The following is a 1,153,433-nucleotide window of genomic DNA, read 5'->3' as shown; positions in this document are numbered from 1 at the left end:
GGAGGTGTGGGAGGTAACGCTCCCAGTCTCTCCCGTGGGAGTCGACCAACATCTTAAGCATCTGCTTTAAGGTGCCATTGAACCGCTCACACAGGCCATTAGTCTGTGGGTGATACGGGCTGGCCACCAGATGTTGCACCTGCATTTGCTTACAGAGGGACTCCATCAGCCGCGACATGAACTGGGTCCCTCGGTCGGTGAGCATTTCTTGGGGGAAACCCACTCTGGAGAAGATCTCCAGTAAGGCGGTAGCCACCTTGTCGGCCCGAATGGACGACAAAGCTACCGCTTCCGGGTACCGGGTGGCATAGTCCACTACCGTGAGTATGAAGCATTTCCCGGAGTGGCTGGGAGTGGACAGAGGTCCAATAAGATCCACAGCAACCCTCGAGAAAGGCTCTTCGATGATTGGCAGAGTTACCAGTGGGGCTTTGGGGCGCGGCCCCGCCTTCCCCACCCTCTGACAGGTGTCACACGAACGGCAGTAGGCACCCACCGCGGCTCCCATCCCAGGCCAGTAGAAATGCTGAGCTATCCTGGCCTTGGTTTTAGCGATCCCTAGGTGTCCGGCCATCGGAATCTCGTGTGCGATCCGCAACAATTCCGCCCTGAACGGATAGGGTACCACTAACTGTCGGTCCCTGGGCCACGCCTCCGGTGAACCCTGCTGGACCGTTACCCGGTACAGCCGTCCCTGGTCCCAGACCACCCGCTCGCAGTCTGACTCCATGGGAGGCTGTGCCGCCTGTTCCTTGAGAGCTTTCAGGCTGTCGTCTGCTTCCAACGCAGCCTGAAATTCCTGACTTGATGTGGCCAGAATCGACGAAACTGCCACATCCTCTGTCAGCCCCTCCGGGCATGTCACCTGGCCGCTGTCTGACCCGGCAGACACTTGGTCAGAAGTGGGGAAGCCGTCGGACCTCTGCAAGGCTCCTTGGGCTCCGGCGCTCCCACTCCTGGTGACAGCGGCTATGACCGCTGTGACCGTGGGTAGTGCCTGCTTCCCCTCTGTTTCTGACCAAGCCGCCCGATCAGGCAGGCTTCCTAGGCCTTTGGACATCTCGGATGTGGGGAACTCCTGCCCTGGGGTCTTACCTGGCGGCTCCTCTCTTGGGACACCCCCACCTCCCATGGCCTGTTCCTCTCCCTGCAGTGGGCCTATACTCAGCAGCCTGGATACCCCTGGGAGCCCTACACTGCCGGTAGCTGCCCCCCTCTCCATCCCTGAGCTTCCCTCTACAGAATCCTGCCCGCCCCCTCCCTCACCGGAGGACAAGAGGTCACGGCACGCCGGCTGAGCACCTCTGCGGGCATCCCCACACTCCCCACCTGCTTTCACTAACCCTGTTTGTGTTGTGTCTGTGCAGGTGTTACCCTCAGGTTTCACTCCCTCCTCCTCAGCAGGACACACACTACATACAACATGGTTGGCATTAGCAGCAGACAAATCAATACACTCTTGGGGGGCCGAACTTGGGGGTTCAGAGGGTACATACTGCGATACTAGACGCCCCAAGTCGGTCCCTAATAAAACATTTGCGGGAATATTTGGCGTTACTCCCACCTCCCGCATCCCCCTTCCGGCACCCCAGTCCAAATACACCATGGCAACGGGAAGTGCCGGCTCCACGCCTCCAACCCCGGAGACGGAAAGAGTCTTTCCTGGTACCAAGTCCTGGGGGGACACCACCTCAGGCCGTACCAGTGTTCGTTCAGCGCCCGTGTCCCGCAGTCCCATGACCGCAGAACGGCCTATGGTGACGGGTTGGATGTTGTCCAGGGACCTACCACCACCCCCTCCCACACACAAAACATTGGGCGCTCTCTGGGACTGGGATGGGGTCTTTTGGCGCTGGGGACACTCAGCCCTAAAGTGTCCTGGTTTGTTGCATAGATGACAACGTCTTACGTCTGGTCCTTGCCTGGAGACAGCAACAGGGGGATACACCCCTTGTGTTCTAGGGGCCGGGGAAACAGGGGCATGACTGGGCTTACCCCCTCTCCAGGTGCTGCTGGCAGACTTCTTCAGCTCAGGCGCCCTGTTATTGGCATACTCGTCTGCCAGGGCGGCTGTAGCAGAAGCCCCTGTTGGTTTTCGGTCACGGAGGAACTGTCGGAGGTCCTCTGGGCAGTTCCACAAGAACTGCTCCGTGACGAACAGTTCCTGGACCTCCTGGCGGGTAGTAAGCGCTAGACCCGAGGTCCAGTGCTCTGCGGCTCTCAACAGCGCCCGCATATGATCGGTCCAGGTGTCCTTGGGGCCACGCAGCAGGCTCCGGAACTTCTGGCGGTACGACTCGGGAGTGAGGTTGTACTGCCGGATCAGGGCCCGCTTGATGCAGTCGTAGTTCTGTACCTCCCCGGCAGGTAAGTCCCCCAAGGCATCCAGGGACTTACCCCTCAAACGGGGGGTCAGGTATCTGGCCCACTGATCCCGGGCCAGATGGTGCTGAAGACAGGTCCGTTCAAATGCCACCAGAAAGGAGTCCAGGTCCCCATCCTTCTCCAGTAGAGGGAAGTCCTCAGCTCGGACTTTGGACGACTTGGTCTCCTGATGGGTTGGTTGCTCTAGCGGAAGCCCCCGCTGGGCCAGGTCCAGTTGGTGCTGGCGCTCCGCAGCTCGCTCTGCACGCTCCGCAGCCTCCCGGCGCTCTGCAGCTTCACGCTCCGTAGCCCGCTCCGCAGCCCGCTCCGCAGCCCGCTCTGCACGCTCCTCCTCCGCTGCCTTCTCTGATGCTGCCAGGAGGGTTTTGTAGACGGCATCGCCATGAGACTGGAGACTTGCCATAGCCGCTTGTAAAAGGGCTTGTGATCTGGACAGGCTAGGCTGGGTAGGTGGTGGGCAGCCCACTGCGGGACCGTATACTGGGGACTGGCTCCCTGAGGTGCCCGGGCTGGACTCCTCCTCGCCATGAGTAACAATGTCCTCCCCTCCTGCCACACGGACCGTAGCATTAGCCTCCTGCAGGGTCTTGCTCCTGGTGCCGTCTGCCATCTTGGTAACCGACACCGCTGCAACCCTGAGTTTGCACACACCTTGTTATACTTTTAGCCTGACCGTCTAACGTTGGGCTGACCTTAAGACTCCAGCAGTGGAAGTTACCACTGGCAGTCTTTAGTGCCTGGGAGTAGGGGTCCCACAACACTATTATTCTGCAATCCCACCGCTCTGCCACCAATGTGATGAAAGCCGGCCGGTGGGTGCAGCTCTCTGGCGCCCCCTTACCTCTCAGGTCAGTCAAGGTACTGCACCTAGAGAAAGTAGTGCCAGGTAGCTGCAACCAGCGCAGGGAACACGGTAGTGTGTTATCCCTTCAACGTCACTAAACCGTAACGTCACTACACAGCACAACTCGCTAGCGCCCTCTTAGCCTCAGGTCAGTCAAGGAACTGCACCTAGGATAAGCGGTCGCCAGGGAGACTGTCCTGTAACCTACTGGGTATCGGGGCCCTCTGTAGTGAGGGCGGTATATATACCTTCCTTGGCCGCGCCAGGAATATATATATCTGAACCTCCGACCGTCACTACCAGCCTTCCCCAATCCCCAGTTGGTATGCTGCCACCAGTCCCTATTTTAGATATACGCCCAGTCCGTGAATGGGCCTATATCGGGTCAGGAACCAACCCTGGGTAGCGTTTTGGCTTGAGCCGAGCTCACACGGACGTGCGTTCGTTATGCAGAATAAAAGGCAGGCCCACAATTACTTGAGGTAATTGATTATAATAATACACTAGATACACGATATACAACTAAATATACACAGGTATAAGGTCAGGCTAAACTATACAACAATGGAATACAACACACAGAATCACCACAGCATATCAGTTACCGGTTTCTTGATTTTCTTGTGACGCAGGGAGAGGATTCTGCGATCGCAGGCACGGTTCCTTGTTACAGGCTGAGGCCTACCACCGCATGGTCAAACTGCTCCTCCCCTTGGTGGCCTCAGCTGGTGCTCAGATGTTCAGCACCCCACTCTTGGGTCAAGACTGACTTATCTCTTGTCTGTCCTGCTATCTTACCTGCCCCGTCCCGCCCACTGCTGGTGAGGTCAGCTGGCTCAGTCTCCACCCTCAGGTCTAACTTCGATCAGAAGCCCAAATTCTAAGGAACCCAATAACTTCTTCTGGGATGGTCTCAGGATACCCCCAGGGGTTCCCATGGATTCGGGCCGCCGTAACCGACCTTTTGATATCAATTATGATACCATACGGTCCTCAGGAATGGCTCAGCGCTATATCTTGTCTTCCAGAGCACGTACAAACGTCTACCGCGGAGGCTTGTGTGCGCATTGGCTCCGGGACGCCGTGATATTTTTTTATTGGCCCATCCCATGCAACATGCGTGTGCTTTTCATGTTTCTATATCTTATGCCTCCATGCTTGTGACAGACAAAGAAACTAGTCCTATGGGACAAATGGTCAGGTACAGATAGACGAAGCACCCCCCCCTGCTGGCTGTGTTTCCTCTCGAAGTCTTTGAAGCTCCTAGCATTCAAGTGTTAAGTAGGCTTCTTATCTTACAGGAGCCTGGATGGGGGGAAACTATCTAGTTGACGTTTTAACAGAAGGTCCCAAGGGTGGGGGCTGCTGAAGTGTGGCCATCCCTGGATATGATTTATCATTACCAAGATGGCGGCTACAGGTTCATCACAGGGGGAAATGAGATTGACAGTGGCATTCAAGTGGTTACGCAGCAACGGTTGGAGCCAGCTTCAATTGCTGTTCCTGGAGGCTGGTGCTAACTAGTGATGAGCGAGTATGTTTTGTTAACCCTACTCGGCCAAGCACCGAGTATTTATAGCGTGATCGGGCTTTAAGTTTTCGTTGCTCCGTGAACATAATTTGCAACTGTTTGACAGATTTAATACATGAGAGGAATACTGGAAAAACAGGCATTCCTCAAAACTTGAAACCCGAGCACGCTATAAATACTCGGTGCTCGGCCGAGTATACTCGGCGAAAGGGTTAACAAAACATACTCGCTCATCACTAGTGCTAACCGAACAACACAGCCACCACTGAGCTTTTGTAGAGGGGTCAGCTCCTCAGACCACTTCATAAACCAGCACACTCCCCATAATGTATTATTACATCCTGCAGGGTGAAGGCTTTTTCTTAGTACACCTATATTTTTTACATAGTTACGTAGGTTGAAAAAAGACCTAGGTCCATCAAGTTCAACCTTCCTCCACCAATTGTACATTTTGTTACTAATTTTGTTCCCTGACCGTGGTTTGGTTTTTACAGAGCCCCTGATTTTCCATTTGTTAATCACTAGTGATGAGCGAGTATTTCCGGGTCGGGTCCCCTCCCTGCATGTTTGGCGCTCTTTAGAGAGCCAATGAACATGCAGGGATTGCCTGCCATGCACTGTAATGCCGTAGCCATGTTAGTTGTGGCATTACAGTGATTGGCTGGCCGCACAGCGTCATCAGGTCTATATCAGACCTGGCTCCGCCATGCTCTTCACAGTCACTCCGGATCAGACAGTGTAAGGAGAGCTGTTGCTGTGTCAGGGAGAGATTTAATCATGTATTAGGTAGTGTAGGGAGAAAAACCGTACATTACACATATCCATCTTAACAAACAGTCCTTCTGAGGACTAATCCATCTGCAGAGATATCAGGCAGGCAGCGTATATAGGCAGGCAGGCAGTGTATATAGCAGACTGCAGTGTGTATAGCACAAGAGGCTCCATTCCAGTTCTATCGGCTGCTGCTGTTAGATATTTCTGGAAATAGGCCCAGGTCTCAGAGGCCAGGAATAATTTTTTTTTGCATCTTAATCCTCATTATTTGCTTAAAAAGCAATCCAGAGAACATGGTTTTTCTGCGCCATTTGCTTGTTAGCACTGCAGAATACAGCCAGGTCCTTTCCATATTACAGCGCTAAAAATCCATCTATTTAAAACTGTGTTTTCTCCATCACACGGATCACATATACGTTTTCAGAAAATACTGCCATTTCTGCCCTCCATTAAATTTTTTTTTTCAGTGTGTCAGCAAAGTTTTTGACACTGGTTTGCTGTTCAAAACAGTTACTTACAGGCCAGGTATTTAAAACTGTGTTTTCTCCGTCACACGGATCACATATAAATTTGCTCCAAACTCAGTCATTTTTAGTGAGCGTGGAAGATACTGTCCTCCATTTAAAATGGGCAAGGCACGTGGCAAGGGACGGGGAACTGGACGTGATGGTAATGGTGCATGCAGAGGCCGAGGACAAGGCCGTGGGCAAGCCGAAATTGTGCCACAACAAACACCCACATCTTCTCGCCTGACCTTCCTGTCCCAATTTCTAGGGGACCGCAGCACACCACTATTGAACCCAGAGCAGTGTCAAAAGGTTGTTGGTTGGATAGCGGATAATGCTTCCAGTCACTACCACCCTGTCTTCCACACGGTCAAGTCTCAGTAGCCGTGAATCTGGACCGCATATTCCTCACCCTGATCCTCCTTCCTCCCACCATGCCGAGTACCCAGAGACAACTGATCCCACACTTGGACACTCTGAAGAGCTGTTCACTTTTCCATTTATAGATTCGGGCCTCTCACCCGGTCCACTTGAAGCGGGGCAAGAGGAGATCGCGTGTAGCGATGCCCAAATATTTGAGCTGCCACAGTCACACGAAGGCGACGGTGGGAAAGTGTCACAAGAGGTGGACGATGATGAGACACAATTGCCAGAAAGTCAGGAGGAGGACCAGGGTGCGGAAGTGGAAGACGAGGTGGTGGATGATATAGTAACTGACCCAACCTGGCAGGAGGACATGCAGAGCGAGGACAGCAGCACACAGGGGGAGGGAGGCAGAGCACCCCAACAGGCAGGAAGAAGCAGTGTGGTGGCCGCAGACAGAAGGCAGGCAACCGTTCCCCGTAACACCAACACGAAGGAAGTTGCCAGTACAACTGTTAGGTCTTCCCGAGTCTAGTTGTTTTTTAAAGACTCTGCCGATAACCCCAAAAAAGCCATTTGCACCACCTGCCAGGCCAGCATCAGCAGGGGTGGCAAAACGACCAGCCTGACCACCAACAGCATGATCAGGCACATGGAAGCAAAGCACCCGACTTTGTGGGCCGAACCCCAGGGTCCAGGAACAGTGTCTGCGGGTGGCACCATTGCTTCTTCCGCTGTTGTGCATGCAAGCCAATCCCCTGTCCATGGTGCATGCGAAGATGCCTCCTGCCCTGCACCTGTCGTTGCACACTCTCAAGTAGCAGCATCAGGAAGCACGTCCATGTCCTTGTCCCAGCGCAGCGTTCAGTTGTCCACACCCCAGTCCTTGTAACGCAAGCGCAAATATGCAGCCAACGCCCCACATGCCACACTATTAAATTCTCACATTTCACGACTGCTTACGCTCGAAATGTTGCCTTTTAGGCTCGTGGAGACGGATGCATTCCGCAACCTGATGGCGGTGGCCGTCCCTCGGTACTCGGTCCCCAACTGCCACTATTTCTCCCGGTGTGCCGTCCCCGCATTACACAAGCACGTGTCCCAAAACATTAGCCCTGCTCTCAACAACGCAGTTACCGGTAAAGTCCACCTAACCATGGACACATGGACAAGTGCTTGTGGGCAGGGACGGTACATCTCGCTGATGGCACACTGGGTTAGCATAGTGGAAGCCGGGACCCAGTCGGACCTTGGGATGGAACACATCCTCCCGACGCCAAGGATTGCGGGCCCTAGGTCAATCAGGGTTGCCCCCACGGTCTACAGCTCCTGCACCTCATCCTCCTCAGCCTCCTCCTCCTCTTCAGCCTCCATCTCCGAAATGACCGCATCAGTCATAAGCTGAAAGCACTGCAGCACTGCCTCGGCCAAGCGGCAACAGACTGTGCTGAAGCTAATATGCTTAGGTGAAAAAACGCACAATGCTGAAGAGTTGTGGACATCTCTAAAAGAGCAGGCAGATTTGTGGCTCACACCGCTGAACCTACAGCCAGGCATGGTCGTGTGTGACAATGGCCGGAACCTGGTGGCGGCTCTGAGGCGAGGCGAGCTCACACACGTACCATGCCTGGCCCATATGCTTAACCTCGTGGTTCAGCGGTTTCTCAAATCCTACTCGGAGCTGCCGGATCTGCTTGTTTAAGTATGCCGCCTGTGTGCCCATTTTAGAAAGTCAGCTACAGCTTCCGCCGCCCTTGCAGTGTTTCAGCAGCGTTTGCAGCTTCCGGCTCACAGACTGGTGTGTGATGTCCCCACGCGTTGGAACTCTACACTGCAGATGTTGGGAAGGATTTGTGAGCAGAAGAGGGCAGTTGTTGAGTACCAGCATCAACAAGGCCGTCGGTATTCAGTTCAGACTCCACACACTTAAGACTTCAGGAGTGGACACGGATGTCAGACATATGTACCATCCTCCAAAACTTTGAGGACTCCACCAAGATGGTGAGCGGCGATGACGTCATAATTAGCGTCACCATCCCGCTTCTCTGTCTTCTGAAACACTCTCTGCTCACAATCAAAGAGGATGCATTGCAGGTGGAGCACGATGAGATGGAGCAAGGAACCATACAGGGTGATTACACACAGCCAAGCCTCATCTCATCCCAACGTGGATTGGGTGACAATGAGGAAGAGGAGGAGGAAGGACAGGAGCTAGTTTCATACCCTATAGACGGTACTACCTGCACAGCTGTAATACCGTCTGTTCAGCGTGGATGGCCAGAGGACAGAGAGGAGGAGGAGGAGAGCATGGTCAGTCATCCTCTTGGTGAGGACACGGAAGTCTTGCCTGTTAGTAGTCTAGCACGCATGGCTGAGTTTGTTACGCTGCCTTTCCCATGACCCTCGCGTTCTCAAAATTTTGGGTGACAGTCATTACTGGTTGGTGACACTTCTAGATCCACGCTACAAGGAGAACTTTACATCTCTTATTCCTGAAGCGGATAAGTCTACAAAAATGGGGCTGTACCAGAAGGCCCTTGTTGCGGAACTATTAAAAAAATTCCCATCTGAAAACGCTGGCGGCAGAGGGCACACTTTGTTGGACAACCAAGGAGTACAGGCGAGAGAGACACAACTTCAATCTCGCAGAGGCAGGTGAACACTGTCAAAGTTCTGGGAGAGTTTTCTCAGACCCTCCCATCGGACAGGCCCTGAGGCGCGGGGTACTCTCACAGGGAGTGCAAAGTTTGTGAAGATGCTGAGGGAGTACCTTGCCGACCGTACCAACGTCCTCCGTGATTCTGCTGTGCCTTATAATTATTGGGTATCCAAGCTGGATACATGGAATGAACTGGCTCTCTATGCCTTGGAGGTTCTGGCCTGCCCTGCCGCCAGCGTTTTATCAGAGCGGGTTTTTAGTGCCGCTGGTGGAATTATAACTGATAAGCGCATCCGCTGTCAACTGAAAATGCTGACAGGCTGACTTTTATAAAAATGAACAAGGGCTGGATTGGGCCAGACTTCTCAACACCACCGAATGATAGCAGCGTAACATAAACTCCAATCCAGTGTCTTTTCTTGGGAGGTGTATTCCCATGCACCTTTTCACACCCACACATGGGTATATGCTTCCTGATTTTGGCTATTTGCTCTTGTCCTCCTCCTTCTCCTCATCCTCCACCACCATATCACCAGGGTGACCATGGTCCGTGATGCAACACCCACCTAATTTTTTTAAAGGGTGTTTATGATGCCCGTAAAAATTTTTTTGTATACAGCATGTTCATGTATACCCCCCAGGGGTAAATGTTTGTCAGCCCATTCACTTAGTGCATGGGCATTACAAGTATAGGAGGCCCGTTCCTTTCTATTGGGAACATTTTTTTATGAGGCCCTCCTCCACGTCTCTTCCAAGGGGCATTGAAGTGCCACAAATTTTTGCAGCCCTTGCATAGGCCAACACTATGGGAGACTCTCTCCTATGGGAATTTGTTGTTACTGTGGCCCTGCTCTGTGTGTCTTTAAATTCTTAGTGGGGTTTTTCCTAAAATTGTCAGCCGTTGGACTCACTGCATACCCTATAACTGTATAGAAAACTCTTCCTGTGAGAAATGACATGCAGGGTAGATAGGGTTTCCCTCTATGCCAGTCCTTTCACTGAGCTAAATACAACTGTCAGCAAAATAAGTTGTGGACTGGCTCCGTACTGTCCCTGGCCACATTCACCTGTCCACGTGTTTGTGGTTAGGCGGTCCTTCCCAGTAAGTGCACTGGGGAGGGCACGGGTAATGTTGTGGGACCCGTGCTTGTGGAAGGCGGAGGCGATACCGGGAAATATAGTGGCGGCTGGGGACCGAGTATTGACACCCGGCTGCCGCTGGCATGAGGTTATGAAAAGCTTCCGCCTCCACGAGCCTAAAAGGCCACATTTCAAGTGCAAGCAGCTGTCAAAAATTTGGCAGTATAGTATTGCAGCCTGTGGGTGGTTGGCTGGCTGCCTGCATACTTGCACTTGCATTCTAAGTAACAGAAAACTAAGCAGATGGTGGCCTCTACCATCATCATGGCCTCACCTCGGCACTATGAAATATCATGAAGGAGAAGCCAGGGCCCGCCGGAGGAGTCTCCGGTTCTCTGGTGGGCCCGTCCAACCCTGCCAAAAAGCAGCCCAGCCTAAGAAAAGTGTGGGGGAAGGTTCCTGCAGCCTGTGGGTGGTTGGCTGGCTGCCTGCATACTTGTGCTTGCATTCCAAGAAATGGGATAGGGACAACTGAATGCTGCAGTAGGACAAGGACGTGGAGGGTGATTGTTGCAAGTCTGCAATGACAGGTTCATGGCGGGAGGCATTTTCGCATGTGCCAAGGATCACTTATGATGGGCACACTTTTAGGAAGTGACCTGGGAGTCAGAGATGCTTCCAGAGGTCTTCCCCATGCTGTTCCCATGACTTTTCAGCACTGTATGCATGTGTCTGATGATGTGTCACACACCACATGGCCAGATAAGGTTGTAAAATGTTAAAATGAAATTTCCTGGTGAATGCATTTGTCTTGGTTGAAAGCAATGCAAAAGTGGACAAACGCATCAAAAACGCTACATGCGAACATAGCCCAAGGTGTGGTGGAGTATTTTTGCTTTTGGTTATTTATTTTGCTTTATATACATTGTACATGTCATGGAAAGGATGTTCCTTAACATATTTCCCAGGAAAATCCATTTTGGTTTCGTTTTGGTATGTTTTATTGTGAGTCCGTAAAAGTGGCGTAATACCTCTGCAACGTTGTTGACAGCAGTGACATGGGAGTCAGAAATGCTTCCAGGGGTCTTCCTCATGCTGTCCCAATGTCATTTGAGCACTGTTCCCATCGATTTGGGCAATTTTTAGGCCCTCTGCAGACCCCCAGGGGGAGCCTCCTGAAAAATGCTCAAGTTACCAATAGACTTACATTGGGCTCGTTGCTCGGGTCGAGCACCCGAGTATTCCAATTTGCTTGACCCGAGCAATGAGTACCCGAGCATTTTAGTGCTCGCTCATCACTATTAATCACAGTTTGGACGCTGATGACTTGCATTATCAATTCCTTGGATATCTTTTTGTATCCCTTTCCTGTGTTAAACAGTTCAACTACCTTTTCCCGTAGATCCGTGGTCAATTCTTTTGCTTTCCTCATGACTCACAATCCAGAAATGTCAGTGGCTGGATGAAAGATGCAAGAGTCTGTCTGGATCCCTGAAACTGACTCAGCTTTTATGCACACGTACTAATTACAAGCAAACAGATCACATGTGAGGATGTTACCTTTAGTAGCTATTCAAACCCATTTGTGTCAAATTCTGTGCATGTTATCAGGCCAATATCACCAGGGTATGTGAACTTTTGATCAGGGTAATTTGGATGTTTTTGGTTGTCATTACGAGTTAAAAAGATAAAACATAGTAGTTTGACAATAAATGGCTTCAGCCCACCAATAACTGTGAGTGGAGAAAAAGCTTTTTTGTTATCATTCATATTCTCTGAAACAAGGGCAAGAAAGGAAAAATTCTGCCGGGCTATGTAAACTTTTGAGCACAACTGTATCACTATACCTGGTTGATCATTCTACATTAATTACTCCTGCATCCCCCCTTTTTCTTTTATACACATACATGATGAGATAATATTTGTGGCAACTAACTTTCATCAATAAGAAGTTCTTCTTTTACAAATGTATTTTTGTATTGTCCTTCTGGGGATGCAGTTCCATTAATAAGCAACAACTGATTTTATTCCGTATTTTCCTTCGACCATTTATATTTACTACATCAACTGGAGCCACCATATCTAATTGTACAGTATATCTTGACTATCACTATAACGGCATCTTTCATGTCCATATTTTCCTTGGTTTTTCTTTTTCTATGTTTGTACTTACTAATTTATACTTAATTTAATAAAGTTATATGTTTGACGGCGCTGGTGTAAAAATGATAAAATTGTCAGAATTCAGCTGGTGAATCAGGTCTTGTTTCCCCAATATATATCAAAATTGTGCATAGTAGGAGAGTAGACTCTCAAAATAATTTCCACTGGTGGATCCAATAAACCTTATTCTAACACTGTCTATACTATGAATTACAATTTTACATAAAATGAAAGATATCCTATACTACTTTTTTTTATATAATTCATTAACAACCAATAACTTTTTTTGTTTGGGGACTGGTGGTGGAAGGGTGTAAACTCTTTGTTCAATGGAAAATTGCTAATTAAAAAATTAATGTGCTTACTAGACTAAAGCTAGGTAATTAAAACATATTTATGCCCATGAAAAGAAAGGTACCAGTTAAAGTGCTTTTATTATTCTTTTAATTAGCTTGTAGCTATGAATATTATTTTCCCTATTTTCTTTTTATATGAGTTCTACATTCTGGAAATCAGGACTGCAAAGTAATTGTTTTAAAAATGATTGTGCTTGATTCAGTGAAACAATTACAGCATTAAGTTTCTCACAGAAGTGCTTTAAGTGAATCTTCCTCATTAAAACAATATTTTATCATATGTTTCAAAATTCATAAAATGTGTTGTAGAAAAAAATAATATTCTATTTGTTAGACAGCTATGATCTCATTATTGATGAACATTTTCAATGGCAGATTTTGTGGCATATTATCTAATAGAAGTATTTTGTTTCAGCAGCCAGACATGTATTGTTCATTACCTTATTAAAGCTCAGTACTTGAATCATATTATAGTCTCAATAGGGAGTCCATTGGACCAAACTATGCCAACATACACCTCTGATGTTATGCAAAGAAATTTGGGTGCTTTTTTGCTCACAATTTGCCCTCAAAAATCTTGCATGCTCCATTCTCCAGGAGAATGATTGATTCTACAAGGGATTACTTCTATAAAACTGACATACATGAATACTATTTGGTACAGAACCTTAGGAACATCACGTGCCCTTTTACAAGCTCTATGCACAGGTGTAAAGTGCCAGAGGGCAGTAGTTGTGAGCGAGTTGCTGCTCTATGTTGCCCTGACACTCTACAGGAAATTTGTGCCCCCAATAAAATGTGCTGTTGTGTGTGGGGTGCGTTGCACTCACTTGTAGGCCACAGACCTCGGCTGTCTCCAGGTCTTCAGTTTCAGAAGCTGCCGCACATGGATCAGGGGACACCCAGTTCATTTCATCACAAAACCTTTACTCAACAGTCTATGTAAATCATATTGCAACTTGTACTCATGGGGACAGCACTTTCCATTTCTCACATCCACAGCAGAGTACACTTCCAGATTTTATTTCCGTTCTAGCTGGACTATCCTTGCCGGCCCCGCTTCTGTCAGTCCCAGAGATTCCCATCCCAGTCCTGCAGTATGTCCAAGGTCCATTACTTCTCCCACACTCATCTCCACATCAATCTTCCTCTGTATGGAAGGGGTTAAAGTGCTCGCCATAGCACCAGAATCCATTTTAAGCTCCAGATGTTCCAGGAGTATATCCGCCCAAGGAAATTTAGTAAGGCCTCATACTGCCAAGGACAACGTTCACTATCCCGTGCTGTCCAGTTCTTGCTTTTTACACCAACTTGACCTTGGCCCTGTCTGACTAACTACATGAAGCAGTCACTTTTTCCTCCCACTAAGCCCCTCCCACTATGGGTTAGTCCCAAGCATTAACACTTACCTTTCCCTAAAATCACTATCTAACTACTGTCAACTACCTTATTCTACCTATCTTATGTATTAAGCCCTAAACTGTGTCTCACCCTATGCTATCCTATACTGTACACTACCAACACTATGCAATACTTTTACATTATATATTACCATATCACACTCTATATCACAGTACATTGCAGTTCACATTATATAACATAACTTCACAATATATACCGAAAACTGAAGGATATAATTTACACCACAATATAACGCCTTTGGTGTCTTCAGGGATAGGAACACGATAGCCATTGTCCACCCTTACACGGGTTTGCCATTACATGTGGCACAACCCTTCTTCCAAGAGTAATATCCTTTTTACTTCTCCATTGACATAGATGTATAAGGGCATGTTTTTTGCGGGATGAGTTGTAGTTTTGAATGACACTATCCATTTTATCATGTGATCTACTGGAAAGCAGGAAAAAAATTCCAAGTGCTGCAAAACTGCAAATAAAGGACAAATCCGCAATTGTTCTTTTTGGTTTTTTTTTTCCAGCATTTATTTTATGGCAAGAATGACCTGGAAATATGATTCTCCTGGTCAGTAAGATTATGGTGATGCCAAATTTACATAGTGTTTTTTTCCATAAGTGGTTAAAAAAAGCATAAATTCATAAAAAAAAAAGTTTGCTTTGGTTGCCGTTTTCCAAGATTTGTAACCATTTCAATTTTTGGGTGATGGAGTTGTCTGAGGGCTTGTTTTTTACACAATGAGGCGTACATACCATGTTTTGATCCCTTCTTATTGCAATTATAGTATTTTGATTTTTTTTTTCTCATGATGCTGTTTATAGTCCGGGTTAATTTTATATTTTGATAGACCGGTCTTTTACAGACGTGGAGATGCTATATACAGTTGAAACCGGAAGTTTACATACACTATATAAAAAGACACACATGCATGTTTTTCTCAATATCTGACATGAAGACATCTTAAGACATCAGCCAGGAAGTTAAAGCTTGGGCAGAAATTTGTCTTCCAAATGGACAGCGACCCAAAGCATATTGCCAAAATGGTAACAAAGTGGCTTAATGATAACAAAGTCAATGTTTTGGAGTGACCATCACAAAGCCCTGATCTCAATCCTATTGAAAATTTATGGGCAAAGCTGAAAAGGCAGGTGCGAGCAAGACGACCTACAAACCTGGATCAGTTACACCAGTTTTGTCAGGAGGAATGGGCCCAAATTCCAACAAACTATTGTGAGAAGCTTGAGGAAGGATATCCCAAACGTTTGACCCAAGTCATTCAGTTTAAGGGCAATGGTACCAAATACTAATGAAATGTATGTAAACTTTTGACTTTGCAGTAAATAATAAAAATGCCTTAAACCTTTCTCTCTCTCTCATTATTCTGGCATTTGGCAAATATTAAAAATTATGGTAATCCTAATTGACCTAAAATGGGAAAGGTTTATTCTGATTTCATGTCAGATATTGAGAAAAACATGCATATGTGTTTTTTTACATAGTGTATGTAAACTTCTGGTTTCAACTGTATTCTATAAAGTCCCCCAATTCCTCCCCATTAAAATGCTTTCCAAATGCAAAGGACATCATTTGTGACCTACATTTAGTAGTACTACTGCCCAGAGAGCTGGTGCCAGTGGTGATGGTGCTGCTGCTTGTAGCACCCACATTATTATTGCCAGATACTGTGGTATAAGGCTATTTCTTTATATTACCCCATCCACTACCATCTCTACTTTTAGCATACATTTTTTGCTACATTATGATTAACCATTGTCTCTGTTTTCAACCACAATTATTCCCCCTTTTCCGCTGAACACGAAATACTAGGTAAACAATCTGTCAGCAACAGCAACAGGCTGCAGTATTGGTATATATGGATGTCAAATTTGACTAAAATATGTGCGCAAAATAGTTTGTGACACTTTAACAGGTAGATAGTTGCAGGTAAATGTCTGAATTTTTGATTATTTTTCGTTATTTTTTTTTTACACAATTATTCTCTTCTTCCCAAAAAAAGACTGAACAAGAAATGGTAAGTACACATCCAAATAGCTAAATGTGGCATCATTTTAAAGTATTGGTGTGGCATGTATAGATGTTAAATTTGTCTACTAAAACAGCTGTTCAAAATAACACAAAGTTAAATGTCTGGATTTTTTACAATTCTTTTTTGTTCTTTCTTTTTGCACAATTATTCCCCCCTTCTCAAAATGGACTGAACAAGAAACACTAGCTATACTTCTAAAAAGCCAAATGCAGCAACAAGCCTCAGTATTGTTTTTTTGTGTATGAATGTCAGGTTAGATTATTGAAACCGGTGTAGAAAAAAAAAGTGGTTTGTGACACATTCTCTTTGGGAGGTAGACAGTCAGAGTTAATGGATGTTTGTTAATTTTCTTTTGTATTTTATACAATTAATCCCCCTTTCCCAAAATGGACTGAACAAGAAATACAAAAACTCAATACAGTAGCTTGTGGCAAGCACACCTTATCAGACAGACACTGAGTTTCTTTCGGAAATATTGTGTTAACTTACTGCTTGCTTCTGCATGAAGAATGAAAAAAAATGTGCAATTCAAAAGCATTAGGACAGTTGCAAACTACTCGTATATCACTGTGTGATCAATCACACTGGAACTCTCCACTCTTTCTCGCTCTCATCATTTCAATTGAATCTCTGTAAAATTTGCAGATTACTCCACTTACCTTCTACACTGATGTAGTTGTATAACCTACGCTGGCTGTGGTAGTTGTCCAATATTTTATGGCTTTATCTCCCTATCTTTATTGCTAAATTGTGAGCTCTGGTGTCCTCTCACTATCCAGATTCATCCTAAAATGGCTGCTGCATTCCCTAGCTTGGTTTTTATCGGCATTATGGGGAAGCCTGAGGCCATGTTATTTCTTGTGGCTCATTCATTCTTTTACAATTTATAAAATGGCGGTGGGCATTTTTTTGGTGATGCACGCAATTCGAACCACAAATTATTAGTATTTTCGGGTCCTGTAAATTTTCTAATAATCAACACAAATTCTGTCCAGTTTGAATCAAGTTGCTCAATCAAGTTGCTCATATCTAGTAGTAGGATTATTAGGTTACCACATTGTGCATGCTTGAAGAAGACACAAAGTATTTTATGTATATTTAGTAGTGATGGATACTTGTTACTCGGGTCGAGCAAATCATAATGCTCAGGTGCTCGACCCGAGTAATGAGTATAATGGAAGTCAATGGGAAACTCGAGCATTTTTCTGGCGCCATCCCACCACCCCAGAAATCTGGAGGGGGCCTTAAAATTGGTCAAATCAATGGAAACAGTGCTGAAATGGCATGGGAACAGCATGGGGAAGACCCCTGGAAGCATCGCTTAATCTCCGTTCGCTGCTGTGAACAATGTTGTCAGAGTATTACACCACTTTTATGGACTGACAATAAAACATACAAAGACGAAGATAAAATGGATTTTCCTGGAAAAAATGTTAATAAACATTCTTTCCAGGATAATGACTTATATATAAGGCAAAATAAATAACAGAAAAAAAAATGCTCCTCCACACCTTGGGCTATGTTTACACGTAGTGTTTTGTTACATTTTTGCACGTTCACATTGCTTTCAACAGTGAAAAATACATTCACTAGTAAATGTAATTTTAACATTTTACTACCTTATCTGGTTATGTGGTGTGAAACATAATCAGACACATCCTGTTTCATTTATGAAGGAGGGACTCTGAAAGTCAAAAAGCTTATTTTTACAGGGCCATCAGGCGGCCCTCACTATTTGTAGAGGGCCATCAGGCAGCTCTTACTATTGTTAGAGGGCCAGCAGTCAGCCCTCATTATAGTTAGAGGGCCATCAGCCGACTATGCTTTGCATAGCCGTATATTGCTACTGCAATATAATTTATTCATCTGAAGTGGGCATGTTTTCTTTTTCGCATTAATAATGTAAAGTTTAAACTCGGAGGGCCAGCAGGTGGCTATTCTTTGCATGGCCATATATTGCTACTGCAATATAACGTATCCATCTGAGGTGGTCAAATTTTCTTTTTCATATATATTTGGTAAAGTTTGAAACTTGAAGGTCCAGCAGGCGACCCTCACAATTTATAGAGTGCCAGCAGGTGGCCTCCACTATTTTAGAGGGTCAGCAGGTGTCTTGGGGACAGATGAGACCAAGGGCGTACATAGAAGTCTAATTGGGCCACCCCCCACAAAAAATAAATAAATATTTGTCTGTGTCACAGAAGAGCAGATCTCATAACTTTCCAGCCTTTACATAGAAATTTTCCTCCTTCTGAAGTCGTAGATTCCTCTTTCATTGCCCTATAAAGTATGATGCTAACAAAAGTGCTCCTCAAACAGTATGATACCCCTATGGTGCATTCCTCCACATGCACAGTATAATGACCCTATTGTACCCCACTTCAACTCCCATGGCAAAGTATGGTGACCCTAACGAAGTATAATCCCCCAACTGTGAACCCCACAGAGCACCCCATACACTCTCATGGCCCCCACACAGCCCTCCAAACAGTATAATGGACCCTACACAAACCTTCACACTGTATAATTGCTTTCATACAGTATAATGGCCCCCCACGTAGCCCTCAAATATTATAATGGCCCAACATAGCCTTCCATATAGTATAATACACCACCGATAATCTTCCATATAGTATAATGCGCCCCCATAATCCTCCATATAGTATAATGCTCCCCCCATAATCCTCCATATAGTATAATGCGCCCCCATAATCCTCCATATAGTATAATGCGCCCCCCATAATCCTCCATATAGTATAATGAACTTCCCATGGTCCTCCATACAGTATATTACACACCCCATAGGGAAAATGCAGCCCCCATATAATATAATGCACGCCACAGTCCTGCAGTATTATGAGCACCACGTACTCACTGATTTTAAAATACCGTATATTTTAAATAAACTGACCCGAATATAAGCCGAGGCCACTAATTTTACCACATAAAAATGGGAAAACCTATTGACTTGAGTATAAGCCTAGGGTGGGAAATGCAGCAGCAGCTAAATTTCCCATCCTGATATGTGTGGCCCCTCAATCCCACAATCCCTGGTATCTGTGGCCCCCACAATCCCTGGCATGTGTAGCCTCTTCAATCCCCCAATCCCTGGTATGTGTGGCCCCCTCAATCCCACAATCCCTGGTATGTGTAGCCTCCTCAATCCCTCAATCCTGGTATGTGTGGCCTCCTCAATCCCCCAATCCTGGTATGTGTGGCCTCCTCAATCCCCCAATCCTGGTGTGGCCTCCTCAATCCCAAAATCCTGGTATGTGTGGCCTCCTCAATCCCCCAATCCTGGTATGTGTGGCCTCCTCAACCCCTCAATCCTGGTATGTGTGGCCTCCTCAACCCCTCAATCCTGATATGTGTGGCCTCCTCAACCCCTCAATCCTGGATTGTGTGGCCTCCTCAACCCCGGTATGTGTGGCCTCCTCAACCCCTCAATCCTGGTATGTGTGGCCTCCTCAATCCCCCAATCCTGGTAAGTGTGGCCTCCTCAATCCCCCAATCCTGGTAAGTGTGGCCTCCTCAATCCCCCAATCCTGGTAAGTGTGGCCTCCTCAATCCCCAAATCCTGGTAAGTGTGGCCTCCTCAATCTCCCAATCCAAGTATGTGTGGCCTCCTCAATCCCCAAATCCTGGTATGTGTGGCCTCCTCAATCCCCCATTCCTGGTATGTGTGGCCTCCTCAATCCCCCATTCCTGGTATGTGTGGCCTCCTCAATCCCCCATTCCTGGTATGTGTGGCCTCCTCAATTCAAGTATCCTAGTATGTGTGGCCTCCTCAATCCCCCATTCCTGGTATGTGTGGCCTCCTCAATCCCCCATTCCTGGTATGTATGGCCTCCTCAATCCAAGTATTTTGGTATGTGTGGCCCCCTCATCCCCCAATCACTGCACACAAAACAATAAACACTTATACTCACCTTCCTTCCACACCTCTGCTCCAGCGCTGCGTCCTGTCTGCAGCAGCTCATGTCGGCATCTGAGCTGCGCGCGCTCTCAGAAGCCGAGGTGAGCTGCTGCTGCCGACACATTCACTCCTCTCCACGCCGAGACTATGGGCGTGAAGAAGCGTAAATATGCTTTCTCTTTAGCAGCGGACACTGACAGGAGCCGCAGCTCAGCGCTCCTCCGTTCCCACTGCTGAAGAGAATGAATATTCCCTCTTCTCCATGCCCATGGGAGTGGAGAAGAGGGAATATTCATGTCCCTTTAGCAGCGGGCACAAGTAGTAGCTGCGGCAGGGGCTACTGCGTGTGCCCCGCTCCTCCACTGCCGCAACCTATTACTCACCTATCCTCCTTGTTCCAACGCTGCTTGGGGCCCTCCCGACTCACGGGCCCCCTCCAGCCACGGGCCCCATAGCAGTGGCGTGGTCTGCCGCCATTGGCGGTACGCCACTGGATGAGACCAAGATAGAGCTTTTTGGTAGAGCACATCATTCAACTGTTTACTGTAAATGGAATGAGGCCTACAAATAAAAGAACACTGTACTTACAGTCAAATATGGTGGAAGTTCAAAAATATTTAGGGATTGATTTGCTGCCTCTGGCACTGGGTGCCTTGAGTGTGTGCAAGGCATCATGAAATGTGAAGATTTTCATAGAATTTTGGTTCGCAATGTAGTGCCCAGTGTCATAAAGCTGGATTTGCCTCCTAGGTCATGGGTCTTCCAGCAAAACAATGACCCCAAACATACTTCAAGAAGCACCTAGAAATGGATGGAAACAAAGCACTGGAGAGTTCTGAAGTGGCAATTCTAGCTTCAGTAGCGTCAGGTCTCCCACCACTACCTCTAACATACAGAAGCTACAGAGAAACTGCAAATTGACACGTTAAATCAGTTCATTTTGTTAACTTTGATGAATTTCTGTAAAATTTGAAAAATTTCTGCCAACTTTGATGAATTTCTGCCAACTATGATACATTTATTTAAACTTTGATGAATTTTTGAGTACAGATCACCGTAAAAGTTATGAATCGGTCAATGAGTGTATGGAAAGAATCAATCAAGTTATGGACTGTGGAAGAGATGTATGTGAGCAGAATGAACACTCATATCCAACAGATGTTACCACCTAGCACCTGTCCCTATTCTAAATGCAGTTAGCATCAGTATTAATAGGGAATAGAATAGATTTTTTTTGCAGCAGCACAGAGTATAAGGCAATAATCCCTGGCTGGATGTGTGTAATATGCTATCCATAGTGAAATAGCACACCTGTACACGAATCATAGATAAGACAGGTAATATTGTAGAATATAAAACAGATTTTAACCAGCTCTGAAGAGTTTTTTTGGTACATGGCAGCACCAAACTGTGAAAGAATGCAAGCAACCCTGCCTGCTTTGATGAATTTCTGAGTACAGATCACCGTAAAAATTATGAATCGGTCAATGAGTGTATGGAATACATCATTCAAGTTATGGACTGTGAAAGAGATGTATGCGACCAAAATGAACACTCATTTCCAGCAGATGTTACCAACTAGCACCTGTCCCTATTCTAAATGCAGCTAACAGGGGTATCAATAGGCAATACAACAGATTTTTTTTGGGTTGCAGCAGCAAGGAGTATAAGGCAATAATCCCTGGCTGGATGTGTGTAATATGCTATCCATAGTGCAATAGCACACCTGTACACGAATCGTAGATAAGACAGGTAATATTGTAGAATATAAAACAGATTTTAACCAGCCCTGAAGAGTTTTTTTTGGTACATGGCAGCACCAAACTGCCTGCTTTGATAAATTTCTGAGTGGAGATCACCGCAAAAATTATGAATCGGTCAATGAGTGTATGGAGTAAATCAATAAAGTTATGGACTGTGAAAGAGATGTATGCGACCAGAATGAACACTCATTTCCAGCAGATGTTACCACCTAGCACCTGTCCCTATACTAAATGCAGCTAACAGGGGTATCAATAGGCAATACAACAGATTTTTTATTGGTTGCAGCAGCAAGGAGTATAAGGCAATAATCCCTGGCTGGAGGTGTGTAATACGCTATCTATAGTGCGATAGCTCACCCGCACATGAATTGCAGATAAGAGAGGTAATATTGCAGAATATAGAATCGATTTGAATTGGCCTTCCCATTATTAAGGAGTGGGTCTCCTATACTGTTAATGCGTATGCAGTAAGTGCAAGGGTTGCCAAAAACTAGGATGCACTACAATACCCCTTTGAAGAGACATAGTGAAAGGCCTCAAAAAAATTGTATTAAAAATTATTAAGGAGTGGGTCTCCTATACAGTTAATGCATATACAGTAAGTGCAAGGGTTTCTAAAAATCAGGACGCACTTCAATACCACTTTGAAAAGACGTAGTGAAGGGCCTCAAAAAATTGTATTCAAATTTTTTAAGGAGTGGGTGTGGGCTGCCAAAAATTAGGATGCACTCCAATACCCCTTTGAAGAGACGTAGGCCTCAGTAAAAATTTTTTTTAACATTATTAAGGAGTGGGTCTCCTAGACTGGCAATGTCCATGCACTAAGTGCATGGGTTGAAAAACATTTACCCCTGGGGGTATACATATATATTTTATAGAATGTTAGAGGTAGGCCTCTAAAAATTGCTCCTACAGCATCATAAACACCCTTTAAAAAATGAATGTGGGTGTTGCAAAATGGTCACCCTGATGATATGGTGGTGGAGGATGAGGAGAATGAGAAGGAGGAGGATGACATAAAAATATGAAATCCTGAAGCGTATATCCATGTCTGGGTGTGAATGGGTGTATGGGAATAGACCAGAAAAAAAACCCCACTGGATTTGAGTTTATGTTCTGCTGCTGTCATCCGGTGGTGTTGAGAAGTATGGGCTAATCCAGCCCTTGTTCATTTTGATAAGAGTCAGCCTGGTGCATTTGCTGTTGACAGGCGGATGAACCTATCAGTTGTAATACCCCCGGAGGCACTAAAAACCCGTTCTGACAAAACGCTAGTGGTCAGGACAGGCCAGCACCTCCAAGGCATAAAGAGATAGTTCATGCTATGTGTCCAGTTTGGATACCCAATAGTTGTAAGGCTCAGAGGAATCATAAAGAACACTGGTACGGTTTCCAAGGTAGTCCTACAGCATCATCCAAAATGTTTCCCTCCTTGTCAGAGTACCCTGCGTATCAAGACCTGGGTGCTGGGAGGGTCTGAGAAAACTGTCCCAGACCTTGACAGTGTTCCCCTGCCTCTGCTGCATCTGGTTTGTGTCTCCCTCGCCTGTACTCCTTGGTTGTCCAAGGAACTGTGACCTCTGTCGCCAGCCTTGTTAGATGGGAATTTTTTTATTAATTCTTCAACAAGGGCCTTCTGGTACTGCAACATTTTATTAGACCTCTCCGCCACGGGAGCTTTGTTGTTGCATCACCCTGTATAGTTTCTTGCTCCATCTCATCATGCTCTACCTGCAAAGCCTCCTCTTTAACTGTGAGCAGCGAGCATATCAGTTGACAGAGAAGCGGAATGGTGACTCCATCTTGGTGGAGTCCTCAAAGTTTGGAGAACAGCACATATGTTAGACATCCATGCCCATTCATCAGCTCTTAGGTGCGAAGGCTGACCGGAATACCGATGGGCGTGTTGGAGGTGGTACTCAACAACTGCCCTCTGCTGTTCACAAAGCCTTGCCAACATGTGCAATGTTGAGTTCCAACTCATGGTGTCATCGCACACCAGTTGGTGAGCTGGAAGCTGAAAATGCTGCTGAAGCACTGCCAGGGCGCCGGAAGCTGTAGCTGACTTGCGGAAATGGGCACACACATGGCATACTTTCACAAGCATCTCAGGCAGATCAGGGTAGGTTTTCAGAAACAGCTGAACCACTACATTGAGCATGATGGCCAGGCACGGTACGTTTGCAAGGTTGCCAAGCTTCAGAGCCGCCACCAGTTTACAGCCATTGTCACACACGACCATGCCTGGTTATAGGTTCAGTAGTGAGAGCCACAGATCTGTCTGCTCTGTTACAGCTTTCAACAACTTTGCAGTGGTGTGCAGTTTGTCACCTAAGCAGATAAGCTTCAGCAGAGCCTGTTGCCGCTTGGCCGAGGCAGTGCTGCAGTGCTTCCAGCTTGCGGCTGATGTTGACGTTCTGGAGGTGGAGGGTAAGGAGGAGGTGCAGGAACTGCTGTAGAGGATGGGGGAAACCCTGATTGAACCAGGGATCACAATCCTCAGCGTCGGTAGCACGTCTTCCGTCCCAGGGCCCGACTGGGTCCCCGCTTCCACAATTTTCATCCAGTGTACCGTCAGGGAAATATAGCATCCCTGGCCACAAGCACTTGTTCATGTGTCCGTGGTTAGGTGGACCGTCCCAGTAATTGCATTGGTGAGGGCACAGGTAATGATATGGGACACGTGGTTGTGTAAGGCGGGGGTGGCACACCTGGAGAAATAATGGCAGCTGGGGACCGCGTACCACCACCGTGAGGTTGCAGAAAGCTTCTGTCTACACAAGCCTAAAAGGCAACATTTCCAGTGCAAGCAATTTGGAAATGTAGCAGTTTACTATTGTGGCTTGTGGGTGGGTAGCTGTATATTTGCGCTTGCGTTTCAAGGACTGAGCTAGGGACAACCGAACACTGTGCTGGGACAAGGACATGGACGTGGTTGCTGACGGTGGTTGCAAGTGTGCAATAACAGGTGCAGGGTGGGAGCGTGTGTAGCACCCTGAGGACTCGGTTGCTACAGGGGTATTGCACCTCGAACCAGAGGTGTGGTATTCCACTCCCGGGTAAGGATGGAGTGTGGAACGGAGCTCAGTTAGCTGCATACACTACACTCACCCCATTTCCGGGGGACAGATCAACGGTACTCCCACCAGATAGATGTGCAGGTACGACAGCGTCTGTCCCCGGCTGGAGTGGGGAGGGGGGAGGAATATCCCTGTGGTGTAGGAGCAGACAGGGGAGGGACTCTGGGCATAGGTAGGAGCCCATTGGGTGCTGGTCACCTGGGCTCACACATAGAGGGAGGTATATAAGGTGGGCACCATCTTAGTTCAGGGTTCAGTTCAGGCAGGAGGAGAAGAGGAGAGGAGCTCAGCCAGAGAGGGCTGACGGGGAGCTGTGGCTCAGTCTGGGCCCAGCTCCAGAGGCAAGCCTGAAGTGAGACCTGAGACAGAGAGAGAGAAGGAACAGAAACACAAGGAAAGGCCCAGAGACGCAAGCACAGAGGGAACCCTGAGATCCCACAAGATACCGGGTGAAGGGTTGGCAGAACAGGGTGCCGGATCCCAAACTGGTGGAGGCCAATTATCCTTAGCCAGGAACCGGAGGTCGTGGTCAAGTTTTGGCGCGACCCCTCGCCACATCCACCAGGAAGGCATACCATATAGGGTCAGGGAAACCGGGAAAGGTTTCACCACCAGAAGGCCCGAGGGAGCCGGACAAAGGTGGGTCCCTGGTGGGGACGGCCAGTAGGAAGGAAGAGAGGGGAGCTCTGGACCACGCTCCGGAATTGCCTGGGAGTTAACCGAGTCCCTCACCTGGTGGGCGCAGCACGGCTCGGGTGGTCCTTACTGCGCACAAGTGACCTGATAAAGAACTGTGAGTAAAGCTGTGAAAACTGCAACCGCACGTCTCAGTGATTCCTTGTCACACCACCACTACCACCATCATTCCTCCCTGCCTCATTAGCTGCCCTGAGGCTATACCCCTCCCGTTGGGGGTTATACCATCCACGCTGCACCACCGTACCACCGGCCTCAGCGGTCTGCCCTGCAGCGGCGGCTTCATAGCCGCAATCAACGGGTGGCGTAGTCGAACTCTATAACATCTTAATGCCGAGCACAGGCACTTAGTTTGACCACCCTGGGCACGGACCGGGTCACCGCCACGAGGACTACCACCCCCAACAGATCCGGCTCCGGGTATTCCCCGCGTGCGCAACGCTACAGAACATGGCCCAGGGGGCGCGTCAACTTTGGCGTAGTCGGCAGGATCTCGTGCCCGCAACCACCGGGTACTGCGTGCCTGAAGAAAAGTTCACATGTACCGTAAGAAGAAGTCTCCCGCCAGTTCCAGAGGGTCCCTGCCATCGGACGCCATCTCGGGTTGTTTCCCGCCGTTTGCCCGCCATCTGCAGCCTTTGCCCGCCATCCGCGGAGTTTCCCGCCATTGGGAGACGATTCCCACCATCTGAGACGATTTCCCGCCCTAGCAGAGCGGACGCCATTATGGGCGTGCCAGAGGGTGACAAGAGACCACCTCCCATCGTGGGCGTGGTCCCAGAAGGGCGCCAAAAGCGGGAACCGCCCCCACCAGCAGAGACTGCAATGATAGAAATGTCCATCAGCGTGGAGGGGCTGCCCCTGAGACTGACAGTCGCCAAGTTGCCCCGGGGCCACTCCCAATGGGGGCGGATAGAGAACAAAGTTGAGAAGATGGGTGCGGCCTGGAGGAGTCTGGACAGATCGCACCCGGGGATGGAGGAAGAGACAAGCGGTACCGACCCCGTGGTCCGGGGCCTGCTGCAGGCCGCCACCCCAGAAGGCCTGGTGGAGATCCTGGCACAGCTCCCCAGAGATCAGGAGCGTGCACAGACCGCGCTGGAGGCCTTGGCCCGGAAGATGGCCCGAGTACAACAGGAAGCACTGGCCGAATGGAGAAGGGAGATGGCCCAGCAGGCTGGAACCCGTCAGCAGAGGACGCCACCCGCAACATGGGGCATGTCTGTCCCTGAGGATGGTGCAGGAGGGACGAAGGCCGGAGACGACGCCGCGGAGGGAGCCGCAGGGATGGAAGCAGGTAATGGGGACGTCATCACCTCGTGCCCAGTAGCCGTAAGCCTACCCCAGCTCCCCGTCGCAGAGCCCGAAGTCATACTCACCGCGCCCGTTGCCGCACCGCCGCTGCTCCCAACTAGGCCTCAAGCGGCAGGAGCCGCGGTCGCGCCCTCTGTTACGCCACGCCCCTCGACCCTGAGCGCGGCAAAACAGGAAGTGCCACCAGCCTGGTCGCAAGGCCGAGTACCTCCGGGCACCGCTGCCCCCACAGCGCCCTCGACCTCCACAGTGCTGCCCCTGGGCGAAGATCTCTTCGCGCAGCATACTAGCCCGGACGGGCTGCCCTTCGTGTGGCCACCGGAGTAAATCAACAACTGACTCCGGAGGGAACGGCCCCTGTGTGAGCCTCTGATCCCGGCACCGGCGCCCGCCAAAATTGTCCCGCTCCCGTTGGAGCACGCCCAATTCGCATGGGATCCGACCGGTGAGGACCTCATGGGGTTCACCAAGGAGACCCGGGCGGCCGCAGCCCGGCGTGAGGAGTGCTGCCGTCAACAGCTAGAGGTCTTTGGGAGAGAACGGCGAGAGAGGCGGATCCGCGAGGAACAGCTGCAGGCCCAAAGCGCGGAGCAGAAACGCCGAGCCCGACGAAACCCCCGTACGGCCCACGGTCCCCGCACCAACGGGACCGTAATAAAGTTTCAACTGGAGAACGGCTGGGGCTTTATCCGGGATCACCGAACCCCCGGCGACGTCTTTGTCACCCGCAGGGATGTCGAGAGCCACCTGCCGGAGGGACACCGCGGACGTGACCTCTACCCGGGTGATGTGGTCGCCTTCACCCGGCATCAGTGTGCTAAAGGACCGTACGCCCTTCACGTACACCGGCTGACTGAGGAGGAGATGCAGTATGAGGAAGACCAAGAGGACCCGGACGGGTCTGAAGACTACCCTCAGGAAGGAGCAGGAGGACATCGTTACTAATGAACGGTAACTGAAACTGTATATAGTTACCCGTAAGGGTACCTGTCATGCTGCTAATTGGAGTGTGGTCCCCGTTGGGACTAGTGTGGAACTGTTAAAGAACTGTTTCCTGTGTGCCCCTATCCCTAACCAGGCTGAGGATTGTGAGCAGCCATTTCCTTATTCCCCACTGGCCGAGGACTGAGAGCGGTCAACACCCTGTAAATAGTTGCGCTTCTTAAAGCGCCCCCTACTGGTTTTATAAGGAACTGTTTTTTCTACTACGGAATTGGTGACTGTTGCACTTTACCTGGTCACAAGTTGCACCGTGGCCAGAAATCAAGAATATGTTCTGAAAACGTTGTATGTGAAAATGTCTTATAATAGAAAGTTTATTATGCTGCTAAAACAGTAACGCCAAAATCTTGCATAATGTTTTACAAAAGAGTTCCGGTGGCATTAGCCAGATATTTTATAATGTCATAGGAAAATGTTTTATACCTGTAACGTTCTAGGAGAAGAGTACCTCTCATAAAGGGATGAGTTCATAGTTAATATCTTATATGTGAGTGCACTCTAAAAATTTTTGTATGTCTAATTGTTTTATTCTATTCCAGCCCGAGGACGTGCTGTGGTTTACCGGGGGGGAATGTAGCACCCTGAGGACTCGGTTGCTACAGGGGTATTGCACCTCGAACCAGAGGTGTGGTATTCCACTTCCGGGTAAGGATGGAGTGTGGAACGGAGCTCAGTTAGCTGCATACACTACACTCACCCCATTTCCGGGGGACAGATCAACGGTACTCCCACCAGATAGATGTGCAGGTACGACAGCGTCTGTCCCCGGCTGGAGTGGGGAGGGGGGAGGAATATCCCTGTGGTGTAGGAGCAGACAGGGGAGGGACTCTGGGCATAGGTAGGAGCCCATTGGGTGCTGGTCACCTGGGCTCACACATAGAGGGAGGTATATAAGGTGGGCACCATCTTAGTTCAGGGTTCAGTTCAGGCAGGAGGAGAAGAGGAGAGGAGCTCAGCCAGAGAGGGCTGACGGGGAGCTGTGGCTCAGTCTGGGCCCAGCTCCAGAGGCAAGCCTGAAGTGAGACCTGAGACAGAGAGAGAGAAGGAACAGAAACACAAGGAAAGGCCCAGAGACGCAAGCACAGAGGGAACCCTGAGATCCCACAAGATACCGGGTGAAGGGTTGGCAGAACAGGGTGCCGGATCCCAAACTGGTGGAGGCCAATTATCCTTAGCCAGGAACCGGAGGTCGTGGTCAAGTTTTGGCGCGACCCCTCGCCACATCCACCAGGAAGGCATACCATATAGGGTCAGGGAAACCGGGAAAGGTTTCACCACCAGAAGGCCCGAGGGAGCCGGACAAAGGTGGGTCCCTGGTGGGGACGGCCAGTAGGAAGGAAGAGAGGGGAGCTCTGGACCACGCTCCGGAATTGCCTGGGAGTTAACCGAGTCCCTCACCTGGTGGGCGCAGCACGGCTCGGGTGGTCCTTACTGCGCACAAGTGACCTGATAAAGAACTGTGAGTAAAGCTGTGAAAACTGCAACCGCACGTCTCAGTGATTCCTTGTCACACCACCACTACCACCATCATTCCTCCCTGCCTCATTAGCTGCCCTGAGGCTATACCCCTCCCGTTGGGGGTTATACCATCCACGCTGCACCACCGTACCACCGGCCTCAGCGGTCTGCCCTGCAGTGGCGGCTTCATAGCCGCAATCAACGGGTGGCGTAGTCGAACTCTATAACATCTTAATGCCGAGCACAGGCACTTAGTTTGACCACCCTGGGCACGGACCGGGTCACCGCCACGAGGACTACCACCCCCAACAGATCCGGCTCCGGGTATTCCCCGCGTGCGCAACGCTACAGAACATGGCCCAGGGGGCGCGTCACGTGCACATACAACAGTGGAAGAGGCAGTGGTGTCACCCGTAGACACTGTTTCTGGACCCTGGTGTTCGGCCCAACTAGTCAGGTGCTTTGCTGTCATGTGCCTGAGCATGCTGGTGATTGTCAGGCTTGTAGTTTTGCTCCCACTGCTGATGCTGGCATGGCAGATGTTGCAAATGGCCTATTTTGGGTTAACTGGACAGTCTGTAAAAAAGTGCCAGACTCGGGAAGACCTAACTGTTGGGCTGGCAACTTTCCCCGTGTTGGTGTTCTGGGGAACAGTTGCCCGCCTTGTATCTGTGGCCACACCACTGCCTCTTCCTGCCTAATATAGTGCTATGGATCCCTCCCTCTCTGCGCTGCTGTCCTTGCTCTGCGTGTCACCTTCCCAGGTTGGGTCAGTGACTTCATCGTCCACCACCTCGTCGTCAACACCCGCACCCTGGTCCTCCTCCTGAGTTTCTGGCAATTGTGTCTCATCATCATCCACCTCTTGCGACAGTAATTGCACTTTCCCACAGTCGCCTTCTTGTGACCGTGGCTGCTCAAATATTTGGGCACCGCTACATGCGATCTCATGTTCCGCTTGAAGCGGGCAGAGCAAGAGGCCAGCATCTATAAATATAAATGAGAACAGCTCTTCGAAGTGTCCAAGTGTGGGATCACTTGTCTCCGGGCACTCGGCATGGTGGGAGGAAGGAAGATCAGGGTGAGGATTATGTGGTTCAGACTCACGACTACTGAGATTGGACCGTGTGGAAGACAGGGTACTGGTGGAAAACTGACTGGAAGCATTATCTGCTATCCAACCAACAACCTTTTCACACTGCTCTGGCTTCAAGACTGGTGTTTGACGCCCCCCTAGAAAGTGGGACAGGAAGCTAGGTTGACATGATGTGGGTGTTTGTTTTGCTTCCGCAGCAGGCACAGTTTCACCTTGCCCACTGCCTTGGCCACTGCGTGCACCATCACGATTATTACGCAGTAATATTTGACCACTTCAGTTAGACAAGTTTCCCTGCAATAGCAGTATAGCAATGCTATTGGTTAGCGGCCCATTCTGGATATATGTTTTGTACGCACAACTGGTGCATTATAAATTAAATATAATATTTTGAAGCTTCAACAAAAATTCACGATTATTACCACTTTAATATTTGACCACCTCAGATAGACAAATTTCCCTGCAATAGTAGTACAGTGATGCTATTGGTTAGCGGCCAAGTCTTGATATACAAAAGATGAATCTGGCACTCCAAAGATTGATGCAAAAAAAATGAAAGAAAATCTTTATTACATAGAGTATCCTCTGATTTGCATTATAACGTTTTGGCCTACATTGGCCTTCTTCAGAACAGGATACTGCTCAATGCAATTCAAGAAAGTTTGTAGAAATGGGGGAACCTCGGAGCGGAATATGCCAAAAGTAATTGTGCTATCACGAAAAGCACAACTGTGCAGTGTTAGGGGTCCGGATGGTGGAACCTCTGTGCTGGGATGCAAGGACTGACCAGAGGGGCGTAACTAAGCGCCTACTCGGACCGACCCTGGCCACATGGCGGCTTAGTCGACTCCATGAACCAAGGAGGGACCGGTCAGGGGAACCAGGTGCCACTCTGGGACCGACCTTGTGTCAGAGCAGGCGACTCCCACAGGTCAGGTGGCTGAGGCTGACAGGTCCAGCGGCAGGTAGCTTTTATGGGTGATTCGGGTAGGCAAGCAGGCGGGTACGGCTGGTAGCCAGACAGGTGATCCGGGTAGACAAGCAGGCGGGTACAGCAGGTAACCTGACAGGTGATCGTGGTAGGCAAGCCGGCGGGCATGGCAGGTAGACAGACTGGTGGGCACAGCTGATAGACAGGCTGGTGTGTACGGCTGAAAGACAGGCAGGTGGGCACGGCTGATAGACAGGCAGGTGGGCACAGCTGACAGACAGACTGGCGGGCACTGGAACCTGAGGGCTGAGGAGAGTGTTAGCACAGAAACAACAACCTTGCACAAGCACCTCAATTTTGGAGGAGGTGCCAGGGACTCTTTAGGACGGCATGTGCGGCCCCTTTAAGAGGGAGGGAGCGCGCACCCTAAGCGCAGTGCCCGGGAAGCTGAGCGCGGTGCGCGCAACAGCAACAGGGGAGCTGGAGGACGCCGGACCAGGACCGCGGCGGTGAGGGGAGCAGCAGGAGGCAGAGATGCTGGCGCTACATGTTGGAGAAATTGCACCATTTCTCCTGCCATTTTCTCCTGCCTAATTACTGCCAACAGCAGTATTAATAATCATCAGAATGAGCCCTTACAAAGGCTGTTGGTGCAGATGAAATAAATACAAATGGTGAGGAATCCCTGCCTAAAATAAGCACAAATTCTCTCCCTCCCTCAGCCACAGCTCTCCCTACTCCCTGCCTATTTCCGGGGTAGACTGTGATGAGCATAGGGTCCCAGGTCTTATATAGACCCGATGATGCTATGCGGCTTGCCAGTCACTGTAATAGTAACATAGTAACATAGTAACATAGTTTGTAAAGCCGAATAAAGACTTGCGTCCATCAAGTTCGACCTGTTAGTTCTGTAATTGATAAAGTTGATCCAGAGGAGGGCAAAAACCCCAAATGATTTGGCCAATCTTCACCTGAGGAAAAATTCCCTCCTGACTCTGAAACCAGCAGTCAGAATAAATCCCTGTATCAACCTACTATTTTATTTTATTTTTAAGTATATGCTGAAATCTGCCTGGTATCTAGAAATGCATCCAGTCCCCGCTTGAACTGGTGTAGTGAATCCGACATTACCGTCTCCTCACTCAGTGAATTCCATATTCTCACTGCTCTTACCGTAAAGAACCCCTTCCTATGCTGGTGGTGAAACCTTTTCTCTTCCAGTCTTAGTGAGTGCCCTCTTGTTACCGTAATATCCCTCCTTTTGAACAAATCCCGGGCAAGATCTCTATACTGTCACCTAACATATTTGTACACATTTATTATGTCCCCCCTCAACCTTCTCTTTTCCAGGCTGAATAGTTCTAGTTTTGCCAACCTTTCTGGGTATTGCAGTCCCTCCATTCCCTTTATAAATTTTGTTGCCCTCCTTTGTACCTTTTCAAGCTCATTTATATCCTTTCTATATATTGTGGCCCATAACTGAGCACAGTATTCCAAGTGTGGTCTGACCAGTGCTTTGTACAGTGGAAGAACAATGTTCTCATCCTTTGCAGCTATACCTCTTCTGATACATCCCATTACCCTGTTTGCCCTTACAGCAGCGGCCTGACTTTGGGCACTCCAATTTAGTTTGCTATCAATCAAGATGCCCAAGTCCTTCTCCATCTCTGAATTCCCCAATGATTTCCCATTCAGTGAGTACTGGTGACTTCCATTTTTCCTTCCCATATGTATGACCTTACATTTCTCCTCGTTAAACCTCATTTGCCATTTAATGCTCCACCTACCCAGCTTATCCAAATCCCTCTGTAGGTCTGCACTGTCCTCTTTTGTATTAATTGTTTTACATAACTTTGTGTCATCTGCAAATATTGATATTTTACTATTTATCCCGTTGACTATGTCGTTAATAAAGATATTAAATAACATTGGGCCTAGTACAGACCCCTGTGGTACCCCACTAGTGACGCTTACCCAATCTGAGTATATTCCATTTATAACCACCCTCTGCCTTCTATCCTTTAGCCAGTTAGCTACCCACTTGCAGACATTTTCCCCCAGCCCCATCATTCTCATTTTGTATACCAACCTATTATGTGGCACGCTATCGAACGCTTTTGAGAAGTCGAGATACACGACATCCACTGGTTCCCCCTGATCTACTCGAGAGCTAACCTCCTCGTAGAAGTCAATCAGGTTTGTTTGGCAGGAGCGATTCCTCATGAATCCATGTTGGTTCGGGATTAAAAGATTATTAGCATCAAGATGCTCCGTAATTGCCTCTTTAATGAAGCTTTCAAAAATTTTGCCCACAACGGACGTCAGACTCACCGGCCGATAGTTTCCGGCGTCACTTTTCGCTCCCTTTTTGAATATTGGCACTACATTCGCCTGTCGCCAATCAAGTGGCACAGACCCAGTCTCAACAGAGTCCTTAAATATAAGATATAACGGTCTGTCTATCACATTACTTAGTTCCCTTAGTACCCGTGGGTGTATGCCATCAGGTCCTGGTGATTTGTTTATTTTAATGTTACTGAGGCGTTTCTGTACCCCAGCTTGGGTTAGATTTGTCATACTTAGTGGAGGATTAAGTTTGTCACTTCTCATTTCTCCTGTTAGTTCGATTTCCTTTGTGAAAGTTGTCGAAAAAAAATTATTTAATAGATTAGCTTTATCCTCATCTTTCTCTATGATTTTGCCTTCCTCACTTTTTATCGGTCCAATATTATCCGATTTAATCCTTTTACTATTTATATACGTAAAGAACAGTTTGGGATTTGATCTACTTTCCCTAGCAATACGTCTCTCTGTTTCCTCCTTCGCTATTTTTATTTGTTTTTTACAGGTTCTCGTTTTTTCCTTGTAACACATTAGTGCCTCCTTACTGTTTTCCTGTTGTAATCTCTTGAATGCCTCTTTTTTGCCATTTAATGCCCCTTTTACGTTCTTGTTCAACCATATTGGTTTCCTCTTATTTCTGGCCCTTTTATTCCCATATGGTATATATCTCTCGCACTGAATATTCAGAATTCTTTTGAAGGTTTCCCATTTACTATTCGTATTCCTTTGATTAAGAACTTTGTCCCAGTCAATAAGTTGAAGGCTTTCTTTCAGCTGATCAAACTTCGCCCTCCTAAAGTTTAATGTTTTTGTTGTTCCCTTATTGATAACCCTACTGAAGGGCATTTTGAAGTCAATAATATTATGGTCGCTATTACCTAGGTGCCCCCCTATCTGTACCTCAGTTATTCTATCAGGCCTATTAGTCAATATTAAGTCCAACACGGCCTTCCCTCTCGTTGGTTCCTGCACTAGTTGGGAGAGATAATTATCCTTAATATTTGTCAAGAACCTTTTTCCTTTCTGAGATCTACAGGTTTCTGTTTCCCAGTCAATATCCGGGTAGTTGAAATCCCCCATTACAATCACTTCATTATGTTTTGCTACTTTGTCTATTTGTCCTAATAGCAGATTCTCATTCTCCTCTGTTATATTGGGTGGCTTATAGCAGACCCCCAGTAATATTTTATTATTATTTTTAGTTCCCTCTATCTCTACCCACATGGACTCGACCCCCTCTTCTCCCTCTCCTATATCTTCCCTTAGTCTGGGTTTTAGACATGACTTTACATATAAGCAGACTCCTCCGCCTTTCCCCTGTTTCCGGTCCCTTCTAAATAAACTATAATCTAATAAATTTACCGCCCAGTCGTAGCTATTGTCTAGCCAAGTCTCTGTTATACCTACGATGTTATACCTCTCCTCCGATATAAGCGCCTGCAGCTCATCCGCCTTATTGGTCAGGCTTCTTGCGTTGGTCAGCATGCAAGATAAAACTTTGGGGTTATTTAGCATCCTATTCTTCTCTAACGATCTAACTGTACTATCCCCACCCCCCACTCCACCCTCATTATATTCACTTCTCCCCTTCCCCCTTGCTTGCCTCACATCCCACCTATTTCCTTGGTTTCCCCCCCCATCTCTAGTTTAAAAACTCCTCCAACCTATTAGCCATCTTCTTCCCCAGCACCGCTGCACCCTCCCCATTGAGGTGCAGCCTGTCCCTACGGTAGAGCCTGTAGCCGACCGCGAAGTCGGCCCAGTTCTCCATGAACCCAAACCCTTCTGCCTTGCACCAACTCTTTAGCCACTTATTCACCTCCCTAACTTCCCGTTGGCGCTCCTGTGTGGCTCACGAGATTGGTAGTATTTCTGAGAAAACTACCTTGGAGGTCCTTGCCCTAAGCTTCCTACCTAGGTCCCTGAAATCATTTTTAAGGACCCTCCATCTACCACTCACTTTGTCATTGGTGCCGATGTGGACCATGACCGCTGGGTCTTTGCCAGCCCCACCCAGTAACCTGTCAACCCGATCCGCGATGTGCCGGACTCGAGCGCCAGGGAGGCAGCACACCGTTCGGCGATACCGGTCTTTGTGACAGATTGCCCTGTTTGTCCCCCTAATAATAGAGTCACCCACTACCAGAACCTGTCTTGCCTGCCCTACACTTCCCCCCTCCCCCTCATTACTGGAGCATACACTCCCCCAGCGGTCAGAGGATCTGTCGTGCTCCAATAATGCCGGTTCTGAACCAGCCTTCCTATACTTCTTCCCTCTATCCCTCCTAACTGTTATCCAGCTCCCTGCCTGTTCAGCCTGCAATTCCCCTCTATGCTCTACCCCTAGTATTGACCCATTGAGTGTCTGCTCGGTGAGCAGCAAACTCCGTTCCATGTTGTCGATGCTCCTCAGTACCGCTATCTGAGCACTTAGATCCAGAATTTGGGCTTCCAAGTGCACGATATGCTCACATCTCTCGCAGCAGTATGGATCCTCGAGCGGTTGCTCACGGAATGCATACATTGCGCAAGATGTACACTGCACGGCTCCGGCCAAAATGGACGTCATTCTAAATATGGGGATACAGTCAGTATATATATACAAGTACAAAACACAATTATTTATATATAGGTGTATGGACGGGGATCAATTAGGGATGTGCAAATGTATCAATTAGATATCGGCGGGGGATCAGTTAAGTATGGACGGGGGATCAATTAAGTATCAAGTATGGACGGGGGAATCAGATAAGTAGGTCAGGTGGATTAATTAAGTAAAAAGTAAAGTAAAGAAAGAATGAAATACAGTCAGCAATTCAGTCCTAAGTCCTCCCTTCCAAACTCCCTGAATCCAAAGTCACTGAAAAACAAGTCACACACTTACTTTCGTTCGCACTTACGCTCCGGACACACGCAGCTCGTTCACACTCGCAAACTAAGAGATTTAAAGAGTTTTTTTTTTTTTTCTTCCTTTTTCCAGCAATGTACCCTTCACTATCAACATGGCTACAGCATTAAAGTGCAATCCTCCCATGTTAATTGGCTGCCTACAAAGTGCCAAACATGCGGGGCAGAGACTCGAGCTCCCATCCAAACATTAAAAAAATACTCGCCAAGTATCGAGCATCTCGAGCACTGTGATGCTCGGGCAAGTAACGAGTAGTGACAAGCATGCTTGCTTATCACTAATCTTTAGAACTAAGGATATACATGATTGGCTTTGTAAAGTTCTGCATTAGTAGGTTCTAATAATTTAATAAGCTTTTTATGCTTTGTTTCTATTTATTGATAATTTATATCTTATTCCTTTTCTTATCTGAGCAAGCTAGTACAAATGTCTAAAAATCTTATCATATAAAATGGTTGACTAATCATTCAAGTAGAGGTGAATGTGAGATCAGATTACAGCCGCAGTATCACTAATTCACTAAAATCACATGATGCTAAAAGCATATCTTGTTTCATGCTATCTCAGAGGCAAAACCAACTGTCCTCCATTGTACACCCTGCCTCATTCTTATTGTACACTCGGTGTGAGGAATCGCTGTCTATCTGCTCTTTTAATATATAGAAACAAACATTTAAGTCTTTACTTATACTCTGAATATTTATGAGCTGTGATGGAGAAAGACTGTGATATCGATGGATGCCCGTGTATTGATCCTTCTCCCTGGAACGTGAATTGTGATGAAGACGAAATTGCAGACAAATATATTTGCCAGTAAGTTTCCTAAATCTTTATGTATTTCGTTTGCATACAGTATAAAGTTGACTGAGATGAGTATAGCAGATCTGAGATCAATTACCTCATTAGGTTTTCGTCTCACTTTTTTTGCATTTTTGGATAGTAAAGAAGTCATAATTTCATGTATTTTTAGAAACATTTTTTTATTTTTTTGTGGATTTTTTTTTATACATTACTTTTTTTCCATGTATTTTTTTCCCCATATATAATTATGTGGAAATATGCATCACCTGCAGCTTGTGTGGTTACAAAAAAAAGGCCCAAAAATGCACTAAAATGGTAATGAAATCCTACAAAAAAAACCTGCAATTCATACTTACTTCAAGCTAGCATCTGTCTGCAGTGATTTTTAGCCAAAAATATAGGCTGGCAAAACTGTGGCAAAAAATGCTGCCTTACCACCCCTAAATAGCAGAGCACATTGTAGCAGTGCAGATTCTGCATGAAAGTGTATTGGTCATTATAATGAAATCCTATCCATTCGCTTTTTACATTGCAATAGAATGTTTTTTTCTGTGAACTCAGTAGTAAAGCTATATATACACACATATGTATACATATGTATGTTTCATCTTCAACTTGCTTAACTGTTCACAATAACAGTAATTTTGTAATATATATATATATATATATATATATATATATATATATATATATATATATATATTAGGTGTATATATATGCATATATACGCACACATATATATACATATATACTGTATATATGTGTGTATATATATACATGTATATACTGTAAGGCAGCGCTAGTCATCATGCTGGGGAACACTCGCTGCACCGAGTCAATTAAAGCACACCAAGCACGTTTTCCAGTATTTCACAATCCAGCAGTTTATTACACTTCATAACTGCTTATAACATAGTCCGTCTCAGTGGCTCACCGGCATGTTTACACACATAACATCCAAGAGCCTTTCAAGTGGCAGACAGGCCCACTTGGCTCCAGTTACAGCCTTCAGCAAAGTAACTATATCAATATAACGCACCGCTTTTACCTTTTGCCGGGTCTAGAGGTTTCCATCAGATTTGTTCTGCCACAGCTGTGGCTTTACGGCTTCCCATATGGGGGTCTCGTACCTTCCAAGGCTACTGGCATCTCTTACACACAAGGATCCAGCCTCTGCCTTTCAGGCTTCACCAGGCTTCACTAGGCCTCACTAGACCTCACACGCTAACGGTGTCCCACACACGGGGAACAGTCTCACGCCTTTCACACACTGTCTCAAAAGCACCAAGATTTCTATATCCTTCAGTGCATACAGGACCTGTGCTGATGTCACAGTCATGTGATCAGTCACCTAAGGGAGAGGTACATGGTCAGCCAGAACACACCCTGGACCATTACAGTAATGCAGCAAGCCGCTGCATTACATATCCCCCCCCTCTGTTTAAACTTGTGGGGTTGAACACATAATATACTCAGTCACATTATAACCCACAGTTCACACAGAGACCATGTACTTGACAATTGTGCTGCTCAGCCCCTGGAACATTAGTCATCGACATTAGCCCATTCCTTAGGGACCTACCATCTGTCATTGTCACTGACTTCGTCAAGTCACATTTCCGAGTCGTAACCTTGTCAGACCTCCCCAGCTCCCAGCGGTCAGTCATAACCTTGTCAGATCTCCCCCGCTCCCAGCGGTCAATACAGCAGTGTGACTCACATGCCCTGGTATCTAAGGTCCGGTTCGACTCCGTACTGTCCCGTACTCTATTGGGTCATTTGTATGGGCCACTCAGACCTGAGTTACTGGAGGTCTCACTACCTCTAAACCCACGCCCACTATCCTCAGGACCTCTTGGAAAGTCTCTAACTTCTACTGTAGCTGTTCTATTATTTGAAGGGCCCTTTCTCTGTCTGGTCTCACAATTTCTAGACTGCTGCCATCTTCTGCTGCTCAGGCAATTCTGTCTTTCCACTCGCAGTCTAGTGAGATTCAACTGTTCTACCTCTTGCAGATAAGTCACTTGGTACTCCATCAGCATGCGTATATATGCAAGACTTTCTTCCGTTCCTACAGCGGAGAATGACACCATGCCGTCTTCATCTGGTATCCAGTCCTGACGATCACGTGGACTGCTTACTTTCATCACACCAGACTTCTTTACCATGATTTTCATGGCTTATTCATTTCTCCCAATGAGCTTTCTTACCAGAGCATGAGGCACCCGGATGACCTCTTCCCGCAGACTTTGAGCTTTTCTCATAAGCTCCAGTTGTCTAATGGCTTGTTCCGTCTTCAACCGGACAAACTGCTTTGTGCGAATACATCGCCAGTGCATGTCACTTAGGATAGCCACCCTCTTCACTGTGACTTCGGTTGTGGACAGGACCAACAGCTGTTTAGCTTCTGAGGTCAAGTACACCTTACAGGCTCCCACGGCCTTCTTAAACGCTTCACGCACGGACTCACTGGTGGATTCTTCTCTCAAATCCTCGGGTACATCTATGAGGCACTTGTACCGAGAGGTTTCTGTCTCACCAGTGGTCTCCAAACGATCATCTAGCTCAGGTTTCAGGGACAACTGACTTTCAGCTTCTTCACCCTGTATGCTTCACCTGAGCTGACTCACAGCTACAAATTCAGGAATTTTCGTCTTGACCACTTCTATTTCATACATATCTTCTGTTAACACTCTCTTAGTTCTCCTCAGGTCCACCTTCTCATGGTATAAAGGGGTAAGTGCAACTTGTTTGCCCTTTTCCTTCTCCAAGGAGGCCTCGTTCACTGAGTGATACTTTGCCAGGCGACCTTTGAGCTTGAAAACTTCTTCCTCTAGCTCAGCTACTCGCCTCTCAGCAGCCCATCTCTGAAGCTCTTCCTGCTTCAACTGCTCCTTTAACAGTAGAGTTCTCTCAGACCTCTCTGTCTCCAATGCGCCCACTCGGCTCTCAACAGCCAGTCTCTCAAGCTTCTCTTGCTTCAAATGGGCTTGTAGTGTCTCCTTGAGCTCCTTGATCTCGGCTCTTACATCCACCGAATCATCCGAGCTCGCATTATTCGAGGAGGTATTTGTTTCATACCTCCCATCTCCAGTGGCCAACTCCTGACCCTGGTCTGTGGCTTCTCCGATAGACTCCTCCATCTTTTTCCGCTCAGCTTCCATCTTGCTGATTCTTTCCTTAAGGCACGTCTCTGCCCTCTGGAGATTATCACAGAACGTCTGCAGCTCCTTCACCTGAGCTTCCAGACCTAGGGTCTTTCTGCGGAGATCACCATTTTCATCACGGGTGTCCTGCAGAGTGGTCTCAACTACTTGGCGCATGTGGTCTGCATCCGCCTTATCCACCTCTAGTTTTTCCTTAACCTTGAAGAGATCCTCATAGTCTCTCTTAATTTGTTGCAGTTCCTTACTGAGTTCACCACACTCCTTCTTGGATTCACACAGCTCCTGGTTGAACTGTTCGTGCAGTCGTTCTAGGTTTTGATCACGTCCAGAAACTTCATCCTGCAGCGCCTCTTTTAGGGCAGACAGCTCCCTATCCCTCTGGTGTAGACCCTCATCCAGCTTTTACTTCACCTGCCTCAGCTCTAACCGTACCAGGGAGAAGCGATCTTTCACCTCGCACAACTCATCTTCACACTCCGCTTTATCAAGCTCCAATTGAGAAACCTCCTCTTTATTTCTCTGGAACCTTTCTTTCCATTTGTTGATTTCCTCGCTGCTTTCTTCCAGTTTTCGCTGCAAGTTCCTTACTACCTGGTTTATTTTCTGCCATTCAGACTCCAGGCTCAGCTGGTCTGAGGACACGTTCTCCAGGTTTTCCCTTCGTTGCTGCACGTCACTCTGATACTGCTGCCTGATAGGCTCCAGTTCTTGGTCATGACTGGCCGCCTCCTCTTTCAGGGCTGTCGGATCCTGATCCTTCTGTCTCAGTACTGTATCGTAGGTTGCTACTGGCAACGTCACTTCCTCTTCTTCTTAAAGAGGATCCAAACTCGGAATAAAGGCACACAGCCTTGCATTTTCTTTATTTGCCCTTTCAGCAAAATCTACAGGATCGACTTTTTTGTGGCCCTTGCGCCGTCGACGACGACGAGAGGGGGACTCTCTCCCCTCGTCTAGCCCCTCCTGACTGAACTCTCTTTCTACTTTCATAGTGTCACCGTCAGTTGTGTGGTCTGTATCACTCCCCATGGTGACGTGGACCAACAAGTCACCTCCCACCTTGACGTCAACCCCTTCTACTGGAGCTACGGTCAACGGTCAAATTGTCATTTTTAGGCGGTACCAACCCACAACCAGTAACAAATTTTAGTTTTCTATACTCCATGCTCTTTTGAAAATCCGCCCCCTTTTGAGACTCCGCCCCCTTTTGGACACCCACACCTGTAGGGGGATTTTTACAAAAAAAATCTGCAATAATCTTAGGACCCAGTTCACAACATCTCTTACCACCTCCCCGGGCACTCTGGGACAATACCGGCGCTCCAGGAGAACTCACAGAATGGTCCGCTGCCGCCTTTCTGTAAAGGGCCAACAGCTCCTGCCCTTCCTGTACCACGACCTGTTGTCGTTTCTCAAATACCTGCAGTTGTTTCTCAAATGCCTGCTGCTGCGATTTTAACAGGCACTTTAATCGCTCAATAGCTTCAGTCTCATTTGCTGCTACCTTCACAGCCATCTTTATCTGCTCCTGCATTTCTTCAGGACACTCCATTTTTTTGCACAACGTTTGCAGCCGGTCATCTAACCCCTTCTCCATTCCGTCTGGAGATACTGCACCATTCATGGCCATCGCAGTACACTGTTCGTACTAGACACCTCACACCGCTCTCCCTGGAAAATTTTTGTGGCCCCGCCGAGCCACAGCAAACCAGGTTTGAGTGCGAGGACAATTTTCGTAACCCCGCCGAGTTACAGCCAGATGCTTTAATTTTTGTAACCCCACCGAGTTACAGCAAGATGCTTTAATCTTCGTGACCCCGCCGAGCCACAGCAAGATGCTTGTATCCACACTCGTCATCCTGTGCCGTTGCCTCTAGCAACTGGGCTGCAGTTGCCCCTAGCAACCGGGCTGCAGTTGCCCGCAGCAACCGGGCTGCAGTTGCCCGCATTCTCCAACCAAATGTAAGGCAGCACTAGTCATCATGCTGGGGAACACTTGCTGCACCGGGTCAATTAAAGCACACCAGGCACGTTTTCCAGTATTTCACAATTCAGCAGTTTATTACACTTCATAACTGCTTATAACATAGTCCGTCTCAGTGGCTCACCAGCATGTTTACACACATAACATCCAAGAGCCTTTCAAGTGGCGGACAGGCCCACTTGGCTGCAGTTACAGCCTTCAGCAAAGTAGCTATATCAATGTCCATATAACGCACCGCTTTTACCTTTTGCCGGATCTAGCGGTTTCCATCAGATTTGTTCTGCCACAGCTGTGGCTTTACGGCTTCCCAGATGGGGGTCTCCAGCCCTCGTACCTTCCAAGGCTACTGGCATCTCTTACACACAAGGATCCAGCATCTGCCTTTCAGGCTTCACCAGGCTTCACTAGGCCTCACTAGGCCTCACACTCTAATGGTGTCCCACACACGGGGAACAGGCCTCACGACTTTCACACACTGTCTCAAAAGCACCAAGATTTATATATCCTTCAGTGCATACAGGACCTGTGCTGATGTCACAGTCATGTGATCAGTCACCTGAGGGAGAGGTACATGGTCAGCCAGAACACACCCTGGACCATTACAGTAATGCTGCAAGCCGCTGCATTACAATACACATATGTACATTGTGTTTGCATGTATATATATAGGATAGATAGATGATAGACAAATAGATAGAAAAGCATTTGTAAATCATGTGGTGACCAGCAAGTCATGTGAAGATTTTCTTTACTTTGACATAAACATGCTAGAGATATGGATATAAAAATCATGTGCGACAGCCACCAGTTTCTTTTATCAAACTTTTAGAGTAAAGATTTTTATCCATCGTTACAGTTAATTGCTTACCCAGTTAAATATAATCCTCCCCTGTGCACAGAAGGTGAACGGTATGAGGTGTCTGTGATTCGATATAAAGCATCTTGCCATGTGGGGACAGTAGTAACGTGATCTTGCTGTCTCTCTTTCGTAGAGATGGCATCTCGGTTTTTGAATAGAAATCAAACTGCAGAAAAATAACCAAACCAATAAATAATTGTTTAGCATTATTTTATTTAAAGTATATAAGAATTTAATATAATAAATTACCCTGATTACCTTTTTGCATCCTTGCCCTGCTTACTTAAACTGTTGGGTTTAATAATAATATTTATTATTATTACTTAGTATTAATTATTATGAATATTATTAATATTAATATTCTGTCTTTATAAATGTCAAATAGATTTTTTCTAGGATTTTTTTTATATGCATATTATGGTTAAAAAAGCAGCAGAATGGGAAACTAACACAATTATTTTTAATTTATTCTGCTATGAAACATTTGTGATAATGAAATTATACTACGAACATGAAAAGAAAAAGTTTCACTTGCAAATCTTTCTGTATCTTTATTGACCTATTATGTAGTCTATGCACCAGTTTTATTAAGTTGTCCGCTAGAGTTATTTAAGAGCAAATGGTGGTAATTTAGGTCACATTTGAGATAAACTGATCATTTGGAAACAGCAACACAATGAATTTGTCAACTTTGTTTATTTTCCAATCTAAATAATTTTGAAGCCTGAGATAGAGCCACCCGATACGAGCCAGTCAGCGCTAACAGTAATACATAAATTGAATATGCAGCAGACAGATGCAGTAGGTAGCTGAACCAATTACTCCTAGAAAAAGGTTAGACTGCAGTAAACTGCCATAAAAATCGAGTGTCAGTCTTTTTGATGTAAAATATGTCATTTTTGCAGATAGGTATGTATAATCAGCTAAAATATACTGAGCCTCTGAATGACACAGTGACTTATTTTACCATAAGACACAGAATACTTTGCATGCAGCTGCATTTCAGTTTTATAATTCTCCAGTTATTTAAAATTGTGCAAATATTAGAAATAACAAGTGAGCAGTAAATAACAGTCTCCGAGATATCTGCCATAGGTGATGATGGTGTCTACAAATAAAATACATTGTGCATAGTTCAATATAAAGGAGAGAAGCCGTATAGAGGATATATAAATCAATACCATAAGGGTATATTCACAAATGACAGATTTATTGCTGAAAATGTTCTGTACATGTGAGTTGGATTCTTTTTGGCAGTGTGTGCATGGATCCCTACAATCACACCTAATAGAGCGGTCACAGAAATTTGTAAACAAATCTGCGATATACAGTCACAATCCAAATTATTACCCCCCCCCATTAAGTCATTACAGCATGCAAATAAAGGATAATAGTCAGCTGGAGGACATGCCCATGAGGAATTGGCTAAGATTCCCCAGGAACACTGCCGAAAACTTATGTCTGCCTACGCTTGATGTTTACAGCAGGTCATAACAGCCAAAGGAGCTGAATTTTTCAGCCCCTTTGCATGTCATGAAGGGTCAGAAAAATTCTGAGATTGCAGTAAAAGTAGCATTTTATGGTGAATTTGGAGAAATTACTTGTTATATTAGTTGTTTTGAGGTATTTACATTTTCCTTGTTTCGTTGGTTTATTCCAAAAAACAGAAAGTTTGGACATTTTTGCTAACAAACCTAATATGAAATGTGGCTTGAATAATTTTGATTGCAACTGTATGAACTTGATAGTGTGGCATGGGACAAAACTGCATTTATATTCAGACTACTCTATACTAGTGTTGAGCGATACCTTCCGATATCGGGAAATATCAGATCGGATTGGATCGGACCGATACCCAAAAAGTATCGGATATCGCCGATTCCGATACCGGAAACCAATGCAAGTCAATGGGACAGAAATATCGGAATAAAAATAAACCCTTTCTTTCCTTGTAGGTTAATTCTACATGAAGGAAAACAACTAAGAATAATGTAGAATGTATTGGGGGAGGTGGGGGAGACAATAAAGGCATAGAGGTTTAGCCCAATCAAATGGAATAGCAGGAATGAATATTTTTTTTAAGACGTTCGGAGTTACAGAAATATTGACTATGTTAAGCTTTTTTATATTTTGTCAGATATTTATGTTTCACTAATTCCATGCTCTTCACCTTCTTTTTTACTTCTCCCACACCTTCTCCTTCATCATCCTCAGCATCAGCATCTTTTTCATCAACTTCTTCTTCACCTTCTACATCTTCTTCTTCTTCACCTTCTTCCTATTATTCTTTTTTTTTACATTCTTCATATTCTTCTTATTCAACTATTCTTCTTCTTCATATTCTACTTCTTCATCTTCTTCATATTCTTCTTCTTCATCATATTCTTATTTGTGACAGGCATTCCTGTAGTTGTTATCTATAAAGGTTTGAACATTACACCGTTCGTTCTGCCCGTCACAAAAGATTTACAACAGGATTTGTCCGCGTTCAGTTTGGCCTGCAGCAGCAGGTCTTTTCCAGGGGCACCACGAGGAGGAACGGACTCTCCCCCATACACTGCTTAGTCATCTTCTGCTTATAATTTATATAATATCTTTTGCTCTGATTTTTAGTCTTATGCTTAATGTTCTTCCGCTTTTTGTTCTGCAGCTTCTTGAACTTCTGCTTCTTGGTTTTCTGTCTCTTGTTCTTCTGTATCTTGGTGGTTGTCTTCTTGTTCTTTGTCCTCTTGGTCAACTTCTTCAGGGTCATCTTCTTGGTCTTCTTCGGGGTGGTCTTCAGGGTCGTCGTCTTCAGGGTCGTCGTCTTTGGGGTCCTCGTCTTCTTCGCGGTGGTCTTCAGGGTCCTCGTGTTCAGGGTCGTTGTCTTCGGGGTCCTCGTCTTCTTCAGGGTGGTCTTCAGGGTCCTTGTGTTCAGGGTCGTCGTCTTCGGGGTCCTCGTCTTCTTCAGGGTGGTCTTCAGGGTCCTCATGTTCAGGGTCGTTGTCTTCGGGGTCCTCGTCTTCTTCGGGGTGGTCTTCAGGGTCGTCATCTTCAGGGTTGTCATCTTCAGGGTCCTCGTCTTCTTCGGGGTGGTCTTCAGGGTCCTCGTCTTCAGGGTCATCATCTTCGGGGTCCTCGTCTTGTTCAGGTTGGTCTTCAGGGTCCTAGTTTTCAGGGTCCTCGTCAGGGAGATCCAGAGTGATTACCAAGAACCATTTCAAAAAGCTTGAACTTGGAAATGTAGCAGAAGGTACAAGATGGCTGAGGAACTGCCGAGAACCAGTTGATGGTACTGGAACCCGGATGGGTAGCAGAAGGTACAAGAGCCAATGGAACTACCGAGGACCAGCTGACGGTACTGGAACTCGGTTACTAAGCAGGAGGTACCTGTGCCAGAAAGCACTACCAAGGACCAGCAGACGTTGGTGGAACTTGGATACCGCGAAGGAGGCACCTAAGCCAAAGGCACTGCCAAGAACCAGCTGACGGTACTGGAACCCGGATGGGTAGCAGAAGGTACAAGGGCCAATGGAACTACCGAGGACCAGCTGACGGTACTGGAACTCGGTTACTAAGCAGGAGGTACCTGGGCCAGAAAATACTACCAAGGACCAGCAGACGTTGCTGGAACTTGGATACCGCGAAGGAGGCACCTAAGCCAAAGGCACTGCCGAGAACCAGCTGACGGTACTGGAACCCGGATGTGTAGCAGAAGGTACCCATGAAAAAAAAAGTTGCAAGGCCGCGAGCCGGCCTGAGTTACCGAAACCCACAGTCCTACAGGGGGTGCTTGTCCTATTGGCACTATGGAACCATCCTTCATTGCCAGATCCCGCAGCCCACATAGGAGTCACCTAAACTTCAGGCACCATAGAGTTGGCTAACCCGACCGCAACACGACAGGACAACGCATTGGAGGCAAAGTGACGTTGACACTACCCGGAAACAGCTGGCGTGCTGGAACCAGGCTGGGCAGGAGGGAGTACCCGTGCCAAAGACACTGCTGAGAACCAGCTGATGGTACTGGAACCCAGATGGGTAGTAGAAGGTACAAGAGCAAATGGAACTACCGAGGACCTGCTGACGGTACTGGAACCCGGATGGGTAGCAGAAGGTACAAGAGCCAATGGAACTACCGAGGACCAGCTAACGGTACTGGAACTCGGTTACTAAGCAGGAGGTACCTGTGCCAGAAAGCACTACCAAGGACCAGCAGACATTGGTGGAACTTGGATACCGCGAAGGAGGCACCTAAGCCAAAGGCACTGCCGAGAACCAGCTGACAGTACTGGAACCCGGATGGGTAGCAGAAGGTACCCATGTAAAAAAAAGTTGCAAGGCCGCGAGCCGGCCGCAGTTACCAAAACCCACAGTCCTACAGGGGGTGCTTGTCCTATTCGCACTATGGAACCAGCCTTCATTGCCAGATCCCGCAGCCCACATAGGATTCATCTAAACTGCAGACACCATAGAGTCGGCTAACCCGACCGCAACACGACAGGACAACGCATTGGAGGCAAAGTGACGTTGACACTACCCGGAAACAGCTGACGTGCTGGAACTAGGCTGGGCAGGAGGGAGTACCCGTGCCAAAGACACTGCTGGGAAACAGCTGGCGGTGCTGGAACCCAGGGTAAATACTAAAAACAGAGTGGAGCCAGAGGCGTAATTGGAGCAACTTTAAAATCTGTAATAGTGTGAATGTGGAAAGAGCAGGAGAATTTGCCGGACACACAGCAGGGGAACAGCTGATGTTACTGAACCCCAATAACACTGGAGCAAGCATTGACTGTGCAGACGGCACTTCTGAGCAGCAAGTAGCGGTATTGGAGCCCAGGGTAAATACTAAAAACAGAGGAGTCAGAGGTGTAATTGGAGCAAGTTTTAAATCAGTAGTACAGTGGATGTGGACAAAGCAGGAGAATTTGCCGGACACACAGCTGGGGATCAGCTGACGTTACTGAACCCCAATAACACTGGAGCAAGCGTTGACTGTGCAGACAGCACTTCTGAGCAGCAACTAGCGGTATTGGAGCCCAGGGTAAATAGTAAAAACAGAGGAGCCAGAGGTGTAATTGGAGCAAGTTTTAAATCAGTAGTACAGTGGATGTGGACAAAGCAGGAGAATTTGCCAGACACACAGCTGGGGATCAGCTGACGTTACTGAACCCCAATAACACTGGAGCAAGCGTTGACTGTACAGACGGCACTTCTGAGCAGCAACTAGCGGTATTGGAGCCCAGGGTAAATACTAAAAACAGAGGAGCCAGAGGTGTAATTGGAGCAAGTTTTAAATCAGTAGTACAGTGGATGTGGACAAAGCAGGAGAATTTGCCGGACACACAGCTGGGGATCAGCTGACGTTACTGAACCCCAATAACACTGGAGCAAGCGTTGACTGTGCAGACGGCACTTCTGAGCAGCAACTAGCGGTATTGGAGCCCAGGGTAAATGCTAAAAACAGAGGAGCCAGAGGTGTAATTGGAGCAAGTTTTAAATCAGTAGTACAGTGGATGTGGACAAAGCAGGAGAATTTGCCGGACACACAGCTGGTGATCAGCTGACGTTACTGAACCCCAATAACACGGCAGCAAGTGTTGACTGTGCAGACAGCACTTCTGAGCGCCAACTGGCGATGTTGGAGCTCAGGGATAATACTGAAAACAGAGGAGCCAGAGGTGTAATTGGAGCAACTTTAAAATCTGTAGTAGTGTGAATGTGGACAGAGCAGGAGAAATTGCCGTCCGCACAGCAAGGGAACAGCTGACGTTACTGAACCCCAATAACACGGCAGCAAGTGTTGACTGTGCAGACAGCACTTCTGAGCGCCAACTGACGGTGTTGGAGCTCAGGGATAATGCTGAAAACAGAGGAGCCAGAGGTGTAATTGGAGCAACTTTAAAATCAGTAGTAGTGTGAATGTGGACAGAGCAGGAGAAATTGCCGTCCACACAGCAGGGGAACAGCTGACGTTACTGAACCCCAATAACACGGCAGCAAGTGTTGACTTTGCAGACAGCACTTCTGAGTGCCAACTGGCAGTGTTGGAGCTCAGGGATAATGCTGAAAACAGAGGAGCCAGAGGTGTAATTGGAGCAACTTTAAAATCTGTAGTAGTGCGAATGTGGACAGAGCAGGAGAAATTGCCGTCCGCACAGCAGGGGAGCAGCTGACATTACTGAACCCCAATAACACGGCAGCAAGTGTTGACTGTGCAGACAGCACTTCTGAGCGCCAACTGGCGGTGTTGGAGCTCATGGATAATACTGAAAACAGAGGAGCCAGAGGTGTAATTGGAGCAAGTTTTAAATCAGTAGTACAGTGGATGTGGACAGAGCAGGAGAATTTGCCGGACACACAGCTGGGGATCAGCTGACGTTACTGAACCCCAATAACACTGGAGCAAGCATTGACTGTGCAGATGGCACTTCTGAGCAGTAACTGGCAGTGTTGGAGCTCAGGGATTACAGTTCAGGTGGTAGAAACATGAACACAACAGGAGACCTGGATACTGTTGCCAACCAATTATTTTTTCTGGAAGAGGACTGGCAAATTCATGCAAGATCCAGGCCTTGTTCATTTTGAGGAAAGTAAGCCGGTCAACGTTATCGGACGATAGTCGCATGCGACGGTCTGTTAGTACACCACCTGCGGCACTAAAGATGCGTTCCGATAATACACTAGCAGCAGGGCAAGCTAGCACCTCCAATGCATACTGGCTAAGCTCTGGCCATCTATCCAGCTTACAGACCCAAAACTTGAAGGGAGAAGAGCCGTCTGGGAGTACACTGAGAGGGCAAGACATGTAGTCTGTCACCATCTGACGGAAACGTTGCCTCCTGCTGACTGGAGCCGTCTGTGATGGTGTAGACATTTGTGGCGGCGGGGACACAAAACTTTGCCACATTTGGGCCATACTGGTCTTGCCTTGTGTTGAGGCGCTGTTTCTGCTCCCTCTTTGTGCAGAGCTTCCTCCACTGCCTCGACGCACTGAGCTGCTTTGTAAAACACTAGCAGCACTGCTCTCGGTTGGAATGGAGAACATGATGGAATGCACCAGTGCGTCTTGGTACTCCCGCATTTTACGCTCCCGGTTCAACGGTGTTATGAGGCTTTGTAAGTTGTCTCGGTAGCGAGGATCTAGGAGGGTGGACACCCAATAATCAGCCGTGTTGAGAATGTGGGCGATGCGGCAGTCGTTTCTCAGGCACTGCAGCATGAAATTAACCATGTGCTGCAGACTGCCAACTGGCCAAGAAACGCTGTCCCCTGCTTGAGGCGTGATCTCTGCCTGCTCTGCATCACCCCACCCTCGCTGTAGATACTGACTACTAGAGCATTGTGTACCTCCCTCCTCTGGACAGATGTCTTCCTCCTCCATTGACTCCTCCTCATCCTCCTCACAAAGTGTCCCCTGCCTAGGCCTTTGTGAGGAACCACGTTGCGCAGACTGTACAGAAGCAGATGGCATTTGTGACTCCTCATCCTCCACCTCTTCCAAAACCTCCTCCCTTAGTGCTTGCAGTGTTTTTTCAAGCAGGCAGATAAAGGGGATAGTCATGCTGACTAGTGCATCATCTACACTCGCCATCCGCGTGGAATAATCGAAGGCACGCAAAACGTGGCAAATGTCCTTCATAGAGGCCCACTCAGTGGTGGTGAAGTGTGAACGGCGCGCACTGCGACTTGTTTGCGCCTGCTGCAGCTGGTACTCCATTACTGCTTCCTGCTGCTCACACAACCTCTCCAACATATGTAACGTTGAATTCCACCTGGTGGGTAGGTCACATATGATGCGATGTTCCGGAAGATGTAATCGGCGCTGCAGAGCTGCAATGCGCGATCTTGCGTTGCTGGAACGCCGCACGTGAGCGCACTCTATGCGGACCTTGTGAAGCAGTGCATCAAGATCCGGATAGTCCCTCAAAAAACTCTGCACGACCAAGTTGAGCACATGTGCCAGACATGGGATGTGAGTGAGGTTGCCTAGGCCCAGAGCTGCCACCAGATTTCGGCCATTGTCACACACTACCATGCCTGGCTGGAGATTCGCTGGCACAAACCACACGTCGCTCTGCTACTTGATGGCATTTCAGAGCTCCTGCACTGTGTGGCTTCGATTCCCCAAAGAAATTAATTTTAATACGGCCTGTTGACGTTTGGCCACGGCTGTGCTCATATCGGTCATCATAACAGGTAACCGTTCACGGGTCGATGTGGAGGTAGACCGTGACGGCTCCTGCAGCGCTGATTCAGAGGAACTGGAGTATGAGGAGGAGTCAATGTGTACAGACTGGATTCCTGCAATCCTTGGAGTTGGCAGAACACGTACAGCGCCACTCTCAAGATCTGTACCCGGCTCCACAACATTTACCCAATGGGCAGTGAGGGAAAGGTATCGTCCCTGTCCATGCTTACTGGTCCACGCATCGGTGGTCAGGTGGACCTTGCTACTGACGGCGTTTTGTAGCGCATGTTTAATTTTTCCCTCCACTTGCTGTTGCAGGGCAGGGACGGCTTGCCTGCTGAAATAAAAGCGACTGGGCACGTTGTATTGTGGGACTGCCAATGCCATAAAGTTACGGAAGGTGTCAGTCTCCACCAGCCTGAATGATAGCATTTCAAGGGCCAGTAGTTAAGCAATGCCAGCATTCAGAGCCTGTGCTCGGGGGTGGTTTGCCGAGTATGGGTGCCTTTTCTCCCATGCCTGTGCTAACGATGGCTGTAGACTGGCCTGGGAGTGTGAGGATGACAGGGAATGTGGTGCTGTGGGTGGAATTACACTGTGTCTCTGTACAACAGTGCCAGAGATTCTTCCATGGCGATCCTGTGAGGAAGCCGAACCAGCTGTGTGTGAGCTGGAGGAAGAGGCTACAACACGAGCTGAAGAGGTGGTAGGTGGCGCTGTAGGTTGGCCTAGGTCTTCAGTGTGTTTTTGTAACTCCACCACGTGCTTGGTCCGCACATGTTTCCACATATTTGTGGTATTGAGGTTGCTGACACTTTTCCCTCTTTTCACCTTCTGATTACACAGCTTGCATTTGACAAAGCAAATGTCATCTGCAACTGTGTCAAAAAAGGACCAGGCACTGCAAGTCTTGGGAGCGCCCGCTTTAGATTTTGGAAGAGCCATGCTCCTAATGGGTGCCGAAGTGGAGGTTACAGGAAACCAAGTCTGCCCCCTCCCCCTCCCTCCTTTTTGGGCCATTCGGGGATTCTCTTCCTCAGAGCTGCTCTCACCACCTTCCTGTCCCTCACGCCATGATGGGTCAAGGACCTCATCATCTACACAACCCTCTTCAAACAACTGCTTCTCCTGGGTAGTCTCGACAGCACAGTACGCACCAGAAAGTGGCACCTGAGTCTCATCATCAGATGCGTACTGAGGTGTGCTGCTGACCATAGGCACTGGCCCACCCGCCTCTTCAGATTCAGAGAGACAAAACGGTTGCGCATCACTGCATACTACCTCTTCTTCAAATTCTCAAATTCTGCTTGGCTGGCCCCCTCTTTCCAAGCCAAGAGATTCAGAGAACAGAAGTAGAGATGGCTCCTGTCCAGGGCTCTCTGACTGCCTGGGCAATTTGGCAGGTGGTGAAGAGACAGATGGGTGCTCTTCAGTGCTCAGGACCGGAGAGGATCTGGAACTAATTGAAGTCGATGCGTTAGCTGCCATCCATCCGACAACGGCTTCAATTTGGTCCTCCCGCAGCAGTGGGGTACGGCTAGCTCCTACAAAGCTGTGCATAAAGGACTGTTCCCTGGTAAAACTGGGGGATGCTGAGTCACTGGTGCCCGCAGCAGGCACAGAATCCCCACGTTCTCTTCCTGCAAGCACAGAATCCTAACGTCCTCTCCCTGCAGAAACTCCACGCCCACGACCATGACCACATGCCTTACTCCCTGCCTTTTTCATCTTGGTTTACTGATAAAGATAGGCAGAAAACTACTAAGGGCTTAGTGTGCTTATTCCTGAACAGCTGCTAACAGGTATAAGAAACACTAATTTTATAAAGTGTGGACTAGACTTTAATATGAGCTAATGTGACCTACACAACTGTAAAGTGGAGTGTTTGGTGAACTTTATTTAGCTTTTTTTGTCACAAAAAGACACTGGATGTGCCCAAAGATGTAATACCGATAGTATCACAAACTTTTTGTAGCTATTACAGTGTAGGAAGGTAACCTACAATGCAATAGATGAGGCTACAAAAAATAGGCTAATACTAACTGGCTGGGGCTGCAGGGCACAATGCTGCAGAAAGGCTCCTCTATCTACTCCTATATAGTGTGTTTGGAACCAATGTAGCTGAATACGGATGGAACCACCACACTAATAGGAGAAATCAGGAAAAATGTTCAATTAGCAAAAAAGGACAATGTATGAGGCAGTGACGCACGCTGAGCGCACTACAACCGGACGTGGCTGAAGCACACACTACAGCGTGAGCTGCACTCACACACACAGACCTTGCAGACAGCGGTGAACAGTGCAGATGCAGAGCACTGTGCACTAGCGCTGCAAGACAAAAAAAATTCTCTATCTACTCCTATATAGTGTGTTTGGAACCGATTTAGCTGAATACGGATGGAACCACCACACTAATAGGAGATATCAGGAAAAATTATGAATTAGCAAAAAAGGACAATGTATGAGGCAGTGACGCACGCTGAGCGCACTACAACCAGACGTGGCTGAAGCACACACTACAGGGTGAGCTGCACTCACACACACAGACCTTGCAGACAGCGGTGAACAGCACAGAGAACTGTGCACTAGCGCTGCAAGGCACAGCGATTTATAAAGTAGCTTGGGTAAAGCAGAATAGACCAAATAAGTAGCTAAAACTGTCCCTCAGAACAACAGCATCCTATCCCTAACTGAAATCACAGCAGAGTGAGCTCAAAATGGCGGCGGCGGCTTTTATAGTGCATCATGACATCATTTCAGCAGCCAATCACAGCCATGCCATTTGTTAACATGCCTACATGCCTAACAGGATGTGCCCACACTTCTTAGGATCCTCATTGGCTGAATAAAATGAAACTGGCTCATTGCATTATGGGAACTTCCGATTCCAGTATACGATATTGTAAAAGTATCGGGATTAAGTATCGGAATTCCGATACTGCGAATATCGGCCGATACCCGATATTTCAGTATCGGAATGCTCAACACTACTCTATACTTATATAGACTTATATACATATATACTTACAGTGAGGGAAATAAGTATTTGATCCTTTGCTGTTTTGGTAAGTTTGCCCACTGACAAAGACATGAACAGTCTATAATTTTAAGGGTAGGTTAATTTTAACACTGAGAGATAGAATATCCAAAAAAAAAATCAACAAAATCACATTGTATAAATTAGATAATTTTTTTTTGCATTTTGCAGTGAGAAATAAGTATTTGATCCCTCTGGCAAACAACACTTAATACTTGGTGGCAAAACCCTTGTTGGCAAGCACAGCAGTCAGACATTTTTTGCAGTTAATGATGAGGTTTGCGCACATGTCGGGAGGAATTTTGGTCATTAAGATTTTGAGGCTATCACTTGGCAACTCAGAGCTTCAACTTCCTCTGTAAGTTTTCTACGGGATTAATATCTGGAGACTGGCTAGGCCACTCCATGACCTTACTGTGCTTCTTTTTGAGCCACTCCTTTGTTGCCTTGGCTATATGTTTTGGGTCATTGTCTTGCTGGAAGACCCAGCCATGACCCATCTTCAATGCTCTTACTGAGGGAAGGAGGTTGTTGGCCAAAATCTCTCGATACATGACCCCATCCATCTTCCCTTCAGTACGGTGCAGTCGTCATGTCCCCTTTATATAATGTTTCCCCCACCATGCTTCACGGTTGGGACGATGTTCTTAGGGTTGCACTCATCCTTCGTCTTCCTCCAAACACGGCGAATTGAGTAAATGCCAAAGAGCTCAATTTTTTTCTCATCTGACCACAGCACCTTCTCCCAATAACTCACAGAATCATCCAGGTGTTCATTGGCAAACTTCAGACGGGCCTGCACGTGTGCCTTCTTGAGCAGGGAAACTTGTGGGCACTGCAGGATTTTAAACCTTTAAGGAGTAATATGTTTCCAATGGTTTTCTTGGTGACTGTGGTCCCAGCTGCCTGGAGATCATTAACAAGTTTGCCCAGTGTAGTTTTAGGCTGATCTCTCACCTTCCTCATGATCAAGGATAGCCCACGAGGTGAGATTTTGCATGGTGCCCCAGATCGATGTCAATTGACAGTCATTTTGTATTTCTTCCATTTTCTTACTATTGCACCAACAGTTGTCTCCTTCTCACCCAGCATCTTACTTATGGTTTTATAGCCCATTCCAGCTTTGTGCAGGTCTATGATCTTGTTCCTGACATCCTTAGAAAGCTCTTTGGTCTTGCCCATGTTGTAGAGGTTAGAGTCTGACTGATTAATTGCGTCTGTGGACAGGAGTCTGATGCGCCCCCTGGGCCAGTGTTGTTTGGGGGATACCCGGAGCCGGATCAGATGGGGGTTGTAGTCTCCGAGTGGCGGTGACCCGGTCCGTGCCAAGGGTGTCAAGCTCAGTGTGTGGCAGTCCTACAGATGTTACTGGATGTTCTTTAGTGTCGACTACGCCACCCGTTGATTTGCGGTCACTACGGCCGCCGCTGCAGCAGGGTCCGCTGAGGCTGGTGGTGTGTGTGCAGCTCAGGTAGTATAACCCCCAACGGGAGGGGTATAGCCTCAGGGGGTCAGTTGCAGAGGATGGTGGTTGTGGAGGTGCAGTGAGGATGGTAATGAGACTCAGAGTCGGGCTGTGCAGTTCAGGGTTTTTACTTACTGCTTTTGTTTGGTCACTCCGGCCTTGAGTGACCGCCCGAGCCGTGCTGCGTCCACCAGGTCCTGGACTCGGCCAACCCCCAGGTGATTCTGGAGCGTGGTCCTGAGCTCCCTTTCTGACTTGTCCTTCTCTCTGGCCTTCCCCACCAGGGATCCACCTAAGTCCGGCTCCCTCGGGCCTCTTGTTGGTAAACCCTTGTCTCTGGGTTCCCTGACCCTATTCTTGGTTTGCCTTCCGGGTGGATTTAGTGGGTGGTCGTGGCAGATCCTGCCCACGACCTCCGGTCTCTGGCTAAGGATTAGGGCCCTCCACCAGCTTGGGATCCGGTACCCTTGTGCCAACTCTTCACCCTCTGATCTAATCTTGGGTTCTTGGAGTTCCCTCTTCTCCCCCTCTGGGTCCTTCTTTCTCCTCTCTCTCTCTCTTGGCCTTGGAGCTGCTCCTCTCCTCTGCTCTCTTCCTCTGACTCTGCAAAAAGACTGACAGACTGACCCTGATCTAAGATGGTGCCCACCTTATATACTCCCTCTATGTGTGAGCTCAGGTGACCAGCACCCAATGAGCTCCTAGCTTTACCCAGACTGCTCCCCCTATCTGCCCCTACACTACTGGGATGTTCCACCCCCCTCCCACTCCAGCCAGGGACAGACGCTGTCGTACCTGCACATTTTTCTAGTGGGAGTACCATTGGTCTGTCCCCCGGAAATGGGATGTATGTAGTGCATGCAGCCTACTGAGCTCAGTTCCACACTCCGTCCTTACCCGGGAGTGGAATACCACACCTCTGGCTTGAGGTATAATACCCCTGTAGCAGCCGAATCCTCAGGGTGCTACAAGTCTTTTATACAGATCACTATGTAAGCCAGCTGTCTTTAATGCAGGTATCGAGTTGATTAGGAGCGTCTAACTGGTCTGTAGGAGCCAGAACTCATAATGGTTTGTAGGGGATGAAATACTTATTTCTCACTGCAAAATGCAAAAAAATGTGTGTAATTTTTACAATGTGATTTTCTTGATTTTTTTTTGGATATTCTCTCCCTCAATGTTAAAATTAACCTACCCTTAAAATTATAGACTGTTCATGTCTTTGTCAGTGGGCAAACTTACAAAAACAGCGAGGGATCAAATACTTATTTTCCCTGCTGGATATAGACTACTCTGTTTTTTATGTTATATTTATACAGATAGTAAATATAGGTGAAACACATGTTAACTATGTAGTGGTCATCATGTGCACACCTGTATGGAGATACTTAATTGTAAATATAGCATGAAGAAAAACCTGGACAACCATAAAAAACAATTAAAAACTAGGGGAAAAAATATTTCCACGATGGCATAAGATAAATATCAGTATGTTCAGATGCAGGAAATATGATATACACTTATGAACCAGTTTCAGATAATCAAATTATGCAAGAAAATCTCCATATAGTATAAGCTAGAATGTCTGTTACATTGAGATTAGGACATGAAAATAATATAATAGAGACTGTGGATGAAGTATAAGATGCAATACCAATATTCAATTCAATTAAGTTTAATATACAATATAGAATGTAACAGCAAACAAGATCAATGTAATATATTAATTGTAATATTGTTAAACCTAAACCTATAGTAAATATTCATGGAAAAATTAGATAAACTATCAAGTAAAAAATATGTTAAGAAAATATACAAAACCCATAATGTGATGTCCAAAATCTCTGGAAGACAATACAAAAATGCATCAAGGAGCAAGGTTATAGTGCCCATAGCTGCAGATCCCACGCGTTTCGCTGCTAAGGGCAGCTTCATCAGGGAAAATGGGTTTGAAAGTATTTATGTGGCACATTTTTAATCCTGACACACGGCTTATATATACTTTTTTCCTGTCCTACGAATCCTATTTGGTAACGTAAAAAACTATGCATAAGTCATAAGAAAACAAATCACTATATTTTTCCTGAAAACACAGGGACAGACGTTCTAAGCTAAATATCCAGAATTCTGGCCTACTTTGCACAAAAGCTGTGTGACATTGCTTTGCGCCACATTTATTATGTGGTACAGACACTTTCCTGACTCACTTGAAAAGGGGGCATGACTTAGTGGGAAAGGGGGCAAAGCCTGAGATGAGGCACCATGTACCAACATTTCTGGTGTAAACATAGACTAGACAATCTAAAAATGTACCAAACATATTATTTAGCATAAGTCACTATGATCAATTTGGTGTATTTTAAGACTGTCTAGTCTAAGTATGCACCGACTAAAAGACACTTTTAGTAAGGCCTCCTTCACACATCCGTGTTAAACATGTATGTAAAAAAACAGTACTGGTTTTGGATCAATGTGTAATGCGTGTGTCATCCATGTTTCCATTTTTACCATCAGCAAGTATGGATAAAGAAAGAAATAAATTACAAAGTTTTTTCAATATTTTGCAATGTTAAAAAACGGACGGCACACGGGCATCAATGCGGCATATGGATGGCACACTGATATCATCTGTGTGATGTACGTGTTTTTTACGGACCCATAGACTTATATTGGCCATTGTCATCCGTGCTGCCCGAAAAAAAAAAGGCATGTGTCTGCGTGGTTTGCACAGGCACAGTCCATGTAAAAACACGGACATGTGAACAGCATCATAGGTTATAATGGGTACGTGAAGTATCTGTGAAAATAACGCATACCACTCTTACAGGAAACACAGATGTGTGAAGGAGGCCTAAATCAGCTCCATGGGATATGAAAACACACTCAAGGTCTGGGTTAGGTATCATTGATCATGGCAGGGCAGTATGTCCTTGTTTAATTATTCTTTTAGTCATAATACATAAATTGAGTTAAGATTGTAGCTGGGGACAGAAGAGATACTATGGTGTATTATGTTATTCCAGAGGAGTCTGTATGTCAGACTACATAGAAGACGACTTATGCCGAACCTCCATTGTGGTTTTAGAGATTAAAGTGGGTTGTGACAGATCAAGAGCAGGATCAGAAAAAATAAAAATGCAATGGTCTGGCATTATTCTTTGCTTGTTTTGGGTATTTATCAATGGCTTTAGGTGGCTGGTATCATTTTTTTTACTTATATAATAATGTAACTGTAGCGCCCCGAGGGTTCGGCCGCTACAGGGGTATTGCACCTCTGCCAGAGGTGTGATATTCCATTCCCGGGTAAGGATGGTGTGTGGACCAGGGCTCGTTTAGCTGCATGCATCACACACACCCCATTTCCGAGGGACAGTTCAACGGTGCTCCCATTAGACAGAAATGCAGGTACGACAGAATCTGTCCCTGGCTGGAGTGGGGAGGGGGGAGGAAAACCCAGTGATGTAGGAGCAGATAGGGGTTGGGTCTCTGGGCATAGGTAGGAGCCCATTGGTTTGCAAGTCACCTGGGCTCATACACAGAGAGGGAGGTATAAGAGGTGGGCACCATCTTAGAACAGTGTTCAGTCTGAGAGAGGAAGTGACAGAGGAGGGCCTCTGTGGAGCTCTGCTCCGGAGGTGGGCCTAGCCTGTGAGGCCAGAGCCAGCAGAAAAGACAGGAACAGAAAGGAAAGGAACAGAACACCAAGAGAGGCCCAGAGACATGAGGGCAGAAGGAACCCCAAAGGCCCAGGAGATTGCGGGTGACGGGTTGGCAGAACAGGGTACCGGATCCCAAGTTGGTGGAGGTGACTAATCCTCAGCCAAGGACCAGCGGTCGCGATCATATCTTGGTGCGACCCCTCACTACACCTACTAGAAAGGCATACCACATAGGGTCAGGGAGGTGAGCACGAAGCCCTCCCAAGAGAAGGCCCGCGGGAGCTGGACAGACATAGTGTCACTGGTGGGGCACGGCCAGAGAAAGGAGTAGAAGGGAGTCCTGTGACACACTCTGGAATTGCCTGGGGGTTGACCGAGCCCCCTGCCTGGTGGACGCAGCACGGCTTGGGCAGTCATTGCCCGCGGAATGACTTGGGACATAAAGAACTGTGAGTAAAGAACTTGAACTGCAACCCCACGTCTCTGTGCTTCATCGCCGCACCAGCACTACTAGTGCTGGGACACCCGTGCACCATCACTCCCATCATCCACTCTTACTGCCCTGGGACTGCACTCTTCCCGTGGGGAGTCACACTACCTCAGCTGCATACACCATCAGCCCCAGCGGTCTACCTTGCAGCGGCGGTCCACACTGACCGCAATCCACGGGTGGCGTAGTCGGACAATTAACTTAAAACCCACAAAATACCGCCATTGGCCTGACCACCCTGAGCCACGGGACCGGGTCACCGCCACGGATACTACAACCCCCAGAAGCCTGGTTCCGGGTGCCCCTCGGCTCAGGGGGCGCGTCATAACCATCTTAAAAATGATCTTGCATCAGAATATATACTTATAACTAAATGTAAAGTGTTTTTTCACCCTTGATAAAAAATTGCAGAATTCTCTTAAATAATAAAATAAATGATATTCACCCTGCTGCCCAATAGTGGTAAAACTGTACATAAAAAACATATATACTTGCATATATGAACTTATTTGAGGCAGCTTTCGTAAGCTTAAAAAATTCAGTGATTGAGATTAGGCCTGTTGACCTGTGTAGTTAAAATCAAGAGAAAACTATTTATTTTATTAAATAAAATTAAACATCAAATATTTGTATTACTGACTACGCAACAGTCGCTTTTACCTGATAATTACTGTGATTTGTTAAATAGTTGTAGGATAATTTAAGTAAAAATTTAAATTATTGCCCTGTTTGCTCTATGGACTAAATCGGTATAATTGCAAAATGCAATAGAAAGCTCCTGTCTGTAATGCTAATAGATGTGTTACTGATGTATGAATAATTGCATATATATTTAGAGAGAATATGCTGAAAGCATGTTTAATTAGACATCATTAAAATAACATTGCTCACATGACTTATGCACTGCATAAAAATTTACAACGGAGAGGACATGTTATGTCATCTGTTCCTGTAGGGAAATGATAAGTGTTTGCATGCTTGCTGCCTTTTCTTTTCTAGTAACCTTTCTAGTCACCTATATCATCAGTGATTCTAGAGGTAATGTGTATATCAGCGGAGATGGCATATATCTGGCATACTAGACTAGCCCATACATTGCCAGTCTGATTCATATAATAATAGAGGAACATCACTTGCAATTCATTGGAAGCATTATTTAGATTGGAACAGGAAACTAATGTGTTACAATATTCTAATACCATATTTCAACATTACTATTCACTGTAAATGAATTGTTTCAGAACAGCATTTATGGTGTATCCATAGGATATGCTGCAACTGTCTAATAGATGTACCGTACTGATCAAAATTTCGGACATGTCTGGTAATGAAGTGGTTTTCCTTGTTCTTATTGAAATGTACACATTGTAGATTCAGACTGAGGGTAGCAAAACAACAAATTAACACATAAGAAATAAGAAGTAAAGAAAGATGTGTGAAACAAGCCAGAATATTTGTTACATCTTAGATTTCTTAGATTAGGTTTTGCTATCTTCAGCCTGAATCTCTAATGTGCACATTCCAATAAGCATAAGGTAAACCATTGCTTGAATCAGTGAGTCCAAACTTTTGACCGGAATTATAGGTGACAAGTGCACCAGTATGCTTGGCAACTCTCATAGCATGTGAATGGAGAGAGAGCTATGCACAAGTTAACACCGCTCAGGTCCCTGCGGCTGGGGCACCTGTTAGAATGGAGAATCTGAACACCTCTATCATGGAAATTGATGATCGGCCCTGTTTTATCAGACATTTATGGCATGGGACAATCACTTTAAGCAAGTTGACTGTTTGCAAAAATGACATTAACCCCTTCCTGTGAATTAAATAGCAGGATAGGAAGTATTTCTGCGCTCTCCGGAATACAACACAAATATTGGTAATAGAATTGTAGGTATATTGTCAACGCGTTTCAGAGTCCACTGACTCCTTCCTCAGGATTACCATGATGCATGGTTGTCGTTGACAATAAACCTACATTTAGAATACCAATATTTGTGCTGTATTCCGGAGAGCGCAGAATTACTTCCTATCCTGCTATTTAACCCATTTAAATCCTGGGGCGTATTAGTATTAGTATGCCCCAGGCCATCACCCCAGTTCAGAGAGGGCTAATGCGCTGAGCCCGCACTGAACCGGGCACATGTCAGCTGATTCTTACAGCTGACATGTGCCTGCAACAGCCGCGGGTGGAATTGCGATCCACCCACGGCTGTTAACCAGTTAAACGCCGCTGTCAATCTCTGACAACGGCATTTAACAGCGCCACGCTGCCTTAGCTCCGCCCATCAGTGACCTCGTCAAGTGATCGCGGGTCACTGATGGGTGGGCATGGCAACCCGGGGTCTGCAGCAGACCCCTGTGGTTGTCATGTCTCGCTAGCTATGAGCGCCACCTAATGGCCGGCGCTCATAGCACAGGAGCATTTCTCCTGCATAAAGGTGATCTGCTCCTCGCCTGTATGCAGTAGAAGCAATCAAAAACTGCAGCTTCTAGTCTCCTATTAAGACTATTAAAGCATGGAGAAAGTGTAAAAAAATGGTTTTAAAAATATAAAAAAAATAAAAAAATACAAAAGTTTAAATCTCCCCCCATTTGCCCAATTCAAAATAAAATAAAAAATAATCCCCACATGCACATATTTGGTATCTCCGCATTCAGAATTGCCTGATCTAGCTATATAAAAAATGAATTAATCCGATCGGTAAATGGCGTAATGATAAAAAAAATTCTAAACGCCAGAATTAAGTTTTTTTGGTCGTCGCAACATTGCAATAAAATGCAATAACGGGCAATCAAACATCGAATTTATCCCAAAATGATATCAATAAAAATGTCAGATCGGCACGCAAAAAATAAGCCGTCACCTGGCCCCAGATCACGAAAAATGGAGACGCTACGGGTCTCGGAAAATGGCACTTTTTTTTTTTACCAAACTTTGGATTTTATTTTCACCACTTAAATAAAAAATAACCTATACATGTTTGGTGTCTACGAACTTGTAATGACCTGGAGAATAATAATGGCAGGTCAGTTTTAGCATTCAGTGAACGTGGTAAAAAAAAAAAACAACAACTGTAGAATTGCATTTTTTTGGCAATTTCACCGCACTTTGAAATTCTTCCCATTTTCCAGTATATGATATGGTAAAACTAGTAATGGCGTTTAAAAGTACAACTCGTCCCACAAAAAATAAGCCCTCAGATGGCCATATTGACCAAAAAATAAAAAGGCTATGGCTCTGGGAAGAAGGGGAGCAAGAAGCGAAAACGCAAAAACGGAAAAACCTAGGGTCCTTAAGGGGTTAATACTGTTTTCTTGGAAGCTGCTGCATCTGGTTTTCAGACTCTATAAGTGTTGTGTCTTACACAACCATGCAAGGTGAGCGGTTCTGCTTATGAATACCAACCCTTTAACCTGGATAAGACCCTATTGCGCTCTTGTATTTTTTTACAGATTAACCCATTCCCGACATGCGCCGTATATATACAGCACTGCGGGAGCTGTGTTCCCACAAAGCACAGTATATATATATGGCGCCATGATTGTTCGGGCTGATGCTGAGCACCGCCGTGTTCAATTGCGGGTGTCAGCTCTATATGAGAGCTGACACCCTGTTGCAACGCCCACGATTGGTGCTAGCACTGATCGTGGGCATTTAACCCCTTTGATGCCGCTGTCAATAGTGACAGCGACATCGCGGGGCATCGCAGAGGAAGTGAGATCCCTCTGTGCTCCCATCGGCACAAGGCGATGCGATCGCGTTGTGCTGATGGTCTCCATGGTGACCAGCGGGTCCCAAGATGGCCGTGGGGTCCCCCAGGGATGTTGCCTGTCAGCTCATGCTCAGAGAATGAGCTGACATGCCTCCTCCCTGCATGTCAGACACTGATCTAATGCTCTGCAATGCAGCGATCTGTCAGTTTGAAGTTGATGTCCCATCCTGGGACAATGTAAAAAAGTAAAAACCGTTAATAAAAATTGTAAAATTATTTATTTTTAAATCACAAATAAAAGAAAAAAAAAGAAAAATATTTATTCAATAAATACATTTATTTATGTAAAAACAAAAATAAACAAAAAAAATACACATATTTGATATTGCCGCGTCCGGAACGACCCAACCTATAAAACTATAGTTAATCCCTTTATTGAAAATCATTAAAAAAATAAATAAAAAACTGTAAAAAATTATGCTTTATTATACAAAAAGTGAAATAAAATGCGATCAAAAGACGAATGTAAATAAAAATGGTATCTCTGAAAACATCATCTTTTACCGTAAAAAAACAAGCTTCCATACAGCTCCATCAGCGGAAAAATAAAGAGTGATAGCTCTCAGAATAAAGCAATGCAAAAATAATAATTTTTTCTATAAAAGTTTTTGTGTAAAAGCCACAAAACATAAAAAACTATATAAATGTGGTATTGTTGTAATCATACTGACCCAAAGAATAAAGGTGCCTTATTAATTTTACCACATGCGGAACGGCATTAAAAAAAAAAAAAAAAAATTCCTGAATTGCTGGTTTTTGTTCATTCTGCCTCCGAAAAATCGGAATAGAAAAAGATCAAAAAATGTCATGTGGCCAAAAATGGTACCAATAAAAATGTCAAGTCGTCCCCCAAAAACAAGACATCACTTGACTCTGTCAGCCGAAATATGGAAAAATTATAGCTATCAAAATATGGCGATGCAATAAAAAGTGTCTTTTAGTGTTTGACAGCAGTCAAACATAAAAAACTTTCTAAATCTGGAATCACTGTAATCGCACCGACCCGAAGAATAAAGTCGTCTAATCACTAATACTGCACGAGGAATGGCGTAAAAAATAGTTAAAACCAATTCTTCACCTGCTGTTGATTTGTTCATTCTGCCTCCCAAAGATCGTTGTAAGGCTTGGCTCACATTTATCCTGTGCTCTGCGCTGAGAGCTTACACTGGGATTTACCATGTACATCCCCTAAATACGTGATTCAAACGAAACCCCAGGTGGAAGATTCCCTATAATGAGGCAGATGGAGGCACTGTGGATGCCATCTGGCCTATGATCCGGCGGTGTCCATCTGAACAGAGGCCACACTGGGAGTCCAGAGTAACTCTGCTGCCTGATTATAGAGAATGGATCCATCGGGGGTTTCATCTGTCACATCACTTAGACATTTAGATGAAAACCCCGATGTAAGTGCTCAGCGTAGAGAGCCGGATAAATGTGATTCATTTTCTCCTGCTGTCCTTGTGAAAATTAAAAGATTTGGAGCTAAAACATTTTGGTGAAAACTTTTTTTTTTCATTTTCACAGATCAATATAACATTTTGTGAATCACTTGTGGGTTCGAGGTGCTCACCACATGTCAAGATAAATTTCCCAAAATGAGGTCACTTGTGGAAGTTTTCTACTGTTTAGGCACATCAAAAGCTCTAAAAACTCGACATGACACCCGCAGACCATTCCATCAGAATCTGCATTCCAAAACGTCACTGCTTCCTTTCTGAGCCTGGCCGTGTGCCCAAACAGTAGTTCTCCTCCACATGTGGGGTATTGGTTTACTCAGGAGAAATTGCATAGAAAATTGTATGGTGCATTTTCTCCTGTTACCCTTGTGAAAATGAAAAAATTGGGGCTAAATGAACATTTTTGTCAGAAAAATAAGATTTTTTATTTTCAAGGTTCAACTTTATAAACTTCTGTGAAGTACCTCGAGATTAGAGGTGCTCACCACAAATCTAGATAAGTTCCTTGTGGGGGTCTAGTTTCCAAAATTGGGTCACTTGTGTGGGGTTTCCGCTCTTTAAGCACATCAGGGTCTCTCCAAACACGACATGTTGTCCGCTAATGATTCCATCAAATTTTGCATTCAAAAAGTCAAACGACACTCCTTCCTTCTGAGCCATTGCTGTGCGGCCAAACAGTAGTTTTCCTCCACATATTGGGTATCAGTGTACTCAGGAGAAACTGCTCAACAAATTGTATGATGCATTTTCTCCTGTTACCCTTGTGAAAATAAAAAAATTGAGGCTAAAAGAACATTTTTGTCGGAAAAATGAGATTTTTTTAATTTTCACGGCTCAATGTTGTAAACTTCTGTGAAGCACCTGGGTGTTCAAGATGATCACCACACATCTAGATAAGTTCCTAGAGGGGTCTAGTCTCCAAAATGGGGTCACTTGTGAGGGGTTTCTACTTTTTAGGCACATCAGGGGCTCTCCAAATGCTACATTTCGTCCGTTAATGATTCCAGCAAATTTTGCATTCAAAAAGTCAAATGGCGCTCCTTCTCTTCCGATCCCTACCATGCACCCAAACAGTAGTTTTCCTCCACATATTGGATATCGGCGTACTCAGGGGAAATTGCACAACAAATTATATGGTGCATTTTCTCCTGTTACCGTTGTGAAAAAAAAAAATGGGTCTAAAGTAACATTTTTGTGAAAAGTTTAATGTTAATTTTTTCCTTCCACATTCCATTAATATCTGTGTAGCACCTGAAGGGTTAATTAACTTTTTGAATGTGGTTTTGAGTACTTTGAGGAGGTGCAGTTTTTAGAATGGTGTCACTTTTGGGTATTTTGTTGTCATATGGACCCCTCAAAGTCACTTCAAATCTTATGTGGTCCCTAAAAAATGGTTTTGTAAATTTTGTTGGAAAAATGAAAAATTGCTGGTCAACTTTTAACCCTTATAACTTTCTAACAAAAAAATGATGTTTAAAAATTGTGTGGATGTAAAGTAGACATGTGAGAAATGTTATTTATTAAAGGGAATCTGTCACCACTTTGGAGTTATCAGACCTCTACTATGGCCATACAGGGTATAGAAAAGTAAATCTATACATACCTGTATGGCCCATAGTATAGGTTTGATTGCAGAAAAAAGCGCTTTAATCAACCCTATTTTGTACAGGCTTGGTGTCCCCCCGAATTTTACCGCATTCTCAGAATCAGTGGATCCACTGAAGCGTTACAGAGTTATTACCTAATAAAGTGACACTGGACAGAATTGAAAATATTGGCCTGGTCAGGAAGGTGAAAACAGGCTCGGGGGTGAAAGGGTTAATAGACTTTGTAATGATATATTTTCTTTTCCTTGCACTTACCACATTTCATGGTATTTGTGTGGTCAGTTCTTGCTGCCAGTGGTGTTTTTCCTGAATCATCTTTTTTGTCATCTATTTGGTCGCTTTTTGTCAGCAGCATTTTTTTAATTGTATGTATAAAATAGTGAGTAGCTTCCAAACCGCCTGGTGAAAGGTCAGGTCACTTCTTTTAACCGTTACATAGTTTTGGAAACCTGCAGCGGTGTGTTTAGACTGACCATAAGCTATAAATGACTGTGCAGTACTTATATTACTCTGCATTGTGGTTATAAAATGTCAATGCAGTCTAAGCAGCTTGCACAAGATCATACAGCTGTGATGTCGGAGAACTTGCTGTCAAACACAGCCAGACTACCAAGAGAGAAGGCTCTGCCTAAACACGCGTCGAGGTGGACGCACGTCCATTCAGGAGTCCGGGTACATGTGATGACACTCATTCCCAGGTGACTGCTTGTAGTATTTACTACTTGGAATTATATGTTCCACATGCTTTATTGTCATTATAACGTTAACCTGGGGAATACACAGACTATTTTCAACATGATAAACTGAGGCTGTGCTATTGTGCACTGACAAACGTACACCCAACATTGGGATATTTGATATATAGATACTGATATGCCTCACTGTATGTAGATTAGGAAGCACGGAATCTGCTTCATTTTCTGGATCCAGTGAACATGTTAACATTGGGAGAATAGAGGGAGCAGAATCTGCTGGGTCCTAGGAGACCAAGTCAACTCTGCGATGTAGGAATGAGGCTGAAATTGCCCTGTAATTTTAGTGTCTCCGTGGCTGCATCTGTCACGGCTGTCTAACAGCTGTGACAGATGCAGCCGCAGCAACACTAACATAGATGCCAAGCATGCCGCAAATACTCGGCAAGCACTCGAGCGTGCTCACCAAAAGAGTTAACAATACACGCTCGATCATCACTAGTTCCATTTTCTATTGCAAGAGTTAACAATACACGCTCGATCGTCACTAAATGGAACAAATCTTTGTTAATAACCAATAATCTACTAATTAAAATCTTGACCAAGAGTTCAAACTATCAGGATCTAGTTAACCACTTCGCACCAGAGCCTGTTTTTGCCTTTGTGACCGGGCCAATTTTTTCAATTCTGAGCACTGTCACTTTATGAAGTAATTACTCTGGAACGCTTCAACGGATCCCCCTGATTCTGAGATTGTTTTTTCGTGACATATTGTACTTCATGATAGTGGTAAAATTTCTTCGATATCACTTGCGTTTATTTGTGAAAAAATCAGAAATTTGGCAAAAATGTTGAAAATTTTGCAATTTTCAAACTTTGAATGTTCATGCCCTTAAATCAGAGAGATATGTCACACAAAATAGTTAATAAATAACATTTCCCACATGTCTACTTTACATCAGCACAATTTTGGAAACAAAAATTTTTTTTGTTAGGGAGCTATAAGGGTTAAAAGTTGACCAGTGATTTCTCATTTTTCCAACAAAATTTGCAAAAACATTTTTTTAGGGACCACATCATATTTGAAGTCACTTTGAGGGGTCTTTATGACAGAAAATGCCCAAAAGTGACACCATTCTAAAAACTGCACCCCTCAAGGTGCTCAAAACCACATTCAAGAACTTTATTAACCCTTCAGGTGCTTCACAGGAATTTTTGGAATGTGGAAGAAAAAAATTAACATTTAACTTTTTTCACAAAAATGTTACTTTAGACCCAATTTTTTTTATTTTCACAGGGGTAACAGGAAAAAATGGACCCCAAAATTTTTTTTGCAATTTCTCTTGAGCGCGCTGATACCCCATATGTGAGGGAAAACCACTGTTTGGGCGCACTGCAGGGTTCGGAAGGGAAGGAGCGCCATTAGACTTTTTGAATGTAAAATTTGTTTGAATAATTAGCAGACGCCATGTTGCGTTTGGAGAGACCCTGATGTGCCTAAGCAGTGGAAATCCCACACAAGTGACACCATTTTGGAAACTGGACCCCTTAGGGAACTTATCTAGATGTGTGGTGAGCACCTTGAACCCCAAGGTGCTCCACAGAAGTTTATAATAATGAGCTGTAAAAATAAAATTTTCACATTGTTCCTACAAAAACGTTTTTCATCCCTTAACTTTGCATTATCATAAGGGTAATAGGATAAATTGCACCATGAAATTTGTTGTGCAATTTCTCCTGAACACGCCGATACCCTACATGTGGAGGCAAACCACTGTTTGGGCGCACGGCAGGGTTTGAAAGGGAAGGAGCGCCATTTGACTTTTTGAATGTAAAATTTGTTTGAATAATTAGCGGACGCCATGTTGCATTTGGGGAGCCCCTGATGTGCCTAAACAATGGAAACCCCACACAAGTGACACCATTTTGGAAACTAGACCCCTTAGGGAACTTATCTAGATGTGTGGTGAGCACCTTGAACCCCAAGGTGCTTCACAGAAGTTTATAATATTGAGCTGTAAAAATAAAATTTTCACATTTTTCCCACAAAAACGTTTTTCATCCCTTAATTTTGCATTATCATAAGGGTAATAGGATAAATTGCACCATGAAATTTGTTGTGCAATTTCTCCTGAACACGCCGATACCCCATATGTGGAGGCAAACCACTGTTTGGGCGCACGGCAGGGTTTGAAAGGGAAGGAGCGCCATTTGACTTTTTGAATGTAAAATTTGTTTGAATAATTAGCGGACGCCATGTTGCATTTGGGGAGCCCCTGATGTGCCTAAACAATGGAAACCCCACACAAGTGACACCATTTTGGAAACTAGACCCCTTAGGGAACTTATCTAGATGTGTGGTGAGCACCTTGAACCCCAAGGTGCTTCACAGAAGTTTATAATATTGAGCTGTAAAAATAAAATTTTCACATTTTTCCCACAAAAACGTTTTTCATCCCTTAATTTTGCATTATCATAAGGGTAATAGGATAAATTGCACCATGAAATTTGTTGTGCAATTTCTCCTGAACACGCCGATACCCCATATGTGGAGGCAAACCACTGTTTGGGCGCACGGCAGGGTTTGAAAGGGAAGGAGCGCCATTTGACTTTTTGAATGTAAAATTTGTTTGAATAATTAGCAGATGCCATGTCGCATTTGGGGAGCCCCTAATGTGCCTAAACAGTGGAAACCCTCCACAAGTGCCACCATTTTGGAAACTAGACCCCTTAGGGAACTTATGTAGATGTGTGGTGAGCACCTTGCACCCCCAGCTGCTTCACAGAAGTTTATAATATTGAGCCATAAAAATAAAATTTTCACATTTTTCCCACAAAAAATGTTTTTCATTCCCTAATTTTGCATTATCATAAGGGGAACAGGATAAATTGCACCATGAAATTTGTTGTGCAATTTCTCCTGAGTACGCCGATACCCCATATGTGGCGGAAAACCACTGCTTTGGCGTACGGCAGGGTTTGGAAGAGAAAGGAGTGCTATGTTGACTGGGATAGGTTGCAGACACCATGTCACATTTGAAGAGTCGCTGACATGCCGAAACAGCAGAAACCCCCACAAGTGACCCCATTTTGTAAACTACACCTCACAAGGAATTCATCTAGGGAAGTAATGAGTATTTTTTAATTTTTTAATTTATACCATTGGGCAGTGAAAAAAGCATAATTATATTTTTACCACAAAAAAATGTTTTACCCTCAGATTCTACATTTTCAAACAGGGCAATGGGTAAAAATGGTGCCGAAATGTGTCACACAATTTCTTCCAAAAGTGGCAATACCCCATATGTGGCTGCATCGTACCGCTCAGCCATACGGCGAGATCTGGTGGGGACGGCGCGCTATTTGACAATTGGAGAACAAATTATTGTAGAATAGGCATTTGGATTTGGGAGCACAAAATTTTCTGAATTTCTTTTGGGGGGCAAGGGCCATTCCGCTTTTCCAGAGCCTTTCTGCTACCAGTAACTTGGAAGTCCCTTATATTTTTAACAGATGACGGTCCTGAGTGGGGACTAGCTTTTTTTGAGGACTGAGTTGAAGCTTTTATTGGGAACATTTTACGTAACATTTATCCGGCGCTCTAGGCTGAGCACTTACATCGGGGTTTCCATCTAAATTTCCAAGTGATGTAATTCAGATGAAACCCCTGCGGGATCCATTCACTGTAATGAGGCAGCAGAGTTACTCTGGACTCCGTCTGGCCTCTGTTTAGCGGTGTCCTTTTTTTCTGAAGTGCACAAAACTGTGGTCAACCGCACTTTTATGCACGCCTAAAACAAATGACACCGTGGGATCACAGGCCAGACGGCATCCACAGTGGCCTATATCTGCCTCATTACAGGGAATCTTTCGTCATGGATTCCGTCTGAATCACATATTTCAGAGATTTACATGGAAACTCTGGTGTAAGTGCTCAGCGCAGAGCGCAGGATAAATGTGGGCAGAGCCTTACTGCGAACTTTGGGAGACATAATAAACAAATCAGTAGATTGGTTTTATTTATTTTTTACGCCGTTCCCCGTGTGGTATAAGTGATGAGATTACTTTATTCTTCGGGTCAGTGCGATTACAGAGATACCAGATTTATATCGGGTTTTTATGACTGACAGCTGTCACACACTAAGAGACGCTTTTTTTTGCAAAATCTAGTTTTGCATCGACATATTTTGATATCTATAATTTTTCCATATTTCGGCCGACAGAGTCATGTGACAGCTTGTTTTTTGCTGGACGAGTTGACATTTTTATTGGTACCATTTTTGGGTACGTGACATTTTTCGATCGCTTTCTATTCCGTTTTTTGGGAGGTAAAATTAACAAAAACCAACAATTCAGGAATTGTTTTTTGAGGTTTTTTTTTATGCCGTTCTGCGTGTGGTAAAAGTGATCAGGCAGCGTTATTCTTCGGGTAAGTACGTTTACAGCGATACTACACTTACTGTATATTTTTTTTATGTTTTGGCGCTTTTACGCAAACAATTTTATAGAAAAAATATTTTTTTTGCATTGCTTTTTTCTGAGCGCTATAACTTTTTTATTTTTCGGCTGATGGAGCTGTATGGTGGCATTTTTTTTTTGCGGAACAAGATGACGTTTTCAGCGGTACCATTTTTATTTCCATTTTGCTTTTTGATCGCATTTTTTTCCACTTTTTGTTTGGCAATATGATGAAAAAGCATATTTTTTTGCTCCGTTTTTTATTTATTTTTATTACGGTGTGCACAGAAGGAGTTAATTAGTGTGACAGTTTTATAGATCGGATTGTTTCGGACGCGGCGATACCAAATATGTGTACTTTTTTTGGTTTTGAATAATATACGGATTTATTGGTTTAATATTTTATTTATTTATTTTTATTTATTTTGTGATTTTTTTTTTTAACAGTTTAAAAACTTTTTTTAACTTTTTTTTTACATTTTTACTTAGTCCCTGTATGGGACATTAATTTTTATTTTTCTGATCACTGATCTCATGTAATGTAATAGACATGTATTACAATACATGAGATCTTTGCTGACTTTCACAGTCAGTGTGTCCTGCCAGGCTTCAGCTGCAGGCTGAGCCAGGCAGGACACCATATATTGCAGATCTGGAGGCGGTCATGTGACCTCCAGCTGCCATAGCAACACCAGGTCCTGGAAGGTATAAGGGGGCCGTCGGAGAGGTAAGTGGACGACCCCCTCTCCTCTTGCTGTCTTCTATATACCGCGATCACTATAGATTGCGGCATATAGAAGACATCAAAGGGTTAACATCACTGGGACCTGATCCAATCAGGTCCCGATGGTGTTCCCTGTCAGAGCTAACGCTCTGCACCGGAATCGCAGCGCTTGCAGGACCCTGGGGGTCCTGAGCGCTGCGAGACCACCCACCGTTTTTAAACGTCGGCGCTGCACAGAGCCCAGCAAGCGCCGACGTTTATCTACAGTGGGCCGTCGCAAAGCGGTTAAAATAGAGTAAAATTGGCAATGAATACCATACATGCATATTTTTTGTAAGTACAATTATGTGAGGTGATGCATATCCTATTAAGTAATGTTTCGATTCTACAAATGTTGGGGGACCATGCAGATATATCACACTCAAGAAAGCCCAATAGTCTTTCTTTGCCAGACATAATTTCTGCCAAAGCCATACATTTGGCTAGAATGTGCGCCGTTTTAATTCAACAAAGACTGCTGGCAATGCACTGTCAAATTTTATTAATGCCCTGAGCAACATACACTGTGAGTAAGGAAAATTGTGCATTACAGATTTGAAGTAAACAATCTATCTTGATTTATAGACATCCCAGCTTTGTGCAAGAAACAAATTTAAGATATACAGCTGGAGAGAGTCCAAAGACTTATATTAATAATATTGTTCTGCTGGGATGTAAGTACTGGATGAGTTTATCTATAGACAATTTAAGATTTTACAGTCAAGACAAAAATATGATTGACATGTGGCCAGGAGCATTTTACCAAAATAACTTAGCTTTACTTACAGTTGTAACTATTTAAGGCCAAGAACTATTAAAGAGTAACTATACTTTTTCTATGTAGCTGTCATACAGTTAATGCAAAATGATGATTTTTTCATAATATACATTACCCAATTTGGTTTCTTCTCTCCAAAACACTATGCTGCACTGCTGTTTTAATGCCCGGTCTTCGTTCCTTTAGAAGACCCTTTCAACTGCTGCTTAGCAACTTGCATATACGATACAGTCCTGCTAATCGTTATTGGCACCCATGAAGTTTAAGTACATAATATGGAATAGCTCTTGAAAAAAATGAATCAAGTGAAACAGTTTTTTGTATAGAGCACTCGTGTTAAATACAAAAGACCAAATGATAAACAATAATTTAAAACAAAAAACAACGGGAGGGAAAAATGTAAAGCTTGCTATGTCACTGTTATTGTCACCCTTTACATTAATTTAATATGGAAATACATTTTGACTCGCCTGTGGTAAATCACAAAAGAGATTCACCTGTGATTACTTGTCTGTGCCCATGTGACATGAATTAGTCAATGAATGATAACTTCAGTGTTTTAAAAATCCATATAGTAGGCCCTATTTCTTTGTCACAATGGTGAAGACAAATGAGCTGCCTGAGGGCATCAGAACTGCTATTATTAGCAAACACAAGACTTCCAAAGAGTATAAGACCATCTCCAAAGATCTTGGTATCCCAGTTTCAACAGTGCGCAATGTTATTAAGAAGTTTGCAAAGCATGAAACCATCAAGAACCTCCCTGGATGAGGGGGAAAGAGGAAAATTGACAAGAGATGTCTTTGGATGTTTTATGTGGTGTTTTTTTCCACCATTAGCACCAACCTTCAAAGACCTGAAGGCCAACCTGGAATAGTCTGGGGTCATGGTTTCAACAAGTACCATACGCCGCACACAAAACCAAGCTGACCTTTATTGATGAAGGCCAAGTTAGAAACCATTGCTGAAGAAAAGACATAAAAAGGAACAACTGATATTTGATAAAAAAGTACCTTGACAAACCACAATCCTTCTGGAAAAATGTTCTGTGGACAAATTAAACAAAATAGAGCTTTTTTGGCAATGCAAATCAACAGTTTGTTTACATATGGCGCAATGAAGCTTATAAGGAAAAAAACATCTTACCAACAGTTAAGCATGGTGGAAAATCCATAGTTACTTTACTGTATCTGGTTCTGGAGGCCTTGACCGTATCACAGGAATCATGAAGTCAAAGAATTATCAAGAGATTTTAGAACTAAATGTCCTACCCAGTGAAAGAAAACTTGGCTTGAGTCAAAGATCATGGGTCTTCCAGCAAGACAATGACCCAGAGCACACATCCAAAAGTACACAGGAATGGTTGAAAAAGAAAAAATGGACTGTTTTAAAAGGGCCAGAAATGAATCTTGACCTCAATCCCTTTGAAAATCTTTGGGGTGAGCTGAAATTTGCCATTGGGAAAAAGAACCCTGCAAACATTCAAGAGGTTGAACAAACTGCAAAGGAAGAGTGGGAGAAAATTCCAGCTGAGAAGTGCAAGAAGTTTATAGATGGCTACAAGAAATATTTGGAGGCTGTCAGCATTGCCAAACGGGGTGCAACCGAGTATTAAATAGGGGTGCCTTTATTTCTGCACATGCTGTTTATTCAGTTTTTTTTCTTTGAAATTGCAACATGGAAGTTGAAAAACGATGTTTTATTGTTGTATTACTTTCGACCACTAATTAAAAAATCCTGATGATATATCTTTGATACATTCCATTTATTTCTGAAGATATTATAAAGTCTATGAAAAAAATGAAGGGGTGCCAATAATGGTGAGCAGCACTGTATTTAAACGGAGTACAGAATTTCCCTGTCTGAGTACAGAGAAGCCCTGAAATGGAAACTCCTATACACAGACTGTTTAAATATAGTGTACAGAGCATGATCTAACTCTTTAAATAGCACACTGTAGCATAGGTTTGGGAGAGAAGGAAGCAAAATAATGTAATGAATTTCATTACGGAAATTCATAACTTTGCAATGCCTGGCGGATAGTTATAGTATTTTTGAACTAGAAGACGTACTTAGAAAGAAATAATCATGGTAAAATAGTGTGTGTTTAGTCCAGAAGCAGCTTCCTATGATTGAGGTGAACACCAGCACAGCGCCCTTCCCAATCACCGAGAGAACTATGTAGTGGCACAGATTTCTCTTCATCTGCTCCGTGATGATCAGTTTGGGTGCAGGGCAGGAGAGAAAGCTACCAGTACCTGCACATCACTAGTGCTGTAGGTTCTGACTAGCTGAAGGACCTTTCAGGTAATGTGATCAGTCACATGCCTGGAAGGAACTTCAAAATGTGGTAGTGTACACAATATGCAGCAAAAATGTGTGTGTGTTTGCTCATTTATGCAGCAGAGACATGTATGTTGATGTTGTAGAGCTGTGTGTGAATATGTGTAAGAGAACTGTGTGTATATGGATCAGGACTGGGTGTGTGTTTGCCCATCTAGCCAAGCTGTCTGTGTGTAGTAGACATTTGTGTTTGTGTGTATGTAGCAAAGCTGTGTGTGTATGAAGCAGGGCTGAGAGTGTTTATGTAGCAGAGCTGAGTACGCATGTACTGTGCATGCAGCAGTGCTGTGTATATGTGTGCGCTGAAGAGAGTGTACATAATGTTCATTCTGTAAAGCTATATGTGTGTAATACACATGCTGCAGAGAAACACTAGCAATAGATGTATTACCTCCCTATTCCTATTCTACCACGGTGTATTACAATTAGTGAGATTGACCCCTCCACTTCTTTACACTACCAGGAAGGGGCGTACATAGAAATCATGGGGCCCTAAAGCAGAAGTGCTAATTGGGCCCCTTTCCCTCCAACAACAACAAAAAAATAATTAATATTTGGCAGGGTCACAGAAGAGCTTATCTCACAACTTTGCAGCCTTTACAAAGTAATTTTCCTCCAACTGAAGTCCTAGATTCCTTTTTCATTGCACTCATAAAGTATGATGCCAACTAAAGTGTCATGCAAACACTGAATGATACCCCCACAGTGAATTCCTCTACAGTACCCTCCACACGCACAGTATGATGACCCTACTGTACCTCACCTCAACTCCTCAAAGTATCATGACCCCAACACAGTATGATTCCCTAACTGTGACTCCCACACAGCCCTCCTTGCAGTATAATAGGCCTACATACAGTATAATGGCCTCACACTTCACCACACTGTATAATGGCCCCCACTAGCCCTCCAAACAGTATAATGGCCACCACACAGCCCTCCACACTGTATGATGGACCCCACAGAAAAATTCACACTGTATAATTGCTTGCACACAGTATAATGGCCCCTACATAGCCCTTCATAAAGTATAAAGGCTCCCACATAGCCCACCAAATATTATAATGGCCCCCATGTAGCCTTCCTAATATTATAATGGCCCCCACACAACCCTCCAAATATTATAATGACCTCCACATAGCCCTCCAAATATTATAATGGCCCCCATAATCCTTCATATAGTATACTGCACCCTATAGTCCTCCATATCGTATAATGCACCCCCATAGTCCTCCATATAGTATAATGCACTCCATAGTCATCTATACAGTATAATGCACTCCCCATAGTTCTCCATATTGTATAATGCACTCCCCATAGACCTCCATATAGTATAACACATCCCAAAGATCTCCATAGTGTATAATGCACTCCCCATAGTTTTCCATATAGTATAATGTACCCCATAATCCTCATATAGTATAAAGCACTTCCCATAGTCCTCCACATAGTATAACCCACCCCATAGACCTCCATATAGTATAATACACCTCATAGTCCTCCATATAATATAATGCACCCCACAGTCTTCCATTTAATATACTACACTCCCCATAGTCCCCTATACAGTATAAAGCACTCCCCATAGTCCTCCATATAGTATAACCCATCTCATAGCCCTCCATATAATATAATGCACCTCATAGTCCTCCATATAATATAATGCACCCCATAGTCCTCCATGTAATATAATACACTCCACATAGTTCCCCATACAGTATAATGCACCCCATAGTCCTCCATATAGTATAATGCACCCCATAGCCCTCCATATAGTATAATGCACCTCATAATCCTCCATACAGTATAATGCACACCATAGTCCTCCATATAGTATAATGCATCCCATAGCCCTTCATATAGTATAATGCACCTCATAGTCCTCCATATAGTATAATGTACCTCATAGTCCTCCAAATAGAATAATACACTCCCAATAGTCCTCCATACAGTATAATGCCCCTATAGTCCTCCATATAGTATAATACACCTCATAGTCCTCCATATAGTATAATGCACCCCATAGTCCTCCATATAGTATAATGCACCCCATAGTCCTCCATCTATAATATAACGGGAGATGCGTGTCTCTGTCTGAAGCCTCTATAGACTTTGCATGCGCGACGTGCAGTCTGGCTCCAGACAGAAGACCACATCCAGCCGTTACAGGTAAGAGGAGTGCATGGCGTCGGAGATCGCGGTATGCATAGACGCTGAACGCATACCGCGATCTTCGGCGCCTTACTTACATACTTACTTGACTGGGAGGAGCATTGCTGCGGCGCCTCTCTTCGCCAGAGACCGGGGCAGGAGTGAGGCGTCGGATCGGCGCAAGCGCATAGCTCTATCCGGTGCCATTTTACTGAAGACACATTTGAAGTGTGTCTTCAGCAAGATGGCGCCGGACAGCGTGGTATGGGCATGCACGTACTCCGATGCCACACTCCTTCCCCGGCCTCCGGCAGAACAGGACACCGAAGTGCTGGAGCACAGGGAAGAAAGGTGAGTATAAGTGTTTTTTTTGCATGTGTGTACAGCGTGAAAGGGATACCAGGATTGGGGGGTGAGGGGGCCACACATACCAGGATTGTGAGGTGAGGGGTCCACACATGCCAGGATTTGGGGGACGAGGGGTACCAAGCATACCAGGATTGTGGGGTGAGGGGACCATGCATACCAGGATGGAGGGGTACCACACATACCAGGATTGTGGGGTGAGGGGACCATGCATACCAGGATTGGGGGGTGAGGGGACCATGCATACCAAGATTGGGGGGTGAGAGGACCATGCATACCAGGATTGCAGGGTGAGGGGACCATGCATACCATGATTGGGGGGTGAGGGGTACCACACATACCAGGATTGAGGGGTGAGGGGACCACACATACCAGGATTGGGGGGGTGAGAGGACCATGCATACCAGGATTGGGGGGGTGAGGGGTGCCATGCATACCAGAGTAGGGATGAGGGGTACCATAAGTACCAGGATAGGAATGCTGGGTTCCATGTATACCAGGATGAGTGATGGGGTGCCATGCATACCAGGATGAGGGGTACCATGCATACCAGAATAGGGATGAGGGGTACCATGCATACCAGGATAAGGATGAGGGGTGCCATGCATACTAGGATGAGGGATTGGGTGCCATGCATACTAGTTTTCTGGGATGAGGAGGCCATACATACCAGAATTGGGATGAGGGGTACCATGCATACCAGGATAAGGATGAGGGGTGCCATGCATACCAGGATGAGGGATGGGGTGCCATGCATACCAGGATGAGGGGTACCATACATACCAGGATAGGGATGAGGGGTACCATGTATACCAGAATTGGGGATGAAGGAGCCATGCATACCAGGATTGGGGATGAGGGGTGCCATGCATACCAGGATTGGGGACGAGGGTTGCCATGCATACCAGGATTTGGGATAAGAAAGCCATGCATACCAGGATTGGGGATGAGGATGCCATGCATACCAGGATTGGGGATGAGGGTGCCATGCATACCAGGATTGGGGATGAGGGGTGCCATGCATACCAAGATTGGGGATGAGGGGCGACATACATACCAGAATAGGGATGAGGGGTACCATGCATACAAGGAAAAGGATGAGGGGTGCCATGCATACTAGGATGAGGGATTGGGTGCCATGCATACTAGGTTTCTGGGATGAGGAGGCCATACATACCAGAATTGGGATGAGGGGTGCCATGCATACCAGGATGAGAGATGGGGTGCCATGCATACCAGGATGAGGGAGCCATGCATACCAGGATTGGGGATGAGGGGTGCCATGCATACCAGGATTGGGGATGAGGGAGCCATGCATACCAGGATTGGGGATGAGGGAGTCATGCATATCAGGATTGGGGATAAGGGGTGCCATGCATACGAGGATTTGGGATGAGAAAGCCATGCATACCAGGATTGGGGATGAGGGTGCCATGAATACCAGGATTAGGGATGAGGGGTGCCATGCATACCAGGATTGGGGATGAGGGGTGCCATGCATACCAAGATTGGGGATGAGGGGCGACATGCATACCAGGATTGGGGATGAGGGGTGCCATGCATACCAGGATTGGGGATGAGGGGTGCCATGCATACCAGGGTTGTCGATGAGGGGTGCCATGCATACCAGGATTCGGATGAGGGGCCATGCATACCAGGATAGGGATGAGGAGTGCCTTGCATACCAGGATTGGGGGTGAGTGGTGCCATGCATACCAGGATGTGGGTGAGAGGTGCCATGCATACCAGGATGAGGGATACCATACATACCAGGATAGGGATGAGGAATGGGCTACCACGCAAACCAGGATAGGGATGTGGAGTACCACACATACCAGGATTGGGGATGAGGGGTGCCACGCATATCAGGATTGAGGATGAGGGGTGCCATGCATACCAGGATTGGGGGTGCGGGGTGCCATGCATACCAGGATTGGGGATGAGGGGTGACATGCATGCCAAGATTGGGGATGAGGGGCGACATGCATACCAGGATTGGGGATGAGGGGTGCCAGGAGGGGGGCAGCACATACCAACATGGGAGACCATATATCAATAAAAATGCTCGTCATCCGGGCGTAGTCTATAATATAACCGGGGATGCGTGTCTCTGTCTGAAGCCTCTATAGACTGCGCAAGCTCGACGCGCAGTCTGGCTCGAGACAGAAGACCACATCCATCCGTTACAGGTAAGAGGAGTGTATGGCGCCGGAGATCACGGTATGCGTAGACACTGAACGCATACCACAGTCTCCGGCGCCATACTTACATACTTAACTGACAGGGAGGAGTGTTGCCGCGGAGTCTCTGTTCGCCGGAGCCGGGGCATGAGTGAGGTGTCGGATTGGCGCATATGCATATCGCTATCCGGTGCCATTTTACTGAAGACACATTTGCAGTGTGTCTTCAGGAAAATGGCGCTGGACAGCGTGGTCCTCCGGCACACACTCCTCCCCCGGCCTCCGGCAGAACAAGACGGGGCCCTTGCATGCCAGGATAGGGATGAGGGAGCCATGCATACCAGGATTGGGGATGACGGAGCCATGCATACCAGGATTGGGGATGAGGGCTGCCATGTATATCAGGATTGGGGATGAGGGAGCCGTGCATACCAGGATGGGGGCGAGGGAGCCATGCATAACAGGATTAGGGATGACTGAGCCATGCATACTAGGATTAGGGATGAGGGGTGCCATGCATATCAGGATTGGGGATGAGGGAGCGATGCATACCAGGATTGGGGATGAAGGAGCTATGCATACCAGGATTGGGGATGAGGGGTGCCATGCATACCACGATTGAGGATGAGCGGTCCCATGCATACCAGGATTGGGGATGAGGGAGCCATGCATACCAGGATAGGGATGAGGGAGCCATGCATACCAGTATTGGGGATGAAGGAGCTATGCATACCAGGATTGGGGATGAGGGGTGCCATGCATACTAGGATTGGGGATGAGGGGTGCCATGCATACCAGGATTGGGGATGAGGGAGCCATGCATACCAGGATAGGGATGAGGGAGCCATGCATACCAGGATTGGGGATGAGGGAGTCATGCATACCAGGATTGGGGATAAGGGGTGCCATGCATACCAGGATTTGGGATGAGAAAGCCATGCATACCAGGATTGGGGATGAGGGTGCCATGCATAGCAGGATTGGGGATGAGGGGTGCCATGCATACCAGGATTGGGGATGAGGGGTGTCATGCATACCAAGATTGGGGATGAGGGGCGACATGCATACCAGGATTGGGGATGAGGGGTGCCATGCATACCAGGATTGGGGATGAGGGGTGCCATGCATACCAGGGTTGTCGATGAGGGGTGCCATGCATACCAGGATTCGGATGAGGGGCCATGCATATCAGGATAGGGATGAGGAGTGCCATGCATACCAGGATTGGGGGTGAGTGGTGCCATGCATACCAGGATGTGGGTGAGAGGTGCCATGCATACCAGGATGAGGGATACCATACATACCAGGATAGGGATGAGGAATGGGCTACCACGCAAACCAGGATAGGGATGTGGAGTACCACACATACCAGGATTGGGGATGAGGGGTGCCACGCATACCAGGACTGAGGATGAGGGGTGCCATGCATACCAGGATTGGGGGTGCGGGGTGCCATGCATACCAGGATTGGGGATGAGGGGTGCCATGCATACCAGGATAGGGATGAGGAGTGCCATGCATACCAGGATGTGGGTGAGGGGTGCCATGCATACCAGGATTGGGGATGAGGAGTACCACAGATACCAGGATTGGGGATGAGGGGTGCCACGCATACCAAGATTGAGGATGAGGGGTGCCATGCATACCAGGATTGGGGATGAGGGAGCCATGCCTTCCAGGATTGGGGTTGAGGGTTGCCATGCATACCAGGATTGGGGGTGAGGGGTGCCATGCATATTAGGATTGGGGGGTGAGGGGTGCCATGCATTCCAGGATTGGGGGTGAAGGATGCCATGCATTACAGGATAGGGATGAGGGGTGCCATGCATACCAGGATAGGCATGAGGGGTGCCATGCATACCAGGATAGTGATGAGGGGTGCCATGTATTACAGGATAGAGATGAGGCATGCCATGCATACCAAGATAGGATGATGGGGACAGGATGGGGGCAGCACAAATACCAGGAGGGGGGCAGCACACACCAGCATGGGAGATCATATATCAATAAAAATGCTCGTCATCCGGGCGTAGAACGGGTTCAATAGCTAGTCTATAATATAACCGGGGATGCGTGTCTCTGTCTGAAGCCTCTATAGACTGCGCATGCTCGACGCGCAGTCTGGCTCCAGACAGAAGACCACATCCAGCGGTTACAGATAAGAGGAGTGTATGGCGCCGGAGATCACGGTATGCGTAGACACTGAACGCACACCTCAGTCTCCGGCGCCATACTTACATACTTACCTGACAGGGAGGAGTGTTGCCGCGGCGTCTCTGTTCGCCGGAGCCGGAGCATGAATGAGGTGTCGGATTGGTGCATATGCATATCGCTATCCGGTGCCATTTTACTGAAGACACATTTGCAGTGTGTCTTCAGGAAAATGGCGCTGGACAGCGTGGTCCTCCGGCACACACTCCTCCCCCGGCCTCCGGCAGAACAAGACGGAGCCCATGCATACCAGGATAGGGATGAGGGAGCCATGCATACCAGGATTGGGGATGACGGAGCCATGCATACCAGGATTGGGGATGAGGGCTGCCATGTATATCAGGATTGGGGGTGAGGGAGCCGTGCATACCAGGATGGGGGCGAGGGAGCTATGCATACCAGGATTGGGGATGACTGAGCCATGCATACTAGGATTAGGGATGAGCGGTGCCATGCATATCAGGATTGGGGATGAGGGAGCGATGCATACCAGGATTGGGGATGAGGGGTACCATGTATACCAGGATTGGGGAAGAGGGGCCCATGCATACCAGGATAGGGATGAGGGAGCCATGCATACCAGTATTGGGGATGAAGGAGCTATGCATACCAGGATTGGGGATGAGGGGTGCCATGCAGACCAGGATTGGGGATGAGGGGTGCCATGCATACCAGGATTGGGGATGAGGGGTGCCATGCATACCAGGATTGGGGATGAGGGGTGCCATGCATACCAGGATAGGGATGAGGGAGCCATGCATACCAGGATTTGGGATGAGGGGTGCCATGCATACCAGGATTCAGATGAGGGGCCATGCAAACCAGGATAGGAATGAGGAGTGCCATACATACCAAGATGGGGGTGAGGGGTGCCATGCATACCAGGATGTGGGTGAGGGGTGCCATGCATACCAGGATGTGGGTGAGGGGCCCATGCATACCAGGATTTGGGGTTGAGGGGACCATGCATACCAGGATTGTGTGGTGAGGGGATCATGCATACCTGGATGAGGGGTACCACACATACCAGGATTGTGGGGTGAGGGGACCATGCATACCAGGATTGGGGGGTGAGGGGTACCACATATACCAGGATTGGGGAGTGAGGGGACCATGCATACCAGGATTGCGGGGTGAGGGGACCATGCATACCAGGATTGGGGGATGAGGGGTGCCATGCATACCAGGATGAGGGGTACCACACATACCATTATTGGGGATGAGGGGTGCCATGCATACCAGGATTGGGGATGAGGGAGCCATGCATACCAGGATAGGGATGAGGGAGCCATGCATACCAGGATTGGGGATGAGGGGTGCCATGCATACCAGGATTCAGATGAGGAGCCATGCAAACCAGGATAGGAATGAGGAGTGCCATGCATACCAAGATGGGGGTGAGGGGTGCCATGCATACCAGGATGTGGGTGAGGGGCCCATGCATACCAGGATTTGGGGTTGAGGGGACCATGCATACCAGGATGGTGGGGTGAGGGGATCATGCATACCAGGATGAGGGGTACCACAAATACCAGGATTGTGGGGTGAGGGGACCATAAATACCAGGATTACGGGGTAAGGGGAACATACATACCAGGATTGGGGGGTGAGAAGACCTTGCATACCAGGATTTGGGGGGTGAGGGGACCATGCATACCAGGATAGGGGGTGAGGGGACCATGCATACCAGGATTGGGGGGTGAGGGGTGCCATGCATACCAGAATAGGGATGAGGGGTACCATACATACCAGGGTAGGAATGCGGGGTACCATGCACACCAGGATGAGGGATGGGGTGCCATGCATACCAGGATGGGGTTGAGGGGTACCATGCATACCAGGATAAGGATGAGTGGTGCCATGCATTACTAGGATGAGGGATGGGGTGCCATGCATACCAGGTTTCTGGGATGAGGAGGCCATACATACCAGAATTTGGATGAGGGGTGCCATGCATACCAGAATGAGGGGTACCATACATACCAGGATAGGGATGAGGGGTACCATGTAAACCAGGATTGGGGATGAGGGGCCCATGCATACCAGGATAGGGATGAGGGAGCCATGCATACCAGTGTTGGGGATGATGGAGCCATGCATACCAGGATTGGGGATGAGGGGTGCCATGCATATCAGGATTGGGGATGAGGGAGCCATGCATACCAGAATGGGGGCGAGGGAGCCATGCATACCAGGATTAGGGATGACTGAGCCATGCATACCAGGATTGGGGATGAGGGGTGCCATGCATATCAGGATTGGGGATGAGGGGTACCATGTATACCAGGATTGGGGATGAGGGAGCCATGCATAACAGGATTGGGGATGAGGGAGCCATTTATAGCAGGATTGGGATGAGGGGTGCCATGCATACCAGGATGAGAGATACCATACATACCAGGATAGGGATGAGGGGTACCATGTATACCAGGATTGGGGATGAGGGGCCCATGCATACCAGGATAGGGATGAGGGAGCCATGCATACCAGTATTGGGGATGATGGAGCCATGCATACCAGGATTGGGGATGAGGGGTGCCATGCATATCAGGATTGGGAGTGAGGGAGCCATGCATACAAGGATGGGGGTAGGGAGCCATGCATACCAGTATTGGGGATGACTGAGCCATGCATACCAGGATTGGGGATGAGGGGTGTCATATATATCAGGATTAGGGATGAGGGAGCCATGCATACCAGGATTGGGGATGAGGGGTATCATGTATACCAGGATTGGGGATGAGGGTGCCATGCATAGAAGGATTGGAGATGAGGGGTGCCATGCACACCAGGGTTGTTGATGATGGGTGCCATGCATACCAGGATTGGCGATGAGGGAGCCATGCATACCAGGATAGGGATGAGGGAGCCATGCATACCAGGATTGGGGATGAGGGGTGCCATGCTTATGAGGATTCGGATGAGGGGCCATGTATACCAGAATAGGAATGAGGAGTGCCATGCATACCAGGATGGGGGTGAGTGGTGCCATACATACCAGGATGTGGGTGAGGGGTGCCATGCATACCAGGATGTGGGTGTGGAGCCCATGCATACCAGGATGAGGGATACCATACATACCAGGATAGGGATGAGGGATGGGGTACCATGCATACCAGGATAAGGATCAGGAGTACCACACATACCAGGATTGGGGGTGAAGGGTGCCACGCATACCAGGATTGGGGGTGAGGGGTGCCATGCATACCAGAATTGGGGATGAGGGGTGCCATGCCTTCCAGGATTGGGGTTGAAGAGTGTCATGCATACCTGTATTGGGGGTGAAGGGTACCATGCATACCAGGATTGGGGGTGAGGGGTGCCATGCATACCAGGATTGGGGGTGAGGGGTGCCATGCATACCAGGATTGGAAGTGAGAGGTGCCATGCATACCAGGAATGGGGGTGAGGGGTGGCATGCATACCAGGATAGGGATGAAGGATGCCATGCATACCAGGTTGGGGATGAGGGGTGCCATGCATACCAGGATAGGATGGTGGGGACAGGATGGGGACAGCACAAATACCAGGAGGGGGGCAGCACATACCAGCATGGGAGACCAATAAAAATGCCCGCCACCCGGGGGTTGAACGGGTTCAATAGCTAGTATAGTATAATGCACCCCGTAGTCCTCCATATGGCCACCATAATGTACTCACTGATTTAAAAAAAATAACAATACTCACCTATCCTCCTCATTCCGCCTCCTTGTTCTGAAGTGTCGCACACCTTAGCACAGCAGGCACCAGGTAGTGACATCATCGCACCCGCTGCGCTGAGATGTCAGACGCTCAGGGAGAATGATGGAAGAGGGAGCGTCAGCTGACAGTCCCTCTTTCATCATTGCTTTTAACTGTATCAGCATTCAGGATGCCATTACAGTTGAACGTGCAATGAGGGGTGGGGGCCTTTTGCTGGCACCGGGCCCCCCTCTTGGCTCTCAGGCCTCATAGCAGTTGCATGGCCTGCCACTGTTGGCTTTACGCCATTGCCACCAAGGAAGTTTTAACCAGTAGGAAATATGTTTTTCCTATTTTCTGCAGTCTAAACATAGGGTGCACAGTAAATTGCTGTTGCATACAACACAGGTACTCCAACTAGTACCAGCTATAGTGCCATTGCTAAGGGAAAGAGCAAGACAAGATTCAAGCAAGTGGGCAAAAAAAGGAAAAATTGGCACAATAACAAGTGGAAAAGCATGCCTTGTCAAGTGAACCCAAATTTTTGTTGCACTATGCTGAGCATAAGGCCAAAGTTTGGCTAAAGCATCATGGATCTCACGCGCCCCCGGGGCCGTGGGGTACTCGGCAGCCAGGCCTTCAGATGCTTGGGGGAAATCACGGTGTCTGGCCCGGTCCGTGGCCCAGGGCGGTCAACAAAATGGGGAATGATTATATTTATAGGGGTTTTAGAATAATTCGTGACGCCACCTGTGGATTCTGGTAAGAGGTTACCAGCGCTGTGACAGTCCACTGAGGCTGATGTTAGGGGCAGCTATGATGGAACGGCTCCCCACAGGTGGAGCAGGCCTCAGGGCAGTGTAGAGGTGTACAAAGAGGGTGGAAGCAGGAGGGAGATGGGAGGACGGTCCCAGAGGAAGTACAGGCACACACACAAGGGCAAACTTCAATACCTTTACTGGTGGTGATGCAGGTACGGTCCAGGGCACTCAGGGCGAAGGGTACATTTCTGGACTCTCCCCAGTGAGCGGGTGTAAGGCCTCCTGATCTGTGTGGTACCTAACCCTGTTGCTGTGGTCAGCGGTTGGTTAACCTGGGACCCGGTGTCCGGTATAGAAATCGGGGTGAGCTTACTATGCTCCTCTGCCCCTTAGTACCACTTGCTTTCGGCCGCTCGGGGCCCTCACTAGGCTTCAGGGCTGCTGGAGGCCTAGCTTGCCTCACACAGCAGCCTGCGTGCAGCTACATCCTGTCTCTCTGCAGACTGAACACTGACTCAGCTGCCTGGCTCCACCTTCCCCTTATATATCCCTATCAGGGCTCCCTCTGCTGGTATGAGGTGGAAGGTGGAGGTGTTTGCATGTAGTGAGGGCCTCTTGTGGAGAGATCCATCTATGCACCCTTCTAGGTTCTGTGGCACCAATGCGCAGCAGGGGCGCCACAGATCCATATACCCATATACCCATCCTGTAGGTGTCAACTGTTCAGGTTCAAGGAGGTGGTGTAATGGTGTGAGAAATGTTTTCTTTGCACATCCTGGGTCCTCTGATATCTGGATCAACAGCAGGGTTTAATGGCCAAACAAGTTCTTCCCTTCACAGCAATAATGGATCCATTGCTTCAGGCTGAGTTCCTTTTAACATTTCTTTTAATGTGACAACAGATCTGCTGGAGAAACTTAGAAACGTTTTAAAAAGTAATTTTCCAATTCCCTTTTATTTTCGATTAACTGATATGACACACTTTCATTCAAAAAGATCATCTTTGTAAGGCTTTGACATCGGAATATGATGGTTATATAAATTTTATCTACAGACATGTCAATTCAACATTTCTATCAATGTATATCAATAAATTGATATTAGCCTTTACTGCTTCTAAGCAATGTAATACATTTTACAATGCTTTATTTCAATAAAAAATAAACTATGTTAACCATTAAGAAATTATTGCATTATTAATGGCTTGAAATAATTACTGCTACGGAGACAAATGTAATACAGTAAAGAGAGATAAGATTGCGTCATACTCAACATAAAAGACATGTCAGAATTAGCAGGCACAGGGAGACCACATTTTCAAATTCATATGGACACTTCTGAAACAGTTTATTTAGTTTACTTATATAGTATCATTAATTCCACAGCGCTATAAGACACTAACATCACTGTCCCCATCGGGACTCAAAATCTAAATTCCCTATCAGTATGTACAGTATTTGGAGTGTGGGAGGAAACCGGAATACCCAGAGGAATCTCACAAAAACATGGGGTGAACTTACAAACTCCTTGCAGATGTTGTCCTTTGTGGGATTAGAACACAGGACCCCAATGCGGCAAAGCAGGAGTGCTAACCACTGTATAGTTTTTTTAAACACAGTAACATATTTATTTACCAGACTTATCTGGTGAGATCACAGCGGTGCATCAACTGATTTCCTTACCAATATTACCAATTTCCTATCACTGATGATTAGGATGCATAAAAATACAGTGTAACTTATTTAAGAGCCATCTGTGATCATTCCAGACCAGAATGATACTAGCTTGGAGCAGGATCAGAAAGACACAAATGAAACGCCACAAAACTGGTGTTTGATTGAGATATGACAGTCTTTTTCGCCCTGTAATGTATTAATCCTGGGACGAACATGTGTTGTAGCATACCGTTGGAGCTTACATATGTGAGTAAAAAAACATCTACCACCTCCTTCAAGTCATCATACCACCACTTGGTCAAATCCTCCCTCTCTTATGGCTTTATCATATAGTTTGGCTACACTGGATGCAACAATTCATAGATGTGTGTCAAAGGTTTCAACATATTGAGAGACTAAGGGTACGTTTACAATGGAGGATAATTGGGACCAAATGTTGCTAGAAATGCTCGTTTTCCAATTGTCAGTTTGTCTAAACCACACATGTCAAACTCTGGCCAAATCTGGCCCACAGGGAGATTATATTTGGCCGCGGTACCAGAACCACCACCCCTATGTGGGGCCATTATTCTGTATGGAGGACTTTGTGGGGCCCATTCTACTGTATGGAGGACTATGTGGGGCCCATTATACTGTATGGAAAGCTCTGTGGGGCCATTATACTCTTTGGATGACTATGTAGGGTCAATTATTTTGTATGGAGGACTATGTGGGGCCCATTATACTGTATACTGGTTGGCCCGCGACTTTGTCCAAGTTTTTCATTTTGGCCCTCTGTGTGTTTTGAATTTGACATCCCTGGTCTAAATCAGACCAGCAAAACTAGACCACCAAAATGCTCATTTGTCAGTTAAAATTATTTTTAAGCTTGCTCAGAAATCATCATTCTCAGTAGCACATCATCCTATGTAAACATGACATAGGCTGCTGAGAACAATAATATTATCGATCGTTCTCGTTCTAATGGAAATGTGGTGGGCATGTCTAAACAGGCTACTAACAAACGTTGATCAACCTGCATGTAGTCGATTGGAGGTCATTCAAAGGCCATTAGCAACCAGCGTAAATGTACCCTAAGTAGTAATTATAGATGCTCAAACCTAGGAGGCACAGAAAGGAAATCAAATTATGCATTAACTGAATGCTTGAGCTGAAGGTGTTAAAAATTACAGAATTAGGCGCCCTATATATAGCCTGTATGGAAAGGACTCAGAATTAGCAAAGTTACTTTTAATTACCCATTTCTTATATTGCAGCAATATACTCTGTGCAACACTGCACAGAGTATTTCACTATTCACAAGTGTCCCTGTCACATTTGGGGTTACACGCTCTATATTTTTTCCTAATTTAAACTCATACACTTACATACAGTAGTATCAGTATGAGAAGAAACCCACACAGATGGTTGGAAAATAAGCAAACTTTATGCAGATACTATTCTTGGCCAGATTCAAACCCAGGATCCAAAAGCAAACGCCCCTGAGGATCCATTTTGTCTCTTCATTAACAAATTGGTTAACACACCTTAAAGATTTTTGATACGCAGTGTTATGTCTCTCAACCAATCATTGGTTCAGGTTTAAAGGACTGGAAAGCTGTTGGCACCCCTTCTGTAGACTTTGTATTAGCATAATGTATTGACCTGTCTATCTATGTGTTTTATCTCCCTTGGGGTGAAAGCAGTTTAGATACTCTGCACTGACAGGTTTAATAACTGGCCCTACCTTTGGTTGGAGGAGTTACAATGCAGCTGCGAAGAGACAGTTCCTGTCTGAAGCAGTTAGTAAGAAAGTTCCGAAGGAGAAGGAACCCCTATATGCAGACCAGCGCCATTCTGGGTTGTGTTTGTGTAGACAAGAGAAAGCATTTTAGAATTCTCAGGTAGCAAGTCCTAAAAGCAACCAAATAAAGAGTGGCAGTAGTTCCTACATACAGCAGGCAAGTAGGGTGGTCTTTAGAAATTGTTTTCTCTGTTAGAAGGGCAAGAGTTAGCCAGACCCAGAAGCTTTAGTGAATGAATACTAGATTGGTCAGGCTGGGGCACATTTCTCATATAGAGTCGCAGCAACACACTTGGATCCGTGTGGCTAGTTTGAATTGGAAAAAAGGAACAGTTGTGAGGAGCTGCAGCTAAGCATCTCGACCCGTGCGGTTTTCATAAGGGAAAATGGAGTCCGCTATTAAATTTTGCTGCTTCAGTATAACATATACCTCAAGTTGTGTGCTGCCACTCATAACCGTCAAGCTTGTACCTCAGTATCGTACAGAAGATATCTTACCAAAGTGTCATTCCTGATACTAACTGTATATATGTTTTACCAGTTCATTCAGTAAAGGTAATTTTATTTTCTTATCCCTGCCTCTCTCATTCATCTTGAAGTCGTTGGGTCCTGGTCTGCCATGTTATTTGGGAGCATGCAGTCTGCAGTTGCATTCAGTAAAAAAGGATAACACGCACACCCGTCCAGGTACTCATTGATATAGTGTTTAGGGCCTCTTTCTACCGATAGTTATACTGACCGTAACACTGTTAACAACATCATTAGATGCCCTTGCTTAGTCCCTGGAGCTGAATATAAGGCTCATTAAAACATGCATTACATATTTAATTGGACTCAACAGTTCCCATTGTAGTAGATTTTGGCACTTGCACTTTATACTGGCATATAGAACTGTTGTTTGCACATAAAATTGCTGCTAATAGTTATCAGGAAAAGGTGGTATCAAATGGCCTTTTGTAAATGGCAATTCCACGGCACTTGCACTTTATATGTATATAAAAGATGACTATATACTATTGGGACATTTAGAGCATTATATTGATTCTTTGATTGATTTTTTGTGGGAATCTTTAGAGCATCCTGTTGATAATATCACCTTGAATATGGGAATAGGAGCAATGCAACATTAATACATAGCAAGAAATTAATTTAATCTAGAAACTTTGCAGTAATTGTGATCTCAGCTTGCAAGTGGCAGTGGATTGTATTTTGAAAGCACCTGTATTTCTCTTAATGTTGGTTTTAATTTGTATGAAATAAAATTATTTACTTTTAATTATTATTGGATGTCTTCCTGTAGAAACTGGTTTGATGGACACTAGTTTTTTTTGTTGTGATGAAATTACTTGGCCGGAGAGGTTCCTTACATAGGTAACATACTGATCAACTGATGAATGAGCAACGCTTTAGTTCATTGGCTACTTGATTTGTTTGTGCGGGCCATTAAATCATTTTTGTTAGCAGCTCATCTCCCTCTGTAAACAGCTGCTACTGACAGTATACTGTATAGAGGCATAGCAATTGTATTAACAGTTTGTATTAGGCCGTGTGAAAGTGTTTTAAAGAAATTTTTATTCTATCACAAATAAGGGAAAGGTGCTTCAAGTTTTCAATTTTGCCTCAGTGATTTAGCTGCTCCAAGTCAGAGGAAAACCTCAAAGTATTTAAGAAAAGTGACACAAAGTAAGTTGTCGGTAGGGAGGTAATTGAAAAAAGGGAAGAGGACAAAGAGCTAATTTAACTCAATTTACTCGTAGGGAAGAGAAGGAAACACCTTTTAAATGCGATATGACAAGGTAACCAGGAAAGAACCAGCATCTGCAGCTAAAGAAATGTTCTCAACCATAGAACTTGTAGAATTGGCATTGATGGATAGTTACTGCTAAAGACACAATCACTAGGCGAACAGAAGGGGAGACAGACGACAATCCTTTCTTGAGTCTCTACTTACATGAGAATTTGTTGGCATCAGTAGATCCGCTGCTTCTGACATCATAACGGTGACAGTCTTTGACTTTTCTAAAGAATTTTTCCGCAGGAAATGACAGATAATTTTCACAGACCAATTACAATTTCATTTTAAACATCGAAAGGAACGTTTCAGGTATTGTATCCCTATGGCAGCTTCTATGTAATTTACTCCATATGTAAATAATGATGTTTTACTGTATGCAATTTTACAGTAAAAGCTTGCTCTACCAGAAATCAGTTACTCATTAATCAATTTACCTAAACACAAGAAGATGCTTCAGTGATTTTGAATATTGATTTATCTGATCCACAACAAGTATATATAATAATAAATGAAAAAGCTTGTCAAATAAACTTAAATAAAACAATCCTACTATTTGGTATAGATAGCTTTTTTGCTAAAATATGGAAATCAATGGATACCCAGTGTATGGTCTGATCTTGCAATCATGTGTCTCTCCATTTCCTTCATTTTTACCATAATAGTAGAATATTTTTAATAAAAACTATTTGCAAAGTTCATTATTATTATTATTATTTTTTAATTAAAGATACATTGAAGTAGTAAAAAAATATTGACTGTCAGTACTTTTTATCTTGGGTGAGTTTTAAGTGTGTCAGGATTGCAGTAGATATTACATAATGTTTTTTAGCCTTTTTGAACTTTTTTACATTCTACATGACACAGTAAAGTCCTAGAGTTTTTCAGCTCATATGTCACATGATATCACCTGGAGTGGGACAAGTCTCCATTAAGACACAGCCTATGGTCAGTGACCATGACTGAGGGTGTAAGCCTCCCACCCACCATGTGTTGCCCATTGATATAAGCTGCTTTCTATAAAAACATGCTGACCGAGAAGACAGTGCAAATAGAGATTGCACCAATATTAGAATGATTATCAACTACAAAAAACTAAATCACTATTAAAAAATAGATTATCAGGTGTTGTACACTCATATGTAATGTAATCCTGCACACATCAGTCCCCTCCTCTACACTAGTTGAGGTTAATATTGCTACGTTTGAAATTTTGAATTAAAAAATAAAACGCCAAGCATTTAATAATTTATTAACTGTCATATAAATAAAGTAATAAAGTACATTGATTTGGAAACTGGACTAGAAGTTATCTTTGCACAGTGTCTGTAATGTTTCGTGTTATAAAACTTGCTCATTTGGGAATTCCCGGTAACTTTATATTAATCTTCAGTTTTATGAACTTTCAACATCATTCACAATAATATCAGAGAAAAGTTTGGTTTGCCTTTCAAGGGATGGCTTGATGACTCTATTTGCATCATGAATGTAATGTAATGTTTATTGAACTGCTGGGGTTAAAAATAATTCTTCACCAATAGGCTGATTTATGAAGAATTTTATGCCAAAAAATTGATATTAAAAAGTAGCTAATTAAAAAAAAAAGTATAGTACAGACCAAAAGTTTGGACACACCTTCTCATTTAAAGATTTTTCTGTATTTTCATGACTTTGAAAATTGTACATTCACACTGAAGGCATCAAAACTATGAATTAACACATGTGGAATTATATACTTAACAAAAAAGTGTAAAACAACTGAAAATATGTCTTATATTCTAGGTTCTTCAAAGTAGCCACCTTTTGCTTTGATGACTGCTTTGCACACTCTTGGCATTCTCTTGATGAGCTTCAAGAGGTAGTCTCCGGAAATGGTTTTCACTTCACAGGTGTGCCCTGTAAGGTTTACTAAGTGGGATTTCTTGCCTTATAAATGGGGTTGGGACCATCACTTGTGTTGTGCAGAAGTCAGGTGGATACACAGCTGATAGTCTACTGAATAGACTGTTAGAATTTGTATTATGGCAAGAAAAAAGCAGCTAAGTAAAGAAAAACGAGTGGCCATCATTACTTTAAGAAATGAAGGTCAGTCAGTCCGAAAAATTGGGCAAACTTTGAAAGTGTCCCCAAGTGCAGTTGCAAAAACCATCAAGCACTACAAAGAAACTGACTCACATGAGGACCACCCCAGGAAAGGAAGACCAAGAGTCACCTCTGCTTCTGAGGATAAGTTTATCTGAGTCGCCAGCCTCAGAAATCGCAGGTTAACAGCAGCTCAGATTAGAGACCAGGTCAATGCCACACAGAGTTCTAGCAGCAGACACATCTCTTCAACAACTGTTAAGAGGAGACTTTGTGCAGCAGGCCTTCATGGTAAAATAGCTGCTAGGAAACCACTGATAAGGACAGGCAACAAGCAGAAGAGACTTGTTTGGGCTAAAGAACACAAGGAATTGACATTAGACCAGTGGAAATCTGTGCTTTGGTCTGATGAGTCCAAATTTGAGATCTTTGGTTCCAACCACCGTGTCTTTGTGCGACGCAGAAAAGGTGAATGGATGGACTCTACATGCCTGGTTCCCACCGTGAAGCATGGAGGAGGAAGTGTGATGGTGTGGGGGTGCTCTGCTGGTGACACTGTTGGGGATTTATTCAAAATTGAAGGCATACTGAACCAGCATGGCTTCAGCATCTTGCAGCGGCATGCTATTCCATCCGGTTTGCGTTTAGTTGGATCATCATTTATTTTTCAACAGGACAATGACGCCAAACACACCTTCAGGCTGTGTAAGGGCTATTTGTCCAAGAAGGAGAGTGATGGGGTGCTACGCCAGATGACCTGGCCTCCAGAGTCACCAGACCTGAACCCAATCGAGATGGTTTGGGGTTAGCTGGACCGCAGAGTGAAGGCTAAAGGGCCAACAAGTGCTAAGCATCTCTGGGAACTCCTTCAAGATTGTTGGAAGACCATTTCCGGTGACTACCTCTTGAAGCTCATCAAGAGAATGCCAAGAGTGTGCAAAGCAGTCATCAAAGCAAAAGGTGGCTACTTTGAAGAACCTAGAATATAAGACATATTCTCAGTTGTTTCACACTTTTTTGTTACGTATATAATTCCACATGTGTTAATTCATAGTTTTGATACCTTCAATGTGAATGTACAATTTTCATAGTCATGAAAATACAGAAAAATCTTTAAATGAGAAGGTGTGTCCAAACTTTTGGTCTGTATTGTATGTTGTTGGGCAAAAGCATTGTGAATTTTAGTGTTTTCATGCCTGCTCTGCCAAATTTTTGAAAAGTAGATGGAGCTTAGTGGAAAGAGGTGTGACCAAACATGGCTTGATAGATTCAGTAGAATTAATACAACTGTTTTGTTAGGTCAGAATTGTACTCCAGCCCATGACTGTAGTACATTTTCTGACACTGGTGCATGGGCAGCGTACAGATGATCCAAATTCATAAGGTTGGCGCACATAGACTTTGAATCGAGACTGACATAAAAAAGGCAGTTTTGATTAATAACTCCCTAACACTTTACAGTGCCATAGGTGGACTAATAATAATAATAACAATAATAATTTTATTTATATAGCACCAAAATATTCCTCAACCCATAACAATTAAGTGGGGACATGTACAGACAATAAAGACATTATCGAGTAACACATAGTTACAGGAGGAGTGAGAGTCCTGCTCGCAAGCCTACAATCTATAAGGATTATACTGTAGATTCAGGGTTATACGTAGATAAAGTTTAAGGACTAGCATAAATTTAATCTATAATATACAACTATTCTAATCAACAAATGCAACTATCAATATAATAAACAGATTTTATAATTTAAAGTGGGTTGTCCATTCTAATTTTAAACATCCTGAATGCTTAAAAAAGCAAAATATACTTACTTTAGCAATCTCTAGATGCTCCTTTTTCATAGCTGCCCAAGTCCCCTATAAGTCTTAGGCTATGTTCACACATGAAAAAACCACGAGATTGAGTACAAATGGCATAAGAACATTGAAATTTATTAATCAATTAAAAATATACAGAAATAATAATACACAATATAACCACAAATATAATTATACAGACACTAGGTGAGTATTGGATGACCAAAGGAAATAGAAAAGAAGTAAAAAATAATAGAAAAGAATGACCCCCATGACAGCCTCAAAATCTCCCATAAAAAATGCATTACAAATTGCAAAAGTGTAAATAAATCCCACACAAGGAGGAGTCAAGCGGGAGAGAAGAGACCAGGAGAAAAGAAAAGAAAAGGAAATGTAATATAAAAGACGGTGGAATCACAAAGAGCGTATATAGTCACAATCAGATATAAGGGATAGAGTACCATTTACATATAGATTAAGGTCCGGACTTTGACTTGGCCATTCCAAAGTCTTAATTTTGTTTTTCTTAAGCCATTCAGAGGTGGATTTGCTGGTGTGTTTTGGATCATTGTCCTGCTGCATAACCCAAGTGTGCTTCAGCTTGAAGTCACGAACAGATGGCTGGACATTCTCCTTCAGAATTTTTTGGTAGACAGCAGAATGGTTCCATTTACCACAGCAAGTCTACCAGGTCCTGAAGCAGCAAAACAGCCCCAGACCATCACACTATCACCACCATATTTTACTGTTGGTATGATGTTCCTTTTCTGAAATGCTGTGTTACTTCTACGCCAGATGTGATGGGACATACACTTTCCAAAAAGTTCAACTTTTGTCTCGTCAGTCCACAGAGTATTCTCCCAAAAGTCTTGGGGATCATCAAGATGTTTTCTGGCAAAACAAAGACGAGCCTTTATGTTCTTTTTGCTCAGCAGTGGTTTTCATCTTGGAACTCTGACATGCAGGCCATTTTTGCACAGTTTCTTTCTTATGCTGGAGTCATGAACTCTGATCTTAACTGAGGCAAGTGAGGCCTGCAGTTATTTGGATATTGTTGTGAGGTCTTTTGCGACTTCTGGAATGAGTTGTCGCTGCGCTCTTAGGGTGAGTTTCGTTGGCCGACCACTCCTGGGAAGGTTCACCACTGCTCCATGTTTTTGCCAATTGTGGATAATGGCTCTCACTCTGGTTCACTGGAGTCCCAAAGCTTTAGAAATGGCTTAATAACCTTTTCCAGACAGATAGATCTCAATACTTTGTTTCTCATTTGTTCCTAAATTTCTTTGGATCGCAGCCTGATGTCTAGCTTTTGAGGAGATTTTGGTCTACTTCACTTTGTCAGGCAGGTCATATTTAAGTGATTTCTTGATTGAGAATAGGTGTGGCAGTAATCAGGCCTGTGTGTTCCTAGGGAAATTGAACTCAGCTTCCCAAAGATGTGATAAACCACAGCTAATCTATGTTTTAAAGAGGGGGGCAATCACTTTTTCACACAGGGCCCTGTAGGTTTGGATTTCTTTTCACCTGAATAATAAAGACCTTCATTTAAAAACTGCACCTTACTTGTGTTATCTTTGGCTAATGTTTAAATTTGTTTTGTGATCTGAAACTTTTAAGTGTGACAAACATGCAAAAGAATAAGAAATCAGGAAGGGGGCAAACACTTGGAGAGGAGTGAAGAGCATGGAGAGCAAACAGGTAGAGGGAAAAATAGAAACACCATGGTATACTTTCTAATAACTCTTTTACCTGACCCCAGTGCTAATTCACAACCAGACAACTCAACTCTACTGTATAATTTCCTCCATGATCCTGTAGATTGTCTCTGTGAGCTTAAAAAAAAGGATGAAGAGCAGGAATCCCTCTCTGTGTGCGGTGCTGTGTATGGCAGAGATCACAACACGTAGTTTTCTCCCTCCAACTCTCAGTCATTTGCCAGTAAGAGATATAGCATGCACAGGGGAAAACTGGTTAAAATACAGTATACAAGTCATATCATGGCCAGATGTAGTGTTATTCGTCATGTACACACCGAAATGTTTACTCTGAAAAAGTTACTTGAAAGTACAGTTACGCTTTACTTTTATTTACCCAACATGTTTCCCCAATCTTGGATAGGGACTGCCATCCCTTAAAATTGCTTAGATCAGATCTTATTATTTATTTTTTTATTATGCTTACTTATATACGGCAGCTCCATCGTATTCCACAACGCTTTACTCTCCCCCATTGGGGCTCACAATCTAAATTCCCTATCAGTATGTCTTTGGAGTGTGGGAGGAAACCGGAGAACCCGGTGGAAACCCACACAAACATGGGGAGAACATACAAACTCTTTGTAGATGTTATCCTTGGTGGGATCGGGAGCTGCAAGGCTGCAGTGCTAACCACTGAGCCACCATGCTATCTTGATGAATAATAATAGTTTACTTTAGAATTTAACCATGCCGTGGCCATGTACATACATTCATCTTACCGCTTTGTATTATCAGTAGTCTAAATAAGTTTGAAAATCATAAAGCCTTTCCCTGAAGCAAAATAAACAGTTTGGAGGACAACTCAGTGCTTGGTATTTATTTGGTCATATTTCCAATACATGTTTGTTTTATTAGTGAGCACTCTTTGTCTCTTTGTTTTTTCCTACATAAAGTATTGTTTTACAAAGCAGCAGATACAGGCCTTAATGATATAAACCCAGGCATCGAAAAGACAATTGCAGTAAATTACCATGTACTGCTTTCTCCTGCAAACAAAAGATATTTCTATTTTTAAAGACTAGGATTTTACAATACATTGGGCTTTATTGCAAGCATCACTTTCTCAGCGTTCTTTATCTGTCACCAGTCACCTTAGCAACCGGGAAAGAGAAAGATCCTAATTAGTTATGTGTTATTGATTTGGGAGCAGCCAATATTTAGGTCAGCTTTCATGTTGCGGATTAAATTATCAGAATATATTATTTAAATTACTCTGAGACTTGTGTTAATTGTAGTGATTGGTCTAGTACTGAAAGTCACATAAATTGATTTGCAGTCATTATGAAAATGAATATATTTTTCATTACAGAAAATTAACTTTTTCCTTTATATATGTCCCTTTCAGCAACACAACATTGGTGAAATTCTCCAGCGTGCAAACTGATAAGACTGGTGGAATTTTTCATGGAACTAGGATACTAGGGCACAAAACTCTACAACCATTGTGTTTTTTTAGCCCGTTACTTTAAATTATTTTATTAGTAACAAACTAATCTTTTATATGTTAAGTTATCAGTGATCATGATTGATTTAAGGAGCAATCTGCGGATCATATCGCTGAACAATGAAATAGTGTTTTTCCAGCGTTCCGTGCATTCATTTTCCATTGGTCATATGTTCCTCCTGGCATCCTTTCTACCATAGAGGCATGTGTGGTAGTGCGCATGCTAGCACACAGTGCATGCATTGTACCACCCTTGCCTGTAAGCAACCATATTTATTCTGGAAATCACAGAGATCTTCTGTCCTCCCTAGTGTTCTTTTGGCTTTATTGGATCTATGGTGAGTAGAGCTTAGCATTATTTAGACTGTACTTTTCTTATAGACATTGGTGTGTGCAGGGTCGGACTGGAGTGCCTAGGGCCCACCAGGGGAACCGACTCTAGGGGCCCACACTATAGTCAACATAAATGGTTTTATTACTTGTTATGTTTTTCTATAATTTACTATAATTACATGATTGGCCGCGCTGTGGAGCACCAAGCGGCAGAACTTTGTTATAACAGTCATTTCGTATTGCCAAAGTCCCTTTAATGGTAACTTGTCACCTTGAGAAACACTATTTATTTGCAGATATAGGGGTAATCTGCAGGTAAATAGGGTTTAAAGCCTGGTTAGACGGCTTAATGGAAAAGTGTTGGCTACAGGGAGAAAATTATGCTTTATTCTCCCTGCCGCCACTCGCTTCCTGTCATAGGGTCGGTGCAAGGAGGGAGACATTACAGTTGACGCGCCCCCTGGGCCGCGCGTGTGTGGGGATACCCGGAACTGGACCCGTTGCGGATGCTGGGGGTTGTAGTCCTCGTGTGGCGGGGACCTGGTCCCGTGGTCAACCCAAATGGCGGTCTATATACCGAATGTCCGACTACGCCACCCGTGGATTGCGGTCAGAATGAACCGCCGCTGCAGGGCAGACCGCTGAGGCTGGTGTTGGGAGTGCAGCAGAGGATAGTATAACTCCCCAGGAGTATAGCCTCAGGGCAGCAAGTGTGGATGTTGGGGGTGATGGTGCGCGGGAGCAGCAGTAACGACACAGAGTCCTGCAATGCAGTCCAGGGTATTTACTCACAGTTCTTTATCCACGTTACTACAGCTAGTCATAACGTCCCTCGTCGCACTGTGCTCACCAGGTGAGGGGCTCGGCCTACTCCCAGATAACTTTGGAGTGTTTCACAGGACCCCCTTTGTGTGTCCTTTCTCTGGCCTGTCATACCCCGCCAGTGACCTCGCTTCTGTTCGGCTGCCTCGGGCCTTCTCTGGTAAACCTTGGCACCAGTTTCCCTGACCCTATATGGTGCCTTCCTAGCGGGTGTAGCGAGGGGCTGCGCCACGTGAAATGTCACAGCCTCTGGTTTCTAGCTGAGGGTAGTTCCCCGCCTCCACTAGTTTCGGGGACCGGTTTCTCCCTTTGGCCTGACCCCCCTACGCAGGTAGATTCGGGCGTGCGGTGGCGACTCGCCGGTCCACACCCCAGGGGTCCCTTCGTTCCTTGTTCCTGGAGCCTCCTCCGCTCCTCTTCCTTCCTCCTCCTTCCTTCTCCTTCCTTCTGCTTCCTCCAGGCTCCGGCCTCTCTCTTAGGCCTGCGGAGCAGAACCCATGCAGAGCCTCTGCTCCCACCTCCTGCTCCCTCTTCTTCTCTGTCTGAACTCACCCTGAACTAAGATGGTGCCCACCTTTTATAGCTCCCTCTAGGTGCACCCAGGAACTGCCCTCTCCCTCCTATGCACTTCAGAGTCCCCCCTTCCTCGGTGTTCCCTCCCCCCACTCCAGCCAGGGACAGGGACTGTCGTGCTCTACTTGGAGCATATCGGTCGCCCTGTCCCCCGGAAATGTGGTGTAATGCATGCAGGTGTCGGGGTCCTGATCCACACTCCATCCTTACCTGGAAGTGAGATATCGCACATCTGGATGAGGTGCAATACCTCTGTAGCAACCGAGCCCTCGGGGTGCTACACAGTCACCGCTAACTACAAAGTGAGCATGCTGCAATTAACGTCCTCTACCTTGATTGTGACATCTCCCATGGAGCCCAACCTCAGGCTGAGCTTCATTGAACGACTAACATGGCAGCAACACCTGGCAGCTAGTGCTGAGCGAGCGTGGTCTGATAAGGTGTAATCCGCGCATGCTCGGGTGTTATCCGAGTATCTTGCAGCGCTGTGCTAATATGCTTGAGTCCCGGCGGTAGACGGATGCAACGCATGCAGGAATTGCCTGTTTATTAGGTAATCCCTGCATGTGTTGCTTCTGTCTACCGCAAAACATGCTACCGCAGGGACTCGATCATATTAGCAGAGCACGATACTCGGATAACACCAGAGCATGCTGGGATAACACCTTATCTGACCACGTTCACTCAGCACTATTGGCAACCCATCAGCAACCTGCAACTGCGTCACAGGGGGCTGAAGGGAGCAGGTGACTGCATATCACCGGCCATCGTGCTATATAATGCCGCTGTCAGTGATTGACAAGGGCACTTAAATACTCATAACAGCAGCAATCAAGGCGAGCTCTGATCACTGCTGTTACAGGCAGACGATGGCTATGTATCACAGCCTACATGTGCCTGGTATGGAGCAGGCTCAGCTCCTGAACCCGCTCCATACAAGCACATCCCTATGGTGACAGTTCTGAAAAGGTAAGCAAATTTCACTTGTCTGTTCCTAAATGTGGAAAGACAAATGGAATTCCCTACCACATGTGAAAGAGTCCTAATAGATTTAGTAAAGGTGCCCCAAGCATATGAATGTTGTTACACACCACAATGCACTGTTACACACGCATCTTACAAAAATACATACAAAATTACATACGCAAACACGCAGACGCACACAAACACGCAGACATGCATAAACACATCAGGACATGAATACATCATCTGAACCACCATCAATTGTAATGTCAGGTCAGCCCCATATATCTTTGTATAGCATGAACCTACAACTCGGAGTATGTAATTAACAATAGAGATACTGGGAGTTGTTACCAATCATCATCAGACTGCGGACCATACAGGAACCACAGTACTGATGAGACATAGTCAGTATCATAAATAAACATTTACATCCAGGTACCTTACCTGAGACGTCTTCTCTGATTAGAGTCGTTCTGTTTCTTTTCGTCTCCATCTTGTCCAGACGCCATGATGATTTTTCTCATCCACAGCTCGTCTCTGCAGACTTCCATCTTCTCCGGTCTTCTGCAGCACATCCCCACACGATGCCCTTAAGGATAGCAGTGTCATTATAATGCTCCTGAATAATAATATCTGCCCTACGCTGAGCCCCTGAATAAACTTAACTCTTACAATGCTCCCTGCACAAAATATGACCCCACACTACCCCTCTTATGGTACACGCTCTCCACACTGCCCCCTCCTTACCATACTGGGCCCCCTCTTCACACTTTCCTCTCACATGGTGTCCCCCCTATACTGCCCAGTTTCTATTCTGTGCACCTTCATCACACTCCCCCTCCTCAGCATACTGTTCCCTCCTTGCTGTGCCCTCACACTGTTCCCCCCATACTGCTGCATCTCTCTACCTTCCCCCACACTACCTAGTCTTTGTTCTGTGACCCCTCACACTTATCTCTCTCCATACTGTCTCCTCACACTATTCCCCCACTCTCCATACTGTCTCCTCATAGGGAACCCTTCCCTAGTTCACCAAACTGTTTCTTCACACATCTCCTCATACTGTCTCCTAAAATTTCTCTCCCATCTCTCCCCAAATATAATAAATCTTCAGAAAAGTACACAGACATGCACAAAGACACACACAAACATGCAGAAGCGTGCTTACACACATGAAAACAAGCGCACACACAGACACACTAAGGCTTCTTTCACACGTCAGTGTTTCCGGTACGAGTGGTGACAGTTTGCACACGTACCGGAGACACTTAAACACGTAGACCCATTCAAATGAATGGGTCTGTGCACACCTCACTTTCCACAGAACATGTCTCCGTGTGCTTCACACAGTGACATGTCTGTTTTTTACCCGCTGCACGGGCCGCAAAACGTCCCACACTGATGACACACAGATGACAGTTCGTGCTATTCCCAAGCGCCGGGTGCTGAACGCTGCCCTTGTCATTGTTCCCTGTCAGCGCTGCGATCAGCACCAGCAGGGATAGTGATGAGGGTAGTAGTGTCTGCTCCCGCAGTGTCCAACTGTAAAAATAAGAATAAAATTAAAAAATCCTTATACTCACTTCTCCTAAGTGTCCCCCGCTGTATTCCATGCGACTGCTCATGCCGAGGAGAATGACTCCTGCAGCGAGCGGGCCCCGGAGCGGCGCTCAGTGAATGACAGGACCCTTCTTAGCTCTAGTGTAGTGGAGAACATCAAACAACCCTTATCCTAAATTCAAGATTTAGCTTTTATTTATTAAAAATGGACTGTCTCCTCAGACTGAGTTACATATCTACTTCCTCCCAGGCTAAGGTCTGCTTTGCATTACATTATATAGCCAATGCTTAGATTAAATGGCTAGCGTGCATACTGAACAACAGAGTACCAGGAATTCTCAAAAGGGACATTTTTTCTTAGTATAAATGCTTTAAAGGGAACCGGTCAAGATTTTCTTATTGAATTTGGTGATAGGGTACATAAGACTTAGTAGAACAATAAAAATTATACCTGTTTTGTTGTAGTTGCCAATATGCAACAATAAAAATGATACATATTGGTTAATAATCCGAGATTTCAAGTTTTGAAATATAGTGTTTGTATTCTAGGATCTGTACAGCAAAACCACTAGTTTGAGTAGTAACATCATCTTGACTGATTCCCTTCTTGCACACTCAATTCAATGCATCCAGACTAAGTTATCAACCAGTACTATATTCCTTATACTGGGCTGGGAGAAAAGCCATCTAAAGAAAGAATAAGGTTGAATATACTATATGAAAAACTAATCTTGGTAACCATGCATTTGAGCTAGGTCAATTATGTGGGGCAGAGCTGGATTAGCTCATAGAAGATCTTTCAGGTAAAAATGGTAGCAGTCTTTCCCAGGCAAGTAGGGGTCATAAGAAGAGTTATGTTTCTCCAATTACAAGTTGCTCCAGACAGATCCAAGGTGGTGGCAGACATGGTTACCAAAGAGGCAACAAGAGATCCCATTGACCTAATAGGCCAAAGAACCCAAAACTTAAATGCCAGGATCTCAGTCCTTCTTTAGCTGGCTGATCTCAATGTCATCTGGGAGATGTCAGAGACATAAAAGATACCTTCATGTGCCCAACCTTCCTTCTCACCAAAAGTTTTTAAGGGTAACCATTTCCTTTTGAGGGTCTGTAAAGCCTCCACAGTTCACAACTTGTTCTTTCAGGATTTCTTCTGCCCCCTTTGAATTCACAAAAGATGCTTTTACAGTAATGGCCTCTCTAAATGCAAGAGAATATTCCATATATCCCCACTTAGCTATCTGCCTCTTGAAGGCAGAATCAGAATCTGCTCTTCAAAGATGTATGCATAAGCTCTTGTCCCAGTTCCACAAAATAACTTCATACCTCCAGTAAAGGATTCACCAGAGAGCTTTTTCTGAAAGTGCACCCTCTGCAGGTTGTTTGGCTGCTTCTTGAGATGGTGGAAGAATCCACCACATGTTAGACATATGCAGGGGCAAAGATATCATTGCTGCAACCTGTGCAAGTCGCTCAGGAACCCAGGAAGTAAAGGGGCCCATTTCCACCTCCATAGCAGGTAAAATTGTACAGTATGATGAGCTATTGGACTGCAAAGGGCCCATATACTGTTCTTGTACAGGGACCCTTTTCTGTGTTCGCCAGTGGATATATGCCTCTATTCAGTGGAATTTTATAACCTTGAAAGCTACCTAGCTAGCCTAGGAGACCAGCGTATCCTCACATTACTGGGAGTTTTGATGCATTGCCTTCCTAATAGAAGAAGGTTACGTAAGGATCAGAACGGAAAATACCAACCAACCTAACTCTACCTGACATTGAAATTACTTTGGAGGGTTCACGCATAACTCCCAAGCAGCACTCCCCCTGCCTTGGGGTCATATTCGACACTAAGCTCATGTCACCTGCATCTTAAAAACATCTCCAGAATCCGACCTTTTCTCACCTTTGAAACTGCTAAAACTCTTACTGTCACTCTTATTCACTCTCATCTGGACTACTGAAACTCTCTTCTCATCGGTCTCCCTCTTACCAAACTTTCTCCTCTCCAATCTGTCCTCAATGCAGCAGCCAGGGTCGTATTTCTGTCCAGCCACTTCACCGATGCCTCCATCTTGTGCCAGTTATTACACTGGTTGCCCATTCGCTACAGGGTTCAATATAAACTCACTGCTCTCACCCACAAAGCTCTCCACAGTTCTGCAATGCCTTATACCTCATCTCTGTCTATCGCCCTACACGTGCCCTCCATTCAACAAATGACCTAAGACTAACATCCCCCATAATCCGAACCTCGCACCTCCGTCTCCAAGGCTTCTCTTGTGCTGCGCCAATTCTCTGGAATGCTCTACCCCGGATGATCTGACTGATACCTAGCCCCCACATCTTCAAGTGTACTTTAAAAACCCATCTTTTTAAACAAGTCTACCACCTCAACTCAGTAAACTAACTTCCCCTTTTCCCTCCTTCTAAATATTATTCAGAATCTGTTCCCTCTTATTCATCTGTCTCCACATCCTCCATGCACACGATAACTGCACTTGATACTTGATAATAGCACTTAAACATACGGGCTGATGACCGGATCATGCAGCTTTATATGAAAATCCCTATTCATCATAATTGCTGGACCTGAAATAACAAGCACTTTTAACCTATTGTGTCCCCCTATTCCCTTGTAGATTGTAAGCTTGCGAGCAGGACCCTCACTCCTAATGTAACCGTTTAAACTGTCTTACCTTATTTTGTATTTATTGTCTGTATATGTCACCACTTAATTGTAAAGTGCTGCGGGATATGTTGGCGCTATATAAATAAAAAGTATTATTACCACAGCGGCCTTATATGTAAATTATCAAGGTGGTACAAAATCATTAATCATAGAAGCTTCCTATATTCTACAGCAGGTAAGTGTACATGTAGACCACCTGGCAGGCAGGTTAGACAGAGGCTTGCCTATTCTGGGTGAGCAGTTTTATTACAGTTTTATTACAGAATCCTGTAATATTGCATACCTTTGGGGAGTACTAGAGGCAGATGTTATTACAGCGATGTTAAGCACCAACTGACCAATGTCTTTTTAATGGAAATTCTGGAATATGTATTTCCTAAGATCATAATGATCTAAAAAGTGCTGTTTAAGGCAGAGCAGCACTAGTCCTCTATCTTAGCAATACGTTTTATTGGCCCAGAAGAGTCCTGTTATCTCTGCTGTATTACCATACTAGTTCTCTCTGCTGATTCACATGGAGGAATGACATTGGAGAAAAAAAAGCCCTTCTCTGGCAGCTCAAGAGTAGTGTTGAGCCACCCCCGTAGTGTTTGGGTTCGGTTCGGTTCGTCGAACATCGGGATGTTCGAGGAACTGTTCGTCGAACACCGTCGAACACCGTCGAACACCGTTAAAACCAATGGCAGGCAAACAAAAACACATAGAAACACATAGAAAACACCTTCAAAGGTGTCCAAAAGCTGACAAACTGCTCAGAAGACACTCTCTTTAAAAAAGCCGGCCGGCAATTCAGCAGCGGCATACACCAGTACCCGACAATTTAGACAAGAAGGAATAGAGCATCACACATAGATTAGATAGATAGAAACATGTCAGTCACATATATAAGAAGTACAGTGACAGTGTTGGTTACTGTACTTGTCATTTAGTGTTAAAGGATTTATTAAAAAAAATATTAGTGTTTTCATGCACCGTCTCTTTAAAAAAGCCGGCCGGCAATTCAGCATCGGTACCCGACAATTTATAACATTGCATGAGGTGAGCCGAGTTCATTGGACATGAGCTCACCTCATGCATGTCACTGACAGCGTGGGAAAATTCTCCTGCACTCACCGCATGCGCAGGAGAATTTTCCCACGCTGTCAGTGACGTGCATGAGGTGAGCTGAGTTCATTGGACATGAACTCGGCTCATCTGGATGCCGTCACAGCCAGACACTGAGGAGCGCAAGCATGCCTGCGCTTCTCAGTGTCTGCCACATGGCAAGCTGGATGGCAGCGTTCTGCTGCGGTCCAGCCTGTCATGTGAATGTAGCAGAGCTGAAGCTGTCGTGGGAACCATGGAAAGGTAAGGATGATGTTGCTTTATTATTTTTCTTTTATTGCAGGAGATCGTTGGCTTCAGCTGGAATGGGCGTGATGGGAAGTATGGTTTAATTTAGAACAATAAAGAATTGTGTCTTTATTTCAATTAAAGGACTTTATTCTGGGTGTTTGTGTTTTTTTGTAACTTTGACTATGGGGTTAGTGATGGGGGTGTCTTATAGACGCCTCTCCATTACTAACCTGGGCTTGATGTCAGCTGGCATTATAAGCTGACATCAACCCCAACCCTATTACCCCACTGCCACCGCTACAGGGCAGTGGGAAGAGCGAGGCTAAGTGCCAGAATTGGCGCATCCTATGGATGCGCCATTTCTGGGACGGCTGGTGTTTCTAGCCTGGGAGGGGGCCAATATTCATGGCACCCTTCCTGGGCTATTAATATCAGCCCCCAGCTGTCTGCCTAGCCTTTGCTAGCTATTAAAATAGGGGGAACCCCACGTCATTTTTTTGGGGGTCCCCCATTTTAATAGCTAGTAAAGGCTAGGTATTCAGCTGGGGGCTGATATTAGTAGCCTGGGAAGCTCCGTGGGTATTACCCCCTTCCCAGGCTTCAAACATCTGCCCCAGCCGTCTGCTTAACCTCCGCTAGAGACTAAAATTACGGGGGAACCCCACGCCAATTTTTTTTTTAATAAATCCTTTATTTTAACACTAAATGACAAGTACAGTAACCAACACTGTCACTGTACTTCTTATATATGTGACTGACATGTTTCTATCTATCTAATCTATGTGTGATGCTCTATTCTTTCTGTTATAAATTGTCGGCTACCGCTGCTGAATTGCCGGCCGGCTTTTTTAAAGAGACGGTGCATGAAAACACTAATATTTTTTTTAAGAAATCCTTTACACTAAATGACAAGTACAGTAACCAACACTGTCACTGTACTTCTTATATATGTGACTGACATGTTTCTATCTATCTAATCTATGTGTGATACTCTATTCTTTCGGTTCTAAATTATCAGGTACCAGTGTATGCCGCTGCTGAATTGCCGGCTTTTCATGTTTCACTGTGAGCACTGTTCCCATCGATTTGGGCAACCACTGTAATGCCACAACCACCATGGCTGTGGCATTACAGTGAGTGGCAGACAATCCCTGTATGATTGGTGCTCTAAATAGCGCCAGACATGCAGGACACGCTTTTGGTGCACGAACAGTTATCGAACATAACCTCGAACAGCCGAATTTTTTGCAAATCGTTTGCGTTCGTCGAACGACTCGAACACCGCCCAAAACAGCTCGAATTTGAGATTGGCGAACAGTTCTAGTCGAACACCGCTCATCTCTACTCACGAGTATGTGTACTTGCAATACAGGTCCTCTGTCAGTTGAGACACAGGTCTCAGGAGCTGTGTTTGTTCAGATTGAAGCCTGTCCTGAGATGTGACTAGGATGTGCTGCTGTTTGAATTTCATGACAGAGGCCATTTTATTACATTCTTGGAGAAATCCTTTAACACACCAACCAATTAAACACCAACCAATCTTCCACTGAAATCTATCTCCCTTGACTTCTGCGATCTTTCTTCTACTTTATGCCATATGAGAATTTTCATAGGAAGAGTTTCATGTTCATGTGTTTAGCTCTTGCAGGCCTGTATGATCAAATGCTCATCTGTCCCTATAAAGCAGATCTGTAGTGCAGTCTTCTGGTCTACAACAAATCACTAAAATCCATTTCGCCACTCAAAACGCAGCGTTTGTGATAAAACAAAAATAAACAAAAAATGTACACATACAGTGCCTACAAGTAGTATTCAACCCCCTGCAGATTTAGCTGGTTGACACATGCGGAATTAACTTGGCATTGTGACATTTGTACTGTAGATCAGCCTGGAAGTGGGAAATGCACTGCAGCAAATTTTTTTTTTTTTTTTTTTTTAAAAACATTAAAAGTTAATTCAGAGTGTTATTTATTATTCAACCCCTCAAACCACAAGAATTCTGTTTGGTCCCCCAAAAGTATTAAGAAGTAGTTCAGGCACCAAGAATAATGAGCTTCACATGTGTGGATTAAAGATCTCTTTTGCCAGCCTTTTCTGACTATTTAAGACCCTCCCCAAACTTGTGAACAGCACTCAGACATGGTCAACATGGGAAAGACAAAGGAGCATTCCAAGGCCATCAGAGACAAGATCGTGGAGGGTCACAAGGCTGGCAAGGGGTACAAAACCCTTTCCAAGGAGTTGGGCCTACCTGTCTCCACTGTTGGGAGCATCATCCGTAAGTGGAAGGCTTATGGAACTATTGTTAGCCTTCCACGGCCAGGACAGCCTTTGAAAGTGTCCTCCCGTGCCGAGGCCAGGCTTGTCCGAAGAGTCAAGGCTAACCCAAGGACAACAAGGAAGGAGCTCCGGGAAGATCTCATGGCAGTGGGGACATTGGTTTCAGTCAATACCATAAGTAACGTACTCCACCGCAATGGTCTCCGTTCCAGACGAGCCCGTAAGGTACCTTTACTTTCAAAGCGTCATGTCAAGGCTCGTCTACAGTTTGCTCATGATCACTTGGAGGACTCTGAGACAGACTGGTTCAAGGTTCTATGGTCTGATGAGACCAAGATCGAGATCTTTGGTGCCAACCACACACGTGACGTTTGGAGACTGGATGGCACTGCATACGACCCCAAGAATACCATCCCTACAGTCAAGCATGGTGGTGGCAGCATCATGCTGTGGGGCTGTTTCTCTGCCAAGGGGCCTGGCCATCTGGTCCGCATCCATGGGAAGATGGATAGCATGGCCTACCTGGAGATTTTGGCCAAGAACCTCCGCTCCTCCATCAAGGATCTTAAGATGGGTCGTAATTTCATCTTCCAACAAGACAACGACCCAAAGCACACAGCCAAGAAAACCAAGGCCTGGTTCAAGAGGGAAAAAGTCAAGGTGTTGGAGTGGCCTAGTCAGTCTCCTGACCTTAACCCAATTGAAAACTTGTGGAAGGAGCTCAAGAATAAAGTCCACATGAGACACCCAAAGAACCTAGATAACTTGGAGAAGATCTGCATGGAGGAGTGGGCCAAGATAACTCCACAGACCTGTGCCGGCCTGATCAGGTCTTATAAAAGACGATTATTAGCTGTAATTGCAAACAAGGGTTATTCCACAAAATATTAAACATAGGGGTTGTATTATAATTGACCCACACTTTTATGTTTAAAATTTAATAAAATTCAACTGAGCAACATAACTTTTTGGTTTGTAAGATTTATGCTTCTGTTCATAAAACCTACTCTCGTTTGCAGTTTGAAGGCTCTAACTTATTTGCATCTTATCAAACCAGCTAAATCTGCAGGGGGTTGAATACTACTTGTAGGCACTGTAATTGATATCACCGCTTTCGGAAAGACCGCTCTATAAAACTGGCATGTTATTTATTCCGTTTGGTGAACGCCATAAAAAAAATAAAAAACATGCCAAAAATGTCACTTTTTCATCATACTGACTCACAAAAAAGTGAATAAAAAGCGATCAAAAAGTCATATGTAAAAAAATGGTATAAATGAAAATGCCAAACTGTCCAGCAAAAAACAAGCCCTAATATGGCTCATTCAGTCATTCGGCAAAAGATTAAAAAAATTACAGCTCTCAGATGCAAAAAGGAATTTATTTTTGTAAAATATTATTTTCAGTCTGTAAAAACAGCAAAGCATTAAAAAAAACAATATAAATCTGGTATTGCTGTAATCGTACCGACCCATTGAACAATTTGGTCTTATCACTTTTACTGTACAGTGAACAGCGCAAAAAATAAAAACAATGACTGTATTGCTGGTTTTTGTTCATTTTGTGTCTATAAAATCTGAATAAAAAGCGATCAAAAAATATTGTGTCCCAAAATGGTACCAAAAAAATCTGCAACTCGTCCAGAACTTGCCAAAAAATAAAAAATTTACAGCTCTCAGAATATGGCGACAAAAAAACCTACTTTTTATAAAAAAGCATTTTTACTGTGTGATAGCAGCAAAACCTAAAAAAAAAAACAATATAAATCTGGTATCTCTGTAATCGCACCAACACGAAGAATAAATCCGCCTTATCACTTATACAGCACGGAAAACGGCTCAAAAATAAAATTAAAAACTATTCTTATACTGTCTATTTTTTCATTCTAACTCAAAAAATCGGAACAAGACTCGGCTCACATTTATCCTGTGCTCTCCGCTGTGAGCTTATGTTGGGGTAAATTCCCCAAAACCGTGATTCAGAAAAAAAAAACTACAGAACCATGAGGTGCAGTTTCTACAATAGGGTCACTTTTGTTTTTATTCTGTTGTTCTGGCACCTTTGGGTTTCCGCAAATGTCGCCTGCGAACTATTCTAGCAAAATCTGTGCTCCAAAAAACAAATAGTGCTCCTTCCTTCTCAGCCCCCTCTACCACTAAAATGTCATATTTCTATGTCTCAATGTTATAAAATTTTGTGAGGCACTTATGGGTTCAAAATACTCACTACACCCCTAGATGAATTCCTTAGGCTGTAAAGTTTCCAGTATGGAGTCACCTGGCGGGGTTTCTGTTGTTTTCACATGTCAAGGGCTCTCCAAATGCGACATGGCATTATTCCAGACAAATAGAATCTTTCCTCTCCTAGCCCTGCCATGTGCCCAAACATAAAAATAGCTGACAGACATAGGCAGTATATATACGTGACTGTTTATAAAGTAAATCCTGGTGTAACAAAGATTTTGCCCTATTATATGTCCTCTTAATCGTCCTCCGACTGTATCCTCTTTCATAAAATCTAGATTTAATATCATGTGCTTGGATTTCAAAATCATGGTCTGTGGAACAAATTTTGCGTAACCACAAGAATTGTCCAATTGGAACTGATTGGATCATGTGTTTGGGATATGAAGAAGAGGCGTGTAGGAGCATGTTAGTTGAGGTGGGTTTCCTATACTGTATATATTGGTCTGTATGGCGCCATCTCTATCTCTCTTGAGCAAAACATTCAAAAATTCAGCTTTTTCTAAATCATACTGATATGTAATATGGATGTTTAGGCCATTGATACTTAAACTATTCATAAATGACTCAAGTTGTGTAGATGATCCCTTCCAGATCAGCAAAATGTCATCAATGTACCACGTCCAGGAAAGGACGCTGTCCATCGACGACCGCTTATCTGACAGGAAGAGGTCCCTCTCCCACAGATCCAGGAACAGGTTGGTATAGGAGGGGACAAAAGCTGCCCCCATCGCTGTTCCCTGGAGCTGCAGGAAGAAGGACGCCTTAAAAATAAAAAAATTGTGAGTTAATGCAAATTCAAGTAACCCTACAACTAATTCTCTGATACAAACTGGAAGATTGGTACCGTCTAAAAAAAATTTGGTAGCCATCAACCCATCTTTATGCCTGATGTTGGTGTATAAAGATTCTATATCAGCCGTCACCAACATGGTATCAGGCTCAAGATACAGTCCATCCACTTTCCGTAGCAAGTTGACTGTATCTTTCAAAAAAGATGGCAAGCTTTCAACTAAAGGTTGGAGCTTAGAATCGATCCACCTATTGACAGACTCCAAATAGTTCCCCTGCTCCCGATATAATAGGCCACCCTGGAGAGGTCTCTGCATTTCTGTGGAATTTAGGGAGTAAGTACATTGTGGGGATTGTAGGCTCTGAAACAATCAGTGCTGAGGCCAACTCATGAGTAATTACTTCATTAGCTAATGCTTTATTTAGTATCATTTCTAATTGTTGCTTGAAGGCAGACAAGGGGTTGTATGTAAGTTTCTTATAACATACATTATTGTTCAGTTGGCAAAATTATTATTATTATTTATTATTATAGTGCCATTTATTCCATGGCTCTTTACATGTGAAAAAGGGGTATACATACAAAAACAATTACAATGATCTTTAACAAAACGTGACGGCAACTGCTACAGGAGGAGTGAGGACCCTGCCCGCGAGGGCTCACAGTCTACAAAGGATGGATGAGAATACAGTAGGTGGGGGTAGAGCTAGTCGTGCAGTGGTATGGTGGAGCGATGGTTACTGCAGGTTGTAGGCTTGTCAGAGGTGGGTCTTCAGGTTCCTTTTGAAGGTTTCCATGGTAGGTGAGAGTCTGATATGTTTGGGTAGAGAGTTCTAGAGTAGGGGGGATGCATGGGAGAAATCTTTTATGCGACTGTGGGAAGAGGAGATAAGAGCAGGAGATCTTGTGAGGATTGGAGATTGCATGCAGGTATGTATCGGGAGACTAGGTCATAGATATATGGAGGAGACAGGTTGTGGATCACTTTGCATGCCGTGGTTAGGGTTTTGAACTGGAGTCTCTGGGCAATGGGGAGCCAGTGAATGGATTGACAGAGAAGAGAGGCCAGGGAATAGCGGGGGGACAGGTGGATTAGTTGAGCAGCAGAGTTTAGGATAGAATGGAGGGGTGCGAGAGTGTTGGAAGAGAGGCCACAGAGCAGGAGGTCGCAGCAGTCGAGGCGGGAGATGAAGACGGCGTGCACTAGTGTTTTTGCAGATTCGTGGTTGAGGAATGTGCGGATCCGGGAAATATTTTTAAGTTGGAGTCGGCAGGAAGTGGAAAGGGCTTGGATATGTGGTTTGTAGGAGAGATCAGAGTCCAGGGTTACCCCAAGGCACCGAGCTTGCAAAAATGGGGAGAGTGAACAGCCATTGATGTTGATTGATAGGTCAGATGGGGGGGATGAATGGGAAGGTGGAAAGATCATGAATTCTGTTTTATCCATGTTAAGTTTTAGAAATCTGGAAGAGAAGAAGGATGAGATAGCAGACAGACATTGTGGGATTTTGGTTAGTAGGGAGGATATATTGGGTCCAGAGAGGTAGATCAGTGTGTCATCAGCATAGAGGTGATACTGAAAGCCGTGATACTCCATGAGCTATCCCAGGCCAAAGGTGTAAATGGAGAAGGGCAGGGGTCCTAGAACTGAACCTTGGGGGACACTGACAGATAGGGGGCGAGATGAGGAGGTGGTGTGTTTCTGGGAGACACTGAATGTCCTGTCTGTTAGGTATGAAGAGATCCAAGATAGGGCCAAGTCTGTGATGCCAAGAGATGAGAGTCTGTAGTAAGAGGGAATGGTCCACTGTGTCAAAGACAGATGACAAGTCTAGGAGGAGGAGGACAGAGGAGTGTCGCTTGGATTTGGCAGTTAGTAGGTTGTTGGTGACTTTTGTCAGGGCAGTTTCAGTAGAATGGTGCAGTCGGAAGCCAGATTGGAGGTGGTCAAAGAGACAGCAGGAGGAGAGGTGGGAGGACAGTTCTAAGTGGACATGTTGTTCCAGTAGTTTTGAGGCATAGGGGAGAAGTGATATGGGGCGGTAGCTTGTCAGAGAGGATGGGTCAAGGGAGGGCTTTTTGAGGATAGGTGTAATCGAGGCATGTTTGAAGCATGAGGGGAAGACACCAGTTGTTAGTGACAGGTTGAAGAGGTGGGTTAGGGTTGGGATGAAGATAGTGGTAAGGCTGGGGATGAGGTGGGACGAGATTGGGTCAAGTCCACTGGTGGTGAGGTGTGATTTGGAGAGTAAAGAGGAAAGTTGATCTTCTATAATGGTGGAGAAGCTGGTCTTGGAGGAGGAGGATTGAGTAGGTGTGAGGAGGGGCAGGGGGAAAATGCCTCGCTCTCATACATTTTATTCAGCCAAATGACAATTTTTCCCCCTTGTCTACTGGTTTCAATACAACATCAGGTAAATTACCTCATGCCTTTAGCCTAGCACGTTCATCCCTAGTAAGACTGTCTTCCCTAATATGACACGGGATATTCTGAAATGTGCCCAAACAGAAGTTTTTGATCACATATAGGGTATCATCGCATTCGGGAGAAATTGCGTAACAATTGGGGCTAAAACATCATTTTCATGAAAAAATGAAAATTTTCCATATGACGACCTAATGTTATCAAATTCTGTGTAGTAATGATGGGTTCAAAATGCTCTGGATAAAACCCTTGAGGAGTCTAGTTTCCAAAATGGTGTCAATTGTTGGGGGTTTCCACTGTCTAGGCATATCAGGGGCTCTCCAAACACGATATGGCGTCCGCTCTTGATTCCTGCCGTTTTTGCTTTCAAAAAGGCAAACGGTGCTCCTTCCCTTCCAAGGACAGTGGTTTTCCTCCACATATGGGGTATCAGCATGCTCAGGAGAAATTGCACAACAAATTTTGTGGTCCATTTTCTCTTGTTACCCTGAAAATTAAAAAAATTGAGTCTGAAATAATATTTTTGTGAAAAAAAGTAAAATGTTCATGTTTCCTTCCACAATTCTTCAGTTCCTGTGAAGCATGTGAAGGGTTAATAAGCTTCTTGAATGTAGTTTTGAGTACCTTGAGGGGTGAAGTTTTAAGAATGGTACCACTTTGGGTATTTTCTGTCATATAGACCCCAAAGTCACTTCAAATGTGATGTTGTCCCTAAAAAATGGTTTTGTAAATTTTGTTGGAAAAATGAGAAATCGCTGGTCATCTTTTAACCCTTATAACTTCCTAACAAAATAAAAAAAATGGTTTCAAAACTTGTGCTGTTGTAAAGTAGATATGTGGGATATGTTATTAATCAACAATTTTGGGTACCATCCGCACATTGAAACGCTTAATATCCGTGTGTGCAAATGTGCTGACACGGTCAATGGCGGCAATTACGCTGCGTGTCCGCAAAATTAATGGACATGCTGCGCATTTTTCCACAATGATAATCCACAGCGGAAATTTCCGCAGCATGTTCACAGCACATGCGGATTATCATTGGGGACCATGGGGCATGTATTACCAAGCGTTTTTAAGCGTTTTAGCTACGGAAATTCCGCAGTAAAAACGCTTGAAAAACGCATAGTGGGCACGCAGCCTTACCATTCTGTAAGCTGCAGGATTATTTATGCCAGTGGCCTACAGAATCCTGGGAGCATAGGATGTCAGCGTCCTGGTGAAGTTGGCATCATGACATCACCCTGTTGCTCTGTCCACGCTCGAACACTGACTGAGTCGGTGGACTAAGGGATAGATAAGTATATGGGTTTTTTCCTTTTAGAGGAATGTGGGGACACTATACTGTATACAGTGGGCAGTGGGAGCCCCATACTGGATATAGGGTATTGTGGGAGAAATCAAACTTTATTTAATTGGCTGTGGGATCCTCATAAAGTGTATAGGAAACTGGGAACATTATCCTGTTTATATGGGTCTTTTGGGGCATCATACTGTATATAGGCAGATGTCCAAGAAATTATATTATATATACTGTAGAGAGTTGTGGGGCCATCATACTGTGTATAGGGGGCTGTGAGGACACCAAACTGGAAATAAGCGCTGTGAAAACCTCATACTATATAGGGGAGCTGTGAGGACCATGATACTGTATGTAGGGGAGCTGTAGGGACATTATACTGTATAAAGGGAGTTGTGGGGACATCATACTGTATATAGGGAGCTGTCAGTCCATTATACTGTATATAGGGAGTTGGGAGAACATACTATATATTGGGAGTGTAAGGCAGCGCTCGTCATCATACTGGGGGTAACTCGCTTCGCTGCGTCAATCAATGCACACGTGCAATGTCTTTACGTTTTTCACACAGTGTTGCAGTTTATTATGGCACTTCATAAACCGCTGTTCACACACAGTTCATCTTAGTCCGCCACCAGCAGGTTTACACACATAAACAATTCATGAGCCAAGTGGCACACCGGCCCACTTGCTCCAGGGTACAGCTTACGGCAAGGTAATAAAGTAGCAATGTTCATATCACAATGTCCATATAGCACCGGGTATTACCTTTGCCGGGTATAGCTGTCTCAGTCCGTTACTCTGCCACCGCTGTGGCTCTGCGGCTTCCCAGGTAGGGGTCTCCAGCCGTCGTTCCGTCTAAGGCTACTGGTATGTCTCCACTCACATCCAGCCTGCGCCTTTCAGGACTCTTCCACAAGCCGGCTTTCCCTCAAAGGCCACTGACATCCATGCATCGGATCCAGGCTTGGCCTTTCAGGCTGCCAGGCTTCACTCTCGGCCTCACTAGGCCTCTCACAAACGGTATCACGGTATCCCACACACATGGGGAACAGGCCTCACGCCTCACACCGAACACACCTGTCTCAAATTAAGCAGGGTTTATATATGCTGTGCACAGACAGCCACATACTGACAGGACCTTGCTGATGTCACAGTCATGTGATCAGTCAGCTGTGTGTATAGGTCCTGTGTGCTGTCCCAGTCATGTGTACAGAGCTTTACTGTGCATACAGGACCTGGGTGTTGTCACAGTCATGTGACCAGTCAGTTAAAGGGGAAAGTACATGGTCCGGTAAACACATCCTGGACCATTTACAGTAATGCTAGCAAGCTGCTGCATTACATATCCCCCCCCCTCTGTTCAAACTTGTGGGGTTGAACACATAATATACACAATAACATTATAACCCCCAGCTCACATAGAGACCATGAACTTTACAATTGTTCTACTCAGCCCCTGGGACCTTAGTCAATGACACTAGCCCATTCCTTAGGGACCTACCATTTGTCACTGTCACTGACTTCGCCAGGTCACCTTTCCGGGTCGTAACTTTGTCAGGTCTCCCCCACTCCCAGCGGTCAGTTGTAACCTTGTCAGGTCTCCCCCGCTCCCAGCGGTCAATCGAAACCCTGTCAGGTCTTCCCCGCTCCCAGCGGTCAATACAGCAGCGCGACTCACATGCCCCGGTATCTAAGGTCCGGTTCGACTCCGTACTGTCCCGTCCTCTATTGGGTCGTTTGTATGGGGTGCTCAAACCGGAGTTACTGGAGGTCTCACTACCTCTAAACCCACACCCACTACTCTCAGGACATCCTAAAAGGTCCCTAACTTCAGCTGTAGCTGTTCTGTTATTTAGGGGGCCCTTTCTCTGTCGGGTCTCACTATTTCTAGACGGCTTCCATCTTCTGCTGCTCAGATGATGCTGTCTATCTACTCTCAGTCTAGCGAGATTCAATTGTTCTACCTCCTGCAGGTAGGTCACGCGGTACTCAATCAGCATGCGTATATATTCTAGGCTTTCTTCTGTTCCTACAGCGGAGAAGGACACCATGCCGTCTTCGTCTGGTATCCAGTCCTGTTGATCACGTGGACTGCTTACTCTCATCACACCAGACTTTTTGACCATCATCTGCATGGCTCGACCGCTTCTCCCAATGAGCTTTCTCACCAGAACATGAGGCACCCGGATGACCTCTTCACGCATACTGTGAGCTTTCCTCCTAAGCTCCAGTTGTCTAACGGCTTGCTCCGTCTTCAACCGGAGAAACCGCTTCGTGCGAATACATCGCCAGTGCATATCACTTAGGATCGCCACCCTCTTCACTGTGACTTCGGTCGTGGACAGGACCACCAGCTGTTTAGCTTCTGAGGTCAAGTACACCTTACAGGCTCCCACAGCCTTCTTAAACTCTTCATGCACGGACTCACGGGTGCATTCTTCCCTCAAGTCCTCGGGTACATCTACGAGGCACTTGTACCGAGACGTTTCGGTCTCACCAGTGGTTTCCAGACGATCAACCAGCTCAGGTTTCAGGGACAACTGACTTCCAGCTTCTTCACCCTGGACGCTTCCCCTGAGCTGACTCACAGCTACCACTTCACAACTTTTCGTCTTGACCACCTCCACTTCACCTTTATCTTCCAACACCATACTTTTAGCTCTCCTCAGGTCCACCTTCTCAGGGTCTAAGGGAGTAAGTGCAACTTGTTTGCTTTTTCCCTTCTCCAAGGAGACCTCGTTCACCACGTGACACTTTGCTAGGCGACCTTTGAGCTCTAAAACTTCTCCTTCCAGCTCAGTTACTCGCCTCTCAGCGGCCCGTCTCTGAAGCTCTTCCTGCTTCAACTGCTCTTCCAGCAGCAGAGCTCTCTCAGACCTCTCCGTCTCCAATGTGCCCACTCGGCTCTCAATAGCCAGTCTCTCACGCTTCTCTTGCGTCCACTGGGTTTGTAGCAACTCCTTGAGCTCCCTGATCTCGGCTCTTACTTCCACCGAATCATTCAAGCTCGCATCACTCGAGGAGGTATCTGTTTCACACCTCCCCTCACCAGCGGCCAACTCCTGGCCCTGGTCTGTGGCTTCTCTGACGGACTCCTCCATCTTTTTCCGCTCAGCTTCCATCTTGCTGACTGTTTCTTTAAGGCACGTCTCCGCCCTCTGGAGAGTATCACAGGACATCTGTAGCTCCTTCACCTGAGCTTCCAGATCTAGGGTCTTTCCCCGGAGACCATCATTCTCCTCACGGGTGTCTTGCAGAGTGGTCTCAACCACTTGGCGCACTTGCTCTGCACCCGCCTTATCCTCCTCTAGTTTTTCCTTCACCTTGAGGAGATCCTCATAATCTCTCTTACTCTGTTGCAGTTCCCTACTGCGTTCACCACACACCTTCTTGGAGTCACACAGCTCCTGGTTGAGCTGTTTGCGCAGTCGTTCTAGGATTTGTTCACGTCCAGAAACACCATCCTGCCGCGCCTCCTTCTCAAGCTTCAACTGCAAAACCTCTTCCTTGATTTTGCGGCGGTCCTCCTTAATTGCGTAGAACATTTCCTTCCAATGGTTAATTTCCGCGTTGCTTCCCTCCACGTCTCGCTGCCAGTTCCTCATAACCTGGTATATTTTCTTCTGTTCAGACTCCAGGTTCAGCTGGTCTGCGGACACGTCACTCTGACACTGTTGCCTGATAGGCTCCAGTTCCTGGTCATGACTGGCCACCTTCTCTTTCGGGGCTGTCAGATCCTGATCCGTCAGTCTCAGTACCGTACCGGAGGTTGCTACTGGAAACGTCACCTCCTCTTCTACCTCTAAAGGAGGATCCACACTTGAAGCATAGGCACACAGTACTACATTCTTTTTATTTTCATTTTCAGCCAAGTCTACAGGAGCAACCTTTTTGTGGCCCTTGCGCCGTCTACGAGATGGGGACTCTCTCACCTCGTCTAGCCCCTCCTGACTGAACTCACTTTTTACTTTCATAGTGTCACAGTCAGCTACAGGGTCTGTGTCACTACCCATGGTGTTGTGGACTAACAGGTCACCTCCCACTTTGACGTCACCCCCTTCTACTGGAGTTCCCCCGTTATCAACGGTCACATTGTCATTTTTAGGAGGTACCAACCCACAACCAGTAACAATTTTCAGTTTTCTACACTCCACACTCTTGTGAAAAGCCGCCCCTTTTTTAGACTCCGCCCCCTTTTTAACAACCACACCGGCAGGGTAATTTTTACACAAAAAATCAGCAGTAGTCTTAGGACTCAGTTCACAACATCTCTTACCACCTCCCCGGGCACTCTGGGACAACACTGGCGCCCCCGGAGAGTCCATAGAATGGTCCACTGCCGCCATTCCATATGGTGCCCACAGCTCCTGCGGTTCCTGCACCATGTCCAGTAAAAGTTTCCCAAATACCTGCTCCGGTCCCAACCGGCCCTTCAACCGCTCAATAGCTCCAGACAGATCTGCTGCTTTGCTCACAGCCATCGCGGTACACTGTTCACACTAGCACTTCATCGCTCTCCCGGAAAAATTTTCGTGGCCCCACCAAGCCACCGCAAAACCGGATTTGAGTGCGATGAGAATCTTCGCAACCCCGCCGAGTTGCCGCAAGATGCTTTATACTTCGTGAGCCCCGCCGAGCCACAGCAAACCAGGTTTGAGTGCGACGCCAATCTTCGCAACCCCGCTGAGTTGCCGCAAGATGCTTTATCCACACTCGTCGTCCTGTGCCGTTGCCCCTAGCAACCGGGGTTGTCGTTGCCACTAGCAACCGGGCTGCCGTTGCCCGCACTCTCGAACCATATGTAAGGCAGCGCTCGTCATCATACTGGGGGTAACTCGCTTCGCTGCGTCAATCAATGCACACGTGCAATGTCTTTACGTTTTTCACACAGTGTTGCAGTTTATTATGGCACTTCATAAACCGCTGTTCACACACAGTTCATCTTAGTCCGCCACCAGCAGGTTTACACACATAAACAATTCATGAGCCAAGTGGCACACCGGCCCACTTGCTCCAGGGTACAGCTTACGGCAAGGTAATAAAGTAGCAATGTTCATATCACAATGTCCATATAGCACCGGGTATTACCTTTGCCGGGTATAGCTGTCTCAGTCCGTTACTCTGCCACCGCTGTGGCTCTGCGGCTTCCCAGGTAGGGGTCTCCAGCCGTCATTCCGTCTAAGGCTACTGGTATGTCTCCACTCACATCCAGCCTGCGCCTTTCAGGACTCTTCCACAAGCCGGCTTTCCCTCAAAGGCCACTGACATCCATGCATCGGATCCAGGCTTGGCCTTTCAGGCTGCCAGGCTTCACTCTCGGCCTCACTAGGCCTCTCACAAACGGTATCACAGTATCCCACACACATGGGGAACAGGCCTCACACCTCACACCGAACACACCTGTCTCAAATTAAGCAGGGTTTATATATGCTGTGCACAGACAGCCACATACTGACAGGACCTTGCTGATGTCACAGTCATGTGATCAGTCAGCTGTGTGTATAGGTCCTGTGTGCTGTCCCAGTCATGTGTACAGAGCTTTACTGTGCATACAGGACCTGGGTGTTGTCACAGTCATGTGACCAGTCAGTTAAAGGGGAAAGTACATGGTCCGGTAAACACATCCTGGACCATTTACAGTAATGCTAGCAAGCTGCTGCATTACAGGAGCTTTGGGGTCATCAAAGGGAGCTTAGGGGGACATCACACTATAAATAAGGCAGTTGTTGAGCACATAATACTGTTTATAAATGAGCTGTGGGTCCATTATGATGTGTTCAGGAAGCGGTTAGGGCATTAAAGGGCATTTTTACTTTGTAGGGGGACTCAGTAGAGAAAATTAAATGTTAAGTGGAGATTTAAGAAGCATTATTAGCTTATAGGGTATTATAACTGTCCGAGGGGTACACAGGAGACATTATTACTTTCAAAGGGCAAAATATGAGTACTATTACTTTTTATAGATAACAGACAAAAAAATTCTAGCACCACATACTTAATAAAAGAATACTGTGCCAGTAACCTCCCAAAGAGAGACTGGAAACTTTGAAGAGAACAAGGGGTACATATTCTAGGCACCAAGTATTGTTGATAAGCAATAAAAATCAAACCGCAAGGATTGAAAAATTATAAAGAAATTTTATTAGGAACACTAAACACACTCCAGTTAAAACATACTTAAAAACATGCAGCAAATACCCGTGAAGGTATGCAGTATATCAAAATATAAGTGTAATACATATAATAATTTAGAGGCAATTCAGATTATTCCCAAAATCTGCCCACAAATATATTAATCTGATGGGTACCTGCAATTACAAGTGCTACCTTATACAACAACTGTAACATACCTGGCGGCGTCCTTGCATAGTGGTCTATCTCCCACTGTGCAAGAGCGCGCATTTGATCTCCAGTCCAGTCTGCTAGCCTGGCTTCCCTCCATGCTGTCTGCTTGCCTCTGTGTCTGCTGCTTAAGGGCGGCGCCCGATCACTTCCTGCTTTTTGTACCTGCTGCAGGCACACCCCTTGTGGGTCCTCAGCCTATTGCTGTCTGTCATCTGGTATTTAACCCAGCTGCTCCAATGAATCCCTGCCTGAGCATTGCATTCTGTCAGTTGGCCTCTGATATGCCAGGTCCCGTTTATGTTTCCTGCCTTCGGTATCAGTTCCCGTGTCTGAACTGTGTCCTGTCTGTATTATCTTCTAGCCTGTTGTCTTCTGCCTATCCTGGAGGCTGTATTTCCAGGCCTGTGTGAACTCGCTCCTGCCTGTTCGTTCCGCCTTCTAGGGGCCGCATACCTAGACCCGCTCCTGTATCTTGCTGCTGTGTCTGTTCTTGTCTGAATACTCTCCTAGCCTGTTTTGTTTTTCTCTATGTCCGTACCTTCCCTTTTTCTGCAGAGTCTGAACTCGTACCTACTCCTGCTCGTTGTCACTGTACTTCCGTTTGTGGTCCACTCGCTACTTCTCTGCAAGTACCCTGTGGGTATCTGGTTCTGCCTTTCCCTTCCTGTCTGTTCCGTGTGAACTGAGCCCTGTCCCCTCCGCTCTGCCTTGCTTGCCTGTTCGGCGGTTCTTGCTTGCTCAGCCCTGTCCACCGCGTCTGCGGTTTCGCTTTGCTCAGCCCTGCTCACCGCGTCTGCGGTTTCGCTTTGCTCAGCCCTGTCCACCGCATCTGCGGTTTCGCTTTGCTCAGCCCTGTCCACTGCGTCTGTGGTTTCGCTTTGCTCAGCCCTGTCCACCGCGTCTGCGGTTTCGCTTTGCTCAGCCCTGTCCACCGCATGTGCGGTTTCGCTTTGCTCAGCCCTGTCCACCGCGCCTGCGGTTTCGCTTTGCTCAGCCCTGTCCACCGCGTCTGCGGTTTCGCTTTGCTCAGCCCTCTCCACCGCGTTTGCGGTTTCGCTTTGCTCAGCCCTGTCCACCGCGTCTGCGGTTTCGCTTTGCTCAGCCCTGTCCACCGCGTCTGCGGTTTCGCTTTGCTCAGCCCTGTCCACCGCGTCTGCGGTTTCGCTTTGTTCAGCCCTGTCCACCGCGTCTGCGGTTTCGCTTTGCTCAGCCCTGTCCACCGCGTCTGCGGTTTCGCTTTGCTCAGCCCTGTCCACCGCGTCTGCGGTTTCGCTTTGCTCAGCCCTGTCCACCGCGTCTGCGGTTTCGCTTTGCTCAGCCCTGTCCACCGCGTCTGCGGTTTCGCTTTGCTCAGCCCTGTCCACCGCGTCTGCGGTTTCGCTTTGTTCAGCCCTGTCCACCGCGTCTGCGGTTTCGCTTTGCTCAGCCCTGTCCACCGCGTCTGCGGTTTCTCTTTGCTCAGCCCTGTCCACCACGTCTGCGGTTTCGCTTTGCTCAGCCCTGTCCACCGCGTCTGCGGTTTCGCTTTGCTCAGCCCTGTCCACCGCGTCTGCGGTTTCGCTTTGCTCAGCCCTGTCCACCGCGTCTGCGGTTTCGCTTTGCTCAGCCCTGTCCACCGCGTCTGCGGTTTCGCTTTGCTCAGCCCTGTCCACCGCGTCTGCGGTTTCGCTTTGCTCCGCCCTGTCCACCGCGTCTGCGGTTTCGCTTTACTCTGTTTGTTTACCGCATCTGCGGCTCCGAATTTGTCTCCCAGTCTGTACTGGACCCTACCCAGCCGGCGCTCTAGTCTGCCTGTTCCCTTTATTCCCCAGTGTGGGTCAACAGCCGTGTCTGGAGTCTGACCTGGAGTAGACCCTGGTCCCTCTGCTCGCTTCCTCCCTGGTGCACTGGCGTCGTATGCCGTCGTGCGACCTTGGTCGGATCGGGCAGATACTTAGTTACGCCCCTCCAGGCACTCTCCGGTTCATGGCACAGTGGAATCACTACATAAACACGCACACGCCAGTCAGTCCGGGCGTGTGCATTACAGCATGCTCAGGCCATGGTTCCCGTTGAGCCCCACGGCCTTCGCTCTCTGAGACGTTTTCCAGCGAATACGTGCATTAAAAATAAATAAAAAAGAAAATATATATTTATTTATTTTTTATTTATTTATTTTTTCTTTAGCTGAGTTCCAGGCGAATTACGCACCCGTCCAGATGGATCTTTCTGCACTCGATCCTGCGGGTCCGTCACGGTACTATGGGGATCCAAGACAGAGTCGTGCATTTGTGGAGCAATGCTTGCTACACTTCAAGTTCTACCCTCTTTGTTTTCCCACCGATCGGGTTAAGGTGGGATTCATTATGTCTAACCTAGCGGGTGATGCCTTGGAATGGATCAATCCCCTATGGGAAACACAGGATCCTATCCTCCTGGACCTTCAGGCCTTCCTGGTGGCCTTTCTAATGGTCTTCGATGACCCTAACCCGGAGACCCCTGCTGAAGCTTCTCTTCCCAAAATCCCGGAGCAGCCCCGATGGGTAATGTGTGTGGGTAGCGCACTAGTCCTCCTGCCCGAAGAGACTACTGCCCATCCAGAATCCACACAGGATGACTACGCTCTCCGGAATACTTCTCCCAACCTCAAGAGGCAGTCCAGACGTGCAAGGCGTAGAGGCAAGCCGTCACGCCTGGGTCTGTCCTCCCAAAGACCTCCTGATTCCAACCTTGAAGTCCCTGCTGAAGTTTCATTTCCCGGTATCCCGGAGCAGCTCCTACGGGTAATATGCGTGGGTAGCGCACCTGTTCTCCTGCCCGAAGAGACTTCTGCCCACCTAGAATCCTCCGGGATACCACCTGATGACAAATGGAGAGAGACTTCCCTACACCCGGTACCCGATACTTCATCCGCTCCGTCCTGTGAGCCTGACAATGGGTACCTCAAAGCGGTAGTTAACCCCGAGTCTCTACACCCCTCCGACCAGGTGGAGGACCTCCAGTTGTCTCCAGAACCCTTCGGGGTGCTACCTGGTAGCAAATGGACAGAGTCTTCCCTATACTCTGTACCTGATACCTCGCACGCTTCGTCCAGTGAGTCCGACCTAGTGTACTCCAAAGCAGAGGTTATCCCTGAGTCTCTACACCCCTCCGACCAGGCGGAGGACCTCCAGTTGTCTCCTGAACCCTTCGGGGTGCTACCTGATAGCGAATGGACAGAGACTCTTCTATACTCGGTACATGATACCTCGGCTGCTTCATCCAGTGAGTCTGAACAAGTGTACTCCGAAGCAGAGGTTATCCCCGAGTCTCTACACCCCTCCGACCAGGCGGAGGAACTCCAGTTGTCTCCTGAACCCTTCGGGGTGCTACCTGATAGCGAATGGACAGAGACTCTCCTATACTCGGTACCTGATACCTCGCCCGCTTCTTCCAGTGAGTCCAACCTAGTGTACTCCGAAGCAGAGGTTATCCCCGAGTCTCTACACCCCTCCGACCAGGCGGAGGACCTCCAGTTGTCTCCTGAACCCTTCGGGGTGCTACCTGATAGCGAATGGACAGAGACTCTCCTATACTCGGTACCTGATACCTCGCCCGCTTCTTCCAGTGAGTCTGACCTATTGTACTCCGAAGCAGAGGTTACCCCCGAGTCTCTGCACTCTTCCGACCCGGCGGAGGACCCCCAGTTGTTTCCTGAATCCTCCGGGGTACCACCTGATAACAAAGAGACAGTGACTTTTCTACACCTTGTACCTGATACCTCGCCCATTTCATCCTATGAGCTTGACAAGATGTACCCCGAAGCAGAGGTTACCCCCGAGTCTCTGCACCCCTCCAACCCGGCGGAGGGCTTCCAGTTGTCTCCTGAACCCTCTGGGGTGCTACCTGATAATAAGTGGAGAGAGACTTCCTTGTGTGCTATTCCTGGTACTCCACCCATTTCGTCTGTTGCTGAGGATGGCTGGATAGGAGGTAGCATCCTAGCTACCCAGAGGAGACCATTTTTTCCGGTGGACAGTGGAAGTGATCTCCTTGAAGTAAAGGATTGGCCCTCGAATTCCCTGCGGAACATTCTGACAGGCCTGAAGAAGAGGGGGCGTAAGGGGGGGGTACTGTAACATACCTGGCGGCGTCCTTGCATAGTGGTCTATCTCCCACTGTGCAAGAGCACGCATTTGATCTCCAGTCCAGTCTGCTAGCCTGGCTTCCCTCCATGCTGTCTGCTTGCCTCTGTGTCTGCTGCTTAAGGGCGGCGCCCGATCACTTCCTGCTTTTTGTACCTGCTGCAGGCACACCCCTTGTGCGTCCTCAGCCTATTGCTGTCTGTCATCTGGTATTTAACCCAGCTGCTCCAATGAATCCCTGCCTGAGCATTGTGTTCTGTCAGTTGGCCTCTGATATGCCAGGTCCCGTTTATGTTTCCTGCCTTCGGTATCAGTTCCCGTGTCTGAACTGTGTCCTGTCTGTATTATCTTCTAGCCTGTTGTCTTCTGCCTATCCTGGAGGCTGTATTTCCAGGCCTGTGTGAACTCGCTCCTGCCTGTTCGTTCCGCCTTCTAGGGGCCGCATACCTAGACCCGCTCCTGTATCTTGCTGCTGTGTCTGTTCTTGTCTGAATACTCTCCTAGCCTGTTTTGTTTTACTCTATGTCCGTACCTTCCCTTTTTCTGCAGAGTCTGAACTCGTACCTACTCCTGCTCGTTGTCACTGTACTTCCGTTTGTGAGTTTGTGGTCCACTCGCTACTTCTCTGTAAGTACCCTGTGGGTATCTGGTTCTGCCTTTCCCTTCCTGTCTGTTCCGTGTGAACTGAGCCCTGTCACCTCCGCTCTGCCTTGCTTGCCGCTTCGGCGGTTCTTGCTTGCTCAGCCCTGTCCACCACGTCTGCGGTTTCGCTTTGCTCAGCCCTGTCCACCGCGTCTGCGGTTTTGCTTTGCTCAGTCCTGTCCACCGCGTCTGCGGTTTCGCTTTGCTCAGCCCTGTCCACCGCGTCTGTGGTTTCTCTTTGCTCAGCCCTGTCCAACGCGTCTGCGGTTTCGCTTTGCTCAGCCCTGTCCACCGCGTCTGCAGTTTCGCTTTGCTCAGCCCTGTCCACCGCGTCTGCAGTTTCGCTTTGCTCAGCCCTGTCCACCGCATCTGCGGTTTCGCTTTGCTCAGCCTTGTCCACCGCGTCTGCGGTTTCGCTTTGCTCTGTCCTGTCCACCGCGTCTGCGGTTTCGCTTTGCTCTGCTCTGTTCACCGCGTCTGCAGTTTTGCTTTGCTCAGCCCTGTCCACCGCGTCTGCGGTTTCGCTTTGCTCTGCCCTGTTCACCGCGTCTGCGGTTTCGCTTTGCTCAGCCCTGTCCACCGCGTCTGCGGTTTCGCTTTGCTCAGCCCTGTCCACCGCGTCTGCGGTTTCGCTTTGTTCAGCCCTGTCCACCGCGTCTGCGGTTTCGCTTTGCTCAGCTTTGTCTACCGCCTATGCTGTTTCGCTCTGCTCAGCCTTGTCTACCGCGTCTGCGGTTCTGCTCTGCTCAGCCTTGTCTACCGCGTCTGCGGTTCTGCTCTGCTCAGCCTTGTCTACCGCGTCTGCGGTTCTGCTCTGCTCAGCCTTGTCTACCGCGTCTGTGGTTCTGCTCTGCTCTGCCTTGTCTACCGCGTCTGCGGTTCTGCTCTGCTCGGCCTTGACTACCGCACCTGCGGTTTCGCTTTACTCTGTTTGTTTACCGCATCTGCGGCTCCGAATTTGTCTCCCTGTCTGTACTGGACCCTACCCAGCCTGCGCTTTAGTCTGCCTGTTCCTGTATTCCCCAGTGTGGGTCAACAGCCGTGTCCGGAGTCTGACCTGGAGTAGACCCTGGTCCCTCTGCTCGGTTCCTCCCTGGTGCACTGGCGTCGTATGCCGTCGTGCGACCTTGGTCGGATCGGGCAGATACTTAGTTACGCCCCTCCAGGCACTCTCCGGTTCATGGTACAGTGGAATCGCTACATAAACACACACACGCCAGTCAGTCCAGGCGTGTGCATTACAACAACTGTATCAAAATATATGCAGTTGCATTAGAAAAATAAGAAGGTAAGATTACTCCCATTCAAACGGTGCATGTGTGGGCACATTGCTGTCTAAGCCCAGTATATATATTCAAATAGAAGGTATACAGCAAATACTATACCTACCACAAAGAAGGTGCACCAACAGGGAGACAGGCAGATAATGGGAAAACAATACAGAGCCAGAGCCCCACGCTTTACGCCACTGAATGGCTTCCTCAGGGGTGTAATGTTAGTGTTCACTAGGGGAACAATATATATAGAATGAACCCAACTGTTGGCTAATAGGAAATTGGACAGAGGGAAAATCTTTACTGGAGTGAGACAAGGATAAGTAGAAGCCTCATGCTCAATGGATCAAGTATAACAATCCAGAGAAAGCAGTAAGTCCATATATCCTCCCGCAGCTCTCTGTCTCTGCAACGCGCCAGCTGTCTTCCAGGAACTGATGAACGACATCTTCCGAGATCTCCTATACTCATGCGTGGTAGTGTACCTGGACGATATCCTGGTGTTCTCCCCTGATTTGCCTTCCCATCGGAGGGATGTTCGACAGGTATTACAGAGGCTCAGGAAGAATCATCTGTATGCCAAGTTCGAGAAATGCGTCTTTGAACGGACTTCTCTTTCATTTTTGGGATACATAATCTTGGAGACCGGACTTAGGATGGACCCTGAAAAAGTGTCTGCCATCCTAAAGTGGCCTCGACCTGAGGGGCTGAAGGCTATTCAGCGGTTGCTGGGATTCGCTAACTATTACCGCCTCTTCATTCCTTCCCGGACTGCTCCCATCTCTGCCCTGACCCGCAAAGGGGATAATCCCAAGGAATGGACTGCCGAGGCGGAAAGTGCCTTCGTGTCCTTGAAGCAAGCTTTCTCATCTGCTCCGGTGCTACACTGTCCAGACTGTAACAAACAGTTCTTCCTGGAGGTTGATGCCTCTTCCTCTGGGGCTGGAGCAGTACTTGTTATGATCTGCTACAAGAACTAAGGAAAGATAAGAAAACTGCCCCTACAATAGGACTAAGCTGATTCCCTACGATGCAGCGGGCAACCTGTTCCTTGTGAACAGACCCGCCTTCGTCCTCAGCTAGTCTGAACGCAGACCTATAGATATAAGGGAGGGGTCCCTAAAAGTACTAAGGACTGGGACAAAATTGGACACCTCCTAGCAGAAGTTGTAGCGGAGCAAAAAGACAAACAGACAAAAATACTTAGAGGTCCAAAGGACCAAGCAAACTAAGAGATAGGTACAAAGCACCTGGCTAGATTAAGAGTCAAAGTAACACTGAAGTCCAGCAAAGCCAGAAGGGCAGCAGGTCACGTGACCACAAAATAGAAAAAAACTAACAGGAAGGTTCTAACAGTACTCACTCAGAAATCCTCGTCCGGGTGAATGGTGACCTGCGGCTGCTTTTCCAAGCTCTTCTCTCCTTCCAAGCGCAATTACTCCATTGGGGATTGGGAACTGCTTGCCATCAAATTAGCACTGGAGGAGTGGCGCTTCTTACTAGAGGGGGCTCTGCATTCGGTGGTCATCTATACGGACCATAAGAATCTCTCCTACTTGCAGTCTGCTCAAAGACTAAATCCTCATCAGGCCATATGGTCTCTGTTCTTTGCTCGTTTCAACTTCACTCTCCATTCCATTACCACCCGGCAGACAAGAATATAAAGGCTGATGCACTCTCCTGCTCATTCCTGCTCATTCCTGTCTACCGATCAAGAGGAGGAGTCTCTACACATCATTGACCCCTCCAGAATAATGACTGTTGCTCCGTTTGACCTGTCTCTTCTTCCTCCTGGTAAGACCTCTGTGGCGGCTCCGAATAGGAGGAGGGTCTCACTCTGGGGTCATTCGTCCAAACAGGCTGGACATGCCGGTCAGAGGAAGACGCTTCTGCTTATTTCCCGACATTATTGGTGGCCGACTCTGCGCAAGGATGTTGCAGATTTTGATGCGGCTTGCTCTTCCTGTGCCCGTAACAAGACACTTAGGCAACTTCTGACTTGTCGACTTCTTCCTCTACCTGTGCCTTCTGTTCCATGGCAACACATCGCCATGGATTTCATCACGGATCTTTCTGCATCAGCCGGTTGTACTATCATATGGGTGGTCGCTGACCGCTTCTCCAAGATGGCTCACTTCATTCCCTGCCAGATCTTCCCTCTGCGCCTGTGCTGGCTAAAGACTTCATCCATCACATCTTCCGTCTCCACGGCCTACCTCTTCATATTGTCTCAGATAGAGGAGTTCAGTTTACTTCACGCTTCTGGAGAGCCACGTGCAAGCTGCTGGATGTCACAGTTGGATTTCTCTTCAGCCTATCATCCTCAGTCCAATGGCCAGGTGGAACGTATTAATCAGATCCTTACTAGTTTCCTTCGGCACTTTGACTGGGTAGAATTTTCTTACAACAACCATGTGAGTGAGTCCTCTGCCAAGTCTCCGTTCTTTGTGGTGTACGGTCAGCATCCAAATATTCCGTTTCCTGTTTCTACTTCTGTGGACAATCCTGCTGCGGAGTCTCTCGTCAGAGACTTTTCGGTGATTTGGACACTCAATCTGTGCTGCTACAGTTCTCGGAGCGGATGAAGAAGCATGCTGATAAGAGACATCTGGATCCGCCTCTATTCCATCCGGGAGACAAGGTCTGGCTTTCCTCCAAGTATGTCCATCTCAAGATACCATCATACAAGTTCGGTCTGCAGTTGATCGGTCCTTTCGAGATTCTGAGTCAAATAAATCCAGTGGCGTACAAGTTGAAACTCCCTGCCTCGTTACGAATCCCCAATTTCTTTCATGTGTCTCTCCTCAAACCTGTCGCCCTCAATCTTTTCTCTGACGTTCCAGTTACCACTTCAGCTCCAGTCTCCTCTGAGGACGTCTTTGAGGTACAGAACATTTTGGCCAGCAAGAGGGTAAGAGGAAAGACTTTATTTCTTGAAGATTGGAAGGGGTTTTGTCCTGAGGAGAGGTCATTGGAGCCCAGGGAGAACATATATGCTGCTCTTCTTCTAGAAAAGGTTCTTGCGGGCTTGAAGAAGAGGGGGCGTAAAGGGGGGGTACTGTAGCATTGGCATGTCTGTCTCCTGCCCGGCAGAAAAGCCGATCCACTCACCGCTGCGGCCCCCGGTCCGGCGTCCCCTGCTCCTCCCTCTGGCTTCACCGCAGCATCTGCCTGTGATGCGCACACCGCACGCAGATCCCTGGGCACCGTACTTAGGGCACGCGCTCCCTCCCTCTTAACCCTAGAAGTCCCAGAAATTTTGAGCTCCCCCCTGAAGTCCCGAAAGAGGGTCAAATGACCCTTAGTCCAAACTGACAACTCTGATGGCTCCAATTAGCATCCTTTCATTTGTAAATGTGGCCATTGCCTGAGGAATCTGCAGGGGGCAATTGTGTTGTGTTGATCCACCTCAACAAAGGTCTTGTAAGAAACTGTAAACAAAAGAATGTAAGCTGCTCCTGAGTGTGTCTGCCAACCCCCCAGCTGCATTGTTGTGCAGGGGATATGCATAAGGTTGCTAACACCTTAGCAAATTTGCATGCAGCCTTTTGTGCTGTGGGGGATAAATAGGTGACTGCTTCACCTATTTTGTTCACAAGAAACAAAATGCAGAGAAGGCACACCATTCAACAGGCATTGGAACTGATCCTGAGCAACACCAACCCTTCTGACTCAGATGGAGATGACATAGTCCTTCAACCGGATTCGGACTCTGAGCTGTCTTCAGGTTAGATTTTTCAAATTACCTATTTTTATTTCCTGACTATCTTTTTTATTTAGAACCAAAACAAAATGTTAATTTGAAATTATTTATCTTGCAGATGAGGAGACTCCTCCTCTACCAAAAAAGAAAAAAAGAGAGCTCGGTTGGCGAGTGAGCCAACAGAGACCGCAAAAGATGGCACAGTGTGGCGTGAAGTACAAGTGGGGAAACGTCTCCATTTCACCCCAATAGAACCGTACCCTACAGATGGAGAGCCAAGTGCTAAGGCCAGATGAAGTGTCCGGAGTCACCTTCAGAGCCTCCTCTGTTTTATCACTCTTGACATGCTTCGTAGCATTCAAGAATGGACTACTCAACATGCACGTCACACGGAGCAGGTGGATTGGTTCATGGGTCTCCCGGAACTAATGGCATTTATTTCAGTCATTATCTTGCGGGGGGTGACCAAGGTTCCATCACTACATGACAGCTGGTCAGCAAACCTGGCAAACCCAAGGATCATTGCAACTATGACCCGAAACCGCTTCCAAGACATCATGCAACACCTACGCTTTGATGACATGTTCACACGCAGTGAGCGAGTGGAGACCGTTAAGTTTGCTGCAATCTTCGATGTGTGGAGATCGTTTGTCACCAACTGCATCGCATCCTACAACCCTGGCCGACACATCACTATTGATGAACAGCTTTTCCCGTCAAAGACTCGCTGCTGTTTTCTGCAATACATTGCAACAAAACCAGACAAGTTTGGCATCAAGTTTTGGGTGGCTTGCGACTTGAAATCAAAGTACATCTGTAATTTCCTCCCATATCTTGGCAAGGACCCCAGTCGTCCCAGCGGAGAGAGACTGTCCGAAACTGTTGTGATGAGGCTGATGGAACCATTCATGGACAAGGGCAGAACTGTAACCACGGACAATTTCTTTACATCATTGTCACTTGCACAACGACTGCTTAGCCGGAAAACCACTATCCTCGGCACAGTCAACAAGAGTCGCCGGGAAATTCCTCAATCCGCTAGACAGATGGACCGCACTGAATTCACCACTCAGGTGTTTTCAACCACTGGTGCCACACTGACAGTGTATGCACCCAAACAAAAGAAGGCTGTCTACATTCTTAGCAGCATGCACAGCATGGTTGAGACTGAGGATACTAACAAAAGGAAGCTAAACACGGTCACACAATACAACCACACAAAGTGCGGTGTGGATGTAATGGACCAAATGGTGTGGGAGTACAGAGTGCGTGCAGGAACACGGAGATGGCCAGTCGCAGTGTTCTACAACATGATTGACATGGCAGCACTGAATGCTAGTGTTCTTTATCAGGCATGCACTGGGGTGCAGGAGAGACGGGTGGACTTCCTGGTTGAGCTTGCAAAAGAGTTAAGCCCACTTCTCACATAGCGAGATCGCTAGCGAGATCGCTGCTGTGTCACGGTTTTGGTGACGCAACAGTGACCTCACCAGCGATGTCGCTATGTGTGACACTTTGCAATGATCAGGCCCCTGCTGTGAGGTCGCTGATCGCTGCAAAGTGTCCTGGACCATTTTTTGGTCATTGCTCTCCCGCTGGTCAGCACACATTGCCGTGTGTGACCAGCGGCAGCAGCGATCAGGCTGGTAACTATGCTAAACATCGGGTTACTAGGGGCACACGCGCACCTAGTAACCCGTTGTTTATCATGGTTACGAGCCTGCTAAAGTGAGCGGTAACCTCCCGCTCACTGTAGCAGAGTGGTAACCATGATAAACAACGGGTTACTAGGAGCCCCTAGTAACCCGATGTTTACCATAGTTACCAGCCTGCTCCTGCTTCAGCAGGCTCGTAACCAGGAGCAGGACATCGTGGAAAGATTCTTTCCACGATGTCGCTGCTCCCCTGATCGTTGGTGAGCCTGCCTGTTTGACAGCTCACCAGCGACCACATAGCGACGCAGCAACGATCCCTGACAGGTCATATCGTTGTCGGGATCGTTGCAGCGTCGCTAAGTGTGACGGGGCCTTTAGGTGGCTCTCATGTGACTGAAAAGAAGGCACGCAAGGAGAAACTCCTTCGGCAACAACCTTCCACACCCAGCCCTGGCAAAATGGCGAAGTGTCAGGTCAACCATTGATGCATGAACAATTGTGCAACTGAGAGATGTGTTGACTGCTACAAATACACGTGTGGCAAATGTACCAGGGACATACCCAGGCAGTGCCAGGTATGTTCCGACAGTGCAGACAGACTGCTGAGTGAGTGCTGAAATGCTAGTCACACAAGAAGGACATGCCACTCACACACACACACGCAGCCCCCCACTGCAGCCTATTGTAAATATGTGTGGAATTGTTTTATTCCTTGTATTTTTTTTATTATTTTTATAACAAAAATAAAAAGCATCCTTTGATGCGTGCTCCTTTACTCCCCTACCCCCATGTATTTGTCTTTACCCCCCCCTCCCCTCTTCCCACTTCTCCTCCCCCAACATCCCTCCCTGTTGAATAATTTGATGATATTGTTTTCTTGTTCACTGTCTTGTCACATTTGTTTGGCCATGCCGCTTATACACTGCTCATCTTGAAAATGTGACTATTGTTTAGTGTTGGTGTGAAATAACCCTTAATTGAAAAAAAAAAAAAAAAAAAAAGCATGGAAACAAATAACAGTTGTTCTTTTGTATATTTTTCACACTGAAATTTCAGTCCTCTTGTGTGAATTTTGCACGAAAAAAAATCGCACGAAAAAAATCGCAGCCCATTCAAGTCAATGGGTGCAAAAAAAAATCGTAAAAAAATCGCAACTACTTGCGATTTTTTTGCGATCTGTCCCATTGGTCATATAGATCACTACTCTGGGATTTTTTTGCACGAAAAAAATCGCACATAAAAAATCGCAGGAAAATCGCACCTATGAAAAAAATCGCACAAAAAAAATCGCAGGTGTGCTTGGTGCCATTGAAATACATTGGCAAATCGCAGAAAAAAAATCACATCGCATTGCGATGCGATTTTCGCGTGATTTTTTTTTGCTAGTGTGCTTGAGGCCTTAGACACAAATGCTTCTGGTCATTACTCACAGCTGTATCTTGCTCTAAAATTTCTAATTCTCTATTTAAAGTATATAAAAAATTATTCATTGTTTCAGTGCTTTTTTGCTCAAATAAAGCTAAACTAAATACAATATGTATAGTCTTTATATTATCAAATACAATAAACTGAATAGAACTAACTAGAAACTAAATGGCTAAACTCAATGGAAAACAACAACCTCCTGTGGTGCGACAGTAATGGCCTTAATTACAGAACAAAAGACGGTGATTATAGGATGTTAGCTAAAATCCTTCAGGTCATTCGACCCGTCTCTGGGTTCCAAAGGTAGAAATGTTAAATGACCCCTCTCTGGGACTTCTAGTGTTAAAGGACCCACGCACGCCGTCCTAAAAAGTTCCCGGCCAATAGCCGGAGGAATGCCCCTATTTAAGGCACCTCCTCCAAAATGGAGATGCCTGTGCAAAGTTGTTGTTTGTGTTCTAAACTCTCTCTCCAGCCCTCAAGTCCCAGTGCTGCTTGCCTATCTATCAGCTGTGCCCGCCAGCCTGTTTACCAGCCGTGCCCGCCAGCCTGTCTATCAGCCGTGTCCACCTGTCAGTCTGCCAGCCAAACCTGCCTGTCTACCTGCTTTGCCTACCAGCCGTGCTCATCTGTCGTGCCTGTCGGCTTCAGCCATCAGTCCTGTGGGAGTCGCCTGCTCTCACACGAGGTCGGTCCCAGAGTGGCACCTGGTCCATCTTCCTGGTCCCTCTTTGGTTCACGTAGCAAGGGTCGGTACGGGTAGGCAATTAGTTACGCCCCTCTGGTCCCTCCTTGTATCTCAGCACAGAGGCTCCACCACCCGGACCCATAACACAAATCAATAGTGGGTCATGAATTGGTTTTGTTTATTTTTTACGTCGTTCCTCGTGCAGTGTAATTAATGAAACTACTTTATTTATCGGGTCGGTGCATTTACAGCGATACCAGATTTATATCTTTTTTTATGTTTGCTTTTGTCACACACAAAAAGACGCTTTATTTTTGCAAAAACTACTTTTTGTATCACCATATTTTGAGAGCTAGAATTTTTCCAGACTTCTGCTGGCAAAGTCATGTTAGTTCTTGTTTCTTGCGGGACGAGTTGACATTTTTATTGGTACCATTTTCGGGCACATAAGGTTTTTTGATCGCTTTGTATTCTGATTTTTGAGAGGCAGTATAAACAAAAATCAGCAATTCAGGAATTGTTTTTTTTTAATGCCGTTCCGTGTGTGGTAAAATTGATAAGGCAACTTTATTCTTCGGGTCAGTATGATTACACCGATACCACATTTATATATTTTTTTATGTTTTGGCGCTTTTACACAATAAAAACTATTTTATAGAAAAAATAATTATTTTTGCATAATTTTATTCTGAGAGCTATAACTTTTTTATTTTTCGGCTGATAGAGCGTGGTGGCTTGTTTTTTGTGGGACAAGATGATGTTTTCAGCTGTACCATTTTTATTTACATTCATATTTTTGATCACGTTTTATTCCACTTTTTGTTCGGCGATATGATGAAAAAGCATAGTTTTTTGCTCCCCCCTTTTTTTTTCCGGTGCTCACTGAAGGGGTTAACTAGTGGGACAGTTTTATAGGTCAGGTCATTCCGGACGCGGTGATACCAAATATGTGTACTTTTTTTGTTCATTTTTAAATAAAAAAATATTTATTTATGTGTACAATATATATATATATTATTTTGCTATTATTTTGTGATTTTTTAAAAAAATATTTAATTTTTTTAAAGTTTTTTATTTAGTCCCTTTATGAGACTTTCACTTTAACAGCTCTGATCACTGTTATAAACCATTGCAGTGCACGGGCATTGCAATGGTTTATAACTCAGTGCTGCACTGACATAAGCTTGTTAGACCATGCTCTGTGCATGATCTAGCAAGCTTACTAGCCTTGGTAACCCAGATGTCGTCATGATGACGTTGGGTCACCATGGCAACGATCGGTCCCTCGCGATGCCTTCTAAATGCTGCAATCGATATCGATCGCAGCATTTAAGGGGGTTAAACGACCAGTAGCTGTGCGGGCACCGCTCCTGGCAGTGAGAGCCGGGTGTCAACTATAATGTTAGCTGAGCACCTGGCAGCAATCGTGTGTGCACAGCTGCTGTGCGCGCAAAATCGCCAGGACATATCCATACGTCCAAGGTCGGGAAGTCCTTCCTAACCGGGACGCATGGATACGTCTAAGGTCGTGAAGGGGTTAATTGTTTGAAATCAGCTTGCACCCTAAATGTTTCTGTGTGATTGTACAAATATGTTAGCATTTGGGGCTCCACTTTTAATTTTTGCCTAGCGCCCCACTTTGTCTAAAACTGGCCATGATAATTCTGTAAGCATAGTATGAACCTTGTTAATAGACACCATCTTTACTAAGCTTAGAAATATGAAAAAAGGGACATGTACAACATTGGATAGTAATAGAAAAATATTTCGAATATAAAAGGATGATGAAAATAAAAATTTATTTATTTGAAAGTTACACTGCGATTAAGATTTAATTTTTTCATCTTTCATCATATCAATTGAATAAAGGTCAAACAAGCATGATGATTTCTGCAACATATATGTAGAGTGAACAGCACTTAGTATCATAGACATATCCCAATAGCACCTAGAGCGATTGTGCTAAAAACTGTACAACAGCAAAGACATGAAAAAGCTGACAGCAGAAAGGACCAGCTGGCCTTTTAAGACTGCCAATTTAGTTATTCCTGGATTAGGCTCTGTTCATCCCACACATTTCAGTTTCCTTATTGTGATTTTTTTTCAGCTACGGCTATCAAACACACACAGTTTTCTCTATACATTTCAAGCTCCTTTGGTATAGCAGTGTATTATAATGTATTCATACCTATACAGTATTAAACAGATGTGGACTAACCAATCAAATTTAGGGCATGTTCACATGAATTATAGGCTTGATTAGCTACAGCATCCTTTAATTTTAATTTCTTAAAACAATAGAACACATGAAAATAAGCAACTTTGTAATATATCTAATTAGATAAATTTGTTTCTTGCTACTGCTTGTTTAATCTTTCACTCTCAATACATAGGTAAAATCTGTATTCAATGAAGACAGATTTTCCCATGACTGAGTTAGGAGAGGACAATTGGTGCTTTAAAATTCTATAGAGACAAAAGGAGGAGGGAAGAGCTAGAGACATTTTACTGCAAGTTCCATAGAACTTTATGAGCACCAACTGACATCTACTATCTCAATTATGGGAAAAAATTGTATTCACTTAAGGCGCCTTTCAGACTACAGTGTCCATTTCCACACGTACTTGAGACACTGACACACGTAGACCCATTCAAATGAATGGGTCTGTGCACATGTCAGTGTGTTTCCACGGACCGTGTGTCTGTGGGCAAAACATGCTGACATGTCCATTTTTTTCTCACAGCATTGGCCACAAAACGTCCCGCACACGTGCATAATGATGACACACAGATGACATCTATGTGTCATCAGTGTGACAGGTATCGGCTCTAGGGAATCAGTGGTACAATTAGCGCTGTTCCAAAGCGCCAGGTGCTGAATGCTGCTTTTATCATTGTCCCCTGCAAGCACTGTGATCAGCGTTAGCAAGGGGCAATGATGAGAGTAGTATTCTGCTCCCACTGTGTCCTGGTGTAAAAGTAAGAATTTTTACCCAGAATGCCACTAAGCTCAGTCAGTGACAGGGCACTGCTTGGTGAGCTCAGCAGATGACAGGGGCCTGCTCGCTGCAGCGAGTCATTCTTCCCGGCTCCTCGGCGTGAGCGGTCAGGTGAGTTAAAGCATGGGACATCTTCAGACAGGTGAGTATAAGTATTTTTTACTTTATTCTTATTTTTACACCAGGACACAGTGGGTGCAGAATACTATTCTCATCATTGTCCCTTGCTAGCAGGGGACAATGATGAGGGCAGTGTTCAGCACCTGGAGCTTGGGAACAGCAATAACTGTACCGCTGATTCCCAGGCGCCGGTACGAGTCATACTGATGCAGCACACAGGCGGCACATGGTTGCCACGTGTGCCACACATATCACACACGGACACACATATCTCTGGTACTGGTTTTTCCAGTACTGGAAATATCCAGACTTGTGAAAGAAGCCTAAGACAGCTTTTGCCCATAAGCTGAGAATTTTGAGAATGAATGATCAGTCTAGAAATAGATAGAAGTTGATGTCTCCAATAAAATACCTCACAAAACTTCTTATTTTCATATTTACTATTGTTTTATCTAAAAAAAATGTAAACGATGGTTACATTTTAAGGTCAAATCACCTGACAAATGAGCCAGATGAAAAATTATTTTCCTTCTATAGTCAAATAAAAAAATATAATACTACGAATATACTATATATTAATGCATAATTTAAATAAATATTATTGTATGTAACAATACTTTTCTATGAATTATCCAACTTTTCCACACAATAATTACATATACAGTGGGTATGGAAAGTATTCAGACCCCTTTAAATTTTTCACTCTTTGTTTCATTGCAGCCATTTGGTAAATTCTAAAAGTTTCATTTTTTTTCTCATTAAAGTACACTCTGCACCCCATATTGACTGAAAAAAACAGAAATGTAGAATTTTTTGCAAATTTATTAAAAAAGAAAAACTGAAATGTCACATGGTCATAAGTATTCAGACCCTTTGCTCAGACACTCATATTTAAGTCACATGCTGTCCATTTCCTTGCGATGCTCCTTGAGATGGTTCTACTCCTTCATTAGAGTCCAGCTGTGTTTAATTAAACTGATAGGACTTGATTTGGAAAGGCACACATATCACACCTGTATACAAGACCTCGCAGCTCACAGTGCATGTCAGACCAAATGAGAATCGTGAGCTCAAAGGAACGGCCCAAGGAGCTCAGAGACAGAATTGTGGCAAGGCACAGATCTGACCAAGGTTACAAAATAATTTCTGCATTACTCAAGGTTCCTAAGAGCACAGTGGCCTCCATAATCCCTAAATAGAAAAAGTTTGGGACCACCAGAAGTCTTCCTAGACCTGGCCGCCCTGCCAAACTGAGCAACCGTGGGAGAAGAGCCTTGGTGAGAGAGGTAAAGAATAACACCAAGATCACTGTGGCTGAGTTCAAGAGATGCGGTAGGGAGATGGGAGAAAGTTCCACAAAGTCAACTATCACTGCAGCCCTCCACCAGTCAGGCCTTTATGGCAGAGTGGCCCGACGGGAGCCTCTCCTCGGTGCAAGACTAATGAAAGCCCACATAGACAGTCCTCAAAAACACATGTAGGACTCCCAGATTATGAGAAATAAGATTCTCTGGTCTGATGAGATGAAGATAGAACTTTTTGGTGATAATTCTAAGCGGTATGTGTGGAGAAAACCAGGCACTGTTCATCACCTGCCCAATACAATCCCAACAGTGAAACATGGTGGTGGCAGCATCATGCTATGGGGGTGTTTTTCAGCTGCAGGGACTGGACAACGGTTGTAATTGAAGGAAACATGAATGTGGCCAAGTACAGAGATATCCTGGATGAAAACCTCTTCCAGAGTGCCCTTGACCTCAGATTTGGCCAAAGGTTCACCTTCCAACAAGACAATGACCCTAAGCACACAGCTAAAATAACAGTGGCTTCAGAACAACTCTGTGATCATTCTTGACTGGCCCAGCCAGAGCCCTGACCTAAACCCAATTGAGCATCTCTGGAGAGACCTGAAAAAGGCTGTCCACCAACGTTCACCATCCAACCTGACGGAACTGGAGAGGATCTGCAAGGAAGAATGGCAGAGGATCCCCAAATCCAGGTGTGAAAAACTTGTTGCATCATTCCCAAGAAGACTCATGGCTGTACTTGCTCGAAAGGGGATTCTACTCACTACTGAGCAAAGGGTCTGAATACTTATGACCATGTGATATTTCCATTTTTCTTTTTTAATTAATTTGCAAAAATTTCTACATTTCTGTTTTTTTCAGTCAATATGGGGTGCAGAGTATACTTTAATGAGAAAAAAAATGAACTTTTTAGAATTTTCCAAATGGCTGCAATGAAACAAAGAGTGAAAATGTAAAGGGGTCTGAATACTTTCCATACCCACTGTAGAACCAATTACACCATACCACCAAGTTCTGAGACTGACGCAAATTTTGGTTTTCACAGTTTGGTGGTTGAGTGTTTTTAGATCTTTAAGTCAGATAGTTCTATGGTTACTGAAGTGCAATTATAAGCTCTTCATATTTTTTTAAATTTTATTCACAAATACATCAAATTTATGCAAAGACTCAATATTTACAGTGTTATACCTAATTTTTCAAAACTTCTGTATTTTGGTCTAACATGCTGAATATAAGCTTCTGGGCCAAATCATGACTGATAGCAACCCATTCTTGGCGTATCAGTACTTGGCAAAATTGTGAGTGAGCCTACTCCCTTGGATGAAAAGCAACCCCACACATCAATAGTCAAGATTCTTGACTGTTGGCATGACATAGGACTCATTGTAGCTTTCTTCAAAATCTTCCGAACAGTCTAAAGTGGGCTTCAGCAGAGAAAAAAACTTTACAGGAAGTAGAGAGATTGGTCTACAGAGGAATGGGGTAAAGTAATTTTCTTTGATGAAACACCCTTCAGACTGTTTCTGGAAGAAAGATTGTCCAGAGAAGAAAAGGTCAGCGCTCCCTGAGACTTTTATCTGCTAACAATAAAGCATCTTGGGACCATTCAAGCATGGAGCTGCTTTTTATCTAATAGCCTGGGTTCACTCACACTTTTGCCTAAAAACACTGTCATGAATAAGGAATGGTTTCTAGACATTTTCCAAGGGCAACTTCTCCCAACGATCCAAGAACAATTTGGCATGGAATATACTTTTTTCCACCAGGAGCACCTTGTCACAAGGCAAAGGTGATAACTACTTGTCTCTGTGAACAAACCATTCAAATTTTTTGTCCATGGCCAGGAAACTCTCCAGATCTCAATCCTGTTGAGAACCAGTGGTCAATCCTCAAAAAGTGAGCGCACAAACAAAAACACAAAAATGATGATGACTTGCAAGCACAGATTAGACAAAATGGGTAAAACTGATATCCATTCCAGGGCAAATTGCAGAAGTCTTTAAAAAATAAGGATCAAAACTAAATATTGAGTCTTTGTATAAGCTTGATGTATTTTCCAACAAAAGTTTAAAAACTTATGAAACTCTTATAATTGTACTTTAGTGACCGTGGAAACATCTGACTAAAAGAACAAGAAACTTTGAAGCAGCAAACTTTGTGAAAACCGAAATTTTTGTCAGTCTTAAATGTCTTGGCCATGACTGTACATGTATAAATTATTTATGTAACTACTGTATATGTGCACATTCTGCATCATAGATGTGTGCAGTTGCTATAATTAGATGCACACTGTGAAAAAAAAAGTCAGGTTCTGTAGCAGGCACCAGGGCAAGTCTCCCAGCTTCTCCCGAATACAAAAGTTTAATGAACCCCTTCCACCTAAACCAATTTTCACTTTCCTGACCAGGTCAAATTTTACAATTCTGAACAGCGTCACTTTATCAACATATCCCAGTGATATTGAGATTATTTATTCATGACACATTGTACTTAATGTTAGTGGTACATTTTGATCAATATGATTTGCATTTATTTATTAAAATATCGTAAATTTGACAAACAATTTGAGTATTTTGCAATTTTCAAACTTTGAATTTTTATGCCCTTAAAACAAATAGTCATACCACATAAAATAGTTATTAAATTATATTTACGACATGTCTACTTTAAATCAGCATCATTTTTTAAACATAATTTTTTTGGTTACTAAGTTAGAAGGGACCACATCACATTTGAAGTGACTTTGAGGAGCCTATGTGAGAGAGAATACCCCAAAATGACACCATTCTAAAAACTGTACCCCTAAAAGTGCTCAAAATCACATTCAAGAAGTTTATTAACTAGGTAAGTGCTTCACAGGAATTAAAGCAATGTGAAAGGATACAAATGACAATTTTATTTTTTCCCACAAAAATGTTGTTTTAGCCCCAAATTTTTCATTTTCACAAGGGTACCAGGAGAAAATGGACCATACAATCTGTTGTGCAATTTCTCCTGAGTACACCGATACCCCATATGTGGTGGAGCACACGGCAGGGCTCAGAAGAAGCACCATTTGACTTTTGGAGAGCAAAATCAGATGGAATAGATAGCAGATGCCATGTTACGTTTGCAGAGCCCCTGATGCCTAAACAATGGAAACCCCGCCTGACTCCATATTGTAAACTACACTCGTCAAGGAACTTATCTAGAGATGTGGTGAGCACCTTGAACCCACAGGTGCTTCACAGAAATGTATAACATTGAGCTATGAAAATGAAAAAATACTTTTTTCCCCACAAAAATTTAGATTTAGCTCCAATTTTTTTAGTTTCACAAGGGTAAGAGGAGAAAATGGACCATACAATTTGTTTTGCAATTACTACTGTTTGAGCAAATGACAGGGATCAGAAGGGAAGGAGCACCATTTGACTTTTGGAGCACAAAATTGGCTGAAATAGACAGCAGACGCTATGTTGCATTTGCAGAACCCTGATGTGCTTAAACAATGGAAACCCACTGTGAAGACACAGAACTTTATAACATTGAGCTGTGAAAATGAAAAATTACATTTTTCCTGCAAAAATGTTGCTTTAACCCCAAATTTTCTTTTTCACAAGGGTAACAGGAGAAAATGGAACCCACAATTTGTTGTGCATATTCTCTTGAGTACACCAATAGTCCATAAGTGGTGAAAAACTACTGTTTGGGTGCAAGGCAGAACTCGGAAGGGAAGGAACGCTAATTGAATTCTGGTGCGCAATTTTGGCTGGAATAGATTGCAGATGCCATGTTACATTTGAAGAACCCTTGACATGCCAAAAGAGCAGGAACCTCCACAATTGACCCCATTTTGGAAACAACACCTCACATGGAATTCATCTATGGATGTAGTGAGCATTTTTAACCCTCAGGCAATTCACAGAATTGCATAACATTGAGCTGAGTAAATGGAAAATTACCATTTTTTCCACTATAATATTGTTTTGGTCTCAAGTTTTTAATTTTTAAAAGGGATAATAGAAGAAAATTAATGTCACACTTTGTTACACAATTTCTCCTGAGTACACCAATACCCCACATGTGATCGAAAACTACTTTTCAGACACAGTGCAAAGCTCAGAAGGGAAGACGCACCATATTGGAGTAACATGCAGGAAACAAAAAATATTTTCAGCTCACCCTTGTATCTGAGTCCATTCAATCCTTGGAGCATTGGGGGACGTCCCTGTCAGACGTGAGTAGCAGCTTGTAGGTTGAAAAGAAGATCCAGCTTCAGTGAGGTAAAATTAAAAATATCACTTTAATAGAAAAATCCATTAAAATATGGGCAATTGTTCCAACCTATATATTTAATCAAAGTGGAGGAAAAAAGGTGCCGGTGATGAGAAACTGTATGCGTTTCGAATAGTGTTGAGCATTCCGATACTGAAATATCGGGTATCGGCCGATATTCGCGGTATCGGAATTCCGATACTTAATTCCGATACTTTTACAATATCGAATACCGGAATCGGAAGTTCCCATAATGCCTGCGCTCTGCAGTGTCTCTGAAGGATGACAAGCTGGATGGCAGCGCTCAGCTGCGATCCAGCCTGTCATCAGAATGCCATCCCAGCGTGGGAGAATTCTCCTGATTGTTTAAAAGCCGGCGGGCGGTAAAAAGCCGCCGGCTTTTAAACAATCACACAGCCCCATACTGCTTCCCCGCAGCCTCCCACCCCGATCCTCCGCTCCCCTCGCCACCTCCCATCCCGATCGTAAGTTAGGACCGGGCGGGGAGCACAGCACCAAGGAGCGGGGAGCGAAGGACCCGGGCGGGGAAGCCGGCAGTGAAAAGACTTCACCGCCGGCTTTCCCGTTCTGTGCTGCGCTTTCCCGCCGGTTATTGCAAATGAACAGCTGAGGTATCAGGTGATGCCGATCAGCTGTTCATTTGAAGTCGCCGCGGTGCCCTCAGAGGGTTCATGTGAGTTCATGCTTGACTGCATTGCATGAACTCACATGAACTTTCCCAAGGCCGCACAGGTCAGCCTCACCTCCCAGACCGGTCATGATTGGTGTGTGTGGGTGTCTGTGCGGGTGTGCGCGGTGTGTGGGGTGTCTGTGCGGTGTCTGCGGGTGTGTGCGGTGTCTGCGGGTGTGTGCGGTGTCTGTGCGGTGTCTGCGCGATGTCTGCGGGTGTGTGCGATGTCTGTGCGATGTCTGGGGGTGTGTGCGTGCAGGCAGACATAGGCCGATGTGACACTACTACTCCCATCGGCCTATGTCTGTCCCCCGTCCACTCGTGCCAGCAGGATCAGCTCGATGGGAGCAGTAGTTCCCATCAGCCTGATCCTGCTATTTAAATTGCCCTACTGTGTCCCCAATAAATTTTAAATACATGTCATTGGTGGCCAGTGGTTGCCTACAATAAATTAGTTCATACATTACCTGTACCCGCCGATCGCCACCTAAAATAAAGTAAAAAATAAAAAACTACACCTATACTCACCTAGACACCTAATTCCCTGAAGCCATCGATCTCCTGTAATAAAATATAAAATAATAAACCACAACCTTATCCTTACCCCTCCGTAGCAGTCCACGAGTGTCCCACGATGATCTCCAGTTCAGAGCAGCCACATAGAATGTGACCGCTCTGAACCGCTGCCGCCGCTAGAATGACGGGGCCGTAAAGCAGCCCCGTCATTGCATAAGCGGGTTTGCCGGAGTTCAGGCAGCGCTGCTCCGGTCAGCTCCTTTACGGCCCTGCTGTATCGTGAGAAATTCCCACGGTACAGCAGTGCCGTAAAGGAGGTCTCCGGAGCTGCGCTGCCTGAATGCACTCCGGTGACCTCAGTCAGTGGCTCCCGCTGCCGGGAGCGGACGTGTTCCCGGCAGTGTGAGCTTACAGCAGCCATGCACAGCTGTCACCATCTCCAGATGTGACAGCTGTGCATGGGAGATCAGCGCAGGAACGTGGACAGGTAACTATTTTTTTTAGTAAACTAAGAATTAAATAAAATGGTGTGTTTTATTTCAAATAAATTATTTTTTTCTGGGTGTAGTGTGTGTTTTCTTTTTAACACTTTGTAGGTTAGTAATGGGGGTGTCTTATATACGCCCATCATTACTCTTCTGGGCTTCATGGCAGCTGGCGCTGACATGAACCCCAGCCCCATTACCCCCTGCCACCGCACCAGGGCAGCGTGGAAGAGCGAGGCTAAGTACCCGAATTGGCGCATCCTATGGGGCGGCTGACGGCTGGTGTTTCTAGCCTGGGAGGGGGCCAATATTCATGGCACCCTTCCTGGGCTATTAATATCAACCCCCAGCTGTCTGCCTAGCCTTTGCTAGCTATTAAAATAGGGGGGACCCCACGTCATTTTTTTTGGGGGGTCCCCCATTTTAATAGCTAGTAAAGGCTAGGTATTCAGCTGGGGGCTGATATTAGTAGTCTGGGAAGCTCCGTGGGTATTACCCCCTTCCCAGGCTTCAAACATCTGCCCCAGCCATCTGCTTAACCTCCGCTAGAGCCTAAAATTATGAGGCATCCCACGCCAATTTTTTTTTTAAATAAATCCTTTATTTTAACACTAAATGACATTTGAGGAGTTAATAAAGATGCAGTCCCTAAATTATTATTTATTTCTTAATTAATTTTTCCCAAAAATTTTGACGTGGGCTTTGCCATATTTTTGTATGCCAGCCAGGTACAGCATCCAGCTTCTATGAACGCGCCATTTTCTGGGGTGGCTGCGGACTGCAATTTGCAGTGGGGGGAGGCCCAGAAAGCTTGGGTCTCCCTGCGCTGCAGATTCCATCCCCCAGCTGCCTAGTTGTACCTGGCTGGACACAAAAATAGGGAGAAGCCCCACGTATTTTTTTTTCAAATTATTTCATGAAATATTTTTTTTAAAAAAGGGCTTCCCGATATTGTTGTGTCCGGCCAGATACAAATAGGCAGCTGGTGGTTGGGGGCAGCCCGTTCCTGCCTGCTGTACCTGGCTGGACACAAATATAGTGCGAAGCCCCAGGGCAATTTTTTTTTAATTATTTCAGGAAATTCATGAAATAATTAAAAAAAAATTGACGTGGGGCTTCGCACTATATTTGTGTCCAGCCAGGTACAGCAGGCAGGAACGGACTGCCCCCAACCACCAGCTGCCTATTTGTACCTGGCCGGACACAACAATATAGGGAAGCCCTTTTTTTCTTAATTATTTCATGAATTTCATGAAATAATTAAAAAAAAAATACGTGGAGCTTCGCCCTATTTTTGTGTCCAGCCAGGTACAACTAGGCAGCTGGGGGCTGGAATCTGCAGCGCAGGGAGGCCCAAGCTTTCTGGGCCCCACCCGCTGCAAATTGCAGTCCGCAGCCACCCCGGAAAATGGCGCGTTCATAGAAGCGCCATCTTCTGGCGCTGTACCCAACTCATCCAGGGCCCTGGTGCGGTGGCTCACTGGGTAATAAAGGGGTTAAGGCCAGCTTGGCATTATCAGCTGGCCCTAAGCCCGAAATTCATGGGGTCACGCCAATATTAGACATGACCACCATGAATTTCTAGTAAAGTATTTAAAAAAAACACAACACCCAGAATAAAGTCCTTTAATTGAAATAAACACATCCCAGATGACAGGCTGGACCACAGCAGAACGCTTCCATCCAGCCTGTCATCCCGCAGACACTGAGAAGCGCAGGCATGCTTGCGCTCCTCAGTGTCTCTCTGTGACGTCATCCAGATGAGCCGAGTTCATGTCCAATGAACTCAGCTCACCTCATGCACGTCACTGACAGCGTGGGAAAATTCTCACGCTGAAGCGCTGAGTGCAGGAGAATTCTCCCACACTGTCAGTGACGTGCATGAGGTGAGCTGAGTTCATTGGACATGACCTCACCTCATGCACGTCACTGACAGCGTGGGAAAATTCTCCTGCACTCAGCGCTTCAGCGTGAGAATTTTCCCACGCTGTCAGTGACGTGCATGAGGTGAGCTGAGTTCATTGGACATGAACTCGGCTCATCTGGATGACGTCACAGAGAGACACTGAGGAGCGCAAGCATGCCTGCGCTTCTCAGTGTCTGCGGGATGACAGGCTGGATGGCAGCTTTCTCCTGCGGTCCAGCCTGTCATCTCGATGTAGCAGAGCTGGAGCCATCGTGGGAACCATGGAAAGGTAAGGATGAGGTTGCTTTATTATTTTTCTTTTATTGCAGGAGATCGTTGGCTTCAGCTGGAATGGGCGTGATGGTAAGTAGAGTTTAATTTAGAACAATAAAGAATTGTGTGTTTATTTCAATTAAAGGACTTTATTCTGGGTGTTTGTGTTTTTTTTTTAACTTTGACTAAGGGGTTAGTAATGGGGGTGTCTTATAGACGCCTCTCCATTACTAACCTGGGCTTGATGTCAGCTGGTATTATAAGCTGACATCAACCCCAGCCCTATTACCCCACTGCCACCGCTACAGGGCAGTGGGAAGAGCGAGGCTAAGTGCCAGAATTGGTGCATCCTATGGATGCGCCATTTCTGGGGCGGCTGACGGCTGGTGTTTCTAGCCTGGGAGGGGGCCAATATTCATGGCACCCTTCCTGGGCTATTAATATCAGCCCCCAGCTGTCTGCCTAGCCTTTGCTAGCTATTAAATTAGGGGGAACCCCACGTCATTTTTTGGGGGGGGTCCCCCATTTTAATAGCTAGTAAAGGTTAAGTATTCCGCTGGGGGCTGATATTAGCAGCCTGGGAAGCTCCGTGGGTATTACCCCCTTCCCAGGCTTCAAACATCTGCCCCAGCCGTCTGCTTAACCTCCGCTAGAGACTAAAATTAAGGGGAACCCCACGCCAATTTTTTTTAAAATAAATCCTTTATTTTAACACTAAATGACAAGTACAGTAAGCAACACTGTCACTGTACTTCATATATATGTGACTGACATGTTTCTATCTATCTAATCTATGTATGATTCTCTATTCCTTCTATTCTAAATTGTCGGGTACAGATGCTGAATTGCTGGCCGGCTTTCTTAAAGAGACGGTGCATTAAAACACTATTATTTTTTTAAATAAATCCTTTACACTAAATGAAAAGTACAGTAAGCAACACTGTCACTGTACTTCTTATATATGTGACTGACATGTTTCTATCTATCTAATCTATGTGTGAAGCTCTATTCTTTCTGTTGTAAATTGTCGGGTACCGGTGTATGCGCTGATGAATTGCCGGCTTTTCGCATAATACATTCTACATTATTCTTAGTTGTTTTACTTCATGTAGAATTAACCTACAAGGAAAGAAAGGGTTTATTTTCATTTCGATATTTCTGTCCCATTGACTTGCATTGGTTTCCGGTATCGGAATCGGCGATATCCGATACTTTTTGAGTATCGGTCCGATCCAATCCGATACGATATTTCCTGATATCGGAAGGTATCGCTCAACACTAGTTTCGAGCACCCTATGTGCTCTTAAACTAAGTTTAACAAAATGAGAAACAGGAAAGAGGTATTTAACATTCTGTGTGAACATGATTACATCTCATTATGCATCAGGTGAACAGACAACCATTAAAATCAACATATTAGAAAAAAATGTTAAATAAAATCATTGGGAGAAAAGTTTGATAAAGATATTAACTGTATACTAATGCACATTATGCATTGTCAAAATGTATCAATAGTGTAACATAATTTCTCTCCTGAGATTTAAACCTGCTGACACACGGGTGTTTAGTAGATATATCCAAAATGCCACGGGATCGCGTAACCACCGCTCCCTATACCGCCTCTGATATGCTTTGGAATATATTCAATGGAATATACTGCACAATGTGAGATTTGCCTAATGTAAATGCTAATAAAATGTTTAGAGACATTTGAGATATTATGGTTAGAAGATTGATTTATATCGTATAGGTGTTCTCTCACTCTAGTTTTTAATTTTCTGATTGTTGAACCAACATATTTAAGTTTACAGGCCAGACATTCTATAATATATACAACTGATTCAGAGTTGCAATTTAAGAAGCCCTTGATGGTATATGATTTACTTCCATCTGAGCTTCAAAAAATGGTTGTTTTGTGAGAAACTGTGCAGGTTTTGCAAGGAAACTGACTTTTCTCCCGATGATTTTATTTAACTTTTTTTCTAATATGTTGATTTTAATGGTTCACCTGATGCATAATAAGATGTAATCATGTTCACACAGGATGTTAAATACCTCTTTCCTGTTTCTCATTTTGTTAAACTGAGTTTAAGAGTACATAGCGTGCTCGAAACGCGCACAGTTATTCATCACCGGCACCTTTTTTCCTCCACTTTGATTAAATGAATTGGTCGAAACAATTGCCCATATTTTAATGGATTTTTCTAATAAAACCATATTGGAGTACAGACTTTGCTGGAATGGTTTGAGGGTGCCATGTCACATTGGCCAAGCCCTGAGGTGCCAGAACATCAGAACCTCTCTATAAGTGACTCCATTTTACAAATTAAACCCCTCAATGTATTCATTGAGGGGTGTAGTGAGCATGTTGACACCACATGTGCCTCACAGAATGTTATACGATTGAGCTAAATTTTTACCACTAAAATGTTGTTTTAGCTCCTAGTTTTTAATTTTTAGTGTAGTATAGTGTGTGGACTCCATATACAGAGCCCCTAAGTGCCAGAAAAGCAGAATCCCCCCTCAAGTGACCCCATTTTGGACATTAAACCACTCTGGGAATTTATTTATAGGTGTAGTGACTATTTTGACTCCATGGGTGTTTTCAGAAATAAGCAGCAGTGGATGTTGCTGAGTGAAAATTGTAAATCTACCATTATAATGCCCAGTATGTTGTAGTGCCCAGTACATTGTAATGTCCATACATAATGCACAGCTCGTGCTTCTGGAGACATGCATGCGTAAATTGATCAGGCTCTCATCGCTACAGAAATGCCAAACATATGTACTCTAAATGTGGTTTAGGCACACTACGGTTCAGAAAGGAGGGGGGCATTTGGATTTTGCATCACAATATTCGCTGGATTTCTTTTGCTATCAGTAACGTGGAAGCCCCTTATATTTCCATTGACAGATGATGGACCTGAGTGCGCACTTGCTTTTCTTATAGATTGAGTTGAAGCTATTATTGGGAACATTTTGCATAACATTTTGAATCACATTTATCCTGCGCACTACACTGAGCACTTACACCGGGGTTTCCATCTAAATCTCTGAATGGCATGATTCAGATGAAACTCCTGAAGGACCCATTCACTATAATGAGAAAGCAGCTTTACTGTGGACTCCGTTTGGCCTCTGTTCAGCGATGTCCTTCTTTTCAGAGGTTCAGAAAACTGTGGCAGACCGCTCATTTATGCACACTTAAAAAGAGTGACACCACTGAATCACAGGCCAGACAGCATCCACAGTGTTTCTATCTGCCTCATCATAGGAAATCTTCCACAGAGGTTTTTGACTGAATCATGTATTTCAGAGATTTACACAGAAACCCTGGTGTAAGCGTTCAGCATAGAGCACGGAATAAATGTGAGCCGAGCCTTACTGCGATCTTTGGGAGGTAGAATGAACAAATCATCAGCAGGTCAAGAATTTGTTCTATTTATTTTTTATGACATTCACCGTGCAGTATAAGTATACTCATTTACTAGATAAGTCCCCTTACTTTAAAGCAGCACCTTCTTTTATGTATTTCTTATTTATTTATATGCAATTTTTAATAATAAACTTTGGGCTATAATATACTCTATGTTTTTGGGCTGTTCTTTTCATGCCTATGCGCTATAGTTAACTATGGCCAAAGCACTGCATCAAAAATTAAGAAATTATTTGTATTTTTGATGTTTTATTGTTGCTTTGTTTAATGCCTAGCTATTCGATCTCAATGAGTAAAAATGTAGAATAGACATACTACATTTTTAAACAATACTCCAACAGCACAAGGAAAAAAAAAAATATTGTGTGATTGAGATATTAGAAATCTCATTCATGTTGCTGCTACTGTAAAACATTGCATGTTTTCCTCAATAAAAATAATCTGATGAAAAATGCATGATAAACGCTACGTGTTACTTCAGTTGCTATGAATACTTATTATTTATTTACTTTACTTATACAGCGTCATTAACTTCCACAGCTCTTTACAAACATCATCATTGTCCCCATTGGGGCTCACAATCTAAACTCCCAATCAGTCTGTCTTTTGGGTGTGGGAGGAATCCGGCATACCCAGAGGAAATCCACGCAAACATGAGGATAACATACAAACTCTGTACAAATGTTGACCTTGGTGGGATTTCAACACAGGACCTCAATGCTGCAAGTAGGGTCAGACTGGCCATCAGGCAAATCTGGCAAATGCCAGATGGGCTAGTCCGTTCGTTGGCTGCATCACTTTCGACACTGTTAACAGTGTCGATGTCCTCAGGACGCCGGTACTGTTAACAGCTGTGGTGGAGCACAGAGCTCCCGGCTCTCTTCTCCGTCACTTTCTTCATCAGGATGCAGTCTGCTTCTGGCCTGCGGCCCACTGTAAGCCAGCGCCATGGAGGGGATGTCAAGTGTCCACAGCGAGAGAGAATAAAAGAGGAGATGGTGACTGCAGTTGACGGGGAGCCTGGATATGATTAGCATAAAGTTGTTGTTTTTTCTGGGCTGTGATGACCATCATACTGTGTGGTGGGACCCTCATACTGTATGGGTAACTGTGAGGAGACCATCATACTCTATGGGGACTGTGGAAGGGGTATAATACTGTATGGGGAGCCATGAAGGGGTATCATACTCTATATGGGCCGAGGAAGGGGTATCATATTATATGGGAGCCATGGAAGAGGTATCATACTATATTGGAGCTCTTGCTTCCGCTGATGTCTTGTCAAGTGAGGCGTGACTCAGTGGCGAACTCCCCGCAGTGGATGCTAGGCTGTGGGCGGGGTTTCACCGCGCGTAACAGCCCAGCATCCACCGCGCGCTTTCCCTCTCCTGCATTCATTGGGAAAGCGCACGGTGAATACTGAGCTGTTATGCGTGGGGAAACCCCGCCCACAGCCCATCACTCACCGGGGAGTGCAGCACTAAGTCACGCCCAACTGCAGCCGGAACTTGACATGACATCATTGGATTTCAGAGTCGGGGGTCACGTGATGCCTGTGAGTGGCCAGCGATAGCGCAGCTCACAGGCAAGAAGGACAGCACAAGGTATTTACAAATAAACTTATTTACACCATTTAAATATTGGAGGCATTATCCATAGTAGTGGACAACCCCTTTAAGCCTAACAGAGGTGGAATTGCTGGTGTGTTTTGAATCAATGTCCTGCTGCATAACTCAAGCAAGCTTCAGCTTGTGGTCACAAACAGATGGCCGACATTCTACTTCAGGGTTTTTTGGTAGACAGCAGAATTCATGGTTCCATTTACCACAGCAAGTCTTCCAGGTCCTGAAGTAGCAAAACAGCCCCAGACCATCACACTACCACCACTATATTTTACTGTTGGTATAATGTTCCTTTTCTGAAATGCTGTGTTACTTCTATGACATTCGTAATGGGACCTTCCAAAAAGTTTAACTTTGCTCTCGTCAGTGCACAGAGTATTCTCCCAAAAGTCTTGGCAATTGTGACAACACAGCTTTTAATCTTAATTATCCAGATGTCTAAATTCCATAGGCCAGGAGAAATACACTATTATCTTTATGTTGACTTTTGAATTTATCTGTTTTTCCTTAGTGGGTCAAGAAGGACACACTAATATTTGTATAAACATGAGTTTGTATAAACATGAGTTGACACTTGAGTTGATAGTTACTGCAACTTATTGTATGGAGAACAGGGACTTGAGGACTTTGAACAATGAATGCTTGCTAAATATGTTGTTAAACCATTGTGTGGGCCCTGTGGCTTGTTGACTCACAGAGCAGAGGATTATAAGCTATGCAGATCAATCAAATGCTCAAACAATGGAGAGTTAAACTCATCTCACCTCCTCCCTGACCTGTAGATAATGTCTTGAAGAACAGTTGTGAACTATATAAGGGGGATATTCCTCTATATAAGGAGTCTTCTTTTACAAAACCACAGTCAGGAACACTCTAAGTGACAGCTCTACAGGACAGCATGGCTCCATCCAGAGGGATATAGATATACTCCATTGACTATCACAGTACCCATGGATACATTCGGGAGAAAGCCAGTTTGGGACCCACCAGTCACCTGGTTCCATGGAGATGTTTGGGGTAGCTAGGTTAGGACCCACTGGAATCCTGGAACCCATGGATGCGCTCGGAGAAAGCCAGATTGGAACCATCCGGTCACCTGGTTTCATGGATATGTTTGGAGAAAGCCAGGTTGCCACACAATAAAGTATTATCACACTGTTTTACCCTCACCCTGTGTTGTCTGAGTAGTATTATGCCCATGGAAGACCCCGGGTCTTCACAGCGATCATCAAGATGTTTTCTGGCAAAACAGAGATGAGCCTTTATGTTCTTTTTGCTCAGCAGTGGTTTTCATCTTGGAACTCTTTGCATGCCATTTTTGCCTAGTCTCTTTCTTATGGTGGAGTCATGAACACTGACCTTAACTGAGGCTGGTGAGGCCAGCAGTTCTTCGGATTTTGTTGCGGGAACTTTTGTGACCTCTTGGATGAGTTGTCGAAGCGCACTTGGGGTGATTTTTGCCCGTTGGCCACTCCTGGGAAGGTTCACCACTATTCCATGTTTTCGCTATTTGTGGATAATGGCTCTCACTGTGGTTTGCTGGAGTCCCAAAGCTTTCAAAATGGCTTTATAACTAGTGTTGAGCCACCCCCGTAGTGTTCGGGTTCGGTTCGGTTCGTCGAACACCGGGATGTTCGAGGAACTGTTCGTCGAACTGTTCGTCGAACACCTTAGAACACCGTCGAACACCGTTAAAACCAATGGCAGGCAAACAAAAACACATAGAAACACATAGAAAACACCTGCAAAGGTGTCCAAAAGCTGACAAACTGCTCAGAAGACACTCTCTTTAAAAAAGCCGGCCGGCAAATTCAGCAGCGGCATACACCGGTACCCGACAATTTAGACAAGAAGGAATAGAGCATCACACATAGATTAGATAGATAGAAACATGTCAGTCACACATATAAGAAGCACAGTGACAGTGTTGGTTACTGCACTTGTCATTTAGTGTAAAGGATTTATTAAAAAAAATATTAGTGTTTTCATGCACCGTCTCTTTAAAAAAGCCGGCCGGCAATTCAGCATCTGTACCCGACAATTTAGAACAGAAAGAATAGAGCTTCACACATAGATTAGATAGATAGAAACATGTCAGTCACATATATAATAAGTACAGTGATAGTGTTGCTTACTGTACTTGTCATTTAGTGTAAAGGATTTATTTAAAAAAATAATAGTGTTTTCATGCACTGTCTCTTTAAAAAAGCCGGCCGGCAATTCAGCAGCGGTACCCGACAATTTAGAACAGAAAGATAGAGCATCACACATAGATTAGATAGATAGAAACATGTCAGTCACATATATATGAAGTACAGTGATAGTGTTGATTACTGTACTTGTCATTTAGTATTAAAATAAAGGATTTATTATTAAAAAAATTGGCGTGGGGTTCCCCTTAATTTTAGGCTCTAGCGGAGGTTAAGCAGACGGCTGGGGCAGATGTTTGAAGCCTGGGAAGGGGGTAATACCCACGGAGCTTCCCAGGCTACTAATATCAGCCCCCAGCTGAATACATAGCCTTTACTAGCTATTAAAATGGGGGACCCCCCAAAAAAAATGACGTGGGGTCCCCCCTAATTTAATAGCTAGCAAAGGCTAGGCAGACAGCTGGGGGCTGATATTAATAGCCCAGGAAGGGAGCCATGAATATTGGCCCCCTCCCAGGCTAGAAACACCAGCCGTCAGCCGCCCCAGAAATGGCGCATTCATAGGATGCGCCAATTCTGGCACTTAGCCTCGCTCTTCCACGCTGCCCTGGTGCGGTGGCAGGGGGTAATAGGGTTGGGGTTGATGTCAGCTTATAATGCCAGCTGACATCAAGCCCAGGTTAGTAATGGAGAGGCGTCTATAAGACACCCCCATTACTAACCCCATAGTCAAAGTTAAAAAAAACACAAACACCCAGAATAAAGTCCTTTAATTGAAATAAAGACACAATCCTTTATTGTTCTAAATTAAACCATACTTACCATCACGCCCATTCCAGCTGAAGCCAACGATCTCCTGCAATAAAAGAAAAATAATAAAGCAACCTCATCCTTACCTTTCCATGGTTCCCACGACAGCTTCAGCTCTGCTACATCGAGATGACAGGCTGGACCGCAGCAGAACGCTGCCATCCAGCCTGTCATCCCGCAGACACTGAGAAGCGCAGGCTTGCTTGCGCTGCTCAGCGTCTCTCTGTGACGACATCCAGATGAGCCGAGTTCATGTCCAATGAACTCGGCTCACCTCATGCACGTCACTGACAGCGTGGGAAAATTCTCACGCTGAAGCGCTGATTGCAGGAGAATTTTCCCACGCTGTCAGTGACGTGCAGGAGGTGAGCTGAGTTCATTGGACATGAGCTCACCTCATGCACATCACTGACAGCGTGGGAGAATTCTCCTGCACTCAGCACTTCAGCGTGAGAATTTTCCCACGCTGTCAGTGACGTGCATGAGGTGAGCCGAGTTCATTGGACATGACCTCGGCTCATCTGGATGCCGTCACAGAGAGACAGTGAGGAGCGCAAGCATGCCTGCGCTTCTCAGTGTCTGCGGGATGACAGACTGGATGGCAGCGTTCTGCTGCGGTCCAGCCAGTCATCTCGATGTAGCAGAGCTGAAGCTGTCGTGGGAACCATGGAAAGGTAAGGATGAGGTTGGTTTATTATTTTTCTTTTATTGCAGGAGATCGTTGGCTTCAGCTGGAATGGGTGTGATGGTAAGTATGGTTTAATTTAGAACAATAAAGAATTGTGTCTTTATTTCAATTAAAGGACTTTATTCTGGGTGTTGTGTTTTTTTTAAATACTTTACTAGAAATTCATGGCGGTCATGTCTAATACTGGTGTGACCCCATGAATTTTGGGCTTGGGGCCAGCTGATAATACCAAGCTGGCCCTAACCCCTTTATTACCCAGTGAGCCACCGCACCAGGGCCCTGGATGAGTTGGGTACAGCGCCAGAAGATGGCGCTTCTATGAACGCGCCATTTTCCGGGGTGGCTGCGGACTGCAATTTGTAGCGGGGGGGGCCCAGAAAGCTTGGGCCTCCCTGCGCTGCAGATTCCAGCCCCCAGTTGCCTAGTTGTACCTGGCTGGACACAAAAATAGGGCGAAGCCCCACGTACTTTTTTTTTTAATTATTTCATGAAATTCATGAAATAATTAAGAAAAAAAGGGCTTCCCTATATTGTTGTGTCCGGCCAGGTATAAATAGGCAGCTGGTGGATGGGGGCAGCCCGTTACTGCCTGCTGTACCTGGCTGGACACAAATATAGTGCGAAGCCCCACTTCAATTTTTTTTAATTATTTCATGAAATTCATGAAATAATTAAGAAAAAAAGGGCTTCCCTATATTGTTGTGTCCGGCCAGGTACAAATAGGCAGCTGGTGGATGGGGGCAGCCCGTTCCTGCCTGCTGTACCTGGCTGGACACAAATATAGTGCGAAGCCCCACTTCAATTTTTTTAAATTATTTCAGGAAATTCATGAAATAATTTAAAAAAAATTGACGTGGGGCTTCGCACTATATTTGTGTCCAGCCAGGTACAGCAGACAGGAACGGGCTGCCCCCAACCACCAGCTGCCTATTTGTACCTGGCCGGACACAACAATATAGGGAAGCCCTTTTTTTCTTAATTATTTCATGAAATAATTTAAAGAAAATTGACGTGGGGCTTCGCCCTGTTTTTGTGTCCAGCCAGGTACAACTAGGCAGCTGGGGGCTGGAATCCGCAGCGCAGGGAGGCCCAAGCTTTCTGGGCCACCCCCGCTGCAAATTGCAGTCCGCAGCCACCCCGGAAAAAGGCGCGTTCATAGAAGCGCCATCTTCTGGCGCTGTACCCAACTCATCCAGGGCCCTGATGCGGTGGCTCACTGGGTAATAAAGGGGTTAGGGCCAGCTTGGCATTATCAGCTGGCCCTAAGCCCGAAATTCATGGGGTCACGCCAATATTAGACATGACCACCATGAATTTCTAGTAAAGTATTTAAAAAAAACACAACACCCAGAAAAAAGTCCTTTAATTGAAATAAACACACAATTCTTTATTGTTCTAAATTAAACCATACTTACCATCACGCCCATTCCAGCTGAAGCCAACGATCTCCTGAAATAAAAGAAAAATAATAAAGCAACATCATCCTTACCTTTCCATGGTTCCCATGACAGCTTCAGCTCTGCTACATCGAGATGACAGGCTGGACCGCTGCAGAACGCTGCCATCCAGCCTGTCATCCCGCAGACACTGAGAAGCGCAGGCTTGCTTGCGCTCCACAGTGTCTCTCTGTGAGGGCATCCAGATGAGCCGAGTTAATGTCCAATGAACTCGGCTCACCTCATGCACGTCACTGACAGCGTGGGAAAATTCTCCTGCACTCAGCGCTTCAGCGTGGGAGAATTCTCACACTGAAGCGCTGAGTGCAGGAGAATTCTCCCACGCTGTCAGTGACGTGCAGGAGGTGAGCTGAGTTCATTGGACATGAGCTCACCTTATGCACGTCACTGACAGCGTGGGAAAATTCTCCTGCACTCAGCGCTTCAGCGGGAGAATTCTCACGCTGAAGCGCTGAGTGCAGGAGAATTCTCCCACGCTGTCAGTGACGTGCAGGAGGTGAGCTGAGTTCATTGGACATGAGCTCACCTTATGCACGTCACTGACAGCGTGGGAGAATTCTCCTGCACTCACCGCTTCAGCTTGAGAATTTTCCCACGCTGTCAGTGACGTGCATGAGGTGAGCCGAGTTCATTGGACATGAACTCGGCTCATCTGGATGCCGTCACAGAGAGATGCTGAGCAGCGCAAGCAAGCCTGCGCTTCTCAGTGTCTGCGGGATGAGAGGCTGGATGGCAGCGTTCTGCTGCGGTCCAGCCTGTCATCTCGATGTAGCAGAGCTGAAGCTGTCGTGGGAACCATGGAAAGGTAAGGATGAGGTTGCTTTATTATTTTTCTTTTATTGCAGGAGATCGTTGGCTTCAGCTGGAATGGGCGTGACGGTAAGTATGGTTTAATTTAGAACAATAAAGGATTGTGTCTTTATTTCAATTAAAGGACTTTATTCTGGGTGTTTGTGCTTTTTTTAACTTTGACTATGGGGTTAGTAATGGGGGTGTCTTATAGACGCCTCTCCATTACTAACCTGGGCTTGATGTCAGCTGGCATTATAAGCTGACATCAACCCCAACCCTATTACCCCCTGCCACCGCACCAGGGCAGCGTGGAAGAGCGAGGCTAAGTGCCAGAATTGGCGCATCCTATGAATGCGCCATTTCTGGGGCGGCTGACGGCTGGTGTTTCTAGCCTGGGAGGGGGCCAATATTCATGGCTCCCTTCCTGGGCTATTAATATCAGCCCCCAGCTGTCTGCCTAGCCTTTGCTAGCTATTAAATTAGGGGGGACCCCACGTCATTTTTTTGGGGGGGTCCCCCATTTTAATAGCTAGTAAAGGCTATGTATTCAGCTGGGGGCTGATATTAGTAGCCTGGGAAGCTCCGTGGGTATTACCCCCTTCCCAGGCTTCAAACATCTGCCCCAGCTGTCTGCTTAACCTCCGCTAGAGCCTAAAATTAAGGGGAACCCCACGCCAATTTTTTTAATAATAAATCCTTTATTTTAATACTAAATGACAAGTACAGTAACCAACACTATCACTGTACTTCATATATATGTGACTGACATGTTTCTATCTATCTAATCTATGTGTGAAGCTCTATTCTGTCTGTTATAAATTGTCGGGTACCGCTGCTGAATTGCCGGCCGGCTTTCTTAAAGAGACGGTGCATGAAAACACTATTATTTTTTTTGATAAATCCTTTACGCTAAATGACAAGTACAGTAATCAACACTGTCACTGTACTTCATATATATGTGACTGACATGTTTCTATCTATCTAATCTATGTGTGAAGCTCTATTCTTTCGGTTCTAAATTGTCGGGTACCGGTGTATGCCGCTGCTGAATTGCCGGCTTTTCATGTTTCACTGTGAGCACTGTTCCCATCGATTTGGGCAATCACTGTAATGCCACAGCCACCATGGCTGTGGCATTACAGTGAGTGGCAGACAATCCCTGCATGATTGGTGCTCTAAATAGCGCCAGACATGCAGGACACGCTTTTGGTGCACGAACAGTTATCGAACATAACCTCGAACAGCCGAATTTTTTGCAAATCGTTCGGGTTCGTCGAACAACTCGAACACCGCCCAAAACAGCTCGAATTTGAGATTGGCGAACAGTTCTAGTCGAACACCGCTCATCTCTATTTATAACCTTTCACAGACTGATGGATCTCAATTACTTTGTTTCTCATTTGTTCCTGAATTTCTTTGGATCGCAGCATGATGTCTTGGCCTATGTGTGGCTAGGGAAATTGAACTCAGCTTCCCAGAGATGCGATAAACCACACTTAATTTATGTTTTTGGGGGGTAGGCAATCATTTTTCCACACAGGGTCCTGTAGGTTTGGATTTCTTTTTCCCTTAATAATAAAGACCTTCATTTAAAAGCTGCATTTTTTGTTTACTTGTGTTATCTCTGTCTAATATTTAAATTTGGTTTTGGGAAACATTTAAGTGTGACAAACATGTAAAAGAAGAATACAATTGAACCGAACTGTATGGAGGGATACCATATTATATACACAGGGTACTCCTACTGGAATGCATAGCCTATAGAAATATATGGAGTATGACCCCCAAAAAGGAAGTATAGAACAATATTGAATAATGTTAAAAAGACAAATTTTATTCAATATAAATATTAAAATCAATATACTCTTAACAAATTAGTAGGTCACTGGGGATGGAAAACACAGATACAAAGCGACAATTCTGTATAGAAGTACACATGAGATCATCTGATAACATTAAAGTAGTGGTTACACTCTGATATAAATGTGACTAGCCACATGAAAGGAAAGTGCATAAATAGTCTGACCAAATAGCAGTATATACTGTATAGTCAGAAGAACCCAAGAGATGGCATGGAATCTATAAGTATGCAGATTCAGTAACTGTTCCAGCCATTCTCATAAAAATGTAAGACAGTCATAGTGGTGTCTTCAGCAAGTCAAATGACTCACCCATGTGCAATGTAAACTCCGATGTCGCGTTGAAGCCCCGAAGCGCGTTTCGCGTGCTGCTTCCTCGGGGGGCTGTGGTTGTACATGTGGACCGCCATCATTATATACCCCATTAAACAGCAATCAGCTGTCATCGCCGATAGATGCGGCGCATGCGCGAAGACGTCCGTCCCCTCCGACACGTCATTTCCGGCTCATTCCCTGCGGAAGTGCGGGCGGGAACTAGCCGTGACCACCTGACAGCCTACCTAGAGGCTCCCGCCTGTCACTTGCCGTGACCACCTGACAGCCTACCTAGGGACTTCTGCCTGTCGCCTGCTGTCTCTGCCAGTTCATCTACCCGGACCTCTCGTCAGCCTGCCTGCTGTGCCCATCTGCAGTATCGGTCAGTCTCAGCCATCTGACCCGTGGGAGTCACCTGCTCTCTTACAAGGTAGTCCCCAGAGTAGCACCTGGTCCCTCTGCTCGGTCCCTCCCTGGTCACGGAGTCGTTAGCCGCCGTACAATCAGGGTCGGTCCGAGTTGATACTTAGTTACGCCCCTCTGGGTCCCTCCTTGCACCGCAGCACAGAGGTTCCACCACACGGATCCGTAACAGGCGGCAGCTCTGGAGGTGACTGAAGTAGCAGTCTTGATGTAACAGAAGTATAGCAAATGCAGTTGTGGAGGTGACTGGAGTATAAAACATTAACAGTAATGTGGAGTTGATCAGTTTAGATCAAGAGAATGCTGAATTGTTAAAATGGGTTCTTCAGCTTTGCATACAGTTAGGTCCATATATACTTGGACAGAGACAACATTTTTCTAATTTTGGTTCTAGACATTACCACAATGAATTTTAAACAAAACAATTCAGATGCAGTTGAAGTTTCAGCTTTCATTAGAGGGTATCCACATTAAAATTGGATGAAGGGTTTAGGAGTTTCAGCTCCTTAACATGTGCCACCCTGTTTTTAAAGGGACCAAAAGTAACTGGACAATTGACTCCAAGGCTATTTCATGGACAGGTGTGGGCAATCCCTTCGTTATGTCATTCTCAATTAAGCAGATAAAAGGCCTGGAGTTGATTTGATTTGTGGTGCTTGCATTTGGAAGGTTTTGCTGTGAAGTAAACATGCGGTCAAAGGAGCTCTTCATGGAGGTGAAACAAGCCATCCTTAAGCTGCAAAACCAGAAAAAACCCATCCGAGAAATTGCTACAATATTAGGAGTGGCAAAATCTACAGTTTGGTACATCCTGAGAAAGAAAGAAAGCACTGGTGAACTCATCAATGCAAAAAGACCTGGGCACCCACGGAAGACAACAGTGGCGGATGATCGCAGAATAATCTCCACGGTGAAGAGTAACCCCTTCACAACAGCCAACCAAGTGAACAACACTCTATTAGAGATGAGCGTTGTTCTACTCGAACTGTTCGCCAATCTCAAATTCGAGCTGTTTTGGGCGGTGTTCGAGCCGTTCGGCGAACACGAACAATTTGAGAAAAATTCGGCTGTTCGAGGTTATGTTCGATAACTGTTCGTGCACCAAAATCATAACTGGATTTTTTTCTCAGTAATGATGAAAATTAATGTTAATACGCAGTTTGAGTGTACAGCGGGGTGGGGGGAGGGGCAGGGGATGGATCTCTGCAGGAACAATGAAGATCTCCATTTTTTTTTCTCTTTCCCGCATTTACAGTGGGGAGGTGCAATCTGTCAGCCTATCAGCAGCGCACACACGGAGCGAAGTGCTTTTTTTCACACAAGCAAGGACATGTGTCATTGGCAGTGTATGTCACATGTCCTTGCCCTATAAGACCAAGCCATTTTCCCCGTCGCCACCATTTTCTCACTGCTGCAGCTGCGTGTTAGACGGCACCGCTGTTGCTGTGTGCGCTATACCTTGTTAATTTCAAGCCAATTTTCGCACAAATATACAGATAGCTTGGGAGTAGGGAATAGTTGTGATTGCAGTCCTTTTAAGGACTAGGTTACAGCATTTCCTACGACTTTTATCAGGGAGGTCTGTGCTCTTAAATAGATCGGTTGTGGGAGTAAAGACTAATTGTAATTGCAGTCCTTTTCAGGACTAGGTTACATGAGTTCCTATCAGTTTTTGCCAGGCAGGTCTGTGCCAGTGCTGTGCAAGTTTTTTTCACAGCATTTGGCTGAATCTAGCAAAGCTAATCCTTTTTGGCCTATTGCAGAGTGTGTTAGTCAGTGGAGTAGCCTATCTGTGTTGCAAGATATACCACCTGTGTATAGAATACCAATTTTTTTACTGCACCTAGTGAAGTGAAATCTTTTGGGCATAGCATCATTCTATTAGTCCATCTATACTGACCTCCATCAGGTTGCAAATTAAAACTAATTTTTATCTGCATCTACAGTACCTCTGAAAAAATATTTGGGCTTCTAGCAGTGTGTGGGACTTGTTCTATTAGTCCATCTATACTGACCTCCATCAGGTTGCAAACTGAATATATTTTTTTCTGCATCTACCTCTGAAAAAATATTGGGCTTCTAGCTGTGTGTGGGTCTTGTTCTATTAATCCATCTATACTGACCTCCATCAGGTTGCAAACTGATTATAATTTTTTTCTGCATCTAGCTCTGAAAAAATATTTGGCCTTCTAGTAGTGTGTCGGACTTTCTCTATTAGTCCATCTATACTGACCTCCATCAGGTTGCAAATTAAAACTAATTTTTATCTGCATCTACAGTACCTCTGAAAAAATATTTGGGCTTCTAGCTGTGTGTGGGACTTGTTGTATTAGTCCATCTATACTGACCTCCATCAGGTTGCAAACTGAATATATTTTTTTCTGCATCTACCTCTGAAAAAATATTTGGCCTTCTAGTAGTGTGTCGGACTTTCTCTATTAGTCCATCTATACTGACCTCCATCAGGTTGCAAATTAAAAATAATTTTTATCTGCATCTACAGTACCTCTGAAAAAATATTTGAGCTTCTAGCTGTGTGCGGGACTTGTTGTATTAGTCCATCTATACTGACCTCCATCAGGTTGCAAACTGAATATATTTTTTTCTGCATCTACCTCTGAAAAAATATTTGGCCTTCTAGTAGTGTGTCGGACTTTCTCTATTAGTCCATCTATACTGACCTCCATCAGGTTGCAAATTAAAACTAATTTTTATCTGCATCTACAGTACCTCTGAAAAAATATTTGGGCTTCTAGCAGTGTGTGGGACTTGTTCTATTAGTCCATCTATACTGACCTCCATCAGGTTGCAAATTAAAACTAATTTTTATCTGCATCTACAGTACCTCTGAAAAAATATTTGGGCTTCTAGCAGTGTGTGGGACTTGTTCTATTAGTCCATCTATACTGACCTCCATCAGGTTGCAAACTGAATATATTTTTTTCTGCATCTACCTCTGAAAAAATATTGGGCTTCTAGCTGTGTGTGGGTCTTGTTCTATTAATCCATCTATACTGACCTCCATCAGGTTGCAAACTGAATATATTTTTTTCTGCATCTACCTCTGAAAAAATATTTGGCCTTCTAGTAGTGTGTCGGACTTTCTCTATTAGTCCATCTATACTGACCTCCATCAGGTTGCAAATTAAAACTAATTTTTATCTGCATCTACAGTACCTCTGAAAAAATATTTGGGCTTCTAGCAGTGTGTGGGACTTGTTCTATTAGTCCATCTATACTGACCTCCATCAGGTTGAAAACTGAATATATTTTTTTCTGCATCTACCTCTGAAAAAATATTGGGCTTCTAGCTGTGTGTGGGTCTTGTTCTATTAATCCATCTATACTGACCTCCATCAGGTTGCAAACTGAATATATTTTTTTCTGCATCTACCTCTGAAAAAATATTTGGCCTTCTAGTAGTGTGTCGGACTTTCTCTATTAGTCCATCTATACTGACCTCCATCAGGTTGCAAATTAAAACTAATTTTTATCTGCATCTACAGTACCTCTGAAAAAATATTTGGGCTTCTAGCAGTGTGTGGGACTTGTTCTATTAGTCCATCTATACTGACCTCCATCAGGTTGCAAACTGAATATAGTTTTTTCTGCATCTACCTCTGAAAAAATATTGGGCTTCTAGCTGTGTGTGGGTCTTGTTCTATTAATCCATCTATACTGACCTCCATCAGGTTGCAAACTGAATATATTTTTTTCTGCATCTACCTCTGAAAAAATATTTGGCCTTCTAGTAGTGTGTCGGACTTTCTCTATTAGTCCATCTATACTGACCTCCATCAGGTTGCAAATTAAAACTAATTTTTATCTGCATCTACAGTACCTCTGAAAAAATATTTGGGCTTCTAGCAGTGTGTGGGACTTGTTCTATTAGTCCATCTATACTGACCTCCATCAGGTTGCAAACTGAATATAGTTTTTTCTGCATCTACCTCTGAAAAAATATTGGGCTTCTAGCTGTGTGTGGGTCTTGTTCTATTAATTCATCTATACTGACCTCCATCAAGTTGCAAACTGAATATATTTTTTTCTGCATCTACCTCTGAAAAAATATTTGGCCTTCTAGTAGTGTGTCGGACTTTCTCTATTAGTCCATCTATACTGACCTCCATCAGGTTGCAAACTGAATATAATTTTTTTCTGCATCTAGCTCTGAAAAAATATTTGGCCTTCTAGTAGTGTGTCGGACTTTCTCTATTAGTCCATCTATACTGACCTCCATCAGGTTGCAAATTAAAACTAATTTTTATCTGCATCTACAGTACCTCTGAAAAAATATTTGGGCTTCTAGCAGTGTGTGGGACTTGTTCTATTAGTCCATCTATACTGACCTCCATCAGGTTGCAAACTGAATATATTTTTTTCTGCATCTACCTCTGAAAAAATATTGGTCTTCTAGCTGTGTGTGGGTCTTGTTCTATTAATCCATCTATACTGACCTCCATCAGGTTGCAAACTGAATATATTTTTTTCTGCATCTACCTCTGAAAAAATATTTGGCCTTCTAGTAGTGTGTCGGACTTTCTCTATTAGTCCATCTATACTGACCTCCATCAGGTTGCAAATTAAAACTAATTTTTATCTGCATCTACAGTACCTCTGAAAAAATATTTGGGCTTCTAGCAGTGTGTGGGACTTGTTCTATTAGTCCATCTATACTGACCTCCATCAGGTTGCAAACTGAATATAGTTTTTTCTGCATCTACCTCTGAAAAAATATTGGGCTTCTAGCTGTGTGTGGGTCTTGTTCTATTAATCCATCTATAGTGACCTCCATCAGGTTGCAAACTGAATATATTTTTTTCTGCATCTACCTCTGAAAAAATATTTGGCCTTCTAGTAGTGTGTCGGACTTTCTCTATTAGTCCATCTATACTGACCTCCATCAGGTTGCAAATTAAAACTAATTTTTATCTGCATCTACAGTACCTCTGAAAAAATATTTGGGCTTCTAGCAGTGTGTGCGACTTGTTCTATTAGTCCATCTATACTGACCTCCATCAGGTTGCAAACTGAATATAGTTTTTTCTGCATCTACCTCTGAAAAAATATTGGGCTTCTAGCTGTGTGTGGGTCTTGTTCTATTAATCCATCTATACTGACCTCCATCAGGTTGCAAACTGAATATATTTTTTTCTGCATCTACCTCTGAAAAAATATTTGGCCTTCTAGTAGTGTGTCGGACTTTCTCTATTAGTCCATCTATACTGACCTCCTTCAGGTTGCAAATTAAAACTAATTTTTATCTGCATCTACAGTACCTCTGAAAAAATATTTGGGCTTCTAGCAGTGTGTGGGACTTGTTCTATTAGTCCATCTATACTGACCTCCATCAGGTTGCAAACTGAATATAGTTTTTTCTGCATCTACCTCTGAAAAAATATTGGGCTTCTAGCTGTGTGTGTGTCTTGTTCTATTAATCCATCTATACTGACCTCCATCAGGTTGCAAACTGAATATATTTTTTTCTGCATCTACCTCTGAAAAAATATTTGGCCTTCTAGTAGTGTGTCGGACTTTCTCTATTAGTCCATCTATACTGACCTCCATCAGGTTGCAAATTAAATCTAATTTTTATCTGCATCTACAGTACCTCTGAAAAAATATTTGGGCTTCTAGCAGTGTGTGGGACTTGTTCTATTAGTCCATCTATACTGACCTCCATCAGGTTGCAAACTGAATATATTTTTTTCTGCATCTACCTCTGAAAAAATATTGGGCTTCTAGCTGTGTGTGGGTCTTGTTCTATTAATCCATCTATACTGACCTCCATCAGGTTGCAAACTGAATATATTTTTTTCTGCATCTACCTCTGAAAAAATATTTGGCCTTCTAGTAGTGTGTCGGACTTTCTCTATTAGTCCATCTATACTGACCTCCATCAGGTTGCAAATTAAAACTAATTTTTATCTGCATCTACAGTACCTCTGAAAAAATATTTGGGCTTCTAGCAGTGTGTGGGACTTGTTCTATTAGTCCATCTATACTGACCTCCATCAGGTTGCAAACTGAATATATTTTTTTCTGCATCTACCTCTGAAAAAATATTGGGCTTCTAGCTGTGTGTGGGTCTTGTTCTATTAATCCATCTATACTGACCTCCATCAGGTTGCAAACTGAATATATTTTTTTCTGCATCTACCTCTGAAAAAATATTTGGCCTTCTAGTAGTGTGTCGGACTTTCTCTATTAGTCCATCTATACTGACCTCCATCAGGTTGCAAACTGAATATAATTTTTTTCTGCATCTAGCTCTGAAAAAATATTTGGCCTTCTAGTAGTGTGTGGGACTTTCTCTATTAGTCCATCTATACTGACCTCCATCAGGTTGCAAATTAAAACTAATTTTTATCTGCATCTACAGTACCTCTGAAAAAATATTTGGGCTTCTAGCAGTGTGTGGGACTTGTTCTATTAGTCCATCTATACTGACCTCCATCAGGTTGCAAACTGAATATATTTTTTTCTGCATCTACCTCTGAAAAAATATTGGGCTTCTAGCTGTGTGTGGGTCTTGTTCTATTAATCCATCTATACTGACCTCCATCAGGTTGCAAACTGAATATATTTTTTTCTGCATCTACCTCTGAAAAAATATTTGGCCTTCTAGTAGTGTGTCGGACTTTCTCTATTAGTACATCTATACTGACCTCCATCAGGTTGCAAATTCAAAATAATTTTTTTCTGCATCTAACCCAGCCAATAGTTTTGGCCTAATACCACAGTTTGGCCACTCAGCTCTGCTCGGTTACCATCCATTGTTTTTTTGTGCAAACAACTCCAGAGTTGTGAATTAGTTAACCACCAAAATGAGTGGAAAAAGGCCTGCTGCTGGTGGAAAGGGGAATAGGCGTGTTGGGAAGGGGAAAAAAGGTTGTGTCCGTGGGGTAGGTGTTAAAGCAACAGTAACATCTGCAGAAGAAAGACCATCTTCCAGCCAAACTAAAATGTCTACTTCTTTTAGCGGACAATGTGATAAGATCCCTTTCTTACGGCCACGCCAATCGCTACAAATTCCAGATGAGGCACAAAAACAGCAGGTGCTTCAACGGATATCAAGTGCTCCTTTAAGTGGGCTCTCCTCCACATCAACTTCAACATCACAAATACTCCAGTCCTCAAAGGTGTCACCCAAATCGCACTTGCTTCCTCACAGCTCCCAAATCTCCAGCTGCCCGTCTGAGTATGAGGTAGAACAGATGGTTGAGTCTGCAGAGCTGTTTACTCATACTATAGCCTGGGAATCAGAGGTCGACTCCAGCGCTTCTGTGAATCCAGAAGAGGAAATGATCTGCACTGATGCCCAGAATCTTTATGAGTCGGATCCAGGACCAGACGCAGAATGTTCTGACCATAATGTAGACCCTCATTCCCAAACTGTAACTCCTGTTGGTGGAGACAATGAGGAAGACGATGATAAGACTCAAATACCTGATTGGAGCGACAACTTTAGTTTTTTGTCAGGGCAGGAACAGGTTGGCTCTGAGGACGACGGGTGTGATAACGCACAGGGTGATGATGATGAGGTCGGAGATCCCACTTACTGTCAACCCACAGTCAGCCAAGAGATGAGGTCAGCAGAGGAGGTGGAGGAAGATGCTAGTGACGACGAGGTCAGGTTGCGCCTTCCTGGACAGAGACGTAGTACTGGAAGCACGTCAACAACTGCATCCTCAAACATAACTCTGCCTCTCACCACAAGTCGTGGTGGCTTTTCAGGTCGCATGGGTGCTAAGCCTTGCATAGCCTGGGCATTTTTTCAGATCGATAAAGATGACCCAACTCGTGTTATCTGTAACATTTGTCAGCAAAAGCTAAGTAGAGGCCAAAAAATACATAGTTTGAGTACTTCATGCATGAACCGGCACATGGACATGAAGCATAAGTTGCAGTGGGAAGCTCAGTGTGCTACAATGCGGCCTAGCCGGCCGGGCCAACCACCGTCTGCCATATCTTGTGCATCCGCGGCCTCTTCATCCTCTGTGACTGGGGGGACAGCAGTCACACCTGTTTTGGGGCGCAGACCTGCCACCTCTTTACCCGCAACAGCCAGCGTGATTGGCAGGTCATCATTTTCTTTGGAGGTGGTAACACCAGCTGGTCTTGAGCGCTGTCCGACATCGATAGCACCACCTTTGGATCAAGGCAACCTAACATGTCCGCCTGCATCTTCCTCACAGACCGGCAGTTTGCCGGGGACACCCTTATCAACCCCGTCTAAGCACAATAGCCAGCCCTCGGTCCCTCAGATGTGGACAAGTAAAAGACCATTTCCTCCTAGCCATGAGAAAGCTAAGAGGTTGAATTTCACCATCTGCAAGCTCTTGGCTACAGAAATGCTGCCTTTCCGCCTGGTGGACACAGAGGATTTTCGAGACCTTATGTCCGTCGCAATGCCCCAGTACCAGATGCCCAGTCGGCACTACTTCTCAAAGAAAGGTGTGCCTGCGCTCCACCAGCATGTCGCACACAACATCACCGCTTCTTTGAGAAACTCTGTGTGTGACAGGGTGCATTTCACCACAGACACTTGGACGAGTAGGCATGGACAGGGGCGTTACATGTCGCTGACTGGGCACTGGGTAACTATGGTGACAGCAGGACAAGGGGCTGCTGTCCAAGTCTTGCCGTCCCCACGAGTTGTGCGTCAATCCTCTTTATGTCAAAGTTCCTCCACTGCTTCTGCCTCCTCAACCTCCTCTCGGTCTTCCACCTGCACCCAAAGCCTGTCTGGTCATGCCACAAGCTTTCTAACTGCGCAGAAGGGATCCTGCACACCTCCTTACTATGCTGGCAGTAGGGCTCAACGTCATCAGGCGGTTTTTACATTGAAATGTCTGGGAAATGTGAGTCACACAGCTGAGGAGTTGTGGTCAGCTCTGGAGAACCAATTTCATGAATGGTTGTCTCCACTGGACCTGAAACCAGGGAAGGCCGTGTGCGACAATGCTGCAAACCTGGGTGCGGCCCTTCGCCGGGGCAATGTCACACACGTGCCTTGTATGGCTCACGTGTTGAACCTGGTTGTCCAGCAATGTTTAGCCCACTATCCCAGACTAGATGGCCTTCTGCAGAGGGCACGGTCGCTGTGTGCTCACTTCCGCCGTTCGCATCCCGCAGCTCAGCGACTTACATCTCTACAGAAGTCGTTGGGCCTGCCACTTCACCGGCTAAAATGCGATGTGCCTACCCGGTGGAATTCAACTCTGCACATGTTGCAGCGACTGTGGCAGCACCGACAAGCCCTGGTGCAATACGTTCTGACGTATAGCCTGGGCCAACGAGATTCAGAGGTGGGGCAAATCACGCTGGAGGAGTGGTCTCAGATCAGGGACCTATGCACCCTTCTGCACAGTTTTGAAATGGCGACGAAGATGTTTAGTGCTGACGATGCCATTATCAGCATGACTATTCCGGTGATTTACATGCTGGAGCACATGTTAAACAGAATTCGGAGTCAGGTGGTGGCACAAGAGGAGGTGGAGGAAGTAGAGGAGGAGGAGTTGTATGCGGAAGGGCTAACATCTGCAAGGTCCAGAAGGTCGGCAGCACCAAGGCGGCAGGCATGTGAGGGTGGGGGAGATGGTTTTACCAGGGCGCATGGTAGCAGCCAAACTAGTGAGGAAGGTGCAGGAGCCCAGGAAGAAGTGGAGGACGAACTGATGGAAGACTCATCAGATGAGGGAGACCTTGATCACATTTCTGTTGTGCGAGGTTGGGGGGAGAGGACAGAGGAAGGAAGCATGATTGTTACCTCGCCACCAACACAACAGGGACTTGGTGCTCCTGGATGCGCAACACACATGAGTGCCTTCTTGCTGCACTACCTGCAACATGACCCTCGAATTGTGAGAATTAGAAATAATCCTGACTACTGGGTTGCCACACTGTTAGATCCCCGGTACAAAAGTAAATTTGCAGAAATTATTCCTGCCATAGAAAGGGATGCACGCATGCAGGAGTATCAGCAGAGACTGTTGCAGAATCTTACATGTGCTTTTCCACAAAATACCAGTGGTGCACGTAGTGAATCTCACAGTTCCAACTTGCCAACCGTGGGACCGTCAAGTGTTCAGCACTCAAACCGTAACAGAACCACAGTATCTGCTGGTAACATCAATTTTGCGGAATCATTTCACCACTTTTTTAGCCCATCCTTTGCAAGGCCACAGGAGACAAGAAGTCTGACACATAGTCAACGCCTAGAGACGATGGTACAGGAGTATCTCCAAGTAAACATTGAAGCCACGACTGTGTCACTGGACCCTTGCTCTTTTTGGGCTTCCAATCTGGATAAATGGCCGGAGCTAGCCACTTACGCCTTGGAGATCTTGTCATGCCCCGCAGCCAGCGTTCTGTCTGAACGTGTGTTCAGCGCTGCTGGTGGTGTGCTGACAGATAAGCGCACGCGGCTCTCCACTGATAATGTAGACAGACTCACGTTCATAAAGATGAACAAATCATGGATCCGAAACGACTTTTCTACCCCTGTGTCATCCTGGGGAGAGTAAAAGCTTGATGATTGGTTAAAATCACCCTACCAAACGTTTTAAGCTTTCAAATTACTAATCATGTTTATCTGTATCTTGACTGGAAAATAATTTGGGCTTTGTAGCAGTGTGCAGCACTGATCCTATTAGGCCATCTATAATAAGCTCCACCAGATTTAAAATTAAAAATAATTTTTAGCTGCATCTAGCCCGGAAAATAATTTTGGGGCTCCGAGATGCGCAAGACACATAAGTGCCTTCTTGCTGCACTACCTGCAGCATGACCCTCATATTGTCAGAATTCGAAGTAATCATGACTACTGGGTTGCCACACTCTTAGATCCCCCAAACTTTTCGATCAACCTTTTCATTTTAATAAAGACCAAAAAAATGGTCATTTTTGAAATTATAAGCATTAGCAGGTTGTTAGAAACTGAAATCAAACAGTTTTCAACTCAAAACTTTATTCTAGGTGATGTTACATTTTCACATAGGACCCCTTGTTCGAAAGGAGCTTCTGAACTCTCTCGTCCATTGAATTTGTGAGGTATTGGATGGTTTCTGCTTCAATTGTTTTGCATGAGGACAGAATACCCTCCCAGAGCTGTTGCTTAGATGTGAACTGCCCCCTGCCATCATAGACACTCCTTTTAATGATGCTCCAAAGGTTCTGAATGGGGTAGAGGTCAGGGGAGCATGGGGGTCACACCATAAGTTTGTCCCCTTTTATGCCCATATCAGCCAGAGATGCAGATGTTTTATGTGCAGCATGAGATGGTGCATTATCATGCAGAAAAATGATCTTGCTGTGAAATACACGGTTCTTCTTCTTGAACCATGGCAGGAAGTGCTGTTTGAGAAAATCAACATACATTATGGAGTTCATCTTTAGCGCCTTCAGGGATCCTAAAGGGGCCGACAATCTCTCTCCCCATGATTCCAGCCCAAAACATTACTCCACCTCCTCCTTGTTGGCGCTGTAGCCGTGTTTGCGTGGGGTGTCCATCAACCAGCCATCCTCCACTCCATCCATCTGGACCATCGAGCGCTGCACGGCACTCATTCGTGAACAAAACAGTTTTGAAATCAGTCTTCATGTAATGTTTGGCCCACTGGAGCCGTTTCTGCTTGTGTGAAGTGGATAGAGGAGGTCGACAGGATGGCGTATGCACAGCTGCAAACCTCTGAAGGACCCTGCATCTTGTTGTTCGGGGGATGTTGGAGGCACAAGCAGCTTCAAAAACTTGTCTGCTGCTATGACAAGGCTTTTTTGCCGCTGCTCTTTCAACCTGACGTAATTGCCTGTAGGAAAGAGTCCTCAATTTGCCCTTATCAGCACGCACACGTGTGTACTGTGAATCAGCTACATACTTCTTGATTGCCAAGACACTTCATCCTGATCATCGCACAATGTTGATTGTAGTCATGCCTTGACCTAAACACTCCACAATTTGTTGCTTCTCAGCAGCCGACACATCCTTTTTCTTTCCCATTTTGGCAGAAAATGTAGGCTGCTTAATAATGTGAGAGAGCCTTCTTAAGTAGTCTTGCCTTTCATTGGACACACCTGCCAAACTAATTAGCACAGGTGTCTGCAATTGCTTACAGTGATATAAAGAGCCCTGACACACATCACCATCAATGAGTTTAACTGACAAACAAACAAATTCTTCCCTTATCACTCCTAAACACTTTTTGCATAATAATTTGGAACGCGGTGTACATGTGCTTTTCGATAAAACACCAGCGGTTCACGTAGTGAATCTTACAGTTCTAACTTGCCAACCGTGGTCTGTATGGAATTGTTCAATAAAGGGCCCAAAATTAAGATAACATAGATGGGAGAGGTCTCTATGAATAGGAATTCCTAAGTATTTGATACCCTGTGAGGGCCAGGCAAAGGGAAAGTTGGACTGGATGGAATCCTATATGGATTTGGGGAGGGAGACATCGAGGGCCTCAGACTTCGCTGCATTGATTTTAAAATTTTACCATGTAACAAAGTGATCTATTTCAGCCATAACAGCATGGATGGATATATGTGATTGAGTGATATATACTAAGACATCATCAGCAAATAGAGAGCACTTGTACTCGGTGCCTCCCACCTCAATCCACCTAATATTGGGGTTATGGCAAATTGATGAGAGCAGGTGCTCCTTCACTAGGATGTATAAGAGAGGGGACAGAGGACATCCCTGCCTTGTCCCATTGGTGATTGTGAAAGGTGATGAAAATGTTCTGACGCACCCCCTGGGCCTTGGGACACCCGGAGCCGGACCCTTTTTGGTGGATGCTGGTGGTTGTAGTCTTCGTGGCGGCGACCCGATTCCGTGGCTCAGGGCAGTCAAACCAGTGGCGGAACTATTTATGTGGTTTTGATGTTTAAATGTCCGACTACGCCACCCGTGGATTGCGGTCAGAGTGAACCGCCGCTACAGGGCAGACCGCTGAGGCTGGTGTTGTGGGTGCAGCAGAGCGTAGCATAACTCCCCACGGGAGGAGTATAGCCTCAGGGCAGTGTATGCGGAGGATGGGGGTAATGGTGCAGGGCAGCAGCAGTAACGACACGGAGTCAGTGATGCAGTCCAGGGCCTTTACTCACAGTTCTTATTATCCAGACCACGTCTGCAGGTAACGGCTGCCCACGTCGTACTGTGCTCACCAGGTGAGGGGCTCAGACAACTCCCAGATAACTTTGGAGCACTTCACAGGACCTCCTTTGTGTGTCCTTTGTCTGGCCTTTCTTACCAACACTTCTGTCCGGCTTCCTCGGGCCTCCTCTTGGTAAACTTGGCGCCAGTTTCCCTGACCCTATGTGGTGCCTTCCTAGCGGGTGTAGCGAGGGGCTGCGCCACATAAAATGTCAGAGCCTCCGGTTTCTAGCTGAGGGTCGTTTCCTGCCTCCACTAGTTCGGGGACCGGTCTCCCCCTTTGGCCTGACCCCTCCACGCAGGTGGATTCGGGCGTGCGGTGGCGACTCGCCCGTCCGCACCCCTGGGATCCCTTCATTCCTCGTTCCTGGAGCCTTCTCCACTCCTCTTCCTTCCTTCTCCCTCTTCCAGGCCTGGGCCTCTGTTACTAGGCCCGCCTCCGGAGCAGAGCTCATGCAGAGCCCCTGCTCCCTGCCACTTCTGCTCAGACTTCTCTGCACTGAACTAAGATGGTGCCCACCTTTTATACTCCCTTCTCAATGCACCCAGGAACTGCTTCCTCCCTGCTCCTGCACTACAGGGTTCCCCTTCCTCAGTGTTCCCTCCCCCCACTCCAGCCAGGGACAGGGACTGTCGTGCCCATCTCAGGGGCATATTGGTCGCCCTGCCCCACGGCAATGTGGTGTAATGCATGCAGGTGTCGGGTCCTGATCCACACTCCATCCTTACCTGAGAGTGAGATATCACACCTCTGGGTGACGTGCAATACGTCTGTAGCAACCGAGCCCTCAGGGTGCTACAGTTCCATTTATCTTCAGCCTAGGTGACGTATTGCGATACAGGGCTGTGATTTTGGCTATAAAAGGGTCCCCTAGACCCCTACCCCAAGCTTTTTAAGAGAATCATATATGGCGTGCCAGGAGACTCTATGGAATGCTTTCTCAGCATCCAACGAGAGTATCTAATTACAAATTTTTAACTGCATCTAGCCCAGGAAATACTTTGTGCCTAGTAGCAGTGTCTGCTAGTCAGCGGATTATCCCGGCTGTTAAGCAAGCTACACCACCTGTAGTTTAGACATTTAATTTTTTCAAAGGAAATGCTTCGGGACCATGGGATACTCAGTGAAGAGCATCAGGAGGCACCCCAAGGCATAGGGGCTGGGACTGGCAGTAGGATGCCTTGCGGTGGACAGCCGAGCTCGATCCTTATAAAAGCTTTTTAACTGCAGCAGCTTTAGTGGACGCTACTGGAGCTGGAATTACGCGGCTGCTGGCATGAGACTTGCCCTCCAATAGATCCTTGTAAATGGATTTAAAGTGTATTCATTCAAATTAGAGAGACAATTTAAATTAAAAAGCTTAGAGCTGCCTCCACCACAGGGGGGCTCGCTCGACCCACCAGCGGACAGGCACCAGTATTGGGAGAGGGGGGCTGGCCATCAGGGTTCACCGCGGCTCTGGCACAAACCCGGCGACACGGAGGTGGCACGGGCAGGAGCGGACTGGCCGTGTCGGCTTCTCACTTTTTGGATTTTAGAAGGGCATGACATGCCTATATCTGTGTCTCCCCCTCCTTTTACTCCTCCACCTCTTTTATTTTCGCATGACTATATGTACTTGTCACTTTTCCATGTGTTAGTTATGTCTTCTGAGCAGTTTGTCAGCTTTTGGACACCTTTGAAGGTGTTTTCTATGTGTTTCTATGTGTTTTTGTTTGCCTGCCATTGGTTTTAACGGTGTTCGAAGGTGTTCGACGAACAGTTCGACGAACAGTTCGGCGAACACACGGGTGTTCGACGAACCGAACCGAACTCGAACACTACGGGGGTGGCTCAACACTACACTCTATAGGAGGTAGGCGTATCAATATCCAAGCCTACCATAAAGAGAAGACTGCATGAAAGTAAATACAGAGGGTTCACTGCACGGTGCAAGCCACTCATAAGCATCAAGAATAAAAAGACTAGACTGGACTTTGCTAAAAAACATCTAAAATAGCCAGCTGTTAGAACTCTCCTGTTAGGTTTTTTCTATTTTGCTGGTCACATGACCTATTTTGCCTATTTAAACCTGCTCCGCCCTTCTGGCCATGCTGGACTTCATTGTAATTTCTACTCTTAAGCTAGCCAGGTGCTTTGTAACCTTTCTCAGTCAGTTTTTGCTAGGTCTTTTGACCTTTATGTTCTATGTTGTGTGTTTGTCTTTTTACTGCTACAACTTCTGCTAGGAGGTGTCCATCTTTCTCCCAGTCCCTAGTTCTTGTAGGGATCCCTCCCTCACATCTATAGGTCTTCGTTCAGACTAGCTGAGGACTTTAGCGGGTCTGATCGCAGGATCAGGTTCCCCGTTACATCGTAGGGATCTAGCTTAGTTCTATTGTAGGGACAGATATCCTGTCTTTCCTTAGTGCTTGTAGCCTATCATAACACCAGCACAGTTCTGGAAGAACATTCTTTGGACAGATGAAACCAAGATCAACCTCTACCAGAATTATGGAAAGAGAAAAGTATGGCGAAGGCGTGGTACAGCTCATGATCCAAAGCATACCACATCATCTGTAAAACACGGCGGAGGCAGTGTGATGGCTTGGGCATGCATGGCTGCCAGTGGCACTGGGTCACTAGTGTTTATTGATGATGTGACACAGGACAGAAGCAGCCGAATGAATTCTGATGTATTCAGAGCCATGCTGTGTGCTCAGATCCAGCCAAATGCAGCCAAACTGATTGTTCGTCGTTTAATACTACAGATGGACAATGACCCAAAACATAAAGCCAAAGCAACCCAGGAGTTTATTAAAGCAAAGAAGTGGAATATTCTTGAATGGCCAAGTCAGTCACCTGATCTCAACCCAATTGAGCATGCATTTCACTTGTTAAAGACTAAACTTCAGACAGAAAAGCCCACAAACAAACAGCAACTGAACACCACCACAGTGAAGGCCTGGCAGAGCATCAAAAAGGAGGAAACACAGCGTCTGGTGATGTCCATGAGTTCACTACTTCAGGCAGTCATTGCCGACAAAGGGTTTTCAACCAAGTACTAGAAATGAACATTTTATTTACAATTATTTAATCTGTCCAATTACTTTTGGTCCCTTTAAAAACAGGGTGGCACATGTTAAGGAGCTGAAACATCTTGGACACAGTCGCTCCGGATCAGACAGTTTACGGAGAGTGCTGCTGAGCTAGGGAGAGATTTATACTGCAAAAAAGGTAGTGTAGGGTCTCTAAAGCCTGCAAAATGAAACAAATATCCATCTCAGATATCAGGCAGGCAGGCTATATAGGAGACGCAGTGGTTATACCAACAAACACTGCATTACAGTCCTGTGTGCTGCTGCTGCTCAAATTGCTAGACTTAGCCCCAGGTCTCAGGGGCCAGGAAAAATCCTTTTTATTTTCATCTAAATCCTCTTTTTTTTTTTTTCCTCAGTCAGACTGTACAAATACCAGTCTTATTAACCTTTTGGTATCCCCCCCCCCCACAAAAAAAATTGTGTGTGTCTGTGATTGTTCAGACACAAATATATCTGTTTAAAAGAGTCTGGTTTCGGCCAGATAACTAGAACTGTGGTTTTGCAGTTCCACGGTTCAAATCTCTGTATTATCCACTTTTTTGCCTTTTTTCCATAAAAAAAAAAAACAGTTTGAATGTCTCGCTGACTGTTCAGACACAAATATATCTATTTAAAAAAGTCTGGTATACGCCAGGAAATTAGAACTGTGGTTTTCCTCTTCCACGGTTCAAATCTGGGTGTTATCCACCTTTTCGCCTTTATTCCATAAAAAAAAAACAGTTTGAGTGTCTCGCTGACTGTTCCGACACAAATATATCTGTTTAAAAGATTCTGGTGTAGGCCAGAGAACTAGAACTGTGGTTTTCCTCTTCCACGGTTCAAATCTGGGTGTAATCCACCTTTTTGCCTTTTTTACATAAAAAACTGTTTGAGTGTCTTGCTGACTGTTCAGACACAAATATATCTGTTTAAAAGATTCTGGTGTAGGCCAGAGAAATAGAACTGTGGTTTCCTCTTCCACGGTTCTAATCTCCTTTTTTATTACCCTTTTGCCATTGATAGTGCGAGTGTAAGCTATTTTACTTCATTTACAATGGGCAAGGTGCGTGGCAAGGGACGTGGAACTGGACGTTCTGGTGATGGTGCGTGCAGAGGACGGGGCCGTGACCAAGGTGAAAATGTGCCACAACCAACAGCCACATCTTCTCGCTTCCTGTTCTTGACCGAATTACTAGGGAAGCACACAACAAGACCACTATTGCGAACTGATCAGTGTGAACAGGTTATTAATTGGATAGCAGATAATACTTTCAGTCACCTGGACACCACCACCTCCGGTCTGTCTTCCACACGGTCAAGTGTTAGTAGCCGTGAGTCTTGACCCCATACTCCTCCTCACCCTGATGCTCCTTTCTCTCACCATGCTGAGTGTCGTCAGACAGAAACTGATCCCAGAGTTGGACACTGGTCCATTTCCATATTTGGGCCCCTCGCCTGCTCCGCTTGAAGTGGTGGAAGAGGAGATCCCATGTAGCGATGGCCAAATATTTCAACAGCCACGGCCACAGGAAGGCGACGCAATTTGTCACAAGAGGTGGACAATGACGAGACACAATTGCCACGAAGTGAGGAGGAGGACCGTGGTGCGGAAGTGGACGAGGAGGAGGTGGTGGATGATCTAGTAACTGACCCAACGTGGCAGGAGGACACGCAGAGCGAGGCCAGCAGCACACAGGGGGAGGGAGGCAGAGTACCCCAACAGGCAGGAAGAAGCAGTGTGGTGGCCGCAGACAGAAGGCGGGCAACCGTTCCCCGTAACACCAACACGAGGGACGTTGCCAGTACAACCGGTAGGTCTTCCATAGTCTGGAATTTTTTTAAAGACTCTGCTGATAACCCCAAAAAGGCCATTTGTACCACCTGCCAGGCCAGCATCAGCAGGGGTGGCAAAACTACCAGCCTGACCACCACCAGCATGATCAGGCACATGTCAGCAAAGCACCCGACTTTGTGGGGCGAACTCCAGGGACCACGACCAGTGTCAGCATGTGTCACCACTGCTTCTTCTGCTGTTGTGTGTGTAAGAGAACCCCCTGTTGTGCATGCAAGGCAATCCCCTATCCATACTGCATGCAAAGATGCCCCCTCCTCTCAGTCTTCACTTGTTATGGCAGTTTCTCAAGAAACAGCATCAACTTCCACGTCCACGTCCCACCGCAGCGTTCAATTGTCCATATCCCAGACCTTTGAACGAAAGCACAAATTTGCAGCCAACGCCCCACAGGCCACAGTCCTAAATTCGCACATTTCATGACTGCTTGCATTGGAAATGCTGCCTTTTAGGCTGGTGGAGACGGAATCCTTCCGCAACCTTATGGCGGTAGCCGTCCCTCGGTACTCGGTCCCCAGCTGACACTATTTTGCCCGGTGTGCCATCCCCGCACTACACAAGCACGTGTCCCAAAACACCTGCCGTGCCCTCAACAACGCAGTTACTGGGAGAGTCCACCTGACAACGGACACGTGGACAAGTGCTTGTGGCCAGGGACGGTACATCTCCCTGACGGCACACTGGGTAAACATAGTGGAAGCCGAGACCCAGTCGGACCTTGGGACGGAACACATCCTTCCCACACAGAGGATTGTGGGTCCTATGTCAGTCAGAGTTGCCCCCACAGTGTACAGCTCCTGCGCATCATCCTCCTCCTCCTCCTCATGTTCAGCCTCCATCTCAGATATCACCACATCAGTTACAAGCTGGAAGCACTGCAGTACTGCCTCAGCCAAGCGGCAACAGGCTGTGCTGAAACTCATAAGCTTAGGTGATAAACCTCACACTGCTTGTGAGTTGTGGACAGCTGTGAAAGAGCAGGCAGATCTGTGGCTGAGACTGCTGAACCTACATCCAGGCATGATCGTGTGTGGCCGTAACCTGGTGGCGGCTCTGAGGAGAGGCGATATCACACACGTACCATGCCTGACTCATGTGCTTAACCTTGTGGTTCAGCGGTTTCTTAAATCATACCCCGAGTTGCAAGATCTGCTCGTCAAAGTACGCCGCCTGTCAGCTCATTTTCAGAAGTTGGCTACAGCTTCCGCCGCCTTTGCTGTGTTGCAGCAGCATTTGCAGCTTCCGGCACACCGACTGGTGTGTGATGACCCCACACGTTGGAACTCTACCCTCCACATGTTGCAAGGAATTTGTGAGCAGAAGAGAGCAGTTGTGGAGTACCAGCTGCAACAAGGCCGTCGATATTCATGTCAGACTCCACACATAAGACCTCAGGAGTGGACCTGGATGTCTGACATATGTACCACCCTGACAAACTTTGAGGAGTCCACCAAGATGGTGAGTGGCGATGACGCCATCATTAGTGTCAGCATCCCACTTGTCTGTCTTTTGCAACGCTCTCTGCAGAGAATTAAAGAGGAGGCATTGCAGCCAGAGTATGATGGGATGATGGGATGGGATGGATCAAGAAGCCATAGCGGGCGATTACACACAGCCCAGCCTCATCTCATCCCAACGTGCATTGGGGGACAATGAGGGAGAGGAGGATGAGGAGGAAGAATAGGAGCTGGTATCATGCGCTGTAGATGGTAGTACCTGTACAACTGTCATACCGTTGGTTCAGCGTGGGTGGCCTGAGGACACGGGGTAGGAGGAGGAGGAGGAGAACATGGTCAGTCGTCATCTTGGTGAGGACACAGAAGTCTTGCCCGTTACCAGTCTGGCACGCATGGCTGACTTTATGTTACGCTGCCTTAACCGTGACCCTCGCGTTTTCAAAATGTTGGGTGACAGTCATTACAGGTTGGTGACACTTTTAGACCCCCGCTACAAGGAAAACTTTCACTCTTTTATTCCTGAGGTGCAGAGGTCTACAAAAATGGGGCAGTACCAGAAGGACCTTGCTGCAGAACTGTTAAAAAAATTCCCATCTGAACACGCTAGCGGCAGAGGTCACAGTTCGTTGCCCAACCAAGGTGTACAGGCGAGAGAGACGTGTTATCGGAGCATGTTTTTAGTGCTGCTGGGGAAATTATAACTGATAAGCGCACTCGCCTGTCAATTGTCAATGCTGACAAGCTGACCCTTATCAAAAGGAACAAGGGCTGGATTGGGCCAGACTTCTCATCACCACAAAATGTCAGCAGAGTAACATAAAGTCAAATCCACTGTGTTATTTCGGGAGGTGTATTCCCATGCACCGCTTCACACTCACACATGGGTATACGCTTCCTCATTTCGGCTGTTTTTTGCTCTTCTCCTTATCCTCAGCCTCCACCACCACTATACCACCAGGGTGACCGTGGTCCGTGTTGCCAGCATTGCAAGTTCCTCCGTCCTAATTTTTGGCAGCTTTTGCTTCGAAGGCATAGGCAAAGACTATGGGAGACCCACTCACCAATAATGGGAATAATGTTTTTAATATGCTGTACTGCATGGCTCTTGTAAAGGGCATTGCAAGTTCCTCCATCCTAATTTTTGGCAGCTTTTGCTTGGAAGGCATAGGCAAAGACTATGGGAGACCCACTCCCCAATAATGGGAATAATGTTTTTAATATGCTGTACTGCATGGCTCTTGTAAGGGGCATTGCAAGTTCCTCCATCCTAATTTTTGGCAGCTTTTGCTTGGAAGGCATAAGCAAAGACTATGGGAGACCCACTCCCCAATAATGGGAATAATGTTTTTAATATGCTGTACTGCATAACTCTTGTAAGGGGCATTGCAAGTTCCTCCGTCCTAATTTTTGGCAGCTTTTGCTTGGAAGGCATAGGCAAAGACTATGGGAGACCCACTCCCCAATAATGGGAATAATGTTTTTAGTATGCTGCACTGCATGGCTCTTGTAAGGGGCATTGCAAGTTCCTCCGTCCTAATTTTTGGCAGCTTTTGCTTGGAAGGCATAGGCAAAGACTATGGGAGACCCATCCCCAATAATGGGAATAATGTTTTTAATATGCTGTACTGCATGGCTCTTGTAAGGGACATTAAAATCGTCTTGTTAAGCTACTGTGACCTCCACGTCTCTTCCAAGGGTCATTGATATTGTCTTTTTATTCCACTGGGACCTCCACGTCTCTTCCAAGGGGCATTGATATTGTCTTTTTATTCCACTGTGACCTCCACGTCTCTTCCAAGGGGCATTGATATTGTCTTTTTATTCCACTGTGACCTCCACGTCTCTTCCAAGGGGCATTAAAACCGTCTTGTTAAGCTAATGCGACCTCCACGTCTCTTCCAAGGGTCATTGATATTGTCTTTTTATTCCACTGGGATCTCCAGCACTCTTCCAAGGGGCATTGATATTGTCTTTTTATTCCACTGTAACCTCCACCACTCTTCCAAGGGGCATTGATATTGTTTTTTTATTCCACTAAGACCTCCACCACTCTTCCAAGGGGCATTAAAACCATCTTGTTAAGCTACTGTGACCTCCACGTCTCTTCCAAGGGGCATTAAAACCGTCTTGTTAAACCACTCTGAACTCCACGTCTCTTCCAAGGGGCATTAAATCTGTCTTGTTAAGCTACTGTGACCTCCACGTCTCTTCCAAGGGGCATTAAAACCGTCTTGTTAAACCACTCTGAACCCCACAGCTCTTCCAAGGGGCATTGAAATGTTGTTTTTAATTACCTCTAACCTCCACGACTCTTCCAACGGGCATTGCATTTCCTCCTAATTTTAGTCAGCTTTTGGTATTGCAGCCTGGGGGTGGGTGGGTGGCAGGCTGCACACTTACGCTTGCATTCCAAGAAAACAACGCAGATGCTAACTTCTATCATCATCATCATGCTCCTCACCTTGGCACTCTCAACTCTCCTGATGGAGGAGCCAGGGCCCACCGGAGGAGTCTGGTTGTCTGGTGGGCTCGTCCAATGCTGCCCTAAAGCAGGCCAGGCTAAGAAAAGTGTGGGGAAGGTTACCAGGACAAATAGTGGCAGCTGGGGACTGAGTATGGAGACCTCGCTGCCGAAGCAGCCATGAGGTAGTGGCCAGCTTCGGCCTCCTAAAAACTAAAAGGCCCCATTTCAAGTGCAAGCTAGCAGTATGGTATTGCAGCCTGGGGGTGGGTGGGTGGTTGGCTGCATATTTGCGCTTGCATTGCAAGGAATGGGGGAGGTACAATTGAACACTGCCCTGGAACAAGGACTTGCACGGGGATAGTTGCAAGTCTGCATCTTCTGATGCGGCAAGGATCACTTCTGATGGGCACACTTTTAGGCAGTAACCTGGGTGTCAGAGATGCTTCCAGGGGTCTTCCCCATGCTGTTCCCATGTCTTTTCAGCACTGTATGCATGTGTCACACAGCACATGGCCAGATAAGGTTGTAAAATGTTAAAATGACATTTCCCGGTGAATGCATTTGTCGCGGTTGAAAGCAATAGAAAAGTGCAAAAACACATAAAAAATGCTACTTGTGAACATAGCCCAAGGTGTGGAGGAGTATTTTTGTTTTTGGTTATTTATTTTACCTTATACACAAGTCTTTACCCTGGAAAGGATGTTCCTTAACATATTTCACAGGAAAACAGTTTCAGTTTGGTTTTTGAACGTTTTATTGTGAGTCTGTAAAAGTTGCTTAATAACTCTGACCACATTGTTGACAACAGTGACCTATGGGGTCAGAAATGCTTCCTGGGGTGATCCCCATGCTGTCCTGATGTCATTTGAGCACTGTCACTATCGTTTTGGGCACTTTTTAGGCTTTCTACAGACTGCCGGGGTGCCACCGCAAAAATGCTCGGGTCTCCCATAGACTAACATTGGGCTCGTTGCTCGGGTCGAGCACCCGAGTATCACGGTGAGCTCTGCCCGAGCTTCGAGCACCCGAGCATTTTAGTGCTCGCGCAACACTATTAATGGGATACCAATTATGTCTGTTTGCTGATTTGTGATGTTTATTTTTGTTACAAAAGTGCATTAAAAATGTAGTTATTGCAATTGTTGTTAAATATTTTTTAGTAATTTTATAGGAAGGCATAAAATACTACATCCTTTCACCCCTAGAATACAGGTATATAGAAATTTATCTCTATATGTACCAGTACAATACGCCTGGAAGTTAGGCGTATACACAGCTCAATCAAGTATAAAAAATTCACCAAAACTTGAGCTTGCAGCTCCTAACCTTTGCACCTGCCTCCAATGAGGCAGGTTGGGGGTTCATATCTCGGGGAAACCAGATCTTAAGAAAAGAGAAGAATAAGTTGGTTAATTGAATATAAGTATGCGGTGAGCAGAGATGCTGTCCCCACCCTCTCTTCATCCCCGGAGTCAGGGGAGGAGGAGCTACAGTGCAATGAAGACAGCAGGACAGTAGACATTGCACAGAGTGAGTGGAAGTTGGGACATTGCCCTGATCTCCCTGGACAGCTTTTCCAAATCGGGACTGTGCTGCTGGATTCGGGATCTTTGGGAGCTATGGGAATTGAATTATTTCTAATTACAGCAAGAAATACAAAATGGCACATTGATATGAGATGATAATTATCAGTAATCAGGGCTCTTTTCTGATTACTGTATATGTAAACATGCCTGCTATCACCTGATGACTTTGCAAAAAGCTTGTTCAATGGGTGATTACTTTGTTTGTGTCGGCATAAAAATAATCCTTATCGGCAGCACCCGTGTAAACAGGGAATGTGCAGTTGACAGCATGATGCTGTAAGGGGACAGAACCATCTTATTATATGGAATCTGTCAGTAGATTTTTGCTACCGCATCTGAGAGCAACATGATGTAGGCAAAGAGAAGCTGAATTCAACAAGGTATCACTTAGATTACTGGGTGCAGCAGTTGTGACACAATTAGAGTTTTTAGCAATGCAGCAGAGCTGAGAAAGGTAACCCCACCCACACCATGCTCTTTATATACAATCTCCATAGAGAGTGAGCTGCTTATCACAGGAGGGGGAGGAGTCAGACCTGGAGGCAATGCAGATATATATATCAGGTGCAGTGATCCCTCAGCTTCACTGTCGGCTTGTCTGCACAATCCTTATCACACAACTGCTGCAGCTGAGGGTTAGGTTCCTCATATGTAAGAGCCACTCTCCTACCTGCTTCCTCAGCTTCTCCAGGATGACTCACACTTTCACTAAAATGTCTCCTTTCCTTCACTGCTAGGCCCAGAACCTGGTCATGTGGCTTAATCATGTGACCTTATGTCCGTATATGGAAAGCAGCGCTGCTTTATTAACCCTTAACAAACTCCTAATGGCAGAACATAATAAGTGCATCACTTTTTGCAGATATAAACCATGTCTATGTAACTGAATCCTTATGTACATTATTTGCAAAGGGAAATGTGAACATAATGCAAACATAAGAAGGTAGCTACCAGCTCTGCCACATCTTAAAGGCACAAACACTGCAACTTTGGGGCGTGAAACTTTCAAATACCAGGACTGAAGTTTAGTCCTAGTCCGTCCCTGGCTGCAAAGCTACAGTGCGAACCACTGACCTACCATGCTGCCCGTGTTCATACTTTTTTATTTATAAGAAAGATAAAATCCATTATGACTATTGTGCTGTAGCATCATTACATTTTATTTTCATTTCCTAGTGTTGAAATATCTATATGAGGGCTATGCAGTTATGCTATTCCTTTATTAGATAGATTTTGACCTCTGATAATTTATTTTTTGAACCTTTGATTTCACAAATGTAATTGATGTCTTTAAATCAGAACACTGCTTCTATTCCAAGGTATAATGAGCACTTTTCAGGTATCGAGTTAGCTGCATGGAAAGGAACATTCAATTAAACTGGCATATGTCAATGATCGCTGAATAAATGACATGTATAAAGTCTGATTATAATGGATGTTCATTGAGAATGATTTAAAATTTATATGACAATTTAGGCAGCTGTCCTTGTTTTTCCTTTAATTTACATTATGTATCTTTTATTTCTAGCAAAGAAAGAAATGTTTAATAGTGATGAGGGAACACGCTTGCCACTACTCGGTACTCGCCCGAGCATCATGGTGCTCGACAAGCTCGGCGCTCGGCAAGTATTTCCGGATTGCTCGGGCAGGAACTCGGGTCCTCTCCCTGCATGTTTGGCGCTCTTTAGAGAGCCAATGAACATGCATGGATTGCCTGCCACTCACTGTAATGCTGTAGCCATGTTGGTTGTGGGCATTACAGTGATTGGCTGGCCGCACAAGGTCATCAGGTGTATATCAGACCTGGCGCCGCCATGCTCGTCACAGTCACTCCGGATCAGACAGTGTAGGGAGAGCTGCTGCTGAGCTAGGGAGAGATTTGCTTGTGTATTAGGTAGTGTAGGGAGAAAAACCGTACATTACACTTATCCATCTTAACAAACAGTCCTTTTGAGGACTAACTAATCCATCTGCAGAGATATCAGGCAGGCAGTGTATATAGGCAGGCAGGCAGTGTATATAGCAGACTGCAGTGCACATGCACATAGCACAAGAGGCTCCATTCCAGTTCTGTCGGCTGCTGCTGTTAGATATTTCTGGAAATAGGCCCAGGTCTCAGGGGCCAGGAATAATTTTTTTTGCATCTTAATCCTTATTATTTGCTTAAAAAGCAACCCAGAGAACACAGCTTTTCTGCGCCATTTGCTTGTTGGCACTGCAGAATACAGCCAGGTCCTTTCCATATTACAGCGCTAAAAATCCATCTATTTAAAACTGTGTTTTCTCCGTCACATGGATCACATATACGTTGTCAGAAAATACTGCCATTTCTGGCCTCCATTAAAAATTTCTTTCAGTGTGTCAGCAAAGTTTTTGACACTGGTTTGCTGTTCAAAACAGTTACCTACAGGCCAGGTACTTAAAACTGTGTTTTCTCCGTCACACGGATTACATATACGTTTTTAGAAAATACTGCCATTTCTAGCCTCCATTAAAAATTTTTTTTTCAGTGTGTCAGTGAAAAAATTGACACCAGATTGCTGTTCAAAATAGTTACCTACAGGCCAGGTATTTAAATCTGTGTTTTCTCCATCACACGGATCACATATACGTTGTCAGAAAATACTGCCATTTCTGGCCTCCATTAAATTTTTTTTTCAGTGTGTCAGCAAAGTTTTTGACACTGGTTTGCTGTTCAAAACAGTTACCTACAGGCCAGGTAATTAAAACTATGTTTTCTCCGTCACACGGATTACATATACGTTTTCAGAAAATACTGCCATTTCTGGCTTCCATTAAAAAAAAATTTCAGTGTGTCAGTGAAGCAATTGACACCAGATTGCTGTTCAAAATAGTTACCTACAGGCCATGTATATAAAACTGTGTTTTCTCCGTCACACGGATCACATATACGTTGTCAGAAAATACTGCCATTTCTGGCCTCCATTAAAAATTTCTTTCAGTGTGTCAGTGAAGCAATTCACAGCAGTATGCTGGTCAAACTACTTACCTACAGGCCAGGTATTTAAAACTCTGTTTTCTCCGTCACACGGATCACATATAAATTCGCTCCAAACTCAGTCATTTGTAGTGAGCATGGAAGATACTGTCCTTCATTTAAAATGGGCAAGGCACGTGGCAAGGGACGGGGAACTGGATGTGATGGTAATGGTGCATGCAGAGGCCGAGGACAAGGCCGTGGGCAAGCCGAAATTGTGCCACAACAAACACCCACATCTTCTCACCTGACCTTCCTGTCACAATTTCTATTGGACCACAGCACACCACTATTGAACCCAGAGCAGTGTCAAAAGGTTGTTGGTTGGATCCTCCTTCCTCCCACCATGCCGAGTACCAGAGACAACTGATCTCACACTTGGACACTCGGGAGAGCTGTTCACTTTTCCATTTACAGATTCGGGCCTCTCGCCCAGTCCACTTGAAGCGGGGCAAGATGAGATCGCGTGTAGCGATGCCCAAATATTTGAGCAGCCACGGTAACATGAAGGTGACGGTGGGAAAGTGTCACAAGAGGTGGACGATGATGAGACACAATTGCCTGAAAGTCAGGAGGAGGACCACGGTGCGGAAGTGGAAGACGAGGTGGTGGATGATATAGTAACTGACCCAACCTGGCAGGAGGACATACAGAGCGAGGACAGCAGCACACAGGGGGAGGGAGGCAGAGCACCCCAACAGGCAGGAAGAAGCAGTGTGGTGGCAGCAGACAGAAGGCAGGCAACCGTTCCCCGTAACACCAACACAAAGGAAATTGCCAGTACAACTTTTAGGTCTTCCCAAGTCTGGTTGTTTTTTAAAGACTCTGCCAATAACCCTAAAAAGGCCATTTGCAACACCTGCCAGGCCAGCATCAGCAGGGGTGGCAAAATGACCAGCCTGACCACCACCAGCATGATTAGGCACATTGCAGCAAAGCACCCGACTTTGTGGGCCGAACCCCAGGGGCCAGTAACAGTGTCTGCAGGTGCCATCATTGCTTCTTCCGCTGTTGTGCATGCAAGCCAATCCCCTGTCCATGGTGCATGCGAAGATACCTCCGGCCCGGCACCTGTCGTTGCACACTCTCAAGTAGCAGCATCAGGAAGCACGTCCATGTCCTTGTCCCAGTGCAGCGTTCAGTTGTCCATACCCCAGTCCTTGAAACGCAAGCGAAAATATGCAGCCAACGCCCCACAGGCCACACTACTACATTCTCACATTTCACGACTGCTTGCGCTCAAAATGTTGCCTTTTAGGCTCGTGGAGACGGAAGCATTCCGCAACCTGATGGCAGTGGCCGTCCCTCGGTACTCGGTCCCCAACCGCCACTATTTCTCCCGGTGTGCCGTCCCCGCATTACACAAGCACGTGTCCCAAAACATTAGCCGTGCTCTCAACAACGCAGTTAACTGTAAAGTCCACCTAACCACGAACATGTGGACAAGTGCTTGTGGGCAGGGATGGTACATCTCGCTGATGGCACACTGGGTTAACATAATGGAAGCCGTGACCCAGTCGGACCTTGGGACGGAACACGTCCTCCCGAAGCCAAGGATTGCGGGCCCTAGGTCAATCAGGGTTGCCCCCACGGTCTACAGCTCCTGTACCTCATCCTCCCCAGCCTCCTCCTCTTCAGCTTCCATCTCCGAAATGACCACATCAGTCACAAGCTGGAAGCACTGCAGCAGTGCCGCGGCCAAGCGGCAACAGGCTGTGCTGAAGCTAATATGCTTAGGTGAAAAACCGCACAATGCTGAAGAGTTGTGGACAGCTCTGAAAGAGCAGGCAGATCTGTGGCTCACACCGCTGAACCTACAGCCAGGCATGGTCGTGTGTAACAATGGCCGGAACCTGGTGGCGGCTCTGAGGCGAGGTGAGCTCACACACATACCATGCCTTGCCCATGTGCTTAACCTCGTGGTTCAGCGGTTTCTCAAATCCTACCCAGAGCTGCCGGATCTGCTTGTTAAAGTACACTGCCTGTGTGCCCATTTTAGAAAGTCAGCTACAGCTTCCGCCGCCCTTGCAGTGTTTCAGCAGCGCTTGCAGCTTCCGGCTCACAGACTGGTGTGTGATGTCTCCACGCATTGGAACTCTACACTGCAGATGTTGGGAAGGATTTGCGAGCAGAAGAGGGCAGTTGTTGAGTACCAGCATCAACAAGGCCATCTGTATTCAGTTCAGACTCCACACATAAGACCTCAGGAGTGGACATGGATGTTAGACTTATGTACCAGCCTCCAAAACTTTGAGGACTCCACCAAGATGGTGAGCGGCGATGACGCCATAATTAGCATCACCATCCTGCTTCTCTGTGTTCTGAAGCGCTCTCTGCTCACAATCAAAGAGGATGCATTGCAGGCAGAGCACGATGAGATGTAGCAAGGAACCATACAGGGCGATTACACACAGCCAAGCCTCATCTCATCCCAACCTGGATTGGGTGACAATGAGGAAGAGGAGGAGGAGGAGAAGGAAGGACAGGAACTAATTTCATGCACTATAGACGGTACTACCTGCACAGCTGTCAAACCGTCTGTTCAGCGTGGATGGCCAGAGGACAGAGAGGAGGAGGAGGAGGAGAGCATGATCAGTCATCCTCTTGGTGAGGATACGGAAGTCTTGCCTGTTAGCAGTCTAGCACGCATGGCTGAGTTTATGTTACGCTGCCTTTCCCATGACCCTCGCGTTCTCAAAATTTTGGGTGACAGTCATTACTGGTTTGTGACACTTCTAGACCCACACTACAAGGAGAACTTTATATCTCTTATTCCTGAGGCGGACAGGTCTACAAAAATGGGGCTGTAACAGAAGGCCCTTGTTGCGGAACTATTAAAAAAATTCCCATATGAAAACACTGGCGACAGAGGGCACACTTCGTTGGACAACCAAGGAGTACAGGCGAGAGAGACACAGTTTTCTCAGACCCTCCCATCGGACAGGCCCTGAGTCGCGGGGTACTCTCATAAGGAGTGCAAAGTTTGGGAAGATGCTGAGGGAGTACCTTGCCGACCGTACCAACGTCCTCCGTGATTCCTCTGTGCCTTATAATTATTGGGTATCCAAGCTGGATACGTGGAATGAACTGGCTCTCTATGCCTTGGAGGTCCTGGCCTGCCCTGCCACCAGTGTTTTATCAGAGCGGGTTATTAGTGCCGCTGGTGTAATTATAACTGATAAGCGCATCTTCCTGTCAACTGAAAATGCTGACAGGCTGACTCTTATAAAGATGAACAAGGGCTGGATTGGGCCAGACTTCTCAACACCACCGAATGATAGCAGCGTAACATAAACTCCAATCCAGTGTCTTTTCTTGGAGGTGTATTCCCATGCACCTTTTCACACCCATACATGGGTATACGCTTCCTGATTTTGGCTATTTTCTCTTGTCCTCCTCCTTCTCCTCATCCTCCACCACCATATCACCAGGGTGACCGTGGTCCGTGATGCAACACCCACCTAATTTTTTTAAAGGGTGTTTATGATGCCCGTAGAAATTTTTTTTTATACAGTATGTTCATGTATACCCCCCAGGGGTAAATGTTTGACAGCCCATACACTTATGGCTTGGGCATTACAAGTATAGGAGGCCTGCTCCTTTCTAATGGGAACATTTTTTTATGAGGCCCTCCTCCATGTCTCTTCCAAGGGGCATTGAAGTGCCTCCAAATTTTTAGCAGCCCTTGCATTCACTGCATAGGCCAACACTATGGGAGACTCTCTCCTTTCTAATGGGAATTTGTCATTACTGTGGCCCAGCTCTGTGTGTCTTTAAATTCTTAGTGGGGTTTTTCCAAAAATTGGTCAGCCGTTGGACTCACTGCATACCCTATAACTCTATAGCAGACTCTCTCCTTTCTAATGGGAACATGTCGTACTTGTTACTGTGGCCCAGCTCTGTGTGTCTTTAAATTCTTAGTGGGGTTTTTCTTAAAATTGTCAGCCGTTGGACTCACTGCATACCCTATAACTGTATAGCAGACCCTCTCCTTTCTAATGGGAACATGTCGTACCTTTTTACTGTGGCCCTGCTCCATGTGTCTTTAAATTCTTAGTGGGGTTTTTCCTAAAATTGTCAGCTGTTGGACTCACTGCATACCCTATAACTGTATAGCAGACCCTCTCCTTTTTAATGGGAATATGTCGCACCTTTTTACTGTGGCCCTGCTCCATGTGTCTTTAAATTGTTAGTGGTGTTTTTACTAAAATTGGTCAGCCATTGGACTCACTGCATACCCTATAACTGTATAGCAGACCCTCTCCTTTCTAATGGGAACAAGTCGTACCTTTTTACTGTGGCCTTGCTCCATGTGTCCTTAAATTCTTAGTGGGGTTTTTCCTAAAATTGTCAGCCGTTGGACTTACTGCATACCCTTTAACTGTATAGCAGACCCTCTCCTGTCTAATGGGAACATGTCGTACCTTGTTACTGTGGCCCTGCTCGGTGTCTTTAAATTCTTAGTGGGGTTTTTCCTAAAATTGTCAGCCGTTGGACTCACTGCATACCCTATAACTGTATAGCAGACCCTCTCCTTTCTAATGGGAACATGTCGTACCTTGTTACTGTGGCCCTGCTCTATGTGTCTTTAAATTCTTAGTGGGGTTTTTCCCAAATTTTGGCAGCCCTTGCAGTCACAGCATGGGCATTACCACTATAGGACCCCCGCTCCTTTATAATGGGAACATTTTTTTTACTGAGACCCTCCTCTATGTCTCTTCAAAGGGGTATTGGGTTGCGTTCAAATTTTTGGCAGCCCTTTCAGTCACTGGATACGCAATAACAGTATAGGAGACCCACTTGTTAATAATGGGAACAACAAAGCATAGCCGGCTGATGGCTCTCTAACAATAGCTAGGGCCGACTGCTGGCCTTTTAAGAATAGTAAGGGCCGTCTGATGTCCCTATAAAAATAGTCTTTATGACTTTCAGAGTTCCTCCATCATAAATAAAACAGGATGTGTCTGATGATGTATCACACACCACATTGCCAGATAAGGTTGTAAAATGTTAAAATGACATTTCCCGGTGAATGCATTTGTCTTAAAAAAAAAAACGTAAATAAAAACAAAACAATAGGATCTTTCTTTAGCATAAAAAACAGCGTCACCAATTTAACAACAATGTAATCACATTGTTCAGCTCATGCACCTCCTCCTCCATCTCCGAAATGACCACATCAGTCACAAGCTGACAGCACTGCAGCACTGCCTTGGCCAAGCGGCAACAGGCTGTGCTGAAGATAACATGCTTAATGATTAATTGACAAACCGCCCAGCACTGCAGAGTTGTTGAAAGCTGTAACACAGCAGCCTGATCTGTGGCTCTCACCGCTGAACATACAGCCAGGCATGGTCGTGTGTGACAATGGGCGGAACCTGGTGACGGAGAAACGACAGCCGGGGTAGATACGGTTTCCCTCTATGCCAGTCCTTTCACCGAGCTAAAGAATATGGCTGTGGTGAATTACAACTCCCACTGAGAAGCTGTTTCAGATTGAAAAACATTGTGCCCACCAGAGGATTTGATTCTGTGGGCTAACCTTTCTCCCCCGCTCAAGAGCCCCATAGCAGCTGCAAAGTTAGCGCTATCATGAAATCTCCTGAGGTAGAAGCCAAGGCACACCAGAGGATTCTCTGGTGGGACCATCCAACCCAGCCAAGAAGCAGTCCTGGCTAAGAAAAGTATGTGGAAAAGTTCTCGGACACTCTATGGCTGCTTTTTTACTGAGGATGAAACACATGCAAACACGGGGACAACATACAAAGTCCTTGCAGATGTTGTCCTTGCTGGGATTTGAACCCAGGGTCCCAGTGCTGCAAGTATTCAGTGCTAACCACTGATCCAATGTGCTGCCTTCACCCTCTAATATCTAACAGGCTGGAGAAACTTGCACCTACTGCCACTCTATCTTCCGCTGCTTTGTGAGAAAATGTGTTTGGGCAGCCACTCAGTCTACCAAATAAAATTCCTGAGAAGGAAATTGGGGATGGCTTCGCTACTGGTACTGGGGGCAGTGCTAATACCATGGCGTCATACCATAGTTTGCTGTAAATATTCCTGGCTGGTAGGAGGCAAGCAAATTCCCACCGAAAAGTATCAGCAGTAATGTTCAGGGACCCGCGCTTGTAGAAGACGGAGACAACACTGGGAGAAATAGTGACGGCTGGTGATCGAGTATGGACACGAGGTATGAAGCATGTGGTTATGAAAAGCTTCCGCCTCCACGAGCCTAAAAGGCCACATTTCAAGTGAAAGCAGCTTTACAGGACTTCCTGTGAGAAATGTCGCGATAACCTCAGCACACCAAATGGTATAATAAGATACTTTTATTTGCAGTCCACAGTAAAGACGTTTCGGTCGACAAGACCTTCATCAGTGTACAAGTTACTGGGAAGGGAGCAGGAAAAGAGAAGGAGATGGGACCCAATGTGTGGCTCACATCCAGCGGTGGATACCGCGATCGATGCAGCACCTCTCCTATACTTCATGGCACAAACGGAATCCCTGTATTGGGTCCCATCTCCTTCTCTTTTCCTGCTCCCATCCCAGTAACTTGTACACTGATGAAGGTCTTGTCGACCGAAACGTCTTTACTGTGGACTGCAAATAAAAGTATTTTATTATACCATTTGGTGTGCTGAGGTTATCGCGACATTTCAAGGCTTTGGACCCAACTCATGCACCCAGGTCCAGTAGTGCTGCGTTTTTTTCTAAATATTCCTGCGAGAAATGACATGCAGGGTAGATAGAGTTTCCCTCTATGCCAGTCCTTTCACTGAGCTAAATACAATTGTCAGCAAAAAAAGTTGTGGACTGGCTCCGTACTGTCCCTGGCCACATTCACCTGTCCACGTGTTTGTGGTTAGGTGGTCTTTCCCAGTAAGTGCACTGGGGAGGGCACGGGTAATGTTGTGGGACCCATGCTTGTGGAAGGCGGAGGCGATACCGGTAAATATAGTGGCGGCTGGGGACCGAGTATGGACTCCCGGCTGCCGCCAGCATGAGGTTATGAAAAGCCTCCGCCTCCGCGAGCCTGAAAGACCACATTTCACGTGCAAACAGCTGTCAAACATTTAGCAGTATAGTATTGCAGCCTGTGGGTGGGTGGCTGGCTGCCTGCATACTTGCGCTTGCATTCCAAGGAATGGGGTAGGAACAACTGAACTCTGCAGTGGGACAAGGACGTGGACGGTGATTGTTGCAAGTCTGCAACGACAGGTTCATGGCGGGAGGCATCTTCGCATGGGCCAAGTACAGTGCTGGCCAAAAGTATTGGCATCCCTGCAATTCTGTCAGATAATACTCACTTTCTTCCTAAAAATGATTGCAATCACAAATTCTTTGGTATTATTCTCTTCATTTAATTTGTCTTCAATGAAAAACACAAAAAGAATTGTCCTAAAGCCAAATTGGATATAATTCCACACCAAACCTAAAAAAGGGGGTGGACAAAAGTATTGGCACCCTTTGAAAAATCATGTGATGCTTCTCTAATTCGTGTAATTAACAGCACCTGTAACTTACCTGTGGCACCTAACAGGTGTTGGCAATAACTAAATCACACTTGCAGCCAGTTAACATGGATTAAAGTTGACTCAACCTGTCCTGTGTCCTTGTGTGTACCACATTGAGCATGGAGAAAAGAAAGAAGACCAAAAACTGTCTGAGGACTTGAGAAACCAAATTGTGAGGAAGCATGAGCAATCTCAAGGCTAAAAATCCATCTCCAAAGACCTGAATGTTCCTGTGTCTTCCGTGCGCAGTGTCATCAAGAAGTTTAAAGCCCATGGCACTGTGGCTAACCTCCCTAGATGTGGACAGAAAAGAAAAATTGATGAGAGATTTCAACGCAAGATTGTGCGGATGGTGGATAAAGAACCTCGACTAACATCCAAACAAGTTCAAGCTGCCCTGCTGTCCGAGGGTACAACAGTGTCAACCCGTACTATCCGTCGGCGTCTGAATGAAAAGGGACAGTATGGTAGGATACCCAGGAAGACCCCACTTCTTACCCCGAGACATAAAAAAGCCAGGCTGGAGTTTGCCAAAACTTACATGAGAAAGCCTAAAACGTTTTGGAAGAATGTTCTCTGGTCAGATGAGACAAAAGTAGAGCTTTTTGGGAAAAAGCATTAACATAGAGTGTACAGGAAAAAAAAGAGGCATTCAAAGAAAAGAACACGGTCCCTACAGTCAAACATGGCGGAGGTTCCCTGATGTTTTGGGGTTGCTTTGCTGCCTCTGGCACTGGACTGCTTGACCGTGTGCATGGCATTATGAAGTCTGAAGACTACCAACTAATTTTGCAGCATAATGTAGGGCCCAGTGTGAGAAAGCCTCTCCCTCAGAGGTCATGGGTCTTCCAGCAGGACAATGACCCAAAACACACTTCCAAAAGCACTATAAAATGGTTTGAGAGAAAGTACTGGAGACTTCTAAGGTGGCCAGAAATGAGTCCAGACCTGAATCCCATAGAACACCTGTGGAGAAATCTCAAAATGGCAGTTTGGAGAAGGCACCTTTTAAATATCAGGGACCTGGAGCAGTTTGCCAAAGAAGAATGGTCTACAATTCCAGCAGAGCATTGTAAGAAACTCATTGATGGTTACCGGAAGCGGTTGTTCACAGTTATTTTGGCTAAAGGTTGTGCAACCAAGTATTAGGCTGAGGGTGCCAATACTTTTGTCCGGCCCTTTTTTGGAGTTTTGTGTGAAATGATCAATGATTTGATTTTTGCTTCATTCTCTTTTGTGTTTTTTCCTTGCAAGCAAATTAAATGAAGATAATAAGACCAAAGAATTTGTGATTGTAATCATTTTCAGGAAGAAACTGAGTATTATCTGACAGAATTGCAGGGGTGACAATACTTTTGGCCAGCACTGTATAACTTATGATGGGCACACTTTTAGGCAGTGACCTGGGAGTCAGAGATGCTTCCAGAGGTCTTCCCCATGCTGTTCCCATGACTTTTCAGCACTGTATGCATGTGTCTGATGATGTGTCACACACCACAACGCCAGATAAGGTTGTAAAATGTTAAAATGAAATTTCCTGGTGAATGCATTTGTCTTGGTTAAAAGCAATGCAAAAGTGCAAAAACGCATCAAAAACGCTATGTGTAAACATAGCCCAAGGTGTGGAGGAGTATTTTGTTTTTGGTTGTTTATTTTGCTTTATATACATTGTACATGCCATGGAAAGGATGTTCCTTAACATATTTCCCAGGAAAATCCATTTTGGTTTAGTTTTGGTATGTTTTATTGTGAGTCCGTAAAAGTGGCGTAATACTCTGACAACGTTGTTGACAGAAGTGACCTGGGAGTCAGAAATGCTTCCAGGGGTCTTCCCCATGCTGTCCCCAAGTTATTTGAGCACTCTTCCCATCGATTTGGGCAATTTTTAGGCCCTCTGCTGACCGCCGGGGGGAGACGCCTGAAAAATGCTCGAGTTTCCCATAGACTTACATTGGGCTCGTTGCTCGGGTCGAGCACCCGAGTATTCCAATTTGCTCGACCCGAGCAACAAGTACCCGAACATTTTAGTGCTCGCTCATCACTAATGTTTAACTTTTACATGCCGCTGGCTAACCTATTTAATGATGGAGCGACTATGCTTCCAGATTACTAATAGGGAAGGGAGGTACTCAGGTGCAAGAACACTAAAAATGCTGATATACTGTATGTCCCTATTATCCATACTGTATTGCTATGTTGCTGTTTCAGGTGACGTATGCCCATCTTTTTTTTTCTCCCAGATAAAATTCTAGGTATTTCCTTATTTGTTTACTATATTTTTATTTATAAGAACTTATTACATGTCTGTGCTAACTTTGAGTTGGAAGAAGTTGTAATATATCCTCCATAGCAGTCTATAGGTTCTATACAGTATATAAGGTAACACTTTACATTTCTATCCCTCACGTTTTATACCAAGACACAAGGATTAATCTTTTATAAGATTTTCTATGAAGAAATTGTATTATGTCCCACTTAGATGGAGTATTGAAGAAATATTCTCAGTCTAGAAGCATTGCTAGTGGAGGATATCTCCAGTACCCTTATGCTTCGGCAATAGGCTCCATAAATACAACTATGAAAGGTGTCAAACCTTATAAATATAACAACTGCATTCCTCTTTTTTATCATTGCTTCCTCTCAACCCCTCACCAAAAAAAACAAGCAAAGAAAAATCCCCCAAAATCTTGATTGTACATCCACTTTTGTTACAATAGTTAGCAAAAGCAGATTTCAACACTGGGTTCCATCTTTGCTCATTTGACTCTGTAGTAATATAGTGAATGAACAACTTGTGTGAACCTGATTTACAATGTAAGGCCAGGCCTGATCTGGGTTACATACAGGGGCTTATTTCCCTACTCAGGCATTTCCAGTATTAAAGGGAATCTGTCACAAATTTTGGAGCCTCCGAACAAATGGCACCACCTTTTAAGTGCTCGTGTGCTGCATCCCACAAATGTGTCTATCATCTCCCAACTCCCCCTGTATACCCCAAAAAATCCCATTTGATATGCTCTGGCACTGCATGTTAATAAGGGTGGTCTGGTCCGAGGGGTATCTGCGCTGTGTCGCCTGTCCCTTCTCTCTGCTCCTAATCTGTTCTATGCTCTGCTCACAGTAAGGCAGAGCAGAGTGCACCTGCGCGGCCCTGTGAGGCTACTGTGCAGGTGCGATATCTCAGTTCACAATGAGGATGGCGCGTCCACATCAATCAAAGCAGGAAGACCCGATTAGGAGCAGAGAGAAGGGACAGACGCAGCAGTGAGGATGCCCATCAGGCCGGACCACCCTTATTTAAATACAGTGCTGGAGCATATCAAATGGCATTTTTTGGTGTATACAGGGGGAATTGGGAGCTGATAGGCACCTTTGTGAGATGCAGCACAGGAGCAGTTAAAGGTGGTGCCATTTGTTCATAAGCTCAAAAACTGGTGACAGGTCCTCTTTAAACAGGAGCCCACAGGAGTGAAATGTGACAAATGAGTTAATTAAATTGGCAATAAGTATTTGGCGTGCTGCCTCAAAGGGATTGTCTTATCTTATTAAAAGTTAAAATTGCAAATTGTTTGTAAAAACAAGTGACTTTGCAATTTAAATATTAAAAATGATTGGTGTTCTAATTTTATAGTTTACTCCTCGTTGCCTAGCTTACTGGCCACCTCTCTAGTATCAAAGTGGCCGGTCTCCTAGGCAAGAAGCCTGCTTTATTTACAGGTTGTATGTGTCAGTCCCCCTGTGCCCCTCTCCTGCTTCAGAGGCTAAGCAGGTTCTACTAGTAGTATGGGAGACTGTTCAGCTTGGACAAGCCGTGGGAACATAGCACTGGTCAAAACTGTCAATCCTCTGTAGCACACTGCCCCTGGCAAACAAGTATCTGGGAGGCTGGGGAGTGGTGTGCTCCTGAAGAAAGAGGATGAAAAGACTACATTTAAAGGATACGAACACCTTAATGATAAGGTTTTTCTAATCTGATTTTCAACCACATCATAGTTTAATTTTGAAGTGATCATAAATCATTTACAAGTAAGTTCAAAGGAAGACAGCTCCAGGTAGCAGACTCTGCCTTTTGAATTAGCTCACTGGTATATTCACAATTAATGCATTCTACATTCTGCTATGCACAGTGATACAGATGCTGTAGAAGCAAAATGCTCAAACGTTTTTATGAAACTCTATTGCAAATTTTTTTTATTATTTTTTAGAAATCCATTTGCTTAAAATTAACCTGACATGTCCACAAACGTAATTAAACTGCAGATAAAGGGTTAATAGTGCTCCAAAGCTGTGCAGATACCAGGAGAAAATGAACTTTATTCCTCCTCGTAGCCTCAGTCCATATGCTATCATAGTGATTTATGTTGGACATTTCTGACTATTTCATAGCACTGATTTTATTAGCTTGCTTCAATCAACAATTTGATTTTATGCTATTTTATTTTCCAGCGAAAGTTACATTTTATTATGCTTTGGCCCAAAAATAAATGTTTGGAATATGCCAATGAATCCAGATGTGGTGTATAAATAACTCTGCCATGAATTTTAGCAACCAATCTCATCCATCATCAGCAATCCATTGGCATCATAAAGAGAAAATTGCTCTGTTATTAAATAAATTACTGCCTTCAAAGTGTGCAATGATATACATAATTGACCAATCTTGACCATGCACAGCTCTGATGTATTATTAAGGAACTGCAATTACAAACATGTCCAACACCAACGGGTGATCTACATCCATCAACATGTGAACCTATTGTAATGTAATTACTAGCATTGTCATTTGTTCAAGCTACTAGGAAATACTGGGTGGTAAATAGTGTTGAGCCACCCCCGTAGTGTTCGAGTTCGGTTCGGTTCATCGAACACCCGTGTGTTCGCCGAACTGTTCGTCGAACACCTTCAAACACCGTTAAAACCAATGGCAGGCAAACAAAAACACATAGAAACACATAGAAAACACCTTCAAAGGTGTCCAAAAGCTGACAAACTGCTCAGAAGACACAACTAACACATGGAAAAGTGACAAGTACATATAGTCATGAGAAAAGAAAAGAGGTGGAGGAGTAAAAGGAGGGGGAGACACAGATATAGGCATGTCATGCCCTTCTAAAATCCAAAAAGTGAGAAGCCGACACGTTCAGTCCGCTCCTGCCCGTGCCACCTCCGTGTCGCCGGGTTTGTGCCAGAGCCGCGGTGAACCCTGACGGCCAGCCCCCCTCTCCCAATACTGGTGCCTGTCCGCTGGTGGGTCGAGCGAGCCCCCCTGTGGTGGAGGCAGCTCTAAGCTTTTTAATTTAAATTGTCTCTCTAATTTGAATGAATACACTTTAAATCCATTTACAAGGATCTATTGGAGGGCAAGTCTCATGCCAGCAGCCGCGTAATTCCAGCTCCAGTAGCGTCCACTAAAGCTGCTGCAGTTAAAAAGCTTTTATAAGGATCGAGCTCGGCTGTCCACAGCAAGGCATCCTACTGCCAGTCCCAGCCCCTATGCCTTGGGGTGCCTCCTGATGCTCTTCACTGAGTATCCCGTGGTCCCGAAGTATTTCCTTTGAAAAAATTAAGTGTCCAAACTACAGGTGGTGTAGCTTGCTTAACAGCCGGGATAATCCGCTGACTAGCAGACACTGCTACTAGGCACAAAGTATTTCCTGGGCTAGATGCAGTTAAAAATTTGTAATTAGATACTATTGTTGGATGCTAAGAAAGCATTCCATAGAGTCTCCTGGCACACCATATATGATTCTCTTAAAAAGCTTGGGGTAGGGGTCTAGGGGACCCTTTTATAGCCAAAATCACGGCCCTGTATCGCAATACGTCACCTAGGCTGAAGATAAATGGAACTGTAGCATCCTGAGGGCTCGGTTGCTACAGAGGTATTGCACCTCACCCAGAGGTGTGATATCTCACTCTCAGGTAAGGATGGAGTGTGGATCAGGACCCGACACCTGCATGCATTACACCACATTGCCGTGGGGCAGGGCGACCAATATGCCTCTGAGATGGGCACGACAGTCCCTGTCCCTGGCTGGAGTGGGGGGAGGGAACACTGAGGAAGGGGAACCCTGTAGTGCAGGAGCAGGGAGGAAGCAGTTCCTGGGTGCATTGAGAAGGGAGTATAAAAGGTGGGCACCATCTTAGTTCAGTGCAGAGAAGTCTGAGCAGAAGTGGCAGGGAGCAGGGGCTCTGCATGAGCTCTGCTCTGGAGGCGGGCCTAGTAATAGAGGCCCAGGCCTGGAAGAGGGAGAAGGAAAGAAGAGGAGCGGAGAAGGCTCCAGGAACGAGGAATGAAGGGATCCCAGGGGTGCAGATGGGCGAGTCGCCACCGCACGCCCGAATCCACCTGCGTGGAGGGGTCAGGCCAAAGGGGGAGACCGGTCCCCGAAACTAGTGGAGGCAGGAAACGACCCTCAGCTAGAAACCGGAGGCTGTGACATTTTATGTGGCGCAGCCCCTCGCTACACCCGCTAGGAAGGCACCACATAGGGTCAGGGAAACTGGCGCCAAGTTTACCAAGAGGAGGCCCGAGGCAGCCGGACAGAAGGGTTGGTAAGAAAGGCCAGACAAAGGACACACAAAGGGGGTCCTGTGAAGCGCTCCAAAGTTATCTGGGAGTTGTCTGAGCCCCTCACCTGGTGAGCACAGTACGACGTGGGCAGCCGTTACCTGCAGACGTGGTCTGGATAATAAGAACTGTGAGTAAAGGCCCTGGACTGCATCACTGACTACGTGTCGTTACTGCTGCTGCCCTGCACCATCACCCCCATCCTCCGCATACACTGCCCTGAGGCTATACTCCTCCCGTGGGGAGTTATGCTACGCTCTGCTGCACCCACAACACCAGCCTCAGCGGTCTGCCCTGCAGCGGCGGTTCACTCTGACCGCAATCCACGGGTGGCGTAGTCGGACATTTAAACATCAAAACCACATAAATAGTTCCGCCACTGGTTTGACCACCCTGAGCCACGGAACCGGGTCGCCGCCACGAAGACTACAACCACCAGCATCCACCAAAAAGGGTCCGGCTCCGGGTGTCCCAAGGCCCAGGGGGTGCATCAGAACATTTTCATCAACTTTCACAATCACCAATGGGACAAGGCAGGGATGTCCTCTGTCCCCTCTCTTATACATCCTAGTGACGGAGCACCTGCTCTCATCAATTCGCCATAACCCCAATATTAGGTGGATTGAGGTGGGAGGCACCGAGTACAAGTGCTCTCTATTTGCTGATGATGTCCTAGTATATATCACTCAATCACATATATCCATCCATGCTGTTATGGCTGAAATAGATCACTTTGTTACATGGTCAAATTTTAAAATCAATGCAGCGAAGTCTGAGGCCCTCGATGTCTCCCTCCCCAAATCCATATAGGATTCCATCCAGTCCAACTTTCCCTTTGCCTGGCCCTCACAGGGTATCAAATACTTAGGAATTCCTATTCATAGAGACCTCTCCCATCTATGTTATCTTAATTTTGGGCCCTTTATTGAACAACTCCATACAGACCACGGTTGGCAAGTTAGAACTGTAAGATTCACTACGTGAACCACTGGTGTTTTGTGGAAAAGCACATGTACACTGTGTTCCAAATTATTATGCAAAAAGTGTTTAGGAGTGATAAGGGAAGAATTTGTTTGTTTGTCAGTTAAACTCATTGATGGTGATGTGTGTCAGGGCTCTTTATATCACTGTAAGCAATTGCAGACACCTGTGCTAATTAGTTTGGCAGGTGTGTCCAATGAAAGGCAAGACTACTTAAGAAGGCTGTCTCACATTATTAAGCAGCCTACATTTTCTGCCAAAATGGGAAAGAAAAAGGATGTGTCGGCTGCTGAGAAGCAACAAATTGTGGAGTGTTTAGGTCAAGGCATGACTACAATCAACATTGTGCGATGATCAGGATGAAGTGTCTTGGCAATCAAGAAGTATGTAGCTGATTCACAGTACACACGTGTGCGTGCTGATAAGGGCAAATTGAGGACTCTTTCCTACAGGCAATTACGTCAGGTTAAAAGAGCAGCGGCAAAAAAGCCTTGTCATAGCAGCAGACAAGTTTTTGAAGCTGCTGGTGCCTCCAACGTCCCCCGAACAACAAGATGCAGGGTCCTTCAGAGGTTTGCAGCTGTGCATACGCCATCCTGTCGACCTCCTCTATCCACTTCACACAAGCAGAAACGGCTCCAGTGGGCCAAACATTACATGAAGACTGATTTCAAAACTGTTTTGTTCACGGATGAGTGCCGTGCAGCGCTCAATGGTCTAGATGGATGGAGTGGAGGATGGCTGGTTGATGGACACCCCACGCAAACACGGCTACAGCGCCAACAAGGAGGAGGTGGAGTAATGTTTTGGGCTGGAATCATGGGGAGAGAGATTGTCGGCCCCTTTAGGATCCCTGAAGGCGCTAAAGATGAACTCCATAATGTATGTGGATTTTCTCAAACAGCACTTCCTGCCATGGTTCAAGAAGAAGAACCGTGTATTTCACAGCAAGATCATTTTTTTGCATGATAATGCACCATCTCATGCTGCACATAAAACATCTGCATCTCTGGCTGATATGGGAATAAAAGGGGACAAACTTATGGTGTGACCCCCATGCTCCCCTGACCTCTACCCCATTCAGAACCTCTGGAGCATCATCAAAAGGAGTGTCTATGATGGCGGGAGGCAGTTCACATCTAAGCAACAGCTCTGGGAGGGTATTGTGTCCTCATGCAAAACAATTGAAGCAGAAACCATCCAAAACCTGACAAATTCAATGGACGAGAGAGTTCAGAAGCTCCTTTCGAACAAGGGGTCCTATGTGAAAATGTAACATCACCTAGAATAAAGTTTTGAGTTGAAAACTGTTTGATTTCAGTTTCTAATAACCTGCTAATGCTTATAATTTCAAAAATGACCATTTTTTTGGTCTTTATTAAAATGAAAAGGTTGATCGAAAAGTTTGGGGGATCTAAGAGTGTGGCAACCCAGTAGTCATGATTACTTCGAATTCTGACAATATGAGGGTCATGTTGCAGGTAGTGCAGCAAGAAGGCACTTATGTGTCTTGAGCATCTCGGAGCCCCAAAATTATTTTCCGGGCTAGATGCAGCTAAAAATTATTATTAATTTTAAATCTGGTGCAGCTTAGTATAGATGGCCTAATAGGATCAGTGCTGCACACTGCTACAAAGCCCAAATTATTTTCCAGTCAAGATACAGATAAACATGATTAGTAATTTTAAATCTGGTGGAGCTTATTATAGATGGCCTAATAGAATCAGTGCTGCACACTGCTACAAAGCCCAAATTATTTTCCAGCCAAGATACAGATAAACATGATTAGTAATTTGAAAGCTTAAAACGGTTGGTAGGGTGATTTTAACCAATCATCAAGCTTTTACTCTCCCCAGGATGACACAGGGGTAGAAAAGTCGTTTCGGATCCATGATTTGTTCATCTTTATGAACGTGAGTCTGTCTACATTATCAGTGGAGAGCCGCGTGCGCTTATCTGTCAGCACACCACCAGCAGCGCTGAACACACGTTCAGACAGAACGCTGGCTGCGGGGCATGACAAGATCTCCAAGGCGTAAGTGGCTAGCTCCGGCCATTTATCCAGATTGGAAGCCCAAAAAGAGCAAGGGTCCAGTGACACAGTCATGGCTTCAATGTTTACTTGGAGATACTCCTGTACCATCGTCTCTAGGCGTTGACTATGTGTCAGACTTCTTGTCTCCTGTGGCCTTGCAAAGGATGAGCTAAAAAAGTGGTGAAATGATTCCGCAAAATTGATGTTACCAGCAGATACTGTGGTTCTGTTACGGTTTGAGTGCTGAACACTTGACGGTCCCACGGTTGGCAAGTTGGAACTGTGAGATTCACTACGTGCACCACTGGTGTTTTGTGGAAAAGCACATGTAAGATTCTGCAACAGTCTCTGCTGATACTCCTGCATGCGTGCATCCCTTTCTATGGCAGGAATAATTTCTGCAAATTTACTTTTGTACCGGGGATCTAACAGTGTGGCAACCCAGTAGTCAGGATTATTTCTAATTCTCACAATTCGAGGGTCATGTTGCAGGTAGTGCAGCAAGAAGGCACTCATGGGTGTTGCGCATCCAGGAGCACCAAGTCCCTGTTGTGTTGGTGGCGAGGTAACAATCATGCTTCCTTCCTCTGTCCTCTCCCCCCCAACCTCGCACAACAGAAATGTGATCAAGGTCTCCCTCATCTGATGAGTCTTCCATCAGTTCGTCCTCCACTTCTTCCTGGGCTCCTGCACCTTCCTCACTAGTTTGGCTGCTACCATGCGCCCTGGTAAAACCATCTCCCCCACCCTCACATGCCTGCCGCCTTGGTGCTGCCGACCGTCTGGACCTTGCAGATGTTAGCCCTTCCGCATACAACTCCTCCTCCTCTACTTCCTCCACCTCCTCTTGTGCCACCACCTGACTCCGAATTCTGTTTAACATGTGCTCCAGCATGTAAATCACCGGAATAGTCATGCTGATAATGGCATCGTCAGCACTAAACATCTTCGTCGCCATTTCAAAACTGTGCAGAAGGGTGCATAGGTCCCTGATCTGAGACCACTCCTCCAGCGTGATTTGCCCCACCTCTGGATCTCGTTGGCCCAGGCTATACGTCAGAACGTATTGCACCAGGGCTTGTCGGTGCTGCCACAGTCGCTGCAACATGTGCAGAGTTGAATTCCACCGGGTAGGCACATCGCATTTTAGCCGGTGAAGTGGCAGGCCCAACGACTTCTGTAGAGATGTAAGTCGCTGAGCTGCGGGATGCGAACGGCGGAAGTGAGCACACAGCGACTGTGCCCTCTGCAGAAGGCCATCTAGTCTGGGATAGTGGGCTAAAAATTGCTGGACAACCAGGTTCAACACGTGAGCCATACAAGGCACGTGTGTGACATTGCCCCGGCGAAGGGCCGCACCCAGGTTTGCAGCATTGTCGCACACGGCCTTCCCTGGTTTCAGGTCCAGTGGAGACAACCATTCATGAAATTGGTTCTCCAGAGCTGACCACAACTCCTCAGCTGTGTGACTCACATTTCCCAGACATTTCAAAGTAAAAACTGCCTGATGACGTTGAGCCCTACTGCCAGCATAGTAAGGAGGTGTGCAGGATCCCTTCTGCGCAGTTAGAAAGCTTGTGGCATGACCAGACAGGCTTTGGGTGCAGGTGGAAGACCGAGAGGAGGTTGAGGAGGCAGAAGCAGTGGAGGAACTTTGACATAAAGAGGATTGACGCACAACTCGTGGGGACGGCAAGACTTGGACAGCAGCCCCTTGTCCTGCTGTCACCATAGTTACCCAGTGCCCAGTCAGCGACATGTAACGCCCCTGTCCATGCCTACTCGTCCAAGTGTCTGTGGTGAAATGCACGCTGTCACACACAGAGTTTCTCAAAGAAGCGGTGATGTTGTGTGCGACATGCTGGTGGAGCGCAGGCACACCTTTCTTTAAGAAGTAGTGCCGACTGGGCATCTGGTACTGGGGCACTGCGACGGACATAAGGTCTCGAAAATTCTCTGTGTCCACCAGGCGGAAAGGCAGCATTTCTGTAGCCAAGAGCTTGCAGATGGTGAAATTCAACCTCTTAGCTTTCTCATGGCTAGGAGGAAATGGTCTTTTACTTGTCCACATCTGAGGGACCGAGGGCTGGCTATTGTGCTTAGACGGAGTTGATAAGGGTGTCCCCGGCAAACTGCCGGTCTGTGAGGAAGATGCAGGCGGACATGTTAGGTTGCCTTGATCCAAAGGTGGTGCTATCGATGTCGGACAGCGCTCAACACCAGCTGGTGTTACCACCTCCAAAGAAAATGATGACCTGCCAATCACGCTGGCTGTTGCGGGTAAAGAGGTGGCAGGTCTGCGCCCCAAAACAGGTGTGACTGCTGTCCCCCCAGTCACAGAGGATGAAGAGGCCGCAGATGCACAAGATATGGCAGACGGTGGTTGGCCCGGCCGGCTAGGCCGCATTGTAGCACACTGAGCTTCCCACTGCAACTTATGCTTCATGTCCATGTGCCGGTTCATGCATGAAGTACTCAAACAATGTATTTTTTGGCCTCTACTTAGCTTTTGCTGACAAATGTTACAGATAACACGAGTTGGGTCATCTTTATCGATCTGAAAAAATGCCCAGGCTATGCAAGGCTTAGCACCCATGCGACCTGAAGAGCCACCACGACTTGTGGTGAGAGGCAGAGTTGTGTTTGAGGATGCAGTTGTTGACGTGCTTCCAGTACTACGTCTCTGTCCAGGAAGGCACAACCTGACCTCGTCGTCACTAGCATCTTCCTCCACCTCCTCTGCTGACCTCATCTCTTGGCTGACTGTGGGTTGACAGTAAGTGGGATCTCCAACCTCATCATCATCACCCTGTGCGTTATCACACCCGTCGTCCTCAGAGCCAACCTGTTCCTGCCCTGACAAAAAACTAAAGTTGTCGCTCCAATCAGGTATTTGAGTCTCATCATCGTCTTCCTCATTGTCTCCACCAACAGGAGTTACAGTTTGGGAATGAGGGTCTACATTATGGTCAGAACCTTCTGCGTCTGGTCCTGGATCCGACTCATAAAGATTCTGGGCATCAGTGCAGATCATTTCCTCGTCTGGATTCACAGAAGCGCTGGAGTCGACCTCTGATTCCCAGGCTATAGTATGAGTAAACAGCTCTGCAGACTCAACCATCTGTTCTACCTCATACTCAGACGGGCAGCTGGAGATTTGGGAGCTGTGAGGAAGCAAGTGCGATTGGGGTGACACCTTTGAGGACTGGAGTATTTGTGATGTTGAAGTTGATGTGGAGGAGAGCCCACTTAAAGGAGCACTTGATATCCGTTGAAGCACCTGCTGTTTTTGTGCCTCATCTGGAATTTGTAGCGATTGGCGTGGCCGTAAGAAAGGGATCTTATCACATTGTCCGCTAAAAGAAGTAGACATTTTAGTTTGGCTGGAAGATGGTCTTTCTTCTGCAGATGTTACTGTTGCTTTAACACCTATCCCACGGACACAACCTTTTTTCCCCTTCCCAACACGCCTATTCCCCTTTCCACCAGCAGCAGGTCTTTTTCCACTCATTTTGGTGGTTAACTAATTCACAACTCTGGAGTTTTTTGCACAAAAAAACAATGGATGGGAACCGAGCAGAGCTGAGTGGCCAAACTGTGGTATTAGGCCAAAACTATTGGCTGGGTTAGATGCAGAAAAAAATTATATTCAATTTGCAACCTGATGGAGGTCAGTATAGATGGACTAATAGAACAAGTCCCACACACAGCTAGAAGCCCAAATATTTTTTCAGAGGTAGATGCAGAAAAAAATTGTATTCAATTTGCAACCTGATGGAGGTCAGTATAGATGGACTAATAGAACAAGTCCTACACACAGCTAGAAGCCCAAATATTTTTTCAGAGGTAGATGCAGAAAAAAAATATATTCAGTTTGCAACCTGATGGAGGTCAGTATAGATGGACTAATAGAGAAAGTCCCACACACTGCTAGAAGGCCAAATATTTTTTCAGAGCTAGATGCAGACAAAAAATTATTTTTAATTTGCAACCTGATGGAGGTCAGTATAGATGGACTAATAGAGAAAGTCCCACACACTGCTAGAAGGCCAAATATTTTTTCAGAGCTAGATGCAGAAAAAAATTATATTCAGTTTGCAACCTGATGGAGGTCAGTATAGATGGACTAATAGAACAAGTCCCACACACAGCTAGAAGGCCAAATATTTTTTCAGAGCTAGATGCAGATAAAAATTATTTTTAATTTGCAACCTGATGGAGGTCAGTATAGATGGACTAATAGATAAAGTCCCACACACTGCTAGAAGGCCAAATATTTTTTCAGAGCTAGATGCAGAAAAAAATTATATTCAGTTTGCAACCTGATGGAGGTCAGTATAGATGGACTAATAGAGAAAGTCCCACACACTGCTAGAAGGCCAAATATTTTTTCAGAGCTAGATGCAGACAAAAAATTATTTTTAATTTGCAACCTGATGGAGGTCAGTATAGATGGACTAATAGAGAAAGTCCCACACACTGCTAGAAGGCCAAATATTTTTTCATAGCTAGATGCAGAAAAAAATTATATTCAGTTTGCAACCTGATGGAGGTCAGTATAGATGGACTAATAGAACAAGTCCCACACACAGCTAGAGGCCCAAATATTTTTTCAGAGGTAGATGCAGAAAAAAATTATATTCAGTTTGCAACCTGATGGAGGTCTGTATAGATGGATTAATAGAACAAGTCCCACACACAGCTAGAAGCCCAATATTTTTTCAGAGGTAGATGCAGAAAAAAAATATATTCAGTTTGCAACCTGATGGAGGTCAGTATAGATGGACTAATAGAGAAAGTCCCACACACTGCTAGAAGGCCAAATATTTTTTCAGAGCTAGATGCAGACAAAAAATTATTTTTAATTTGCAACCTGATGGAGGTCAGTATAGATGGACTAATAGAGAAAGTCCCACACACTGCTAGAAGGCCAAATATTTTTTCATAGCTAGATGCAGAAAAAAATTATATTCAGTTTGCAACCTGATGGAGGTCAGTATAGATGGACTAATAGAACAAGTCCCACACACAGCTAGAAGCCCAAATATTTTTTCAGAGGTAGATGCAGAAAAAAATTATATTCAGTTTGCAACCTGATGGAGGTCTGTATAGATGGATTAATAGAACAAGTCCCACACACAGCTAGAAGCCCAATATTTTTTCAGAGGTAGATGCAGAAAAAAAATATATTCAGTTTGCAACCTGATGGAGGTCAGTATAGATGGACTAATAGAGAAAGTCCCACACACTGCTAGAAGGCCAAATATTTTTTCAGAGCTAGATGCAGACAAAAATTATTTTTAATTTGCAACCTGATGGAGGTCAGTATAGATGGACTAATAGAGAAAGTCCCACACACTGCTAGAAGGCCAAATATTTTTTCATAGCTAGATGCAGAAAAAAATTATATTCAGTTTGCAACCTGATGGAGGTCAGTATAGATGGACTAATAGAACAAGTCCCACACACAGCTAGAAGCCCAAATATTTTTTCAGAGGTAGATGCAGAAAAAAATTATATTCAGTTTGCAACCTGATGGAGGTCTGTATAGATGGATTAATAGAACAAGTCCCACACACAGCTAGAAGGCCAAATATTTTTTCAGAGCTAGATGCAGACAAAAAATTATTTTTAGTTTGCAACCTGATGGAGGTCAGTATAGATGGACTAATAGAGAAAGTCCCACACACTGCTAGAAGGCCAAATATTTTTTCAGAGCTAGATGCAGATATAAATTATTTTTAATTTGCAACCTGATGGAGGTCAGTATAGATGGACTAATAGAGAAAGTCCCACACACTGCTAGAAGGCCAAATATTTTTTCAGAGCTAGATGCAGAAAAAAATTATATTCAGTTTGCAACCTGATGGAGGTCAGTATAGATGGACTAATAGAACAAGTCCCACACACAGCTAGAAGGCCAAATATTTTTTCAGAGGTAGATGCAGATAAAAATTAGTTTTAATTTGCAGCCTGATGGAGGTCAGTATAGATGGACTAATAGAGAAAGTCCCACACACTGCTAGAAGGCCAAATATTTTTTCAGAGCTAGATGCAGAAAAAAATTATATTCAGTTTGCAACCTGATGGAGGTCAGTATAGATGGACTAATAGAACAAGTCCCACACACAGCTAGAAGCCCAAATATTTTTTCAGAGGTAGATACAGAAAAAAATTATATTCAGTTTGCAACCTGATGGAGGTCTGTATAGATGGATTGATAGAACAAGTCCCACACACAGCTAGAAGCCCAATATTTTTTCAGAGGTAGATGCAGAAAAAAAATATATTCAGTTTGCAACCTGATGGAGGTCAGTATAGATGGACTAATAGAGAAAGACCCACACACTGCTAGAAGCCAAATATTTTTTCAGAGCTAGATGCAGACAAAAAATTATTTTTAATTTGCAACTGATGGAGGTCAGTATAGATGGACTAATAGAGAAAGTCCCACACACTGCTAGAAGGCCAAATATTTTTTCAGAGCTAGATGCAGAAAAAAATTATATTCAGTTTGCAACCTGATGGAGGTCAGTATAGATGGACTAATAGAACAAGTCCCACACACAGCTAGAAGGCCAAATATTTTTTCAGAGCTAGATGCAGATAAAAATTATTTTTAATTTGCAACCTGATGGAGGTCAGTATAGATGGACTAATAGAGAAAGTCCCACACACTGCTAGAAGGCCAAATATTTTTTCAGAGCTAGATGCAGAAAAAAATTATATTCAGTTTGCAACCTGATGGAGGTCAGTATATATGGACTAATAGAGAAAGTCCCACACACTGCTAGAAGGCCAAATATTTTTTCAGAGCTAGATGCAGACAAAAAATTATTTTTAATTTGCAACCTGATGGAGGTCAGTATAGATGGACTAATAGAGAAAGTCCCACACACTGCTAGAAGGCCAAATATTTTTTCAGAGATAGATGCAGAAAAAAATTATATTCAGTTTGCAACCTGATGGAGGTCAGTATAGATGGACTAATAGAACAAGTCCCACACACAGCTAGAAGCCCAAATATTTTTTCAGAGGTAGATGCAGAAAAAAATTATATTCAGTTTGCAACCTGATGGAGGTCTGTATAGATGGATTAATAGAACAAGTCCCACACACAGCTAGAAGCCCAATATTTTTTCAGAGGTAGATGCAGAAAAAAAATATATTCAGTTTGCAACCTGATGGAGGTCAGTATAGATGGACTAATAGAGAAAGTCCCACACACTGCTAGAAGGCCAAATATTTTTTCAGAGCTAGATGCAGACAAAAAATTATTTTTAATTTGCAACCTGATGGAGGTCAGTATAGATGGACTAATAGAGAAAGTCCCACACACTGCTAGAAGGCCAAATATTTTTTCATAGCTAGATGCAGAAAAAAATTATATTCAGTTTGCAACCTGATGGAGGTCAGTATAGATGGACTAATAGAACAAGTCCCACACACAGCTAGAAGCCCAAATATTTTTTCAGAGGTAGATGCAGAAAAAAATTATATTCAGTTTGCAACCTGATGGAGGTCTGTATAGATGGATTAATAGAACAAGTCCCACACACAGCTAGAAGGCCAAATATTTTTTCAGAGCTAGATGTAGACAAAAAATTATTTTTAATTTGCAACCTGATGGAGGTCAGTATAGATGGACTAATAGAGAAAGTCCCACACACTGCTAGAAGGCCAAATATTTTTTCAGAGCTAGATGCAGATATAAATTATTTTTAATTTTCAACCTGATGGAGGTCAGTATAGATGGACTAATAGAGAAAGTCCCACACACTGCTAGAAGGCCAAATATTTTTTCATAGCTAGATGCAGAAAAAAATTATATTCAGTTTGCAACCTGATGGAGGTCAGTATAGATGGACTAATAGAACAAGTCCCACACACAGCTAGAAGGCCAAATATTTTTTCAGAGGTAGATGCAGATAAAAATTAGTTTTAATTTGCAGCCTGATGGAGGTCAGTATAGATGGACTAATAGAGAAAGTCCCACACACTGCTAGAAGGGCAAATATTTTTTCAGAGCTAGATGCAGAAAAAAATTATATTCAGTTTGCAACCTGATGGAGGTCAGTATAGATGGACTAATAGAACAAGTCCCACACACAGCTAGAAGCCCAAATATTTTTTCAGAGGTAGATACAGAAAAAAATTATATTCAGTTTGCAACCTGATGGAGGTCTGTATAGATGGATTGATAGAACAAGTCCCACACACAGCTAGAAGCCCAATATTTTTTCAGAGGTAGATGCAGAAAAAAAATATATTCAGTTTGCAACCTGATGGAGGTCAGTATAGATGGACTAATAGAGAAAGTCCCACACACTGCTAGAAGCCAAATATTTTTTCAGAGCTAGATGCAGACAAAAAATTATTTTTAATTTGCAACTGATGGAGGTCAGTATAGATGGACTAATAGAGAAAGTCCCACACACTGCTAGAAGGCCAAATATTTTTTCAGAGCTAGATGCAGAAAAAAATTATATTCAGTTTGCAACCTGATGGACGTCAGTATAGATGGACTAATAGAACAAGTCCCACACACAGCTAGAAGGCCAAATATTTTTTCAGAGGTAGATGCAGATAAAAATTATTTTTAATTTGCAGCCTGATGGAGGTCAGTATGGATGGACTAATAGAGAAAGTCCCACACACTGCTAGAAGGCCAAATATTTTTTCAGAGCTAGATGCAGACAAAAAATTATTTTGAATTTGCAACCTGATGGAGGTCAGTATAGATGGACTAATAGAGAAAGTCCCACACACTGCTAGAAGGCCAAATATTTTTTCAGAGCTAGATGCAGACAAAAAATTATTTTTAATTTGCAACCTGATGGAGGTCAGTATAGATGGACTAATAGAGAAAGTCCCACACACTGCTAGAAGGCCAAATATTTTTTCAGAGCTAGATGCAGATAAAAATTATTTTTAATTTGCAACCTGATGGAGGTCAGTATAGATGGACTAATAGAGAAAGTCCCACACACTGCTAGAAGGCCAAATATTTTTTCAGAGCTAGATGCAGAAAAAAATTATATTCAGTTTGCAACCTGATGGAGGTCAGTATAGATGGACTAATATAACAAGTCCCACACACAGCTAGAAGCCCAAATATTTTTTCAGAGGTAGATGCCGATAAAAATTATTTTTAATTTGCAACCTGATGGAGGTCAGTATAGATGGACTAATAGAGAAAGTCCCACACACTGCTAAAAGGCCAAATAATTTTTCAGACCTAGATGCAGACAAAAAATTATTTTGAATTTGCAGCGTGATGGAGGTCAGTATAGATGGACTAATAGAACAAGTCCCACACACTGCTAGAAGGCCAAATATTTTTTCAGAGCTAGATGCAGAAAAAAATTATATTCAGTTTGCAACCTGATGGAGGTCAGTATAGATGGACTAATAGAACAAGTCCCACACACCGCTAGAAGCCCAAATATTTTTTCAGAGCTAGATGCAGAAAAAAATTATATTCAATTTGCAACCTGATGGAGGTCAGTATAGATGGACTAATAGAATGATGCTATGCCCAAAAGATTTTACTTCACTAGGTGCAGTAAAAAAATTGGTATTCTATACAAAGGTTGTATATCTTGCAACACAGATAGGCTACTCCACTGACTAACACACTCTGCAATAGGCCAAAAAGGATTAGCTTTGCTAGATTCAGCCAAATGCTGTGAAAAAAACTTGCACAGCACTGGCACAGACCTGCCTGGCAAAAACTCATAGGAACTGATGTAACCTAGTACTGAAAAGGACTGCAATTACAATTAGTCTTTACTCCCACAATCTATCTATTTAAGAGCACAGACCTGCCTGATAAAAGTCGTAGGAAATGCTGTAACCTAGTCCTTAAAAGGACTGCAATCACAACTATTCCCTACTCCCAAGCTATCTGTAGATTTGTGCGAAAATTGGCTTGAAATTAACAAGGTATAGCGCACACAGCAACAGCGGTGCCGTCTAACACGCAGCTGCAGCAGTGAGAAAATGGTGGCGACGGGGAAAATGGCTTGGTCTTATAGGGCAAGGACATGTGACATACACTGCCAATGACACATGCCCTTGTTTGTGTGAAAAAAAGCACTTCGCTCCGTGTGTGCGTTGCTGATAGGCTGACAGATTGCACCTCCCCACTGTAAATGCGGGAAAGAGAAAAAAAAATGGAGATCTTCATTATTCCTGCAGAGATCCATCCCCTGCCCCTCCCCCCACCCCGCTGTACACTCAAACTGCGTATTAACATTAATTTTCATCATTACTGAGAAAAAATCCAGTTATGATTTTGGTGCACGAACAGTTATCGAACATAACCTCGAACAGCCGAATTTTTCTCAAATCGTTCGTGTTCGCCGAACGGCTCAAACACCGCCCAAAACAGCTCGAATTTGAGATTGGCGAACAGTTCGAGTCGAACAACGCTCATCTCTACTCTTAACCTACCAACATCTGTTTTGTCTGAGGCCCAAAAATCATGTGGTACAGCATGCTCCAATATCGGGGGAAACTCATTTGTCTCTTCTATGCTGGCAATATCTAGTGACATAATTTTGCAAAGGGTACTTGGTTTTAAACCTGGGGTCATGGTGACAGTGCCATCGGGATGATACTCAATATGTGCTTGTAATTGGGACAACACATCATTTCCCAATAGATTACATTGGCCTCGGGGAGATACCATGAGCTGGCTATGTACAGTAGCTCCTTGAATTTGCAGGGGAATTCTCTTGGTGACAGGGAGCAGGATAGACGGGGAATAGAAGGGGGTGGCAATGACATGATGTGAAAAATCAGTATCAGTATATGGCCAATCACCTTGCGTAATTACTGAATTGTCGGCCCCCGTATCTACTTGGAAATCTATTTCATGTCCCCCTGGTAGGTTCACCTGCACTATACAACTGGGAGTTGGGGGTAAGGAGATGAGGGGGTTCATGTGCAAGCTACCCTCATCCTATCGGGGCGTTGTTTGGTCGGCTGGAGGACCCGTACTCTGAGCATTTGGATACGGGTTGGTCCTACAGTTCTTTCTAAAATGTCCTGGCTTTTTACATCCGTAACACAGTTTCTGTCCTCCTCCTTCAGTCCGTCCTCTGCCTCTGTTGTTTCTGGGGGTCATCTCTACTATATGTATTCTGGTAGCTCTTTTTGCCTGCGCTATGTCATGCTGTGCCCCCTGGGCTATTCTAGCCAAATCCTCTGCCTTCACTGATCTCCAGTCTGGTCTACTTGCTTTTACCTTCTCTGCAGTCTCTTTCTTTAGTCCATTCATGAAAGCACTTGCTAATACCCTCTCACTAGTCTTATTTCCGGGGTTGAACCCCATTTCTGACCAGGTTTTCTTTAGTGCATAGAAATAATCCTTAGGATCTTCCTCCTTCCCCTGCACTCTATCTTCTAGTGTAACTTGCTTTTCTGCTTGTCTGTCTTGACATGCTTTTACCAACGCTTTTGCATACAGAACCCCGGCTGCTGCATCATTAGCCTCCGCTACATCAGGGCCCGTTCTACTGTCATATTGTTTATAAGTTTCGTCCGTCAGTCTGTCATACCGAGCTTCATCTGCCAATTTCCCCTTAATTACCCCTTGCAGATCTATTCTAGTGGCATGGTATGTATCCTGTATGGTGGTGATCATTCTAGCAAAACCCATAGGGGACTGGGACGGATCTGACAGCTGGGAGATCAACGCCAACTGCTCTGAAGGACTCCATGGTCTATACATTAACATTGTACGAGCTTCCTGACCAGGAACCACTGCATCCCCCCCCGCTGCTGCTGCTGCTGCTCCCGGTGCTCCTGGCACAACTACCGTCCTCATTGGGAATAGACTAGCTGGGTGGGGTCTCGGTCCTCCACATGCCACACAAATGTCTACTGTCAAGGGATTCTGCTGTCCACATCTGGGGCAAACCCAACATTTAGGTTCCTGGGAATTCTGGTACTGGGGTGGGGGTGACGTCGGGAGCGGACAGGGAGGAAAATCTGTCATTCCAGTTTTTGTCAGTCTGTAACGTCCGTCTCCTAGTCCTTCAATCTTTCCTTCAAAATAAGCGCATGCATTCATCCATACATCCACTGTCTCCAACAGACCCTTATCTTTCAGCCATCCATGATAGGAGTTAGAGAAGGATTTCCATTTCTCTCCATTCATCTCTCCATTCTCATTCATTCCCGCTTTACACAATATTTTGTCAATTCCAATCAGTGCCTGTTTCCCTTCTCTGCGTATCACTAAGTCTTTGGCTATAATGCCTTCCTTGGCATTTTGGTTCCCCATTTCTTCGGTTCTCCTCACCTAGAAGAGACTCCTCAGTCACTTAGACAATGGTCACTTAGACAATGGGCCACAAAGGTTTCTGAACCATTCCACTACTAGCCTCTCTAGGACTTATACGCCAGCCAGAAAAAACAGACCAAAAACATCAATTCACACCCACACCACAATCATTGGATCCATACTTTCATTCTTAAATTCTCCAAAGGATAGAAGGCAGGACTGTCAATTTATCTGATGGATTCTACTGGTTCAAAGGGACCTGAGCCAGACAACAATCTGTGAATTACCTGGGGAGCCGACCGCTCGGGGGTGAGGGAGTCTCTTCTATGCAGTGATATAATTTAGGTAAAATATAACAGTTATTCTTACCTCAGCGCTGTATATATCACCAACAGAGAGCTTCACTCGTCCCATGTCTCGGACCGGTCGAGCACCCTTGGGTAGATTAACTCAAGGTCCCTGTTCGAGGCGCCAGCTGTCGTCACTGCATTTTGGGTCTTCTATCCTTTGGATTACGATATCGGAGAGAATGAGACACAGGACAGGATGTTTGTGTCTTAAACATGCTCTAAACTTTATTACAAAACACAGGGCTAATATACACCCTGAAGGCAGGAAACGGATTTACCATATATGGTTCAATTATACAGTTTAGCTGAACAAGCGAAAAAGCTAGTTTCTATATGCTTTAAAATATTTAATTAGACATATCTGGCTAGCAAGGCCACATTATCTTCTTGCAAGAACACATTATTGCTACAAGAAGAAACATCTGGCCAGGGAGGACACGTTATCTTCTTAGCAAGGACACGCTATTGATACAAGAAGGAACATTTCAGCTTGCTGTTATTTTCTACCTAAAATAACTGTCAGACTTATATAGCATAGATGGGGTCTTTAAACTTTAGGGACTCCATCTTCTGCTATAACAGTAGCATGAGATGGACTCTACAACCCACAGAAGTTGATCAGGTAGTGCCGCTGATCCAGGATGGCACATCAATGCAAGCTGTGGCAAGAAGGTTTGCTGTGTCTGTCAGCGTAGTGTCCAGAGGCTGGAGGCGCTACCAGGAGACAGGCTAGTACACCAGGAGTCGTGGAGTGGGCCGTAGGAGGGCAACAACCCAGCAGCAGGACCGCTACCTCTGTCTTTGTGCAAGGAGTAACAGGAGGAGCATGGGCAGAGCCCTGCAAAATGACCTCCAGCAGGCCACAAATGTGCATGTGTCTGCACAAATGGTTAGAAACCGACTACATGAGGGTGGTATGAGGGCCCGAAGTCCACAGAAGGGGGTTGTGCTCACAGCCGAACACCATGCAGGACGCTTTGCATTTGCCACAAAACACCAGGATTGGCAAAGCTGCCACTGGCGCTCTGTGCTCTTCACAGATGAAAGCAGGTTCACACTGAGCACATGTGACAGACGTGACAGAGTCTGGACACGCCGTGGAGAGCGATCTGCTGCCTGCAACATCCTTCAGCATGACCGGTTTAGCAGTGGGTCAGTAATGGTGTTGGGTGGCATTTCTTTGGAGGGCCACACAGCCCTCCATGTGCTCGCCAGAGGTAGCCTGACGGCCATTAGGTACCGAGATGAGATCCTCAGCTCCCTTGTGAGACCATATGCTGGTGCAGTTGGCCCTGGGTTCCTCTTAATGCAGAACAATGCCGGACCTCATGTGGCTGGAGTGTGTCAGCAGTTCCTGCAAGATGAAGGCATTGAAGCTGTGGACTGGCCCGCTCGTTCCCCAGACCTGAATCCGAGCACATCTGGGACATCATGTCTCACTCACTCCATCCACCAACGTCACGTTGCACCACAGACTGTTCAGGAGTTGGCGGATGCTTTAGTCCAGGTCTGGGAGGAGATCCCACAGGAGACCATCTGCAACCTCATCAGGAGCATACCCAGGCGTCGTAGGGAGGTCATACAGGCACGTGGAGGCCACACACAATACTGAGCCTCATTTTGACTTGTTTTAAGGACATTACATCAAAGTTGGATCAGCCTCTAGTGTGTTTTTCCACTTTAATTTTGGGGGTGACTCCAATTCCAGGCCTCCATTGGTTAATAAATTTGATTTCTATTGATGATTTTTGTGTGATTTTGTTGTCAGCACATTCAACTTTGTACAGAACAAAGTATTCAATGAGAATATTTCATTCATTCAGATCTAGGATGTGTTATTTGAGTGTTCCCTTTATTTTTTTGAGCAGTGTATATTGAAGTACACTTCAACTTTAAATTGCCACATTGTATCAAATGTATCAAATGAAAAGCCCTTGAGCCAAACAATATCCCAAGCACAGATATTGTCAACTGGGCAGTGCAGATTCAGAATGAGGCAGAATAGTTTCTATCGCTCACAGTGTGACAAGCTGTGGACCCAGCAGGAAAATCTTTCAATCTCATTTAAACAGCATGGACTTCTGTGATAATCCATTGGGACTCTTCTCAGTGATTCAGTAAGTAATCAGGCTCACTGCAATGCACGGTTTGTGTTAATATGCAGAAGGCGCCTTAAATGTTATAGATTCATTACGTTTTCAGGGGAAACTCACTCAGTGCATTCCTTTGGTAACCTGAAAGGTTTATTTAGCCGAGGAAACACGTTTGTGAACTGGAAATAGCATGAACGTCATTGCACATTATTTCACAGTTTTATATTTAGCGTGCTTGGTGAGATCTATCATGCCATTAACATCTGCGAGGCTGTTGCAAGTTTAACAGGTTTTAATGCAAATTTTAGAATCTGGGAAAAGAAAAAAAATCCATTCTACAGCACTTAATCAATTGAATTTTAATTTAGAATCCATGTAACAGAATTTTAATTAATGTTCATGTAATTATTTATACAACATGGCCGAACATTAGACCACTTTGCTTTTTTGATCTGTAACGTTAAATAGTCACCTGGTTCTCATGATTTTTCCTATTCAGTCTCTCATAATAGTATAATATTAAGTTATATTGATAATAATGATTGGTGTACACTTTCTATCCAGTTTGTGGGTTCTCATAGTTTCCTTATTCATTCAGGCTCTTGTATTTTATGGACTAGCCAATCAGGCAAATTTATTTTTTAGTCAATAATAATACTTTTTTTTGGGAAGTTACTATTAATTAATATGTAAATTAGAATTAAGACCAAAATTAAAGATAAAAGTAAATTGAAAATATTTTCTCTTTTTTATGATTTAATAAAATCAATATAGAGTGTTACTTATGACGATGTTCTAAAAAAATATATATATTGTATATATAGTAATAAAAAATTGTAATAAAAAAATGAAAAACTTTTTTTAAAGGTCATGAGGAAACCAACCTCGCTAGAGTCTTTATTGCAATTGTCTGCTAGGCTGCACTTTAAGGCTGTGTGACCTCTATGAGTCTTTGGTGAGTTTTTGATGCTGCATACTTTCGCTGTGTCTTACAGTTCCAGCAAAGTGGATGGGGATTTATAGACATATCATGCCCCATGTGCTTTATTTTTACACAGCGTAATCTCGTGTGTTTCAAAACCACAACATATCAATTTCTCTTGCAGGTATATTGAGTTTTATGTGTGGATTTTTCCTATAAAATTGCAATAGGTGTAGAACATCCACAGGTAAAAAACACATTTGCGTTACTGCTGTGGAAATGCAGTGAAAAAGCATGTAATCCGCACATTAAGTTTTGTTAAAGCCAAATACCAGGAAATATCAAAAACAAAGCAGCTTTATTTAAAACATGACACACCTAAAGAGTCAAAAACTGCGGCACCAAAAATGCAATAAAACTGCAAGTAACAAATGCATTAAAAAACGCAATGAAAAAAACACAAGTAAGCTAATTTACTTATAGGTGCAGAAATGCTGCAACATCAAAAACTCACCAAAAGCTCATTGTGGGAACATAGTCTTAGTAACAGGAAAGCCTACCAGTAAATTGCTTACATGTTGGCTAACTATATAATTCTGTATGGTAAATATATGAAAAGTGGGTTTTAGTGAGTTTTTTTTGCCTAATACCTTAATTGGTATAAAATATTTTGCAAAGACGCATTCTTAACAGATTAAAGATACAGAATATCACAGCACAAGAGTTTGAAGACAAGAACATGAAATTTACTTTGGTAATTTAATAAAAACATCATTTTATGGAAGAAGTGACATGCTGGTTGGTTCTATAAATGCCCTTGGTACACACCTAGTCCAGTCTAGTTCTCAAAGTAACACCTAGAAAAAAGATCAGTGATTGTGCCCAGACATTTGTCATGTTTAGTGAGACAGACAATGCCTGATTGTAATTGCTTTTGTCATCTGAATCACTCTGCATGTCGCCAAAGGCGTATCATATTGATAATCTTTACATTGCTGCAAACCAATTTTGAGTAGCTGTGCTCAGACTTTGATCTGAATTGCCTACTTCATGTTAAAAGTGTAATGTGCCATTGGAAGGCAATATCGTTAGAACTACCAGAGCAGAAAGTTATGTAAAATGACAAAATTTCTTTAACATTGCAGAGAGGACACAAAAGTGTAGGGCAAAGTCATCCAAATTCCTATAAATCTTGCCTGGTAATAATTATACGATAGCGTGATATTCTAATATCTTAGATTTTGTACTGTGTATACCTATTATGGCGATTCACGGTTTATAGGTAATTAATTATATTGATTATAAAGGATGAAACAAACATTTTGGTTACATGACTTGTACTTGTCATTTGCTATTCAATATCTGGAGACTTTGGGTGATTAATAAGAAACGTGATGTTTGCTATTCAGTACAATTAATTCCAAATCTTTATCAACTTTTGCTATTTTATTGTTGTAAAATCCGGTTTAGTTAAAGAATAGTGTTGAGCCACCCCCGTAGTGTTCGAGTTCGGTTCGGTTCGTCGAACACCCGTGTGTTCACCGAACTGTTCGTCGAACTGTTCGTCGAACACCTTCGAACACCGTTAAAACCAATGGCAGGCAAACAAAAACACATAGAAACACATAGAAAACACCTTCAAAGGTGTCCAAAAGCTGACAAACTGCTCAGAAGACACAACTAACACATGGAAAAGTGACAAGTACATATAGTCATGCGAAAAGAAAAGAGGTGGAGGAGTAAAAGGAGGGGGAGACACAGATATAGGCATGTCATGCCCTTCTAAAATCCAAAAAGTGAGAAGCCGAGACGGCCAGTCCGCTCCTGCCCGTGCCACCTCCGTGTCGCCGGGTTTGTGCCAGAGCCGCGGTGAACCCTGACGGCCAGCCCCCCTCTCCCAATACTGGTGTCTGTCCGCTGGTGGGTCGAGAGAGCCCCCCTGTGGTGGAGGCAGCTCTAAGCTTTTTAATTTAAATTGTCCCTCTAATTTGAATGAATACACTTTAAATCCATTTACAAGGATCTATTGGAGGGCAAGTCTCATGCCAGCAGCCGCGTAATTCCAGCTCCAGTAGCGTCCACTAAAGCTGCTGCAGTTAAAAAGCTTTTATAAGGATCGAGCTCGGCTGTCCACCGCAAGGCATCCTAGTGCCAGTCCCAGCCCCTATGCCTTGGGGTGCCTCCTGATGCTCTTCACTGAGTATCCCGTGGTCCCGAAGCATTTCCTTTGAAAAAATTAAGTGTCCAAACTACAGGTGGTGTAGCTTGCTTAACAGCCGGGATAATCCGCTGACTAGCAGACACTGCTACTAGGCACAAAGTATTTCCTGGGCTAGATGCAGTTAAAAATTTGTAAGTAGATACTCTCGTTGGATGCTGAGAAAGCATTCCATAGAGTCTCCTGGCACGCCATATATTATTCTCTTAAAAAGCTTGGGGTAGGGGTCTAGGGGACCCTTTTATAGCCAAAATCACGGCCCTGTATCACAATACGTCACCTAGGCTGAAGATAAATGGAACTGTAGCACCGAGGGCTCGGTTGCTACAGACGTATTGCACCTCACCCAGAGGTGTGATATCTCACTCTCAGATAAGGATGGAGTGTGGATCAGGACCCGACACCTGCATGCATTACACCACATTGCCGTGGGGCAGGGCGACCAATATGCCCCTGAGATGGGCATGACAGTCCCTGTCCCTGGCTGGAGTGGGGGGAGGGAACACTGAGGAAGGGGAACCCTGCAGTGCAGGAGCAGGGAGGAAGCAGTTCCTGGGTGCATTGAGAAGGGAGTATAAAAGGTGGGCACCATCTTAGTTCAGTGCAGAGAAGTCTGAGCAGAAGTGGCAGGGAGCAGGGGCTCTGCATGAGCTCTGCTCCGGAGGCGGGCCTAGTAACAAGAGGGAGAAGGAAGGAAGAGGAGCGGAGAAGGCTCCAGGAACGAGGAATGAAGGGATCCCAAGGGTGCGGACGGGCGAGTCGCCACCGCACGCCCGAATCCACCTGCGTGGAGGGGTCAGGCCAAAGGGGGAGACCGGTCCCCAACTAGTGGAGGCAGGAAACGACCCTCAGCTAGAAACCGGAGGCTCTGACATTTTATGTGGCGCAGCCCCTTGCTCCACCCGCTAGGAAGGCACCACATAGGGTCAGGGAAACTGGCGCCAAGTTTACCAAGAGGAGGCCCGAGGCAGCCGGACAGAAGTGTTGGTAAGAAAGGCCAGACAAAGGACACACAAAGGGGGTCCTGTGAAGCGCTCCAAAGTTATCTGGGAGTTGTCTGAGCCCCTCACCTGGTGAGCACAGTACGACGTGGGCAGCCGTTACCTGCAGACGTGGTCTGGATAATAAGAACTGTGAGTAAAGGCCCTGAACTGCATCACTGACTCCGTGTCGTTACTGCTGCTGCCCTGCACCATCACCCCCATCCTCCGCATACACTGCCCTGAGGCTATACTCCTCCTGTGGGGAGTTATGCTACGCTCTGCTGCACCCACAACACCAGCCTTAGCGGTCTGCCCTGTAGCGGCGGTTCACTCTGACCGCAATCCACGGGTGGCGTAGTCGGACATTTAAACATCAAAACCACATAAATAGTTCCGCCACTGGTTTGACCGCCCTGAGCCACGGAACCGGATCGCCGCCACGAAGACTACAACCACCAGCATCCACCAAAAAGGGTCCGGCTCCGGGTGTCCCAAGGCCCAGGGGGTGCGTCAGAACATTTTCATCACCTTTCACAATCACCAATGGGACAAGGCAGGGATGTCCTCTGTCCCCTCTCTTATACATCCTAGTGACGGAGCACCTGCTCTCATCAATTCGCCATAACCCCAATATTAGGTGGATTGAGGTGGGAGGCACCGAGTACAAGTGCTCTCTATTTGCTGATGATGTCCTAGTATATATCACTCAATCACATATATCCATCCCTGCTGTTATGGCTGAAATAGATCACTTTGTTACATGGTAAAATTTTAAAATCAATGCAGCGAAGTCTGAGGCCCTCGATGTCTCCCTCCCTAAATCCATATAGGATTCCATCCAGTCCAACTTTCCCTTTGCCTGGCCCTCACAGGGTATCAAATACTTAGGAATTCCTATTCATAGAGACCTCTCCCATCTATGTTATCTTAATTTTGTGCCCTTTATTGAACAATTCCATACAGACCACGGTTGGCAAGTTAGAACTGTAAGATTCACTACGTGAACCACTGGTGTTTTGTGGAAAAGCACATGTACACCGCGTTCCAAATTATTATGCAAAAAGTGTTTAGGAGTGATAAGGGAAGAATTTGTTTGTTTGTCAGTTAAACTCATTGATGGTGATGTGTGTCAGGGCTCTTTATATCACTGTAAGCAATTGCAGACACCTGTGCTAATTAGTTTGGCAGGTGTGTCCAATGAAAGGCAAGACTACTTAAGAAGGCTCTCTCACATTATTAAGCAGCCTACATTTTCTGCCAAAATGGGAAAGAAAAAGGATGTGTCGGCTGCTGAGAAGCAACAAATTGTGGAGTGTTTAGGTCAAGGCATGACTACAATCAACATTGTGCGATGATCAGGATGAAGTGTCTTGGCAATCAAGAAGTATGTAGCTGATTCACAGTACACACGTGTGCGTGCTGATAAGGGCAAATTGAGGACTCTTTCCTACAGGCAATTACGTCAGGTTGAAAGAGCAGCGGCAAAAAAGCCTTGTCATAGCAGCAGACAAGTTTTTGAAGCTGCTTGTGCCTCCAACGTCCCCCGAACAACAAGATGCAGGGTCCTTCAGAGGTTTGCAGCTGTGCATACGCCATCCTGTCGACCTCCTCTATCCACTTCACACAAGCAGAAACGGCTCCAGTGGGCCAAACATTACATGAAGACTGATTTCAAAACTGTTTTGTTCACGGATGAGTGCCGTGCAGCGCTCGATGGTCCAGATGAATGGAGTGGAGGATGGCTGGTTGATGGACACCCCACGCAAACACGGCTACAGCGCCAACAAGGAGGAGGTGGAGTAATGTTTTGGGCTGGAATCATGGGGAGAGAGATTGTCGGCCCCTTTAGGATCCCTGAAGGCGCTAAAGATGAACTCCATAATGTATGTGGATTTTCTCAAACAGCACTTCCTGCCATGGTTCAAGAAGAAGAACCGTGTATTTCACAGCAAGATCATTTTTCTGCATGATAATGCACCATCTCATGCTGCACATAAAACATCTGCATCTCTGGCTGATATGGGCATAAAAGGGGACAAACTTATGGTGTGACCCCCATGCTCCCCTGACCTCTACCCCATTCAGAACCTTTGGAGCATCATTAAAAGGAGTGTCTATGATGGCGGGAGGCAGTTCACATCTAAGCAACAGCTCTGGGAGGGTATTCTGTCCTCATGCAAAACAATTGAAGCAGAAACCATCCAAAACCTGACAAATTCAATGGACGAGAGAGTTCAGAAGCTCCTTTCGAACAAGGGGTCCTATGTGAAAATGTAACATCACCTAGAATAAAGTTTTGAGTTGAAAACTGTTTGATTTCAGTTTCTAACAACCTGCTAATGCTTATAATTTCAAAAATGACCATTTTTTTGGTCTTTATTAAAATGAAAAGGTTGATCGAAAAGTTTGGGGGATCTAAGAGTGTGGCAACCCAGTAGTCATGATTACTTCGAATTCTGACAATATGAGGGTCATGCTGCAGGTAGTGCAGCAAGAAGGCACTTATGTGTCTTGCGCATCTCGGAGCCCCAAAATTATTTTCCGGGCTAGATGCAACTAAAAATTATTTTTAATTTTAAATCTGGTGAAGCTTATTATAGATGGCCTAATAGGATCAGTGCTGCACAATGCTACAAAGCCCAAATTATTTTCCAGTCAAAATACAGATAAACATGATTAGTAATTTGAAAGCTTAAAACGGTTGGTAGGGTGATTTTAACCAATCATCAAGCTTTTACTCTCCCCAGGATGACACAGGGGTAGAAAAGTCGTTTCGGATCCATGATTTGTTCATCTTTATGAACGTGAGTCTGTCTACATTATCAGTGGAGAGCCGCGTGCGCTTATCTGTCAGCACACCACCAGCAGCGCTGAACACACGTTCAGACAGAACGCTGGCTGCGGGGCATGACAAGATCTCCAAGGCGTAAGTGGCTAGCTCCGGCCATTTATCCAGATTGGAAGCCCAAAAAGAGCAAGGGTCCAGTGACACAGTCGTGGCTTCAATGTTTACTTGGAGATACTCCTGTACCATCGTCTCTAGGCGTTGACTATGTGTCAGACTTCTTGTCTCCTGTGGCCTTGCAAAGGATGGGCTAAAAAAGTGGTGAAATGATTCCGCAAAATTGATGTTACCAGCAGATACTGTGGTTCTGTTACGGTTTGAGTGCTGAACACTTGACGGTCCCACGGTTGGCAAGTTGGAACTGTGAGATTCACTACGTGCACCACTGGTATTTTGTGGAAAAGCACATGTAAGATTCTGCAACAGTCTCTGCTGATACTCCTGCATGCGTGCATCCCTTTCTATGGCAGGAATAATTTCTGCAAATTTACTTTTGTACCGGGGATCTAACAGTGTGGCAACCCAGTAGTCAGGATTATTTCTAATTCTCACAATTCGAGGGTCATGTTGCAGGTAGTGCAGCAAGAAGGCACTCATGTGTGTTGCGCATCCAGGAGCACCAAGTCCCTGTTGTGTTGGTGGCGAGGTAACAATCATGCTTCCTTCCTCTGTCCTCTCCCCCCAACCTCGCACAACAGAAATGTGATCAAGGTCTCCCTCATCTGATGAGTCTTCCATCAGTTCGTCCTCCACTTCTTCCTGGGCTCCTGCACCTTCCTCACTAGTTTGGCTGCTACCATGCGCCCTGGTAAAATCATCTCCCCCACCCTCACATGCCTGCCGCCTTGGTGCTGCCGACCGTCTGGACCTTGCAGATGTTAGCCCTTCCGCATACAACTCATCCTCCTCTACTTCCTCCACCTCCTCTTGTGCCACCACCTGACTCCGAATTCTGTTTAACATGTGCTCCAGCATGTAAATCACCGGAATAGTCATGCTGATAATGGCATCGTCAGCACTAAACATCTTCGTCGCCATTTCAAAACTGTGCAGAAGGGTGCATAGGTCCCTGATCTGAGACCACTCCTCCAGCGTGATTTGCCCCACCTCTGAATCTCGTTGGCCCAGGCTATACGTCAGAACGTATTGCACCAGGGCTTGTCGGTGCTGCCACAGTCGCTGCAACATGTGCAGAGTTGAATTCCACCGGGTAGGCACATCGCATTTTAGCCGGTGAAGTGGCAGGCCCAACGACTTCTGTAGAGATGTAAGTCGCTGAGCTGCGGGATGCGAACGGCGGAAGTGAGCACACAGCGACCGTGCCCTCTGCAGAAGGCCATCTAGTCTGGGATAGTGGGCTAAAAATTGCTGGACAACCAGGTTCAACACGTGAGCCATACAAGGCACGTGTGTGACATTGCCCCGGCGAAGGGCCGCACCCAGGTTTGCAGCATTGTCGCACACGGCCTTCCCTGGTTTCAGGTCCAGTGGAGACAACCATTCATGAAATTGGTTCTCCAGAGCTGACCACAACTCCTCAGCTGTGTGACTCACATTTCCCAGACATTTCAATGTAAAAACCGCCTGATGACGTTGAGCCCTACTGCCAGCATAGTAAGGAGGTGTGCAGGATCCCTTCTGCGCAGTTAGAAAGCTTGTGGCATGACCAGACAGGCTTTGGGTGCAGGTGGAAGACCGAGAGGAGGTTGAGGAGGCAGAAGCAGTGGAGGAACTTTGACATAAAGAGGATTGACGCACAACTCGTGGGGACGGCAAGACTTGGACAGCAGCCCCTTGTCCTGCTGTCACCATAGTTACCCAGTGCCCAGTCAGCGACATGTAACGCCCCTGTCCATGCCTACTCGTCCAAGTGTCTGTGGTGAAATGCACCCTGTCACACACAGAGTTTCTCAAAGAAGCGGTGATGTTGTGTGCGACATGCTGGTGGAGCGCAGGCACACCTTTCTTTGAGAAGTAGTGCCGACTGGGCATCTGGTACTGGGGCACTGCGACGGACATAAGGTCTCGAAAATCCTCTGTGTCCACCAGGCGGAAAGGCAGCATTTCTGTAGCCAAGAGCTTGCAGATGGTGAAATTCAACCTCTTAGCTTTCTCATGGCTAGGAGGAAATGGTCTTTTACTTGTCCACATCTGAGGGACCGAGGGCTGGCTATTGTGCTTAGACGGGGTTGATAAGGGTGTCCCCGGCAAACTGCCGGTCTGTGAGGAAGATGCAGGCGGACATGTTAGGTTGCCTTGATCCAAAGGTGGTGCTATCGATGTCGGACAGCGCTCAAGACCAGCTGGTGTTACCACCTCCAAAGAAAATGATGACCTGCCAATCACGCTGGCTGTTGCGGGTAAAGAGGTGGCAGGTCTGCGCCCCAAAACAGGTGTGACTGCTGTCCCCCCAGTCACAGAGGATGAAGAGGCCGCGGATGCACAAGATATGGCAGACGGTGGTTGGCCCGGCCGGCTAGGCCGCATTGTAGCACACTGAGCTTCCCACTGCAACTTATGCTTCATGTCCATGTGCCGGTTCATGCATGAAGTACTCAAACTATGTATTTTTTGGCCTCTACTTAGCTTTTGCTGACAAATGTTACAGATAACACGAGTTGGGTCATCTTTATCGATCTGAAAAAATGCCCAGGCTATGCAAGGCTTAGCACCCATGCGACCTGAAGAGCCACCACGACTTGTGGTGAGAGGCAGAGTTGTGTTTGAGGATGCAGTTGTTGACGTGCTTCCAGTACTACGTCTCTGTCCAGGAAGGCGCAACCTGACCTCGTCGTCACTAGCATCTTCCTCCACCTCCTCTGCTGACCTCATCTCTTGGCTGACTGTGGGTTGACAGTAAGTGGGATCTCCGACCTCATCATCATCACCCTGTGCGTTATCACACCCGTCGTCCTCAGAGCCAACCTGTTCCTGCCCTGACAAAAAACTAAAGTTGTCGCTCCAATCAGGTATTTGAGTCTTATCATCGTCTTCCTCATTGTCTCCACCAACAGGAGTTACAGTTTGGGAATGAGGGTCTACATTATGGTCAGAACCTTCTGCGTCTGGTCCTGGATCCGACTCATAAAGATTCTGGGCATCAGTGCAGATCATTTCCTCGTCTGGATTCACAGAAGCGCTGGAGTCGACCTCTGATTCCCAGGCTATAGTATGAGTAAACAGCTCTGCAGACTCAACCATCTGTTCTACCTCATACTCAGACGGGCAGCTGGAGATTTGGGAGCTGTGAGGAAGCAAGTGCGATTTGGGTGACACCTTTGAGGACTGGAGTATTTGTGATGTTGAAGTTGATGTGGAGGAGAGCCCACTTAAAGGAGCACTTGATATCCGTTGAAGCACCTGCTGTTTTTGTGCCTCATCTGGAATTTGTAGCGATTGGCGTGGCCGTAAGAAAGGGATCTTATCACATTGTCCGCTAAAAGAAGTAGACATTTTAGTTTGGCTGGAAGATGGTCTTTCTTCTGCACCTACCCCACACAACCTTTTTTCCCCTTCCCAACACGCCTATTCCCCTTTCCACCAGCAGCAGGCCTTTTTCCACTCATTTTGGTGGTTAACTAATTCACAACTCTGGAGTTGTTTGCACAAAAAAACAATGGATGGTAACCGAGCAGAGCTGAGTGGCCAAACTGTGGTATTAGGCCAAAACTATTGGCTGGGTTAGATGCAGAAAAAAATTATTTTTAATTTGCAACCTGATGGAGGTCAGTATAGATGGACTAATAGACCAAGTCCCACACACCGCTAGAAGCCCAAATATTTTTTCAGAGCTAGATGCAGAAATTTTTTTTATTCAATTTGCAACCTGATGGAGGTCAGTATAGATGGACTAATAGACCAAGTCCCACACACTGCTAGAAGCCCAAATATTTTTTCAGAGCTAGATGCAGAAAAAAATTATTTTTAATTTGCAACCTGATGGAGGTCAGTATAGATGGACTAATAGACCAAGTCCCACACACTGCTAGAAGCACAAATATTTTTTCAGAGTTAGATGCAGAAAAAAAATATTTTTAATTTGCAACCTGATGGAGGTCAGTATAGATGGACTAATAGACCAAGTCCCACACACCGCTAGAAGCCCAAATATTTTTTCAGAGCTAGATGCAGAAAAAAATTATATTCAATTTGCAACCTGCTGGAGGTCAGTATAGAAGGACTAATAGAACAAGTCCCACACACTGCTAGAAGCCCAAATATTTTTTCAGAGCTAGATGCAGAAAAAAATTATTTTTAATTTGCAACCTGATGGAGGTCAGTATAGATGGACTAATAGAACAAGTCCCACACGCTGCTAGAAGCCCAAATATTTTTTCAGAGATAAATGAAGAAAAAAATTATTTTTAATTTGCAACCTGATGGAGGTCAGTATAGATGGACTAATAGACCAAGTCCCACACACTGCTAGAAGCCCAAATATTTTTTCAGAGCTAGATGCAGAAAAAAATTATTTTTAATTTGCAACCTGATGGAGGTCAGTATAGATGGACTAATAGACTAAGTCCCACACACCGCTAGAAGCCCAAATATTTTTTCAGAGCTAGATGCAGAAAATTTTTTTATTCAATTTGCAACCTGATGGAGGTCAGTATAGATGGACTAATAGACCAAGTCCCACACACTGCTAGAAGCCCAAATATTTTTTCAGAGCTAGATGCAGAAAAAAATTATTTTTAATTTGCAACCTGATGGAGGTCAGTATAGATGGACTAATAGACCAAGTCCCACACACTGCTAGAAGCCCAAATATTTTTTCAGAGCTAGATGCAGAAAAAAATTATTTTTAATTTGCAACCTGATGGAGGTCAGTATAGATGGACTAATAGACCAAGTCCCACACACCGCTAGAAGCCCAAATATTTTTTCAGAGCTAGATGCAGAAAAAAATTATATTCAATTTGCAACCTGCTGGAGGTCAGTATAGAAGGACTAATAGAACAAGTCCCACACACTGCTAGAAGCCCAAATATTTTTTCAGAGCTAAATGAAGAAAAAAATTATTTTTAATTTGCAACCTGATGGAGGTCAGTATAGATGGACTAATAGACCAAGTCCCACACACCGCTAGAAGCCCAAATATTTTTTCAGAGCTAGATGCAGAAAAAAATTATATTCAATTTGCAACCTGCTGGAGGTCAGTATAGAAGGACTAATAGAACAAGTCCCACACACTGCTAGAAGCCCAAATATTTTTTCAGAGCTAAATGAAGAAAAAAATTATTTTTAATTTGCAACCTGATGGAGGTCAGTATAGATGGACTAATAGACCAAGTCCCACACACCGCTAGAAGCCCAAATATTTTTTCAGAGCTAGATGCAGAAATTTTTTTTATTCAATTTGCAACCTGATGGAGGTCAGTATAGATGGACTAATAGACCAAGTCCCACACACTGCTAGAAGCCCAAATATTTTTTCAGAGCTAGATGCAGAAAAAAAATATTTTTAATTTGCAACCTGATGGAGGTCAGTATAGATGGACTAATAGACCAAGTCCCACACACTGCTAGAAGCCCAAATATTTTTTCAGAGCTAGATGCAGAAAAAAATTATTTTTAATTTGCAACCTGATGGAGGTCAGTATAGATGGACTAATAGAACAAGTCCCACACGCTGCTAGAAGCCCAAATATTTTTTCAGAGATAAATGAAGAAAAAAATTATTTTTAATTTGCAACCTGATGGAGGTCAGTATAGATGGACTAATAGACCAAGTCCCACACACTGCTAGAAGCCCAAATATTTTTTCAGAGCTAGATGCCGAAAAAAATTATTTTTAATTTGCAACCTGATGGAGGTCAGTATAGATGGACTAATAGACCAAGTCCCACACACCGCTAGAAGCCCAAATATTTTTTCAGAGCTAGATGTAGAAAAAAATTATATTCAATTTGCAACCTGCTGGAGGTCAGTATAGAAGGACTAATAGAACAAGTCCCACACACTGCTAGAAGCCCAAATATTTTTTCAGAGCTAAATGAAGAAAAAAATTATTTTTAATTTGCAACCTGATGGAGGTCAGTATAGATGGACTAATAGACCAAGTCCCACACACTGCTAGAAGCCCAAATATTTTTTCAGAGCTAGATGCAGAAAAAAATTATATTCAGTTTGCAACCTGATGGAGGTCAGTATAGATGGACTAATAGAATGATGCTATGCCCAAAAGATTTTACTTCACTAGGTGCAGTAAAAAAATTGGTATTCTATACACAGGTGGTATATCTTGCAACACAGATAGGCTACTCCACTGACTAACACACTCTGCAATAGGCCAAAAAGGATTAGCTTTGCTAGATTCAGCCAAATGCTGTGAAAAAAACTTGCACAGCACTGGCACAGACCTGCCTGGCAAAAACTGATAGGAACTGATGTAACCTAGTCCTGAAAAGGACTCCAATTACAATTAGTCTTTACTCCCACAATCTATCTATTTAAGAGCACAGACCTGCTTGATAAAAGTCGTAGGAAATGCTGTAACCTAGTCCTTAAAAGGACTGCAATCACAACTATTCCCTACTCCCAAGCTATCTGTATATTTGTGCGAAAATTGGCTTGAAATTAACAAGGTATAGCGCACACAGCAACAGCGGTGCCGTCTAACACGCAGCTGCAGCAGTGAGAAAATGGTGGCGACGGGGAAAATGGCTTGGTCTTATAGGGCAAGGACATGTGACATACACTGCCAATCACACATGCCCTTGCTTGTGTGAAAAAAAGCACTTCGCTCCGTGTGTGCGCTGCTGATAGGCTGACAGATTGCACCTCCCCACTGCAAATGCGGGAAAGAGAAAAAAAAATGGAGATCTTCATTGTTCCTGCAGAGATCCATCCCCTGCCCCTCCCCCCGCCCCGCTGTACACTCAAACTACGTATTAACATTAATTTTCATCATTACTGAGAAAAAATCCAGTTATGATTTTGGTGCACGAACAGTTATCGAACATAACCTCGAACAGCCGAATTTTTCTCAAATTGTTCGTGTTCGCCGACCGGCTCGAACACCGCCCAAAACAGCTCGAATTTGAGATTGGCGAACAGTTCGAGTAGAACAACGCTCATCTCTATTAAAGAAGCGCTCCCTTCATTTTTTTATCCTCTTAATATATTGTAGTCATCATACTATATGGTAGAATTGCTCATTTTGCCTTTCTACCCAGCTAATTCTTCTCTTTACCATTAGGTCTATGACATCACGTGATTAAAAACTGACTAGCTGAATCCTTCTTAGCTGTATGTAGAAAGAGGAGGTCTCTTTTACCTGCATGAGTCATCACTGCAAAAGTCCCTGGGTGAGGAGTTGAAGAGCTGCTCCCTCTGCCCCACTACCAGGGACTTTTGCAGTGATGAAACATTTTCTGTCTCTACACAGAGAAAAGAAAAGAGTAGAATTAGCTGGGTAGAAAGGCAAAATGAGCAATTGTAAGTTCACAGTGCTAGATAATATGATGATTGCAATATATTAAGAGGATAAAACCTTTGATGGGAGGAGTGCTTCTTTAAAATACTGTTGCAGCAACATTCATTGAAGCTAAAGATTTTATTTAAAACCAGTCTATATACACGCACAATAATAACGTCAAATAATAATGAATTAACAACTTAACCCCTTTCTTCTACTTGACATAACTGTACTTCAAGGTTACAGGTGATTTAACACAATCTGATGAACAGTTACGTCAGAGGAATAGCATGGCCTCAGCGGTTGTGCCATCCGCAGCAGGCGCACGCTGCTAGACACAGATGAGCTCTTACTGCATGTGCTGTGACCAGTCAAATCTCAGATCACAACACTTTAACCCCTCACATGCCAATAACTCCTTTAAATACTTATAATTGCCAGTGTAGATAAATGTAAAAGGTTATTTCAGAAATAGCAAGATAGCCCCAATCCATAGGATAGAGGGTCAATTGCTAAACACTGGGGGTCCAAACTGTTACACACCTGTCGTGGGTATCCTGGGCTCCACATCCTTCCCCTGGGTCTACTGCCCTCTGTTGTGCTCCACGTTGGGTTTTTCAAGTCGCCCAGTGTGGATCAATGACCTAATCTTCCTAGACCTATTAAAGGCCAGTGAAGACACATACCTGTGTCTTGGGATTGAGACTCTAGTCCTATGTTTGATGTGCTCCATCATCTGTGAATTTTGTATTTGTGGATTCTACTTCATCCATCTTATTGATTTGGAGATTCCTGTGTGCGCCTGTGTTCTTCTGGAATAACCCTTTAAGCAATTTTGTAAAGAAAAGAGAGGCAGAATTGCTTGGTTGCAGTTGCCGCTTCCAAAAGTGGCAAAAAAGGGTATCATCTTAAGAAGCATTTACTTTTTCACAAACAACTGCTTGGCATTGGATAATTTTTTATACACGAGTAGAACTATGAAAAAGGTGTATTTAAATTACATACCTCTTTTAAAGTAACACTAAACACACAAAATGCCCCCCCCCCAAAAAAAACTTTCTTAGAAACTCATCCCTTAATCTCTTCCTTTCCTTTGATCAGCAGATTAACCCTTTAGTTCTGTGAGATTTAAACAAAACTATTTCCGAATCATGCAGAAAACGCTGCAGACTAACAAATAGTGTGGGTGACTATATTTCTTGTTTTATTTGCAATATTCATTTTAAGGTTTATTGTTCCTTTAAGCTCTAGTCCTTTTTTTAATACAGTAAATTTTGTGAGAAGGAATGGGACATTTTATTGCTGCGGTATATTAATAAATATGTTTGCTCTTCCAGATAGAAAACCTTGCAAACTGAATAAATAACTGTTGATATACAGTATTGCTTGTAGAAAATGAGTTTTATGTTAACAAACAGAAAAATAAATTATTATATAGCTTGGTTCCCAAAAGATACTGACACATCTATAAATACAGAAATTTGACAGATATTTACTGTAAGAGCGGACATCATTATATGTACAGATGAGAAGATCCGACGAGATTCCAATTAGACAAATCTGCCAGATTTTATGAGGAAATTCAATTTTCTCCATGAATTGGTCTGGGGCATAGTAAACGTAAGACGTGGAGAAAAAAAACAATACTCATCTCACTGCTCAGCGCTTCTCTACACACTGCTCCATGTATGTGTAATGCAGGTGCCGGAATGCAACGCACAGAGGCACAAGGCGAGAACAGTCAGAGATGAATATAAACAGTTTATATATATATATAACAGGTATTCTGAACAAGGGATTGGCAACAAGGGTAATGAACAGCAATTTGAAATATTAGCAAGATACGAAGTCTCTCAAAGTAATGTGGTGCCCTCAGTCATGGGAGACACCACGTGAGTTCTTTAACTCTGCATATGGCCCTAGCGGGGGTCACTGGTTATTCCCGCTAGGCCGAAAGTCTTTTCCGGACAAATTCAATTAGATCACGTTGAGCTCCTTTAACCCCAACCGTTCCCCTCCCAACCTGAGTACCTAAACCCAATTGGCCCCGGTACCGTGAGTGAACAGTAGAAGTGACGGCCCTGTTCACGTAAGCAGCTCCTCTGCTTTCACTGGCGTGACTTTCCTGGCTCAGCAGTCTCTCAACTCCTCTCTTCTTTGCTGCTGGAGGCAATCTCTCAAGCCTTGGGTAGGGGGGTCCAGACCTCGTCTGTCGGCGGGCGACGTCGGGTTCCGCGAACTCACTCAGCACCGCAAGCAGGCTCCGAGTCTCCTCAGCAGGCACAGCACTCGGGTCACATCTGTGAGGGATCTGGAGCTCTTCCACCGGCGCCCGGCTGTGGCACCTCACAGACCTCTGGCTTAGGCCTGCCACACGGGGCTTCTCAGCACGCAGAGAACGCGTCTCCTCCTCTCTGCTGCTTGGCATCAAAAACTGCTCAGGCTTGGCGCGCTGGCCTCTTATCTCCAGGAACTCCTTCCTGGAAGTCACCTGATCGGGTCCAGCATCTAAATGTGCTCTCTCTTCAACTTCTCTTGTATATCTTGGTTCCACTTAACTGTGTCTGGCCAGCAGATGGCAGTCTCTCTCCATCTTTGAAGCATCATATAAGAGTTCTCTTAAAGGCTCTCTCGCCTCTGCTACATTTGGTCCTTGACTCCTCTTCTTACTGCCTGTCGTGATCTGAAACTCCGGGCATCTTCATGCTAGGCCAGGACATCCTGGCCTAAAGTGTGTTTTGTAAGGTAGAGTTGCACATCCTGAAGTCCTGGCCTAGTGTGAAGACAGAGGACTGGGGGTTTAGCATGTGGTGTTTGTAAGAAGAGGCTGTGAGGGCCATACAGGGGTGCAGGGCAGCATGTGCGGTGGAGGTGGCCAGTATGTGAGTAGTGAGATGACTAGTGTTCAGTGAGATGGGGGTGAGGCAACGTTCAGTATTTGGTCAGTATTTTACATCAGTATTTGTAAGCCAAAATCAGGAGTGAAACAATCAGAGGAAAAGTATAGTAGAAACAAGTCACCACTTCTGTATTTATCACCCACTCCTGGTTTTGGCTTATAAATAATGATGTAAAATACTGACCAAATACTGAATGTGTGACTGTGGCCTAACTCGCCGCATCAGAATCCTGAGGCGTTCCCACGTGGATCGCTGTAGGTGACAAGCTTCTCTCTAGCCCTCCGAAGAAGAACGCATGTCTGGGGACAGTCGGTATGAATCTTACTGACCCGCGGCCATTGCTGCAGTCTGGCCGTGAGTTGTAAAAATTTGTACACTTGTTGAGTGCTGCTGTCAGTGGTAATCTGGTTCTGCCACACTGGCAGCAGCGCTCAGGATCCGTTGGGTATGTCATGGGGCCATTTATCTTGGGCAATAACACTTTGTGGGGTTGCTGTTATAGATTTGAGTTGGGGGGAGAAATTGCTGCAAGTGGGTATATGATTGGGAGAGATTAATATTATCCTATGGCAGAGTGTAATTATTAGGGGGCATTTGACTATGATCCGGGAGGAAGGGCAATGCTGGGTGGTTTATAATTATTATACTACAATGTGGTGAGAGGTTCTGGTGTGTAATTACTGCAAAGGGGCATGTGATTGAATGTGGGTAAAACTATTATACTATAAGGGTGAAGATTATCATAGGGCTGGAGTGTATCCTGATGTTACCCACCAATTAAATGGAACCTGTCATGTTCAAAAATGCTATTAACCTGCATATATAAATTTATTCTGCAGGTTAATAACGTTATTAAGGTGCCTGGCTGCTGCACTTAAGCTGCAGCACCCGGGAGAAAATGAACATTATTTCTTCCAGGAGCTGACGTCTTTCAGTCATACAGGTGTGAATGCGTGGTCACAGTAAGCTCACATAGCTGCGGGTGCTGCACTTTTCGTACAGTGGCCATAACGCTATTAACCTGCAGATTAATAGTGTTATCTGACCTGACAGGTTCCCTTTAACCCTTCCAGTCATGATTAAAGCAGTGGTGCACATCACTGATATGACTGAAAGGGGCTTCATATCTGATTACACTACCGAGTGTGAGCATCATTATCCCGTACCCCAAGCCCCAAGTGTCAGCGTCATTATCCTGTACTCCAAATTTCAGCATCATTATACCGTACCCCAAGCGTCAGTTTGATTATCCTGTACCCTGAGTGTCAGCGTCATTATCCTGTATCCCAAGTGTCAGTATTATTGTCCTAGACCCCAAATGTGTCATTATCCCATACCCCGAGTGTCAGTGTAATTCTCCTATACCCCAAGTGTGTCATTATCCCATACCCTGAGTGTCATTGTCATTATCCTGTACACCGAGTGCCAGCGTCATTATCCTGTACCCCAAGTGTCGGAGTCATTAGATTGTAGAAGTGTGTCATTATCCTGTACCCTAAGTATCAGCATTATTACACTGTACCCAAAGTGTTAGTGTCATTATCCTGTACCCAAAGGGTAATTGTCATTATCCTGTATCCCAAATTTCAGCGTCATTATCCTGTACACCTGTACCCCAAGTGTCAGCATCATTATCCTGTACCCCGAATGTCAGCATCATTATCCTGTACCCCGAGTGTCAGCGTCATTGTCCTGTATCCCGAGTGTCAGTATTATTGTCCTATGTCCAGTGTTGGACTGGGGTGTCTGGGCCCCACAGGGGGAATTGACTCTAGGGGCCCACCTACAGCAATATGCAAATATCTGTTATCCGCCATCCCTGTTATATAGGAGCATTGACTGTAAATCACAGGCGGCTCCTGCACATCTACTGTGCGCCACTATTACTGGGATGTACAATTACGGTAGTATGCATTAAAGAGGTTCTTTGGTTAAAACAAGTTATCACCGATCCATGGGCTCCACAGGATAGGTGATCACTTATTGATCATTTGGGTCTGCAGATTGGAAACCGCACCGAATGGAAGAATGGGGAAGTTTTATCCCTGACAGGACATTTTAAAATGCAGCAACAGTTGGGACGTCTGACCGCAGCTCCATTCATTCTCTTGGGGGCTTCCAAAACAGAGCAGTGCTCATAGCCACTGAGGGAATGAATGGATCAGTGGTCGAGTCACACATTAGCTCCAGTCTAATGGGGAGAAAAGCTCCACATTCTGCTGATCGGTGCAGGTCCCAGCAGTCAGACCCCCACCAATCAATAACTTATCACTTATCCTGTGGAGAGATGATTACTTGTTTTCACGGGAGAACCCTTGTAAGTGCATCTCTGCTGCTCTGGTCCAAGTATTTAATCTCTAAGGCCACGGCCCCACTATCAGTATTCGGTCAGTATTTTTTATCAGGAGTGGGAGCAAAAACCAGGTGAGGAACAATCAGAGAAAAGGTATAATAGAAACAAGTCACCAATTCTGCATTTATCACCCACTCCAGGTTTTGGCTCCCACTCCTGAGAAAAAATACTGACCGAATACTGATAGTGGGGCTGTGTCCTAATGGAAAAAATATTTTCCTAGTTAATATCAGCGAGAACAAATGATCACCATACACAACACAATCCACTATACCAACACCAATAATACCACATACAAAAGGGACAAATGTCACCACAACATGACCAGACCACATATTACCACCACAAAGTGACCGAATAATACCACATACAAGGAACAAATACTGCCACATCATGATCAGACCATATATTACCACCACATAGTGACCAAATAATACAAAACTGATCATGAATACAAACCACAATACTAACAACACTGTTATTACCACCAGCGACATTATACACAGGAGCTCTATATATAGTGTCAGTGTTCAGGTAATACAGTGATCACCAGTGACATTATAAACAGGAGCTCTGTATATAGTGTCAATGTACACGTAATACAGTGATCACCCGTGACATTATACACTGGAGCTCTGTATATAGTGTATAGGTAATACACTGGTGGCCAGTGACATACACAGGAGCTCAGTATATGCTATATAGTGTAAGTGTACATGTAATACACTGACTCACCAGTGACATCTCTAGGTGAAGTCCTTTATCTTCTGTATCTTATTTTCTTCTTCATCCTGCACAGACCGCCATCACTTCTTCTTGCCAGGACTCATCTCTGCAGAAAATAACATACAGTTATCAATAACTGATATCTTCTAGAGCACATTCCCCACTTTTCCCCCGTCTTCTACACTACACCAGTTGAAGAAAAAAAGTGACATAGTGCCTCCCTGCACAATAACAGGACCCCCCTTTTGTCCCCTCCCATGGAAAACAGTTTCCTAAAAAGTAAATTATATTACAGAAGTAATAATGTCCCTAATTGGACTCTAAAATAATAATGTTCCACACTCGCCACCATAAACTAATAACGTGTGTTCCTCAATCTGGCCCCCAAACAGTAATTAAGTCCCTTGTCAAGCCTGGCCCCCTCCATATATCCAGCATGCCCCTCTCCCGCATATATCCATCCTGCCACCCACCCCCCCATATATCCCTTCTTGCCCCTCCATATATTTATCCTGGCCCACATGTATCCAGTCTGCCCCCCATATATCCATCCTGGCACCCATGTATCCAGCCTGCCCCCCCCATATATCCATCTTGGCCTCAATGTGTCCAGCCTGACCCTCATATGTCCAGCCTGCCCCCCCCCATATATCCATCCTGGCCCCCATATGTCCATCCTGGCCCCCATATGTCCATCCTGCCCCCCCATATATCCATCCTGGCCCCCATATGTCCATCCTGCTCCTCATATATCCATCCTGGCCCCCATATGTCCAGCCTGCCCCCCTTCATATATCCATCCTGTCCCCCCATATATATCCATCCCAGCCCCCATGTAACCAGCCTGCCCCCCATGTGACCAGCCTGCCCCCCTTGTGACCAGCCTGCCCCCGTGTCCAGCCTGCCCCCCCCTTATATCCAGCCTGTCCCCCCATATATCCATCCTAGCCCCCATGTGTCCAACCTGCCCCCATATATCCATCCTAGCCCCCATGTATCCATCCTGCCCCCCTATATATCCATCCTAGCCCCCATGTGTCCAGCCTGCCCTACCATATATCCATCCAGGCCCCCATGTGTCCAGCCTAGCCCCCCCATATATCCATCCAGGCCCCCATGTGTCCAGCCTGCCACCCCATATTTGCTTACTGGCCCCATGTGTCCAGCCTGCCTTCCCATATATCCATCCAAGCCACCATGTGTCCAGCCTGCCTCCCCATATAATACCCATACTGCCCCCTTTATGTGTCCAGCCAGGCTCCCCTTATGTGTCCAGCCAGGCCCCCCCTTAAGTGTCCATCCAGGCCCCCCTCCCATGTGTCCAGCTAGGCTCCCCTTATGGGTCCAGGCAGACTCCCCTTATGTGTTCAGCCAGGCCCCCCTTTATGTGTCCATCCAGGCCCCCCTTATGTGTCCATCCAGGCCCCCCCTTATGTGTCCATCCAGGCCTCCCCTTATGTGTCCATCCAGCCCCCCCCCTTGTGTGTCAATCCAGGCCCCCCTATGTGTCCATCCAGGCCCCCTTATTTGTCCATCCAGGCCCCCATCCCATTCTGCATTCCCCCACACACACACACACACACAAAAAAAGATTCCTCTTACGTTCCTGCGCTCCCGGCGCCATGCGGTGTCCTCCTCCTCTGCTGAGATCCGGCATACTCGTAGCAGAGGCCGGCGGCTGAGTTGCTTGCTTCCTTTGCAGCAGGCGCATGACAATGACGTCATACGCCGGCTGGCGAAGTGAGACGCACAGCTTCAACTTCTTCACTGGGATGTGCGCCGCGGCAGTTCAAGTAATGAATGCCGAGTGCGCGCGTCCCTGCATACAATCTTCCGGTGCTTTTAAAGGGCCAGTGCCCCTTAAAACCGCAGGTTTTTTCCCTCCTTCTCTTCTTCCCCCTCTCCTTTGCAGCAGAGGCCCACCGGGGAAATCCCCGGTATCCCGACAGCCCAGTCCACCCTGCCTATACCCCAAGTGTGTCATTATCCCATACCCCGAGTGTCAGTGTCATTATCCTGTACCCAGAGTGTCAGTGTCATTATCCTGTACCCCGAGTTCCAGCGTCATTATCTTGTACACCAAGTGTGTGTCATTATCCTGTACCCTGAGTGTCAGCTCAGACTAATGTGAGTCTGAAATGCGTAGCTGATTTCTTTGTGAGTTATATGGAATCCTATTTTTAACATCTCAATAAAGTCTTGAGGTAAGGCTGATAAGAATCTTAATTAATTTGTGTTTTTTCATTACATAATTAGATATTAAGTGCAAATTGCTAGTTTATTGATAATGGCTGCAAGGTTTTGCAGAAACTGTGAAGCCATTAACAATAAGGCAACCATTTGTTATTAATTTCTAACAGTACAGTAGAAAGTGGCTGTGGTTTTTATGAAATGGGTTGTTAGCAGCTGTACCTCGGTCGCACACATGCTATATGCATCAAGTGCTACATGAGACCCAAGCCCAAGGATGAGCCTTGTAGATTGTGAGCCCTCGCGGGCAGCGTCCTCGCTTCTCCTGTACCAGTCGCTGTCACATTGTGTTCAAGATTATTGTAATTGTTTTTGCTATGTATACCCCTTTCTCACATGTAAAGCGCCATGGAATAAATGGCGCTATAATAATAAATAATAATAATAATAATGAGCCATGCCTCTCATGGACCAGTGCATTGTGGTTGCTACCCAGGCTACAATGTGGCAGCCAGCCCCTGGGTATAGGGTTAAACTGCAGGTAAATAGTGTTACAGTTCTGTATGACTGCCTTAGGCTAGGGCCCCACTATCAGTATGTGGTCAGTATTTTTTCATCAGTATCTGTAAGCCAAAACCAAGTGAGGAACAATCAGAGAAAAATTATAATAGAAACAGGTCACCACTTCTGTATTTTTGACCCTCTCCTGGTTTTGGCTTACAAGTTGAATTAGGTAAAAAAAAAATTTGCACTAATCTTTATCAGCATGGATAAGAGACAAATGTACAGTGACAAAAATGGTGTAAAAAATGCACAAAAAACGAAGCAAAAACTAAGGAAAACCTGCTTTTTTGAGGTTATTGCCAAGAGAGTAAGTTTTGCTGCAGAAAAAACAAACAGATCAAAAATGCAACATGTGAACATACCATTACTGTGTCTAAACTAGTGACTTGTCAATAATCAGATATTGCAGGAAATTTCAACTAACTCTGTGACTGGGATTGTTACATCCCTGATTACTAAGCATATTTAATGTAATAACATAAGACTGAGTAACGTGTTAGGTGTTTGTAATTGGGCTATATCTGTACTTTTGTCTTTGTATATAAATAATTCTGAAATGTTATTTTTCTGTGCATTTAACCCTTTCCACGTGCAGATTATTTCAATGACATTATTGCTTGTGCAGAGGATTCTTGGATTCGGCTAATATGGTCTTTTCATCTGAAGATTTAGAGTAAGCTGTAAAATGTTAATCCTCTTCGGTTGCAGAAAAAGTACATTTCCACGCACTATATCACATAGAGTAGGCTTTGATAACAAAAACCTAATAGAGCACATTTTATAAATGCCTAAACTCATCAAGTTTCATGGGTCAAAGTAACCATTGTTTTTATGTACCACATTAAAATGGGCGCAATTCATATATTTTTCTAATTTTAAAATATTGTAAAACTTCTCCAAAACACCACCTCTTTGAGGAGACCTCCCTGTTATTCAGACAAGATTTTCAGTACCATCATAAATTATACATACTGCCCTCTACATTGAAATACCCATGATTCTAGAAGGCCATTTTTTATATACAATTTTAGGTGTCTATCATAAGGAGACTTCATTGTATTTTGCACTAAAATTATTATAAATGATTTGACTCATTTAAACATAATGCTTGGCAGTATCACCTGAACTAAAGAGGTAATAAAAATGAAAAAGTTGATTTTATTTATAAACAACCATGTGTATATTTTAGATTTTTTTAAAATGGAATATATGTAATCCAATGAAGATTCCATACAGCTCTCAGATTTCAGGAATGGCTGCTTTATGCTCATGAAAACAAAGATAAACGGGCATGGATTTAGAATAATTAGTTTGGACCATGGATGCCTGTAGCATTACAATCACCTTTAACTCAATCTCTGATGCTATTTTAGTCGATCATGTGCTGACCTCTTACCTGCAGATTTATCCTGCTTCAGTATTTGTGGGTATATTAAACTAGTCTTCCAGTTGTACTATGTATTCTCATGTACCACTAATCTTTGTCTAACCATTCAAATCAAGACATGCTAAGTTTGAATAAGTAGAGAAAACAAAAATAAATCATTTTTTTATACCTTTTTTTAACCCCTTAACATCTGTCGATATGCCTTGTCCTTGTGGTCATTAAATGGCCTTGTTCCTCCACGCTGCTTTTTTTGCATCTCTGAAAATTAAATAAATAGTGTCCCCCAACATTTGAAAATGCAGTAGTTGTCAGCTATATAATATCACTACATTGGACACGATCCGTTTTAGAATCAATCGCGCTTATTTTACTCCCTAGATGCGGCTGTATTAGTGACAGCAGCATCTAAATGGTTAACAGAGGGAGAGGGCTCCATTTTTAATCCTATCAGGACCTTGCAATTGCAATTGTTAGGCAAGCTGAGGCCAAGTAATGGCCTTCGGGTACAATCGCAAGTGAGACCCTGCCATAAGCAGTGTGAAACTGATAGATCTCAAGCACTGCAGTTCTGAAGTATTGCAGTGCATGAGATCAGCAATCAAACTGAAAAATATTCAGGTCCCATAGTGGGAGTGAGTAAAAATCTAAAAAAATAAATACATTCACACAAATGCACACAAGAATCACATCAAATAATGTAGCTTTTGTGTAAAAACAAAAATAAACAAAAAAAAGTGCAAATACTATAATTGATATTGCAGCATCTGAAACAACCTAAACTATAAAACTATTTATACAGTATGTAGGCTTTTCATCATACTTACATGCAAAAAACGAAATAAGTAGTGATCATAAAGTTGCATGTAAAAAAGAGTCATCATTTAAAATGTCAACTTATCTTGCAATCCAGGGGTTGGGAATCTTTCTGCCAGGGGCCATTTGGATATTTAGACCATCACTCGGGGGCTATACAAAATGATCAACTTGAAATTTACCCTGCTATATTAGGTCAAACATGTAATTAACTCACCCCTAATGTGATGGCTGGAGCTGCTTCTCTTGTGGTGTGGCTATGATGTTAGGTGGTATTAATGATGTTGCTACTCACAACTGCTTTTCCTGATTTGCGTCGGTCTGTAGCGCAGTCGACTCTTTGCGATGAATTTTGAAAAGCACTTGCAGCAGTAAGTTCTGAACACAGATGCATATTACACTGCAGGTCTCCTCACAGAAGGAAATCATAGCTCATGTTACATTTATAGAACTCAAGTAGGGGGGGGGGCCTGCCGTAAATACATCGCATAGGAGACACTGAGACTGATGCACATACATCACATAGGAGTCATTGGGGCTACAGCTATACATCACAGAGGATACACTGGGGCACATACATCACAGGAAACGCTAGGGCATATACATCACAGGAGTTGATGGAAGCACATATATCACAAGGAACGCTGGGGCACATACATCACAGGAGGGGCTGGGGGCACATACATCACAGGAGATGATGGAGGCACATATATCACAGGGAACGCTGGGGCATATACATCACAGGAGATGCTGGATCATATACATTACAGGAGGGGCTGGGGGCACATACATCATAGGAGGGGCTGAGGGCACATACAACACAGGAGGGGCTGGGGCCATATGCATCACAAGAGGGGCTGGGGCATATGCATCACAAGAGGGGCTGGGGGCACATACATCACATGAGATGTCGGGGGCACATACATCACAGGAGGGTCTGGGGCCATATACATCACCTGTAATGCGGGGCATATACATCACTGGAGATTGCACATACATCACAGGAGACGCCAGGGGCACATATGTCACAGAAGATGCTGGGGGCACATACATCACAAGAGATGCCAGGGTACATACTTCACAGGAGACTGAGGAATATATACAGTTAAATGAAAAAGTTTGGGCACCCCTATTAATCTTAAGCTTAATGTTTTCTTAAAATTGGTGTTTTTGCAACAGCTATTTCAGTTTGATATATGTAATAACTGTTGGACACAGTAATGTTTCTGCCTTAAAATGAGGTTTATTGTACTAACAGAAAATGTGCAATCGGCATTCAAACAAAATTTGACAGGTGCATAAGTATGGGCACCCTTATCATTTTCTTGTTTTAAATACTCCTACCTACTTTTTACTGACTTACTAAAGCACTTTTTTTGGTTTTGTAACCTCATTGAGCTTTGAACTTCATAGCCAGGTGTATGCAATCATGAGAAAAGCTACTTAAAGTGGCCACTTGCAAGTTGTTCTCCTGTTTGAATCTCCTCTGAAGAGTGGCATCATGGGCTCCTCAAAACAACTGTCAAATGATCTGAAAACAAAGATTATTCAACATAGTTGTTCAGGGGAAGGATACAAAAAGCTGTCTTAGAGATTTAACCTGTCAGTTTCCACTGTGAGGAACATAGTAAGGAAATGGAAGAACACAGGGACAGTTCTTGTTAAGGCCAGAAGTGGCAGGCCAAGAAAAACATCAGAAAGGCAGAGAAGAAGAATGGTGAGATCAGTCAAGGACAATCCTCAGACCACCTCCAGAGAGCTGCAGCATCAACTTGCTGCAGATGGTGTCACTGTACATCGGTCAACTATACAACGCACTTTGCACAAAGAGAAGATATATGGGAGAGTGATGCGAAAGAAGCCGTTTCTGCAAGCACGCCACAAACAGAGTCGGCTGAGGTATGCAAAAGCACATTTGGAGAAGCCAATTTCATTTTGGAAGAAGGTCCTGTGGACTGATGAAACCAAGATTGAGTTGTTTGGTCATACAAAAAGGCATTATGCATGGTGGCAAAAAACCACAGCATTCCAAGAAAAACACTTGCTACCCACAGTAAAATTTGGTGGAGGTTCCATCATGCTTTGGGGCTGTGTGGCCAATGCCGGCACCGGGAATCTTGTTAAAGTTCAGGGACGCATGGATTCCACTCAGTATCAGCAGATTCTTGACAATAATGTTCAAGAATCAGTGACAAAGTTGAAGTTACGCAGGGGATGGTTCTTTCAGCAAGACAATGATCCAAAACACCGCTCCAAATCTACTCAGGCATTCATGCAGAGGAACAATTACAATGTTCTGGAATGGCCATCCCAGTCCCCAGACCTGAATATCATTGAACATCTGTGGGATCATTTGAAGAGGGCTGTCCATGCTCGGCGACCATCAAACTTAACTGAACTGGAATTGTTTTGTAAAGAGGAATGGTCAAAAATACCTTCATCCAGGATCCAGGAACTCATTAAAAGCTACAGGAAGCGACTGGAGGCTGTTATTTTGGCGAAAGGAGGATCTACTAAATATTAATGTCACTTTTCTGGTGAGGTGCCCATAATTATGCACCTGTCAAATTTTGTTTGAATGCAGAGAGGGGCCGGGGGCATATATACATTATATGAGGGGCCAAGGGCATACATACTTTACAGGAGGGGCCAGGGGCATATATACATTATAGGAGGGGTTGGAGGAATATATACATCACAGGAGCAACTGGGGGTATATATATATATATCACAGGAGGGACAGGGGCTGCCACTGCTGTTGTCGGTGGGACTGGAGCATGGAGCGCAGAGCGAGCTGACTCTGCCCACAAAGAACATCCTTATGTAGGACATAATCCTTTATTCCACGCGCCACGGTATTGAATGCTGCGGGCATGCGCACATAGTGACAGTGGTAACTAAAGGTCCAGCGGCCAGCATTTTGCAGGATGCTGGCTTGAGCACTGCAATCCCCAGGAATCTGCCCGCGGGCCAGAGAAAAGGCTGGAAGTTCCCCAACACTGCTGTAATCGTACGGTCCTGACGAGTAAAGCTGTTTTATCATTTATACCGCAAGATGTGGAAATGTATGTACATCCTGCTGTAAGCATTCAGAAACAAGGGAAAGCTCTGGGTGGAGAAATGTACAGAGAGATATGAGAGCTGTGTTTGCAGCTGTATGCACAGAAGAGTGAGCTCTGCAACCTGCACAGCATGAGAGTCACATGATTGTGATGTCATGCCAAATTCCAGAGCCAGAAAGTCAGGGAGAATCTGATGTGACATAACAAGGAAAGCAAGACAAATCTAAAAAAATCTTTATATAAATGCAAAAAAAACAAGATCAGCACAGGTGGGATCCTTAAATAATGATAATGAAAGTTAGTCACTGGTGATCAAGAAAATATTATGCAGTCATTATGTTTTCTAAACGAGGTTAAAGTAGAAGAGACCATTCTTGAGAAAGATCTTGGTGTACTGGTAAACTGAGAAACAGTAAAATCTAACACTATGTGCGCACGGTGCGTATTTGAAGCAGAAATTTCCTGTGCGTTTCTGCTTCTCCTTGGCAGGAAAAACACATGCTTTTTTGCGTGGGTTTTTGACGCGTTTTTTTTAAGCGTTTTTGTACATCAATGAATGCGTTTTGGAGCTAAATAAAGTTATTTAGTGACCTTGGATTGCCATCAGAACTGGGGTGAGTATATTGGTTAATTTGAATGATTAAAGAATGTGTCTGTTGTATTTCAAATAAAGTGTTTACTCTGTGTCTGTGTGTTTATTTAACTCTTTACTTTACTTTAATTAAGTTTGGTCATGAAAAGGTCTAATTGACACCTTGTTATCACCAAACAAAAGAGCTGGGTTTCAGCTGATCCCATACACCCAATCCTCATTAGCATTTCTATTCATGTAATTTATGCGGCAGCTGTGAGCTGGTATTTTTAGCCTGGTAAGGTGACATTTGCAAACATGATCCCTGGCCATAATTAACATCTCACAGCTAGTTTGTTAGCCACTACATTCTCCCCCCCCAATCAGCACTCAGCAGCGATTTGGACTCAGCGTATTTTTGTTGCGTCCAAAACACGGTGTTCTAATGCCGCACTTTTGTTATTGGTACATGTGAATCCACCGCATATAATGACACTTCAATAGGTCAAAATCTGCAGCGGAAACTAGTGTGTCTGCTACAGAAATTGACATGCTGCTGGTGAGTTTGGGCACGTGGCCACAGTCAGGAGCCGCTTCAGGTTTGATGCTGCGTGTTCATACAGTGTACAACCCACAGCATCCAGATGTTACAGCATAGTTGATGGGATCTCTAGAAATCCCATGTCCACTATGCGTGCATCTAAGGCTGCGGATCACCCGTAGACACTGACATGCGGAGCGTCTTTCAGGACCGCAGCATGTCAAGTTCTGTTGTGGAGTCGCTAGTCTCCGCAACAGAAATTTGACCACTAGAATGTATAAAATGCGGTAAATCCGCATGGTTCAGTGAACACATGTGGATTTGCCTGCATTCAATAGAATGCAACGTTTTGGACGCAGCAAAAAATATGCTACATCCAAATCGTGGGCACAGAGCCTAACATAAAAAAAAAAATGGCGTGGGCTCCCACATCATTTTTATAACCAGCAGAGGGAAAGCTGACTGCTGGGGGCTGATATTAGTAGCTGGGGAAGGGGCCATTAGCCAACAATGTTCCCTGGCTATTAATATGATCCCACAGCTGTTTGCTTAGTCTTTACTGGCTAGATTACAGGGGAGACCCCAGAAAAAAATTGATGTGGGGTCCCCCTATAAAATCTAACCAGAAAAGGCTAAACTAGACAGCTGCGAGCTGATGTTAATAGCCAGGGAAGTGAACATGGATACTTGACCCCTCCACGGCTATTAATATCACCCCTCAGCAGTCCCAGAAATGGCGGATCCATAAGATGCTCCAAATCTGGCGCTTAGCCTTCACTCTTCCCACTGCCCTTTAGCGGTGGCGAGTCTGGTAATGGGGTTGGGGTTCACGTCAGCCTTGTATTGACGTGTGACGTGAAGCTCTGGTCAGTAATGGAGGGCATCTATAAGACGCCTCCATTACTAACTGCGTAGTAAAATGGTCGCCACCTTTTCAATAAAATCATGGCCAGAATAAAGTATTTTAATGAAATAAAAAACACATGGTTCTACAATTTTTTTTATTACACTCCGTCCGCAAAGCCATCGATCTTCTGAAAAAAACGTAAAAAAACAAACAACCATATCCCTCACCTGTCCGCTGTCAACGACATAGTCCACGATCACCGCCATCGAGTGTCCCACGACGATCCGTTTCACTTCTACAGCAGTGACATCAGCAATCACTGATGTCACTGCAGTAGAAGACAACAGTATATACTGACAGGGGCGTAAAATCACCCCTGTCAGTATACATGCTGCTGTAGGAGGTCACTGGGGTTCATCAGCTGAAGATCAGCTGATGAGCCCCAGTGAGCTCTCAGAGCCATCACCCTGGGAACTTTCTTTTGAAGGTTCCAACGGTGAGGTCACGTGAGCAATCAGCTGATCGCTGATGTCACCGCAGGTCCTGGCAGCTCAGTACACTCCCCACAGTATACTGGGAGGAGAGGATCGTCGCCGGGGACCAGGAGGACACCGGAGGCCGCCAGACAGGTGAGTATAAAAGTTTTTTTTTAATTTTTACTTTAGTATTTATTTTTCTTACACTGCGTGGTAGCCGGATTGTCTGGGAAGACTACTGCTCCTCCCAGCCATGCCACTCCACGCCACATTTCATTCATTACTGGATTCTTTGTCAGTTGTTATTTTTAGTAGAGTTGAGCAGATCAGACAAAATTAAAATTTGAATCTTCACGCTGTTTTTCTTGAGAAATTCAATTTGCGGTGAAGTTATTCTCAGCAAATGTAATATCTATTATTGTACTTTGGGGTCTCCCCCCCACAGCACAATAAACATAAAATGAAAAAAACTTAAAAAAATCATTATACTCACCTTGCGGTCACCTCTCTGGCCCCTCCACTACTCGCCGCCCAATGTCCGTTCCTCACTGCATCTTTGAATCCCTTGCCACTTCCTTTGGGAATTTTGGTCCTCAAACCTGAGAAGCTTCTGCTCAAGCCCAGGAGGTCAGCGGTGTACTGACATCACGATGTGCCTCTTCTTATGCTTTGAGGTCTCTCCACACCCCGCAGCATAAAAGACATATGTAAAATCTGAAAAAAAAATTATTATACTCACCTTGCACTCACGGCATCAATGGCATCATGATGTCACGATCTGTGGCGTGACCTTCAGCACCCTTGCGCAGAACCCTCCTAGATGCCATGACATCTTGCACCCCTGCGCAGAACCCTCCTAGATGCCATGACACCTTGAAGTCTAGCAGTGCGAGAGGCCCAAAGATTCCTTCACCAATGAATTGGAAGCGAATTACAGAAAACATGCATTTTGGTGAATGTGGATTTTTGTTAAATTCAAGTAGAGTTCAATTCCTCTCTAATTTATCCGCTCATCTCTAGTATTTAGGAACCCTTGTTACAGCTTTATTAGCTCTTTTATTTGATAATTTGACAACCTAGTTGATGTGGCTGCACATGAGCATAACCTGTATTATATACTGTGCAGTAGGATCAGTAACTACAAAATGGCCCAATCTGGTGAGATGTTTCCTCGCACTTGTTTTAACAGATTCCTCTTGCATTTTAAATTCTCTGTTAAAGGGAATCTGTCACCAGGTTTTTGCTACATAATCTGACAACAGCATAATGTAGGAAAAAAGACCCTAATTCCAGCTATGTATCCCTTAGATTACTGGGTGCAGCAGTTGTGACACAATCAGAGTTGTTTGATGTATCATATATGTTGTAGCTTAGCAAGATGACCCTGCCCACACCAGGCTCCCTATACGTTGTACATTGTCTATTGACAGTGAGCTGCTTATCAGAGGAAGGGGCGTGGTCGAACAACTTGGCACAAGACAGCTAATACCAGCAATGATAATCTCCTAGTGATAAAACCTTCATGTAATTAAACAGCACACAGCTTGACAAGTGAGACATCGTTGAATTCAGTGTTTTAACCCCTGCATTATGCAGTCCTCAGATTACATAGCAAAAACTTGCTGACAGGTTTCCTTTAACTGTACATCATGCTTTGTGCAATATTCACCAATGAAATAATGTCATTATCCTTTTGGAAGCTGAGATTAAATTGTCACTGTACTTTTAGACAACTTAATTTTGAATGATAGGTAATGAGGTAAATAGGCAATATGCCAAACGCGTATTATTATTATTTATTAGTATAGCGCCATTTATTCCATGACACTTTACATGTGAAAAAGGGGTATACATAGCGAATTACAATAATCTTGAACAAAAACGCAACAGCAAACTGGTACAGGAGGAGAGAGGACCCTGTCCGCGAGGGCTCACAGTCTACAAGGGATGGGTGAGGATACAGTAGGTGAGGGTAGAGCTGGTCGTGCAGTGGTATGGTGGAGCGAGGGTTACTGCAAGTTGTAGCCCTGTTGGAAGAGGTGGGTCTTCAGGTTCATTTTGAAGGTTTCCACGGTAGGCGAGAGTCTGATGTGTTGGGGTAGAGAGTTCCAGAGTAGGGGGGAAGCACGGGAGAAATCTTGTGTGCGATTGTGGGAGGAGGAGATAAGAGGGGAGTAGAGAAGGAGAAGTATAGGGAGACTAAGTCACAGATTTATGGAGGAGACACATTGTAGATGTGGAAACACTTAATCTAAAACGTATGTGCTCTTACCCCCAAAATTCAAGTGTAATTCTTCTCTAACAGCAGTGATGCAGAGATAAATTACAATAAGTGGGTGGGTTGTTTTTTTGTCCCTTCCTTTCTGTTCTCCGTTCTGTCAAACTGCATAGAGACATAACAGAGGTGGGTCTACAAGCCAAAATAGGCAAGCCACTAGACAAGGACAATTTTAGTGCATGTGAAGGATAAAAGTTTCAGAACCTATAAGGCTGGCAAAATACTGATGAAGAGGCTGCCTTTTGTTAGCACAAACCAGTAGTTGTGGCCTACAAATATTGCAACCTCCAAAGCAACTGTTTCAATACATATTAACGTAATTTGCAGTGCGATACCAGGCTATTTACATAATGCAGCTGTTTTTATATAAAGGGATGATTCATTTAGTCATTTGCTCTGGAAATCTGGCTCATAACTGTAATGTCACAACATTTTAGAGCAACTAATAGCTGTGCAAACATTTTGCGAGTTTTTGACTTTTTAGGCAAACTTTTCAAAAGTAGGTAAAGCTTATGGTAGAATATTTGTGGTTGTGCATGGTCAATAGAGTCATCATAATTTACAATATAAAAATGGTGTAAAGTGTAACAGAAATGTGTTCCAGTCCTTGCTTGGAATACATTTTTATGCTAATGCACAGCAGCTTAAGGATGCATCAAATTCATTAAAAAATGCAAGAATTTGGTGCATCTTACTCCAGGAGACTCTTCATCAAGACAGACATACAAAATCTTGTATGAATTGGCCCCAAAGTGTTTTAGTGGAAGATCTACGTAAATAGTAAAGGTCCCTGGGCAGCCATGGTTGAGTTGATGATTATTTAGCACACATGAAGTACAGATATAGCAATTTGTACCTAAAAGCTCCACAGATATAAATTAAGTGCATGCACTATAAAATAATAGTATCTAAGTAACACAATTTAATTTACCATGCAATTTGGTATTAGTTCAGTTTTACACATGGACATATAGGCTTTCAAAGACTGATGAAACATTGTATAGTTAGATAAATAACGTGTTAGTACATCAAGACCTTGTAGCATTATAATAATTATCGGTACTTATATTTATGTTGTACAATGAAGGATTGCAGATACGTGTGTCATTAAGGGTACTTGCTTTGCAAGCTTTGCTACTAAAAGATCTACATAGTATTAAATCATATTTATTTTTTTTATAAACTGAAGAAAAATGTATTTTTAGAAAAGAACATGGCAGCTTTTATGAATTAAATGAATAGTACCTTTTCCTAATTATTGACAAGAACAATGAAGGATGAACCGGTAATGAAATGAATGGAATCAGATGTCTGTCAGGGAGATAAACTTTCAAAGTTGCTATATTTTCAATAAATACGATTTTTTGCTTAATTAAAAAATAAACCAATATTACAGGAGTGCTCTGCGAAGATCTGCTAAATAAAGGTGCTCATAAACATTACAGAATAGCCAGCCGAGCCTTCCACCTAAAGTATCTTATGTGTATGGGGTCCTTCCAACTCCCCTTGACAGATAATACTGGGGAAAAGGCAGAGTGTATTTTAATGCCCAAACACTTTTGCTGTTGAGAAAGATGAGCCACCCCCAGAGGTGTCTTTTGGTGATTTTGATCTTAATTTCCCAACTTGTGGTACGTATATTACAAGCAATAAATATGATTGGATTATTACGTAAGCTTTTTTTCTGGTGGGATAGAAAACAAAATTTTTTGAACACTTTTATTTTGCATAAAAGGGCTTAGAGGCCTTTCAGATTTACTATAATTTACACCATAGATTGAAGTAAATCTAAAGTCTTATTCAGTTTACAGCTGGTTTAGAATTCAGTTTGTGGTTTATGAACAGTACACCAATTTTATTAAGAGGCTTACTCTTTTAATAATTTTAGCATATTGTATTCCAGGAGGCTACTGCATAAGACTGCCATATGCATTGGCGGCATTAGTAAATTCCCTCTCTGAGGGTACTAACACTTTCTCAAGTTGTTCTTTGACTAACACACATGTATGAACATAATTTTGGTTGTACATTGATGTATCTTAATTGAGTAGATGCTTTTGCCTTAAAAATATTGAGAAACATTGCTCTTAAATGGGTATTCTCACATTGCTTTAGTTAGCTAAACAGCGTGAAAATAAGAAAGTTTCCAAATAATTAGCTTTTTCTAGCTGCTGTTATTCTAATTAATGAGAGCTTTAATATTACATAGAGTACAGATTGTTTCTATGGGGCTTGGCCATTATGTAGTACTTACATTCCAGGAGAGGAGTTAACATCTAAAAAAGTGTCAGCTTTCTCTAGACCATTGATTTCTATGCAGCAATTCATTGTCCACCTCTCGCCCTCTTTGTTCCTGACAGGGCTCTTATCAGTCTTACATAATCACAATTTCTCAGTACTTATGTAGCACCCTGAGGATTCGGCTGCTACAGGGGTATTGCACCTCAACCCAGAGGTGTGATATTCCACTCCCGGGTAAGGATGGAGTGTGGGACTGAGCTCGGTAGGCTGCATGCACTACACACATCCCATTTCCGGGGAACAGGCCGACGGTACTCCCACTTAGAAATGTGCAGGTACGACCGAGTCTGTTCCTGGCTGGAGTGGGAGGGGGGTGGTACATCCCATGTAGTGTAGGGGCAGATAGGGGGAGCAGCCTGGGTAAAGTTAGGAGCTCATTGGGTGCTGGTCACCTGAGCTCACACATAGAGGGATATATAAGGTGGGCACCAACTAGAATCAGGGTCAGATGCAGAGGATCAGATGCAGAGAGGATCAGCTGCAGAGAACAAGTCAGGAGAGGAGAGAAGAAAGACCAAGACCCCGAGTGAGAGAGGAGAAAAGAGAAAGACCCAGAGCACAGAAGAGAAGGGACCCAAGAACCCAAATTAGAGCACCGGGTGAGGAGTCAGCAAAAGGGTACCGGAACCCAAACTGGTGGGGGTAAAAACAATCCCCAGCCAGAGACCGGAGGCCGTGGGCAGCATCTGCCACGGCCACCCACCACATTCACCCCGAAGGCACACCACGTGAAGGGTCAGGGAACCCAAGGCCAAGGGTGTCCCAACAGAAGGCCCGAGGGAGCTGGACCTAGGTGGATCACTGGTGGGGACGGCTGAAGAAAGGACAGAGGGAGAGCTCAGGGCCATGCTCCGGACTTGTTTGGGGGTTGGCTGGATCCAGGACCTGGTGGACGCAGCACGGCTCGGGTGGTCACTAGCAGCTGGAGTGACCAGTACAACATCTGCAGTAAGTAAACACCCTTAACTGCACAACCCGACTCTGTCTTCACTGCTGTCTGCACTACACCACCACAACCCCCATCCTCTGCACCTGTCCCCTCTGAGGCTATACCCCTCCCGTTGGGGGTTATTTCACCAAGCTGTGCACCCACCATCAGCCTCAGCGGACCCTGCTGCAGCGGCGGCCACAGTGACCGCATCACAACGGGTGGCGTAGTCGACACAAAAGAACTTTAGTAACATCTGTAGAACTGCCACATCACACTGAGCTTGACGCCCTGGGCACGGGACCGGGTCACAGCCGCTCGGAGACTACAACCCCCCCCATCTGATCCGGTGCCGGGTTTTCCCCTCAAAAAGGAATATGTCCCAGGGGGCGCGTCAACTTTGGCGTAGTCGGCAGGATTACGTGCCCGCAACACCCGGGTACTGCGTGCCTGAAGAAAAGTGCAAGTTTACCTCAGAAAGAAGTCTCCCGCCGGTTCCGGAGGGTCCACGCCATCGGACTCCATCACCAGTCGTTTCCCGCCGATTGTCCGCCATTTCCAACTTGTTCCCGCCATCTGCAGAGTTTCCCGCCACTGGGCGACGCTTCCCGCCAAAACCGCAGATTTCCCGCCTTGGAAGAGCAGCGGACGCCATTATGGGCGTGCCAAAGGAGGGCAAGAGGCCACCTCCCATCGTGGGCCGGGACAGAAAATGGCGCCAAAAGTGGAAACCGCCCCCACCAACAGAGACTGTGATGTTGGAGGTGTCTGTCAGCGTGAAAGAACTACCCCTGGAGCTGACAGTCACCGAGTTGCCCCGGGACCGCCCTCGAAGTGGGAGGAGACGAAAGAAAAGAGCAAAGATGGGTGCCGCCTGGAGCAGTCTGGAGCGAGCGCACCCGGAGGCAAGAGGTCTAACGAGGAGTAGCAAAGAAGCTCACCCGGAGATGTCCAGAGAGCAGAGCAGCACCGGCCCGCTGGCCAGGAGCCTGCTGGAAGAAGAGCAGAGCAGCACCGACCCGTTGGTCAGGAGCCTGCTGGACACCACGACCCCACTAGGCCTAGTGGAGGTCCTTGCACAGCTCCCCCGAGACCGGGAGTGTGCACAGACTGCCCTGGAGGGCCTCGCACGGAGGATGGCCCGGGTACAGCGCGAGATACTGGCGGAGTGGAGCCGGGAGATGACCCAGCAAGCAGAGACCAGTCAACGGAGCACGCTACCCTGGAAGAGGAAGCAGACCGCCTCTGAGGATGGCGCGGGAGGACCCAAGGCCGGAGACGACGCCGAGAAGGGAGCCGAACGCATGGAGGCAGGTAAAGGGGACGCCTATACCCCAAGCCGAGAAACCGCCCACCTGCCCCAGCTCCCCGTCGCAGAGCCCGAAAGTCCCCCTGCTGTGCCCGTAGCCGCCATGTCACCGCTATGGACTAGGCCCCGACCGGAAGCCGCTGCAGCGACCCCTGTGACGTCACGCGCCTCGACCCGGAGCGTGACAAAGCAGGAAATACCACCAGCCTGGTCGCAAGGCCTAGTACCCCCGGGCGCCGCATCACCAACAGCGCCCCCTACCTCCGCGGAGCCTCCGGCCTGGCCGCAAGGCCAGGTAGCCCAGGGCGCCGCCGTCCTAACGGTGCCCTTCACCTTCCAGGTGCCCCAGGCCTGGCCGCAAGGCCTGGGCAATCCGGGCGCCACCACTACCGCGCCCGCACCCGTAAAACCAAGGGTGCCACACCTGGGGGAGGACTTGTTCAGCCAGCTCACATGGCCGGACGGGCGGCCCTTCATCTGGCCCGAAGGATACCATGAGCTGGAACGGCAGCAGAAACTAAGACCCCTGGATGAACCCCTGATTCCGGCTCCGAAGCCCGTGGCACGGATCTCGCCCCCGCTAGCGGAAGCACAGTTTGAGTGGGACCCCACCGGAGAAGATCTAATGGGGTTCACTCAGGAAACTAGGGCAGCTGCAGCAGAGCGCGCTGAGTGTTGCCGACAGCAGCTCGAAGAGTTCGCGAGGGAGCGGAGAGAGAGGCGGGTCCGGGAACAACAGGCCCAAATAAGGAGCGCCGAGCAAAAGAGCCGGACCAGGAGGGACCCCCGTGCAGCGCACAGTCCCCGTACCACCGGGACTGTAATCAAGTTTAACCAGCAGCACGGGTGGGGCTTTATCAGAGACAACAACACCCTCGGCGACGTCTTTGTCACGCGCAGAGACGTGGAGTCCCATCTGCCGGAGGGGCACAGAGGTCGTGACCTCTACATCGGAGACGAGGTCACCTTCACCCGGCACAAGTGTGCCAAAGGACCTTACGCCCTCCACGTACACCGCCTGACGGAGGAGGAGTTGCGGTACGGGGAGGAGGAGCCAGAGGACCCGGACGGGTCTGAAACAACACCATATCACCAAGAAAAAGCAGGAGGGAGCCGTCGTTGAGGACGGGAGTAGAGCCTGTATATAGTTGCCCGTCGGGGCACAGTGAACCGTTGCTGCTAAAATAGTCCCCGTTGGGACCAGTGAACTGTTTACCCGTTAACCCCTTCATCCTACAGGCTGAGGACTGTGAGCAGCCATTCCCTTCCCTCTACCTGGCCGAGGACTGAGAGCGGCCAACTTCCCCTGTAAATAGTTGCGCTTCCTAAAGCGCCCCCTACCGGTTTTATAGGAAAACCAGTTTTTCTAAGAGACTGTCGCACTTTTCCCGGACACACGTTGCACAGTGTCCGGAGGAGGAACCTGAAACAAGAGACGACGAGAATGTTTATATGAAAAGTTTTATATATATAATGTTTTATATGTTTTATTATGTTTATATGAAAAATTTTGTATGTTTTGGTGTTTTTGTCTTTACAGCCCGAGGACGTGCTGTGATTTACCAGGGGGGAATGTAGCACCCTGAGGATTCGGCTGCTACAGGGGTATTGCACCTCAACCCAGAGGTGTGATATTCCACTCCCGGGTAAGGATGGAGTGTGGGACTGAGCTCGGTAGGCTGCATGCACTACACACATCCCATTTCCGGGGAACAGGCCGACGGTACTCCCACTTAGAAATGTGCAGGTACGACCGAGTCTGTTCCTGGCTGGAGTGGGAGGGGGGTGGTACATCCCATGTAGTGTAGGGGCAGATAGGGGGAGCAGCCTGGGTAAAGTTAGGAGCTCATTGGGTGCTGGTCACCTGAGCTCACACATAGAGGGATATATAAGGTGGGCACCAACTAGAATCAGGGTCAGATGCAGAGGATCAGATGCAGAGAGGATCAGCTGCAGAGAACAAGTCAGGAGAGGAGAGAAGAAAGACCAAGACCCCGAGTGAGAGAGGAGAAAAGAGAAAGACCCAGAGCACAGAAGAGAAGGGACCCAAGAACCCAAATTAGAGCACCGGGTGAGGAGTCAGCAAAAGGGTACCGGAACCCAAACTGGTGGGGGTAAAAACAATCCCCAGCCAGAGACCGGAGGCCGTGGGCAGCATCTGCCACGGCCACCCACCACATTCACCCCGAAGGCACACCACGTGAAGGGTCAGGGAACCCAAGGCCAAGGGTGTCCCAACAGAAGGCCCGAGGGAGCTGGACCTAGGTGGATCACTGGTGGGGACGGCTGAAGAAAGGACAGAGGGAGAGCTCAGGGCCATGCTCCGGACTTGTTTGGGGGTTGGCTGGATCCAGGACCTGGTGGACGCAGCACGGCTCGGGTGGTCACTAGCAGCTGGAGTGACCAGTACAACATCTGCAGTAAGTAAACACCCTTAACTGCACAACCCGACTCTGTCTTCACTGCTGTCTGCACTACACCACCACAACCCCCATCCTCTACACCTGTCCCCTCTGAGGCTATACCCCTCCCGTTGGGGGTTATTTCACCAAGCTGCGCACCCACCATCAGCCTCAGCGGACCCTGCTGCAGCGGCGGCCACAGTGACCGCATCACAACGGGTGGCGTAGTCGACACAAAAGAACTTTAGTAACATCTGTAGAACTGCCACATCACACTGAGCTTGACGCCCTGGGCACGGGACCGGGTCACAGCCGCTCGGAGACTACAACCCCCCCCATCTGATCCGGTGCCGGGTATTCCCCTCAAAAAGGAATATGTCCCAGGGGGCGCGTCACTTAGAATCAGCAGTTTCAAGAGCAGTTCCCCTAATCATGACTCTCACTTTCCTCAGCCATGTGCTTGTTCAAAGTCCCTGTTATCTTTATATGTTAATATAGTAATAACAGTGTAGGTTCAGAACACACACTGACAGATCATTACTGTGTAGCAGCAAAATGAAGCTACTCACTAAAACTGTCACTCATGGAGGAGCACCTGCTACCCCAATCAACTAGGAATTAAGGAGACTGTAATTAGTCTGCTGAGCTATGAGCTGTTCAAGAGACAACTTGAGAATACACCTTTAAGCTCCCCATACACATTAAACTTGGCATCTTCAGATAGTCTAATGTATGTAGAGGCTTCCCGACTCTCCCATGACAGATGATATTAGTGGAGTGCATGGACCGGTCTGCTGAATTTCAGTGGCTTATCCTTTTGTTCACTGCAGAGATAAGATGCTGACGGAGGAGTTTCACAGCGTCTCTCTTACATAACACAGAAACATTCACATGAGCACTCCTGTGTATGAGAGAATTGGGATAGATAACTTTCGACCCCAAAAATCGTTCATCCAACTGATATCTAAAGTGTATGGGACCTTGTAATGTGTATGGTTGACACTCATGGCTCTAGCAGCTGCTTTAGTAGTAGTGATGGCTGTCACAATATATACATGAAAAAAGAAATCCAGGGCACTCAAGATTGTAACTCTGAAAAGTAACTGGTGATTTATTAGGCTTAGTGCCCACGATGCAGAAATGAAGCAAAAATTTTCCTGAGCATTACTGCATCTCCTTGGCAGAAAAACGCATGCGGTTTTTACATGCGTTTTTGACGCTTTTTTGATGCGTTTTTTTGCATGCGTATTTGCCATGCGTTTTTCCAATGCATTGTATAGGCAAATCCGCATGCAGAAACGCACAAGAATTGGTCATGTCTGGATTTTTTCTGCAAGTAAAATCCGTGCAGAAAAAAATCCTGACCATGTGCACCGAACTTACAGAATGTCATAGGAAGTCATGGGATAAGGTATGCAATGCATTTCTGGAGCGTTTCCGCGCTGCAAATCCGCACCAAAAACGCATCGTGGGCACACAGCCTTACAGTGTCGGCTTGATTTGATTCACATCACTTGGAGAACATTGGTCTTGTCTACATCTTGTTCATAGCTGAATACTATATGGAAGTATAAGCATGGGAGTAGTGCACCAACAAATAGGACCAAACCATGCATTCTCCCACAAAGTCATGGTCATGCCACTATAAATGCCACAGTTGACATTTAATGGATGCAATTGAATTCACTTGTTTAATCTTGTTAACTCAGGATTTGTAGGAATTCTGGTTCCCCTAATTAATTCTAACATTTGTTTTGATGTGGGCTGCAAATCCATACATAAGAAAAATAGGTGAATCAATTCTCTGTATACTATATCCTGTGAAAAATAATGAAGAACTGTATGGTCTTGTTCACATTAAACCTGTATACTACACCAATTCTAATGAAAGGAAATGTATGCTGCTTATAGCAACCAGAATACAAGGAAGAATCAGTCATGTTTAATGAATATTCATAGACAGTGAACTATAATGTTAAAATACATTGGTGTTCTTTGTCGGTGGTTACACCCACTGCTTGGCATCAGGATTCACTTGGGATTCACACTGCCAAAATAATGTCAGACCTAATGAGCACATTGTTCTTTTAAATGTGTTTCATGGTTTTGATTCTGACTTCTTTAGGGAGATAAACAGGTAAAAAATAGATATAATAATTTAATGAATCATCTGTATTACGTACCTTATAGCTAGTGTATGTGGGTGGATAAACAAAACCTGTTTGCTTTCCTCCACTAAGTGGAGGTTCAATAGAAGGTAGTAAAGGCATTTTGTATGTACTGTTGCTATTTCAGTCAAGAAATAAGGTATCAATATAAAGGTACCATTATATTTATATTTCAAGCTGTATTTTTATTTTACTTTTTTTTAAGAAAGAAACCTATTTGCGTGGATTGTATATTCAGCATTGGATTGGTCCACTGGAAAATCATAGCATTAAAAGCGAAAATGTCCGTAAAGTGTTACTAATTAGAGCAAAGGAGGTAATGCGTAAGTTACATGAGTTCAGTTGACCTGAAAGGAGAAGGAAATGAAGAGAAAGGACAAAGTAGCTGAATTTGCTTCATTAAAAGAAAGTTAAAAGAAAAAGTATGTGCTGACCTCATATAATCCATGACTCCCACCAAATTTCACTTTAGTTTAGTATGTACAGATAATTATCACATAATTTTCAGTAAAAATAAAAACAGATAAAGATCTTATTTTTTTATATTATTTTATATCTGTTGTATATACAGTAGATAAAAATTCAATGCCTTTCTAATTGGTGGGATTATCCTCCTCTCCTTGACAATGGCTAAATTTCAACCAGGCATCATATTTAAAGTACTTGTACCCATGTGGGTTCATACCATGACAATTCTTAATGTCATTGAAAGCAAAAGTTATAGTTATAAATTTTTTCTAGCATGCAATGCACTGAGATTTATTTCTAAGGCTATGTGCCCATGATGCAGAAATGCTGCATATTTTTTACGCTTCTCCCTGGCAGGAAAAACGCATGTGTTTTTTACATGCGTTTTTCCTGCCAGGTAGAAGCATCTGTCAAGCGTTTTTGCATGCGGGTTATCAAGCGCTTTTCCAAGCGATTTTAGCATCACTTAGAAAAGTGTTTGACAACTTGTTCACACTATATAAATCCATGCAACCGGCATGGATTTATGTAGTGTGACCAAGTAATAATTATAAAAACGAATAAAAATGGTAAAAAATAAAAAAAAAAGTTTATACTTACCTTCCGATGTCCTTTTGGTGTTCTCTCCGCTGCGTCCGGTGTCTTGCAATGCTCGCGGTGGTGTGAAGGACCTGCGGTGACGTCATTGAGTCATGTGACAGGTCACATGACTCAATGACGTCATGTCAGGTCCTTCACAACAGCGCGAGCATTGCAAGTCACCGGACGGCGTGGACAAAACACCGGGAGGACATCAGAAGGTAAGTACAAACTTTATTTTTTATTTAAAATTTTTTTTTTTTACAGTTTTTATGGTACCCAGGTCTGGAAGAGAGTCTTCTCTACTCCAGACCTGGGCACCATCCGCACATTGAACCATGTGATATCCGCTTATGCACATGCAGTGAAGCGGATGTTACGCTGTCCAATGCAAGTCAATGGCGGCGATTACGCTGCGTGTCCGAAGTCAGAGGAAGAAATTCTGCAGCATAAACGCTTGGAAAACGCATAGTGGGCACACAGCCTAAGGCTATGTGCCCACGTTGCAGAAATGAAGCAGAAAATTTCTGCTTCATTTCTGCATGTCCTTCCCCGGAAAAACACTTGCGTAATTTGACAAGCGTTTTTCACACGTTTATGATGCGTTTGGGACATGCGGAATTGCCTTGCGTTTTTTATTACATTGACAAGGGAATTCCGCATGTGTAAACGCAAAATTAATGGACATGCTGCAGATTTTTGAGCGCATCAAAAACGCTGCGGAAAAATCCACAGCATGGGCATTGAATTTGCGGCTTCTCATTGGGGACCATGGGGGACGGATTACCAAGCATTTCACAAGCGTTTACGCTGCGTATATTCCGCAGCATAAACGCTTGTAAAACGCTACGTGGGCACATAGCCTAAAGCCCTCATTTACCTTATGGCATCACCATCAAAGCTATTACCTAACCAGGTTCACCCAGTGTAGTTTAATGCATTATTTTTTAGCAAAAAAAATTCTTTCTATTGTTATACAATTTCCCCAATGGAATTCAGTCTTAACCCCTACACCCCAAAGTTGTTTTTCACCTTCCTGACCAATTCAAATTCTACATTTCTGACCAGAGGCATTTTGTGGTAATAACTCTGAAACGCTTAAATGAATCTCAGTCATTCTGAGACTAGTTTTTTAATGACACATTTTACTTTGTGTTAGTGGTAAATTGAAGTCCAGATTTTTTGCTTTTATTTGTAAAAATATTGAGATTTTGATGAAAATGTAGAAAATTTAGCAATTTTCAAACTTTCAATTTTTATATCAATATGTATACCCGGAAGCAGCGCCAATTATCTTTTGGAGCGCAAAATTGCCTGGAATAGATAGCTAATAGGGATGTGAAAAAACATATGATATGTACATAACAAAATACATCTTTGTGAATAACAAATAATATTATTACTACATATATCTCTTTATATCAGCGGACTAGAGTGGAGACCACTTGGCAAAAATTAGAACCCACCAAGAACAAAAAAAGCGAGAACAGGTCACAAAAATGAGGATAGTAATCAAATATTTAAAAGAATACCTTTATTCTATTGGTGAGCGAGCATGCTCGCTACTGCTCGGTGCTCGCCCGAGCATCTGACTGCTTGAGATGCTGGGAGCTCGCTGAGTATTTCCAGGGTTGCTCGGCGGGAGCTTGGGTCTCCTCCCTGCATGTTTGGCGATCTTTACAGAGCCAATGAACATGCAGAGATTGCCTGCCACTCACTGCAATACCATAGCCATGTTGGTTGTGGCATTACAGTGATAAGCTGGCTGCACAGCATCATCAGGTCTATATCAGACCTGGCGCCGCCATGCTCTTCACAGTCACTCCGGAATCAGACAGTGTAGGGAGAGCTGCTGAGCTAGGGAGAGATTTGCTTGTTTTTAGTTAGTGTAGGTATACCAAACTATATTACAGACACATATCCATCTCAACAAACAGTCCTTCTGAGGACTAATCCATCTGCAAACATATCAGGCAGGCAGTGTATATAGGCAGGCAGGGTATATAGCAGACTGCAGTGCACATAGCACAAGAGGCTCCATTCCAGTTTTGTCTGCTGCTGCTGTTAGATATTTATAGAAATAGGCCCAGGTCTCAGGGGCCAGGAATAATTTTTTTTTGGATCTTAAACCTCATTATTTGCTTAAAAAGCAATCCAGAGTACACCGTTGTTCTGCGCCATTTGCTTGTTGGCACTGCAGAATACAGCCAGGTCCTTTCCATATTACAGCGCTAAAAATCCAGATATTTAAAACTGTCCATCACACGGATCACATATAATTGCGCTGAAAATACTGCCATTTCTGGCATCCATTAAAAATTTGTTTCAGTGTGTCAGTGAAGTAATTGACACCAGTTTGCTGTTCAAAATAGTTAACTACAGGCCCAGTATTTAAAATTGTGGTTTGTCCATCACACGGATCACATATACGTTTTCAGAAAATACTGCCATTTCTGGCCTCCATTAAATTTTTTTTTCACTGTGTCAGTGAAGCAATTGACACCAGTTTGCTGTTCAAAATAGTTACCTACAGGCCAGGTATTTAAAACTGCAGTTTCTCCATCACACGGATTACATATAACTTCGCTCCAAATTCAGCCATTTGTAGTGAGCGTGCAAGATATTGTCCTCCATTAAAAATGGGCAAGGCACTTGCCAAGGGACGGGGAACTGGACGTGATGGTGATGGTGCATGCAGAGGCTGAGGCCGTGGGCAAGCTGAAATTGTGCCACAACAAACACCCACATCTTCTCGCTCGATCTTCCTGTCCCAATTAATAGGGGACCGCAGAACACCACTATTGAACACAGAGCAGTGTGAAAAGGTTATTGGTTGGATAGCAGATAATGCTTCCAGTCACTTAGCCACCACCACCACCACCTTGTCTTCCACACGTTCAAGTCTCAGTAGCTGTGAGTCTGGACTGCATATTCCTCACCCTGATCCCCCTTCCTCCCACCATGCCACGTGCCCGGAGACAATAGATCCCACACTTGGACACTCCGAAGAGCTGTTCACTTTTCCATTTATAGATTCGGGCCTCTCGCCCCGTCCACTTGAAGCGGGGCAAGAGGAGATTGCATGTAGCGATGCCCAAATATTTGAGCAGCCACGGTCACATGAAGGTGACGGTGGGAAAGTGTCACAAGAGGTGGAAGAAGATGAGACACAATTGCCAGAAAGTCAGGAGGAGGACCAGGGTGTGGAAGTGGAAGACGAGGTGGTGGATGATATAATAACTGACCCAACATGGTAGGAGGACATGCAGAGCGAGGACAGCAGCACACAGGGGGAGGGAGGCAGAGCACCCCAAAAGGCAGGAAGAAGCAGTGTGGTGGCCACAGACAGAAGGCAGGCAACCGTTCCCCATAACACCAACACGAAGGAAGTTGCCAGTACAACTGTTAGGTCTTCCCGAGTCTGGTTGTTTTTTAATGACTGCCGATAACCCCAAAAAGGCCATTTGCACAACTTGCTAGGCTAGCATCAGCAGGGGTGGCAAAACTAGCAGCTTGACCACCACCAGCATGATCAAGCACATGGCAGCAAAGCACCCGACTTTGTGGGCCGAACCCCAGGGTCCAGGAACAATGTCTGCGGGTGACACCATTGCTTCTTCCGCTGTTGTGCATGCAAGCCAATCCCCTGTCCATGGTGCATGCGAAGATGCCTCCTGCCCCGCACCTGTCATTGCACACTCTCAAATAGCAGCATCAGGAAGCACATCCACGTCCTTTTCCCAGTGCAGCATTCAGTATTCCATACCCCAGTCCTTGGAACGCAAGCGCAAATACGCAGCCAACGCCCCACAGGCCACACTACTAAATTTGCACATTTCACGACTGCTTGCGCTCAAAATGTTGCCTTTTAGGCTCGTGGAGAAGGAAGCATTCCGCAACCTGATGGCGGCAGCCATCCCTCGGTACTCGGTCCCCAGCCACCACTATTTTTCCCGGTGTGCCGTGCCCGTATTAAACAAGCACGTGTCCCAAAACATTAGCCGTGCCCTCAACAACGCAGTTACTGGGAAAGTCCACCTAACCACGGACACGTGGACAAGTGCTTGTGGTTAGGGACCGTACATCTTGCTGACGGCAAACTGTGTAAGCATAGTGGAAGCTGGGACAAAGTCAGACGTTGGGATGGAACACGCCCTCCCGATGCCAAGGATTGCGGGCCCAACGTCAATCAGGGTTGCCCCCACAGTCTACAGCTCCTACACGTCATCCTCCTCAGCGTCCTCCTCCTCTTCAGCCTCCATCTCCGAAATGACCACATCAGTCACAAGCTGGAAGCACTGCAGCACTGCCTCGGCCAAGCGGCAACAGGCTGTGCTGAAGCTAATATGCTTAGGTGACAAACCGCACAATTAGTGTTGAGCCACCCCCGTAGTGTTCGGGTTCGGTTCGGTTCGTCGAACACCGGGATGTTCGAGGAACTGTTCGTCGAACTGTTCGTCGAACACCTTAGAACACCGTCGAACACCGTTAAAACCAATGGCAGGCAAACAAAAACACATAGAAACACATAGAAAACACCTGCAAAGGTGTCCAAAAGCTGACAAACTGCTCAGAAGACACTCTCTTTAAAAAAGCCGGCCGGCAAATTCAGCAGCGGCATACACCGGTACCCGACAATTTAGACAAGAAGGAATAGAGCATCACACATAGATTAGATAGATAGAAACATGTCAGTCACACATATAAGAAGCACAGTGACAGTGTTGGTTACTGCACTTGTCATTTAGTGTAAAGGATTTATTAAAAAAAATATTAGTGTTTTCATGCACCGTCTCTTTAAAAAAGCCGGCCGGCAATTCAGCATCTGTACCCGACAATTTAGAACAGAAAGAATAGAGCTTCACACATAGATTAGATAGATAGAAACATGTCAGTCACATATATAAGAAGTACAGTGATAGTGTTGCTTACTGTACTTGTCATTTAGTGTAAAGGATTTATTTAAAAAAATAATAGTGTTTTCATGCACTGTCTCTTTAAAAAAGCCGGCCGGCAATTCAGCAGCGGTACCCGACAATTTAGAACAGAAAGATAGAGCATCACACATAGATTAGATAGATAGAAACATGTCAGTCACATATATATGAAGTACAGTGATAGTGTTGGTTACTGTACTTGTCATTTAGTATTAAAATAAAGGATTTATTATTAAAAAAATTGGCGTGGGGTTCCCCTTAATTTTAGGCTCTAGCGGAGGTTAAGCAGACGGCTGGGGCAGATGTTTGAAGCCTGGGAAGGGGGTAATACCCACGGAGCTTCCCAGGCTACTAATATCAGCCCCCAGCTGAATACATAGCCTTTACTAGCTATTAAAATGGGGGACCCCCCAAAAAAAATGACGTGGGGTCCCCCCTAATTTAATAGCTAGCAAAGGCTAGGCAGACAGCTGGGGGCTGATATTAATAGCCCAGGAAGGGAGCCATGAATATTGGCCCCCTCCCAGGCTAGAAACACCAGCCGTCAGCCGCCCCAGAAATGGCGCATTCATAGGATGCGCCAATTCTGGCACTTAGCCTCGCTCTTCCACGCTGCCCTGGTGCGGTGGCAGGGGGTAATAGGGTTGGGGTTGATGTCAGCTTATAATGCCAGCTGACATCAAGCCCAGGTTAGTAATGGAGAGGCGTCTATAAGACACCCCCATTACTAACCCCATAGTCAAAGTTAAAAAAAACACAAACACCCAGAATAAAGTCCTTTAATTGAAATAAAGACACAATCCTTTATTGTTCTAAATTAAACCATACTTACCATCACGCCCATTCCAGCTGAAGCCAACGATCTCCTGCAATAAAAGAAAAATAATAAAGCAACCTCATCCTTACCTTTCCATGGTTCCCACGACAGCTTCAGCTCTGCTACATCGAGATGACAGGCTGGACCGCAGCAGAACGCTGCCATCCAGCCTGTCATCCCGCAGACACTGAGAAGCGCAGGCTTGCTTGCGCTGCTCAGCGTCTCTCTGTGACGACATCCAGATGAGCCGAGTTCATGTCCAATGAACTCGGCTCACCTCATGCACGTCACTGACAGCGTGGGAAAATTCTCACGCTGAAGCGCTGATTGCAGGAGAATTTTCCCACGCTGTTAGTGACGTGCAGGAGGTGAGCTGAGTTCATTGGACATGAGCTCACCTCATGCACATCACTGACAGCGTGGGAGAATTCTCCTGCACTCAGCACTTCAGCGTGAGAATTTTCCCACGCTGTCAGTGACGTGCATGAGGTGAGCCGAGTTCATTGGACATGACCTCGTCTCATCTGGATGCCGTCACAGCGAGACAGTGAGGAGCGCAAGCATGCCTGCGCTTCTCAGTGTCTGCGGGATGACAGACTGGATGGCAGCGTTCTGCTGCGGTCCAGCCAGTCATCTCGATGTAGCAGAGCTGAAGCTGTCGTGGGAACCATGGAAAGGTAAGGATGAGGTTGGTTTATTATTTTTCTTTTATTGCAGGAGATCGTTGGCTTCAGCTGGAATGGGTGTGATGGTAAGTATGGTTTAATTTAGAACAATAAAGAATTGTGTCTTTATTTCAATTAAAGGACTTTATTCTGGGTGTTGTGTTTTTTTTAAATACTTTACTAGAAATTCATGGCGGTCATGTCTAATACTGGCGTGACCCCATGAATTTTGGGCTTGGGGCCAGCTGATAATACCAAGCTGGCCCTAACCCCTTTATTACCCAGTGAGCCACCGCACCAGGGCCCTGGATGAGTTGGGTACAGCGCCAGAAGATGGCGCTTCTATGAACGCGCCATTTTCCGGGGTGGCTGCGGACTGCAATTTGTAGCGGGGGGGGGCCCAGAAAGCTTGGGCCTCCCTGCGCTGCAGATTCCAGCCCCCAGCTGCCTAGTTGTACCTGGCTGGACACAAAAATAGGGCGAAGCCCCACGTACTTTTTTTTTAATTATTTCATGAAATTCATGAAATAATTAAGAAAAAAAGGCCTTCCCTATATTGTTGTGTCCGGCCAGGTACAAATAGGCAGCTGGTGGTTGGGAGCAGCCCGTTCCTGCCTGCTGTACCTGGCTGGACACAAATATAGTGCGAAGCCCCACTTCAATTTTTTTTAATTATTTCATGAAATTCATGAAATAATTAAGAAAAAAAGGCCTTCCCTATATTGTTGTGTCCGGCCAGGTACAAATAGGCAGCTGGTGGATGGGGGCAGCCCGTTCCTGCCTGCTGTACCTGGCTGGACACAAATATAGTGCGAAGCCCCACTTCAATTTTTTTTAATTATTTCATGAAATTCATGAAATAATTAAGAAAAAAAGGGCTTCCCTATATTGTTGTGTCCGGCCAGGTACAAATAGGCAGCTGGTGGATGGGGGCAGCCCGTTCCTGCCTGCTGTACCTGGCTGGACACAAATATAGTGCGAAGCCCCACTTCAATTTTTTTAAATTATTTCAGGAAATTCATGAAATAATTTAAAAAAAATTGACGTGGGGCTTCGCACTATATTTGTGTCCAGCCAGGTACAGCAGGCAGGAACGGGCTGCCCCCAACCACCAGCTGCCTATTTGTACCTGGCCGGACACAACAATATAGGGAAGCCCTTTTTTTCTTAATTATTTCATGAAATAATTTAAAGAAAATTGACGTGGGGCTTCGCCCTGTTTTTGTGTCCAGCCAGGTACAACTAGGCAGCTGGGGGCTGGAATCTGCAGCGCAGGGAGGCCCAAGCTTTCTGGGCCACCCCCGCTGCAAATTGCAGTCCGCAGCCACCCCGGAAAATGGCGCGTTCATAGAAGCGCCATCTTCTGGCGCTGTACCCAACTCATCCAGGGCCCTGATGCGGTGGCTCACTGGGTAATAAAGGGGTTAGGGCCAGCTTGGCATTATCAGCTGGCCCTAAGCCCGAAATTCATGGGGTCACGCCAATATTAGACATGACCACCATGAATTTCTAGTAAAGTATTTAAAAAAAACACAACACCCAGAAAAAAGTCCTTTAATTGAAATAAACACACAATTCTTTATTGTTCTAAATTAAACCATACTTACCATCACGCCCATTCCAGCTGAAGCCAACGATCTCCTGAAATAAAAGAAAAATAATAAAGCAACATCATCCTTACCTTTCCATGGTTCCCATGACAGCTTCAGCTCTGCTACATCGAGATGACAGGCTGGACCGCAGCAGAACGCTGCCATCCAGCCTGTCATCCCGCAGACACTGAGAAGCGCAGGCTTGCTTGCGCTCCACAGTGTCTCTCTGTGAGGGCATCCAGATGAGCCGAGTTAATGTCCAATGAACTCGGCTCACCTCATGCACGTCACTGACAGCGTGGGAAAATTCTCCTGCACTCAGCGCTTCAGCGTGGGAGAATTCTCACACTGAAGCGCTGAGTGCAGGAGAATTCTCCCACGCTGTCAGTGACGTGCAGGAGGTGAGCTGAGTTCATTGGACATGAGCTCACCTTATGCACGTCACTGACAGCGTGGGAAAATTCTCCTGCACTCAGCGCTTCAGCGGGAGAATTCTCACGCTGAAGCGCTGAGTGCAGGAGAATTCTCCCACGCTGTCAGTGACGTGCAGGAGGTGAGCTGAGTTCATTGGACATGAGCTCACCTTATGCACGTCACTGACAGCGTGGGAGAATTCTTCTGCACTCACCGCTTCAGCTTGAGAATTTTCCCACGCTGTCAGTGACGTGCATGAGGTGAGTCGAGTTCATTGGACATGAACTCGGCTCATCTGGATGTCGTCACAGAGAGACGCTGAGCAGCGCAAGCAAGCCTGCGCTTCTCAGTGTCTGCGGGATGAGAGGCTGGATGGCAGCGTTCTGCTGCGGTCCAGCCTGTCATCTCGATGTAGCAGAGCTGAAGCTGTCGTGGGAACCATGGAAAGGTAAGGATGAGGTTGCTTTATTATTTTTCTTTTATTGCAGGAGATCGTTGGCTTCAGCTGGAATGGGCGTGACGGTAAGTATGGTTTAATTTAGAACAATAAAGGATTGTGTCTTTATTTCAATTAAAGGACTTTATTCTGGGTGTTTGTGTTTTTTTTAACTTTGACTATGGGGTTAGTAATGGGGGTGTCTTATAGACGCCTCTCCATTACTAACCTGGGCTTGATGTCAGCTGGCATTATAAGCTGACATCAACCCCAACCCTATTACCCCCTGCCACCGCACCAGGGCAGCGTGGAAGAGCGAGGCTAAGTGCCAGAATTGGCGCATCCTATGAATGCGCCATTTCTGGGGCGGCTGACGGCTGGTGTTTCTAGCCTGGGAGGGGGCCAATATTCATGGCTCCCTTCCTGGGCTATTAATATCAGCCCCCAGCTGTCTGCCTAGCCTTTGCTAGCTATTAAATTAGGGGGGACCCCACGTCATTTTTTTTGGAGGGTCCCCCATTTTAATAGCTAGTAAAGGCTATGTATTCAGCTGGGGGCTGATATTAGTAGCCTGGGAAGCTCCGTGGGTATTACCCCCTTCCCAGGCTTCAAACATCTGCCCCAGCCGTCTGCTTAACCTCCGCTAGAGCCTAAAATTAAGGGGAACCCCACGCCAATTTTTTTAATAATAAATCCTTTATTTTAATACTAAATGACAAGTACAGTAACCAACACTATCACTGTACTTCATATATATGTGACTGACATGTTTCTATCTATCTAATCTATGTGTGAAGCTCTATTCTGTCTGTTATAAATTGTCGGGTACCGCTGCTGAATTGCCGGCCGGCTTTTTTAAAGAGACAGTGCATGAAAACACTATTATTTTTTTAAATAAATCCTTTACACTAAATGACAAGTACAGTAATCAACACTGTCACTGCACTTCTTATATATGTGACTGACATGTTTCTATCTATCTAATCTATGTGTGATTCTCTATTCCTTCTATTCTAAATTGTCGGGTACCGCTGCTGAATTGCCGGCCGGCTTTTTTAAAGAGACGGTGCATGAAAACACTATTATTTTTTTTGATAAATCCTTTACGCTAAATGACAAGTACAGTAAGCAGCACTTTCACTGTACTTCGTATATATGTGGCTGACATGTTTATATCTATCTAATCTATGTGTGATGCTCTATTCTTTCGGTTCTAAATTGTCGGGTACAGGTGTATGCCGCTGCTGAATTGCCGGTTTTTCATGTTTCACTGTTGGCACTGTTCCCATCGATTTGGGCAATCACTGTAATGCCACAACCACCATGGCTGTGGCATTACAGTGAGTGGCAGACAATCCCTGCATGATTGGTGCTCTAAATAGCGCCAGACATGCAGGACACGCTTTTGGTGCACGAACAGTTATCGAACATAACCTCGAACAGCCGAATTTTTTGCAAATCGTTCGGGTTCGTCGAACAACTCGAACACCGCCCAAAACAGCTCGAATTTGAGATTGGCGAACAGTTCTAGTCGAACACCGCTCATCTCTACGCACAATGCTGAAGAGTTGTGGACAGCTCTGAAAGACCAGGCAGATCTGTGGCTCACACCGCTGAACCTACAGCCAGGCATGGTCGTGTGTGACAATGGCCGGAACCTGGTGGTGGCCCTGAGGCGAGGCAAGCACACATGCATACCATGCCTGGCCCATGTGCTTAACCTCGTGGTTCAGCGGTTTCTCAAATCCTACCCGGAGCTGCCAGATGTGCTTGTTAAAGTACTCCGCCTGTGTGCCCATTTTGGAAAGTCACCTACAGCTTCCGCCGCCCTCGCCGTGTTTCAGCAGCATTTGCAGCTTCCGGCTCACAGACTGGTGTGTGATGTCCCCACGCGTTGGAACTCTACACTGCAGATGTTGGGAAGGATTTGTGAGCAGAAGAGGGCAGTTGTTGAGTACCAGCATCAACAAGGCCGTCGGTTTTTCAGTTCAGACTCCACACATAAGACCTCAGGAGTGGACATGGATGTCAGACATATGTACCATCCTCCAAAACTTTGAGGACTCCACCAAGATGGTGAGCGGTGACACCATAATTAGCATCACCATCCTGCTTTTCTGTCTTCTCAAATGCTCTCTGCTCACAATCAAAGAGGATGCATTGCAGGCGGAGCACGATGAGATGGAGCAAGGAACCATACAAGGTGATTACACACAGCTCAGCCTCATCTCATCCCAACGTGGATTGGGTGACAATGAGGAAAAGGAGGAGGAGGAGGAAGAACAGGATCTAGTTTCATGCGCTATAGACGGTACTACCTGCACAACTGTCATACCGTCTGTTCAGTGTGGATGGCCAGAGGACAGAGAGGAGGAGGAGAGCATGGTCAGTCATCCTCTTGGTAAGGACACGGAAGTCTTGCCTGTTAGCAGTCTGGCATGCATGGCTGAGTTTATGTTACGCTGCCTTTCGCATGACCCTCACATTCTCAAAATTTTGGGTGACAGTCATTACTGGTTGGTGACACCTCTAGACCCAAGCTACAAGGAGAACTTTATATCTCTTATTCCTGAGGCAGACAGGTCTACAAAAATGGGGCAGTACCAGAAGTCCCTTGTTGCGGAACTATTAAAAAAATTCCCATCTGAAAACACTGGCGGCAGAAGTCACAGTTCATTGGACAACCAAGGAGTACAGGTGAGAGAGACACAATTTCAATCCAGCAGAAGCAGGGGAACACTGTCAAATTTCTGGGAGAATTTTCTCAGCCCCTCCCATCGCACAGGCCCTGAGGCGCGGGGTACTCTCACAAGGAGATGAGATGCTAAGGGAGTACCTTGCTAACCGTACCAACTTCCTCTGTGATTCCTCTGTGCCTTATAATTATTGGTTATCCAAGCTGGTTGCGTGGAATGAACTGTCTCTCTACGCCTTGGAGGTCCTGGCCTGCCTTGCTGCCAGCGTTTTATCAAAGAGGGTTTTTAGTACTGCTGATGGAATTACAACTGATAAGCGCATCCACCTGTCAACTGAAAATGCTGACAGGCTGACTCTTATAAAAATGAACAAGGGCTGGATTGGGCCAGACTTCTCAACGCCACCGAATGATAGCAGCGTAACATAAGCTCAAATCCAGTGTCTTCTTTTGGGAGGTGTATTCCCATGCACCTCTTCACACCCACATGGGTATACACTTCCTGATTTTGGCTATTTGCTCTTGTCCACCTCCTTTTCCTCATCCTCATCCTCCACCACCATATCACCAGGGTGACCTTGGTCTGTGATGCAACACCCACATAATTTTTTTAAAGGGTGTTTATGATGCCCGTAAAAAATAATTTTTATACAGTATGTTCATGTATACCCCCCAGGGGTAAATGTTTATCAGCCCATACACTTAGTGCATGGGCATTACAAGTGAAAGAGACCGGCTCCTTTCTAATGGTAACATTTTTTATGAGGCCCTCCTCCACGTCTCTTCCAAGGGGCATTGGAGTGCCTCCAAATTTTTGGCAACCCTTGCATTCACTACATAGGTAAACACAATGGAAGACCCACTTCCTAATAATGGGAACATTGTTTTCAGGAGGCTCTCTGACCTCCATGTCTCTTCCAAAGAGCATTGGAGTGCCTCCAAATTTTTGGCAACCCTTGCATTCACTGCAGAGGCAAACACAATGGAAGACCTACTTACTAATAATGGGAACATTGTTTTCAGAAGTCCCTCCTCTAAGTCTCTTCAAAGGGATATTGGGGTGCGTCCAAACTTTCAAAGTGGTATTGGGGTGCGTCCAAATTTTAGGCAGCCCTGCCACTCACTGCATACGCAATAACAGTATAGGAGACCCACTCTTTAGTAATGGGAACAATAAAACATAGACGGCTAATGACTCTCTAAGAATAGCGAGGGCTGACTGCTGGCCCTTTAAGAATAGTAAAGACCGCCTGATGGCCCTATAAAAATAGGCTTTGTGACTTTCAGAGTCCCTCCTTCATAAATGAAACACGATGGTTCTGATGATATCTCACACACCACATAGCCAGATAAGGTTGTAAAATGTTAAAATGACATTTCCTGGTGATTGCATTTGTCACGGTTGAAAGCAATGAAAAGTGCAAAAACGTATCAAAAACGCTAAGTGTGAACATAGCCCAAGGTGTGGAGGAGTATTTTTGCTATTGGTTATTTATTTTGCTTTATATACAAGTCATTACCCTGGAAAGGATGTTCCTTAACATAATTCCCAGGAATTGGTTTTGTTTTGTAGATTTTATTGTAAGCCCGTAAAAGTGGCGTAATACCTCTGACAACGTTGTTGACAGAAGTGACCTGGGAGTAAGAAATGCTTCCAGGGGTCTTCCCCATGCTCTTCCCATGTAATTTGAGCGCTGTTCCCATCGATTTGGGCAATTTTTAGGCCCTCTGCAGATCGCCGGGGGGAGCCGCCTGAAAAATGCTCGAGTGTCCCATAGACTTACACTGGGCTCGTTGCTCGGGTCGAGCACCCGAGTATTCCAATGTGCTCGACCCAGACCATCGAGCACCCGAGCATTTTAGTGCTCGCCCATCACTACTTTATTCGTTAAATATGGGCATGTGGTGGCATAGGAGGCTCTCACACAACAAAGTAAAAACAAATATATATGTGAAAAACATAAAAGACAGGGCAGTATATACAGTAAAGCTTAGGCACACTACCATGGAATGATATGTAAGACAATCAATAGGGTGCACCAGTGCAATATAAATAGTAATATAAATATGAATATACATATATTATAAAATATATAAAGTGCACAGGTATTAATATAAATTCATATGTCCTTCAATGTACTAATACAAGATCAAAGAAAGGGGGTATTGGAAATAATATATACATTCAAACCTTGAAGTACATATGAAATAAAGTCATCGGTATTTCATGTGTGTACGTCACCAATTTCAAACCGTCCAAAAAGTGACCGTACAATATTGAAAATGCAGTTGGTATATGGCTGTACATACCAAATGGAAGACAAGCAAGCAGTTTGGTGCCCAACCCCTTTTTTTCCAACAAAGTTTACAAAACCATTTTTTTTAGTGACCACGTCATGTTTGAAGTGACTTTCAAGGGCCTATATGACAGAAAATACCCAAAAATTAAACCATTTTAAAAACTGCACTCCTCAAAGGTCTCAAAACCATATTCAAGAAGTTTATTAACCACTTAAGTGCTTCACAGGAATTAAAGCAATGTGGAAGGAAAAAATGGGAATTGTACTTTTTCATACAAAAATATTGCTTTAGCTTTTTCATTTTCAGAAAGGTTGCAGGAAAAAATGGAACATACAATTTGTCATCCAATTTCTCCTGAGTACACTGATACCCCATATGTTGTTGAAAACTACTGCTTTGGCGCATGGCAGGGCTCAGATAGGAAGCAGCGGCAATTGTATTTTGAAGCGCAAAATTGCCTGGAATAGATAATGAACGGCATGTTGCGTTTTCAGAGACCGTGACATGCCTGAACAGTGGAAAACCTCTACGAGTGACCCCATTTTGGAAATTACACCCTTCAAGGGTGCTTCACAGAATTATAAAATGTTGAGCTGTGAAAATCAAAAAATAATTTTTTTCCACAAACATGTTAATTCAGCCCCAAATTATTCATTTTCACAAGGGTAACAGGAGAAAATGGACCATACAATTTGTTGTGCAATTTTTCCTGGGTACAAAAATACCCCACATGTCATGGGAAACTACTGTTTGGGCACACGGCAGAGCTCGGAAGGGAAGGAGCGTCAATTGAATTCTGGAGCGCAATTTTGGCTTGAATAGATTGTGGATGTCATGTCACATTTGAAGAGCCTCTGACATTCCAAAACAGCAGAAATCCCCACAAGTGACTCCATTTTGGAAGCTACATCTCTTGAGGAATTCATCTAGGCATGTACTGAACATTTTTAAACCTCACCCAATTCACAGAATTGTATAACATTGGGCTGAATTAATGGAAAATGACCATTTTGTCTCCTAAAATGTTGCTTTGGTCCCAAGTTTTCAATATTCAAAAGGGATGATAGGAGAAAAGAAACAGCATAATTTGTTATGCAATTTCTCCTGAGTACACCAATACCCCATATATGTTTGAAAAACTACTTTTCAGGCACAGTGCAAAGCTCAGAAGGGAAGGCGGGCCATAGTATATTGAAGCTATTGCTGTTATGTTTTGGGGGTGTCATGTCACATTGTAAGGTTCCCTAATTTGTCAGAATAGCAGAACCCTCCATAAGTGAGCTCATTTTACATACTACACTTTTCAACAAATTTATCTAAGGGTGAAGTAATCATATTGACACCATGAGTGTGTCACAGAATTTACACCTTTGGGCGATAAAAAAATAATAATTACATTTTGGCCATAAAAAATGTTCTAGCCACAGATTTTACATTTTCTCATTGGGAAAAGGGAAAAAATGATACCAAAATTTGTCACACAATTTCTGCTGAACGAAGCAATACTCTATATTTGGCTTTACAGTACTGCTTAGCCGCAGGGTGAGACTTGGAATGGGAGGAGCGTTATTTGACCCTTGGAGAACAAATTATGCTAGAAAAATTTGTGGACTCCATATACAGAGCCCCTAAGTGCCAGAAAGATGAGTCTGCCGTCAAGTGACCCAATTTTGGAAATTACACCCCTCTGGAAATTTATTTACAAGTGTAGAGTCGATTTTGACTCCATGGGTGTTTGCTATAAACAAGCAGCAGTAAATGAAAATTGAAAATCTGCCATTGTAGTGCACAGTACGTTGTAGTGCCTAGTACATTGTAGTGCCCATACACTCTAGTGCCAGTACATTTCAGTGCCTGTACACTGTAGTGCCCGTACATTGCACTGCCCAGTACGTGTAGTGCCTGTGCATTGTGCCCAGCTCGTGCTTCTGGAGACATGGACCCCATAAATTTAGCAGGCACTCATCAAACATATGGACGCTAAATGTGGTTTAGGCACACTGTGTGGCTCAGAAGGAGGGAAGGCATTTGTATGTGAGAGAGCAGAATTTTCTGTTTTTATTTTGTAGGGCGAGTAGCCATAGTGCTTTTCCTGAGCATTTGTGCTACCAGGAACGTGGAAGACCCCTATATTTCCATTGACAGATGACGGACCTGAGTGGGGACTTGATTTTTTTGAGGATTAAGTTGAAGATTTTATTGGGAATATTTTACATAACATTTTGAATCACATTTTTCCTGCGGTCTATGCTGAGCACTTACAACAGGGTTTCCATCTAAATCTCTGAACGGCGTGATTCAGATGAAACGCCTGAGGGATCCATTCACTATAATGAGCCAGCAGAGTTACTCTGGAATCCGTCTGGCCTCTTTTCTGCATTGTCCTTCTTTTCAGAGGTGCACAAAACTGTGGCTGACCGCACTTTTATGCACGCTTAAAAAGACGGAGGCTCTATGCCAGTTTGTATTTTGTGGGACAAGATGTCAATTTACCATTTTTACTTACATTCTATTTTTTGATCACGTTTTATTCCACTTCTTGCTCGGTGTTGTGATGAAAAAGCATAGTTTTATTGCCACTTTGTTTTCTTTTTTTTTACTGTGTTCACTGAAGAGGTTAACTAGTGTGACAGTTTTATAGGTTGGGTCATTCTGGATGTGGCAATATCAAATATACTGTATGTACTTTATTTGTTTATTTTTGCTTTTCCATAAATATATGTATTCATTGGATTAATATTTTTTCTTTATTTCTGTTCTTTGTTTTGTGATTTTTTTAAATATTTTTAAAAAATGTTAAAACTCTTTTTTTTACTTTTTTTTTTTTTAACTTTGTCCTAGTAAGGGACATCAACATTCCCTGCCCTAATTGCTGATCTAATTCTCTTCAATGCTTTCGCATTGCAGAGCATTAGATCTGTGTATTTCTTGTGTAATTTTTTTTTTTTTTGAAGAGGGAATAATTGTTTTTTTTTTTAATACAAAAGAAAATTTGCCAAAATCCAGACATACAGTTATATGAAAAAGTTTGGGCACCCCTATTAATCTTAAGCTTAATGTTTTATAAAAATTGGTGTTTTTGCAACAGCTATTTCAGTTTGATATATGTAATAACTGTTGGACACAGTAATGTTTCTGCCTTGAAATGAGGTTTATTGTACTAACAGAAAATGTGCAATCTGCATTCAAACAAAATTTGACAGGTGCATAAGTATGGGCACCTCACCAGAAAAGTGACATTAATATTTAGTAGATCCTCCTTTTGCAAAAATAACAGCCTCTAGTCGCTTCCTGTAGCTTTTAATGATTTCCCGGATCCTGGATGAAGGTATTTTTGACCATTCCTCTTTATAAAACATTTCCAGTTCAGTTAAGTTTGATGGTCGCCGAGCATGGACAGCCCTCTTCAAATGATCCCACAGATGTTCAATGATATTCAGGTCTGGGGACTGGGATGGCCATTCCAGAACATTGTAATTGTTCCTCTGCATGAATGCCTGAGTAGATTTGGAGCGGTGTTTTGGATCATTGCCTTGCTGAAAGATCCATCCCCTGCGTAACTTCAACTTTGTCACTGATTCTTGAACATTATTGTCAAGAATCTGCTGATACTGAGTGGAATCCATGTGTCTCTCAACTTTAACAAGATTCCCAGTGGCGGCATTGGCCACACAGCCCCAAAGCATGATGGAACCTCCACCAAATTTTACTGTGGGTAGCAAGTGTTTTTCTTGGAATGCTGTGTTTTTTGAAGCCATGCATAACGCCTTTTTGTATGACCAAACAACTCAATCTTGGTTTCATCAGTCCACAGGACCTTCTTCCAAAGAGAAATTGGCTTCTCCAAATGTGCTTTTGCATACCTCAGCCGACTCTGTTTGTGGCGTGCTTGCAGAAACGGCTTCTTTCGCATCACTCTCCCATACAGCTTCTCCTTGTGCAAAGTGCATTGTATAGTTGACCAATGCACAGTGACACCATCTGCAGCAAGTTGATGCTGCAGCTCTCTGGAGGTGGTCTGAGGATTGTCCTTGACTGATCTCACCATTCTTCTTCTCTGCCTTTCTGATGTTTTTCTTGGCCTGCCACTTCAGACCTTAACAAGAACTGTCCATGTGTTCTTCCATTTCCTTACTATGTTCCTCACAGTGGAAACTGACAGGTTAAATCTCTGAGACAGCTTTTTGAATCCTTCCCCTGAACAACTATGTTGAATAATCTTTGTTTTCAGATCATTTGACAGTTGTTTTGAGGAGCCCATGATGCCACTCTTCAGAGGAGATTTAAACAGGAGAACAACTTGCAAGTGGCCACTTTAAGTAGCTTTTCTCATGATTGCATACACCTGGCTGTGAAGTTCAAAGCTCAATGAGGTTACAAAACAAGGAATGGACATTAGACCAGTGGAAATCTGTGCTTTGGTTTGATGAGTCCAAATTTGAGATCTTTGGTTCCAACCACCGTGTCTTTGTGCGACGCAGAAAAGGTGAACGGATGGACTCTACATGCCTGGTTCCCACCATGAAGAAAGAAGGAGGAGGTGCGATGGTGTGGGGGTGCTTTTCTGGTGACACTGTTGGGGATTTATTCAAAATTGAAGGCATACTGAACCAGCATTGCTACCACAGCATCTTGCAGCGGCATGCTATTCCATCCGGTTTGCGTTTAGTTGGACCATCATTTATTTTTCAACAGGACAATGACCCCAATCACACCTCCAGGCTGTGTAAGGGCTATTTGACCAAGAAGGAGAGTGATGGGGTGCTACGCCAGATGACCGGGCCTCCACAGTCACCAGACCTGTACCCAATCGAGATGGTTTGGGGTGAGCTGGACCACAGAGTGAAGGCAAAAGGGCCAACAAGTGCTAATCATCTCTGGGAACTCCTTCAAGATTATTGAAAGACCATTTCCAGTGACTACCTCTTGAAGCTCATCAAGAGAATGCCAAGAGTGTGCAAAGCAGTCATCAAAGCAAAAGGTGGCTACTTTGAAGAACCTAGAATATAAGACATATTTTCAGTTGTTTCACACTTTTTTGTTAAGTATATAATTCCACATGTGTTAATTCATAGTTTTGATGCCTTCAGTGTGAATGTACAATTTTCATAGTCATGAAAATACAGAAAAATCTTTAAATGAGAAGGTGTGTCCAAACTTTTGGTCTGTACTAGATATTTTTCCTTTATTTGTACTCTGACATTGTTAAGGCTGTATTTAGTGTAAATAGATTTAAAGCAGTTTAATACAGTCCTACCTCAGGGTGTTACTTTTGTCCTACTTATGTCTTTTCAAAGCAATTGGAGGCTTTTACAATTTGTAGCAAATTGATTTTCTGCAAATTACATTTTTGGAAAAAATTAATAGAATCTGATGAGTTCTGATTTCAAAAGATTTGATCATGTCTACAAAATATCCATTTGGCAGAAAATAATCAATTTTAATATAGTCCGGAATCACCAAGTTCATATGGCTGAGATGCTTTACCACACACAGACCATGGGAAAAAGTTTTCCAAACAAAAATATAAAGTGTAATATATGCCCCAAGTAATTTGGACCCCAGAGTAAAACTTTTAATATATAAATAAACATAAACTCTTAAGGGCACTGGTAAAAACATACCAATAAGATAAATAATTAGTAAACTTTATTAGTACATATAATAAAAATATGTAATAGCTGACAATAGTACCTTGCAGCTGTCACATAACATGTGCCTCCCCTGATTGGTTGTGCTAGACTATCAGAGGCACTATAAAAGATGAAAGCTTTACAAGATGCAGCTATTTTAGGATTTTACAGTGTAGGGATAGGAAGTCAGAGCTTATTACACATAGGAATAGAAAAAGTCCTAAATCTGATTGTGCTGTACTACTACAAGTGCTAAAGCAGATGGAATATTGGAAGTAGTAGTCTCAGTCTGTGAATATTAATACAAAGATTAAAGTTACAGGGAGGTGCTGGATCTGCAGAGTCAGTGTGACTGTGAATTGATTGGTTTGTGATATATTGCAGTAACAGCACTTATTGAACAGCTTTTTTTTATTTGTCACACACTGCAAACTAGAAGGGTAGTTTAGTACTTCTCTGGCCTAATTTTGCTACTAAAGACAAATCCTGGAAACATGGATTGTTTTGACAAAGGTTGTTGTTTCCTGGCTTGTGAGATCAACAAGCAATATATGTTTTTAATTAAATAGTGAGCACTGACTAACAGCCAGCTCAGCACTGATGTCCTGGTGAGCCAGCTGTCAGTCAGTGCCAGGGCATGGTTACAGCCACCACTCACTATGTACTGAGAGGTGACTGAAGCCATGCCTGTATGACTGAAGGTTGCAGGCTGCTGGAAAGAGTACAGTTCATTTTTTCCAGGTAGCTGGGCTTTCAGTCCAGCAGCTGGACAGCTTTGGAACTCCATTAACCTGCAGATTACCCCCATATTTGCAGGCTATTGGCTTTTTAGGACATGACAAGTTCCTTTTAAATGTTTGCATAACAGTATTACTTGTCCAACTAAGCAAGCATACACGCCACAATACTGCTGGCTATTGCCGCAAATTACTTTCTTTATGCATAGCAGCAAAGTTTTTTAGGGTTACATAATTTTTGTTAAGGGGGTGATAATTTGCAAATAAATTCATTTTTTGCATAATTGGTTTATTAGTACAATTTAATAAGCTTATGCACAATAAGCCCCCAAAAATGAGTGATCAATTGATGAATTCAAAGCAACCAGTCTTACAAAGGAAAAATGCCTTGTTTTAAAATGGTAAATATTTTAATGGATATGCATTAAATATAGGAAAACAAAAAAAGAAAAAACATATACCATATTTTTCGGGCAATAAGACGCACCCCAAATTTTCAGGAGGAAAATAGGGGAAAAAATGTAATGTGTCAAATGAGGGTCCGTCTTACAGTCCGAATTTAGCTTACCTGTAGGGGCAGTGGAGGTGGAGCGGGGTTACACGAGTTATGACGCTGCGGGGTGATGCTGCAAGTCCCATCCCAGGCTGGTAGAAGGGTATAAGGATGTGTTCAGCGGTGCTCGGCAGTACTCGGCGATGCGTAGGCTCCGCCGTCATTTTGTGTTTCAATGGAGCGGTCTCCGGGAAAATGGCCACTAGAGGCGGCACTTGCGCATATAGAGATATTGGGAGTCGAGATCTCAATCTGCGCATGTGCCACCTAAAGGGCATTTTCCCGGAGACCGCCACATTGAAACCATGTAAGTGCGGGGGCCCCCGGGCTTTCACAAAATGGCAGTGGAGCCCCCACACCACCAAACAACCCCTTCTACCAGCCTGGGATAAGACTCACAGCATCACCCTGCAGCGTTGAGCACAGATGAGCTCCAGCCTGGGCTTGCAGCATAGCCCTGCAACGTTGCACCTCAGAACACGCACTCCTCCCAGCCAAGGGCCTGCAGTATGGCCTGACTCCTGCCGTCACCACCCTTCCCGGTAAGCTATATTCAGTCTATAAGATGCACCCACATTTTAACCCCAAAATTGGGGGGGGGGGGAGTGCGTCTTGTAGTCTGAAAAATACGGTATGTACATTCTTTAAAAAGTGTCCTCATCTCATCATGAGAGGAAAAAATAAAGACAATAGGGGAATAATAGTGGCAGAGGGGTGGTTAGATGTGTACTGTGATATCCCTGAAGGACCCTCAGTATCTGCGCTACCTGGGGCGGAGGTTGGCACCCTATAAAGAGATGCAAGAAGTGGCACCCGCGCTCCTCATCGACTAAACCTATTATCCCCTATGATCCTCTAAAGGTAAAGGTGACAAACTTCTCTAAGCACATGTACTGCACCACAAAATACACACAAAACACACAATACAAAGAACAGTAATCTGATATATACAGTATATCACCATAGCCCCTTGAATATTTTAATATTAATATGCAGATATACATACCAATGCATTAACCTTTTTGATAAGTTACGTGCGCCTGGCAAAAAATATCATATGTGTTCTAATAAATTATGGACCAATAACAAACCAGTCCGTCAGCGTACAGAGGAACGATGATAGTTACAAAACGACTGATGTTTAATGCTTCCCAAACATTAAATGAAAAAGGACTGTAACAACCAAAGAAAAAAGTAATGAATTAAGGGAATAAGATGAAAGATGTACTTCCCTTAAAAGATGTCCAAGATTATGTCCTCACGTTATAGGCTCTATTCTCCTTGAAGTCACTAAAATCCCTCCGGAATTGTTCGTTAACTACTTTTCAGAGAATTTTGGTATTTCTCCACAGATGTTTGCAGAATGGCCTCCCTCCTATTGAAGACAGGCTCACTCTTTAATGCAGTGTTTTAGCTACAAGGCAACGTTTAACCAAAAGCATATGCACCATAACAATATTGCTGTCTGTTCCTTCCTTTCCATGCATGTACCTACCGAACACAGCATGCTTGGTGAGGAAATTTTTGTGAGGGGGAATAATATTTAAAAAAAAAAAATAGGAAACATACACGTGTTTTACATTCTTCATACTTGTGTTAATAATTCCAATTTGGTAACCGGACACCCCAATACTATACCGTACACTGTTGCAGCATTTTTATGCTGTGTTATGCCTATCTCCTGGCATTTCTTATTAAGTAGCCCTTTTTGAGCTAGTGAAATTAATCTGCTTGAGGCAAAAATTATTACACTAAATTGATACATTAAAGTGTGCAGGTCTGTTTTAGAAAACCTGTTTAAATTGTTAAATTGGATACATGCATGCCATACCAATAATACGAGCAGGCTGCTGTTGCATTAGCCTTTTTGGAAATCACATGTACCATACCTAGCATTTTTGGTTGATTTAATATTTTTCCAGGGTTGGCTAAATGTGATATAAAAATTTGTAAATATAAAGGACAAGATTCTAATGCCATGCTGTGTTGCTGACTCTGTGAGCAATGGTGGTAGGGGCTCTAGCAGTAGTGATAGCACTTTGAGGCACCAGGATAAATCTTGAGGTCTGAATCATGGAGGGGGGCAATAAGATCAGGCCATTTCCCACACAGTCGCCGGTCAGCAGACTCAGGGATGACGATGCTGATGATTCTGTAGTGGACAAAACCTAGTAGGCAGACAGGGATGTCAAGGAGAAGATGTCATCAGAAGAGGAGCGTGTTGTCCTTGGCAATACACACTACAGGTGATGTGTGGTTAAAAGATGCTTGGGGCAAAATCTGATTGGTCTGTGGTTAATTGTGGAGCACTTTATGCCACACATGCTGAAAGGTCTAATCGTGGTGTTGGTGAGTCCTGTGTTTGGGCATCTCTTGTGTGCAAGTTAGTGTGCAAGTTAGTTTGCACGTTGCCAGCAGAATTTTTTTGACTGTCTGCAGGTTCTACAGGAGAAAATCAAGCCGGAAATGTCCCAGCTCATATAGAATCAAATCTATGGCTTTCAATCAGTACATGCATTGGCATCACTAGCTCATTTTGGAAAAGCAAACCAGCAAGCAATCAGAGCAATTCCCAAGTTATCCTCCTTCTCCTCTTACTTGATTCTCTGTCTGTCAGGCCATACCTTTAAATAGTATCTGGTCAGTGTCATCATCACCATGATCATTATCCACCATTACTGTTTGTTGTACTGTGAGTACATCTCCTCCTTCTCAGTTGCACCAGTAGATATCTATACCTGACTGAGTGTTGGGGAAACAGTCATATTCTCCTAGTAATCTGCATATTTGCTAACTGAAATCTGACCTGCTCAAGTTGCTGGTAATGCAATCACTGTTGTACCACCTTGTGGAGTCAGCTGTCTTTCGAGAAATGATGGTGAACTCTCAACCTCACTGTTCCCTACTAGTGATGAGTGAACGTGCTCGCCACTGCTCGGTACTCTCCCGAGCATCACTGTGCTTGACAAGCTCAGTGCTCGGCCAATATTTCCGGGTTGCTTGGGCGAGAACTCGGGTCCCCTCCCTGCATGTTTGGCGCTCTTTAGTGAGCCAATGAACATGCAGGGATTGCCTGCCAGGCAATGTAATTCCATAGCTATGTTGGTTGGGAGCATTACATTGATTTCACAGCATCATCAAGTCTATAAAAGACCTGGCGCCGCTATGCTCATCACATTGTACCCCGGAATCAGGCAGAGTAGGGAGAGGTGCTGCTGCGTCAGGGAGAGATTTGCTTGTTTATAGTTAGTATAGATATTCCACAACATATATATATATACAGTACAGACCAAAAGTTTGGACACACCTTCTCATTTAAAGATTTTTCTGCATTTTCATGACTATGAAAATTGTACATTCACACTGAAGGCATCAAATCTATGAATTAACACATGTGGAATTATATACTTAACAAAAAAGTGTGAAACAACTAAAAATATGTCTTATATTCTAGGTTCTTCGAAGTAGCCACCTTTTGCTTTGATGACTGCTTTGCACACTCTTGGCATTCTCTTGATGAGCTTCAAGAAGTAGTCACCGGAAATGGTCTTCCAACAATCTTTAAGGAGTTCCCAGAAATTTTTAGCACTTGTTGGCCCTTTTGCCTTCACTCTGCGGTCCAGCTCACCCCAAACCATCTTGATTGGGTTCAGGTCTGGTGACTGTGGAGGCCCGGTCATCTGGCGTAGCACCCCATCACTCTCCCTCTTGGTCAAATAGCCCTTACACAGCCTGGAGGTGTGTTTGGGATCATTGTCCTGTTGAAAAATAAATGATGGTCCAACTAAACGCAAACCGGATGGAATAACATGCCGCTGCAAGATGCTGTGGTAGCCATGCTGGTTCAGTATGCCTTCAATTTTGAATAAATCCCCAACAGTGTCACCAGAAAAGCACCCCCACACCATCACACCTTCTCCTCCATGCTTCACTTTGGGAACCAGGCATGTAGAGTCCACCCATTCACCTGTTCTGCATCGCACAAAGACACGGTGGTTGGAACCAAAGATCTCAAATTTGGACTCATCAGAACGAAGCACAAATTTCCACTGGTCTAATGTCCATTCCTTGTGTTCTTTAGCCCAAACAAGTCTCTCCTGCTTGTTGCCTGTACTTAGCGATCCTCATGTGAGCCAGTTTCTTTTTAGCGCTTGATGGTTTTTGCAACTGCACTTGGGGACACTTTCAAAATTTTCCCAATTTTTCGGACTGACTGGCCTTCATTTCTTAAAGTAATGATGGCCACTCATTTTTCTATACTTAGCTACTTTTTTCTTGCCATAATATAAATTCTAACAGTCTATTCAGTAGGACTATCAGCTGTGTATCCACCAGACTTCTGTACAACACAAATGAGGGTCCCAACCCCATTTATAAGTCAAGAAATCCCACTTATTAAACCTGACAGGGCATACCTGTGAAGTGAAAACCATTTCCGGTGACTACCACTTGAAGCTCATCAAGAGAATGCCAAGAGTGTGCAAAGCAGTCATCAAAGCAAAAGGTGGCTACTTTGAAGAACCTACAATATAAGACATATTTTTAGTTGTTTCACACTTTTTTGTTAAGTATGTAATTCCACATGTGTTAATTCATAGATTTGATGCCTTCAGTGTGAATGTACAATTTTCATAGTCATGAAAATACAGAGAAATCTTAAAACGAGAAGGCGTGTCCAAACTTTTGGTCTGTACTGTATATCCAACTGAATTAACAGTCCTTTTGAGGACTAATCGAGCTGCATATATTCAGTGGTGATAGCAGAAGTTAGGCAGGCAGGCAGGGTATGTGGCAGACTGCAGTGCATGATACAGCACAAGAGGGTCCATTGAACGTCCTGTTAGTATGGGTATTCCGCAACATATATATATATCCATCTAAGCTAACAGACCTTCTGAGGACTAATCCAGCTGCATATAATCAGTGCTAGGCAGGCATGCAGTGTATGTGGCAGACTGCAGTGTATGATACAGCACAAGAGGGTCCATTAAACATCCTGTATGCTACTGCTGTAATAATTACAGATATTTGTAGACATAGCCCCAGATATCAGGGGCCAGGGCAAATTTTTTTTTTTTATCTTAATCCTGGTTATTTGCTTAAAAAGCAATCCAGAGTACACTATTTTTCTGCACAATTTGCTTGTTCTCACAGCAGAATAAAGCCAAATCTGTTCCATATTTCAGCAATAAAAATCCAGTAATTTGAACTTAACGTGGAAAATATTGACCTCCTTTTCCATTCTGTTTGCAGTGTGTCGGTCAAGCTATTCATACTAAGTGTCTGTGAAGAATAGTATTAGTAAATTACAGGCCTGCTATTTAAAACCGTGGTTCTCTGTCAGACATATAACCTATACAACTGTTCCAAAATCAGACATTTCTTCCAATTTCATTTTGTTGCAGTGTGTCGGTCAAGCTATTCACATAAGGTCTCTGTGTAGAATAATATTAGTAAATTACAGGCCTGCTATTTAAAACCGTGGTTCTCTGTCATAAATATCTCCAATAAGACTGTTCCAAAATCAGACATTTCTTCCATTTTCATTCCGTTGCAGTGTGTCGGTCAAGCTATTCACACTAGGTCTCTGTGTAGAATAATATTAGTAAATTACAGGCCTGGTATTTAAAACAGTGGTTCTCTGTCAGACAAATCACCTATAAGACTTCCAAAATCAGACATTTCTTACATTTTCATTCCGTTGCAGTGTGTCGGCCAAGCTATTCACATTAGGTCTCTGTGTAGAATAATATTAGTAAATTACAGGCCTGATATTTAAAACCGTAGTTCTCTGTCAGACATATCACATATTACTGCGGTTCAAATCCAGCCATTTGTAGTGAAGGTGGAAAATATTGTCTTCCATTTATAGATTGTAGCAGTGTGTCAGTGTACACCATTTTACAGCTCCATTTGCTTGTTCGTGGAATACAGCCAGATTTTTTTTGTTTTATTCATATTACTGTATTGTGGAACCAGAGGAACTTTTTTCAATGATCAGACGCACGTGATCCATATGACTGCCGTAATAATGCAGAAATTTTGTGGAGCGTGCCAAATATTCCACTCCTTTTAAAGTCAGCCATCTGTGTTTTGTTGAACCAATTGCCATTTGGTCGCTGACAAATACCATACTATTAGGCAACTGCCTGAAACCGTGGCCATCAGAAGTTATCTCATATCACTGCCCTAATAATCCAGCAATTATTGTGAGTGTGTCGAATATTACACTCCATTTAAATTATTGAAGTTGAGGGTTCAAACCTATTCTCAGTTGGCCACTGACAAATAGCATATCTGTGAACAATGTTGTCAGAGTATTACGCCACTTTTGCAGACTGACAAAAAAAAACATACAAAAAACAAGCTAAAATGGAAAAAATGTTAAGAAACAATCTTTCCAGGGTAATGACTTGTATATAAGGCCAAATAAATAAAAAAATAAAGTTATGGACTGTGGAAGACATTAATGTGACCAGAATGAAACCTCATGTGTAGCTGGTGATGATACCACCTAGCAGCAGCACCTGTTCCTATTGTAAATGCATCTGACAGTGTTATCGATAGGGAATAGAATAGATTTCACATTTTTTTGGGCAGCACCAGCAGCACGCAGTATAAGGCAATAATACCTGGCTGGATCGGTGTAATACGCTATCTATACTGCGATACCTCACCCATAAAAGCATTTCAGATAAGACAGTTAATATTCTAGAACATAGAATCTATTTGAATTGTCCTTCCCATTATTAAGGAGTGTGTCTCCTATACTGTTGTTGCATATGCAACAATTTCAAGGGCTACCAAAAATTAGGACGCACTCCAATACACATTTGAAGAGCCGTAAAAAAAAAAAAACACAGTAGGATCTTTCTTTAGTATAAAAACCAGACTCGCCAATGTAACCTCAATGTAATCACATTGTTCAGCTCCTGCACCTCCTCCTCCAGTTTGGCCTCCATCTCCAAAATGATCACATCAGTCACAAGCTGGAAGCACTGCAGCACTGCCTTGGCCAAGCGGCAACAGGCTGTGCTGAAGATAATATGCTTAATGCTTAGATGACAAACCGCCCAGCGCTGCAGAGTTGTTGAAAGCTGTAACACACCAGCCTGATCTGTGGCTCTCACCGCTGAACATACAGCCAGGCATGGTCGTGTGTGACAATGTGCGGAACCTGGTGGCGGAGAAATGACAGCCGGAGTAGATACGGTTTCCCTCCATGCCAGTCCTTTCACTGAGCTAAAGAATATGGCTGTGGTGAAATACAACTCTCACCAAGAAGCAGTGTCAGTGAAAAACATTGGGCCCACCAGAGGATTTGATTTTGAGGGCTCACCTTTCTCACCCGCTCAAGAGCCCCACAGCAGCTACAAAGTTTGCGCTATCATGATCTCTCCTGATGGAGAAGCCAGGGCCCACCAGAAAATTCTCTGGTGGCCCCATAAAACCCTGCCGAGAAGCAGCCCTGGCTAAGAAAAGTCTGTGGGAAGGTTCCTGGACACTCTATGGCTGCTTTTTTACTGTGGACTGGCTCCAGCAATCTATAAGATTGCAATCTATGATCCCTTCACTGGCTCCCCATAGGCCAGAAACTTCAGTTCAGAACCGTAACCATGACATGCAAAGCCATCCACAACCTGTCTGCTCCATATAGCTGTGAACTAGTCTCCCGGTACATACCAGCATGAAACCTTCGATCCTCACAAGATCTCCTTCTCTACTCCCATCTTCTCTCCTCTTCCCACAATCGCATACAAGATTTTTCCTGTGCATCCCTTCTACTCTTGAACTGTGTACCCCAACATATCAGACTCTCGCCTACTGTTGAAACCTTTAAAAGGAAGCTGAAGACCCACCTCTTCCGACAAGCTTACAACCTGCAGTAACCCTCGCTCAACCATACCGCTGCAAGACCAGCTGTACCCTCACCTACTGTATCCTCACTCATCCCTTATAGACTGTTTGTGCGCCCTCAAGGGCAGGGTCCTCTCTGCTCTTGTACCAGTCAGTGACTTTTTTTCACATGTAAAGCGCAATGGAATGGCGCTATAATAATAGATAATAATAATAATTATACTACTTGTACTTTAGGTCAATTGATAGCACTTTCCTGGTGACTGCCCCTAAATTGATGTGTTTTGGCAGCTTTTGGTCTCATTTGAAGGTGTTGTGTATGCGTTTGGTTTTGGCACCCATTGAATCCAATGGTGTTTGGCAATGTTCGGCGAATATTCGACAATTACATTGCCAAATATTGCAAAAACGGCGATTGTACTCCGAAATGAATATTGAAATATTTGCTCATCTCTAATCAGAGACACCCTTAAAAAAATTAAGTGGGTGTTGCATCACTGTCACCCTGGTGGTGGAGGAGAAGGAGAAGGAGGAGGGTGACATAAAATTGAACAATTCCTGAAGGGTATACCCATGTCTGGGTGTGAAGGGGTGCATGGGAATAGACCCCCCAAAAAATAACCACTGGATTTGAGTTTATGTTTGATGCTATCATCTGGTTGTGTTGAGAAGTCTGGCCCAATTCAGCCGCATTTTCAGTTGACAGGCAGATGCGCTTTTCAGTTTTATCAGTTATAATGCCCCCAGCGGCATTAAAAACTATCTCTGACAAAACGCTAGCGGCCAGGACCTCCAAGGCGTAGAAAGACAGTTTGCATCTTCCAACACTTTTCCCTCCTTGTCAGAGTACCCCCTGTATCAGTGCCTGGTTGCTAGGAGGGTCTGAGAAATCTGTCCCAGACCTTTGACAGCGTTCTCCTGCCTCTGCCGCATCTAGTTTGTGTCTTCCTCGCTTGTACTCCTTGGTTGTCCAATGAACTGTCTGACTGTGGCCTCTGCCGCCAGCATTGTCAGATGGGAATTTTTTTTTTTGTTATAATACTTCAACAAGAGCCTTAACTTAATATCTCCCAAAATGAACTCCTTCGGTTTCCTCCCTCAACTAACCTACCTATACCTGACTTTGCAATTTCCTTTAGGTGCTGCCACCATAACTCCCACTCGGCACGCCTGCTATCTTGAAGTCATATTTGACACACAACTTTCCTTTATTCAACTTGGAAAATCACTCACTCATATCACCTGCACCTTAAACACTTCCCCAGAAGTCAACCTTTTCTCACCTTTGATACTGCAAAAACTCTTACTCTCACTCTTATTCACTAGTGCAACTCTCTTCTAATTGGTCTCCCTCTAAACAAACTGTCTCCTCTCCAATCCCTTCTGTATACAGCAGACAGGGTCGTATTTCTATCAAGCCACTTCACTGATGCCTCTACCCTGTGCCAGTCATTGCACGGGTTAGGTTAGACCAGCACTACAGAATACAATACAAACTCATCTCTCTCACCCACCAAGCTGTCGACAGTTCTGCACCGGCCTATATCTCTTCCCTCATTTCTGTGTATCACCCCTCCTGTGCCCTCCGTTCTGCAACTGATCTAAGACAGACATCCTCCTTAATCAGAACCTCACACCTCCATCTCCAAGAATTCTCTCGTGCTGTGCCAGTTTTCTGTAATGCCCAAAATGCGTACAACGTGATGGTCACGGAAAAGGCAGGGGAACATAAAGTCGGCCTTGTGTGCCAGACTGCCAACAGCCAAGACTTCCCTGTTCTCACCAAGAGTATTACTGTCTATTTTCTCTTCCTCCACCTCCTCATTCTCACCCAATCCGTGCTGAGATGAGGCTGGGTACATTACCCTGTACAGTTCCTTGCTCCGCCTGCAATGCCTCCTCTTTAATTGCGAGCAGCAAGCGTTTCAGTGGACAGAGAAGCGGGATGGTGACACTAATTATGGCATCATCGCCACTCACCATCTTGGTGGAGTCCTTAAAGTTTTGGAGGAGGGCACAGATGTCAGACATCCATGCCCACTCATCAGCTCTTATGTGCGGAAACTGACCTGAATGCCAACGGACGTGTTGCAGCTAATACTCAACAACTGCTCTCTGCTGCTCAAAATCATTCCAAACATCTGCAATGTTGATTTCCAACGTGTAGTCAAATCACACACCAGTTGGTGAGCTGGAAGTTGCAAACGCTGCTGAAGCCCTGCCAGGGCGGTGGAAGCTGTAACTGACTTTCTGAAACGAGCACACATGTGGCGTACTTTCACCAGCAGCTCTGGCAGATCTGTGTAGATTTTGAGAAACTGCAGAACCACTAAAATGAGCACACATACACGAGCTTGCCTAGCTTCAGAGCTGACACCAGGTTCTCTGATACAGCTTTCAACAACTCTGCAACAGTGTGCAATTTGTCGCCTAAGCATAAAGTACTGCTTATTGTTATTGCCACACACGAAGTTTAAGTAAATAATCTGGAATATGTCCTGAAAAAATTAATCAAGTGATGGAGATGGAGCCTGAAGAGGAGGAGGAGATGGTGCAGGAGCTGTATAATGTAGGGGTAACCTTGATTGACCCAGGGCCCGCAATCCTCTGCGTCAGGAGGACGTGTTCCGTCCCAGGGTCCCACTGGGTCCCGGCTTCCACAATATTAACCCAGTGGAATGCTTAAGTGAGATGAACCGTCCCTGGCCACATTCACTTGTCCACAAGTTTGTGGTTAGGCGGTCCTTCTCACTTAAGTGTGCTGGGGAGGGCCCGGGTAAAGTTCTAGGACTCGCGCTTGTGGAAGGTGGAGACAATACCGGGAGAAATAGTGATGGCTGGGGACCGAGTATGGACACCCAGCCGCCGCCATGAGGTTGTGAAAAGTTTCCGCCTCCACAAGCCTAAAAGGCAACATTTCAAGTGCAAGCAGTGCAGAAATGTGTCAGTCTAGTATTGTGGCCTGTGGGTGGCTGGGTGGCTGGCTGCATACTTGCGCTTGCATTCCAAGTAACAGAAAACTAAGCAGATGGTGGTCTCTATCATCATCACAACCTCACCTCGGCACTATGAACTCTCCTGAAGGAGAAGCCAGGGCCCACCGGAGAGTTCTCCGGTTCTCTGGTGGGCCCGTCCAACCCTGTCGAGACACAGTCCTTGCTAAGAAAAGTGGGTGGGAAGGTTCCTGGACACTCTATGGTTGCTTTTTAACTGAGAGAGAAACTCACGCAAACAAAGGGAGAACATACAAAATCCTTGCAGATGTTGTCCTTGGCAGGATTTGAACCCTGGACCCCAGCACTGCAAGGCTTCAGTGCTAATGTCTGAGCCACTGTGCTGCCCTCTCTGTTCTTCCTCTGATATCTAACATGCTGGAGATACTTGCACCTACTGCCACTCAGTATCTTCAGCTCCTTTGTGAGAAACTTATGTATTTGGGCAGCCACTCAGTCTACCAAATAAAATTCCTGAGAATGAACTTGTGGAAGGCTTCACTACTGGTACTGGGGGCACTGCTAATACCATGGCGCCATGCCATAGTTCACTGTAAATATTCCAGGCTGGTTGGAGCCAAGCTAATTGCCATAGAAAAGTACCAGCAGCAAGCTAAGGAGATGGTCACCTCTATCATCATCACAACCTCATCTCAGCACTATGAACTCTCCTGATGGAGAAGCCAGGGCCCATCGGAGGAGTCTCCAGTTCTCTGGTGGGCCCGTCCAACCCTGCTGAGAAGCAACCCTGGCTAAGAAAAGTGTATGGGAAGGTTCCTGGACACCCTATGGCTGTTTTTTTTTTTTTTACTGTGGACTGGCTCCGTACCGTCCCTGGCCACATTCACCTGTCCATGTGTTTGTGGTTAGGAGGTCCTTCCCAGTAAGTGTACTGGGGAGGGCATGGGTAATTTTCTCGGACCCGCGCTTGTGGAATGTGGAGACGATACCAGGAGAAATAGTAGCGGTTGGGGACCGAGTATGGACACCTGTCCGCCGCCATGAGGTTGCGAAAAACTTCAGCCTCCATGAATCTAAAAGGCAACATTTCAAGTGCAAGCAGTCCAGAAATGTGGCATTTTAGTTATGACCTTTGGGTGGGTGGGTGGCTGGCTGCATACTTGCGCCTGCATTCCAAGAACTGTGGTAGGGACAACTGAACACTGCAAAGGGACAAGGATGTGGACGGTGATGGTTGCAAGTCTGCAATGACAGGTGCAGGGCGGGAGGCATCTTTGCATGTGCCATGGACAGGGGATTGGTGTGCACGCACAACAGCGAAAGAGGCAGTGGTGTTACCCGCAGACACTGTTTCTGGACGTTGGTGTTTGGCCCAGCTTGTCAGGTGCTTTGCTGTCATGTCCCTAAGCATGCTGGTGGTGGTCAAGCTGGTAGTTTTGGTGCTCTTGCTGATGCTGGCCTGGCAGATGTTGCAAATGGCCTTTTTGGGGATATCTAAACAGTCTTTAAAAAAGAACCAGACTTGGGAAGACCTAACAGTTGTACTGGCAACTTCCGTCATGTTGGTGTTCCGGGGAGCAATTGCTCGCCTTGTGTCTGACTTTCTGTCCATTGTGTCTCATCATTATCCACCTCTTGAGACAGTATTGACACTTTCCCACTGTCACCTTCGGGTGACCATGGCTCCTCAAATTGCTACATGGGATTTTCTGTTGCCCTGCTCGAAACTGGCCAGTTGAGAGGCCCAAATTTATCGATGGAAAAGTGAACAGCTCTTGGGGTAACCCTGGACTCTAATCTCTCCTTCAAACCACATATCCAAGCTCTTTCCACTTCTGAGCGGACCGAGCGAGAGGCCAGAATCTATAAATGGAAAGATGAACAAAACAGCTCTTCGAAGTGTCCAAGTGTGGGATCAGTTATCTCAGGGCACTCAGAATGGTGGGAGGAAGGAGGATCAGGGTGAGGAAGATGCCGACTCCAAGTAAAAAATATCTCCCGGATCCGCACATTCCTCAACCACAAATCTACAAAAACACTAGTGCACGTGCTCATCATCTTCCTTCTCTACGACTGCAATCTCCTGCTCTGTGGCCTCCCTTCTAACACTCTTGCATTCCTCCAATCTATCCGAAGCTCTGTTGTCTGACTAATCCACCTTTCCCCTCACTATTCCCTGGCCTCTCTTCTTTGCCAATCCCTTCATTGGCTCTCCATTACCCAGAGACACCTGCATACAACCTGCAGTAACCCTTGCTCCACCATACCGCTGCAAGACCAGCTCTATCCTCACCTACTGTATTCTGACCCATGCCTTGTAGACTGAGCCCTCGTGGGCAGGGTCCTCTCCTCTTCTGTACCAGTCGCTGTCACATTTTTGTTCAAGATTATTGTAATTGTTTTTGCAATGTATACCCCTTTTTCACATGTAAAGTGCCATGGAATAAATGGCGATAAAGACTCACATCTACTGAGACTGGACCATGTGGAACACAGGGTGATTGTGGTGGTGGCAAACTGACTGTAAACTTGATCTGTATCCAACCAACAAACTTTTCACACTGCTCTGGCTTCAATAGTGGTGTTCTGCGGCCCCCTAGAAATTGGGACAGGAAGGTAGTTTTACATGATGTGGGTGTTTCTTGTGCTCCCTCAGCAGGACCAGTTTCATCTTGCCCATGGCCTCTGTGTGCACTATTACCATCACCGTAACGTCCACTTCCCCGTTCCTTGACACACACCTTGCCCATTTTAAATGGAGTTTAAGATTTGTCACGTTGCCAAAAATGTCTGTATTATTACCGCAGTAATATCGGATCTCATCTGATGAGATGACCACAGTTTTAGGCAGTGCCCTGGGAGTCAGAGATGCGTCCAGCCCCAGGGGTCTTCCCCATGCTGTTCCCATGTCCCACACCACATGGCCCAGATAAGGGTGTAAAATGTTAAAATTACATTTCCTGATGAACGCATTTGTCTTGGTTGAAAGCAATGCAAAAGTGCAAAAATGCATAAAAAACTCTACGTGTGAACATAGCCCAAGGTTATTTTGCCTTATATAGAAGTCATTACCCTGGAAAGGATGTTCTTTAACATATTTCTCAGGAAAATCCATTTTGATTTTGTTTTCGTGTGTTTATTGTGAGTCCGTAAAAGTGGCGTAATACCTTTGACAATATTGTTGACAGCAGTGACCTGGGAGTCAAGAATGCTTCCAGGGGTCCTCCACATGCTGTTCCCATGCCATTTGAGCACTGTTCCCATCGATTTTGGACATTTTTAGGCCCTCTGCAGACTGCCGGGGGGGCCACCAGAAAAATGCTCGAATTTCCCATAGACTTACATTGGGCTCGTTACTTGGACCAAGCACTCAAGCATTCCAATTTGCTCGACTCGAACAATGAGTACTCAAGCATTTTAGCGCTCGCTCATCACTATTCACTACCCATCCGCCATCCACTCATTATTTTTCACAAAAAAGTGTGCCAGCTCTGTGCTCTCATGAGGAGTACACAGGCTGCTCTTTCAACATGTCTTTGAGCTTCAAATTGCACTGCACTATGGACATCTTAAGCAGCAACTATAGGCAAGGACAATACATGAGTTTCATGGCCCAGTGGGTGAATATTTTGAGTGGCAGCAATGCATTACCACAACTGGAACAGGTGGTGAAGCCTCCTCAACTGGAAACTGCGTTTGTTCCCCCTACCAGGCAGCTGTTATCTGTGTCTGCCTACAACCTTTTCAGCTCCTTCTTAATAGACATGACCCCATTCCCAACAACCACAGGGCATAGCATTGATTGCACACTCTGACCTCATTCTTTTTATTCAAGCAAGATAATGCATTGCAAAGCAGTTTTAAAGCTTGAGATAAAGGCCACACAAACGAGTTCCTGCTATGAATCAAGCAGAAAATGTTACTCTGGCTGACGTCCTGTCAACTTCGGCTGGGAATTGTCATGAGCAACAATGCTCAGAACATTGTGGCTGCTTTACATTTGGTAACTCACCAAGTAATTCACTCTCCCTGCATTGCACATGTCCTGAATTCAATTGTGCAGCATATCTTTCAGAAATAAAATGCTAATAAAGAATGCGCTGCAATGCTACTCATATATATATAAAAATGTTAGACAAGTGGTCCTACCTGTCACCCGAAATAGCTGTGCACAGGCAAAAGTGATGAGCCTTCCAAACTCTGCAGTGAATGCTCCAAACAGCGGGGGAGTGCAACACAATGCTTGACACTGCCTGTCAGTGCACTATCCACCTGGATAGCTGCTCAGGACTGTGAGCATGCAGACAATACTGCCGTGGATAGGAGTAGCATTCAAGGTGCCGGCAGGAGATCTGGATCTGTGGCTGCTGGATGATGTGTGGATGTCCAAGGCTGATGAAGCAGGATTTGCTGTGTGTCGGTCAGGCTGATGTGGCGGTATAGTTCAGATTCTTGCTGCATGCTGGTCAGGCTGGTGTAGCGGTAGAGACCAGGCAGTCAGCAAGGAGTCCAGAATGGAGAAGCTGCAATATTCCTGTAATAGTTGAATAGTAGGTGTGTAGTTCAAGGCTGATAAATGCAAGAGGTGCCGCCCAGTGTCTGACCAGGAATCTGCTCAAGGAGACGAAGGTATCCACCTAAAGCCAGTGAGGTGTGCCGGCCGGTCACACCTGTGTGGCAAATAAGAACAAGAATGTGTGTGCTCTGTATCATTGTGACGTCACAAAGGCTGTGAGCTTGCTCTGAAAGGAGGTTCACCCAGCGCTAATCCAACATGTTTCTGAGGCTACGGCCTTCTTCATCAGGGACATATCTTTCAGAAATATACCTGCAAGAGGAAGGTGGTGGCTATGGTCAGGAAAATGTCTGCTCATTTCATCTGTTCTTATGTGGTGAAGCATGCCCTCCTAGCTTTGCAAGTACAGAATGCTCTGCAAGAGCACCTCTTGATTTGTGACATTGCAAGTTGCAACCATCTGTAACTTAACACTGCATATGTTGGAGCATCTGTACAAGCAGCATAAATCAGTGATTGACTATACAGTTGCCAACCTAGACCAATCTAGACCGTGGGTTATATTGAGATCCACCATTGGCAGCTGAAGAGGGATGTATTCCACCTACTGAAGTCCTTCAAAAAAGAGACAAAATTTGTCAGTACAGACTACTATGAAATCAACTATATAAGCCACCTCATATTTATTTGGGAAAATAGCAGTCACCAGAATGCAAGAGGGGATGGAGGAAGAACAGCACATTGCACATGTTCATCTATGCCCTGTGTCTGTTGAGGACCCTCAAGTTCCATGTTGCATGCAGCAGCAGATGAATGTGGACAGAGATACTGATACTGAGGTGATGAGGCTGGCAGAGTCAAAATTATAACAATAATGTTGGCCATAACAACCAACTGTTCACAGCAGGGTGATGAAAGTGAATCTACAGGGCCCTCAGCTATGCTGATAAGCATGGGAAGCTGCCTGCTGGAATGCTGGTGGGATGTCAGGCATATTGTTATAATCATTCAAAGGGATGACTATTAGATAACCCTGCTTTTTTGACCCTGGCTATAAAAGCAAAATGGGAGAATTTTTTTTCTGGCTTCCGAAAAGAGTCTAAATTAGCTTATTACTAGAATAAGCTGTGTTACCTGATCTGCAAAGCTTTTGCCAAGTGGATGACTACCAACTGTATGACTGACCAGGAGATCTCTCTCTAATCCCTACAGGCCCAAAACTTGTGCCATTTAGGGCTACAACAAGCAGTTGAGGCAGCAACACCTACAATACATTATACATGATAGACCACATGTTTAAAAAGTTGATAGCATTGATCATCCTGAGAAGCAAAATACTTGAGAATAGTGGAAGGCAAAGAAGTTAATGTATATACCTGATGTATAACCAGGAATATATATATACATTTTTAGGCAAAATAAAGGAAAATATCAATACGAAAAAGGTGCATTGATTAGTGCCAATTAGTAATGAGCAAGCGTGTATTATTAACCCTTTCGGCGAACACGTTTGGGTGCAGCCGCGGCGGAGGCACTAACATAAATGTCGAACACGCCGCAAATACTCAGCGAGCACCCGAGTGTGCTCGCCGAAAGGGTTAACAATACACGCCCACTCATCACTAGTGCCAATACTATTTGTAAGTCCCAAGGAATATAAATACGAATATATATATATATATATATATATATATATATATATATATATATATATAGTGCAATAGTACAGGCAATCAATAGGACAAATATTGAACATAATATATTGATACTCACCCATGCACAACCTTACGCGCATTTCACTAGTGCTTCGTCCTTCTGTTCTCTTCTAACATATTAAAAAAGAATGATTCTTCTTACCTTTCTCCCCTCCCACTATGGTATCTTTTTCCATAGACTGCACAGAAGCCGACATCTGATTTTGACATGCCTGCTACAGGAGACGCATGATGTCACTGCCATGTGCTGCCCACGGCAGACATGCCGATGTTAGTTGCCGACCTCTTATTAGCCGATAGCGTGTATTGTAGAGAAAGGAGCCAGTGGGTCTCTGTGCTGCAATACATTTCAGCTGAATGTATGTCATTGGCTGTACATCAAGCTGAAATAGACGCTGGCATCGACGAGCCCCCATTCCGCACGACCCCAGTCACGGTTGTACCCTCTGTGACCGCGATCGTTACACCCCTACATACAGTAGGTTAAAGTTACTTTTAGATTACTAAAGCTGGATTTGCTTTAAAGAGCTCAAAAGGGGTTCAATACAGTAATAGGAGATCTCAGAGTGTTATACACGTATATTCTAGGCAATTAGAGACATTGCAGTACTGAGATAAATTCACTGTGAATTGACTGTTTGGGGTAAATTCAGCAAAGCTGGCAAATTTGCAGTTCAAAAGATTCACTCATCCTTACTAAACACAGATCTGCCAAGCACCACCAGTCAGCTGCTTGCTTTTATCTACTCCAATCTATCTTCTTTCATCACAGTATCACGATGCACACACCTATATTGTCAGGCACTTCCTGGGCCCACAGTAATGCTAGCAACTCCTTTTTTTGGCTGATAGTGGAACAACCAGCAATCATGCTTCCAGCTACCATGGCAGGACACGGTGGTGCTACCACGTTCAATCAATCTAGGACCACCAGGTTCACAGTGTCAGTGCATGTCAGTAAATGCCAAAATACAAGATACATACACTAACGTTCAAAAGTTTTGGGGTCACCCAGACAATTTTGTGTGCTTCATGAAAACTCATACTTTTATTTATCAAATGAGTTGCAAAATGATTAGAAAATATAGTCCAGCCATTGACAAGGTTAGAAATAATGATTTTTATTAGAAAGAATAACTTTCTCCTTCAAACTTTGCTTTCATCAAAGAATGCTCCCTTTGCAGCAATTACAGCATTGCAGACCTTTGGCATTCTAGCTGTTAATTTGCTGAGGTAATCTTGATAAATTTCACCCCATGCTTCCTGAAGCCCCTCCCACTAGTTGGATTGGCTTGATGGGCACTTTTTGCCTACCATATGGTCAAGCTGCTCCCACAACAGCTCAATGGGTTTGAGATCTGGTGACTGAGCTGGCCACTCCATTACAGTTAGAATACCAGCCGCCTGCTTCTTTCCTAAATAGTTCATGCATAATTTGGAGGTGTGCTTTAGGTCATTGTCCTGTTGTAGGATGAAATTGGCTCCAATCAAGTGCTGTCCACAGGGTATGGCATGGCGTTGCAAAATGGAGTGATAGCCTTCCTTATTCAAAATCCCATTTACCTTGTACAAATCTCCCACTTTACCAGCACCAAAGCAACCCCAGACCATCACATTACCTCCACCATGCTTGACAGATGGCGTCAGGCACTCTTCCAGCATCTTTTCAGTTGATCTGCTTCTCCAAAATGTACTTCTGTGTGATCCAAACACCTCAAACTTTAATTCGTCTATCCATAAAACCTTTTTCCAATCTTCCTCTGTCCAATGTCTGTGTTCTTTTGCCCATATTAATCTTTTCCTTTTATTAGCCAGTCTCAGATATGGCTTTTTCTTTGCCACTTTGCCCTGAAGGCCAGCATCCCGGAGTCGCCTCTTCACTGTAGAGGTTGACACTGGCGTTTTGCGTGTACTGTTTACTGAAGCTGCCAGTTGAGGAGCTGTGAGGCGTCAATTTCTCAAATTAGAGACACTAATATACTTGTCTTGTTGCTCAGTTGTGCAGCGGGGCCTCCCACTTCTCTTTCTACTCTGGTTAGAGCCTCTTTGTGATCTCCTCTGAAGGGAGTAGTACACACCGTTGTAGGAAATCTTCAGTTTCTTGGCAATTTCTCGCATGGAATAGCCTTCATTTCTAAGAACAAGAATAGACTGTAGAGTTTAACATGAAAGTTCTCTTTTTCTGGCCATTTTGAGAGTTTCATAGAACAAACAAATGTAATGCTCCAGATTCTCAACTAGCTCAAAGGAAGGTCAATTTTATAGCTTCTCAAATCAGCCAAACCGTTTTCAGCTGGGCTAACATACTTGTGCAAGGGTTTTCTATGGTTTTCTAAACATCCATTAGCCTTCTTACACAGTTAGCAAACACAATGTACCATTAAAACACTGGAGTGATGGTTGTTGGAAATGGGCCTCTATACACCTATGTAGATATTGCAATAAAAACAAGACGTTTGCAGCTAGAATAGTCATTTACCACATTAATGTATACAGTGTATTTCTGATTCATTTAATGTTAGCTTTATTGAAAAAAAAAGTGCTTTTCTTTCAAAAATAATAAAATTTCTAAATGACCCCAAACTTTTGAATGGTAGTGTACATAACTGTATTGCTTTTACATATTAAGAGCAAACCAATAGCAGTAGATCAATAAAATGGCTATTGAAGCAGTCTCCTAAAGCAGAGGTCCCCAACCGCCGGTCCGCGGACCAGGACCGGGCCGTTGGGGTTTTTCAGCCGGTCCGCGGGGAGAGGGGGCCCCTCCAGCCTCCAGCAGGGCCGCCATCAGGGCATGACTGCCCTGACTCCAGTATGGGGCCCGGCCGGTAGGAGCCCCTTCGGAGCCCCCCTCTTGTGCGTCTCTCTCCTCATGGGGCCCCCGGCCGCATGCTAAGCGCCGGGTCCGGGACATCTTAGCGCTGCGCTGCTGCGGCAGCACCTTCATGATTCCCCTGACTTCCGGTCATGTGACGGCGCTGTCACATGGCCGGAAGTCAGGAGAACCTGGTGTCAGCGATTTGGACGAGCGCCAGGATTCTGCAGGGATCGCATGGGGGTAAGTATAACAAGTTTTATTTTTTTTTAAATACAATTAACTAGGAGTGGGGGGAATGGGAGATGCACATGGGGGGAGGGGAGAGATGAGAGATGCACATGGGGGAGGGGAGAGATGAGAGATCCACATGGGGGGGAGGGGAGAGATGAGAGATGCACATGGGGGAGGGGAGAGATGAGAGATCCACATGGGGGGGAGGGGAGAGATGAGAGATGCACATGGGGGAGGGGAGAGATGAGAGATCCACATGGGGGAGGGGAGAGATGAGAGATGCACATGGGGGGAGGGGAGAGATGAGAGATGCACATGGGGGGAGGGGAGAGATGAGAGATGCACATGGGGGGGAGGGGAGAGATGAGAGATGCACATGGGGGAGGGGAAAGATGAGAGATCCACATGGGGGGGAGGGGAGAGATGAGAGATGCACATGGGGGAGGGGAGAGATGAGAGATCCACATGGGGGAGGGGAGAGATGAGAGATGCACATGGGGGGAGGGGAGAGATGAGAGATGCACATGGGGGGAGGGGAGAGATGAGAGATGCACATGGGAGGGAGGGGAGAGATGAGAGATGCACGGGGGGTGAGAGATGCACGGGGGGGTGAGAGATGCACGGGGGGATGAGAGATGCACGGGGGGTGGATGAGAGATGCACGGGGGGGTGAGAGATGCACGGGGGGATGAGAGATGCACGGGGGGTGGATGAGAGATGCACGGGGGGGGTGAGAGATGCACGGGGGGGATGAGAGATGCACGGAGGGGATGAGAGATGCACGGGGGGTGGATGAGAGATGCACAGAGGCGGCTGAGAGATGCACGGAGGGGGATGAGAGATGCACGGGGGTGAGCTGCACATGGGGGGGTGAGAGATGCACATGGGGGGGTTATGTTTACATAACTTTGTTGCCTTATGAAGGGCGGGGGGGCCCCCAAAAATTTCTTGCACAGGGGCCCACTACAGTCTGTGTCCGCCCCTGGGATGAAGTAAATGCAGCTGAACAGCAGCTGTCAGGACAGCTGCCCTGTCCTGCTGCAGGGCGTGATGGGGCCTCAGTGATGCGGCTCCTGGCACAGCACATTATGTGGGGCTCCTGGCATAGCTCCTGGCGGGGACCTGGTCTACACTATATGATAAGTATGCACTAAACTCCAAATCCCTCCATTACCCCGCCCCCATATGACCAAAGCCCCGCCCACCCCACCCCCTCCTTGCTGGGCCATGGAAAAATGATCTTGCTTCAAGCTGGTCCCTGGTGCAAAAAAGGTTGGGGACCACTGTCCTAAAGTATAACACATTATTTTCACTTTAGGGGATCAAAACAGTGCCCCCACCTCCCCCTTGAAAGTTTATAAATTGCAAAGGTAACATTTTTATTTAAAACAACCCACATTTACTGATATCCAACTGTATTTTGTTGTTTTAGCTCCAGTTCCTTATACATATCTAAAAGACAAACAATGCATTTACATATACTGTGCTATAATATTCCTCTATCCATAAATGACCCACATTGCCTGCAGTCATTGATTTATTCCTGATACTCAATTCTCAGTAAATAGGGAAGATGCCATAATACCAATTTTGCATTTTTTATTATTCAAGCCTAAGCTGTAACATAAAGGCAACCTGATGGAGAATGTAAATATGGTTATTTTCCCTAAGAAGCAAATACTTACTCTTTGAATATAGCTTTAGTATATGCGTGGGTTAAACATACATTACTGAAAGGTTAATATCTTTTTTATGTTGATATTGAATTTTGCAGCCTGAAATGTACTGCCCACTGAATGGAGAATCTCTAGAGGATTTCTCATATTTCTAAATTCGTAACATTTTAGTGGATGCTGATAAGTGAGGGGAGTTGGGGCACAATGTACAATTGGATTCCAAAAGGTTTGTTGATTTTGACAAGGTTTCAAACACTTGCTTACATTTACTTATTCTCAAGGAGACTGCTCTCTATTAGTGTTAGATTAAAAATAGAACAGATGGGAAGAGAAGTGAGATAAGAATACGCTGGCGTAGTCAAGTTTAATACTTCAGTATAAGCAAGTTTTTGAAGCATGGTCAACAAATCCAAGTGAGAACTTGATTGGTTAAAATGGACTAAGATTGAGACCCAAGGCTAAGACTGGCCATATACGTTAGCTTTGAGTCAAACATTTGTGGAGAGGCCGCTCTTCTCACAGTGACCGGTCTGTCCCTGGTAGAGATTCTGCGCAGGTGTCACAATTGCCTGTGTTAACCTCATCAGATGAGGTAGCACATGCTCAGTAAGCTCCTGATGATGTTGTGAGAGCCGGTCTATTGATCTCGCAACCTCATTAGGCGCTTACTGCACATGTACCACCCCTTCTGATGAAACTAACCCAGGAAATTAGGGCAACTGCACAGGAGAGACTGGTTATTGAGAGATGAGTAACCTGTAAATCACCACCGATGGCCGGTGGTGGATGGGGAAAAGGGAGAGAACCTGCAGCACTTGCTGTTAAAACTTCAAGAATGAATTTCTCAAAAATGCCCTAACTAAATACTACAAGCAAAATATGAATGTCATAGGCATTATGGGGTTTTACACTCATGTCTTAAAGGGAATCTTTCAGCAGGTTATTGCTATGTAATCTGAAGACAGCATGCTGTAGGAATTAAAACACAGATTTCAGAAGATGCCTCTCTTATAAAGCTTTGTGCTGTTGTTTACTAGCAATGATTGTTTTAGCACCAGTAGCTTATCATTGCTGGGACACAAAAGTGCATGCCTACTGGTCCAGCAACGCCCCCTCCTGAGATGAGCACCTCACTGTCTATGGACATTGTATATAAAGAGCCTGGTGTGAGTGGGGGAAGCTTTCTCCACCCTTCTGCATTGATAAATCTAAAAACTTGTGTCAGAATGGCTTCACCCAGTAAACTAAGTGATACATCTTTGGATTCAGGGTTTCTTTGTCTACATTATGCTGCTCTCAGATGAGGTAGCAATAAACTGTTGACAGATTTCCTTTAAGTTAGGTTATGTGCCCACGATGCAGAAATGCTCTGGATTTTTTCCTGAGCGTTTCTGCATCTCCCTGGCAAAAAAAACACATGCGGATATTACATGCGGATTGTACATGCGTTTTTCTGCCAGGGACAAGCGTATGTCCCGTGTTTTTCACATGCGATTTCGCATGCGGGTTGTCAAGCGCTTTTTAGCATCACTTGGAAAAGTGCTTGACAACTTGGTCACACTATATAAATCCATGCAACCGGCATGGATTTATATAGTGTGACCAAGTTAATAGTAAAAGAAAGGTAAAAAATAAAAAATAAACATTATACTCACCTTCTTATGGTCCCCAGTCTCCTTGTCTGGTGCGTCCGGTCACATGACTAAATGACGTAATGGAAGGTCCTTTTAGACCATCGCAAGCTGCCGGGGAGCCAGGATGCATCGCTAAGGAGACTGGGGGCCTTCAGAAGGTAAGTATAATATTTATTTTTTATTTTAAAATCTTTTTTTTACAGGTACTATGGTACCAGGGTCCGGAGGATAGTCTCCTCTTCTCCAGACCCGGGTACCATCCGCACATTGAATCGCTTAATATCAGCATGTGCACATGTAGTCATGCCGATATTAACCAATTCAATGCAAGTTAATGGCGGCAAAAACACCGCGATTCAGCAAAATAATTGGTAGTGCTGCGGATTTTTCTGCAATGATAATCCGCAGCTGAAATTTCCGCAGCATGTGCACAGCACATGCGGATTATCATTGGGGAACATGGCAGACCTTCTACCAAGCATTTTTTAAGCGTTTCTGCGGCGGAATTGCCGCTGCAAAAATGAAAAAATGCATAGTGGGCACACAGCCTCAGGGGTCGAAAATCCTGCTGACAGATCCTCTTTAATCATTATCGTCCCAAAATATACTATAATGGGAGAATTGGGAGACCTGTGATACACATTAGATGTTTTAGGTTTGCTTTTTAGTCTATGAATTTGTTATAGATGTGTTTTTATGTGACATCACTATGATTCCATCACTGAAAATATTGGTTCAGTTGTTCTTAACTAAGTACATTCTACATAACGATAAACTGTCCATGTGATCAACTAATTCATACCTGTGACTTTACCTCACCAAGTTATTATTAGACTTTTATAAGGCTCCATAACTGCATTGATGGTTTCCCAATTAATCAGTTGTAAGATAGATGAAGGTGAAAGAAGATTTAACGAGCTTTAAAAACTTGAACAATCATAAATGATAAAAGCTCAGTGCACCATATAAAGTTGGTCAGAGGGAGTAATAGAACATCCTTATAGTTGTGCTTTTTTAGACCTTAAATTAAAGCTATGATGGTCTCTCTCTCATTATCTCTCTTTCTCTCACTCTATATATACAGTACTGTATAAAAGTTTTAGGCAAATGAGGAAAAAAAGCTGCAAAGTTAAAATGGTTTGAAAAATAGAAGTGTTACTTTATTTTTTGTGAAATAACAACATGAAAAGTGAATGAACAAAACAGAAATCTAAATCAAATAAACATTTGTTTTGACCACCTTTGCATTCAAAATAGCATGAAATCTTGGTACACTTTTATTATTATTATTATTATTATTATTATTTATTATTATTATAGTGCCATTTATTCCATGGTGCTTTACATGTGAAAAAATGGGTATACATAGCAAAAACACTTACAATAATCTTGAAAAACACGAGTCAGTGACTGGTAGAGGGGGAGAGGGGACTCTCCCCGCGAGGGCTCACAATCTACAAGGGATGGTTGAGGATACAATAGGTGAGGGTAGAGCTGGTCATGAAGCAGTGTGGTGGCGCGATGGTTACTGCAGGTTGTAGGTTTGTCGGAAGAGGTGAGTCTTCAGGTTCCTTTTGAAGATTTCCATGGTAGGCAAGAGTCTGATATGTTGGGGTAGAGAGTTCCAGAGTGGGGTGGGATGCATGGGAGAAATGTTGTATGTGATTGTGGGAAGAGGAGATAAGAGAGGAGTAGAGAAGGAGATCTTGTGAAGATTGGAGGTTGCTTGTAAGTAAGTTCCGGGAGACTAGATCACAGATGTATGGGGGAGGCAGGTTGTGGATGGCTTTGTATGCCAGGGTTAGGGTTTTTAACTTGAGTCTCTGGGCAATGGGGAGCCAGTGAAGGGATTGACAGAGGGGAGAAGCCAGGGAATAGTGGGGGAACAGGTGGATTAGTCGGGCAGCAGAGTTTAGGATAGTAGGATAGATTGGAGGGGCTCGAGAGTGTTAGAAGGGAGGCCACGGACCACGAAGTGCAGTAGTCGATGCGGGAGATGATGAGGGCATGCACTAGGGTTTTTGCAGAGTCTCAGCTGAGGAATGTGCGGTCCGGGAGATATTTTTGAGGTGGAGTCGGCAGGAAGTGGAAAGGGTTTGGATATGTGGTTTGAAGGAGAGATCAGAGTCCAGGGTTACCCCGAGGCAGCTAGCTTGTGAGACTGGGGAGAGTGGGCAGACATTAACTGTGATGGATAGGTCAGATGGGGGGATTTAATGTGGTGGGGGAAAGATAATGAATTCGGTTTTATCCACGTTAAGTTTTAGAAATCTAGCAGAGAAGAAGGATGAAATAGCGGACAGACATTGTGGGATTCTGGTTAGCAAGGAGTTGATATCGGGTCCAGAGAGGTAGATGTGTGTGTCATCAGCATAGAGGTGGTACTGAAAGCCGTGAGACTCTATGAGCTGTCCCAGCCCAAAGGTGTAGATGGAGAAGAGCAGGGGCCCTAGAACTGAACCTTGGGGGACACCGACAGATAGGTGGCGAGATGAGGAGGTGGTGTGTGAGTGGGAGACGCTGAATGTCTTGTCTGTTAGGTATGAAGAGATCCAAGATAGGGCCAAATCCGTTATGCCAAGAGATGAGAGAGTCTGTAGTAAGAGGGAATAGTCCACTGTGTTGAAGGCAGATTACAGGTCCAGGAGTAGGACAGAGTAGTGTCGCTTGGATTTGGCGGTTAGTAGGTCAATGTTGACTTTAGTCAGGGCAGTTTCAGTGGAGTGATGCGGTCGGAAGCCAGATTGTTAGCGGTCTAAGAGGGAGCATGAGGAGAGGTGGGAGGACAGTTCAAGGTGGACATGTTGTTCCAGTAGTTTTGAGGCATAGGGGAGAAGTGATATGGGGTGATAGCTAGTCAGAGAGGATGGGTCAAGAGAGGGCTTTTTGAGGATGGGTGTGATTGAGGCATGTTTGAAACATGAGGGGAAGACACCGGTTGTTAGTGACTGGTTGAAAAAGTGGGCTAGGCTTGGGATGAAGATAGTGGTAAGGTTACGGATGAGGTGGGACGGGATTGGGTCAAGTTCGCAGGTGGTGAGGTGTGATTTGGAAAGTAAAGAGGAAACTTGATGTTCTGTAATGGTGAAGAAGTTAGTTTTGGAGGAGGAAGGTTGAGTAGATATGAGAAGGGGCTGTGGGGACTTTAAGCAAAAGCTTTGTCTGATGTTGTCAATCTTCTGCTTGAAGAATGAAGCAAAATCTTCTGCTGAGATGAGAAGAGAGGGAGGAGGTGCTGGGGGATGGAGGAGAGAATTGAAAGCATTGAATAGCTGTTTGCGGTTGTGAGACAGGGAGGATATGAGAGGTGAGAAGTAGGTTTGTTTTGCTGCTGTTAGTGTAGACTTTAAAATAGTGAGGGATTGTTTTAATGCAATGAAGTGCTCATTGGAGTGGGACCTTTTCCATCTCCGCTCATCAACCCTGGAGGCCCATTGCTTTTCTTCAGTCAGGTTGGTGTGCCAGGGTTCCCTATTGAATGTTCAAGCTTTGGTATGTGTGAGAGGGGCGACCAAATTGAGAGTTGCAGCTGTTGTGGTGTTATATAAAGCAGCAGCAACATCTGCATCGTGTAAGGTATTTATGTCTGTAAGAGGGAGGAGGGATTCAGAGAGTGAGTGTAGGTCAAGGTGTTTGACGTTTCTGCGAGGGTGTGCAAGTTTGTTAAGTGGGGATTGTGGACCTAGAGGGGAGAGTACAGAGAATGTAAGTAGGTTGTGGTCAGAAAGAGAGAGAGGAGAGTTAGAAAGGTTAGATAGGGAACAGAGGCGAGTGAAGATGAGGTCTAGTGTGTAGCCAGTGTGGCGGCAGCAGAACATTGAGCAAGGCCGAAGGAGGAAGTGAGGGATAAGAGCTTAGAGACACATGAGTGGAATGTGTCAATGGGGATGTTGAAGTCACTCATGATGATAATGGGGATGTCGGTGGAAAGTAAGTGAAGCAGCCAGGTCGTGAAGTGGTCGAAGAAAGTGGTGGCTGGCCCTGGCGGTAAATGACAGCCATTTGTAAGTTGGAGGGGGAGTAGATGTGCACACAGTGTACAGTCATGGCCAAAAGTTTTGAGAATGACACCAAAATTATATTTTCACATGATCTGCTGGCCTTTTGGTTTTTATTAGTGTTTGTCTGATGTTTATATCACATACAGAAATATAATTGCAATCATATTATGAGTACCAATAGGTTATATTGACAGTTAGAATGAGTTAATGCAGCAAGTCAATATTTGCAGTGTTGCCCCTTCTTCTTCAAGACCTCTGTAATTCTCCCTGGCATGCTCTCAATCAACTTTTGGACCAAATCCTGACTGATAGCAGTCCATTCTTGCATAATCAATGCTTGCATTTTGCCAGAATTTGTTGGTTTTTGTTTGTCCACCCGTCTCTTGATGATTGACCACAAGTTCTCAATGGGATTAAGATCTGGGGAGTTTCCAGGCCATGGACCCCAAATCTCTATGTTTTGTTCCATGAGCCATTTAGTTATCACCTTTGCTTTATGGCAAGGTGCTCCATCATGCTGGAAAAGGCATTGTTGGGCGCCAAACTGCTCTTGGACGGCTGGGAGAAGTTGCTCTTGGAGGACATTCTGGTACCATTCTTTATTCATGGCTGTGTTTTTAGGCAAGACTGTGAGTGAGCCGATTCCCTTGGCTGAGAAGCAACCCCACACATGAATGGTTTCAGGATGCTTTACAGTTGGCATGAGACAAGACTGGTGGTAGCGCTCACCTTTTCTTCTCCGAATAAGCTGTTTTCCAGATGTCCCAAACAATCGAAAAGGGGATTCATCAGAGAAAATGACTTTGCCCCAGTCCTCAGCAGTCCACTCCCTGTACCTTTTGCAGAATATCAGTCGGTCCCTGATGTTTTTTCTGGCGAGAAGTTGCTTCTTTGCTGCCCTCCTTGAAACCAACCCTTGCTCAAAGAGTCTCCGCCTCACAGTGCGTGCAGAAGCACTCACACCAGCCTGCTGCCATTCCTGAGCAAGCTCGGCACTGCTGGTAGTCCGATCCCGCAGCTGAAACAGTTTTAAGATACGGTCCTGGTGCTTGCTGGTCTTTCTTGGGCGCCCTGGAGCCTTTTTGACAACAATGGAAGCTCTCTCATTGAAGTTCTTGATGATGCGATAGATTGTTGACTGAGGTGCAATCTTTGTAGCTGCGATACTCTTCCCTGTTAGGCCATTTTTGTGCAGTGCAATGATGGCTGCACGTGTTTCTTTAGAGATAACCATGGTTAACTGAAGAGAAACAATGATACCAAGAACCAGCCTCCTTTTAAAGTGTCCAGTGATGTCATTCTTACTTAATCATGACTGATTGATCGCCAGCCCTGTCCTCATCAACACCCACACCTGTGTTAATGGATCAATCACTAAAACGATGTTAGCTGCTCCTTTTAAGGCAGGACTGCAATGATGTTGAAATATGTTTTGGGGGTTAAAGTTCATTTTCTGGGCAAATATTGACTTTGCAAGTACAGTAATTGCTGTTAAGCTAATCACTCTTTGACATTCAGGAGTATATGCAAATTGACATTACAAAAAATGAAGCAGTAAACTTTGGAAAAATTACTATTTGTCTCATTCTCAATACTTTTGGCCATGACTGTACCTCAAAAGAAGGGAGAGTAATGGAGGGTGGTAGTGGGATTTGGGTGAAGTGTCTGACAGGAGAAAACCTACGCCTCCACTATGCTTGCTGCTGGGGCGGGGGTGTGGGAAAGGTGGAATCCGCCATACGAAAGTGCGGCTGGAGAGGCTGTGTCAGAGGGGGTGAGCCAAGTTTCGGTGATGGCGAGGAAGGAAAGTTTGTTAGTAATGAAAAGAACAGGGATGTAGGAAAGTTTGTTGCAGACGGAGCGAGCGTTCCATAGAGATCCTGTTAGTGCAACTGGGGAAGTGGGGACTGGGTGGATGGGTATGAGGTTACAAAGGTTGGGACAACTTGTGGTAGATCGTGGATAGGAGGTAATAGTGACTGTGGGGATATGGTGAGGAGGACCAGGATTTGGAGAGATGTCGCCGGCAGAGAAAGTGTTAGCAGGTGGGAGTAGGAGAAGGCATGAGGTGACAGTCTGTGTTTGGAGACACAGGATTGAATGTTGATGAATAGTTCTGAGGAGGAGGTGAGATGAATGGGGAGGATGGAGGGAGAGATGAAGAGTTCATTACTTAGTGTAGGGATTAGGGGGGTTAGTAGAAAGTGGAGGACTATAGGGGAAAAAGTGACTGACTACCTGCCTCTGAAAATAACTGCCACTTTGAGCCAAATTCACTTTGTGCAAGAAGACGCATGCAACCACCCCACACGCGTGCACCCCTTAGACAGCTTCTGATTTTATAGGGCAGACTATAGTATTAGGTGAGAGGCATTGTGGGAGCTGCTTGTGGCTTAATTATGCAAACAATTGAGCCAAACTATATGGCAAATAATTACAACCATAATTGGTGATCAATAAATGTGGGTACTCCTAGTATATATGCCACCTACAAAAAAACGGAGTATAATACCCCAAAAAGAGTCTTAGGCAATAACAAATTAAATGTATCTAAAACATCAATTTTATTATGCATACATAATGAAAAACAACAAGACAAAATATTAAAAATAGCAGGTCAATGGAGGGGAATACACAAGATCGAAGCGGCAACCCAGTGGGTCCACATGTGGTCATTTCCACAGTTGTGAAATAATTCAAGAATTGCAAGTAAAAGGCATACAAATGGATAAGTCAAAGTAGACTTAAATGTAGAAAATATTGTCCAAGTGGGACACCAGAAAAGTGCCTATTCTTTGATGATATTGTATCAACAGCAAACTTGAGTACTAAGTGTGAATAGAATGAAGGCGATAGGGAAAAGTCATGTGACTACCCATCTATCAACCTAAGAAACTCACCCATGTTAAAAGGTAGGAACCTGGTGCGGTGCTGAAGTCCCGACACGCGTTTCGCATATGCTTCCTCAGGGGGCTGTGGTTGTGTGTGTAGTGGTCTTCTTTATATACCTACCTCACCATATTATCTAGGTCTCACGCCAGTAATGCAGCGCGTGCGCGATGGTATCAGCCACTTCCGCCTCGTCACTTCCGGCTAATTCCTGACAAGTGTGTGGGTAGGAACAAATATTCCAATGACGTCAGTAACCAACACTCCAGTCATGCGGAAGCCTTGTGGGACGCAGCCGGATAAGTGGTGCATCGAGCACGCGCTGCTGGCGGCGGCCATTTGTAATGAGGGACAAGAAAAGGGCAAGAGATCCAAATCAAGAACCAGATCAGTAATCAAGGTAAGACAAAAACTATAGCAATAGCCGATGAGTCCATCAAATAGTTATACAGGTAATGGCAACATATGCTGTTTCAAAATACATGTTAACAATTAAAGTGCATGGCATTGATAAACTACATTATTTCATAAATATCAGAGAGTTTAATCAACACAATAGTAAAAGTACTTATTAGCAGCAGATTATATGATGTGATTCATATTCTCAGATTTATGAGAAGAAGACTTGTCCCTTGTACATCTGGAAATCCCGAACACGGTCCAGATATGTATAGTGAGGAAGGCCCCGATATATCACTACTATAAAAAAAATATAAAAATTAGAAACACACATAATTAAAAACATAGGGAAAAAGAATGCTTCTTCAAATTAGAGGAACAGGGCAAAACTAAGTTGTTCATTTACACCCCGGGAGGGTGTCCAAAATAATTATCCAGCGGCACTCCAGCTGCGCCAAAATGCATCTCTAATTACCTCCCCTTATGCCGAGGTGTACCTTGTCAATACCTCTAAATTTGAGGCACGAGGGGTCGCAATTATGGCATTGTCTGAAGTGTCGCAGGATAGTTTTAATGTTGTTCCATCAAGTACATCTCGTGCTGCTATCACATCCCTAATGTGCTCCCTTATCTGAACTCGAAGTTCTCTTGATGTTAGTCCTACGTAGCTGAGGTTACAGGAGCACCTCGCTAGGTAGACTACATATGTGGAGCTACAAGAGATGTAATGCGTAATTTTAAAGTTCCTGATCCCGTCTGCAGATGTAAAGGAGATGGCACAAACTATATTCCTGCAAGCCAAACAAGACCCGCAGGGATAACATCCCCATCTCTGTTTCCCAGTACCAAATAGAGAGGAAGTGGGGGCAACATAGTGGCTTCTAACCAAGGAATCCATCAGACTCCTACCTCTCTTAGCTGTCATCATAGGTCTGTCTGGTAGAATTTTATTTAATGTTGGTTCTGTTTTAAGCACCGGCCAATGATTAGTTAGAATTTGACGTATCTCGGACCAGCGACTGTTAAAGGTAGATATAAACCTAATAGGAGGATCTCTCTCAGGTTGCTTAATTAAATTGGTTAGTAACAGATGTCGTGGAGTTCTCCTCGCGTGCAAGTAACCCTTTCTGATGCTGCGATTACTATAGCCACGCTCTCGGAATCTGTGGGCCAGATCCCGAGCCTGGGCCTCAAAAATCCCGTCAGTGGAACAAATACGTTTCATTCTAAGGTACTGCCCAACAGGAATGGCCTGAATTGTCGAGGATGTATGTGCAGATGTTTCATGTAGTAAAGAATTAACAGATGTCTCTTTGTGGAAAACATCGGTTTGTATCAGGCCATCCTGTTTGACAATAATCCTGATATTCAGGAAGTCAATCTGATTCTTATCACATTTGTATGTGAGTTTTATATTTCGATCATTATAATTAAGTGTAGTGATAAAATCATGGAGCCCAGACTCGGGACCCTGCCAAATGATGAAAACGTCATCAATAAACCTGTACCAACACTGCGCTTGGGACGCGGCGCCCTCGCCATCCCCAAAAACCTCCCTCTCCCAAAAGCCAAGAAAGAGATTAGCATAGGACTGCGCGCACGCTGCGCCCATCGCAGTGCCCAGTTTTTGTAGAAAAAAATCTATCCTTAAATGTAAAGAAGTTATGAGTAAGTATAAATTGTAATAACTCAAGAATCAGAGAGCGTAATGAGACATCCAGGTCACTAGCACCAAGGAAGAACTCCACGGCCTGCAGTCCGTCCTCATGCCCAATGCTCAACTGCAACCAAAAGCATGTCCACATCAAGGCATAGGTCATCAACCTTCCTAAGGACGTCGCCAGTGTCTCTGACATAGGAGGTCAGCGTTTCAACCAATGGATGGAGATAATGTTCAATGAATTTGCAAATTGGATCACATAGCCCTCAGATGCCAGAGACAATGGGACGTCCTGGGGGTTCTACGGGGTTCTTATGAATTTTAGATAGTAAGTAAAAAGTGGGGTCTATTGGGCACTTGACACAAAGGCCGTCAAAGATTTTTTTGGGGATAATTCCCTGTATACAGGCCTTATCCAGAATTTCAAAAAGTTAGGCTGAGAATGCTGCCAAAGGGTTATTTGATAAAGGGATGTATGATGTACAATCTCAAAGCTGTCTAAAAGCTTCTCTCTCATATTTCACAACGGGCCAGACCACCACGTTCCCTCCCTTGTCCGCAGGCTTAAAGACCACATCCTTAAGGGATTGCAAATCTCTAAGTGCCCCCCAGACAAAGTCCTGAGGTCCTCCATGACTAGTTTATTGAAGATCTCCACCTGTGGACAAAGGGAAAAAGGAGGGAAGGTGGTGGATCTGGCCAGGACAGAAGTGGGGAAAGTACCTGTAGTAGCTGAGGCACTCTCTCTTTCCAATTCCTCCAAAACAGACAAAGTCTCTCTTTCCATGGTAGTATTCAAATCAACATCTCGGGTAGGTTTAGTATGAAGCTTACGCAAAATCACTTTTCTCAGGAACAGCTGTAGGTCTTTCAATACTAGAAAAAAGTTATAGTTGTTAGTGGGAACGAAAGTCAGACCCAGTGATAGGACCTCCATTTGAATGTAAGACAGTAAATGAGTTGAGAGATTAATTATCTCCAAATTATTGGATCTAGGTTTTCTCTCCAAAGACTGTGGGGGGGTTAGTTTTCGTTTATAGTTAGATTTCCCCTTCCATTGTCCCCGATATCTCTCACTCATTGTGGCTTAGTTAGCACCTGATCAGCACACCAGGAGATGGCTCGATGATCAAAGACAGAGAAAAGACTATGTAGGCTACACAGAGTAACACCTACCATCATCAGATGATGTCTGCAATGAGGGAGGGACAGACATGCATCAGTGAGTACTGAATGGAATGTAGCAGATGACATAGCAGAAATTTATCAAGCAGAGGAATTGTGCAGCAAGCAGAGATTGTACCATTAAGTTGTTTCAGGGAAATGCACAAACACTTACAAACATACACTTGCCCAAAGTTATGGTTTTGCGGGTGTATTGTCAGGTATGTGAATAACCAATTATACCAAACAGGTTCTGATGATCATCATTTTCATATGTAGGTTGAAACACGGTCTTTAACTGAAACAGAAACAGCATTATTGGAGGCTTAAAACTGGGTGCAGAATAGCCAGACTCTAAGGTGAAGGTATACAAAGGTGTAGGTACTGTATGTAAGACAGCTTCATGAAGCATGTCATACACCATGGCAAGACTGACCACAACAACAAGACACATGAAGAAATAATAATAATTTTTATTTATTTAGCACCAACATATTCCGCAGCACTTTGCAATTAAGTAGGGACATATACAGTCAATATAAACAATACAATGTATCACATTTCAACAGATAGAGGAGAAGTGAGGGCCCTGCTCGCAAGCTTACAATCTATATGGAAATGGGGGAACAAAATAGGTAGAACATGGTCATCAGCCAGTATCTGTCTAAGAGCAGTTACCGTGTGCTATTTGGTGCATGGAAGATGTGGACACAGATGAATAGGCAGGGGCAGATTAAGATTAACATTTAGGATGGGACAGGGGAGAGTTAGGTTGGTGAGTTGAGGTGATAGGCTTGTCTAAACAGATGTGTTTTAAAGCGCGTTTCAAGACATGGGGGCTAGATATTAGTCAGATCGTTTGGGGCAGTGCATTCCAGAAAACTGGCGTGGCACGAGAGAAGTCTTGGAGACGGTGGTGTGAGGTTTGGATTAAGGAGGAATTTAGTCTTAGATCAGTTGCAGAACAGAGGGCACGGGAGGGGTGATAGACAGAAATGAGGGATGAGATATAGGGCGGTGCAGAACTGTGGAGAGATTTGTGGGTGAAAGAGATGAGTTTGTATTGTATTCTGTGGTGAATGGGTAACCAGTGCAATTACTGGCACAGGGTAGAGGCATCGGTGAAGCGGCCTGATAGAAATACGACCCTGGCTGCTGCATTCAGAATGGATTTGAGAGAAGAGAGTTTGTTTAGAGGGAGACCGATTAGAAGAGACTTGCAGTAGTCCAGACGAGAGTGAATAAGAGCAACAGTAAGAGTTTTTGCAGTATCAAAGGTAAGAAAGGTCAGATTCTGGAGATGTTTTTAAGGTGCAGGTGACATGAGCGAGTGAGTGATTGTATATGAGGAATAAAGGAAAGTTGTGTGTCAAATATGACTCCAAGACAGCGAGCTTGCTGCTTGGGGGTCATGGTGGCGCCACCAAAGGAAATTAAAAAGTTGAAAGTCAGGTATAGGTAGGTTAGTAGAGGGAGGAAAAACAAGGAGTTCAGTTTTGGAGAGATTCAGTTTCAGATAGAGGGAGGACATGATGTTAGAGATAGCGGACAGACCATCACCGGTATTTTGTATTAGTGTGGGGGAGATGTCAGGTGAAGAGGTGTATAGTTGGGTGTCACTAGCATCAAGATGATACTGGAAACCAAATGTGCTGATGGTTTGTCCAGTAGGGGCAGTATACAAGGAGAAGAAGAGGGGACCTGGGACTGATCCTTATTAGTGATGAACGAGTATGTTCGGTTAACCCTTTCGCCGAGTATACTCGGCCGAGCACCGAGTATTTATAGAATGCTCGGGCTTTAAGTTTTCGTCGCTCCGTGAACATGATTTGCAACTGTTTGACAGATTTAATACATGTGAGGAATGCTGGAAAAACAGGCATTCCTCACATGTATTAAATCTGTTAAACAGTCGCAAATCATGTTCACGGAGTGATGAAAACTTAAAGCCCGAGCATTCTATAAATACTCGGTGCTCGGCCGAGTATACTCGGCGAAAGGGTTAACCGAACATATTCGCTCATCACTAATCCTTATGGAACCCCGATAGTAAGGGGAAGATTAGAGGAACAAGAGCCAGCAAAAGATACTGTGAAGCAGCGGTCAGAGAAATAGGAGGAGAACCAGGAGAGAGCGGTGTCCTTGAGGCCTATAGAGTGGAGCATAGTGAGAAGGAGCTGGTGATCCACAGTGTCAAAAGCGGCAGAGAGAACCAGGAGAAACAGCAGGGAGTAGTGACCATTAGATTTAGCTGTTAGTAGATCATTAGAGACTTTAGTGAGGGCAGTTTCAGTAGAGTGTGAGGAGCGGAAACTAGATTGTAAAGTGTCGAGAAGAGAGTTAGCTGAGAGATAGCAGATTCCAGGATTTTAGAGATGAAGGGAAGATTAGAGACCGGTCGGAAGTTAGCAGTTCAGTTCTGGTCCAGGGATGGCTTTTTCAGTAAAGGAGTTATGATGGCATGTTTGAATGAAGAGTGAAAGGTACCCGAAGAAAGAGAGTAGTTAAACAATTTAGTTAGGTGGGTAGTGACAGCTGTGGAAAGGAACTGAAGGAGGTGTGAGGGAATAGGGTCACTGTTGCAGGTTGTAGGGCGGGAAGAAGCGAGGAGTCTGGTCACTTGTTCTTCTGTGACCGGCTCGAAGATGGAAAGTGAACTTGAGGGGCAGGAGGGAAGGGGATTCAGACTCTGAGGGGATTGTGTAAAAATGTCTTGATGGATATGATTGATTATTTGTAGGAAATTAGTGGCCAGATTGCCAGCGCTTAGGTTAGTGACGGGATCTGTACTTTAGGACCGAGAAGGGAGTGGAAGGTTTCAAAGTCGTTTAGGATTGTTGGCTAGAGATGTGATGAGAGTGGTGAAGTAGGCTTGTTTAGCCAGATGGAGAGCAGAGTTATAAGTTTTGAGCATGAAATTACAGTGGATGATGTTACAGGTCCAGGTGGTGGAAACTCTGTGCCGAGGTGCAAGGAGGAACCCAGAGGGGCGTGACTAAGTATCCACCCGAACCGACCCTGGTCGTACGGCAGCTAACGACACCGTGACCAGGGAGGATCCGGGCTGAGGGACCAGGTGCTACTCTGGGGTCGACCTTGTAAGAGAGCAGGTGGCTCCCATGGGTCAGATGGCTGGGACTGACCGGTATGGCGGATGGACACGGCAAGCAGGCGGAAGTCTCTGGTAGCTGACAGGTGGTCACAGTTCAAGAAAGCAGGGCAAGTAGCAGTCTTTAGGTTTACCAGGAAGGTGGTCACAGCAAGTGACGGCAGGATCTCCAGGCAGGCTGGCAGGAAACAGGCAGGTGCTCCCAGGTGAGCGGGCAGACAGACGAGGCGGGTAACTGACAGGTAACTGGTGGGCAGGTCCCAGGTGAGTGGGCTGACGGACACAGCAGGTAACAGGCAGGTAACTGGTGGACGCTCCCAGGTGAGCGGTCTGACAGACGAGGCAGGTAACAGGCAGGTAACTGGTGGACGCTCCCAGGTGAGCGGTCTGACAGACAGGGCAGGCGGATGCTCCCAGGTGAGCAGACAGATAGCCAAGGCAGGTAACAGGCAGGTAACAGGTGAGCAGGCTGGCAGGCTCGGCAGGTAACGGGCAGATAACAGACTGGCAGGCAGGACGAGAAGTCAGGCTAGCAGCGGGACCTGAGGGCTGAAGCACAGATCAGACACAGTGCAAACAACTTTGCTCGGGCACCTCCATTTTGGAGGAGCTGCCTTATATATGGGAAGTCCTCCGGCAATTGGCCGGGGACTCCTTAGGACGACGCGCGCGGCCCCTTTAAGAGAGGGGGAGCGCGCACGCGCCCTAAGCACAGTGCCTGGGTAGGAGCACGCACCGGCAGCAGCGAGGGAAGGAGCGCTGGAGGACGCCGCGCGCTGAACAGGAAGGTGAGAGGGACGGCGTCTCTGCCTAGCAGGAGGCAGAGACGCCGATGCTACAGTACCCTCCCCTTTAGGCCCCCCTTTATTAGGCCAGAGAGAAATTTCTCAAGGAGAAGCGGAGCGTTGATGTTCTCCCTGGGTTCCCAAGTTCTTTCCTCAGGACCAAACCCCTTCCAATCCACCAGAAAAAAGGTTCTCCCTCTTACCCTCTTGGTGGCCAGGATACTCTCCACTTCAAAAACGTCCTCAGCAGAAACCGGAGTAGGAGGAGTACCTGGATTGTCGGAAAAAGTGTTAAGGACAACGGGTTTGAGGAGGGATACGTGGAAGGAGTTGGGAATGCATAGGGTGGCCGGAAGTTTTAATTTGTAGGCCACTGGGTTAATTTGCCTGAGGACTTCGAAGGGTCCGATGAACCGAGGGCCCAACTTGTAGGAGGGTAATTTGAGCCGCACATATTTGGAAGAGAGCCAAACCTTGTCTCCCGGACGGAATTGAGGTGGATCCAGACGTCTCTTATCAGCATATCTCTTCATCCGCTCGGAGGACAGAAGAAGAGCGGACCTGGTACTTTCCCAAATAGTAGAAAATTCGCTGACAAGAGACTCTGCGGCAGGGTTGTCCACAGAAGCGGAGACAGGAACTGGAATCCGGGGGTACTGGCCATAGACAATAAAGAACGGGGATTGGGAAGAGGATTCGCTCTCATGGTTATTATAAGAGAACTCGGCCCATGGTAGGAGATCCACCCAATCCGAATGGTGGGCATTAATGAAGTGCCGGAGGTAGCTGGTCAGGATCTGATTGATCCGCTCCACTTGACCATTGGACTGTGGGTGGTAAGCGGAGGAGAAATCCAGGGTGACTTCTAGCAGCTTACATGTGGCTCTCCAGAAGCGTGAGGTGAACTGAACCCCACGATCGGACATGATGTGGAGGGGTAGGCCATGGAGACGGAAGATGTGGCGGATAAAGTCTTTAGCCAGCTCGGGTGCAGATGGGAGACCAGGCAGGGCAATGAAGTGGGCCATTTTAGAAAAGCGGTCAACGACCACCCAAATGACTGTACAACCGGCAGAAACAGGAAGATCGGTGATAAAGTCCATAGCAATGTGCTGCCATGGAGCAGCAGGTATGGGCTGGGGCAAGAGATGGCCAGCTGGTAGATGTCTGGGAACTTTGTTACGGGCACAGGATGAACAGGCCGCGACGAAGTCTACAACGTCCTTACGCAGGGTAGGCCACCAGTAATGCCGGGCAATGAGCTGGAAGGTCTTCTTTTGGCCAGCATGGCCAGCTAGTTTAGAAGAATGTCCCCAGCGAAGAACCCTCTCCCGATCTGGTACAGCTACAAACGTCTTACCGGGTGGAAGACGAGTCAGATCCAAGGGGGCCACATTCATCACCTTGGAGGAGTCAATGATGTGCGTAGGGTCCTCCTCTTGATCAGAGGACAGGAAGGACCGGGACAAGGCATCAGCTTTGACGTTCTTGTCCGCCGGGCGGAAATGAAGAATGAAGTCGAAGCGGGCAAGAAACAACGACCACCGGGCCTGGCGTGGATTGAGTCTCTGGGCATTTTGGAGATATGCCAGGTTTTTGTGATCCGTGTAGATGATTACCGGGTAAAGAGCCCCTTCTAGCAGATAGCGCCACTCCCCCAGTGCCAATTTGACGGCTAGCAATTCATGGTCTCCTATGGAGTAATTGCGCTCAGATGAGAAGATTTTGGAGAAGAAGCCGCAGGTTACCATTCTCCCGGTAGAAGATTTTTGGGTGACTACTGCTCCGGCTCCGGAGGAGGAGGCTTCAACCTCCAGGTAGAATTGTTTATTACAGTCCGGACGATGCAGGACGGGGGCAGAGGCAAAGGCTCTCTTTAAGGAAAGGAAAGGAAGGCCTCCTCGGCTTCAGGCGACCATACCTTGGGATTAGCCCCCTTACGGGTAAGCGCAGATATGGGAGCAGTCCGGGACGAGAAGTGTGGGATGAAAAGACAATAGTAATTAGCGAAGCCCTGGAATCACTGTATCGCCTTCAAACCTTCTGGACGGGGCCATTTTAGAACAGAAGGAGGCTTCTCTGGATCCATTTGTAGACCTGTCTGGGAGATAACATAGCCCAAGAATGGAAGGGAGGTCTGGTCGAAGAGGCACTTCTCGTATTTGGCATAGAGGTGGTTCTGCCGGAGCCTAAGCAGGACCTGACGAACATCCCTCCGGTGTGTGGGGAGATCCGGAGAGAAGACCAAGATATCGTCCATGTAAACCACTACGCAGGAGTACAGGAGATCACGGAAGATGTCGTTGACCAGCTCTTGAAAGACAGCGGGGGCGTTACAGAGACCAAAGGGCATCACAAGGTACTCATAGTGACCGTCCCAGGTATTGAATGCTGTCTTCCACTTGTCTCCTTGACGGATACGGACCAGGTTATATGCTCCTCGTAGATCCAGCTTGGAGAAAATCCTGGCGCCCTTGAGACGGTCAAACAATTCGGAGATGAGCAGCAGAGGGTATTTGTTTTTCACAGTGATTAGATTGAGTCCTCTGTAGTCAATACAGGGACGTAACGAGCCGTCTTTCTTTTTGACAAAGAAGAATCCGGCTCCAGCCGGGGAGGTAGATTTTCGGATAAATCCCCTAGCCAGATTCTCTTCAATGTATTCAGACATGGACCGGGTTTCGGCCGCAGACAACGGGTAGATACGCCCACGGGGAGGAGTGGCGCCAGGTACCAGGTCGATCGGGCAGTCGTATGGCCTATGGGGTGGCAACATCTCCGCTTCCTTTTTACCGAAGACGTCCGCATAGGGCCAGTATGGAGCCGGGAGACTGGGTAGATTAGCTGGAGTAGGCGGAGGGTGAGCTGGGCGGAGTACTTCGCCGGATCGCCAGTTCAATACGGGTTCATGTGTCTGGAGCCAAGGTAGACCCAGCAACAGGGAGTGAGAGAGTCCGGATAGCACATGGAAGGAGATCTTCTCAGAGTGCAGCATTCCCACCTGCAGAGTTAAGGGTTCAGTGACGAGCTGGATGGGTACTGGAAGGAGTTTACCATCCACGGAGGCAACTGACAAAGGTTCAGTGAGAGGCTTGGTGGGAATACGGTATCTCTCTACAAAGGACTGGGAGATGAGGTTCCCAGCCGCTCCAGAGTCCAGGTGAGCGTTTTCAAAGTGCCGATCCTCTCCCCAGGAGAGAGAGACAAAGTCAGGGAGGGAGAGGACTTACTTTTGTCTAGGACGACCTCTCCGAGCGATCCTAGACACCGGCGTTTCCAGGAACGGATCAGGTGCTCCTTGCTGCCACAATAGAAACAGCTCCCCTCGGCCCGGCGTGACTCCTGGCAAGATTTGACCAACTTGGTCTGGCGACCTGCATGGGCTCGGGTGAGTGCGTCCGGGGAGTGACTGAAGAAGAGACAGGTCTCTGGAAGTTAGGAGCAAGGCGTGGAAACTTTCTCTCACGGGTGGTTTCCTTGGTACGTTCCTGGAACCGGATGTCAATCCGGGTAGCAAGTGACACCAGGTCGACCAGGGTGGTAGGGATGTCTCGACCGGCAAGTTCATCTTTAATCCGACCGGAAAAACCCTCCCAGAAGACGGACAGCAGGGCCTCGTTATCCCAGGCAAGTTCAGAAGCGAGGGTACGGAACCGTATGGCATATTGGCCTACGGTGAGACTCCCTTGGCGGAGACGTAGCAGAGAGGAGACTGATGAGGTCTTTCGTCCCGGTTCATCGAAGACTTTCCGGAAAGCAGTGAGGAAAGCTGACAAGTTGGATGCTAGGGGATCCCCTCTCTCCCACAGGGGATTTAGCCAAGCCAGTGCTTCCCCAGTGAGATGGGACATGATGAAAGCCACTTTGGCCCGGTCGGTGGTAAAGTGATGTGCCAAGAGTTCAAAGTGCAGGGTGCACTGGTTTATGAAGCCCCGAGCTTGAGCGGGGTCGCCTCCGAAACGAGGAGGTGCAGAAAGCCGGGGTCCGGAGCAGGATGCCATGGTATTGATTGGCAGCGGCGCTGCCGGGGTGCGAGTCGTGCAACTAGCAATGGTTGCTGGTGGAGCAGTCAGTGTGTCCAGGCGGGAGTGGACATTCCGCAGGTGGTTCAGGATGGACTCCTGCTGGGATCTGACGGGAGACTTCCTGGTATAGGTCAGAGAGCGAGGGAGCTTGGGTGCCACCGGGTTCCATGGCCCGAGCAAACTGTTACGGGTCCGGGTGGTGGAACCTCTGTGCCGAGGTGCAAGGAGGGACCCAGAGGGGCGTGACTAAGTATCCACCCGAACTAACCCTGGTCGTACGGTAGCTAACGACACCGTGACCAGGGAGGATCCGGGCTGAGGGACCAGGTGCTACTCTAGGGACGACCTTGTAAGAGAGCAGGTGGCTCCCACGGGTCAGATGGCTGGGACTGACCGGTATGGCGGATGGACACGGCAAGCAGGCGGAAGTCTCTGGTAGCTGACAGGTGGTCACAGTTCGAGAAAGCAGGGCAAGTAGCAGTCTTTGGGTTTACCAGGAAGGTGGTCACAGCAAGTGACGGCAGGATCTCCAGGCAGGCTGACAGGAAACAGGCAGGTGCTCCCAGGTGAGAGGCAGACAGACGAGGCAGGTAACTGACAGGTAACTGGTGGGCGCTCCCAGGTGAGTGGGCTGATGGACACAGCAGGTAACAGGCAGGTAACTGGTAGACGCTCCCAGGTGAGCGGTCGGACAGACGAGGCAGGTAACAGGCAGGTAACTGGTGGACGCTCCCAGGTGAGCGGTCTGACAGACAGGGCAGGCGGATACTCCCAGGTGAGCGGACAGATAGCCAAGGCAGGTAACAGGCAGGTAACAGGTGAGCGCTCCAGGTGAGCAGGCTGGCAGGCTCGGCAGGTAACGGGCAGATAACAGGCTGGCAGGCAGGACGAGAAGTCAGGCTAGCAGCGGGACCTGAGGGCTGAAGCACAGATCAGACACAGTACAACCAACTTTGCTCGGGCACCTCCATTTTGGAGGAGGTGCCTTATATATGGGAAGTTCTCCGGCAATTGGCCGGGGACTCCTTAGGACGACGCGCGCGGCCCCTTAAAGAGAGAGGGAGCGCGCGCGCCCTAAGCACAGTGCCCGGGAAGGAGCGCGCGCCGGCAGCAGCGAGGGAAGAAGCGCTGGAGGACGCCGCGCGCTGAACAGGAAGGTGAGAGGGACGGCGTCTCTGCCTAGCAGGAGGCAGAGACGCCGATGATACAGATGATGTCTTCTGCCGAAAGGGATTTTCTCCACAGACCCTCCGCGCACCTTGAGCAGCGCTGGAGAAAATGTGTTTGCATCGTGTGCCAGGGCTGCCGTCGTTGTCGGGTCATTCTGCGTGCAGCAGGTGCTGCTTTATACCAGGGCACTCTGCAATGTGTTGTTATAGTGTGACAATGCTGAGTCTGGACAGGAGAGGGAGAGGATGGGGGCTAAAGATGACTGTAGGTTGTTCATAAGTTGCTGGGTATTAATGGCACGTAAATTTCTGTGTGTATGGTAAGTGGGGGTGTCTGGGTGAAGAGACCGTTCTTGAAATAGAAGGAAAGAAGGTTGTGGTCAGAGAGTGGTAGAGGAGAGTTAGTAAAGTCATGCAGCGAGCAGAGTCGTGAGAAGACCAGGTCCAGAGTATTCCCGTTTTCATGCGTATGAGAGTTGGTAAGCTGTGAGAGGCTGAATGAGGCGGTTAGAGAAAGAGGATGAGAGGCAGGTGGGGAAAGTGGCTTATCAATGAGCATGTTAAAATCCCCCATGATGAGAGTGGGAATATCACAGGATAGTAAGTGTGGAAGCCAGGTGGCAAAGTGATCCAGAAACTGATGGGAGATGTTCACATTTGGCTAAAACTTTTGCACCACACTGTATATTTATACTCTATAAATAATACTTCTATTCAGGTTTATCTTTATGTGCAGCTTAGTTACATGTATAGCTGTAAATACATCACCATTTCCTTTTGATCTACTTTAGACATCCTGCACTCACAACAATATCCAATATAGCGGCTGTACTAGCTGGCCACTTTGAATCTTGTATACAAAAATATATCATTTTTATGAGACAATAATCTCTTCAGAGTAACTTATCCAAGTCATAAACAACCCCATCACATCCACTTTGTTTCAAATTGCTATTCAGGTCATCCTCCTAAAAATACTACATATTTTATCTCTGTGTATTAGGCCTCCTTAAGTATCCATCGAATCCAGAAAAGTGTGTAAATTAGAGCGTCCCATATCACGTAAATATAAGCCGCTACTAATAACACATTGGATCATATGTATATCTACTGTTGCAGTCTAAATATAGTCTCATCTATAATTCAAGCTTTCTGCTTCCACTCAGATGGTAAAGACAAGAATGACATTTTTGTAGCCAGTGAATTAATTAACACTTTCTGTTTCATCAAATTTAAAGTCTTGCTACTGTGTTTTTACCTTTAAAGTGTATTCATATTCATGACTTGATATGTTGTGCTCCATACTGACCTGTTATTAGATACTTGTGATATTTCATCTGATGGTTGTAGCGGACGAATCTGCATGTGCTAACTTTGTGGATCTATAGCTTTATCTAAATCTATCTATCTATCTATCTATCTATCTATCTATCTATCTATCTATCTATCTATCTATCTATCTATCTATCTATCTATCTATCCAGGTGTGCTTATTACTAACCTACCGGAAAAGTAATATCAAAGGATGTGTCTTAATTTGAACCAGTAGCACTAAGCCTGTTTGCCCACTATGCATTTTCCAAGCGTTTATGCTGCGGAATTTCCGAAGCATAAACGCTTGGGAAACGCTTGGTAATCCGCCCCCCATGGTCCCCAATGACAAGCTGCAATGTCAATGCCCATGCTGCGGATTTTTCCGCAGCGTTTATGCTGCGCTTAAAAATCCGCAGCATGTCCATTAATTTTGCAGACACGCAGGGTAATCGCCGCCATTGACTTGCATTGAAACGCATAATATCCATGTCAGTACATTTGTACACACGGATATTATGCGTTTCTATGTGTGGATGGTACCCAAGTCTGGAGGAGAGGAGACTCTCATCCAGACGTGGGTACCATAGAAACTGTAAAAAAAGAATTTAAAATAAAAAATAAAGTTTATACTCACCTTCTGGTGTCCTCCCGGTGTTTTGTCTGCTCCGTCCGGTCTCTTGCAATGCTCGCGCTGTTGTGAAGGACCTGCCATGACATCACTGAGTCATGTGACCCATCACATGGCTCAATGACATCACCGCAGGTCCTTCAAAACAGCGCGAGCCGCCCAACACACCGGACGCAGCGGAGATAACACCGGGAGGACACCGGAAGGTGAGTATAAACTTTATTTTTTTATTTTTTACCATTCTTATTCTTTTTTTTTAATTAACTTGGTCACATTACTATAAATCCATGCCGGTTGCATGGATTTATATAGTGTGAACAAGTTGTCAAGCACTTTTCCAAGTGATGCTAAAATCGTTTGGAAAAGCGCTTGATAACCCGCATGCAGAAATGCATGCAAAGATGCTTGACAAACGCTTCTACCTGGCAGGAAAAACGCATGTAAAAAACGCTTACGTTTTTCCTGCCAGGGAGAAGCGTAAAAAATATGCAGCATTTCTGCATCGTGGGCACATAGCCTTACTGGAGACTAGTAGTCCTCAATAACAGAGTCCCTTGGACAGTCACATACAGTGTATGTATACTAGGGATATTGTTAAGTTGTTACATTTTGTCACTAATCTACCTAATCTACTCCTATTTTAGTAGCAATTGTATCTTTTGCTGAAAATTTGCATAACCTGAAAAAGAAGGGTTGCTAGCATTCTGCTATCAACTACTAAAAAGACAGTGGTTGGTTGTCATTATATCCATAACAACCAGACTATTTTCCGTGACTCATAGATATATTGTCACTGTAATATGTGCAGGAAAAGACAAATGAAATGTATATCCTATGTAGTTATTTGGTCCTAAATATGGGATTCTACATACACAGACCAACTATGCACCGGACAAGAATACATTTATGAGCTGCACCTATTGTTTAGAGTTTAATACGTGTAATTCTTGGTGTGTTAGGGTAATATAGCGGTATATTTAAAGGTTAAATGTTCCGGTGTTTCATAGAAAATGTATTTTAAAGATCCCCTGGCATCTCATCGCATAGCTCTAGGTAATTGACAGGTGTTTAGATGTGTGTTCATAGGAAGAGACCTGTCAATCAACTGGAGCGATGCAAGGAGAAGCTGGTCAAGAAGTTTTCTGGACTAGTCATGTCTATTCCTATAGTCCCTGGCCAAAAACTAGCCTACTAAACCTGCCTGCAATTATGCAGTCCGGCTCTGATATATGCTGGCCGTGGTTTAGGCAGCATGAATCGACTGACAGGTTCTTTTTAATATCCATGGATTTCTAGGGTATACAAAAGGGTTGTTCAGGATATTATTTGTCAGAATCCAAGTTTCTGTCAAGATTGTATTTAGCCTGGACAACCCCTTTGAGTATTTTTGGTAGTTTGTGGTTCATATTTGTATATATATTATAAAATGTATACATATATACTGTATATATATCCCTGACACTTTCTGATAGGGCTGGTGTTGGCTAGTGAAATGGATAATAGTAATATTTATATTAGTCTACATTTTTCAAGGGTTAATGGAAACACCCCTGGCTGTCTAGGGCTGATAGGAGGTTACTGTTTCAATGCTCGTGTCCACTTCTTAAGACTATCCCAATGTCATCTTTCAGGCAGAACATCTTCCACTTCTTTTTAATGCACTGCATTTATCACAAAGCTGTCATTTAACAGCTGAATAGATGTCTTCATGGTTGGAAAAGGCACTGTGCGAAGACTTTGAGCAGTGCACTAGAGTATTATTCTAAAAGAGCAGTGTCACATGCCCCACTTGCTCCCTGGACACCCAAAGCACATCTGCTTCACCTTTCCAGATGCCACCTAAATATGATCAACCACCAATTTACCTCTAGCTAATGTAGTTTAGATCTTCTCTCAAGGCTACAATATAGACTTTAGCCCTGATTCAGCAAAGCAATTACACCATAATTCTGGAGTAAAGTTGCAAAATGTTTGCACAATATGTAGTTGCGCAAATATTTAGCAAATTTTTACATTTTTACTCCAGTTTCTCCAAAATGGCCAGAGCCAAGGTGGGACAAGGGTTGAACGATGGCAAGACTTCACAGCTTGCCTAATTCATGATAAGTTGTTGTGTACCTTACGTCTGAAATCTTACTACAGTCCATGACTAGAATAAAATTTGTGGGAGGCGCACGAAGGAGCATGACACTTTCCCAATTTTCCCAACCTAATTAAGAAGCATACACCTCTTAATGAATCAGGAACTTCTAATTCCAACATACCCCCTCATTAAGACTCTTGTTGTCCGGTCTTTAGGAATAAGAGCCTCTATTTTAAATTATTATCACAATTTCATACATCTACTGTAAACTATGGCCCAGATACATGAAGAACAGCTTTAGGCTTCTTAATAAATCTGATGCATCTGAAAAGCGGCTTGCATCATTGAGAAATCTTGTCAGGACTCCCATTCTGTCCTTGTCCCACCCCAGCTCTACCCATTTTGTCAGAGCTGGGCGAAACTGAAGTGAAAACAATAAAAGTGGCAAGATTTCTGCCCATCCTCGAATTGTGCAAAAATTTTGCAACTTATTAAAGTGTTTTACGACATATTTCTGACATAATCACTTTGATGAATCAGGGCCAAAAACTAAAAACTTCTGTCACATTATACAGAATTCAATTAAAACATGCCTTTGTGTATTAAGTGTTCTTATTTGCTGCCAATTATGTGTTGTAGACAAATTTAGTAGAAGGAGTAAAAAAGTATAAAAGTTTGACCTATGACAGAAATCATCCAGTTACTTTTTTGACAATTAACTTTTTCTTCATTTTTCTTTTAAGGAACTTTGAAGCTATGGTTTTCCCAGAGCACATTAAAATATAGTGTACTAGTGATGCAAGTGTAAAATATTTCAATGTCATTTTGTTGTTTAAGTTTTATGATTTTTGGTGGGTTTAAAACATTAGTTCTGAGGGTGCAGGCATGTAGAAACATCCCAAAAGGACATCCAGTCTGGATGAAGCACTTGGCAGTGTTAAGTAGCCATCACTCTTTTTTTGTCTTGCTGTATCCTCTGCCCATTATGTAATAAAGAAATAACTTTTTAGCAACTGGGTGAGTGCCACAGTTTTTCTCTGTTCCAAGTTTTACATTTTTGCTCCTATTTTTGATGTTGCCTGTCTCCCGTTGAGCACGACATGTGGCTATGTTATGACTGACTCAAGACTTAAACAATGATAGTTATCTCTATAGGTTACTCCATTAATTTGAATGCAATTACTAGTAGTGCCGACTTTACCTCTTTCCATTTATTTCCAATTGTCTGACCAGTCAATCTTCAGGAGAGCAATGTGCCTTGGCAACCAGGAAGCCTATATGCAGAGGAGTGGTGTGCTCCTGAAGAGAGAACATTTGAACAACTCTGGCCTGTGTTTGCTTTGTAGAAATATTCTTACAAATCAATATTTAGATAATTGTTGAATGACAATGTCACCATTTGAGCCCTTTCCCTGTGCAGTAATTTGCAACATAATTTATTTACGTGTATTAAACATGTAAGAATATTTTAGATTTGCAAAGTCAACTTAAATTGTCAAATGAGATTTGGTACATGGTATTTGTGTTAATTGATAAAGATGAGCGAATGATTGAAATTCGAATGTGCCAACATTGTTACATTTTTCACAACAAATTTGATTTGCAACGAATCCATTTGCAAAATCAGTAAAGCCTCCAATTGCCGTGAAAACACATGTATAATACTCTGAGGTCTCCTAGGATGATATTAAACACTTTTCAAGCACTTTAACACAAACACGGTCTTAATATTGTCAAAGTGACATCCATATACTGTATATGTTGTCACACTGTGCTTCTCCCATGGTACAGAGGCAAAGCTGTCTGTGCCACCAACTTGGGAGAGAGCATAGTTCAGATCAGTGGTGTTACCATATCAATGGTTTGCAATGTCCATATTCAGGACCACTCCTGTCTAAAGCAGGAAGCCAGGGGAGCCGAGGGCAGTGCGCTCCTGAAGCTACATAATGAGTTTACCCCTCTAAGGCTTTTAATGGTTATGTGTATCCATGATATCATATAGGTTTAGGCTGGCTCCTCTTTAGATGTGTAAATGGTGTTTTGCTTAAATGAGTGTATTAGGAGAAAAAAGCTCAGACAGCTCTTCTCCAATATGTGAATCAGCCATACTTACTTTCAGACCTAACTAATTCCAGAATCTCAAAAATATTACGTAAAGTAGAGTTGCTGCAGACAGGAAGTCCTCCATTTACTTCTCTGTACAAATCTATGCATACTTTTTCATTGAGGGTTGCTAGGACCTGAGAAAGCCTCCTTCATGTTCTACCTATGTTAATGCTCACACTTGACACCATGCTTGATTCCGTATTGTTGCCTGTTACTTTTGACCTTTTTATTTCTAGACAAGACCATGTATCTGGCATGCTGACTTTTAAGGAAGACTGTTCTGATTTACAGAGCATTGGGTGAACTACCAATGGCCTCATACAGGTAGGCAACGGTCGGGTACTAGCGAAGAGTAAGGCTGTCTAGTGATGTCAGGGGGCTTGTAGAGCAGAAGGTAATAGTGTGAGCATTATGCAGAGGCAGGGGTGATTTACTGCATCTCTGAAGCTCTCCTTCTTCTCTGTGCTGCTTCACTGCATGCACACTGGCTGCTCCTACCTCCTCCCCTTTCGTTTCTCTTTCACTGCCTGGGATCAGCAGTCTTCAGTGAAGAAAGCACAGCAAAGATGCTTAAAAGAGCTACATGGAGCCAGGCTGAGCAATGTAGAATAGCACACTGTACATTAGACATGCAGCCAGGAGCCTGAAGACTAGATACTGTCATATTGACATTTCTGAACAGTCATATTGGCTGGATGCAAAAATAGAATCAATGCTCTTTCTGAGTGATTCATTCCCAAACTGCAGACCTAGGATGATACTGTGCTGCATTCTGATGTAGAAGACATCCAGTATTTGTCAAACCTGTGATTTGCAACAGCAGGATGTTGCTTGCCTGAAGGAAGGGGAGAAAAGAGCACGACTGCATGCATGGATGTGTTTGGCTTTGCAAAGATTGCTAAGCTATCCAGGTAAGTTTACCTCTGTCACATTGTATGGATGGGGAGCATGTGTGACCGGTGCTACTGTACCTCCTTAAAGAGCGAGAGGGGGAGGGGGTGCAAGCAAAGGCATGCAATCTGCAGTCACAGGACTACCATTGCAACCATCCAGCTCTTAGATTTACAACAGATCAAAGTTGTCATCTCATTTACGTGACCTATTTCCTGTGCATTTGATTGTTGCGTTTCTGTGACCCTTGTTACTGTGAAAACAATCACTATATGATGTTATATGGAAGCTAGCCACGTTATGTCTAGCATCTTCACTCTGGGTGGTGGTGGGGGGGGCTGGGGGATTTCTTTACAATGCTTTTAACAATGGACATGTCCAGAGATCAGACTGTGCTATACCACTGGTTGCTAACTGCTATGAATATAAAATATGTTGCGTTAGTACATATAACCTACAGAATATTCTGAAATACTGTGATAGATGATTGATAGATTGATATGATTGATAAATAAAGCATAATCAGATAGAAAATAGATGTATAATATATAGATAGCTTGATAACTACACTTACTATGTAAGCTGATGTAACGTAGAGAAATTACTTCACTCGATACTTGTTCAGGCCTTGATCAATATGGCAAACATCTATGTAGTTAAGGTTAGATGATAGCTCGTTGGAAAGGCACAGTCTTTATATCAATTTCTTAGGATTAATATGGCAGAGAATTCTTCTTGTTTGCTGCTCTGCCTCTACAAGAAACATCTTTTCTTAAAGTCTTCTTTTGCAACAGTTGCTACAAGGTAATTCATGAAGAATAAACCGTACTGGCCTACTTATTTTTATAGTGTAATTACGTGTGCTAGCGTCCAGTTAGAAACTTCCTTCTTTATGACCACGGTACTTTTAACCAGTGATCTAACATAACTTTTGCTCATGACTATCATTAATATTAGAAAATCTTGGTGCTGGAATCATAGAGGTTGGAAAATAAATTAGAGTAGTTTTCATATTGTCCACACTTTTCCTAAATCGTCCAGTATTCGTAATGGGACCCAGGTAATACTAACTCAGCACACCATCAGCTTAAGTGCTATTGACAAAGAACCAATGTATTCATCGGATCTATGGTATACGTTTACTTAGTACAATATGTTTCTAAGTATCTTATACCTATAATATTGCCACAATGTACAGTTATTTAGTGGAACTTTTGGCAAGGTCATTTAAATATTTAGTAAAAATATTAGTAATAAAACAATTTGATGTCACATGATATGAACTTTTGATTATTTTATGTACTAAGCATTTGAAATCTATTAGTTGTAAGTCTGTTAAATGTTTTCCTTTACTACGCTTTTGCTAATCTGCAATAGTTATTCAACTAGAGAATATGTTATATTAAAAGGCAAGAATATATTCTTTTTCAATTCCTTTGCAGATATTTTCTAAACAGCATGACAGTCTTATAAAGAACCTTAAAGGATAAAATAAGAGCTTAATCACTCTCCATGGGAAATGCTTTTAATTACTTGTATGCAAAGATTGTAGGTCTGTGTAGTTCACTCTTCAGTGTCTAGTGAAACATGATTTTGACAGTGTTGCAAACAGTTATTAAAAGGACACTAATTGAAGTCATCATCTGAGGCTATGCACAACTCCAGAAGAAAACTTAAGATTTGCTGTCAAGAAAACTGCCATAATGATGATGTTCTGACATGTGGGGAATAAAAGTGCTTTAGTTGCAGGATTTCCTGATTTCTACGTGGATAATCTTCCTAAAGGATTTAGCTCTGATCACAACATTTATGAAGAATGGCTTCCAATTCCAGTAGTGCAGATAGTAATTGCCCTCTTTTCTCCATATCTGATCATCAACAAACACTCTGTACATTAACAAAACACCATGACCATACATTTGCTAAGAAAGTCTCCATAGAATGCTTCTCCATAACTTTTAGAAGTTAGGCCAAGAAAATTATTTATTTCAGACAGAATGTTGGAACAGTCATTTCTTTGTGAAATTCTAATTTACAATAGAAACATTGTAATTGTCCTCATGCTTTGCTAGAATAAAAATTGACATTTGTGGAAATTACGTAAACTTAACTTTGTAGAGCATTGAAAGGGGCAAGTGTGTTAAATCTTAGTACTTTTTCTAAACTAGGATTAACTGCTGGAAAGTCCTAGGTCTGAAAAACATATTTCATATTTGCAAAGCTAGGATATTTTAATTCCAGTTTTTTATAGCAGTCCTGCTAACAGTAATAAAGTCACCTATAAACATTAGACTAATGTCTTCTGATAATGTAATGTGTATTGGGTCACTGGCTGACTGATGGTCAGGAGAGATCTAGATTGCGCATGTCCAATGTCGGACTGTTGATTGAATGAGGGCTCCTGTGCATGGGACAGTCAGCTGAGATGGCTGTTCGTTGAATGATTAGCCAAAGCATCATTCGGTCAACTTCCATCTAATGTGTATGGCCAGCCTAATGCCAGGGTCACAAGAGTGATTCTCTCATGCAAGAGAATCGCCTCGATTATGCTATTGACACTATATTCAAACTCTGTTAGAGTTTAAGCCAAGTGTCATCTTAGCGTGATCCGATTCTCTTGCATGTGAGAATCGGAGAACAGGTGTGGAGAAAATGGAGATCTTATTTTCTTCATTCTCTGTGTCCGAGGTAATCAAACTGCACTGGGATGTTATCCGAGTGCAGTCCAGTGTTTCACACGCACCCATAAACTTGTATGGGTGCATGTGATCTGAACTCCGGAGCCATTCGCAGCATGATGTGATTTTTTTCCACAGACCACCTGTAGAGAAAACTGCAGGTCTGCACCGCCCCATATTGGTCCAAGTGCTTTACGATAAAACATCAGATAATGCTCAGCCATGTTATACACTCAGGTCAGTGAGCCCTTATTCTAAAATCACATGTCCAACAATTACCTGTTGCAAGTCTAACACATATTTTTTAAGAGGCAGAACCTACATTTCTTCTATGGATGTGCCGTTGAAGTGCAGTAAATGTGGCTAATCCATTGAAACAATGGCAGAAAAGAATTTGCTTGGGTTTTCTTTAAGGCAGGTAAAGGGGGCTACAAAAACCCCATTCACATGCACTAGATGAAGAATATTGTTAGACTTGATGAGGAAATAGACACTGGAACAACATCAAAGTGATGCTGAGTACTGGGACAACCCGAGGTTCCTCATCAAAGATTATTTACACTACAAATATATTGACCTAAACATATAGAATTTTGCATTATCTATAAAAGCCAACTTTTCTTTGTCAAAAGATGAGATTCGTGAATGGTTTTGGGTCAAGGACATCTAAGAAATTTGTACAAATGGAACTTTGACAGGTATATAACTAAACAATCAGGCATTTACATTAAGTGCCTTTTATCACTGCCAAAATATGTTGCCGTACGTTTCTTGTGTAGATCCAACATTACAGCATGTATTAGAGTTTAGTGTTGCATTCATAACTCAGCTGGAATTTCCTGATATTCTCTGCTTGTTAAGTGTGAATGTAATGGTTTACATTTATGGCAGGGCAATATTTATATGGGACACTATACAGTGCACTGATGTACACTAACTTTTCCATTGTATTTTAGAAACTTATCTAAGCTGTTAGGGTTGGGTATGATTTCAAGCTTGCTGACTATTTCAAATGACAACCAGTGGAACTCTAAATGCATCTTAGCACTACATAGCTATATACAGTGAGGGAAATAAGTATTTGATCCCTTGCTGTTTGTGTAAGTTTGCCCACCGATAAAGACATGAACAGTCTATAATTTTAAGGGTAGGTTAATTTTAACATTAAGAGATATAATATCCCAAAAAAATCAAGAAAATCACATTGTATAAATTAGATAATTTTTTTTGCGTTTTGCAGTGAGAAATAAGTATTTGATCCCTCTGGCAAACAACACTTAATACTTGGTGGCAAAACCCTTGTTGGCAAGCACAGCAGTCAGACGTTGCTTGTAGTTGATGATGAGGTTTGCGCACATGTCGGGAGGAATTTTGGTCCACTCCTTTTTGCAGATCATCTCTAAATCATTAAGATTTTAAGGCTGTCACTTGGCAACTCGGAGATTCAACTCCCTACATAAATTTTCTATGGGATTAATGTCTGGAGACTGGCTAGGTCACTCCATGACCTTACTGTGCTTTTTTTTGAGCCACTTCTTTGTTGCCTTTGCTGTATGTTTTAGGTCATTGTCTTGATGGAAGACCCAGCCATGACCCATCTTCAATGCTCTTATTGAGGGAAGGAGGCTGTTGGCCAAAATGACCCCATCCATCTTCCCTTCAGTATGGTGTAGTCATCATGTCCCCTTTGCAGAAAAGCACCCCCAAAGTATAATGTTTCCCCCTCCATGCTTCACGGTTGGGATGATGTTCTTAGGGTTGTACTCATCCTTCTTCTTCCTCCAAACACGGCGAGTTGAGTTAACGCCAAAGAGCTCAATTTTTTCTTCAACTGACCATAGCATCTTCTCCCAATAACTCACAGAATCATCCAGGTGTTCACTGGCAAACTTCAGATGGGCCTGCACATGTGCCTTCTTGAGCAGGGGGACCTTGCAGGCACTGCAGGATTTTAAACCTTTAAGGCGTAATGTGTTACCAATGGTTTTCTTGGTGACTGTGGTCCCAGTTGCCTTGAAATCATTAACAAGTTGCCCCCGTGTAGTTTTAGGCTGATCTCTCACCTTCTTCATGATCAAGGATACCCCGCGAGGTGAGATTTTGCATGGTGCCCCAGATCAATGTCGATTGACAGTCATTTTGTATTTCTTCCATTTTCTTTCTATTGCACTAACAGTTGTCTCCTTATCACCCAGCGTCTTACTTATGGCTTTGTAGCCCATTCCAGTTCTGTGCAGGTCTATGATCTTGTCCCTGACACCATTAGAAAGCTCTTTGGTCTTGCCCATGTTGTAGAGGTTAGAGTCTGACTGATTAATTGAGTCTGTAGACAGGAGTCTTTTATACAGGTAACTATGTAAGAAAGCTGTCTTTAATGCAGGTAACGAGTTGATTAGGAGCATCTAACTGGTCTGTTGGAGCCATAACTCATAATGGTTTGTAGGGGATCAAATACTTATTTCTCACTGCAAAATGCAAAAAAAATAATTAAATTTATACAATGTGATTTTCTTGATTTTTTGGGGATATTCTATCTCTCAATGTTAAAATTAACCTAACCTTAAAATTATAGACTGTTCATGTCTTTGTCAGTGGGCAAACTTACAAAAACAGCAAGGGATCAAATACTTATTTCCCCCACTGTAAACAGCCAGATAAACAATTTATGTTCTCTATAATTATATCTAACTCCAATATAAACTGTAAGGGTCAGTCCCAAGTAAGTAATTGGTCCGTTATAATATTTATATTCACATAATATTTAGCTATTTTGTATAATTTAGTCAAGATACACTGGACATCGGCAGGACTGCTCGGTTTGATCTTAAATTCTTGTCTAAATTTTGAGCTCTTCGAAGATACTGAATAGCAAGGATGGAAAGGTGTGGAGTCCATCATGAGTGTTTATCTAGTTGTCAACACTAATTACGTAGTAATTTTTGAGGATCTTAGCCATAAAGAAAATTGTATTACTGAGCGCTAGTATAAAATATATTAAATAGCATATAGTTCAATTCATATATATAAATCTATATTTTATGATTCCCGGATGAAAAAAATGAAATCTGAAAAAGCAAGGGTCTTGAATCGTGTTGAGCGAGTATGTTCTGTTAACCCTTTCGCCGAGTATGCTCGATTTGCGACTGTTTGACAGTTTTAATACATGTGAGGAATGTCTATTTCTTACACATTCGTCGCATGTAATAAAGCTGTCAAACAGTTGCAAATAATGCACACGGGAGCGATTCAAACACATCACCGAGCAGCTGTAAATACTCGGAGCTCGGCCCGAGCATACTCGGAACAGAACATACTCGCTCAACACAAGTCTTGAACTATTTGTATATACCAACTGGTCCCTGGATCTATGCAGACTACCAGCCAACAAGATGCAACAAGTATCTCCCGTGTGCTACCTGATAGAGATAGCTAGATCTCAAAATTGTAATATACTGTATATGGATGAGGCACCCATTGGTAGCTTTGAATGTAATTATTGTTTCAACTATTTTATCAATGTTCATTATTATTTATGAGCTCCATTTTATTGTTGATTCATGGTGATCTTCAGAGCATGCTCTTCCATACATGACTAACAGAGCTGAGCATAGCTTAACTGAGATGTTCCACAACATGGCTGTCAGGAAAATAAGGAAGCCATGAGGGGGTCTAGGTATGTTTTATTATACAGGATCATAGGTTTTTGCATCTGTTTTTCATAAATTAAGCAGGGTAATGAGGTACAAATGCAATTGGTATTAGTAGGATTTCCCATGTTGTATAGCTGTGCCTTGGTTCTGATGTTTTCTTAGACAGGGTCATTAGGTGCATCTGAGCATGGTCAATTGACAGTATTAGAACTACTGCAAGACAGATCCAGTGGCAACGGAGGGTAAAGAGAACACTAAAGCGTCGTCATTAGGGAGTTATCTATACAGTGCTGCAAAGTATAGTTTTCAAAAATAGAAGTGTTTTCTAGTTTACTTTTGTCAATTAACAAAATATAAAGTGAATAAACAAAAGTAAAATTTAAATCAAATCAATATTTGGTGTGTCCACCCTTTGCCTTCAAAACAGCATCAAAGCATCAATTCTACTAGGTAAATTTGCGCACAGTTTTTGAAGGAACTTGACAGAGAGGTTTTTACAAACTTCTTAAAGAACTAATAACAGCTCTTTTATGGCTATACTGTAGTTGTGCAAAAACTTTTATCTCTTAACCCTAGAACACATGACCATAAAAATCTACTTTTTCACATACCTGGGGCCTTTTAGGCCCGTGTGCAAATAACATGGAATATCTTTATGCTAAGTGTATATTTTGTCCCTCAGTACATTTGTGGTATTTATGTTTTTTCTTTTAATGAGCACAGTAAGAAATATTAAGCCATTGCGCAGAAATTAATTTCCATTTTAGATTTTTAAATAAAATGAACGATGGGTCAGATAACTTGACATGGATGTTTTAGTTACATCTACACTCCATAAAACACTAGGCACATTTATCCATAGTGTTTGTAAAAAAAATAAATTATTACAAAAGAAATTAGATGATTAATTAGCCTATTCTAATAATCGCTACTGATAAAATTGTTACAAATCACCAATTCACCTGAATCCTCCCACAGGCCCATACGGTTAAATTCTAAAGTTACTTTTTCAGGATTATTTTATAACTAATGTGTAAGTTCAGAAGCTCCAAAGCTCCGCCTAGCGGTGGCTGCAGACAGCCAGAGATGTATCGCTTTTTCTATAACTGTGTGAAGGAAAGCATGAGTTCTACAAAAAAATTATCATTAAATTAGGCTTTGTTCATATGTGTCACGCACAGTGTTGGAAAGACAAAGTACAACACGAAGGGATGAGGGGAAGAGAGCCCAGACACTAAGGAAAGAGGGGGTGGAGACCTCCTAATCTGATCTGATAACACCCTGTCTTATGGACAGACAAGGTGGAAGTAACTTAGCTTGAGCTGACTTCAGAGAGATTACACACACGGCCTCTTAGCACCAAAGAGGAAGTAAGCAGACTGCAACAGCTCCAAGCCTTCACAAGGGTCACGTGAATATCACCGGCACATCTCTATAGCAAACAGGAAGTATTTAAACACCCAAGCTTGGGTGTCAATTAGCCAGAGGGGGGTAGCCGCTGGGTCCTACAGTGAGACAGATCTAAGAAGGTGTCTGTAATGCCAAATGAAGAGTTCTCCTGCAACCAACTGCAGGGCGACTGTCTGTCACATCTGACATACCCGTGACAATATGTGTGTTGGAATCTCCGCCCAAAATGCAGGACCAAATATAAATATATGTCATATTGTCCTATTTTTTCCAGTAAAATGATACAGAAAAATCATGTTATAATCAGTTGGGTCAATAATGTGCTGCTGGTGTATGGAAAACAGATAGCCCACTGATGTATGTTCAGTGGGCTATGGCAGTCATGGCAAATACTGCAAAGTCCTTGGTTTGAAAATGGATTTTTCTGGCTTCTAGTCAGGAGGAAAAGGAAGCCAACAACAGCATAACCCAATGCAAAATCTGATGCTGACAAAAGGGTAAATATCATGGTACAGTGAATCACTGCCATGTGTAGAAGCTTGGATGAAGGGGTTATAAGGAATTGGTGCCAGGAAAACTGGGCAAAGTGGCTTAGATCCCATGTGCAAAAAGTTCTGCTACAAGTGCTGAAGTGCTATCAGGCCCCATCCAGCTCTGCAAAATGCACCAGAAGTAGGAACAGTGGCTGAGAAAAGTCTCCAACACATTGATAGATGGAACAAAGAGGATCTTAAATAAGTCAGAAAGTTATACTCATTTTGTGACCCCCTAGAGTATCTAGGCCTAGGAAAATTACCCTTCCTCAGAATCCAAGACAAGACTGTGTGATAGGATTGATGTTGCAACATGGAAATTCCCATTTCTATGAATACATGTTAAAAGGGTCAGATGTGTGATCAGATGTCAGGTCAGATGTGTGATCTTAATCTATTTGGACTTAGACTAGAACTGCATTTGCCCCCATTGAACTTGAGACGGTCTTGGCAATAGATATGCTGCACATTCTCGGCAATGTGAAAGTTGAGGAGTCGGACCATTAAAGATAGTGGTGTAGTGACTTTGAAGAGCCAAATAGACATGGTGGGAATTTATAGCACCATGTTGATTAACTGTTTTTGCAGTGTTTGCCTTTATTAATAAAGTAGAATCATTTTAAAACTGTACTTTGTGCACAGTATTTGAAAATATTTATTTTCTCAAGCTGCTGGATGTATATAAAGTCTCACACTTGTTCTATTAATAACAGATGAGTAGTCTGAAACATTTAGTTTTAGCGTTCTGTACTACTAAAAGGTTCCACAAATTATTATCCAAAAAGCTTTACCACTGTATTAAATGCATGAAAACTTCCAAATATTTCTTTTTTTTTATGAGCTTTAAACATGTATTAGGATATCGTCATTTTTATGAATAGTTGCTTAGAACATCATTAGTGATGAGCGAGCACGAAAATGCTCAGGTACTCGTTGCTCGGGTCAAGCAAATTGGAATGCTCGAGTGCTTGGTTTGAGTAACGAGCCCAATGTAAGTCTGTGGGAAACTCAAGCATTTTTCAGGCGGCTCCCTCCGGCGGTCTGCAGAGGGCCTAATAATTGCCCAAATCGACGGGAACAGTGTTCAAATAACATGGAAACAGCATGGGAAAGACCCCTGGAAGCATTTCTGACTCCCAGATCACTGCTGTCAACAACGTTGTCAGAGGTAACACGCCACTTTTACGGGCTCACAATTAAACATGCAAAAACAAAACCAAAATGGATTTTCCTGGGAAATATGTTAAGGAACATCCTTTCCAGGGTAATGACTTGCATATAAGGCAAAATAAATAACCAAAAACAAAAATGCTCCTCCACACCTTGGGCTATATTCACACGTAGCGTTTTTGATGCGTTTTTGCACTTTTGCATTGCTTTCAACCAAGACAAATGAATTCACTGGGAAATGTAATTTTAACATTTTACAACCTTATCTGGCCATGTGGTGTGTGGTACATCATCAGACACATGCATACAGTGCTGAAAAAACATGGGAACAGCATGGGGAAGACCCCTGGAAGCATCTCTGACTCCCAGGTCACTGCCTAAAAGTGTGCCCATCATAAGCGATCCTTGGCGCATGCGAAGATGCCTACCGCCATGAACCTGTCATTGCAGACTTGCAACAATCACCGTCCACATCCTTGTCCCAGCGCAGCATTCTGTTGTCCCTACCCCATTCCTTGGAATGCAAGCGCAAGTATGCAGCCAGTCATCCACCCACCCACAGGCTGCAATACTATACTGCCAAATTTTTGACAACTGCTTGCACTTGAAATGTTGCCTTTTAGGCTCGTGGAGGCGGAAGCTGTCCACAACTTCATGGCAGCGGCGGCCAGGTGTCCATACTCGGTCCCCAGCCGCCACTATTTCTCCCGGTGTTGTCTCCGCCTTCCACAAGCATGGGTCCCACAACATGACCCAAGCCCTCCTCAGTGCACTTACTGGAAAGGACCGCCTAACCACAAACACGTGGAAAAGTGAATGTGGCCAGGGACGGTACAGAGCCAGTCCACAGCATTTTTTCTGAGAGCTGTATTTCACCACAGCCATATTTTTTAGCTTGGTGAAAGGACTTGATAAACCATATCTACTCCAGCTGTCATTTCTCCCAGGAAGTCCTCTAAAGCTGCTTGCAATTGAAATGTGGCCTTTTAGGCTCGGGGAGGCGGAAACTGTCCACAACCTCATGGCGGCGGCCGGGTGTCTATACTCGATCCCCAGCCGCCACTATTGCTCCCGGTGTCGTCTCCTCCTTCCACAAGCACGGGTCCCACAACATTACTCGTGCCCTCCCCAATGCACTTACACGTGGACAATTGAATGTGGCCATAGATGGTACGGAGCCAGTTCACAGCTTGTCAGTGAGTTGTATTTCACCACAGCCATTTTTTTAGCTCGGTGAAAGGACTGACTTTTGGGAAACCATATCTACTCTGGCTGTCATTTCTCTGTCACCAGGTTCCGCCCATTGTCACACATGACCATGCCTGGCTGTATGTTCAGCGGTGAGAGCCACAGATCAGGCTGCTGAGTTACATCTTTCAACAACTCTGCAGCGGTGGGCGGTTTGTCACCTAAGCATTAAGCATGTTATCTTCAGCACAGCCTGTTCCAGCTTGGCCAAGGCAGCGCTGCAGTGCTTTCAGCTTGTGACTGATGTGATCTTTCGGAGATGGAGGCCGAACTGGAGGAGGAGGTGCAGGAGCTGAACAATGTGATTACATTGAGGTTACATTGGCGACTCTGGTTTTTATACTAAAGAAAGATCCTAATGTTTTTTTTTTTACGTTATTTTATAAATAAATTTAAATTTAGAGGCACTCCAATGCCCCTTGCAAGAGACGTAGAGGTCAGAGAGCCTCCTAAAAACAATGTTCCCATTATTAGGAAGTGGGTCTCCCATAGTGTTTGCCTATGCAGTGAAGCAACGGCTGCCAAAAATTTGAAGGAATTCCAATGTCCCTTGCGAGAGATGTAGATATGTTGATATAATACATATGCTGGTGATATGGTGGTGAAGGATGAGGATGCGGAGAAGGAGGAGGACAAGAGCAAATAGAAAAAATCAGGAGGCGTATAACCATGTCTGGGTGTGAAGACAGAGGTGCATGGGAATAGGGTTAGAAGTTCCAAAAAAAGAACTAACTAAAAACTGGCTCTGACAAAATGCTAGCGGCAGGGCAGGCCAGGACCTCCAAGGCGTAAAGAGCCAGTTCATGCCACGTGTCCAGCTTGGATACCCAATAATTATAAGGCACAGAGGAATCACGGAGGACGTTGGAACAGTTGGCAAGGTACTCTCTCACCATCTTCCAAAACTTTGCACTCCTTGTGAGAGTACCCACCGGCTCAGGACCTGTGCGATGGGAGGGTCTGAGAAAACTGTCCCAAAACTTTGACAGTGTTCCCCTGCCTCTGCTGGATTGCATTTGTGGCTCTCTCGTCTGTACTCCTTGATTGTCCAACAAACTGTGACCTCTGCCACCAGCGTTTTCAGATGGGAATTATTTCACTAATTCCGCAACAAGGGCCTTCTCGTACTGCCCCATTTTATTAGTAGAGATGAGCGTTGTTCTACTCGAACTGTTCGCCAATCTCAAATTCGAGCTGTTTTGGGCGGTGTTCGAGCCGTTCGGCGAACACGAACAATTTGAGAAAAATTCGGCTGTTCGAGGTTATGTTCGATAACTGTTCGTGCACCAAAATCATAACTGGATTTTTTCTCAGTAATGATGAAAATTAATGTTAATACGCAGTTTGAGTGTACAGCGGGGTGGGGGGAGGGGCAGGGGATGGATCTCTGCAGGAACAATGAAGATCTCCATTTTTTTTTTCTCTTTCCCGCATTTACAGTGGGGAGGTGCAATCTGTCAGCCTATCAGCAGCGCACACACGGAGCGAAGTGCTTTTTTTCACACAAGCAAGGGCATGTGTCATTGGCAGTGTATGTCACATGTCCTTGCCCTATAAGACCAAGCCATTTTCCCCGTCGCCACCATTTTCTCACTGCTGCAGCTGCATGTTAGACGGCACTGCTGTTGCTGTGTGCGCTATACCTTGTTAATTTCAAGCCAATTTTCGCACAAATCTACAGATAGCTTGGGAGTAGGGAATAGTTGTGATTGCAGTCCTTTTAAGGACTAGGTTACAGCATTTCCTACGACTTTTATCAGGCAGGTCTGTGCTCTTAAATAGATAGATTGTGGGAGTAAAGACTAATTGTAATTGGAGTCCTTTTCAGGACTAGGTTACATCAGTTCCTATCAGTTTTTGCCAGGCAGGTCTGTGCCAGTGCTGTGCAAGTTTTTCTTCACAGCATTTGGCTGAATCTAGCAAAGCTAATCCTTTTTGGCCTATTGCAGAGTGTGTTAGTCAGTGGAGTAGCCTATCTGTGTTGCAAGATATACCACCTGTGTATAGAATACCAATTTTTTTACTGCACCTAGTGAAGTAAAATCTTTTGGGCATAGCATCATTTTATTAGTCCATCTATACTGACCTCCATCAGGTTGCATATTGAATATAATTTTTTTCTGCATCTAGCTCTGAAAAAATATTGGGCTTCTAGCTGTGTGTGGGACTTGTTGTATTAGTCCATCTATACTGACCTCCATCAGGTTGCAAACTGAATATATTATTTTCTACATCTACCTCTGAAAAAATATTGGGCTTCTAGCTGTGTGTGGGACTTGTTCTATTAATCCATCTATACAGACCTCCATCAGGTTGCAAACTGAATATATTTTTTTCTGCATCTACCTCTGAAAAAATATTGGGCTTCTAGCTGTGTGTGGGACTTGTTGTATTAGTCCATCTATACTGACCTCCATCAGGTTGCAAACTGAATATATTTTTTTCTGCATCTACCTCTGAAAAAATACTGGGCTTCTAGCTGTGTGTGGGACTTGTTCTATTAATCCATCTATACAGACCTCCATCAGGTTGAAAACTGAATATATTTTTTTCTGCATCTACCTCTGAAAAAATATTGGGCTTCTAGCTGCGTGTGGGACTTGTTGTATTAGTCCATCTATACTGACCTCCATCAGGTTGCAAACTGAATATATTTTTTTCTGCATCTACCTCTGAAAAAATATTGGGCTTCTAGCTGTGTGTGGGACTTGTTCTATTAATCCATCTATACAGACCTCCATCAGGTTGCAAACTGAATATATTTTTTTCTGCATCTACCTCTGAAAAAATATGTGGCCTTCGAGCAGTGTGTGGGACTTTCTCTATTAGTCCATCTATACTGACCTCCATCAGGTTGCAAACTGAATATAATTTTTTTCTGCATCTAGCTCTGAAAAAATATTTGGCCTTCTAGCAGTGTGTGGGACTTTCTCTATTAGTCCATGTATACTGACCTCCATCAGGTTGCAAATTAAAAATAATTTTTATCTGCATCTACAGTACCTCTGAAAAAATATTTGGGCTTCTAGCTGTGTGTGGGACTTGTTCTATTAGTCCATCTATACTGACCTCCATCAGGTTGCAAATTGAATATAATTTTTATCTGCATCTAGCTCTGAAAAAATATTTGGCCTTCTAGCAGTGTGTGGGACTGTCTCTATTAGTCCATCTATACTGACCTCCATCAGGTTGCAAATTGAATATAATTTTTATCTGCATCTAGCTCTGAAAAAATATTTGGCCTTCTAGCAGTGTGTGGGACTTTCTCTATTAGTCCATCTATACTGACCTCCATCAGGTTGCAAATTCAAAATAATTTTTTGTCTGCATCTAGCTCTGAAAAAATATTTGGCCTTCTAGCAGTGTGTGGGACTTTCTCTATTAGTCCATATATACTGACCTCCATCAGGTTGCAAACTGAATATATTTTTTTTCTGCATCTACCTCTGAAAAAATATTGGGCTTTTAGCTGTGTGTGGGACTTGTTCTATTAATCCATCTATACAGACCTCCATCAGGTTGCAAACTGAATAAAAATTTTTTCTGCATCTACCTCTGAAAAAATATTTGGGCTTCTAGCTGTGTGTGGGACTTGTTCTATTAGTCCATCTATACTGACCTCCATCAGGTTGCAAATTGAATATAATTTTTTTCTGCATCTAACCCAGCCAATAGTTTTGGCCTAATACCACAGTTTGGCCACTCAGCTCTGCTCGGTTCCCATCCATTGTTTTTTTGTGCAAACAACTCCAGAGTTGTGAATTAGTTAACCACCAAAATGAGTAGAAAAAGGCCTGCTGCTGGTGGAAAGGGGAATAGGCGTGTTGGGAAGGGGGAAAAAGGTTGTGTCCATGGGGTAGGTGTTAAAGCAACAGTAACATCTGCAGAAGAAAGATCATCTTCCAGCCAAACTAAAATGTCTAGTTCTTTTAGCGGACAATGTGATAAGATCCCTTTCTTTACTCATACTATAGCCTGGGAATCAGAGGTCGACTCCAGCGCTTCTGTGAATCCAGACGAGGAAATGATCTGCACTGATGCCCAGAATCTTTATGAGTCGGATCCAGGACCAGACGCAGAAGGTTCTGACCATAATGTAGACCCTCATTCCCAAACTGTAACTCCTGTTGGTGGAGACAATGAGGAAGACGATGATGAGACTCAAATACCTGATTGGAGCGACAACTTTAGTTTTTTGTCAGGGCAGGAACAGGTTGGCTCTGAGGACGACGGGTGTGATAACGCACAGGGTGATGATGATGAGGTTGGAGATCCCACTTACTGTCAACCCACAGTCAGCCAAGAGATGAGGTCAGCAGAGGAGGTGGAGGAAGATGCTAGTGACGACGAGGTCAGGTTGCGCCTTCCTGGACAGAGACGTAGTACTGGAAGCACGTCAACAACTGCATCCTCAAACACAACTCTGCCTCTCACCACAAGTCGTGGTGGCTCTTCAGGTCGCATGGGTGCTAAGCCTTGCATAGCCTGGGCATTTTTTCAGATCGATAAAGATGACCCAACTCGTGTTATCTGTAACATTTGTCAGCAAAAGCTAAGTAGAGGCTAAAAAATACATAGTTTGAGTACTTCATGCATGAACCGGCACATGGACATGAAGCATAAGTTGCAGTGGGAAGCTCAGTGTGCTACAATGCGGCCTAGCCGGCCGGGCCAACCACCGTCTGCCATATCTTGTGCATCCGCGGCCTCTTCATCCTCTGTGACTGGGGGGACAGCAGTCACACCTGTTTTGGGGCGCAGACTTGCCACCTCTTTACCCGCAACAGCCAGCGTGATTGGCAGGTCATCATTTTCTTTGGAGGTGGTAACACCAGCTGGTGTTGAGCGCTGTCCGACATCGATAGCACCACCTTTGGATCAAGGCAACCTAACATGTCTGCCTGCATCTTACTCACAGACCGGCAGTTTGCCGGGGACACCCTTATCAACCCCGTCTAAGCACAATAGCCAGCCCTCGGTCCCTCAGATGTGGACAAGTAAAAGACCATTTCCTCCTAGCCATGAGAAAGCTAAGAGGTTGAATTTCACCATCTGCAAGCTCTTGGCTACAGAAATGCTGCCTTTCCGCCTGGTGGACACAGAGGATTTTCGAGACCTTATGTCCGTCGCAGTGCCCCAGTACCAGATGCCCAGTCGGCACTACTTCTCAAAGAAAGGTGTGCCTGCGCTCCACCAGCATGTCGCACACAACATCACCGCTTCTTTGAGAAACTCTGTGTGTGACAGGGTGCATTTCACCACAGACACTTGGACGAGTAGGCATGGACAGGGGCGTTACATGTCGCTGACTGGGCACTGGGTAACTATGGTGACAGCAGGACAAGGGGCTGCTGTCCAAGTCTTGCCGTCCCCACGAGTTGTGCGTCAATCCTCTTTATGTCAAAGTTCCTCCACTGCTTCTGCCTCCTCAACCTCCTCTCGGTCTTCCACCTGCACCCAAAGCCTGTCTGGTCATGCCACAAGCTTTCTAACTGCGCAGAAGGGATCCTGCACACCTCCTTACTATGCTGGCAGTAGGGCTCAACGTCATCAGGCGGTTTTTACATTGAAATGTCTGGGAAATGTGAGTCACACAGCTGAGGAGTTGTGGTCAGCTCTGGAGAACCAATTTCATGAATGGTTGTCTCCACTGGACCTGAAACCAGGGAAGGCCGTGTGCGACAATGCTGCAAACCTGGGTGCGGCCCTTCGCCGAGGCAATGTCACACACGTGCCTTGTATGGCTCACGTGTTGAACCTGGTTGTCCAGCAATTTTTAGCCCACTATCCCAGACTAGATGGCCTTCTGCAGAGGGCACGGTCGCTGTGTGCTCACTTCCGCCGTTCGCATCCCGCAGCTCAGCGACTTACATCTCTACAGAAGTCGTTGGGCCTGCCACTTCACCGGCTAAAATGCGATGTGCCTACCCAGTGGAATTCAACTCTGCACATGTTGCAGCGACTGTGGCCGCACCGACAAGCCCTGGTGCAATACGTTCTGACGTATAGCCTGGGCCAACGAGATCCAGAGGTGGGGCAAATCACGCTGGAGGAGTGGTCTCAGATCAGGGACCTATGCACCCTTCTGCACAGTTTTGAAATGGCGACGAAGATGTTTAGTGCTGACGATGCCATTATCAGCATGACTATTCCGGTGATTTACATGCTGGAGCACATGTTAAACAGAATTCGGAGTCAGGTGGTGGCACAAGAGGAGGTGGAGGAAGTAGAGGAGGAGGAGTTGTATGCGGAAGGGCTAACATCTGCAAGGTCCAGACGGTCGGCAGCACCAAGGCGGCAGGCATGTGAGGGTGGGGGAGATGGTTTTACCAGGGCGCATGGTAGCAGCCAAACTAGTGAGGAAGGTGCAGGAGCCCAGGAAGAAGTGGAGGACGAACTGATGGAAGACTCATCAGATGAGGGAGACCTTGATCACATTTCTGTTGTGTGAGGTTGGGGGGAGAGGACAGAGGAAGGAAGCATGATTGTTACCTCGCCACCAACACAACAGGGACTTGGTGCTCCTGGATGCGCAACACACATGAGTGCCTTCTTGCTGCACTACCTGCAACATGACCCTCGAATTGTAAGAATTAGAAATAATCCTGACTACTGGGTTGCCACACTGTTAGATCCCCGGTTCAAAAGTAAATTTGCAGAAATTATTCCTGCCATAGAAAGGGATGCACGCATGCAGGAGTATCAGCAGAGACTGTTGCAGATTCTTACATGTGCTTTTCCACAAAATACCAGTGGTGCACGTAATGAATCTCACAGTTCCAACTTGCCAACCGTGGGACCGTCAAGTGTTCAGCACTCAAACCGTAACAGAACCACAGTATCTGCTGGTAACATCAATTTTGCGGAATCATTTCACCACTTTTTTAGCCCATCCTTTGCAAGGCCACAGGAGACAAGAAGTCTGACACATAGTCAACGCCTAGAGACGATGGTACAGGAGTATCTCCAAGTAAACATTGAAGCCATGACTGTGTCACTGGACCCTTGCTCTTTTTGGGCTTCCAATCTGGATAAATGGCCGGAGCTAGCCACTTACGCCTTGGAGATCTTGTCATGCCCCGCAGCCGTGTTCAGCGCTGCTGGTGGTGTGCTGACAGATAAGCGCACGCGGCTCTCCACTGATAATGTAGACAGACTCACGTTCATAAAGATGAACAAATCATGGATCCGAAACGACTTTTCTACCCCTGTGTCATCCTTGGAAGAGTAAAAGCTTGATGATTGGTTAAAATCACCCTACCAACCGTTTTAAGCTTTCAAATTACTAATCATGTTTATCTGTATCTTGGCTGGAAAATAATTTGGGCTTTGTAGCAGTGTGCAGCACTGATTCTATTAGGCCATCTATAATAAGCTCCACCAGATTTAAAATTACTAATCATGTTTATCTGTATCTTGACTGGAAAATAATTTGGGCTTTGTAGCAGTGTGCAGCACTGATCCTATTAGGCCATCTATACTAAAGCTTCACCAGATTTAAAATTAAAAATAATTTTTAGCTGCATCTAGCCCGGAAAATAATTTTGGGGCTCTGAGATGCGCAAGACACATAAGTGCCTTCTTGCTGCACTACCTGCAGCATGACCCTCATATTGTCAGAATTCGAAGTAATCATGACTACTGGGTTGCCACACTCTTAGATCCCCCAAACTTTTCAATCAACCTTTTCATTTTAATAAAGACCAAAAAAATGTTCATTTTTGAAATTATAAGCATTAGCAGGTTGTTAGAAACTGAAATCAAACAGTTTTCAACTCAAAACTTTATTCTAGGTGATGTTACATTTTCACATAGGACCCCTTGTTCGAAAGGAGCTTCTGAACTCTCTCGTCCATTGAATTTGTCAGGTTTTGGATGGTTTCTGCTTCAATTGTTTTGCATGAGGACAGAATACCCTCCCAGAGCTGTTGCTTAGATGTGAACTGCCTCCCGCCATCATAGACACTCCTTTTAATGATGCTCCAAAAGTTCTGAATGGGGTAGAGGTCAGGGGAGCATGGGGGTCACACCATAAGTTTGTCCCCTTTTATGCCCATATCAGCCAGAGATGCAGATGTTTTATGTGCAGCATGAGATGGTGTATTATCATGCAAAAAAATGATCTTGCTGTGAAATACACGGTTCTTCTTCTTGAACCATGGCAGGAAGTGCTGTTTGAGAAAATCCACATACATTATGGAGTTCATCTTTAGCGCCTTCAGGGATCCTAAAGGGGCCGACAATCTCTCTCCCCATGATTCCAGCCCAAAACATTACTCCACCTCCTCCTTGTTGGCGCTGTAGCCGTGTTTGCATGGGGTGTCCATCAACCAGCCATCCTCCACTCCATCCATCTGGACCATCGAGCGCTGCACGGCACTCATCCGTGAACAAAACAGTTTTGAAATCAGTCTTCATGTAATGTTTGGCCCACTGGAGCCGTTTCTGCTTGTGTGAAGTGGATAGAGGAGGTCGACAGGATGGCGTATGCACAGCTGCAAACCTCTGAAGGACCCTGCATCTTGTTGTTCGGGGGACGTTGGAGGTACCAGCAGCTTCAAAAACTTGTCTGCTGCTATGACAAGGCTTTTTTGCCGCTGCTCTTTCAACCTGACGTAATTGCCTGTAGGAAAGAGTCCTCAATTTGCCCTTATCAGCATGCACACGTGTGTACTGTGAATCAGCTACATACTTCTTGATTGCCAAGACACTTCATCCTGATCATCGCACAATGTTGATTGTAGTCATGCCTTGACCTAAACACTCCACAATTTGTTGCTTCTCAGCAGCTGACACATCCTTTTTCTTTCCCATTTTGGCAGAAAATGTAGGCTGCTTAATAATGTGAGACAGCCTTCTTAAGTAGTCTTGCCTTTCATTGGACACACCTGCCAAACTAATTAGCACAGGTGTCTGCAATTGCTTACAGTGATATAAAGAGCCCTGACACACATCACCATCAATGAGTTTAACTGACAAACAAACAAATTCTTCCCTTATCACTCCTAAACACTTTTTGCATAATAATTTGGAACACAGTGTACATGTGCTTTTCCACAAAACACCAGTGGTTCACGTAGTGAATCTTACAGTTCTAACTTGCCAACCGTGGTCTGTATGGAGTTGTTCAATAAAGGGCCCAAAATTAAGATAACATAGATGGGAGAGGTCTCTATGAATAGGAATTCCTAAGTATTTGATACCCTGTGAGGGCCAGGCAAAGGGAAAGTTGGACTGGATGGAATCCTATATGGATTTGGGGAGGGAGACATCGAGGGCCTCAGACTTCGCTGCATTGATTTTAAAATTTGACCATGTAACAAAGTGATCTATTTCAGCCATAACAGCATGGATGGATATATGTGATTGAGTGATATATACTAGGACATCATCAGCAAATAGAGAGCACTTGTACTCGGTGCCTCCCACCTCAATCCACCTAATATTGGGGTTATGGCGAATTGATGAGAGCAGGTGCTCCGTCACTAGGATGTATAAGAGAGGGGACAGAGAACATCCCTGCCTTGTCCCATTGGTGATTGTGAAAGGTGATGAAAATGTTCTGACGCGCCCCCTGGGCCTTGGGACACCCGGAGCCGGACCCTTTTTGGTGGATGCTGGTGGTTGTAGTCTCCGTGGCGGCGACCCGGTTCCATGGCTCAGGGCGGTCAAACCAGTGGCGGAACTATTTATGTGGTTTTGATGTTTAAATGTCCGACTACGCCACCCGTGGATTGCGGTCAGAGTGAACCGCCGCTGCAGGGCAGACCGCTGAGGCTGGTGTTGTGGGTGCAGCAGAGCGTAGCATAACTCCCCATGGGAGGAGTATAGCCTCAGGGCAGTGTATGCGGAGGATGGGGGTGATGGTGCAGGGCAGCAGCAGTAACGACACGGAGTCAGTGATGCAGTCCAGGGCCTTTACTCACAGTTCTTATTATCCAGACCACGTCTGCAGGTAACGGCTGCCCACGTCGTACTGTGCTCACCAGGTGAGGGGCTCAGACAACTCCCAGATAACTTTGGAGCGCTTCACAGGACCCCCTTTGTGTGTCTTTAGTCTGGCCTTTCTTACCAACCCTTCTGTCCGGCTGCCTCGGGCCTCCTCTTGGTAAACTTGGCGCCAGTTTCCCTGACCCTATGTGGTGCCTTCCTAGCGGGTGTAGCGAGGGGCTGCGCCACATAAAATGTCACAGCCTCCTGTTTCTAGCTGAGGGTCGTTTCCTGCCTTCACTAGTTTTGGGGACCGGTCTCCCCCTTTGGCCTGACCCCTCCACGCAGGTGGATTCGGGCGTGCAGTGGTGACTCGCCCGTCCGCACCCCTGGGATCCCTTCGTTCCTCGTTCCTGGAGCCTTCTCCGCTCCTCTTCCTTCCTTCTCCCTCTTCCAGGCCTGGGCCTCTGTTACTAGGCCCGCCTCCGGAGCAGAGCTCATGCAGAGCCCCTGCTCCCTGCCACTTCTGCTCAGACTTCTCTGCACTGAACTAAGATGGTGCCCACCTTTTATACTCCCTTCTCAATGCACCCAGGAACTGCTTCCTCCCTGCTCCTGCACTACAGGGTTCCCCTTCCTCAGTGTTCCCTCCCCCCACTCCAGCCAGGGACAGGGACTGTCGTGCCCATCTCAGGGGCATATTGGTCGCCCTGCCCCACGGCAATGTGGTGTAATGCATGCAGGTGTCGGGGTCCTGATCCACACTACATCCTTACCTGAGAGTGAGATATCACACCTCTGGGTGAGGTGCAATACCTCTGTAGCAACCGAGCCCTCAGGGTGCTACAGTTCCATTTATCTTCAGCCTAGGTGACGTATTGCGATACAGGGCCGTGATTTTGGCTATAAAAGGGTCCCCTAGACCCCTACCCCAAGCTTTTTAAGAGAATCATATATGGCGTGCCAGGAGACTCTATGGAATGCTTTCTCAGCATCCAACGAGAGTATCTAATTACAAATTTTTAACTGCATCTAGCCCAGGAAATACTTTGTGCCTAGTAGCAGTGTCTGCTAGTCAGCGGATTATCCCGGCTGTTAAGCAAGCTACACCACCTGTAGTTTGGACACTTAATTTTTTCAAAGGAAATGCTTCGGGACCACGGGATACTCAGTGAAGAGCATCAGGAGGCACCCCAAGGCATAGGCGCTGGGACTGGCAGTGGGATGCCTTGCGGTGGACAGCCGAGCTCGATCCTTATAAAAGCTTTTTAACTGCAGCAGCTTTAGTGGACGCTACTGGAGCTGGAATTACGCGGCTGCTGGCATGAGACTTGCCCTCCAATAGATCCTTGTAAATGGATTTAAAGTGTATTCATTCAAATTAGAGAGACAATTTAAATTAAAAAGCTTAGAGCTGCCTCCACCACAGGGGGGCTCGCACGACCCACCAGCGGACAGGCACCAGTATTGGGAGAGGGGGGCTGGCCGTCAGGGTTCACCGCGGCTCTGGCACAAACCCGGCGACACGGAGGTGGCACGGGCAGGAGCGGACTGAACGTGTCGGCTTCTCACTTTTTGGATTTTAGAAGGGCATGACATGCCTATATCTGTGTCTCCCCCTCCTTTTACTCCTCCACCTCTTTTCTTTTCGCATGACTATATGTACTTGTCACTTTTCCATGTGTTAGTTGTGTCTTCTGAGCAGTTTGTGAGCTTTTGGACACCTTTGAAGGTGTTTTCTATGTGTTTCTATGTGTTTTTGTTTGCCTGCCATTGGTTTTAACGGTGTTCGAAGGTGTTCGATGAACAGTTCGACGAACAGTTCGGCGAACACACGGGTGTTCGACGAACCGAACCGAACTCGAACACTACGGGGTGGCTCAACACTATTTATTAGGCCTGTCCTGCAAAGGAATAAGAGATAAAAGTTCTCCCTGTAGTGTGGGTCTAGAAGCGTCACCAACCAGTAATGACTGTCACCCAAAATTTGGACAACGCAAGGGTCACAGGAAAGGCAGCGCAACATAAACTCACCCATGAGTGCCAGACTGCAAAGAGGCAAGACTTTTGTGTCCTCACCAAGAGGATGACTGACCATGTTCTCCTCCTCATACTCATCCGCTTCCTCTTCCTCCCTGTCCTCAGGCCATCCACGCTGAGCAGACGGTATGGCAGTTGTGCAGGTAGTACCGTCTATATCGCAGGAAGCTAGCTCCTGTTCTTCCTCCTCCTCTTCCTCATTGTCACCCAATTCACATTGGGATGAGATGAGGCTGGGCTGTGTGTAATCACCATGTATGGTTCCTTGCTCCATCTCATCGTGCTCCAACTGCAATGCATCCTCTTTAATTGAGAGCAGAGAGTGTTTCAGAAGACAGAGAAGCAGGATGGTGATGCTAATTATGGCATCATCGCCGCTCACCATCTTGGTGGAGTCCTTAAAGTTTTGGAAGATGGTACAGGTGTCTGACATCCATGTCCACTCCTGAGGCTTTATGTGTGGAGTCTGACCTGAATACTGATGGCCTTGTTGATGCAGGTAGTCAACAACTGCCCTCTTCTGCTCACAAATCCTTTCCAACATCTGCAAGGTAGAGTTCCAATGCGTGGGGACATCACACACCAGTCGGTGAGCCGGAAGCTGCAAACGCTGCTGAAGCACGGCAAGAGCAGCGGAAGCAGTATCTGACTTTCTAAAATGGGCACACAGGCGGCGTACTCTGACAAGCAGATCCGACAGATCCGGGTAGGTTTTGAGAAACCGCTGAACCACAAGGTTAAGCACATGGGCCAGGGATGGTATGTGTGTGAGCTCGCCTCACCTCTGTGCCGCCACCAGGTTCCGGCCATTGTCACACACGACCATGCCTGGCTGTAGGTTCAGCGGTGTCAGCCACAGATCTGCCTGCTCTTTCAGAGCTGTCCACAACTCTTCAGCGTTGTGTGGTTTGTCACCTAAGCAAATTAGCTTCAGCACAGATGGTTGACGCTTGGCTGAGGGGGTGCTTCTAGCTTGCGACTGATGTGGTCATCTCGAAGATGGATGCTGAAGAGGAGGAGGAGGTGCAGGAGCTGTAGAATGTGGGGGCAACCCTGATTGACCCAGGGCCCACAATCCTCGGTGTCGGGAGGACGTGTTCCGTCCCAAGGTCCGACTGGGTCCCGGCTTCCACTATGTTAACCCAGTGTGCCGTTAGCGAGATGTACCGTCACTGCCCACAAGCACTTATACACGTGTCTGTGGTTAGGTGGATTTTTCCAGTAACTGCATTGTTGAGGGCATGGCTAATGTTGTGGGACACGTACTTGTGTAATGCGGGGACGGCAAACCGGGAGAAATAGTGGCGGCTGGGGACCGAGTACCGAGGGACGGCCGCCGCCATCAGGCGGCGGAAAGCTTCCGTCTCCACGAGCCTAAAAGGCAACATTTCAAGCGCAAGCATTCGCGAAATGTGTGAATTTAGTAGTGTGGCCTGTGGGGCGTTAACTGTGTATTTGCGCTTGCGTTCCAAGGACTGGGGTAGGGACAACTGAACGCTGCGCTGGGACAAGGACATGACCGTGTTTGTTGATGATGCTAGTTGAGAGTGTTCAATGACAGGTGCAGGGCGGGAGACATCTTGGCATGTGCCATGGACAGGGGATTGGCGTGCACGCAAAACAGTGGAACAAGCAGTGGTGTCACCCACAGACACTGTTGCTGGACCCTAGGGTTTGGCCCACTTAGTCGGGTGCTTTGCTGCCATGTGCCTGATCATGCTGTTGGTGGTCAGGCTGCTAGTTTTGCTACCCCTGGTGATGCTGGCCTGGCAGGTGGTGCAAATGGCCTTTTTGGGGTTATCGGCAAAATCTTTAAAAAACAACCAGGCTCGTGAAGACCTAACAGTTGTACTGGTAACTTCCGTTGTGTTGATGCTACGGGGAACGGTTGCCTGCCTTCTTTCTGTGGCCACCACACTGCTTGTTCTTGCCTGTTGTGGTGCTATACCTCCCTCCCCCTGTGTGCTACTGTCCTTCGCTCTACATTTCACCTTGCCAGGTTGGGTCAGTGACTTAATCGTCCACCACCTCATCTTCCACTTCCACAACCTTTTCTTCCTCCTGACTTTCTGGCAATTGTGTCTCATCATCATGCACCTCTTGTGACAGTTTCCCACTGTCGTCTTTGTGTGACCGTGGCTGCTCATATATTTCGGCATCGCTACATGCGATCTCCTCTTGTCCCGCTTCAAGTGGACCGGACGAGAGGCCCAAATCTATAAATGGAAAAGTGAACAGCTCTTCGGAGTGTCCAAGTATGGGATCATTTGTCTCCGGGCACTCGGCATGGTGGGAGAAAGGAGGATCAGGGTGAGGAATATGCAGTCCAGACTCACGGCTACTGAGACTTGACCATGTGGAAGACAGGGTGGTGGTGGCTAAGTGACTGGAAGCATTATCTGCTATCCAACCAATAACCTTTTCACACTGCTCTGTGCTCAATAGTGGTGTTCTGTGGTCCCCTATTAATTGGGACAGGAAGGTCGAGCGACAAGATGTGGGTGTTTGTTGTGGCACAATTTCAGCTTGCCCACGGCTTCGGCCTTGTCCTCTGCATGCACCATCATCACCATCACGTCCACTTCCCCGTCTCTTCCACGCACATTGCCCATTTTAAATGGAGGACAATATTTTCTGCATTCACTACAAATGGCTGGATTTGAACCGCAGTGATATGTGATTGGTGTGATGGAAAACCACAGTTTTAAATAGCTGGCCTGTAGGTTACTATTTCTCACAGCGACTTGGTGTCAATAACTTTAGCAACACACTGCAACAAAATTTACATGGAGGCCAGAAATGGCTGAATTTGGAGCAAACTTATATGTGAAAAGTGTGACGGAAAAACAGTTTTAAATAGCTGGCCGGTAGGTTACTATTTTACCCAATTTTTTCTTATTTTCTTTATTTATATTCAGTAAATTTAAGTAGAAAATTCATTTTGGTCAGTTTAAATTTTTTTCAGTGACCATTTTGGGTTTTTATTACTTTAACAGAAGGGTACCAACAATTTTGTCGACAAATAGTTTGAGGAGGGGTGAAATCTTGCTAACAGATTCCCTTCAAATAATGATGTGGTGTTAATAGTCTGTTTATTCTAACACTTCTAAGATGCATATATATGAAGATGTATGTTTACAGTGACAGATGTTCTTTACATGTTTGTCATTCATTACCACTGGGTTGACAACAAGCAAATTAACCATGTATATTCAATCTCTGCAGAACGATCTTAAATTTTGTCCTTTACTAGAAACATGCGCACAATACCGATTTTGAGCACCTACATGTAATGAAACATGTAGAAAACGATTAGGACATTAGAAGTAGCTGCTTACAAACTTAAGTATTATCCATACTATTATTCACAAGGGAAACATTGCCTCAAGCTTCCCTCTCCTGAATTTACAAGTAATATCCTTCTATCTACTATTCCTAATAATACAAATTCATGTGTGAATTGTATTTCAATATACTGTAGTAATCTTTGATATGTGGATCTTCATTTTCTAATTGGAGATGTGAGATTTTTTTTCACCTCCACATAAAGATCGTATAATAAATATGCAGTTCACTTGCAATTGACAAAAATGCTCTTCTTTTCCAATTGTCTGTGATGCATGGTAAACTAGGTTATGATGACAGATGCTGCCTTCAGGGATTTATTAAACTTGGGATAGCTGTATATCCCTCTTGGCTGCCACTTTTATGGGTATCCGCCATGTGTTCAGTTAGGGGTTTATTTTTGCTTGTTTGGTTTTTTTATTCTAATTGAGAGAATTCTATAAAAAAATATTGTTATTTGTGGTAAATTAACTGTAAAATTCAGAGTTTGTGAAGAAACTTCTTTTTATCATTATTATTGTTGCTCTTTTAGGAATATCTAAGCCTAATTTCCAGGCAGTTAAAATGTGGAATAGATATAAATTGTAATCTATACATAAGTATATGAAAAGACTAAGCCTACCATTACTATCGCTAAGTTTTACATTTGCTCAGTATGGTATATATTATAAGTATTCTTTAGTTAAAGGTGTAATCCAGTCCACATTCAAGGTATATTTCAGAACTTTACCAGAATGACTTTTATTGTTGGGTTTAGACACTGTCGCTATCTTCTGAGGAATGTCAGATCATATGTTAACAAATGTGTTGTTTACAAGACATTGTTACATTTTCTAAAATATAAGTATTACAGGTTCTTCTGCACTTCTTAGTATAGCCTTCACCCAATCCGTCACAGATTCACAGCTTTTCTGTCCATAAAATAGTAGTTAATATAAGGCATGTGAGCGTTATTCAATCCCATCCACTAGAGAAATAATCTAGATTTTAAAGCTAGCTGCATCATAAACTCATGTAAGTCATAACACAGACTAACTCTGAAAAGTAAGACATATTGAAGAGTTGGCACTAGAGATGAGCGTTGTTCTACTCGAACTGTTCGCCAATCTCAAATTCGAGCTGTTTTGGGCGGTGTTCGAGCCGTTCGGCGAACACGAACAATTTGAGAAAAATTCGGCTGTTCGAGGTTATGTTCGATAACTGTTCATGCACCAAAATCATAACTGGATTTTTTCTCAGTAATGATGAAAATTAATGTTAATACGCAGTTTGAGTGTACAGCGGGGTGGGGGGAGGGGCAGGGGATGGATCTCTGCAGGAACAATGAAGATCTCCATTTTTTTTTCTCTTTCCCGCATTTACAGTGGGGAGGTGCAATCTGTCAGCCTATCAGCAGCGCACACACGGAGCGAAGTGCTTTTTTTCACACAAGCAAGGGCATGTGTCATTGGCAGTGTATGTCACATGTCCTTGCCCTATAAGACCAAGCCATTTTCCCCGTCGCCACCATTTTCTCACTGCTGCAGCTGCGTGTTAGACGGCACCGCTGTTGCTGTGTGCGCTATACCTTGTTAATTTCAAGCCAATTTTCGCACAAATATACAGATAGCTTGGGAGTAGGGAATAGTTGTGATTGCAGTCCTTTTAAGGACTAGGTTACAGCATTTCCTACGACTTTTATCAGGGAGGTCTGTGCTCTTAAATAGATCGGTTGTGGGAGTAAAGACTAATTGTAATTGCAGTCCTTTTCAGGACTAGGTTACATGAGTTCCTATCAGTTTTTGCCAGGCAGGTCTGTGCCAGTGCTGTGCAAGTTTTTTTCACAACATTTGGCTGAATCTAGCAAAGCTAATCCTTTTTGGCCTATTGCAGAGTGTGTTAGTCAGTGGAGTAGCCTATCTGTGTTGCAAGATATACCACCTGTGTATAGAATACCAATTTTTTTACTGCACCTAGTGAAGTAAAATCTTTTGGGCATAGCATCATTCTATTAGTCCATCTATACTAACCTCCATCAGGTTGCAAATTAAAACAAATTTTTATCTGCATCTACAGTACCTCTGAAAAAATATTTGGGCTTCTAGCAGTGTGTGGGACTTGTTCTATTAGTCCATCTATACTGACCTCCATCAGGTTGCAAACTGAATATATTTTTTTCTGCATCTACCTCTGAAAAAATATTGGGCTTCTAGCTGTGTGTGGGTCTTGTTCTATTAATCCATCTATACTGACCTCCATCAGGTTGCAAACTGAATATATTTTTTTCTGCATCTACCTCTGAAAAAATATTTGGCCTTCTAGTAGTGTGTCGGACTTTCTCTATTTGTCCATCTATACTGACCTCCATCTGGTTGCAAATTCAAAATAATTTTTTTCTGCATCTAACCCAGCCAATAGTTTTGGCCTAATACCACAGTTTGGCCACTCAGCTCTGCTCGGTTCCCATCCATTGTTTTTTTGTGCAAACAACTCCAGAGTTGTGAATTAGTTAACCACCAAAATGAGTGGAAAAAGGCCTGCTGCTGGTGGAAAGGGGAATAGGCATGTTGGGAAGGGGAAAAAAGGTTGTGTCCGTGGGGTAGGTGTTAAAGCAACAGTAACATCTGCAGAAGAAAGACCATCTTCCAGCCAAACTAAAATGTCTACTTCTTTTAGCGGACAATGTGATAAGATCCCTTTCTTACGGCCACGCCAATCGCTACAAATTCCAGATGAGGCACAAAAACAGCAGGTGCTTCAACGGATATCAAGTGCTCCTTTAAGTGGGCTCTCCTCCACATCAACTTCAACATCACAAATACTCCAGTCCTCAAAGGTGTCACCCAAATCGCACTTGCTTCCTCACAGCTCCCAAATCTCCAGCTGCCCGTCTGAGTATGAGGTAGAACAGATGGTTGAGTCTGCAGAGCTGTTTACTCATACTATAGCCTGGGAATCAGAGGTCGACTCCAGCGCTTCTGTGAATCCAGACGAGGAAATGATCTGCACTGATGCCCAGAATCTTTATGAGTCGGATCCAGGACCAGACGCAGAAGGTTCTGACCATTATGTAGACCCTCATTCCCAAACTGTAACTCCTGTTGGTGGAGACAATGAGGAAGACGATGATGAGACTCAAATACCTGATTGGAGCGACAACTTTAGTTTTTTGTCAGGGCAGGAACAGGTTGGCTCTGAGGACGACGGGTGTGATAACGCACAGGGTGATGATGATGAGGTCGGAGATCCCACTTACTGTCAACCCACAGTCAGCCAAGAGATGAGGTCAGCAGAGGAGGTGGAGGAAGATGCTAGTGACGACGAGGTCAGGTTGTGCCTTCCTGGACAGAGACGGAGTACTGGAAGCACGTCAACAACTGCATCCTCAAACACAACTCTGCCTCTCACCACAAGTCGTGGTGGCTCTTCAGGTCGCATGGGTGCTAAGCCTTGCATAGCCTGGGCATTTTTTCAGATCGATAAAGATGACCCAACTCGTGTTATCTGTAACATTTGTCAGCAAAAGCTAAGTAGAGGCCAAAAAATACATAGTTTGAGTACTTCATGCATGAACCGGCACATGGACATGAAGCATAAGTTGCAGTGGGAAGCTCAGTGTGCTACAATGCGGCCTAGCCGGCCGGGCCAACCACCGTCTGCCATATCTTGTGCATCCGCGGCCTCTTCATCCTCTGTGACTGGGGGGACAGCAGTCACACCTGTTTTGGGGCACAGACCTGCCACCTCTTTACCCGCAACAGCCAGCGTGATTGGCAGGTCATCATTTTCTTTGGAGGTGGTAACACCAGCTGGTGTTGAGCGCTGTCCGACATCGATAGCACCACCTTTGGATGAAGGCAACCTAACATGTCCGCCTGCATCTTCCTCACAGACCGGCAGTTTGCCGGGGACACCCTTATCAACCCCGTCTAAGCACAATAGCCAGCCCTCGGTCCCTCAGATGTGGACAAGTAAAAGACCATTTCCTCCTAGCCATGAGAAAGCTAAGAGGTTGAATTTCACCATCTGCAAGCTCTTGGCTACAGAAATGCTGCCTTTCCGCCTGGTGGACACAGAGGATTTTCGAGACCTTATGTCCGTCGCAGTGCCCCAGTACCAGATGCCCAGTCGGCACTACTTCTCAAAGAAAGGTGTGCCTGCGCTCCACCAGCATGTCGCACACAACATCACCGCTTCTTTGAGAAACTCTGTGTGTGACAGGGTGCATTTCACCACAGACACTTGGACGAGTAGGCATGGACAGGGGCGTTACATGTCGCTGACTGGGCACTGGGTAACTATGGTGACAGCAGGACAAGGGGCTGCTGTCCAAGTCTTGCCGTCCCCACGAGTTGTGCGTCAATCCTCTTTATGTCAAAGTTCCTCCACTGCTTCTGCCTCCTCAACCTCCTCTCGGTCTTCCACCTGCACCCAAAGCCTGTCTGGTCATGCCACAAGCTTTCTAACTGCGCAGAAGGGATCCTGCACACCTCCTTACTATGCTGGCAGTAGGGCTCAACGTCATCAGGCGGTTTTTACATTGAAATGTCTGGGAAATGTGAGTCACACAGCTGAGGAGTTGTGGTCAGCTCTGGAGAACCAATTTCATGAATGGTTGTCTCCACTGGACCTGAAACCAGGGAAGGCCGTGTGTGACAATGCTGCAAACCTGGGTGCGGCCCTTCGCCGGGCAATGTCACACACGTGCCTTGTATGGCTCACGTGTTGAACCTGGTTGTCCAGCAATTTTTAGCCCACTATCCCAGACTAGATGGCCTTCTGCAGAGGGCACGGTCGCTGTGTGCTCACTTCCGCCGTTCGCATCCCGCAGCTCAGCGACTTACATCTCTACAGAAGTCGTTGGGCCTGCCACTTCACCGGCTAAAATGCGATGTGCCTACCCGGTGGAATTCAACTCTGCACATGTTGCAGCGACTGTGGCAGCACCGACAAGCCCTGGTGCAATACGTTCTGACGTATAGCCTGGGCCAACGAGATTAAGAGGTGGGGCAAATCACGCTGGAGGAGTGGTCTCAGATCAGGGACCTATGCACCCTTCTGCACAGTTTTGAAATGGCGACGAAGATGTTTAGTGCTGACGATGCCATTATCAGCATGACTATTCCGGTGATTTACATGCTGGAGCACATGTTAAACAGAATTTGGAGTCAGGTGGTGGCACAAGAGGAGGTGGAGGAAGTAGAGGAGGAGGAGTTGTATGCGGAAGGGCTAACATCTGCAAGGTCCAGAAGGTCGGCAGCACCAAGGCGGCAGGCATGTGAGGGTGGGGGAGATGGTTTTACCAGGGCGCATGGTAGCAGCCAAACTAGTGAGGAAGGTGCAGGAGCCCAGGAAGAAGTGGAGGACGAACTGATGGAAGACTCATCAGATGAGGGAGACCTTGATCACATTTCTGTTGTGCGAGGTTGGGGGGTGAGGACAGAGGAAGGAAGCATGATTGTTACCTCGCCACCAACACAACAGGGACTTGGTGCTCCTGGATGCGCAACACACATGAGTGCCTTCTTGCTGCACTACCTGCAACATGACCCTCGAATTGTGAGAATTAGAAATAATCCTGACTACTGGGTTGCCACACTGTTAGATCCCCGGTACAAAAGTAAATTTGCAGAAATTATTCCTGCCATAGAAAGGGATGCACGCATGCAGGAGTATCAGCAGAGACTGTTGCAGAATCTTACATGTGCTTTTCCACAAAATACCAGTGGTGCACGTAGTGAATCTCACAGTTCCAACTTGCCAACCGTGGGACCGTCAAGTGTTCAGCACTCAAACCGTAACAGAACCACAGTATCTGCTGGTAACATCAATTTTGCGGAATCATTTCACCACTTTTTTAGCCCATCCTTTGCAAGGCCACAGGAGACAAGAAGTCTGACACATAGTCAACGCCTAGAGACGATGGTACAGGAGTATCTCCAAGTAAACATTGAAGCCACGACTGTGTCACTGGACCCTTGCTCTTTTTGGGCTTCCAATCTGGATAAATGGCCGGAGCTAGCCACTTACGCCTTGGAGATCTTGTCATGCCCCGCAGCCAGCGTTCTGTCTGAACGTGTGTTCAGCGCTGCTGGTGGTGTGCTGACAGATAAGCGCACGCGGCTCTCCACTGATAATGTAGACAGACTCACGTTCATAAAGATGAACAAATCATGGATCCGAAACGACTTTTCTACCCCTGTGTCATCCTGGAGAGAGTAAAAGCTTGATGATTGGTTAAAATCACCCTACCAAACGTTTTAAGCTTTCAAATTGCTAATCATGTTTATCTGTATCTTGACTGGAAAATAATTTGGGCTTTGTAGCAGTGTGCAGCACTGATCCTATTAGGCCATCTATAATAAGCTCCACCAGATTTAAAATTAAAAATAATTTTTAGCTGCATCTTGCCCGGAAAATAATTTTGGGGCTCCGAGATGCGCAAGACACATAAGTGCCTTCTTGCTGCACTACCTGCAGCATGACCCTCATATTGTCAGAATTCGAAGTAATCATGACTACTGGGTTGCCACACTCTTAGATCCCCCAAACTTTTCGATCAACCTTTTCATTTTAATAAAGACCAAAAAAATGGTCATTTTTGAAATTATAAGCATTAGCAGGTTGTTAGAAACTGAAATCAAACAGTTTTCAACTCAAAACTTTATTCTAGGTGATGTTACATTTTCACATAGGACCCCTTGTTTGAAAGGAGCTTCTGAACTCTCTCGTCCATTGAATTTGTCAGGTTTTGGATGGTTTCTGCTTCAATTGTTTTGCATGAGGACAGAATACCCTCCCAGAGCTGTTGCTTAAATGTGAACTGCCTCCCGCCATCATAGACACTCCTTTTAATGATGCTCCAAAGGTTCTGAATGGGGTAGAGGTCAGGGGAGCATGGGGGTCACACCATAAGTTTGTCCCCTTTTATGCCCATATCAGCCAGAGATGCAGATGTTTTATGTGCAGCATGAGATGGTGCATTATCATGCAGAAAAATGATCTTGCTGTGAAATACACGGTTCTTCTTCTTGAACCATGGCAGGAAGTGCTGTTTGAGAAAATCCACATACATTATGGAGTTCATCTTTAGCGCCTTCAGGGATCCTAAAGGGGCCGACAATCTCTCTCCCCATGATTCCAGCCCAAAACATTACTCCACCTCCTCCTTGTTGGCGCTGTAGCCGTGTTTGCGTGGGGTGTCCATCAACCAGCCATCCTCCACTCCATCCATCTGGACCATCGAGCGCTGCACGGCACTCATCCGTGAACAAAACAGTTTTGAAATCAGTCTTCATGTAATGTTTGGCCCACTGGAGCCGTTTCTGCTTGTGTGAAGTGGATAGAGGAGGTCGACAGGATGGCGTATGCACAGCTGCAAACCTCTGAAGGACCCTGCATCTTGTTGTTCGGGGGACGTTGGAGGCACAAGCAGCTTCAAAAACTTGTCTGCTGCTATGACAAGGCTTTTTTGCCGCTGCTCTTTCAACCTGACGTAATTGCCTGTAGGAAAGAGTCCTCAATTTGCCCTTATCAGCACGCACACGTGTGTACTGTGAATCAGCTACATACTTCTTGATTGCCAAGACACTTCATCCTGATCATCGCACAATGTTGATTGTAGTCATGCCTTGACCTAAACACTCCACAATTTGTTGCTTCTCAGCAGCCGACACATCCTTTTTCTTTCCCATTTTGGCAGAAAATGTAGGCTGCTTAATAATGTGAGAGAGCCTTCTTAAGTAGTCTTACCTTTCATTGGACACACCTGCCAAACTAATTAGCACAGGTGTCTGCAATTGCTTACAGTGATATAAAGAGCCCTGACACACATCACCATCAATGAGTTTAACTGACAAACAAACAAATTCTTCCCTTATCACTCCTAAACACTTTTTGCATAATAATTTGGAACTCGGTGTACATGTGCTTTTCCACAAAACACCAGCGGTTCACGTAGTGAATCTTACAGTTCTAACTTGCCAACCGTGGTCTGTATGGAATTGTTCAATAAAGGGCCCAAAATTAAGATAACATAGATGGGAGAGGTCTCTATGAATAGGAATTCCTAAGTATTTGATACCCTGTGAGGGCCAGGCAAAGGGAAAGTTGGACTGGATGGAATCCTATATGGATTTGGGGAGGGAGACATCGAGGGCCTCAGACTTCGCTGCATTGATTTTAAAATTTGACCATGTAACAAAGTGATCTATTTCAGCCATAACAGCATGGATGGATATATGTGATTGAGTGATATATACTAGGACATCATCAGCAAATAGAGAGCACTTGTACTCGGTGCCTCCCACCTCAATCCACCTAATATTGGGGTTATGGCGAATTGATGAGAGCAGGTGCTCCGTCACTAGGATGTATAAGAGAGGGGACAGAGGACATCCCTGCCTTGTCCCATTGGTGATTGTGAAAGGTGATGAAAATGTTCTGACGCACCCCCTGGGCCTTGGGACACCCGGAGCCGGACCCTTTTTGGTGGATGCTGGTAGTTGTAGTCTTCGTGGCGGCGACCCGGTTCCGTGGCTCAGGGCGGTCAAACCAGTGGCGGAACTATTTATGTGGTTTTGATGTTTAAATGTCCGACTACGCCACCCGTGGATTGCGGTCAGAGTGAACCGCCGCTACAGGGCAGGCCGCTGAGGCTGGTGTTGTGGGTGCAGCAGAGCGTAGCATAACTCCCCACGGGAGGAGTATAGCCTCAGGGCAGTGTATGCGGAGGATGGGGGTGATGGTGCAGGGCAGCAGCAGTAACGACACGGAGTCAGTGATGCAGTCCAGGGCCTTTACTCACAGTTCTTATTATCCAGACCACGTCTGCAGGTAACGGCTGCCCACGTCGTACTGTGCTCACCAGGTGAGGGGCTCAGACAACTCCCAGATAACTTTGGAGCACTTCACAGGACCCCCTTTGTGTGTCCTTTGTCTGGCCTTTCTTACCAACACTTCTGTCCGGCTGCCTCGGGCCTCCTCTTGGTAAACTTGGCGCCAGTTTCCCTGACCCTATGTGGTGCCTTCCTAGCGGGTGTAGCGAGGGGCTGCGCCACATAAAATGTCAGAGCCTCCGGTTTCTACCTGAGGGTCGTTTCCTGCCTCCACTAGTTCGGGGACCGGTCTCCCCCTTTGGCCTGACCCCTCCACGCAGGTGGATTCGGGCGTGCGGTGGCGACTCGCCCGTCCGCACCCCTGGGATCCCTTCATTCCTCGTTCCTGGAGCCTTCTCCGCTCCTCTTCCTTCCTTCTCCCTCTTCCAGGCCTGGGCCTCTGTTACTAGGCCCGCCTCCGGAGCAGAGCTCATGCAGAGCCCCTGCTCCCTGCCACTTCTGCTCAGACTTCTCTGCACTGAACTAAGATGGTGCCCACCTTTTATACTCCCTTCTCAATGCACCCAGGAACTGCTTCCTCCCTGCTCCAGCACTACAGGGTTCCCCTTCCTCAGTGTTCCCTCCCCCCACTCCAGCCAGGGACAGGGACTGTCGTGCCCATCTCAGGGGCATATTGGTCGCCCTGCCCCACGGCAATGTGGTGTAATGCATGCAGGTGTCGGGTCCTGATCCACACTCCATCCTTACCTGAGAGTGAGATATCACACCTCTGGGTGAGGTGCAATACGTCTGTAGCAACCGAGCCCTCAGGGTGCTACAGTTCCATTTATCTTCAGCCTAGGTGACGTATTGCGATACAGGGCCGTGATTTTGACTATAAAAGGGTCCCCTAGACCCCTACCCCAAGCTTTTTAAGAGAATCATATATGGCGTGCCAGGAGACTCTATGGAATGCTTTCTCAGCATCCAACGAGAGTATCTAATTACAAATTTTTAACTGCATCTAGCCCAGGAAATACTTTGTGCCTAGTAGCAGTGTCTGCTAGTCAGCGGATTATCCCGGCTGTTAAGCAAGCTACACCACCTGTAGTTTAGACACTTAATTTTTTCAAAGGAAATGCTTCGGGACCACGGGATACTCAGTGAAGAGCATCAGGAGGCACCCCAAGGCATAGGGGCTGGGACTGGCAGTAGGATGCCTTGCGGTGGACAGCCGAGCTCGATCCTTATAAAAGCTTTTTAACTGCAGCAGCTTTAGTGGACGCTACTGGAGCTGGAATTACGCGGCTGCTGGCATGAGACTTGCCCTCCAATAGATCCTTGTAAATGGATTTAAAGTGTATTCATTCAAATTAGAGAGACAATTTAAATTAAAAAGCTTAGAGCTGCCTCCACCACAGGGGGGCTCGCTCGACCCACCAGCGGACAGGCACCAGTATTGGGAGAGGGGGGCTGGCCATCAGGGTTCACCGCGGCTCTGGTACAAACCCGGCGACACGGAGGTGGCACGGGCAGGAGCGGACTGGCCGTGTCGGCTTCTCACTTTTTGGATTTTAGAAGGGCATGACATGCCTATATCTGTGTCTCCCCCTCCTTTTACTCCTCCACCTCTTTTATTTTCGCATGACTATATGTACTTGTCACTTTTCCATGTGTTAGTTGTGTCTTCTGAGCAGTTTGTCAGCTTTTGGACACCTTTGAAGGTGTTTTCTATGTGTTTCTATGTGTTTTTGTTTGCCTGCCATTGGTTTTAACGGTGTTCGAAGGTGTTCGACGAACAGTTCGACGAACAGTTCGGCGAACACACGGGTGTTCGACGAACCGAACCGAACTCGAACACTACGGGGGTGGCTCAACAGTAGTTGGCACCACAACTGTTAATTGTATTGTAACCCAATCAGGCTAAACAGCAGGTACAACCTACCATGTTTCATGTACTTCTATATTTTAATAAGCAGTGCAATTACAAATATCTCATATTTTTTCACAGAAAATAGATGTTTCTTTTTCACCATTTTTGCAATATTCTTACTTTTTCACTTTGAAGTTGGAAAATAAATGGTTCCCTTTTTGTCTATAGCCATATCTATATAATTTTAACTTTGCTATGTATTACGTATATAAGCTTGTGAACATGTACATATTAAGTCACCAGCGGTAACTTTTTTTAATCCATTCACCCAAACTACATGTACAAGGACTAGTCCTTTTGATATTTTGTTTATTTTACTTTGTTCTCTTACCTATCTTTTTTTCCTTTTTTCTCCTCTCTCTTTCTTTCATTCTCTATTTCCCTTTCCTTCTCTTTCTATCTTTTTCCTTCTCTCTCTCTTTCCTACTCTCTCTTTTTTCTCGTTTTCCTTTTCCCTTTCTCTTTTTCCTTCTCTCTCTCCCTTTATCTCTTTCCTTTTCTCTCTCTTTCCTACTCCCTCTTTTTTCTTTTTCCTTTTCCCTTTCTTTTTTCCTTTTCTCTCTCCCTTTAACTCTTTCCTTCTCTCTCTTTTCTACTTTCTTTTTTCTCTTTTTCCTTTTCCCTTTCTCTTTTTCCTTCTCTTTCTCCCTTTATCTCTTTCCTTCTCACTCTCTTTCCTACTCTCTCTATTTTCTCTATTTTTCCTTTTCCCTTTCTCTTTTTCCTTCTCTCTCTCCCTTTATCTTTTTTCTTCTGACTCTCTTTCCTACTCTCTCTTTTTTTCTCTCTTTTTCCTTTTCACTTTCTCTTTTTCCTCCTCTCTCTCTCTCTCCCTTTCTCTTTTTCCTTCTGTCTTTACTGCTCTGTTTTTTTTCTTCTTGACTTAAAGGGGTCATTTTAAAATCTGTATTTAGACCCAAATATAAAAGTAACTTACTGCAATATCTGCACCTTGCTACTTCCCTTCTGCCTCCTGCTGGCTCTGTTGGTTTTTTTTCTCACTGACATTCTGACAACACATCGCATTCTATCTATAGTGACATCACTGTTGCAATGAACACTTGTGGCCATGGTTACCTGACATGTCATCACAATAGATGTCATGTCAGCATGCACAATGAGATATCAAAAGCTATAAGTTATGGGGGAGACCAGGTGCAGGGAGTTAGAGTGAAATCAGTAAGGTAAGTATATAAAACACTTATCTTTACATTTAATAATCTTCAGGAAAAAAAACAGGATTAAATTATAATTTCCAGCTATAGGTTATTTTAAAAAATTACAAGTTTGTTGCAATATAAAAACAGCATATGTTAAATAAAACATGACGAAAAAGGAGAGAGTATTATGGCAGGGAAGGAGTGAAAATTAGCAATTTATTTTAAGAGGAACCTGACATGAGATTCATGATGTCTAAACCATGGGCAGCATGAATCCCACTATGGCTGTGTTATTGCATTACTCTAAAACGCTTGGCTTTTTCGATAACACATGCTACTAAAAGTTATTTTGGAACTATGCATCTCAAATAACTAAATAAAACATACATAATTTAAAAACAAACCTTCTAGGGTAGATAGATGTTATAATTGGGGGTCTTACAATTGTAGCCAAAGTGGACAGCTTATAACTAAAAGGAGCTCTAACTTTGCTGGACTTGGCAGAGCCACCTATTATAGTACATGGCTTACTATTTAAGAGAAAGTACTGTATTACTACACGCAACAGCTATTACTGAGAAAATGCTTGCCCTAGCTGCACCTAGTCCCAGGATTATCAGTAATTTGTGTTGTGGAAAATCTGTATGCGAGAGGGAACTTGTTAGAGGCTGGATCTGCAGTGATCAGCTGAAAATATGGATATAGATAATCATGGAACATAAAAAAGATCTAAATATCTTATTAATTTCATTATGTACCTGGTTAGAAAATAATCATAAGTAGCCAATTTGAGCCAAGAATCAGTCAGATTTCTGTAAAACTCAGAGCACTACCTCTTCATAGTCTTTCAAAACGGAAAACCCCGAAAAGACATGGCTCCAGGTTTGACAGAAATCTGACCAATAGTTGGTTCAAATTGACTACTTGCAATTAATTCTAAAGTTTTGGAAAAGTGGAGTGGAGTGCTTAAAGAAGTCCTCCCATTAAGTTTTTTTTTCTTTAACTACATCGGTGTATATGTATACAGTGGTGGCCAAAAGTATTGGCACCCCTGCAATTCTGTCAGATAATACTCAGTTTCTTCCTGAAAATGATTGCAATCACAAATTCTTTGGTATTATTATCTTCATTTAATTTGCTTGCAAGGAAAAAACACAAAAGAGAATGAAGAAAAAATCAAATCATTGATCATTTCACACAAAACTCCAAAAATGGGCCAGACAAAAGTATTGGCACCCTCAGCCTAATACTTGGTTGCACAACCTTTAGCCAAAATAACTGCGAACAACTGCTTCCGGTAACCATCAATGAGTTTCTTACAATGCTCTGCTGGAATTGTAGACCATTCTTCTTTGGCAAACTACTCCAGGTCCCTGATATTTGAAGGGTGCCTACTCCAAACTGCCATTTTGAGATCTCTCCACAGGTATTCTATGGGATTCAGGTCTGGACTCATTCCTGGCCACCTTAGAAGTCTCCAGTGCTTTCTCTCAAACCATTTTATAGTGTTTTTGGAAGTGTGTTGCTGGAAGACCCATGACCTCTGAGGGAGACCCAGCTTTCTCACACTGGGCCCTACATTATGCTGCAAAATTTGTTGGTAGTCTTCAGACTTCATAAGTAGAGATGATCGTTGTTCTACTCGAACTGTTCGCCAATCTCAAATTCGAGCTGTTTTGGGCGGTGTTCGAGCCGGTCGGCGAACACGAACAATTTGAGAAAAATTCGGCTGTTCGAGGTTATGTTCGATAACTGTTCGTGCACCAAAATCATAACTGGATTTTTTCTCAGTAATGATGAAAATTAATGTTAATACGCAGTTTGAGTGTACAGCGGGGCGGGGGGAGGGGCAGGGGATGGATCTCTGCAGGAACAATGAAGATCTCCATTTTTTTTTCTCTTTCCCGCATTTGCAGTGGGGAGGTGCAATCTGTCAGCCTATCAGTAGCGCACACACGGAGCGAAGTGCTTTTTTTCACACAAGCAAGGGCATGTGTGATTGGCAGTGTATGTCACATGTCCTTGCCCTATAAGACCAAGCCATTTTCCCCGTCGCCACCATTTTCTCACTGCTGCAGCTGCGTGTTAGACGGCACCGCTGTTGCTGTGTGCGCTATACCTTGTTAATTTCAAGCCAATTTTCGCACAAATATACAGATAGCTTGGGAGTAGGGAATAGTTGTGATTGCAGTCCTTTTAAGGACTAGGTTACAGCATTTCCTACGACTTTTATCAAGCAGGTCTGTGCTCTTAAATAGATAGATTGTGGGAGCAAAGACTAATTGTAATTGGAGTCCTTTTCAGGACTAGGTTACATCAGTTCCTATCAGTTTTTGCCAGGCAGGTCTGTGCCAGTGCTGTGCAAGTTTTTTTCACAGCATTTGGCTGAATCTAGCAAAGCTAATCCTTTTTGGCCTATTGCAGAGTGTGTTAGTCAGTGGAGTAGCCTATCTGTGTTGCAAGATATACCACCTGTGTATAGAATACCAATTTTTTTACTGCACCTAGTGAAGTAAAATCTTTTGGGCATAGCATCATTCTATTAGTCCATCTATACTGACCTCCATCAGGTTGCAAATTAAAAATAATTTTTTTCTTCATTTAGCTCTGAAAAAATATTTGGGCTTCTAGCAGTGTGTGGGACTTGTTCTATTAGTCCTTCTATACTGACCTCCAGCAGGTTGCAAATTGAATATAATTTTTTTCTGCATCTAGCTCTGAAAAAATATTTGGGCTTCTAGCGGTGTGTGGGACTTGGTCTATTAGTCCATCTATACTGACCTCCATCAGGTTGCAAATTAAAAATAATTTTTTTCTGCATCTAGCTCTGAAAAAATATTTGGGCTTCTAGCAGTGTGTGGGACTTGGTCTATTAGTCCATCTATACTGACCTCCATCAGGTTGCAAATTAAAAATAATTTTTTTCTGCATCTAGCTCTGAAAAAATATTTGGGCTTCTAGCAGTGTGTGGGACTTGGTCTATTAGTCCATCTATACTGACCTCCATCAGGTTGCAAATTGAATAAAAAAATTTTCTGCATCTAGCTCTGAAAAAATATTTGGGCTTCTAGCAGTGTGTGGGACTTGTTCTATTAGTCCTTCTATACTGACCTCCAGCAGGTTGCAAATTGAATATAATTTTTTTCTGCATCTAGCTCTGAAAAAATATTTGGGCTTCTAGCGGTGTGTGGGACTTGGTCTATTAGTCCACCTATACTGACCTCCATCAGGTTGCAAATTAAAAATAATTTTTTTCTGCATCTAGCTCTGAAAAAATATTTGGGCTTCTAGCAGTATGTGGGACTTGGTCTATTAGTCCATCTATACTGACCTCCATCAGGTTGCAAATTGAATAAAAAAATTTTCTGCATCTAGCTCTGAAAAAATATTTGGGCTTCTAGCGGTGTGTGGGACTTGGTCTATTAGTCCATCTATACTGACCTCCATCAGGTTGCAAATTAAAAATATTTTTTTTCTGCATCTAGCTCTGAAAAAATATTTGGGCTTCTAGCAGTGTGTGGGACTTGGTCTATTAGTCCATCTATACTGACCTCCATCAGGTTGCAAATTAAAAATAATTTTTTTCTTCATTTAGCTCTGAAAAAATATTTGGGCTTCTAGCAGTGTGTGGGACTTGTTCTATTAGTCCTTCTATACTGACCTCCAGCAGGTTGCAAATTGAATATAATTTTTTTCTGCATCTAGCTCTGAAAAAATATTTGGGCTTCTAGCGGTGTGTGGGACTTGGTCTATTAGTCCATCTATACTGACCTCCATCAGGTTGCAAATTGAATAAAAAAATTTTCTGCATCTAGCTCTGAAAAAATATTTGGGCTTCTAGCGGTGTGTGGGACTTGGTCTATTAGTCCATCTATACTGACCTCCATCAGGTTGCAAATTAAAAATAATTTTTTTCTGCATCTAACCCAGCCAATAGTTTTGGCCTAATACCACAGTTTGGCCACTCAGCTCTGCTCGGTTACCATCCATTGTTTTTTTGTGCAAACAACTCCAGAGTTGTGAATTAGTTAACCACCAAAATGAGTGGAAAAAGGCCTGCTGCTGGTGGAAAGGGGAATAGGCGTGTTGGGAAGGGGAAAAAAGGTTGTGTCCGTGGGGTAGGTGCAGAAGAAAGACCATCTTCCAGCCAAACTAAAATGTCTACTTCTTTTAGCGGACAATGTGATAAGATCCCTTTCTTACGGCCACGCCAATCGCTACAAATTCCAGATGAGGCACAAAAACAGCAGGTGCTTCAACGGATATCAAGTGCTCCTTTAAGTGGGCTCTCCTCCACATCAACTTCAACATCACAAATACTCCAGTCCTCAAAGGTGTCACCCAAATCGCACTTGCTTCCTCACAGCTCCCAAATCTCCAGCTGCCCATCTGAGTATGAGGTAGAACAGATGGTTGAGTCTGCAGAGCTGTTTACTCATACTATAGCCTGGGAATCAGAGGTCGACTCCAGCGCTTCTGTGAATCCAGACGAGGAAATGATCTGCACTGATGCCCAGAATCTTTATGAGTCAGATCCAGGACCAGACGCAGAAGGTTCTGACCATAATGTAGACCCTCATTCCCAAACTGTAACTCCTGTTGGTGGAGACAATGAGGAAGACGATGATAAGACTCAAATACCTGATTGGAGCGACAACTTTAATTTTTTGTCAGGGCAGGAACAGGTTGGCTCTGAGGACGACGGGTGTGATAACGCACAGGGTGATGATGATGAGGTCGGAGATCCCACTTACTGTCAACCCACAGTCAGCCAAGAGATGAGGTCAGCAGAGGAGGTGGAGGAAGATGCTAGTGACGACGAGGTCAGGTTGCGCCTTCCTGGACAGAGACGTAGTACTGGAAGCACGTCAACAACTGCATCCTCAAACACAACTCTGCCTCTCACCACAAGTCGTGGTGGCTCTTCAGGTCGCATGGGTGCTAAGCCTTGCATAGCCTGGGCATTTTTTCAGATCGATAAAGATGACCCAACTCGTGTTATCTGTAACATTTGTCAGCAAAAGCTAAGTAGAGGCCAAAAAATACATAGTTTGAGTACTTCATGCATGAACCGGCACATGGACATGAAGCATAAGTTGCAGTGGGAAGCTCAGTGTGCTACAATGCGGCCTAGCCGGCCGGGCCAACCACCGTCTGCCATATCTTGTGCATCCGCGCCCTCTTCATCCTCTGTGACTGGGGGGACAGCAGTCACACCTGTTTTGGGGCGCAGACCTGCCACCTCTTTACCCGCAACAGCCAGCGTGATTGGCAGGTCATCATTTTCTTTGGAGGTGGTAACACCAGCTGGTGTTGAGCGCTGTCCGACATCGATAGCACCACCTTTGGATCAAGGCAACCTAACATGTCCGCCTGCATCTTCCTCACAGACCGGCAGTTTGCCGGGGACACCCTTATCAACCCCGTCTAAGCACAATAGCCAGCCCTCGGTCCCTCAGATGTGGACAAGTAAAAGACCATTTCCTCCTAGCCATGAGAAAGCTAAGAGGTTGAATTTCACCATCTGCAAGCTCTTGGCTACAGAAATGCTGCCTTTCCGCCTGGTGGACACAGAGGATTTTCGAGACCTTATGTCCGTCGCAGTGCCCCAGTACCAGATGCCCAGTCGGCACTACTTCTCAAAGAAAGGTGTGCCTGCGCTCCACCAGCATGTCGCACACAACATCACCGCTTCTTTGAGAAACTCTGTGTGTGACAGGGTGCATTTCACCACAGACACTTGGACGAGTAGGCATGGACAGGGGCGTTACATGTCGCTGACTGGGCATTGGGTAACTATGGTGACAGCAGGACAAGGGGCTGCTGTCCAAGTCTTGCCGTCCCCACGAGTTGTGCGTCAATCCTCTTTATGTCAAAGTTCCTCCACTGCTTCTGCCTCCTCAACCTCCTCTCGGTCTTCCACCTGCACCCAAAGCCTGTCTGGTCATGCCACAAGCTTTCTAACTGCGCAGAAGGGATCCTGCACACCTCCTTACTATGCTGGCAGTAGGGCTCAACGTCATCAGGCGGTTTTTACATTGAAATGTCTGGGAAATGTGAGTCACACAGCTGAGGAGTTGTGGTCAGCTCTGGAGAACCAATTTCATGAATGGTTGTCTCCACTGGACCTGAAACCAGGGAAGGCCGTGTGCGACAATGCTGCAAACCTGGGTGCGGCCCTTCGCCGGGGCAATGTCACACACGTGCCTTGTATGGCTCACGTGTTGAACCTGGTTGTCCAGCAATTTTTAGCCCACTATCCCAGACTAGATGGCCTTCTGCAGAGGGCACGGTCGCTGTGTGCTCACTTCCGCCGTTCGCATCCCGCAGCTCAGCGACTTACATCTCTACAGAAGTCGTTGGGCCTGCCACTTCACCGGCTAAAATGCGATGTGCCTACCCGGTGGAATTCAACTCTGCACATGTTGCAGCGACTGTGGCAGCACCGACAAGCCCTGGTGCAATACGTTCTGACGTATAGCCTGGGCCAACGAGATTCAGAGGTGGGGCAAATCACGCTGGAGGAGTGGTCTCAGATCAGGGACCTATGCACCCTTCTGCACAGTTTTGAAATGGCGACGAAGATGTTTAGTGCTGACGATGCCATTATCAGCATGACTATTCCGGTGATTTACATGCTGGAGCACATGTTAAACAGAATTTGGAGTCAGGTGGTGGCACAAGAGGAGGTGGAGGAAGTAGAGGAGGAGGAGTTGTATGCGGAAGGGCTAACATCTGCAAGGTCCAGACGGTCGGCAGCACCAAGGCGGCAGGCATGTGAGGGTGGGGGAGATGATTTTACCAGGGCGAATGGTAGCAGCCAAACTAGTGAGGAAGGTGCAGGAGCCCAGGAAGAAGTGGAGGACGAACTGATGGAAGACTCATCAGATGAGGGAGACCTTGATCACATTTCTGTTGTGCGAGGTTGGGGGGAGAGGACAGAGGAAGGAAGCATGATTGTTACCTCGCCACCAACACAACAGGGACTTGGTGCTCCTGGATGCGCAACACACATGAGTGCCTTCTTGCTGCACTACCTGCAACATGACCCTCGAATTGTGAGAATTAGAAATAATTCTGACTACTGGGTTGCCACACTGTTAGATCCCCGGTACAAAAGTAAATTTGCAGAAATTATTCCTGCCATAGAAAGGGATGCACGCATGCAGGAGTATCAGCAGAGACTGTTGCAGAATCTTACATGTGCTTTTCCACAAAATACCAGTGGTGCACGTAGTGAATCTCACAGTTCCAACTTGCCAACCGTGGGACCGTCAAGTGTTCAGCACTCAAACCGTAACAGAACCACAGTATCTGCTGGTAACATCAATTTTGCGGAATCATTTCACCACTTTTTTAGCCCATCCTTTGCAAGGCCACAGGAGACAAGAAGTCTGACACATAGTCAACGCCTAGAGACGATGGTACAGGAGTATCTCCAAGTAAACATTGAAGCCACGACTGTGTCACTGGACCCTTGCTCTTTTTGGGCTTCCAATCTGGATAAATGGCCGGAGCTAGCCACTTACGCCTTGGAGATCTTGTCATGCCCCGCAGCCAGCGTTCTGTCTGAACGTGTGTTCAGCGCTGCTGGTGGTGTGCTGACAGATAAGCGCACGCGGCTCTCCACTGATAATGTAGACAGACTCACGTTCATAAAGATGAACAAATCATGGATCCGAAACGACTTTTCTACCCCTGTGTCATCCTGGGGAGAGTAAAAGCTTGATGATTGGTTAAAATCACCCTACCAACCGTTTTAAGCTTTCAAATTACTAATCATGTTTATCTGTATCTTGACTGGAAAATAATTTGGGCTTTGTAGCAGTGTGCAGCACTGATCCTATTAGGCCATCTATAATAAGCTTCACCAGATTTAAAATTAAAAATAATTTTTAGCTGCATCTAGCCCGGAAAATAATTTTGGGGCTCCGAGATGCGCAAGACACATAAGTGCCTTCTTGCTGCACTACCTGCAGCATGACCCTCATATTGTCAGAATTCGAAGTAATCATGACTACTGGGTTGCCACACTCTTAGATCCCCCAAACTTTTCGATCAACCTTTTCATTTTAATAAAGACCAAAAAAATGGTCATTTTTGAAATTATAAGCATTAGCAGGTTGTTAGAAACTGAAATCAAACAGTTTTCAACTCAAAACTTTATTCTAGGTGATGTTACATTTTCACATAGGACCCCTTGTTCGAAAGGAGCTTCTGAACTCTCTCGTCCATTGAATTTGTCAGGTTTTGGATGGTTTCTGCTTCAATTGTTTTGCATGAGGACAGAATACCCTCCCAGAGCTGTTGCTTAGATGTGAACTGCCTCCCGCCATCATAGACACTCCTTTTAATGATGCTCCAAAGGTTCTGAATGGGGTAGAGGTCAGGGGAGCATGGGGGTCACACCATAAGTTTGTCCCCTTTTATGCCCATATCAGCCAGAGATGCAGATGTTTTATGTGCAGCATGAGATGGTGTATTATCATGCAGAAAAATGATCTTGCTGTGAAATACACGGTTCTTCTTCTTGAACCATGGCAGGAAGTGCTGTTTGAGAAAATCCACATACATTATGGAGTTCATCTTTAGCGCCTTCAGGGATCCTAAAGGGGCCGACAATCTCTCTCCCCATGATTCCAGCCCAAAACATTACTCCACCTCCTCCTTGTTGGCGCTGTAGCCGTGTTTGCGTGGGGTGTCCATCAACCAGCCATCCTCCACTCCATTCATCTGGACCATCGAGCGCTGCACGGCACTCATCCGTGAACAAAACAGTTTTGAAATCAGTCTTCATGTAATGTTTGGCCCACTGGAGCCGTTTCTGCTTGTGTGATGTGGATAGAGGAGGTCGACAGGATGGCGTATGCACAGCTGCAAACCTCTGAAGGACCCTGCATCTTGTTGTTCGGGGGACGTTGGAGGCACAAGCAGCTTCAAAAACTTGTCTGCTGCTATGACAAGGCTTTTTTGCCGCTGCTCTTTCAACCTGACGTAATTGCCTGTAGGAAAGAGTCCTCAATTTGCCCTTATCAGCACGCACACGTGTGTACTGTGAATCAGCTACATACTTCTTGATTGCCAAGACACTTCATCCTGATCATCGCACAATGTTGATTGTAGTCATGCCTTGACCTAAACACTCCACAATTTGTTGCTTCTCAGCAGCCGACACATCCTTTTTCTTTCCCATTTTGGCAGAAAATGTAGGCTGCTTAATAATGTGAGAGAGCCTTCTTAAGTAGTCTTGCCTTTCATTGGACACACCTGCCAAACTAATTAGCACAGGTGTCTGCAATTGCTTACAGTGATATAAAGAGCCCTGACACACATCACCATCAATGAGTTTAACTGACAAACAAACAAATTCTTCCCTTATCACTCTTAAACACTTTTTGCATAATAATTTGGAACGCGGTGTACATGTGCTTTTCCACAAAACACCAGGGGTTCACGTAGTGAATCTTACAGTTCTAACTTGCCAACCGTGGTCTGTATGGAATTGTTCAATAAAGGGCCCAAAATTAAGATAACATAGATGGGAGAGGTCTCTATGAATAGGAATTCCTAAGTATTTGATACCCTGTGAGGGCCAGGCAAAGGGAAAGTTGGACTGGATGGAATCCTATATGGATTTAGGGAGGGAGACATCGAGGGCCTCAGACTTCGCTGCATTGATTTTAAAATTTTACCATGTAACAAAGTGATCTATTTCAGCCATAACAGCAGGGATGGATATATGTGATTGAGTGATATATACTAGGACATCATCAGCAAATAGAGAGCACTTGTACTCGGTGCCTCCCACCTCAATCCACCTAATATTGGGGTTATGGCGAATTGATGAGAGCAGGTGCTCCGTCACTAGGATGTATAAGAGAGGGGACAGAGGACATCCCTGCCTTGTCCCATTGGTGATTGTGAAAGGTGATGAAAATGTTCTGACGCACCCCCTGGGCCTTGGGACACCCGGAGCCGGACCCTTTTTGGTGGATGCTGGTGGTTGTAGTCTTCGTGGCGGCGATCCGGTTCCGTGGCTCAGGGCGGTCAAACCAGTGGCGGAACTATTTATGTGGTTTTGATGTTTAAATGTCCGACTACGCCACCCGTGGATTGCGGTCAGAGTGAACCGCCGCTACAGGGCAGACCGCTAAGGCTGGTGTTGTGGGTGCAGCAGAGCGTAGCATAACTCCCCACGGGAGGAGTATAGCCTCAGGGCAGTGTATGCGGAGGATGGGGGTGATGGTGCAGGGCAGCAGCAGTAACGACACGGAGTCAGTGATGCAGTTCAGGGCCTTTACTCACAGTTCTTATTATCCAGACCACGTCTGCAGGTAACGGCTGCCCACGTCGTACTGTGCTCACCAGGTGAGGGGCTCAGACAACTCCCAGATAACTTTGGAGCGCTTCACAGGACCCCCTTTGTGTGTCCTTTGTCTGGCCTTTCTTACCAACACTTCTGTCCGGCTGCCTCGGGCCTCCTCTTGGTAAACTTGGCGCCAGTTTCCCTGACCCTATGTGGTGCCTTCCTAGCGGGTGGAGCAAGGGGCTGCGCCACATAAAATGTCAGAGCCTCCGGTTTCTAGCTGAGGGTCGTTTCTTGCCTCCACTAGTTCGGGGACCGGTCTCCCCCTTTGGCCTGACCCCTCCACGCAGGTGGATTCGGGCGTGCGGTGGCGACTCGCCCGTCCGCACCCCTGGGATCCCTTCATTCCTCGTTCCTGGAGCCTTCTCCGCTCCTCTTCCTTCCTTCTCCCTCTTGCAGGCCTGGGCCTCTGTTACTAGGCCCGCCTCCGGAGCAGAGCTCATGCAGAGCCCCTGCTCCCTGCCCAATGCTGCTCAGACTTCTCTGCACTGAACTAAGATGGTGCCCACCTTTTATACTCCCTTCTCAATGCACCCAGGAACTGCTTCCTCCCTGCTCCTGCACTGCAGGGTTCCCCTTCCTCAGTGTTCCCTCCCCCCACTCCAGCCAGGGACAGGGACTGTCGTGCCCATCTCAGGGGCATATTGGTCGCCCTGCCCCACGGCAATGTGGTGTAATGCATGCAGGTGTCGGGTCCTGATCCATACTCCATCCTTATCTGAGAGTGAGATATCACACCTCTGGGTGAGGTGCAATACGTCTGTAGCAACCGAGCCCTCGGTGCTACAGTTCCATTTATCTTCAGCCTAGGTGACGTATTGTGATACAGGGCCGTGATTTTGGCTATAAAAGGGTCCCCTAGACCCCTACCCCAAGCTTTTTAAGAGAATCATATATGGCGTGCCAGGAGACTCTATGGAATGCTTTCTCAGCATCCAACGAGAGTATCTACTTACAAATTTTTAACTGCATCTAGCCCAGGAAATACTTTGTGCCTAGTAGCAGTGTCTGCTAGTCAGCGGATTATCCCGGCTGTTAAGCAAGCTACACCACCTGTAGTTTGGACACTTAATTTTTTCAAAGGAAATGCTTCGGGACCACGGGATACTCAGTGAAGAGCATCAGGAGGCACCCCAAGGCATAGGGGCTGGGACTGGCACTAGGATGCCTTGCGGTGGACAGCCGAGCTCGATCCTTATAAAAGCTTTTTAACTGCAGCAGCTTTAGTGGACGCTACTGGAGCTGGAATTACGCGGCTGCTGGCATGAGACTTGCCCTCCAATAGATCCTTGTAAATGGATTTAAAGTGTATTCATTCAAATTAGAGGGACAATTTAAATTAAAAAGCTTAGAGGTGCCTCCACCACAGGGGGGCTCTCTCGACCCACCAGCGGACAGGCACCAGTATCGGGAGAGGGGGGCTGGCCGTCAGGGTTCACCGCGGCTCTGGCACAAACCCGGCGACACGGAGGTGGCACGGGCAGGAGCGGACTGGCCGTCTCGGCTTCTCACTTTTTGGATTTTAGAAGGGCATGACATGCCTATATCTGTGTCTCCCCCTCCTTTTACTCCTCCACCTCTTTTCTTTTCGCATGACTATATGTACTTGTCACTTTTCCATGTGTTAGTTGTGTCTTCTGAGCAGTTTGTCAGCTTTTGGACACCTTTGAAGGTGTTTTCTATGTGTTTCTATGTGTTTTTGTTTGCCTGCCATTGGTTTTAACGGTGTTCGAAGGTGTTCGACGAACAGTTCGACGAACAGTTCGGCGAACACACGGGTGTTCGACGAACCGAACCGAACTCGAACACTACGGGGGTGGCTCAACACTATTCATAAGGCCATGCACACGGTCAAGCAGTCAAGTGCCAGAGGCAGCAAAGCAACACAAAAACATCAGGGAACCTCCGACATGTTTGACTGTAGGGACCGTGTTCTTTTCTTTGAATGCCTCCTTTTTTTTCCTGTACACTCTATGTTGATGCTTTTTCCCAAAAAGCTCTACTTTTGTCTCATCTGACCAGAGAACATTCTTCCAAAACATTTTAGGCTTTCTCAGGTAAGTTTTGGCAAACTCCAGCCAGGCTTTTTTATGTCTCGGGGTAAGAAGTGGGGTCTTCCTGGGTATCCTACCATACTGTCCCTTTTCATTCAGACGCCGACGGATAGTATGGGTTGACACTGTTGTACCCTCGGACTGCAGGGCAGCTTGAACTTGTTTGGATGTTAGTCAAGGTTCTTTATCCACCAACCGCACAATCTTGCGTTGAAATCTCTCGTCAATTTTTCTTTTCCATCCACATCTAGGAAGGTTAGCCACAGTGCCATGGGCTTTAAACTTCTTGATGACACTGCGCATGGAAGACACAGGAACATTCAGGTCTTTGGAGATGGACTTGTAGCCTTGAGATTGCTCATGCTTCCTCACAATTTGGTTTCTCAAGTCCTCAGACAGTTCTTTGGTCTTCTTTCTTTTCTCCATGCTCAATGTGGTACACACAAGGACAAAGGACAGAGGTTGAGTCAACTTTAATCCATGTTAACTGGCTGCAAGTGTGATTTAGTTATTGCCAACACCTGTTAGGTGCCACAGGTAAGTTACAGGTGCTGTTAATTACACGAATTAGAGAAGCGTCACATGATTTTTCAAACAGTGCCAATACTTTTGTCCACCCCTTTTTTAGGTTTGGTGTGGAATTGTATCTAATTTGGCTTTAGGACAATTATTTTTGTGTTTTTTCATTGAAGACAAATTAAATGAAGATAATAATACCAAAGAATTTGTGATTGCAATCATTTTCAGGAAGAAACTGAGTATTATCTGACAGAATTGCAGGGGTGCCAATACTTTTGGCCACCACTGTATGTAGTGTATTGTGTGTGTTAATATACTTAACTACTGCAGTCTTTTCCGGTATCCAACTCCATTCTCCTCTTCTTCTCAGTGACTATTAGTGTTGAGCCACCCCCGTAGTGTTCGGGTTCGGTTCGGTTCGGTTCGTCGAACACCGGGATGTTCGAGGAACTGATCGTCGAACACCTTAGAACACCGTCGAACACCGTCGAACACCATTAAAACCAATGGCAGGCAAACAAAAACACATAGAAACACATAGAAAACACCTTCAAAGTTGTCCAAAAGCTGACAAACTGCTCAGAAGACACTCTCTTTAAAAAAGCCGGCCGGCAATTCAGCAGCGGCATACACCGGTACCCGACAATTTAGACAAGAAGGAATAGAGCATCACACATAGATTAGATAGATAGAAACATGTCAGTCACATATATAAGAAGTACAGTGACAGTGTTGGTTACTGTACTTGTCATTTACTGTTAAAGGATTTATTAAAAAAAATATTAGTGTTTTCATGCACCGTCTCTTTAAAAAAGCCGGCCGGCAATTCAGCAGCGGTACCTGACACTTTATAACAGAAAGAATAGAGCATCACACATAGATTAGATAGATAGAAACATGTCAGTCACATTTATAAGAAGTACAGTGATAGTGTTAATTACTGTACTTGTCATTTAGTGTTAAAATAAAGGAATTATTAAAAAAAAAATTGGCGTGGGGTTCCCCGTAATTTTAGTCTCTAGCGGAGGTTAAGCAGATGGCTGGGGCAGATGTTTGAAGCCTGGGAAGGGGGTAATACCCACGGAGCTTCCCAGGCTACTAATATCAGCCCCCAGCTGAATACCTAGCCTTTACTAGCTATTAAAATGGGGTACCCCAAAAAAAATGACGTGGGGTCCCCCCTATTTTAATAGCTAGCAAAGGCTAGGCAGACAGCTGGGGGCTGATATTAATAGCCCAGGAAGGGTGACATGAATATTGGCCCCCTCCCAGGCTAGAAACACCAGCCGTCAGCCGCCCCAGAAATGGCGCATCCATAGGATGCGCCAATTCTGGCACTTAGCCTCGCTCTTCCCACTGCTCTGTAGCGGTGGCAGTGGGGTAATAGGGTTGGGGTTGATGTCAGCTTATAATGCCAGCTGACATCAAGCCCAGGTTAGTAATGGAGAGGCGTCTATAAGGCACCCCCATTACTAACCCCATAGTCAAAGTTACAAAAAAACACAAACACCCAGAATAAAGTCCTTTAATTGAAATAAAGACACAATTCTTTATTGTTCTAAATTAAACCATACTTACCATCACGCCAATTCCAGCTGAAGACAACGATCTCCTGCAATAAAAGTAAAATAATAAAGCAACATCATCCTTACCTTTCCATGGTTCCCACGACAGCTTCAGCTCTGCTACATTCACATGACAGGCTGGACCGCAGCAGAACGCTGCCATCCAGCTTGCCATGCCGCAGAGACTGAGAAGCGCAGGCATGCTTGCGCTCCTCAGTGTCTGGCTGTGATGGCATCCAGATGAGCCGAGTTCATGTCCAATGAACTCAGCTCACCTCATGCACGTCACTGACAGCGTGGGAAAATTCTCAGCTGGATGGCAGTGCTCAGCTGTGATCCAGTCTGTCATCTCAATGCCATCCCAGCGTGGGAGAATTCTCCTGCTCAAGCGCTGAGCTCTGAGAATTTTCCCACGCTGTCAGTGACGTGCATGAGGTGAGCTGAGTTCATTGGACATGAGCTCACCTCATGCACGTCACTGACAGCGTGGGAAAATTCTCCTGCTCAAGCGCTGAGCGCTGAGAATTTTCCCACGCTGTCAGTGACGTGCATGAGGTGTGCTCATGTCCAATGAACTCGGTTCACCTCATGCACGTCACTGACAGCGTGGGAAAATTCTCCTGCACTCACCGCATGCGCAGGAGAATTTTCCCACGCTGTCAGTGACGTGCATGAGGTGAGCTGAGTTCATTGGACAGGAACTTGGCTCATCTTTATGCCGTCACAGCCAGACACTGAGGAGCGCAAGCATGCCTGCGCTTCTCAGTGTCTGCCGCATGGCAAGCTGGATGGCAGCGTTCTGCTGTGGTCCAGCCTGTCATGTGAATGTAGCAGAGCTGAAGCTGTCTTGGGAACCATGGAAAGGTAAGGATGATGTTGCTTTATTATTTTACTTTTATTGCAGGAGATCGATGGCTTCAGCTGGAATGGGCGCGATGGTAAGTATGGTTTAATTTAGAACAATAAAGAATTGTGTCTTTATTTCAATTAAAGGACTTTATTCTGGGTGTTTGTGTTTTTTTGTAACTTTGACTATGGGGTTAGTAATGGGGGTGTCTTAGAGACGCCTCTCTATTACTAACCTGGGCTTGATGTCAGCTGGCATTACAAGCTGACATCAACCCCAACCCTATTACCCCACTGCCACCACTACAGAGCAGTGGGAAGAGCGAGGCTAAGTGCCAGAACTGGCGCATCCTATGGATGCGCCATTTCTGGGGCGGCTGACGGCTGGTGTTTCTAGCCTGGGAGGGGGCCAGTATTCATGGCACCCTTCCTGGGCTATTAATATCAGCCCCCAGCTGTCTGCCTAGCCTTTGCTAGCTATTAAAATAGGGGGGACCCCACATCATTTTTTTGGGGGTCCCCCATTTTAATGGCTAGTAAAGGCTAGGTATTCAGCTGGGGGCTGATATTAGTAGCCTGGGAAGCTCTGTGGGTATTACCCCCTTCCCAGGCTTCAAACATCTGCCCCAGCCGTCTGCTTAACCTCCACTAGAGACTAAAATTACGGGGAACCCCACGCCAATTTTTTTTTAATAAATCCTTTATTTTAACACTAAATGACAAGTACAGTAATCAACACTGTCACTGTACTTGTTATATATGTGACTGACATGTTTCTATCTATCTAATCTATGTGTGATGCTCTATCTTTCTGTTCTAAATTGTCGGATGGCGATGCTGAATTGCCGGCCGGCTTTTTTAAAGAGACGTTGCATGAAAACACTAATATTTTTTTTAATAAATCCTTTACACTAAATGACAAGTACAGTAACCAACACTGTCACTGTACTTCTTATATATGTGTCTGACATGTTTCTATCTATCTAATCTATGTGTGATGCTCTATTCTTTCTGTTATAAATTGTCGGGTACCGGTGTATGCCGCTGCTGAATTGCCGGCTTTTCATGTTTCACTGTGAGCACTGTTCCCATCGATTTGGGCAACCACTGTAATGCCACAACCACCATGGCTGTGGCATTACAGTGAGTGGCAGACAATCCCTGCATGATTGGTGCTCTAAATAGCGCCAGACATGCAGGACACGCTTTTGGTGCACGAACAGTTATCGAACATAACCTCGAACAGCCGATTTTTTTGCAAATCGTTCGCGTTCGTCGAACGACTCGAACACCGCCCAAAACAGCTCGAATTTGAGATTGGCGAACAGTTCTAGTCGAACACCGCTCATCTTTAGTGACTATGCTCTTCAGACTATGCCGCTCACTCTATGCTCTATGCGTGAAACGGAAGTCTTTTTTTACAATGTAAGTCTATGGAGCATCGTTCTATCGCTCTATAGGCTTACAATGCAAATGTTATGCACATACAGTTATATGAAAAAGTTTGGGCACCCCTATTAATCTTAAGCTTAATGTTTTATACAAATTTGTGTTTTTGCAACAGCTATTTCAGTTTGATATATGTAATAACTTTTGGAAACAGTAATGTTTCTGCCTTGAAATGAGGTTTATTGTACTAACAGAAAATGTGCAATCTGCATTCAAACAAAAATTGACAGGTGCATAAGTATGGGCACCCTTATCATTTTCTTGTTTTAAATACTCCTACCTACTTTTTACTGACTTACTAAAGCACTTTTTTTGGTTTTGCAACCTCATTGAGCTTTGAACTTCATAGCCAGGTGTATGCAATCATGAGAGAAGCTACTTAAAGTGGCCACTTGCAAGTTGTTCTCCTGTTTGAATCTCCTCTGAAGAGTGGCATCATGGGCTCCTCAAAACAACTGTCAAATGATCTGAAAACAAAGATTATTCAACATAGTTGTTCAGGGGAAGGATACAAAAAGCTGTCTCAGAGATTTAACCTGTCAGTTTCCACTGTGAGGAATATTGTAAGGAAATGGAAGAACACAAGGACAGTTCTTGTTAAGGCCAGAAGTAGCAGGCCAAGAAAAACATCAGAAAGGCAGAGAAGAAGAATGGTGAGATCAGTCAAGGACATTCCTCAGACCACCTCCAGAGAGCTGCAGCATCAACTTGCTGCAGATGGTGTCACTGTGCATCGGTCAACTATACAACGCACTTTGCACAAGGAGAAGCTGTATGGGAGAGTGATGCGAAAGAAGCCATTTCTGCAAGCACGCCACAAACAGAGTCGGCTGAGGTATGCAAAAGCACATTTGGAGAAGCCAATTTCTTTTTGGAAGAAGGTCCTGTGGACTGATGAAACCAAGATTGAGTTGTTTGGTCATACAAAAAGGCGTTATGCATGGCGGCAAAAAAATCACAGCATTCCAAGAAAAACACTTGCTACCCACAGTAAAATTTGGTGGAGGTTCCATCATGCTTTGGGGCTGTGTGGCCAATGCCGGCACCGGGAATCTTGTTAAAGTTGAGGGACGCATGGATTCCACTCAGTATCAGCAGATTCTTGACAATAATGTTCAAGAATCAGTGACAAAGTTGAAGTTACGCAGGGGATGGATCTTTCAGCAAGACAATGATCCAAAACACCGCTCCAAATCTACTCAGGCATTCATGCAGAGGAACAATTACAATGTTCTGGAATGGCCATCCCAGTCCCCAGACCTGAATATCATTGAACATCTGTGGGATCATTTGAAGAGGGCTGTCCATGCTCGGCAACCATCAAACTTAACTGAACTGGAATTGTTTTGTAAAGAGGAATGGTCAAAAATACCTTCATCCAGGATCCAGGAACTCATTAAAAGCTACAGGAAGCGACTAGAGGCTGTTATTTTTGCAAAAGGAGGATCTACTAAATATTAATGTCACTTTTTTGGTGAGGTGCCCATACTTATGCACCTGTCAAATTTTGTTTGAATGCAGATTGCACATTTTCTGTTAGTACAATAAACCTCATTTCAAGGCAGAAACATTACTGTGCCCAACAGTTATTACATATATCAAACTGAAATAGCTGTTGCAAAAACACCAATTTTTATAAAACAATAAGCTTAAGATTAATAGGGGTGCCCAAACTTTTTCATATAACTGTATACACAGGTTTAGAATGTAAACTTTTAGAATGTCGAATGTAATTTTCAATTTTAAGCCACTAGTTCAGAACTTATCAGAGACTGTCACAATGGATATAAAAACTGGCTACTGTAGTAATTCATGATCTGCACATGCTCATTATGTCAAATTTTTTTGGGGGGGTTATTGGTTTATATTCTTACACAAAAATATCATAAAAAAGTCATAAATACATATCAATAATACCCAATTGATATCCTCACTCTGAAGACATGAACTTTTAGAGAATTAGCCTAGAGATTGTATATAGTATTAATAAAAGCTAAAGTTTAAAATGGTCAGTAGAGATGAATGAATCAATTTGCAGGATGCTGGTCCAATGGCCTTGTCAGGAGTCTACAGCCACCGGACAGGAACCCTGCGAACTGTCTCCTACCAGCCGTCATTCTCATTGCCTCTTCTGATTAGTAGGCCATGCACTTCTTCATCCATGCGTCACACCACAATGATGATGTCACATCAGGCCTACAAATCATATCAGACACCAGGAATCCCAGGTAAGAGGCTACTGATGCGACTACAGGACCAGGGTCCTGCGTATCAATTTTCTCACCTCTCATAATCAGTCTAGTGAAAAAATAACTAATGAATAAACCTAATGACTGCTAGAAAACGGCTGCCTGCCCACCAAGTATGAATTCAGAATATTGATTAACAAAAAGCAATTGGCAGCGATTAAGGCTTCATGTTCCTTGGATAATGTGAGGCAGTCCTTATGCATCTTTGTGCATTGCACTTGAAATCAAATCATTTCTGGATGACAGCCCTCCCATAATATCCCACCTTGAAAAGCTTGCAGGGTATAGACCATTTGTCCTGGGCATATGTTGAACATGACATTTTATATCAGTTAATGTATAGCTTCATGAAATCAACATGATTGTTCAATGTTCCCTGTTGCTTTTAAATTTCCTGTATCGAGTACTTACTAATTCACAGGCATTTGTAGTGTGCGCAAAGCACTAATTGTCATGTAACTTAATAATACTTCAACGTTTCCACTTTTGAAGCTGATCTTAAATTACAGTATTTCCTTGCAGTAGTTTTATGGACCACTGCAAATCTTGCTCGGTCATCATGCCTGTAATGGTCATATACAAGGGCGAGGGACATAAATCTAAAAAAGCAATTATAATACAGTACTGGTCTACAATTATAGTAAAACTCTGCAGACTGCAAGTTACAAAGCTTTGATCTATAAGTACACAGATGAAAATCGGTTTATTCTACAATACCCTTGATAAAGAGACTCCCCCTGGTACTGAACACTTACATCCGTTCAATCAAATTTGTTTAATTCTATGAAAATTATTATTGAAGTTTACATGGACCATTTTCACTTCAGATTGACTAAATTTCAATTAACTTCACTGTATCATCACATCAATTTCTATTTACTTTGGCCTTCTAGGCACACAATAGCCAAGTATTCAATTACATTTCGAGACGCTAATTTTTACATAATTGATAAATAGTTGCTATACGCATATGTAATCAAGTATGAATAATTTGAGAAATGTTCAAAATAACTATCAAACAAATGTTCAAAAAATCAAAAGTTTTCACATTGTTTCAGAAAATACTTTCTAAGTAGAATATGTCATTTATTTTTACCAGACCATTTATAGGATGAAGCTTCATCTGCATCAGAATCTGCTCTCTCATATAACTTAATATACTATAGATATTTTTATAATATCCCACATAATAAATGCCATTTGCCATAAGTAAAATGTAAAACATCATACAATTCTGTTAGTGTAAAAATGGAATAACTAAAAGCCTTGAACTGTCGGAATTAATGTAGAGACATTGTCACAACTATTATGCACTCAGTGTAATACAACCTGGCAAATCTTCATGAAATGCATATAAAGTGGATAATTTGTATAGAAAGGGGTGAGAATTGTTGATAATAAAAGTGGACTTTGGGTTTATTCATAGAGGAATGTAATAATGTCATACATCAGTAGACTATTTCTGCATAGCAAGTCACTATACAGGCTTTCCATGGATGCTATGCACTTGGTTATGCTATAGCGGCACTGACTATTTACTTACTGTACCACTCTATTTAAAGGAAATCTGTCAGTAAGATCAACACTTCGAAAAACAGAATCCATCGACTCCTTTATATCTTCTATCTGTTGCTGCATTCTCCAGAAATTAGTGTTTTAATTCACATACAAATGAGATGATAAGTGCTCTGGGTGGGCAGAGCACTTTCTGAGCCTCTACCTCCTCAGGTTGTTTTTCCACCGAGTAGCTGCCTCTTTAGCTTTATTGATAGCTTTCCATTTGTGTAATGTCAGGTACCAGGCAAGGAATTGAAACCGTAAGCTATCAATTAAACTAGAGAGGCTGGTGTTAGACAGGGAAAAACCTCAGAAGGCTCAGTAACATGAAGTGCTATCTCATGCCAAGAGCACTTAACACCTCTATTGCATAAAAATTTTAATGCTGATTTCACAGGGATGCAGCAACAAGAGCAGCTCCAAAGATGTTGATGGGTTTAGATTTCAAGAACTTTCATTATCAAATATGCATTTTTTAACCGCAGTAAGTTATGCCATATCTATAGAATAGGTGATAACTTATTGATCACAGGGGGTTTTGACCTCTGGGATCTCCACATCCCCAAGAATGCAACTCTGAAGGGCTGGTATGAATGGAGTAGAGGCTATCACTGATACTTCCATAGAGAATAAATGGAGCAGAGCTGCACAGGCTCACCTCTGCTGCACTCAGATGGGTATGTGCAAAGCCTTCTTGGGATAGTGATGGTTGTGGATTATAGAACATTAATTAGCAGGGTGTATGTTCTGAAAGTATTTATAGAAAAAAACCCTTATATTAAAATATTTGTACTTTATTCATAATAAGATTAAAAATGTTATCCCCATATACATATAAAATAGTCTTTTGGATATCTATGGAGTTAATATTTTTTATTCTTATTATGAATAAAATATAACTAGTTTTTTTTCTATAAATACTTAGTGGGGGTTATCTCAGTTACAAGGATAATAAGATGAAAATTAAAATAATAAAATATTGAAATGCCCCTCTTCCCACCCCCCGCATCCACCTAAAGATCTTTTATGACCTTATGGGGGGCACAATGTGTAAAATAAAAAACAACTAATTGAATAACTGTCACACTGTCACAGAATACTGGAGGTAGGGGGCCTAAGCTGACCCTAAGCTGGGGCCCTGACTAATCCCTCATCCTGGAGGTACTGTTAAAGGTACAGAGGTCCAGGCCGCCAGCGTAACCCCTACCTTCTGAGGATCCCTGCTCCTAAGTAATCTAGTCCTGAGAAGGACCCCGATCACAACAATAGGGAACCAGAAATAATATGCCCACACACAGTATTTAGACGAACGAGACAGTACAAGGGAAAAACCAAAAACACCTTGCATACAACTTCTAAACAACTACAACAGAGGGAACACCAACGGGAAAGGAGATAAATGATAAAGCGAGGAAAGGGAAAACACACTTCCAAATACACTTATCTCAGCAACTCCAAACACCACGATCCGCTCTGTAAGTCTGAATGAAAAGCTTTCACCGACACCTCCCAAACAGACCTGCAGGAATATAAAGGAGTCTCACTAAAGAAGCATTGATTGCAGCTGGGCGAGGCTGGACCTCAGCTAGCCCAGAGAGAGAGAGAATTAACTCCTACACTGCCGAGAAAACACAAAGCACCAACAAGTCAGCTGCGAGAAGTCAGGCTGTGTACTCGTGACGATCTTCGTGGCAACACACCCGTGACAGTACCCCCCCTTCTACGAGGGGCCTCTGGACCCTCAGGGCCAGGTTTATCCGGGTGAGTCGTGTGGAAGGCCCGAACTAATCGGTCTGCGTTAATATCCGACGCAGGAACCCACATCCTCTCCTCAGGACCATACCCCTTCCAATGAACCAAGTACTGAAGGGACCGGCGATTAAAGCGTGAATCAATGACCCTCGATACCTGGAACTCCAAGTTACCATTGACAACCACAGGAGGGGGAGGTAAAGGTGACGGTACCACCGGCGCCACATACCTCTTAAGCAATGATCTGTGAAACACGTTGTGAATTTTAAACGTAGGGGGGAGGTCAAGACGGAATGCCACCGGATTAATAACAGAACTGATTCTGTACGGCCCGATGAACCTGGGACCCAGTTTCCAGGAGGGAACCTTAAGTTTAATATTCCTGGTAGACAACCATACCTGATCGTTCACACTTAGGTCCGGACCAGACACTCTCCTCCTATTAGCCATACGTTTGTATCGGTTCCCCATAGTATTCAGATTCTTCAGCACCCCTCTCCATACTGAAGCGAGAGATGAGGAAAATCGTTCCTCCTCCGGAACCCCCGAAGAGCCCCCCCTACTGAAAGTACAAAACTGGGGGTGAAAACCATATGCCCCAAAAAACGGGGACTTACCAGTGGACTCGCTCCGCCTATTATTGAGAGCAAACTCTGCCAGAGGTAGGAAAGAAGCCCAGTCCTCCTGGTTCTCTGACACAAAACACCGAAGATATGTCTCCAAGCTCTGGTTCATACGTTCCGTCTGACCATTGGTCTGAGGATGAAAAGCCGACGAGAATGACAAATGCATCCCCCGCCGTGCACAAAACGCCTTCCAGAACTTGGACACAAACTGAGACCCCCGATCAGACACCACCTCGGAGGGTACCCCGTGAAGCCTCACAATCTCCCCAATGAACACCTGCGCAAGAGTTTTAGCATTAGGGAGAGCCGGAAGAGCGATAAAATGTGCCATCTTGCTGAACCTGTCCACTACAACGAGTATGACCGTTTTACCCGAAGACGGAGGGAGGTCAGTAATAAAGTCCATAGACAGATGAGTCCAAGGACGCTCCGGGATCTTCAAAGGTAAGAGGGCCCCAGACGGACGGGTATGTGAGGTCTTAGAGCGCGCACAAACCCCACAGGACGCGACAAAAGTTACCACCTCTTTATGTAAGTTAGGCCACCAAAACCGACGCGAGAGGAGATCCACAGTTGCTTTACTCCCCGGGTGTCCTGCAAAAACTGAGTTATGGTGTGCCTCGATCACCTTTTGTCGCAACTGATCTGGAACGAACAGTCTCCCCGGAGGTCCAACAGGGGCGTCTCCCTGAGCCTCCAATATCTCCTCCTCCAGCTCAGAGCATACTGCCGAAACCACCACCCCCTCCTGAAGAATAGGAATCGGGTCGTCCGTATTCCCGGCCCCAGGGAAACTACGAGATAAGGCATCCGCTTTTACATTTTTAGACCCAGGACGATATGTAACGACGAAATTAAACCTGGTAAAAAACAATGACCACCTAGCTTGTCTGGGATTCAGACGTTTAGCGGACTCCAGATATAGCAGGTTCTTGTGATCGGTGATGACGGTGACCGGATGAACTGCCCCCTCCAAAAAATGGCGCCACTCCTCAAAAGCTAACTTAATGGCCAAGAGTTCCCTATTGCCAACATCGTAATTCCTCTCAGCGGACGACAATTTTTTAGAGAAAAAGGCGCACGGATGCCACTTACCAGGGGACGAACCCTGTGACAATACTGCTCCCACCCCTACCTCGGAAGCGTCTACCTCTACAAAGAATGGCTGAGACGCATCAGGTTGAATGAGTATGGGTGCCGAGGCAAAACATTTTTTCAAGGAGGAGAATGCTTGACAAGCCTTGTCAGACCACCTAGAAAAATCCGTCCCCTTTTTAGTCATGTCTGTGAGAGGCTTAACCATGGACGAGAAATTACGAATGAACTTCCGGTAATAGTTAGCAAACCCCAGGAAACGTTGTAGTGCCTTAAGATTCTCCGGCCGATCCCACTCAAGAACTGCCCGCACTTTCCCAGGGTCCATACGAAAACCGGACGCTGAAACCAGGAAGCCTAAAAACTGGAGTTCCTGTACGGCGAACACACACTTTTCCCACTTGGCATACAGTTTATTATCCCGCAAGATCTGTAACACCTGTCTAACGTGCTCCTGATGAGACACCAGATCCGGCGAGTAAATTAAGATATCATCCAGATATATGACAACAAACTGTCCCACCAGGTGGCGAAAAATATCATTAACAAAGTGTTGAAACACCGCCGGGGCATTAGTCAGACCGAATGGCATGACAAGGTTCTCATAATGCCCCTCCGGAGTGTTAAAAGCCGTCTTCCACTCATCCCCCTCCTTCATCCTAATCAGATTGTACGCCCCCCTGAGATCCAACTTAGAGAACCATTTGGCGCCCACGATCTGATTAAAGAGATCGGGAATAAGTGGGAGCGGATACGGATCTCGGACCGTAATCCGATTAAGTTCACGGAAATCCAGGCAAGGGCGTAGGCCTCCATCTTTCTTCTTAACAAAGAAGAACCCCGCGGCCACCGGAGAAGATGAAGGTCTAATATGCCCCTTAGCCAGACTTTCAGAAATATAATCCTTCATGGCCTGCCTCTCAGGACCAGAAAGGTTATACAACCTAGCTTTAGGTAACTTGGCCTCAGGGAGCAGTTTTACAGAACAGTCATACACGCGATGAGGAGGTAGTTCCTGACACCCATTCTCCGAGAATACATCCTCAAAGTCCGCCAGAAATGGAGGTAAGACCCAAGGAGTAACCGCACCGATGACCGTGTTCATGCAGTTTTTATTACAGAATTTACTCCATTGGCTTATCTCTCTGGTTTGCCAATTAATAACCGGGTTATGCTTAGCTAACCAAGGAAGGCCCAACACTATAGGAGTGGGAAGACCCTCCAACACGTAGCAAGACAACAGTTCTTTATGTATTGCCCCCACTTGAAGTTTTACGCCATGCACAGCTTGCAAAAAACTTCCCTGACCGAGAGGTCTGGCATCGATCGAGAATATGGGGATGGGTTTAGCCAACTCACTCAATCGCATACCTTGAACCCGGGCAAACCGAGCATCAACCAGATTAGCCCCGGCCCCACTATCCAGAAGAACAGATATCCTCTCAGTTCTCGTACCCACCACCACCTCCGCCGGTACGAGAAACTGAGACGAACCTAGGGACGAAATACCTACTCCCAGATTGCCGTCCACCACACAACCTGGGATCAACAGTTTTTTCGACGACTCTTTACTCTGCAAGGGACGGGATGGACACCCCCCAATAAAATGTCCCTTTTTCCCGCAGAGAAAACACCTTCCTGTCTTATGGCGCACCACCGGTCCCCTTCCCCGAAATGATGTCCCTCCTAATTGCATAGGCTCCTCCGGACTGACCAGGGGAACCACCATATGAGGGGACCTTGTAGAAGGTGGAGACATTACAGGGGGTAGAGTTATCCCGCACCTCTCCCGAAGCCGTCTGTCAACGCGAATAGCAAGGGCCATAGCGGCTTCCAGTGACGCGGGAGAGTCATACTGTGCCAACACATCCTGTAATTTGTCGGATAAACCATGACAAAACTGGCTCCTAAGAGCCGGGTCATTCCACTGGGTGTCCGTGGCCCACCTACGGAACTCCGAACAGAATTCCTCCGCCGGACGATCTCCCTGCTGAATCCTACGTAACTTAGACTCAGCAAGGGAGATCCGATCTGGGTCATCATATACGAGTCCCAGAGCAGCGAAAAACCTATCCACTGACTGGAGAACCGGGGAGCTTGGGGGAAGAGAGAACGCCCAAGATTGTGGGTCCCCTTGTAGGAGCGAGATGACAATTCCCACCCTTTGTTCTTCACTGCCCGATGACCGAGGCCGCAGCCGAAAGTACAATTTGCATGCCTCCCGGAAAACAAAAAACTTGTCCCGCCCCCCAGTGAACCTGTCAGGGAGAGCTACTTTAGGTTCTGGTCCGGCTTGCTCCAGAGGATGCAAAACCTTGGACCTAACGTCCGCCAGCCCCATGGACAAACTCTGCAACTGCCGAGCTAGACCGGCTACTGGATCCATGGTAGCTGGAGAAAAACTAAGACGGTCGGTGAAAATGTCACACTGTCACAGAATACTGGAGGTAGGGGGCCTAAGCTGACCCTAAGCTGGGGCCCTGACTAATCCCTCATCCTGGAGGTACTGTTAAAGGTACAGAGGTCCAGGCCGCCAGCGTAACCCCTACCTTCTGAGGATCCCTGCACCTAAGTAATCTAGTCCTGAGAAGGACCCCGATCACAACAATAGGGAACCAGAAATAATATGCCCACACACAGTATTTAGACGAACGAGACAGTACAAGGGAAAAACCAAAAACACCTTGCATACAACTTCTAAACAACTACAACAGAGGGAACACCAACGGGAAAGGAGATAAATGATAAAGCGAGGAAAGGGAAAACACACTTCCAAATACACTTATCTCAGCAACTCCAAACACCACGATCCGCTCTGTAAGTCTGAATGAAAAGCTTTCACCGACACCTCCCAAACAGACCTGCAGGAATATAAAGGAGTCTCACTAAAGAAGCATTGATTGCAGCTGGGCGAGGCTGGACCTCAGCTAGCCCAGAGAGAGAGAGAATTAACTCCTACACTGCCGAGAAAACACAAAGCACCAACAAGTCAGCTGCGAGAAGTCAGGCTGTGTACTCGTGACGATCTTCGTGGCAACACACCCGTGACAATAACTCAATTTAAAAAATTGTGAAAAAGTGTAAAGGAAATGATACATGGTTTTCTAATTATTTTAAAAATATAAATCTGAAAATTGTGAAGTGTATATGTAGTCTGCCCCCCTGAGTCAATACTTTGTAGGACCGACTACCTTTCACTGCAATTAATGCTGCATGTATTTTGGTTGTATTTCTTTTCCAGCTTTGCACATCTAGAGGCTGAAATATTTACCCATTCTTCTTTGCAAACTAGCTCAGCGAGATTGAATGGAGAGAATCTGTGAGCAGCAATTTTCACTTTTTGTCACAGATTCGCAATAGAATTTAGGTCTGGACTGTAACTTGGTCATTCACACACATGAATATGCTTTGATCTAAACCATTCTCTTGTAGCTCTGGCAGTATATTGAGGGTCGTTGCCTTGCTGGAAAGGGAAGCTATGCCACAGTCTCAAGATTTTGCAGCCTGTAACAGGTTTTCCTCCATGATTGCCCTGTATTTAGCTACATCCATCTTCCTATCAACTCTGACCAGCTTCCCTGTCTCTGCTGGAGAAAAGCATCTACACATCATAATGCTGCCACCACCATGGTTGACACTCGGGTTGGTGTTTTCAGGGTGATGTGCAATGTTAGCTTTCTGCCACACATAGCGTTTTGCATATAGCCTAAAAATTCCACTTTAGTTTCATTTGACCAGAGCACCTTTTTCCACATGCTAGCTGTGTCCCTTACAAGGATTTTTGAAAACTGCAAATGGGACTTCTAATGGCTTGCTTTCAAAACTGTCTTTCTTCTTGCCCCTCTTTAGTAAACGTCAGATTTGTGCAGTATATGACTAATATATGTCCTGTGGATAGATTCTACCACCTGAGCTGTGGATCTCTACAGTTTCTCCAGAATGACAATGGGCCTCTTGGCTGCTTCTCTAATTATTGCTCTCCTTGATTGGGATGTCAGTATAGGTAAACAGCCATGTCTTGGAAAGTTTGCAGTTGTGCCATACTCCGTTCAATTTTGGATAATGGATTGAACAGTGCTCTGTGAGATGTTCAAAGCTTAGGCTATTTTTTTTCTTACACTTTTTCTTTACTCTTTTCCACAACTTTATCCCTGACCTGTCTAGTGTGTTCCTTGGTTTTCATGAATCTATTTGATCCCTAATGTTCTAAAACAACCTCTGAGGCCTTCACAGAACAGCTGTGGTTATAATGAGAATAAATTACACACAGGTGGACTCAATTTCTAATTACAGTTGTGCTCAAAAGTTTACATACACCGGCAGAATTTTTCCTTTCTTGGCCTTGTTTCAGAGAATATAAATGATAACAAAAAAACTTTTTCTCTACTCATGGTTATTGGTTGGGAGAAGCCATTTATTGTCAAACTACTATATTTTCTCTTTTTAAATCTTAATGACAACCAAAAACATCCAAATGACCCTGATCAAAAGTTCACATACCCCAGTTCTTAATAAAGTGTATTGCCACCTCGAACATCAATGACAGCTTGAAGTCTTTTGTGGTACTTGTGGATGAGGTTCTTTATTTTCTCAGATGGTAAAGCTGCCCATTCTTCTGGCAAAAAGCCTCCAGTCCCTGTAAATTTCAGGGCTGTCTAGCATGAACTGCGCACTTGAAATTCCCCCAGAGTGGCTCAATGATATTGAGGTCAGGAGACTGAGATGGCCACTCTAGAACCTTCACTTTGTTCTCCTGTAGCCAATGACAGGTCGACTTGGCCTTGTGTTTTGGATCGTTGTCATGTTGGAACGTCCAAGTCCGTCCCATGCACAGATTCCTGGTTGATGAGTGCAAACTTGCCTCCAGTATTTGCTGATAACGTGCTGCATTCATCTTTCCCTAAACTTTTACCAAGTTTCCTGTGTCTTTGTAGCTCACACATCCCCAAAACATCAGCGATCCACCTCCGTGTTTTACAGTAGGAATGGTGCTCCTTTCATCATAGGCCTTGTTGACCTCTCTCCAAATGTAATGTTCATGGTTGTGGCAGAAAAGTTCAATTTTGGTCTCATCACTCCAAATTCCTTGTTCCATACGTTTCGAGGCTTGTCTCTGTGCTGTTTGGCATATTGTAGGAGAGATACTTTGTGGCATTTGCGCAGTAATGGCTTTTTTCTGGCAGCTCGACCATGCAGCCCATTTTTCTTCAAGTGCCTCCTTATTGTGCATCTTGAAACAGCCACACCACTAGTTTTCAGAGAGTCCTACATTTCAGCTGATGTTATTTGTGGGTTTTTCTTTGCATCCCGTACAATTTTCCTGGCAGTTGTGGGCGAAATTTTTGTTGGTCTACCTGACCATAGTTTGTTTTTTACAGAGCCCCTGATTTTCCATTTGTTAATCACAATTTGAATGCTGCTGACTGGCATTATCAATTCCTTGGATATCTTTTTGTATCCCTTTCCTGTGTTATACAGTTCAACTACCTTTTCCCGTAGATCCATTGACAATTCTTTTGCTTTCCCCATGACTCACAATCCAGAAACATCAGTGGCTGGATGAAAAATTCAAGAGTCTGTCTGGATCCCAGAAACTCACTCAGCTTTTATGCACAAACACTGATTACAAGCAAACAGGTCACAGGTGAGGATGTTACCTTTAGTAGCCATTCAAACCCATTTGTGTCAAATTCTGTGCATGTTATCAGGCCAAAATCAACAGGGTATGTGAACTTTTAATCAGGGTCATTTGGATGTTTTTGGTTTTGGTTGTCATTAAGATTTAAAAAGAGAAAACACAGAAGTTTGACAATAAATGGCTTCACCCAACCAATAACCATGAGTGAAGAAAAAGTTTTTTTGTTATCATTCATATTCTCTGAAACAAGGCCAAGAAATTAAAAATTCTGCCGGGGTATGTAAACTTTTGAGCACAACTGAATGTGACTTCTGGAGGCAATTGATCACTCCGGATTTTAGTTAAGGGGTATCAGACTACAGGAGCTGAATTCAAATGCACGTCACAATTTTCAGATATTTATTATTATAATAATTAGAAAACCATGTATCATTTCCTTTACACTTCACAAATACCTGCTACTTTGCTTTGTTTTATCACATAATATCCCAATATTCTCTCTTCCAACTTAAAAAGATAAAGAAACACTTGCTATTCTACCAGTTTGTGATTTGTATTCATTTTTTCCAGTCCACAAGATCATATTTCATGTTTCAATCAGTTATTTTGACCTTTCTTGATTTAGATATCTGAGGATTACTAGGACAGTGGTAAAGAATCCCGGTTCAGTGATGTATGTCGAAATGGTGAATGCGCCTTCACCATTGTGATGGATGTCACTGTACATAAGCTCCACATTGCCGAACCACTTGTTATAGTAATCCTTTAGAAATCTGATGTTGTGGACAGTCTCTAAATAGAAAATTCCTTCAGTGCCGAGTACCTGTTTGATGGTGGAAGTAATATGTTAGCAACTGCCAACTTCTTAGGCATTAAAAAATTGAAATGTAACAGACACCTTAAAAGTCTGTATTTTGTATGTAACCCCTTATTATGTACAGCACCATGGAATCAATGGTACTATATAAATAAATAATTATAATAATTTACATTATGGCTCCTGCAAAATTGGAAGCCATGAAACAGATATAAACATGAACTGGAGATTTTATAGTCCAAATACTAGAGCAATATTATATTGTATAAATATAATTTTAACTGTTTAGTAATACAGAAGAACTTGTAATGTTTGACTATCCTGATATTCACATTCCAAAGGATTCTGAGGATATTTAAGTCCACCTTTGTATTTGGTGCTGAGATTTTTTTTTCTATCTGGTTCCATTAATATTTTTTTTTACCATTTTACTTTTGCTTTCACAAGATGTTTCCCGGATATTCAACTTTTGATGTTGTTTGTGGTCATTGTATGGTTTTAGCTCATTGGTAGTTGACAGTGTTCACACAGGCATGCAGTTTCTTGTCCAAACAGGAAGATTTATTAACTACATAAACTTCCAGCAGAAAGTAATAACAAAATAAAGAGTCCATACAGCAGTATGAGAAACAGAGAGGTTCAGCTGCTCAATATTCAAACTCCAATACTCGGAATCTTGCAGAGTCTAAGCAACGTACACAGGTCCTCCACCTTGCATCCACAGACCCAAATACCCGAAGTGTTTGCACCTCTACTCCCAGACTAGCAATGAACAGCTCAGCTGCCCTTTTAAACCAGCTGCACCTCCTGGATTGGAGGGTGGGAATGACTAGTTCTGCCCATCTCATCTAATCATTCCTAACAAACCTGGACCCATTAAATGGTTGAAATTAACCCTCTCAGCACCTCCTATCCAGGATTTTGCCAGCTGCTTGTCATATATCATATACCAGCTGAGATGAGATAAAAATGATAGTCCAATGGGAGAGGTTCTAACTCTTTTATCTATTAATGAGCTCACTGACAGATATTCAATTTTACCCATTCTGCAGCAAGCAATAGGCAATGCTATACAGAAGCTATAGTAGATAAATGGGGAAACATGTTTATTGAAATTCAGTTCCAAAAATGATTTTAGCCAAAAAATACATGAATTTACAAGTAAAAAAAAATGTTTTCACCACAGGTGGACAATCCCTTTAAAAAAGACTTGTCACCAAGTAAAAAGTAGCCTGTTTTTGCTCTAGTTGGCATTGTTCCCTTGATAATTGCATTTTTTGGCTATTTTCAAAACTGCCAAACAGTTCCAGAGATATGGGGCCTTTTTATTTAGTGCTAATTTTTATAATCTTTACTAAGGGGGCATTGCTTGCTAGATTGTCTAGGAGCATATCATAGGTTGATTTACATTATTACCCTGTGACTAATGTCGTGTTGGTAAAGACCATAAAAATTAGCACTAAATAAAACGCCCATATCCCTGGAACAGTATGATGGATTTATAAAAAATGTAAAAAATACCTGTAAGGCTATGTGCCCACAATGCAGATTTGAAGCAGAATTTTCTTGAGCATTTTTGCATCTCTTTGGCAGAAAAAACGCATGTGGATTTTACATGTGTTTTTTCAGCATTTTTCAGGCGTTTTTACATGTGTTTATGCATGCGTTTTTTTCAAGCGATTTTGAGCATCACTTGGAAAAGGGCTTGAGACAAGTTGGTCACACAATATAAATCCGTGCAACTGGCTTGGATTTATATTGTGCGACCAACTTAGAGGAAATTTCTACTTCAAATGCTGCATCTAAAGTAAAGAAAAATAATTAAAAAGTAAAAAGAAATAAACCTCTCCGGCGGCCCCCAGTCTCCTCCCGGCAGCGTCCTCTCTCCTCGGCGTCCCGCGGTGTACTGGAAGGACCTGCGGTGACGTCATTTAGTCAGCTGATGGTCACTCGACCATCACTTGACCGTTGACGTCAGCGGTCGCGTGACCATCAGCTGACTAAATGACGTCACCGCAGGTCCTTCCAGTATACCGCCGAGGAGAGAGCATGCGGCCGGGAGGAGACCGGGGGCCTCCGGAGAGGTGACTATGAATATTTTTTTTTATTTTTTACCTTACATTCTTTTTTAACTTGCAGGTACCATGGTACCCGGGTTGGATGGGAGTCTCTTCTTCTCCAGACCCGGGTACCATCCGCGCATTGAACCGCATAACATCTGCATGTATTATACATGCGTATAATTATGTGGTTCAATGCAAGTCAATGGGCGCAATTTTGCCACGAAATCGCGCCCAAATTGGTTGTGCTGCGGATTTTTCCGCATTGGGATACATGCCAGACCTCTTACCAAGCGATTTTAATGCGCTTCCGCAGCATTCACTTTTTACCTAGTGACAGGTCTTTAAATATGCTAAAGAAAGCTTACCTATTATAATGAAGGTTTTTTTTAATGAGGTTCATAATACGCATATAACTGCTGTATGTGGAATAAAAAATATTGTAAGTGCCACATAAGGACAAAATTGGGCAATAAGTGATGAGGCAGCTAATAGAGGGTTTGGGTGGTGGGACTTTTCATGGAGTGCAGCCTCACCTCATTTTTCATTTGATTCAGCAGTAACTGATTGTCTTGAATAATGCTGGCATACAGAATTAGCTATAAAACAGTTTAAACATAATGCAGAAAATATACACATGCTGTGTAAAAGCATCTCTGTCATTTAAGAAGGACTACTTTGAATAGATAAATAAATGTTCCTTCCATAATTCTGGTCAGTACAAGACTCCAGAGCATCCATGTAAAATCTCTTTTGTTTAGCTGTCTGCTACAACTATTTAATTGCTGATGGATAGATCTATACAAGACATCATTATATTTTATTATGCTATAAAATTCTCGCAATTAATCATGAGAAGATGAAAGAGATTGATGGTGTCAGAACAGCTTAAAAAGAACCTGTCTGCTGATTCATGGTGTCTAAACCACGCTGCAGCCTTTCATTGAAAAACGTAATTGAAGACTTGGCCAGGGATGAGACGAAAAGTCCAAGAGGTATGTCTCTCCTGGCTTCTCCCCACCTACTCAGCAAGACTGACAGGTCTCTCCCTATACACATATGGGCAGAAACCTGTCATCCTAGTGGGGAGAAGCCAGCAGGGTCCTTATTTGTCATGTGAACTCATGCTTGGTCGAAATTTCAACTATATTTTTATGAAACACCACATTGGTTCAGAATAAAACCTAATATCTCATATAATGATTGTTTACTATATTTATTGCCAACATACTGAATTAGCTGCAGTCAATTAATAGTCGCAGACTCGGTGCTGGCACCTGATTTATTCATGTAAAATAGTTGTATTATAGGCTATGTAATTTATTAACCCTCTTATTTCTTTTGTCTGAGTTTGTGAGCTTTATGTTATTTATAATTTTTCTCTGGTTATCAATACAATATATAGTTTTAATTATTGATGATTTGGCGTTTTTTGTGATTAGATTATTGACTCACCCTATTGGTGGTATTTAATATTTGTTTTCCTCCGATCTGGCTGCTTGGCTAGTTTATTAGCTCAGCTCCATTAGGGCAGAGCTGTGATCTGCAACAGCTGTTTAGATGCAGTATCCACAGGGATGTGAGGTAGACTAACACACACCTCCTGTCTATTCATTGGTTCAGGCTGGGGCTCTCTCCTTCCCCTTGAAGTTCTGCCTCCTCAGATTGGATGTTCTGTATAAACACAAGTCTCTTACAAGGTCATCAGGAAGTCAGTGCTGGTAGAGCTATTACAGCAAGGGCAGAATGATTATAAAGTAAGATTACTGTAAGTAAAGCAAAAGAAGATTATCATGTAATTGACTTGTGACTATCCTGTTTGTTAATATAGAGATGCATTTCTACTACTGTGTACGGCAAATAATATGTTATGCAGTCTGATGTCGTAGTTTAGCTCATTATAGGGCTCTTGCCGCTGAGCAAAATTTGCTCCCTGATTCCTATCAGGAGTGTTTATTAAAATGAAAAATGTGCCACTATAATTTGAATGATTTACTGTTATGCACACGCCCGGACTGACTGGCGTGTGCAGGTGTTGTGGTTCCACTGGACCATGAACCGGAGAGTGCCTGGAGGGGCGTGACTAAGTATCTGGCCGATCCGACCAAGATGGCACGACGGCATACGACGCCAGTGCACCAGGGAGAAACCGGGCAGAGGGACCAGGTGCTACTCCAGGTCAAACTCCGGACACGGGGGTTGACCCACACAGGGATTACTGGAGCAGGCTGGTTAGGCTGGCGCACAGACTGGAGGGTATAGGCAGGCACGACTGGTATGCAGGCAGGCGGGTAAAGGCAAGCCCAGCTAAAGTGCAGACAGGGAGGCACTAGCAGGTAGGAACACAGGCGGGATAGGACCCAGTACACACTGGGACTCAGGAACAATACAGGCAGAGGGGTACAGGCAAGCACAGCTAGAGTGCAGACAGGGAGGCACTAGCAGGTAGGAACAAAGGCGGGATAGGACCCAGTACACACTGGGACTCAGGAACAGGCAGGTTAGGCTGGCACAGACTGGTGGATGTAAGCAAACACGGCAGGTATGCAGATGGGTGGATACAGGCGAGTATGCAGGCAGGGAGGTACTGGCCGAAAGGACGGGCTGGAGCACAGAAAGGTTAAGACCCAGTACAGACTGGGTCACAGAACCGCAGATGCGGTAGACAAACACAGCAGAGAGGGAACACCCGAAGCGGTGGGCAAGAACAGAGCAGGACGGGGCTGCCGGAGCAGCGGGCAGAAGCAGGGCAGGACAGGACTGCCGGAGGAGCGGGCAGAAGCAGGGCAGGACAGGACTGCCGGAGCAGCGGGCAGAAGCAGGGCAGGACAGGACTGCCGGAGCAGCGGGCAGAAGCAGGGCAGGACAGGACTGCCGGAGCAGCGGGCAGAAGCAGGGCAGGACAGGACTGCCGGAGCAGCGGGCAGAAGCAGGGCAGGACAGGACTGCCGGAGCAGCGGGCAGAAGCAGGGCAGGACAGGACTGCCGGAGCAGCGGGCAGAAGCAGGGCAGGACAGGACTGCCGGAGCAGCGGGCAGAAGCAGGGCAGGACAGGACTGCCGGAGCAGCGGGCAGAAGCAGGGCAGGACAGGACTGCCGGAGCAGTGAGCAAAAGGGTCAGAGCGGAGCAAGGCTGCGGAGCAGTGAGCAAGGAGTCAGAGCAGGCTAGAACCGCCGGAGCAGTAAGCAAAGGAGTCAGAGCAGACTAGAACCGCCGGAGCGGTGAGCAAAGGAGTCAGAGCAGGCTAGAACCGCCGGAGCGGTGAGCAAAGGAGTCAGAGCAGGCTAGAACCGCCGGAGCGGTGAGCAAAGGAGTCAGAGCAGGCTAGAACCGCCGGAGCGGTGAGCAAAGGAGTCAGAGCAGGCTAGGCTGAGTAGGGGGGACAGGGCTCTGTTCACACGGAACAGACAGAAAGGGAAAGGCAGAGCCAGACACCCACAGGGTACTAGCAGAGAAGTAGCGAGTGGACCACAAACTCACAAACGGGAGTACAGAGACAACAAGCAGGAGTTAGGTACGAGTTCAGACTCTGCAGAAAAAGGAAGGGAACGGACATAGAGGCAAAACAGGTAAAGGATAGGAGAGAGTTCAGACTGGAACTGAGTGTACGGAGGAGACCGACACTGCAGCGGAATACAGGAGCGGGTCTGGGAATACGGCCCCCAGAGAGGCAGGACGAACAGGCAAGGAGCATGTTCAGACAAGATACAGGAGCGGGTCTAGGTAATCGACCCCTAGAAGGCGGGAGGAACAGGCTAGGAGCGTGTTCAGACAGGTCAGACAAGATACAGGAACGGGTCTAGGCAATCGGCCCCTAGAAGGCAGGAGGAACAGGCTAGGAGCGTGTTCAGACAGGCCTGGAAATACAGCCTCCAGGATAGGCAGACAAGAGAACACAGAACGGGACGGGACCTGGCACCTTCAGAGCGCAAGCACACACTGAATGAAACACTATGCTCAGGCAGGAATAGATGGGAGCAGCTGAGCTATATACCAGGTGACAGACAGCAATAGGCTGAGGACGCACAAGGGGTGTGACCCACAGCAGGTACAAAAAGCAGGAAGTTCAGCGGGCGCCGCCCTTAAGCAGCAGAAACAGACACAAACAGACAGCATGGAGGGAAGCCAGAGAGACATTCTGGACTGGAGATCAAGTGCGCGCTCTTGCACAGTGGGAGATGGACCACCATGCAAGGACGCCGCCAGGTATGTTACATTTACTTAGATTATATGAGTGGTGAAACAACATACTTTGATTTTTAACAGGCATTTATAATTTTCTGAAGAATTCTACATATATAATTTGTTATAATGTACTAATATAGTAAATCAAATAGTTTTAGCATCAAGCGCATAAGTACAGATGCCAAAACACAAAGAGTATCATATAAAGTTAAGCAGAGTTAGCAACAGCCGAGCCAAGAGCTCAATCTGCGCATGCAGCCATTTTCCCGAAGTCCACCGCAGTGGAAAAGATGGGAAGTGCGGGGACTCCCGAAATTCTCTGAAAGCCTGGAGCCCGACATAGACTTGCATGGCCGAACACCCCCATCCTCCCAGCTTGGGGCCTGCAGCATCGCCCCACTCCTGCTGCCGCCGCCAGCTTCCTGCAGCAGCGACCCTGCCTCCTGGGACCCCGCTCCACCACAGCCACCCTCCATCCCTACCGGAAAGCTACATTTGGATTATAAGGTGCACTCCCATTTACCCCCCACAAATTTGGGGGGAAAAAAATGTTCCTTATAATCCAAAAAATACGATATGTCATATGTGTGTATGTGTAAGCAGGAAAGGCATAATGGGTGGACTCAGAAACACCTTCTGCACAGGGGCCCTTGATTGTCAGCATCCATCCTTGGTTGTAACATATATAGGGATACTAAATATGTGAGGGTTTTGTCACTGCTATGTTTTGTGTAATTTTTTTATTATTTTTTGATTCCAAAAAAGGGATTTTTTATACTTACATTTAACTATGTTTCCCAGTAAATTGTGTGTAAAAATATGTAAATGCCCGTACTGTATTAAGGCGTAACAGCTACCGGTCCCATCTACCCAGCGCCTTCTTACACAAATTGGCAATTAGGCCTGATTGTGACAATTAGGGGGTTTGGATTATGGCAGTTGCTGTAGAAGTGTCACCAGTGATTGAAAGAGCACTAATAGAATGTCAATGTGCCTTAACTACATGAGGCCAGATGGGAAGGAAATAAAACAGGAAAAAAAATTATATGAATATGCATGCTACTATAGTCATGTTTTGTTCAGATTTCAGAATGAAAATCATGCAATTTCACTATAAATCTAGATGAGTAATTAAAAATAAAAAAAAGTGAATGTGATTATTTTTTTTTGCAAAACTTTAACCTTGCAAATCAGCTCCTTGTATTTCAACATTTCCCCTATTATCCAAATGTTCTAAAAAAGAAAAAGAAAATACATTTTAGGCCATGTTCACACTATCGGTATTTGGTCAGTATTTTACATCAGTATTTGTAAGCCAAAACCAGGAGTGGGTGATAAATACAGAAGTGGTGACGTGTTTCTATGATACTTTTCCTCTGACAAATACTGATGAAAAATACTGACCAAATACTCATAGTGTGAATGTGGCCTTAATGACATCAAATTTTATTGTTTAAAAAGGTATAGGAACCATTTTCTAGGCATTAGGGCTCGAGCACATGAGCGTAAAAATTGGACGAATGCTATCTGATTTTATTCAATAGGGCAGTGCCGATGACCAATTTTTTTCACTGACAGAATCTGTATATGAAAAAATTGCAGCATACTGTGATTTGACTCTGAAATTACATGAGATTCACCCATTCCAGTCTACGGGTGCGAGAAAAGTTTGGATGCCACAGCATGGCATCCGATTTTACGGTTAGACCGGAGTCCCATTAGCGAATCACATCTGATGCGAGAGCATTGGATGCGAGATGCTAATGACACTCGGCTCCTGCTCTGCTGCAAGCGGGAGCCAAGTGTCAGTGCTCTGTGCTCTGATCCACTCTAATGAGAAGATTGCAGCACAGCTGCGAAGGAGGCAGAGAAAGTAATTTCTCTATCTCCTCTGTTGCTGAAGTCAGCGGGAATTGCACTGCACTTAGGTGATATCCGAGTGCAGTGCGATGTTTCACATGCACCCATAAACTTAGATGGATGAATGCGATCCGAATTCCTCAACCAGTTGCAGCATGCTGCTTTTTTTTCCCGTTCGATCGCGATCGGAACAGGAAAAAAAACGCCATTAAGAACACAAGCATAGGATTAAATGGATACGAATGCAGTCCGATTTGTAATCGGATTGCATTCATCCGATTTAATCGTAAGTGGGAGCGAGCCCTTACATTGCATTTCTGTAAAAGAGGATATTGTAAATGGTCCTGTAAATGATTAATAGCTGCTGCTGTAAAAAAAAAGGATTGCACATGGACACCACACAGATGACAAGTGAGAAAAATATCGTACCACTTTTTTGGATGAAAATCGGACTGATTTTTTTATACTGTTGCGAGTCCTAGCCTTACACTGATACTTTTTTTTTTTAACCTATGTTGAAAGACATTTTCAAGTTCTACTTCACAGGTTACTTGTTGAGAGCAAAAGGTAATAAAAAATTGACAGCCCTAATATGAATCTTTTGCTCTTTCCCACGAGGTGCTTTTTGGGTTGAGAAAGCAAAGTAAACTAAGCTATTGCGGTAAACTGATTTATTACTTAATTAAATCAAATTTTAAGTTTTGGATGCATAGTTAAAAAGGTGTAATGCTTGGCTTGGAACATGAATATATTAACTAATTTATACTGTATCATTCTATGAAGTGTAATATTTTGAGATTAAGGTTATGCTTTATAGTTTGCAGATCAATCAGCTTTATGATTGCAGAGACACGTAATTTTGTTCTCACACCTTGCATGTTAAATTGTGCAGCATCAACTTATTTTAATGGGTTGTCCACTTTCTGAAATGTTACAAATGCTGTAAAATACTGAATATAGCAAACACATCAGGCACTCACCCTCCCAGCTGCTCTGGATTCATTGGCTGCAGTTGTGATGTCACTTTGACAGCACGTGCCACCAGGGGCAGACACAGACTGTAGTGGGCCCCCCCCTGCCATTTATAGGGGGCATGAAGGCCCCCTCCCCCCCGTGCATCTCTGATTCCCCCCACTCCTAGTTAATTAATTGTATTTAAAAAAAATAAAACTTGTTATACTTACCCCCAGGGATGGCTCCAGGTTTTTGTGGGCCCTGGGCGAAAGAGTCTCAGTGGGCCCCTTTAACCCCTTACTTACCGGGGACGTATTAGTACACATATTTGCGATCCCCCCGTTCAGTGAGGGCTGCTGCGCTGAGCCCTCACTGAACGGAGCACATGTCAGCTGATTCTTACAGCTGACATGTGCCCGCAACAGCCGCGGGTGGAATCGCGATCCACCCGCGGCTGTTAACATGTTAAATGCTGCTGTCAATCTCCGATAGCAGCATTTAACGCGCGCTTCCGGGTAGCGCGTCATAAGCCCCGCCCACCGGCGATCCCGTCACGAGATCGCGGGTCGCCGATGGGCGTGCATGACAACCCAGGGTCTGCAGCAGATGCCTGTGGTTGTCATGATCTTGTCGCTATGAGCGCCACCTAGTGGTCGGCGCTCATAGCACAGGACCATTTCTGCTGCATGCAGGGGACCTGCTCGTCCCCTGTATGTAGCAGAGGCGATCGGACAGTTGCTGCTTCTAGTCTCCTATGGAGACTATAGAAGCAGGCAAAAAGTAAAAAAAAAAAGTTTTTAAAAATATAAAAAAAAATAAAAAAATATAAAAGTTTAAATCACCCCCCTTTCGCCCCATTCAAAATAAAATATATAAAAAAAAAACCCACATACACATATTTGGTATCGCCGCGTTCAGAATCGCCCGATCTATCAATATAAAAGAAGAATTAATCCGATCGGTAAACGGCGTAACGATAAAAAAATTCTAAACGCCAGAATTACGTTTTTTGGTCGCCGCAAAATTGCAATAAAATGCAATAACGGGCGATCAAAACATCGGATCTACCCCAAATGTTATCAATAAAAAACGTCAGCCCAGTGCGCAAAAAATAAGCCATCAACCAGCCCCATATCACGAAAAATGGAGACGCTACGGGTCTTAGAAAATGGTGCTATTTTTTTATTTATTTTTTTACCAAATTTTGGAATTTTTTTTCACCACTTAAATATAAAAGAACCTATACATGTTTGGTGTCTATGAACTCGTAATGACCTGTAGAATAAGAAGGGCAGGTCAGTTTTAGCATTCAGTGAACGTGGTAAAAAAAATAAATAAAAAACTACTGTGGTGTTGCACTTTTTTTGCAATTTTACCGCACTTGGAATTTTTTTCCTGTTTTCCCGTACAGGATATGGTAAAACTACTAATGGCGTTGAAAAGTACAACTCGTCCCGCAAAAAATAAGCCCTCACATGGCCATATTGACCAAAAAATAAAAACGCTATGGCTCTGGGAACAAGGGGAGCAAAAACGAAAAATGCTCCGGGGCTTAAGGGGTTAACACATACCACGATTCATGATGCACAGATACCGCAGAGAAATATATATATAGTACAATGCCAAGGATTTCACTTACTACATGACATGAGCAATATCTATTGTAAATTCTACAATAGCTTAGAAACCGGCGAATCCTCACAGCACACAGTACAGACCGGACAGTATAGTCCTCCATACAGTATAATGGACCCCATATAATGCTCCATACAGGATACTGACCCCCTTATAATGCTCCATACAGGATACTGGTCCCCATATAAAGCTCCATACAGGATACTGGCCCCCATATAACGCTCCATACAGAATACTGACCCCCATATAACGCTCCATACAGAATACTGTCCCCCATATAACGCTCCATACAGAATACTGACCCTAATATAACGCTCCATACAGAATATTGGCTCCCATATAACGCTCTATGCAGGCTGTTCCCCCCTTATAATGCCCCATTACACGAGCGATATCTATTGTAAATTCTACAATAGCTCAGAAACCGGCGAATCCTCACAGCGCACAGTGCAGACCGGACAGTATAGTCTTTCATACAGTATTATGGGCACCATATAATGCTCCATACAGGATACTGACCCCCTTATAATGCTCCATACAGGATACTGGTCCCCATATAAAGCTCCATACAGGATACTGGCCCCCATATAACGCTCCATACAGAATACTGACCCCCATAAAATGCTCCATACAGAATACTGACCCCCATATAACGCTCCATACAGAATACTGGCCCCCATACAACGCTCCATACAGAATACTGGCCCCCATATAACGCTACATACAGAATACTGGCCCCCATATAACGCTCCATACAGAATATTGACCCCCATATAACGCTCCATACAGAATACTGTCCCCCATATAACGCTCCATACAGAATACTGACCCCCATATAACGCTCCATACAGAATATTGGCTGCCATATAACGCTCCATGCAGGGTGTTCCCCTCTTATAATGCCCCATTACACGAGCGATATCTATTGTAAATTCTACAATAGCTCAGAAACCGGCGAATCCTCACAGCGCACATTGCAGACCGGACAGTATAGTCCTCCATACAGTATTTTGGGCACCATATAATGCTCCATACAGGATACTGACCCCCTTATAATGCTCCATACAGAATACTGTCCCCCATATAACGCTCCATACAGAATACTGACCCCCATATAACGCTCCATACAGAATATTGGCTCCCATATAACGCTCCATGCAGGCTGTTCCCCCCTTATAATGCCCCATTACACAAGCGATATCTATCGTAAATTCTACAATAGCTCAGAAACCGGCGAATCCTCACAGCGCACAGTGCAGACCGGACAGTATAGTCCTCCATACAGTATTATGGGCACCATATAATGCTCTATACAGGATAATGACTCCCTTATAATGCTCCATACAGGATACTGGTCCCCATATAATGCTCCATACAGGATACTGGTCCCCATATAACGCTCCATACAGGATACTGTCCCCCATATAACACTCAATACAGATTATTGGCCCCCATGTAATGCTTCATGCTGGCTGTGCCCCCCGTATAGTGCCCCATGCAGGATGACACCCCCCTTTTAATGCCCTATGCAGGATGTCACCTCTACCCCCCATAAAATTCCCCATGCAGGATGTCACCCCCCCATATAATGCCCCTTGCAGGATGTCACTTCCCCCCTTTTCAGTGCCCCATGCTGTATGTCAGACCACCCCCTCCCTTATAATGCCCCATGCAGTAGGTCACACCCCCCCTCCTTATAATGCCCCATGCAGTATGTCACACACACACCCTCCTTATAATGCCCCATGCAGGATGTCAATCCCCCCCTCTTATAATGCCCCATGCAGGATGTCACTTCCCCCCTTCCCCTCTTATAATGCCCCATGCAGGATGTCAATTCCCCCCTCCCCCTCTTATAATGCCCCATGCAGGATGTCACCCCCCCCATATAATGCCCCATGCAGTATGTCACTTCCCCCCTTCCTCTCTTATAATGCCCCATGCAGGATGTCATGCCCACTCTCCCCCCACCATATAATGCCCCATGCGGTGTCACCCCCCCATATAATGCCCCATGCAGTATGTCACAAACACCCCATATAATGCCCCATGCGGTATGTCACCCCCCCATATAATGCCCAATGCAGGACGTCACACCCACTCTCCCCCCGCCATATAATGCCCCATGCGGTATGTCACCCCCCCATATAATGCCCCATGCAGTATGTCACACACACCCCATATAATGCCCCATGCGGTATGTCACCCCCCCATATAATGCCCCATGCAGGACGTCACACCCACTCTCCCCCAACCATATAATGCCCCATGCGGTATGTCACCCCCCCATATAATGCCCCATGCAGTATGTCACACACACCCCATATAATGCCCCATGCGGTATGCCACCCCCCATATAATGCCCCATGCAGGACGTCACACCCACTCTCCCCCCACCATATAATGCCCCATGCGGTATGTCACCCCCCCATATAATGCTCCATGCAGGACGTCACACCCACTCTCCCCCCACCATATAATGCCCCATGCGGTATGTCACCCCCCCCATATAATGCCCCATGCAGGATATCACACCCACTCTCCCCCCCCATATAATGCCCCATGGCCCAATACATAAAAAAAAAAATCAAATACTCACCTCACTTCTTACCTGATGCTGATCTGGACTCCACAGCGTCGCCCGTGTCTTCCCGCTGTGACAGCTCAGGAGAGATCGCGCGCGCTGTAAACATATCACCGCGCCCTCTGACCTGAGACGTCACAGTCTGAGGACGCGGAAGACGCTGCGGAGGCACGGGGAGGGGTAAGTATTGTGCTGGCGCCGTCACATGACCGGAGATGTCCCTGCGCTCACATGTGCTCAGTGTGAACCTGCTTTCATCTGTGAAGAGCACAAAGGCGGAGGTAGCGGTTCTGCTGCTGGGTTGTTGACCTCCAACGGCCCCCTCCACGTCTCCTGGTGTACTGGCCTGTCTCCTGGTAGCGCCTCCAGCCTCTGGACACTACGCTGACAGACACAGCAAACCTTCTTGCCACAGCTCGCATTGATGTGCCATCCTGGATGAGCTGCACTATCTGAGCAACTTCTGTGGATTGTAGAGTCCGTCTCATGCTACCACGAGTGTGAAAGCACAACCAGCATTCAAAAGTGACCAAAACATCAGCCAGAAAGCATTGGTACTGAGATGTGGTCTGTGGTCCCCACCTGCACAACCACTCCTTTATTGAGTGTGTCTTGATAATTGCCAATAATTTCCATCTATTGTCTATTCCATTTTCAGCATGTGAAATTGATTGTCAATCAGTGTTGCTTCCTAAGTGGACAGTTTGATTGCACAGAAGTTTGATTTACTATATTCTGTTGTTTAAGTGTTCCCTTTATTTTTGTGAGCAGTGTATATATATAGATTAGTAATAAATATATTCTAGATAATATTTCTATGTAGATTTCATAGGAATTGCATTCCTATGAAATAAATTACATTTTTGTGTGGGTTGAACTATTGTAATGCGTCTTGACATTATAAAAATGTAACTTCATTTGACTGTTTTATCTTTATCTTATTTCTATTAATAATCTGTCTATAAATGTAAAGCAGAACTATAAGCATAGTTACATGACTTGTACATTAAAATACACACGTCCATCAAGTTCAGCCAGGAGAAAAAAGAATAACAGATGGTTCTATTAAAAAAATATGAAGCATTTGTATACTCTTTAATTTGATTTTAGATTGCTTAAAGCCACGCATCTTAGGGACTGCTAGCTGTTACTGTGATCCCTGTAGTTGTTGTGTGAAGGTTGTTGCTGTAGCTTTTAAGAATACTGCTTCCAATATGATTGGAGAGCTAGTCTGTAACAGATGTCAGCAGACTCTGAATGAATGGAAGAGGTGGGCACAGCTGCAGATGTCACTTACCAGCGCCTGTCAATTCTATTCTGAAGCAGTTGGCGGGAAGAAAAATTATAGGGGAATAGAAGTTATTTAACCCTAGAACGCATGACCATAAAAATCTACACTTTCACATACCTGGGGCCTTTTAGGCCCGTGTGCAAATAATAAATAAATGACCAACTGGAAATGACAAACAACTATATTCCTGAGGAATACCTAGAGTTTCAAAATTCTAACTAAAGTAATCTTGCAGAAAATAGAAAACAATTAACAGGGCGGGCCTGCGAGGCCCCAGGTATGCGTTCTAGGGTTAAATATTATTTATGTGTTTTCATTTTTTTTTTTTACTAATGGAAGCTGTTTAGATACACTAGAGAAGGCCATTGTGATTGTCCAGTCAATGAATGGTTAAATTGTCTGTACACCTGTCAATGATGTGTAGTGGATGCAAATGTATCTCAAAGTATAAAATATGCTACTTCTCAAAGAGACCAGTGAGAAAAGACCAGATGGATGTTCGCTATTTCTCTTAATTATTATTTCATGACAATTTTGATAAAGTGTAGAGAAAAATGAACATAATAAAAATATCATTCCCCTTTTTAGTTCCCAACTTTCAGCAGGTAACTACTTTTCCTCAGTTCTAAATATTATGGCTCCGATTCATCAAGACCAGTGTTGTTCACGCTGGTCTTGATGATAAGGCATGCTGGAGTTAAACACTCCCGATTCATTAACAGTTTATCTTCACAGATAACACCCCTGTATGAGCGGGTTAGTCTGTTTTTAGGTCACTTGGGCTAAAAGAGGACAGGAACAGCGCTAGAGACTGGAGGTGTCGACATTTGGTAAGCATTTTAATATACTTGCAGTACATCATGTACATAATTAGGAAGGTTTAGGGAAAAAAACATTCTTCAAGTCCCCTCCTAAATATTATATCACAGAGCACATACATTCTACGATTAGTTAGAGGGGTGGTAACAAGAAGAAAAGTTCCTGTATTATACCTATCAGCTGTACCCTTCCATTTATAATATAAAACCAGAGAGTAAAACTTTTTTATGCTGCTCTTTGCCTTCAAAAAATGGGTCCGTAAATATTGCACCTACCATATGGAATCTGGTAATATTTGAAAGCTATTTCTGGGCTTTAGTATATATCACAATTTACTTTTTAATTCTTGCCACTGCAAAGGGAAAGGAAAGATGTATTTCACAAATCCTTGATATTGAAGGGTTACAGCATACTACAAATAAGACATAGTCCCAGTTAAAATTTTTAATTAAAATTTGCAGTATTTAAGAGCCTTGTGCCAGATTTGTGTTGATGTCGTACTTGAAAAAAGTGCCATGGAACGATGCCATCTGTTGGCTAATTGTTTCTGTTGAAAGATTGTAATTATTTTATGTTATGGTATTTTTCAGATAGGTCAGCAAAGTTTGGTTTACAAAATCAACTTCCAATTTTAGAGAATAATGTTTCATTTGCTATTACAGCCCAGATGTGATTTTGGAGTTTTATTTAGAATTTGACAGTAATTAGGGTTGGGGTAAAAGGAAGTTATTTAGTCAGAAATCATTGGACTATTATTCTATAGAGTGAGTTATGTGGGCGGTATATTAACAGCGTTCTTTCATTTCTACTCATAAGCAATGCCATTCGAAAGGGAAAAAAAGCATCAACACTGCTTATCCTGTCAGCGGAAAATCAGTCCAGATAATGAACTCTAAATCTGCCAAACAGAATGTTAAATAAGTCTGTCGATTTGGACTCAATCAGAATACTTAAGACCATCACTGGAATATAGTGGTCTCAATGATTCTGCTAGATTAACTCCATTTATCCAAGCAGATTATATTTGGTACACAATTAGCGGTAGGAAGAGTAGAACAATATGGAGAATATGGAGATACATGATGTTGTCGTACATGGTAAACTTATTGAATTATTGAGGATTCTATACCGACTTTGCTTACACTTCCAGCCATAGATCTTATTTCTCCTTAAATATGTTGATGGTGCGGGAAGGTGGTCACCAGGTCAGTTACTCCAATAATAAGAATGACTTTTAATATTTCGTATGAAGGCAACACCTACTCATCATAATTGCTATCACTGCCATACCTATATAGTGAAATTATCAAGTGACATGAAACAATGATATCATGTTAAAAAGTAAAACTAGGATTGAGAAGAAAACTGGAAATTGATGAAAATAATGACTAGAAATCTCAAATAACCTGGCCATGACGTTGTTCTGCAGACATGCACAACTTATTTTAGTAAAGTGTATCTGCTCTAAATGTTTTCAAATGTACATGAATGTGGCATAAGTTTAGTATGTAAAACTTTCCTAGTTTGCTGTTAACAAGACACGCAAAAAAATAGAGGGATATAGACATGATATAGATAGAGATAAATCGATTAACTTGGATAGATTCATAGATGGATAAATAAATGGGTAGATAGATAATGATAGATAGGCATGAGATAAATAAATAGATAGGTGATAGACAGATAGATAGATAGATAGATAGATAGATAGATAGATAGATAGATAGACAGATAAGATAGACAGGCATGAGATATATATTTAGCGGGTAAAATAAGTATTGAACACGTCACCAATTTTCTAAGTAAATATATTTCTAGAGGTGCTAGTGACATGAAATTCTCTCCAGATGTCGGCAACTACTCATTCCATCAATACAGGCAAAGAAATCAAACCATAGATGTCCATAAACTAAGTTATGTGTAATAATGAGAAATGACACAGGGAAAAAGTATTGAACACATGAAGAAAGAGAGGAGCAAAATGTCATGGAAAGTTATGACACCAGCTGAAATCTATCAGTAATTAGAAAGCAATCCTGCCACTTGAAAAAATAATATCAGTTGGTTCAACTGATGGCCTATAAAAAGGTGTCTAATTACCAAGGTGCCACATAAGAAACATCTCATGAAAGGTAAAACCAGTGAGCTGTCTCAAGACCTTCACAACCTTATTGCTGAAAAACATACTGATGGCATTGGTTATAAAAGAATTTCTAAACTACGGAAGGTTCCAGTGAGCACTGTTGAGCCCACAATCCAGAAGTGGAAAGAACATAATTTCACCATAAACCAACCACAAACAGGTGTTCCTTGCAAGATTTCAGACAGAGAAGTGAAAAGAATTATCAGAAGAGTTCTCCAAGAGCCAAGGACCTGAAAATCAGACGTGAAATCCGCAGGTACTATTATTTCAAAGAAAACAATAGTTAATGCACTCAATCTCCATGACCTGTATGCACGCTCACATGAAAGATTCCTTATCTGAACAAAAAGCATGTTCAAGTGTGTTTAAAGTTTGCTCAACAACATTTAGACAAGTCTGTAAAATACTGGGAGAATATAGCCTGGTTAGATGAGACCAAAATTGAACTCTTTGGATGACATAATACACACCATGTTTGGAAGCCAAAAGGCACTCCATATGATTCCAAAAACACCATTCCAACAATGAAGTTTGGAGGTGGGAACACTATGGTGCAGGATTGTTTTTCAGCACCTGGCACTGGCAAACTTCATATAACTGAAGGAAGGATGAATGGACAAATGTACTGGGACATTCTTGATAAACATCTACTGCCATTTACCAGAATGATAAAGATGAAACAAGGATGGACATTTCAGCAAGACAATGATTCCAACACACAGCCAAGGAAACTCTCAATGGTTTAAGAAAAATAAAATAAAGCTGCTAGAATTGGCAAGTCAATCATCTGATCTGGATCCAATAGAAAATGTATGGATGGAAGTAAAGCTCAGAGTTCATGGAAGGAGCCCATTGAATATTCCAGATTTGAGGAGCGTTTGTGTGGAAGAATGGGCCAAAATCACACCTGAGCAATGCAAGCGACTGGTTTCTCCTTACAGGAGGCATCTTGAAGCTGTCATGACCAACAAAGGCTTTTGAACTATTGGAGAAAAGACACTACATAGTGAACGAGCACACCTCCAATATAGAACAATATAGAAACAAGTTTATTGGACCACACATGATAAAAACATTTAAAAAAAAGCCATAAATTGGCATGCAAACTGCCCCCGCATGACAAATATAGGTAACCAAACAATGATGGACACTCCCAAGTATATTCGAGTGTAATGATAAATAGGGAGTAATACTCAAATAATGAAACAGTACATAATTTAGAAACTCCCCAATAATACACATAGAGAAATAAGATATGCATTAATAGGTAGGTAGCTTGTAAAATACCACATACAGTACAGATCAAAAGTTTGGACACACCTCATTTAAAGATTTTTCTGTATTTTCATGACTATGAAAATTGTACATTCACACAGAAGGCATCAAAACTATGAATTAACACATGTGGAATTATATACTTAACAAAAAAGTGTGAAACAACTGAAAATATGTCTTATATTCTAGGTTCTTCAAAGTAGCCACCTTTTGCTTTGCACACTCTTGGCATTCTCTTGATGAGCTTCAAGTGGTAGTCACCGGAAATGGTTTTCACTTCACAGGTGTGCCCTGTCAGGTTTAATAAGTGGGATTTCTTGCCTTATAAATGGGGTTGGGACCATCAGTTGTGTTGTGCAGAAGTCTGGTGGATACACAGCTGATAGTCTTACTGAATAGACTGTTAGAATTTGTATTATGGCAAGAAAAAAGCAGCTAAGTAAAGAAAAACGAGTGGCCATCATTACTTTAAGAAATGAAGGTCAGTCAGTCCGAAAAATTGGGAAAACTTTGAAAGTGTCCCCAAGTGCAGTTGCAAAAACCATCAAGCGCTACAAAAAAACTGGCTCACATGAGGACCGCCACAGGAAAGGAAGACCAAGAGTCACCTCTGCTTCTGAGGATAAGTTTATCCGAGTCACCAGCCTCAGAAATAGCAGGTTAACAGCAGCTCAGATTATAGACCAGGTCAATGCTACACAGAGTTCTAGCAGCAGACACATCTCTTCAACAACTGTTAACAGGAGACTTTGTGCAGCAGGCCTTCATGGTAAAATAGCTGCTAGGAATCCACTGCTAAGGACAGGCAACAAGCAGAAGAGACTTGTTTGGGCTAAAGAACACAAGGAATGGACATTAGACCAGTGGAAATCTATGCTTTGGTCTGATGAGTCCAAATTTGAGATCTTTGATTCCAACCACCGTGTCTTTGTGCGACGCAGAAAAGGTGAACGGATGGACTCTACATGCTTGGTTCCCACCGTGAAGCATGGAGGAGGAGGTGTAATGGTGTGGGGGTACTTTGCTGGTGACACTGTTGGGGATTTATTCAAAATTGAAGGCATACTGAACCAGCATGGCTACCACAGCACCTTTTTTCACGGGCATGCTATTCCATCCGGTTTGCGTTTAGTTGGACCATCATTTATTTTTCAACAGGACAATGACCCCAAACTCACCTCCAGGCTGTGTAAGGGCTATTTGACCAAGAAGGAGAGTGATGGGGTGCTACGCCAGATGACCTGGCCTCCACAGTCACCAGACCTGAACCCAATCGAGATGGTTTGGGGTGAGCTGAACCGCAGAGTGAAGGCAAAAGGGCCAACACATGCTAAGCATCTCTGGGAACTCCTTTAAGATTGTTGGAAGACCATATCCGGTGACTACCTCTTGAAGCTCATCAAGAGAATGCCAAGAGTGTGCAAAGCAGTCATTAAAGCAAAAGGTGGCTACTTTGAAGAACCTAGAATATAAGACATATTTTCAGTTGTTTCAAACTTTTTTGTTAAGTAAATAATGCCACATGTGTTAATTCATAATTTTAATGCCTTCAGTGTGAATGTACAACTTTCATAGTCATGAAAATACAGAAAAATCTTTAAATGAGTAGGTGTGTCCAAACTTTTGGTCTGTACTGTATACAGACGCTTTCCAGGCCCCCTTTACCTTCATATGAGCTGGTGCTTTAGGTAATAATTCAGTGTCCTGACAGGACGCTTGCTTGCACATACCCCTTTGGGAGCTAAATGATTATTGCCTTTGGATTTTTCAGTCCTATTATTGGGTCTTTTTGTATTTTTTAGTGGTTTGGGTCATCTCCCACTCCTCGACCGCATTCAACTCATGGTCTTACAGTACCTTTTATTATGAAGGTTACTTTATTGGGGCTGGCACTTATTATGAGATGTGTCTTTATTTATCTATATTGATGTTACCCCCTATTATGAAATGTGTCTTCATCTATATATCTTTATATTGATATTATCCCTTATTTCTGTGTATGTGGTATTTTACAAGCTACCTACCTATTAATGCATATCTTATTTCTCTATGTGTATTATTGGGGAGTTTCTAAATTATGTACTGCTTCATTATTTGATTATTACTCCCTATTTATCATTACACTCGAATACACTTGGGGGTGTCCATCATTGTTTGGTTACTGATATGTGTCATGCCGGGGGCAGTTTGCATGCCAATTTATGGCTTTTTTTAAAATGTTTTTATCATGTGTGGTCCAATAAACTTGTTTCTATATTTCTCTATATTGGAGGTGTGCTCGTTCACTATGTAGTGTCTTTTCTCCAATAGTTCATGTATCCTTTCTCTACATGACGTAGCACCCCCTTTCATATTAGTACTAGTATTGGTGGTGCAACCCCGCTCTCTTTCTTTGTTGCAACAAAGGCTTTTGTACTAAGTATTAATTACATTTCAATAAGCATATTCAATAATTTTTTCCTGTGTAATTTCTCATTATTACACATAACTTAATTTTTATGTGGTTTGATTTCTTTGCCTGTGTGGATTGGATGTGTTGTTACTAACATCTTGTAAGAATTTCATGTCAATAGCACTTTTAGAAATATATTTACATAGAAATTTGATGACGTGTTCAATACTTATTTCACCCGCTGTATATATATATATATATATATATATATATATATATATACAGTACAGACCAAAAGTTTGACTACCTCTTGAAGCTCATCAAGAGAATGCCAAGAGTGTGCAAAGCAGTCATCAAAGCAAAAGGTGGCTACTTTGATGAACCTAGAATATAAGACATATTTTCAGTTGTTTCACACTTTTTTGTTAAGTATATAATTCCACATGTGTTAATTCATAGTTTTGTTGCCTTCAGTGTGAATGTACAATTTTCATAGTCATGAAAATACAGAAAAATCTTTAAATGAGAAGGTGTGTCCAAACTTTTGGTCTGTACTGTATATATATATATATATATATATGTATATATATATATGTGTATGTAATATAGATGGATAGATGTGCATGAGATTGATAGATAAATAGATATCTTGGCATGAGATAGATAGATAGATTAATAGATGGATAGATGAAGAAATAAATTGGCATGAGATAGACAGACAGACAGGCATGTGATGGATGGTAGATAGAAAAATAGATACATAGGCATGAGATGGATACATAGATAAATTGAATGGTATGCGATAGATAGGCCATCGATGATTTAGATAGATAGGCATGAGATATACCGCAGCCCCGTGTCTCCTGTGATGTGTATGTTGCAGCCCCATTTCTCCTATGATGTATAGACTGCAGCCACAGCATCTCCTGTGATGTATAGACCTCAGCCTCATATCTTCTGTGATGTCTATACCGCAGCCCCATGTCTCCTGTGATGTCTATGCCGCAACCCCATGTCTCCTGTAATGTCTATGCTGCAGCCTCATGTCTCCTGTGATGTTTATACCGCAGTCCCATCTCTACTGTGATGTCTATGCCACAATCCCATGTCTCCTGTAATGTCTATATCGCAGCCCCATTTCTCCTGTGATGTTTATACCGCAGCCCCATATCTCCTGTGATGTGTATGCCGCAACCCCATGTCTCCTGTAATGTCTATACCGCAGCCTTATGTCTCCTGTGATGGCTATGCCGCAATCCCAAGTCTCCTGTGATGTCTATGCCACAGCCCCATGTCTCCTGTGATGTCTATGCCACACCACATGTCTACTGTGATGTCTATGCCACAGCCCCATGTCTCCTGTGATGTCTATGCCACAGCCCCATGTCTCCTGTGATGTCTATGCCGCAACCCCAGGTCTCCTGTAATGTCTATACTGCAGCCCAATGTCTCCTGTGATGTCTATGCCGCAATCCCATGTCTCCTGTGATGTCTATGCCACAGCCCTATGTCTCCTGTGATGTCTATGCCACAGGCACATGTCTCCTGTTATGTCTATGCCACAGCCCCATGACTCCTGTGATGTCTATGCCACAGCCCTATGTCTCCTGCGATGTCTATGCCACAGCCCCATGTCTCCTGTAATGTCTATGCCACAGCCCTATGTCTCCTGCGATGTCTATGCCACAGCCCCATGTCTCCTGTAATGTCTATGGCACAGCCCCATGTCTCCTGCGATGTCTATGCCACAGCACCATGTCTCCTGCAATGTCTATGCCACAGCCCCATGTCTCCTGTGATGTCTATGCCACAGCTCCATGTCTCCTGTGATGTCTATGTCACAGCCCCATGTCTCTTGTGATGTCTATGTCACAGCCCCATGTCTCCTGTGATGTCTGCTCCACAGCCCCATGTCTCCTGTGATGTCTATGCCACAGCCCCATGTCTCCTGTGATGTCTATGCCACAGCTCCATGTCTCCTGTGATGTCTATGCCACAGCCCCATGTCTCTTGTGATGTCTATGTCACAGCCCCATGTCTCCTGTGATGTCTATGCCACAGCCCCATGTCTCCTGTGATGTCTATGCCGCAACCCCATGTCTCTTGTAATGTCTATACCGCAGCCCCATGTCTCCTGTGATGTCTATGCCACAGCCCCATGTCTCCTATGATGTCTGTGCCACAGCCCTATGTCTCCTATGATGTCTATGCCACAGCCCCATGTCTCCTGTGATGTCTATGCCACAGCCCCATGTCTCCTGTGATGTCTATGCCACAGCCCCATGTCTCCTGTGATGTCTGTGCCACAGCCCCATGTCTCCTGTGATGTCTATGCCACAGCTCCATGTCTCCTGTGATGTCTGTGCCACAGCACCATGTCTCCTGTGATGTCTGTGCCACAGCCCCATGTCTCCTGTGATGTCTATGCCACAGCTCCATGTCTCCTGTGATGTCTATGCCACATCCCCATGTCTCCTGTGATGTCTATGCCACAGCCCCATGTCTCTTGTGATGTCTATGCCACAGCCCCATGTCTCCTGTGATGTCTATGCCACAGCCCCATGTCTCCTGTGATGTCTATGCCACAGCCCCATGTCTCCTGTGATGTCTGTGCCACAGCCCCATGTCTCCTGTGATGTCTATGCCACAGCCCCATGTCTCGTGTGATGTCTATGCCACATCCCCATGTCTCCTGTGATGTCTATGCCACAGCCCCATGTCTCCTGTGATGTCTATGCCACAGCCCCATGTCTCCTGTGATGTCTATGCCACAGCCCCATGTCTCCTGTGATGTCTATGCCACAGCCCCATGTCTACTGTGATGTCTATGTCAATGTCAAGGTGCTTGAAAAAATTCCACACTTGGAACGAAGCGTCGCCCTGACATGATGGGTCAACAAACCACTATATTTTGGACTCTTGGAGTGCTGGCTTTATCTTTTTGGATACATTCAGAGGTTTGGTATTGCTCCCACTTGTAACTATTTGCTTTTTGCTTGTGCTGCTCCTATATTTTGCTAGATAGATAGACAGATAGATAGATAGATAGATAGATAGATAGATAGATAGATAGATAGAAGTAAGATATATATTGTGCTACAGGATTAGACCCGACTGTAGTAGGGTTATTGATATGCATACATTAAATTTGTCAATTATTTTGAAATAAATGAACCATTTTGCATTTAATCACAGGTTGAACGGTTTACATTTTATAGTTACATAAGCTTTACACAGCTATAGTGCTTTAAAATACTATTGAACGATAACAAACAGGGAATGAATACTGTCAGCTAATGGCATATTCACCAAAATAACTCATCCATTTGTATCAACATTAGATCTGCTAAATCACATTTGGCAGCATTTGTCTCTGTTCTCCTGCATTGTATATATACTTTTAATTACATCAGGAAATGGATGCTGATTCTTTCTTTAGAGTAAAGTATTGAGGTGCCTAAGGCAATAAAACTACTCTGACTTGGTTTAATCATTACCTACTTTCCTATGAATAGTATTTAAAAGGCCACAAAAAATCAAATGCATTAAGCATGAGTGAATAATGTCAGAAGTTGTCAGGATATATGGGATAAAAGTATAATGGAAAGGGCATATTCTATGATATATAGTATATTGATATGTGACTTGAAAGTGTTCATTATTGCTGATGTAAGTTACCACTATATTATATTGTTATGTTGTTAAAATTAAATATTAAGCTTGTCTATAAAGATCCACAAAGCCCTATTCACTGACTGCATTCATTAATGCATTAACAACGAAATATAGGGCAACAATTCGGCCCTTCAATAATGATTATGTTTGGGCAGCCAGCTGGATAAGTCACCTTAAAGTGACTGTCTACCCATGAATACCATTTAGTTTTTCAACATTCTCTAATGATTAATCTCTTAATGAATCTTTATAGTAGTCAGAACTCATTTTTTTGCGATAAAGAGCTCTAAATCCCCAGCAAATAAATAGATTTAAAGGAAAACTTTTATCTGGTTCATGTTGCTTAAACCCCGGGTAGCATGAATCTAACCTGAGTGCACGATTGCAGCCAAGTAGATTTTTCTATGGAACTCTCTGATTTTTCTCAGCGGCGCTCCAGGTGATTGACAGATCACTTGGAAGATAGACTTGTTAATCACATGAGGTGGCGCTGGGAAAAGCCTGGCGGGGGCGTTGTTGGACTAGTCTAGTCAATGGTCACTGGGCTAAACTTTGAAGTTTCAGAGAAACTTATACTTGAGATTATTTTCAGAGAAAAATATATGATTGCAGACAGTATATGATTCATGCTGCCCGCAGCTTTGGCTGCATGAATCTACTAACAGGTTCCCATTAAAATATAATATGCTGACTTCCTAGCTGCCACTAGATGGTGCTCATGAATAATAACACCGCAAGGCCAATAACCTCTCCCTAGTGGTGGCTGCAGGAGATTGGTGCTTTGCATTAGAGAAACAGAACTCTGACTGGTAGATGTATTAAAAAGCATCTGTCAGCACAAACTGAGAGTAAAAACTAAGCACATAGCCATGTAAGGAATATAGCCCCATAACAATTACACTAGAAGTGTTCTAATTATCTAATTACTGACTCTCTTCTGCAGAAACTGAAATTTAGTCTATTATGCTAATCAGATGCTCAGTGCACTCTTGGTGTGGCCAAGAGGCTCAGTGCACTGGTTTTGCATGTCTTTGCCTCCCTTACTGGTGATTGATAGCATACCTTTGCCTAAGCTTTCTCTGCAGACAATGTTCACTCCACGCAAGCCAGTGCTATCAATCACCAGTCAAGGAGGCAGAGACATGCAAAACCAGTGGGAGGAACGGTGAGTTATGCCTCTTGGCCACACTCAGGGTGCACCAAGCACTCTAATTAGTATATTTGATTAAGCTTCAATTTTTCCATAATGGCAGGAGTGATTGGAACACTAAAGAAGTGATTTATATAGTAATTTTCTTCCCTACAATGCTATGTGATTAGTTTATACTGTCAGTTTGGGCTGACAGACTCTTTTTAAGAAATTAATCATCAGATAATTTTGGACCAAAAAAAAACACAAAATGGCAATAACAGGCCTTAATACATATAGAATTAAGATCAACAAGTAGGATTAACCCCCAAACCACCTAAATGGCCATGCAGGTCTTTGAATTCTAAACCATTGACACCTTTAAATCGTCTCTCTGTTGCTGCACTCCAGAATAATTAGCATTTTATTTATTTGCTTATTTTTTTCTTATGGGTCTAAAAACTTAGAGGCAGACATTTGCTAACTACCTACCTGTTCGGCACAGTGCCGGCTTAGAGCGGTTCACAGACGGCTCCTGCTGCCAATTCTGCTGCATCATTTGACCATGTCAACAGAGCAGCCATTCCTCATCTGGTCTGCTCTGTCGACTGGGAGCCGGCTGTCAGTCGACATGACATCGGCAGTGACGCCTCATCAACAGAGCAGAGTGGAAGAGAAGAAGCAGCTGCTCTGTCGACTTGACATCACCAGATTTACCAGCAGGAGTGGTCTGTGACTGCTCTGAGCTGGCAGAGATCAGCTTCAAGTAGAATAGGCTGGTAGTTAGCAACTACCTGTCTGTAATGTCTTAGCCACATAGGGAAAAATGAGCAGAGTCCTGGAGAATCCCTTTAACATGCCATTGCCTCCTAAGGTCATCGCCTTGCACAGCACCAGCCTTTTGAGCTTGATTATCATCTGATTTCTTTCTCTGGTGCGTGACATAACAAGAGCTATCATTCAAGCTGAAGAGGCTAGTGCTGGATAGGGAATCCCACTCAGGAGGCAGAGGCTCGGAAAGTGCTTTGTTGAACTTAATGGGGTATTCCCATCTCCAAGATCATATCCCAATATGTAGTAGGTGTAATAATAATAATATTAGCAAATACCTCCAATTAGAAATGTAGTATATTTCTTTCTGATTCGCTATGTCTCTTTCCTCATGTGCAGGCATTGCAGGAATCCATGGTTACGTCCACTGATAAAGTGACAGTTAGTTAGCTAGTTGCTAGTGGTCATAACCATGGATACCTAAGGTCCTACAATGCCCTGCGCATGAGGAAAGAGACAGAATCAAGAAAACTATACTACATTTCTAATTGGAGATATTTGCTAATATTATTAATACTACACCTACTACATATTGGGATAGGATCTTGGAGATGGGAATACCCCTTTAACATCTCATTTGCATATGAAAGAAAACATTACTTGGGAATGCAGCAACAGATACTGTACAAGATGTAAATTTGTCAATGGATTTACATTTCAAAAACCTCTACGCCCATATATAATTGATTTGGAAGTGTTTATCTAATAGGGTTGAGCGAGTATGTTCTGTTCCGAGTACGCTCAGGCCGAGCTCCGAGTATTTACAGCTGCTCGGTGATATGGTTGAATGGCTCCCGTGTGCATGATTTGCAACTGTTTGACAGCTTTATTACATGTAAGGAATGTGTAAGAAATAGACATTCCTCACATGTAATAAAGCTGTCAAACAGTCACAAATCATGCACACGGGAGCGATTCAACCATATCACCGATCAGCTATAAATTCTCAGAGCTCAGCCCGAGCATACTCGCCGAAAGGGTTAACAGAACATACTCGCTCAACACTATTATCTAACTGACAGATCCCCTATAATTGATTTTGTCCTATTGATTTTGTGTAGCAGTCTGATAAACTGAATACAAATTGCACCCCCTTGTGGTGACTCCAAGCTGCTAATATGTTTAAAAGTACATATGTTGGAAAAAGCAACAATACTAGTATGGCAATTTCCTCTTCTAATTTGAATGTTCACCATGTGTGGGTTTCACATTGAAACTACAATGTTCACCCACAGCCTGCAATATACTTAAAGTGGTGAAATCTTTTTCAGAATGATGCCACTCTGGTTATCAGATGATAATCGCAGGTCCCACTCCTTGCACTAAAGGCAAACAACTGGCATTGCCGGAAGATAGGCACTACTGGAAACATGTAATAACACCTTGTGGACATTTGCATGAAGTGTTGCCCATTAGAGCTGGCTGATATAGCTTGAAAAATAAAATCTTGATTATTTTTTTTCAAACCTAAAGAAAATTTGTAATCAATTCTATGCTTATAGGGGAAACGCATTGAGTGAAAAGTGTCAGATAAGTCATATGTACTTATTTACATGTGGTGTATATATACCATTAGTCTTAAGTAAGTGGGGTTATCAGCTATAATTCTCTTTTAAGAAATACTAATACATTGCCTTTTTAGCCTTACCTATATTTGTATCCACAAGCTTTGGATCACTATTGTGAGATGTTTGATGAGCTACATGCATTTTCCTATTGGTGCCCTATGCTATCATTTGTTTAGTTATTATGGAGCCACCAGCTATAATGCTCCTCTGAACAATATTATCTTAGTGTTATTTTGCATATAGGGCAAAATATAGGGCTAAATAGGAATACTGGGACCAGCCATCGTTGAGCGGGGGGCATCCTTACACCAAATAGGGTGCCAACCTCCGCTGTTAGGCGGTGTTACAATAGGGTCTATTAGAGGTCTTAGGGTTTGATAGGATCACTAGAATTTCTTGGCATTATACCCATATCCTGTTTCTTATTGTAAGGATAAATCTATGGCAATTTATTTTGGCATAAGTGTTATTTAGTGTGTGTATCTCCTATTCCTAAGGGATAAAGTCCCCTACTTTGTGTTTACTGTTGTGCGTCTTTTTATATATTGTTCTCAATACCTAATTGGTACTTGTGTATAGCGCAAGCTTAGTATCTGAGCCGGCTCCATACATGGTGGGTGCCGCCTATATATATACTAGGTACTCCTATTTTATGTTAACATAAAAAACTCAAACAGTAGCAATTGGAGCTAGCTCTGATCACTCCTCTTTAATCACTTATGTGCTACTGTCAAATGCAACAGCATTTAAGTGCTCTCACTGGTATAGGGGAGCAATGATTCAGCCTTCATCCTCCTCCCTTCTCTCGCAATGCGAGGGTTGCCGATAGGTAACCATGGCCATGATGTTGTTACTATGAACTCCTATAGCCATTGGAGATCGTTAAGTTCACTCTATAATGAAACACTATATCTGCACAAGCAACTAAATAGTCCCTTACTGGGCTGCTTACTGTAATTTTTCACTGTTTTATCAGTAGGAGATTATAATTAGTGAGCCTGCTGTGAGGTAGTCCTCCATATTCATGAGCTCTATATATCCCCACGCACACCTCTGATTGGCAGCTTTCTGTATACACTGTACATAGGCAGAAAGCTACCAATCAGTGTTAAAGGTGGGGTTATACAGAGCTGATAACTAGGGATTTTATAAAAATGAATGCAGTGCTAAAGTCAGGACAGTTGTCACTACTTTATGATGCTATCAGGGTACTATGATCCTGATGAGCAATTCTCTTTCCCATTAGAGACGCTGCTTTATGCTCTTCTTAAGGTAGTATAAACCTGATGAGGAGCAATTCTCTTTCCTATTGTAGAAATCAAGGGTGATCTTTTTCCAGACGTTGGCAATAATATAAGTTTTTCATAGAAATGCATGCAAAACATTTTTTCCTTTGCAATAAACAGTTAATAACATGGAAGTTACCCATGTGTTATCCGCTGAACCATCCATTTGAATGGGCGAGTTTGATCCGTGAGTTGGATCTAAAACATGTCTGGGTTTTTTAGTGGATCCAATTGGATGAACACTTAGGTGAGTTACGCTACCGGAGTAAATCAATTCTTCAGAAATGATGATGAGAATAAGTTTTTTTATTTCAACGCCATACCGGCGTCTTTATCAAGTGAAAAAATCAAATGTCCTGGGTTTTTTCAATGGATGCTCTCTTTGCAGAAGAAAACAGGACAATTGAACAACCCCATAGATTATAATGTATACATGTTATATCTGGATAGAAAACATACTGTAAGTGAAACATGGACATCTGAAGGAGGCTCAATTCTTTAAGTAAGCGATGCTTCTCCAGGTTTTTTAGCTAAATTGTGACCAGTAACTGTATAGTTTAGGGTTATAGTCTCGGATCCATAGTCAACAGACATTAGGGCAGGTCCACCAGAATTGGTTCATGTCTCCCCCATCAGGATATCCTAAAAAATATAAGGGGTGAGATTGTAGAGTAACCAGGACCTCATGATCTAGGTTGATGTTCTAATAAATGTACCTAGCTTACTAATAGATTAACTCCTCGAATGCTATGACATTGTCATAGAGGTCACAATTTAAATCCAAGTGTCACTGTCTTGTGCATTAGACAAATCACTTAATCTCGCTGTGTCCAATGCTTGAATCTTAGATTAGAAGCTACAAATATTTAAGTCATGTGATTATGTAATCTTATCTTTTCATGTGTGCTCTGCTGTATAAGATCATGAAGTATTTAGAGTGTTTGCCAAAGCATTACGGAGAAGAGTCTGCCAAGAGAATGAGCAGATGGCATTTCTGAGTATCATATAGTATAGTAGGCTTTTAATTAATGGCCTCTGGATAGATCAATTAATTAAATACCACTGCCAATAATGTGTTTAGCATTCAATCTTCTTGAAGCTGCAATATTTCAGAATGTAATAACCAATACTTACAAAGTAAAGATTTCATCTAGGTGAGTGTAATGACTTGGATGATAGTACAAAACATCTCAGTTCTCCTAACAAATACAGAAAAATAGATGTAGATAATGTTATCATTCGAGCCTTACTTATGTAGCAGAGGGACTAGTCTAATGTTCTGCCCAATTAAACATTTACAAATAGTGTCAAACAGTTGTGTTCAAAAGTTTCTGAACCCTTCAGGATTTTACATATTTCTGCATCAATGTGACCTAAAATCACATCTGGTTTTCACACAAGTTCTAAAAGAACCAAACAAAAGAAACGAAATAAAAATATTAGCCTTTGTTATTTTTTTATTGTGGAAAATCATCCAATATCACATGTCTCTGAGTGTTAAAAAATATGTGAACCTCTGCTTTCAGCATTTGTGACTGCGTCTAAACATTTCAGTTAGTTGTGGATTAGTCCTGCACATTGGCTAGGAGGAATTTTATCCCATTACTCCCTATGAAATAGCTTGAACTGTTGGTAGGTTTTCCCCCATGAACTGCTTGCCACAACATTTCTATAGGCTGTGCCCATTATGAGTTTTTGGTCAGTTTTTGATGCTGCATATGTTCGGTGCATCAAAAAAATGCAGCATCTTACAATTGCAGCAAACTTGATGGGATTTATAGAAAGGCCAATTGTGCTCTTTTTTTACTCAGTGTAAGCTGACCTACGGCGCGTGTTTCAAATCCGCAACATGTGAATTTTTCTTGCGGTACACTGAGTTTTATGTGTAGATATTTTCCAAAGACTTGCATTAAATGCGGAAAATCCGCAGGTAAAAAATGCATAGGTATTTTTAATGCATTTCCACTGTGGAAACGCACTAAAAACACATGTAGTCCACACATGACTATATCAATAAAGTTTTGTCAAAGCCAAGTACCAGGATGTATCAAAACAGAACGACTTTGTTTAAACATAAGATACCAAGAGACAAAAACTGCAGAGTCAAAAAAACTATAAAAATGTATAAAAAAAACTTCACTCAAAAATGCAAGAAACTTAATTTGCGTAATTTGCGTAAGACCCCCTTCACACGCTCTGTTGTTTCCGGCACTGGAAAAACCTGTACCGGTGGGATCCGTGGTCGGCGTGCCATCTGTGTATTCGTGTGCCGTCTGTGTGCAACATCAGTGTGAAAGGTACTGGAATAGAATGCAGAATTGAAATGATAGATGTTTAGGTGCTAGATGTGGATAGATAGATAGATAGATAGATAGATAGATAGATAGATAGATAGATAGATAGAAATATGTTAGTGAGATATATATAATCAGTGCAGTGTGTGTAGTTTTCTGTATTTGTATTTAGCACAAAAATAAATAAATAACTGAAGAAAATAGCATGGGGTTCCCCTTATTTTTACTAAACAGCTAAGGGAAAGCCCATAGCTGTGAGCTGGTGTTATAATTCTGGGAAGGGGCCAATATCTATGAAGCTTACCAGTCTATTAATAAAAGCTCACAACTGTCTGCGTAGCCTAAACTGGTTATTTAAAAGGGGAACCCTAAAAAAAATGATGTGGGGTCCCCCCTATTTTTAATAACCAACAAAGGCTAAGCAGACAGCTGCGGGCTGATATTAATAGGCTAGGAAAGGACCAGGTATGTTGGCCCCTTCCCAGATCAATAACACCAGCCCTCAGCCTCCCCAGAAATGGTGCATCCATTAGATGCACCAATTCTGGCGCTTAGCCTCAGCTCTTCCCAATTACCCTGGTGCAGTGGCAACCGGGGTAATGGTTTGGGGTTGATGCCAGCTGTGTAATGTTCGCTGAGATCAAGCCCAGAGATTAGTAATGGAGAGGTGCCTGTCAGACACCCCCTTTACTAACCCCATAGTGAAAAGAAACAAACTCAAACACAGAGAAAAGTAATTTAATTATAAAAAGCACCCCCCGACAATTACCCTCTTTTACCCATTTATTAGCAAAATAAAGTAATCCACAAGGGTCCACCGTAAATCCATAATAAGGAGGCCCCACGACGAGTCACGACTGGAGGTTGTGGCGAGCGATGAGATCAGCAATGTGATCGTTCACCACGGCTGCCGGAACACACTGAGAGTAGCGTGTGAAGTCGGCTATAGTGATGAGCAGTGACATCATTAAGGTTATCGCAGGTCACAGCCAGCAATTCTCACGGTAACCTCTGTGTGAGCGGGCCAGCTTTGACCTGCGATAACCTTACTGACATCACTGCAGCCAGGTTCACATGCTACTCTCAATGTGTTCCAAAGGCAAAATAATCCCTAACTAAAGACTATTAAGGTTTAACTTTTATATACACTATTTAAAAGGAATACACAATTAAATGCGCAGAGGTCAGTATGTTGTTCAGATGAACTAGGGGATGATACCAATCTCCATTTTATATATATTCATAGTCATCACTCTCTGAGGTATCACTTAGTCACAATCACTCTTGTATTCAAGATGTAACTTAGTGTGGCCACGGGCCTGCACTATCCCATGCTACTATATTAATTTCACATCCACATTCCTGACTAATGCAATTAAAAAGCTATACTAAGCCTCCCAACGGTCGGTGTGAAAAACCTGACATGTGCGCACCACCTTTGAATACAATAGGTGTGCGTGCGTGTGGGTGTGTGTCCGTTTTTGCGGTCCTTAGAAAACAGACCGCATACAGACCAAAAAAACAGAGGTGTAAAGGGGGCATAATGATTGCAGAAATGGTGCAGAAAATGTGCAACATCAAATACTCATCAAGGGAATGTAGCCTTAAGGTCAGGACTTTCGCTTGGCAACTCTAAAACTTTAACTAGAAGACAAAATAGGATTGCTCCATGGTAAAGTCCTGGTAATAAGAAACAGGGAAGAGTAAGTGGAATCTGCTCACCTGGTGGAGGTGTGCAGGTCAGGCACAACTCTGATGAGAGTAGTAGTGAAGTGGTATTCCTCATATAGACTGCTGCTCCTCCTGTTAAAGCCAGCAGAGTGATTTATTAAAAAAATTGCGAGCAAAAAAATTAGAAATAAAATGTGGTGGGTGATGTCACTATGAAAACAAGGATGTGAAAGTGTAGAAAAACAACATTTATTAAAAGACAGCAACGCGTTTCAAAATCAATCTGATTTCTTCTCAGGCTATTATGCAAAGAAGTATAGAGAAGTGAATTGAATCATGGCTTCCTTTATAAGTTATTTTATATACTTCTTTGTAAGATAGCCTGAGAAAGAAATCCGATCGATTTTGAAACGCGTTACTATCTCTCTTTTTCTACATCTTCTCATCCTTGTCTTCATCATGACGGCGCCCACCACAACATTTTTTTTTCTCATTTTTTGACTCAGAAAACTTTAACTTTATTCTTCTTTGACCATTCTTATGTGGAACAACTTTTGTGCTTTGGAAGATTGTCTTTCTGCATGACCCTAATTATTTTCATATTCAGCTCATGGAGAGATGTTTTTCTTGAGAATTTGCGGGTCTAATTCAGATTTTATTGTTCCATCAATGATAGCAAAACAGGCAAAACCATGATTCTACTAACTTTGTGTTTCACAGATGCGGTCCTCAGAAATCTCCTTTGTTCATGTTGTAATAAAAGTCGACAAACATGTGTTATGAAGATCAGACCGTGATAAATCCCTATACTTTAAGTAAAACGAGTCGCCTACTGTCATTCCATTGGCTGAAGACACAAAACTCTAATTTCACCCTCAAATTATCGGCTAATCCTGAAGGTTCACATACTTTTGCTGTTCACAAGCATGTGATATTAAATCAATGGCAGTCTAATATTAACATTTTTAACTCATCTGTTTGATTTCAGTCTCTATCTACTTTTAGGACTTGTATGAAATTCTAATGTAGTTTTAGGTCAATTAATGTAGAAATATGGAAAATTAAGGAAAATTCTGAAAAGTTCACAAGCTTTCAAGCACCACTGTATTTGTACATAATAATGAGAATTGAGTGCTTTTTATTGGCCATCTTGCGTAATAGAAGGAAAAAAAATAATTTACAGAAGATTTTGTTGTGAAAATAGTCAATAAGAATTTAAAGCAATAAAGCAAAGTAAATGTTTTAACTTAAACATATAGAACTTCAGTGACTATAATGAAAATCCATTGATGGCCTTTATTTGATTTTATGAGAGTAGAAATGTTCCAAACCTCATCACTCGTTCCTTCTGGTGCGTCAGCAATCCGGGTTGTCTGCATGATCAGATAGCAAATCAGCATGAACTCCAAAATGCTGCTTGTTTGTACAAAAGAAATGTAGACTTTATTTAGTTAGTGTGCTGACTTGTGCTATTTGGATCGCTCCACAAATAGATGGAGTTTGCATTCCCGAGTAGTAACATCGCAAATCAGTGGTGCTGTATTCTTCCTAATTATTTGCTTATCTTGAAAAAGTCCATTCATTTTAATCGGCGTAAACCAACTAAAAAGTTGCTGTTTAGTTATGTAAAAGATTATTTCTGATATCTAAGCCCATCAATATATTTGAGACTATACAAACATACTGTTAGGTGTCAGGCTGTTGCTGGATTTGAAATTGGTCCAGAACCTTCTATGGTCTCCCATTCCAGTCCAGCCAGGGCTGATGCTGCTCAGCATCATCATCAGCCCCAACACCTAGCTGGTCCACTAGATGTACAGATTGTCTCTTGGGTCTTTATGCCTAGCAATGTTAAGCATAGGTTTCGGAGGGAGATAGGGCTCTTGGAGTCTAAGTCCAGGATTCACCGCACTGAGCATGCTCGTGACCTGGCGGACCGTGATTGGTGGTTTGGCAACCACCTGACCCGGTGACCTGGCACCGCCTGATTGGTCCACAGGTGGCGTCACCAATGGTGCGACAGTGGGCATGGCTTAGTCTTTAAAAGGCGTGCCCACAAACATGGCGGCGCGCTCTGATCTTTGAGCAAGTGATGCTGTTGTGTGGATGACTGTGTTCCATGTAGTTTCCATAGGCAGGTGTAGTGGAAATAGGCAGGCTAGTGGAAATAGGCAGGTAGCTTCGTCTTGCAGTCTGGCTCTGCCAAAGGGGTCGCCTAACACCCTGAGCAGCCTGCAGACGTCCTATCCACGACTATCGCCTGTCAGCCACGTGGAGTAGTACCCTTCAGTCCGGTAGCACGCCGGCTGGGGGCACGTGTACCCGTCGGCGTAGTCACACACGCATCCTAGCGCCGCCAGTGTAGTCCCTGTGCAGTAACAGGACTACAGATAGTTTTCCGGTCGCATATCTCCCGTACTGTTAACGGAGATAGAGCGTACCGCTATACCCGTTCCTGTGTGCAGTAACATGGAAGGGTTTATCATTTAAGTTGGTTGCTTTCCTTTTCACCTGGAAAGTGTTCGGCAGCAGTCCTCCAGGCTGCATCGCGGACCCCGGGGTCGGTTGCGTTCCATTATAATAAAGTTGTCTGCAACCGCCCTCCTAACACATACATGTAATGTGTATGTAAGGAAAAAGCAAACCAATAAGAGCTGGTTGATGGTTTCTAACAGATTCTACACATCTATAATATTGCAAATATGTAAATATTTCATAATATTTATCTTATTAGGACTTAGAAAATTCTATATTTATTTAAAAGAAGACATCCTCCACCTTATTATTGTCAAATTAAAACTGAGGTATATCACAAGAAAGTCTTGTGATATAGGTGTAATGTTCTTCTGTAATCATTAACAACTTATACAGAACTGACATATAGAATATGCTCTTAATTAGAATCTAGAAGCAATGTTACACACAACTTCCTTGGGCTCATAAGAGGAACTTATTCAGTGTCCAACCACCATCTATACAGAACATATACCGAACATGTCAACATTTAATTTAATCATAAACTTTGTCATCTTTGCATGCAGAGAGCAGTTGATCAATTAAGTCAAGTAGGTTGTGAGTCAGGACAAGTATAGAGAAGTGATTCTAAAGACGCTACAAGAATACTACTATTGTATTGTGACTACATTGCAACAGAACACAACTATGAAGTGAAAACACACATTAGAGTGATATTATCATGAAGAAATAAAAAACAAAGAAAATATAAACACTCTCTGTACAACGCCAAATATTAGAATAAAACATAACAAAACCTATAAGTAAAGTCACAGTTTTTGTGTCATATATCAACACAGAACTGTTGCATCACTCCAATAGAAGACAGCTTATAAATCTTTGCTTCAGTTTTTTAGAGTAACAGGTGTTTTCATTTACTCATTTGTCTGCCCTATCACCTTTGAATGCAGCTTTATATACTTTCCCCCTATGGGAATTTGCTGCTGGTGATAGTCTCATTTGGATGTTCAGCCAAACTGCTGTAGTTTAAGTCAGTCAGTGAAAGACCATCTAGGGTTTATCTCTCTGCTGTTTATGTTCTTTACCCTGCACCTATCTTCTGTTTCTTTTTAGGAAGCAGGCGGCATATTATCTAACAGTACCTATTTAATCCTTTATTTTGTGTTTTTTTTTTACTCACCAAGTCACCATGGGGTCTCTTTTATTTCAGCACACTTTCCCTTCTGTAGGTAATTTGTACTCTGCTCTGCCCTCCAGTTCTTTAGGAAGAACGTGAAGCGCATAGGTCCAAGTTGCCATCTTCTAGTCTGTGGTTAGGGCTATCTCAACTAACGCAGGAACCACTAGGGACCGTGGGGTCAGGTCTGTTCAGGAACCGGCAGGGTCAGTTGCAGTTTTTAGCATGTTACCTGTTTTCCCAAGTGAGTTGTTACACTATCTTAACACCTCAATTTGCGTATTGTGGACTTCCCCCACTTCTGATTGACAGCACTGCATGAACTCAATTTGCATGTCTGAACATGTGCATTGACACTGCCCAAGTTAAGCCATGCTCACACAAGGTCAGCGAAGAAGGTGTGTACACTGTGTGGGCGAGCCTGTTATCCTCCTAGGTTCCTCTCTGTGAGTGCTGCTCACTACACTGATACATCTGTAATTGTAGCAAGAGGCTTCAGAGTGGAGCTACGGAGAAGAATACACCCGCCCACACTGTCTGACCCTAGGTATGCACACAGTGTCAGCGCAAACACACACAGATATGCGGGCTAAGTTCAAGCACTATTCGATCTGAGGAAGCAAGAGCTGTTAAACAGAAGCAGAAGTCCTCCAATTACAAATTATGGTCTTGTAAAAGTGCACAGAGCCCTTCGCCATGTGAAATGTGCACTGAAACCTCCTCATTTGCATTTGAATTAAAATCATTTTAATCTACAAATCTACAGTGCTAGTATGATTTTTATAGGGGCTAAGAACTTTATATCATTGTATAGCTAGTTTAACATGCATTTTGTAGGTGACAAACTCTTTTTAATCCCTTAACACCACATAATGGATATATATCCATCATGGAACTAATCAGGGTGTGTGGAGTGGGCTCAGCAGCTGAGCCTGCTCTACATGTGGCAAATACTGCCAGTGTTACATAGCTAGTATCAGCCTCTAACAGCAGCCAGAGCTCTGATCGCAACTGTCAACTATTTAGACATGGGCATTTAAATGAAGGTGTCACTGGTGCATATGTGCACTGGCTCTCCTCCACATGATTGCAAGAAACCGTGTTTCCATGGCAGAAGGTGGGCCTGTTGAGGTCACCTACATCTGCCATCTTGGTACTTTGGTGAAGCTCAGGCACAGGCTGACCTTCATAGAAGACTGTGATTTACACTGATACAGGGTAAAAATGCATGATTAATCTTTTGTCATTTTTCTATAAAAAAAATGCAATTTAAAAATAAATACAAACCTTATAATAATATAAAAACAAAGATTAACACAACTGGGCGTACATTAACTTTTAACTGCATCATAAATATTGTTCTTGTTATTGGACACAAGTCCCATTATCAATAAGGTCAAATAGGCCATGTGTAATTCAACCTATAACAAATAGCAAATCATTAGTTTCAAATTAACTCCAAAATTAAATTGTTCTCTACTGGACCATTAAGACTTGATGTGTCAGAGCTTTGGTACCCAAGGGTATCCTTTGTTACCCTGGTAGTTATCGATCTGGGTTGTGAAGGGTAGCAAGTCAAGAGCAAAGAAATTTGTAGAATGTGGATCGAACTTTACTGATATTGAGTTGCACTGCTGATCTCTGGATAATGGGATTGTAATGTGTGCACAGAATGCAACAAAATGCTAACGCACACTACGAGTAACAAGTATGACTTTCATCATGACGTATGAATGTTGAGCTGAATTTTTTTTGTTGCTAGAAGAGTATGACTTATATTAAGGTAAATAAAGTGAAATGCATATTTCACAGCTCAGGAGTTGTACAAGACGCTGCAATCACCAAAACGCAGAAATATCAGCGTGATCTCCATTCTCACTTCCCTGGCTGGCAACAGTGTGACGAAGAAAGCCTTGATCTCTCTACACTTCAAAGATCCAGGTACGAAGTTTTGCTCAACTATTACTGGCAGCTTTTCTCATGATATTCAGTAAAACTTGTTCTGACTGTGTTACATTCCTTTTGAGCTCTTGAATGTTGTGTTTATGTTAGATTCTTACTGCTTTACATGCTTTTCTTAGTGCATGGAGCAGTCCGAATCGGTCTGTTGTTGGCCAGTCAAGTATTACAAACACGAATAAGCTGAGACCAACTGTTTGGAATGCTGATGAATACATAGTTCTGCAAGGTTTAACTTGAGATAAGAACGCATTCATTTACTTCTGTTTGATAAATACAATATATGGTGTGGTTATAATAGTGTTATTTGCAGTATAATAATTGTTATCATCCTTAGGGCTCAATCAGACAGCCGTATAAATCGGACCAAGATCGGAACGCAGTGCACAGATTGGCCAGCAGCCACCGGCCAGTCCGTGCACTGTGTCTTGATCCAATTTATACAGCCATCTAACTGCGCCCTTAGGGTATGTGCAAATGTTAAAGGGAATCTGTCACCCCCTGGGATTTATTAGACCTCTAATATGGGCATACAGGTGGTAGAAATGTAAATCTATACTTACCTGTATGCCTCATATTAGAGGTCTTGTTGCTGTGAAATGTCTTTTTATTCCTACAAGTTTCTGATGCATTCCCATCCTGGGTCCTGCATGAAATCCCGCCTCCTGCGTGAATTACAATGTTTCCCCCCACTCCTGCACGTCACAGTGCCCTGTGATGTGTAGTTGTGGTGGCCAAATCCCAAACCTGCGCACGTCACCTTTTACGCAAGGCGCACTTCTTCCTGCCATCTATGTTCATTGCGAGTCACTCTGACTTCCCAGCGCCTGCAGTATAATGAACATAGACGGCAAGAAGAAGTGCGCCTTGCGTAAAAGGTGAAGTGTGCTAGCGCGGGATTTGGCCGCCACAACTGCACATCACAGGGCACTGTGACATGCAGGGGAGGGGAAAAACATTGTAATTAACTCAGTAGGTGGTAGGTAGGTAGACATTTCACAGCAACAAGACCTCTAATATGAGGCATACAGGTAAGTATAGATTCACATTTCTATCACCTGTATGCCCATATTAGAGGACAGATAAGTGCCAGTGGGTGACAGATTCCCTTTAAGTATTTGCTGTAGACATTTCTGCTTAAAAAAAATGTGTTTCTTGGCGGGAAAAACATTGTTTATGCATTTTTTTAATGCATTTTTTGAATGGGTGAAAATTTTTAAAAATGCTGCAAAAACTGCTTCAAATCGGAAAGGAGAAAAATAAGCAACGTGTGCATGATATTTCAAAAATCTCGCTCCCTTTGCTACGACAGTAAAATGCTGCATTTTTCACTGCAAAAAAAGTGATGTATGAACATACCTTTTGAGGCCAAAATTTTGCTAGTAACATACATGTGCTTTCACATATATAGTACTCGGAGTTATCAAAGGAGACCTCACTGCAGCGGAAACTGTAGTTTATGATAGAACCATAATAACATGCTATAAATAAACTTAAAATATCACTTTTTCATACATGACAAAAACCGGAAAATAAAGTCATCCAATGTGTTATATTTTTCATCAATGCACCGTGTGTTGCAATAAATTATATGTACTTTGCACTCATGGTTCACAAGGAATGTCAGCCCGAGTTGAATAGTCCCTAAAGGCCCAATGCATGATAGGCTAGTTTCCTTAATTAAATGATATGGTACATTAACATAAATCAATGTGGCAAACTGTTAAGATTATTAAGCTGGAGAAGCTACCACCAATGTTTGTTTAGAATGGAAGGTAAGCTAAATGTAATGGTAAACTGAAATAGAACATTCTGCTGACTTCAATTATTGCGGAAAAAGAATGATAATTAACCAGCTAAAAAAAATCCTAGCGTGCTTATATTTGTGCCTTATTTAGAGCAGATCATCTCTCTACAGAGTAAGGTGGAATATTGCGATGATATAGCTTCCATTTCTACTCTGTAGAACAGTTTGAACTACAACAGAGGTCAATCTACAGTTTGCTGATTAAGACAATGATGTGCTCCTCTATTGACTGTAGCCGCCAATACGGCCTTTTAGTGAGGAAGTCAATTGATGTTCTATGCTGCAATGCAACACAAAAAAAAAGCAAACAGAAAAAAAGATTAAACTAGTTTCCATGGAAAATATTATTGCATTAAAGAATTCAATGTAAATGTGTAGAAAGAGAAACCACATTCAAATGATGGTAATTGCAAAGGGAATAATGATAGCATGTCTTTAGATAGTGTTATTTTCAATTTACTTTGTCATTTATTGCCTATCTTAAGGCCACTTAGGAAGATGAAATCAGAAAAAAGTCATTTTAACACTAGTAGGACAGGGATTTCTGTACCCGAAGACCCAATTATTGGGTAAAACAGATTGAGGATGTTATTATATTTTGAATGCTCGTTGCTTATTAGGGAATAAAATTCAAAGTTCAAGATTATTAACTGCCTAAAGAAAAATAGGATATAATATCAGAAAGGAAAATTATGGATAATGGGCCTATATTTACATAGAACCTTGATGGCAAAAGAAGACTAATGCTGAATTTACCCTGAAAGTGATCATGAACTAGTGCTCGATGCACAATAATCTTTTAGGGTAAACAGGCTGCCAGTCACCCAATGAATGAGCAAAATGCTTGTTCATTGGGTGAAATGATCTTTTATGCAGCACAAAAGATCATCGTTCTTTGCCGTGCATTGTACTGAGGAAAGAAGACCTGTGCTGCCAAGGACAATGGCAACCTATGTGAACTCTCTATTACAGATCAGTCTGCCTATACAAGCAGACTGTTAATCTGTAATTATTTAGCGTTACCGCTTGGTCCGTGTAAATTGACCCTAAGGCTATGTGCCCATGATGCAGAAATGCTCCGGATTTTTTCCTGATCATTTCTGCATCTCCCTGGCAGAAAAAACGCATGCGGATTGTACATGCGGATTGTACATGCGTTTTTCCTGCCAGGGACATGTGGAAGTGAAGCGTTCTTCACATGCATTTCCGCATGCGGGTTGTCAGGCGCTTTCCAAGCGAATTTAGCATCACTTGGAAAGTGCTTGACAACTTGGTCACACTATATAAATCCATGCAAACGGCATGGATTTATATAGTGTGACCGAAAGAATGGTAAAAAATAAAAAAATAAATCTATACTTAGCTTCCGATGGCCCCCGCAGTCTTGCTTCGCTCCGTCCTGGCTTGCCGGCATATCGCGGTACACTACTCTGAAGGACCTGCCGTCACATGACTAAATGACGTTAGCGAAGGTCCTTCAGTCCACCGCGATCTGCCGGCAAGGGAGGACGAGCGCAGCGGGGGCCGTCACAAGGTAAAAATAATATTTATTTTTTTCTTTTTTTTACAGGTTCTATGGTACCCGGGTCTGGAGGAGTCTCCTCTTCTCCAGACCCGTGTACCATCCGCATATTGAAATGCTTGGATTCCGCATGTACAGATGCAGTGATGCGTAATCCATGCGTTCCAATGCAAGTCAATGGCGGCGAAAACGCAGCGCTTCCGCAAAATACTTGGTAGTGCTGCGTTTTTTCCTGCAATGATAATCTGCAGCGGAAATTTCCGCTGCATGTGCACAGCACATGTGGATTATCATTGGGGAACATGGCAGGCCTTCTACCATGCGTTTTTTAAGCGTTTCTGCAGCATTTTTTCCACTGCGGAAACGCTTAAAAAAATGCATCGTGGGCACACAGCCTAAGACTTTTACATGCATCCGGCATTTCATTATTGCTTTTATTTAGCGATTAACTAAAATGTTGGATAGAAGCTAATGGAAGAACTGATCCAATTGTTTGCAATCTGTCAAGTGAATCAGTTATTGGACAGGAGTAGCAGCAGGTCCAAGGGCCAGTTCTGAACCACCACTTGGAAGAAAATGATGAAAAAGTTAGATGACAACTGATGCGTTTTTTGCATGAGTGTTGGCACCAGTTGTGATCCACTCAATAGCATCAGGATCAAAAAAATTAGCCTGATGTAACTGATAAATGTGAACCCAGCCTAAGACATCTATCCAGCCAGTATTTGGTTATGTTCTTTTTTTGTATTATTCTGTGTTTTTTTTTCTAATATTTCATTTTGAATCTTTTTATATGAAATCTGTCACCTGTTCCATGCTTCCCAAAATGCAGGCAGCATGAATCAGATCCTGGTTACACTATTGCTGCCAGGTATACGTTGCTCTGAAGAGCTCTGGTGTTTCAGAAAAAATGTAGTTTAAAGATCAGGCAGGGCACCACAGCCGGAGACAAGACTAGCCCAGCTCCATCCCTAGCCGGCCTCTCCAAATGCTGTTGTGGGTCATTGACAAGTTGTCCCATAGCGAGAGACCTGTTAATCACATAGAGCAACGCTGAGAAAAGCTGGTCAGGGGTGGCATCAGACAAGATCTTTTAAAGTATATTTTTTTGGTGGAAGGAAGATCTTTTTGTCAAATATATAATTAAAACAGGATGCAACTGTACAAAAAATAATGCAGGCCTCTTTTTTTTGTCTTGCTAAAGAACATATTTAGTTGAATACAGTTTTTTGTACTATAGAAGTCAATGTATAATAGGCACCTTCATGACCTAACTGGTTCGTAATCAGGGTACAAACTATTCTCTAAGAAACAAAATAATTTTAGGTTACTGATAATCTTTCTCTATCTCTTGGTTAAAGAATATTTCTTCCATCTCTCAGAAAAGGCTCCCTTGTACTTTTATCAGTTTTTGCTTATTTATAATCATGCCCGTCTTCTTTTTTCTTCTTTCATTGTAGCAACCTATCCACACTGGTGTTAGTTGTAAATAGAAATCTTGAAGCTATTTAATGGGGGTTACTTTAAAAGCAAAATTAGCATAATGAGGGATTTCATTCTTGTTCCATGTCTCCTGGTATATGTATATGTTGGTTCGACAAAACTAAACATTTTTTTTGGAATGGATAAATGTCATATTTAACTAGCAAAGATTAATAGTTAAGGTTGTTTCCTATTGATTCATCAAGTAATAGTAGAATGCTCTTGATTTCATCCCTAAATTGTAAACCTACACTCTTTATCTCAATTTTACTTACATTTTGAAGGTTTGAGTGACAAATAGAGCAAAGCGGAAATGAGTAGATTAAGACAATTTCTTTGGTCCTTCAGTAAACAAGATAAGTGGCATATAATCTATGTACTAAAAGAAAACAAAAGTATAGGATTTTGCTTAAGATCTTCACGATAATAAAGTGTGAAGTACAATAGATTTCAGCTGTGTAAATCTTAAAAAAGAAATGTGAACGCTAGAAGCGTTAGACGATAGCTATTGTCACTAAGTGGAAGAGCATTTAGATTACCAGTGACTGATATTACTTCAACATACATACAGTAATAATCTTTAGTGTCCTCATCAGATTGTAGGGAACATTGCTGCCCTCCAAGCAAGACATGGACACATTTACGCTTTATTTAATGGGCGGGGTTGGTTACTGCTTAATTGAATATGTCAAACATGTAAAATTACTGCCACCATAATCCTAAAAATAGTTATTCACCAGCTTGTTGGCACCCAATGGCCTCAATCTTCACTACTGATCAGAGTTTGACCCGAGTCTCATTTTACTGTGATATGATTCTCTCGGCTGAAAGAATCATCTCACAGGTGTGGAAAAGAGGGAGAACTTAATTTCTCCATCTTCTCCATTGTCTGTGCCCATGTAAATCGGACTGCATGACATCTGAGTGCAGTCTGATGTTTTACACACATCCATAGACTTGAATGGGTGCGCATGGTCTGATTAGCGGAGCCACTCGATTTTTTTTTCATGTTGAATCAGTATGAAAAAAAATCCACAGACTGCAGTGCCTCATAGTATAACATTGGGTCGAGTGCTACCCGATAAAACATCGGCTAGCACTTGGCCGTGTTATACCCTCATGTGAGCAAGCCCTTAAAGTGATCCCCAATTGTAGGCGATGGCAGACTAGGAAAATGATGCAACAATTCTCATTTTAATGATATGGTGTGTTCAGGGGAAACCTAAAAGGATAACTAAAATCATGTTTAATTTTGACTTGGACTTTTAGCAATGTTAAATTCCAGGCATCACCACCTTCTGGAAGTTGAATTCCAAGTAAAAAAAAAAAGAAAGATTAAAAAACTTTGGCTTATTGAATAGTTCTACATAATATACTTCCATGTAGCTATAAATCATTGAAATATTGACAGCTAGTTAGAAACGACATACTGTGATAGAAGATCAGAATTTGTTATTTAAGTGTTTTTCTGTGCATCCTAATCATCGATGATCCATTAGAATGCAAATATTGGTTCCAATACCTTTACCATGAAGCAATTTAATTGCAGCATAATGCATTCATGTGTAATTTTTCAATAAATGAAATACAGTATTTTACTTATTTATTATTATTTATTTCCTATGGTGTTGTGAACTAGAAAGTCTGTGCTTGGTGTATGACAAGAATGGACTCCTTTGCTCTTTCCCCTAACCAAAGGAGGGTGGAAATAATTAGGCTAGAGACCTTTAGAAGGTCATTGACTTCTACAAGGTGTTGTAGTCAGGTTCACCAGCACAGTGACATCCATGATTTGTTTATTATAGTCAGTGACTTCCTCAAATGTGGTATTTATGGCTTGGTAGTTGAACATCTCTACTAGGAAAATTGAACAGAGCAAAAGTGATAGGCCTTCCTGCATAAAACACAACTGTACCTATAGCCTACAAACAACCTGGAATTCTTCAGTTCTGACTATGTGTGAGACAACCTTCCCCACTTTTGTCCAATGCATACATCTATTCAATATTTTTATAATAAAAAGTACCATACATAAATAACTCTTTGATTCTGATTTTACAGTACTTGCTTTTTTTCTGAATCACAATTCCTGTTCAGCTATCCTTGGAATCCTTCCTTTTCTTTACTAATGTTCTTATAGTATTTCTTCCTCTGCAAAATAATCTCTTAGTTCATGTGCCCTATTGTTATGATACAAAAAAAGGCAAAAGAAATAGGAAAATTGAGAGAAGAGATAGAATATGGATTTTGCCAGGGGGACATGCGAAGCAGAAGTTCTAAGAGGAAAAATACACTATAAGAAAACATTAAATTATGTCGACATTTGCCTGAGGTTTATTTTCATGCACAAGTAAGTAACAATCATTCTTTTTATGCAACAATCCTATAAATAGAAGCCACGAGATGTGAACCTTACATTAGAGGTTCAAGTATATACATGAAATATAAAAATAAGAATGACTTCTAAAGTCAGGTACTAGCTAAGAATATAAAATATAAAGTCAAGTATTAGGTCTAGAAATTAATATATATAAATATATTAACAACAAATATATATAAATATAAATAAACCTCCAATGAAGATTTCTTGTCTTCAAGGCCAGTTTCCTGATTGTTTCAAAAAGAAACGTTACATAACTTTTACAATTATTTTGCTGAGATGTCTCTAATAGTGTTGAGCAAATATGTTCGGCATTTCAAATTCGTGTTCATGTTCGGGGTTCTGACTTGTTTGCGCCAAAAAAATTGGCTCCGCCCATGAACATCCCTGATTTGCCACTCTGTCATGCAGATTTCATCTGCGTGACAGCATGGCAAATTGGGGATGTTTATGGACGGAGCCCATTTTTTTGGCGCACCATCATTCCTGTTCCATCATTCAAGTAAATGTTAGCCCATGGAATCTAAGCATGGATAAGGTCTGTCAACTCATTGCTAGTGGCTCTCTGGATAAAAGAGTTGGGTTATCAGTGGGTTGCCACACCTATGACATCATGTCTAAATTTTAATGGATATGTATTTTCTTAACAAAACAAACCTATTAATATGAAAAGAAACCTGACAACTGATCCAAGAGCAGCATGTATCAGACACTGGATGCATGATTTCAGCCAGGTATTTTTGACTCTGAAACACTGGAAAACATAGTTTAATACCCAAAAGTGAAATATTTCCAAGGTACCAGAATAGTTGTTTGGTTCCTTTATTATTCAAAGTGCATCATCAAGCTAAAGTGCAATGTTTCGGCCAGCAAAGGCCTTTCTCAAGCCAGTTACAAAATAACAATATAAACATACAGGCAGTATACAAGGCTATTTAAATCAAGGAACCATTGGATCACACCTTATGTATCCTCCCCCTAGTTCCTCCCATATTGTCATAAAGACTTTATAACAATCAAAAAGACATACTGTTAAAATTGCAATAAAAAATAAAAACCTCACTTACATTTTATATTACAGTTAAGTAAGGAGAGCAACTGTGATATGGAGTGCAACTCGATCATGTGATTGCATTCACGATCATATCCCACAAATATATAGTGCCAAACTAATAGTCCAGGTTAAGAAACACACCCACTATTCAGGCATCATTCAGGATATATTTATAAATTATAAGACCGACCTCCCAGTGGTCATTGGTGCTATCGAGACAACTTGGTTGGAAGTTGTCCTAAGAACACATGAGGATCGTGGTCATAGAAAAATTACTATGGACACTTTAAAAGTCAGTTGGGAACTAAGCCACATGGGTCACTAGTCGAAAGGCCAGGTTCCTCGTGTCTTCTCCCCTCCCGCTTCCCTTGAGTAATGAGTCTGTCCCTGTGTGCGTGTATAGGGAGAGACCTGTCAGTCATTGGCAGAGGGTGGGGGGAAAGCCATCTGGGACCGGCCTTTTCTACTAGTCTCCTGTGCTGCTTGGTCTCCAGGTGAATAATTCTGAGCTAAATTGCACACTTGAGTCTAGTTGATTGACAGCTCTTTATTTGTTTATATTTAGAGATTTCTCAAGAAAGCAAAGCCAGCAGGGAGAGAAGACACTTTCCCTTTTTCCCTGTTCAGTTCTAGGTTTTCCCTGAAATGCTGCAGTAAATAGATTGTGAAAATATGAGCAACTATAGTGGCTTATTCAGGGATGGACACAGATTGACAAGTTCCCATATAAGAACGTTATATGGGACCTCTGCAGTCCAAAAGGTGATCATATTGCACTAGATTAGGTGTCTGACCAAAGCTTCTTGCTGCTTTGGAGATGGAAGTGAACCTCCTTACTTTTTGGGCCCCCGTGTGGCTGCATAGTTTGCATGAATGGGCTTACTGGATAATACAGTTGCTTTACTGTCTAATTTAAAGATTAACCATCATTTTAATTTTTATTTCATAAAGCAATAGTACACATTAAAATAAACAATGTGAGAAAAAAGCAGGTTTTTCTGAGAAGGTATATTACAAAGTTGCTTATTTTTATATGTACTATTGATTTATGAAATAAAAATTAAAATCACGGTTACGTTTTAAATTTAGTGATGTGACATCAGCATGGAGTTTGTGCGTTCTCCCCATGGTGGATTGAGGTGCTTAATACTATACAAATAATGTATTAGAGAAAAATAAAACAATAAGGCAGGCTCATATGTTATAGTAGGTGTGAAATGAATCCACATCTAGGCTAATAAACAAATCAGGATTTTCAACAAACAGGCATAAAAGTAAATGAAAATATTATGTGAAAAGGCATTACTGAAACAATAAATATTTCATGTGTACCTTATATGTAACATTATGGTGTGCATCAAATCTAGAATTAATTCTCCTTTTTCCAAGAACATGATAAATTACTTATATAAAAAGAACCATGTAGCTTTAGATCACCTGCCTATTGCAGATTATAAGGGGCATAACAGTAGAAAATGGAGAGGTTACAGTCACACCCTGACTCTGACACTTGACTAAGCCCCATAAAAGATCTGTATTATAAATAACCTGTAAATAGTTCAGATGCCCTATTTCTGGGTTTATATCAGAGACTAAGAAAACTAATGTTATTTTACATCACTTCCTCCATTCCTAATACAGCCGGGTAATAGCTAAATGACTTTTCCCCTTTCAGAAAATTTTTGGGTGTAAGCTCCGGTAGTTGTAAAAAAGAAAAAGCACAAACTAAATATTACTTGCCATTCCTTCTGCTGTTCTGGTCTTTACAGTTTGTCTGCAGCGCTGACATCACATCAACAGTGCTTCAGCTAAGGGCCTTTTCACACTGCGCTTTCTCCTACATTCAGTTGCCTCGTCGGGACTTACATCCAAACACCCGCAAAATGAGATTCGGGCATATCCGTCGAGAGGGCTATCAACTGTAGAGGTGCAGACGGAGTTACCGTGTGCTCTATCATGCATCATTTCCGTCTGTATTTGCCTTTTTGCCTTTTGGAAGTAGACAGCAAGATGCAGTAGACTACGTCTAGCTGTCCTCCTCAACCAGGCATATATGGCTGAAAATGATGCACGACAGAGCATGCTTTGACGCCTTCTGCACCATTATATTCACTGGCCAATCAGCGCATACGTCCAAATCCCATTTTGCAGAGTGTTCAGACATAAGCGCCAACGGGGCCACTGAACATAGAAGAAAAAGCTATGTGAAAGGGCCCTAAGCGCAGAGCTCAGTGGCTCTACCCGTGTAGACGGCACAGATCCGCTGAACTCACAGGTTGGCTTCAGTGCTGTTGATGTGATTTCAGTGTTTGAGACAAATAAGAGAGGCGAGGGCAGCCAGGGAGGGTAATTAATACTCAGTTTATGTTTTGTTTATAACTTCCTATGCTTATACTCTCATGTTTTCTGAAAAGGGACAAGCCCTTAACCCCTTTCCGACATGGTTGCGTATTAGTACGCATCACGTCGGTACCCCCTGTTCAGCGCAGGCTCCGGCGCTGAGCCCGCACTGAACCGGGCACATGTCAGCTGATTTATACAGCTGACATGTGCCTGCAACAGCCGCGGGTGGAATCGCAGCTGTTAACCAGTTAAATGCCGCTGTCAATCTCTGAAGAACGTCACTGACTCCGCCCATCGGTGACCCCGACACGTGATCGCGGCTCATCGATAGGTTGGCATGACAACCCGGGTCTGCAGCAGACCCCTGTGATTGTCATGTCTAGATTGCTATGAGCACCACCTAGTGGTCGGAGCTCATAGCAAGTGAGCATTACTGCTACATACAGGCGATCTGCTCATCGCCTGTATGTAACGGAAGGGATCAGATAACTGCTGCTTCTAGTCTCCCATGGAGACTATTGAAGCAAGCAGAAAGTGTAAAAAAACTGTTTTTAAAAATATTAAAAAAATATAAAAGTTGAAATCACCCCACTTTAGCCCCATTCAAAATAAAACACTAAAAAAAGAAACCCACATACACATATTTGGTATTGCCGCATTCAGAATCGCCTGATCTATCAATATAAAAGAAGAATTAATCCGATCGGTAAACGGCGTAACGAGAAAAAAATTCTAAACGCTAGAATTATGTTTTTTTTGTCTCCGCAACATTGCAATAAAATGCAATAATGGGCAATTGAAACATCGTCTCTACCCCAAAATGGTATCAATACAAACGTCAACTTGGCGCGCAAAAAATAAGCCCTCACCCAGCCCCAGATCACGAAAAATGGAGACGCTAAGGGTCTTGGAAAATGATGACTTTTTTTCTTTTTTTAGTAAACTTTGGATTTTTTTTTCACCACTTAAATAAAAAAGAACCTATACATGTTTGGTGTCTACGAACTCATAATGACTTGGAAAATAATAATGGCAGGTCAGTTTTAGCATTCAGTGAACGTGGTAAAAAAAACCAAAAAAAGTTGTATTGCACTTATCTTGCAATTTCACCGCATTTGATTTTTTTTCCCATTTTCCAGTACACAATATGGTAGAACCAGTGATGTCATTCAAAATTACAACTTGTCCTGCAAAAAATAAGCCCTCACATGGCCATATTGACAGAAAAATAAAAAAATTATGGCTCTGGGAACAAGAGGAGCAAAAAAGGAAAACGCAAAAACGGAAAATGCTCCTGTCATTAAGGGGTTAAATGAGTTTTCCCACAAACAAAGTTAATTTTAAAGTTGATTTTAATCAATAGATTTTGGAAAATAATAATTTCCACAATTCGATGAGTTTAAATAAAATGTTCCTGTGCTGAGATAATGTTATAAATGTGTCCCTGCTGTGTACTGTGTAATGGCTGTGTCTGACCATACAGGAACATGGTCTGATCATACCACATCTCTTGGGCAGTGGAGGATGGAAAAGAGAGTATACAGGCATTACAGCAGGGGATTGCTGCTGATTCTTTTTGTGAGATAAAGCATTTCCCAGCCTGTCTTTAAAAAATGTTTTACCTCGAAGAAAGAATTATTTGTGATCCCATGCTGTCATGTCTGTATATTCTTTGGCTTCCTCCCCCGCCTATTTTTTTAGACACATCAAATTAGGGAAATTATCATTATTCCAAGATCTATTGATTAAAATGAACTTTGTTTGTGGGAAAACCCATTTAGGAAGAAAAACATGACCCCATGTTATTTAAAAAAAACAACAACTTTCCATCTATATTGGGGCAGCTAAAATATACCAGTTTGGCTGACTCAAAATAAATCAATATCTACCATTGCCATACTTATTTGTGAATGTCATTGTAAAGATCTGAGGTTGTGGGTTGTAAGTAATCACCTAGGCAGGTTAACGATGCAACAATATTTTATTGATCACAGCCATGGTAATAAAGCAATTCCAGGTAAATGGACAAAATACAGTTCTCTCAGTCCTCAAGTTTCCAATCTGGGATCAGTAGTTCCACAGGCTTTGTATAAGGCCATACTCACTGTCTCCCAACTTTTGGTTGGCCCACAGATTTCGTATCTCCAGCCAGTATAGTCTGTAGCCACAGTCCATGATCCTCTAGACAGAATGTAAAACAATGAAAGCACAGGTATCCAGTAGCAGCAGTCCTTTCAAGAAAGTTTAAATCCAAACGACATAATCCATAATGGTAACATGTTTAGCAATCCATCCTTCCAAGTCCACGGTCTCCATCCTCTTCCTCCAATCCTTCCACACAACTCTTTCTAAAACATGTCTCTCCTTTCTCCCACTGGGATCAGTCCCCTCCCAGGTCAGAAGTGATCACATCCTCCCCCTTAAACATTCACTGTTCACTAAAACAATGAAGAATATTCTAGAAGCCTTCATCTGAGACTGCATGTAAGACCCCATGTGGTGACGGCTCCACTGTGTCTCAATCTACACTCACCTAATGAGATTATTGACTGTTGAAACAATGGACTCCTGAGATAAAGATGAGATTAGTGGAATGCTGGACATATTACAAGTGAATCTTACATACTGACAAGTAAGCAGAACTATATCAAACATAACAAGTAAATCACTAATAATACACAATAATAATATTGACAAAAATGGTGGTCTGTTGCTGGAAAAGTCTTTAAGGCCCTGTCGCACATAACGAGATCGCTAGCGAGATCATTGATGCGTCACGGTTTTGGTGACGCAATAGCGATCTCGCTAGCGATCTCGTTATGTCTGACAGGTAGCAACGATCAGGCCCCTGCTGTGAGATCGCTGATCGTTGCAAAGCTTCCTGGACCATTCCTGGGTCGTTGCGCTCCCGCTGGGCAGTGTGCATCGCTGTATTTGACACCTTATCAACGACCTCATTAGCGATTCAGAACTGAGACATGTAGGCGTGCATAAATTGGACTTTTCTGCGCTCCTCGTCCCCGATTGGTGGTCACTACTGCGTCCTTGTTTTTTCAGATCCCACCAGCGTTCTCCGGCTGTGACTCCACTTTGAAGAAATCAGGCATCTTTAGCGAGGTAGGTATTGTTTGGGGTCTCAAATGAGTTTTCATTTTTAATGGAGACGCAGTAGAGATCCCATCTGACCGGAGACGCTGTGTTAAACCAAGGCCACCCAATCTGAATGCAGTAGCGTCCACCAACTGGAGATGAGGGGGGCACGGAAAAGCAATTTTATGCACGCCTTTCTGACACAGTACAGTCCCTATCAAGGTGTGGATTGTTGAAATAGCTGCTGTGTGAAAGCGTCCCAATGACCACCGAGATCGTTGGTTAGATCGCTGGGGCGGCCGAGATCGTTGGAAAGTTCTGCATGTTTGACATCTCCCCAGCGATCCCAAAACCGTGACGCAATAACGATCTCGCTAGCGATCTCGTTATGTGTGACAGGGCCTTTAGTAAGTGGGCAGTTCCTCACAGTCATTATTAGTCCATCTATCTATCTATCTATCTATCTATCTATCTATCTATCGAATTATCTAATTATTATTCATCTATCTACCTGTTTTTCTGTCTAGATTGTCTCCTGGTTTACATTCTGTCAGGTATATAATGCAGCATATATTTCCAGTGTTAAGAATTTTCAGCTAACAGTTTGCAATGTCACTGTACTGAATTTGTACAATGACAAGTTCCCTGGGGGTACAGGGGCCAGATCAACTGTCAAGATATATTGAGATAATAGCACTGTAGCCGATAAGAACATTCTCCACTTACATCTTTTATGTACTTTAATGATGGTCTATAGTTATATAATATATTAGATCTGACTTGAATCTATAACTACCAAGACATGATTATAAAATAAAAAACTTAGGTTGTCAAATAAATGTAATATTGCTGCACTGTACTTTGGAAAGCACACTATATGTAAAGGATGGTAATTTTCCATTACTTTACTGTTTAAGATATCAGTATTAATAAATTAATGGCGAAATGGACAGCTTGAGAAACATTTTAGTATATTAACAAAATTCCTAATGGTATCTAATGGGCTAATTGATAATGTCTGATTGTTATTTACTAATTAAATAAATTATAATGGTAATAATTGTATGGTGTACTTCTTGGTAGTCAAGCTGGCTATAAATGTAACCATTACTTTTAACAATGTACATCTAGCTATAAAATTGAAAATGATAGGTTGTAGTATTTACTATAAGATTTAACTTTGTAATGAAATAGATCAGGAAAGTCGTTTTCCTTTCTGAGCTCTAGGAGCACAGCCATAAATTCACCTGCTCCCATTCCAGAGAGAAGCCAGCTAGTTTCACAGCCAGAATTTCTGAGAAACTTCTACTGGCCAATTAGGTGATCTGACTGACTGGTCAGAGGGGTCGATCAGACCAATCAATGGATAGGTTCCAGGTCTAATTGCGCTCTCAGCTCTTTATTTAATCCCTTGGCCTGTGCCCATTTTGGATACTTTGTTAATTCTGTATTTTGACTCGGCTATCTTCCTGACCATTCTTCTAATGAACTTCTGGATGCCCTTTCTCCTGTCTGTTTCGTTCTGACCTGTCTTGTTTGGTATTTTCCCTCTGCTTGCTCTGTCGTTCAGCAGCTAACCCTTGGATACAACCTGGGGCATAGAACGGAACTCTGTATAGGGTTTTAATTGTAAAATGTAGTCAGCCCCTAGACCTTGGTTAGTGAAGTGTCTGGTCTAACCTCACTATGCTAGGCTATATCCCACAGATGCATGCTTAACTGTCATTCTATACACCTCCTCCTAATCAGTGTCTTGTGGATGGCTGAGGTACATGGTAAATATGTAAGGTGACCCAGTGTTTGGACCCGCACAAATCGTGTATTTAACGCCTATCCACCAAATATATTTTTCTGGAGGATGGTGAGTTCAGGAGGCAGTCAGGGGGGATAAGTGGCTCTTAAGTGGAGAAAACTCTTTTATCACTGATACAATATATTATAAAGTCTCTTATATTTGCCTATACTATTGATTTATTCACAAAGAAAAAACAGGATTGCTCAGCTCATCTCGTGAGAGGACACACTCAATCCATGTGCATAGACAATGAATCCTGGTTGGCGAGGATGACAGTATCACATGTAGAAAAACATTGATTTGTTCAATAATTAAAGAGGTTGCCCACTACATTCCATAACTGAGCAATTCCGGCCACCGCCGGCACCTAGAACAGCTGATCAGTGGGGTGCCGGGTGTCGCACCCCCACCGATCAGACATTGATGACCTTATCCCAGGGTTAGGTCATCAATATGTTAAAGTCCATTAAAAAGTAATCGGTAAAGAAACATACAAGTTAAAATCAGGACATCCTAAGAAAAAAGTCCTATGCATTTCTATCCAAGGAATATGAACAGTTCTTATGATTTAAGAACCATTCATATTACTAGGTTCGAAACACGCAGGATTTTTTTCTCGGAATGTCCTAATTTTAATTTGTGTGTTTCTTTACTGATTACTTTTTATTGGACTAATAAAATGTTCACATTTTATTTGGAGATTAAGTGCTGGTCATAACATTTTTCTACTGTTGATTTATATCAATTGGAATCATTAGGTTGGATAGAGAATTTTTTTCAATATTATTTTAATTAGTGTAGCCCTGGCAGGTTAATACTTTGCTAATTTTGGAATTCTGATAATTGGTTTGCATCTGGGCAAGTGAAACATCTGTTGTTTGTTGCTAAAAATAATTTCTAGAGAACCTTTTCCTAATATTTGTTTCTCAGCATGTCTCTCAAAGGATTTAAAGTGAATCTCAGTCAATCTGGTGTTTTCAGAGAAGAATTGGCCATATTGCAAAGATTCCTCTGGCTTTTTCCTACAGCACATACAATTATCGGTATACATAATAGAAGGCACAGTTAAGTCATTGTTGTACCTTTAATAATTGTATCTGTTTTCTGGTTGCATTTCTGACCGCACATATTTGTATCAATAAATGTGATTATTGTCTTCCTGCTGATAATAAGAATTGCATAGACACGAAGAAACAAAAGAGAAAAATGAAAACCTGCATTTTATTTTCTGCAATAGCAAATTACTGCATGTACCGTATATTGTATAAATATGCAGGACAATGTGCATAATGTTCTTATTGATTTTAATATGAACGATCGTTTTTGAATTAAAATGAATCTATATTATTATTCTGTGAATTGACTCAAAGTCAGATAAAATGAAGTATTAGCATTTTAACCTCTTAAGAATACAGCAATTATAATGCTAAAAAAAGGAATTCTAATATTTTGTGATTGTTTTTTTGTATTTCATTCACTGTGTGGTATAAATATCATTTACACTTTAATCCCTTCAGGCGTGGCCAATTTTCCATTTTTTTGCGGTTTTGTTTTTTCCTCTTTTCTTTCAAGAGCCATAACTTTTATTTTTCTTTCCACATAGACATATGAGGGCTTGTTTTTTTGCAGGATGAGTTGTACACATAGTGTACTGCAAAACAGGAAAAAAAAATCCAAGTGTGGCGAAATTGCGAAAAAACACAATTCTGACATTGTTTTTTGGGAATTGTTTTTACGGCGTACATTGTTAGAGGAAAGTTCTGGCTGAGTAGTACATGTATATTGGATGTCGGTAAGGGGTTAATATGAGTTGATATGTACACACTGATACCTAATAGTATTGTTTTTTGATTTTCCTTCCTCAATTTTTGCATTACAAATGGCTTTTAAGATGAATTTTTTTTCATTATTCTTTTTTTCTTTTAAATATATTCCTGCATTGGAGTCTTTTACTGCAAGTCAGTTTAAGGCTAGAATGCGTTGCTTTTATGGCCACTGTCAGGTCAATATACTAAGAAGGCATGGAAGAGATGGATGACCACTTGGCCAGGCATTCATGATCCACCATAGGGGCCCCTTTATAAAAAAAAATTATATTTCTTGCTACACATTTTATGCTTTTGCACTTACCCTCCTTTAAGACAGCATAATCGGTGCTGTTTTCTATACAGGCAAATGAGTGATATGCAAATCCAAACTATCCAGGCAAACACCAAAAGGAGCCATTTTTTGCCTCTGTCAGGTGATAGGGGGATGATGAAAATGTTGAAGTACTCAATGTATTAGGCCAATGACATAAACGCAGTATGTGCTTAGCCATACACATGGAAGATTGGGGGGCTTTATTAGGCCCTCTGCCGAAACAAATCATTGGCATCATTAAATATTAATGACGTACATTGTTGTCATGAAAAATGAAATGGTGCTCAAATAACACTGCTAAATTGTGATCAAATAACAGCAACATAAGCTGTAAAATGCTAAAAATGGTGGAATAAAACAATGTATGGTACCCAAGAAGTACATGTTACATGGTGTCTTATTTCCCTCTTGTGGTCCAGTTGTTGTGGCTGCCAGAGTATCGCCTTTCTACTATTCTGTTCGGTAGTCTTAGGAAATGTTCTTCAACTAACCTCTTATTATATATTTTTTAGAGAGGCATATTTCAAATAAATCATGCGGTTCAATGCACCTGGTATAGTTTTGCAGGTCAGTTTTTCATCCATGCATTGATATGTGTATGTGTCTGTCTTTATACAGGAGAATGCCAAGAGTGTGCAAAGCAATCATCAAAGCAAAAGGTGGCTACTTTGAAGAACCTAGAATATAAGACATATTTTCAGTTGTTTCACACTTTTTTGTTAAGTATATAATTCCACATGTGTTAATTCATAGTTTTGATGCCTTCAGTGTGAATGTACAATTTTCATAGTCATGAAAATACAGAAAAATCTTTAAATGAGAAGGTGTGTCCAAACTTTTGGTCTGTACTGTATGTTGTAACCCCTTAATGTCCAATTACATATATTTTCGTCTCAGATAGCTGAGGGCTGTACAGAACTGAACTCGCTTTATACACTGCAGATGCCAACTGTGTTACACAGTCGGCATTTACCGGTAAGAACAATGGCCGCAGTGAGTTCTTATCGCTGCTGTTAACCACTTGGATGCCACTTATAGTGGAATTTAAATGGCTACTCTTTATTATAATAAAAAGTGATTAAAATTCCATATTCAAAATTAAATGCATAAAAACTTCAGCTCAGTGCAATAACATCCATCACCCAGCATCATTGATGGAAAATAAAAAAGTTACGTATCTCAAAAAATGATGACATAAATAATATTTTTTACAAGGTTCTAATTTTTTTTAAGAAAAACCTGATAAGTTTGATATTGCTGCAATCATACTAACCTGGGGAATTATGTTTCCAGTTCAATTTTACCTCACAATGAATGCCGTAAAAACAGAACCCAAAAACAATGGCATAATTGTTTGTTTTTTTTACCCTTTTCACCCTACCTGGAAATGTTTCCTATTTTTCAATAAATTATATGGTGAAGTAAATGGTGTCATTAAAGCTACAACTCATCCAGCAAAAAATAAGTTCTTATACAGCTAAGTCAATGGAAAAATAAAAAAAGGTTTGGCTCTTGGAACAAGAGAGAGAAAAAAAAAACGAAAGTGCAAAAATGAAAAGTGTCCGGGTCCTTAATGGGTTAAAGAACTTCACCCTTATACATGAAAGGAATATATACAAATCTTAAATTAATGAATAGCTGAATCTAGTAACTGATGAGAGATGAGATAATTTATTTGAGGGGAAATGAATTCTGCTCGGATTTTATAAAAAGCCACTTTTGCAAAAATGTGGATTTTTCGTAATTCACTTTTGCACGGATTTAGCAAAATGGTGCCTGGCTAGCCAGAATTTTGCTGAACCATAGAGGGCCATCGAAAGGTTAAAAAAAATAGTTATACTACCTTACTGCTAACCTCTCCAACCCTTCTGCTCCTCACCGTCCTTTGTTCGGTCCTCGTGCTTTCTCACTGTCGATGGGAGCTAGGACTTCCAGCTCTGATGAGGCCTGGGACGGTACTGAGCATGCATGAGTAAGGTCATGAAGGGATTTCAGCCGGGATAAAAGATACCAGAAGAACTGGCCGGGAAGGTGAGGAATGGAGGTGCTGGAGAGGTGAGCAGTAAATTGAGTATAATTATTATTAATTTTTTCACTTGAGAAAATCTGTATGATTTGCTCATCTGAACTAGTAACAATATTTTGACAATGTCTTTACAACAACTTTTCTATTGCTTTGAAAGCTTTAGAATTCATGATTGGAGATGAAAATAATGCACCACTAAAGTCACCCTGACAAATATAACTAGGGTTATGCATTCAACTTTTAAAACAATATTGACTTTATATCTAAAATCAAATCTAATCATAAAAAGTAAGAGAGGTAATGCCAAGCAATCATATCACAAACACAAATGTAATATTCCGTACATAGTTGGTTGAAAAAAATACCTACCGTAAGTCCATTAAGTGCAACCTTTCTCCACCAATTAATAGCAATACTCAAAATAAGGATGAATTCAATGATCCTTTATTACAACAATTGTTTTTATCATAGTTTCCTAGGTTTAGTTCGGCTGTTGACATTTCATGTACTGATAGTGGGGCTGTGGCCTAAGATGAAGCATCAAAGTGTTCCATTTGCTAAGAGCTCTACGGGACCAGTTATGTCCATTGCCCACTTGCCTTGACAACTAGATAGCACTGGCTGATGCATCTTACTCTGCTGATCACTAACTTTACCAGAAGATGTGGTTAGTAAATTCTGAAAGTGATTTTAGGGAGGAAAAACAATAGTTATACTTTTGGACGTTGTGTAGTTACAAACTTAAAAGAAATGTTTTTTTATTATTCAGTTTCCTTACAAACCTATTGTGTAACTATGACCTAAGTCAAGTCTAGAGATTTCCTTAGAATGTTTGCAAATGCAAAAGTATTGTCATGAGACAAAGAAAAGAATACAAATGAATAGATCACAAAGGTTGATTTATTTTCACCGTAGAATATTTGACTTCTACATTTGCTTCTACAGTTTGGGAAGGAACACCAAAACGAAATATATGCTAACAGCAGGGATAAATGTATATTATAGAACACATTTCCGTTAAGACTTGCCAGAGAAAAATTAACATTATTGCTCCAAGTAATTAATGCTTTTGGCATATCATTGCCTGTAATTGCCAGTAATTGAGTGCAGGTGGAGCATTTGAAAGAAATTTGGCTATGATCTGTAAATTAATAGAAGTAAAGTTTTCTTTACAACTAAATTCTGTTTGCAATAATTTTTAAATTATTAAACAGGTTACAAAAATATAAAATACAATGATAAACAAATATGTCCATTGTTTTCATAAAGTAGAAATAAGGTGCATCAAACAGAGCTAACATACATTTTCTCATTCATTTGATCCTTTTTGTTAAGATTTTAAAGAGGATCTTTCTCCACATTTTTCATGTTGAATTGGACACACAATGTAATAGTGGTTGCAGAGCGGAATAAAACTTTTTTGTTTTTTTTTGCCTCTCCTTTGTGCAGATATTAGCAATCAAAGTATTTGGCCCCTAATGAGTTAACTTTTTTTAAAATCAAGTTGGGTGATATCAGACACTTTTCACTGGTATGTATATTTCTTCCCTCTTTTTATGATGCTGACCAGAGGTGTATCTAGGGGTTTGGTTCAGGGGAGGCAAAACTTTTGAGTGGGCCCCTAACCAGATAACCGTGATCACAGCTATGGCAGCGTACCCTAATAGTGGATGTAGGAGAACCTCAGCAGATGACAGAGCTGTTACTAAAAAAAATCTCTATACAAGGACCAACACTGATATTATTGCCATATAGTGGTTGATACCTGTCTTGCAGAACATATAAAAGATTACAGTCAAGTTACACATAGTGACTTACAGATGGTGTTCTTTCTGGTGAAGTTATTCACTTTTCCCGTCTTTTCCATCACGATAACTTTTTCCAGCTACGACTCGGCCGCAAAGATTACAACAAAGACACATCGGACTTCTCACATTTCAGGCAGCATCTCCATTTATCCCCAGCCTGCACATACTCCTTATCCTGCTGATACACCAATACTGATACGCTGTTGCCGTATGTGTCCCTATTACTGCACCTAATGTGTGCCCTCTAATTTTCCTCCTACTGGAGCCCTAGATTCCCTTTCCATTGCATTCTTAAAGTATATGACCCTACTGTACCCCACCCCTCAACTGCCCCAGAAAAGTATAGTGACCCCAACACAGTATGATCCCCCAACTGTGACCCCCACACAGCCCTCCATGCAGTATAATGGGCCTACATACAATATAATGGACCCACACCTCTCCACACTGTATAATCTGTATAATGGCCCCCACACAGCATGATGGACCACACACAAACCTTCACACTGTATAATTGCTTGCATAAAGTTTAAATGCCTTCACATAGTCCTCCATACAGCGTAATGCACCCCATAGTCTATATAGCATAATGCACCCCACAGTCCATTCAGCATAATGCACCCCAATATCCCATACAGTATAATTCACCCCATAGTCCATACAGTATAATGCACCCCCATATAGTATAATGCACCCCCAAAGTCCATACAGTATAATGCAACCCCAGAGCCCACACAGTATAATGCACCCCCATAGCCCATACAACATAATACATCCCATAGTCCATACAGTATAATGCATCCCCATATAGTATAATGCACCCCCATAGGCCATACAGTATAATGCACCCCATATATTATAATGCACTCCATATCCCATACAGTATAATTCACCCCACAGCCCATACAGTATAATGCACCCCATAGTCCATACAGTATAATGCATCCCCATATAGTATAATGCATCTCATAGTCCATACAGTATAATGCACCCCCATAGCCCATACAGTATAATGCACCCCATTGTCCATACAGTATAATGCATCCCCATATAGTATAATGCACCCCCACAGCCCATACAGCATAATGCACCCCATAGCCCATTCAGTATAATGCACTCTCATATAGTATAATGCACCCCATAGCCCATTCAGTATAATACACCCTCATGGCCCATACAGCATAATGCATCCCCATAGTCCATACAGTATAACGCACCCCTATATAGTATAATGCACCCTCATTGCCCATTCAGTATAATGCAGCCCCATATAGTATAATGCACCCCCATATAGTATAATGCACCCTATAGCCCATTCAGTATAATGCACTCCATAGCCCATTCAGTATGATGCACCCATGCACCCCCATATATTATAATGCACCCAACAGCCCATTCAGTATAATGCACCCCCATATATTATACTGCACCCATAGCCCATACAGTTTAATGAACCCCCATATATTATAATGCACCCCCATAGCCCATACAGTATAACACATCCCCATTCAGTATAATGCACACCATATAGTATAATGCACCCCCATTCAGTATAATGCACCCCCACAACCCTCAATATAGTTTAATGGCCACCACAATTTTCTAAAAAAAAAAATAATACTCACCTTTCCTCCTTGTTCCCCACTGATCCGGTCTCTGCAGCTTGTGTTCTAAATCTGAAGCGTCGCAAATCTCACTTAGTGACATCATCGCACTGAGATGTCAGACGCCGACTAAAAATGATGGGGGAAGAAGCGTCAGCTGATGCTCCCTCCTCCATCGCTTTCAACTGTATCGACAGATGCTGATACAGTTGAACTTGCGGGGACCCCCAGCTCACAGGCCACATAACGGCAGTGCAGGGAGATCGTATCTCCCTGCTCTGCAGCAGAGTTTAACTGTATCAGCTCGCACTGACACAGTTAAACATAGCGTAGCTCTGGGCGTGCCCCTCAGAGCGTGGGGCCCAGGGCGGCCGCACCCTTTGCCCCTCCGGTAGCTACGCTACTGATGCTGACAAATTATAAGCAGGCAGCAAAACTCAAAGGAAAGAACACGCCTCCAATATACCTTAAAGCAAATTTCTCAGTGTGTGAGATGTATAATGACAAACAGCCCTAATCTCCTGCTCTAACCTCCTGCATGTTTAGAAAGCACATATGACTAACACATTTCAGATAAGCTACCTGTGGGGGGAGGGGCAGGACAGCTAAGTTTAGTTGTATCACATTACAAACCCTTCCATCATTTCTCCTCCTTTCTTTGCACTGTCAACTATGCTGTACTGCCCCTCCACATCATTCTTATTTCTGTTGTGCCCAAATTGTAATCGCTCTGAAGTGAGAGCAGAGCAAAGTGTCATATCTCATACAGGAGCAGTCCAGTACAGGCAGGTTACTTTTGTGTGAGATGTAATTACAGCCCTGATCTCACAGTAGTAGCAAGTAGAAGCTGCTTAAGCACAGCAGAGATTAGTGAGTTACTGACAGTAATCACGCTAGCTGATGGAAAGGTTTGTAATGTGACACAGCTAAACTCTGTTGCATTGCCCCTCCCCCACACTGACTCATGCAGTTAGAGTGTGTGATGTGTCAGAAAGTCAGAGGCGTGGGTACAAGGTACAGAGGGGCGAGACAGAGGCGTAGTCAGACAGTCCAAGGTCGGGGCAGGCAGCACAGGATCAGTTAACATAGCCGAGGTCAGGAACAGAGAGGTCAGGCAGGATGGGTAAGGAAGCTGAGTTGTTAACGGGAAGAGAAATACAGAGGCATGCATAAATGTGTGCTATCAGAGTAGGAACCAACGTTCGGGCGGAGAGTGGTTGGAGGAGCTGCCTAATAAAGGCCCTGCTAGCACGGGATAGGCCGAGGAAGCCAATTTCTGCAGGGCACAGTAGGATTAAATTCCTGCAGAAAACGGCTGCGCCCCCTAAGGCTAAATGAATGCCATAGCAGAAGCAACAGTGCTGCAACAAGGAGACTTAGGCCATGGCCCCACTATCAGTATTTGGTCAGTATTTTTTCTCAGGAGTGGGAGCCAAAACCAAGTGAGGAACAATCAGAGAAAAGATATAATAGAAACCAGCCACCAATTCTGCATTTATCACCCACTCCTGGTTTTGGCTCCCACTCCTGACAAAAAATACTGACCGAATACTGACCAAATACTGATAGTGGGGCCGTGGCCTTAGTTGGATGACTTAACGCAGAGAGAAACTGCATGGTGAGTAGAGGGGCGCTGAGGAGGCATGTGAGTTACCGCCGTGACAGCAAATAGTTTTATAGTTTTCAAGGCTTATTTCAGGGAAGCTTCTGGCTTTTCCAAAGATAGGATTATATCATCTGAGTATTAGGAGATACAGTGACAGTGTGAGCAATCTTGGATATCAATCCCCAAAATTTTGGGGGTTTTGCCTGATGGCCTGAGCTAAAGGCTCAATGGAGAGCACACATATCAAGGGGGACAGAGAGCACCCCTGTCTCATGTTGTTAGTTATTTGAAATTCATCTGACATAATGCCATTTACAAAAACCCTCGCTGAGGGAGAGGAGTACAGTGCTTTTAAGGCAGACATGATCAGAGCCCCAAACCCCATCATTTCCAGCAAAGAAGGTGAAAGACCATTTTACTCGGTCAAACGCGTTCTCGGCATCCAAGGTGACAGAACGATGGGAACTTTTAGTCTATTTTTGTCTATTAATGATATCAACCAGATTTATGACTCTTCTAATGTCATCGGCGGTTTGTCTGCCCTGTACAAATCCAGCCTGGTCAGGTAACACTAATGATGGTAAAATAAAGGCTTATTAATCCATAAATGTTTTTTAATACTTATTAGACAAGCCATCTGGGCCCAGGGCTTTGTGCAATGGCACTGTTTGTAAACGCTCTTGCAGTTTTTTATGCCATTTTAGGCCATGTACTATAAATGATACCTTTTCCCCGCATCTTTTCCTTGTGCAAAAAATCTGCTGCGTTTAACCATTCAAGCAATATGTCATCGCCGCTCATGCAAATCTTGCGCATGTGCATCGCTCATTCTGGCAGCGTCACTGTGTCTCTGCAGCCAGGTGTATGCTCCCCGGCTTCAGAAACGTGAACTGCGTATGATCGAAAGCTATTTTCTAAACTTCCAGACATGCACAATGCGTGTATCTGAACTCTGGCTTCAGAAACGCAGTGATGCTGCCACAATGAGCAGTGTGCATGCGCGATATTTGCATGAGCAACGATGACGCCGCTCGTGCAAATTATGTTATCACATCCACAGGGGCGTGATTGTCACGGGTGTGTCGCCACGAAGATCGTCACGATTACACAGCCTGACTTCTCGCAGCTGACTTTTTGGTGCTTTGTGTTTTTTGGCAGTGAGGGAGTTAATTCTCTCTCTCTCTGTGCTAGACGAGGTCCAGCCTCGCCCAGCTGCAATCAATGCTGCTGTAGTGAGACTCCTTCAAATGCCTGCTGGTCTGTTAGGGAAGTGTCGGTGAAAGCATTTCATGCAGACTAACAGAGCGGATCGTGGTATTTGGAGTTTCAGAGATAAGTGTATTTGGAGCGTTTTTTCCCTTCCTCGCTTTATCATTTATCTCCTTTCCCGTTGGTGTTCCCTCTGTTGTAGTTGTGTAGTTTTTGTATGCAAGGTGGTTTTGGTTTTTCCCTTGTACAGTCTCGTTCGTCTAAGTACTGTGTGTGGGCATATTATTACTTGTCCCCTTTTGTTGTGATCGGGGTCCTTCTCAGGACTAGATTACTTAGGTGCAGGGATCCTCAGGAGGTAGGGGTTACGCTGGCGGCCTGGACCTCTGTACCTTTAACAGTACCTCCAGGTTGAGGGATTAGTCAGGGCCCCAGCTTAGGGTCAGCTTAGGCCCCCTACCTCCAGTATACAGAGACAGCGTGACAGTGATAACATGGAAAGAGGACCGACTAGTCTGGGGAGCTAAACTGCCTGTGAAATTCCATCCTAAAGTTCACCATAAATTGATATTTGAAAGTAAATGTGCCAGTGTTGTCATGTTTGTTTCAAAAGTTCAGTATGAATATATGTATCATTACAGTAACTCCTTGATTCTCTATGCCATGCAATGTTTCTTCAAGTCTTCCATTAGGCATAACTCAGTGTTTCAATTGTGCAGGCAGTATTTCTGTAAATTCAAATTCCTTAAGCTTAGGTCTTTTGTGTTTTTGTACTTGATGAGAAAAAGTAATTCAGGCTGATCTGGTACATTTACATGGATATACACTGTAATCTGCTGACCTCAGGATGGAACCCTAGGAGCTTTAGAAAGTTTTTCGACTACCTGTCATACATTGCATATAAGACCTTCAGTTAGTGGATTTAATTCACGTTTTCTTCTGGTAGGTTGCTAAGAATCATTAAAAAGTAGTTATCTTATATCAGAGCAATGTTTCACTTCATTGGCACCAATGTCAGCTATCAGAGACTAAGCGTTGTCTTTAGCTGAGTTTTCTTACCAGCATAGGCACTATTAATTAATGTCTTTCTTAGACTTTCTAGATTTTTTTTAACACTGTACAGCTCTGACTAAGTCAGTATAGTCACTGGTTACTTATCTCTTGTAGCTATTTCACATTCAGCTCCTTTCTTTTTACCTGAAATTTCCCATTCCTTTAAGTCTGATAGATATGCTCTAAAAATAGGGGAATATGCTATCTTCAGATTCCACAATGCTATCTGTATACTTTATTAGATCTCTTTGACTTGGTAATGCTGGTGCACTTATTTTGAAAATCCATCTTAAAATATTAGATGCTAAAAATGTTTAAAAAGTGTTAAAAAGAATCATTTATACCGGCATAAAAATCATGGTTATAAGCAGATTACCCTACGTGAATAGGAAATGTGCTGCTGACATGATATTGTAAGGGGACAACATGATACTGTATGGGGACAACATGATACTGTATGGGGACAACATGATACTGTATGGGGACAGAGAAATTGTATGTCCCTATCCTTTTTCATTGACCCATGTAAAGAGTAGAGATGAGCGTTGTTCTACTCGAACTGTTCGCCAATCTCAAATTCGAGCTGTTTTGGGCGGTGTTCGAGCCGTTCGGCGAGCACGAACAATTTGATAAAAATTCGGCTGTTCGAGGTTATGTTCGATAACTGTTCGTGCACCAAAATCATAACTGGATTTTTTCTCAGTAATGATGAAAATTAATGTTAATACGCAGTTTGAGTGTACAGCGGGGTGGGGGAAGGGGCAGGGGATGGATCTCTGCAGGAACAATGAAGATCTCCATTTTTTTTTCTCTTTCCCGCATTTGCAGTGGGGAGGTGCAATCTGTCAGCCTATCAGCAGCGCACACACGGAGCGAAGTGCTTTTTTTCACACAAGCAAGGGCATGTGTCATTGGCAGTGTATGTCACATGTCCTTGCCCTATAAGACCAAGCCATTTTCCCCGTCGCCACCATTTTCTCACTGCTGCAGCTGCGTGTTAGACGGCACCGCTGTTGCTGTGTGCGCTATACCTTGTTAATTTCAAGCCAATTTTCGCACAAATATACAGATAGCTTGGGAGTAGGGAATAGTTGTGATTGCAGTCCTTTTAAGGACTAGGTTACAGCATTTCCTACGACTTTTATCAGGGAGGTCTGTGCTCTTAAATAGATAGGTTGTGGGAGTAAAGACTAATTGTAATTGGAGTCCTTTTCAGGACTAGGTTACATCAGTTCCTATCAGTTTTTGCCAGGCAGGTCTGTGCCAGTGCTGTGCAAGTTTTTTTCACAGCATTTGGCTGAATCTAGCAAAGCTAATCCTTTTTGGCCTATTGCAGAGTGTGTTAGTCAGTGGAGTAGCCTATCTGTGCTGCAAGATATACCACCTGTGTATAGAATACCAATTTTTTTACTGCACCTAGTGAAGTAAAATCTTTTGGGCATAGCATCATTCTATTAGTCCATCTATACTGACCTCCATCAGGTTGCAAATTAAAACTAATTTTTATCTGCATCTACAGTACCTCTGAAAAAATATTTGGGCTTCTAGCTGTGTGTGGGACTTGTTGTATTAGTCCATCTATACTGACCTCCATCAGGTTGCAAACTGAATATATTTTTTTCTGCATCTACCTCTGAAAAAATATTTGGGCTTCTAGCTGTGTGTGGGTCTTGTTCTATTAATCCATCTATACTGACCTCCATCAGGTTGCAAACTGAATATAATTTTTTTCTACATCTAGCTCTGAAAAAATATTTGGCCTTCTAGCAGTGTGTCGGACTTTCTCTATTAGTCCATCTATACTGACCTCCATCAGGTTGCAAATTAAAAATAATTTGTATCTGCATCTACAGTACCTCTGAAAAAATATTTGGGCTTCTAGCTGTGTGTGGGACTTGTTGTATTAGTCCATCTATACTGACCTCCATCAGGTTGCAAATTAAAAATAATTTTTATCTGCATCTACAGTACCTCTGAAAAAATATTTGGGCTTCTAGCTGTGTGTGGGACTTGTTGTATTAGTCCATCTATACTGACCTCCATCAGGTTGCAAACTGAATATATTTTTTTCTGCATCTACCTCTGAAAAAATATTTGGGCTTCTAGCTGTGTGTGGGACTTGTTGTATTAGTCCATCTATACTGACCTCCATCAGGTTGCAAACTGAATATATTTTTTTCTGCATCTACCTCTGAAAAAATATTTGGGCTTCTAGCTGTGTGTGGGACTTGTTGTTTTAGTCCATCTATACTGACCTCCATCAGGTTGCAAATTAAAAATAAGTTGTATCTGCATCTACAGTACCTCTGATAAAATATTTGGGCTTCTAGCTGTGTGTGGGACTTGTTGTATTAGTCCATCTATACTGACCTCCATCAGGTTGCAAACTGAATATATTTTTTTCTGCATCTACCTCTGAAAAAATATTGGGCTTCTAGCTGTGTGTGGGTCTTGTTCTATTAATCCATCTATACTGACCTCCATCAGGTTGCAAACTGAATATAATTTTTTTCTACATCTAGCTCTGAAAAAATATTTGGCCTTCTAGCAGTGTGTCGGACTTTCTCTATTAGTCCATCTATACTGACCTCCATCAGGTTGCAAATTAAAAATAATTTTTATCTGCATCTACAGTACCTCTGAAAAAATATTTGGGCTTCTAGCTGTGTGTGGGACTTGTTGTATTAGTCCATCTATACTGACCTCCATCAGGTTGCAAATTAAAAATAATTTGTATCTGCATCTACAGTACCTCTGAAAAAATATTTGGGCTTCTAGCTGTGTGTGGGACTTGTTGTATTAGTCCATCTATACTGACCTCCATCAGGTTGCAAACTGAATATATTTTTTTCTGCATCTACCTCTGAAAAAATATTTGGGCTTCTAGCTGTGTGTGGGACTTGTTGTATTAGTCCATCTATACTGACCTCCATCAGGTTGCAAATTAAAAATAATTTGTATCTGCATCTACAGTACCTCTGAAAAAATATTTGGGCTTCTAGCTGTGTGTGGGACTTGTTGTATTAGTCCATCTATACTGACCTCCATCAGGTTGCAAATTAAAAATAATTTTTATCTGCATCTACAGTACCTCTGAAAAAATATTTGGGCTTCTAGCTGTGTGTGGGACTTGTTGTATTAGTCCATCTATACTGACCTCCATCAGGTTGCAAACTGAATATATTTTTTTCTGCATCTACCTCTGAAAAAATATTGGGCTTCTAGCTGTGTGTGGGTCTTGTTCTATTAATCCATCTATACAGACCTCCATCAGGTTGCAAACTGAATATAATTTTTTTCTGCATCTACCTCTGAAAAAATATTTGGCCTTGTAGCAGTGTGTCGGACTTTCTCTATTAGTCCATCTATACTGACCTCCATCAGGTTGCAAACTGAATATATTTTTTTCTGCATCTAACCCAGCCAATAGTTTTGGCCTAATACCACAGTTTGGCCACTCAGCTCTGCTCGGTTACCATCCATTGTTTTTTTGTGCAAACAACTCCAGAGTTGTGAATTAGTTAACCACCAAAATGAGTGGAAAAAGGCCTGCTGCTGGTGGAAAGGGGAATAGGCGTGTTGGGAAGGGGAAAAAAGGTTGTGTCCGTGGGGTAGGTGTTAAAGCAACAGTAACATCTGCAGAAGAAAGACCATCTTCCAGCCAAACTAAAATGTCTAGTTCTTTTAGCGGACAATGTGATAAGATCCCTTTCTTATGGCCACGCCAATCGCTACAAATTCCAGATGAGGCACAAAAACCGCAGGTGCTTCAACGGATATCAAGTGCTCCTTTAAGTGGGCTCTCCTCCACATCAACTTCAACATCACAAATACTCCAGTCCTCAAAGGTGTCACCCAAATCGCACTTGCTTCCTCACAGCTCCCAAATCTCCAGCTGCCCGTCTGAGTATGAGGTAGAACAGATGGTTGAGTCTGCAGAGCTGTTTACTCATACTATAGCCTGGGAATCAGAGGTCGACTCCAGCGCTTCTGTGAATCCAGACGAGGAAATGATCTGCACTGATGCCCAGAATCTTTATGAGTCGGATCCAGGACCAGACGCAGAAGGTTCTGACCATAATGTAGACCCTCATTCCCAAACTGTAACTCCTGTTGGTGGAGACAATGAGGAAGACGATGATAAGACTCAAATACCTGATTGGAGCGACAACTTTAGTTTTTTGTCAGGGCAGGAACAGGTTGGCTCTGAGGACGACGGGTGTGATAACACACAGGGTGATGATGATGAGGTTGGAGATCCCACTTACTGTCAACCCACAGTCAGCCAAGAGATGAGGTCAGCAGAGGAGGTGGAGGAAGATGCTAGTGACGACGAGGTCAGGTTGCGCCTTCCTGGACAGAGACGTAGTACTGGAAGCACGTCAACAACTGCATCCTCAAACACAACTCTGCCTCTCACCACAAGTCGTGGTGGCTCTTCAGGTCGCATGGGTGCTAAGCCTTGCATAGCCTGGGCATTTTTTCAGATCGATAAAGATGACCCAACTCGTGTTATCTGTAACATTTGTCAGCAAAAGCTAAGTAGAAGCCAAAAACTACATAGTTTGAGTACTTCATGCATGAACCGGCACATGGACATGAAGCATAAGTTGCAGTGGGAAGCTCAGTGTGCTACAATGCGGCCTAGCCGGCCGGGCCAACCACCGTCTGCCATATCTTGTGCATCCGCGGCCTCTTCATCCTCTGTGACTGGGGGGACAGCAGTCACACCTGTTTTGGGGCGCAGACCTGCCACCTCTTTACCCGCAACAGCCAGCGTGATTGGCAGGTCATCATTTTCTTTGGAGGTGGTAACAGCAGCTGGTGTTGAGCGCTGTCCGACATCGATAGCACCACCTTTGGATCAAGGCAACCTAACATGTCCACCTGCATCTTCCTCACAGACCGGCAGTTTGCCGGGGACACCCTTATCAACCCCGTCTAAGCACAATAGCCAGCCCTCGGTCCCTCAGATGTGGACAAGTAAAAGACCATTTCCTCCTAGCCATGAGAAAGCTAAGAGGTTGAATTTCACCATCTGCAAGCTCTTGGCTACAGAAATGCTGCCTTTCCGCCTGGTGGACACAGAGGATTTTCGAGACCTTATGTCCGTCGCAGTGCCCCAGTACCAGATGCCCAGTCGGCACTACTTCTCAAAGAAAGGTGTGCCTGCGCTCCACCAGCATGTCGCACACAACATCACCGCTTCTTTGAGAAACTCTGTGTGTGACAGGGTGCATTTCACCACAGACACTTGGACGAGTAGGCATGGACAGGGGCGTTACATGTCGCTGACTGGGCACTGGGTAACTATGGTGACAGCAGGACAAGGGGCTGCTGTCCAAGTCTTGCCGTCCCCACGAGTTGTGCGTCAATCCTCTTTATGTCAAAGTTCCTCCACTGCTTCTGCCTCCTCAACCTCCTCTCGGTCTTCCACCTGCACCCAAAGCCTGTCTGGTCATGCCACAAGCTTTCTAACTGCGCAGAAGGGATCCTGCACACCTCCTTACTTTGCTGGCAGTAGGGCTCAACGTCATCAGGCGGTTTTTACATTGAAATGTCTGGGAAATGTGAGTCACACAGCTGAGGAGTTGTGGTCAGCTCTGGAGAACCAATTTCATGAATGGTTGTCTCCACTGGACCTGAAACCAGGGAAGGCCGTGTGCGACAATGCTGCAAACCTGGGTGCGGCCCTTCGCCGGGGCAATGTCACACACGTGCCTTGTATGGCTCACGTGTTGAACCTGGTTGTCCAGCAATTTTTAGCCCACTATCCCAGACTAGATGGCCTTCTGCAGAGGGGACGGTCGCTGTGTGCTCACTTCCGCCGTTCGCATCCCGCAGCTCAGCGACTTACATCTCTACAGAAGTCGTTGGGCCTGCCACTTCACCGGCTAAAATGCGATGTGCCTACCCGGTGGAATTCAACTCTGCACATGTTGCAGCGACTGTGGCAGCACCGACAAGCCCTGGTGCAATACGTTCTGACGTATAGCCTGGGCCAACGAGATTCAGAGGTGGGGCAAATCACGCTGGAGGAGTGGTCTCAGATCAGGGACCTATGCACCCTTCTGCACAGTTTTGAAATGGCGACGAAGATGTTTAGTGCTGATGATGCCATTATCAGCATGACTATTCCGGTGATTTACATGCTGGAGCACATGTTAAACAGAATTCGGAGTCAGGTGGTGGCACAAGAGGAGGTGGAGGAAGTAGAGGAGGAGGAGTTGTATGCGGAAGGGCTAACATCTGCAAGGTCCAGATGGTCGGCAGCACCAAGGCGGCAGGCATGTGAGGGTGGGGGAGATGGTTTTACCAGGGTGCATGGTAGCAGCCAAACTAGTGAAGAAGGTGCAGGAGCCCAGGAAGAAGTGGAGGACGAACTGATGGAAGACTCATCAGATGAGGGAGACCTTGATCACATTTCTGTTGTGCGAGGTTGGGGGGAGAGGACAGAGGAAGGAAGCATGATTGTTACCTCGCCACCAACACAACAGGGACTTGGTGCTCCTGGATGCGCAACACACATGAGTGCCTTCTTGCTGCACTACCTGCAACATGACCCTCGAATTGTGAGAATTAGAAATAATCCTGACTACTGGGTTGCCACACTGTTAGATCCCCGGTACAAAAGTAAATTTGCAGAAATTATTCCTGCCATAGAAAGGGATGCACGCATGCAGGAGTATCAGCAGAGACTGTTGCAGAATCTTACATGTGCTTTTCCACAAAATACCAGTGGTGCACGTAGTGAATCTCACAGTTCCAACTTGCCAACCGTGGGACCGTCAAGTGTTCAGCACTCAAATCGTAACAGAACCACAGTATCTGGTGGTAACATCAATTTTGCGGAATCATTTCACCACTTTTTTAGCCCATCCTTTGCAAGGCCACAGGAGACAAGAAGTCTGACACATAGTCAACGCCTAGAGACGATGGTACAGGAGTATCTCCAAGTAAACATTGAAGCCACGACTGTGTCACTGGACCCTTGCTCTTTTTGGGCTTCCAATCTGGATAAATGGCTGGAGCTAGCCACTTACGCCTTGGAGATCTTGTCATGCCCCGCAGCCAGCGTTCTGTCTGAACGTGTGTTCAGCGCTGCTGGTGGTGTGCTGACAGATAAGCGCACGCGGCTCTCCACTGATAATGTAGACAGACTCACGTTCATAAACATGAACAAATCATGGATCCGAAATGACTTTTCTACCCCTGTGTCATCCTGGGGAGAGTAAAAGCTTGATGATTGGTTAAAATCACCCTACCAACCGTTTTAAGCTTTCAAATTACTAATCATGTTTATCTGTATCTTGACTGGAAAATAATTTGGGCTTTGTAGCAGTGTGCAGCACTGATCCTATTAGGCCATCTATAATAAGCTCCACCAGATTTAAAATTAAAAATAATTTTTAGCTGCATCTAGCCTGGAAAATAATTTTGGGGCTCCGAGATGCGCAAGACACATAAGTGCCTTCTTGCTGCACTACCTGCAGCATGACCCTCATATTGTCAGAATTCAAAGTAATCATGACTACTGGGTTGCCACACTCTTAGATCCCCCAAACTTTTCGATCAACCTTTTCATTTTAATAAAGACCAAAAAAATGGTCATTTTTGAAATTATAAGCATTAGCAGGTTGTTAGAAACTGAAATCAAACAGTTTTCAACTCAAAACTTTATTCTAGGTGATGTTACATTTTCACATAGGACCCCTTGTTCGAAAGGAGCTTCTGAACTCTCTCGTCCATTGAATTTGTCAGGTTTTGGATGGTTTCTGCTTCAATTGTTTTGCATGAGGACAGAATACCCTCCCAGAGCTGTTGCTTAGATGTGAACTGCCTCCCGCCATCATAGACACTCCTTTTAATGATGCTCCAAAGGTTCTGAATGGGGTAGAGGTCAGGGGAGCATGGGGGTCACACCATAAGTTTGTCCCCTTTTATGCCCATATCAGCCAGAGATGCAGATGTTTTATGTGCAGCATGAGATGGTGCATTATCATGCAGAAAAATGATCTTGCTGTGAAATACACGGTTCTTCTTCTTGAACCATGGCAGGAAGTGCTGTTTGAGAAAATCCACATACATTATGGAGTTCATCTTTAGCGCCTTCAGGGATCCTAAAGGGGCCGACAATCTCTCTCCCCATGATTCCAGCCCAAAACATTACTCCACCTCCTCCTTGTTGGCGCTGTAGCCGTGTTTGCGTGGGGTGTCCATCAACCAGCCATCCTCCACTCCATCCATCTGGACCATCGAGCGCTGCACGGCACTCATCCGTGAACAAAACAGTTTTGAAATCAGTCTTCATGTAATGTTTGGCCCACTGGAGCCGTTTCTGCTTGTGTGAAGTGGATAGAGGAGGTCGACAGGATGGCGTATGCACAGCTGCAAACCTCTGAAGGACCCTGCATCTTGTTGTTCGGGGGACGTTGGAGGCACAAGCAGCTTCAAAAACTTGTCTGCTGCTATGACAAGGCTTTTTTGCCGCTGCTCTTTCAACCTGACGTAATTGCCTGTAGGATAGAGTCCTCAATTTGCCCTTATCAGCACGCACACGTGTGTACTGTGAATCAGCTACATACTTCTTGATTGCCAAGACACTTCATCCTGATCATCGCACAATGTTGATTGTAGTCATGCCTTGACCTAAACACTCCACAATTTGTTGCTTCTCAGCAGCCGACACATCCTTTTTCTTTCCCATTTTGGCAGAAAATGTAGGCTGCTGAATAATGTGAGAGAGCCTTCTTAAGTAGTCTTGCCTTTCATTGGATACACCTGACAAACTAATTAGCACTGGTGTCTGCAATTGCTTACAGTGATATAAAGAGCCCTGACACACATCACCATCAATGAGTTTAACTGACAAACAAACAAATTCTTCCCTTATCACTCCTAAACACTTTTTGCATAATAATTTGGAACACAGTGTACATGTGCTTTTCCACAAAACACCAGTGGTTCACGTAGTGAATCTTACAGTTCTAACTTGCCAACCGTGGTCTGTATGGAGTTGTTCAATAAAGGGCCCAAAATTAAGATAACATAGATGGGAGAGGTCTCTATGAATAGGAATTCCTAAGTATTGGATACCCTGTGAGGGCCAGGCAAAGGGAAAGTTGGACTGGATGGAATCCTATATGGATTTGGGGAGGGAGACATCGAGGGCCTCAGACTTCGCTGCATTGATTTTAAAATTTGACCATGTAACAAAGTGATCTATTTCAGCCATAACAGCATGGATGGATATATGTGATTGAGTGATATATACTAGGACATCATCAGCAAATAGAGAGCACTTGTACTCGGTGCCTCCCACCTCAATCCACCTAATATTGGGGTTATGGCGAATTGATGAGAGCAGGTGCTCCGTCACTAGGATGTATAAGAGAGGGGACAGAGAACATCCCTGCCTTGTAACATTGGTGATTGTGAAAGGTGATGAAAATGTTCTGACGCGCCACCTGGGCCTTGGGACACCCGGAGCCGGACCCTTTTTGGTGGATGCTGGTGGTTGTAGTCTCCGTGGCGGCAACCCGGTTCCGTGGCTCAGGGCGGTCAAACCAGTGGCGGAACTATTTATGTGGTTTTGATGTTTAAATGTCCGACTACGCCACCCGTGGATTGCGGTCAGAGTGAACCGCCGCTCCAGGGCAGACCGCTGAGGCTGGTGTTGTGGGTGCAGCAGAGCGTAGCATAACTCCCCACGGGAGGAGTATAGCCTCAGGGCAGTGTATGCGGAGGATGGGGGTGATGGTGCAGGGCAGCAGCAGTAATGACACGGAGTCAGTGATGCAGTCCAGGGCCTTTACTCACAGTTCTTATTATCCAGACCACGTCTGCAGGTAACGGATGCCCACGTCGTACTGTGCTCACCAGGTGAGGGGCTCAGACAACTCCCAGATAACTTTGGAGCGCTTCACAGGACCCCCTTTGTGTGTCCTTTGTCTGGCCTTTCTTACCAACCCTTCTGTCCGGCTGCCTCGGGCCTCCTCTTGGTAAACTTGGCGCCAGTTTCCCTGACCCTATGTGGTGCCTTCCTAGCGGGTGTAGCGAGGGGCTGCGCCACATAAAATGTCACAGCCTCCTGTTTCTAGCTGAGGGTCGTTTCCTGCCTCCACTAGTTTCGGGGACCGGTCTCCCCCTTTGGCCTGACCCCTCCACGCAGGTGGATTCTGGCGTGCGGTGGCGACTCGCCGTCCGCACCCCTGAGATCCCTTCGTTCCTCGTTCCTGGAGCCTTCTCCGCTCCTCTTCCTTCCTTCTCCCTCTTCCAGGCCTGGGCCTCTGTTACTAGGCCAGCCTCCGGAGCAGAGCTCATGCAGAGCCCCTGCTCCCTGCCACTTCTGCTCAGACTTCTCTGCACTGAACTAAGATGGTGCCCACCTTTTATACTCCCTTCTCAATGCACCCAGGAACTGCTTCCTTCCTGCTTCTGCACTACAGGGTTCCCCTTCCTCAGTGTTCCCTCCCCCCACTCCAGCCAGGGACAGGGACTGTCATGCCCATCTCAGGGGCATATTGGTCGCCCTGCCCCACGGCAATGTGGTGTAATGCATGCAGGTGTCGGGTCCTGATCCACACTACATCCTTACCTGAGAGTGAGATATCACACCTCTGGGTGAGGTGCAATACCTCTGTAGCAACCGAGCCCTCAGGGTGCTACAGTTCCATTTATCTTCAGCCTAGGTGACGTATTGCGATACAGGGCCGTGATTTTGGCTATAAAAGGGTCCCCTAGACCCCTACCCCAAGCTTTTTAAGAGAATCATATATGGCGTGCCAGGAGACTCTATGGAATGCTTTCTCAGCATCCAACGAGAGTATCTAATTACAAATTTTTAACTGCATCTAGCCCAGGAAATACTTTGTGCCTAGTAGCAGGGTCTGCTAGTCAGCGGATTATCCCGGCTGTTAAGCAAGCTACACCACCTGTAGTTTGGACACTTAATTTTTTCAAAGGAAATGCTTCGGGACCACGGGATACTCAGTGAAGAGCATCAGGAGGCACCCCAAGGCATAGGGGCTGGGACTGGCAGTAGGATGCCTTGCGGTGGACAGCCGAGCTCGATCCTTATAAAAGCTTTTTAACTGCAGCAGCTTTAGTGGACGCTACTGGAGCTGGAATTACGCGGCTGCTGGCATGAGACTTGCCCTTCAATAGATCCTTGTAAATGGATTTAAAGTGTATTCATTCAAATTAGAGAGACAATTTAAATTAAAAAGCTTAGAGCTGTCTCCACCACAGGGGGGCTCGCTCGACCCACCAGCGGACAGGCACCAGTATTGGGAGAGGGGGGCTGGCCGTCAGGGTCCACCGCGGCTCTGGCACAAACCCGGCGACACGGAGGTGGCACGGGCAGGAACGGACTGGCCGTGTCGGCTTCTCACTTTTTGGATTTTAGAAGGGCATGACATGCCTATATCTGTGTCTCCCCCTCCTTTTACTCCTCCACCTCTTTTCTTTTCGCATGACTATATGTACTTGTCACTTTTCCATGTGTTAGTTATGTCTTCTGAGCAGTTTGTCAGCTTCTGGACACCTTTGAAGGTGTTTTCTATGTGTTTCTATGTGTTTTTGTTTGCCTGCCATTGGTTTTAACGGTGTTCGAAGGTGTTCGACGAACCGAACCGAACTCGAACACTACGGGGGTGGCTCAACACTAGTAAAGAGGTCAGTATATGAATGCCGATTGACTTGTATATATGGGGACAACATGAGACTGTATGGTAACCGAGAAATTGTATGTCCCTATCCTTTTTCATTGGCCCATGTAAAGAGGTCAGTATATGAATGCTGATTGACTTGTAAGTAGTCGATCAGTGCTTGTTAATGAGCCAAAAATGTCCCATCCAAATAGGAAACGTGGCCTTGTCACACCATGTACATCATCTGTTGATTTATCATTGACCTAAATGTATTTCAACTATTGCTTAGTCAACAAAGGTTTTAAAGTATACATTAAAGAGAATCTGTCATCAGGTTTTTGCAACCTAATCTGAGAGAATTATAATTTAAAGACCGAGACCCTGATTCCAGCGATGTCTAACTTACCGGGCTGCTTAGTGTAATTTTTATAAAATCACTGTTTGATCAGCAAGAGGTTGTCATTAAAGAGCTAGTAAACCTGCTGTCAGGTAGTCAAGCATGTTCATGAGCTCTGTGTATCCCCTGCCCCAACACCGATTTTGTGTACATTGTGGAACGCTGTCGATCAGTGGTGTTGGAAGGGTTATACAAAACTCAACATTCAGATAACTGGTAGACTTTCAGCAGATAAAATAGTGACTATATCAAGATGAAAATAATCAGCCCAGTAAGTGACACATTGCTGGAGTCAGGGTCTTTGCACCTACATCATGCTGCTGTCTGATGGTGTAGCAAAAATTGGGTGGCAGATTACTTTTATGGAATTTGAAAGAATTTGGATAAACTTTCATATAATTTAATCCTATATAGATATAATTCCCCAGTTTTCTGGTTCAAATGCAGAAGGAAGCAGCTAAATAGCAGCATTGAGCATATATACACAGATGGGGATGCTGACATGCAGACATTTTATGAAAGAATTATCCCCTATAATGTTACATGCAGTAGCGCACTGCTAATGGAGGCAAACCATGCCATTGCTATGGGGTCCGTGAGTTGGCGGGTGCCTGGTGCCTGTGCTGGCACCGAGTCTTCCCCGCCTGGCATCACACTTTCAGAAGCAGTTGAAAGCAATGCTGGATCAAAGCTGTCAGCTCCCTCCTTCATCATTATCCCTGCGTGCCTGAGCTCTGATGTCTCAGCACAGCCGGCATCACTACAGCACAATGACATCACTACATCGCGTGCTCTGCTGTGCAAAGCTTCAGAACATACGATGCGGAGACAGGAGCAGCAGGGGATGAGGAGGGGTGAGTATTTTTTTTTTTTTAAATCATTGGGTGCCATTATACTGTTTGGAGGGCTGTGTGGTTCCATTATACAGTTTGGAAGGCTATGTGGGGGTCGTTATACAGTTTTCAGGGCTATATGAGGTCCATTATACTGTGTGGGGGGCTATGTATGAGCCATTATACTGTTTGTAGGGCTGTGTGAGGTACAGTAATACTGTTTGAAGGGCTATGTGGAGAAAATTATACTGTTTGTACAGCTATGTGACGGCCATTATACTGTTTTGAGGGCTATGTGGGGGCCATTTTACTGTTTGGAGGGTAATGTGGGGGCCAATATACTGTTTGGACGGTAATGTGGGGGTAATTATACTGTTTGGAGGGCTGTATCTGGGCCATTATACTGTGTGAGAGCCATTATTCAAAGTGGAGGGTTGTGTAGGGGCCATTTACTGTATAGAGAGCCATTATACTGTATTGAGGGCCATTATACTGTATGGAGGGCTCTATCGTGGCAATTATACTGTGTTGTGTTTACTTTGGGGGTATCATACTTTGCAGGGAAGGGGTGCAGTACTGTCACTGTGGGAGTATCATATTGTGTTTGGGGGGCACTTTTGTTGGCATCATACCTTATGGGGACCAAGAAAGGGGTATCTTAATGTATGGGAACACTTAGGGACTTCAATAAGAGGAAAATTACTTTGTAAGGGCTGAAAAGTTGTGAGATATGCTCTTCTGTAATCCCACCAAGTATTATTATTTTTTTTTTGTAAGGGACCAATGAGTTCTTCTGCTATGGAGCCCCATGATTTCTGTCTACGCCCCTGGTTACCTGACCCTTGTAGCTCATTTTGACTGAAAGTCATAATTAATTTAATTAGTATTTATAATGTAGCACTTTATATGGTTTTCCCTTTGCCTATGATTTTTTTCTCTGACATACCTATTCACATGCATGTGTGGGAATCCCTAGAACAATTACAACTAGGCAGTAGAAAATTCCTTTACATCTGCATCATACATTAGCATTAAATAATTCACTTCATGCTAGCCACTGCTTAAAATTTTATAAAGCAGCTGCATTTTACCAAATAATGTTTTTAGTTAGTTTCAATTCATAAATTAGTAAATGAAAAGCTTGAACAGTAAGGAAAAGAAGAAAATACATGCGTGCTCTCTGGTGTAATTAAAACCCATTTGTTATCATGGCACAGTCATAATTCATGGAAGTGTATCTATTTTAAGATAAATCAATTACAATATTATTAATACATCTTCAATTATGTTTGGAAACTGTCCAGTTTCCAAAGAAAAAATTAAAGCGAGATCACACGGTACAGGATAATGGATTAAATATGAGAAATGGCTGTTTGATGGTTTACTGGTTTCATGTTTATTAGCGTGGCATATCATCACAGTATATTCACTTCTAGGAGGAAAAATTTTGCTTTTTAGATTTAATCCTTTTTATTTATTTCATTTTTATTTAATTATTTAGGGGTAATTTTTTTACTTTTTGACATCATTCCTCTACTGTTTACATTTTACAAAAGCTAGTAATCAATTCTGTCAGATCCTATTGTTATATAGTGGGTCTATCAGATTTCTATCCTTTTTTTTTTTGCTATCGATTTCACCATTGTACTCAATGTGAACATAAAACACATCCACTATAAAATCGTGAGATTTGCACATTTCAATATCTAGTTCAAGAAGGGGAAGGTGATCCCTTGTTAGATGTCTAGAAGACTATGTAAGAATATAAGGTCTTAAATGGAAGAGTAATAAAGCGTTGTGGAAAAAGAAAAAGATACTTTTGTTCCAGGTTGAATAAAACTTTCTGGTGGCTGGAAGAAAACAGTATCAAAGTTATAGGCACCAATGTTGATTATAATGTACTACTTTAACTAATGTAGCAAGTCAGTATTGGCCAGGCATAAGAGCATACATTATTTCTTTTATTTGGCAAACTCTTCACAACTGATGTCATAATAAATCATTGGAAGGTGAACAGAATGTATTATCTTTCATTGAGATATAGCATGAAAGTATTATTTTATTTCTCATATGTTCTCATAAACTAAAATACAGCATGTAACCCTCTTGTAGAGCAAAAATGCTTTCATACAGAGATTTGTATATATTAGGCTTATTCAGCTATATGCTCAATTACATTATACCAGTTTACATGCATTTTATAGTCTGCATAATTGTAAAAAAAATTCTGCATCCAAAACTATGTATCCAAAAAATGTAAATGATGGATACGGTCAGAATGAAGAAAGCAAGGCCCAAAGGAATGGTGGAAGGGAAAAATATAAATAAAATAATAAAAAAAAAAATCTCCCAGACTGACGGTGTTCCACCTATATCGGCGCTGAGTCTTTCCCAGCAGTCATGTGACATTGTTATGTCATGTGAGCGCTGCAGCCAATCAGCGGCCAGTAATCAGCTGCAGGCTTCACTGTTCCTTAAGAATGGATGTCCTCCACAGTATCCACATGGGAGGTACAGCAAAAGGTACATATGTTTTTTTTTATATGGGGTACTTCAGCTGCTAAGAAGCAGTTGTCCAGTATTAGACATCCCTTATAAGATTCATGTCATGCTTAATATAGGTTGCGAACAGTTTTGGATTTAAATTCTGTCTATTTTTGAATTTTGACATGATCATACCAAGTCTGCATTTTATGATGAATTTTTAGAAAAAAAAATTAAGGTAAAAAGGGAAAACACTTCATGAAATGACTGTGTGCTTACACCTACAACACAATACTGTCAGTGTCCACAGCTGATTGTCTGTATATGTCTTGTTCATCTTAATCTTATTGTACATTACATTTGGACTTTACATTTTTTCCTTCTAACCTTATCTGCTATTCCTTTGGGCCTTATATTTTTTCCTTCTGACCTTATCCACCATTTCTTTGGGCCTTATATTTTTCCCTTCTGACCTTATCCACCATTCCTTTGGGCTTTACATTCTCTTCATTCTAACCTTATTCACCGTTTAAATTTTTGTACCAATTGTCTTGAAGACGTAAGATACTCGGCAAGCATGCTCGGTGAAAAGGTTAAACGAGCACGCTCGCTCATCACTATTGCTAAACAACTGAGTAAAAATGAAACAAAAAAATCTGAAAAGTAAAAATAAAAAATTCCTCAGTAAGTGAATATACTGCGATGATATAATATACTAATAAACATAAAACTAGTAACCCATTACAGATGCATTTCCCATATTTAATCCATTATTCTGTACCATGTGATCTCTCTTCAGTTATTTTTTTAGGAAACGTAATATTTTCCAAGGATAATAGTGAATATTATATGAAGTTTTAATAATATTGCCATTGGTTTATCTTAAAATAAATATACCATACTTCCATTATTATTGATCGGTGATAATAAATGTGGGTTAAATACATCAGATAACACTCATGCTTTTTCTATTTTCTGTGGATGCTGATTGGCTGCAGAAGTCACATAGTATAACTATGTCACATGGCCGCAGGCAGACGCACCACCGATATCAATGTAACGATGCCGATCTAGGAGTTAATGGGGTATTCCCACCTCTAAGATCATATCCCAATATGTAGTAGGTGTAATAATAATAATATTAGCAAATACTTCCAATTAGAAATGTAGTATAGTATTTTTGATTCACTAGGTCTCTTTCCTCATGTGCAGGCAATGCAGGACCTTAGGTATCCATGGTTACGTCCACTGATAAAGTGACAGTTAGCTAGCTGCTAGTGGTTGTAACCATAGATACCTAAGTTCCTGCAATGCCCTGCACATGAGGAAATATGGCGAATCAAAAATACTATACTACATTTCTAATTGGAGGTATTTGCTAATATTATTATTATTACACCTACTACATATTGGGATAGGATCTTGGAGATGGGAATACCCGTTTAAGTATATTTATGGGTTAGTTTATGCAGGGTGCTTTAGTTGGTAAGAAGGGGTTTTCCAGTAGTGGACAAGCTCTTTAATGGTTCATGTATTATCCTATAGTTATTGAACAGAGTTTAGTAAAAATCTGCAAAGTTTATTTTCAGCAGCAAAACTACCTTATATCTTCGATGCACAGTTTGCTGAGTCAGAGCTCTCCATCTTCTACAGTATTTGTCACTGTGCAGTCATTTGTGAAATTATTATTTCAATGTTTTCATTGTAGCTAAAACTAGAAAAACTTTAGATTCCCAGTTTCCTCATAGAAAGAAATTATTGATGGTGGCTTATTCATAGCAAAATCGACAAAATAAACCAAAGCCAGAAGGTTTTCTATCAGGCAACCATTTTAACAAGTGAAGAGATCTGACACTTTGTCATTGAAGCATAGAATTTGCCTTGCAAAGTGTTGTGAGAGCATATGCAACATGTCTGCAGAGCTGATATACTGCACCACAGCAGGCTGCATGTTGACACGAAAATGCTGGGAGAAATATATTAGAGTCCACGCTTTCACCAAGACAATCCTTTAACCTATGCAATGAGAGGGTTAGAATTTCTCTGTACTCCAACTTAGAATGGGGTTACCTAGGTGGTACAAAAAAATGGTAGCACTTACAGTGTGAAAAATGTGGGGTCTATTTTTCACTTGTATATGATGTACTTTGATTTTATTTTACTTTCTTCACCCATATCATGAAAATCGTTTGATAGAGGTGAGTAAAGTATACCACTTTTTCACATTGTGGTGCTGAAATTTTTTCTATGCTAGATGCAGAAAAGCAGCCCCAAAACATAACTTAATCTCCAACATGTTTCACAGCAGGTACAATGTTTTTTTTTCTTCATATGCTTGTCTTTTTGCCTGTGAACATAAAGCTGATGTGATGTGCCAAAAAGCGCCAATTTTGTCTCATTTGTCCAAAGGTCATTCTCCCAGAGGATTTATGGCTTGTCAATATGACTTTTTGCAAATGCTAGTCTTGTGTTTCCTATTTTATATTCGCTATCAACAGTGGTTTCCTCGTTGGTCATCTTCCATGAAGTCCACTTTGGCCAAAGCAGCGATTGATGGTGTGATCTGATACTGATGTACCTTTACCTTGGATTTCACCTCTATGGAAGTTGTTCTGAGCTCTTTAGTCCTATAAATGTTAAACTTCTAAATAATATGTGAAACTGTAGTAATAGGAACATCAAACTGTTTGAATATGATCTTATAGCCTTAATTTTTAACATGTTTGTCTATAATTTTATGTCTACTTTGGTTTCTTTGGTCCATGTTCAGTGTGGTATACACCATGATATCAAACAGCAAAGTGACTACTTTTCACTCTTTAAATAGACCAACTGACTGATTACAAGTTTGTAGACACCAGTTATGCTAATTACAGGACACACCTTCGTTTAACTTACCCATGTGGTCAAATTATTTTCAATCACTTCTAGGGATACCATCAATTTTCATTAGTTTTTTTTATTATTTTTCTGTTGAGCCACAAATCAAAAGCAATGTTTAATTTTCATTAGTTGATATTCTGCAAACCATTTTTAAATCTCTCCCATTTGCACACATCACCCTTTTATGGGTGACCCTCTAGACTCTTTTTATCCTTCAGTTGCTATTGGAAACATCATATAGTTTCATGGACACTGGTCGATCCTGCACAGTGCAGTCTCTCTCAGCTAGCGTCCTACCATCTTTGCTGTGTTGCCTTTAAAAATAAGACTTTAATGTGAAGGAGAGTGTCATGGAAATGGGAAGAGCCTCCTTTATTCTATTGCATAGCTTATACCAGGAAGCAGTGGTGTGCCTGCATGCTGGCAGCTAAGATGTGACATACTACAGGATGAGTCTGTATACATGTGTCAGAAAGTAGCGATATACTCCACGATGGACTGTATATAAAGGGAATGGGAATGAGAGATATACTGCAGGATGGGCTATTGAAAGGACATAAAATAGAGATATACTTCAGGGTGAGCTCTATATAGAGGGGACAGAAAGGACAGATATACCACAGAATGGGCTGCATGTAGGGGGGTTGAGAGGATAGATATACTTTAGTATGGGGCTCCGTGTATAGGGGCTGAGATTAGTTTAGCTGAGGCTGTTTTTTGGTGCTGAAACACTAGTGTTGTGAAATTATAAATTCCAGTTTATACATATTGAAGAATATTATCTTCTTCTATGTGCATCAATTGAACAGTATTTTCAGTTTCATATCAATGATCTGTCTGCACCAGGCAATAAACACAACTCTGCACTACTGTTATGGAAGAGTACAAGAGAGTTGATCTGTGCTAGAACCAGCTAACAATGGTATAAAACTACTCTTCAGCTATGCTGATGTAGATAGCAGAAGATAAAATTGGTTAGTCAGGCTACTGTGCAGGAGCACACAGTGTACAGAAGCATATGGTGAATGCTACACTTTGATTACTTGATGATAACTCAGAGAGGTAGGGCTGTCCGAAGCACACATAATAGGGGGTAGTGTTTTTTTTTTAGCACTGAGACTGAGCATAACCACGTGCTGCAGGGAAATGTACTTTTAGCAGTGTGAGAATAGAACCTCTCATTCAGTTATGTCAAGTTGAATGCGTAAAGGGGCAGATGAAGATGTTAAAAGACACAAAGGTACCCAAAAGGAACTTTATGTTGGGCTTAGTCAATATATTAAAAATAAGTATGTATTTACTGTGCTTTGTGAAAAACAATGCGATTCTACGACTAACTTTTTAAGGTTCTGTATAAGAACGTATTGAAACATATGTGTATATAATAGTTTGTTCCACCTGGAAGTGTAGGTGAAAGGCTACTTAGGAAGGAACAGAATACACATTATAGTGGTTAGCCTTAATGCGCCTTTGTCAAGTCTCCCTTTAGATGACAGTATCATTTTACTAAAGGAGGCAGTAGGATTGTAATCTAATCTGTAGTATTCTTATGTTCATCCCCTAAGCTTGTTGTATATTAAAGTCTATAAATATAGTTTGCTGATGCTATAATATATCATGTTTGCACAAATTTTGAACATATAATGAGGTATGCACGACAGTTCAATTTAAATTGTGCTGCCTTTGGGGGATGTAAATAAAATGTCACTAGCTGTGTACTAATTACAATACCTTACATAAGATTAAAATGGGATTTTCCAGTAAATGTTAATGTATTGTGGTAGATCGGCACACTCAGCTGCACACAGAAGTTGACACTAGTGATGAGCGAGCATACTCGCAAGTACTCGGTACTCGCCCGAGCATCTCAGTACTCGAGATGCTCGGAGCTCGCCGAGTCCTTGCGAGATGTTCGGGCAGATTCTCGGGTCCCCTCTCTGCATGTTTGGCGCTCTTTGTAATGCTGCAGCCATGGCTGGCATCCGTCACACGGATCACATATAAGTTCGCTCCAAATTCAGTCATTTGTTGTAAGCGTGGAAGATATTGTCCTCCATTTAAATTGGGCAAGGCACGTGGCAAGGGACGGGGAACTGGACGTGATGGTGATGGAGAGGCCAAGGACAAGGCCGTGGGCAAGCTGAAATTGTGCCACAACAAACACCCACATCTTCTCGCCCTACCTTCCTGTCCCAGTTCCTAGGGGACTGCAGCACACCACTATTGAACCCAGAGCAGTGTCAAAAGGTTGTTGGTTGGATAGTGGATAATGCTTCTAGTCACTTAGCCACCACCACCAACACCACCCTGTCTTCCACACGGTCAAGTCTCAGTAGCCGTGAGTCTGGACCGCATATTTCTCACCCTGATCCTCCTTCCTCCCACCATGCCGAGTTCCCGGAGACAAATGATCTCACACTTGGACACTCTGAAGAGCTGTACACTTTTCCATTTATAGATTCGGGCCTCTTGCCCGGTCTTCTTGAAGCGAGGCAAGAGGAGATCGCTTGTAGCGATGCCCAAATTTTTGAGCAGCCACGGTGACACAAAGGTGACGGTCGGAAAGTGTCACAATGATGAGACACAATTGCCAGAAAGTCAGGAGGAGGACCAGGGTGCGGAAGTGGAAGACGAGGTGGTGGATGATATAGTAACTGACCCAACCTGGCAGGAGGAAATGCAGAGCGAGGACAGCAGCACACAGGGGGAGGGAGGCAGAGCACCCCAACATGCAGGAAGAAGCAGTGTGGTGGCCGCAGACAGAAGGCAAGCAACCATTCCCCGTAACACCAACACGAAGGAAGTTGCCAGTACAACTGTTAGGTCTTCCCGAGTCTGGTTGTTTTTTAAAGACTCTGCCGATAACCCCAAAAAGGCCATTTGCACCACCTGCAAGGCCAGCATCAGCAGGGGTGGCAAAACTAGCAGCCTGACCACCACCAGCATGATCAGGCACATGGAAGCAAAGCACCCGACTCTGTTGGCCAAACCCCAGGGTCCAGGAGCAGTTTTCACGGGTGGCACCACTGCTTCTTATGCTGTTGTGCATGCAAGCCAATCCCCTGTCCATGGTGCATGCAAAGATGCCTCCTGCCCTGCACCTGTCATTGCACACTCTCAAGTAGCAGCATCAGAAAGCACGTCCACGTCCTTGTCCCAATGCAGCGTTTAGTTGTCCATACCCCAGTCCTTGGAACGCAAGCGCAAATATGCAGCCAAAGTGCCACAGGCCACACTACTAAATTCTCATATTTCACGACTGCTTGCGATCGAAATGTTGCCTTTTAGGCTCGTGGAGAAGGAAGCATTCCGCATACTGATGGCGGCAGCTGTCCCTCGGTATTTGGTCCTCAGCCTCGACTATTTCTCCAGGTGTGCTGTCCCCGCATTACACAAGCCCGTGTACCAAAACATTAGCCGTGCCCTCAACAACGCAGTTACTGGGAAAGTCCACCTAACCACGGACACGTGGACAAGTACTTGTGGGCCAGGACAGTACATCTCGCTGACGGCACACTGGGTTAACATAGTGGAAGCCGGGACCCAGTCAGACCTTGGGACAGAACACGTACTCCCGATGCCAAGGATTGCGGACCCTAGGTCAATCAGGGTTTCCCCCACAGTCTACAGCTCCTGCACCTTATACTCCTCAGCCTCCTCCTCCTCTTCAGCCTCCATCTCTGAAATGACCTCATCAGTCACAAGCTGGAAGCACTACAGCACTACCTCGCCCAAGCGGCAACAGGCTGTGTTGAAGCTAATATGCTTAGATGAAAAACTACTGCTGAAGAGTTGTGGACAGATCTGTGGCTCACACCACTGAACCTACAGCCAGGTATGATCGTGTGTAACAATGGCCGGAACCTGGTGGCGGCTCTGAGGAGAGGCAAGCTCACACACGTACTATGCCTGGCCCATGTGCTTAACCTCGTGGTTCAGCGATTTCTCAAATGCTACCTGGAGCTGACGGATATGCTTGTTAAAGTACGCCGCCTGTGTGCCCATTTTAGAAAGTCACCTATAGCTTCTGCCACCCTTGCCGTGTTTCAGCAGCGTTTGCAGCTTCCCGCTCACAGACTGGTGTGTGATGTCCCCACTCATTGGAACTCTACACTGCAGATGTTGGGAAGGATTTGTGAGCAGAACAGGGCAGTTGTTGAGTACCAGCATCAACTAGGCCATCGGTATTCAGTTCAGACTCCACACATAAGTAGAGATGAGCGTTGTTCTACTCAAACTGTTCGCCAATCTCAAATTCGAGCTGTTTTGGGCGGTGTTCGAGCCGTTCGGCGAACACGAACGATTTGAGAAAAATTCGGCTGTTCGAGGTTATGTTCGATAACTGTTCGTGCACCAAAATCATAACTGGATTTTTTCTCAGTAATGATGAAAATTAATGTTAATACGCAGTTTGAGTGTACAGCGGGGTGGGGGGAGGGGCAGGGGATGGATCTCTGCAGGAATAATGAAGATCTCCATTTTTTTTTCTCTTTCCCGCATTTGCAGTGGGGAGGTGCAGTCTGTCAGCCTATCAGCAGCGCACACACGGAGCGAACTGCTGTTTTTCACACAAGCAAGGGCATATGTCATTGGCAGTGTATGTCACATGTCCTTGCCCTATAAGACCAAGCCATTTTCCCCGTCGCCACCATTTTCTCACTGCTGTAGCTGCGTGTTAGACGGCACCGCTGTTGCTGTGTGCGCTATACCTTGTTAATTTCAAGCCAATTTTCGCACAAATCTACAGATAGCTTGGGAGTAGGGAATAGTTGTGATTGCAGTCCTTTTAAGGACTAGGTTACAGCATTTCCTACGACTTTTATCAGGCAGGTCTGTGCTCTTAAATAGATAGATTGTGGGAGTAAAGACTAATTGTAATTGCAGTCCTTTTCAGGACTAGGTTACATCAGTTCCTATCAGTTTTTGCCAGGCAGGTCTGTGCCAGTGCTGTGCAAGTTTTTTTCACAGCATTTGGCTGAATCTAGCAAAGCTAATCCTTTTTGGCCTATTGCAGAGTGTGTTAGTCAGTGGAGTAGCCTATCTGTGTTGCAAGATATACCACCTGTGTATAGAATACCAATTTTTTTACTGCACCTAGTGAAGTAAAATCTTTTGGGCATAGCATCATTCTATTAGTCCATCTATACTGACCTCCATCAGGTTGCAAATTGAATATAATTTTTTTCTGCATCTAGCTCTGAAAAAATATTTGGGCTTCTAGCAGTGTGTGGGACTTGTTCTATTAGTCCATCTATACTGACCTCCATCAGGTTGCAAACTGAATATAATTTTTTTCTGCATCTAGCTCTGAAAAAATATTTGGCCTTCTAGCAATGTGTGGGACTTTCTCTATTAGTCCATCTATACTGACCTCCATCAGGTTGCAAATTAAAAATAATTTTTATCTGCATCTAGCTCTGAAAAAATATTTGGGCTTCTAGCTGTGTGTGGGACTTGTTCTATTAGTCCATCTATACTGACCTCCATCAGGTTGCAAACTGAATATAATTTTTTTCTGCATCTAGCTCTGAAAAAATATTTGGCCTTCTAGCAGTGTGTGGGACTTTCTCTATTAGTCCATCTATACTGACCTCCATCAGGTTGCAAACTGAATATATTTTTTTTCTGCATCTACCTCTGAAAAAATATTGGGCTTCTAGCTGTGTGTGGGACTTGTTCTATTAATCCATCTATACAGACCTCCATCAGGTTGCAAACTGAATATAATTTTTTTCTGCATCTAGCTCTGAAAAAATAGTTGGCCTTCTAGCAGTGTGTGGGACTTTCTCTATTAGTCCATCTATACTGACCTTCATCAGGTTGCAAATTAAAAATAATTTTTATCTGCATCTACCTCTGAAAAAATATTTGGGCTTCTAGCTGTGTGTGGGACTTGTTCTATTAGTCCATCTATACTGACCTCCATCAGGTTGCAAACTGAATATAATGTTTTTCTGCATCTAGCTCTGAAAAAATATTTGGCCTTCTAGCAGTGTGTGGGACTTTCTCTATTAGTCCATCTATACTGACCTCCATCAGGTTGCAAATTAAAAATAATTTTTATCTGCATCTAGCTCTGAAAAAATATTTGGTCTTCTAGCAGTGTGCGGGACTTTCTCTATTAGTCCATCTATACTGACCTCCATCAGGTTGCAAATTAAAAATAATTTTTATCTGCATCTACCTCTGAAAAAATATTTGGGCTTCTAGCTGTGTGTGGGACTTGTTCTATTAGTCCATCTATACTGACCTCCATGAGGTTGCAAACTGAATATAATTTTTTTCTGCATCTAGCTCTGAAAAAATATTTGGCCTTCTAGCAGTGTGTGGGACTTTCTCTATTAGTCCATCTATACTGACCTCCATCAGGTTGCAAATTAAAAATAATTTTTATCTGCATCTAGCTCTGAAAAAATATTTGGCCTTCTAGCAGTGTGTGGGACTTTCTCTATTAGTCCATCTATACTGACCTCCATCAGGTTGCAAATTAAAAATAATTTTTATCTGCATCTAGCTCTGAAAAAATATTTGGCCTTCTAGCAGTGTGTGGGACTTTCTCTATTAGTCCATCTATACTGACCTCCATCAGGTTGCAAATTAAAAATAATTTTTATCTGCATCTAGCTCTCAAAAAATATTTGGGCTTCTAGCTGTGTGTGGGACTTGTTCTATTAGTCCATCTATACTGACCTCCATCAGGTTGCAAACTGAATATAATTTTTTTCTGCATCTAGCTCTGAAAAAATATTTGGCCTTCTAGCAGTGTGTGGGACTTTCTCTATTAGTCCATCTTTACTGACCTCCATCAGGTTGCAAATTAAAAATAATTTTTTTTCTGCATCTACCTCTGAAGAAATATTGGGCTTCTAGCTGTGTGTGGGACTTGTTCTATTAATCCATCTATACAGACCTCCATCAGGTTGCAAACTGAATATATTTTTTTCTGCATCTACCTCTGAAAAAATATTGGGCTTCTAGCTGTGTGTGGGACTTGTTCTATTAATCCATCTATACAGACCTCCATCAGGTTGCAAACTGAATATATTTTTTTTCTGCATCTACCTCTGAAAAAATATTGGGCTTCTAGCTGTGTGTGGGACTTGTTCTATTAATCCATCTATACAGACCTCCATCAGGTTGCAAACTGAATATAATTTTTTTCTGCATCTAGCTCTGAAAAAATAGTTGGCCTTCTAGCAGTGTGTGGGACTTTCTCTATTAGTCCATCTATACTGACCTCCATCAGGTTGCAAATTAAAAATAAGTTTTATCTGCATCTAGCTCTGAAAAAATATTTGGCCTTCTAGCAGTGTGTGGGACTTTCTCTATTAGTCCATCTATACTGACCTCCATCAGGTTGCAAATTAAAAATAATTTTTATCTGCATCTACCTCTGAAGAAATATTGGGCTTCTAGCTGTGTGTGGGACTTGTTCTATTAATCCATCTATACAGACCTCCATCAGGTTGCAAACTGAATATATTTTTTTCTGCATCTACCTCTGAAAAAATATTGGGCTTCTAGCTGTGTGTGGGACTTGTTCTATTAATCCATCTATACAGACCTCCATCAGGTTGCAAACTGAAAATATTTTTTTTCTGCATCTACCTCTGAAAAAATATTGGGCTTCTAGCTGTGTGTGGGACTTGTTCTATTAATCCATCTATACAGACCTCCATCAGGTTGCAAACTGAATATAATTTTTTTCTGCATCTAGCTCTGAAAAAATAGTTGGCCTTCTAGCAGTGTGTGGGACTTTCTCTATTAGTCCATCTATACTGACCTCCATCAGGTTGCAAATTAAAAATAAGTTTTATCTGCATCTAGCTCTGAAAAAATATTTGGCCTTCTAGCAGTGTGTGGGACTTTCTCTATTAGTCCATCTATACTGACCTCCATCAGGTTGCAAATTAAAAATAATTTTTATCTGCATCTACCTCTGAAAAAATATTTGGGCTTCTAGCTGTGTGTGGGACTTGTTCTATTAGTCCATCTATACTGACCTCCATCAGGTTGCAAACTGAATATAATTTTTTTCTGCATCTAGCTCTGAAAAAATATTTGGCCTTCTAGTAGTGTGTGGGACTTTCTCTATTAGTCCATCTATACTGACTTCCATCGGGTTGCAAATTAAAAATAATTTTTATCTGCATCTAGCTCTGAAAAAATATTTGGCCTTCTAACAGTGTGTGGGACTTTCTCTATTAGTCCATCTATACTGACCTCCATCAGGTTGCAAATTAAAAATAATTTTTATCTGCATCTACCTCTGAAAAAATATTTGGGCTTCTAGCTGTGTGTGGAACTTGTTCTATTAGTCCATCTATACTGACCTCCATCAGGTTGCAAACTGAATATAATTTTTTTCTGCATCTAGCTCTGAAAAAATATTTGGCCTTCTAGCAGTGTGTGGGACTTTCTCTATTAGTCCATCTATACTGACCTCCATCAGGTTGCAAATTAAAAATAATTTTTATCTGCATCTAGCTCTGAAAAAATATTTGGCCTTCTAGCAGTGTGTGGGACTTTCTCTATTAGTCCATCTATACTGACCTCCATCAGGTTGCAAATTAAAAATAATTTTTATCTGCATCTAGCTCTGAAAAAATATTTGGCCTTCTAGCAGTGTGTGGGACTTTCTCTATTAGTCCATCTATACTGACCTCCATCAGGTTGCAAATTAAAAATAATTTTTATCTGCATCTACCTCTGAAAAAATATTTGGGCTTCTAGCTGTGTGTGGGACTTGTTCTATTAGTCCATCTATACTGACCTCCATCAGGTTGCAAACTGAATATAATTTTTTTCTGCATCTAGCTCTGAAAAAATATTTGGCCTTCTAGCAGTGTGTGGGACTTTCTCTATTAGTCCATCTATACTGACCTCCATCAGGTTGCAAATTAAAAAGATTTTTTTTTCTGGATCTACCTCTGAAAAAATATTGGGCTTCTAGCTGTGTGTGGGACTTGTTCTATTAATCCATCTATACAGACCTCCATCAGGTTGCAAACTGAATATAATTTTTTTCTGCATCTACCTCTGAAAAAATATTTGGGCTTCTAGCTGTGTGTGGGACTTGTTCTATTAGTCCATCTATACTGACCTCCATCAGGTTGCAAACTGAATATAATTTTTTTCTGCATCTAGCTCTGAAAAAATATTTGGCCTTCTAGTAGTGTGTGGGACTTTCTCTATTAGTCCATCTATACTGACCTCCATCGGGTTGCAAATTAAAAATAATTTTTATCTGCATCTAGCTCTGAAAAAATATTTGGCCTTCTAGCAGTGTGTGGGACTTTCTCTATTAGTCCATCTATTCTGACCTCCATCAGGTTGCAAATTAAAAATAATTTTTATCTGCATCTACCTCTGAAAAAATATTTGGGCTTCTAGCTGTGTGTGGGACTTGTTCTATTAGTCCATCTATACTGACCTCCATCAGGTTGCAAACTGAATATAATTTTTTTCTGCATCTAGCTCTGAAAAAATAGCTGGCCTTCTAGCAGTGTGTGGGACTTTCTCTATTAGTCCATCTATACTGACCTCCATCAGGTTGCAAATTAAAAATAATTTTTTTTCTGCATCTACCTCTGAAGAAATATTGGGCTTCTAGCTGTGTGTGGGACTTGTTCTATTAATCCATCTATACAGACCTCCATCAGGTTGCAAACTGAATATATTTTTTTCTGCATCTACCTCTGAAAAAATATTGGGCTTCTAGCTGTGTGTGGGACTTGTTCTATTAATCCATCTATACAGACCTCCATCAGGTTGCAAACTGAATATATTTTTTTTCTGCATCTACCTCTGAAAAAATATTGGGCTTCTAGCTGTGTGTGGGACTTGTTCTATTAATCCATCTATACAGACCTCCATCAGGTTGCAAACTGAATATAATTTTTTTCTGCATCTAGCTCTGAAAAAATATTTGGCCTTCTAGCAGTGTGTGGGACTTTCTCTATTAGTCCATCTATACTGACCTCCATCAGGTTGCAAATTAAAAAGATTTTTTTTTCTGGATCTACCTCTGAAAAAATATTGGGCTTCTAGCTGTGTGTGGGACTTGTTCTATTAATCCATCTATACAGACCTCCATCAGGTTGCAAACTGAATATAATTTTTTTCTGCATCTACCTCTGAAAAAATATTTGGGCTTCTAGCTGTGTGTGGGACTTGTTCTATTAGTCCATCTATACTGACCTCCATCAGGTTGCAAACTGAATATAATTTTTTTCTGCATCTAGCTCTGAAAAAATATTTGGCCTTCTAGTAGTGTGTGGGACTTTCTCTATTAGTCCATCTATACTGACCTCCATCGGGTTGCAAATTAAAAATAATTTTTATCTGCATCTAGCTCTGAAAAAATATTTGGCCTTCTAGCAGTGTGTGGGACTTTCTCTATTAGTCCATCTATTCTGACCTCCATCAGGTTGCAAATTAAAAATAATTTTTATCTGCATCTACCTCTGAAAAAATATTTGGGCTTCTAGCTGTGTGTGGGACTTGTTCTATTAGTCCATCTATACTGACCTCCATCAGGTTGCAAACTGAATATAATTTTTTTCTGCATCTAGCTCTGAAAAAATATTTGGCCTTCTAGCAGTGTGTGGGGCTTTCTCTATTAGTCCATCTATACTGACCTCCATCAGGTTGCAAATTAAAAATAATTTTTATCTGTATCTAGCTCTGAAAAAATATTTGGCCTTCTAGCAGTGTGTGGGACTTTCTCTATTAGTCCATCTATATTGACGTCCATCAGGTTGCAAATTAAAAATAATTTTTATCTGCATCTAGCTCTGAAAAAATATTTGGCCTTCTAGCAGTGTGTGGGACTTTCTCTATTAGTCCATCTATACTGACCTCCATCAGGTTGCAAATTAAAAATAATTTTTATCTGCATCTACCTCTGAAAAAATATTTGGGCTTCTAGCTGTGTGTGGGACTTGTTCTATTAGTCCATCTATACTGACCTCCATCAAGTTGCAAACTGAATATAATTTTTTTCTGCATCTAGCTCTGAAAAAATATTTTTGCCTTCTAGCAGTGTGTGGGACTTTCTCTATTAGTCCATCTATACTGACCTCCATCAGGTTGCAAATTAAAAAGGATTTTTTTTCTGCATCTACCTCTGAAAAAATATTGGGCTTCTAGCTGTGTGTGGGACTTGTTCTATTAATCCATCTATACAGACCTCCATCAGGTTGCAAACTGAATATAATTTTTTTCTGCATCTACCTCTGAAAAAATATTTGGGCTTCTAGCTGTGTGTGGGACTTGCTCTATTAGTCCATCTATACTGACCTCCATCAGGTTGCAAACTGAATATAATTTTTTTCTGCATCTAGCTCTGAAAAAATATTTGGCCTTCTAGCAGTGTGTGGGACTTGTTCTATTAGTCCACCTATACTGACCTCCATCAGGTTGCAAATTCAAAATAATTTTTTGTCTGCATCTAGCTCTGAAAAAATATTTGGCCTTCTAGCAGTGTGTGGGACTTTCTCTATTAGTCCATCTATACTGACCTCCATCAGGTTGCAAACTGAATATATTTTTTTTCTGCATCTACCTCTGAAAAAATATTTGGGCTTCTAGCTGTGTGCGGGACTTGTTCTATTAGTCCATCTATACTGACCTCCATCAGGTTGCAAATCGAATATAATTTTTTTCTCCATCTAACCCAGCCAATAGTTTTCGCCTAATACCACAGTTTGGCCACTCAGCTCTGCTCGGTTCCCATCCATTGTTTTTTTGTGCAAACAACTCCAGAGTTGTGAATTAGTTAACCACCAAAATGAGTGGAAAAAGGCCTGCTCCTGGTGGAAAGGGGAATAGGCGTGTTGGGAAGGGGAAAAAAGGTTGTGTCCGTGGGGTAGGTGTTAAAGCAACAGTAACATCTGCAGAAGAAAGACCATCTTCCTGCCAAACTAAAATGTCTACTTCTTTTAGCGGACAATGTGATAAGATCCCTTTCTTACGGCCAAGCCAATCACTACAAATTCCAGATGAGGCACAAAAACAGCAGGTGCTTCAACGGATATCAAGTGCTCCTTTAAGTGGGCTCTCCTCCACATCAACTTCAACATCACAAATACTCCAGTCCTCAAAGGTGTCACCCCAATCGCACTTGCTTCCTCACAGCTCCCAAATCTCCAGCTGCCCGTCTGAGTATGAGGTAGAACAGATGGTTGAGTCTGCAGAGCTGTTTACTCATACTATAGCCTGGGAATCAGAGGTCGACTCCAGCGCTTCTGTGAATCCAGACGAGGAAATGATCTGCACTGATGCCCAGAATCTTTATGAGTCGGATCCAGGACCAGATGCAGAAGGTTCTGACCATAATGTAGACCCTCATTCCCAAACTGTAACTCCTGTTGGTGGAGACAATGAGGAAGACGATGATGAGACTCAAATACCTGATTGGAGCGACAACTTTAGTTTTTTGTCAGGGCAGGAACAGGTTGGCTCTGAGGACGACGGGTGTGATAACGCACAGGGTCATGATGATGAGGTTGGAGATCCCACTTACTGTCAACCCACAGTCAGCCAAGAGATGAGGTCAGCAGAGGAGGTGGAGGAAGATGCTAGTGACGACGAGGTCAGGTTGCGCCTTCCTGGACAGAGACGTAGTACTGGAAGCACGTCAACAACTGCATCCTCAAACACAACTCTGCCTCTCACCACAAGTCGTGGTGGCTCTTCAGGTCGGATGGTTGCTAAGCCTTGCATAGCCTGGGCATTTTTTCAGATCGATAAAGATGACCCAACTCGTGTTATCTGTAACATTTGTCAGCAAAAGCTAAGTAGAGGCCAAAAAATACATAGTTTGAGTACTTCATGCATGAACCGGCACATGGACATGAAGCATAAGTTGCAGTGGGAAGCTCAGTGTGCTACAATGCGGCCTAGCCGGCCGGGCCAACCACCGTCTGCCATATCTTGTGCATCCGCGGCCTCTTCATCCTCTGTGACTGGGGGGACAGCAGTCACACCTGTTTTGGGGCGCAGACCTGCCACCTCTTTACCCGCAACAGCCAGCGTGATTGGCAGGTCATCATTTTCTTTGGAGGTGGTAACACCAGCTGGTGTTGAGCGCTGTCCGACATCGATAGCACCACCTTTGGATCAAGGCAACCTAACATGTCCGCCTGCATCTTCCTCACAGACCGGCAGTTTGCCGGGGACACCGTTATCAACCCCGTCTAAGCACAATAGCCAGCCCTCGGTCCCTCAGATGTGGACAAGTAAAAGACCATTTCCTCCTAGCCATGAAAAAGCTAAGAGGTTGAATTTCACCATCTGCAAGCTCTTGGCTACAGAAATGCTGCCTTTCCGCCTGGTGGACACAGAGGATTTTCGAGACCTTATGTCCGTCGCAGTGCCCCAGTACCAGATGCCCAGTCGGCACTACTTCTCAAAGAAAGGTGTGCCTGCGCTCCACCAGCATGTCGCACACAACATCACCGCTTCTTTGAGAAACTCTGTGTGTGACAGGGTGCATTTCACCACAGACACTTGGACGAGTAGGCATGGACAGGGGCGTTACATGTCGCTGACTGGGCACTGGGTAACTATGGTGACAGCAGGACAAGGGGCTGCTGTCCAAGTCTTGCTGTCCCCACGAGTTGTGCGTCAATCCTCTTTATGTCAAAGTTCCTCCACTGCTTCTGCCTCCTCAACCTCCTCTCGGTCTTCCACCTGCACCCAAAGCCTGTCTGGTCATGCCACAAGCTTTCTAACTGCGCAGAAGGGATCCTGCACACCTCCTTACTATGCTGGCAGTAGGGCTCAACGTCATCAGGCGGTTTTTACTTTGAAATGTCTGGGAAATGTGAGTCACACAGCTGAGGAGTTGTGGTCAGCTCTGGAGAACCAATTTCATGAATGGTTGTCTCCACTGGACCTGAAACCAGGGAAGGCCGTGTGCGACAATGCTGCAAACCTGGGTGCGGCCCTTCGCCGGGGCAATGTCACACACGTGCCTTGTATGGCTCACGTGTTGAACCTGGTTGTCCAGCAATTTTTAGCCCACTATCCCAGACTAGATGGCCTTCTGCAGAGGGCACGGTCGCTGTGTGCTCACTTCCGCCGTTTGCATCCCGCAGTTCAGCGACTTACATCTCTACAGAAGTCGTTGGGCCTGCCACTTCACCAGCTAAAATGCGATGTGCCTACCTGGTGGAATTCAACTCTGCACATGTTGCAGCGACTGTGGCAGCACCGACAAGCCCTGGTGCAATACGTTCTGACGTATAGCCTGGGCCAACGAGATCCAGAGGTGGGGCAAATCACGCTGGAGGAGTGGTCTCAGATGAGGGACCTATGCACCCTTCTGCACAGTTTTGAAATGGCGACGAAGATGTTTAGTGCTGACGATGCCATTATCAGCATGACTATTCTGGTGATTTACATGCTGGAGCACATGTTAAACAGAATTCGGAGTCAGGTGGTGGCACAAGAGGAGGTGGAGGAAGTAGAGGAGGAGGAGTTGTATGCGGAAGGGCTAACATCTGCAAGGTCCAGACGGTCGGCAGCACCAAGGCGGCAGGCATGTGAGGGTGGGGGAGATGGTTTTACCAGGGCGCATGGTAGCAGCCAAACTAGTGAGGAAGGTGCAGGAGCCCAGGAAGAGGTGGAGAACGAACTGATGGAAGACTCATCAGATGAGGGAGAGCTTGATCACATTTCTGTTGTGCGAGGTTGGGGGGAGAGGACAGAGGAAGGAAGCATGATTGTTACCTCGCCACAAACACAACAGGGACTTGGTGCTCCTGGATGCGCAACACACATGAGTGCCTTCTTGCTGCACTACCTGCAACATGACCCTCGAATTGTGAGAATTAGAAATAATCCTGACTACTGGTTTGCCACACTGTTAGATCCCCGGTACAAAAGTAAATTTGCCGAAATTATTCCTGCCATAGAAAGGGATGCACGCATGCAGGAGTATCAGCAGAGACTGTTGCAGAATCTTACATGTGCTTTTCCACAAAACACCAGTGGTGGACGTAGTGAATCTCACAGTTCCAACTTGCCAACCGTGGGACCGTCAAGTGTTCAGCACTCAAACCGTAACAGAACCACAGTATCTGCTGGTAACATCAATTTTGCGGAATCATTTCACCACTTTTTTAGCCCATCCTTTGCAAGGCCACAGGAGACAAGAAGTCTGACACATAGTCAACGCCTAGAAACGATGGTACAGGAGTATCTCCAAGTAAACATTGAAGCCATGACTGTGTCACTGGACCCTTGCTCTTTTTGGGCTTCCAATCTGGATAAATGGCCGGAGCTAGCCAATTACGGCTTGGAGATCTTGTCATGCCCCGCAGCCAGCATTCTGTCTGAACGTGTGTTCAGCGCTGCTGGTGGTGTGCTGACAGATAAGCGCACGCGGCTCTTCACTGATAATGTAGACAGACTTACGTTCATAAAGATGAACAAATCATGGATCCGAAACGACTTTTCTACCCCTGTGTCATCCTGGGGAGAGTAAAAGCTTGATAATTGGTTAAAATCACCCTACCAACCGTTTTAAGCTTTCAAATTACTAATCATGTTTATCTGTATCTTGGCTGGAAAATAATTTGGGCTTTGTAGCAGTGTGCAGCACTGATTCTATTAGGCCATCTATAATAAGCTCCACCAGATTTAAAATTACTAATCATGTTTATCTGTATCTTGGCTGGAAAATAATTTGGGCTTTGTAGCAGTGTGCAGCACTGATCCTATTAGGCCATCTATACTAAGCTCCACCAGATTTAAAATTAATAATAATTTTTAGCTGCATCTAGCCCAGAAAATAATTTTGGGGCTCCGAGATGCGCAAGACACATAAGTGCCTTCTTGCTGCACTACCTGCAACATGACCCTCATATTGTCAGAATTCGAAGTAATCATGACTACTGGGTTGCCACACTCTTAGATCCCCCAAACTTTTCGATCAACCTTTTAATTTTAATAAAGACCAAAAAAATGGTCATTTTTGAAATTATAAGCATTAGCAGGTTAATAGAAACTGAAATCAAACAGTTTTCAACTCAAAACTTTATTCTAGGTGATGTTACATTTTCACATAGGACCCCTTGTTCGAAAGGAGCTTCTGAACTGTCTCGTCCATTGAATTTGTCAGGTTTTGGATGGTTTCTGCTTCAATTGTTTTGCATGAGGACAGAATACCCTCCCAGAGGTGTTGCTTAGATGTGAACTGCCTCCCGCCATCATAGACACTCCTTTTGATGATGCTCCAGAAGTTCTGAATGGGGTAGAGGTCAGGGGAGCATGGGGGTCACACCATAAGTTTGTCCCCTTTTATGCCCATATCAGCCAGAGATGCAGATGTTTTATGTGCAGCATGAGATGGTGCATTAACATGCAAAAAAATGATCTTGCTGTGAAATACACGGTTCTTCTTCTTGAACCATGGCAGGAAGTGCTGTTTGAGAAAATCCACATACATTATGGAGTTCATCTTTAGCGCCTTCAGGGATCCTAAAGGGGCCGACAATCTCTCTCCCCATGATTCCTGCCCAAAACATTACTCCACCTCCTCCTTGTTGGCGCTGTAGCCGTGTTTGCATGGGGTGTCCATCAACCAGCCATCCTCCACTCCATCCATCTGGACCATCGAGCGCTGCACGGCACTCATCCGTGAACAAAACAGTTTTGAAATCAGTCTTCATGTAATGTTTAGCCCACTGGAGCCGTTTCTGCTTGTGTGAAGTGGATAGAGGAGGTCGACAGGATGGCGTATGCACAGCTGCAAACCTCTGAAGGACCCTGCATCTTGTTTTTCGGGGGACGTTGGAGGCACCAGCAGCTTCAAAAACTTGTCTGTTGCTATGACAAGGCTTTTTTGCCGCTGCTCTTTTAACCTGACGTAATTGCCTGTAGGAAAGAGTCCTCAATTTGCCCTTATCAGCACGCACACGTGTGTACTGTGAATCAGCTACATACTTCTTGATTGCCAAGACACTTCATCCTGATCATCGCACAATGTTGATTGTAGTCATGCCTTGACCTAAACACTCCACAATTTGTTGCTTCTCAGCAGCCGACACATCCTTTTTCTTTCCCATTTTGGCAGAAAATGTAGGCTGCTTAATAATGTGAGACAGCCTTCTTAAGTAGTCTTGCCTTTCATTGGACACACCTGCCAAACTAATTAGCACAGGTGTCTGCAATTGCTTACAGTGATATAAAGAGCCCTGACACACATCACCATCAATGAGTTTAACTGACAAACAAACAAATTCTTCCCTTATCACTCCTAAACACTTTTTGCATAATAATTTGGAACACAGTGTACATGTGCTTTTCCACAAAACACCAGTGGTTCACGTAGTGAATCTTACAGTTCTAACTTGCCAACCGTGGTCTGTATGGAGTTGTTCAATAAAGGGCCCAAAATTAAGATAACATAGATGGGAGAGGTCTCTATGAATAGGAATTCCTAAGTATTTGATACCCTGTGAGGGCCAGGCAAAGGGAAAGTTGGACTGGATGGAATCCTATATGGATTTGGGGAGGGAGACATCGAGGGCCTCAGACTTCGCTGCATTGATTTTAAAATTTGACCATGTAACAAAGTGATCTATTTCAGCCGTTACAGCCTGGATGGATATATGTGATTGAGTGATATATACTAGGACATCATCAGCAAATAGAGAGCACTTGTACTCGATGTCTCCCACCTCAATCCACCTAATATTGGGGTTATGGCGAATTGATGAGAGCAGGTGCTCCGTCACTAGGATGTATAAGAGAGGGGACAGAGGACATCCCTGCCTTGTCCCATTGGTGACTGTGAAAGGTGATGAAAATGTTCTGATGCACCCCCTGGGCCTTGGGACACCCGGAGCCGGACCCTTTTTGGTGGATGCTGGTGGTTGCAGTCTTCGTGGTGGCGACCCGGTTCCGTGGCTCAGGGTGGTCAAACCAGTGGCGGAACTATTTATATGGTTTTGATGTTTAAATGTCCGACTACACCACCCGTGGATTGCGGTCAGAGTGAACCGCCGCTGCAGAGCAGACCGCTGAGGCTGGTGTTGTGGGTGCAGCAGAGCGTAGCATAACTCCCCAAGGGAGGAGTATAGCCTCAGGGCAGTGTATGCGGAGGATGGGAGTGATGGTGCAGGGCAGCAGCAGTAACGACACGGAGTCAGTGATGCAGTCCAGGGCCTTTACTCACAGTTCTTATTATCCAGACCACGTCTGCAGGTAACGGCTGCCCACGTCGTACTGTGCTCACCAGGTGAGGGGCTCAGACAACTCCCAGATAACTTTGGAGCGCTTCACAGGACCCCCTTTGTGTGTCCTTTGTCTGGCCTTTCTTACCAACCCTTCTGTCCGGCTGCCTCGGGCCTCCTCTTGGTAAACTTGGCACCAGTTTCCCTGACCCTATGTGGTGCCTTCCTAGCGGGTGTAGCGAGGGGCTGCGCCACATAAAATGTCACAGCCTCCGGTTTCTAGCTGAGGGTCATTTCCTGCCTCCACTAGTTTCGGGGACCGGTCTCCCCCTTTGGCCTGACCCCTCCACGCAGGTGGATTCGGGCGTGCGGTGCCGACTCGCCGTCCGCACCCCTGGGATCCCTTCATTCCTCGTTCCTGGAGCCTTCTCCGCTCCTCTTCCTTCCTTCTCCCTCTTCCAGGCCTGGGCCTCTGTTACTAGGCCTGCCTCCGGAGCAGAGCACATGCAGAGCCCCTGCTCCCTGCCACTTCTGCTCAGACTTCTCTGCACTGAACTAAGATGGTGTCCACCTTTTATACTCCCTTCTCAATGCACCCAGGAACTGCTTCCTCCCTGCTCCTGCACTACAGGGTTCCCCTTCCTCAGTGTTCCCTCCCCCCACTCCAGCCAGGGACAGGGACTGTCGTGCCCATCTCAGAGGCATATTGGTCGCCCTGCCCCACGGCAATGTGGTGTAATGCATGCAGGTTGCGGGTCCTGATCCACACTCCATCCTTACCTGAGAGTGAGATATCACACCTCTGGGTGAGGTGCAATACCTCTGTAGCAACCGAGCCCTCAGGGTGCTACAGTTCCATTTATCTTCAGCCTAGGTGACGTATTGTGATACAAGGCCGTGATTTTGGCTATAAAAGGGTCCCCTAGACCCCTACCCCAAGCTTTTTAAGAGAATCATATATGGCGTGCCAGGAGACTCTATGGAATGCTTTCTCAGCATCCAACGAGAGTATCTAATTACAAATTTTTAACTGCATCTAGCCCAGGAAATACTTTGTGCCTAGTAGCAGTGTCTGCTAGTCAGCGGATTATCCCGGCTGTTAAGCAAGCTACACCACCTGTAGTTTGGACACTTAATTTTTTCAAAGGAAATGCTTCGGGACCACGGGATACTCAGTGAAGAGCATCAGGAGGCACCACAAGGCATAGGGGCTGGGACTGGCAGTAGGATGCCTTGCGGTGGACAGCCGAGCTCGATCCTTATAAAAGCTTTTTAACTGCAGCAGCTTTAGTGGACGCTACTGGAGCTGGAATTACGCGGCTGCTGGCATGAGACTTGCCCTTCAATAGATCCTTGTAAATGGATTTAAAGTGTATTCATTCAAATTAGAGAGACAATTTAAATTAAAAAGCTTAGAGCTGCCTCCACCACAGGGGGGCTCGCTCGACCCACCAGCGGACAGGCACCAGTATTGGGAGAGGGGGGCTGGCCGTCAGGATTCACCGCGGCTCTGGCACAAACCCGGCGACACGGAGGTGGCACGGGCAGGAGCGGACTGAACGTGTCGACTTCTCACTTTTTGGATTTTAGAAGGGCATGACATGCCTATATTTGTGTCTCCCCCTCCTTTTACTCCTCCACCTCTTTTCTTTTCGCATGACTATATGTACTTGTCACTTTTCCATGTGTTAGTTGTGTCTTCTGAGCAGTTTGTCAGCTTTTGGACACCTTTGAAGGTGTTTTCTATGTGTTTCTATGTGTTTTTGTTTGCCTGCCATTGGTTTTAACGGTGTTCGAAGGTGTTCGATGAACAGTTCGACGAACAGTTCGGCGAACACACGGGTGTTCGACGAACCGAACTCGAACACTACGGGGGTGGCTCAACACTACACATAAGACCTCAGGAGTGGACATGGATGTCACACATATGTACCATCCTCCAAAACTTTGAGGACACAACCAAGATGGTGAGCGGCGATGACGCCACAATTAGCATCACCATCCCGCTTCTCTGTCTTCTGAAATGCTCTCTGCTCACAATCAAAGAGGATTCATTGCAGGCGGATCACGATGAGATGGAGCAAGGAACCATACAGGGTGATTACCCACAGCCCAGCCTCATCTCATCCCAACGTGGATTGGGGGACAAAGAGGAAGAGGAGGAGGAAGAACAGGAGCTAGTTTCATGTGCTATAGACGGTACTACCTGCACAGCTGTCATACCGTCTGTTCAGCGTGGATGGCCAGAGTCCAGAGAGGAGGAGGAGGAGGAGGAGGGGGGCATGGTCAATTATCCTCTTGGTGAGGACACGGAAGTCTTGCCTGTTAGTAGCCTGGCACGTGACGCGCCCCTGGGCCTGTGTCGCGCTGCGTTGCGCACGCGGGAGCTTACCCGGAGCCGGATCTGTTTAGGGTTGTAGTCTCGTGGCGGTGACCCGGTCCGTGCCCAGGGAGTCAAACTGGACGGCAGTCTGTTAGCGGTAGAAAATGGTTGATGACTACGCCACCCGTTGAATGCAGCCAGGGGGCTGCTGCTGCAGGGCAGACCGCTGAGGCCGGTGGAAGGATGGTGCAGCGTGATAGTATAACCCCCAACGGGAGGGGTATGGCCTCAGGGCAGCCGACGTGGATGATGGGGGTAGCAGGAACCACTCAGAGACGGTATGGTAGCGTTCAGGGTCTTTACTGGTAACAACGATAGACCCTCCCGGAGTACTTGCTAGCGAACGGGGCCTGGTCAGTCCTTGAGCAGATGGGATCTCCCCTGGCCAGGCGTAGTTGTAGGCCTCCCAAGCTGACTGTACTCTTCTGGCTACCTTGCTAGAAGCTGATGTAAGTAGCCCACGTCCCTGAGTGTACCGTGTGGTGCTCACCCGTATGGCCGGTGACTCGGGGCCTTCTAATGGCTTCCGCTCCACGATGGCGGGGCTGGTCCCACGCGTGTGACCGGGCCTTCGGGCTTCTGGGCCAGGGGACCTGAAATCCCCTGCCTGACGGATTCTGCTGCTGGGTAGAAGTTAGTCCCCACAGCCTCGGACTCCGGGTCCGGTAAAGAATCTTCTTAGTCAGGGCGAGCTCTTTAGCTGCCAGCCCCTGACTCCTTGTGACTCTGCTGCTTCCTATGCTGCTCTTGTCTCTACTCTTCCTGGACTCACTAACCCTGCCTCAGCCCCGGGTTTATACAGGGGAAGTTCTTCCCCTCCCAAGGCTGGGCAGGAGGTGTGGCATGCACAGGATCCCTGACCAAAGGACCTCCCACCTGCTCTCAGACGTAATATCTCTATCACTGTGACAACCAGACCCCTGGGGTGTCACACTCCCCCCTAGTGAAATTTAGTACTCCGGGACTAAACACTTTTTAGAAAAATATAACAAGGTATATCAAAGAACAATAAAATACAATAAGGAAACACAATAAGATGGTCACGGATGTCCGCAACCGGGTGCAGTCTTTGAAGAAAAGCAAAGGTGTCCATTTCACCAACACAGGGAGACGTAACCAGGTAGGGGTCTGTCCTACCCCGAGTCCTTAACAGTCTCTAGTCCATCCTGGGTTACGCTCCAACTATATACAAAGGATTCCCGGTAAATCCACCGAAGACTCCTAAAAACAACTAGAAACACAAAATTACACACAAGCAACAATAAACAGGTAAACATTGTAAAACAACTTAAACATTTAGATCCTCCAACGTGCGGGTAACTGGCCTCTAGTGGCCCTAGTGGACCTACGGAGCTGACTGTCTGGCCCTGAACTACAGGGTGTAGGAGCTGTCAAGGGTAAACTGGGCAGCTGTCTACCGGCTCTTTGTCTCACTAGGGGTACGGCAGGCTCACTATAAGCAGAGGGTGGATTCTCCTGTTCCGCTTGGGTGGAGTCTTCTGCCTCCTGGACCGGCTGCTCTTCCAGCTCTACCCGTTGCTCCGTAGGTTCTTGGGATGATGGTTGGAGGAAGGTGAGTACGGGTACCACAACTGCACCATTGACTTGAGTCCAAGACCGAGGGAAGTCCCCGAGCACGGTACTAACCATATCTTCCCTTTCTTCCACGGGTCGATGGTCTTCCTGTTCCTCCTCAGGGTTCCTCAGTTGTTCGGGGCACTTCTTCAGGTGGTCCCGGGATACAATGGCTGTGGTTTCCCCTCCGTCTTTACTGATGGTACAGACCTTCGGGTTCTCGTGGCTTGAGGGCAGTACGGTGTACGGGTCCTTCTCCCACTGGTCGTCCAACTTGTGGAGCCGTCTCTTCCTCTTCAAGACCTGCTCTCCGGGTACCAGGGGAACAGCGGGAGCATACTGGTTGTAAGTCTTCTCTTGTCTTTCCCTAGCCTGACAGAGACTTCGCTCCACGCTCTCCTGTACTTTCCGGTACTGCTGCTGCCTCTCTGTGTCCCAGTCCGTTTCTGGTGAAGTGTCCTCGGGCGTCAGGACTCCCATTTCCAGGTCAACAGGTAACTTACCAGGTCTTGCCCTCATTAGGTAAGCCGGGGTACAGTTGGTGGAACCTACCGGGATGTGGTCGTATAGGTCCACCAGATCGGGCAACTTCTCAGGCCACAGACTGCGTTCTTCCAGGGGCAACGTTTTTAGAAGATCCATTACCACCTGGTTCATTTTCTCACAAAGTCCATTAGTTTGCGGATGGTAGGGTGTCGTCCTTATCTTCCGGCAGCCATACAGATTGCAGAATTCCTGGAAGACCTCCGCTTCAAAGGCAGGTCCCTGGTCCGTCAGCACTTGGTCCGGGTACCCGTGTGGACGGCAAAAGTGCTGCTGGAAGGCTCTAGCTGCTGTTCGAGCCGTTAAGTCCTTGACGGGGACGACAACCAGAAACCGGGAGTAATGATCCACGATGGTTAACGCGTAGACGTAGCCACTTCTGCTGGGGGTCAGTTTTACATGATCCAAGGCTACCAGTTCCAACGGTTGCCGGGTGACGATGGACTGCAGGGGAGTCTTCTGGCTGGCCCGGTCCTTCCTTCTCAGATTGCACGGGCCACAGTCTCTGCACCACTTCTCGATGGTTCCCCTCATGCCTACCCAGTGGAACCGCTCGCGCAGCAGGAACTCCAGCTTTTTCCACCCGAAGTGTCCAGCTCCGTCGTGGTATGCCTCCATCACCATGGCTGCGTCTCTTCGTGGCACCACTACTTGCCAGAGTAGTTCATGCGTCCTGGAGTTAACCATTCTGCGGCACAACTTCCCCTTGTAAAGGAACAGTCGACTCTTCTCTGCCCATAGTTGTTTGGCTTCCTCTGGAGCGTCTGATTCCAGGCTAGCCTCCGGGCGAGTCAGCATCTCCTTCACCAGTCGGACGGCAGGGTCGCTGTCTTGCGTTTCCGCCCAGTTGTAGTGAGGTAAGGGGTTCAACGTAGCAGCCTGCTTACTCCTTACCCGGTGGGAATACTGGATAGTCCCATGACGGTGGAACGCAGGGAGTTCAACTTCTTCCAGTCCCTCCGGATCTTCTCCTCCGTCCGGCAGGTTGGGCATCCTGGACAGGGCGTCCGCGTTGGTATTGGAGCGCCCTGCCCGGTATTTAATTGTGAACTCGTAGTTGGACAGACGGGCCATCCACCTCTGCTCCAGGGCACCGAGTCTTGCCGTGTCCAGGTGTGTCAGCGGGTTGTTATCCGTGTATACGGTGAACCGGGAAGAAGCGAGGTAATGCCTAAAGCGCTCGGTGACTGCCCATACCACGGCCAGGAACTCTAGCTTAAATGAGCTGTAATTTTCGGGGTTCCTTTCGGTGGGTCGCAGTTTTCGGCTGGCATAGGAGATTACTCGTTCTCTCCCCTGCTGAATCTGGGACAGTACGGCTCCTAGCCCGATGTTACTGGCGTCGGTGTAGAGGATGAAGGGCTGGCTATAGTCCGGGTACGCCAAGATTTCATCCCCCGTGAGGGCCATCTTCAGCTGGCGGAAGGACTCTTCTTCTAGCTTTTCCCATTTGAAGGGCGGCTTCTGGTTCTTGGCCTTCCGGGACTGGCCTATCAGGAGGTCCTGCATAGGTGCTGCCTTTTTGGTGAAACCGGGAATAAACCTTCGGTAGTAGCCTACCAACCCTAGGAACTGCCGCACTTCTTTTACGCTGGAGGGGCTTGGCCATCCCTTAATTGCGGTGATCTTATCGGGGTCGGGAGCCACTCCGTCAGCGCTCACCACGTGTCCCAGGTATTGCACCTTTGGTTTCAGGAGGTGACACTTGGAGGGTTTCACCTTTAGGCCGTAACTCGCCAGAGCTTCGAACACCTCCGCCAGGTGTTTCAGGTGGTCCTCATAAGTTTTGGAGTATACGATGACATCGTCCAAGTACAACAGGACCGTCTCGAAGTTTCTGTGGCCCAGACAGCACTCCATTAATCGTTGGAAGGTTCCTGGGGCGTTGCAGAGTCCGAACGGCATGCAGGTGAACTCGCTAAGTCCCATCGGGGTGGTGAATGCGGTCTTCTCCCGGTCCGCCTCTGCTACAGGAACCTGCCAGTACCCGCTAGTGAGATCCAAGGTAGAGAAGAAGTTAGCAGATCTTAAAGCAGCCAATGACTCCTCTATCCTTGGTAAGGGGTACGCATCCTTGTGTGTGATACGGTTGATTTTCCGGTAATCTACACACATCCTCATGGTGTTGTCTTTCTTTTTGACTAAAACTAGTGGGGCTGCCCAGGGGCTACAGCTATCCCGGATTACCCCAGCCTCCTTCATGTCTCTAAGCATCCCCTTGGCGTGTTGGTAATGTGCAGGGGGTACGGGTCGATACCTCTCTTTTATGGGAGGATGATCTCCCGTGGGGATGCGGTGTTCTACCCCCTTGACTCGCCCGAAGTCTAACGGGTGTTTACTAAACACTCTCTCATACTCTTGAACCACCCGATAGACTCCTTGTTTCTGGTGTGAGGGAGTGGAGTCAGTACCCAGATGTAGTTGCTGACACCAGTCCTCCATGTCTTTCTTAGAGCCGTTACCTTCCTCCGGGTGAGATGGAGGCAAGGGTTCCACAGATTGTATAGAATTTTGATTAGTGGTATATAATTTGGCTAGCGTGGCATACCGGGGCAGGTACACTTCCCTCTCCCCGATATTTATTATGCGAACGGGCACCCTCCCATGGCGTACATTGACCACCCCCCGTGCTGTCAAAATGGTGGGCCTACTGTCTGAGTAAACTGGTTCTACCATTGCCTGGTAATCTCTACCTCTCAGACCAATAGCTGCCCGGCACCAAATCATCATTTCACTTTTTGGGGGCATGGCAATAGGAAAAGGGTCACACATTCTTACGCTACCAATCTCACCGCCGGAGAGTTCCACTTGTTGCCGTTGCATCAGTGCCCGGATCTCTTTCTGGAGCACCCGCTGCTCGCCGGAGCTGGCATTCTTGGCAACCTGCTGTAAAAGGAAAATCACCTCTGCAAGACAATTTTCAATTACATTAGTTCCTAGAGTTATTTTTGGGTGACTCTCATGTTTGTCAATATCTACAATGATCAGTCCCTGTGCGGCCAGTTCGACTCTACCAATTTTGATGGTCACCTCTTTAAATCCGATCTGTGGCACGGGCTGACCATTGCTGGCGATGATACTCAAGTCGTCGTCAGGGTAGCGGGTAATATCCGAGTCATTCCAGTACTGCTTGAAGAGCACGTACGGGATGGTGGTGACCTGTGACCCGGTGTCCAGTAGGGCACTCATGGGAATGCCATCCAGTACCACAGGCAAGACTGGACGTCCTCCCACATATCTGTCGCGCCAGTTCGATGGGCCTGGTGATCTTTTTCCTGGGGGTTGGCCCTCTACCCCAGGTTGTGCCCGTTTAAAGAACAGTACCTTTCCATATGTCCGGGTTGATTGCAGCGGCGGCAGATGGGTCGTCCGTCCTCGCTGTATCGGTCACTGGATCTTCCTCTGGCCGGTGGGGTCCTCCTTGGTCGACGCCACGGGATGTCCTCCGGTCCGGATGCCAGCTGGATCTTCCCTGGAGTGGAAACCTGTAAAGACTGCACAGTTCGGGTTAGCGCAGCAACGCTCTTAGCTAGCTCTTGGACCTGATGGTGTAGGTCTGGAGCCGGGTCATTGTCCAAAGCCTGCGCATCAGCTCCCACAGGCCCTGCTGACAAGGGCGCCGCCTCCTGGTAGTAAGTGGTAGTGGGGCGTCTGTGGGTCACAACGCCACCTGGTGCTGGTTCTCGGAGCACCCGGATGGCTCTGTCCTTGAACTGTGCAAAGTCCAGATGGGGATCCTGTAAGGCCATTGCCCGCAACTGGGTTCGGTGGGCATTGCAATATAAACCCTCTATAAATTGTTCAGTCAACAGCCTGTCCTCGTTTCCCACCCCATCAGGGTCGGTCTGCTTTATGGCCCTCAGGGCCTCTTGTAGGTTTAGTGCATAGTCCCTTATACTCTCATGCGCTCGCTGCTTGCACCCGTAGAATCTAAGCTTAATCTCGGCTGAGGTGCGGGTATCAAAGGTGTCCTTCAGCCGGGTTAGTATCCCTGCGACAGTCTTCCTCCCAGGTGGCCAGGATTTTACTTCCCTTTTGGCTGCCCCGGTTAGTTGGGCCACCAGGATGCTCACTTTTTGCTCTTCTGTGAGGGGGTACACCTGGAAGAGGCTATCCAGCTTTTCTCTAAAGTCATGCAGGGTATGTGACTCCCCTGAGTACTGGGGTAGCCAAGCTGCTCCCGGGATATAGGGCATTGTGAAGGGCATAACTGCAGCAGCGGTAGCGCTGGCGGGGGTTGGGGCAGTGAAGCTCTCCTCCGTATCCGACATCTTCCTCCCCCCTAGTGGACCGTGGCCTACCTTGCGATGATCCTCTTCCGTAGGCCGCGGCTCCGCAGTGGATCGTCAGGGTTGAGGACCTTCCGTCGCGCTCCTGTGACGTCGGCGTCTGCTGGGCTCCTTCCAGGACCTTACGCAACGTCCGGACGTGAGGCGGGGCTTCAGTTCTCGCGCGCTTTCAGAGTCCACGCCCCTCTTCTTCCCGCGCGGCGTCCCCAAGATGGCGTCCAACGGCGGGAAAACTCCACGGATGGCGGGAAGAAGGCTGAAGATGGCGCCGGATGGCGGGAATCTTCACCGATGGCGGGAATCTTCACCACTGGTAAGTTTGAACAGTCTTTGCTTTTCAGGCACGCAGTACCCGGTGGTTGCGGGCACGTGATCCTGCCGACTACGCCAAAGTTGACGCGCCCCTGGGCCTGTGTCGCGCTGCGTTGCGCACGCGGGAGCTTACCCGGAGCCGGATCTGTTTAGGGTTGTAGTCTCGTGGCGGTGACCCGGTCCGTGCCCAGGGAGTCAAACTGGACGGCAGTCTGTTAGCGGTAGAAAATGGTTGATGACTACGCCACCCGTTGAATGCAGCCAGGGGGCTGCTGCTGCAGGGCAGACCGCTGAGGCCGGTGGAAGGATGGTGCAGCGTGATAGTATAACCCCCAACGGGAGGGGTATGGCCTCAGGGCAGCCGACGTGGATGATGGGGGTAGCAGGAACCACTCAGAGACGGTATGGTAGCGTTCAGGGTCTTTACTGGTAACAACGATAGACCCTCCCGGAGTACTTGCTAGCGAACGGGGCCTGGTCAGTCCTTGAGCAGATGGGATCTCCCCTGGCCAGGCGTAGTTGTAGGCCTCCCAAGCTGACTGTACTCTTCTGGCTACCTTGCTAGAAGCTGATGTAAGTAGCCCACGTCCCTGAGTGTACCGTGTGGTGCTCACCCGTATGGCCGGTGACTCGGGGCCTTCTAATGGCTTCCGCTCCACGATGGCGGGGCTGGTCCCACGCGTGTGACCGGGCCTTCGGGCTTCTGGGCCAGGGGACCTGAAATCCCCTGCCTGACGAATTCTGCTGCTGGGTAGAAGTTAGTCCCCACAGCCTCGGACTCCGGGTCCGGTAAAGAATCTTCTTAGTCAGGGCGAGCTCTTTAGCTGCCAGCCCCTGACTCCTTGTGACTCTGCTGCTTCCTATGCTGCTCTTGTCTCTACTCTTCCTGGACTCACTAACCCTGCCTCAGCCCCGGGTTTATACAGGGGAAGTTCTTCCCCTCCCAAGGCTGGGCAGGAGGTGTGGCATGCACAGGATCCCTGACCAAAGGACCTCCCACCTGCTCTCAGACGTAATATCTCTATCACTGTGACAACCAGACCCCTGGGGTGTCACACACGCATGGCTGAGTTTATGTTATGCTGCCTTTCCCATGACCCTAGCGTTCTCAAAATGTTGGGTGACAGTCATTACTGGTTGGTGACACTTCTAGACCCACGCTACAAGGAGAACTTTATATCTTTTATTCCTGAGGCGGACAGGTCTGCAAAAATGGGGCTGTACCAGAAGGCCCTTGTTGCAGAACTATTAAAAAAATTCCCATCTGAAAATGCTGGCAGCAGAGGTCACACTTCGTTGGACAAACAAGGAGTACAGGCGAGAGTGACAAAACTTCAATCCAGCAGAGGCAGGGGAACACTGTCAAAGTTCTGGGATAATTTTCTCAGCCCCTCCCATCGCACAAGCCCTGAGGCACGGGGTACTCTCACAAGGTGTGCAAAGTTTGGGAAGATGCTGAGGGAGTACCTTGCCGACCATACCAACGTCCTCCGTGATTCCTCTGTGCCTTATAATTATTGGGTATCCAAGCTGGGTACGTGGAATGAACTGGCTCTCTATGCCTTGGAGGTCCTGGCCTGCCCTGCTGTCAGCGTTTTATCAGAGCAGGTTTTTAGTGCCGCTGGTGGAATTATAACTGATAAGTGCATCCGCCTGTCAACTGAAAATGCTGACAGGCTGACTCTTATAAAAATGAACAAGGGCTGGATTGGGCCAGACTTCTCAACACCACCGAATGATAGCAACGTAACATAAACTCAAATCCAGTGTCTTTTCTTGGGTGGTATATTCCCATGTACCTTTTCACACCCAGACATAGGTATACGGTTCCTGATTTTGGCTATTTGCTCTTGTCCTCCTCCTCCACCACCATATCACCAGGGTGACCGTGGTCCGTGATGCAACACCCACATAATTATTTTAAAGGTTGTTTATGATGCACGTAAATGTTTGTCTGCCCATGCACTTAGTGCATGGGCATTACAAGTATAGGAGGCCTGCTTTTTTCTAATGGGAACATTTTTTTATGAGGCTCTCCTCCACGTCTCTTCCAAAGGGCATTGGAGTGCCTCCCAATGTTTGGCAGCCCTTGCATTCACTGCATAGGTCAACACTATGGGAGACCCACTTCCTAATAATGGGAACATTTTTTCATGAGGCCCTCCTCCACGTCTCTTCCAAGTGGCATTGGAGTGCTTCCCAATTTTTGGCCGCCCTTGCATTCACTGTATAGGCAAACACAATGGGAAACCCACTTCCTATTAATGGGAACATTGTTTTCAGGAGGCCCTCCTCTAAGTCTCTTCAAAGGGGTATTGGGGTGCATCCAAATTTTCAAAGTGGTATTGGGGTGCGTCCAAATTTTGGGCAGCCCTGCCACTCATTGCATACACAATAACAGTATAGGAGACCCACTCTTTAGTAATGGGAACAATAAAACATAGCCGGCTGATGGCTCTCTAAGAATAGTCAAGGCCGCCTGATGGCCCTATAAAAATAGGCTTTGTAACTTTCAGAGTCCCTCCTTCATAAATGAAACACGATGTGTCTGATGATATTTCACACACCACATAGCCAGATAAGGTTGTAAAATGTTAAAATGACATTTCCTGGTGAATGCATTTGTCACAGTTGAAAGCTATGCAAAAGTGAAAAAACGCATCAAAAACGCTACGTGTGAACATAGCCCAAGGTGTGGAGGAGCATTTTTGTTTTTGGCTATTTATTTTGCTTTATACACAAGTCATTAACCTGGAAAGGAAATTTCCTTAACATATTTCCCAGGAAAATCCATTTTGGTTTCGTTTTGGTATGTTTTATTGTGAGTCCGTAAGAGTGGCGTAATACCTCTGACAACGTTGTTGACAGAAGTGACCTGGGAGTCAGAAATGCTTCCAGGGGTCTTCGCCATGCTGTCCCCATGTCATTTGAGCACTGTTCCCATCGATTTGGGCAATTTTTAGGCCCTCTGCAAACCGCCGGGGGGAGCCGCCTGAAAAATGCTCGAGTTTCCCATAGATTTACATTGGGCTCATTGCTCAGTTCGAGCACCCAAGTTTTCCAAAGTGCTAGACCCGAGCATCGAGCACCCGAGCATTTTAGTGCTCGCTCATCACTAGTAGACACGGAATGCTGTCTCTTTAAATTTCTTATTGGTTTATTAAAAAGATGGCATAAACCAATGTAGAGGTCATAAAAATAAACACGGCTCTTCTGGCATAACGGCAAAGCCAAAAGATGAATGTACAGCACAGTCCTTACATCTGCCGCGGTCCGGCCACTCAAGCTTAGCAAAATAGACTGTTCAGGTTAGCACAAACACAAGCTCCTGTCTCTGGAGCTAGCCTCTCCAGATACACTGAACAACACATGATTCAAAAGGCTGGCTATTTATATCCCAGTCCACACCCTGGGGTGGAGATATGGTGAACGGCCTCCCACCCGCTCTACAGCTGTTCACATAAAACCTAGCCCATTAAAAATGACAGATTAACCCCTCTCAACACATAGTGTGGTGGAGAAAACTTCTAGGTTTCAATTCACTGAAGCTAATAGCCTCAGTGAAACATATCTACCCTCCAGTACTTTGCCAGTGACTTTGACACAGTATAGATAAATATATTAAATGGTAGAGGTAAGTGAATCTGTTTTAGACAAATTGAATTTGCTTTGAATTTCAATAAATTGTATACATGATTCGCAAATTCGCTTCACGCAAATGGCCGCTGTCATTTTGCTGAATTCTAGCGGCAAGATGGTGAAAAAATAAATAAATGCTCATCACTTACCTTTCCTGCTGCCATTGACTACTGCTCCATGAATTCTCTCAAGCAATATTAAATTGGTGTCAGTTCTGAGTCTAGATCATGAAAAAATGCACAAAAGAAGAAGCAGAACTCTGGACAGGGAGCCTTAGATGAGGAACAGGGAAGCAGCGAAGTGAGCATTTATTTATGTATTTATTTCACCACATGTTTAGATCCCAGAGTGGAATCAGGAACATTCTGTTTGCATCAAATAATCACTCATCTCTACTAAATGGTCATTAAATTTCAAATGGAGCTACTAAGCATAAATATTAGTGTATTATTTAAGGTACGTCTCATTGAGGGGGTTGTAACAAGTACCACAGGATAGGGAATAACTTCCTGATTGCAGGACCCCCAACAATTCCAAGAACCAGAGATCTGACGAGTCTTGTGTGAATGGCACCGTGGTTGATCGATCTGCACCTCCCCTCCATTCATTCTTAATGACAGTGATGAATTCTAGTCGAGCGCTATGCTCAGTTATCTCATGGGATCCTTTAGAGAATGAATGGAGCAGAGGTGCGCATGATAGACTAGTAGTTGGTCCCCACAGCGATCAGGAATTATCCCTTATCATGAAGACAGGGGACAATTTCCAATCTTGGCACAACCCCTTTAAGGACATACCCACATGTAATATAATGAAAAACTTTTGATACAAAAATAACTTGAAACCCTTGCATGTGTTCAGTTTTCTACTTAAACCACTAGGAAAGTTGTATAACAAATTGTGGATGTTGGTTGGGATTGGAATTTAAAGCTTCCCCCAGAATCTGCAAAGGAGTCAGCAAAGTAAATTGTGTCAATAAATTTTGGCCATGCAGACATGTTAATATGGGACACTAAATTCTTAATTTCCAGCAGACAATCTAAGATATTAAAATTATAATTGTACTGTACACAATTGCTGATAGAATCTCTAAACTTTTTTTTCACAATTTGGTAATAATAATTTTGTTCATACAAACTTTAGCCCAAGAGTATGTGTAAGGAAGATGAAAGTTGTAGGGCCGGGCATAGCCTAGAGGGATGTGTCTACCGGGTCTTCGCTAGAGCCTCTGATGGAGAGGATAGGCTGAGTACCACTCTAGGGCAGTCCCTGGGACTGCAGCAGCTGACTGGAGGATCAGAGGCATGGATATGAGGTACAGGAGGGTGAAGACAAAATGTGGTCAGACAATCAAAAGTGACAGCAGGCAACCCAGGTTTGATACACATAGCCAAGGTCATGATCAGAGAGGTCAGACAGGATGGAAAAACAAGTCGGGTGGATAACGTGAGACAAAATATGGAGGAATGCATAGACAAGGTGCTATTAGGCTAGGAACCAACGTTCGGGCAAGGAATGGAGGGTAGAGTTGCCTGATTTCACCTGCTAGCAGGTAATAGGCTGGTGAAGCAAATCTCTGTAGGAATTTGTATCCAGCCTGTCATGCAGAGCTTGGCCGCACCCTCCTATGACTCCAGCACAAGGCAACTCAAGCGATGGTCGGGTACTGGATGGAGCAGAGCAAAACACACAGTGAGTAGGGTGGTGTTTAAAAGGCATCCTAGTGGCCGGTGTAACAAGCAGAAACTCCAAGTTTTTGAACAGTTTTGAGTTTTTGAGAAGGATTTGTAGAGTTTCTGCTCAGTTTCTGCTCCAAAACTTCAAAAAACTTAATGTGAGGTGTTTTTGAAGCAGAAGATGAGCAGAAACTCTATAAATCCTCTTCTAAAATTCAAAATTCCTCAAAAATAGGGAGATTTTGCTTAGTTACTTCTTCGAAAACTCCGCAAAGTGACACACCATTATGGTGATTTCAGCTACATTTTTTCCTGTCCCTTTTACAGCGATCTTTTAGGCAAAACACATTGTGGCCAGATGTTACCTGTTATTCAACTGGAACATTTCAAAAGCATCATAGTATATTATTTGACAATTATTTTTCTCTGCAGTTTTTCAAAGTATTTTCAATATAAATTAAAAAAATGCATGAAAAACACGTGTGAATAACTGAATAAAAAACTTGACCAGATAAACACTTGAAAAAACACATAAAATTCATATGTAGTTTACAGGTAAAAAAAATTGTAAAGCCGTAATTTTTATCATTGTATTACAGGCTGTTACACATTAATTCTTTTATGAACTACATGAAATATTTCAGCAAATTTGATACTTCGGTAAAAGAAATATATTAAACATTTGCTATTTGAATGTGATGAAACAGATGGAGCACAAGTTACCTAGCCAACTAGATGAAAAATAGATGATGCCAGAGGCAATGCAGTGAAATTATTATTCCAAAGTATTTCTATTTTTAATATTGACATTTCTATGATAATGATTCATAGATCTAATACTATTTTGTCAAAATAAACCGATATAAACAAGCATAACTTAATCTAAAACCTTACAAAACTGTAATGATACATTTTCTAATATAAAGATCATTTAAATAGGCACTCCCATCAAAATTTGTATTCTCTTAAAATATTGCAATCATCATATATATATGGCACTGTGTACTTACAATTGATCATTTTGCCCTTCTACCCAGTTAATTCTTCTCTTTTCGATTAGGTCTATGACATCATGTGATTAAAAACTGACTATCTGAATCCTTCTAAGCTCTATGTTGAAAGAGGAGGTCAATTTTCTCTGCATGAGTCATCACTGCAAAAGTCTCTGGCAGGGGAGAAGAGGGAGCAGCTCGGTCAAGAGTTGAAGAGGTGAATGATAAATGCAGGGACAAGATACTTCCTGTTTCTACATAGAGCTGAGAAAAGAGAAGAATTATCTGGATAGAAAGGCAAAATGAGCAATTGTAAGTACACAGGGCTATATAATATGATGACTGCAATATATTAAGATTATAAAACCTTTGTTGAGAGTGATTCTTTTACAATCCTCCTTCCGTGTAGTAACAAAAATAATACATAGAACAGATGGACTACAGTTTGCAGAAAAATAAAGAATTAGTGATTTAGTTTAGTAAGGCCGTAAAAAAATATTAACGGTCAATACAAAGACCTCTGAAATGACATTTTTATACAATGGACTGTAAATATACCAAGGGTTGCATTTACTACTTCTAAAGAAAACAAAGTTTCAATGCCAACATAGAAGGGGATTCTATAAGGTGGGTGAAATGTATTCTGTTTTCAGTGGTAAGTGCAGTTAACCCCTTTACAGCCCATGACGTATTAATACGCGTCTGTGCCCTGGGACTTAAGAGCCTGACCCGTATTAGTACGTCATGGCGATCGCGCACGCACACAGGCTGTGTGGGCGCGATCGCCGCCGGGTGTCAGCTGATTGTCACTGCTGACACCCGGTACTATGTGCAGGGAGCGGTCCCGCACCGCTCCCGGCACATTAACCCCCGTAATGCTGCGATCGAAGTCGATCGCAGCATTGCGGTGGCTAAAGGGAGGTGACCGCAATACTCACCTCCTCTTCCGGCCTCCAGCGCTGTCTGCCGCGGCTTCCCGGGTGTTGCCATGACAACCCGATGTCGTCATGACAACATCCGGGTCACCAGACAGCAGGAAGATTGTTTGCTCATGCGCAGTGCATGAGCAAACAATAGTCTCGCTGTGCAGCACTGACTGCCTGCATAGCACAGGGATGGTGCTCCATCCCTGTGCTATGCAGGCGATCAGAATAAAAAAAGTGACAGTCCCAGAGTGGGACAAAGTAAAAAAGTGTAAAAACGCTCAGAAAGTGAAAAAAATAAATAAAAAAAATTTGTAATTTTTTAAAAAAATAAATAAAAAAAATAATCCACCAAAAATAAAAATATAATGTACCCATCAATAAATATTATGAAAAAAAAAACAATAAAAGTACACATATTTGGTATTGCCGCATCCGGAACGACCTGACCTATAAAACTGTCCCACTAGTTAACCCCTTCAGTGAACACGGTAAGAGAATAAAATAAAAAACGAAGCAAAAAACAATGCTTTATCATCATTCTGCCAAACAAAAAACGGAATAACACGCGATCAAAAAAATGAATATAAATAAAAATGGTACCGCTGAAAACGTCATCTTGTCCCGCAAAAAACAAGCCACATACAGCTCCATCATCCGAAAAATCAAAAAGTTATAGCTCTCAGAATAAAGAGATGCAAAAAAATTATTTTTCCTATAAAATGGCTTTTATTGTGTAAAAGCGCCAAAACATAGAAAAACTATATAAATGTGGTACCGCTGTAAATGTACTGACCCAAAGAATAAAGCTACCTTATCAATTTTACCACAAGCGGAGTAGAATAAAAAAATAAAAAAAAAACAATTCCTGAATTGTTGGTTTTTGTTTATTCTGCCTCTCAAAAGCTGGAATAGAAAGCGATCAAAAAATGTCACGTGCCTGAAAATGGCACCAATAAAAACGTCAACTTGTCCCGCAAAAAACAAGCTGTCACATGACTCTGTCAGCCAAAATATGGAAAAATTATAGCTCTCAAAATATGGCGATGCAAAAACTAGATTTTACAAAATATGTGTCTTTTAGTGTGTGACAGCTGTCAGTCATAAAAACCCGATATGATTCTGGTATCTCTGTAGTCGCATCGACCCGAAGAATAAAGTAATCTCATCACATATACCGCACGAGGAACGGCGTAAAAAATAAACGCTAGGGCTGGGGCTGGGGTTAGGGTTGTGCTAATGTTAGGGTTGGGGTCAGGGTTGGGCTAGGGTAGGGTTAGGGTTGTTTTTTTTTTTATAAAAAAAAAAATGACGATATGGCAACTAGTGTTGAACACAAGTGCTCACTACTTGAGTTTGCATCGGGTGCTCGGGTATGCATTGAGTAGCGCGGGTGCCCGAGTCTCCGCCCCATATGCTTTGCAGCCAGAAACACCATGCAGGGATTGCCTGCCATGCTCGAGCGATCCCCGCATGTTTTTTTGTGGTGTCTAATAACCGTGAAACATGCGGGCGGGGACTCGAGCATTTCACTTGAGCACCCGTCATACATGGTGAATACCTGAGTACCCGATGCAAACTCAAGTAGCGAGCACTTGCGCTCAAGACTAATGACAACTTATTCAATATGATGACCTAATGTCATCAAATTCTGTGTCGTACCTCTGGGTTCAAAATGTTCACTATACCCCTTGATAAAATCCTTGAGGGGTGTAGTTTCCAAAATGGTGTCACTTGTGGGGGGTTTCAACTATTTAGGCACATCAGGGGCTCTTCAAACGCGACATGGCATCCGCTCTCGATTCCAGCCAATTTTGCGTTCAAAAAGTCACACAGTGCTCCTTCCCTTCTGACCTCTGCCGTGCGCCCAAACACTGTATTTTTCCCACATATGGGGTATTGGCGTACTCAGGAGAAATTGCACAAAAGTTTTTGGGGTCTATTTTCTACTCTTACCCTTGTGAAAATAAAAAAATTGGGGCTAAAACATCATTGTTGTGGAAAAAGTTTGATTTTTTTATTTTCACGGCTCCATGTTATAAACTTCTGTAAAGGACTTGGGGGTTCAGGGTGCTCACCACACATCTAGATAAGTTCCCTGATGTGTCTAGTTTCCAAAATGGTGTCACTTGTGGGGGGTTTCCACTGTTTAGGCACATCAGGGGCACATCCACTAATTATTCAAGCAAATTTTACATTCAAAAAGTCAAATGGCGCTCCTTCCCTTCCGAACCCTACCGTGCGCCCAAACAGTGATTTTCCCCCACATATGGGGTATCTGCTTACTCTGAAGAAATTGAACAACAAACTGCATGGTGCAATTTCTCCTGTTACCCTTATGAAAAGGCAAAAGTGGGGGATGAAAAACATTTTTGTGGGAAAAATGTGAACATTTTATTTTTACGGCTCAATGTTATAAACTTCTGTGAAGCACCTGGGAGTTCAAGGTGCTCACCACACATCTAGATAAGTTCCCTGAGGGGTCTAGTTTCCAAAATGGTGTCACTTGTGGGGGGTTTCCACTGTTTAGGCACATCAGGGGCTCTCCAAACGCAACATGGCATCCGCTAATTATTCAAGCAAATTTTGCATTCAAAAAGTCAAATGGCGCACCTTCCCTTCCGAACCCCGCCGTGCGCCCAAAAAGTGGTTTTCCCCCACATATGGGGTATCTGCTTACTCCGGAGAAATTGCACAACAAATTTTGGGGTACATTTTTTCCTGTTACCCCTGTGAAAATAAAAAAAATTGGGTCTAAAGTAACATTTTTGTGAAAAAAGTTAAATGTTTACCACGCACATCCGTCCAAACTCTCTCCAAATCACCGGAAAAACTCTCCTCCTCAGGCACAGCCGATACCAATTTGGAGAATGACCCAAAAGACGGATGTCTCCCAGAACAACAAAAAAAAGGCGAACAACCAGCAGAAGAGGATGTATGGTTGTTAAGAGCAAACTCAGCAAGTGGCAGAAACTCAGACCACCCCTCCTGATTGTCTGCCACAAAACAACGCAAGAACTGCTCAACATCCTGATTCTTCCTTTCTGTCTGGCCATTAGACTCAGGATGATATCCGGATGAAAACGACAAATGAACTCCCAACCTGTCACAAAAAGCACGCCAAAAACGAGCCACGAACTGAGGTCCCCTCTCCGAAACAATGTCAGTAGGAACGCCATGCAGTCTGACAATTTCCTTAACAAAGGCCTTAGCGAGTGTCTTAGCGCAGGGCAGTTTGATGAAAGGAACCAAGTGACACATCTTGCTAAAACAGTCAACGACCACCCAGATGACTGTGAAACCCTCAGAGGGGGGCAGGTCAGTAATAAAGTCCATAGCCAGATGTGTCCAAGGTGCACTAGGAACCTCCAGAGGGAAAAGCAACCCCTCTGCAGGAGTATGTGAAGACTTAGATCTAGCACGCACCGTACATTGACGCACCCACTTAATGACTTCCTTCTGCCATCCAGGCCGCCAAAAACTGCGACCCACAAATCTCTTGGTCTCAGAAATTCCTGGATGACCTGCCAACCGAGACTCGTGACACTCAACAAACAAATCTCTCCTAAAGGTCCTAGGCACAAACAACCTCCCTTGGGGAGTGTTAGATGGGGCATTCTCCTGTGCTTTAAGAATCTCATCTTCCAAAACGGAGTCCAATGCAGCAATCACAACACCTTCTTGTAAAATGCTCCCCTCCTCTTCAGCACCGACCATGGGAGAAAAGTTGCGAGACAAAGCATCAGATTTAACATTCTTGGTACCCGGGATGTAATTAAACCGCGAGAAAAAAAGTGCCCACCTAGCCTGACGGGCATTCAAGCGCTTGGCAGCATCAAGATAAATCAGATTTTTATGATCAGTGAAAACCTGAATGGGAAATTCAGCACCTTCCAAGAGATGACGCCAGTGTTCAAATGCGAGTTTAATAGCCAGCAATTCCCGATTACCAATATCGTAATTAAGTTCAGTCTCAGAAAATTTTTTTGAAAAAAAAGCACAGGGATGTACTCCATCCTTGTTTTTCTGAGACAACACCGCACCGACCCCCACCGAAGAAGCATCAACCTGAACCAAAAATTGCTTAGTCACATCAGGCTGCATAAGGATGGGAGCAGAGCTGAACCTCTCCTTTAGAAACACAAAAGCTTCAATGGCCTCAGTAGTCCACTGAACCGCATTAGCACCTTTCCTGGGGAGATCGGTCAGTGGTTTGACAATAATAGAAAAATTTTTAATGAATTTTCTGTAATAATTGGCGAAACCCAAAAACCTCTGTATCAATTTCAAACCAATAGGCCTAGGCCATTCCTGCACAGCTTGAACTTTCACTGGGTCCATCTCAAAGCCCTCGCTGGAGATAATGTAGCCCAAAAAACTAGTTCTCTGTACAGCGAACTCACATTTCTCCAGCTTAGCAAAAAGCGAATTGTCAATTAATAACTGTAATACTTCACGTACGCTCTGCCAATGAGACTCCAGATCCGGTGAATAAATCAAAATGTCATCCAAATACACAACCACATTTTTGCCGATCAAAGGTCTAAGGATGTCATTAATAAGATTCTGAAAAAATTCTGGAGCATTGGTAAGACCAAAAGGCCTAACCAGATTCTCAAAATGACCCACATGAGTGTTAAAAGCAGTCTTTCATTCATCAACCTCCTTCATGCGCAACAAATTGTATGCCCCCCGGAGTTCAATTTTAGAGAACCACTTGGCCCCCACTAGCTGGTTAAACAAATCAGGAATCAATGGCAGTGGGTAAGGATTGCGTACAGTAATTTTATTAATCTCACGAAAATCCAGACAAGGACGTAAACCGCCGTCCTTTTTTTTAACAAAAAAAAATCCAACAGCCACAGGAGACTTGGAAGGCCTAATGTGACCGGCGGCCAAGCTTGTCTGTATGTATTCCTCCAAAGCCTTTCTCTCAGGAATAGTAAGATTAAATAAATGACTTTTAGGAAGAGTCGCTCCAGGGACAAATTCAATGGTACAATCATAGTCTCTATGAGGAGGCAAAATTTGTGACTCCTCCTCAGAAAAACCTGTCCAAAAATCCTGCATAGGTACAGGTAATTCCCCTTTTTCCACCGCAGCAATACGTCCGTTACAACACTTGTCATAACACTTAGGGCTCCAGGACTTAATTTCATTGGTAGACCAATTCAGTACAGGATTGTGCAATTTTAACCAGGGTAACCCCAAAACTACTGGAGACGGCAAATTATTTAATACTACCAAATCCAAATTTTCTTGGTGAATACCATTAATAGTGAGGGGAAATTCACAGACCTTGTGAGTAACACTCTTCAAGGGGGAGCCATCGACAGAAACCACAGCAATAGGGGATGACAAAGGTTTGGGTTTTAATTTAAGTTTTTCCAAGAATCCCCCATCAATCACATTCAGAGTAGAACCACAATCCACAAATACCCGAAATTCAATTAATTCTTCCTGAGCAGCAGTAGTAGCAGAAAGAAATACCCCCTTAGTATTTAAACAGGCTATACGGGCGTGACTGACCTTTTTTTTTTCTTTGTTCATACAAAGCACACAGTTCTTAATAAGATGGTCAGATTTCCCGCAATAAAAGCACAAACCTTCAGAAGACCTGCGGTCTTTTTCCTGAGAGCGGGGTGCCATCGCCCCAATCTCCATCGGCTCTCCAATGTCAGTACAGACCCTCTCAAGACTCGGAGCTGACATGGCAGAGGATTTACTCTCATTAACCCTTGCACCCAGTCTCCTGTCCACCCGTATAGCTAATTGCATTGCCTCCTGCAAGTTTCCAGGTGTGGGATAAGCAATCAGCAAATCCTTAACCCTTTCACCTAGCCCCGCAAGAAACAAACTTTTCAAAGCTGAATCGTTCCACCCCACCTGGGCAGACCACCGACGGAAGTGAGAACAATATTTTTCCACATTACCTGATCCCTGCCTCAAACGTCTCAATTCAGTCTCAGCTGATGAGACACGATCAGGATCATCATACAACAAACCCAAAGCAGAAAAAAAACTATCCACTGATCTAAAGCAAAGATCACTAGGTGGGAGAGAAAAGGCCCATCCCTGAGGTTCTGTGCGCAAAAGTGACATTATGAACCCAAGGAGCTGTGATTCATCACCAGAGGATCTGGGTCTCAAACGAAAATACAACAAACAAGCATTTTTAAAGGAAAAAAATTCTTGTTGATCACCAAAAAATAAATCAGGCAAACATACCTTTGGCTCCACAAAATGTGCTCCAGAACAGCTACTCACGTGTTGTTGGAGCTCGGCCACCTCCAGAGAGAGTCCCTGCAGGTGTTGAGCCAAATCCTGAACCGACACCATGATGGAAACTGGAGGTCTTTCCTTAGAGATATTTTTGGACTGGACTTACTGTTATGATCTGCTACAAGCACTAAGGAAAGAAAGGAGATCTGTCCCTACAATAGAACTAAGCTAGATCCCTACGATGTAACAGGGAACCTGATCCTGTGATCAGACCCGCTAAAGTCCTCGGCTAGTCTGTACGAAGACCTATAGATGCAAGGGAGGGATCCCTACATGAACTAGGGACTGGGATAAAGTTGGACACCTCCTAGCAGAAATTGTAGCAGTAAAAGACAAACACACAACATAGAACACAAAGGTCCGAAGACCTAGCTAAACTGACTGAGAAAGGTAACTAAGCACCCGGCTAGCTTAAGAGTAGAAATTACAATGAAGTCCAGCAAGGCCAGGAGGGCGGAGCAGGATTAAATAGGCAAAAAAGGTCATGTGACCAGCAAGAAAGAAAAAACCTAACAGGAGAGTTCTAACAATTTTGACACTATTGTAGGCATCAGTTGATACACACGCCCCCTGAGGAAGTGTAACACGAAACGTATGTTGGGGTGGAGGGATAACAGGCTCTGTCCACTTACACCTTCTGGCAGACCCCCTGTTAAGATATTGTTAACCCTACTCTTGCTATGCTTGCAGCGTTTTTCCTTACTATATGAATGCAGCCTTCATGCACATTGCACTTTATTGATGGGTAAAAATATCTGCTTTGCTTTGTTACCTGATGGGTAATCCTTATAATGGCGGTGCCTGCTTTTTTAATGCCCTGTAGTATACGTCTTGTTGCTCTCATATTTCTTATTTTGCTGTCCCTCACAGTGGGAGGTGCTTTTTAGTATTTTTTTTGTTTATTCCATTGTCCATTTATTTAATAAATGATTAAAGGATTTTTATATCTAAATAGCTGTTTTTGTAGTTTGGTTTGTGACCTATGGGATCACTGATTCACCAAACTTCCCTCTTTTGATTTTCCGTATCTAGCCACACCGATGATTTCAGGACATCTTGTTTTGATTCTAATTCAGTTGATACAAGTAGAGTGAAAATTGTTTATTCTAAAGAATTCATGTAACTTATGTAACTGTAAGAATTTGGGAACAGATTGCAAAATATGGAAGTGTTAAAAATGTGTTCTTGTCTTGTAACATAGAAATAAGCAAAGCAGTCAGCCTACACATTAGAGCGAGGAAATTTCCTCCAGTGATTCCATGAACCTTTCACTGCTAATATTTGAACACATTGACATAAAACACCCTTGACAGGTAAATGGGCAAGCAAATGTCCCTCAGTATAAGAGAATTTAGATATCTACTTGGCCCAGAGCAGGTACTTCTTTAAAAAAATAAAGAAAAAGACATTTATAGATCCCCTTTATTATAAGTATTACTTAGTTACCTTGTGTTATGTAATAATGAAATGACTTTTAGAGGTCAAATGCAATGGAATATACAGTACATTTATCTCAGTATGAAATAAATAGTATTTATTATAATAGTTTTAGGTTTGGGCCACATGGCAGGTCCTGCATACAATTACTGGAGTAAGGGGATAGTAGAATATAAGCTTTGAAATACAAAGTGTGAAACTTTTATCATAAAGGGACCCTAACCCTAGAAAAAACACAATAACCCATATACTGGTTAATGTACAACATTCAATTTCATATGGATGTGGTAAATAGGTATTCGTTTATTAATAGTCTCCTCTATTTATGAAGGATTGGTTTGACTACTAAAAGAATATACTTTAGGCCAGATTTAGATGAGTGAATGACAAATTGTCCGATTTGCATCAAGAAAAAAAACTTCAAATTTCATCCATAATTGTCATCCACATTGCATCCTTATGCCATCCTTGTGTCATCTATATGTTCAGATTTTATATCTGTATGACATCCGTATGGCATCCATTTTTATACATCAGTAAGATTTACAAGACCAAATACAGCTTCCTATGTTAGAGGTTGTCCACTACTAAGACAACCCCTTCTCATTCCCCATATTTGGCTTTGATAAAATAAAAACACTTATACTCACCTCCCATGCCGGCGCCATTCCAGTGGTGTCGGCATTCGTTCTCCCAGGGCTCACGTGTCGTTGTTATGACATGTGAGCCCAGCACCCAATCAGCACTGGTGTCACTGTCTCCTCCTTCGGACATACAGTGGGTACGGAAAGTATTCAGACCCCTTTAAATTTTTCACTCTTTGTTTCCATTTGTAAATTCTAAAAAGTTCATTTTTTTCTCATTAAAGTACACTCTGCACTCCATCTTGACTGAAAAAAAACAGAAATGTAGAAATTTTTGCAAATTTATATAAAAGAAAAACTGAAATATCACATGGTCATAAGTATTCAGATCCTTTGCTCAGTATTAAGTAGAAGCACCCTTTTGAGCTAGTACAGCCATGAGTCTTCTTGGGAAGGATGCAACAAGTTTTTCACACCTGGATTTGGGGATCCTCTGCCATGCTTCCTTGCAGATCCTGTCCAGTTCCGTACTAGTAATCATGGGGAAGTGAGAAAGCGGCCGCAGCTCCCACTCTTTCTTGATTACATATACGTCCGAAGTAGGAGAAAGTGATGCCACCGATGATTGAGCACCGGGCTCACGTGTCATAACAACCGCACGTAAACCCTGGGAGAGCGAATGCCGACACCGCTGGAATGGCGCCGGCATGGGAGGTGAGTATAGGTGTTTTCATTTTATCGAGGCCTAACATGGGGAATGAGAAGGGGTTGTCCTAGTACTGGACAAACCCCTTTATTAGAGGCAATGTATTCCTAAACATCTGGTGTAATACTGATAATCTGTGTGGGATCAGATTTATTTTATGCACCCACAGATTTGAATGTGTGAGTTTCATCTGAAATACGCATGCTGCGATTTCTTTTACATGGATGGACACTTGGTACATGTAAAAAATCTGTAATTTGAACAGTCCTATTGAATAACATTGGTCCTTGGGCTGTCTGTCTGTGTGCTTTCAGATTTTAACATGGCAACCCTAAGCTTGCATTTTCTACCTTTGCTGACAAATAATAGTGCCAGAAATTGATTTGGTTTGAAATGTGCAAAAGAGTGCATTTGCAAGATGTTAACCCTTTCACAAGATGCGCCGTACATGTACGGCGCTGCGGGAAGTGCATTCTCACAAACCGCCAAAAGAGTACGGTGTGACGATCACGCCGGCTCTCTAGCAGAGCAAGTGCGATCATCAGCGGGTGTCAGCGATACGTCATATCTGACACCCTTCAGTAATTCCCTCGATCTGTACTACTACCGATCTTGGACGATTAACCCCTCTGATTCCGTTGTCAATAGTGACAGCGACATGGTTCGGCTTGCAGAGGGAGGGATCTCCCTCTCTGCTTCGATCGGCACAACACAATTTCAATTGCATTGTGCCAATAGTCTCCATGGTGACCCAAGCCAAAAGATGGCCACAGGATCATGCGGGTACAGTGGACTGTAAGTTCCTGCTTAGAGCAGTAGCTGACACACCTCCTGTCTGTGTGAGATTTACTGATCTAATACTCAGCAATGCAAAAGCATAGTATTAGATCAGCCATCAGGGCAGGGAAAGTGGATGTCTCATACTGGGACAAGGTAAAAATGAAACATAAAAATTTTAAAACATTGCAAAAATATTTAAAAAAACCCCATAAAATAAAGAACAAAAAAAATAATTTACCAATAAATACTTATATTAATGTAAAGACTAAAATAAACAAAAAAAGTACACATATTTGGTATGGCCGCTTCCGGAACTGCATGATCTATTACACTGGCACACTAGTTAACCCCTTCAGTGAACACAGCAAAAAAATAAACATGGAAAAAACTATGCTTTTTCATTATGCCACCGAACAAAAAGTGGAATAAAACAAAACCAAAAGGTCGATTGTAAATGAAAATGGTACTGCTGAAAACATCATCTTGTCCCGCAAAAATCAACCTGCCATACAGCTATATCAGTGGAAAAATAAAAAAGCTATAGCTCTCAGAATATAGCGATGCAAAAACAATTCTTTTTTTCATAAAATTGTTTTTATTGTGTAAAAGTGCCAAAACATAAAAATTATAGAAATGTGGTATCACTGTAATCATACTGATCCAAAGAATACAGGTATCTTATCATCTTTACTACACAGTGAATGGCATAAAAAAATCTGAATTGGTGATTTTTGTTCATTCTGCCTCTCAAAAATCGGAATAGATAACGATAAAAAAATGTATTTCCTCGAAAATGGTACCAAAAAAATGTCAACTAGTGGTGCAAAATACAAGCCCTCACATGACTCTGTCAGCAGAAATATAGAAAACTGAAAAAAAAAAATTTTTTAGCGTGTGTGATAGTAGCCAAACATAGGCTGCTCTGGCAGGGCCTCTGCCAATGTGACATGGTCCCCACAAAATTGTACTGTTCATTTTTACCTATTAGCCCTTTTGAAAATAAAAGCTTAGGGCTAAAGCAACATTTTAGTAAAAAAAATAGTAATTTTCATTTACTCAGCCCAATGTTATACATTTCTATGAAACCCCTGAGGGTTAAAAATGTTCACTGCACCTCTAGATAAATTCCTTAAGAGGCATAGTTTCCAAAACGGGGTCAATTGTGTGGGTTTACACTGTTTAGGCATATCAGGGGCTTTGTAAATGTGACATTGCATCCTCTATCTAATCCAGGCAATTTTGCACACTAAAAGTCAAATGATGCTCCTTCCATTTTGAGCCCTGCCATGCTGCCAAACAGTAGTTTTCCACTACAAATGGGGTATCAGTGTACTCAGGACAAATGAAACAAATTGTATGGTTCATTTTCTCCTGTTACCCTTGTGAACATGAAAAATTTGTAGCTAAAGGAACATTTTTTGAGGGAAAAATTTAGTTTTTTATTTCCACGACTCGACATTATAAAATTCTGTGAAGCACTTGTGGGTTCAAGGTGCTCACCACACCTCTAAATAAATTTCTTGGGTGCAGTTTTCAAAATGGAGTTGCTGTTTTTTTTTCTCTGTTTAAGCACATCAGGGGCTCTGCAAACGCGACATGACATCTGCTATCTATTCCAGTCAATTTTGCTTTCCAAAAGTCAAATGGCGTTCCTTCCGTTTTGAGCACTGCTGGGTGCCCAAACAGTAGTTTTCCACCAAATATGGGTTATCAGTGCTCTCAGGATAAATTACACAACAAATTTTGGGGTCTATTGCCGCTTGTTACCTTTATGAAAATGAAAAATTTGGGGCTAAAGCAACATTTTTGTGGTAAAAATTAAAATGTTAATTTTTTCCTTCTACATTGCTTTAATTAATGCGAAGCACCTAAAGGGTTAATAAACTTCTTTACTCTGGTTTTGAGCACGTTAAGGGGTGAAGTTTAATCCTAACTTCCTAAAAAAAAATGTGTGCATACAAATTAAAAGTTTGAAAATTGCGACATTTTCAAAATTTTCACCAAAATTTCGATATTTTTGCAATGAAACGCAAAAAATTATCAACCTAAATTTACCACTAACGTAAAGTGCAATGTGTCATGAAAAAATATTCTCACAATCACAGGGTTAAGTTGAAGCATTCCAGAGTTATTTCCTTAGAAATTGACTCTGATCAGAATTGGAAAATCTGGCCTGGTTAGAGGGGTGAAAACAGGCGAAGGGGTTAATGACATGCAAATGTTGTAAAAATGGAAACAAAACTTTCAAAACATCTCGATTTATTTATTATAGAACATGAGCGCCACGTGTTGCTCATGCTTCTGTGGGCAGCCTGACCTAAATGTGGTACCATGGTCTGTAACATCTCAAGATTTGTCTCCCGTTGAGCACATCTAGGGCATCATTGGTAGGCAATTGCAAATAATCTCATCAATAGCATGGCAAGGTGTGTATATTTATTGGTGTGGTGCTTATACAAAAAGAAGAAATGCCCGCTGAGATGGTCATAACTATTTCTGTGTAATATGAAAAGACATGTTAAGACATATAGCCCTTCTCTCCTCCCCAGGTCCTATAAATCTCTACTGTGATTTAAGCAAAAAAGTAGGAGAGAAGAGTTGTGTGACTTATAAACACCTCTCGGCATCTTTTCTAGGCATCAAAGGAATAGTGACTTGACAGCTGGCACAGAGGCGGTGCAATGTACAGTGACTTGTGAAAGTATTCACCCCCTTGGCTTTTTACCTATTTTGTTATTTTACAACCTGTGTTTAAATATTTTTGTAATCCAATTTGTGTGTGATGCATCAGCACTAAATAATCTAAGTTGGTGAAGTGAAGTGAGAAAAATATAGGCATAATTTACATTTATGGGATCTAATACATAAAAATTGCCATGTGCATATATATTTACCCCTTTTACTATGAAGCCACATAAGTCACATGCTTAATGAAAGAAAGTCCACCATTGTGCAATCTAAGTGTCACATGGTCTGTCAGTATATACAAACCTTTTCTGAAAGGCCACATAGGCTGTAACATCATTAAGCAAGAGACACAACTAACCAAACAACACCATGAAGACCAAGGAGATCTCCAAACAAGTCAGGGACAAAGTTGTTGAGAAGTACAAGTCAGGGTTGAGTTATAAAAAAAAAATCCAAATCTCTGATGATCCCCCAGAGCACCATCAAATCAATTATCAGAAAATGGAAAGAACATGATACCACAACAAACCTGTCAAGAGTGGGCCATCCACCAAAACTCTCAGCCTGGGCAAGGACGGCATTAATCAGAGAGGCAACACAGAGACCAAAGGTAAACACAAAAATTGTAAGGCTTGTTTTCAGTGTGCCAAACGACATGTGTGGGACTCCCCAAATGTATGGAGGAAGGTGCTGTAGTCAGATGAGACCAAAATTGAACCTTTTGGCTTCAAGGTAAACGCTATGCCTGGTGCCAAGCCAACAAAGCTTATCACCCCAAGAACACAATCCCCACAATAAAACATGGTGATGGCAGCATCATGCTGTGGGGATGTTTTTCAGCAACAGGGACAGGGAAAATGGTCTGAGTCAAGGGGAAGATGGATGGTGTGAAATACAGGGATATTCTTGAGCAAAACCTGTTTCAGGATGTCAGTGATTTGAGACTGAGACGAAGGTTCACCTTCCAACAAGACAATAACTGAAAGCATACTGCTAAAGCAACAATCGAATGTTTTGAGGGGAAACATGTAAATGTTTTGGAGTGGCCTAGTCAAAGCCCAAACCTTAATCCAGAGAATCTGTGATCAGACTTGAAGATTTCTGTTCACCATAGAAAACCATCTAACTTGAAGAAGCTGGAGCAATTTTGCCCTGAGGAATGGGCAAAAATCCCAGTGGCAAGATGTGGTAAGCTAATAGAGACTTATTCAAAGCGACTCGTAGCTGTAATTGCTGCAAAAGGAGGCTCTTCAAAGTACTAACTTTAGGAGGGTGAATAGTTATGCACACTGACATTTTCTGTTATTTCATCTTATTTGTTGTTTTCTTCACAATAAAAAGAAAACCATTGTTTACAGTTGCAGGCATGTTCTTTACATGAACTGATGCAAACCCTCAAAAAAAGGTGAAATTTCAGGTTGTGAGGTAGCAAAACATGAAAAATGCCAAGAGGGTTTAATACTTTCGCAAGCCATCATATGTGACATGCTGCAGTTGTCATCCCATGAAACTGACAGTATGGTGGTAACGAGATGAGAGCAGAGTTGATAGTGCTGTGAGCTGAGAGCTGCATCATGTCACATAAACCACTCTGTATCTCTACCAGCTACCGGGTCATTATTCTCCGATCGCAAGAATAGATGCAGAGGGATGTATGTAATGACCGCAGTGACCCTGATTGTATTCACAATAGATGCCCGCAGTGCGATCTGACCTCGGAAGAAGAGCAGTGCTGTGCGTCATTACACGTCTTATGATATCACACAGAGAAAGCCTGTTCCGGCCCTCCTTTGGTGACGTCTTTCTTTTTTTCATGATTGCTCAACATCATGTAGGGGAAAAAAAGTCAATGCTCTCAGTGAAGAATCTCCGTTAACACTCCCTTTGTAGTAGTGGAAATTAGTATATTAAATGCCACAAACTTTTCAAACAAATCTTTCCTCATTGGAGGTGAAAAATATATATATTTTTTTATTCAGCTATGTAGCCACTATTCCATGATGTGGCCAGTGTAACATGCTAAAACTGGAGAAAGGTTCTCTTTAATACAAACAGTTGTTTGTGTGCTTCTGGGGATGTATTCAACTCGATCTTTTGTTTTCTCTGCAAAACTCTGATTGTGTGTTTTATTCCTACAATTCAAAAAAGTCCTCATACTGTTGTGAATCCACAGCTGGACCAGGCCTATACTGTATTTGTATGGATAGATGTATATTTCATTCTGGATTTCTATTCAGATTCATAATACATTTCACCCATGATATTCATAGGGGTAAAACCCATGGAAAAATACAGATAAAAATGTATTCAGCTGTAAATTTTATAAACTAAACCACTTGTCAGTGTACATGCTGGAAAAAATAAGTATCATCCACATACTGCCTACAAGCTTTTACAGAATCCATGATAGATATGCAGGATCTATATTGATCTTTGTTGAAATAGACTGAAATGATCTTTTGACTTATTTACTGGGTATATTAGCATTGCAGAGCAGCTTTTCAACTTTTTGCAAGGGGTGACAGAAACCTGTCAAAACACATTCTCAGTCATGCACCATGAGACCAGGGGATGATTTCCAGCTAGTGCATCGATCCTCCTAAATTTTACTGCTCATGGAAACCCTATGGGCCTGATTGACATTTGTTTAGCACTGCTACTAACAGTGGCATAGCAGCACTTAGCAAATGTCAATCAAGTTAACTGGTGCTCACTGTACTTCCAGTCTCATTTGCGTAAATTTTCAAAGTGGATTTTCTTAGCCATGGAATATCCATTTGCGGTCAGCAAGATATGTTTGCAATGTAATTAGTTAGGGTCTAGATTGGTGACCCTAAATGTCCTGACAGGTTCTCTTTAAATTCAATAGTCTCCTGATAAACAAGGGTATAGAATGTTGGCCTGGTTTAGAGTGCCTAACACAGCTGGCAGTTTGCGCAGTTAAAGCCTAGTATTTTTGGATCTCTTTCTTTCACAAGCACAGACAAAAACCCGGCAGGAGACACATTATATCTAGTATAATTTCATTGCATGTAAATATGTGGTTGGTGAAAAAGAAGCTGTCAGAAGAATCATAGTAATATTACATTTATAGTAGTCCAAGCAATATATGGAAATGTGGATATAAGTCAGCGCTTAAGCTGTGTGCCCACCATGCGCTTTTCAAGCGTTTTTTCCGCGGAATTTCCGCAGCGAAAGTGCTTAAAAAACACTTGGTAATACGTGCCCCATGGTCCCCAATGATGTGCTGTGCACATGCTGCAGAAATTTCCGCTGCGGATTATCATTGCGGAAAAATACGCAGCATGTCCATTAATTTTGCGGACATGCGGCGTAATTGCTGCCATTGACTTGCATTGAATCGCTTAATATCCGCATGACTACATGTGCACATGCGGATATTAAGCGATTCAATGTGCGGATGGAACCCGGGTCTGGAAAAGAGGAGACACTCCTCCAGACCCGGGTACCATAGTACCTGTTAAAAAAAGAGTTTAAAATAAAAAATAAACATTATACTTACCTTCCGATGTCCCCCGGTCTCCTGTACAATGCGTCCGGTCTATTGTACAGCTCGCAATGGTCTAAAAGCTGCTCAGCCATAGTGATCTTGGGGTTCTTCTTTACCTCTCTCACTAAGGCTCTTCTCACACGATTGCTCAGTTTAGCTGGACAGCCAGGTCTAGGAAGACTTCTGGTGGTCCCAAAGTTCTTCCATTTAAGGATTAAGGAGGCCACTGTGCTCTTAGGAACCATGAGTAATGCAGAAATTCTTTTGTAACCTTGGCCAGATCTATGCCTTGCCACAGTTCTGTCTCTGAGCTCCTTGGGCAGTTCCTTTGAGCTCATGATTCTCATTTGGTCTGACATGCACTGTGAGCTGTGAGGTCTTATATAGACGGGTGTGTGCCTTTCCAAATCAAGTCCTATCAGTTTAATTAAACACAGCTGGACTCCAATGAAGGAATAGAACCATCTCAAGGAGGATCACAAGGAAATGGACAGCATGTGACTTAAATATGAGTGTCTGAGCAAAGGGTCTGAATACTTATGACCATGTAATATTTCAGTTTTTCTTTTTTAATAAATTTGTAAAAATGTCTACATTTCTGGGGGGGGTTTCAGTCAAGATGGGGTGCAGAATGTACCTTAATGAGAAAAACAATGAACTTTTTAGAATTTACCAAATGGCAAAATGAAACAAAGAGTGAAAAATTTAAAGGGGTCTGAATACTTTCCGTACCCACTGTATATCTTTTATAACTTTGTATTTTAATATTAGCTTTATAAGTGTTATTAGTAAAAGCAAATAACATAAGGCGTATCTAATATAGAGCTGTCTTTGTATTAAAGCTTTCCTTTGTTTCTGAAAGTATAGTAAACTAGATATAGCCAGTCTCTAAGGAATTTAAACATAATTTACGATTTTGTTATTCCCAACTTAAATAATTTCCTTTTTAGGTATTGTAATGTAAGTCATTCCCACTTTCCTTATCTTTGTGGTTAGTAATAAAAATGTGTGACTGGGCATCTGAGTGCAGACAAGCCTGGGTCACAGACAGAATTGGTTGTTTCTCTTGTCGCCGATCGATCAACTCCCTGATTTGATTAAAACTGGAAAACTTGTGAATCCTCTTGAGTTTCTCCTAAAACTTTCCATACAGGTTTCCACATCAACTTAAATATAGATTAAAATGAGTGTGTCAGCAAGGACAACATCTGCAAGGAGTTTGTATGTTCTCCCCGTGTTTACATGGGTTTCCTCTGGGTTCTCCGGTTTCCTCCCACATTCCAAAGACATACTGATAGGGAATCAAGATTGTGAGCCCCAATGGGGACAGTGATGATGAAGTCTGTACAGTGCTGTGGAATATGATGGCGTTATATAAGTAAGCATAATAAGTAAATAAATAAATCTGACAGTGTAAACTAAACACACAGTCTTGTAGGGGATATAGTCACAATATAGGGTTGTAATCACTGTTTCTGTTGTACAGAAACTGAACTTTAATCCAATATGTTAATTAGGCTGTTCGGAGCATCCATAGGCTCATTGCACTGCTCCGCCCACTGGCTTTGCATGCCCTGCCTCCCTCACTGGTGAATGACAGTGCTGGCTGCTTGAGCTTTCTTTGCAGGCAGTGCCAGCCAGTCCTATCACCCACTGACGAAGGCTTCATCGAAACGTTCCATACCATCCATATGGGTATCCATCTTTGTACATTACATTTGTCACTTTTTGGGTACTTTTTGTATATCAAGCCCTTTTCGCATGCTTTTATAGAATTAACAGCTTGTTCAGGGAAATCAGATTATTGGATTAATACGTCATTCAATGTTGGCTACTGCCATCTAATAATCACAACTAGTGTTTGTCTTAATCTGTAGATATATTTCTTTTAACTCTGCACCGGGCACAATAGATGTAACATTGCTTCTAGTTTACTTTTATTCAATTATAATACTTTCTTCCATATTTAGTTACTTACTGTATATTATAAAATTATTTTTACATATATAACAAGTATCTCTCTCTGGTAATGTCGCCTTTTTCTATCATGTGATCCATTATTATTCTTTTTAATTAATCTGTGTGTGATCAAATAAAGATATTTTTATCTTTGTACCTTTTCTCAGACTTACCTTGCACTCATTTTTTCCTGTAGGTAGTGGTTCAATCACCAGATAAGGAGGCAGGACATGCAAAACCAGTGGGTGGATCAGTGCACTAAGCCTCTTGGCCACACGGAAGTTGCATCAAACACTATTTATGTATTTTTTTATAGAGACTATATCCCCTACAAGGCTATGGTCCCAATTCATCAAGACCTGTGTTGTTCATGCCAGTCTTGATAAGGGGGCATAGTGGAGTCAAAGGCCTCTGATTCATTAAGAGGTGCATGCCAGACCCGTCATGCCCCTTGCTTTGCCCATATTGGTGGACCTCAATGAAACTAGCGATAAAAGTCCAAATATTGCTACATTTTAGCACAACCTGGCATTGCACGAAAATGTTGTGACTTTTCAAGGTGTTTTACACTATGTGGCGTAAAAACTTTGATGAATCAGCACCTATGTGCTTAGTTGATACTATCAGTTGGGGCTGACAGTATCAACTAATTATTCTACTAACCCCATAAAGTATCCCATGTGGAGACACGAGGGTCAGTGGGTGCTCTCGTCCGCTAGCCTGGCTTTCTTTAGAAAGACCGCATGGACCAGGTCTCATTCCACTGAATGCCCACACTCCTTTCCCGTGGACAGAATACTACTCAGACAACACAGGATGAGGGTAAAACAATACATTAATTATTAATTGGATTAATTGGATTAACAGTCAATAAGACATAATACACACCCAGCAAGTACATAAGATGGTGCAAATGACAGAGTCTCACCCTTCCGCTGACGCACCGGGAAATAGAAAATCTGCGACTTCGGGGCTTCCAGGGCCAACTACCCCAACCAGTAGCACCCCACTTTGGTGGGCACCCACAGAGAAGAGGTAGCAGAAGTTTAGGAAGCTGACAAAGTCCCTTGAGGTATGTTGCAAGGTGACCTGATTGTCCTAACCTGGGTTCTCCAAACGGCTCCATGGAGTCAGTGATTGGCAGTGGATCAAATCTGTATTCCTTCAGTTGGAGCCATGGTGCCTTTTTCTGCTGTCCTCTAGAATCTCCCTGTAGAAGGATAGAAGTCCCTTTTTATACCAACAACTGTCCTACAGGCCATTATCCACAGGTTTGGGGGTAGGTGGGAGTAGGTCATCTCTCATTGTTCAAGTGTTCAATTAACCTGCATATTTTATCCTTAAATATTTGTAGAACAACAAGCTGCATGGGCTGATACAATAGGTAGTCAGCAGGTATTCCCCAAATTAACAAACATCAATTGCTAAATTAACCTGCTCTTTTGTCCCTCAAGGAAAGCAGAACAATAAGCTGCAAGGGCTGATACAATAGGTAGTCAGCAAACATTCAACAAATCAACAAAAATCAATTCAACCTACAACAAGAGTCAAAGTTCAGACTCATATGAACAATAGCTCATGTCCCTGGACTTACTGAATAATATGTCTGGCATAATTAAGAATAAAAGCGTTGTTGTCACATCCCAAATTAAAAAACTAATGTTGAAGATTTATGTTGTAGATTTTAAGAAGCTGAATGTTTAGGTAGTGTTTAATGAAGGCTTTCATATGTTTCCTTGAAAAACATAATGAATACAAATGCATTATAATTCAAAAAACAATGCGTAAATTATGGATACACAAAAAACTGTCTTGTATTCAATAGTCAAATGCCTTGTCATGTGGATTATTAAAGGAGCCCATCCCCAACATTAGGGCAGCAATCAGGAATTTCAGGGCCATTTACAGCCAAGGTGACTAGGCCCTTGCTCCCAAGCAGTTACTGGTAGAAACTAGTGATGATCGAGCGTGTATTGTTAACCCTTTCGGCGAGCACACTCACGTGCTCGCCGAGTATTTGCAGCATGCTCGGCATCTATGTTTGATCCGCTGTGGCTGCAAGTGTCACGGCTGTCAGACAGCTGTGACACATGTAGGGATTGCCTAACAAACATGCAATCCCTATAAGATAGATGCCAAGCACGCCGCAAATACTCGGCGAGCACCCAAGCGTGCTCTCCGAAAGGGTTAACAATACACTCTCGATCATCTCTAGTAATAACAGAAAGTGGCAGTAGTGGATAGAATAAGGTGTTGCTGCAGAGATATGGTGGGCTCCAGAAATAGTATTTTTATGAAGCCCCCATTGTCTGTGGATTCTGAGTTAAAAGAGTTATCTCGCACTGGTGTTAGTGAGTGGCAGGCGAAAGAAACAAAATACACAGACACACTGTCTCTCTCTGGGGACCAAACCTGTGGTACCCTTTTTATTATAAAAAGAGTAGCTATTAGAAAATAACCAATAAGATTTTAACAAGACATAGTATATAATCCAATCATAATACATGAAAGATAAAAGAATGATAATAAATAGTATATAAGCCAATGAAAATATATAAATCATGAACCAATCATAGTACGTGGAATATAAACCAATCAAAATACATATTTAGTGATTAATTACATCATTTATGTCGGAAAGCATGTGATTTATCATTAATGCCAAGATGCTTCCATATAATATATTTTTGAATATAGTCAGTTGGTTTTGGTTTCCAACGGCATGTCTACTTGCGTAATGCTGTGGTTAATTGTTCCAGATGGCTGAGTTAGAGCAAAGGTTATGATATATAATAGCGGAAGTAAGAATAAAGACAAATAAAATGAACAGTCAAAGTTGAGATGCATGTAAGAAGTCAAATAATGTAACAAAAGTGAGATTGTGTTGCATGAAATATTATGTTCACTTTCAGATATTTGAGTTCTCTCACAACAGAAGCTCCACTGTTCCCTAAAACATTTTAAATTATTTCAGATCCCTTAATTAATTCAAACTAGAGACCAGACATTCCTAAATAACTTCACACCCCAGACCACACTGCGGCATATATTTACCACTTTTTACTTAAAAATGTATTCCCATCTCCAAGATCCTATCCCAATGTGTAGCAGGTGTAATAATAATAATATTAGCAAATAGCTCCAATTAGAAATGTAGTATAGTATTTTTGATTCACTATGCCACTTACTTCATGTGCAGGCTATACAGGGCCTTAGGTATCCACGGTTACGACCACTAGCAGCTAGCTAACTAACTGTTCCTTTATCAGTGGACGTAACCATGGATACCTAAGGTCCTGCAATGTCTGCAGATGAGGAAAGAGACATAGCGAATCAGAAAAACTATACTACATTTCTAATTGGAGGTATTTGCTAATATTATTATTATTACACCTACTACATATTGGGATAGGATCTTGGAGATGGCAATAGCCCTTTAAGGGTTCCCTTTATTTACAGCATTGCACCAGCATATGAATGTTGTGTGCACTCATACCGAACTTAGTGCGGAAGCAGTGGAAGAAGACATATGGAGCTGCGAGAATCCCCATGTTATTGGATTTGATTTACATGATAGAAATCAAATCTACTCAAATAAATGTTTACTTGAATTCTAAAAGATAGAGAAAATCAGGACACCTTTACCTGGTTCTTTAATAGGATGACGAATAGGCATCTCTATTTGCCCCCATTCTTGTGGACCGGATGAGGACTGGTGTCTGATGCCCACTAACTACTAAAATTGGGTGAGACCGTTCCCTTTTTTAGTATATATTAGCATAAGGTACATGTCATGTTTCATTATACTGACTTATAAATTGGATTGGTAAATTTTACCCATTTTTACTCTGAGGTATTGCTGCTAATGTGTTAAAGTACATGAAGCACCTCTCTGTATTGTAACATTCACACCTACCCACATGTTTTTTTTTTGTACATGTGTCCTTGGTTTTATATTGGTATTTCAATTGACTAAATTAAATGTTATGTTTTACTTCCCATCACTCGCTTTATCTATATTTTTTTCATTTGGGAAAGTACTTTTTCTGTTTTCTACCAGGAAAACTGACTACGCTATTGCACTGAATTCTAAATGGCATCTTAGAGACATCCAGGGGTGTGCCATTGTTTGGGCAGGGGGTGCCCAAAGATTAGACACAGTACATACAGAACACATAGCGTTTATATATCACACATACGTACACAGCTCAAGAATTAGACACATACAGTACACACAGCGCTTATATATCAGACACATACATACACACCACTCAAGGATTAGACACATACAGTACATACAGTACACATAGTGCTTATATATCAGACACATACGTACACATTGCTCAAGGATTAGACATACACAGTACACATATATACACATCTACAAGAATTAGACACATACAGTACACGCAACGCTTATACAGTACAGACCAAAAGTTTGGACACACCATCTCATTTAAAGATTTTTCTGTATTTTCATGACTATGAAAATTGTACATTCACACCGAAGGCATCAAATCTATGAATTAACACATGTGGAATTATATACTTAACAAAAAAGTGTGAAACAACTGAAAATATGTCTTATATACTAGGTTCTTCAAAGTAGCCACCCTTTGCTTTGATGACTGTTTTTCACACTCGTGGCATTCTCTTGATGAGCTTCAAGAGGTAGTCACCGGAAATGGTCTTCCAACAATCTTGAAGGAGTTCCCAGAGATGCTTAGCACGTGTTGGCCCTTTTGCCTTCACTCTGCGGTCCAGCTCACCCTAAACCATCTCGATTGGGTTCAGGTCTGGTGACTGTGGAGGCCAGGTCATCTGGCGTAGCACCCCATCACTCACCTTCTTGGTCACATAGCCCTTACACAGCCTGGAGGTGTGTTTGGGGTCATTGTCCTGTTGAAAAATAAATGATGGTCCAATTAAACGCAAACCAGATGGAATAGCATGCCGCTGCAAGATGCTGTGGTAGCCATGCTGGTTCAGTATGCCTTCAATTTTGAATAAATCCCCAACAGTGTCACCAGCAAAGCACCCCCACACCATCACACCTCCTCCTCCATGCTTCACGGTGGGAACCTGGCATGTAGAGTCCATCCGTTCACCTTTTCTGCGTCGCACAAAGACACGGTGGTTGGAACCAAAGATCTCAAATTTGGACTCATCAGACCAAAGCACAGATTTCCACTGGTCTAATGTCCATTCCTTGTGTTCTTTAGCCCAAACTTGTCTCTTCTGCTTGTTGCCTGTCCTTAGCAGTGGTTTCCTAGCAGCTATTTTACCATGAAGGCCTGCTGCACAAAGTCTCCTCTTAACAGTTGTTGAAGAGATGTGTCTGCTGCTAGAACTCTGTGTGGCATTGACCTGGTCTCTAATCTGAGCTGCTGTTAACCTGCGATTTCTGAGGCTGGTGACTCGGATAAACTTATCCTCAGAAGCAGAGGTGACTCTTGGTCTTCCTTTCCTGGGGTGGTCCTCATGTGAGCCAGTTTCTTTGCAGCGCTTGATGGTTTTTGCAACTGCACTTGGGGATACTTTCAAAGTTTTCCCAATTTTTCGCACTGACTTACCTTCATTTCTTAAAGTAATGATGGCCACTCATTTTTCTTTACTTAGCTGCTTTTTCCTTGCCATAATACAAATTCTAACAGTCTATTCAGTAGGACTATCAGCTGTGTATCCACCTGACTTCTGCACAACACAACTGATGGTCCCAACCCCATTTATAAGGCAAGAAATCCCACTTATTAAACCTGACAGGGCACACCTGTGAAGTGAAAACCATTTCCGGTGACTACCTCTTGAAGTTCATCAAGAGAATGCCAAGAGTGTGCAAAGCAGTCATCAAAGCAAAAGGTGGCTACTTTGAAGAACCTAGAATATAAGACATATTTTCAGTTGTTTCACACTTTTTTGTTAAGTATATAATTCCACATGTGTTAATTCATAGTTTTGATGCCTTCAGTGTGAATGTACAATTTTCATAGTCATGAAACTGCAGAAAAATCTTTAAATGAGAGGGTGTGTCCAAACTTTTGGTCTGTACTGTATATCAGACACATACATACACACCACTCAAGGATTAGACACATACAGTACATACAGTACACATAGCGCTTATATATAAGACACATACATATTGCTCAAGGATTAGACACATACAGTACATGCAGTACACACATATACACATCTCCAAGGATTAGACACATACAGTAGACACTGTCCTGCTCATCATTATTGGCACCCATGAAGTTTAAGTACATCATGTGGAATATTTCCTGAAAAAATTAATCAAGTGAAACAGTTTTTTTGTATAGAGTACTCATGTTAAATACAAAAGAGCAAATGATAAACAATAATTTAAAACAATGGGAGAGAAAAATGAAAAAACCTTTACATTAATTTAGTATGAAAAAACATTTTGACTCGCCTGTGGTGAATCACAAAAGAAATTCACCTGTGATTAATTGTCTGTGCCCATGTGACATGATTTAGCCAATGAATGATGACTTCAGTGTTTTAAAAAGCCACATGGTAGGCCCTGCTCCTTTGTCACAATGGTGAAGTCAAAGGAGCTGTCTGTGGACATAAAAACTGCTATTATTAGCAAACACAAAAAGACTTCCAAAGGGTATAAGGTCATCTCCAAAGACCTTGGTATCCCAGTTTCAACAGTGCACAATGTTAGTAAGAAGTTTGCCAAACATGGAACTGTCAAGAACCACCCTGGATGTGGGGAAAAGAGGAAAATTGACAAGTGATGTCTTTGAAGGTTGGCGCAAATGGTGGAAAAAATAGTGTCAAACATCCAAACATCTGAAGTATAACCTGGAACAGTCTGGGGCCATGGTTTCAACAAGTACCATACGCTGCTCACTAAACCAAGCAGAGCTTTATGGGCGAAGGCCAAGGAAGAAACCATTGCTGAAGAAAAGGCATAAAAAGGAACAACTTATCTTTACCAAAGAGTACCTTGACAAACCACAATCCTTCTGAGAAAATGTTCTGTGGACAGATGAAACAAAAATAGAGTGTTTCGCCAATGCAAAGAAACTGTTTGTTTACAGACGGTGCAATGAAGCTTATAAGGAAAAGAACACCTTACCAACAGTTAAGCAGCATGGTGGAGGATCCATAATGCTGTGGGATTGTTTTGCTACATCTGGTACTGAAGGCCTTGATCATATCACAGGAATCATGAAATCAGAGAATTATCAAGAGATTTTGGAGCGAAATGTCCTACCCATTGTAACAAAACTTGGTGTGAGTCAAAGATCATGGGTCTTCCAGCAAGACAATGACCCAAAGCACACATCCAAAAATCACAGGAATGGTTGAAAAAGAAAAAATGGACTGTTTTAAAATGTCCAGCAATGAGTCCTGATCTCAATCCCATTGAAAATCTTTGGGGTGAGCTGAAATCTGCCATTGGGAAAAAGAACCCTGCAAACATTCAAGAGCTTGAACAAACTGCAAAGGAAGAATAGGAGAAAATTCCAGCTGAGAAGTGCAAGAAGCTTACAGATGGCTACAAGAAACATTTGAAGGCTGTCAGCAATGCCAAAGGGTGTGCAACCAATTAGGGTTCCTTTATTGCTGCACATACTGTTTATTCAGTTTTTTTCTTTGAAATTGCAACATGGAAGTTGAAAAACAATGTTTTATTGATGTATTACTTTGGACCACTAATTAAAAAATCCTGAGGATGTAACTTTGGTACATTTCCATTTATTTCTGAAGATATTGTACAGTCTTTGAAAAAAATGAAGGGCTGCCAACAATGGTGAGCAGCACTGTATAAATCAGACACATGCATACACATCACTCAAGGATTAGACCTATACAGTACACATAGCACTTAGATAGCAGACATATACATACACATTGCTCAAGGATTAGAAAGGATTAGAGACATACAGTACATCCAGGACACATAGCGCTTATATATCAGACACATACGTACATACCACCCAAGGATTGGACACATAAAGTACACATGCAGTGCTTGTATATCAGACACAAGCAGCACACACTGATCACATTTCAGACACATGCGGCACACCATTTAGGACATATTCACATTTCCATATCGGAGTTCCCTTTTAAAAACGGGCAAATGGAATTAATTCCCACAATAGATCAGTTACATAACTGATGCAAATAGAAGCAGAGGGACCCAGTTGATTATTATAGGGTCGTCTTTAGTGTTGAGCGATACCTTCCGATATCGGGAAATATCGGATCGGATTGGATCGGACCGATACCGAAAAAGTATCGGATATCGCCGATTCCGATACCGGAAACCAATGCAAGTCAATGGGACATAAATATCGGAATTAAAATAAACCCTTTCTTTCCTTGTAGGTTATTTCTACATGAAGGAAAACAACTAAGAATAATGTAGAATGTATTGGGGGAGGTGGGGGAGACAATAAAGGCATAGAGGTTTAGCCCAGTCAAATGGAATAGCAGGAATTAATATTTTTTTATTATGTTCTGAGTTACGGAAATATTAACTATGTTAAGTATTTTTATATTTTGTCAGATATTTATGTTTCACTACTTCCATGCTCTTCACCTTCTTTTTTACTTCTCCCACACTTTCTCCTTCATCATCCTCAGCATCTTTTTCATCCACTTCTTCTTCACCTTCTTCTTCTTCACCTTCTTCGTATTATTCTTTTTTTTACATTCTTCATATTCTACTTCTTCATCTTCTTCATATTCTTCTTCTTCATCATATTCTTATTTGTGACAGGCATTCCTGTAGTTGTTATCTATAAAAGGTTGGACATTACACCTTTCGTTCTGCCCGTCACAAAAGATTTACAACAGGATTTGTCCGCGTTCAGTTTGGCCTGCAGCAGCAGGTCTTTTCCAGGGGCACCACGAGGAGGAACGGACTCACCCCCATACACTGCTTAGTCATCTTCTGCTTATAATTTAGATATTATCTTTTGCTCTGATTTTTAGTCTTATGCTTAATGTTCTTCCGCTTTTTGTTCTGCAGCTTCTTGTATTTCTGCTTCTTGGTTTTCTGTCTCTTGTTTTTCTGTATCTTGGTGCTTGTCTTCTCTTCTTTGTCTTCTTGGTCAACTTCTTCAGGGTCATCTTCTTGGTCTTCTTCGGGGTGGTCTTCAGGGTCGTCGTCTTCGGGGGTCCTCGTCTTCGGGGTCCTCGTCTTCTTCGGGTTGGTCTTCTGGGTCCTCGTCTTCGGGGTCCTCGTCTTCTTCGGGGTGGTCTTCAGGGTCCTCGTCTTCTTCGGGGTGGTCTTCAGGGTCCTCGTCTTCTTCGGGGTGGTCTTCAAGGTCCTCGTCTTCAGGGTCATTGTCTTCGGGGTCCTCGTCTTCTTAGGGTTGGTCTTCAGGGTCCTCGTCTTCAGGGTCCTCGTCAGGGAGATCCAGAGTGATTACCAAGAACCATTTCAAAAAGCTTGAACTTGGAAATGTAGCAGAAGGTACAAGAAAGCTGAGGAACTACCGAGGACCAGCTGACGGTACTGGAACCCGGATGGATAGCAGAAGGTACAAGAGCCAATGGAACTACCGAGGACCAGCTGATGTTACTGGAACTCGGTTACTAAGCAGGAGGTACCTGTGCCAGAAAGCACTACCAAGGACCAGCAGACGTTGGTGGAACTTGGATACCGAGAAGGAGGCACCTAATCCAAAGGCACTGCCGAGAACCAGCTGACGGTACTGGAACCCGGATGGGTAGCAGAAGATACAAGAGCAAATGGAACTACCGAGGACCAGCTGACGGTACTGGAACCCGGATGGGTAGCAGAAGGTACAAGAGCCAATGGAACTACCGAGGACCAGCTGATGTTACTGGAACTCGGTTACTAAGCAGGAGGTACCTGTGCCAGAAAGCACTACCAAGGACCAGCAGACGTTGGTGGAACTTGGATACCGAGAAGGAGGCACCTAATCCAAAGGCACTGCCGAGAACCAGCTGACGGTACTGGAACCCGGATGGGTAGCAGAAGGTACCCATGTAAAAAAAAAGTTCAAGGCCGCGAGCCGGCCGCAGTTACCAAAACCCACAGTCCTACAGAGGGTGCTTGTCCTATTGGCACTATGGAACCAGCCTTCATTGCCAGATCCCGCAGCCCACATAGGAGTCACCTAAACTGCAGGCACCATAGAGTCGGCTAACCCGACCGCAACACGACAGGACAACGCATTGGAGGCAAAGTGACGTTGACACTACCCGGAAACAGCTGGCGTGCTGGAACCAGGCTGGGCAGGAGGGAGTACCCGTGCCAAAGACACTGCCGAGAACCAGCTGACGGTACTGGAACCCGGATGGGTAGCAGAAGATACAAGAGCAAATGGAACTACCGAGGACCAGCTGACGGTACTGGAACCCGGATGGGTAGCAGAAGGTACAAGAGCCAATGGAACTACCGAGGACCAGCTGATGTTACTGGAACTCGGTTACTAAGCAGGAGGTACCTGTGCCAGAAAGCACTACCAAGGACCAGCAGACGTTGGTGGAACTTGGATACCGAGAAGGAGGCACCTAATCCAAAGGCACTGCCGAGAACCAGCTGACGGTACTGGAACCCGGATGGGTAGCAGAAGGTACCCATGTAAAAAAAAAGTTCAAGGCCGCGAGCCGGCCGCAGTTACCAAAACCCACAGTCCTACAGAGGGTGCTTGTCCTATTGGCACTATGGAACCAGCCTTCATTGCCAGATCCCGCAGCCCACATAGGAGTCACCTAAACTGCAGGCACCATAGAGTCGGCTAACCCGACCGCAACACGACAGGACAACGCATTGGAGGCAAAGTGACGTTGACACTACCCGGAAACAGCTGGCGTGCTGGAACCAGGCTGGGCAGGAGGGAGTACCCGTGCCAAAGACACTGCCGAGAACCAGCTGACGGTACTGGAACCCGGATGGGTAGCAGAAGGTACAAGAGCCAATGGAACTGCCGAGAACCAGCTGGCGGTGCTGGAGCCCAGGGTAAATACTAAAAACAGAAGAGCCAGAGGTGTATTTGGAGGAGGTTTTAAATCCGTACTACAGTGGATGTGGACAAAGCAGGAGAATTTGCCGGACACACAGCTGGGGATCAGCTGACGTTACTGAATCCCAATAACACTGGAGCAAGCGTTGACTGTGCAGACGGCACTTCTGAGCAGCAACTAGCGGTATTGGAGCCCAGGGTAAATACTAAAAACGGAGGAGCCAGAGGTGTAATTGGAGCAAGTTTTAAATAAGTAGCACAGTGAATATGGACAGAGCAGGAGAAATTGCCGTGAACACAGCAGGGGAACAGCTGACGTTACCGAACCCCAATAACACCGCAGCAAGTGTTGACTGTGCAGACGGCACTTCCGAGCGCCAACTGGCGGTGCTGGAGCCCAGGGATAAGAATGAAAACAGAGGAGCCAGAGGAGTAATTGGAGCAACTTTAAAATGTGTAGTACAGTGGATGTGGACAAATCAGGAGAAATTGCCGTCCGCACAGCAGGAGAACAGCTGACGTTACTGAACCCCAATAACACGGCAGCAAGTGTTGACTGTGCAGACGGCACTTCCGAGCGCCAACTGGCGGTGCTGGAGCCCAGGGATAAGAATGAAAACAGAGGAGCCAGAGGTGTAATTGGAGCAACTTTAAAATCTGTAGTAGTGAGAATGTGGACAGAGCAGGAGAAATTGCCGTCCGCACAGCAGGGGAACAGCTGACGTTACTGAACCCCAATAACATGGTAGCAAGTGTTGACTGTGCAGACAGCACTTCCGAGCGCCAACTGGCGGTGCTGGAGCCCAGGGATAAGAATGAAAACAGAGGAGCCAGAGGTGTAATTCGAGCAACTTTAAAATGTGTAGTACAGTGGATTTGGACAAAGCAGGAGAAATTGCCGTCCGCACAGCAGGAGAACAGCTGACGTTACTGAACCCCAATAACACGGCAGCAAGTGTTGACTGTGCAGACGGCACTTCCGTGCGCCAACTGGCGGTGTTGGAGCTCAGGGATAATACTGAAAACAGAGGAGCCAGAGGTGTAATTGGAGCAACTTTAAAATCTGTAGTAGTGAGAATGTGGACAGAGCAGGAGAAATTGCCGTCCGCACAGCAGGGGAACAGCTGACGTTACTGAACCCCAATAACATGGTAGCAAGTGTTGACTGTGCAGACAGCACTTCCGAGCGCCAACTGGCGGTGCTGGAGCCCAGGGATAAGAATGAAAACAGAGGAGCCAGAGGAGTAATTGGAGCAACTTTAAAATGTGTAGTACAGTGGATGTGGACAAATCAGGAGAAATTGCCGTCCGCACAGCAGGAGAACAGCTGACGTTACTGAACCCCAATAACACGGCAGCAAGTGTTGACTGTGCAGACGGCACTTCCGAGCGCCAACTGGCGGTGTTGGAGCTCAGGGATTACAGTTCAGGTGGTAGAAACATGAACAGAACAGGAGACCTGGATACTGTTGCCAACCAATTATTTATTCTGGAAGAGGACTGGCAAATTCATGAGAGATCCAGGCCTTGTTCATTTTGAGAAAAGTAAGCCGGTCAACGTTATCGGAGGATAGTCGCATGCGACGGTCTGTTAGTACACCACCTGCGGCACTAAAGACGCGTTCCGATAATACACTAGCATCAGGGCAAGCTAGCACCTCCAGTGCATACTGACTAAGCTCTGGCCATGTATCCAGCTTACAGACCCAAAACTTGAAGGGAGAAGAGCCGTCTGGGAGTACACTAAGAGGGCAAGACATGTAGTCTGTCACCATCTGACGGAAACGTTGCCTCCTGCTGACTGGAGCTGTCTGTGATGGTGTAGACATTTGTGGCGGCGGGGACACAAAACTTTGCCACATTTCGGCCATACTGGTCTTGCCTTGTGCTGAGGCGCTGCTTCTGCTCCCTCTTTGTGCAGAGCTTCCTCCACTGCCTCGACGCACTGAGCTGCTTTGTAAAGCACTAGCAGCACTGCTCTCGGTTGGAATGGAGAACATGATGGAATGCACCAGTGCGTCTTGGTACTCCCGCATTTTACGCTCCCGGTTCAATGGTGTTATGAGGCTTTGTAAGTTGTCCCGGTAGCGAGGATCTAGGAGGGTGGACACCCAATAATCAGCCGTGTTGAGAATGTGGGCGATGCGGCGGTCGTTTCTGAGGCACTGCAGCATGAAATCAACCATGTGCTGCAGACTGCCAACTGGCCAAGAAACGCTGTCCCCTGCTTGAGGCGTGATCTCTGCCTGCTCTGCATCACCCCACCCTCGCTCTAGATACTGACTACTAGAGCATTGTGTACCTCCCTCCTCTGGACAGATGTCTTCCTCATCCATTGACTCCTCCTCATCCTCCTCACAAAGTGTCCCCTGCCTAGGCCTTTGTGAGGAACCACGTTGCGCAGACTGTAGAGAAGCAGATGGCATTTGTGACTCCTCATCCTCCACCTCTTCCAAAACCTCGTCCCTTAGTGCTTGCAGTGTTTTTTCAAGCAGGCAGATAAGGGGGATAGTCATGCTGACTAGTGCATCATCTGCACTCGCCATCCGCGTGGAATAATCGAAGGCACGCAAAACGTGGCAAATGTCCTTCATAGAGGCCCACTCAGTGGTGGTGAAGTGTGAACGGCGCGCACTGCGACTTGTTTGCGCCTGCTGCAGCTGGTACTCCATTACTGCTGCCTGCTGCTCACACAACCTCTCCAACATATGTAACGTTGAATTCCACCTGGTGGGTAGGTCACATATGATGCGATGTTCCGGAAGACATAATCGGCGCTGCAGAGCTGCAATGCGTGATCTTGCATTGCTGGAACGCCGCAAGTGAGCGCACTCTATGCGGACCTTGTGAAGCAGTGCATCAAGATCCGGATAGTCCCTCAAAAAACTCTGCACGACCAAGTTGAGCACATGTGCCAGACATGGGATGTGAGTGAGGTTGCCTAGGCCCAGAGCTGCCACCAGATTTCGGCCATTGTCACACACTACCATGCCTGGCTGGAGATTCGCTGGCACAAACCACACGTCACTCTGCTGCTTGATGGCATTCAAGAGCTCCTGCGCTGTGTGGCTTCGATTCCCCAAAGAAATTAATTTTAATACGGCCTGTTGACGTTTGGCCACGGCTGTGCTCATATCGGTCATCATAACAGGTAACCGTTCACGGGTCGATGTGGAGGTAGACCGTGACGGCTCCTGCAGCGCTGATTCAGAGGAACTGGAGTATGAGGAGGAGTCAATGTGTACAGACTGGATTCCTGCAATCCTTGGAGTTGGCAGAACACGTACAGCGCCACTCTCAAGATCTGTACCCGGCTCCACAACATTTACCCAATGGGCAGTGAGGGAAAGGTATCGTCCCTGTCCATGCTTACTGGTCCACGCATCAGTGGTCAGGTGGACCTTGCTACTGACGGCGTTTTGTAGCGCATGTTTAATTTTTCCCTCCACATGATGTTGCAGGGCAGAGACGGCTTGCCTGCTGAAATAAAAGCGGCTGGGCACGTTGTATTGTGGGACTGCCAATGCCATAAAGTTACGGAATGTGTCAGTCTCCACCAGCCTGAATGATAGCATTTCAAGGGCCAGTAGTTTAGCAATGCCAGCATTCAGAGCCTGTGCTCGGGGGTGGTTTGCCGAGTATGGGCGCCTTTTCTCCCATGCCTGTGCTAACGATGGCTGTAGACTGGCCTGGGAGTGTGAGGATGACTGGGAAAGTGGTGCTGTGGGTGGAATTACACTGTGTCTCTGTACAACAGTGCCAGAGATTCTTCCATGGCGATCCTGTGAGGAAGCCGAACCAGCTGTGTGTGAGCTGGAGGAAGAGGCTACAACACGAGCTGAAGAGGTGGTAGGTGGCGCTGTAGGTTGGCCTAGGTCTTCAGTGTGTTTGTGTAACTCCACCACGTGCTTGGTCCGCACATGTTTCCACATATTTGTGGTATTGAGGTTGCTGACACTTTTCCCTCTTTTCACCTTCTGATTACACAGCTTGCATTTGACAAAGCAAATGTCATCTGCAACTGTGTCAAAAAAGGACCAGGCACTGCAAGTCTTGGGAGCGCCCGCTTTGGATTTTGGAAGAGCCATGCTCCTAATGGGTGCCGAAGTGGAGGCTACAGGCAACCAAGTCTGCCCCCTCCCTCTCCCTCCTTTTTGGGCCGTTCGGGGAATCTCTTCCTCAGAGCTGCTCCCACCACCTTCCTGTCCCTCACGCCATGATGGGTCAAGGACCTCATCATCTACACCACCCTCTTCAAACAACTGCTTCTCCTGGGTAGTCTCGACAGCACAGTACGCACCAGAAAGTGGCACCTGAGTCTCATCATCAGATGCGTACTGAGGTGTGCTGCTGACCATAGGCACTGGCCCACCCGCCTCTTCAGATTCAGAGAGACAAAACGGTTGCGCATCACTGCATACTACCTCTTCTTCAAATTCTCGAATTCTGCTTGGCTGGCCCCCTCTTTCCAAGCCAAGAGATTCAGAGAACAGAAGTAGAGATGGCTCCTGTCCAGGGCTCTCTGACTGCCTGGGCAATTTGGCAGGTGGTGAAGAGACAGATGGGTGCTCTTCAGTGCTCAGGACCTGAGAGGATCTGGAACTAATTGAAGTCGATGCGTTAGCTGCCATCCATCCGACAACGGCTTCAATTTGGTCCTCGCGCAGCAGTGGGGTACGGCTAGCTCCTACAAAGCTGCGCATAAAGGACTGTTCCCTGGTAAAACTGGGGGATGCTGAGTCACTGGTGCCCGCAGCAGGCACAGAATCCCCACGTCCTCTCCCTGCAGGCACAGAATCCTCACGTCCTCTCCCTGCAGAAACTCCACGCCCACGCCCACGACCACGACCACATGCCTTACTCCCTGCCTTCTTCATCTTGGTAGACTGATAAAGATAGGCAGAAAAGTACTAAGGGCTTAGTGTGCTTATTCCTGAACAGCTGCTAACAGGTATAAGAAACACTAATTTTATAAAGTGTGGACTAGACTTTAATATGAGCTAATGTGGCCTACACAACTGTAAAGTGGAGTGTTTGGTGAACTTTATTTAGGTTTTTTTTGTCACAAAAAGACACTGGATGTGCCTAAAGATGTAATAACGATAGTATCACAAACTTTTTGTAGCTATTACAATGTAGGAAGGTAACCTACAATGCAATAGATGAGGCTGCAAAAAATAGGCTAATACTAATCTGGCTGGGGCTGCAGGGCCCAATGCTGCAGAAAGGCTCCTCTATCTACTCCTATATAGTGTGTTTGGAATCAATTTAGCTGAATATGGATGGAACCACCACACTAATAGGAGATATCAGGAAAAATTATGAATTGGCAATAAAGGACAATGTATGAGGCAGTGACACACACTGAGTGCACTACAACCAGACGGGGTTGAAGCACACACTACAGGGTGAGCTGCACTCACACACCAGACCTTGCAGACAGCAGTGAACAGTACAGATGCAGAGCACTGTGCACTAGTGCTGCAAGACGGAAAAAAAATTCTCTATCTACTCCTATATAGTGTGTTTGGAACCAATTTAGCTGAATACAGATGGAACCACCACACTAATAGGAGATATCAGGAAAAATTATGAATTGGCAATAAAGGACAATGTATGAGGCAGTGACACACACTGAGTGCACTACAACCAGACGGGGTTGAAGCACACACTACAGGGTGAGCTGCACTCACACACCAGACCTTGCAGACAGCGGTGAACAGTACAGATGCAGAGCACTGTGCACTAGTGCTGCAAGACGGAAAAAAATTTCTCTATCTACTCCTATATAGTGTGTTTGGAACCAATTTAGCTGAATACAGATGGAACCACCACACTAATAGGAGATATCAGGAAAAATTATGAATTGGCAATAAAGGACAATGTATGAGGCAGTGACACACACTGAGTGCACTACAACCAGACGGGGTTGAAGCACACACTACAGGGTGAGCTGCACTCACACACCAGACCTTGCAGACAGCGGTGAACAGTACAGATGCAGAGCACTGTGCACTAGTGCTGCAAGACGGAAAAAAATTTCTCTATCTACTCCTATATAGTGTGTTTGGAACCAATTTAGCTGAATACAGATGGAACCACCACACTAATAGGAGATATCAGGAAAAATTATGAATTGGCAAAAAAGGACAATGTATGAGGCAGTGACACACACTGAGTGCACTACAACCAGACTTGGCTGAAGCACACACTACAGGGTGAGCTGCACTCACACACACAGACCTTGCAGATAGCGGTGAACAGCACAGGGAACTGTGCACTAGCACTGCAAGGCACAGTGATTTAGAAAGTAGCTTGGGTAAAGCAGTATAGAGCAAATAGGTAGCTAAAACTGTCCCTCAGAACAACAGCGTCCTATCCCTAACTGAATTCACAGCAGAGTGAGCTCAAAATGGCGGCGGTGGCTTTTATAGTGCATCATGACATCATTTCAGCAGCCAATCACAGCCATGCCATTAGTTAAGATGCCTACATGCCTAACAGGATGTGCCCACACTTCTTAGGATCCTCATTGGCTGAATAAAATGAAAATGTCTCATTGCATTATGGGAACTTCCGATTCCGGTATACGATATTGCAATAGTATCGGAATTAAGTATCGGAATTCCGATACCGCGAATATCGGCCGATACCCGATATTTCAGTATCGGAATGCTCAACACTAGTCGTCTTAGTACCAATTGGGGTCAGTTTTTAGAATAGAAAAAAATGTTCATTACGCAGACCTTTTTTCCGTTCTAAAAACTGACACATAGTAATCAGACAGACCCCAAAATGGGGACCTTCTGTTTTTGTATACTTCAGTTATGCAATGAATTTGTTTTTAGCATGAATTCCATTTGCTCCTAAGATAAAATAAATTGACATGTTAAGTTACATGCATATAACACATATGACTCTTACGTTGGACACATACGGCACACATAAAGTGTTTACATATCAGACACACGCAGAACACGTCATATTTTGCATATCAGCTGAATACATAATAAATACACTTAATCACATTGCAATAATTACCTGCATAGATTTGGGGGTAGCAGGACCAAAGTGAACTTAAATCTCACCCACTTTAGGACAATGTCCTACTCCATTAAACTGCACCCTCAATCTGAAGTCAGCTGGGCCCTTTTTTATATTTGTTTTTGGGCCCCTAATGGCAGTACCACTAGAACTACATTGATGACGGCCTGCCCATCTATCCACAAAGGAAGCAATTTTGATACCTTTCTTAATTTACAGTATAAATTAGTATTTATTGGTTTACAAAATAATAGCAAAATTACAATCCTGCATACACTCGTAGAAGGAGTATACTTCATGTACAGTGCAGCTTATAAGTTATCCTATAGCCCATGGCTGTATGTTGATCTCCTTGCACATTGGAAATTAGTGCCATCTTTTATGTGCATTGATTGTCTAAACCACTTTCAGTGTCCTTGTTCAGCTTCTTTTCACATACTTATATCTGCTGTGAGACTGCACAGATGGAACAGAAGTGGCTGTTAACTCTCTTTGAGGACTGTCAAGGGAAAAATAAGGGTAATATTAACTTCCCAGCAGTATAAAATGTAACAAGGTTAAAATTCCTATTGCAGTTTGAAAGTTACAAAGAAGCAGATATACCTTATATGCTAACGTCTCATTAATAGAGTGTACAGTATGCAGTCTCATTAGTTGACAGGTCCTGTGCAATTATCGATAGATGTAATAAAACATTGCTTGCTTATATGCCTTTAAATAAATGTACACTATTTTTAGCAAATGTGAAGCTTTATGAAGTTTTTATATCATTTTGACTCTCGAAGGTTGTTATCAGTGGAGCAACTAGAGTCCTACTTGCCCCGGTGCAACCTTTGGACCTGTGCCAGCATCAGCATGTTGGTCAGATGTGCAGGCCCCTGTAGTGTTCTAGATCCTATACAGACAAATGTGTTTGCTCGCCCCATTAAAAAAAACTACAGATAAAATATATAAATCTTACAGAAAACTCATGAATAAGATCATTTTCTAAGTAATACTTCCAAATTGAATAAGTAGTAGTTATACCGCCACACAATGACAGGACCACATATTACCATCACATAATAGCCAAATAATACCACCATACTGATCATTATCAAAAACCGCAGTACTAATGTGACGCTCGCAGCCCTGCCCTGGGAAGATGGCGGGGGTACTCGGAACCGGGTCAGATGTTTGGGGGATGCAGTCGTGGACCGGACCCGTCCCGTGCCCAGGGCCGTCACATTAAAAAGGATGTTAGGGCATTCAGGCTTGAGTGGTTTTAACGACTACGCCACCTGCGGTGTCTCGTGATGAGCCACCAGCGCTGCTAGCAGTCCTCTGAGGCCGGGTGTTGTGGCAGCTTGCGATGGTATAACTCCCCACAGGCGGAGCTGTGCCTCAGTGCAGATGAGACAGGAGGATGGGGAGAGTAGTCCTGGGTCACTCAGGTGCTGTGTGGTGCAGTGTGGAAATAAAGAGTCCGAGGCCATAGGGATAGTCTTCCAGGGTTTTTACTCACAGTTCTTTTAGCTCAGCCGCAAGGCTTCTCCCTGCTCCTCACGGATCACTGCGGCCACCAGGGATGAGGGCCCGGCGCACCCAGGTGCTTCAGGTGCCTGGATCAGGACCCTCAGAGTGTTCCTAACAGTCCCCTTTGAACCTCTCCTGTCCGTGTGCGTGCAAAGGCTGGGTCTCCCTCTGGACTATGCACAGATATAGGGTAAGGCGGCAATTCCGTTCCGCCCGTCACCCGACGGGATCCACTGTAGCCTACCGGGCTTCTCTGACAGAGACGTGAAATGGCAGGCAAAGTCAGATGTCGGGGGCCGGTACCCCTCTTGCAGCAGGAGTCCCTCTGGCAGGGCCAGAATGGAGAGTACAGGTGGCGTACGCCGCTCCGTCCGTGCTCCCTGGGATCCTTTTGCCTGTGGAGCTGTTACTATAGCTCCCGACCTTCTTAAGCAAGGGAACTTGACCGGGGTAGAGACACTGTTAACTCATACCCGCTCCTCGTGTCAAGGTCAGAGCACGAGGACCGTGCATCTTCAGCACACTGCAGGCTCCTACACAACATAGTTACATAGTTTATAAGGCCGAAAAAAGACAAGCGTCCATCCAGTTCAGCCTATTTCTTGTGCACTGCAGCTATTCCGCAGCGTTGATCCAGGGGAAGGCAACAAAAAACCATGCGGTATAGGCCAATTTACATCATTGAGGAAAAATTCACTTCCCGACACCAATCTGGCAGTCAGATTAAATCCCTGGATTAATTAACTATCACTAAGCATAAGATGCAATTTTATTGTTCTCAAGAAAGGCGTCCAGGCCTCTCCCAGAGAGTTCCAGAGTCTCACGGCTTTGACCGTAAAGAATCCCCTTCTATGCTGGTGCAGGAACCTCCTTTCCTCCAGACGCATAGTGTGCCCCCTCGTCTTTGTCACCATCCTTGGTATAAACAGGTCATGGGAGAGATCTCTGTACTGCCCCCTGATGTATTTATACATGTTTATGAGGTCTCCCCTAAGCCTTCTCTTTTCCAACGTAAATAGGCCTAATTTTGACAACCTCTCTGGGTATTCTAGTCCCTCCATTCCCTTTATTACCTTAGTCGCTCTCCTTTGTACCCTCTCTAGCTCCAATATGTCTTTCCTGAGCACCGGAGCCCAGAACTGTGCACAATATTCTAAGTGTGGCCTTACCAGCGCTTTATACAGAGGAAGAACAATGTTCTCATCATATGCCCCTATTCCTCTTCTGATGCAAGGCCACTAACTGCTGCAAAGACCACAATCCAAGAACTAAGAATCAACAACCTTGTGCTTAAGATGGCTGGCTATTATATATAAAACTATGTGTGTAACTAAAAGTGTGTTCTTCACCCTTCACCCACTACATGGTTCCCCTAACTTTTGGTTCCCCCACTTGTGATCCTGCTGAGGCAGCACTATGGTGCATACTTGCCTTCCATAGGTCAGGAGTGTGTAGTATTGGATGCAAGACAGGGTCCTGATTAGTACACCTTCCTTACCTGGGTGAGGAGACACTACACCTGCTGACAGGCTGCAGTATCCCCCCTTGTGGCGACCGAACCCTCAGGGGCGCCACACTAACACTAATAAAACCGCCAGTGATAGTTATACACAGGGGCTCTGTAGATCATACAAGTATATATAGTACATGTAAATTTAGTGACTTACCAGTTCCTTGCTTTTTTTCTTCATCTGGCACAGACCGCTATGACTTTTTCCAGCAAAGACTCGACTCTGCAGAAAGTAAAACACGTGTCTATTATTGCTCACTTCTACAGCATCCGTCACACTTTTTTATCCCACATGTACAATGTACAAGATGAAGAAGAAAAGGGAAATAGTCCCGCCCTTGTGCCCTGCACAGTAATAGTACCCTTTTGTTACCACCATAGTAACAGTATTGACAAAAATAAAATATATTACAGTAGTGATGTCTCTCTTTGTGACCCCTCACAGTAGAAATGCCCTCCTCTGTGGCCTCCATAAAGTATTAAAGCATATGTCTCCATTTGTGGCCACATGCATTACTAAAATTCCTTTTTTGTGCCCCCATTGAGTAGTAATCTCCATCTTTGTGCTCAAATACAACAGTAATGCCCCTATTAATTGGCAAGAATACAGTTGTAATGTACACCATTTCAGCCCCCCATACAGTTAGAGTCCACCTTTTATGCCTCAATACAATTGCAACGTCCCAAGTTGTGGCTCCATAAATTAAATGTGTAGGCCACAATGGGGGATATTATTAATGTCCACTATTATGGAGTAAAAGTGTCCCTTATTCTGGCTCCCATATGGTAATATTTTCCTACAATTGGCCCCATACAGTAATAATGTCTCAGTTGGCTCTATTCAGTAATAATGTCCCCCAATTGGCCTACTAGAGTAATTATAATCCACAGTTGCTACCATAAACTAATTATGTATGTTCCTCATTCTGGCATACAGTAATTATGTCCCCCATCCTGGTCCCTATACTTTAATAATGTCCCACATCCCGGCCCCTACCCTATAATAATGTCCCCCATTCTGGCACCTTTTTTCATTAATGTCCCCTGTCCTGGCCCCCTTGTTTAATAATGTCCCCCACCCTGGTCCCTCTGTTTAATAATCTCCCTTATTCTGGCCCATTTGTTTAATAATGTCCCCAATTCTGGCTCCTTCGTTAAATAATGTCTCCCATCTTGTAATAATGCCCCTTATCCTGGCCGCCATCCTTTAATATTGTCCCCCATTCTGGCGTTCTTCTCCAACACATTTTAAAAAATCAAATAAAAAAATAAACCAACTATTCCCTGTTCTCCCTTCCATGCATTCAATAGCACTTTGTGTCTTTACTTTTACCCATACTGGTTGATGACTGGTTCATGCAGCCTTATTAGAATGCCCCTATTTATTATATTTATTATATTGATGACTGGACCGTACATGACAAGCTCTTTATTTTTACTTTTTGTGACAACCCTATTTCCGTTACGCTGTAATGTCTTATCTTGTTTGTACAAGTACCTTCTGAATTGTATAGTGCTGCGGAATACAGTGGGGAAAAAAAGTATTTAGACAGCCACCAATTGTGCAAATTCTCCCACTTAAAAAGATGAGAGAGGCCTGTAATTGACATCATAGGTAGACCTCAACTATGAGAGACAAAATGAGAAAACAAATCCTGAAAATCACATTGTCTGATTTGGAAAGATTTTTTTTCACATTTTGGTGGAAAATAAGTATTTGGTCAATTACAAAAGTTAATCTCAATACTTTGTTATATATCTTTTGCTTGCAATGACAGAGGACAGACATTTTATGTAAGTCTTCACAAGGTTGGCACACACTGTTGCTGGTATGTTGACCCATTCCTCCATGCAGATCTCCTCTAGAGCAGTGATGTTTTGGGGCTGTCGCTGCTCAACTCCGACTTTCAACTCCCTCCAACAGTTTTCTATAGGGTTTAGATTTGGAGACTGGCTAGGCCACTTCAGGACCTTGAAATATTTCTTACGAAACCACTCCTTTGTTGCCCTGGGGGTGTGCTTGGGATCATTGTTATGCTTAAAGACCCAGCCACATTTCATCTTCAATGCCCTTGCTGATGGAAGGAGGTTTGCACTCAAAATCTCACGATACATGGCCCCATTCATTCTTTCATGTACATGGATCAGTCGCCCTGGTCCCTTGGCAGAGAAACAGCCCCAAAGCATGATGTTGCTTCACAGTAGATATGGTGATCTTTGGATGCAACTCAGCATTCTTTCTCCTCCAAACATGACGAGTTGTGTTTCCAATAAACAGTTCTACTTTGGTTTAATCTGACCATATGACATTCTCCCAATACTCTTTTAGATCATCCAAATGCTCTCTAGCAAACTTCAGATGGGACCGGACATGTATTGGCTTAAGCATGGGGACACGTCTGGCACTGCAGGATCTGAGTCCGTGGCGGCGTAGTGTGTTACTGATGGTAGCCTGTGTAACGTTGGTCCCAGCTCTCTGCAGGTCATTCACTAGGTCCCCCGTGTGGTTCTGGTATTTTTGCTCACCGTTCTTGAGATCATTGTGACCCCACGGGGTGAGATTTTGTGTGGAGCCCCAGATCGAGGGAGATTGTCAGTGGTCTTATATGTCTTCCATTTTCTAATTATTGCTCCCACAGTTGATTTCTTCACACCAAGCTGCTTGCCTATTGCACATTCAGTCTTCAGCCTGGTGCAGGGCTACAATTTTGTTTCTGGTGTCCTTCGACAGCTCTTTGGTCTTCACCATAGTGGAATTAGGAGTGTGACTGTTTCAGGTTGCGGACAAGTTTCTTTTATACTGATAACAAGTTCAAACAGGTGCCTGTACTACAGGTAATGAGTGGAGGACAGAGGAGCCTCTTAACCCTAGAACGCATACCTGGGGCCTCGCAGGCCCGCCCTGTTAATTGTTTTCTATTTTCTGCAAGATTACTTTAGTTAGAATTTTGAAACTCTAGGTATTCCTCAGGTATATAGTTGTTTGTCATTTTTGTTTGAGTTATTCCATGTTATTTGCACACGGGCCTAAAAGGCCCCAGGTATGTGAAAGTGTAGATTTTTATGGTCATGCGTTCTAGGGTTAAAGAAGAAGTTACAGGTCTGTGAGAGGCAGAAATCTTGCTTGTTTGTAATTGACCAAATGCTTATTTTCCATCAAACTTTGAAAAAAATTTCTTTCCAAATCAGACAATGTGATTTTCAGGATTTGTTTTCTCATTTTGTCTCTCATAGTTGAGGTCTACCTATGATGTCATTTATAGGCCTCTCTCATCTTTTTAAGTGGGAGAACTTGCACAATTGGTGGCTGACTAAATACTTTTTTTCCCCACAGTATGTTGGCATTATAGAAATAAAAAAAATTATTATATGATTAATAAACTAATATTCTCACCTGTCCACGCTCCCATGGTGATCAGTGACCTCTTCATGCTCCAAAGCCGGCTCGGGGTGGTGCATGGTAGTGATAATATGCTCCACCCATGATGAGCACGCTAACGTCAGCTGCCAGCCTCTTATTTGCCAGTGGCTTGTATGGTTATTGTATGGTTATTGCAGTAAAGTCACCTCTCACTACAAAGTGACGGTGCTGTAGTGACTTACTCCCTGACACATTGATTGACCGCCTGCTCTTCCCACATACATTGCAGAGTGGGTTGTCAATCAAAGTGTCAGGGAGTGTTTACAGCCATGCTTGCTGTGTTATGTGCGATAACTGTCACCTGTCCCTGCACTGCCCCAATGAGTGGAAGCAAGAATCTGCAAGGAGAATAATACTTCTGTCATGGTTCGGTTTGGGGATTCGATCCAGTGGCCTGTTGCTCTGTGGTTGGTTCTTCTGTCTGTTGAGTTATTGCTCTTTTCCTTCCCTGTCCAAATGCTGATTGCTCCTATTGTCTTTATTCTCCCTTCTTGGTTTGCTCCTTTCCAGGTGTTTTCCATTTTCCCATTTTGGTTTGACTTTTCACATTATGGGTGGGCTTTATATTTTATCCCTTCACTGCACTTCCTTGCTAGCTATACTTCAAGGTGTATTTGTGCTAAGAAGTTCTAGCCCTTTAGTGAAGGAATTTAGCCTGATAGACTTTCACTGCTTATTTCTTGCTGTGTGTATGTTTGTCTACAGTCCCAGCATCTTTTCCCTTTTAAGACTTTTAGATTTCTGGGACATCATTCTAGTTTCATTTATTTTTTGGTTCTCCTTCCTATTCCCTCTCACTCCTTTTATGAACATGCTTTAAGTTTCTCTCTCCACTCTCTAAGTTTCTCGCTCTTCTTTCCACCTGCACACCTTCCTCTCCCCTTGTTGGCAGTGTATTGCCGCCTTCACTCTGGTTCCTCAAGAGGCACGAGAAACCCCTTTGTGGACTCTTACGGGAATCATGTCCAAGGTAGTGTTTTTAGTTGTGCAGCTAGAGATTGACTAGTCTGTACAGGGACCAGTTGGGTGTATGTGCGGCTTTTCTCTATAGCAAGTCTGCCTTACTCCTTTTACCCGTGTGTGAGTATGGTACGTGCATAACAACTTCATTTTCTCTCTGTAGCCGCTGCTTTAATAAGTTGTCTACACAGGGTTAAAATGGAATTTACATGCAGATTAACCTTATATCTGCAGGTAAATATCATTATATCAGCATTAAAATGTATAGCACACCCTTTACATGTGTGACACATTTGGATTTTTCGGTGGAATCACTGCAAATTTAAGAAAGATTCAGTGATATTTTTCTGCTGTCTGGATGCAGTCTTAAAAGCAACTAGTTAACAAACCAATCCCCTTGTATATATATACTGTATATAATTACATATGTAAACACTGTAAATAGGGCCTACAAAAAATAATTTATAAAAATACGAGTCCCTAAGTGCACAATGATTCTTTTTTTATAGATTTTTTTTGTGCTGACATATGATTGGTAGAAGCAACAGACTCAAAGCCTAAGGCTTCAATGCTAATAAATTATTTTTCATTTTGATTTCTGTCATTTCCTATTTCTATATAGTTTATTACTGGTATTTACATTATAGTTGGCTTGAATAGTGAGAGGTATGCGTATTTCTGATTTCTGTGCACATTGATGTAGAGTGCTAAAACATTTTTTGTATTTCAAGACATTTTTGCTCACAATTAAAATTCCTATTTTGACAAGTGTTCAGGTTAATAGCAAAGAACTAAACCCACCTACTTGTTCTGTTGTATGAACAGCAGAATGCTCATTAACATTAGGCAGCAGTGTCAAATGGTGAATCACAGCTCCTACACAAAACCGTGAAGCACAATCAGTTAGCTGAAATGATTAATAAGTAGGTTAATGCACATCTCATGCACATGACGTTGAATGCCCCTTGCTGATGATCCATCGATTTTACTGCACAGGCAAATAGCTTTATTATTGCTTAGTGTCAGTAACAGGGCTGGATCCTGTCCTGAAGAACTGGGAATGTCTTTTCCAAAGACTTTCTTTGCAAAAGTCTTCCCTAACCTTGCAGGGTGGAATCTGATTCCATCCATGGCACTACATTTACAGCTCATGCATGTAGCCATAATATGAATTTTTTTAAAAAAAAAAATCTCTTTCTCTCTCTCAGTATATAGGTGTATTTGTATATAGTGTGTTTATATACAAATATATATATATATATATATATATACAGTTGAAACCAGAAGTTTACATACACTATATAAAAAGACACTTATGCATGTTTTTCTCAATATCTGACATTAAATCAGAATAAACCTTTCTCGTGTTAGGTCAATTAGGATTCCCATCATTTTTAATATTTTCCAAATGCCAGAATAATGAGAGAGAAAGGATGTTTTAACGTATTTTTATTACTTACTGCAAAGTTACATACACTATGCCTTTAAACAATTCTGGACTGCCCATAAGATGATGTCATGTGTTTGGCAACATCTGAGTTAATTAGAGACACACCTGTGGATGTATTTAAATGCACACCTGAAACACTCTGCTTCTTTGTGTAGCATCATGAGAAAATCTAAAGAAATCAGCCAAGATATCAGGAAGAGAATTGTGGACTTGCACAAGTTGGCTCATCCTTTGGTACAATTTCAAGATACCTGAAGGTGCCTCATTCATCTGTACAAACAATCATACGCAAGTACAAACAAGATAGGAATGTCCAGCCATCATACCGCTCAGGAAGGAGACCGGTTCTGTGTCCCAGAGATGAATGTGCTTTGGTCTGACATGTGCATATCAACCCAAGGACAAAAGCAAAAGACCTTGTAAAGATGATGACAGAAGCTGGTAAGATTGTGTCAATAACCACAGTGAAATGAGTACTTTATCAACATGGGCTGAAAGGGCACTCTGCCAGGAAGAAGCCAATACTCCAAAAGAAACATAAAAAAGCCAGATTAATATTTGCAAATGCACACAGGAACAAAGACCTTACTTTTTGGAGACATGTCCTGTGGTCTGATGAAACTAAAATTGAACTTTTTGGGCATAATGACCATTGTTATTTTTGCAAGAAAAAGGGAGAAGCTTGGAAGCCTAAGAACACCATCCCAGCTGTGAAACACAAGGGTGGCAGCATCATGCTGTGGGGTTGTTTTACTGCAGGAAGGACTGGTGCACTTCACAAAATAAATGGCATCATGAGAAAAGAAGATTATGTGGCAATACTGAAGCAACATCCCTAGACATCAGCCAGGAAGTTAAAGCTTGGGCGCAAATGGGTCTTCCAAATGGACAATGAGACCCAAAGCATACTGCCGAAATAGTAACAAAGTGGCTAAAGGATAACAAAGTCAATGTTTTGGAGTGGCCATCACAAAGCCCTGATCTCAATCCTATTGAAAATTCATGGACAACGCTGAAGAGGCAGGTGCGAGCAAGGCGACCTACAAACCTGGATCAGTTACACCAGTTTTGTCAGAAGGAATTGGCCCAAATTCCAATCAACTATTGTGAGAAGCTTTTGGAAGGATATCCCAAACGTTTGACCCAAGTAATTCAGTTTAAGGGCAATGGTACTAAATACTAATGAAATGTTTGTAAACTTTTGACTTTGCAGTAAGTAATAAAAATGCCTTAAAACATTCTCTCTCTCATTATTCTGGCATTTGACAAATATTAAAAATTATGGTAATCCTAATTGACCTAAAACGGGAAAGGTTTTTGCTGATTTCATGTCAGATATTGCGAAAAACATGCATATGTGTCTTTTTATATAGTGTATGTAAACTTCTGGTTTCAACTGTATATATACACCATATAAACACAAACACGCATATACAGATGTCATCAAAATTGTTGGTACCCCTCGTTTAAGGAAAGAAAGACCCACAATGGTCACAGAAATAACTTGAATCTGACAAAAGTAATAATAAATTAAAAATCTATGAAAATGAACAAATGAAAGTCAGACATTGCTTTTCAACCCTGCTTCCACAGAATTTTAAAAAAAATGAAACTCATGAAATAGGCCTGGACAGAAATGATCGTACTCATAACTTAATATTTTGTTGAACAACCTTTTGAGGCAATCACTGCAATCAAACGATTCCTGTAACTGTCAATGATACTTCTGCACCTCTAGACACGTATTTTGGCCCACTCCTCATGAGCAAACTGCTCCATTTGTCTTGTGTTTGAAGGTTGTCTTTTCCAGACGGCATGTTTCAGCTCTTTCCAAAGATGCTCATTGATTTAGGTCAGGGCTCATAGAAGGCCACTTCAGAATAGTCCAATGTTTTCCTCTTAGCCATTCTTGGGTATTTTTAGCTGTGTGTTTTGGGTCATTATCCTGTTGCAAGACCCATGAGCTGCGACTGAGACAAAGCTTTCTGACACTAGGCAGCACATTTCTCTCTAGAATTCCTTGATAGTCTTGAGATTTCATTGTAGCCTGCGCGGATTCAAGACTAGAGATGAGCGGTGTTCGACTAGAACTGTTCGCCAATCTCAAATTCGAGCTGTTTTGGGCGGTGTTCGAGTTGTTCGACGAACCCGAACGATTTGCAAAAAATTCGGCTGTTCGAGGTTATGTTCGATAACTGTTCGTGCACCAAAAGCGTGTCCTGCATGTCTGGCGCTATTTAGAGCACCAATCATGCAGGGATTGTCTGCCACTCACTGTAATGCCACAGCCATGGTGGTTGTGGCATTACAGTGATTGCCCAAATCGATGGGAACAGTGCCAACAGTGAAACATGAAAAGCCGGCAATTCAGCAGCGGCATACACCGGTACCCGACAATATAGAACAGAAAGAATAGAGCATCACACATAGATTAGATAGATATAAACATGTCAGCCACATATATACGAAGTACAGTGAAAGTGCTGCTTACTGTACTTGTCATTTAGCGTAAAGGATTTATCAAAAAAAATAATAGTGTTTTCATGCACCGTCTCTTTAAAAAAGCCGGCCGGCAATTCAGCAGCGGTACCCGACAATTTATAACAGACAGAATAGAGCTTCACACATAGATTAGATAGATAGAAACATGTCAGTCACATATATATGAAGTACAGTGATAGTGTTGGTTACTGTACTTGTCATTTAGTATTAAAATAAAGGATTTATTATTAAAAAAATTGGCGTGGGGTTCCCCTTAATTTTAGGCTCTAGCGGAGGTTAAGCAGATGGCTGGGGCAGATGTTTGAAGCCTGGGAAGGGGGTAATACCCACGGAGCTTCCCAGGCTACTAATATCAGCCCCCAGCTGAATACATAGCCTTTACTAGCTATTAAAATGGGGGACCCCCCCAAAAAAATGACGTGGGGTCCCCCCTAATTTAATAGCTAGCAAAGGCTAGGCAGACAGCTGGGGGCTGATATTAATAGCCCAGGAAGGGAGCCATGAATATTGGCCCCCTCCCAGGCTAGAAACACCAGCCGTCAGCCGCCCCAGAAATGGCGCATTCATAGGATGCGCCAATTCTGGCACTTAGCCTCGCTCTTCCACGCTGCCCTGGTGCGGTGGCAGGGGGTAATAGGGTTGGGGTTGATGTCAGCTTATAATGCCAGCTGACATCAAGCCCAGGTTAGTAATGGAGAGGCGTCTATAAGACACCCCCATTACTAACCCCATAGTCAAAGTTAAAAAAAACACAAACACCCAGAATAAAGTCCTTTAATTGAAATAAAGACACAATCCTTTATTGTTCTAAATTAAACCATACTTACCGTCACGCCCATTCCAGCTGAAGCCAACGATCTCCTGCAATAAAAGAAAAATAATAAAGCAACCTCATCCTTACCTTTCCATGGTTCCCACGACAGCTTCAGCTCTGCTACATCGAGATGACAGGCTGGACCGCAGCAGAACGCTGCCATCCAGCCTCTCATCCCGCAGACACTGAGAAGCGCAGGCTTGCTTGCGCTGCTCAGCGTCTCTCTGTGACGACATCCAGATGAGCCGAGTTCATGTCCAATGAACTCGGCTCACCTCATGCACGTCACTGACAGCGTGGGAAAATTCTCAAGCTGAAGCGGTGAGTGCAGGAGAATTCTCCCACGCTGTCAGTGACGTGCATAAGGTGAGCACATGTCCAATGAACTCAGCTCACCTCCTGCACGTCACTGACAGCGTGGGAGAATTCTCCTGCACTCAGCGCTTCAGCATGAGAATTCTCCCGCTGAAGCGCTGCGTGCAGGAGAATTTTCCCACGCTGTCAGTGACGTGCATAAGGTGAGCTCATGTCCAATGAACTCAGCTCACCTCCTGCACGTCACTGACAGCGTGGGAGAATTCTCCTGCACTCAGCGCTTCAGTGTGAGAATTCTCCCACGCTGAAGCGCTGAGTGCAGGAGAATTTTCCCACGCTGTCAGTGACGTGCATGAGGTGAGCCGAGTTCATTGGACATTAACTCGGCTCATCTGGATGCCCTCACAGCGAGACACTGTGGAGCGCAAGCAAGCCTGCGCTTCCCAGTGTCTGCGGGATGACAGGCTGGATGGCAGCGTTCTGCTGCGGTCCAGCCTGTCATCTCGATGTAGCAGAGCTGAAGCTGTCATGGGAACCATGGAAAGGTAAGGATGATGTTGCTTTATTATTTTTCTTTTATTTCAGGAGATCGTTGGCTTCAGCTGGAATGGGCGTGATGGTAAGTATGGTTTAATTTAGAACAATAAAGAATTGTGTGTTTATTTCAATTAAAGGACTTTATTCTGGGTGTTTGTGTTTTTTTTAAATACTTTACTAGAAATTCATGGTGGTCATGTCTAATATTGGCGTGACCCCATGAATTTCGGGCTTAGGGCCAGCTGATAATGCCAAGCTGGCCCTAACCCCTTTATTACCCAGTGAGCCACCGCATCAGGGCCCTGGATGAGTTGGGTACAGCGCCAGAAGATGGCGCTTCTATGAACGCGCCATTTTCCGGGGTGGCTGCGGACTGCAATTTGCAGCGGGGGTGGCCCAGAAAGCTTGGGCCTCCCTGCGCTGCAGATTCCAGCCCCCAGCTGCCTAGTTGTACCTGGCTGGACACAAAAACAGGGCGAAGCCCCACGTCAATTTTCTTTAAATTATTTCATGAAATAATTAAGAAAAAAAGGGCTTCCCTATATTGTTGTGTCCGGCCAGGTACAAATAGGCAGCTGGTGGTTGGGGGCAGCCCGTTCCTGCCTGCTGTACCTGGCTGGACACAAATATAGTGCGAAGCCCCACGTCAATTTTTTTTAAATTATTTCATGAATTTCCTGAAATAATTAAAAAAAAATTGACGTGGGGCTTCGCACTATATTTGTGTTCAGCCAGGTACAGCAGGCAGGAACGGGCTGCCCCCATCCACCAGCTGCCTATTTGTACCTGGCCGGACACAACAATATAGGGAAGCCCTTTTTTTCTTAATTATTTCATGAATTTCATGAAATAATTAAAAAAAATTGAAGTGGGGCTTCGCCCTATATTTGTGTCCAGCCAGGTACAGCAGGCAGGAACGGGCTGCCCCCAACCACCAGCTGCCTATTTGTACCTGGCCGGACACAACAATATAGGGAAGGCCTTTTTTTCTTAATTATTTCATGAATTTCATGAAATAATTTAAAAAAAAGTACGTGGGGCTTCGCCCTATTTTTGTGTCCAGCCAGGTACAACTAGGCAGCTGGGGGCTGGAATCTGCAGCGCAGGGAGGCCCAAGCTTTCTGGGCCCCCCCCCGCTACAAATTGCAGTCCGCAGCCACCCCGGAAAATGGCGCGTTCATAGAAGCGCCATCTTCTGGCGCTGTACCCAACTCATCCAGGGCCCTGGTGCGGTGGCTCACTGGGTAATAAAGGGGTTAGGGCCAGCTTGGTATTATCAGCTGGCCCCAAGCCCAAAATTCATGGGGTCACGCCAGTATTAGACATGACCGCCATGAATTTCTAGTAAAGTATTTAAAAAAAACACAACACCCAGAATAAAGTCCTTTAATTGAAATAAAGACACAATTCTTTATTGTTCTAAATTAAACCATACTTACCATCACACCCATTCCAGCTGAAGCCAACGATCTCCTGCAATAAAAGAAAAATAATAAACCAACCTCATCCTTACCTTTCCATGGTTCCCACGACAGCTTCAGCTCTGCTACATCGAGATGACTGGCTGGACCGCAGCAGAACGCTGCCATCCAGTCTGTCATCCCGCAGACACTGAGAAGCGCAGGCATGCTTGCGCTCCTCACTGTCTCGCTGTGACGGCATCCAGATGAGCCGAGGTCATGTCCAATGAACTCGGCTCACCTCATGCACGTCACTGACAGCTTGGGAAAATTCTCACGCTGAAGTGCTGAGTGCAGGAGAATTCTCCCACGCTGTCAGTGATGTGCATGAGGTGAGCTCATGTCCAATGAACTCAGCTCACCTCCTGCACGTCACTGACAGCGTGGGAAAATTCTCCTGCAATCAGCGCTTCAGCGTGAGAATTTTCCCACGCTGTCAGTGACGTGCATGAGGTGAGCTCATGTCCAATGAACTCAGCTCACCTCCTGCACGTCACTGACAGCGTGGGAAAATTCTCCTGCAATCAGCGCTTCAGCGTGAGAATTTTCCCACGCTGTCAGTGACGTGCATGAGGTGAGTCGAGTTCATTGGACATGACCTCGGCTCATCTGGATGCCGTCACAGCGAGACAGTGAGGAGCGCAAGCAAGCCTGCGCTTCTCAGTGTCTGCGGGATGACAGGCTGGATGGCAGCGTTCTGCTGCGGTCCAGCCTGTCATCTCGATGTAGCAGATCTGAAGCTGTCGTGGGAACCATGGAAAGGTAAGGATGAGGTTGCTTTATTATTTTTCTTTTATTGCAGGAGATCGTTGGCTTCAGCTGGAATGGGCGTGATGGTAAGTATGGTTTAATTTAGAACAATAAAGGATTGTGTCTTTATTTCAATTAAAGGACTTTATTCTGGGTGTTTGTGTTTTTTTTAACTTTGACTATGGGGTTAGTAATGGGGGTGTCTTATAGACGCCTCTCCATTACTAACCTGGGCTTGATGTCAGCTGGCATTATAAGCTGACATCAACCCCAACCCTATTACCCCCTGCCACCGCACCAGGGCAGCGTGGAAGAGCGAGGCTAAGTGCCAGAATTGGCGCATCCTATGAATGCGCCATTTCTGGGGCGGCTGACGGCTGGTGTTTCTAGCCTGGGAGGGGGCCAATATTCATGGCTCCCTTCCTGGGCTATTAATATCAGCCCCCAGCTGTCTGCCTAGCCTTTGCTAGCTATTAAATTAGGGGGGACCCCACGTCATTTTTTTTGGGGGGTCCCCCATTTTAATAGCTAGTAAAGGCTATGTATTCAGCTGGGGGCTGATATTAGTAGCCTGGGAAGCTCCGTGGGTATTACCCCCTTCCCAGGCTTCAAACATCTGCCCCAGCCGTCTGCTTAACCTCCGCTAGAGGCTAAAATTAGGGGGAACCCCACGCCAATTTTTTTAATAATAAATCCTTTATTTTAATACTAAATGACAAGTACAGTAACCAACACTATCACTGTACTTCATATATATGTGACTGACATGTTTCTATCTATCTAATCTATGTGTGATGCTCTATCTTTCTGTTCTAAATTGTCGGGTACCGCTGCTGAATTGCCGGCCGGCTTTTTTAAAGAGACAGTGCATGAAAACACTATTATTTTTTTAAATAAATCCTTTACACTAAATGACAAGTACAGTAAGCAACACTATCACTGTACTTATTATATATGTGACTGACATGTTTCTATCTATCTAATCTATGTGTGAAGCTCTATTCTTTCTGTTCTAAATTGTCGGGTACAGATGCTGAATTGCCGGCCGGCTTTTTTAAAGAGACGGTGCATGAAAACACTAATATTTTTTTTAATAAATCCTTTACACTAAATGACAAGTGCAGTAACCAACACTGTCACTGTACTTCATATATGTGTGACTGACATGTTTCTATCTATCTAATCTATGTGTGAGGCTCTATTCCTTCTTGTCTAAATTGTCGGGTACCGGTGTATGCCGCTGCTGAATTTGCCGGCCGGCTTTTTTAAAGAGAGTGTCTTCTGAGCAGTTTGTCAGCTTTTGGACACCTTTGCAGGTGTTTTCTATGTGTTTCTATGTGTTTTTGTTTGCCTGCCATTGGTTTTAACGGTGTTCGACGGTGTTCTAAGGTGTTCGACGAACAGTTCGACGAACAGTTCCTCGAACATCCCGGTGTTCGACGAACCGAACCGAACCCGAACACTACGGGGGTGGCTCAACACTATTCAAGACACACTGTACCAGATGCAGCAAAGCAGCCCCAGAACATAACGAAGCCTCCTCCATGTTTCACAGTAGGGACAGTGTTCTTTTCTTGATATGCTTCATTTTCCGTCTGTGAACATAGAGCTGATGTGCCTTGCCAAAAACTTCCATTTTTGTCTCATCTGTCCATAGGACTTTCTCCCAGAAGCTTTGTGGCTTGTCAACATGTAGTTTGGCAAATTCCAGTCTGGCTTATTTATGATTTTTTTTCAACAATGGTGTTCTCCTTGGTCGTTTCCCATGAAGTCCACTTTGGATCAAACAATGATGGATGGTGCGATCTGACACTGATGTTCCTTGAGCTTGAAGTTCACCTCTAATCTCTTTAGAAGTTATCCTGGGCTCTTTTGTTACCATTCGTATTATCCATCTCTTTGATTTGTCATCAATTTTCCTCCTGCCGCCACGTCCAGGGAGGTTGGCTACAGTCCCATGGATCTTAAATTTCTGAATAATATGTGCAACTGTAGTCACAGGAACATCAAGCTGCTTGGAGATGGTCTTAACCTTTACATTTAACATGCTTGTCTTTCATTTTCTTTCTAATCTCCTGAGACAACTATTTTCTTTTCTTCCTCTGGTCCATGTTGAGTGTGGTACACACCATGTCACCAAACAGCACAGTGAGTATCTGTAGCCCTATCTACAGGCCCACTGACTGATTACAAGACTGTAGACACCTTTGATGCTAATTAGTGGACACAACTTGATTTAACATGTCCCTTTTGTCACATTATTTTCAGGGGTACCATCATTTCTGTCCAGGCCTATTTCATGAGTTTAATTTTTTTTTTAAATTCTGTGGAAGCAGGGTTGAAAAGCAATGTCTGACTTTCATTTGTTCATTTTCATCGATTTTTAATTTATTATTACTTTTGTCAGATTCAAGTTATTTCTGTGACCATTGTGGGTTTTTCTTTCATTAAAAAAGGGGTACCAACAATTTTGACTACGTGTGTATATACATATGCATTGTGTATGTAAGGTGCCCCAGCGAGGTAGTCGTGGGCGAGCTGTAGCCCCCTCTCTCTCTGGCACCCTACAGACAATACGTGTCCTCCCTCTGAAGTGTGGCTGTGTATGTGGTGCTCTTCACTTACTTCAAGCCATCCGATCGCGGCTGTCTCCAGGCATTTCTCTTCTGGGACCAGGGCAGCAATAAATTCAGACGACACGAGGTTCTTAACCAGAACTTGAACTTTACTTGGGGAAGAGGAATATATACAATATTTACAGGCAGATATAATGGGTAAGGCCCGACAGGTTATCATCTCTCTCACAGGCGCTGGCAACTCCTTCAGCCCTGGTTCCCTCTTTAAGTGAAGCATCTCTGTGACTCTAATCTCTGGCCCAAGAGACTCTTCTGCAATACCAACAGTGATCTGGATCCGATATCTCTCCCCCACGTCTTAGCCTGGAGTCCTATTTATCTTCCTCTGCTTCCTGCAGACTAGAAGTGCCCCGGGTCCTCACTACCTTTGATGAGTTTCTCCGGCCGGCTAACAGGACTCTTGCTCTTGCGTATGGAGACTTTCACACTGGTGATCCCACTGTCTGAGGGTATGGAGCTCCTGTCTATCCTAGCAGCCAATATATATTCAGGCTGCCTGTATGGTTAACTGTCCTTTCTCTTACTGAAGAATCACTTCCTGATTCTGGAAACTAAATAGAGATTTTCCTAATGTGCCCACCCTCAGTGAGCTGTCATCACACAGAATTAACTCATCACTGTCTGTAACACTGCTAGCAGACTCAACCTGACATCTGCACCCAGGACAGTGGCATCTTGTGGCTGTTTTCAGATACTGCAGCCCAAAAGGAATTATGCCAGGAACAAGCTCTATGTCACTCAAGGCTTGATCAGGGCACTAAGTTCCCCCTCTACTCTACTGACTGGACCACTAAAGCTAACCCCTTAGCTTGGTCTACCAACAGTTCAGAGAGGTCTGACTTCAGGAACACTTCCTTTAACTCAGTGCCAAGGGAAGGCTACGCCCTTCCCCACTATTACAAGTATATAAAGTATATAAACACAGAGGGGGCTGGGTTTCTACTGCTAGCAGGGCAAGAATATCCCCATTTCTTGTGCTGCTGTAAGGGACATAGTGGAAAAAATACTTGTCAGGTTTCAAAAACAAAAAAGCTAATTATAATATGCTTTAAAACACATATTATTTACAATTATATTACATTTTAAGACCGTTTTAATTGATTTAATGTTACTGTGCAGCTGCTTTCATTTCTAATAGATTACTATGGATGTGCGCACAGTTGTCATCAGAGACATTTGAAAAATAAGTCCATATCCATTAGCACCAAAACACATTAATATTTATATACAATATAAATTACTCTCATTCTTAACAAGGAGATATGGAAGACATAATAAATAATATTATGGAAACATAATAATATTATTTATACAGAGTAAGTTAAGATACAAATACAAGTATTACATGGCAGAGTACCAAAGAGCCAATTGCCTTTGTTTCTCATACCAACTGCATAAATAGGAGCACAATAAAATGTCTTTCCTTTTACATTAATTCTAGTATTTAAATTAACAAATAGATTTTCTCTTGTCACCGATGGGGCATTACAGAGGTCTAGAACCCACCCACCAACTTACATTACCATTTCAATAACCACTTAAATAGGGGGAATCGGCACAGTGAATAAATCCACAGAATCAACTCAACTCCTTAAAGAGGACCTATCACCTCCACACATATTCTGGTATATTACAGTAAGGAGACTGTAGATATAAATAAACATGAAATAAATTACCTTTGGAAGAATTACTTGCGTTATGAAATAAGAGAATCACAGTTATGGGAGCGGCCATCTTGGGATTGGCAGCTCAGCATGTTGTGTTCTGGACATGCCCCCAGAGGCTGGTTGCTAGGCAGCGCCTCTGGTCAGCAGTGTAGTGACCCTAAGAGCTCATTTAATCAAATGATTGTAATAGAAAGGGGGACAATCTATATAAAGGGGTCTCCTGTCTACATATACTGTGTGTAGAGCCAGAGAGAAGACTACAGAGTAATCACAGCATGCATCACCCATATCTGCTAATAAAAATCCACATTTACATTTCGTGGCTAAGGCTTAGTGCCCACGATGTAGAAATGAAGCAGAAATTTTCCTGAGCATTTCTGCATCTCCATGGCAGAAAAACGCATGCAGTTTTTGATGCGTTTTTGCATGCGGATTTGCCATGCGTTTTTCCAATGCATTGTATAGGCAAATGCGCATGCAAAAACGCACAAGAATTGGTCATGTCCGTATTTTTTCTGTGAGTAAAATCTGTGCAGAAAAAATCCTGACCATATGCACAGAACTTGCAGAATGTCATAGGAAGTCATGGGATAAGGTATGTAATGCGTTTCTGGAGCGTTTCCGCGCTGCAAATCTGCACCAAAAAACGCATCGTGGGCACACAGCCTTAAAATGGAGCAATTTGAATAATAGTGTTGACGCAGCGCTCCAGTGGAAATAAGTGAAAACCGCCAACTTTATCCATTCAGATCAGATGGGGGAATAAAGTCTGTATCACTTATTTTCAGTGAAGTGCTGCTTCCATTCTATTTTTTCCTAATTTGAAGGTATTTGGCTGGTTGCTGATATTTTTTCCATATATCTCTCTATATCATTAGCAAAAAAAATGTCAGGCAGCACTCCAAAAGTTCTTTGAAAAAATATGGACTTTATTAGCCCGGTGTGGCGACGTTTCGGTTGCAACCTTCATCACTGCTTGATCACTACACTGCAACTGAAACGTCGCCACACTGGGCTAATAAAGTCCATATTTTTTCAAAGACCTTTTGGAGTGCTGTCGTTTTTTTGCTATACTGTCTATACTTATAGATATCTGATATTTTGAAGATATGGTGCTGTTCCAATTTTGACTCTCTATATCTATAGATTTATATATAGCGCAACTTTATCTAACTGCACATTATGGTTGAGCCCCTCTGTCTATATAACACATGTATGCTTATTTATGTAGCACTCTCTCTTGCTATAAATATGTATGTGTACACAAATATACCTGTGTAAAATATAGTAGTACTAGCTTTTACCCGCGGCTTCGCTCGCGTGGAATTTGGTCTGCCACATTAAGTTTCGTGACAGATCACTTTAATAGTAAAAAAAAATAATCTTAATAGTAAAAAAAAATAATCTTAATAGTAAAAAAAAATAATCTTATTTAGTTACTCGTACATCCAAAATTTCAGATGTCTAACTTCAAAACTGACGGATTCCATACAATCTTTGAACCCCTATAATATGAAGAGGGAAACTCTTGAGGGTGGAATTATCAAAATTCCTTTCTTAGTGCTCATTTAAGCTATAATAGAACCTATCTGCAAATTTCAAGATGCTAAGTTCAGTGGTTTCGGCTGTGCGTTGACCGCTAGGTGTGTCAGTCAATCGGGTTTACAGTTTTATATAATCTTCGCCTGTATGGTGTGTTTATAAAAAGTAGCCCTATGTCCTTCCCCAGGCTTGAAATTATCCATATCAAATTTCATCACAAACGGATTACTAAACACTGATTAATAAACAGGACGGACTGAAGTTACTTGCGTTTAATATTGTTCGTGTTAGTAAAGAATTAGTATGTAATTGGAATAATGGACATCTGCAGGTAATTTATCTATGTGTTTTTACTGCAATATACTCCTGTAAACTATGTTATTTGATTTCTTTCGTTCAGCGAAAATATGTAGATTTTGCGATTTAGAAACACGTGAGCAAGCTACGTATAGCTGACCGTGGGAAAAACAGGGCGTGCCTAAATGTATCCCCGCTACCTTCAAAGTTTGCCCTTGCGATTTATTGATGGTCATTGAAAATGCAACTTTAAGTGGGAACTGCAAACGTTTGAAATTAAAGGGTAAGTTATTGGGTATTATTGGGATGCGTGGTATAAGAATAGTTTCACCCTTAGCTTCTCCAGTTAAAATTGTGGCCTTTACAATGTGCCTGCCTAGTTCAGTGACTCGCAATCTAGTGCCATTACATAATCTCGGGGCGTCCAAGTTGCGCATTAACAAAACGGGTATACCGACCTTTAATTCGAGCTTATGAGATGGGACCCCGGATAGCTCCAAAGAGTTAAGAAACTCCACGGGGTAGCTCGTACAGTCTTCAGATGACATGACTGTGTCGATGGAGTTGTAGGTTGTTGCATCGCTGGTTACTTGGTCCAAGATAATTTTATTGATTTTCGCAACTGTTTCATTTCTTGGTGCTAGTATAGTTCTTTCACATAGCCAATTTTCATCGTGGATGTTTTGTTGCAAATTTGGAAAAACTTGAGCAATAAGTGCGTCTTCCGAATCCACAACATGACAAAATTGGTTAGTGAATAGAACCATACCTTCTTCGCCAGTTTCGATTCGACCTTCTCCGATCTCGAGCAGTTTCTCAGCGTACGCGCCCGACTCTAGATCACTGAATAACTGGACACGCATGTTGGTGGTGAGGTGCAGCTTTTCAACTTTGGTCCATAAATATGTGGATTTCAGACATGCGTTAATTTCGTCTGCTGCAGTGCCTCGCTCGATGACAGGCAAAGTTTGCCTAAAGTCCCCAGCCAATAAAACAACCACACCATCCATCATTGTTTGTTTACTGTGTAAGTCTTGTAGACAACAATCAAGAGCTTCGATGGCGGCTTTGTGTGACATTGTGCACTCGTCCCACAAGATTAGCTTGCACTGTTGCAACCAGAGGCCACGGGCCGATGGGGTTTCTTCGTTCACCAGATTAAGAGATAATTTAAAGACTGAATGTGCCATCCGTCCACCGCTTAGCAATGTTGCAGCAATTCCAGAGGAAGCCACAGCTAATGCAACGTTAAGACCGCTACGAATTTTTGCTAAAAGTAAATTAAGCAAGAAAGTTTTTCCTGTACCACCCGGGGCATCAAGGAAAAAAAGTCCGCCTTCACCATTCTCAACTCGTCCTACTATTTTGTGATAAATCTCTCTTTGATCAGGTAGCAAATGTGGCTCAGTTTCGCAAACGTGAGCGTCTAACTGGTTGGTATCATAGCTTAGCTCTTTTATCAACTCGTTCGACAGCTCTCCTCTACGCCGCGGTGAGGGTAGACCAAAATCGGACAATTTCTTTCCAGAAATTATTAATATTTTGTCCTCGATAAGCCCCAACGCCTCATTGAAACAGAGATCATCGTTAACGTGATCCATTCTTTCAAATCTGTGCATGATATCCTCTAATAACGCAGTTTTATACTTGTGCCAGAGTTGTAGAGGATTGGATAAACCGCAAGTGCATATCAATATGGCAAACAGCTCTCTTATTTGCGCCGGGGAGCGACATAGCACGGCCTCTTCTAAGGTGGTATCCCAGTGGTTATCATCTTCCAACAACCCCATCTTCTCACACACCTGCTGAAAAGTTGCAAGTTCTTGACCTTCAAATGTTTTTAAATCCGAGAAGTTGGTTGGACCCCTTATTACATTCAGCAGCATACGCAAGCAATAACATTCAAAATTGCTAACGTGCACCGTGTAAATGCGACCTAGAGCGTCTCCTGCCTTCACACCTGGCCTGCCATCGACAGGTGTTCCTTGTAAACAACGTTTCCATTGCTTCTGTGCCACATTCCAAGTATAGTAGCGAGGCACGTCAATGTAAAGTAATGTTTTTGCAAACGTATCACTTTGGGACAACAGGAAAAATGCAGTTAGTGTAGTTTTAGGTGGTGCTTCTAATCTCTTTCTAAAATTATTTTCCGTAAAGTAAACCCTCTCGCCATTGGGTAAATGAATCGCGAGATGAGTGACGGTTGGGTGTCTCTCGTGCAGAGGCAGACCTAAGACCCGCCACGCTGCTTCGTTACTACTAACATATCGGCCGGTTCTAAAGGTCTGCACCTCATCTCTTGGGTCAATGTTAACATTCCCTTGCTGGCGGATGTTAAAAATAGCCTGGTCGCTACCCTTATTAATATATTTACAAATATATTTTATCGCCTGTACTGTATTACAGAACTCTACATTTAAATGAGAATTAAATTTTTTTGATAAGAGTGGAGAATATGGGACCACCCAGCTATTGCCCACCAATATTTCCTGTGTTCCTCTACGGGTTTTTATAATCGTCGTGCGTCCACCATTCTCTGGTGCTCTGCGCCTGTACAAAGGATAACCTCGCTTTTGCCACTCGATTGAGTACATGAAGCATTGCATATCACCAAATATGTTACCTTTTGTAAGTAGAGCTACCAACTTTTGTACTTTTATTCTAAATACTCGAGCTGTTAAGTCATGTCTGTCTGTTGAATTTTGACCAGCCATAAGCTCTTTGGTGATTTCTGGCCAAGCGGGGTTGCAAGTCATTGTAATAAATAAATCAGGCCTCCCATAATTACGTACGTATGTGAACGCATCTTGTGTGTATTCGTGTAGGTATCTCGGGCTATTTACAAATGATGACGGGAGAATCACCATCTGACCTAAGTTATTTGGATCCAAAACCGCATCATTTCTTATTGCATCTTGCAAGTGAATATAATTTTCTGCGCGCAGTTTTTTTTTATTTAAAGAAATGAACCTTAAGCGCTCACTTTCCATCTTTACATACATGTCGACCAGAAACTGATGAAGTAGGAGCCTACACTTAAGCATCAAATTAAAATCGCTGCGACGGACCATCAAGTGAAAGGCATAAAAATCTTTGCAGGACACCTTTTTGCTTGGCATTGCTTGTTTGGTAATTGGATTTATCTGAGGAATATCAATGCTGTACCCCTCTTGTCCTTTCCAAAAAATTATTGGGTACTCGAGAGCGTCATAGAATCTATGTGTATCGGGAACCCTAGTGAGCATGCCATCGCGCGTCTGCACAACGATGTCCCGAGACATAGTTTGTTCGCTACTAACTATTACAGCAGCTATTTCATTTGTAGTAGGGGCATTGAATCGTCTCTCATGTTGACCATGTGGTACACGGTCTGGGTGAATCACTACTTTGAAATGATCGTCATTGATCATTCTGTCTCTAGCCGTTTTAAATTCTTGCACCAAAATGTTGTGGTTGTGAAGTACTCGTTGTAATTTTTTAACTATGTTTCTATCTACGCTTTGCATGCTCTCAGTACGCCTGTTGATTTGTTCTTCTTCGTCACCTATGAAATAAACTTGTAAAAATTGTGGTTGCGAAATGGACGTAGGAATTAAAGAACCGATACGGTGGTATACTTGTCCTTGTAATGTAAAGGTCGGGCAAAACCCTGGCATTGAGACAATTTGATCTGCTCCAAAAGACGTCATATGAAAGCACATGTTGTATTTTCTTATACTATTTAGAAAAAGGCGAGATTCATCAGTTTCTTTAGAGAAAAGCTCTTTTAAAGGTTGAACTGGCTCGTCTATATAAGGAAGAGCTACTTTCCCGTCCAAACAACACATACCTGCTGCTTCCTCTTTCCACTTAAGAGCTCCACAATATTTGCAATCTATGGTCATTGCTTCTATTTTTATAAGCTTGTGAGTTTCATAATCAAGAGTCTCGTTGTAACGGGTCCGGGAGGCGGAACCTCTGAGCTACTATACAAGGGGGCGGCCCTTGTAAGGGAGCGGGTGGCAGTCTCTGGATGAACGGACAGGGAGTTACGGCAAGTGATCAGGGCAGTCTCTGGGTAAGGGGTAGGTACGACCTGTGATGGCAGAGCCTCCGGGTAGGCTAGCAGGCAGATGGTAGATGTGTGCTCCCAGGTGAGCAAGCGAGAGTCTCTGGAATAGCAGGTGGTCACGGCACGTGACGGCGGAACCTCCGGGCTGGCAGGCAGGTAGGTAACGGAGAAGCGCTCCCAGGTGAGCGGGCAAGAGTCTCTGGAATAGCTGGTGGTCACCGCACGTGACAACGGGACCTCCGGGCTGGCAAGCAGGCAGGTAATGGAGATGCGCTCCCAGGTGAGCGGGCAAGGGTCTCTGAGATAGCTGGTGGTCACAGCACGTGACAACGGAGCCTCCGGGCTGGCAAGCAGGCAGGTAGCGGAGAAGCGCTCCCAGGTGAGCGGGCAAGCTGGTCCATAGACAGACTGACCGGAGTTGTAAGGCAGACCGTCGGACCTCAGGCAAGCAGGCAGGTAGCTGATGTGCGCTCCCAGGTGAGCGGACAAGTTGGTCCTTAGACAGACTGACCGGAGTTGTAAGGCAGACCGTCGGACCTCAGGCAGGCAGGCAGGTAACAAGTATTCAGGCAGGAATCAGGCAGGTAACTAGCAGGAAACTGGCAGGAAACTGGCAGGTAACTGGCAGGTAACTGGCAACGGGACCTGAGGGCTGAAGCACAGGTGAGACACAGGTGCAAACAACATTGCTCGGGCACCTCCATTTTGGAGGAGGTGCCTTATATATGATGAAGTCCTCCGGCCATTGGCCGGGGACTCTTTAGGGCGGCGCGCGCGGCCCCTTTAAGAGGAGGGGAGCGCGCGCGCGCGCGCCCTAAGCACAGGGGCCGGGAAGGAGCGCGCGCTGAGAGCAGAGCAGGAGGAGGACGCCGGGACGGAGCGCGCGCTGACAGCAGAGCGGGGGAAGGAAGCCGGGCACGGAGCAGAGCGGTGAGGGGAGCAGCGTCCCTGCCTAGCAGAGGGCAGGGACGCCGGCACTACAGTACCCCCCCCTTTAGGCCCCCCCTTTTTTAGGCCAGACAGAAATTTAGCTAGGATGAGAGGGGCATGGATGTTCTCCCGGGGCTCCCACGTTCTCTCCTCAGGACCAAACCCCTTCCAATCTACCAGAAAAAAGGTCTTTCCTCTTACCCTTTTGGTGGCAAGAATGTTCTCTACCTCAAACTCGTCCTCAGCAGAAACCGGAGCAGGAGGCGTACCTGTAGACTTGGAAAAAGAGTTAAGTACCACAGGTTTGAGGAGAGATACATGGAAGGAGTTAGGGATCCGTAAGTTGGCCGGGAGTTTCAATTTATAGGCCACCGGGTTGATCTGACTGATGACCTCCAGTGGGCCGATGAACCGAGGCCCTAACTTATAGGAAGGGATCTTGAGCCGGACATATTTGGACGAGAGCCAGACTTTATCCCCAGGGCGGAATTGAGGAGGGTCCAGACGTTTTTTGTCAGCGTGTCTTTTCATACGCTCGGATGACAGAAGGAGTGCGGACCGGGTACTCTCCCATATGGAGGAAAATTTGTTAACAAGAGATTCCGCAGCCGGATTGTCCGCCGAGGTGGAGACGGGAAACGGGATCCGAGGATGCTGACCGTAGACTACAAAAAACGGGGATTTGGAGGAAGACTCGCTCTCGTGATTGTTGTACGAGAATTCGGCCCATGGCAGGAGATCCACCCAGTCGGAATGGTGGGCATTAACGAAGTGCCGAAGGTAACTGGTCAGGTTCTGATTGATCCGCTCCACTTGACCATTAGACTGTGGGTGGTAAGCGGAGGAGAAGTCCAGGGTGACGTCCAGCAATTTACAAGTGGCTCTCCAGAAACGGGAAGTGAACTGTACCCCACGATCCGACACGATGTGACGGGGCAGGCCATGAAGACGGAAGATGTGGCGGATAAAGTCTTTAGCCAGCTCGGGTGCAGACGGAAGACCTGGCAGTGGAATGAAGTGAGCCATCTTGGAGAAGCGGTCAGCGACCACCCAAATGACCGTACAACCGGCAGAGATGGGCAGATCAGTAATGAAGTCCATCGCTATATGCTGCCAGGGGGCAGCAGGTACTGGCAGAGGTAGGAGGCGGCCGGCCGGCAGGTGTCTCGGAACTTTGTTGCGGGCGCAGGACACACAGGCAGAAACAAAGTCTATTACATCCTTGTGCAGGTTAGGCCACCAGTAGTGCCGGGTAATAAGCTGGAGGGTCTTTTTCTGACCGGCGTGGCCAGCTAGTTTAGATGAATGACCCCAGTGTAGGATCTTCTCCCGATCAGGTACTGGTACGAACGTCTTACCAGGAGGAAGACGATTTAGACTCACGGGAGCCACCTGCATTACTCTGGCGGGATCGATGATATGTTTCGGATCCTCCTCGAGATCAGACACCAGAAAGGATCGAGACAAGGCGTCCGCCTTGACGTTTTTGTCAGCCGGGCGAAAATGAAGGACAAAATCAAAACGAGCAAAAAACAAGGACCACCGGGCTTGGCGCGGGTTAAGTCTCTGGGCATGCTGGAGGTAAGCCAAGTTCTTGTGGTCAGTGTAAATTATTACCGGGTGAAGAGCCCCCTCGAGCAGGTAACGCCACTCCTCCAATGCCAGTTTGATGGCCAATAACTCTCGGTCTCCTATGGAATAGTTGCGCTCAGAGGAGGAGAAGAGTTTAGAGAAGAAGCCACAAGTTACCATCCTCCCGGAAGATGATTTTTGAGTAAGTACCGCTCCGGCTCCAGAGGAGGAGGCGTCAACTTCCAGGAAGAACTGCTTGTTGCCATCCGGGCGATGCAGCACCGGGGCGGAAGAGAAGGCCTGTTTAAGGGAAAGAAAGGCCTCCTCTGCTTCGGGTGGCCACTCTTTGGGATTAGTACCTTTACGGGTGAGCGCAGAAATTGGGGCCGTCCGGGAAGAGAAGTGTGGTATGAAGAGGCGGTAGTAGTTGGCGAAGCCCAGGAATCGCTGAATGGCCTTCAACCCCTCCGGTCGGGGCCATTTCTCGATGGCAGACAGTTTCTCAGGATCCATTTGTAGGCCGGTCTGAGAGATAATGTAGCCCAGAAACGGAAGCGAGGTCTGCTCAAAGAGGCACTTCTCAAATTTAGCGTAGAGATGGTTCTGCCTTAGCCTGAGCAGGACCTGGCGAACGTCCCTCCGGTGAGTCTGGAGATCCGGAGAGAAGACCAAGATGTCGTCCAGGTACACCACTACGCAGGAGTAGAGAAGGTCCCGGAAGATGTCATTGACCAACTCTTGAAAGACGGCAGGAGCGTTACAGAGACCAAAGGGCATTACCAGGTATTCATAGTGGCCGTCCCGGGTGTTGAATGCCGTCTTCCATTCATCCCCCTGACGAATACGAACCAGGTTGTACGCCCCACGAAGGTCCAGTTTGGTGAAGATCCTAGCCCCCCTCAGACGATCAAATAATTCTGGAATGAGCGGAAGGGGGTACTTATTCTTCACCGTGATCAGGTTTAGGCCTCTATAGTCTATACAGGGACGGAGAGAGCCGTCCTTCTTTTTGACGAAAAAGAAGCCTGCTCCCGCCGGGGAGGTAGATTTCCGGATGAATCCTCTGGCCAGATTCTCCTCAATATATTCGGACATTGACCGGGTCTCAGCAGCGGATAAAGGATAGATACGCCCACGGGGAGGAGTAGTACCGGGTAGCAGATCGATGGGACAGTCGTATGGTCTATGTGGTGGTAATGTCTCTGCCTCCTTTTTATTAAAGACATCTGCATAAGACCAATAAGGAATCGGAAGTCCAGGTAGATTAGCTGGGGTAGGAGAGGGACGGACGGGATGGACGGGTACCAGGCAGGTTTTATGACAGTCTTGTCCCCAGCGAAGGACCTCTCCGGTTTGCCAGTCTAGCACGGGTGCATGTCTCTGGAGCCAGGGCAGACCAAGCAAGAGGGCGTGAGAGAGTCCAGGTAGAACATGAAAGGAGATACTTTCAGAGTGCAGCATTCCCACCTGCAGGGTAATGGATTCGGTGATGAGTTGAATGGGGCGAGGTAAGAGGCCCCCATCCACGGCAGCGACAGACAAGGGTACAGCCAGAGGTTTGGTGGGGATGCGGTATTTCTCAACCAGGGACTGTGAAATAAGGTTCCCGGCTGCTCCAGAGTCAAGTTGGGCTAGTTCGAAATAACGGTTCTCCCCGTAGATGATCGAAACTGACAACAGCAGGGATGGAGAGGATTTATTCTTGTCTAGGTGGACCTCTCTGAGCGAACCTAGACACAGGCGTTTCCCGACCTCTCCGGGCAGGCACGGATCCGGTGCTCCTTACTGCCACAGTAGAAGCAGCTCCCCTCGGCACGGCGTGAGTCCTGACGGGTTTTGACCATCTTGGTCTGGTCGACCTGCATAGGCTCAGGAGAGTGTACCTGGGGAGAGATGGAGGGAATGACGGGTTTCTGGAAAGTAGGAGCTAAACGTGGAATCCTTCTCTCACGGGTGACCTCTTTGGCACGCTCCTGGAACCGTAGGTCAATCCGGGTGGCAAGAGTTATTAAGTCATCGAGAGTGGTAGGAATGTCCCGACCGGCAAGTTCATCTTTAATACGGCCGGACAGACCCTCCCAGAAGACGGAAACCAGAGCGTCGTTATCCCAGGCCAGCTCCGAGGCAAGGGTACGGAACCGTATGGCATATTGGCCCACGGTGAGACTCCCCTGACGGAGGCGTAGCAACGATGATGCAGATGAGGTCTTCCGTCCGGGTTCGTCGAAGACTTTCCGGAAAGCCGAGAGAAAAGCAGGCAAGTTGGACACCAGGGGGTCTCCTCTCTCCCATAGAGGATTTAGCCAGGCCAGGGCCTCCCCGGTGAGATGGGACATGATAAAGGCAATTTTGGCCCGATCGGAATTAAACTGATGGGACAAAAGTTCAAAGTGCAGGGTGCACTGATTTATGAAGCCCCGAGCCAGGACGGGGTCGCCTCCGAAGCGAGGAGGTGCAGAGAGCCGGGGTCCGGGGTAGGATACCATAGTATTAGTGAGCAGCGGAGCTGCCGGATTGCAAGATATGACACTGGCGGAGGTTGTTGGTGGATCAGACAGAGTGTTCAGGCGAGTATTAACATTCCGCAGGTGACCCAGGATGGCCTCCTGTTGGGACCTCTGACGGGACAGTTCAAGACAGAGGTCCGAGAGCGAGGGAGCTTGGGTGCCACCGGGTTCCATGGCCCGAGCAAACTGTAACGGGTCCGGGAGGCGGAACCTCTGAGCTACTATACAAGGGGGCGGCCCTTGTAAGGGAGCGGGTGGCAGTCTCTGGATGAACGGACAGGGAGTTACGGCAAGTGATCAGGGCAGTCTCTGGGTAAGGGGTAGGTACGACCTGTGATGGCAGAGCCTCCGGGTAGGCTAGCAGGCAGATGGTAGATGTGTGCTCCCAGGTGAGCAAGCGAGAGTCTCTGGAATAGCAGGTGGTCACGGCACGTGACGGCGGAACCTCCGGGCTGGCAGGCAGGTAGGTAACGGAGAAGCGCTCCCAGGTGAGCGGGCAAGAGTCTCTGGAATAGCTGGTGGTCACCGCACGTGACAACGGGACCTCCGGGCTGGCAAGCAGGCAGGTAATGGAGATGCGCTCCCAGGTGAGCGGGCAAGGGTCTCTGAGATAGCTGGTGGTCACAGCACGTGACAACGGAGCCTCCGGGCTGGCAAGCAGGCAGGTAGCAGAGAAGCGCTCCCAGGTGAGCGGGCAAGCTGGTCCATAGACAGACTGACCGGAGTTGTAAGGCAGACCGTCGGACCTCAGGCAAGCAGGCAGGTAGCTGATGTGCGCTCCCAGGTGAGCGGACAAGTTGGTCCTTAGACAGACTGACCGGAGTTGTAAGGCAGACCGTCGGACCTCAGGCAGGCAGGCAGGTAACAAGTATTCAGGCAGGAATCAGGCAGGTAACTAGCAGGAAACTGGCAGGAAACTGGCAGGTAACTGGCAGGTAACTGGCAACGGGACCTGAGGGCTGAAGCACAGGTGAGACACAGGTGCAAACAACATTGCTCGGGCACCTCCATTTTGGAGGAGGTGCCTTATATATGATGAAGTCCTCCGGCCATTGGCCGGGGACTCTTTAGGGCGGCGCGCGCGGCCCCTTTAAGAGGAGGGGAGCGCGCGCGCGCGCGCCCTAAGCACAGGGGCCGGGAAGGAGCGCGCGCTGAGAGCAGAGCAGGAGGAGGACGCCGGGACGGAGCGCGCGCTGACAGCAGAGCGGGGGAAGGAAGCCGGGCACGGAGCAGAGCGGTGAGGGGAGCAGCGTCCCTGCCTAGCAGAGGGCAGGGACGCCGGCACTACACTCGTCATACTCAAATGCAACTTTATTAAACAATATCCATGTATTTCTTGTAAATGTTTGACGTCGCTGTGCTGCCCTTTCAGCAAAAGTGCGTCTGCGAGATTCGTCCATTTTATACGTTTCAGTGGCTCTTTGGGACGCCATGTAAGTCGCTTGCTGCTGACGTCGAGCTTGGGACTGTTCTGGAGTTTCAGCAGCCCGTTGAAGACGCCAGATACTCCGCATGCTGTTCACGTCGGGCTTGGGACTGTTCTTGAGTTTCAGCAGCCCTTTGAGATGCCAAAATCTCCGCATTCCATTCACGTCGGGCTTGGGATTGTTCTGGAGTCTCTGCAGCTCTATGTGCTGCACAACGCACCGCCTGCTCAAGCCTTCGTTGCTCGGCTTGTTGAGACGTCTCATCACGTCTAATTATTTTCATAGCTCGGGCTTTATTAGAGCTTTGCGAAATGTTAGACTTACGCTTTCGCGGCATTTTTATAAGTACTAATTACAAAATAGGTACTTAGTAAAGTTCAAACAAAATACTAAAACAATCTAATTAGTTATATTACGATCGCTGTACAGACGATATCAGTTGTATATGACTGGTCTATGAGGAGCAGCTGTGGCGCGGTTACCCATAGCAACCATTCCCAGTGCTCTGTGGGAGCTGAGAGCAGCCTGCTGGTGCTGTGGATGACATGCTGCGCTGCACACACACAGGGTTGTGCTGCACACAGGAGGGGAGGACGCCATTTGTGTAGCGCTGCTGCCGGTGCTGTCAGGCTACAGTGTGTGCATCCTCCATGGAGCCGCGCTCAGGTTACTGCCCCTCCCCATGTGTGAGTCACTTCCCCTCCGCCCAGGTGAGGTGCTTGGAACTTTCCCGGCTGCAGCAGCTGGCGCAGGTGAGCGCATGTTTTATTATACGGTGTTATGTGGAGGGACAATGGCGGCGGGGACCCCCTGTGTGAGGACAATGACAGCCCGGTGCCCCCGGGCAACCTGCAGGAGGAAGCCTCACACTCCCCCCGGGCTGTGGGCGCGGGCAGGCCGTGCTGGGACGTGTAGTTCCCTAGTAACCTGTTCCTGACATATGGTCTGTTTTCTGGGCTATTTTTTTTTTTTCTTTTTTTTAAGTCTGAGAAAATGTCATAAATTATCCTTCTCCCTTCAGCTGTTTCCAGAGTGTAATGTATCAGGGTGAGCTCATGACTGACAGCTGCCAAAGTTTCTAGGAAATGTCAGTCCCTGGGGGTCGTGTGTGAACCCCCTGTGCCACACTTGTACCTGGCCACGGTATATGATCACCCCTGTATTCTGACTGTGGACAGGCGGCAACTGTGACCTCACTATACAATGATCCACTATGGGCAAATTATTGTATTGTCAATCTCTTCTGACTGCTGTAAATCAGCCATTTAAATATCACCTGTGTATGTGTGTATATAAGAGTTTGATAAATATACTAAAAAGTTTGATAAATATACTAAAATGTGCATTGTAAAATAGTATCTAATTTAATTAAATTTATGGTTCACAATTTTGGTCATAGTGGCTTCCACATATGCTGTCACGGACTTTTATTTAGAACTATTCAAGACAAACAATTCTACGGTACATCATCTTTGTGTAACTCCAACGGTTTAGGCAGCGTACGCCAAGATAGCTCTCAGAGGCCAGATTTTTTTCCGACTTAATTGACATGTATCGTTATATTTAGTGTTGAGCCACCCCCGTAGTGTTCGAGTTCGGTTCGGTTCGTCGAACACCCGTGTGTTCGCCGAACTGTTCGTCGAACACCTTCGAACACCGTTAAAACCAATGGCAGGCAAACAAAAACACATAGAAACACATAGAAAACACCTTCAAAGGTGTCCAAAAGCTGACAAACTGCTCAGAAGACATAACTAACACATGGAAAAGTGACAAGTACATATAGTCATGCGAAAATAAAAGAGGTGGAGGAGTAAAAGGAGGGGGAGACACAGATATAGGCATGTCATGCCCTTCTAAAATCCAAACAGTGAGAAGCCGACACGGCCAGTCCGCTCCTGCCCGTGCCACCTCCGTGTCGCCGGGTTTGTGCCAGAGCCGCGGTGAACCCTGACGGCCAGCCCCCCTCTCCCAATACTGGTGCCTGTCCGCTGGTGGGTCGAGCGAGCCCCCCTGTGGTGGAGGCAGCTCTAAGCTTTTTAATTTAAATTGTCTCTCTAATTTGAATGAATACACTTTAAATCCATTTACAAGGATCTATTGGAGGGCAAGTCTCATGCCAGCAGCCACGGTAATTCCAGCTCCAGTAGCGTCCACTAAAGCTGCTGCAGTTAAAAAGCTTTTATAAGGATCGAGCTCGGCTGTCCACCGCAAGGCATCCTACTGCCAGTCCCAGCCCCTATGCCTTGGGGTGCCTCCTGATGCTCTTCACTAAGTATCCCATGGTCCCGAAGCATTTCCTTTGAAAAAATTAAGTGTCTAAACTACAGGTGGTGCAGCTTGCTTAACAGCCGGGATAATCCGCTGACTAGCAGACACTGCTACTAGGCACAAAGTATTTCCTGGGCTAGATGCAGTTAAATATTTGTAATTAGATACTCTCGTTGGATGCTGAGAAAGCATTCCATAGAGTCTCCTGGCACGCCATATATGATTCTCTTAAAAAGCTTGGGGTAGGGGTCTAGGGGACCCTTTTATAGCCAAAATCACGGCCCTGTATCGCAATACGTCACCTAGGCTGAAGATAAATGGAACTGTAGCACCCTGAGGGCTCGGTTGCTACAGACGTATTGCACCTAACCCAGAGGTGTGATACCTCACTCTCAGGTAAGGATGGAGTGTGGATCAGGACCCGACACCTGCATGCATTACACCACATTGCCGTGGGGCAGGGTGACCAATATGCCCCTGAGATGGGCACGACAGTCCCTGTCCCTGGCTGGAGTGGGGGGAGGGAACACTGAGGAAGGGGAACCCTGTAGTGCAGGAGCAGGGAGGAAGCAGTTCCTGGGTGCATTGAGAAGGGAGTATAAAAGGTGGGCACCATCTTAGTTCATTGCAGAGAAGTCTGAGCAGAAGTGGCAGGGAGCAGGGGCTCTGCATGAGCTCTGCTCCGGAGGCGGGCCTAGTAACAGAGGCCCAGGCCTGGAAGAGGGAGAAGGAAGGAAGAGGAGCGGAGAAGGCTCCAGGAACGAGGAATGAAGGGATCCCAGGGGTGCGGACGGGCGAGTCGCCACCGCACGCCCGAATCCACCTGCGTGGAGGGGTCAGGCCAAAGGGGGAGACCGGTCCCCGAACTAGTGGAGGCAGGAAACGACCCTCAGCTAGAAACCGGAGGCTCTGACATTTTATGTGGCGCAGCCCCTCGCTACACCCGCTAGGAAGGCACCACATAGGGTCAGGGAAACTGGCGCCAAGTTTACCAAGAGGAGGCCCGAGGCAGCCAGACAGAAGTGTTGGTAAGAAAGGCCAGACAAAGGACACACAAAGGGGGTCCTGTGAAGTGCTCCAAAGTTATCTGGGAGTTGTCTGAGCCCCTCACCTGGTGAGCACAGTACGACGTGGGCAGCCGTTACCTGCAGACGTGGTCTGGATAATAAGAACTGTGAGTAAAGGCCCTGAACTGCATCACTGACTCCGTGTCGTTACTGCTGCTGCCCTGCACCATCACCCCCATCCTCCGCATACACTGCCCTGAGGCTATACTCCTCCCGTGGGGAGTTATGCTACGCTCTGCTGCACCCACAACACCAGCCTCAGCGGTCTGCCCTGGAGCGGCGGTTCACTCTGACCGCAATCCACGGGTGGCGTAGTCGGACATTTAAACATCAAAACCACATAAATAGTTCCGCCACTGGTTTGACCGCCCTGAGCCACGGAACCGGGTCGCCGCCACGAAGACTACAACCACCAGAATCCACCAAAAAGGGTCCGGCTCCGGGTGTCCCAAGGCCCAGGGGGTGCGTCAGAACATTTTCATCACCTTTCACAATCACCAATGGGACAAGGCAGTGATGTCCTCTGTCCCCTCTCTTATACATCCTAGTGACGGAGCACCTGCTCTCATCAATTCGCCATAACCCCAATATTAGGTGGATTGAGGTGGGAGGCACCGAGTACAAGTGCTCTCTATTTGCTGATGATGTCCTAGTATATATCACTCAATCACATATATCCATCCATGCTGTTATGGCTGAAATAGATCACTTTGTTACATGGTAAAATTTTAAAATCAATGCAGCGAAGTCTGAGGCCCTCGATGTCTCCCTCCCCAAATCCATATAGGATTCCATCCAGTCCAACTTTCCCTTTGCCTGGCCCTCACAGGGTATCAAATACTTAGGAATTCCTATTCATAGAGACCTCTCCCATCTATGTTATCTTAATTTTGGGCCCTTTATTGAACAACTCCATACAGACCACGGTTGGCAAGTTAGAACTGTAAGATTCACTACGTGAACCACTGGTGTTTTGTGGAAAAGCACATGTACACTGCGTTCCAAATTATTATGCAAAAAGTGTTTAGGAGTGATAAGGGAAGAATTTGTTTGTTTGTCAGTTAAACTCATTGATGGTGATGTGTGTCAGGGCTCTTTATATCACTGTAAGCAATTGCAGACACCTGTGCTAATTAGTTTGGCAGGTGTGTCCAATGAAAGGCAAGACTACTTAAGAAGGCTCTCTCACATTATTAAGCAGCCTACATTTTCTGCCAAAATGGGAAAGAAAAAGGATGTGTCGGCTGCTGAGAAGCAACAAATTGTGGAGTGTTTAGGTCAAGGCATGACTACAATCAACATTGTGCGATGATCAGGATGAAGTGTCTTGGCAATCAAGAAGTATGTAGCTGATTCACAGTACACACGTGTGCGTGCTGATAAGGGCAAATTGAGGACTCTTTCCTACAGGCAATTACGTCAGGTTGAAAGAGCAGCGGCAAAAAAGCCTTGTCATAGCAGCAGACAAGTTTTTGAAGCTGCTTGTGCCTCCAACGTCCCCCGAACAACAAGATGCAGGGTCCTTCAGAGGTTTGCAGCTGTGCATGCGCCATCCTGTCGACCTCCTCTATCCACTTCACACAAGCAGAAACGGCTCCAGTGGGCCAAACATTACATAAGACTGATTTCAAAACTGTTTTGTTCACGGATGAGTGCCGTGTAGCGCTCGATGGTCCAGATGGATGGAGTGGAGGATGGCTGGTTGATGGACACCCCACGCAAACACGGCTACAGCGCCAACAAGGAGGAGGTGGAGTAATGTTTTGGGCTGGAATCATGGGGAGAGAGATTGTCGGCCCCTTTAGGATCCCTGAAGGCGCTAAAGATGAACTCCATAATGTATGTGGATTTTCTCAAACAGCACTTCCTGCCATGGTTCAAGAAGAAGAACCGTGTATTTCACAGCAAGATCATTTTTCTGCATGATAATGCACCATCTCATGCTGCACATAAAACATCTGCATCTCTGGCTGATATGGGCATAAAAGGGGACAAACTTATGGTGTGACCCCCATGCTCCCCTGACCTCTACCCCATTCAGAACCTTTGGAGCATCATTAAAAGGAGTGTCTATGATGGCGGGAGGCAGTTCACATCTAAGCAACAGCTCTGGGAGGGTATTCTGTCCTCATGCAAAACAATTGAAGCAGAAACCATCCAAAACCTGACAAATTCAATGGACGAGAGAGTTCAGAAGCTCCTTTCGAACAAGGGGTTCTATGTGAAAATGTAACATCACCTAGAATAAAGTTTTGAGTTGAAAACTGTTTGATTTCAGTTTCTAACAACCTGCTAATGCTTATAATTTCAAAAATGACCATTTTTTTGGTCTTTATTAAAATGAAAAGGTTGATCGAAAAGTTTGGGGGATCTAAGAGTGTGGCAACCCAGTAGTCATGATTACTTCGAATTCTGACAATATGAGGGTCATGCTGCAGGTAGTGCAGCAAGAAGGCACTTATGTGCCTTGCGCATCTCGGAGCCCCAAAATTATTTTCCGGGCTAGATGCAGCTAAAAATTATTTTTAATTTTAAATCTGGTGAAGCTTTAGTATAGATGGCCTAATAGGATCAGTGCTGCACACTGCTACAAAGCCCAAATTATTTTCCAGTCAAGATACAGATAAACATGATTAGTAATTTGAAAGCTTAAAACGGTTGGTAGGGTGATTTTAACCAATCATCAAGCTTTTACTCTCCCCAGGATGACACAGGGGTAGAAAAGTCGTTTCGGATCCATGATTTGTTCATCTTTATGAACGTGAGTCTGTCTACATTATCAGTGGAGAGCCGCGTGCGCTTATCTGTCAGCACACCAGCAGCAGCGCTGAACACACGTTCAGACAGAACGCTGGCTGCGGGGCATGACAAGATCTCCAAGGCGTAAGTGGCTAGCTCCGGCCATTTATCCAGATTGGAAGCCCAAAAAGAGCAAGGGTCCAGGGACACAGTCGTGGCTTCAATGTTTACTTGGAGATACTCCTGTACCATCGTCTCTAGGCGTTGACTATGTGTCAGACTTCTTGTCTCCTGTGGCCTTGCAAAGGATGGGCTAAAAAAGTGGTGAAATGATTCCGCAAAATTGATGTTACCAGCAGATACTGTGGTTCTGTTACGGTTTGAGTGCTGAACACTTGACGGTCCCACGGTTGGCAAGTTGGAACTGTGAGATTCACTACGTGCACCACTGGTATTTTGTGGAAAAGCACATGTAAGATTCTGCAACAGTCTCTGCTGATACTCCTGCATGCGTGCATCCCTTTCTATGGCAGGAATAATTTCTGCAAATTTACTTTTGTACTGGGGATCTAACAGTGTGGCAACCCAGTAGTCAGGATTATTTCTAATTCTCACAATTCGAGGGTCATGTTGCAGGTAGTGCAGCAAGAAGGCACTCATGTGTGTTGCGCATCCAGGAGCACCAAGTCCCTGTTGTGTTGGTGGCGAGGTAACAATCATGCTTCCTTCCTCTGTCCTCTCCCCCCAACCTCGCACAACAGAAATGTGATCAAGGTCTCCCTCATCTGATGAGTCTTCCATCAGTTCGTCCTCCACTTCTTCCTGGGCTCCTGCACCTTCCTCACTAGTTTGGCTGCTACCATGCGCCCTGGTAAAACCATCTCCCCCACCCTCACATGCCTGCCGCCTTGGTGCTGCCGACCGTCTGGACCTTGCAGATGTTAGCCCTTCCGCATACAACTCCTCCTCCTCTACTTCCTCCACCTCCTCTTGTGCCACCACCTGACTCCGAATTCTGTTTAACATGTGCTCCAGCATGTAAATCACCGGAATAGTCATGCTGATAATGGCATCGTCAGCACTAAACATCTTCGTCGCCATTTCAAAACTGTGCAGAAGGGTGCATAGGTCCCTGATCTGAGACCACTCCTCCAGCGTGATTTTCCCCACCTCTGAATCTCGTTGGCCCAGGCTATACGTCAGAACGTATTGCACCAGGGCTTGTCGGTGCTGCCACAGTCGCTGCAACATGTGCAGAGTTGAATTCCACCGGGTAGGCACATCGCATTTTAGCCGGTGAAGTGGCAGGCCCAACGACTTCTGTAGAGATGTAAGTCGCTGAGCTGCGGGATGCGAACGGCGGAAGTGAGCACACAGCGACCGTGCCCTCTGCAGAAGGCCATCTAGTCTGGGATAGTGGGCTAAAAATTGCTGGACAACCAGGTTCAACACGTGAGCCATACAAGGCACGTGTGTGACATTGCCCCGGCGAAGGGCCGCACCCAGGTTTGCAGCATTGTCGCACACGGCCTTCCCTGGTTTCAGGTCCAGTGGAGACAACCATTCATGAAATTGGTTCTCCAGAGCTGACCACAACTCCTCAGCTGTGTGACTCACATTTCCCAGACATTTCAATGTAAAAACCGCCTGATGACGTTGAGCCCTACTGCCAGCATAGTAAGGAGGTGTGCAGGATCCCTTCTGCTCAGTTAGAAAGCTTGTGGCATGACCAGACAGGCTTTGGGTGCAGGTGGAAGACCGAGAGGAGGTTGAGGAGGCAGAAGCAGTGGAGGAACTTTGACATAAAGAGGATTTATGCACAACTCGTGGGGACGGCAAGACTTGGACAGCAGCCCCTTGTAGTGCTGTCACCATAGTTACCCAGTGCCCAGTCAGCGACATGTAACGCCCCTGTCCATGCCTACTCGTCCAAGTGTCTGTGGTGAAATGCACCCTGTCACACACAGAGTTTCTCAAAGAAGCGGTGATGTTATGTGCGACATGCTGGTGGAGCGCAGGCACACCTTTCTTTGAGAAGTAGTGCCGACTGGGCATCTGGTACTGGGGCACTGCGACGGACATAAGGTCTCGAAAATCCTCTGTGTCCACCAGGAGGAAAGGCAGCATTTCTGTAGCCAAGAGCTTGCAGATGGTGAAATTCAACCTCTTAGCTTTCTCATGGCTAGGAGGAAATGGTCTTTTACTTGTCCACATCTGAGGGACCGAGGGCTGGCTATTGTGCTTAGACGGGGTTGATAAGGGTGTCCCCGGCAAACTGCCGGTCTGTGAGGAAGATGCAGGCGGACATGTTAGGTTGCCTTGATCCAAAGGTGGTGCTATCGATGTCGGACAGCGCTCAACACCAGCTGGTGTTACCACCTCCAAAGAAAATGATGACCTGCCAATCACGCTGGCTGTTGCGGGTAAAGAGGTGGCAGGTCTGCGCCCCAAAACAGGTGTGACTGCTGTCCCCCCAGTCACAGAGGATGAAGAGGCCGCGGATGCACAAGATATGGCAGACGGTGGTTGGCCCGGCCGGCTAGGCCACATTGTAGCACACTGAGCTTCCCACTGCAACTTATGCTTCATGTCCATGTGCCGGTTCATGCATGAAGTACTCAAACTATGTATTTTTTGGCCTCTACTTAGCTTTTGCTGACAAATGTTACAGATAACACGAGTTGGGTCATCTTTATCGATCTGAAAAAATGCCCAGGCTATGCAAGGCTTAGCACCCATGCGACCTGAAGAGCCACCACGACTTGTGGTGAGAGGCAGAGTTGTGTTTGAGGATGCAGTTGTTGACGTGCTTCCAGTACTACGTCTCTGTCCAGGAAGGCGCAACCTGACCTCGTCGTCACTAGCATCTTCCTCCACCTCCTCTGCTGACCTCATCTCTTGGCTGACTGTGGGTTGACAGTAAGTGGGATCTCCGACCTCATCATCATCACCCTGTGCGTTATCACACCCGTCGTCCTCAGAGCCAACCTGTTCCTGCCCTGACAAAAAACTAAAGTTGTCGCTCCAATCAGGTATTTGAGTCTTATCATCGTCTTCCTCATTGTCTCCACCAACAGGAGTTACAGTTTGGGAATGAGGGTCTACATTATGGTCAGAACCTTCTGCGTCTGGTCCTGGATCCGACTCATAAAGATTCTGGGCATCAGTGCAGATCATTTCCTCGTCTGGATTCACAGAAGCGCTGGAGTCGACCTCTGATTCCCAGGCTATAGTATGAGTAAACAGCTCTGCAGACTCAACCATCTGTTCTACCTCATACTCAGACGGGCAGCTGGAGATTTGGGAGCTGTGAGGAAGCAAGTGCGATTTGGGTGACACCTTTGAGGACTGGAGTATTTGTGATGTTGAAGTTGATGTGGAGGAGAGCCCACTTAAAGGAGCACTTGATATCCGTTGAAGCACCTGCTGTTTTTGTGCCTCATCTGGAATTTGTAGCGATTGGCGTGGCCGTAAGAAAGGGATCTTATCACATTGTCCGCTAAAAGAAGTAGACATTTTAGTTTGGCTGGAAGATGGTCTTTCTTCTGCAGATGTTACTGTTGCTTTAACACCTACCCCACGGACACAACCTTTTTTCCCCTTCCCAACACGCCTATTCCCCTTTCCACCAGCAGCAGGCCTTTTTCCACTCATTTTGGTGGTTAACTAATTCACAACTCTGGAGTTGTTTGCACAAAAAAACAATGGATGGTAACCGAGCAGAGCTGAGTGGCCAAACTGTGGTATTAGGCCAAAACTATTGGCTGGGTTAGATGCAGAAAAAAATTATTTTGAATTTGCAACCTGATGGAGGTCAGTATAGATGGATTAATAGAACAAGACCCACACACAGCTAGAAGCCCAATATTTTTTCAGAGGTAGATGCAGGAAAAAAATATATTCAGTTTGCAACCTGATGGAGGTCAGTATAGATGGACTAATACAACAAGTCCCACACACAGCTAGAAGCCCAATATTTTTTCAGAGGTAGATGCAGAAAAAAATATATTCAGTTTGCAACCTGATGGAGGTCAGTATAGATGGACTAATAAAACAAGTCCCACACACAGCTAGAAGCCCAAATATTTTTTCAGAGGTACTGTAGATGCAGATAAAAATTAGTTTTAATTTGCAACCTGATGGAGGTCAGTATAGATGGACTAATAGAGAAAGTCCGACACACTACTAGAAGGCCAAATATTTTTTCAGAGCTAGATGCAGAAAAAAATTATATTCAGTTTGCAACCTGATGGAGGTCAGTATAGATGGATTAATAGAACAAGACCCACACACAGCTAGAAGCCCAATATTTTTTCAGAGGTAGATGCAGGAAAAAAATATATTCAGTTTGCAACCTGATGGAGGTCAGTATAGATGGACTAATACAACAAGTCCCACACACAGGTAGAAGCCCAACTATTTTTTCAGAGGTACTGTAGATGCAGATAAAAATTAGTTTTAATTTGCAACCTGATGGAGGTCAGTATAGATGGACTAATAGAATGATGCTATGCCCAAAAGATTTTACTTCACTAGGTGCAGTAAAAAAATTGGTATTCTATACACAGGTGGTATATCTTGCAACACAGATAGGCTACTCCACTGACTAACACACTCTGCAATAGGCCAAAAAGGATTAGCTTTGCTAGATTCAGCCAAATGCTGTGAAAAAAACTTGCACAGCACTGGCACAGACCTGCCTGGCAAAAACTGATAGGAACTGATGTAACCTAGTCCTGAAAAGGACTCCAATTACAATTAGTCTTTACTCCCACAACCTATCTATTTAAGAGCACAGACCTCCCTGATAAAAGTCGTAGGAAATGCTGTAACCTAGTCCTTAAAGGGACTGCAATCACAACTATTCCCTACTCCCAAGCTATCTGTATATTTGTGCGAAAATTGGCTTGAAATTAACAAGGTATAGCGCACACAGCAACAGCGGTGCCGTCTAACACGCAGCTGCAGCAGTGAGAAAATGGTGGTGACGGGGAAAATGTCTTGGTCTTATAGGGCAAGGACATGTGACATACACTGCCAATGACACATGCCCTTGCTTGTGTGAAAAAAAGCACTTCGCTCCGTGTGTGCGCTGCTGATAGGCTGACAGATTGCACCTCCCCACTGCAAATGTGGGAAAGAGAAAAAAAAATGGAGATCTTCATTGTTCCTGCAGAGATCCATCCCCTGCCCCTCCCCCCACCCCGCTGTACACTCAAACTGCGTATTAACATTAATTTTTATCATTACTGAGAAAAAATCCAGTTATGATTTTGGTGCACGAACAGTTATCGAACATAACCTCGAACAGCCGAATTTTTCTCAAATTGTTCGTGTTCGCCGAACGGCTCGAACACCGCCCAAAACAGCTCGAATTTGAGATTGGCGAACAGTTCGAGTAGAACAACGCTCATCTCTAGTTATATTACGACCAAAATTACATAAAATCATTACAAATTGTAGCCTATATGTTATTCCGATGTATAATCTATATTACTGTAAAGTTTCATGCAAATCCGTCCAGTAGTTTTTTCGTGAAAGAGTAACAAACATACAAACTCACAAACTTTCGCATTTATAATATTAGTAGGATATATTACACAGGCATATTCACATCTCTCTCTGTATGACATACACAAACATATATATATGCGTGTGTGTGTGTATATATATATATCTCAAGAGAGCGCTACATATAAATGTATTATGTAGACAGAGACCCAACCATATTGTGCAGTTACATAAAAGACCGCTATCTCTAGCTTTCTCTCTTTATATATATAATCTATACACACACACACGCGCACATCTATATATATATATACAGTACAGACCAAAAGTTTGGACACACCATCTCATTTAAAGATTTTTCTGTATTTTCATGACTTTGAAAATTGTACATTCACACTGAAGGCATCAAAACTATGAATTAACACATGTGGAATTATATACTTAACAAAAAAGTGTGAAACAACTGAAAATATGTCTTATATTCTAGGTTCTTCACAGTAGCCACCTTTTGCTTTGATGACTGCTTTGCACACTTTGTGGTGATAGTGGGGGAGGGGCACAAACAATCACTACTCCAGCAGGCTTCATTGCTGGACAGTGTGAGCAAGGGAATTGGGAGGTGAAGGAGGAAACCGGAGAGCAGTCTTCGTCTCACTGCCTGGTGAGTTATGGAGCACAGCACATACCCAGAGCTACATGCTGGACTGACCACATCCAGCTCAGTCACAGTGCTGCCTGGGCTCAGATCGGCAGTCTTCCTCACTTTCCTTGATGCACTGCATCATGGGAGAGTGACGTCAGCACAACAGAGAAGGGGGAATCCCCAGCCTGGCTGCGACTTCAGCTGAAGTCAGCTTTGTTGTGTGGAGGCTGGTGCCAAGAAAGGGAGTTTTTCTCCCACTTGGTATATGCCTTGCTTATAATGATTTGGTCAAATGATAAATGTTATTACATCTGTATTTAATTTAAATAATAAAAAATTTAGTGATAGGTGCGCTTAACTACTGGTGCCGTCTTAGTACGCATATTTGCGTACTGCCCGTTCAGTGAGGGCTGCTGCGCTGAGCCCTCACTGAACGGAGCACATGTCAGCTGACATGTGCCCGTGATCCACCCGCGGCTGTTAACATGTTGAATGCCGCTGTCAATCTCCGACAGCGGCATTTAACTCGCGCTTCCGGGTAGCGCGTCATAAGCCCCGCCCACCGGTGACCCCGTCACGTGATCGCGGGTCACCGATGGGTGGGCATGACAACCCAGGGTCTGCAGCAGACGTCGGTGGTTGTCATGATCTTGTCGCTATGAGCGCCACCTAGTGGTCGGCGCTCATAGCACAGGACCATTTCTGCTGCATGCAGGGGACCTGCTCGTCCCCTATATGTAGCAGAGGCGATCGGACAGTTGCTGCTTCTAGTGTCCTATGGAGACTATTGAAGCATGCAAAAATTAAAAAAAAAATGTTTGTAAAAATATTAAAAAAAATAAAAAAATATAAAAGTTTAAATCACCCCCCTTTCGCCCCATTCAAAATAAAATATTAAAAAAAAAAACCCTACATACACATATTTGGTATCGCCGCGTTCAAAATCGCCTGATCTATCAATATAAAAAAAGAATTAATCCGATCGGTAAACGGCGTAACGAGAAAAAAATTCTAAACGCCAGAATTACGTTTTTTGGTCGCCGCAAAATTGCAATAAAATGCAATAACGGGCGATCAAAACATCGGATCTACCCCAAATGTTATCAATAAAAACGTCAGCCCGGTGCGCAAAAAATAAGCCATCAACCAGCCCCAGATCACGAAAAATGGAGACGCTACGGGTCTTAGAAAATGGCGCTATTTTTTATTATTTTTTTTACCAAATTTTGGAATTTTTTTTCACCACTTAAATATAAAAGAACCTATACATGTTTGGTGTCTATGAACTCATAATGACCTGTAGAATAAGAAGGGCAGGTTAGTTTTAGCATTCAGTGAACGTGGTAAAAAAAATAAATAAAAAACAACTGTGGTATTGCACTTTTTTTGCAATTTTATCTCACTTGGAATTTTTTTCCCGTTTTCCCGTACAGGATATGGTAAAACTAGTAATGGCGTTGAAAAGTACAACTCGTCCCGCAAAAAATAAGCCCTCACATGGCCATATTGACCGAAAAATAAAAACGCTATGGCTCTGGGAACAAGGGGAGCAAAAACGAAAATGCAAAAACGGAAAATGCTCCGGGGCTTAAGGGGTTAAAAATGATAGGCAATGAGTAGAGCAGAGCAGCACTGATCTACACTACCATTTCAAATATCCTGAGTTGGTTATTTTTTTTTCACATTTGATCCATCTCTTTAATGTAATGTATTATTAATTTGCTATGCAGCTGAATGTACTAGAATATTATCAGTGACTTCTAGATTTTCCAGAAGTAGAGGACTTGAAATTGTCATATAAATGACTATGAATTGGTGAATGTCTTATAAAATATTAGATGTAGGCTTTACAATTTTTTGTAATCTTGCAATACTGATATATATATATATTTTTTAGAGATTCATTGTCCTCAATTTTCAAATGATTGTGCCCACAAAAATATATTTCTTAAAATACTGTCTTTCAAAATTTGTTACCCAAAATATTTCTCAAACATTAAGGGGGTTGTTTGGTTGGAAGAAGTTATCACTAATATCCAGGGACCCTCGCCGATCTCCAGAACTGGGCACTCCTATCCCAATTCCATTGCAGCTGCAGTTCACATGCTCAACCACGGTTCTATGCAGTCTCTATGGGGCTGCCAGAAAAAGCCAAATACAGAGCATTGGCACTCCCACAGACACTGAATGGAGAGGAAGTCTAGTCTGTGCACTGCTTCTCCCTTCTAACAGGGATAAAAGTGCCCCATTCATTAGTGTGGGTCCCAAAGTTTGGACCATACTAATTTAGAAGTTACCAGCTTTGCTTTAGATAGGTGATGACTAGTTCCAACTATCAACTCCTTTAAAGTGTTTAACACATTTCGTAGGGATAAGCCAATACATTTCCTAAGGATATCCATCAGTGTACGAGCATCTCTTGAAACCTTCTTTTGCAAATTGTTTTGTTACTGCAAATAAAAAAAGGATCATATGAAAAATGTATTTCTTAAAGAGGACAAGTGAGCTGGATATATGACCCCTAAGTAAAGTATGATTATAAAGCCCCTTTAATACTTTTTCCATTCATATCTTGCTTGCAATATTTCGACTGTTGCATTTTTGAGAAATACATTTTGAAGTTTTAGTTGCAAGTGAAGGGGGTGGGCATCACACCTGCAGCTCTGCTGTGCTTTCTCCCTGTGTTTCCTCACCCATCACCCGCCTCAGTCCTTTAATTGACAGGTCATCTCGAGTCTCAGTGACCTGGCTTACTGTGCAGGCACTGTCATTGCATGGGTTATTAGCTTCATCAGAAAGGGTGATGCATGCGCAGTGAGCTCCTAATGATGTTGTTGGAGCTGGTCCATTGATCCCAGCAAAAATGCTGCTACATTTTTAAGACAATTGTATAATACATATTGTACCCACCTCCGTTTCAGTGCTGCCTCCTCGCTGTTCCCTGCCAGTATACTGTTTACAGTGGTTGCAGACCTCACAGTCCTATAATCCCATGTGCACCCAATCACTGGTTTCACTGGAGACTGCTAATTCTTTTAACAGGGTTTCACATAATTTTTGGCAACTTCTTTAAACTTTCATCTGTGATCCTCCTTAATTTCACATTTTGTAACCAATCTTACCTTTTGATAGATTTAACATGGTCAACCCAATTGATGTGATACCTGAGCAAAGCATCATATGGGTCATGTAGTTACCACAAATATTGCATCATGGCTACAATCAAAAATTTCTGGCAGAAGCTTGACTTTCCTTTCTATAAAAGATTTTACAGCTAGCATTGGGGAGGGAATAGGAGGTATGTGGGCTTGGCCAGTGGGTGGCGGGTATGAGTTCACGTGTGCTGGGGCTTCTCTATATATCTATGTGCAGGGTTCTTTTGTTGTACTCTAATATACAAGTGCAAAAATGGGCTATTTATGTAGCAAAAGGAATTACTGCACGTCATCAAAACCACATCATGTGACAACAAAACAAATATATAATCCTTTCAATTGGCACCAAAAGGCATGACGTATTAAGCTCTATGATGCTGAAGCCCTGCTGTATGTAACACAAGCAATCAGATGATCACAGATTTAAGCCTCCTAAGGTGATTATTGAAGCATGGAAAAAGTAAAGATTTTTTTAAAAAAAATAAATAAAAATAAATTAAAATAAATAAATATATATGTTCAAATCACCCCCCTTTTGCCCTATTCAAAATAAAACAATTTTAAAAAATCAAATACACACATATTTGGTATCACCGCGTTCAGAAATGCCTGATCCATCAATATATAAAAAGACTTAATCCAATCAGTAAACGGCGTAATGATAAAAAATCAAAATGTCAGAATTACGTTTTTTTGGTTGCTGCAACATTGCAATAAAATGCAATAACGGGTGATCAAAACATTGCATCTATCCCAAAATAGTATCAGTAAAAACATCAGCTCGGCGTGCAAAAAATAAACCCTCACCCGGCCACAGATCCCGAAAAATGGAGACGGATAAACTTTGGATTATTTTTCACCACTTAAATAAAAAAGAATCTATACATGTTTGGTATCTACGAACTTCTAATGACCTGAGGAATCATAATGGTGGGTCAGTTTTAGCATTTAGTGAACGTAGTAAAAAAAAACAAATTGCACTTTTTTTGCAATTTTACAGCACTTGAAATTTTTTTCCTGTTTTTCAGTGTACTATATGGTAAAATTAATGGTGTTATTCAAAAGTACAACTTGATCTGCAAAAAACAAGCCCTCACATGGCCATATTGATGGAAAAATAAAAAACTTATGGCTCTGGGAGCAAAAAATGAAAACGCAAAAAACCTAAGGTGGTAAAGGGGTTGAAAACCCTTTTGTTCCTTGGAGTTAGATAGAGTAACATGGGATTCCTAATGGTCAATGATCAAGTCTGATCGCAGCAGATAAAAATGTTGTTCTACATCTTATCTTTACTCTTTTATTTAGTGATAAGTGGTCAAAAGTCAGTATTAGTAATTTAGCAACACAAGCTTTATGAGAAAAAATTGGCAAATAAGGGCTACTTTTCTAATTAAATCCATACAGTAGATTAAGTATTTAAATTAAACTTACATGTTTTTAAAGCCATTGGCACAATTTGCATTGCCCATTCTTTATCTGTGGAATGTCTCAAGTTTGCATTTACTTTTTGAATAGTGATAGACTACTTAGCAAGTGAAGTTGTTGTAGAATGATGGAAAAAAATTGCTTTTTGACAGAGTTTCTTATAATAAATCAGCTAAATGTAAAGTGATGCGGTGCATATTTTAGAACACTTTTTGACGTGTGACAAATTGGAGTAAAGTGATAAATTGGAGTACTAAAGCTATTTTCTGCTGAAGTTTAAAATCTGTGCGTCCTCATGGTAGACATTAAAGTATTAACATACTGTAGTATTAGACCTTTTGTTGTGCAGTAACTTTGTGACAGTATGCAATAGCAGGATAGAAGAAAGTTTAGTAAGTGACATACAGGTGATTCTCACAAAATCAAATATCATCATAGAGTGCTGTATCCAAGCATATTAATGGAAAGTTGAGTGGAAGAAAAAAGTGTGGTAAAAAAAGGTGCTCAAGCAACCGGGATAACCACAGCCTTGAAAGGATTGTTAAGAAAAGGCCATTCAAAAATTTGGGGGAGATTCACAAGGAGTGGACTGCTGCTGGAGTCATTGCTTCAAGAGCCACCACACAAAGACGTATCCAGGACATGGGCTACAAGTGTCGCATTCCTATTGTCAAGCCACTCATGACCAATAGACAACACCAGAAGCGTCTTACCTGGGCCAAGGAGAAAAAGACCTGGACTGTTGCTCAGTGGTCCAAAGTGTTGTTTTCAGATGAAAGTATATTTTGCATTTCATTTGGAAATCAAGGTCCCAGAGTCTGGAGGAAGAGTGGAGAGGCCACAATCCAAGCTGCTTGAGGTCTAGTGTGAAGTTTCCACAATCAGTGATGGTTTGGGGAGCCATGTCATCTGCTGGTGTAGGTCCACTGTGTTTTATCAAGACCAAAATCAGCACAGCCGTCTACCAGGAAATTTTAGAGCACTTCATGCTTCCCTCTGCTGACAAGCTTTTTGGAGATGGAAATTTCATTCTCCAGCAGGACTTGGCACCAGTCCACACTGCCAAAAGTACCAATACCTGGTTTAAAAACAACAGTATCACTGTGCTTGATTGGCCAGCAAACTCGCCTGACCTTAACCCCATGGAGAATTTATGGGATATTGTCAAAAAGAAGATGAGAGACACCAGACCCAACAATGCAGACGAGCTGCAGGCTGCTATCAAAGCAACCTGGGCTTCTATAACACCTCAGCAGTGTCACAGGCTGATCGCCTCCATGCCACGCCGCATTGATGCAGTAATTGATGCAAAAGGAGTCTCGACCAAGTATTGGGTGCATTTACTGAACATACATTTCAGTAGGCCAACATTTCGGATTTTAAAAACATTTTTCAAGCTGTTGTTATAAAGTATTCTAATTTACTGAGATAATGACTTCTGTGTTTTCATTGTCTGTAAGCCATAATCATCAACATTAACAGAAATAAACATTTGAAATAGATCACTCTGTTTGTAATGACTCTATATAATATATGAGTTTCACTTTTTGTATTGAAGAACTGAAATAAATTAACTTTTTGATGATATTCTAATTTTGTGTGAAACACCTGTACTTGTTAACCTACAGTATGTTTTATAAATTTGTCATATAGTTGCTTAACATAAATTGTGCCTACCACGCGGTCACATGGATTTTTAATTTTTTTTGCAAACAAAGGTAAAATCCTTATTATATTATACAAGATTTATTTATGAATTAATTAAAAATTAACTTGCATATCAAATCATCCTGTTCATATCAATATTTAGTTAATATTTAATCTTCTTGCAGCAAAAATAGTCTTGAGTCTGTGCAGATATGACACCCGTGGATATTTCATTTTATTCTTATATTTTTCAAAATACTTTCTTCAAGTTACATTTAATAGGAGGTAACAGATTTTTAGAGAATGCATCACCTATAGCATTTGGACTGTTTTAAAACCAGATAATGATATAAATTCTTTAATTCTAATCTGTTTTTATTTTTCGAGTGTAAATTTTTTAAAGTTCTTTTTGCTTTACACAATTATGGGGACAGCAATCTTACCAAAGTTTCATTAACAGTATTTAGAGATATGATTTACAGCAGTCACATGAACATTAGACAGCAATAGACTGGATCATTGACTTCTATAAGGAAGTTTTCTAGACATGATCTGGTCTGGGCAAAAATCAGTGTGCAGGAGGGGCAGGAGTAGAGTTGTGACCATCACCTATTATGAATAGTGGATTTTGTGTTATCTGCTGTATTCATAGGTGTAATAGGTTAACTGCTGAAAAGTAAGCTGCACAGAGCAGGAAGTATGAGTCTAATATTAGGCTTAGTGGCTAGGGTGAAAATTGCAAAATTTCAGTATATTTTTTTTACATAAATAGTGATAGGGCCAATTAAAAAAAATATATATTAAAAAATTGAGAAAATGTGTTCAACATAATAAATTGATTCCAACAATAGGTAATTTTGATGGCACATTTTCACAAGCCTAGAAATAAATTCTCACTTGGATTTAGATCTGGACTTTACTGAATCAACACATTGATTTTCACATTTTTTAATTGTTTTCACATTGCAAGGTCTATAGCAGTTACAAACAAGGTTTTCGTCTTTTCTATGTTTAAAAATCTTTTATGGCCTAATGAAAGGAAGCACCCAAACAGGTTGCTGCCATTTTCATGATTCACAGTGGAATTTTTGGTGGTGTGTCAAATTTAAATTTACAAAAAGCATTTTTAAGGCCAAATGTTAAAAAGTCACCCTTTTTTGTACAACTATAGCAGAACTTTCCAGTAGGGGGCATTGTGGGAGGGAGGTAGAATTTTACCAAATCTAATATCCTTCCCTGTACTTTCTCATCTCTAATGTGAGGATGAAGGGGTACCATTGAGGACTGTCATATTACAGAGGGAAACATACATACTGTAGAGTAAAAAAGTATTTAAAAATTTCTTTCCAAATCAGACAATGTGATTTTCAGGATTTGTTTTCTCATTTTGACTCTCATAGTTGAGGTCTACCTATGATGTCAATTACTGGCCTCTCTCATCTTTTTAAGTGGGAGAACTTGCACAATTGGTGGCTGACTAAATACTTTTCTTCCCCACTGTACATACATTTATTTATAATGAAATGAAGCTAGATCACCTGGTTTAGACTTGTTAATATTTAAAGTGATGTTTCCTGTTGTAACTGATCCACTGTGACTCAAAGATATTACAATATAAATCATAAAAGTCTAAGAGAATAAGTATGAGCAAGTCTTCTGAATTTCAATTTCGACAGATTAACTTATATTAGGCTGGGAAATTCAATTTTATATTGAATGTATTTAATGCAAATCACATGTTGATTATTTTTCTCTGCAGGCCCCAAAGCAGTGGGCTATGTCAAGTCATCATCTTCCTCCTAGTCACCGGTCTCTTCAAAGGCATCTTCAGCAGAGGAGGGGCAATACATGTCATGTGATTGTGTGACAAGGCATTACTCGACATAATAACATGCATGGGGCATAGCACCTGATGCACCGAATATGCCAGGCCCCCGGAGGCCCTGAAGATGCCTTTGAAGAGGCCTCGCTGGTGACCACTAGTGTTGAGCCACCCCCGTAGTGTTCGGGTTCAGTTCGGTTCGTCGAACACCGGGATGTTCGAGGAACTGTTCGTCGAACTGTTCGTCGAACACCTTAGAACACCGTCGAACACCGTTAAAACCAATGGCAGGCAAACAAAAACACATAGAAACACATAGAAAACACCTTCAAAGGTGTCCAAAAGCTGACAAACTGCTCAGAAGACGCTTTCTTTAAAAAAGCCGGCCGGCAATTCAGCAGCGGCATACACCGGTACCCGACAATTTAGACAAGAAGGAATAGAGCCTCACACATAGATTAGATAGATAGAAACATGTCAGTCACATATATATGAAGTACAGTGACAGTGTTGCTTACTGTACTTGTCATTTAGTGTAAAGGATTTATTAAAAAATATAATAGTGTTTTCATGCACTGTCTCTTTAAAAAAGCTGGCCGGCAATTCAGCAACTGTACCCGACAATTTATAACAGACAGAATACAGCTTCACACATAGATTAGATAGATAGAAACATGTCAGTCACATATATATGAAGTACAGTGACAATGTTGCTTACTGTACTTGTCATTTAGTGTAAAGGATTTATTAAAAAATATAACAGTGTTTTCATGCACTGTCTCTTTAAAAAAGCTGGCCGGCAATTCAGCAACTGTACCCGACAATTTATAACAGACAGAATAGAGCTTCACACATAGATTAGATAGATAGAAACATGTCAGTCACATATATATGAAGTACAGTGATAGTGTTGGTTACTGTACTTGTCATTTAGTATTAAAATAAAGGATTTATTATTAAAAAAAATTGGCGTGGGGTTCCCCTTAATTTTAGTCTCTAGCGGAGGTTAAGCAGACAGCTGGGGCAGATGTTTGAAGCCTGGGAAGGGGGTAATACCCACGGAGCTTCCCAGGCTACTAATATGAGCCCCCAGCTGAATACATAGCCTTTACTAGCTATTAAAATGGGGGACCCCCCCAAAAAAATGACGTGGGGTCCCCCCTAATTTAATAGCTAGCAAAGGCTAGGCAGACAGCTGGGGGCTGATATTAATAGCCCAGGAAGGGTGCCATGAATATTGGCCCCCTCCCAGGCTAGAAACACCAGCCATCAGCCGCCCCAGAAATGGCGCATTCATAGGATGCGCCAATTCTGGCACTTAGCCTCGCTCTTCCACGCTGCCCTGTAGCGGTGGCAGGGGGTAATAGGGCTGGGGTTGATGTCAGCTTATAATGCCAGCTGACATCAAGCCCAGGTTAGTAATGGAGAGGCGTCTATAAGACACCCCCATTACTAACCCCATAGTCAAAGTTAAAAGAAAACACAAACACCCAGAATAAAGTCCTTTAATTGAAATAAAGACACAATCCTTTATTGTTCTAAATTAAACCATACTTACCGTCACGCCCATTCCAGCTGAAGCCAACGATCTCCTGCAATAAAAGAAAAATAATAAAGCAACCTCATCCTTACCTTTCCATGGTTCCCACGACAGCTTCAGCTCTGCTACATCGAGATGACAGGCTGGACCGCAGCAGAAAGCTGCCATCCAGCCTGTCATCCCGCAGACACTGAGAAGCGCAGGCTTGCTTGCGCTCTGCAGTGTCTGGCTGTGACGGCATAAAGATGAGACGAGTTCATGTCCAATGAACTCGGCGCACCTCATGCACGTCACTGACAGCGTGGGAAAATTCTCATGCTGAAGCGCTGAGTGCAGGAGAATTCTCCCACGCTGTCAGTGACGTGCATAAGGTGAGCTCATGTCCAATGAACTCAGCTCACCTCCTGCACGTCACTGACAGCGTGGGAGAATTCTCCTGCACTCAGCTCTTCAGCGTGAGAATTCTCCCACGCTGAAGTGCTGAGTGCAGGAGAATTTTCCCACGCTGTCAGTGACGTGCATAAGGTGAGCTCATGTCCAATGAACTCAGCTCACCTCCTGCACGTCACTGACAGCGTGGGAGAATTCTCCTGCACTCAGCGCTTCAGTGTGAGAATTCTCCTATGCTGAAGCGCTGAGTGCAGGAGAATTTTCCCACGCTGTCAGTGACGTGCATGAGGTGAGCCGAGTTCATTGGACATTAACTCGGCTCATCTGGATGCCCTCACAGATAGACACTGTGGAGCGCAAGCAAGCCTGCGCTTCTCAGTGTCTGCGGGATGACAGGCTGGATGGCAGCGTTCTGCTGCGGTCCAGCCTGTCATCTCGATGTAGCAGAGCTGAAGCTGTCATGGGAACCATGGAAAGGTAAGGATGATGTTGCTTTATTATTTTTCTTTTATTTCAGGAGATCGTTGGCTTCAGCTGGAATGGGCGTGACGGTAAGTATGGTTTAATTTAGAACAATAAAGAATTGTGTGTTTATTTCAATTAAAGGACTTTTTTCTGGGTGTTGTGTTTTTTTTAAATACTTTACTAGAAATTCATGGTGGTCATGTCTAATATTGGCGTGACCCCATGAATTTTGGGCTTAGGGCCAGCTGATAATGCCAAGCTGGCCCTAACCCCTTTATTACCCAGTGAGCCACCGCATCAGGGCCCTGGATGAGTTGGTTACAGCGCCAGAAGATGGCGCTTCTATGAACGCGCCATTTTCCGGGGTGGCTGCGGACTGCAATTTGCAGCGGGGGTGGCCCAGAAAGCTTGGGCCTCCCTGCGCTGCGGATTCCAGCCCCCAGCTGCATAGTTGTACCTGGCTGGACACAAAAACAGGGCGAAGCCCCACGTCAATTTTTTTTTAATTATTTCATGAATTTCCTGAAATAATTTAAAAAAATTGAAGTGGGGCTTCGCACTATATTTGTGTCCAGCCAGGTACAGCAGGCAGGAATGGGCTGCCCCCAACCACCAGCTGCCTATTTGTACCTGGCCGGACACAACAATATAGGGAAGGCCTTTTTTTCTTAATTATTTCATGAATTTCATGAAATAATTAAAAAAAATTGAAGTGGGGCTTCGCACTATATTTGTGTCCAGCCAGGTACAGCAGGCAGGAACGGGCTGCCCCCAACCACCAGCTGCCTATTTGTACCTGGCCGGACACAACAATATAGGGAAGGCCTTTTTTTCTTAATTATTTCATGAATTTCATGAAATAATTTAAAAAAATTGAAGTGGGGCTTCGCACTATATTTGTGTCCAGCCAGGTACAGCAGGCAGGAACGGGCTGCCCCCAACCACCAGCTGCCTATTTGTACCTGGCCGGACACAACAATATAGGGAAGGCCTTTTTTTCTTAATTATTTCATGAATTTCATGAAATAATTCAAAAAAAAATACGTGGGGCTTCGCCCTATTTTTGTGTCCAGCCAGGTACAACTAGGCAGCTGGGGGCTGGAATCTGCAGCGCAGGGAGGCCCAAGCTTTCTGGGCCCCCCCCCCCGCTGCAAATTGCAGTCCGCAGCCACCCCGGAAAATGGCGCGTTCATAGAAGCGCCATCTTCTGGCGCTGTACCCAACTCATCCAGGGCCCTGATGCGGTGGCTCACTGGGTAATAAAGGGGTTAGGGCCAGCTTGGCATTATCAGCTGGCCCTAAGCCCGAAATTCATGGGGTCACGCCAATATTAGACATGACCACCATGAATTTCTAGTAAAGTATTTAAAAAAAACACAAACACCCAGAATAAAGTCCTTTAATTGAAATAAACACACAATTCTTTATTGTTCTAAATTAAACCATACTTACCATCACGCCCATTCCAGCTGAAGCCAACGATCTCCTGAAATAAAAGAAAAATAATAAAGCAACATCATCCTTACCTTTCCATGGTTCCCATGACAGCTTCAGCTCTGCTACATCGAGATGACAGGCTGGACCGCAGCAGAACGCTGCCATCCAGCCTGTCATCCCGCAGACACTGAGAAGCGCAGGCTTGCTTGCGCTCCACAGTGTCTATCTGTGAGGGCATCCAGATGAGCCGAGTTAATGTCCAATGAACTCGGCTCACCTCATGCACGTCACTGACAGCGTGGGAAAATTCTCCTGCACTCAGCGCTTCAGCGTGAGAATTCTCCCACGCTGTCAGTGACGTGCATGAGGTGAGCCGAGTTCATTGGACATGACCTCGGCTCATCTTTATGCCGTCACAGAGAGACAATGTGGAGCGCAAGCAAGCCTGCTCTTCTCAGTGTCTGTGGGATGACAGGCTGGATGGCGGCGTTCTGCTGCGGTCCAGCCTGTCATCTCGATGTAGCAGAGCTGAAGCTGTCGTAGGAACCATGGAAAGGTAAGGATGAGGTTGCTTTATTATTTTATTTTTATTACAGGAGATCGTTGGCTTCAGCTGGAATGGGCGTGACGGTAAGTATGGTTTAATTTAGAACAATAAAGAATTGTGTCTTTATTTCAATTAAAGGACTTTATTCTGGGTGTTTGTGTTTTTTTTAACTTTGACTATGGGGTTAGTAATGGGGGTGTCTTATAGACGCCTCTCCATTACTAACCTGGGCTTGATGTCAGCTGGCATTATAAGCTGACATCAACCCCAGCCCTATTACCCCCTGCCACCGCACCAGGGCAGCGTGGAAGAGCGAGGCTAAGTGCCAGAATTGGCGCATCCTATGAATGCGCCATTTCTGGGGCGGCTGACGGCTGGTGTTTCTAGCCTGGGAGGGGGCCAATATTCATGGCTTCCTTTCCTGGGCTATTAATATCAGCCCCCAGCTGTCTGCCTAGCCTTTGCTAGCTATTAAATTAGGGGGGACTCCACGTCATTTTTTGGGGGGGGTCCCCCATTTTAATAGCTAGTAAAGGCTATGTATTCAGCTGGGGGCTGATATTAGTTGCCTGGGAAGCTCCGTGGGTATTACCCCCTTCCCAGGCTTCAAACATCTGCCCCAGCTGTCTGCTTAACCTCCGCTAGAGCCTAAAATTAAGGGGAACCCCACGCCAATTTTTTTAATAATAAATCCTTTATTTTAATACTAAATGACAAGTACAGTAACCAACACTATCACTGTACTTCATATATATGTGACTGACATGTTTCTATCTATCTAATCTATGTGTGAAGCTCTATTCTGTCTGTTATAAATTGTCGGGTACAGATGCTGAATTGCCGGCCGGCTTTCTTAAAGAGACGGTGCATGAAAACACTAATATTTTTTTTGATAAATCCTTTACACTAAATGACAAGTACAGTAAGGAACACTGTCACTGTACTTCATATATATGTGACTGACATGTTTCTATCTATCTAATCTATGTGTGATTCTCTATTCCTTCTATTCTAAATTGTCGGGTACAGATGCTGAATTGCCGGCCGGCTTTTTTAAAGAGACGGTGCATGAAAACACTAATATTTTTTTTGATAAATCCTTTACACTAAATGACAAGTACAGTAATCAACACTGTCACTGTACTTCATATATATGTGACTGACATGTTTCTATCTATCTAATCTATGTGTGATTCTCTATTCCTTCTATTCTAAATTGTCGGATACCGCTGCTGAATTGCCGGCCGGCTTTTTTAAAGAGACGGTGCATGAAAACACTATTATTTTTTTTGATAAATCCTTTACGCTAAATGACAAGTACAGTAAGCAGCACTTTCACTGTACTTCGTATATATGTGGCTGACATGTTTATATCTATCTAATCTATGTGTGAAGCTCTATTCTTTCGGTTCTAAATTGTCGGGTACCGGTGTATGCCGCTGCTGAATTGCCGGCTTTTCATGTTTCACTGTTGGCACTGTTCCCATCGATTTGGGCAATCACTGTAATGCCACAACCACCATGGCTGTGGCATTACAGTGAGTGGCAGACAATCCCTGCATGATTGGTGCTCTAAATAGCACCAGACATGCAGGACACGCTTTTGGTGCACGAACAGTTATCGAACATAACCTCGAACAGCCGAATTTTTTGCAAATCGTTCGGGTTCGTCTAACAACTCGAACACCGCCCAAAACAGCTCGAATTTGAGATTGGCGAACAGTTCTAGTCGAACAACGCTCATCTCTAGTGACCACACAGGAAATGACGACTAGACAGGAGCCGGTCTGCAGGGATGGTGAAGTTCAAGTTAGTATATTTTTATATTTTTCTTTTAACTTTTTCATGGCACTCTATATTCAAGTAAAACGGCAGCTGTCTGGCTGCCATTTAGATGTATTTACCTGAAGCGAATCTTTGATTCACCTTGAATCAATTTGTTCATCCATAATGCTGATAAAAGAAAACACTTTACAGTGGTGCTTGAAAGTTTATGAGAATTTTCCATATACTTAAATTTTCCAAGAAATGAGTCAAAAACATTAGACTTTGTAATTTTTTAAATGAGGAAAAGGATACAATATCACATGTCTGCGAGTGGCAAAAGTTTGAGAACTTTTGCTTTAAGTGTCTGGTGCAATCCCCTTGTATAACTGCATCTAAACGTTTCCGGTAATTGTTAATTAGTCTTGCACATTGGCTTGAAAGAATTTAAACCCATTCCTCCCTATAAAACTTTTTGTTTGAGTTTTCTCCCATGAATTGCTCACTTCAGGTACTTTTGCAACATTTCCATAGGATTAGGGCCAGGGCTTGAACTTGGTTATTTGAAAACTTTAACTTTATTCTTCTTTAACCATTCTTTCTCGTGTGCTTTGGATCATTGTCTTACATCCATGTTCTAAGAGATTCAGCTCATTTATGTGTGTCCTGGAATTTTCTTTTAAAACTTGTTAGTATTATTCAGAATTCATTGTTCCATTAATGATCAAAAGTCACCCTGGCCCAGATGCAGCAAAACAGGCCCAAACTATGATAATACCACCTATGGGTTTCACAGATGGCTTTAGTGTCAAGTCTGCAGTCACTCTATGTGACTGCAAACTTGTGAATCCTCACAGAGTGCTCAGTGTGCGCTGTTAGGATGCTTCAAAGTCAGCACTGTGAGCTCGCGGGCACATGACTGTTAATATATGATTTTCATACATCCAGTCACATGCCTACTAGACAAGTGTGGCCTTGGTCAATACTAGTGAATTGATCCAGGCTGGACATGTCTTATTGGAATTTGGCCTGAAGTATGGAAATCGCATACTTGCGGTCACATTACCGCCCGCTCCCGATGTCGGCACCGGAGAATCCTAACAGCGTGCACTGCAGACTTTAGCCCAAGCCTGGACAACATCTTTAATGCTGTAATGCAGTGTCTTTATTACTCCAAAAATGCTTCTCATTTAAAGCAAAAAGTCTTCTATTTTGGCCTCATCCATCCACAAAACATTTTTCCAATAGCCTTCTGACTTGTCCAGGTGACCTTACACAAACTGCGACTTCCAGCAATGTCCTTTTTGAAAAGCAATGGCTTTCTCTTTGCATTCATGTCTTGCACACCGTTGTTGTTCAGTGTCCTCCTGATCGTGATCTCATGAACATTAAACTGGCTAATGTGAGAGAGGCCTTTAGTTGCTTAGAGGTTATCTTGGGTTCTTTGTGACCTTGCGGACGATTATACGTCTTGCTCTTGGAATGATCTTTGTAGGTTGACGACTCCTAGGGAAAGTAATAATAGTCTTAAATTGTCTCGATTTGTACACAATCTGTTTGACTCTTTAAGGATGATTTTGCAGATCACCCACTCATATGATTGTCAACATCAGAGTCTAATTTAAAGGGATACTATGAGGAGATAAAAAATTATTCTAATTGCCCAACCTTCATAAACAATAAAGATAACATGAGCAGTGCTGTTTGTAATCCTCTGAGTACCTGTAATTCCATGTGACACTGGAGCTGCTCCTCACTGCTGCTCCTCTCTTTTGGGATGTTATGTCACAGATCAGGAGGTGTTACCTGCTCCCAGCTTCTAGCAGCAGCCAAGCACATGATAATGTCTCCTTCACTGCAGTGCAAGGTTAGGGGGCTCGGCCTGCTCCCTGCTAGTAGCCCTGCAAACAAGGAGACATTATCAGGGGACTGGCTGATACTAGAAGTCGGGAGCAGGTCACGCTTCCTGATTTGTGATGTAACGTCCCATGAGGGAGGGGTAGCAGTGAGGAGCAGCTCCAGTGTCACACAGAATTACAGGTACTCAGAAAGTTACAAACAGCATTGTTCATGTTATATTTATTGTTTATGAAGGCTGGGCCATGAGAATAATTTTTTATCGCCCCGGAGTAACCCTTTAACTTTCAAATTATCTGTTAATTCTAAAGGTTCACACACTTTTGCCATTCACAGACATGTGATATTGGATCATTTTACTTAGTAGAAAATGATAAAGTCTAGTATATTTGATTTGGTACTCTTTATCTACTTTTGGAACATTTGTGAAAATATGACTTAGTTTAAGTCAAATGTATGTTTGTAGTTTAAGTCAAATGTTAAGTCAGGCGTATGGAAAATACTGCAGAGTTCACAAACTTTCAAGCAGCACTGTCTGTGGAAACAGTTGTTAACTCACTTTTCTAGAGCCCTAAATAAAAAAAAACTACCTAGATACACTATCTCATAATGTAATTCTATGTGTTTTTGTCAAATTTCTCATTCAATAGTCTTGAATAAGTCTGTAGCAAAACATACTTGATGATAAGGATGACTCAACATTTTAAGGACATTTTCCTGAAAGAATTGCTGTTACTTTAACTTCTCTTGGAGATAGAAATGACTAGCCAAAAGGATGACTCAACTTGCATGTGACTCACCAAGCTCACACTACTATATAACAGCAGAAATATTGGGAGAAAGAAGCAGCACTCCAAATTTGTTGCATAAAGGTGTATCAATCTAACATTTGACATTTCAGCTACAAAATCAGCTTCTCTCTCATTTTGAACTACTACACCTTTTTGCAATAAACTTTGAGTGCTGCCTCCTTCTTCCAATATTTCTGCTCTTCTCTTGTATGGTCGCCTGTCTGGAATTCATCACGAAGTGTATTTACAAGTCAAAGCTTGGAGTGCTGTTCGTATTGCTATTTATCTACCATGCAACATTCTTATTCAGTGAGTTAAAGGTGTTTTCCAGGCTTGGCACGAAAGTCTGCACACACTCTATGTGACTGCAGGCTTGTGAATTCTCACAGCGCACGCTGTCAGGATTATCCGGTGGCAGCGCCCAGAGCGGGTAGTCATGTGACCGCAAGTATGTGATATACATATACCCAGCCACATTCTGACTAGACGTGCACGGCCTTGCTTAATACAAGTGAATTGAGTAAGGCTTCGCTCATCTAGTCTGAATGTGACCAGAAGTATGCATATCACATATCTGCGGTCACATGACCACCTGGTCTCATCACCTGCTCCGGAGAATCCTGACAACATGAGCCAAACATGGACAACCCCTTTATTGGCTTGATATAAGTAAACAAAATGTATCAACAAAGACGTACAATTCCCATAATACTAGAATGAGCTTTACTCATTGAGGACATTTTGGGAAACAGGATATGTAGTAATTGTACTTTATTACAAATCATGAACCCTTAGAATACAAAACGCTTTTTTTGTAAATTGTCTAATGCTGATAAACTTAATTTCATAGTTGTAAATGATCTGTTAACACACATTATTACTACTCTAATAACATGCAGTAATTTTACTACTAAAATTACTATTATCATTATGTCCATTAGTCAAATCAACTAACAAAAGAGAAGATGGCAAGGATAAAAACCATGAGATATATTCTACGTTATAATTTTTTTTTACATTTTTCACATTAATTCTAAAACAGTGTACCTGAAGATCTAAAGTATGAGAATTCTCAAGTAACTGATAAGGTTATATATTAGATATGGTTCTTACATTGTTGGACCCTCTCAGTTACATCTCAACCAGTTGAATGACTGCATCCTAATAATAATAATAATACCAATCTCTGTTCAGCTCACAGTTCAGACAATAAAGTATTGATTCAAATTTCATAATTTGCATGTATGTAAATGCCAATGCGTAGTTTCATGCAATTAATACTTTTTGTAAATCATCAAGAATTTCAAATTTTATCAGCATAATATGTGAATACAAGAAAGTAGCTGGGTGGTTGACAGTGGTACGCAAAATACTAATACATCTAGATAATTTGTAATAATTAAAGCCAGATAGTGGTTTGTTTGTTCTTAATTCATAATTTTAAATTAAAATTTCTTCTATTTTCTTCTATTTTCTGTACAAGATTACAAGGCAGCCATCTGGCCTGAGCTTCTTTTAACAGCATTTAGAGATATCCTTTTTAGTAGCTTTGTGTACATAGGCAACAACATAACGGCTTTGACTCATTGACTTCTGTAAGAGAGGTTTCTACTAGTTATACCTTAATCTGGGCAAAAGTCATTGTGCAGGGATGGCACCTTGTGTTATTTACTGTATATAGAGGTGACCTTGTTATCTTTCATTGAAATCCTATGTATGATGATGATAAGACTGACAAAAAGATATCTGTACAGGGAGTATGAATATAGTATTAGGCTTAGTGGCCGATGCGCAAAGTGCAAGATTTCTGCTATTTTTTTTAATATGCTGTAGATATGATATGGAAACGTAAATTAAATAAAATTGACATAAAAACTTTATCTAAAAAGTAAAATTATCTGATGACATTCAAATTAAGTAATGTTATCTGATGACATTCAAATTAAGTAGTGCTCTACCTTTGCAGTAACTTTAACTCATTCATATTTACATCAAAGGTTGTGTCCCTGCATTTTGTGGTGGGCTAGCATCCTGAGCCCACATCTTTCCACGCAGTGCTCCGCCCGCAGCTAGTAACCAGTTAAATCCTGCTTCTAATCACTGACAGTGGGATTTAGCACACGCCGGCTGGAAGTAAGTCGTTCATCCCACCAATCGGTGCCCCTGTTACATGATCACTGGACGCCTATGGGTTGTCATGACAGCGGGGGATCTGCTGATAACCCCCTTGCCTGTCATTATGATCTTCCTGTGAATGCCGACCCTTGGCTGGAAATGCAATTTATTTGTAACCATGATACCACGCTTTTATAAATCAGATTTTTTTCCAAAAATACTTTAAATGGACCTGAACTGCGAGCAGCATAAATCAGACACTGGCTGCATGATTGCAGCCACGTATGCTTTACTTTGAAACACTGTGGCATTTAAACATGCCTTAAAAAGTTGGTTGGTGTCATGCTGCAGTTAAAGAGGTTTTCCCACAGACAAAGTACATTTTACTCAATAGATATTGGAATAATAATAACGTCCACAACTGGATGTGTTTTAAAAAAAAATGTTCCTGTGCTGAGTTAATCTTATCAATGTGCCCCTGCTGTGTACTGTGTAATGGCTGTGTCTGACCATGCAGGAACATGGTCTGATCATACCACAGCTCCTGGGCAGGGGAGGAAACCAAAGGGAGAATGCAGATAGCACAGCATGGGATCACAGCTGATTCTGTTTGTGAGACAAAACATTTCACTGCCTGTTTTTCAGCAGTATTTTACCTCAAAGAAAGAATCAGTTGTAATCTCATACTGTAATGTCTGTATACTCTCTTGCATCCTCTCCTGCCCAGGAGCTGTGATATGATCAGACCATGTTCCTGTACGGTCAGACACAGACATTACACAGTACACAGCAGGGGCACATTTATAAGATTATCTCAGCACAGGACATTTTTTTAAGCACATCTAAGTGTGGAAATTATTATTATTCAAAGATCTATTGATTAAAATGTTGATTGAAATTAACTTTTTTTCCTTTTAATTAACAGGTCTCTTTCTATGTGAATACATAGGGAGAGACCTGTCAGTCTAAGGCAGTGCTCCCTAACCTTTCAGACCTTGAGAGCCACATTCAGCTCTGAGAGAGGATCGCGAGCCACATTCAGCTGCATGAGAGGGTCGTGAGCCACATCCAGCTCCCACCACCCTCACAGTAGTGGCAACATAAGCCCACATTGTGCTTATAATTAGAGATGAGCGTTGTTCTACTCGAACTGTTCGCCAATCTCAAATTCGAGCTGTTTTGGGCGGTTTTCGAGCCGTTCGGCGAACACGAACAATTTGAGAAAAATTCGGCTGTTCGAGGTTATGTTCGATAACTGTTCGTGCACCAAAATCATAACTGGATTTTTTCTCAGTAATGATGAAAATTAATGTTAATACGCAGTTTGAGTGTACAGCGGGGTGGGGGGAGGGGCAGGGGATGGATCTCTGCAGGAACAATGAAGATCTCCATTTTTTTTTCTCTTTCCCGCATTTACAGTGGGGAGGTGCAATCTGTCAGCCTATCAGCAGCGCACACACGGAGCGAAGTGCTTTTTTTCACACAAGCAAGGGCATGTTTCATTGGCAGTGTATGTCACATGTCCTTGCCCTATAAGACCAAGCCATTTTCCCCGTCGCCACCATTTTCTCACTGCTGCAGCTGCGTGTTAGACGGCACCGCTGTTGCTGTGTGCGCTATACCTTGTTAATTTCAAGCCAATTTTCGCACAAATATACAGATAGCTTGGGAGTAGGGAATAGTTGTGATTGCAGTCCTTTTAAGGACTAGGTTACAGCATTTCCTACGACTTTTATCAGGGAGGTCTGTGCTCTTAAATAGATCGGTTGTGGGAGTAAAGACTAATTGTAATTGCAGTCCTTTTCAGGACTAGGTTACATGAGTTCCTATCAGTTTTTGCCAGGCAGGTCTGTGCCAGTGCTGTGCAAGTTTTTTTCACAGCATTTGGCTGAATCTAGCAAAGCTAATCCTTTTTGGCCTATTGCAGAGTGTGTTAGTCAGTGGAGTAGCCTATCTGTGTTGCAAGATATACCACCTGTGTATAGAATACCAATTTTTTTACTGCACCTAGTGAAGTATAATCTTTTGGGCATAGCATCATTCTATTAGTCCATCTATACTGACCTCCATCAGGTTGCAAATTAAAACTAATTTTTATCTGCATCTACAGTACCTCTGAAAAAATATTTGGGCTTCTAGCTGTGTGTGGGACTTGTTGTATTAGTCCATCTATACTGACCTCCATCAGGTTGCAAACTGAATATATTTTTTTCTGCATCTACCTCTGAAAAAATATTGGGCTTCTAGCTGTGTGTGGGTCTTGTTCTATTAATCCATCTATACTGACCTCCATCAGGTTGCAAACTGAATATATTTTTTTCTGCATCTACCTCTGAAAAAATATTTGGCCTTCTAGTAGTGTGTCGGACTTTCTCTATTAGTCCATCTATACTGACCTCCATCAGGTTGCAAATTCAAAATAATTTTTTTCTGCATCTAACCCAGCCAATAGTTTTGGCCTAATACCACAGTTTGGCCACTCAGCTCTGCTCGGTTACCATCCATTGTTTTTTTGTGCAAACAACTCCAGAGTTGTGAATTAGTTAACCACCAAAATGAGTGGAAAAAGGCCTGCTGCTGGTGGAAAGGGGAATAGGCGTGTTGGGAAGGGGAAAAAAGGTTGTGTCCGTGGGGTAGGTGTTAAAGCAACAGTAACATCTGCAGAAGAAAGACCATCTTCCAGCCAAACTAAAATGTCTACTTCTTTTAGCGGACAATGTGATAAGATCCCTTTCTTACGGCCACGCCAATCGCTACAAATTCCAGATGAGGCACAAAAACAGCAGGTGCTTCAACGGATATCAAGTGCTCCTTTAAGTGGGCTCTCCTCCACATCAACTTCAACATCACAAATACTCCAGTCCTCAAAGGTGTCACCCAAATCGCACTTGCTTCCTCACAGCTCCCAAATCTCCAGCTGCCCATCTGAGTATGAGGTAGAACAGATGGTTGAGTCTGCAGAGCTGTTTACTCCTACTATAGCCTGGGAATCAGAGGTCGACTCCAGCGCTTCTGTGAATCCAGACGAGGAAATGATCTGCACTGATGCCCAGAATCTTTATGAGTCGGATCCAGGACCAGACGCAGAAGGTTCTGACCATAATGTAGACCCTCATTCCCAAACTGTAACTCCTGTTGGTGGAGACAATGAGGAAGACGATGATAAGACTCAAATACCTGATTGGAGCGACAACTTTAGTTTTTTGTCAGGGCAGGAACAGGTTGGCTCTGAGGACGACGGGTGTGATAACGCACAGGGTGATGATGATGAGGTCGGAGATCCCACTTACTGTCAACCCACAGTCAGCCAAGAGATGAGGTCAGCAGAGGAGGTGGAGGAAGATGCTAGTGATGACGAGGTCAGGTTGCGCCTTCCTGGACAGAGACGTAGTACTGGAAGCACGTCAACAACTGCATCCTCAAACACAACTCTGCCTCTCACCACAAGTCGTGGTGGCTCTTCAGGTCGCATGGGTGCTAAGCCTTGCATAGCCTGGGCATTTTTTCAGATCGATAAAGATGACCCAACTCGTGTTATCTGTAACATTTGTCAGCAAAAGCTAAGTAGAGGCCAAAAAATACATAGTTTGAGTACTTCATGCATGAACCGGCACATGGACATGAAGCATAAGTTGCAGTGGGAAGCTCAGTGTGCTACAATGCGGCCTAGCCGGCCGGGCCAACCACCGTCTGCCATATCTTGTGCATCCGCGGCCTCTTCATCCTCTGTGACTGGGGGGACAGCAGTCACACCTGTTTTGGGGCGCAGACCTGCCACCTCTTTACCCGCAACAGCCAGCGTGATTGGCAGGTCATCATTTTCTTTGGAGGTGGTAACACCAGCTGGTGTTGAGCGCTGTCCGACATCGATAGCACCACCTTTGGATCAAGGCAACCTAACATGTCCGCCTGCATCTTCCTCACAGACCGGCAGTTTGCCGGGGACACCCTTATCAACCCCGTCTAAGCACAATAGCCAGCCCTCGGTCCCTCAGATGTGGACAAGTAAAAGACCATTTCCTCCTAGCCATGAGAAAGCTAAGAGGTTGAATTTCACCATCTGCAAGCTCTTGGCTACAGAAATGCTGCCTTTCCGCCTGGTGGACACAGAGGATTTTCGAGACCTTATGTCCGTCGCAGTGCCCCAGTACCAGATGCCCAGTCGGCACTACTTCTCAAAGAAAAGTGTGCCTGCGCTCCACCAGCATGTCGCACACAACATCACCGCTTCTTTGAGAAACTCTGTGTGTGACAGGGTGCATTTCACCACAGACACTTGGATGAGTAGGCATGGACAGGGGCGTTACATGTCGCTGACTGGGCACTGGGTAACTATGGTGACAGCAGGACAAGGGGCTGCTGTCCAAGTCTTGCCGTCCCCACGAGTTGTGCGTCAATCCTCTTTATGTCAAAGTTCCTCCACTGATTCTGCCTCCTCAACCTCCTCTCGGTCTTCCACCTGCACCCAAAGCCTGTCTGGTCATGCCACAAGCTTTCTAACTGCGCAGAAGGGATCCTGCACACCTCCTTACTATGCTGGCAGTAGGGCTCAACGTCATCAGGCGGTTTTTACATTGAAATGTCTGGGAAATGTGAGTCACACAGCTGAGGAGTTGTGGTCAGCTCTGGAGAACCAATTTCATGAATGGTTGTCTCCACTGGACCTGAAACCAGGGAAGGCCGTGTGCGACAATGCTGCAAACCTGGGTGCGGCCCTTCGCCGGGGCAATGTCACACACGTGCCTTGTATGGCTCACGTGTTGAACCTGGTTGTCCAGCAATTTTTAGCCCACTATCCCAGACTAGATGGCCTTCTGCAGAGGGCACGGTCGCTGTGTGCTCACTTCCGCCGTTCGCATCCCGCAGCTCAGCGACTTACATCTCTACAGAAGTCGTTGGGCCTGCCACTTCACCGGCTAAAATGCGATGTGCCTACCCGGTGGAATTCAACTCTGCACATGTTGCAGCGACTGTGGCAGCACCGACAAGCCCTGGTGCAATACGTTCTGACGTATAGCCTGGGCCAACGAGATTCAGAGGTGGGGCAAATCACGCTGGAGGAGTGGTCTCAGATCAGGGACCTATGCACCCTTCTGCACAGTTTTGAAATGGCGACGAAGATGTTTAGTGCTGACGATGCCATTATCAGCATGACTATTCCGGTGATTTACATGCTGGAGCACATGTTAAACAGAATTCGGAGTCAGGTGGTGGCACAAGAGGAGGTGGAGGAAGTAGAGGAGGAGGAGTTGTATGCGGAAGGGCTAACATCTGCAAGGTCCAGAAGGTCGGCAGCACCAAGGCGGCAGGCATGTGAGGGTGGGGGAGATGGTTTTACCAGGGCGCATGGTAGCAGCCAAACTAGTGAGGAAGGTGCAGGAGCCCAGGAAGAAGTGGAGGACGAACTGATGGAAGACTCATCAGATGAGGGAGACCTTGATCACATTTCTGTTGTGCGAGGTTGGGGGGAGAGGACAGAGGAAGGAAGCATGATTGTTACCTCGCCACCAACACAACAGGGACTTGGTGCTCCTGGATGCGCAACACACATGAGTGCCTTCTTGCTGCACTACCTGCAACATGACCCTCGAATTGTGAGAATTAGAAATAATCCTGACTACTGGGTTGCCACACTGTTAGATCCCCGGTACAAAAGTAAATTTGCAGAAATTATTCCTGCCATAGAAAGGGATGCACGCATGCAGGAGTATCAGCAGAGACTGTTGCAGAATCTTACATGTGCTTTTCCACAAAATACCAGTGGTGCACGTAGTGAATCTCACAGTTCCAACTTGCCAACCGTGGGACCGTCAAGTGTTCAGTACTCAAACCGTAACAGAACCACAGTATCTGCTGGTAACATCAATTTTGCGGAATTATTTCACCACTTTTTTAGCCCATCCTTTGCAAGGCCACAGGAGACAAGAAGTCTGACACATAGTCAACGCCTAGAGACGATGGTACAGGAGTATCTCCAAGTAAACATTGAAGCCACGACTGTGTCACTGGACCCTTGCTCTTTTTGGGCTTCCAATCTGGATAAATGGCCGGAGCTAGCCACTTACGCCTTGGAGATCTTGTCATGCCCCGCAGCCAGCGTTCTGTCTGAACGTGTGTTCAGCGCTGCTGGTGGTGTGCTGACAGATAAGCGCACGCGGCTCTCCACTGATAATGTAGACAGACTCACGTTCATAAAGATGAACAAATCATGGATCCGAAACGACTTTTCTACCCCTGTGTCATCCTGGGGAGAGTAAAAGCTTGATGATTGGTTAAAATCACCCTACCAAACGTTTTAAGCTTTCAAATTGCTAATCATGTTTATCTGTATCTTGACTGGAAAATAATTTGGGCTTTGTAGCAGTGTGCAGCACTGATCCTATTAGGCCATCTATAATAAGCTCCACCAGATTTAAAATTAAAAATAATTTTTAGCTGCATCTAGCCCGGAAAATAATTTTGGGGCTCCGAGATGCCCAAGACACATAAGTGCCTTCTTGCTGCACTACCTGCAGCATGACCCTCATATTGTCAGAATTCGAAGTAATCATGACTACTGGGTTGCCACACTCTTAGATCCCCCAAACTTTTCGATCAACCTTTTCATTTTAATAAAGACCAAAAAAATGGTCATTTTTGAAATTATAAGCATTAGCAGGTTGTTAGAAACTGAAATCAAACAGTTTTCAACTCAAAACTTTATTCTAGGTGATGTTACATTTTCACATAGGACCCCTTGTTCGAAAGGAGCTTCTGAACTCTCTCATCCATTGAATTTGTCAGGTTTTGGATGGTTTCTGCTTCAATTGTTTTGCATGAGGACAGAATACCCTCCCAGAGCTGTTGCTTAGATGTGAACTGCCTCCCGCCATCATAGACACTCCTTTTAATGATGCTCCAAAGGTTCTGAATGGGGTAGAGGTCAGGGGAGCATGGGGGTCACACCATAAGTTTGTCCCCTTTTATGCCCATATCAGCCAGAGATGCACATGTTTTATGTGCAGCATGAGATGGTGCATTATCATGCAGAAAAATGATCTTGCTGTGAAATACACGGTTCTTCTTCTTGAACCATGGCAGGAAGTGCTGTTTGAGAAAATCCACATACATTATGGAGTTCATCTTTAGCGCCTTCAGGGATCCTAAAGGGGCCGACAATCTCTCTCCCCATAATTCCAGCCCAAAACATTACTCCAACTCCTCCTTGTTGGCGCTGTAGCCGTGTTTGCGTGGGGTGTCCATCAACCAGCCATCCTCCACTCCATCCATCTGGACCATCGAGCGCTGCACGGCACTCATCCGTGAACAAAACAGTTTTGAAATCAGTCTTCATGTAATGTTTGGCCCACTGGAGCCGTTTCTGCTTGTGTGAAGTGGATAGAGGAGGTCGACAGGATGGCGTATGCACAGCTGCAAACCTCTGAAGGACCCTGCATCTTGTTGTTCGGGGGACGTTGGAGGCACAAGCAGCTTCAAAAACTTGTCTGCTGCTATGACAAGGCTTTTTTGCCGCTGCTCTTTCAACCTGACGTAATTGCCTGTAGGAAAGAGTCCTCAATTTGCCCTTATCAGCACGCACACGTGTGTACTGTGAATCAGCTACATACTTCTTGATTGCCAAGACACTTCATCCTGATCATCGCACAATGTTGATTGTAGTCATGCCTTGACCTAAACACTCCACAATTTGTTGCTTCTCAGCAGCCGACACATCCTTTTTCTTTCCCATTTTGGCAGAAAATGTAGGCTGCTTAATAATGTGAGAGAGCCTTCTTAAGTAGTCTTGCCTTTCATTGGACACACCTGCCAAACTAATTAGCACAGGTGTCTGCAATTGCTTACAGTGATATAAAGAGCCCTGACACACATCACCATCAATGAGTTTAACTGACAAACAAACAAATTCTTCCCTTATCACTCCTAAACACTTTTTGCATAATAATTTGGAACGCGGTGTACATGTGCTTTTCCACAAAACACCAGCGGTTCACGTAGTGAATCTTACAGTTCTAACTTGCCAACCGTGGTCTGTATGGAATTGTTCAATAAAGGGCCCAAAATTAAGATAACATAGATGGGAGAGGTCTCTATGAATAGGAATTCCTAAGTATTTGATACCCTGTGAGGGCCAGGCAAAGGGAAAGTTGGACTGGATGGAATCCTATATGGATTTGGGGAGGGAGACATCGAGGGCCTCAGACTTCGCTGCATTGATTTTAAAATTTTACCATGTAACAAAGTGATCTATTTCAGCCATAACAGCATGGATGGATATATGTGATTGAGTGATATATACTAGGACATCATCAGCAAATAGAGAGCACTTGTACTCGGTGCCTCCCACCTCAATCCACCTAATATTGGGGTTATGGCGAATTGATGAGAGCAGGTGCTCCGTCACTAGGATGTATAAGAGAGGGGACAGAGGACATCCCTGCCTTGTCCCATTGGTGATTGTGAAAGGTGATGAAAATGTTCTGACGCACCCCCTGGGCCTTGGGACACCCGGAGCCGGACCTTTTTTGGTGGATGCTGGTGGTTGTAGTCTTCGTGGCGGCGACCCGGTTCCGTGGCTCAGGGCGGTCAAACCAGTGGCGGAACTATTTATGTGGTTTTGATGTTTAAATGTCCGACTACGCCACCCGTGGATTGCGGTCAGAGTGAACCGCCGCTACAGGGCAGACCGCTGAGGCTGGTGTTGTGGGTGCAGCAGAGCGTAGCATAACTCCCCACGGGAGGAGTATAGCCTCAGGGCAGTGTATGCGGAGGATGGGGGTGATGGTGCAGGGCAGCAGCAGTAACGACACGGAGTCAGTGATGCAGTCCAGGGCCTTTACTCACAGTTCTTATTATCCAGACCACGTCTGCAGGTAACGGCTGCCCACGTCGTACTGTGCTCACCAGGTGAGGGGCTCAGACAACTCCCAGATAACTTTGGAGCACTTCACAGGACCCCCTTTGTGTGTCCTTTGTCTGGCCTTTCTTACCAACACTTCTGTCCGGCTGCCTCGGGCCTCCTCTTGGTAAACTTGGCGCCAGTTTCCCTGACCCTATGTGGTGCCTTCCTAGCGGGTGTAGCGAGGGGCTGCGCCACATAAAATGTCAGAGCCTCCGGTTTCTAGCTGAGGGTCGTTTCCTGCCTCCACTAGTTCGGGGACCGGTCTCCCCCTTTGGCCTGACCCCTCCACGCAGGTGGATTCGGGCGTGCGGTGGCGACTCGCCCGTCCGCACCCCTGGGATCCCTTCATTCCTCGTTCCTGGAGCCTTCTCCGCTCTTCTTCCTTCCTTCTCCCTCTTCCAGGCCTGGGCCTCTGTTACTAGGCCCGCCTCCGGAGCAGAGCTCATGCAGAGCCCCTGCTCCCTGCCACTTCTGCTCAGACTTCTCTGCACTGAACTAAGATGGTGCCCACCTTTTATACTCCCTTCTCAATGCACCCAGGAACTGCTTCCTCCCTGCTCCTGCACTACAGGGTTCCCCTTCCTCAGTGTTCCCTCCCCCCACTCCAGCCAGGGACAGGGACTGTCTTGCCCATCTCAGGGGCATATTGGTCGCCCTGCCCCACGGCAATGTGGTGTAATGCATGCAGGTGTCGGGTCCTGATCCACACTCCATCCTTACCTGAGAGTGAGATATCACACCTCTGGGTGAGGTGCAATACGTCTGTAGCAACCGAGCCCTCAGGGTGCTACAGTTCCATTTATCTTCAGCCTAGGTGACGTATTGCGATACAGGGCCGTGATTTTGGCTATAAAAGGGTCCCCTAGACCCCTACCCCAAGCTTTTTAAGAGAATCATATATGGCGTGCCAGGAGACTCTATGGAATGCTTTCTCAGCATCCAACCAGAGTATCTAATTACAAATTTTTAACTGCATCTAGCCCAGGAAATACTTTGTGCCTAGTAGCAGTGTCTGCTAGTCAGCGGATTATCCCGGCTGTTAAGCAAGCTACACCACCTGTAGTTTAGACACTTAATTTTTTCAAAGGAAATGCTTCGGGACCATGGGATACTCAGTGAAGAGCATCAGGAGGCACCCCAAGGCATAGGGGCTGGGACTGGCAGTAGGATGCCTTGCGGTGGACAGCCGAGCTCGATCCTTATAAAAGCTTTTTAACTGCAGCAGCTTTAGTGGACGCTACTGGAGCTGGAATTACGCGGCTGCTGGCATGAGACTTTCCCTCCAATAGATCCTTGTAAATGGATTTAAAGTGTATTCATTCAAATTAGAGAGACAATTTAAATTAAAAAGCTTAGAGCTACCTCCACCACAGGGGGGCTCGCTCGACCCACCAGCGGACAGGCACCAGTATTGGGAGAGGGGGGCTGGCCATCAGGGTTCACCGCGGCTCTGGCACAAACCCGGCGACACGGAGGTGGCACGGGCAGGAGCGGACTGGCCGTGTCGGCTTCTCACTTTTTGGATTTTAGAAGGGCATGACATGCCTATATCTGTGTCTCCCCCTCCTTTTACTCCTCCACCTCTTTTATTTTCGCATGACTATATGTACTTGTCACTTTTCCATGTGTTAGTTGTGTCTTCTGAGCAGTTTGTCAGCTTTTGGACACCTTTGAAGGTGTTTTCTATGTGTTTCTATGTGTTTTTGTTTGCCTGCCATTGGTTTTAACGGTGTTCGAAGGTACTTGTCACTTTTCCATGTGTTAGTTGTGTCTTCTGAGCAGTTTGTCAGCTTTTGGACACCTTTGAAGGTGTTTTCTATGTGTTTCTATGTGTTTTTGTTTGCCTGCCATTGGTTTTAACGGTGTTCGAAGGTGTTCGACGAACAGTTCGACGAATAGTTCGGCGAACACACGGGTGTTCGACGAACCGAACCGAACTCGAACACTACGGGGGTGGCTCAACACTACTTATAATGATAACCAAAGCTTTTCCACAGAAATCAGCCCGAAGCAGTATACAGAAATCCAGTGGTTCCTACAATACCCTCCAATCAGCATTGTCCCATCAAGCACTCTCAACACATTGTTGCATCCAGCTTCAAGCATCTCCTCTGACAGGTAGTATGATCTTGTCACCAGTATACCATACTTAAATTAACTCTAACCCCCCTAAGACCAGTATATGTACATCCAGATCTGCTCTTCTGTGCAAGGCTACTCACAAAATTCACCATTTTGAGATGTGATCTTCATAATTGTTTGCTAGACCTGGAGTTAATGCACCAAGCTGGCAGACAGCCGCAAACCACAATTCATGGGACCGCGAGGCACATGTTGGTCCCGAGCTACAGGTTTGGGACCCCTGGTCTAAGTGGTTAGAGTGGTTAGAATATGGATGAGAACCTGCCTCAGAATAGTCATCCAAAACACATGGGGGTGATTCATTAAGACCGACGATTCTCTAGCCAGGCTTGATGAGCAGCATTTTAGAGTGATGCTCCTGATTAATTTAGAGGCTCAAGTCATAGTGGCATGGACTGCTATGTGCGCGTCACAATAAATCTTACTCCAGTTCCTACTGGAGTAAGATTTGTGGTGTAGCAAAGACTGCCAATCGTCATGAATTTGACGAGCGGGGTTCGCCACACCTAGCCCCACCCCCATCCAAAAACAGCTACACCTGCTTTGTTGGAGCTGGGGTGCTAATGGAGTGAACACCCCAAAAGTAGCCTTTTTTTTGCCCAACTTCGTGTTTGCACAGAAAAATGCAACTTTTCAAAGCTTTTTTCACCGTGGTTTGGGCACCAGGAATTTTATGACTATTTGTCTTTAAGGTGAATACATTTATTAAACTAAATTGAGGCACACCCTATGCACAGTCTATTAGGAATTTAGTTTTTTGCTTCATATTTTCTTCTTATACACCCTTTGGTGAGCATTCTGTTATTAATATGCGGGGCTGCATGGAATACTGTAGTGTCCGTCAGTGCTTTGCTTATTCAGCAGAATGGAGACCAGCAATTTGCCTGGAATGAGTTCTGGACAATAGGATATAGATAAACTGTATGATGTTGATTGGTCAGTAAAAAGACCAAAGAGAATTTGTATAACCTGGATGCCTTGCCGTTTCTTATTAGAGGTTTTGAGACTGAAAGAAAACGATTGCTATTTCTAAAATCCTAGAATATATTCTATAAAATAGTTCCAAAGGGAGAACTTGTTTTGCTCATTAACAGCAGACAGTCATTTGTGGTTAATAAAAAAAAACGTATATGTATAAGGCATAAATATAACAATCAATATTCGGAATATTGAATCTATGCGTATTCCGATGTCCCTGTTTTTGAAAAGTGTTAAGAACTGGAGAAGAGTATGCAGTGGCCACTAAAACGCCTTAATGTTTGCCTCCGCTTTTTAATGATCAAGCAGCTTTGTGTATTGTGAAGAATGTGAGGCAGAGTAATTGGGGAAGGTAATACCAGGCAGTGTAACTCTACAGCATGCCTGTAATGAGAGCTCATTGGGAATGCAGTCCTAGGCTGTTTCGGCATTAGGCATTCTCCTCATGTTTCACATAAATGCATCCTGTCCTCATGAGAGGATGGGCAGTGCATTTCCCTTCCTCATTCAAAGTGAATGATAGCAAAAGAAAAAAAAAAGATATCAAATATGGCGCAGTCTTAGCGTTTTTAAGCTCCGTGAAAAAATCTTTGGATCTTTTCTCCTTTGGTTATATTGAAAGTAATGTAAATATATGGTGAGTGTTCCCCTAGACTTATGGACTGCAGTATTGCGTGAGTTACCTGATGGGAGGCAGCAGCACCGGATACCGCCCGGAGATGGAGCTTACAGCACTGGATTTAGGATCTTCACCTGTTGTCTGCTGCCTTGCCTGTGTATAGGCACTGAAGATGGGTTGACTATTTTCGTTGCAAGCTGATATTTTCTCAGTTCGGCTTTGACACCTTCTATTGCTCAGCAGTAGCTCTTAATTTGGACCATTGTATTTCTAAAATCAGTCTGAAAACCGAAGCTGTGACTTTGTCACAGTCCATGAACCTTTGTATTTAGAATGAATGGGAAGGGGAAGCAGAAGCAGCACCAGAGAGGGGAGCCAGAGAAGATTCTTGAATGTGAACTTGACGTGTTTATCCACAATGTATTCAAAGAGAGCTGCGGAGTTCAGACACAGCTACCCCTCTCTCTGTGAGCTGCAGGCATCACTTTACCATTATCCTCTGGGGGGACACGCTACTAAAAGCAAGAGAAAGGTAAGATTTACAATTATTCTCCAGCGCTTTCATTTTTTTTGTAGTCAGAGAGTGTGACAGTGTACATTTAAAAGGGAAGGAAGAGACAATTTGTCAATGTGACAGTAATGGCATTTGCTCCTATAGGTAAATAAACAATGTTAATATTGTCTCCATGATGAAACCTTGCACCGTTAAAAAGTATTACGTTTCTTCGTAAATTAAATATGTGTGCTGCTTGTTTGCTTGCTGGTTTTCAATGTGTCATGGTGAGTTAGTAAGATGCCGAAGATAGTCATACTGTCATATTTGGCACTCTGTAAATATTGTGTGGTTTTCCACAGTTATTAATCTTTTGCATGATCTTATATATAAGCGATACAGTGGAAGTTCTGAAACAGACATTCAAAATTGTACCAAAATGTTTTTTTAGAGAGGTGGTCTGCTCAAAGGAGATGAGCAACATATACTGTGTATGATGGGACTGACATGGGTTACAGTAAATCTGGACTAGATAAGCGGGTGGTCTTCTCAAAGGAGATGAGCAACATATGCTGTGTATGATGGGACGGACATGGGTTACAGTAAATCTGGACTAGATAAGCGGGTGGTCTTCTCAAAGGAGATAAGCAACATATACTGTGTATGATGGGACTGACATGGGTTACAGTAAATCTGGACTAGATAAGCGGGTGGTCTTCTCAATGGGATGAGCAACATATACTGTGTATGATGGGACTGACATGGGTTACAGTAAATCTGGACTAGATAAGCGGGTGGTCTTCTCAAAGGAGATGAGCAACATATACTGTGTATGATGGGACTGACATGGGTTACAGTAAATCTGGACTAGATAAGCGGGTGGTCTTCTCAAAGGAGATGAGCAACATATACTGTGTATGATGGGACTGACATGGGTTACAGTAAATCTGGACTAGATAAGCGGGTGGTCTTCTCAAAGGAGATGAGCAACATATACTGTGCATGATGGGACTGACATGGGTGACAGTAAATCTGGACTAGATAAGCGGGTGGTCTTCTCAATGGGATGAGCAACATATACTGTGTATGATGGGACTGACATGGGTTACAGTAAATCTGGACTAGATAAGCTGGTGGTCTTCTCAATGGGATGAGCATCATATACTGTGTATGATGGGACTGACATGGGTTACAGTAAATCTGGACTAGATAAGCGGGTGGTCTTCTCAAAGGAGATGAGCAACATATACTGTGTATGATGGGACTGACATGGGTTACAGTAAATCTGGACTAGATAAGCGGGTGGTCTTAAAGAAGATGAGAAGTTATACCGTGTATGATGAAAATTATATGGGTTACATTAAATCTGGATTAGATAAGCAGGTGGTCTTCTTAAAGGAGATGAGCAGTATACACTGTGCACTGTGTATGATAGGACTGACATGGGTTACAGTAATTCTGGACTAGATAAGCTGATGGTCTTCTTAAAGGAGATGAGCAGTATACACTGTGTATGATGGTACTGACATGGGATACAGTAAATCTGGACTAGATAAGCGGGTGGTCTTCTCAAAGGAAATGAGCGATATATACTGTGTATGATGGGACTGACATAGGTTACAGTAAATCTGGACTAGATAAGCGGGTGGTCTTCTTAAAGAAGATAAGAAGTTGTACTGTGTATGATGAAAATTATAAGGGTTACATTAAATCTGGATTAGATAAGCAGGTGGTCTTCTTAAAGGAGATGAGCAGTATACACTGTGTACTGTGTATGATAGGACTGACATGGGTTACAGTAATTTTCGACTAGATAAGCTGGTGGTCTTCTTAAAGGAGATGAGCAGTATACACTGTGTATGATGGTACTGACATGGGATACAGTAAATCTGGACTAGGTAAGCGGGTGGTCTTCTAAAAGGAAATGAGCAGTATATACTGTGTATGATGGGACTGACATGGGTTACAGTAAATCTGGACTAGATAAGCGGGTGGTCTTCTTAAAGGAGATGAGCAGTTATACTGGGTATGATGAAAATTATATGGGTTACAGTAAATCTGGATTAGATAAGCCAGTGGTCTTCTTAAAGGAGATGAGCAGTATACACTGTGCACTGTGTATGATAGGACTGACATGGGTTACAGTAATTTTCGACTAGATAAGCAGGTGGTCTTAAAGGAGATGAGCAGTATACACTGTGTATGATGGTACTGACATGGGATACAGTAAATCTGGACTAGGTAAGCGGGTGGTCTTCTCAAAGGAAATGAGCAGTATATATTGTGTATGATGGGACTGACATGGGTTACAGTAAATCTTGACTAGATAAGCGGGTGGTCTTCTTAAAGGAGATGAGCAGTTATACTGGGTATGATGAAAATTATATGGGTTACAGTAAATCTGGATTAGATAAGCCAGTGGTCTTCTTAAAGGAGATGAGCAGTATACACTGTGCACTGTGTATGATAGGACTGACATGGGTTACAGTAATTCTGGACTAGATAAGCAGGTGGTCTTAAAGGAGATGAGCAGTATACACTGTGTATGATGGTACTGACATGGGTTACAGTAAATCTGAACTAGATAAGTGGGTGGTCTTTTGATTATCTCCACTGTATAATAATATAGCAATATGGAGTGCTAAATAATAGTTAAATAACAAGGCGCTGTTGTTTTTACTTTAAGTATGTCCCTTTATAATGTATATGGTCGAAGCCTCTATTCTGGAAAATTGAAGCTGCAGAACAGGCACAAGACAAATAGTCCTGGGTTATAGATCTCAGAATACAATGATGAATTATTCCAATCCCTTTTACTGGCTGCTTATGCAGTGCTGAACATTTCCTTACCAGCAGAATATGAGTTTCTTGACATATAAGTTGATGAGAACAGTTTATCAAAAATAGTAGTTCTTGCTTCCCCATGACATTATGAAACGCAATTTAGCGGAAATCTAATGTTCATCATGATAAAATTCTTGCAAAGAGCTAATGGCTAATGTTGTGCTATCCTTCAAGTCATTGTCAGCTTGGTATATGTATTCTGAGAATATATGTGTTATATAAGTCTCTAGGACTGTTAGTGTGTAACATACAGTAGCTGTTGTATCTCAGCCTAAATTGTGTACGTAGTGTATGCAGAATGTCCATAACTCTTACCATGAGTCACACTCCCCTCCTTCACTGTAATCAACAGTTTACACTGAATATAATGGGCTATATTGGCTTTTTAAAGCTCAAACCAAATGTGTGTTACTTTTGCACAGATGGGAATGGCTCTAGAATGTGCTGATTCATAAGCCTCATTCCTGGTACGACTTATGACGGTGTACAGAACTTAACTATTTCTTCTCAGACTTGTGAAAATATTGCAATGAATTGCTGGCTGAGTGGAATAACATCACAAAATGTGTATTTGCAGTTATTTCAATGCTGTTTTGGTGGGTGAACTTTTCAGAACGTTGTTTCATGGTATGAAATTGATGCTTTTTTATCGTATTCTGCGGTTCTGTAACTCGTACATTGGTATAAAATAGTTATGTTCATATTTATAAGGAATAAAGAGCCAAGAACTTTAGTTTTAAAAAGAACAATGGCACTATTTTTTCAGACACTACTATTAATCATTCAACTACTGTAAATCACATATATTTACAAAAAAGAATTACCTTATGTGTTGGTAGATAGGTGAGATTTTGGCATATTTTTTTTTAATGGAAGCATTTTACCAATTCTTTATCTGATATGAAAATTAGAGCTTTAATCGATATTAGTAGAGATGAGCGAATAAATTTGAGTGGAATTGAATTCCATTCAAATTTTATTTTTAAAAATCCACATTCGCCAAAATGCTGATTTTTTGTAATTCACTCTCTGGCCACCATTTTCTCAACTGTAAAAGGTCATCAAAATGTAAAGAAAAAAAAAATCCTTATACTCACCTCTCTGGCCCCTCCGCGTCACCCTTCTGGTGCTGGGACTCCCCAGAACATAATAAGGGACATTAAATCTGCAGGAAATAACTTCTCTACAAATCATATTCCTGGGAAAAACCGCACAAACAGGCAAATTAGTATTTTGCCTGATCCAATTATCTCTAGATATTAGTAAATGCAACATATATATTTATAAGGATTTTCCTACTAAACAGATTTATCACTTACTGTTGGGGGTCTGACTGCTATGACCTCCATCAATCCTGGTAACAGTGCTCCCAAAGTCCCCTGTATGAATGGAACCATAATGGTAGTGCACATGCATTACTCCTGCTCTGTTCCCCACTATGGGAATGATAGAGGTACCCAATCCATCACCCATATAGAACCATCACTATGGCACCATTAACGCAGGAGATTTTTGGACTCCCTTTTTGGTCATTAGTGGAGGTCCCAGTAGTCAGACCAAAACCAGAAGTCATAAGATAAATCTTGAACTCTTTTTAAAAAGCTTCCATTGTATCTGCCATTTCTACTCTTGTGGTAAAGCATTTAAATTTTTGACTACTCTAACTGTGAACAATCCTTTTCTTGTATTAATGACTGAATTGTCTTTTTCCCTCCACATTTCAAATGTCACTTGACCCGCTGTCTCGAAATAAATCATGTTCGTTGTACTTCTATATATTTATTCATGTTAATAAGATTTTTAAGCTACATCAGCTCAATATTTCCAGCCTCATTGTGAGAGATCATCTTTGCTATTCTTTAGGCCAAGTGCAAATGATTGTTTCCTCTCCATCCGAGAAAATCGGTCTGATTATGTTAATAACACTCTGATCAGTGTTTGATCCGATTTTCTTGGAGGTGGAGAGAAAAAAAAGTTTCTCCACCATGTCTGTCCATAAAAATCAGACCACACTCAGATGTCATCCGAGTATGGTCTGATTTTTTTCATGGACCCATAGACGCGAGTGGGCATGTGTCATCCGATTCTCGGAGTGAAATCATGCATGCTGCGATTTTCATCAGACCACTCGATCTGAGGAAAAAAATCGAACATGTGCATAGCTCCATAGAATAACATGGGTACGAGTGCATCCATCAAAAGCATAAATAGCACTCGCTATATAATTTCACAGTTTACAACCCAAAAACTAAATGCCATAGTCAAGTTGAGGGGGCAATTTTACAGTTTTCATCTTTTATACAGTATCTTTTAAAAAATCCTAAAGACTTCTTTGCTTTTTCAGCTACCACATGACATTGGGTGCTGCTGCTCAGTTTACTGGTTACCAGTATTCCCAAGTCCATCTTGTTCTTTATGAGATTTCCAGCTCATGAATCTCTTTCTTTAACATTTAATGGGTATTACAGCTTCTGCCCATTCTTTATCTGTCTCATGGCATTTCTGCTTATTTCCATTCAATGGACCTACATTCTTTTTTCCTGTAGATAAGTGATCAGCACACAGGTGCATGTCTGGCTACAAATGTACTAAAGTTATCAGAACCGTGGTTCCTAATGCGCTTAACACCTTAAGGGTATGTGCACACGATGCAGAAATGCTCAGGATTTTTTCCTGAGCGTTTCTGCATCTCTCTGGCAGGAAAAAACGCATGCGGATTGTACATGCGGTTTCCTGTCAGGGACATGCGGAAATGAAGCGGTCTTCACTTTCATTTCCGCATGCGGGTTGACAAGCGCTTCCCAAGCGATTTTAGCATCACTTGGAAAGTGCTTGTCAACTTCACACTATATAAATCCATGCAGCCGGCATGGATTTATATAGTGTGTGATGTCAAAAAATAAAAAATAAATCTATACGTTACCCTCTGATGGCCCCCGGTGTCCTGCTTCATCGGTCCCGGCTGCCGGCAGTGAAGACTGTAGGACCTTCCGACGTCAGCGTCACGTGACCCGTCACATGACTCTGACGTCAGCGAAGGTCCTTCATTCAACCGCGAAGTGCGCGGGAAGCCGGCAGGACGCAGCGCGGGCCGTCGGAAGGTGAGACTAATATGTATTTTTTATTTTATTCTTTTTTTTTTAATGGTACCTGGGTCTGGATGCGAGTCCTCTCATCCACACCCGGGTACCATCCGCACATTAGACCGCATGAAAAGCGCATCAACATATACAGTGATGCGGATTCCATGCGGTCTAATGCAAGTCAATGGCGGCAAAAGAGCAGCGTTTCCGCAAAATTAATTGACATGCTGCGGATTTTTGACCGCAGCGTTTACGCTGCGGAAAAATCCGCATCATGGGCACAGCACATGCGGATTTCCATTGGGGAACATTGCTGCCCTTCTACCATGCGTTTTTCATGCTTTTCCGCGGCGTTTACGCAACTGCAAAAACGCCGCGGAAACGCACGAAAAACGCATCGTGTGAACTCAGCCTAAGTGTGCAATGTGTTCCTATTAAATCCCAGCAAGCAGAGATCTTGGAAATCATGAGCAATTTATATAGCAAAATGTATAGTAAAATTGTACAATATAACACTTAATTATTAAAATTGATACCCAGTATTTACTAAACTAAGAAAAAATGGGTAAAATTGGCAACATATTGTTAAGAAATGAAAAAATCACTTAATATTTGTTTTACATATAATGTGGAAAAGAATAAATAGATTATACCTCCAATTAAGCACTGTTACAAAATTTGAGAGTTAAAGGGGTTTTCCCTTGAACAAAGTACATTTTAATTAATAGATCTTGGAATAATAATAAGCTCCACAATTGGATGTGTTAAAAAAATGTTCCTGTGCTGAGATAATCTTATAAATGTTCCCCTGCTGTGTACTGAGTAATGGCCGCGCCTGACCGCGTAGGAACATGGTCTGATCATACCATATCCCATGGGAAGGGGAGGAAGCAAAAGAGTATATAGACAGGACAGCATGGGATTAGATCCCTGCTTGTTTTTAAACAATGTTTTACGTCACAAAAAGAATCAGCTGTGATCCCATGCTGTAATGTCTGTATACTCTTTTGCTTCCTCCCCTGCCCAGGAGATGTGGTATGATCAGACCATGTTCCTGCACTGTCAGACACGGCCATTACACAGCACACAGCAGGGACACATTTATAAGATTATCTCAGCACAGGAACATTTTTAACACATCCAACTGTGAAATGTATTATTATTCCAAGATCTATTGATTAAAAGAAACAATTTGCTCTTGGGAAAACCCCTTTAAATCTTGTGCTTTGTGGTAAAGTAAATGTTTCTACACATTGCACACTATTTGTCTGTCCAAATAAATGTATAAATAACACTGTAACAGCATTAACAATAATAGTAATAATAACAATGTTACATTTTTTTTAAACTGAGTGTGGTGGAATATTATCAGTCATTCTTTGTTTTTTGTGAAGCAGAGTTGGAGTTGACATAAATACCGTTATAAAGTTATCAAATGCATTCCTGTCATAGCCGGCTCTCAGAAGGTCATAAAGTATTTTTAGACTCAGTCAATATCTTATTGGACAGGAACAAAGGCAAAATACTTAGTCAAGGCATACTGAATCACAGATAGTACAACACAATCCATAAAAGTCTACAGCAGAGTGGCGGTGTGCATAAGCCTCCCCATAATCCACAAACCTAATGTTCTCCTGCCTTACAAGCCTACTACTATACCTCAGATGTTTTTTCTACTCTATGCCAATCCTATTACAAATATTCTGGCATTTTAACAGACTGTGTGAGTCTAGAAAAGATTTAGAAAAAGTTGTGTTAACTCCAAATAACAATATGAATAGAAACATTGTTTTGAATCTTTGGAAATCTAGAAGATGAACCAGAGATTTTTCATTATCATTTTTTAAAAGGGAAAATATCTTTATTCTATTTCATCTTATCACATACAATCAAAGGAAACACATTTTTATGACTTAAAACCACTAATAATTCAAAATTTAAGGAAGTAAGTCTTGACTGTTATAGAGGTCAAGCAAGAAGAAAGTAAGACTCTTCTTGGGTTACTAGTACAATGTGAACTGTAGTCGTTACAGCTTTCTTTCTAGATTAGACACATTCCTCCTTATACATCTAAGCTTTCATGCTTTTGCTAAGACCACATAAAAGGTCTACGCCGAAAAGCAGACAACTTTGGGAAGTAACCTACGGTGTATTTCAAATATTTGAAGACCAAAGATTTTTAAAAGTCTTCTAGGACTATTGTATTATTTTATTTTGAGCCATAGCAGCATCAGTCATATTTAATTCCCCTGCAGCGAAAAGCTTGGAATAGTTCACTGTGGAAAGAACACATTCTCTAATTTCCCAGAATCATTTCTATTGGCATTTCATATAATAAGGTTCCAAAGTGCTGATCTTTGAGACCACAGTTGTCACAAGTTAAATGATTGGTTTCTTGCATCTTATCAATATTGGTAAATTACATCCATATATAAATAATTCCAATCTATGAAAGATAATTAAAAGTAATCTCTTACTTCACCCCATAATCTACTGTTTCATTTAGCACTTGGGGACTGAATATTTGTAACGGGTCTGGGAGGTGGAACCTCTGAGCTATTATACAAAGGGGCAGTCTTTGTAAGGAGGCAGGTGGCTCCCAGGGAAGGCGGGAATGTAGACACGGCAGGTGACAAGAACAGTCTCAGGGTAGAAGGACAGAACGGACACGGCAAGTAACGGGAACAGTCTCTTGATAGGCGGGTGGTCACGGCAAGTGACATCAGAGCCTCCAGGTAGGCTAACAGGCAGGTAACAGGTGAGCGCTCCCAGGTAAGCGGGCAAGAGTCTCTGGACAGGCAGGTGGTCACAGCAAGTGACGGCTAAGCCTCCAGGTAGGCTAGCAGGCAGGTAGCAGGTGGGCGCTCCCAGGTGAGCGGGCAAGAGTCTCTGGACAGGCAGGTGGTCACAGCAAGTGACGGCTAAGCCTCCAGGTAGGCTAGCAGGCGGGTAGCAGGTGAGCGCTCCCAGGTGAGCGGGGAAGAGTCTCTGGACAGGCAGGTGGTCACAGCAAGTGACGGCTAAGCCTCCAGGTAGGCTAGCAGGCGGGTAGCAGGTGAGCGCTCCCAGGTGAGCGGGTAAGAGTCTCACGGCTGGCTGGCAGGTGGTCACGGCAAGTGACGGCAGAGCCTCCAGGTAGGCTAGCAGGCAGGTAGCAGGTGGGAGCTTCCAGGTGAGCGGGCAAACTGATCCTTAGACAGACTGGCTGGTGCTGGTAGGCAGACTGTCGGACCGCAGGAATGCAAGCAGATAGACAGGTATCAGGCAGGTATCAATCAGGAATCTGGCAGGTAACTGGCAGGTATCTGGTAACGGGACCTGAGGGCTGAAGCAGAGTTGATAGGCTTTGCAACAACATTGCTCGGGCACCTCCATTTTGGAGGAGGTGCCTTATATATGGTGAGGTCCTTAGGACGGCGCGCGCGGCCCCTTTAAGAGAGAGGGAGCGCGCGCGCCCTAAGCACAGTGACCGGGAAGCAGTGCGCGCTGCCAGCAGAGCAGTAGGAAGACGCCGGTCACGGAGCGGAGAGGTGAGGGGAACGGCGTCCCTGCCTAGCAGGAGGCAGGGACGCCGACGCTACAGTACCCCCCCCCTGTATGCCCCCCCTTTTTTAGGCCAGAGAGAAATTTATCAAGGATGAGAGGGGCATGGATGTTCTCCCGGGGCTCCCATGTTCTCTCCTCAGGACCAAACCCTTTCCAATCCACTAGAAAAAAAGGTCTTTCCTCTTACCCTTTTGGTGGCTAGAATGTTCTCTACCTCAAACTCGTCTTCAGCGGAAACCGGAGCAGGAGGCGTACCTGTAGATTTGTAAAAAGAGTTAAGTACCACGGGTTTAAGTAGAGATACATGGAAGGAGTTAGGGATCCGCAAGTTGGCAGGGAGTTTCAATTTATAGGCCACCGGGTTGATTTGCTTGATAACTTCCAGTGGACCGATGAACCGAGGCCCTAACTTGTAAGAAGGAATCTTGAGATGGACCTATTTGGACGAGAGCCAGACTTTATCTCCAGGACGAAATTGCGGTGGATCCAGACGTCTTTTGTCAGCCTGTTTTTTCATCTGCTCGGAAGACTGAAGAAGTGCGGATCTGGTACTCTCCTAAATGGAGGAAAATTCGCTAACAAAAGATTCCGCAGCCGGGTTGTCCACCGAGGTGGAGACGGGAAATGGGATCCGAGGATGCTGACCATAGACTACAAAAAACGGGGATTTGGAGGAAGATTCGCTCTCGTGATTATTGTAGGAAAATTCGGCCCACGGTAAAAGATCCACCCAGTTGGAATGGTGAGCATTAATAAAGTGCCGGAGGTAACTGGTTAAATTTTGGTTGATCCGTTCTACTTGACCGTTGGATTGTGGGTGATAAGCAGAAGAAAAGTCCAAGGTGACTCCCAGCAATTTACACATGGCTCGCCAAAAGCGAGAGGTGAACTGAACCCCTCGGTCGGATACAATGTGGAGAGGAAGACCATGAAGACGGAAAATATGATGTATAAAGTCTTTAGCCAACTCGGATGCAGACGGGAGGCCCGGCAGGGGAACGAAGTGAGCCATCTTAGAAAAGCGGTCAGCGACCACCCAAATGACCGTACAACCGGCAGAGACAGGGAGGTCCGTTATAAAGTCCATAGCTATATGCTGCCACGGGGCAGCAGGTACAGGAAGAGGAAGAAGGCGGCCAGCTGGCAGGTGTCTCAGAACTTTGTTGCGGGCGCAGGACACACAGGCAGAAACAAAATCTATTACGTCCTTGTGCAGGGTAGGCCACCAGTATTGCCGGGTAATAAGCTGGAGGGTCTTCTTCTGACCAGCGTGGCCAGCTAGCTTAGACGAGTGTCCCCAGTGTAGGACCTTCTCACGATCAGGTACTGTTACGAACGTCTTTCCGGGTGGAAGACGATTTAGATTCACGAGGGCCACTTGTATTACTCTGGCGGGGTCGATGATGTGCTTAGGCTCCTCCTCAAGATCAGAGACCAAAAAGGATCGGGACAAGGCATCAGCTTTGATGTTTTTGTCTGCCGGGCGAAAATGAAGAATGAAATCAAAGCGGGCGAAGAACAAGGACCACCTGGCTTGGCGCGGATTAAGTCTCTGGGCGCTCTGGAGGTAAGCCAAGTTCTTGTGGTCCGTGTAAATTATTACTGGGTGAAGAGCCCCCTAGAGCAGGTAACGCCACTCCTCCAGTGCCAGCTTAATGGCCAATAATTCTTGGTCTCCTATAGAATAATTGCGCTCAGAAGAGGAGAAGAGTTTGGAGAAGAAGCCGCATGTTACCATTCTTCCGGAAGACGACTTTTGGGTAAGTACCGCTCCGTCTCCGGAGGAGGAAGCGTCAACCTCTAGGAAGAATTGTTTGTTGCCGTCCGGACGATGCAGCACAGAAGCTTAGGAGAAAGCTTGTTTTAAGGAAAGGAAGGCCTCCTCTGCTTTGGGCGGCCATTCTCTGGGATTAGCGCCCTTACGGGTGAGCGCAGAGATAGGGGCAGTCCGGGAAGAGAAGTGCGGAATGAAGAGGCGGTAGTAGTTGGCGAAGCCCAGGAACCGCTGAATAGCCTTCAACCCCTCTGGTCGGGGCCACTTCTGGATGGCAGACAGTTTCTCAGGATCCATTCGTAGGCCGGTCTGAGAGATTATGTAGCCCAGAAATGGAAGCGAGGTCTGCTCAAAGAGGCACTTCTCATATTTAGCGTAGAGGTGGTTCTGCCTGAGCCTGAGCAGGACCTGACGAACGTCCCTCCGGTGAGTGAGAAGATCTGGAGAGAAGACCAAGATGTCGTCCAGGTACACCACCACGCAGGAGTAGAGAAGGTCACGGAAGATGTCATTGACCAACTCTTGAAAGACAGAGGGAGCGTTACAGAGACCGAAGGGCATTACAAGGTATTCATAGTGGCCGTCCCGGGTGTTGAATGCCGTCTTCCATTCATTCCCCTGACGGATACGGACCAGATTATACGCCCCACGGAGGTCCAGCTTGGTGAAGATTCTAGCCCCCCTCAGACGGTCAAATAATTCAGGAATGAGCGGAAGGGGGTATTTATTTTTCACTGTGATCTGGTTAAGGCCTCTACAGTCTATACAGGGACGGAGTGAGCCGTCCTTCTTTTTGACGAAAAAGAAGCCTGCTCCCGCCGGGGAGGTAGATTTCCGGATAAATCCCCGGGCCAGATTCTCCTCAATATATTCAGACATGGACCGTGTCTCAGCAGCGGACAAAGGGTAAATACGCCCACGGGGAGGAGTAGCGCCGGGCATCAGGTCGATTGGGCAGTCGTATGGTCTATGAGGGGGTAATGTCTCTGCTTCTCTTTTATTAAAGACGTCAGCAAAAGACCAATAGGGAACCGGTAGACCGGGTAGATTGGCTGGGGTAGGAGAAGGACGAGCAGGATGAACGGGAACTAAACAAGTCTTATGGCAATCCTGTCCCCAGCGAAAAACTTCTCCGGTCTGCCAATCAAGCACGGGTGCATGTCTCTGGAGCCAAGGTAGGCCTAGCAAGAGGGCGTGAGAGAGTCCAGGCAGAACATGGAAGAAGATGCTCTCAGAGTGCAGCATTCCCACCTGCAGAGTTATGGATTCGGTGATGAGTTGGATGGGATGTGGTAAGAGGCCCCCATCCACGGCGGCGACAGATAAGGGTACAGCCAGAGGTTTGGTGGCAATGCGGTATTTCTCTACCAGGGACTGAGAAATAAGATTTCCGGCAGCTCCAGAGTCAAGTTGAGCCAGTTCAAAATAACGGTTCTCCCCGCAGATGATAGAGACCGACAGCATCAGAGATGGAGAGGGTTTACTTCTGTCTAGGGCGACCTCTCTGAGCGATCCTAGACACAGGCGTTTCCCAACCTCTCCGGGCAGGAACGGATCCGGTGCGCCTTACTGCCACAGTAGAAGCAGCTCCCCTCGGCACGGCGTAATTATTGACGGGTCTTGACCATCTTGGTCTAGTCGACCTGCATAGGCTCGGGTGAGTGCGCCTGGGGAGTAACGGAGGAAGTGACGGGTCTCTGGAAGGTAGGGGCAAGGCGTGGAAACCTCCTCTCACGGGTGGCCTCTTTGGTGCGCTCCTGGAACCAGATGTCAATCTGGGTGGCAAGTGTAATTAAGTCGTCGAGAGTGGTAGGAATGTCCCGACCGGCGAGTTCATCTTTAATACGGCCGGACAGACCCTCCCAGAAGACGGACACCAGGGCATCGTTATCCCAGGCAAGCTCCGAAGCAAGGGTACGGAACCGTATGGCAAATTGGCCCACGGTGAGACTTCCTTGGCGGAGGCGTAGCAGAGATGAGGCAGATGAGGTCCTCCGTCCTGGTTCGTCGAAGACCTTCTGGAAAGCCGTGAGAAAGGCTGGCAGGTTGGACACCAGGGGGTCTCCTCTCTCCCATAGAGGATTTAGCCAAGCCAGCGCCTCCCCCGTGAGATGGGACATGATGAAGGCTACTTTGACTCGGTCGGTGGAAAGCTGGTGTGCCAACAGTTCGAAGTGCAGAGTGCACTGGTTAATGAAGCCCCGTGCCTGACCGGGATCTCCGCCAAAACGAGGCGGGGCGGAGAGGCGGGGACCGGGAAGAGATGCCATGGTATTGATGGGCAGCGACGCTGCCAGGGTAGGAGTCGTGCGACTGGAAGCAGGTCACGAAGAGGTAGTCAGTGTGTCCAGGCGGGAGTTAACACTACGCAGGTGGCTCAGGATGGACTCCTGTTGGGACCTCTGACGGGACAGTTCATGGCATAGGTCCGAGAGCGAGGGAGTTTGGGTGCCACCGGGTTCCATGGCCCGAGCAAACTGTAACGGGTCTGGGAGGTGGAACCTCTGAGCTATTATACAAAGGGGCAGTCTTTGTAAGGAGGCAGGTGGCTCCCAGGGAAGGCGGGAAGGTAGACACGGCAGGTGACAAGAACAGTCTCAGGGTAGAAGGACAGAACGGACACGGCAAGTAATGGGAACAGTCTCTTGACAGGCAGGTGGTCACGGCAAGTGACAGCAGAGCCTCCAGGTAGGCTAGCAGGCAGGTAACAGGTGAGCGCTCCCAGGTAAGCGGGCAAGAGTCCCTGGACAGGCAGGTGGTCACAGCAAGTGACGGCTAAGCCTCCAGGTAGGCTAGCAGGCAGGTAGCAGGTGGGCGCTCCCAGGTGAGCGGGCAAGAGTCTCTAGAGAGGCAGGTGGTCACAGCAAGTGACGGCTAAGCCTCCAGGTAGGCTAGCAGGAGGGTAGCAGGTGAGCGCTCCCAGGTGAGCGGGGAAGAGTCTCTGGACAGGCAGGTAGTCACAGCAAGTGACGGCTAAGCCTCCAGGTAGGCTAGCAGGCGGGTAGCAGGTGAGCGCTCCCAGGTGAGCGGGTAAGAGTCTCACGGCTGGCTGGCAGGTGGTCACGGCAAGTGACGGCAGAGCCTCCAGGTAGGCTAGCAGGCAAGTAGCAGGTGGGCGCTCCCAGGTGAGCTGGCAAACTGATCCTTAGACAGACTGGCAGGTGCTGGTAGGCAGACAGTCGGACCGCAGGAATGCAAGCAGATAGACAGGTATCAGGCAGGTATCAAGCAGGAATCTGGCAGGTAACTGGCAGGTATCTGGTAACGGGACCTGAGGGCTGAAGCAGAGTTGATAGGCTTTGCAACAACATTGCTCGGGCACCTCCATTTTGGAGGAGGTGCCTTTTATATGGTGAGGTCCTCCGGCAATTGGCCGGGGACTCCTTAGGACGGCTGCCAGCAGAGAGGGAGGAAGACGCCGGGCACGGAGCAGAGAGGTGAGGGGAACGGCGTCCCTGCCTAGCAGGAGGCAGGGACGCCGACGCTACAATATTAAATAAAGTTATTATTAGGAAACTATGTGTTAGGAACTCACATGGTGAGGTTGATTCATTAAACCATAAATTAAGGTGAGCAGCATGGATTGAAGGTGTTGATGCAGCAGAGCTGGACCAGCTAATTGACATGTTGAACAGTTAGGACCATTAGAGCTTGATAAACAGGATGAGCTGGGAAAGTTCTAGACGCAGTTGAGCCAAGTGTGCTAACAGCACTACTGGTCAGTAGAGACGAGTTGGCAGACAGGAAACTTGATGCAACAGAGTTGAATTAGCGGACAGTACCTTGATTCAGCAGTGAGGAGTAAGCAATCGGGCACCTTGTAATATCAGAACTTTATGTGTGGATAGCACTGATGAACTACAGAGCTGAGTAGAAAATCAGGGACCCTGCTGTTGTATAGTTGGATGTGCAGATAGCACTCAGGTGCAGCTGAGTAGATAATTAGGCATCTAGCTGTAGCAAAAAACAATGAGAAGTGAGGCTAAACCCATGGAAAACATGTTCTAGCAGTGTTCACTTGCTATCTGAATACTCTGGAAGTGTGCAGCTACCTAAGCGGGACTTAACCCCTTTACCCCCCAGGGTGGTTTGCATGTTAATGTCCAGGCCAATTTTTACAATTATGACCACTGTCACTTTATGAGGTAATTACTCTGAAACACTTCAACGGATCCCACTGATTCTGAGAATGTTTTTTCGTGACATATTGTACTTCATGATAGTGAAAAAATTTCTTCGATATCACTTGTGTTTATTTGTGAAAAAATTGGAAATTTGGCAAAAATTTAGAACATTTCACAATTTTCAAAATTTGAATTTTTATGCCGTTAAATCAGAGAGATATGTTACATAAAGTAGTTAATAAATAACATTTCCCACATGTCTACTTTACATCAGCACAATTTTGGAACCAAATTTTTTTTTTACTACTGCGCTATAAGGGTTAAAAGTTGATCAGCGATTTCTCATTTTTCCAACAAAATTTACAAAACCATTTTTTTAGGGACTACATCACATTTGAAGTGACTTTGAGGGGCCTTTATGACAGAAAATACCTAAAAGTGACACCATTATAAAACCTGCACCCCTCATGGTGCTCAAAACCACATTCTAGAAGTTTTTTAACCCTTCACGTGCATCACAGGAATTTTTGGAATGGGGAAGAAAAAAATGAACATTTAACTTTTTTCACAAAAATGTTATTTTAAACCCAATTTTTTTATTTTTTCAGGGGTAACAGGAAAAAATAAACACCAAAATTTGTTGTGCAATTTCCCCTGAGCACGCAGATACCTCATACATGGGAAAAAAACACTGTTTGGGCGCACGGCAGGGCTCAGAAGGGAAGGAGCGCCATTTAACTTTTTTAATGTAAAATTTGCTTGAATAATTAGAGGACGCCATGTTGCGTTTGGAGAGCCCCTGATGTGAATAAACTGTGGAAACCCCCCACAAGTGACACCATTTTGGAAACTAGACCCCTCAGGTAACTTATCTAGATGTATGGTGAGCACCTTGAACCCCCAGGTGCTTCACAGAAGTTTATAACATGGAGCCGTGAAAATAAAATTTTCACATTTTTCCCACAAAAATGTTTTTCAGCCCCCAGTTTTGCACTTTCATTAGGGAAACAGGAGACATTGCACCATGCAACTTGTTGTGCAATCTCTCCTGAGTAAGCCGATACCCCATATGTGGGGGAAAACCACTGCTTGGGCGCACGGCAGGTTTCGGAAGGGAAGGAGCGCCATTTGACTTTTTGAATGTAAAATTTGCTTGAATAATTAGCGGATGTGCCCCTGATGTGCCTAAACAGTGGAAACCCCCCACAAGTGACCTCATTTTGGAAACTAGACCCCTCAAGGATTTTATCAAAGGGTATAGTGTACATTTTGAACCCAGAGGTACGACAGAATTTGATAACATTAGGTCATCATATTGAATAAGTTGTCATTAGTCTTGAGCGCATGTGCTCACTACTTGAGTTTGCATCGGGTACTCGGGTATGCACCATGTATCACGGGTGCTCGAGTGACATGCTTAAGTCCCTGCCCCACATGTTTCACGGTTGTTAGACACCCAAAAAAAACATACGGGGATCGCTTGTGCATGGCAGGTGATCCCAGCAATGTATTTTTTGTCCGCGAAGCATATGGGGCAGAGACTCGAGCATGTCACTCGAACACCCACGATACTCAGTGCATACACGAGCACCCGATGCAAACTCAAGGAGCTAGCACTTGCGCTCAACACTGTTTGCCATATCGTCATCATTTTTTTTTCTTTACTTTTGAAAAAATCCCAACCCTAACCCCAGCTCTAATACAGCCCCAACCCTAGCCCCACTCCAACCCTAGCCCAACCCTAACCCTAGCCCAACCCTAACCCCAACCCTAACCCCAACCCTAACCCAAACCCTAACCCCAACCCCAACCCTAACCCGAACCAAAACCCTAGCCTGACCCTAGCCCAACAATAACCCTAACACAACCCTAACCCCGACCCTAATACAACCCTAACCCTAGCACAACCCTAACCCTAGAGTTTATTTTTTTACACCGTTCCTCGTGTGGTATAAGTGATTAGATGACTTTATTCTTCGGGTCGGTGCGATTACAGTAATACCAGATTCATATCGGGTTTTTATGATTGACAGCTGTCACACACTAAAAGATGCTTTTTTTGCAGACTATTTTTTGCATCGCCATATTTTGAGAGCTATAATTTTTCCATATTTTGGCCGATAGTGTCATGTGACAGCTTATTTTTTGCGGGACAAGTTGATGTTTTTATTGATACCATTTTTGGGCATGTGACATTTTTTGATCGCTTTCTATTCCGATTTTTGGGAGGCAGAATAAACAAAAAACAGCAATTCAGGAATTGTTTTTTTTTTTTTTTTTTATGCTGTTCCGCGTGTGGTAAAATTAATAAGGCAGATTTATTCTTCGGGTCAGTACGTTTACAGTGGTTCCTCATTTATATCTTTTTTTATGTTTTTTTCGCTTTTACACAATAAAAAGTATTTTCTAGAAAAAAAAAATTTTTGTATCGCTTTATTCTGAGAGCTATAACTTTTTTATTTTTCGGATGATGGAGCTGTGTGGCAGCTTCTTTTTTGTGGGACAAGATGACATTTTCAGCGGTATCATTTTTATTTACATTCGTCTTTTTGATCGCGTGTTATTTCATTTTTTGTTTAGCAGTATGATGATAAAGCATTGTTTTTTGCTTCTTTTTTATTTATTTATTTTACCGTGTTCACTAAAGTGTTAACTAGTGGGACAGTTTTATAGGTCAGGTCGTTCCAGACGCGGCGATACCAAATATGTGTACTTTTATTGGTTTATTTTTTTTTTTCATAAGAAATAAATATTATGGGTTCAATATATTTTTATTTTTTGGGGATTATTTTTTTATTTTTTTTTTAAATATTTTTACTTTTCTACTTTTTTTTTTTTACTCTTACACATTGTCCCACTATGGGACTTTCACTTTTTGCAGCCTAATCGGCTGCATGACATAGAGAACAACAGCTCCCTATGCCATGCAGCCTGTCAGCGCTGCACACAGGGAAGACATTAATTTGGTCATGCACTGCGCATGACCATAGTAACGTTCTGCCTCCTGTTGACCCGAATGCTGTCATGAAGACATCCGGAAGCAGGCACCGCGGTACGCCGGCAGGAGAGGTGAGTATAGCGATCACCTCCGCCCTTGCCACCGCAATGCTGCGATCGACTTCGATTGCAGCATTGCGGGGGTTAATGTGCCTGGAGCGGTGCGGGACCGCTCCCTGCACATAGCACCGGGTGTCAGCTGTGACAATCAGCTGACACCCGGCGGCAATTGCCCCTCACCGCAGCGCACGTAATAGTACGTAGCTGGCCCTATAGGCCCAGGGCGCAGCTACGTACTATTACTGACAAGGTTATAAAGGGGTTAAAAGGCTTTGGATGATGACATCAGAGGTGTGCTCTGAGTTACCATAGCAACCTACTTAAACAGCACAAAAGTAGCCAGCCGCCAAACAAGGAGAGAGCAAAGCCCAGAGCTACAGCCTGGACAGGTGACACCATTTCTTAATCATCTTGTTAATTAAGTCTGCAAAACTTCAAAACTGTTCAGTGAAAAACAAGGTTCTTTTACATGGAAATGGAATAAATTGGTGAAAAGTGTCTGAAGCTAGGGTGGAACTATAGCTGCAAGTAACAGCTTCATCCAATCAATGTTCACAGTGGTGATCTAAGCAAACATCACAAGTTTTTTTGTGGAATAATGCATGTTGTCCATGCAGTACACATTAGGTAGTGCTAGTTAATTAAATTTACATTTCACAAGAAGTCATACTTTTTGTACAGCTCAGCAAGTATGGAAAATGGCTGACTGCTGCAGCCAGCATGAATAGAAACTGGTGGGGCACTGTGGAACAGTAGAAAAAAAGCTCCAAGGGATAAGTAGGTAAGTATAGGTTTTTATTCATTAATTTACGTATATAGGTAACAGTACATTGTCTTAAAGTGCTTAGGTGGCACCCTTACATTTTCAGTTATATTACACAGTTAGGTATGTTTGGATGGCATGTGCTATGCTACTTTCTATTAATTTTGCAAAATTTAATTTAGTGCTACTTCTTTTCTTATTAGAGTATTATTATTATTATTAGTAGTAGTAGTAGTAGTAGTAGTAGTAGTAGTATGCATTCCCTTACTACTACTATGTATGGCACATGTCCAATAAAATATATGCCATTACTAATGGCAATTACGCCTTTTCTGAATGTGCCCAATAGCGGAAGAAGGGTCCATGAGTACTGAGCTCTAGCACCAATGAGAAAATGTTAAAACATAACTTTTACTGTGTAGTTGAAAACATGGGGGAAAAAAAGCAAAAAGGATAAAAAAGATTAAGAATCCATAAGCTTATGCGTTCCGGGTTAGCAACCCTTATTTAAAGCTGTACTACTTCTACTACTGTACAACTATGAATAAGGCTTGCTAAGCCGAAAAGCTCAGTCCTCATGGACCCTTCTTACATTTGTGACCTGACCAAACAAGGTCTACTATGGTTCCTATGTAAATGAAAGTGGTTTTCACATTGAATTGTCCTCTCTGGAAGTGTGCCACCCCGGCCGGCCACTAAAGTCACGGTAATGGTGCATGGCAGTCCGAGTGCTGGTCAAGCCTGACAGGGGGCGCGCGCCAGTCTTTGTCAATTGTGGGGCTAATACTAAGGTAATTAAAAGGTTCATGACGCAATAGTAAAGTAATTAAAAGGTTCATGACGCCAGTTTGGATGTTCGGACTGGCATGGTCGGCCATTGATGAAGGTCTCTGGGAGTTAGGTGGTGATGAACAGTGTCAGATGATTTACCCTTCCCAACCATGGCTGGCTCCCAGGGGAGTTGGAGCAGGAATGGTGCAGCAGAGAATAATCAGCGTTAGATGGAGTAATAATCAGTTTGTACCTTTTTACTGAAGTTCTGCAAGCAATTCCAGAAGATTCCATACAACTCACACAAAGTGTTTTGGTCGGACCTGCACGGTGAGTGTTCAGTTTCCCTGCTGTGATGTAATGTAACCTTCCTGCTGCTAATTATATCTCTGGTAAAAGATTCCTTGGACCCCAGGAATCCAAGATAAACAGGTACTGCATCCGTGATCCCTTGCAGTGAGTAGGCAACGCGAATCCTGTCAGAAAACTTACTTTCTTTGGCAGCAGTATTCTTGATTCTATACAGTTTCTGAGCTCCTGGGCAAAGCTCTTCACTGCTCATTATATGAAGACTGAGCAGTCTCTTAGTTTCACCACAGACTCTGGAAGTCTCTGTGGCTTTAGGGACTGATACCCTACCTCATGCAGGTTGTCCTTGAAGAGAGCACGCTGCTCCTTTGCTCCTCCTCATCTGGACCTCCTTGTTGCTAATTCTCACATACCAACTTCAGAAACCCCTCCTCTTCCCCGGGGGGTTGTGCACAATTCCTGATTCAGACAAAAGTGCACAATCCTCCAATAAGGGATCAGGTACAATGTGTGGATGTAGTTTTCCCACCAGAGAACCCAGCCATCACCATAGCTGGCAATACATATATAAGTACAGTACAGACCAAAAGTTTGGACACACCTTCTCATTTAAAGATTTTTCTATATTTTCATGACTATGAAAATTGTACATTCACACTGAAGGCATCAAAACTATGAATTAACACATGTGGAATTATATACTTAACAAAAAAGTGTGAAACAGCTGAAAATATGTCTTATATTCTAGGTTCTTCAAAGTAGCCACCTTTTTCTTTGATGACTGCTTTGCACACTCTTGGCATTCTCTTGATGAGCTTCAAGAGGTAGTCACCGGAAATGGTTGTAGACAGCTGGGGGCTGATATTAATAGCCCAGGAAGGGTGCCATGAATATTGTCCCCCTCCCAGGCTAGAAACACCAGCCCTCAGCTGCCCCAGAAATGGCGCATCCATAGGATGTGCAAATTCTGGCACTTAGCCTCGCTCTTCCCACTGCCCTGTAGCGGTAGCAGTGGGGTAATAGAGCTGGGGTTGATGTCAGCTTATAATACTAGCTGACATCAAGCCCAGGTTAGTAATGGGGAGGCGCCTATAAGACAACCCCATTACTAACCCCATAGTGAAAGTGAAAAAAACTCCAACACCCAGAATAAAATCTTTTAATTGAAATAAACACACAATACTTTAATGTTCTAAATTAAACTCTACTTACCATTACGCCCATTCCAGCTGAAGCCAATGTCTCCTGCAATAAAAGTAAATTAATTAACCAACCTAATTCTTACCTTTCCATGGTTCCCACGACGGCTCCAGCTCTGCTACATTGAGATGGCAGGCTGGGATCGTAGCAGAACGCTGCCATCCAGCTTGCCATACCGCAGAGATTCTGAGAAGATGTCAAATGAACTCGGCTCACCTCATGCACGTCACTGACAGCGTGAGAGAATTCTCCTGCCCATGCGGTGCCGGCAAATGATGCTGGGATGGCATTGAGGTGACAGGCTGGATCGTAGCAGAACGCTGATATCCAGCTTGTCATCCTTCAGAGACACTGCAGAGTGCAGGCATGCTTGCGCTCCACAGTGTCTCACTGCGATGGCATCCAGATGAGCCGAGTTCATGTCCAATAATTTAGAATATTAAAGTATTGTGTGTTTATTTCAATTAAAAGATTTTATTCTGGGTGTTGGTGTTTTTTTTCACTTTCACTATGTGGTTATTAATGGGGGAATCTTATAGACGCCTCCCCATTACTAACCTGGGCTTCATGTCAGCTAGCATTATAAGCTGACATCAACCCCAGCCCTACAGGGCAGTGGGAAGAGCGAGGCTAAGTGCCAGAATAGGCACATCCTATGGATGTGCCATTTCTTGGGCTGTTGAGGGCTTGTGTTTTTAGCCTGGGAGGGGGCCAATATTCATGGCACCCTTCCTGGGCTATTAATATCAGCCCCCAGCTGTCTGCCTAGCCTTTGCTAGCTATTAAAATAGGTGGACCCCACGTCATTTTTTTTGGGGTCCCCCATTTTAATAGCCAGTAGAGGCTAGGTATTCAGCTGGGGGCTGATATTAGTAGCCTGGGAAGCTCCGTGGGTATTACCCCCTTCCCAGGCTTCAAACATCTGCCCCAGCCGTCTGCTTAACCTCCGCTAGAGACTAAAATTACGGGGAACCCCACGCCAATTTTTTTTTTCATAAATCCTTTATTTTAACACTAAATGACAAGTACAGTAAGCAACACTGTCACTGTACTTATTATATATGTGACTGACATGTTTCTATCTATCTAATCTATGTGTGATGCTCTATTCTTTCTGTTCTAAATTGTCGGGTACCGATGTATGCCGCAGATGAATTGCTGGCTTTTCATGTTTCACTGAGTACTGTTCTCATCGATTTGGGCAATCGCTGTAATGCCACAACCAACATGACTGCGGCATTACAGTGAGTGGCAGGCAATCCCTGCATGGTGATTGGCACTCTAAATAGCGGCAAACATGCAGGACGGGGACCCGAGCTCCTGCTCGAGCATCGCGCAAGTACTCGGCGAGCTCTGAGCATCTCGAGTACTGAGAGGCTCGGGCGAGTACCGTGCAGTGACGAGCATGCTCGCTCATCACTATTAATCACCTATACAGATTTAGAAAAGCAATATGCAATATTCCAAAACGTCTTAGGTTCAGTCAATACAATTGCATCATTTTAATTTTGCTTTTTCATTGCTTCTAACTTTCCTTTTCCTATTTAACGGTCCCTCAGCTATTAATCTGTAATATTGCCTGCATATTTATTTCCTAATTTATGCCTTTTACTTCATTCCTTTACATTTAAGATTTTACTTTGTGACATATAAAGACATTGTAATAACTCAGAAATGGGTTGCCTTAGGGCACAGACTGTGCTCTCCCGTCTTCACTTGTGAATTTATATGGCACGTAGGTACTGTGTGTGGTGATGTGACTGCAAATAATCACATAAAGCATTCAACTGCTGTCGCTTGCATGGTCAGCAGAAGATAGCTGCTTTAAGCTGCAAGACTTAAGATCGAGCATTTCATTATCTGTCCTTCTGCTACAAGCAGAATTAATTATTTTGACTTTGTAGGAAGAAGCTGTCCAATTGGTTTGGTAATATGGAGTATGCCTTGTGCATGACAATATTTGCAGGAGGAGATGTATTATGCATAAAGTAAAATAAAGCAAATGCAAATATGATGGCAAGCGGTGAAAGATTGTTGTACCATTTTTAACCTCTGAATTTAAAAATATGACACTTCTAATAAAGCATTTGATATTAATTATTCATCTCCTCTGTCTGCAGGACGAGAGCTGTTTTTCTTGGCCTTTTTCTTTCACTAGTTACGCAGGAGACTAAAGCTGCCTAAGAACACAAATGGCCAAATGTTCTTTGGCTAACTGCTTTTATCCCTGACATCCCCGATTATTATGCAAGATTTCCTAACATGCATCTTAATTTTGATAATAAGCAGACAAGGGAGACAATCTTCTGCCTTACCTTCTGACAAGAGGCTTTGTCATGCCTAAAGAATAGAACGGGGCACAAACTTTGAAACCCTACTAACCCTGACAAAGCCACTGAAGAAAATGGTGGCAACACTATATACACAATTAATTTCTTTGCATTCACCAGAAAAACTGAATTTTCTGTCCAAATGGGAAGTAGATCTGAATACATCTTTCTCACCTACAGAAATAAGCAAAATACTCTTTGCCCCAAAGCTGTCTTCAAAATGTATACGAATGCAGGAAAGTTCTGTCAAGGTGGCACATTACTCCCTATAGATTGCATAATTTCAATACAGAATTTAGCTCTGAATGCTGGAGATGTTCCTCAGATGTTGGCACATTCTTTCAAATGTGGTGGACCTGCCAAAAAAATTAAATCTTATTGGCTGGAAATAATACGCCTCATAAACCGAACTCTTGAAATACAGTTATCTGCGACTCCAGAAATGTGCCTTCTACAGTTATTTCCAGACCAAATCCCCAAAAATAAGCTAATTCTTCTCAGACAACTTCTAGCTTCTGCTAGGATATTGGTCTGAACATTGTGGAAATCTGCAACCCCTCTAAGTCTATGTCTCTGGAATTTAAAAGTAGAACAAACTTATTGGCTTGAAGAACTCGAACTTGAGCTAGGATTTGAAGAAACATTGGCACTTTAGAGAAATATGGCTCCCCTGGCGTAATGCACAACCATAACTCTTGGCCTCTACTAATACTGGCTCTTTAGTAAAAAAAAGTTTTGTAAATTGAACATCAGGTTACTGCTCGGCACGCCTCCTCCTTCTTATTCTTCTTTTTCGGTATTCGTGATATCTGCTTCTTAATACAACTGATAACGGACAATCCACCCCCCCCCCCTACAAGTATTTTCCTTTTCTCGATTCTTCTATATCTATTTTCTATACTTACATTATACAGATTCTTATTGCGACAATGTTTCAGTATCATGTTTATGCCTGCTTTTCCTTCCCTTCAGGTTATGACTCAGAATTACTCAGTGCCTAGCCAATTCTTTTAGACTTGTTTTACTGTTCAAATTTTTTGGCTTGTAATCTGCTACAATTTTGTTGTCTTATTGCCTGAGTCTGTATACCTGTAACCTCTATGTTATTCTATTATATATATATAAAATCCTCAATAAAAATAATTTTAAAAGAAACAAAGAATAGAATGGGGCAATTAGATTGGAGGATAGTCAGGTGACTCCCACGCACATTAGATTGTCCATGGAATATGTCAAAATTAATCTAGCATGTATGGACAGTGTAACCCCTTAAGGACCAGGCAATTTTTTTCTTTTTGTGCTTTCTTTTTTTCTTCCCCTTATTAAAAGAGCCATAGCGTTCCTATTTTTCCATCAAAATAGCTGTGTGAGGGCTTATTTTATTTTTAGATGAGTTATACTTTTGAGTTACACCATACATTTTATCATGTGATGTACTGAAAAGCGGGAAAAAAATTACAAATGTGTCAAAATAGAAAAAAAAAGTGTAATTCCGCAATTATTATTTTTTTATTTACAGCATTCATTTTATGGTAAAAATGACCTTGCAATATGATTCTCCAGGTCAGTACAATTATGGAGATACCAAAGATGCATAGTTTTTGTTTTATTTAAGTGATGAATTTACCTTATATTTTGATAGATCAGACATTTTCGAATGCATTGATATCAAATATGTGTATTTTTATTATTTCTGAATTTTTAACCCCTTAACGACCTTGGGATTTTCCGTTTTTGCATTTTCGTTTTTTGTTCCCCTTGTTCCCAGTGCCATAGCGATTTTATTTTTTCGTCAATATGGCCGTGTGAGGGCTTATTTTCTGCGCGACGAGTAGTACTTTTAAATGCCTTTACTAGTTTTACCATATCATGTACTGGAAAACTGGGAAAAATTCCAAGTGTGGTGAAATTGCAAAAAAATGCAATTCCACAGTTGTTTTTTTTTTTTTCTTTCCACGTTCACTGGATGCTAAAACTGACCTTCCATTATTATTCTCCAGGTCATTACGAGTTCGTAGACACCAAACATGTATAGTTTTTTTTTATTTAAGTGGTGAAAAAAAAATCCAAAGTTTGCTAACAAAAAAAAATAAAAATAAAAAAAATGGCGCCATTTTCCGAGACCCGTAGCATCTCCATTTTTGGGGTTCTGGGGCCGGGTGAGGGCTTATTTTTTGAGCGCCAGGCTGGCGTTTTTATTGATACCATCTTGGGGTAGATTCGATGTTTTGATCGCCCGTTATTGCTTTTTATTGCAACATTGCGGCGATCAAAAAAACGTAATTCTGTCGTTTGGAATTTTTTTCTCGTTACGCCATTTACCGATTTAATTAATTATTTTTTTATATTGGTAGATCTGGCGATTCTGAACGCGGCGATACCAATTATGTTTATGTGGGGTTTATTTTTTATTATTTTATTTTGAATGGGGCAAAAGGGGGGTGATTTTAACTTTTATATTTTTTTAATTTTTTTAATATTATTAAAAACTGTTTTTTACACTTTTTGCTTGCTTCTATTGTCTCCATAGGAGACTAGAAGCAGCAACTGTCTGATCGCCTCTGCTACATAGAGGCGATGAGCAGATCATCTCTATGTAGCAGAAATGCTCCTGTGCTATGAGCGCCGACCACTAGGTTGTCATGCCCACCCATCAGTGTCCCACGATCACGTGACGGGGTCACCGATGGGCGGGGTAAGTGACGCTCTTCCGGCGCGGTGCTGTTAAATGAGCTTTTATATATACACAAGTGCTTCTCACTAAATAAGAATATCATCAAAAAGTTAATTTATTTCAGTTCTTCAAAAAGTGAAACTCATATATTATATAGAGTCATTACAAACAGGGTGATCTATTTCAAGTGTTAATTTCTGTTAATGTTGATGATTATGGCTTGCAGCCAATGAAAACAAAAAAAGTCATTATCTCAGTAAATTAGAATAATTAACAAAAAAAACACCTGCAAAGGCTTCCTAAGCATTTATAAAGGTCCCTTAGTCTGTTTCAGTAGGCTCAACAATCATGGGGAAGACTGCTGACTTGACAGATGTCCAGGAGGCAGTCATTGACACACTCCACAAGGAGTGTAAGCCACAAAGGGTCATTACTAAAGAAGCTGGCTGTTCACAGAGTGCTGTATCCAAATATATTAATGGACAGTTGAGTGGAAGGAAAAAGTGTGGTAGAGAAAGGTGCACAAGCAACCGGGATAACTGCAGCCTTGAAAGGATTGTTAAGAAAAGGCCTTTCAAACATTTGGGGGAGATTCACAAGGTGTGGACTGCTGCTGGATTCATTGCTTCAAGAGCCACCACACACAGACGTATCCAGGACGTGGGCTACAAGTGTCGCATTCCTTGTGTCAAGCCACTCATGAGCAATAGACAATGCTAGAAGTGTCTTACCTGGGCCAAGGAGAAAAAGACCTGGACTGTTGCTAAGTGGGCCAAGGTGTTGTTTTCAGATGAAAGTAAATTTTGAATTTTGTTTGGAAATCAAGGTCCCAGAGTCTGGAGGAAGAGTGGAGAGCCACACAATCCAAGCTGCTTGAGGTCTAGTGTGAAGTTTCCACAATCAGTAATGGTTTGGGGAGCCATGTCATCTGCTGGTGTAGGTCCACTGTGTTTTATCAAGACCAAAGTCAGCGCAGCCATCTACCAGGAAATTTTAGAGCACTTCATGCTTCCCTCTGCCGACAAGCTTTTTGGAGATGGAAATTTCATTCTCCAGCAGGACTTGGCATCTGTCCACACTGCCAAAAGTACCAATACCTGGTTTAAAAACAACACTATCACTCTGCTTGATTGGCCAGCAAACTGGTCTGACCTTAACCCCATAGAGAATCTATGGGGTATTGTCAAGAGGAAGATGAGAGACACCAGACCCAACAATGCATACGAGCTGAAGGCTGCTATCAAAGCAACCTGGGCTTCCATAACACCTCAGCAGTGCCACAGGCTGATCGCCTCCATGCCACACTGCATTGATGCAGTAATTGATGCAAAAGGAGCCTCGACCAAGTATTGAGTGCATTTCAGTAGGCCAACGTTTTGGATTTTAAAAAATTTTTTCAAGCTGTTGTTATAAAGTATTCTAATTTACTGAGATAATGACTTTTGTATTTTCATTGGCTGTAAGCCATAATCATCAACATTAACAGAAATAAATACTTGAAAAAGATCAATCTATATTTAATTACTTTATATAATACTAGCTTTTACCCGTGGCTTCGCTCGCGTGGAATTTGGTCTGCCACATTAAGTTTCGTGACAGATCATTTTAATAGTAAAAAAAAATAATCTTAATAGTAAAAAAAAGTAATCTTATTTAGTTACTCGTACATCCAAAATTTCAGATGTCTAACTTCAAAACTGACGGATTCCATACAATCTTTTAATCCCTATAATATGAAGAGGGAAACTCTTGAGGGTGGAATTATCAAAATTCCTTTCTTCGTGCTCATTTAAGCTATAATAGAACCTATCTGCAAATTTCAAGATGCTAAGTTCAGTGGTTTCGGCTGTGCGTTGACCACTAGGTGTGTCAGTCAATCAGGTTTACAGTTTTATATAATCTTCGCCTGTATGGTGTGTTTATAAAAAGTAGCCCTATGTCCTTCCCCAGGCTTGAAATTATCCATATCAAATTTCATCACAAACGGATTACTAAACACTGATAAATAAAAAGGACGGACTGAAGTTACTTGCGTTTAATATTGTTCGTGTTAGTAAAGAATTAGTATGTAATTGGAATAATGGACATCTGCAGGTAATTTATCTATGTGTTTTTACTGCAATATACTCCTGTAAACTATGTTATTTGATTTCTTTCGTTCAGCGAAAATATGTAGATTTTGCGATTTAGAAACACGTGAGTAAGCTACGTATAGCTGACCGTGGGAAAAACAGGGCGTGCCTAAATGTATCCCTGCTACCTTCAAAGTTTGCCCTTGCGATTTATTGATGGTAACTGAAAATGCAACTTTAAGTGGGAACTGCAAACGTTTGAAATTAAAGGGTAAGTTATTGGGTATTATTGGGATGCGTGGTATATGAATAGTTTCACCCTTAGCTTCTCCAGTTAAAATTTTGGCCTTTACAATGTGCCTGCCTAGTTCAGTGACTCGCAATCTAGTGCCATTACATAATCTCGGGGCGTCCAAGTTGCGCATTAACAAAACGGGTATACCGACCTTTAATTCGAGCTTATGAGATGGGACCCCGGATAGCTCCAAAGAGTTAAGAAACTCCACGGGGTGGCTCGTACAGTCTTCAGATGACATGACTGTGTCGATGGAGTTGTAGGTTGTTGCATCGCTGGTTACTTGGTCCAAGATAATTTTATTGATTTTCGCAACTGTTTCATTTATTGGTGCTAGTATAGTTCTTTCACATAGCCAATTTTCATCGTGGATGTTTTGTTGCAAATTTGGAAAAACTTGAGCAATAAGTGCGTCTTCCGAATCCACAACATGACAAAATTGGTTAGTGAATAGAACCATACCTTCTTCGTCAGTTTCGATTCGACCTTCACCGATCTCGAGCAGTTTCTCAGCGTACGCGCCCGACTCTAGATCACTGAATAACTGGACACGCATGTTGGTGGTGAGGTGCAGCTTTTCAACTTTGGTCCATAAATATGAGGATTTCAGACATGCGTTAATTTCGTCTGCTGCAGTGCCTCGCTCGATGACAGGCAAAGTTTGCCTAAAGTCCCCAGCCAATAAAACAACCACACCACCCATTATTGTTTGTTTACTGTGTAAGTCTTGTAGACAACGATCAAGAGCTTCGATGGCGCGTTAGTGTGACATTGTGCACTCGTCCCACATGATTAGTTTGCACTGTTGCAATAGGAGGCCACGGGCGCTGCTCTTGCTGATATTACACGATGGGGTTTCTTCGTTCACCAGATTAAGAGGTAATTTAAAGACTGAATGTGCCGTCCGTCCACCGCTTAGCAATGTTGCAGCAATTCCAGAGGAAGCCACAGGTAATGCAACGTTATGACCGCTACAAATTTTTGCTAAAAGTAAATTAAGCAAGAAAGTTTTTCCTGTACCACCCGAGGCATCAAGGAAAAAAAGTCCGCCTTCACCATTCTCAACTCGTCCTACTATTTTGTGATAAATCTCTCTTTGATCAGGTAGCAAATGTGGCTCAGTTTCGCAAACGTGAGTGTCTAACTGGTTGGTATCATAGCTTAGCTCTTTTATCAACTCGTTGGACAGCTCTCCTCTACGCCGCTGTGAGGGTAGACCAAAATCGGACAATTTCTTTCCAGAAATTATTAATATTTTGTCCTCGATAAGCCCCAATGCCTCATTGAAACAGAGATCATCGTTAACGTGATCCATTCTTTCAAATCTGTGCATGATATCCTCTGATAACGCAGTTTTAAACTTGTGCCAGAGTTGTAGAGGATTGGATAAACCGCAAGTGCATATCAATATGGCAAACAGCTCTCTTATTTGCGCCGGGGAGCGACATAGCACGGCCTCTTCTAAGGTGGTATCCCAGTGGTTATCATCTTCCAACAACCCCATCTTCTCACACACCTGCCGAAAAGTTGCGAGTTCTTGACCTTCAAATGTTTTTAAATCCGAGAAGTTGGTTGGACCCCTTATTACATTCAGCAGCATACGCAAGCAATAACATTCAAAATTGCTAACGTGCACCGTGTAAATGCGACCTAGAGCGTCTCCTGCCTTCACACCTGGCCAGCCATCGACAGGTATTCCTTGTAAACGACGTTTCCATTGCTTCCGTGCCACATTCCAAGTATAGTAGCGAGGCACGTCAATGTAAAGTAATGTTTTTGCAAACGTATCACTTTGGCACAACAGGAAAAATGCAGTTAGTGTAGTTTTAGGTGGTGCTTCTAATCTCTCTCTAAAATTATTTTCCGTAAAGTAAACCCTCTCGCCATTGGGTAAATGAATCGCGAGATGAGTGACGGTTGGGTGTCTCTCGTGCAGAGGCAGACCTAAGATCCGCCTCGCTGCTTCGTTGCTACTAACATATCGGCCGGTTCTAAAGGTCTGCACCTCATCTCTTGGGTCAATGTTAACATTCCCTTGCTGGCGGATGTTAAAAATAGCCTGGTCGCTACCCTTATTAATATATTTACAAATATATTTTATCGCCTGTACCGTATTACAGAACTCTACATTTAAATGAGAATTAAAAATTTTTGATAAGAGTGGAGAATATGGGACGACCCAGCTATTGTCCACCAATATTTCCTGTGTTCCTCTACGGGTTTTTAGAATCGTCGTGCGTCCACCATTCTCTGGTGCTCTTCGCCTGTACAAAGGATAACCTTTGTCATTGGTTTGAGTATCTTTTAAAAGCTTCCTCGGATATTTTTTGGTACATTTTCCTTCCTTCATGCATGGCGATGAAGAAATGAATGTACCACATGGCCCGTGAATCATATTCTTTGTCACTGTATCATAGAGCTTTTGATCGGTTTCTGGGTTTGGTATCTCAGCACATATGATTTCGTCAATTTGGTTCGGATGCAATTTTTCCTTTAACCACAGCAGTAAGTGCACATGAGGCAAACCTCGCTTTTGCCACTCGATCGAGTACATGAAGCATTGCATATCACCAAATATATTACCTTTTGTAAGTAGAGCTACCAACTTTTGTACTTTTATTCTAAATACTCGAGCTGTTAAGTCATGTCTGTCCGTTGAATTTTGACCAGCCATAAGCTCTTTGGTGATTTCTGGCCAAGCGGGGTTGCAAGTCATTGTAATAAATAAATCAGCCTTCCCATAATTACGTACGTATGTGAACGCATCTTGTGTGTATTCGTGTAGGTATCTCGGGCTATTTACAAATGATGACGGGAGAATCACCATCTGACCTAAGTTATTTGGATCCAAATCCGCATCATTTCTTATTGCATCTTGCAAGTGAATATAATTTTCTGCACGCAGTTTTTTTTTATTTAAAGAAATGAACCTTAAGCGCTCACTTTCCATCTTTACATACATGTCGACCAGAAACTGATGAAGTAGGAGCCTACACTTAAGCATCAAATTAAAATCGCTGCGACGGACCATCAAGTGAAAGGCATAAAAATCTTTGCAGGACTCCTTTTTGCTTGGCATTGCATGTTTGGTAATTGGATTTATCTGAGGAATATCAATGCTGTACCCCTCTTGTCCTTTCCAAAAAATTATTGGGTACTCGAGAGTGACGCGCCCCTGGGCCTGTGTCGCGCTGCGTTGCGCACGCGGGAGCTTACCCGGAGCCGGATCTTTTGAGGGTTGTAGTCTCGTGGCGGTGATCCGGTCCATGCCCAGGGAGTCAGACTAAGTGGCGCTGTATCAGCGGTAGATGTTGGACGACTATGCCACCCGTTGAGTACAGCTAAGGAGCTGCTGCTGCAGGGCAGACCACTGAGGCCGGTGGTAGGATTGTGCAGCGTGATAGTATAACCCCCAACGGGAGGGGTATGGCCTCAGGGCAGCCGACGTAGATGATGGGGGTAGCAGGAACCACTCGGAGACGGTACGGTGTAGTTCAGGGTCTTTACTGGTGACAAAGATAGACCCTCCCGGAGTACTGGCTAGCGATTGGGGCCTGGTCAGTCCTTGAGCAGATGGGATCTCCCCTGGCCAGGCGGAGTTGTAGGCCTCCCAAACTAACTGTACTCTTCTGGCTACCTTGCTAGAGGCGGGTATAAGTAGCCCACGTCCCTGAGTGTACCGTGTGGTGCTCACCCATATGGCCGGTGACTCGGGGCCTTCGGGTTTCTGGGCCAGAGGACCTGCAATCCCCTGCCGGTCGGTTTCTGCTGCTGGATAGGAGTTAGTCCCCACAGCCTCGGACTCCTGGTCCGGTGATAACTTCTCAGTCAGGGCGAGCTCTGCAGCTGCCAGCCCCTGACTCTTTGTAACACTGCTCCCACAGAGCTCCTGTTGTTTCTTCCTATATTTGCTTCTTTTCTCTGCTTCTTCTCTACTACTCACCCTGCCTCAGCCCTAGGTTTATATAGGGGAAGTTCTTCCCCTCCCAGGACTGGGCAGGAGGTGTGGCATGCATAGGATCCCTGACCAAGAGACCTCCCACCTGCTCTCAGACATAACATTGCTGTTACTGTGGAAAACCAGACCCCTGGGGTGCCACATTCCCCCCTAGTGAAATTTAGTACTCCGGGACTAAACATATTTTAGAAAAACATAACAAGATATAACAATAACAATAAAGAAACACATAAAGGTGGTCACGGCATGTCCGTAACCGGGTGCAGTCTTTGAAGAAAGCAAGGTGTCCATTTCACCAAAACAGGGAGACGTAACCAGGGGTCTGTCCTGCCCCGAGTCCTTAACAGTCTTTAGTCCGTCCTGGGTTACGCTCCAACTATGTACAAAGGATTCCCGGTAAATCCACCAAGGACTCCTAAAAATAACTAGAAACACATAATTATACACAAGCAACAATAAACAGGTAACCACAAATAAAACAATTTATACACTTCAAATCCTCCAACGTGCGGGTAACTGGCCCCTAGTGGCCCTAGTGGACCTACGGAGCTGACTGTCTGGCCCTGAACTACAGGGTGTAGGAGCTGTTAAGGGTAAACTGGGCAGCGGTCTACGGGCCCTTTGGCTCACTAGGGATATGGCAGGCTCACTGCAAGCAGAGGGTTGATCCTCCTGGTCTGCTGGTGTGGGGTCTTCTGCCTCCTGGACCGGCTGTTCTTCCAGCTCTACCTGTTGCTCCGTAGGTGCTTGGGATGCTGGTTGGAGGAAGGTGAGTACGGGTACCACAACTGCACCATTGACTTGAGTCCAAGACCGAGGGAAGTCTCCGAGCACAGTATTAACCATGTCTTCCCTTTCCTCTACGGGTCGAGGGTCTTCTTGTTCCTCTTCAGGGTTCCGTAGCTCTTCGGGACACTTCTTCAGGTGATCCCGGGATACAATGGTTGTGGTTTCCCCTCCGTCTTTACTGATGGTACAGACCTTTGGGTTGTCGTGGCTTGAGGGCAGTACGGTGTACGGGTCCTTCTCCCACTGGTCGTCCAACTTGTGGAGCCGTCTTTTTCTCTTCAAGACCTGCTCTCCGGGTACCAGGGGAACAGCGGGAGCATACTGGTTGTAAGTTTTCTCTTGTCTTTCCCTAGCCTGACAGAGACTTCGCTCCACGCTCTCCTGTACTCTCTGGTACTGCTGCTGCCTCTCTGTGTCCCAGTCTGCTTCTGGTGAAGTGTCCTCAGGTGTCAGGACTCCCATTTCCAGGTCAACAGGTAACTTACCAGGTCTCGCCCTCATTAGGTAAGCCGGGGTACAGTTGTTGGAACCTACCAGGATGTGGTTGTATAGGTCCACCAGATCGGGCAGCTTCTCAGGCCACAGACTGCGTTCTTCCAGGGGCAACGTTTTCAGAAGATCCATTACCACCTGGTTCATTTTCTCACAAAGTCCATTAGTTTGCGGATGATAGGGTGGCGTCCTTATCTTCCGGCAGCCATACAGAGTGCAGAATTCTTGGAAGACCTCCGCTTCAAAGGCAGGTCCCTGGTCTGTCAACACTTGGTCCGGGTACCCGTGTGGACGGCAGAAATGCTGCTGGAAGGCTCTCGCTGCTGTTCGAGCTGTTAAGTCCTTGACGGGGACGACAACCAAGAACCGGGAGTAGTGATCCACGATGGTTAGTGCGTAGACGTAGCCACTTCTGCTTGGGGTCAGTTTTACATGATCCAAGGCTACCAGTTCCAACGGCTGCCGGGTGACGATGGACTGCAGGGGAGTCTTCTGGCTGGCACGGTCCTTCCTTCTTAGGTTGCACGGGCCACAGTCTCTGCACCACCTCTCGATGGTTCCCCTCATGCCTACCCAGTGGAACCGCTCGCGCAGCAGGAACTCCAGCTTCTTCCATCCGAAGTGTCCAGCCCCGTCGTGGTATGCCTCCATCACCATGGCTGCGTCTCTTCGTGGCACCACTACTTGCCAGATTAGTTCATGCGTCCGGGAGTTAACCATTCTGCGGCACAACTTCCCCTTATAAAGGAACAGTCGACTCTTCTCAGCCCACAGTTGCTTGGCTTCCTCCGGAGCGTCTGGGTCAAGGCGAGCCTCTGGCCGAGTCAGCATCTCCTTCACCAGTCGGACGGCAGGGTCACTGTCTTGCGTTTCCTCCCAGTTGTAGTGAGGCAAGGGGTTAAACGTAGCGGCTTGCTTACTCCTTACCCGGTGGGAATACTGGATAGTCCCATGCCGGTGGAACGCAGGGAGTTCGACTTCTTCCAGTCCCTCTGGATCTTCTCCTACGTCCGGTAGGTTTGGCATCCTGGACAGGGCGTCCGCGTTGGTATTGGAGCGTCCTGCCCGGTATTTGATTGTGAACTCGTAGTTGGACAGACGGGCCATCCATCTCTGCTCTAGGGCACCGAGTCTTGCTGTGTCCAGGTGTGTCAACGGGTTGTTATCCGTGTACACGATGAACCGGGAAGAAGCGAGGTAGTGCTTAAAGTGTTCGGTGACTGCCCACACCACTGCCAGGAACTCTAGCTTAAATGAGCTGTAATTCTCAGGGTTTCTCTCGGTGGGTCGCAGTTTTCGGCTGGCGTAAGCGATTACTCGTTCTTTCCCCTGCTGGATCTGGGACAGCACGGCTCCTAGCCCGATGTTACTTGCGTCGGTGTAGAGGATAAAGAGCTGGCTGTAATCCGGGTACGCCAGGATTTCATCCCCCGTGAGGGCCATCTTCAGCTGGCGGAAGGACTCCTCTTCCAACTTCTCCCATCTGAAGGGCGGCTTCTGGTTCTTGGCCTTCCGGGACTGGCCTATCAGGAGGTCCTGCATAGGAGCTGCCTTTTTGGTGAAACCGGGGATGAACCTGCGGTAGTAGCCTACCAACCCGAGGAACTGCCGCACTTCCTTTACACTGGAGGGACTTGGCCATTCCTTAATTGCGGTGATCTTATCAGCGTCGGGAGCCACTCCGTCAGCGCTCACCACGTGTCCCAGGTACTGCACCTTTGGTTTCAGGAGGTGACACTTGGAGGGTTTCACCTTTAGGCCGTAGCTTGCCAGAGCTTCGAACACTTCCGCCAGGTGTTTCAGGTGGTCCTCATAAGTCTTAGAATATACGATGACATCGTCCAGGTACAACAGGACCGTCTCGAAGTTTCTATGGCCCAGACAGCACTCCATTAATCGTTGGAAGGTTCCTGGTGCGTTGCAGAGTCCGAACGGCATGCAGGTAAACTCGCTAAGTCCCATCGGGGTGGTGAATGCGGTCTTCTCCCGGTCCGCCTCTGCTACAGGAACCTGCCAGTACCCACTAGTGAGATCCAAGGTAGAGAAGAAGTTAGCAGATCTTAAAGCAGCCAAAGACTCCTCTATCCTTGGTAAGGGGTACGCATCCTTGTGTGTGATACGGTTGATTTTCCGGTAATCTACACACATCCTCATGGTGTTGTCTTTCTTTTTGACTAAGACTAGTGGAGCTGCCCAGGGGCTACAGTTATCCCTGATCACCCCAGCCTCCTTCATGTCTCTAAGCATCCCCTTGGTGTGTTGGTAGTGTGCAGGGGGTACGGGTCGATACCTCTCTTTTATGGGAGGATGGTCTCCCGTGGGGATGTGGTGTTCTACCCCCTTGACTCGCCCGAAGTCTAACGGGTGTTTACTAAACACTCTCTCGTACTCTTGAACCACCCGATAGACTCCCTGTTTCTGATGTGAGGGAGTGGAGTCAGTACCCAAATGTAGTTGCTGACACCAGTCCTCCATTGTTTTCTGAGAGCCGTTACCTTCCTCCGGGTGAGATGGAGGCAAGGGTTCCACAGATTGTATAGCATTTTGGCTAATGGTATATAATTTGGCTAGCGTGGCATACCGGGGCAGGTACACTTCCCTCTTCCCGATATTGATTATGCGAACGGGCACCCTCCCATGGCGTACATTAACCACCCCCCGTGCTGTCAAGATGATGGGCCTACTGTCTGAGTAAACTGGTTCTACCATTGCCTGGTAATCTCTACCTCTCAGACCAATAGCTGCCCGGCACCAAATCATCATTTCACTTTTTGGGGGCATGGCAATAGGGAAAGGGTCACACATTCTCACGCTACCAATCTCACCGCTGGAGAGTTCCACCTGTTGCCGTCGCATCAGTGCCCGGATCTCTTTTTGGAGCACTCGCTGCTCGCCGGAGCTGGCGTTCTTGGCAACCTGCTGTAAAAGGAAAATCACCTCTGCAAGACAATTTTCAATTACATTAGTTCCTAGAGTTATCTTTGGGTGACTCTCGTGTTTGTCAATGTCTACAATGATCAGTCCCTGTGCTGCCAGTTCAACTCTACCAATTTTAATGGTCACCTCTTTAAATCCGATCTGTGGCACGGGCTGACCATTGCCGGCGATGATACTCAAGTCGTCGTCAGGGTAGCGGGTAATATCCGAGTCATTCCAGTACTGCTTGAAGAGCACGTACGGGATGGTGGTGACCTGTGACCCAGTGTCCAGTAGGGCACTCATAGGAATGCCATCCAGTACCACAGGCAAGACTGGACGTCCTCCCACATATTTGTCGCGCCAGTTTGATGGGCCTGATGATCTTTTTCCTAGGGGTTGGCCCTCTACCCTAGGTTGTGCCAGTTTAAAGGACAGTACCTTGCCATATGTCCGGGTTGATTACAGCGGCGGCAGATGGGTCGTCCGTCCTCGTTGTATCGGTCGCTGGGTCTTCCTCTGGCCGGTGGGGTCCTCCTTGGTCGACGCCACGGGATGTCCTCCGGTCCGGATGCCAGCTGGATCTTCCCTGGAGTGGAAACCTGTAAAGACTGCACAGTTCGGGTTAGCGCAGCAACGCTTTTAGCTAGCTCTTGGACCTGATGGTGCAGGTCTGGAGCCGAGTCATTGTCCAAAGCCTGTGCATCAGCTCCCACAGGCCCTGCCGACAAGGGCGCCGCCTCCTGGTGGTAGGTGGTAGTGGGGCGTCTGTGGGTCACAACGCCACCTGGTGCCGGTTCTCGGAGCACCCGGATGGCTCTGTCCTTGAACTGTGCAAATCCCAGATGAGGGTCCTGTAAGGCCATTGCCCGCAACTGGGTTCGGTGGGCATTGCAATATAAACCCTCTATAAATTGTTCAGTTAACAGCCTGTCCTCGTCTCCCACGCCGTCAGGGTCGGTCTGCTTAATGGCTCTCAGGGCCTCTTGTAGGTTCAGGGCATAGTCCCTTATACTCTCATGTGCCCGCTGTTTGCACCCGTAGAATCTAAGCTTGATCTCGGCTGAGGTGCGGGTATCAAAGGTGTCCCTCAGCCGGGTTAGTATCCCTGCGACAGTCCTCCCCCCAGGTGGCCAGGACTTTACCTCCCTTTGGGCTGCCCCGGTTAATTGGGCCACCAGGATGCTTACTTTTTGCTCTTCTGTGAGGGGGTACACCTGGAAGAGGCTATCCAGTTTTTCTCTAAAGTCCTGCAGGGTATGTGACTCCGCTGAGTACTGGGGTAGCCAGGCTGCCCCCGGGATATAGGGCATGGTGAAAGGCATGACCGCAACAGCGGTGGCGCTGGCGGGGGTTGGAGCGGTGAAGCTCTCCTCCGTATCCGACATCCTTCTCCCCCCTAGTGGACCGTGGCCTACCTTGCGATGATCCTCTTCCGTAGGCCGCGGCTCCGCAGTGGATCGTCAGGGTTGAGGACCTTCCGTCGCGCTCCTGTGACGTTGGCGTCTGCTGGGCTCCTTCCAGGACCTTACGCAACGTCCGGACGTGAGGCGGGGCTTCAGTTCTCGCGCGTTTTCGGAGTCCACGCCCCTCTTCTTCCCGCGCGGCGTCCTCAAGATGGCGTCCAATGGCGGGAAAACTCCACGGATGGCGGGAAGAAGGCCGAAGATGGCGCCGGATGGCGGGAAAACTCCACCGATGGCGGGAAGAAAGCGGAAGATGGCGCCGGATGGCGGGAATCTTCACCACGGGTAAGTTTTCACAGTCTTTTTCAGGCACGCAGTACCCGGTGGTTGCGGGCACGAGATCCTGCCGACTACGCCAAAAGTTGACGCGCCCCTGGGCCTGTGTCGCGCTGCATTGCGCACGCGGGAGCTTACCCGGAGCCGGATCTTTTGAGGGTTGTAGTCTCGTGGCGGTGATCCGGTCCGTGCCCAGGGAGTCAGACTAAGTGGCGCTGTATCAGCGGTAGATGTTGGACGACTACGCCACCCGTTGAGTACAGCTAAGGAGCTGCTGCTGCAGGGCAGACCGCTGAGGCCGGTGGTAGGATTGTGCAGCGTGATAGTATAACCCCCAACGGGAGGGGTATGGCCTCAGGGCAGCCGACGAGGATGATGGGGGTAGCAGGAACCACTCGGAGACGGTACGGTGTAGTTCAGGGTCTTTACTGGTGACAAAGATAGACCCTCCCGGAGTACTGGCTAGCGATTGGGGCCTGGTCAGTCCTTGAGCAGATGGGATCTCCCCTGTCCAGGCGGAGTTGTAGGCCTCCCAAACTAACTGTACTCTTCTGGCTACCTTGCTAGAGGCGGGTATAAGTAGCCCACGTCCCTGAGTGTACCGTGTGGTGTTCACCCGTATGGCCGGTGACTCGGGGCCTTCGGGTTTCTGGGCCAGAGGACCTGCAATCCCCTGCCGGTCGGTTTCTGCTGCTGGATAGGAGTTAGTCCCCACAGCCTCGGACTCCTGGTCCGGTGATAACTTCTCAGTCAGGGCGAGCTCTGCAGCTGCCAGCCCCTGACTCTTTGTAACACTGCTCCCACAGAGCTCCTGTTGTTTCTTCCTATATTTGCTTCTTTTCTCTGCTTCTTCTCTACTACTCACCCTGCCTCAGCCCTAGGTTTATATAGGGGAAGTTCTTCCCCTCCCAGGACTGGGCAGGAGGTGTGGCATGCATAGGATCCCTGACCAAGAGACCTCCCACCTGCTCTCAGACATAACATTGCTGTTACTGTGGAAAACCAGACCCCTGGGGTGCCACAAGAGCGTCATAGAATCTATGTGTATCGGGAACCCTAGTGAGCATACCATCGCGCGGCTGCACAACGATGTCCCGAGACATAGTTTGTTCGCTACTAACTATTACAGCAGCTATTTCATTTGTAGTAGTGGCATTGAATCGTCTCTCATGTTGACCATGTGGTACACGGTCTGGGTGAATCACTACTTTGAAATGATCGTCATTGATCGTTCTGTCTCTAGCCGTTTTAAATTCATGCACCAAAATGTTGTGGTCGTGAAGTACTCGTCGTAATTTTTTAACTATGTTTCTATCTACGCTTTGCACGCTCTCAGTACGCCTGTTGATTTGTTCTTCTTCGTCACCTATGAAATAAACTTGTAAAAATTGTGGTTGCGAAATGGACGTAGGAATTAAAGAACCGATACGGTGGTATACTTGTCCTTGTATTGTAAAGGTCGGGCAAAACCCTGGCATTGAGACAATTTGATCTGCTCCAAAAGACGTCATATGAAAGCACATGTTGTATTTTCTTATATTATTTAGAAAAAGGCGAGATTCATCAGTTTCATTAGAGAAAAGCTCTTTTAAAGGTTGCACTAGCTCATCTATATAAGGAAGAGCTACTTTCCCGCCCAAACAACACATACCTGCTGCTTCCTCTTTCCACTTAAGAGCTCCGCAATAGTTGCAATCTATGGTCATTGCTTCTATTTTTATAAGCTTGTGAGTTTCATAATCAAGAGTCTCGTCATACTCAAATGCAGCTTTATTAAACAATATCCATGTATTTCTTGTAAATGTTTGTCGTCGCTGTGCTGCCCTTTCAGCAACAGTGCGTCTGCGAGATTCGGCCATTTCATAAGTTTCAGTGGCTCTTTGGGACGCCATGTAAGTCGCTTGCTGCTGACGTCGAGCTTGGGACTGTTCTGGAGTTTCAGCAGCCCGTTGAGATGCCAGATACTCCGCATGCTGTTCACTTCGGGCTTGGGACTGTTCTTGAGTTTCAGCAGCCCGTTGAGATGCCAAAAACTCCGCATTCCATTCACGTCGGGCTTGGGATTGTTCTGGAGTCTCTGCAGCTCTATGTGCCGCACAACGCACCGCCTGCTCAAGCCTTCGTTGCTCGGCTTGTTGAGACGTCTCATCACGTCTAATTATTTTCATAGCTCGGGCTTTATTAGAGCTTTGCGAAATGTTAGACTTACGCTTTCGCGGCATTTTTATAAGTACTAATTACAAAATAGGTACTTAGTAAAGTTCAAACAAAATACTAAAACAATCTAATTAGTTATATTACGATCGCTGTACAGACGATATCAGTTGTATGTGACTGGTCTATGAGGAGCAGCTGTGGCGCGGTTACCCATAGCAACCATTCCCAGTGCTCTGTGGGAGCTGAGAGCAGCCTGCTAGTGCTGTGGGTGACATGCTGCGCTGCACACACACAGGGCTGTGCTGCACACAGGAGGGGAAGACGCCATTTGTGTAGTGCTGCTGCCGGTGCTGTCAGGCTGCAGTGTGTGCATCCTCCATGGAGCCACGCTCAGGTTACTGCCCCTCCCCGTGTGTGAGTCACTTCCTCTCCGCCCAGGTGAGGCGTTCGGAACTTTCCCGGCTGCAGCAGCTGGCGCAGGTGAGTGCATGTTTTATTATACGGTGTTATGTGGAGGGACAATGGCGGCGGGGACCCCCTGTGTGAGGACAATGACGGCCCGGTGCCCCCGGGCAACCTGTAGGAGGAAGCCTCACACTCCCCCCGGGCTGTGGGCGCGGGCAGGCCATGCTGGGACGTGTAGTTCCCTAGTAACCTGTTCCTGACATATGGGCTGTTTTCTGTGCTTTTTTTTTTTTTTTTTTTTAAGTCTGAGAAAATGTCATAAATTATCCTTCTCCCTTCAGCTGTTTCCAGAGTGTAATGTATCAGGGTGAGCTCATGACTGACAGCTGCCAAAGTTTCTAGGAAATGTCAGTCCCTGGGGGTCGTGTGTGAACCCCCTGTGCCACACTTGTACCTGGCCACAGTATATGATCACCCCTGTATTCTGACTGTGGACAGGCGGCAACTGTGACCTCACTATACAATGATCCACTATGGGCAAATTATTGTATTATCAATCTCTTCTGACTGCTGTAAATCAGCCATTTAAATATCACCTGTGTATGTGTGTATATAAGAGAGCTCTCAGAGGCCAGATTTTTTTCCGACTTAATTGACATGTATCGTTATGTTACGACCAAAATTACATAAAATCATTACAAATTGTAGCCTATATGTTATTCCGATGTATAATCTATATTACTGTAAAGTTTCATGCAAATCTGTCCAGTAGTTTTTTCGTGAAAGAGTAACAAACATACATACTCACAAACTTTCGCATTTATAATATTAGTAGGATAGGAGTTTAAATTTTTGTATTGAAGAACTGAAATAAATTAACTTTTTTATGATATTCTAATTTAGTGAGAAGCACTTGTATATTTTTTTTCATATCTTTTCAAAAAATTTTTTTACTTTTCCGTGTATTTGGTAATCCCCAGTCCTCCAGTATTGCTGTATATAGCAAAAATCATGGTCTCGATGGGCTGGCTTTCAGACGAATACAGTCATGACAGGCACAGAGGTCTTCAGTAGACCCCTGCCCATCGTGGCAACCCATTGGCACCCCGCTATCATGTCACAAGTGCTCCCCCTGCCAGTTCACAAATTCACAGATTCACTATCTACAGATTAACAGCAGCATTTGACAGGTTAACCACCAAGGACGGAGCTTTCTGGTTAGAGGCAGATGATGGCTGATTATTACAGCCTTCATCTTCCAGAAAAGTTGTGTGCTCAGCTTGTGAGTCTGCAGCAGAAGCAGGGAGCAGGCATATAACATACCCTGTACGTCATATGTCATTAAGGTTATGAAGATGGAAAAAAAATGGGACAATAAAGGATGCCTGATAACAATACTTGTAAATACTTGCAGTTAATTGCAATCCCGACCATTTAATCTTTATACCAACTGTATAAAATAGCTAGCTCCCACAATGTCCCAATACTTCCCGTGTTTGCATTGAGTACATCGCCACAATGAAATAGGGTGGCGATGTCATTTTCAGTGTGGTTATGGAAAAACTTTAAAGTATTTAAAGAATCGTATCATTATTGATAACAGAGAGAACAGGTTGGTTATTCACCATGTATTGAAAACCATTGCCATATCTATTAAATAGTATTGTCATACCCCAATGATTGAATATTAACATCATATGTTTACTTTATAATTTTGACATATAGAGACTAAAGTATATCAATAGTGGCATTAAATATCGAAATATTACCAACATACAGTGGATTTACAATAATGCTATCAAGATATAGTCCAATATCATAACCATATCTAGTCTATGTAATGTGTACAATTATACATTTGCTGTTTCAAATAGTTTCATGATCCACCAGTGTGTGGTCTTAGAATTACATGTGACACATTTCCATCGTAAGGGCACTTTTTCATGAATATTTCACTTTTTGTATGGAAATCTGCAGGATACATTGATATGTTATGGATTTTAAATCTGTAGTTTCGGTCAAATTCCTCTTTATTTTCGCAGCATGTGCATAAGATTTCTTAAAATCTTGTGTACAATGCTGGTGCTGAAAAATGCAGTTTATTATCCATTTTGAAATTCTGGGTTGAAAACCTGCTGCATTTATGCTTAAGGGTACATTCACACATAATTGAAAAACTTTTTGCGGGATTCTGTGGTAGAATCTCCTTTCTAATTTACCTCAATCTGCAGTTCCAGGTCTTCTTTCCCCTCAAGGTAACTATGTTGCCAGTATCGCCAGTACTTATCTTCTCTGTCCCTAACGCTCTGGAACTCCCGCCTGGGGCACTCTCTTCGTCATAAATACTCTGTCCTGTCTAGGTCTGTTATCTCTGTGAGTTATAAACTCTGGGCTGAACTGCTAGGCATCCTGACCCAGGACCCATCTCTCTGTTCTTTCAGTCACTTCTCTCTCTTGCTCTCTGATGGGGTCTCAATATTCTCTGTCTCTGTTTCCTCTCTTGTTAAGGACACCCATGTCATGCAGCACTGCTCACATCAGACCTTAGGTCTTCTTTCTATGCACACTGGCCCTTTCTAACATTCTGACAGGAAACTACCTCTGTCCTTTCAGATTTGCCCCTCCCACTCTGGGCTAGCCCCAACCATTAACCTTATTTTCTCTGCTGTCAAACTCACATCATTAATGCCATTAAACATTATGATAATACACTTATTCTTCAAGGGGGAACATAGGCAGTATGTTCATCTCCTTAAAATAACACTGGTTTCTGCTCTTTGGGAATAAAGCACAACTTCTGACACACAACATTGTTCATATTCATTCTCTGAACAATAAAATGCAATAAAACCTTTGTAAATCTGTCACACTGTTTATGGGAGGAATGTCTAAGAAAGCCAGGCTTATATGTAATGTGATCGTCTATGATTCTGATATCCAGTATGACAGGGTGCAAAATTATTATTTTTGTTAAACAGGTTTTCTGGGAATGATTTTTCCCTCCCCAGTGGCTTCCGCAAGGTTAAAATAGCAAAGTCATGTTAATCACTTTCCATACTTATCTGCCCTGGTGTTTGTTGTCAGGCTGCAGCAGTGACATGACAACTATAGCACATGTGACTGCTGCAGCCAATCACTGGGCTCAAAACTTTCTGCCATCTACATTGGCAAAGCTGCTGAGCACAGTGATTGGATTCAGGAACCGGTATTATTAGTGTGTGTCAGAATTACTTTATGAGTATAAAATTGTGCTGCAAAATAAATGAGCAGCTGGAGAAAACCATCAGCAGGACTCAATCCTATTTTAAAATTGGAGTTTTTTTTTTTCTCAAAGAAAAGATTAAAATGAATATTTGGAGCTGCATATAATTTAAACTTTTGTATGAAACATGAGAACAACTCTTCAATTATACAATAAATTTAATATTAAAAATTATTACAAATTCCAATCAAATACCATTTCTTCTCAATTCAGAACTTTGGCAACACATTCTGGCAAACTAGTACAACAAAATGAAATAACCTGCCTGAAGAAGGTGATGATGGCTAACTCCCTGATATTTCTCTTTTCTTGTAAGAAGAAAATGGCGATGTTTAAAGATAGAGAAAAATTCTGTTACCAATCAACGTTGGCCAGATGCCCTCCTGCATATTATCAGTTTAAGAAATTACAGCAATAAATAAAGAAAATGTGTAAAATGTGACCTGTGTAATTGCATTTACAGCTTTTGGATTTATCCTGATGCATTAATGTGTTTACATGAGGATTCTGTTATTTTATCATCTCAGTTACATTTTCCACAATTCCTTTTTGTTTGATTTCTGGTTATTAGATTTACAATTACAGATCACGCAGTCACAGTTTAAGGCCATGCTAGCTCATTTTGCACGCTCATTTGTTTCCAAAGAGTGTAAGATTATAAACTGTATAAATAATTGATGGGATACATTGTTGGTAAAACCTACAGTTAGCAGTTTCTTGAAGTGTAACGTTAAAAAAACATTAAATCCCGTCATCTTCAATAAATCAAGGTAACCAAAAGTACAGTACAAAATTGCCAAATAGAAAAACAATTTTAAACACATTCTCATGTTGGAAAATGATAAATGAGAGCACTATTTTCTCAGTAACTGTAAGGAATTTTACTGTTGTAATTTATTGTTTCAAACCAGTTAGGTTCATTTCTCCCCTTCTATCGATTGCTGTCCTTCAAGCCTCTGTCCTGGGACCCCTACTCTTCCTCATCTTTAACCTTTGGCCTTGAACAGTTCATAGAATCTAATGATTTTCTGTATTTTTTATGCTCATGTGCTTAAATTTATTCCTCTTGTTAGATGCTACCTTTCTATCTAAAATCCAAGTTATCATCTATATTCTTTTTTTTCTCTCACTTTCCCCAATCTCATTCAACCTCCCCATGAAAGCAATCAAAGGCACCACACTTTCCCTAGTTTCACATGTCCTCTGCTTTTGGATTGATTTTCATTCAGACCCATCTTTCAAATTACAAATCCAACCACCTTGTGCTGCTTCTACTGCAAAAGTATTTTCCAATCTCCTCTTCCTGAACTTGAAGGGAACAAAATGCTAGTGGATACCTTCATCATCTCTAAACTAAGGGATTGTCCGCACACAATGACTGTTCAAACCAAATACAGGCGCTCTGTGTATTACATCGGAGTCAAACATATAAGTGCACCTTCTCATCTGCTTTTTTTCCTCCATCTCCACACCTCCATTTTATTGACAGCTCTGGCTTCATAGAGCCAGAGAAGGGTGGAGATAGATGGAAATCAAGCAGGTGGGATGGTGTAATTAAATGATTAGCCCCGCCAACAATCATCTCTGTGGCATCCAATCTAACACTTTTGCTTCCTTTCAATCCACCCTGAAATCTACAGTCCAGTTAATCCTCTTTTCCCCTCTTCCAGTTTATCAAGTGAATACACACTCAGTTCAAAGTATTAGCAATGATATACTAGAATGTCTATAACCTATCCCGTTCATATATCTCTGACCTATTCTCCGGATACCTCCCCACAAGTAATCATCATAGGACTTTCATCTTTGCTCCTCTCATCTGCTTCTCACACAAATATTCCCAAGATCACATATCCAGTGTATGCCCCATACTTTGGAATTCACTAACCTAATTGGTCAGACTTTCCCCCACCTTAAAAACCTAACTGTTTAGTCACATCTACAACCTACAAAAACCCTGGTGCCATTACACTGTCATATGAACAGCGCCTTCCCTACTTTGTCCTTCCTGTAAACCCTGTCTTCTTCTCTAGCAGTTGCCACTTCCATAAAGATTGTAACGGGACGTGTGGTGGAACCACTGTACCACAGTTCAAGGAGAGACCAGAGGGGCATAATTAGGTGCCTCATCAAATCCGATCTTAGATCTATGGCGGCTTAATGACTCTGTGATCCAAGGAGGTACGAGGAAGGTGCTACTCCGGTACTGACCTTGGATGGTTGGCAGCTGACCCCCAGAGACAGGAGGCAGGCACAGACTGACACGGCTGATAGACAGGCAGGTGGGCACGGCTGATAGACAGACAGGCAGGCACGGCTGATAGACAAGCAGGCGGGCACAGCTGATAGGCAGGCGGGCACGGCTGATAGACAGGCAGGTAGGCAGGCACATGTACTGGGACCTGAGAACTAAACAGATAGTTATCAACAAACAAACTAAGTTGCACAGGCACCTCCATGTTGGAGGAGGTGCCTTAAATAGCCAAAGTCCTCCGGCCATTGGCCGGGGACACTTTAGGACGGTGCTCGCACGGTCCCTTTAAAAGGAGGGAAGCGCGCGTGTCCTAAGCACAGGGCCCGGGGATCTGTATCCCGGGCTGTGACAGCATGGAGAGAGGACGCCGGAGCAATATATCACTATTTCCAGTAACACATACATGTGAAGTCAACTTTTTACAATGCTGTATTATAAATATATTATAATTTAGTATTATTTATAAATTACTTATATTAATTAAGTTTCCTACTAGGCTTATTGTAGAAGTACCAATAAAAATTCCAATGTGTTTGAGGACACCTTTAATTCATCAGCTAAATTCTAATAAAAAATGATCAAATATGTATTTTATAATGATTTGTGAATGTTTTGTGAACATATATGGTTTATACTATGTGACACCACTATCATCTTGAATAAGCAACAGATTTTATAAGAGCTATATAATCGTTTGTCTTGCCTGAAGCAAATGAGGAAATAATAACTCAGTGAATGTTTCTTAGAATTTCTCTTGCCTTGAACTATGACTTCCAGCTCACTGTTACATAAAAATTAAAAAGCCTAGCTGCCATCTGAGATGATTACTTTAGTAGTGAAATTTGTACACAGTAGGAGACAGTAGAAATCTTTGATCTTTAGAAATGTAAATGCTGACAGCACCCATGTACTCATTTCTTAATTTAAAAAAAGCTATTTTCTGAAGTGTGAAACATCAAACAAATGGATGTGATATATACTGCTTCAATAACTTTCCCCAACTATATGTAAAGTACAAAAAAATCTTTATGCAGCAAACTATACAGATGTTTATATGACTGCATATAATTACATTTATAAAAGAGAGACAAAAAACTGGGTCCCCTTTATAGGACAAGAACCCTTAAAAAATAAATATTTCACAGAACATGTGAAAAACATAAGAAAGTTGACTGCAGAACACCCTGGGGTCATTATATATTTATTATCCGTACAACAGCAGGTGGGAGGATAATAAATTTGTTTTTGCTGAACACACAAAGCAGCATGTAAGATTAGTCCAACCAGGGATTGCAAAATTCTTTATTTTCATCTTGTTTAAAGGGCCGATTCATCAAGACTCGTGTTTCTTACACCAGTATAGAAGAAAAGCTCCTTGAAGTAAGACGCACCTCATTCATTAAGAGATACATTCCCCATAGTCAATTTTTCTGCGGCGCTAGGAGTTGGACTATGTCAATTTTCTGGCATAAATTATGTTACTTTTGTGTAATGCACATTGTACAAAAGTTTGTGATTTTTATACAACAGAAATTGTTGATATTTTGCATGATGAATTTCCCCCAAAGTGTTTCAGGGCGGTTACTTACCCTTTCTGCAAGGTGATATGACATCCACATGAATAAAATACTCTACTGAATTTCAGTAGTATTTAGTTTCCTATTGTAATAATTCATTAGAGAGGCTTTCAGACAGCCACGTAACAAGCTGTTTTTCCAGCGTTAAATAACACAGATTACTACACTTCTATACAAAGCCTGACATCTCACTTCTGACTGAGAAATACTGAGAAGGTTTTCTCTTATGTATTTATCTGCTTCTCAACACCTAAACACCTTTGTCATATACTCTACCATTTGGAGTTCCAAATAAGTATTTGCTAAAATCATTCTTTACAATATGTAATATACCGTAAAAATAACAAAAAATGCTTTGATTCTAGAGATGATCAAATCTTTTGAAATTTTGATTTGCCAGATTCAGCACAATTTTACCAGGTGTCCTAAAAGATAACAGTCTGAGGCCTGCATAGGACTGTATCTAACCCCTTCCAATCTTTTTAATGCAAGCAAAGCTTTAGCAATAGAAACAGATGTTAAAGTAACCAAAGGCACATTCAATAAAATAATGCACTGACAGACATTTCATGTTTTTTTTTTTAATTAAAAAAAAAAAACGGTCCAAAAATTATCCCTTTTAGTCATTTGTGATAAGGCAGACCATTATGCGCAGAACACCCACTCAAACTGACTTTGTCACTGCCAGAAATAACATCATCATGCTTTAACTGAGACAATGTGCTATATATTTCATAATGTCCTCCATTTCCTCCTCCTTAATATGCCTACTAATAGCAAAGGAGGTCAATTGTGACCAGTGTTTAGTAGTATTACTACCCAAATGGCTGGTGCCAGTTGTGTTGGTGGGGCTTCGGTTACTGCTAGCTGCTCCCTCATTCTTAGCTGGGATCTGGGTTTTATTAGTCATCAGGGTCTCTGCCACTATGTTATGCTGCTTTCAAATTAGGTGGCAAAAACCTGATGACAGGTTCCCTTTAAATGTATGAGTTTTAGGGAATTTTCTTATTATTATTTTGCATTTTTTTTAATTAATCCTCCATTTTCAAAAATTGATTGCACAAGAAATGCAAAAACTCAATACAGTCACTTGACTTATATTTCACATTTCTCTGTAAAAAAAATATTGTCATACATTGCTTTTTTCTAGTGCATCATCAATGAAGAAAAAAAAATCTGTCACTGCTGCTTGTACCGCTCCTATCTCTTTCTCTCCCTATCAAGTAGATCTCTTTATTATTCGCAGAGAACTACACTCATCTTCCTCACTGCTGCAGTTATACAACACATTATTATCTTGAGTATATGTCCAATGTTTTAGGGCTTTCTCTTCCTAGCTCCATTACTGAACTGTGAGCTCTGATGTCCTCTCACTGTTCTAAAATCACCCTAAAATGGCTCCTGCATTCCCCGTCTAGGCTTTTGTACATGCTATGATAGTCCCTCTTGATTGACTCTGCTGTACCATATGATGTGATAGTTTTAAGGCATTATGGGGAAACCTGTGCAGTTGGGCCTGAGGTTATGCCAGCCTTCTATGACTAAGGCTATGTGCCCACGATGCAGAAATGAAGCAGAAAATTTCTGCAGCATTTCTGCATCTCCCTGGCAGAAAAAAACGCATGCAGATTGTGCATGCGTTTTTCCTGCAGAATACATGCGGATCCACATGCGGATTCACATGCGTTTCTGCATGCAGATTGACAAGCGCTTTCCAGGCGATAGCATCACTTGGAAAGTGCTTGACAACTAGGTCACACTATATAAATCCATGCAAACGGCATGGATTTATACAGTGTGAACCGTAAAAATGAAAACAAATAAAGCTATACTCACCCCCGATGTCCCGGCGTGGCTGCAGCGCTGCTTCCTGTCTGGTTCCTGGATGCCGGCATCTCGCGAGACAGAGCGGTGAAGGGCCTGCGGTCACATGACTGTGACGTCACCGCAGGTCCACAAGCGATGCCGGCATTCAGAGACAAGCCGCCGGACAGGTGAATATAAACTTTATTTGTTATTTTATTCTTTTTTTACAGGTACAATGGTACCCAGGTCTGGATGAGAGTCTCCTCTCCTCCAGAACTGGGTACCATCCACACATAGAGACGCATAGAAGCCGCTTGTAAAAATGTACAGTCGCGGTTTCTATGCGTCTCAATGCAAGTCAATGGCGGGAGTTCCGCTGCGCTACCGCAAAATTAAATGACATGCTGCGGATTTTTGTACGCAGCATAAACGCTGCGGAAAAATCCGCAGCATGTGCATAGAACATGCGGAATCCCCTTGGGGACCATGGGGTGCGGATTACCTAGCGTTTCACAAGCGTTTCCGCTGCGGAAATTCCGCAGCATAAACGCTTGAAAAACGCTACGTGGGCACACAGCCTAATGCAATCTTCTGCAATATATAAAAAAGTGGTGGAGCTTTTTTTTGTCTATTTATCCAAATGGAATTGTATGTTTGAATTTGCTGCGGCCAGAAAATTTTATAAAATTCAACTTGCGTTGAATTGATTCGATCAGCTCCAGCAAACAGTAAAGTGATACAGTGCATGCACTAATTTAAGCCCAATAAAGAATAAATAGTTTGCAAGATTTGACATTTGAAGTTACCATTAAAAAAAAAATCTGTCAGCAGGTTTCTACTATGTAATATGAGAGTAGCACGATGTAGGGACACAGATCATGATTCCAGCCATGTGTCACTTAGTTTCTCAGCATTGTTTAAGTGAACTGCAATACATTATACATAGCACCAATATCCTAGTGGAAAAATTGCAAATACTGTAATTTTATTCTGTGTACAAGGTCTCAATCGTATATCACATTAACAATCTAAAAGTAATATAGCAGTGCAGGAGAAAGAAAATATATCAGTAGCCGTGCATTGAAGTGTGTATTATTATTCTAGTTTGATTTAGTACTGTTGCCGGGTCACACCAGAGCCTCAATACAGCAAGCAAACTCTTTTTGCTTACTAAGTATGGGATCATAATAGAATCTGAAACTATTTTATTTAGGCTAATATTATAGAAGTATAGAAAAATATATAAAATGTTACAATTTCTCAGAGAGCTGAAACGTAGCTGGTGTTGCTGAATAAAGGATCCTTACTTTTTCACTATTTTGGATGTGCTGCCTCCATTTTTGGATTTTTATATAATTGATAGGAAGCTATGCCAGTTGAACTGAAGAGAAGCATTTAATGTGTCTGAGGAGATTGCTAAATCATGAACATATATTCTCTCTAAAACAATACATTTTATTTAATTGATTAAAAAATACACCAAAAAATCCTGTTTATAAAATATTCTGTTGTCTTAATAGAAGACAATACAGCTCCCAGAATAATATGATGGCTTTAAAAAGCCCTGATATGCCACTAATTAAATCCTGCCTAACGTGGGGGTTGGCACTCTAATGTTGCGTGTTTGGCGCCCCCACTCAATGGTGGCTGTCCCTGTCTATCCCTGTTTTACCCTACTGGGTGATCTAAACACAATATAAATGTGACTGCCTATTCTAATAAATAGTATCTCCTATTTCTATTCAAGATATATAGGAAATATAGATAAACATTCTGATAAAAGTAAGTTGATAGACTTATCTTGTATCATATTAGCGCCTCGTATGGAATATATGTTCACGAAGCTATGCCAGTTTCCTTGGGGAGATTTGCACCCATTGCAGTGCTGCTGTCTTTCTGGAGATTATATATATAATGGCCGAAAGTGTTAGCACTCTTGAAATTGCTCCGGAAAATGAAGTATTTCTCCCATAAAATTATTGCATTTATGCATATTGTGTTATACACATGTCTATTGCCTTTTGAGTAGTTGAACAATACAAAAAAAACCCTGAAAAAAAGGCAAATTAGACATAATTTCACACAAAACCCCCAAAATGGGCCAGACAAAATTGTTGCCACCTTTTCAACATTGTGGGTAAGCAACTTTATTTCAAGCATGTGATGCTTGTTCAAACTCACCTGTGGCAAGTAACAGGTGTGGGCAATATGAGAATCACACCTGAAACCAGATAAAAAGGGGAGAAATTGACTCAATCTTTCTGTGTATGAAGTCTGCTCTGAAAGAGAGGACTGTAATCTGTTTGGGTGAGCCTGCATTGACATGTGTGATCTTGATTAAATGCACAGGCCATGTGCAGAGATCCGCAAGTATCAGTGGTTGCTATGGACAATAGGTGTTTTGTTTGACCGAGCTTGGGCTAACTAAGCAATGTATGAGTAGCCAGGGTCTGTTCTGTTTAGTTAGTGCCTGGACAAGGCTAGGGATTTAAGTTTATGATTTTGTTTTGGTGCTGTGCAACTTGTGGAAAGTAAAAAAAAACTGCACACTATTAGTGTTGAGCCACCCCCGTAGTGTTCGAGTTCGGTTCGGTTCGTCGAACACCCGTGTGTTCGCCGAACTGTTCGTCGAACTGTTCGTCGAACACCTTCGAACACCATTAAAACCAATGGCAGGCAAACAAAAACACATAGAAACACATAGAAAACACCTTCAAAGGTGTCCAAAAGCTGACAAACTGCTCAGAAGACACAACTAACACATGGAAAAGTGACAAGTACATATAGTCATGCGAAAAGAAAAGAGGTGGAGGAGTAAAAGGAGGGGGAGACACAGATATAGGCATGTCATGCCCTTCTAAAATCCAAAAAGTGAGAAGCCGACACGTTCAGTCCGCTCCTGCCCGTGCCACCTCCGTGTCGCCGGGTTTGTGCCAGAGCCGCGGTGAACCCTGACGGCCAGCCCCCCTCTCCCAATACTGGTGCCTGTCCGTTGGTGGGTCGAGCGAGCCTCCCTGTGGTGGAGGCAGCTCTAAGCTTTTTAATTTAAATTGTCTCTCTAATTTGAATAAATACACTTTAAATCCATTTACAAGGATCTATTGGAGGGCAAGTCTCATGCCAGCAGCCGCGTAATTCCAGCTCCAGTAGCGTCCACTAAAGCTGCTGCAGTTAAAAAGCTTTTATAAGGATCGAGCTCGGCTGTCCACCGCAAGGCATCCTACTGCCAGTCCGAGCCCCTATGCCTTGGGGTGCCTCCTGATGCTCTTCACTGAGTATCCCGTGGTCCCGAAGCATTTCCTTTGAAAAAATGAAGTGTCCAAACTACAGGTGGTGTAGCTTGCTTAACAGCCGGGATAATCCGCTGACTAGCAGACACTGCTACTAGGCACAAAGTATTTCCTGGGCTAGATGCAGTTAAAAATTTGTAATTAGATACTCTCGTTGGATGCTGAGAAAGCATTCCATAGAGTCTCCTGGCACGCCATATATGATTCTCTTAAAAAGCTTGGGGTAGGGGTCTAGGGGACCCTTTTATAGCCAAAATCACGGCCCTGTATCGCAATACATCACCTAGGCTGAAGATGAATGGAACTGTAGCACCCTGAGGGCTCGGTTGCTACAGAGGTATTGCACCTCACCCAGAGGTGTGATATCTCACTCTCAGGTAAGGATGTAGTGTGGATCAGGACCCGACACATGCATGCATTACACCACATTGCCGTGGGGCAGGGCGACCAATATGCCCCTGAGATGGGCACGACAGTCCCTGTCCCTGGCTGGAGTGGGGGGAGGGAACACTGAGGAAGGGGAACCCTGTAGTCCAGGAGCAGGGAGGAAGCAGTTCCTGGGTGCATTGAGAAGGGAGTATAAAAGGTGGGCACCATCTTAGTTCAGTGCAGAGAAGTCTGAGCAGAAGTGGCAGGGAGCAGGGGCTCTGCATGAGCTCTGCTCCGGAGGCGGGCCTATAACAGAGGCCCAGGCCTGGAAGAGGGAGAAGGAAGGAAGAGGAGCGGAGAAGGCTCCAGGAACGAGGAACGAAGGGATCTCAGGGGTGCGGACGGGCGAGTCTCCACCGCACGCCCGAATCCACCTGTGTGGAGGGGTCAGGCCAAAGGGGGAGACCGGTCCCCGAAACTAGTGGAGGCAGGAAACGACCCTCAGCTAGAAACAGGAGGCTGTGACATTTTATGTGGCGCAGCCCCTCGCTACACCCGCTAGGAAGGCACCACATAGGGTCAGGGAAACTGGCGCCAAGTTTACCAAGAGGAGACCCGAGGCAGCCGGACAGAAGGGTTGGTAAGAAAGGCCAGACAAAGGACACACAAAGGGGGTCCTGTGAAGCACTCCAAAGTTATCTGGGAGTTGTCTGAGCCCCTCACCTGGTGAGCACAGTACGACGTGGGCAGCCGTTACCTGCAGACGTGGTCTGGATAATAAGAACTGTGAGTAAAGGCCCTGGACTGCATCACTGACTCCGTGTCATTACTGCTGCTGCCCTGCACCATCACCCCCATCCTCCGCATACACTGCCCTGAGGCTATACTCCTCCCGTGGGGAGTTATGCTACGCTCTGCTGCACCCACAACACCAGCCTCAGCGGTCTGCCCTGGAGCGGCGGTTCACTCTGACCGCAATCCACGGGTGGCGTAGTCGGACATTTAAACATCAAAACCACATAAATAGTTCCGCCACTGGTTTGACCGCCCTGAGCCACGGAACCGGGTAGCCGCCACGGAGACTACAACCACCAGCATCCACCAAAAAGGGTCCGGCTCCGGGTGTCCCAAGGCCCAGGGGGCGCATCAGAACATTTTCATCACCTTTCACAATCACCAATGGGACAAGGCAGGGATGTTCTCTGTCCCCTCTCTTATACATCCTAGTGACGGAGCACCTGCTCTCATCAATTCGCCATAACCCCAATATTAGGTGGATTGAGGTGGGAGGCACCGAGTACAAGTGCTCTCTATTTGCTGATGATGTCCTAGTATATATCACTCAATCACATATATCCATCCATGCTGTTATGGCTGAAATAGATCACTTTGTTACATGGTCAAATTTTAAAATCAATGCAGCGAAGTCTGAGGCCCTCGATGTCTCCCTCCCCAAATCCATATAGGATTCCATCCAGTCCAACTTTCCCTTTGCCTGGCCCTCACAGGGTATCAAATACTTAGGAATTCCTATTCATAGAGACCTCTCCCATCTATGTTATCTTAATTTTGGGCCCTTTATTGAACAACTCCATACAGACCACGGTTGGCAAGTTAGAACTGTAAGATTCACTACGTGAACCACTGGTGTTTTGTGGAAAAGCACATGTACACTGTGTTCCAAATTATTATGCAAAAAGTGTTTAGGAGTGATAAGGGAAGAATTTGTTTGTTTGTCAGTTAAACTCATTGATGGTGATGTGTGTCAGGGCTCTTTATATCACTGTAAGCAATTGCAGACACCTGTGCTAATTAGTTTGGCAGGTGTGTCCAATGAAAGGCAAGACTACTTAAGAAGGCTCTCTCACATTATTAAGCAGCCTACATTTTCTGCCAAAATGGGAAAGAAAAAGGATGTGTCGGCTGCTGAGAAGCAACAAATTGTGGAGTGTTTAGGTCAAGGCATGACTACAATCAACATTGTGCGATGATCAGGATGAAGTGTCTTGGCAATCAAGAAGTATGTAGCTGATTCACAGTACACATGTGTGCGTGCTGATAAGGGCAAATTGAGGACTCTTTCCTACAGGCAATTACGTCAGGTTGAAAGAGCAGCGGCAAAAAAGCCTTGTCATAGCAGCAGACAAGTTTTTGAAGCTGCTTGTGCCTCCAACGTCCCCCGAACAACAAGATGCAGGGTCCTTCAGAGGTTTGCAGCTGTGCATACGCCATCCTGTCGACCTCCTCTATCCACTTCACACAAGCAGAAACGGCTCCAGTGGGCCAAACATTACATGAAGACTGATTTCAAAACTGTTTTGTTCACGGATGAGTGCCGTGCAGCGCTCGATGGTCCAGATGGATGGAGTGGAGGATGGCTGGTTGATGGACACCCCACGCAAACACGGCTACAGCGCCAACAAGGAGGAGGTGGAGTAATGTTTTGGGCTGGAATCATGGGGAGAGAGATTGTCGACCCCTTTAGGATCCCTGAAGGCGTTAAAGATGAACTCCATAATGTATGTGGATTTTCTCAAACAGCACTTCCTGCCATGGTTCAAGAAGAAGAACCGTGTATTTCACAGCAAGATCATTTTTCTGCATGATAATGCACCATCTCATGCTGCACATAAAACATCTGCATCTCTGGCTGATATGGGCATAAAAGGGGACAAACTTATGGTGTGACCCCCATGCTCCCCTGACCTCTACCCCATTCAGAACCTTTGGAGCATCATTAAAAGGAGTGTCTATGATGGCGGGAGGCAGTTCACATCTAAGCAACAGCTCTGGGAGGGTATTCTGTCCTCATGCAAAACAATTGAAGCAGAAACCATCCAAAACCTGACAAATTCAATGGACAAGAGAGTTCAGAAGCTCCTTTCGAACAAGGGGTCCTATGTGAAAATGTAACATCACCTAGAATAAAGTTTTGAGTTGAAAACTGTTTGATTTCAGTTTCTAACAACCTGCTAATGCTTATAATTTCAAAAATGACCATTTTTTTAATCTTTATTAAAATGAAAAGGTTGATCGAAAAGTTTGGGGGATCTAAGAGTGTGGCAACCCAGTAGTCATGATTACTTCGAATTCTGACAATATGAGGGTCATGCTGCAGGTAGTGCAGCAAGAAGGCACTTATGTGTCTTGCGCATCTCGGAGCCCCAAAATTATTTTCCGGGCTAGATGCAGCTAAATATTATTATTAATTTTAAATCTGGTGAAGCTTTAGTATAGATGGCCTAATAGGATCAGTGCTGCACACTGCTACAAAGCCCAAATTATTTTCCAGTCAAGATACAGATAAACATGATTAGTAATTTGAAAGCTTAAAACGGTTGGTAGGGTGATTTTAACCAATCATCAAGCTTTTACTCTCCCCAGGATGACACAGGGGTAGAAAAGTCGTTTCGGATCCATGATTTGTTCATCTTTATGAACGTGAGTCTGTCTACATTATCAGTGGAGAGCCGCGTGCGCTTATCTGTCAGCACGCCACCAGCAGCGCTGAACACACGTTCAGACAGAACGCTGGCTGCGGGGCATGACAAGATCTCCAAGGCGTAAGTGGCTAGCTCCGGCCATTTATCCAGATTGGAAGCCCAAAAAGAGCAAGGGTCCAGTGACACAGTCGTGGCTTCAATGTTTACTTGGAGATACTCCTGTACCATCGTCTCTAGGCGTTGACTATGTGTCAGACTTCTTGTCTCCTGTGGCCTTGCAAAGGATGGGCTAAAAAAGTGGTGAAATGATTCCGCAAAATTGATGTTACCAGCAGATACTGTGGTTCTGTTATGGTTTGAGTGCTGAACACTTGACGGTCCCACGGTTGGCAAGTTGGAACTGTGAGATTCACTACGTGCACCACTGGTATTTTGTGGAAAAGCACATGTAAGATTCTGCAACAGTCTCTGCTGATACTCCTGCATGCGTGCATCCCTTTCTATGGCAGGAATAATTTCTGCAAATTTACTTTTGTACCGGGGATCTAACAGTGTGGCAACCCAGTAGTCAGGATTATTTCTAATTCTCACAATTCGAGGGTCATGTTGCAGGTAGTGCAGCAAGAAGGCACTCATGTGTGTTGCGCATCCAGGAGCACCAAGTCCCTGTTGTGTTGGTGGCGAGGTAACAATTATGCTTCCTTCCTCTGTCCTCTCCCCCCAACCTCGCACAACAGAAATGTGATCAAGGTCTCCCTCATCTGATGAGTCTTCCATCAGTTCGTCCTCCACTTCTTCCTGGGCTCCTGCACCTTCCTCACTAGTTTGGCTGCTACCATGCGCCCTGGTAAAACCATCTCCCCCACCCTCACATGCCTGCCGCCTTGGTGCTGCCGACCGTCTGGACCTTGCAGATGTTAGCCCTTCCGCATACAACTCCTCCTCCTCTACTTCCTCCACCTCCTCTTGTGCCACCACCTGACTCCGAATTCTGTTTAACATGTGCTCCAGCATGTAAATCACCGGAATAGTCATGCTGATAATGGCATCGTCAGCACTAAACATCTTCGTCGCCATTTCAAAACTGTGCAGAAGGGTGCATAGGTCCCTGATCTGAGACCACTCCTCCAGCGTGATTTGCCCCACCTCTGGATCTCGTTGGCCCAGGCTATACGTCAGAACGTATTGCACCAGGGCTTGTCGGTGCTGCCACAGTCGCTGCAACATGTGCAGAGTTGAATTCCACCGGGTAGGCACATCGCATTTTAGCCGGTGAAGTGGCAGGCCCAACGACTTCTGTAGAGATGTAAGTCGCTGAGCTGCGGGATGCGAACGGCGAAAGTGAGCACACAGCGACCGTGCCCTCTGCAGAAGGCCATCTAGTCTGGGATAGTGGGCTAAAAATTGCTGGACAACCAGGTTCAACACGTGAGCCATACAAGGCACGTGTGTGACATTGCCCCGGCGAACTGCCGCACCCAGGTTTGCAGCATTGTCGCACACGGCCTTCCCTGGTTTCAGGTCCAGTGGAGACAACCATTCATGAAATTGGTTCTCCAGAGCTGACCACAACTCCTCAGCTGTGTGACTCACATTTCCCAGACATTTCAATGTAAAAACCGCCTGATGACGTTGAGCCCTACTGCCAGCATAGTAAGGAGGTGTGCAGGATCCCTTCTGCGCAGTTAGAAAGCTTGTGGCATGACCAGACAGGCTTTGGGTGCAGGTGGAAGACCGAGAGGAGGTTGAGGAGGCAGAAGCAGTGGAGGAACTTTGACATAAAGAGGATTGACGCACAACTCGTGGGGACGGCAAGACTTGGACAGCAGCCCCTTGTCCTGCTGTCACCATAGTTACCCAGTGCCCAGTCAGCGACATGTAACGCCCCTGTCCATGCCTACTCGTCCAAGTGTCTGTGGTGAAATGCACCCTGTCACACACAGAGTTTCTCAAAGAAGCGGTGATGTTGTGTGCGACATGCTGGTGGAGCGCAGGCACACCTTTCTTTGAGAAGTAGTGCCGACTGGGCATCTGGTACTGGGGCACTGTGACGGACATAAGGTCGCGAAAATCCTCTGTGTCCACCAGGCGGAAAGGCAGCATTTCTGTAGCCAAGAACTTGCAGATGGTGAAATTCAACCTCTTAGCTTTCTTATGGCTAGGAGGAAATGGTCTTTTACTTGTCCACATCTGAGGGACCGAGGGCTGGCTATTGTGCTTAGACGGGGTTGATAAGGGTGTCCCCGGCAAACTGCCGGTCTGTGAGGAAGATGCAGGCGGACATGTTAGGTTGCCTTGATCCAAAGGTGGTGCTATCGATGTCGGACAGCGCTCAACACCAGCTGGTGTTACCACCTCCAAAGAAAATGATGACCTGCCAATCACGCTGGCTGTTGCGGGCAAAGAGGTGGCAGGTCTGCGCCCCAAAACAGGTGTGACTGCTGTCCCCCCAGTCACAGAGGATGAAGAGGCCGCGGATGCACAAGATATGGCAGACGGTGGTTGGCCCGGCCGGCTAGGCCGCATTGTAGCACACTGAGCTTCCCACTGCAACTTATGCTTCATGTCCATGTGCCGGTTCATGCATGAAGTACTCAAACTATGTATTTTTTGGCCTCTACTTAGCTTTTGCTGACAAATGTTACAGATAACACGAGTTGGGTCATCTTTATCGATCTGAAAAAATGCCCAGGCTATGCAAGGCTTAGCACCCATGCGACCTGAAGAGCCACCACGACTTGTGGTGAGAGGCAGAGTTGTGTTTGAGGATGCAGCTGTTGACGTGCTTCCAGTACTACGTCTCTGTCCAGGAAGGCGCAACCTGACCTCGTCGTCACTAGCATCTTCCTCCACCTCCTCTGCTGACCTCATCTATTGGCTGACTGTGGGTTGACAGTAAGTGGGATCTCCAACCTCATCATCATCACCCTGTGCGTTATCACACCCGTCGTCCTCAGAGCCAACCTGTTCCTGCCCTGACAAAAAACTAAAATTGTCTCTCCAATCAGGTATTTGAGTCTTATCATCGTCTTCCTCATTGTCTCCACCAACAGGAGTTACAGTTTGGGAATGAGGGTCTACATTATGGTCAGAACCTTCTGCGTCTGGTCCTGGATCCGACTCATAAAGATTCTGGGCATCAGTGCAGATCATTTCCTCGTCTGGATTCACAGAAGCGCTGGAGTCGACCTCTGATTCCCAGGCTATAGTATGAGTAAACAGCTCTGCAGACTCAACCATCTGTTCTACCTCATACTCAGATGGGCAGCTGGAGATTTGGGAGCTGTGAGGAAGCAAGTGCGATTGGGGTGACACCTTTGAGGACTGGAGTATTTGTGATGTTGAAATTGATGTGGAGGAGAGCCCACTTAAAGGAGCACTTGATATCCGTTGAAGCACCTGCTGTTTTTGTGCCTCATCTGGAATTTGTAGCGATTGGCGTGGCCGTAAGAAAGGGATCTTATCACATTGTCCGCTAAAAGAAGTAGACATTTTAGTTTGGCTGGAAGATGGTCTTTCTTCTGCAGATGTTACTGTTGCTTTAACACCTACCCCACGGACACAACCTTTTTTCCCCTTCCCAACACGCCTATTCCCCTTTCCACCAGCAGCAGGCCTTTTTCCACTCATTTTGGTGGTTAACTAATTAACAACTCTGGAGTTGTTTGCACAAAAAAACAATGGATGGGATCCGAGCAGAGCTGAGTGGCCAAACTGTGGTATTAGGCCAAAACTATTGGCTGGGTTAGATGCAGAAACAAATTATATTCAATTTGCAACCTGATGGAGGTCAGTATAGATGGACTAATAGAGAAAGTCCCACACACTGCTAGAAGGCCAAATATTTTTTCAGAGCTAGATGCAGAAAAAAATATATTCAGTTTGCAACCTGATGGAGGTCTGTATAGATGGATTAATAGAACAAGTCCCACACACAGCTAGAAGCCCAATATTTTTTCAGAGGTAGATGCAGAAAAAAATTATATTCAGTTTGCAACCTGATGGAGGTCAGTATAGATGGACTAATACAACAAGTCCCACACACAGCTAGAAGCCCAATATTTTTTCAGAGGTAGATGCAGAAAAAAATATATTCAGTTTGCAACCTGATGGAGGTCTGTATAGATGGATTAATAGAACAAGTGCCACACACAGCTAGAAGCCCAATATTTTTTCAGAGGTAGATGCAGAAAAAAATATATTCAGTTTGCAACCTGATGGAGGTCAGTATAGATGGACTAATACAACAAGTCCCACACACAGCTAGAAGCCCAATATTTTTTCAGAGGTAGATGCAGAAAAAAATATATTCAGTTTGCAACCTGATGGAGGTCTGTATAGATGGATTAATAGAACAAGTCCCACACACAGCTAGAAGCCCAATATTTTTTCAGAGGTAGATGCAGAAAAAAATATATTCAGTTTGCAACCTGATGGAGGTCTGTATAGATGGATTAATAGAACAAGTCCCACACACAGCTAGAAGCCCAATATTTTTTCAGAGGTAGATGCAGAAAAAAATATATTCAGTTTGCAACCTGATTGAGGTCAGTATAGATGGACTAATACAACAAGTCCCACAGACAGCTAGAAGCCCAATATTTTTTCAGAGGTAGATGCAGAAAAAAATATATTCAGTTTGCAACCTGATGGAGGTCTGTATAGATGGACTAATACAACAAGTCCCACACACAGCTAGAAGCCCAATATTTTTTCAGAGGTAGATGCAGAAAAAAATATATTCAGTTTGCAACCTGATGGAGGTCAGTATAGATGGACTAATACAACAAGTCCCACACACAGCTAGAAGCCCAATATTTTTTCAGAGGTAGATGCAGAAAAAAATATATTCAGTTTGCAACCTGATGGAGGTCTGTATAGATGGATTAATAGAACAAGTCCCACACACAGCTAGAAGCTCAATATTTTTTCAGAGGTAGATGAAGAAAAAAATATATGCAGTTTGCAACCTGATGGAGGTCAGTATAGATGGACTAATACAACAAGTCCCACACACAGCTAGAAGCCCAATATTTTTTCAGAGCTAGATGCAGAAAAAAATGATATTCAATTTGCAACTTGATGGAGGTCAGTATAGATGGACTAATAGAATGATGCTATGCCCAAAAGATTTTACTTCACTAGGTGCAGTAAAAAAATTGGTATTCTATACACAGGTGGTATATCTTGCAACACAGATAGGCTACTCCACTGACTAAGACACTCTGCAATAGGCCAAAAAGGATTAGCTTTGCTAGATTCAGCCAAATGCTGTGAAAAAAACTTGCACAGCACTGGCACAGACCTGCCTGGCAAAAACTGTTAGGAACTGATGTAACCTAGTCCTGAAAAGGACTCCAATTACAATTAGTCTTTACTCCCACAATCTATCTATTTAAGAGCACAGACCTGCCTGATAAAAGTCGTAGGAAATGCTGTAACCTAGTCCTTAAAAGGACTGCAATCACAACTATTCCCTACTCCCAAGCTATCTGTAGATTTGTGCGAAAATTGGCTTGAAATTAACAAGGTATAGCGCACACAGCAACAGCGGTGCCGTCTAACACGCAGCTGCAGCAGTGAGAAAATGGTGGCGACGGGGAAAATGGCTTGGTCTTATAGGGCAAGGACATGTGACATACGCTGCCAATGACACATGCCCTTGCTTGTGTGAAAAAAAGCACTTCGCTCCGTGTGTGCGCTGCTGATAGGCTGACAGATTGCACCTCCCCACTGTAAATGCGGGAAAGAGAAAAAAAAAATGGAGATCTTCATTGTTCCTGCAGAGATCCATCCCCTGCCCCTCCCCCCACCCTGCTGTACACTCAAACTGCGTATTAACATTAATTTTCATCATTACTGAGAAAAAATCCAGTTATGATTTTGGTGCACGAACAGTTATCGAACATAACCTCGAACAGCCGAATTTTTCTCAAATTGTTCGTGTTCGCCGAACTGCTCGAACACCGCCCAAAACAGCTCGAATTTGAGATTGGCGAACAGTTTGAGTAGAAGAACGCTCATCTCTACACACTATCTAAGGCGTAAAGCCTACCAGAGAGTGAACACCTACAATACATATATATAAATATGTATATATATATACATTCACTATATATACAATACTCTCGCCCCCCTCCAATCTATCCTAAACTCTGTTGCCTGACTAATCCACCTATACCCCCCCTGGATTTGGAGTCAGCCCCAAAATTAAAGTGGAAAAACACACTACAGGCTGATCCAACTTTGATGTAATGTCTTTAAAACAAGTCAAAATGAGGCTCAGTATTGTGTGTGGCCTCCACGTGCCTGTATGACCTCCCTACGATGCCTGGGCATGCTCCTGATGAGGTTGTGGATGGTCTCCTGTGGGATCTCCTCCCAGACCTGGACTAAAGCATCTGCCAGCTCCTGGACAGTCTGTGGTGCAACGTGACATTGGTGGATGGAGCGAGACATGATGTCCTATATGTGCTCAATCGGATTCAGGTCTGGGTAACGGGCGGGCCAGTCCAAAGCTTCAATGCCTTCATCTTGCAGGAACTGCTGACACACTCCAGCCACATGAAGTCTGGCATTGTCCTGCATTAGGAGGAACCCAGGGCCAACCGCACCAGCATATGGTCTCACAAAGGGTCTGAGGATCTCATCTCGGTGTCTAATGGCAGTCAGGCTACCTCTGGCGAGCACATGGAGGGCTGTGCGGCCCTCCAAAGAAATGCCACCCCACACCATTACTGACCCACTGCCAAATCGGTCATGCTGAAGGATGTTGCAGGCAGCCGATCGTGCTCCATGGCGTCTCCAGACTCTGTCACGTCTGTCACATGTGCTCAGTGTGAACCTGCTTTCATTTGTGAAGAGCACCGGGCACCAGTGGCGACTTTGCCAATCCTGGTGTTCTGTGGCAAATGCCAAGCGTCCTGCACGGTGTTGGGCTGTAAGCACAACCCCCATCTGTGGACGTCGGGCCCTCATACCACCCTCATGGAGTCGGTTTCTTACCATTTGTGCAGACACAATAACATTTGTGGCCTGCTGGAGGTCATTTTGAAGGGCTCTGGCAGTGCTCCTCATGTTCCTCCTTGCACAAAGGCGGAGGTAGCGGTCCTGCTGCTGGGTTGTTGCCCTCCTACGGCCCCCTCTACGTCTCCTGTTGTACTGGCCTGTCTCCTGGTAGCGCCTCCAGCCTCTGGACACTACGCTGACAGACACAGCAAACCTTCTTGCCATAGCTCGCATTGATGTGCCATCCTGGATGAGCTGCACTACTTGAGCAACTTCTGTGGGTTGTAGAGTCCGCCTCATGCTACTACGAATGTGAAAGCACAACCAACATTCAAAAGTGACAAAAACATCAGCCAGAAAGCATTGGTACTGAGATGTGGTCTGTGGTCCCCACCTGCAGAACGACTCCTTTATTGAGGGTGTCTTGATAATTGCCAATAATTTTAATCTATTGTCTATTCCATTTGCACAACAGCATGTGAAATTGGTTGTCAATCAGTGTTGGTTCCTAAGTGGACAGTTTTATTTCACAGAAGTTTGATCTACTTGGAGTTATATTCTGTTGTTTAAGTGTTCCCTTTATTTTTTTGAGCAGTGTATACAGTATATGTAATGATTTATATAAAGCACCAGAGTACACTACTGACAGTCTTAGGCTGGGGTTCCACTAGTGTATGGCATGCGATGCGAGAGCATCAGATGCGATATGCTAATGAAATTCGGCTCCTGCTCTGCTGCGAGCAGGACCCTAGTGTCAGTGCTCTGTGCTCCGATCCTCTCACTCAGAGAGGATCGCAGCAGAGCTGTGGAGGGGACGGAAAAATCAATTTATCCATCTCCTCTGTTGCTGGCGTCGGCGAGAATCACACTGCACTTGGGTGATATCCACTGCTTTCAAAATATGGTGATGTAAAAACTTGTTTTTGCAAGCAAAAAAAACCTTTTAAATATGTGATAGTAGCCAAACATAAAAAACAGATATAAATCTAGCATCGCTGTAATCGCATTAACCCAAAGAGAAAAGTCGTCTAATCACTTATACCACACGAGAAACGGCATTAAAAAAAAAAACAATTCTTAACCTACTGTTGATTTGTTTATTCTGCCTCCCAAAGATCTCAGTAAAGCTTGGTTCACATTTATCCTGTGCTTTACGCTGAGCACTTACCTCGAGTTTCCATTTAAATCTCTGTATTATATGATTCAGATGGAACCTTCGGCAGAAGATTCCCTATAATGAGGCAGATAGAGTCACTATGGATGCCGTATAGCCTATGATCCAGCGGTGTCCGTCTTTTTAAGCACGGTTGGCCACAGTTTTGTGCACCTCTGAAAAGAACAATACCACTGAACAGAGGCCATATGGAGTGCAGAGTAACTCTGCTGCCTCATTTTAGTAAATGGATCTCTTAGGGGTTTCATCTGAATCACATAATTCGGAGATTTAGATGAAAACCCCGATGTAAGTGCTCAGCGTAGAGCGCAGGATAAATGTGATCCAAAATGTTATGTAAAATGTACCCAATAAAACCTTCAACTAAATCCACAAAAAAAAGCCACCACTCGTGTCCAGCATCTGTCAATGGAAATAAAGGAGGCTATATTTTTATATATTTTTTTCAGGCTTTTGCCACCTACTTTGAAAGCATGCTACTGGTAGCACAAAGGCTCTGGAGAAGCACTATGGCTCTCCCCAAAAGAAATCCAGCAAATTTTGCACTCTTAAAATCCAAATAGCCTCTCCCTTCCAAGCCCCAGTGTGCCTAAACAACATTTAATGTCCATATGTTTCGCATTTCTGTAGCGATTAGAGTCCACTTTATTTACAGGGTATGTGTCTCCAGAAGCACAAGTTGGGCACTATGTATATGCGTTGCAATTAGTGTTGAGCGAGTATGTTCTATTAACCCTTTCGCCAAGTATGTCTATTTCTTACACATTCCTCACATGTAATAAAACTGTCAAACAGTTGCAAATCATGCACACGGGAGCGATTCAAACACATCACCGAGCAGCTATAAATACTCGGAGCTCAGCCCGAGCATACTCGGACAGAACATACTCGCTCAACCCTAGTTACAATGTATGGGCACTACAATGTACTAGCCACAACAACTTACTGGACACTTCAATGTACGGGCACTACAATGTACTAGCCACAACAACATACTGGGCACTTCAATGTACGGGCACTACAATGCCAGATTTGCAATTTTCACTCAGCAACATCTACTGCTGTTTCTTTCTGGAAAACACACATAGAGTCAAAATCATCACTACACCTTTAGATAAATTCCCAGAGGGATGTAGTTTCCAAAATAGGGTCACTTGAAGTGTGATTCTGCTCTTCTGGCACTTAGGGGTTCTTTTATGGAGTCCGCAAACTATTCCACAATAATTTGTTCTTCAAGAGTCAAATAGCGCTCCTTCTCTTCCTATTCTCGCCTTGTGCCTAGGCAGTACTGTACAGACACATATGGGATATTGCCACGCTCAGCAGAAATTGTATGACAAATTTTGCTGTAATTTTTACCCATTTCCCTGTGTGAAAATGTAAAATACAGTGCCAAAACATAATTGTGGTAAAAATGTAATTATTTTGTCTTCACTGCCCAAAAATATAAAATTCTGGGATACATATGTGGTGTCAATATGATCACTGCACTCTTAGGTGAATTTATTGAGAGATGTAGTTTGAAAAGTGGGTTCACTTATGGGGGGATTCTGCTGCTCTGGCACCTCAGGGACACTGCCAATGTGACATAGCACCCTCAAACCATTCCAGCAAATTCTGAACTCCAATATTGCGCTCCTTCCCTTCCGAGCTTTGCACTGTGCCTCAGAAGTAGTTTTTGACCACATATGTGGTATTGTCGTACTCAGGAGAAATTGTGTAACAAATTGTATGGTCCATTTTCTCCTATTATCCCTTTTGAAAATTTAAAACTTGGAGCCAAAGCAACATTTTAGTGGAAAAAATGGTAATTTTCCAATGACTCAGCCCAATGTTATGCAATTCTATGAATCGTCTGAGGGTCAAAAATGTTTACTGCAACCCTAGATCAATTACTCAAGTGTAATTTCCAAAATGGGGTTTCTGCTGTTTTGTCATGTCAGAGGCACTTCAAATGTGACATGACAGCTTAAATTTATTCCAGTCAAAACTGCACTCTTGAATTCAATTGGCACTCCTTTACTTCCATGCCCTGCCCAAACAGCAGTTTTCTACCACATATGGGGTATCAGCATACTCAGGAGAAATCACACAAAAGATTTTGGAGTCCAATTTCTCTTTTTACTTTTCTGAAAAGGAAAAGTTTAGGGCTAAACCAGCATTTTTGCAAGAAAAATGTATTCTTTCATTTTAAGGCTCAATGTTATAAAATTCTATAAAGCACCTGGGGGTTCAAGGTGCTCAACACACCTCCAGATAAGTTCCTGTGAGGGGTGTAGTTTCCAAAATGGGGTCATTTGTGTGGATTTCCACTGTTTAGGTACATCAGGGTCTCTGCAAATGTGACATGGCATCCATTATCTATGCCAGGCAATTTTGTGCTCCAAAAGTCAAATGGTGCTCCTTCCCTTTCAAGCCCTGCCATACAGTAGTTTTCCACAACATATGGGTTATCCGTGTACTCTGGAGAAATTGCACAATAAATTGTATGGACCATTTTCTCCTGTTACCCTTGTTAAAATGAAAAAAATTGGGCTAAAGCAACATTTTTGTGGCAAAAAGTTACATTTAAATTTTTTCCTTTCACATTGCTTTAGTTCTGGGGAAGCCCCTAAAAGGTTAATAAACCTCTTGAAAGTGGTTTTGAGCACTTTGAGGGGTGTAGTTTTTAAAATGGTGTCACATTTGGGCATTTTTTGTCCCATAGGCCCCTCAAAGTCACTTCAAATGGTATGTGGTCCCTGAAATTTTTTTTTTCATAAATTTTGTTGGAATAATGTGAAATTGTTGATTAACTTTTAACTCTCCTATCTTCCTAGCAAAAAAAAATTACATTTCAAAAATGATGCTGATGAGAATTAAACATGTGGTAAATGTTGTTTATTAGCTATTTTGTGTTATATAGCTTTCTGGTTTAAGGACATAAAAATTAAAAGTTTAAAAATTCTAAATGTTCTAATTTTTTGTCAAATTGTAGATATTTTCATAAATAAACGCACATCATATCGACCAAAATTTACCAATAATATAAAGTACAATGTGTCATGAAAAGACATTCTCAAAATCATTTGGACATGTTGAAGCGTTCCAGAGTTATAACCTCATAAAGTGACACTGGTCAGAATTTAAAAAATTGGCCTGGTCAGGAAGATAAAAACAGGCTTGGGATGAAGGGGTTAAAGAGAAGTACTTAACCGAAAAGCCATTCCATTCACTTATAAAATTTGATTGCCCCTTGTCTTAACTTTTTGTAACTGAGATTACAGGAATTAATTTGCTAAAGTTGGCGCAATATTGAGATCTTGTTACTGGTAGTCAAATAAAGCTTAAATATGAACATGCTGTTTATGTTGCAGCATTTTTGGTAATGGCTCAGATTTACGACATTCTGTTAGATGATGTGTAACAATTGCCATTACCATGAATGATATACTCAGCAGCATTCAACAGCTGACAGGGCACCAAGTGCCAGTTTTGACGTTGATTATAGGTAGTAATTTGATGAAACATGGAAAGCCAGCACAGCAGGTATATTTTACAGCCTCGGATGTCAGCTTTATTTGTGGCAATTTATACTTTTCTTGTATAGATTCATCTGTTTGAAGAATAAGGTTGGTAATAAATTCTATAAAGTCATTCATTACATAGTCATACCATTAAATTCTAATGCAGAATAGCATAGCCAGGATATAAATAGTACAGAAAGAGTCATTTGGTGACCACAATTTGTGATATGCACTTCATTTTACACAAATGCTCCTTAAATATTAATTTGAATTTTACTGTAAAATACCATAGCACAGAAGATTTGATTCTGATGAGCTACATATGACTTTTTTATATATGATTTTTGAAGTGTGATTTATATCACCTGCAAAAGATGTCTCTGACATTTATTTACCCTGAATTAAAGTTACTAAACTCAGGCCTTTACATAGTTTTATGTGAACAATTTCACACTCAGGCCTTAAATCTGATCAAAAACACTTACCTCATGTCAAATAGCTCTCCTGATGTCACAAAGCTTACCTTATGTCACATAGCTCACCTTATGTCACATAGCTCACCTTATGACATCTAGCTCACATGAGGTTACAAAGCACACATGATGTCACATAGCTCACCTTATGACATCTAGCTCACATGCGGTTACAAAGCACACATGATGTCACATAGCTCACCTTATGTCACATAGCTCACCTTATGACATCTAGCCCACATGAGGTTACAAAGCACACATGATGTCACATAGCTCACATGATGTCACAGAGCTCACATGATGTCACAGCTCACAAGATGTCACAAAGCTCACGTGATGTCACATAGCTCACGTGGAGTTACAAAACTCACCTGATGTCACAAAGCTGTTCTGATGTCACATAGCTCATCTGATATCACATAGCTTGCCTTATGTCACATAGTTCACATGATATTCCAAAGCTCACATGATGTTCCAAAGCTCACATGATGTCATAGCTCACAAGATGTCACAAAGCTCACGTGATGTCACAAAGCTCACTTGGCGCCACAAAGCTATTCTGATGTCACAAAGCTCACATGATGTCACATAGCTCGCCTGATATCACATAGCTTGCCTGATGTCACATAGTTCACAGGATGTTACACAGGACACATGATGTCACATAGCTCACATGATGTCATAGCTCACATGATGTTACATAGCTCACAAGATGGCACACATTTCACATGATGTATGTCACATAGCTCGCCTGGTGTCACAATGCTCACATGATGTTACATAGCTCACGAGATGTCACAAAGATCATCTGATGTCACAAAGCTCAAATGATGTCACATAGACCTGCTTATACCAATGGCGCTAGTTGATATAATTTGCTGTCCCTGAACTGGTTCCCAAAAATTCAACTCTATTATAAATTCTTTTAATGAATCTAATTTGAAGATGTAAAAGAGATGGATTTTTGACACTACAATGACATTTACAATTTAGCTTTATTTATATGCATTACCATGTACATTTGCATATTATGATGAAGTTAATATTATATGTTAGGTTTCAATGTTAGCTTTTCTAAAAAAAAAACTTTTCAAAGGGATCAATGCATTTTTAAAGGAGTTATCCAGGATTAGAATAGACTGAGACAAGTACTGCAACTTGGCCCAATTAACTTACAGCAATTGTATGCAGAGTGGTGGTTTTCAGACAGAAGCATACCTTTTTTAAATGCTTTGGCACCTATTTGAAGCTCTTGTATCCTTATAATATTTTTTAATAAATAAATCCAGCTATGGAAGCATGTTCATTTTTACTAAGCATTTACTCATCTTTAGTGATGAGCGAGCACTAAAATGCTAGGGTACTCGTTACTCGAGTCAAGGAAATCGTACTGCTCGGGTGTTCGACCCAAGTAACGAGTACAATGTAAGGCAATGGGATACCTGAGCATTTTTTTGGCACTACCTCGGAGGTCTGGTCAAATCGATGGAAACAGTGCTGAAATGACATGGGAACAGCATGGAGAAGACCCCTGGAAGCCTCTCTGACTCCCAGGTCACTGCTGCTTGGAATTCAGAGATGCTTCCAGGGGTCTTCCCCATGCTGAAAAATAGAAAAATGCATTAAAAAGTAATCAAAAAGTTGTATGTACAAGAAAATCGCACCACTGGAAACTACATATTGTCAAGAAAAAAAAAGCTACATTGAGAGAAAATTGTAAAACGTATTGCTCTCAGAATTTGATGACACAAAAGCAAACAAATGTTGACAGCATCTAGCTTTACAGCAGCTACATGGAGCATAGACAACAATAGTCAGAGTTTCACATTGAATATAAGAGTTTTTTAGGTTTTCTAGGCATACTCTGTGATCTGCGTGGAAGGCACTGTGCATGGAGGAGGAGGTGAGTTGTGACTATCATCTATTTTGAATGGTGGATCCTATGTTATCTATAGATGCGTTTGACGCGCCCCCTGGGCCAGTGTTGTTGGGGGATACCCGGAGCCGGATCAGATGGGGGTTGTAGTCTCCGAGTGGCTGTGACCATGTCCGTGCCCAGGGTGTCAAGCTCAGTGTGTGGCAGTCCTTACTGATGTTACTAAAGTTCTTTATGTCGACTACACCACCCGTTGAATTGCGGTCACTACGGCCGCCGCTGCAGCAGGGTCCGCTGAGGCTGATGGTGTTTGTGCAGCTTAGGTAGTATAACCCCCAACGGGAGGGGTATAGCCTCAGGGGGTCAGGTGCAGAGGATGGTGGTTGTGGAAGTGCAGGGAAGATGGTAATGAGAGTCAGAGTCGGGTTGTGCAGTTCAGGGTTCTTTACTTACTGCTGTTCTTGTACCGGTCACTCCGGCCTTGAGTGACCACCCGAGCCGTGCTGCGTCCACCAGGTCCTGGACTCGGCCAACCCCCAAGTAGTTCTGGAGCGTGGTTCTGAGCTCCCTTTCTGTCCTGTCCTCGTCTCTGGCCTTCCCCACCAGGGATCCACCTATGTCCGGCTCCCTCGGGCCTCTTGTTGGCGAACCCTTGCCTCTGGGTTCCCTGACCCTATGCGTGGTCTGCCTTCCGGGTGGATTTGGTGGGTGGCCGTGGCAGATGCTGCCCACGGCCTCCGGTCTCTGGCTGAGGTATGCTGTAGCCCCCACCAGTTTGGGATCCGGTACCCTGTTGCCAACTCTTCACCCTGTGGTTGTATTTGGGCTCTCAGAGTTCCTTCTTTCTCCCCCTCTGGGTCTTTCGTTCTCTCCTCTCTCACTCTGGGCCTGGGGCTGCTCTGCTCCTCTGCTCTCTTCCACTCCTCTGCAAAGACTTACTGACAGGCTGACTTCTCACAGACTGACCCTGATCTTAGATGGTGCCCACCTTAAATACTCCCTCTATGTGTGAGCTCAGGTGACCAGCACCCAATGAGCTCCTAGCACTACCCAGACTGCTCCCCCTATCTGCCCCTACACTACTGGGATGGTCCACCCCCCTCCCACTCCAGCCAAGGACAGACTCGGTCGTACCTGCACATTTCTAAGTGGGAGTATCGTTGGTCTGTCCTCCAGAAATGGGATGTGTGTAGTGCATGCAGCCTACTGAGCTCAGCTCCACACTCCATCCTTACCCGGGAGTGGAATATCACACCTCTGGGTTGAGGTGCAATACCCCTGTAGCAGCCGAATCCTCAGGGTGCTACACGTTACTTTTCAAAGTAATCTTGCATGTAATGATTATGAGATTATTACTGAAAAGTAACCTCTGCAGAACATAAAGTATCACACAAATATTGGTTAGTATTATTACCACTCAGTTAATATTAGTAGCCAGTCTGAAAATTACAAAATTTTAGAATATTTTTTAATACTAAAATGAAAAAAAATCTAAATTAAAAAAAAAAAAAATTTAACTTAAAAACTTGATCTAAACAATAGCTCATTTTCTGAACACTAATTGTCTTCAACTTATATCAGTTTTCCTATGCCTATAATAAAAGATATATAATTGATAAAGATAAATCAATGCAAATGTTAAGGAAATATTGCTGTTTTCTTTTTTAACATGGTCGATAAAGGGAAATAACTACACTTTGATTTAACACTCAGTTATTTATACATTTTTTACACAGGGATGCAGTGATATTTATGATGAATATTGTTTAGCCATATTTAGCACTTAATTTCACAATTTCAATTAAAAACACAGTTCTTTTAGTCTCTAGATAATTCGCTTGCAGTACCCTGAGAATTCTACATTGCTTCTAGTAAAGTTTAATCCTTTGTGAGTCTAAGTGCCGATGTATGTTAAAAGGTCTCATTTATTTCCTTCCTGCATGATAATTATATTTTTGATTATTTCAGTGATCATTTGAACAAAAATGGTTAGTTTTTAATGTGTAATTACTTCATTAAAGGCCAAAGTCTCAAAGGAAACAAAAACCTTCAATAATTATAAAACGAGACATTAAAATTAGGGAATATAATTAATGATGATAATCTAATTAATCTTTATTTTTACAGCCTGACCAGATTATACAGTCATTTTAAAATAGCTTGTAAATTTATTAGAATCTGTTATGTGACTGCCATTTCTGTTCAGTATTCCCGTACTGTATCTCATGCATATGCTAACGAATTTAATCTGTATTCTGCAACATTGTCTGCAAAAAATAATTAAGCATATGAAAATTTAAAGGGAACCTGTCATGTAAAAAAAATGCTGTTAATCTGCAGATATTGGGTTAATCTGCAGGTGTACAGTATTCTGACACTTTGCGGCCTCCTCACTGAGAGCTCCGCTGCTGGGAGGAAATGAACCTTATTCCTCCCCACAGGCTTGGGTTTTCAGCCATAGGGGTGGCACTGGCACCATTTCAGTCACTGCTCTGTGCATAGAGATAGGCGGCTGTAACCGTGACCCGGCACTGACTGACAGCAAGATCAGCATTACAGCCGGCTGTCAGTCAGTGCCGAAGTCTCTGAAAAATTGGGAAAACTTTGAAAGTGTCCCCAAGTGCAGTTGCAAAATCCATCAAGCGCTACAAAGAAACTGGCTCACATGAGGACCGCCCCAGGAAAGAAGACCAAGAGTCACCTCTGCTTCTGAGGATAAGTTTATCCTAGTCACCAGCCTCACAATTCGCAGGTTAACAGCAGCTCAGATTAGAGACCAGGTCAATGCCACACAGAGTTCTAGCAGCAGACACATCTCTTCAACAACTGTTAAGAGGAGACTTTGTGCAGCAGGCCTTCATGGTAAAATAGCTGCTAGGAAACCACTGCTAAGGACAGGCAACAAGCAGAAGAGACTTGTTTGGGCTAAAGAACCCAAGGAATGGACATTAGACCAGTGGAAATCTGTGCTTTGGTCTGATGAGTCCAAATTTGAGATCTTTGGTTCCAACCACTGTGTCTTTGTGCGACGCAGAAAAGGTGAACGGATGGACTCTACATGCCTGGTTCCCACCGTGAAGCATGGAGGAGGAGGTGTGATGGTGTGGGGGTGCTTTGCTGGTGACACTGTTGGGGACTTATTCAAAATTGAAGGCATACTGTACCAGCATGGCTACCACAGCATCTTGCAGCTGCATTCTATTCCATTTTTGCGTTTAGTTGGATCATCATTTATTTTTCAACAGGACAATGACCCCAAACACACCTCCAGGCTGTATAAGGGCTATTTGACCAAGAAGGAGAGTGATGGGGTGCTACGCCAGATGACCTGGCCTCCACAGCCACCAGACCTGAACCCAATCGAGATGGTTTGGGGTGAGCTGGACCGCAGAATGAAGGCAAAAGGGCCAACAAGTGCTAAGCATCTCTGGGAACTCCTTCAAGATTGCTGGAAGACCATTTCCGGTGACTACCTCTTGAAGCTCATCAAGAGAATACCAAGAGTGTGCAAAGCGGTCATCAAAGCAAAAGGTGGCTACTTTGAAGAACCTAGAATATAAGGCATATTTTCAGTTGTTTCACACTTTTTTGTTAAGTATATAATTCCACATGTGTTAATTCATAGTTTTGATGCCTTCAGTGTGAATGTACAATTTTCATAGTCAAGAAAATGCAGAAAAATCTTTAAATGAGAAGGTGTTTCCAAACTTTTGGTCTGTACTGTATATTCATTAACTTTGAGTGTAGCTTTCTCCGGTAGTTAATCTCCCATTAATAACTTTGCGACACACTCATTTTTTGTTTGTACAGAAACTCACACCAGTGCTTCCATACCTATAACTCTTTTTCCCAGTTTCTTCCTTCGAGGATCCTATTTCTATGTCTGACCTCGAGCTTTAGTTGAACAATGAAATGTGATCACATGAAACTATTTCATTTTCCAAACACTCCCACTATCTATTCCCCTTCATTCTGTAGATAAGTGACAAATGTTTCATTTTTTGTGCAGTTTTGGGCTGAGTATATTATTGGATTTCAGCTGTGTAATGGTATAGAAAAATACAGCAGTATATATTGAGCTTTTTATATATGCTGTGTATGCATTAAAGGAATCACAGCTTGCTCTTGGTGAAGGAAAATACATCAATCATTGGCAGCAGGGCAGCAAAACTCCGTCTCGTAGATTCCACTTCAGTATCTCAAAAAGAAAACAGAATTTGCTCTATACGTTTATTTTATATTTTATTGGACATACCTCTTTTTATTTTGTGTGCTAAAATGGGGAGTATATTTACCGCTTTGCTTATATCTTCATTATGGTTTCTATTTATAATCAGAGCCAATAGATCCAAGCAGCACCAAATGGACCTTTGTGACTTATAATGTGGTCCGCAGGGGTTCTGTGGAGGTTTCAATCATTTAAACAACAAGAATAGCTCTGCAAGCTGCACTATTCTTAGAGAACTGTCGACATAGGCTTCGAGAGAAACTTTTGTTCGCAGCTTGTTTCCAGGGTAAAAATATTCATTCTCAGATAATAAGAAATGCAGATATTTTGGTAATTACAGGAATTGTCATATGAAAATATGATAATTATTATAAATTTCTGAGCAATTGCCTCATTGCCCCTGTAAACTTAGCTCTTAATTATCCCATGTTTAATATTTTTAAAATGTTTCTTTCATAAACAGTGCTTATTGAAACAATTGTTTCTTCATGTATCAAAATTAAGAACCAAAAAATACATTTCAGGTATTAGCTGTATTCTTAATTCTTAATTCATTTTTTGTATCACAATTAGATCACAATGTTATAAAGGAATATGCATTTATTAGTTAATGGGTAAAATAGTTTTCAACTTACTGTTATTCTGATGTAAGATATACGATACTGGTCAAAAGTTTTAGGCAGGTGAGGAAAAATACAGCAAGGTATGAAGTCTTTAAAAATAGAAGTGTTAATAGTTTATTTTTATCAATTAACCAAATGGCAAGTGAATGAACAAAAGAGAAATCTAAATCAAATCAATATTTGCTATGACCACCATTGCCTTCAAAACAATCTCAAAGCATAAAGTCTTCTATGCACTGAGTTTTTGAAGGAATTTGACATGGAAGAAGTTACTTATCCATGATGAAATACCATCAGAGAGGCATGTGATTGACTTCAAATTTATTCTGCAGCAGGACAGCAAATATACAGCTAATGTCATTAAGATCTATGTTCAACATAAGAGCAAGGAGTCTTGGAAGTGATGGTATGGCCCCTCACAGAGCCCTGATCTCAGCATCATCAAGTCTATTTGAGAGTACATAAAGATGCAGAAAGATTTGCACCAGCCTACGTCCACAGAAGATCTGCGGTTAGTTCTCCAAAATGTTTGGAGCAACCTCCCTGCCAAGTTTCATCAAAAACTCTGTGGACGTATACCTAGAAGAATTGATGCTGTTTTAAAGGCAAAAGGTGGTGGTCACACCAAATATTGATTTAAGATTTCTCTTTTCTTCATTCACATTCCATTTTGTCAATTGATAATAAATAAACTATGATTACTCCTATTTTTTAAAGCATTTTTACTTTTCAGCATTTATTCCTCACCTACCTAAAACTTTTACAGAGTAGTGTATTGAAAAATAAATATTGTGTATACACCGTGGGCTATAAAAAAAACTAAACAATGTTTCCCTTTTGTGGTTTATACTGGATAATGAATGATGGATGAATTATATATTTACTCAGAGGAAATGCTGGAATTCTAAATGACCATCTGTGATAATCTCTAATAGCTAATTGTAATATGTCTCTCGCTTTTGCTTATGCTCCTCCTTTAACTACTGCACAAATGCCTCAGTATAGCTTCAGGTGAAGCAGTTTCAGTAAAAGTCGAGATGTTCTCTTAATGCTTACCTGCTGGGATAATTTTCCTTTTGATTTTTCGCGTTCCTTATAATCTGAAAGACGGTGTCCAAGCACATTGTCTATTTTTTTACTTTAACCACCATACTATGTACTGTTTTTTACTTGAACTGGAAGGTTCAGAAATTTACCAGCAAACTGCCCTGGGTTTCTTTGAGTGAGCCAGTTTGTATATAAGCCATCAATACCACTACTCTTTGTAACCGAATACGGCATATCGGAACACACACTCTCTTACAATCACACACAACACAATTGCCCTCCATAGAGAGTACAACTTGATTGTCAGGCTAGGATTCAATGGGTCTCATTTATTTATTACACTACTGAAAGAAAAGTCAGCTCTGATTGGTTGCATTGGGCAATATAGTCAATTTTACTGTAAAACCGTGTTGATAAATGAGGCTTGATAAGCATTATCCTGTGCACACCAAAGGAAACAAGGTTTTTATTCATGGCCCACTCTGTATAAGTCTGTCTGCAATAAGCTCCTACATTCATCCAAGTGGTAGCTGTAGGAAGTCAGAATTTTATCAAACAACTATTAACATTTATCACACTTCCTAGGGTAGATAATACATATTAGATCAGTAAGGTTATGACCTTGGGCTCTTCTTTGGCCTTTTCCGTAAAGTGACTTTTACACTTTCTTGATGCCAACAATACCATAATACTGTAACCATCTGTGCATTGAGAATTATAGTTTCATACCAATAAAAATAACTTATGTAAATATAAATATCCTCTTCAATCAAACAGTTCATTTTATTTTGTATGGGCACATGTGTTTCTTTTAAATCTTTAATCACTCCAAGATGCCAGTAATCTGGTCTCCCATTGTCCGTATCAATTGCTAAGATCAATCTGAGTATAGTTATTGTAAGTAATTGTATTACAGTCTAGAAATTCATGTAATGTTTATGGGAAATAGCACCTGATGTTAAGCATTAATGTTTTCTTTTTCATTGATTGAAGTGAACATTTCTAAACAAGCAAATAATGGAAGCCTCAAGCTGTTACCATCGGGTTTGGAATTGTGCGCTAATAAGTATTTCCAATTGCCCAAAGTCTAAAGAAAATGAACAAAATACAAAGCAAAAGGAAACCAGTAATCAAAATAGAAATAAAATAAGTGTTCTTAGCAGGTGTAGAAGCCACTTCAATGACTGTAAATCACACAAAAGGCCTTTCACTGCACAACATTAACAGGGCTTGTGCTTACAAATCCTCTCAGCGTTCTCACGGTTTACATAAAGTAGCACTTATGAAGTTGAAACAGCCATTCATATGTGTTCCGTTTACTATAGGAAATGTCACTACTTTTTAAATTAGAGGTAAAACTGGGATACACATTTAATAAACTGCCATCGATTTTCATTGTTTTTGCTGAATTTAAGAAGCAGAGCAAAAACACCATGCAAAAACTATTCACCCCCCAAATATTCAATATGTTTGTTTGGGTTATGAATGACAGTTATGCAGACTATACCACACAGTTGTTGTTTTTTATTCTTTTTTTTTACTCATGTGTTTATTAATATTTATAGAATTATTATGCAACATTGTTTCCTTTACTATCTAAAAGTTTCTAAAAACACTAAGTAGTATATTTTGAAATTTCTTTTTCCCTCGTTAACTGATTCCTTAGCTGACTTCTTTTTAAATCGGCTATTTAGCTAAATCACAAATCATTATTCAACACATTCATTGAGATATTCAGTACACCATATGGCCAAAGTATGTGGGTTTATGTGGGTTTCTGACCATTATTATTGACGTATTTTTCGGATTATAAGACACACATTTTTTCCTCCAGATTTGGGGGTGCCTCTTATAATCTGTAGTGAGGGGGGTTCGGCGGCAGTGGAATGGGGTCACAGGAGACAGGGTTGCTGCTTCAGGAGGCCGGCGGTGGCAAGAGTGTGATGATGTTGCGATACCTGGGCGCTCATTAAATGTCGGCGCCGGTGAGCAGAGTCCCCTTTCCCATTCAGTTCCCTGCTGTGGGCTTTGGGAAAAAGGCAGCTGGAGGTGGCGTATACGCAGATTCAGATCTCGGGAGACGAGATCTTGGGAGATGAGATCTCGCTTCCTGAGCTCTTAATCTGCGCATGTGCTGTCTCCGGTGGCCATTTTCCCGAAGCCCACCGCAAGGAGCTGAATGGGAAAGTTGACTCCTCTCACCGGCGCCGACATCTAATGAGTGCCCAGCAACCCAGCATTACCACACTCATGCTGCCACCAGCCTCCTGAAGCAGCAACCCTGCCTCCTGTGAACCCGCACAACTGCCGTTGTCCCCCTAGATAAGTTACCATTAAAACGGATTATAGCTTGCGAAGAGGACCCTCACTCCTCCAGCATGTGACTTAAATATGAGTGTCTGAGCAAGGGGTCTGAATACTTATGACCATGAGATATTTTAATTTTTCTTTTTTAATAAATTTGCAAAAATTTCTACATTTCTGTTTTTTTCAGTCAAGATGGGGTGCAGAGTGTACATTAATGAGAAAAAAAATAACTTTTTTAGAATTTACCAAATGGCTGCAATGAAACAAAGAGTGAAAAATTTAAAGGGGTCTGAATACTTTCCTTACCCACTGTATTAATTATATGTAGATATAGTCAACTAAATTTCTTCAGCGTATTTATTTGTTTAAGCCAGAACACAAGGTAAACCTAGCTTTAGAGTGTTTAGTTTCTAAGTTACAAGTCCCCAAGGGATTTTAGACCTGGGGGCTACAGTGACAAACTGACAAAATGCTGCTCATAGAAATTCTTGTTGGTAAAGGTCCTACGGGGGTTTGCATTTATATTTTCTACAACTAAGCTTTAAAATGAGGAAGTATGATTGTTTAGCATCTCTTAATATGTATAAATGGCTGAATCATTTCCCAAATGCAGATATGCGAAAATGCTGAAATTTATTCCAGTGTTTATTCATTGTAACAGTGATCGGGATTATTAGTCTCTTTAATGGTCTCATTTAGCCTAAGTATAAATAAATATAAAGCAGCTTTAAATTGATATGGAAGGAAACTAAATCATTTAGCATGAAAGCAGCTAATGAAAACAAAAGCTTTGTCTAAAAACCAGTTAGAAGAAGGCATTTTTTTACTAATCAGATTGAGTAGTGTTTGACATATGGACATTACCAGAGTAGACGTTCTCCTAGGGCTGTAGTTGTCCATCATGGCTTGTGTCTAAAGAATGAAGACTCATTGAACAACTTTCTGTACAACAGACTATTTCACAGGAAAGAGATTCAGTAAATGTTCCGAAGTAAACTGTCAGCATAAATATAAGAAAAGAAATGAATGAAAACCTGACTGCATAAAGACAAAGAAAATATGCAAGAACCAGGAGGACTCCATATCAGAATTGTATGTACATTTGAGTGCGTAGTATAGACAATCTACATATTTTATCACACAACAGAATAAATTATGGCTTTTCCTTTGACACCTATAAATTATCCAAGAGATTTGCATAATTAAGTAAAATCGTGCTGGGAGATTGGGAGGCTTACCTCATCATATTAACATTGACGCACAAAGCTAAATGAAAAATTTGTTGGAAAGTGTAATGCTGCCAGAAAGGACCCAGCTGAGATCCTATCAAATCCACCTGCACCATAGAGGTTAACAAGAATAATTATTGACAATGAGTTATCAAGATAATGTCATGTTCACAGGAAATGGAAACATTTCTTCAGTTTCATTAGTCTTCTAAAAATAATCAGCCTGTTCTTTATGATAGAAATGACAGATTTTATGATGAACATGATTCATACTGTAATTGAAAAAACACAAACTGGCCAATACAATAGAAAAAACATGCTATTGTATATAGTCTTCAAGAGTAAATCTAATACATCCTGAACAAAGCATGAATTATGGTGCCTAGACTTAAAGGGGTATTCTCAACTTTGAAATTTATTCCCTATCCATAGAAAAGGAGATAACTTCCCGTTTACTGGGGTCTGATTGCTATAGACACGACTACCCAAGATACAGGGCTGAATTGAGTGGAGGTTGATCATGTGCACTAGTCCTTTATTCATTATGAATGGGACAGCTGAAGATTGTCAATCACTGTGCTTGGCTGATCTTTGGCACTCCCATTAGAATCAATGAGCAATGCACATGACCCACCACTGCTCCATTCAGAGCTGCTGATCTCAGGATCGGTTGGGGACATGAAGGTTGGATCCCTAGCGATCTGCATTATCCCCAATCCCATCGATAACTTTTAAACTTAACAATACCCCTTTAAGTAAGCCAATTGTATTATTATATTCAAATGTTTCATGTTATTTTATTCTAGATTTTAAGGTGTTTTTCCATAACAAATGAAATCACATGACTTGGACATGTAATCTATTCTTGATGAGTGGTTATGTGATCTCCAGGACCTCACAATCCTTGTGACTTAAAGGGAAGTGATCATCAGAAAATGACCTATAGTTAAAACTTGTTTTTTTGTATTACATGTTTTTTTTACATTTTTGGCAATCTTTTTTTCATATCACAATGTTCTTTAAAAAATGATTATTAAACTTGCAATTTTCACATTGACTTTTTTAGACTCATACTTTCTGTCCTTTTAAGAAGACTATTCCGCAGACTTGTTATCATCAGAGGCATTATTACAATGTCAGGTAAAACCAGCTATACACAGAATCCTCCAATCACAATAGGAAATGTCATAGCAGGTGATGACCTTTGCCTCGGCCCACTAGATGCTTCAATTTAAAAGATAGCATCAGTCTGTTCAATGTGGCTGATGTATGTGTTGATTTCCTGAAACAACATGGAGTTAGAGACTACAATGGTCCAGTAGCAAGTACAAAAATTATATTTTAATACATATTATTAAATTATACTGTATACATTGTGTAAAAGGGACTTAAAGTTAACAGAAAACCCAAGTATCCTAACTAGTTCTATGTTTAGGGTTGTTGTCCGAAGGAAGAACAATTATTTTTTTAGCAAACACAATTAAAAACCTGTGGCGAGTCTTGATACTATCCCTACTACCAACTGTACTATCAGTGGTAGCCTCTTAAACTGTATTGATAATATTACTTCATCAAATTCTAAATTATGGTTTAAAAAACAACACATAACTCTGTAAGGAACATATTGGATCACATGGGGCCCTAGTATGAATAAGAAGGGAAGATAATAAATTCAAAAATTCAATACCCAGGTAACAATTTGTTTGAGAGTGTTATTTCCTTGGCCTCCTTCCTATTTTCTAAGGAATTAAATATCTTAACTAGATATTGATTCTAACGTTACTAAAATGATAGCATAGCACAATTGTAATTATCTGACTATTCTAAAAGAAATGTGTGTTAGACAAAGCATTTTAATTTGCTAATGTAAAGAAAATACCTGAAACTGATTAGAAGTGAAGGGGTTGACTCGTCAACCTTGTGTTAGGATCCCTATGTTCATAGCATTAATGAGCAAAAAGGCGCCCGCGTGTGCACAGTAGCATCAGCAAGTGATAGACTCTACTGCGCATGCGCGGGCGCCATTTTACTAGAGGAAAAAGAAATTTGCCTGCAGCAATATGGCCCCACTACCCGCTCTTGTGCAGTAACATTTCTCGCTTGCCGACAGATGCTACTGCGCAAGCGTGGCGCCATATTGCTGCACCCAAATTCTTTTTCCAAAAGCAAAATAGCGCCTGCGGGAGCCATTTTGTTGTATGTAAATTTTATGTTTGCCACAGAAATTACAAAGGCAGTATTTAAAAATGTAGGCAGGTTACTGAAAGCACAGTGACCTGTCAGAAGCCAGAGATAGGAATACATGATGAGAGCACCAGATGCACTGGTCTGACATTATATGTGCATCATTCTGCAAGATGATGTGGTGCCAGGCTGGCTAATCAGAAGAAGAGCCACAGATGCCATCAGGTGAGAAACATTACTCCCACTCCAGTGCAATGGCCACAGACCACTATTATGGCCAATGGAATGGGATGTACGAATAGATTCGCACTAACTCTATGTTAAAGTGTTAACTGCCTTTACAAAATATATTATATCTTGGACAACCCCCTCCAGTGTTTTTGGAGTAGTACAATCTTAGGTTTACAATAAACATACTGTATATGTAATATGCCTTCACTTTATCTTTTTTTTGCCCCCTGCAAACTCATCTCTTATTAAAAAAAATCAGTTGTGTATTGCATAGAAGTCTGGATTTTTAGTCTTGACTACTACTGTGACGAAACTACTTCTTATCTTAATCAGCCAGACGTCTATATTTATTAAGCCAAGAGAAATACACTACTATGTTTGTGTTGACTTGTGAATGTATGAGTTTCTTTGGTGGGTCAAGAAGGACAGACCAGTTTTTGTATAACCCTGAATGTTTATTTCTCTTGGTAGTGAAAAACTGATGTTTGTTATTATGCTAATTGCATATTGTACTAAAGCCAGCTAGATGATGATTTAATGAGCCTACCGCTATACCAACTATGTAAATTTATTAAAAGCACAAACAATAAGACCTGAGCCCTGTGGAATAATACCCTCCCTAACGCTTGCCCTGTAGATGCGTATTTGAAAGAAAAAAATAAATGTGAACTATTTAAGGAACATATGCCTCTGTAGCAGGCAGATTTGAAGCCGAGAATTGTAAGAGACTTTACAAGGAGAATCAAAGATCAGGCTCTCTTCAGACTATCAGCTTGGTAGCATGGCTTTTTCCAAAGAGACACAGATTTGGATTCCATATGATTCCAGCCTAAGTGTATATGGCCCTAACTGGAAAGATACTGATCTGCTCCATTGATCATCAGAGAGCTCATGGATACATTTGGGGAGACCAGATTGGGATGATGAAGTCACCTGGCCCCATGAATATGTTTTGTTGGAATTGCCAAGTGGGACCCTCCAGTTGCCTGGAACCCATGGAGACATTTGGAGAAGCCAGATCACGACTAGCTGGTTATCTGACCCCATGGAAACTCTCGGAAAGGCCAGGGTGGGATCCTCGGGTCTCCTGGCCTTGTACCTCGATGGACTGTCAGCTTCCTAAGCTTGCCACTACCTTCTCTCTGTGGGGGTCGCCAAAAGCGGGGGGCCACTGGTTGAGGTAGTTGGCCCTGGAAGTCCCAAATTCGCAGCTGTTCTATCCCAGGCAGGCCAGCGGAAGGGTGAGACTGTGTAATGTTGTACTATCTTGGGCATTTGCTGGGACTGTTCTGTTTATTGCCTGTTTTATGGTTCAATAAAGTATTGCCACACTGTTCTACCATCATCCTGGGTTGTCTAAGTGGCAACAGTGGGATACTACTCAGCCCAGCGGATCTGGGTTTGCTGCAAGGGGACTGTTGTTAGCACACACCGTCCAAAAGGCTCCACAACCAGGGAGGCATGTAGACAGACCCAGCAGACCATAGATGAGGCATACACAGTGGGTTTCGAATGCTACCATGTCCAACCCCACCAGCCCGGCCTTGGGAGGAGGACCAGAGAGGATACACAGCAGCAACAAGAAACGGCAACTACAGGAGCTGTGCCAGCTTCAACGGATTGAATACCGGGCCATCAACACTCATAGGATTTAATTCAGGAACCACAGGATGCTGAGGACGGCATGCGTGGACACAATGGATGCGAGTTTGGTTCTCGTCAATTACATGTGGAGTTTATTCGCAAGGAAGACATGGAATATGTTCTGAGGAAGCTGGTTGATGCAAAGTTTTGTTCTCATGAAGGTGAGACCTGTTACATTCATGTCTGTGCTTAATGACATGCTGATGGACTGTCCCTATAAGTGTAGAAGGATGATTGGGACCCTATCATGTCTGGCTAATTAAGATGGGGGAGCAATGGAACGCAACGGCTTCTTATCTTAATCAGCCAGATGTCTAGATTTGTCAAGCCAAGAGAAATACACTATTGTGTTTGTGTTGACTTGTTTTTTGCCTGTTTTGTGGTTCAATAAAGTATTGCCACACTGTTTTACCCTCACCCTGTGTTGTCTGAGTAGTATTATGCCCACAGGAGGCCCTGGGTCTTCACAACTACCTTATAGATATTTGAAGGCAATCAGAATTTAGTCCATATTTACCAGTCAAAATTATTTTCTGTTTAAACTTTGACTAGGTTCATAAATCTAATGCAAATACTATTGAAAATAAATTCATATTTATTTAGCAGAAAATATAGTTTGTAGCATGAGCTACTATTATTCCACTGGAATAAAGAGTCTCAAAGTTGGTAGACAATGGGTAGCCATAGGATTTTGTGGACCATATTATGTAATACTTCTATTATTAAGATTTTTATATAAAAATGGCATGCGTGATAGCTTTAGTTTGAGGTGACAATAATAGGAAAGCTATGGATGACAATAGAACCATGACTAAAATGTTTAAATAGGTAAAGTTAAAGGGAAAAAACAACTTCTCTGGGATTAGTTCTTATGAATACTATATAATAAGTTCAGTAGATTTTATACATGAGTTATAGAAGTTTTAAAGGGAACGTGACAGACCGATCCACAGGCAGCATGTATCAGCCACTGGCCGTATGATCTAAGACATTTACATTTAACTCTGAAATGCTGCAGTGTTTTAGAGAATAACATACTTTAAAAGCTGGCAGGGACCTAGCGTCATTGAGGTCTAGTTGGACAGGAAAGTTTCCAGCCGCTCCTCCCCGCCTGCTGCCCTGGATTGACCGTGTTTTTCCTGCCTATATGTAAAGGTGGAGAGCTGTCGCTCCAGGGGAGCGGCTGGGGAGAAGCTGCCAGGTACTGCCCTGTCCAGCTAGTTTCCCATTCGGCTTGGTCCCTGGTGACTTTTAAAGTATGTTTTTCTCTGAAATGCCACAGCGCTTCATAGTCAAACATACCTGGTTGAGATCATACAGCCAGTGCATGATACATGCTGCTTGTGGATCAAGCAGCATGTATCAGCTGTCAAGTTCCAGCCACGTGTACACAATGAGTATTTGGTAAGTTTTTTACATCAGTATTCATAAGCCAAAACCAGGAGTGGAACAATCAGAGGAAAAGTATAATAGAAACACATCACCACTTCTGTATTTATCACCCACTCCTGCTTTTGTCTTACACATACTGATGTAACATACTGACCAAATACTGAACGTGTGGATGTGGTCTAAAACTTCTAAAACCCATGTATAAAAGCTATCGAAGTTATTCTATACTATTCAAGAAAATTAATCCCATAGTTGTTTTTTCTGCCACAGATTTTGTTTAATACTCCATCAACAAGCGCATTTTGCTCATTTTCCTGGTCTTCAATTAAAGTTATTAAGAGACCTTTAGTGCAGTGAGAAAATCCAAATACTCCAAATTTCTCGTACTGCACCTATTTTGCATCCATAGTACAGTAAAGATTTTCTGTCTGTTGCACATAGTAACCACCTTGCTTAATTGGTTGATATGTACAATAAATTAACTAACATAGCTGCCAACAGCAGTAATAAAGAAGGCATCTGGGAGAACAGTACAATCATTGTTCACTGTGCAAATCTTCTTGGTCCTATTTCATAAAATCTGTGGACATTTCAGCCAATATGCCAAAGGCTTTAAAGTACATCATAAGCTGCAAATGCAAAACTCTTGCTGAACACCAGCCAAAAGAAAGAATTTGCTACTCAGTGGAGTTTAACATGCCATATGCTGCATCAAGACATCAATACATAATAAATCACTAGCTGAGAAAAATAAAGAGGTGACCCACTTTAGGACAATAAGCCCTACTGGCAAATTGTTCACTTCATGTTGCCATTCCAGGAAGTCGCTTGAGGTATTAATGCACTTGACTGCTAGCCATTTGTACATATTTCACTAGCAAAATAATGAAAAGGACCCATCTTGGAAAGTGTGAGGAATATTTCTACAGGAATAGTTTGATAATGCAAGCCATAGCAACATATAGGATATTTTCTGTGATTTTGTTTAGTCATCCTAAAAAAACCTGATTCATGGTTCGTTGTAGAACATTTTGCTACCATTATTTTTACCAAATGCATTCAAAAATGTAAGTAAGAGATTTATTGTAGAAAAACAAAGGATTAGGTGCTCCAGTAGAATACAGATAATGGTTTAAAGTAATATTTATCTGGAACTTCATTTCCACAGGTCAGCTTTATAGTATTCAGTTGTATAATGAGCTAGCGCAAAACTTCTAAAATCCAACGTCAAGGGAACATTAGAGATATGTTGTTTGGTGTAATATACCGATAGTTGTTCACAATAGAACATAGAACACAGATCAGAAGGTGAATGTTAGATATTTTTCCATTTCATTTGAAAAGATAACTAATTTAAAAATTCATGGCAGCAACACATCTCAAAAATTTTGGGACAGAGCCATGTCGACAATTGTGTAGCATCTCCTCATTTTTTACAACTATCTGTAAAGTTTTGGGAAGTGATGAGACCAATTGCTGGAGTTTTGGAGGAGGAATATTGTCACATCCTTGTCTGATGTGTAGTTCTTGCTGCTCAAAAGTCCTGGTTCCTCTTTTCTAGATTTTTTTGTTTTATAATGTGTCAATTTTTTTTATTGGTGAAAGGTCTACTCTGGACTGCTGGCAGACAATATAATCACCCAAACTCTTCTTCTCCAAGCCATGCTGTTGTGATGGATTCAGTATGTGGTTTAGCATTGTCTTGCTGAAATATACATGGCCTTCCCTGAAATACATGTTGTCCGAATGGGAACATATTTTGTCAACTACTAGGACAAGCCCTCCTTGAACTAAATGTTTGGCCCCAATAAAATAAAAAAACCTGTACTCACCTCCCATGCCGGTGCCATACGAGCGGTGTCAGGACTTGCGTTCCTGGGGCTGTGATGCGGTGGAATTACGTGTGGTGCCTGGCATCCAATCAGCACTGGCATCACTATCCCCGCCTTCGTACGAACTGAGCATGAAGAGGAGGACAGGCTGATCCCAGACTTCCTCTTCATGTTCAATTCGACAGGATGCGAGGACAGTGATGCCAGTGCTGATTGGGCGCCGGGCACCACGTGTCATTCCACCACATCACAGCCCCGGGACCGCGAGTGCTGACTCCTCTGGAATGGAGCCATCACAGGAGGTGAGTATAGGTTCTTTTATTTTAAACCTTTATATAATTCTTCATTAATAGTGGCTTTCAAAATGTGTAAGTTGCTCCTGCCATAGGCACTAATGCAGCCCAAGTAAATCAGAGATGAAGGCTTTTGATCTGTAGGCTGATAACAAGTTGGATGGCCTCTCTCCTCATGAGACCACAAGACAAGGCGTCCATGGTTTCTTTAAAGAATTCACATTACTTAAAATACCAAAAGACTGACTTTTTGGAGTGTATTTGAAATGGCATGTGAATATATCCTGTATAAGGTTAGTTTTTTTAAATTTATTTGTTATTTCAAAGAATGCAAATAATCAAGTCAGTGTAATTAAGTACCGTATATATGTTAAAAGATAAATTATCTAACACAGTTGCCCAACCTTTTCTGGTTAAAGCACCATGTTGCCATGTTGAATCACTCCAAAGGGTTGCAATATGCAATAAAACTTACAGGGGTATTACAATCTGATCCATTTCTGTCATATCAAAATTCTATGCCATAACAGTCTGAAGGATAGTAGTTCAAAAAGTGGAACCTTAACCTTTGAGAACAATAGGGTTCCCCTTTACCCTCTGTTAGCTCTCTCCAATGTAAACATGAATGCCATAAACTACAATATAGAGAGTGAAAAGCATAGCTGGAGACCTATGAAACTCTTATATATCTTTCTGGAGTAACAAAGATTGATCAAAGGACCCCATTCTCCTAAAATCTATGGGGGACTCAGAGATGACTGTGTGCCAGCCCTCTTTTCATTGTTATTGAAATGACACGTCAACAGCCACACAGAGGCAAGCAGTTTTGTGACTAGATGTTTGGGGGCTGCACAAAAAGGAATTACAGGCCACATGTGGGCTCTGGGCTGCAGGTTGTGCAGTCCTGATATATTACCACCAGAATTTGTAGTTTGACAAGATCAGTCATTCTCTGGTCTAGACAATGATATTTTGATTTATTTAACTTGAAATGTTTATGTTTAGAAATCCATCTACAATATTTCACTATGAAAACAATTAACCTTAATAGTTGTAATAAAACTTTATAAGAGTGGACCCTCGTAAGTATGACAACTTTTTCAAAGCCCCCTTGTCAAAGCTTTTCGCAGAAAGACATTCGCCTTTCATCCAAATTCAACTTTTTGATCTCTCATCATTTCTAGAATTACCAGTCAGGTCCACCTTTGCAATCAATATTTCTCTCCCCGATGCATCTAAAGTATTAAAACGAAGTCACTTTGCAAGTCTTCATTTAAAAAAATCCTATTGTGTTGAGTGTATAGCTCCTATACATATCTAAGAATCTTCATGGTAACAAACTAGAAACAAGCACCACTAAGTCTGATTTTACAGACATATTCTCTTCCATCTGGTTCCCAACTTCTTGCTAATATACCAAATAGGATATATTCAAAGGTCTGTTACTGAGCAGACGTATAGACATCAAATGATACAATATTTTTAATGAAGATTTTAAAAGTTACTTAATTATTTTAGATGAATAAATATAAAAAATTGATTGCAATGTTGGATGTAGCCTATAAACACATAATAAACTGGTTTTATAAAAGTTGCAAAGAAGCTAGATCCTTATATCCATAATAAAAGATATGTAGATGACATTGCAGAAGTAGTATTAGAATATCAGACAAGTATAAACCGTGCCTACTAAGCTAAAACTCTATTTTAGTCTTATGTCAATGCTGGATAACGATTTGACTTATTCTGTATGTTGGCTCTTAAGCCAAATGTTTTTGTGGTCAATTACGGAAAGGGTGTATATTCAAGGAGAGAGTTCTAAAGCACTTATCTTCTATTCCAAAGCTAGCTCCTTTTAGAAGAATCACTATACATGCATTTATGGTGACCAAGTTCCTGTTTACAAATGCTTTGTATGTGGCTTATGTGTATGCTGGGATAGCTACTAATAGTACTTTCTTAGATATTTCTTACCTTTAGTTTTTGTTTTATATCCAGTCATATTTATTTTTGAAATGTTTTCTTTACCTTATACAAATTATATTTTCATTTTTAAATAATCTTATTTAAACAGATATTTTACCAATCTTTATATTATATTGATAATTTTCCAAAATCAACTGTCAGCTTAGTTTACTTCATTACTAATGTCAATAACAAAACTGGTATTATAAGGTCCAACAGTATAACATTTTTATTAAAGAGCTTGTCCAGGACTTTAGGATAGATCATCAATATCTGTTGGTACGGCATCCTCACCGATCAACTGTTCCTGTTGTCGACGACGGTCAGAACTGCTCAGTTACGGAGCTGCACAGCATAGCACCGTCAACTGTATAGTGGCCGCAGCTAAGTACTACACATCTGCCCCCGGTTCAAATCAATAGGGGGTGGATGTTCAGTACCCAGCTGTACTGTGCAGCTCCGTAACTGAGCAGTTCCAGTAGCCATCGACACTGTGAACAGCAGATAGCGGGGCTGCCGAGTATTTCATCCCCACCGATCAGACATTTATGACCTCTCCTAAGTATAGGTCATCAATGATAAAGTCCTGGACAACCCCTTTAAATAGCAAGCATGGGTTGGGTATTTTAGTTTACGGTGGGTGCACATAGCCAGAAGAGTTGAAGTAGTGTTTTTTTTTCTGCAGCCACAGAACAAAGTCTTCAGGGTGGCCTCCACCTACTGGGACCTGGAATTTGCCTCAGGGATCACCTTATGGATGGGAGATGGCGACAAACAGAGACGGGAGAGACTTCTTCATCAGGTACAAAATTTGTTCTCTTATCCATCCTTCTGTATAGGTATTGTGTAGCTCTTTCCATAACTATTTTTCTTATTGAAGGTAACCAGTATTCTCTATAATAATATGGTGCTTGAAAAGCTCTAATCAGTGATGAGATTGTCTGACACAGAAAAGAGAAAAAGTTCAGCTGGTTTTAAAAGAAAGAGGGAGGCAAACTCATCTAACAGTGGATCGAGAACAAGTCGTGCCCCTGGAAGCAATGCTAGTTCTGTCCAGAAGTTACAGGACTGCGGCTGCATTTAGGTGATTAGAAAAGCATGCCATCAGCTGTTTCTCTGATTACATGTTTTTCTAGTCATCTGACTAGTCTTTCTATGAATCCCAAGGCATCGTTTCCAGTGGTGTCGCAGTCCTCTGGAGTGATCTGTGCTGTATCCATGGGACTGTAGGTAAGAGAGTTGGCCTCCATTTTTAAATTAAGTGCATCCATGCCTAAAAATTTTCTGTGCTGAACAACCCATTCAAAATAAAGAAAAATGAAAAAGGAGTCACACACTTTTAGTATATAATTAATATACAGGTGCACAATATGCTGTGGACAATATACAAACATATACAGTGGTGAAAATAAGTATTTGATCCACTTCCGATTTTGCAAGTTTTCCCACCTACAAAGAATGGAGAGGTCTGTGATTTTAATTGTAGGTACACTTTAACTGTGAGAGACCTGAATCTTAAAAAACATCTAGAACTCACATTGTATGATTTTTACATAATTAATTTGCATTTTATTGCATGAAATAAGTATTTGATACAATAGAAAAACAGAACTTAATATTTGGTACAGAAACCTTTGTTTGCAATTACAGATGTCAGAAGGAGGTTGTTGGCCAAAATCTTGCGATACATGACCCCATCCATCCTCCATTCAATATGGTCCAGCCGTCATGTCCCCTTTGCAGAAAAGCCCCCCAAAGTATGATATTTCACCCACCATGCTTCATGGTTGGGACGGTGTTCTTGGGGTTGTACTCATCCTTCTTCCTTCAAACAGGGCGAGTGGAGTTGATACCAAAAAGTTCTATTTTGGTCTCATCTGACCACATGACTTTCTCCCATGCCTCCTCTGAATCATCCAGATGGTTATTGGTGAACTTCAAATGGGCCTGGACATGTGCTGGCGTGAGCAGAGGGACCTTGCATGCCCTGCAAGATTTTAATCCATGACGGCGTAGTGTGTTACTAATGATATTGTATGAGATTGTGGTCCCAGCTCTCTTCAGGCCATTAATCAGGTCCTACCATGTAGTTATGGTCTGATTTCTGACCTTTCTCAAAATCATCTTTACCCGACCAGGCGAGAACCTGCATGGAGCCCCAGACCGTGAAGATTGACAGTCATCTTGTGTTTCTTCCATTTTCTAATAATTGTGCCAACAGTTGTTGCCTTCTCACCAAGCTGCTTGCCTATTGTCCTGTAGCCCATTCTAACCTTGTGCAGGTCTACAATCAATTTTGTCCCTTGTGTCCTTAGACAGCTCCTTGGTCTTGGCCATGGAGGAGAGGTTGGAGTGTGATTGATTGATTGAGTGTGTGGACAGGTGTCATTTATACAGGTAATGAGTTCAATCAGGTGCAATTAATACAGGAAATGTGTGCAGAGTAGGAGGGCTTCTTAAAGAAAAACTAACATGTCTGTGAAAGCCAGAATTCTTGTAGGTTGGTAGGTGATCAAATACTTATTTCATGCAATAAAATGCAATTTAATTATTTAAAAATCATACAATGTGATTTTCCGTTTTTTATTTTTAGATTCTGTCTCTCACAGTTGAAGTGCACCTACGATAAAAATTACAGACCTCTCCATTCTTTGTAGGTGGGAAACTTGCAAAATCGTCAGTGTATCAAATACTTATTTTCCCCATTGTATATACACTGTGCGTCAAAACACTGTTTCTAATCAATACATGAAGTCCACTATTGCTATACACATAAAATGTAAGGTACTTAGTTAATATGTTTTAATCAAGAAATGAAAAACTCATCCAACCATTTCTTCAAATATGATTTCATTATCAAAAAAAGTTAACTAAGAATTATACGTTTTTTACATATTCGAGTTTATGTATTCATTAATCGTAAAGTGCTGTCTTACTTATCGGCCACAGCATATTTGTATTGTGTACCTGTACAGTAATTTAATACTAAAGGCCTTTTTTTGTAGTGTGCGTTGGGGAGGAGCTTAGCATCCTTATCCACCCAGCTTTCCCAGAAAGGTTTTAATTAAGAGCTAAGCCTGGATCCCATCTCTTCCCCAATGCACATAAGATCTGTTTGCACACATTGAGAGGTGAGTCATTAGAGTCAGGGACCATCCAAAATTAAGGTACACCTTGTCGTAGCTGGATGGCTTTTTCATTTCTTCATCAAAAAAAATGTTAACCAAGTATCTAACATATAGCAATAGTGGAGTTCATGTATTCATTAATCGTAGTTTGCTGACACACAGGGTATGTATAAACTCCTTTAAGGACATTTTAACATATATGTATCATTTAGGCACAATTATAGAAATCAAAACAGGAATTATGTCAGGCTGAAAGCAGCATGGTATACACAAATAATATTTTACATATAACAATGTTAATCTAAGCCTATATATTTGTATGTAAATGAAATATTAGTATAAATGTTATATAACATGTATTACTGGAACGTGACTTCTTGGACAGGATTTAGATATTTTACTCCTCTGTTGTTTATTATCGGTATATAGGTATTAGTGTATTTTGCTGGGCTTATGAAGATAGAGTAAATAATGGGAATTATAGGGAGAAGGAACAATCTGTTACAGAAGTGCAGGCCTCTGAGTAAAAACAATTATTGTCACTGGGTGCACTCTGTAATAGAATTAGTTCTAGCTAGAGCCCATAGCAAGATTCAGTGTTAGATGAGAAGGAAACCTTTGTCTTGATAGACAGATAGCTTTCAGAAGCAAGCCACAGGGAGTTCACGTTCCTGGAATGCACCATCGATGTGCAGTAATTTTTATGTCGATATATAACCCTCATTGTTTAAAAACACAGTAATCTGAGATGTAAGGCTATACGAGGATATTTACTACATACATATCCAAGGGAGACATACTGGACATGCAGCTTTACATGGGCCTATTAGTTGAGGAAGAAAACCACCACCTTTCCAAATATCTGTGCTAAGTAATTTCTTAAGGGTCTGTTTTTCTACCATAGTGGGGTATATTTTATTAAGGCTATGTGCACATTATGTCCTCTAGATGCCAGCACAGCTGCTGAGTTTTCCTATGCAAAACCACTTCAGGAAAACGTCGGGGGTTGTTTTCCTGTAACGGCTTTGTCGCAGTTCTTGCAGCATCTTTCGCTCCATACTGTCAAGTATGGCAAGAGCCGCCTGATGAATGGATTTGTCACTTCTTCTAACCACTTCAGAGTTTGGAAACATGGATGGAACATCTGCACAGCAATCTCGTATTTACTTTACTGCGCATTAAGTTCATTTTATGGAGCACTTTAGTTGAATTTTTCAGGTGGATTCCAGACAGAATCTGCCTGAAAAACTGGTGTGTCTTCAAAGTCCAACACTGCTTTATTATTAGACCTGCAGACTTGGATAAGGCATTGTTAATATCATAGTGGCTAATGTTATTTGACAAATCTGGCATATCTTTAGACTGTGAGGTCTAAGCTCACAATGTCTATTATCTTACTTTGTTCCAGAAATTTGTGCCCAAATTTTTGCACTTTTTTGATGAATGCCCTTTTGGGCTAAACCACTTTCTTTTTCTGCAAAGCAATGTCCCCTTGATGAACAAGACACAGAGTGTCTAAAATACATAATAATTATGGTGCAAGACATAAAATATAAGTTTATGGTACAAATTGCACCAGAATTCTGGAGCTTTTGGCAGTATTTTACGGCATATTACTAGTATTTACCTTAAAGGTTTTTTTCCGCTTATACATTATTTTGAAACAGCTGCGAATGTTATAAAAAATCACTATCCCGTTTGTTTTCCCAGTGTTTTACACACAGCATGCACATAACTACTGCATTACTTCCATTGCAAAGCGGAAATGGCTATACTACGACATGTGACAACTTTAGCCCCTAATTGACTCTAGTGGTCACTGGCCAACGAAATGGAAATAAAAAGAACGGGAGCAGGACTGGATCGTAGGGGGAAGAATAGGTGAACAGTGCTTTGTGTGTTTTCATTTTTAACTTTCGCAGCTGTTTATAGAAAACATGTACATAGTTATTATAAATTGGATAACTCCTTTAATGTATAAAATTGTGAGGTTTCAGATAGTATATTAGGGACTTCTGAGTTAATAGAGTGGATTCTATGCTTACAACTCTCATATATTAAAGTAGAAAACACTCACAAACATCAACTCTTTTAATGTAGGATCCAACATGACCAGACATTACATGGATAACCCATTAATCTCAATGGGATCTCTTAGGATTCTCCAATATGACTTAAAATGGAGAGAAACTCTACTTGAGCAAATCTTTTTCTGGCGTACTAAAGTCATCCTTGTATTACATAGAGAGCCATTACTCTGGATGGCTGCCATCTAATACTAAATTTCTCCTGCAACAATTACCAAAAGCTGTTTGCTGAGGTGTTGTGAGAAAGAACCATGGGGATTAGCAGATCATATTCCAAATAGAGACGTCTCTGATTTGATAATCACTTGGGTGTCAAAGGAATGAAAGAGATAGAATAGCTATAACATGGACCTTTGGTGGCCTCTGGATAAGCATATTTGACAAAATTTGAATTTGACAACTCATGTAGATTTTGCTAGGAAATTCAATTTGCAATCAAGTTATTCTCAGTGAATTGAATGTTCCCTATTAGGATCTGGAGTCTTTCTCAACCACAGAACATAATAAACTTGATCCAGTGAACAATTCTTATGCACCATTGGTAACTCTGTGCTAACTTAGTATGACCTCTCACTTGACTGTATTTTTATTATTGTATTTCTGGCTTGATTGGACAATTATGGCTGAAACATTGCCCTGTCTAAAAAAAAAAAAGCTACGTTTTTTAATATACTAAGGCTGCATGCCCATGTTGCGTATTAAAAGCGTATATGCTGCGGAATTTCCGCAGCGTAAACGCTTGTAAAACGCATGTATATCCGCACCACATGGTCCCCAATGGCATTCCGCAATGTCAATGCCCATGCTGCGGATTTTTCCGCAGATTATATGCTGCGGTCAAAAATCAGCAGCATGTTCATTAATTTTGCGTTTCCGCATGCGGAATCAATGTGCGGATGGTACCCAAGTCTGAAGGAGAGGAGACTCTCATCCAGACCTGGGTACCAAAGAACCTGTAAAAAAAAGAAAAAATAAAGTTTATACTTATCTTCTGATGTTTTCCCTCCGTCGCGCTGTTGTCTGAAGGACCTGCCACCTCATTGAGTCATGTGACCCATCACATGACTCAATGACTTCACCGCAGGTCCTGCACACAACAGCGTGAGCCGCACAAGACTCTGGACGGGGCAGAGAATGCATCGGAAGGTGAGTATAAACTTTATTTTTTTATTTTTTACCATTCTGATTCTTTTTTTTTAACTATTACTTGGTCACACTATATAAATCCATGCCGGTTGCATGGATTTATATAGTGTGAACAAGTTGTCAAGCACTTTTCCAAGTGATGCTTAAATCACTTAGAGAAGTGCTTGATAACCCGCATGCGGAAATGCATGCAAAGACGCCTCACAAACGCTTCTACCTGGCGGGAAAACCGCATGTAAAATCCGCATGCGATTTTCCCGCCAGGGAGAAGCGTAAAAAATATGCTTCAGTTCCGCAACGTGGGCACTTAGCCTAACCATTTTTGGTGCCTCGGGTCTCTTGAAATTTTTAGAAAACATAACAAACTTACTGTAACGTGTAAATTAAAATAATAATAATAATACCTCACCTCTCACAAGTGCTGGCAACCCTGCTGACTCCAGTGCCTGCATATTGTAGCCTCTTCTTCACTCTAGAACAGGACTTCCAGTTGTGACTTCCAAGGTCTGGTTTTGGAGTGTAGTCCTATTTAAAAATGAAGACACCAGTGTGCAACTGTGGAAAGAAGATGCCCCAAGGACCAGATGTCAGCGGGAACTAGAGGCCAGCAAAATGGTGGACGGAGCTGGCTGCCATTTTGATGCATTTTCACAGAGAGGATTATAAGAAATCCGTATTCTTGAGAATAGAGATTTTTGTAAAATTCGAGAAACTTTAATTCCACTTGAATAAGAGTCTGAGACTGTATGCAGCTTTGCAATGAATCTCCTTTGCTGTAGTAAGAATCATCTATATGAAACTTATGTTCCAATGTATGTTGTGCTGTTAATTTTGTTTCAGTCAGTGTCTTTCCTATTGGAAACAACTTTAAATAAGAAGAAAGTAATTCTTATTAACTTCTAAATTGTCTATGGTGCTACAATGATCCCTATTTTCTGCAAGAGGCTGCTTGGAATTAATAAAGGTGAAAATCTATGGAAAGTAGACTAGCATCTGCAGCCTGAAACATCTCCCTGATTACATGGAAAGCATCTGTAATGATTGCTGTATCCAGCTATCAACCCTAATGAATAACATAGTGTTTAGGCCATATTGCCTACGTTTGTATTCAAGCAGCAATTTCTTGACTCTAGAGAAGTTTTTATATATTTTCCTAAAGCATTTTTCCCAGACAATAATACCATAGCAATTCGTATCCCACTGACTTTTCTGTAATGTCTTCTTTGTCCACAACCCCATGTGCTGTCATGCCATTGAGGCAGAATTAGAAACTGCTCAGGTGACCTGAATTAAACGAGAAAATATAGAATTCACTTTTTGTCATTAAGGACACATTTATTGTTTCTTAAAGGAAAATTCCAGGAACATGACATCTTTCTTTTATAGCTTTACTATTTGATAGCCAACAGGCTGCATGTGTTTGGCAACAGAAGCCATAACTTGAAGCTACCTCCTTGTTGAACTTGATGAACATTTACTTTTCTAAGCCATACTATGTTACTATGGTGGGCATATTAAGTTAAAGGGGTTGCCCAGTCCAAATTGATAAGTCTGCAGTCACTCTGTGTGACTGCAGTTTTATGAATCCCCACAGCGCATGAGCACATTGCGTGCGCTGCGGGAATTCGCCGGTTTCAGACCAGGGACCGGAGGGTATTTATGAGTTATGCATGATCCTGGTCAGTGGGCGCAGCCTCACTCCATACACTTGTATGGAGCGAGGCCGTGCCCCGTCTAGTGACGCGGTCAGCCAGTGGGTGGTCGAGCAGTGTAGACTAGACTAGAGGGCGTGGCCTCGCTCCATACAAGTGCATGGAGTGAGGTCCCGCCCACTGACCGAGAGTATGTATAACATGTATAACTCATACATATCCTCCACTCCTGGGTCTGAAACCATACTGTGCACTGGGGGATGGGGATTCATAAGTCTGCAGTCACACACAGTGACTGCAGAATTATCCATTTGGACCGGACAACCCCTTTAAGGGGTTTAAGGGAAATAAAAATTGCTTATACAAAAATTTATTGGCAACTTGCCTGTAATAAATTTTGAATTACTTTAACAAAGGACCGAAAGATCTATATTCAGTCTTGACACAGGAGGAAATGTTGTTTCAAGAAGTCACAGCAACATATGTCCCAATTGCCATAGGTCTCTGTCCTTTCTAGCTGATATTCTTCAAGATAGGGAGTCAGTACACCCCACATTAATATAATTTTGCTGCTACCTGTGTCTTGACAAGAAGGACGTGTCATGGAAGAAGAAAGAAACTAACCACTAAAAGGGCAGAAACTGGTTTAAAAAAATATAATTTTTTCAAGAAGTAAATTGCTAATTTTGATTTTATTTTATTTACTGTCAGTTCAAACACATTTTTTTCCCCAAAACCCCCTTTAATCTACCCACCATAGTTAAATAGTGTGATTGAAAAAGAGACATATATCCATCAAATTCAATCGGTAGAGAGTTTCCATTTGTGACTATTGTGATGTCTCGATTTGTATGTTATTCAAGGTGCAATTACTACCTGCCAGTGCCATTCACAATACAATATGTGGACTAGGGGCGTATATAATTACCATACAACAGAATGAAAAGGGATTTCATTCTCTTTCAATGCTGGGGTTTAAGAAGAAGCAAACATCACAATTGTGACAGCTCATTGAACACACAGCTTGTCAGCTTCTTGTGTGACATTTTGTAACCTTGAAGTCTGCACTTTCTCTAGACTCACTGTCTCTGATCTCGTGAACAATGTCACTTAATATGCCTTTATATCCATGAGGACCTTTAGTAGGTCTTAGAAATAATCTATGCATGCAAACAGGCATTAGGAAATTGTGCTACAAAGTAGCCATGTTGTCAGTTCACTTGACTATAGTGAGCGATAATCCATTTCTTCTATAATACCCTATGTGTATCTGTACAATTACAGTATATGTGTGCATTACTACACTATAAGTCTTTGTCTGTGAAAACTCTGTGTAAGCCATTAAGATTTCATACATTATGGCTGAAATACACCATTTATGCTTTTTCTATGATGCACATATTATCAGCAGTAGAAATTCTAGACAGTATTTCTTTCATATATATCAGGAAGTGCAGTAGTCTGTCTACTTTTCTTTTACTTCATTACTAAAAGGCCAAAAAGACTGCACACCATGACCCTGTACAGATGGAAAATAACATAATCATCAATGAATCACGAAACCAAAGTCTTGACACTGAGGCGTTCACTATTATAGTAGTAAACAGCAATAAGTCCATGACGGACGCAACTATCCAATGCGAACATGTGCGTAAACCTTGTTGGAAATTATATTATTTTATTTTTTATAAAGATAATTTGCTATCTACAGAACTGCTTGTGGATGATAGGTTTCATTTTAGGCTACAACTATTTTTTCTATGGCATTACTCTATGCGTGCTTAGAGCAGGCCATGTAGTTAATATGGGATCCTAAAGGAGATTTAGTTTCTTTAAAGTACAAAGCTGAGTTGTCAGCACATTGATGAAGGAGTAAGTTCGAAATGTGTCAAATTAACTTTAATATAGCAATGCTGTAGAAAAAGACATGGACCTCACATCCAAAAATTATACGTTGATCTAATGCCGCTAGGAAAAAAGATACAAAAACATGAGGTCTGGCAGCTTGTCGAAGGTGAGTTTTTTATCTCCTTTCACTTGGTGCTGGTGCTGTGTGGTGGCCATTGTTGCTGTGGTTTTGTGCCTATGGAGCGGTGTGGCATGGAGTCATGGGGACTCAGTCTTGCAGCATGGGTGCCGTGAAGCACCAGGTCACCTGCCCTGCTGTTGCACTGTCGCCGCAGTGGTGATTGACGCATGGCGCAGCATCTTTAAGGCTAAAAATGTTAGGGGCCCACTAAGAGGTTCAGCATGACGTGGTAGTGGGTTTCATACAGTCTGATCAGAATGTTAAACTAACAACCCCCATGTTTTGTACATTTTTGCCTAGCAGCATTAGATCAACGTATGTTTTTTGGATGTGCGATCCGTTTATGTCTTTTTCTACAGCATTAACTTTAATATAGGAATCATTTCACTGGACTCCACTGCCTATGATTCTTTACTTTTCTGGGAGGTAGCACCAAGCAACTTGGTTATTTTTGCAATAACTCGCTAAAGGAGATTTAGGCTCTTTTGACTTGTCCATCAACCCCAAAGGACAGAATGAACCTATAGGGAGAACCTCTGCACATCATAGGCGGCATGCTGTCAGCAAGTAAAGAAGTGAACCAGTGGGAAGTTTATATTGGTCTTTTTTCTGACTAGTCATGCAAAGAAGAGGTAATCAGGTGAAGTGCTGGGCTGTACTCTGGATCTTTATCAGGATCTTTATATAGTCTTGATAAAGGGGTTGCACTGACTTAAAGGTAAATAGCCTAACATTGCAACAAACTATTGTAATGCACACGCCCGGACTGACTAGCGTGTGTGTGTTTAAGTAGTGATTCCACTGTGCAATGAACCGGAGAGTGCCTGGAGGGGCGTAACTAAGTAATTGCCCGATCCGACCAAGGTCGCACGACGGCATACGACGCCAGTGCACCAGGGAGGAACCGAGCAGAGGGACCAGGGTCTACTCCAGGTCAGACTCCGGACACGGCTGTTGACCCACACCGGGGAATACAGGAACAGGCAGACTAGAGCGCAGGCTGGGTAGGGTCCAGTACAGACTGGGAGACAAATTCGAAACCGCAGACGCGGTGGACAGGGCAGAGCAAAGCGAAAACCGCAGATGCGGTGGACAGAGCTGAGCAAAGCGAAAACCGCAGACATGGTGGACAGAGCTGAGCAAAGCGAAAACCGCAGACGCGGTGGACAGAGCTGAGCAAAGCGAAAACCGCAGACGCGGTGGACAGAGCTGAGCAAAGCGAAAACCGCAGACGCGGTGGACAGAGCTTAGCAAAGCGAAAACCGCAGACGCGGTGGACAGAGCTGAGCAAAGCGAAAACCGCAGACGCGGTGGACAGAGCTGAGCAAAGCGAAAACCGCAGACGCGGTGGACAGAGCTGAGCAAAGCGAAAACCGCAGACGCGGTGGACAGACCTGAGCAAAGCGAAAACCGCAGACGCGGTGGACAGAGCTGAGCAAAGCGAAAACCGCAGACGCGGTGGACAGAGCTGAGCAAAGCGAAAACCGCAGACGCGGTGGACAGAGCTGAGCAAAGCGAAAACCGCAGACGCGGTGGACAGAGCTGAGCAAAGCGAAAACCGCAGACGCGGTGGACAGAGCTGAGCAAAGCGAAAACCGCAGACGCGGTGGGGACAGGGCTCTGTACACATGGAACAGACTAGAAGGGAAAGGCAGAACCAGATACCCACAGGGTACTTGCAGAGAAGTAGCGAGTGGACCACAAACTCACAAACGGAAGTACAGTGACAATGAGCAGGAGTTAGGTACGAATTCAGACTCTGCAGAAAAAGGGAAAGTACGGACATAGAGAAAAACAAAACAGGCTAGGAGAGTATTCAGACAAGAACAGACACAGCAGCAAGATTCAGGAGCGGGTTCACACAGGCCTGGAAATACAGCCTCCAGGATAGGCAGAAGACAACAGGCTAGAAGATAATACAGAAAGGACACAGTTCAGACACGGGAACTGATACCGAAGGCAGGAAACATAAACGGGACCTGGCATATCAGTGACCAAAGGCCAACTGACAGAACACAATGCTCAGGCAGGGATTCATTGGAGCAGCTGGGTTAAATAACAGATGGCAGACAGCAATAGGCTGAGGACGCACAAGGGGTGTGTCTGCAGCAGGTACAAAAAGCAGGAAGTGATCGGGCGCCGCCCTTAAGCAGCAGACACAGAGGCAAACAGACAGCATGGAGGGAAGCCAGGCTAGCAAACTGGACTGGAGATCAAGTGCGCACTCTTGCACAGTGGGAGATGGACCACTATGCAAGGATGCCGCCAGGTATGTTACAGTACCCCCCCCTTACGCCCCCTCTTCTTCAGGCCTGCCAGAATGTTCCGCAGGGAATTCGAGGGCCAATCCTTTACTTCAAGGAGATCACTTCCACTGTCCACCGGAAAAACTGGTCTCCTCTGGTTAGCTAGGATGCTACCTCCTATCCAGCCATCCTCAGCAACAGATGAAACGGGTGGAGTACCAGGAATAGCACACAAGGAAGTCTCTCTCCACTTATTATCAGGTAGCACCCCAGAGGGTTCAGGAGACAACTGAAAGCCCTCCGACGGGTTGGAGGGGTGCAGAGACTCGAGGGTAACCTCTGCTTTGGGGTACATCTTGTCAAGCTCACAGGATGAAATGGGCGAGGTATCAGGTACAAGGTGTAGAAAAGTCACTGTCTCTTTGTTATCAGGTGGTACCCCGGAGGATTCAGGAAACAACTGGGGGTCCTCCGCCGGGTCGGAAGATTGCAGAGACTCGGGGGTAACCTCTGCTTCGGAGTACACTAGGTCGGACTCACTGGAAGAAACGGGTGAGGTATCAGGTACCGAGTATAGGAGAGTCTCTGTCCATTCGCTATCAGGTAGCACTCCGAAGGGTTCAGGAGACAACTGGAGGTCCTCCGCCTGGTCGGAGGGGTGTAGAGACTCGGGGATGACCTCTGCTTCGGAGTACACTTGTTCAGACTCACTGGATGAAGCAGCCGAGGTATCAGGTACCGAGTATAGGAGAGTCTCTGTCCATTCGCTATCAGGTAGCACCCCGAAGGGTTCAGGAGACAACTGGAGGTCCTCCGCCTGGTCGGAGAGGTGTAGAGACTCGGGGGTAACCTCTGCTTCGGAGTACACTAGGTCGGACTCACTGAATGAAGCGGGCGAGGTATCAGATCCAGGATATAGGAAAGTCTCTGTACATTCACCACCAGGTGGCACCCCGAAGGGTTCTGGAGACAACTGAAGGTACTCCGCCTGGTCGGAGGGGTGTAGAGACTCGGGAGTAACCTCTGCTTCGGAGTACACTAGGTTGGACTCACTGGACGAAGTGAGCAAGGTATCAGGTACAGAGTATAGGAGAGTCTCTGTCCTTTCGCTACCAGGTAGCACCCCAAAGGGCTCAGGAGACAACTGGAGGTCCTCCGCCAGGTCGGAGGGGTGAAAAGACTCATGGGTAACCTCTGCTTCGGAGTACACTAGGTCGGACTCACTGGATGAAGCAGCCGAGGTATCAGGTACCGAGTATAGGAAAGTCTCTGTCCATTCGCTACCAGGTAGCACCCTGAAGGGTTCAAGAGACAACTGGAGATCCTCCGCCTGATCGGAGGGGTGTAGAGACTCGGGGGTAACCTCTGCTTCGGAGAACACTAGGTCGGACTCACTGGACGAAGCGGGCGAGGTAACAGGTGCAGAGTATAGGGAAGTCTCTCTCCAATAGTCATCAAGTGGTATCCCGGGGATTCAGGAGGCAACAGGGGGTCCTCCGGTGTAAATTCTGGGTGGGCAGCAGTCTCTTCGGGCAGGAGAACTGGTGCACTACCCACGCACATTACCCGTTGGGGCTTCTCCGGGATACAGGGAGATGAAGCTTCAGTAGGGACTTCAAGGTTAGGGTCAGGAGGTCTCAGGGAGGACAGACCCTGGCGTGACAGCTTGCCTCTACGTCTAGCACGTCTGGACTGCCTCTTGAGGTTGGGAGAAGTATTCCGGAGAGTGTAGTCACCCTGTGAGGATTCTGGGTGGGCAGTAGTCTCATTGGGCTGGAGGACTATTGCGCTACCCACACACATTACCCATCGGGGCTGCTCCGAGATATTTGGAAGTGAAGCTTCAACAGGAGCCTCCGGGTTAGGATCATCGAAGACCATTAGAAAGGCCACCAGGAAGGCCATTATGGCCAGGACGATAGGATCCTGTGCGTCCCATAGGGGGGTGATCCAATTCAAGGCATCACCCGCTAGGTAAGACATCATGAATCCCACCTTAGCCCGATCTGTGGGAAAACATAGAGGGTAGAACTTGAAGTGTAGCATGCATTGCTCCACAAATGCACGACTCTGTCTTGGATCCCCATAGTAACGTGGAGGATCCGCAGGAACGAGTGCAGAAAGATCCATCTGGACGGGTGCGTAATTCGCCTGGAACTCAGCTAAGAAAAAAAAATTTTATATTTATTTTTAATGCACGTATTCGCTGGAAAACGTCTCAGAGAGTGAAGGCCATGGGGCTCAACGGGAACCATGGCCTGAGCATGCTGTAATGCACACGCCCAGACTGACTAGCGTGTGCGTGTTTATGTAGTGATTCCACTGTGCAATGAAACGGAGAGTGCCTGGAGGGGCGTAACTAAGTATCTGCCCGATCCGACCAAGGTCGCACGATGGCATACGACGCCAGTGCACCAGGGAGGAACCGAGCAGAGGAACCAGGGTCTACTCCAGGTCAGACTCCGGACACGGCTGTTGACCCACACCGGGGAATATAGGAACAGGCAGACTAGAGCGCAGGCTGGGTCCAGTACAGACTGGGAGACAAATTCGAAACTGCAGACGCGGTGGACAGGGCAGAGCAAAGCGAAAACCGCAGACGCGGTGGACAGAGCTGAGCAAAGCGAAAACCGCAGACGCGGTGGACAGAGCTGAGCAAAGCGAAAACCGCAGACGCGGTGGACAGAGCTGAGCAAAGCGAAAACCGCAGACGCGGTGGACAGAGCTGAGCAAAGCGAAAACCGCAGACGCGGTGGACAGAGCTGAGCAAAGCGAAAACCGCAGACGCGGTGAACAGAGCTGAGCAAAGCGAAAACCGCAGACGCGGTGGACAGAGCTGAGCAAAGCGAAAACCGCAGACCCGGTGGACAGAGCTGAATAAAGCGAAAACCGCAGACGCGGTGGACAGAGCTGAGCAAAGCGAAAACCGCAGACGCGGTGGACAGAGCTGAGCAAAGCGAAAACCGCAGACGCGGTGGACAGAGCTGAGCAAAGCGAAAACCGCAGACGCGGTGGACAGAGCTGAGCAAAGCGAAAACCGCAGACGCGGTGGACAGAGCTGAGCAAAGCGAAAACCGCAGACGCGGTGGACAGAGCTGAGCAAAGCGAAAACCGCAGACGCGGTGGACAGAGCTGAGCAAAGCGAAAACCGCAGACGCGGTGGACAGAGCTGAGCAAAGCGAAAACCGCAGACGCGGTGGACAGACCTGAGCAAAGTGAAAACCGCAGATGCGGTGGCGACAGGGCTCTGTACACTCGGAACAGACTAGAAGGGAAAGGCAGAACCAGATACCCACAGGGTACTTGCAGAGAAGTAGCGAGTGGACCACAAACTCACAAACGGAAGTACAGTGACAACGAGCAGGAGTTAGGTACGAGTTCAGACTCTGCAGAAAAAGGGAAAGTACGGACATAGAGAAAAACAAAACAGGCTAGGAGAGTATTCAGACAAGAACAGACACAGCAGCAAGATACAGGAGCGGGTTCACACAGGCCTGGAAATACAGCCTCCAGGATAGGCAGAAGACAACAGGCTAGAAGATAATACAGACAGGACACAGTTCAGACACGGGAACTGATACCGAAGGCAGGAAACATAAACGGGACCTGGCATATCAGTGACCAAAGGCCAACTGACAGAACACAATGCTCAGGCAGGGATTCATTGGAGCAGCTGGGTTAAATACCAGATGGCAGACAGCAATAGGCTGAGGATGCACAAGGGGTGTGTCTGCAGCAGGTACAAAAAGCAGGAAGTGATCGGGCGCTGCCCTTAAGCAGCAGACACAGAGGCAAACAGACAGCATGGAGGGAAGCCAGGCTAGCAAACTGGACTGGAGATCAAGTGCGCGCTCTTGCACAGTGGGAGATGGACCACTATGCAAAGACGCCGCCAGGTATGTTACAACTAGCAAATGTTTTTGTAGCTGTTGCTGAGGTTTTTCTAGTTTTGATACAATTTTATCCACGTTTATGCTGTGATCAAGGTTAGATTTGAATGTGTTTTTGGCTTCTGGATGTAAACAGGGATGTTTTCATCCACTTACAACATAAATCCTGATAAAGGTGCGAATTTGAAACAAAATTCTATAACTGTTTATTTATAAAGTCTTTGAAAAAGCATAGATACCTCCTGAACCATCACCACTCCTTCTCTCAACGCACTTTGTCCCCTGGTGATCGCATGACATTGTTTATGTCTTATGATAGTGGCAGACCATTAGCGACTGCGGAGGGGAGGCAACCTTCACAGATCCATCAGTGCGGATGTATGTTCTGGCAAAAACTGAAGTCTGCAGACATAGGCGGATTATAATGAGGTCAATCTGGGCTACCGCCCGGGGCCCGGGTCTGCCATGGGGACCAGGGCTCCCAGGGCCAGATTGGCCTCATTATAATGTGTGACAGGAGGGCCCGGGAGTCAAAAGATGGAATCTGCTCTGTAAAACTGCTGTCTCAGGCGGCGCTGTGAGGATGACTCACCAGCTGCTGACTGTGTAAGTGCAGTAGAGGAGGCTCCGCCCTCCAGCAGAGCACAGAGCCAGCTTACAGCATGGCCACTGCTCTCCCTGCCCCCTCCCCTGCTCTGAATGTTACCTCTCCGCTCTCCCCCTCCTGCCCGGCAATTACACCAGAGCTCTGCAGTCGGGCCCCAATAGGAGGGGAGGTTGCCCCACAGAGAAGATGGAAGAACCTGCATCATGTACAGAAAGGGTAAGGTCATGTGCAATGTGTGTGTGTGTGTGTATATATATATATATATATATATATATATGTATGTATGTACAGTACAGACCAAAAGTTTGGACACACCTTCTCATTTAAAGATTTTTCTGTATTTTCATAACTTTGAAAATTATACATTCACACTGAAGGCATCAAAACTATGAATTAACACATGTGGAATTATGTAGTTAACAAAAAAGTGTGAAATAACTGAAAATATGCCTTATATTCTGGATTCTTCAAAGTAGCCACCTTTTGCTTTGATGACTGCTTTGCACACTCTTGGCATTCTCTTGATGAGCTTCAAGAGGTAGTCACCGGAAATGGTCTTCCAACAATCTTGAAGGAGTTCCCAGAGATGCTTAGCACTTGTTGGCCCTTTTGCCTTCACTCTGCGGTCCAGCTCACCCCAAACCATCTCGATTGGGTTCAGGTCTGGTGACTGTGGAGGCCAGGTCATCTGGCGTAGCACCCCATCACTCTCCCTCTTGGTCCAATAGCCCTTACACAGCCTGGAGGTGTGTTTGCAGTCTTTGTCCTGTTGAAAAATAAATGATGGTCCAACTAAACGCAAACCGGATGGAATAGCATGCCGCTTCAAGATGATGTGTGTAATGCACATGCCCGGGCTGAGCGGCGTGTGCGTGTGATTCCACTGGATCGTGCCGGAGAGTAAATGCCTGGAGGGGCGTAACTAGGTATTCACCCGATCCGACCAGGGTCGCACGACGGCATACGACGCCAGTGCACCAAGGAGGAACCGAGCAGAGGGACCAGGTGCTACTCCAGGACAGACCCCGGACACGGCTGTTGACCCACACAGGGGAATACAGGAACAGACTGGTTAGGCTGGCTCACAGACTGGTGGGAATAGGCAGGCAGGACTGGTATGCAGGCAGGCGGGTATGCAGGCAGGGGGGTACAGGCAAGCACGGCTAGAGTGCAGACAGGAAGGCACTAGCAGGTAGGAACACAGGCGGGATAGGACCCAGTACACACTGGGACTCTGGAAGAGAACCACAGATGTGGCGGACAAACACAGCAGAGTGAGGCCGCCCAGAGCGGTGAGCAAGAGCAGGGCAGGACGAGACCGCCTGGAGCGGTGAGCAAGAGCAGGGCAGGACGAGACCGCCTGGAGCGGTGAGCAAGAGCAGGGCAGGACGAGACCGCCTGGAGCGGTGAGCAAGAGCAGAGCAGGACGAGACCGCCAGGAGCGGTGAGCAAAGGGTCAGAGCTGAGCAAGACTGCCGGAGCAGTGAGCAAGGAGTCAGAGCAGGACGAGGCCGCCTGGAGCAGTGAGCAAGGAGTCAGAGCAAAACTGCCGGAGCAGTGAGCAAAAGGATAAGAGCGGAGCGAGACTGCCGGAGCAGTGAGCAAAAGGGTCAGAGCGGAGCAAGGCTGCCGGAGCAGTGAGCAAAAGGGTCAGAGCGGAGCAAGGCTGCCGGAGCAGTGAGCAAAAAGGGTCAGAGTGGAGCAAAGCTGCCGGAGCAGTGAGCAAGGAGTCAGAGCAGGACGGACAGGGCTCTGTTCACACGGAACAGACAGGAAGGGAAAGGCAGAGCCAGATACCCACAGGGTATTTGCAGTGAAGTAGCAAGTGGACCACAAACTCACAAACGGGAGTACAGAGACAACAAGCAGGAGTTAGGTACCAGTTCAGACTCTGCAGAAAAAGGAAAGGAACGGACATAGAGGCAAAACAGGTAAAGGATAGGAGAGAGTTCAGACTGGAACTGAGTGTACGGAAGAGACCGACACTGCAGCGGGAGACAGGAGCGGGTCTGGGAATACGGCCCCCAGAGAGGCGGGACGAACAGGCAAGGAGCGTGTTCAGACAGGACAGACAAGATACAGGAGCGGGTCTAGGTAAACGACCCCTAGAAGGCGAGAGGAACAGGCTAGGAGCATGTTCAGACAGGCCTGGAAATACAGCCTCCAGGATAGGCAGACAAGAGAAACACAGAACGGGACCTGGCACCTTCAGAGTGCAAGCACACACTGAATGAAACACAATGCTCAGGCAGGGATTGATTGGAGCAGCTGGGTTATATACCAGGTGACAGACAGCAATAGGCTGAGGACGCACAAGGGGTGTGACCCACAGCAGGTACAAAAAGCAGGAAGTGATCGGGCGCCGCCCTTAAGCAGCAGAAACAGACACAAACAGACAGCATGGAGGGAAGCCAGAGAGACATTCTGGACTGGAGATCAAGTGCGCGCTCTTGCACAGTGGGAGATGGACCACTATGCAAGGACGCCGCCAGGTATGTTACACTGTGGTAGCCATGCTGGTTCAGTATGCCTTCAATTTTGATTAAATCCCCAACAGTGTCTCCAGCAAAGCACCCCCACACCATCACACCTCCTCCTCCATGCTTCATTGTGGGAACCAGGCATGTAGAGTCCACCCGTTCACCTTTTCTGCTTCGCACAAAGACACGGTGGTTGGAACTAAAGATCTCAAATTTGAACTCATCAGAGCAAAGCACAGATTTCCACTGGTCTAATGTCCATTCCTTGTGTTCTTTAGACTAAACAAGTCTCTTCTGCTTGTTGCCTGTCCTTAGCAGTGGTTTACTAGCAGCTATTTTACCATGAAGGCCTGCTGCACAAAGTCTCCTCTTAATAGTTGTTGAAGAAATGTGTCTGCTGCTAGAACTCTGTGTGGCATTGACCTGTTCTCTAATCTGAGCTGCTGTTAACCTGCGATTTCTGAGGCTGGTGACTCGGATAAACTTATCCTCAGAAGCAGAGGTGACTATTGGTCTTCCTTTCCAGGGGCGGTCCTCATGTGAACCAGTTTGTTTGTAGCGCGTGATGGTTTTTGCAACTGCACTTGGGGACACTTTCAAAGTTTTCCCAATTTTTCACACTGACTGACCTTCATTTCTTAAAGTAATGATGGCCACTCGTTTTTCTTTACTTAGAATTTGTATTATGGCAAGAAAAAAGCAGCTAGCAGTCTATTCAGTAGGACTATCAGCTGTGTTTCCACCAGACTTCTGTACAACACAACTGATGGTCCCAACCCCATTTATAAGGCAAGAAATCCCACTTATTAAATCTGACAGGGCACACATGTGAAGTGAAAACCATTTCCGTGGACTACCTCTTGAAGTTCATCAAGAGGATGCCAAGAGTGTGCAAAGCAGTCATCAAAGCAAAAGGTGGCTACTTTGAAGAACCTAGAATATAAGACATATTTTCAGTTGTTTCACACGTTTTTGTTAACTACATAATTCCACATGTGTTAATTCATAGTTTTGATGCCTTCAGTGTGAATGTACAATTTTCATAGTCATGAAAATACAGAAAAATTTTTAAATGAGAAGGTGTGTCCAAACTTTTGGTCTGTACTGTATATGTGTGTGTGTATGTGTCTATGTCTAGGTATTTGTGGACCATCAGAGGGGCTCACTCGCTGTCGTGGCCCGGGTCTGCTTCCCCGGCTTCTGTGCAGGACCGTCGGCACTTCACCTGACAAGGCCGTGAGCTGTGCGGCTGTGTCTGTTATTAATGACACGGCAGGGATGACACTGTGCCTCTAATTGTGCTTGTGTATTGCCCTGACTCGTCATTACTACCAGACACAACCGCACAGCGCGCGGCCATGTCGGGTGAAGTGCCAGCAATCAAGCAGCACCAGAGGTCCTACACAGATGCTGTAGAAGCAGCCCATGCCCCAACGGCGAGTGGGCCCCTCTGATGGTCCAGGGCCATGTCTGTGACTTGCCGGCGGCCTTGCACTGAGACATGCCTGAGGAGCTGCTGGACAGGACAGTTTTATGTGTTTATAAGATATGTACGTATGCATGTGTCTGTGCGCATATCTGCGTACCATGTGCGTATGTCTGCGTACCGTGCGTGTGCACGTGTGCTGGCTTGGCCGCATCACATCTAGAAGACACGGCCCTGTGCACGGAAGTGTCTGCTAGCGTGACGTCATGCAGTGCGCCCTGCATTGCTTCTTACCACCAGAGAGGAGCTGGATGACGGGAGCCGAGCAGGGGAATGGTGAGTGATGTGTGTGTGTGTGTGTGGCACAGTGGGTGTCAGTGTGTGCAGATATCATTGTGTGATATGTCTGTTTATATGTATTTTTGTGTTTCAAATGTGTTTATGGCTATGTGCCCACGATGCAGAAATGCTGCATATTTTTTCCGCTTCTCCCTGACAGGAAAAACGCATGCGGATTTTACATGCGTTTTTCCTGCCAGGTAGAAGCGTTTGTCAAGCGTTTTTGCATGCATTTCTGCATGCGGGTTATCAAGCGCTTTTCCAAGCCATTTTAGCATCACTTGCAAAAGTGCTTGAAAACTTAGTCACACTATATAAATCCATGCAACTGGAATGGATTTATATAGTGTGACCAAGTAATAGTTTAAAAAAAAAAATAAGAATGGTAAAAAATACAAAATAAAGATTATACTTACCTTCCGATGGCCCCTGGTCTGCTCAGCGATGCGCACGGTGTGTTGGGCGGCTCGCGGTGGTGTGAAAGGACCTTTCATGACGTCATTTAGTCATGTGACAGGTCACGCAACAGCTGACATCATCGGTCGTGTGACCTGTCACATGACTAAATGACATCATGGCAGGTCCTTTCACACCACCGCGACACATACAACACACCGGACGCATCGCTGAGGAGACCGGGGGCCATCAGAAGGTAAGTATAATCTTTATTTTTTTTATTTTAAATTCTTTTTTTAACAGGTACTATGGTACCTGAGTCTGGAGGAGAGTCTCCTCTTCTCCAAACCCAGGTACTATCTGCACATAGAATAGCATAATATCCACATGTGCACATATGCAAATACGGATATTATGCGATTCAATGCAAGTCAATGGCGCTGTGTGTCCGCAAAATTAATGGACATGCTGCTTATTTTTCCACACTGATAATCCGCAGCAGAAATTTCCGCAGCATGTGCACAGCACATGCGGATTATCATTGGGGAACATGAGGCACGTATTACCAAGTGTTTTTTAAGCGTTTTCGCATAGTGGGCACGCAGCCTATGCATGTATGTATTTGTCTTTGTATATGTCTGTATATGTTTGTTTGTGTGTGTGCGGCCTCCTGCTGTATCTAGGGGGGGCACCGTGTGGCCTCATGCTGTATCTGGATGGGTGCCGTGCGGCCTCATGCTGTATCTGGATGGGCGCCGTGCGGCCTCCGGCCATGTCTGGGGGGGCGCCGTGCGGCCTCCGGCCGTGTATAGGAGGATTATGTGAAAGCTCATATTATACAGTATGAGACCCTACATACATAGGGGGGTGTCAGCATGCTTAATTGTGCTCAATATTAAGTCATACAATTAATATAAAAAAATAATTATAATTAATATATTAATATTGTGCAGAATTAATTTCACATGAACTATCACATGATCTATCAAAGGGGGATCTTGTGACAAGTCACGTGATACATCAGGTGTGTGTGTGTGTGTGTGTGTGTGTGTGTGTGTGTGTGTGGGGGGGGGGGGCACGCCTTCTAAACTGCCCGGGGCCATTGCTACTCTTAATCCACCCCTGTCTGCAGACGATCAGTGGCCACTGATTATCTGCCGCATTCAGTGTCATCAGATAGCCAGGGGACAGAACACTCAGAGTAAAGGTGTAGGGTAAGTAAGATTTATTTTTATTCTATTCAGCACTTTGAGGGCATTAAACAGGGTTGGTCAAGTAATGATAACTCTTCTCAGTTTTATTTGTATAAAATGGAAAAAGTTAACCCACTTTTGAAAAGGACCTGTCACCTCTCCTGACATGTCTGTATAAGATCTAATTCAGATGTATGTGATTTTTCGGATATGCAAAAACATGGTAGCAGTGTCATCAGTGTTTTGGATGTGCACTTCATCAGTGTTTCGTCAGTGTCAGTTTTTGCCATCAGTATTTCATCAGTGTTTTCATGAATGGATAAATAAATAATTACCATGCTTCTCCTGTCCTTTGCAATGTTAATCATGGACAGCACACAGGTATCATCTGTGTGCTGTCTGTAAATTTAACAGACTCATAGACTTGTATTGGTGCTTATCATTCATGGTTCTGATAAAAAATGGACATGTCCCCATGATTTTTTCATGGACACCAGGTCCGCGAAAAAACATTGACATGTGAATAGCCCTATGGACTATAATAGGTATGTGTTCTATCTGTGAAAATCACGGACAGAGCACGTACGTGATCCTCAGATGTCTGAAAGAGGCCTAAGTAAGTATTTGCATTCTACATGAAATAACATTTCTGAAACAATTTTAACCATATCTCTGCCTTGTGCTGTTCATCTGTTATTCCTTCAGAGTATTATAAAATTGACAACTCAGCACAAACTATTCACTGTCAGAGGGGTTTGTCCTTATGCAAGCTGACACTGATTGGATAGTATTAGCTTGTGTAGGTAAACCCCACAAATGGTAACAGTTGTCAGTTTGTTAATATTTTAGGATTGGTACAACACAGAATTCTAAGATAAGATGATCAAGAATTGTCCTCCTTTGGAGGCTCTTTAAGTTTTTCTTCCTTCTCATTCTCCTACTCTTATTTCAAACGTCATAATTTTTTTATTTCTGCATGGAAATAGCCATATGAGGGATTTTTTGGGGGATGAACTGTATTTTTGAATGACACCATTAATTTTACTGCACAATGAACTTATAAAAGGGAAAAAAAATTAAAGTGCTGTGAAATCACAAAAATACCTGCAATTTCTCTATTTTGTTATAAAAATGATCGAGCAGCATGAGCTTTTTGGTCAGTACGATTACAGCAATACCAAACGTCTGTAGGAGAGTAAAAACTTAAAAAACAAAATTTAAATTGGCTGTGGTGAGAATGAGTCAGAGGTAAAAGTTGTCAGAGATTGACAGTCGAATTTAAGTGGTTAAAAGCATTGATATTGTTACAGGCATAGGCTGGCTTTGTTTGCCAGGTATTCTGTGGGCTCAGCTCCTACGTACCTTGTATACTATGGCACCCGGAATGTGATGTAAATGTACGTCTCATGTCAGGAAGGGGTTAAACAATAAATGACAGACATAGGTTAAGTATTTGTATTATGTTGTCACTTGCCTGTTCTGTCAGAAAGAATGCAGATGACTTGAAAAATTAACACAAAAAATATACGTACATAGATCATAGAAACTGATTATAATTATCTGCAAAATATATTGTTATGCTCACGCCCGGACTGACTGGCGTGAGCATGATTAGTGGTCCCACTGGGCCACGAACCGAGGAGAGCCTGGAGGGGCGTGACTAGGGACCCGCCAGATCCAACCACGAACACACAGCGGCTTAATCGACTCCGTGGTCTGAGGAGGGACGTGGGAGGTGGCCCAGGTGCTACTCCAGGTCAGACCCCAGTCACAGCTGTTGACCCACACCGGGGAATGGAGGAACGGGCAGGCACGGCTAGTATGCAGACAGGTGGGTACTGGCAGGCATGGCTGGTATGCAGACAGGCAAGTACTGGCAGGCACGGCTGGTATGCAGACAGGCGGGTATTGGCAGGCCCGGCTGGTACGCAGACAGGCGGGTACTGGCAGGCACGGCTGGTACGCAGACAGGTGGGTACTGGCAGGCACGGCTGGTATGCAGACAGGTGGGTACTGGCAGGCACGGCTGGTATGCAGACAGACGGGTACTGGCAGGCACGGCTGGTATGCAGACAGACGGGTACTGGCAGGCACGGCAGAGCCGAGCGAAACCGCAGGTGCGGAGGACAAGCAGAGCAGAGCGAAACCGCAGGTGCAAAGGACAAGTAGAGCAGAGCGAAACCGCAGGTGCGGAGGACAAGCAGAGCAGAGAGAAACCGCAGGTGCAGAGGACAAGCAGAGCAGAGTGAAACCGCAGGTGCGGAGGGCAAGCAGAGCAGAGCGAAACCGCAGGTGCGGAGGACAAGCAGAGCAGAGCAAAACTGCAGGTGCGGAGGGCGAGCAAGGCAGAACAGAGCAGAATGAAACTGCAGGTGCGGAGGACAAGCAGAGCAGAACAGAGCAGAGCGAAACCGCAGGTGCGGAGGACAAGCGAGGCAGAACAGAGCAGAGGGAAACCGCAGGTGCGGAGGACAAGCGAGGCAGAACAGAGCAGAGCGAAACCGCAGGTGTGGATGACAAGCAGAGCAGAGTGAAACCGCAGGTGCGGAGGACAAGCAGAGCAGAGCGAAACCGCTGGTGCGGAGGACAAGCGAGGCAGAACAGAGCAGAGCGAAACCGCAGGTGTGGAGGACAAGCAGAGCAGAGTGAATCCGCAGGTGCGGAGGACAAGCGAGGCAGAACAGAGCAGAGCGAAACCGCAGGTGCGGAGGACAAGCTAGGCAGAACAGAGCAGAGCGAAACCGCAGGTGCGGAGGACAAGCGAGGCAGAACAGAGCAGAGCGAAACCGCAGATGCGGAGGACAAGCGAGGCAGAACAGAGCAGAGTGTAACCGCAGGTGCGGAGGAACAAGTGGAGCAGAACAGAGCAGAGAGAAACCACAGAGCAGAAGGTGCAGGCAGACAGGAAAGGGCCCTGTTCACATGGAACAGACTGGGAAACAGAGGAAGATAGAACACAGGAGGTAGATACGGAGGCAGGGAAACTGGATAAGCAGAAGCAGATACACACAAGGTACTTACAATGAAGTAGCGAGTGGACACAAAACTCACAAACAGAAGTACAGAGACAATGAGTTGGAGTTAGGTGCAGGTTCAGACAGTGCAGGAAAAGGGAAGGTACGGACATAGAGACAAACAGATAACGGGCTAGGACACAGTTCAGACAGGAACTTAACCAGGAACAAGATACAGGAACGAGCCTGGGAACTCAGCCCCTGGGGTGGCAAAAACAGACTAAAAGTCACAGATACAGGTAATGGGTGTAACATACCTGGCGGCGTCCTTGCTTAGTGGTCCATCTCCCACTGTGCAAGAGCGCGCACTTGATCTCCAGTCCAGAATGTCTCTCTGGCTTCCCTCCATGCTGTCTGTTTGTGTCTGTTTCTGCTGCTTAAGGGCGGCGCCCGATCACTTCCTGGTTCTTGTACCTGCTGCGGGCACACCCCTTGTGCGTCCTCAGCCTATTGCTATCTGTCTCCTGGTATTTAAACCAGCTGCTGAGCATTGTGTTTCATTCAGTGTGTGCTTTCACTCTGAAGGTGCCAGGTCCCGTTCTGTGTTCTCTTGTCTGCCTATCCTGGAGGCTGTATTTCCAGGCCTGTCTGAACACGCTCCTAGCCTGTTCCTCCCGCCTTCTAGGGGCCGATTACCTAGACCCGCTCCTGTATCTTGTCTGTCCTGTCTGAACACGCTCCTAGCCTGTTCCTCCTGCCTTCTAGGGGCCGATTACCTAGACCCGCTCCTGTATCTTGTCTGTCCTGTCTGAACACGCTCCTTGCCTGTTCGTTCCGCCTCTCTGGGGGCCGTATTCCCAGACCCGCTCCTGTATCCCGCTGCAGTGTCGGTCTCCTCCGTACACTCAGTTCCAGTCTGAACTCTCTCCTATCTTTTACCTGTTTTTTCTGTATGTCCGTTCCTTTCCTTTTTCTGCAGAGTCTGAACTCGTACCTAACTCCTGCTTGTTGTCTCTGTACTCCCGTTTGTGAGTTTGTGGTCCACTCGCTACTTCACTGCAAGTACCCTGTGGGTATCTGGCTCTGCCTTTCCCTTCCTGTCTGTTCCGTGTGAACTGAGCCCTGTCCCCCCTGCTCTGCCTTGCTCACCGCTCTGGCGGTTTTAGCCTGCTCTGCCTTGCTCACTGCTCGGCAGCCTTGCTCCACTCTGACCCTTTTGCTCACTGCTCCGGCAGCCTTGCTCCGCTCTGACCCTTTTGCTTGCTGCTCCGGCAGCCTTGCTCCGCTCTGACTCCTTGCTCACTGCTCCGGCAGTCTCGCTCAGCTCTGACCCTTTGCTCACCGCTCCAGGCGGTCTCGTCCTGCTCTGCTCTTGCTCACCGCTCCAGGCGGTCTCGTCCTGCTCTGCTCTTGCTCACCGCTCCAGGCGGCCTCGTCCTGCTCTGCTCTCGCTCATCGCTCCGGGCGGTCTCGTCCTGCTCTGCTCTCGCTCACCGCTCCGGGCGGTCTCGTCCTGCTCTGCTCTCGCTCACCGCTCCGGGCGGTCTCGTCCTGCTCTGCTCTCGCTCACCGCTCCGGGCGGTCTCGTCCTGCTCTGCTCTCGCTCACCGCTCCGGGCGGTCTCGCCCTGCCCTGCTCTCACTCACATCTCTGGGCGGCCTCAGTCTGCTGTGTTTGTCTGCCACATCTGTGGTTCTGTACCAGAGTCCCAGTGTGTACTGGGTCCTATCCCGCCTGTGTTCCTACGTGCTAGTGCCTTCCTGTCTGCACTCTAGCCGTGCTTGCCTGTACCCCCCTGCCTGCATACCCGCCTGCCTGCATTCCAGTCGTGCCTGCCTATTCCCACCAGTCTGTGTGCCAGCCTAACCAGTCTGTTCCTGTATTCCCCTGTGTGGGTCAACAGCCGTGTCCGGGGTCTGTCCTGGAGTAGCACCTGGTCCCTCTGCTCGGTTCCTCCTTGGTGCACTGGCGTCGTATGCCGTCGTGCGACCCTGGTCGGATCGGGTGAATACCTAGTTACGCCCCTCCAGGCATTCACTCTCCGGCACGGTCCAGTGGAATCACACGCACACGCCGCTCAGCCCGGGCGTGTGCATTACAATGGGCCTGGATATACAGCCCCAAGGGTGGCGGAAACAGACAAGATACAGGACAGGACCTGGCAACTCAGCTTTACAGAACACACTAAAATAAAGCGTTGCTCAGGCACCTCCTACTGGGTGGAGGGGGTTTAAGTATCCAGTGACTCACGGCAATAGGCTGGGGAGGCATTTGGACTGCTCATACTTTAACTTTAAGAATCAGGCAGTAACCGCGCCGCCGCCCTAAGCAATCAGACAAGAGACATGCATACAGCAGGTAATAGAGCAAAGTGTGCAGCCTGGACTGATAGGTAAGTTGGCGGTCTTGCATGGTGGGAGATGGTAAGCCATGCCAGCACGCCGCCAGGGATGTTACTTATATTCTGTGCAAGGAATCCATGAAATGTATTAGTCCGTATAAATAATAAATGTGTTTATCTTTCTGTATATCTGTCTATCCAATTCCCAAAAAATAAAGGGGTTAAACAATAAATGACAGGCATAGGTTAAGTATTTATTTTATGTTGTTACTCGTCTTTTCTGCCAGTATGTATACATATGGCTCATTAGAATCTTGAACAATTATTATGAATAAATATACGTACAGAATGCACAGAAACTGATTATCTGTAAAATATATTCTGTGCAAGGAATCCATGGAATTGAATGTCTGTCAATTGGCAGAGGATAACCTCTAGAATCAGTCACACATTTATGTGTTGTGGACTATACCAGTTCACAGCCTATTTTAGTGGCACCCATACTATTAGATCAATCAACAAAAGATCTACCAAAGAAAGAAGTGAAATTTGATCTTGAGGATTTATCGATGATATTATATGTTAGGCTGGTTTACATGCTATGATATTGCAATAATCCAATGTGTCATTTATTGTTAGGCTCACAAATAAAAAAAAGTCCCGTTAACAGATGGTAATCCTAACATTTGGTTCTTCTGCTGACATATTTAACATTAAAGGGGTTGTCTGGTCACACTCTGTGTAACTGCAGACTTATGAATCCCGCCAGTGTAGGCACTGTGTGCTGCAGGGATTCACCGATATGAGACCCAGAACCGAAGGGTATGTATGCATTATACAAACCCCCGGCCAGTGAGCACAGCCTCGTTCTCCATACACTTGTATTGAGCGAGGCCGCGCCTTGTAGTCAGATGCGCCCACTAGCTGTCCACATCCCTAGACGAGGAGTGGTCTCTCTCTGTATGGAGCGAGGCAGCGCTGAATGGCCGGTGGTATGTATAACGAATACATATCCTCTAGTCCCGGGTTTCATACCGCCGAATCCCTGCAGCGTAGAGTGCCTGGGCTGCAGGAATTCACTTTTGACCAGACAACCCCTTTAAATTCTACTCTGACAGTATAGTTGATCTAAAAACAAACCTTCCTATAAATTTGGACAGAGCTAAGGGCAAGATATTTGTGCAGGGCGTATTTTATGAAGATTTTTTAGTGCCAGAGGAGTTAAACATGGCAGTTGAACAGGACAGGAGACATGTAAGACATTCAAACTATCTTGTTCCCAGCTCATTTGTATTGCAAAATGTATTCACCCTATGTATTTGTATCATTTATATTCTAGCTACTGCAGTCATTCATATCTACCACCCTTTCACACACTCTGTGCACTCTACCAATATCAGTCTCTCTCTCCTCTGCTATGTATAGCTCTCATGCTTTTTCCACATTCTTAAACCACACAGAACGAGTCACTCCCACCATACAACACAAAAGATGCTCTTGCAAAACTCTGAACCATCTGCCCACTCTCTCTATTCTCCAACTCTCAGAGTCGCAGGAGATATTATTATTATTTATTATTTTAGTGCCATTAATTCCATGGCGCTTTACATGTTTAAAAGGGGTATACATAGCAAACAAGTACAATAATTTGAACAAAAACAAGTCAGTGACTGGTACAGGAGGAGAGAGGACCCTGCCCGCGAGAGCTCACAATCTACAAGGGATGGGTGAGGATACAGTAGGTGAGGGTAGAGCTGGCCATGCAGCGGTATGGTGGAGCGAGGGTTACTGCAGGTTGTAGGCTTCTTGGAAGAAGTGGGTCTTCAGATTCCTTTTGAAGGTTTCCACGGTAGGCGAGAGTCTGATGCTTTGCGGTAGAGAGTTCCAGAGTAGAGGGGATGCACGGGAGAAATCTTGTATGCGATTGTGGGAAGAGGAGATAAGAGGGGAGTAGAGAAGTAGATCTTGTAAGGATCGGAGGTTGCGTGAAGGTAAGTACCGGGAGGCGAGGTCACAGATGTATGGAGGAGACAGGATGTGGATGGCTTTATATGCCATGGTTGGGGTTTTGAACTGGAGTCTCTGGGCAATGGGGAGCCAGTGAAGGGATTGACAGAGAGGAGAGGCTGGGGAATTGCGGGGGGGACAGGTGGATTAGTCGGGCAGCAGAGTTTAGGATAGGAGGGGTGCAAGAGTGGTAGAAGGGAGGCCACAGAGCAGGAGGTTGCAGTAGTCGAGGCAAGAGATGATGAGGGCATGCACTAGAGTTTTTGCAGATTCGTGGTTGAGGAATGTGTGGATCCGAGAAATATTTTTGAGCTGGAGTCGGCAGGAAATGGAAAGGGCTTGTATATGAGGCTTGAAGGAGAGATCAGAGTCAAGGGTTTCCCCGAGACCGCGAGCCATTGACTTTGATAGGTCCAAAGAGGTAGATCTGTGTGTCATCAGCATAGAGGTGATACTGAAAGCCGTGAGACTCTATGAGCCGAAGGTGTATATGGAGAAGAGCAGGGGTCCTAGAACTGAGCCTTGGGGAACACCGACAGATAGGGGGCGAGGTTAGGAGGTGGTGTGTGAGTGGGGGTCCGATCTGTTAGGTATGAGGAGATCCATGATAGGGCCAAGTCTGCGATGCTGAGAGATGAGAGAGTCTGTAGTAAGAGGGAATGGTCTACTGTGTCAAAGGCAGATGACAGGTCAAGAAGGAGAAGGACAGAGTAGTGTCGCTTGGATTTGGTGGTCAGTAGGTCGTTGGTGACTTTAATCAGGGCAGTTTCAGTATAATGGTGCTGTCGGAAGCCAGATTGGAGGCGGTCAAAGAGGGAGCAGGAGGAGAGGTGGGAGGTCAGCTCAAGATGGACGAGTTGTTCCAGTAGTTTTGAGGCATAGGGGAGAAGTGATATGGGGTAATAGCTAGTCAAAGAGGATGGGTCAAGGGATGGCTTTTTGAGGATGGGTGTGATCGAGGCATGTTTGAAGCATGAGGGGAAGACTCCAGTTGCTAGTGATAGGTTGAAGAGGTGTTTTAGGGTTGGGATGAAGACTGTGGTAAGGTTTGGGATGAGGTGCGACGGGATTGGGTCAAGTTCACAGGTGGTGAGATTTGACTTGGAGAGTAAAGAGGAAAATTGATCTTCCGTGAAGACAGAGAATCTGGTTTTGGAGGAGGAGAGTTGAGTAGATATGAGGAGGGACTGTGGGGACTTATGGCAAAAGCTTTGTCTGATGGTGTCAATCTTCTGCTTGAAGAATGAGGCAAAGTCTTCAGCTGAGATGAGTGGAGAGGGAGGAGGTGCTGGGGAACGGAAGAAAGAATTGAAAGTACTGAATAGCTGTTTAGGGTTGTGAGACAGGGAGGATATGAGAGATGAGAAGTATGTTTATTTTGCTGCAGTAAGTGTGGACCTGAAAGTAGTGAGGGCTTGTTTCAATGCGATGAAGTACTCATTGGAGTGGGACCTTTTCCATCTCTGCTCAGCAACCCTGGAAATCCGTCTCAGTTCTTTAGTTAGGCTGGTGTTCCAGGGTTGCCTGTTGATTGTGCGAGCTTTGGTATGTATGGGAGGGGAGACTGATTCTAGAGCTGCAGCTCTTGTGGTGTTATATAAGGCGTCAGCAGTATCTGCATTGTGTAAAGAAATTATGTCTGTAAGAGGGAGGAGGGATTCGGAGAGTGACTGTAGGTTGAGGTGTTTGAGATTTCTGCAAGGGTGTGCAAGTTTCTGGAAGAGGGATTGTGGACCTAGAGAGGAGAGGGGAGAGAATGTGAGTAATTTGTGGTCAGAAAGAGGGAGAAGAGAGTTAGAGAAGTTAGATAGGGAACAGAGACAGGTGAAGATGAGGTCCAGAGTGTGGCCATCTTTGTGAGTGGGGGCTGAAGCCCATTGAGCAAGGCCAAAGGAGAAAGTGAGGGATAGAAACTTAGAGACAGATGAGTAGGAAGTGTCAATGGGGATGTTGAAGTCGTCCATGATGATAGTGGGGATGTCAGCGGAAAGAAAGTGAAGTAGCCAGGTGGTGAAGTGGTCTAAGAAGGCGGTGACTGGCCCTGGGGGGAGGTAGACAACAGCCAGTTGGAGGTTGGAGGGGGAGTAAATGCGAACACAGTGCACTTCAAAAGAGCGGAGAGTAATGGAGGGTGGCAGTGGGATTTGTGAGAAGGAGAAGTTGTCTGACAGGAGAAAACCAACTCCTCTATCATGCTTGCCACTGTGGAGGGAGGTGTGGGAAAGGTGGAGTCTGCCATACGAAAGTGCAGCCGGTGAGGCTGTGTCAGACGGGGTGAGCCAGGTTTCAGTGATGGCGAGGAAGGAAAGTTTGTTAGTGATGAAAAGATCATGGATGTAGGTAAGTTTGTTGCAGACGAAGCGAGCGTTCCATAGAGCTCCTGTTAGTGGGACTGGGGAAGCGTGGGCTGAGCAGATGGGTATAAGGTTAGAGTGGTTGCAGAAATGTGTGCTATATATAGGATGAAAGGTAGAAGTGACTGTGGGGAATGTGGTGGGGGGCTGGGATTTGAGGAGATATTGCCAGCAGTGAGGAGGAGCAGAGAAAGTGTTAGCAGGTGAGAGCAGGAGAGGGCATGAGGTGGCTGTTTGTGGTTAGAGATGCAGGATTGTATGTTGAGGAATAGTTCTGAGGAGGAGGTGAGGTGGATGGGGAGGATGGAGGAAGAGATGACCAGTTCCTTACTAGGTGTAGGGATTAGGGGGGTTAGTAGAAAGTGAAGGATTATAGAAGAGAGAGTGAAAACAAGCAGGAACATTGTTTACTGTGACTTAGTATCCAGTTACTGTCAGTTCCCTTCAGGTTTAATTCACTACTAATTCAGAGTTGTATACTTCTATGTTACACTTGTGTGGTACACTGGCAGATGACACGTCCTGCAGACGTACAGCTCACAAATATATTTGCTACAAAGTGCAGGCAGCTGGTAAACAGAGGGGAGTGGCCTCTGTTCATCTGTGTCAGATAATTAATACTGGGCCAGATGCAGGATATTTAAGCAAGAGTAAACAAGGAGGTCGTAAATAAGGGTGGGAGTAGGTGAAATGCATACCAGAGACTAATGCCAGCAAAGGAAGGAGAAATCACAGCATAGGAAAAGTTGGGTTGAATACCAGAGATTAATGCCAGCAAAGGAGGAAGAAATCACAGCATACAAAAAGTTGGCTTGCATACCAGAGACTAATGCCAGCAAAGGAGGGAGAAATCACAGCATAGGAAAAGTTGGGTTGCATACCTGTAGGAGAAATGGATAAACAGAGATGTTGATTAAAATGCGATGGTTATAGATGACGAGGTGCAGTCGGTATACATCATATTAAATTCAGGACTAATTCAGAGCTGTACACTTCTATGTTACACTTATATGGTACAATGGCAGACAACAAGTCCTACAGACGTACAGCTCACAAATGTGATATCTCTCCTATCCCCAGCCCTTCTTGTAATAGTAAGTTTAACTCCTTCCCTGCTACACTCAAAAACCTTGAAAATCTCATTAATACTCTTTGCATGCCTTCTGTCTCTTTTAACTGCGCCCTCTTGAACCCACGGCCAGCATGTAACAAACTCTCCTACATTCATGACTTTATCCTTTCAAATTCCCCTAACCTTCTAGCTCTCACTGAAATCTGGATCCAACAGTCGGACACCACCGCCACTGCTGTTCTCTTGTATGGTGGCCTACATTTTTCACATACTCCAAGACCTGAAAACAGACCAGGTGGAGGTGTTGTTCTGCTCCTTTCAAAAAAATGTTTATTTTAGGTAATCCCTTCAGTACCCTTGCTTATCTTTCCTTCTTTTGAGGTCCACAATGTCTGACTTTACCGGCTCTTCTCTCTGTGAGTGGCGGTTGTATAACACCCTTGAGGCCCCTACCGTAAGTTCCTGGAGCACTTTGCCTCTTGGCTTCCACACTTTCTATCCTGTGACATCCCCACTTTCATTATGGGGGACTTTAACATCCCCATCAGTGATCCCCTCTCCCCATCTGCTGCTCACCTTTTCCAACACATAAAGACTGGAATACGCTAGGCCTGATCTTCTCTGGGCACTATTCAGTGCATGATTTTACTAACTCTGCTCTCCAACTCTCTGACCACAACCTTCTCTCATTCTCTGTCAAGAACTGTCACCCCGCTCAGGACACCCCTACTTGCCACACAAATATCAATATAAGTGCCATTAATACCCAGAAACTTATGAAGAATTTACAGTCATTATTGGCCCCAATCTCCTCCACTCATGTCCTGACTCTGGTTCAAAATATTATAAAGAAACACAGCAAAGTGCCCTTGATAAAGCTGCACCTCCTACACATAGAACAACTTGGCACAGATGGCAGCAACCCTGGAACACGCTGCAAAAACGTCTTCTGCAGCAATGTTCCAGGTGTGCCAAATATCTGTGGAAAAATTCCAGTCTAACCAAAGAGTTCATCCATTATAAGTTTATACTTCAAACATAAAACTCTGCCCTTTACCTGTCCAAACAAACCTACTTAACTGCACTCATCACCTCCCTATCCTACAATCCTAAATGACTCTTTGACATTTTTCATTCCTTCCTCAGTCCAAGAGTGCAGGCCCCCACTACCAACCTCAGCACTGACGAGCTAGTCAATTATTGCAATGAAATTAATCATATCCGACAGGAAATATACCCCCAATCCCCTAATATTATGCATTCTCTTCCCTCCTGCACTTCATCTTACTCAATTTCTGTCTTTGAACCGGTCACGGAAGAAGAAGTTACCAGGCTCCTTGCATCGCCTTGCTTTACTACATGCACCAGTGACCCTATTCCCTCATATCTCCTTCAGTCTCTTTCCCTGGCTGTCACCATTCACCTAAGTAAAATATAAAATCTCTCTCATCTGGTGTATTTCCCTCCTCCTTTAAACATGCCAGCATACACACATTACTTAAAAAGCATCCCTTGACCAGAACTGCGCTACTAAATGCAAAACTGTCTCTAATCTTACCTTCATCTCTAAACTCTTGGAATGCTTGGTCCACTCCGGTCTAATCTGCCATATCTTTGATAACTATTTTCTTGACCCTATTCAGTCTGGTTTCTGCTTCTTACACTCTGCTGAAACTGCCCTTTCTAAAGTCTCTGATGATCTACTAACAGCTAAATGTAATGGTCACAACTCCCTGCTGATTCTCCTGGATCTCTGTGGAGCATTCAACACTGTGGATCACCAGCTCCTCCTCACTATGCTGCACTATAACAATCTCAGGAATACTGCTCTTTTGGCTCCCCTCCTACCTCTCTGACCACTCTTTCACTGTATCTTTAGCTGGCTCCTCTTCCTCTTCTCTTATCAGTATTGTCAGGGTTTCTCAGGGCTCAGTCCTAGGCCCCCTCCTTTTCTGCTTATACACTGCCCCTATTGGACAAACCATCGGTAGATTCGGCTTTCAGTACCATCTGTATGCTGATGACACCAAATTATACACATCGTCTCCTGACATCACTCCTGCTTTACTACAAAATACCAGTGATTGTCTTTCCGCTGTTTCTAACATTATGTCCTCCCTCTATCTAAAACTGAATCTGTCAAAAACTGAAGTATTTGTGTTTTGTCCGTCTACTAACCTACTTATACCCAATATTGGCATTTTCGTATGTGGTTCTACCATTACTCCCCAGAAACATGCCCACTGTCTTGGGGTGATATTTGATTCAGATTTTTCATTCACCCCCCACTTCTGATGACTCGCTTGCTCATGTCACCTATACCTCAAAAATATCTCTAGAATTTCACCTTTGACTCTGTAAAAATTCTTACTGTCACTCTTAATCATTCTTGTCTGGACTATTGCAACTCTCTACTAATCAGCCTCCCTATTACTAAACACTCCCCTTTCCAATCTGTCCTGAATACAGCAGCCAGGATCATGTTCCTCTACAACCACTACACCGATGCCTCTACTCTGAGCCAGTCATTGCACTGATTGCCCATCCGCTACATGGTCCAATATAAACTTATCACTCTCACCCACAAAGCGCTCCACGGTTAAACACAACCTTACATCTCCTCCCTCATCTGTCTATCTGTCCTCCTTTCTGGTATTGACCTAAGGCTAACATCCTTAATAATCCGAACCTCCCAATCCCTTCCCCAAGATTTCTTGAGTACTGTGCCAATTCTCTGGAATGCATTACCCAAGACAATTCAGTTCATTTCCAATACCAACAGTTTTAAGCTTGGCTTAAAAATGCATTTCTTTAGACTGGCCTATCACCTCCCCTCACTTATGTAACTATTCCCGTTTTGGCCTTACAAAATTTTCTTCCAAATTAGGACATTCGTAGCATCCTTTATTCACCCTCCATGCACTTAATAGCACTCTGTATCTGTACTTCTACAGATACTGGCTGGTGACGGGTTCATGCAGCATTATGTGAATACCATATTTATTATGTTGATGGTTGGACCATACACTACAAGCACTTTTTACCATATACCTTTTGTAGCTCGCCCATTTCCTCATAGATTGTAAGCTTGTGAGCAGGACCCTCACTCCTCTTGGTATCTGTTGAATTATGTGTTACTCAGTAATGCCTTTATTGTCTATACAAATCCCCGCTGAAATGTAAAGTGCTCCAGAATATTTTGTTGCAATAGAAATCAAAATTCTTACTATTATTATTATTATTATAATGGCTGATGATTGGCTGTAGTTGTCATGTGACACAAGAAATGTCATGTGACCCCCTGAGAATAGGAGTGTGGTTATTGAAGGAACGACACCGCTGCAAGTGGTGAGAGTCTATTATTTTTATTTTATACTAGGCACTGAATAGATTAATTTGGGGTTGTTCAGTAGTGGACAACCCCTTTATTATGCAGTATTTATGAAGTAACTTTTAAAATAAATAAAATTACTTGCTTAGATTATTTGTTACAATTGTTATTTCAGTCCAGAGCTGTATTCACAATTTATTTGGCTTCAGATACAAACTCTTCCAACATTTCTTGCTGACTCAATGTCACTATAAAGCTTTCTCTGATGATCTGAATTCTGGGAAGTGTCATATTTACACCAGGCGTTGTACAGTAATCCAATATAGGAAAAACTAGCTGTCATACTGCATTATACAGGCTCAGCTAAACTATTATGTATATGACTGATGACACTATATCACTAAATGGAGCTCTGGGCTCTAAAACAGGCAAGATCTCCAGATGTTTATACATACAGTACAAATATATATATATACAGTACAGACCAAAAGTTTGGACACACCTTCTCATTTAAAGTATTTTCTGTATTTTCATGACTATGAAAATTGTACATTCACACTGAAGGCATCAAAACTATGAATTAACACGTGGAATTATATACTTAACAAAAAAGTGTGAAACAACTGAAAATATGTCTTATATTCTAGGTTCTTCAAAGTAGCCACCTTTTGCTTTGATGACTGCTTTGCTCACTCTTGGCATTCTCTTGATGAGCTTCAAGAGGTAGTCACCGAGCTGTGACAAGATGGTTTGCTGTGTCTGTCAGCGTAGTGTCCAGAGACTGGAGGCGCTACCAGGAGACAGGCCAGTACACCAGGAGATGTGGAGGGGGCCGTAGGAGGGCAACAACCCAGCAGCAGGACCGCTACCTCCACCTCTGTGCAAGGAGGAACAGGAGGAGCACTGCCAGAGCCCTGCAAAATGACCTCCAGCAGGCCACAAATGTGCATGTGTCTGCACAAACAGAAAACGACTCTATGAGGGTGGTATGAGGGCCCAATGTCCACAGATGGGGGTTGTGCTCACAGCTCAACACCGTGCAGGACGCTTGGCATTTGCCATAGAAAACCAGGATTGGCAAAGTCGCCACTGGCACGATGTGCTCTTCACTGATGAAAGGAGGTTCACACTGCAGCACATGTGACAGACGTGACAGAGTCTGGCGACGCCATGGAGAGCGATCTGCCGCCTGCAACATCCTTCAGCATGACCGGTTTGGCAGTGGGTCAGTAATGGTGTGGGGTGGCATTTCTTTGGAGGGCCACACAGCCCTCCATGTGCTCACCAGAGGTAGCCTAACTGCCATTAGGTACCGAGATGAGATCCTCAGACCCCTTGTGAGACCATATGCTGGTGCAGTTGGCCCTGGGTTCCTCCTAATGGAGGACAATGCCAGACCTCATGTGCCTGGAGCGTGTCAGCAGTTCCTGCAAGATGAAGGCATTGAAGTTATGGACTGGCCCGCCCGTTCCCCAGACCTGTATCTGATTGAGCACATCTGGGACATCATGTCTCGCTCCATCCACAAATGTCACGTTGCACCACAGACTGCCCAGGAGTTGTCGGATGCTTTAGTCCAGGTTTGGGAGGAGATCCCACAGAAGACCATCCGCAACCTCATCAGGAGCATGCCCAGGCATTGTAGGGAGGTCATACAGGCACGTGGAGGCCACACAAAATACTGAGCCTCATTTTAACTTGTTTTAAGGACATTACATCAAAGTTGGATCAGCCTGTAGTGGGTTTTTCCACTTTAATTTTGGGGGGTGACTCCAAATCCAGGCCTCCATTGGTTAATAAATTAGATTTCCATTGATCATTTTTGTGTGATTTTGTTGTCAGCACATTCAACTTTGTACAGAACAAAGTATTCAATGAGAATATTTCATTCATTCAGATCTAGGATGTGTTATTTGAGTGTTCCCTTTATTTTTTTGAGCAGTGTATATACACTACACACAATTGTAGAAGTAGCAGAGTAGTGGAGGTGATTTATACATTTAACAGTTATGCAGAAACCACAAAATGCTAACTTATTATAAAGAAATTTAGCCCATTCAATACTGGTCTGTTTCGCCCCATTTATGACTAGGCACAATTTTTGCATTTTTTTTTGCATATACGGATTTAAAAACTCCAGATAAAATTCTTCTTCTGTTATTCAAAAAAATGATTTCCTCTTATTTTTGTAATACCTGGGCCTAATTTTTATATTAGTATTTTTGGTAATGCTTTTATTAAATATTTTTTTGTCAAAAAGGATCACCAAGTTACATTTTAGATTGAACTTCTGTTTCTATAACAATTACTTTTATTTTATATATACTTATAGAAATAGTTTTATTTTTATGTTGACATCTAGTTCGATTAGTGACAAATAGAGCCAACCAATGAGAAGTTAACATCAATATTATTTTAATGCCCAATGAGGTAAATTTACTATAATAAATGCTCAAATTGTGCCAACAAAGACTTGTGTGATATACAACAGATTTGTCAAATTTTGACAGTTATTGGGCAGTTTTTGAAAGTACCTAGAAAAATGTTGGAATTCAGCTGATTTCTAAATGAATTCAAATGAATTATTAATGATGAGCGGGGTGCTGGAAATTTGAGTAGTATACTGGTGAAGTCAAGTAAGTTAACTAAGAGATGGCAAAAGTTAAAAAACATGTTTATCCGTATGCACCAGATCCAGGGCCAGCTTTAAGCTGAATGCTGAATGCCCTTTGCAAATTTGTCATTTGGGGCCCCACCCCATTGTTTTTTTACTGAGAATATATGAGTGGGCGAGTGTGCATGAAAAAACTACTACACAGTGTATGGAGGTGTGGGAGCTGTGAACAGATGAACATGGGGTGACTGGGGTAAGACCCACCGGACAAAAAATCTGATATTGGTGACCCATATCCAAATGATAAAGGTACACCATCAATATCTAAGTACTGTACAAAGCCAATAAAGCTCTTTGATAAGTAGGTATGACTATGCAAGAGTACATCCTAAATACATGTCTTCCAATAATAACAGTTGGGTGTAAACCCTAATTTAAAATGCAATACTGTTTGCTGAGACCTTGCATGATACTGTCTGCTGAGCTTTTGTATCTAAACTTATCGTGTGTAATACTGTCTGTTAATACGCTGGATCTAAGCCTATCTTTGCTGTTTACTATGTGCAACATGAATTGATCATTATAATATCCATAATAATTAGCCAGTTTTCGATATACCCTCAATATGAAATAAATCTGCCTCCTCTTAGGTTCAATGCACATGTCTGGTACAACGTACTACCTGTTTTTCACTGATAAGACACATACCCATTATAGTCTATTAGCCTGTACATGTATTCCTTTTTCACCTGATTTTGCTGATCAAATTCAAGTGAATGGTTCGTTCAGTCAAATAAATGTATAGAACTTGGAAACCATCTGTTTGCCATCCTAGTGCAACCTGTTTTTTACTGTCTAATGGGTAGAACCTTGTGGATTTTTATATTTTTTCTTTGCACATTAGAGATATGGATGCTACATTAATGATAAATATAGACATGTTCATGAACACCCTAGTGTATTGGGAAATTTTCCATTAGCACTTTGAAGCAAAATAATGTCATAACACGTCTACTGTCTTCAGGTATAAAATACATTCATATTTTGACGAAGAAAAACACTTTAAAAACCATCACTCAGTTGTATCTTCTCTGCTGTATAAAATCATCATAAGTGAATACAGTGGCACATTGACATTGAGAACTGTCTGAATTCTGTATATAAACGCATTAATGTCCTGGAAATTCTGTTTATTTTGGTTGTCGCCAGGGCGAACATATCATTGGTGAAACACAGGGGCCGAAGAGGTAACAGGCCCACTACCACCTCCAAAGCACATGGCATTGTGCATTATGATGAGCTATTAAACGGCAAAGTGCCCATATATTGTTCTTGCACAATGGCGTCTTCTGTCCGTTTCCACCACCAGTTGTTGCAATTTGTACTACTGTTATGAGATAATATTACTTAACTGAATTAGGACAACAGCTGGTATATAATAAATTTCAACTACAAGTGTTATTATTAGAATAAATTAGTGTTATGTTTATGTCAAAAACAGAGATCTTTCCAAATTGAACAAGGACACTTTTTTTCATTTTTATGAATAACTGTCATAACCTAATGTCAAAATATTATATTAATAGTGACATTAAACACGAGTAAATCTCATATTTGTTCAATTATTTGGTGTTCTGACTTCAATGCCAGAAATAAATATGCTTTAAAAAGCCGCCGCTGAAATAGTAAAAGTAACTATTTTGTTGTCTGTTTACACATTTCTATTTGATTGTTATGTATTGCATAAATTTATATTTCAATAAAATCAGATTTTTCACTCCAGTTAAACTCCTGTTCTCCATTTTTAGATCATTTGTATAAAGTATTTGTGCTGATATGTTGTGTTTGTTTTTCTAACATGGTGCAGGTCATTATGGCCAGACATATCCACTTTGGTATTGTTGGATAATGTTTCATAAGATTTGCAGTTTGTTCAGGTGCCACTTTATAAACTTTATTCCTGGTGCTATGTTCTACTTAGAAGAAACAGACTTTTTCCTTGCAACCCTTCCAAACAAGCTATAATTGTTCAGCATTTTTCTAATTATACTGTCATAAACTTGAATATTTAACAAAGTAATTGAGGCTTTTAGACTCTGAGCTGTAACTCTTGTCTTTTTTATGCAATTACTGATCCAATTTCTGCAAAGGTTAAATGTGCTGAAATGCCCACTCCTTGAATGGTTTCCACTTGTGAATAATCTCACTCACTGTAAAATAAAGGACTCCAAATTGTTTAGAAATTACCTTATAACCCAGTCCAGATTGATGGACAGCATTAATTGCTTTTCTAGGATCATTGCTGATATCTTTCCTTCTTGGCATTGTTTTGACACATGCTGTAATACTACAGACAAGCAAACTGACCAAACTTCTGCTTTTACAAAGGTCATCACACTTGCTAATGAACAATTAATCAAGGGCATTTGATTAGCAGATTAGCAACACTATCCCTCTTAATTCCTTTGTAGGCAGTATGGGTGTACCACACACTGTTACTTCATTTTGGGCTCATTTTTATTTAACAATGTCACAGTGTAACTTGTCTTGTGTTGCTCATTTGAGTATATAAAGACATATAGATATTTATTTATATATATATATATATATATATATATGTTTATATATATATATATTTATATATATATATATATATATATATATATATGTTTATATATATATATATAATCTGTTTATACACTACTCACAAAAAGATAGGGATATTTGGTTTTCGGGTGAAATTTATGGAAAACATCACTACTGTGATATTTTATCACGAAAGTAAGGCATTTAAGTAGAAGCATGCAATGGTGATTTCCTCATCTGAAACCGTTTATTCAAGCAAAAGCCAATAACAGTGGTGTGTATACCTCCCAAAAACTATCAATGTCTCAATAACTTGTCATATGGTCTGGAGCATCAATTACAGCTTGACGACGACGTCTCATGCTGTTAACAAGTCAAGTTATTGTCTACTGAGACTTGGCTTCCTACTCTTCTTGAAGGGAGTCCCTCAGGTCTATGAGGTTTTCGGGTACAGAATTACAAGCCTCTACACGATCCCACATGTTTTCTATGAGATTCATATCTGGAGAAAGTGCAGGCCACTCCATTAAAGGTACCCCAGTCTCCAGCATCCGTTCCCTATTGATGTGACCTTGATGAGCTGGAGCATTGTCATCCATGAAGATGAAATTAGTGTTGTTCATGCAGAGGCACAATGACTGGATTAATATCCTTCTTTTATACTGTATTTGTATTGCCCTTTATCACTGATTCTATTTTTAGCACAGCACACGAAAAAGTTAGCAAAGTTGTAATGTGCTTGAAACTTAGAAGAAATGTTTTTGCTGTTATTTTAAATATTATCACAAAGAAGCCTAATTTCACCTGGAAAAATAAAGAACAAAAAAAAATGAAAAAAAATGAATCCAACAATTACATATATTTATGTAAAAAAACATATAACGTGCACATTTGGTATCGCCATGTAGTTAACCCCTTCAGTGAAGACATAAAAAAAGTGGCAAAAAATGATGCTTTTTCATCATACCACTGAAAAAAAGTGGAAAAAAACACGATCAAAAAGTCGAATGTAAAAATGGTATAGCTGGAAATGTCATCTTGTCCCACAAAAAACAAGCCACAATACAGCTCCATCAGCAGAAAAATAAAAAAAGCTATGACTCTCAGAATTATAGTGATGCATATTGTGTAAAAATGTATTGTGTAAAAGCGGAAAAACATAAAAAAATGATATAAATGTGGTATCGTTATAATCGTACTGACGCGAAGAATAAAGCTGTCTTATCACTTTTACCAAACGGGAAATGACATAAAAAAAACAAAAAATAATTCCTGAATTTCTTTTTTTTGTTCAATCTGTCTCCCAAAAATCAAAATAGAAAGCGATCAAAAAATGTTATGTGACCAAAAATAGTACTAATAAAAACATCAACACGTCTCGCAAAAAACAAGCCCTCGCATGGCTGTCAGCAGAAACATAGAAAAATTATAGCTCTGAAAATATGGCATTTTTTAGTGTGTGACAGCATCCAAACATAAAAAAACAATAGAAATCTGGTTTCGCTGTAATAGCACTGACCAGAAGAATAAAGTTGTTTTATCACTAATACCGCAAGAGGGATAAAAAATAAATAAAACCAGTTCTTGACTTGCTGTTGATTTGTTTATTCTGCCTTCCAAAGATTGCTCACATTTATCCTGCACTCTATGCTGAGCATGTATATCGGGGTTTCCAAGTATATCTCTAAAATACGTGATTCAGATGGAATCGCCGATAGAAGACTCCCTATAATGAGGTAGATGGAGGCACTTTGGACTCTGTCTTGTCTGTGACCAGGCGGTGTCCGTCTTTTTAAGCATGCATAAGAGCACAGTCGACCACAGTTTTGTGCACCTCTGAAAAGGACAGCGCGGAACAGAAGCCAGATGGAGTCCAGAGTAACATTTCTGCCTCATTATAGTGAATGAATCCCTTGGGGATTTCATCTGAATCATGTCGTTCAGAGATTTAGATGAAAACCCCAATGTAAGTGCTCAGCGTAGAGGACAAGATAAATGTGATCCAAAATGTTATGTAAAATGTTCCCAATAAAATCTTCAGCTCAATCCACAAAAAAGAAAGTCCCCACTGAGGTCCATCATCCATAAATGGAAATCTAAGGGGCTTCCACACTACTGGTAGCACAAAGTCTCTGGAAAAGCGCTATGGCTCCTCGCCCCCTAAAATAAAACAAGCGAATTCTGCACTCCCAAATCCAAATGCCCTCCTCCCTTCTGAGCCTCACAGTGTGCCTAAACCACATTTAGCGTCCACATGTTTGACATTTCTCCAGAAGCACGAGCTGGGCACAATGTATGGGCTCTACAACATACTGGGCACTACAACATACTAGGCACTAGAATGACATAGTTGCAATTTTCACCGAGCAACATTCACTGTTGCTTGTTTCTGGCAAACGCCCCTGGAGTCAAAATTGTCACCACACCTGTAGATAAATTCCCAGAGGGGTGTAATTTCCAAAATGGGGTCACTTAAGCAGAGATTCTGCTCTTCTGGCACATAGAGTCTCTGTATAAGTCTGCAAACTATTCTATGATAATTTGTTCTCTAAGAGTTAAATAGCGCTCCTTATGCTCCAGGTCTTGCCGTTTAGCTAAGCAGTACTGTACAACCACATATGGAGTATTGCCACTTTCAGCAGAAATTGTCATCTTCTAATTTTCTCTAGTTACCCTTGTGAAAATGCAAAATTTGGGGCTAAATGAACATTTTTGCAGGAACAAATTAATTTTTTCCTTCCACACTGCTTTAATTCCTAAAGGGTTAATAAACTTCTTGAATGTGGTTTTGAGCATTTTGAGGGGTGCAGTTTTTAAAATGGTGTCACTTTTGGGTATTTTTTTGATTGCGGACAATCTTGTGTCTGTATTACCACTATAACTATCCCGTTAATAAAGGTTTTTTATATAGCTGGTGTCTAATTGGTGTTTTGGACCTGACATTCGATGGTTCTCCTCTCTTTTTGTTACCTGTGTTTCTGCAAGATTTTGGAATAAAATTTAATTATTTCAATCTTTTTTACTAAAATGGATTTATGTTGAAATTCAATTATAGTCAAACAAAAATGTTTTCTCAAGATCTAATGACATCCTCTATAATCCGATCCGAACCTCCCACTCCTGTCTCCAGGACTTCTCTCGTGCTGTACCATTTTCCTGAAATGCGCTACCCTAGAAAATCTGGTTAATTCCCAGTATTCACAGTTTCAAGCATACCCTAAAAATACATTTCTTTAGACTTCCCTACCGCCTCACCTCACTAATCTGTTTCCTCTTCTCCCTTCTCAATGGCACCTTGTATCTGTACTCGTACAGATACTGTCTGGTGACTGGTTCATGCAGTGTTATTTGAATGCCTCTATATATTTATTACATTGATGGCTGGATCATACCTGACAAGCACTTTATTTTTTTCTTATGTATCACCCTTATTAGCTCATAAGCTTGCGAGCAGAGCCCTCATTCCTCTTGCTAGGCGTTGAACTATGTGTTACTCTGTAATGACTTATCTTGTTTGTACATGTCCCCTCTGAATGTAAAGTGCTGCATAGCTAAAAAAGAGAGCACAAGTGGAAAGATTTAGCTATCATTTCTAAATATCCAATTACAATCCAACAACATTATTGGTCATGTTGCATATTCGGATTATTAATATATTTGGACCAGCAATGATGTTTTGTTTGAAGACTAATTTGAAAATCTCATTAATGATTTATTCAAGTATAAGGCAAATAATTGCCATGATGTGACGCATAACCATTCACCTCAAGCATTTCCCCAAATTATGCATTTGTCAAAACTAGGATTAGTCCAGAATTGCTAAGAATATGCTAGTCTGTGACCTGTACTAATCTTTATACTGATGGATTATGATATACATTTCTGCATAAATCTTCTCACTGTTAAACTAAAAATTTGGCATCCAGCCATCCTGTACTTCTTTTCATCTAAGATGCATTGATAAAATACACTTGAATATTCTTTTTCCATCAAACCCTCTGAGCTGTTTTCTACACTTTAACATTAGATAGTGATGTTAACCTCAAATGTCCTTAAGAGTCATATAACTATCTTCCTTCTATCAGGGCAGATTCCCTGACCTTGTACTTTCAGAAGCTTATATCAGTCTTGAAAAAAATACTTTAAAAGGAAATTTGCAGGAAATTATATTTTGTTTCATATACTATATGGCATATTTCTTTTAAATGCAATGAAACAGAGTAACTTATAGATACAGGTGCTTCGCACAAAATTAGAATATCACCAAAAAGTTCATTTATTTCAGCTCTTCAATCCAAAATGTGAAACTCCTATATTATATAGAGTCATTACAAACAGAGTGATCTATTTCAAGTGTTTAATTCTTTTAATGTTGATGATTATGGCTTACAGCCAATGAAAACAGAAAAGTCACTATCTCAGTAAATTAGAATAATTAACAAAAAAAAACTGCAAACAATTCCTACAGGTTTAAAAAGGTCACTTAGTCTGTTTCAGTAGGCTCCACAATCATGGGAAAGACTGCTGTATTGATAGATGTCCAGAAGGCAGTCATTGACACACTCCACAAGGAGGGTAAGCCTTTTCCCATGTTCTGTCTCTAGGAACACAATACTTCCCTGCTTCCTGACTTGCTTTCTGGGGTCAGGGAAATGGTATGCTCTTAATTATTGCAAGTTTGAACCAGTTGTTTGGTTGCATAACAAACCTAAACTGTGCACTCTTTGATTATGCAAACAGAGGGTACTAGAACTAGCTGGATCCATATCAAAAAGTTTATGCACTCCTTGCTTATGAGACTAGCAACTGTAGATAGACTGCAGCAGTGGCTGGTAATCTTGTCAATGAACTGTAAGATGTGGAATTAAAATCCTTTCATACTTTTACAAACACTTTGCAACTTTGCCCATTTTAGAAGATGAGACAACACACTTAACCATTACTAAAATTATATCTCAGTAAACTAAAATGAAAGCTTAAAGAAGCACTCCTCCCATCAAAGTTTTTATCCCTTTGTATATTGCAATCATCATATTATATGGCACTGTGTACTTACAACTGCTCATTTTGCCTTTCTACCCAGTTAATGCTTATCTTTTCTCTGCTCTATGTAGAAATATAAAGTCTCTTTTCCTTGCATTTATCTTTCCCCTCTTCAACTCCTAATCCAGCTGCTCCCCCTTTCACCTTGCCAGAGACTTTTGCAGTGACCCATGACTCAAGCAAGGAAAATTGACATGCTGTTTCTACATATAGCTTAGAAAGAGTCAGCTCGTCAATTTGTAATCACGTGATGTCATAGATCTAATAGAAAACAGAAGAATTAACTGGGAAGAAGAGCAAAATGAGCAATTGTAACCACAGAGTGCTATATAATATGATAATTGCAATATATTAAGAAGATAAACTTTGATGGGAGGAGTGCTTCTTTAATAGAATGGATTTACTTCAAAGAGTAATTTTAACCTTTGACATGGGATGGATGGGTCCTAAAACATTGCATTTTTTTGTTTCCTTTAGGCTAGTGTCAGACAAGCTTAAGAAAAATTGTGCAAGTTTCACCCAAGAAATTCAGACAATTTTCATCCATATTGTCATCTGTTGGCCACCCGTATGTCATCCTTGTGGCATCTGTTTATTTAGATCAGCATTTTAAAATTTACATGATACAGTTTCCTAGGTAAATAATGGCAATGTATCTGTAAAATTTGAAGGCGCTATGAATGATACCTATGTCATCTGATTTTTTTTTGCGTACCAATAGACTTGAATGGGCAAGTCTAATCAGAATATGCTGCAATATTTTTTACATGGACGCTTGGTCCATATGTAAAAACTGTCATATGAAAAGCTATATTGAATTACATTGGTCAGTGTGCAATCCGATTTTTACTTGGACAGCACACATCCATATAATAGCATCTGAACGAGCCCTAACTCTCAACATGAGATTTTCATAGCAAAAGCCTTTTGAACACTCATTTATGGAACAAATTCACCTTTCACCATCTTCTGGCAGATTATTTTAATATCAGATGAGAGCAAAGTTATTTTAACCTAATGAGTTAAAATGGAGAGAAAATATGTTTACTGTGTGATGCTTCAAGATATGCATGGTTTCCCTGGATATGCACAACTTAGATGACCATAAGGGTCATTTTAACAAGTGCTATGAAAACTATATTTAAAACAGCAGCAATTAAATATTATTTTCAACCATATGTATGTTGCCATAGTTCCTAGCTCTTGCTTGCTTGTTCACAAAAGACAAATTGATTCTCATCCCAGCAGCAATTAACTCAGCAAATGAAGCCTCTGCACTTAATCCATCCAAGAATTTGTCAGATAGGATATAGACTTTTTAAAATGTATTATTTTTAACCCATTGGCTTCCAAAGATATTCTGGATATTTTATATGGGAAGTAATTTGTACTATAGCTAATTGTAGAAAAATAAGTAAAGTAGACTCTAACATTCTATGATTCTATCAAACATCTGTCTGAGATGGTTTAGTGAATCCTGTATTGAGGAGGGGGTTGGACCAGATGACCCTGGAGGTCCCCTCCAACTCTAACATTCTATCAGACAACAACAAAGACACATCAGGAAACCACAAATTATCCCTTAAAGTAAACCTATCAACTGAATTATGTTGCCCAAATTGTGAGCAGTATGAATCAGAACTTAGCTGTATGACTGCAACCAGCTATAACTTTCTCTGAAATGTAAGAATGTATTCAATGAAATTTCAACAAGTTCTTGATGGAAACATAACATAACATCTGTAAAAAAGCTGAAGTTGAAAAGAGGATGGCATCTACAAATGGATGATCCTAAACACACGTCAAAATCCACAATAAACTACCTCAAAAAGCACAAGCTGAAGGTTTTAGAATGGCCCTCACAGTCCCCTGATCTGAACATCATTGAAAGTCTGTGGCTAGACCTCAAAATAGAAGTGCATGCAAGACGATCCCGAAATCTTACAGAACTGGAAGAATTTCCCTAGGAAAAATGGATAAAAATCCCTCAAACAAGAATTGAAAGACTATTGGCTGGCTACAAAAAGAGTTTACAAGCTGTGACACTTTAAAAAAGGGGTGCTACTAGGTACTAACCATGCAGGGTGCCCAAACTTTTGCATCTGCCCATTTTCTTTTTTGTAATTTTTGAAATGTAAAAGATGAAAATAGATATCTATATATACTGTATATATACACCTTTTTTTTACTAAAATACAAAGGAAATGTGTAATCTTTAACTTCAAGCTTTTTAGAGATCATTTCATTTTCAACTTGCTTAACTGTTCACAATAACAGTAACAGGGGTGTCCAAACTTTTACATGCTGCTGTATATCGTCACACAGATTTATTTTTATTGATCATTTGTAAAATTAAACATCTTTGTAACTAGTCTTCATTAAAAATGTTTTACCATTTTGCGGCTACAGACGTCTACGCTTTTTAATTAGCTGAGTGATACAAATCCTTCACAGTTCCTGCTCCCAATGACTCTCTGCTTACCCCTCCCCTATACATGTGACCAAACAGTGGTTATGATGTGCGTTTATGCCTGATAGTTTTGCAAGCTTTTAAGGTTTAGTGCAATGTTTTTTCTTCTTTTCATTTTTTTTTAAATCGTAAGCCTGTTACTTTCTTGAATGTTAAAGCGCTGGAGAATTTATTATAGGTTTGAGACTAAAGAATAAGAAAATTAGAGTGGAGGTTAAATGCAATGTTTTTTGCTGCACAACATTAAATCACCACATCTATAGCTGGTACTTAATAAAAACATAATAATATTGCTTTACATCACCTTGAAATTACCGTTTGAGCTAGGACATGGCACATCTCAGAATTAAAGCCTACTGCTCCAGAGTCCCCTTTAGCAGACTATTGAATGCAGTTTATTAAAGCTAAATAAATTGTTCTTTAATATGTACAGCATATAACCATGACTAGACCTTGGTCCATTAAAAGCTTTAGCTATATAAATATGCATATATAGTGGCAGAGAGAAGGTTACGTTAATTCCACAGAGACATCTACAAATTTAATTCTGGTCAAGAGGTCAGCAATGCATTAGTGGGAAATGGATTAGTGGCCCTCTGGCAATGGTGCATTTACCAATTTACAGTAAATTTTTAATACATTATGCTAAAGTGTCCTGGTCTCCCAGATTAAAGCCTCATTCCAAATACCAGTTTATTCCCAATCTGTATGAAGCACTGGACTGATATAAAATGTTCACAATTTAACACAGGCATACAGCATTTTGTGCCATTAATCCAATTGGTTTTTCCCAAATAGGTTTTCTGCCTCCTACCTCTGATACACTCCCATTAGCGGCTTGTCTGATATGGACATTGGAAACAGTCTTTGTTGCAACGGAAAACATTGAGTCTTGGTATTGGGCACTGTCAGCAAACTGAACATTCCTTTATCAGTTACATTGGCCACTTGCACCTACACTTACCTGTGTATGTAAATGAGAAAGAAATCTGAGTGCAAAACACTTTCTAATTGCACAAATTAATACAAAATATCAAAAGATATGCTCTGTGTTTAGTTTATATTGCTGACAGAGTCCAATATAATGGTACAATCTCTTTGCTTACAAATAAAACCGAAAACATTCTTGTGATCTGTCATTTGTACAGGAATCCTACCGTACCCTTGTCACACTTTTCTCTCTCTGCTCCAATCTGTGTAAGAACTTGTGTCTGTGCATTATCTTTGGCACCCGAGCCTGATTATTTGGAGGGCACATGGAACCTTTACCACACCCATTCCAGACTTTTACAATTGGGTTGTCGAAATCACAGACAATATTTTTTCCATTGTCAAAGCCACACTGGTTGTAATGTATCACAACCGGTCCAAAATGTACCTTGGAGCCCAGTATTTTCTAGTCAAGGATACAACTGTCTCTTTCTATAGATACTCTGACTTGTTTTGGGATCATCCCCTTTTAGATAACTAGGGGGAAATGGTTAATTCTTTCCAGCTGAAAAGAGGTTGAAAGGTGACCATGACTGCAAATGTCTCTCTCTTTTCAAGTCTAAGGAAGTCACTCACTCAGCTGCTTCTATCATAAAGTACAATGGACAGAATCAAGTTCATATGTGGTCTTTTTTTATATGTTGCTGAAAAAGAGTTAGGTCTCTTTAATCTGGAAAAACATGAGTATGTATATAGTATGGTAAAAATAAGTCACAATTCAAGAACACTTGTCCAACAGAATGTTGTATACTGTAAAAAGTATTTCATGTATTATAGTAATCTTATCTCTTCTCCATTAACACTCTTCTTGGCCAGTTATCATGAAGAAGGACTCCCATTACTTTTTTATTCCCTGAACCTCTGTAAATATGTGTCAGTGTGTTAGTATAGTCATTGATCGCTGTTGTTTCCGATATCTTGTGCCAATCCGATCCTCATCTGAGTCACGTGACGTCCATTCCAGATCACGCTAGGCTCTGTGTGTGAGCCAGAAGTCGCTTTTACAATGTAAGTCTATGGAGAATCGTTCTGCTACTTCACAGGCTTACATTGTGAAAGCCACTTCTGGGTCACATACAATGCACTATGATGCAGATGGTCTGAATCGCCATCATGTGACTCAAAAGAGGACCAGAACGGCACTGTATACTGGAGTAGATGGGACTTAGTGAGTATAATAACACACTTATACTACACTACACTAACATTTACACAGGTAGAAAGAATATAAAAATGTACGTCAGCCCTTCTTTAAATGTGTGGAAAGATGAATGGACAAATACATTTCAGACAACTGAGCTAAGAAACTACTTTTTGAAAAATTAAGAGGATATTTCTTTAGATTCATGTGTTGCATGCATACATACAGTTTGTATGAAATCAGTGTGTATATTACCAGTGCATAGAGATGAATCTACATAGGCCATTTTCAAGTCGAATTTCATGAAATTTGTGGTTGTGCAATTTCAAACATTTTGAGATTTGATTTGTGTTTTACACAATGTTGAAGCATCAGCGAGCAGTTTAATGTCACTTTTCTTGGCTTTTCCATAATTCCATGCAGCTATGACATCTAGCGGATTATCATACGTTGTACACTGGTGGTCAGTAGCTGGACCATCACAGATCAGCAGTTCCCAGTGGAGCAATGCTTGTACAGTAGAGTCCGTTTTCCATCTCCAGAGTCACTGGGTAAGTCTCTTTCACCTATAGATTGTAAGCTCTTATGGTCAGCAGGGTCCCCTCTCTCTTCTATAGAATGTAGGCTCTTATAGTCTGCAAGGTTTTCTCTCTCTCCTCTCCCACACGAGTATTTGCCGAGCAATCACAAGCTTTCCTTTATTGAGATTTGCCCAAATTTATTCACCACAAATTGATTTTTTGGGGAAAATTTGGCAAAGTAAGTGAGTCTGAGTTTAAAAAGGTCCGCTTATCTCTACCAGTGTATTATTCTACTCATTGCAATTTGCAAGGGTTCTACGCAGATGCCTTCTTTTCCACTAGTTACTACCCACTCAATATATATGAAAGCTTATTTAAAACCTTAACTATTGTGAAGTCTTTCGCAGCATGTATTTTAGAACAACCAAGATGAGATCATAAAGTTCATTCCACATGCTACGTTCAGCCAATTTATCTATATGACTCATGGTAAACAACAGAAGCGGATGGAATGTTGTTTTTTTCTTTGCATGCTAGAAATGATTTGTCCTTTATTGTGGAAAATAATGAATGATATTTCATCTTATGCAGGACATATGTTAATAAATCATGCTTCAATTTTTACCTGGCTGTGACACTTAATAAATTGAAGCTCTATAAATCATACTATCTTTAAGTCAATTTACAAAATATGTTTTCTTTTCAGTTATATTTTTTGTCAAAGGTTTAAAAGTTTGTCATCTTTGCATCTCAAGTTCTCATACTTCCCAACAATTATAATTATCCATTCATCCTATTTTTAAATATTGAGCTGAAATGTGCTTCTTTTTGAAGTTTGTAAAAATATTTAAGTGAAACTTTAGCTAAATTTAAGCTATTTAACGACCCTACGGAATGTCACTAAGAGCAAATCCCTTTTACAAGCAAGACTTTGGTTGTCAGCAAATTAAAGACAGCACTTATGGAAGGATCTATTCTCTTAATGACAAATTCATAGGTTATGAAAATTTGTTAACTATTATTGAAGGTAACGAGGAATGAGATAATACACAGAAAGTTGGTGTAATGTGCAGTTCTTTATAACATTTCTGTCATTGCTTGGACAAATTGAGTTATATTATAAAAAAATTATAAAACTATCAAATAAAAAAAATATCTATGTGATATTGATTTGCAGAATTCTTGGATTAACTTTTCAGTAATCAAGTATTAGAAGTTAATCTTTATGTACACATGTATTATAGGTCCATGTCAAGTCCAAGCTGTATGGTGCCATATTAGAGTGCTCATAGATTTTTCTGCATCTCTGGGTCTCTGTTGTACCTCTATATACCAATGATTTCATACATAGTCATATATACTTAAAAACTAAAAAATTGGAGTGCTGACTTCAAATGTATAATTAATTGACTTTATCACAAAAAATATTATTTACAAAAAACAAATGCAATAAAAGAGAGGTGAACATAAAGAAGATACGGTATCACCCTTGGGAAAATAACACATGGGCTAAATAAATCATCAGTTATAATGCATGGACCAAGGTTTAGGACAGAACATGAGAAGGGGAGAGTAGTTCAGTATGTATAATAGCCTAACTCACCACTCATATGAATCCCATACATGCATACACTAGTCGAAAAAATATCAGTAAAGTGCATGTGCATATATAGATCACAGTTCATAAAGCTTAGGCATGATAAAGTGCAAGAGTAGGATCCTGTTTGCATTCGCTTTTTCACAGTCATATAGAAGTTTGGGAATCAGAATGTATTTTACCAAAAAATGTAGCATGCTTCATTGGATCCCATAATAAAAAGCTAGAGAAGAATATCTCCTTTGTACAGAACTATACAAAACACTGCGGCTCCAAATAGAGTTCACAAGGATCTTTAGTATGGAGTATAGTCTCCATGAATCCTAGTTCTGCAACCTAACTATACAGAAAAATAGACATAAGTGTTGTGTTGTGCATCCTAGTATGGTCCGTTTTTTTCACACTCATAGACTATCATTGCCGAGTTTGATCCAACACTCAGTTCAATATCAGACATGTCTCCGTGATTTTGCATGGACAACCTGATCCGCAAAAATTCATAGACATGTGAACAGCCCAAAGACTATCACAGGTACGAGCGCTATCCGTGAGAAACACGGATAGCGGTCGTACAAGAAAAACAGACATGTTAATGAGCCCTAAAGAGAACACCCACCATTTTTTAATTTTATGCTTTTCTGAGGAACCATACTAAAAAGTTAGAGATAAGACTTGGATAAACTAAAATCATTGACAAAAATGCCTCCAGATACTAAACAACATATTAAAACATAACAATCTGAACCTTACCAACTGGCATGTGGCAAGTTGACTTTGGAGAGACACGTGGCTGATTTACCTCCTGAATTTGCAATGCTTTAGCTGGCGGTATAAGATGTATCTGCAATATTAGATTTCTCAACTTTAGAAAAGTAACAAAATGGGAAAATAAGTCAAGTACCAAATAAAATCACAAAACAATGATGAGATAAATTGATATAATTAGCTACTAATTCTTCATCAACACAGATAACATGAGAAAAGAAAGAAAATTGTGTCTATTACAGAATAGCAGAAGTATGTAACGGCAAAAATGAAGCAGAATAGATACAAAAGCAACGTGTAACCGAAAAAAATTGCTTGTATTGTAGTAAGTAATTTCCAGGGACATTTTACTGCTGAGCTACTGTATTGAAGCCTATGAGGCGTGATATTGCACTACAGCACTACATAGACATCATGAAATGGTTACTGAACTTGAGTATAAAATATTTTTCATCAAATCTATTTTGAATGAACAAACTTCTATATCTCAACAAAGAAAAAGAAAAAATAAAGAGCAGTTATTTCACAACGTACACTATGAAGTGACTTTATTATACAATGTTATGGGTAAAATTCCACCAACCTGCTAGAGAATAAAAAACATCAAAGGATAATGAAATTCATAGATTGGTCGATACCCATCAAACAAGATTCAGATATAAAAATAAGAATCCTACTGTCCATGAATGTAAACTGGAGTTCACAGCATTGGAGGTTGATGATCAGGTTTGTAGAAAAATTGAGGAAAGTAAGAATAAGACAGTAAACACTACTGATATGAAGCCCACCATGAAACAGTTCTAGTTTGTGTTTTCCAACTGGTATTTTGCGACCAGTCGCTTCCCCACCATGCTTTCCTGATAGGGTATATAGACATGATGTAGTCGAGTTGATTAACTGATTACCATTACCAACCATAATACACCTTACAACCTTACAGAATACCCAAATATAGAACGCAATTAGCTAAACAAGAATTTATATTGATGTATATGACCTTAATAAAGTTCAGGTTTAGCAGTGACTGGTCCGACCATGATTGAGACCGTTTTGTCGAAACGCATTGGTTTGTTCCGAGGGCAATTGGTGGTATTACAGTATACCTGTTTTTATGAAAGACTACTAATAAATGTGAAGTTTTAAATTCTAAATTAGCGCTGGAGAATCCTTTTGCTCCATACCAATAAGACACCTTTCCATTGACACTTCTCTAACACATATCAGATATTGATAAGAAAAGGACATGTAAACTGCACTCAATAATAACATCTAAAATAGTTAATTTTAGTTAAATAATTTCTCCTTTTGAATTAAATGATACAGACATAGGGAAGAATCTGCTTTACTAACTCGATCTAAAACAAAGAGGGATAATTTTGTGCTAAAGCTTAGATATTTCAAAGGAAAATCCCTACAAACTGTGACATGAGGGACAGCTGGTGACTTGGCAGCATGTACAACTGATGTAAATGTATATTTACAAAGAATTATATGTTTTTAAGGGTTCAGAGTTTAGCTTCAGGGCTATCAAAATAAAGTTCCCATGTCAAACCTACTTTTCTTCTTTTTGTTTTTTTTTTTAGCTTTGGTCAAAAAGTACATATTGTTATACTTATTTTTTTTTTTCAGATTTGCGGTGTAATGCATTATTTCTTTTCAGTGTTGAATTGGTTACTTGTAACCATGGCAGCTAGGGAAGAAACTAGAGCTATAATTGTTTTAATATTATTATAATTAAAGTAAGTGTAAAAAAGCATGCTTGGGAATTGTAGAAATTAATTTAGTTGTCAAACAAAGTTGATTTTTCTACAGCTCTGAATGAACTATATACTAATTTACTGTTTCGGAAATATCTTTTTAAAGGGGTTGTCTGGTCCAAATCGATAAGTCTGCATGAATGGGATTTGCCGCTTTCAGACCCGGGACCGGAGGGTATGTATAGGTTATACATACTTCTGACCAGTGCGTGTGGGCTCGCTCCATATACTTGCATTGAGCAAGGCCGTACCCCATCTAGTGATTGCGGCCAGCCAGTGGGTGTGGCCGACTAGAGGGCGCATCCTCTTCACAAGTGTATGAAAGCGAGGCTGCGCCTACTGGCCGGGAGTATGTATAACGTATACATACCCTCCGGTCTCAGGTCTGAAACCGGCGAATGCAGACTTATTGATTTGGATCGATTTGGACCGGACAACCCCTTTAAGGAAGTTTGTGTTATTTCCTTTAACCCCTCCTCCCCTTCCTTTAGTCCAGGATCTTACACATTACATAACAATTATCTTCACTGCTCCCTAGCTCATTACTTACTTCCCTTTCTAAGGAGGGATAGTGTTTCACATGCTGGGAAGCACAGTCCAGTGAGTAGGAGAACAGCAGCAAATGTATAAGATATGTCTGTAGCAAATCTGTGTTGTATGTGAAGACAGTTGGTAATTATAGTGCTGCCTTAAATCTTCTAATAAAGGGACATTAATGCTAATGGCTGTAAGAGTGGAGAGGAAATGAGAAAACTGTTGTCCTTTTCATTGCTTAGCTTAAATACATAAGTAAAGGGCAGCATGGTGGCTCAGTGGTTAGCATTGTTGCTTTGCAGTACTGGGATCCTGGGTTCAAATCCCACCAAAGACAACATCTGCAAGAAATTTTATGTTCTCCCCGTCGGTTTCCTCCAGGTTCTCCAGTTTCCTCCCACACTCCAAAGACATACTGATAGGGAATTTAGATTGTGAGCCCCAATGGGGACAGCAATGGTAATGTATGTAAAGTGCTGCAGAATACAATAACGCTATATAAACAATGCATAATAAATAAGGCTAGAATCAAACATCTGTGTGAGTGTTACCATCTGAGAGAAAGGACCAATCCTTTCTTAGGTGTCATTTTAATTGCATCCTAGTTGCATCAGCTTTTTCCTCATCCCTTTTCTTTCACTTAGTCCACAGCCCCACTTTATGCAGGAAGACTCTGAACTTTTTATCCATTGACGCTTAACAATGTATCAGTTAAGATGGAATTCTGAAGTACAAAGCATGTCTTCCTAGTTTCATTCATATCTCACGGATCTCCATAGACTTTAATGGCTGAGTCTGATCAGCAAACTAGATAGGACATGTTCTCAGTCTCCTGTACTAGAAGGCTTGGATCTGTAGCGCCCCGAGGGTTCGGCCGCTACAGGGGTATTGCACCTCAACCAGAGGTGTGGTATTCCACTCCGGGGTAAGGATGGAGTATGGACCAGGGCTCAGTTAGCTGCACACATATACACTCCTCATTTCCGGGGGACAGCTCTACGGTGCTCCCATTAGTATGCAGGCACAACTGACTATGTCCCTGGCTGGAGTGGGGAGGGGGGGAACCCTAGTGATGTGGGAGCAGATAGGGGCTGGTTTCTGGGCATAGGAAGGAGCTCATTGGATGCAGGTCACCTGAGCTCAGACACGGAGGAGGAGGTATAAAAGGTGGGCACCATCTTAGAACAGTGTTCAGTCTGTGAGGAGAAGACAGGGAGCAGAGGCTCTGTAGGAGCTCTGCTCAGAGGCAGGCCTAGAGAAAAGGCCGGGGCCAGAGAGGAGGAAGGAAGGAGAAGTAGGCCTAGAGAAGAGGCCGAGGAAGGGGGAGAAGAAGGAACAGGAAAGGAGGAGAAGAGACAGAGAAGCAGAAGGGCTAGAAACAAGAAGGAAGAAGGGACCCTAAGAACCCACGAGATAACGGGTGAAGGGTCAGGCAGAATAAGGGTACCGGATCCCAAGTTGGTGGAGGTAAATCATCCCTCAGCCAAGAACCGGAGGTCGTGATCATTTATTGGTGTGACCCCGCGCCAAACCTGCTAGGAAGGCACCATTTAGGATAGCAGGAAACGGGGCCCACGTTTGCCCGCATAGATCCGCGGCAGCTGGACAGAAGTTTGGTCACTGGTGGGGCACGAGCCAGAGAAAGGACAGAAGGGAGTCCTGTGCCATACTCCTGAATTGCCTGAGGGTTGACCGAGCCCCTCACCTGGCGGACGCAGCACGGCTTGGGCAGTCATTACCTGTACAGAAGTGGCTTGGAGTATACGAACTGTGAGTAAAAGACCCTGGACTGCAACACGTTGTCGTTGTGCTTCTTACCGCGCCAGCACTAACGGTACTGGGACGCCCTGCACCACAACCCCCACCATCTACGCTCACTGCCCTGAGGCTACACTCCTACCGTGAGGAGTTGTACTATTCCCTGCTGCACCCACAACACCAGCCTCAGCGGTCTGCTCTGCAGCGGCGGTTCACTCTGACTGCAATCCACGGGTGGCGTAGTCGGACATTGCAAAACATATAGAAGACTGCCACTGGTCTGACCACCCTGAGCCACGGGATCGGGTTGCCACTGCTACTCCCAGCATTGCCCTGAAGGCCCAGTTCCGAGTACCCCACGGCTCAGGGGGCGAGTCAGATCCATCTTAAAAACAAATGTGTGTAAGGCTAATGGAAGCTCTGTAGATCAGAGGGCGGTCCAAAAAACAAACGGATAACACGAGGAAGTGTCACACTGATGTGTGTGTCTAGCCTTATACAGAGCTGTATGCAATTAAAATAAAACATTACTTCTGAGTTATGGGAATATCATCATGTAATAAGTCAGATTAAAGTACTTTTATGTATCTGCTCAGTTAGGCATGTAATTAACAAATATATTTAAACTACTGCATTTATCTATCTCTTTAGCATTTTTCAGAAACTTTTATGTTTAGGCTACTTCTTTCAGCTCATAGGATAGTCAACTTACTTGTCCATTCTTCTCATGAGCTGTACAAGGTGCAAAATAATAAAAACAGAATCTTGTAATTTGCAGATAGATTTTCTCTATTCTCAGCCTTTGACAGGATATTTGAGATGAAAATGATCTCTAATTATGGAAGAAAGCACTGTCTGCAGAGATAGGATGCACCTTCAGATCGCGTAACAGCCAGTTCAATTATACACTATTCAGATTGACTGTTAGAACATGGGTGATGCGGGAGCATGGAGGATTGTTCATGTAAAGGTGCATGAAGAATGTTTTGATTTCGACACAATAGTTCTCAAGGCCACTATTATCTGCATGGTTTATCAGTGAAGAACAAAATGTTTTATTAGCCATTTTAAATGGCAATTTTCTACAGAATTACCTGGCTACAATGATTTAATTTGCCCTTCTATATGCTTTTGAGAAAAATCCTTCCGCTGTTAAAAACATTTTGGTATAGAAACACTACCCAGAAAATATAAAATATTGATCAGAATTTCCACTCTCTTAGCATACTTGTCCTGTACAAGTTTAATGTTTTATGCTTTCTAGTAAGACATCCTAACACAATACAGACTGCATCATACATATTAAGTGCATCTTTCAAGGGATACTCTTGAGTCAATGAGCATTGGTTATTTATCCATGTCTACCTAGTGAACACTACATACAAAGAGAGCAGCAGTTGGTAAATCATAGTACATGGAGGTTCTCGCTTTGGTTATTTTATTGTTTTTCTTTCTGGCTTGTAACGGGTTTCACTCCTGGGGCAAAAACTGCTTTTACATTTTATTTTGATATCTACTGATTGAAAATATACTAGACTTGAATTGTTTGATTTGGAATTTTGCTCATAGACATACTTTCTGCTTATGGTATAGTAGTTTGCCCTCAAACATTACATATCCTACAGACTCGACCTCTAATTTTTAGTGTCTATTTTCTAGTTTCCATCATAGTATTTTAAAATATAAATTACGTATATTTACATAGTATTTTAAAATAGAAATTGCATATATTTTTGGGAAAATACTAATAAAAAATACATATACAACTGAATAAAGAAGAAAAGAACAGAAAGCATAAATCATTGACTCAAGATATTATGTTTAGTGTTATGAAAAATATTTCAATAGACAGAGATACGAAATGCAAGCAGAGGGTTCATAATGTTGTCTCAAAATATTAAATGCTTAGCTTTTGGGAAGATGATATATTTCCTAAGCATGCAGTATAATAAATCGCTACTTCACCTACATTGCAAAAGGGGATTTGGTATTGGTTTGTTTCATGTTGTGTTGGGGTGATGGTTCCCCACTTAGAAATGGCACCTGAAGAACTTTACTCACAAGGAGACCGTCATTGGTGATAATAAGTCAACTAGTCAACTAACTTGGTAGTTTTAACAGTCTTACATGAGGCAACAAGTTGAGTGAAGCAGAGTTTGCTAGCAATTGGGACCGTCTACTGGCACTTCTTTCCGACTCCCTGCAACAGTCTCTGAGTCACTCTCTCAGCTGTGCATCACTCACTCTCTTAGTTCAGGTCAAAACCCCTCTGACAGTTACCTCTTTATTTTAACAATATATTGCAGTAGCTTGTCTGGCACTTTGCACACACTTGCACACTAGTCTTGCCAGTTACCATGTCATAGTTCCTCCTACACAGGCATCACTCTCCTAGTCATTTCTGGGGTGGCACTCCTATTCTCATTCAGCAAAGTGGATGCCAAATGCTGGCAGGTATTTAAAATGACTAAGCGAGCTGGTATTCACCCTCGCCGTCTCCTGCATTGAGTATATGCTGCTGCTCTGGTCTGTGTCTTGTGGTTGCAGCAGTGACATCACTTTGATCGCACTTATCACCACTGTCGCCAGTCACTGAGCTCAGCATAGCTGTTAATATAGATAGCATGAGATGTTGAGCTTAGTGATTGGCTGCAGTGGTGACACACTCTGTCAATGTGACATCTGATGCTGAAGCTAGATGAGCACCACTTGACCTTGTTATTTTAGCTGCCTGACAGCATTTTGGGTCCACTTTGCTGACAGTTTAAACCCCCTCATTTTGAGTCTCCTCTTTACATGCCTCTTGTGTGTCTACCACGTGGCCTGTTTCACTCTCCAAGTAGAAGCCGAATTACACAGATCCTCTCTACAATGCTATGCTATCAGATATTTATACACGCTGATCTAAGACAAGAACGTTTCTGTAAATGGCTGCTCACAGAAATCTGTTCAAGACAGAAAGAATTGGATAAGATCACAGAGGAGAAAGAAAATATATATTAGATAATAGAGAAACTCACCTATGCAGGCATGGGGCAGTCTTTTGGAAGTTATTATTATGGAGCCCTGTTATTAGGAAGATACTGTGATTTTCAACATTATTCAGATAGTGTTTAGCTTTCAATAAGGGCATTATCACTGTCTATATTTGGTTTGTGTTCAACCTTTTGGGAGTCCTAGGTCTATCTGTTATAGTCCCAATGACTGTCGTTACATGTTTATGACTCGCCCCCTGGGCCGTGGGGCACTCGGAGCTGGGCAACAGGGAAACGATGGGGGTAGTGATGGCGACCCGGTTCTGTGGCTCAGGGTGGTCAGACCAGTGGTAGTCTGCTATGTGCTGTAGGTAATGTCCGACTACGCCACCCGTGGATTGCGGCTATTATGAACCGCCGCTGCAAGGCAGACCGCTGAGGCTGATGGTGCATGCAGCTGAGGTAGGGTAACTCCCCACGGGAAGAGTGCAGCCCCAGGGCAGTGTAGTGGATGGTGGGGGTGATGGTGCAGGGAGTCCCAGTACCGTTAGTGCTGGCGAAGCAAAAAGCACAAAGACAACGTGTTGCAGTCCAGGGTCTTTTACTCACAGTTCGTATATTCCCAGTCACTTCTGTCAGCAATGACCGCCCAAGCCGTGCTGCGTCCACCAGATGAGGGGCTCGGTCAGCCCCCAGGCAGTTCAGGAATATGGCACAGGATCCCCTTCTATCCTTTCTCTGGCCTGCCCCACCAGTGACCAACTTTTGTCCAGCTACCGCGGATCTGCGCGGGTAAACGTGGGCCCCGTTCCCCGCTGTCCTATATGGTGCCTTCCTAGCAGGTTTGGTGAGGTGTCGCACCAATAAATGATCACGACCTCCGGTCTTTGGCTGAGGGTAGTTTCTCCTCCACCAACTTGGGATCCGGTACCCTTAATCTGCCTGACCCTTCACGCGGTATTCTCATGGGCTCTCAGGGTCCCTTCTGCCTTCTTATTTCTGAGCCCTTCTATACTTTGGGTACTTCTCTTTTCTTTGCTGTTCCTTTCTGTTTCTGTTCCTTTCTGTTTCTGTTCCTTTCTGTTCCTTTCTGTTTCTGTTCCTTTCTTCTGGCTCCGGCCTTCACCCTAGGCCTGCCTCGTGGAGCTGGGCCCAGACTGAGCCACAGCCCCCTGTCAGCCCTCTCTGGCTGAACTCCTTCTCTCACTCTCCTCCTGCACACAGAACTAAGATGGTGCCCACCTTATATACCTTCCCCTAGTGTGTGAGCTCAGGTGACCAGCAACCAATGAGCTCCTACCTATGCTCAGAAACCGTCCCCTTCTGTTCCTACATCACTGGGTATTCCTCCCCCCTCCAGCCAGAAACATGGTCTGTCGTGCCTGCATTACTGTACTAATGGGAGCACCGTTGAGCTGTCCCCACACAAATATACAGTACAGACCATAAGTTTGGACACACCTTCTCATTTAAAGATTTATCTCTTGAAGCTCATCAAGAGAATGCCAAGAGTGTGCAAAGCAGTCATCAAAGCAAAAGGTGGCTACTTTGAAGAACGTAGAATATAAGACATCTTTTCAGTTGTTTTACACTTTTTTGTTAAGTATATAATTCCGCATGTGTTAATTCATAGTTTTGATGCCTTCAGTGTGAATATAAAATTTTCATAGTCATGAAAATACAGAAAAATCTTTAAATGAGAATGTGTGTCCAAACTTTTGGTCTGTACTGTACTTGTACATAGTAATAAGATCACCCCTAAGCCTTCTTTTTTTCCACAGTAAATAACCCCAAGTGTAATAACCTGTCTTGGTATTGCAGACCCCCCAGTCCTCTAATAACCTTGGTCGCTCTTCTCTGCACCCTCTCTAGTTCAGCTATGTCTTTCTTATACACCGGAGACCAGAACTGTACACAGTATTCTAAGTGAGGTCGCACTAATGACTTGTATAGAGGTAAAATTATGTTCTCCTCATGAGCATCTATGCCTCTTTTAATGCATCCAATTATTTCATTTGCCTTTGCAGCAGCTGCCTGACACTGGCCACTAAACGTGAGCTTGTCATCCACCAATACACCCAGGTCTTTTTCAGTTACAGTTTTGCCCAGTGTTTTACATTTAAGCATATAATTATACATTTTATTTCCTCTGCCCAAGTGCATTACCTTACATTTATCCCCATTAAAGCTCATTTGCCATTTATCAGCCCAAGCTTCTAGTTTACATAGATGCTCCTGTAATATAAAATTGTCCTCCTCTGTATTGATTACCCTGCAGAGTTTAGTGTCATCTGCAAATATTGAAATATTACTCTGTATGCCCCCTACAAGGTCATTAATAAATATGTTAAAAATAAGGGGGCCCAATACGGACCCCTGTGGTACCCCACTGTTAACTGAGACCCAGTCTGAGTGTTTTCCATTAATAACCACTCTTTGTTTCCTATCACTGAGCCAATTCTTAACCCACATACATATATTTTCCCCTATCCCCATTGTTCTCATTTTATGTATCAACCTTTTGTGTGGAACCGTATCAAAAGCTTTTGAAAAGTCCATATACACAACATCCACTGCAATTCCTTGGTCCAGTCCAGAACTTGCCTCCTCATAAAAACTGATCAGATTAGTTTGACAGGAATGGTCTCTCGTAAACCCATGTTGATATTGGGTCATGAGGTTATTCTTCTTCAGATACCCTAGTATAACATCTCTTAGGAAACCCTCCAGGATTTTATCCACAGTAGAGGTTAAGCTTACTGGCCTATAATTTCCAAGTTCGGTTTTTGTCCCCCTTTTGAATATTGGCACCACATTTGCTATACGCCAGTCCTGTGGTACAGACCCTGTTATTATGGAATCTTTAAAGATTAAAAATAATGGTCTATCTATGACATTACTTAATTCCTGCAGTACTCGCGGCTGTATCCCATCCGGGCCCGGGGATTGGTCAACTTTAATCATTTTTAGCCGCCGCCGTACTTCCTGCTGGGTTAAGCAAGTGACATTTAATGGAGAATTTTTGTTATCACTAATCATGTTTTCTGTCATGCGATTTTCTTGTGTAAATACGGTTGAAAAAAAATCATTTCGCATATTGTCTTTTTCCTCATCCTCATCCACCATTTCATCCAGACTATTTTTAAGGGGGCCAACACTATCATTTTTTAGTTTTTTACTATTTATGTAGTTAAAGAATATTTTGGGATTATTTTTACTTTCTCTGTCAATAATTCTCTCTGCCTCAATCTTTGCTGCCTTGATTTGGTTTTTACAGAACTTATTTAATTTTCTATATTTATTTAATGCCTCATCACTACCTACTTGCTTTAGTTCTCTAAATGCTTTCTTTTAGTCACTTATTGCGCCCCTTACAGCTCTATTTAGCCATAGTGGTTTCCTCCTATTTCTAGCATGTTTATTCCCATAGGGTATATATTGTACACAGGTCCTATTCAGGATGCTAATAAATGTCTCCCATTTGCTTTGTGTAGCTTTATGTCTCAGGATATCGTCCCAGTTTATTGCACTAAGGTCATCTCTCAACCGTTGGAAATTTGCCTTCCTGAAGTTTAGTGTCCTTGCAACCCCTCTACTACACATCTTATTAAAGGTTACATGAAAACGTATTATTTTGTGATCACTATTACCCAAGTGACCCCCAACGCGTATATTTGATATGCGGTCTGGCCTATTGGTTAATATTAGTTCTAGCAGTGCCCCCCTTCTTGTTGGGTCCTGAACCAGTTGTGAAAGGTAATTGTCTCTCATAGTTGTCAAAAACCTATTACCTTTGCTTGAACTACAGGTTTCTGTCCCCCAATGTATTTCAGGGTAGTTGAAGTCCCCCATAATAATGACTTCTCCTTGAGTCCCTGCTTCATCTATTTGCTTTAAGAGGATATTCTCCGCTGCTTCCATTATTTTTGGAGACTTATAACAAACCCCTATCAGTAATTTATTATTTTTTCCCCCTCCCCTTATCTCCACCCACAGGGACTCTACATTTTCATTTTGTGTCTTTTTTATTTTTTTCATATATTTAAACTTTTTTTTCCACTTTTTACTGATTTCAATAGTCACCTTAGGAGACTTGAAGCTGCAATCATCAGTTCGCCTGTGCTATACATAGCAGTGTATCAGCTCTGCTATGCATGGCAGAAATAACGATCTCCTATGAACGCCTGCCACGAACTGGCATTCACCGGAGGATCGTAATGACAGGCACAGGGGTCTTTTGCATAACCCCGGGTGTCATTGTAACCCATCACACCCCGTGATCGCATGACGGGTCGCTGACGGATGGCTGGAATGATGCGCTTCCGGCCAGAGCATGGTAAATCCCGCTGTCAGAGATTGACAGCAGGATTTAACTGGTCACCTGCGGCTGTTAAAGACACATGGCAGCTGATTAAATCAGCTGTCATTTGCAGGGAAAGATGCGGGCTCAGGGCCGGAACCAGCATCAAAGTCAGGGACATGACATATGATGTGAATATACGTCATATTTCATGAAGGAAATAAATTATGAGGAATTTGATGGCCGTGCTCTGCCATGCCCCTTTCCGGTGAAGCTCTGCAAACTTTTCTAAAATATGTTGGAGTTGGCTTGGACCCGTGTAAAAGCGCCTAATGTTGCAAACTTCTTGCACTACTATGATTTGCTGGAAAAAAAATTAATATTTTTAACAGTTTTACATCTGAGCTCTAGCAAAAATCTGTTTGATGAATCGGGTCCACAGTGTCTATTTTGGTTCTTTTTGAGTGAAGCTTTATTATTACCATGTTCGACCACCACTCATTCATTCTCTATGATGCTGCCGAGCGTGGTGCTCAGTTCATCTGGCAGCCCCACAAATAATGATTGGAGCAGAAGCTGGGCATGATTACTGCTGCTCCATTCTAATGGGAATAAAAATTCCTCATTCTTCCCAGTGGTCGGACCCCCACCGATCAATAAGTTATCACCTTGGACAATAATTAGTTTGTACATGATTTAAAATAATTACAATACATATAAAATGATTTGATATCCATGTTTCCAGTTTGCTAACTACAATACATGGAAAAGTTATTAGACAAGTAGAACCATAGCGCTTCTTTCATGCTTATCAGATTTATCAGATTCTGTCACTTCATATCACATGATGCTGCTTAATATGGGCTTTAACTTTGCTGTAAGTAACAACTACAGCTGACTGTTTTGTGCTACTGAAGTGCAAAGAAAATAAGTTGCTGAAAAGACAATAATAAGAACGACATTTGAAACACATGATTTTCCATACAACTGGTGCAGTGAGCTGGGAATTGCGTCTGTTTCTTGGTTCGATCTTGGATATCTCAGTGGACATATAAATTACAGTGTAGATAGAGGATCTGTGAATGATTGCCAAAGAGGCTAGAAACCTGGCACAAGCCTTCTGTAGCAAGTAATAAGGTAGAAGCATCTATTCTATTAGACTTTATTTAGGTGCATGGTGACATTGTATGTTTCCATTTTAGAAAAAGCTAATTGTAGTCATTTCTAGTGTAATTATCACAGTTGACTTTAGGACCGTAGCTTTATTTGGAATTTAAATGAAGGCTGCACTACTGAGACATTTTACTGACACTTTCTATGGTTTTACCTATTTACTGACTGTTTCCAAAATAATAGAGACAAATTTTCTACATCAGCTCTAACAATCATAGGTCTCACCATTTTAATGCCTTAGCAAGGATAACTAATAACCAAAGATTATGCACCTTTAGTCTAGAGTGAAAGTCAGGGTATTCATAATGTCTACCTGCAGCTTTAACTATAGGCTTAACGTTTGTTAATATGAAATCCTTGAATAGTACATGAAATAACTAGGTGTTATATTGTACGTGCTAGCATTGTCCAAATGCTTCATTGCTGCTTTCAGTAATAATGATTAGAGATGAGCGTTGTTCTACTCGAACTGTTTGCCAATCTCAAATTCGAGCTGTTTTGGGCGGTGTTCGAGCCGTTCGGCGAACACGAACAATTTGAGAAAAATTCGGCTGTTCGAGGTTATGTTCGATGTTATGTTCGATAACTGTTCGTGCACCAAAATCATAACTGGATTTTTTCTCAGTAATGATGAAAATTAATGTTAATACGCAGTTTGAGTGTACAGCGGGGTGGGGGGAGGGGCAGGGGATGGATCTCTGCAGGAACAATGAAGATCTCCATTTTTTTTTCTCTTTCCCGCATTTACAGTGGGGAGGTGCAATCAGCAGCGCACACATGGAGCGAAGTGCTTTTTTTCACACAAGCAAGGGCATGTGTCATTGGCAGTGTATGTCACATGTCCTTGCCCTATAAGACCAAGCCATTTTCCCCGTCGCCACCATTTTCTCACTGCTGCAGCTGCGTGTTAGACGGCACCGCTGTTGCTGTGTGCGCTATACCTTGTTAATTTCAAGCCAATTTTCGCACAAATATACAGATAGCTTGGGAGTAGGGAATAGTTGTGATTGCAGTCCTTTTAAGGACTAGGTTACAGCATTTCCTACGACTTTTATCAGGCAGGTCTGTGCTCTTAAATAGATAGGTTGTGGGAGTAAAGACTAATTGTAATTGGAGTCCTTTTCAGGACTAGGTTACATCAGTTCCTATCAGTTTTTGCCAGGCAGGTCTGTGCCAGTGCTGTGCAAGTTTTTTTCACAGCATTTGGCTGAATCTAGCAAAGCTAATCCTTTTTGGCCTATTGCAGAGTGTGTTAGTCAGTGGAGTAGCCTATCTGTGTTGCAAGATATACCACCTGTGTATAGAATACCAATTTTTTTACTGCACCTAGTGAAGTAAAATCTTTTGGGCATAGCATCATTCTATTAGTCCATCTATACTGACCTCCATCAGGTTGCAAACTGAATCTAATTTTTTTCTGCATCTAGCTCTGAAAAAATATTGGGCTTCTAGCTGTGTGTGGGTCTTGTTCTATTAATCCATCTATACTGACCTCCATCAGGTTGCAAACTGAATATAATTTTTTTCTGCATCTAGCTCTGAAAAAATATTTGGCCTTCTAGCAGTGTGTGGGACTTGTTCTATTAGTCCACCTATACTGACCTCCATCAGGTTGCAAACTGAATATATTTTTTTCTGCATCTACCTCTGAAAAAATATTGGGCTTCTAGCTGTGTGTGGGACTTGTTCTATTAGTCCATCTATACTGACCTCCATCAGGTTGCAAACTGAATATATTTTTTTCTGCATCTACCCCTGAAAAAATATTGGGCTTCTAGCTGTGTGTGGGTCTTGTTCTATTAATCCATCTATACTGACCTCCATCAGGTTGCAAACTGAATATAATTTTTTTCTGCATCTACCTCTGAAAAAATATTGGGCTTCTAGCTGTGTGTGGGTCTTGTTCTATTAATCCATCTATACTGACCTCCATCAGGTTGCAAACTGAATATAATTTTTTTCTGCATCTAGCTCTGAAAAAATATTTGGCCTTCTAGCAGTGTGTGGGACTTGTTCTATTAGTCCACCTATACTGACCTCCATCAGGTTGCAAACTGAATATATTTTTTTCTGCATCTACCTCTGAAAAAATATTGGGCTTCTAGCTGTGTGTGGGACTTGTTGTATTAGTCCATCTATACTGACCTCCATCAGGTTGCAAACTGAATATATTTTTTTCTGCATCTACCTCTGAAAAAATATTGGGCTTCTAGCTGTGTGTGGGTCTTGTTCTATTAATCCATCTATACAGACCTCCATCAGGTTGCAAACTGAATATAATTTTTTTCTGCATCTAGCTCTGAAAAAATATTTGGCCTTCTAGTAGTGTGTGGGACTTTCTCTGTTATTCCATCTATACTGACCTCCATCAGGTTGCAAACTGAATATATTTTTTTCTGCATCTACCTCTGAAAAAATATTGGGCTTCTAGCCGTGTGTGGGTCTTGTTCTATTAATCCATCTATACTGACCTCCATCAGGTTGCAAACTGAATATAATTTTTTTCTGCATCTAGCTCTGAAAAAATATTTGGCCTTCTAGTAGTGTGTCGGACTTTCTCTATTAGTCCATCTATACTGACCTCCATCAGGTTGCAAATTAAAAATAATTTTTATCTGCATCTACAGTACCTCTGAAAAAATATTTGGGCTTCTAGCTGTGTGTGGGACTTGTTGTATTAGTCCATCTATACTGACCTCCATCAGGTTGCAAACTGAATATATTTTTTTCTGCATCTACCTCTGAAAAAATATTGGGCTTCTAGCTGTGTGTGGGACTTCTTGTATTAGTCCATCTATACTGACCTCCATCAGGTTGCAAACTGAATATATTTTTTTCTGCATCTACCTCTGAAAAAATATTGGGCTTCTAGCTGTGTGTGGGTCTTGTTCTATTAATCCATCTATACAGACCTCCATCAGGTTGCAAACTGAATATAATTTTTTTCTGCATCTAACTCTGAAAAAATATTTGGCCTTCTAGTAGTGTGTGGGACTTTCTCTGTTAGTCCATCTATACTGACCTCCATCAGGTTGCAAACTGAATATATTTTTTTCTGCATCTACCTCTGAAAAAATATTGGGCTTCTAGCTGTGTGTGGGACTTGTTGTATTAGTCCATCTATACTGACCTCCATCAGGTTGCAAATTGAATATAATTTTTTTCTGCATCTAACCCAGCCAATAGTTTTGGCCTATTACCACAGTTTGGCCACTCAGCTCTGCTCGGTTACCATCCATTGTTTTTTTGTGCAAACAACTCCAGAGTTGTGAATTAGTTAACCACCAAAATGAGTGGAAAAAGGCCTGCTGCTGGTGGAAAGGGGAATAGGCGTGTTGGGAAGGGGAAAAAAGATTGTGTCCGTGGGGTAGGTGTTAAAGCAACAGTAACATCTGCAGAAGAAAGACCATCTTCCAGCCAAACTAAAATGTCTACTTCTTTTAGCGGACAATGTGATAAGATCCCTTTCTTACGGCCACGCCAATCGCTACAAATTCCAGATGAGGCACAAAAACAGCAGGTGCTTCAACGGATATCAAGTGCTCCTTTAAGTGGGCTCTCCTCCACATCAACTTCAACATCACAAATACTCCAGTCCTCAAAGGTTTCACCCAAATCGCACTTGCTTCCTCACAGCTCCCAAATCTCCAGCTGCCCGTCTGAGTATGAGGTAGAACAGATGATTGAGTCTGCAGAGCTGTTTACTCATACTATAGCCTGGGAATCAGAGGTCGACTCCAGCGCTTCTGTGAATCCAGACGAGGAAATGATCTGCACTGATGCCCAGAATCTTTATCAGTCGGATCCAGGACCAGACGCAGAAGGTTCTGACCATAATGTAGACCCTCATTCCCAAACTGTAACTCCTGTTGGTGGAGACAATGAGGAAGACGATGATAAGACTCAAATACCTGATTGGAGCGACAACTTTAGTTTTTTGTCAGGGCAGGAACAGGTTGGCTCTGAGGACGACGGGTGTGATAACACACAGGGTGATGATGATGAGGTTGGAGATCCCACTTACTGTCAACCCACAGTCAGCCAAGAGATGAGGTCAGCAGAGGAGGTGGAGGAAGATGCTAGTGACGACGAGGTCAGGTTGCGCCTTCCTGGACAGAGACGTAGTACTGGAAGCACGTCAACAACTGCATCCTCAAACACAATTCTGCCTCTCACCACAAGTCGTGGTGGCTCTTCAGGTCGCATGGGTGCTAAGCCTTGCATAGCCTGGGCATTTTTTCAGATCGATAAAGATGACCCAACTCGTGTTATCTGTAACATTTGTCAGCAAAAGCTAAGTAGAGGCCAAAAAATACATAGTTTGAGTACTTCATGCATGAACCGGCACATGGACATGAAGCATAAGTTGCAGTGGGAAGCTCAGTGTGCTACAATGCGGCCTAGCCGGCCGGGCCAACTACCGTCTGCCATATCTTGTGCATCCGCGGCCTCTTCATCCTCTGTGACTGGGGGGACAGCAGTCACACCTGTTTTGGGGCGCAGACCTGCCACCTCTTTACCCGCAACAGCCAGCGTGATTGGCAGGTCATCATTTTCTTTGGAGGTGGGAACACCAGCTGGTGTTGAGCGCTGTCCGACATCGATAGCACCACCTTTGGATCAATGCGACCTAACATGTCCGCCTGCATCTTCCTCACAGACCGGCAGTTTGCCGGGGACACTCTTATCAACCCCGTCTAAGCACAATAGCCAGCCCTCGGTCCCTCAGATGTTGACAAGTAAAAGACCATTTCCTCCTAGCCATGAGAAAGCTAAGAGGTTGAATTTCACCATCTGCAAGCTCTTGGCTACAGAAATGCTGCCTTTCCGCCTGGTGGACACAGAGGATTTTCGAGACCTTATGTCCGTCGCAGTGCCCCAGTACCAGATGCCCAGTCGGCACTACTTCTCAAAGAAAGGTGTGCCTGCGCTCCACCAGCATGTCGCACACAACATCACCGCTTCTTTGAGAAACTCTGTGTGTGACAGGGTGCATTTCACCACAGACACTTGGACGAGTAGGCATGGACAGGGGCGTTAAATGTCGCTGACTGGGCACTGGGTAACTATGGTGACAGCAGGACAAGGGGCTGCTGTCCAAGTCTTGCCGTCCCCACGAGTTGTGCGTCAATCCTCTTTATGTCAAACTTCCTCCACTGCTTCTGCCTCCTCAACCTCCTCTCGGTCTTCCACCTGCACCCAAAGCCTGTCTGGTCATGCCACAAGCTTTCTATCTGCGCAGAAGGGATCCTGCACACTTCCTTACTATGCTGGCAGTAGGGCTCAACGTCATCAGGTGGTTTTTACATTGAAATGTCTGGGAAATGTGAGTCACACAGCTGAGGAGTTGTGGTCAGCTCTGGAGAACCAATTTCATGAATGGTTGTCTCCACTGGACCTGAAACCAGGGAAGGCCGTGTGCGACAATGCTGCAAACCTGGGTGCGGCCCTTCGCCGGGGCAATGTCACACACGTGCCTTGTATGGCTCACGTGTTGAACCTGGTTGTCCAGCAATTTTTAGCCCACTATCCCAGACTAGATGGCCTTCTGCAGAGGGCACGGTCGCTGTGTGCTCACTTCCGCCGTTCGCATCCCGCAGCTCAGCGACTTACATCTCTACAGAAGTCGTTGGGCCTGCCACTTCACCGGCTAAAATGCGATGTGCCTACCCGGTGGAATTCAACTCTGCACATGTTGCAGCGACTGTGGCAGCACCGACAAGCCCTGGTGCAATACGTTCTGACGTATAGCCTGGGCCAACGAGATTCAGAGGTGGGGCAAATCACGCTGGAGGAGTGGTCTCAGATCAGGGACCTATGCACCCTTCTGCACAGTTTTGAAATGGCGACGAAGATGTTTAGTGCTGACGATGCCATTATCAGCATGACTATTCCGGTGATTTACATGCTGGAGCACATGTTAAACAGAATTCGGAGTCAGGTGGTGGCACAAGAGGAGGTGGAGGAAGTAGAGGAGGAGGAGTTGTATGCGGAAGGGCTAACATCTGCAAGGTCCAGACGGTCGGCAGCACCAAGGCGGCAGGCATGTGAGGGTGGGGGAGATGGTTTTACCAGGGCGCATGGTAGCAGCCAAACTAGTGAGGAAGGTGCAGGAGCCCAGGAAGAAGTGGAGGACGAACTGATGGAAGACTCATCAGATGAGGGAGACCTTGATCACATTTCTGTTGTGCGAGGTTGGGGGGAGAGGACAGAGGAAGGAAGCATGATTGTTACCTCGCCACCAACACAACAGGGACTTGGTGCTCCTGGATGCGCAACACACATGAGTGCCTTCTTGCTGCACTACCTGCAACATGACCCTCGAATTGTGAGAATTAGAAATAATCCTGACTACTGGGTTGCCACACTGTTAGATCCCCGGTACAAAAGTAAATTTGCAGAAATTATTCCTGCCATAGAAAGGGATGCACGCATGCAGGAGTATCAGCAGAGACTGTTGCAGAATCTTACATGTGCTTTTCCACAAAATACCAGTGGTGCACGAAGTGAATCTCACAGTTCCAACTTGCCAACCGTGGGACCGTCAAGTGTTCAGCACTCAAACCGTAACAGAACCACAGTATCTGCTGGTAACATCAATTTTGCGGAATCATTTCACCACTTTTTTAGCCCATCCTTTGCAAGGCCACAGGAGACAAGAAGTCTGACACATAGTCAACGCCTAGAGACGATGGTACAGGAGTATCTCCAAGTAAACATTGAAGCCACGACTGTGTCACTGGACCCTTGCTCTTTTTGGGCTTCCAATCTGGATAAATGGCCGGAGCTAGCCACTTACGCCTTGGAGATCTTGTCATGCCCCGCAGCCAGCGTTCTGTCTGAACGTGTGTTCAGCGCTGCTGGTGGTGTGCTGACAGATAAGCGCACGCGGCTCTCCACTGATAATGTAGACAGACTCACGTTCATAAAGATGAACAAATCATGGATCTGAAACGACTTTTGTACCCCTGTGTCATCCTGGGGAGAGTAAAAGCTTGATGATTGGTTAAAATCACCCTACCAACCGTTTTAAGCTTTCAAATTACTAATCATGTTTATCTGTATCTTGACTGGAAAATAATTTGGGCTTTGTAGCAGTGTGCAGCACTGATCCTATTAGGCCATCTATACTAAAGCTTCACCAGATTTAAAATTTAAAATAATTTTTAGCTGCATCTAGCCCGGAAAATAATTTTGGGGCTCCGAGATGCGCAAGACACATATGTGCCTTCTTGCTGCACTACCTGCAGCATGACCCTCATATTGTCAGAATTCGAAGTAATCATGACTACTGGGTTGCCACACTCTTAGATCCCCCAAACTTTTCGATCAACCTTTTCATTTTAATAAAGACCAAAAAAATGGTCATTTTTGAAATTATAAGCATTAGCAGGTTGTTAGAAACTGAAATCAAACAGTTTTCAACTCAAAACTTTATTCTAGGTGATGTTACATTTTCACATAGGACCCCTTGTTCGAAAGGAGCTTCTGAACTCTCTCGTCCATTGAATTTGTCAGGTTTTGGATGGTTTCTGCTTCAATTGTTTTGCATGAGGACAGAATACCCTCCCAGAGCTGTTGCTTAGATGTGAACTGCCTCCCACCATCATAGACACTCCTTTTAATGATGCTCCAAAGGTTCTGAATGGGGTAGAGGTCAGGGGAGCATGGGGGTCACACCATAAGTTTGTCCCCTTTTATGCCCATATCAGCCAGAGATGCAGATGTTTTATGTGCAGCATGAGATGGTGCATTATCATGCAGAAAAATGATCTTGCTGTGAAATACACGGTTCTTCTTCTTGAACCATGGCAGGAAGTGCTGTTTGAGAAAATCCACATACATTATGGAGTTCATCTTTAGCGCCTTCAGGGATCCTAAAGGGGCCGACAATCTCTCTCCCCATGATTCCAGCCCAAAACATTACTCCACCTCCTCCTTGTTGGCGCTGTAGCCGTGTTTGCGTGGGGTGTCCATCAACCAGCCATCCTCCACTCCATCCATCTGGACCATCGAGCGCTGCACGGCACTCATCCGTGAACAAAACAGTTTTGAAATCAGTCTTCATGTAATGTTTGGCCCACTGGAGCCGTTTCTGCTTGTGTGAAGTGGATAGAGGAGGTCGACAGGATGGCGTATGCACAGCTGCAAACCTCTGAAGGACCCTGCATCTTGTTGTTCGGGGGACGTTGGAGGCACAAGCAGCTTCAAAAACTTGTCTGCTGCTATGACAAGGCTTTTTTGCCGCTGCTCTTTCAACCTGACGTAATTGCCTGTAGGAAAGAGTCCTCAATTTGCCCTTATCAGCACGCACACGTGTGTACTGTGAATCAGCTACATACTTCTTGATTGCCAAGACACTTCATCCTGATCATCGCACAATGTTGATTGTAGTCATGCCTTGACCTAAACACTCCACAATTTGTTGCTTCTCAGCAGCCGACACATCCTTTTTCTTTCCCATTTTGGCAGAAAATGTAGGCTGCTTAATAATGTGAGAGAGCCTTCTTAAGTAGTCTTGCCTTTCATTGGACACACCTGCCAAACTAATTAGCACAGGTGTCTGCAATTGCTTACAGTGATATAAAGAGCCCTGACACACATCACCATCAATGAGTTTAACTGACAAACAAACAAATTCTTCCCTTATCACTCCTAAACACTTTTTGCATAATAATTTGGAACGCAGTGTACATGTGCTTTTCCACAAAACACCAGCGGTTCACGTAGTGAATCTTACAGTTCTAACTTGCCAACCGTGGTCTGTATGGAGTTGTTCAATAAAGGGCCCAAAATTAAGATAACATAGATGGGAGAGGTCTCTATGAATAGGAATTCCTAAGTATTTGATACCCTGTGAGGGACAGGCAAAGGGAAAGTTGGACTGGATGGAATCCTATATGGATTTGGGGAGGGAGACATCGAGGGCCTCAGACTTCGCTGCATTGATTTTAAAATTTGACCATGTAACAAAGTGATCTATTTCAGCCATAACAGCAGGGATGGATATATGTGATTGAGTGATATATACTAGGACATCATCAGCAAATAGAGAGCACTTGTACTCGGTGCCTCCCACCTCAATCCACCTAATATTGGGGTTATGGCGAATTGATGAGAGCAGGTGCTCCATCACTAGGATGTATAAGAGAGGGGACAGAGGACATCCCTGCCTTGTCCCATTGGTGATTGTGAAAGGTGATGAAAATATTCTGACGCACCCCCTGGGCCTTGGGACACCCGGAGCCGGACCCTTTTTGGTGGATGCTGGTGGTTGTAGTCTTCGTGGCGGCGACCCGGTTCCGTGGCTCAGGGCGGTCAAACCAGTGGCGGAACTATTTATGTGGTTTTGATGTTTAAATGTCCGACTACACCACCCGTGGATTGCGGTCAGAGTGAACCGCCGCTACAGGGCAGACCGCTGAGGCTGGTGTTGTGGGTGCAGCAGAGCGTAGCATAACTACTAGGAGTATAGCCTCAGGGCAGTGTATGCGGAGGATGGGGGTGATGGTGCAGGGCAGCAGCAGTAACGACACGGAGTCAGTGATGCAGTCCAGGGCCTTTACTCACAGTTCTTATTATCCAGACCACGTCTGCAGGTAACGGCTGCCCACGTCGTACTGTGCTCACCAGGTGAGGGGCTCAGACAACTCCCAGATAACTTTGGAGCACTTCACAGGACCCCCTTTGTGTGTCCTTTGTCTGGCCTTTTTTACCAACACTTCTGTCCGGCTGCCTCGGGCCTCCTCTTGGTAAACTTGGCGCCAGTTTCCCTGACCCTATGTGGTGCCTTCCTAGCGGGTGTAGCGAGGGGCTGCGCCACATAAAATGTCAGAGCCTCCGGTTTCTAGCTGAGGGTCGTTTCCTGCCTCCACTAGTTCGGGGACCGGTCTCCCCCTTTGGCCTGACCCCTCCACGCAGGTGGATTCGGGCGTGCGGTGGCGACTCGCCCATCCGCACCCCTGGGATCCCTTCATTCCTCGTTCCTGGAGCCTTCTCCGCTCCTCTTCCTTCCTTCTCCCTCTTCCAGGCCTGGGCCTCTGTTACTAGGCCCGCCTCCGGAGCAGAGCTCATGCAGAGCCCCTGCTCCCTGCCACTTCTGCTCAGACTTCTCTGCACTGAACTAAGATGGTGCCCACCTTTTATACTCCCTTCTCAATGCACCCAGGAACTGCTTCCTCCCTGCTCCTGCACTACAGGGTTCCCCTTCCTCAGTGTTCCCTCCCCCCACTCCAGCCAGGGACAGGGACTGTCATGCCCATCTCAGGGGCATATTGGTCGCCCTGCCCCACGGCAATGTGGTGTAATGCATGCAGGTGTCGGGTCCTGATCCACACTCCATCCTTACCTGAGAGTGAGATATCACACCTCTGGGTGAGGTGCAATATGTCTGTAGCAACCGAGCCCTCAGGGTGCTACAGTTCCATTTATCTTCAGCCTAGGTGACGTATTGCGATACAGGGCTGTGATTTGGGCTATAAAAGGGTCCCCTAGACCCCTACCCCAAGCTTTTTAAGAGAATCATATATGGCGTGCCAGGAGACTCTATGGAATGCTTTCTAAGCATCCAACGAGAGTATCTAATTACAAATTTTTAACTGCATCTAGCCCAGGAAATACTTTGTGCCTAGTAGCAGTGTCTGCTAGTCAGCGGATTATCCCGGCTGTTAAGCAAGCTACACCACCTGTAGTTTAGACACTTAATTTTTTCAAAGGAAATGATTCGGGACCATGGGATACTTAGTGAAGAGCATCAGGAGGCACCCCAAGGCATAGGGGCTGGGACTGGCAGTAGGATGCCTTGCGGTGGACAGCCGAGCTCGATCCTTATAAAAGCTTTTTAACTGCAGCAGCTTTAGTGGACGCTACTGGAGCTGGAATTACGCGGCTGCTGGCATGAGACTTGCCCTCCAATAGATCCTTGTAAATGGATTTAAAGTGTATTCATTCAAATTAGAGAGACAATTTAAATTAAAAAGCTTAGAGCTGCCTCCACCACAGGGGGGCTCGCTCGACCCACCAGCGGACAGGCACCAGTATTGGGAGAGGGGGGCTGGCCGTCAGGGTTCACCGCGGCTCTGGCATAAACCCGGCGACACGGAGGTGGCACGGGCAGGAGCGGACTGGCCGTCTCGGCTTCTCACTTTTTGGATTTTAGAAGGGCATGACATGCCTATATCTGTGTCTCCCCCTCCTTTTACTCCTCCACCTCTTTTCTTTTCGCATGACTATATGTACTTGTCACTTTTCCATGTGTTAGTTGTGTCTTCTGAGCAGTTTGTCAGCTTTTGGACACCTTTGAAGGTGTTTGTTTTCTATGTGTTTCTATGTGTTTTTGTTTGCCTGCCATTGGTTTTAACGGTGTTCGAAGGTGTTCGACGAACAGTTAGACGAACAGTTCGGCGAACACACGGGTGTTCGACGAACCGAACCGAACTCGAACACTACGGGGGTGGCTCAACACTAATAATGATTTTTAAAATGTCAGCACCTAAGTTTTTATATAAGTGGAAATAGCTAGCCATCAGGAGTGATTGCATATAATTTATTTAATATTTAGAAGAGGGAGATTTTTGTGTTAATATTTTCCTACTTTGTCGAAAATGGAAATTAAAAAAATGACAAAGGGAAAGAAATTAGTAAACTAATCGGATGCCAGCAAAAACGGTTTGGCTCAACTATATTTAAAGTAAACAAGTCACATAAAACATATATAGTTGTCTGCAAACAGCATTTTATGTAGAAGGAGCTATTAGCTTTGCGGGAAAAATCTGTAAAATAATGATACAGTATAAGTATTAATATACTTAACACATAATCACACACATAATAGTAACAAAAAAAGGGGCAATCATATCACCTGTCTGGTGCATGACAAAAAGCCCTGAGTAGTAATATCCGGTAGGTAGATCCATGTAGAAGCCAGCTCGTGGTTTAGCATAAAAAGTTACGTTTATTGTTCAGATTAAAAACGTATAACAATAGTGTGCAAAGCAGTCATCAAAGCAAAAGGTGGCTACTTTGAAGAACCTAGAATATAAGACATATTTTCTGTAGTTTCACACTTTTTTGTTAAGTATATAATTCCACATGTGTTAATTCATAGTTTTGATGCCTTCAGTGTGAATGTACAATTTTCATAGTCATGAAAATACAGAAAAATCTTTAAATGAGATGGTGTGTCCAAACTTTTGGTCTGTACTGTATATTGCAATAATGTAGCATATACAGTATTATAAGCGATCAAACTATCTCAGATTAAAGTCGCCTAAGGGGACTAAAAAATAAAGTCAATAAGTTAAAAACAAAAATGTAAATATAAAAAAAATTTAAAAATATAAATTCAAATCAACTCCCTTTTCCCCCATTAAAAATAAAGAAATTAACAAAATAAACATATTTGATATTGTTGGGTCCTTAAAAGTCCAATTTATCAAAATGTAAAAATAAAAAATAACCTACATGGCAAACACTGTAAAAAGAAAAAAAAAACTGAACTTTGGCATTTTTGGTCACCGCACCTCCCTAAAATTATGCAATAAAAAGCAATCAAAATTTCACATGTACCCCAAATTTACATGAATAAAACAATCAGCTCACGGTGCAAAACACCAAGCCCTTACACAGCTTAATTAACAGAAAAATAATGATATATTTTAATAAATAATAAAAATGTTATTGTACTTGGAAAAAGGAGACACAAACCAAAATATTTTTTCCAAACATGTGAATCTTTTTGTCATCACTTAAAAAAAATCTCTGCAAGTTTCATAGCACTGTAATCACACTGACCTGGAGAATCATGCTGCTAAGTTGATCTTAACATTAACATACAATAAAAAACATAAAATAAAAACCCCAAATGATGCCAGAATTGCATTTTTTTCATAATTTCATCAAATTTACCATTTTTTAGTATATATCGCTGTATATGGTAAAATGGATGGTGATATTGAAAACTATAACTTGTCCCGCAAAAAAAAATGCCCTCCTTCACCTATTGTGACAAAATAATATAAAGGTTATGGTCCTTTGAAAAGGAGAAAGAAAAAATTAAAGTGGAAAAAAGAAAACTGGCTGCCATAACAAGAAGTTAAATACGTTTTTTTAACTTTAAAAAATGTGTGGAAATGGTTTAATTGCACTGTGATGAATCACTTACGAATGTACTGTCTATCGCTTTAGTGGCTGTTCGTCATTCTTACATACTGTATGCTGACCAAGACCATGCTTCTTGTTTATTTGTTTTTACCTATTGCTTGTGTGATGTTCTTTAGTCTGAATACAAATCACTTCCCTTCTTCCTCTTCCTGAAGTATGTGAGGTCACACAGCATTCTCTTCTTTGCATGGTGTCATGATATGCACCTGTCACAGCTTCACCCCCGGGCTCTGCTTTCTTACCCTATGGCCACTGCAATTTTCTGTGGTCCACATTATGTTTAACAAGTTGCCCAGGGAACTTCAGTGACCTCATCATCCAAGGTTTTTTAAAAGCACTCTGTCAGCACAGAATGACTGTTCAAACCAAGTGTAGGCATTCAGTGCACAAAGGCGCAGCCAATAATTTAAATAATTTTCCCACTTGCTTGTTTTCCATGTATCGCCACCCTTCTCTGGCTCTATAAAGGGAAAATAAGCATGTGGGAAGGTGTGTTTTAATGATTCTCCACACCTTTGCACACTGAGCAGCGGTACTTAGTTTGAACAGTCATTCTGTACTGACTGTCGATTTAAGGCTAAGACATTCATAAGTATGCCTTAGTTAATCTATGGCCATTGCCCTTTGCTGTGGTCCACGTTAGGTTTCAGAAGTTGCCCAGCGAACTTCAGTGGCATCATCACCCAAGGCTTTTTACAGGGACTCTGTCAGCACAGAATAACTGTTCAAACCAAGTGTAGACATTTGGTGCACAAAGGTGAGGCCAATTGTTTAAATACACTTTCCCACCTGCTTGTTTTTCATCTATTTCCACCTTTCTTTGGTTCTATAAAGGGAAAATAAGCACATGGGAAGGTGTGTTTTAATGATTGTCCACACCTTTGTGCAACGAGCAGCGGTACTTATTTGAACAGTAACTCTGTATTGACAGAGTCCCTTTAAGGGTGACTAAGACATTCATAAGTACATGAGTGTTGAGAAAGCTTTGTCTTCTATCACTGTGTGCTTTTGAATTTTCCATGATTCAATTCTTTCAGCTGCAATCTGCAATGGTTTCTACAACCTGCATATACTCAGGACTGCTAATTAATCATTTGTCTGTTATAAGCATAAAGAACTGTTATATTTGAGGGAATGGTGTGGATGCTGCTGCACCTTTGAAATCCATGATCTGGATATTCTGTTAGGGCTTAACTGATGAGACTATTTACTAAACCGCAGATCAGGGTGAACACACAGCCTGAAGGCAATGGCACAGGGACCAGGATTTGCCATATGGTATGTGGAACAGCGAGGACCAGGACAATGATGCACAGGGCCAAGCATGTAGACAAATACAGGAACTTAAGATGTATAATCAATCCAGGAATTGCACTAGCATTTCTAATGTGAACTAGTGCAGAGGAGAGTTTGTTATTCTTATACTGGACAAAGGATTAATCAACAAACAAATGTATAGCCATTGGCAACAGGGATAAAGAGGAAACTTGTCTTTAGAGAAGATACACTCTGATACAGCAGCGATTGAAGTTTAAACAAGTCCAGATATTAGTTTGCTTTGCTGACATCAGATGAAGGGTTAATCAGCAGGTCTGAGCCAGGAAGCAGATGCAGGATGTAGAAACCACAGGTGTTTGCAGACATGATTGTAGCTGAGAGAACTGGATGGTGGAAACTCCAAACCATATGGCAACTGAATACTCTTACTCAATACTCAGTCACACATGAGTGTCTAAGTCATCATTAAAGGAGCACTCCCACCCCTTCCACCCAGCTAATTCTTCTCTTTTCTCTGCTCTATATAGAAACAGAAAGTGTCTTGTGCCAGCAGAAATCATTCCCCTCTTCAACTCCTGACACACCTGCTCCACCCCTCCCCTCTGCCATTGACTTTTGCCGCTGTGACTGATGAGCCATACATTCAAAATTGACCTCCTGTTGCTACATAGCACTTAGAAGAATTTAGCTAGTCAGTTTTTAATCACATGATGTCACAGACCTAATGGAAAACAGATGAATTAGCTGGATAGAAGGTCATTTCAGAATAGTCCAATGCTTTGCTCTTAGCCATTCTAGGATGTTTTAGCAGTGTGTTTTGGGTCATTATCCTGTTCGAGGTCTCATGACCTGTGACTCAAACCAAACTTTCTAATACAGGGGCAGCACATTTCGCTCCAGAATGCCTTGATAGTCTTGAGATTTCATTGTACTCTGCACAGATTCAAGACACCATGTGCCAGATGCTGCAAAGCATACACCTTAGTTTAATGTCCCAAAGGTCAAATTATTTTCAATATTTTCTTGGGGTACCATTATTTTTGAACAGGCCATTTTCATTAGTTTGTTTTTTAAAATGTTTCTATTGAACCAAAGTTCAAAAGTAATGGTTGATCTTTATTAGTTGATATTTAGTTAACTTAAATTGAAAATTACTTTTGGTAGTTTCAAATTATTTCAGTGACTTTTGTGGGTTTTTATTACTTTTACAGAAGTGTACCAACAATTTTGTCCGTGTGTATACCTGCAGTTTATTATATTGTTACATACACTATCTCTGTGGTTAACTAAAGAACTAAACAGAAAAAGTTGAAATATATTAGTCTGTACAAAAGCAAGCCAAGTGTACTGTATGTAAATTCCAAATGAATATTAACCCCTTACCATGCCCATAATCCCGCCCACCCCTCTGTGCCAGCATCACTGATTCAGTCAGACTGCCATATTACTTGCCCCAGGATCGCATCGCAATTCTCGGACTGGCCGTCTGCTCCCCTGACTTGGTTGTGACAGCATGTATTTCTATGCAGCTGCCACTCTCAGGTCAGGAGAGCAGATGGCCAGTCCGAGGATTGCGATGCGATTCTTGGGCATACAGCAGTCTTACTGAATCACTGACGTCAGTGCAGACCGGTGGGCAGGATTATGGGGGGGTGAATATTCATTTGCATTAACATGCAGTATGTTTGACTAGCTGGCACGCGACTATTACATTTTCTGGGGCTTACGGCAAGACAACGGGGTAACGTACATCAATAAAAGTTACAAAACCTGAAAGGGCTGCCCAAGCCCAATTTTAGGATACTATTAGTATGGTAAGCAAAAATGACATGACAGATTCCCTTTAAGAGTGACATTTACTTGCTGTGGGAACTTATGGCAAGGAATGCACAAATACAAATCACAACAAAATTAAGATAGTAGCAAACTCAATGGTTTTCTGTGGGAAAGAAGATCATGATTGATTTTGCAACCATTGTGTACAGTACAGCTTAATATTTTGTAATGGTTGTAATCATCCAATGGGCAACCAAAAGTCACTTTGCAGCCCCAGCTGGTCTTAATATGTGAGATATAATGAATAGCTAATAAGTTCTAAAGTGAGACAAATTCTTTGTGAAAAATGGGCATTATCCATTTGATTCTATATAAGAATTATTTAATCTATGGAAATAAATGTTATGAGATGCAGAACTATTTGCCTCCTCATGGTGCATACAAAACAGGTACTTCTAACACATACCTCAGCATGACACAATGTCATAAATATCCAAAACTATCTGAATGTGCACGTTTTTTAGTTGAAATGTATTGATGATCTTGCTCTTTACTCTATATCCTAATAGATTTGTTTTCCTAACAAAGATCTAGTTAATTGCCCCAATCTTAAAATCATCAAGATAAACAGTTCCAGCAAATATAGTGGACAGAGTAATTAATCAGTGAATGCTACTCTGCAGGGGCGTACATAGAAGTCATGGGGCCCCATAGCAGAAGCTCTAATTGGGCCCCCCCCTCTACAAAAAATAAATATTTGTGTCACAGAAGAGGAGATCTCATAACTTTCCAGCCTTTACATAGTAATTTACCTCCTTCTGAAATCATAGATTCCTCCTTCATTGCCCCCATAAAGTATGATGCCAACAAAAGTGCCCCCCAAACAGTATGATACCCCTATGGTGCATTCCTCCACATGCACAGTATAATGACCATATTGTACCCCACTTCAACTCCCACGGCAAAGTATGGTGACCCTAACACAGTATAATCCCCCAACTGTGAACCCGACAGAGCCCTCCATACACTCTCATGGCCCCACACAGCCCTCCAAACAGTATAATGGCCCCCACACAGCCCTCCAAACAGTATAATGACCCCACACAAACATTCACACTGTATAATTGCTTTCATACAGTATAATGTCCCCCCACATAGCCTTCAAAATATTATAATGGCCCCACATAGCCTTCCATATAGTATAATGCACCACCAATAATCTTCCATATAGTATAATGCGCCCCCATAATCCTCCATATAGTATAATGCTCCCCCCATAAACCTCCATATAGTATAATGCGCCCCCCATAATCCTCCATATAGTATAATGAACTTCCCATGGTCCTCCATAGAATATAATGCACTCCCCATAGTCCTCCATACAGTATATTACACACCCCATAGGGTAAAATGCAGCCCCCATATAGTATAATGCACGCCTCAGTCCTGCAGTATTATGGGCACCACGTACTCACTGATTTTAAAATACCGTATATTTTAAATAAGCCGACCCGAATATAAGCTGAGGCCCCTAATTTTACCACATAAAAATGGGAAAAGCTATTGACTTGAGTATAAGCCTAGGGTGGGAAATGCAGCAGCTACTGGTAAATTTCCCCATCCTCGTATGTGTGGCCCCCTCAATCCCACAATCCCTGGTATGTGTGGCCCCCACAATCCCTGGTATGTGTGGCCCCCTCAATCCCACAATCCCTGGTATGTGTGGCCCCCTCAATCCCACAATCCCTGGTATGTGTGGTCCCCTCAATCCCACAATCCCTGGTATGTGTGGCCCCCTCAATCCCACAATCCCTGGTATGTGTGGCCTCCTAAATCCCCCAATCCTGGTAAGTGTGGCCTCCTAAATCCCCCAATCCTGGTAAGTGTGGCTTCCTCAATCCCCCAATTCTGGTATGTGTGGCTTCCTCAATCCCCCAATTCTGGTATGTGTGGCTTCCTCCATCCCCCAATCCTGGTATGTGTGGCCTCCTCAATCCCCCAATCCTGGTATGTGTGGCCTCCTCAATCCCCGAATCCTGGTATGTGTGGCCTCCTCAATCCCCGAATCCTGGTATGTGTGGCCTCCTCAATCCCTCAATCGTGGCATGTGTGGCCTCCTCAACCCCTCAATCCTGGTATGTGTGGCCTCCTCAACCCCTCAATCCTGGTATGTGTGGCCTCCTCAATCCCCAAATCCTGGTATGTGTGGCCTCCTCAATCCCCCAAACCTGGTATGTGTGGCCTCCTCAATCCCCCAATCCTGGTATGTGTGGCCTCCTCAATCCCCCAATCCTGGTATGTGTGGCCTCCTCAATCCCCCAATCGTGGTATGTGTGGCCTCCTCAACCCCTCAATCCTGGTATGTGTGGCCTCCTCAACCCCTCAATCCTGGTAAGTGTGGCCTCCTCAATCCCCAAATCCTGGTATGTGTGGCCTCCTCAATCCCCCAATCCTGGTATGTGTGGCCTCCTCAATCCCCCAATCCTGGTATGTGTGGCCTCCTCAACCCTTTAATCATGGTCTGTGTGGCCTCCTCAACCCCTCAATCCTGGTATGTGTGGCCTCCTCAATCCCCCAATCCTGGTATGTGTGGCCTCCTCAATCCTGGTATGTGTGGCCTCCTCAACCCCCCAATCCTGGTATGTGTGGCCTTTTCAATCCCCAAATCCTGGTATGTGTGGCCTCCTCAATCCCCCATTCCTGGTATGTGTGGCCTCCTAAATCCCCCATTCCTTGTATGTGTGGCCTCCTCAATCCCCAAATCCTGCTTTGTGTGGCCTCCTCAATCCCCCAATCCTGGTATGTGTGGCATCCTCAATCCCCCAATCCTGGTATGTGTGGCCTCCTCAACCCCTCAATCCTGGTATGTGTGGCCTCCTCAATCCCCAAATCCTGGTATGTGTGGCCTCCTCAATCCCCCAATCCTGGTATGTGTGACCGACTCAATCTCCAAATCCTGGTATATGTGGCCTCCTCAATCCCCCAATCCTGGTATGTGTGGCCTCCTCAACCCCTCAATCCTGGTATGTGTGGCCTCCTCAATCCCCCAATCCTGGTATGTGTGGCCTCCTCAACCCCTCAATCCTGGTATGTGTGGCCTCCTCAACCCCTCAATCCTGGTATGTGTGGCTTCCTCAACCCCCCAATTCTGGTATGTGTGGCCTCCTCAATCCCCCAATCCTGGTATGTGTGGCCTCCTCAACCCCCCAATCCTGGTATGTGTGGCCTTTTCAATCCCCAAATCCTGGTATGCGTGGCCTCCTCAACCCCTCAATCCTTGTATGTGTGGCCTCCTCAATCCCCAAATCCTGCTATGTGTGGCCTCCTCAATCCCCCATTCCTGGTATGTGTGGCCTCCTCAATCCCCAAATCCTGGTATGTATGGCCTCCTCAATCCCCCATTCCTGGTATGTGTGGCCTCCTCAATCCCCAAATCCTGGTATGTGTGGCCTCCTCAATCCCCTAATCCCTGGTATGTGTGGCCTCCTCAATCCCCAAATCCTGGTAAGTGTGGCCTCCTCAATCCCCCATTCCTGGTATGTGTGGCCTCCTCAATCCCCCATTCCTGGTATGTGTGGCCTCCTCAATCCAAGTATCCTGGTATGTGTGGCTTCCTCATCCCCCCCAGTCACTGCACACATAAAACAATAAACACTTATACTCGCCTTCCTTCCTCACCTCTGCTCCAGCGCTGAGTCCTGTCTGCAGCAGCTCATGTCGGCATTTGAGCTGCACGTGCTCTCAGAAGCCGAGGTGAGCTGCTGCCGGCACATTCACTCCCTCCACTCCGGGACTATGGGCGTGGAGAAGCGTGAATATGCTTTCTCTTTAGCGGCGGGCACTGACAGCAGGAGCCAGGGCTCAGCGCTCCTCCGTGCCTGCTACTAAAGAGAATGAATATTCCGTCTTCTACACGCCCATGGGAGTGAAGAAGAGGGAATATTCATGTCCCTTTAGCTGCGGGCACACGTGATAGCTGCAGCAGCGGCTACAGCGTGTGCCCCGCTCCTCCACTGCCGCAGCCCGCTCCTCAGCCGCCGCAACCTCCTACTCACGTATGCTCCTCGTTCCCACGCTGCTTGGGGCCCTCATGGGCCCCCTCCGGCCACGGGCCCCATAGCAGCGGCGTGGTACGCCACTGCTACTCTGTTAAGGCTCCAGTATATTGATTATCCCAACAAATAAGTTAGCATAACCAGTGCACTTACCGGATATTAGAACTGTATGTATTCCAAATTCTTACTTTCTTTTGAAACTAATACTTAGGTACAAGATAATCATTAAAAAATGTAAAAAAAAATTAAGATTATACATGAGTAATTAAATTATAACTCATTATATTAAAAATAGAATTTCACTATTATCTAATTGAATGTGATAGATGTAAATATTACAAATGTCTATGCGTGAAGGGTAGTATGAAATGTGTCATTTATAAAGGGGCTACTCATGCAAATTTTGAAATCATGAAAAACAATTACTATATGTGTGATCAGATTATAGTACCTGTATGTACAGTATGTTATAATGCCCATTAAAATAGCACATTGATATACTGTATGTAACTTGGGTTCTGGATCCTTCATTAGGCTCAAAATGTACTCCAACCTACAGCCCTGATTTGGGAAGTTATTATCAACAATTTATTTCTGTTTTCAATTCAAGGTGGTGAAAGCAGAAATAAAGGGAAATGTAGGAGAATATACTAGGACTCTAGAAATCAGGAAGAAATTGGTGAAACGGAGACAGAATTAGACAATAACCTTGAGGAAGCCAAGTAGATGAGTAGGTCACTAGTAGGGTTGAGTGAGTATGTTCTGTCCGAGTATGCTCGGGCCAAGCTCCGAGTATTTATAGCTGCTCGGTGATATGGTTAAATCGCTCCCGTGTGCATGATTTGCAACTGTTTGACAGTTTTATTACATGTGAGGAATGTGTAAGAAATAGACATTCCTCACATGTAATAAAGCTGTCAAACAGTTGCAAATCATGCACACGGGAGCGATTCAACCATATCACCGAGCAGCTATAAATACTCTGAGCTCGGCCGTAGCGTACTCGGCAAAAGGGTTAATAGAACATACTCGCTCAACACTAGTCACTAGTAAAGAAGGCTGAGGTACAAAACCACTGACAATCATGGACAATGATGTAAAACCACCTGAAAAAACATGAAAAATGGGTAGACTGGACTATAACTTTATGTTAAAAATCTCTCTTTATAAATCTGTTCGTAAAAGATAAGGATTCACATACCGTACCTGTGTCTATCTTTGAGAGGGTAATATTAACCGTTCTGAAAAATCTTTACGAAATATGTTTGCTGTAGAGGAAAAACACCCATTTTCTGATATCTGTTATCTGCACATCTGTTTTTCTTCTACTTTATGCAAAATGATATATTTGCATAGTTTGGTTCCATGTGGCTTACTTCTTATATTAGATAATTAAAAATGAAGCTAAAAGAAAATGAGTTTGTGCTCAGTATGGCGATTAGTAGAATGAACACAGACTAAGCTATGTTCACTTCTGAAATGTCATTCCAAAAAATGTCTTGTATCTTGAACTGGTGTAAATCACTTATAAATACATACCCTGATGTTACTTTGTATTTTTCAAAGCCAAATAGTCATTTCGACTAACATATGCTTTTCCAGATGGTGTCGATCAAATTCTCGCAGGATGCTGAAAAATGACCTTCTATTAACTGGCCAACTAAATAAGCCTATAAAAAATATGATGGGGCTGCACAATGGCTCAATAGTTAGCACTGCAGCCTTGCAACGCTGAGGTTCAGGATTCAAATCCAACCAAGGACAACATCTGCAAGGAGTTTGTATCTTCTCCCCGTGTTTGTGTGGGTTTCCTCCGGGTTCTCTGGTTTCCTCCCACACTCCAAAAACATACTGATAGAGAATTTAGATTGTGAGCCCCAATGGTGACAATGCCAATAATGTCTGTAAAGCGCTGTGGAATTAATGGCGCTATACAAGTGCGTAAAATAAATAATGGTGTTTTCGACAGAATTATAATATAGCTTGGTGAAATACAAAACTCTACCATAGTTTTATATAAAAAAGATAATGCAAAATATGTTTATTTTATTCTTTTAGATATTATTCTTAGAGGTTGTCTACTACTACCCATCTCAGTTATGGGTTTTGCCAGAAATATTTAAAGATAATTCCCTTAAATAACTCTCAAATACCTTTTCTGCTAAGTTTCATGTTGTTTTATGCCTTTCTACTTTGCTTCCTGTATCCTGTCACCAGCTCTGTTGTCATAGGGATCACTTCCTGTTCAGAATCTTCTGCTCCCTTCTTACTACATTTACCATCACTTCTTGTGCGGCAAGCCAGCAGTGAGCACAAACCTTTAACTTAGCCGAGATCTCTCCCACTCATGTCACACACAGCATCAGCACAACCTCCTGTAAATGACACTGCAGAGAATAGATATAATGCATTACACCAGGCCTTACAATAAAGATTATGCCCAACTCCCTCTCACTGACATGAATGATGGGATGAATCAATGGATGGACAAATGAGGACAGATCTCAATGTATTCATATTATAAAGAAAATACAATAGGGTGTACTGTATATACATTACACAGGGTATACAGGAGTGTGTGTACATATACATACACCCTTCTGTATAGATGCAAATGCAAGGAAAAGCTGGTAACTTTCCAAGAAACCAAGTGAGCTCTGCTGAATTCAGCCCCACCCACCTTTGCAGCAAACCCACACAGTAAGCCCCTCCCACCTAGCAGTTTCCAGAGTCAGAAACTGAGGGAAATCTGACATGACTATAAAGGAAGCCAGAAGATTCTCATCCTGAGATCATGTGATCAGAAGAGAAACTCAAGTTACAGCAGAATTTGGCAAAGCAATGTGGTGAAATGCTTATGGCAGTTAGTTTACATGAAACGGACATGTAAAGTAGGGTCCAACCCCTTTAATATATAAATGCTATAATTGTAATTAGAGTTTATAAAAACTTTTGAAATTTAAATTTGCCACGTTTGGAAAAATTTTTAAAAAAATGTAATTTGTGACAAATAAATTTGTTGGAAATTGTGATTACTCCAATTGTCCTGAAAATATGCGTTTAACACTTTGAGGTCTCCAAGCACTGTATTCAAACACTTTCAATATTTTTAACACAAACACAGCTTTAGTAAGCTCAAAGTGACCTCACCATAGAAATGGATGGTAAGATGGTAACAGTCAATTGAATAAAATAGTGCACTGACACTTTTCCTGTTTTCTTTTAAATAGTCTTTTAAACCTCAATTATTTATCCCTTGGTAAAAAGGACATACTAAGAAATGCTAAGTAGGTAGACACATGTACAGAAAGCAAATTGTAAAAGTAGGATGCAATATAGGTGAGGCGTGTATGGTTATCTGATTGGACTAGCAAAATGGGGCAAAAACAGACATGCATTGTTAGAGTGTGTTCACACTGTGCCTTTTTCCACTCTTTTGAGAGGGTGTTCACAAAAAAATGCCGAAAAAAGCTAACAATCATAAGAATGGTCCTAGTAATTTGTATAGGAGAACAATTTGCTGTTCATGTGTTCAGACTTTTGAATGTATTTTAAACAATTCAGGCTTTCAAAGAAACTAAGGCCCCAATTCATCAAAGTAATTTTACTAAAATTATGTCATAAATTAATTTGAAACAGTGCAAAATTTTGACACATTTCAGAGTTTTTGCGACTTTTGGTGTTTTCATGCCAGTTTATTCGAGTTTATTCTAGTGTAAGGTGGCTGTTAGACACCTAGTGGTTGAGAGATAAACTTGAAGTAATGCTTTAGTGCATATAGGACTAAAAGGGGTTAATCAGCCATGACAGGTTGATTAAGAGCAGCTGAATGGCTACTCACCATATCTCCACCCCTGGGTGGGATTGACTGGGTAAATTGAGAGCTATTTGTCTTACACATGCTGGATGAATGGAGATTGCAGAGCTCCTGGATTGAGTGCCTTTGCTAAAGGACATGGAAGGTGGACTCTAAGCCACTATTGTATGGACTTACTTTATGTTTTGCCAAACAAAGGCTGTATTTAATTTTTCCTATGATATGGTTTATGAAGACTGCAATAAGCCAGCCGGACTTTTAAATAGAAACAGCTCCTGTTATACCTCATATCGTTCCCAAATGAGTAGCATTGTTACACCAGCTGCACCAAAATGGGCAAAGATGGGGCTTGACAGGGGTACATTGGGGCCATGACACCATGGGTAGTCTGATTCATGACAAATTTTGGTGTTATGTAAGCCAGAAATCTGGTGTGGTGCAAAGAGGTGCATGTCACCTGTAATGTGCTACAGATTGATAAAGAGTCATGCACCTCTTTATGAATCAGGAGCGTCTTACTGCTCCAGGCCCCTTATCAGGAGCAGTAAAATTTGCTGGTCTTGATGAATCTGGGCCCGAGTGTCTAAAAGAAGCAACTTATACTGCCTAATGACATTTTCCCATAGGAAGACTCTCAGTACTTTACAGTCTAAGTAAATGTGAAGTCTAAAAGGATTCTTGGAAGATGACCAGGCATCAAGTGCATTGAAATTGTAAAAAAAGTGCCATTCCATAATTGTTTTTTGGGTTTTTTATTTGCCATTTTCACTATATGGTAAAATTGACCTGGTAATATGATTCTCTAGGCCAGTACGATTATGCAGACACCAAACATGTATAGTTTGTTTTCTATTTAGTTGATGAAAAAAAAAATCGTATATTTGTAAAAAAAAAAAAAAAAAAATTGCTTTTGTTGCCATTTTCCAAGATCTGTAACGTTCTAATTTTTCAGAAAATGGGGCTGTGTGAGGGTTTATTTTTTGTGTCCTGAGCTGACATTTTTACTGATACCATTTGGGGGTAGATACAATGTTTTAATTGCCTCTCAGTACATTTTATTGCAATGTTGCAGCAGCCAAAAAAGCGTAACTATGGTGTTTTGATTTTTTTTTCTCATTACGCCATTTACCTACTAGATTAATGTATTTTATATTTCAATAGATCGGACTCTTACGAACACAACGATTCTAAATATGTGTATTTTTTATTGTTTTATTTTTAATGGGGTAAAAAGGGGAGTCATTTGAACTTTTGTTTTTTTGCCTTTTTCATATTTTTAAAAACATTTTTTTTTTATGTTTTACTTTAAGTCTTGAATTAGTGACAATAATTAAATAATTACTGGTGAAAGAATAAGTAGAAAAAAACAGGAAGACAAAATTTCTATTCGATCTGGACATAAAGACACAGTGTGTTTTGATTTTTAATGCTTCACTTGGATTTTATAATATGATATTAAGTCGCTGCAGCTGAACAATACAGCATTTTATGTAATTGAAGTGCTTTCTCCAAAATCCTTTGTTCTGTAAATATTCATCTGATCCAGTTTGCATTCCACAATGAAAAACACGGACAGATCTGATGCTTTCTTGAAACTCTGCTCATGATCTGAAATAACACTCAATGTACAAAATATCAAAGTATTGTGATTATTTACAGTTCTGTCTTCAAGAAGATTGTAATGGCAAAACTTGACTAAGGTTTTTTAAATTCAAATGATTTATTTTATCTAAACCTTCAAGTCGCCCCGTAGTGAGATCAGCGTTACCATTCTCACATAATCTAATGCTTATCTTAATTTTGTACTGTAGATCAATTACCTCTTTTATCTTGGAATGATTAATCAAAGCTATGGAAAGTAAATGTATTCATCCCTTGTTACGCAATTAACAGAAAAACAAATTCTAAAAATAAAACCAAAGTAAAAAGCATTTATGTATTTTTAAGAGGAAATATACGGGCAAAAGTAGATTGATTTGAATTTATTTTACAGAGTAATTACATAATATAAAAAAAAACAAAGTAAGGCTAAGTTCCCACAATGAATATTTGGTGCATTCTTGATGTTGCAGATTTTGTACAGAATTTCTGCACGAATTAGGTACAGTGCCTACAAGTAGTATTCAACCCCCTGCAGATTTAGCTGGTTTGATAAGATGCAAATAAGTTAGAGCCTTCAAACTGCAAACGAGAGTAGGTTTTATGAACAGAAGCATAAATCTTACAAACCAGAAAGTTATGTTGCTCAGTTGAATTTTATTAAATTTTAAACATAAAAGTGTGGGTCAATTATTATACAACCCCTATGTTTAATATTTTGTGGAATAACCCTTGTTTGCAATTACAGCTAATAATCGTCTTTTATAAGACCTGATCAGGCCGGCACAGGTCTGTGGAGTTATCTTGGCCCACTCCTCCATGCAGATCTTCTCCAAGTTATCTAGGTTCTTTGGGTGTCTCATGTGGACTTTATTCTTGAGCTCCTTCCACAAGTTTTCAATTGGGTTAAGGTCAGGAGACTGACTAGGCCACTCCAACACCTTGACTTTTTCCCTATTGAACCAGGCCTTGGTTTTCTTGGCTGTGTGCTTTGGGTCGTTGTCTTGTTGGAAGATGAAATTACGACCCATCTTAAGATCCTTGATGGAGGAGCAGAGGTTCTTGGCCAAAATCTCCAGGTAGGCCGTGCTATCCATCTTCTCATGGATGCAGACCAGATGACCAGGCCCCTTGGCAGGGAAACAGCCCCACAGCATGATGCTGCCACCACCATGCTTGACTGTAGGGATGGTATTCTTGGGGTCGTATGCAGTGCCATCCAGTCTCCAAACGTCACGTGTGTGGTTGTCACCAAAGATCTCGATCTTGGTCTCATCAGACCATAGAACATTGAACCAGTCTGTCTCAGAGTCCTCCAAGTGATCATGAGCAAACTGTAGACGAGCCTTGACATGACGCTTTGAAAGTAAAGGTACCTTACGGGCTCGTCTGGAACGGAGACCATTGCGGTGGAGTACGTTACTTATGGTATTGACTGAAACCAATGTCCCCACTGCCATGAGATCTTCCTGGAGCTCCTTCCTTGTTGTCCTTGGGTTAGCCTTGACTCTTCGGACAAGCCTGGCCTCGGCACGGGAGGACACTTTCAAAGGCTGTCCTGGCCGTGGAAGGCTAACAGTAGTTCCATAAGCCTTCCACTTACGGATGATGCTCCCAACAGTGGAGACAGGTAGGCCCAACTCCTTGGAAAGGGTTTTGTACCCCTTGCCAGCCTTGTGACCCTCCACGATCTTGTCTCTGATGGCCTTGGAATGCTCCTTTGTCTTTCCCATGTTGACCATGTCTGAGTGCTGTTCACAAGTTTGGGGAGGGTCTTAAATAGTCAGAAAAGGCTGGCAAAAGAGATCTTTAATCCACACATGTGAAGCTCATTATTCTTGGTGCCTGAACTACTTCTTAATACTTTAGGGGGACCAAACAGAATTCTTGTGGTTTGAGGGGTTGAATAATAAATGACACTCTGAATTAACTTTTTACGTTTAAAAAAAAAAAAAAATTTGCTGCAGTGCATTTCCCACTTCCAGGCTGATCTACAGTACAAATGTCACAATGCCAAGTTAATTCCGCATGTGTCACACCAGCTAAATCTGCAGGGGGTTGAATACTACTTGTAGGCACTGTATATTAAGTTACTGTTTTTCATGGCGTGTGTTTTTTTCATGCTTTTTTATCGCGTTTTAGATGCAATTTTTGTCTCTTTCTTGTATGTCATGATTTAAATAAAGCTGCTATATTTTGGATATCTCCTGTTATATGTCTATGACAGAATTGTTTTGAGACAGTCATCTGTGGATTACACATGCTTTTTCGGGGGAATCGCAAATGTGTTTTTTACCTGTGGATTTTTGCCATCTAATGCAATTCTATAGGGAAAATTTGTACAGAAAACTCAGCGTACAGCAAGAGAAGTTGACGTTGCAGATTTGATACATACACCACAGGTCAGTTTACACAGCAAAGAAAACAAACAAAATGGGCATGAGAGTTCTATAGATTCCACCCACTTTCCTGGAACTGTAAAATGCTTTTCAGCTTATTGAAAATATGTAGCATCAAAAACTCATTGTGGGAACTTAACCTGAAACGCCATTTGCAGAATCCTAAGAATTAGACTATTATTTTATTCAGAAAAGGAGTGAATAAATCAATCACTGGGCAGTGAATGACCCAATCTGTCCTTTGTATGCAATGGGTGCCGCTTTAAATACTGCTGACCATCAGGAAATTAGTCCAAGAAAAATAAAGTTGATCGGCACATCCAAAAAAATAGATAAAATCTTCAAATCTTATTCCATAAGTATTAAACAATTAAAATCCACATGCTGGTTATAGAAAAAACACTCTGATGCGTTTCTGGTGGTGTGTGCACCCTTAGTTATAAAGAATGATTGATGTACAAAGCCAGGCTCCTGCTGAAACAGCTAAAAACTTTTCATCCCATCATAAGTACACTAAAATAGTACCGTTAAAGACATAACGTATCCTGCAAACTACAAGCTTTTATATGACTACCATGACAGAAGAATTAAAAAACTATTGCTCTTGGAAAACAGTTATATCTGCTGGCCTCTGAGCATGAGCACCTGGTATCACGCACATGTGGTAGATATATGTAGATGTGTTGTCACCTGCCCCGCTCAGCTCCAGATGCAGAAGTGAGCGGAACCAGATTATAACTTTAAGGGGTTAATAAGGACTTATCCTTTCAACTGTCTGTTGTAGTATGCATTGTATTCATCATGAAATGAAAAATTTTTAACACATTTTTTTTTTTAAATCTGCATTGTGAGATTTCTTTCTTATTCCCCCTGGAAATGAATAAATAAGATAGTGGATGCAGCTATTCTCTTTGCATAGAGGGAGCATTATTACACACTTTGAGATGGTCAGCATTAATTGGACAGTGTCAGAACATGTCCCATTAACAAGGTGAATGGTAACATAATTGATAATTTTAGGTAGAATGAAATACTGATTTTCCAGAATTGTTCTTTTCATGAGAACTGCAGGTTTTTGCCTAAAATGACATAAGAAGAACAGAATAATCATCTTTAATGACTTATCGATGAAGTAAAATTCTGTAAAAAAAAGATAAATTAGCGTTTTAAATATTAACCCTTTTCAACCATATAATTTGATTATGTCATGTGGGAACAAGGGCAGTATGTAGTAGCTGAGCCTGCTCCATATATTGGGGTGCCATTGTTTGCTTCCTTTAACAGCAGCAAACAGAGCTAGCTCCATTCACCGTTTAACCAATTAAATACTTGTCAATTGTTTATACTGGTATTTAACTGGGGCAATCCGATAGTGGCCTGTAGCTAAGCTTCATAAGAGATCGTTCTTTCACCAATAAAATGCTATATATTATATAGTACAATCAAATGATTACAGGCTTAGGACCCTTAAAGGCAATAAAAAATAAGTTAATATTAATAAAAGAAATATATAAAACATATACAAAAGTTTGAATTATCCCCCTTCTCCCAATTCAAGAACAAGCAAATAAAAAAAATAAATGAACATATATGGTATTACAAGTACAATCTATGAAAATGTTAAGTTAATTCTTGCATTCTATAAATATGATAAAGAAAATCAAAACTCCAATATTGACATTTTCAGTCACTTTATCTGCTCCATAAATACAATAAAATGTGAGCAAAATGTTGCATGTACCCCGAAAAATAGTATTATTATAAGCAACAGTTTACTATGCAAAAACACAAAAAATCTCACAGCTTCATCAACGGTAAAAACAAAAAAGTTACGGGTCTCAGAAAATGGCAACTAGAAACAAATATTTCTTTTTTTTTGCAGAGTTCAGAATTTTTTTTAACCACTAAAGTACAAGAAAACTATACAAGTGTGTTATGAGGAATCATGTTGCTAGGTCATTTTTACTGCACAATTATTGGCATAATAACGATACCCAAAGAACAATGGCATGATTACATTTTTTTTCTCCATTTCACTCACCTGGGAATTTTCTCCCTGTTTTTTTGTACATTATATGGTAAAATAAATGATGTAATTGAAAACTAATATTTGTACCACAACAACCAAGCCCTCATATGGCCATGATGATTCAAAAAAAAGGTATGGCTCTAGGTAGAGGATGAAAAAGTGAAAGCACAAAAATAAAAAATAGCCCTATCATGATACAAAATAATTATTAAACTATTTACTCCTTTCAGACCCTAGTTAATGGGGGCCATCATTCGCATTGCAGTCTTTTATAACAGCTTTTGCACACTGCAGTTTTCCAAATTATTTTTAAAAAACAAGTTCCAGCTCTTTGAAATGACATGAGGCTCATGATAAAAATAAGATGAGTTCTATTTCCATGTCATCAATATGCCTAGTAAGGAAGTTATATTTATGTGATCTTTCCATATAATCTGTATAGTGGCAATAAACATCATATAGAAGACAAATGACCATAGATAGGACTGTTGTTTGCTCATTTTGACATATTGAATTACACCCAGTTACTGTATATAAGCTGAAGAGAATTTGTTTTCCTGCATTCTGCATATTTTAAAGACATAATAGAAGTTTCTAATCTTAATTGCTAATTCTATAAAATTTTCCACACCATCAGAATCTCTTAACTTAAGTATAACACACAGTTTCTTCTGGGCTAGATTTATTCAGATAATTAACACTTTTTGTCATGTCCTTGGTGCTAAATGTGTAATTGCAGAACACAACTGACGAGCGAGCTACTAATGGGAATAATGAGAATAAAGCTGTACTTTACAATGTTCTATAGAGCTCTAAGTGATCTGTGTACGATAAGTCTGCAAACAAAAGAGCTGAACAGAATGTTATATTTTCTTCACAGTCACTTGACACAAACACCGACATATGAAGACCCCCGAATTGAAGGTTGCCAAATCAACCCTCCTACACCTAGAAATGTGGAAATGAGGAGAGATCCAGTTCTTGGTTTTGGGTTTGTTGCAGGGAGTGAAAAACCAGTTGTCGTTCGTTCTGTTACACCAGGTGAGTGACTGTATAACAAAAAGATTTTGCACGTGATTAATTCTTATTTTAGTCAGCGATCATGTGATCAATGAACACATAAGAATATGAAAATTGCATTTTCAGAGAGGAAGAGGACTAAAACTCTAGTGCCAACCATTGGAGGTAGCAATCCTAAAAGTCAATATCGACCCTTTAAAGAGCCTTGCCGTATGACTTAGGATAAAAGCCAAATCATAATCTCAATTTGCAGACACATTGTTTTGGAGTATTGTCCCTCATCAGTGCAAAGTATGAGTCTCATGCTTTGCACTGACAATAGGCAATACCCCGAAACACTGTGTGCAAATTGAGATTCTGATTTTTCTTTTATCCTAAGTCATATCGCAAGGCTTGTTAGAGGGTCGATATTGACTTTTAGGATTGCTACTTCCAATAGGTGGAATTAGAGTTCTAGTACTCTTCCTCTCTGAAGAGGTAATTTGCATATTTAATTTTCCAGAGATGCATGCATGGTGTATATAAAACTCCTCACTCTTACATGCCAGGCCTGGCTTGTCACTCTCCACAAGGAGAAATGTTACCTCTTAGATCCCATATAAGAATATTCTCCTACTTTAATACCAAAGAGCTTTTTTTTAAAAAGAAGTAGGGTATAGGTATCTGTAGGGTATAGGCCCTCCCTTTAGTGGGAGTAGGGTATTTCACTGGCAACGAAGACAAGGCTCGTACATAGTTTGGTCTTTTCTGTACTAACATATGGATGCAAAACCTGGATGATAAAGAAACAAGAAGAATCGATGCCTTCAAAATGTGGTGCTGGGGAAGAATGTTGTCAATAACATGGGTGGCAAGAAGAACAAATAAATCAATTTTGACACAAATCAAGCCAGATATGTCATTTGAAGCAAGGATCACCAATCTACAACTTGCCTACTTTAGACACTTTATACACATACAAAGACAGCAATTAAACAAAAAAAGCAGCCTCACCGTGTCCTCTTTGTATAGCTCAGTCCGTTTTGCACTGCTGTGGGTCTCCAACCAATAGCCGTGACTTAAGGCTTCACATAAGAAAAATAAATTTGGTGAGTCCCAAGAATAATTAAAATCCTCAATTTATTAGAAAATAATTAAAAGATCATACAGGTTGGGGATACATCTCAACGCGTTTCTGGCAAAAGCCCTTATTCACTGAGATACAGATTCCTTATGATACATGGTATAAAAACAAATAGTGACCAACCGTTGATCAATAAACACATATGTTAGCAACCAATCACACTTGAGAATAATCAGCATAATCACAAAGCTAAATCCAAGCAAGCCAGAGAAAAAGAGAGAGAAAAAAAAAACCGACATTAAATTCTCTGAGATCTAATATAGATAAAGGGTATCATTCCTATAGTTCATGCCATTGGGGTATTTTGTATCCAGTTGGATAATCCAAAATAACTCTCTTAGGAGGAGTTTTTTCCTCCAATCCCCTCCTCTAATAGGAATATCCACTTTTTTTTCTATTTTTTATTTCCTGAAATTGGCAGCTATATGGGGTACTGAAGATGTTTTTTTTGTCCATATTGTTTGTTTTTTTTGTTATTAGTTTCTGGCTGTTATTAACTCCATCATCTCTGTTATTTAAATGAGTGTTTCTTGCAAGAACTTTTTTTAATGCTGAATCAATATGTTTTTTCTTATACCCTCTTTCCATTAATCTAGATGTTGCTACCTTTGCTTGTTCATTAAATAGTGTGATATCAGAGGTATTTCTATAAATTCTATTTAATTCCCCATAGGGGATTGAATTCACAGTATGGGCGGGGTGGCAGCTGTCTGCTCTAAGTGTAGTGTTCCCACTGACAGGTTTTCTATAGTTGTGATATTTAACCCTTTGTTGTTTTACATCCCCCATGAGATACAAATCCAAAAAGCTAATTTTATCCTGCGGTTCAGTATATGTAAATTTTAGATTTACATCATTAGCATTAATATAAGATAAAAAGTATGGAATTTTTTCCACTTCACCTACCCATATTAACAAAACATCGTCCAAATATCTAACATATAGTTCAATGTCATTTTTGAAAGGATTTGTGTCTGTAAAAATAGTACTTTCTTCCCACCATGATACAAAAAGTATGGCTAAGGATGGGGTGAAACATGAGCCCATTGGGCAACCTTTGATTTGGAAATAATATTCTTCATCGAACATAAAAATTTTTTTAGAAAACCTGTCAGTGGGAACACTACACTTAGAGCAGACAGCTGCCACCCCGCCCATACTGTGAATTCAATCCCCTATGGGGAATTAAATAGAATTTATAGAAATAGCTCTGATATCACACTATTTAATGAACAAGCAAAGGTAGCAACATCTAGATTAATGGAAAGAGAGTATAAGAAAAAACATATTGATTCAGCATTAAAAAAAGTTCTTGTAAGAAACACTCATTTAAATAACAGAGATGATGGTGTTAATAACAGCCAGAAACTAATAACAAAAAAAACAAACAATATGGACAAAAAAACCATCTTCAGTACTCCATATAGCTGCCAATTTCAGGAAATAAAAAATATTGTAAACAGATATGTCCCTATATTATTTCAGGATCGAGATTTAAATAAAATCCTAGAAAATGGATTAGTATGTGTGCCGAGAAAAGGGAGATCATTAGGTGCTACTCTTTCCCCAAGTCTATACATGCCACAAAAAAGTGATAAAAAAATCTGGCTTAGTTGTAAAGGTTTTTTTAAATGTGCATGTTCCAAATGTACGATGTGCCAGTATACATTGCAAACTCAGAAAATTGATGCAGCCAATGATATAAAAATATTTATTAATTGCAATACTAACTATGTTGTGTATTGCATATTTTGCAAAGAATGTAAAATTAAATACATTGGCTGCACAAAACGCAAATTAAAGAAAAGGATGGCAGAACATGTCACCAACATCAAAAATAAAAATGCATCCTATTCAGGAGCTTGCAAACATTTTGTGGAGAGACATAAAGGGGAATTAAATAATTTTTCTTTCTATGGGTTAGAAAAAGTGGATATTCCTATTAGAGGAGGGGATTGGAGGAAAAAACTCCTCCTAAGAGAGTTATTTTGGATTATCAAACTGGATACAAAATACCCCAATGGCATGAACTATAGGAATGATACCCTTTATCTATATTAGATCTCAGAGAATTTAATGTCGGTATTTTTTTGTTTTTTTTCTCTCTCTTTTTCTCTGGCTTTCTTGGATTTAGCTTTGTGATTACGCTGATTATTCTCAAGTGTGATTGGTTGCTAACATATGTGTTTATTGATCAACGGTTGGTCACTATTTGTTTTTATACCATGTATCATAAGTAGAGATGAGCGTTGTTCTACTCGAACTGTTCGCCAATCTCAAATTCGAGCTGTTTTGGGCGGTGTTCGAGCCGTTCGGCGAACACGAACGATTTGAGAAAAATTCGGCTGTTCGAGGTTATGTTCGATAACTGTTCGTGCACCAAAATCATAACTGGATTTTTTCTCAGTAATGATGAAAATTAATGTTAATACGCAGTTTGAGTGTACAGCGGGGTGGGGGGAGGGGCAGGGGATGGATCTCTGCAGGAATAATGAAGATCTCCATTTTTTTTTCTCTTTCCCGCATTTACAGTGGGGAGGTGCAATCTGTCAGCCTATCAGCAGCGCACACACGGAGCGAAGTGCTTTTTTTCACACAAGCAAGGGCATGTGTCATTGGCAGTGTATGTCACATGTCCTTGCCCTATAAGACCAAGCCATTTTCCCCGTCGCCACCATTTTCTCACTGCTGCAGCTGCGTGTTAGACGGCACCGCTGTTGCTGTGTGCGCTATACCTTGTTAATTTCAAGCCAATTTTCGCACAAATCTACAGATAGCTTGGGAGTAGGGAATAGTTGTGATTGCAGTCCTTTTAAGGACTAGGTTACAGCATTTCCTACGACTTTTATCAGGCAGGTCTGTGCTCTTAAATAGATAGATTGTGGGAGTAAAGACTAATTGTAATTGCAGTCCTTTTCAGGACTAGGTTACATCAGTTCCTATCAGTTTTTGCCAGGCAGGTCTGTGCCAGTGCTGTGCAAGTTTTTTTCACAGCATTTGGCTGAATCTAGCAAAGCTAATCCTTTTTGGCCTATTGCAGAGTGTGTTAGTCAGTGGAGTAGCCTATCTGTGTTGCAAGATATACCACCTGTGTATAGAATACCAATTTTTTTACTGCACCTAGTGAAGTAAAATCTTTTGGGCATAGCATCATTCTATTAGTCCATCTATACTGACCTCCATCAGGTTGCAAATTGAATATAATTTTTTTCTGCATCTAGCTCTGAAAAAATATTTGGGCTTCTAGCAGTGTGTGGGACTTGTTCTATTAGTCCATCTATACTGACCTCCATCAGGTTGCAAACTGAATATAATTTTTTTCTGCATCTAGCTCTGAAAAAATATTTGGCCTTCTAGCAGTGTGTGGGACTTTCTCTATTAGTCCATCTATACTGACCTCCATCAGGTTGCAAACTGAATATATTTTTTTTCTGCATCTACCTCTGAAAAAATATTGGGCTTCTAGCTGTGTGTGGGACTTGTTCTATTAATCCATCTATACAGACCTCCATCAGGTTGCAAACTGAATATCATTTTTTTCTGCATCTACCTCTGAAAAAATATTTGGGCTTCTAGCTGTGTGTGGGACTTGTTCTATTAGTCCATCTATACTGACCTCCATCAGGTTGCAAGCTGAAAATAATTTTTTGTCTGCATCTAGCTCTGAAAAAATATTTGGCCTTCTAGCAGTGTGTGGGACTTTCTCTATTAGTCCATCTATACTGACCTCCATCAGGTTGCAAATTAAAAATAATTTTTATCTGCATCTACCTCTGAAAAAATATTTGGGTTTCTAGCCGTGTGTGGGACTTGTTCTATTAGTCCATCTATACTGACCTCCATCAGGTTGCAAACTGAATATAATTTTTTTCTGCATCTAGCTCTGAAAAAATATTTGGCCTTCTAGCAGTGTGTGGGACTTTCTCTATTAGTCCATCTATACTGACCTCCATCAGGTTGCAAATTAAAAATAATTTTTATCTGCATCCAGCTCTGAAAAAATATTTGGCCTTCTAGCAGTGTGTGGGACTTTCTCTATTAGTCCATCTATACTGACCTCCATCAGGTTGCAAATTAAAAATAATTTTTATCTGCATCCAGATCTGAAAAAATATTTGGCCTTCTAGCAGTGTGTGGGACTTTCTCTATTAGTCCATCTATACTGACCTCCATCAGGTTGCAAATTAAAAATAATTTTTTGTCTGAATCTAGCTCTGAAAAAATATTTGGCCTTCTAGCAGTGTGTGGGACTTTCTCTATTAGTCCATCTATACTGACCTCCATCAGGTTGCAAACTGAATATATATTTTTTCTGCATCTACCTCTGAAAAAATATTGGGCTTCTAGCTGTGTGTGGGACTTGTTCTATTAATCCATCTATACAGACCTCCATCAGGTTGGAAACTGAATATAATTTTTTTCTGCATCTATCTCTGAAAAAATATTTGGGCTTCTAGCTGTGTGTGGGACTTGTTCTATTAGTCCATCTATACTGACCTCCATCAGGTTGCAAACTGAAAATAATTTTTTGTCTGCATCTAGCTCTGAAAAAATATTTGGCCTTCTAGCAGTGTGTGGGACTTTCTCTATTAGTCCATCTATACTGACCTCCATCAGGTTGCAACTTAAAAATAGTTTTTATCTGCATCTACCTCTGAAAAAATATTTGGGCTTCTAGCTGTGTGTGGGACTTGTTCTATTAGTCCATCTATACTGACCTCCATCAGGTTGCAAACTGAATATTTTTTTTTTCTGCATCTAGCTCTGAAAAAATATTTGGCCTTCTAGCAGTGTGTGGGACTTTCTCTATTAGTCCATCTATACTGACCTCCATCAGGTTGCAAATTAAAAATAATTTTTATCTGCATCCAGCTCTGAAAAAATATTTGGCCTTCTAGCAGTGTGTGGGACTTTCTCTATTAGTCCATCTATACTGACCTCCATCAGGTTGCAAATTAAAAATAATTTTTATCTGCATCCAGCTCTGAAAAATATTTGGCCTTCTAGCAGTGTGTGGGACTTTCTCTATTAGTCCATCTATACTGACCTCCATCAGGTTGCAAATTAAAAATAATTTTTTGTCTGCATCTAGCTCTGAAAAAATATTTGGCCTTCTAGCAGTGTGTGGGACTTTCTCTATTAGTCCATCTATACTGACCTCCATCAGGTTGCAAACTGAATATATTTTTTTTCTGCATCTACCTCTGAAAAAATATTGGGCTTCTAGCTGTGTGTGGGACTTGTTCTATTAATCCATCTATACAGACCTCCACCAGGTTGCAAACTGAATATAATTTTTTTCTGCATCTACCTCTGAAAAAATATTTGGGCTTCTAGCTGTGTGTGGGACTTTCTCTATTAGTCCATCTATACTGACCTCCATCAGGTTGCAAATTGAATATAATTTTTTTCTGCATCTAACCCAGCCAATAGTTTTGGCCTAATACCACAGTTTGGCCACTCAGCTCTGCTCGGTTCCCATCCATTGTTTTTTTGTGCAAACAACTCCAGAGTTGTGAATTATTTAACCACCAAAATGAGTGGAAAAAGGCCTGCTGCTGGTGGAAAGGGGAATAGGCGTGTTGGGAAGGGGAAAAAAGGTTGTGTCCGTGGGGTAGGTGTTAAAAAAAACAGCAGGTGCTTCAACGGATATCAAGTGCTCCTTTAAGTGGGCTCTCCTCCACATCAACTTCAACATCACATTTACTCCAGTCCTCAAAGGTGTCACCCCAATCGCACTTGCTTCCTCACAGCTCCCAAATCTCCAGCTGCCCGTCTGAGTATGAGGTAGAACAGATGGTTGAGTCTGCAGAGCTGTTTACTCATACTATAGCCTGGGAATCAGAGGTCGACTCCAGCGCTTCTCTGAATCCAGACGAGGAAATGATCTGCACTGATGCCCAGAATCTTTGTGAATCGGATCCAGGACCAGACGCAGAAGGTTCTGACCATAATGTAGTCCCACATTCCCAAACTGTAACTCCTGTTGGTGGAGACAATGAGGAAGACGATGATGAGACTCAAATACCTGATTGGAGCGACAACTTTAGTTTTTTGTCAGGGCAGGAACAGGTTGGCTCTGAGGACGATGGGTGTGATAACGCACAGGGTGATGATGATGAGGTTGGAGATCCCACTTACTGTCAACCCACAGTCAGCCAAGAGATGAGGTCAGCAGAGGAGGTGGAGGAAGATGCTAGTGACGACGAGGTAAGTTTGCTCCTTCCTGGACAGAGACGTAGCACTGGAAGCACGTCAACAACTGCATCCTCAAACACAACTCTGCCTCTCACCACAAGTCGTGGTGGCTCTTCAGGTCGCATGGGTGCTAAGCCTTGCATAGCCTGGGCATTTTTTCAGATCGATAAAGATGACCCAACTCGTGTTATCTGTAACATTTGTCAGCAAAAGCTAAGTAGAGGCCAAAAAATACATAGTTTGAGTACTTCATGCATGAACCGGCACATGGACATGAAGCATAAGTTGCAGTGGGAAGCTCAGTGTGCTACAATGCGGCCTAGCCGGCCGGGCCAACCACCGTCTGCCATATCTTGTGCATCCGCGGCCTCTTCATCCTCTGTGACTGGGGGGACAGCAGTCACACCTGTTTTGGGGCGCAGACCTGCCACCTCTTTACCCGCAACAGCCAGCGTGATTGGCAGGTCATCATTTTCTTTGGAGGTGGGAACACCAGCTGGTGTTGAGCGCTGTCCGACATCGATAGCACCACCTTTGGATCAAGGCAACCTAACATGTCCGCCTGCATCTTCCTCACAGACCGGCAGTTTGCCGGGGACACCCTTATCAACCCCGTCTAAGCACAATAGCTAGCCCTCGGTCCCTCAGATGTGGACAAGTAAAAGACCATTTCCTCCTAGCCATGAGAAAGCTAAGAGGTTGAATTTCACCATCTGCAAGCTCTTGGCTACAGAAATGCTGCCTTTCCGCCTGGTGGACACAGAGGATTTTCGAGACCTTATGTCCGTCGCAGTGCCCCAGTACCAGATGCCCAGTCGGCACTACTTCTCAAAGAAAGGTGTGCCTGCGCTCCACCAGCATGTCGCACACAACATCACCGCTTCTTTGAGAAACTCTGTGTGTGACAGGGTGCATTTCACCACAGACACTTGGACGAGTAGGCATGGACAGGGGCGTTACATGTCGCTGACTGGGCACAAGGGGCTGCTGTCCAAGTCTTGCCGTCCCCACGAGTTGTGCGTCAATCCTCTTTATGTCAAAGTTCCTCCACTGTTTCTGCCTCCTCAACCTCCTCTCGGTCTTCCACCTGAACCCAAAGCCTGTCTGGTCATGCCACAAGCTTTCTAACTGCGCAGAAGGGATCCTGCACACCTCCTTACTATGCTAGCAGTACGTCTCAACGTCATCAGGCGGTTTTTACTTTGAAATGTCGGGGAAATGTGAGTCACACAGCTGAGGAGTTGTGGTCAGCTCTGGAGAACCAATTTCATGAATGGTTGTCTCCACTGGACCTGAAACCAGGGAAGGCCGTGTGCGACAATGCTGCAAACCTGGGTGCGGCCCTTCGCCGGTGCAATGTCACACACGTGCCTTGTATGGCTCACGTGTTGAACCTGGTTGTCCAGCAATTTTTAGCCCACTATCCCAGACTAGATGGCCTTCTGCAGAGGGCACGGTCGCTGTGTGCTCACTTCCGCCGTTCGCATCCTGCAGCTCAGCGACTTACATCTCTACAGAAGTCGTTGGGCCTGCCACTTCACCGGCTAAAATGCGATGTGCCTACCCGGTGGAATTCAACTCTGCACATGTTGCAGCGACTGTGGCAGCACCGACAAGCCCTGGTGCAATACGTTCTGACGTATAGCCTGGGCCAACGAGATCCGGAGGTGGGGCAAATGACGCTGGAGGAGTGGTCTCAGATCAGGGACCTATGCACCCTTCTGCACAGTTTTGAAATGGCGACGAAGATGTTTAGTGCTGACGATGCCATTATCAGCATGACTATTCCGGTGATTTACATGCTGGAGCACATGTTAAACAGAATTCGGAGTCAGGTGGTGGCACAAGAGGAGGTGGAGGAAGTAGAGGAGGAGGAGTTGTATGCGGAGGGGCTAACATCTGCAAGGTCCAGACGGTCGGCAGCACCAAGGCGGCAGGCATGTGAGGGTGGGGGAGATGGTTTTACCAGGGCGCATGGTAGCAGCCAAACTAGTGAGGAAGGTGCAGGAGCCCAGGAAGAAGTGGAGGACGAACTGATGGAAGACTCATCAGATGAGGGAGACCTTGATCACATTTCTGTTGTGCGAGGTTGGGGGGAGAGGACAGAGGAAGGAAGCATGATTGTTACCTCGCCACCAACACAACAGGGACTTGGTGCTCCTGGATGCGCAACACACATGAGTGCCTTCTTGCTGCACTACCTGCAACATGACCCTCGAATTGTGAGAATTAGAAATAATCCTGACTACTGGGTTGCCACACTGTTAGATCCCCGGTACAAAAGTAAATTTGCAGAAATTATTCCTGCCATAGAAAGGGATGCACGCATGCAGGAGTATCAGCAGAGACTGTTGCAGAATCTTACATGTGCTTTTCCACAAAACACCAGTGGTGCACGTAGTGAATCTCACAGTTCCAACTTGCCAACCGTGGGACCGTCAAGTGTTCAGCACTCAAACCGTAACAGAACCACAGTATCTGCTGGTAACATCAATTTTGCGGAATCATTTCACCACTTTTTTAGCCCATCCTTTGCAAGGCCACAGGAGACAAGAAGTCTGACACATAGTCAACGCCTAGAGACGATGGTACAGGAGTATCTCCAAGTAAACATTGAAGCCATGACTGTGTCACTGGACCCTTGCTCTTTTTGGGCTTCCAATCTGGATAAATGGCCGGAGCTAGCCACTTACGCCTTGGAGATCTTGTCATGCCCCGCAGCCAGCGTTCTGTCTGAACGTGTGTTCAGTGCTGCTGGTGGTGTGCTGACAGATAAGCGCACGCGGCTCTCCACTGATAATGTAGACAGACTCACGTTCATAAAGATGAACAAATCATGGATCCGAAACGACTTTTCTACCCCTGTGTCATCCTGGGGAGAGTAAAAGCTTGATGATTGGTTAAAATCACCCTACCAACCGTTTTAAGCTTTCAAATTACTAATCATGTTTATCTGTATCTTGACTGGAAAATAATTTGGGCTTTGTAGCAGTGTGCAGCACTGATCCTATTAGCCCATCTATACTAAGCTCCACCAGATTTAAAATTAATAATAATTTTTAGCTGCATCTAGCCCGGAAAATAATTTTGGGGCTCCGAGATGCGCAAGACACATAAGTGCCTTCTTGCTGCACTACCTGCAACATGACCCTCATATTGTCAGAATTCGAAGTAATCATGACTAATGGGTTGCCACACTCTTAGATCCCCCAAACTTTTCGATCAACCTTTTCATTTTAATAAAGACCAAAAAAATGGTCATTTTTGAAATTATAAGCATTAGCAGGTTATTAGAAACTGAAATCAAACAGTTTTCAGCTCAAAACTTTATTCTAGGTGATGTTACATTTTCACATAGGACCCCTTGTTCGAAAGGAGCTTCTGAACTCTCTCGTCCATTGAATTTGTCAGGTTTTGGATGGTTTCTGCTTCAATTGTTTTGCATGAGGACAGAATACCCTCCCAGAGCTGTTGCTTACATGTGAACTGCCTCCCGCCATCATAGACACTCCTTTTGATGATGCTCCAGAGGTTCTGAATGGGGTAGAGGTCAGGGGAGCATGGGGGTCACACCATAAGTTTGTCCCCTTTTATGCCCATATCAGCCAGAGATGCAGATGTTTTATGTGCAGCATGAGATGGCGCATTATCATGCAAAAAAATGATCTTGTTGTGAAACACATGGTTCTTCTTCTTGAACCATGACAGGAAGTGCTGTTTGAGAAAATCCACATACATTATGGAGTTCATCTTTAGCACCTTCAGGGATCCTAAAGGGGCCGACAATCTCTCTCCCCATGATTCCCACCCAAAACATTACTAAACCTCCTCCTTGTTGGCGCTGTAGCCGTGTTTGCGTGGGGTGTCCATCAACCAGCCATCCTCCACTCCATCCATCTGGACCATCGAGCGCTGCACGGCACTCATCCGTGAACAAAACAGTTTTGAAATCAGTCTTCATGTAATGTTTGGCCCACTGGAGCCGTTTCTGCTTGTGTGAAGTGGATAGAGGAGGTCGACAGGATGGCATATGCACAGCTGCAAACCTCTTAAGGACCCTGCATCTTGTTGTTCGGGGGACGTTGGAGGCACCAGCAGCTTCAAAAACTTGTCTGCTGCTATGACAAGGCTTTTTTGCCGCTGCTCTTTTAACCTGACGTAATTGCCTGTAGGAAAGAGTCCTCAATTTGCCCTTATCAGCACGCACACGTGTGTACTGTGAATCAGCTACATACTTCTTGATTGCCAAGACACTTCATCCTGATCATCGCACAATGTTGATTGCAGTCATGCCTTGACCTAAACACTCCACAATTTGTTGCTTCTCAGCAGCCGACACATCCTTTTTCTTTCCCATTTTGGCAGAAAATGTAGGCTGCTTAATAATGTGAGACAGCCTTCTTAAGTAGTCTTGCCTTTCATTGGACACACCTGCCAAACTAATTAGCACAGGTGTCTGCAATTGCTTACAGTGATATAAAGAGCCCTGACACACATCACCATCAATGAGTTTAACTGACAAACAAACAAATTCTTCCCTTATCACTCCTAAACACTTTTTGCATAATAATTTGGAACACAGTGTACATGTGCTTTTCCACAAAACACCAGTGGTTCACGTAGTGAATCTTACAGTTCTAACTTGCCAACCGTGGTCTGTATGGAGTTGTTCAATAAAGGGCCCAAAATTAAGATAACATAGATGGGAGATGTGTCTATGAATAGGAATTCCTAAGTATTTGATACCCTGTGAGGGCCAGGCAAAGGGAAAGTTGGACTGGATGGAATCCTATATGGATTTGGGGAGGGAGACATCGAGGGCCTCAGACTTCGCTGCATTGATTTTAAAATTTGACCATGTAACAAAGTGATCTATTTCAGCCATAACAGCATGGATGGATATATGTGATTGAGTGATATATACTAGTACAGTACAGACCAAAAGTTTGGAAACACCTTTTCATTTAAAGATTTTTCTGTATTTTCATGACTTTGAAAATTGTACATTCACACTGAAGGCATCAAAACTATGAATTAACACATGTGGAATTATATACTTAACAAAAAAGTGTGAAACAACTGAAAATATGTCTTATATTCTAGGTTCTTCAAAGTAGCCACCTTTTTCTTTGATGACTGCTTTGCACACTCTTTGCATTCTCTTGATGAGCTTCAAGAGGTAGTCACCGGAAATGGTTTTCACTTCACAGGTGTGCCCTGTCAGGTTTAATAAGTGGGATTTCTTGCCTTATAAATGGGGTTGGGACCATCAGTTGTGTTGTGCAGAAGTCTGGAGGATACACAGCTGATAGTCCTCCTGAATACACTGTTAGAATTTGTATTATGGCAAGAAAAAAGCAGCTAAGTAAAGAAAAATGAGAGGCCATCATTACTTTAAGAAATGAAGGTCAGTCAATGCGAAAAATTGGGAAAACTTTGAAAGTGTCCCCAAGTGCAGTTGCAAAAACCATAAATCTCTACAAAGAAACTGGCTCACTTGAGGACTGCCCCAGGAAAAAAGGACCAAGAGTCACCTCTGCTTCTGAGGATAAGATTATCCGAGTCACCAGCCTCAGAAATCGCAGGTTAAGCGCAGCTCAGATTAGAGACCAGGTCAATGTCACACAGAGTTCTAGCAGCAGACACATCTCTTCAACAACTGTTAAGAGGAGACTTTGTGCAGCAGGCCTTCATGGTAAAATAGCTGCTAGGAAACCACTGCTAAGGACAGGCAACAAGCAGAAGAGACTTGTTTGGGCTAAAGAACACAAGGAATGGACATTAGACCAGTGGAAATCTGTGCTTTGGTCTGATGAGTCCAAATTTGAGATCTTTGGTTTCAACCACCATGTCTTTGTGCGACGCAGAAAAGGTGAACGGATGGACTCTACATGCCTGGTTTCCACCGTGAAGCATGGAGGAGCAGGTGTGATGGTGTGGGGGTGCTTTGCTGGTGACACTGTTGGGGATTTATTCAAAACTGAAGGCATACTGAACCAGCATGGCTACTACAGCATCTTGCAGCGGCATGCTATTCCATCCGGTTTGCATTTAGTTGGACCATCATTTATTTTTCAACAGGACAATGACCCCAAACACACCTCCAGGCTGTGTAAGGGCTATTTGACCAAGAGGGAGAGTGATGGGGTGCTACGCCAAATGACCGGGCCTCCACAGTCACCAGACCTGAACCCAATTGAGATGGTTTGGGGTGAGCTGGACCTCAGAGTGAAGGCAAAAGGGCCAACAAGTGCTAAGCATCTCTGGAAACTCCTTCAAGATTGTTGGAAGACCATTTCCGGTGACTACCTCTTGAAGCTCATCAAGAGAATGCCAAGAGTGTGCAAAGCAGTCATCAAAGCAAAAGGTGGCTACTTTGAAGAACCTAGATTATAAGACATATTTTCAGTTCTTTCACATTTTTTTGTTAACTATATAATTCCACACGTGTTAATTCATAGTTTTGCTTCCTTCAGTGTGATTGTACAATTTTAATAGTCATGAAAATAAAGAAAAATCTTTAAATGAGAAGGTGTGTCCAAACTTTTAGTCTGTACTGTACATCATCAGCAAATAGAGAGCACTTGTACTCGGTGCCTCCCACCTCAATCCACCTAATATTGGGGTTATGGCGAATTGATGAGAGCAGGTGCTCCGTCACTAGGATGTATAAGAGAGGGGACAGAGGACATCCCTGCCTTGTCCCATTGGTGATTGTGAAAGGTGATGAAAATGTTCTGATGCACCCCCTGGGCCTTGGGACACCCGGAGCCGGACCCTTTTTGGTGGATGCTGGTGGTTGTAGTCTTCGTGGCGGCGACCCGGTTCCGTGGCTCAGGGTGGTCAAACCAGTGGCGGAACTATTTATGTGGTTTTGATGTTTAAATGTCCGACTACGCCACCCGTGGATTGCGGTCAGAGTGAACCGCCGCTGCAGGGCAGACCGCTGAGGCTGGTGTTGTGGGTGCAGCAGAGCATAGCATAACTCCCCACGGGAGGAGTATAGCCTCAGGGCAGTGTATGCGGAGGATGGGGGTGATGGTGCAGGGCAGCAGCAGTAACGACACAGAGTCAGTGATGCAGTCCAGGGCCTTTACTCACAGTTCTTATTATCCAGACCACGTCTGCAGGTAACGGCTGCCCACGTCGTACTGTGCTCACCAGGTGAGGGGCTCAGACAACTCCCAGATAACTTTGGAGCGCTTCACAGGACCCCCTTTGTGTGTCCTTTGTCTGCCCTTTCTTACCAACCCTTCTGTCCGGCTGCCTCGGGCCTCCTCTTGGTAAACTTGGCGCCAGTTTCCCTGACCCTATGTGCTGCCCTCCTAGCGGGTGTAGCGAGGGGCTGCGCCACATAAAATGTCACAGCCTCCGGTTTCTAGCTGAGGGTCATTTCCTGCCTCCACTAGTTTCGGGGACCGGTCTCCCCCTTTGGCCTGACCCCTCCATGCAGGTGGATTCGGGCGTGCGGTGGCGACTCGCCCGTCCGCACTCCTGGGATCCCTTCGTTCCTCGTTCCTGGAGCCTTCTCCGCTCCTCTTCCTTCCTTCTCCCTCTTCCAGGCCTGGGCCTCTGTTACTAGGCCCGCCTCCGGAGCAGAGCTCATGCAGAGCCCCTGCTCCCTGCCACTTCTGCTCAGACTTCTCTGCACTGAACTAAGATGGTGCCCACCTTTTATACTCTCTTCTCAATGCACCCAGGAACTGCTTCCTCCCTGCTCCTGCACTACAGGGTTCCCCTTCCTCAGTGTTCCCTCCCCCCACTCCAGCCAGGGACAGGGACTGTCGTGCCCATCTCAGGGGCATATTGGTCGCCCTGCCCCACGGCAATGTGGTGTAATGCATGCAGGTGTCGGGTCCTGATCCACACTCCATCCTTACCTGAGAGTGAGATATCACACCTCTGGGTGAGGTGCAATACCTCTGTAGCAACCGAGCCCTCAGGGTGCTACAGTTCCATTTATCTTCAGCCTAGGTGACGTATTGCGATACAGGGCCGTGATTTTGGCTATAAAAGGGTCCCCTAGACCCCTACCCCAAGCTTTTTAAGAGAATCATATATGGCGTGCCAGGAGACTCTATGGAATGCTTTCTCAGCATCCAACGAGAGTATCTAATTACAAATTTTTAACTGCATCTAGCCCAGGAAATACTTTGTGCCTAGTAGCAGTGTCTGCTAGTCAGTAGATTATCCCGGCTGTTAAGCAAGCTACACCACCTGTAGTTTGGACACTTAATTTTTTCAAAGGAAATGCTTCGAGACCACGGGATACTCAGTGAAGAGCATCAGGAGGCACCCCAAGGCATAGGGGCTGGGACTGGCAGTAGGATGCCTTGCGTTGGACAGCCGAGCTCGATCCTTATAAAAGCTTTTTAACTGCAGCAGCTTTAGTGGACGCTACTGAAGCTGGAATTACGCGGCTGCTGGCATGAGACTTGCCCTCCAATAGATCCTTGTAAATGGATTTAAAGTGTATTCATTCAAATTAGAGAGACAATTTAAATTAAAAAGCTTAGAGCTGCCTCCACCACAGGGGGGCTCGCTCGACCCACCAGCGGACAGGCACCAGTATTGGGAGAGGGGGGCTGGCCGTCAGGGTTCACCGCGGCTCTGGCACAAACCCGGCGACACGGAGGTGGCACGGGCAGGAGCGGACTGAACGTGTCGGCTTCTCACTTTTTGGATTTTTGAAGGGCATGACATGCCTATATCTGTGTCTCCCCCTCCTTTTACTCCTCCACCTCTTTTCTTTTCTCATGACTATATGTACTTGTCACTTTTCCATGTGTTAGTTGTGTCTTCTGAGCAGTTTGTCAGCTTTTGGACACCTTTGAAGGTGTTTTCTATGTGTTTCTATGTGTTTTTGTTTGCCTGCCATTGGTTTTAATGGTGTTCGAAGGTGTTCGACGAACAGTTCGACGAACAGTTCGGCGAACACACGGGTGTTCAACGAACCGAACCGAACTCGAACACTACGGGGGTGGCTCAACACTAATCATAAGGAATCTGTATCTCAGTGAATAAGGGCTTTTGCCAGAAACGCGTTGAGATGTATCCCCAACCTGTATGATCTTTTAATTATTTTCTAATAAATTGAGGATTTTAATTATTCTTGGGACTCACCAAATTTATTTTTCTTAAAGACAGCAATTAGGCTGTGTGCCCACGATGCGTTTTTCAAGCGTTTATGCTGCGGAATTTCCGCAGCGTAAACGCTTGGGAGACGCTTGGTAAACCTTCCCCCATGAGCTCCAATGCAGTTCCGCACTTTCAATGCCCATGCTACGGATTTTTCCGCAGCGTTTATGCTGCGCTCAAAAATCCGCAGCAAGTCCATTAATTTTGCGGAAGCGCTGCGTTTTCGCCGCCATTGACTTGCATTAGAATGCGCCAATTCCGTAAGATTGCATCTGTACTTGCGTAATTGGTGCATTCTAATGTGCGGATGGACCCAGGTGTAGAGGACAGGAGACTCTCCTCCACACCCAGGTACCATAAAAAAAAGAATAAAATAAAAAATAAAGATTATATTCACCTTCCGACGGCCCCTGGACTCCTTCTCTTCGCTTGCCGACAGATCGCGCAGGACTGAAGGACCTGCGCTGATGTCACAGTCATGTGACGGCAGGTCTTTTCAGTACAACGATCTGACGGCAGCCAGCACAGGAGCGCAGCAAGTCTCGGGGGCCATCGGAAGGTAAGTATTAGTTTATTTTTTTATTTTTAACCACTCTCTCTGGTCACTCTATATAAATCCAAGCAGTTTGCATGGATTTATATAGTGTGACCTAGTTGTCACAAGCACTTTCCAAGTGATGCTAATCGCTTGGAAAGCGCTTGTCAACCCGCATGCGGCAATGCCAGTGAATAACTCTTCATTTCCACATGTCCCTGGCAGGAAAACGCATGTACAATCCGCATGTGTTTTTTTCTGCCAGGGAAATGCAGAAACGCTCAGGAAAAAATCCTGAGCATTTCTGCATCGTGGGCACATAGCCTTAGTGATGAGCAACTGTTTGACAACTTTAATACATGTGACGAATGCCTGTTTCTTAGGCATGCCTCACATGTATTAAAGCTGTCAAACAGTTGCAAATCATGAGCATGGAGTGGCTAAAACATAATACCCAAGCATGCTGAAGATACTTGGCGAGCACCCGAGCATGCTCGCCAAAAGGGTTAACAGAACACACTCGCTCATTGCTAACACCAATCACTGGAGGACATCATGATCAGAAGAATAGAAGGAACAAGACGAAGAGGAAGACCAGCAACCCAATGGCTTAATACCTTCAACAATGCAGCAGAGAAGACCCTGGTGGACCTATCTAGGTTTGCAAAAGATCGATCTTCCTACAGATCATTCTTCTATCAAGTTACAATGGCTCGAGATTGAGCCAAAGGCCATCTTTAAAAAAAAGGGTATAGGCACTGTTTTTTGACCTTGTGGTGGCCTGTACTATTACCAGATATTTACAGTCTTATGATTCATTGGACAATTGGAGGGGAAAGATATATTGTCGATAGGTAAATACAAAGACAAGGTGAGATGTGACAATGCTACTCCTGCTCCACAAAACTGGGTCAGTTTACCTCTATAGTAAGTAATACCAATAGGTATAAATAACATTGGTAAGAGCCTTACATGTAGCCATTAAAACTTGGACAGTTTGTACATCACAAGCCCCATAACACGTTTTCTAATTTTGTGTAATTTACAGTAGTGAACTTTGAAATCCACCAAACTTCTTTTAAAGGGAACCTGTCACTCAGTCCATGCTGCCCAAACCACAGGCAGCATAAATCAAAGCCTTGCTGCATTGTTGCAGCCAAGTATGTTTTTCTCCAACGTATCAGAGAAACCTAGTTTGAAGAGCTGGTCAGGTACCATAGGCAGACATGACTAATCCAGAACTTTTCGCAGCCAACTTCTCCCAGCTTCTCTAGTTCAACTTGAGTGGTGCAGGAAAAAACATACGTGTCTGCAATCGCATAGCCAGTCTCTAATTTATGTGCCTTTTGGTTTGGGCAGCATGAATTAAGTAACAGGTTTTACTTTAATTATTATTGTTATAAGACTCTGCTCACCTATTGCAGATTGCAAACTTATGGCAAAACATTGCATTATTACAACAACATAGCCACAATGTGTAAATGCAGCCTAACAGTTTAGTATGAACAATTATGTAATCGTTTTAGCTGTAATACATTCAGAGAATGAAAAAAAATGATTAGTTTCTGCCTCCATCTTGCTAGTCATCTGATTTAGCTCCAGTGCATCAGAGCTAGAACCACTGTTACAGAGCAGCACTTTAACCTTGCAGTCCCCGTCCAGAGTGTGATATCTCTTTATAGGGAACATGACTAAAGATGTTGTGTCTTATAGACAACTACTTAGAAAATGCTATTTACTTACATATATAGGGTTAATATGCAGGTAAATAGCGTTACAGTGCTTCTTGGCTGCCTTACAGAAAGTGCGGGTACAACAAGAAAATGAACTTATTTCCTCCCTGCAGCCACCAGTCATGGGGATGTGTATGGAGAGAATACTGTCACCACTTACTATACTGTGAGTGTCGGCTGTAAGCACACCCCGACACTTTGATTGACAGCTTGCTCTGCACAGATTCCCCCATAACAGAAAGTTGGTGGCTCCCGGAAAGAAGTAAGTTAATTTTCTCCTGATAGCCACACTTTCAGTATGGCTGATGAGTGGCATTGTTATGCTATTTATCTGCAGATTAACCCTACATCTGCAGGTAAATAGCATTTTTCAAGGTGACAGATTCTCTTTAAGGGTGTGTACACATGGAGTTTTGTGATATGCATTCAGTCAGAAAAATCTGTGTGATCACGCCGCTTCTGAAAAACATGTGAATTTTTGAGTGCTTTTGTAGAGACACATTTTTTATGCCGTTTTGATGCATTTTCTTTTCACATTTGTCCTTTTGATTCTGCAGGAGTTTTTAATTTTAAAATGGGGTGTAACAATATTGTGTGATTTTGGCATATTTCCACTTCAAAGATCTCTCCAAAAACCACACAAAAAGAGGCCTGAAATCTCGCCATGATATATGAGCGCAGAACTTGCCAAAGAATTTACATATCGTTTTTTTTTACACGCATGGAAAAAAACTGCGACATGCACTATTGTCGCAATTTCATATTCAAATAAATAGGAACGGTAGTTACCATAAAGTCCACTTATTCGTGATTGTGTTTCTACCTTGGAGTTGAACAAAGAAAAAGAGAGAGACTACCAAAATCATTCTTTCAGGCGAGAAACTAATATATAAATTACATATCAAAACACCAGTTACATTTTTGAGCTCCAGGTTAAAATTCAATATTAGTTTTTATAGAGCACAGTTATAAACTGTAATGAAGACTACTAATGAGTTCTGATTTGGGCACAGTCAGACAACTGTGTAAATCGGAATGAGATCAGAATGCAGTGCATTGACTGGCCGGCGGCTCTCCCGACCTGATTGTGACAGCTTCATGAAACTGTCATGCTCAGATAAGGAGAGGCATTGGCCAGTCCGTGCAATGCTTTCCGATCTTGTTATGATTTATACAGCTGTCTGACTGTGCCCTTAGACTGTATTAAGGCTGACTGATATGCTTGTTCTGTGCTTCACCCAACTTATGAGACTGAACATCGTTTCATTCTCTTCTCATGGGAGGATCATTACCAATTTTTTTTTAATGAGACTTCATGTGCTTTTGATAGTATGTGCACTACATTTACTGAGGGAGACTTGACAAGTGGGTGAACATGCAGACACTTGTGGGTACACTCACTGTCATGTTAAAAGTGCCACTATAAGTATTGCCTTGTTAGAGGCTAGCAAAATAAAGATTTGTTCCTGAAAAGTCAGACGAGTGTCATTAGAGATGAGCGGTGTTCGACTAGAACTGTTCGCCAATCTCAAATTCGAGCTGTTTTGGGCGGTGTTCCTGTTGTTCGACGAACCCGAACGATTTGCAAAAAATTCGGCTGTTCGAGGTTATGTTCGATAACTTTTCGTGCACCAAAAGCGTGTCCTGCATGTCTGGCGCTATTTACAGCACCAATCATGCAGGGATTGTCTGCCACTCACTGTAATGTCGCAGCCATGGTGGTTGTGGCATTACAGTGATTGCCCAAATCGATGGGAACAGTGCCAACAGTGAAACATGAAAAGCGGCAATTCAGCAGCGGCGTACACCGGTACCCGACAATTTAGAACCGAAAGAATAGAGCTTCACACATAGATTAGATAGATATAAACATGTCAGTCACATATATAATAAGTACAGTGATAGTGCTGCTTACTGTACTTGTCATTTAGCGTAAAGGATTTATCAAAAAAAATAATAGTGTTTTCATGCACTGTCTCTTTAAAAAAGCCGGCCGGCAATTCAGCAGCGGTACCCGACAATTTATAACAGACAGAATAGAGCTTCACACATAGATTAGATAGATAGAAACATGTCAGTCACATATATATGAAGTACAGTGACAGTGTTGATTACTGTACTTGCCATTTAGTGTAAAGGATTTATTAAAAAAAATAATAGTGTTTTCATGCACCGTCTCTTTAAAAAAGCCGGCCGGCAATTCAGCATCTGTACCCGACAATTTAGAATAGAAGGAATAGAGAATCACACATAGATTAGATAGATAGAAACATGTCAGTCACATATATATGAAGTACAGTGACAGTGTTGCTTACTGTACTTGTCATTTAGTGTAAAGGATTTATTAAAAAATATAATAGTGTTTTCATGCACCGTCTCTTTAAGAAAGCCGGCCGGCAATTCAGCAGCGGTACCCGACAATTTATAACAGACAGAATAGAGCTTCACACATAGATTAGATAGATAGAAACATGTCAGTCACATATATATGAAGTACAGTGATAGTGTTGGTTTCTGTACTTGTCATTTAGTATTAAAATAAAGGATTTATTATTAAAAAAATTGGCGTGGGGTTCCACTTAATTTTAGGCTCTAGCGGAGGTTAAGCAGACGGCTGGGGCAGATGTTTGAAGCCTGGGAAGGGGGTAATACCCACGGAGCTTCCCAGGCTACTAATATCAGCCCCCAGCTGAATACATAGCCTTTACTAGCTATTAAAATGGGGGACCCCCCAAAAAAAATGACGTGGGGTCCCCCCTAATTTAATAGCTAGCAAAGGCTAGGCAGACAGCTGGGGGCTGATATTAATAGCCTAGGAAGGGAGCCATGAATATTGGCCCCCTCCCAGGCTAGAAGCACCAGACGTCAGCCGCCCCAGAAATGGCGCATTCATAGGATGCGCCAATTCTGGCACTTAGCCTCGCTCTTCCACGCTGCCCTGGTGCGGTGGCAGGGGGTAATAGGGTTGGGGTTGATGTCAGCTTATAATGCCAGCTGACATCAAGCCCAGGTTAGTAATGGAGAGGCGTCTATAAGACACCCCCATTACTAACCCCATAGTCAAAGTTAAAAAAAACACAAACACCCAGAATAAAGTCCTTTAATTGAAATAAAGACACAATCCTTTATTGTTCTAAATTAAACCATACTTACCATCACGCCCATTCCAGCTGAAGCCAACGATCTCCTGCAATAAAAGAAAAATAATAAAGCAACCTCATCCTTACCTTTCCATGTTTCCCACGACAGCTTCAGCTCTGCTACATCGAGATGACAGGCTGGACCGCAGCAGAACGCCGCCATCCAGCCTGTCATCCCGCAGACACTGAGAAGCGCAGGCTTGCTTGCGCTGCTCAGCGTCTCTCTGTGACGACATCCAGATGAGCCGAGTTCATGTCCAATGAACTCGGCTCACCTCATGCACGTCACTGACAGCGTGGGAAAATTCTCCTGCACTCAGCCCCCAGCAGCCAGGTACAACTAGGCAGCTGGGGGCTGGAATCTGCAGCGCAGGGAGGCCCAAGCTTTCTGGCCCCCCCCCCCCCCCCCGCTGCAAATTGCAGTCCGCAGCCACCCCGGAAAATGGCGCGTTCATAGAAGCGCCATCTTCTGGCGCTGTACCCAACTCATCCAGGGCCCTGGTGCGGTGGCTCACTGGGTAATGAACTCAGCTCACCTCATGCACCTCACTGACAGCGTGGGAGAATTCTCCTGCACTCAGCACTTCAGCGTGAGAATTTTCCCACGCTGTCAGTGACGTGCATGAGGTGAGCCGAGTTCATTGGACATGACCTCGGCTCATCTGGATGCCGTCACAGTCAGACACTGAGGAGCGCAAGCATGCCTGCGCTTCTCAGTGTCCGCGGGATGACAGGCTGGATGGCAGCGTTCTGCTGCGGTCCAGCCAGTCATCTCGATGTAGCAGAGCTGGAGCTGTCCTGGGAACCATGGAAAGGTAAGGATGGGGTTGCTTTATTATTTTACTTTTATTGCAGGAGATCGTTGGCTTCAGCTGGAATGGGCGTGATGGTAAGTATGGTTTAATTTAGAACAATAAAGAATTGTGTGTTTATTTCAATTAAAGGACTTTATTCTGGGTGTTTGTGTTTTTTTTTAACTTTGACTATGGGGTTAGTAATGGGGGTGTCTTATAGACGCCTCTCCATTACTAACCTGGGCTTGATGTCAGCTGGCATTATAAGCTGACATCAACCCCAGCCCTATTACCCCCTGCCACCGCACCAGGGCAGCGTGGAAGAGCGAGGCTAAGTGCCAGAATTGGCGCATCCTATGGATGCGCCATTTCTGGGGCGGCTGACGGCTGGTGTTTCTAGCCTGGGAGGGGGCCAATATTCATGGCACCCTTCCTGAGCTATTAATATCAGCCCCCAGCTGTCTGCCTAGCCTTTGCTAGCTATTAAAATAGGGGGGACCCCACGTCATTTTTTTGAGGGGGTCCCCCATTTTAATAGCTAGTAAAGACTAGGTATTCAGCTGGGGGCTGATATTAGTAGCCTGGGAAGCTCCATGGGTATTACCCCCTTCCCAGGCTTCAAACATCTGCCCCAGCCGTCTGCTTAACCTCCGCTAGAGACTAAAATTATGGGGGACCCCCACGCCAATTTTTATTTTAATAAATCCTTTATTTTAACACTAAATGACAAGTACAGTAACCAACACTGTCACTGTACTTATTATATATGTGACTGACATGTTTCTATCTATCTAATCTATGTGTGATGCTCTATTCTTTCTGTTATAAATTTTCGGGTACAGATGCTGAATTGCCGGCCGGCTTTTTTAAAGAGACAGTGCATGAAAACACTATTATTTTTTTAAATAAATCCTTTACACTAAATGACAAGTACAGAAAGCAACACTGTCACTGTACTTCTTATATATGTGACTGACATGTTTCTATCTATCTAATCTATGTGTGAAGCTCTATTCTGTCTGTTATAAATTGTCGGGTACAGATGCTGAATTGCCGGCCGGCTTTTTTAAAGAGACGGTGCATGAAAACACTAATATTATTTTTAATAAATCCTTTACACTAAATGACAAGTGCAGTAACCAACACTGTCACTGTGCTTCTTATATGTGTGACTGACATGTTTCTATCTATCTAATCTATGTGTGATGCTCTATTCCTTCTTGTCTAAATTGTCGGGTACCTGTGTATGCCGCTGCTGAATTTGCCGGCCGGCTTTTTTAAAGAGAGTGTCTTCTGAGCAGTTTGTCAGCTTTTGGACACCTTTGCAGGTGTTTTCTATGTGTTTCTATGTGTTTTTGTTTGCCTGCCATTGGTTTTAACGGTGTTCGACGGTGTTCTAAGGAGTTCGACGAACAGTTCCTCGAACATCCCGGTGTTCGACGAACCGAACCGAACCCGAACACTACGGGGGTGGCTCAACACTAAGTGTCATGCAGGTGTCATGCGAGTGTTATGCGAGTATAATGCGATTTTTCTCACCTAGCATCCGAATGACATTTGATCGACATGCGAATGCAATCTGAATGCAAGATAGATAGATAGAAATATGTGAGTGAGATATAAAATCAGTTCTTTGCACGTGTAGCTTACTGTACATGTATTTAAGTCCTAAATAAATTAAAGAAAAAAATGGCGTGGGGTCCCCCAAATTTTTATTAACCAGCTGAGGGAAAGCTGTGTGATGATATTAATAGCCATGAGTATTACCTCCTTCCCAGGCTATAAACATCAGCCCCCAGCTGTCCGCTTTCCCTCAGCTGGTTAACAAAAGTATGGGGAATCCCAAGCCATTTTTCTCTTCTACCTATATATTTATTCTATTCTGCTGCTTTACGCTGTGAATTTACTTAATGCGGCTGATGAAATGTCGAGTTTTCTATGAGATGGATGAATAAAAATTAGACAGCACTCGCTTGGTCCGTGTGCTGTGTGATTTTTTTTTTCTCACACCCATTGACTTGCATTAGCAAGTCTCGTCCGATATACGCGGCAAAATGCATCACGCTGCAATTTTTTTCTCAGTCCGATCCGAGATGAAAAAAAAATTGATGAGCAGGAAATCATAAAATAACATTAGTCAAGGAGCAATCCGATTTTTTATCGGATTGCACTCATCAGTTTTTCACGCAGATGAGCATGGGCCCCAAGCTTTAGACTCTTTTGACTTTTGTGGATAAAATATACACTGCTTAAAAAAAATAAAGGGAACACTTAAACAACACAATGTAACTCCAAGTCAATAGCACTTCTGTGAAATCTACCTGTCCAGTTATGAAGCAACACTGATTGTGAATCAATTTCTCCTGCTGTTGTGCAAATGGAACAGACAACTGGTAGAAATGATAGGCAATTAGCAAGATACCCCCTATAAAAGAGTGGTTCTGCAGGTGGTGACCACAGACCATTTCTCTGTTCTCATCCTTTTTGGCTTTTGTTTTGGTCACTTTTTCATTTTGCCATTCTCTCGCCCCTAGAGGTACAGTAGCATGAGGCAGTGTCTACAGTACAACCTACAGAAGTTGCTCAGGTAGTGCAGTTTATCCAGGATGGCACATCAGTGCCTGCTGTGGCAAGAAGGGTAGCTGTGTCTGTCAGCACAGTGTCCAGAGCATGGAGCAGATACCAGGAGATATGGCGGGAGCCATAGGAGGGCAACAACCCAGCAGCAGGACCGTTACCTCCTCCTTTGTGCAAGGAGGAACAGGAGGAGCACTGCCAGAGCCCTGCAAAATGACCTCCAGCGGGCCACAAATGTGCTTGTGTCTGCACAAACGGCTAGAAACCGACTCCATGAGGGTGGAATGAGGGCCCGACGTCCACAGATGGGGGTTGTGCTCACAGCCCAACACCGTGCAGGACGCTTGGCATTTACCACTGAACACCAGGATTGGCAAAGTCGCCACTGGTGCCCTGTGCTCTTCACAGATGAAAGCAGGTTCACACTGAGCACATGTGACAGACATGACAGAGTCTGGAGACGCTGTGGAGAGCAATCTGCTGCCTGCAACATCCTTCAGCATGACTGGTTTGGCAGTGGGTCAGTAATGGTGTGGGGTGGCATTTCTTTGGAGGGCTGCACAGCCCTCCATGTGCTTGCTAGAGGTAGCCTGACTGCCATTAGGTACCGAGATGAGATCCTCAGACCCCTTGTGAGACCATATGCTGGTGCAGTTGGCCCTGGGTTCCTCCTAATGCAGGACAATGCCAGACCTCATGTGGCTGAAGTGTGTCAGCAGTTCCTGCGAGATGAAGGCATTGAAGCTATGGACTGGCCCACCCGTTCCCCAGACCTGAATCTGATTGAGCACATCTGGGACATCATATCTCGCTCCATCCACCAACGTCACTTTGCACCACAGACTGTCCAGGTGTAGCATGGGTACTTTAGATGCAGCGACACAGAAACACAGAGCAGCCAATACAGGGTTAATAAACAGGGGAAGTTTATAATAACAGGGTCAATCTCCACGCAAGGAGTAACAGGGGAAAATATGGGGGAAAACACGAGAAATAGCAGGTAAAAGTCTTTAACTGACAGTTCACAGTTTAACTAGATATAACAGAGTCGAACAGGTTGTAATTGACAGTTTTTACACTTAGCTGACTCCTTTCCTCCACAAGGCAGTTACCTGCTGAGGCCGGTGTTGATTTCTTCAGGCTTTCCCGCCCAAACAATGCTCCGTCTTCTGGTGGCAGCGGGCGGTCTCCGGTTTTATCCGCTGAGCCCCTAGTCCATAACACGGCACCTCACGTGTTCGGCTCCACAGACCCTGCGTCTCTTCTCTAGTCGGCTTGACTCCTCCGGTCCACTGCACTCGGCTCTTGCTCCCAGTACTGGAGCCAGGAGCCTGGACCCTCTCACACTGCTCTGCTGAGCAGGATCCAGCTCTGCTTTCCCGCGCAAACATACTCGTCTCTCCCTCTCTCAAACCACGCCACCAGTTTTCCGGTCACCTGACCTCCCAGCTCTCACTCTGGACATGCCCCCAGCTTCCCAGTCACCTAATCTCCAAGCTTTCACTTTGGACACACCCCCAGCTTCCCAGTCACCTGAATCCTGTGCTCGCAGTCTGTCTTCCCCTTGCAACCAGAGGCACGGCCTCGGCAGTTCCGGATCCCTTGTTCTGAAAGTACTTACACCCCGGTCTTCCCCCTTACATAGGAGTAGAGATTAGCGGTGTTCGACTAGAACTGTTCGCCAATCTCAAATTCGAGCTGTTTTGGGCGGTGTTCGAGTCGTTCGACGAACCCGAACGATTTGCAAAAAATTCGCTGTTCGAGGTTATGTTCGATTACTATTCGTGCACCAAAAGCGTGTCCTGCATGTCTGGCGCTATTTAGAGCACCAATCATGCAGGGATTGTCTGCCACTCACTGTAATGTCGCAGCCATGGTGGTTGTGGCATTACAGTGGTTGCCCAAATCGATGGGAACAGTGCTCACAGTGAAACATGAAAAGCCGGCAATTCAGCAGCGGCATACACCGGTACCCGACAATTTAGAACCGAAAGAATAGAGTATCACACATAGATTAGATAGATAGAAACATGTCAGTCACATAATAAGAAGTACAGTGACAGTGTTGGTTACTATACTTGTCATTTAGTGTAAAGGATTTATTAAAAAAAATATTAGTGTTTTTAATGCACCGTCTCTTTAAAAAAGCCGGCCGGCAATTCAGCATCGGTATCCGACAATTTATAACAGAAAGAATAGAGCATCACACATAGATTAGATAGATAGAAACATGTCAGTCACATATATAATAAGTAGAGTGATAGTGTTGATTACTGTACTTGTCATTTAGTGTTAAAATAAAGGATTTATTAAAAAAAAAATTGGCGTGGGGTTCCCCGTAATTTTAGTCTCTAGCGGAGGTTAAGCAGACGGCTGGGGCAGATGTTTGAAGTCTGGGAAGGGGGTAATACCCACGTAGCTTCCCAGGCTACTAATATCATCCCCCAGCTGAATACATAGCCTTTACTAGCTATTAAAATGGGGGACCCCCAAAAAAATGACATGGGGTCCCCCCAATTTTAATAGCTAGCTAAGGCTAGGCAGACAGCTGGGGGCTGATATTAATAGCCCAGGAAGGGTGCCATGAATATTGGCCCCCTCCCAGGCTAGAAACACCAGCAATCAGCCGCCCCAGAAATGGCGCATCCATAGGGTGAGCCGACTTCATTGGACATGAGCTCACCTCATGCACGTCACTGACAGCGTGGGAAAATTCTCCTGCACTCACCGCATGCGCAGGAGAATTTTCCCACGCTGTCAGTGACGTGCATGAGGTGAGCTGAGTTCATTGGACATGAACTCGGCTCATCTGGATGCAGTCACAGCCAGACACTGAGGAGCGCAAGCATGCCTGCGCTTCTCAGTGTCTGCCGCATGGCAAGATGGATGGCAGCGTTCTGCTGCGGTCCAGCCTGTCATGTGAATGTAGCAGAGCTGAAGCTGTCATGGGGACCATGGAAAGGTTCTTTCTGTTATAAATTGAGCTTCAAGAAGTATTCACCGGAAATGGTCCTCCAACAATCTTGAAGGAGTTCCCAGAGATGCTTAGCACTTGTTGGCCCTTTTGCCTTCACTCTGCGGTCCAGCTCACCCGAAACCATCTCGATTGGGTTCAGGTCTGGTGACTGCGGAGGCCAGGTCATCTGGTGTAGCACCCCATCACTCTCGTTCTTGGTAAATTAGCTCTTACACAGCCTGGAGGTGTGTTTGGGGTCAATGTCCTGTTGAAAAATAAATGATGGTCCAACTAAACGCAAACCGGAAGGAATAGCATGCCGCTGCAAGATGCTGTGGTAGCCATGCTGGTTCAGTATGCCTTCAATTTTGAATAAATCCCAACAGTGTCACCAGCAAAGCACCCCCACACCATCACACCTCCTACTCCATGCTTCACGGTGGGAACCAGGCATGTAGAGTCCATCCGTTCACCTAGTCTGCGTCGCACAAAGACACGGTGGTTGGAACCAAAGATCTCAAATTTAGACTCATCAGACCAAAGCACAGATTTTCACTGGTCTAATGTCCATTCCTTGTGTTCTTTAGCCCAAACATGTCTCTTCTGCTTGTTGCCTGTCCTTAGCAGTGGTTTCCTAGCAGCTATTTTACCATGGAGGCCTGCTGCACAAAGTCTCCTCTTAACAGTTGTTGTAGAGATGTGTCTGCTGCTAGAACTCTGTGTGGCATTGACCTGGTCTCTAATCTGAACTGCTGTTAACCTGCGATTTCTGAGGCTGGTTACTCAGATAAACTTATCCTCAGAAGCAGAGGTGACTCTTGGTCTTCCTTTCCTGGGGCGGTCCTCATGTGAGCCAATTTCTTTGTAGCGCTTGATGGTTTTTGCAACTGCATTTGGGGACACATTCAAAGTGTGCCCAATTATTCGGACTGACTGACCTTCATTTCTTAACCCTAGAACGCATACCTGGGGCCTCGCAGGCCTGCCCTGTTAATTGTTTTCTATTTTCTGCAAGATTACTTTAGTTAGAATTTTGAAACTCTAGGTATTCCTCAGGTATATAGTTGTTTGTCATTGTTGTTTGAGTTATTCCATGTTATTTGCACACGGGCCTAAAAGGCCCCAGGTATGTGAAAATGTAGATTTTTATGGTCATGCGTTCTAGGGTTAAAGTAATGATGGCCACTCGTTTTTCTTTACTTAGCTGCTTTTTTCTTGCCATAATACACATTCTAACAGTCTATTCAGTAGGACTGTCAGCTGTGTATCCACCTGACTTCTGCACAACACAACTGATGATCCCAACCCCATTTATAAGGTAAGAAATCCCGCTTATTAAACCTGACAGGGCACACCTGTGAAGTGAAAACCATTTCCGGTGGCTACCTCTTGAAGCTCATCAAGAGATTGCCAAGAGTGTGCAAAGCAGTCATCAAAGCAAAAGGTGGCTACTTTGAAGAACCTAGAATATAAGACATATTTTCAGTTGTTTCACACTTTTTTGTTAAGTATATAATTCCACATGTGTTAATTCATAGTTTTGATGCCTTCAGTGTGAATGTACAATTTTCAAAGTCATGAAAATACAGAAAAATCTTTAAATGAGAAGGTGTGTCTAAACTTTTGGTCTGTACTATATATATATATTTTATTGTTTTATTTTCAATGGGTCAAAAAGGAAGTGATTTGAACTTTTGCGTTTTTTTATTTTTTTCAGATTTTTAAAAACTTTTTTTTTTATTCTTCACTGTTAATAGGTCTTTAATAGTCCCCTTAGGGGACTCGAAGCTGTGTCATCAAATTATTTGTACTATACATAGCATAGCTATATACAGTATAGCAGGAATCACTATCTTCTATGAATGTTGTCATCTCCTGAATTGTTTTCCTCTTGAAAAACTCAGCGGGTTTGTACCCTTTTAAAATACGTCATGTGCACTTACTTTTAGGAGATTATTCACAGGCAGGGTTAGTTTGTTTAATACCTACTGTACTTCAAGACATTTATGTAAAGAAATTCTAATATTCATATTGATAGCGCATAAAAAGCAGAATAGATATTATTAGAGTATTCTTTACATTTTACTATATCCAGTGCATTCCAATTTTAGCGCTATAAGGGCTCCTTCACTTGACCGTATTTTCAGTCCATGTGCTGTCCGTGAAAAAAATGGACAACACTCAGACCAATGTTATTCAATTGGGCAATGCAGATGACTGAATCTACGTGTGAAAAAAGACTCACCCCTTCAAATCTATGGGTGCGTAAAAAAAAAAATAATAATATCATACAGAGTCACAGTATGGCATTCGATTTTTACATATATATTTTAATTCTGTAACATCAGAAACTGAAATTGGTCTTGAAAATGATTAATAGCTGCTGCTGTAAAAAAAAATGATTGCATATGGACTGTACACAGATGACAAGTGAGAAAAAAATTGTGTCATTTTTCAGAATGAAACTCTGAACGATTCTTTATACACTCGTGTGAACCTACCCTTAGATATAATATAAGTTGCACTTTACATATTGGCAATGAAATTATGTCTAATTTAATTTAGGTGCCAGATTTGCTAGCTAAATGCTAGTGCCTTGTGTCATGTTGGAGAAATTGAATTTTGTTTATTGTATTTTGGTTACAGCTAAATTACATCCATGTTCTACACTGTCTCCCAGTAAAGTAATTCTTCATGTTGCTATGTTCATACACACCTAATAATTGTAGGCTTTATGTAATGTATGTTCAAACAATGTATTTTATGCTTAATTATGTTTTTTTTGTACATCTTTTGCTAGAATTTCAATTAAATTTTTTAAATTACATTAAATGTATCACCTTTACTTTACACTAACAATGTATTAGCATGCTTCTGCATCCTAGTGCATTATAATCAGGGTCACAAGGGCAGAGGCTATAGTTAGGGAAACAGCGTGCCTTAACAACAGGCTTAGTGAGCAGACAGTACCCTTTTGTAGGTCCCCAGCACTGACAGAATAGGATATTCCAGTCCATGATGATGTCATAGAGTAACCTGGTGTCTCGATAAGAGGGGAGTTCCCTTAGCCGCTGTCAACCTTGACTGGTTAATGTTTAAATGACTATAAAGGAGATGCTGATGCTGCTCATTAGAGAAGGAGCTTAATGTTCATTAGACAGCCAAAGAGTTGCAGGACTTATTCTACAATGCTGTAGAAACAAAGCTTTCTTAACAGCCACCATGAATGGGGACTTTAAAGGGTTAAACACAATGTTTGACCATTTGCCTATGAAGTTGTCATGCTCATGCTTTGATTTTGAATTTACATAGGTTGTACACTTTATCTTAGATAGGGTTTTCAATTGTAAATTGATGACAGGTAGTCCTGTTTCTAGGACCTGTCGCCTGTAATCAGCAGTAATCTGTGGGGGAACCTAGCAGCAAGTGCTGAATTCCCTGCACAGGAGGACTGTAGGATTGCACAATGCCAAGTCATGTAGAGAGAACTTTGCTCTCTTTCGGTTACTCAAAAGGAAGGAATAAAAAATTGTGGAGTCCCAAATGACAGTTCTTTAACCCCTTAAGCCCCGCGGGTGGTTTGCACGTTAATGACCGGGCCAATTTTTACAATTCTGACCACTGTCACTTTATGAGGTAATTACTCTGGAACGCTTCAACGGATCCCCCTGATTCTGAGATTGTTTTTTCATGACATATTGTACTTCATGACTGTGGAAAAATTTCTTCGATATCACTTGCGTTTATTTGTGAAAAAAACAGAAATTTGGCGAAAATTTTGAAAATTTTGCGATTTTCAAAATTTGAATTTTTAAGCCCTGAAAACAGAGCGATATGTCACACAAAAGAGTTAATAAATAACATTTCCCATATGTCTACTTTACATCAGCACAATTTTGGAACCAAAATTTTTTTTTGTTAGGGAGCTATAAGGGTTAAAAGTTGACCAGCGATTTCTCATTTTTCCAACAAAATTTATAAAACCATTTTTTTAGGGACCACATCACATTTGAAGTCACTTTGAGAGGTCTTTATGACAGAAAATACCCAAAAGTGACATCATTCTAAAAACTGCACCCCTCAAGGTGCTCAAAACCACATTCAAGAACTTTATTAACCCTTCAGGTGCTTCACAGGAATTTTTTGAATGTGGAAGAAAAAACTGAACATTTAACTTTTTTCACAAAAATGTTACTTTAGACCCAATTTTTTTTATTTTCACAGGGGTAACAAGAAAAAATGGACCCCAAAATTTGTTGTGCAATTTCCCCTGGGCACGCAGGGGCTCTCCAAACGCAACATGGCGTCCGCTAACAATTTGAGCCGATTTTCCATTCAATTTGTTAGCGGACACCATGTCGCGTTTGGAGAGCCCATGATGTGCCTAAACAGTGGAGCTCCCCCACAAGTGTCCCCATTTTGGAAACTATACCCCTCAAGGATTTTATTAAGGTGTATAGTGAACATTTTGAACCCAGAGGTACGGCACAGAATTTGTTTACATTAGGTCATCATATTGAATAAGTTGTCATTATTCTTGAGCGCAAGTGCTCGCTACTTGAGTTTGCATTGGGTACTCAGGTATGCACCATGTACAGCGTGTGCTTGAGTGACGTGCTCGAGTCCCTGCTCCGCATGTTTCACAGTTATTAGGCACCCAAAAAAAAACATGCGGGGATCGCTCGTGCATGGCAGGCAATCCCCGTAAAGTTTTTTGGCCGCGAAGCATATGGGCCAGAGACTCGAGCATGTCACTCAAATACCCACGATACTCAATGCATACCAGAGCACCCGATGCAAACTCAAGTAGCGAGCACTTGCTCTCAACACTAGTCACCATATCGTCATCTTTTTTTCTTACTTTTGAAAAAAATCCCAACCCCAGCCCTAGCCCTAGCACAACCCTAGCCCTAGCACAACCCTAGCCCTAGCACAACCCTAGCCCCAGCACAACCCTAGCCCCAAACCCAGCCCTAACCCTAGCCCAATCCTAACCCAAGAGTTTATTTTTGACGCCGTTCTTTGTGCGGTATAAGTGATTAGACGACTTTATTCTTCGGGTCGGTGTGATTACAGCAATGCCAGAATCATATGGGGTTTTTATGACTGACAGCTGTCACACACTAAAAGACGCATTTTTTGTAAAATCTAGTTTTTGCATCGCCATATTTTGAGAGCTATAATTTTTCCAGATTTTGGCAGACAGTCATGTGACGGCTCGTTTTTTGCGGGATGACTTGACGTTGTTATTGGTGCCATTTTCAGGCACGTGACATTTTTTGATCGCTTTCTATTCCGATTTTTGGGAGGCAGAATAAACAAAAACCAACAATTCAGGAATTGTTTTTTTTTTTTTTTTTATTCTGTTCCGCGTGTGGTAAAATTGATGAGGTAGCTTTATTCTTCGGGTCAGTACGTTTACAGCGGTACCACATTTGTATAATTTTTCTATGTTTTGGCGCTTATACACAATAAAAGCTATTTTATAGAAAAAAATATTTTTTAGCATCGCTTTATTCTGAGAGCTGAAACTTTTTTATTTTTCGGCTGATGGAGCTGTATCGCGGCTTGTTTTTTGTGGGACGAGATGACGTTTTCAGCGGTATCATTTTTATTTATATGCGTCTTTTTGATCGCGTGTTATTCCACTTTTTGTTTGGCGGTATGGTGATAAAGCATTGTTTTTTGCTGCGTTTTTTTTTTTTTTTTTTTACCGTGTTCACTGAAGGGGTTAACTAGTGGGACAGTTTTATAGGTCAGGCTGTTCCGGACGCGGCGATACCAAATATGTGTACTTTTATTGTTTTTTTTTAATTTTTTTTATAATAATATTTATTGATGGGTACATTATATTTTTATTTTTGGTGTATTTTTTTTATTATTTTTTTATAATATTTTTGCACATTTTTTTTTTTTTTTTCCACTTTCAGACAGTTTGTACACCTTATTACTTTGTCCCACTCTGGGACTTTCACTTTTTTTTTTCTGATCGCCTGCATGGCATAGGAATGGAGCACCATCCCTATGCCATGCAGGCTGTCAGAAGTGCACAGTGTTAAGATTGCTTGGAGATGCACTGCGCATGTCCAAGCAATCTTCCTGCTCTCTGGTGACCCGGATGTTGTCATGACGACATCGGGTCATCATGGCAACACCCGGGAAGCCGCTGCAGTCTGCACTGGAAGCCGGAAGAGGAGGTGAGTATCGCCGATCACCTCCCCTTGCCCCCGCAATGCCGCGATCGATTTCGATCGACTTCGATCGCAGCATAGCGGGGGTTAATGTGCTGGGAGCGGTGCAGGACCGCTCCCTGCACATAGTACCGGGTGTCAGCTGTGACAATCAGCTGACACCCGGCGGCGATCGCGCCCGCACAGCCTGTGTGCGCGCGCGATCGCCATGACGTACTAATACGGGTCTGGCTCTTAAGTCCCAGGGCACAGACGCGTATTAGTACGTCAAATGTTATTAAGGGGTTAAATAAAATCTGTCACCAGGTTCTTGCATATCCCATCTAAGAGCATGATGTAAGGGCAGAGACCCTGATTCCCGCAATATGTCTCTTACTGGGCTTCTTGTTGTATTTTTTATAAAATCCCTGTTTTATCTGCTGTAGAACTACCAACTCTGAATGCTGAGCTCTGTATAACCCCACCCACACCACTGATTGACAGCTTTCTGATTACACTGTGCACAGGCAGAAAGCCACCAATTAGTTGTCGGGGTGGGGTTATACAGAGCTCATGAATATGGAGGACTACCTGGCAGCAGGGTTACTTGTCAACAGTGATAATTTAATACTGATAAAACTATGATTTTATCAAAACAACAGCAAGCAGCCAAGTTAGTGACACATTGCTAGAATCGGGATCTCTACCCCTACTGTACATTGTGTTGCTCTAGGATTAGATGACAAATTCCCTTTAACAGTTTGCTTAAAAAGGATTTTATATATCAATCAACCCCTTCAAACTAGAAAATCTTGAATAAAAAAAATTCCCAATTAGTCTGAGAATAAAGCTATGATTAAAGGAGTCATTGAGTATCTTCCACAGATACCACCTCACCTATTATCTTTATATAGTAATTGCCCTTTCCCTTCAGGGTATTACTACAACTAAGCTCATGTTGTGTTTGGCTTTATAGAAATGTATCCTTTCACTTAAAATTGGGGAAGGACTATAGCCAAATATTAATTTACCGGTAATCTCACATCAAATACTTTGCAGACGCTGGCACATAACAGTAACTAGTAACAAGTTTTCGTTAGGTGGTACATGTTATGCTTACAGAATAGCCATCCTGCTAGTGGCATTGATCATTGATTAGTAAGTAGGGAAGGGGATGCTGTCGAACATTGTTAAAACATGCATTTCTTGAAATAAAATTCACAATAAGCAAAATTTGAATGAAATGTTTTTTCTTCGCATCCTAGCAGGTATTATATTTCAGTGCAAAATACTAATAGAAATGGAATGGCTGATATATGAACCTATACAATCAGACATTTTATTTCACTCTACTTGATTCTTGAAGCCAGCCTCATTCGTATGCAGCATCTAGCTTGTTACAGACTGTTCCAGGAGGATAGACGTCACATTTTGGGACACAGTTGACATAAAGTACTGCAATCAGAGAATACAAATAAGCAAACACGTACTCTACCGGAGGGTCATGTATTTATATAGCAGAGATGGAAGAAAACCATAATGGGGAACATAAGAATCCTGTTTTATAGCTAATAGAAACATTTAGAAGGTACCTGTGGTAAAGCTATACAGCTGGCAAGCTACAAAGCTAGTCACGGACAAGGTTACTGGAGACAATCAAGCCCCTATTTAATATTTACTTCATGTGCTGTGACATAAATGTCAGCTGTGCCCTTTGGGTTTAGCAATAACTTATATTTTACTTTAAATCTAAATGTTTTTTTTTAACAGAGTAGCAATTATAATAGGGATTATGGGCATTAATCTACAGAATGTGCCAGATGAATCCCCACTAAAGCCATGCTGTACCCTCATATCAAGCTCAACGACCAGGAAAGGCTATTGCAAAACACAGACTGTGAAAGCTCACCTTGTTCTACAATACTGAATATTACTTATCATTGTTTTAATATTGCCTTTATAGTTTCCAATATTAAACTCAATCAGAAATTATGTTTATGCATTTGACAGTATGGTTTTCAATTTACCGGTTATATTTTTCTTTAAAGAGATCTAAATGACTCCTCTTCTCGTGAATTTTTTGTTTTTCATTTTTGTTTCTATATCCCTTTGTTACTGTGATAAGCCCCCATCTTTCTATTTGTAAACTGTATACATATACACATATATACAGTACAGACCAAAAGTTTGGACACACCTTCTCATTTAAAGATTTTTCTGTATTTTCATGACTATGAAAATTGTACATTCACACTGAAGGCATCAAAACTATGAATTAACACATGTGGAATTATATACTTAACAAAAAAGTGTGAAACAACTGAAAATATGTCTTATATTCTAGGTTCTTCAAAGTAGCCACCTTTTGCTTTGATGACTGCTTTGCACACTCTTGGCATTCTCTTGATGAACTTCAAGAGGTAGTCACCGGAAATGGTCTTCCAACAATCTTGAAGCAGTTCCCAGAGATGCTTGGCACTTGTTAGCCCTTTTGCTTTCACTCTGCAGTCCAGCTCACCCCAACCATCTCGATTGGGTTCAGGTCTGGTGACTGTGGAGGCCAGGTCATATGGCGCAGCACCCCATCACTCTCCTTCTTGGTCAAATAGCCCTTGCACAGCCTGGAGGTGTGTTTGGGGTCATTGTCCTGTTGAAAAATAAATGATGGTCCAACTAAACGCAAACCAGATGGAATAGCATGCCGCTGCAAGATGCTGTTGTAGCCATGCTGGTTCAGTATGCCTTCAATTTTGAATAAATCCCCAACAGTGTCACCAGCAAAGCACCCCCACACCATCACACCTCCTCCTCCATGCTTCTCGGTGGGAACCAGGCATGTAGAGTCCATCCATTCACCTTTTCTGCATTGCACAAAGACATGGTGGTTGGAACCAAAGATCTCAAATTTGGACTTATCAGACCAAAGCACAGATTTCCACTGGTCTAATGTCCATTCCTTGTGTTCTTTAGCCCAAACAAGTCTCATCTGCTTGTTGCCTGTCCTTAGCAGTGGTTTCCTAGTAGCTATTTTACCATGAAGGCCTGCTGCACAAAGTCTCCTCTTAACAGTTGTTGAAGTGATGAGTCTGCTGCTAGAACTCTGTTTGGCATTGACCTGGTCTCTAAACTGAGCTGCTGTTAACCTGCGATTTCTGAGGCTGGTGACTCGGATAAACTTATCCTCAGAAGCAGAGGTGACTCTTGGTCTTCCTTTCCTGAGGCGGTCCTCATGTGAGCCTGTTTTTTTGTAGCGCTTGATAGTTTTTGCAACTGCACTTGGGGACACTTTTAAAGTTTTCCCAATTTTTCGGACTGACTGACCTTCATTTCTTAAAGTAATGATGGCCACTCGTTTTTCTTTACTTAGCTGCTTTTTTCTTGCCATAATACAAATTCTAACAGTCTATTCAGTAGGACTATCAGCTGTGTATCCACCAGACTACTGCACAACACAACTGATGGTCCCAACCCCATTTATAAGGCAAGAAATCCCACTTATTAAACCTGACAGGGCACACCTGTGAAGTGAAAACCATTTCCGGTGACTACCTCTTGAAGCTCATCAAGAGAATGCCAAGAGTGTGCAACTCAGTCATCAAAGCAAAAGGTGGCTACTTTGAAGAACCTAGAATATAAGACATATTTTCAGTTGTTTCACACTTTTTGTTAAGTATATCATTCCACATGTGTTAATTCATAGTTTTGATGCCTTCAGAGTGAATGTACAATTTTCATAGTCATGAAAATACAGAAAAATCTTTAAATGAGAAGGTGTGTCCAAACTTTTGGTCTGTACTGTATTTATGACTCGGATCAAACACATATAGAATATAATGGGTACACGTTCTATCCATGAAAAACACAGAACATGTACGTGACTCACAGACATCTCATTGGGCCTTAAAAGGGTTGTCTTTCTTTTTTACATTTAAAAGCGGCCAAGCATTGTCTAAAAATTGTGAATAAAATTTACAGTACTCATCTACTAATCCCCTGATGCTTCTCTAAAGCAGTGACTGGGTTTCGCCACCCATCTTCTTGCTTCCTCTTCTGGCGAGGATGATGTGTGCTGCAGTCATTTAGTGGCCACAGTACTGACAAAAGGGTCAAAAAAAGGCCTGCAGTAGCCACATGTCCATTTAGCAAGAACAGGATGACCATTTGTAATATTTTGTGTACCGCGTATCACAAGAACAATCTACTTTTTGGTCTAGATTTTAGATTTATACATTCCAACATTATTTTCTTTTGCAACATAAATTTGAACTCTTTGGAAGATTGCTAGAGAACAGCAAGAACATCTTGAATACTCTGGCACAGCAGGGATATGAAGAACTCAGTGCCTAATAATCACTTAGTTAATGACAGAGGTGTCATGCTAATCAGTGTTGGACCCCATCTTGTTTCATCATCAAATTTTGAATGGTGATTATACTTTACATACAAAGAAGCATTATTTTTCAAAGTATCCATCCTCTGTCACTTAAAGGGGACCTGTAAAATCCGATAAGTATATTTATCTACAGTTATAGAGTTAATATGCAAGTAAATAGCATTAGAAAAGTGCCCAGCTGCCATACTAAGAGCGCGGCTTCTGGGAGAAAATCAACTTTATTCCTCCTAGTAGCGACTGGCTTTCAGTCAAATAGGTGTGTTGGCACAGGTACAGTCACCGCTGATAGCATTGTGAAGATTGGCTGTAAGTACACCCAGGGACTTGGACTGACAGCCGACACTGCATGTTAAAGGAGCATTCCAGTTTAACAAAAAATTGTTATTTTGTTTCAAAAAATGTTTTTACCTGTCCAATATTCTTTTTGTATCAATCCATCATAGTCTTCAAGACCTCTGCTTGCTGACACAGCAACCTTAGTCCCGGTTATTTGATACAAACACACAAATGGATTATAACTGTACTGTAATTGCAACAAGCCTGGTCTGTGTGTCCTCTAAGCTGCGTGGTTCACATTCAAGCTCTACAATCACAATTTACATAGCTTTTGCCAGTACATTCATTTTTTTAAGTATATTTCTAGACCGGTAAAGATAGAGTTGTAATTTTTTTAATCAGGAAAATTTTTAGTCAAACAAGTACCACACCAAAATCAAAACAGGTTTCAGCCTGGTGTCAGCACTAAATCAGCATCATAAAAGTGGATGAATCATGATGGAAAACTTGTAACCCTGCTAAAAGTACATTAATATACATTGTATTCTTTCTATAACTCTATGTAATAAAGTACTTCACATTAAAAGCTTGTACGTCGTATAAAATACAAAATGGATGCCTAGGTCAAATGCAGACGTTTCTGAACACATTTTGAGTATGGACTGTGATGTCCAGAACAGCCTCGGGTTTCCTGACCCAAACTCAATATCCTCATTCCTGGCCTTCACCCTTTGGACTCTACACAGGTATCTGAACTTAAACAGGGTCCTCAGGTCAAATCCATAGAGTGGTTGCTGGCCAGTGGAGCAAGCTGGCAGAGAGAAAACTCATCAAGCTAGGTTATTAACAGGAGGTCAAAGTCAGGGGCTGAATCACAAGGTATTTGGGTAAAAAAAAAATGAGCCAAGGTCAGGAATTAAACACCATAAGTTACAAATTAAAAGGGACAGACACAGCAATGGACCACACCAAACAGAATAACCATGACTTTTTTTTTATCTCATGCAAGCAATTCAAATGTGGAATCCTTTCCCACTTTAACCCTTAGCTGAGAAATATTTTAGATTTTGAGGATCAAGTATATACTGTAAATCTTCTTTATACAGCTCTTATAAATGTGAATGATATTCACACTTTATATTTCCTAGTCACTGTCTTTAAATTATCTGTGTCTTCTTAGGGTTTGTCTCAGATGTGCACTATATATGAAAAAGATGATAAATCCTTCCCTGTCTGTGAGGGGATATAGAATTTTTCAATATATGGGTTTTATTGCTGCACCATTCCCTCTCCAAATTTTGCTCTATATCTGAGGTAGAGAAGCCTCTCTGCTCCCTCTTTCTCGATGTAAATCTTCACACACACCGTTCACACAATGGGGCTCCGTCTGATTCTACTCCCTGCTGCACAAATGGAATTATATCTGAGTGGAAGACCACACGCTTGCTGTGTATTTGATACTATGTATAACTATGCTTCATTTATTTTCCACCACATAGCTTTTGGCTCTTACATGCTTTCTCCTATCACTGTGTTTTCTCCTCTTTATTTTTGCCACTTTTCCCAAGCACTAAAGTCAGTAAAGGTAGAACCTGTAAAGACAACCATGTTTGTTGATGTTGTGGAAGTTTGTAAGAACCAGAAGCTTTGGTATTACGACTAGTGATGAGCGAGCACTAAACTGCTCGGTTGCTCAAAACTCGGGTCGAGCACATTGGAATACTCGGGTGCTCGACCCAAGCAACGAGCTCAATGTAAGTCTATTGGAAACTCGAGCATTTTTCTGGCGGTCCCCCCCCCCCCCGCGGTCTGCAGAAGGTCAAAAATTGCCCAAATCGATGGGAACAGTGCTCAATTAAATGTCAGGCAGGCAGAATATATAGGCAGACAGGCAGGCATGGTATATAGGAGGGTGCATGAAAAGCATAGCAGGGCACTTGGAACACACTAGTGCCTTCCGATTTTCATGCACCCGTCTCTTTAAAAAAGCCGGCCGCCAATTCATCAGTGGCATACACCGGTACCCGACATTTTAGAACAGAAAGAATAGAGCATCACACATAGATTAGATAGATAGAAACATGTCAGTCAAATATATAAGTACAGTGACAGTGTTGGTTACTGTACTTGTTATTTAGTGTTAAAATAAAGGATTTATTAAAAAAAAAATAATAGTGTTTTTGTCCCTTTAAAAAAGCCGGCCGGCAATTCATCAGCGGCATACATCGGTACCCGACAATTTAGAACAAAAAGAATAGAGCATCACACATAGATTAGATAGATAGAATCATGTCAGTCACATATATAATAGGTACAGTGACAGTGTTGGTTACTGTACTTGTCATTTAGTGTTAAAATAAAGGATTTATTAAAAAAAAAAAAATTGGCATGGGGTTCCCCGTAATTTTGGTCTAGTAGAGGTTATGCAGATGGCTGGGGCAGATGTTTGAAGCCTGGGAAGGGGGTAATACCCATGGAGCTTCCCAGGCTACTAATATCAGCCTCCAGCTGAATACCTAGCCTTTACTAGCTATTAAAATGGGGGACCCCCCCAAAAAATGACGTGGGGTCTCCCTATTTTAATAGCTAGCAAAGGCTAGGCAGACAGCTGGGGGCTGATATTAATAGCCCAGGAAGTGTGCCATGAATATTGACCCTCTCCCAGGCTAGAAACACCAGCAATCAGCTGCCCCAGAAATGGCGCATCCATAGGATGCGTCAATTCTGGCACTTAGCCTCGCTCTTCCCACTGCCCTGTAGCGGTGGCAGTGGGGTAATAGGGTTGGGGTTGATGTCAGTTTATAATGCCAGCTGACATCAAGCCCAGGTTAGTAATGGAGAGGCGTCTATAAGACACCCCCAATACTAACCCCATAGTGAAAGTTAGAAAAAACACAAACACCCAGAATAAAGTCCTTTAATTGAAATAAAGACACAATTCTTTTTTGTTCTAAATTAAACTCTACTTACTGTCACGCCCATTCCAGCTGAAGCGCACGATCTCCTGCAATAAAAGTAAAATAATAAACCAACCTCATCCTTACCTTTCCATGGTTCCCAGGATGGCTTCAGCTCTGCTACATTGACATGACAGGCTGGAGCGCAGCAGAATGCTGCCATCCAGCTTGCCATGCCACAGACACTGAGAAGCTCCTCAGTGAAGCTCCACAGTGTCTCACTGTGACAGCATCCAGATGAGCCAAGTTCATGTCCAATGAACTCAGCTCACCTCATGCACGTCACTGACAGCGTGGGAGAATTCTCCTGCGCATGCGGTGCCGGCAAATGACGTCACCACTTGAGCAGGAGAATTCTGCCACGCTGGGACTGCATTGAGATGGCAGGCTGGATGGTAGCAGAACGCTGCCATCCAGCTAGTCATCCTTCAGAGACACTGAGGAGCTTCTCAGTGTATGCGGCATCGCAAGCTGGATGGCAGCGTTCTGCTGCGATCCAGCCTGTCATGTCAATGTAACAGAGCTGAAGCCGCCCTGGAAACCATGGAAAGGTAAGGATGAGGTTGGTTTATTATTTTACTTTTATTGCAGGAGATTGTTGGCTTCAGCTGGAATGGGTGTGACGGTAAGTAGAGTTTAATTTAGATTATTAAAGAATTGTGTCTTTATTTAAATTTAAAGGACTTTATTCTGGGTGTTTGTGTTTTTTTTTTAAACTTTCACTATGGGGTTAGCAATGGGGGTGTCTTATAGATGCCTCTCCATTACTAACCTGGGCTTGATGTCAGCTGGCATTATAAGCTGACATCAACCCCAACCCTATTACCCCACTGCCACCACTACAGGGCAGTGGGAAGAGCAAGGCTAAGTGCCAGAATTGGCACATCCTATGGATGCGCCATTTCTGGGGTGGCTGACGGCTGGTATTTCTAGCCTGGGAGGGGGCCAATATTCATGGCACCCTTCCTGGGCTATTAATATCAGCCCCCAGCTGTCTGCCTAGCCTTTGCTAGATAATAAAATAGGGGGGACCCCACGTCATTTTTTTGGGGGCTCCCCCAATTTAATAGTTAGTAAAGGCTAGGTATTCAGCTGGGGGCTGATATTAGTAGCCTGGGAAGCTCCATGGGTATTACCCCCTTCCCAGGCTTCAAACATCTTCCCCAGCCGTCTGCTTAACCTACGCTAGAGACTAAAATTAGGGGAACCCCACGCCAGTTTTTTTTCCAATAAATCCTTTATTTTAACACTAAATGACAAGTACAGAAACCAACACTGTCACTGTACTTATTATATATGTGACTGACATGTTTCTATCTATCTAATCTATGTGTGATACTCTATTCTTTCTGTTCTAAATTGTCGGGCACCGATGTATGCCGCTGATGAATTGCCGGCTTTTCATGTTTCACTGTGAGCACTGTTCTCATCGATTTGGGCAATCACTGTAATGCCACAACCACCATGGCTGTGACATTACAGTGAGTGGCAGACAATCCCTGCATGATTGGTACTCTAAATAGCGCCAAACATGCAGGACTGGGACCCGAGCTCCCGCCCGAGCATCTCAAAAGTACTCGGTGAGCTCCGAGCATCTCGAGTACTGAGATGCTCTGGCGAGTACCGAGCAGTGGTGAGCATGCTCGCTCATCACTAATTACGACTCATGCAAATAAACCAAAAATCATATTTCTGAGTTTTCCAACAGGTTTTTGCTACCTTATCTGAGAGCAGCATTATGTAGAGAAAGAGACTCCGATTCCTACAATGTGTTACTTAGTGCAGCGGTTCTGACACAATCAGAGATTTAAGATTTAGCAATGCAGCAGAGCTGAGAAAGCTAACCCAGCCCACACAAGGCTCTGTTTATATATAGTCTATAGACAGTGAGCTGCTTATCATAGGAGGGGGCGGAGTTGTATTAGCATGCATTCCCTGCTGTAGCTGCTGTAGTCCAGATGATAATCACCAGGTGATAAAACTTAATTGCAAGTAAACAACAGCACACAGCCGGACATGTGACACATCGTTGAATTCTGTGTTTTAATCCCTACCTCATGCTGTCCTCAGATTACATAGCAAAAATCTTCAGACAGATTCCCTTTAATAAAGAACATTGTAATAATCCTATTCCAGTCTGAAATTGCACAAACAGGTTACACTTAGAATAGATAAAATGAAATCCCCCATTTCTTCGCACTGTAACTGCAATCACCTAGCCGGGACTGGACTCGAAGATCTTGGGTGTTAATGGAAAGTTTATATGCAAACTGTCTCTTCAGAGAGGAAGAGGACTTGAACTCTAGTGCCACCTATTGGAAGTAGTAATCCTAAAAGTCAATATCTACCCTTTATCGAGCATTGCCATATGATAGGATAAAAGTCAAACCAGAATGGAAAGTCTGTCACAGAGTACCTTCAACGGTTCAAGCTTCATTTGTAGAACCTTCTATTAAACAGAGTAACTTTTTGAGCATCCTCAGACTTAGAGGTCTGAATTAGACCTTTAGCTATGCCAAGCATATTTCTCCTATCATATGACTTTTTCCCAACTGTCTGGTGACAAGCATATGAACTAGTCACATCACATAATTTAACCAGTAATAGAGTTGCCTTAGGTATAAGATGACTGTAGTTCCACAATAGTACAACTGTCCTATTGATTGATATATTTTGTCCATCTCTTTACTGTAATGTAATGATACAATGGCACTGAGGCAGATAGTATAATTAAGAAAAGAATCTGTATGATTAAACACATAACATGGGCAGTGCAGCTAGCACGCAAACATGGAAACCTGATATGTATATATTCACACTCCTCAACTCTGAAATTGCAAAATCAAAAAGGAAAAGCCATGGAATTATGAAAATTATTGGATCCATAGATATGTTAATGATATGCAAATGATGAATTAATGCAAACAACATTTTAGAAACATCTCAGTATAGGGTTTGAGTGCCACACACATAAACAACCGCACTTACATGCCTTGGTATGCCAACAATTAGACTATTAATTGAATACTAATAGATATATATATATCTATATATAGGTATGTGCGAATGTACAATATTTGGTTATTAGGGCAACCATAGCAATGGATGACAGTCAATATTTCTCTAATACTACATTTAAACAGCTCATCCACCAGCTACATGTATATCTTGCTGTCTTGGATTCTCTCTGAATTTTAATCTGTTGCTTGCTGTCATATCACAATATTCTCCTCTTATATAGGGCAGGTATTTAAGTAGTGATCTGTGTCTTGACTGCAGCTTGCAGTGATTCCCTATATTCTACAGTGTACTATATTCGCTGTCAAACTAAGCAGAACGCAGTTCGTGTTTGCTTTCCACCGTACTCTGTAGACACTCTGCTTGTCTCTCTGTTCAGGACTCAAACAAGACTATATTCCTTCCTAAGAGCCTTGCATTACCTTATACAGACTGGAAATATTCCACCCACTTTCTCCAGAACTTTGAATCCACCTCCCTCTGTTGGACACTGCTGAAATGCAGCTCTCTTGTTACTGCTTCAAAATCTCCATTAGGCTGAGTTCACACGATGCGTATTTAATGCGTTTCCGCGGCGTTTTTGCAGTTGCGTAAACGCCGCGGAAACGCATGAAAAACGCATGGTAGAAGGGAAGCAATGTTCCCCAATTGAAATCCGCATGTGCTGTGCCCATGATGCGGATTTTTCCGCAGCATAAACGCTGCGGTCAAAAATCCGCAGCATGTCAATTAATTTTGCGGAAACGCTGCTCTTTTGCCGCCATTGACTTGCATTAGACCGCATGGAATCCGCATCACTGTATATGTTGATGCGCTTTTCATGCGGTCTAATGTGCGGATGGTACCCGGGTGTGGATGAGAGGACTCTCATCCAGACCCAGGTACCATTAAAAAAAAAAGAATAAAATAACAAAATATATATATTCTCACGACGGCCCGCGCAGCGCTCCAGCTTGGTTCGCGGCACTTCGGGGTTGAATGAAGAAGGACCTTCGCTGACGTCAGAGTCATGTGACGGGTCACGTGACGCTGATGTCGGAAGGTCCTAAAGTCTTCACTGCCGGCAGCCGGGACCGAGCGAAGCAGGACACCGGGGGCCATCAGAGGGTAAAGTATATATTTATTTTTTATTTTTTGATATTCACACACTATATAAATCCATGCCGGTTGCATGGATTTATATAGTGTAAAGTTGACAAGCACTTTCCAAGTGATGCTAAAATCGCTTGGGAAGCGCTTGTCAACCCGCATGCGGAAATGAAAGTGAAGACCGCTTCATTTCCGCATGTCCCTGGCAGGAAACCGCATGTACAATCCGCATGCGTTTTTTCTTGCCAGAGAGATGCAGAAACGCTCAGGAAAAAATCCTGAGCATTTCTGCATCGTGTGCACATACCCTTAATAGTGATTAAAGATGATCGAATGTATTCGATGCAACAAGAGCTATGACTCGGCTGTTAATTTACAGGGCTATAGTCTGTTCAGAAATGACTGTACAAATAAGTGAGGGGGAGAGGTATAGATAAAGGCAGCATCTTATTTATTTAACAATCTATCCAGTTTATTAATATAGAAATTTGTGAACGAGAATAACGTCATATTTGCATGTAGCTGAAAAGTGGGGCCCTGGAGTTGAGATTACTGGTTTGCCCTTGGCACTAGAGATGAGCGTTGTTCTACTCGAACTGTTCGCCAATCTCAAATTCGAGCTGTTTTGGGCGGTGTTCGAGCCGTTCGGCGAACACGAACAATTTGAGAAAAATTCGGCTGTTCGAGGTTATGTTCGATAACTGTTCATGCACCAAAATCATAACTGGATTTTTTCTCAGTAATGATGAAAATTAATGTTAATACGCAGTTTGAGTGTACAGCGGGGTGGGGGGAGGGGCAGGGGATGGATCTCTGCAGGAACAATGAAGATCTCCATTTTTTTTTCTCTTTCCCGCATTTACAGTGGGGAGGTGCAATCTGTCAGCCTATCAGCAGCGCACACACGGAGCGAAGTGCTTTTTTTCACACAAGCAAGGGCATGTGTCATTGGCAGTGTATGTCACATGTCCTTGCCCTATAAGACCAAGCCATTTTCCCCGTCGCCACCATTTTCTCACTGCTGCAGCTGCGTGTTAGACGGCACCGCTGTTGCTGTGTGCGCTATACCTTGTTAATTTCAAGCCAATTTTCGCACAAATATACAGATAGCTTGGGAGTAGGGAATAGTTGTGATTTCAGTCCTTTTAAGGACTAGGTTACAGCATTTCCTACGACTTTTATCAGGCAGGTCTGTGCTCTTAAATAGATAGATTGTGGGAGTAAAGACTAATTGTAATTGGAGTCCTTTTCAGGACTAGGTTACATCAGTTCCTATCAGTTTTTGCCAGGCAGGTCTGTGCCAGTGCTGTGCAAGTTTTTTTCACAGCATTTGGCTGAATCTAGCAAAGCTAATCCTTTTTGGCCTATTGCAGAGTGTGTTAGTCAGTGGAGTAGCCTATCTGTGTTGCAAGATATACCACCTGTGTATAGAATACCAATTTTTTTTACTGCACCTAGTGAAGTAAAATCTTTTGGGCATAGCATCATTCTATTAGTCCATCTATACTGACCTCCATCAGGTTGCAAACTGAATCTAATTTTTTTCTGCATCTAGCTCTGAAAAAATATTGGGCTTCTAGCTGTGTGTGGGTCTTGTTCTATTAATCCATCTATACTGACCTCCATCAGGTTGCAAACTGAATAAAATATTTCTGCATCTAGCTCTGAAAAAATATTGGGCTTCTAGCTGTGTGTGGGTCTTGTTCTATTAATCCATCTATACTGACCTCCATCAGGTTGCAAACTGAATATAATTTTTTTCTGCATCTAGCTCTGAAAAAATATTTGGCCTTCTAGCAGTGTGTGGGACTTGTTCTATTAGTCCACCTATACTGACCTCCATCAGGTTGCAAACTGAATATATTTTTTTCTGCATCTACCTCTGAAAAAATATTGGGCTTCTAGCTGTGTGTGGGACTTGTTGTATTAGTCCATCTATACTGACCTCCATCAGGTTGCAAACTGAATATATTTTTTTCTGCATCTACCTCTGAAAAAATATTGGGCTTCTAGCTGTGTGTGGGTCTTGTTCTATTAATCCATCTATACTGACCTCCATCAGGTTGCAAACTGAATATAATTTTTTTCTGCATCAAGCTCTGAAAAAATATTGGGCTTCTAGCTGTGTGTGGGTCTTGTTCTATTAATCCATCTATACTGACCTCCATCAGGTTGCAAACTGAATATAATTTTTTTCTGCATCTACCTCTGAAAAAATATTGGGCTTCTAGCTGTGTGTGGGTCTTGTTCTATTAATCCATCTATACTGACCTCCATCAGGTTGCAAACTGAATATAATTTTTTTCTGCATCTAGCTCTGAAAAAATATTGGGCTTCTAGCTGTGTGTGGGTCTTGTTCTATTAATCCATCTATACTGACCTCCATCAGGTTGCAAACTGAATATAATTTTTTTCTGCATCTAGCTCTGAAAAAATATTGGGCTTCTAGCTGTGTGTGGGACTTGTTGTATTAGTCCATCTATACTGACCTCCATCAGGTTGCAAACTGAATATATTTTTTTCTGCATCTACCTCTGAAAAAATATTGGGCTTCTAGCTGTGTGTGGGACTTGTTGTATTAGTCCATCTATACTGACCTCCATCAGGTTGCAAATTGAATATAATTTTTTTCTGCATCTAACCCAGCCAATAGTTTTGGCCTAATACCACTGTTTGGCCACTCAGCTCTGCTCGGTTACCATCCATTGTTTTTTTGTTCAAACAACTCCAGAGTTGTGAATTAGTTAACCACCAAAATGAGTGGAAAAAGGCCTGCTGCTGGTGGAAAGGAGAATAGGCGTGTTGGGAAGGGGAAAAAAGGTTGTGTCCGTGGGGTAGGTGTTAAAGCAACAGTAACATCTGCAGAAGAAAGACCATCTTCCAGCCAAACTAAAATGTCTACTTCTTTTAGCGGACAATGTGATAAGATCCCTTTCTTACGGCCACGCCAATCGCTACAAATTCCAGATGAGGCACAAAAACAGCAGGTGCTTCAACGGATATCAAGTGCTCCTTTAAGAGGGCTCTCCTCCACATCAACTTCAACATCACAAATACTCCAGTCCTCAAAGGTGTCACCCAAATCGCACTTGCTTCCTCACAGCTCCCAAATCTCCAGCTGCCCGTCTGAGTATGAGGTAGAACAGATGGTTGAGTCTGCAGAGCTGTTTACTCATACTATAGCCTGGGAATCAGAGGTCGACTCCAGCGCTTCTGTGAATCCAGACGAGGAAATGATCTGCACTGATGCCCAGAATCTTTATGAGTCGGATCCAGGACCAGACGCAGAAGGTTCTGACCATAATGTAGACCCTCATTCCCAAACTGTAACTCCTGTTGGTGGAGACAATGAGGAAGACGATGATAAGACTCAAATACCTGATTGGAGCGACAACTTTAGTTTTTTGTCAGGGCAGGAACAGGTTGGCTCTGAGGACGACGGGTGTGATAACACACAGGGTGATGATGATGAGGTTGGAGATCCCACTTACTGTCAACCCACAGTCAGCCAAGAGATGAGGTCAGCAGAGGAGGTGGAGGAAGATGCTAGTGACGACAAGGTCAGGTTGTGCCTTCCTGGACAGAGACGTAGTACTGGAAGCACGTCAACAACTGCATCCTCAAACACAACTCTGCCTCTCACCACAAGTCGTGGTGGCTCTTCAGGTCGCATGGGTGCTAAGCCTTGCATAGCCTGGGCATTTTTTCAGATCGATAAAGATGACCCAACTCGTGTTATCTGTAACATTTGTCAGCAAAAGCTAAGTAGAGGCCAAAAAATACATAGTTTGAGTACTTCATGCATGAACCGGCACATGGACATGAAGCATAAGTTGCAGTGGGAAGCTCAGTGTGCTACAATGCGGCCTAGCCGGCCGGGCCAACCACCGTCTGCCATATCTTGTGCATCCGCGGCCTCTTCATCCTCTGTGACTGGGGGGACAGCAGTCACACCTTTTTTGGGGCGCAGACCTGCCACCTCTTTACCCGCAACAGCCAGCGTGATTAGCAGGTCATCATTTTCTTTGGAGGTGGGAACACCAGCTGGTGTTGAGCGCTGTCCGACATCGATAGCACCACCTTTGGATCAAGGCAACCTAACATGTCCGCCTGCATCTTCCTCACAGACCGGCAGTTTGCCGGGGACACCCTTATCAACCCCGTCTAAGCACAATAGCCAGCCCTCGGTCCCTCAGATGTGGACAAGTAAAAGACCATTTCCTCCTAGCCATGAGAAAGCTAAGAGGTTGAATTTCACCATCTGCAAGCTCTTGGCTACAGAAATGCTGCCTTTCCGCCTGGTGGACACAGAGGATTTTCGAGACCTTATGTCCGTCGCAGTGCCCCAGTACCAGATGCCCAGTCGGCACTACTTCCCAAAGAAAGGTGTGCCTGCACTCCACCAGCATGTCGCACACAACATCACCGCTTCTTTGAGAAACTCTGTGTGTGACAGGGTGCATTTCACCACAGACACTTGGACGAGTAGGCATGGACAGGGGCGTTACATGTCGCTGACTGGGCACTGGGTAACTATGGTGACAGCAGGACAAGGGGCTGCTGTCCAAGTCTTGCAGTCCCCACGAGTTGTGCGTCAATCCTCTTTATGTCAAAGTTCCTCCACTGCTTCTGCCTCCTCAACCTCCTCTCGGTCTTCCACCTGCACCCAAAGCCTGTCTGGTCATGCCACAAGCTTTCTAACTGCGCAGAAGGGATCCTGCACACCTCCTTACTATGCTGGCAGTAGGGCTCAACGTCATCAGGCGGTTTTTACATTGAAATGTCTGGGAAATGTGAGTCACACAGCTGAGGAGTCGTGGTCAGCTCTGGAGAACCAATTTCATGAATGGTTGTCTCCACTGGACCTGAAACCAGGGAAGGCCGTGTGCGACAATGCTGCAAACCTGGGTGCGGCCCTTCGCCGGGGCAATGTCACACACGTGCCTTGTATGGCTCACGTGTTGAACCTGGTTGTCCAGCAATTTTTAGCCCACTATCCCAGACTAGATGGCCTTCTGCAGAGGGCACGGTCGCTGTGTGCTCACTTCCGCCGTTCGCATCCCGCAGCTCAGCGACTTACATCTCTACAGAAGTCGTTGGGCCTGCCACTTCACCGGCTAAAATGCGATGTGCCTACCCGGTGGAATTCAACTCTGCACATGTTGCAGCGACTGTGGCAGCACCGACAACCCCTGGTGCAATACGTTCTGACGTATAGCCTGGGCCAACGAGATTCAGAGGTGGGGCAAATCACGCTGGAGGAGTGGTCTCAGATCAGGGACCTATGCACCCTTCTGCACAGTTTTGAAATGGCGACGAAGATGTTTAGTGCTGACGATGCCATTATCAGCATGACTATTCCGGTGATTTACATGCTGGAGCACATGTTAAACAGAATTCGGAGTCAGGTGGTGGCACAAGAGGAGGTGGAGGAAGTAGAGGAGGAGGAGTTGTATGCGGAAGGGCTAACATCTGCAAGGTCCAGACGGTCGGCAGCACCAAGGCGGCAGGCATGTGAGGGTGGGGGAGATGGTTTTACCAGGGCGCATGGTAGCAGCCAAACTAGTGAGGAAGGTGCAGGAGCCCAGGAAGAAGTGGAGGACGAACTGATGGAAGACTCATCAGATGAGGGAGACCTTGATCACATTTCTGTTGTGCGAGGTTGGGGGGAGAGGACAGAGGAAGGAAGCATGATTGTTACCTCGCCACCAACACAACAGGGACTTGGTGCTCCTGGATGCGCAACACACATGAGTGCCTTCTTGCTGCACTACCTGCAACATGACCCTCGAATTGTGAGAATTAGAAATAATCCTGACTACTGGGTTGCCACACTGTTAGATCCCCGGTACAAAAGTAAATTTGCAGAAATTATTCCTGCCATAGAAAGGGATGCACGCATGCAGGAGTATCAGCAGAGACTGTTGCAGAATCTTACATGTGCTTTTCCACAAAATACCAGTGGTGCACGTAGTGAATCTCACAGTTCCAACTTGCCAACCGTGGGACCGTCAAGTGTTCAGCACTCAAACCGTAACAGAACCACAGTATCTGCTGGTAACATCAATTTTGCGGAATCATTTCACCACTTTTTTAGCCCATCCTTTGCAAGGCCACAGGAGACAAGAAGTCTGACACATAGTCAACGCCTAGAGACGATGGTACAGGAGTATCTCCAAGTAAACATTGAAGCCACGACTGTGTCACTGGACCCTTGCTCTTTTTGGGCTTCCAATCTGGATAAATGGCCGGAGCTAGCCACTTACGCCTTGGAGATCTTGTCATGCCCCGCAGCCAGCGTTCTGTCTGAACGTGTGTTCAGCGCTGCTGGTGGTGTGCTGACAGATAAGCGCACGCGGCTCTCCACTGATAATGTAGACAGACTCATGTTCATAAAGATGAACAAATCATGGATCCGAAACGACTTTTCTACCCCTGTGTCATCCTGGGGAGAGTAAAAGCTTGATGATTGGTTAAAATCACACTACCAACCGTTTTAAGCTTTCAAATTACTAATCATGTTTATCTGTATCTTGACTGGAAAATAATTTGGGCTTTGTAGCAGTGTGCAGCACTGATCCTATTAGGCCATCTATACTAAAGCTTCACCAGATTTAAAATTTAAAATAATTTTTAGCTGCATCTAGCCCGGAAAATAATTTTGGGGCTCCGAGATGCGCAAGACACATAAGTGCCTTCTTGCTGCACTACCTGCAGCATGACCCTCATATTGTCAGAATTCGAAGTAATCATGACTACTGGGTTGCCACACTCTTAGATCCCCCAAACTTTTCGATCAACCTTTTCATTTTAATAAAGACCAAAAAAATGGTCATTTTTGAAATTATAAGCATTTGCAGGTTGTTAGAAACTGAAATCAAACAGTTTTCAACTCAAAACTTTATTCTAGGTGATGTTACATTTTCACATAGGACCCCTTGTTCGAAAGGAGCTTCTGAACTCTCTCGTCCATTGAATTTGTCAGGTTTTGGATGGTTTCTGCTTCAATTGTTTTGCATGAGGACAGAATACCCTCCCAGAGCTGTTGCTTAGATGTGAACTGCCTCCCGCCATCATAGACACTCCTTTTAATGATGCTCCAAAGGTTCTGAATGGGGTAGAGGTCAGGGGAGCATGGGGGTCACACCATAAGTTTGTCCCCTTTTATGCCCATATCAGCCAGAGATGCAGATGTTTTATGTGCAGCATGAGATGGTGCATTATCATGCAGAAAAATGATCTTGCTGTGAAATACACGGTTCTTCTTCTTGAACCATGGCAGGAAGTGCTGTTTGAGAAAATCCACATACATTATGGAGTTCATCTTTAGCGCCTTCAGGGATCCTAAAGGGGCCGACAATCTCTCTCCCCATGATTCCAGCCCAAAACATTACTCCACCTCCTCCTTGTTGGCGCTGTAGCCGTGTTTGCGTGGGGTGTCCATCAACCAGCCATCCTCCTCTCCATCCATCTGGACCATCGAGCGCTGCACAGCACTCATCCGTGAACAAAACTGTTTTGAAATCAGTCTTCATGTAATGTTTGGCCCACTGGAGCCGTTTCTGCTTGTGTGAAGTGGATAGAGGAGGTCGACAGGATGGCGTATGCATAGCTGCAAACCTCTGAAGGACCCTGCATCTTGTTGTTCGGGGGACGTTGGAGGCACAAGCAGCTTCAAAAACTTGTCTGCTGCTATGACAAGGCTTTTTGGCCGCTGCTCTTTCAACCTGACGTAATTGCCTGTAGGAAAGACTCCTCAATTTGCCCTTATCAGCACGCACACGTGTGTACTGTGAATCAGCTACATACTTCTTGATTGCCAAGACACTTCATCCTGAGCATCGCACAATGTTGATTGTAGTCATGCCTTGACCTAAACACTCCACAATTTGTTGCTTCTCAGCAGCCGACACATCCTTTTTCTTTCCCATTTTGGCAGAAAATGTAGGCTGCTTAATAATGTGAGAGAGCCTTCTTAAGTAGTCTTGCCTTTCATTGGACACACCTGCCAAACTAATTAGCACAGGTGTCTGCAATTGCTTACAGTGATATAAAGAGCCCTGACACACATCACCATCAATGAGTTTAACTGACAAACAAACAAATTCTTCCCTTATCACTCCTAAACACTTTTTGCATAATAATTTGGAACGCAGTGTACATGTGCTTTTCCACAAAACACCAGCGGTTCACGTAGTGAATCTTACAGTTCTAACTTGCCAACCGTGGTCTGTATGGAGTTGTTCAATAAAGGGCCCAAAATTAAGATAACATAGATGGGAGAGGTCTCTATGAATAGGAATTCCTAAGTATTTGATACCCTGTGAGGGACAGGCAAAGGGAAAGTTGGACTGGATGGAATCCTATATGGATTTGGGGAGGGAGACATCGAGGGCCTCAGACTTCGCTGCATTGATTTTAAAATTTGACCATGTAACAAAGTGATCTATTTCAGCCATAACAGCAGGGATGGATATATGTGATTGAGTGATATATACTAGGACATCATCAGCAAATAGAGAGCACTTGTACTCGGTGCCTCCCACCTCAATCCACCTAATCTTGGGGTTATGGCGAATTTATGAGAGCAGGTGCTCCGTCACTAGGATGTATAAGAGAGGGGACAGAGAACATCCCTGCCTTGTCCCATTGGTGATTGTGAAAGGTGATGAAAATGTTCTGACGCGCCCCCTGGGCCTTGGGACACCCGGAGCCGGACCCTTTTTGGTGGATGCTGGTGGTTGTAGTCTCCGTGGCGGCAACCCGGTTCCGTGGCTCAGGGCGGTCAAACCAGTGGCGGAACTATTTATGTGGTTTTGATGTTTAATTGTCCGACTACGCCACCCGTGGATTGCGGTCAGAGTGAACCGCCGCTCCAGGGCAGACCGCTGAGGCTGGTGTTGTGGGTGCAGCAGAGCGTAGCATAACTCCCCACGGGAGGAGTATAGCCTCAGGGCAGTGTATGCGGAGGATGGGGGTGATGGTGCAGGGCAGCAGCAGTAACGACACGGAGTCAGTGATGCAGTCCAGGGCCTTTACTCACAGTTCTTATTATCCAGACCACGTCTGCAGGTAACGGCTGCCCACGTCGTACTGTGCTCACCAGGTGAGGGGCTCAGACAACTCCCAGATAACTTTGGAGCACTTCACAGGACCCCCTTTGTGTGTCCTTTGTCTGGCCTTTCTTACCAACACTTCTGTCCGGCTGCCTCGGGCCTCCTCTTGGTAAACTTGGCGCCAGTTTCCCTGACCCTATGTGGTGCCTTCCTAGCGGGTGCAGCGAGGGGCTGCGCCACATAAAATGTCAGAGCCTCCGGTTTCTAGCTGAGGGTCGTTTCCTGCCTCCACTAGTTCGGGGACCGGTCTCCCCCTTTGACCTGACCCCTCCACGCAGGTGGATTCGGGCGTGCGGTGGCGACTCGCCCGTCCGCACCCCTGGGATCCCTTCATTCCTCGTTCCTGGAGCCTTCTCCGCTCCTCTTCCTTCCTTCTCCCTCTTCCAGGCCTGGGCCTCTGTTGCTAGGCCCGCCTCCGGAGCAGAGCTCATGCAGAGCCCCTGCTCCCTGCCACTTCTGCTCAGACTTCTCTGCACTGAACTAAGATGGTGCCCACCTTTTATACTCCCTTCTCAATGCACCCAGGAACTGCTTCCTCCCTGCTCCTGCACAACAGGGTTCCCCTTCCTCAGTGTTCCCTCCCCCCACTCCAGCCAGGGACAGGGACTGTCGTGCCCATCTCAGGGGCATATTGGTCGCCCTGCCCCACGGCAATGTGGTGTAATGCATGCAGGTGTCGGGTCCTGATCCACACTCCATCCTTACCTGAGAGTGAGATATCACACCTCTGGGTGAGGTGCAATATGTCTGTAGAAACCGAGCCCTCAGGGTGCTACAGTTCCATTTATCTTCAGCCTAGGTGACGTATTGCGATACAGGGCCGTGATTTTGGCTATAAAAGGGTCCCCTAGACCCCTACCCCAAGCTTTTTAAGAGAATCATATATGGCGTGCCAGGAGACTCTATGGAATGCTTTCTCAGCATCCAACGAGAGTATCTAATTACAAATTTTTAACTGCATCTAGCCCAGGAAATACTTTGTGCCTAGTAGCAGTGTCTGCTAGTCAGCGGATTATCCCGGCTTTTAAGCAAGCTACACCACCTGTAGTTTAGACACTTAATTTTTTCAAAGGAAATGATTCGGGACCATGGGATACTTAGTGAAGAGCATCAGGAGGCACCCCAAGGCATAGGGGCTGGGACTGGCATTAGGATGCCTTGCGGTGGACAGCCGAGCTCGATCCTTATAAAAGCTTTTTAACTGCAGCAGCTTTAGTGGACGCTACTGGAGCTGGAATTACGCGGCTGCTGGCATGAGACTTGCCCTCCAATAGATCCTTGTAAATGGATTTAAAATGTATTCATTCAAATTAGAGAGACAATTTAAATTAAAAAGCTTAGAGCTGCCTCCACCACAGGGGGGCTCGCTCGACCCACCAGCGGACAGGCACCAGTATTGGGAGAGGGGGGCTGGCCGTCAGGGTTCACCGCGGCTCTGGCACAAACCCGGCGACACGGAGGTGGCACGGGCAGGAGCGGACTGGCCGTGTCGGCTTCTCACTTTTTGGATTTTAGAAGGGCATGACATGCCTATATCTGTGTCTCCCCCTCCTTTTACTCCTCCACCTCTTTTATTTTCGCATGACTATATGTACTTGTCACTTTTCCATGTGTTAGTTATGTCTTCTGAGCAGTTTGTCAGCTTTTGGACACCTATGAAGGTGTTTTCTTTGTGTTTCTATGTGTTTTTGTTTGCCTGCCATTGTTTTTAACGGTGTTCGAAGGTGTTCGACGAACAGTTCGACGAACAGTTCGGCGAACACACGGGTGTTCGACGAACCGAACCGAACTCGAACACTACGGGGGTGGCTCAACACTACTTGGCACCCCAGTCCGACACTGAACCCATCCTACGGGATAATATATGTGAGGTTAATGAAAATGTAGCGTCCCTGTGGGTGGAGATAAGGGGAGGGAGAAAGAATAATAAATAGTGATGAGTGAACGTGCTCGCCACTACTCGGTACTCGCCCGAGCATCATGGTGCTCGACAAGCTCGGCAAGTATTTCCGGGTTGCTCGGGCGGGAACTCGGGTCCCCTCCCTGCATGTTTGGCGCTCTTTAGAGAGTCAATGTACATGCAGGGATTGCCTGCCATGCACTGTAATGCCGTAGCCATGTTGGTTGTGGGCATTACAGTGATTGGCTGGCCGCACAGCGTCATCAGGTGTATATCAGACCTGGCGCCTCCATGCTCGTCACAGTCACTCCGGATCAGACAGTTTAGGGAGAGCTGCTGCTGTGTGAGGGAGAGATTTGCTTGTCTATTAGGTAGTGTAGGGAGAAAAACCGTACATTACACATATCCATTTTAACAAACAGTCCTTTTGAGAACTAACTAATCCATCTGCAGAGATATCAGGCAGTGTATATAGACAGGCAGGCAGTGTATATAGCAGACTGCAGTGCACATAGCACAAGAGGCTCCAGTCCAGTTCTGTCGGTTGCTGCTGTTAGATATTTCTGGAAATAGTCCCAGGTCTCAGGGGCCAGGAATATTTTTTTTTGCATCTTAATCCTCATTATTTGCTTAAAAAGCAATCCAGAGAACATGGTTTTTCTGCGCCATTTGCTTGTTGGCACTACAGAATACAGCCAGGTCCTTTCCATATTACAGCGCTAAAATTCCATCTATTTAAAACTGTGTTTTCTCCGTCACAGGAATCACATATACGTTTTCAGAAAATACTGCCATTTTTGGCCTCCATTAAAAAAAAATTTCAGTGTGTCAGCAAAGTTTTTGACACTGGTTTGCTGTTCAAAACAGTTACCTACAGGCCAGGTATTTAAAACTGTGTGTTCTCCGTCACACGGCTCACATATACGTTGTCAGAAAATACTGCCATTTCTGGCCTCCATTAAAAATTTCTTTCAGTGTGTCAGTGAAGCAATTCACAGCAGTTTGTTGGTCAAAATACTTACCTACAGGCCAGGTAATTAAAACTCTGTTTTCTCCGTCACACGGATCACATATAAGTTCGCTCCAAACTCAGTCATTTGTAGTGAGCGTGGAAGATACTGTCCTCCATTTAAAATGGGCAAGGCACGTGGCAAGGGACGGGGAACTGGACGTGATGGTAATGGTGCATGCAGAGGCCGAGGACAAGGCCGTGGGCAAGCCGAAATTGTGCCACAACAAACACCAACATCTTCTCGCCTGACCTTCCTGTCCCAATTTCTAGGGGACCGCAGCACACCACTATTGAACCCAGAGCAGTGTCAAAAGGTTGTTGGTTGGATAGCGAATAATGCTTCCAGTCACTTAGCCATCACCACCACCACCCTGTCTTCCACATGGTCAAGTCTCACTAGCTGTGAGTCTGGACCGCATATTCCTCACCCTGATCCTCCTTCCTCCCACCATGCCGAGTACTTAGAGACAATTGATCCCACACTTGGACACTCTGAAGAGCTGTTCACTTTTCCATTTATAGATTCGGGCCTCTCGGCCGGTCCACTTGAAGCGGGGCTAGAGGAGATCGCGTGTAGTGATGCCCAAATATTTGAGCAGCCACGGTCACACGAAGGCGACGGTGGGAAAGTGTCACAAGAGGTGGACGATGATGAGACACAATTGCCAGAAAGTGAGGAGGAGGACCAGGGTGCGGAAGTGGAAGACAAGGTGGTGGATGATATAGTAACTGACCCAACCTGGCAGGAGGACATGCAGAGCGAGGACAGCAGCACACAGGGGGAGGGAGGCAGAGCACCCCAACAGGCAGGAAGAAGCAGTGTGGTGGCCGCAGACAGAAGGCAGGCAACCGTTCCCCGTAACACCAACACGAAGGAAGTTGACAGTACAACTGTTAGGTCTTCCCATGTCTGGTTGTTTTTAAAGACTCTGCCGATAACCCCAAAAAGGCCATTTGCAACACCTGCCAGGCCAGCATCAGCAGGGGTGGAAAAACGACCAGCCTGACCACCACCAGCATGATCAGGCACATGGCAGCAAAGCACCCGACTTTGTGGGCTGAACCCCAGGGTCCAGGAACAGTGCCTGCGGGTGGCACCATTGCTTCTTCCGCTGTTGTGCATGCAAGCCACTCCCCTGTCCGTGGTGCATGCGAAGATGCCTCCTGCCCTGCACCTGTCGTTGCACACTCTCAAGTAGCACCATCAGGAAGCACATCCATGTCCTTGTCCCAGCGCAGCGTTCAGTTGTCCATACCCCAATCCTTGGAACTCAAGCGCAAATATGCAGCCAATGCCCCACAGGCCACACTACTAAATTCTCACATTTCACGACTGCTTGTGCTCTAAATGTTGCCTTTTAGGCTCGTGGAGACGGAAGCATTCCGCAACCTGATGGCGGCGGCCGTCCCTCGGTACTCGATCCCCAGCCACCACTATTTCTCCCGGTGTGCCATCCCCGCATTACACAAGCACGTGTCCCAAAATATTAGCCGTGCTCTCAACAGCGCAGTTACTGGTAAAGTCCACCTAACCACGGACACGTGGACAAGTGCTTGTGGGCAGGGATGGTACGTCTCGCTGATGGCACACTGGGTTAACATAGTGGAAGCCGGGACCCAGTCGGACCTTGGGACGGAACACATCCTCCCGACGCCAAGGATTGCAGGTCCTAGGTCAATCAGGGTTTCCCCCATGGTCTACAGCTCCTGCACCTCATCCTCCTCAGCCTCCTCCTCCTCTTCAGCTTCCATCTCCAAAATGACCACATCAGTCACAAGCTGGAAGCACTGCAGCACTGCCTTGGCCAAGCGGCAACAGGCTGTGCTGAAGCTAATATGCTTAGGTGAAAAACCACACAATGCTGAAGAGTTTTGGACAGCTCTGAAAGAGTAGGATGATCTGTGGCTCACACCGCTGAACCTACAGCCAGGCATGGTCATGTGTGACAATGGCCGGAACCTGGTGGCGGCTCTGAGGTGAGACGAGCTCACACACGTATCATGCCTGGCCCATGTGCTTAACCTCGTGGTTCAGCGGTTTCTCAAATCCTACCCGGAGCTGCCGGATCTGCTTATTAAAGTACGCCACCTGTGTGCCCATTTTAGAAAGTCAGCTACAGCTTCTGCTGCCCTTGCAGTGTTTCAGCAGCGTTTGCAGCTTCCGGCTCACAGACTGGTGTGTGAAGTCCCCACGCATTGGAACTCTACACTGCAGATGTTGGGAAGGATTTGTGAGCAGAAGAGGGCAGTAGGTGAGCACCAGCAACAACAAGGCCATCGGTATTCAGTTCAGACTCCACACATAAAACCTCAGGAGTGGACATGGATGTCAGACATATGTACCATCCTCCAAAACTTTGAGGACTCCACCATTAGCGTCACCATACCACTTCTCTATCTTCTGAAATGCTCTCTGCTCACAATCAAAGAGGATGCATTGCAGGCGGAGCACGATGAGATGGAGCAAGGAACCATACAGGGTGATTACAAACAGCCAAGCCTCATCTCATCCCAACGTGAATTGGGTGACAATGAGGAAGAGGAGGAGGAGGAAGGACAGGAGCTAGTTTCATGCACTATAGACGGTACTACCTGCACAGCTGTAATACCGTCTGTTCAGCGTGGATGGCCAGAGGACAGAGAGGAGGAGGAGGAGGAGAGCATGGTCAGTCTTCCTCTTGGTAAGGACACAGAAGTCTTGCCTGTTAGTAGTCTGGCACACATGGCCGAGATTATGTTACGCTGCCTTTCCCATGACCCTCGCATTCTCAAAATTTTGGATGACGGTCATTACTGGTTGGTGACACTTCTAGACCCACGCTACATGGAGAACTTTATATCTCTTATTCCTGAGGCGGACAGGTCTACAAAAATGGGGCTGTACCAGAAGGCCCTTGTTGCGGTACTCTTAAAAAAATTCCCATCTGAAAACGCTGGCGGCAGAGGGCACACTTCGTTGGACAGCCAAGGAGTACAGGCGAGAGATACACAACTTCAATCCAGCAGAGGCAGGGGAACACTGTCAAAGTCCTGGGAGAGTTTTCTCAGACCATCCTATCGGACAGGCCCTGAGGCGCGGGATACTCTCACAAGGAGTGCAAAGTTTGGGAAGATGCTGAGGGAGTACCTTGCTGACCGTACCAACGTCCTCCGTGATTCCGCTGTGCCTTATAATTATTGGGTATCCAAGCTGGATACGTGGAATGAACTGGTTCTCTATGCCTTGGAGGTCCTGGCCTGCCCTGCCGCCAGCGTTTTATCACAGTGGGTTTTTAGTGCCGCTGGTGGAATTATAACTGATAAGCGCATCCGCCTGTCAACTGAAAATGCTGACAGGCTGACTTTTACAAAAATGAACAAGGGCTGGATTGGGCCAGACTTCTCAACACCACCGAATGATAGCAGCGTAACATAAACTCAAATCCAGTGTCTTTTCTTGGGAGGTGTATTCCCATGCACCTTTTCACACCCACACATGGGTATACGCTTCCTGATTTTGTCTATTTGCTCTTGTCCTCCTCCTTCTCCTCATCCTCCACCACCATATCACCAGGGTGACTGTGGTTCATGATGCAACACCCACCTGATTTTTGTAAAGGGTGTTTATGATGCCCGTAAAAAAAATTTTTTATACAGTATGTTCATGTATACCCCCCAGGGGTAAATATTTGTCTGCCCATACAGTGCATGGGCATTATAAGTATAGGAGGCCCGCTCCTTTCTAATGGGAACATTTTTTTATGAGGCCCTCCTCCACTTCTCTTCCCAGGGACATTGAAGTGTCTCCAAATTTTTGGCAGCCCTTGCATTCACTGCATAGGCCAACACTATGGGAGACTCTCTCCTTTCTAATGGGAATTTGTCGTTACTGTGGCCCTGCTCTGTGTCATTAAATTCTTAGTGGGGTTTTTCCTAAAATTGGTCAGCCGTTGGACTCACTGCATACCCTATAACTGTATAGCAGACTCTCTCCTTTCTAATGGGAACATGTCGTACTTGTTACTGTGGCCCTGCTCTGTGTGTCTTTAAATTCTTAGTGGGGTTTTTCCTAAAATTGTCAGCCGTTGGACTCACTGCATACCCTATAACTGTATAGCAGACCCTCTTCTTTCTAATGGGAACATGTCGTACCTTGTTACTGTGGCCCTGCTCAATGTGTCTTTAAATTCTTAGTGGTGTTTTTACTAAAATTGTCAGCCGTTGGACTCACTGCATACCCTATAACTGTATAGCAGACCCTCTCCTTTCTATTGGGAACATGTCGTACCTTATTACTGTGGCCCTGCTCCATGTGTCTTTAAATTCTTAGTGGTGCTTTTACTAAAATTAGTCAGCTGTTGGACTCACTGCATACCCTATAACTGTATAGCAGACCCTCTCCTTTCTAATGGGAACATGTCGTACCTTGTTACTGTGGCCCTGCTCTATGTGTCTTTAAATTCTTAGTGGGGTTTTTCACAAATTTTGGCAGCCCTTGCAGTCACAGCATGGACATTACCACTATAGGAGACCCGCTCCTTTATAATGGAAACATTTTTTTTACTGAGACCCTCCTCTATGTCTCTTCAAAGGGGTATTGGGTTGCGTCCAAATTTTTGGCAGCCCTTGCAGTCACTGGATATGCAATAACAGTATAGGAGACCCACTTGTTAATAATGGGAACAACAAAGCATAGCCGGCTGATGGCTCTCTAACAATAGCTAGGGCCGGCTGCTGGCCTTTTAAGAATAGTAAGGGCCGTCTGATGTCCCTATAAAAATAGGCTTTATGACTTTCAGAGTTCCTCCATCATAAATAAAACAGGATGTGTCTGATGATGTATCACACACCACATTGCCAGATAAGGTTGTAAAATGTTAAAATGACATTTCCCGGTGAATGCATTTGTCTTAAAAAAAACGTAAAAAAACCCAAATAATAGGAACTTTCTTTAGTATAAAAAACAGCATCACCAATTTAACAACAATGTAATCACATTGTTCTGCTCATGCACCTCCTCCTCCATCTCCGAAATGACCACATCAATCACAAGCTGACAGCACTGCAGCACTGCCTTGGCCAAGCGGCAACAGGCTGTGCTGAAGATAACATGCTTAATGTTTAATTGACAAACCGCCCAGCGCTGCAGAGTTGGTGAAAGCTGTAACACAGCAGCCTGATCTGTGGCTCTCACCGCTGAACATACAGCCAGGCATGGTCGTGTGTGACATTGGGCGGAACCTGGTGACGGACAAATGACAGCCGGGGTAGATACAGTTTCCCTCTATGCCAGTCCTTTCACCGAGCTAAAGAATATGGCTGTGGAGAAATACAACTCCCACTGATAAGCTGTTTCAGATTGAAAAACATTGTGCCCACCAGAGGATTTGATTCTGAGGGATAACCTTTCTCCCCCGCTCAAGAGCCCCTTAGCAGCTGCAAAGTTAGTGCTATCATGAACTCTCCTGAGGTAGAAGCCAGGGCACACCAGAAGATTCTCTGGTGGGACCGTCCAACCCTGCCAAGAAGCAATCCTGGCTAAGAAAAGTGTGTGGAAAGGTTCCCGGACACTCTATGGCTGCTTTATTACTGAGGAGGAAACACAAGCAAACACGGGGAGAATATACAAAGTCCTTGCAGATGTTGTCCTTGCTGGGATTTGAACCCAGGATCCCAGCGCTGCAAGTCTTCAGTGCTAACCACTGATCCAATGTGCTGCCGTTCACCCTCTAATATCTAACAGGCTGGAGAAACTTGCACCTACTGCCACTCTATCTTCAGCTCCTTTGTGAGAAAATGTATTTGGGCAGCCACTCAGTCTACCAAATAAAATTCCTGGGAAGGAAATTGGGGATGGCTTCTCTATTGGTACCGGGGGCTGTGCTAATACCATGGCGTTGTACCATAGTTTGCTGGAAATATTCCAGGCTGGTAGGAGGCAAGCAAATTCCCACAGAAAAGTGGCAGCAGTAATGTTCAGGGACCTGCGCTTTTAGAAGACGGAGACAACACCGGGAGAAATAGTGATGGCTGGGGACAGAGTATGGACACGAGGCATGAGGCATGCGGTAGTGAAAAGCTTCCGCCTCCACAAGCTTAAAAGGCCACATTTCAAGTGAAAGCAGCTTTACAGGACTTCCTGTGAGAAATGACACGCAGGGTAGATAGGGTTTCCCTCTATGTCAGTCCTTTCACCGAGCTAAATATAACTGTCAGCAAAAAAAGTTGTGGACTGGCTCCGTACCATCCCTGGCCACATTCACTTGTCCACGTGTTTGTGGTTAGGCAGTCCTTCCCAGTAAGTGCACTGGGGAGGGCACGGGTAATGTTGTGGGACCCGTGCTTGTGGAAGGCAGAGGCGATACCGGGAAATATAGTGGCGGCTGGGGACCGAGTATGGACACCAGGCCGCCGCCGGCATGAAGTTGTGAAAAGCTTTCGCCTCCATGAGCTTAAAAGGCCATATTTCAAGTGCAAAAAGCTGCCCAGAAATCTGGCAGTTTAGTGTTGCGGCCTGTGGGTGGGTGGCTGGCTGCATACTTGCGCTTGCATTCCAAGTAACAGAAAACTAAGCAGATGGTGGCCTCTATCATCATCATGGCCTCACCTTGGCACTATGAACTCTCCTGAATGAGAAGCCAGGGCCCGCCGGAGGAGTCTCCGGTTCTCTGGTGCGCCCGTCCAACCCTGACGAAAAGCAGCCCTGGCTAAGAAAAGTGTGGGGGAAGGTTCCCTGACACTCTATGGCTGCTTTTTTAATGTGGATCGGCCATGCTTATGCATATTATTTCTCAAACCGCATTACAGATCAGGCCATTGTCCAACTCTGTATTCAAGAAATTAATGCGCAAAGAAAGATGTGTGTGTGTCAAAGCACCACCGACAAGGGCGAGTTGATGTTGGACAGCTGCCATTGCTTCTGCAACAAGCTGCATTACAGGACTTCCTGTGAGAAATGACATGCAGGCTAGATAGGGTTTCCCTCTATGCCAGTCCTTTCACCGAGCTAAATACTACTGTCAGCAAAAAAAGTTGTGGACTGGCTCCGTACCGTCCCTGGCCACATTCACCTGTCCACGTGTTTGTGGTTAGGCGGTCCTTCCCAGTAAGTGCACTGGGGAGGGCACGGTAATGTTGTGGGACCCGTGCTTCTGGAAGGCGGAGGCGATACCGGGAAATATAGTGGCGGCTGGGGACGAGTATGGACACCCGGCTGCCGCCGGCATGAGCCTGTGAAAAGCTTCCACCTCCACGAGCCTAAAAAGCTACATTTCAAGTGCAAGCAGCTGTCAAAATTTTGGCAGTATAGTATTGCAGCCTGTGGGTGGGTGGCTGGCTGGCTGCCTGCATACTTGCGCTTGCATTCCAAGGAATGGGGTAGGGACAACTGAACGCTGCAGTGGGACAAGGACGTGGACGGTGATTGTTGCAAGTCTGCAATGACAGGTTCATGGTGGGAGGCATCTTCGCATGCGCCAAGGATCACTTATGATGGGCACACTTTTAGGCCATGACCTGGGAGTCAGAGATGCTTCTAGAGGTCTTCCTCATGCTGTTCCCATGACTTTTCAGCACTGTATGCATGTGTCTGATGATGTGTCACACACCCCATGGCCAGATAAGGTTGTAAAATGTTAAAATGAAATTTCCTGGTGAATGCATTTGTCTTGGTTGAAAGCAATACAAAAGTGCAAAAACGCATCAAAAACGCTACGTGTGAACATAGCCCAAGGTGTGGAGGAGTATTTTTGTTTTTGGTTATTTACTTTGCTTTATATACATTGTACATGTCATGGAAAGGATGTTCCTTAACATATTTCCCAGGAAAATCCATTTTGGTTTCGTTTTGGTATGTTTTATTGTGAGTCCGTAAAAGTGGCGTAATACCTCTGACAACGTTGTTGACAGAAGTGACCTGGGAGTCAGAAATGCTTCCAGGGGTCTTCCCCATGCTGTCCCCAAGTTATTTGAGCACTGTTCCCATCGATTTGGGCAATTTTTAGATCCTCTGCAGACCGCCAGGGGGAGCCGCCTGAAAAATGCTCGAGTTTCCCATAGACTTACATTGGGCTCGTTGCTCGGGTCGAGCACCCGAGTATCCCAATTTGCTCGACCCGAGCAACGAGTACCCGAGCATTTTAGTGCTCGCTCATCACTAATAATAAAATACTGATAAAGGTTTGTTCTAAGTCTCCAAATATAATGGAAGTGGCAGAAAATATCATCATAAAACAAATAGATGAGCCAGTTAATCAGAGAGAAGTAATTATTATAGGGGACTTCAACTACCCTGATATAAATTGGGGAGCTGAAACCTGCAGGTCCAGCAAAGGAAACAGATTTTTGACAACAGTGAAAGACAATTACCTTTCACAACTGGTTCAGGACCCAACAAGAAGGGGGACACTTCTACACCTAATATAGATTACTAGGCAGGACCACATATCAAATAATCATGTTGGGGTCACTTGAGTAGTAGTGATCACAAAATAATGTTTTTATTTATCCTTTAATAAAATGTATAGTAGAGGGTCTACAAGGACACTAAATTTCAGAAAGTTGAATTTCCAACGGCTGATACATGATTTTAGCACCATAAACTGAGACTATGTCCTGAGAAATAAAAGTACACAATGCAAGTAGGACACTTTTCTAAGCATCCTGAATAGGACCTGATCACAGTATGTACCCCATAGGAATAAACAAGCTAGAAATAGGAGGAAACCACAATGGCTAAATAGAGCTGTAAGGGGCACAATAAATTACAAAAATAAAGCGTTTAGAGAATTAAAGCAAGAGGGGAGTGACGATGCATTAAATAATTCTAGAAAAAAATTGTGTAAAAATTAAATCATATAACAAAGATTGAGACAGACAGACTCATTGCCAAAGAAAGTAAAAATAATCCAAAATATTCTTCAATTATATAAACAGTATGAAACTGAAAAATGATAGTATTGGCGTCCTCAAAAATAGTCTTTGTGAAATGGTGGAAAAGTATGGGGGAAAGGACAATCTCCCTAAACTCCCTTTGCTCTTTAGTATTTATACAAGACAGACGACATGCTCAGGGATATCAGCAATTCTCCATTAAATGTCACCTGCTTAACCCAGTAGGAAGTAAGGCACTGCCTCAAAATCACTAAAGTACTGCAGGAATTAAGTACCATAATGGACAGACCATTATTTTTAATATTCACAGATTCCATAATAACAGGGTAAGTATCACAGGACTGACACATAGCGAATGTGGTGCCAATATTCAAAAATCTGAGCCTGGAAATTATAGCTTGGTAAGTTTACCCTCTTCTGTGGGTAAAATCCTTGAGGATTTCCGAACAGATGCTATCCTGGAGTATCTTAATAAGAATAACCTCATGACCCAGTTTCAACATAGTTTTATGATGGATCGCTCCTGCCAAACTAATCTAATCAGCTTCTAGGAGAAGGTACGTTCCAAAGTGGACCAGGACATTGCAGTGGATGTTGTATGTATGGACTTTTCAAAGGTGTTTGATACGGTGCTACACAAAAGGTTGGTATCTAAAATGAAAATAATGGGAATAGGGAAATATATGTTCAACTGGGTTAAAAACTGGCTCATTAATAAGAAACAAAGGGTGGTTATTAATGGAACAGACTCAGATTAGTCACAGTTATCAGGGGTCAGTATGGGACCTTCTTCTTTTTAACACATTTATTAATGACCTTGTAAGGGGCATACAGATTAGAATTACAAAATTTGCAGATGATCATAAACTTTGCAGGATAATCAACACAGAGGAGGCTAATGTAATAATACAAATGGATTTGTATAAGCTGGAGGCTTGGGCTGAGAAATGGCAATTGAAGTTTAATGTAGATAAATGTAAGGTTATGCATTTGGATGGAGGAAATAAAATGTATAATTATGTACTAGATTGTAAAATACTGTGCAAAACTGTCACTGAAATAGACTTGGGTGTTTAGGTGGATGGCAAACTCCACTTTACTGATGAGTGTCAGGCAGCTGCAGCCAAGGCAAATAAAATAATGGAATACATTAAGGCTAGGTTTGCACGATGCGTATTTGAAGCACAAATTTTCTGTGCGTTTCTGCTTCTCCTTGGCAGGGAAAATGCATGTGTTTTTACATGCATTTTTTACGTGTTTTTTAATGCTTTTTTAAGCGTTTTTGTACATCAATGAATGATTTTTGGAGCTAAATAAAGTTATTTGGTGGGACATTGCTTAAACCTTGGATTACCATCAGAACTGGGGTGAGTATATTGGTTAATTTGAATTATTAAAGAATGTGTCTGTTGTAATTCAAATAATGTTTGATCTGTGTCTGTGTGTTTATTTAACTCTTTACTTTACTTTAATTAAGTTTGATCATGAAAAGGTCTGATTGACACCTTGTTGTAACCAAACAAAAGAGCTAGGTATGGGGGATACAAGACACATACAACAATAAAATTGTGACAAAAATAAAGTGCATGGCAATTGTTAGTATATAATGGACACCAAACAGCCTCTCTACAATGAGGGTATAGACAATCAATTAGGCCACTAATATATATATGCGTAAATGGTAGCTAACATATCAGAGGGCAATAGACAGGAAGAATCACCTATACCAATATACACTATGTTGTCCATATAGGACTATATGGTGAATTACCTGTAGTATGTGACTGCCACTAGACCATTACCACCACCTGCGCTCCAACCCCGACACACGTTTCAGCAATGAGCCTTTGTCAAGGAGCGTGCTCAAGAACAGGAAAGCCGAGTATATAAAGAGAAGGCCATCCAATAGGGATCCCGAGATCCTGATCTCTAACGGCTTTGCACATCTAGATGCTGACATTTATGTCTATTCTTATTTGCAAATTAGCTCCATCTCAGAGAGATTGGATGTGAACAGCTTTCAAGTCTTGCGACAGATTCTCAATGAGATTTAGGTTTGGACTTTGACTGGGCCATTCAAGCACATGAATATGCTTCAATTTAAACCATTCCATTGTAGCTCTGGCAGTATGTTTAGGGTCACTGTCCTACTGGAAGGAAAACCTGTGTCCGCCTCTCAAGTCTTTTGTGGCCTATAACAGCTTTTCCACCAGGATTGCCCTGTATTTTGCTCAATTCATCTTCCCATCAACTATGACCAGCTTCCCTGTCTTTGCTGAAGTAAAGCATCCCCACAGCATGATACTGCCACCACCATGTTTGACGGTGGGGATGGTGTTTTCAGGGTGATATGCAGTGTTTGTTTTCTGCCACACATAGCATTTTGCATTTAGTTGAAAAAGTTCTACTTTGGTCTCATCTGACCAGAGCACCTTCTTGGACATGCTAGCTGTAAATAGCTTTTTGTAAACTGATTTTCTTATGGCTTGCTTTCAAAAAAGGCTTTTTTTCTTGCCATTCTTCCATAAAGGCCAGATTTCTTGAGTATATGACTAATAGTTGTCCTCTGGACAGAGTCTCCCATCTGGGTTGTGGATCTCTGCAGCCCCTCCAGTGTGATCATGGACCTCTTGGCTGCTTCTCCTATTAGTGCTCTCCTTGCTTGGGATGACAGTTTAGGTGGACGGCCATGTCTTGGTAGGTTTGTAGTTGTGCCATACTCCTTCCATATTTGGATGATGGATTGAACAGTGCTCCGTGAGATGTTCAGAGCTTCAGCTATTTTTTATAACCTAACCTTGCTTTACTCTTCTCCCCAACTTTATCCCTGATCTGTCTGATGTGTTCCTTGGTTTGCATAATGCTATTTGATACCTAATGTTCTAAAACAAATCACTGAGGCCTTCACTTAACAGTTGTAGGTATACTGAGAATAAATTACAGACAGGTGGACTCAATTTAATAATTGTGACTTCTGAAGCCAATTGGTCACTCAGGATTTTATTTAGGGGTATCATACAAAGGGGGCAAAATACAACTGTACGTCACAATTTTCTAATTATATTTTTAAAATACTTAGAAAAACATGTATCCTTTCCTCTACACTTCACAAACACTTGCAACTTTGTGTTAGTATATCACATAAAATCTAAATAAAAAACATTTAAGTTAGTGGGTGTAATGTGAAAAAAATTGAAAAAGTTCATAGGTTTTAGCTACTTTTTCAAGGTACTGTAGATTCCATGCTGGGCATCCTGTATTATCTATGGGCTAAGAAATGGGGTGGCAATTAAATGTAAAAGACACACGATGAGCCAAGACTATTTCATGAAAAAATGATCTTTATTACAATACACTATTGAATGTATAACTAACTAGTTGCAGGTCTCCATTACTTGTTGGGTTCCTTTTAACTCACTACCAAAAAAGTGAAGCGTACTCTCTTAACACTTTCATAAAACACCACTGTTTCTCATTCAGCTGCTGACATTAATAGGCAGGAATACCTACAGTTGTGTCAATGGCAGCCTTGTATAGTTTATAGTTACAAATTTCATGAACTTGAAAAATGTTCATGGTGCCAAATCGCAGTTTGACATAATGTGCATCTCATTCATAGCCTTTGTATGCTGGTTTGATTGTACCATTTGGGCTATTTTCAGCAGTCATGAAAATTGATAAGGTATCACTGTAGAAAGCAGCTTCTATTACTGCAAACACTACCATTGCTTAATTTGTGAAATTACTCCTTAGTGACCAAGCCAAATTTTTCAAATCTGAAATGTGTCACTTGGATATGTTTCAACATATCCAAGTGATTTTGAGTCACTTTTTTCACAACACACTATACTGTGTATTCATGGTAAATTTATGGTTGATATGTTTTGCATTTATTTATAAAAATATCAGAAAATTGACAAACATTTTAAAAATTAGCAATGTTTAAAATTTTAATTATTATCCCTTTAATCCAGATAGTCATGCCACACAGAAATGTTAATAAAAAAATTGTCTACCTTACATCATCACCATTTGTAAAATGTTCTTTTATTTTGCTCGGATGTTAGAAGCTTTAAAAATGTAGCAGCAATTTTTCATTTCTTCAAAAAAATGTACAAAACTTATTTTTTAAGGACCTTCCCAGCTTTGAAGTGACTTTGGGGGACCCTAATATTGGAAAAAACCCAAATGTGATACCATTGTAAAAACAGCACCTCTCAACATGTTTAAACTCCTGTCAGGTAGTTTATTAACCCTTCAGATACTTTTTAGGAATTAATGCAAAGTGGCACGAAAATGTTATTTTTACAACCTAAATATTGTTAACTTTTGACCAGGCTGGCAAACTCTACGGCCATTATTTGGCAGTGAATTGCCATAGCAACCACCAGTACTACACAATCATGATCTCAGTGTACCTAAGGTAGACCCCATACTTTGTTAACCATCCAGATGCTGTAGTCACTATTGACAGCAGCATCTAAGGGGTTAAACAGCTATGGTAGGTGCCAACAACAGTTGTGGTTGATGCAGCAGGGAATCAGCTATAATGTATATCTTACTGCTGTGAATTTTCACCCATTGGAGGATGTTATTTTCTTATATCCCACATCAGTAAAATTATATATTGGTAGTCACTAAGGGGATAAATCCCGGACAGCCTGGATTTTCAAATATATATTCATCTTACTCAATCATCAGGCCTCTGGTCAATACAGGGTTAATTAACTGATAAAATCACTGCATTTAACAACACACTTTAAATATTTTTTCATGATTGTCATTTTTCTTCTTTGTGAATGTGGTTAAATACTATAGCTGATAAGTAAGTGACATTGAACTAAAGGAAAGTGAGCTTAGCTAATAAAAGATTCATTAACAGGCAGATAATCATTTTAATAATTCACAAGTTTCAAGCCTTGTTTTTGTTTCCCAACAGTTCTTTTGAGATGTTGCCTGGTCATTAAAACATCATTAAAGTAACTTTATTCCTTCTACAAGACTTCCATTTCTATGCAGTTGTATTAACACTGAAATGTAAGTTGAAATTAGTAACAAAGGAAAATTTTGAGCACCAGCTTGGTACTCTGAAATTGTTCACAAAAATAACAAAGAAGAATTATGTTGGCTGTAGCAACCAAAACCATTTCTTGTATTTATTCTAGTAAACATAGTAAAGCTATAAAAAAAATTTTGCTAAAAGATTTACCGACTAAAAAAATCAAATATAAACAGGATTTGGCAAATCTGATCAGATGTGATGTGCTAACATGGTGCTTTCAGAGTGAAGTTGAAAGTTGTGAATAGGACCTAAATGGCTCTGACATCATGCATGATTGATGTTTCATCAATATGGAAAGGTTCTTGTGCTCAGACTCCAGTCATCCAGATATTTATGGAAACTCTTTTGACATGTCATACATATAGTAGGGAAATTCCTTTACAGGTTAAAATAAAATGTATTTTCTACTGAAAAATACTGTGACTTGCACTATACTATATTACATTGAATTTTTATCTACAATAAGTTATATTGTGTCTAAGAATTAAAGATGTGTGCATATATGTTATCATCAATGCAAACAATGAGCTTACTTACACATACATGAATTGTAGAGTGGGTAGTATTAACACTCTGTTGAACGAATGTTGTATCCATGTTACCTTGCATATTTTGGATGTATGAGGCATGCTCTGCAGAGAAAATGTCAAACTAGCTTTTATCCCTTCATTCCTGAGAAGGGTGAGGTCTTAGAGGACAGACACCACAATCATACTCTTACAGCAAATGATGCCTCCGATTCATTAGTGTTGAAGTTGTACACACCATTCTAAATGAAGGCGTGTGGTGGACAAAGAGGAGCCTGGTAAAAGGTCTGCACCACTTAATGTATTAGGCTCCACCTTACAAGTGGCACACACCTGTTAAAAGTAAGGTACGCCACAAAAAAATTAGATGGCCGGGTGTTGCCATGCCCCTGTCCTGAAGCTTATTAAAAAATGTATTAACCCTTTAGGTGCATCACAGGGATTAAAACTACGTGGAAGGAAAAAAAAAATTTCCCCACAAACCTGTTGCTTTAGATTCCAAATTTTTCATTTTCACAAAGGTAACAGGAGAAAATGAACCATACAATTATTTGAGCAATTTCTCCTGAGTACACCAATACCCCATATGTGGTGGAAAACTACTGTTTGGTTGTACAACAGGGCTCGGAAAGGAAGGGGCACCATTTGACCTTGCGTTTACAGAGCCTCTGATGTGCCTGTGCCTAAACACTGGAAATACCTCACAAGTGACCCCATTTCAGAAACTACACACCTCGAGGAATTTGTCTAGATGTGTGGTGAGCACCTTGAACCCACAGGTGCTTCAGAGAATTTTATAACATTGAGCCGGGAAAATGGAAAAATACCTTTTTCTCACAAAAATGGTGCTTTAGTCCCAAATTTTTTATTTTCACAAGGTTAACAGGAGAAAATGGACTGTACAATTAGCTTTGAATTTCTTATGAGTACACCAATACCCAATATGTGGTGGAAAAGTACTCTTTGGGTGCATGGTAGAGCACAGAAGGGAAGAAGTACCATTTGACTTTTAGAGCGCAAAACTGGCTGGAATAGATAGCGTACACCATATCGCATTTGCAGAGCCCCTGATGTGTTTAACCCCTTAACAACATTTGCCGTACTAATACGCGTCTGTGCCCTGGGACTTAAGAGCCAGACCCGTATTAGTACGTCATGGCGATCGCGCGCGCACACAGGCTGTGCGGGCGCGATCGCCGCCGGGTGTCAGCTGATTGTCACAGCTGACACCCGGTACTATGTGCAGGGAGTGGTCCTGCACCGCTCCCAGCACATTAACCCCCGCGATCCTGCGATCGAAGTCGATCGAAGTCGATCGCGGCATTGCGGGGGCAAGGGGAGGTGATCGCCGATACTCACCTCCTCTTCCGGCTTCCAGCGCAGTCTGCAAAGGCTTCCCGGGTGTTGCCATGACGACCCGATGTCGTCATGACAATATCCGGGTCACCAGACAGCAGGAAGATTGCTTGGACATGCGCAGTGCATCTCCAAGCAATCTTCACACTGTGCATTTCTGACAGCTTGCATGGCATAGGGATGGTGCTGCATTCCTGTACCATGCAGGCGATCAGAGAAAAAAAAGTGAAAGTCCCAGAGTGGGACAAAGTAATAAAGTGTATAAACTGTGTGAAAGTGAAAAAAAAAATAAAAAAAAAATTTGCAAAAATATAAAAAAAAATAATCCACCAAAAATAAAAATATAATGTACCCATCAATAAATATTATTATAAAAAAAAAACAATAAAAGTACACATATTTGGTATCGCCGCGTCCGGAACAACCTGACCTATAAAACTGTCCCACTAGTTAACCCCTTCACTGAACACGGTAAAAAAAACAACAAAAAAAAACGAAGCAAAAAACAATGCTTTATCACCATACCGCCAAACAAAAAGTGGAATAACACGCGATCAAAAAGACAAATATAAATAAAAATGATACCGCTGAAAATGTCATCTCGTCCCGCAAAAAACAAGCCGCCATACAGCTCCATCAGCCGAAAAATATAAAAGTTATAGCTCTCAGAATAAAGCGATGCTAAAAAATATTTTTTTCTATAAAATAGCTTTTATTGTGTATAAGCGCCAAAACATAGAAAAATTATACAAATGTGGTACCGCTGTAAACGTACTGACCCGAAGAATAAAGATACCTCATCAATTTTACCACACGCGAAACAGAATTAAAAAAAAAAAAAAATTCCTGAATTGTTGGTTTTTGTTTATTCTGCCTCCCAAAAATCGGAATAGAAAGCGATCAAAAAATGTCACGTGCCTGAAAATGGCACCAATAACAACGTTAAATCATCCTGCAAAAAACGAGCTGTCACATGACTGTCTGCCAAAATCTGGAAAAATTATAGCTCTCAAAATATGGCGATGCAAAAACTAGATTTTACAAAAAATGCATCTTTTACTGTGTGACAGCTGTCAGTCATAAAAACCCCATATGATTCTGGCATTGCTGTAATCACACCGACCCGAAGAATAAAGTCGTCTAACCACTTATACCGCACAAGGAACAGCGTCAAAAATAAACTCTTGGGTTAGGATTGGGCTAGGCTTAGGGCTGGGTTTGGGGCTAGGGCTGTGCTGCGGCTAGGGTTGTGCTGGGGCTAGGGTTGTGCTGGGGCTAGGGTTGTGCTAGGGCTAGGGTTGTGCTAGGGCTAGGGTTGTGCTAGGGCTAGGGTTGTGCTAGGGCTAGGGTTGTGCAAAAGTAAGAAAAAAAGATGACGATATGGCGACTAGTGTTGAGAGCAAGTGCTCGCTACTTGAGTTTGCATCGGGTGCTCTGGTATGCATTGAGTATCGTGGGTATTTGAGTGACATGCTCGAGTCTCTGCCCCATATGCTTCGCGGCCAAAAAACTTTACGGGGATTGCCTGCCATGCACGAGCGATCCCCTCATGTTTTTTTTTGGGTGTCTAATAACCGTGAAACATGCGGAGCAGGGACTCGAGCATGTCACTCGAGCACACGCTGTACATGGTGCATACCTGAGTACCCGATGCAAACTCAAGTAGTGAGCACTTGCGCTCAAGAATAATGACAACTTATTCAATATGATGACCTAATGTAAACAAATTCTGTGCCGTACCTCTGGGTTCAAAATGTTCACTATACACCTTAATAAAATCCTTGAGGGGTATAGTTTCCAAAATGGGGACACTTGTGGGGGAGCTCCACTGTTTAGGCACATCACGGGCTCTCCAAACGCGACATGGTGTCCGCTAACAAATTGAATGGAAAATCGGCTCAAATTGTTAGCGGACGCCATGTTGCGTTTGGAGAGCCCCTGTGTGCCCAAACATTGAAGCTCCCCCACAAGTGACCCCATTTTGGAAACTAGACCCCCCAAGGCACCTATCTAGATGCATAGTGAGCACTTGGAACACCCAGGTGCTTCACAAATTGATTCGTAAAAATGAAAAAGTGAAAAAAAAAACACTTTTTCATTTTTATGAATCAATTTGTGAAGCACCTGGGGTTCCAAGTGCTCACTATGAATCTAGATAGGTGCCTTGGGGGGTCTAGTTTCCAAAATGGGGTCACTTGTGGGGGAGCTCCAAAGTTTGGGCACAGAGGGGCTCTCCAAACGCAATGTGGTGTCCGCTAACAATTTGAGCCGATTTTCCATTCAATTTGTTAGCGGATACCATGTTGCATTTAGAGAGTCCCTGTGTGCCCAAACATTGGAGCTCCCCCACAAGTGACCCCATTTTGGAAACTAGACCCCACAAAGCACCTATCTATATGCATAGTGAGCACTTGGAACCCCTAGGTGCTTCACAAATTGATTCGTAAAAATGAAAAAGTGTTTTTTTTTCACTTTATCATTTTTACTAATCAATTTGTGAAGCACCTGGGGGTTCCAAGTGCTCACTATGCATCTATAAAGGTGCCTTGGGGGGTCTAGTTTCCAAAATGGGGTCACTTGTGGGGGAGCTCCAAAGTTTGGGCACAGAGGGGCTCTCCAAACGCAATGTGGTGTCCGCTAACAATTTGAGCCGATTTTCCATTCAATTTGTTAGCGGATACCATGTTGCATTTAGAGAGTCCCTGTGTGCCCAAACATTGAAGCTCCCCCACAAGTGACCCCATTTTGGAAACTAGACCCCCCAAGGCACCTATCTAGATGCATAGTGAGCACTTGGAACCCCTAGGTGCTTCACAAATTGATTCGTAAAAATGAAAAAGTGTTTTTTTTTTCACTTTTTCATTTTTACGAATCAATTTGTGAAGCACCTGGGGGTTCCAAGTGCTCACTATGCATCTATAAAGGTGCCTTGGGGGGTCTAGTTTCCAAAATGGGGTCACTTGTGGGGTAGCTCCAAAGTTTGGGCACACAGGGGCTCTCCAAACACAACGTGGCGTCCGCTAATTATTCAAGCAAATTTTACAATCAAAAAGTCAAATGGCGCTCCTTCCCTTCCGAGCCCTGCCGTGCGCCCAAACAGTGTTTTTTCCCAAAATATTGGGTATCTGCGTGCCCAGGGGAAATTGCACAACAAATTTTGGGGTCCATTTTTTCTTGTTACCCCTGTGAAAATAAAAAAAATTGGGTCTAATATAACATTTTTGTGAAAAAAGTTAAATGTTCATTTTTTTCTTCCACATTCAAAAAATTCCTGTGAAGCACCTGAAGGGTTAATAAAGTTCTTGAATGTGGTTTTGAGCACCTTGAGGGGTGCAGTTTTTAGAATGGTGTCACTTTTGGGTATTTTCTGTCATAAAGACCTCTCCAAGTGACTTCAAATGTGATGTGGTCCCTAAAAAAATGGTTTTGTAAATTTTGTTGGAAAAATGAGAAATCGCTGGTCAACTTTTAACCCTTATAGCTCCCTAACAAAAAAAATTTTGGTTCCAAAATTGTGCTGATGTAAAGTAGACATGTGGGAAATGTTATTTATTAACTCTTTTGAGTGACATATCGCTCTGATTTCAGGGCTTAAAAATTCAAATTTTGAAAATTGCAAAATTTTCAAAATTTTTGCCAAATTTCCATTTTTTTCACAAATAAACGCAAGTGATATCGAAGAAATTTTTCCACAATCATGAAGTACAATATGTCACGAAAAAACAGTCTCAGAATCAGGGGGATCTGTTGAAGCGTTCCAGAGTAATTACCTCATAAAGTGACAGTGGTCAGAATTGTAAAAATTGGCCCGGTCATTAACGTGCAAACCACCCGCGGGGCTTAAGGGGTTAAACAGTGAAACCACACCACAAGTGTTCCAATTTTGGAAACTACACCACTCAAGGAATTTATCTAGATGTGTGGTGAGCATCTTGTACCCACATGTGCTTCTCGGAATTTTAAAACATTAGACCGTGAAAATTAAAAATTATATTTTTTTTCCCCAAAAATGTTAATTTAGCCCCAAATATTTCATTTTCACAAGGGTAACAGGAGAACATGGACCATATAATAGCTCAATTTCTCCTGAGTATGCTGATACTCCATAAGTGGTCAGAAACTCTTGTTTGGGCACATGGCAGGACTCGGAAGGGAAGGAGCGCTATTTGATTTTTGGAGTGCAAAATTGTCTGGAATAGATAGCGGATGCTATGTTGCATTTGGATAGTCGCCACGTTTGCAAAACAGGAGTAACCCCCCCCCATTTTGGAAACTACACTTCTCGAAAAATTCCTTTAGGGGTGTAGTGAGCATTTTAAACCCATAGGTATTTCATTGACTTGTATAACATTGGGCTGTGAAAATAAAAACAATTCATTTTTTACATTAAAATTTTGTTTTAGCCACAAGTTTTTAATTTTCAAAAATGCTAATAGGAGAAAATGGACCATAAAACTTGTTACACAATTTCTCCGGAGTACAGCTGTACTCCATATGTGGTCAAAAACTACTTTTCAGGCACAGTGCAAAGCTCAGAAGCGAAGGGGCGCCATATTATAGTAAAGATTTTCGGAGTCCAGATTTAGTTGGATTTCTTTTCATGAGAGCCATGTCACTTTTCCAGAGCCTTTGTGCTACAAGTAACATACACGCAAGGGCTGTGGAAAATGGCTACCGCGTTCCTACCCCTGAAGACACCAATCACGTTGTAGTGTGAATTATGTCCTGCGTCATTTGTATATAATGTGTCGTGTGAGGTGTAATCTGTATGGTATATAAGTAATGTATAGTGTAGGACATAGCGTACAGTATAAGATAAGTGCAGAGTAAGACATAGTTTAAGACTTAAAATATAAGATAGGTAGGATAGATAGTGACTATAGTTAGGTAGAGACATTAGGGTAAAATAGTGTTAATTTTGGGACTAGCCCATGGTGGGAAAGGCTAAGTTCATGATCAAGTAGAAAGTGTCTGTGAGCAGTACTGCCATTGTGGGTGAACCACAGCAAAGGGGACTAAGGGACAAGGGAGTAGCACGACCTTGAAGTGACCAAAGAGACAGAGTGGCCTTCCACCTTAAAGAAGTCCTTGGATAGGATGATTTGTTATGAGAAACCTTGTGCTTGCTAAATACTAAATGTGAAGAATATTCAAGACAAACCCCTGTCAATCACTGTGCACTACATGATGGTGATTACAGAGATCTCCATGTACAATGTAATTCGACACTGCAACTTGCAAAGGAGGGGGCTGACAAGATAGTGACAATCCCATCAGCAGCTGCAAGCAGCTGCACAAGATTTTTCCCTTCCCATCACCTACGCCATGTGCTTCTATTGTTCAAGAAACTATAATTCAGCATTGAATTATGAGAAGACAATACATTCGAGTGATACACAAAATAGATTTTCGGAAACCTAAAAGAATGGAGAATCTCACCATTCCTTTCTTCACCGCCCAGCAAGCAAGTATAGGGAGATATGCGGCACAGCCTTTCAGAAACCCCCCAGGGCCACTGTGTTTGGTCTCCATGCAGAGCAGGGGCCTGACTGGGCCCGTTGACACCAGAACCATCCAGTAAGCAGATATAGCCCATTTTAGTTTTGGGAGTCTCTTAATTAAGAGAAACAAGGGGAGGAGATTTGGGAGTAGCCACGAGGCCAGATTGGGAGTGAGCCAGAGGGGTTAAGTACTCCAGGAACCCTGACATCATCGTCTTTTTCCTGGGAGGTTGTGACATCAAGACGTGTGGGAAAAGTCCATCTACCAAGCCAGGGCCCACAGCCCCCCATGTGGCAGCCCTTCCCCTGAAAACCAGGCCTTTACATCTAAACGGGTAATTGACTCTTAAGTTCTGCTTATACTTGTTGTACCATACTTTTGTATTTGAAACTCTGACCACTGTGTATGCATAACCCTTATGTATATAGTATGTTGTTTAGTGTGCCCTTATGGTGATTAAATATATAATTTAACCTCGGGCTGTTCTTTTATTTCGATCCACGAACCTTACGTCTGTTGTTCGGTCCAACGAACATGCTACCGGGCTGGTTTCTAGGCTGCTATAAGTCTGTTACAGTCATATGAAAAAGTTTGGGCACCCCTATTAATCTTAAGCTTAATGTTTAATAAAAATTGGTGTTTTTGCAACAGCTATTTCAGTTTGATATATGTAATAACTGTTGGACACAGTAATGTTTCTGCCTTGAAATGAGGTTTATTGTGCTAACAGAAAATGTGCAATCTGCATTCAAACAAAATTTGACAGGTGCATAAGTATGGGCACCTCACCAGAAAAGTGACATTAATATTTAGTAGATCCTCCTTTTGCAAAAATAACAGCCTCTAGTCGCTTCTTGTAGCTTTTAATGAGTTCCTGGATCCTGGATGAAGGTATTTTTGACCATTCCTGTTTACAAAACAATTCCAGTTCAGTTAAGTTTGATGGTCGCCGAGCATGGACAGCCCTCTTCAAATGATCCCACAGATGTTCAATGATATTCAGGTCTGGGGACTGGGATGGCCATGCCAGAACATTGTAATTGTTCCTCTGCATGAATGCCTGAGTAGATTTGGAGCGGTGTTTTGGATCATTGTCTTGCTGAAAGATCCATCCCCTGCGTAACTTCAACTTTATCACTGATTCTTGAACATTATTATCAAGAATCTGCTGATACTGAGTGGAATCCATGCGTCCCTCAACTTTAACAAGATTCCCAGTTCCGGCATTGGCCACACAGCCCCAAAGCATGATGGAACCTCCACCAAATTTTACTGTGGGTAGCAAGTGTTTTTCTTGGAATGCTGTGTTTTTTTGCCACCATGCATAACACCTTTTGTATGACCAAACAACTCAATCTTGGTTTCATCAGTCCACAGGACCTTCTTCCAAAAAGAAATTGGCTTCTCCAAATGTGCTTTTGCATACCTCAGCCGACTCTGTTTGTGGCGTGCTTGCAGAAACGGCTTCTTTCGCATCACTCTCCCATACAGCTTCTCCTTGTGCAAAGTGCGTTGTATAGTTGACCGATGCGCAGTGACACCATCTGCAGCAAGTTGATGCTGCAGCTCTCTGGAGGTGGTCTGAGGATTGTCCTTGACTGATCTCACCATTCTTCTTCTCTGCCTTTATGATGTTTTTCTTGGCCTGCCACTTCTGGCCTTAACAAGAACTGTCCCTGTGTTCTTCCATTTCCTTACTATGTTCCTCACAGTGGAAACTGACAGGTTAAATCTCTGAGACAGCTTTTTGTATCCTTCCCCGGAACAACTATGTTGAATAATCTTTGTTTTCAGATCATTTGACAGTTGTTTTGAGGAGCCCATGATGCCACTCTTCAGAGGAGATTCAAACATGAGAACAACTTGCAAGTGGCCACTTTAAGTAGCTTTTCTCATGATTGCATACAACTGGCTAGGAAGTTCAAATCTCAATGAGGTTACAAAACCAAAAAATGTGCTTTAGTAAGTCAGTAAAAAGTAGGTAGGAGTATTTAAAACAAGAAAATGATAAGGGTGCCCATACTTATGCACCTGTCAAATTTTGTTTGAATGCAGATTGCACATTTTCTGTTAGTACAATAAACCTCATTTCAAGGCAGAAACATTACTGTGTCCAACAGTTATTACATATATCAAACTGAAATAGCTGTTGCAAAAACACCAATTTTTATTAAACATTAAGCTTAAGATTAATAGGGGTGCCCAAACTTTTTCATATGACTGTATATCAAATAGAAACTGGTGGAAGCTCTACCAGGCCGACAAGGCTCTGCTTCACTGGAGTAGTGAAAGAGCCTCTCAGCCTGTCAGGAACATGAGCGAGTGTGGTGCCACGTCAGTGGCTGAGTGGACCACCTTTTCTCACTCCCTAGTGCCTCTCTGTACCCGTGTGGACAGGGGGTGACTGTGTAGAACTGTACCAATCTGACCTTACGCATCCTTGAGAGGGGTGCGGAATGTCACATTGGTGCAAAGGGTAGATCTGTATCATGTGCTCCATCTGGCGTAGGGTGACATCAGGCGGTTGACGGGGTGTGGATGCATCACAAGTGGTGGCAGCGAAGAGGTTCTGCGGGGTCTCCCTGCTCCCATTCCTGCACACTGAAGGTAACAGGCCTAAACAGGACGGCGTTCGTGGGACTAGTAGGTGGTCCTGAGTGGTAGATCCCGGGCGCCAGTAGTGAAAGAAATAGGATGCGGAACCGCTGTGCTGGTAAAGAGACTTGCTGAACTGGACTGTGGTGACAAACTAAGCTTTGAAGAAGTAGGGCAAAACAGTGTGCTTCACTGGCCCTGGAGCCGACTACAGTGGAAGGACACCATGTATGTGAAAATGCTTTATACTATGAAGGGAACATCCAAAAGACTTTGTACTCGGGATCCCTTGTACATAACCTTTATCAAGTTACCGTTCAGTAAAAACTGGGTTTTAGAATGGGAGTCTTCTTTATTGAACTTTGAAACCTATGGTCCTGGCCAGCCAACACCATCGGCTATAGGCGGCCTACACAGGCGCAAGGCCCTCACAGCACCAACACCAACATGCAGCCAGGACCCACTCTTTTATGTTGTGCGCTGCGGCTTCACAGGAGAAGACAAGTGCCTCGCCTGCCAATACCACGCTGCGCTATATAGACACCCTCTGTATTTCTGTTAATTGATAAGCAACCTAAGTGCGGCCTTATTTTTTGTGGGTTGAGTAGATGCTTTTATTGTTGGTATTTTGGGGTATAGAACATTTTGGATCAGTTCACATTTATCATGTGTTCTGCACTGAACATTTTCATTAGGGTTTCCATCTAAATCTACAAAATACGGAATTCAGATGAAACCCCTGGTCTATCCATTCACTAATAAGGCAGCAGAGATACCCCTGGACTCTGTGTGGCTTCTGTTCAGTGGTATCTGGCTTTTAAGAGGTGCAGAAAACTGTGGTTGACCGTGCTTGATTCATGCGTAAAAGACGGGCACGGCTGGATCAAGGGCCAGATATTTTAACTATTAATGATCATGAGACAACTACTTTAAAGCCAGAGACTCAACTGAAAGAAATGGAGCCCTGACGTAGCAGATTTCAAAGCCCAAGAAAGCAGGGGTGGGAGGTAGGCTGCTTGTCCATGGCTTGTGTAACTGTAAGAAGAATGCATTCAAGCTGGTAGGTACTCGAAAGAGATCATTCTTCTGCAGACATCTTATAGTTCAATTTTTATCTATTTCAAATGATGCTACAATCACAAAACAGATGCATTACAGGCCAATATGAGGAGCTACCTTGATGCTCAACTGCCTCCTACCCTCTCTCTTTCACACAGACTGCTCTTTTATGCCCCATTTCTCTCATAAAGCATCCTCACATAGCCTGTTTTCCATTCTCCCCATTCTTACAGATTGCTCCCCATTATTCCCTTTCTTACAAAGACTGCTACTTATGCCCCAGTCTGTCAAAGAGAATGCCCATTAATCCCTCAACACACTACTTCTTATGCCCTCCTCTCAGTCTGTTCTTTAAACATTCTCTAGCAGAATGCTCATGCAATACACAGACTGGTCCAAGCATTCCCCTTTCTGTGCTGTCTATAGGAGTTATCACTGCAACTAATCTTCTTCCCCAGCTCTCAGTGGATTGCAAATAACAGATAGAGCAGGCTCACAAATCTACATAAACAATTATTTTGGGGTTGCTATCCCAAACTTTGTAGTCTTCCTTTCTAAGTAAAACACCACATTGTTTTTAAAGTGGTTGCCCAGCCTTAGGCTACATGTCTGCAATCACTCTATATGACTGCTGACTCGTGAATCCTGACATCGAGCGCACTTGCATTGAGTGAGGCAATACCCATCTAGTCGGCACATGACCACATGTATGCAAATCACATACTTGCAGTCACGTGCCCCCGCCGCTCTCGGGGATGGCTCCGGAGAATACTCACAGTGCATAGTGTGAATAATGTGAGGATTCACAAGTCTGCAGTTACATAGAGTGACTATGTACCTTGTACCCTAAGGTCAGACAACCCCTTAATTGTTATTATCAAATTGACAAGGGAGCAGTAATTTTTTACAATTATTAATCATGAACCAGTATTGAATAGAATATGAATAGTGCTGAGCGAGCATGGTCGACACTGCTTGGTACTCGCACGAGCATCAAACTACTCGGGATGTTCGGCGAGCACCGAGCATTTCCGGGTTACTCGGGCGGGAGCTCGGGTCTCCGCCCTGCATGTTTGGCGCTCTTTACAGAGCCAATGAACATGCAGGGATTGCCAGCCAGTCACTGCAATGCCGCAGCCATGTTGTTTGTGGGCATTACAGTGATTGGCTGGCCGCACAGCGTCACCTCGAGTATTTAAAACCGGGCGCCGCCATCTTGGACACAGTCGCTCCGGATTAGACAGTGTAGGGACAGCGCTGCTGAGCTAGGGAGAGATTTATCCTGCAAAATAGTTAGTGTAGGGTCTGTAAAGGCTGCCAGAACAAACAAACAGTCCTTCTCAAGACTAATATCCATCCCAGATATCAGGCAGGCAGGCAGGCTGTATAGGAAACGCAGTGGTTATACCAGCAAACACTGCATTACAGTCCTGTGTGCTCCTGTTTCTGAAATTGATGGACTTAGCTCCAGGTCTCGGGGGCCAGTAAAAATCCTTTTTTTTCATCTAAATCCTCATTTTTTTTCCTCCTTCACACTGTACAAATACCCGTCTTATTAACCTATTGGTGTCACCCCCCCCCCCCAAAAAAAAAGTGTGTTTCTGATTTTTCAGACACAGATATACCTGTTGAAAAGAGTCTGGTATAGGCCACAGAAACAGAAGTGTGGTTTTGCAGTTTCACGGGTCAAATCTCTGTATTATCCAGTTTTGGGCCTTTTGTATCTAAAAAAAACAGTTTGAGTGTGTCGCTCACTGTTCAGCCGCAAATCTATGTATTTAAAAAAGTCTGGTATACACCAGTAAATTATGACTGGGTTTGCTGTTCCACGGTAAAAAATCTCTATTATCCTGCTTTTTGCATTTTTTGCAGTAAAAAAAAAAAAATTAATCGTGACTCCCTGATTGTCCAGACACAAAAATGTATCTGTTGAAAATAGTCTATTGTAGGCCCGACAAATTCAAGTGCGGTTTTGCAGTTCCAGGGGTCAAATCTCTGTATTATCCAGTTTTGGGCCTTTTGTATCTAAAAAAAACAGTTTGAGTGTGTCGCTCACTGTTCAGCCGCAAATATATATATTTAAAAAAGTCTGGTATGCACCAGTAAATTATAACTGTGGTTTTGCTGTTCCACGGTAAAAAAATCTCTATTATCTTGTTTTTCGCATTTTTTGCCTAAAAAAAACCCAGTAGTGTCTCCTGACTGTTCTGACACAAAAATATATCTGTTGAAAATAGTCTGTTGTAGGCCCGACAAATCCCAGTGTGGTTTTGCAGTTCCACGGGTCAAATCTCTGTAGTATCCAGTTTTGGGCCTTTTGTATCTAAAAAAAAAACAGTTTGAGTGTGTCGCTCACTGTTCAGCCGCAAATCTATATATTTAAAAAAGTCTGGTATACACCAGTAAGTTAAAACTGTGGTTTTGCTGTTCCACGGTAAAAAATCTCTATAATCCTGTTTTTGCACACTTTTTCCCTTAAAAAAACCCAGTAGTGTCTCCTGACTGTTCTGACACAAAAATATATCTGTTGAAAATAGTCTGTTGTAGGCCCAACAAATCCCAGTGTGATTTTGCAGTTCCACGGGTCAAATCTCTGTAGTATCCAGTTTTGTGCCTTTTGTATCTAAAAAAAAACCAATTTGAGTGTGTCGCTCACTGTTCAGCCGCAAATATATATTTAAAATTTTATGGTATACCCCAGTAAACAATAACTGTGGTTTTGCCATTCCACGGTAAAAAATCTCTATTATTCAGGTATTGGTATTTTTTCCGTAAAGAAAAAAAGTAATAGTTTCTCCCTGATTGTTCTGATTGTTTAAAAGAGTCGGGTGTAGGCCAGAGAAATAGAACTGTGGTTTTCCTCTTCCACGGTTCTAATCTACTTTTTATTACCCTTTTTCCATTGATAGTGCGAGTGTAAGCTATTTTACTTCCTTTACAATGGGTAAGGCGTGTGGCAAGGGACGTGGAAGTGGACGTTCTGGTGATGGTGCGTGCAGAGGACGGGGCCGTGGCCAAAGTGAAAATGTGCCACAACCAACAGCCACATCTTCTCGCTCCCACTTCTTGACCGAATTACTAGGGAAGCAAAGGACAACACCAGTATTGCGAACTGATCAGTGTGAACAGGTTATTAATTGGATAGCAGATAATACTTCCAGTTACCTGAGCACCACCACCTCCGGTCTGTCTTCCACATGGTCAACTCTTTGTAGCCGTGAGTCTCGACCGCATACTCCTCCTCACCCTGATGCTCCTTCCTCCCACCATGCCGGGTGTCGTCAGACAGCAACTGATCCCACACTTGGACACTCTGAAGAGCTGTTCATTGGTCTATTTCCAGATTTGTGCCCCTCGCCTGCTCCACTTGAAGTGGTGGAAGAGGAGATCCCATGTAGCGATGCCCAAATATTTGAAAAGCCACGGCCACAGAAAGTCGATGCTGGCAATTTGTCACAAGAGGTGGACGATGACGAGATACAATTGCCAGGAAGTGAGGAGGAGGATCGTGGAGCGCAAGTGGAAGAGGAGGAGGTGGTGGATTATCTAGTAACTGACCCAACGTGGCAGGAGGACATGCAGAGTGAGGCCAGCAGCACACAGGGGGAGGGAGGCAGAGTATCCCAACAGGTAGGAAGAAGCAGTGTGTTGGCCGCAGACAGAAGGCGGGCAACCGTTCCCCGTAACACCAACATGAGGGACGTTGCCAGTACAAGTGGTAGGTCTTCCAGAGTCTGGAATTTTTTTAAAGACTCTGCTGATAACCCCAAAAAGGCCATATGTACCACCTGCCATGCCAGCATCAGCAGTGGTGACAAAACTACCAGCCTGACCACCACCAGCATGATCAGGCACATGGCAGCAAAGCACCCGACTTTGTGGGGTGAACCCCGGTGTCCACAACCAGTGTCAGCGGGTGTCACCACTGCTTCTTCCGCTGTTGTGTGTGCAATAGAACCCCCTGTTGTGTGTGCAAGGCAATCCCCTGTCCATACTGCATGTAAAAATGCCCCCTCCTCTCACTCTTCACTTGCTATGGCAGTTTCTCAAGAAACAGTATCAATGTCCACGTCCACGTCCTACCGCAGCGTTCAATTGTCCTTTTCCCAGACCTTTGAACGAAAGCGGAAATTCGCAGCTAACGCCCCACAGGCCACAGTCTTAAATTCGCACATTTCACGACTGCTTGCGTTGGAAATGCTGCCTTTTAGGCTGGTGGAGACGGAATCCTTCCGCAACCTTATGGCGGTGGCCGTCCCTCGGTACTCAGTCTCCAGCCGACACTATTTTGCCCAGTGTGCCATCCCCGCACTACACAAGCAGGTGTCCCAAAACATCTGCCGTGCTCTCAACAACGCAGTTACTGGGAGAGTCCACCTGACAACGGACACGTGGACAAGTGCTTGTGGCCAGGGACGGTACATCTCCCTGATGGCACACTGGGTAAACATAGTGGAAGCCGGGACCCAGTCGGACCTTGGGACGGAACACATCCTCCCAACACCGAGGATTGCGGGCCCTATGTCAATCAGAGTTGCCCCCACAGTGTACAGCTCCTGCACATCATCCTCCTCCTCCTCCTCATGTTCAGCCTCCACCTCAGATATCACCACATCAGGTACAAGCTGGAAGCACTGCAGTACTGCCTCTGCCAAGCGGCAACAGACTGTGCTGAAACTCATAAGCTTAGGTGATAAACCACACACTGCTTGTGAGTTGTGGACAGCTGTGAAAGAGCAGGCAGATCTGTGGCTGAGACCGCTGAACCTACATCCAGGCATGGTCATGTGTGACAAGGGCCGTAATCTGGTGGCGGCTCTGAGGCGAGGCGAGATCACACACGTACCATGCCTGGCTCATGTGCTTAACCTCGTGGTTCAGCGGTTTCTTAAATCGTACCCCGAGTTGCCAGATCTGCTTGTGAAAGTACGCCGCTTGTCAGCTCATTTTCGCAAGTCGGCTACAGCTTCTGCCGCCCTTGCTGTGTTGCAGCAGCGTTTGCAGCTTCCATCACACCGACTGGTGTGTGATGTCCCCACACGTTGCAACTGTACCCTCCACATGTTGCAAAGGATTTGTGAGCAGAAGAGAGCAGTTGTGGAGTACCAGCTGCAACAAGGCCATCGATATTCAGGTCAGACTCCACACATAAGACCTCAGGAGTGGACCTGGATGTCTGACATATGTTCCATGCTGACAAACTTTGAGGAGGCCACCAAGATGGTGAGTTGTGATGACGCCATCATTAGTGTCAGTATCCCACTTGTCTGTCTTTTGCAACGCTCTCTGCAGAGAATTAAAGAGGAGGCATTGCAGCCAGAGTATGATGAGATGGATCAAGAAGCTGTAGCGGGCGATTACACACTGCCAAGCCTCATCTCATCCCAATGTGCATTGGGGGACAATGAGGGAGAGGAGGAGGAGCAGGAAGAACAGGAGCTGGTATCATGCGCTGTAGACGGTAGTACCTCTACAACTGTCATACCGTCGGTTCAGCGTGGGTGGCCTGAGGACAGGGGGGAGGAGGAGGAGGAGGAGATCATGGTCAGTCGTCATCTTGGTGAGGACACGGAAATCTTGCCCGTTACCAGTCTGGCACGCATGGCTGACTTTATGTTACGCTGCCTTAACCGTGACCCTCGCGTTGTCAAAATGTTGGGTGACAGTCATTACTGGTTGGTGACACTTTTAGACCCCCGCTACAAGGAGAACTTTCGCTCTCTTATTCCTGAGGTGGAGAGGTCTACAAAAATGGGGCAGTACCAGAAGGCCCTTGCTGCAGAACTGTTAAAAAAATTCCCATCTGAACACGCTAGCGGCAGAGGTCACAGTTCATTGTTGCCCAACCAAGGCGTACATTCGAGAGAGACGCAACTCCAATCCAGCAGAGGCAGGGGAACACTGTCAACGTTCTGGGACAGTTTTCTCAGACCCTCCCTTCGGACAGACCCTGAGGCGCGGAGTACTCTCACAAGGAGTGGAAAGTTTCAAAAGATGGTGAGGGAGTACCTTGCCGACCGTACCAGCGTCCTCCGTGATTCCTCTGTGCCTTTTAATTATTGGGTATCCAAGCTGGACACTTGGAATGAACTCGCTCTGTACGCCTTGGAGGTCCTGGCCTGCCCTGCCGCTAGCGTGTTATTGGAGCGTGTTTTTAGTGCCGCTGGGGGCATTATAACTGATAAGCGTACTCGCCCATCAACTGACAATGCTGACAAGCTGACCCTTTTCAAAATGAACAAGGGCTGGATTGGGCCAGACTTCTCATCACCACCAAATGACAGCAGAGTAACATAAAGTCAAATCCACTGTGTTATTTCGGGAGGTGTATTCACATGCACCGCTTCACACCCACACATGGGTATATGCTTCCTCATTTTGGCTGTTTTATGTTCTTCTCCTTATCCTCAGCCTCCACCACCACTATACCACCAGGGTGACCGTGGTCCTTGTTGCCATTATTGAAAGTTCCACCATCCTGATTTTTGTCAGCTTTTGCTTGGAAGGCATAAGCAAAGACTATGGGAGACCCACTCCCCAATAATGGGAATAATATTTTTAAGATGCTGTACTGTATGGCTCTTCCAAGGGGCATTAAAAGCGTCTTGTTATACCACTCTGACCTCCACATCTCTTCTGAGGGGCATTAAAAGCGTCTTGTTATACCACTCTGACCTCCACGTCTCTTCCAAGGGGCATTAAAAGCGTCTTGTTATAGAACTCTGACCTCCACGTCTCTTGTAAGGGGCATTAAAAGCGTCTTGTTATACCACTCTGACCTCCACGTCTCTTCCAAGGGGCATTAAAAGCGTCTTGTTATATCACTCTGACCTCCACGTCTCTTCTGAGGGGCATTAAAACCGTCTTGTTATACCACTCTGACCTCCACGTCTCTTCTGAGGGGCATTAAAAGCATCTTGCTATACCACTCTGAACTCCACGTCTCTTCTGAGGGGCATTAAAAGCGTCTTGTTAAGCTACTGGAACCTCCACGACTCTTCGAATGGGCATTGCATTTCCTCATAATTTTTGGAAGCTTTTGCTTGGAAGGCATAAGCAAATACTATGGGAGACCCACTCCCCAATAATGGGAATAATGTTTGTAATATGCTGTACTGCATGGCTCTTGTAAGAGGCATTGCAAGTTGCTCCGTCCTAATTTTTGGAAGCTTGTGCTTGGAAGGCATAAGCAAATACTATGGGAGACCCACTCCCCAATAATGGGAATAATGTTTGTAATATGCTATACTGCATGGCTCTTGTAAGGGGCATTGCAAGTTGCTCAGTCCTAATTTTTGGAAGCTTTTGCTTGGAAGGCATAAGCAAATACTATGGGTGACCCACTCCCCAATAATGGGAATAATGTTTGTAATATGCTGTACTGTATGGCTCTTGTAAGGGGCATTAAAACCGTCTTGTTAAGCTACTGCGACCTCCACCACTTTTCCGAGGGGCATTAAAACCGTCTTGTTAAGCTACTGTGACCTCCACGTCTCTTCAAAGGGGCATTAATATCATCTTCTTAAGCCACTCTGAACTCCACAGCTCTTCCAAGGGGCATTGAAATGTTGTTTTAAATTACCTCTAATCTCCACGACTCTTCCAATGGGCATTGCATTTCCTCCTAATTTTAGGCAATAAACGCGTCTTGTTATACCACTCTGACCTCCACGTCTCTTCTCAGGGGCATTAAAAGCATCTTGTTAAGCTACTGGGACCTCCACGACTCTTCAAACGGGCATTGCATTTCCTCCTAATTTTAGTCAGCTTTTGCTTTTCAATGCAAAGGCGAAAACTAAGGGAGACACACTCCCCAATAATGGGTAGAAGGTTTTTAGTACACTGTAATCCACGTCTGTTTCAAGGTGCATTGCAGTTCATCATAATTTTTGGAAAGCCTTCCATTCACTGCTTAGGCCAACAGTGCACAGGAGACCCAGTTGCTATAAATGGGAAAAAAAAGGTTTAGTTAAGGCCCTCTGACCTCCATGTCATTTCCAAGTGGCATTGGAGTGCCTCAAAATTTTTGGTAGGCATTGCACTCACTGTATGCCCTATAACTGTGTAGCCGAACCGCTCCTTTTGTTACAGAAACATATCCTACAAGACATATGTGGTTGACTGGCCTGATATTGATGTGAATGGTCCCTGTTCCTCCTGCTCTTTCCCCTTTGCCACTACCTCATCCATCATTTATCACCTGAAGCTTTGTTTTAACGGAAGTCATAGAACTTGGATAGTAGCAGGAAAACATCCAGCAATCCTCGGAGGAGGTAGGATATGCGCCAAAATGCTGACCACCTCAGGCCTAGCCGCTACTACATACATGCGCTTGCATTCCTTGAAAACAAAGCAGATGCTAACTTCTATTATCCTCATCATGCTCCTCACCTTGGCACTCTCAACTCCCCTGATGGAGAAGCCAGGGCCCACCGGAGGAGTCTGGTTCTCTGGTGGGCTCGTCCAATGCTGCCCTAAAGCTGGCCGGGCTAAGAAAAGTGTGTGGGGGGGACGTTCGATGGAGAAATAAGGGCGGCTGGGGACCGTTTATGGACACCCGGCTGCCCCCAGGCGGCTGGGGACCGTGTGTGGACACCCGGCCGCAGAGCGGCTGGGTACCGAGTATGGACACCCGGCCGCCCCCTGGCGGCTGGGGACCGAGTGTGGACACCCGGCCACCGGGCGGCTGGGGACTGAGTATGGATTCCAGGCCGCCAACGCAGCCATGACTTGGTGGCCAGATTCCGCCTCCACATGCCTAAAAAGCCCGATTTCAAGTGCAAACAAGCAAGCAGTATGGTATTGCAGCCTTGTGGCTGCATATTTGCGCTTGCATTGCAAGGAATGGGGGAGGTACAATTGAACAGTGCCCTGGGACAAGAACTTGCACGGGGATAGTTGCAAGTCTGCATCTTCTGATGCGGCAAGGATGACTTCTGATGAGCACACATTTAGGCAGTGACCTGGGTATCAGAGATGCTTCCAGGGGTCTTTCCCATGCTGTTCCCATGTCTTTTCAGCACTGTATGAATGTGTCACACAGCACATGGCCAGATAAGGATTGTAAAATGTTAAAATGACATTTCCCGGTGAATGCATTTGTCACGGTTGAAAGCAATACAAAAGTGCAAAAACGCATAAAAAATGCTACTTGTTGTAAACATAGCCCAAGGTGTGGAGGAGTATTTTTTGGGGGGGTTATTTATTTTACCTTATACACAAGTCTTTACCCTGGAAAGGAACTTCCTTAACATATTTCACACGAAAGCAGTTTCAGTTTTGTTTTTGAACGTTTTATTGGGAGCCCTTAAAAGTGGCTTAATACCTCTGACCACGTTGTTGACAGCAGTGACCTGGGGGTCAGAAATTCTTCCTGGGGCGATCCCCATGCTGTCCCCATGTCATTTGAGCACTGTCACTATCGTTTTGGGCACTTGTTAAGCTTTTAAAAGACTGCCGGCGGTGCCGCCGCAAAAATGTTCGGGTCTCCCATAGACTAACATTGGGCTCGTTGCTCGGGTCGAGCACCCGAGTATCACGGCGAGCTCGGCCCGAGCTTCGAGCACCCGAGCATTTTAGTGCTCGCTCAACACTAAATATGAATTGAAAATAATTATTTGCATTATCATTGTGACCTTTGACCTTCTCTATGTAATATTGATATTACTTCTAGAAATATGAGTAACAAATAATTCATTGTCAATATGAAGTAGTGAATTAATTACATCCTTCTATCTTGCAGGAGGTGAATTATTTTAATGTGTAAATACTTAAATGTTTTTAATTTGTCTACCCATGTTTCTGGTGCAGGTGGACCCTCTGAAGGGAAATTAGTCCCAGGAGACCAGATCATTATGATAAATGAGGAGCCAGTCAGCTGTGCCCCAAGGGAGCGAGTGATCGACCTTGTCAGGTAAGTGATATGTTTCCTCTTTTAATTTGCCGTACCCAGCAATAGCCTTGAGTGCGTTGCCACCAGTAATAAAACATTAATACACAGCAGGAAATATTTGTTCTCGCATATGCTCTTGGAATACTGAACAGCTGTGAATTCAAATTGGAATGTAGGAGAGATGAGGTCTTCAGTCATTTATATAACAATTATATAACATTTCTGGAACTGTCAAAAGTTGTAGGTTAAGAAGCTAAAACTGTTCCTAGCAATACAATCTTAGCAAGGATAACAGTGATTTTCCATACTGGTAAGAAAATATACTCCCTAGGATTCAAGATATCTGTAATATTTGCCACTTATTAGTTATTATGGGTGACAAGATATAGGCCGATAGCTATGTGATTACTCTGGAACACAACTGCTTCAAGCTGTCATTTATCAATCTCAGAATCTGTGAAAATGAATCATAATGCTGTGGCATAAAAAAATTCTAGCCTTACACAGATGACACATATTTTCAGCAGGTAAATCCAATGTTATTTTTTGTTATTTTTTCAATCATTGTTCAAAAGAGCAAGTTGAAGGAAAAATAAATGTAGCACTCACCTTTATTTTTCCTTCAACTTGGTGATTTACATTTACTTGGCTTTGCACCACCGCAAATCTGGGAGCATTTATTCTGAAAGTGAATTAACTGTTTTCAGTTGAGCAGAGGTGGTGCCGGAGAAACTTCTCTTCGTTCGGGAATTGTTCAAAAGAGCATTTTCCCCAATTCTCTTTGATTTTCTTTACCTTTAAGCAAGAATTGTCACAATTTATACATTGCCGAAAGTGAATATTTTGTTACTTTTATTATGCCATATGTACAGTACAGACCAAAAGTTTGGACACACCTTCTCATTTAAAGATTTTTCTGTATTTTCATGACTATGAAAATTGTACATTCTCACTGAAGGCATCAAAACTATGAATTAACACATGTGGAATTATACACTTAACAAAAAAGTGTGAAGCAACTGAAAATATGTCTTATATTCTAGGTTCTTCAAAGTAGCCACCTTTTGCTTTGATGACTGCTTTGCACACTCTTGGCATTCTATTGATGAGCTTCAAGAGGTAGTCACCGGAAATGGTCTTCCAACAATCTTGAAGGAGTTCCCAGAGATTCCCAGAGATGCTTAGCACTTGTTGGCCCTTTTGCCTTCACTCTGCGGTCCAGCTCACCCCAAACCATCTCGATTGGGTTCAGGTCTGGTGACTGTGGAGGCCAGGTCATCTGGCGTAGCACCCCATCACTATCCTTCTTGATCAAATAGTTCTTACACAGCCTGGAGGCGTGTTTGGGGTCATTGTCCTGTTGAAAAATAAATGATGGTCCAACTAAACGCAAACCGGATGGAATAGCATGCCGCTGCAAGATGCTGTGGTAGCCATGCTGCTTCAGTATGCCTTCAATTTTGAATAAATCCCCAACAGTGTCACCAGTAAAGCACCCCCACAGCATCACACCTCCTCCATGCTTCACGGTGGGAACCAGGCATGTAGAGTCCAAAAGATCTCAAATTTGGACTCATCAGACCAAAGCACAGATTTCGACTGGTCTAATGTCCATTCCTTGTGTTCTTTAACCCAAACAAGTCTCTTCTGCTTGTTGCTTGCCTGTCCTTACCAGTGGTTTCCTAGCAGCTATTTTACCATGATGGCCTGCTGCACAAAATCTCCTCTTAACAGTTGTTGAAGAGATGTGTCTGCTGCTAGAACACTGTGTGGCATTGACCTGGTCTCTAATCTGAGCTGCTGTTAACCTGCGATTTCTGAGGCTGGTGACTCGGATAAACTTATCCTCAGAAGCAGAGGTGACTCTTGGTCTTCCTTTCCTGGGGTGGTCCTCATGTGAGCCAGTTTCTTTGTAGCGATTGATGGTTTTTGCAACTGCACTTGGGGAAACTTTCAAAGTTTTCCCAATTTTTCAGACTTAAAGTAATGATGGTCACTCGTCTATTCAGTAGGACTATCAGGTGTGTATCCACCAGACTTCTGCACAACACAACTGATGGTCCCAACCCCTTTTATAAGGCAAAAAATCCCACTTATTAAACCTGACAGGGCACACCTGTGAAGTGAAAACCATTTCCGGTGACTACCTCTTGAAGCTCATCAAGAGAATGCCAAGAGTGTGCAAAGCAGTCATCAATACAAAAGGTGGCTACTTTGAAGAACCTAGAATATAAGACATATTTTCAGTTGTTTCACACTTTTTTGTTAAGAATAGAATTCAACATGTGTTAATTCATTGTTTTTATGCCTTCAGTGTGAATGTACAATTTTCATAGTCATGAAAATACAGAAAAATCTTTAAATGAGAATGTGTGTCCAAACTTTTGGTCTGTACTGTATATTAAAGCATGGCTTTGTGTAATCAGTTCTTTTTTTATGCCACCATTTTGGAATACATAAGATGTTTTAAATAATTTTTTGTCAATTTGGTGGGAGGTTGAATTGAAAAAATAAAAATAAATTCCAACATAGTTTTGATTTGATGGCGCTCCATGTACAATATCAATAGAATTTTTTTTAGCTCTGTGGGTTGTTACTAGTGTTGAGCGAATTTGTTCGGCATTTCATACTCCTGTTCATGTTCGGGGCTCGGTCTTATTCGCGCCAAAAAATCGGCTCCGCCCACGAACATCCCTGATTTGCCACGCTGTCACGCAGATCACAGTGACATTTTGAACCCAGAGGTATGACACCGAATTTGATAACATTAGGTCATCATATTGAATATGTTGTCATTAGTCTTGAGCGCAAGTGTTCGCTATTTGAGTTTGCATCAGGTACTCGGGTATGCACCAAGTGTCGTGGGGCTAGAGTGCCATGCTCGAGTCCCCGCCCTGCATGTTTCATGATTGTTAGATACCCCAAAAAAAACATGCAGGGATGTGTATGGCAGGCAATCCCCGCGTGGTTTTTTGGCTGTATAACAGCCGCGAAACATATGGGGCGGAGACTCAAGCATGTCACTCGAGCACCCGCGTGCATCGAGTGACATACTCTGTGCATCCTGAGCACCCAATGCAAACTCAAGTAGCAAGCACTTGCGCTCAACACTAGTCGCCATATCATCATCATTTTTTTCTTTATTTTCAAAAAAATCCCAACCCTAACACAAACCTAGCCCCCACCCAAATACAACCCTAACACTAAAACAACCCTAATCCTAACACAACCCTAACCCTAACACAACCCTAGCAACCCCAAAACAACCCTAACCCCAACGCAGACAAACCTGACCCCAACACAACCCTAACAGAACCCTTATCCTAGCCCTAAAACAACTCTAACCCTAACACAACCCTATCCTTAATCCTAACCCTAATACAACCCTAACCCTAATCCTAACACAACCCTAACCATATCCAGAGGGATCCAGTCACTATAATGAGGCAGCAGAGTTACTCTGGACTCCATCTGGCCTCTGTTTAGTGGTGTCTTTTTTTCTGAGTTTCACAAAACTGTGGCTGACAGCACTTTTATGCATAAAAAGAGGGCCACGATGGGATCACAGGCCAGATGCCATCCATGGTGCCTCCATCTGCCTTATTACAGGGAATCTTCCGTCGGGGGTTCCATCTGAATCATGTATTTCAGAAATTTACATGGAAACCCCAGTGTAAGTGCAGAGCGCAGGATAATGTGAGCCGAGCCATACTGCGATCTTTGGGAGGCAGAATGAACAAATTAGCAGCAGGTGAAGAATTGGGTAGTTTTTGCCTCGCCATATTTTGAGAGCAATAATTTTTCAATGTAAGGGCTTGTTTTTTGCGGGACAAGTTGAAAATTGTATTGGTACCATTTTCGGGCACGTGACATTTTTCGATCGCTTTCTATTCCGAATTTTGGGAGGCAGAATAAAGTAAAAGCCAACAATTCAGGAATTGTTTTTTTTGTATTTTTTATGCCGTTCCGCTGATGGAGCTATATGGTGGCTTGTTTTGCAGGACAAGATGACGTTTTCAGTGGTACCATTTATATATACATTTGTCATTTTGATCGCGTTTTATTCCACTTTTAGTTCGGTGGTATGATGATTAAGCACCATTTTTTGCTTCGTTTTTTTTTTTTACCGTGTTCACTAAAGGGGTTAACTAGTTGGACAGTTTTATAGGTCAGGTCGTTCCGGACGCAGCGATACCAAATATGTGTACTTTAATTGTTGTTTTTTTTTCATAATAATATTTATTTATGGGTACAATATATATATAAATATTTTTGATTATTTTTTCATTTTTTTTTATATTTTTACAATTTGTTTTTCACTTTCTTTCACTTTTTTACTTTGTTCCACTATGGCACTTTCATTTTTTGCAGGCTGATTGCTTGTATAGCATAGGGATGCAGTAGCATCCATATGCTATGCGGGCTGTCAGTGCTGCACTGACATAAGTTAGATAGATCATGCACTGCGCATGATCTAACTAACTTGCTGGTGCCTGGAGACCCGGATGTAGTCATGACAACATCAGGTCACCATGGCAACGATCGGGACCCTGCACTGACATCGCGGGATCTCCGATCCAAGGTAAGAAAGGGTGTTTTACCTCTGCCTGCTCCCGAAATGCTGCAATTGACTTCGATCGCAGCATTTCAGGGGTTAATGTGTCGGGAGTGGTGCGGGGCCACTCCTGGCACCGAGTGCCGGGTGTCAGCTGTCAGAATCAGCTGACACCCGGTGGTGATCACGCCCGCGCTGCCTCTGTGTGCGGGCGCGATCGCCGAGGCGTAATAATACGTACCTGGTCATTAAGGCCCAGGGTACAGGGACGTATTAATATTACACCTCATGTCAGAAAGGGGTTAAAGTGCTTGAACAAAATTATCCTGTGAAACGTTTAGGAATTGCACCCACTTTTCTACAAAGCCTCCTCATTACAGGGGCTTAAAAGTAATTTTACAAATTAACTTTACCATAAATAAAATGTTCATTTTTAATACTTTGTAGAAAATCCTTTGAAGGCAATGACTGCCTGAAGTCCAGAAGCCATGGACATCACCAAACACTGTGTTTTCTCCATTGTGATGCTTTACCAGACCTTTACTGCAGCTGACTACATTTGTTGCTTGTTTGTGGGTCTTTCTGCCTTAAATTTTGTTTTAAGCATGAGAAATGCATGCTTGATGGGGGTGAGATCTGGTGATTGACCCGGCCATTGCAGTATATTCCATTTTTTGCCTTAAACAACTCCTGTGTTGCTTTCGCAGTATGGTTTGGGTTTTTGTCAATCGGTACTGTGAAGCGCAGTCTTATGAACCTTGCTGCATTTGGTTGAATCTGAGCAGAATGTATCGCCCTGTACACTTCAGAATTCATCCGGCTGCTTCTGTCTTTAGTGACATCATCAATAAATACTAGTGACCCAGTGCCATTGGAAGACATGCATGCCCATGTCATCACTAGAGATGAGCGTTGTTCTACTCGAACTGTTCGCCAATCTCAAATTCGAGCTGTTTTGGGCGGTGTTCGAGCCGGTCGGCGAACACGAACAATTTGAGAAAAATTCGGCTGTTCGAGGTTATGTTCGATAACTGTTCGTGCATCAAAATCATAACTGGATTTTTTCTCAGTAATGATGAAAATTAATGTTAATACGCAGTTTGAGTGTACAGCGGGGCGGGGGGAGGGGCAGGGGATGGATCTCTGCAGGAACAATGAAGATCTCCATTTTTTTTTCTCTTTCCCGCATTTGCAGTGGGGAGGTGCAATCTGTCAGCCTATCAGCAGCGCACACACGGAGCGAAGTGCTTTTTTTCACACAAGCAAGGGCATGTGTGATTGGCAGTGTATGTCACATGTCCTTGCCCTATAAGACCAAGCCATTTTCCCCGTCGCCACCATTTTCTCACTGCTGCAGCTGCATGTTAGACGGCACCGCTGTTGCTGTGTGCGCTATACCTTGTTAATTTCAAGCCAATTTTCGCACAAATATACAGATAGCTTGGGAGTAGGGAATAGTTGTGATTGCAGTCCTTTTAAGGACTAGGTTACAGCATTTCCTACGACTTTTATCAAGCAGGTCTGTGCTCTTAAATAGATAGGTTGTGGGAGTAAAGACTAATTGTAATTGGAGTCCTTTTCAGGACTAGGTTACATCAGTTCCTATCAGTTTTTGCCAGGCAGGTCTGTGCCAGTGCTGTGCAAGTTTTTTTCACAGCATTTGGCTGAATCTAGCAAAGCTAATCCTTTTTGGCCTATTGCAGAGTGTGTTAGTCAGTGGAGTAGCCTATCTGTGTTGCAAGATATACCACCTGTGTATAGAATACCAATTTTTTTACTGCACCTAGTGAAGTAAAATCTTTTGGGCATAGCATCATTCTATTAGTCCATCTATACTGACCTCCATCAGGTTGCAAACTGAATATAATTTTTTTCTGCATCTAGCTCTGAAAAAATATTTGGGCTTCTAGCAGTGTGTGGGACTTGGTCTATTAGTCCATCTATACTGACCTCCATCAGGTTGCAAATTAAAAATAATTTTTTTCTTCATTTAGCTCTGAAAAAATATTTGGGCTTCTAGCAGTGTGTGGGACTTGTTCTATTAGTCCTTCTATACTGACCTCCAGCAGGTTGCAAATTGAATATAATTTTTTTCTGCATCTAGCTTTGAAAAAATATTTGGGCTTCTAGCGGTGTGTGGGACTTGGTCTATTAGTCCATCTATACTGACCTCCATCAGGTTGCAAATTAAAAATAATTTTTTTCTGCATCTAGCTCTGAAAAAATATTTGGGCTTCTAGCAGTGTGTGGGACTTGGTCTATTAGTCCATCTATACTGACCTCCATCAGGTTGCAAATTAAAAATAATTTTTTTCTTCATTTATCTCTGAAAAAATATTTGGGCTTCTAGCAGCGTGTGGGACTTGTTCTATTAGTCCATCTATACTGACCTCCATCAGGTTGCAAATTAAAAATAATTTTTTTCTGCATCTAGCTCTGAAAAAATATTTGGGCTTCTAGCAGTGTGTGGGACTTGGTCTATTAGTCCATCTATACTGACCTCCATCAGGTTGCAAATTAAAAATAATTTTTTTCTGCATCTAGCTCTGAAAAAATATTTGGGCTTCTAGCAGTGTGTGGGACTTGGTCTATTAGTCCATCTATACTGACCTCCATCAGGTTGCAAATTGAATAAAAAAATTTTCTGCATCTAGTTCTGAAAAAATATTTGGGCTTCTAGCAGTGTGTGGGACTTGTTCTATTAGTCCTTCTATACTGACCTCGAGCAGGTTGCAAATTGAATATAATTTTTTTCTGCATCTAGCTCTGAAAAAATATTTGGGCTTCTAGCGGTGTGTGGGACTTGGTCTATTAGTCCATCTATACTGACCTCCATCAGGTTGCAAATTAAAAATATTTTTTTTCTGCATCTAGCTCTGAAAAAATATTTGGGCTTCTAGCAGTGTGTGGGACTTGGTCTATTAGTCCATCTATACTGACCTCCATCAGGTTGCAAATTAAAAATAATTTTTTTCTGCATCTAGCTCTGAAAAAATATTTGGGCTTCTAGCAGTGTGTGGGACTTGGTCTATTAGTCCATCTATACTGACCTCCATCAGGTTGCAAATTGAATAAAAAAATTTTCTGCATCTAGCTCTGAAAACATATTTGGGCTTCTAGCGGTGTGTGGGACTTGGTCTATTAGTCCATCTATACTGACCTCCATCAGGTTGCAAATTAAAAATAATTTTTTTCTGCATCTAACCCAGCCAATAGTTTTGGCCTAATACCACAGTTTGGCCACTCAGCTCTGCTCGGTTACCATCCATTGTTTTTTTGTGCAAACAACTCCAGAGTTGTGAATTAGTTAACCACCAAAATGAGTGGAAAAAGGCCTGCTGCTGGTGGAAAGGGGAATAGGCGTGTTGGGAAGGGGAAAAAAGGTTGTGTCCGTGGGGTAGGTGCAGAAGAAAGACCATCTTCCAGCCAAACTAAAATGTCTACTTCTTTTAGCGGACAATGTGATAAGATCCCTTTCTTACGGCCACGCCAATCGCTACAAATTCCAGATGAGGCACAAAAACAGCAGGTGCTTCAACGGATATCAAGTGCTCCTTTAAGTGGGCTCTCCTCCACATCAACTTCAACATCACAAATACTCCAGTCCTCAAAGGTGTCACCCAAATCGCACTTGCTTCCTCACAGCTCCCAAATCTCCAGCTGCCCGTCTGAGTATGAGGTAGAACAGATGATTGAGTCTGCAGAGCTGTTTACTCATACTATAGCCTGGGAATCAGAGGTCGACTCCAGCGCTTCTGTGAATCCAGACGAGGAAATGATCTGCACTGATGCCCAGAATCTTTATGAGTCGGATCCAGGACCAGACGCAGAAGGTTCTGACCATAATGTAGACCCTCATTCCCAAACTGTAACTCCTGTTGGTGGAGACAATGAGGAAGACGATGATAAGACTCAAATACCTGATTGGAGCGACAACTTTAGTTTTTTGTCAGGGCAGGAACAGGTTGGCTCTGAGGACGACGGGTGTGATAACGCACAGGGTGATGATGATGAGGTCGGAGATCCCACTTACTGTCAACCCACAGTCAGCCAAGAGATGAGGTCAGCAGAGGAGGTGGAGGAAGATGCTAGTGACGACGAGGTCAGGTTGCGCCTTCCTGGACAGAGACGTAGTACTGGAAGCACGTCAACAACTGCAACCTCAAACACAACTCTGCCTCTCACCACAAGTCGTGGTGGCTCTTCAGGTCGCATGGGTGCTAAGCCTTGCATAGCCTGGGCATTTTTTCAGATCGATAAAGATGACCCAACTCATGTTATCTGTAACATTTGTCAGCAAAAGCTAAGTAGAGGCCAAAAAATACATAGTTTGAGTACTTCATGCATGAACCGGCACATGGACATGAAGCATAAGTTGCAGTGGGAAGCTCAGTGTGCTACAATGCGGCCTAGCCGGCCGGGCCAACCACCGTCTGCCATATCTTGTGCATCCGCGGCCTCTTCATCCTCTGTGACTGGGGGGACAGCAGTCACACCTGTTTTGGGGCGCAGACCTGCCACCTCTTTACCCGCAACAGCCAGCGTGATTGGCAGGTCATCATTTTCTTTGGAGGTGGTAACACCAGCTGGTCTTGAGCGCTGTCCGACATCGATAGCACCACCTTTGGATCAAGGCAACCTAACATGTCCGCCTGCATCTTCCTCGCAGACCGGCAGTTTGCCGGGGACACCCTTATCAACCCCGTCTAAGCACAATAGCCAGCCCTCGGTCCCTCAGATGTGGACAAGTAAAAGACCATTTCCTCCTAGCCATGAGAAAGCTAAGAGGTTGAATTTCACCATCTGCAAGCTCTTGGCTACAGAAATGCTGCCTTTCCGCCTGGTGGACACAGAGGATTTCGAGACCTTATGTCCGTCGCAGTGCCCCAGTACCAGATGCCCAGTCGGCACTACTTCTCAAAGAAAGGTGTGCCTGCGCTCCACCAGCATGTCGCACACAACATCACCGCTTCTTTGAGAAACTCTGTGTGTGACAGGGTGCATTTCACCACAGACACTTGGACGAGTAGGCATGGACAGGGGCGTTACATGTCGCTGACTGGGCACTGGGTAACTATGGTGACAGCAGGACAAGGGGCTGCTGTCCAAGTCTTGCCGTCCCCACGAGTTGTGCGTCAATCCTCTTTATGTCAAAGTTCCTCCACTGCTTCTGCCTCCTCAACCTCCTCTCGGTCTTCCACCTGCACCCAAAGCCTGTCTGGTCATGCCACAAGCTTTCTAACTGCGCAGAAGGGATCCTGCACACCTCGTTACTATGCTGGCAGTAGGGCTCAACGTCATCAGGCGGTTTTTACATTGAAATGTCTGGGAAATGTGAGTCACACAGCTGAGGAGTTGTGGTCAGCTCTGGAGAACCAATTTCATGAATGGTTGTCTCCACTGGACCTGAAACCAGGGAAGGCCGTGTGCGACAATGCTGCAAACCTGGGTGCGGCCCTTCGCCGGGGCAATGTCACACACGTGCCTTGTATGGCTCACGTGTTGAACCTGGTTGTCCAGCAATTTTTAGCCCACTATCCCAGACTAGATGGCCTTCTGCAGAGGGCACGGTCGCTGTGTGCTCACTTCCGCCGTTCGCATCCCGCAGCTCAGCGACTTACATCTCTACAGAAGTCGTTGGGCCTGCCACTTCACCGGCTAAAATGCGATGTGCCTACCCGGTGGAATTCAACTCTGCACATGTTGCAGCGACTGTGGCAGCACCGACAAGCCCTGGTGCAATACGTTCTGACGTATAGCCTGGGCCAACGAGATTCAGAGGTGGGGCAAATCACGCTGGAGGAGTGGTCTCAGATCAGGGACCTATGCACCCTTCTGCACAGTTTTGAAATGGCGACGAAGATGTTTAGTGCTGACGATGCCATTATCAGCATGACTATTCCGGTGATTTACATGCTGGAGCACATGTTAAACAGAATTCGGAGTCAGGTGGTGGCACAAGAGGAGGTGGAGGAAGTAGAGGAGGAGGAGTTGTATGCGGAAGGGCTAACATCTGCAAGGTCCAGACGGTCGGCAGCACCAAGGCGGCAGGCATGTGAGGGTGGGGGAGATGATTTTACCAGGGCGCATGGTAGCAGCCAAACTAGTGAGGAAGGTGCAGGAGCCCAGGAAGAAGTGGAGGACGAACTGATGGAAGACTCATCAGATGAGGGAGACCTTGATCACATTTCTGTTGTGCGAGGTTGGGGGGAGAGGACAGAGGAAGGAAGCATGATTGTTACCTCGCCACCAACACAACAGGGACTTGGTGCTCCTGGATGCGCAACACACATGAGTGCCTTCTTGCTGCACTACCTGCAACATGACCCTCGAATTGTGAGAATTAGAAATAATCCTGACTACTGGGTTGCCACACTGTTAGATCCCCGGTACAAAAGTAAATTTGCAGAAATTATTCCTGCCATAGAAAGGGATGCACGCATGCAGGAGTATCAGCAGAGACTGTTGCAGAATCTTACATGTGCTTTTCCACAAAATACCAGTGGTGCACGTAGTGAATCTCACAGTTCCAACTTGCCAACCGTGGGACCGTCAAGTGTTCAGCACTCAAACCGTAACAGAACCACAGTATCTGCTGGTAACATCAATTTTGCGGAATCATTTCACCACTTTTTTAGCCCATCCTTTGCAAGGCCACAGGAGACAAGAAGTCTGACACATAGTCAACGCCTAGAGACGATGGTACAGGAGTATCTCCAAGTAAACATTGAAGCCACGACTGTGTCACTGGACCCTTGCTCTTTTTGGGCTTCCAATCTGGATAAATGGCCGGAGCTAGCCACTTACGCCTTGGAGATCTTGTCATGCCCCGCAGCCAGCGTTCTGTCTGAACGTGTGTTCAGCGCTGCTGGTGGTGTGCTGACAGATAAGCGCACGCGGCTCTCCACTGATAATGTAGACAGACTCACGTTCATAAAGATGAACAAATCATGGATCCGAAACGACTTTTCTACCCCTGTGTCATCCTGGGGAGAGTAAAAGCTTGATGATTGGTTAAAATCACCCTACCAACCGTTTTAAGCTTTCAAATTACTAATCATGTTTATCTGTATCTTGACTGGAAAATAATTTGGGCTTTGTAGCAGTGTGCAGCACTGATCCTATTAGGACGTCTATAATAAGCTTCACCAGATTTAAAATTAAAAATAATTTTTAGCTGCATCTAGCCCGGAAAATAATTTTGGGGCTCCGAGATGCGCAAGACACATAAGTGCCTTCTTGCTGCACTACCTGCAGCATGACCCTCATATTGTCAGAATTCGAAGTAATCATGACTACTGGGTTGCCACACTCTTAGATCCCCCAAACTTTTCGATCAACCTTTTCATTTTAATAAAGACCAAAAAAATGGTCATTTTTGAAATTATAAGCATTAGCAGGTTGTTAGAAACTGAATTCAAACAGTTTTCAACTCAAAACTTTATTCTAGGTGATGTTACATTTTCACATAGGACCCCTTGTTCGAAAGGAGCTTCTGAACTCTCTCGTCCATTGAATTTGTCAGGTTTTGGATGGTTTCTGCTTCAATTGCTTTGCATGAGGACAGAATACCCTCCCAGAGCTGTTGCTTAGATGTGAACTGCCTCCCGCCATCATTGACACTCCTTTTAATGATGCTCCAAAGGTTCTGAATGGGGTAGAGGTCAGGGGAGCATGGGGGTCACACCATAAGTTTGTCCTCTTTTATGCCCATATCAGCCAGAGATGCAGATGTTTTATGTGCAGCATGAGATGGTGCATTATCATGCAGAAAAATGATCTTGCTGTGAAATACACGGTTCTTCTTCTTGAACCATGGCAGGAAGTGCTGTTTGAGAAAATCCACATACATTATGGAGTTCATCTTTAGCGCCTTCAGGGATCCTAAAGGGGCCGACAATCTCTCTCCCCATGATTCCAGCCCAAAACATTACTCCACCTCCTCCTTGTTGGCGCTGTAGCCGTGTTTGCGTGGGGTGTCCATCAACCAGCCATCCTCCACTCCATTCATCTGGACCATCGAGCGCTGCACGGCACTCATCCGTGAACAAAACAGTTTTGAAATCAGTCTTCATGTAATGTTTGGCCCACTGGAGCCGTTTCTGCTTGTGTGAAGTGGATAGAGGAGGTCGACAGGATGGCGTATGCACAGCTGCAAACCTCTGTAGGACCCTGCATCTTGTTGTTCGGGGGACGTTGGAGGCACAAGCAGCTTCAAAAACTTGTCTGCTGCTATGACAAGGCTTTTTTGCCGCTGCTCTTTCAACCTGACGTAATTGCCTGTAGGAAAGAGTCCTCAATTTGCCCTTATCAGCACGCACACGTGTGTACTGTGAATCAGCTACATACTTCTTGATTGCCAAGACACTTCATCCTGATCATCGCACAATGTTGATTGTAGTCATGCCTTGACCTAAACACTCCACAATTTGTTGCTTCTCAGCAGCCGACACATCCTTTTTCTTTCCCATTTTGGCAGAAAATGTAGGCTGCTTAATAATGTGAGAGAGCCTTCTTAAGTAGTCTTGCCTTTCATTGGACACACCTGCCAAACTAATTAGCACAGGTGTCTGCAATTGCTTACAGTGATATAAAGAGCCCTGACACACATCACCATCAATGAGTTTAACTGACAAACAAACAAATTCTTCCCTTATCACTCCTAAACACTTTTTGCATAATAATTTGGAACGCGGTGTACATGTGCTTTTCCACAAAACACCAGTGGTTCACGTAGTGAATCTTACAGTTCTAACTTGCCAACCGTGGTCTGTATGGAATTGTTCAATAAAGGGCCCAAAATTAAGATAACATAGATGGGAGAGGTCTCTATGAATAGGAATTCCTAAGTATTTGATACCCTGTGAGGGCCAGGCAAAGGGAAAGTTGGACTGGATGGAATCCTATATGGATTTAGGGAGGGAGACATCGAGGGCCTCAGACTTCGCTGCATTGATTTTAAAATTTTACCATGTAACAAAGTGATCTATTTCAGCCATAACAGCAGGGATGGATATATGTGATTGAGTGATATATACTAGGACATCATCAGCAAATAGAGAGCACTTGTACTCGGTGCCTCCCACCTCAATCCACCTAATATTGGGGTTATGGCGAATTGATGAGAGCAGGTGTTCCGTCACTAGGATGTATAAGAGAGGGGACAGAGGACATCCCTGCCTTGTCCCATTGGTGATTGTGAAAGGTGATGAAAATGTTCTGACGCACCCCCTGGGCCTTGGGACACCCGGAGCCGGACCCTTTTTGGTGGATGCTGGTGGTTGTAGTCTTCATGGCGGCGATCCGGTTCCGTGGCTCAGGGCGGTCAAACCAGTGGCGGAACTATTTATGTGGTTTTGATGTTTAAATGTCCGACTACGCCACCCGTGGATTGCGGTCAGAGTGAACCGCCGCTACAGGGCAGACCGCTAAGGCTGGTGTTGTGGGTGCAGCAGAGCGTAGCATAACTCCCCACGGGAGGAGTATAGCCTCAGGGCAGTGTATGCGGAGGATGGGGGTGATGGTGCAGGGCAGCAGCAGTAACGACACGGAGTCAGTAATGCAGTTCAGGGCCTTTACTCACAGTTCTTATTATCCAGACCACGTCTGCAGGTAACAGCTGCCCACGTCGTACTGTGCTCACCAGGTGAGGGGCTCAGACAACTCCCAGATAACTTTGGAGCGCTTCACAGGACCCCCTTTGTGTGTCCTTTGTCTGGCCTTTCTTACCAACACTTCTGTCCGGCTGCCTCGGGCCTCCTCTTGGTAAACTTGGCGCCAGTTTCCCTGACCCTATGTGGTGCCTTCCTAGCGGGTGGAGCAAGGGGCTGCGCCACATAAAATGTCAGAGCCTCCGGTTTCTAGCTGAGGGTCGTTTCCTGCCTCCACTAGTTCGGGGACCGGTCTCCCCCTTTGGCCTGACCCCTCCACGCAGGTGGATTCGGGCGTGCGGTGGCGACTCGCCCGTCCGCACGCCTGGGATCCCTTCATTCCTCGTTCCTGGAGCCTTCTCCGCTCCTCTTCCTTCCTTCTCCCTCTTGCAGTCCTGGGCCTCTGTTACTAGGCCCGCCTCCGGAGCAGAGCTCATGCAGAGCCCCTGCTCCCTGCCACTTCTGCTCAGACTTCTCTGCACTGAACTAAGATGGTGCCCACCTTTTATACTCCCTTCTCAATGCACCCAGGAACTGCTTCCTCCCTGCTCCTGCACTGCAGGGTTCCCCTTCCTCAGTGTTCCCTCCCCCCACTCCAGCCAGGGACAGGGACTGTCGTGCCCATCTCAGGGGCATATTGGTCGCCCTGCCCCACGGCAATGTGGTGTAATGCATGCAGGTGTCGGGTCCTGATCCACACTCCATCCTTATCTGAGAGTGAGATATCACACCTCTGGGTGAGGTGCAATACGTCTGTAGCAACCGAGCCCTCGGTGCTACAGTTCCATTTATCTTCAGCCTAGGTGACGTATTGTGATACAGGGCCGTGATTTTGGCTATAAAAGGGTCCCCTAGACCCCTACCCCTAGCTTTTTAAGAGAATCATATATGGCGTGCCAGGAGACTCTATGGAATGCTTTCTCAGCATCCAACGAGAGTATCTACTTACAAATTTTTAACTGCATCTAGCCCAGGAAATACTTTGTGCCTAGTAGCAGTGTCTGCTAGTCAGCGGATTATCCCGGCTGTTAAGCAAGCTACACCACCTGTAGTTTGGACACTTAATTTTTTCAAAGGAAATGCTTCGGGACCACGGGATACTCAGTGAAGAGCATCAGGAGGCACCCCAAGGCATAGGGGCTGGGACTGGCACTAGGATGCCTTGCGGTGGACAGCCGAGCTCGATCCTTATAAAAGCTTTTTAACTGCAGCAGCTTTAGTGGACGCTACTGGAGCTGGAATTACGCGGCTGCAGGCATGAGACTTGCCCTCCAATAGATCCTTGTAAATGGATTTAAAGTGTATTCATTCAAATTAGAGGGACAATTTAAATTAAAAAGCTTAGAGCTGCCTCCATCACAGGGGGGCTCTCTCGACCCACCAGCGGACAGGCACCAGTATTGGGAGAGGGGGGCTGGCCGTCAGGGTTCACCGCGGCTCTGGCACAAACCCGGCGACACGGAGGTGGCACGGGCAGGAGCGGACTGGCCGTCTCGGCTTCTCACTTTTTGGATTTTAGAAGGGCATGACATGCCTATATCTGTGTCTCCCCCTCCTTTTACTCCTCCACCTCTTTTCTTTTCGCATGACTATATGTACTTGTCACTTTTCCATGTGTTAGTTGTGTCTTCTGAGCAGTTTGTCAGCTTTTGGACACCTTTGAAGGTGTTTTCTATGTGTTTCTATGTGTTTTTGTTTGCCTGCCATTGGTTTTAACGGTGTTCGAAGGTGTTCGACGAACAGTTCGACGAACAGTTCGGCGAACACACGGGTGTTCGACGAACCGAACTCGAACACTACGGGGGTGGCTCAACACTAGTCATCACACTACCTCCACCATATTGTACAGAGGATGTGGTACTCTTTGGATCATGAGCCGTTTCAAGCCTTCTCCATACTTTCTTCTTCCAATCATTCTGGTACAGGTTGATCTTAGTTTCTGTCCAAAGAATGCTTTTCCAGAACTGGGCTGGTTTCTTTAGATTCTTTTTTGTCTAATCTGACCTTTCTATTTTTAATGATGTTTGTTGGTTTGCACCTTGTGGTGAACCCTCTGTGTTTGCTCTCATTAAGTCTTCTCTTTATGATAGACTTAGATATAGAAATATTTACTTTCTGGAGAGTGCTCTTGGGTGGATGTTGTAAAGATTTTTTTTTTTTTGCAGAATGTACCAAACTGTTGATTTAGCTACTCCTAACATTTCTGCTATCTATCTCTGAGGAATTCTTCTTTTTTTCAGCCTAATAATGGTCTGTTTCTCTTCCATTGAGAACTCCTTTGATCGCATGTTGTGGGTTCACAGCAACAGCTTCCAAATGCTAATGACACACCTGGAATCAACTCCAGATCTTTTACCTGCTTAAATGCTGATGGATTAACTAGGGAATAGCTCATGCAGCCCATTAAAGAGCTTTTGAAATACTTTTCCAATTACTTTTGGTCCCTAAAAAGGAGGCAGCTGCACATTAAAAAGTTGTCATTTCCTAACCAATTAATCCAATTAGGATGTGAATACCCTCAAATGAAAGCTGAGAGTCTGCACTTTAAGCCCATATTGATTATATAACTGTATCTTGAATATGTTTTGGTAAACAGCTAAAATGCCAAAACTTGTGTCACTGTCCAAATATTTCTGCACCTAACTATAGCTAAGGTGCACATACTTTTTAAGCCTATCCATTTTGGAAATTAATTAAAAACACCAAGGATTCTTGTAACAGAATGTATGTGTATGGGTCACTGTTATCACTCATTGGTTACAGAAGAATTTCTAAACTACTGAAGGTTCCAGTGAGCACTGTTGAGGCCATAATCTGGAAGTGAAAAGAACATAATTTCACCATAAATCAGCCACGACCAGGTGCTCCCTGTAAGATTTTAGACATATAAGTGAAAAGAATTTTCAGAAGAGTTGTGAAAAAGCCAAGGACCACCTGTGGAGAGCTACAGAATGACCTGTACAATTGCTTCAAAGAAACAATAAATAATGCACTCTACCTCCATGGCCTGTATGCACCCTTACCATGCAAGACTCCATTGCTAAACAAAAGACAAGGTCAAGCACGTTTAAAGTTTGCTCAACAACATTTAGACAAGTCTGTGAAACACTGGCAGAATATAGTCTGGTCAGATGAGACCAAAATTTAACTCTTTGAATTCCATAATACACAACATATTTGGTAGCCAAAAGGCACTAGATATCACCCCAAAAACACTATACAAACAGTGAAGTTGTGAGGTGGGAACATCATGGTGTGGGGCTGGTTTTCAACATACGACATTGTCAAACTTCATATGAAAGAGGGATGAATGGAAAAATGTACCGAGACATTCTTGATAAAAATCTGCTGCCTAGTGTTGAGCCACCCCCGTAGTGTTCGAGTTCGGTTCGGTTCGTCGAACACCCGTGTGTTCGCCGAACTGTTCGTCGAACTGTTCGTCGAACACCTTCGAACACCATTAAAAACAATGGCAGGCAAACAAAAACACATAGAAACACATAGAAAACACCTTCAAAGGTGTCCAAAAGCTGACAAACTGCTCAGAAGACATAACTAACACATGGAAAAGTGACAAGTACATATAGTCATGCGAAAATAAAAGAGGTGGAGGAGTAAAAGGAGGGGGAGACACAGATATAGGCATGTCATGCCCTTCTAAAATCCAAAAAGTGAGAAGCCGGCACGGCCAGTCCGCTCCTGCCCGTGCCACCTCCGTGTCGCCGGGTTTGTGCCAGAGCCGCGGTGAACCCTGACGGCCAGCCCCCCTCTCCCAATACTGGTGCCTGTCCGCTGGTGGGTCGAGCGAGCCCCCCTGTGGTGGAGGCAGCTCTAAGCTTTTTAATTTAAATTGTCTCTCTAATTTGAATGAATACACTTTAAATCCATTTACAAGGATCTATTGGAGGGCAAGTCTCATGCCAGCAGCCGCGTAATTCCAGCTCCAGTAGCGTCCACTAAAGCTGCTGCAGTTAAAAAGCTTTTATAAGGATCGAGCTCGGGGGTCCACCGCAAGGCATCCTAATGCCAGTCCCAGCCCCTATGCCTTGGGGTGCCTCCTGATGCTCTTCACTAAGTATCCCATGGTCCCGAATCATTTCCTTTGAAAAAATTAAGTGTCTAAACTACAGGTGGTGTAGCTTGCTTAACAGCCGGGATAATCCGCTGACTAGCAGACACTGCTACTAGGCACAAAGTATTTCCTGGGCTAGATGCAGTTAAAAATTTGTAATTAGATACTCTCGTTGGATGCTGAGAAAGCATTCCATAGAGTCTCCTGGCACGCCATATATGATTCTCTTAAAAAGCTTGGGGTAGGGGTCTAGGGGACCCTTTTATAGCCAAAATCACGGCCCTGTATCGCAATACGTCACCTAGGCTGAAGATAAATGGAACTGTAGCACCCTGAGGGCTCGGTTGCTACAGACGTATTGCACCTCACCCAGAGGTGTGATATCTCACTCTCAGGTAAGGATGGAGTGTGGATCAGGACCCGACACCTGCATGCATTACACCACATTGCCGTGGGGCAGGGCGACCAATATGCCCCTGAGATGGGCACGACAGTCCCTGTCCCTGGCTGGAGTGGGGGGAGGGAACACTGAGGAAGGGGAACCCTGTAGTGCAGGAGCAGGGAGGAAGCAGTTCCTGGGTGCATTGAGAAGGGAGTATAAAAGGTGGGCACCATCTTAGTTCAGTGCAGAGAAGTCTGAGCAGAAGTGGCAGGGAGCAGGGGCTCTGCATGAGCTCTGCTCCGGAGGCGGGCCTAGTAACAGAGGCCCAGGCCTGGAAGAGGGAGAAGGAAGGAAGAGGAGCGGAGAAGGCTCCAGGAACGAGGAATGAAGGGATCCCAGGGGTGCGGACGGGCGAGTCGCCACCGCACGCCCGAATCCACCTGCGTGGAGGGGTCAGGCCAAAGGGGGAGACCGGTCCCCGAACTAGTGGAGGCAGGAAATGACCCTCAGCTGGAAACCGGAGGCTCTGACATTTTATGTGGCGCAGCCCCTCGCTACACCCGCTAGGAAGGCACCACATAGGGTCAGGGAAACTGGCGCCAAGTTTACCAAGAGGAGGCCCGAGGCAGCCGGACAGAAGTGTTGGTAAGAAAGGCCAGACAAAGGACACACAAAGGGGGTCCTGTGAAGTGCTCCAAAGTTTTCTGGGAGTTGTCTGAGCCCCTCACCTGGTGAGCACAGTACGACGTGGGCAGCCGTTACCTGCAGACGTGGTCTGGATAATAAGAACTGTGAGTAAAGGCCCTGGACTGCATCACTGACTCCGTGTCGTTACTGCTGCTGCCCTGCACCATCACCCCCATCCTCCGCATACACTGCCCTGAGGCTATACTCCTCCCGTGGGGAGTTATGCTACGCTCTGCTGCACCCACAACACCAGCCTCAGCGGTCTGCCCTGGAGCGGCGGTTCACTCTGACCGCAATCCACGGGTGGCGTAGTCGGACATTTAAACATCAAAACCACATAAATAGTTCCGCCACTGGTTTGACCGCCCTGAGACACGGAACCGGGTTGCCGCCACGGAGACTACAACCACCAGCATCCACCAAAAAGGGTCCGGCTCCGGGTGTCCCAAGGCCCAGGGGGCGCGTCAGAACATTTTCATCACCTTTCACAATCACCAATGGGACAAGGCAGGGATGTTCTCTGTCCCCTCTCTTATACATCCTAGTGACGGAGCACCTGCTCTCATCAATTCGCCATAACCCCAATATTAGGTGGATTGAGGTGGGAGGCACCGAGTACAAGTGCTCTCTATTTGCTGATGATGTCCTAGTATATATCACTCAATCACATATATCCATCCCTGCTGTTATGGCTGAAATAGATCACTTTGTTACATGGTCAAATTTTAAAATCAATGCAGCGAAGTCTGAGGCCCTCGATGTCTCCCTCCCCAAATCCATATAGGATTCCATCCAGTCCAACTTTCCCTTTGCCTGGCCCTCACAGGGTATCAAATACTTAGGAATTCCTATTCATAGAGACCTCTCCCATCTATGTTATCTTAATTTTGGGCCCTTTATTGAACAACTCCATACAGACCACGGTTGGCAAGTTAGAACTGTAAGATTCACTACGTGAACCGCTGGTGTTTTGTGGAAAAGCACATGTACACTGCGTTCCAAATTATTATGCAAAAAGTGTTTAGGAGTGATAAGGGAAGAATTTGTTTGTTTGTCAGTTAAACTCATTGATGGTGATGTGTGTCAGGGCTCTTTATATCACTGTAAGCAATTGCAGACACCTGTGCTAATTAGTTTGGCAGGTGTGTCCAATGAAAGGCAAGACTACTTAAGAAGGCTCTCTCACATTATTAAGCAGCCTACATTTTCTGCCAAAATGGGAAAGAAAAAGGATGTGTCGGCTGCTGAGAAGCAGCAAATTGTGGAGTGTTTAGGTCAAGGCATGACTACAATCAACATTGTGCGATGATCAGGATGAAGTGTCTTGGCAATCAAGAAGTATGTAGCTGATTCACAGTACACACGTGTGCGTGCTGATAAGGGCAAATTGAGGACTCTTTCCTACAGGCAATTACGTCAGGTTGAAAGAGCAGCGGCCAAAAAGCCTTGTCATAGCAGCAGACAAGTTTTTGAAGCTGCTTGTGCCTCCAACGTCCCCCGAACAACAAGATGCAGGGTCCTTCAGAGGTTTGCAGCTGTGCATACGCCATCCTGTCGACCTCCTCTATCCACTTCACACAAGCAGAAACGGCTCCAGTGGGCCAAACATTACATGAAGACTGATTTCAAAACAGTTTTGTTCACGGATGAGTGCCGTGCAGCGCTCGATGGTCCAGATGGATGGAGTGGAGGATGGCTGGTTGATGGACACCCCACGCAAACACGGCTACAGCGCCAACAAGGAGGAGGTGGAGTAATGTTTTGGGCTGGAATCATGGGGAGAGAGATTGTCGGCCCCTTTAGGATCCCTGAAGGCGCTAAAGATGAACTCCATAATGTATGTGGATTTTCTCAAACAGCACTTCCTGCCATGGTTCAAGAAGAAGAACCGTGTATTTCACAGCAAGATCATTTTTCTGCATGATAATGCACCATCTCATGCTGCACATAAAACATCTGCATCTCTGGCTGATATGGGCATAAAAGGGGACAAACTTATGGTGTGACCCCCATGCTCCCCTGACCTCTACCCCATTCAGAACCTTTGGAGCATCATTAAAAGGAGTGTCTATGATGGCGGGAGGCAGTTCACATCTAAGCAACAGCTCTGGGAGGGTATTCTGTCCTCATGCAAAACAATTGAAGCAGAAACCATCCAAAACCTGACAAATTCAATGGACGAGAGAGTTCAGAAGCTCCTTTCGAACAAGGGGTCCTATGTGAAAATGTAACATCACCTAGAATAAAGTTTTGAGTTGAAAACTGTTTGATTTCAGTTTCTAACAACCTGCTAATGCTTATAATTTCAAAAATGACCATTTTTTTGGTCTTTATTAAAATGAAAAGGTTGATCGAAAAGTTTGGGGGATCTAAGAGTGTGGCAACCCAGTAGTCATGATTACTTCGAATTCTGACAATATGAGGGTCATGCTGCAGGTAGTGCAGCAAGAAGGCACTTATGTGTCTTGCGCATCTCGGAGCCCCAAAATTATTTTCCGGGCTAGATGCAGCTAAAAATTATTTTAAATTTTAAATCTGGTGAAGCTTTAGTATAGATGGCCTAATAGGATCAGTGCTGCACACTGCTACAAAGCCCAAATTATTTTCCAGTCAAGATACAGATAAACATGATTAGTAATTTGAAAGCTTAAAACGGTTGGTAGGGTGATTTTAACCAATCATCAAGCTTTTACTCTCCCCAGGATGACACAGGGGTAGAAAAGTCGTTTCGGATCCATGATTTGTTCATCTTTATGAACGTGAGTCTGTCTACATTATCTGTGGAGAGCCGCGTGCGCTTATGTGTCAGCACACCTCCAGCAGTGCTGAACACACGTTCAGACAGAACGCTGGCTGCGGGGCATGACAATATCTCCAAGGCGTAAGTGGCTAGCTCCGGCCATTTATCCAGATTGGAAGCCCAAAAAGAGCAAGGGTCCAGTGACACAGTCGTGGCTTCAATGTTTACTTGGAGATACTCCTGTACCATCGTCTCTAGGCGTTGACTATGTGTCAGACTTCTTGTCTCCTGTGGCCTTGCAAAGGATGAGCTAAAAAAGTGGTGAAATGATTCCGCAAAATTGATGTTACCAGCAGATACTGTGGTTCTGTTACGGTTTGAGTGCTGAACACTTGACGGTCCCACGGTTGGCAAGTTGGAACTGTGAGATTCACTACGTGCACCACTGGTATTTTGTGGAAAAGCACATGTAAGATTCTGCAACAGTCTCTGCTGATACTCCTGCATGCGTGCATCCCTTTCTATGGCAGGAATAATTTCTGCAAATTTACTTTTGTACCGGGGATCTAACAGTGTGGCAACCCAGTAGTCAGGATTATTTCTAATTCTCACAATTCGAGGGTCATGTTGCAGGTAGTGCAGCAAGAAGGCACTCATGTGTGTTGCGCATCCAGGAGCACCGAGTCCCTGTTGTGTTGGTGGCGAGGTAACAATCATGCTTCCTTCCTCTGTCCTCTCCCCCCAACCTCGCACAACAGAAATGTGATCAAGGTCTCCCTCATCTGATGAGTCTTCCATCAGTTCGTCCTCCACTTCTTCCTGGGCTCCTGCACCTTCCTCACTAGTTTGGCTGCTACCATGCGCCCTGGTAAAACCATCTCCCCCACCCTCACATGCCTGCCGCCTTGGTGCTGCCTACCGTCTGGACCTTGCAGATGTTAGCCCTTCCGCATACAACTCCTCCTCCTCTACTTCCTCCACCTCCTCTTGTGCCACCACCTGACTCCGAATTCTGTTTAACATGTGCTCCAGCATGTAAATCACCGGAATAGTCATGCTGATAATGGCATCGTCAGCACTAAACATCTTCGTCGCCATTTCAAAACTGTGCAGAAGGGTGCATAGGTCCCTGATCTGAGACCACTCCTCCAGCGTGATTTGCCCCACCTCTGAATCTCGTTGACCCAGGCTATACGTCAGAACGTATTGCACCAGGGCTTGTCGGTGCTGCCACAGTCGCTGCAACATGTGCAGAGTTGAATTCCACCGGGTAGGCACATCGCATTTTAGCCGGTGAAGTGGCAGGCCCACCGACTTCTGTAGAGATGTAAGTCGCTGAGCTGCGGGATGCGAACGGCGGAAGTGAGCACACAGCGACCGTGCCCTCTTCAGAAGGCCATCTAGTCTGGGATAGTGGGCTAAAAATTGCTGGACAACCAGGTTCAACACGTGAGCCATACAAGGCACGTGTGTGACATTGCCCCGGCGAAGGGCCGCACCCAGGTTTGCAGCATTGTCGCACACGGCCTTCCCTGGTTTCAGGTCCAGTGGAGACAACCATTCATGAAATTGGTTCTCCAGAGCTGACCACAACTCCTCAGCTGTGTGACTCACATTTCCCAGACATTTCAATGTAAAAACCGCCTGATGACGTTGAGCCCTACTGCCAGCATAGTAAGGAGGTGTGCAGGATCCCTTCTGCGCAGTTAGAAAGCTTGTGGCATGACCAGACAGGCTTTGGGTGCAGGTGGAAGACCGAGAGGAGGTTGAGGAGGCAGAAGCAGTGGAGGAACTTTGACATAAAGAGGATTGACGCACAACTCGTGGGGACGGCAAGACTTGGACAGCAGCCCCTTGTCCTGCTGTCACCATAGTTACCCAGTGCCCAGTCAGCGACATGTAACGCCCCTGTCCATGCCTACTCGTCCAAGTGTCTGTGGTGAAATGCATCCTGTCACACACAGAGTTTCTCAAAGAAGCGGTGATGTTGTGTGCGACATGCTGGTGGAGCGCAGGCACACCTTTCTTTGAGAAGTAGTGCCGACTGGGCATCTGGTACTGGGGCACTGCGACGGACATAAGGTCTCGAAAATCCTCTGTGTCCACCAGGCGGAAAGGCAGCATTTCTGTAGCCAAGAGCTTGCAGATGGTGAAATTCAACCTCTTAGCTTTCTCATGGCTAGGAGGAAATGGTCTTTTACTTGTCCATATCTGAGGGACCGAGGGCTGGCTATTGTGCTTAGATGGGGTTGATAAGGGTGTCCCCGGCAAACTGCCGGTCTGTGAGGAAGATGCAGGCGGACATGTTAGGTGCTATCGATGTCGGACAGCGCTCAACACCAGCTGGTGTTCCCACCTCCAAAGAAAATGATGACCTGCCAATCACGCTGGCTGTTGCGGGTAAAGAGGTGGCAGGTCTGCGCCCCAAAACAGGTGTGACTGCTGTCCCCCCAGTCACAGAGGATGAAGAGGCCGCGGATGCACAAGATATGGCAGACGGTGGTTGGCCCGGCCGGCTAGGCCGCATTGTAGCACACTGAGCTTCCCACTGCAACTTATGCTTCATGTCCATGTGCCGGTTCATGCATGAAGTACTCAAACTATGTATTTTTTGGCCTCTACTTAGCTTTTGCTGACAAAAGTTACAGATAACATGAGTTGGGTCATCTTTATCGATCTGAAAAAATGCCCAGGCTATGCAAGGCTTAGCACCCATGCGACCTGAAGAGCCACCACGACTTGTGGTGAGAGGCAGAGTTGTGTTTGAGGATGCAGTTGTTGACGTGCTTCCAGTACTACGTCTCTGTCCAGGAAGGCGCAACCTGACCTCGTCGTAACTAGCATCTTCCTCCACCTCCTCTGCTGACCTCATCTCTTGGCTGACTGTGGGTTGACAGTAAGTGGGATCTCCAACCTCATCATCATCACCCTGTGTGTTATCACACCCGTCGTCCTCAGAGCCAACCTGTTCCTGCCCTGACAAAAAACTAAAGTTGTCGCTCCAATCAGGTATTTGAGTCTTATCATCGTCTTCCTCATTGTCTCCACCAACAGGAGTTACAGTTTGGAAATGACGGTCTACATTATGGTCAGAACCTTCTGCGTCTGGTCCTGGATCCGACTCATAAAGATTCTGGGCATCAGTGCAGATCATTTCCTCGTCTGGATTCACAGAAGCGCTGGAGTCGACCTCTGATTCCCAGGCTATAGTATGAGTAAACAGCTCTGCAGACTCAACCATCTGTTCTACCTCATACTCAGACGGGCAGCTGGAGATTTGGGAGCTGTGAGGAAGCAAGTGCGATTTGGGTGACACCTTTGAGGACTGGAGTATTTGTGATGTTGAAGTTGATGTGGAGGAGAGCCCACTTAAAGGAGCACTTGATATCCGTTGAAGCACCTGCTGTTTTTGTGCCTCATCTGGAATTTGTAGCGATTGGCGTGGCCGTAAGGAAGGGATCTTATCACATTGTCCGCTAAAAGAAGTAGACATTTTAGTTTGGCTGGAAGATGGTCTTTCTTCTGCAGATGTTACTGTTGCTTTAACACCTACCCCACGGACACAACCTTTTTTCCCCTTCCCAACACGCCTATTCCCCTTTCCACCAGCAGCAGGCCTTTTTCCACTCATTTTGGTGGTTAACTAATTCACAACTCTGGAGTTGTTTGCACAAAAAAACAATGGATGGTAACCGAGCAGAGCTGAGTAGCCAAACTGTGGTATTAGGCCAAAACTATTGGCTGGGTTAGATGCAGAAAAAAATTATATTCAATTTGCAACCTGATGGAGGTCAGTATAGATGGACTAATACAACAAGTCCCACACACAGCTAGAAGCCCAATATTTTTTCAGAGGTAGATGCAGAAAAAAATATATTCAGTTTGCAACCTGATGGAGGTCAGTATAGGTGTACTAATACAACAAGTCCCACACACAGCTAGAAGCCCAATATTTTTTCAGAGGTAGATGCAGAAAAAAATATATTCAGTTTGCAACCTGATGGAGGTCAGTATAGGTGGACTAATAGAACAAGTCCCACACACTGCTAGAAGGCCAAATATTTCTTCAGAGCTAGATGCAGAAAAAAATTATATTCAGTTTGCAACCTGATGGAGGTCAGTATAGATGGATTAATAGAACAAGACCCACACACAGCTAGAAGCCCAATATTTTTTCAGAGGTAGATGCAGAAAAAAATATATTCAGTTTGCAACCTGATGGAGGTCAGTATAGATGGACTAATACAACAAGTCCCACACACAGCTAGAAGCCCAATATTTTTTCAGAGGTAGATGCAGAAAAAAATATATTCAGTTTGCAACCTGATGGAGGTCAGTATAGATGGATTAATAGAACAAGACCTACACACAGCTAGAAGCCCAATATTTTTTCAGAGCTAGATGCAGAAAAAAATATATTCAGTTTGCAACCTGATGGAGGTCAGTATAGGTGGACTAATAGAACAAGTCCCACACACTGCTAGAAGGCCAAATATTTTTTCAGAGCTAGATGCAGTAAAAAATTATATTCAGTTTGCAACCTGATGGAGGTCAGTATAGATGGATTAATAGAACCAGACCCACACACAGCTAGAAGCCCAATATTTTTTCAGAGCTAGATGCAGAAAAAAATTATATTCAGTTTGCAACCTGATGGAGGTCAGTATAGATGGATTAATAGAACAAGACCCACACACAGCTAGAAGCCCAATATTTTTTCAGAGCTAGATGCAGAAAAAAATTATATTCAGTTTGCAACCTGATGGAGGTCAGTATAGATGGATTAATAGAACAAGACCCACACACAGCTAGAAGCCCAATATTTTTTCAGAGCTAGATGCAGAAAAAAATTAGATTCAGTTTGCAACCTGATGAAGGTCAGTATAGATGGAATAATAGAACAAGACCCACACACAGGTAGAAGCCCAATATTTTTTCAGAGGTAGATGCAGAAAAAAATATATTCAGTTTGCAACCTGATGGAGGTCAGTATAGATGGACTAATACAACAAGTCCCACACACAGCTAGAAGCCCAATATTTTTTCAGAGTTAGATGCAGAAAAAAATATATTCAGTTTGCAACCTGATGGAGGTCAGTATAGGTGGACTAATAGAACAAGTCCCACACACTGCTAGAAGGCCAAATATTTTTTCAGAGCTAGATGCAGAAAAAAATTATATTCAGTTTGCAACCTGATGGAGGTCAGTATAGATGGATTAATAGAACAAGACCCACACACAGCTAGAAGCCCAATATTTTTTCAGAGCTAGATGTAGAAAAAAATTATATTCAGTTTGCAACCTGATGGAGGTCAGTATAGATGGATTAATAGAACAAGACCCACACACAGCTAGAAGCCCAATATTTTTTCAGAGCTAGATGCAGAAAAAAATTATATTCAGTTTGCAACCTGATGGAGGTCAGTATAGATGGATTAATAGAACAAGACCCACACACAGCTAGAAGCCCAATATTTTTTCAGAGCTAGATGCAGAAAAAAATTATATTCAGTTTGCAACCTGATGGAGGTCAGTATAGATGGATTAATAGAACAAGACCCACACACAGCTAGAAGCCCAATATTTTTTCAGAGGTAGATGCAGAAAAAAATATATTCAGTTTGCAACCTGATAGAGGTCAGTATAGATGGATTAATACAACAAGTCCCACACACAGCTAGAAGCCCAATATTTTTTCAGAGGTAGATGCAGAAAAAAATATATTCAGTTTGCAACCTGATGGAGGTCAGTATAGGTGGACTAATAGAACAAGTCCCACACACTGCTAGAAGGCCAAATATTTTTTCAGAGCTAGATGCAGAAAAAAATTATATTGAGTTTGCAACCTGATGGAGGTCAGTATAGATGGATTAATAGAACAAGACCCACACACAGCTAGAAGCCCAATATTTTTTCAGAGCTAGATGCAGAAAAAAATTATATTCAGTTTGCAACCTGATGGAGGTCAGTATAGATGGATTAATAGAACAAGACCCACACACAGCTAGAAGCCCAATATTTTTTCAGAGCTAGATGCAGAAAAAAATTATATTCAGTTTGCAACCTGATGGAGGTCAGTATAGATGGATTAATAGAACAAGACCCACACACAGCTAGAAGCCCAATATTTTTTCAGAGCTAGATGCAGAAAAAAATATATTCAGTTTGCAACCTGATGGAGGTCAGTATAGATGGACTAATACAACAAGTCCCACACACAGCTAGAAGCCCAATATTTTTTCAGAGGTAGATGCAGAAAAAAATATATTCAGTTTGCAACCTGATGGAGGTCAGTATAGATGGACTAATACAACAAGTCCCACACACAGCTAGAAGCCCAATATTTTTTCAGAGGTAGATGCAGAAAAAAATATATTCAGTTTGCAACCTGATGGAGGTCAGTATAGATGGATTAATAGAACAAGACCCACACACAGCTAGAAGCCCAATATTTTTTCAGAGCTAGATGCAGAAAAAAATTATATTCAGTTTGCAACCTGATGGAGGTCAGTATAGATGGATTAATAGAACAAGACCCACACACAGCTAGAAGCCCAATATTTTTTCAGAGCTAGATGCAGAATAAAATTAGATTCAGTTTGCAACCTGATGGAGGTCAGTATAGATGGACTAATAGAATGATGCTATGCCCAAAAGATTTTGCTTCACTAGGTGCAGTAGAAAAATTGGTATTCTATACACAGGTGGTATATCTTGCAACACAGATAGGCTACTCCACTGACTAACACACTCTGCAATAGGCCAAAAAGGATTAGCTTTGCTAGATTCAGCCAAATGCTGTGAAAAAAACTTGCACAGCACTGGCACAGACCTGCCTGGCAAAAACTGATAGGAACTGATGTAACCTAGTCCTGAAAAGGACTCCAATTACAATTAGTCTTTACTCCCACAACCTATCTATTTAAGAGCACAGACCTCCCTCATAAAAGTCGTAGGAAATGCTGTAACCTAGTCCTTAAAAGGACTGCAATCACAACTATTCCCTACTTCCAAGCTATCTGTATATTTGTGCGAAAATTGGCTTGAAATTAACAAGGTATAGCGCACACAGCAACAGCGGTGCCGTCTAACACGCAGCTGCAGCAGTGAGAAAATGGTGGCGACGGGGAAAATGGCTTGGTCTTATAGGGCAAGGACATGTGACATACACTGCCAATGACACATGCCCTTGCTTGTGTGAAAAAAAGCACTTCGCTCCGTGTGTGCGCTGCTGATAGGCTGACAGATTGCACCTCCCCACTGTAAATGCGGGAAAGAGAAAAAAAAATGGAGATCTTCATTGTTCCTGCAGAGATCCATCCCCTGCCCCTCCCCCCACCCCGCTGTACACTCAAAGTGCGTATTAACATTAATTTTCATCATTACTGAGAAAAAATCCAGTTATGATTTTGGTGCACGAACAGTTATCGAACATAACCTCGAACAGCCGAATTTTTCTCAAATTGTTCGTGTTCGCCGAACGGCTCGAACACCGCCCAAAACAGCTCGAATTTGAGATTGGCGAACAGTTCGAGTAGAACAACGCTCATCTCTACTGCTGCCATCTACCAGGATGATGAAGATGAAACAAGGGTGGACATTTCAGGAACACAATGATCCCATATGTACAGCAAAGGAAACTATCAATTGGTTTCAGAGAAATAAAATAAAGCTTCTAGAATGGCCCAGCCAAACACCTGACCTGAATCCAATAGAAAATTTATGAAAGGAACTAAAGCTCAGAGTTCATAGAAGGAGCAACGGAACCTTCAGGATTTGAAGAGCGTTTATGTGGAAGAATGGGCCAAAATCACACGTGAACAATACATGTGACTAGTTTCTCCATACGGGAAGAGTCTTGAAGCTGTGATTACCAATAGAGATGAGCGTTGTTCTACTCGAACTGTTCGCCAATCTCAAATTCGAGCTGTTTTGGGCGGTGTTCGAGCCGTTCGGCGAACACGAACAATTTGAGAAAAATTCGGCTGTTCGAGGTTATGTTCGATAACTGTTCGTGCACCAAAATCATAACTGGATTTTTTCTCAGTAATGATTAAAAATTAATGTTAATACGCAGTTTGAGTGTACAGCGGGATGGGGGTAGGGGCAGGGGATGGATCTCTGCAGGAACAATGAAGATCTCCATTTTTTTTTCTCTTTCCCGCATTTGCAGTGGGGAGGTGCAATCTGTCAGCCTATCAGCAGCGCACACACGGAGCGAAGTGCTTTTTTTCACACAAGCAAGGGCATGTGTCATTGGCAGTGTATGTCACATGTCCTTGCCCTATAAGACCAAGCCATTTTCCCCGTCGCCACCATTTTCTCACTGCTGCAGCTGCGTGTTAGACGGCACCGCTGTTGCTGTGTGCGCTATACCTTGTTAATTTCAAGCCAATTTTCGCACAAATCTACAGATAGCTTGGGAGTAGGGAATAGTTGTGATTGCAGTCCTTTTAAGGACTAGGTTACAGCATTTCCTACGACTTTTATGAGGGAGGTCTGTGCTCTTAAATAGATAGGTTGTGGGAGTAAAGACTAATTGTAATTGGAGTCCTTTTCAGGACTAGGTTACATCAGTTCCTATCAGTTTTTGCCAGGCAGGTCTGTGCCAGTGCTGTGCAAGTTTTTTTCACAGCATTTGGCTGAATCTAGCAAAGCTAATCCTTTTTGGCCTATTGCAGAGTGTGTTAGTCAGTGGAGTAGTCTATCTGTGTTGCAAGATATACCACCTGTGTATAGAATACCAATTTTTTTACTGCACCTAGTGAAGTAAAATCTTTTGGGCATAGCATCATTCTATTAGTCCATCTATACTGACCTCCATCAGGTTGCAAATTAAAACTAATTTTTATCTGCATCTACAGTACCTCTGAAAAAATATTTGGGCTTCTACCTGTGTGTGGGACTTGTTGTATTAGTCCATCTATGCTGACCTCCATCAGGTGCAAACTGAATATATTTTTTTCTGCATCTACCTCTGAAAAAATATTGGGCTTCTAGCTGTGTGTGGGACTTGTTGTATTAGTCCATCTATACTGACCTCCATCAGGTTGCAAACTGAATATATTTTTTTCTGCATCTACCTCTGAAAAAATATTGGGCTTCTAGCTGTGTGTGGGTCTTGTTCTATTAATCCATCTATACTGACCTCCATCAGGTTGCAAACTGAATATAATTTTTTTCTGCATCTAGCTCTGAAAAAATATTTGGCCTTCTAGTAGTGTGTCGGACTTTCTCTATTAGTTCATCTATACTGACCTCCATCAGGTTGCAAATTAAAACTAATTTTTATCTGCATCTACAGTACCTCTGAAAAAATATTTGGGCTTCTAGCTGTGTGTGGGACTTGTTGTATTAGTCCATCTATACTGACCTCCATCAGGTTGCAAACTGAATATATTTTTTTCTGCATCTACCTCTGAAAAAATATTGGGCTTCTAGCTGTGTGTGGGACTTGTTGTATTAGTCCATCTATACTGACCTCCATCAGGTTGCAAACTGAATATATTTTTTTCTGCATCTAATTCTGAAAAAATATTGGGCTTCTAGCTGTGTGTGGGTCTTGTTCTATTAATCCATCTATACTGACCTCCATCAGGTTGCAAACTGAATATAATTTTTTTCTGCATCTAGCTCTGAAAAAATATTTGGCCTTCTAGTAGTGTGTCGGACTTTCTCTATTAGTCCATCTATACTGACCTCCATCAGGTTGCAAACTGAATATATTTTTTTCTGCATCTACCACTGAAAAAATATTTGGCCTTCTAGTAGTGTGTCGGACTTTCTCTATTAGTCCACCTATACTGACCTCCATCAGGTTGCAAATTAAAAATAATTTTTATCTGCATCTACAGTACCTCTGAAAAAATATTTGGGCTTCTAGCTGTGTGTGGGACTTGTTGTATTAGTCCATCTATACTGACCTCCATCAGGTTGCAAATTAAAACTAATTTTTATCTGCATCTACAGTACCTCTGAAAAAATATTTGGGCTTCTAGCTGTGTGTGGGACTTGTTGTATTAGTCCATCTATACTGACCTCCATCAGGTTGCAAACTGAATATATTTTTTTCTGCATCTACCTCTGAAAAAATATTGGGCTTCTAGCTGTGTGTGGGACTTGTTGTATTAGTCCATCTATACTGACCTCCATCAGGTTGCAAACTGAATATATTTTTTTCTGCATCTAATTCTGAAAAAATATTGGGCTTCTAGCTGTGTGTGGGTCTTGTTCTATTAATCCATCTATACTGACCTCCATCAGGTTGCAAACTGAATATAATTTTTTTCTGCATCTAGCTCTGAAAAAATATTTGGCCTTCTAGTAGTGTGTCGGACTTTCTCTATTAGTCCATCTATACTGACCTCCATCAGGTTGCAAACTGAATATATTTTTTTCTGCATCTACCACTGAAAAAATATTTGGCCTTCTAGTAGTGTGTCGGACTTTCTCTATTAGTCCACCTATACTGACCTCCATCAGGTTGCAAATTAAAAATAATTTTTATCTGCATCTACAGTACCTCTGAAAAAATATTTGGGCTTCTAGCTGTGTGTGGGACTTGTTGTATTAGTCCATCTATACTGACCTCCATCAGGTTGCAAACTGAATATATTTTTTTCCTGCATCTACCTCTGAAAAAATATTGGGCTTCTAGCTGTGTGTGGGTCTTGTTCTATTAATCCATCTATACTGACCTCCATCAGGTTGCAAATTCAAAATAATTTTTTTCTGCATCTAACCCAGGCTATAGTTTTGGCCTAATACCACAGTTTGGCCACTCAGCTCTGCTCGGTTACCATCCATTGTTTTTTTGTGCAAACAACTCCAGAGTTGTGAATTAGTTAACCACCAAAATGAGTGGAAAAAGGCCTGCTGCTGGTGGAAAGGGGAATAGGCATGTTGGGAAGGGGAAAAAAGGTTGTGTCCGTGGGGTAGGTGTTAAAGCAACAGTAACATCTGCAGAAGAAAGACCATCTTCCAGCCAAACTAAAATGTCTACTTCTTTTAGCGGACAATGTGATAAGATCCCTTTCTTACGGCCACGCCAATCGCTACAAATTCCAGATGAGGCACAAAAACAGCAGGTGCTTCAACGGATATCAAGTGCTCCTTTAAGTGGGCTCTCCTCCACATCAACTTCAACATCACAAATACTCCAGTCCTCAAAGGTGTCACCCAAATCGCACTTGCTTCCTCACAGCTCCCAAATCTCCAGCTGCCCGTCTGAGTATGAGGTAGAACAGATGGTTGAGTCTGCAGAACTGTTTACTCATACTATAGCCTGGGAATCAGAGGTCGACTCCAGCGCTTCTGTGAATCCAGACGAGGAAATGATCTGCACTGATGCCCAGAATCTTTGAGTCGGATCCAGGACCAGACGCAGAAGGTTCTGACCATAATGTAGACCCTCATTCCCAAACTATAACTCCTGTTAGTGGAGACAATGAGGAAGACGATGATGAGACTCAAATACCTGATTGGAGCGACAACTTTAGTTTTTTGTCAGGGCAGGAACAGGTTGGCTCTGAGGACGACGGGTGTGATAACGCACAGGGTGATGATGATGAGGTCGGAGATCCCACTTACTGTCAACCCACAGTCAGCCAAGAGATGAGGTCAGCAGAGGAGGTGGAGGAAGATGCTAGTGACGACGAGGTCAGGTTGCGCCTTCCTGGACAGAGACGTAGTACTGGAAGCACGTCAACAACTGCATCCTCAAACACAACTCTGCCTCTCACCACAAGTCGTGGTGGCTCTTCAGGTCGCATGGGTGCTAAGCCTTGCATAGCCTGGGCATTTTTTCAGATCGATAATGATGACCCAACTTGTGTTATCTGTAACATTTGTCAGCAAAAGCTAAGTAGAGGCCAAAAAATACATAGTTTGAGTACTTCATGCATGAACCAGCACATGGACATGAAGCATAAGTTGCAGTGGGAAGCTCAGTGTGCTACAATGCGGCCTAGCCGGCCGGGCCAACCACCGTCTGCCATATCTTGTGCATCCGCGGCCTCTTCATCCTCTGTGACTGGGGGGACAGCAGTCACACCTGTTTTGGGGCGCAGACCTGCCACCTCTTTACCCGCAACAGCCAGCGTGATTGGCAGGTCATCATTTTCTTTGGAGGTGGTAACACCAGCTGGTGTTGAGCGCTGTCCGACATCGATAGCACCACCTTTGGATCAAGGCAACCTAACATGTCCGCCTGCATCTTCCTCACAGACCGGCAGTTTGCCGGGGACACCCTTATCAACCCCGTCTAAACACAATAGCCAGCCCTCGGTCCCTCAGATGTGGACAAGTAAAAGACCATTTCCTCCTAGCCATGAGAAAGCTAAGAGGTTGAATTTCACCATCTGCAAGCTCTTGGCTACAGAAATGCTGCCTTTCCGCCTGGTGGACACAGAGGATTTTCGAGACCTTATGTCCGTCGCAGTGCCCCAGTACCAGATGCCCAGTCGGCACTACTTCTCAAAGAAAGGTGTGCCTGCGCTCCACCAGCATGTCGCACATAACATCACCGCTTCTTTGAGAAACTCTGTGTGTGACAGGGTGCATTTCACCACAGACACTTGGACGAGTAGGCATGGACAGGGGCGTTACATGTCGCTGACTGGGCACTGGGTAACTATGGTGACAGCAGGACAAGGGGCTGCTGTCCAAGTCTTGCCGTCCCCACGAGTTGTGCGTCAATCCTCTTTATGTCAAAGTTCCTCCACTGCTTCTGCCTCCTCAACCTCCTCTCGGTCTTCCACCTGCACCCAAAGCCTGTCTGGTCATGCCACAAGCTTTCTAACTGCGCAGAAGGGATCCTGCACACCTCCTTACTATGCTGGCAGTAGGGCTCAACGTCATCAGGCGGTTTTTACATTGAAATGTCTGGGAAATGTGAGTCACACAGCTGAGGAGTTGTGGTCAGCTCTGGAGAACCAATTTCATGAATGGTTGTCTCCACTGGACCTGAAACCAGGGAAGGCCGTGTGCGACAATGCTGCAAACCTGGGTGCGGCCCTTCGCCGGGGCAATGTCACACACGTGCCTTGTATGGCTCACGTGTTGAATCTGGTTGTCCAGCAATTTTTAGCCCACTATCCCAGACTAGATGGCCTTCTGCAGAGGGCACGGTCACTGTGTGCTCACTTCCGCCGTTCGCATCCCGCAGCTCAGCGACTTACATCTCTACAGAAGTCGTTGGGCCTGCCACTTCACCGGCTAAAATGCGATGTGCCTACCCGGTGGAATTCAACTCTGCACATGTTGCAGCGACTCTGGCAGCACCGACAAGCCCTGGTGCAATACGTTCTGACGTATAGCCTGGGCCAACGAGATTCAGAGGTGGGGCAAATCACGCTGGAGGAGTGGTCTCAGATCAGGGACCTATGCACCCTTCTGCACAGTTTTGAAATGGCGACGAAGATGTTTAGTGCTGACGATGCCATTATCAGCATGACTATTCCGGTGATTTACATGCTGGAGCACATGTTAAACAGAATTCGGAGTCAGGTGGTGGCACAAGAGGAGGTGGAGGAAGTAGAGGAGGAGGAGTTGTATGCGGAAGGGCTAACATCTGCAAGGTCCAGACGGTCGGCAGCACCAAGGCGGCAGGCATGTGAGGGTGGTGGAGATGGTTTTACCAGGGCGCATGGTAGCAGCCAAACTAGTGAGGAAGGTGCAGGAGCCCAGGAAGAAGTGGAGGACGAACTGATGGAAGACTCATCAGATGAGGGAGACCTTGATCACATTTCTGTTGTGCGAGGTTGGGGGGAGAGGACAGAGGAAGGAAGCATGATTGTTACCTCGCCACCAACACAACAGGGACTCGGTGCTCCTGGATGCGCAACACACATGAGTGCCTTCTTGCTGCACTACCTGCAACATGACCCTCGAATTGTGAGAATTAGAAATAATCCTGACTACTGGGTTGCCACACTGTTAGATCCCCGGTACAAAAGTAAATTTGCAGAAATTATTCCTGCCATAGAAAGGGATGCACGCATGCAGGAGTATCAGCAGAGACTGTTGCAGAATCTTACATGTGCTTTTCCACAAAATACCAGTGGTGCACGTAGTGAATCTCACAGTTCCAACTTGCCAACCGTGGGACCGTCAAGTGTTCAGCACTCAAACCGTAACAGAACCACAGTATCTGCTGGTAACATCAATTTTGCGGAATCATTTCACCACTTTTTTAGTCCATCCTTTGCAAGGCCACAGGAGACAAGAAGTCTGACACATAGTCAACGCCTAGAGACGATGGTACAGGAGTATCTCCAAGTAAACATTGAAGCCACGACTGTGTCACTGGACCCTTGCTCTTTTTGGGCTTCCAATCTGGATAAATGGCCGGAGCTAGCCACTTACGCCTTGGAGATATTGTCATGCCCCGCAGCCAGCGTTCTGTCTGAACGTGTGTTCAGCGCTGCTGGTGGTGTGCTGACAGATAAGCGCACGCGCCTCTCCACTGATAATGTAGACAGACTCATGTTCATAAAGATGAACAAATCATGGATCCGAAACGACTTTTCTACCCCTGTGTCATCCTGGGGAGAGTAAAAGCTTGATGATTGGTTAAAATCACCCTACCAACCGTTTTAAGCTTTCAAATTACTAATCATGTTTATCTGTATCTTGACTGGAAAATAATTTGGGCTTTGTAGCAGTGTGCAGCACTGATCCTATTAGGCCATCTATACTAAAGCTTCACCAGATTTAAAATTAAAAATAATTTTTAGCTGCATCTAGCCCGGAAAATAATTTTGGGGCTCCGAGATGCGCAAGGCACATAAGTGCCTTCTTGCTGCACTACCTGCAGCATGACCCTCATATTGTCAGAATTCGAAGTAATCATGACTACTGGGTTGCCACACTCTTAGATCCCCCAAACTTTTCGATCAACCTTTTCATTTTAATAAAGACCAAAAAAGGGTCATTTTTGAAATTATAAGCATTAGCAGGTTGTTAGAAACTGAAATCAAACAGTTTTCAACTCAAAACTTTATTCTAGGTGATGTTACATTTTCACATAGGACCCCTTGTTCGAAATGAGCTTCTGAACTCTCTCGTCCATTGAATTTGTCAGGTTTTGGATGGTTTCTGCTTCAATTGTTTTGCATGAGGACAGAATACCCTCCCAGAGCTGTTGCTTAGATGTGAACTGCCTCCCGCCATCATAGACACTCCTTTTAATGATGCTCCAAAGGTTCTGAATGGGGTAGAGGTCAGGGGAGCATGGGGGTCACACCATAAGTTTGTCCCCTTTTATGCCCATATCAGCCAGAGATGCAGATGTTTTATGTGCAGCATGAGATGGTGCATTATCATGCAGAAAAATGATCTTGCTGTGAAATACACGGTTCTTCTTCTTGAACCATGGCAGGAAGTGCTGTTTGAGAAAATCCACATACATTATGGAGTTCATCTTTAGCGCCTTCAGGGATCCTAAAGGGGCCGACAATCTCTCTCCCCATGATTCCAGCCCAAAACATTACTCCACCTCCTCCTTGTTGGCGCTGTAGCCGTGTTTGCGTGGGGTGTCCATCAACCAGCCATCCTCCACTCCATCCATCTGGACCATCGAGCGCTGCACGGCACTCATCCGTGAACAAAACAGTTTTGAAATCAGTCTTCATGTAATGTTTGGCCCACTGGAGCCGTTTCTGCTTGTGTGAAGTGGATAGAGGAGGTCGACAGGATGGCGCATGCACAGCTGCAAACCTCTGAAGGACCCTGCATCTTGTTGTTCGGGGGACGTTGGAGGCACAAGCAGCTTCAAAAACTTGTCTGCTGCTATGACAAGGCTTTTTTGCATCTGCTCTTTCAACCTGATGTAATTGCCTGTAGGAAAGAGTCCTCAATTTGCCCTTATCAGCACGCACACGTGTGTACTGTGAATCAGCTACATACTTCTTGATTGCCAAGACACTTCATCCTGATCATCGCACAATGTTGATTGTAGTCATGCCTTGACCTAAACACTCCACAATTTGTTGCTTCTCAGCAGCCGACACATCCTTTTTCTTTCCCATTTTGGCAGAAAATGTAGGCTGCTTAATAATGTGAGAGAGCCTTCTTAAGTAGTCTTGCCTTTCATTGGACACACCTGCCAAACTAATTAGCACAGGTGTCTGCAATTGCTTACAGTGATATAAAGAGCCCTGACACACATCACCATCAATGAGTTTAACTGACAAACAAACAAATTCTTCCCTTATCACTCCTAAACACTTTTTGCATAATAATTTGGAACGCAGTGTACATGTGCTTTTCCACAAAACACCAGTGATTCACGTAGTAAATCTTACAGTTCTAACTTGCCAACCGTGGTCTGTATGGAGTTGTTCAATAAAGGGCCCAAAATTAAGATAACATAGATGTGAGAGGTCTCTATGAATAGGAATTCCTAAGTATTTGATACCCTGTGAGGGCCAGGCAAAGGGAAAGTTGGACTGGATGGAATCCTATATGGATTTGGGGAGGGAGACATCGAGGGCCTCAGACTTCGCTGCATTGATTTTAAATTTTTACCATGTAACAAAGTGATCTATTTCAGCCATAACAGCATGGATGGATATATGTGATTGAGTGATATATACTAGGACATCATCAGCAAATAGAGAGCACTTGTACTCGGTGCCTCCCACCTCAATCCACCTAATATTGGGGTTATGGCGAATTGATGAGAGCAGGTGCTCCGTCACTAGGATGTATAAGAGAGGGGACAGAGGACATCACTGCCTTGTCCCATTGGTGATTGTGAAAGGTGATGAAAATGTTCTGATGCACCCCCTGGGCCTTGGGACACCCGGAGCCGGACCCTTTTTGGTGGATGCTGGTGGTTGTAGTCTTCATGGCAGCGACCCGGTTCCGTGGCTCAGGGCGGTCAAACCAGTGGCGGAACTATTTATGTGGTTTTGATGTTTAAATGTCCGACTACGCCACCCGTGGATTGCGGTCAGAGTGAACCGCCGCTACAGGGCAGACCGCTGAGGCTGGTGTTGTGGGTGCAGCAGAGCGTAGCATAACTCCCCACGGGAGGAGTATAGCCTCAGGGCAGTGTATGCGGAGGATGGGGGTGATGGTGCAGGGCAGCAGCAGTAACGACACGGAGTCAGTGATGCAGTTCAGGGCCTTTACTCACAGTTCTTATTATCCAGACCATGTCTGCAGGTAACGGCTGCCCACGTCGTACTGTGCTCACCAGGTGAGGGGCTCAGACAACTCCCAGATAACTTTGGAGCACTTCACAGGACCCCCTTTGTGTGTCCTTTGTCTGGCCTTTCTTACCAACACTTCTGTCCGGCTGCCTCGGGCCTCCTCTTGGTAAACTTGGCGCCAGTTTCCCTGACCCTATGTGGTGCCTTCCTAGCGGGTGTAGCGAGGGGCTGCGCCACATAAAATGTCAGAGCCTCCGGTTTCTAGCTGAGGGTCGTTTCCTGCCTCCACTAGTTCGGGGACCGGTCTCCCCCTTTGGCCTGACCCCTCCACGCAGGTGGATTCGGGCGTGCGGTGGCAACTCGCCCGTCCGCACCCTTGGGATCCCTTCATTCCTCGTTCCTGGAGCCTTCTCCGCTCCTCTTCCTTCCTTCTCCCTCTTCCAGGCCTGGGCCTCTGTTACTAGGCCCGCCTCCGGAGCAGAGCTCATGCAGAGCCCCTGCTCCCTGCCACTTCTGCTCAGACTTCTCTGCACTGAACTAAGATGGTGCCCACCTTTTATACTCCCTTCTCAATGCACCCAGGAACTGCTTCCTCCCTGCTCCTGCACTACAGGGTTCCCCTTCCTCAGTGTTCCCTCCCCCCACTCCAGCCAGGGACAGGGACTGTCGTGCCCATCTCAGGGGCATATTGGTCGCCCTGCCCCACGGCAATGTGGTGTAATGCATGCAGGTGTCGGGTCCTGATCCACACTCCATCCTTACCTGAGAGTGAGATATCACACCTCTGGGTGAGGTGCAATACATCTGTAGCAACCGAGCCCTCAGGGTGCTACAGTTCCATTTATCTTCAGCCTAGGTGACGTATTGCGATACAGGGCCGTGATTTTGGCTATAAAAGGGTCCCCTAGACCCCTACCCCAAGCTTTTTAAGAGAATCATATATGGCGTGCCAGGAGACTCTATGGAATGCTTTCTCAGCATCCAACGAGAGTATCTAATTACAAATTTTTAACTGCATCTAGCCCAGGAAATACTTTGTGCCTAGTAGCAGTGTCTGCTAGTCAGCGGATTATCCCGGCTGTTAAGCAAGCTGCACCACCTGTAGTTTAGACACTTAATTTTTTCAAAGGAAATGCTTCGGGACCATGGGATACTTAGTGAAGAGCATCAGGAGGCACCCCAAGGCATAGGGGCTGGGACTGGCAGTAGGATGCCTTGCGGTGGACAGCCGAGCTCGATCCTTATAAAAGCTTTTTAACTGCAGCAGCTTTAGTGGACGCTACTGGAGCTGGAATTACCGCGGCTGCTGGCATGAGACTTGCCCTCCAATAGATCCTTGTAAATGGATTTAAAATGTATTCATTCAAATTAGAGAGACAATTTAAATTAAAAAGCTTAGAGCTGCCTCCACCACAGGGGGGCTCGCTCGACCCACCAGCGGACAGGCACCAGTATTGGGAGAGGGGGGTTGGCCGTCAGGGTTCACCGCGGCTCTGGCACAAACCCGGCGACACGGAGGTGGCACGGGCAGGAGCGGACTGGCCGTGTCGGCTTCTCACTTTTTGGATTTTAGAAGGGCATGACATGCCTATATCTGTGTCTCCCCCTCCTTTTACTCCTCCACCTCTTTTATTTTCGCATGACTATATGTACTTGTCACTTTTCCATGTTTTAGTTATGTCTTCTGAGCAGTTTGTCAGCTTTTGGACACCTTTGAAGGTGTTTTCTATGTGTTTCTATGTGTTTTTGTTTGCCTGCCATTGGTTTTAACGGTGTTCGAAGGTGTTCGACGAACAGTTCGACGAACAGTTCGGCGAACACACGGGTGTTCGACGAACCGAACCGAACTCGAACACTACGGGAGTGGCTCAACACTAATTACCAACAAAGGCTATTGTATTAAGTGTTAGTGTTGAGCGAGTATGTTCTGTTCCGAGTATGCTCGGGCCGAGCTCCGAGTATTTGCAGCTGCTTGGTGATATGTTTGAATCGCTCCCGTGTGCATGATTTGCAACTGTTTGACAGCTTTATTACATGTGATGAATGTGTAAGAAATAGACATTCCTCACATGTAATAAAGCTGTCAAACAGTCGCAAATCATGCACATGGGAGCGATTCAAACATATCACAGAGCAGCTATAAATACTCGGAGCTCGGCCAGAGCATACTCGGCGAAAGGGTTAATAGAACATAGTCGCTCAACACTATTAAGTATTAATTACATTTCAGTAAGCATGTTCAATACTTTTTCCTTGTGTCATTTCTCATTATTACACATAACTTAATTTATGGACATATATGGTTTGATTTATTTGCCTGAGTGTATTACATGGGGTTTTATCGACATCTGGTGATAATTTCATGTCAATAGCACCTTTAGAGATATATTCACTTAGAAAATTGGTGACATGTTCAATATTTATTGCACCTGCTGTGTATATATACAGGTGCTTCTCACAAAATTAGAATATCATCAAAAAGTTAATTTATTTCAGTTCTTCACTACACAAAGTGAAACTCGTATATTATATAGAGTCATTACAAACAGAGTGATCTATTTCAAGTGTTTATTTCTGTTAATGTTGATGATTATGGCTTAGAGCCAATGAAACACAAAAGTCATTATCTCAGTAAATTAGAATACTTTATAACAACAGCTTGAAAAATGTTTTAAAAATTCGAAATGTTGGCCTGCTGAAATGTATGTTCAGTAAATGCACTCAATACTTGGTCGGGGCTCCTTTTGCATCAATTACTGCATCAATGCGGCGTGACATGGAGGTGATCAGCCTGTGGCACTGCTGAGATGTTATGGATGCTCAGGTTGCTTTGATAGCAGCCTTCAGCTCATCTGCATTGTTGGGTCTGCTGTCTCTCATCTACCTTTTGACAATAAAATCAGGTATTGATACTTTTGGTAGTGTGGACTGGTGCCAAGTCCTGCTGGAGAATGAAATTTCCATCTTCAAAAAGCTTGTCGGCAGAGGGAAGCATGAAGTGCTCTAAAATTTCCTGGTAGACAGCTGTGCTGATTTTGGTTTTGATAAAACACAGTGGACCTAAACCATCAAATGACATGGCTCATCACTGATTGTGGAAACGTCACACTAGACCTAAAGCAGCTTGGATTGTGGCCTCTCCACTCTTTCTCCAGACTCTGGGACCTTGATTTCTAAATGAAATGCCAAATTGACTTTGGTCTGAAAAACAACACCTTGGACCACTGAGCAACAGCCCAGGTCTTTTTCTCCTTGGCCCAGGTAAGTTGCTTCTGGCGTTGTCTATTGGTCATGAGTGGCTTGACACAATAAATGCGACACTTGTAGCCCATGTCCTGGATACGTCTGTGTGTGGTGGCTCTTGAAGCAATGACTCCAGCAGCGATCCACTCCTTGTGAATCTCCCCCAAATGTTTGAATGTCCTTTTCTTAACAATCCTTTCACTTTTTGTATTGAGGAACTGAAATAAATCAACTTTTTGATGATATTCTAATTTTGTGAGAAGCATCTGTATATATCTTGCCCATCTCACAATGCAGTAAACACATTTTCTGTGGTAAACAAGCCTTGATTTTGTGATTTTGGTTTAGTCAAAATTAGCATTGACGCATTTAATATTGCCCTCACTGTTTTCAGTGCTTGGATAATGAAAAAAAGGCTGTTATTAAGGTACTGTTACTGAATAAATCTCAGATCAATTAATTCACAGTCACACTGAGTGACTATACAGTCACAGAATTTCCCTTTATTACTTGAATTTTTATATTATTATTCAAAGACTTTAGACTACCACCTCCATTTCCTATGTGATTCAGCACTTAAGTAGTACACTACAATCAGATTAGACCTTTTTCTATCCATATTTAGAATAAGTTGGGCGCTCTGACATCCTATCCCAATACTGGAAAAGTCTAAAATGGTGCTGCTTTCCTGGCCCCCATTTTTATACTGGCTGTAACAGGCATAATTAGAAGCTCATGCAGCCATGCCTAATGTCATTAGCCTGCAATAAGGTTGCGAAGGTCTTGGAATAATTCACTGGTTTTAACCATCATGAAATGTTTCTTGTGTGGCCTCTTGGTAATGAGACACCTTTTTATAGGACATCAGTTGCATCAGCTGATATTATTTTTCACTAAATGGCAGGATTGCTTTCTAATTACTGACAAATTTCAGCTGATGTCATGACTTTCCATGATTTTTGCACCTCTCTTTATTCATCTGTTCAATACTTTTTCCCTGCGTCATTTCTCATTATTACACATATCTTAATTAATTGACATCTATGGTTTGATTTGTTTGCCTGTGTGTATTGGATGGGTTGTCACCGATATCTGGTGAGAATTCCATGCCAATAGCATCTTTAGAAATATATTTACTTAGAAAATTTTTGACGTGTTATTTCATCCTCTGTGTATATATATATGTATGTATATATATATGTATGTATATACATATATAGTACAGACCAAAAGTTTGGACACACCTTCTCATTTAAAGATTTTTCTGTATTTTCATGACTTTCAAAATTGTACATTCACACTGAAGGCATCAAAACTATGAATTAACATATGTGGAATTATATAAATGGTCTTCCAACAATCTTGAAGGAGCTCCCAGAGATGCTTAGCACTTGTTGGCCCTTTTGCCTTCACTCTGTGGTCCAGCTCACCCCAAACCATCTCGATTGGGTTCAGGTCTGGTGACTGTGAAGCCAAGGTCATCTGGCGTAGCACCCCATCACTCTCCTTCTTGGTCAAATAGCCCTTACACAGCCTGGAGGTGTGTTTGGGGTCATTGTCCTGTTGAAAAATAAATGATGGTCCAACTAAACGCAAACCGGATGGAATAGCATGCCGCTGCAAGATGCTGTGGTAGTCATGCTGGTTCAGTGTGCCTTCAATTTTGAATAAATCCCCAACAGTGTCACCAGCAAAGCACCCCCACACCATCACACCTCCTCCTCCATGCTTTACTGTGGGAACCAGGCATGTAGAGTTCATCCGTTCACCTTTTCTGCGTCGCACAAAGACACAGTGGTTGGAACCAAAGATCTCAAATTTGGACTCATCAGACCAAAGCACAGATTTCCACTGGTATAATGTCCATTCCTTATGTTCTGTAGCCCAAACAAGTCTCTTCTGCTTGTTGCCTGTCCTTAGCAGTGGTTTCCTAGCAGCTATTTTACCATGAAGGCCTGCTGCACAAAGTCTCCTCTTAACAGTTGTTGTAGAGATGTGTCTGCTGCTAGAACTCTGTGTGGCATTGACCTGGTCTCTAATCTGAGCTGCTGTTAACCTGCGATTTCTGAGGCTGGTGACTCAGATAAACTTATCCTCAGAAGCAGAGGTGACTCTTGGTCTTCCTTTCCTGGGGCGGTCCTCATGTGAGCCAGTTTCTTTGTAGCGTTTGATGGTTTTTGCAACTGCACTTGGGGACACTTTCAAAGTTTGCCCAATTTTTCGGACTGACTGACCTTCATTTCTTAAACTAATGATGGCCACTCGTTTTTCTTTACTTAGCTGATTTTTTCTTGCCATAATACAAATTCTAACAGTTTATTCAGTAGGACTATCAGCTGTGTATCCACCTGACTTCTGCACAACACAACTGATGGTCCTAACCCCATTTGTAAGGCAAGAAATCTCACTTATTAAACCTGACAGGGCAAACCATGAAGTGAAAACCATTTCCGGTGACTACCTCTTGAAGCTCATCAAGAGAATGCCGAGAGTGTGCAAAGCAGTCATCAAAGCAAAAGGTGGCTACTTTGAAAAACCTAGAATATAAGACATATTTTCAGTTGTTTCACACTTTTTTGTTAAGTATATAATGCCACATGTGTTAATTCATAGTTTTGATGCCTTCAGTGTGAATGTACAATTTTCAAAGTCATGAAAGTACAGAAAAATCTTTATATGAGGTGTGTCCAAACTTTTGGTCGGTATGTCCAAACTTTTGGTCTGTACTGTATGTACAGTAGGGAAAATAAATATTTATACACTGACATATTTGCAAGCTTCCCACCTACAAAGAATGAAGAGGTCTGTAATTTTTATCATAGGTACACTTCAACTGTGAGAGATAGAATCTAAAAAAAATTCTGAAAATTACATTGTGTGATTATTAAATGATTAATTTGCATTTTATTGTATGATATAAGTATTTGATCACCTACCAACATGGATTTTGGCTCTCACAGACCTGTTAGTTTTTATTTAAGAAGCCCTCCTACTTTGCACTCATTACCAGTATTAATTGCACTTGTTTGAACTCGTTAGTTGTATAAAAGACACCTGTCCACACACTCAATCAAATCACACTCCAACCTCTCCACCATGGCCAAGACCACAGCGCTATCTAAGGACACCAGGGACAAATTTGAAGACCTGCACAAGGCTAGGATGGGCTACTGGACAATAGGCAAGCACCTTGTTGAGAAGGCAACAACTATTGGAGCAATTATTAAAAAATGGAAGAAACACAAGATGACTGTCAATCTTTCTTGGTCTGGTGCTCCATGCAAGATTTCACGTCGTGTGGTAAGGATGATTCAGAGAAAGGTCAGGAATCAGCCTAGAACTACACAGGAGGACCTTGTCAATGACTTGAAGAAAGCTGAGACCACAGTCTCAAACATTAACGTTAGTAACACACTATGCCGTCATGGATTAAAATCCTGCAGGGCATGCAAAGTGCCGCTGCTCACACCAGCACATGTTCAGGCCAATTTAAAGTTCACCAATAACCATCTGGATGATCCAGAAGAGGAATGAGAGAAGGTCATGTGGTCAGATGAGACCAAAATAGAACTTTTTGGTATCAACTTCACTCGCTGTGTTTGGAGGAAGAAAAAGGATAAGTACAACTCCAAGATCACCGCTCCAATAGTGCAGCATGGTGGGGGAAAAATCATACTTTGGGAGTGCTTTTCTGCAAAGTGGACAGGATAACTGCACCGTATTGAAGGGAGGATGGATAGGGTCATGTATCGCGAGATTTTGGCCAACAACCTCCTTCCCGCAGTTAGAGCACTGAAGATGGGCCATGAATGGGTCTTCCAGCATGACAATGATCCCAAACACGCAGCCAGGGCAATTAAGGAGTGGCTCTGTAAGAATCATTTCAAGGTCCTGGAGTGGCCAAGCATGTGTCCAGACCAGAACCCAATAGAAATAGTAAATCTTTGGAAGGAACTGAAACTCAATGTTGCCCAGTGACAGCCCCGAAACCTGAAAGACCTGGAGAAGATCTATATGGAGGAGTGGGCCAAAATCCCTGCTGCAGTATGTGCAAACTTGGTCAAGAACTACTTTTACACAAAAAAGTGTGAAAGAAATACCTCTTGAAGCTCATCAAGAGAATGCCAAGAGTGTGCAAAGCAGTCATCAAAGCAAAAGGTGGCTACTTTGAAGAACCTAGAATATAATTCATATTTTCAGTTGTTTCACACTTTTTTGTTAAGTATATAATTCCACATGTGTTAATTCATAGTTTTGATGCCTTCAGTGTGAATGTACCATTTTCATAGTCATGAAAATACAGAAAAATCTTTAAATGAGAAGGTGTGTCCAAACTTTTGGTCTGTACTGTATATATACAAATATACATACAGTATATACACAATTTTTTTTAAGTCAAAAGAGAAATCATCACATGCTAGAAATTCAAATAAACTGTCTACCTCACAAAGTGTGTATGTTGGAAAAAGTGTCTGTTGCACATTTCCTTCTTGAAATTGTCCAATATTAGACCCGCAAATGCCACACAAATACTGCTATTGGTTGCCACTGGTTACCATCTGTTTTCCAATAGCGGAGAGATTTAGGTCATTTGGACATTATTAAGGCTGTGCTTGCACTATAGAGCTCAAAATGAGTTCATACACACTTAGGAGAACCAGAATGTTATACTCATGTTTTCAGGTCAAGTAGAGGCTTTTTAGTATTGTGATATGTGTTGAATTTATTTGCTACAGATCAAATTTTGGAGGAAAATTCAGTGAAGCTGGTGAATTCAGATTTTAAACATTCTGCCCAAATCTAATTATAATATAAGAATGCATATGAATGTTTTTTTTTCTCTTGGAGTCATACAAAATGCCACAGAATAAATCATGCTACTTTTCATAAGATGTCATATCATTACAGAAATACGGTGCATTATATGGGTATATGTGAGGCTCAATGATTTTTAAGGAGAGTGGGTAAAAATATAAATCATTTATTCATGTTCCTTTCGACAACTATACACAAGTTCCATTCATTTCAACATGCATATTAGATATATTTTATCCCAATTGAAGTGAGGGCAAAAAAGAGCAGTCGGGAAAAGCTTTTAATGTTCCATGTAGCTTTCCAAGTGTCTCATTAGTAAGATTGTTGACAAATTCTAAGGGTGACCATGGAAAAATGTAAGACTAGCCCTATTCTTTAAAGCTTTAATTGCTAGCTGTGTGTTAGTAGTTGTTCCTTATTTATTAAAAATGGATAGGGACCCGCACTCCAGGAAGCAGTGAATGGTTCACGCTCAGAAGGAAAAGATGTCCATGTATAAAGAGATAACAGAAAAAAAGATCAAAAGAAAATTTGACGTGCTCAAAATTTCATATTTATTCGAGAAGTTCAATAACCAACAAATGGAAAACAGATATGTTCTTTCAACGTTTCGGCTTACATGCCTTAGTCAAGATTATCTGTGTGTTGTTGGTTGGTATAGATGTAAAAGGTACTGCACCAGCTCATATGCATAATCTGTCTCATTGGTGTCCGGTGGGCTAGGGAGGCTGTCGAAACGTTGAAAAAACATATCTGTTTTCCATTTGTTGGTTATTGAACTTCTCGAATAAATATGAAATTTTGAGCACCTCAAACTTTCTTTTGATCTTTTGTTCTGTACCTAAGGGGATCTCTTTATACGTGTTCCTTATTTATATTAAAATGTATAATGTCATTATATTGTGAAACATATTTACAGTAGAAACGTGTTCCTGTAGATGTAACTTGAAGCTTTTGCGCCCCAACGCAACCTCTGTAACAGGTCTATCTACCATGGAAAATTCTCATTTTAAGTAGCAAATGGGGCCTTTGAGCCCTCCAAGGACACCAAAGCCCAGGTATAACCACTACCTTTGCACTCCTTATACCTACACCCCTAGGTTGCATTTAAATTAAAGCATCAAAAAATTTAGGCCGAGAACCCTCCTTATGTTGAATATGCTTTTACTTGAAATAGAAATATGAAATTGAGTTGCTACTGTAGATAAAGATATAAAGTTAATGATTGACAGAGCTTAAAAAATAAAACCTTATTTTCTGAGATCCTACCACAGTAACACTTTATATTATTTAGTAATAATTCTACTGTGAAGTAAATATGTATGCAAACATCTCTATAAAATGCAGATTGTTTTTTTAAATATTAAATTACTATAAGGCATTCTTGTTTATTTCTGCCAAATAGCCTGGGGTGAAAAATGTAAGAAATGACTTTTTCCTTTGCCGTTTTGTTGCACAGTATATCTTAAAGTTGTTTTCCCAAGAAAAAAATGAAAACAATCAGAGTATCTTGTAGACCTTTCCTGTTCAATGTTCTGTAATGAATAAAAAAGGTGTTCTGGCTATTATTAAAAAATCTGATTTATTGAGCCCATAGAGCTGCTCCTGTCCATGCATTTTTAATGGGTTCAAACAAGAAAAGAACATTTCTTTCTTTTCTTAAAATAGAACACAATAAAGAGAACACTTAACAGGCTGAGGTTAAAAGAAACATTAGCTGTCTCAATTACTCGTTGTAACATCTATATTGTGGAGTTAAGATGTGACAATTTTGACGTAATAAGTAACTATATTCCTAAAAATAAAAAAAATATAATATAAAATATCTATGTATGATATGCAGCATTCTAAAATACTAATTTAAGAAAAGACAGCACAGTGGGGGAGATTTGTTAATGCTGGCGCACAAAGCCAGCAAAAATCTGCCGTAGGCTAAAAATAATAATTTGGACCTGCTTGTATTTGTATTGTATTTAAGTTAAAGAAAAGTAGCAGAAAATGTTGAAATCATCTGAGCTAGTGGATACTTTGAACTCCTGCCCACTTTTTCTCTATGTGATAGAAAAAGTGGCTCATGAAATTTGCCTGTCATCAGAGTAAACAGTAAGGTGATAAACTTTCCTCAATAAGTTGTCTAAATGTATGTATAAAAATATTCTCAACCGAGGTTAGAAGAATCATGTCCAAGGCAATTAACACAATGAAATTAACCTAATTATATATATTTGTGTGTATATACAGTGGTGAGAAAAAGTGTTTGTCCCCTTCCTATCTTCTTTTGCATGTTTGTCACACTTAAATGTTTCAGATCACAAAACAAATTTAAATATTAGACAAAGATAACACAAGTAAATACAAAATGCAGTTTTTAAATCAAGGTCTTTATTATTAAGGGAAAAAGAAATCCAAACATACAGGGCCCTGTGTGAAAAAGTGATTGCCCCCACTTTTAAAACATAAATTAACTGTGGTTTATCACATCTTTGGGAAGCTGAGTTCAATTTCCCTAGCCACACACATTCCTGATTACTGCCTGATTACTGTCACACCTGTTCTCAATCAATAAATCGCTTAAATAGGACCTGCTAGACAAAGTGAAGTAGACAAATAAATCCTCAAAAGCTAGACATCATGCTGCGATCCAAAGAAATTCAGGAACAAATGAGAAGCAAAGTAATTTAGATCTGTCAGTCTGGAAAAGGATATAAAGCCATTTCTAAAGCTTTGGGACTCCTGCAAATCACACTGAAAGCTATTATCCACAAATGGTGAAATCATGGAACAGTTGTGCACCTTTCCAGGAGTGGCCAGCTGATCAAAATGACCCCAAGAACGCAGCGACGATTCATCCAAAAGGTCACAAAAGACTCTACAACAACATCCAAAGAACTGCAGGCCTCACTACCTCAGTTAAGGTCAGTGTTCATGACTAAGAAAGAGACTGGGCAAAAAGGGAATGTATGACAGAGTTCCAAGACGAAAACCACTGCTAAGCAAAAAGAACATAAAGGCTCATCTCAGTTTTGTCAGAAAACATCTTGATGATCGCCAAGACTGTTGGGAGAAGACTCGGTGAACTGACAAGACAAAAGTTTAACTTTTTGGAAGGTGTATGTCCCATCACATCTGGCGTAGAAGTAACCCAGGATTTCAGAAAGGGAACATCATACCAACAGTAAAATATGGTGGTGGTAGTGTGATGGTCTGGGGCTGTTTTTCTGCCTCAGGACCTGGAAGACTTGCTGTGGTAAATGGAACCATGAATTTTGCAGTCTACCAAAAAATCCTGAAGGAGAATGTCCAGCTTGAGGTCACAAACAGATGGCCAAAGGGCACTTGGGTTATGCAGCAGGACAATGATCCACAACACACCAGCAAGTCCACCTCTGAATGGCTTAAGAAAAACAAAATTAAGACTTTGGAGTGTCCAAGTCAAAGTCCAGACCTTAATCCGATTGAGATGCTGTGGCATGACCTTAAAAAGGCAATTCATGCTCAAAAACCCTTCAATGTGGCAGAATTACAACAGTTTTAAAAAGATGAGTGGGCGAACATTCCTGCAGAGCATTGTAAAAGACTCAATGCCAGTTGGTTGCAGTTGTTGCTGCTAAGTGTTGCCCAACCAGTTATTAGGTTTAGGGGGCAACCACTTTTTCACACCTGCAGGTTTGGATTTCCTTTTCCTTAATATTAAAGACCTTGATTTAAAAACTGCATTATGTGTTTACTTGTGGTATGTTTGTCTAATATTTAAATTTGCTTTGTGATCTGAAACATTTAAGTGTGACAAACATGCAAAAGAATAAGAAATCAGGAAGGGGCAAACAATTTTTCACACCATTGCCTATACAGCCGTGGTCAAAATTGTTAGTACCCCTTGTTTATTGAAAGAAAAACCCACAATGGTCACAGAAATAACTTGAATCTGACAAAAGCAATAATAAATTAAAAATCTATGAAAATGAACAAATTAAAGTCAGACATTGCTTTTCAACCCTGCTTCCACAGAATTAAAAAAAAAAAATAAACTCATGAAATAGGCCTGGGCAGAAATGATGGTACACCTGAAAATAATGTGACAAAAGGACATGTTAAATCAAGTTGTTTCCACTAATTAGCATCACAGGTGTCTACAATCTTGTAATCAGTCAGTGGGCCTGAATATAGGGCAACGGATACTCACTGTGCTGTTTGGTGACATGGTGTATACCACATTCAACATGGACCAGAGGAAGCAAAGGAAAGAGTTTTCTCAGGAGATTAGAAAGAAAATTATAGACAAGCATGTTAAATGTAAAGGTTAAGACCATCTCCAAGCAGCTTGATGTTCCTGTGACTACAGTTGCACATATTATTCAGAAATTTAAGATCCATGGGACTGTAGCCAACCTCCCTGGACGTGGCCACGGGACGAAAATTGATGACAAATCAAAGACACAGATAATACAAATGGTAACAAAACAGCCCAGGATAACTTCTAAAGAGATTAACAGTGAACTTCAAGCTCAAGGAACATCAGTGTCAGATCGCACCATCAGTCGTTGTTTGATCCAAAGTGGACTTCATGGGAGACGACCAAGGAGAACACCATTGTTGAAAAAAATCATAAAAAAGCCAGACTGGAATTTGCCAAACTACATGTTGACAAGCCACAAAACTTCAGGGAGAATGTCCTATGGACAGATGAGACAAAAATGGAAGTTTTTGGCAAGGCACATCAGCTATATGTTCACAGATGGAAAAATTAAGCATATCAAGAAAAGAAAACTGTCCCTACTTTGAAACATAGAGGAGGCTCTGTTATGTTCTGGGGCCGCTTTGCTGCATCTGGCACAGGGTGTCTTGAATCTGTGCAGGGTACAATGAAATCTCAAGACTATCAAGGGATTCTAGAGAGAAATGTGCTGCCCAGTGTCAGAAAGCTTGGTCTCAGTCACAGGTCATGGGTCTTGCAACAGGATAATGACCCAAAACACACAGCTAAAAACACCCAAGAATGGCTAAGATGAAAAACATTGGACTATTCTGAAGTGGCCTTCTATGAGCCCTGACCTAAACCCTTTTGAGCATTTTTGGAAAGAGCTGAAACATGCCGCCTGGAAAAGGCAACCTTCAAACATGAGACAACTGTCGAGGGGTGCAGAAGCCTCATTGACAGTTACAGGAATCATTAGATTGCAGTGATTGACTCAAAAGGTTGTTCAACAAAATATTAAGTTAAGAGTACCATCATTTCTGTCCAGGCCTATTTCATGAGTTTATTTATTTTTTTAATTCTGTGGAAGCAGGGTTGAAAAGCAATGTCTGACTTTCATTTGTTCATTTTCATAGATTTTTAATTTTTGTTATTACTTTTGTCAGATTCAAGTTATTTCTGTGACCATTGTGGGTTTTTCTTTCATTAAACGAGGGGTACCAACAATTTTGACCACGTCTGTATATGCACACACACTCACACACAGTGCCTCAAAAAAGTATTTATACCCTGTGAACTTTTTCACATTTTTTTCACTTTACACCCACAAAGTTAAATGCATTTTATTTGGATTTTATTTGATATACCAACACAAAAGAGCTAGTATTTGTAAATTGTAAAGAAAATGATACATGGTTTTCTGATTATTTTAACAATATAAGTCTGAAAATTGTGACATACATTTGTATTCAGATTCCCTGAATATTGATTTTGTAGGACCACATTTCACTGCAATTACAGCTGCAACTCTTTTGGGGTATGTCTCTACCTGCTTTACACACATAGAGGCTGACATTTTTGCCCATCCTTCTTTGCAAACTAACTCTAGGTCAGTGACATTGCATGGAGAGCCTATGTGAACAGCAATTTTCAAGTCTTGGTGCAGATTCTCCATTTAGGTTTGGACTGTGACTGGGCCATTCAAGCACATGAATATACTTTGATCTATACCATTCCATTGTAGCTGTGGCAATATGTTTAGAGTTGTTGTCCTGCTGTAAGGTGAACCTACGCCTCAGTCTCAAGTCTTTCGCAGCCTCTAACAGAATTGACTTTATTTAGCTCCATCCATCTTCTTATCAATTCTGACAAGCTTCCCAGTACCTGCTGAAGAAAAGCGCCATGACCATGTTTGACGATGGGGATGGTGTTTTCAGGGTGATTTGTAGTGTTAGTTCTCTGCCACACATAGCATTTCGCATTTAGGCCAAAAAATTCTATTTTGGTCTTATTTGACCAGGGCACCTTCTTCCACATGCTTTCTATGTCGCCTACATGCCTTTTTTTGCAAACTGCAAACTGGATTTCTTATGACTTTCTTTCAAAAATGACTTTCTTGTTGCCACTCTTCCATAAATGCCAGATTTATTTAGTATATGACTAATAGTTGTCCTGTCCAGATTCTGCCACCTGAACTGTGCATCACTGTAGCTCCTCCACAGTAACCATGGACCTTTTGGCTGCTTCTCTAATTAGTGCTCTCTTTGCTTGGCATGTCAGTTTAGGTGGACAGCCATGTCTTGGTAGATTTGCAATTGTGCCATTTTCTTTCCAGTTTTGAACGATGGATTAAACAATGCTTCGTGAGATGTTTAGAACCTGGGCTATTTTTTTTTTTATAACCTAACCCTGATTTACTCTTCTTCACAACTTTATTCTTGACATATCTGGTGTGTACCTTGGTTTTTATGATGCTGTTTGATCCCTAATGTTTTCAAACAAACCTCAGAGGCCAAACATAAAGTAACTATATAAATCTGGTATCACTGTAATTGCACCGACCCAAAGAATAAAGTCACCTTATCACTTATACCGCTCGAGGAATGGCATAAAAAAATAAATAAAACCAATTCTTGACCTGCTATTGATTTGTTCATTCTGTCTTACAAAGATTGCAGTAAGGCTCGGCTCACATTTATCCTGTGCTCTACGCTGAGTGCTTACACTGTGGTTTCCATGTAAGTCTCTGAAATACGTGATTCAGATGGAACCTCTGGCAGAAGATTCCCTGTAATAAGGCAGATGAAGACATTGTGGATGCCCTCTGGCCTATGATCTGGCAGTGTACGTCTTTTTAAGAGTGCATAAAAGCGCGGTCGACCACAGTTTTGTGCACCTCTAGAAAGAAGGACACCACTGAACAGAGGCCTGACGGAGTCCAGACTAACTCTGCTGCCTCATTATTGTGATTGGATCCCTCGGGGGTTTCATCTGTATCGCATCATTAGGAGATTTAGATGCAAACCACAGTGTAAGTGCTCAGCATAGAGCACAGGATAAATGTGATCCAAAATGTTATGTCAAATGTTAGCAGTAAAAGCTTCAAGTCAATCCACAAAAAATCAAGTCCCCACTCAGGTCCATCATCTGTCAATGGAAATATAGAGGGCTTCCATGTAACTGGTAGCACAAGGGGAAAGTGCTATATGGATCCTCACCCCCAAAAGAAATCCAGAGAATTTTGCGCTCTCTAATTCTAAAGCTCCTCTCCCTTCTGAGCCCCAGTGTACCTAAACCACAATTAGCATCCATATTTTTAGCATTTCTGTAGCAATTAGAGTGCACTTAATTTACGGGTGCGTGTTTCCAGAATCATGAGCTGGGCATAATGTACAGGCACTACAAAGTAAGGGTATAGCAATATACTGGGCATTATAATATAGTGGATGCTACAACATACTGGACACTACAACACCAGATTTGCAATTTTCACTTGGCAGCGTCCACATTTGTATCTGGAAAACACCCGTGGACTCAAAATCGTCACTACACCTGTAGATAGGGGTGTAATTTCCAAAATGGGGTCACTTGATGCTGAAAACAGTTGAACTTAACTAATTTTGTGGTGCTGAACTCCTAATATGATGCTTAAATTTGCTGACTGGCTCTAATTTTTAAGATCCGGAGGAGGTTGCAATTACTTATGACACCTTTCATACAGGTTTATAGAAAAATTGTCTTTACTATTTCATCATTATTATTGCATTGTTAGTATCTAGTCTATTGCATCATCTATTTAGTCTATTGAGCCTTCAGTTTTCTATCATCTTAGGATGATTAATCAAAAAACACCAACTCAGCTCTGATGATGTAATCATAATTACAGTTGCATCACCTACTTTTATAAATGCTCTCTGTTTAAGGTATACAGTTTTAGGATTTCTTATCTTAGTTTCTTAGCATATTGACATGTTTCTATATGTTTATTCAGATATCCCTTGTACTTACATTAACAAAGCAGACAGTTTTTGCTACATATGTGGAGAAGTCACTTTTGCATCACAAAGGCAAAACTTGACTACCATGATAAGTAAAGCATACAACCTGTATTTTGGCGCAGAATAGGGAATCAGGACAAGAGTTGGGCTCCACTCATATGCTGCAATAGATGTGCATCACATCTTACCCAGAGGTTGTATGGGAAGAGGAAAGCTATGTTATACGCACGCCGCTAGGTTCAGATAGGGCAAGACGGGTTTCATGAATTCGTTGGAATCCTGAGGGAACTGTTAGTCAGGGTGACCATAGGCTGCAGCTTCTCTCAGGCACACGATAGATTCAGTTGCTGACCAGACACATCTGACAAGAGTCTTTTTCAACAGTTTAACAGTGGAATTTAATCTGAAGCACGGCGAGTGCAATTCAGGGATATTACAGCAACAATCTTCATTACAGTACAGTCTCATAAAGCAGGCACAGTAACGTCAGTCTCTTCAGTAGCATAATTCAGCACAGATTAGATCTCTTGGCAGCACACATCTATGCATAAACCGCAGGCTTTTCCTTCACAGGGACTCACTAGTACACAGCATTCTTTATCCTGTATGGCGATGGAGTGGGGGGTTTGATGAGGGAGATGATCTCTGTGACACAATTCATTCCAGTCCTTATCTTCCTGCCCAATTATAGACTTCCTGAACTAACAGTGCAGGGTATCTGACCTGTGTTGAGGTTCACCCTGGACTTGAATCCTGTTCTCTTTCCTGTACTTCTGTGAGATACAGATCACACACACCACTTCTCCCTTTGGCTGCAGCCAGAATAGTAAACAAGTTCCCCACAATCCCCCTGGGTCTCTGCTAACCACTCCCTGTCTCTTGTGACTGTGTTAACTCTTATAGTTGCTGGATGCTTTTGAAGCAACAGCACTACTTCTGTATGTCACACTCTTCCCTCCTTTTTTAATGTCGTCCTTGACATTCGTTTTAATTGGTCTATCCAACCAATTCTGAGACAGTGGTAAAAACTGAATAACTTTATATACAAATTGGCATTGTCAAATTGGCATAACATTTACAAACATCAATAACAACCTATTCTTATGACCTTTTGCTTGTAGATCTCCTGTAAGAAATACACAATTAAAACAATCAGCATCTCTTCCGCTAGAGCAAGTGTCTCATATGTCAGCATCACAGGCCTTCTCACTTCTCGAGTTGACATCCTCCTGGTAGGTTGTTCCTCAGATACCACAGGTTGCAGGAGTTTCTTCTGCTGCACTCATTTCTCGTACTTCCTCAGATGATCTTGGAACTGCCTCTTTAAAGGCCCCGTCACACTAAGCGACGTTACAGCGATCCCGACAACGATACGACCTGTCACGGATCGTTGCAGCGTCGCTATGTGGTCGCTGGTGAGATGTCAAACAGTCAGATCATCCCAACGACGCAGCAGCGATGCAGCGAGCCATAACGATCTGTATAACGATGCACGCCTATGTGTTTCTGTGTCTGAGTCGTCAACAAGGGCGTTGGTAAGGTGTCAAACACACTGATGCATGCTACCCAGCGGGGCCTCAACGATCAAAGAAATGTCCAGACCATTCCGACATGACCAGCAATCTCACAGCAGGGGCCTGGTCGCTGCTAAGTGTCAAACGTAGCGAGATCGCTACTGAGGTCGCTGTTGCGTCACAAAACTTGTGACTCAGCAGCGATCTCGCTAGCGATCTCGCTTAGTGTGATGGGGGCTTAAGTTCCTGTACTTCTCTTGAATCGTCCGTTTCCACCTGGTCTGATAATTCTGCTACTCCTAAGTGTCGAATGGTCTCTTCATTGACCGGTATTCGATCATCAGATCTGAATTGGACTACATCTGTACTCCTTGGTACAAACTCTGGAGCGTCGGGACTTAGTTCACTCTCCTGAGGATGGTACATCCCTCTCCTTGCATGTCCGAGAAATACAACGGTGTGTTCTTCTTCATCTGAGCTTTCAAGGTCACTATCCACCTTCGGAGCTTCAGTCTGTAGTGGTCCCTTAGTTGATCTCGGACGATGTCGATCTACTTCTGGGAAATCTTGTTGTGGTGGGAGATAATCACAGGCTAGTAGTAAATTCCGATGGATTATTCTGGTTTTCTTGTCTCCCATTTCCAATCAGATTTCATACACTGGGCTGTCATTGGCTTTCCTCCTTACGACCACAAACACCTTTCTTGCCAGTACGAACGAAGTTTTCCTGGACCGCCTTTCTCACGTACGTTCTTGACTAGCACCCGGCTTCCCGGTGCCAATTCTGCTCCATAACATTTTCGATCATAGTACTCTTTGCTCTTGCTCTGTCCTTGCGTAACCACTTTGGACGCTATGTTGAATGCCTCTGCCATCCGTTCCTTCCATTTCCGAATGTACTCCGGATAAGTTCTGTAAGTCTCTGACACCGGAGTATCGAACATGATGTCAATTGGCAGTCTTGGCGATCGTCCATACAATAGAAAAAAGGATGATTAACCCGTTGCATCGCTCTTTGTACAGTTATAGGTATGTACCACTTTTAACAGAGAACTCTTCCTGTCTTTCTTCTAGTCAGCTGTTAGCGTGCACAACATCGACAATAATGTCCGGTTAAAACGTTCCACTTGTCCATTACCCTCTGGGTGATAGGGCATTGTGTGGGATCTCTGAATCCTACAGTACTTTCCTAGCTTGGCAAAGAGCTGGTTCTCAAATTCTCTTCCTTGGTCGTGGTGTAACCTCGTAGGGAACCCAAACTTCAATGCAAAATCATTGAAGATCTTCTCTGCCGCTGTTCGACCCAATTCATTGGTGGTGGCATATGTTTTAGCAAATCGAGTAAAATAGTCCATCACCACCAAGATGTATTCGTAACCACCCTTGCATGTCTCGAGATGTAGAAAGTCTATTGAGACCATCTCAAACGGATAAGTAGTTTGGATGTTGCCCATAGGTGCCCAGGTTGATGTGTTGGGACATTTATCTTTCAGACACCCACACTGCCTGGTCACGTACCTCTAAATATCTCTCTGCATATATGGCCAGAAGAAACGTTCACGGATCAAGTTTGTTGTCCTTTCCACTCCCAGGTGTTCCATGTTTTAATGGCGTTTTTTGAAGACCAACCTATGGAATACTCTGGGTAGTACCAACTGCCAGTGTGTACCTCCATTATGATACAGGATACCGTGTTCACTGAGGTAGAGCTTCGTCCATTCTTTAACTAAAACAGCTGCTGGTGACTCATTATCTCTTTCCCGTTTACTTGGAAACCAATTTTGGTCCACATAAAGTAGTATTCTACCAATTATCTGATCTTCCGGTTGTGCTCTATGGATTTTTCCTTTTGGTAGCTGTTGAATAGACAGGGGCTGATCTTGTTCCCTCACTTTTATCGTGGTTTCCAACATCAACGGAGACCACAATGGTGTGTCTTCCTCTTGATAAGCTTTTACTGCTTGGGTAGTGCTCTCAATTGCTTCTAGACTGACTCCCTCCAAGCATTCTTGCATAAACTCCTAAGGCTCTAGTGGCATTCTCGACAATCCATCAGCATCCGCATTGCATTTTCCTGGCCTGTACTTGATGCTGAAATTGAAGTCAGCTAGTTCAGCGAACCATCTCTGACCCGTTGCATTCAGTTTGGCTGTAGTGAGGACATAGGGCAAAGGGTTGTTGTCAGTGTATACCTCAAACTCTTTGCTGTAGTAGAAATAATCTCTAAATCGTTCACAAATAGCCCATTTCAACGCCAGAAACTCCAATTTTCCAGAATGTAGATGGTAATTCTTCTTGGCGTCTGTCAATGTTCTAGAACCGAAACAATGACTATCAATTTTCCATCTGGATGCTGATACAGGGCAGCTCCCAGTCCAACTTTAGTAGTGTCACAATGAAGAACAAACGGTAAGTTGAAATCAGGGTATTCCAAGATGGGTGGTTTTACTAGGTAGTCTACTAGTTCTTCCAATACCTCCTGGTGGTCTGTTGTCCAGAGATTGGGCTTTTGGGACGAAACAGCATTGTTTCTTTTAAGCCCGGTCTTACCCGCGTTCTTCTTTTTCTCCGTGGGTATTGTTGACTCTGTCGTGCCCCCCAAGGGGAGGTATAGTGGGGCGGCAATCCTGGAGAAGTTCCGAATGTAAGTACGATAGTAGGAGAGGAATCCTAATATCGGCCTCAACTCCCCAACAGTAGAGGGTCGCTTGTCTTTTAAGGCCAGTACCGGAGCGATTTCTGCTGGGTCCATGGTATGTCCTTCTCCAGACACAATTTCAATAGAAATCAGACTTGCCTTTTGAACAGTTCACAATTCTTTGGGTTCAACTTAACTGTAATACGGTCCTCACGTGTTCAATATGCCCCCGGAAGGTTTTGCTGTGTACCACATTGTCATCCAAGTACGGCTGGCAGATATCGTCCCTCAATCCTTCTAAACATGTCTCCATGCTCCTCTGGAATTCTACTGGAGCTAAACTGAGCCCAAACGGTATGCGAATCCACTCGTATAACCCCCACGGTGTGATGAAAGCTGTCAAAGGTCTACAGGACTCTTCAACAAACCCTTGATGGTATGCTTTACCCTGATCAAGGACAGAGAACCAGGTGCTTCCTGATAGGCTATCCAGCATATCTTGAATCTTTGGTATCGGGTGCTGATCAGGTACTGACTTTTGGTTTAGTTCCCGGCAATCACGGCAGAGTCTCAATGTACTGTCCTTCTTTCTTACACAAACAATAGGAGAGGAATAAGACGACTTCGACTTTTGGACCCAACCGCTGTTGTTTAGGTCTTGTAAATACTCTTTCACTTCACGTTGTAATGGTTTCAGCACAGACATGTAACTGCTGGTTACTGGGGTCGTGTCTTTCAAATTGAATTTCAACTGCAACAATGGGATACAGCCTATATCAGAGTCACCTTTCAGCACACAGGTGTTCTAGGGGTACTGAGGGATTCCAGGACCCCGAGGTGGGTCATGCAATTTCCTCACCTGGGCAACTCCTGCTCCTTGGTGGAGAGACTGAATTCACAGAAGACCCCTGGGCGGGTCTCTCACTGGCTAGATATACAGTTTTAACGGTTTCAATGTGACCTGACACAGTCTTTGGATCCAGTCTAATTTTTATTTCGGAGTATTCATCACCGGTACTGTCACTCGAGCAAACCCACCAGTAGAAATCGTAAGCACAGTCTCACATTGAAGTTCTGAGGAGTCTTTTGGCATGCACAGTCTTTTCTTGACTTTTCTTCCCGGTTCTATCTGGACTCCACACCTCACCCCCACCATTTGGTTCGCAGGGATGATGGTTGGGCACTAGCCTACCTTGACCTCTTTTAAGTCCATTGTATTCTGTGCTTTCTTTACTCTATGAATCACATTTTCCGCCACGGCGTTGGATATGGCAAGCGATGTGGCAATTTCATCCACCACCTGCGTCCCTGACTTGTGTTTCGTGATGACCTCACTGATTACATTATAACCCAGGATAGGATCCTCTGCCACATTCTGATCACTGGTCATGAGAAAAGGTACCAAAATCTCAATGCTGTTGCTGTTCTTCGTGGCCCTCAGTTGGAAAGTCACTTCTACCTAGCCTATGAAATGGATTTTGGTCTGGTTGACTGCTTTGCCATGGAGTTCCACTGGTTCTAAGAGTTCTTTTAGCGACCGAAGGCAGATATGTGGCAGGTAGCGCTTTCTCATTCTTAATTTAAAAGGCTCGCTTGGGCTCCTGTGTCCCACAGTGTTTTTACCAGGAGTCCATCTAGCTGGCACTGCATAAAGCATCTTTCACCGATTAGGCTGATGAGGCTATCTTTAGTGACGTAGGAATCCTCCTCCCAGGAGTACATCATTTGACCTCCTCACTGAGCATTAAGTAACTGATGCCCCTGTCTCTCTTGCAGCTGTTGTAGACAGGAACACACTTGGGGATAGTACTGATGCAGCCGTTTTACCTCATGCACTGTTCTGGGGTTTGGTGAGATTTGGATTTGCTTCTGGGGCCTCCTCCGTGTCGCAGTTACCAGTTGCCCCGCACTGGCAACCTCTTGACTTTTAACCCCAAACGACCCTGACCATTGGCATTCCTTGGCGTAATGTCCTTCCTCACCACATCTTAGACAGTGGACACACACCATACTCTGATTTGATGAATGACATGCTTCACAAGCCGGGTATCTTCTGTTTTGCAACCCACTCCTGGGTCTGAGGGATACAGGTTCTGTCCTGGAATTAATCAACTTTTTCACCTCAATCAACTTTGCTTGCAGTTCTCCTATTACTTCCTCCCAGTCAGCGCTGGCGGTTCTCTCTTTTTTTGGTGCTTTAAGGTTCCGTCTCGGAGGTGGCACTGGAGGGTCTCCATGATTATCTTCATACTGACCACCGGGGGTCTCCAACTTCAGCTGACTCATTTTGGTGATTTTAGGAGCAGAGCCTTTCTTTAACTTCTGTTCACTCTCTGTCTCCAAACTAGCTGCCTCATTCATTTTTCCAATTAGGACTTTGTCCAGAATGCCAGGATCTTCTAGGTACTGTTTCAGCTGCAACTTGATGTCTTTGCTGATTAACCCCGTTCACAATGATCTCAAGAACTTCTTCTGGACTAGTCCAGCATCAAACCTCTCCTCCGCTTCTACATCTCTGGATGCAAACAACAGTCTATCCTTCAGTTCAATTGCTCTGAACAAGGAACTTTGGGGTGATTCATTTTTCTGTGAGAGGTTAATGAGTCGGTGGAACAATTCTGAAGTACTCTCTACTTTATAGTGCCCTTTTAAAATCATCTTCAGCTGTTGCAAGGTCAATTGACTCTTCATTTCTAGCATACTATGGAGGTTCAATCCTGGGCTGATCGCTTTCACCACCCCCTCAACGATCTCATCTGTCTGGTAGCCTTTCTGTAAGCCTGCATCGGTCTGGTTCAACAAGTTCATATAAGACAGTTTATCTTTTTGTTCACACTCTCCAATCTGTCCCAGGATCTTTAATTCTTTCCTTATGGTGATTTGTGGTGTTAGAGAGGACTGTTTTTCTGATTTATCTAACCCGAGCAGGTTAAAGGTTCTGTCTGAGTCTGCCACCCGTTCAGAGGTTTTGGTCAATTCTTGCAGGGCTGTTGTTAGGTCTTTGAGTTGTTCTTTCAATTCCTGTAGTTCAGTCTGCGGACGGAGATTCCCGCTTTTGGTAATTGGTGCCGCCCCTCCATCCACCAACTTCAACCTGGTTAGAAACTGTGTTAGCTCCTGGAGGAATGTCCCCATGACGTCTTCAGCTTCTTACTCCCCGAGCTCATCCATTTTTGCATTAATGGCATCTAACAGTTGCCTGCGGTTGTGTGCTTTAGAAATCTGTTCTTCTGACATCTTTATATGTTCTGCTACTGTTCTCAATTCTTCACAGGTTAACTGAAGAAACAGCTCACTAATTCTGTCCATTTGTATTTCCACATCCATTGCTGCTAGTGAGTTTTCTTTAGGGATGGTCCCCTTTAACTGGTGTAGCAGAGATGAGTTGAGGTGCTGTGCTGCTGTGTTTTTCCAGACACTTTTTCTCTTCTCCCTCTACATGCTAATTCTCACTCAGGACTCTCCGTATGGGCCACCAATGTTACACGCACGCCGCTAGGTTCAGGTAGGGTGGACAGGTTTCATGAATTCGTTGGAATCCTGGGGGAACCGTTACTCAGGGCGACCATAGGCTGTAGCTTCCCTCAGGCACACGATAGATTCAGTTGCTGACCAGACACATCTGACAAGAGTCTTTTTCAACAGTTTAACAGTGGAATTTAATCTGAAGCACGGCCAGTACAATTCAGGGATATTACAGCAACAATCTTCATTACGGTACAGTCTCATAAAGCAGGCACAGTAACGTCAGTCTCTTCAGTAGCATAATTCAGCACAGATTAGATCTCTTGGCAGCACACTTCTATGCATAAACAGCAGGCTTTTCCTTCACAAGGACTCACTAGTACACAGCATTTTTTATACTGCATGGCGATGAAGGGAGGAGGGTTTGATGAGGGAGATGATCTCTGTGACACAATTCATTCCAGTCCTTATCTTCCTGCCCAATTATAGACTTCCTGAACTAACAGTGCAGGGTATCTGACCTGTGTTGAGGTTCACCCTGGACTTGAATTCTGTTCTTTCCTGTAGTCCTGTGAGATACAGATCACACACACCACTTCTCCCTTTGGCTGCAGCCAGAATAGTAAACAAGTTCCCCACAACCCCCCTGGGTCTCTGCTAACCAATCCCTGTCTCCTGTGACTGTGTTAACTCTTATAGTTGCTGGATGCTTTTGAAGCAACAGCACTACTTCTGCATGTCACATATGCCTTTTGCAGTCCTAATAATCTGGAGAGAGCCTACTGATCACAATACCAATTGCTATTTCTGCATGGTGCCCCCTATTAGACAATAAGTTTCAAGGAAGAAGTGGACTTTACAGTATCCAATCATTCCATCTACAATACACCCAGTACCACAAACAGAAGAACTGCCAGTTCCAAAAGCATCAGAAACATTTTCAGAGGAAGAAGAGGGTGCTTGGTGTTATGAAGCATCTTCCTCTCTCGACCAAGACTTTCTGTCAGCAACCTCAACTGAACCACATCTTATAACACAAAGTGAGCTGAATGATCTTGTTAGAGATTTTGATCTGCCCAAGAGTAAGGCTGAGCTGTTAGATTCCAGCAGGCAATGTTCAGATTTCTTTGTTCTGCAACCATGATGAAGAGCTTGTCTAATACTTCTTCATGAAGTGTATGAGGGAAAAAAAAGGGAAAATTTCAGTCTACCATGCATATGCCATAAGGGTCCACTGGTGCACTGAAATCCTTGGTAGCAAATCCAGGGATGAGAAGCAGTAAGAAGTAGATTAGAAAAACTCCAGCACCTTCTCCGTATCCATCACAAGAGATGTAAAGTTAAAACGTCCATTTTATTAGTTCTATTAAAAAAGCGCCATATATAAGGCAGACCTTACGCGTTTCGAACCAAACAGGGGTTCTTAATCATAGGTTACATTGCTATAGTTAAAAGACATATATATACATATGGACTGAAAACAAAAGAGAAAATAGGGTGGAGACAACAAAGAACAGGAAGTTCATTAGTGAATGAAAATCCTCCTGAGGATAATTGCTCAGTAATATGCATAAATTAAACTTATGTGCATGGTATGCTGGCAAATTAAGTACACCATTAGAAAAAAGTATCAAAGAATGTACATTAGATCATTGCGAAAACTGAGACCATTGGGAATGCGAGAGTTAAGTTTAAGAATCCATGAGGCTTCTCTGGCTAGGAGAAGCTTGTATCTATCTCCTCCACATATTTATCTTTGCACCTTATCTATACCAATAACCTTAAGTGTGGAAAGATCACCACAGTGAAAATCAGCAAAATGTTTGCTGAGCCCTGACATGGAGGACTCACTGCATTACTATTCGGAGTCGCTCCAGCAACACGCTCTGCGAGGCGTCTTTTGAGCATGCGGATAGTGCAACCGAGATGGTGCTGGAGTTTTTCTAATCTACTTCTTACTACTTCTTCATGAAGGGCGATCTTATGGCATGGAAAAACATAAACAGTTCAATGGAAGGTGTGAAGATAGGTTATAATTTAGAGGAATGGAGGCTCTTCATCAATTCGTCCAAAACAAGCCTAAAAGCCATCTTGCTGCCTAATGGCCATGCGCTACCTTCAATTCCAGTTGGTTATGCAGTCCACATAAAAGAACCCTATGACAACATGAAAAAGCTCTTGAGGTGCCTGAACTATGACTAACATTTGTGGCCCCTCTGTGGTAACTTAAATGTGGTTGCCCTCTTAATTGGTCTCCAGGGTTGATACACAAAGTACTGCTGCTATGTGTGAGTGGGATAGTTGTGCAAGAGAATATCACTACAATAAAAGAGACTGGCCTCTCCGACATTCATTTTAGCCAGTGAGTAAAAATGCCCTGCATTCAGCACTTGTTAACTCACATAAGAAACCACCACTGCATATCAAGTTGGGCCTAATGAAGAACGTTGTAAAGGCAGTGGATAAAAATGCAAAAGCATTCAAGTATCGCATTGAGAAATTTCCAAGCTTGAATGAAACAAACATAAAAAGAGGAATCTTTATTGGACCTCAGATTCATAAGCTTCTTTAAGATGAGGAGTTTCTTCGTTTGTTGCAGGGCAATGAAAAGGCTGAATAGGTAGCATTTTCTATAGTGGTAACTAATTTTTTGGGAAACTCAAGAGCAGATAACTATGACGAGTTGGTAGAAAATCTCTTCAAAACATAAGGATTTTGGCTGTAACATGTCCTTAAAGATTAATTTCTTACATTTTCATCTAGACTTTTTTCCATCAAACTGTGGAGCAGTGAGCGACAAGCTTGGTGAGAGATTTTACCAAGATATTGCGATTATGGAGAAATGATATCAAGGAAAATGGAATCCATCAATGCTTGCAAATTACTGTTGGACAATTGTAAGAGATGATCTGATCCAGGAGTACAAGAGACAAGCAAAAAAGAGTTATCACTGAATGAAGACTAGAGATGAGCGTTGTTCTACTCGAACTGTTCGCCAATCTCAAATTCGAGCTGTTTTGGATGGTGTTCGAGCCGTTCGGCGAACACGAACGATTTGAGAAAAATTCGGCTGTTCGAGGTTATGTTCGATAACTGTTCGTGCACCAAAATCATAACTGGATTTTTTCTCAGTAATGATGAAAATTAATGTTAATACGCAGTTTGAGTATACAGCGGGGTGGGGGGAGGGGCAGGGGATGGATCTCTGCAGGAATAATGAAGATCTCCATTTTTTTTTCTCCTTCCCGCACTTGCAGTGGGGAGGTGCAGTCTGTCGGCCTATCAGCAGCGCACACACGGAGCGAACTGCTGTTTTTCACACAAGCAAGGGCATGTGTCATTGGCAGTGTATGTCACATGTCTTTGCCCTATAAGACCAAGCCATTTTCCCCATCGCCACCATTTTCTCACTGCTGCAGCTGCGTGTTAGACGGCACCGCTGTTGCTGTGTGCGCTATACCTTGTTAATTTCAAGCCAATTTTCGCACAAATATACAGATAGCTTGGGAGTAGGGAATAGTTGTGATTGCAGTCCTTTTAAGGACTAGGTTACAGCATTTCCTACGACTTTTATCAGGCAGGTCTGTGCTCTTAAATAGATAGGTTGTGGGAGTAAAGACTAATTGTAATTGGAGTCCTTTTCAGGACTAGGTTACATCAGTTCCTATCAGTTTTTGCCAGGCAGGTCTGTGCCAGTGCTGTGCAAGTTTTTTTCACAGCATTTGGCTGAATCTAGCAAAGCTAATCCTTTTTGGCCTATTGCAGAGTGTGTTAGTCAGTGGAGTAGCCTATCTGTGTTGCAAGATATACCACCTATGTATAGAATACCAATTTTTTTACTGCACCTAGTGAAGTAAAATCTTTTGCGCATAGCATCATTCTATTAGTCCATCTATACTGACCTCCATCAGGTTGCAAATTGAATATAATTTTTTTCTGCATCTAGCTCTGAAAAAATATTTGGGCTTCTAGCAGTGTGTGGGACTTGTTCTATTAGTTCATCTATACTGACCTCCATCAGGTTGCAAACTGAATATAATTTTTTTCTGCATCTAGCTCTGAAAAAATATTTGGCCTTCTAGCAGTGTGTGGGACTTTCTCTATTAGTCCATCTATACTGACCTCCATCAGGTTGCAAATTAAAAATAATTTTTATCTGCATCTAGATCTGAAAAAATATTTGGCCTTCTAGCAGTGTGTGGGACTTTCTCTATTAGTCCATCTATACTGACCTCCATCAGGTTGCAAATTAAAAATAATTTTTATCTGCATCTACCTCTGAAAAAATATTTGGACTTCTAGCTGTGTGTGGGACTTGTTCTATTAGTCCATCTATACTGACCTCCATCAGGTTGCAAACTGAATATAATTTTTTTCTGCATCTAGCTCTGAAAAAATATTTGGCCTTCTAGCAGTGTGTGGGACTTTCTCTATTAGTCCATCTATACTGACCTCCATCAGGTTGCAAACTGAATATATTTTTTTTCTGCATCTACCTCTGAAAAAATATTGGGCTTCTAGCTGTGTGTGGGACTTGTTCTATTAATCCATCTATACAGACCTCCATCAGGTTGCAAACTGAATATATTTTTTTTCTGCATCTACCTCTGAAAAAATATTTGGGCTTCTAGCTGTGTGTGGGAATTGTTCTATTAGTCCATCTATACTGACCTCCATCAGGTTGCAAACTGAATATAATTTTTTTCTGCATCTAGCTCTGAAAAAATATTTGGCCTTCTAGTAGTGTGTGGGACTTTCTCTATTAGTCCATCTATACTGACCTCCATCAGGTTGCAAATTAAAAATAATTTTTATCTGCATCTAGCTCTGAAAAAATATTTGGCCTTCTAGCAGTGTGTGGGACTTTCTCTATTAGTCCATCTATACTGACCTCCATCAGGTTGCAAATTAAAAATAATTTTTTTCTGCATCTACCTCTGAAAAAATATTTGGGCTTCTAGCGGTGTGTGGGACTTGTTCTATTAGTCCATCTATACTGACCTCCATCAGGTTGCAAACTGAATATAATTTTTTTCTGCATGTAGCGCTGAAAAAATATTTGGCCTTCTAGCAGTGTGTGGGACTTTCTCTATTAGTTCATCTATACTGACCTCCATCAGGTTGCAAATTAAAAATAATTTTTATCTGCATCTACCTCTGAAAAAATATTTGGGCTTCTAGCTGTGTGTGGGACTTGTTCTATTAGTCCATCTATACTGACCTCCATCAGGTTGCAAACTGAATATAATTTTTTTCTGCATCTAGCTCTGAAAAAATATTTGGCCTTCTAGCAGTGTGTGGGACTTTCTCTATTAGTCCATCTATACTGACCTCCATCAGGTTGCAAATTAAAAATAATTTTTATCTGCATCTAGATCTGAAAAAATATTTGGCCTTCTAGCAGTGTGTGGGACTTTCTCTATTAGTCCATCTATACTGACCTCCATCAGGTTGCAAATTAAAAATAATTTTTATCTGCATCTACCTCTGAAAAAATATTTGGACTTCTAGCTGTGTGTGGGACTTGTTCTATTAGTCCATCTATACTGACCTCCATCAGGTTGCAAACTGAATATAATTTTTTTCTGCATCTAGCTCTGAAAAAATATTTGGCCTTCTAGCAGTGTGTGGGACTTTCTCTATTAGTCCATCTATACTGACCTCCATCAGGTTGCAAACTGAATATATTTTTTTTCTGCATCTACCTCTGAAAAAATATTTGGGCTTCTAGCTGTGTGTGGGACTTGTTCTATTAATCCATCTATACAGACCTCCATCAGGTTGCAAACTGAATATATTTTTTTTCTGCATCTACCTCTGAAAAAATATTTGGGCTTCTAGCTGTGTGTGGGACTTGTTCTATTAGTCCATCTATACTGACCTCCATCAGGTTGCAAACTGAATATAATTTTTTTCTGCATCTAGCTCTGAAAAAATATTTGGCCTTCTAGCAGTGTGTGGGACTTTCTCTATTAGTCCATCTATACTGACCTCCATCAGGTTGCAAATTAAAAATAATTTTTATCTGCATCTAGCTCTGAAAAAATATTTGGCCTTCTAGCAGTGTGTGGGACTTTCTCTATTAGTCCATCTATACTGACCTCCATCAGGTTGCAAATTAAAATTAATTTTTTTCTGCATCTACCTCTGAAAAAATATTTGGGCTTCTAGCTGTGTGTGGGACTTGTTCTATTAGTCCATCTATACTGACCTCCATCAGGTTGCAAACTGAATATAATTTTTTTCTGCATCTAGCGCTGAAAAAATATTTGGCCTTCTAGCAGTGTGTGGGACTTTCTCTATTAGTTCATCTATACTGACCTCCATCAGGTTGCAAATTAAAAATAATTTTTATCTGCATCTACCTCTGAAAAAATATTTGGGCTTCTAGCTGTGTGTGGGACTTGTTCTATTAGTCCATCTATACTGACCTTCATCAGGTTGCAAACTGAATATAATTTTTTTCTGCATCTAGCTGTGAAAAAATATTTGGCCTTCTAGCAGTGTGTGGGACTTTCTCTATTAGTCCATCTATACTGACCTCCATCAGGTTGCAAATTAAAAATATTTTTTTTTCTGCATCTACCTCTGAAAAAATATTGGGCTTCTAGCTGTGTGTGGGACTTGTTCTATTAATCCATCTATACAGACCTCCATTAGGTTGCAAACTGAATATAATTTTTTTCTGCATCTACCTCTGAAAAAATATTTGGGCTTCTAGCTGTGTGTGGGACTTGTTCTATTAGTCCATCTATACTGACCTCCATCAGGTTGCAAACTGAATATAATTTTTTTCTGCATCTAGCTCTGAAAAAATATTTGGCCTTCTAGCAGTGTGTGGGACTTGTTCTATTAGTCCACCTATACTGACCTCCATCAGGTTGCAAATTCAAAATAATTTTTTGTCTGCATCTAGCTCTGAAAAAATATTTGGCCTTCTAGCAGTGTGTGGGACTTTCTCTATTAGTCCATCTCTACTGACCTCCATCAGGTTGCAAACTGAATATATTTTTTTTCTGCATCTACCTCTGAAAAAATATTTGGGCTTCTAGCTGTGTGTGGGACTTGTTCTATTAGTCCCTCTATACTGACCTCCATCAGGTTGCAAATCGAATATAATTTTTTTCTCCATCTAACCCAGCCAATAGTTTTGGCCTAATACCACAGTTTGGCCACTCAGCTCTGCTCGGTTCCCATCCATTGTTTTTTTGTGCAAACAACTCCAGAGTTGTGAATTAGTTAACCACCAAAATGAGTGGAAAAAGGCCTGCTGCTGGTGGAAAGGGGAATAGGCATGTTGGGAAGGGGAAAAAAGGTTGTGTCCGTGGGGTAGGTGTTAAAGCAACAGTAACATCTGCAGAAGAAAGACCATCTTCCAGCCAAACTTAAATGTCTACTTCTTTTAGCGGACAATGTGATAAGATCCCTTTCTTACGGCCACGCCAATCGCTACAAATTCCAGATGAGGCACAAAAACAGCAGGTGCTTCAACGGATATCAAGTGCTCCTTTAAGTGGGCTCTCCTCCACATCAACTTCAACATCACAAATACTCCAGTTCTCAAAGGTGTCACCCCAATCGCACTTGCTTCCTCACAGCTCCCAAATCTCCAGCTGCCCGTCTGAGTATGAGGTAGAACAGATGGTTGAGTCTGCAAAGCTGTTTACTCATACTATAGCCTGGGAATCAGAGGTCGACTCCAGAATCTTTATGAGTCGGATCCAGGACCAGACGCAGAAGGTTCTGACCATAATGTAGACCCTCATTCCCAAACTGTAACTCCTGTTGGTGGAGACAATGAGGAAGACGATGATGAGACTCAAATACCTGATTGGAGCGACAACTTTAGTTTTTTGTCAGGGCAGGAACAGGTTGGCTCTGAGGACGACGGGTGTGATAACGCACAGGGTGATGATGATGAGGTTGGAGATCCCACTTACTGTCAACCCACAGTCAGCCAAGAGATGAGGTCAGCAGAGGAGGTGGAGGAAGATGCTAGTGACGACGAGGTCAGGTTGCGCCTTCCTGGACAGAGACGTAGTACTGGAAGCACGTCAACAACTGCATCCTCAAACACATCTCTGCCTCTCACCACAAGTCGTGGTGGCTCTTCAGGTCGCATGGGTGCTAAGCCTTGCATAGCCTGGGCATTTTTTCAGATCGATAAAGATGACCCAACTCGTGTTATCTGTAACATTTGTCAGCAAAAGCTAAGTAGAGGCCAAAAAATACATAGTTTTAGTACTTCATGCATGAACCGGCACATGGACATGAAGCATAAGTTGCAGTGGGAAGCTCAGTGTGCTACAATGCGGCCTAGCCGGCCGGGCCAACCACCGTCTGCCATATCTTGTGCATCCGCGGCCTCTTCATCCTCTGTGACTGGGGGGACAGCAGTCACACCTGTTTTGGGGCGCAGACCTGCCACCTCTTTACCCGCAACAGCCAGCGTGATTGGCAGGTCATCATTTTCTTTGGAGGTGGTAACACCAGCTGGTGTTGAACGCTGTCCGACATCGATAGCACCACCTTTGGATCAAGGCAACCTAACATGTCCGCCTGCATCTTCCTCACAGACCGGCAGTTTGCCGGGGACACCCTTATCAACCCCGTCTAAGCACAATAGCCAGCCCTCGGTCCCTCAGATGTGGACAAGTAAAAGACCATTTCCTCCTAGCCATGAGAAAGCTAAGAGGTTGAATTTCACCATCTGCAAGCTCTTGGCTACAGAAATGCTGCCTTTCCGCCTGGTGGACACAGAGGATTTTCGAGACCTTATGTCCGTCGCAGTGCCCCAGTACCAGATGCCCAGTCGGCACTAATTCTCAAAGAAAGGTGTGCCTGCGCTCCACCAGCATGTCGCACACAACATCACCGCTTCTTTGAGAAACTCTGTGTGTGACAGGGTGCATTTCACCACAGACACTTGGACGAGTAGGCATGGACAGGGGCGTTACATGTCGCTGACTGGGCACTGGGTAACTATGGTGACAGCAGGACAAGGGGCTGCTGTCCAAGTCTTGCCGTCCCCATGAGTTGTGCGTCAATCCTCTTTATGTCAAAGTTCCTCCACTACTTCTGCCTCCTCAACCTCCTCTCGGTCTTCCACCTGCACCCAAAGCCTGTCTGGTCATGCCACAAGCTTTCTAACTGCGCAGAAGGGATCCTGCACACCTCCTTACTATGCTGGCAGTAGGGCTCAACGTCATCAGGCGGTTTTTACTTTGAAATGTCTGGGAAATGTGAGTCACACAGCTGAGGAGTTGTGGTCAGCTCTGGAGAACCAATTTCATGAATGGTTGTCTCCACTGGACCTGAAACCAGGGAAGGCCGTGTGCGACAATGCTGCAAACCTGCGTGCGGCCCTTCGCCGGGGCAATGTCACACACGTGCCTTGTATGGCTCACGTGTTGAACCTGGTTGTCCAGCAATTTTTAGCCCACTATCCCAGACTAGATGGCCTTCTGCAGAGGGCACTGTCGCTGTGTGCTCACTTCCGCCGTTCGCATCCCGCAGCTCAGCGACTTACATCTCTACAGAAGTCGTTGGGCCTGCCACTTCACCGGCTAAAATGCGATGTGCCTACCCGGTGGAATTCAACTCTGCACATGTTGCAGCAACTGTGGCAGCACCGACAAGCCCTGGTGCAATACGTTCTGACGTATAGCCTGGGCCAACGAGATCCAGAGGTGGGGCAAATCACGCTGGAGGAGTGGTCTCAGATCAGGGACCTATGCACCCTTCTGCACAGTTTTGAAATGGCGATGAAGATGTTTAGTGCTGACGATGCCATTATCAGCATGACTATTCCGGTGATTTACATGCTGGAGCACATGTTAAACAGAATTCGGAGTCAGGTGGTGGCACAAGAGGAGGTGGAGGAAGTAGAGGAGGAGGAGTTGTATGCGGAAGGGCTAACATCTGCAAGGTCCAGACGGTCGGCAGCACCAAGGCGGCAGGCATGTGAGGGTGGGGGAGATGGTTTTACCAGGGCACATGGTAGCAGCCAAACTAGTGAGGAAGGTGCAGGAGCCCAGGAAGAAGTGGAGGACGAACTGATGGAAGACTCATCAAATGAGGGAGACCTTGATCACATTTCTGTTGTGCGAGGTTGGGGGGAGAGGACAGAGGAAGGAAGCATGATTGTTACCTCGCCACCAACACAACAGGGACTTGGTGTTCCTGGATGCGCAACACACATGAGTGCCTTCTTGCTGCACTACCTGCAACATGACCCTCGAATTGTGAGAATTAGAAATAATCCTGACTACTGGGTTGCCACACTGTTAGATCCCCGGTACAAAAGTAAATTTGCCGAAATTATTCCTGCCATAGAAAGGGATGCACGCATGCAGGAGTATCAGCAGAGACTGTTGCAGAATCTTACATGTGCTTTTCCACAAAACACCAGTGGTGCACGTAGTGAATCTCACAGTTCCAACTTGCCAACCGTGGGACCGTCAAGTGTTCAGCACTCAAACCGTAACAGAACCACAGTATCTGCTGGTAACATCAATTTTGCGAAATCATTTCACCACTTTTTTAGCCCATCCTTTGCAAGGCCACAGGAGACAAGAAGTCTGACACATAGTCAACGCCTAGAGCCGATGGTACAGGAGTATCTCCAAGTAAACATTGAAGCCATGACTGTGTCACGGGACCCTTGATCTTTTTGGGCTTCCAATCTGGATAAATGGCCGGAGCTAGCCACTTACGCCTTGGAGATCTTGTCATGCCCCGCAGCCAGCGTTCTGTCTGAACGTGTGTTCAGCGCTGCTGGTGGTGTGCTGACAGATAAGCGCACGCGGCTCTCCACTGATAATGTAGACAGACTCACGTTCATAAAGATGAACAAATCATGGATCCGAAACGACTTTTCTACCCCTGTGTCATCCTGGGGAGAGTAAAAGCTTGATGATTGGTTAAAATCACCCTACCAACCGTTTTAAGCTTTCAAATTACTAATCATGTTTATCTGTATCTTGGCTGGAAAATAATTTGGGCTTTGTAGCAGTGTGCAGCACTGATTCTATTAAGCCATCTATAATAAGCTCCACCAGATTTAAAATTACTAATCATGTTTATCTGCATCTTGGCTGGAAAATAATTTGGGCTTTGTAGCAGTGTGCAGCACTGATCCTATTAGGCCATCTATACTAAGCTCCACCAGATTTAAAATTAATAATAATTTTTAGCTGCATTTAGCCCGGAAAATAATTTTGGGGCTCCGAGATGCGCAAGACACATAAGTGCCTTCTTGCTGCACTACCTGCAACATGACCCTCATATTGTCAGAATTCGAAGTAATCATGACTACTGGGTTGCCACACTCTTAGATCCCCCAAACTTTTCGATCAACCTTTTCATTTTAATAAAGACCAAAAAAATGGTCATTTTTGAAATTATAAGCATTAGCAGGTTATTAGAAACTGAAATCAAACAGTTTTCAACTCAAAACTTTATTCTAGGTGATGTTACATTTTCACATAGGACCCCTTGTTCGAAAGGAGCTTCTGAACTCTCTCGTCCATTGAATTTGTCAGGTTTTGGATGGTTTCTGCTTCAATTGTTTTGCATGAGGACAGAATACCCTCCCAGAGGTGTTGCTTAGATGTGAACTGCCTCCCGCCATCATAGACACTCCTTTTGATGATGCTCCAGAGGTTCTGTATGGGGTAGAGGTCAGGGGAGCATGGGGGTCACACCATAAGTTTGTCCCCTTTTATGCCCATATCAGCCAGAGATGCAGATGTTTTATGTGCAGCATGAGATGGTGCATTATCATGCAGAAAAATGATCTTGCTGTGAAATACACGATTCTTCTTCTTGAACCATGGCAGGAAGTGCTGTTTGAGAAAATCCACATACATTATGGAGTTCATCTTTAGCGCCTTCAGGGATCCTAAAGGGGCCGACAATCTCTCTCCCCATGATTCCCGCCCAAAACATTACTCCACCTCCTCCTTGTTGGCGCTGTAGCCGTGTTTGCGTGGGGTGTCCATCAACCAGCCATCCTCCACTCCATCCATCTGGACCATCGAGCGCTGCACGGCACTCATCCGTGAACAAAACAGTTTTGAAATCAGTCTTATGTAATGTTTGGCCCACTGGAGCCGTTTCTGCTTGTGTGAAGTGGATAGAGGAGGTCGACAGGATGGCATATGCACAGCTGCAAACCTCTGAAGGACCCTGCATCTTGTTGTTCGGGGGACGTTGGAGGCACCAGCAGCTTCAAAAACTTGTCTGCTGCTATGACAAGGCTTTTTTGCCGCTGCTCTTTTAACCTGACGTAATTGCCTGTAGGAAAGAGTCCTCAATTTGCCCTTATCAGCACGCACACGTGTGTACTGTGAATCAGCTACATACTTCTTGATTGCCAAGACACTTCATCCTGATCATCGCACAATGTTGATTGTAGTCATGCCTTGACCTAAACACTCCACAATTTGTTGCTTCTCAGCAGCCGACACATCCTTTTTCTTTCCCATTTTGGCAGAAAATGTAGGCTGCTTAATAATGTGAGACAGCCTTCTTAAGTAGTCTTGCCTTTCATTGGACACACCTGCCAAACTAATTAGCACAGGTGTCTGCAATTGCTTACAGTGATATATAGAGCCCTGACACACATCACCATCAATGAGTTTAACTGACAAACAAAAAAATTCTTCCCTTATCACTCCTAAACACATTTTGCATAATAATTTGGAACACAGTGTACATGTGCTTTTCCACAAAACACCAGTGGTTCACGTAGTGAATCTTACAGTTCTAACTTGCCAACCATGGTCTGTATGGAGTTGTTCAATAAAGGGCCCAAAATTAAGATAACATAGATGGGAGAGGTCTCTATGAATAGGAATTCCTAAGTATTTGATACCCTGTGAGGGCCAGGCAAAGGGAAAGTTGGACTGGATGGAATCCTATATGGATTTGGGGAGGGAGACATCGAGGGCCTCAGACTTCGCTGCATTGATTTTAAAATTTGACCATGTAACAAAGTGATCTATTTCAGCCATAACAGCATGGATGGATATATGTGATTGAGTGATATATACTAGGACATCATCAGCAAATAGAGAGCACTTGTACTCGGTGCCTCCCACCTCAATCCACCTAATATTGGGGTTATGGCGAATTGATGAGAGCAGGTGCTCCGTCACTAGGATGTATAAGAGAGGGGACAGAGGACATCCCTGCCTTGTCCCATTGGTGATTGTGAAAGGTGATGAAAATGTTCTGATGCACCCCCTGGGCCTTGGGACACCCAGAGCCGGACCCTTTTTGGTGGATGCTGGTGGTTGTAGTCTTCGTGGCGGCGACCCGGTTCCGTGGCTCAGGGTGGTCAAACCAGTGGCGTAACTATTTATGTGGTTTTGATGTTTAAATGTCCGACTACGCCACCCGTGGATTGCGGTCAGAGTGAACCGCCGCTGCAGGGCAGACCGCTGAGGCTGGTGTTGTGGGTGCAGCAGAGCGTAGCATAACTCCCCACGGGAGGAGTATAGCCTCAGGGCAGTGTATGCGGAGGATGGGGGTGATGGTGCAGGGCAGCAGCAGTAACGACACAGAGTCAGTGATGCAGTCCAGGGCCTTTACTCACAGTTCTTATTATCCAGACCACGTCTGCAGGTAACGGCTGCCCACGTCGTACTGTGCTCACCAGGTGAGGGGCTCAGACAACTCCCAGATAACTTTGGAGCGCTTCACAGGACCCCCTTTGTGTGTCCTTTGTCTGGCCTTTCTTACCAACCCTTCTGTCCGGCTGCCTCGGGCCTCCTCTTGGTAAACTTGGCGCCAGTTTCCCTGACCCTATGTGGTGCCTTCCTAGCGGGTGTAGCGAGGGGCTGCGCCACATAAAATGTCAGAGCCTCCGGTTTCTAGCTGAGGGTCGTTTCCTGCCTCCACTAGTTTCGGGGACCGGTCTCCCCCTTTGGCCTGACCCCTCCACGCAGGTGGATTCGGGCGTGCGGTGGCGACTCGCCCGTCCGCACCCCTGGGATCCCTTCATTCCTCGTTCCTGGAGCCTTCTCCGCTCCTCTTCCTTCCTTCTCCCTCTTCCAGGCCTGGATCTCTGTTACTAGGCCCGCCTCCGGAGCAGAGCTCATGCAGAGCCCCTGCTACCTGCCACTTCTGCTCAGACTTCTCTGCACTGAACTAAGATGGTGCCCACCTTTTATACTCCCTTCTCAATGCACCCAGGAACTGCTTCCTCCCTGCTCCTGCACTACAGGGTTCCCCTTCCTCAGTGTTCCCTCCCCCCACTCCAGCCAGGGACAGGGACTGTCGTGCCCATCTCAGAGGCATATTGGTCGCCCTGCCCCACGGCAATGTGGTGTAATGCATGCAGGTGTCGGGTCCTGATCCACACTCCATCCTTACCTGAGAGTGAGATATCACACCTCTGGGTGAGGTGCAATACCTCTGTAGCAACCAAGCCCTCAGGGTGCTACAGTTCCATTTATCTTCAGCCTAGGTGACGTATTGTGATACAGGGCCGTGATTTTGGCTATAAAAGGGTCCCCTAGACCCCTACCCCAAGCTTTTTAAGAGAATCATATATGGCGTGCCAGGAGACTCTATGGAATGCTTTCTCAGCATCCAACGAGAGTATCTAATTGCAAATTTTTAACTGCATCTAGCCCAGGAAATACTTTGTGCCTAGTAGCAGTGTCTGCTAGTCAGCGGATTATCCCGGCTGTTAAGCAAGCTACACCACCTGTAGTTTGGACACTTAATTTTTTCAAAGGAAATGCTTCGGGACCACGGGATGCTCAGTGAAGAGCATCAGGAGGCACCCCAAGGCATAGGGGCTGGGACTGGCAGTAGGATGCCTTGCGGTGGACAGCCGAGCTCGATCCTTATAAAAGCTTTTTAACTGCAGCAGCTTTAGTGGACGCTACTGGAGCTGGAATTACGCGGCTGCTGGCATGAGGCTTGCCCTCCAATAGATCCTTGTAAATGGATTTAAAGTGTATTCATTCAAATTAGAGAGACAATTTAAATTAAAAAGCTTAGAGCTGCCTCCACCACAGGGGGGCTCGCTCGACCCACCAGCGGACAGGCACCAGTATTGGGAGAGGGGGGCTGGCCGTCAGGGTTCACCGCGGCTCTGGCACAAACCCAGCGACACGGAGGTGGCACGGGCAGGAGCGGACTGAACGTGTCGGCTTCTCACATTTTGGATTTTAGAAGGGCATGACATGCCTATGTGGCACCCCAGGGGTCTGGTTTCCACAGTAACAACAATGTTATGTCTGAGAGCAGGTGGGAGGTCTCTTGGTCAGGAATCCTATGCATGCCACACCTCCTGCCCAGTCCTGGGAGGGGAAGAACTTCCCCTGTATAAACCTGGGGCTGAGGCAGGGTTAGAGAGTTCAGAGGGAGAGTTCAGCCAGGAGGGCTGACAGGGAGCTGTGGCTCCGGCTGGGCCCAGCTCCTGGGCCATGCCAGAAGTAGAGACAGAGAAGAGAAGCAGCATAGGAAGAAACAACAGGAGCTCTGTGGGAGCAGTGCTACAAGGAGTCAGGGGCTGGCAACTGCAGAGCTCGCCCTGACTGAGAAGTTATCACCGGACCCGGAGTCCGAGGCTGTGGGGACTAATCCTTACCCAGCATCAGAAACTGACCGGCAGGGGATTGCATGTCCTCTGGCCCAGAAACCCGAAGGCACGGTCACACGCGTGGGACCAGCACCGCCATCGTGGAGCGGAAGCCATTAGAAGGCCCCGAGTCACCGGCCATACGGTTGAGCACCACACGGTACACTCAGGGACGTGGGCTACTTTTACCCGCCTCTAGCAAGGTAGCCAGAAGAGTACAGTTAGCTGGGAAGGCCTACAACTCCTCCTGGCCAGGGGAGATCCCATCTGCTCAAGGACTGACCAGGCCCCGATCGCTAGCAAGTACTCTGGGAGGGTCTATCTTTGTCACCAGTAATGACCCTGAACTACACGCATCGTCTCTGAGTGGTTCCTGCTACCCCCATCATCCACGTCGGCTGCCCTGAGGCCATACCCCTCCCGTTGGGGGTTATACCATCCACGCTGCACCATCCTTCCACCGGCCTCAGCGGTCTGCCCTGCAGCGGCAGCTCCATAGCTGCATTCAACGGGTGGCGTAGTCGTCCATCACCTACCGCTGATACAGCGCCACTTAGTCTGACCCCCTGGGCACAGACCGGATCACCGCCACGAGACTACAACCCTCAAGAGATCCGGCTCCGGGTAAGCTCCCGCGTGCGCAACGCAGCGCGACACAGGCCCAGGGGCGCGTCAACTTTTGGCGTAGTCGGCAGGATCTCGTGCCCGCAACCACCGGGTACTGCGTGCCTGAAAAAAGACTGTTCAAACTTACCAGTGGTGAAGATTCCCGCCATCCGGCGCCATCTTCTGTCTTCTTCCCGCCATCCGCGAAGTTTTCCCGCCATCCGGCACCATCTTCTGCCTTCTTCCCGCCATCCGTGGAGTTTTCCCGCCGTTGGACGCCATCTTGAAGACGCCGCGCGGGAAGAAGAGGGGCGTGGACTCCGAAAGCGCGCGAGAACTGAAGCCCCGCCTCACGTCCGGACGTTGCGTAAGGTCCTGGAAGGAGCCCAGCAGACGCCGACGTCACAGGAGCGCGACGGAAGGTCCTCAACCCTGACGATCCACTGCGGAGCCGCGGCCTACGGAAGAGGATCATCGCAAGGTAGGCCACGGTCCACTAGGGGGGAGGAGGATGTCGGATACGGAGGAGAGCTTCACCGCGGCCTACGGAAGAGGATCATCGCAAGGTAGGCCACGGTCCACTAGGGGGGAGGAGGATGTCGGATACGGAGGAGAGCTTCACCGCTTCAACCCCCGCCAGCGCCACCGCTGTTGCGGTCATGCCTTTCACCTTGCCCTATATCCCGGGGGCAGCCTGGCTACCCCAGTACTCCGGGGAGTCACATACCCTGCATGACTTTAGAGAAAAGCTGGATAGCCTCTTCCAGGTGTACCCCCCTCACAGAGGAGCAAAAAGTGAGCATCCTGGTGGCCCAATTAACCGGGGCAGCCCAAAGGGGGGTAAAGTCCTGGCCACCTGGGAGGAGGACTGTCGCAGAGATACTAACCCAGCTAACCGAGGAGGAGCTGCAGTACTACCAATACGAGGAAAGCCAAGAGGACCCGGACGGGTCTGAGGACTACCCTCAGGAGGGAGCACAAAGAGGACATAGCTACTGAAGGGAAGTAGCGTGAATAAAGAGCTGTACATAGTTACCCGTTAGGGTACAAGGACTGCTGCTAATTAAAATATGGTCCCCGTTGGGATTAGTGAATTGTTCCCCGTGTGTCCCTATCCCTTACCAGGCTGAGGACTGTGAGCAGCCATCCCCTATCCCTTACCAGGCTGAGGACTGTGAGCAGCCAATCCTTATCCCCACTGGCCGAGGACTGAGAGCGGCCATATCCTGTAAATAATTATGTGTTTCTAGTAATTTATAGGAGTCCTTGGTGGATTTACCGGGAATCCTTTGTACAGTTAGTGGAGCGTAACCCAGGATGGACTAAAAGACTGTTAAGGACTCGGGGCAGGACAGACCCCTACCTGGTTACGTCTCCCTGTTTTGGTGAAATGGACACCTTGCTTTTCTTCAAAGACTGCACCCGGTTGCGGACACGCCGTAACCATCTTTATGTGTTTTTCTTATTGTATTATTATTGTTTATACCTTGTTATGTTTTTCTAAAAATATGTTTAGTCCCGGAGTACTAAATTTCACTAGGGGGGAATGTGGCACCCCAGGGGTCTGGTTTCCACAGTAACAACAATGTTATGTCTGAGAGCAGGTGGGAGGTCTCTTGGTCAGGAATCCTATGCATGCCACACCTCCTGCCCAGTCCTGGGAGGGGAAGATCTTCCCCTGTATAAACCTGGGGCTGAGGCAGGGTTAGAGAGTTCAGAGGGAGAGTTCAGCCAGGAGGGCTGACAGGGAGCTGTGGCTCCGGCTGGGCCCAGCTCCTGGGCCATGCCAGAAGTAGAGACAGAGAAGAGAAGCAGCATAGGAAGAAACAACAGGAGCTCTGTGGGAGCAGTGCTACAAGGAGTCAGGGGCTGGCAGCTGCAGAGCTCGCCCTGACTGAGAAGTTATCACCGGACCCGGAGTCCGAGGCTGTGGGGACTAATCCTTACCCAGCAGCAGAAACCGACCGGCAGGGGATTGCAGGTCCTCTGGCCCAGAAACCCGAAGGCACGGTCACACGCGTGGGACCAGCACCGCCATCGTGGAGCGGAAGCCATTAGAAGGCCCCGAGTCACCGGCCATACGGGTGAGCACCACACGGTACACTCAGGGACGTGGGCTACTTTTACCCGCCTCTAGCAAGGTAGCCAGAAGAGTACAGTTAGCTGGGAAGGCCTACAACTCCGCCTGGCCAGGGGAGATCCCATCTGCTCAAGGACTGACCAGGCCCCGATCGCTAGCAAGTACTCCGGGAGGGTCTTTCTTTGTCACCAGTAAAGACCCTGAACTACACGCATCGTCTCTGAGTGGTTCCTGCTACCCCCATCATCCACGTCGGCTGCCCTGAGGCCATACCCCTCCCGTTGGGGGTTATACCATCCCCGCTGCACCATCCTTCCACCGGCCTCAGCGGTCTGCCCTGCAGCGGCAGCTCCAAAGCTGCATTCAACGGGTGGCGTAGTCATCCAACATCTACTGCTAATAGACTCGCCACTTAGTTTGACTCCCTGGGCACGGACCGGGTCACCGCCACGAGACTACAACCCTCAACAGATCCGGCTCCGGGTAAGCTCCCGCGTGCGCAACGCAGCGCGACACAGGCCCAGGGGCGCGTCACCTATATTTGTGTCTCCCCCTCCTTTTACTCCTCCACCTCTTTTCTTTTCGCATGACTATATGTACTTGTCACTTTTCCATGTGTTAGTTGTGTCTTCTGAGCAGTTTGTCAGCTTTTGGACACCTTTGAAGGTGTTTTCTATGTGTTTATATGTGTTTTTGTTTGCCTGCCATTGGTTTTAACGGTGTTCGAAGGTGTTCGACGAACAGTTCGACGAACAGTTCGGCGAACACACGGGTGTTCGACGAACCGAACCGAACTTGAACACTACGGGGGTGGCTCAACACTAATGAAGACCAAATTTTATAGTGCAATTTCTGTAACTGTCTATAATTCACAATAGTGTCTAGACATGTTTTAGTTACTTGAATTGTTGTTAAGTTTCCACTAAATAAATATCAGAAAATTGGCATAACAAAATATTCTGTATCTGTATATTTGCAAAAATAATAATATTTCAAAGTAGTGAAACTTTTATGCATTAATTATATGTAGCAGTAAAAGGAAAACACAAACAAACAAGAGCCAACTAAATATTTTCATTGTCAGACTTGAATTCAGGAGGTCAAAATCATTAAGAAATGGCTCATTTCATAAATGACCATGACAATTTTTGAAAATATGTAGAACAGTGTTATCAGCAGTAATTGGTATGACATTTAATATAACTAACACTTATGTTAAAAATAGGCAATTTCCACTTTGCAGTTTTGCATTTCTACTTCAGCAAAATCGCTCAGCATGAAATATTTGCTGTTTGTTGCATCTTTTTCTTCTATTTTTGGATCCTAATTTTTGTTTGTGTGAATGTTCTTTTTATTTGTCTACTAAATGACACGACAAAGGTCCTCTCTCTGAGACCAATTTGCAGACCTAATTACAGGACTTTGAGTCTCTTGAGTAAATTTCTAAATAAACTTACCTAGGGATTAGAAAACTGGAACATAAAAGCAACTGTTATGTTATATGGAATGGCACAATAGAGGTCACATTCCATATGCACATACAATATGTGTATTAGAAAAAAGATCAAGGAAAAATACTGATACAAATATTTATCATCATCATAACAATAATAATAATAATAATCTTTTTATTTATATAGCACCAACATATTCCGAAGCACTTTACAATTCAGACACATTATTGGCACTGTTCCCATTGGGGCTCACAATCTAAATTCCCTATCAGTTAACTCTGGCCAAGAATGGCAATATTTATTTTCTGTTGAATTGTCCTAATATACATATGTAGAATATGTAGAATACCTTAGCTTCAATATCAAGTCTCAGTGTCAGTATGAATATAAGTCTGGTCAATAACTTTTTGTGCACAGATTAATCAAAACCATATTTAAACTGTAGGCACCATGAATTGCAGCCTGGCTGCATAATTACAGTATAACCAGAATCGGGACGTTTCCAAGAGAATATACTTTGAAGATCCAGCCATGATCTGGATCTAGTCTGTTACTGCCCAAGGCTGGTTCTTCCCAACACCGCTGCAGATGAATGACATGTCCCTCTGTATGTATAGTATTTACAAGCAAGGGAGAGACCTGTCAATCAACTGCAGTGGCTATGAGAAAAACCAGCCGTGGACAGAGCCAGACAAGCCTTGTCACCGGCTATGACCCCTGGAGCATTTCAGAAAATAATTTACCTGAATGCAATCTTGCAGCCAGGCTCTAATTCATGCTGACTACAATTTGTGAATTGCCTATGGGTTCACTCACACCAGTGTATACATCGGACGAGTGCTATCCTATTTTTTATCGGAGCACACTTGGACCAATGTTATTCAATGGGGCAGTGCTGCTGCATGATTTTTTCACTGATACTGCATGTGAAAAAAAATCGCAGCTTGCTGCAATTTCAATTTGAAACCAGATGCCACTCAACCATTCAAATCTATGGGGGCATGGAGAACATCAGACTCCGATTTCCATGGAGTAACAGAATGGAGGAGATGGAGAAATTTCTTTCTCCATTTTTTATCCTCACAGTGTGCTAAGATTATCTCATCCAAGAGAATTGGATCACACTATGCTGACACCCAGACCAAACTCTGATCAGCATTTGATCGGCGTTGTCATTAGCATAATTCACAAGATTCTTTTGAATGTGATAATCTACAGCCATCTGACCATGGCCTTACAGGTTCCCTTTAAAGCTAGTATTATTGTTACTACTTAATAATGAGTGAAAAGCTGTAACAACGATACTAAGCTTAAAGCCACAGACCAGGAAAAACAAAGCAAAGCAATTAAATGCTGCTACCCTGTCATGTCCACTACTATTTACAGCAATATTCTACATTGATTATACTCCATTCTTTGAGTTTCAAGAAGTGATCATAACATTATTTGCTTCCCTACAACTGCAAACACTTTCTTTTTATTTGTGTTGTAATAGCCAATCATAATCGGTTATATAAGTGTCTGTTCAAGAACCTGCAGTTCCCGAATCCTGCTTCCACACAGACAGTGCTTCATTTAATAATAATAATAATAATAATAATAATAATAATAAAACAGATAATTCATCTTCTATCTCATAACAGGTTCTAAAGGTAATACTGGCCAATTTGTAAGTAATATGATCACGGGAAAGGCTTCAGCATTAACAGTCTCTAAACAGTCTCAGAACAGTGCTGAAACGGTAACTACCGTAAATGTGTAAACTAATACATTATAAATGAATTACGATACATACCAAAAAGAACATATTGAGGAATTAATGTGTGGGTTAAAGTGATGATCTTGTAGGTCAGATATTTTTTCTGGAATTCCCATCAATTTTCCCATTTCCCCAGCGTATAATGACTGCTTACAGTGAACTGCAGATTACATTAACTGTATATACACAGAAAATGTAGAAAAGATATGCCTTAGATGTAATATAACAGAAACTGGTGTAAAACAGGAACATGTGAAAGAATAATACATCTAGATTAACCTATAAGATGTTTTATTCACTGAAATGTTAACCTGCATTCTTATACTAAAACACTTTAAGATTCTACTCTTCTCTATGTATTGAGTACCTATGTTCTACCTATTATCAGTTCTGGCAACAATCATGCAAAAAATATATAAAATTAAAGTAAAACCATATTGTTCAAGCATTTTATACTATTTTTCATGCAGACATAACACTTTTTTCTGTACTTTCTACTCATTTGCAATTTCTTGGTTACAGCAGCCAGGTATTTTTTTTTATAAATGGCAGCTATGCTTTTCACGGAGTTGTTTAGAAAGTAAAATTCATAATTATAATGTGCTTCTCTGGTAAACTGTACAGCGCACTAGCCAGATATTTTATATCACATTCCCAGAATAACCAGGCATGAACTTTAGTGTAGCTATGTATTCTCAGATCTGTAAAAATATACATTTTTCTGGCAATTATACTTCTAATTTAAGCTGCTTTATGGTATGTTTCATTTGTTTTTACTTTTTTAGATGTTAGCTGACAATGAGTATCAGTATGAGAACTAAAGTTAATCTAAACTTTGTAAAGACTCTACATAACTTTGTAGCAAAGGTTTCATAACAACAAGCCTGATGATATTGCAGTGTAGCTCGGAAAACCCTCACTTACTCATAAATGAGTGTCTCAATTAACCATTTGAGTACCATAAATTCCATTAAATGTTTTTACATCCATTGGAGTCTCACGAAAAAAAAAATGATGGGCTTGAAAGGAGAAGCCTACCATGTGACTCTGAGGGTATAATGCTTTTGTCAAACATCCACCATACATACGAAAGCTTGAAGTTTATGGCTGTATTCACATGGGCCATTCATGGTATAATTTTTGTCTTTTTTGTCTTTTGCTTTTATTTTTGTAAAGTTTACTATAAAAATTATACATGCATAAAAATGCTAACTATAAATGCACCAAAAAACCCTCAGTAATAACATTCTAAAACTCAGCATTCTTTTATTACATTTTGTTTTTACGCTTATTTTTAATAGAGCTGTGCAAACACATTAAATTAACCCCTTAGCACCAAAGCCTATTTTCACCTTTCTAAACCAAGCCAAATTTTTCAAATGTGTCACTTTAAGTGGTAATAATGTAGCGCTTCTGGTAATACTTAAGTGCTTCTACAAATTTTGAGACTTGTTTTCGGGACACATTGTGCTTTATGATGGTAGCAAACTTAGGTTGATATGATTTGCATTTATTTATGAAAATATCTAAAATTTGCAAACATTTTGAAAACAAATCTACTTTTTTGAACATTGAGCTTTTATGCTTTTAAAACATATAGCCATACTACAATATAGCATTTACCACATGTCTACTTTACATGTACTTTACATCAGCATCATTTTTTAAAGGACTTTTTTGTTAGGATGTTAGAAATGTCAAAAGTTTAGCATTTTTACAATGAAATTGACGAAATCTATATTTTTCATGGCCACTTCACTTTTGAAGTGACTTTTGAGGGACCTACAGTGGCGACCAAAAGTTTTCAATTTTTTTTTAAAGTGTGATTACTTCTGTCTGGCTGTTGTGGTACCATTTTCCTGGTGATTTTAGTAAACTAGAAGCAAATGGTTGTCAGCTATAAGAACGAAAAGTGTGTTTGACATTGTTTTATCCCTTTATGTGTTGGTTTTCAACATTTTCTGGGCCAATTTTTTTGCAGATTTTGTCATGGGTAGTCTAATTTTGCCTAAAAAAAAAGTTGATGTGTGTTTTTAGGTTAAAACATGGCAAAGACAAAGGCAAATTTATCACCAGATGTCAGGAAGCATATTATTCTTAGAGTGAAGTCAGGCAAAAGCCAAAACGAGGTAGCTATGGAATTCAACTGTTCTCAAAGTCAAGTGTCACGTATATTAAAGACAGCAAAAGAAGGTTATGGAACAGCTGACAAATCTAGAAGTGGACGTCCATGGAAAACTTCCTCCAGATCTGATCACATTATTAAGAAAAAGTCAGTATCTGATGTCCATTAAAGTGGTGTACAGATTTTGCATGCAATGAATGAAAAATAAGGAGTCAAAGTGAGTCACCAAACTGTGCTTCGACGTCTAAGAGCAGTAGGGTTGAATGCACAAGTTCCAGTCCTTTCATCTCTGCAAAGACCCGGAAGGTCCGACTTGAGTTTGCCAACGAAGAGACAGATTGGTCTAAGGTGTTGTGGTTGGATGAATCCAAAGTTCAATTTGTTTGGTAGTGATTCCAAGCATTATACATACCGCCCAATTGGAAAACCTATAGTGAAACATGGTGGTGGCAATGTCATGGTTTGGGGCTGCTTTCCTGCATCTTTCTGCCTTTGACCTCCTGCATAGAATTGATGGAAATATGAATGCTACCATGTACAAGGATATACAGGAGAATGTAATGCTGCCACATAGTAAAACCAAAGTAGGCAGGGGATGGAAATTTCAGCAAGACAATGATCCAAAGCACACATCCAATTTAGTCAAAAATTGGTTAGCAAACAAAAATGTTTGCCTGTTGCAATGGCCAAGCCAATCACATGATTTAAACCCTATAGAGCACCTTTGGGATGAGTCAGGGCGACGAGTTGGGGCCCGTACCCATAGCAATAAAGATGAATTGTTTGCAGATTTGCAAATGGAATGGAGCAAGATACCTCAAAATGTCTTGAATACCATGGTGACTTCAATGCCCCGTCGGTGTAGTGCAGTAATTAAAGCAAGAGGTTATGCTACAAAATATTAAGCTATGGCATTATAAACAATGAATTACTCTCTATGTTGTGATCAATAAATAGTATATGCAAAACTTTTGCCAGTCAGTTTTCTTTAATTAAATGACCATACCTATATTCCAAAGCATTTTGGTTAAAATTAAGGTCTTGCATGATGAAACTTCATGCTCTTTCAATTCATCACCAGGGAAATGGCATCACAACAACCAGACAGAAGTAATCACACTTTAAAAAAAAAATTTAAAATTTTTTGTCGCCACTGTATATGTTAGAAAACCTGCAAACAAGACCATATTTAAAAAATTGCACCCCTCAACATATTCAAAACCACATTTAGAAAGTTCATTAACCCTTCATGTGCTTCACAGAAATTAGTGCAAAATGGAATAATAAAAGTTATTTTTTTTAAATAAGATAATGCTTTAGCCCCAAATTTTTCATTTTCGCAAGGGTAAAAAAATGAACACCAGAATTTGTTGTGAAATTTGTCTCGAGTATGCCGATACCCAATATGTGGGGGGAAATTACTGTTTGGTCCCACAGTAGGACTCGGAAAGGAAGGAGTGCTTTTTTATTTTTGGAGTGTAAATTTGGCTGGAATACATTGTGGACAACATGTCGCATTTGTAGGGCCCTCAAGGTGCCAAAACAGCAGACACCACTAAAAGTGATGCCATTTTAGAAACTAGACCCCTCAAGAAATTCATCTTTGGGTGGAATGGGCATCTTCAACCTTTTAGTGCTCCATAGAAACATAGAAAATGTTTCTTTTGCCCTAAATTTCTTATTTTTCATATTGGTAATGTCATAAACACTATTAAGGATTTCTCCAAACCCCTCATTCCACCTTCTCTATACTATTCGTCAGAGTAGAAAAGCTGGCAATCTACGGAGCTGTCTATGCAAATTAGCATACACAGGATAAGTGTCTAATCGACAAATGCTAGTACAAAGGGAGCTACTAACACAATTAACTTACGAGTGTATTTTCTAGTGGCACCGGCCTGTGATAAATATACACCTAGGTGAGAAGGATGTAGTCCTGGCTTCAAAAGAATTCTCTCTCACCCCCAGGGCATCCCCCTTTTGCTCAACAGAAATCTACAGTCTCGCCGGCACCGACACAAAATATGGAATATCGGAAGTTCTGTACTTCCGATAATAATGGGACACATATTTTTAGTGGCAGGGTCAGCTAAGGAACAATACGCATAATTTTTCGAAGCTGTGAGCCCCTGCTTTGAGCTGTGATGCAAAAGTACCAGAATAACGGACCACAGCTATGCCATGTGTAGTCTCTAAGGAAAGGTAAATTCATAACAAAGAATATGGCGTCACTTGCAAGCTTCTGCGATTAACCAGCAATAAGTTATCGTGGAAGTTAGATATTTTAATAAAAATATGAAGGCTGAAGCCCAGCCTACGTTATGTCATCACAGGGGATGTGTGGGCAGGTCTCCCTTCGACATAAAAGACCTAGCCTAGGATGGGTCAAAATTCATGTTGGAAGTTACATATTTATGTGTAGCACGGGTAACGTTCGCTGAATGGGCATTGGAGCGCTTTCCTCCAGCTAAATTGAATCGTCTCTGCAATCTTTTTAGTAAGTTCTTCTTTAATCCCATTTTATTTGTGTAACTGTATATTCTGTATTGTAATGTCTCCTTTTGTCAAACCTTTTATATATTTTTCATAAACACTGCCTCCCTTTTGGGTTAAATATAAAATTCAATAGGCTGAAAAAGAGAATGGACAGCACCTCCAAAAACATACGTTGATCTAAATGCCTCTCAGCAAAAATATATAAAACTGAACATAAGGTTCTTAGTTTAACATTCTTATCAGACTGTATGAAGCCCACTGCCACGTCACGGCAAACCTCGTAGTGGGTCCTAACATTTCATGCCTGAATGGGAGCGGAGCCGTGCGCCAACCACCACCGCTGCAACAATGCACAAGCAGGGCGGGCGGCCTGGTGCCTCACAGCACCCATGTTGCAAGGCCGAGTCCCCATGACTCCAGGCCTTTATATTTTAAAATTGATCAATAGTGGCAGTGAAAAAAAATTACACAATAAAAAATGGGTAAACATGGCCCCAATTTCTTTTGAACGTGGCAATACGGGGCTGTATAATAATGTTTGGCCTGTTTTGGCCATAAAACGGGGCTCAGGGCGAAAGAAGCACTATTTGACATTCGGGGCTCAGATTTTCCTAGGATAGTGTGCAGAGTAAGTGCTAAAACAGTAGAAACTGCCCTCAAGCGACACCTTTCTGGGAATTCATCTATGAATGTACAAGTGCAGTGACTATTTTTACTCCATAAGTATTTTCTATAAAACAAGCAGCAGTGAATGTGGCAGAGTGAAAATTACAAATATCCCAGGCTGTGATGCTGGAGACACGCATCCCATAATTTGTTAAGTGGGCTTTCATCACTACAATAAGGCCAAACATGTGGATGCTAACTTTGGTTTACGCACAAGGTTGGGTGTTTTGATCTGAGAGTGTGCATTTCGCTGGATTACTTTTAGGGGGGAGCATTGTCGCTTTTCCTTGTGCTACAAGTAACATGAAAAAATCAGGGATGCTTCCCCTGATGACGCCACATATGTGGTGAAACATGTTGAGGGGACTTGTGCTATGAGTACAATTTGTCCTATTCTGCCTTTTGAATGAAGGCACCTGGGTGCCGCTAACTGTTTGTAGAAATACGAATACCACTATAAAATACTAAAGACAGATTAGGGACAATGTTTTAAAATACCCTTAGGTGTTTTTAATCAAATATGAAATAAAAGCTAAGTTTTATGGCTTGTTAGAGAGGGGTCTCTTTTGGGGTTCTCCCCATTTTGTAAATAGTGTATTTCTACTGACAGATGAAGGACCTGACTGAGGGATTGTTTTTGGTGGGTTTTGTTGAAACTTTTATTGGCTGTATTTTCGGGCACATAACTTTTTGGATCACTTTTAAGTATTGTCTCACATTTACAGTTATATGAAAAAGTTTGGGCACCCCTATTAATCTTAAGCTTAATGTTTTATAAAAATTGGTGTTTTTGCAACAGCTATTTCAGTTTGATATATGTAATAACTGTTGGACACAGTAATGTTTCTGCCTTGAAATGAGGTTTATTGTACTAACAGAAAATGTGCAATCTGCATTCAAACAAAATTTGACAGGTGCATAAGTATGGGCACCTCACCAGAAAAGTAACATTAATATTTAGTAGATCCTCCTTTTGCAAAAATAACAGCCTCTAGTCGCTTCCAGTAGCTTTTAATGATTTCCTGGATCCTGGATAAAGGTATTTTTGACCATTCCTCTTTACAAAACAATTCCAGTTCAGTTAAGTTTGATGGTCGCCAAGCATGGACAGCCCTCTTCAAATGATCCCACAGATGTTCAATGATATTCAGGTCTGGGGACTGGGATGGCAATTCCAGAACATTGTAATTGTTCCTCTGCATGAATGCCTGAGTAGATTTGGAGCGGTGTTTTGGATCATTGTCTTGCTGAAAGATCCATCCCCTGCATAACTTCAACTTTATCACTGATTGTTGAACATTATTGTCAAGAATCTGCTGATACTAAGTGGAATCCATGCATCCCTCAACTTTAACAAGATTCCCGGTGCCGGCATTGGCCACACAGCCCCAAAGCATGATGGAACCTCCACCAAATTTTACTGTGGGTAGCAAGTGTTTTTCTTGGAATGCTGTGTTTTTTTGCCGCCATGCATAACGCCTGTTTGTATGACCAAACAACTCAATCTTGGTTTCATCAGTCCACAGGACCTTCTTCCAAAAAGAAATTGGCTTCTCCAAATGTGCTTTTGCATACCTCAGCCGACTCTGTTTGTGGCGTGCTTGCAGAAACAGCTTCTTTCGCATCACTCTCCCATACAGCTTTTCCTTGTGCAAAGTGCGTTGTATAGTTGACCGATGCACAGTGACACCATCTGCAGCAAGTTGATGCTGCAGCTCTCTGGAGTAGGTCTGAGGATTGTCCTTGACTGATCTCACCATTCTTCTTCTCTGGCTTTCTGATGTTTTTCTTGGCCTGCCACTTCTGCCCTTAACAAGAACTGTCCCTGTGTTCTTCCATTTCCTTACTATGTTCCTCACAGTGGAAACGGACAGGAAAAATTCGCTGAGACAGCTTTTTGTATCCTTCCCCTGAACAACTATGTTGAATAATCTTTGTTTTCAGATCATTTGACAGTTGTTTTGAGGAGCCCATGATGCCACTCTTCAGAGGAGATTCAAACAGGAGAACAACTTGCAAGTGGCCACTTTAAGTAGCTTTTCTCATGATTGCATACACCTGGCTATGAAGTTCAAAGCTCAATGAGGTTACAAAACCCAAAAAAGTGCTTTAATAAGTCAGTAAAAAGTAGGTAGGAGTATTTAAAACAAGAAAATGATAAGGGTGCCCATACTTATGCACCTGTCAAATTTTGTTTGAATGCAGATTGCACATTTTCTGTTAGTACAATAAACCTCATTTCAAGGCAGAAACATTACTGTGTCCAACAATTATTACATATATCAAACTGAAATAGCTGTTGCAAAAACAACAATTTTTATAAAACATTAAGCTTAAGTTTAATAGGGGTGCCCAAACTTTTTCATATGACTGTATATAACCATGAAAGAATATAGGATATATGGTATAGGATAAATAATAGTATAATGCATATTCCAAATACATTTAAAGCAGTATAGAATATAAAGTGTGAAGGTACGTTTAATGGCAATTTCCAGATTTCAAAGTAGACATTATAATAAATAATTATTGGTTTAATTGACTTGTATTTTCTCTCCCTTTTTTGGGCATTTAACAAAATTTTTTTTTTTATATTAAGGTTTTTTCTCTCTTAAATATACTTGTTTAGCTTCACATTTATCCTGTGTTCTACACTGAGCACTTACATTGGGGTTTCCATCTAAATCACTAAAATATGTGATTCAGATAGAACCCCAGGCCAATCCTGCTTTTATTGGGAACATTTTACATAATGTTTGGGATCACATTTATCCTGCGCTCTATGCTGAGCACTTACATCAGGGTTTCCATCTAAATCTCAAAATGACGTGATTCAGATAAAACCCCTGCGGGATCCATTCACTATAATGAGGTAGCAGAGTTACTCTGGACTCCATATGGCCTCTGTTCATTAGTGTCCATCTTTTCAGAGGTGCAAAAAGCTGTGGTCGACTGCATATTTGTGCATGTTTAAAAATACGCCTAAAAAGATGGGCACCGCTGAATAATAGGCCAGACAGAGTTCAAATGAACTCCATATGCCTCATTATTATGAATGTTCCAATGGGGAAGTTGTCAGAATCACATTTTTCAGAGATTTTGACAGAAACCCCTGTATAAGAGCTCATTGTAGCACACAGGATATATGTGTTCAGAGCCTTACTGCGATCTTTTGGAGGCAGAATGAACAAATCAACAGCAAGTCACACAATATGAATGTTAAAATGACCTTATTCTTCAAGTCAGTACAATTACAGAGATGCCAGTTTTATATATATATTTTATGTTTTGCTACTTTTACACAGTAAAACACTTTTTCATCCCCCAAAATGTTTTGCGTCAACATATTTTGAGACCTATAATTTTTCTATTTTTCTGCCGACAAAGTCATGTGAGGGCTTCTTTTTTGCAGGATGAGTTGAAGCTTTTATTGGTACCATTTTTTTGTACATAACATTTTTGATCACCTTCTGAATTTTGGGAGGCAGAATTAACAAAATATAACAAAAATAAGGGCTGTAATCTTTCTCACACCACTCCAGTATGGAGATAATTTCACTACATACCATGCTTTTCATGGGAGAATTTTAGGAAAATGTAAAAAAAAATAACAATAAACAATTGACATGATATAATAAAGCAAATCATTACATTCCAGGAGAACAAATGATAAAGGGAATAAGAACAAGTACAAAGAACAAAGCAAATTATATTGGCATAAAAGGATGGTGATAAAACTCTCGTTTCAGTAACCAAGTCATAATAATTAAGCCATCCAAGTATACAGTCATGGCCAAAAGTATTGAGAATGAGACAAATAGTAATTTTTCCAAAGTTTACTGCTTCATTTTTTGTAATGGCAATTTGCATATACTCCTGAATGTCAAAGAGTGATCAGCTTAACAGCAATTACTGTACTTGCAAAGTCAATATTTGCCCAGAAAATGAACTTTAACCCCCAAAACACATTTCAACATCATTGCAGTCCTGCCTTAAAAGGAGCAGCTAACATCGTTTTAGTGATTGATCCGTTAACACAGGTGTGGGTGTTGATGAGGACAGGGCTGGCGATCAATCAGTCATGATTAAGTAAGAATGACATCACTGGACACTTTAAAAGGAGGCTGGTTCTTGGTATCATTGTTTCTCTTCAGTTAACCATGGTTATCTCTAATGAAACACATGCAGCCATCATTGCACTGCACAAAAATGGCCTAACATGGAAGAGTATCGCAGCTACAAAGATTGCACCTCAGTCAACAATCTATCGCATCATCAAGAACTTCAAGGAGAGAGCTTCCATTGTTGTCAAAAAGGCTCCAGGGCACCCAAGAAAGACCAGCAAGCGCCAGGACCATATCTTAAAACTGTTTCAGCTGCGGGATCGGACTACCAGCAGTGCCGAGCTTGCTCAGGAATGGCAGCAGGCTGGTGTGAGTGCTTCTGCACGCACTGTGAGGCGGAGACTCTTTGAGCAAGGGCTGGTTTCAAGGAGGGCAGCAAAGAAGCCACTTCTCTCCAGAAAAAACATCAGGGACCGACTGATATTCTGCAAAAGGTACAGGGAGTGGACTGCTGAGGACTGGGGCAAAGTCATTTTCTCTGATGAATCCCCTTTTTGATTGTTTGGGACATCTGGAAAACAGCTTATTCGGAGAAGAGGTGAGCGCTACCACCAGTCTTGTCTCATGCCAACTGTAAAGCATCCTGAAACCATTCATGTGTGGGGTTGCTTCTCAGCCAAGGGAATCGGCTCACTCACAGTCTTGCCTAAAATCACAGCCATGAATAAAGAATGGTACCAGAATGTCCTCCAAGAGCAACTTCTCCCAACCGTCCAAGAGCAGTTTGGCGCCCAAAAATGCCTTTTCCAGCATGATGGAGCACCTTGCCATAAAGCAAAGGTGATAACAAAATGGCTCATGGAACAAAGCATAGAGATTTTGGGTCCATGGCCTGGAAACTCCCCAGATCTTAATCCCATTGAGAACTTGTGGTCAATCATCAAGAGACGGGTGGACAAACAAAAACCAACAAATTCTATCAAAATGCAAGCATTGATTATGCAAGAATGGACTGCTATCAGTCAGGATTTGGTCCAAAAGTTGATTGAGAGCATGCTAGGGAGAATTACAGAGGTCTTGAAGAAGAAGGGGCAACACTGCAAATATTGACTTGCTGCATTAACTCATTCTAACTGTCAATATAACCTATTGGTACTCATAATATGATTGCAATTATATTTCTGTATGTGATATAAACATCAGACAAACACTAATAAAAACCAGAGGCCAGCAGATCATGTGAAAATATAATTTTGGTGTCATTCTCAAAACTTTTGGCCATGACTGTACTTAGCGGATAAAAAAATAGCAGTGTAAGCAAGAGCAAAAAATATTAACTTTTATTCACGAGGAAAATGCAGACATAAACTATTGCTATACATAAATATTGAGAATCCTTAAGCCTTCATGTAGAAGAAAGAAAAGTGGCAGAGTCTAGTGTATGAAGTCACCCAAGCACAGTACTACCTCCATTGACTTTGTCATAATGCTGCAAGAAAGAAAATCTAAAGAATTAGCTTGAAATATCCTCTAAATTGTTCTTATAAAGCCTACGGTTGAAAAATCATGTTTGTTTCAATTGATTTGACTTCCCTCCCACTCATACAAATTATTATATTCCAATCTAAGTGGATACTTAGTCACGGATGTGTGTGACCAGGATGCATATTTAGTGTATCTGCAATAGAAAATAATCAGTGACCTGAACATCTCTTCACAAAAAGCGCTTATAGTAGAGCTCATGCTGTGCAGCGGTATTATTTTGTTTGCTATACTCTCTTGTTCATGATAATGCTTTCAGGTGAAAACTTACAATGTTGATGGCTTTCAAACTTCTATATGCAAGTTCTATTCTGATACAGTGAAGGAAATAATTATTTGATCCCTTGCTGTTTTTGTAAGTTTGCCCACTGACAAAGACATGAACAGTCTATAATTTTAAGGGTAGATTAATTTTAACATTGAGAGATAGAATATCCAAAAAAAATCTGGAAAATCACATTGTTTAAATTAGATAAATTTATTTACATTTTGCAGTGAGAAATAAGTATTTGATCCCTCTTGCAAACAACACTTAATACTTGGTGGCAAAACCCTTGTTGGCAAGCACAGCAGTCAGACATTTTTTGTAGTTGATGATGAGGGTTGCGCACATGTCAGGAGGAATTTTGGTCCACTCCTCTTTGCAGATCATCTCTAAATCATTAAGATTTTGAGGCTGTTGCTTGGCAACTCAGAGCTTCAACTCCGTCCATAAGTTTTCTATGGGATTATGGTCTGGAGACTGGCTAGGCCACTCCATGACCTTAATGTACTTCTTTTTGAGCCACTCATTTGTTGACTTGGCTGTATGTTTTGGGTTATTGTCTTGCTGGAAGTCCCAGCCATGACCCATTTTTAATGTCCTGGCGGAGGGAAGGAGGTTGTCACTCAGGATTTTATGGTACATGGCTCCATCCATTCTCCCACTGATGCGGTGAAGTAGTCCTGTGCCCTTAGCAGAGAAACACCCCCAAAACATAATGTTTCCACCTCCATGCTTGACAGTGGGGACGGTGTTCTTTGGGTCATAGGTTGCATTTCTCTTCCCCCAAACACGGCGAGTTGAGGTAATGCCAAAGAGCTCAATTTTTGTCTCATCTGACCACAGCACCTTCTCTCAATAACTCACAGAATCATCCAGGTGTTCATTAGCAAACTTCAGACTGGCCTGCACATGTGCCTTCTTAAGCAGGGGGACCTTGCGGGCACTGTTTTAGGCTGATCTCACCTTCCTCATGATCAAGGATACCCCACGAGGTGAGATTTTGCATGGTGCCCCAGATCGATGTCAATTGACAGTCATTTTGTATTTCTTCCATTTTCTTACTATTGCACCAACAGTTGTCTCCTTCTCACCCAGCGTCTTACTTATGGTTTTGTAACCCATTCCAGCTTTGTGAAGGCCTATGATTTTGTCCCTGACATCCTTAGAATGCTCTTTGGTCTTGCCCATGTTGTAGAGGTTAGAGTCTGACTGATTAATTGAGTCTGTGGACAGGAGTCTTTTATACAGGTGACTATGTAAGACAGCTGTCTTTAATGCAGGTAACAAGTTGATTAGGAGCGTCTAACTGGTCTGTAGGATCCAGAACTCATAATGGTTTGTAGGGGATCAAATACTTATTTCTCACTGCAAAATGCAAATAAATGTATCTAATTTATACAATATGATTTTCTTGATTTTTTTGGATATTCTATCTTTCAATGTTAAAATTAACCTACCTTTAAAATTAAAGACTGTTCATGTCTTTGTCAGTGGGCAAAAGTACTAAAACAGCAAGGGATCAAATAATTATTTCCTTCACTGTATCTAAACAACAGTATGGTTGCATCTGATATAAGTTATGCACATGTAGAAATGCCTATAAGCCCTCATTCAAATGTCTGTAAGTTCACGGATTGAACACATTCCCATTATAGTCTATAAGGTTGATCACATGTCCATGATTTTTTGCAGACCATATTTCCACCAAAAAATCATGGAGACATGTTTTTAACCCCTTAATAACATCTGACATACTAATACGCGTCTGTGCCCTGGGACTTAAGAGCCAGACCCGTATTAGTACGTCATGGCGATCGCGCGCGCACACAGGCTGTGCGGGCGCGATCGCCGCCGGGTGTCAGCTGATTGTCACAGCTGACACCCGGTAATATGTGCAGGGAGCGGTCCTGCACCGCTCCCAGCACATTAACCCCCGCGATGCTGCGATCGAAGTCGATCGCGGCATTGCGGGGGCAAGGGGAGGTGATCGGCGATACTCACCTCCTCTTCAGGCTTCCAGCGCAGTCTGCAAAGGCTTCCCGGGTCATGACAACATCCGGGTCACCAGAGAGCAGGAAGATTGCTTGGGCATGCGCAGTGCATCTCCAAGCAATCTTCACACTGTGCACTTCTGACAGCCTTCATGGCATAGGGATGGTGCTTCATTCCTGTGCCATGCAGGCGATCAGAAAAAAAAAAGTGAAAGTCCCAGAGAGGGACAAAGTAATAAAGTGTATAAACTGTGTGAAAGTGGGAAAAAAAAAAATGTGCAAAAATATTATAAAAAAATAAAAAAAATAATACACCAAAAATAAAAATATAATGTACCCATCAATAAATATTATAAAAAAAAAAAAAAAAAAACAATAAAAGTACACATATTTGGTATCGCCGCGTCTGGAGCAACCTGACCTATAAAACTGTCCCACTAGTTAACCCCTTCAGTGAACACGGTAAAAAAAAAAAAAACGAAGCAAAAAACAATGCTTTATCACCATACCGCCAAACAAAAAGTGGAATAACACGCGATCAAAAAGACGCATATAAATAAAAATGATACCGCTGAAAATGTCATCTCGTCCCGCAAAAAACAAGCCACCACACAGCTCCATCAGCTGAAAAGTAAAAAAGTTATAGCTCTCAGAATAAAGCAATGCTAAAAAATATTTTTTTCTATAAAATAGCTTTTATTGTGTATAAGCGCCAAAACATAGAAAAATGATACAAATGTGGTACCGCTGTAAACGTACTGACCCGAAGAATAAAGATACCTCATCAATTTTACCACACGCGGAACAGAAAAAAAAAAAAAAAAAAAACAATTCCTGAATTGTTGGTTTTTGTTTATTCTGCCTCCCAAAAATCGGAATAGAAAGCGATCAAAAAATGTCACGTGCCTGAAAATGGCACCAATAACAACGTCAAGTCATCCCGCAAAAAACGAGCCATCACATGACTGTCTGCCAAAATCTGGAAAAATTATAGCTCTCAAAACATGGCTGTGCAAAAACTAGATTTTACAAAAAATGCGTCTTTTAGTGTGTGACAGCTGTCAGTCATAAAAACCCCATATGATTCTGGCATTGCTGTAATCACACCGACCCGAAGAATAAAGTCGTCTAATCACTTATACCGCACAAGGAACGGCGTCAAAAATAAACTCTTGGGTTAGGATTGGGCTAGGGTTAGGGCTGGGTTTGGGGCTAGGGTTGTGCTGGGGCTAGGGTTGTGCTGGGGCTAGGGTTGTGCTAGGGCTAGGGTTGTGCTAGGGCTAGGGTTGTGCTAGGGTTAGGGCTGGGGTTGGGATTTTTTTCAAAAGTAAGAAAAAAAGATGACGATATGGCGACTAGTGTTGAGAGCAAGTGCTCGCTACTTGAGTTTGCATTGGGTGCTCTGGTATGCATTGAGTATCGTGGGTATTTGAGTGACATGCTCGAGTCTCTGCCCCATATGCTTCGCGGCCAAAAAACTTTACGGGGATTGCCTGCCATGCACGAGCGATCCCCGCATGTTTTTTTTTGGGTGTCTAATAACCGTGAAACATGCGGAGCAGGGACTCGAGCATGTCACTCGAGCACACGCTGTACATGGTGCATACCTGAGTACCCGATGCAAACTCAAGTAGCGAGCACTTGCTCTCAAGAATAATGACAACTTATTCAATATGATGACTAGTGTTGAGCCACCCCCGTAGTGTTCGGGTTCGGTTCGGTTCGTCGAACACCGGGATGTTCGAGGAACTGTTCGTCGAACTGTTCGTCGAACACCTTAGAACACCGTCGAACACCGTTAAAACCAATGGCAGGCAAACAAAAACACATAGAAACACATAGAAAACACCTTCAAAGGTGTCCAAAAGCTGACAAACTGCTCAGAAGACGCTTTCTTTAAAAAAGCCGGCCGGCAATTCAGCAGCGGCATACACCGGTACCCGACAATTTAGACAAGAAGGAATAGAGCCTCACACATAGATTAGATAGATAGAAACATGTCAGTCACATATATATGAAGTACAGTGACAGTGTTGCTTACTGTACTTGTCATTTAGTGTAAAGGATTTATTATAAAATATAATAGTGTTTTCATGCACTGTCTCTTTAAAAAAGCCGGCCGGCAATTCAGCATCTGTACCCGACAATTTATAACAGACAGAATAGAGCTTCACACATAGATTAGATAGATAGAAACATGTCAGTCACATATATATGAAGTACAGTGACAATGTTGCTTACTGTACTTGTCATTTAGTGTAAAGGATTTATTAAAAAAAATAATAGTGTTTTCATGCACCGTCTCTTTAAAAAAGCCGGCCGGCAATTCAGCATCTGTACCCGACAATTTATAACAGACAGAATAGAGCTTCACACATAGATTAGATAGATAGAAACATGTCAGTCACATATATATGAAGTACAGTGATAGTGTTGGTTACTGTACTTGTCATTTAGTATTAAAATAAAGGATTTATTATTAAAAAAAATTGACGTGGGGTTCCCCTTAATTTTAGTCTCTAGCGGAGGTTAAGCAGACAGCTGGGGCAGATGTTTGAAGCCTGGGAAGGGGGTAATACCCACGGAGCTTCCCAGGCTACTAATATGAGCCCCCAGCTGAATACATAGCCTTTACTAGCTATTAAAATGGGGGACCCCCCCAAAAAAATTACGTGGGGTCCCCCCTAATTTAATAGCTAGCAAAGGCTAGGCAGACAGCTGGGGGCTGATATTAATAGCCCAGGAAGGGAGCCATGAATATTGGCCCCCTCCCAGGCTAGACACACCAGCCGTCAGCCGCCCCAGAAATGGCGCATTCATAGGATGCGCCAATTCTGGCACTTAGCCTCGCTCTTCCACGCTGCCCTGTAGCGGTGGCAGGGGGTAATAGGGCTGGGGTTGATGTCAGCTTATAATGCCAGCTGACATCAAGCCCAGGTTAGTAATGGTGAGGCGTCTATAAGACACCCCCATTACTAACCCCATAGTCAAAGTTAAAAGAAAACACAAACACCCAGAATAAAGTCCTTTAATTGAAATAAAGACACAATCCTTTATTGTTCTAAATTAAACCATACTTACCATCACGCCCATTCCAGCTGAAGCCAACGATCTCCTGCAATAAAAGAAAAATAATAAACCAACCTCATCCTTACCTTTCCATGGTTCCCACGACAGCTTCAGCTCTGCTACATCGAGATGACAGGCTGGACCGCAGCTGAACGCTGCCATCCAGCCTGTCATCCCGCAGACACTGAGAAGAGCAGGCATGCTTGCGCTCCTCAGTGTCTCGCTGTGACGGCATCCAGATGAGCCGAGGTCATGTCCAATGAACTTGGCTCACCTCATGCACGTCACTGACAGCGTGGGAAAATTCTCACGCTGAAGTGCTGAGTGCAGGAGAATTCTCCCACGCTGTCAGTGACGTGCATGAGGTGAGCTCATGTCCAATGAACTCAGCTCACCTCATGCACCTCACTGACAGCATGGGAAAATTCTCCTGCACTCAGCGCTTCAGCGTGAGAATTCTCCCACGCTGTAAGTGACGTGCATGAGGTGAGCCGAGTTCATTGGACATGACCTCGGCTCATCTTTATGCCGTCACAGAGAGACAATGTGGAGCGCAAGCAAGCCTGCTCTTCTCAGTGTCTGCGGGATGACAGGCTGGATGGCGGCGTTCTGCTGCGGTCCAGCCTGTCATCTCTATGTAGCAGAGCTGAAGCTGTCGTGGGAACCATGGAAAGGTAAGGATGAGGTTGCTTTATTATTTTATTTTTATTACAGGAGATCGTTGGCTTCAGCTGGAATGGGCGTGATGGTAAGTATGGTTTAATTTAGAACAATAAAGAATTGTGTCTTTATTTCAATTAAAGGACTTTATTCTGGGTGTTTGTGTTTTTTTTTAACTTTGACTATGGGGTTAGTAATGGGGGTGTCTTATAGACGCCTCTCCATTACTAACCTGGGCTTGATGTCAGCTGGCATTATAAGCTGACATCAACCCCAGCCCTATTACCCCCTGCCACCGCACCAGGGCAGCGTGGAAGAGTGAGGCTAAGTGCCAGAATTGGCGCATCCTATGAATGCGCCATTTCTGGGGCGGCTGACGGCTGGTGTTTCTAGCCTGGGAGGGGGCCAATATTCATGGCTCCCTTCCTGGGCTATTAATATCAGCCCCCAGCTGTCTGCCTAGCCTTTGCTAGCTATTAAATTAGGGGGGACCCCACGTCATTTTTTTGGGGGGGTCCCCCATTTTAATAGCTAGTAAAGGCTATGTATTCAGCTGGGGGCTGATATTAGTAGCCTGGGAAGCTCCGTGGGTATTACCCCCTTCCCAGGCTTCAAACATCTGCCCCAGCTGTCTGCTTAACCTCCGCTAGAGCCTAAAATTAAGGGGAACCCCACGCCAATTTTTTTAATAATAAATCCTTTATTTTAATACTAAATGACAAGTACAGTAACCAACACTATCACTGTACTTCATATATATGTGACTGACATGTTTCTATCTATCTAATCTATGTGTGAAGCTCTATTCTGTCTGTTATAAATTGTCGGGTACAGATGCTGAATTGCCGGCCGGCTTTCTTAAAGAGACGGTGCATGAAAACACTATTATTTTTTTAAATAAATCCTTTACACTAAATGACAAGTACAGTAAGCAACACTATCACTGTACTTCATAAATATGTGACTGACATGTTTCTATCTATCTAATCTATGTGTGATTCTCTATTCCTTCTATTCTAAATTGTTGGGTACAGATGCTGAATTGCCGGCCGGCTTTTTTAAAGAGACGGTGCATGAAAACACTATTATTTTTTTTGATAAATCCTTTACACTAAATGACAAGTACAGTAATCAACACTGTCACTGTACTTCATATATATGTGACTGACATGTTTCTATTTATCTAATCTATGTGTGATTCTCTATTCCTTCTATTCTAAATTGTCGGGTACCGCTGCTGAATTGCCGGCCGGCTTTTTTAAAGAGACGGTGCATGAAAACACTATTATTTTTTTTGATAAATCCTTTACGCTAAATGACAAGTACAGTAAGCAGCACTTTCACTGTACTTCGTATATATGTTGCTGACATGTTTATATCTATCTAATCTATGTGTGAAGCTCTATTCTTTCGGTTCTAAATTGTCGGGTACCGGTGTATGCCGCTGCTGAATTGCCAGCTTTTCGTGTTTCACTGTGAGCACAGTTCCCATCGATTTGGGCAATCACTGTAATGCCACAACCACCATGGCTGTGGCATTACAGTGAGTGGCAGACAATCCCTGCATGATTGGTGCTCTAAATAGCACCAGACATGCAGGACACGTTTTTGGTGCACGAACAGTTATCGAACATAACCTCGAACAGCCGAATTTTTTGCAAATCGTTCGGGTTCGTCGAACAACTCGAACACTGCACAAAACAGCTCGAATTTGAGATTGGCGAACAGTTCTAGTCGAACACCGCTCATCTCTAATGATGACCTAATGTAAACAAATTCTGTGCCGTACCTCTGGGTTCAAAATGTTCACTATACACCTTAATAAAATCCTTGAGGGGTATAGTTTCCAAAATGGGGACACTTGTGGGGGAGCTCCACTGTTTAGGCACATCACGGGCTCTCCAAACGCGACATGGTGTCCGCTAACAAATTGAATGGAAAATCGGCTCAAATTGTTAGCGGACGCCATGTTGCGTTTGGAGAGCCCCTGTGTGCCCAAACATTGGAGCTCCCCCACAAGTGACTCCATTTTGGAAACTAGACCTCCGAAGGCACCTATCTAGATGCATAGTGAGCACTTGGAACCCCCAGGTGCTTCACAAATTGATTCGTAAAAATGAAAAAGTGAAAAAAAAAACACTTTTTCATTTTTATGAATCAATTTGTGAAGCACCTGGGGTTCCAAGTGCTCACTATGAATTTAGATAGGTGCCTTGGGGCGTCTAGTTTCCAAAATGGGGTCACTTGTGGGGGAGCTCCAATGTTTGGGCACACAGGGCCTCTCCAAATGCAACATGATATCCGCTAACAAATTGTTGGCTCAATTTGTTAGCGGATATCATGTTGCATTTGGAGAGTCCCTGTTTGCCCAAACATTGGAGCTCCCCCACAAGTGACCCCATTTTGGAAACTAGACCCCCCAAGGCACCTATATAGATGCATAGTGAGCACTTGGAACCCCTAGGTGCTTCACAAATTGATTTGTAAAAATTAAAAAGTGTTTTTTTTTTCGCTTTTTCATTTTTATGAATCAATTTGTGAAGCACCTTGGTGTTCCAAGTGCTCACTATGCATCTATAAAGGTGCCTTGGTGGGTCTAGTTTCCAAAATGGGGTCACTTGTGGGGGAGCTCCAAAGTTTGGGCACACAGGGGCTCTCCAAACACAACATGGCGTCCGCTAATTATTCAAGCAAATTTTACAATCAAAAAGTCAAATGGCGCTCCTTCCCTTCCGAGCCCTGCCGTGCGCCCAAACAGTGTTTTTTCCCCAAATATTGGGTATCTGCGTGCCCAGGGGAAATTGCACAACAAATTTTGGGGTCCATTTTTTCTTGTTACCCCTGTGAAAATAAAAAAAATTGGGTCTAAAGTAACATTTTTGTGAAAAAAGTTAAATGTTCATTTTTTTCTTCCACATTCAAAAAATTCCTGTGAAGCACCTGAAGGGTTAATAAAGTTCTTGAATGTGGTTTTGAGCACATTGAGGGGTGCAGTTTTTAGAATGGTGTCACTTTTGGGTATTTTCTGTCAAAAAGACCTCTCCAAGTGACTTCAAATGTGATGTGTTCCCTAAAAAAATGGTTTTGTAAATTTTGTTGGAAAAATGAGAAATCGCTGGTCAACTTCTAACCCTTATAGCCCCCTAACAAAAAAAAATTTTGGTTCCAAAATTGTGCTGATGTAAAGTAGACATGTGGGAAATGTTATTTTTTAACTCTTTTGTGTGACATATCGCTCTGATTTCAGGGCTTAAAAATTCAAATTTTGAAAATTGCAAAATTTTCAAAATTTTCGCCAAATTTCCATTTTTTTCACAAATAAACGCAAGTGATGTCGAAGAAATTTTTCCACAATAATGAAGTACAATATGTCACGAAAAAACAGTCTCAGAATCAGGGGGATCCGTTGAAGCGTTCCAGAGTAATTACCTCATAAAATGACAGTGGTCAGAATTGTAAAAATTGGCCCGGTCATTAACGTGCAAACCACCCGCGGGGCTTAAGGGGTTAATGTGCATCATGGATGAAATTTACCAACACAAGACTATGGGTCAGTGAAATCATGGACAGCACACAGATGCTGTCCATAATTAGCATTACCATGGATAGAAGAAACTTTGTAATATATTTATTTTTTCATCACTGACAATTACTGATGAAACACTGATGGAAAAAATCTGATGCACTGATGAACAAAAATCTGTGTTTTTACAAATGTGAAAAATTATGGATGTCTGAATGAGGCCTATGTACGAACGCTAATATTAGGGATAGAATAATTTTGTTAACAGGCATGAATAAATTTCCAATACAATTTCTCTTCAGTATTTTTTATCAAGGTATTGTCACTGGTTTTGATGAGGGGCATGATGGACTCAGATGATCCTGATTCACTAGGAGGAGCACGCCTCTTCATGAATATGGAGCGTCTGATGTGTGGCATGTGCCTCAGTGTGCTTTGCCTGAAATCTTTCTGCAGTGAGTTTTCTGGTATACAGATAATGAATTAGACGAGCTGTGTTGTCATGCCCCCATTCTGCCATAGTTGTGCCCATTTTGGCAAATTTGAGAGAAACTCATGAAAATGCCAAAAAATGCAAAATTTTGGAACAACTTCGAGTTGCTCCAAAATATTGCAACTTTTCAAAGCTTTTACACCACTTTTTGGCGTAAAAAGCATTGATGAATCAGGGCTAAAGTCAAAGTTTTCAGCCAATTTTGTTGCATACTACTGCATTTAGGAAAAATGAAGTAACATAATAAATGGTTGCAGTAGAAATTACCTTTTGCTTTGCTTCTATGGCGCCTATGCAAACCTGTGTGTCAACATGACAACAGACAACATAAAAAGCCTTCAGTCTGCAATCAGCAATCATAAACTCTTCCATCTGTCCAACAATTCTTATAAATAAACCATTAGCATACAGCTGGGAATAGAAGGAAAAGCACAAAATTGCATAATCTGACTGTAGACGTTTTGTAATAAAAGTAAAAAATAAATAATAAAAAATAAAGATAGATAACTAACCTACATAACAACTGGCAGTGAAGGTGGACATAACCTTTAAAGACTGGTTAACTTTACAAAAAAAATCCTTATCTAATCTTAAAGAAACCTGTGTAATATTTCATGACTACTTTTTTTCTGCTTATCCTACTTCAAAGTTATACAAGACTGCTTCTGACTTCATGGGTGGAGTGCCCAGTCTCCCTCAGACTCCTATTGTACATCATAACCTGTGACTAATATCACAGAATCACAGAATCTTAGAATGTTAGAGTTGGAAGGGACCTGCAGGTCATCGTGTCCAACCCTCTGCTAAATGCAGGATTCACTAAACCATCTCAGACAGATGTCCTTTCCAGCCTCTGTTTGAACACTTCCATTGAAGGAGAACTCACCACCTCTTGTGGCAACCTGTTCCACTCATTGATCACCCTCACTGTCAAAAGTTTTTTCTAATATCTAATCTGTATCTTCTCCCTTTCAGTTTCATTCCATTGCTTCTCATGTTTCCATGTGCAAATGAGAATAAGGATGATTCCTCTACACTGTGCCATCCCTTCAGATATTTGTAGGGAGCTATTAAGTCTCCTCTTAGCCTTCTTTTTTGCAAGCTAAACATTCCCAGATTATTTAACCGTTCCTTGTAGGGCATACTTTGCAGTCTGCTCACCATCCAGGTAGCTCTTCTCTGAACTTGCTCCTGTTTTTCCATGTCTTTTTTAAAATGTGGTGCCCAGAACTGGAACCAGTATTCCAGATGAGGTCTGACCAAGGAGGAGTAGAGGGGAATAATTACTTCAAGTGATCAAGACTCTATGCTTCTCTTAATACATCCCAGAACTGAGTTTGCCTTTTTTGCTTCAGCATCACACTGTTGACTCATGTACAGTCTGTGATCTATTAGTATACCCAAGTCTTTTTCACACATGCTGTTGCTTAGTTCTGTTCCTCCCATTCTGTAGATGTAATTTTCATTTTTCTTGCCCAGAGAGAATCTTGCATTTCTCTCTGTTAAATACCATTCTATTAGTCTCTGCCCATTGTTCAAGCTTATCTAGATCCTTCTTAATCCTTTCTTTGTCTTCTCTAGTGTTAGCTATCCTTCCTAGCTTTTGCATCATCTGCAAATTTGATTAGTCTACCTTCAGTTTCCTCATCTAGATCATTTGTAAAAATGTTGAAGAGCACTGGGACCAGGACAGAGTCTTGGGTACCCCACTTAAAACACACTCCCAATTGGATGTGCAACCATTTAACACCACTCTTTGAGTATGATCACTGAGACAGTTATGAATCCACCTAACCGTAGCCTTCTCAATCCCATATTTGTTCAATTTTTCAATAAGGATAGTATGAGATACTTTATCAAATGCTTTGCTGAAGTTGACATATACTATATCTACCACATTTCCCTGATCCACTTCGTCAGTAATTCCATTTTAGAAGGAAATTATATTAGTCTGGCATGACTTGTTTTCTACAAACCCATGCTGACTCTGATTAATTACTGTATTCTTATCCAAGTACTTACAGTACATATATGCTGTTTAATAATTTGTTCAAAGATCTTTCCTGGTATAGAAGTAAGGCTCACTGACCTCTAATTTCCTGGCTCCATCTTCTTTCCTTTTTTGAAGATAGGGACAACATTTGCCCTACTCCAATCTTCTGGGACTTCTCCTGTTCTCCAATATAGTTAGATCTGTTAAGAGAGTAGACTCCCAAATATCCTGAGGATAGAAGTGATGTCATATCCTGACATGAGGATGTTATTTGAAGCTAAGAAAGAGAAGCCATATAGGAAAATAACTGTATTAAAGTTAATAGTCATTTTGGAATTATCGCAAAAGTAAATAACTAATCTTAGTTGTGTAAAGGAGCAGGTGGTAATGTCCTGGATGGGAGATATGTGTCATGAGGTGGCTAGCCTCAGTGATGTAAGTCCTGGAAATGAACATTCCAGCAGGAATAGGTTGTTTGTGTCTGGGAGTAGAGAAAGATTCTGAGATTGGTTTGTCTCTGCAAGACCTGTGAAGAGTTGGACTTGTATCTGTGTGGGTGAGCCCGTGTTTGCCATATGAACTGCTTTATTTCTTTTTACCGTTATGTCAAGAAAAGGCTGTTTTTTTGTTTTGAGTTTTTGTGGAAGTTTATGAAAGCAATAAACTTTACCTGTTTGGATGAACCTGATTGCTTGTGTATATACGCTACGGCTACTAAAGCGCACTGATTCCCTACAGTTATTATGCTCTGGAGTTTGCATAAATTAACACCTAAATTAGATAGCCAGTGTGAGAAAAAAATATATGTAGATGTGTCTATTTAACCATAAAACCTATATGTATGACACATGAACTAAATGCAGTATAAAATGTAACATTTATTAATGATAATTTAAAAATACATAATTGGAGTAAAAGATAGGGAAAGGAGTCACAACAAGGAAAGGCCACAGAGGTAAGTATCAGCAATACTAAGATTAACATGCACAAAATGGATACATCAAAACCAATTCTCCACATGAAGTGTTGTAATGTTGTATATGCAAATAATAAAGTGATAAAGTACAATGTGCTAATATACTTCCCACAATATTAGATATATATAAAAGTAACAAGACAAGGTGAGAATGGTGTGCAAGGATAGGGCATGTATTACATATTTAAGCTGGTACTGACCCGTGAGACCTGGTTACATTTTATACTGCATTTAGTTCATGTGTCACACATATAGGTTTTATAAATTAACACCTGTTAATTGTGAAGAAGGTTAGTGGTTACACTTTTCTTGATTTTTTTAAGTTAGGATATTAAAAAATTAACAATTGAAAGAGAAAATAGTATTCAAAGAAGGAAATGCATTTTAGAATTTTGTCGCTCAAAGCTTTTTACAGTTCAATGAAAACATTTATCACTTTCTAATGCATCAATATCTTTGCTGGAAGCAATTGAATGGGATGGGAACCTTCTTTGTTTATTTTCCTGGAATAGAAAGCTCGAAAGTCATGACGATTACTCGACAGTTGTACAGTTGTACTAATGAACTGTAACATCGTGTTCATTTCATTGAATGTTCAGAACGTCATGAGAAATGTGACTTGTTAACCCATTTTCTTTTCTACCAATTTCCTTAACTTTTCCAAAATACATTTAGAATTATTTCTCTGATACATTTATTGAGTGATCTTACTAACCCATTAACTTTATACCAAATATTTTTGTTATTTGTCATAGTTGGAATTGTAAAAGCCTGACAAAACAATGATGATCTCAATGAATACACTCAATTTATGTACCATGCATAGTTTAAAACAGGCTGAAAGAAGGGAGGGGAATATTTGCCATCTGTTCACATTGCACAGTGGGCAACATTAAGTATCCTTTCAGCTATGCAAAGCACAAGCTTGCTCTCTACAGCTATCAATGCATTTCTGCAGCCCCTGCATAACAAATTCTGTATTTCTCATTACAGCAAAAATCAATCATTGTGTCTTAGATATCATTTGTGATTTGTCTTTCAAAAGTTCTTGCTTATTTCCCAGGGCCTTGCTTAAGAATGCAGTTTTATTGATTATTTGATAATTTAACAAAAAGTACACAATGTGCACAAGTTATAATAATGTCTTGAGGCTCAGCAGTTGATCATATTTCAACAAATATGACAGAACAAGCTACTTGTAAATCTCATACATGGTTTGGTCTCGTTTGGATTATTGACTTCACTAGCTGTACATGACCCTCAAATAAAAGGAATGAATATATATAGTGAATGGAAAATATCCCCTACTATAAAATGTTACCTATTGTTTAATGTGGCTAACTCACATACAAAGTACATTTTAATTAATAGATCTTATAATGATAATAATAATAATAATAAGTGCCACAATTAGATGTGTTAAAAAATATTCCTGTGTTGAGATAATCTTATAAATGTGCCCTTGATATGTACTATACAATGGCTGTGTCTGACCATGTATAGCTGCTCCAGTTCATGCTCGAGATATACCACAGATCCTGGCCAGGGGGTGAAGCATAAGTCACTTATGACAAGTATGTATACAGACAAAACAGCAGGGGCTTATAGCTGCAGTTTTTCTTGTATAACACATTCCCTTTATGTTTTATGACAAGACTAAGTGTTTCTGCCACGTCATAAATCCTATGAGGTCATCATGAATCAAATCAGTGACATTTAAGCTCAGCACTTGCTGGAGCTCCTATTTGACTGACTTGATATATGATGTGCTGAGAGGGCTGGACAAATGGGAGGAACACTTACTTCTGTGTTATCTCACACAGGGAAATGTGTTACTTTTGGAAGAGAAATGTGTTTCCTCAGAAAGTAGCAGCTGTAAGCCCCTGTCTGTATACTCAGTTATCATAATTGACTTATCCTTCCCAACCCCTACCTCCAGCTGGCCAGGACCTGTGGCATGTGCCAACCATGAATTTGAGCAGCTCTGCATGGTCGTATACATCAATTAACAGTACATAGGAGGGACACATTTATAAGATAATATCAGCACAAGAACTTTTTTTTAAGACATCTAATTATGGAACTTATTATTTCAAGATCTATTGATTAAGATGTACATTGTTTGTGGGAAAACCCTTTAAAAACATTCTTACATTTCTTTTTGCTCATATTGATCATGTTATCTGCCCATGTCAAAGGATCAGTTATATTATGTATGAAGAGAACTATGATTAATTAATTCTTGAAGTTACTGTATTGGAAGAAGGAAAAATAGCCAAATGCTATGATCTAAGCCACTGTCACTAGAATGAAATGACGATGATAGACTGGGTCAGAGTATAGTAAAAACAGAAGGTCTTGTGCGGTGAAATGCAGTGATTACTATCTACTAAAAGTATTATTAGTATATACTAGAGGTGGTAGATGAACGGACAACCAGTAAACTGGCAACAGAGTTATATTGTTATAGCTCACTTGGTGAGCTGAATGTGTTAAGCCATAGGTCTGGATAAACAGTTCGGACTGGAGCCATTGGTGAAGTGAAATATATAACCAGATAACTATATAGCATATGAAACAGCTGAGCTAGAGTAGCAGTGTGACACCTGGAGAAGAATTGAATAGCAGAGATGGGATGAAATGTGTAACAGTGCAACTGGGTACGTTGGATAACATGTGGAACATGTGTATCAGTCTAGCTGGATTGCCAATATGGATGTCAGGATTAACACTTTAGCGAAGCAGAGCTGTGGATGTGGCCAGGTGTGCAAACAGGCCCCTTAGAGCAACACAGCCATATATATGTAAATGGACATCATGGTGGCTCACTGGTTAGCACTGTTGCTTTGCAGCGCTGCGGTCTTGGGCTCAAATCACACATAGGACAACATCCCCAAGGCGTTTGTATGTTCTCCCCGTGTTTGCGTGGGTTTTCTCTGGGTATTCCGGTTACCTCCCACAATCCAAAGGCAACTGATAGGAAATTTAGATTGTGAGCCCCAATGGGGACAGTGATGATAATGACTATAAAGTGCTGGGAAATATGATGGCACTATATAAGCAACACATAATACATAAAACATGGACAAAGGAAAATCAGGGGAAGCAGTGAGCAATATTCTACTGGGAAATCATGGGTTCTAGTATTCCCTCACATATTACTTTGATACATATCACCTACCTAGACATTGTTGTAGACCACGTATATTGCTTCATTCTTTCACAATGCTCTAATGATAGTGGCTTTTTTTAACAAGGTAATGCCCCCTGCCAGACTACAAAAAATGTCCAGGAATGATTTGAGGAACATAGAGTTCAATGTGTTGACTTAAGCTCCAAATTCTCAAGAAATCAATCTGATTTAGCATTTGTGGGATTAGCTCAAAAATACAAGTATAATCCAAGGAGGTCCCACCTCTCACCTTACAAGACTTTAATAATTTCCTGGCTATGTTTTGTTTCCGAATACCACAGGAGACCATGCTTTGCTGACAGTGATATTTTTATGGCATGAGGGAGATCTATACAATAGTTGGCTAGTAGTAATAATGTTATGCAAAAAGTGATGTAACTAGAGTCTAATGGGTCCAGTGCAGGATTCAGTCAGTGGGTGCTCTCGTCCGCTGGCCCTTCTTTAGAAAGCTTAGAAAGTTGTCTTTAGGGCTAATCCCACTGAACGCCCGCTCTCCTTTCCCGTGGGCATAATACTACTCAGACAACACAGGGTGAGAATAAAACAGTGTGGCAATACTTTATTGAACCACCAACAGACAAAAAAACACATAAAACAGTCCCAACAAATACACAAGATGGTGCAAATTACAGAGTCTCACCGGGATTTGAGCAGCTGCGACTTCGGGGCTTCTGGGGCCGACTACCCCCACCTGTGGCACCCAACTTTTGGATGGCACCCACAGAGAGTAGGTATCGACAAGTTTAGGAAGCTGATATTTCATTGAGGTACGTGACCAGGTGACTGGAGGGTCCCAACCTGGTTTCTTCGATCGTCTCCATGGAGCCAGGTGACCGGAGGCTCCCTACCTGGCTTCCCCAACCCTCTCCGTGGGTTCAGTGATGGTCAATGGGGCATCCTGTAGAATGTCAAATCTATGTCCCTCTTGATGGAGCCATGATGTCCTGGCTGCTGTTCTGTACAGTCTCCTGCAGAAGAATAAAGGCCCCTTTTTATACCCAAATCTGTAGTTCAGGCCATCAGGGGGAAGGTGGGATAAGGTCAACTCTCAGTGTTTGAGTATTTAATCAATCTGCAAAGTTTTTCCTTCCTTGCTTGCAGGTCAATAAGTTACATGGACTTATATTAATGGGTAATCAACATATTAGCAAAGATCGATTTTTCAATTACCCTGTGTCCCTGTCCCCCAAAGATAGCAGACAATAAGTTACAACAAACATCAACTCAAGAGTCAACGTTCAAGCTCATATGAACAATGTCTCAGGTCTGTTGGCCTACTGAAAATATACATCTGGCATAATTAAGATTTAATGCTGTGTCGTCACAGAACCATATTATTATTCTTTCATCTTTAAGGCGTTTACTGAATAGCCAAACAGTGGAGCACTTCAATGAATGTAATGGTGCATTGTCCTATATAAAAGTCATTGCTTTTTTGAAAGATGCAGACTTTTTCTTGTACCACTGTGTTTTAAAAACTGGCAATAGTTTTGGAGTTGATTTTGAGTCAATCTTCAACCAGAAAAGGTCCATCTAGTTCCTCTGTAATAATACCAGCCCATAGCAGTACCCCACATTCACCCAGCTGGCATCTGAGTCGAAATGGAGGTCTGTTGCCTGTTAATAATCCATCCACAGTCACATACATCAGGTCCATCAAGAGTCACTCTCATCCAGGGCCGGGACAAGGGGTAGGCAGGGTAGGCACCTGCCTAGGGCGCCATCTTCTGCCTATCCAAGGGGGACGCACTTTAAAAAAAAATCGCTGAATGTCTGTGGCCACCCATCACCTTCTTCTGGCCACAGGCATTCAGCACAGTGACGGCTGGGGTATGGCCACACGGGGGAGCAGTGTCGGTCACTGACATTGCTCACCCCCCTCTCTCCTGCGCCCCGGCTGTCGCTCCCTCCCTGCACTCAATTGTATTAGCGGCTGTCAGATGCAAATACAATTGTTGTGTGCGCCGCCGGGCACAGGACCAGAGAAGCTATAATCTCCCCTGCTCCGCCGGATCTCTTGCAAGACACAGGCCACTTCCAGCCTGCACCTTCTTGAAGAAGGCGCACACAGGGGATGTTGGGCATCCATCCAGCATCCACTGCTGCACTTCACAGAAGAGGAGACGGTGGACAGAGGCCTGAATCATGTGAGTATAAACTTTTTTTCTTCTTCTAACATTACTGTGGTGTGGGTGTGAATAAAATGAGGGGAGGGGCTGTGGTGATTGGGGGGAATAAAATGTGGGGCTTTACTGGGGGAATAAGATGAAGCGCTGTGCTGTTGAGGGGGTTATGAAATGAGGGGTTGTGCTGATGGAGGGTGGAATAAAATGAGGTGAGGGGCTGTGCTGATGGGGGAATAAAATGAGAGGCTGTGCGGGTGGAATAAAATGAGGGGCTGTGCTGATGGGGGGCATAAAATGAGGGGCTGTGCTGATGGGAGGAATAAAATGAGGGGCTGTGCAGATTGGGGGGATTAAAATGAGGGGCTGTGCAGAGGGGGATAAACTGAGGGGCTGTGCACATAGGAGGATTAAACTGAGTGTGCTGTTGGGGGAAAATAAAATGAAGGGCTGTGCAGATGGAAGGATTAAAATGAGGGGATGTGCAGATGGGGGTTATAAAATGAGGGGCTATGCTGATGAGGTAATAAAATGAGGGACTGTGTTGATGGGGGAATAAACTAAGGGGTTGTGCAGATGGGGGAATAAACTGAGGGGCTGTGCAGAGGGGGGATAAATGGAGGGGCTGTGCAGATGGGGGAATAAACTGAGGGGCTGTGCAGATGGGGGAATAAACTGAGGGGCTGTGCAGAGGGGGTGATAAACTGAGTGGCTGTGCAGATGGGGGAATTCATTGAGGGGTTGTGGTGATTGGGGGGAATAAAATGAGGGGCTTTGCTGGGGGAATAAGATGAAGCGCTGTCCTGTTGAGGGGGTTATGAAATGAGGGGTTGTGCTGATGGGGGGTGGAATAAAATGAGGTGAGGGGCTGTGCTGATGGGGGAATAAAATGAGAGGCTGTGCGGGTGGAATAAAATGAGGGGCTGTGCTGATGGGGGTATAAAATGAGGGGCTGTGCTGATGGTAGGAATAAAATGAGGGGCTGTGCAGATTGGGGGGATAAACTGAGGGGCTGTGCACATAGGAGAAATAAACTGAGTGTGCTGATGGGGGAACATAAAATGAAGGGCTGTGCAGATGGAAGGAATAAAATGAGGGGATATGCAGATGGGGGTTATAAAATGAGGGGCTATGCTGATGAGGTAATAAAATGAGGGACTGTGCTGATGGGGGAATAAACTGAGGGGCTGTGCAGATGGGGGAATAAACTGAGGGGCTGTGCAGAGGGCGATAAATAAAGGGGCTGTGCTGATGGGAGGAATAAAATGAGGGGCTGTGCAGATGGGGGGAATAAACTGAGGGGCTGTGCAGAGGGGGGGAAATAAATTGAGAGGCTGTGCAGATGGTGGAATAAACTGAGTGTTTGTGCTGATGGGGGAAATAAAGTGAAGGACTGTGCAGATGGGGAATAAAATGAGGAGCTGTGCTGATGGGGTAATAAAATGAGAGGTTGTGCTGATGGGGGAATAAACTGAGGGGCTGTGCAGATGGGAGAATAAACTGAGGGGCTGTGCAGAGAGGATAAAAGGAGGGGCTGTGCAGATGAGGGAATAAACTGAGGGGCTGTGCAGAGGTGGGATAAACTGAGTGGTTGTGCAGATGGGGGAATAAACTGAGTGTCTGCTGATGTGGGAAATAAATTGAGGGGCTGTGCAGATGGAATAAACTGAGTGTTTGTGCTGATGGGGAAAATAAAGTGAAGGACTGTGCAGATGGGGGAATAGAATGAGGGGCTATGCTGATGGGGGTAATAAAATGAGGGGCTGTGCTGATGGGGGAATACATTTTACCTTAGCCTCTGAGCCATCCCTTTGCTTTAGGGTGGGGGGACGCCACTGGCTTCATGTGCTTAGGGCACCAAAATACCTTGTCCCGGCCCTGCTCTCATTTCTTCGTACCTCAAAACCTTTGAAATGCCTGTTTTCAGATATTTCTTGGCCCCGTCTTAAGGCCCCGTCACACTTAGCGACGCTGCAACGATCCCGACAACGACATGACCTGTCAGGGATCGTTGCTGCGTCGCTATGTGGTCGCTGGTGAGCTGTCAAACAGGCAGGCTCACCAACGATCAGGGGAGCAGCGACATCGTGGAAAGAATCTTTCCACGATGTCCTGCTCCTGGTTACCAGTCTGCTGCTGAAGCAGGAGCAGGCTGGTAACCATGGTAAACATCGGGTTACTAGGGGCACACGCGCACCTAGTAACCCGTTGTTTATCATGGTTACCACTCTGCTACAGTGAGCAGGAGGTTACCGCTCACTTTATCAGGCTGGTAACCATGATAAACATCAGGTTACTAGGGGCACATGCGCACCTAGTAACCCGTTGTTTATCATGGTTACCACTCTGCTGCAGGCTCGTAACCATGATAAACAACGGGTTACTAGGTGCGCATGTGCCCCTAGTAACCCGATGTTTATCATGGTTACCAGCCTGATCGCTGCTCCCACAGGACACACACAGCGATGTGTGCTGACCAGCGGGAGGGCAACGACCAAAAAATGGTCCAGGACACTTTGCAGCGATCAGCAACCTCACAGCAGGGGCCTGATCGCTGCAAAGTGTCACACATAGCGACATCGCTGGTGAGGTCGCTGTTGCGTCACCAAAACCGTGACACAGCAGCGATCTCGCTAGCGATCTCGCTATGTGAGACGGGGGCTTTACTTTTCAACTTATCTCTATTGTTCAGTGTTGGTCAAATTCAGCCTTCTTAACCTTAGTCATAGCTCTGAGCACTGAACAACATGTACTTCTATGCACTCCAGGGAGGTGCAGTTCTGGAATATGACAGAAATGGAGGATAATCAGTTTCTGGTCGCTTCACATTTGATTCTTATCAAATCTTTCATGTTTTCTGTGACTGTGCTGACTTTTTGCAACAAAACTTTTGATGGCTCTGTGATCACACCCCAAAATCTTAGCCTTGTCAGGAATTCTGCATCCCTCTGTATGACTTTGAACAATTTCTGATGTTTCAGAATCAATTATATATCTTTTTTTGGCCCATATTTCAGCATATCTTGATAAGAGGTGTTGATATCCTTAGACCACATCCTGTCTCATTACACAAATACACATCACCCAATATTCTTCAAACCAATAAGCATTTAGGTTTATACAGCTTCGAGTTGGAAAATATGCGTAAAAATTATATTTCAAACTGCTCACTTGCCTAATAATTGTGCCCACAATGTAGCTAACGAGTGTATATAAGTATATAGCATTAGCCTAAAATTCTCTTATAATATTTAAAAATTGTATTAAAGGACCAATTTCAAATCTGCTAGTAATATAGCATACTAAGAATGTGGTAACGCCACCATTACATAGCTGTAGACATGAAAGTTATAGTATAGCAGAGGGGACAAATAAATCGATGCACGTTATGCTAATATTAATGTAATGATGGATTTAGTATATACAGCTCTGGCAAAAATTAAGAGACCACTGCAAAATTTTCAGTTTCTCTGATTTTTCTCTTTATAGGTATATTTTTGAGTAAAATGTACATTGTTGTTTTAGTCTATAAACTACTGACAACATATCTCCGAAATTCAAAGTTAAAAATGTTGTATTTATTTGCAGCAAATGACAACGCGTCAAAATACTGAAAAAGAAACAGTGCTTTCAGACTTCAAATTACTCATGTTTTAACTCAGGAACAGTTCAGAAATCAATATTTGGTAGACTAACCATGATTTTTATTCACAGCTTTCATGCGTCTTGACATGCTTTCCAGCAGTCTTTCCATGCTTTCCAATAGAAAACTGTTCAGTGGTCTCTTAATTTTTGCCAGAGTTGTATACAGGTGCCTCTCACTAAATTAGAACATCATCAAAAAGTTAACTTATTTCAGTTCTTCAATACAAAAAGTGAAACTCCTATATTATATAGCGTCATTACAAACAGAGTGATCTATTTCAAGTGTTTATTTCTGTTAATGTTGATGATTATGGCTTAGAGCCAATGAAAACACAAATTATCTCAGTAATTATCTCAGTAAAGTCATTAATTAACAAAAACACCTGCAAAGGCTTCCTTGGCATTTAAAAAGGTCCCTTAGTCTGTTTCAGTAGGCTCCACAATCATGGGGAACACTGCTGACTTGACAGATGTCCAGAAGGCAGTCATTGACACCCTCCACAAGGTCCCAGAGTTCCAATTTTCATTTAGAAATCAAGGTCCCAGAGTGTGGAGGAAGAGTGGAGAGGCACACAATCCAAGCTACTTGAGGTCTAGTGTGAAGATTCCACAGTCAGTGATGGTTTGAGGAGCCATGTCATCTGCTGGTGTAGGTCCACTGTGTTTTATCAAGACCAAAGTCAGCACAGCCATCTACCAGGAAATTTTAGAGCACTGTATGCTTCCCTCTGCCACCAAGCTTTTTGTAGATGGAAATTTCATTCTCCACCAGGACTTGGCACCTGTCCACACTGCCTAACGTACCAATACCTGGTTTAAAAACAACAGTATCACTCTGCTTGATTGGCCAGCAAACTCGCCTGACCTTGACCCCTTAGAGAATATATGGGGTATTGTCAAGAGGAAGATGAGAGAAACCAGACCCCACAATGCAGACGAGCTGAAGGCTGCTATCAAAGCAACCTGGGCTTCCATAATACCTCAGCAGTGCCACAGGCTGATCACCTCCATGCCATGCCGCATTGATGCAGTAATTGATGCAAAAGGAGCCCCGACCAAGTATTGAGTGCATTTACTGAACATACATTTCAGTAGGCCAGCATTTCAGATTTTAAAATCATTTTTTCAAGCTGTTGTTATAAAGTATTCTAATTTACTGAGATAATGACTTTTGTGTTTTCATTGGCTGTAAGCCATAATCATCAACATTAACAGAAATAAACACTTGAAATAGATCACTCTGTAATGACTCAATATAATATAAGTAGTGTTGAGCGAGTATGTTCTATTAACCCTTTCGCCGAGTATGTTCGGGCCGAGCTCCGAGTATTTATAGCTGCTCGGTGATATGGTTGAATCGCTCCCGTGTGCATGATTTGCGACTGTTTGACAGTTTTATTACATGTGAGGAATGTCTATTTCTTACACATTCCTCACATGTAATAAAACTGTCAAACAGTTGCAAATCATGCACATGGGAACGATATCACCGAGCAGCTATAAATACTCGGAGCTCGGCCCGAGCATACTCGGACAGAACATACTCGCTGAACCCTAAATATAAGAGTTTCACTTTTTGTATTGAAGAACTGAAATAAATTAACTTTTTGATGATATTCTAATTTAGTAAGATGCACCTGTATATTTTTATACAGTATATCTATATATATATATATATATATATATATATTTTTTTTTAGTTTGATGTTCTAGACTATATATTTTCTTTTTTAAATGCATATTCAATTGCCATTGATATTTTTAGTATGCCTCTATAGCTGCATCACAAGAAGTTCTTTTATAACAGAATGCTTTTGCCTTTGTATTTCAGGTTACATTAGCAGCACAACTCATTGCAGAAATGCCTGTGTTCCATAATTTTCACATTAATGAAAGACATTAAAGAATGAAAGAAGATTTACTTAGCTTAGGCAATTTAAGCCCGTGGCATATTTTGATCTAATACTTTGTTCAAAATTAAAGTAACTTATGAATGCGTCTTGCTGATTATTTGGTTCAAAAGACAAGTACAATATGTCAGTAAATCGGGGGAAAATGTCACTAGAAGATTTCTCCTAAATGCAAAATATGTGTTAAAGCAGGGAAGTCAAACTCAAATAAAGAGATGGCCAAAATGAAAAGCTTGGACAAAGTCATGGGCCAACCTTGAAATTCATTAAACTAAATCTACAATTGAGGGAGTTTTTCCTTATCATCAAATATAACGATGAACCTTTTCATATGGAAACAAGCTTAAAGGGGTTGTCCCACTAACAAAGTACATTTTAATTAATAGATCTTAGAATAAAAATTGGAATAATATAATGTGTTATGTAAGAACAGTAATAAGCATATGACCCAATGGCCTAATTTAAATATGTAACAACAAAGGATAATAAACCTTGAATAATACAGATAATAAAATATGATGCCAACAAAAGTGCCCCCCAAACATAGTAAGATACTCCCATAGTAAATTCCTACACAGTACACTCCACACTGGTATGATGATCCTACTGTACCCCCCTCCGTCAATCCCCCCGGTAAAGTATGGTGACTCCAACATAGTATTATTCTACAACTGTTATCCTCACACAGCCATCCATACAGTATAATGGCCACACACAGTCCTCCATACAGTATAATGGCCCCACATAGTGCTCCATACAGTATAATGGCCCCACATAGTGCTCCATACATTATAATGCCCCCACATAGTCCTCCATACAGAATAATGGGCCCCACATAGTCCTCCATACAGTATAGTGGCCACACACAGTCCTCCATACAGTATAATTGCCCCACATAGTGCTCCATACAGTATAATGGCCCCACATAGTCCTCCATACAGAATAATGGCCCCCACATAGTCCTTCATACAGTATAATGGCAACACACAGTCCTCCATACAGTATAATGGCCCCACATAGTGCTCCATACAGTATAATGGCCCCACATAGTCCTCCATACAGAATAATGGGCCCCACATAGTTCTCCATACAGTATAATGGCCCCACATAATCCTCCATACAGAATAATGGCCCCACATAGTCCTCCATACAGTATAATGGCCCCACATAGCCCTCCATACAGTATAATGGGTCCCACATAGTCCTCCATACAGTATAATGTCCCCACAAAGTCCTCCATACAGAATAATGGCCCCCACATAGTGCTCCATACAGTATAATGGGCCCCACATAGTGCTCCATACAGTATAATGGCCCCACATAGTGCTCCATACAGTATGATGGCCCCACATAGTCCTCCATACAGTATAATGGCCACAGCAGTATAATGGGCACAACATTAAAAAAATAAATAAATACTCACCTCTCCCAGTTCCACCGCTGCTCTGGCCTCTTCATGGTGTCTTCTGATCCTCCGTACATCTCGGCATCATGCCCTCTGCACTGACATGTCAGATGCGGAGAGGGAATGATGGGAGAGGAAGCGTCATTGGACACACCTTCCTCCAGCATTGCTTTCAACTGTATCGGCATCCAGGATACCGATACACTTGAAAGTGTGATGGCGAGGGTCAAATATACCAACCCTGCGGGCCAGGTTTGGTCCGCGGGCCAGAGTTTGACATATGTGTGTTAAAATATAATTATAACAATTGTTTGAATTTTTTTTATCTTTCCTTCCTAATATTCAATTTTTACAGGTGACATTTCTTAACAAAAATTGGTCTCTTGTTTGCTGTCCGAACTGTATTAAAGAGTAGTTACTAACTTCATTTTCTTCATGATATTTAATACTTAGCAGGCACCTGAATTTCCTTCAGATCAGTGGGGGTCCGGATCCCGAGACACCGATCGATCATGCAATAGGACCCTTTTATACAGATTCAATAGAAAACACAGGTTTTAAAAAAAGTTAAGCTAAAGAAAAGTAAATTGTGAGTAAGCCCAAATTGCAAAAACGTGTGCAGGGCTTGGGACTACAGTATATTGCCCCCATTTTGCAGATATAATAGACCACGGTCTCAGAAAAAATATTCATCTTGCCTCATAGATACTGCAATCCTAATAACGTGCTGTTTATACATCTGATTCCCTAACTCTATTGAATAGGAATCGACTAATAAAATATTCTTTAAATAAAAGATATCTGTACAATACTATTCAATCTCGAATCTACAATGAATTTTCAAGGAGCAGTGAAGGACATTCAAAGCTATGCTGAAAAATACAAAGCTTAGTTAGAGGGAAAAGGATGGAAAATTACATTGCATATTGTTTATTAGAGATATGAAAGGAGCAACAAATTGGCAACTCTTGTTGACGCTGCCCTATACTTCCAAATCTAGAAAGTACCCAAGTACTCAAGTGATTGTTAAAATATAAATGGTTTAATTTGAGACCTGTTTCTGCCTGTTTTTATCTGATTAATGTCCATATCCAGCGCCAAAATTGAATGTACTGTGTTTAAAGGGAACCTGTCAAGTCTGATAGTGCTTATGAAGGTGCCTGGCAGCAGTACTGAAAGTGCAGCAACCGGGTGAAATAAAGTTAATTTTCTCCCAGGTGCCGCACTTTCAGTACAGTGGCCAGACAGCTATGTAACTTTATTAACCTGAAGATTAACCCTTTATCTGCAGGTTAATATCATTATTGGACATATCAGGTTCCCTTCTTGTTGGGATCTAGTATCAACAAATTGTTATTGGATATTGTATCTTTCTATACTGTTGTTGTACATGGCAATGTTTTGTCTAAATTTTATAGTGTTAATACAAAATTCCGCAATGTATTTACAGGTTTTATGTCTAATATATTCAAATTGTATTTTATAATCACAATTAATATACTGTATAACATAGCGTATGTTTGCTTGCTTTCTTACAGAAGCTGCAAAGAATCAATACTTCTTACAGTTGTGCAACCATACCCAGTAAGTATAACAAGAAATAATGTTTTACCTTAAAGGTTTGTTTATTGCAATAATATTTAGCAAAAGGCATATGGATGTCATAGAAGGGGATCTCCTTTTCTGTATTCCTGTATAACAGCCCTCAGCTGTGTTCTTCTACTGTCCCACCATGTACACTGCTGCCTCTTCATCTTGTGTGATGGTTAACCCTTACCAATCCCTTTGTACTGAACTTGTGTGTTAATGTGCTGTATGTCCTATGCCGGTGAGGTAAGGGTTAAGCCCTCGGGGTGCTCCCTTCTGTGATCTGTGGCTTATCAAATCCACTCCATAGACTGCAATAAAGATTTCTCACCCCTTGCCTGTCACCTCCTGCCCCACATGTGATGTGGTTCTATGCATGTGGAACAGGGGTGGGCAATCAATTTTTTTCCCAATGCTCACAATTTATTTATTGCTTGATCAATTGCTAACACTTGTTATGATAAAACTTATTGAACTGTATTTTCGGTCCAAGTACTGTCCATGGAAACAAATATCTGACCTCACACGGACAGCACTAGTACCAATGTTATGCAGTTGAGCTATTCAGTTATTCAGTTTACAGTTTAATACAGACCGAATGTCTGTGTGAAAAGGATCACAGCATGTACCAGTCTCACCTACTGAAGTCTATGGATGCGCAAAAAAACAAAACTGAATCATCCATATAGCATCGGATTTTTACGGATACGTTTCCTAACTATTACTAACATAGGAAACTGCATTTGGTCTTGTAATTTTATTCACTTCTGATGTATAAAAATGAGTGCCACACGAATGACAATACATGTAAAAAAAAATCTTCTATTTTTCTGGATGAAAATCATATGATTTCTTTATTAATTAGAATTAAAGAAACCAAAGGTGAATTCCATACTAAATATCATACTAATTCAATAATCAAATTACTTTTGTAACATGCTTCAATTAATAATTCCCCACTGTTCCCTCTCTACTCCAACTACCTGTCTGCTTGTTTTTTTTTTTTTTTACTTTTGATGATGTTTAGTTTGAGAATACCCAGTGCATGCTGGGATATTCACATGGGACATCATCAGGGGGCCAGGGCAGTGGTCACTGCCACATCTGCTGTCACCACTTTCAAATGAAGCATCTTCAGTGACATCTGTTTCAGGGGATGGGCTAGTCCCTGCTCTCTCTGCTTGCCGTGTTGTCTCCTTACAATTTTCAGTGACAGTGCGCTGTCTTGCCTCATCACTTCTTTTTAGAGCTGGCAAGGGCGTGCACTGTCACTGTGCATTCAAAGGAATATAGCGCAGGGAGGTCATACTGAGCATGCATCAGAATTTACAACTGGTGCAAGCTCACTAGATCAGGGACTAACCCAGTCCCTGAAATGGATGTCATGGATCACAATTTGTTTCAGGGCGGTAACGGTAGCTGCGGCAATGACCATAGGTCCAGGGCCCCTGATGATGTTCCCCTTGAGTATCCCAGCATGCACTGGTGAATCTTAAGCTAAATGTCATTGGAAGTTAAAAAAAAAGGCAGACAGGAAGTCAGAATACAAAGGGAATGTTAGAGAATTTTTAATTGAAGCATATTAGAAAACAGATTAGATTATTTAATTAAATAGATATACATTAAGTAGGAAATTCACCTTTTGTTTCGGACCACCCCTATAAGTTCAGCCGATTGGTTCAGCCCCTCCACAGCAGTTACAGTTTCTCATATGGCCCCTTGGGAAAATTAATTGCCCACCCCTGCTCTATAAAGTTGAAGAGTCACTTACAAGAAGCAGGTGTTGCTGTGGTAGATCCCGTTCATCCATACTGTATATCACAGACATTGCCATTAATATGAATATTAGATATTACTTGTAGGTGACCTACAGATGAAAAGAGAAGATAATGAGATTTCTTCCTGATAAAGCCAGCTGACGGGGGTGTTAATAGTGTTTTAGGTGAGATATACAGTACAGACCAAAAGTTTGGACACACCTTCTCATTTAAATTTTTACTGTATTTTCATAACTATTAAAATTGTGCATTCACACTGAAGGCATCAAAACTATGAATTAACACATGTGGAATTATATACTTAACAAAAAAGTGTGAAACAACTGAAAATATATCTTATATTCTTGGTTCTTCAAAGTAGCCACCTTATGCTTTGATGACTGCTTTGCACACTCTTGGCATTCTCTTGATGCGCTTTAAGAGGTAGTCACCGGAAATGGTTTTCACTTCACAGGTGTGCCCTGTCAGGTTTAATAAGTGTGATTTCTTGCCTTATAAATGGGGTTGGGACCATCAGTTGTGTTGTGCAGAAGTCAGGTGGATACACAGCTGATAGTCCTACTGAATAGACTGTTAGAATTTGTATTATGGCATGAAAAAAGTAGCTAAGTAAAGAAAAACGAGTGGCCATCATTACTTTAAGAAATGAAGGTCAGTCAGTCTGAAAAATTGGGAAAACTGTGAAAGTGTCCCCAAGTGCAGTTGCAAAAACAATCAAGCGCTACAAAGAAACTGGCTCACATGAGAACCGCCCCAGGAAAGGAAGACCAAGAATCACCTCTGCTTCTGAGGATAAGTTTATCCGAGTCACCAGCCTCAGAAATCGCAGGTTAACAGCAGCTCAGATTAGAGACCAGGTCAAAGCCACACAGAGTTCTAGCAGCAGACACCTCTCTTCAACAACTGTTAAGAGGAGACTTAACAGCAGGCCTTCATGGTAAAATAGCTGATAGGAAACCACTGCTAAGGACAGGCAACAAGCAGAAGAGACTTGTTTGGGCTAAAGAACAGAAGGAATGTACATTAGACCAGTGGAAATCTGTGCTTTGGTCTGATGAGTCCAAATTTGAGATCTTGGGTTCCAACCACCGTGTCTTTGTGCGGCACAGAAAAGGTGAACGGATGGACTCTACATGCCTGGTTCCCACCGTGAAGCATGGAGGAGGAGGTGTGATGGTGTGGGGATGCTTTGCTGGTGACACTGTTGGGGATTTATTCAAAATTGAAGGCATACTGAAGCAGCATGGCTATGACAGCATCTTGCAGCAGCATGCTATTCCATCCGGTTTGCGTTTAGTTGGACCATCATTTATTTTTCAACAGGACAATGACCCCAAACACACCTCCAGGCTGTGTAAGGGCTATTTGACCAAGAAGGAGAGTGATGGGGTGCTACGCCAGATGACCTGGCCTCCACAGTCACCAGACCTGAACCCAATCGAGATGGTTTGGGGTGAGCTGGACCGCAGAGTGAAGGCAAAAGGGCCAACAAGTGCTAAGCATCTCTGGGAACTCCTTCAAGATTGTTGGAAGACCATTTCCGGTGACTACCTCTTGAAGCTCATCAAGAGAATGCCAAGAGTGTGCAAAGCAGTCATCAAAGCAAAAGGTGGCTACTTTGAAGAACCTAGAATATAAGACATATTTTCCGTTGTTTCACACTTTTTTGTTAAGTATATAATTCCACATGTGTTAATTCAAAGTTTTGATGCCTTCAGTGTGAATGTACAATTTTCATAGTCATGAAAATACAGAAAAATCTTTAAATGAGAAGGTGTGTCAAAACTTTTGGTCTGTACTGTACATGTGTGTATATATATATATATATATATATATATATATATATATATAAAAGCTGTATGCTGTATATCTTTTTATTATATTGCAATTATTATATTACAATTTATTCTGTATATATGGTTTCCAAATTATTTTCATTTGTTTTGTTATTAAATATTTTATTGATTATACATTAAATGTTTTATGTTGTGTCTTTTTTCTTAAGTCACCAAAATCAGCGTTTATTAGTGCAGCAAAAAAGGCAAGATTGAAGTCCAATCCAGTTAAAGTTCGATTTTCTGAGGAAGTGATCATCAATGGACAGGTTTCCGTAAGTGTTGTGGAAACTAATATTCATTATGGGGTTTAGTGCGCCATTACTGACTGTTATTAAATGTATCTTTTCCTATCTATTTTCACTATGTTTAGCCTCATGCACATGATAGATATTAAAGGAGTGTTCCCATCACAGCTACATGTCGCATTGCTAGAGTATATGAGAGAGATTGCACAGAGGCAAAATACTGACGAGTTGCCACTCACACAGCTAACCTTTATGAAGGGGGATAGCTGTGCAGAATTAAAGCTGAACACAGATAAGCCCTTTAAAGCTCCCAAACAACACCTTAGCATTATACTATGTAATGGCAAAAATTATATTCACACCACTGCTCCATTGGTTCTGTTTACCCATTGTCCTGTTTAGTTTTTCTGTTAAAGAGATTTTCCCATCACATAATGTTATGGGATTCCACTATGTTATGATAAAATATTATGATCTGCGGGGAATCAAACTCTAGAATGGTCACGGATCTCGATAATTACATGGCCGAAGTCAAGACAAGTTCTTCCAATGCAGCAGGGGCGTGCTGCTGCTTTCTGAAGGGAGGACCAATTTTCAAGAAAAACTTTGAAAGTTGCAAATATTCTAAGTTCCATTTATTCTGAGGATTGAGAGGATTAAAGCAGTCAAATATCCACTGATGAACAAATGAAATGCCATCACTTAGTGTACCTGTAACTGTTGAAAAATCTATTTTGGCTACAACTATGTGTGTATGTAATTATATGGAAATTGAGGCTCAAAGAAAATGTAAGCCAGTTTGATGCAGACCTTCAGCATCTTAAGGTGGTTTTTCTACATCTCCTTCTTGCTTACCAGAAAGTCAGTGCAAACTACAATACTGAGAAAAATACATAACATAATTTGCATACTAATATTAGGGCATGTGATCTTCAGTACAGAGGGGAGCTTTAGATTAAATACAACATGATGAATGGTGTATTGCCAATGGCAGCAGACCACGCGGCCACTTTAGGGCCCATGAGTCAGGAGGCTTGATGCAGGCACCAGGCCACACCTTCCAATCCGACAAAACAATTTCAATGGTCCTCAGGATGCAGACACCATGAATACAAAGATGGAACAAAGACATGTCTGCTCCCTGTTCCACCATTCTACCTGTGCATTTGAATTTCAGTACAGCAGGTGCAATGATGTTTCTAGATCATGCCTCGGGCTAGGTGAGTTGTTTTATTTTTTTCATTTTTCAAGACGGCTATTAGTGCCATCATACTGTGTCAGTGCCCTCATACTGTGTCAGTGTCCTCATACTGTGCGGGACCCCTCATATTCAGTGTTTGCTCTGGGGCCCCAAGATTTCTGTGTATACCCCTGCACATGATAGTATATAATGAATGAAGGGATGGTGTTCTAAAGGTTTAATATAAAATCTACTTTTATATGACCCTATAATAACAGAGCATTGAGTATATTATAATTCTAGTACAATATAAATACAATACAATCTGTTTTTTTGAGCGTTAGATCTTTATAGAGAACAACTGTTGAATAGCCTTTATGAACACTAGTATGTAACTACTAGTATCTCGATAGCCAGCCGTACATGTCCATACACACACCAGATAAGACATGCGACCTTTGATACCATCATGGAATTCTTCAGTGATTTCTGATATTCTTGTAACATACCAAAAGAGAGTAAAGGAGGAACACTGTTCTAAACCCACAATAATTATGACAAATTCTGATTATAAAAATAGATATTGTCTTTATTTAAGTTTATTAAAGTTCATTAAAAATAAGAGGAAAATTGAAAAATGTGGTCAACAAAAAAAATGGCAACATATTGCAGAAGGATAGGACAAGAAAAATATAATGCAGAACAAAAAAGTTGAACAGTAGGTAAAGTTTCTGTGAAAAATATTATCTGTGTAGTTATCATAAAGTATGCATGCAATAAGTAATATATAGAAACATAAAAAATAATAGATAGAAAGTACTAATCAACCAATAACACTATACACATAAATTAAATGATGTGACAGAGTGGTAATAGCGCATATATCTATGTCACGGGACAATGGTGTAGTACGATATATACACTGTGTGCAGAATTATTAGGCAAATGAGTATTTTGATCACATGATACTTTTTATACATGTTGTCCTACTCCAAGGTGCATAGGCTTGAGAGCCAACTACCAATTAAGTAAATCTGGTGATGTGCATCTCTGTAATGAGGAGGGGTGTTGACTAATGACATCAACACCCTATATAAGGTGTGCTTAATTATTAGGCAACTTCCTTTCCTTTGGCAAAATGGGTCAGAAGAGAGATTTGACGGGCTCTGAAAAGTCCAAAATTGTGAGATGTTTTGCAGCGGGATGCAGCAGTCTTGAAAATTCCAAACTTTTGAAGCGTGATCACCGAACAATCAAGCGTTTCATGGCAAATAGCCAACAGGGTCTTAAGAAGCATGTTGGCCAAAAAGGCGCAAAATAACTGCCCATGAATTGAGGAAAATCAAGCGTGAAGCTGCCAAGATGCCATTCACCACCAGTTTTGCCATATTTCAGAGCTGCAACGTTACTGGAGTATCAAAAAGCACAAGGTGTGCAATACTCAGTGACAAGGTAAGGAAGGCTGAAAAACGACCACCTTTGAACAAGAAACGTAAGATAAAACGTCAAGAATGGGCCAAGAAATATCTTGAAACTGATTTTTCAAAGGTTTCATGGACTGATGAAATGAGAGTGACTCTTGGTGGGCCAGATGGATGGGCCAGAGGCTGGATCAGTAAAGGGCAGGGAGCTCCACTCTGACTCAGCCGCCAGCAAGGTGGAGGTGGTGTACTGGTATGGGCTGGTATCATCAAAGATGAACTTGTGGGACCTTTTTGGGTTGAGGATGGAGTGAAGCTCAACTCCCAGACTTACTGCCAATTTCTGGAAGACAACTTCTTCAAGCAGTGGTACAGGAAGAATCGGTATCGTTCAAGAAAAACATGATTTTCATGCAGAACAATGCTCCATCACATGCATCCAACTACTCCACAGCGTGGCTGGCCAGTAAAGGTCTAAAAGAAGAAAAAATAATGACATGGCCCCCTTGTTCACCTGATCTGAACCCCATAGAGAACCTGTGGTCCATCATAAAATGTGAGATCTACAGGGAGGGAAAACAGTACACCTCTCAGAACAGTGTCTGGGAGGCTGTGGTGGCTGCTGCACGCAATGTTGATCGAAAACAGATCAAGCAACTGACAGAATCTATGGATGGAAGGCTGTTGAGTGTCATCATAAAGAAAGGTGACTATATTAATCACTAATTTTTTGGGTTTTTGTTTTTGCATGTCAGAAATGTTTATTTCTAAATTTTGCGCACTGATATTGGTTTACCTGGTGAAAATTAACAAGCGAGATGGAATTATATTTGTTTTTTGTTAAGTTGCCTAATAATTCTGCACAGTAATAGTTATGAGCACAAACAGATATCCTCCTAAGATAGCCAAATCTAAAAAAAACCACTCCAACTTCCAAAAATATTAAGCTTGGATATTTATGAGTCTTTTGGGTTGATTCAGAACATAGTTGTTGATCAATAATAAAAATAATCCTCTAAAATACAACTTGCCTAATAATTCTGCACACAGTGTATATCACAGGAGTGGTAACATCATAAAATAAGAGAAAATCCTTGTACCCATTATAAAGGTGCCTATCATGCTGGAATGGACTTGACACACATTTTGGCAACAACCTTCATCTGAGGGACATTTTTGAATATTCTTGTAACGTATAGTATAGCATTCATGATCATGATATATAGTTATGTAGACTAAAAACAAAGAGAAAGGCATAGGCACAAAAATGGTTGCACATCCACTATATGAAAAAATAAACATCTGCATTCAAACAAAACCCTAAATAAACAATTTAAACACTAAAAATATGTGCACACTGCACCAGAACTCAGGCCTGGAACCCAGAATGAGGATAGAGGAGACAAACCCAACATGAATGGCATATTAGCCTACAGAGCCCAATATTATTAGAAACCTGATAAGAATAAAATATTGTATAATCCCCTAAATACAATATACAATACATGAAAACATAAGACACACAGTGTAATGCATAGAAAGTGAGTACAGCAATAGAAAATAATGTAGTATTACAAAAAATGAGCTGTGAGCAAAAATAATAGTGATTCAGATATTTTGGTGTATAATCACCAGAGTTAAGATGGCTCATAAGGATAATTTCATGTAGGCATTAAGACTAGTGATAAGCGAGCACTAAAATGCTCGGGTACTCGTTGCTCGGGTCGAGCAAATTGGAATACTCGGGTGCTCAACCCGAGCAACGAACCCAATGTAAGTCTATGGGAAACTCGAGTATTTTTTAGGCTGATCCACCCGGCAGTCTGCAGAGGGCCTAAAAATTGCCCAAATCGACGGGAGCAGTGCTCAAATGACATGGGAACAGCAAGGGGAAGACTCCTGGAAGTATTTATGACTCCCAGGTCACTGCTGTTAACAACGTTGACAGAGGTATTATGCAATTTTTACGGACTTACAATAAAACATACAAAAACAAAACCAAAATGGATTTTCCTGGGAAATATGTTAAGGAACATCCTTTCCAGGGTAATGACTTGTATATAAGGCAAAATAAATAACCAAGACCAAAAATACTCCTCCACACCTTGGGCTATGTTCACACGTAGCGTTTTTGATGCGTTTTTGCACTTTTGCATTGCTTTCAAGAAAGACAAATGCATTCACCAGGAAATGTCATTTTAACATTTTACAACCTTATCTGGCCATGTGGTGTGTGACACATCATCAGACACATGCATACATTGCTGAAAAGACATGGGAACAGCATGGGGAAGACCACTGGAAGCATTTCTGACTCCCAGGTCACTGCTTAAAAGTGTGCCCATCATAAGTGATCCTTGGCGCATGCGAAGATGTCTCCCGCCACGCACCTGTCGTTGCAGACTTTCCAAAATCACCATCCACATCCTTGTCCCAGTGCAGCGTTCAGTTGTCCCTACCCCATTCCTTGGAATGCAAGCGCAAGTATGCAGCCAGCCACCCACCCTCCCACAGGCTGCAATACTATACTGCCAAATTTTTGATAGCTGCTTGCACTTGAAATGTGTTTTTTTAGGCTCGTGGAGGCAGAAGCTGTCCACAATTTTATGGCGTTGGCGACCGGGAATCCATACTCGGTCCCCAGCCGCCACTTACTGGGAAGGACCGCCTAACCACAAACACGTGGACAGGTTAATGTTGCCAGGGACGGTACGGAGCCAGTCCACAGCTTTTTTTGCTGAGTTCTATTTAGCTCGGTGAAAGGACTGGCATAGGGGGAAACTGTATCTACTCTGAGTGTCATTTCTCCCAGGAAGTCCTCTAATGTAGCTTGTTGCAGAAGCAATGGCAGCACGTCCAACATCAACTCGCACTTGTCGGTGGTGCTTTGACACGCAAACATCTTTTTTTTGCGCATTTAATTTCTTGACTACAGAGTTGGTCAATGGCCTGATCTGCAATGCGGTTTGAGAAATAACATGCATAAGCACGTCCGATCCATATTTAAAAAGCAGCCATAGAGTGTCTGGGAACCTTCCCCCACACTTTTCTTAGCCAGAGCTGCTTCTCGGCAGGGTTGGACGGTTCCACCAGAGAATCTTCTGGTGTGCCCTGGCTTCTACCTCAGGATAGTTCATGATAGCGCTAACTTTGCAGCTGCTATGGTGCTCTTGAACGGGGGAGAAAGGTGAGCCCTCAGAATCAAATCCTCTGGTGGGCACAATGTTTTTCAATCAGAAACAGCTTCTCAGTGGGAGTGATATTTCACCACAGCCATATTCTTGAGCTCAGTAAAAGGACTGGCATAGCGGGAAACCGTATCTACTCCGGCTGTCATTTCTCCGTCACCAGGTTCCACCCATTAGCACACGACCATGCCTGGCTGTATGTTCAGCGGTGAGAGCCACAGATCAGGCTGCTGTGTTACAGCTTTCAACAACTCTGCAGCGCTCGGTGGTTTGTCACCTAAGCACTAAGCATGTTATCTTCAGCACAGCCTGTTGAAGCTTGGCCAAGGCAGTGCTGCAGTGCTGTCAGCTTGTGATTGATGTGGTCATTTCGGAGATGGAGGAGGAGGTGCAGGAGCTAAACAATGTGATTACATCGAGGTTAAATTGGCGACGCTGTTTTTTATACTAAAGAAAGATCCTATTGTTTTGGGTTTTTTACGCTATTTTTTAAGACAAATGCATTCACCGGGAAATGTCATTTTAACATTTTACAACTTATCTGGCAATGTGGTGTGTGACACATTATCAGACACATCCTGTTTTATTTATGATGGGGGGACTCTGAAAGTCATAAAGCCTATTTTTATAGGGCAATCAGTCTGCCCTTAATATTCTTAAAAGGCCAGCAGTCAGCCCTCGATATTGTTAGAGAGCCATCAGCCGGCTATGCTTTGCTGTTCCCATTATTAACAAGTGGGTCTCCTATACTGTTATTGCGCATGCAGTGACTGCAAGGGCTGCCAAAAATTTGGACACAACCCAATACCCCTTTGAAGAGACATAGAGGAGGGTCTCAGTAAAAAAAAATGTTCCCATTATAAAGGAGCGGGTCGTCTATAGTCGTAATGCCCATGCTGTGACTGCAAGGGCTGCCAAAATTTGGGAAAAAACCCACAAAGAATTTAAAAACACATAGAGCAGGGCCATAGTAACGACAAATTCCCATTAGAAAGGAGAGAGTCTGCTATACAGTTATAGGGTATGCAGTGAGTCTAACGGCTGACCAATTTTAGGAAAAACCCCACTAAGTATTTAAAGACACAGAGCAGGGCCACAGTAACAAGTACGACATGTTCCCATTAGAAAGGAAAGGGTCTGCTATACAGTTATAGGGTATGCAGTGAGTCTAACGGCTGACCAATTTTAGGAAAAACCCCACTAAGAATTTAAAGACACATAGAGCAGGGCCACAGTAACGACAAATTCCCATTAGAAAGGAGAGGGTCTCCCATAGTGTTGGCCTATGCAGTGAATGCAAGGGCTGCCAAAAATTGGGAGGCACTCCAATGCCGCTTAGAAGAGAATTGGAGGGCCTCATAAAAAAATGTTCCCATTAGAAAGGAGCGGGTGTTCTATACTTGTAATGCCCATGCACTAAGTGTATGGGCTGACAAACATTTACCCCTGGGGGGTATACATGAACATACTGTATAATTTTTTTTTATGGGCATCATAAACACCCTTTAAAAATTTATGTGGGTGTTGCACCACGGACCACGGTCACCCTGGTGATATGGTGGTGGAGGATGAGGATGAGTAGAAGGAGGAGGACAAGAGCAAATAGCCAAAATGAAGAAGCGTACACCCATGTATGGGTGTGAAGAGGTGCATGGGAATACACCTCCCAAAAAAGACACTGGATTTGAGTTTAGGTTATGCTGCTATCATTCGGTGGTGTTGAGAAGTTTGGCCCAATCCAGCCCTTGTTAATTTTTATAAGAGTCAGCTTGTCAGCATTTTCAGTTGACAGGCGGATGCGGTTATCAGTTATAATTCCACCAGCGGCACTAAAAACTCGCTCTGATAAAATGCTAGTGGCAGGGCAGCCCAGGACCTCCAAGGCGTAGAGAGCCAGTTCATTGCACGTATCCAGCTTGGATACCCAATAACTAAATGGTGCAGAGGAAGGACGTTGGTATGGTCGGCAGGGTAGTCTCTCAGCATCTTCCCAAACTTTGCACTCCTTGTGAGAATACCCCGCACTTCAGGGCCTGTCTGATGGGAGGGTCTGAGAAAACTGTCCCAGAACTTTGACAGTGTTCCCCTGCCTCTGCTGGATTGCATTTGTGTTTCTCTTGCCAGTGCTCCTTGGTTGTCCAACGAACTGTGACCTCTGCTGCCAGCATTTTCAAATGGGAATTTTTTTAATAGTTCCACAACAAGGGCCTTCTGGTACTGCCCCTTCCTGTCTGCCTTAGGAATAAGAGATATAAAGTTCTCCTTGTAGCGTGGGTCTAGAAGTGTCACCAACCAGTAATGACTGTCACTTGAAATTTTGAGAACGCGAGGGTCATGGGAAAGGCAGCGTAACATAAACTCAGCCATGCGTGCTAGGCTGCTAACAGGCAAGACTTCCGTGTCCTCACCAAGAGGGTGACTAACCATGCTCTCCTCCTCCTCTCTGTTCTCTTGTCATCTATGCTGAACAGATGGTTTGACAGCTGTGCAGGTAGTACCGTCTATAGTGCATGAAACTAGCTCCTGTTCTTCCTCCTCCTCCTCTTCCTCATTATCACCCAATAAACGTTGGGATGAGATGAGGCTGGGCTGTGTGTAATCACCCTGTATGGTTCCTTGCTCCTTCTCATCGTGCTCCGCCTGCAATGCATCCTCTTTGATTGTGAGCAGAGAGCGTTTCAGAAGACAGGGAAGCGGAATGGTGACGCTAATTATGGCGTCATCGACGCTCACCATCTTGGTGGAGTTCTCAAAGTTTTGGAGGATGGTAAATATTTCTGACATTCATGTCCACTCCTGAGGTCTTATGTGTGGAGTCTGAACTGAATACCGATGGCCTTGTTGATGCTGGTACTCAACAACTGCCCTCTTCTGCTCACAAATCCTTCCCAACATTTGCAGTGTAGAGTTCCAATGCGTGGGGACATCAGATACCAGTCTCTGAGCCGGAAGCTGAAAACGCTGCAGAAACATGGCAAGGGCGGCGGAAGCTGTAGATGACTTTCTAAAATGGGCACACAGGCGGCGTACTTTAACAAGCAGATCCGGCAGCTCCGGGTAGGATTTGAGAAATCACTGAACCATGAGGTTAAGCACATGGGCCAGGTGTGTGTGCTAGCCTCGACTCAGAGCCGCCACCAGGTTCCGGCCATTGTCACACACGACCATGCCTGGCTGTAAGTTCAGCGGTGTGAGCCACAGATCTGCCTGCTCTTTCAGAGCTGTCCACAACTCTTCAGCATTGTGCGGTTTGTCACCTAAGCATATTAACTTCAGCACAGCCTGTTGCCGCTTGGCCAAGGCAATGCTGCAGTGCTTCCAGCTTATGACTGATGTGGTCATTTCGGAGATGGAGGCTGAAGATGAGAAGGAGGCTGAGGAGGATGAGGTGCAAGAGCTGTAGACTGTGGGGGCAACCCTAATTGACCTAGCGCCCGCAATCCTCGGCGTCGGGAGGACGTGTTCGGTCCCAAGGTCCGACTGTATCCCGGCTTCCACTATGTTAACCCAGTATGCCGTCAGCGAGATGTACCGTCCCTGCCCACAAGCACTTGTCCACGTGTCCGTGGTTATGTGGACTTTCCCGGTAACTGTGTTGTTGAGGGCACAGCTAATGTTTTGGGACACGTGCTTGTGTAATGCGGGGATGGCACACTGGGAGAAATAGTGGCGGCTGGGGACCGAGTACCGAGGGATGGCCGCCGCCATCAGGTTGCGGAATGCTTCCATCTCCACGAGCCTAAAAGGCAACATTTCGAGCGCAATCAGTCGTGAAATGTGAAAATTTAGTACTGTGGCCTGTGGGGCGTTGGCTGCATATTTGTGCTTGTGTTCCAAGGACTGGGGTATGGACAACTGAACGCTGCACTGGGACAAGGACATGCTTCCTGATGCTGCTACTTGAGAGTGTGCAACGACAGGTGCAGGGCAGGAGGCATCTTCACATGCACCATGGACAATGGTGCCACCTGCAGACACTGTTCCTGGACCCTGGGGTTCGGCCCACAAAGTCAGGCGCTTTGCTGCCATGTGCCTGATCATGCTGATGGTGGTCAGGCTGGTCGTTTTGCCACACCTGCTGATGCTGGCCTGGCAGGTGGTGCAAATGGCCTGTTTGGGGTTATCGGCAGAATCTTTAAAAAACAACCAGACTCGGGGAGACCTAACAGTTGTACTGGCAACTTTCTTCGCGTTGGTGTTACGGGGTACGGTTGCCTGCCTTCTTTCTGCGGCCACCACACTGCCTCTTCCTGCCTGTTGGGGTGCTCTGCCTCCCTCCCCCTGTGTGCTGCTGTCCTCCCTCTGCATGTCCTCCTGCCAGGTTGGTTCAGTTACTATATCATCCACCACCTCGGCTTCCACTTCCACACTCTGGTCCTCTTCCTGACTTTCTGGCAATTATGTCTCATCATCGTCTACCTCTTGTGACACTTTCCCACCGTCGTCTTCGCTTGACCATGGCTGCTCAAATATTTGGGCATTGCTACATGCGATCTCCTCTTGCCCCGCTTCAAGTGGACCGAGTGAGAGGCCCGAATCTATAAATGGGAAAGTGAACAGCTCTTCGGAGTGTCCAAGTGTGGGATCAGTTGTCTCTGGGCACTCAGCATGGTGGGAGGAAGGAGGTTCAGGGTGAGGAATATGCGATTCAGACTCACAGCTACTGAGACTTGACCGTGTGGAAGACAAGGTGGAGGTGGTGGTGGCTAAGTGACTGGAAGCATTAACTGCTATCCAACCAATAACCTTTTCACACTGCTCTGTGTTCAATAGTGATGTTCTGCGGTCCCCTATCAATTGGGACAGGAAGGTCAAGCGAGAAGATGTGGGTGTTTGTTGTGGCACAATTTCAGCTTGCCCACGGCCTCGGCCTCTGCATGCACCATCATCACCATCACGTCCAGTTCCCCATCCCTTTCCATGTGCCTTGCCCTTTTTAAATGGAAGACAATATCTTCCACGCTCACAACAAATGACTGAATTTGGAGCGAACTTATATGTTATTCATGTGATGGACAAACCACAGCTTTAAATACCTGACCTGTAGGTAACTATTTTGAACAGCAAACTGGTGTCAATTGCTTCACTGACACACTGAAACAAATTTTTAATGGAGGCCAGAAATGGCAGTATTTTCTGAAAAAGTATATGTGATCCGTGTGACGGAGAAAACACAGTTTTAAATACCTGGGCTGTAGGTAACTATTTTGAACATCACACCGGTGTCAAAAACTTTGCTGACACACTGAAAAATAAATTTAATAGAGTCCAGAAATGGCATTATTTTCTGAAAATGTATATGTGATCCGTGTGACGGAGAAAACACAATTTTAAATACCTGACCTGTAGGTAACTATTTTGAACAGCAATCTGGTGTCAATTGCTTCACTGACACACTGAAACAAATTTTTAATGGAGGCCAGAAATGGCAGTATTTTCTGAAAACATATATGTGATCCGTGTGATGGGGAAAACACAGTTTTAAAGCTGGATTTTTAGTGCTGTAATATGGATAGGACCTGGCTGTATTCTGCAGTGCCAACAAGCAAATGGTGCACAAAAACTGTTCTCTGGATTGCTTTTTAAGCAAATAATGAGGATTAAGATCCAAAAAAAATTATTCCTGGCCCCTGAGACCTGGGCCTATTTCTAGAAATATAACAGCAGCAGCAGACAGAACTGGAATGGAGCCACTTGTGCTATATGCACTGTAGTCTGCTATATACACTGCCTGCCTGATATCTCTGCAGATGGATTAGTCCTCACAAGGACTGTTTGTTGAGATGGATATATGTCTCTAATATAGCTTGGTACACCTACACTAACTAGAAACAAGCAAATCTCTTCCCTAGCTCAGCAGCAGCTCTCCCTACACTGTCTGATTCCGGAGTGACTGTGATGAGCATGGCGGCGCCAGGTCTGATATCGACCTGCTGACGCTGTGCGGCTAGCCATTCACTGCAATGCCACAACCAACAAGGCTATGGCATTGCAGTGAGTGGCAGGCAATCCCTGCATGTTCATTGGTGCTCTAAAGAGCGCCAAACATGCAGGGAGGAGACCTGAGCTCCCGCCGAGCAACCCCAGAAATACTCGGTGAGCGCCGAGCATGTTGAGCAGTGAGATGCTCAGGCGAGCAGTAGGGAACATGCTCGCTCATTACTAATTAAGACCCCATGAGTATTGTCACATATGATGTTGCTTCCTCAGGATCCATACATGTGTGTGTGGTGTGTGTGTGTGTGTGTTATATATATATATATATATATATACACACACAGATATGTATATATACAGTACAGACCAAAAGTTTGGACACACCTTCTCATTTAAAGATTTTTCTGTATTTTCTTTGAAAATTGTGAATAAATCCCCAACTCTTGAAGCTCATCAAGAGAATGCCAAGAGTGTGCAAAGCAGTCATCAAAGCAAAAGGTGGCTACTTTGAAGAACCTAGAATATAAGACATATTTTCAGTATATAATTCCACATGTGTTAATTCATAGTTTTGATGCCTTCAGTGTGAATGTACAATTTTCAAAGTCATGAAAATACGGAAAAATCTTTAAATTAGAAGGTGTGTCCAAACTTTTGGTCTGTACTGTATATATATAAAAAATCACATTGTATGATTTTTACATAATTAATTAGCATTTTATTGAATGAAATAGGCATTTGATACAATTGAAAAACAGAACTTAATATTTGGTATTGAAACCTTTGTTTGCAATTACAGAGGTCAGACATTTCCTGTAGTTCTTGACCAAGTTTGCACACACTGCATCAGGGATTTTGGCCCACTCCTCCATACAGATCTTCTCCAGATTTTTCAGGTTTCGGGGCTGTTGCTGAGCAACATTGAGTTTCAGCTACCTCCAAAGATTTTCTATTGGGTTCAGGTCTGGAGGCTGGCTAGGCCACCTTGAAATGCTTCTTACTGAGCCACTCCTTAGTTGCTCTGGCTGTGTGTTTCAGTTCATTGTCATGCTGGAAGACCCAGCCAGGATCCATCTTAAATGCTCTTACAAAGGGAAGGAGTTTGTTGGCCAAAATCTTGCTATACATGACCCCATCCAACCTCCCTTTAGTATGGTGCAGTCATTCTGACCCTTTGCAGTAAAGCCCCCCCAAAGTATGATGTTTTCTCTGCTATGCTTCAGGATTGGGTCGGTGTTCTTGGGGTTGTACTCATCCTTCTTCCTCCAAACACGGCAAGTGGAGTTGATACCAAAAAGTTCTGTTTTGGTCTCATCTGACCACATGACTTTCTCTTGTGTCTCCTCTGGATCATCCAGATGGTCACTGGCGAACTTCAAAATGGGCCTGGACATGTTCTGGCGTGAGCAGGGTGACCTTGCGTGCCCTGCAGAATTGTAATCCATGATAGCGTAGTGTGTAATGTTTGAGACTGTAGTCCCAGCTCTCTTCAGGTCATTGACCAGGTCTTCACGGGTAGTTCTGGGCTGATTCTTGAACTTTCTCAAAATCATCCTTACCCCACGACGAGAGATCTTGCATGGAGCCCAAGGCCGAGGAAAATTGACCTTCATCTTGTGTTTCTTCCATTTTCTAATAATTGTGGAGTCGAATCAAGAATCTGTGGCAAGAGCTGAAAACTGCTGTTCACAAACGCCCTCCATCCAACCTCAATGAGCTCGAGCTGTTTTGCAAGGAAGAATGGGCAAGAATTTCAGCCTCTCGATGTGCAAAACTGATAGAGACATACCCCAAGCGACTTGTAGCTGTAATCGCAGCAAAAGGTGGCGCTACAAAGTATTAACTCAAGGGGGCCGAATAATATTTCTCGCCCCACTTTTCAGTTTTTAATTTGTTAAAAAAGTTTAAAATATCCAATAAATTTCGTTCCACTTCACGATTGTGTCCTACTTGTTGGTGATTCTTCCCCAAAAAAATTGAATTTTATATCTTTATGTTTGAAGCCAGAAATGTGGCAAAAAGTAGAAAAGTTCAAGGGGGGCAAATACTTTTACAATGCACTGTGTATATATATGTATATATTTATTTATTTTTTACATATATATATTATAAACATACACTATTACATGACAATTAAAATAAAATTTATATTGCCTTATTTTTGAAATATGTGTCAAATACTTAGTGTTGCAAAACTGCTCCCTATGGTAATACAGTAATAGATATAAGATCTTTATCTGCATTTCTTTTTCATACAGTCAAACTTGAAAGTTTGCTATTAAATTTTCTTTCATGTAATAAAAATTTTAAAGAGTTCATTATGATTACATAAAATATAGTTGTCATTATTTCACTGACTTCAACATCATTATTTCCATTATCATCATTAGCATCAAGATAAGGTGTCCAAAATTAAACAAACATTTAAGTAACATCCAATGATTGTTTCATTTAGCATAAAATGTTTATTTTTATATTATATATATTTTTGCATTTTTAATCCTTTGGGTCTTTCATCAGTTCTATTGCTATGGCTTTGGCTAGCTCTACTGGAAAAAAAATGTTAATGGCATAGTCGTAATTTCATCAAGAGAGTGGAAAAGCTGTCACTTCCATTACAAACTGCATTATTCCATTTTCTAAAATCCTATCTATTCTATCCTATATTTGGAAAGACATGACCCATTAAGGCTTTCTTGTGCATTCTGAAGGTCAACAATGTTTATAGTGTCAATTGCCTCTATCCAGTATGATGGGAATAACGTGCTGAAAGAACTAATATTAAGAGTTGTGGAAAGCTAAGAGAAAAGAACATGAAATTACATGATTTGCTTCTTTTTCCTCTTACATCAGCTTGCGCAAATATTTTTGGAACTTTTTTGAGCACAATCACATGTGATGATTTGTTGACAAGAATAGAAAGCTTTTTTAGTGCTTTAATAAAAAAAAAAACAAGAACAGGAACTTGTCTGGTAGAAGCTTTTCTTAGGCTTATCTGAGTCACAGCCACAATGAAATCTGTTATTAATTAGTGAATCACCAACTTTAATATAATTCTCCGTGTTGTGATAAGGAGCCAAGAAATGCTAATAAACTTCATCACACGGATTTGTAAAATAAGAAAAGACACCCACAGACTCCCTCCAGCATGCACTGCATTGGACTGAAATAGACATTTACCTCTTGCAATTAGACAATCATTTAGCAGTATTAACTGGTAAACTAAACAAGGTTCTCCCCCAATATTATCTAGTAATCTCAGATGTACAGGTTCTTATGGATGTGCTGCTGCCTGATAACCACTTACAAAAAACACTGCAACTGTTAGTGTAACTAAAAAAAGAAAAAGGACACATAAAAAAGATCATTTGCGCTTCTTAAATTTTACCAATATGAATCTTTATTGTAAAGCAAAACCAAAAGTCTGGATAAAAGAAACAAAAATATTTAAAGGGATTATCCGGGACATTGCTTAATTTTTTTGCTGTGGGGGCCAAGGTTTTACAGGCAGGTATTTGCTAAGTGCGTTAGTTTGGTGCAGTGAGCAGCAGATAAATCATCTGTTTTCTCATGCCATATATACTGAAAGCCATATAGAAATTTGAAAATCTGAAATGCAAAAGATTAATTGTTACAGCGGTGGAGGAAGTTGCTCTGTAACATCATCCGGCTGTGACTGAGATGAGTAATATGCCATATATTCCATAAAGCCCTCCACTTTCTCCGCACTGAGGGTATGTGCCCACGGTCAGGAGCCACTGCGGGTATGAAACTGCGTGTTATGCAGCGTCAAACGCGGAACGGCCAGATGTTACGGCATAGTGGATGGGATTTCTAGAAATCCCATGTCCACTATGCGTCTCTGTGCACCTGCGGATCACCCGCGGAAACTGACAAACGGCTCGTCTTTCAGACCTGCAGCATGCAAATTTCTCTTGCGGGTCCACATGTGGACTTTCCCCATAGAGTAACATCTATGAGGAAAGTCTGCATGTGAAAATAAAATTGCGCCGCTCATTTGCATAAAATAAGGGAGGAAGCCGCGTGGCTATTCTGCAGCATCGGGGCCGCAGGCGGCTCCTGACTGTGGGCACATACCCTAATTTGCTTGCCAAAGTAGGCTAATTGTGGCCCGTGCTTGGCAGTACTGCTGCCTAGACTGCTGGTGCAAGTGGTGATGGAAGTGTTGCTGAGGCTGCTAGCGGGTCCCACAACCTTAGTCATGGTATAGGTTTTTTATCTATTATACTACCTCATCCATTGCCATTGCCACTTTTTCACTTACATTTTGTACAACACTGTAATTATCTTTTGACAAGCTTTTTAACCATATTTATTCCACTATCACCAAAAAAAGACTGAATAAGAAATATTAAGTAGTTGCGCGTACAGAAAGCATTATCTGGCCATAGGACTCAGTATAGTTATAGCATGCACAGTTGTCAAATTGGACTAGTAAAACAAGTGTGCAAAAACAGCAAGAAATAATAGTTAGAAAGGTACATGTAAAGAAAGCAAAGTGCAGCATCAGGTTGCAATGTAGCTGTGGCTCGTATGGTTGTCAAATTGGACTAGTAAAACAAGTGTGCAAAAAATGATATACATAGTAAAGTTTTTCAGGTTGTTTTCTATATTTTTTTTTTTTTTACAATATTCAATTACACTTCCCTAAAAATAAGAAATAAAGACCTTTAAGAAATAATAGGTAGGTACACATAGAGAAAGCAAAATGGGGCAGAAGGCTGCCTGCAGTATGGGTGTGAAGTGTACTGTTGACAAATTGGACTGATAAAACAGTTGTGCAAAAACAGACATGCAGAGTTAAATGTTTCGATTTTTTGAGATCTAAGGGGTAAGTTTTCTCCTTATGGAGAGTGACATGCCAGGTCTGGCATGCCAGTATGAGGAGACTTAAACGCATATGCTTTGCATGCTTCTCTGGGAAATTAAATATGCAAATTGTCTCTTCAGAGAGGAAGAGTACTTGAACTCTTGTGCCACTTTACAATATGTAGAACTAGAGTTCAAGTCATCTTCCTCTTGGCAGACACAATTTGCATATTAGAGTTTTAAAATATTTTTTTCTATTTTTTTTTAACAAATTCAACTACTTTTACCCAAATTGCAAGAGGCCGCTGTATTGATGTGGCAGGTATAAATGTAAAATTTGAAAAGTAAAACAGATGTGAACAAAAAACTAGTTTTTTTGCAACACGCATACGTGAGGTAGACAGTCACAGTTATTTGATTTGGGAGTTATTTTCTTTTTGTATTTTTAAAAATCAATTTTTTCCCCCTTCACAAACAGGATTGCACAAGAAATGCAAAATCACAGTAAAGTCGCTTATAACAAGCAAGCACACCGTCTGTGAATGATACGGATTTCAAATTTTTTTCTGTAAAAAAAATAATATGCTGGATTGCTTGTTTTTAATGCATTGGGAATGAAAGAAGAAAAAAATTGTAATTGTAATTCAAATACAACAATACAAATGGAAGCTACACCATATCACTAATCAATCATACTCAGTCTGGCACTCCTGTCTGCCAGCTCTCCTATTTCTCTCCTTCATCAACTGCATCTCTGTAATATTTGCAGACTGCTGCACTAATCTTTACTGTTGTAGTTGTACAACACATTACTGTCCTTGAACGTTTGTTCAATGTTTTATGACTTTATCCTTCTATCTCTATTGCTGAGCTGTGAGCTCTGACATCCTCTTTCTCTATCCTGAATCACACTAAAATTGCCGCTGCATTCCCTACCTAGTCTTTTATATGTGTCTTAGGCTGTGTTTCCATGATGAGCTTTTGGCACGTTTTTGACGCTGCATGTTTTTACTGTGTCAAAAACGCAGAGTTGCAGATTTATAGAAATCTCATGCCCACTGTGCTTCTTTTTAATGTTGCATAAACTGACCTGCGATGTGTTTTTCAAATCCGCAGCATGTCAATATCTCTTGTGGGTACGATGAGTTTTTTGAGTGGAATTTCCCTATAGACTTGCATTAGGTGCGGAAATTTTGCAGGTAAAAAATGTACATGCATTTTTAGTGCATGTCCACGACGAAAACACATCAAAAACGTATCTAATCTGCACCTAAGTATGTTAATAAAGTTTTCTGATAGCAAAAAAACAGGAAGTATCAAAACCAAAGCAGCTTTATTTAATGTATGACATACCAAACGGAGACAAAAATCACAGTGTTAAAAAAGCGATTAAAACATATGTTCAAAACCTGCAAACAAAAACGCAATGAAAATATGCAAGTAATCTAATTTAAATAATAGGTGCAGAAATGGTGCAGAAAATCTGCAACATGAAAAATTGAACAAAAGCTCATCCTGGGAATGTAGCCTTATTGCCCCTACTTATTGGCCGTGCTTTACCATTTGATGTAATAGTTGCAAGGCATTATTGGGAAACCTGTGTGGCTATATCTAATGTCATTTGTGACAAAATGGAAGGTGGCACTTTTTGACAATTAGAACAAATCAAATCGTGAATTGTTTGAGTTCAATAGAACCTGCAAATTTCATATAATTCAGAGTTTCTCAACTGCTGTCCTCAAGACCCACCAACAGGTCATGTTTTCAGGATTTCCTTAGTATTGCACAGGTGATAAATTCCATCACTTGTGCAATGTGAATGGAAACCTGAAAACATGATCTGTTGGTGGGTCTTGAGGACAGCAGTTGAGAAACACTGATATAATTCATCAGAAATTTGATTTGTATCGAATTGGTTGAACATCTCTATTGGCCACATCTTGCTCTTGGGCCAACTATATGGCTCCAATTCAGGTCATAAAGCGCTGTATAAAGCGGTATGCAGATCATTGTATCACTGGCATAATAATCACCTTTGATTACAACTGTACACATTACTTTTAGAATTATATAGAAGTTGAATCTGTTTTCTTGACATGAGAAATCCTTCTATTGTGGTTGAAAATTTTCCCTGCAGAAATAACTTTTTATAAGCACCTAAATCAATATGTTATACAAGTGGATGTTGGTAGGAGTTTTACATTCGATTTAACAGTGGATTTGAAAAACCTCTTCTTACCCTCAGAACTGGAAGAAATCTCTGCACTATTTCTGCATGTCTTGGCAGGAAAAACACACGTTTCTTGCACATTTTTTACATGTGTTTCTGTTGCAGATTTTTCCACGCTCATTAGTATGGGTGAAATATGTAGCATAAACTCTGAAAGAATTGACATGCCGCAAATTTAAATCTGCTGCAAATCTGCAATTAAAAAATAAGCAACGTGTGCATGAGACTTCAAGAATCTCGTTCACTTTGCAGGCACTAGTAAATCCCTCTGGTTTTGTGACAAAATTGCATCGAAAAATGCGACGAAAACATAACCTGTGCACAAACCCAATGAACTCACATGCATTGTTCTATACTTACAGATTTTATGTGCAGAGTTTAGGTTCCTGTGGTCTGTCATCTGATGTACTTATTGTGAGCACAGCCTCATTCTCATAAGCCAATCTATATATATAATCGTCTTATCCCGTCTGTCTGTCTGTCTGTCCAGGAAATCCCGCGTCGCTCATTGGTCCGGCAGCGGCCAATCAGCGCCGGAGGATTTCTAAAAAAAGATGGCGGCCGTTAGCGGCTCATCTGCGGGACGGAGCTGAGCGGCGATGCAGCCGGGAGATGAGCGCCGCGAGGCGCTCATCTCCCGGCTGGCAACAGCAGAAGGAACCCGACCGCCGAACCCATCTGCGGGACGGAGATGCAGCCGGGAGATGAGCGGCGCGAGGCGCTCATCTCCCGGCCGGTATCAGCGGAAGGACCGCCGGCGCCGCTGACCTCCATGCGGAAAGGAGGACCGGGGAGCGGCGCTGCGGGTCGGGATACTTCTGCTGCGAGCGCCCGTGATGTCCCGGGTTCTCGCAGTGTAAGTAGACGCACAGGCAGCGACGCTCCTCGGTCTTCACCAAGACGATTCGATGATTGGTCGCGGTCTTCGGACCCGACCAATCACTGATCTTAGCGCAAAACTTAAACACCGCTGTGCTGATTGGTCGCCAACGCTGCCCGCGACCAATCACCGATTTCGGCGCCAAATTTAAATATTGGCCGCGACCAATCACCACAGCGGTGTTTAAATGTGGAGCCAAGATCGGTGATTGGTCGCGGCCGATATTTAAATTTGGCGCCCAAATCGGTGATTGGTCGCGGCCGATATTTAAATTTGGCGCCCAAATCGGTGATTGGTCGCGGTCAGCATCCGCGACCAATCAGCACAATAGTGTTTAACTTTGGTGCCAAGATCAGTCATTGGTCGCGGGCCAAGACAGCGACCAATCACTGATTTGTGCGGCAATTTTAAATAGCGTCCGCGACCAATTGGATGTCAGCGCCGCTGCCTGTGCGGATACTTCCGCTGCAAGAACCCGGGACATGAGCGGGCGCTCGCAGCAGAAGTATCCGGACTCGCAGCGCCGCTCCCCGGTCCTCCCTTCACACCCTAGCCGCTGATGTCCCCACTGTATCCGCATGGTGTTACAAAGGTCCGGAAATTTGTGTTAAAAATCGCTGATTGGTCGCTGGCGCTGCCCACGACCAATCACCTATTTGGGCGCCAAATTTAAATATCGGCCGCGACCAATCAGCACAGCGGTGTTTAAAGGTGGAGCCAAGATCGGTGATTGGTCGCGGCCAATATTTAAATTTGCCGCCCAAATCGGTGATTGGTCGCGGGCAGCGCCAGTGACCAATCAGCGATTTTTAACACAAATGTCCGGACCTTTGTAACACCATGCGGATACTGTGGGGACATCAGCGGCTAGGGTGTGAAGGGAGGATCGGGGAGCAGCGCTGCGGGTCGGGATACTTCTGCTGCGAGTGCCCGCTCATGTCCCGGGTTCTCGCAGCGGAAGTATCCGCACAGGCAGCGCCGCTGACTTCCATGCGGCTAGGGTGTGAAGAGAGGACGGGGGAGCGGCCGCTATTTAAATCTGCCGCACAAATCGGTGATTGGTCGCGGTCTTGGCCCACGACCAATCACGGATCTTGCCGCAAAAGTTAAACACTGCGGTGCTGATTGGTCGCGGACGCGGCCCGCGACCAATCACCGATTTGGGCGCCACATTCAAATATCGGCCGCGACCAATCACCGATCTTGGCTCCACATTTAAACGCCGCTGTGCGGATTGGTCGCGGACGCTATTTAAATGTGGCGCCAAAATCGGTGATTGGTCACGCCCAGCGTCGGCGACCAATCAGCACAGCAGTGTTTAAATGTGGAGCCAAGATCGGTGATTGGTCGCGGCCGATATTTAAACTTGGCGCCCAAATCGGTGATTGGTCGCGGGCAGCGTCCGCGACCAATCAGCACAGTACTGTTTAACTTGGGTCACTAGATCAGTGATTGGTCGCGGGCCAAGTCGGCGACCAATCACCGATTTGTGTGGCACATTTAAATAGCGGCCGCGACCAATTGGATGTCAGCGCCGCTCCCCGGTCCTCCCTTCACGCCCTAGCCGCATGGATGTCAGCGCCGCTGCCTGTGCAGATACTTCCGCTCCGAGAACCCGGGACATGAGCGGGCGCTCGGAGCAGAAGTATCCCGACCCGCAGCGCCGCTCCCCGGTCCTCCCTTCACACCCTAGCCGCTGATGTCCCCACAGTATCCGCATGGTGTTGCAAAGATCCGGACATTTGTGTTAAAAATCGCTGATTGGTCACTGGCGCTGCCCGCGACCAATCACCGATTTGGGCGCCAAATTTAAATATCGGCCGCGATCAATCACCGATCTTGGCTCCACATTTAAACACCGCTGTACTGATTGGTCGCGGACGCCATTTAAATGTGCCGCCAAAATCTGCTGCGAGCACCGGCTCATGTCCTGGGTTCTTGCAGCGGAACTATCCGCACAGACAGCGGTGCTGACATCCACGCGGCTAGGGCGTGAAGAGAGGACCGGGGAGCGGCGCTGCGGGTCCAATAGGTCGCGGCCGCTATTTAAATTTAAGTGTGGCGCCAAAATCAGTGATTGGTCGCGCCCAGCATCGGCGACCAATCAGCACAGCGGTGTTTAAATGTGGAGCCAAGATCGGTGATTGGTCGCGGCCGATATTTAAATTTGGCGCCCAAATCGGTGATTGGTCGCGAGCAGCGCCAGCGACCAATCAGCGATTTTTAACACAAATGTCCGAACCTTTGTAACACCATGCGGATACTGTGGGGACATCAGTGGCTAGGGTGTGAAGGGAGGACCGGGGAGCGGCGCTGCGGGTCGGGATACTTCTGCTCCGAGCGCCCGTTCATGTCCCGGGTTCTCGCAGCGGAAGTAGCCGCACAGGCAGCGGCGCTCCCCGGTCCTCACTAATACGATTCCGCTCCCCGCTCCTCACCAATACGATTCGCTGATTGGTCGCACTCTCCACACCCGACCAATCAGTGATCTTGGCGCTAAAGTTAAACACCGCTCTGCTGATTGGTCGCGGCCGCTGCCCGCAACCGATCACCGATTTTGGCGCCACATTTAAATTACTGTTGATTGGTTGCAGACTCCAGCCGCGACCAATCAACGAGATTGGCGCCAAATTTAAGCAACGCTCTGCTGATTGATCGCGGTCGCTGGCCGAGATCAATCAGCAGTATTGGCGCAAAATTTAAACACCGCTCTGCTGATTGGTCGCGGTTGTCGGCCTTGACCAGTCAGCAGTATTGGCGCCAAATTTAAACCTCACTCTGCTGATTGGTCGTAACCACTGTCCGCGACCAATCTGCGTTTTTTGTGCCAAAATTAAACAACGATCTGTTGATTAGTCACGGTCGCCGGCCGCGACCAATCATCAGCATTGGGGCCAAATGTAAACCCCGCTCTGCTGATTGGTCGCGGCCGCCAGCCGCGACCAATCAGCGAGATTGGCGCCAAATTTAAACACGTCTCTGCTGATTGGTCGCGGTTGTCGGCCGTGACCAATCAGCAGTATTGGCGCCAAATGTAAACCTCACTCTGCTGATTGGTCGCAACCACCGGCCGCGACCAACCTGCGCTTTTTGTGCCAAATTTTAACACCGCTCTGCTGATTGGTCGCGGCCGGCGACCAATCAGCGATTTTGGCGCCAAATTTAAACCCCGCTCTGCATCGCTCTGCTGATTGGTCGCGGACGCCGACCGCGACCAATCAGCACTATTGTCGCCAAATTTAAACACCTCTGATGATTGGTCGCGGTCGCGACTAATCAGCGATTTTGGTGCCAAATTTAAACACCGCACTGCTGATTGGTCGCGGCCGCCATCCGCGACCAATCAGCGAGATTGGTGCCAAATTTAAACAACGCTCTGCTGATTGGTCGCGGTCACCGGCCTCGACCAATCAGCGATTTTGGCGCCAAATTTAAACAACACTCTGCTGTTTGGTCGCGGCCGGCGACCAATCAGCGATTTTGGCGCCAAATTTAAACCCCGCTCTGCATCGCTCTGCTGATTGGTCGCGGTCGGCGGCAGCGACCAGTCAGCAGTATTGGCGCCAAATTTAAACACCGCTCTGCTGTTTGGTCACGACTAATCAGCGATTTTGGTGCCAAATTTAAACACGCTCTCCAGTCCTCACTAACACGGTTCGCTGATTGGTCGCGGCCGCCGCCCGCGACCAATCGTCGATATTGCCGCCAAATTTAAACACCGCTTTGCTGATTGGTCGCGGTTGCCGAACGCGACCAATCAGCGATTTTGGCCCCAAATTTAAACACAGCTCTGCTGATTGCGCCCGGTCGGCCGCATACCTATTCTAGAATGCCCGATGCATTAGAATCGGGCCACCATCTAGTGTTATATAATTATTTGAGACTATGGGTTTTTTTTTAAGCTTTCTGATTGGTTTTACTTTATGTTGTATTTAATAATTCAATAATGCTTCACTTTTGTCAAAATTGTGCTCATCTCATATCTCATTATTATGACTTTTGTTTGTTGACACCCAACCATCAAAAATGAATAGAAAAGAAGAAACGTTAAATTGACCTACTTCTCCCTTACATTTCCATAGGAAACAGTCAAAGACAATTCACTTCTATTCATGCCAAATGTCCTAAAAGTCTATTTAGAAAATGGGCAAACCAAATCCTTTCGCTTTGACAGTGGTACATCTATAAAGGTAAGATGATTAGGAATGTCTTTTTATATGACTGTCTCTAGAGAGGATTCCTATTAACTGAAAAATGTTCTACTGAGGACCATGAGAAAGGATTCAGACCTCTAGTGTATGCTATACGGAATCATTTCAGGTTCTGATCATGAAATTAGAAACCATAACCAAGTAATAAAATCCATTTATTAATAAAATTCTATTACCAGTAACTATATTAATGCATAACTGAAGGGGAATGACCACTTTTCAAACTAACGCGCAATGATTTATTTTTTTTGGATCACAGTTGAAGGATATACCCATGAAAATTGCTTCAGGTCCGTTTATATCTTGAGCAGTTCATACATAAATTAGCATATATTAACTAATGTCCATGCAGTCGAATAAGCAATTGCTATAATATTTAAGTAAACATTTGTACTGTGACTACTTTAGTGGAAGAGAATTATTCCAGAAGTTTCGTAGCCAAGTATATCCAGATAACAGCTTTTTACACAGACTCCTGCTCCTCTCTAATTTTCTCTCTGACCCGCTTGCTAACCTTTTGTACTCGGTTACACTCATTGTTTTAATGGTTTCAGGGCTTCAATAAAACATTGTAATAACATAGTGTTACAGCTGCTCTTCACTAAAGACGTGGCTTTTAACCTGCCAAAGCCTGACCTTGTAATAATGATGAACAGAGTCTGTCCATATGTTTTACCTCTTATATGAAACGTATCTTAACCTAAATGCCGCAAATTGACAATGAGCTACTCTAATCATATATTGAGGGTTCTATCCATTAAAAGAAAAATAAAAAGTGGGATTGCATATTGCTTACACCAGATGTCTCATCGGTTACAGTATGCTACTTTATGCCTTATTTATATATTATTTGGAAAAAAAGCAGACGAGAGGTATTCTTTACAGGATTGTGTTGATGAAGAATGGCCATGTCTTCTTGGTCATGTGTCCAACCTGAGAGTAAACCGCAAAGTCCAAATTTTGTCAAATGTTCCTCTTTTCAGTTCTTGTACACCCACTATGTACGGAATTGCAACACAGCTCTTTGCACGTGAATAGTGTTTTATTGTAGCTCCCACGAACAGGATATGGCTGGCAGGACTATTATGCAGTGAAAATCAGCAAGAAATGCAACGCCTAGCGTTGTACGCCCTTTCATGATGATTATAAGTGGTGGTCCCAAAAATATGGAAATTGACAATTAGGATGTGATGACAGTCTAGCCATATGCTATTACTTCCTATAGTGGCAAACAAAGAACTTTATTATGTAGGTGTCACCAAAACAGGGCATGTAGACTGAAGGACAATATCTCAAATTGTTAGACCCTCCAGTCACCATAAATAATGTACATAAATAGATTAAAGGGATATTCTCATTCAAAATCTTAACTTATGTCATACAGACATTATATCCCCCCACAATGAGCTTATTAAACTCTGGCAGAACCATCCATGTATGATACTCCAATTATTACACAGTAGCCAATGGCTATTCATCCAAATTGCTAGCATTTAATATTACACAGCATGTCCACAGGAAATTTTAAGGGCAGGTGCAGACGACCATTTTTTTTACATCCGAGATAATCGGTCCGATTATGCTAATCACACTCTGATCACCACCGGAATTGGACATGTGTACAGCCCCATAGAATAACAAGGGTACGAGTGTTATCCTTCAAAACCACAGATAACACTCGTCCGCTTAAAATGGTCACCTACACGAACCCTTATGCTGATTGTAGCTTTCCTTGTTGATAACAGCTGATCATTGTAAGATTCTGAAGTGATAACAGCTGATTGTTGGGCAATTTCCAGTCTAAAAGGGGTTAAGACAGGTCACCTGCACTTTTAAGACCAATCAGTAAGAGGGATAAGGCAAACATATAATTAGGCCCACCATGGTCATTGTCTCAGGTTAAATGCATGAACCCTGAATTAGATTTTTCTTATGAAGTCTGGTTTTATGTGTTCAATAGCTGTCAGCTATTTTCCCCATACACATCGGAGCTCACTGGATGAGCGTGTATATGTTCTCTATTGAGAGAAGAGGATAATAAAGTTATCTCGAAGGTAGAAAGAAGGATTAGGCATGAAACATTCAACATGCCTAATTACTATTCCCCCCCCCTAAAAAACGAGCTCATTGAGGCCAGAAACCTTCCATAGACCAGAAGGGCACAAGACCACATTTTCTTTATATTAGCTGGAACTTTTAATTTTTTTATGTCTATGAAACTGTTTTGAAGCCTTCTTGTTGTATTTTTACGGGACAATTTTGAGTCTTTTTTGTCATTATTCTGAAGTATATATATGTTTTTCTTTAATATATACAATTTTTTTATATTTTCTTATAATGGTAGAATGCATGGAAAAAAATAATTCAAAGCTTTGTCATTTTTTGTTGATGGCATTTAATGCTTACCTTAATTGACAAAGTAATATTATTACTATATGGCTCATTGAAACCATGAGATGGAATTATTGGGTGTGATGGGAAGATGAAAAAGGTAATCCCATCTCAATATCAGTACAGAAATCAATGCTGAAATATTTTATTCTTCATCATCTAATGGATGTTGCACTGAAGAGGGGCAAACACATAACACTGCCAGGCCATCATTTCTACACCTTCTAGAATGTGGAAAAACCCTAAAAATGACTTCCTTTAGATCTGTGATTATATATTGTAAGTAGGTGTACACATAGATTTCAAGGCTTTTCTAATAAAACAATAGCTATACAATTGTGCTATATAGCTGGTTGTAGTGAGAACAATACTATCTGCAGTGCAATGTGTGAATTATTTTTCATTTTTGCTTGAAACACAGTTTAATCTCAGAATAGCACGGCAGTTATGTAATGTGAATGTAATCATAATGGCAGGCTGCACGATATACAACAAAACATACACCAGGCTAAGCAGCAGCAACTCTTGCCTCTTTTGTGTCAGGCAGTAATTAGAATTGCTATTATAAGTAGATTATTTGTTAATATCCTCCTATCAGAGGGAATCACATTTCTGATCAAATTTCAACACTTGGATTTGTTCTTGACATTCGTTTGGTCCTCTGCATTTCCCTCGGTCTCATTAAGAAGACCAATGAGTCTCTAACCTGTGATATTGTAGCAGCAATGTTTAATTGGTGCCGTAATCTACGTAATCCAAAATATGTCTATCAGCTTTCCCATCACTTCTCTCATTGTACTTAACATTTCCTGTTTAACAATCCATGCCATCTGTCTGTGGCACGTGCAGAAGCAAATCTCCGCAGCACAGATTAAAAACTTGACATTTTATTTACATAGGTATTTGTATTTTTAGAAATTTATGGATGCAGATACATTAACCAATTCCAGACACCTGGCATACTATTATGTTATATGTCGGGTCTAGTGATGAGCGAGCGTGCTCGTTTAACCCTTTCACCGAGCATGCTCGGGTGCTTACCAAGTATCTTCGGCGTGCTCGTATATTATGTTCCAGTCCCTGCGTCTGCATGATTTACATCTGTTAGACAGCCTGAACACATGCAGGGATTGCTTGTTTGTTAGGGAATCCTCACATGTGTTCAGGCTGTCTTACAGCAGTAAATCATACAGACGCAGGGACTGGAACATAATATATGAGTATGCTGAAGCTACTCAGTAAGCACCCGAGAATGCTCGGTGAAAGGGTTAGCTGAGCACACTCGCTCATCACTAGTCGGGTCCCCTTCTTTGATGCAAGCTTGGGAGTTGAGCATGCATCATTCCGGGCAGGCAGTGTCACACAGACAGCATCTGCCTCTAACATCAATGGTTAGAGCCGAGCCCCTCCTGCTGCTGTTAACCTCTTCAATTCCACTGTTATTCTATCACGCCAGGTATGAGTGCAACACAGAGGGGAAAGGGAAAGAGAGCCCAGACACTAGGGAAAGGGGGAAGAGGTGACCTCCTAATCTGGACTAGCATCACCCTGTCTCCCCCTAACGTCCCTATACAGCCTCCGCAGCTGTCGCCATTCAGATGCCTTGCCCTACTATCCCTGGCGTAAGGCTGTAGCTGGGGGAGGAAGGAGATGAGCACTAGTCAACCTCCACTAGCACTCTAAAGACAAAAGGGGAAGAAAACAATGGGGAACAACAACTCAGCTTTAGAAGAACTCCAACAGGGCACATGGCCTCAAGACTCCAGAGAGGACGTGATGCTGCTTCAGCCAAGTTCCAAGTAGAAATGAGTATAATCGGCGACGCCCACCTAGACACACCAGGTATATATACACCCTGACTAAAGGGAGGTAGTCGCCCGGTCCTAAACACAGCCTCCTATCTAGGCAGCTGTCTGCATTGCCAAACGTGGAGATCTCCTGCAAACCATTGCAGGGCGACTGTCTGTCACCTCTGACACACCCATGACATAATCTCTGATCATGGGATGCCGATGGGTAGCTATGGTCTTCAGTAGACTCCCATACCAGCCATTCTTTGATGATTCTGTGACTGCCATTTATAAAAGCAATATTATGATATAGTATAAACGATCAGACGATCACAGGTTCAAGCTCGCTAATGGGACTAAAAAATAATGTACAATATTTAAAAAAAAAGGTTTTAAAGATATAGAAAAAAATAAAAATCCAATCTATCAAAATATAAAATGAATTAATCAGTTAATGCTGAAAAGAGAAAAAAAAAATCAAAACTCCAGAATTGTATTGGTCATGCAAAATAGTGCAAAGAAATGTAATAAGAAGCGATAAAAACGCTATATCTACCGCAAAATGTTTTATAAAAATGACATATCTGCCCCAAAATTTAATCATAATGCGCCAAATGTGCACATGGATTTTTTCCAAAATCTCTGAATCTTTTGATGATATAAAGTTCTGTAGATGGTAAGATATTCAAAGTTTTTGATATCTTTTACTCGTCTCCAAAAGTGTAAAAACATTCTTTTCTTTAGACAATCCATTCGTAGGCCCTTGGGTCAACTTTCTGTGAGCTGTAAACACAATGGTACACCACTATGGCTTTCAACAATGTGCTAGAAAGGACTCAATAAAATCAATGAATGTCAGTTCAGTGAATGCCATCTAACATTAGCTTCTAGTATTTAGTCTAGTAACTGCAGAAAAATCAGTTGCTTGCAAGAATACCCGTCAGTGAGATACCCCATGCTGGGTTTGCATTCTGTCTTTTGCACTGTGCACTAGAGATCCATTGCCCAGGGCAGCACAATGTAGAGGGGAGGCATGGGCACTTATTATAGTCATTATTAATATCAGTATTTAGCCTTATTATAGTACACCTTTCACCGAACATCAAGGCTCAACTAGTCTTGTTCATTGCTATTCTTTTAAGGTGAAAATGGAGAAATTTTAGTAAGTCTGCTTGCGACACATCTCAACATTCCAGAAAAATATGTATCTACGAGACAAATGTAATTTTTTTTATGTATTTGCAAAAGCTTATGTAACTGCATTGATAAATTACCTCTATTGTCTAAATTGTGTACTTTGAGTCAGTGCCTAGGGCAGCGCGAGCTATAAATAAAGTCATGACTCAGGGACCTCCACAGACCTTGATCTGGCCTGTTCTCACTAAACCATAAAATCTGAAGTTCTGAAGGGTGTGTTGTCCAATAACATAACTCACCATTCAACTGCTACTGAAATATGAGCAAAATATGAATTTATCAAAATATAGATGCTATCGTCCATTTATCAGGGTTAGTAGGTTGCTTAGTCAATGTCATAAGATAGTTTTGAATAGTATATCTTTACTAGGAATAATCATCCTTATCTTAATAAATTATGGTAAAATATGGTGAACTAAATAGTCTGCTTTATTTGTTATCCTGTGTTATACTATATAAAGCTATTTTCATTCTCTGGTTTAGCTGATATTAGCTATACTCATATATGTTTCCACACTGGGATGAATGAATGAATGTCCAGACCCCAAAAGTCATTTGTTTAATCTGTGAAAAATTTTGATGAACATGATTTTATTTTTTGCCTTAATTTTTTTGCCATTCAAATACAGATTTTAGCCTGTTACAACTGGTAGTTGGATGCTTGGATATGTGAAGGGTTTTGTACTGAAATATTATGATTTTCTTACAGGATGTTATATTAACACTCCAAGAAAAGCTTTCAATAAAGTGCATTGAACACTTTTCCTTGATGCTGGAGCAAACAACTGAGGGAGCTGGAACTAAACTCCTTTTGTTACATGAACAGGAGACACTAACTCAGGTATATATTATTATTATTATTATTATTTATTTTTAGAGCAGCATTGATCCATGATGCTTTCCATGAGAAGGGGTTACATTCAAAATACAAATATAGATTGCACTAAACAAACTAACAATGACAGACTGGTACAGAAAGGAAAGGGCCCTGCCCTTGAAGTCTTACAGTCTACAGGATATGGGAAAGTAGACAGTAGGTTAGAGGATTGCTGCAGCTTCGGTGGTGGTGGGGTGGCAAGGGGTCATTGCAGGCTGTAAGCTTTCTTGAAGAGATGGGTTTTCAAGTTCCGTCTGAAAGTTCTGAATGTGGTGGATAATCGGATGAGTTGAGACACAGAATTCCAGAGGATGGGGACACTTGGGAGAAGTCTTGGAGGTGATTGGGCTAGGAACATATGAGTTTGGAGGACAAAAGGAGGTCTTGGGAGGACCAGAGGTTGTGTGTTGGAAGATATCGGTGATCAGTTCAGACATATATGGAGGAGACAGATTATGGATGCTTTGTAGGTCAGCGTTAGTAATTTGAACTGGATATGTTGTGGAATTGGGAGCCATTGAAGGGATTTGCAGAGGGGAGAAGCAGTGGAGTTTCAGTACTGCGGAGAGCATGGTGTCATTAATTGTGAAAGATAGATCGGGTAGGGGAGTTAAGTCAGATGGAGGAAAGATGAAGAAGGTTAAAGAGATGGGTTAGGGCCAGGATAAGCGTGCTGGTGAGGTTGGTGAGGAGGCTGACCACTGAGTAAGACCAAAGGAAAAAGTGAGCAACAGGAATTTGAAAGCTGCAGACTGGTGGGTGTCAATGGGAATGTTGAAGTCACCTATGATGATGGTGGAAATGTCAGAAGAGAGAAAGTATAGAAGCCAGGTGGAGAAGTGGTCAATAAAGGCAGTGGCCGGGCCCGGGGGTCGGTATATGATAGCCATTTGTAAGTTAAAGGGAGAGTAGATACAGACAGAATACACTTAAAAAAAAAGAAAGGATGAGGGAGGGTAGAAGTGGGATGGGGTTAAAGGTGCAGTTGTTAGAAAGGAGAAGACCCCCTCCACCACCATGTCTATGGCCAAGGCGAGGATTTTGGTAAATTGAAGGTGACCGTAACACAGAAGGTGAGGCCATGCCGGAGGATGTCAGCCATGTTTCAGTGAGGCCCAGGAAGGGAGGTAAAGAGATCGTGATTGACATGGAGCTTATTGATAGAATGGACATTCCAAAGAGCTTCAGAAAAGGGAGCAGTGGAATGAAGGTCAAAAGAATGGGTTTTAAGTTGCAGACATTACGGAAGTGTATATACTGTGTATGTATATATGTATACTAGATGGTGGCCCGATTCTAACGTATCGGGTAGTCTAAAATATGTATGCGGCTGACCGGGCGCAATCAGCAGAGCGTTGTTTAAATTTGGCGCCAAAATCGCTGATCGGTCGCGGCCGGCGACCGCGACCAATCAGCAAAGCGGTGTTTAAATTTGGCGCCAAAATCGCTGATTGGTCGCAGCCGGCGACCGCGACCAAGCAGCGAACTGTGTTAGTGAAGACCAGAGAGCGTGTTTAAATTTGGCGCCAAAATTGCTGATTGGTCGCGGCCGGCGACCGCGACCAATCAGCAAAGCAGTGTTTAAATTTGGCGCCAATATCGCTGATTGGTCGCGGTCAGTGGTCACGACCAATCAGCAGAGCGGTCTTTAAATTTGGCACCAATATTGCTGATTGGTCGCGACCGCCGACCGCAACAAATCAGCAAAGCGGTGTTTAAATTTGGCACCAAAATCACTGATTGGTCGCGGCCAGCGACCGCGACCAATCAGCGAACTGTGTTAGTGAAGACCGGAGAACGTATTTAAATTTGGCGCCAAAATTGCTGATTGGTCGTGGTCACCGGCCGCGACCAATCAGCAAAGCAGTGTTAAATTTGGCGCCAATATCGCTGATTGGTCGCGGCCAGCGACCGCGACCAATCAGCGAACTGTGTTAGTAAAGACCGGAGAGCGTATTTAAATTTGGCGCCAAAATTGCTGATTGGTCGTGGTCGCCGGCCGCGACCAATCACCAAAGCAGTGTTAAATTTGGCGCCAATATCGCTGATTGGTCGCGGCCGGCGGTCGCGACCAATCAGAAGAGCGGTGTTTAAATTTGGCGCCAAAATCGCTGATTAGTCGCGGCCACCGGCAATCAGCGAATCATTTTAGTGAGGATCGGGGCGCCGCTCCCCAGTCCTCCCTTCACACTTGCCGTTGGGAGATCACTGGCCCTAGCTGCATGGAGGTCAGCGGCGCCGACGGTCGGGGTACTTCTGCTGTGAGCAGCCTGGTCATCTCCCGGCTGCATCACCGCTGACCTCTGTGCAGAGCGGAGTTTAAATTTGGCGCCAACAATGCTGATTGGTCGCGGCCGGCGACCGCGACCAATCAGCAGAGTGGTGTTTAAATTTGGCGCCAATATCGCCAGCGGCCGCGACCAATCAGCAAACCGTGTTAGTGAGGACCAGAGAGTGTGTTTAAATTTGGCGCCAAAGTCAAGCGGCCAGCAGCCGCGACCAATTAGCAAAGCGGTGTTTAAATTTGGAGCCAAGATCGCTGATTTGTCGCGGCCGCGACCTATCAGCAGATCGTATTAGTGAGGACCAGGGAGCGGCGTGCCTGTGCGGGTACTTCCGCTGCGAGCAGCCGGGAGATGACTGTCTGCTCGCAGCAGAAGTATCCCGACCGGAGGCGCCGCTCCCCGGTCCTCCCTTCACACTTGTGGTCGGGAGATCAGCGGGCCGCTGATCTCCCGACGGTAGCCGCATGGAGGTCAGCGGCACCGCCGGTCGGGGTCCTTCTGCTGCGAGCAGCCGGGAGATGACAGGCTAGCACCGGTCATCTCCCTGCTGCATCGCCGCTGACCTCCATGCGGCAGATGAGCCGCTAACAGCCGCCATCTTTTTCTGAAATCCCGCGTCACTGATTGGCCGCGGCCGGACCAATCAGCGACGCGGGATTTCCTGGACAGAAGGACAGACAGACAGACAGACGTGATAAGACGATTATATATATTAGATATATATATATATATATATATATATATATACATACAGTGGGGAAAAAAGTATTTAGTCAGCCACCAATTGTGCTAGTTCTCCCACTTAAAAATGAGAAAAATGAGAGAGGCCTGTAATTGACATCATAGGTAGACCTCAACTATAAGAGACAAGACATTTTGGTGAAAAATAAGTATTTGGTCAATTACAAAAGTTCAACTCAATACTTTGTTATATATCCATTGTTGGCAATGACAGAGGTCAAACATTTTCTGTAAGTCTTCACAAGGTTGGCACACACTGTTGCTGGTATGTTGGCCCATTCCTCCATGCAGATCTCCTCTAGAGCAGTGATGTTTTGGGGCTGTCGCTGGGCAACACAGACTTTCAACTCCCTCCAAAGGTTTTCTAAAGGGTTTCTCCAGGACCTTGAAATGCTTCTTATAAAGCCTCTCCTTCATTGCCCTGGTGGTGTGCTTGGAATCATTGTCATGCTGAAAGACCCAGCCACGTTTCATCTTCAATGCCCTTGCTGATGGAAGGAGGTTTGCACTCAAAATCTCACGATACATGGTCCCATTCATTCTTTCATGTACACGGATCAGTCGCCCAGGTCCATTGGCAGAGAAACAGCCCCAAAGCATGATGTTGCCACCGCCATGCTTCACAGTAGGTATGGTATTCTTTGGATGCAACTCAGCATTCTTTCTACTCCAAACACGATGAGTTGTGTTTCTACCAAACAGTTCAACTTTGATTTCATCTGACTATATGACATTCTCCCAATACTCTTCTGGATCATCCAAATGCTCTCTAGCAAACTTCAGACGAGCCCGACTTGTAATGGCTTAAGCAGATGGACACATCTGGTACTACAGGATCTGAGTCCTTGGCAGCATAGTGTGTTACTGATGGTATCCTGTGTAAAGTTCGTCCCAGCTCTCTGCAGGTCAATCACTAGGTCCCCCCGTGTGGTTCTGGGATTTTTGCTCACCGTTCTTGAGATCATTTTGACCCCACGAGGTGAGATCTTGTGTGGAGCCCCAGATGGAGGGAGATTATCAGTGGTCTTGTATGTCTTCCATTTTCTAATTATTGCTCCCACAGTTGATTTCTTCACACCAAGCTGCTTGCCTATTACAGTACTATAGATTCAGTCTTCCCAGCCTGGTGCAGGGTTACAATTTTGCTTCTGGGGTTCTTCGACAACTCTTTGGTCTTCACCATAGTGAAGTTTGGAGTGTGACTGTTTGAGGTTGCGGACAGGTGTCTTTTATACTGATATCAAGTTCAAACAGTTTCCAGTACTGCAGGTAATGAGTGGAGGACAGAGGAGCCTCTTAAAGAAGAAGTTACAGGTCTGTGAGAGCCAGAAATCTTGCTTGTTTGTAATTGACCAAATACTTCTTTTCCACCAAAATTTGAAAAAAATTTCTTTCCATATCAGACAATGTGATTTTCAGAATTTGTTTTCTCATTTTGTCTCTCATAGTTGAGGTCTACCAATGATGTCTATTATACTTTTTAAGTGGGAGAACTTGCACAACTGGTGGCTGACTAAATACTTTTTTCCCTACTGTATACATTTTTGTATATATATATATATATATATATATATATATATACAAAATCATTAAGATAATGAAAATAAGATAAGTAACAAGATTTATTGTTGTTTCTTATGAACAAAAGATGTCAGCTAATAACACATTTACATGGTGATTAATTAAAATACTGCATAGATATTGATGGAGGAACTGGTCCCATTATTTGCAATGAGATCATTCCCTGATGTCCAGTCCATCAATAGCTGCACCACACAAGTCCAGAGGACCAGATTCTAACAATTCATTTAGGGTCTCTTTCACACATCAGTGTGTCCAGTACGTGTGGTGACAATTTTCACACTTACTGGAGACACATACACATGTAGACCCATTCAAATGAATGGGTCTTTGCACATGTCATCGTGTTTCCACGGACCATGTGTCTGTGGGCAACACACGCTGACTTGTCTGTTTTTTTTATGCCGCACATCCGTGTGTTATCAGTGTGACACGTACGGGCGCCTGGGTTCCCCTGGGTTAACACTGTTCCCAAGCGCCGGGTGCTAAAGGCATCTATCATCATTGCCCCCTGCTTGCGCTGCGATCAGCACTAGCATGGGACAATGTTGACAGTTGTATTGTGCCCCCGCTGTGTCCAGCAAGTGTAAAATAAGAATTATCTATGTGACCGACAGGCAACCGCACACGCTCAGGAGCAGTGCAGAATGACTCGCTGCAGCGATCGAACCCCTGAACTGCTCTGAGCTCAGTGAGTGACAGGACATCACTCAGTGAACTCGGCGTAGGGGTCTGCTCACTGCAGCGCATCATTCTCCTCTGCTTCTCAGCATGTGCGGTCGCCTCAAGCCAGGTGAGTATAATGATCTTTTTATGTCATTCTTATTTTTACAGGTTTTGGAGACATCAGGAGAAGACTACTACTCTCAATATTGTCCCTTGCTGACGCTGACCACAGCACAAGCAGGGGACAGTGATGAAAGATTCCTCCAGCGCCCGGCGCTTGGGAATAGCGATAACTGTACTGCTAATTCCCAGGCTCTGGTACGTGTGATCCTGCTGTGGCACACGGTTGCCACACATATGCCACACCGGTACACACATACACTGATATCTCCAGTACTGTTTTTTCCAGTACTGGAAATATCTGGATGCGTGAAAGAGCCCTAACGTTGTGATCCTACCACAGACCAGTGCCTGTTGGGAGATATTGAGAAGATCAGATGGCAACTGATTCATTTTTGCATAAGTTTTGCAATTCATTATAATCTGTTGAATTGAATTAGACTCAAAAAAACTGACCTTGACTGAACATATATATGTGAACCAAGCCTTATTGTTCCTGGTCAGGCTAGGGTGCTGCAGAGACTTATCACCAGATAGCTTGAAATTGAATGTGTATTTCCTTGTACTTGCTGGAGATGTTCTGCTGTGCTCAGTGGCTCTGCTCAAAAATCAGCCACATTGTCATTTAATGGGGGTAATTCAGCCTCAAATAAGTAGTATATGACTTCTTTCTAATGCAGACTTTTCTGCTGTTCAAGCAATAATCTGTGCAGAAAATTTCAGTTGAAGCTGAAACCCCATTCATATGCATTAAATGTGGATTGCACATAGTTATTATGAGGATTTGGGTATAAAACCCACAACAAAATCCTTGTTAAAGTGGGATACGTGAACAGGGCCTTACTGTACATAGCAATATAATCAAGAAAGAAAAGAAAATGTAGCGAATATTACTCCAACCTACATTAGTAAGCAAGTAGAGAATGCAAATAGAGTGGAGGAATACATGACTGCGGCAGCCACCTTGGTGCATATAGGTCAGCATAAGAGCTGAATACATAAGTAAAATATTGTTATTATTATTTAGAGCAATAGATAAATGGTTGTAATTATGTACATAACCTTTTTGCCCCAATTACTCACAAATCTACTAACATTATTGTATAATGTCTAGGTGACTCAAAGACCCAGCTCGCATATGATGAGATGCCTGTTTAGAATTAGCTTTGTTCCAAAGGATCCGATAGACTTACTTCGGAGGGATCCTGTTGCCTTTGAATATTTATATGTGCAGGTAAGAGATAATCTTCACCACACTAGTACATGTTCAAGATCCTGTATGGAATAAATCAGAAGAACGTAAGTGTCGATATTGTATAGTTGACATATACTATTTACTAGCAGTTAGATAAAACAGAAATATATTCTTTTTGATGTACAACATAACATAAAATAGTGTAGGGGACCTTTTCGAAATGTCAAGTTTCTATTGTAAATCATTAAAAATGAATAAGCTATCATATAAACTGGATGTGATCTTAGTAGATTTTGTTCCTTTCCATTAAATTACGCTCAGCCCTCATAGGCACTGCTGTATGACATTGATGTTTTAATCACACTTCTCTTCAAGCCCAAGATGTACTTTATGTAGACTTTTGACAGTGACGATATTTATTATGCTTTTTATCTCCGTTAACAACGTCCATTTTAAATTACTGCATTATATTGTCTGGAATTCTGAGCCTAACGCCCCATCTGTTGGTGAATTGTAGAGCTGCAATGATGTTGTTCAAGAAAGATTTGGCCCAGAGCTGAAATACGACATTGCATTAAGATTGGCAGCATTACAGATGTACATTGCAACTGTTACCACGAAGCAAACACAGAAAATCTCATTGAAATATATAGAGTAAGTATCATTAGAAATTAGTTTGAGAGTCCACAGTAATTTTTGTATTGTATTTTATATTATGCAAGAAACCATATATTCAAAATTTCTATATGTCTGCATGTATAAGCACTGGGAAGAAATATTTATATTGGCTGATTTTGCCTTTCTAATGGCTAAACATTATTTATTGACACTAATATTTAATAAATTAGTTTCTTCACAATGACAACTCTACTACAGGTGCATCTCACTAAATTAGAATATCATCAAAAAGTTAATTTATTTCAGTTCTTCAATACAAAAAGTGAAACTCCGATATTATATAGAGTCAATACAAACAGAGTGATCTATTTCAAGTGTTAATTTCTGTTAATGTTGATGATTGTGGCTTATAGCCAATGAAAACACAAAAGTCATTATCTCAGTAAATTAGAATACTTTATAACAACAGCTTGAAAAATGTTTTTAAAATCCGAAATGTTGGCCTACTGAAATGTATGTTCAGTAAATGCACTCAGTACTTGGTCGGGGCTCCTTTTGCATCAATTACTGCATCAATGCAGCGTGGCATGGAGGCAATCAGCCTGTGGCACTGCTGAGGTGTTATGGAAGCCCAGGTTGCTTTGATAGCAGCCTTCAACTCGTCTGCATTGTTGGGTCTGGTGTCTCTCATCTTCCTCTTGAAAATACCCTATAGATTCTCTATGGGGTTATGGTCAGGCGAGTTTGCTGGCCAATCAAACACAGTGATACTGTTGTTTTAAACCAGGTATTGGTTCTTTTGGCAGTGTGGACCGGTGCCAAGTTCTGCTGGAGAATGAAATTTTCATCTCCAAAAAGCTTGTCGGCAGAGGGAAGCATGAAGTGCTCTAAAATTTTCTGGTAGACGGTTGTGCTGACTTTGGTCTTGATAAAACACAGTGGACCTACACCAGCAGATGACATGGCTCCCCAAACCATCACTGATTGTTGAAACTTCTCACTAGCCCTCCAGCAGCTTGGATTGTGGCTTCTCCACTCTGCCTCCCGACTCTGGGACCTTGATTTCCAAATGAAAATTGGAATTCTGGGACCTTGTGGAGTGTGTCAATGAGTGCCTTCTGGACATCTGTCAAGTCAGCAGTCTTCCCCATGAATGTGGAGCCTACTGAAACACACTATGGGACCTTTTTAAATGCTTAGGAAGACTTTGCAGGTGTTTTTTGTTAATTTACTGAGATAATGACTTTTGTGTTTTCATTGGCTGTAAGCCATAAATCTATTTAACAGAAATAAACACTTGAAATAGATCACTATGTTTGTAATGACTCTATATAATATATGAGTTTCGCTTTTTCTATTGAGGAACTGAAAGAAATTTACCTTTTTATTGATATTCTAATTTAGCGAAATGTACTTGTATATGCCCTATTAAGTGATATGGGTATCTTATAGGAGGTTAGGTTGGTAACCCATCTTTGAGTTAGAGCAGAATTAAATGGCGCTATGTGATCACTTTGTGGACTACCTGTGGGTAAAGGTTAAAAATGTATAGCTTATATTACAATAGCTTTGATCCATTAATTCCCTCAGCTTAGATATAAATGTGAAGAATAAAAATAAAGTATTTCTCCCTCCAGAAAGGAATGGGGACTTGAGACTTTCCTTCCGTCTGCCGTTCTGCAAAGCATGAAGGAAAAGAACATAAAGAAGGCTCTGTCACACCTTGTCAAAGCTAATCAAAACCTTGTCCCTCCAGGCAAAAAGGTAAAGAATTTACATATAAGGAAAATGAAACTGTGAGTGTGCAAAACTGTGTGTATTACAGTATTTGCAAAGTGGACGATTCACCTTTCTCTTTCAGTCCAGAAATATGTGAAGGGATTAATTAACTTTTCATGCTTTAGATTTGACCATCTCTATATTATAAAACCAATTGAAACATCTTGCTTTGCCTGGAAATACATAGAGACTGTCTTTGATATTTTAGCTATTACCAAACTACATTTCCCATGACACTCTGCATGTCACCTGATTGAGACGATACTTTCTTGATTGCTGAATGTTGTCTATTTGCAGTGCTGTAGTTATGTATTTTGTCACCTGGAGACAAGAATCTACATAATTAAATCCCCCCTTCCATAAAATGTAGCGTAACATACATCACTGTACCACAAACTTATACCAAACTCATATTTGCTATATAACACACACATGCATACACATTACAAACACATACAGTGCTGGCCAAAAGTATTGGCACCCCTGCAATTCTGTCAGATAATACTCAGTTTCTTCCTGAAAATGATTGCAATCACAAATTCTTTGGTATTATTATCTTCATTTAGTTTGTCTTCAATGAAAAAACACAAAAAGAATTGTCCTAAAGCCAAATTGGATATAATTCCACACCAAACCTAAAAAAGGGGGTAGACAAAAGTATTGGCACTGTTTGAAAAATCATGTGATGCTTCTCTAATTTGTGTAATTAACAGCACCTGTAACTTACCTGTGGCACCTAACAGGTGTTGGCAATAACTAAATCACACTTGCAGCCAGTTAACATGGATTAAAGTTGACTCAACCTGTGTCCTTGTGTGTACCACATTGAGCATGGAGAAAAGAAAGAAGACCAAAGAACTGTCTGAGGACTTGAGAAACCAAATTGTGAGGAAGCATGAGCAATCTCAAGGCTACAAGTCCATCTCCAAAGACCTGAATGTTCCTGTGTCTTCCGTGCGCCGTGTCATCACGAAGTTTAAAGCCCATGGCACTGTGGCTAACCTCCCTAGATGTGGACGGAAAAGAAAAATTGATGAGAGATTTCAACGCAAGATTGTGCGGATGGTGGATAAAGAACCTCGACTAACATCCAAACAAGTTCACGCTGCCCTGCAGTCCGAGGGTACAACAGTGTCAACCCGTACTATCCGTTGCCGTCTGAATGAAAAGGGACTGTATGGTAGGATACCCAGGAAGACCCCACTTCTTACCCCGAGACATAAAAAAGCCAGGCTGGAGTTTGCCAAAACTTACCTGAGAAAGCCTAAAACGTTTTGGAAGAATGTTCTCTGGTCAGATGAGACAAAAGTAGAGCTTTTTGGGAAAAAGCATCAACATAGAGTGTACAGGAAAAAAAAAGAGGCATTCAAAGAAAAGAACACGGTCCCTACAGTCAAACATGGCGGAGGTTCCCTGATGTTTTGGGGTTGCTTTGCTGCCTCTGGCACTGGACTGCTTGACCGTGTGCATGGCATTATGAAGTCTGAAGACTACCAACAAATTTTGCAGCATAATGTAGGGCCCAGTTTGAGAAAGCTGGGTCTCCCTCAGAGGTCATGGGTCTTCCAGCAGGACAATGACCCAAAACACACTTCCAAAAGCACTATAAAATGGTTTGAGAGAAAGCACTGGAGACTTCTAAGGTGGCCAGCAATGAGTCCAGACCTGAATCCCATAGAACACCTGTGGAGAGATCTCAAAATGGCAGTTTGGAGAAGGCACTAGTGTTGAGCGAACATGCTCGACACTGCTCGGTACTCGCCCGAGCATCACGCTACTCGGGATGTTCGGCGAGCACAGAGCATTTCCGGGTTACTCGGGCGGGAGCTCGGGTCTCCGCCCTGCATGTTTGGTGCTCTTTACAGAGCCAATGAACATGCAGGGATTGCCAGCCAGTCACTGTAATGCCGCAGCCATGTTGTTTGTGGGCATTACAGTGATTGGCTGGCCGCACAGCGTCACCTTCCAGACGATCAGCCCGTCATGATTGGTGTTTGTGGGTGTCTGTGCGTGTGTCTGCGAGTGTGTCTGCGCGATGTCTGCGGGTGTGTGCGGGTGTGCGCGGTGTCTGTGCGATGTCTGCGTGATGTCTGCGGGATGTGTGCGGGTGTGTGCGTGCAGGCAGACATAGGCCGATGTGACATTACTACTCCTATCGGCCTATGTCTGTCCCCCGTCCACTCGTGCCAGCAGTAGTTCCCATCAGCCTGATCCTGCTATATAAATTGCCCTACTGTGTCACCAATAAATTTTAAATACATGTCATTGGTGGCCAGTGGTTGCCTACAATAAATTAGTTCATACATTACCTGTCCCCGCCAATCGCCACCTAAAATAAAGTAAAAAATAAAAAACTACACCTATACTCACCTAGACACCTAATTCCCCGAAGCCATCGATCTCCTGTAATAAAATATAAAATAATAAACCACAACCTTATCCTTACCCCTCCGTAGTAGTCCACGAGTGTCCCACGATGATCTCCAGTTTAGAGCAGCCACATAGAATGTGACCGCTCTGAACCGCTGCCGCCGCTAGAATGATGGGGCAGTAAGGGTTTGCCGGAGTTCAGGCAGCGCTGCTCCGGTTAGCTCCTTTACGGCCCTGCTGTACTGTGAGAAATTCCCACGGTACAGCAGTGCCGTAAAGGAGGTCTCCGGAGCTGCGCTGCCTGAATGCACTCCGGTGACCTCAGTCAGTGGCTCCCGCTGCCGGGAGCGGACGTGTTCCCGGCAGCGTGAGCTTACAGCAGCCATGCACAGCTGTCACCATCTCCAGATGTGACAGCTGTGCATGGGAGATCAGCGCAGGAACGTGGACAGGTAACTATTTTTTTTTAGTAAACTAAGAATTAAATAAAATGGTGTGTTTTATTTCAAATAAATTATTTTTTTCTGGGTGTAGTGTGTGTTTTTTCTTTTTAACACTTTGTAGGTTAGTAACGGGGGTGTCTTATAGACGCCCATCATTACTAACCTGGGCTTCATAGCAGGTGGCGCTGACATGAACCCCAGCCCCTGGACACAAATATAGTGCGAAGCCCCAAGTCAATTTTTTTTTTAATTATTTCAGGAAATTCATGAAATAATTAAAAAAAAATTGATGTGGGGCTTCGCCCTATATTTGTTTCCAGCCAGGTACAGCAGGCAGGAACGGGCTGCGCCCAACCACCAGCTGCCTATTTGTACCTGGCCGGACACAACAATATAGGGAAGCCCTTTTTTTAAAAAATTATTTCATGAAATAATAAAAAAAAAATTGACGTGGGGCTTCGCACTATATTTGTGTCCAGCCAGGTACAGCAGGCAGGAACGGGCTGCCCCCAACCACCAGCTGCCTATTTGTACCTGGCCGGACACAACAATATAGGGAAGGCCTTTTTTTCTTTATTATTTCATGAATTTCATGAAATAATTAAAAAAAAAAAAATACGTGGGGCTTCGCCCTATTTTTGTGTCCAGCCAGGTACAACTAGGCAGCTGGGGGCTGGAATCCGCAGCGCAGGGAGGCCCAAGCTTTCTGCCCCCCCCCCCCCCCGCTGCAAATTGCAGTCCGCTGCCACCCCGGAAAATGGCGCGTTCATAGTGCCATCTTCTGGCGCTGTACCCAACTCATCCAGGGCCCTGGTGCGGTGGCTCACTGGGTAATAAAGGGGTTAAGGCCAGCTTGTCATTATCAGCTGGCCCTAAGCCCGAAATTCATGGGGTCACGCCAATATTAGACATGACCACCATGAATTTCTAGTAAAGTATTTTAAAAAAACACAAAACCCAGAAAAAAGGCCTTTAATTGAAATAAACACACAATTCTTTATTGTTCTAAATTAAACTATACTTACCATCACGCCCATTCCAGCTGAAGCCAACGATCTCCTGCAATAAAAGAAAAATAATAAAGCAACCTCATCCTTACCTTTCCATGGTTCCCACGACAGCTTCAGCTCTGCTACATCGAGATGACAGGCTGGACCGCAGCAGAACGCTGCCATCCAGCCTGTCATCCCACGGACACTGAGAAGCGCAGGCATGCTTGCGCTCCTCAGTGTCTCTCTGTGACGGCATAAAGATGAGCCGAGGTCATGTCCAATGAACTCGGCTCACCTCATGCACGTCACTGACAGCGTGGGAAAATTCTTCTGCACTCAGCGCTTCAGCGTGAGAATTTTTCCACGCTGTCAGTGACGTGCATGAGGTGAGGTTTATGTCCAATGAACTCAGCTCACCTCACCTCATGCACGTCACTGACAGCGTGGGAAAATTCATTGGACATGAACTCGGCTCATCTGGATGCCGTCACAGAGAGACACTGAGGAGCGCAAGCAAGCCTGCGCTTCTCAGTGTCTGCGGGATGACAGGCTGGATGGCAGCGTTCTGCTGCGGTCCAGCCTGTCATCTCGATGTAGCAGAGCTGGAGCTGTCCTGGGAACCATGGAAAGGTAAGGATGAGGTTGCTTTATTATTTTTCTTTTATTGCAGGAGATCGTTGGCTTCAGCTGGAATGGGCGTGATGGTAAGTATAGTTTAATTTAGAACAATAAAGAATTGTGTGTTTATTTCAATTAAAGGACTTTATTCTGGGTGTTTGTGTTTTTTTTTTTAACTTTGACTATGGGGTTAGTAATGGGGGTGTCTTATAGACGCCTCTCCATTACTAACCTGGGCTTGATGTCAGCTGGCATTATAAGCTGACATCAACCCCAACCCTATTACCCCACTGCCACCGCTACAGGGCAGTGGGAAGAGCGAGGCTAAGTGCCAGAATTGGCGCATCCTATGGATGCGCCATTTCTGGGGCGGCTGACGGCTGGTGTTTCTAGCCTGGGAGGGGGCCAATATTCATGGCACCCTTCCTGGGCTATTAATATCAGCCCCCAGCTGTCTGCCTAGCCTTTGCTAGCTATTAAATTAGGGGGGACCCCACGTCATTTTTTTGAGGGGGTCCCCCTTTTTAATAGCTAGTAAAGGCTAGGTATTCAGCTGGGGGCTCATATTAGTAGCCTGGGAAGCTCCGTGGGTATTACCCCCTTCCCAGGCTTCAAACATCTGCCCCAGCCGTCTGCTTAACCTCCGCTAGAGACTAAAATTAAGGGGAACCCCACGTCAATTTTTTTTAAAATAAATCCTTTATTTTAACACTAAATGACAAGTACAGTAATCAACACTGTCACTGTACTGCATATATATGTGACTGACATGTTTCTATCTATATAATCTATGTGTGATTCTCTATTCCTTCTATTCTAAATTGTCGGGTAGAGATGCTGAATTGCCGGCCGGCTTTTTTAAAGAAACGGTGCATGAAAACACTATTATATTTTTAAAGAAATCCTTTACACTAAATGACAAGTACAGTAAGTAACACTGTCACTGTACTTCATATATATGTGACTGACATGTTTCTATCTATCTAATCTATGTGTGATGCTCTATTCTTTCTGTTGTAAATTGTCGTGTACCGGTGTATGCCGCTGCTGAATTGCCGGCTTTTCGCGTAATACATTCTACATTATTCTTAGTTGTTTTACTTCATGTAGAATTAACCTACAAGGAAAGAAAGGGTTTATTTTCATCCGATATTTGTGTCCCATTGACTTGCATTGGTTTCCTGTATTGTAATCGGCGATATCCGATACTTTTTGGGTATCGGTCCGATCCAATCCGATACGATATTTCCTGATATCGGAAGGTATCGCTCAACACTATCCTTAACATATTTCACAGGAAAGCACTTTCACTTTCGTTTTTGAACGTTTTATTTTGAGCCTGTAAAAGTGTATTAATACCTCTGACCACCTTGTTGACAGCAGTGACCTGGGGGTCAGAAATGCTTCCTGGGGCGATCCCCATGCTGTTCCCATGTCATTTGAGCACTGTCACTATCGTTTTGGGCACTTGTTAGGCTTTTAAAAGACTGCCGGGGGAGCCGCCGCAAAAATGCTCGAGTCTCCCATAGACTAACATTGGGCTCGTTGCTCGGGTCGAGCACCCGAGTATCACGGCGAGCTCGGCCCGAGCTTCGAGCACCCGAGCATTTTAGTGCTCGCTCAACACTAGAAGGCACCCATCAAATATCAGGGACCTGGAGCAGTTTGCCAAAGAGGAATGGTCTACAATTCCAGCAGAGCATTGTAAGAAACTCATTGATGGTTACCGGAAGCGGTTGTTCGCAGTTATTTTGGCTAAAGGTTGTGCAACCAAGTATTAGGCTGAGGGTGCCAATACTTTTGTCTGGCCCATTTTTGGAGTTTTGTGTGAAATGATCAATGATTTGATTTTTGCTTCATTCTCTTTTGTGTTTTTTCCTTGCAAGCAAATTAAATGAAGATAATAAGACCAAAGAATTTGTGATTGCAATCATTTTCAGGAAGAAACTGAGTATTATCTGACAGAATTGCAGGGGTGCCAATACTTTTGGCCACCACTGTACATACAAAAAACTTACTAATCATGTAGAGACACACACATATTCATAAACTATATATACATATACCCCATCCACATCTCCATGTCTACCCTTACTGCACCTGGAACAAGAGCCCTACCGGCCCATTGCCACCCCACAAATATCCCTATATGTTAAATCAAAAGTACGTGGCATCAGAGATAAAGCTAAAATCACACAGTGTCTCCCAATTATAGCCATTTGATAAAGTTAGCAAAAAGGAAGATAGAACAAAAAAAAACAAAACTAAAAGTTATCAATTAAATTTGTTTTGTATTTATTCTTAGTGAAAGATTACTAAAGGTCTTAAGTAACCACCACAAACATTATCTTGCAGACAAAAGGCTTTTGGGCATCATGTATACAGATGATCCACTATATCTATGTTATATTCAGGCTCGCAGTAGCACTGCAACCAATTAATTGCAATGCTCAGTATGAATCGTGGTGCATATCCTAAGGATATTCTGTCAATATGTAAATTATCCAAACTTCCTCTAAATCTATATTGTGAAGTGTCCATAATACTATAATTATTGGTATCTGACTGGGTTCAAAACTCAAGCTAGTTATGTAGTGATATATTCCTTTCTCCTTTATTGTATCTCTGCATATGTGGATATTAGAAAAATGTCATTAAAGAGTTGTTAGCAAAAAAATATATATCTTGCTGATTGATTGGGGTCCTGAGATAGGGGCTATGAAACCACAAGGACGGGGCTGCAGCCCCTGTCCTGAATGGAGCGGAGGTGCACATACTTATCCAAAACAATAATAATGCACTAATCAGCTAAACCAGTGTGCACTGAGACCTCTTGTAACACTCCACATAGTTCATAGGAATATGGTGGTGCTCAGCCTCTATAGCAGAATAAAGTGTGTGGTAGATCAGCTAACTCGGCTGCATATAGAGGTAGACACATGAACACTGTCTCTTTAAATCTTCCACTGGTTTATTAAAAGTACTGCATAAACCACGTCAACATTAGCAGAAAACGCGGCCTTCCCGGCCTAACAGAAAAAAACAAAAGATATTCCTTGTAGCTACAAGAAACCGCCTTCTTCAGGAACAAACAACGCAAGGTTAAGCTTTCATTCACATGAAAACACAGCTCTAGAGCTTTCACCTCAAGGCCCACCCCACACCAAATGCTCTAGAAAGTTGGGTATTTATCCTCTGGAATCCTCCCACTCTGCAACTGTTTAATCATCCTAGCACTAAATATGGCTGATTAACACCTCTCAGTACTTTGTGTGCTGGAGCATTTTCCTAAGTTTATATTACTGGAGCTAACAATCTCAGTGCTACATATCTCCCCTCCAGTACTTTGCCAGTGACTTTCAGAGGTGCCAGAAAAAGCAAGGAAAAAGCAGAACTCACCATTTCATAAAATAGTCCTTTATTCCATATCACAGCACATAAAGTGGTAAACAGAGGGGAAGCAGAGAGTGTGGAGGACGACTGTCGTTTCAAGTTGCACGAACGCTTCTATGGGTCCAGAAATGTGAAACAGCCGTCATCTTCCACGCTCCCTGCTTCCCCCTCGCTTACCACTTTATGTCCCATGATATGGAAAAAAGGACTATTTTATGGAACAGTGAGTGCCACTTTTTTTGTGCACATACTTAACCTTCACTCTATTCATTGGCTGTGAAACTACCAAGTACAGCGCTTTGTTTCTTCCCAGAAGTCCGATAGACAATGGAGGATGTCTATGTGCTTCTCTGCTGTATTCAAGATGGGGCTGCCTGTTCTCAGGGTTCTAGAGAGCTGTTCTTGGAATCCATAGAACAGAAAATAACTTAGGTTTTTTTTGTAATAGCTCTTCAACAACTGTTGTATCATATAGAATATGGGACATTTTGGTTGTCACCCAATTTCATATTTTTAACAATACGGCAAAAGTGGATAACCTAAATACTTATGCTGGCAAGTACTTTTGCTTCCTATTTTAACAACAATTTAGATTTAAATAAAGTGGATTTAAGCAGAAATGTATTTTATCTCTTCACAGCTGTCTGCTCTCCAAGCCAAAGTGCACTATCTGAAGTTTCTTAGTGATTTACGCTTATATGGTGGACGTGTATTTAAAGCAAAATTGATTGTAAGTGATTTTTAAGCAACAATTAGCTAAATATATTCAGATTTCTGGATTTCCTGTAATTAATTATGACTTCAATAAAAGTCTTATGTCATCCATCAATGTGAAATAATTTTAAAAGCTAGTAAAAGGGTCATCAATATTTCCAGGGCAATATTACTTTATCTTCTAGAACAAATTATAAAATTCATTTTCCCAGCTGCACAAATATAGATGTTGCCTTCTAGCTTTAAATTTAAATACATTTTCCTATCCATATTCATTTAATCAACAAATGCATTTATAATGCTTACAACAGGATGTAATTTATTTTTAGCTTTGCCTTGAAATATTGGCCAGCGAAGACCTAGAAAAACATAACTCTTTCATGTCCTTGTACTTACAGCAGGGAGAAAAACATTCAGATGTGACATTGTTAGTTGGTCCACGATATGGCATCAGTCATGTAATCAACACAAAAACAAACCTAGTTGCCCTGCTTGCAGACTTCAGCCATGTCAACCGGATTGAAATGTATACAGAGGACGATGTAACCGTGAGAGTAGAGCTCCATGTTCTTGATGTGAAGGTAAGTGCAATTTATATCATTTGTTTTATTTTGACATACAACTTGCACACTATTAGGATAAACCTTACTCAAACATCAAATTTAGGTTTTCCATTCAGTGCCATTACCACAGTTGTATAAAATCCATGCAGTCTGCCTGTACTAACATTTGTAAAAGAATGGATCGTTCTAAAGAGCTCATTGAATTTGAGCTTGGTATTGTAATGGGATACCACTATTGTAACAAGAGAAATGTCTTCTTTCCTAAATATTCCACGAACAACTGTGAATGGTATTATTGAAAAGTGGAAGCAGACTGAACAGGCACCAAGGAAACCGCTTGGCACTACCGTCTTCCTCCCATAAATGCACACTGATACACTCAGATGTAGTGCATACATTTAGCTATGTTGTAATCAGTGGTGTTCTATTAGTATACAAAAGTCTCTGAAAGTCCCAAATAGTAGAAGTGGAGATGACAGCACCCACCACATCAAGAAAAAATCTTCTTTATTATCTCATAACGAGCAATAAAAATCTGGTGGGGAGAGTACAGGTAAACAACAGCCAGCAACAGCAGTTTTGTGTTTACTGACACTTCTACAGGCCTCCAGGAATGTCAGTAGACACAAAACTGCCATAGCCTGTTGTTGTTTGCCTGTACTCTCCCCTCCTGATTTTTCTTGCTTGCTATGAGATAATAAAGAAGAATTTTTTTCTCTATGTAGTGAGTGCTGTCATCTCTACTTCTACTATTTGGGACTTGAAAAGTTGAAGCATTTAAGAACCACAGCAACTGAACGTGTCTGGTCGTGCAAAATTAAAGAGTGGGGTTATCAGGTGCCGAGGCATATAATGTATAAAAATTGCCAATACTGTGCTGACTCAGTAATTGCAAAGTTCCAAACTTACTCTGGAATTAACATCAGCTGTTCCCAAGGAGATCCCTGGCATGGGTTTCTAAGGCTTAGCAGCTGTATGTCAATGACATGTGTGGGATGGAATGGTGTAAAGCTCACTGCCACTGGACTCTAGAGCGGTGAAAACATGTTCCATGGAGTTACAGATCATGCTTCTTTATCTGTTAGTGTGAAAGATTATTCTGGGTTTGGTGAATGGCAAGATAATAGTACTTGCTGACCTCATTGTTCCATATCTAAAGTTTGGTGGAAGAGGGATAATACTATGGGATTGCTTTTTCAAGCCCCTTTGTTCCAGTGAGTGGAACTCTTAGAGGGGTTATCTGGGACTTTTTTCCTATAGATCTACACACTTTTCATCTGATAGTTGTTAACTACCTGCCCATTCAACCGCACAACAATCTCTCCTGACTCATTGTGGTCAAAGACCTCTTCTGGCAGAAGTTCTTCTGCTTCCTGTGATGTCTTATTGACAGAGCAGTTCCTTCTCTTCTGCTCAGTTGTCGCACAGCAGAACAGGCAGGTAGTTAGCAACTACTGGCTGATAATTAAGTGCTTAGATCCATTGAAAAGAAAAGTCCCCGATAACCCCTATAATGCTTCAGTATACCAAGATAATCTGGCCAATTATGTTTCGAAATTTGTGGGAACATTTTGGGTAAGGCCCTTTTCTTTTCCAGCATGACTGTGCCATCAGCTTCAAATTCACGCTTATCAATTGAGAATGGGATGTCAAAAATGCTCCAATGGGTGTAAGGTGTAGGTGTGCTAATACTTTTGTCCATATATTGTAAAAGTTTGTAGGTGTATCAAAACATCTTCATTTTATAAACAAAAGTTCCCTTTGCCTAATCGCTAAAGCTCTAAACTCATTTGTTAGTTTTTCAAAATGCAAAAAAAAGAAACAGAAATGCAAAAAATAATTATTATGAGCAAGATATCAGTAAAATCTATTATGTAATGGATCCATTCAGGACCTGAATATGACATATCAACTAGAATATCCTTGAAGAACCAAATAGCCAAGTAAATGTGTTGTTTGTATTGACAGAATAAGAAGGTTCCTTTTTCCATAATGCTTCATCAAGATCATGTTAATTGTAAGGCTGTTGCTTGCTTTAATAAGTCATTTTACATTTAGGATGCCCAAATTAAGATTTTACAACCAATACAATAATTGTTTTTAGGTGGGTATCCTTCATTACCTGCATAAAAAAGCACTAAATAAATTATAAAAAGAATGAACAAGCACAGCAATGTAAAAATTACTTGTGTGCCACTGTTCAAGCCCTTCAGCTTCTTTTAACCGCTTCAAGTTTCCAACGACATAAAGTGGTTAAAAGAAGTGTCCTGACCATTCGTCAAGCTCTTTCTGCTTAGAAGCCACTCACTAGTTTATTTAATATAAGTTTAAAAAAGCCGTCAGCCAAAGATGTCACAATGAAATGACCAAAAAGACATAAAAAGACACTTCACAACAAAAGATGCCACCTTGTCCTTAAGCATCTTCCTCTTGAAAAAAAAAATGGCGGGTTTGCATACATCTAAAAGATGTCATGTGCACATACCCTTAAAGCCAATAGAGGAAAGTCTCAGCCTGAGTTTATACATTTGGACTATATTAAACTACATTTCACATACATTTAGCTTATTTTGCTTTCACAGTGTTAGAGCTAAGGCATTAATGTAGATAATTATTTCGTAATCTATGTTCTTTATCTTAATATATTTCTAATTTTTTCAGCCTATCACACTGCTTATGGAATCATCTGATGCCATGAATCTTGCCTGCTTAACAGCAGGTTATTACCGACTATTAGTTGATTCAAGACGATCAATTTTTAATGTTGCAAATAAAAACACAGCCAATCGAGAATCAGGTAAGATAGAAATTATGGATTCAAATAGTGTATAGCACTTGAAATTTTAAATGGAAATTGTCTGGTTCCTGAAACCTCAAACTGGCCCCAGAAGCACTTATACTGTACAGCTTCTCAATAATGTCTCTGATACTTAACGAGTAAGTAAACTTTGACCATGTTTTTTAAAAATTGTGTTCTTGTCTGCTGACCTGTGCACTGTTAAGAGGTTTTTTGAGTAATTGATGGAACGATGGGGTCTCAGGACCCAGACCCACACTGATCTCCAAGCTACAAAAGTGCCTGCCAAATGTAAAAAAAAACTAGGTCAATGTTCAGTCAGTCTTTGAGACAATAGTTTATTTAATTGGAAAAATAAAATTTTAATGCCCTACTCAGCATTTGCAAATGTAAGTGACCAATCTGGAATTCCATCACTTCTATCATGATTCCACCACACATGGTGTCCAAATGATGCTCTGAATGACAGTTCATCCACCCTATAGGATCAGAGGCATGCTGGGCTGTCATTATTTTGAGTGACAGCTCAGCTGCCCAATCTGGCAGGGACTGTGGGGTTTCCTCCAGGTGTCACCCATTCAGGGTGATTACCTGGTTATTTAACTGTCTGGCAATGGTCAGACCATTGCCAGTTGTTGTCTTGCTCGGTGGTGTGTTGCTCTGTACTCTGTGTATATTCTGATCTTTGTTTGCCAGACCTCGGATTTACCTTTTTGACTACTTGTTTGTATTACCCCTTTTGCCTTTGATGTACTCTGACCTTAGTTGCCTGACCCCAGACTTTGTCTTTGACTATTCGTTTGTCTTCTCCCTTTTGTCTTTGATGTACTCTCCAGGCTTTTGACCTCGGACTCCTTGACTTCCCCGCCTTATGGCTTATCCATGAGAAGTGACTCAGCCTCACAACTTCACTTCGAGCAGTCCTGCTCTACATGCTGTGATCACACCCAGTGGGGCGTGATAGTCATTCTACTGGCCCTCTGTATCTTCTCCTCTGTGCATGAAGTCTCACACATACACACAATATGCTTCCTTGTGGGCTCAGAAGAGAAGATGCAACAAGCCAGAAGTTTGTTGCGTGATTACATCTAGCCAGACTGCTGTAAGTGAAAAAAAGCATCGCACAACGACTACAGTCTTATTTGTCAGAGATATTATTGGAAAGCTGACCTTGTTTTAAATTGTACTGGGGCCGTTTCTGAGGCTTTAGGGACCAGACTGGTACCTGAATGTTAAATACTTATGTGTGTTTTGTTAAGTAAAATATCATCATTAAATCCTTGTTGTTTTTTTCTTTAGGAAATGAAATTCGCAGTAAAATTAATTATCATGATTGTGATTGGAACTATTTACCAAAATCAGCTATCTTCACTTATGAAGAAAATCAGGAAGCTCAACAAATATTCACAGACTTGAAACAACGAAACATTGAAGTTTCAGAAAATCAACTGTGTCATAAAGACCACCGGAGTTTATACATAGAGACTACATTTAATTCAGGAGAACTTGATCAGCAACTAACCAAACAATGTGACCATATAGATTTAGAAAACAGCCTCAGTGTAAGCCAGCCGGCATTGCTGTCTCTGTCAGGACTGGAACACGCTAATACAGCACAAGACTCTCCAAGGAGCGCAAAAGTGTCTTTCATATTTGGTGATCATAACCTTGACACCATGAACCCACAGACACTTGGCTATGAAAGATTGTTGGATGAAAGTCCTGAAATGTTGGATAAACAAAATGTAATTTACTTAAATAATGCCAATGACATTAAAGACCTAGACTTGACATCAGATACTGAAAGCATCCATTTTGCTGCTAATGCTGTTTATGCAAATATGTCCGAAAGTAAAATGTTCGGCGCTGCAGAAGGAATTGAAGAACCGCTTTTACATGATATTTGTTATTCTGAAAACACTGATGATGTTGAAGATGAAGATGAGGCTAGTTGTGAAGAAGATATAATGGTGCCAGAGGACACCAGAACAAATATTCTTAGCATGTCAGGTTCCAGTGATGACATCATAGACTTGACCTCACTTCCCCCACCCGAAGGAGACGACAATGAAGATGACTTCTTGTTGCATTCCTTAAACATGGCCATTGCAGCTCCTCCTCCTGGATTTAGAGACAGCTCTGATGAAGAAGACTGTCCCAGTCAATCTGCTTCAGCTGTCAGTGCATGTAATGATGACATCCCGGTGTCACTTATTGATGCCGTACCAACAAGTGCAGACGAAAAATGTGAGACAATCCTAGAAGAAACTGTGGTTTCAAATCTTCAAGCAATGCAAGAATTGGCTGTGTCAGAAGACAGCCAAGCAGATGACACCTCAGGTTCTTTCACCATTGTGACGTTCATTCATTAGTGTACAAAATCCATCATATCATCCCCTTGAGCCATCACATTATTTTTATATTTGTGTTACAGTTCCTCATAATCAAACCATCTTTTCCTTTTACCCATTGGACCTGCTGTTATTTTTTACTTTTTTTTACATTTTATATGAAACACTCATGTTAATTAATAAAGGTATGGTTATTGTGTGATACATAGCAGATAACAAAAGTATTCAGTTTATTCATTTTTTTTTTACTAACTTTCTTTTCTCTCTCTCAGGTGTAACAATATTAAGAGCATACAGTCCCGAATCATCTTCAGATTCTGGAAATGAAACCAATTCCTCAGAAATGACTGAGAGTTCTGAATTAGCATCAGCACAGAAGCAAACAGAAAATCCTGCACGTGCAATATTGTCGAACAATGATGGGTACCAAACTCTGATGCAAGAGCAGATGGATATTTCTGTAGCTAAGAATCAATCTGGATCTATGTCTCTGAAGTCTACTTCTTCCTTAGCAAATCGGCAGACTGTGGAGCTCCAGTCAAAAGCTGTGCCTTCAAAGCAGATACTTCATTCTGATAACATAGAAATGGAGCCAGAAACCATGGAGACAAAATCTGTTACTGAATACTTTAACAAGATGCAAATGGGTTCTTTGGTGTATGCTTGTAAAAGAAAAAATAAACCAGATGCGGAATTAAAAACTCATTTTGATGTAAATGTTACAGTCAAAAAGCAAATAGGCAAAAGAACAGAAAATGCCGGTGATCTAAAAACAAAATTTGAAACGCTCCCCTCTAAAGACTGTCAGCTCCTGAGTAATTTTAACTTGGAAAGAACTGCATTTCGAAAAGACAATCAACGATGGTATAATACCACTGAGAAGGGAGCAATAGAGAAATTGCCAGCGGGTTCTGCGTATGTAAAGACATTGCCAAGGCTTTCTGGGGTTGGAAAAAATGAAATCGATACTAAGGATGAACCAAATATGGAAACCTCTATTTCAGAACAAGAGGATATATTTATTTCCAATGCAGCTTTTATTTCTTCTTCCAAAGAACTTGTCGATTCTGAGGCTGATGGTATGTCTACTGAGCACATTTCTAAAATAGCAGATACGGATCAGAACATTAATCGGATCTGTGAGTACCACATCACCAAGAACATGTCCTCATTTCAAAGTGAGGGACATTTTTCTCTGCAAAGTTCCCAGTGTTCTTCTGTGGATGCAGGTTGTAGTACTGGTAGCAGTTCGTGTGCAACTCCTGTAGAGTCTCCTCTGTGTACTTCAGATGCTAAACATATTCTCTCTGACGCATCAATAAAAAGTGGAAATTATGTGACCCCTGATGAAAGACAATCAATACTCCCAAATCATAGTGCAACATATCCTGAACTGCACCAACAAGGTGATGCCGCTTGTCACAGGCTGAATGTGCCAGTTGCACATACAACAGTGAACGCAGACCCATTGTTTGGAACCTTAAGAGAGGGATGTCATCGAATATCTAAAATGAAAGAAACCACAGGTACATCACTTTAAGTTTTCCACTGGTTGCATTCCACATATTGAATAGAAACAATATGCTGTACTCCATGTAGCCATGTGTCCAGACTTAAATAATTGCATACTTTTGGGTTCATTGCCACTAAAACTGTTGCTAAATCTGGAAAAAGGTCCATGCATAAAATTATTTATGTAGAGTTCAGTCTAGAAGTTCATTCCAACAATCTCAGACAGCTTTAGCAATTGTATCAGGCTTTTACTGTATTGATGCCAGGTCACAATGGGAACTGTATGGCATCAACATGATCAAGGAGGGGTCAGCTATCCAGGAAGAGTGTTAAGGTATAAAAAAATGACCATTGCCAAAAGCATTAGTAATTACAGATCAAAGCTTGATAACGTATTTAAAGAAGCTTTCCCATTATTTTTTTTTCAATCGACATGTGCATGTGTTTATATACTGCAATGTGTGTTAAAATACGAACCACAGTCTTCTCTGGTATCCAGCACAATTTTGAGACTTTATTGAGTGACATTACCGTTCTTCAGCCTCTCCGAGGCACACGTTCTGGGTGATTTGGAAGTGGCTTTTACATTGTAAGCCTATGGAGCATCAGAACGAGACTAATTACATTGTAAAGGAGGCTTTCAGCTCACACATAGAGCATAAAGTGAACCAGAGAGTCTGAAGAGCAGTAGCGTCACTCAGAAGAAGAGGAGAATGGCACTGGATCCTGGAGAAAGCAGATAAGTGAGTATATTAATACACTGACATCATAGCTTATACACATATACACATTTTAGGGATAAAAAATAGTTAATGGGAGGGTTTCTTTAATTAATGTTGTCTTACGCAATATCTTTGTGTTGAGAATATTTGGAAACAGTGAACTCCTCTATGACAGAATATTGTATGATGCTTATAAAGAAAATGTACCATTATGTTATAAGCTGATTTTTTCATTGGCATATTTTGCTCTGAAATCTGGGACTTGGAGATGGCTCTTCAAGTGAAAAAAAATGTCTTTATTCACCTTCACAAAGTTTCATCTTCTGTGCTTTTCTCAAGCATCACAGAAGACCTAAAGAGGTTAAATAATTGCAGAGGTGAATAAAGGAAAAGCTTGTTTTTTCACTTGAAGTGCGTTCTCTATCTCCATTTTATGCTCAGATTAAGGACCATGGCTTAAGTCATGAGAGGCAGACACCAGTAGTTGCTATTGAAAAAAGATAGTTTTTTTTCTGTATTGTAATGAAACCCAGTATCTATTCTAAATTGTGTTCGTTAACTGTCCAACCCCTTAATATATTTTAAAAACCACTTACAATGGTGTGACATCACTTGCTGCTCCCATGCCAATGTTTCCCTGGTCCTCCATCATACTTTGATTACCTGGTTCCAGTGATGATGTGGCTGTAGTTTTGACATTATGACACTGAGATCACTGCTGCAGCCATCACTGGAGATGGGTGAACCATCAAAGGACCATGGAAGTGTTGTCACAACAGCGGCATGGAATTGCTAAGGTACCGTATTCTGCAGATTATAAGACGCACCGGATTATAAAACGTACCCCAAAGGTGCAAAATAGGAAAAAAAAAAATATTTTTAAATAAAATGGTGCACCTTATAATCCGTTTTACCTGGAGGGTGGCGGTGGTGGAGCGGGGGTCACAGGAGCCAGGGTCACAGATACAGGAGGTTGGTGGTGGAAGCGGCGGCAGGAGTTGGGTGATGTTGCGGGCCCCGTCCTCAGAAGAAGGGTTACTGATTCAGCATGACCTGGGCGGTGGTGGCGACAGTAGTGGGGCGATGCTGCTGCCCCATCCTTAGAAGAAGTTGGCGGAAAGCGGAAGTTCCCTATTCTGTACATAGCCCTGAGGTGGGCTTAGGGACGATGGCCGCTGGAGCATACGCAGATCGAGATCTTGTCTCCCGAGATCTTGTCTCCCGAGATCTTGTCTCCCAAGATCTCAATCTGCGCATGCTCTGGAAGCCATTTTACCAAAGCACACTGCAGGGCTATCTATGGGATAGGGAACCTCTGCTCACCTCCAACTTCTTCAAATGGACGGGGCCGCAGCATCGCTCCACTCCTGCTCCCACCACCACCGCCCAGGTCATCCTGAATCTGCGACCCTTCTTCTGAGGATGGGGTCCACAGCGTTGCCCGACTTCTGCATCGCCTGACTTCTGTATCTGTGACCCCGCTCCACCGACAATGCCCCCAGGTAAAACACCGTACCTTCGCATTATAAGACGCACATCCTTTTTCCTCCCAAATTTTGGGGGGGAAAAGTGAGTCTTATAATCCGAAAAAAATTGTAATTATGCCTCCTTTTAGTTATTTTGCACCATCACAAGCTATTTTTAAAGTATTCCATGGGGTTAAATCTCTTTAACAAGTTGACTAGTTTTATTGTTAGTTTAAATTAAAAACCTTTTACATGGGGCATGATCCCCAGTAAAAGCCTTCATTCCCCATTATTAACCTGTTATTAAACACTTATTTTCTGTTGATCATAATTTTTTACAGAGACATGACAAATATTGTTGGTTGGCAGCATACCCCTTGGTATAAACAGGGGATGTGCTGGCGACAATAATGAAAGTTAGTAAACAATTGAATCAACAATTCATGACCATTATAACATAAAAATGAAAGCAAACAAGTGCTGATCAGTTTGGGCACTTATTATGGGCAGTTTATCTTTCAGTGAAAAATGACCCTTGCTTGTCCAATACTGGACATTATTTTTGCTTATTGACATCTGATTTATCCTGGTGTTAAATAGTAATGACAGGGGTTCATTTTTTTCTTAAAGGACTGCTTGCATTGACATTGGATGACATTTGCAAAATAGTAACATATCACTAATTAGTGCAACACCAGCTACATGATTAGTAGTATCTTGAAATATAGCTACATGAAATACAGGAGACATTGTAGGCCACGACTGGTCCTAAATAAACACTGGATCCTTTAAGAAGTGAATGGATGCTTTATGGATCACTTATTTAATTAAATTCAAGCTATTTGATGGCATCTCTGTTTACTGATTAGTAAATGTTCAAAATCACAGTCATGCATTTATTACAGCACTTCTATCCGAAGAAACACCAATATCTTTTATTTATGTAACAACATCTAGGAAATGGCATAACATCATTATAATGAGATGATGAGACTGTCGTGTAGGAATTTGAGATCATCATGGTCCTTTTTGAATTTTTCCTGGCCACTTGCTGTATAGAAAACTGCAACGCCTTCCAGTAAATGGAGCTGTGTTGTAGTTTCCAGTACATTGAGTAGTTGATAAGATTGCTGTGCTGGAAAAAAGAGAGCACTAAGTAAGTCTTTTATCTGGGCACTGTGGGGGTCACTGATGGACACATACATAAGAGAGCCCCTGTGCAAGAACAGTATATGGGACCTTTGCTGTCTAATAGCTCATCAAAAATGCATAATTTCACGTGCTTTGGAGGTAGAAGTGCCCCCCTTACTTCTTGGGCCCTCGTGCAGCTGCACAGGTTGCACCAATGGTATGTCCTCCCCTGGTGGGGGTCCAAGCAGTCAGACCCTCACGGATCGGTGATATGCCGCCACTTTCTACAGTGGAAACTAATAGAAGGATTTGTTTTAAATTCCTTTAGATAAAAATACCTAAACATGATAAACTGCCCTTTCCCTTTTCTTCTACTATTGATACATCTTTAAAAATATTACATGAAAGAATAATCTATAAGAACGTTATAGTTATTTAAATTGCCAAACTTTACATACTTACAAATTGTGTGGCAGCAGTATTAAGAATGAAAACAGTGACTAGTGTTCTGTGATTTACTGCTGATGGCTACCATGTTTTTCTAAATAACAATGACAAGGAATAAACAGAATTCCATAGTATATGCAAGTTGCACACTTCACATGATATCCTTTCAACTTGTCCGTTTCAAGCCGACTTTATGAAAAAATACCTGTCAATTACAAGATAGTTATTATTCACAAAACTTGCTTTTGTATTTCTGATATTTCTTTTATTATATACAGTGGGTGCGGAAAGCATTCAGACTCCTTTAAATTTTTCACTCTTTGGTTCATTGCAGCCATTTGGTAAATTCTAAAAAGTTCATTTTTTTTCTCCTTAAAGTACACTCTGCACCCCATCTTGACTGAAAAAAACAGAAATATAGAAATTTTTGCAAATTTATTAAAAAAGAAAAACTGAAATATCACATGGTCATAAGTACTCAGACCCTTTGATCAGGCACTCGTATTTAAGTCACATGCTGTACATTTCCTTGTGATCCTCCTTGAGATGGTTCTACTCCTTCATTGGAGTCCAGCTGTGTTTAATTAAACTGATAGGACTTGATTTGGAAAGGCACACACCTGTCTATATAAGACCTCACAGCTCACAGAGCATGTCAGACCAAATGAGAATCATGAGCGCAAAGGAACTGCCCAAGGAGCTCAGAGACAGAGTTGTGGTAAGGCACAGATCTGGCCAAGATTATAAAGGAATTTCTGCATTAGTAAAGGTTCCTAAGAGCACAGTGGCCTCCATAATCCTTAAATGGAAGAAGTTTGGGACCACCAGAAGTCTTCCTAGACCTGGCCGTCCAGCCAAACTGAGCAATCTTGGGAGAAGAGCCTTGGTGAGAGATGTAAAGAAGAACCCCAAGATCACTGTGGTTGAGCTCCAGAGATGCAGTAGGGAGATGGGAGAAAGTTCCACAAAGTAAACTATCACTGTAGCCCTCCACCAGGTGGGCCTTTATGGCAGAGTGGCCCGACGGAAGCCTCTCCTCAGTGCAAGACATATGAAAGCCCGCATAGAGTTTGCTCAAAAACACGTGAAGGACTCCCAGACTATGAGAAAAAAGATTCTCTGTTCTGATGAGACGAAGATAGAACTTTTTGATGATAATTCTAAGTGGTATGTGCTCATCACCTGCCCAACACAATCCCAACAGTGAAACATGGTGGTGGCAGCATCATACTATGGGGGTGTTTTTCAGCTGTAGGGACAAGACGACTGGTTGCAAATGAAGGAAACATAATGGTGGCCAAGTACAAAGATATCCTGGATGAAAACCTCTTCCAGAGTGCTCTGGACCTCAGACTTGGCCGAAGGTTCACCTTCCAACAAGACAATGACCCTAAGCACACAGGTAAAATAACAAAGGAGTGGCTTCAGAACAACTCTGTGACCATTCTTGACTGGCCCAGCCAGAGACGTGACTTGAACCCAATTGAACATCTCTGGAGAGACCTGAAAATGGCTGTCCACCAACGTTCAACATCCAACCTGATAGAACTGGAGAGGATCTGCAAGGAAGAATGGCAGAGGATCCCCAAATCCAGATGTGAAAAACTTGCTGCATCATTCTCAAGAAGATTCATGTCTGTACTAGCTCAAAAGGGTGTTTCTACTCAATACTGAGCAAAGGGTCTGAATACTTATGACCATGTGATATTTCAGTTTTTCTTTTTTAATAAATTTGCAAACATTTCTACATTTCTGTTTTTTTCCAGTCAAGATGGGGTTCAGAGTGTATTTTAATGAGGAAAAAAATGAACTTTTTAGAATTTACCAAATGGCTGCAATGAAACAAAGAGTGAAAAATGTAAAGGGGTCTGAATACTTTCTGTACCCACTGTATGTACAGTACAGACCAAAAGTTTGGACACACCTTCTCATTTAAAGATTTTTCTGTATTTTCATGACTTTGAAAATTGTACATCACACTGAAGGCATCAAAACTATGAATTAACACATGTGGAATTATATACTTAACAAAGAAGTGTGAAACAACTGAAAATATGTCTTATATTCTAGGTTCTTCAAAGTAGCCACCTTTTGCTTTGATGACTGCTTTGCACACTCTTGGCATTCTCTTGATGAGCTTCAAGAGGTAGTCACCGGAAATGGTTTTCACTTCACAGGTGTGCCCTGTTAGGTTTAATAAGTGGGATTTCTTGCCTTATAAATGGGGTTGGGACCATCACTTGTGCTGTGCAGAAGTCAGGTGGATAAACAGCTGATAGTCCTACTGAATAGACTGTTAGAATTTGTATTATGGCAAGAAAAAAGCCGCTAAGTAAAGAAAAACGAGTGGCCACCATTACTTTAAGAAATGAAGGTCAGTCAGTCCGAAAAATTGGGAAAACTTTGAAAGTGTCTCCAAGTGCAGTTGCAAAAACCATCAAGCACTACAAAGAAACTGGCTAACATGAGGACAGCCCCAGGAAAGGAAGACCAAGAGTCACCTCTGCTTCTGAGGATAAGTTTATCCGAGTCACCAGCCTCAGAAATCGCAGGTTAACAGCAGCTCAGATTAGAGACCAGGTCAATGCCACACAGAGTTCTAGCAGCAGACACATCTCTACAACTGTTAAGAGGAGACTTTGTGCAGCAGGCCTTCATGGTAAAATAGCTGCTAGGAAACCACTGCTAAGGACAGGCAACAAGCAGAAGAGACTTGTTTGGGCTAAAGAACACAAGGAATGAAAATTAGACCAGTGGAAATCTGTGCTTTGGTCTGATGAGTCCAAATTTGAGATCTTTGGTTCCAACCACCGTGTCTTTGTGCGATGCAGAAAAGGTGAACGGATGGACTCCACATGCCTGGTTCCCACCGTGAAGCATGGAGGAAGAGGTGTGATGGTGTGGGGGTGCTTTGCTGGTGACACTGTTGGGGATTTATTCAAAATTGAAGGCATACTGAATCAGCATGGCTACCACAGCATCTTGCAGCGGCATGCTATTCCATCCGGTTTGATGGGGTGGTAAGCCAGATGACCTGGCCTCCACAGTCACCAGACCTGAACCCAATCGAGATGGTTTGGGGTGAGCTGGACCGCAGAGTGAAGGCAAAAGGGCCAACAAGTGCTAAGCATCTCTGGGTACTCCTTCAAGATCGTTGGAAGACCATTTCCGGTGACTACCTCTTGAAGCTCATCAAGAGAATGCCAAGAGTGTGCAAAGCAGTCATCAAAGCAAAAGGTGGCTACTTTGAAGAACCTAGAATATAAGACATATTTTCAGTTGTTTCACACTTTTTTGTTAAGTATATAATTCCACATGTGTTAATTCATAGTTTTGATGCCGTCAGTGTGAATGTACAATTTTCATAGTCATGAAAATACAGAAAAATCTTTAAATGAGAAGGTGTGTCCAAACTTTTGGTCTGTACTGTATATATACTGTATATATAGATATAGTGTGTTTACATATATATATATATATATATATATATATATATACACACACGTATACATAGATGTATATACAGTATATATATAGAGAGACAGAGGGAAGAAGATACTGTGGGGAAAATATGTATTTGATACACTGCCGATTTTGCAAAGAATGGAGAGGTCTATAATTTTTATCATAGATACATTTCTGTGAGAGACAGGATCCAAAAAAAAAAATCCAGAAAATCACATACTATGATTTTTACATAATTAATTTGCATTTTATTGAATGAAATAAGTATTTGATACAATAGAAAAACAACTTAATATTTGGTCCAGAAACCTTTGTTTGCAATTACAGAGGTCAGACGTTTCCTGTAGTTCTTGACCAAGTTTGCACACACTGCAGCAGAGATTTTTGCCCACTCCTCTTTACAGATTTTCTCCAGATTTTTCAGGTTTCGGGGCTGTCGCTGGGCAACATTGAGTTTCAGTTCCCTCCAAAGATTTTCTAATGGGTTCAGGTCTGGAGACTGGCTAGGCCACTGCAGGATCTTGAAATGCTTCTTACGGAGCCACTCCTTAGTTGCCCTGGCTATGTGTTTTGGTTCACTGTCATGCTGGAAGAAACAACCACGATCCATCTTCAATGCTCTTACTGAAGGAAGGAGGTTGTTGGCCAAAATCTTGCGATACACGACCCCCTCCATCCTTCCTTCAATACGATGCAGTCATTTTGACCCTTTACAGAAAAGCCCCCCAAAATATGATGTTTCCTCTACCATGCTTCACGGTTGGGACAGTGTTCTTGGGGTTGTACTCATCCTTCTTCTTCCTCCAAACACGGCAAGTGGCGTTGATACCAAAAAGTTCTATTTTGGTCTCATCTAACCACATGACCTTCTCCCATGCCTCCTCTGCATCATCCAGATAGTTATTGGCAAACTTCAAATAGGCCTGGACATGTGCTGGCATGAGATAGGTGACCTTGTGTGCCCTGCAGGATTTTAATCCATGACTGCATAGTGTGTTACTAACGGTAATGTTTAAGACTGTGGTCCCAGCTCTCTTCAGGTCATTGACCAGATCCTTCCGTGTAGTTCTGGGCTGATTCCTGACTATTCTCAGAATAATCCTTGCCCTAAGAGGCGAGATCTTGCATGGAGCCCGAGACCGAGGAAGATTGACAGTCATCTTCTGCTTCTTCCATTTTCTAATAATTGCGCCAACAGTTGTTGCTTCCTCAACAAGCTGCTTGCCTATTGTCCTGTAGCCCATCCCAGCATTATGCAGGTCTACAATTTTGTCCCTGGTGTCCTTAGACAGCTGTTTGGTCTTGGCCATAATGGAGAAGTTGGAGTGTGATTCATTGAGTGTGCGGACAGGTGTCTTTTATACAGGTAAAGAGTTCAAACAGATGCAGTTAATACTGGTAAAGTCTGCAGAGCAGGAGGGCTTCTTAGTTTTTCTTTCAGGTCTGTGAGAGCCAGAATTCTTGCTGGTTGATAGTTGATCAAAAAGGTATTTCATGCATTAAAATGCAATTTAATTATTTAAAAATCATACAATGTGATTTTCTGGATTTTTTTAGATTCTGTCTCTCACTGTTGAAGTGTTCCTACAATAAAAATTGCAAATCTCTCTTCTTTGTAGGTGGGAAAACTTGCAAAATCAACAGTGTTTCAAATACTTATTTTCCCCACTGTATATCTATAACCTGTATTTCTTGTTCTTTTATTGTATGTCTTTTTTCAGAGATGCTTAACAAATATCTCTGTTTTTCTACTACCCCTAGTGTAGCTTTGACAGAGCCTGCAAAAGGAAGAAGAGATGGCATGCCTACAGCTACTATTAAACACCCAAAAGGTGACCCTATTGCATCCTCCAGCATTTGCTCAGAATCAAATGTGCCAACTCAGAACCAAGACTCTCTCCATCTTCACCAAGGGAACCAGGCCTGTGCAGCAGAAATCAGCTCACACCAGTGTGATATAATGGGAGGAAGTTTGAAAATGCCACATAATAGAAAGGTACTAAGAAGGAGCAGCAGTGTCATAACGAGATCCTCAGGCACGGAGGTAACAGACAAGAAAATCTCCTCAATCAGCCTGTGCTTGGATGGGGTGGAGACAGGACCGTCCAGGTCTGAAAAGAGACTTGAGCTTCCTTTAGGGAAAAAAATATCCAAAAGTTGTTCCCATAGTTCTGTGAATTCACTCAGTGAAAGCAAAGATAATAAAAGGTCAACTTCAACTGGTTCTATGCAAAAGGTACAAAAACAGTCTAGGTCACTGCCTTTGTTGAAAATAGATGCAAGCAACTGGAAATGTCGGGGCCCCTTTAGTTACTGCTTCCAAAACAGGGGAAAGAATGCTGATGATGAAGAAGATGAGTTTGAAGAAGTAGACCATGGTAACAATAATGAAAATAAAGAAGTATCATGCGTGTATCTACCACAATCATCAGTGGAAGCTCAAAAAGTAGAGCTTTCATTCACACCAAGTGGAAATGGAGATATAGAATCTCCCAGAGCCAGTATAGTAATGACCACAAAACACACTGAGGAGGAACATGTTTCTGGGCAAACTGAGTTCAGTGTCCAGAACATGGACTTTGATGAAAAGATTACCAGAATAAATGCACTAAAAGAAAAAGTTTATGCAATACCTGATGGGTTTTATGCTGCTCAAAGAGATGCGAATGAGTTACTCAGCCTAATAAGATCAAACCACGCTGGAAAGGGGGAAGATGCAAGCTTAGATACCTATGACCAAGAGCTTTCTCAATATAAACAACGACTGTCTGTTGAATCTAGACAGCTAGGAAGTGCCTGCAGGAAGATGGCCACTGCAGACAAGGGCCAAGAAGAAATGTTGTCAGCCATGACCTCAAGTTTTCAAATTCTCTGTTGTTTAACAGAAGCGTGCATGAGATTAGTAAAAGCGGTGAATTCTGAATCACAACAACAAGAAATTGTAGCAAAAATAGATGAGGTGGTATTGAACTACATTTGTTTGTTGAGGGCAGCAGAGTCTACATCTGCAAAGATGTTCAGTGATCCCAGTGTTAAACTTATGGCTCGACACTCCAGTACTATGGCTGCCGTTGTAAGCACACTAACCCGTTCTCTTAAAACGCTTTTGAACAAATAAGCTAAGATAGTCACTTCATAAACTACCTTAATAAAGCCATACATAACCTTTTTTTCTTGATATATGTATAGACCAATGTAAATTCCATTACTCCCTTGTATATCCTATCCAACGCAACACATCTGTCCCTCCTCCAGACACCATATGAGAGAATGGCATTACTCATTAGCAAAAATGCTGATGTGATGCAGTCGCTTGTAAAAATTTAGCATCTAAGAGCCTAATGAACCTCAATTACTTATCTTGCATTATCTGAAGGCTTACTACTTTAGCAGTTAACCCTTGCTGCATCTTCCTCTTTTCCTTCCTGCCCAATCACATTAGCGATAGCATAATGTAAATAAACAGTATTCAATATTTTAAATTATAATTTTTAAGCTCTGAAAATGATGAAATATGTTTCACATCCAAGAACGTATTATGATTTACTAGAGAATATAAATATATATATATATATATATATAATAAATTGATTTTTTTTTTAGTTCATGCTGTCTGTGTGCAATCATTTACATTAAAAAGAAAACAAATTAATAAAATATTTATAAATATTTTAAAGTGGTATAAAATCTGTGAATAAGGCAGGTTTTTTTTTTCTAAGAACAATGCCACTCTTGTTCTCTGCTTGTGTCTGGTATTGTCAAGTGAATTTGGCTCAACTGTAATGGCAGACAGTCACTGAACAACAGTGGTCCTGTTTCTACAGAAATGCAGAACCTTTTAAGCCTGGACAACCATTATAATTTTCAATATCGGCAGTCCCCATGTTACAAACTAAATAGTTTCTGTAAGTAGGTTTTCATAACCCAAATTTATTTGTAAGTTGGAGATGGGGAAAAAAAAATAGTACTAACCTCAGCGCTGACCTTTCCAGCCACGTCACTGCTCGTCACCAGTGGAAAGAAGAGGACCGGAAGCTGAGCAGAGAGGCAGCCAGAGAGGTATTCGTTTTTTTTTACTAATACTCACCTCTCTGGCTGCCCCGGGCTTGGTCCCCTTCTTTTATCTGTCGTGTGCCACACCTTTGGTCTTTTCACTACAAGCCAGTGCTTCTGGCTGCATTCAGGCCTCAGAGGTCACAGTGCGTCATAAGGTTGCGATGCTGACATTGGGACCTTAATGTGCAGTGAGCTTTGGCCTGGTCAGAAGTCCTGGCTTTTAGATAAAGAAGTTGTCCACTAATTTTTCATTGATCAATGTTTGATCAACCGGGGTCCCGCACCTGGCACCCCAGCTGTTACTGGTGCCAGCGGCGGCGGCCGCCGGCCAGAAGTACTTACTTGCGGTGCTTGGCCATCTAGCTGTAGTGGCCGCCGCTGGATACTGCACATCTGCCTCCCATTGAATTGAATAGGAGGCGGATGTGCAGTACCCCGCGGCGGCCACTACAGCTAGATGGCCAAGCACCGCAAGTAAGTAATTCCTGCTGGCGGCTGCTACCGCCGGCACCTATAACGGCTGATCGGCAGGGGTGCCTTGTGCGGGACCCCGGCCGATCAAACATTGATGCCCTATCCTACGGATAGGGCATCGATGAAAAATGTTGTGGACAACTTCTTTACGAGGGCAGGGAAAAAAGAGGACCAGACAGCAGGTGACGAGCAGTTTTTTAGGTTTTTTTTTTAACATGGGACATTTGTAACTAGGGGTCATACTTAAGGGGCATCTGTCAGTAGGATCAACCCTCCCATATATTAGCATGCAGGTCACTGATCTGTTTGAGAATTAGCCTTCAGAGATTATTTTAAAGAAAAAGGGAGTTACAAGTATGATGGGTAATGGCCACTGTCTGCTCTCCTGAACTGCAGAGCTGTGTGTGATTATACCTGACACATCTGCAGGTTCCTCTCAGTTTCAGCTTCCAGCTCACAAGCAGACAGGGCTGCAATATTGTTGCAATACAGCAGAGCTGTGAGAGTTGCAGCAACTGTGTTTCTAATGAGACAAAGTTCAGTTTTACTCTATTGTGTTAGTTGCTTGTCTCACACTGGTAACTCTCCCTTTTATTAAAAATAAGCCCTGGAGGCAGTTTCTCATGCTGATCAGTGTCTGGCCCATAGCCCTAAACTGCTCACTTACATGTAAGAAAAACATGTATTTCTCTGGAATATAACATCACATCACAGATATCAAGGTATCATTTTATTCAGCTTCTTATGACCTACTGGCCCATATAGACAGCTTAGGGGGGTTGATCTTACTGACAGATTCCTTTTAAGTTGCATGTTTGCACGTTGGGGACTAAATCATGCTGATAAAGCAGTTTGATAAATTTGGTGCATCTTTAAACTTCAGTGATTTTTCATGTACGCCAAAAATAGTACAAGTGACTTCAATGTTTTGGATCTGAGTTTCTTTAGTGTTTTCCTCAATGTCAGTTTTTACCATCAGTAATTTTTATGTATGGATACGTTTCTCCTTTTGCTTTGTTAATCACAGACAGCCTATGGACTGCCTATGGACTGCACAATGATGCCATCCATGTGCTGTCCATGATTTTCACAGAACTAGACTTGTATTTAGGGCCCTATTTGGCACTCATGCTGCCCTAGGCAATTTAAGTGGTCACGCCCCCTACTGGTAAGTCAGACTAAGGATATGCACAAATGACGTCTTTTTCAGGCGCTTCTGCTCTGTGATAAAAATGATAAATAAAACATTGAAAAGAATTAACATACATACTGCAGTGTAAAAACAATTGCTGTGCAAATGTTCAGTCATTTGAGCTTCTTTTATCAGGTTTCCAAAGACGACAAGATGTTAAAAAGTGAGCACTCTATACTTCAATTTATTGAATACAATTTAAATTTTAAAAAACTGGCGGTCAAAAGATGTTGGAAAAAATGAAAAGAAGCAGAAAAAGTCAGATAGTACCAAAATCGCCAGTGTGTTCTGAAGAGTCTTCCGCCTAAATAACTTGTTGGCTTTGCAGACATCTAAAGACATCATGTGCACATACCCTTTACATAGTAGATACGACATCTATACAAATTAGATTAAAATTGGCCAAACTAGGCGAAATCCATGGGGTCGACTGACAGTCTAATATGCATGGGTGCCTCTGACTGATGATTCTTGGGGGAGAAAAGGATCATGTCCGATTTGGGACAGTAGATCTTTTTATTCTCTAACAAATAAGGCGCCACCAGAGATGACTGGTAGAAACTCTCTCATTGTAACACAGGAGCACTCAGCAGAGTGAGTGCTTTATTCACTAATATATTACATTATCATAATCTTAATGTCCCTTTATGTCTGTGATGCCCTTTCACATTAGAATGACAACTGCAAGACTGATCCATTGATCTGTTTTTAAGTCATAATTATTATCAGGGACTATATAACAACAAATAGCCCAATCCAAAATGGCCGTGTGTTCCACAGAGAGGGGGAGCTATGCATTCCACTAGATTATCAAGGTGACGTATGTCCAACCCAACCCAACTGGAAATTATGTGACCGGAAATTACACCATCATTTCGACTTGTTTGGGTTCCAGGTGAAGAGCATGCCGACAGACCGCATGAACCATACACCTGGTTACAGGCTGAATCGATTGGTGAGTGTGTTATTGTTGACTGGGTCACACTTAGACCAACATGAAATGTTAATTAAAAATGTATGGGTTCTTACTATTGGACAATCCATCCGCTTAGCACATCGTGGAGATAACAGTGGCTTCCATTTTTAGCACTACAGTATTTACTCCCTTTGCACCATGTGTACAGGTCTCCTGATGACTCCTAAGGAAGAAACCCATTGGGACACACTAGAGGCATAAAGGGAGAGTGCAGGGCCAGTTGTTATATCTATTAGCTGTGGACTGCCCTTGTCAGGGCGGGAGCAAAGGTGAATCAGGTCAGTTCACACCATATAGGGAATTACAGTGGCAAAATCAGATGCCATTCCCTGGATATCAGCAAGAGACCACCTGAGATGCCCATTATGCCAGACCAACTCATCAACGGGTGAGGACGTTCCAATATTATACTTATTCTATGCACAAAGATTTTTAATTCATTAATGGGGCTTGAATAAGTCCAGCTACTTGAGTCTTAGTGCACCCCGGATTTAGTATCTGCGCGCAGGATACACATAGACTCATTGGTTACAATCACATTCAATCCACAGCTGTGGTTGAATTGGGTACAATTATTTGAGTCTTAGTGCACCCTATATTTATCATTATTGTATGGGATACGCGCAGACTCAAACTTTCCAGCAGCTAAAATCAGAATTAATCTCCTTGGGTATACTATATATGTTGAATTAACTTGTTTGTCCATGTTAACTGAGCTATTGTTACCGGCTGACCAACTTAATCACCATAGAATCAGATGATCATGCATGGCCGTTCACCTGTCTTTCTTTGGGGAACAGTGCTTTAATCGTCTGTACTCGTAACTAAAACCCATATAGAGATATCTATACACTGTCTCCTCATGTGTGTCTTATATGCATTAAGTGTTGTTAAATATTGAGTTTTTAATAGTATCTAGATTAAAAGTTATATTTTAATACTATACCCTTGCTGCTATCCAATTTACCTATCAGGATATTTTTTGTTTAGTGTATCACTATTGCTGCATCTACACCACACAGTCCTCCATACAGTATTATGGGCCCCACATAGTGCTCCATACAGTATTATGGGCCCCACATAATGCTCCATACAGTATTATGGGAATCACATAGTCCTCCATACAGTATTATGGGCACCAAATAATGCTCCATAAAGTATTATGGGCCCCACATAGTGCTCCATACAGTATTATGGGCCCCATATAGTGCTCCATACAGTATTATGGGCCCCATATAGTGCTCCATACAGTATAATGGACCCCATATAGTGCTCCATTTAGAATTATGGACCCCACATAGCCCTCCATACAGTATTATGGGAACCACATAGTCCTCCATACAGTATTATGGGCACCATATAGTGCTCCATACAGTAATATGGGCCTCACCTAGTGCTCCATACAGTATTACGGGCTCCATATAGTGCTCCATACAGTATTATGGGAACCACATAGTTCTCCATACAGTATTATTGGCACCACATAGTCCTCCATACAGTATTATGGGCCCCACATAGTGCTCCATTCAGTTTAATGGGCCCAACAGATTGCTTCATACAGTATAATGGACCCGATATATTGCTCCATTCAGTATAATGGGCCCCACATAGTACTCCATACAGTATAACGGGCCCCATATATTGCACCATGCAGTATAACGGGTCCCGTATATAGTTCCATACAGTATAATGGGCCCCCTATATTGCTTCATACAGTATAATGGGCTCCATATAGTATAATGGGCCCCCTATATTGCCCCATTCAGTATCATTAACCACCTATATTGCTCCATACAGTATGATGTGCCCCCAACATTGCTCCTTACAGTATAATGGGACCCATATATTTCCCCATTCAGTATGATGGCCCCCTATATTGCTCCATACAGAATGATGGGCCCCCTATATTGCCCCATACAGTATGATGGCTCCCCCATATTGCCCCATACAGTATGATGGATTCCCATATATTGCCCCATACAGTATGATGGCCCCCTATATTGCACCATACAATATGATGGGCCACCTATATTGCTCCATACAATATGATGGGCCCTGTATAATGACCCATACAGTATGATGGGCCCCTTATATTGCCTTATACAGTATGATGGGCCCCCTATATTGCCCTATACAGTATGATGGGTCCGCTATATTGCCCCATACAGTATTATGGGCCCCTATATTACCCCATACAGTATGATGGGCCCCCTTTATTGTTCCATACAGTATGATGGGCCTCATATAATGCTCCATACAGAAAAAAATAATCAAATACTCACCTCTCCCCGTTCCTCAACTGCTCCGGTCTCCTCAGCATCTTCCTCTGCACTGCTCAGCACAGAGGGGGAAGACGTCACAGAGTTCAGATGCAGTGGGGGGGTGATGGGAGAGGAAGTGTCAGCTGATGGCTCCCTCTCCCATCCTTGTTTTCAACTGTATCAGCATTTAGGATGCTGATACTGTTGAAAGTATGAGGTGGGGTGGGGGGCTCTCTGTTGACCTGTTATCTGTTGTAATTAACATAAAACAGGATTCCAAAGCTGGTTAGACTCATTATCTACAATGAAACCAACTGAGTCACTTTGGACTGCATTCTGGCAGTCTTCAGCTCTTTCATACATGCACAAAGACATGCATCTGTTTTTTTTGCAAGTCTGAATAATACAAATACTATCATGGTGGAGGTCAACAGTTTTGAAAGTGACTTTCGGCTTCACTGAAGTGAATAGCTCCATTGTGGCTCTGCTGTGGTGTCTTTTGGAATTCTGTTTCTTGACATCAAAATTAAGAAAAACATATGAAGAGATAATGTCATTTTTATTGCAAAGTAAACATTGTAAACAAGTAAACAATACTATGTATTGTAAAAGCAACCAAAAAGGCAGAAATGAACCACATATAGAATTTTTTTACCCATTTTTCATTAGATTACATTGTAAAGTTAGAAGCTAAAACAAGTCCTTATAAAACTACTTCGATAAAAAACTAATGTTGCAGCTCTTGAGAAGCAAGCAGGTAGTGAAAGCAAAAAAAAATACACATATATATATGTATTTTATATATATTTGCCCACTGACAAAGACATGAACAGTCTATAATTTTACGGGTAAGTTAATTTTAACATTGAACGATAGATTATCCAAAATAAAATCAAGAAAATCACATTGTATAAATTAAATAAATTTATTAGCATTTTGCAGTGAGAATTAAGTATTTGATCCCTTACAAACCATTATGAGTTCTGGCTCCTACAGACCAGTTAGACGCTCCTAATCAACTCGTTACCTGCATTAAAGACAGCTGTCTTACATAGTCACCTGTATAAAAGACTCCTGTCCACAGACTCAATTAATCAGTCAGACTGTAACCTCTACAACATGGGCAAGACCAAAGAGGATGTCTGGGACAAGATCATAGACCTGCAAAAAGTTGGAATGGGCTACAAAACCATAAGTAAGACGCTGGGTGAGAAAGAGACAACTGTTGGTGCAATAGTAAGAAAATGGAAGACATACAAACTGACCGTCAATCGACATCGATCTGGGGCACCATGCAAAATCTCACCTCGTGGGGTATCCTTGATCATGAGGAAGGTGAGATCAGCCTAAAACAGTGCCCGCAAGGTCCCCCTGCTTAAGAAGGCACATGTGCAGGCCAGTCTGAAGTTTGCTAATGAACACCTGGATGATTCTGTGAGTTATTGGGAGAAGGTGCTGTGGTCAGATGAGACAAAAAGTGAGCTCTTTGGCATGAACTCAACTCGCCGTGTTTGGAGGAAGAGAAATGCTGCCTATGACCCAAAGAACACCATCCCCACTGTCAAGCATGGAGGTGGAAACATTATGTTTTGGGGGTGTTTCTCTGCTAAAGGCATAGGACTACTTCACCATATCAATGAGAGAATGGATGAAGCCATGTACTGTAAAATCCTGAGTGATGCCCTTCCCTCCACCAGGACATTAAAAATGGGTTGTGGCTGGGTCTTGCAGCAAGACAATGACCCAAAACATACAGCCAAGGCAACAAAGGAGTGGCTCAAAAAGAAACACATTAAGGTCATGGAGTGGTCTAGCCAGTGTCCAGACCTTAATCCCATAGAAAACTTATGGAGGGAGTTGAAGCTCCGAGTTGCCAAGCGACAGCCTCAAAATCGTAATGATTTAGAGATGATCTGCAAAGAGGAGTGGAACAAAATTCCTCATGACATGTGCGCAACCCTCATCATCAATTACAAAAAACGTCTGACTGCTGTGCTTGCCAACAAGGGTTTTGCCACCAAGTATTAAGTGTTGTTTGCCAGAGGAATCAAACACTTATTTCTCACTGCAAAATGCAAAAAATGTATCTAATTTATACAATGTGATTTTCTTGATTTTTTTTAATATTCTATCTCTCAATGCTAAAATTAACCTACCCTTAAAATTATAGACTGTTCATGTCTTTGTCAGTGGGCAAACTTACAAAAACAGCAAGGGATCAAATAACTATTTCCTTCACTGTATATATAAATATATAGTGGTAACCAAAAGATAGGCATTTTTTTTAAAAGTGTTATTACTTCTGTCTGGTTGTTGTGATGCCATTTTCCTAATGATTTTAGTAAACCGGAAGCAAATGGTTGTCAACTATAAGGACGAAATTTGTGTTTGACATTGTTTTAGCCCTTCATGCTTTAGTTTTCAACATTTTCTGCTGGGCCAAATGTTTTTCATATTTTGTCATGAATAGTCGAATTTTGCCTATTTTTTTTTGTGTGTGTTTTTAGGTTAATGCATGTCAAAGACAAAGTCAAATTTATCACCGGATGTCAGGAAGCTTATTATTCTGAGATTGAAGTTAGGCAAAAGCCAAAAAGAGATAGCTATGGAATTTAACTGTTCAATTGTTCTCAGAGTCAAGTGTCACGTATATTAAAGAAAGAAAAAAGGTTATGGAATAGCTGACAAACCTAGAAGTGAACGGCCACGGAAAACTTCCTCCAGAGTTGATCACATTATTAAGAAAAAGTCAGTATCTGATGTCCATAAAAGTGCTGTACAGATTTCGCATGAAATGAACAAAGAATATGGGGTCAAAGTGAGTTGCCAAACTGTGGTGCAATGGCTAAGAGCAGTAGGGTTGAATGCATGAGTTCAAGTCAAGAAGCCTTTCATCTCTGCAAAGAACTGGAAGGTCCAACTTGAGTTTGCCAAAGAACACAGCCAATGGAAAGAGACAGATTGGTCTAAGGTATTGTGGTCAGATGAATCCAAGTTCAAGCTGTTTTTTAGTGATGGCAAGCACTATATATACTGGCCAATTAGAAAATGTAATGATGTAAGGTACCAAACAACTACAGTGAAGCATGGTGGTGGCAATGTCACAGTTTGGGGCTGCTTTTCTGCATCTGCCATTTGCCCTCTGCATGGAATTGATGGAAATATGAATGTTACCATGTACAAGGATATACTGGAGAATGTAATGCTGCCACATGGTAAAACCAAAGTAGGCAGGGTATGGAAATTCCAGCAAGACAATGATCCTAAGCACACATCCAATTAAGTAAAAAACTGGTAAGCAAAGAAAAATGTTTGCTTGTTTCAATGGCTAAGCCAATCACTTGCTTTAAACCCTATAGCGATATGAGTTAGGGCGCTATTACTGGCCGCTTACAGGCATCACGTGACCCCCGGCAGCAGCCGGCTCTGACATCCGCTGATGTCACGTCAAGTTCCGGCTGCAGCCGGGGGTAACTCACTTCTGCGTTCCACGGTGGATGCTGGGCTGTGGGCGCGGTTACCCTGTGCATCACACCGAGCAGCCACCGCGGGGACCGCGTCACAGATATCACGCCTCACTTGACGTGACATCAGTGGGGGGTCACGTGATGCCTGTGAGCGGCCAAGGATAGCGCCGCTCACAGGCAAGAAGGACACAGCAAGGTACTTTACCAAACTTCTTATAATCACTGGGTTAACACATTGGGGAACTCTTAAAAAGTAGTGGACAACTTCTTTAATTTATTTCAGTTCTTTAATCCAAAAAATGAAACCCAAATATTATATAGAGTCATTACAAGCAGAGTAATCAATTTCAAGTATTTATTTCTGTTAATGTTGATGATTATGGCTTACAGCCAATAAAAACACAAAAGTCTTTATCTCAGCAAATTTGAATAATTAACAAAAAACACCTGCAAAGCCTTCCTACGCATTTAAAAAAGTCCCTTAGTCTGTTTCAGTAGGCTCCACAATCATGGGGAAGACTGATCACTTGACTGATGTCCAGAAGGCAGTCATTGACACACTCCACAAGTAGGATAAGCCACAAAAGGTCATTGCTAAAGAAGCTGGCTGTTCACAGACTGCTGTATCCAAGCATATTGATGGAAAGTTGAGTAGAAGGAAAAAGTGTGGTAGAAAAAGGTGCACAAGCAACTGGGATAACCGCAGCCTTGAAAGGATTGTTAAGAAAAGGCCATTCAAACATGTGGGGGAGATTCACAAGGAGTGGACTGCTGCTGGAGTCATTGCTTCAAGAGCCACCACACACAGACGTATCCAGGACATGGGCTACAAGTGTCACATTCCTTGTGTCAAGCCACTCATGACAAATAGACAACACCAGAAGCGTCTTACCTGGGCCAAGGAGAAAAAAACCTGGACTGTTGCTCAGTGGTGCAAGGTGTTGTTTTCAGATGAAAGTCAATTTTGCATTTCATTTGGAAATCAAGGTCCCAGAGTCTGGAGGAAGAGTGGAGAGGCACACAAACCAAGCTGTTTGAGTTCTAGTGTGAAGTTTCCACAATCAGTGATGGTTTGGGGAGCCATGTCATCTGCTGGTGTAGGACAACTGTGTTTTATCAAGACCAAAGTCAGCGCAGCAGTCTACCAGAAAATTTTAGAGCACTTCATGCTTCCCTCTGCTGACAAGCTTTTTGGAGATGGAAATTTCATTCTCCAGCAGGACTTGGCACCTGTCCACACTGCCAAAAGTACCAAACTCATCTGACCTTAACCCCTTAGAGAATCTATGGGGTATTGTCAAGAGGAAGATGAGAGACACCAGATCCAACAATGCAAACGAGCTGAAGGCTGCTATCAAAGCAACCTGGGCTTCCATAACACCTCACCAGTGCCACAGGCTGATTGCTTCAATGCCAAGCCGCATTGATGCAGTAATTGATGCAAAAGGAGCGCCGACCAAGTATTGAGTGCATTTACTGAACATACATTTCAGTAGGCCAACATTTCGGATTTTAAAAACATTTTTCAAGCTGGTGTTATAAGGTATCCTAATTTAATGAGATAATGACTGTTGTGTTTTCATTGGCTGTAAGTCCTATGTCGTATGTTCTTTTTCCTCTCTTCTTCTCTGTAAGCCATAATCGTCAATATTAACAGAAATTAACACTTGAAATAGATCACTCTGTTTGTAATGACTCTATATAATATATGAGTTTCACTTTTTGTATTGAAGAACTGAAATAAATTAACCTTTTGATGACAGTCTAATTTTGTGAGATGCACCTGAATCTGTATCTGACAGGATGATGGTTTGATGGAAAAGATTTGCCTCTTTGTCTTCAAAAAAGTGCTTAAAGGGAATCTGTCACCACATTTGATCTATCTAACCTATTAATATGGTATACCTTCAGGTCCAAACAGGTCTAGTTTTTAAAAGGTTAAGGAATAAGTTAAAGGTAAAGGCGGCACTCACCGAATCTTCATGGAAAAATCCTTTATTTTCAAATGCAAAACATGGTGGCGGTCGGCATGTGGCAGAATCCCCGAAGGAAGGTGTGGGGGATAGGGGAGCAGAGTGCTGCCTTTACCTTTTTTTTCTCTACTATTGAACATAAACTTGTCTATCTGCACCACCAGACGACTCGCCGAGCACATGAACTGAGACGAATACAGGTGTCTGCCGAGAGTGATGAACAGTAGTGATGGGCGAGCACTAAAATACGCGGGTGCTCGATGCTCGGATCAAGCAAATTGGAATGCTCGGGTGCTCGACCCGAACAACGAGCCCAATGTAAGTCTATGGGAAACTCGAGCATTTTTCAGGCGGCTCCCCGCGGCGGTCTGCAGAGGGCCTAAAAATTGCCCAAATCGATGGAACAGTGCTCAAATGACATGGGAACAGCATGGGGAGGATCCCTGGAAGCATTTCTGACTCCCAGGTCACTGCTGTCAACAAGGTTGTCAGAGGTACTACGCCACTTTTACGGACTCACAATAAAGCATCCAAAAATGAAACCAAAATGGATTTTCCTGGGAAATATGTTAAGGAATATCCTTTCCAGGGTAATGACTTGTGTATAAGGCAAAATAAATAACCAAAAACAAAAATGCTCCTCCATATATTGGGCTATGTTCACACGTAGCGTTTTTGATGCGTTTTTTCACTTTTGCATTGCTTTCAACCGTGACAAATGCATTCACCGGGAAATGTCATTTTAACATTTTACAACCTTACCTGGCCATGTGGTGTGTGAGACATGATCAGACACATCCTGTTTCATTTATGAAGGAGGGACTCTGAAAGTCACAAAGCCTATTTTTATAGGGCCATCAGGCAGCCTTTACTATTCTTAAAGGTCCAGCAGTCGGCCCTCACTATTCTTAGAGAGCCATCAGCCGGCTATGCTTTGTTGTTCCCCTTACTAAAGAATGGGTCTCCTACACTGTTATTGCGTGTGCAATGAGTGGCAGGTCTGCCCAAAATTTGGACGCACCCCAATACGCCGTTGAAAATTTGGACGCACCCCAATACCCTTTTGAAGAGACTTAGAGGAGGGCCTCCTGAAAACAATGTTCCCATTATTAGGAAGTGGGTCTCCCATACTGTTTGCCTATGCAATGAATGCAAGGGCTGCCAAAAATTTGGAGGCACTCCAATGCCCCTTGAAAGAGACGTGAAGTCTGAGAGTCTCCTGAAAACAATGTTCCCATTATTAGGAAGTGGGTCTCCCATAGTGTTTGCCTATCCAGTGAATGCAAGGGCTGACAAAAATTGGGAGGCACTCCAATGCACCTTGGAAGAGACGTGGAGGGCCTCATGAAAAAATGTTCCCATTATTAGGAAGTGGGTCTCCCAAAATGTTGGCCAATGCAGTGAATGCAAAGGCTGCCAAAAATTGGGAGGCACTCCAATGCACCTTGGAAAAGATGTGGAGGAGGGGCTCATAAAAAAATGTTCCCATTATTAGGAAGTGGTTCTCCCGTAGTGTTGGTCTATGCAGTGAATGCAAGGGCTGCCAAAACTTAGAATGCTCTCCAATGCACCTTGGAAAAGATGTGGAGGAGGGCCTCATAAAAAAAATTTCCCATTAGAAAGGAGCGAGTCTCCTATACTTGTAATGCCCATGCACCAAGTGTATGGGCTGATAAACATTTACCCCAGGGGGGTATACATGAACATACTGTATAAAAAAAGATTTTTATGGGCATCATAAACACCCTTTAAAAAATTATGTGGGTGTTGCATCACGGACCACGGTCACCCTAGTGATATGGTGGTGAAGGATGAGGATGAGGAGCAGGAGGAGGACAAGAGCAAATAGCCAAAATCAGGAAGCGTATACCCATGTGTGGGTGTGAAAAGGTGCATGGGAATACACCTCCCAAAAAAGACACTGGATTTGAGTTTATGTTATGCTGCTATCTGCTTATCAGTTATAATTCCACCACAGGTAGTAAAAACCCGCTCTGATAAAATGCTAGCGGCAGGGCAGGCCAGGACCTCCAAGGCGTAGAGAGCCAGTTCATTCCACGTGTCCAGCTTGGATACCCAATAATTATAAGGCACAGAGGAATCACGGAGGACATTGGTACGGTTGGCAAGGTACTCCCTCAGCATCTTCCCAAACTTTGCACTCCTTGTGAGAGTACCCTGCACCTCAGGGCCTGTGCGATGGGAGGGACTGAGAAAACTCTCCCAGAACTTAGACAGGGTTCCCCTGCCTCTGCTGGATTGGAGTTGTGTTTCTCTTGGCTGTACTCCTTGGTTTTCCAACAAACTGTGACCAGTGTTTTCAGATGGGAATTTTTTTAATAGTTCCGCAACAAGGGCCTTCGGGTACTGCCCCATTTTTGTAGACCGGTCTGTCTCAGGAATAAGAGATATAAAGTTCTCCTTGTTGCATGGGTCTAGAAGTGTCACCAACCAATAATGACTGTCACCCAAAATTTAAAGAACGCGAGGGTCATGGGAAAGGCAGCATAACATAAACTCAGCCATGTGTGCCAGACAGCTAACAGGCAAGACTTCCGTGTCCTCATCAAGAGGATGACGGACCATGCTCGCCTCCTCCCTGTCCTCAGGTCATCCATGCTGAACAAACGGTATGACAGTTGTGCAGGTAGTACCGTGTATTGCGCATGAAACTAGCTCCTGTTCTTCCTCCTCCTCTTCCTCAGTGTCACCCAATCCACATTGGGATGAGATGATGCTGGGCTGTGTGTAATCACCTTGTATGGTTCCTTGCTCCATCTCATCGTGCTCCGCCTGCAATGCATCCTCTTTGATTGTGAGCAGAGAGCGTTCCAAAAGACAGAGAAGTGGGATGGTGACGCTAATTATGGCATCATCGCCGCTCACCATCTTGGTGGAGTCCTCAAAGTTTTGGAGGATGGTACAGATGTCTGACATCCATGTCCACTCCTGAGGTCTTATGTGTGGAGTCTGAACTGAATACCGACGGCCTTGTTGATGCTGGTACTCAACAACTGCCCTCTTCTGCTCACAAATTCTTCCCAACATCTGCAGTGTAGAGTTCCAATGCATGGGGACATCACACACCAGTCGGTGAGCCGGAAGCTTCAAACGGTGCTGAAGCATGGCAAGGGTGGCGGAAGCTGTAGCTGACCTTCTAAAATGGGCACACAGGCGGCGTACTTTGACAAGCAGATCCGGCAGCTCCGGGTAGGTTTTGAGAAACTGCTGAACCACGAGGTTAAGCACATGGGCCAGGCATGGTACATGTGTGAGCTTGCCTCGCCTCAGAGCCGCCACCAGGTTCCGGCCATTGTCACACACGACCATGCCTAGGTTCATCGGTGTCAGCCACAGATCTGCCTGATCTTTCAGAGCTGTCCACAACTCTTCAGCATTGTGTGGTTTGTCACCTAAGCATATTAGCTTCAGCACAGCCTGTTGACGCCTGGCCGAGGCAGTGTTGCAGTGCTTTTAGCTTGTGACTGATGTGGTCATTTTGGAGATGGAGGCTGAAGAGGAGGAGGAGGCTGAGGAGGATGAGGTGCAGGAGCTGTACACTGTGGGGGCAATCCTGATTGACCTAGGGCCCGCAATCCTCGGCGTCGGGAGGATGTGTTCGGTCCCAAGGTCCGACTGGGTCTCGGCTTACTCTATGTTAACCCAGTGTGCGGTCAGCAAGATGTACCATCCCTGCCCACAAGCACTTGTCCATGTGTCTGTGGTTAGGTGGACTTTCCCTGTAACTGCATCGTTGAGGGCATGGCTAATGTTGTGGGACAGGTGCTTGTGTACTGTGGGAATGGCACACCGAGAGAAATAGTGGCGGCTGGAGACCGACTACCGAGGGGCGTCCGCTGCCATCAGGTTGCGGAAAGCTTCCATCTCCACAAACCTGAAAGGTAACATTTCGAGCTCAAACAGTCGCTAAATGTGAGAATTTAGTACTGTGGCCTGTAGGGCATTGGCTGCGTATTTGTTCTTGCGTTCCTAGGACAGGGTTATGGACAACTGAACGCTTGATGATGGTGCTAGTTGAGAGTGTGCAACGACAGGTGCAGGGCAGTAGGCATCTTCACATGCACTATGGACAGGGGATTGGCTGGAATGCACAACAGTGGAAGAAGCAGTGGTGTCACCCGCAAACACTCTTCCTGGACCCTGGGGTTCGGCCCACAAAGTCGGGTGCTTTTCTGCCATGTGCCTGATCATGCTGGTGGTGGTCAGGCTGCTAGTTTTGCTACCCCTGCTGATACTGGCCTGGCAGGTGGTGCAAGTGGCCTTTTTGGGGTTATTGGCAGAGTCTTTAAAAAACAACCAGACTCGGGAAGACCTAACAGTTGTACTGGCAACTTCCGTCGTGTTGGTGTTACGGGGAAGAGTTTCCCACCTTCTGTCTGTGGCCACCACACTGCTTCTTCCTGCCTGTTGGGGTGCTCTAACTCCCTCCCCCTGTGTGCTGCTGTCCTCGCTCTGCATGTCCTCCTTCCAGGTTGGGTCAGTTACTATATCATCCATCACCTCGTCTTCCACTTCCACACCCTGGTCATCCTCCTGACTTTCTGGCAATTGTGTCTCATCATCGTCCACCTCTTGTGACACTTTCCCACCGTCGCATTCGTATGACCGTGGCTGCTCAAATGTTTGGGCATTGCTACATGCGATCCCCTCCCCTCTTGCCCCCGCTTCAAGGGGACCAGGTGAGAGGCCCGAATCTATAAATGGAAAAATGAACAGCTCTTCGGAGTGTCCAAGTGTGGGATCAGTTGTCTCTGCGCACTCGGCATGGTGGGAGGAAGGAGGATCAGGTTGAGGAATTTGCGGTCCAGACTCACGGCTACTGAGACTTGACCGTGTGGAAGACAGGGTGGAGGCCAAGTGACTGGAAGCATTATCTGCTATCCAACCAATAACCTTTTCACACTGCTTCAATAGTGGTGTTCTGCGGTCCCCTATTAATTGGAACAGGAAGGTCGAGCGAGAAGATGTGGGTGTTTGTTGTGGCACAATTTCAGCTTCACCAGGCCCTGGCATCTGCATGCACCATCACGTCCTGTTCCCCGTCCCTTGCCACGTGCCTTGCCCATTTTAAATGGAGGACAATATCTTCCATGCTCACTACAAATGGCTGAATTTGGAGCGAACTTATATGTGATCCGTGTGACGGAAAAGCCACAGTTTTAAATAGCTGGCCTGTAGGTAACTATTTTTAACAGCAAAATGGTGTCAATAACTTCACTGACACACTGAAATTTTTTTTAATGGAGACCTGAAATGGCAATATTTTCAGGGCAATTATATGTGATCCGTGTGACGGACAAACCACAGTTTTAAATAGCTGGCCTGTAGGTAACTATTTTTAACAGCGCCGACCTCGTGTCAATCAGTACATTGACACACTGCAACAAAATTTAAATGGAGGCCAGAAATGGCAATATTTTCAGCGCAATTATATATGATCCATGTGACGGACAAACCACAGTTTTAAATAGCTGGCCTATAGGTAACTATTTTTAACAGCAAACTGGTGTCAATAGCTTCACTGACACACTGCAACAAAATTTCAATGAAGGCCAGAAAAGGCAATATTTTCAGCGCAATTATATGTGATCCGTGTGAGAGACAAACCACAGTTTTAAATAGCTGTATTTTTAGCACTGTAATATGGAAAGGACCTGGCTGTATTCTGCAGTGCCAACAAGCAAATGGCACAGAAAAATGGTGTTCTCTGGATTGCTTTTTAAGCAAATAATCAGAATTAAGATAAAAAAAAATTATTCTTGGCCCCTGATACCTGGTGCTGTTTATAGAAATATCTGTAACAGCACCAGCAGCAGACAGAACTGGAATGTACCCTCTTGCTATGTACACTGCAGTCTGCTATATGCCCTGCCTGCCTGCCTAGCACTGATATCTGTGCAGCTGGATTAGTCCTCAGAAGGACTGTTAGTTGAGATGGATATGTGTCTCTAATATAGCCTGGTATACCTACACTAACTAAAAACAAGCAAATTTCTCCCTAGCTCAGTAGCAGCTCTCCCTACACTGTCTGATTCCGGAGTGACTGTGACGAGCATGGCGGCGCCAGGTCTGATATAGACCTGATGACGCTGTGCGGCTAGCCAATCACTGTAATGCCACAACCAACATGGCTGCGGCATTACAGTGTGTGGCAGACAATCTCTGCATGTTGATTGGTGCTCTAAAGAGCGCCAAATATGCAGGGAGGGGACCTGAGCTCCCGCCGAGCAACCCCGGAAATACTCGGCGAGTGCCGAGCATCTCGAGCAGTGAGATGCTCAGGCAAGCACCAAGCAGTAGCGAGCATGCTCGCTCATCACTAATGAACAGTGTGGTGCCGTAGTACTTCTCTCACCCTGAACTAAGGAATAAGTTATTCAGCAGATGCAACATTTCTGAGATTGCTCAGTATAATATCATCTTCTAAGCATAACAACTTATTCCCACTTGATATGATCAGGACAAGATTAAAAGAAAATCATGTAGATGATCATCATAGACCCTAGATGAATAGCAAAATGATCATGTTATGTTGGGTGTTTTTTAAAAGAAGTGTTGCAGCCAAAATTTAGAAGTAAAAGTAGTGCAAAATGTGCTGCAAATACATGTATGATATTTAGAAAACCTAACAATGTAATTGTCAGGAGCAAAATATGACATGATACATCTAGTCCATCTGTGAAGGATCCCCACCTCGCCTGCCGCCTGACGTCTCTATTAGGTCAGACGGATCACGTGACACGGATCCACACTTTGCATCAACGTGATGTTCCGCACCCCCTCGGGGACATGTAAGGTGAGATTGGTCCAGTTTTACACAAACACCCCCTGTGTACACGGGTTCAGGAAAGTACCGAGAGTGAGAAGAGGTGGCCCACTCAATCACTGACATGGCACCACACTCGCTCACACCCCTGACAGGCTGAGAGGCCCCTTCCACTAGCCTCAGTGAAGACAGAACCTTTATAAGCCCGGTAGAGCAGCCACCAGTCCCTATTCGATATAAGCCCCGGTCCGTTCACGGGAATTATATCCGGCCAGAAACCAGCCCCAGTAGCATTATAATTAAGCCGAGCAAAGGACGCATGGGTTTGTGGATAGAGATAAAAGAGCAGCCCAAGGTTAAATAATACAGTATATTTAATCATCTTAAGGGCACCCCAGACAATACACTACATACATAAGAGTTATATATACAAAATGATCAGAGATGCAAACACAATAGTAGTGTTACAAAAGTATGCAGATATTAAGAGTCAGTTACCAGTCAGAAGAAATGCCTGGCTTGCGGGGGAGGAATGCAAAAAAGGGAGCCATGTGGTCCCCTCTGTTGACTTCTCTCATATGATGTCTTGTCACGACCTCCCAGAGTAAAAGCACTAGACTCTGCTGCACATGAGGTTTTAACCTCTTCGTGTCACTCCCCTCCTGCCCCCTTGGCTTGCCCTAAACTCCCACCCCTTGTCTCTACCATCTAGAAACTCTACAACCTAAAATGGGTAATAACTAGTGTTGAGCGAACATGCTCGACACTGCTCGGTACTCGCCCGAGCATCACGCTACTCGGGATGTTCGGCGAGCACCGAGCATTTCCGGGTTACTTGGGCGGGAGCTCAGGTCTCCGCCCTGCATGTTTGGCGCTCTTTACAGAGCCAATGAACATGCAGGGAATGAAGCCAGTCACTGTAATGCCGCAGCCATGTTGGTTGTGGGCATTACATTGATTGGCTGGCCGCACAGCGTCACCTCGAGTATTTAAAACCGGGCGCCGCCATCTTGGACACAGTCGCTCCGGATCAGCTAGTGTAGGGAAAGCACTGCTGAGCTAGGGAGAGATTTATTCTGCAAAATAGTTAGTGTAGGGTCTGTGAAGGCTGTCAAATCAAACAAACAGTCCTTCTCAGGAATAATATTCATCCCAAATATCAGGCAGGCAGGCAGGCAGGCTGTATAGGAGACGCAGTGGTTATACCAGCAAACGGTGCATTACAGTCCTGTGTGCTCCTGTTGCTGAAATTTCTGGACTTAGCTCCAGATCCTGGGGGGCCAGGAAAAGTCCTTTCTTTTTTCATCTAAATCCTCTTTTTTTTTCCCTCCTTCACACAGTACAAATACCCGTTCTATTAACCTTTTGGTGTCCCCCCCCCCCAAAAAAAAAAAAGTATGTCTGTGACTGTTCAGACACAAATATATCTGTTTAAAATAGTCTGGTGTAGGACAGAGAAACAGAAGTGTGGTTTTGCAGTTCCACGGTTCAAACCTCTGTATTATCCACTTTTGGGCCATTTTTACCTAAAAATAACAGTTTGAGTGTGTCGCTCACTGTTCAGCCACAAATATATATATTTAAAAAAGTCTGGTATACACCAGTAAATTATAACTGTGGTTTTGCTGTTCCACGGTAAAAAATCTCTACTATCCTGCTTTTGGCATTTTTTGCCATAAAAAAAACTGTAATATTGTCTCCCTGATTTTTCAGACACAAATATATCTGTTTAAAATAGTCTGGTGTAGGCCAGAGAAACAGAAGTGTGGCTTTGTAGTTCCACAGTTCAAACCTCTGTATTATCCACATTTGGGCCATTTGTACCTAAAAAAAAACAGTTTGAGTGTGTCGCTCACTGTTCAGCCACAAATATAAATATTTAAAAAAGTCTGTTATACATCAGTAAATTATAACTGTGGTTTTGCTGTTGCACGGTAAAAAATCTCTGTATTATCCTGCTTTTGGCATTTTTAGCCGTAAAGAAAAACAGTAATAGTGTCTCCTGATTGTTCAGACACCAATATATCTGTTTAAAAGAGTCTCGTATACACCAGTAAATTATAACTGTGGTTTTGCCGTTCCACGGTAAAAATCTCTATTGTCCAGCTTTTGGTATTTTTTCCTTAAAGAAAAACAGTAATAGTGTCTCCAGATTGTTCAGACACCAATATATCTGTTTAAAAGAGTCTGGTATACACCAGTAAATTATAACTGTGGTTTTGCCGTCCCACAGTAAAAAATCTCTATTATCTTGCTTTTGGCATTTTTTGCCATAAAAAATAACTGTAATAGTGTCTCCCTGATTGTTCAGACACAAATTTATCTGTTTAAAATAGTCTGGTGTAGGCCAGAGAAAAAGAACTGTGGTTTTGCAGTTCCACGGGTCAAATCTCTGTATTATCCTGCTTTTGGCATTTTTTGCCGTAAAGAAAAACAGTAATAGTGTCTCCTGATTGTTCAGACACAAATATATCTGTTGAAAATAGTCTGGTGAAGGCCAGAGAAATAGAAGTGTGGTTTTGCAGTTCCACGGTTCAAACCTCTGTATTATCCACTTTTGGGCCATTTTTACCTAAAAAAAAACTGTTTGAGTGTGTCGCTCACTGTTCAGCTGCAAATATATCTATTTAAAATTGTCTGGTATACCCCAGTAAACAATAACTGTGGTTTTGCCATTCCACGGTAAAAAATCTCTATTATTCAGCTTTTGGTATTTTTTCCGTAAAGAAAAACAGTAATAGTTTCTCCCTGATTGTTCAGATTGTTTAAAAGAGTCGGTTGTAGACCAGAGAAACAGAACTGTGGTTTTCCTCTTCCACGGTTCGAATCTACTTTTTATTACCCTTTTTCCATTGATAGTCTGAGTATAAGCTATTTAACTTCCTTTACAATGGGCAAGGCGCGTGGCAAGGGACGTGGAACTGGACGTTCTGGTGATGGTGCGTGCAGAGGACGGGGCAGTGGCCAAGGTGAAAATGTACCACAACCAACAGCCACATCTTCTCGCTCCCACTTCTTGACCGAATTACTAGGGAAGCACAGAACAACACCAGTATTGCGAACTGATCAGTGTGAACAGGTTATTAATTGGATAGCAGATAATACTTCCAGTTACCTGGGCACCACCACCTCAGGTCTGTCTTCCACACGGTCAAATCTTAGTTACCGTGAGTCTCGACCGCATACTCCTCTTCACCCTGATGCTCCTTCCTCCCACCATGCTGAGTGTTGTCAGACAGCAACTGATCCCACACTTGGACACTCTGAAGAGCTGCTCACTGGTCCATTTCCAGATTTGTGCCCCTCGCCTGCTCCGCTTGAAGTGGTGGAAGAAGAGATCCTATGTAGCAATGCCCAAATATTTGAACAGCCACAGGAAGTCGACGCTGGCAATTTCTCACAAGAGGTGGAAGATGACGAAACACAATTGCCAGGAAGTGAGGAGGAGGATCGTGGTGTGCAAGTTGAAGAGGAGGAGGTGGTGGATGATCTAGTAACTGACCCAACGTGGCAGGAGGACACGCAGAGTGAGGCCAGCAGCACACAGGGTGAGGGAGGCAGAGTACCCCAACAGGCAGGAAGAAGCAGTGTGGTGGCCGCACACAGAAGGCAGGCAACAGTTCCCCGTAACACCAACACGAGGGAAGTTGCCAGTACAACCTGTAGGTCTTCCAGAGTCTGGAATTTTTTTAATGACTCTGCTGATAACCCCAAAAAGGCCATTTGTGCCACCTGCCATGCCAGCATCAGCAGGGGTGACAAAACTACCAGCCTGACCACCATCAGCATGATCAGGCACACGGCAGCAAAGCACCCGACTTTGTGGGGTGAACCCCAGGGTTCACGACCAGTGTCAGCAGGTGTCACCACTGCTTCTTCCGCTGTTGTGCATGCAATAGAACCCCCTGTTGTGTGTGCAAGGCAATCCCCTGTCCATACTGCATGCAACGATGCCCCCTCCTCTCAGTCTTCACTTGTTATGGCAGTTTCTCAAGAAACAGCATAAACGTCCAAGTCCACGTCCCACCGTAGTGTTCAATTGTCCATATCCCAGACCTTTGAACGAAAGCGGAAATTCGCAGCTAATGCCCCACAGGCCACAGTCCTAAATTCGCACATTTCACGACTGCTTGCGTTGGAAATGCTGCCTTTTAGGCTGATGGAGACGGAAAGACGGAATCCTTCCGCAACCTTATGGCGGTGGCCGTCCCTCGGTACTCGGTCCCCAGCCGACACTATTTTTCCCGGTGTGCCATCCCTGCACTACACAAGCATGTGTCACAAAACATCTGCCGTGCCCTCAACAACGCAGTTACTGGGAGAGTCCACCTGACAACGGACACGTGGACAAGTGCTTGTGGCCAGGGATGGTACATCTCCCTGATGGCACACTGGGTAAACATAGTGGAAGCCGGGACCCAGCCTGAAATTGGGACGGAACACATCCTCCCCACACCGAGGATTGCTATGTCAGTCATAGTTGCCCCCACAGTGTACAGCTCCTGCACATCATCCTCCTCCTCCTCTTCATGTTCAGCCTCCATCTCAGATATCACCACATCAGTTACAAGCTGGAAGCACTGCAGTACTGACTCCGACAAGCGGCAACAGGCTGTGCTGAAACTCATAAGCTTAGGTGAGAAACCTCACACTGCTTATGAGTTGTGGACAGCTGTGAAAGAGCAGGCAGATCTGTGGCTGAGACCGCTGTACCTACATCCAGGCATGGTCGTGTGTGACAATGGCCGTAATCTGGTGGCGGCTCTGAGGCCAGGCGAGATCACACACGTACCATGCCTGGCTCATGTGCTTAACCTCGTGGTTCAGCGGTTTCTTAAATTGTACACCGAGTTTCCAGATCTGCTCGTCAAAGTACGCCGCCTGTCAGCTCATTTTCGCAAGTCGGCTACAGTTTCCGCTGCCCTTGCTGTGTTGCAGCTGCGTTTGCAGCTTCCGTCACACCGACTGGTGTGTGATGTCCCCACATGTTGGAACTCTACCCTCCACATGTTGCAAAGGATTTGTGAGCACAAGAGAGCAGTTGTGGAGTGACAGCTGCAACAAGGCCGTCAATATTCAGGTCAGACTCCACACATAAGACCTCAGGAGTGGACCTGGATGTCTGACATATGTACCATCTTGACAAACTTTGAGGAGTTCACCAAGATGGTGAGTGGCGATGACGCCATCATTAGTGTCAGCATTCCACTTGTCTGTCTTTTGCAATGCTCTCTGCAGAGAATTAAAGAGGAGGCATTGCAGCCAGAGTATAATGAGATGGATCAAGAAGCCGTAGCGGTCGATTACGCACAGCCCAGCCTCATCTCATCCCAACGTGCATTGGGGGACAATGAGGGAGAGGAGGAGGAGGAGGAGGAAGAACAGGAGCTTGTATCATGCACTGTAGACGGTAGTACCTGTACAACTGTCATACCATCAGTTCAGCGTGGGTGGCCTGAGGACAGGGGGGAGGAGGAGGAGGAGGAGAACTTGGTCAGTCATCATCTTGGTGAGGACATGGAAGTCTTGCCCGTTACCAGCCTGGCACGCATGGCTGACTTTATGTTACGCTGCCTTAACCGTGACCCTCACATTGTCAAAATTTTGGGTGACAGTCATTACTGGTTGGTGACACTTTTATACCCCTGCTACAAGGAGAGCTTTCATTCTCTTATTCCTGAGGTGGAGAGGTCTACAAAAATGGGGCAGTACCAGAAGGCCCTTGCTGCAGAACTGTTAAAAAATTCCCATCTGAACACGCTAGCGGCAGAGGTCACAGTTCGTTGCCCAACCAAGGAGTACATGCGAGAGAGACGCAACTCCAATCTAGCAGAGGCAGGGGAACACTGTCAACATTCTACTACAAAAATGGGGCAGTACCAGAAGGCCCTTGCTGCAGAACTGTTAAAAAATTCCCATCTGAACACGCTAGCGGCAGAGGTCACAGTTCGTTGCCCAACCAAGGAGTACATGCGAGAGAGACGCAACTCCAATCTAGCAGAGGCAGGGGAACACTGTCAACATTCTAAGACAGTTTTCTCAGAACCTCCCTTCGGACAGATCCTTAGGTGAGGGGTACTCTCACAAGGAGTGGAAAGTTTCAAAAGATGGTGAGGGAGTACCTTGCCGACTGTACCAGCGTCCTCCGTGATTCCTCTGTGCCTTTTAATTATTGGGTATCCAAGCTGGACACTTGGAATGAACTCGCTCTGTACGCCTTGGAGGTCATGGCCTGCCCCGCTGCTACTTTGTTACTAGAGCGTGTTTTTAGTGCCGCTGGGGGAATTATAACTGATAAGCGCACTCGCCTGTCAACTGACAATGCAGACGCTTATCAAAATGAAAAAGGGCTGGATTGGGCCAGACTTCTCATCAACACCAAATGACAGCAGAGTAACATAAAGTCAAATCCACTGTGTGATTTCGGGAGGAGTATTCACATGCACCGCTTCACACCCACACATGGGTATATGCTTCCTCATTTCGGCTGTTTTATGTTATTCTCCTTATCCTCTGCCTCCACCACCACTATACCAACAGGGTGACCGTGGTCTGTGTTGCCATTATTGAAAGTTCCTCCGTCCTTATTTTTGTCAGCTTTTGCTAGGAAGACCCACTCCCCAATAATGTGAATAATGTTTCTAATATGCTGTACTGCATGGCTCTTGTAAGGGGATTTGCAAGTTCCTCCGTCATAATTTTTGGCAGCATTTCCTTGGAAGGCATAGGCAAAGACTATGGGAGACCAACTTCCCAATAATGGGAATAATGTTTTTAATATGCTGTACTGCATGGTTCCTGGAAGGGGCATTAAAACCATCTTGTTAAGCAAATCCGACCTCCACGTCTCTTCCAAGAGGCATTAAAACAATCTTGTTAAGCAACTGCGACCTCCACATCTCTTCCAAGGGGCATTAAAACCGTCTTGTTAAGCTACTGTGACCTCCACCACTTTTCAAGGGGCATTAAAAGCATCTTGTTAAGCTACTGTGTCCTCAACCACTTTTCCAAGGGGTATGAAACAGTCTTGTTAAGCTAATGTGACCTCCACCACTTCTCCAAGGGGCGTTAAAACCGTCTGGTTAAGCTACTGCGACCTCCACGTCTCTTCGAAGGAGCATTAAAAAAGTCTTGTTAAGCTACTGCGACCTCCACGTCTCTTCCAAGGGGCATTAAAACCGTCTTCTTAAGCTACGGTGACATCCACCACTTTTCCAAGGTGCATTAAAATTGTCTTGTTAAGCTACTGCGACCTCCACGTCTCTTCCAAGCGGCATTAAAACCGTCTTGTTAAGCTACTGCGACCTCCACATCTCTTCCGAGGGGCATTAAAACTGTCTTGTTAAGCTACGGTGACCTCCACCACTTTTCCAAGGGGCATTAAAACAGTCTTGTTAAGCTACTGCGACCTCCATGTCTCTTCCGAGGGGCATTAAAACCATCTTGTTAAGCTACTGGGACCTCCACGTCTCTTCTGAGGTGCATTAAAACCATCTTGTTAAGCTACTGCGACCTCCAACACTTTTCCAAGGGGCATTAAAACCGTCTTGTTAAGCTACTGTGACCTCCACCACTTTTCCAAGGGGAATTAAAACCATCTTGTTAAGCTACTGCGACCTCCACGTGTCTTTCGAGGGGCATTAAAACCATCTTGTTAAGCTACTGGGACCTCCATGTCTCTTCCGAGGGGCATTAAAACCGTCTTGTTAAACCACTCTGAACTCCACAGCTCTTCCAAGGGGCATTGAAATGTTGTTTTTAATTAACTCTAACCTCCACGACTCTTCAAACGGTCATTGCATTTCCTCCTAATTTTTGGCAGCTTTTGCTTGGAAGGCATAAGCAAAGACTATGGGAGACCAACTCCCCAATAATGGGAATAATGTTTCTAATATGCTGTACTGCATGGCTCTTGTAAGGGGCATTGGAAGTTCCTCCGTCCAAATTTTTGGCAGCTTTTGGTTGGAAGGCATTAGCAAAGACTATGGGAGACCCACTCCCCAATAATGGGAATAGTGTTTTTAATATGCTGTACTGCATGGTTCTTGTAAGGGGCATTAAAACCGTCTTGTTAAGCTACTGCAAATTCCACGTCTCTTCCAAGGGGCATTAAAACCGTCTTGTTAAGCAACTGCGACCTCCACGTCTCTTCCAAGGGGCATTAAAACAGTCTTGTTAAGCTACTGTGACCTCCACCACTATTCCAAGGGGCATTAAAACCATCTTGTTAAGCAACTGCGACCTCCACGTCTCTTCCAAGGGGCATTAAAACCGTCTTGTTAAGCTACTGTGACCTCCACCACTTTTCAAGGGGCATTAAAACCATCTTGTTAAGCAACTGCGACCTCCACGTCTCTTCCGAGGGGCATTATAACCATCTTGTTAAGCTACTGTGACCTCCACCACTATTCCAAGGGGCATTAAAACCGTCTTCTTCAGCAAGTGAGACCTCCACGTCTCTTCCAAGGGGCATTAAAACCATCTTGTTAAGCTACTGCGACCTCCACGTCTCTTCCGAGGGGCATTATAACCATCTTGCTAAGCTAATATGACCTCCACCACTATTCCAAGGGGCATTAAAACCGTCTTGTTAAGCTACTGTGACCTCCACCACTTTTCGAAGGGGCATTAAAACCGTCATGTTAAGCTACTGCGACCTCCACGTCTCTTCCAAGGGGCATTAAAACCATCTTATTAAGCTACTGCGACCTCCACGTCTCTTCCGAAGGGCATTAAAACCGTCTTGTTAAGCTACGGTGACCTCCACCATTTTTCCAAGGGGCATTAAAACCGTCTTGTTAAGCTACAGCGACCTCCACGTCTCTACCAAGGGGCATTAAAACAGTCTTGTTAAGCTACTGGGACCTCCACGTCTCTTCCGAGGGCCATTAAAACCATCTTGCTAAGCTATTGGGACCTCCACGTCCCTTCTGAGGGGCATTAAAACCATCTTGTTAAGCTACTGCGACCTCCACCACTTTCCAAGGGGCACTAAAACTGTCTTGTTAAGCTACTGTGACCTCCACCACTTTTCCAATGGGCATTAAAACCGTCTTGTTAAGTTACTGGGACCTCCATCACTATTCCAGGGGGCATTAAAACCGTCTTGTTAAGCTACTGTGACCTCCACCACTTTTCCAAGGGGCATTAAAACCGTCTTGATAAGCTACTGCAACCTCCACGTCTCTTCCGAGGGGCATTAAAACCGTCTTGTTAAGCTACTGGGACTTCCATGTCTCTTCTGAGGGGCATTAAAACCATCTTGTTAAGCTACTGTTACCTCCACCACTTTTTCAAGGGGCATTAAAACCGTATTGCTAAGCTACTGTGACCTCCACCACTTTTCCAAGGGGCAATAAAACTGTCTTGTTAAGCTACTGCGACCTCCATGTCTCTTCCGAGGGGCATTAAAACCATCTTTTAAGCTACTGGGACCTCCACGTCTCTTCCAAGGGGCATTAAAACCATCTTGGTAAGCTACTGCGACCTCCACCACTTCTCCAAGGGGCATTAAAAAAGTCTTATTCAAATACTGCGACCTCGAACACTTTTCCAAGGGGCATTAAAACCGTGTTGTTAAGCTACTTTGACCTCCACCCCTTTTCCAAGGGGAATTAAAACCATCCTATTAAGCTACTGCGACCTCCATGTCTCTTCTGAGGGGCATTAAAACCATCTTGTTAAGCTACTGCGACCTCCACCACTTTTCCAAGGGGCATTAAAACCTTCTTGTTTAGCTACTGTGACCTCCACCACTTTTCCAAGGGGCTTTAAAACCGTCTTGTTAAGCTACTGCGACCTCCACGGCTCTTTCGAGGGGCATTAAAACCATCTTGTTAAGCTACTGGGACCTACACGTCTCTTCCAAGGGGCATTAAAACCATCTTGTTAAGCTACTGCGACCTCCACATCTCTTATGAGGGGCATTAAACCATCTTGTTAAGCTACTGCAACCTCCACCACTTTACCAAGGGGCATTGAAACCGTCTTGTTAAGCTACTGTGACCTCCACCACTTTTCCAAGGGGCATTAAAACCGAATTGCTAAGCTACTGTGACCTCCACGTCTCTTTCAAGGGGCATCAAAACCGTCTTGTTCAGCTACTGCGACCTCCAACATTTTTCCAAGGGGCATTAAAACCATTTTGTTAAGCTACTGTGACCTCCACCACTTTTCCAAGGGAAATTAAAACCATCTTGTTAAGCTACTGCGACCTCCATGTCTCTTCCGAGGGGCATTAAAACAGTCTTGTTAAGCTACTGCGACCTCCACGTCTCTTCTGAGGGGCATTAACACCGTCTTGTTAAGCTACTGTGACCTCCACCATTTTTCCAAGGGCCACTAAAACCGTTTTGTTAAGCTACTGCGACTTCCACGTCTCTTCCAAGGGGCATTAAAAAAGTCTTGTTAAGCTTCTGCGACCTCCACGTCTCTTCCGAGGGGCATTAAAACCATCTTGAAAAGCTACGGTGACATCCACCACTTTTCCAAGGGGCATTAAAACCGTCTTGTTAAGCTACTGCGACCTCCACGTCTCTACCGAGGGGCATTAAAACCGTATTGTTAAGCTATGGTGACCTCCACGACTTTTCCAAGGGACATTAAAACAGTCTTGTTAAGCTACTGCGACCTCCATGTCTCTTCCGAGGGGCATTGAAACCGTCTTGTTAAGCTACTGGGACCTCCACGTCTCTTCTCAGGGGCATTAAAACCATCTTGTTAAGCTACTGCGACATCCACCACTTTTCCAGGGGGAATTAAAACAGTCTTGTTAAGCTACTGCAACCTCCATGTCTCTTCCAAGGGGCATTAAAACCGTCTTTTTAAGCTACTGTGACCTCCACCACTTCTCCAACGGGCATTAAAACCGTCTTGTTAAGCTACTGCGACCTCCAATACTTTTCCAAGGGGCATTAAAACCGTTGTGTTAAGCTACTGCGACCTCCTCGTGTCTTCCGAGGGGCATTACAACCGTCTTGTTCAGGTACTGGGACCTCTATGTCTCTTCCGATGGGCATTAAAACCGTCTTGTTAAACCACTCTGAACTCCACAGCTCTTCCAAGGGGCATTGAAATGTTGTTTTTAATTAACTCTAAACTCCACAACCCTTCGAACGGTCATTGCATTTCCTCGTAATTTTTAACAGCTTTTGCTTGGAAGGCATAAGCAAAGACTATGGGAGACCAACTCCACAATAATGGGAATAATGTTTCTAACATGCGGTACTGCATGGCTCTTGTAAGGGGCATTGCAAGTTTCTCCGTCCTAATTTTCGGCAGCTTTTGCTTGGAAGGCATAGGCAAAGACTATGGGAGACCCACTCCCCAATAATGGGAATAATGTTTTTAATATGCTGTACTGCATGGTTCTTGGAAGGGGCATTAAAACTGTCTTGTTAAGCTACTGCGACCTCCATGTCTCTTCCAAGGGGCATTAAAACCGTCTTGTTAAGCTACTGCGACCTCCACGTCTCTTCCGAGTGGCATTAAAACAGTCTTGTTATGCTACTGTGTCCTCCACCTCTTTTACAAGGAGCATTAAAACCGTCTTGTTAAGCTACTGTGATCTCCACCATTTTTCCAAGGGGCATTAAACCCGTCTTGTTAAGCTACTGCGACCTCCACGTTTCTTCCAAGGGGCATTAAAAAAGTCTTGTTAAGCTACTGCGACCTCCACGTCTCTTCCGAGGGGCATTAAAACCATCTTGATAAGCTACGGTGACATCCACCACTTTTCCAAGGGTCATTAAAACCGTCTTGTTAAGCTACTGCGAACTCCACGTCTCTTCCAAGGGGCATTAAAACCGTCTTGTTAAGCTACTGCAACCTCCACGTCTCTTCTCAGGGGCATTAAAACCATCTTGTTAAGCTACTGCGACCTCCACCACTTTTCCAACGGGCATTAATACAGTCTTGTTAAGCTACTGCAACCTCCACGTCTCTTCCAAGGGGCATTAAAACCGTCCTTTTAAGCTACTGCAACATCCACCACTTCTCCAATGTTCATTAAAACCGTCTTGTTAAGCTACTGGGAGACCAACTCCCCAATAATAGGAATAATGTTTCTAACATGCTGTACTGCATGGCTCTTGTAAGGGGCATTGCAAGTTACTCTGTCCTAATTTTTGGCAGCTTTTGCTTGGAAGGCATAGGTAAAGACTATGGGAGACCCACTCCCCAATAATGGGAATAATGTTTTTAATATGCTGTACTGCATGGTTCTTGGAAGGGGCATTAAAACTGTCTTGTTAAGCTACTGCGACCTCCATGTCTCTTCCAAGGGGCATTAAAACCGTCTTGTTAAGCAACTGCGACCTCCACATCTCTACCAAGGGGCATTAGAACCGTCTTGTTAAGCTACTGTGACCTCCACCTCTTTTCAAGGGGCATTAATACCATCTTCTTAAGCTACTGCGACCTCCACGTCTCTTCCGAGGGGCATTAAAGCCATCTTGTTAAGCTACTGTGACCTCCACCACTAATCCAAGGGGCATTAAAACTGTCTTGTTAAGCTACTGTGACCTCCACCTCTTTTCCAAGGGGCATTAAAACAGTCTTGTTAAGCTCCTGCGACCTCCACGTCTCTTCCAAGGGACATTAAAACCGTCTTGTTAAGCTACTGCGACCTCCACGTCTCTTCCGAGGGGCATTAAAACCATCTTGTTAAGCTACGGTGACCTCCACCACTTTTCCAAGGGGCATTAAAACCGTCTTGTTAAGCTACTGCGACCTCTACGTCTCTTCCAAGGGGCATTAAAACTGTCTTGTTAAGCTACTGCGACCTCCAAGTCTCTTCCGAGGGGCATTAAAACCGTCTTGTTAAGCTATGGTGACCTCCACCACTTTTCCAAGGGGCATTAAAACAGTCTTGTTAAGATACTTCGACCTCCACGTCTCTTCCGAGGGGCATTAAAACAGTCTCGCTAAGCTACTGCGACCTACACGTCTCTTCTGAGGGGCATTAAAACCATCTTCTTAAGCTACTGCGACCTCCACCACTTTTCCAAGGGGAATTAAAACCGTCTTGTTAAGCTACGGTGACCTCCAACACTTTTCCAAGTGGCATTAAAACAGTCTTGTTAAGCTACTGCGACCTCCACGTCTCTTCGGAGGGGCATTAATACCATCTTGTTAAGCTGCTGGGACCTCCACGTCTCTTCCAAGGGGCATTAAAACCGTCTTGTTTTGCATCTGCGACCTCCACCACTTTCCAAGGGGCATTAAAACCGTCTTGTTAAGCAACTGTGACCTCCACCACTTTTCCAAGGGGCATTAAAACCATCTTGTTAAGCTACTGCGACCTCCACGTCTCTTCCGAGGGGCATTAAGACCATCTTGTTAAGGACCTGGGACCTACACGTCTCTTCCAAGGGGCATTAAAACCGTCTTGTTAAGCTCCTGCAACCTCCACCACTTCTCCAAGGGGCACTAAAACCATCTTGTTCAGCTACTGCGACCTCCACCACTTTTTCAAGGGGCATTAAAATCATCTTGTTAAGCTACTGCGACCTCCACCATTTTTCCAAGGGGCATTAAAGCTGTCTTGCTAAGCGACTGCGACCTCCACATCTCTTCCAATGGGCATTAAAAAAGTCTTGTTAAGCTGCTGCGACCTCCACGTCTCTTCCGAGGGGCATTAAAACCGTCTTGTTAAGCTACGGTAACCACCACCACTTTTCCAAGAGGCATTAAAACAGTCTTGTTAAGCTACTGCGACCTCCATGTCTCTTCCAAGGAGCATTAAAACCGTCTTGTTAAGCTACTGGGACCTCCATCTCTCTTCTCAGGGGCATTAAAACCATCTTGTTAAGCTACTGCGACCTCCACCACTTTTCAAGGGGCATTAAAACCATCTTGTTAAGCTACTGTGACCTCCACCACTTTTCCAAGGGGCATTAAAACAGTCTTGTTAAGCTACTGCAGCCTCCACGTCTCTTCCAAGGGGCATTAAAACCGGAATTAAGCTACAGCGACCTCCACCATTTCTCCAATGGGCATTAAAACCGTCTTGTTAAGCTACTTAGACCTCCAACACTTTTCCAAGGGGCATTAAAACCATTGTGTTAAGCTACTGTGACCTCCACCACTTTTCCAAGGGAAATTAAAACAGTCTTGTTAAGCTACTGCGACCTCCACGTGTCTTCCGAGGGGCATTAAAACCATCTTGTTAAGCTACTGGGACCTCCACGTCTCTTCTGATGGGCATTAAAACCGTCTTGTTAAACCACTCTGAACTCCACAGCTCTTCCAAAGGGCATTGAAATGTTGTTTTTCATTAACTCTAACCTCCACGACCCTTCGAACGGTCATTGCTTTTCCTCCTAATTTTTGGCAGCTTTTGCTTGGAAGTCATAAGCAAAGATTATGGGAGACCAACTCCCCAATAATGGGAATAATGTTACTAACATGCTGTACTGCATGGCTCTTGTAAGGGGCATTGTAATTCCTCCATCCTGATTTTCGGCAGCTTTTGCTTGGAAGGCATAGGCAAAGACTTTGGGAGACCCACTCCCCAATAATGGGAATAATGTTTTTAATATGTTGTACTGCATGGTTCTTGTAAGGGGCATTAAAACCATCTTGTTAAGGTACTGCGACCTCCATGTCTCTTCCACGGGGCATTAAAACCGCCTTGTTAAGCTACTGTGACCTTCACCACTTTTCAAGGGGCATTAAAACCATCTTGTTAAGCTACTGCGACCTCCACGTCTCTTCCGAGGGGCATTAAAACCATCTAGTTAAGCTACTGTGACCTACACCACTATTCCAAGGGGAAGTAAAACTGTCTTTATAAGCTACTGTGACCTCCACCACTTTTGCAAGGGCCATTAATACCGTCTTGTTAAGCTACTGCGACCTCCACGTCTCTTCCAAGGGGCATTAAAATCATCTTGTTAAGCTACTGCGACCTCCACGTCTCTTCCGAGGGGCATTATAACCATCTTGTTAAGCTACGGTGACCTCCACCACTTTTCCAAGGGGCCTTAAAACCATCTTGTTAAGCTACTGCGACCTCCACGTCTCTTCCAAGGGGCATTAAAACCGTCTTTTTAAGCTACTGCGACCTCCACGTCTCTTCCGAGGGGCATTAAAACCGTCTTGTTAAGCTACGGTGACCTCCACCACTATTCCAAGGGGCATTAAAACAGTCATGTTAAGCTACTTCGACCTCCACGTCTCTTCCGAGGGGCATTAAAACCGTCTTGCTAAGCTAATGGGACGTCCACGTCTCTTCTGAGGGGCATTAAAACCATCTTGCTAAGCTACTGCGACCTCCACCACTTTTCCATGGGGCATTAAAACCGTCTTGTTAAGCTACTGTGACCTCCACCACTTTTCCAAGGGACATTAAAACTGTCATGTTAAGCTACTGCGACCTCCACGTCTCTTCCGAGGGGCATTAAAACCATCTTGTTAAGCTACTTGGACCTCCACGTCTCTTCCAAGGGGCATTAAAACCATCTTGTTAAGCTACTGCGACCTCCACGTCTCTTCCGAGGGGCACTAAAACTGTCTTGTTAAGCAACTGTGACCTCCACCACTTTTCCAAGGGGCATTAAAACTGTCTTGTTTAGCTACTGCGACATCCACGTCTCTTCCGAGGGGCATTAAAACCATCTTGTTAAGCTACTGCGACCTCCACGTCTCTTCCGAGGGGCACTTAAACTGTCTTGTTAAGCAACGGTGACCTCCACCACTTTTCCAAGGGGCATTAAAACTGTCTTGTTTAGCTACTGCGACCACCACGTCTCTTCCGAGGGGCATTAAAACCATCTTGTTAAGCTACTTGGACCTCCACGTCTCTTCCAAGGGGCATTAAAACCGTCTTGTTAAGCTACTGCGACCTCCACCACTTTTCCATGGGGCATTAAAACCGTCTTGTTAAGCTACTGTGACCTCCACCACTTTTCCAAGGGACATTAAAACTGTCATGTTAAGCTACTGCGACCTCCACGTCTCTTCCGAGGGGCATTAAAACCATCTTGCTAAGCTACTGCGACCTCCACCACTTTTCCATGGGGCATTAAAACCGTCTTGTTAAGCTACTGTGACCTCCACCACTTTTCCAAGGGACATTAAAACTGTCATGTTAAGCTACTGCGACCTCCACGTCTCTTCCGAGGGGCATTAAAACCATCTTGTTAAGCTACTGGGTCCTCCACGTCTCTTCGAAGGGGCATTAAAACCATCTTGTTAAGCTACTGCGACCTCCACGTCTCTTCCGAGGGGCACTAAAACTGTCTTGTTAAGCAACTGTGACCTCCACCACTTTTCCAAGGGGCATTAAAACTGTCTTGTTTAGCTACTGCGACATCCACGTCTCTTCCGAGGGGCATTAAAACCATCTTGTTAAGCTACTGCGACCTCCACGTCTCTTCCGAGGGGCACTAAAACTGTCTTGTTAAGCAACAGTGACCTCCACCACTTTTCCAAGGGGCATTAAAACTGTCTTGTTTAGCTACTGCGACCACCACGTCTCTTCCGAGGGGCATTAAAACCATCTTGTTAAGCTACTTGGACCTCCACGTCTCTTCCAAGGGGCATTAAAACTGTCTTGTTAAGCTACTGCGACCTCCACGTCTCTTCCGAGGGGCATTAAAACCATCTTGTTAAGCTACGGTGACCTCCACCACTTTTCCTAGGGGCATTAAAACCGTCTTGTTAAGCTACTGCGACCTCCACGTCTCTTCCGAGGGACATTAAAACCGTCTTGTTAAGCTACTGGGACCTCCACATCTCTTCTGAGGGGAATTAAAACCATCTTTTTAAGCTACTGCGACCTCCACCACTTTCCAAGGGGCATTAAAACTGTCTTGTTAAGCAACTGTGACCTCCACCACTTTTCCAAGGGGCATTAAAACTGTCTTGTTTAGCTACTGCGACCTCCACGTCTCTTCCGAGGGGCATTTAAACCATCTTGTTAAGCTACTGCAACCTCCACCACTTCTCCAAGGGGCATAAAAACCGTCTTGTTCAGCTACTGCGACCTCAAACACTTTTCCAAGGAGCATTAAAACCGTCGTTTAAGCTACTGTGACCTCCACCACTTTTCCAAGGGGCATTAAAACCATCTTGTTAAGCTACTGCGTACACCACGTGTCTTCCCAGGGGCATTAAAACCATCTTGTTAAGCTACTGGGACCTACACGTCTCTTCCAAGGGGCATTAAAACCGTCTTGTTAAGCTACTGTGACCTCCACCACTTTTCCAAGGGGCATTAAAACCGTCTAGTTAAGCTACTGTGACCTCCACGTCTCTTCTGAGGGGCATTAAACCATCTTGTTAAGCTACTGCGACCTCCACCATTTTTCCAAGGGGCATTAAAACTGTCTTGCTAAGCGACTGCGACCTCCACATCTCTTCCAATGGGCATTAAAAAAGTCTTGTTAAGCTACTGCGACCTCCACGTCTCTTCCGAGGGGCATTAAAACCATTTTGTTAAGCTACGGTGACCACCACCACTTTTCCAAGAGGCATTAAAACAGTCTTGTTAAGCTACTGCGACCTCCATGTCTCTTCCGAAGAGCATTAAAACCATCTTGTTAAGCTACTGCGACTTCCACCACTTTTCAAGGGGCATTAAAACCGTCTTGTTAAGCTACTGTGACCTCCACCACTTTTCCAAGGGGCATTAAAACAGTCTTGTTAAGCTACTGCAGCCTCCACGTCTCTTCCAAGGGGCATTAAAACCGTAATTAAGCTACAGTGACCTACACCACTTCTCCAACGGGCATTGAAACCGTCTTGTAAAGCTACTGCGACCTCCAACACTTTTCCAAGGGACATTAAAACCGTTGTGTTAAGCTACTGTGACCTCCACCACTTTTCCAAGGGAAATTAATACAGTCTTGTTAAGCTACTGCGACCTCCACGTGTCTTCCGAGGGGCATTAAAACCATCTTGTTAAGCTACTGGGACCTCCATGTCTCTTCAGATGGGCATTAAAACCGTCTTGTTAAACCACTCTGAACTCCACAGCTCTTCCAAGGGGCATTGAAATGTTGTTTTTCATTAACTGTATCCTCCACGACCCTTTGAACGGTCATTGCTTTTCCTCCTAATTTTTGGCAGCTTTTGCTTGGAAGTCATAAGCAAAGACTATGGGAGACCAACTCCCCAATAATCGGAATAATGTTTCTAACATGCTGTACTGCATTGCTCTTGTAAGGGGCATTGTAAGTTCCTCCATCCTAATTTTCGGCAGCTTTTGCTTTGAAGGAATAGGCAAAGACTTTGGGAGACCCACTCCCCAATAATGGGAATAATGTTTTTAATATGCTGTACTGCATGGTTCTTTTAAGGGGCATTAAAACCATCTTGTTAAGGTACTGCGACCTCCATGTCTCATCCAAGGGGCATTAAAACCATCTTGTTAAGCAACTGCGACCTCCACATCTCTTCCAAGGGGCATTAAAACCGTCTTGTTAAGCTACTGTGACCTTCACCACTTTTCAAGGGGTATTAAACCATCTTGTTAAGCTACTGCGACCTCCACGTCTCTTCCGAGGAGCATTAAAACCATCTAGTTAGTCTACTGCGACCTACACCACTATTCCAAGGGGAAGTAAAACCGTCTTGTTAAGCTACTGTGACCTCCACCACTTTTCCAAGGGGCATTAAAACCATCTTGTTAAGCTACTGCGACCTCCACGTTTCTTCCAAGGGCATTAAAACCAACTTGTTAAGCTACTGCGACCTCCACGTCTCTTCTGAGGGGCATTAAAACCAGCTTGTTAAGCTACGGTGACCTCCACCACTTTTCCAAGGGGCCTTAAAACCATCTTGTTAAGCTACTGCGACCTCCACGTCTCTTCCAAGGGGCATTAAAACCGTCTTGTTAAGCTATTGCGTCCTCCACGTCTCTTCCGAGGGGCATTAAAACTGTCTTGTTAAGCTACGGTGACCTCCACCACTTTTCCAAGGGGCATTAAAACAGTCTTGTTAAGCTACTTCGACCTCCACGTCTCTTCCGAGGGGCATTATCACCGTCTTGCTAAGCTACTGGGACCTCCACGTCTCTTCTGAGGGGCATTAAAACCATCTTGTTAAGCTACGGTGACATCCACCACTTTTCCAAATGGCATTCAAACCGTCTTGTTAAGCTACTGCGAACTCCACGTCTCTTCCAAGGGGTATGAAAACCGTCTTGTTAAGCTCCTGCGACCTCCACGTCTCTTCCGAGGGGCATTAAAACCATCTTGTTAAGCTACGGTGACCACCACCACTTTTCCAAGAGGCATTAAAACAGTCTTGTTAAGCTACTGCGACCTCCATGTCTCTTCCGAGGAGCATTAAAATCGTCTTGTTAAGCTACTGGGACCTCCACGTCTCTTCTCAGGGGCAATAAAACCATCTTGTTAAGCTATTGTGACCTCCACCACTTTTCCAAGGGGCATTAAAACAGTCTTGTTAAGCTACTGCAGCCTCCACTTCTCTTCCAAGGGGCATTAAAACCGTAATTAAGCTACAGCGACCTACACCACTTCTCCAACGGGCATTGAAACCGTCTTGTTAAGCTACTGCGACCTCCAACACTTTTCCAAGGGACATTAAAACCGTTGTGTTAAGCTACTGGGACCTCCACGTCTCTTCTGAGGGGCATTATAACCATCTTGTTAAGCTACTGTGATCTCCACCATTTTTCCAAGGGGCATTAAAACCGTCTTGTTAAGCTACTGCGACCTCCACGTCTCTTCCAAGGGGCATTAAAACCGTCTTGTTAAGCTACGGTGACCTCCACCACTTTTCCAAGGGGCATTAAAACAGTCTTGTTAAGCTACTGCGACCTCCATGTCTCTTCCGAGGGGCAGTGAAACCGTCTTGTTAAGCTACTGGGACCTCCACGTCTCTTCTCAGGGGCATTAAAACCACCTTGTTAAGCTACTGTGACCTCCACCACTTTTACAAGGGGCATTAAAACAGTCTTGTTAAGCTACTGCGACCTCCATGTCTCTTCCGAGGGGCAGTGAAACCGTCTTGTTAAGCTACTGGGACCTCCACGTCTCTTCTCAGGTGCATTAAAACCACCTTGTTAAGCTACTGTGACCTCCACCACTTTTCCAAGGGACATTAATACTGTCTTTTTAAGCTACTGCGACCTCCACCACTACTCCAATGGGCATTAAAACCGCCTTGTTAAGCTACTGCGACCTCCAACACTTTTCCAAGGGGCATTAAAACCGTTGTGTTAAGCTACTGTGACCTCCACCACTTTTCCAAGGGGAATTAAAACCGTCTTGTTAAGCTACTGCGACCTCCACGTGTCTTCTGAGGGGCATTACAACTGTCTTGTTAAGCTACTGGGACCTCCATGTCTCTTCCGATGGGCATTAAACCCGTCTTGTTAAACCACTCTGAACTCCACAGCTCTTCCAAGGGGCATTGAAATGTTGTTTTTAATTAACTCTAACCTCCACGACTCTTTGAACTGTCATTGCATTTCCTCCTAATTTTTGGCAGCTTTTGCTTGGAAGGCATAAGCAAAGACTATGGGAGACCAACTGCCCAATAATAGGAATACTGTTTCTAACATGCTGTACTGCATGGCTCTTGTAAGGGGCATTGCAAGTTCCTCTGTCCTAATTTTTGGCAGCTTTTGCTTGGAAGGCATAGGCAAAGACTATGGGAGACCCACTCCCCAATAATGGGAATAATGTTTTTAATATGCTGTACTGCATGGTTCTTGTAAGGGGCATTAAAACCATCTTGTTAAGCTACTGCGACCTCCATGTCTATTCCAAGGGGCATTAAAACCGTCTTGTTAAGCAACTGCGACCTCCACATCTCTTCCAAGGGGCATTAAAACCGTCTTGTTAAGCTACTGTGACCTCCACCACTTTTCAAGGGGCATTAAAACCATCTTGTTAAGCTACTGTGACCTCCACCACTAATCCAAGGGGCATTAAAACCGTCTGGTTAAGCTACTGTGTCCTCCACCACTTTTCCAAGAGGCATTAAAACCGTCTTGTTAAGCTACTGCGACCTCCATGTCTCTTCCAAGGGGCATTAAAACCATCTTGTTAAGCTACTGCGACCTCCACGTCTCTTCCGAAGGGCATTAAAACCATCTTGGTAAGCTACGGTGATCTCCACCACTTTTCCAAGGGGCATTAAAACCGTCTTGTTAAGCTACTGCGGCCTCCATGTCTCTTCCAAGGGGCATTAAAACCGTCTTGTTAAGCTACTGCGACCTCCACGTCTCTTCCGAGGGGCATTAAAACTGTCTTGTTAAGCTACGGTGACCTCCACCACTTTTCCAAGGGTCATTAAAACAGTCTTGTTAAGCTACTTCGACCTCCACGTCTCTTCCGAGGGGCATTGAAACCGTCTTGCTAAGCTACTGGGACCTCCACGTCTCTTCTCAGGGGCATTAAAACCATCTTGTTAAGCTACTGCGACCTCCACCACTTTTCAAGGGGCATTAAAACGGTCTTGCTAAGCTACTGTGACCTCCACCACTTTTCCAAGGTGCATTAAAACAGTCTTGTTAAGCTACTGCAGCCTCCACGTCTCTTCCAAGGGGCATTAAAACCGTAATTAAGCTACAGCGACCTCCACCACTTCTCCAATGGGCATTAAAACCATCTTGTTAAGCTACTGCGACCTCCAACACTTTTCCAAGGGGCATTAAAACCGTTGTGTTAAGCTACTGTGACCTCCATCACTTTTCCAAGGGAAATTAAAACAGTCTTGTTAAGCTACTGCGACCTCCAAGTGTCTTCCATGGGGCATTAAAACCATCTTGTTAAGCTACTGGGACCTCCACTTCTCTTCCGATGGGCATTAAAACCGTCTTGTTAAACCACTCTGAACTCCACAGCTCTTCCAAGGGGCATTGAAATGTTGTTTTCATTAACTCTAACCTCCACGACCCTTCGAACGGTCAATGCTTTTCCTCCTAATTTTTGTCAGCTTTTGCTTGGAAGTCATAAGCAAAGACTATGGGAGACCAACTCCCCAATAATCAGAATAATGTTTCTAACATGCTGTACTGCATGGCTATTGTAAGGGGCATTGTAAGTTCCTCCATCCTAATTTTTGGCAGCTTTTGCTTGGAAGGCATAGGCAAAGACTTTGGGAGACCCACTCCCCAATAATGGGAATAATGCTTTTAATATGCTGTACTGCATGGTTCTTGTAAGGGGCATTAAAACCATCTTGTTAAGCTACTGCGACCTGCACGTCTCTTCCGAGGGGCATTAAAACCGTCTTGTTAAGCTACGGTGACCTCCACCACTTTTCTAAGGGGCATTAAAACAGTCTTGTTAAGCTACTGCGACCTCCATGTCTCTTCCGAGGGGCATTGAAACCGTCTTGTTAAGCTACTGGGACCTCCACGTCTCTTCTCAGGGGCATTAAAACCATCTTGTTAAGCTACTGCGACCTCCACCAATTTTCCAAGGGGCATTAATACAGTCTTGTTAAGCTACTGCAACCTCCACGTCTCTTCCAAGGGGCATTAAAACCGTCTTTTTAAGCTACTGCGACCTCCACCACTTCTCCAATGGGCATTAAAACCGCCTTGTTAAGCTACTGCGACCTCCAACACTTTTCCAAGGGGCATTAAAACCGTTGTGTTAAGCTACTGTGACCTCCACCACTTTTCCAAGGGGAATTAAAACCGTCTTGTTAAGCTACTGCGACCTCCATGTCTCTTCCGATGGGCATTAAACCCGTCTTGTTAAACCACTCTGAACTCCACAGCTCTTCCAAAGGGCATTGAAATGTTGCTTTTAATTAACTCTAATCTCCACGACTCTTTGAACTGTCATTGCATTTCCTCCTAATTTTTGGCAGCTTTTGCTTGGAAGGCATAAGCAAAGACTATGGGAGGCCAAATCCCCAATAATAGGAATACTGTTTCTAACATGCTGTACTGCATGGCTCTTGTAAGGGGCATTGCAAGTTCCTCTGTCCTAATTTTCGGCAGCTTTTGCTTGGAAGGCATAGGCAAAGACTGTGGGAGACCCACTCCCCAATAATGGGAATAATGTTTTTAATATGCTGTACTGCATGGTTCTTGTAAGGGGCATTAAAACCGTCTTGTTAAGCTACTGCGACCTCCATGTCTCTTCCAAGGGGCATTAAAACCGTCTTGTTAAGCAACTGCGACCTCCACATCTCTTCCAAGGGGCATTAAAACCGTCTTGTTAAGCTACTGTGACCTCCACCACTTTTCAAGGGGCATTAAAACCATCTTGTTAAGCTACTGCGACCTCCACCACTAATCCAAGGGGCATTAAAACCGTCTGGTTAAGCTACTGTGTCCTCCACCACTTTTCCAAGAGGCATTAAAACCGTCTTGTTAAGCTACTGCGGCCTCCATGTCTCTTCCAAGTAGCATAAAAACCATCTTGTTAAGCTGCTGCGACCTCCACGTCTCTTCCCAAGGGCACTAAAACCATCTTGTTAAGCTACGGTGACCTCCACCACTTTTCCAAGGGGCATTAAAACCGTCTTGTTAAGCTACTGCGGCCTCCTCGTCTCTTCCAAGGGGCATTAAAACCGTCTTGTTAAGCTACTGCGACCTCCACGTCTCTTCCGAGGGGCTTTAAAACTGTCTTGTTAAGCTACGGTAACCTCCAGCACTTTTCCAAGGGGCATTAAAACAGTCTTGTTAAGCTACTTCGACCTCCACGTCTCTTCCGAGGGGCATTAAAACCGTCTTGCTAAGCTACTGGGTCCTCTACGTCTCTTCTGAGGGGCATTAAAACCATCTTGTTAAGCTACTGCGACCTCCACCACTTTTCCAAGGGGCATTAAAACCGTCTTGTTAAGCTACTGTGACCTCCACCACTTTTCCAAGGGGAATTAAAACTGTCTTGTTAACCTACTGCGACCTCCACGTCTCTTCCGTGGGGCATTAAAACCATCTTGTTAAGCTACTGGGACCTCTATGTCTCTTCCGAGGGGCATTAAAACCATCTTGTTAAACCACTCTGAACTCCACAGCTCTTCCAAGGGGCATTGAAATGTTGTTTTTAATTAACTCTAACCTCCACGACTCTTCGAACAGTCATTGCATTTCCTCCTAATTTTTGGCAGCTTTTGCTTGGAAAGCATAAGCAAAGACTATGGGAGACCAACTCCACAATAGTATAGTTTTGAAGGTTGAAGGAAGACTAAGTCCATCTAGTTCAACCCATAGCCTAACATATTGATCCAGAGGAAGGCAAAAAAAAAACCATGTGGCAAACACTAAGCTCCACATTGGGGAAAAAAATTCCTTCCTGACTCCATACGACAATCAGACTAGTTCCCTGGATCAACGCCCTTTCAAGGAATCTAGTATATATAACCTGTAATATTATACTTTTCAAGAAAGGCATCCATGCCCCTCTTAAATTTTAACAGTGAATCACTCATTACAACATCATGCGGCAGAGAGTTCCATAGTCTCACTGCTCTTACAGTAAAGAATCCGCGTCTGTGATTATGATTAAACCTTCTTTCCTCCAGATGTAGAAGATGCCCCCTTGTCCCCGTCTCTGGCCTCAGAGTAAAAAGATCAGTAGACAGGTCTTTGTACTGTCCCCTCATATACTTGTACATAGTAATAAGATCACCCCTAAGCCTTCTTTTTCCACAGTAAATAACCCCAAGTATAATAACCTGTCTTGGTATTGCAGACCCCTCAGTCCTCTAATAACCTTGGTCGCTCTTCTCTGCACCCGCTCTAGTTCAGCTATGTCTTTCTTATACACCGGAGACCAGAACTGTGCACAGTATTCTAAGTGTGGTCGCACTAATGACTTGTATAGAGGTAAAATGATATTCTCCTCATGAGCATCTATGCCTCTTTTAATGCATCCCATTATTTTATTTGCCTTTCCAGCAGCTGCCTGACACTTGCCACTAAATGTGAGCTTGTCGTCCACCAATACACCCAGGTCTTTTTCAATTACAGTTTTGCCCAGTGTTTTACAAATAAGCATATAATTATACATTTTATTTCCTCTGCCCAAGTGCATTACCTTACATTTATCCCCATTAAAGCTCATTTGCCATTTATCAGCCCAAGCTTCTAGTTTACATAGATCCTCCTGTAATATAAAATTGTCCTCTTCTGTATTGATTATCCTGCAGAGTTTAGTGTCATCTGCAAATATTGAAATATTACTCTCTATGCCCCCTACAAGGTCATTAATGAATATGTTAAAAAGAAGGTGGCCCAATACTGACCCCTGTGGTACCCCACTGTTAACTGAGACCCAGTCTGAGTGTTTTCCATTAATAACCACCCTTTGTTTCCTATCACTGAGCCAATTCTTAACCCACATACATATATTTTCCCCTATCCCCATTGTTCTCATTTTATGTATCAACCTTTTGTGTGGAACCGTATCAAAAGCTTTTGAAAAGTCCATATACACAACATCCACTGCATTTCCTTGGTCCAGTCCAGAACTTGCCTCATCATATAAACTGATCAGATTAGTTTGACAGGAACGGTCCCTTGTAAACTCATGTTGATATTGGGTCATGAGGTTATTCTTCTTCAGATACTCTATTATAGCATCTCTTAGGAAACCCTCCAGGATTTTACCCACAGTAGAGGTTAAGCTTACCGGCCTATAATTTCCAAGTTCAGTTTTTGTCCCCTTTTTGAATATTGGCACCACATTTGCTATACACCAGTCCTGTGGTACAGACCCTGTTATTATGGAATCTTTAAAGATTAAAAATAATGGTCTATCTATGACATTACTTAATTCCTGCAGTACTCGCGGGTGTATCTCATCCGGGCCCGGGGATTTGTCAACTTTAGTGATTTTTAGACGCCGCCGTACTTCCTGCTGGGTTAAGCAAGTGACATTTAATGGAGAATTTTTGTTATTACTAATCATGTTGTCTGTCATGCGATTTTCTTGTGTAAATACGGTTGAAAAAAAATCATTTAGCATATTGGCTTTTTCCTCATCCTCATCCACCATTTCACCCAGACTATTTTTAAGGGGGCCAACACTATCATTTTTAAGTTTTTTACTATTTATGTAGTTAAAGAATATTTTGGGGTTATTTTTACTTTCTCTGGCAATGATTCTCTCTGCCTCAATCTTTGCTGCCTTGATTTGGTTTTTACAGTATTTATTTAATTTTCTATATTTATTTAATGCCTCATCATTACCTACTTGCTTTAGTTCTCTAAATGCTTTCTTTTTGTCACTTATTGCGCAAATTACAGCTCTATTTAGCCATAGTGGTTTCCTCCTATTTCTAGCATGTTTATTCCCATAGGGTATATATTGTGCACAGGTCCTATTCAGGATGTTAATAAATGTCTCCCATTTGCTTTGTGTAGCTTTATTTCTCAGGATATCGTCCCAGTTTATTGCACTAAGATCATCTCTCAACCGTTGGAAATTAGCCTTCCTGAAGTTTAGTGTCCTTGTAACCCCTCTACTACACATCTTATTAAAGGTTACATGAAAACGTATTATTTTGTGATCACTATTACCCAAGTGACCCCCAACTCGTATATTTGATATGCGGTCTGGCCTATTGGTTAATATTAGGTCTAGTAGTGCCCCCCTTCTTGTTGGGTCCTGAACCAGTTGTCAAAGGTAATTGTCTCTCATAGTTGTCAAAAACCTATTACCTTTGCTTGAACTACATGTTTCTGCCCCCCAATGTATTTCAGGGTAGTTGAAGTCTCCCATAATAATTACTTCTCCTTGAGTCGCTGCTTCATCTATTTGCTTTATTCTCCGCTACTTCCATTATTTTTGGAGACTTATAACAAACCCCTATCAGTAATTTATTATTTTTCCCCCTCCCCTTATCTCCACCCACAGGGACTCTACATTTTCATTAGATTCACATATATCCTCCCGTAAGATGGGTTTTAAGGATGATTTTACATATAAACACACCTCCCCCCCCTCGCTTGATTGTACGGTCATTTCTGAACAGACTATAGCCCTGTAAATTAACTGCCCAGTCATGGCTTTCGTCCAGCCACGTCTCAGATATCCCTACCATGTCATAATTATTTTCCAACAAAATTTATTCTAATTCCTCCATTTTGTTGGTGAGGCTTCTGGCATTAGTGTACATGCATTTTATGTATCTCTCTGTACCTCTATTCCTTCTTACTTTATTGACTGTTCTAACCCCACCCCCAATTTCTTTATTTGTGCCCAGGTCACTATCTGCACTATCTTCCCCACCTATAAAATGAATACCCTCCCCCCCAATCCCTAGTTTAAACACTCCTCCAGCCTTCTAGCCATTTTCTCCCGCAGCACAGCTGCACCCTCCCTATTAAGGTGCAGCCGGTCCCTAGCGTAGAGTCTGTAGCCAACTGAGAAGTCGGCCCAGTTCTCCAGGAACCCAAATCCCTCCGTCCTACACCAGTTCTTGAGCCACTTATTTATCTCCCTAATCTCCCATTGTCTCTCTGGCATGGCACGTGGTACCGGTAGTATTTCAGAGAATACCACCTTGGAGGTCCTTGCTTTCAGCTTGCAGCCTAATTCCCTGAAATCATCTTTAACGACCTTCCACCTACCTTTAACTTTGTCATTTGTGCCAATGTGCACCATGACTGCTGGGTCCTCACCAGCCCCTCCCAGTAATCTGTCAACCCAATCAGCGATGTGCCGGACTCGAGTGCCAGGTAGGCAGCACACTGTTCGACAATCCCTGTCTTTGTGACAGATTGCCCTATCTGTTCCTTTAATAATTGAGTCCCCCACTACCAGCACCTGGCTGGCCTGCCCTACTCTCCTATTTCCCTCTTTACTGGAGCTGACACTCCTCCGGCTTTCAGGGGACATGCCTTGCTGCAGCAGTGCTACCCCTGTATCAGCACTCCCCTCATCTGCCAACTTTGCAAACTTATTGGGGTGTGCCAGATCAGGACTAGCCTCATTGGCACTCTTCCCTCTACCCCCCCTTCCAACTGTCACCGA

General features: G+C 43.8%; 1 protein-coding gene across 4 annotated transcripts; it reads left to right on the top strand.

The window, feature by feature from the left end:
• The first annotated feature begins 334,769 nt into the window (after positions 1 to 334,769).
• FRMPD4 (FERM and PDZ domain containing 4) lies at positions 334,770 to 1,107,935 on the top strand. 4 transcript variants are annotated; one of them, XM_073664701.1, is made up of 18 exons: positions 334,770 to 335,193; positions 442,716 to 442,844; positions 725,698 to 725,814; positions 822,909 to 823,069; positions 915,956 to 916,058; positions 1,038,323 to 1,038,368; positions 1,042,155 to 1,042,259; positions 1,065,981 to 1,066,088; positions 1,072,197 to 1,072,328; positions 1,078,872 to 1,078,991; positions 1,079,470 to 1,079,606; positions 1,081,208 to 1,081,334; positions 1,089,806 to 1,089,895; positions 1,090,278 to 1,090,460; positions 1,093,104 to 1,093,239; positions 1,094,539 to 1,095,579; positions 1,095,863 to 1,097,116; positions 1,106,095 to 1,106,226. In XM_073664701.1, exons 1-18 carry the CDS (start codon positions 335,153 to 335,155, stop codon positions 1,106,097 to 1,106,099), a joined length of 4,035 nt encoding a protein of 1,344 aa, XP_073520802.1. In that variant the 5' UTR covers positions 334,770 to 335,152; the 3' UTR covers positions 1,106,100 to 1,106,226. The 4 variants fall into 4 exon arrangements, with proteins under 4 accessions (XP_073520802.1, XP_073520799.1, XP_073520800.1 ...); XM_073664698.1 differs by having other exon boundaries at positions 334,775 to 335,193; positions 1,106,100 to 1,107,935; XM_073664699.1 differs by lacking the exon at positions 442,716 to 442,844 and having other exon boundaries at positions 334,775 to 335,193; positions 1,106,100 to 1,107,935.
• The last annotated feature ends 45,498 nt before the right edge of the window (positions 1,107,936 to 1,153,433 follow it).

The sequence above is a fragment of the Phyllobates terribilis genome, unplaced genomic scaffold (assembly GCF_046119375.1).
Source record: "Phyllobates terribilis strain yellow unplaced genomic scaffold, ASM4611937v1 Scaffold_2__4_contigs__length_985480577, whole genome shotgun sequence".
Lineage (NCBI taxonomy): Eukaryota > Metazoa > Chordata > Amphibia > Anura > Dendrobatidae > Phyllobates > Phyllobates terribilis.
The sequence above is the reverse complement of the archived record's forward strand: the minus strand, read 5'-3'. Positions and strand labels throughout refer to the sequence as shown.

Coding starts and splice junctions, on each gene's coding strand:
- FRMPD4 (XM_073664698.1), top strand. CDS start 335,153: ATGGATGTGTTTGGCTTTGCAAAGATTGCTAAGCTATCCAG. Junction 1,042,260..1,065,980: donor TCATCAATGGACAGGTTTCC/GTAAGTGTTGTG, acceptor ACATTTCCATAG/GAAACAGTCAAAGACAATTC. Junction 1,066,089..1,072,196: donor ACAGTGGTACATCTATAAAG/GTAAGATGATTA, acceptor ATTTTCTTACAG/GATGTTATATTAACACTCCA.